At 37.5% G+C, this 1,153,433-nt stretch overlaps 1 protein-coding gene and 1 non-coding gene across 8 annotated transcripts; one reads left to right on the top strand and one right to left on the bottom strand.

The window, feature by feature from the left end:
- Window positions 1–44,358: 44,358 nt before the first annotated feature.
- GRM8 (glutamate metabotropic receptor 8) lies at window positions 44,359–823,230 on the top strand. 7 transcript variants are annotated; one of them, XM_058724417.1, is made up of 11 exons: window positions 44,359–44,684; window positions 55,034–55,858; window positions 202,555–202,771; window positions 404,783–404,918; window positions 405,379–405,533; window positions 406,638–406,775; window positions 532,976–533,176; window positions 685,769–685,905; window positions 741,898–742,833; window positions 815,907–816,153; window positions 822,648–823,230. In XM_058724417.1, exons 2-11 carry the CDS (start codon window positions 55,349–55,351, stop codon window positions 822,695–822,697), a joined length of 2,727 nt encoding a protein of 908 aa, XP_058580400.1. In that variant the 5' UTR covers window positions 44,359–44,684; window positions 55,034–55,348; the 3' UTR covers window positions 822,698–823,230. The 7 variants fall into 7 exon arrangements, with proteins under 7 accessions (XP_058580400.1, XP_058580398.1, XP_058580397.1 ...); XM_058724415.1 differs by lacking the exon at window positions 44,359–44,684 and adding an exon at window positions 45,084–45,533 and having other exon boundaries at window positions 815,907–816,208; XM_058724414.1 differs by lacking the exon at window positions 44,359–44,684 and adding an exon at window positions 45,084–45,533.
- Window positions 823,231–998,482: 175,252 nt separating this feature from the next.
- Window positions 998,483–998,590, bottom strand: LOC131511176 (U6 spliceosomal RNA). Its single transcript, XR_009261381.1, has one exon. It is a non-coding gene; the product is annotated as a U6 spliceosomal RNA (small nuclear RNA).
- Between the last annotated feature and the right edge of the window lie 154,843 nt (window positions 998,591–1,153,433).

Genomic DNA, 1,153,433 nt, shown 5'->3' on the forward strand with positions numbered 1-1,153,433 from the left:
GGTCCCAACCAGGGCTCTTTTTGGGACTTGCTATTCTGAGTGTCGGCAACATCCTCCTGGTCCCTCCTGGTTAATCTGTGGCCTCAGCTAGGAGTCAGCTTGCCTGGAACACAGTTACTCCTCAGTAGCTTTGCTGACTTTCAATCCTCAGCTGCCTTTAGTGCCTCTCTGGGTTTCTTGGAGGCCCCCGGAATTGAGGTAGGGGAGTGGTATTTATCTCAGTCTAGCTCTGGTTCAGATGGCCACCTGCTGCTTCCACTCCACTGCAGCTGCAGGCTAGTGAAGGGTATACCGAGCCCCCCCCCCCCCCCCCCCTTCCAAAGACGATGGCAAGCAGGGCCCACCTCTGACTCTGGTCTCAGATCCCCAGCCTACTGGGTAACTTCTACAGCTCGTCCCTATGGTGTTTACCGAGGGAGCAGGCAGAGACAGCGTATGTCCTCTAGGCCTCTGTGAAATGGTTATGTACTGCACAATGGTGTCACATCTAAGGGAGCTCTATTCACATCATAGACATCACTGATTTGTACATTTATTATGACAATCTTCTGGAAAATAAAAGCCATGTGTCTTGAGGAATGAGCACTTTTCTCATTCACGCAGGCATCACATGGACACATGTTGGTTGTAAGTACCCAGCCCAATATGGAAACCCTCCTTCTTTTTTCTCCAGAGTGCTTTCCCTGACCCGTATCTCCCCTGCATGTGGTAGCAAATTGGCTCTTAAATCAGTACACACCCTTTCCCATTCTCTGGCTTACTGTTACACCTAGAGTCTCTCAGCCTAGCTCTTGGTATTCAAACTAAGATCTTGAAATCCACCCCCATCAACCCCTTCCCTCTAAACATTCTTTCTCACCAATGCCTGGCTTTCAAAATGAAAAGTCAGAGCTTTCAAAGCTCTATTTGGAATTCAAAGCTGGAGATTTGAATTTGTTCATGCTGGATTTCATGACGGATAAAGAGAAAAATTTCTTGGTGGATGAAAGACAGGGAAGCACAGGTCTTGGCTAAGGAGAGATAACGAAACCATCACGGCTCTCTGTGCTTGTTGAGCTAACAGGACAGAAGGGGTGGGAGAGACACAGTCCAGTGACAATGGCAAGGTGCCGGTGGCCTTGGGATGGCAAGGGGGTGGGGGTCCTCTGTGCTGTTCTCACAAGACTTCATTCAGAGCGGGATAGATTTGGACCAAGGATGGAGAGCCACCACAATGATCCCATCTCAGTTCAAGTTCTGTTTATACCGCTCAGGTTTGAGACATGGCTTCTGGGAAACAGCCCCGTATGAGAGACATGGCCACAAGAAGCAGGCTCTTTCTGAGCACAGGTATGAGCGGTGTGAGACCATAGAGGAACAGCCATGAACAGAAACGGATGGAGCTTGTAATAGCCTCCGAGGCTCGCCAAGGGGCACATCAAATGAGCACCCAGGGTAGAACAGGCAGCAGGCTACTATGACTTGGATTCCTTCTAGCCCATCAGAAACCACATCGCCGGAAGTGTCTTTCGCCAGAGGAGGACGATGTGCTATAATCACCTCTCCGTGGTACCTCCGCACAAGCGCTCCGCTCCCGCACCCGCCGCTGGGCTGGCCTCCTTGGTTTCTGAAAAGCACAGTCCTGCTTCCTGCCTCTCTGTTTTCTCTGCTTTGTTCCTACCCAACCAGCTACCGAGGCTCACAGCTGAACTGCATTCCCTGGCCTCCCCGCCCTCACGCCAGCCTGGGAGGGAAGTGAAGTGTGAGAGCCTCATTATTACCTATAATTCCAGAGAACTACAAAACCCTGCTGTGTTGACACTAGGTTTGCTGTCTGGTTAGAACAGTCTTTTTAAGAACGTGAGATTTAGAAAAGAAAAAGGCGAAACAGCAGAAAACCTGTAATATTTTTACTATTGTTGCTGCAAATTTTACTCTATAATCTATGGAAACAAGCTCTTAATCACAGGACTTTTAAAGGTATGTTTTTTCAAGAGCAGCTAGCTAGAAGATCAAGGTTAATTTTCTACCTTATTTAGGAATGCTAAGTATATAATGAACCTTTGCAAGTACAACTTCCATATATGGCTGTCATCTGAGTTCATGTCAGTGAAGTCCCTTATTGGTAAGCGTCCTCATGTGGGCCTGATTTTATTATCCTGGTTAACTGTGTCGGCCAGCTTCCGTGGGGAGGAGAGAAGGGAGGAGAACGGATAGGTATGGCGTGCCTAATGTGTGTGAGCTGCTGTGCTAGGTGCTTAATGTTTGTGATCTCATTTATTATCCCTAACAGTTTTGTAAAGTATGGATTACTCTGCCCGTTTTATAGGGGAGGAAAAGGAGGCTCCTCCGAGAACTGATGTGACTGGATCAAGGTAACACAGCTAGGAAGTAGGATTTGAATCCAGGACTGTCTGGCTCCAAAGCCTGGGATCACTTGGTCAGTATGTGGCCCTGGGTAGTCCAAAGAGGCCAACCTATTCCAGATTCTAGCATGTCATGATGTTTTAGCACAACTTTGGAAAAACACTAGTCCCCCCCGGTTTTACTTGGTTCCTAACGTTTACGCCAGCCCTGTTCTATTAAGTGGTGTTACCCATACATCTTCCTAGACCCTCCCACCAACCCTTTTAAATACTAACCTAAGCCCCTATTTACAGCAGACACAATATCACATCAAATAGCTTTAAGGGATTATCTAGAAAACGTCATTAAAGAAACCTATTACTTCTTTTTCAGTTTGTTTTATAATGAGGTCACTTATCTTTCTATATTAATAGATGGACTTACTTCACTAATATTTCTTACACAGTAGAAACATCTTTAGGTTTCTTCAATACAACATTTATAGTGATTCTCCCACAACTCACCTCTCAATCCTGTTCATCTGTATCACCAGCAAATGGTCAGCTTTGAAACATTACATCACAAAGGACACACATGTATATTGCTCAGGGGACAAATGCTACCCACTTAAGTGAACTTTGATAACACCTTAAAAAAATTTTTTTTAATGTTTACTTTTGAGAGAGAATGTGAGGGGGGAGGGGCAGAGAGTGAGGGAGACACAGAATCTGAAACAGGCTCCAGGCTCTGAACGGTCAGGGTCAGCACAGAGCCTGACGTGGGGCTCGAACCCATGAACCGCGAAATCATGACCTGAGCCAAATTTGGGTGCTTAATTGACTGAGCTACCCAGGTGCCCCGATAATACCTTTTTAAATATATTAATAATGATTTGTTATTCGTTAAATAAATTATCAAAAAGCAAATGGACTTTGATAACTTTGATAGCATTTATATGTGATCCATGTAAATGAACTTTGATAGTATCTTTTATTTTAATATGGATAATGTCACTTGTAGGTGGCAGTGCCTCCAGAGAGATTTGCTAAGTCAAATGGTAAATTGTGAGTTATTTCTGTGTATGACTTGTACATTTTATTTGCTTGTTCTTTCTTTCATTCACCCAGTTAGTTATTTTATTTTCAAAGGCAAACATGGTCTGGAATACTGGCCAGTACAGTATAAACTTCGGTTAAATAAGCAAGCAAAAGATTAGAGCTTTTCTAATCAAGTGGTTACTATTTAATGGCTGGTTCATGTGATGGGATTAGAATACCACTATTAATATCCTGGACTAAAACTCAAAAGAGCCAGACTGAAAGGAAACACCTGTGTACATAGCCTTCCCACAGTACCTCTTTCTAGAACCCTTGCTTCAGGGAGCCATACTCACATGCTGGCTCTGATTGTCACTTATATGGGTTGGAATGACAAGGGTCCCACTGGACTAGCAAGAAGGGCCTGTGTGTGTGACTTATTGCCGCTCAGAAATCAGTGTGTTTTTCTTGTAGGAGCTGACACATGGTGTAAGTCAGTAAGTTTCCAGCTTTGATGCACACAAAAATCACCTGGGATGCTTGTTGAAAATATGGATTCCTAGGTCCTACCATAGAATTTGGATTTGACAATGTTGGGGTGGACCCAGGAACCAGCTTTATAACCAGCATTCATGATCCCAAAGCAAATACCAGCATTTTAAGCCAGAGATGACTCGAGGTTGGATTACTGAGATCTAGATCATGGTTCTTCCACTTACTCTATGACTTTGGGTGAGTTACACAACCATTCTATACCTCAGTTTTCCAAATAAAAAGGGTGGAGGTAATTCATGGGGTATAAATTAAGTGTGTTAATCTACTTAAAGCTCTTAGGGATATGCAGGTATACAATTGATGCTAAATAAGTTTTTTTTAAATTTAATTTTAAGTTTAAAAAAATTTATGTCCAAATTAGTATAGGTGCTAAATAAATATTAATTGTTAGGAACTGGAGGAAGATTTCATTGCTCTGGGACTTTTTTGAAATTTCTTTGAACTTATATTCTGAGATTTCTCAGCCCAGAATAGACCAGAGATCTGGTCATACGGTGCTCGTACCTGCCATAATTGGACCACCACTTGGGTGCTTTTGCTAAGGTATTTTTCCTTAGCTCAAGATTATCAGGGAGAGGGGCAACAGGGGGTCCATGGGGAAGCACATACCTCTGAGCTATCTGATGATGAGATACTTCCCAAATACATTATTTAGGCAAAGCAAAACCATGTGAACTATGTACAGAGCAAGATACTGCAGACTGAATCTTGAAACAGGGGTCAGGTTAACAATCTCTTTACCTTTCAGTGTCTTTTTGTTTTGATTTCATATATAATGTCTAGGTTCCTCATAGCACCCATTGGAGGACTGGAGAAATATTCCTACAAGCAGCAGTCTTCTAAAATTATTATTTTTTTAAATTATTGTATGTTTAATGTACTGAGTGACTAACATGCTCCTTAAAGCATCACTAAGGAGTGAAAAGTCCCAGTTTCTGGCAAGAAGGCCAGTAGCTACACAGCTTTCTACAGAGCAGAAGCATCTCCACCATAAACCGTTTCATTAAAAATGCTACATACTTAAATTGCCTGTTGCTTAGTTTAAATAAGAACATACGGCCATAGTCCATCTTGAACATACTGCTAGTAACTAATTTTAACATTATTATTCATGTATTTTTCTTGTGACAGAAAGAAAGAGTTTCTGCTCTTCAGGTTTCCTAAACGTGAAGACCTAGAACAGGACAGAGTCCCCACACATGCTTCTCTGCAACTTCCCCACTCATGCTCTGTACTCTGACTCTTGAATAGCAAGGCCCCATAACACATAGGGTTTCCTCTTCAGCTGACCACACAAGAAACAAGGATTAAAAAAAACAAAACCCAAACCCATGGTTCTTGGCCTTCCTGTCCATCTGCATGGCGGTGGTCCTGCATCAGTAGTGAATTTGCAGTGTTCTGGACAGAAACCTCACCACTCTTCATTTCTTACAAAAATAAAAGTTAGGGGATGTGGTGAAATTTTTCTGCAAGCCTCTCAGAATACAGGATAGAGTTCATAACTTATAAAGGATATGTTAACCTTTTTTTTTTAAATAATGGTTAATTTGAAATGTACTATTGATGTGTCTCCTGTTCTTTCTTTGATATTAGCAAGTAAATTATTTGCTATCTTGGTTTATCAGTGATTATACCTCAGATTGTATCTCTAGAATAGAGTTCATCCAGTAGTGTAGTCTTTTAAGATTGTAAACTAGGCAAATCTTATGGTATAGTTTAATCACTAGGCATTTATCCATGATCTACAATGTGTTACAGGGTGAGGGGATAAGAGAACAGGGTGTATTCTTTAAAAAAATTTTTTTAATGTTTATTTATTTTTGAGAGAGAGAGAACGCAAGCAGGGGAGGGGCAGAGTGAAAGGCAGACACAGAATCTGAAGTAGGCTCCAGGCTCTGAGCTGTCAGCACAGAGCCCAACGCAGGACTCGAACTCACAAACCTTGAAATCGCGACCTGAACTGAAGTTGGACACTTAACCAGCTGAGCCACCCAGGTGTCCCATAAGAACAGGGTGTATTCTTGCCTTCCAGGGCTCCTAGTGCGGTAGGCAAGATAATGTGAAACTACTCAAATAATTCTGAGACAAGGAAAGTTTTGATAAATGCCATAACAGAGGTAAAAAATTATAATAGAAACATGATTACAGTATATGCTTTACTGTAACAATGAGCGTTTCCAATTAATTTAAGGTTTTGTAGTCTCAAAATTATAAAGCTAGAAGGATGTTTAGAAATTATCTAGTTTAAATCCCTCTTGTACAGGGTGGGTCTAGAATATCTTGTCATACCAAACAGTAAGATGGTTCTCAAAGGCTACTTTGGTAGTGTCAAAAGGACGCAGGAGTCAACTTGAAGAGGAATCCATTGGCCAAAGATGGGACAATTTGAGGTTTATTAAAGACAAGAAACTCCATAGATTGAAACCATATGTTTCAATATGTTTAAATAATATGTTAAACTAATGAGTTCATAATGATATAAAATTATTGGTAATATTCAGAAGATGACAGGGAGGTAATTATCTTAGAACTTTTTTTTAAAAGGAAAGAATAAAGCATTTCTTATACAAACTATATCAGTGGGTACACTGGGTAACTAAATAGTAGATGCACTAAGCATCTGTTTATAAAAATATGCCAGCTGATAAATGAAGATGAAATGTAGAAGTTAGAATATCACCATTCTACTACTCCCAATGAATTAATGGATTTGGCAATGAGTGTCAATGGCTGCTAACATCACAAAAAGAGAGACAACATGACCACCTACAGACTGACCAAAGGGATTGAGCCCAAGTCTGATCAAGTATTTGGATCCAGCTGCCATATGCAGGACATAGAGAGGACAGAAGCACATGTTGAACTGCACCAGACTGTGGGAAACCAGACTAACTGGTATGACTTCTCCATCAGATAACATGTGAGGGGGGAGAAAAACCCAGAAGGGAAAATCTATAGACTGAAAGAGAATTTAAAAGACATTTAAAGTTTTTGAAAATGGGCAAGACTAAATTATTGAGTCTAAAAAAAAAAAAAGTATAAGGCAGTGCTAACTATCTAAGGGAAGATAGAGGTTACTTTTGGAGAGAAGGAGGAGGCTGTGATTGGGATAGGGAATATGGATAAGCTACTGGAGTGGTTGGCAAAGGGCAATTTCTTGACCTAGATGATAGTTACAAGAGTGTTTACTTTCTTTCTTTTTTTTTTTAATTTTTTTTTCTTTTTTCAATGTTTTTTTTATTTATTTTTGGGACAGAGAGAGACAGAGCATGAACGGGGGAGGGGCAGAGAGAGAGGGAGACACAGAATCAGAAACAGGCTCCAGGCTCCGAGCCATCAGCCCAGAGCCTGACGCGGGGCTCGAACTCACGGACCGCGAGATCGTGACCTGGCTGAAGTCGGATGCTTAACCGACTGCGCCACCCAGGCGCCCCAAGAGTGTTTACTTTCTAATATTCATTAAGCAATGCACTTGTGTGAGGTTTTATGTATCTGTGTTTCATTTTATAGTAACAAGGTAAAAGAAAAGTCTAAAAAGCCTAAAGACTAAGCCTGCCCATCAATCACAGAGTGTTACTTTTCTCCCTAAATTTCATTCTGTGCCTATTTATCAACATCTCAGCTCACTCGTAAGCTCTAATGAACAGGGTGATCACGTACCCAGTTTGCCAGGGACAAGTCCCGATTTGTTTATAGTCCTGGAGTAATTATTAAATAGTGTTTTCTTTCTCAGAAGTGTCTCAGTGTGAACAGTAAAGTATATGGTCACTCTACTAATAAATAGCACTCTCTCTTTTCTGTCTAGGTTCAGATCTATTGAGAATAATGCAGGAATAAGACTGATAGCAAAATGTCAGCTTAATAACTGATAAAGCTATTGGAGAATATAGCTCTACGTCTTGCCAATGGTTTTGTTCAGGATTAGGCAGATTTACCACCTAGCTACAGGCAGCACAGAACAACCTTGCTGCCACTGTTCTTGCCTCCCATCCACGGCGGGGCGGGGTGGGGTGGGGGCTGCCCACACCATGGACAAGCAGAGGAATTAAGAAAGGCCAGTAGTATTGCTCCCATGGTGCATCCTCTAGTTTCTTTGGTCTTTGTCTTTTTACCTTTCATTGACTTGAACACTTTTGAAGAATATTGACTTGTTATTTTGTAGGATGTAATTCAATTTACATTTTTCTGATTTTTCCTCATTATTAAATTTAGATTATGCATTTTTGGCAAGAATACCACAGAAATGATATTGTATCCTTTTCAGTGCATCATATTGCGAGGCACAGAGTTAATCTGCCCCATTACTGGTGATGTCAACTTTAATCACTTGTTGAAAGAGATGTCTGTCAGGTTTTTCCAAAGTTACTCTTATTGCCATTATAAGTAATACAAATCATATGGAAAGATAGATACTTTGAGACTCTGTAATTATCCTGTCTCTCATAAAATTTTCACTCACAAATTTTAGCATTTGTCAAAATGCTATATTACTGTGGTGTTTGCCAACTAGATTTCTTTCTTTCTTTCTTTCTTTCTTTCTTTCTTTCTTTCTTTCTTTCTTTCTTTCTTTCTTTCTTTCTTTCTTTCTTTCTTTCTTTCTTTCTTAAAGATTTTACTTTTAAGTAATTTCTACACCTATCTAATCCATGACCCCAAGATCAAGAGTTGCATGCTCCACTCATTGAGCCAGCCAGGCACCCCTCCAAATAGATTTTCTATTTTCACGATCCCTTCACCCAATATTTGCTAGTTGAAAATCCATTGTACAGAAGAGATTTCATTTTACGTATGTTCATATGTATGTATTTAATTTATTTATATTGCTCCGAACTCTGGACTTTTATTTTAGTCCATGGTTATAACCAATTACTCTCCTTTTTTGTTGTTGTTGCTCTAATTGTCTCAGATCTGACTATTGGGAGCCCCTTCAAGTTGGGTACCGTGACCTTTTAACATATTTGAAGTTATTGCTATTTGAGACTAAAATGCTAAAAATATTCATTCAAATCCAAAGGGGCTCATGCCTGCTTTTTGGGACGCTGACTCTGTGGTCCAAGACGGCTCCTTAACAGAGTAGGCTATGCCAGCAGCTGAACCCAGCAGAGTCCCCATTTCTGACAGGCCGTCTCACCTACCATAGCATTCCCATCGTTTCACAGGTATTTAGATCTTTCCTGGCCCCTTCCAATGACTCTATAGCTGTGCCAAGTGGCAGAAGCACAGGGTCCTTCCTTCGGTGCACTTCCCATGGCCGGTCTGGCTATGTATAACCTAAGATAGCCTTCTTGGCAGGATAGCAAGAGGATGAAGCTTCTATAACCTCTGCTACTTCTTTGCCTGTAAGTTGTTCCTAAAAACTTCATTTTGCACTTACATCATGCAGTGTCTATGCCCTGTCCATGCCAACTCATCCCCTAATGCAATCCTATCATTTAGATATATTCATGTAATAATTAAAAATTTTTTTTTTCCAACGTTTTTTATTTTATTTTTGGGAGAGAGAGAGACAGAGCATGAACAGGGGAGGGGCAGAGAGAGAGGGAGACACAGAATCGGAAACAGGCTCCAGACTCTGAGCCATCAGCCCAGAGCCTGACGCGGGGCTCGAACTCACGGACCGCGAGATCGTGACCTGGCTGAAGTCGGACACCTAACCGACTGCGCCACCCAGGCGCCCCTCATGTAATAATTTTAAAGAATATCAAAAGTTGCTCCCTGGTGAAATTAATTATTGTAAGTACCTCACTAGACTTAAGCTGTGGATGTTTTCACAATATTATATGTGACATTTTATACTGGTTTATAGTGTTTCTACATTTTAATGGCATAAAAATGAACACTGCCCAAACACAATATTATGAAAGAGTAAAAAAATGGATGAAAGCAATAGTAAGTCAACACTGAATCCAAGTACAATGTACAATAAAAAAATCACCCAGTCCAGGGGTGCCTGGCTGGCTCAGTCAGTTACAGCATGCAGCTCTTGATCTCTGGGTTGTGAGTTTGGGCCCCACATTGGGTGTAGAGATTACTTAAAATTAAAAAAAAAATACCTAGTCCAAATTAAGTTTTGGGAAACTCTAAAAATTAGATTATTTCAAGCATGGGCTATTAAGAAGCAAATATTAACTGTACAAAATTAACTGTTTTTATGACACAATGTTTTATTCAATTTGGTTTTAATTTTTTGTTGTTTATATAACGGGACTTCACTTTTTATAAAAGAATTTTTTAAGAATTGAGAAGTAAGGATTACTTACAATATTCTTTTATAATAATTTTCATATTTTGTAAAGACTTACTTTAATTTTTTAAATGCCTTACAGACCCTAATGGATATGTTATATTATGTTGGAGGTGTTCTGTGATGAAGGAGATTGAGACTCTTGACATCTTTTCAAGGAGGAAAGTATAACACCTATTCAGAGTCAAAATCATATTTGGTTTTGTAGGGACTAAAAGCATAAAATGCAGTGTCCACTTTTGATTCAATTATGTAGTCTATGTGGAGGTATAGCCGGGTGGGGTTGAGCGGAGGCTCTGAAATGAGACCTGAATTTAGTCCTAAATCCCACAATCATGAGCTGCGTGACCTTAGACCACGTTCCCAACTTTCATGAAGCTTGTGTAAAATATCAGTGTTTGTAGGACCGAATTGGATAATATTCATAAACAGCTCAGCACAGTGAGTAGACCATAATGAGCCCTCTGTAAGTGTGAGCTGTTACCATGATCTGAAACCAAACAATTGGGCAGGCATTTAATTATACATTTAATATGGAAGTGATGCCAATGAAAATGATCAATAGTTTAGTGGTTTTACAGAAACCTGGGGCCGGCTCCCTTTACATACATCAGTGAATCTGAGATTTTAAAAGCTCTGTGCCTGGGGCATTCTCAAAGATCTCGACTCTCATCTATCATAATTAACTCCGTTGTAACCACTGAACTGACACTGTGGATTCATCAGTGCCTGGAAAGCTGATATAAAAAACACGTTATGGAGGCGTTCAGAAGGTGGAAGAACGTTATCCTGAGGTAGAGCAGAACTGTTGAGAAAAAGGTGTTATCTCTTCTCACACACAGTTTGACCACTTCAAGTTCAAATGCATGCGGGTTGATTTAAAATGCCTGGTAGTGTCATTTAGGTGTTTCTTAAAAAGGCTTTTGAAGACTTTACTTTAAGCTGTAACTTTAGAGCCTGTAGAGCCAAACAGATGTTTTCGTGGACTCAGGGTGAGTAATGTCCTCCTGTGGCCTGAGTCATAACTCATCAAATATTGCTCTAGTGGCCTGGAAGAGGCCATATATCTCTGAGTATGCACTGGGGATGTACTTTAATGCCACAGGATCTGGTTCACTATCCAAAAACATATTTAGAGCTTAAAATGAAAACCCCAATGGGAAACCCATGCTTTAAATACATTTCTGGAGGATCTTCCTTAAATCAGCCAACCATTAACTCTCAAGGTGTCGATGCCATTTGTGCTCAGAACAAAGCTCTTGTGGGAACAGAATTGTTACTAATTTTAATTTTTCAGTAAATCCATTAGCACCTTTGTCCTAATGGTAGTGATAGCAGCTGAATCTTGGTGGTACGGGTTGTTTTTGTGTTGTTGCATGTGGCTCCAGAGCACTTGTTTTGGTGTGTTTTTGCATTTTTCCATGAATTGCCTCAAGTAATTAGTTTAGTGGGGTATTGCCTTGGCTAGTTTAACTGCTCTCGTAATTCTCGGAAATATTTGAAGCATGGAATAGGTATGGCCAGTCTAGCCTCCTTGTTGTTATTCTCCCCACAAAATGATCAGACTAGCAGGTCAATGAAGAGAAATGCTAACTTTTTAGCTTCCCATTTTCCCATCAGATATCCTTGATCACGGGGCTCAGGGTTATTATCTTAGGGGAGAGAAAAGTGCAGAAACAAATTCTTGACTTTGAACTCACAAACACACAATAGTTCCTTGATGTCTACAAAAGAGTGAAGGATTTAAATTGCAGAAGCCCGGGTTTTTGAAAGAGAAAAGGTATTTTGAGTTCCAGAAGGCTAAGCGATGGAAGGATTCAGAGCATCAAGTTTATATAATAGACAATAGATTTGGAAAGACAGCGTGAGAGTGAGAGCTAATTCTTCTCCTAAAGGGCTGGGTGGGGGATGCTGATATGGCTCTAGGAGCAGGGATGCCCCATCCCAGCCTCCATCATGGACTACCAGTGACACCATTACCTAACGCATCTAGTAGTTACTAGGTGGCAAGCATCATTCTGAGTACATTACATATTTAAGTTCATTTGCTCTTCTCATCAACCTTATGAGGTAGATCCCATTTTCAGGTGAAAAAACTGAGGTACAGAGTGTTCACAGTTTGTGTAGATAGACCCAAAGTCACAGTTTGTGTCAGAGCCAGTGTTTGTATTCAGGCAGTCTGGTTCTGGGGTCCTTGTTTAGCAATGACCAGTCCCTGGGGGAGGATGATAGCAGCTCAGTGTGTCGTGGAGGGTTCCAGGAGAAGGGAACACCTGTGCCTTGCTTCCTGGGCGAAGCCTGAGTGTGCAGCAAACCTCATGAACTCACTGTGAAGCAGCAGCAAAGCAGAGACAGCAGCTGGGCCAGTCTCGGTGAGAAAGGTTCTGATAGTTTGGAGTCTCCTGAAGCCCAGAGAACGGCCCACAATAATTTTCAGTGTCCCTGAGAGGGTTGTGGACGTGGCTGAGAGAGGTTAGTGATAAAGGGTTCAGTGTAAGCAGGAGCAGTGCGGAAAAGCTGGAGGCCATAATGCACACTTGCACAAGGGCAGGGGATGCTGTGGAAAGAGGCCAATTACCAAAGACCAGCAGGTGGCGGTCGTCCTCATCGGTGCGGTGGAGGAGCTGCCTCAGTCCTCAATGCCTGCCGCAGGCAAACTCAGAACTTCACTGCCATTTCAAGAGAATGAAAGGGAGACGGTGAAATGCTGAGTTTGTCTGATTTTATCCATGAAATGACTGAAGAATTAATAATGTCAATGAAATTAGGAAGATTAACTTTCCTGTTGCAGAGAGGGCTAGGAGCTTGAGGTAGAAGTTCAATTACAGGAAAAGTAAAGGCTATATTTTTGCACCCCTGATCATTGGCTTCTAAAAGCTGTATTCAGTATGATTCCACTGAAACCATATGCATTCAACACAAGAAGCTACCAGGTGAACTTTCTGTCATGTTTTCAAGTGGAAAGTGCTTGGTGTTGAGCCTCGTTTGATGAGATGGACGCTCAGTCCCTAGCTTCACATTTCTTGTGCAGACACAACTCCTTGAAAAGCAATTTCCACTCAATTGCATTTGCTTTTCTACGGGCCGGAAGCAGTTAAGGGAAATGAAGGACATTTCGATGCCAATGTTATATTGGTTACTGATACCAAATGATTTCTGTATTAGGAACACTGTGGTCCATATTGTGGCAGTAAAACTACGTCACACCCGGCTATGGATGGGGCTAATGTGTCAGTTTATAGACCTTGTATTCCCCAGAGTGCCTTGTAACTCTGTGAGCTGTTCCCAAGTGCTCTCGTTTAGATTTGGATCCCTGAGAGAGCTGGAAAATCAAATGAATAAGCACACAAGCATGTGAAGAGGTACCTGGTTAATTATGCGTCTCAGGAACTAGACGTGCTCCATTTCTTTTTTCTGTTTCTTTCATAAAGTTGTTTTTTTTTTTTTTTCTCTTGGTTGAATTTTTGTCAGAGAAACAAAAGGGGCTTCTATTTTCTGAATAGAGGAGAACAGATTACTTCAGTAGGAATTTATTGGCCTTGGAAAGAAGGTTAAATGGCCAAAGTGGGTCTGGGATGGACTCCTAAGTGAAGAACAGGCAGATTCTTATTGTTACCACAGCCATTTAATGTTTGCTGAGAGTCAGCAACGCAGAGAACTCTGTTCTGGATTTAACACACAATTATGTCTTCGTTTTGTTGCTAGTAAATCATCGCATTTGAAGTCTTTTCTGTCAAAAAGCTCTTCTCTGAACTTACATGCGTGGTCCTTTGCTAAATCAACATGCTGCCTTGGAGCCAGGAGAGGCTCCGAGTTGTTCCATCATTCTATACTTCAATTTCTTCCTCCTTGCTAAAATGGAGATAATATCTGCCACAGACACATATCACAAAGATGTTAGAGTAATTTGTGAGTTATTACCTGAAAAGTACTTTAAGTATCTTAGGAGAAAAGAATCATAAAATGTCGACCAGCCTGACTTTCACACTGCCAACTAGGAGAGATTTCACCACCTAACAGGTCTCCCCAGGAACAGGATCGGAAGTTGTGATTTACAGGTCTCTGAATACACCCCCCACCCCCAATACACCTCATCCTGACGCATGGAGCCGCAAGACCCAGGAGTGCAGGTCCTTCCACCTGTGACATAATCTGTTTCAGTTCTCTTGTCTGTCCATTTAGAAAATGTAATTCACAGGATTGCCATATGGACTAAGTAATCAGGGTGCTTGCAAAGCCTTTTGCAAACAAAAAGTGCTACATATAAGTGAAGAATAATACTCAAGCACATGCATTTTGAATGCAGAGATATGGGTATTTGTCTGTTCAACCCTTTATTTGCAGGAAATGAATATGTTGGTTGAACTAAAGCCGACTACAGCTTTTAAGACGACAGCTGTGAGATACTTAAAAACATATGCTGCTTCACATTTTGTCTGCTTGACACCACCAGATTGAAGATTTAAAATGAGTTGCAAAGAATTTCCAAGGTATTACATATTTTGAAGGCTTTTTCATAAAGGACACATCTTTGGGAAGTATAATTGACATATAACATTATATTAGTTTTAAGTGTACAACATAATGATTTGACATTTGTATACACTGAAATGATCACCAACAATAAATCTAGCTACCATCTGTCACTATACAAAGTTACACATATTTTTAAAGGGCACAATTATTAATAGTCTATTTTGCCAAGCTACCTCTGTGATGTGCCTGCCACGGAAGGTTCTACCAAAATAACAGTGTGTCTGGTGGGTGACCAGAACTTCCCGGGACATGTAAGGAAGTCTTCAGTCTACAGCAGGGACCGTTGTAATCTCAGATCAGCAACAGGCCCCCAAAAGTCGCACAGATCTGAATGCTGTTAGTTTGGTAGGACATGGTTCATTTTTAATCCCTTTATGGTGTTATAAACACAATATTTTTCTGTTATTTTTCTTAAGAGTTGGGGGCATACATTGTTTGCATTCTGGAGAGCTAATCAGTGCCTGAATGTTATGGTTGCCTAGTAAATCCTGAAGAGAAGACCATTGTTGATAAAGAGTAGATACAGACAGGTGTTTCTTTCCTTGTGTGCTTTCCAACTTCCCTTCAAAACCCAGTGTCACTGAGGAAGATATTTTTACTCCCTAACTCTGAATTAGGAATATGTCTGACATATCATTGGAGCTCCAGAAGAGTTATTTTTTGATTATGTGTAGGTGGAGGTTCCCTGGCAGCAGACTCTGAAGAGCCAAAGTTCCAGGCCATTCCCTGGAGGTTCCAGGCCATTCCTACCAGCGTTCTTCTTGTTGGAGGACCACAGCCCTGAGCTTAGGAGAGGAGGTACTAACCAGTCATCGTGGCAATATTAAATCAGCAGGGAATAAAGGGAATGAAATAGCAAGTGAGGAGGCAGAGGGGCAGGTAAACTGGGGTGTCAAAGCTGACATCAAGGTGTGATCAAATGTGGGGATGGGAGAAGACCCTGGAGACTTGGTGCTGAGATTGGGAGGAGGTGTGGGTACAGGGTAGGAGTGGTCCAGTGAAAGAAATAGACACCAAATGCATTAGAAACATGGCCAGTGGTGGGAGAGGGAGATGGAAACAGGAATAGGCAACAGGGACAAAGTTCAGAAGTAAAATAAAAGTGAGACCTTTCTTGGAGCCAAGGAAAATGATGTGCCATGAACTCTGGAGTATAATTAATTCAATCCTCTGCTCCTGCATGTCACCAAGGACAGACAAAACAACCGTGAGGCTCTGGGATTTTGGCCCCTGAATCTTAGTATATGAATCTAGGAGTGTTCCCCAAGAATGGGGATTTAGCATTCTGGATTCTGCTGTACCAGATGTCTCTTGAACTCTTCTATCAGTTTCTGGCCTTTTCTCCCTCAAAGCATGGAGAGAAGGAGTGAGAGGCAGAGGCAGAATAGATCCCTTACCCTTTGCTCCTTCCTCCCTTTAAACCTTCTCCTCTCCTACTACTCCTGCCAACAGTCTCTCCCAAGTAGAAAACATAAATTCTATGCATAATATATACAAGTCCATGGAAACAGGTATTGAATGGGGAGACAGTTTAAGAGAAGGGGGAGTAGAGAGGTGTCTATGTGGCTTTGTTGGTTAAACCTCTGACTTCGGCTCAGGTCATGATCTCACAGTTCACAAGTTCGAGCCCTGTATTGGGCTCTGTGCTGACAGCTCAGAGCCTGGGGTCTGCTTTGGATTTTGTGTCTCCCTCTCTCTCTGCCTCTGCCCTGCTCACACTCTGTCTCTCTCTGTCTCAAAAATAAATAAACATTTATAAAAAGAAAGAAAAGTAAAGAAAAGAAAAGAAAAGAAAGAAAGAAGGGGAAGTAGAGATTTGACTGCACTCAATATTGGAGGCTCCACTAGGCCAAGAGAGAATATTATTGAAATTAATTGGCACATAGATGGACAATTGCTGGATTCCATCATGCTTCTCTTTCTCTCTGTTTTTTCTTATTTTATAGACTGTGACCTCTGTGTTAAGATGGGTCTGCAGGTGCCCCTTGCTTTGGTCCCCTTAAAATTTTGAAGCTGCCAGTCTGGCAGATTGAATCATCCATCTCCTTACCAGACTCAAGAGAAGAAGGTCTGTATCGCTTCTGCTCAGGCCCAGGCCTTGAGTGACAGGGAGAATTTCTGAGATACTTACACAGTCCAGGGCAGCCCAGAAGGAAGCTCCTAAAATTGGGCTTTTGAGAAAATAGGGTGGACATTTGGCTTTTGGGTCTTTGGCAGCACTTTACCCAGAGGCTAGTGGCTACCATAGCATCCAAGATCCCTTGATGAGATCTGGCAGGCACAAATAATATTTCAGAGAGTATGTTGAAACTACTTAAATAAACTTCTCTAGCATTGAAGAAATGCTCATTCACAGAAAGTCAATAGGCTAATTATCCTTAGCTGTATATAGAAAGGCTCCCAAGGGCAGATTTGTACTTGACAGCACTTTGTCAGTTATTGTATTTATTTAACGGTAAGGAAACAAAATTTCTTTTAAAAATATCTTACAAGTTTAATTGTCCCTCCCTGAATGAGAGAAAAACTGTATAGCTGGGATTAACAGCCCATCTTCACTTCTATGGAAATTTATAGTTGGCAAAGAATTGTCCAATATACCATCTTGTTTAGTCTTTACAACCGCCCTGTTCAATGATAAGAAAAAGGGCTGTTAAGGGCTTTGTCCAGGGTCACGCAGCCAGCATGGAGCAGAGTAGGTAGGATCATCAGCTTTCAAATCTTATTTCCTGGTTCTTTGGTGCATCTTACACTTAGAATGAACTTGAACAAGGTGAATGTCAAGTCCTCAGCTCTCCCTAGGCTCCTCAAGCTGTTACGTGCACAAACTGTGACAGTTTGAGCTCCTTGAATTTCCTTTGGGAAACTCCCCAACATTTTTTTCTCTCATTATTCCTCTCTCCCTTTCTCTTTTTGTAAGAGTCTTAAGAGATTTTTATAATTTTGTTTTGAGTTATTTGGCTACGAATAACTTGTTTAATTTAAAGGCTGGCTGTGATGTCTTAGCAAGCACAGTGAATATACTCAGGAATCCCTGTAAGTGAGAATAATCTATCCTACGAGTTTTCACATATAATAAAGATTTTAAGTATATTGGATTCAATAATTAATAGAACCCATGTAATGCTATATATGGTAGCACTTATATGTTTGTTTATATAGCTACATACTAAGCATTTGTTTTCATTTTGCAGTTTCCTTTCCCTATATTTTTAGGGATCACATATTTTCATAGGTCTTCAGAAAGCATATTTTCAGTTTTCTCATCCATAAATTGGATATAATAATGGTACTTTACTCATAGAGTTGTGATGATGACATCAATTTCAGTTAATAAGCTTGAAGTTCTGAGAACAATACCTAGCACATGAGAATACTGATTAGCTGTATTATTATTATTATTATTATTATTATTATTATTACTCCTAGTAGACAAAGGAGCTTCCATTATATACCTCACCACAGAACATATTTGTAGGGAGCCATTAATTCACAATTTGAATCCTAAAATAATCCGTGACTACTAGTTTATGCTGAATATCCAAATAATTTTGGAATATAGCTCTGAAGAAGTGACATGATTAAAGAGAAGAGACTGTATAAGGTAATTATAGTCAAATATAGCAAGGATGTTAATGGGAATGTCTTAAGGAGAGGCAAAAATCCTCTCTTCCCGGTAGAGTAAGATGATTAAAAGTATGGATATCCCGTTTCAAATATTGGCTTTGCGTTCACCCTCTGTGTGATCTTGAGTAAGTTATTGGAGCCCATCCATGGCTTTTATCTATCAATGGAGATATGAGTAGTGTGTACATTGAGGGCCAGGAAGGAATAAATGAGATGGTGCCATAATGCTTCGCCCAGCACCTGGCACAGAGTGATGGTCAAAATATTGGTTGTTAGAATTATGATTGTAAGCTCAGGGTAGGAGCCCCAACAGCTGTGATTTTAATATCGTCTTTATATCTTGCTTATGCCAGTGTTTTGCAATCCTTAAAATCCTTGCCCATGCATGGCTGATTAAAAAAATCACATTCTTTGTCTTCCTTTTTTTTGAGATTCCCATACCGACTTAGGGGTGAACCTCCATTTGAGAATCAGTGTACAGTATATTCTTCATATTTCTTCCAGCCAAGCAAATGTTGTCAAGTATTGGTTTGCCCTTCATAGCTTCTATTATGCAAATATATATACATATATACATGATATATGTATAGTTTCTGTAATATAGAAATATAATATTGAATAAATTTAAAAAACTCTAAGTCACATTTTCTGATTTCTCTGTCCAGTTTGTCTGAAATATAACCTATGTGCAAATAGGAGACAAAGTACAGCAGTTACTGTTTGTACTTTGTGTAAGAAATATGTAGTTGGTCTTCATCCCCATTCTAGTGCAGAGCATCTAAAATGCTTGGAATTTTTTAAGTGATGACAGCCATAAAGATGTCTTTTTTTATGTTAATTAGGTGACCTTGGGAACCCCACTTAAGGATGAGGGCTGGTTGCCTGTGGAACCAACCTTGTTATTAGAGGATTGGAACTTTCAGGCCTACCCCCAGAGGGGGTTGGAGATTTAGTTTGATGGCCAATGGCCAATGATTTCATCACTCATGACCATGTAATGAAGCCTTCATAAGAACCCAAAATGATGGGGTGTGAGAGCTTTCGGGCTGGTGAAAGCATGGGAATTAGGAGAGAGTGGAACACTTGGAGAGGGCATGGAAGTTTTGTGCCCTTGCCCCATACCGTGCCCATACCTTCTTCCATCTGGCTGTTCCTGATTTATGTCTGTTTATAATAAACCACTGATTTTTTAAGTAAAATGTTTCTTTGAGTTTTGTGAGCTGTTCTAGCAAATTAATTGAACCCAAGGAGAGGGTTATGGGAACCTCTGATTTTATAGCCAGTCAGTCACAAGCACAGGTAACAACCTGGGTTTTCAACTGGCTTCTGAAGGGAGTGGGAAGTGGGCACTGTTGTAGGACTGAGACCTTAACCTGTGGAATCAGCTGCTATCTCTGGGTAGATAGTGTCAGAATTGAGTTCAACTGTAGGACATCCTGCTGGTGTTCAAGGTGCCTATGTGGAAAACTCCCTTGTCTACATTAAAATTGGGTCTCAGAACACCTTTTAGAGTTCAGTTCAGTTTGCCACAGCTTGGGAGAAAGCCCAAGTTTTCCAAGACAATTCACTATTTGTCTATGCCTGTGTGTGTGTGTGTGTGTGTGTGTGTGTGTGTGTGTGTGTGTGATATTTAATGCATAATACTGTTGTAAGTCTCTTGTTTGAAAACTTTTGTCAAAAGTTATCTATTTTCCTTTTAAGAGAAATATACCTGTCCTTGATAATTAAAGTAATTTCTATTATTTTTTTCATCATGTAATAGTTTTCTATTTTAGCCCTAACTTCTTTTGTTTAAGTGTGAAATTTGTGAGTCAAATATGGAAAATGGTATAAAAAGCAAAATTATCTTTAATTCATTACTCTTCAGTTGTATTCATTTCCATAATAGGCTTCATGGTGAGAAAGTATTGACTTTAAGTCAGTTAATTTAGAAAGTTTTGTAAGAACTGAAAATCTGAAAATGGGGATAAAAGAAACAGGTAGAGAGAGCTGTACTGGGTAGGGATTGGTCCACCACCATGGGAAGAGCATATAGGACAGGTAAAAGCAAGTGCTCTGGAAAGGAGGAAAAATTAAGTCATGGTTTCATGCAGTTGAGTGGGTAGAAATAAAGGAATGTTGGCATTAGAGGCCCCAAAAAGCATCACTAGATCTCAGTCACACAGACATGGAGATTTTTAATCCATGTCAGTAATTCTAGGAATCAATCCAAAGTGGCTACCTGGTTCCAAAAAGCCCTCTCTGCTTAAAAATCACTTTTGTACTGGGGCACCTGGGTGTCTCAGTTGATTAAGTGTCCAACTCAGCTCAGGTCATGATCTCATGGCTCTTCATGAGTTTGAGCCTCATGTCGGGCTCTGTGCTGACAGCTGAGAGCTTTGGAGCCTGCTAAGGATTCTGTGTGTGTCTCTCTCACTTTCTCTCTCTCTGCCCCTCCCCGCTCATGCTCTGTCTTTCTTTCCTTCAAAAATAAATAAATAAATAAATAAATAAATAAATAAATAAATACATACATACATACATACATACATACTAAAAAGATTAAAAAATCACTTTTGCACTGATGTTAAATATAAAAATACCCCACAGCTCTACATAGGTGTGTTTCTGAGCCTCTCCGTAATATCTCAGACCATAGAAAGATTATCTGCTCCTGAACGTATCTACAGATTTTTGCATTTATTTGTCTTACATAACAGTTTTCTGAAATGAGTTGCAAAGTAAGTTTTTATTATTTATTTATTTATTAAAAAAATTTTTTTTAACGTTTATTTATTTTTGAGACAGAGAGAGACAGAGCATGAATGGGGGAGGGGCAGAGAGAGAGGGAGACACAGAATCGGAAGCAGGCTCCAGGCTCTGAGCCATCAGCCCAGAGCCCGACGCGGGGCTCGAACTCATGGACCGCGAGATCGTGACCTGAGCTGAAGTCGGACGCTTAACCGACTGAGCCACCCAGGCGCCCCTATTTATTTATTTTTAATATGAAATTTATTGTCAAATTGGTTTCCATACAACACCCAGTGCTCATCCCAACAGGTACCCTCCTCAATGCCCATCACCCACCCCCCCTCCCTTCCACTCCCCCATCAGTCCTCAGTTTATTCTCAGTTTTTAAGAGCTTCTTATAGTTTGGCTCTCTCCCTTTTTTTTTTCCTTCCCCTCCCCCATGGTTTTCTGTTTTGTAGCAACGTGGATGGAACTGGAGAGTGTTACGCTAAGTGAAATACAGATACCATATGTTTTCACCCTTATGTGGATCCCGAGAAACTTAACAAAATAAGTTTTTATAAACAAAATTATATATTTTTTAAATACTAGAGGAGCTCTCAATTTAAAAGAGCTCCAGGGGCGCCTGGGTGGCGCAGTCGGTTAAGTGTCCGACTTCAGCCAGGTCACGATCTCGCGGTCCGTGAGTTCGAGCCCCGCGTCAGGCTCTGGGCTGATGGCTCGGAGCCTGGAGCCTGTTTCCGATTCTGTGTCTCCCTCTCTCTCTGCCCCTCCCCCATTCATGCTCTGTCTCTCTCTGTCCCAAAAATAAATAAAAAACGTTGAAAAAAAAATTAAAAAAAAAAAAAAAGAGCTCCAATAATTATTCTTTGATTTGATCACACCATAAGTTCAACTATACTAGGTTTTAAAAACAGGCAAAACACAAAGCAATTACAAGAGCTCTGGGAAGAGAGGATGAGAACAGAAGATTGTCTAAAATGGTTATAAATGGAGGGGGTGATGGCAGATTATATACATATTGTTTGGCAAATGCAAAATATCTCTGAAGGATTCACAAGAAACTGGTAACATTAGCTGCTTCTGGGAGAACGGGGGGGGGGATGGGGGATAAAGATAAAGAAGATTTTTTTCACTGTAAATGCTTTTGTATTACTTGAATTTTGAAACTTGTGGGTATGTTAATTATTTCCTCCTCTCAAGAAAAGATGATAAATACTGTAAATTGGCTTTGTGAAAAGATCAGTCATTCACTTATGTATAACTACTTTTTAGGCCTTTTTTTTTTTTTTTTTTTTTTTAAAGAGAGAGAGAATAAGAGCAGGGTAGGGGCAGAGAGACTGACAGAGAATCTTAAGCAGGCTCTACGCTCAGCATGGAACCCGATGTAGGGTCCTATCTCACAACCCCAAGATCATGACCTGAACGAAAATCAAGAGTGGGATGCTTAACCGACTGAGCCACCCAGGTGCCCCTTGGTGTCTGTCTTGTGCCAGCCATTTTTCCAGGCACTAGATTAATCACAGAAGACTTTTCTGAAGAGGTAGTGTGAAAGCTGGACCAGATTGTGCCAGGCAGAGGGAGTAAGTACAGAACTCCCAGGAGGGAATGGAATTCAACCATTTTTGAGTTTGTGGTCACTATGTGTGTATTTACAAGCATGTGTGTCTGTGTATACATACACACATGCACGCACACACACACACACACATACATACATGTATACATACACACACACTCATGGCTCTGACTCTGGTCCGGTCACTGGGATGGCAGGATCAGCATTTCACCATGGTGTTAGAGAACTGTGGAACTATAAAACCACTTCTGGATTCTATTTTTCACACCTCCAGAGTCTGGCCCTCCATTGCCTCCATAAATACCACAGATAACACTTGGAGGAGCATACTAAGTCTCCTCTCAAGAGGCAAGCCTGAGGTTCCTTTCCCGGTAATCAGAGAGAACATTCAAAAAGGAAGAAGAAATGAGAGTTTTGGCCTTGTGCTTGGAATCACCTCTATGGGTGCTCCCTTTGCATGGGCAAGGCATGGTCCCCATGAACAGGAGGATTTTGGAGAGATTTAATGAGACCAGGTAGGCTATGAAAGTAGCTTGTATAATAATGCTTGAAGTAGTGATTTCATTGTCTCCTCCAACCACCAATCTTTCTTCTTTAGGGTAGGTCATAAAGAGGACCATGTGATTTTTGATTTTTTTTTCTGTTTATTTAGCAACTTACCACAGGTCAGGTACTGCTCTAAGCACTTTATATATTAATTTGTTTTATCCTCTTAACATCTTTATTGGTAGTCCCATTTCACTGACAATGAAACTGAGTCCTAGAAAGGTTAAACAGTTTGCTCTCGATCCACACAGCTGGGGGCACAGAGTTGGGTTTCAAACCCAGGCAGGTTGGCCTCAAAGTTGATGCCATTATTGACTATTTTGGCAAAGGAATACATTCAAACTTCCATATTTTCCATCTCAAATGATTTCCACTCAATTTTAGTACTGATGTAAACACTCTTAGAAAAACAATTTCACCATAGTGAGAACAAGCATTTAGATTATATGGCAGTTAGAAGGGAGATGAAGAAGGAAGCGTATTAGCTTGTATGTTCAAGCAGAAGATTTGACCCAGCTTAGTTCAATTTTCCAGATGAATCAAAAAAAAAAAAAGGAATTAACACAGGGTAACATTTTATTGCACTCGTTTCTTATTAGATAAACACGTTAATATAGTGCAGTTTTGTCCTTTTTGGATATGAAGGTTTAATATTTAAAGGACCCATCAACCTCATACAAGTATAATAGCACAGCAGACAAAGGGTCCCCATTCAATAGCCTGGCATTTGTCTATTGCATGGGAGAAATTTTATCTTATTGCACCATTACACTTTATTCAGGCAATATTAGCAAGTACAATGGCCCGTAAAGAAAAATTAACTTTCAATAAAAATATCAGGAATGTAGTAAAATATGAGAAGTTAACACCCTTGCTGCTAGGATCTCTAAAATGTACCACAAAGTTCTAGTAGTAAAACTTCTTTGAAATACGTGGTACCCAATGAGAGAGTTTTTGTGGAAAAATAAAATGTGACAGATACCTTTGTGCCCTTTTTAGCTGTTCCTGAACCCACTGAAGATTATGTGGTTCCTCCTAAATGCCTACCCATTTCCTTCATGCTCATATCTAACATTGTATCATTTCTCATTTAACTATGCAGAATTGAGAAAATGCATAATTTATAAAATCTTTCACTAGAATGTCAAGTGGCCTGAGCTGTGTGTTTCTGGAGCTGAATTTTCATTTCATGCACGGGTATAATGGCCTGTGACTGGAGGTCTAGGGCTACTGCTTTTTCTTCAGACCCTGGTCCACATCCAGCAACACAGTTTTGCACCTAAATGTCAGTAGGGTGGGACTTTGCCTACGGTCCAGTTAGGGCTGCATTCAGGTGTTAGCTTGGGAGTGTGTGTGCACACACCCATTCTCACACACACACAGAGCACACACGGTGACCTCCAGAGAGATCATACTGAGAGATGGTTACACAAATGTAGTAGAGCCCTTTGGCAAATTTTGTCCTGTTTTAAAGCTCTGTTGTAAAGAATAATCACTATAAGCCCAAGAAGAATCTATTCCTCTTGAAAATGATTAATCTATTAACATGTTTTTGGACTTAAGGTAATATCTTAGAATGTGTAATTGAAGCATATCGTTTCTAGTGATAGGTAAGGAAACATGATGCTGTGTCACTCCTCTGTTCAAAATCCTGCAACTACTCTCCATTTCACCCAGAATAGAAGCCAGGTCCTCAAGACAGCTTACAAGGCATCCCATCTTCATTTCCCCATCTTACAACCTTTGTTCTGGTTGTTCCCTGCTTGGAATGTTCTTCCCCTTGCTCACTCCCTCCTTTCCATCAAATCCGTTGAAATCCTTCTTTCTCAAAGAAGCCTACCTTGACCCACTTCCCCACCCCTGCTATCCTGATCCCATTTATCCTGCCTTTTTAAATGTTATATTTGACACTTTTACCCTAATGTATAATTCACTTATTTATTTTATTTATTGTTTACCACTTAGCTCCTTTTTCTAAAATTGCAAGCCCCATGAGGACAGGGATCTTTTCTTTTTCTCACGGATGGATCTCAAGGGCCTAGAAGGACTGCCAGGTGCACAGCTGTTGCTCAGTAAATATTTGCTGAGTGCATGATTGAATTAATTGAACGTCGATATCACAACAACAATCCTAAACACTATGATACCCATTTTCTAGATGAGAAAGCTGGAGCTCAGATTAAGTAATGTATCCAAAATAAAAGGAGTTACCAAGAGCCAGTGACAGGATCATGACAGGTCTGCCTGCCACCAAAGCCAGTGTGCTTTCTTCAGCACCAGCTTTACATCCTTTGTCATAATAGAGCTATACTTGATAAAAAACAGACTGAGTTATGGTTTGTCATGACATGACAGAGGCAATTCCACACAAACTGAGAGAAATTAGTGGTTTTTGTGATTCTAGTTTTGAACATGACCTTTTATGTACTTTGGAAGTCTTGGGGGACCATGTGACTGAGGATCAGAAAGAGGGGATGATTCCAGAAAGCTGCATTATAATATTCTTGAATTTGCATATAAAATAAACTAACCTAGAGAAGAAGGGAGAGAGATTAAGTAGATGTAATCAAAAGGGATCTGAAGTTAGCAATATGGTGTTCAATTTGGATTTTATTTTTAGGGTCCTATTCACCCAACACGTGTTAGAAATTTCCTGGGGAGTATATTAAAAATACAGATTCCTAGGCTCCATTCTGGAAACACTGGTTTAGTAAATCTATAGACCTAGAAATCTGCATTCTCATCAAGCTCTTCTGTGGTTTGGAAGCAGGTAGCCCAGATCACAGCCAGAAATCTGTCTTTAAGGCTTGTAAGTGAAAAAAAAAAGTAACTTTAGAGATTTAGCAAGTCCCTAAAATATTCAGTATTTCAATTTTAATCTCTTTCTTTAAAAAAATGGAGGAGTCTGTCATATTAAGATACTCAAATTGGCTTAACTGCTCCCTTAAGGAGCCTTTGCCATTTGGTGGGTTAGTGATTGGAAGCTACTGACAGGGGTGGTGATTGAAATGCATAGTTCTCGTGTGCAACATGCCTTATGAAAATATTTGTTGACTTGAAATATAAGTGCTCTGCAACCTCTCTTGAAGAGCTCTCTAGAAGTAAAATATAACAATTATTTTCACTACTGTAGTTCAGTTGAAATGTTAATGTCTTAAGCATCTACATCCCTAGGCTGCTCTCCCAAGTTCTACAATTTATGAAGGCCCTAGAGGGATAGGAGTATTGAATCCATGCCTTTCACCATATAGAAAATTCTTCCTTTTTCTTGAACTCTTTGTTGTCACCATGGAGCTGAGAAATGTGCTTCAATGAAGACATGATTAAAATGAAGGCTAATCAATGAGTTTGCTAATAGTATCCTCCTATTTACAGTGACGTTCTGGTCAAAGCCCTCACACATGCACTCTCATTGCAGGTAAGGGTATGGTTGGCTCCCTGTTTTAAGTAGAACCTCATGGGTTTCAGTTTTGGAATTATATTACTGTAGCCCAGAGTTGGATCTTTATTTTAAAGCCATGAAACTTGATTTGTCACTTCATGAAGTTTAAGCGATCTTGGGGTTGATTAAATCAAACTAGATTCATAGGATGTTTTATTAACACATAGGAATCCCAGTTCACCAAATTGCAGTGGAGGGACCACCACCCCTAGCTTGTTGAATGAGTAGTATGTCATCTTGGTGAGCACAGAGTTGGAGGAAATAGGGTGCTGCTGAAATGACATTTGATTTAGGTTAATATTAATTGCTGTGTTAGCTTTCTCCAGGTTAGGAATTTTTGGTCTAAGTAAGTCCTGACTATATTTAGGGCACTCTCTGCTTTCTTCTGAGCTGGTACCTGTATTTATTTTGATGACTCCCTTTATCAGTTACTCCAAACTTTTTTACAACACCACTTCTTAACAACATTTAACAACTTATTTACTGCTATATTTTGGTGATTTACTTTCTTACCTTTAATTTTATTGGGAAACTCTGTCTAAATCATTCATAGTAATAATGACAGCACATGACCTCATAAGGGACCTCATCTTGACACGATCCCGAGGATCAGAGTGGACACTTGAAGATATCTAGCTGTTAGTGGTGGACTCTAGACTAAAACCCAGTCCTCTGATTCCTAGTTATGAACTCTTTAATTCATACTCTCCCATACTCCTATGTCTAACTGAAGATATGGAACCAGTTTTCAGCTGTGGAATTAAGTACAACTAAGTAGCTCACCTAGGAAGAGAAGTACCATCCCAATCTCGTTAACAGTATTTTAACCAATGTAACCAAGTCTGAATGGGTTATCTCAGATTACAAGTTCATTGTAATTATTAGAGGGATGAGGAAGCAATATGTTCTTTGTGTAGACGTCAATCTAATTACTATAGCTGCAGAGATTTGTCTAAGAATTTTCAAAAGTTTTTATTTCCCATTTTCTTGAAATTTTCAAATATTAGTAATTGGCTTGAGTTTGGGAATTATTTTCTTATTCAGTCTTAGAAAAGCACTGGCCCCTTTGAAGGCATATTTTTAGTATAGGTATAGAATTTCCAAGTTTAGTTTCCTTCAAACAGAAAGAGAACCATTACATTTCTTTTTTTAAAATTGGTCAAAAGGTGTACAAAGGCTTTTCATGTCCCTAGAATTTGAAAACAACTGAATTGTCCAAAACAGTATATTTCCTCATATTTCCTAGTACAGAGAATATGTAATATAGGCACTTAATAAATATTGTTGAATGAATGAAAAAATATTTACTTTGGCCAGTGGAAAGAAGTATATGAATTATATTACTTCCCACTTCTTTGGTAGCACAGGATGAAAATAATGAGTCTCACAGATGAGAAGCCAGATATCAAAGTGGCTGGTTGTATTCTAGAGCCTGAGAACCAGGCAGAACTGTAGGTATTCTAGTCCCTAAATCACGAATGTTTCCCTAATGATGTATCATGAAGATCTTTGATACTTTTTTTAAAGAGAAGATCAGGACTCTCATGCATATATAAAATCACCATTTACCAAAGATTTTATTTAATTCATTAATGAGGGAACCAGTAAGGTGTTAAAACTGGTTCAAAGAACATTTGAGTAGCTAGGCATTTATAGGCAATACTAAGATAAGATTAAGGGGTTATATACAAAACTGGTTAATATCCAACAGAACCATAAACCATAGCCTCTCTGGTTATCTATTTTACCAAACAAATATCTACAAGTTAACCTCTGCATCTGCAGAGTTGTAAACTGGCCTAGACAATAAACAGCCAAGCCCAGCACTTTACTAAATGGGTTCCTAGTAATCTCTTTTTGCCTATTTCCAAGTTTCAGATAAATTTCTGACACCCAGTACACCAAAAGTTTCTTACCATCACCGCTCTCTTACTGCCCATGCTGCTTCTTGCAATGATCCTTTCTTCCTCCTTTTCTCCTCTTTTCTGTTGCCAATATATGTATTTCCTTCTAACTGAAATTCTATGTAAGTTTTGTCTTGAGTGACAGTGAATTGTGGCATTTATCTATGCCTCCCCTTCTAGTCCATTGATACTCTTTTCTTTCATTCATCCCTCCATCTATCCATCCACTCATCCTTCCATCCTTCTATTCATCTGTTTCCTATCTCATTTTTATTCATCGGCTCTCATATTTATTCAGCAAGCATCTGCTGAACTCCAATTATAGGTAAGGCATGTGTCAGGAGCTGAGAATAAGTCCTTAAGATATCATACCTATGTCTTCTCTGAATTCAAGTTTATAAACTAGTTGGTGAGACAAGCCATCCACTAAAATTATTTCACAAGAGTTATTTTGTTTGCCAAGACTAAAACAATGATATTTTAATCAAAAATTTTTTCAAATGACTACATGGTCAACCCCAACTCTAGCGCTCTCCTATATGAACCTTTATCAATAGAAAGTTATCACTTTGAAAGCAATGCTATAATGAAGACAGAGCTTGATTTGAAAATGTATTTCCCACTGAGCTATATATATCAATTCAACAAAAAGAGAGTCTATTATGCCCTGGAAACAGGATGGGTATTGGGTATATATCTTCACATAACTTTGCTAAAATGCAAATGCTTCCCTGAGAAATGTACCTTTTTAAGCTGCGGGTAGTCATTTCAATTTTAGTGTAAGGGTTTTCAATCTTTTCTTAAGAGTAGATTGAGATAGAGAAGATAAGATTATTTGAGCACCAAATAGATAAAAAGAGACTCCCCTCGAAACAATGGACAAAATGGATGATAGAATTTCAATCATTAAAAGATTAATTAATTAAATAATAAATAAATAAATTTATTTTTAAATTCCAGTATAGTTAACATATAGTTTTCAGGTGGACAATATAATGATTCAGCAATTCTACACATTACTTAGTGCTCACCATGATAAATATACTTTTAATCCCCTTCACCTGCTTCACCCATCTCCCCACCCACATCCCCTATGATAACCAACACTTTGTTTTCTATAGTTTAGGGTCTGTTTCTTGGTTTGCCTTTTTTTCCTTTGCTTGTTTGCTTTGTTTCTTAAATTTCACATATGAGTGAAATCATATGATATTTGTCTTTCTCTGACTTATTTCATTTAGCATTGTACTCTCTAGATTCATCCATATTCTTGCAGATGGCAAGATTTCATTCTTTTTTATGGCTGAGTACTATCTCATTATATATAACATCTATCTATCTATCTATCTATCTATCTATCTATCCCACATCCATTATATATATACTGCATCTTTATCCATTCATCTATTGATGGATACTTGGGATGCTTCTATAATGTGGCTATTGTAAATAATGTTGCAATAAACAGAGGGGTGCATGTATCTTTTCAAATTAGTGTTTTCATATTCTTTGGGTAAATACCCAGTAGTGGAATTACTGGATCATATGGTAATTCTAGTTTCAACTTTTTGAGGAACCTCCATACTGTTTTCCACATTGGCTGCAGCAGCTTTAATTCCCATTAATAGTGCATCAGGGTTCCTTTATCTCCAAATCCTTGCTGACACAGTTTCTTAGTTTTGATTTTTTGCCATTCTGACAGGTATGAGGTGATATCTCATTGTGTTTTTGATTTGCATTTCCCTGATGATGAGTGATGTTGAGTATCTTTTCATATGTCTGTTGTCCATCTGTATGTCTTTGGAGAAATGGCTGTTCATACCTTCGCCCACTTTTTTTTTTTTTAACATTTATTTATTTTTGAGAGACAGAGAGAGGCAGAGTGTGAGCAGGAGAGGGGCAGAGAGAGAGCGAGACACAGAACCTGAAGCTGGCTCCAGGTTCTGAGCTGCCAGCTTACGGCCCAAGGTGGGTCTCGAACTCACGAACTGCAAGATGATGATCTGAGCCGAAGTTGGACGCTTAACTGACTGAGCCACCCAGGCGCCCCTTTAAATTTTTTTAAAATTTTAATCTTCTGCCCACTTTTTAATTGGATCATTTGCTTTTATTCTTTGGTGTTGAGTTCTATAAGTTCCTTACATATTTTGGATACTAACTCTTTATTGGATATGTCATTTACAAATATCTTCTCTCATTCAGTAGGTTGTCTTTTAGTTTTGTTGATTGTTTCCTTTGCTGTGCAGAAGTTTTTTATTTTTATGTAGTCCCAATAGTTTACTTTTGCTTTTGTTTCTCCTGCCTTGGGAGTCATGTCTAGAAAAACATTGGTAGAGCTGATGTCAGTTACACTACTGTCTGTGCTCTCTTCTAGGATTTTGATGACTTCAGGTCTCACATTTAGGTCTTTAGTCTACTTTGAGTTTATTTTTGTGTATGGTGTAAGAAAGTGGTCCACTTTCATTCTTTTGTATGTCGCTTTACAGTTTACCCAACACCATTTGTTATAGAGACTTTTTCCCATTGGATATTCTTTCCTGCTTTGTCAAAGTTTAATTGATTATATAATCATGGGTTTATTTTGGGGATCTCTATTCCATTCTGTTGATCTACGTGTGTATTTTTGTGCCAGTACCATACTATTTTGATGTTGCAAAAAGCTGATGTTACAGCTTTGTAGTATATCTTGAAATCTCAGATTGTCATACCTCCAGTTTTATTCTTTTTCAAGATTATTTTGGCTATTTGGGATCTTTTGTGGTTCTATGCAAATGTTAGGATTATTTGTTTTATTTCTGTGAAAAATGCTTTTGGTATTTTGATAGAGATTGTATTAAATCTGATCTGTAAATTGCTTTGTGTAGTATGGACATTTTAACAATACTTGTTCTTCCAATCCATGAGTGTGGAATATATTTCCATTTGTTTGTGTTGCCTTCACTTTCTTTCACCAATGTTTTATAGTTTCAAGAATACAGACAGGTCTTTCACCTCCTTGGTTAACTTTATTCCTAGGTATTTTATTATTTTTGGTGCAATTGTAAATGAACATTGTTTTCTTAATTTCTCTTTCTACTACTTAATTATTGGTGTATAGAAATGCAATGGATTTCTGTATATTAATTTACTGAATTCATTTATCAGTTCTAGTAGTTTTTTGGTGGAGTCTTTAGAGTTTTCTATGTATAGTATCATGCCATCTGCAAATAGTGAATTTTAATTCTTCCTTACCAACATGGATGCCTTTTAGTTCTTTTTGTTGTCTGATTGCTGTGGCCAGGACTTCCATTACTATGTTGAATAGAAGTGGTGAGAGTGGATATCCTTGACTTGTTTCTGATCTTAAGGGAAAAGCTATTAGTTTTTCACCATTGAGTATGATGTTAGCTGAGTGTTTTTCATAAATGGCCTTTATTATGTTGAGATATGTTCCCTCTAAAATGACTTTGTTGAGGGTTTAAAAATTTTTTTATGTTTATTTATTTTTGAGAGAGAGAGAGAGAGAGAGAGAGAGAGGCAGAGAGTGAGGGAGACACAGAATCCAAAGCAAGCTCCAGGCTCTGAGCTGTCAGCACAGAGCCTGACACAGGGCTCAAACCCATGAACCAGGAAATCACGACGTGAGCTGAAGTCGGATGCTTAACCGACTGGGCCACCCAGGAGCCCCTTGAGGGTTTTTATCATAAGTAAATGTTGTACTTTGTCAAATGCTTTTTCTGCATCTATTGAGATGATCATATGGTTTTTATCTTTTCTCTTGTTGATGTGATGTATCATGTTGATTGATTTGTGAATATTGAACCACTCTTGTATCCTAGGAATAAATCCCACCTGATTGTGGTGAATGATTTTTAAAATGTATTGTTAGATTCAGTTTGCTAACATTTTGTTGAGGCGAAATTTCAGTCATTCTTCAGAATGTGTGGGAGGGTTGAGGGAGTTAGTGTGGAGTTATTTTTTGGAGAGATAAGGATTGGTTAGTTATTTGTTGTCTGGTTGGTTGGTTAAAGAAAAAGAGAAAGGGACAGAATTGAGAGAAGGAAACTGCAGAAATTCTACCATACCATAGCTATCCCTGGTTGAGGAAGGGAGTAGGGCAGGTAGAGAAAACAAGTTCTAGAAATGCAGAGGGTCTCATTGTCTTAATACAAACAGGTACTAACCTAAATATGTCAAGGAGGTTGCAAAATAAGTCACTTAGGAGCCATCCTTGAGAAGCCAGGTAGCTTAATCCTAGTTGAGGACAGAATCTAGGAAATCATATTTTCTTGTCTCTCTAATTAACATATAGCTGCTTTCAGCCCTGACTTATTTGGTTTGATGCAGCTTAGTGATTTGAACAGTTCTACAGAAGTAGACTGCATCTATTAAGCATTAAGAGTTTTCATTATTGTCCCTCTGTTAAAATGTTCCTAATTTTGCTCCTGGAGGAGAGTATGTTGGAGGCCTGGGAGTAGGAAGACTGGGGATTAAGGTCAGGTTAGCTTGGGAAGATGAGCTTTAGAGCAATCTTTGTCAGTTTGTTGGCATTGCCAAGAATTAATCCTATTCTCAAGGAGGAGTCTGGGTTGTTACAGGCTCCAAACCTTTTATTCATGTGTCTTGAAAATAAGATTGAATATAGGAGGCTGTAGCTAGGATAACTCTGTGCTCAAGAATAATACTTGATAAATGCTTTTGGGAAATGTAAATAAATTGCAATATTTACTTTATCTTCTTCATTCAAATGTACTTATGGTTAAGGCTTTGGGTCAGGTAAATTTAAATACTCAGTAAATGATAGAGTGTGATTTAGTAGAAAACATATTACCTTATGTTTACCCAAAGGATACAAAAATACAGATTCCAAGGGGTACATGCACCCCAATTTTATAGCAGCATTATCAACAATAGCCAAACTATGGAGAGAGCCCAAATATCCACCAACTGATGAATGGATAAAGAAAACGTGGTACTTATATACAACGGAATATCACTCAGCAATCAAAAAGAATGAAATCTTGCCATTTGCAATGACATGGATGGAGCTAGAGTGTATTATGCTTAGTGAAGTAAGTCAGTCAGAGAAAGACACATACCATAAGATTTTACTCATATGTGGAATTTAAGAAACAAAACAGATGAACATATGGGAGGGGGAAAAAAGAGAGAGAGGGAAACAAACCATAAGAAATTCTTAAAGATAGAGAACAAACTGAGGGTTGATGGAGGGAGATGGGTGGGGGATGGGCTAGATGACTGATGGCTATTAAGGAGGGCACTTGTTATAATGAGCATTGGGTGTTGTATATAAGTAATGAATCACTGAATTCTACTCCTGAAACTGATATTGCATCGTATGCTAACTCACTGGAATGTACACATTTCTTTGAAAAGAAAAAAAAATATATTACCTTAATTTGAAAAGAACATTGCATAGAATAATTTACAAATGCAGAGAAAGAAATCTACAACACACACACACACACACACACACATATCTTATATACATCTTTAAAAATGTAAATGTAAACACTCCTTATATGAATTCTGGGGTGCTGCACAAAGAACTGGGCCATTGTCAGCAGGCCAGTCTTCTACCTCTTTCTCTAACTCACTAGGGGACTTTGGGCAAGTCCTTGCCCTGCCCTGGACATTAGTCTCCTCACTATGGTTTGAAGGGTTTGAACAAGACAACCTTAACAGCTTTTTCTATCTTGGTGATTCTAGGTTTGGCTGAAATTTAAGTACTTTAGAAACAATGCTACTGTGTTTTGGGTGACTTTAATTCTTTTCCTTCATATTGAAGTATCCGTATGGATTCCCTCCCTGCCTTCTTACCCACTTCTTTCCTCTTCCTTTTTTGTTTTCTTACCCCTTTGTCTCTTCTCAAAGTCCAAGGTGAGAGTGGTTGTCCTCACTGATAGAGGAAAGACTCAAATTTTTTCCCCCAACACTTATGCATCTTTATAAAAGAAAGTCTTAGACTTTATACACTTAATTTTAGCTTCAGAGGTGAATGTGTGAGTGTATTCTTCTGAAAACAGTTCCTCAGAAGGAGCCACACTGGCAAAATGGCTGGTCTTATCAGATGGTGAGATGGCCACCTACACACACTGCTGGTTGGGCAGAGCACCATCCCCAAGACATGCTAGTCTTGTCTATTTCCTAGGGAGCTTACAAAATCCTCACCTGATTAACTTGGACTTGAGCACAGTGAACTCTCTAAATGTCTTAATGGTAGGACACTGAGTGTGCCTGAAATGTTTTCTGACTAGAGGGGATGTTTTGGCCTTGGAGGGTGTGGGGAGGTGTGAGCCCTTCCTTCACTTGTGGCGGCCAGAGCACCGTTCAGTGACATTCAGGTATCTCTGGGAGTTTTCCTAGTCAAGGCACTGCCGTGACATAGTCCTCCTTAAGCTGTGAGTGATAGGATCACACTTCAGAGTTTAGCAGCTGGAGGCCCTACACATGCTGCCAAAACAGTATCAGAATTGAGGTGAAAAGCTTAATTTTAGGCTTTTGAGAACTAGGCCTTTTTCTTTTCTTCAAAGTCTGAGATCAAACTGTTGCTTATCATCTTTTTTTGTTTTTTTCACTGCTGCCAATAAAACTCTTTACTGCCGTTCATCAGGATGTAACAATATATTTGCAATATAGATTACCGGAAACAGTTTAACCTAAGTCTCTCTTTGTACTGACTTTATAGTGTAAGATATTTTGAATCCACAGGTCACATACAAAGATTTTAAATTTAGTTCAGATTTGATGGTCATGCTAATGTCCAGTTGGGAATCTTAGACTTAAAAAAAAAAAGACCCCTTTCCTCTCAAGTGTGCTATTTTATACTCAAGCATAACCACAGAGATTCAACCCAACTATTATGTATGGTTTGACGTAGGGACTTGAAAACTTTTTTTTTTTTTTTATCAAGGGTCAGAGAAAGTAGTAAAAAGTCTATAGAAGGTTACACAAATTAAAAATAGTGGAATCAGGGGTTTTTAAAAAATAACCATCTGTTAAGGTTTTTAACTTAGAGCAAGGAACAGGAAATTCTATTCTTGAAGTATAATATATAATAAATATCCTTTTCTTCTGTAATAAGGTCACTTAAAGAGTAAGGACAGAGAGAGAAAAAGAAAGACAAGAAGAAAGGAAGTGGACAGAGAAAGGGTAGAATTAAGAGGTAAAGGTAGAGAAGGCTGGAGAGGGAAAGGAGGGAAAAATGAGCAAGTCCTGGATACAGGGATGGAGATTCTGAATATGGGAATACGGATCCCTGTTCTGATCAACCGTTAACATGTCCTTGGGGAAAGATTACTCCTTCTCCACTCTTGTTTAAGTTCTTGTTTGCATATCCCCTTATTGGGACCCAGCCCTGCTCACCAGCTATTATTCTGCACACAGTTCCCTCTCCTGCCCTTCCCCAGGCCCAATACCCTGTCTCACTGCTCCCCTTGGCTGTTGGACAGCCTTCCCTGTTTGCAGCCTGCATACCTGCCTGTGCCACCACTTACTTCCCCACTCGAAAAACTGCACCCAGAACTTGCCCCTGGAAATGCTCCTGGATTCTGCTTTTGTATCTCCAGCTGGGAAATCCTCCCTCACTTGTAATTTAAGGCAATAAAACCCCAGATGGCTAGAGTCTTTCCCAGAGCTTCATTTTCCCTCCTCTCTCTCCTTCCCTCTTTGATTCCTTTTCTGCTTGCTTTCCTGCCTCCCTCTTAGTTTGAAATGGGAAAAAAGATGAAGAAGTGCAATAATTCTTCCAAACGATGAACATGTTTTTCACTCTTCTTCCCTCCAATGAAGCTACCAGTAGGTATCAGAAAATGGAAGAAGTGAGAAGGAAGGAAGAAAAGGAGAAAATAGAAAGTAGGACTGCTGTTGGGTACAGGGGCACAGGCAGGAGAAATCCGTTAGTTTTGTGACCATCCAGAAGAAAAATAATAAAATTAAAGCTGTTACAAAGCAGTGGAATCTCTGCCCACTGTTGTTTCTCTACTTCAAAAACATATTCCCTCCCTACCGGGCATTAAATGCAACAATGTAGTAACACTGTCAGTTGCAGAGTTTATACATTTATAAATGGTAGATGCTGTTCCTTGCTTAACAACTGCTCTGAATGCCTCATGGCGCCATGGAGCCACGGGCAGGCATATTCAAAGCTCTGCAAGCCTCACTGTAATAAGATCTTCAAAGCAACAATGCCTGTAGTAGGCAGACTTCTAAGATGGCTGGCTCCTGGAAGATTCCTGCTTCCCAGAGTTTGTGCCTTTGTGCAATCACCCCCTTTGAGTGGGGGTTGAGTCACCTAGTGACTCACTTCTAATGAACAGAAGAATAATGGCAAATGTGATGGGATGACACTTCTAAGATTAGGTTACAGAAGACTGTTTCTTCTATCTTGCTGGCATTCTCCCGATTTCTCTCTCACTTGCTCACTCTGATGAACTACTTGCCAAGTTGTCATCTGCTTTGTGGAGAAGTTCATGCGGCAAGGAATTTAGGGGTAGCCTCTGGCCAACAGCCAGCAAGGAACTGAAGCTCTCAGTCCAACATCCCACAAGGAACTAAATCCTGCCAACAACCACTGAGTAAGCTTGAAATGTAGATCCTGTCCCAGTCAAGTCTTGAGATGGCTAAGGTCTCAGCCAACACTGCAGCCTTGTGAAGGAGTCTGAGCTGGAGACTTATGTAAGCCAGGCTTGGATTCCTGAGCAGTAGGAATTGTGAGATAATACATATGTGCTGTTTAAAGCTGCTAACTTTTAGGGTAATTTGCCATACAGTTGTAGATACCTACGATGCTGCCTTGTAAAACTGGGTTCTTGTGGTATCTCTGTACACCTGAGTGAGGTTCATGATTTGCTTACCTAATAAGCCACATTTTTGTACTTGAAAATAATGTTTTAGTAAGATTCTTTTAGACAATGGGAAAAGGAAGGCCGTATTTCCTAGAAGCTCTGGAACATACTCTTTTCTTCTCTACCCATCCTTCCTAGACCAGCTTGGTCCTATCTTCTCAAACTCTTAGAGCACCCTGTTTTGATCTATATAGTTTAGCTGTTGGTTGTTTGTTTTCCTACATTTTCTCTCTATTACGTAGGCTAAACTGTCATTTTATGATGTAGTGGCTGTAACTTTGTAGTTTCCTGGGTCAAGTAGTTAATCATGAGTTACTTGATTATTAGCCTTGGAAAGAATCAAATAGCTTATCTGGACGCATTATTGTATAATTTTATTTGGTTATTACTTCCCGGTCAGTTGGTAAGTAGCAAAACAAGCCAAAACATCCTGTCACTGGGAGTCTCACGAAACTAATGCTCATTTCTGACATCAAACTGTCACAAGAAGTTTTTGTTACAAATTTAAAGCCATATGAAATGTAATACAAGTTGTTTCTTGGACAGCAGCAACCAGTAGCTAACGTTTATGTTCTTTCTGTTTGCCAATCATTGTTTTAAGTGTTTTTCTTATCGGAACATAGGTTTCTGAGATTCAGATCAAAAATTTAATGAATAATTAAAGGGTAAGGTTTCAATAGTTTTTAAACCTAACAAACTGAAATATAAGACTCAAAGTCACATGAGGGATTGAGTTACAGCCAGCAATTTTTACAGAGTGATTTGAAAATATGGTCTATATTAAGCTTTCCCTATATAGCCTTGGAGGGAGCTCAGGTGTGTGTGTGAGGAGTGATGGTAGAGGACTGGGAGACAGAGGTGGTGCAGGTGGTGGTGTAGTCAGTGCTGGTGGTAGTGATGCAGGTGGAGGAGGCCATGGCGGGGTAGGTGGCAGTGATGGAGGAGGAGGCAGGCGGTGGTGTGGCTGGTAGTGGTGGTGGGGCAGTGGTGGTGGTATGAATATTTGATTCTTTCCAAGGTTAACAGCCAAGTAACTCATGTTCACTTATTGTATGCCCAGGGACCCAAATGAAGATACTTCTACTATACCATGAGAGAAAACAGTCCAGCTTGATAGAGGTGCGATAAGAGAAAAATGCATTAGGAGCACTTGGGTGGCTCCGTTAGGTAAGTGTCTGACTCCTGATTTTGGCCCAGGCCTTGATCTCATGGTTTGTGAGTTTGAGCCCCATGTCAGGCTCTATGTTGGCAGTGTGGAGCCTGCTTGGGATTCTCTCTTTACCTCTCTTTCTCTCTCTGTCAAAATAAAGAAACAAATATTTTTTAAAATGAGGAAGAACGCATTAATATAAACAACAGCTAAATTGTGCGGGTCATATTAGGGTGTTCTAGAAATTTGGGAAAGGGTTTTGAGGAAAAGATAGGACCTTGCTGGTCCGAGAAGGATGAGTGGAGATGAAACACAGAGCATGTTTCCGTGCCAGGAAATATGGATCCCTTTCCCCAGCAAGTTCAAAAGAATATATTTTTTTTGATACTTGAAGGAGATCATATAAGAGGAAGTGAAAAGCAATTCTCTTATCAGTAATAGTCTCCCTGGCTTGAAGATGTCTCTGGACCCAGTAAGTGGCTCTTCAGGGAGGAGGCAAACACTGCAGTGTGCTACCTTTTCCTTCTCTCAGGTCAGGCTATGCCAGAGATAGGGAGGATTGGGCTTGGGAAGGACATGGATGTGGCCCTATGCCTCTGAGTGCACAAATGTTACTAAGGAGGGGCATGTAATCACGCTGAAGTGGTTCTTGGAGAAGCAGGGATATTTCTCTCTTGTGCCTCCTAGTTTAGTGGGGACACACTTTACCACGTCCACTTATTGGTTCATAAGCTTGGGAGTTCCCTGGGTGAAATCTGAAAGTGGTCCCCATTAGCAGGGGGCAAGGAAGCCTAAGAAAGAGGCAGAGCACTCCAGATTGTAGGTGGGAGGTGTAACAAGCGAGAGAACTTATGAGGCTTATCTTGGGTGGTTACAAGTAGATCTCTGTGCCCGCATGCCAGAATCTTAAAATTTATACAGTGGCCTTAATGGGGTTCCGTCACGTATCCAGTCCAGATGGTCTCAACAACACATTACTCTCTCAAGGCTGTGTCCTTGAAACAGCTGCCAGCATGGAAATAGTAGGCAGAATGAACATTCCAAGGACAGGGGAAAGGGTAAGGAACCACTGATTGCCTGGGTCCAGCTCATGGGTCAAAAGCAGTCATGTTCTTCCAATGACCTCCTCCAATACCACTTTATTAGTTAGAATAACAGCTAAGCGCTACAACAAACAAATCCTCAAATTTCAGTGACTCGACACAGTGAAAGTTTCTCACTCACCTGACAATTCAGTGTGGATGTTTCTGGTAGGCAGGCAGCATTCCTCAACTTGGCAATTTGAGGCCTCAGGATGCTTCCATCTTGAGCTGCCAATCTTAGAACCATGGAGGTCTCTGCCTCCACCTGGAAGAAGGGGAAAGAGAGGCTATGGAAGCATCCGCTTGTTAATTTCCTCAGCCTAGAACTGGCACACATCACTTCAGTTCAATGTACAATGAGATACCTAACAACAACTAGGTGCAAGGGAGGTGGGGAATGCTGTGCCTGTGAGTGGTGTGTGTGTGTGTGTGTGTGTGTGTGTGTGTGTGTGTGTGTGTATGTATGTGGTAGCTCCTTTCTGGTGACAACACTACACTATTGATAGAGGAGCATGAATCTTAGTTGAACAGGTGGCTGTCTTTCCATCCCCACATTACAGGTAAAAATTGATATATAGAAATGTTAAAAGTTCAAGATGTTATGACTTCTCTATCAGCAGAGTTAGGGCTGAAACTTAGCCTCTTTTCCTCAGAAAACACTGATGGAACCGCCTCAGTTTAAAAGGAGTTTTAAGAGACAGGCCAAGGAGCTTCTGTGACCGTGGACAGCACTAAGGTCTGCCTCCTTAGGCCTTGCAAGTAGCTTTTTATATATTTAAACACTGCCTGCTGATTGCCTGTGTGGAGAATGCTTTCCTAAAAGCGGTAGATTTCAAATTCTAGTAAAAACATCAGAATCACCTGGAATGTTTGCAAAACATACACATCCTCTGGCCTTATCTCAGTGAGCCTGATGCATACAGCTCTGGATTGGGCCCAGGAATCTGTACTTCTCCCTGGCTCCCTGGTGATTCTGAGGCAGGTGGTCCCTGGACCTCATGTGGAGAGACATTGCCTTGATCCATGTAAGCTTTGTGTGGTTTTCCTAATAGCAGATGTTGCAGATGCTGTCACCTGCTATATTTTCTCAGACTTCTGGATTACACGCTGCCTGCCTGCTAACTGCCAGCACCTGCATTTCTTTGCCGGAGGGCTTTACCTGGCCTCTGGAGGCTGGCTGCCACCCATGTAGTAGGCTGAAATTGCTGGAAATTAATACCATCTGTGAGCGGTTCTTAGCAACAAAGGACAGGAGTGGGTGCATAGCCTCTTTACTCCTTGGTTGGGCAACTCAGGTGTGTGTTCTACCCTGGCTTCCAGAGTTCTCCACTGGTGTTAAGTTCCATGAGCCCACAGTGGTCACTGGCTCAATAATGCACCCTTTATTGGCTCACTTCCCCACCTGATTACTGGGGCTTCCTTCACCTCTTCAATAAACTACTTGCCCTCGAATCCTTGTCCCAGGTTGTGCTTCTGGGGGAACCCAAATGAAGCCAGTTAGGGACTCATGTGCACTGGGCCATAGGTACCATTTCAGGAAATCCCTCCCATGACTCCTGCACACAGGTGTGAGCTGACTGTGAGGGTGAGGAGCACATCACTGTCATGAAGCTCATTGGCCTGATCAGTGTCACATGTCTGATCTTGCTTCCATAGCCAGTGCTTTAATAAACTGAGCAAAACCAACATGATACACTTACCACCACCTGCAGATGGTTTAGCAAGAAAAATATCGTCTTAGTTTCCGAAAGAAACAAATCCCATTCCCACTTTCTCCTGTCAGTTTTGCTCCATGTGGGAGCTTCATGCTGTCAATATTCCTCCTGGGTGAGTAGCCTGCAAAGGTTCCGAGTCTTAATGATTACCCCAAAGCAGGAATTGTGGCATAAATCTCCATGTGTGGAATACATATCACAGCTTGAGTTAAATGGACCCCAAACATATGGCATTGTTTTTTGCATTTTCTAACACATGGGCAGTTTCTCACATTTTAAATCAACTGAAAATGAGAAGATTATAGGCAAATCTTCTTGGAGGATTAACCACCAGGAAATATATTTGGCTTGCATAAATATTTGGGGTGGGATGGATGATGAGGTCAGACACCTTCCGAAGATACATTTCATATCCTATGTGATAGCCCAAGGAGAGACCAGGTGGATGACTCTGGAATTACCTGCCGTCTGGACTGCCTGGGCTTTAGACACTTTCCTCGTACACAGGCTGCAGCAGAGGGCAAGCAGAGCCATGGGGTTTGAGCTTGATGAATGGGGGTTGGACAGTCTAGTGCCTTTTTTGTGTGAATGTAACTGACAGGGACCAATGACTCGTGGAGATGCCCTCTCTTCCTCTGCCCTGATGCTGCTGTCAGTCTGGGTAGATTATAACCTGTGTATGAGCTTATGTCACTTGCTCTGGGGCCACCAGATAAACTCATTGAAAACACTCCGGAAGATGTACAATGGATCTGTTCTCTATTGATCAGATTCCATGTAGAATTGGGATGATGGTCCCATTCTGAGTTTCAAGAATTAAATGTGGTGCAAAACACATGTTCCCTAGGGGAGATCAATTCTGCTCATCTCTCAGAGGGCTGCACCATAAGAGGCAGCGAGGGGCACCTGGGTGACTCAGTTGGTTAAATGACTGACACTTGAAGAGGCTCAGGTCATGAGCTCATGGTTTGTGAGATCGAGCTCCGAGTGGGGTTCTGCTGACAGCATGGAGCCTGCTTAAGATTGTCTCTCTCCCTCCCTCTCTCTTTCTCTTTCTGCTTCCCGTCCCCTGCTCATGCTTTCTCTCTCTCTCTCTCTCTCAAGATAGATAAACATAAAAAAAGCAACTTAGTCGTGCTTATTAAAAAAAATAGAGGCAGTGATGTGCCTGTAGGACAGCAGTTCTCTGCAGGTGACAATCAATAGGCAAAGGAGCAAAGTAGGCTCATTAGGCATTTCTCCCCTGAGCAGCTCACTTAGCCTTGCCAGGCCTCCAAAGCCACAAGCAGCTGTGCTCACCTCATTTCTGAAATGGGCCCGCCAGAGTGCCAGGGTGCTGTCCTCCCTGCCTGCCCTGGCGCAACAATCTGCTGGGCCCACAGCCGGCCTTTAGCAGACCCTGGAGATCATGGTGTGGTCAGCCCCTCCGTGGGCTCAGAACATTTTTAGGCTTGCTCTCCCTGCCCACTCCTTGATGTCTCCATCCTCCAAGTGTATTAACGCACACATAGTAAAGGGTTTAGAGAGAGACTCCTACACCCGCGTTACCTGTGATAACTGCTAAGACGTACATCACTGGTCTGCGGTTTGGGGTGGGGTGGCCTGTCTACTACAGAAATCAGGCTGCTGAGAAGGCACACTTCTGGAAGAGAAGGAGGGAGTCCTGCCTGTTGCTAAGAAAGTCTCCCCAGATTCATGTGCCGACATGTGACTGATGAGCCTAGCCAGCCCCTAATCTGATCTTTGTATCAGGGCTTCTCCCAACACCTCCTCTGCTCCAGGCCGTACAGCCTGCTGGTCACTCCCTTCAAGGCTGTGCTATACATTCATAGTGAATTGAGGCTCCCTGTATAGCACCTTGAGGACGGGGACCCAGCCGCCTTTCACCAAAGCCTCCTTCTTCCCTTCAGGTGTTTGTAATCATAAAATAATGGTTCTACAATCACATCGTCCTCATGTGAAGATGGGAGAGGGATAGGAAGGGAAGGCAGTGAAAGGGGAAAGAGTTCTTTTTTTTTTTTAACGTTTTTTAAATTTTTTATTTTTTTATTTATTTTTGGGACAGAGAGAGACAGAGCATGAACGGGGGAGGGGCAGAGAGAGAAGGTTTTTTTATTTATTTTTGGGACAGAGAGAGACAGAGCATGAACGGGGGAGGGGCAGAGAGAGAGGGAGACACAGAATCGGAAACAGGCTCCAGGCTCCGAGCCATCAGCCCAGAGCCCGACGTTGGGGCTCGAACTCACGGACCGCGAGATCGTGACCTGGCTGAAGTCGGACGCTTAACCGACTGCGCCACCCAGGCGCCCCTAAAGGGGAAAGAGTTCTGAGCTGGAAACCTGTAGACTTTTCATAAAGCCACAAAGAGGGTGGCTTTATGAAACAGGGAGGGACAGCTGTCTCCTCAGTGGAAACTTCACACGCCAATGCAAGTTTTGGGAAAAGCAACAACCCCCTGGAGGAAGTGTGTGTGGGGTTTGGAAGCCAGGCGGCTTTGATTTCTGGCTCTAGTACTTTCCAGCTGTGTCTCTAAGCCTTGGCTCCCTTCCTCGTCTGTAGAGTGGACTTAATAGATTATCTCGATCACCTCACGGAGTCGGTGTGAGAATGAAAAGAAGCCGGGACAGGATACGCAACATAACAGGATACTGCAAGGTACTTGCGTTGCTCATGAAGTTCCTTACGCTCGGGAAGTTGAAATTGCAGGGGTGCCGAATGGGGGAAGCGGGGCTGCCTCGCACGGGTCTGTCCTCCCCTTCTGCTTCCTCCCTGTCGCCCGCCGGCGGGTCTCCCGTCCCGGAGCGTTGCCACGCCGCCCGCTGGGCGGCGGGGAGAGGCTCACCTGGCGGCCTGGGCGCGAGCCCCGGCCTGGGGTGTCGGCTGCAGTGGCGCGCGGCCGCCTCTAGATGGAACTTTCTCACCAACACAAGGCGGCGCCGACCGCCGCTCCCCCGGCGCCCGGCGGCCAGGGGCTCCCGCTCGCGCGCGCCCGGGCAGGTGCGCGGTGCCTGGGCGATAACTCAGGGGAGGGCCGCCGGACTGTGCACGTAGAGCCCGCGGGTTTCCCTCGGCTGGAGGCGCAGGGAATCCCGAGGTTCCCCCTCAGAAGCCGAGGAGCCGCGCGGCGCGGCGCCTCAGGAGTTTCCCGCCCCGTATCTGCGGCTGCTAGAATCGGCTCCATAGCACGACGGTCCCCGTGACCGCCCGCGCCCCCCTCCTGCGCAGTGCCCGCAGCGGGACCGTCTGATGCCCATGCTCGAGCTCCTGGGGCTCGGTAGAAGGCGGCCCCCGAAACCCTCGGGGGCGGGGGTGGGGGAGACGATCGCCGGAGCTGCGGGCAGGACAAATGGCCGAACGGCAGCGCCGCGTGAGGTAAACTTTGCAGGGGAACCGCGCGGCTGGCGGGCTTTACTTTGAGCATCCCCGAAAAGAAAGCGTGTGGCGGGACACTCGCCATCGACCATGTATTCTTCCCGGTGACCCTTTTCGGAGCCGTGCTCCCCGAGGCGGACCCCAGGCTCGCGGTCCTGACTCCAGGCTCCGCGTGGCCGTCGTGCGGCGCCTTCCCGCGCGGGTCCGGGCTCGCCAGGCAGTCGGAGCTGCTCAGCTCCCTCACAGCCATATTCCTCCTTCCATCCGCCCGCACTTCTCCCCTCCCCGCCACTCCCCACCCCGTCTTTGAGTCCTCCCTTTTTTTTTTTTTTGTTGGGGGCGGGGCGGGTGGGGGTGGTTTTTTATGAGAACTATTGACATTTCTGGTCCCGGCGTCTCTGCGGGCTGAGGTGATGTAGCGCGGAGGGGAATCCGTCGGCCGAGCGTCCCTCTCCCTGCCCGCGCCGGGGCCGCTCGGAGGCACCGAATTCCAGGGGCTCCCGCCCCTCGGGGTTCCTCCTCCTGCTTCTGGAGGGGACTGGTTGGCGCGAAGCGATTGGCGATCCCGGACGCGATCCCGGCCTTGGCTCCTCGCGCCGCGCCGGGTGAATGGCCGCGGGCGGAGGATCGGGAGGCGCCGGGCGCAGACCAATCGCGGCCGCCGGTGGGAGTATTTGTTATTCACATGGAAGACACTTGGCGCCGGCCGGGCCAGCTCAGCCCCCTCAGCCCAGAGACCAGCCACAAGTGCGGCCGCGGTGCTTGCCTCACGCGGCGGCCGTGGCGGCGCTGACATGGAGCTGCGGGCCCCCCGCGGGCTTCCTCACCGCGCCCTCTGCGGGGAGCAGGGTAAGACGCGCCGAGCGGCAGAAAGAGGAAAAAGCGGAGCAAGTGCCGAACCACGGGGAGAAACGCCCCCCACCCCCGAACTCCCCCCAAAGATGGTGCTGGCGGAAAGAGGAGATCCCCGCTGCTTTATTCCCCTTTCCGTTTTCTCCTTTAAAACCGTTCAGTGGACAGCCAGCCAGGTGCACCGTTTCTTCTCCGATCACTTTGGTGATTTGTGTTTCCTGGGCACAAGTACATGGCCTTGCACACCGGAGTCTGGGAGAGAAGTGGCGGGCGGAGGTGACGGGAACTGGGGGCGAGGGAGACTGGGCACCAGGGGGCGAGGGGCTGGCCGGGCATTGGAGCTTGATTGGGTATCTGTTGGTTTTACGTTGCAAAGAACCAGGCAGCTACTACCCCTCTAGTCCGCCCATGATGACATTCCAGTGAAGAGGTTCAGAAAAGAGGAAGGCTTAGCTGGGAACTCCCAAGGCTTGCAGATGTGGTCCCCCAAAAGTTTAGTCGGCGAATGAGAGACTGAAGGCTGTCGGTTAGGGGGCAGGAGCGTCTAGGGTGCTCTGCTGGGGCGCGCGGCGGCAGGATTTTAAAGCGCTCTTCCTCGGATTGCCTGCCCTGGGTGACCTCCTGGACCTGCCCTGGCGGAATCCGGACTTGCCCCGCCGAGATGACGAGGTACCTCCGTTCTGCAAATCTAGCGGGAGGGATTTCCGAAGTTAGAGGCTTCCGGGATGAGTTGGGGTAACCCCCGCCTTCTTGAGAGTGGGGCTGGAGGAATGTCTACCCATCATGCAGGGAAGACGCGAGTCGCGGGAGAAGCCGGGTGGTTTGGGGTTCTCCAGAGCCCCTCCATCCCCGCACTTCTGCCTTCACTTCGTGTTCTCCGAGTTAGCCCGACGAGGTTGGGATTTCCGCGGCCCCCCTTTTGTGGCTTTTGGGAAAACACTGGAGTTCCCTGTCCTGTTGGGGGGGGGGGAAGCGGTGAAGGAGGAATGGTCTCTAGGATCTTGAGTTTAAAAAGCGAAGGCAAATGCGCCCGACAGCTCCTCCGAAGCACCTGAAGCCAGCGTGGCCCCAGTTTCGCGCGGGCCCGCGCGGGCGTGGGCGCTCGGGGCAAGCCAGGTGGGGCGTGGGGTGGGGGGAGGCGCTCCCGGCCGAGCCGCGCGCGGAGGCTGGATCCCCCCCGGCGCGCCCGGGGGCTGGGGCGGCGCCGGAATACCCCGGCGGCGCGGGAAAGGCAAGAGAAACCCGGTACTTCTAAGGCCCTGGGCTCTACCGGGAGCCCGGGTTCAACAGCCTAAGGAACTGAGAAGAAAGAGGAAGATGCAGCTGGAAGTGGCGAGCGGGGGCGGGGTGAGTGGCTGCAGGCTGAGATCTAGGTAGAGACAGAGTCGGAGGTAGAGAACCCTCTGAGCCACGCCAGTAGCGAGCCCATCTGCTCTGCCAAGCAGCTCAGAGATCCCTTGAGGTTCGTACAGTTGGTGAAAATATAACAGAATCACACACACACACACACACACACACACAACCAAAAGCAAACAAAAAACCCGTCTGTATGACATGCTCCCTTGGTGCACATGAAATGCAGAGGGGTGTGAGAGTTGCCCAATTGCACAAGACGGCACCCCCACGCTTCCCTGAAGAATTGTTTCCCTAGTGGCCCAAACTGCAGGGCCTGGGGTCAGACAGTGTCTGTGCTCCCGGGATGGTGGGGGTGAAAATAGACCCACCAACCAGCTACAGTAGCCCAAACCCCTCAGTCCCCGAAGCTAGTCCTGCTTGGGAAGGGAATACCCTGTTTGCCATTTGAGGGTGATCCTTTCCCACAGACCTGATGGCATGGGAGTCTCTTGGACACCCAGGAGGACGCTACCATCTCGGCCACTACCGCGATTGAGTACAAAGCCAGAACTGGAAAGCAGGGTTGGTGGTGGAGATATTGACAAGAAGTATCATAAACAGTAGGAATGCATTCTGATAATAGCTTGTATTTTGCTGGAAAGAAAAAAAAAATAAAAACAGAAAAGAGCCACCAGCAGGTAGAGATCTTGGATAAACAGCTTATTGCACTTGACTGTAATTTCCATTTTCCGTTATGAAATTGTTTGTCAATAATTGCAAATGGCTACAGAAACCACTTTAGTTTACCTTGGTCACTTGCTTGTGAATAATGTCTTGAAAAATCTCTGTAGGAGACAGAATCAGCTGTGTGAAATTCATTGCTTGGTTCTTGAAAATATGTGGTTTGATAATTTTGAAGAGAAAAGCCTTATCCATCAGGGAAAATGAAGTAAGGGTTTTAAATGTCATTTTCCTATTTCAGAGTCAACTACAGGTTGCATCATACCTGAGATAAAGAGAGAGCTTTCTTGCTTTTAAATCGGGAATATGGGAAGCAATAGCTCAGGAGCAGCTTTCTTGGAGATTTACCCAGAATAAAAAAAAAAAAAAGATGCTGAGAACACAGGTCTTTGCTGTTATTTAGGCTCTATTTGTTCTGTTTGGTTTGTGCTGGCTAGTTCTGCCCTACCATGCTTCCTTTGCAAATTATGACTACTTGAATAATTCTAAAAACATCTAAATACAAAAGGAATAGATAAAAGGAAGAGTTGAACTCTAATGAGTGCAAGAGAAAGTTAGAGGTGTGGAGAGATTGTACTCTTTTCAAAGTTAGCTGAGCAGGTTGGAGCTGCTATGGGGCTCGTTTAATTGGTATTTATGCAGCAAACAACAGGCTGGCATTCATTTTGGCAACACTGTGTGCCAATCTTTGTGTAACAATGTTCCATTGTCTTCAGGCATGAGGCACAGTATACTCACTGTACACACAGGTTCTGGCTCACCACTAGTGGTAGCAATGATGTTTTTCCTTCTAAGTTTCTTTCTTACCATCTTCCTCGTGTAGTTAGAATGCCCAACATAAAGAGGACCTTGGCCTTTAATCTGGGAAGTGGAGTTGCTCTCAGTATCTTAAAAAGAAGATGCTGCTTGGATTTATCTTTTAACTGAACCCATAGCAAAAACCTGGCCACATCTCCATGCCTGCAGAATAGGCTAGCTTTCAAAGGTTCAGGAAACTTGCTGCTTTCTTGATAGAATCTGATTGTACAGCATCAGACTCACACATGTAGTTTTCTCAGGAGGGACAGTCATGCCACGTTGTTCCAGGAGAAGATGTGAACAGAGAGTCAGCTGGATCACATTGTTTCTATCACAAGAACAGGTTTTCTGTCTGCTAGGAATTGAATTTAGATTTGATTTCCTTTTCCTTTCCTTTCCATTCCCCCCTCCCTCCCTTCCTTTTTCCCTTCCTTTCCCTCTCCCTCCTTCCTTTTTTCTTCTTGGCTCAGAGAGATGTTTTGATTTTCATTTCTACTTGGTGCTTTGACAAGTTGTGATAAATTCACTGACTAAGAACCTTGAGCATGATGTATTCTTATCCCAGGACCTGCCTTCTGAGTGGTAGGTACTGCTAATGGAGTGATTTGAGGGACACTGCCGAGAGGCTCCTGATTCATGATAACTCCTGACTTTGGTTTGTTACATTACCTATTTTAACCTATTTTTTACATTACCTATTTACCTATTTCTTTACCTTCTTTGGTAAAGAAATTGTGGATCTCTTGGAAATTGTCTTATAAATGTAGATGTTCCAGTTGCGGGATGACACTAATGCATCTTTAGGTTTTGATACCTGTTAATGAATCAGCTCACTCCCTGGCGAGGGCCAAGGTAACGGGAGAACCAGGTCTTAAGAGTGTAACCTGTAGGACACATCAGTCCTGAGGGAGGGAGGAGATACAGGTCTGGGAGAGGAAGGAACAGGTGAGCACAAGTGGGAAGATATGGGAGAGCCCAAGAAGAGTATGTGGAGATTATTCATGTGTGTTGCCAATTTCACATTTTCCAGGCATGACTATGTCTAAAGATGGAAATCTGGCTGTTTTTTGGCTAACTTTTCCAGTGATAATGACCTTCATGTTAGAAGCTGGGCATTATATCCTATATACAACTTAGGAAGGTTTCCTATTGTCCTCTTTTCACTGCTGAAGAATATCTTGTCACCACTTCCTTCAGAATAGCCCTTTTGCTGCTTCAAGTGTCCATGACCTTCAGTTCTCTAGGTCAGATATTGCACTTCCATTGACTTTCCCTCTTGGGTCTTTCTTTCCAGTTTTCCTTTGGTCTCCTTTGATTCCTTAGACACATGACTTGTTAGGGTCTGGCCAGCTCTGAGTGTGATGGCAAAGTGGTTTTCCAGGTCTTCTAACATAAAACACAAGTAAAATATTTAAGTTCTAGGACTGATTGTTAAACTAATAGTATCCATGTACATTCTTAATGGCACTTGGCAGTTTATGAAATACTTTTATGTACATTATTATGTCATTTGACTTCACAGTCTTGGGAGGTGGCCGGGAATCATTCCTCAGCTTAGAAACAAACTAGTCCCAGGTTAAGTGACTTGCCCAATGCCATATAGCAAGTACAGGGGGAGAGGGATTAGAATCAGGGACCTCTTGGACCCCAGGATACCACTCTCATGTCCACAATATCCATCATGTTCTCCTGAACCCAAGGGGCATGAAGTAAGGGAAAGAACATAGCAGCAGTTCTGCACTTGAATTCTGGCCCAAGATTTTGGACACATTCATATATTCTTTCTGTTTTGAGGTTCCTCATATCCCAAATGGGGGCCGTGATACCAGTCTTACAGGTGTATTTTGTGAAGGAAATGAGATCATGTGTGTGAGGCTCCAGGTGTACTGTGGGCATTCCATAAGTGTTGGTTTCACTCCCTTTCCCTCTTCTTATAAGATACATACTATAAAAGTGGCTTCTCATTAGTTTAACTGTGGTCTTTTTATGCGATAGCTGTGTTATTGAAAAAAACTGCACAAATTGAATTCTGCTAAATCAGATTGCATTTTAAATGCATGGGGGATTTAGCTATTTAAGGGAAACCTGTGGTGAATTCTTTTGTAATGCAAATAATCACCTTCTAATTTATCTGTTTAGTAAGTTGAGCTGCTCATGTATCAGATTTTCTTAATATGGGGCTTGCTTGTACAGAAGAGCTTTCACAACCCTCTCTCACTGATGGGAAAAAGTCACTCAGCTTGCAAACAAAATCAGTTATTGTGTTCAGCTGGCAAAGCCTTGCTCTGGTGTTTGAGCGTAATCTCATTCCCTTATTATTAAATAATAGAATCTCAGAACGGGAAGCTGGAAGATACCTTAGAGATCACATGGTCCATCTCACTCATTTCACAGATGAGGAAATGGAAGCACACAGAGGCGAAGTGACATATTCAGTGTCGCCAGCCGGTGACCGTCAAACAAGGATCCAATTCCAGGCCTCTGTTGCCAGGGGAGGGCTCTGCCTGGCCCATCCGGGCTCTGGGGCACCCTCAGGATTCCAGGGCCACACACACATGCCGTAGCATGGGAGACGATAGACAAATGTGATGCATTTTCTAAAGCCACCTAAGAGAGCTTGCAAGTGTGGGCAGTTTCAATTGAAACTGCTAGATTTGCCATTTTGAGTTGATGACAATATTCAGCTTAACCTTTTTGTTAAAGAGCTGAATGGAATCCAGCATAGGGATGCTGTTTGGCCTTTTTAGGAGTAAAAAATCACAATTCTTGGCTAATGATATTCCTCAGTGAGGATTTTACCATACCGTGTCTTAAAAGCACTTGCCAAGTGCTGGAGGAGGACGTGCTGACAGACCTGATGGGTCCCATGTGGGAGGGTGGGTTTGTTCTCAACCTGGCGTCAGGTTCGCCAGGAACCCTGGTTGGAAGCAGAGGTTTGGACAAACTATACTTGATATTCTCAACCCTTTGAGAGATTTGGAAATCACCCTGCCCTGGAAATGCCCCCAGACTGTCTCCTCCTAATTAGCACATTATTTTTCCTCAAGGGCTACCTGTTGAAGATCTACACATTTCTGTAAGCTTTCAGTGGAGGGGAAGCACCTTCATCCTCACCGGTGCCTTCACAGCCAGTCTCTGCAGCACTGAGGGCTTTCTGAAGGACAGGACCCGTCCTGGGGGCCTGAGGATTTTGACTGTGGTGCCATTTACTAGCTCAGGGCTTTGGGTCATACTCAACCTTTCTTTTCTCATTTCTACCAGAGCTAATGATGGGTGTATGAAAATTCATGAGCCACTGTGTTACACACTTGGGACTTTGGTAGAAGAGAAGGTGTGTAGACAATAAAGGAAGCAGAATTCAGGGTCCTGGCCCTTGAGGAGCTGTCCTTACTGCTGGCCTTTCAGGAAACAGAGCACTCTTAGGAAGTCACAGACTCAAGTTCCAGCCAGAGGTCTTCTCCCCAGGCCAGCAGGGACTTTTGGTGAAGTGCTAATGATGTATGATGGTGTTCCTTATACTTAAGACTGGCTGGAAGGGAGTGAACAGAAAGGGCTTCGGGGGTTAATGGTTCAGCCTTCTCAAAGATCTTGAAGCCCTTCCTGTGGGCTCAGAAATAGTGCAAGGCATCTGCTCCCCTCAGAGGTTGATTTCAGGATTGCAGACCTCACACCTCCTTGAAGAAGTCCGTCAGCCCAGGTGAAGTTTGTACCCATTCCCGGAGGAAGGTCCGTTTGAGAGAAAAACTGTTTTATTCTAAATCTAGCACAAAGCATGAAGTAGAACTATTTAGTTTTAGTACAAAAAGGTCATTATTTCTTTAAAACTCATGGAGCCCAAGTAGGATGAGTTTAGATTGAAGCTCACAAGAATTGCATAAGAGTAAGATTAGGCAATGTAAGATTATACAATGAAACTGAATTTATGTGGTTCTCCACAAACTTTGAAATAGATTTTTTCCTCAGAATTTAAAAGGGAAACTAAACCTTTTCAGCTGTCGAGAGTCTGATTTTTATGACAACGTATCAGATTTTGATATAACTGCAATATTTCAGTATTTTGTAAGTAGTTCTGATTTTAATTTTAAAGTGACAAAATTCAGTAAAAACCTCACCAACTAGGCAAATATAGAAAAAGTTGCTCTGCATTGTGGAAAATGAGTTATAGACTAAATCAGCGATGACAACTCCTGTTTACTGAGCACGTACCCTGTGCCAGGTACTGTGTCTTCTGTGTGTGCTGCGTGACAGGTTCTGTCATCCCCTTACAGACAAGAAAGCCAAGCTTTAGAGAGGTCATGTACTAATAATTCTATGCTGCAGAGGAGGGAACTTAAGCAAAAATTCAAGTGAGCTGTCCAATAAATAATAACCAAGATGGAACCTCTTGTTTTCCATGTAAGTGCATTCATCCACTAAATAAAATGAATTCTTGCCTCACTGCTGCTCATCCTCAACCTCTCCTTAACTTAAATCTCTAAACAGACCGATGAGATGCTGAAAAGACTAGAAATTATTACAAACACAAATACTTTTATAAGAAACTCGATTTTATTAATTCCAGGACTGTACAGCCAGTGGAACTGGGTTAATGCCACAGGAGCAGGGAAGGATGATTTGTAATTAACAGATGGACTGTTTTTATGTTTGTGTAATTGAAAACCGTTTATTCTCTTAAGTACTTAGGAGTGGCTTGGTGTAATGAAGAAAGGCTGGTCTTTGGAGAACAACAGTTGCCCTTCCCCTTCTTTTTCCCTTTAAACATTTATCCTTCACGTATCCATTTACTCTTTGCTCTGTCAGAAGGGGTACGTTAAGGGTCAGCCTAGCCATGTGGACTTGGTCTCAAGCTCTGAATTAGTGATCAGAGTTAATGAGGTTTTATTGTCTTACAACGGGTCTTCCTTGTGAAACTGTAAAACATAATCCTACGTCTCTTAATGGGTGGCTGATGTAATTTATGGTCCCTCACTTAAATGGTTTTATCCAGGAAGTCAAGCTAACTTTCTAAGTGTTTCCTTTTGTGGAATGCCTGAGGTCAGGCTATTGTCAAATCACAGATTTTCTGAGGGAGAAGCAGCTGCTAGGAGAATGGAGCATGAGGGAATATCATTCAAGTGGTGAGAAAAATCAGAAAAGGACTAAGTATTTTGGGGCAGGATAGAGGGAATCTAGGGCTTAGCCTGTGCCAGGAGGCAGGGGATGCTTGTCATAGGCAGAATAGAACCCTATCAGCAGAATGGGCCATTGGCTGTATTTCTGAGTGTACTCCAGGTATATGCTCAGAAATCCAGGGCAGTGGGCTATGACGAACCCCCCTTTTCTAATCTGAAATTGAAGAAAAGTACAGCTTTCTCTGAAAGCTTTTGGACATATGTTCAGTTATCCTCTAGGGAGGCAGTATACTTTCCTTTGGGACAGGGAGTGTGGAATGAAAATTTTATGAACTGGAAATTAAACAAGTGAATGGAAAATACAACCAGATGTTGGTTGGCTAGGTTAGAGGAGAGCTGTCCAAATTTCAGGCTTCAAACATATATACATCAGAAACGAGCCTTCAATTAACCATCCTGCCAAAACAAGTTGGTGTTTATTCTCTTAATTATACGTGTGTTTCAAATATCAGATTCCCTTATGTTAAGTCAGTTTTTGCTTTCAGTTAAACCTCCTCAAAAGTCCTTTGAAAGAATCTCCTGGAATTCTTTAGGATTGAAGGTCCTGGAACAAACTTTTTCTATAGATTTGCTGGTAGATGTTTTCACTTTAGGTTATTTCTAATCTTGATGAAATAACTGCTTTCCCCACTGAGTCAGACAAAATTAAGAAGCTCTTCAATTGATCTCCAGCTCTGATTTGCTCCTAGTGATTCTAGGATCAAAGAGTGTTTACTTCAGAACTATAAGCATACCCATTGCTTCCACCCCAACAAATTCATAGCAATATCTTCACACATAACCCTCCCCATGTATTTCATTTTCAAGTCTTTGTTTTGTTATTAGAGAACAATGAGATAATTTATATGAAATAGCTGACGTTCTATGTTAAATCTTTTCACAAGCTATAAAACTTATACATTTTGGACTCCTCGGGTGGATTTCTTTCTTTCTTTTCTTTTGTGTTTGAGTAATCACTTTTTCCCACTGGGCAATCTGAGGCACCAAAAAAATGAAATTAACAGATGACTGGCTTGTTGAATACATCACAGAAAATAAACTTTCATTATGATTTTGTGGACAACATTTAAATGCTAAATTCAGACAGCTGTAAAAAGTAAAAGCAGATTTGAAAAGAAATAGTGCCATCAATCACAGGATTTTTACCCTCATGGAAATTGGATTTATTGAAATAAAATGGTAAATAAAAATACTCTCTGGCTTGGGAGAATCAACCTAGTTTCTGATACTTTTCTGTTTCCCTTGCTCCAAAAGTGTCATCAATCTCTCTGTTTAGATGCAGTGCAGCCAGGTGTTCAGAATCATAGGGGGACAAAAAAAAATTAGTTTCTCACTGAATAGGGGAAATGAAACAACAAACAAAAAAAGAGGTTTGTGTAAACAGAACTTAAAAATATGAAAAATGTAGACCCGTTGAACTGAACCCTGTTTTTCCCTCCCCCTGCCTCCCAGGAATAATTCTGCTACAGGGCTGACTTCAAGGACGTGAATTGTTGACCTCATCCCACCTTCAGAACCTCAGCTGTTATTCTAATTTTTGCACCATTCCAGGCAAGTTGACTTTATATGGAAATAAAATTGAACCTTAGGGGTCTGATGGAAATTCACTGTGACATTGAAATCAAGAAAACTTGCTGAAACCCACAGAGCCTTTTCCCCCATGGGCCCTGATGGTAGCCTCCAGAAGGTGCAACCTCTGGTGGTGCCCCTTCTTCTGTGGCAAGAATAAACTCTGGGTCTTGGGTTGCAACACCACCTGTGGAGAAAATGGTATGCGAGGGAAAGCGATCAGCCTCTTGCCCTTGTTTCTTCCTCCTGACGGCCAAGTTCTACTGGATCCTCACAATGATGCAAAGAACTCACAGCCAGGAGTATGCCCATTCCATACGAGTGGATGGGGACATCATTTTGGGGGGTCTCTTCCCTGTCCACGCAAAGGGAGAGAGAGGGGTACCTTGTGGGGAGCTGAAGAAGGAAAAGGGGATCCACAGACTGGAGGCCATGCTTTATGCAATCGACCAGATTAATAAGGACCCTGATCTCCTCTCCAATATTACTCTGGGTGTCCGGATCCTTGACACGTGCTCCAGGGACACGTATGCTTTGGAGCAGTCATTAACATTCGTGCAGGCATTGATAGAGAAAGACGCTTCTGACGTGAAGTGTGCTAATGGAGATCCACCCATTTTCACCAAGCCTGACAAGATTTCTGGTGTCATAGGTGCTGCAGCAAGCTCCGTGTCCATCATGGTTGCTAACATTTTAAGACTTTTTAAGGTAGGTGAAGGCGTTGTCTTTCTGATCATTGTGACAAGACATTAAAATGTTCTGGCTCCAACCACAGGTGTAAGAAGAACGTGAACATGGTGAAGATGCTCATAGACCCTCTCAGGGTCACCAGGTTACTCAACTAGAGGATTCTGTGTCTGGGTTTATACATGTGTTGATTTAGCTCCATTACTTAATTGGATTAATTATGACTCTTTTTTCCTCCCTGAACAAACAGGTGATAATTTCTATGACATGTTGAGTCCTTAACATCTTGGGATATCCTCCTTATTGATGCTCATTTTAAGTCAAAGCAAGTATTTTTAGAGAGTATAATAAAATCTTAGCACATTTTTCACGTAAAACATTTCTATGGTGTTTGAGATATAAGATAATTTACTTGGTGAAGCTTCTTTAAAGTGGAATGCTCTGTTATGACAAAAGTTCCTGTATGAAGAAACAGTATTACTAATGTGTGGATGGAAATGACACCCTGGGATATAAGATGGCCATAAAATTGTCAGGTTTATAATAGCTACAATAGAGCAGAACCTCATTAATTCAGACTGCTCTGATGCAGACTTGGAATAATTATATATAATTCATATTGAGTTAAAAGTTCAAGTTTAGCAGAATAATTCAAGCCTTTCTGATATAGGTTTGATGATCTATTACCTATAAATTGCATTTATATACTGAGTAAAATTGGCAAAATAAGATGGAATAATACTTTGAAAAGTATAAAGTGCCATAAAAATAAAGTTGTTGTAAGTCACCATCTTTCATTAACTTTATCATTTTGTTTATCAATATCTATTATGTAGTGTTCTATAGGAGACAATTGTTTGAATTGAAAATACTTTTTACTGGTTTCTTAGTGGGACATGACTTTTCCGACTTATTCTGAATTAATGAGGCTTTGTTTTATATTGTGAGAAACTGTTCCTGTGCATATTATATTTAAAGATATTAAAAGAATATGGAGAAATTGGACAGATGACTGATACAGTGACAAAAATGAACAAATTGATGGAAAACTTCACAAAAAAGATGACAGGAATTGAATCGAAAGCTCTTGGTTTGGGAAATATCTTGGGGGACCATCTAGTCTGGTTCACTTTGTAGGCTGGAATCTTCTTTGTAACCTCCCCCTAAGTGGCCGTCCAGCTTTTGTATGAATTGCTTTAGTTTAGAAGACAGAATGCTAAGAGGCAGCCTAATGACCATTTTCAGGCTGATGAAATTTTCTGAAATGAGGATGCTGAGCAGAAGCTCTCTGTGTCTAAGGAGTATTGAAGAGGCACAAACCAGGCTTCAAGGAATGCTGGAGACATTTCGAAGGACATTGGGAAGAGCCTTTTGGCAATGATAAGGACACAAGATTAAAATAGGCAGCCAAAGGTGCTCGAATTTGTCATTTCTAGAATAATTTCTCTTGGGCTAGCTGACCCCTTGCCTGTACAGGATTTTCCAGATTTCTCACCACATCCGGGGATCTAGAATTTCTCCTCAAAGTCTCAATTCTGAGCTGCATGCCATTTTGTGCTCTGTGATGGTACCCAGTTTTAGCTACTTTCCCAGCATCTTTTTCCTCTCTGATTTGATTTGTCTTCCCAGTTGCTCCCAAGCATCTTTTTTCTGTTCTTAACTCAGCAGTTGTGGCTCGACAACACCCACATGTTACATTATGTTATGTTATGTTATGTTATGTTATGTTATGTTATGTTATTACGTTTGTTATATTATTTTGTTTTGTTTTTATTTTGTATTGTTTTATTCTGTTTAGTTTTTAGAAGTTTTAAATTTTAATCCCAGTATAGTTAATATATAGTGTTATATTAGTTTCAGGGGTAAAATATAGTGATTCAACAATTCTGTATGTTACTCAGGGCTCATCATGATAAGTGTACTACTCTTAAATCCCCATCACCAATTTCGACCTCCCTCCACCCTCTGGTAGCCATCAGTTTGTTTGCTATAGTTAAGAGTCTTTTTCTTGGTTTCTCTCTCTCTCTCTCTCTCTCTCTCTCTTTCTCTCTCACTCTCTATTTCCTTAACAACACCCACTTTTTGAGAAGAGGGAAACCTTCATGAGCATCTTTCCCCTGCCTTCTGTTACCCTCCCCTTATATACTAAATTCTGGTTCCCAGCAATCCCATCATAATTCCTATGAATCCTGTCTCCTTCCTATAGTCTGGTGGCCAGCCAAAAGTAGACAAGGACTTGAGAAGTGGGGTATTGGCGCTAATTGCTTATTTGAACCTTCTAAAGATTGTGAACATTAATTTTACTATAGAATCAGCTTATCTATAAAATGGGGATAATAACATCATGTTAGGTTTTGGGATGGATTTAATGAGAAAATACAGGTGAAGGGTTCCACCGGTACCCATGTCCTTTGTCTCCTCGAGCTGCCAAAGGGACCTTCAGACCATCTGAAGGTTTTGTTTTTATGTGGTCTCAACCTAACTTCCCTCTGCTCCATTCTTCTTCATTGGCTGGCCAATTCTCTCCTTACTGTCTTGAATAATTCCGGAGGGACTTTATTTGACCAGGTGGGAGAATTACCATGGATTCCCTGGGCAGAGTCCAGTACTCCAGGTCAACTCTTAAGATAGTGGTCAGCACAATAGAGGACTGTTCTTGCCACCCTTGACCAAATCCTAGGGAGTGGGTGACTTTTAGCCACGAGGGGTGTTAGCTATGGTAAGTATCATAACTGAAATGAGTACACTGGCACAGAGTGAGCATTTATTATGTGGAAGCAAATGTATTTATCAATCAAATTACTGGGGCCTAAAAATTGTATCTTTCAAAAGTAAGTGACAGAATGTAGGTACTTAGCTTATCTTCCAGCTGAACCTAGAACCACATGAATGGGAACTTGATAATTGTAACTTATATTGTTTTGCTACTTTAATTTGCTTTGATGATTTATGTGAGACCTCCAGTCAGCACTCTACACTGATATTAATCATGAAATGATGAAGTCATTGGAATAGAAAATGTCTCACTTTATGTGTGAATGTATTCTGTTTAAACACGTATGTTGGGACTGCCATGAAATGTTAGAATAGTTAGCAAAGGAATGGTTAACAAATTAATGCATTGGAGATTGGCTTACAATTTCTTTTTGAAAAATAATAGTGTGATTAAGCCAAATGCTATGACTTGAATAAAAGTGAACATTTGGGACAGTTTTATGGCTCTTGGGCCGCTTCAGGACAGCGTAAGACCCACAGAATCTAAAAAGATGTACAGATATCAATATATTGCCACTTATTCCTAGATTAATGGAGTTAAAAAAAGGTAGAGCAGGGGCGCCTGGGTGGCGCAGTCGGTTAAGCGTCCGACTTCAGCCAGGTCACGATCTCGCGGTCCGTGAGTTCGAGCCCCGCGTCAGGCTCTGGGCTGATGGCTCGGAGCCTGGAGCCTGTTTCCGAGTCTGTGTCTCCCTCTCTCTCTGCCCCTCCCCTGTTCATGCTCTGTCTCTCTCTGTCCCAAAAATAAATAAATAAATTAAAAAAAAAAAAAAAAAAAAGGTAGAGCATCATGGTTTGAAACCACACAAACAAAAGTGATGATAAGGATGCAAAGGCCTTAATTAATGAATTCACTCACTGTCCTGCTTGACAATAAACATTAGTTGAAGGTTTTAGAGTGCAGCCAGAACCTGTTTTAAAATTGTATAGAAAATACTTGTGCTAAAAGTGGAAGTAATATCCAGATGTCTTAGTTGTCTTTTTTTTTTTGGACAACCCTGGAATAGCCTTGTCTTCACCTGCTGTATCTGCCCGGGCTAAGTCACGTGGGAGACAAAGGCCTCTAGGCATCTCCCTCTTACTTCAGCCTTGCTCCTCCTGTGGCAGCTTCTCCTGTACCTGTATCCTTCTACGTTCTAATCAAAGCCTGGTTGCAAGAAAGGAGCTATGTATCATCAGTCATCTGCATATAGTATGTCTGTGTTTAAGCCAGGAAGATTCTATTTTCTGCAGGATCGCTAACAGCGGGATGAGATAAATTGTCTTTGTGAAGGGGGTTCAGGCAACTGTTGGAGAGGTTCATTTAGCTCCTCCACCAGAGACTATACCTCGTGGGTGGCCACCTCCTTTGCCCAGGAGCACAGCTGGCCCTACTCCTTTCTAGAGGGAAGAGATGTTGTTCTATTTTTGCTTCTCTTCCTACCAAAACCCAGAGACTAATGAAAAAAAGTCAGCCTTCTTAACTTCAGAGGCGAGTTGGACAGGGGGCTGGAGCTAGAAGCTGTCCTGTGGTCTCTGCCCACAGGACAATGAATGCTCTGCCAAACCAGTGATTTTCATCCTTCTGAGGTGAGGTTTACATGGCTCTGTCTCCTTATTGCCCCCTCGGGGTGTGTTGACTTATCAAAACCAACTCCGAGGCTTCTCAAATGACAGGACCCAGTGTGTGAGTATATGCCTCCCCTTCACCCCCAGAATCATTTCTACCGATTGAAGCATTTCACATTTCTTAGGTGTGTTGGGAGTGAAAACAAGTTTGATAGCCACAGATGAAGACTTCAATGATCTGAACTTTTTAGAAGCACTGCTGTGCCTTAAAACACACACACATGTCATATATGGGTTAATATGGGGGCAGAGTGGTCACTTCAGTGGTTGTTTAATCCTTACAGCAAGTTAATGGTTTTAGATAATAGTAGTATCAATTAGGATAATGTGACATGTAACTGCAGAATAGCAAACCCAGAACTGCTTCACCCCATGTGTCTAAAAGTGAAAATGCCACCCTAGTGGCTCTTGTATTGCAGAGACACCGATGAAAAGAGGGGCCAGGCTCTCGGAGATTATGTAGTTTGGAAAGAATTAAAAAAGAATTAGGGGGCCTTTTGGAAATGTTGACTGAGAAGCCCATAATTTAAATTATTTTTTAAAAAGCAATTTTGAGGAATTTTCATATGTTTTATAAAGAGCTTAGATTCCCCCCTTTTCTAGAACATTTTCCAGCCTTTGCCTTTAAATTGGAGCAATTCTGTTCCTCAAAACACTAATCATATACTTACTTTGAGCAAAGATTGAACATTCTAAGTTAAAAATAACATCGATGCTTGGAGGTAACCATTCACATTAATGTCCATGTAGATGCATCTGGGTAATAAAAGGACAATGTTAGATACAATTTCTCTCCCTTTTGTTTTTCTAGTTAACTTTACCTAGAGAATGAACTTTCTACTCTTGAAGGATAGTTAAGTAGTCTTTAGTATCTACTTCCCAAAGCAATAAAATGAGACTTAAATAGAAATCCTCTTGTGGGTGGGATAATTTCTTTCCATGTGCAAGTGTTCTGGTTATAAATGGCTAAAACTGACTTTAATGTTAAGTAAATGAAGTACAGTGAAATATCCCATTACCCTGGGAGTCTTCACCTACCTTGCTCTGTTTACAAAGGTGTTTTCTTTCAAGAGACTCTATGAATGGTAGCAACCACTTCCATAAAGACAAGCATTTTGCAAGTTTTTTTGTTGCATACAATGGACTTTATTAACTGTAAACTCAGACAAAATAAATCTGCCATAGTTGGGCTCATCTTAGATGGACAGAGATATGTGCCCAATCAGTAAACTCAGCAGGAGGTAACATTTCATGTTAAATATTACTTGATGGCAAATAAATTGAAAGGTGAACTCTTTAAGCCAATCCTTTGCTACTGTAGGAAGCTCTAATTTAACTTTGTAAGGAGCCCACTCACCTCAAATGAGAGATGATGGGTACTCTCTCTTATAGTGGCTCTAAGTGAGAGTGTTGGGGGAAGTGAGCATTGCCCCTGGTCACTGGCACTTCAACTTGGAGTCAGATAATAAATATTTATAAATATAAATGTAATACAGACTTGGTAATATCAGTTCCCTTCTTAAAACCCCTTAATGGCTACCATTAACTCCAGGATGAAGGTCTACATCTACTTTGGGAAGTCTTTTCTCACTTCTTTTGACTAGATTAAGTTTCCTTGTTTACGTGTAACAAAGCTCCAGTAGGGCAGGATATATCTATGATATATATGAAGGCATGGATCTCTTGTTTGTTGCTATATTTCCAGCACCTAGCATGGACCTGTCTGGGAATCAATAAACGTTTGCTGAATGAATGAATGAATGAATGAATGAACTGTATCTCTCTACCTCCTCCCTCTATACTCTCTCCCTCACCCCAGGCCCAAACATTGGAAATAATCTGTGTTGGGTAGATAGGACAGAAATGGAATTTTATTTGTTTTACTTTTATACTCTTCGAGAGAAAGGAACAGAAGGAGGAAGCAGTGCGGAAAGTAGGAGACATAGTATATTTTGGGAGTTACTATTTTCATGTGCTTCCTCATATTCCTACAAATCCACATTTTCCCTAAACAGTTTTTTAAAATTAAAAATTTAATAAGCAAAAGACATTAGCACATTCTCATTTTGAAAAGTTTAAGCAATGGATAAGTAAATAGTGTAAAATGGAAGGAGATCACATCTAAACCCATATCTATTAGTAAAATTATATACACAGACACATAATTTTATTAAAAGATATATGTCTTATGACTTTTTTCATGGAATAATCTGGGAGACATTTCCATTTTGTTAATATAGTTCTGTGTCAGTAATTTTCAACCGTGGCTGCACATTAGCATTACCTGGATAGCTTAAAAAAAAAAAAAAGGATGCTCAAACTCTATCCGAGACCAGTGAAATTGGGGTGGGGCCCTGGCATTGGTATACTTTAAATAACTGCTAGGTGATTCTAATACTTGTGTAGGATTGAGAACTAGGAACCCCTTTGTTTTTTTTTTAACAGCTGCTTGGGTTTTGATTATATGAATAGACCATAATTTATTTAAAAAATCCCTTAGTGATAGGTTACTTCCCTTTGATTTCTTAAGATTATTTGTCATTTGAAAAAAAGTTAAAACAGTACTAGAGGCTCATCTCAACACAATAGCTCAAGTGAATTTTGGAACCATAGGGCCCCTTTATGGAACAACAAAGGGGCTGAATTAATGAATTACCGAAACACCTTGCTATAAGACAGACTCACAGGCACACATCACAGACTGTGGCTGTTGATGACATTAAGTAAGAGAGTCAGTGTAGGGGGTCATGTGCTTGAAATGCTGAAGGAGCATGATGACTCTTGTTGGGTGCAGCAGATTTTAAACTTGGTGAATTTAAGTTAATCTTACTTTCCTTTTTTCTAGCTGTGTAGGGTCTGAAATCCTACAGTGAATTCTGAAGATATCTTAAGAGCTTGCTTAGTGATTAATGCCTAAATTTTGAGTATTTTAAATAATGAGGTTGTTTTGAAAATAGTGAGGAATCTTTCTAAGAGAATGGCTTGTGACTGGATGCTGTCTGTCTGTCTATCTCTTCATTCTGCTCATGAATATTTGTTGAGCGGCTATGATAGGCCAGGTTAAGGTTAATCTTCACTTTGGGGCTAGAGAAGGAACAAGAAAAATCTATGTCCTCACGGGAGTTTACATTCTGGTGGGTGTAGAAAATGTGTACAAATAAATGTAGACAGAGAGTGACCATGTCATAAAGAAAATAAAGGAGGTGGGCAAAACAGGGCATGAGCTTGGGTGGCAGGGAGGGCCCCTCTGTGAGGTCACCATGGAATGATAGGACAAAGCCAGTCAGTTAACAACTAGGAGAAAAGCATCCAGATAAATCTTTCTTTTTCTCCAAGCTCTCCCTCAACCCAGGCCCCGGTCTGAGAGTATCTCAAAGGAAACCAAGTCTTGCAGAATGAAGCCCCTGTCCTACCCCCTCTCTCCCCACCTTTATTGTCTAGGTATTCAGAGCCAGTATAGACGGATACAGGAGACCGGGATGGGAAAGGATCTACAGGGCCTCTTCTTTCCTGACTGTGGCACCAGGGACACAGGTCTGATACCCTGCCTTTTTTTTTTTTTTTTTTTTTTTTTTAATATTTATTTATTTATCTTTGAGACTGAGATAGAGCACAAGCAGGGGAGGGACAAAGAAGGAGAGAGGGAATCTCAAGCAGGCTCCACACAGCGCAGAGCTGGATGCTGGGTGGGATCTCACAACCCTGGGATCATGACCTAAGCCGAAATCAAGAGTCAGATGCTTAACTGACTGAGCCACCCAGGTGTGATTCCTTGACTTTTGAGAAACCTGGCCCCTACCCCATCTCCCTCACTCAACTGTCCCTAAAGCCTCAGGCCAAGCCAGACCCCAGGGCTAAGTCAGCAGGTGCCACCATGTCGGGTCCTTAGGCCTCTTGGTGTCTCAGGAGCACTGCCTATATGGGTGAGGTCTCCTGAGCATCCTTATTGATTTGAAGTCCAGGTCCTTGGGAATCCCAAGGGTGGGACCAGTCCTCAGGATTTTGGAGAACATGACATCACCAAAGAGGCTGACCCTTCTCCTAGCAGGCTGGACAACACCGTAGGAAGAAGGGAGCCTGGGACCTCGCAGGAGGGAGAGGGGAGCTGTGTGGGCACAGTGAGACTTCCAGGGTAGGTGGGCAGTCAGGGGTTGGAGGTTTCCAGGTCACTTCTTCCTGTCACCATCCCCTGTGTCTAGGCCAGCCATGTTGTGTGCAGCTGTGACCAGATGGAGGACACTGATAAGAGACTTGAGCACAGCTATAGGGGCGGTGATCCAGAGGCCCACTTGGAAAAACCCACAGAGCCAACTCAAGGTCCCTCGGAGAAATTGAACAGGTGGAGGGAGCAGTAGAAGAGCTCATTTCCAGCACAAGGGATAAACAGAGCAGGCTTGAGGCTTGATTAAGGTTCGAGAAGCGTGTCTGTGGAAATCATCCAGAAGTCTGCTGAGTGAGTAGAAGGAGGAGGTCGTGAGGGGACAGCAGGGCATTAAGTAGAAAGAAACAATGGCTAAGGCAATCCTGCATAGCCTTGGATGGACAGGGCAGACAGGGTGGAATCAGGAAGCCTGCCCAAGGCACCTTGCCCTCCCGTTTGATCTGGAGCCACCAGCAGCACTCACGGATGAAGTTAGGCACAAACAGGAAGATATTTTCACCTGGTGTCGTGGCAGCCCCCTTGCCGCCCCTGAGCCCCATCTGGAGGTGGCATCCGAGTCCCGGCCCCGCTGCGCCCTCACCCTCCAGCCCGGTGCCTCAGGCCAAGCCAACAAACAGTGCACAGGCCTCCATTGCCCCTGCCCTGGCTGCTATTTATTTTTTAAGAAGTTGTCTGAAAACCTCTCTAGAGCAAGTCAGGATACACACACACACACACACACACACAAGGAAAGTCCTATGCTCTTCTTTCTACCTACCCATTCAACCTAATTATTGCAGTGGTTGGTTTAAAAACAATTATTGACATTATTTTTTTAGGGAAGTTCTAGGTTTACAGCAGAATTGAAGATGGCAGTGGTTTTATTTGGTTTCAGAACAGGTTCTTCCCAGACTCTCGTCAAGATAACTTTTTGCAACCAAAGGTGTACCTTCCTAGGAAGACTTACAATCCAAAGGCTGTCCCCTGGCTCCTGCCCAGTAGTTCTCAAACTTTAGCATGCATCAAAATCACCCAGACAGCTTGTTAAAATACAGATTGCTGAGCCCCACCTTTCGAATTTCTGAGTCAGTAGGTCTGGGTTGGGGTCTAAGATTTTGCATTTCTTTTTTTTTTTTTTTTTCAACGTTTATTTATTTTTGGGACAGAGAGAGACAGAGCATGAACGGGGGAGGGACAGAGAGAGAGGGAGACACAATCGGAAACAGGCTCCAGGCTCTGAGCCATCAGCCCAGAGCCCGATGCGGGGCTCGAACTCACGGACCGTGAGATCGTGACCTGGCTGAAGTCGGACGCTTAACTGACTGCGCCACCCAGGCGCCCCTAAGATTTTGCATTTCTAACAGTTCCCGGTGATGCTGATGCCGCTGTTTCGCAGACCACACTTTGAGAACCACTGCTCCATATAAATCACTTGCTGGCTGACTTAGCAAGTAAAAGTACACAAAACAAAAATGAGATTTAACAATGTTCTGTCTGGCAGCAGACTTTTTTCTTTTGACTCATGCCTGGTTGGATTTCTGTTCATATTGGTCATAATCACAGCAGCTGCTATATGGATCTACTTTTAATTGTGTGCCCTTTTGGAAGTTGTGTTCCTTATTAAATAATGCATAGCTCAGGAGTAATGATCAGCATAATGGTCACTTGAACATGATTCCTAAAGCAGGGTCACTCAGATTACCACTTTTACTCATTTTTACTACCTGTGACAGTAGAGCAGACTGATTTAAGAAACTTAGACTGTAAGATACACATTAACTGGGAATTGAGAACAGTAAAAGAAGAAAGAGACTATGATTTGTCTCAGCTACCAGCAATTTGTCTTCAGAAACCATGACAGCTACCTCCTGATTCCCATTATGCAATGAGATTGCAAATAACATTCCACAGCAGTCTTAATCAATAGAGGGTCACAAGAGGCCCTTCTTTCCCCATGGTGGGAAAAAATGGCCTTTTTACCAATTTAAGTGATAGAATACACTCTCTGGCAAAAGACAGAGACATCTCTTTTAGCTGTAATTGGGGATTTTCCTTAATCTCTAAGCACTCTTCCTAACATAAAACATACACATAATCTTTGTGCATTTGAAGTACATGGTGAGCACCAGGCTGGTGGGGTGGGAAGGAGTCCAGGTATAGCATCATCCAAAGCCACCTTTATCTGTTTCCAGAATGAGGCCAAACTCTGCTGCTTTACTCCATTAGGCCCAGCAAGCTAATAGGCATGTGTTCTCCACGTTGGTCATTAGTCTCCTTCCAAGACTCTCCTAGGCTTCCCTCTGTGCTTGGGAGGCGGGGTTCCTTGGTGTAACATAGCCCCAGATCTATTGGTTATGTCCAGCTTCTGAGAATTCATGGGTCTGTCTCTGTGTCCCCCGTAGTGCCACACTGGGTTTCCTTGGGATGTGAGGATGGTGATGTAGTTTTGCTCCGGCTTCTCCCCTTTGCTTCCTTTCAGGTAGACTGAGAGTAAACTCTAGCTTTGATTAGTGCTTGTACTATTTCTTACACTTTAAGTATTTACATTGTGACAATTCTGTAAAAGTTCTCGAAGTAGTTTATTATCTTCGCTCTGAGAACGTTTGAGTTTATATTGTCTATAAAGCAAATGGCATTTCATACTTATGCAGATTTGTTGTGCAGATATTTGTGGTTTATAGATATTTATTACAAGGGGCTGTCTATTCACATTATAGATTATTATAATATGCTTATCTAGTGGTGCTGATACTCTTGAGTAAAACAGATTAATATGAATTATATAAAATAGGTCAGGCTCTGAAGTCAGATTGCCTGGGTTCAAATTCTGATGTAATGCTTATTAGCTATATTACCTTAAGCAAGCTGGTTAATCTCTCTATCTATAAAGACTAGATAATAATACTAATTCCTTCATAAGTTTTTAAATGAAGATAAACAAGATAAAGTGCATGGAGTCCTAAGCAAGATGCTTGGAAAATAGCACCATAAATGTTTGCTATAATGATAATGAGGAGGAAGATACTGATGTCCACCATCAGTAGGATATTCATTTTGAGTTATACCTTTTTTTCCAATTTCTCAACCGTTCGTCCTGACTTGCCTTATTTTGTGAACAATGGGAGGTTAGCATTAGAGGTGTAGTCATTGACCAAGAAACAACACAATTAATAGGTCCAAATAGGCTCTGGCACGGAGCAAGGCTATCTAGTTTCTCTGAAGGCTAGACATGAGACTGGGACCTTGCCAACTCCATGCTCCAGCCAATTGAGCTAAAAAAGTAGTGGTACTGTTATTCTTTGCAAATCCACGTGTTAGGTGGTAGGAGTCCGTTTTATTTAATAATCAGAAAACCAAGGGAAAGATTGGATGACCCAAGGATAAGCTGTGCTAATTTTGCTGTTGTTCCAGCACTCAAACAAAAATGCTACTAGGTTTCAATTAAAAAAAATGAATTTTTCTCCTTTGGATTCTTTCCTGGTACCCCACTTTGAAAGTACAGGAGGTGGAGTTGTGGTTGAGGAGAAGCAGCTGGCTATGCTAGAGCTGGGTGGTAGCCTTTAAATCTGTCTTTCCGGTTAGAATTCCCTTTCTTTTCTGTGTTTGATACAATGTCCCAACATAGAAACACAGGCTCACTCTGGACCAAGAATGCTACCTTTTTATTGAGAGAGTAATTTTTCTTTCTCCTAGGGATGAATTGCATAACATTTGTACCTATCACCTTCTGATACAAATGTCAGAAATGTAAGCACTGAAAGAATTCAGAGGTACTTTCTTTCGAAGTCATATTCATTTTTGGATAACCAGAAAAATAGAGTGGAACTAAATATATTAAATTTGGACTCACACTATGACCTATCTTTTTCCACCTATTTAAAATGTGAATAATTCAGTCAAACACCTATCAATTATGCCCCGGTAAATTTTCACTTCAAACATGGATAATTTACTCACGTGTGAAAGGACTTTATAGGGAAAAAGAACTGAAATTTTCATAATGCAGAATTCTAGTGAGGTCTTGTTAGGAAGGACAGAATCCTATCAGAGTGTTGGGAGATAATGCCAAATAGTTCTTGGTTTAGTTCTTTAAACTTGGTAAGCGCTAAATCTCCTTTTTTCCACCAAGAGAAGCAGAATAAGATGAAGAAATGCCAGCATAGTATTGACTTATACACCTCCTTTAACAGGTGAAACAGGTAATAGTAAATCAATCCCCTAGCAGGTGTTTATTCCTGTATTTATCTTGTAGGTATATGCATCATGTTTGACACTCTAGGGAACAGCTATGAAAGTAGGTTTTAAGCTTTTACATTGCTTAGATCTAGTTGGGGAGAAATATATAAAATAACAACAAACGACATAAAACAATATTGTAAGGGCTGTAGTGTGGTGCCAGGGTTTCAAAGAAAGGCTGACCTCACCTGAAGAAGTTGCAGTTATCCGTCAAGGGTTCCTGTGGTAATGTGGGGTTTGGCTGGACCCAGAGGGATGAGTAGGAGCCTCTCAACCAAGAGACTAGGAGAGGAGGAAGGCTCTTCCAGGCGTGGGAAGTCCCATGAACCTTTGACCTGATGCACGGCCCTGTTCAACTAAGTGAAGACGGAAGTAAATGAAAACCATGTTCCTTCCTCATAGCATGTCTCTCCTATGATGATAAAACCTGAAAGGATCACTTTAAGAGTCTTCTGGGAGGATTCAAAATGAGGAAGGTTGAAGGGCTATTTTCCCTGCTCCCATTGAATACAAAATTTGGGACCTCTATTAAAATCCAAGCAAGTGTGTATAGAGCATCCAGAGGGCAGAATGCCCAGCCCCCAGTCAGGGGTAGGCATAGATAAAGGGGCGAGTTGCTGTGGGATTCAAGGAGGGGGCTAGTGGACCCAGGAAAACCTTACCCCATCCCCATTCTTTGTACTTTGGAAATCCATGAAACATAAGATCAAAAAAATTTTTTTTTCATTTGTCATATGCATATCTTTTTTTTTAATCTTTATTCACTTTTGAGAGACAGATACAGAGCATGAGTGGGGGAGGGGCAGAGAGGGGGACACAGGCTCCAGGCAGGCTCCGAAGCAGGCTCCAGGCTCCGAGCGCTCAGCACAGAGTGCACTCAGCAGAGAGCCCGACCCAGGACTGGAACCCACGAACTCTGAGATCATGACCTGAGCCGAAGTCGGATGCTCAACCGACTGAGCCACCTAGGCACCCTGTCACGTGCATATCTTGACTGTTCATATTCTTATTAAGCATAGATATATAATTTATTGTTGAGAGAGAAATTAAATACAGTATCAGTGAATCAATTTTATTTGCCTCATTCCAATAAGGAAAGCCACCATCCTTGAGAGGCTCACAGTTTCTTATTTCTATCTTCTTGACCCCTCACTAAACTGAGAGTAATCATATCTGTACTTCCTCTGTTTCCCAAAGTGGTCATAGATCTTGGAAATGTAAAAATTTGGGGAATTTACAGTATTCTAAGTGTTAAGTGTTTTGAATGATTTGGATGTAGGTTCTAAATTGAAAATGGCGTAAGTGATTATTTTTCTTCTTAATGCTGCAGTACTTTAACTCGTAATTTCTACTCTTGTAACCCCACTGATTTAAATGGGAGCTAGATGTGAGATGTTTTGTTGTCTTTGAAACCACTGGGATAGAATTTTAAATCCTTGGATTTTTTTCCCCCTCTGCCCGAGGAAATGAAGATACTGGAAATTCCATTTTTTAGTTTGGATTACTTTATTTCATTTATATTCATGCAGCTAAAGTACCTAGTGAAGTATTGCATGCGTATAAATTAGTATTTACAGGTAACACCTTGCTGAAAATAAAATAGATTAAGTGGAGAATATTTTTCCCACAGCTTCCTTCTCTAACGAAAATAAAATAACCCAGCACCACTTCTTAACTGAATGCCCCATCTGTCACCTCCATGCTGCTCTGAGCCAACACTGTCCTGGGAGTAGCGTGGGGCCAAGGGTCTACATGCGAATCAGGGTGGGTTTAAACACATGCTGGGAGAATTGGGATTTGAAGCTTCAGGCTTATATTTACTTTTATGTATTTCTCTGACTTATGGGGAACTAAAAGGAAAACCTGTAGTTTTGGACTGTAATTACAGTTAAATTTCAGCCTGTACCAATCAGTATTAGGCCTAGCATATGATAAAAAAATGGATATTAAATCAGTGATCTAACATACAGTAGTGGTCCAAGGTTGGTGAAGAAATATTATTTTAACCCCTTATTTTTAAAATTTCATGATGTTTAAACTAATAACCTTAATATTTCATTCTAGTAAAGTGGTACAAGTTTAGGATTTTGAAGGTAAATAAATGTAAAACCTATAAATATGCTGATCACATCTACATGATGAGAATTATCCTTAAAGAATCTATTTTCTGTTAGAAAGTGATTCTTATTGGGGCACCTGGGTAGCTTAGTCGGTTAAGCATCTGACTTTGGCTCAGGTCATCTCACAGTTCGTGGGTTCGAGCCCTGTGTTGGGCTCTGTGCTGACAGCTTAGAGCCTGGAGTCTGCTTTGGATTCTCTGTCTCCCTCTCTCTCTGGCCTTTCGCTGCTTGTACTCTCTCTCTCTCTCTCAAAAAATAAGTAAACATACAATAATTAAAAAAAAAGGAAAATGATTCTTATGAAGGAAAAAGGATAGTTTTGCATTGTGCTTTTTTTATGTAACTCAGTTAAATTCATTAGTGGGGTTCCACTGTTTTCAAATATACTCACTAACCAACATTTAAAACATGTTTTAGGAAACTTGGTGCAAAGTATTTTTTTCTGAAGTTGTTTTTCCTAGTTCTCCTTTAAAAAATTTTTTTTTAGTTTATTTTTTGAGAGAGAGAGAGAGAGAGAGAGAGAGCGAGCGAGCGCAAGCAGGGGAGAGGCAGAGAGAGAGGGAGAGAATCCCAAGCAGGCTCCACATTGTCAGCACAGAGCCGGATTGTAGGGCTCGAACTCATGAACTTGTGAGATCATGACCTGAACTGTAATCAAGAGTTGGGATGCTTAACTGACTGAGCCACCCAAGTGCCCCTTCCTATTCTCCTAATACTTGCCATTATGGAACCTTAGAGTTGGAAGGGATTTCTGAGATCTTCTATTACAGCTTTTCATTCAAAGCAGAATCTAATCTATTAAGATCCTTGGTACATAGTCATTCAGTGCTGCCTTTTGCTCCTCTTAACTGTGTCACATATGTCTCCACCCAACCCCCCTCTAGAATATAATGTTCTTGACAGTAAGAAAGATGCCGGACTCATCTTTATGTTCCTGAGGGTGCCTGGCATGGTCCTTGGCACATAGTAGGTACCAAATGAATGCATCCTTAACTGATTTAACAATGTCAGTGAGGGGATGCAATATTCTCACCAACTGTCCACTCCATTTTGTAATGGAATAATTTTTTTCTTTATTCTGACCTAAATTTCTTCTCCCCTGTGAATAGTTTTCAGAATGATTTAATTCCATAAAGCATGGGGAAGCCTATCTAGCCGGTTGGACCAGATGAAGCAATCCTGGTGCTTAAGAGGGGGGCAGATGTCATGGTCAATCACTTCTACCCATTGGTCCTGCTCCTGTCTTCTGATACATCTCTTTTTCATGAGACATACAGTCCTTCAAATGTTTGCAGATCCCTGTTGTTCCTGAGTCTTGAGTTCTTTAGGCTCAAAGTTCCTATTGTTTACCTGCTCCTACTAGTAACAGCATAAAAAGCTAACGTTTGAAAGCTTCTATATACCAGGTGCTGTGCTAAACACTTAGCATGCCTGATCATATTTGATCCTTATCACAATTCCATCAGATAGCTATGGTTTTCAGATGAGGAAATGAGGCTTATTAAGGTTCCTTAGATAACTGACTTAGAAAGTAAGTGGCCATGCCATACTCAAACCGTGGTCTGACAAATGCAAAAGCTCATGATTTTAACCACTGTTTTGTATAGCCTTTCATACAGTATGATTTTAAATCCTTTCTGTTATGGCTTCCTTCCCCCTGAACACAATCCTGCTGGTAGTTTAACTCTGTTCTAAGTTAAATCCGTTTTTCCTTGCTATTCTAAAAGATTGCTTTTGAGCAGAAGGGTTAACACACAGACCCTCAGCTCTGTAAGCCTTACACTTGTAAGCCTCAGTGTGGAGTGGCTGGAATGGCAGATGGGCTGGCCAGCACATCCTCAGTGGGCAGTGACCTCAATACAAGGATCAAGTCTGACTACCCATGGCCTCATATGGTCTCCCTGCTCCTGGAGTGGTCACACAGCTCCTTGGGAAATGTTGGGAAGTGTGTACTCCTTTAGCAGTGTTGATGGGAGCTTTCTATTGTTCCAGATGTTTTCCAAGGAGGATACTGGATGGGAAGAATTTGTATTATTACAGATGGCCATAGCACTTTATGTATCAGGAAATTTTCCATGGAAGGATGAATGTATACAAAATTATTCTTTGAAGTTAATGGCAGGATGTGGTAAAACTACTTGGACTTCAGGAAAACACTGAGAACATTAAAATAAATACATGGTTTGCACCTACTCCTTTCCCAAACTAAAATATGATGCACAATAGCATTTCCTCAACATGTGGGATCAAGTTCTAGATCAAATGCAGAGATGATAAAATGAACGTATTTGTATTAAGGTTCTTTGATTTACTCCTCATTTCCATTGAGTCTAGCTTTGAATGGTTGGGTAGAGATATTGGGACCAAAGTTTATGATACTATCAACATCAGAATAACAGACGATACATTTTCATATATGTGGGGAGAGAACAGAGTTCCCATCCTATTTCCTGTACCTTGGCAGAAGAAGAGAATTGTTTTTTTTTCAGCCACTTTTGGGGGTAGACTTGGTCAGCAGCCCCTCTTGTCCATCAGGTAACCAGCCCCAGAGCCTCCTGATACTGCTGCTGTGTATTCATGGCTGCCCCCACCCCCTTTCTTCCTCTGTTAACCTGCCTTATTATTCTACTCCAAGGCTTCTTTAACCATGCTAGGATGTATTTGGTTATACGTTTACTTTGAAAACACGTTTGATCTTTTTAGAGTTCCTCTAGATTTTCCTATTAGATAAAAACAGATTTTTATACCTTTTGTTTCCATGGTAATGGATTCCAGGACTACTTTAGAAAACAACTAGCTTCGTGTGCCAGTGGAAAGTTGGAGAATTATGGCCTAACACGATAAATACTAGCCCACCTGTAAGAGGAGAGCAAACTAGATAGAAACACTTAGAACCATGGTCGTGAGATAATGTGAGCATATTTTAAATGAAATCAGTGGAATTTGGAAAGCGAGTCTTGGCATTGCAGGCAAATGGTTTGGGAGCATTAGCATGAAGTTTAGTGTTCACTAATCAGCTCAAGGCAGAAAGAGCTTAATTAACTTGAGGCATTAGTTTTAAATTTAACAGTTTAGAAGAAGCCATAGAACCCCATTTCTAAATTTTCAGAAACTTTCCCAAGTTTTTGCAAGGGTCAGTTCTGCTCTTGGGAAATTGGAGGAGGATGTAGGCAGAGAAGAGCCTTCCTTGGGCTGTTTGCCTTTTGGTGAAAGGGAGATTATTTCCAAAACCTCAAGGGAGACTACCTGGTATTGTCGGCAAATGTACCTTTTAGGAATCTGGGGTACAGACTATATAACTCAATAGAAAATCTATTAGAGTTGGCTAAAGACAGGGCAAACATAAAAAGCAGATATTTTTCCTGGGAAAAATAGAGCTACTTTTATAAAGAGTCTCAGGTTTCTGAGCATGTGGAAGGGAAAGGAATAATAAGATTTTTGAGGTCAACCCTGACTGCCCCTAGAAGCCTGCTTTTTGTTATAAGGAGGAAGAATGAGAGGGAAGAGGAAAGGCAGAGGGAAGAAAAGAGGAAGGAAGAGTGGAGAGGAAGATCAGAGGTGTGCACCAAGCTGACTGTGCTTATTTGGAAGGAGAGAATGAAAGTCCCTTTTGTCCTAATGCAGACTTTAATTTTTAAAATTACCCTTGCCATTATTGAGGATATTAAGATGCTTTTATGTTGAACTGATTAAAATTACATTTGGAATAATAAATGGCATGTAATGTACAAATACCTTCCCCAGACACCTTTAAAAAGTTTTTTTTAAGCATAAAAATCATAAACAACTGTAATGGAAAGTTTCCAGAAGCATTCTTCTAGGAGACATAGAGTTGGGGGGCCAGGAACACAGGGATAGCAGGTCTTATGAAATGTTTTACTATAAGACTGGGGTCTCTCCACCTGCCTGGAAGGATTCAGGACATTGCTTCTAATGAAATTAAAGGGAGGTTGAACTACTCTGGAACTCTATTCATTTTCTTCTTAATATTTCTAAGATTGAAGATGCCTGTTAATACAGGTCTTTTATGTATCTGGTAGGGAGAGTTTACGAAGGCTGATTGATTTTGATCTAGCTCATTTCTTTCAGCATTTGCAGCAGTGATCCAAATGATCACACTTGTTTTTCCCCTTGTCCACACTGCATTAGACCTTTTTCAAACCCACTTTATTTCCATTTCTCTTCCCCAGCAGCATGGGTTGCACACAAATGGCTTTTGTAATTGGAATGTAAATGTACCATCCTCTCCAAGGAGGGAGGCTCCACTTTGCTGAAGGTTAGCTGAGACCCAAGGCTTGGCAAGGAATCCCTTAGGGTATGCTGGCAGGTCAGCCTGCTGGCTTTGAAAAGAGCCTTCCATAAGTACCACTGCAAGCATTTACCAACCCACTGTAATTCCCAAGGGAAAGCTCTGTGGCTTCCTGGAGGGTTCCTTTCTTTATCTCCACCCCAAATGGGTACCCAAATGGCAGACAGACTGCTCCCTCGTGAAAAGGTCTAGTTAACTCCAGATGACCCTGGTGTAAGAGAGGGAGTTGCCTCTACCCACTCCCACTTCTCCTCCGCAATCTCTCCTTTGCCCTTTTCCTGCTTTCCTGTGGGTTGCTTGAACATTTTATAGAATTCCATTTTAATTTAGAGTGGTGTTATTTTGATTTGATTTCTATTTTAGGGTATGTCTCTTTAAATAGCTTTTTTTTTGGTGGTTCTCCATATAACATTTATTTATACATAATTTTTCATAGTCTACTGGTGTTGATATTTTACCAGTTCCATTGAAGTGTAGGAACTTATGTCCCTTTACCCTCCCCCTTTTATCATTGTTTTAAATATGTCCTCTGCATACTTGAGAACCATAATAGATAGTATTATGATTTTTGCTTTATTCTTAAACTATATTTAGAAAACTGAAGAGAAATAAAATCTTGTATTTATCCATACTTCTGCTCTGTTGTTCTTTCTTCTTTCCTGATGTTCAAAGATTCCTTTTTTAATCTTTTCCTTTGTTTAGAGACCTGTCTTTAGCCATTCTTTTGGGTAGGCCTGTTACTTTTCCTTCTGAGAATGTCCTTCCTGAAGCATATTTTCTCTGGACATAGAATCCTGGATTGATTATCCTTTTCTTCCTTTCTTGAAAGCTATTGCACCATTTCCTTCAGGCCTCCTTGATTTCTTATGAGAAATCCTCTATAGTTAATGTATCGTTTCTCATTGGCTACTTTCCAGATTTTGTCTTTGTCTTTAGTTTTCAGAAGTGTAATGATAATGTGTCTTGGTATGGATTTCTGGGTTTATCCTGTTTGGTCTTTACTGAGATTCTTGGGTCTTCTTTTGCCAAGTTTGTGAAGTTTTCAGCCATTGTTTCTTTAAATACTTGTTCAGCTCTATCCTCTTTTTCCTGTTCTTCTGGGAGTCAGATCTATATTTTAGGACTGTTTTTGATAATCCTACAGTCTCTGAGACTCTGTTCTTTTTCTTTTTTTTAACTGGTCTACTTTCTCTCTATTCGATTGGGTAATTTCTATTTTTCTATCCTCAGTTCACTGATTCTTTCTCCTCTCCATTTTGCTGTTGAGCCTGTCAATTAACATTTTTTTAAAAATTTCAGTTATGGTATATTTTAGTATGAAACTATTATTTGGTTCTTCTTTATATCTTCTCTCTCTTTGCTGATAATTCTTATTTCTTTGCCAAATCTTTCTAGTTTTTCCATTTGTGTCAAGAATGTTTATAATTATTTGTTGATACCATTCTGGCTCGGGGTGGGGGGTGCCTTGATACTGCTCCATGTGACCTCCACTTACATTGCTGGGAATTGGCACTGCAGAATGGTGATGGTAAAGTCCTGACTCTCCACTAGGCTCAACTAATACCCAACAAAGATGAAAATCCAGTCTCCCCATTCAAACTTCTCTAAGATCATCCTGGTCAGGGTATTGGGATACTTTGCTATAGTCTTGGCCTTTGCTGGTGTGGGACTAAAGTCTTTTCTGCAGTGTTTAGATGTAGTAAAATGTTCATTACCTAAAAGTTTTCTATCTAAAGCATCTAGGCTGCTCCTTTCCTGGTTCTTTGGAGAGAGGGCCTTTTTATTTTTTTTCTATATGTGTTAGAATTTCCACGTTCCTGGATTCTCTAGTATTTAGTCTAAAATATATGAGGAAAAAAGAAAATCTAGGAACTCATCGCCATGTTATTCCTTGTGTCGTGAGGTCCTTAACCTTCTTTAAAACAATTTTTTAAAAAAAATATTTTTTTTTTTAACGTTTATTTAGTTTTGAGACAGAGCATGAACGGGGAGGGTCAGAGAGAGGGAGACACAGAATCTGAAACAGGCTCCAGGCTCTGAGCTGTCAGCACAGAGCCCGACGCGGGGCTCGAACTCAAGGACCGCGAGATCATGACCTGAGCCGAAGTCAGCCGCCCAACCGACTGAGCCACCCAGGCGCCCCTAAAAAAATTTTTTTTAATGTTTATTTATTTGAGAGAGAGAGAGAGAGAGAGAGAGAGAGAGAGAGAGAGGAGAGAGAGAATGAGCAGGGGAGGGGCAGAGAGAGAGGGAAACACAGAATCCGAAGCAGGCTCCAGGCTCTGAGCTGTCAGCCCAGAGCCCGACGCGGGGCTCAAGCTCACAAACCATGAGATCATGACCTGAGCTGAAGTCGGATGCTTAACCAACTGAGCCACCCAGGTGCCCCAAGTTAACCTTCTTGACTTCTCTTTACCTTTCAGAGTATTCTTATGTTCTAGATGTAATGTCCATGTTTTTAGCTATATCTAAGGGAGGAATAGGGAATGGTATGTTTACTACTTCTTCCTGTCAAAGGTCCTTTTGATCCTTTTGATCTGTATCCATGCCAGAAAGTCTTTGTATTGTTGCACTCTCTCAAGGTCAGGCAACATGGTATAGTTTTGAGAACACCCAATAATTCTGGTGTTCTCAAATTCAAGGAAACTTGGCTTGGAACAAGAATTGCTTCAGGATAGAACCAGCCTCAAGCACTACAGCAATGGAAAGGACATTTTGGTGAAGAGGACCAATCACATGTTTTGTGGTTAGATGAACCTGGGTTCAAATCCTGTTTCTACCATGTAATTATATTATATATAATTATATAATTATATAACATTGATATGTTTTTTACTCTCCCTGAGCTTCATTGTGTCTACCTGTTGTGAGTAGAAGTGGCATATTTCTGGTGCCTGGTACACATCAGCTGCTATAAAAGAATAGCTACTATTGCTACAAAGCAGGTTATAAATTTTCTGGGTATTTTGTCAATAATCTGACCTCTACCAGAAGAGAAAAAGCTGAAAACCCAGTGAGGATGCTGTTTTATGTAAACAAGTCATAGTCAAATGATCTCCAGAAATGATGTCTTCCTGTACCAAATATTGTGTCCAATAAGAACTTGGAGAAAGCACAGTGGTTCCTCTAAGGAAGTGGAGTAGAATCGTTTCAAAAGCAATGGGTGGCTTGTTGTTAAAGTTAATGCTGTGATGTATCCCCATTCTCTGTTTAAAAGATTTTACAATGCAAGAAGCAGATTAAGGGAACTTGGGGAAGGTTCCTCTGCTCCCTAAGGAGCAGAGCTGGAAGAATGAGTCATTGATAGTACTTTTAGACAATGTTCTGTTGCTGATAACTTCAGCTTGATTGTTTATTGACTTCAGAATGTGTCTTTTAGCTCCTAACTACAAGTCAGGTGAGAGCTGAGGGGCAGGAAGGAGGGTCTTATTGCTTTTCCCAGGGGAAGGGTAGATTTCTAAGCTGGAAGGGACAAGGAGGCTATTCTTGGCTTTCTGAATCAGTGGATTTAATGTTGATGGGCTCTAGATAAAGACAGTCCATGGAGACCTTTTGACCATTGTGGACGCTGAGCCAGTATGGCAGCTTGGAACACTCATGGAGGAGTGCAGCATCTGGTCAGTTTCCCAGACAGGAGATTCTTATATAAGTGATTTATTAAAAAGCATTCTCAGGAGAAAGGATGTGGTTTCAGGTGAAGCCTAGTGTCAACCTGATCCCATGAGATGCTCTGTAACATTAATCACATCAGAATCTAATCTGTCTTGAGGCACAGGAGTGAGGATTTAATATCCTTGCACCAATCAGTTCTTAGCTAGGGACAGCCTTGCCCTGAGTTAGGGATGATTCCCAAGCACCTTTGGGCAAAGTGGCTCTATTACCTAAGGTCAGTTCTCTGGAGAAGGTTACAGGTATGAGGATAGAAGTAGCACTAGCAGCTTCTGGAAGAGGGATCCCTGGGAATATGGGCGTGATTCAACAGGGCTTATCATGGCACCAGGTAAAAACCGTTGACTTGGGTAACAGAAGGTTTGGTTTCTCCCTAATTTGCAGTGTGACCTTGAGCGAATCATTCAATCTCTCTGCTTTATGTGTGAAAAAGAATTGGCAGAGGTGGACTCTTAAGGCCTTGTTTACTCAGGTGAGTTGATTGAGAACATTGGATTTAGTAAGACCTGGGCCTTCTGACCTGTGGTCCATGGAAATAAAACCTTCAAGAAGACAAAGCAGGCAACTGTGATATTATTGCCACATAGCCTGAAACCCAGGGAGGCATCTTTGGGGACCTGGAAGGGAAGAGGCTTCCTTGCTTTGGAGGCTGGGACCCACACAAGCTTAGGGTCAGGGGCAGAAGAGCTGTATGGCTGGTGACCAAGGGGACAGCAAGGACGTATACATTAGAGACTTAGTCTGGAAAGCAGATTCTGGGTGGAACCAAGGCTCCTTGCTCCCTAAGTGGTTGTAGTGGGAATCTGCTCTAGTTAGAAGTTTAAATAAACATATTTATCCTCGTATTTTGTAAACTTTTTTTTTTTGTGTGTGTGTGTGTGATTTTAATTCCAGCCCTCTAATAAGAACGCTTTTCATAATTTGAGTACATTATTAGCAACATTTTGCAATAATTCTTTGACTTATTACTGAAGTTTGTACATCAGTCAGGGGAAAAGGCAGATGTTTCTGGATTTTCATATGTGCCCATATGCAGAAACTGGACAGCTGTAGGGAGCAGCAGGAGCAGGTGAGGTTGGGGTTGGGGTGGAGTGAAATCTCAGTAGTGTAAGTTCTCAGGCTCTCTCGGGACAGTGGAGCTCCTACCTGTAATGCAGACAGTTTCCTTCTCTAGGATAGAGGTTTCTATTGAGGATATGTTATTGTAATATGACACAAGTGGTTGATACTTTGCCGTTACTCTTGCTGAAATATGGCATAGATGCTGTGTTGGTCTCTGAAACTGGTGGTTTCAGGAAATTATGTCAACATCCAACAAAATAAATTTCTGGGGAGGCTCGTGTTTTTCATGCAGGTCCTTTGATTACAAACCTTTTGCCACTCTCAAACTTTAGCTTACCCTGCATACCTTCTCAGGCTGGAAACGCCTTCACTGTGGAGTTGAATCTCAAACCAAATTGATTGGCTTCATAGTAGGTTATGGAAGAAGACTTCAGCTGGCATTTTTTGGGGGGCATAGTCACCTATGTTGGCTTTCACCCAAAGCCAAGCATTTATTGTCTGGAGTTGGATGTTTCTAAGCACTTTTCAAGCTTGGGTATTTATTAATAAAAAGACTGCATTGTTATGGGACCAGTATCTTTTCTCCATTTTTCAAAGGGTTCTGCATCTGAGAAAGCTTCAGTCCCTTTCAGAGGGAGGAAGGTCTCAGCTTGGTGCAGCAAAAGGAAATTCTGCCAAGGAGTGAGCTGCCTATTTGCATGGGTCCTGCCAAATTTGGGAGTTGCTTAGTAGATTGGCTTTTCCAAAGGAGAAGTCAGTTAATAGCCTGGTCAGCAGGTCTGTGGTCTGCTGGGGCTTGTGTACCTCAGATGTCTCATCTCCTGTGGGTGGAGGTTTTGGGATGGACTTGGAAGCTCACAGGCATATTATTGGAATTTGTGTGAGGATGGTGTGGCAATGCTGCCTTTTCTGCTGACTCTCCTTTCTCTGGGCTCTTGAAATATCTGTGTTCATAAATAGTGGCTTATTTAAAATTCAAGGCACAACTGTAAAAATCATTTCATTTAGAAAGAAAAATTAATTATTTTAAGTATCTCCTTAGGAGATTTGGTAAAAACATGACTTATGAAATAATTTTTGCCACAGAAGAAAAAGTCTTTACTGTATTTCTATATTTCAGTCTTGCTGTAGTTGACATTTTAAGGATGAAACTTCCTTGGCTGAGATGTCACCTGGACAGATATCACCATTTGCTACTAATGATGATTGATAGTAGTCAAAAAAGTTCTTCTGTGTCAAGAGGGCACTTGGAAGGCAGGTTACAAAGAGCAGTTCTCACCATCTAAAAGCATTTGTTATCACTCATGCTTTGATGCAGCAACACATTGCAGTTCTTGGCATAATGAGAGCCGGGTTTCAGGAGTTACTGCTGCCACCAAGTCTTACCTGCCAAACTATAAAGACAAACTATTTTGAGGATTAAAGGATGGAATCCCTTTGTGCTTTGTTGAAGCAGAACTGAAAGGTTTATAATGACAGACTGAATCATTAGGAGGCATGAAAGAAAAAGAAGCAGCAAGGCTGAAAGTATTCTGTGCTAGAAAAGAGTTGACGCCCTTTGAACATTTAAGTTCAAATAATGTGCCGTCCTTTATCTCCAGAGAGCACACTACTGACCCACTGTTGGTGGAGCATGTGCTATGGGTTGTTTTCCAGCAGAGAGGATGTATTTTCTTCAGATCTGCCTCCGCATACTTGCCAGAGATCTCCTCTGGGACCAGCGACAGGCACTGAGGAGCCTGAAGGCTGGAGAAAGCGGGGAGGGCGGGGGTGTGCTGGATCGTAATGGCTAATGCTTATTGAGTGCTTGTGATGTGCCAGTTTCCTCCTAAACAGTTTACATGGATCTCCTCAATTATTCTTTACAACTGACCATCTTATGGGGTAGGACTGCTTAATAGTCCCACCTTACAAATGGGGAAATTGAGGCTAAAGAACTTGTCCAAGGGCAGCTAGTAATCAGTGCAGCTGGGATTTGAACTCATTGTGGATCATGCCAGGGCAGCAGCTCCTAAGCAGCATAACTTGCTACAGTCTAGTGAGCATTTGAGAACATGGATTCTGGGGTCAGAGAAACATGGGCTCAAATCCTGACTCCCTCAACTGGTTGGTCTGTGAACTTGGGTAGGTTATGTAACACAGTGAGGGCAAGAAAGGAGGTCAGAGAAACCTGCTACAGATCATGGCATATAATAAACACTCAATAAATGCTAGCCACTATTAGTGTTAGAGTTTCGTTTTTGCTACAGAACAGAGTGAAGCTAAGGGGTGGTGTTTCTGTACTTGAGAGTGCCTAAGAGAGAATTACCAGGGCATTCTTATTAATAGACTTCTGGGCTCCACTCACAACAGATCCTAAGTCAGTCGGGTCTGAGGGAGTGGTGGGTGGTTTGACCCAGGGACCTGAATTTGTTTTTCTTCCCTTTCTTTGTTTCTTTTTGTTTGTTTATTTTTCTTTCCTTTCCTTTCCTCTTCTCTTTCTTTCTGTTTTTTCTTTCACTTTTTAATTTTAATTCCATTGTTGTTAACATATAGTGTTATATTAGTTACAGGTATATGATATAGTGATTCAACAGTTCTATACATTAGTCAGTGCTCATGATAAGTGTACTCTTTAATCTCCATCACTTGTTTCACTCATCTTCCCACCCACCTCATCTCTGGTAACCATCAGTTCTCTATCGTTAAGAGTCTGTTGGTTTCTCTCTCTCTCTCTTTTTCCCTTTGCTCATTTGTTTTGTTTCTTAAATTCCACATATGAGTGAAATCATATGGTATTTGTCTTACTCTGACTTATTTTGCTTCACATTTATACTCTCTAGCTCCATCCATGTTGTTGCAAATGGAAAGACTTCATTCTTTTTTATGGCCCAATAATATTCCGTTGTGTATATACACCACATCTTCTTTATCCATTCATCTATTGATAGACACTTGGGCTGCTTCCATAATTTGGCTATTGTGAATAATGCTGCGATAAACATAGGGGTGCATGTATCCCTTTGAATTAGTGTTTTTCTATTTTTTGACTAACCCAGTATCACGATTCCCAGTAGTGTGACTATTGGATTGTAGGGTAGTTCTGTTTTTAACTTTTTGAGGAATCTCCAAACTGTTTTTCACAGTGGCTGTACCAGTTTGCATTCCCACCGACAGTGCACGAGGGTTCCTTTTTCTCCACATCCTTGCCAACCCTTGTTTCTTGTATTTTTTATTTTAGCCATTCTGACAGGTGTGAGGTGATATCTCATTGTGGTTTTGATTTGCATGCAGGAACCTGAATTTTTCAAAAGACCACTTGATATGGAACAAGTGGTCTGCAAATCTCATGTTGTGAAGCCCTGTGGTGTGGGAGTCACAGACTTGAGTCAGCTTCCTGCTCTGTGCCCATCCTGGCAAGGCTGACTGGCCACAGGCAGTGTGCACAAGGCCTCAGAATTGACCAAAATCCAGAGCTGCATTTTATCATTGATTTATGCATTGAGCCATAATCCAGCAATGGACTGGAACACAGATATTCTGTGGACTCTCTTAATCGTTAAAAACCAAAAATAAACCACACACACAAAATTTAACCATCAAAAGGATTTTGTGTTTCATCAGTACTGGCCATTTTATAACGTGTCCTGGAGCAAACAGAGGAGTAACTGATGGATTTTGACAGCTGAGAGGGATCTTGGAGACTCGAGTCAAACTCTGATTACCCCAATGCTGAAACTGAGGACTGGAGGGAAAAGCAGCTAACTGACAGATCTCAAAGTTAGTTGGCAGCAAAGTCTACAATAGGACACTCTGGCCACCTCTGGATGAGGGGTCACGCTTGAACCCTTTGGGAAGTTCTACACTCTCTGAATTTAGGGTGACAGCATAAAGGAAGGAGGAGTATGTCATCCGCTTGCCACTGCGTGTGGTCTTTTCCTGTCTGGATGCTTTTTTCCACCATGTCTAGCCAGCACCTGCCTACTCATTCTTTAGGATCTTTTGCATGCTGTCTTTTCTGGGACAGTTTCTCTGATGTCTCCTACACTTGCTCCCAACAGAGTTCATTACTCTCCCTTTAGCTACTACTGAACCTTATGGCATTTACTGCACTAACTAGAATTTTTTTTGCTACTTGTCTTATTTCCTGGGATGTAATTAAGTGGCACAAATGGAAGGAACTCTCCAATTCTTCACACTTGCAGACATCCCTGATCATTTATTCACTCATTCTCATCTATGAATGGAGCCCCCACTATATGTACCAGGTTCATGTAGAGAATACAGAGAAAAGCAAAGAATGGGCTTCATAAATGAGAAGATGCATAAAAAGTTAGATAATGTAAAATACCAGTATGTACTATGAGAAAACTAGAACAAGGATGATGTAATAAATGATACTGGGTGGTCAGGGAAGGAACTTCTCAAAGGGTCTCTCATTTGAGCTGAGACTGATGATGGGACTTGGGGTCCATATAAAGATCTGAGAGAAGAGTCAGTATTCTAGAGGAAAGGAAGAGTGTGTGCAAATGAGTTAAAGTAAGAATGACCTAGGCATCTTTGAAGAAAAGAAGGAAGCCAGTGTAGAGAGAATGGAGTGTGCAAGAAGAGTAGTATAAGATGAAGAGTGGGACATAAGTAGGGGCACATCCCATAGGGCCTTGTAGGCCATAGTGGAGTGTGGTTTATAGTCCAGAGACAATGAGAAGCTGTTAGAGGTATTTGAGCAGTAATGTGGCATGGTGCAATTCACATTTTTAACAAGTCACTTTTATCTACCAAACTTTGACTTGTCCTTAGACTCTTAACACTATATGCAGGGCAGTCTGTACTTATTGATCAGGAATTTTTAAGGAAAATTAAAAAAAAAACTCTTTAAAACACTGTTGCTAAATTCTTTGAGGGCCTCCTTCATGTTTTAATCATTTTTGTGTGCTGAGTACTTTGTACTGTGCCTGGCAAAGAGTAGATTCTTGGTGAATATTGGTTGTATGAATGAATGGTTTCTGAATTATTTTATGCCTTGGAATAAAAAAGGAGCAAGTTTCTATTCGGTGATTAAAAAATTTTTTTTTTAATGTTTGTTTATTTTTGAGAGAGACAGAGACAGAATGCAAGTGGGTTGGGGCAGAGAGAGAGGGAGACCCAGAATCCGAAGCAGGCTCCAGGCTCTCAACTGTCAGCACAGAGCCCAACGCCGGGCTCGAATTCACGAGCTGCGAGATCATGACCTGAGCCGAAGTCGGATGCTCAACCGACTGAGCCACCCAGGCGCCCCTATTGGGTGAGTTTTTAAAGTAAGTCCACTAAGTGGTAGGTGGTAACATAATGTGAACATTAATTGGCATCCCAGCTTATCTCAGTTCACGTCAAGCATTTTTTAGTTCTATACAATTCAGGTATAGTTAAGCTGGAAGGTGACCAAGAGGAGGCTTCCAAAATCCTGGAAATCACAACCAGATTGTCCCAGTAGCTTTTAAGTGTCAGGTAGAGAAGGCCTGGTGTACTTCTGCCTCTGGTATTATGACAGACTGAATGTTTTGAGAAACTCTCCTGATTACACACACTGAGGAATGCCGGGTATCATATAAAAATGTGTAGCTAAGCTCATAGAAATTTCAGATAAATTCACAGGGGCTAGAAATGGAGAGTTGATATCAGGGTTGGCTGCCTTGGGGGTGGGTGAAGATAAAAGGAACCTGCAGACTTGGTTTTGAACTGTCACACAACAGGGGGGTGATTGAGGTAGATGGTGGAATAGGAGACAGAGTCTTGGGTGCTACAGGGTAGTGAGTCAGGGCTGATTAAGAGCCTACAAAACTTGGAAGGCTTGAAGATCTGTATCTTTAGTGAAAAGATGGACTGAAAGATCCATCTGGCAAAGAAATTTGCTGTGAGAAGTTGCTTGTTCCAGCCTTGGCTGGAAATGGGGTAATAAAAAGAGTTTCTCCTGACAATTCTGACCTCATGAGGATTTGGGGTTTAAATTTACATAATCTTCATATGCTGTCCAGGAAACCTCAAATGAAAGAATTGGGTTAAGATGATTTCTAGTGTGAGAGTGACTCAGAAGGCCTGGCAAAATCAGATGAGGCTTCTCTTTGGAGGAATATACCCATAGTTGAGGCTCTTTAGGAACCCCACAGATTGAGATCAGCCATGTATGAGTTCACAGTAAAAAGCTACTAATTATAGAGTGCACAAGCTATAAGTAGAAACAAAAAACAATAGAATTAGACTTCCTAAGGACTTCAATATAAGAATTATCAGAGTTAGAATATAAATTAAGTATCCTTAAAATATTTATAGAAATAAAATACATTTAAAACATGAGCAAGAAACAAGAGGCTGTTAAAAATGATTAATCAAGGGCTGCCTGGGTGACTCAGTCGGCTAAGGATCTGACTTCAGCTTAGGTCATGATCTCACGGTTCGTGAGTTCGAGCCCCGCATTGGGCTGTGTGCTGACAGCTCAGAGCCTGGAGCCTGCTTTGGATTCTGTGTCTCCCTCTCTCTCTTCCCCTCCCCTGCTCACACTCTGTCTCTCTCTCTCAAAAATAAATAAACATTAAAACAGTTTTTTAAAGTCTTACACATAGAAAAGTGTAAAAGCCATCATTATATAGCCTGATGAATTTTCACAAATTAAATGCACCATGTAACTAGTATTCAGTTTAAGAAAAAGAAACTCATCAGCATCTTAGAAGCCTTCTTCATGTGCTCTTCCAGATAATCTCCCTACTCCAAGGGCAACCACTGACCTGAATTCTAATACCATAGTTGGTCTGCCTGTATTTTTTAATGTTTGTTTGTTTGTTTATTTTGAGAGAGAGAGAAAGAGAGAGAGAATGTTCAGAGGAGGGGCAGAGAGAGAAGGAGAGAGAGAATCCATCAGGCAGATTCTGTGCTGTCAGCGCAGAGCCCAGTGCGGGGGCTTCATCCTACAACCGCAAGATCATGACCTGAGCCGATGTCAAGAGTTGGACGCTTAACTGACTGAGCCACCCAGAGTCCTCTTGCCTTTTTTTTTTTTTTTTTTAACATTTTATAAATTTATATAGGATACACTCTTTTGGATATGACCTTTATCTGTCAACATATGAAAATAATAAAAAATATAAAATTCATTCATATTTTTCTATATAAAATATTACACTGTGTAAATATACCACAATCTATTTACCCATTCAACTGCTCATGGGAATTTGGGTAATTTCCAGTTATTATTTATCCATTCCTGTTGGTTTATACCTAGGAAGGAAATTGCCAGCTCACAGAGTATGCATGTGTTCAACATTAGTAGAAACTGCCTAGCAATTTCCAACTTTTTTCTAACCCTGGTGAACTCTTGTGTGGAAATGCAACAAATAAAACTATGTTCAAAATGTCAAAATGAACATACAAAATCTGATGGAATGGATGGATTAACAACAGATTAGACCCAGTGAAGAAAGAATCAGTGATTTGGAAGATAAAAATGAGAAATACCCAGTATGCAACTCAGAAAGACAAAAGGATCAAAAAAGAGATTAAGAGACATAAAAGGTAAAATTAGAAGACTAACTTATATCTAATTGAGGAAGGCTCAGTGGAATTGAGTCAGAGAGAGGCTAAACATCTCTAATTCACCGTTATCAAACAAATGTACTACAGGAATGTAAATTTTAAAAATTTCTAGTATATATGTTTTATTTAACCTAATATATACAAAATAGTCATATCTCAATGGGAAATCAATATAAAAATTATTATTGAGACATTTTACATTCTTTTTTTTCTACTAAGTCTTCAAGATCTGGTGTGTGACTTTATACTTAGGAACATCTCAGTTTAGACCAGCCACATTTCAGGTGCTCAGTAGCCGCATGGGGCTAGTGACTACCAGGTTAGACAATGCAGGTCTAACTAATGAAGGTGTATAGGGAAGTGAAATTGACCACAGGTCACTAGGTATTTGGAGGAATGAGCCAGTTGAAGCAGAGTGATGTTTTGTGAAGGTGGGGGAATGTGGCTTAGTGTAACATCAGAGTGCTGGCATCAGGCTTTGAGTTTACACACATTCAGAGCCCTCTGTACACTTATTCTACCCTTCAACATCTAGTGAATTGCAAAATTACAGCTGTTGAGTAATTCAGAGCAATAGTAAACAATAGCTTAGTACAAGAAAAGAAATATATCATATCTGTTGAATTTACAGGGGGGATTTGGAAACTTGGAATTTAATTATCCTCATGCAGATTTGACCAGAAGCCTAAAGTGAGCATGTCTGACATTTACATCAAAGTTCACTGTGTGTATTAATAGAAGAAGGCAATTGGATGTGCTTTTCATTTCTTTAGCTGTAATGATACGAAAACTTGACAATGAATACAAGTTTTTGTTGTTACCTTGGTTTTTGTGTCTCAGTTAAAATATAGCTCCATGACCTGGTGTGCTCATACCACACAAAAGCTGTATTATCAGGCTCTGAATCAAATACCTTATGAACTTGACCCAAATAACCTCAGACTTCCTGGGAAATTCTATGTTTGGGAAGATACGTGGTTGTAGTTAGTCAGTTGGGTCACTGTTGAAACAGCTTCAAAAGCAGTGAAGCAAGGTGCTTAGAACATCTGTCTAGCCTCTGGTATTTGAAAAGTAGTAATAAAATTGAAAATGTATTTTTGTCTTTAAAAACACCTTTAATGTGGTGTATTTATTTGTGTAATAATAACACTTTTTATGCTGGCTCTGCCAGTCCAAAAATAGGGGTATGACTGTTATGCAAGGGACACCATTATATAAGGTTGTGATCTATGATGGAAAAAATCCTTGTTTTTCCCATAGTCTGAGACCGACTCAGCCAAATAAGTGATGCCATATGTTTGATTACGAGGCTCACAGTAGAATTATTAATTTAGTCCAATTATCTAGAATGTTCGGTACTGACTTTGAGATACACTTTACATTGTTTTCAGAAGTTTATGAAACAGTTTCAGTCTAATGTAGAACCTATACTAAGCTGATCATTTTACAAAATATGTGAAAGCATAGGCATCAGATGTTGAACCTTCTGTTTGTGCCCATTATCTATGCAAAGGGAACTTTTCATAGCCAGTGTCCTCTTGAGGTATGAGGTTGAGTTTACTGGTGGTGCCGAAGATCATCTAGTGGAAAGTATACTAGGAGTTAGAGTATCCGATTGTGTGACTGGAGGAAAGTCACTGATCATTTTACTTTTAGGTGCTTTTGCAATAAAAAAAGGTTCTTCATATACATTAGGATTGGTAGAAATCATAGGGGTCATTTATTCTTACCTCGTACCTAAATTATTAGAACTCTCTAAAGCATCTGTGACAGATGACCATCCAGCTTTGGCTTGAATGCTGGACTGGTGTTTACTCCCTTATAACACAGTTTGCTCCATCACTTGATATTTCACAGGTCTAGATCATTCTCCTTTGTATTGAGAGCTAAAACCATTTTAGCAAATGTCCAACTCATAACATGCTTGGGAGGTAAAGCGTTATACACTTTGAAGTTTTTTTTTTTTTTTAACTTAGATAGTATATCAGCAGATCTATGTGTCACTATGTTTACAGATGTGAGCCTACGTGAATTGAGCTAGTCTAATTCATGATGTCTAAATTCTTGCTGCTCCTTCAGCATCTCCCCAAACTGAAAGAATCAACATCTTTGTGGTGTGGCTTCATAATTTAGGCATTGAACTACTTGGGCTTGTCTTGAACATAGGGAAAAGAATTCTGACTCTCTAAAGTTGACCAGGAACCTTCATATTTTTTTAAAGCTGTTTACCTGCTTATCTTCAGGATCTAACATCTGAACTCTTAACAGGGTCAGGAATTCTCCCACTTCTATTGAAGGACTTGCCAGGATTCCAGAGCCTTGTAGTTTTTTTTTTTTTTTTTTCCCAGAGTAGAGATAGTGGGTGAATTACATGTGTGGGATCTCCTTGGTTCATTCTACACTTTCCACCCTGGCAACTCTGAGTCTAGCTCTGAAGGTTTGGAATTTAGACTCGGGCAGGATGGGACGTAGCAAATAACAGAGCTGCAGAACCAGACAGAGGATACTGAATTCTCAGGGTTTCTGGTGGGGGAGGGTACCCTTCTGTGTCTCCTCAGTGTTCCTCTTTCACTGAATGTTCAACAGCTGAGATTGCGGCTGGGCTTCATACTGGACAATGTATTCTTGACTTTGGAAAAGGTGGTGGGATTTTAACAAGCTTCCCTTCTGATTTGACACTTAGTGCTGGTTCTAGGATAATTTCTTCCTAACAGCTGCTATGTATCCCTGCTCCTTTTCAAATGAAGTTTCCAGGTAGATTTACTTCCTCGGCAGTCCCAGAGTGCAAACTGAAGACACAGTGTTTTGTTCTAGGTGCTAAATCTTGTGGGAGTGGAGAGAGGGGAGAAGCCTGAACTATATTTAAATACACATGGTAAGTCCCTTGGCTCATGGTTGGCTGGCCCTTGGTTTCTTGCAGCACCGAGCAAAACCTCCATTTTAAGTATTTATATCCCTGATGTTGAAACAGACACACTCTATTAGATATTCCAGGATTAAAACTTCTGTGGGAAATAGAATTGGGAACTATGTATCCCCAAGGAAAAGTTAGGCATTCAAGGCAAAAACTCAACAGGAAAAAGAAAAGAAATTCAGGCGGCTTACAAGCTGGAAAACTCCATGAAATGACTGAAAACCAGTGACTGCTACTATTATAGGCAGAGTGGGGCTCAGGAGAGGCTGGTGATTATAGATCATGTCAGGTGTACCGACTCCAGTGGCTATTAGAGGCCTGGAGAATGACAGAACTGTGCGGTTGGAAGTGAATAAGCAAGTTGATAATTATAAAAGCTTTATAATCACTTACTTCTGGGTCTGCCTCCTGAACGGGTCTTGAGTTCTGTGAGGGAGGTGGTATAGCAGGGTCTCAGTGTTGGGTACAAATCCTGGCTGTCTACTTGTTGCTCAAGTTAGTCTACATGTCACCATCTTAGTTTCATTATCTATAAAACAGCTATTCCATTAGCATCTTCCTTGCAGGGTCATAATGGGGGGCAGTTTGTTAATGGCAGGTCAAGTGATAGTATGGTGGCTGGTGCTTCTTACATGTCAGGCATTATTATTATCTATGTTTCTGTATCTCAGGACAGTATTTGGCTCATGGCTGGAATTGAATAAATGTTTTTTGAATAAATGAGTGAGCTTTTATGATTAGTGTTTTAATACAAGTTTCATCTAATTTAATTACTTCATTTAATTACTTCCATCTCCTGCTGGTTAATATTATTTGGTGTCCTATTAAGGCAAATAGAAAACTTTGGAATATGTTTTCTGAAAATAGGTCGAAATGCATAGACAGTAAATACAAACATTTTCTCTTAAATAAGAATAGAAGCATTTTATAGAAAATGTATGCTCTTCTATGTGCTTCATCATTTTGCAAATATAAATTAGTATGCAGTTAACCATATTTCTCTCCAGCTCTGCTTCTCATCCTATTGTTGAATAAAAAATGGCAGCATTCTCTCTGACATGTAAGCCAGAAATCTGGGTGTCATCACTGCCTTCTCTCCTTTCCTCATTGCCCATACCCATGCATGTTTGTGGACATATGAGCCATTTTATCTCCTGGTTAGCTTCTGAATTTGTCCTTTGTGTTAATCTCTGCTATCATTGCTATTATTAGTCCAGTTATTGTCATCTCTTGTCTAAATTAATGTCATAGTGCCCTGAAGGATAATTAAGAAAAAGTCTTCTAGGAATGTCCAAGGCAACCAATGTTTGAACTTCCTGCTGGCAAGCTCTCTGGTGTTCGTGCACACAGGATTTATGAAACTCGAGCAGCTTGGATTTCTGTGGGCTTGCAGAATGTTGGAGGTGCTTGCTTTATCTCCTATTGAATTATGTACAAGATGACTGCTGCTGAAGCTAGTTGGACATGGATTTGAGGTGCACATGCCTTGAAGTTTTTCTGAAGTTTGCTGCTGTTGTGCCATATTAATTCCAAGGAAATCAAAAGGCTTCTCAGGATTATAGAAGATCTGGCTGTGAAAAAATTCACAAAGATAGGAAAATAATTTTTATGTGTTTTAGAAAAACACAACTTATTTAATCCAAATTTATTTAGCAAAGCCCATAGGTATCTTGAGGCATAGGTATCTAGGGCATAGCCCATAGGTATCTAGGGCAGTTGATTGGCAGGGAAAGTCATAATAGGACTATAGGACCTATCTATCAGAATTCAGAGGCTTAAAGTTTCTATATTGACTAGGAAAACCCATGTTAAATGGATCAGTAGTCTCAAGTCAGTTGTTTTAGGGGATGACTTTACTACATTTGGGCAAGATTATTGATAGTCTTACCAGAATGGTTAGAGAGTCCAGCTTTGCAAGGAATCATCTTGGTGGATCGCCATGACTGCACCTCACTCATGAGATCCAATTATTCTAACTCTGTAGGTGGCAATAGGATGATGCTAGGATCTAGCAGTTGGGTGGAGAAATAAATTTGTCAGGAAATCAAATTGAGTGGTTTAAAGACTGGTTCTGGTGCTGATGTTCTCGATGCCAATGGCTCTCAGTTTTCTCATGTATCTGTAGCTGGCAGAATTTCCTAACAGAGTCCAGCACGGATTATGGCTTTTGGAGCATTGAGTTAGTCACTCCTATGGGGATGTGGTTGTCTAAAATGATGGTCACAAAATGACTGTTCTGATGGAAGAAGAGGCACCTGTTTTGTGCATGAGTGCCTGGAGAGAGGTAGGGAAAGATACGAGAATAAAGATGACCATATGGAGTCTAGCTAGCTGGAAATGGGTTAAGGTCAGAAGGGGAAGGAGTAGTGTTTGTGAAAGACCATGTCAAAGTGGGAAGGAATGAACTGTAGTGCCCAGGTGACCAACTGTAACATTAGCAGGTGGGTGAGCCTTCATCTTTTTCTCCTCACCTGCCATAGACCCCAGGCAAGATTTGACACCCTGGATGCTCCTGGTGCCCCCAGCAGAGCACACTGGATTGCTGTATAGCAGCAGTGGAGAGGATAGCTCCAGAAAGTCAGTGATCTCATGGCGACCCTGGAGACATGGCAGGGTGCCAGCTCTCTTACTTCCTCACAAGAAGAGGACTAGCAAAAAAGGCCAGGGTGGAAGAACATAAGTGGTTGGTTTTGTGCTTATTGAATGTAAAATGACATCTGATACTACCCCCAAAAATAACTGAGGGAGACTTCAAAGGGAGCCTGAGCCCTAATAATTTACACAGTAATGGAAATGTGACTACATTCGTGTTCATGGACATGGTGAAACTTGAAATGTTTGGAATATATACAGTGCATTAGTTATTTTACTATATTTTTTATTTTGTTTCTGTTTGAGAGAGAGAGAATGAGAGAGAGTGCAAGTGGAGGAAAGGGGCAGAGGGAGAGAGAGAATCTCACGTAGGCTCTGCACTGTCAGCACAGAGCCTGATGCAGGGCTCCATCCCACGACCCTGGGGCCATGACCTGAGCCCAAATCAAGAGATGGATGCTCAACCAACTGAGCCTCCCAGGAGCCCCTACAATGTATTAATTCTAAAATGCTATGATTATGCTATGTTTACTAACATTCAAACATATGGGACAAAAAATTACTTAGCATTAATTTACAAATGGATCACAGAATTTTTATCCTGAAGGAACTTTAGGAATCATCTGCTTCAACTTCCATATTATACAAATTAGAGCCAGAGAACAAAGGATGGGAAGTGGGTGAGCTCTGTGATGTTGGGCATGGGAGGGGCAGAGATAGCACCATATCCAGAGTTCCTGGGTCCTAGTACCCCTTGGTTTCAAATCAAGTTAGAATTCCAAAAAATTACTTAAAAAATTTTTTTTAAGTTTATTTATTTAATTTTGAGAGAGAGCACAAGTTGGGGAGGGACAGAGAAAGAAGGAAACACAGAATCTGAAGCAGGTTCCAGACTCTGGGCTGTCAGCGCAGAACTCCACATGGGGCTTGAACCCGCAAACCATGAGATCATGACCTGAGCCAAAGTCAGATGCTTAACCGATTGAGCCACCCAGGGCTCTCCCCCCAAAAAAATTACTTTTTAACTATAGTTTTATACCAGACACATTAGTCGTTCTCTGGATAATAGTGTATATTTAAGAAAAAGGTTCTGAAATTTCAGTTCTATGATTAGGTATCAACATAAATTGTGGGTTTGATCACTTTATGTTTGGCATCTCCTTCCTGGTTGGTTTTTGTTATGAGAGAAATTTAGTGGTGGTTTTGCTGCAGAAGGGGACGCAGGCCTCAAATGTGCCAGCTCACTCCCATCTAGAGCCTTGCTGTGGCTATTTCCTCTATCTCAAATACTCTTCCTCTAAGTCATCTTAAAACTGTCTCCTCATCTTTTGTGGTTCAGCTCAAGAGTCATCTCTCCTTAGAGACTGTCCTTCATCACCCTCCCCTCCCCAGGCTGGTCATATCAATCCCAGTGGTTCTTAACTGAGGGTGATTTTGTCCCCCAAGAAACATTGACCAGTGTCTGGAGACATTTTTGACTATCATGACTTCATTGTGGGGTGCTAGTAGGTGGAAGCCAATGATGATGCTAAACATCCTATATTGTACAAGATAACTCCTCACAACGAAGGATTACCTAGTCAAAAATGTCAGTAGTGCCAAGGTTGAGAAACCTTGCTCTAACCCATTCTCTTAGCTTTGTTTTTTTCAAGGTTGTACCACAATCTTACCTTCTTTGTTTACATGCTTTTCTATCTGTCTCCTCTCATCCCACCCCCTTGAATGAAAGCTCTACAAGTCCAGGAACTGGGTTTCATTCATTACTGTATATGCTTCCAGAACAGTACCTGGCACATAGTAGGTGCTCCATGAATATGAGTTATATTGATTGAATGAATGACTCCGTTGCTACTCCTGGAAAAAGAATACACAGGGCCAGCTGCACTAGTGATGCAGCCTTTTCATTGAAGAAAGAATCCAAGGCAAAGCACCAGGTAAAATGAAATGGCTTTTTCTTTTTGGCTTCATACAATCAGGATCAGCACAGTTTTGTCTTTCAGAAAGCCAACAAATGAAAAAATGGCAAAGGTTATTGAAAGCCAGTGGGTACTGCCTGTGTGACAGCTGTCAGTGCAATCCTGTAGCTCCTATAACTGGTTATCTAGGCTCAGGCTGCAAAGAGGAATGGAAATGAAGCCTTTAGTACATGAGCTACATTTGGCAAAGAGTAACAACTTATTGATTCAGGCTGTCCAGGAAGGCCATGTTTCTTTTCTGTGCCTTTTCATTCCTAGTCTGGGTTGAATTGAGAACACAAATTCTACTCAAATGTAGTAAAAGCCTTGTAATGTAAGCTTCTGGTCATGAAGAAATGAAAAGAATTATTTGAAGTACTCACAATAGGCCAAAGTTTCAAGATGATTTATTTTACCTGATATGTTACACACACACACACACACACACACACACACACACACACACACACACCCATAAGACAAAAGAGCAACCCTGAGCTAATGCCAAATTAGAGCTGCATCAGTACAATTTTCTCAACAGAACTGAGTAACATTGAGTGCATCTAACTAGCAAATGTGATCAGGAGCATCATGGAAATAAAGACTGAAAAGTGCCTTAACAGCTTTAAAATTCACAGATGGCAAATCAAGTAAAAGATCTGTTTATCACCCTCTGAGCATTCTGTAAAATGCACATTCGAGGGCTAGGAAGTTTCTAATGGCAACTGCTGCACTTTTAGAAACCTCAGTGGAACCCTTGGCTCTCCAATATTAAGCTCTTCTAGTGTCTTGCTGCAGAACAAGGAGGCTGCTTTCCTGACCACACAGCTTCTGTATGACAGAACCACAAAGCCTTTGTGCTTTTCTAGGAGTGTCTGAAGGCAAAAATGAGAGTCAGATATGTATCATAATGCATTGGTGGTATTTGTCCCATGTACTATGTTTCATGAAGTCTTGCACAAACAGCTTGATATAGAATATTACAGACCAGTGAGAGCTGCTTTCCAGTGTTTGCTTTTTCTGTCTGCAATTCAGTGGATGTTATGTACATTATCTGCACAGCTTGGCTATCACATTTTTTTTTATGCCATGAAAATACAAATTAATTAATGAACTCCATAATCAATTAGAACTCTAGTACATTTTGACAACGACTCATTTAGCTATTTTACGTTTAAAAATTATTTCAATTTAACTCATCTTTATTTGTTATTACATATATTTAAATAATTTTTTAAAGATAAAAATTTAAAAATTCTGCAATTAGGACATTCCTCTTCTAGTCATGAGAAGTTTCTTCTGTTCTTTATCATTCTCTCCCTCTTCTGCCTTCCGTACTCTCCTTTGCCTCCTTTCTTAAATCTTCATGCATGGTTCAACCCTTTAAAATCCCAAACTTAAGCACCTGCTTTCTTCAATATTTGTTATCTAATATAAAAGTGTCCAATGTACTTGATAATATTTACCAATTTATAAAAGAAATATAATTCAATTTATAACATGGATCTCCATTAGATGTCCAGTTACAATACAGATCAAACCACGTCTCCTGAAATAAAATTTATAGTGAAAATCCAATATGAAGCAGACCTCTAAGACAGGTCTGTCTTCTAACTGAATATATGAGGAAATTATCTAAAGAGTATAGGCCCAAAAAGCTTAGGCTTCTTTGAGCTAAAAAGACAAAGATATACTGAAGATAAGGATTCTTGATCCTACCTCTGTTCACCTCCATTAGGTCAGAGCGGATCTCAAAAGAAGGGAATGGGTGATTAATTTTTAATAAGCCTAGGATGAAAGGGCATACTTGAAGAGGTTCACGATCTTATATAAATGAATGAGTGAACACTTTATTTGTGTGGAGGCAGGCTTCAGAGTCATGTGAACTTGAGTCCAAATTCTGGCTCATCCATTCATTAGGACTTGAATGACTACCCACTTAAATTTCTCGGAGTCTGTATTGGTAAAATGGGGATTAGTAACTAATGATTGCATGATGATTGTAAGGGAAAGGAATATGTACAGAAAGTGCTTACTTTTCTGACACCCAATAGGCATTAACAGTAGCGATTAGCAATATTTATTTGTAAACAAGTAAAATAGAGTGCATTAAGAATCCAGAAAGTTCTGTTTTTGTGGTGATGTCTATAATATTTGTGAGATAGAATTGATGATTAAGTATAATATACACACACAACGCACATGCACAATCACATACATCACATTCCCAGTCAGAGTTTGTTCCTGAGACGTCAGATTCAAGAAGCCATCTTTCAGCAACTGATTTTGGCTTCCCAGTGAAGGTACAACTTTTTATTAAAAAAATTTTTTTTTCTAATGTTTATTCCTGAGACAGCGACAGAGCATGAGTGGGGGAGGGGCAGAGGGAGAGGGAGACACTGAATCAGAAGCAGGCTCCAGGCTCTGAGCTGTCAGCACAGAGCCCAATGCTGGGCTCAAACTCATGGACTGCGAGATCATGACCTGAGCCGAAGTCAGACGCTTAACTGACTGAGCCACCCAGGCGCACCCCCCCCACCCCACCTTTTTTTAAAATTTTTGTTTTTTAATGTTGAAGGTACAACTTTTTAAAGTCAGTGTCCAAATGGTACATTTTCTCTAATCCTTCATTAGATAAAAAGGATATACTTAACAAGTACTGGAAGATTAAAATATGTTCCCAGTGAGGTGCCTGGGTGGCTCAGTTGGTTGAGCATCCGACTTCAGCTCAGGTCATGATCTCACAGCTCGTGAGTTCAAACCCTGGGTCAGGCTCTGTGCCGACAGCTCAGAGCCTGGAGCCTGCTTTGCTTCTCTGTCTCCCTCTCTCTCTGCCCCTAACCCACTCACATTCTGTGTCTGTCTCTCTCAAAAATAAATAAACATTAAAAAAAAAGTTCCCAAATAATGTACATTTGGGACAATGTTCATTCCCCTTTTTATTTTTTAAGGTGATGACAACTCCCTTTTCATCCTTCTTATAAGTTGGGATACAAAGAGAGATGTGCCTAGGACAGTCTTTATAGCCTCTTTCACACATACACGGAGCAGAAGATGAAGGGGAAGATGAGTTCCTGGGTGGCCTTTTTTGCATTCCCAGTTTGCTTTTCTTCCAGGGGAGATGGACTTATTTCCTGATTCCACCCTCTTGGCACTCATGGAGAAGAAATAATGAAAGTTCCAGAGGGTTACTGTTTTGGAGGCTGTTTAAAAATGTGTAAATGTTTGACTGTTCTTACCACCATAATGCTTCCTCTAGTTTCACTGTTGGGAAAATATGTATATTTTATTTGAACATAAAGAATAACTACAAAAGGAAATAAAACCATGGTCCCTACATGTGTCATGATAAGTGGCTGTGGGTTCCTCTGTGTCAATCCTCTTATCAGATCATGGAGTTTATGCCTTGATCAATAGAATCATGTTAAGATCACTGAACATATTTTAGCAAATCCTGACTCTGAATAAAGTCAAAGACTTGCTAGAAAGGCTTAATTAAGAGGGAAGCATTGAAAAGTATAGATTTGGAACACAGACTCACTTGAGTTGCGGTTCCAGACTAGCCACTTAACTAGCTATATGGCCTTGGTTAAGTTATTTAGTGCTGTTTTCCTCATCCTTTTTTTTTTTAAATTTTTTAATGTTTATTTAGTTTTGAGAGACTGAGAGAGACAGATCATGAGCAGGGGAGGGGCAGAGAGAGAAGGAGACACAGAATCTGAAGCAGGCTCCAGGCTCTGAGCTGTCAGCACAGAGCCCGATGCGGGGCTCGAACTCACAAACCGTGAGATCATGTCTTGAGCCAAAGTCGGATGCTCAACTGACTGAGTCACCCAGGCACCCATTCCTCATCCTTATAATGGGAATAATACCACTTACACTTACCTTAGAGTTTTTATATAGATTAAATGAGATAACCCATGAAGCACCAAGAACAATATTTCACAGAGTAGTTGTTTGATGAAAGGTTAACTTACTCTACTCTCCCTCATTATATCTGTAAAAAGAGACTGTTTCAGTGTGAATATTTGTATTTGTCACTGTCAAATGAGACAATATTAAAGCAATTTGTAAATATAAAACATCAACATAATTAATAGAGATGACAGGTTTTATGATCTTAGATAAGACAAAACTGTGCATATGTTGAGAACTTGTTGAAGATTCCAAATTAACTTTGACTCCCTTTGGAATTCATTAGTGATGGAGAGGTGAGTAGTTTTTTTGCACCCCTATATCCTGGGTCTGTTGCAGTCTTTGAGCCTGGCATTCTCTCTTGTCCAGCAAGAGAGCAGATGCAGAATTAAATACAAGAGAGGCTAATGTTTGGGAGGAGACAAGAGCCCTGAATAAGGGTCCTTGCTCCATGTTTATTAGCATCAGAAGGCTTACACATGTGATGGACGTGCAGAAAGAGACAAACAGTGATCATTAACTCAAGTCTGTGAGAGAAAGGAAGTTTTGAAGGTATGCGGTGTCAGGGGTTTGGGTTAATACAAAACAAAATCCCAGCTCCGAGCAGATGGCTGTTTTCAGCAGGCAGCAGGCACTGCATTGGTTTATCTTAACTTGCCTAGGGGATAAGACAGAGCATGCTACCTCAGAGTCAATAAGGTACCTTTCTTTTGCTAATTAGCTCTGGGCAGTTTCACCTTGCTGTGGTGGTCTATCACCCTGTTTACCTGTGTACCTATTCTGGACACTTTCATCCTGTGGAAGCATCTCTGTGCTTTTGTTCTATGCTGGGGGCACTTTCACCCTGTTTACCTATTCCGGATGCTTTCATTCTATGGAAGCAGCTCTACACTTTTGTTCTATGCTGGGGTGCTTTCGCCTTGTTTACCTATTCTGGACACTTTCCCTCTAAGCCTTGTTAACCCATAAGTGCAAGCTCAGGGAATTCCTAAACTTATTCACCACATGGGTCAAATAGTGTTCCCTAAATTAAAGTCCACTTGGAACCTCAGAATGTGGCTTTGTTTGGAAATACGGCCTTTATGGATATAATTGGTGAGGTGAAGATGAAGTCATACTGGATTAGGATGGGCTCTAATCCAAAGACTTCTATTCTTAAGAGAAAACAGAGACACAGACACACACAGCGGGGAGAGCCATTTGAATATGGAGACAGAGATTGGAGTAATCCATCTGAAAGCTAAGGAGTGCCAAGAATTGCCAGCAACCAATAGAGGCTGCAAGAAGTAAGGAAGAATCTCCTCCCAGAGCCTTCAGAGAAAGTGTAGTCCTGTTGACACCTTGATTTCAGACTTCCAGTCTCCAGATCTGTGAGAGAATCAATTTCTGTTGTTTTAAGACACTGAGTTTATGGCACTTTTTTGCATCACCTCTAGGAAACGAATCCACTATACCTCCTCTCCTTTTATTGGTTTGAATTTTTCAAAATTTAAAATGATGTAGAGAGTATTGCTTTAACTTGCACATAAAGATTGGTAAAAGGTCTTAGAACTTTACTGAAATTCTTCTGTGGTGGAAATTAAATCCGATATTATCCTCCTGTGAAAGCTCCCAAAGTATTTATTATTTTCAGGATGAACTCTGAGTTGGGGCAGATCTTTGAACTTCCAGATGCTCAGTCCTATCCCAATTGCTAAACAGGTAAACTTACATAGATCAGAAATGGTGGTGGTGCTTGTGGGGTGTCTAATGAAACTTGACAGGGGGATATTCATAATGGGATTCTCCTTTTTAAAATTAAAATCATGTTCAGTGTATTGGCCATGGCCACAGAACTAATCTGAAAGTTCTATTTTACATCCCAAACAATTTTGAGCTATCATGTAAGTTGTAGAAGGTAGGGAACTTAGGCAAGTTTAGCCCATGACTGTGCTGGCACTTCCAGGGAGGGATTCTATTTTCTTCGTAGTATACCCCCCCAAACCAAGTGCAGGGCCTCCCCCGGGCCTCTGGTAAACAGTTGTTAAGTCAGTGTGTGGTTGGATATAGGGAATGGCAATTGAATTGCATTGATACTTCCTGTGGGAATTGAATCACACATCCAGAACATCTCAATTACTACTCAATTTTAAAGTGCTATAGAAGACCAAATAAATGCACAAATTTTGGTGAGATTTACATTTGTGTAGTCTTTCTAGGTTTCCCCAAGCTCTGGCTCACAGTATCTGTGATTAGTTGCTACCGAAGCTGTTTCTTTCTCTTAAGAAAAGTGTACATTTGCTAGAACCTCTACATGTAACTTAAAGCATTCCTGGTTATTTGACCTATGTCTATGAAAAAGCGAAGCTGAAGTTAAATATTCTAAAAATCTCAGTTGTATAGTAAACTGAGTAATATTTTGTCTGAAGCCTTTTTTGTTTTTTTGTTTAGAGGATCTTTCTGCTTAATGTAGGCATTGCCACCATCATCATATTCCTCTGGCTAATTAAGATCCTGTGCAGAGCTTGGACTCAGGGAAAACAGGGGAATGGTTTGTATTTTTCTAAATGGAGGCACAATTTATATCTTTTTTTTTTTAATTTTTATTTTTGAGAGAGAGAGAGAGAGAGAGAGAGAATGAATGAGTGAGAGCAGGGGAGGGGCAGAAAGAGGTAGACACAGAATCTGAAGCAAGCTCCAGGTTCTGAGCTGTCAGCACAGAGCCCAGTGCGGGGCTCAAACTCAAGAATGGCGAGATCATGACCTGAGCCAAAGTCGGAGGCTTAACTGACTGAACCACTCAGGCCCCCACCATTTATTTCCTTTTAAACAGTAGGTGGTTTCAGACAAGGCTGCTACAAGGTGGAAGGATGGTTTCAGGATGGAATAGGAAGAAATCCTATCCTCATGTGCCTTTATTCTCTCATAATGTGGCACAATATTTGGGAAACCAAGGCCTGGAACTGCCAGCAGTTGTGATACTGAAGGACAGATCAACATTTAAAGGAGCAGAGCCTGACCTTTTTTATGCACAAGTCTCTGTGGAGACTATGAAAAGGCCTTGTTTCTCATGTTGCATAGAGGTGCCCATCTGTAAAAAAGGGACTAACTATTAGAAGGGTTTCAAGGTACTTTGTCACTTTCGTAAACTTGAAACAGGCCAAACTTTCTTCAAAGATGACATATATTCTCATATTTTTAAAGCAAGTTTAATTTCTACTTCATAAGCATTGAACAGGTTATCCATCAGCTATCATCTTTTTTTAAAAAAAGTTTTTATTTCCAGTTAATATACACAGTTATGTTAGTTTCAGGTGTACAATACCATGGTTCAATACATCCATTCGGCACCTGGTCCTCATCACAACAAGTGTATTCTTAATCCCCATTACCTATTTCACCCTTTCTCCCACCCACCACCCCTCTGGTAACCATCAGTTTATGCTTAAGAGTCTGTTTCTTGGTTTGCCTCTCTCTCTCTTTTTATTCCCTTTGCTCATTTGTTTTGTTTCTTAAATTTCACATATGAGTGACATAAATCATATGGTATTTGTCTTTCTCTGACTGACTTATTTCATTCAGCATTATACCTTTTAGCTCTATCCATGTCCTTGCAAATAGTGAGATTGCATTCTTTTTATGGCCAAGTAATACTCCATTGTGTGTGTGTGTGTGTGTGTGTGTGTGTGTGTGTGTGTGTGTGTGTGTACACACACCACATCTTTATCCATTCATCAATTGATGGATGCTTGGGCTGCTTCCACATCTTGGCTATTATAAATAATGCTGCTGTAAACTTAAGGGTGCATGTATCCCTTTGGATTAGTGTTTTTGTATTCTTTGGGTGAATACCCAGTAATGCGATTGCTACATTGTAGTGTAGTTTTATTTTTAATCTCCATACTGTTTTCCACAGTGGCTGCACCAGTTTGCATTCCCACCAGCAGTGCAAGAGGGTTCCTCTTTCTCCACATCCTCGTCAACACTTGTTGTTTCTTGTGGTTTTGGTTTTAGCTATTCTGACAGGTATGAGGTTTTGTAGTTTTGATTTGCATTTGCCTGATAAGTGATGATGATCATCTTTTCATATATCGGTTGGCTATCTGTGTGTCTTTTTTGGAGAAATGTCTATTCATGTCTTCTGTCTATCTACTTTTAAATTGGATTGTTTTTTGGGTGTTAAGTTTTATAAGTTCTTTATATATATTGGATACTAACCCTTCACTGGATAGGTCATTTGTAAGTATCTTCTCTCATTCTGTAGGTTGCCTTTTAGTTTTATTGATTGTTTCCTTCTCTGTGCAGAAGGTTTTTATTTTGATATAGTCCAATAGTTTATTTTTGCTTTTGTTGCCCTTGCCTCAGGGGACCTATCTAGAAAAAAAGTTGCTATGGCCAACATCAGAGAAGTTACTGCCTGTGCTCTCTTTTAAGATCTTTATGTTTTCAGGTCTCACATTTAGGTCTTTAATCCATTTTTAATTTATTTATTTAGTTATTTGTTTTTTATTTGAGAGAAAGAGTGAGCAGTGGGGAGAGACAGAGAGACAGAGAGGGAGGGAGAATATTTTAAGCAGGCTCCATGCTCAGTGCAAAGCAGTGTTTTGACCTGAGCCAAAATAGAGTCTGATACTCAACCAACTGAGCCACCCATGTGCCCCCTATTTATTTATTTATTCTTCCAAGATTTTATTTAAATTCAAGTTAGTTAATATATGGTGTAGTATTTGTTTCAGGAGTAGAATTTAGTGATTCATTACTTACATGTAACACCCAGTGTTCATCACAAGTGTCCTCCTTGATGCTCATCACCCACTTAGCCCATCCCCCACCCACTTCCCTTCCAGGAACCCTTAGTTCTCTGTGGTTAAGAGTCTCTTATGATTTGCCTCCCTTTCTGTTTTTACCTTATTTTTCCTTCCCTTCCCTATGTTCATCTGTTTTTTTTTTAATTCCACATATAAGTGAAATCATATGGTATTTGCCTTTCTCTGACTTATTTCGCTTAGCATAATACACTCTAGTTCCATCCACATTGTTGCAAATGGCAAGGTTTCATTCTTTTTGATGGCTGAGTACTATTCTATTGTAAATATACCACATCTTCTTTACCCATTCATCAGCTGATGGACATTTGGTCTCTTCCTATTGTTTGGCTACCGTTGATAGTGCTGCTATAAACATTGAGGTGTATGTGCTTCTTCGAATCAGCATTTTTATACCCTTTGGACAAATACCTAGTAGTGCTATTGTTGGGTCATAGGGTAGTTCTGTCTTTAACTTTCTGAAGAACCTCCACACTTGCCAGACTTTCTTACACAATACACAAAAATAAATTAAAAAGGGGGCACCACTTTGAATTTATTTTTGTGTATGGTATAAGAAAGTGGTCCACTTTCATTCTTTTGCATGTTGCTGCCAAGTTTTTCCAACTCCATTTGTTTAAGAGACTGTCTTTTCCCCATTGTATCTTCTTTCCTGCTTTGTCAAAGATTAACTGACCATATAATTGTGGGTTTATTTCTGGATTTTCTATTTTGTTCCATTGATCTATGTGTCTGTTTTTGTGCCAGTACTACACTGTTTTGATTACTACAGCTTTGTAATATAACTTGAAGTGTGGAATTGTGATGCCTCCAGGTTTGCTTTTCTTTTTCAAGATTGCTTTAGGTATTTGGGGTTCTATTTTAGAATTGTTGGTTCTAGTTCTTTGAAAAATGCTGTTGGTACTTTGATAATAATTGCATTACATCTGTAGATTGCTTTGGGAAATAGAGACATTTTAATGGTATTTGTTCTTCCAGTCCGTAAGCATGGAATGTCTTTCCATTTCTTCATGTTGTCTTCAATTTCTTTCCTCAGTGCTTTACAGTTTTCAGAGTATAGGTCTTTCACCTCTTTGGTTATGTTTATTCTTAGGTATCTTACTATTTTTGGTGCATTTGTAAATGGGATTGTTTTCTTAATTTCTGCTGCCTCATTATAGGTGTATAGAAATGCAAAATATTTCTGTACATTGATTTTGTATACTGAGAATTTACTGAATTTATCAGCTCTAGTAGTTTTTGGTGGAATCCTTAGGGTTTTCTATATATAGTATCATGTCAGCTACAAATAGTGAGTGTCTTAATTCTTGGGTATCTTAAGAGAACACAAAATTGAAAAGAAAATATCTCTTTAGCACTGGACAATATAAGTCAGATGTCAAAACCTGGAATAGGATAATATACCAAAAAGCAACAGCAACAACTGAACAATGATGACAACAACAACAACAAACAACAAACAAAAAATTCAAAACCCAAAAGCTCCACATAGTATCTGATTGAAAAAAAAAACCTAATAACAATAGCTAGCATTTATTAAGGGCTTGCTCTGCACCTGTTCCCTGAGTACTTTACATGGATCAGCTCATTTAGCCTTCCCAGAAGCTATTGAGGACATATACTACAATTGCTATTGTTTTTATTTGATAGGAAGCTGTTACTCAAATTGGCTCAGAAATTTGACTAAGGCCACAGAGCATTTTTCAAATTTGGCACTGACGCACACAGTTGTGTTCATTGTGACATAACGATCGATTGACTTTTGTCCAGTTTGCGTGAATCATGTTGTGACCTATGCCTGAAACTGCATAAATATTGATGAAACAAACTAGCTTTTTAAAAAAAATCAAGAGTCAAGGAAAACCTCGTAAGGCCCAGATAAACAAAAATATCCCTTTAGGTGATTCCACATCTAGAAAGCAAAAGATATATAGTATGCGTATAGTTCAGAGTTTGGATTTCAAATGTTTTCTGCTAAAGAAATAGTGCTGAACCTACACGTGTTATTGCCTGGAGGAAATGAATTTGTCGGTGTTTCCTTTGCCCACTTTCAGTATCCCAAATCTTTTAATATTAGATGCAATGACAAGTCATCTTGTCATCTTTAGTTATGCCAACTTTTTATTCTATTCTCCCCAAGTGCTCAAAACTTTGTTTCCACAAATAAATGGGCAATATCAAAAAAGTACCTGGCATATTTTACTGTTTCCCTTCCTATTGTTTGCTTTTTTCTCTGAGAGATGCTTTACTTTTGCTATTTTTCTCCTTTTCTTTTTCTGACAGGCATGTTTCCTTTCTCACTGAGGGAGTTAAACTGTTTTGTTTAGTGACAGCAAAAAACAAAAAACAAAAAACAAAAAAAAAAACCAAACAAAAAAAAAACTAAAGAAAGCAAAACAAAATACATACATAAATCCATGACTTTTGAGTTGTCAAGCATGTTAGGAAAAAAATTATTATTTCTTTGTTCACACCCTCTCTCTCACTAGGATGTGCATAGAGATGGTTAATCACAACTTCTCTGAGATGCAAAGCTTGAAATAAACCAAAAGTTTGGGGCCTTTGCAGTTTCTTTGACAATTGTCTATCTGTACAGGTTGTTGAGGTTTTGTGAAATCTTAAAAAGTAGCTTATAAGTAAACATAAAGTTAAGTAATTTTATACTTGAGCATTTAAAAATTGAATTAAAAGTCTTTTTGGAAATGGGCTAGAAATCCTGGGAATTTGTTCTAAGGAAGTAATTCTATTGAGGCAAAACCAATGAACTAACCAAATGACCATCCTCAAATCCATATGTTTAAGGTGCTGCTGGGATAGAGATAAGCAATCTAGGAACAACCTAAATGACCATCATACATGAATTTATGATTACAATGATAATATTATAAAGCAGATACTTTTTTTATAGAATGCTTCCCATATATCAAGCACTCTTCTAGTCACTTTATATTAACTCATTTAACTTTCACAAAAACCTCGTACGATGGGTACTACTATTACCATCCCTATGTCGTAGATGAACAAATGGAGGCACAGAGAAGTGAAGTGACTTGTCCAAGGTCAAACAGCTGCAAATGCTAGGATTCAAATCCAGGCTGTCTTTCTTGAGGCTGTGCTCTGAAGCCCTTACTTTATTGCCTTCAAATGATGATAAATTAATACACAGGTTATTAGCAACACTAAAGATGGTAATTCTGAAAAAGTGTAATAATGTGGACCATATACAAAATCCTATGTTAATAGCCAAAGGATAATTGGCTGTTGTGTACATACATAGGCTCTTGATAAACAATATCTGTATGGACAGGGATTGAAAAGTATTATGCGATAATAAAGTGGTGGTTTCAGGAGATGAGAATTGCCCCTCAAGTTAAATGTCATATTTCTTCATAAATAATAAACTTATATTAAAGCATATTTTTTGTATTTTTTATTTTTTGTATTTGTATTTTTATTTATTTTGCTGCCAATCCTATTGGTGATAACATTGCATACGTTTCCCACTAAGTAAACATTTCTGATAATATATAGAGATTTAGAAAGTGAATATCTTTTTTAATTTAAGGGTTTTTGGGGGAACCTGGGTGGCTTGGTCGTTTATACCTCCGACTCTTGATTTCGGCTCAGCACATGATCTCAGGGTTTGTAGGTTTGAGACCCGCCTCAGGCTTCCTGCTGGCAGTGCAGAGCCTGGTTGGGATATATTCATTCTCTCTCTCTCTCTCTCTCTCTCTCTCTCTCTCTCTCTCTCTCTCTCTCTCTCCCTTCCCCTCCCTAGCTCACTGGCTTTCTCTCTCAAAATAAATGAATAAACTTTAAAAAAGAGTTTAAGGGTTTTTGTTTTTGTCCATTTGCCATTCACTCATTTATTCAACATTTATTGAATATTGGGTTTTTTGTACCAGGTCCCATTTAGGTGCTGGGAAGACAAAGATGCATTAAAAAACCACACATATGTGCTTTCAAGAACAGTCACTGTTTTGGAGGGAGGCAAGTACATGAGTAACCTCAAAAGAGTAGCATGAAATACTAGGAAGAGTGAGGTTTAGAGTTAGGCAGGAGCCTAGAGAAGTGTTTTTCACCTTTTCTGGTTGGGCTTATATAAGGGATCCCAGAGGAGACACTTTGAGTTAAGTGTGGAAGGAGTAGAGTAAGAAGTGGTCACAGGAAGATGGCAGGGAATGGCATTTTAGGTAGACAAGAGAGGGAGGTGAAAGTGCAAATATCCGTGGGAGAGAGAACTCACTACATTGAGGACTGTTTAAGTAATTCAGTAACTCCAAAGTGAATAATGAGGATTGCTGAATCCAAAATGGTTTGTCTCCACAGAGTAGAATTCTGTTTTAATTTTAAGGTTAACTAATTTTATCCAATCTGAGCTTGGGAATCTTGACTAACAATTAGTCATTAGATTTTCTTCAGTCCATATCTAGATTGTAGAATTTCTGAGGATGACAGAATTATTATTATTTGTTTTGCATCACTGATGTCATGCTCCATAAAGAAGGCTACATATAAAATGACATTTTTGAAGTTTATTTTGGATTCATAAGCAATAGACAATGGAACTGTTAATGAGTTCTGTTGAACATACTGTGCTAGGCAGAACAGTGGTCTCCCAAAGATGTCTATGCCCTAATCCTTGGAGATTGTGAATATGTTACCTTTCATGCCAAAGGGGACTTTGAAGATTTAATTTAGATTAAAGACTTTGAGATGGGGAGGTAATCTGGTGGGCCCAGTGTAATCACAGGAGTCTTTAAAAGCAGAGAAATTTTCCTGGCTGTAGTCAGAGAGAGATTGATGGAATAAGAGATGCAATGTTGCTGGCTTCGAAAATGGGCCATGAACCAAGGAATGTGGGCTTCTGGAACCTGGAAAAAACAAGGAAATATATTGTCTTCCCAGAGAGGAACGCAGCCTTGCTAATACTTTGATTTAATCCCAATGAGATCCATTTTGGACTTCTGGTACAGAACTGTAAGGTAATAAATTGTGTTGTTTTAAGCTACTAAATTTGTGGTAATCTGTTTCAGCAGCATAGAAAACTAATATGTATGCTTAAAAAGAATATCATAGAGATATGTTTAGAATCCTGTCTTCTCAAGAGAAATACTTCATTGATTATCTATAGTTGATCAGATTACATAATTTACAATTTTGTCAGTGAAACAAATCAATCTCCTGCCCTAGCACCTTACATATTAATTTAAAAGTTGCCACTTTCTTTTTTTAAAGCACTGATATATTATTTATCATTGAAGTATAATTGTAATACAATGTTCTATTAGTTTCAGGTGTACAACATAGTGATTCAACAATTCTATACATTAATCAATGCTCACCATAAGTATAGTCACCATCTGTCATCATTCATTGTTATAATATTATTGACTATATTCTCTATGCTGTACTTTTCATCTCCATGACTTATTTATTATAATTGGAAGTTTGTACCTCTTAACCCCCTTCACTTATTTTGCCAAGCCCTACCTCTCACCTCCCCTGTGGCAAACACCAGTTTGTCCTCTGTATTTAAGAGTCTGTTTTTTGGTTTGTTCATTTGTTTTTTAGATTCCACATGTAAGTGAAATTGTATGGTATTTTCTTTCTCTATCTGACTTATTTCACGTAGCATAATACTCTCTAGATTTATCCATGTTGTCACAAATGCTGAGATTTTATTTTTTAAATGGTTAAGTAGTATTCCACTGTGTGTGTATACCCCATCTTCTTTATTCATCTTTTGATGGATACTTGGGGGCACCTGGGTGGCTCAGTTGGTCAAGCATCCGACTTTGGCTCAGGTCATGATCTCGCAGTTTGTGAGTTTGGGTCCTGGGTTGGGCTCTGTGCTGATAGCTTGGAGCCTGTAGCCTGCTTCGGATTCTGCATCTCCCTCTCTCTTTGCCCCTCCCCTGCTCATGCTTTGTCTCTCTCTGTCTCTTAAAAATAAATAAAAGTTCAAAAATATTATTAATGGACACTTGGGTTGCTTCCATAACTTGGCTCTTGCAAATAATGCTGCAATAAACTATAGGAATGAGTATATTTTTTTGATTTAGTGTTTTGTTTTCTTCAGGTAAATACCCAGTATTGGAATTACTGGATCATATAGTATTTTTATTTTTAATTTTTTGGGAAGCCTCCATACTGTTTTCTACAGTGGTTGCACCAGTTTACATTCCCACCAACAGTGCACAAGGGCTCCCTTTTCTCCACATCTCCACCAACACTTGTTATATCTTGTCTTTTCCATACTAGCTATTCTGACTGCTATGAGGTGATATCTCATTCTGGTTTTGATTTGCATTTCCCTGATCATGAGTGGTATTGATCATCTCTTTATGTGTCTTTTGGTCATCTGTCTTCTCAGGAAAAATATCTATTCAATTCTTCTGCCCATTTTTAAATCAGATTTTTTTTTGGTTGGTGTTGAGTTGTATAAGTTTTTAAATTTATTTTGGGTATTAACCCCTATTGGATATATCATTTACAAATAGCTTCCCATTCACTAGGTTACCTTCTTGTTTTGTTGATAGTTTCCTTTGATATACCAAAACTTTTCATTTTGTTGTAGTCCCAATAATTTATTTTTGCTTTTGTGTCCCTTGATTGAGGAGACATGTTCATAAATATATTGGTGAGGCTGATGTCTAAGATATTAGTGCATATGTTTTCTTTTATGAGTTTTATGGTTTCAGGTCTCATTTAGGTCTTTAATCCATTTTGAGGTTTTTTGTTTTGTTTTGTTTTGCATAGTATAAGAAAATGGCCCAGTTTCATTCTTTTGCATGTAGCTGTCCAGTTTCCCTAACACCATGTATTGAAAAGACTGTCTTTCCCCCATTGTATATTCTTTCCTCTTGATCATACAAGTGTGGGTTTATTTCTGGGCTCTCTGTCCTGTTCTGTTGATCTATGTGTCTATTTTTCCCAGTACCATACTGTTTTGATTACTATAGCTTTGTTGTTTAAAATCTGTATTGTGATCTCTCCAGCTTTGTTCTTCTTTCTCAAGATTACTTTGGCTATTTGAGGTCTTTTGTGGTTTCATACAAATTTTAGGATTATCTGTTCTAGTTGTGTGAAAATGTTATTAGTTGTCTGATAGGGATTGCATTGAAAATGTAGATTGCTTTTGGTAGTATGGGCATTTTAACAATATTTGTTTGTCCAATCCATGAGCATGGTATAGCTTTCCATTCATTTGTGTCATCTTTAATTTCTTTCATCATTATCTTATAATTTTCTTTTTTTTAATGTTTGTTTATTTTTGAGAGAGAGAGAGAGAGAGAGAGAGAGAGAGAGAGAGAACACTCAAGTGGGGGAGAGGCAGAGAGGGAGGGAGACACAGAATCCAAAGCAGTCTCCAGGCTCTGAACTGTCAGCACAGAGCCTGATGTGGGGTTTGAACCCAAGAACCATGAGATCATGACCTGAGCTGAAGTCGGACGCTTAACTGACTGAGACACCCAGGTGCCCCTCTTATAATTTTCAAAATACAGATCTTTGCCTCCTTGATTAAATTTATTCCTAGGTATTTTATTCTTTTTTGGTGCAATTGTAAATGGGTTTTTTTTCTTAATTTCTCTTTCTGCTACTTTATTAGTGTATAGAAACATAACAGATTTCTATCTGTTAATTTTGTATACTGCAACTTTACTGAGTTCATTTATTAGTTCAGAGTTTCTTGGTGATCTTTGGGGTTTTCTATATATAGTATTATGTCATCAGCAAATGGTGAGTTTTACCTCTTCCTTGCCCATTTGGATAGTTTTTATTTCTTTTTCTTGTCTGAATGCTGCAGATAGGACTTCAAGTACTATGTTGAATAAAAGTGGTGAGAGTGGGAATCCTAGTCTTCTTCCTGATCTTAGAGGGAACACTTTCAGTTTTTCACCATTGAGTATGATATTAGCTGTGAATTCTTCACATATGGGCTTTATTACATTGAGGTATATTTCCTCTAAACCCACTTTGTTGAGAGTTTTTATTATGAATGGATGTTGTATTTTGTCAAATGCTTTAACTGTATCTAATCATTTACTGTTATACTTTTATTTGTTAATGTGGTGTTTCATATTGATTGATTTGTGAATATTGAATCATCCTTGCATCCCTGGAATAAATCCCACTTGATCATGGTGAGTGATCCTTTTAATATTATTATTGAATGTGGTTTGCTAATATTTGTTAAGAATTTCAGGGAAATTAGCATTTGTCTCTTAAATCATCTATACCAACAAAATCTAACAATACATCATTAAAAGACTATTTCTCAGCATCACTATTTCCCAATTTAAAATACTTTTACCTTTTGACCCCTTTCACCCTTTTCTTGAACCTCCATTTCCACCTCTGGCAACCACCAATCTGTTCTTTGTATGAGCTTGTTTTGTTGTTGTTGTTTTAAGATTCCACATATAGGAGAGAAAATAGAGTAATTGTCTCTCTCTGACATAGTTCACTTACCATAATGCCCTCAAGATTAATAGAGAAATTACACACTATGAGTTTGGATGAGATGAAATATAATCTTAAGCAATAGTTTGCCTTCACTCTTACCCATTTGCAAATATAAATACGACTTTTTTCTCTTTAAAATTTGATTAATTGGGGCACTTAGGCGGCTCACTTGGTTGAGCATCTGACTCTTGATTTCAGCTCAGGTCATGATCTCAAGGTTGTGGGATTGAGCCCCGCGTCTGGCTCTGCACAGAGTGTGGAGTCTGCTTGAGATTCTGTCTCCTTCTATCCCTCTCCCCTACTTGCATGTGGTCTGTTTGTCTAAAATAAAACTTCAAAAAAATTTTAAAAATTGATTAATTTACTTTTTCTCTTTAAGAGATTATTCTTTTTCTCCTTAAGAGGTAATGTTAGTTTGGAAACTATATTCTTCCATATTTATCTCAGCGCATTGACCATTTCAGTTTTTTGGGTGGGTTGCCATAAACTCAAAAACATCTACCTCTAAAGGGAACATGGCTTTTTTGGCTGGTTACCTCAATTCCACATGGTCTTTAGTGATGGCTTTAGGACACACCATATCCCAGAGCTCTAGATGCCCTCTCTAATGGTTTTGGCTTCTGGGCAGTCAAGATTAATTCAGGCACTGGGATATGGTATGTGGTTGATTAATCATAGTGTTGACCTCATTTCTGGTACTATTCATTAATACATAGAGTCTGATCTATCACAGCTCAGAATGTATTTTTTTCCCCAAAATAACCACACATGATAGGATTGCATTTTAACATAGTTCTACTACAAGGCAGGTGTTAATTCTGAATCCTGATGTTAGCATCACAAAAGGTTTTTGTTGATTTTTCTTTTCCAGAGACCATTATTTTGCCTGAAGCTTGTCTTAATTATTTCAGAATTTTTGATTTTTTGACACTACAATGTACCGAGAATAATTGTGTTTTCTGGGTTTGACATGCAAAATTAATATAATGTCAACTACAGAGTAAATCTCCTTTGAGAGGACTTTGTCATTATCATAATGATCATAATTGGCCATTATTGAGAAGAAAAATGTAGCTCTCTCATCTGTTAATTAATTAATTAATTTCTTTATTCAGGAAGAACTCAAAGGAACATTGAAAGCATTGTGGTGGTTTCAAAGAAGCAACAGTTTTTATCTTGTAGAAGGTATATTTCTGTTGGAGGAGAAAAATCACATTGAAATAGAATATAAATGAAATAATGTATGAGCAAAATCACTGATACGAAATTTCACTGTTGTGAAATTAGAAAACTGGAGACAGTATTGTAGGACAATAAAGCTAGGTGGGCAGAGGTAGCAAGACAAGGATTTTTATAGGGAAAAATCTTGAAGTAGGTCTTAAAGTGATGTATTATGAAATCAGGAAGTACATTGCGTTTTCTGATTTTAAAACATATTACAAAGCTACAGTAGTTAAAACAATATGGTACTGGCATAAAGACAAACAGAATATAAAGCCCAGAAATAAACCCTTGCATACATGAGCAACTGAACTTCAACAAGAATGCAAATGATACACAATGGGGACAAGATAGTCTTTTCAACAACTAGTGTTGGGAAAACTGGATATCCATGTGCCAAAGGATGAAATTGGACTTCTATCTTACTTCATACATAAAAATCAACTCAAAGTGGATGAAAGACTTAAACAAAGGACCTGAAACTGTAAAAATCCTACAAGCATATATAAGGTAAAAGCTTCATGACACTGGCCTTGGCAATCATATCATGGATATGACACCAAAAGCACAGGCAATACAGGAAAATATAGACAAGTGGGATTATATCAAACTAAAAATCTTCTTCACAGCAAAGGAAACAATCAACGGAGTGAAAGGCAACCTATAGATTGGGAGAAATATTTGTAAACCATAGACCTGATAAGAGGCTAATCTCCAAAATATATAAGAAACTTCTACAGCTCAATAGCAAATCCCCGCCCCCCAACCATGACAACAAACAAACAAAAAATACCTCAATTTAAAAATATGGGCAAAGGACTTGAATAGACATTTCTCCAAGGAAGACATTCACATGGCCAAGAGGTATATGAAAAGGTGCTTCAACATCACCAATCATCAGAGAAATTGAAATCAGAACCATGATGGGTTATCACCACACACCATTTAGGATGGCTATTATCAAAATAAGATATAACAAGTGTTGCAAGATATGGAGAAATTAGAACCCTTTACATTGTTGGTGGGTAAAATGGTACAGATACTATGAGAAACTGAGTGGAGGTTCTTCAAAAATTAAAAATAGAACTACCAGGGGTGCCTGGGTGGCTCAGTCAGTTAAATGTCTGACCCTTTCAGCTCAGGTCATAATTTCATAGTTCATGAGATTGAGCCCTGCATTGGGCTGTATGTTGACAGCACAGAGCCTGATTGGGATTCTCTCTCCCCACCTCTCTGTTCTTCCCCTGTGTGTTCTCTCTCTCTCTCTCAAAGTAAATAAATAAACATTAAAAAAATAGAACTACCATTTGGTAGTTGGGAAACAACCCGAATGTCCATCAGCAGACATAGGCATAAAGAATATGTGGTATATATGTGTGATGGAATATTATTCAGCCTTAAAAAGGAAAGAAATCTTGCCATTTGTTACAACCTGGATAAACCTGGAAAACATTGTACTAGGTGAAATAAGTCAGTTACAAAAGGTCAAATACCACAATTCCACTTACACAAGCTATCTAAATAGTCAGACTCCTAGAAGCAGAGAACAGATGTTTGATGCCAGGGTATGAGGGAAGAGTGAAATGGGGGTTGTTCAATCAGTATAAAATTATAGTAACACAAGGTGAATAAGATAAAAAGATCTGTACAACATAGTGCTATGATATAGTGCCCAAGTATTGCTACTTAAAAACGTGTCAAGTGCGTAGATCTCATGCTCAGTGTTCATAACACACACACACACACACACACACACACACACACACAAGGAGACACAAGAAATCTTTTGGAGGTGATGGATATGTTTATTACCTAGTTTGTGGTGATTGTAACACAGGTATATATACGCATTTGTCTACACTCATCAAAATGTATACATTAAAGATGTGCAACTTTTTGTATATTAAGTTTACATCAATAAAGTGGAAAAAAAAGTGATAAACATGAATGAATAGAATGGAGATTGTGGAGACGGACAGCAAAGAGATATAGGCAAGGAGAACCAAGGTCAATGTGGGGTTTATGTGCCAAAGACAAAACTGGGAACTATCTACAAGGAGATCACTATTTGATCCCAATGACTGGAATGCCTAAAAAGATTAGGGAAGTCAAAAGTGAAGCTTTATTTTGACATTTTTATATTCCATTTATCATTTCAATTGGGATATGGGAGGGAAGGAGATTTAGACACTTGTGTATAAATCACCATGTTACCTGGAAATCCCTGGAAAACATAGCTTGACTTGTGTTTATTAATTCTTTTGATATAAAGTCTCTAAAAATGATTTTTCTTATGTGTGATAAGTAGTAATTTATAGTGACTTCCCTGGACATCTTTCTAAAATCAGTCTCACTGCTTGGTATTTGCATTTTCTATATCCTATAATCAGTCTATCAGGAAAGCTAGTTAGATGAGGGAATTAAGATTACATCTTGTATATTAACCATCAAGAACTTTGTTGAAATGAGACTATTTTCGAAGTGTTATTTATGTTTTTAATTTTACAAATGTAATGTATTTGATGCTTGAGCTGGGATGCCCCAAAGTCAACTAGGGGTCTTGCATTTTCATTATGGTGCAAAGGAGCATTAAGGAACAAATTAATCTTACGGCAATGGAAGCTACAGACTGAATGGGGGCTTTCTCTGAAGTCTTCAACTATTATTACATAAACTGTTAGGGGTGGAAGATAACCTGATCTAACTCCTTTATAGTAACTGATAATGATGATGATAACAGCTGAAGTTTACTGCCACCCATACATTAACTTATTAATTTTCACCATAATCCCATGAACATTACTCTCATTTTACAGATGAAGAAACCAAAGCTTAGACTGATAAAACTGTCAAGGTAATATAGGAAAGCAATGTCAGAGAGGATGTTTGAACTTAGGTTTGTCGAACCACCACTCTGAAGCCCACATTCTTCACTGTTATCCTGTACTGCTACATTATACCCTGAGGAGACTGAGGCAGAGAAAAGCTAATTACATTACTAAAAGCATAGGACTAGTGGTTTGCAGAGCTGGGGTAGAAGCTGCAACTTTGGACTAAGAGTCCTTGGAGGAACTCTGAGCCTGGGAATCAGCTGGTGGTAAAAGCTGGTCTTGTTCCTCCCTGGGTACCCTCTCACACCAGTGGGGACTGCTCATCTTGAGATGGGGGTTCATGTGACTTGATCATACTTCAAGTATAATTCATATTATGACAGAGATAGGATGTTAATGCTTTTGGGATTTTAATTACATTGAATTCTTTCTCTGTTTTTGTTTTATGATGCTTGGATTGATGATTAAAATCCCGAATATCCTAATGTCCTGAAAACAGATATTGAAGAAGAGCTTTTTGGATGGGCTGGGCTCTGACTTTAGAGATGCAGAAGCTTATAGAGGCAGCTTCCTAAACTATGGCAGTATTTTTTTTCTCCTGTCTTCTCTACAAAGACTCTGTAATATTTGAGAAGTTGATTATGAGGATATATTCCATAACCACTGTTCTTGACCGTAAGTATTAACAATTGCTCAGGAAAAGCCACAACCTCACTCTTTAAGCCTCCGGAAAACTTGGAGCCTTTTGAAATGTCCTGGGAGTATGACTTCAAATTAAAGTTGACATGGGGTCATATAGTACTCCATCTCACACTCTGGAGTCTTAGTCTGTGGAGTTAACCCACTCAGGGATCCACCACTATAAAGGAAAGTAGGTTTTGACTGAGTTGCGTTCTCCAGAAAATGATATGAAAATTTTAAGTTTCACTATAGCCTGAGTAAATAGTCAAACTCTTCCTCTTCAATCAATTAACACTTTTAAATGGACATTGATGGGGGTTATGCCTTACACATTTTCATTTACATTTGAAGGTTGTATATATTATGACCTTGTATTATTTTTGTAAGACAAAAATATGAAAAATTAAAATATAAAAATATATTGAAAGCACACAAATTTATGTTACATATTTCCTTCAAGGAAGGCTCAATGTTAGCCATTTAGGGGCATAGTTACACATTCTGACATGGTTTTATTCTTACAAAATATATAACCTGTTAGGGAAACAGTATTTGCATAAGTCATATATAGGTATGTGGGTGGTAGGGAAAAATAAAACCTGTATTTTTTCTAAAGAGAGAGCACTGACTTTGGATGGGGGTACTCAGGGAAGTGGGAAATGAGTTGGACTCTAAAATATGGCTAAAATTTAGGTACGAAAGGCTTGAAGGTGGGAAGCACAAGATATATTCAGGGAATACGTAGGTCAGTCTGGCCAGAGCAGGGTCCGTGTTAAATGTTCACAGGGGAGGTAGAAGTGAAAGTGGGAGGTGTCTGCCGCCTGTGCTCACCTCACACCTCTCCTCCAACACAGGGCTTTGGGAAACTTCAAGAATGAGTAGACGTTTTGTTTTAATAACATGAAGAATGTGAGGATGGCAACCCAGTCCCCATACTTGTTCAGACCATGACCTTCATTTTCAGCACTTCCGGGGGTTCTTCCCATGCTGTAAATAATATAAAATGCTCCCTGGCTTGGTGTCAGTATTTTTTATGTCTCTCAGACTTCCTTTCCTTTGTAAGCCCTGATGGGCTCCCTGAGACTGGTGATAAAGCGCAAACCTAGCGGGTGAAAGCAGATATGTCATAAATTAGTGTACAGGAGCTCAGAGAGCTTTGTTTGGAACAGTCTGGAATCTGAGACCACAGTTTGCAGTATCTCCCAGGAACAGATTTTAGAGTTCAGCTCCCTTGAGAAGTCATTCCACCCCACCCCATCTGCCTTGGGAATTTGAAAAAACTGCAAATGGACTAAAATTTAAATGAAGCTTTAGTACCTATAACACACTTTGGTTAGCTATTCAAAATAACGATGCATAATTTGGTAGCATAAAACATATGTTCCTCTTTTATGCATTTGTTCTATTTACTTCCTCTGAGTTTTTATTTGAAAAGGTACTTCATATATATTCTGTGCCCCTGCTAGTATTTTCTGATCAGAATATTGTGCAGATCTTTTCATGTTGAGTTTACCTATGATGTGGCAATACATTAATGGTAGCAGCAGTTGTTAAACACTATTTTACAAAAAAGGGGAGAAATGCGTTTCATCATTCTGCTACCACAAATTGAAACATACATGCAAAACCGTGAGTTTTAATAAATGTGACATAAGTTAACAGAGCATGGAAGACAGAAGAATGGAAAATGGTGTCCTTAAATCAATTTAATGTGGTAACAACCCCAAACAAACAACAGATTGGGCTTCTTCAGCAAAACACACTAGAAGAACGAAGGTTGTCAGAAATTGTTCACAGTACATTCTTCATCAAATTGCAGATGAGATTATCTGACAGAATTAAGTACAGAGTCAGTTATGAGAAATTTGTCCTCTTGGTAGCTAATGTGGAAAATATTATTTATATTAACAGGCAAAATAGGCTGGCAGTACACAAGCAATTATCTAAATTTTATAGATGTGGTTCTGCCCATAAATCTGGGTAATGATGGCATAATTCTTATGGGACTACATTAACTTATGGGTTACCATAATTGTGTTGAATCAAGGGAATGTCCACTTGAAGATTAAGGCATTAGAGTGATAGCCAATAGCTGATGGACAGGCAAAAAGGCTCTGGTCATCAACAACAAAAGAAACTTTCCAATTAGCTATAAAGGAATGTAATTTGAACACTGACCCCTTTTATATTCATTATATTCTCTAGAACTATTTCATTGCTAGAAGGTTAAAGGATGTGAAATTAAAGTGGTCTCCTTTTTCATATGATAAAAACAATGTAGGTAGTTAAACTGTCAAGTGCACTGAACCCAGAAATAGAGATTCTGATTTTTGCAGAGATGTAATGTTATTTCAACCTTCTTTCAGTTTGAAGCTTCTGATATTGCAGAGTGATTTAGTCTGGGTCCTGATGTGAGTGAGTTGGTAGTTCCAAAATATAAATGTACATAACTGAATCAGATGAAAAATACAGATCTAAGAATCAGATAGATTTTTGCCTTTGTTTTGTCAAAACTGTGAAAATATTTATTAATTTTAAAATACTGAAATAAAATTTTAATTTACTCATAATCTTTGTTATATCATATGGTTATTTCGATTCTCCTTTTCTTGAAAAGTTAGGAAAATTCATCATTGCCATAGACTTACAAGAATGTTTAAAGTTTTTTATTAGTTCATAAAAATGTTTTACCAGGCCCCTTGAATAAAGAATACCCAGAGAGGAAAGAAATCAATTCATTCTCAGCATAAATGTTACTTACCTCAAGTGAATATTTAGCTAATTGTAATAACAAGATTGGAGTTAAAAAAATAATGACTGAACTAGATATTTATTAGAAAAAGTAAGCACCTTCTTTCAAATTGGTTTCCTAGTTCAATACTTGCAAATATGCCTGGTTTCCATCTTTGTAATTAGAAATGCTGTGGTTTTTATTTTTATATAAACATACCTGTCCTAAACTGCGTCAGTGGCCTCATGTCCTCATCTCTCCTTGCACTACTCCCTTTGTCATGCATGTAACCTTATAGTCCATTTCTACTGAAGGTGGGACATAATTCCCTGTCTTTGGTTTCAGCCATATGGCTTGCTTTGGCCAGTAGAATGAGATAGAAGTGAGGACCAAGATTTGAGCTTAGGCCTTAAGAGCCCTTGTATTTCTGGGGGCAAGCTCCTCTTCCACTGCCATGAGCCTGTGACTAGGATAGCCCACTGGAGGACAGTAGTCATGTGGAACAGGGCTGAGTAGTCCAAGTTGTCCAAGCCAAGGCCAGCTTATAACAGCCAACAGCCAGTGACTGTAGATACTGTAGACATATGAGCAAACCTGGCTAAGACTAGCAGAGCTATCTGGCCAACCTCAGCTGACTGGGACATAAACAATAAATGCCTATTGCTGAATGCTATGGAGGTGTTTGTGGCTGTTTATTATGCAGTAGTATTATGACAGTAGATAACTGCTGTATTACATTACTTAAGCCAACCTTCGGAGGTCAAAATGTGTTGACTTGTATTTTTCTAGCAGTGCGGATGAATTGCTCTAAACTGTTGCTTCCTTGCTTGCTTGCTTCCTTCCTTCCTTCCTTCCTTCTTTCCTTTCTTTCTCTCTTTCTCTTTCAAGTTTGTTTATTTATTTTGGGAGGGGGAGAGGGGCAGACAGAGAGGGTGAGAGAATCTCAAGTGGGCTCTGCACTGATAGCACAGAGCCCAGTGCAGGGCCTGACTTCATGAACTGTGAGATCATGACCTAAACTGAAATCAAGAGTTGGACGCTCAACCAACTGAGCCATCCAGGTGCCCCTGGTTGCTCTCTTTCTAAAGGTTCTCCTAGTAGTAAAATTCAAGAGGGGGTTGATTAACCCTTGGGGTCACAGAAAGGTGTTAAACCCTACAGGGCTCAGTTGCACATGAACCAGACAGGTGTAGTCTATGACATTGTCTTCTTTTCACCTACAATTATCACCTTCACCTCCCTCCCTTTTTTGCTTCTATTTTTTAACTTTGCTTTTATTGCTTATAAATATTAATTAAACATTTATTTAATATCTCCTATGTGTCAGGCAGCCGTTGTGGGGCCTCACAAACTAGACTGAGGGAGGGTATGCAAAGTGCACTTTTTTGGAACCAATTAAGAAGAAATAATTTGGGTAAAGCATCAATGTGGGGATATTTGCTTAATATTTAGACATGTGATTCTTATAGCAGGTTAAAAGAAAAGGGATAAACTGGACCTGGTACACAGGGCAAATGGGACAGAATTCTGCAGATCCTCTAGCAAATGGAATATAATGATGCCCCTCCTCCTCTGGCCAATTCTAAATAAAGCCACTTCTCTGTGCTGGAGATGAATCACTGCATTCATGATAAGGCCCTTGAGAATTACTGTTGTTTACTGAAAGCATCACTAGCAGAAAGGTTTAAGAATACTCCACAGTTAAAACACAAACACATTTACAATGATGAGTGATGGAAAATAGCTTAAATCTGCTTAGGTCTGCAGGTCTTCCCAGCACATCCAATGTACTTGTGTTAGGTAGTTGGGGAGGGAATTCTACCGCTAGTAAGAGAACACTGAAGGTAAATGTTTGACCACAGTCCAAATTCCTATAAAGGCACTTTGAAGCTTCTAACTTTTATGGCAGTTTTGGATTTACAATATCATATAAAAACCTGGGCAGTGGAACCATGAGAAAATAAAAGTTTCTTTCACTACTTTGGAGGCTCAGTGTTTATATTATCATTTAAGACAAGATACAATTCAAGGGGATAGGAGTGTGGAGTGTTGATTGGAACATTGTTGTCAATTTAGCCCTGGTGGATTGATGGGGGAGGCTCTGCCAGGTCAAGGTGAGTGAGTGTCCTCAGACTGATCTGGATGATTTTGATTTGACTCCCTTGATAAAGTGAATTATTTGATTTATTAACAAACTTTGCTTGCTATTTGATAAGCACTGTACCAGGCTTGGCTGGAGGTGCCCTTGATAGATTGGTTGGAGAGATTAAACATGGCAATGAGAACAAGTTAGAAAAAAATGATGTCAGATATAGTATATGTACAAACTAACAATCTCATCATGTACAAAATAATAAAGCACAAATAGGAGTCAATTCAATGACTCCGGATGGCTCTTTGGAGGTGAAAGTTGGGCCTTCTGACAATGCTGGCTGGAGATTGAGATTAGTTGGCTGAGAGTATGTAATGAAGACTGCAAATGGGGCCATGACACTGGCACAAGAGGAGGGGTTGAAAAGCATCTTGGAGCTTATGTCACCTCTCATGCTGGAAATCTTAACAGAGCTAAGATCTTCTTATTCAGTATTTTATTCATATTTTTAAATACAAAGTTTTCACTATTACTGTTTAAGAGGCAGTATCATATAGGATCAAATTATCTAGGTTTCATTCTTGGTTCTGTCACTTACTAGTTATGTGTCTTGGGCCATGATAACCAATGTGTCTCAGTTTTCTCATATATAAAATGGGGTTGTCAGTTGTGCCTTGTCATGTGGTTGTTGTGAGTATATAATGAGCCCTGCTTAAATACCCTATGTAGAAGTGCTCAGAAATGGTAACTGCTATTACATGTCAAGGGCCTGGACAATCACTGTGCTCTTCCTATTTTAGGCACTCAGTAAATGCTACTAGATATGAGAGGGCTGACACCAAGAAGCCTAGTGACAGGGGGTTATTAAATGAGATCAGATAAGTTCAGGGGAAGAATGATAAAATCGGAGCTAAGGGAGCCTGGCAGTTTTGCTTAGCCCCATTCTATTATCATTTTTACAGATGAGCCACAAGTCTAAGTATATTTGTGTTAATCTGAGCCATTTGGATATTAAAGATAGGAGAAGGATGTGAAGCTATTGCACTGGAGAAAAATTGGGCTTGAGTGTAAAGATGAAAGGTGTCAAGATAGTGAGAGCAGAAGCTGTGGGTTCCAAGGCCTGTGACAGGGAGGCCTGACACAGAAGGGGCTCTCAGGGAGTGGCATGTTGAAGAATCACACAGAGGAAGGTCCAGGTAAGAGAGAGAGAGAGAGGGAGAGCGAGAGAGGTGTTCATGACGCAGAGGAGAAAAAATAACACCAAATGAGGATTTTAACAAAGGAGTTGGTGCCAGTAATGGTTCCTTAGCTGATGGCTTTGGAGGTCACCTGGGTGTACTGCTATTTGCTATTTGTATGGAAAACCCTAAATTTAATGTTACGACTTTAGGGGCTGGAGACACACTTTGATTTTATGGATAGGCATGCTGTTCCTCTTTGAAATCAGATGTAAAAAAAAAAAACACTCCTGCTTGCTTTGGCATGAGCATTCTTCTTTAAAAAATAGATCCTCGCTCAGAATAGTTTGGTCTCAGCAATGCAAAATACAAGCTTGTATGTATAACATCTCAAGGTGCATGATGTTGGCGTTAGTATAACCTAGATGCTTTGATATTAAATGATGTTCTTTTATTTATTTATTTATTTATTTATTTATTTATTTATTAATATATGAAATTTATTGTCAAATTGGTTTCCATACAACACCCAGTGCTCATCCCAAAAGATGCCCTCTTCAATAACCATCACCTACCCTCCCCTCCCTCCCACCCCCCCATCAACCCTCAGTTTGTTCTCAGTTTTTAAGAGTCTCCTATGCTTTGGCTCTCTCCCACCCTAACCTCTTTTTTTTTCCTTCCCCTCCCCCATGGGTTTCTGTTAAGTTTCTCAGATCCACATAAGAGTGAAACCATATGGTATCTGTCTTTCTCTGTATGGCTTATTTTGCTTAGCATCACACTCTCCAGTTCCATCCACGTTGCTACAAAGGGCCATATTTCATTCTTTCTCATTGCCACGTAGTACTCCATTGTGTATATAAACCACAATTTCTTTATCCATTCATCAGTTGATGGACATTTAGGCTCTTTCCACAATTTGGCTATTATTGTGAGTGCTGCTATAAACATTGGGGTACAAGTGCCCCTATGCATCGGTACTCCTGTATCCCTTGGGTAAATTCCTAGCAGTGCTACTGCTGTGTCATTGGGTAGATCTATTTTCAATTTTTTGAGGAACCTCCGCACTGTTTTCCAGAGCGGCTGCACCAGTCTGCATTCCCACCAACAGTGCAAGAGGGTTCCCGTTTCTCCACATCCTCTCCAGCATCTATAGTCTCCTGATTTGTTCTAAATGATGTTCTTTTAAACAGGTTATATTTATCAGGAATTCAATGTGGAAGGAAGGTAGTTCTGAGTTCATTAATAAACACCGATTGTGTCCTCATTGTGTGTTCTTAGTGAGAGTAGGAGATCAACAAATGTTTATTAAGCAATGGGCTGGAAATGGGACTAAAAAGGCTATGAAAACTATGTTCTTGATCTCACTGAGTGAAAAGACAGATATATTAAGAGAGGCCTCACTGAATTGTGCAACACTTGACATTTCTTGGTTGTGCACAGACATGGAAGCCAACTAGAGGGGCTTGAGTTGACATAACTCCACGGGTCAGACCTCTTGGCATTCTTGTACTTCTCAGATTGCTCACTTCGTGAAGTTCTCCCCAAATGAAGCCCCCTTGTGTAAGCTTCTTTCATGCCCACCACAATCTCATGATAATTATAGGCTGTGCATGAAGCAGGGCCTAATCAACTCTTGAGTTGATAACTCCACAGAGGAGGTCAATCCTATTTACATTTCTTCTGTGTAAGATCTATTCTGTTAAAACTAAAGTCTTTGTCAGCAAATATATATGTACATATAAGAAAATATAAAATATATATACATATATTTATATATGTGTATATTGCATATTCTCATGTGTACATATTTTATACCTGTATCTATAAGGATCTAGGCAGGTAGCAGATGGGGAGAAATAAATAAAGGGACTCTTTCAAGGATGTGGGCAGGCTTTTTTGAGGGAAGCCAATAAGGGATGCTGTAAAAGTATAAAATGATATCACTCCTATTACAGAAGGTACTTGGAGAGGGCCTATAGGAGATGGCTGCTTGCTGGGAACTATGAACTTTGGTAGAGGAATATGGCCATTGTTCACCCACAGCATAGTAGAGAGTTAAAAAAATAAATACTCTTGTTTTGCTCTCTTCTTGCCTTCTTATCTCCTGTGACTTGGACTTCACAGAAAGCCACAGTGAAGGTACCCTTTAATGTAGACCATAAAGGTCATACCCCTGGAGCAGAGTGGAGAAGGTGGACAGTGTATCTGGAGAGGCAATGGAGAATATCTAGCACAATACTTGTTATATTTCTTGGTTTCAAATTTCATGTGTGGCCATGTCTAATTAAGACATAGGGTCATTTCCCCAGAAGACAATAATAATTTGACATATTTCTGATTTATAACTTATCTAATTGGGGTTTTTTTGCCAAGATATCTGCTCCAGTTATCTCTTTAGCCATGGTTTATCCAATTTCCATGTTTCTGTTCCTCACATCATCCCTTCTCGTCTGGCCCAGAGTTCTTTTCATTTTATGCTGTTACAGCATATTTATCATGATATTATATTCTCTGTAGTACCAATATATACATAAAGCATAGTCTTTAGTTTCCCCCCTCAAGGTTCAAATCAGTGCACATTATTAATTAAGCCTCAATATGCCCCAGTGAGATAGATAGTAATGCATACATAATAAGAAAGATGACAAGAGACAGAAATTTTATTAAGATGATTAAATGGGTAATAATTTCCATGTGTGCAGGCATAAAAGATTAAAACACCCACACCACACTGTATACATAGATTCTTGTTGTGGTCACCTATTGCTTAGACGCTACATTGCCAGGGATCTCGGATCTTCTCCTTCTTGGTCCTTCCATTATAGCAAGGTCTCTTGAATATTTTCAGTAACTGAGCTAATCAACTTGCCTAAGCTCAATGCATGGGTGGTTCTTTGGATAATGGAATGGGATGGGGAATTCCTCAGAGACCTGGCTTGCACAAGTATGTAGTTGTTTTATTTCATACTTTTTTTCTCTTTGCATATCAGTTTGGGAAGTTTTTATTTACGTATCTTCAAGCTCACTGATGCTTTCCTCAGTCATGTCTTGTCTACTGATGCAACTATCAAAGGGATTCTTTATTTCCATAATGGTGTTTTGATTTCTGACATTCCTTTTTGATTATTTCTCAGAGTTTCCATAGCTTTGCTTATATTACCCACCTGTTCTTGCATGTTGTCTAATGTTTTCATTATAACCCTTAGCATATTAATCATAATTATTTTTAGATTCCCTGTGTGGTAATTCCAAAATGTGTGCCATATCTGAATATGGTTCTGATGCTTGTTTTATGTCTTCAGACTGTTTTTTTTTCTTGCCTTGTAGGATGCCTTGCAATTTTTTGTAAGCCAGACATGATATATCGGGCAATAGGAACTAAAGTAAATAGGCTTTTAGTGTGAGGTTTTATGTCAATCTGGCTAGGAATTGGGCTATTTTTAATGTTTTCTGTAGACATAGGTGCTAGATATATAGAGGAAGGAAAAGTCCATCCAGACAGATGAATCATGAAAGGCATTAGGAAGTATTAGGGTAGTTTTGTAAGGTGAATAGGATTTTGACATGTGGATTTAGGGTTAGATACTCTGGAATAAAGAATTATAACAAAGGTCAAGAATTAAGAAAGGGGAAGATTTAAATACCCCCAAATGTTCCCATTTGGCTACGTAGGGGAGTAGTGGGAATAGTAGGGCAGAGTAGGATTGCAGGGGGGAGTTATGGCTACAGTCAAATTAGACTGAGGGCTCAATTTATAAAGGGTCTTGAAACACAGGCTGAGGAATCTCTATGCTGCACCCATGCCTCCTTGAACAGTTACTAGGAAGGTTATACTTGGGTAGTTGAAAGAGCTTGGGGTTGGGCTAATGTCAGAGAACACACCCCAACGTCAGCCAGCAAGGAAAACTAGAGGGACCACCAGGCCTGACATTTCTGTTATAGTGAAGGTTAATATGTATAAGGTGGCTACTGCCTTATCTTCTTTCTCAATGAATTTTTTTTTTTTTTTGCTATTGGCTACATTTCTGATTTTTAAGTAGAAATTATGAAAAACAAGATTTTTTTCTCTTTACTAATATTTAGAAGTTTGTAATATAGTTAACACCATAGGACTACCCCATCCTTTAGAAAGTTTGAATAGGAATGAGGATGAGATGGCAAGTATTTTAGCATTTAAGTGCTGATTGTGGTGACAAAGGGTATCCTTAGGAGATATCCTCAGAAGGGTTCTCTCCATTTTACCTTTCCCAGTGGGTCTTAGGCTACCAGGGGCTTGTGATCTTACTTGACAATGTTCTTCCCTTTCAGAATCTGCATCTCCTGGGCTCTTTCTCCTCTGCTCTCTCACAAACCTGTTTTAAGGAAAGGGTAGGACACTTGTCATTTACAGCAACATGTAAACTAATTTTCCTTCTGGCTACATTACTTTTACATTTTAAGGGTCAACTCTCATTGTACAATTTTTGCTCCATGTTAATGATGTCAAGGCATCAGTGTTCAGGTGGAGACATTTATTGGGTGATGGAGTCAAGGCAAGCTTTGTAGTGTCCTTAAATAATATCAAATAGGGATTTGCCATCTCTTATGAGACTTCCTTGGATGGAAGCCGTCAAGTGTGGTAAAGAGGCTAATCTATCACATGCAGTACAGAGCTCCCTGTGTACCCATAGCTGACTGTCCTAATGGAAAGAAGGCATCAGTAATACAAGTATTCAAATCTGGGTTTCTGGAATATGAGTTGATGACACCGGGAAGTTGTTAGCTCAGAACTGTGGGCACTGGCAAGATACCTGGTGCTAGCAAACATCAGAGAAAGCTTTTGAAAATTAACATACAATGTCATATCAGTTTCAGATGTATAACATACTGACTTGACAATTCTATACATTACTCATTGCTCCCCATGAATGTGTAGTCACCATCTGTCACCATACATTATGACAATATTACCGACTACATTCTCTATGCTGTACTTTTCATTTCCATTGCTTATTTATTTTATAAGTGGGAGTTTGTACACCTTGATCCCCTTTATATATTTTGCCCGTCCTTCCCCCTGCCCCCTCTGGCAACCACCAGTTTGTTCTGTCTATTTAAGAGTCTTTTGTTTGTTTATTAACTTGTTTCTTAGGTTCTACATATAAGTGAAATCATATGGTATTTGTCTTTCTCTGACTTATTTCACTTAGCATCCATGTTGTCACAAATGGCAAGTCTCTAAGTCCATCCAGTTGTCACAAATGGCAAGATTTCATTCTTTTTTATGGCTGAATAACAATCTATCATATGTATGTATATATATACGCACACCACATCTGCTTTATCCATTCATCTATCGATGGACATTTGATGTTAGAAAATAGCAGGGAAACCATTTTCTATACTGTTAAGAAATAATATTTCTTGTATTCGCTCAATCCTAGCCTCAAAGTCAACTTTCCATGGGAAATATGGGTAAAAATTGGTACCCATCTGATGCTTTTCGTCTTGTTTCTGACAGTCCTATTTTTGGAGGAGACATTAAAAAACAGTTGAGAAGTTAAAAGCCTTCCATTGTGACAAAGAAATGTTAAGAAATTTTACTGACAAAAGATGGAAGTGGAATGAATGTAATAATAGTCTCAAAAAAAAAAAAAACCAAACCATCAACCAAAAAACAAGCAGGGACCAAGAGGAGCAATTAGGCTACAAAGAGACATTATTTAGTCATCTCTCCTGAAGGTGAGGTTAGGGTTAAGGGCAGGGCCTGAGGGCAAAGTTTTTCCTTTTATATTCAGAGTGGGTTGACTAGAGGTAGGAGCTGGCTGTGGCTGAAATTTTAGGCAGACAGATCTTTCTCCAGGAATCACCTTGACTGCATTTCCCACTCCAGAGCATGGCTGCCATGCACATCTTCTGGCATTCCCTTTTCTCTCTCTCCCCTCATATCATCTTTATTCTGTACTAAAATACGAAATAAGACAAATGAATGGAAAAGATATTATAGCAGGACGGTCTACATACCTTCAGGAATACATTCAGGACCTATTATCATTATAGTCAATTGTGGATAGAATGTGAGTTAATAATGAATATCTAAGTATTGAGGAGTGTGTGTGTGTGTGTGCATGTTTTTGACATTCATTCCTGCCTTATTGTCAGCTGGTTAATTGTCAGTTAACAAGGGATAAGTTGATTTAAAATTTTTTTTTAAGTTTATTTATTTATTTTGACAGAGAGAGAAAGCACAAGTGGGGAGCGGCAGAGAGAGGGAGAGAAACAATCCCAAGGAGGCTCACAGAGCCCGACACGGAGCTTGAACTCACGAAACTGTGAGATTATGACCTGAGTTGAAACCAAGAATCATATGCTTAACTGACTGAGCCACCCAAGTGCTCCAGGGATAAGTTGATTTGTATCAAAAAGTTAATTTTCTTAGATTAAACGTCTAAGAGCAATTCATAGTTTTAGAAAGAAGACTCTTAAAGATAATCAAAGAATGCAAAATAATCTCAAATGGTAAAAATCTTAGCATCAGGGCGGCATCTCTAGATCCTTAACCTCAAGAATGCCCCCCCTTTTTTTAAATTTGTTTTTAACGTTTATTTAGCTTTGAGAGAGAGCGTGAGCCAGAGCATGAGCAGAGAGAGAGGGAGACACAGAATCTGAAGCAGGCTCCAGGCTCTGAGCTGTCAGCACAGAGCCTGACATGGGGCTCGAACCCACAAACTGTGAGATCATGACCTGAGCTGAAATCAGATGCTTAACAGACCGAGCCACCCAGGGGCCCCTCAAGAATGCCCTTTCTAAATCCAAGAAACTTGATGTGGTGTTCACCTTCAGGAGGGCTGCAAGATAAGAACTAAGGGAAGAAAGGAACTCTTAGCCAGTTAAATTGGGTGGATTCATCTTGGAGGTGAATGTGGGACAGATGTCTTAGCTGGATCACCCCCATATCCTTCCAGGCTGCCTGAGGTGGTTGTTTCACTTATTTTAAGACTATGCGTTTACAAATTGTAAATTGGATTGTGTCATTCCTCTGCTTAAAGCCCTGAAATCCCCTGTTTTACCCAGAGTAAAAGACAAAGTCCTTTTAAAGGCTTACAAAGCTCTCTACAGTCTGACCCTCCTGCCTCTTTGGTATCATCTCCTACTACCTTCCCTTTTACTCTGCTTCGGCCACACTTGGCCTCATTGCTCTTCCTGGAGCAAACCAGGCATGTTCCTTTCCCATGGCCTTTGCACTGGCTGTTTTCTTTGCCCAGGTTGCTCTTTTCCCAGATGACCACACAGCTAATTCTCATGTCCTTCATGTCATCTTCCCAATGACAAATAACTAAACCACCCTATTTATAATTGCAACTTCCTGGTGCTCCTGATCTATACCATGTGACATTTATTATTTTCTATAGAATGCTCAATCACCTTCTAACATACTACATAATTTCCCTGTTGGTTGTGTTTATTTGTTGTCTGTGTTTTCCCATTACAATATAAGCTAACAGGGAGCACGAAGCTCATCCCAGCTGTATTCCTAGTACCTAGACCAGTGCTTGGTGCAATTCTGGGTGTTTAGTAGCCACTGGTTGAATGTATTTGCTGAATATATGAATGCAGATCTAGGTTGTTATTTTCCCTGTTTTCTATACCTTTCTAGGGGTTGTTTTCTTCTAGCTTCCATAGAATCTACCCCCCTAGGCCAGCTCACAATTTTGATGTAAGTTGTGTTACAACTGAGACTCAGACAAAAAATTAAAGTCAGAAAGAATGTAAAAAATCTCCAGAAAGCCTGTGGTGTATACAGCGTGTTTGCACTCAGAGTACATAATTTTTAACCCTTTCTGCCTCTATGTGACAACATTATTATTCAAAATTATTTCATATGAAATGAAATGCATGATAATAATGGGTATCAAAGACATACAGGTGGTGGGTATATTTTTATTAGACTTCATGTATATAATTATGCTGGTAAAAAGTAAAAAATAGAACATAAAATAAGAATTATATATGAAAAGGGGAAAATAATGGATTTTAATTACATTAATATACATTTAAAAGAGGGAAATAACTTTACTTATTCATTGGTCTATGACAGTAATGAGTAATAGTAGAGTTGAATATCAAGTAAGTGACAAATCATAATAAAAAAGAAATTTTGACTTAAAAGATAGTATTGAAATTTAGTAAAATAATTTGTGTGTGAACTAAAATTTGCACTTAACCAAAGATATTACATCTCATAGTTTGCACTCTGTTTGAATTTATTGTGAATAAAACTTAAATTCCAGTGATCCCTTGAAGTGATGAATTAATGTAAACTTTTTTTTTTTAACAACTCGGATCCTATCATTTTTATTTCTAATCTGTTTGAATGTAAGAATATGGAGTATCTCAAGGGTTGGAGGGTTGGAGACACAAATTGTGCCCAAAGTGAGCCAGAGTGGTTCCTGAATCTTTATGAATTTACTTATGGAATGAATGTATGTATCTGGACTGCATGTGTTTGGAGTCACCTATGTAATTGGGAGTTATCTGAATATCTTGCTTGTACATTATAACGTATATTAAGAGATGAGTAATAAAAATATGTTAATGTAAAGTTTGCATACATATTATGAAAATCCAACAATAGCCATAGCAAACGTTAGAACGTATATAAGCAATTTTTGTTTGTTTGTTTGCTTTTTTTTTTTTGTGGGGAGGAATATTTTATCACTTACATTATTTAGAATTCCTGGCATGTGGTGATAATAACAAAGCAGACCAGTGTTCGGTCAGTTTTAATGTTTTTAAATTTTCACACCCATTTTTGCCTTCAACCCACGTTGTTCCCTTTTTTCCACCTTTGCTGTGCCACTGGAAAAAACATCTTTTTTTTAAACATTCAGTCCCCACATTTATAAAAGATATTTAGGGGCGCCTGGGTGGCTCAGTCAGTTAAGTGTCTGACTTCAGCTCAGGTCATGATCTCACCATTTGTGAGTTTGAGCCTGGGTCGGGCTCTGTGCTGACAGTTCAGAGCCTAGAGGCTGCTTCGGATTCTGTGTCTCCCTCTCTCTCTGTCCCTCTCCTGCTCATGTTCTGTCTCTCTTTCTCTCAAAAATAAATAAACATTAAAAAAATTTATAAAAAAGAGTCAGTGATTTCCTTCTTTTAGTAAACTTTCAATTTTGTTCAACTCATGGCTGCAGATCATAATTTTTAATTTAAACACCAAAGGAGAAAAAAATCCTTTCTTTTCATCAGAGTGTTGTCCGGAAGATTAAAATGTGTCACACCAGAGGGCACTTAAAGGTGAACCAATATTAATTTTAACATGTCATTTTAGAAGAAATATAAAGATCCTTTTTATGCAAAGAACTTAAACTAGGACAACACAGGATATTTTTATGAGGGAAATCTGTGTATGAGGTTGTGAGAGAGAAGAAGGCTGGAACTCTCAGGTATCTTTTCTCTGTGATGTTTCAACTTGTGAGATTATGAAACTGTATTTTTGTCATTACTGAAAAGAAAACAGTGTTTCTCTCATATTGCTTTTTTTTCACATTTAGAATATTCAGTATTGCATATGCTAGAGTGCCACCAGCACAGACGGTTACGTTGCCTCCTTTTCTGGCATCTGGGAATGTTCTGGGCATAAGCCAGTGTTTGGACGGCAGCTCAGTTCTAGAGCTCGTGTGGAACATGCAACAAAATGAAAAACAGTCCGATTTTGTGTGGACCTCATTTATCACAACTTTAGCAAGCAGTAACATTAATCTGAGTTGCTGAGTTTCTGGCGAAGAAAGGCTCTACATTTATGTGGTCTTAGGTGAATTCCTTAGAAGTCCATCTTAAGAATTTAATTTCTAAGCTTTTCATGTTTCCTAATCTTGAGTGACTTTGGACCCTGTGTATGATGAAGAAGAAGGAAAAAGAAATCATAGCAAAGGAACAGGAGGTAAAGAGGAATTTTGGATAGCCAAGATGGTTGCCTGTGTTTATTACTTCACAAGGGAAAAGCCCAGGGACTCAGAGTTAACTGTCCACTATTATTTTATATAGGTAGAAATATGTACATTTTAAAATTCATTCCATTAACCCACTTACAAAGGACTCACAAGGTGACAATTTTCATCACCAGAGATTTTTTTCCCCCTTGGTGGAAATAAGCATCACATTTATCTTCCTAAACCTTCTGGCATTTTCTAACACAAATCCTTATTGTATTGATTCTTAGAATCTGAAATTGTCAGGAAAATGATAGTAAGGCTCTTGTTACTTCTCACCCAATCTTGTTTCTCTGAGTCCTCCATTCCCACCAGTGAAGCCACTTACCTCCTTCCAGACACACACCTCCCCCCAGATTAGCAGTTTGTTTGGAATCTCCTCTCCCTTTGGCTATTTGTGGGAGAGAAGAGATCAAGGAAGAAAGAATGCAGAAGTGAAAGATGATAGAATTCAGTGACAGTGACTCTGATATAGAAGGAAAACAGGGGAACAGTAGCAGGAAAGCAGTTTAAAGGTGTGATTCAGACTGAAGGCAATTTCTTAGGAAACAATTAAAGGTGAAGAAATTAAAAGGCCAAGTCTGTGAAATAGCAGCAAGAGAAGAATCTGTCAACAGTGTGTAGAAGTTGTGATAACAAAACACTGTGTTTGGAAAATTAGGTCAGTATGAAAAAGACAGTGTAGGGGACATGATAATATTTAAAATGGTAGCGAAATACAGCTTTGGAATGGATAGTTAGGTTTATAACGCAAATTTCTCTATTGACAGGTTGATAATCCAAGTTGGGATTCTAGATTATCTAGTTGGAAAACATGTAGTTCCCAAGTATTCGCAGTGTTTTGATATTTAAGAGTTCTTCCTTAGGCAGTGAAACTGGTTTAAAAACTAATTTCAGTATGTTCCTTTTCATCAAAATGTCACCTTCTTGGAGAGGACATTCCAGACCCTCTTATCTAAAAATGATGCCTTCCTCATTTTTACTGTTTTATTTTCTTCAAGTACTTAGCACTATTTGAAACTTTAATATTTATCTTTATGTGTTTATTATCTATCTCTCCTGCTAAAAGGAAGCTCCATGAGGTCAAGAACTTACTTTTGTTTATTGTTGTACCCCCAGCACTTGGAAAAAGCCATAGTGGAAGCTCAGTACATATTTTTTGAATAAATAATAATGGTAGCTAACATGACTGCATGCTTACTATCAGCCAATCCCAAATAAACTCACTTAATGTTCTTATAAATCCCAATAAATACGTGCTCGCTTCGGCAGCACATATACTAAAATCCCAATAAATACATACTTTTACAAATGCCATTTTACAGATGCTAAAACTGAGGCACTGAGAGGTTAAATACTTGCCCAAAGTTACCCAGTGACTGGCGAAGCAGAGAGAGTGATCCCTGAGAAGGAGAGGTCAATATGGTCAAGACAGACTTTCCAGAAGAGATAGAACACACTGAGTTTTGAGATGGCTGAGTTGTTAAGTGGAAAGGGCCAGTTGTTGTTAGTATGAGGAAGAGCATGTGTAAGGCAGCTATAAAAGAAGTTTTCCATAAAGATTTGCCAAAAGGTACATTGTGAGATAAGATTGAGAGTCCATGAAGGCCAGTTTTAAGTTGAAATAAATTGTTTAATTTAAAAAAAAAAATACAAAATAATTTATTACATAGATCTTTTCTGAGTCGGGTTGACTGGTTCTCCTCGTTAATGAAGGTGAATTGGTGAGGTTTTACTATCTATTCCCAGTTTAGAAAGGACTGCAAACACATTATTTGAAAACTGCTTTTTAGGGATAGTTCCAGGCAAAATTACATAATAGGTGATGCTCATCTTGCTGATGTTCTCTGCTCCTCCTCTTCTCCTGTATCAGACCAGGTACATATGGGAAGCAGATAGCATACCCAAAAGGGGTGGTTAGAAAGAGGTTTTCCATTAAAAATCTTTTTACAATGTAAAAATTTAAACATGTACAATGGATAGAGAAAATTACAAAGAAGACGCATTGACCAATCTCTTAGCTTTGCCAGTTATCAACTCATGGCCAGATATGCTTTATTTCAGTATCATTTTATTCCTAAATATTTCAGGCTGTATCTCTAAAAGATAAAGACCACTTTTTTTTCTTGTCACGTTAAATATGGCTTGTACATTATTACTAAAATTGATTGCTATTAAACATGGCTTTTTAAAAAAATGTAATTTATTGTCAAGTTGGCTAACATACAGTGTATACAGTGTGCTCTTGGTTTTGGGGGGTAGCTTCCTGTGATTCATCGCATGCATACAACACCCAGTGCTCATCCCAACAAGTGCCCTCCTCAATGCCCATCACCCATTTCCCCATCTCCTCCCCGCCCATCAACCCTCAGTTTATTCTCTGTATTTAAGAGTCTCTTATGGTTTGCCTCCCTCCCTCTCTGTTTGTAACTATTTCTCCCCCTTCCCTTCCCCCATGGTCTTCTGTGAAGTTTCTCAAGTTCCACACATTAGTGAAAACATATGATATCTGTCTTTCTCTGACTTACTTCACTTAGCATACTACCCTCCAGTTCCATCCACGTAGCTGCAAATGGCAGGATTTCATTCTTTCTCATTGCCAAGTAGTATTCCATTGTATATATAAACCACATCTTCTTTATCCATTCATCAGTTGAGGGACATTTAGGCTGATAAAGACCACTTTAAAAAGCAGTCACAATATTACTATCACACATGAAGAAATGAATAATTCTGCAGGGCATTCTGACTGAAGGGCCCATTAACAAACGGTTAGATGTTGAGGGAATTCAACAAGGGATGGTGAAGCACCCAAGGGTTAGGGGGAGGAAGCTGGTACTACTTCCCTGTAGGTTGAAGAGATTACTGAAATCCACGGAGCCCTGTAGCTGTAGAAGAGGTCTTTCTGGCAGAAGCTTTGGCTTTCGGTAGAGAGATAACTACTGACTACCCAGCAGAGAGTGGGGGCTGTGAATGTCTCAGTTTTACTCTGTCTTGCCTTCTCACTCCTGGAAGTCCTTTCCATTGACTAAACACAACAGGAAGCCAGAGGGTAGGCTAGTATGGTTTCTAGAAGTCAGCCTCCCAGGCACACAGCACACAGCATGTTGGAGAAGGGTAGAGAGTGGATCCAGAGCTGCATTTCATTGCCACCTAGCATTATCCATCTCTTTCTCTGTCACACACCTTCTTCTAAAGATGCCTTTTGAGGCTTGCCTTTGACTCACTACACAACAGACCCAGAATCTGTCACTTTGGGCCCCACCCTCCACCCACATAACTAAGGAAAATAATCTACTCTCTCATTCTGGATAAGCTAGCAGGGTTAGGTATTTGGGTAAGGAAAGTTCTTTCCTGTCCTCTTTTAAAGGCATTCCTATTTTCAAGCTGATCTTGATGCTGTGAAACAAGAGATCTATTTCAATATACCACCCTCAGCCATTGATAAATCAAGGCATAAGGGAGCTAGCTACTCTCTCTTGAACTTGCTTTTCTTTGCTGTGTTTCAACTAGGTTTAAAATATTTAGATGAGAAAAAGTAGTTCTGGTTCATTTAAGACAAGCCTCTAGTAAGAGGCAGTTTGGGGTTTGTTGTTGGAAGCCAGCAGGGGTTGTAAAATGCAGAGTCTAGTTAAATAAATCCTTTTACTATTAACTCCCTAGTAAGACAGGAGGGAGGGACCAGAAGAATGGCTAGTCTAGCAAAAGGAGAGAATAGGAATTACTTTAGTTAATTCTTGGTTACCCAGGCAACCATTCCCTGACTGGCAGAAAGCCATCTGGAATCTTTTTCTGTTTGTTCGTTTGTTTGTTTATTGAGAGAGAGGGAGATACTGCATGTGCATGCAAGCGGGGGGAGGGGCAGTAGAGAGGGAGAGAGTTAATCCCAAGCAGGCTCCACACCGTCAGCTCAGAACCTGACACAGGGCTCCATCTCATGACCCTGAGATCATGACCTGAGCCGAAACCAAGAGTCTGCTGCTTAACTGACTGGGCCACCCAGGCACCTCTGGAGTCTTGATTAGATGAAAGAAAGAGATCTCAGGTCTTCCTTTCTGAGTCTTTATCTTCTGGCCTGGGAGAGGAGGGAGCAGGGGATAGATAATAGGAGAAAGCAAGTGGGGACCACCCCTGAATGGAGGTGCTGGTGAAAGAAGGGCAGTGGCTGAGGGAGGATGGCTACCTTCTCACCAGCACCATCTTGTTGGGGCTGAGGGGGGATGCCAAAAAGGCTCCGAGCTCCTTGAGGCTGTCCAAGCAGCAAATGCCACCCAGAGCTCCTGTTCTTCACAGCTCAGAAGGTCTCAGGGCCTGAGAATATTCTAGTTCTGGGAGAAAACCAGAGATGTGGAACCATAGAATTTTTACACCATAAGGGAATCCTACAAACAATAAAAGTCCAACACGTTTCTAGTTGAAGAAACAGACCAGGAGGCTTAAGGGACTCTTCAAGAATCATAGTTAGTGACGGTGTGTGAATGATGAGAGGTATTGCATTTCACTGACTCTAGGATACGCATTTGAACATCCCTGTGCCCAGAACTGTCTGCAGTTGATATAAGAAAGAATTGAGTTACAGTTTGCTTGGTAGCACTTTTTGTTTTCCTTTTATAATGGCACATAAAGTAATGGTGCATCATTTACTCAGTGATACCTTAGATCCCCTGAAATATGGTAAGTAATGACAGAAGAGTGCACCATTCTGCTGGATTCCCTTTAAATCTGGCTCATCATTATGATTGTCTTGTTTATTCACATCTTGGAGATTAGTCATTTAAGTTATTAACAGATTTTTTATTGGTAGAGAAAGTACATTCAAGTAAAGACTATGTTTTCTTTCAGATATCAGCTGTTCATGTTTGGAATACATCTGTTCTGCTGAAGTAGCACTACCCCCCCCCCCCCCCCCACACACACGCACATAATGAGCTCACACGTGCACACACACATGCATTTCATAGTACCTTAATTGTCACTTCAGCCCCCTTCAACTACTGCCCTGACCGTAGATGACTGAAACTGGATGTCAGGATTTGGCGATGATTGGGGTGATGGAGGGGTTGTGGACCATCTCCCTCAACTGCTCCAGGGTTGTCCTGGCTGTCTATATCTCTGTGTCTACATCTCTGCATCTCACAGATCAATTTTCTCCTTTGCTCTTCTCGTTTTTTTAAGTCTTGATCTTTTTCTCCTCTTTTCTTTCTTGTCTCTTCTGCTCTCAAAGGTCAAAGACCAAATGGGTTGGGCTTATTTTATGAAGATGGGAACATCGTATGGTTTGTTATACCCCTACCTCAGGCTCATGGTTCTTCAAATTCTGTGTGGGGAGCTAAGTGCCACAGTCATATTTCTTGCTTTCATTATTTTTTAAAGAAAAAAAACCATTTTTTTTTGTTTTATACAAACATGTTTTATACAAAGTATAAAAACTATTTAAGCAAATCAGCAAACAGAGAAGAAAATGAAAACAATTACCCTAATCCCATTATCCAGAGAGAACTACCATATTTGATTGGCTTTCCCCTATGTCTGACACCTGCTTGTTTCTTTTTACTAAGGAAACACAGATTGGGCTTTGCTTTTTGGGGGTTGGATCTGTTTGATTCCTGAGAACATGGTGGAGAGCAGGCAGGCTCAGTGAGGTGGGTGCGGTAGTAGGTTGTCTAGACCTCATTCTCACCTCATGTCTACCTGATTGGGAGGTGACCTCCATTCCCATGAGGGGGTCCCCACATGCTTCAAATCTCCCTCTAATTGATCCTGTAGCCAGAGGCTCCTCTTTCACCAGATCACTGGTATTTCTAGCCCAGCAGCCTTTCCATAGCTCCCCTGGGCGGGGGGGGAGAAGGCTAGCCCATTAACCTTGCCTCTCTCCAGATATATTATTGATGTGAAAGCTCAGAATTTTGCAGCTCCCCAGTGTAACTTGTGAGGGCTGTGTGGGAGTGTGTGTGTGTGTGTGTGTGTGTGTGTATGTATGTGGGGGTGGTGGTCGTGGCTGAACCTCCTTACACAGTGCCACTCAACTCCACTCCAGAATCTTCTCCTTCTTTCTTCATGTACTATTTTCTGAGGTCATGGCCTTGGGTTGTAGACTTTTGTTTGTTTGCCATGTTTTGGTCAATTTTTGTTTTTCATTTTTTGGGGCTAGTTTTTGTTTCATTAAGTTTGAGTAGAAGGAAATAGATGAGCCAGTTTATTCTGTTGTCCAGACCTGGGAGTCCTGTTGGCTGGTTTCCGTGCCCAGTTTAGTGTGAGTTTGGAGAACTCACCAACCACCCTTTTCCTGTAAGGATGAGCTCTAAGTATCTGAGAGCATTTAATGTTGGCTCGCAAGAAGTGTATATATGCTGCTTCTCCTTTGCTCTAGTATTACAGTAGTATTTTCTTGGAAGAAATATATGTTAATAAGCTTTAAAATGCCATTTTCTAGTTTTCTCATGCTTAGCCATTGCTTTTATAAGATCTCTTTATTAAATATGTTCTTTTACATTCCATTAGAGTATTTGTTCTTTAGCTTTGCTTTCCAACTGTGGAAGTAAAGTCAATTTTCAGAATCATCTTTTATTTGCAAAAATAACAAATTAGTATGCTTTAGCCTTTCAAGCATACTACAATATCTGTACATTATCAGTCCTTCCGGGGGGAATCTAGCATTTGGATTATTTTGTTTAAATTTTAGAATGTGCTAATTTAATAAAAAGACCGGTCTTCTTTATCTTTGATCTATTTGACATTTAAATAGTTTTAACTTTCTTGAAAAACACAATGTGAAGATCAATGAATGGCCCTATACACAGGTACAGTCGGGGAAGGGGGGGAAAGCATGTGGTAAAATCACTACAATCTGATTTACTAAATGAGGAGTATGTTAAGGAGATACACATAGATTAATAATTATTAAAAAAGTTTTAAGGTCACTTTCAATCCCATCCTCTGCCCCCACCCTAGCCCAGAGACTTAAATGGTTTTCTACCCTCATGTATTCATCCTGGCATGTTTGACAACTATATTAAAATCGTGCCATAAGCTTTTATAGAACTGTTTTAACAATGCCATACATTTTTCTTCAACGTTTTTTTTTTTTTTTTTTTTTTTATTTATTTTTGGGACAGAGAGAGACAAAGCATGAACAGGGGAGGGGCAGAGAGAGAGGGAGACACAGAATCGGAAACAGGCTCCAGGCTCCGAGCATCAGCCCAGAGCCTGACGCGGGGCTCGAACTCACGGACCGCGAGATCGTGACCTGGCTGAAGTCGGACGCTTAACCGACTGCGCCACCCAGGCGCCCTACAATGCCATACATTTAAAGGCAGTGGTGGGTTTGTCTAAAAGCTCTGCCAGTGTTTCTTTTTCTTCCCCCCATATTCTATGTAACAATTAATTTGCTCATGTTTAAAAATAGATGCTGGTGACTAAACTCCGCATACACTCAGACAGTGTTTCCTTTCCATTAATTTTTTGTGTTCACAAGTACTCTATCTTGCATCTAGATATTACCAAACAGTGACTAAATGGCTGAACTTAGATAAGTAATTTTAGACAAGAGTATGTGTATATAGATTAGATCTGTTATTATTAGTTTACAAAAAATGACTTGAAGAATACCCAGGAGAGCTGAAAGCAACGGCTGCAGTTTCCTTCTGCATGGTTTGCTCCAGCTAAGCAGCTATATGCTCACAGTCTACCGTCTGTTCTTACCAAACCTAAATGTAGGAAAAGCATGTGTTGGCAGTATTGCCATATGACCTTTCTATTATGAAGTTTGCTTTATGGCATGTTTGGACACCAAGAGGACTTGTTTACAGAGTTTGGTATGCTGTCACTCTAGTTTTGGTTAGAATCCTTCAGAGAGGTTGTGACAAAGTTACATAGAATATGGAGACAGAGGAGAGAGTGTCAACTAGCTTTTTATTGCTGCCACTAGGGGATGGTGACAAGACCAGAACAGTACATTCAGCCATGTCTTGGGTCTCCACCCAAGTGTCTGGACAGTCACTGGATTCCTGAGCCTGCCCTGGGTTCTACTGATAAGAGAGTGGACAGTGGGTTGCTATATATCTGAGCTGGAAAGGACATCTGTGACTAGTCTTTCAGAGACTGGTCTCAGATTCTGTCTTACGTCCTTTCCAGTCTGGCAGGCTGTTAGCCCTGACCTGGCTTCATCGGTATCCTGAGATGGGGTAAGGGCATTAAATTTTTTTTTTTTAATGTTTATTTATTTTTGAGAGACAGAGCATGAGTCGGGGTAGAGGGAGAGGGTGAGAGAGATACAGAATCCAAAGCAGGTCTAGGCTCTGAGCTGTTAGCACAGAGCCTGATGCGGGTCTCAAACCCACGAACCATGAGATCATGAGCTGAGCTGAAGTTGGACGTTAACCGGCCGAGCCACCTAGGCGAGGGCATTTCTGAAAACGGCAATTTTAGGGCTATTAGACCTTACGAAGTCTGTGTTTATTTGTACAAACTCTTTAATTGCTGTCTTAGAGTTTTTTCCTATCTATTCCAATAAATACCAATTACTTCTTACTTTCAGCCTCCAATCATCTGTAATGGTGGTGTTTGTTTGTCTTAACTAGATCTCAGGTACAGAAAATTAAGTTAACCATTCTCCTTAGTTCATAGCACATTGTCATCATTTATTGGTGCAAAGCCCTCTTTTTGTTGTATTTTCTTTCTCTTTCATCTTCCATGATCGCTGCTCCAATTGCCTTCTCTCTCTTAGCATTCACTCTGGTGCCCTTGCTCTATGTCTTAAATGTGTGGCGTCTTAACTGTGTGTGTATCCTTGTTAAGTCTCCGTGTTGTTTTGCATGTGAGTGTGTTTTTAGTTTTCATCACTGTTATTGTACTATAAATCTTGCTCTGTTTTCTACTTTATCACTCAGCTCTATCCATGTAGCTCTGTGTTTCATTAATGTTTGGTTAGGCTGCAGTTACAACCAGTCTCCTAAAGTTCAGCGTCAGTAACAGCACAGGTTTTCTTACTCATGTTACATGCTTATTGTGGATTGGCTGTGGATCTCTTCAAAATTACAGTAGATTTTAGACCTTCCACTAAATATTGTTATGTAACACATTAATAAAGGAGAATATGCATTACTGGCCAAAGCCAGATCCTACCCTGTGTCATTCCTGGTGGGCTTGAGGAGGGGAAGTTAATGATGTGCCCCAAGCTATAGAGGGGGTTCATAGCACCAAGGCCTGGACTTGAGCTTCACATTTGCTCTCTCACTAAAACGCTGCCCCTGAGTGAACCTGCCTATGCTTCTGCTCTGAGCCTTCTGTCTTCCTAGATCTTTTCTATTTTTAGCTACCTAGTTCTAAGCTAGGGCTGTGGAGGGGACAGGCAGGTGGAGGGACCACTCAGGTGCAGGACAATCAGCCAGATTCCAGTTTTGCCCTGAAGTTACCCCATGACTGATGCAGGGTGGGGTGGTGCTGCTGTTCATCCGCCTCAGTAGTAAAGGACAAGTAAAGTTCTATAGAGTAAAGAGAACACAACTCACAGGCACAGCGCCAGCCTATCTGTTCATACACTGCCCCTCCCTCCTCTGTAACAGCTGCCATTTTCTTCCACACCGGGTCACTATTAATCTTTTTCTTCCCAGAGTTTCCTCACAGTCTTTATTTGAGGTATGCAGATTCATATACTTTTCTTTTTCTTTGTAGCTTCTCTAAGGTTGGGCTAGGGGAGGAATTCAGTAGCTCTTGCATTCTGGAAGAAAAACCTTTAATGTTTACACATAGTAGTCATTGTGTAGTAACAGGTATTTCATGGAATTTCTGACTGTGTGTGCCAATACATGATTTTGTCAATGAGAGGTGAAAGATCTTTTTCTTTTAAATGTTTGTTTATGTATTTATTTTGAGAGAGAGAACGTGCATACATGTGTGTGCACATGCGTGCAAGTGTGGGGAGCAGAGAGACAGGGAGGGAGAATCCCAAGAAGGCTCCACGCTCAGCGTGGAACCCAACGTGGGCTCAGTCTCACGACTGGGAGATCATGATCTGAGCTGATGTGGAGAGTCAGAGGCTTAACTGAGATACCCAGGCGCCTTGAGAGGTGAAAGATCTTAAAAAATGGTTACTTTTTCTGAGAAATTCCTCTTATGACATGGCAACCCTATAAACATAAGTAACCCCTGCTAGCATTAGCCACATGGTATAACAATGGTCACTGGTGGTTATTAAACATTATTCAGCCATCAAGAAAGGCTCAGCCCCCCGTTTTCTACTACCTTCCTCTCCTGTGCTGAGCCCCAAGTCCCCCATGTTATCAAGCTAAGAGATCCCTTGATTTTCTTTCAATTGCACAGATCCCACATTAAATTAAAATGAGCATAAGAAGGACAGGACTAATTTCATTGTCTTTCTCTACTTTCAGACGTGTGATTCTGGTCCATTCGTATGCATGCTTTATAAACATGTTTATTGAGTGGAATTTTGAAGACTCTACATGACAAAATTTGTGAATAAAACTTTTGTGAACCAAACTTGCCATTTGGTTCTAGATAATTTCTTTCTGTTTTTTTTTTTTTCTCTTTTACTTCCTACATAGGTCAATAGGACTCAGCATACCAAATATCTACTTTAGTGCATTTTGTAACTCAGTATTACCTTGCTTAAGTACAGATGGTTTAGAAAGACGTTCAGCTCATGACTGGGGTACACCCTTCTTTGATTCCCCTTGTGTACTTATTCAATGGATTACCTATTTTGGGAGGTATTTTATTTTAAATGGTTCAGGAGAGTTAATTTATATATGGGACAAATCAAAGAAAGAACTATATCCCATTTCAAGAAAGCAAATTTTCCCAAACAACAGAGCTGAGATTTTAGAGTATAAAAACACCAGAAATTCCATGCTGGGTGAGATCAGACCAAACTAGATGTATCCTGTTCAATGCTACAGCTATGACAAGGATGCAAGTGGCACTTTGTGGGTAAGTGAGGGGTGGCTGTGCCCTGCTGACAAGGGAAGTAGCTCTAATTTCTGCTCAATGATATGTTGGAACCATCGTCCTAGGTTATAGCTAAGTCCTTCTTGGAACCTACTTATACTTTCAAGTCTGTACCAATTCTCAGAATAAAGTTTCATGTTTGCCACCTGCTGTGTAAAGTGGCACTCTCTTTTATTTATTTTAAAGCCACTTTCTTCAGGCTTCGAGGGGTGCCACTAATTCCAATATTTCTGAATTTGGAGAATGATCAGAGTCGTATTTCTTTTGTAATACTTTTAGGCATCTTTAAATGCTTATGTCTTTAAATCTTTCAATGCCTGTGTCTTTAAATCCTCATGTCTTTTGTAATGTTTTAGGCATTTAAAAATCAATACCAACCATCATGTTTCTAGATTGTTTGAGTTTTTAAAATGTGATAGAAAAAGTAAAGAAATCAGTGTTCATTTAAAATGTTTCTATCAGAAGTTTTATTCAAAGCCCAAATAGGGAATATATACAGTATGAGGTCCTGAAATCAGTGTACAAGAAAAAAGATTTAGTTCATGGATTGGAAAACGGAAATGTCAGAATGAATTGATACCTACGAAATAGCCATTTCTCTGCAACGTGAACGGTACACTCAATTCAACAAATATGCACTGAGCATTTTACTATGTGCCAGTCACTTTTCAAGTCACTGGGAGCAAAGGTTAAATCAAATGTGGTTTCTTTCAGGCCTTCGAGTGAGAGGAGACAGCCCATACAAAGCTGGGAACTTAAAACCTGTGGTGTTTCAAACCAGGAAATAAGGTGGAATAGCAGGAACATAACGTACCAGGATGCAAGCAGCAAGAAGGAGCTAGAAGGGTTGCAGGTGGGGGAAGAAGCTGGATCCCGAGAGAGAGAGCAAGGCATGCGGTAGTATTTTTGAGTTCCAGGGAAGAGTATTCTCTGCAAAACTAGAAGTCTGGACTAGCTGAGTATTGGTTTCCTACAAAGCTTTTCTTCAAATTCCAGCCTGCAAAGCATAGAACCAGGGTCATGTAGTGGCACTGTTGATTCCCTTGATCCTGTTTCTGGAATCCTGCTGCCCTCACGAAGGCATTGAACAGAGGTGACTGGGAAGCCATCTGATCTTCACACCCATGCCCCAGGTTCCCTGCACTTGGAGCTCTCCTCACCTGACCTCCCCTGTATCACTGACTGGCCTTGAATGCAAAGTTCAGGCCTTGGGTTTTCCTTTCATATATACATTGGACTTCACTAACAAATCAATTGTATTTTGCAAACTTTAAAAAAATTACAGTATTTAAAATTTATTTGTACTCAGGTAATTCAGATTTTTGTCATATCTAATTGAATTCAGGTAATATTTATACAAAACTTTGTGCCAGGGGCTATGCTAGGTGCTGTGACACAAAATCAGGTAAGGCCTTCAGGAGTCTAGTTGAGTAGGAGAAATGGACATAAGTGGCTTGAGAAGTTTGAAACTCCTCTTAGTTCATGCTCACCAGTTTCAGATTGCCTAATAGTCCTCTGTGTCCCAGTTAACTTGCTCTGCAACATCCACAGTGACTGTTTCAAGTCACTACTCTCCCCACTTCCTATCATTTAACAAATGACTTTCTATTACTTTGCAGAGAAAATAGAAGATATCTTTCCAGAACCATCTCAGCGTCTACCAAACCTTTAAATCAGCCTACAGCCAAACCCACCTTTGCTCTTTTCCTCCTGTTATGGTGGCAAAGGTGTCCCTCCTAGGAAAGTTCCAGCTGTCATCTGGATTTGACCTTCTCCCACATTCTCATAGTCTCTCTGCTATCAATTTTTAAAAAGTGAATTTCTCTCTCCTTTACTATGTTTCTGATTGGCAGGAACACCAGGATTGGACTTACACTAGCTTCGCATGGCACTTGGGTTAACTGGGACCTCTTGCCTACAGAAGTGCTTCTAATGGCTGTGAAATATGCCTTTCCCATGGACTATAAATAAAATGAACCTCACAGTTCATTAATGAATTCTTCCTTTTCAGTGTCCCAAGCGATCCAAATGCTAAAGATACAGTATTTCACAGCAGGTTGTGTGACCTTTTATGTAATATACCCTTTAAGTAAGTGGGTTATGGTCTTGTGATTAATGTGAATTGATGTTCACATTGAGAAAATGGGAGGTGTTAAACTCCTTAGGAAACCCAAGAGCTTTAAGGGGATTTTTGTGATTCATGCTAATAAGACTGACTAATTTGTTATTCTACAAATGGAATGCCTGTAATTTAATTTTGATTGACAAATGTTGTCCAAACTGTTAAGAACATAAGTATCATACAGCATTTGAACTCTAGTTCTATAAAGAATGTCTGAAAAATTATTTTATTCATGGTTTTCTTCTTTAGAAAATTTCTTCAGGGATCTTTTCATTGTTTTCTCTAAGTGTCATCAGCTATGCTCCCAATTGAAAGAAATAATTTCCGTCTCATAATACCTACACCCACAAAAAGAACTCAAAAATGTCTTGGAAAGGAAAAGGCCACCTAAAAACACTTCAGGCCAACCTTCCCCTGGGATCAGTTATTGAGTACCATGGAGTCTGAATGTGGAGTTAAACTGCAATCAGATTAGATTATATGTGGGTCTCAGTGGAATTTATAATCTGGCTCAAGCATCTTTCAAAACAGAATGAAGTTGTGGTTGATTAGGTTGGTCGAATATTTCTTTTTTTTATAGGTACTCAATCATGATCGTTTCTTGATTTTAGGGTAAATTGTATCCAGTGTTATTTTCTCACTTTACCCTCTCTGTCTTGTCACTTTTGCCCTTTATCATCATTATCAGCATCACTACCACCATCATCATCGTCATCACCACCACTGATGCCATCATCACCACCATTACCGCCACCACCACCATCATCACCACCACTGCCATCACCACTACCATTACCATCACCACCATCATCACCATCACTATCACCACTACCACAATCACCTTTGTCATGGTTTGAATTTCTGCACTCTTCCCAGTGTTTGTTGTCTGTTACCCTTAGACCAGCTCTGCAAGATGAGTTTTGTGCTTATTTAACAAGTGAAGAAAACAGGGTTCATAGGGGTTGATAAACTTGTTCAAGTTAGTTGATAACTGCTAACCTGCATGGGAACATGGGCCTGAATGACTTTAACTATCTAGTTTGTTTCCTTCCTATTGCTTCCATTGTATCCCACCAGTCTTTCCTCTTCCTTCCTGTAGTTTTTACACTATATTTGTTAACTTTTTTCCTAAGGTAATGGGAAGTGGAGAAGAGATAGCAGTTTCCTTATTTTCAAGATTAAAAATAAACATGAAAATTCAACAATTAGCAAGTGAGAAGTAGTAAGACTAATTTAAAAGTGGCCTAGAAACATGTGATACTAAAACTTTTTTTAAATCTGCTTTGGGATACAGATGAGAAATGATAAACCTTCAGAATATAAAATAAAATTTACATTTAATACTGCCAACCAAAGAAAAGGGTAGCATGTAAATTTTTATTTACACCCCCCAAGGTGCACACATACCCTTCCTTCAGGTTTATCATCCATAAACTAAGTGGAAGCAGTCTTTCCCCCTTATGTGCTTCCAGACCTCTTACCATGATGAAGAGTCTTTTCTTCTCTGTAAATACACAAGCTCAACTTTTGATGCATATCTATTTGTATTCCTTTTTTTTTTTTTAAAGTAGATTCAATGTGGATCTTGAACTCATGGCCCTGAGGTCAAGAGTCAGGTGCTCTACCAACTGAGCCACCCAGGCAGTGCTCTATTTGCATTTCTTAAAAGCACAATAGAGAGCTATAAACTCAGAGAGTCAAGGAATATGGGATGATGATGATGATGATGATGATGATGATGAATGGCAGAAGTTGCAATGAGATTGAGCACCTTTCAGAAGATCACCCGAGGTGTTTACTATGGAAGATGTTGATGGCCACTTAGTTTCATGTGCCTTTTCACAACCTCCCATAGTTGGGTTTTTAGGTGCTTTTCTTTTGTGATATGTGCAGATCTTTAGAAGGGAGAGCTTACTTCTTACCAGGGTGCTGTAGTGGGGAATTTCTGGAAGCATATGGTCTGTATACTCAGAGGTGACCAGAATCCTTGGGTAATTGAGTTTATTGTAGAGGCATATAAGACAAAATTTTTTCTTTTTTCTTTTTTTTTTTTAAATTTTTTTTTTCAACGTTTTTTATTTATTTTTGGGACAGAGAGAGACAGAGCATGAACGGGGGAGGGGCAGAGAGAGAGGGAGACACAGAATCGGAAACAGGCTCCAGGCTCCGAGCCATCAGCCCAGAGCCTGACGCGGGGCTCGAACTCACGGACATCGAGATCGTGACCTGGCTGAAGTCGGACGCTTAACCGACTGCGCCACCCAGGCGCCCCAAGATAAAATTTTTTCTAGGCAGGCTGTGGCTGGAGAAAGGTCTGGGACAGCACAGACTCTGAGGACTAAAATAGATCCCACAGGTCAGGCTGAGAGACCTTCAGAATATGGAGTCTGCAGTGCTGCCCTAATGAGACCTGACCTCCCACAAAGTCCTTCTGCACTAAGGGAGCAGGTGACCATACACTTAGTCATGCCAGCATATGTTATTCCCCAAGGAAGGAAAAGTGCTTCATTTTTGCTAAAACCTGATGTTCATTGTGATGCATAGCACATACCAACTGGGAAAGAAAAAAATCCCACCTTGTTAAGAGGGCATTTCATAATGCCAGGCTCCTTACTTACGCTCACTATGAAGGCTGTCTTGCTTTTAAGGTAGGATCTACCTATTTTAGACATGCGTGTGTAGTAATATCTGGAAGGCTACTTCAATTCTGGACTTTATGAAACCCATCAGTGTTAACTGGGAATGATTGAGTTCACACTATGTAATAAAAACCGTATCTACTTTATTCACCTTGAATAGAAGGAGGCAGTAAGGCACACGTAGTTGCAGAGCAGGCTGGGGAGCCAGACTGCTTTAGAATCCCATGTGGTCACTTTCAGTGGTGTGTGTTAGATGATCTACACAACCTTTCTGGTTTTTCAGTTACCTCATCTGTGAAATGGAATAATAACACTTAGTGTCCATGATACTTGAGCTTGAATGATGTAGTATAGGTGGAGTCCTTAGTTTAGTTTCTGGGATACCAGTGCTAGACACAAAAGAGCCAGTGGGGCTGTCAGTTAAATTTCCAGTTCTTCCACATTAAGACCAGGGATACTCTGTGCTTTTGTTTTCCTTATGCTCCCAGCCTCTGCTGGGCACTACTGTATATCCATGTTCTACTGTCTGAGGACACTCCCTGGTTTCATGGACCTGCCTACCTTTGAGGTTCCTGCTATTGCAATGCCTCCCCTGTCAAACACCAAGTCTTTATTGGTTGTTTTCCAGGAGGTGATGTGTTCTTTCTCATCTGAGCCCTTTGCTCTATGTCTGTCTTCTTTTCCATTTCACTGAGGCAATGCGAAGTAGATTTTAAACTCCTGTGACAGAAGAGTTTCTTTCTAACTGGTTGGTTTGATTGGGTAGAAATAGAGACACTTGAATTGACTCCTTGGTTATAGCCACTCAAGAGATATTCCTTGTAGATTACTTCGTGGCTGATATGGCAAAAGTCAGTGCTTCTCAAACTTTATTGTGCGTTCTAATTACTTGGGGAATCTTATTAAAATGCAGATTCTGGGTCAGTGGGTCTGGGTGAAGCTTAAGACTGCATTTTCAACAGGTTTCCAGGTGATGCTGGTTCAGGGACCATACTTTGAGTAGCTAGTGGATGGGGACCTTAATGTATTGAACAATTGAGTTCCAAGATGGGTAAGAGTAGACACATTCTGTCTTCTAGAAACAGAATTTTTGGTAAGTTTAATTTATTTAACCACTTTTTAAAGCTATGTTTTGGGAGCCAATACTATGTAAAGCTCTGACATTCTTTCTCAGAGTAAATAAAAAATATATGCTAGGAGCGCCTGGGTGGCTCAGTTGGCTGAGCATCCAATTTCGGCTCAGGTCATGATCTCACAGTTCCTGAATTCCAGCACCACATAGGGCTCTCTGCTGTCAGCGCAGAGCCAGCTTTGCTTTGGATCCTCTGTCCCCTTCTGTCTCTGCCCCTCCCCTGCTCATGCTGTTTCTTTCTCTCTCTCAAAAAATAAAACATTAAAAAAATATGCTAAAGTCTTGACATGTAAGTGTGTAGGGGTTCAGCATTACAGATAAAAAGAAAAAAAACCCTGTAGAGTTAACTGTGTGAGTTAGTTCAGAAGTACTTTTAAAAAGATGTGTTTTGAGCCCGCCTTGAAAGATACAGTAAATGTGGATTGAAGGACATAGGAAATGTGCTAAGTTAGGGCACTTGTAGGAGGCAGAGAGTGGACATAATCCCTAGGGACAGCTGAAGAAAGGCAGGGGTGGGCTGGAGGGGACTTGTCCAAATAATAGACCAAGAGAGAACTGCAGCTCATCTGTTCTTAACAGAGAAGTTGCCCACCAAGCTAGCAGAGAACATTATGAGAGAGTTTAACAATAAGAATTGGGAAACAAGATCTCTAAAGTAAATCTAACCTTTCCACCCTTGTTAGTGGGGCCTATCAGAGGATGCTCATCCACAACAGTAGGAAAGCAGCATCCTTATTCTCTGCACTTCTGCCAGGACACTTCAACTTTCAGTTTTGCCTGGTACCGGAGGGGGGCCTTCAGACCACTTGAGCAGCATTGACTAGCTCTTTCTGAGGGCTTCTGTGGGCTGTCCATCTTTAGTTCATTGGTCTGTTCATTTTATATTTAATATTGTTGAATTGTGTGACTATTATATTTGAACTTCATACTAAGGGTGTGCTGATTACATGTTTGTAATTAAATAGCAACAATAACAAAGAAAAAAAAATAGCATCTATCTAACTTAGGGACAGATGCTTTCTCCTTGCCTGCCAAAGACCTTCCTATATTGCAGGTAGAGAGTGGTGTTAGGTGATTAGTTTCTGTTCCCCTTTGGTCTTCCCAAGCAACCTCTCTTTTAATCTGGAGACCGTTTCTCTGAGCTGAAGACAGTCAGGGACCTTCTTTTAGGCCATGGAATATTCTTCCAAGAGATGTGGGGACTACAGAGATGGGGTGGGGTAGAAAACTACTATACATTGAGTAAACCCTCAAGTGATAATGGGATTTTTGAATAACTGGAGGTTAACAGAGGGATGCTTTCTGAAAGGGAGGGGTTTAGTAGCCCTAGCTGTGTCCTCCTAGAACTTGTCTTTGGTGAACTATCTGGATAATTGAATTCAATTTTAATCTTGCCAATTAAAAGATAGGGATTTCGAGGAAGCCACATGTCCTGATCATCATATCCCTTCTGAATTCTCAACTAGGAAGAAACACCAGCATTTCCAAAAACTTGTTCTTCTTCCTCTCCCTAGTCTTGGTCTCTCAGTCTGTGGATGTCTGTCTCCTTGTTCTGCCTCCCTGAGCCACGAGACCCCCCACTCTTTAATCTGATGCTCACTTTTCCAGTGACTTGTCAAGTCAAATCTCTGGGAACTACATTGTCTTCCAGGGATTTGATTTCCCTGCAAGAAATTGTAGAGTGCTCCAAGCGTCTCCAGCACTCTCTTCAGTGACAAACACCCCCAGGCTACTCACTGTCCTCAGAGACCTATTTATTACTCAGAATTAAGAAACAATTAAAGCAGAGCAGATTAAACAATAGATCAATAACTTTTAAACTCCAGATATGACTTACTAAATAAACAGAGTGTTTGTCTCCCGGACATGCTCTCTGATGCTGGCTAGGGGCCTATCCTAGGACCCTCCCAGGGCCCTGTGTACCAGGGTGTTGTCTGCCACCAGATTTCTCCTCTTTTTTTCATAGCTCACCCTGTATCAGACAGTGTAAAATTGTTTCTCAAAGTCAATTTATCTTACAGATACTCCTTATTTAAAAGTAAAGTTGCCAGATAAAATAGAGGACACCCAGTTAAATTTGAATTTCAGATAAATAATGTATAATCTTTGGGTATAAGGATGTTCCATGCAATATGGGATAAAAAACAAAACAAAACAAAAACAAATTTATTTATTTACTCATTTATTTATTTACTTATTTATTTGAAATCTGGCAACACTGAGAACAGGGCTTACTCTATTTTCTTGACGAGCCAATGTCTGTCGATACATTATGTGTATCCTTTTCCATGGTATCACTCTACTTTGCTTCAAAGTGTTGAATGGCTCATATTTATTTTAAAAAATAAGATGAATTAAATCTTATTTTGATTTGAGAAATTAATAATGCCACTTGGCACAATTAGCTACTCCTACTGTGTTGCAAAACCAGGACAAGTCTCATTAACCTGTGGCAATATGAAAGCTGGAAATCACAGAACTGGGTTGTTAAGCTTGGAAAAATGGCTTATCTGGATTTAACAACCAAGCATAAATCTTTAACTGTTGAATCCAGCCTATAATTACTTTATATTATGTTTCTACACAAGACATAAACTACCGTCTTGAAACATGTAATTGTTACATGACTATGCTGCTGCTTGCATACCACATGAAGAGAATATGGTTCATGACACTGAGAAACTTTACATGGAAGCTTATTTATGAATATGACATGACTATATATAAATACAGAAAAGGGAAATATTTCTGATTATGAGTAGCTTTTCAACTGTGTTTTCAAGGAGAAATATTTAAATCAGATTTAATAATTTCCATCAAGCTATTTACAGTTGAGAAAATTAAATAAAATGTCATCTGTTTAATTATTATTTGTTAACCTTAATTAAAATGTTAATTGAGTACACTTGTATGTGCAACATATTTAATGTGTTGACTTTTTGACAAAGGCAATGACAATGTTTTCTACCTTCTATATTCAAATGCTTAATTGTTCACTTAAGTATATTGGAGAAAAGACAAATATATTTCAGCAACAGAGCAGCATAGATTGAAAGGTCATTTTCCTGCTAGATCTGTAGATAGCAGTTCTGTAGGAAATCAGCACTTTAATCACCAGAAAGGAAATCTACCAGAAGTATGCATTTTGGTCTTTTATTTGCATATGAGAAAAAAAGGACAAAAATTAATCAGCCATAAAATGTCCATCCAGAATGACATTTTTAAGTAAAGAAATTGATTATGAGGAGATGCATTTTAAACATATTCTTGCCTCACCAACAGTCAGAGCAGGCTAAAGGATGATGAGGACCTATATATTCTTTTATATTGACGTACACTTGACCTTTTCATTTGACAACATTTGAGACATTTGTTGAAAACAACATATAGACCTATGCTGCAAAATGGGTTTGAATTTTCTTTTAGCAATGGTTATGATTTCTCTTTTCTATGCATATCTATGGTACTGACCTCTGTTCAGTAAATAAACATGCTGGTTGTGTTTTGCAAAGCAAAGGTTTCTTGTATATCAGCATAAAAACAAAATGGTTCCTTTTCAAATAATTTATGAAGTGCAATGCTTTCCAAAAAGAACATCAGTTAGGCAGTAACATCCACTGTGCGCCTATCAGCAACCCAAGCAATTTGGGGATTAAAGAAACAGATGATGGAATAGACATAACTCTCTGTTCTTATAGAATTTAGAGTTTCAAGATTTCTTCTCCCTTGCCCCCCCACCCCCAAAAAACTTACTCTTTTTTTTCTTGATAAACTGTAAGACTTTTATACCTAGTAGAATGAGATGAGTTAGTGCTTTTTAGGAAGGAATAACCATAAGAATAACAAATAGTGTTTATTTAGTACCTATACTTCCAAATGCATTACTTATAATATCTCATTTAATCTTCAAAACAATCCTCTTTGTAAGTACTATCATTATTCCCATTTTACAACAAATAACTGAGGCACAGCTTTCCCAAGGCTGTATAGCTAATAAGAGATGGGGTTGGGAGTTGGGACCAGATATTCTGGACCTAGAGTCTATTCTTTTATCTCCCCACTATCCTTATGGATATTAAAAGGGTTTAGTGCAGGGGTGCCTGGGTGGCTTGGTCGGTTAAGCGTCTGACTTCAGCTCAGGTCATGATCTCACGGTCCGTGAGTTCGAGCCCCGCATCGGGCTCTGTGCTGACAGCTCAGAGCCTGGAGCCTGTTTCAGATTCTGTGTCTCCCTCTCTCTCTGCCCCTCCCCTGTTCATGCTCTGTCTCTCTCGGTCTCAAAAATAAATAAACGTTAAAAAAAAAAATTAAAAAAAAAAAAGGGTTTAGTGCAAAGGGGTACCTGGGTGGCTCAGTCAGTTAAGCATCTGACTTCAGCTCAGGTCATTATCTTGCAGTTTGTGAGTTCAAGCCCTGCATCAGGCTCTGTGCTGACAGCTCAGAGCCTGGAGTCTGCTTCAGGTTCTGTCTCCCTCTCTCTGTTACCCTCTCTCTCTCTCAAAAATAAATAAACATTAAAAAAATATTTAAAAGGGTTTAGTGCAAGAAATACCAAAATGTTTTGTGCAATCAGATGTTTAAACTTATTGAAGCAGAAGTAGGAGAAGGTACTTGTGTTGACATTTGAGTGTTAAACTCAATGGTTTGTTTTATAATCTTCATCAATGATCATTAAAATATTAAAGTATGATAAAGAGCAAACAAGGGGAAGCGTAAGTTATAAGGTAAGTTTTCTAAGAGTTCATCATTTTTTCATACATAATGAACCTTCTGCTGTTAATGAGGATACAATTAGGAATTTTGTGGACCTCCCTAGCATTTGTTAAAATTTCACCTTTGCCATTTACTAGGCAAATGATCATGGACAAATTATTTAACCCTGTAAGTTTTAATATCTTCTTTTACAAAATGCAGACACGAATTCTTCCCTCACAGGGTCATTGTGAAAATTAAAGACAAGCACATAACCCAACATTGGGCTCATAGTGGAGACCCACTAAACGTGAGTTACAGCTGCTACAAATTAAATAAGTAAGTCATTATGTTGAGAAGTGCCAAATTGGACATGACTTAGTACCTACTAGGGTAGCTCTGAAGAGATTTAAGAAGAATATATATAGATATGTTGTTTAACTGACCTAAGAGAATAAGCTATCACAATTTCGACAGTTTGCCTGTTACTAGCAGTGAATATTTATAAAAAATTAAAGTGAAACTTCTTTGTCTGTTTAGGAAATATACCCAAAGAGCTGGTTCATTTTGCTGTTTTCCTTCCCTTGCAACCACTTTATCTATTAAAATTGTGGGAAAGAGACACAATTAAAGCAGGAGATGCAAAATGGAGCAAAGAGAGGATGGCTTCAGGAAGACATGCTTGACCTCGAAGGCAAGCTTGGAAGGCGCAAGGGGGAATGATTTGGACTATTCTTTCCACTTCAGCCTGTCTAGGACTTCCCAGTGTGGTGGGGTGATTATTGGGTGCATCTGCCCTTAGGGAGTGGTGGAGGGAATGCTTGGGCATCTCTGTACTATAAATGGTGGCTTTCAAACTTAAAAAAAATTCCGGGATGCACTAAGAAATACATTTTACATTTCTATCTAGTCTACTAGTATGTAAGCATCACAATTGCAGGGATCTTTATCTTTTGTAGTCAGTGACGTATTTAAGTGTCTAGAAAAGTACTTGGTGTATTGTAGGTGTTCAATGAATAGTTGTTGAGTACCTCTCTATCAATCATCTGTTCACCACTTACCTACCTAGGCAAAGAAGTTTTATGGAACATTCTTACACTTACTATTTGCTTATAACATATTCTGAAATTTTCTATTCCATAAAAAGAAAAAAGTGAATTCAAGACCTACTAAGTTAATTTCAGTACATTTCCTGGGGAGAGAACCCTAATAGGTCTTCTTTCCAGTTCTCTGGATTATGATCGGTAATTGGAAAAGCACTCTATCATTGGAGCAATTGGCTTTGTGTGTAAGTTGGCTTGTGTCATTTAGACTTACATTTCTATCTTTCTTGCTGTCACAATGCTTCATTTAGCTTGGGTATTTCCCTTGTCCATACACTAGTGTGGGTACTTAACCCTAATCACGCTACAGGGTAGTAGAATAAGTCAAGTAGCATTGAAGGTTGTTGCCCAACTTCTGGGAAGTTCTGAAAGTATTTGCTGCTCTCTAGTGGGTTTCGTTTTTGTGAAGTCTCCATGTAATTATTAATTGTGTAAGTGCTACAGCCCAGCCAGGGCCAGTGGCTGACTAGAATGGTTTGGATGCAGCTGTCCGTAGAAGCAGAGGATAGGAAAGAGTGACCTAGTAAGATTCTCTCCACAGTGAACATTCTTTCTGTCCATGCAGTTGCTGAAATTAAAATTAATTGTTGGGTGGATTTTGACACTTTTAAAGTCTTTATTTTTGATTCTCTTTCTGAATTGTCTATACTTAAATTTTATACTCACTGTAATTATGAAGAAGGGAGGAGAATGAGGTAGAAAATTGATTCATTTAAGTGTTTTGCTAGGAGTGAGACTCGCATGTCTTTCATTTCCTGAGAAAATATGTGGAAGTAAAAAAGATACTGTATTCAAATATTACATTCATTGTGAGAGGGGCACTGGAGATCTTATTTCTGTTAGTTTTCTTCACCCCTAGAAAAGCAATCTAACTAGATTGATCTAACTAGATAAGGAATATTCTTTTTTTAAGCATCTGTTTTATTTATTTATTTCTATTATTATTTTTTAATATAAATTTATTGTCAAATTGGTTTCCATACAACACCCAGTGCTCCTTCCAACAGGTGCCCTCCTCAATGCCCATCACCAACCCCCCCTTCCCTCCCACCCCCCATCAACCCTCAGTTTATTCTCAGTTTTTAAGAGTCTCTTATGGTTTGGCTCTCTCCCTCTCTAACTTTTTTTTTTCCTTCCCCCTCCCCCATGGTCTTCTGTTAAGTTTCTCAGGATTCAAATAAGAGTGAAAACATATGGTATCTGTCTTTCTCTGTATGACTTATTTCACTCAGCATAACACTCTCCAGTTCCATCCACATTGCTACAAAAGGCCATATTTCATTCTTTCTCATTGCCAAGTAGTATTCCTTTGTGTATATAAACCACAATTTCTTTATCCATTCATCAGTTGATGGACATTTAGGCTCTGCTAGGAATTTACCCAAGGGATACAGGAGTGCACTTGTACCCCAGTGTTTATAGCAGCACTTTCAACAATAGCCAAATTATGGCAAGAGCCTAAGTGTCCAGCAATATTCTGTCTTAAGGTTTAAATAAAATTTGAGTGAACTAATTAGAAGAGCTAACTGGATATTCTAGTGTCTACCCTAGGTTTGAGTGTCATGGCCTACTTAAGGTAACTATAATGTTGTGGGGAAAAAACCTAGATCTGGAAATCCTCCAATTGCATGTGTAGGATGGACACTGGGGAGGGGGCAGGGTTGCAGAATGACCGGCTGAGGATGACATTTAGAGGGGTTGGTGAAATCACAGGTGGTAGCAGCCTAGTGCCGCTACTGGGATCCTGTAGGTATAACAAGGTGTAATGGGCATTGTTGGCTGGTCGTGGAAGCTCAGTGATAGCCAACTGTAGAGTAGATGATATATGTGATTCTAGGAACAGACAAAATAATATTAGACTGACAATTCCATCTGCATGCAGGTAGTCACAAATTTTAAGTCAGAACTGGTAAAAATAAACTCAGGATCCTGATCCTTGAGGATCATGGCTTCTGAGACCAATTATAAAAGTATAGGAATAAGGCAGAACTTAAATTATCAACACTGCATGGTGAGTGGGGACTTTTTTTCCCCCAGTTCAAGGCATATGCCTCATTTTCAAAGCTGAGTTACAAGGATGTGGTTTAGTGAGACATAGTAGGAGTGAGAAGACACTGACTATGAGAACATTAGGTTAATGTCCATCCTTGAACAAGATCAGTCCTTGAGAGATGAGGTTGGCGGTGAGTCCATAGCTGGGTAGAGTTCAAGGGTCCCAGGTGTTCAGAAAAGGAAGATGGAAAGATAGGAACTAGACAGGGCCTGGTACTTCATTCAAGGACACTTAGTACACCACCACCAGAATAAGAAAGGGCGCTTGATGTCTGGATAAGTAAAAAACACAGAGACCTACAGTAACATGAAATATCTTTTAAATAGTTGCAATCGTATTACATTTGTACATGTAAGTATTACATTTGCCTCTTAAAGACCCTTGATATGGGACAGATTGATCAAATAGAGCAGTGATTCTCCACTAAGGGTGATTTGCTCATCAGGGACATTTGGTTGTGTCTGGAGATGTTTTTTGATGGTCACTACTTAGGGAAGGAGTTTGCTATTGGCATCTAGTGATGTTGCTAGACATCCCACGGTGCACAGAGTAGTCCGTTACAATAAAGAACTACTGAGTCCAAAATGTCAGTAGTGCTGAGACTAAGAAAACCTGAAATAGAGTAAGATTACTACTATGAAGTCTTAGTCGAGTATTGAATTTTTATGAGCAAAACAATATTATAGGTACAAATAAATTAGTTCTAACTTTGATGTTGGCAAACCATGACTCTACCAGAGAGTGAGTCTGACTAAGTATATTGCCTTGAGGTGCAGAACCACCCAAGCAGCAAGCAGAGTGGCACTAGCCTAGCATTTGAACATTTATTTATCTAGGGGTCTGTGAGGGAACCTGCACTTCTAGTACGAGTGGTGAACTGTCTCCAATTGTAGCCTTGTGTCTATGGGATTTTGTGTAGTGTTTACCAGAGGTCACTCAAATCACTTGACCTTTCCAGATGCTCTGACTTTTGCTTTCTTTGTAACTTTTGATGGAAAGAGACTGAGGTTAAGGACTTGTGCCTTTCTTTTTTTCCACAAACCTCTGCCCAGTGCCTCAATCTTCATCTATTCTGACATGGGCTTTCCATGAACTGCAGACAAGGGAAAATAATAGTGGATGGTGCTGATGAGGGGTTGATAGTGATGTCCAGTATGGTAAGTTTAAAACAAGCAACTGATTCCAAAGCTGAAACTTAAATTCATTGTCCGGAGTGAGTGACTATTGCTTGAAGAATATGTGCCAGGATTATTTCTTAACCAATAAGTCTATTTAGCCTTGATTTTTAGGCAGTTTGCTCATTACTGTTACCTTGCTGATATTGTTGCTTTCATGGCCCCATTGTTCAAGATGGTACCACACAGATGTGACAATTGCAAATTACAGTGATCAGTAAAGTTCACCTTGTACCTGATGTCCTCATGTCACATTTTGTAAGTTTTCTCCTGCGGAACTAAAAATGAGCCCCTCAATAGGTTTGTGAGACATTCAAGGCACTGACAAACTTAGCATTCAAACTGTAGCGTCCTACACTACATAGGAACATTTCATAGGAAATGTTTCTAGATAACTCACAATAATGAAAGTACAAGAACACATTACTTTCTCACTGCCCACCAAATCTGGGCTGATGGACTGGAAAACAGCATGGCAAAGTAGTTTGAGTTTGTGGTTTTGGAGGGAGACACATATAACCTCGAGTCCCAACCCTGCCATTAAAGATCTATAAGAACATGGGCATGTTGCATCACATCTCTGTGCCTCAGTTTCCTTATCTGTGAAATGGGGGAAGTTGTTAGGATTAAATAATATATGTGGCTCAGTTGACACAGTGCCTGTGTCATTAAGAACCAAATAAGTGTAGTTTTTGTCATCACTGCTGTTACTGTTAATTGTGTTGAGCTATTCGCAATGGCCATTCTGATTTTCTTACTGTTAAAGACACTGTGATCTGAATTGGGTTTTTAGGTGGGGCTGTTGGACACTCTTCTGTGCTTTCCTCACTAAAGATGTTTTGCCTTTTTCCTTTGGGTTTTCCCTTCAGACTGTCTTGATGTGTAAAGGTGTGTGTGATACAAATAAAATTTAAAAATGTATAGTGAGGTAGTTCAGATTCTAAGAAACAACTGCTTTATTCATGTAAATATTAGTTATCATGACATGGAAGTGTTATGACTCCATTCAGAATTGTGCTTAACCACAAAGTTGTTCAAATCCTGGCCTGGGGATCAGCAGATGATTGAGGATCTAAAGCATGTTTATAGAAATGAAAGGCCATGAAGATTTGCCTGTCTGGGCTCCACATTGTAGGGCTGGGGCAGAGGTTCTCAGCCTCAAGTGCACATACAGCCGGTTTGCCTGGAAGGCTTGTGAAAACTCAGGTGTCTGGGCCCCTGTAGGGAAAATAAAGGTTTTGCAGGTTGCTAACTGATGTGGCTCTTTCACAGATGTGAGTTGAAAGTATTCAATTCTCTGGATGGATGGGCCTCCTTATATAAAAAACAAAGCCAAGATGAGAGAGAGAGAGAGAGAGAGAGAGAGAGAGAGAGAGAGAGAGAGAGAAAGAAAGAAAGAAAGAAAGAAAGAAAGAAAGAAAGAAAGAAAGAAATATTTCAGAAGGAGAAAGAGTGGGAGTAGGGGATGGAGGTTAGATTACATGCCTTATTTGTTTGGAAAAAGTAAGTTGGAGGAGGGCTTTGCAGCTCTGGACTGAAGGTATCATAGAGGTTCAAACTAAGGGTCTTGAAACCTTGTCTATGCTACCTGTTTTGTGCACACTTTGTGGTGAGGAGACTGAAGGTGCTGATTATACTTTTGTATGAGATTGGGCCACCAGTTTGGAGAAGGGAGAGAGAGAGAAGGAAGGAGGAAATACAGAAATAATCTGATTTGTGCCAAATAGCTGCTCTAATTGTGGCAAGTGTTTAAAAATTAGGATCTCATTTTTCAAAAAGGAACGAACTTGAACAGTCAGTGAAAACTCTAATCTTTAGCTTCCTATAGGTTTACAATCTGGCAAAAATATTTTCATTTCTTTAATTTTTAATAAAGAATCATAAATGGGGAATCAGTTATCTAAATTTTTACTCAGAAAATTTTTTGCATTTTGAATAAAAAAAGAAGCTCATCTGGTATTCAGGACCACAATTCCATTACTATTATCTTTTTTTAATAGCAAAGAAAATTAAATTTTTGGAAAGGCACCCAGATGAACCAAGAGAGTAAAACAATAGGGGAATTTTAAATTTCAAATTTTAAGTAGAAAAACAACAACTGATTGTCACAGCTCAGTAAGTTTCCACCTACATAAATTCAACAAAAACAGAGGGAGAAAATTTAACAGGTTAAGAATGAGCAGTCATCATTTTGTTTGGTCTACTTAATAAAATATGTTAATATTTAGGAGAAGCCAGCTGCTGTCACCAAATATAAGTAGCAGTTGGCTGGGTTCTAGAAGATGCCAGGTATGTGTTAGGTCCTGAAGTTATAGAATTGAATATGACACAGCCTCTGCCTCTAATGGCCCGTAACATAGAGAGGAGGAGAGAACATGAGTAAATAATGCCTGTATAATGTGGGAGATGGGGCTGTGGAGATGTCCGCATGTTATTATGCATGATTAGCTGCAATTCAGAGTGCCTGATCTGTGCATTGTAACAGAACCCAAATTCTTCTGCCTGATGCACAGCAAAGCCAATCACTGAGACACTGAATATGCAGCAAGGAAAAGGTACAAATATGAAAGGCGGCCAAATGAGGAGATGGGAAGGCAAGCCTTAAATCCGCCTTCTTGAAGGAGGAGATGACAAGTTTTTCTTTTAATCATAGGGGTTGGGATTATATACATATTGATGAAAATGGTGGGGAAATTATAACTATTCATGAGGAAATATGGAGCATGTGCATTGAGCAAACAGGTATGTACATACATCCCATGTTCACTTTGGGGTGGAGGCAACACATTGAAATGAGGCAAAATGAGGCTCCTGACATTAGTCAGAAGATCATCTTAGGAGAAGGAGAGAGACTATGCACATGCTCGGAAGAGCTGGTACAAACTGGATGGGGTCTTGGGTTCATTATCTCTGGTAAGGAATGCAGGGCCTTTCTTGTTCATAGACTGAAATCATGTCAGTGACCTTCAGTCCAGGCTTCTGCAGAAAGAGCGAGCAGATTTGTTAGTGGGGCCTGAAAATAAACAATAGCTGATTAGGGAGAAATAGGTCTCTGAAAAACAAGCTTTAAGTTTCCTGTAGTTGCAACCTCATTAACCCCATGGGGCAGGGTTTCAGGATTGTGCTGAAGATGATATATGTGGTGTGTATATGTGTGTGTGTAAACTCCAACTCCCACAAAGGTCTTACTTTTATCCCCATTTTACACATGAGGGAGTCAAGGCTGAGAGACATTAAGCTGTCCAAAAACATAGTTAGTCTTGTCAGAATCAAGATTTGAACTTGGATTTCAGAATGACCTTGAAACCTCTTTGCAACATGCTGTATATTTTACCCTCTGATCTAATTCTATATACCTTCTGTCAAGCTAATATGCAATTATTCATTTTTCCAGGTAGCTCTGGAAACCTCCTTAGATTGCAGATATTTTAGAAATTGCTTACATGTGACGGGGAATTTACTCAGGAGCGAAATATTAAAAAGGAGAGCTAGAACACATAGCATTTGCAACCCAAACTTCATTGCCTAGTACACGTTTCCCTGGAAGAAGAGATGTGTATGTCCATTACATTCTCAAATGCAGATACATCCTCCACATTAAATGAATGATATATTTTCTCTTTTAGAAATGTTCGTTGCCTGTGCGCATACATGTTTATAGAAATAGTGAGTTGAGACTCAGAGAGACACAGCAGAGGTTGACATATTTTCACACAGTTCTGGGTAAGTTTTGTAGCTGATCTCAGGTACTAGGATTTGAAAGATTTGAATCAAAAATATATCCCTTTAGTGGAAAGAGAGAAGTCTCTGGTCTGCTGCAACCTACTAAATTTATGTTTTAAATATCTTCACATTTTATATTATAAAAGTTCTGCTGGGCTGTACTTTATAACACATAGTTGAATGCTACTATTATAGATGCTAGCTTCTTTCCTGGAGGTGGAATGAATACAATATAATCCATTCTGCCATAACATGAGCTAGTAGAAGTGATGCTTCTGGCTATTAGGGGTAAATCATATCTGTGGAATGAATTAAGAGTTGAGCTGTTTGCAGTAGATTGGATTTGCCCATTTCACAACTGCATTCATTAAATCCAAATTTGATGAAAGCTGTTCATATTAAATTTGATAACCCCAATTCTAGCAAGTTACACAAATTATAAAGCTCTTTGAAAATTCTGTGACATTTGTGTTATTTTTGTCCTTTGATAACTAAGTCATTTTAAAATTAGGTACCCATACTTAATGTATGGTACCAACCGTACGTGTTGGTGGAAACACTTCATAATTTATGACTCTTATTGAATTAGTTCAGAATTCAGTGCTCTTTTCTGATTCTATCTTTATGCTTTGACATTGAAGATCTAAGATTAGTGAATAATTTGTTTTTCAGTGGAACTCACTGAACTGTTGAGGAATTCCTACGATGTGCACAGCACTGTGCAAGGTGTAGTTTGAAGAGGAAAAAGAACTAATCCTCACTTTCTAGAAATTATTGTCCACTGAGATAATAATAAACAAGAGATTTATTCTGGATATTTCCTCTGTTATTTGTCAGAGAGAGACAACCTCTTTGGATCTTGCCACGTGCAGAAAATGGCCTATTTTTATCATATTTAAATTCTCCTGGAGAATAAGAATAACAATTCTAGATGAACAGAGTTCACTGTGCCCAACTACTTCTAACAACACCCTTGTCCCTGGTTCTTGTTTAAAAAAAATAAATTACCTATTAAACTCTTTATCTCTCAACTCTGACTCTTAAAGTGAATTCTTCTCATCTATTTCCCTGATCCAGTCCCATCCTGAACTGCAGAACAAAATTACTTCTAGAGGGAAGGTTAGGGAAAACTTAGTTGAAATTAGTAAAAAGTTTTTGTTATGAATATTTCAAAACTTAGTTTCATTATTTTCAGAGTTCTATAACAGCTTAAATAATATCTTGAAAGAATTGCTTGAAATATTTTCAGTTAGAGGTTTCTGTAGATCTGCTTTCATGAATAGTTAAAAAAATTGACTCGTAATTAGTTTACCTAATATTCACATTTATTTATATGAAAATCGGCATGTTAGATGCCTCAAAATAATTTTTCTTCCTTTGAATGGGTTAAATACTATTTTCTAAAAATGTTTCCATCCCATTAATTTACTGAGTAAACTTCTCCGTTAGAAATGGGTGATAAAAGCATAAACCCCAATTCTGCTAGCCTAACATCTTATCTGATTCAGTGATTTTCTTTAATACAACTGGTAGTACCATTGGTAAGTTAGATATAAAAATCCCTCTGCCTATTAAATTTTCATCATGTTAACTTTCTCCATTGGTCATCCGTTTAATGTTTTATTTTAAAGTTATTTCTGAAGTTTGCAGAAATATTAGCCTATTACAACATCTTTGTGAAAGTTCAGACCCATGTTTAATGGGCCCAGAGGAAAGCTAGCTGAAATTTGGATAGACCTTTTACTTAGCTGAACATTTTATGCACTTAGAAGATATATCTTTTGCCTACATTTTATAGTTAAGAGCTTAAAGTTTTTTTCATATGTAAGGAAATGCTCATCAGTTAACAGTCCAGGAAATGTCACGAGCATTTCTTTGACAGTTATAATGTTTCAAAATATTATGGTAGCAAGTAAACAATATTCATTTTATTTTTTATTTCTTCTCTTTAAAATTTTTTTGACTTTCTTTTTTTGAAAAAATGTTTATTTATTTTGAGAGAGAGAGAGAAAGTACACGAGTGGGGAGGGGCAGAGAGAGAGAGAGAGAGAGAGAGAATCCCAAGCAGGCTCCAGGACATCAGTGCAGTCAGATACAGGGCTCTATCCCACGAACCGGGCATGACCTGAGCCAAAATCAAGAGTCTGATGCTCAACAAACTGAGCCACCCAGGTGCTCCCTGACCTTATTATAATTCAGATTCTATTTTGGCTGCATTTGCTTTTGATAGCAACATGTTTTAGTTCATTCTTGAAATAATCCCACTTGATTCTCATATCTCCTTCACTGAATCATAGCAGATTTAATGGCCAAATTAGGTTAATTGGAATTTATGTAATGGGAGTTTATCAAGTTGAGGTGATATTTTATGGAGTGAGATCTGTAGCAAGGTATGACTATGTTTCATATTGATCTTTGAAGTGTTGAATAAGTTCATTGGAACATTGTAGATATTTTTTCACCCATTTTTCCTCAGTAATGTCTGTCAGTTTTTCTTTTTTTAAAACATTTGTTTATTTTGAGAGAGAGAGAGAGAGAACACACATGAGCAGAGGAGGGGCAGAGAGCGAGAATCCCAAGCAGGCTCTGGGCTATCAGCGCAGAGCCCAATGTAGGGCTTGATCCCATGAACTGTGAGATCATGACCTGAGCCAAAATCAAGAGTCAGATGCTTAACTGAATGAGCTACCCAGGCACCCCATGTCTGTCATTTTTTCTTACGGAATGAAACTTTCTGAGTAGAATGTCTTTAGTAGTGAGTTCCTAATTTGCCCACGAGTTAAATCATTAATAAAATGTAATTATAGTAACAGCTAATGTCCAGTTGGTACTTTTATGTACCTGGTTCTGTTTGAAATACTTCACATATATTATTTCATTTGCTTTTCATAGTTAAACCTGCTTTCTGGAAAAATGGGAAGCTAAAGGTTAATCCTGTGAAGATGAATGGAGAAAATATCCAAGTCACATAGATGATATGAAACAGAAGTAGGATACAAACCCAGAATTTGCCTGATGCCAAAGTTTATGTGCTTCATGATCATACCTCAGTGAAACTACTTTCCTTGGAAATCCTTCTTCTTAGCTGGAAATTTTAGGGGGTCCTACGTCCTAATAAATCTCTGCAAAATGATTTCAATATAGACTGCAAAATGGTTTCACTTCTTTGAAGCATTAGAAGGTAATGATTATTTTTTGACTAGGTTATTATTCATTAGCATATACATCAAAGACAAGAAAAGGCAAAAATTATTTTAAAAAGGTCAGTTTTTAAATTTTTTTTAAGTTGGCAGGGGTTTATGGAGTAAATTATATTTTTAAAATATGCCAGTATTGGGGCGCCTGGGTGGCGCAGTCGGTTAAGCGTCCGACTTCAGCCAGGTCACGATCTCGTGGTCCGTGGGTTCGAGCCCCGCGTCAGGCTCTGGGCTGATGGCTCAGAGCCTGGAGCCTGTTTCCGATTCTGTGTCTCCCTCTCTCTCTGCCCCTCCCCCGTTCATGCTCTGTCTCTCTCTGTCCCAAAAATAAATAAAAAACGTTGAAAAAAAAAATTAAAAAAAAAATATGCCAGTATTACTCTAACAAGGGTCTTTCTTTGGATACGTGGGTCTGGGGACAAATCATGCTGTGTGTCTTGCTTTCTTCAATAAACATTTAGGACTCATCTTGTCAATCCGTTTACTGCAGTCATAGAGGAGTTTCCCGTAGGATCTACACCCTGTCCTTCCTCAGGGCCTTTGTACTGGCTCTTTCCTGCACTTGGAAACCTCTTCTGCTGGTACTTGCAAAGCCAGGCTCCTTCTTGTCCTTGAAATCTCAGCTTAAACGCCATCCCCTCAGAAAGTCCCTTTCTGACCCTCAACTGAAGTGTGACTCCTCATTATTACCTATCCCACATTCTCTTTATTTGTTTGTTATGTTTTCTTTAGCTGTTGTCAGTTTGCTGATTCTAAGCTTCTTGAACCAGGTCTGGCTTATCATTGTATCTCCAGCATTGAGCAAGAGGCATGTAATAATAGGTGCTCAGTAAATATTTGAGGAATGAATGAATGAATGAAAGAACAAACGAATAGAGTTTGAGAAGGAAAAGAAATAGGTAAAAAGAATAAAAATGCAGTGAAATTAACTTTTTAATTTATAGACTGAGCAGAGTGAGTAGTACCAAAACGTGTGGTGGGGGACTCTTCCTTACCATGTGAAGTACAGACTTGCCTTTCTCCTTTGAACAAGGCAAGGAACTGAACAAGGAGTTACAACATTATCCTCTGAGAAATAGCTGTGTCCCTGGTCACTTTCTTTAACAAGGCAAGACCTTGATCCAAATTCCAGGCTTCAGATTTGCTGCATCCCAGAGAAGGCTGGTTGTATCTTGCCATAGATAATGAAGGCTGGTCCAAAGTGTGTAATAGATTCTACTTTGCCCCTATTTTTTTCCAAAGACTATAGATTTTGAAATCAATGACATGTCATAAAGTGCCATTCTTTATTTTGAAAAAAGCCATTATTATAGTTAAAAATTAAATTCACATTGCTCATTCTTTTGCATTTAAGAGTTCAGAGCTGCATAGTTTTAGGGAGGAAAACATAATTAAACATAAGTAACAGATGACAGGAACAAAGGATAAAAGGAGGAAATGTTAAGTTATAGCAGTAATATGGCAAGAAATAGGCAACACGTGTCTTTTTACCATAAAGTCGCTGTGGATGGGGCCAATCCATTCCATCTTTAAATTCTTGATTGGAGAAAACACAGAAATGAGAATTATGGCATACTGATTGGATAAAAATATGTAAGTCATACTATTACTTTAAGAAAACGGTGTAAGGAGAAAGTTGGGAATTTGAGGTGGTGAGATTCATTAAACTAGAGTCCTTGCAGGTGGGTAAGAATGGAGAAAGTGACAGGAAGGAGACCCTCACTAACTGAAGGTCTCTGGCCCTTACCTGTGAATCTATTTAAAATGGGAAGCAACTTTTTAAGGTAAACAGTAGAAAAAATTGATTGGGGCTTTATCTTAAAAATAAAAACAAAACTTATGAGAATAATTTCCCCTGAGACCTAGATATTGTGTACAGTTGTCTACACTTGGTCTAACTGTCCCAGAGGTCAAAAGCCAATATTAGTGGTATTTTCATGTTATGACAACCTTGCTTCTCCATGCAACACCTTTGTGGAGGGAACTTGGATAACACATGCTCAGTTAATTAAGAACTCTTGTAATTCTCCTAAGTCCAAACCTGTTGTCCTCCTTGTTACTAAGAAATGACTAGAAGACCAGCGATCTTCAAAATTATCCTGACTGGTGACAAGAGCATTGCAAATTCAGAAAATTGCAAAAAACAGAAAATTGTTTGAGCCATATATTAGTCTGCCAGGGCTGCTGTAACCAAGTACCACAAACTGGGTGGCTTAAATAACAGAAATGTGTTGTTTCACAGTTCTGGAGTTTAGAAGCCTGACATCAAGGTCCTGGACAGAGTTGGGTCCTTCTGAGAGCTGTGAGGGGTCTGCTCTGTGCTTCTCTCCTTAGCTTATAGATGGTCATCTTCTCCCTGGGTGTATGTCTCTCCTTTGGATGTCTGTCTCTGCGTCCACATTTCCCCTTTTTATAAGGACACCGGTCATATTGGATTAGGGCTCAGCTCGTTTTAATTTGATCACCTTTGTAAAGACCCTGTCTCTAAATATAGTCCCATTTTGAGGGACTAGGGCTCAGAACCTGGGAGTTTGGACTCCAATATATCTTCTTTGGGAGTACACAATTCAACTTATAATAATACACTGTTCTTTTTTTTCCTGCATAAAGGCTGTGTCTATAGAACTCAAAATCAATTTGAAAGGAGTTAAATACAGTGAATTGCTAATGTAATGATTTATGAGTGAAATGAAAGCTTGTTGTTTTAAGCCACTGAGCATTGAGGTGATTGGTTATATAGCAATGGATAACTGATACCACGATCACAGTAAAGGTTCCTCTAGAGATTTCTCAGAGTTTGAAGAAAAGGGATCAATGTTTCTGTGCTATTATATGTTACAAAGAAGGGTTTTGGAAAAAAAACAGCATTATTGAGGTATAATTGATATACAAAGAATTACACATATTTAATGTGTACAGTTTGATGAGCTTGGGCATGTGCAACCTCCTATGATACCATCACAATTAAAGTAATAGACCTATCTAATGCCTTCCCACAAAAACAAGGACAAAAGCAAACAAGGGGGTTTTCACAGGCTGAGTTGGAGCTCAGATGTTGCTAGTGTTACAGCCTTCTTTCCAAATCAATTTCCAGTCATTATTATTTTGAGAAATCTTGTTTTGAATATGGGAGAGGGTTCTGATTAGAGGTAGTGCTTTGTAGAAAAGAAGAGAGTAGAATTAATGAAGGTGTGGCATTATATCTTTTGCTTCCGGTCCCTTGCTTGAGTTTGAGCTGACAGAATGCAAGTCTTTATGTAAGACTTTGCAAGATTCCGAGCATCGGTATATCTTTTTGGGACCCTAGCTAACACAGGGGGACCCTCAGTTGGTCCTAGAAATTTGGAGGACAGTGGTTTGGCAGTATTGGGAGAACAAAGGCATTGGTTTTCTCGAGGTGGGCCCTGCTTCAGGGGCATGAATGGTGGTACTGTGTGTTCATAAGTGGGAGCCAGGACAGAAGGAAAGACATGGCAGTTGCCTTGGGCTACTTCAAAGACAGACTGGTTTGTGAGTGTATATGAGACATTTCTCTGGGGACTTCTCCAAGTCTGGTCCCAGGAACAGCAGGAACTTGTTAAGAATATAAATTCTTAGTACTTTCCACAAAGCCAGGGGAACATGGTCTAGTATAGAATCTGGGAGAATGGGAGAGTCAATGCCTTGTTGGAGACCTTCAACCAATGAAGTAGGGAGTTGGCAAATAAGTGTCCTAGGCTTCTATCATTTAGAAGGATAATTATGAGGTAGGTCCCTTGCAGAGTGGAGTCCCAGATCCTCACAGTTCTAATCAGGTAATAATATATCCTTTAACTTCTTCATCTCACCTTCCCAACTAATTTATTCTTGCTTTCTGGACTCACCTCTTGAAAAAGCCACCTGCACCCAAGTTCTTGTCTCAGGCTGTACTTGAGGGATAATAATCTGACAACAGTAAAGATACCCACAAACACTTGCATTGATCTGTGAGAATATTCTGATTTGTGCTAAGTATATGGATTCCAAAACAATGTTTAGGTTCCATGCCAAACTGAGCAGCTCTATGGGAGGAAAATGGGCTCTCTTTCACCTTAGTGGATGTCCAGAGTGTTCCTTAAGGAAGAGAAAAAACTCTCTACCAAGTTTCTGGCACAGGGGAAAATAACTACATCCATGGCTTCCAAGGCTAGTCTTCAGATTGATTCTTTCATTGGTTTAGCTTCTTGTGGCTTGGGAATTAATTTCCCCACTGTGTGCAATTTTCACTTATTGAGAAAGTTAGTCTCTTAGCAAACTGTTCCTTGGTGTGTCTGGATAAGGTTGAGAAATGAAATCTTTAGCAGTTTTGTGAAAGCGTTTAGGAGTTTGATCTTTGGTTCTTTTGAATATTTAATCTGCACGAGTGTTGTAGGAGGTCATTGAGAGGACATGACTGTCGGTTGATCTGGGAGCTAGACTGGGGCTCGTCACCCTGTCCCCTGACCTTGAAATGTACATTCTTCTCACCATTCCCACACTAGGAACTGTTTCAAGGACAAGTCTTGAGAGAATAGTGTGTTACTGACAGCATCTTGACTGAATATATGATAAACCCCATTTAGGCCTCTGTCTCAACTTTAAAGATTATGGAAACAGGAGTGGAGATCTACTCATCTGTGGCTGCCAAAGACGAGCCTCCTATATAAGTTCCCTTGCTTATTTAAACCTGCTGATATGGAGTGGATAACCTCTTTCTTTGGCCTCTCCTTGACCTCCATGTACTTGGGCCAGTTTCAAATTTTACCCGGGGAACTTCCAAGGTTGTGAACCAACAACAAGTGTATATATTTTTCAGTGTATAATAAATTGGCGGTTAAAATTATTCTAAAGAACATGGAGTTTGATTTTATGCCCAGTAATTTAGCTTCTCAAAGATATTAAATACTTCTGTTTTGATATGGGTGAAAACAGTTCAAGGGAAACGAATATCTTTTTTATAAAGTAAGGATATTAGCTAATAGCTGCAGCAGGGAATGGTAAATGAAATTCTTAAGCCTTGTTTATGCTTCAACTGAAAGAATAATATTTTTTGTTTGTACCTATGATTCTATAGATTTATTAAAGATGTCAGGATTTGAAAATGTTGACTTTACCTGTGCTCCTGTTATGAAATGCACCATGCATGAAGTTATGACATACTTATGGACATTTTTACACATCATTTCTTTCTAGGAAGAAATAATTCCAATTTATCAAGTTGGATTTGGTGAAGAAGGAGTCATTATATATAACTATATTATTATAGGACCTAAGTTCCTATGGGTATTTTTCCTTTTTTCCAGTTTACCCCCCTTCATTCAGATTTTAACAATTGTTCAGGTCTTTTCTGGGTGTTCTGCTATGGCAGCTGCCATTGATAATCTGATTGGGAAAGAAAAAATTCTGAATGTAAATATAAACGATGCAGTGCATATGGCAGGAAATATTTTTTCCTACTTGTTCCTAAGAAAGTTATATAGTATAATGGAAAGAATGTAGTCTTTGGAACCCAACAGATTCTAGCTTAAACATTAGCCCTTCATCATTAGCTGTATATGATCAAAGGACAATTATTTAAATTTCAGTTTTCTTACCTATAAATTTGAGATGATATCTACCTTATAGGATTGTTATAAGACATATAATATAAAGTGCCTAGAAGACCTACAACAAATGGCAAACACTATTATTGTTACTAACTGCATTGAAAGGAGCTTTCAGATAAAGACAGTTCACTTGGTAAGAGTGAGTGATAAACCCTGTGCTTGGCCAGCAGGTTTCCAGGCTGTATAGAAACACTGGTATAAACAAAACGACTCAGTTTGAAGGTCTTGACATCGGACTTTCCTCCAAAGAACTCTACTACTAACTTTATAGTATGCTAGTCAAGCCTGGATGTTTTTAGGATGCTTGGAGGAACTGTTTAGTGTCATCCTAGAACAGGGAATATGAAGTTTTAAAAGTTGCCTAGGTAATTCTGATAATCAGAAAACTTTGGGGGACCACTTCTTAAGATTCAGACCCAACTCTTCCAGACTAACTTTAGACATCACTGGGTGAGCGGCTACTAATCCTTCTTAAGACTTTTTATCTTTTGGGGCATCTGGTTGGCTCAGTCAACTAAGCCTTCGACTTCTGCTCAGGTCATGATCTTGTGGTTTGTGAGTTTGAGCCCTGCATCGGACTCTCTGCTGTCAGCACAGAGCCCTCTTTGGATCCTCTGTCAACCACCCCCCCCAACCCTGTCCCTCCCCTACTTGCGTGCACTCTCTCTAAAAAATAAATACACAGACTTTTTATCTTTTCTAACTATGTTAACATAATTCCTTAATATCATCTAAAGCCCAATTCATATTCAAGTTGTCTAAATTGTCTCAAAAATGTCTTTTGCAGTTGGTTTATTTGAATCAATACTCAAATGAGGTCCACATATTGCGTTTGGTTAATATGACCCTTAAGTCTTTCTTCTTTTTTTATACCATTGATTTGTTAGAGACTCTGTGTCATTTACACTATAGAGTATTTCACATTTTGAATTTCTGATTCCTTCTCATGTGTTCTAAAATGCGGAACTTTTGCTCTATCTCAATATTTAACATAAGCTGGTAGTTTGATATAGAGGCTTGATTAAAGTTCAATTTATTTTTGGATTATTATATTTTTAGTGTGTTCCAATTTATTGCAGTTATTATTCTTTTTGATGAAAATTATCGCATATTAGGTCAGTAAGAACTCCTTCATATTGGCTCCAGTGTCTTTTCATACAACTCAATTAATTCTTGATAATATCCTTACTTTGTGACACAATATGTTGTTCCAGGTTTATCTTGTATATTAGTGAATCAGTGGTTCCTAGAAGGACCCTTCTTCATTTCTGTGAGGAATGGTAGTTAGAGACCACAATCTGAGTGGCCAGGAGAGTTCATTGCTACTTCATTGTCATTTCATTTAGCATTTTCAGTAGACATAATTAGGAAATACATATTTAGAAAGAACTCATCAGTGTAGATCAACATTTCCAATTCAAATTTAAAATTATAGAATATTTACTTAATATCCTTGATTTTATACTTGTACCTCTAGTCTTAGGCTGGAAATTTGAAAGTTTTCACCCTAAGCTGTATAGTTGTGCTGGCTCTCAGTTTATCTGCTTTTATATCCATGCTTCACCCCTCCTTAGGTTTGCCTCGTGTTACAGGAGGTTGATCCCTGCAGTCTGTATTTCTGTGGTTCCCTGTCAGGTAGCTTCCAGTTGATTTTTGTTAGTGGGGGCACTGGTAGGAGATTGGCATGTGGGAAGGAGAAAGAGTTCTAATTATTTGTCTCTTTCCATATCTGCCTTGAAGTCAAATGATTAATGTTGATAATAAGGGTCTCCTCTGAAGGCTCAGCTTCTCCTGACTAGCTTGCTGAAGGTTCACCTTTTATTGGCTGACCCTGGCCACTGGCTCTTCTCCCTCTCTGACTTGCTTTGGCATGGTAGTAGCTTCCTCTTGGTGCCAATCTTTGGGTAGTCTCACTGTCCTCTTGGTTTTTACCTCTCCTGTCACCTATGTAATGAATTTCCTTCAGTGTAGTCTTTCTGTTTTAAATACTCAAGTGGTTTCTAGTACTTGGTTAGTTTCTGATGCAGTAGTGTTGCTGAATTATTTAGCACTTTATTTTACCAACACAGTGCTGTGAATTTTTGACTGCTTGGAGCTTGCAAACCAAATCCTGACAGTCATTATTATCATTATCAGAAGTCATTCATTAATCATAACACTGTGGGTATCATTTTATACATTTATGATTTTCCTTTTTAATCACAACTGTTAGCCTTTGTCTAATTATACTTCCCCTCTGGCTCCTGAATCTGCCATTCCCACTGCTATCACCCCACCACAGGCCATTATGACAGGCTCCTTAAATTTTGCAATAGCTTCACAACTCTCTCCCCACCTTCAGTCGGTGTGTTCTCCAGTCTATTTTAAAATATGCTGCCAGATTTATTTTTATAAAGCACATCTCTGATAATGTCACACCATCACTAAGAAAGAAAATCTCTTGTGGCTCCCCATCAACTACCAAATTAAGCACAAAGTCTTTGTGCTGGCCTTCAACACTCTCCATAAAATATTCCAAAACTTACTTTTATATTGAGTCTCTTATCATACAAACCATGCTTCAGCTTATCAATCCATTGTCATAGAAGATCCTTGGAAGTAAGAAAGATATCCCTGATTTTTCCATATGGAATGGGCTGTTTGAAATGTCTTACAGAGCAACCAAGTCAAAGTGGGATTAAGGGTAGTAAACAAATTTGGGAGTCACCATTTAGAAATGATTCCGTCTGCATTTATTAGTTGTAATTCTTCTATATAAAGAACTTTCCTTAGTTCACTATGTAATTGCTCTGAAAAGGAAGATTAAATATTTGATTTCTATACCATTTATTATCAAATTTCAGTGTAGTGATTTGGTGGCCAAGCAACTTCCAATGGTGACCAATGTTTCTGAGTATTATTAGGAATTCATGCATCACTAATATTTTATATATTTACATTAACTTTAGTTATTCTTCTTCTTGATGCACATTGTCACATCCTAGGTAACGAGTCCATCTCTTTTAAATTTTAAAACATAGAGACTACAGTGAATAAGTCCTTAAAGATAGAATGACATTCACCTTTTATAGGTTTGTTTATTCTATTCTGATTTCTGGGTCCCTCTGGACTCATTTAGAAACAAAATGTCGGTGATTAGAGAAGCTGCTTACTCTTAGAGAAGGTCATCATTGACACTTTATTTTATCATTACTATGGGCTCACTTGGTCTAATTTTTTTCTTTATTGTAGACTATATTCATTCACTTATTCATATTTGTTGAACTTTTTATTACTAGATACTAGGGATATGGTGGTAAACAAGATGGACGGGGCTACTGTTCTTGTGAACCTTGAATTCTACAAGGGATATACAAATTAAGCAGTAAATTATAGAAATAATAATACAATTCTAATAGAAGTAGCTACTATTGAGGAGAAATGTAGAATGTCATGAGGCTTTCCTGAAGAAGTGATGCTTGAACAGAGATTTGAAGGATGAGCAAGGATTTAGATGATGGGAGTATATGAGCATAGAACACAGAAAGTATGAAGGCCTTAAAGAGGGAAGTAATAGTCCCTTCAAGGACTGAAAGAAAGAAAGGCCACTGTGGCCAAAGTGTGGAGATGTACAGGATGACTGAAATAGCTTGGAGAGGAATGCAGGGACCAGGCCATGCAAGGTCTTCTAGATCATGGTAAGGACGGCATAACTTTTTAAAAACCTATCATTATCAGATCTGTATTTGGCTGGAGCATGGAAAATACACCAGAAGGACACAGGAGTGCCGAGATGCCATACAGATTTGGACAAGGGATAATGAAGTGTAGGACCAGAGAAGTGCCAGTGGAGATAAGATATATCAAGATGCTGAGATATTTTGAAAGTAAACATAACATGGTGATTATATGAATAGGAGTGTGGAGGGAGATGGAAGTGGGAAAGTATGATACCAAGGTTTCAAATAAGTTGGAAAGGACTCAATTTTGAAGGGTATGGACTAGGGTGGAAGGAGAAACTGGGCACTGATTTAAGAAAAATCAACTTTATTAAAGAGTAGTATGCATTTGCTTTAAGTGGATAGTTTGGTGTTTGCTTCGGCAGCACATGTTCTAAATGTATAGTTGGATGAGTTTTGACACAAATCTGTATACCTGTTTAATCACCACCACAATTAAGATAGAGAATTTTTCCATCAATTAGTAAGTTTCCTCTTGCCCTTCACAGTACCCCCGCTCTGCTAGGGTCCTGGCCAATCACTGATGTGCTTTCTTACTAGAGATTCGATACGTCTTTCTAGAATTTCAAAAATAGGAACCATAGCATATGCAGTCTTTTGGGGCTGGCTTCATTTTCTCAGTATAAAGGTTTTGAGATTTGTCTAGGTTATGATGTATATGAATAATTTGTTTCTTTGTATAACTGACTTGTATTCTATTCTGCTATACCACTATGCATTTATCCATTCATCTGTTGATAGACATTTAGGTTGTTTTCAATTTTTGGCTATTCAGAATAAAGCTACAATGAACATTTGAGTCCAAACCTTTATGTGAACATATATAATTTTTTTTTAAATTTTAATTCCACTATAATTACAATACAGTGTTATATTAGCTTCAGGTGTATAATGTAGTGATTCAATAATTCTATATGTTACTCAGTGCTCATCAAGGTAAGTGTACTCTTAATCCCATTCACCTATTTCACCCATTTTCCTGCCTGCCTCCTCTCTGGTAACCATCTGTTTGTTCTTCACAGTTAAGGGTCTATTTCTTTGTCTCTTTTTTTCTTTTTTTGTTTTGTTTCTTAAAGTCCACATATGAATGAAATCATATGGTATTTGTCTTCTCTGGCTGACTCATTTCAATTTAGAATTATACTCTCTAGATCCACCCATGTTGTTGCAAATGGCAAGATTTCATTCTTTTTTTATGGCTGAGTAATATTCCAATTGTGTGTGTGTGTGTGTGTGTGTGTGTGTGTGTGTGTGTGTGTGTGTAGTATTTTGTTTTTTCATGTTTATTAATTTTTCATGTTTATAATTTTAGCCATTCTGACAAGTTGGGGAGGGGCAGAGAGAGAGGGGGACACAGAATTTGAAGCAGGCTCTAGGCTCTGAGCTGTCAGCAGGGAGCCCATCATGGGCCTCAAACTCACAAAGCACAAGATCATGACCTGAGCCAAAGTCAGATGCTTAACCCACTGAGCCACCCAGGGACCCCTAGTATTTTCTTTATCCATTCATCTATTGATGGACACTTGGGTGTTTCCATAATGAACATATATTTTTATATCTCCTGGATAAATATATTTAGTAGCAGAATTCCTGAGTTGTATGGTATGTGCATGTATTTAATTTTTATAAATGTATATTATACAAGTATATATACACATAGTTTCATACATTTATTAAAGAAACTACCAAATTATTGTCAAGAATGCTTCTATCGTTTTGCACTCCCATCAGCAACATATGAGAATTCTAATTGCCTACATCATTGACTACACTTGGTATTGTTGATTTCTAACATTAGCCATTCTAGTGGCTATGTAGTGGTATCTCATTGCTTGTAATTTTAATTTTTAACTCCCTGAAGATTTTCCCATTTGTATATCTTCTTTTCTGAATTTCTGTTCAAATCTTTTTCATTTCAAAATTAAGGCTGTTTGTGTTCTTATTGAGTTATAAGAGTTTTTAAAATTTCTGTGTAAAGTTTTTTTCCCCTTTTTTTTAAAACTTAAGTTTTAGTTATTTAACATACAGTGCAATATTGGTTTCAGGAGTAGAAATTCAGTGATTCATCACTTACATACAACACCCAGTGCTCATCACAACAAGTGCCCTCCTTAGTACCCATCACCCTTCTACCCCATCTGCCACCCACCTCCCTCTATCAACCCTCAGTTTTTTCTCCATCATTAAGAGTCTCTTGTGGTTTGTTTCCCTCTCTTCTCTTTCCCCCTCTTCCCATATGTTCATCTGTTTTGTTTCTTAATTTTCACATATTAGTGAAATCATATGATGTTTGCCGTTCTCTGATTGACTTATTTCACTTAGTATAATACATTTTAGCTCCATTCATGTCATTGCAAATGGCAAGATTTCATTCTTTTTGATGGCTGAATAATATCACTCTGTGTGTGTGTGTGTGTGTGTGTGTGTGTGTGTGTGTGTGTGTGTATACACCACCTCTTCATCTGTTCATCAGTTTATGGACATTTGGGCTCTCTCCATAGTTTGGCTATTGTTGAAAATGCTGCTATAAATATTGAAGTGCATGTACCCCTTCAAATCTGTATTTTTGTATCCTTTGGGTAAATGCCTAATATTCCAATTGTTGGATTATAGGGTGGTTCTATTTTTAGTTCTTGAGGAACCTCCATACTGTTCTCCAGAGTGGCTGCACCAGTTTGCATTCCCACCACCAGTGCAAGAGTGTTCCCTATTCTCCACATGCTTGCTAACATCTGTTGTTTCTCATTTTGTTAATTTTAGCCATTCTGACAGGTGTGAGGTCATCATGGTTTTGATCTATTTCCCTGATGATGAGTAATGTTGAGCATCTTTCCATGTGTTTGTTAGCCATATGGATGTCTTCTTTGGAAAAGTGTCTTTTCATGTCTTCAGACCATATCTTAACTGAATTATGTGTTTTTTGGGCATTGAGTTTGGTAAATTCTTTGCAGATTTTGGATACTTATCCTTTATCAGATGTGTCATTTGCAAATATCTTCTCCCATTTGGTAGGCTGCTTTTAGTTTTCTTGATTGTTCCCTTCACTGTGCAAAAGGTTTTTATCTTGATGAAGTCCCAATAGCTTATGTTTTCTTTTGTTTCCCTTGCCTTTGGTGACATGTATGGTAAGAGATTTCTCCAGCCAAGGTCAAAGAGGTTGCTGCCTGTGTTCTTCTCTAGGATTTTGATGGTTTCCTGTCTCACACTTAGGTTTTTCATCCACTTTGAATTTATTTTTGTGTATGGTGTAAGAAAGTGGTCCAGGTTCATTTTTCTGCATGTCGCTGTCCAGTTTTCCCAACACCATTTGTTGAAGAGACTGTCTTTTTTCTTTTTCTTTTTCTTTTTCTTTTTTTTTTTTTTGAGACTGTCTTTTTTCTATTGGATATTCTTTACTGCTTTGTTGAAGATGAGTTGACCATAGTTGTGGGTTCATTTCTGGGTTTTCTATTTTGTTCCATTGATCTATGTGTCTGTTTTTGTGCCAGTACCATACTGTCTTAATGACTACAGCTCTGTAATATAGGTTGAAATCTGGCATCTTGATGTCTCCAGTTTTGTTTTCTTTTTCAGGATTGCTTTGACTAGTCAGGGTCTTTTGTGGTTCCATGTAAGTTTTAGGATTGTTTTTTCTAGCTCTGCAAAAATTGCTGGTGGAATTTTGATAGGGATTGCATTAAATATGTAGATTTATGTGGATTACTTTGGGTAGTATAGATGTTTATAAATGTTTGTTTTTCCAATCCATGAGCATGGAATGCTTTTCTATTTCTTTGCATCCACTTCAATTTCTTTCAGAAGTGTTCTGTAGTTTTCAGAGTATACATCTTTTAACTCTTTAGTTAGGTTTATTCCTAGGTATCTTACTATTTTTGATGCAATTGTAAATGGGATTGATTACTTGATTTCTTTTTCTGATATTTTATTATTGGTATATAGAAATGCAACAGATTTCTGCATGTTGATTTTATATCCTGCAGCTTTGCTGAATTCATGTATTAGTTCTAACAATTTTTTTTGGTGGAGTCTTTTGGGTTTTCTACATAGTATATCATGAAAGTTTTACTTCTTCCTTGTCAATTTGGATGCCCTTTATTTCTTTTTGTTGTCTGATTGCTGAGGCTAAGACTTCCAGTATTATGTTAAATAGTAATGGTAAGAATGGACATTCTTGTCTTGTTCCTGACCATAGGGGAAAGGCTCTCAGTTTTTCCCCATCAAGGATGATATTGGTTGTGGGTCTTTCATATATGGCTTTTATGATATTGAGGTATGTTCCATCTATCCCTACTTTGTTGAAGGTTTTTATAAAGAATGGGTGCTATATTTTGTCAAATCTGTGTAAAGTTTTATGTCAGGTATCTATTGCAAATGTTTTTCCCCAATCTGTGACTTACCTTTTAATTTAATTTAATTTTTTATTTTTTTAAGTTTATTTATTTATTTTGAGAGAGAGAGAGAGAGAGAGAGAGAGGGAGAGAGAGAGAAAGAGAGAAAGAGAGAAAGAGAGAGAGAGTGAGTGAATGAGCAGGGGAGAGGCAGAGAGAGAGAGAATCCTAAGTAGGCTCTGCACTGCAAGCATGGAGCCTGACATGGGGCTGAACCCACAAACCGCGAGATCATGACCTGAGCCAAAACCAGGAGTTGGATGCTTAACCACCTGAGCTATCCAGGTACCCTGCCTTTTAATTTTATTAATGATTCTTTGTGAAGAGCAGAAGTTTTTACTTTTGGTGAAGTCCGTCTAAGTCCATTTGGGTGCAATAACAAAAATACCATGAACTGAGTATGGGTGCTTTATAAATAACGAACATTTATTTCATATAGTCATGGAGGCTGGGAGGTCCAAGATCATTGTGCTGGCAGATTCAGTATCTGGTGAGGCTGCTTCCTAGACAGTAATATTACATGGCAGAAGGGATGAGTTAGCTTTCTGGGGTCTTTCTTATAATCCCAATCATGAGGGCTCTGCCCTATGACCTAATCACCTCCCAATGGCTTTAGCTCCTAAATAACATCATGTTGGGATTGACATTTCAACATATGAAATTTGGGAGGACAGAAACATTCAGACCATAATAAAGTCTAACATAATTTTTTTTAATGGAGTATGCTTTTTTGTGTCTTATCTAAACATCTTTGCTTAACCCAAATTTATGAAGATTTTCTCTTGTTTTATTCTAGTAGTTTTATAGTTTTATTTTGTATGTTTAGGTGTATTATAAACTTTGAGTTAATTTTTATGGATGGTGTGACAGTGAGGTTTATTTTCTTCTCATAGGGATATTCAGTTGTCTAGAACCATTTGTTGAGAAGATTATCCTTTCTCTTTTTGGTCTTGTCACCTTTTTAGAAACTCAACCTACTATTTCTGGACTCTGTATTTTATTCCATTCATGAAAAGACATGATGTATTCACTTTGTTGATCATTGCCGTCTTATAGTAAGTCTTGCAATTCTTCAAGTATGTTCCTGGTTTTCAAAATTATTTTAATAATTGTAGATCCTTTACATTTCCATGTAAATTTAATTTAAAAAAATTATTTATTTTCAGAGAGAGTGAGAGAGAGAGAGAGAGAGAGCAGGGGAGAGGCAGAGAAAGGGGGAGAGAGAGAGAGAGAGAGAGAGAGAGAGAGAGAGAGAGAGAGAGAGAGAGAGAGAAAATCCCAAGCAGGCTCTGTGCTGTCAGTGTAGAGTCTGATGTGTGGCTCAAACTCACAAACTGTGAGATCATGACCTGAGCTGAAACCAAGACTCAGATACTTAACTCACTGGGCCACTCAGGTGCCCAATCTCCTAGACTTTTGACTGAGATTGCATTGAGTCTCTGTATCAATTTGGGGATAATTGACATAATTATCAATTATTGACTAGTATTTAGTTTTCTAGTCAATGAATACATCATGTCTTTTCATTTACTTCTTTAAATTTCCTCAGCAATATTTGTAGTTTTAAATGTTCATGTTTTGTATATATTTTGTCAAATTTATCCCTAAGTATTTATTTTTCAATGCTATCACAAATGATATTTTTTAAAAATTTCATTTTTCAATGTTTTTTCATGGTATATAGGAATTCAATTTATTTTTCTATAATGACCTCATGTTCTGTGATATTGCTAAGTTTACCTACTCATTTTTAAGCTTTGTTGTAGATTCTTTATGATTTCTGTGTAGATGATTATGTTGTCTGCAAGTAAACACATGTGTTACTTCTTTCTTTTCTCTCTCTATATTATCTATCTATCTATCTATCTATCTATCTATCTATCTATCTATCCATTCTTTGCTTATTCTATTGTGTTGGTTAGACTCTCACATAATGTTGAATAGAAGTGGTGAGATAGACATTTTCCCCTCCTCTTAGGGGAAAAGCATTGAGCCTTTCAACACTAGGTATGATGGTAGATATATTTTTCCAATTGACATCTCTTAGCATGTTGAGAAGATTTATGTCTAGTCATAATTTGCTGAAAGTTTATGATATATTTATTTAATCACATATTTATTTTTCTTTGTATCCTGAATAGGTATTAAAATGCTTTTACTACATCAATTGAGATGATTATATGGTTTAAAGTTTATCCTGTTACTATGGTAAATTGATTACATTCTTGGGATAAACCCTGTTGGTCATTGTTTATTATTCTTTGTATATATTCCTGATTTGGTTTGCTAATATTTTATTAAGGAATTTTGCATAAATATTTATAAAGAGTATTATAAAGTAATTGTAGTTTTCTTGATGTGTTTAGTTTTGGTATAAAGATAATGCTGTCCTCATAAAATGAGTGCCATCTCTTTCCATTTTTTGAAAAAGTTTGTGTAGAATTGTTTTATTTCTTCCTTAAATATTTAAAAGAATTTACCAATGAAGCCATCTGGGTCTGAAATTTTCTTCATGGCAAAGGTTTTAATTATAAATCCAATTTCTTTAATATTATGGTGCTATTAAAGTTTTCTATTAAAATTAAAAAAATAATTTGTGTCTTCAAGTTATAAATTTGTCCATTTCATCTAAGTTGTTGAATTTATTTGTATGACATTGTTAATAGTATTTTTTATAACCCTCACTATGTAGAATCTATAGTGACATTCTCTTATTTATTCCTGACACTGGTAATTGATGTTTTTTTCTCAATTAGCATAGCTAGAGTTTATCAACTTTGAGGGGATTTAAAAAGAAATATGTTTTTTTCTTTTTAAAAGTATAATTTATTGTCAAATTGGCTAACATACAGTGTATACAGTGTGCTCTTGGTTTGGGGGTAGATTCCTGTGATTCATTGCTAAGAAATAGGTTTTGATTTTATTGATCTTTTTTGTTTGCTTTCTATTTTTATACCCAAAGACATGATTTATGCTCATATCATTGTTCTTTTTCTTTCTTTCTTTCTTTCTTTCTTTCTTTCTTTCTTTCTTTCTTTCTTTCTTTCTTTCTTTCTTTCTTTCACTTTGGTTTTAATTTTGTTTCTGTGGCAACTTAAGGCCAAAATTTATTTAATTGATTTAAGTCCTTTATTTTTTCTGATTTTTTAATCATTTAAAGCTATAAATTTCCTTTAAGGACTACTATATCTGTATCCCCCAAATTATGATCTGTGGTGTTATCATTTTTATTCAATTCAAAATGTTTTCTTTTTTTGTTTAGATTTCTTCTTTGACCTATGAGCTCTTTTTGTGTTTAAATATCCAATTATTTGAGGGATTTAACAGATATCTGCTCATTATTGATTTCTAATTTAATATCATCATGGCCACACAATAGATTTGATATAATGTCAGCCCTTTAATAGTTTTTGAAAGGTGTTTTGCGACCCAGAATGTGGTCTATTTTAGTGAATATTTCACGCACACTTCAAAAGAATGTGTATTGTGCTATTTGTTGGGCAGAGTATTTTATAAATGTATTTGAAGTAAACTTGGTTGATAGTATTATTAAAATCTTCTGTACCCTAACTGATTTTCTGTCTTCTTCTTCTATCAATTCCTGAAAGAGGAGTGATAAAATCTCCAATTGTAATTTTAGATTTATTTACTTTTCCTTTGAGGTCTGTCGGATTTTGCTTCATACATTTTATAACATGTACTTAGTTTCATGAAAATGTAGGATTGTTATTTTTTTATTATGTTTCTGTCATTATGAAATGTCCTTCTTTATCAGAACATATTCCTTGTTCTGGTCTTCTTTGTCTAGTTATAGCTATTTTAGCTTTCTTATGATTAGTGTTTCTATGGTATATATTTTTAATTTTTTTTTTTTTTTTTACTTTTAACCTCTCTGTGTTTTTGTATTAAAGTGAATTCCTGTGTTTTCTTCAGCTTTATTGAGGTATTATTGACAAATAAAATTGTAATGTATTTAAAATGTACAGTGTATTTAGTACTTAGCAAAAGAGTCCAGGGGAAAGCTATGCAGATTTCTGGAGCCATTTCTCTGCATAGCTTCCTCTTCTCTGGTTCTTTGACCTACAAATTTCTGTCACATTAGCTTATTTGAACTCTATTTACTCAATTCAGTGTGATCACCTTGTCCTGCCTGACATATCCCTTCTGACTCCACAGTGTAGAAGGTAACTCCTGACAGAAAGCCAGGGCAATCATATTGTGCAACTCATTTTTTTCCCTTTCTCAGAGATTATAGTTTTGAATTGCCTATTGTCTAAAAGTAGTTATTTCATATATTTTGTTCAGTTTTCTAGTTGTTTACAGTAGTCGTGGGGTACAGCTTGTCCCAGTTATTTCATCATGCCCAGAAGCATGAGTCTATGCATTCAATTTTGATCATGTTGAACTTAAGGTAAGTTTGAAATTTCTAAGTGGAGGTCCATTATCTGTTGGTGTTAAGCTTTGCAATTTAGAGAAGAAATCTGGGCTGAAGAGATAATCATTAGGATGATATCACCTTGTAAGAATGCAAGTATGTGAAGAAAATTGAGCTTTGGGTCAGGCTTCAAGGAACTTAACTTTTAAATTCCAGGCAGAGAAAGATGAATTAGTGGAGGTGAGAAAGAAGGAACATCTAAAGAGGTAGGAGAAAACTGGGAGAACATGTTACAGAGGCCAGGAGGGAATTGTCAAGATTTTCATGATGCTGGTTCAAGTGAAATGAGACTGAAAATTGGCCATTCAGTTTTGTGACGTAAAAAGTTTTAGTGACCTTATCCACAGCACTTTCAGGAGAGCACTGGGACATCCCGGAGCCAGATTTAATGTCGAGAGGAGAGTGGGAAGTAAGACAATGAAGAGGGTAAGTTTAGATAATTTTTAAAAGTTTAGTTGTCAAGGGAGACAAAAGTTAGCTTGAGAACTCTAGCTAGATGAGAATTTCAGAAAAGGTTACTTTTTTTTTCTTTTAAAAAATGTTTTCTTTTTAGATAGAGAGCTTTGAGTAAATAGACATATAGGCGGGAAGGACCCTGTTGAGAGTATGAAGTTAATGATTTGAGAGAGAGGTGATATTCTCTACTGTTAACAGCAGAAAGCCTGAGCACAAGTTGAAGCTTGATATTAGATAGAAAAAGTGACATGTCATTTTGTAACAGAAGGAGGGGAGAGGGAATAGGTGCCCATTAAGTCAGGTTTGTAGGTTTGGTGGTGGAAAATTTATCTTTAACTTCTGGCTTTTATTTGTTATGAGAAAGAAAAAAGATGTATTCTAAAAAAATATTTGAAAAATACTTGACCCATATTGACATAGAACAGAAGAACTTTTGAAGAAAATTTGATAATGTTTAGTCAGAAACCATGGGCAGAATAACGCAGGTAAGTTTGTATAAGTCTAGATTTGTTGATTACAACATATGCCTGATGATTAGTCAAGAAGGGACTCAGAAATCCAGGAGACTGGTTGGGTGGAATGAAACTACCCTGAACCAAGTCTGTACCAGTCTAGAAAGGTGATCACCACATAAGTAGGTCAATGGTAGCCTCTTAGCAAGAATGGAAGATTGGAGAGAAAACAATGGCTTCTTTGACTGTTCCTTCCCTTTCTAAAGGCTCCCACTTCTGTCTCTCCTCTTTTCAGGTTTCTTTTCCTGTTTCTGGTGTTTAATCCTCAAGCCCCACTGCTGTCTCCACCCACCCTCTTCTCCTCAGTCTCTAGCCTTATTACTTTAATTATGGTTTGTAATCCAGTATTTAACTTTCTTCTCACTCTTTTTTTTTTTAATTTTTTTTAACGTTTATTTATTTTTGAGACAGAGAGAGACAGAGCATGAACGGGGGAGGGTTAGAGAGAGGGAGACACAGAATTGGAAACAGGCTCCAGGCTCTGAGCTGTCAGCACAGAGCCCGACGCGGGGCTCAAACTCACGGACCGTGAGATCATGACCTGAGCCGAGGTCGGCCACTTAACTGACTGAGCCACCCAGGCGCCCCATCTTCTCACTCTTCTTGACCCCTCTCCTGAAAATAGTCTCTTCACTACTTAATTGAAAAATCTTTTCCCCCCCCATCTTTCAGCATTTCCAATTCTTTCTCTTGTGTGTTTTTCCTCCTTTTTTTTTTTTTTTTTTAAAAAAGTCACCTTGAATCTGACTTGTTGTTTCACTCTTTGTATGTTTAAGAAAAAAAAAGTCTACATTTTCAGTATTCCCAGTCCTAATTTAAGGTAGATTATATTCCTTTTTTTAATGTTTATTTATTATTTTTGAGAGAGAGAGGAAGAGAGAGAGCAGAGGGACACACAGAATCCGAAGCAGGCTCCAGGCTTTGAGCTGTCAACGCAGAGCCCGATGCGGAGCTTGAACCCACAAACAGTGAGATCATGACCTGAGCTGAAGTTGGATGCCACTCAGGTGCCCCAAAGTAGATCATATTCTTAAATGTCATTATGAACTGCTTTAAATGTTCCCAAATTTTATTCCTTAAAAATAAAAAAAAAATTAAAGGGCAACTAAAAAGCAATGTATAAATCTCATCTAGTTTGAGTTTGAAATAGTATTATTTTTAAAGAAAGAAATGCCTGAAAGGTTTTTTGTTTTCTTTCTTGCTTCTTTTAAAAAAATGAGAGCCCAATGATATTTACATAGAGTCTCTGGCAAACCATTATGAAAACATTTACATATTTAGATTATTTAGAAAATTAGAGAGAATTGGAAAGGCAATAAATGTCTTCATATATCTAAGTTATGGTCTATGAAAAAGGAGTTAGCTCTTCATAAAAAAAATGAAAGTATATTTTCATTTAAGCACGAAAAATGTGGGAAGCTTTTGAAAAGCAATGTTACCAGGTAGGCTGCAGATATTAAAAATCAGGCATCCTGAGTTGTTTTACTGTCACTACTAGGCAATTAAGCAACAACATATATAGATCATCTACTGTGTACAAAGTACTTTCCTAGAATCTGCTAAAGAATAACAGTGTATCCCAGAGTCTTAGCTCTCAAGTCCATCCTCTGATAGGGTAGTGGTTGTAAGGAATAAATTTGTTCTTTAAAACTCAAGTGCAAGAAACTTTTTTCTTCTATATTAAATATCCAGCACTGAGCCACATTGACTAGTATGTCTAGAAATTCAATCATTGTCATATTTGGGGCCTATAGTTCAGTTTCCAGTGCTATAAGGATGTTCACTGTGGAGATGCTCAGTGTAGCCCCCATGGGCTATTCAAAGGCAGTGACTCTGTTCCTTTCATGGCAAGCATAGGTAGAGGGCTTCTTTGATGAGGTTCCTGGGTTCCCAGACACTGGAAGGGAGCAAAATGAAGATCTCCATCATTCCCAGTCCCTGATAAAGCACTACTCTCTCCCTCCATTTCCAATTCCTTCTCTTCAAATCTTGGGTGATCCTCCTTCTCTAGATAATTCAGATATACAGTCTCTATAAGCTAAGGCTTCTGAAAACAAAGCCTGTTCATCTCTAGGGAACACAGGCTTGATTGCTTTTGTGGAAGGCACAAAAGGAGAAAAAAAAAGAAAAAAATTCTTTCATGGTTCTCCTAGAGGTACAAGAATCAGATAAAAATGAATGTCACTAAATTATCCTGCTGCATGTGAATGCTATGGGAAGTTCATTGATGACAAGGTACATTGCATCTTATATTTGACTTTCAATCATGCAGCCTTTGTCAAATTTTTATTTTTCAAAAACCTATCTGTTATTTTCAAATAAGTAAGAAATATATTTAAAAACTTCTTACTGACTCAACATTTGACATGATGTATTCACTGGTCTATAGATTTACCATGGCACTAAAAAAATAAACTTCATGCCAGCATTTGATGCAAGAATTGAAATATAATACTCTTAAAATATGATTATCACAAAATATGATATTATGATAGCATATCATATATTATGATATCACAAAATAATTTGTGAGTAGTGGGATTTTGTGAAAAGACATTTCTAGCTTGTTAGGAGATGTTGTTCACCTTAGGGTAAGTGAACATCATGTTCAATGCACCAACTTCTTCATGAAGTGAGCTTAGAGGGAGCTTTTATATCTCCTCATGATGATAGCATTAAGATATACCAAAATAATCCTTGCAATGAATGCATTTAAATCCCTTTGAGTATGATGTGGAAAATTTTCAAAAGAAAATACAGTGTTCCTGAGTACACATTCAATGCTTTAGATTAGAGCAGTGCTTCTCCAACTTTATTGTGCACACAAAACACCTGGAGATCTTGTTAAAGTGCAGATTCTCTTTCAGTAGGTCTGGGATGGGGCCTGCAGTTCTGCATTTCTAAGCAGATCCCAGGTGATAATGGTGCTGTGCTGACAGGACTGAGCAGCAAGATTGTAGAGGAAACTTCATTGACTACAGATACTTTAGTCAATGCTGGTAAATCAACCTTTTGCAATGTGGATATATCTTTCATACCAGAGCACATGGGTATTTGTTTTTCCTCTCAAGGAAATTAGGACCTTAATTAATAAACATTTTTTAGGACCTAAATTTATTTTTTAAAAATTTTCATTAATGGTGGCTAACCTGACCACTGAAAGACACAGGAAAGATGAGGGCCAGAGAAGGCATATCAAAGTCACACATTGTATGCTATAGGAGGAAAACATTCAGTACTGCATAGTTAGAAATTGTTACATACAATAAAGTATGTAGCACTTACATAAATTTGGAGCCAGGCTGATTGGCTCAATTGGCTGAAGTCATGATGTGATTTGAGATCTTTGGTGTACCAGTTGGTTTCCAGTTTATGCTGGTAAAGATGTGGTAAGCTTTGGACATGTTTTGACATACCAGTTGGACACTCAGAAATTTCAAGGACATGGGTCTGGAGCTCAGAAAAGAGATTTATACTGAATGTATAGATTTGGAGTGGGTGTGAAGTGAAAGGAAAACGGGATAGGTCATATTCTAAAGAAGACTAACATCTAGAGGAAGAAACAAAGGAATAATAGCCAACAAAGGAGATAGAGATTCGGGAGAGTGATTTTTCATAGAAGCCAAGTGATGATATTGGCAAATAGTAGGTACTTAACAAATGCTTGTTGGAATGAAAACAAAAACCAAGAAAAAACCAAACAAACAGAAAACCAGACTTAACTGGGCTCATGAGCACCTTGTACAAAGACCACTGAATTGTTTGCTTTTCCTAAGCATATTCTTTCATATGTTTGTTTTCGTCAAATACTGTTCTCTCTGCCTGGAATGCCCTTCAGTCTTCTACCTTTCCTGATTTCTGACTCTGCTAACCACCCCCTGTTGTTCTGTACATGTATTCTCTGGCCTTTGGGCCTCAACTATCCCCTTTGCTCCTGACTGCCCTTGTGGACCTGGATGATTGCTGCCCAAACTGCTCAAACTCTACATGTGCCCACATCATCTCTGGCCAATTTGCTGGTACCTAACTGGGCTATAAGCACCCCCCTCCGCCCCCCCCCCCTCACATAAGGGACTATAGCAACTGAAAGAAACCAAAGGAGGGATCATATTTACTGATAGTAAATGTTAGTATTTCCTTTTCACTATGATGCCCTATGTGGTGATGGTTGGTGGTGTCCAAACTCTACCTGAGGCCCTGAGAGACTTGTGTATGTGACCAGAAGAGGTGAGAACAAGAAGCTGTGGTTGCATTTTTAGGAACTTGAGCAGTCATGGAAAGCAGAGCTACTGAAGAACCAACATTTTAAAATAGATCTGAGGTAGTAGAGGGTAGAGGTGTTCGAAAGATGAGTCAAGATTCACACTGCCTAGGTTTGAATCCCATTCTACCATTTATAAATTATGCAGCCTCAGGCAAGTTACTTAACTTCTCCAGATCTCAGTTTTCTTATCTCTAAAATTGGGATAGAACACTTAGCAAGTTCTTGGCTGCACAATATGTTAAATAAATGTTGGCAAAACCAGCCAAACACATACACATGTATAGGTGTGCGTGCATACATGCACATACACAGAGTTTCATTCGTTAGGTGTGCAGGTGGGATATGACACGTAAAGGACGTTTATCAACAGCAGTAAGCTAGCCTCCTCAAAAGAGTATCGTGGATGGAGCAGAGATGTAAAGAAAAGGGCTAATCAGTATACTTTGAAGAAACTTAATGTGTTGCCCTTTGGATACTAAGATGATAATGATCTTGCTTGGCAGAGGAACATGTGCTTGGCACATTCTCCAATATGTAGTGGAATGATAGAATATGAGTCATTTACATTCTTTCACCTATTTGCTATTTTCCAATGATGGCCATTTATGAAATCAACTATTAGGACTTTGGAATGTGGTAGGTTTTTTCCCTATGTAAATGGAACTACACTTAAGACCTTTAACCTCTTTTGCACCCTCTTCTGACATACTGAATTGACCAGCTTAGACAGCATAAAGGAAATGAAAATTTCCAGTCGTATTTGGTGTTCAGAATCAGTACTTGAATGCCAACTGGGGGATAAATAATCAGTTGAAAACCTGATATCAGTGAACGTGGGTAATCACTGAAAACACAAGAAATTGTCTACTGGGAAGCTTATTTGCACAGACAAATGTCCTTTTCAACATTCTACATTATGTTCAGAATTCAAATCATATATTATTGAGTGATAAAATGCCAGTCTAAATGGAATATTTGCCAGCGTAAGGTTTATTGACTTCAATTTGTTGGTTATAATTACTAACTTTTAATTTTTTTTTTAATGTTTTACTGCTGATATGCTTGGGGGAAAATTTGAACCACAGTGGTGATTGCATAGCAAAGAAATCAGCAGAAGAGGAAAATTAAATCCTAGGTGATAAAGTCAACAGTGATGGGAACAAGTAGGTGGGAGAGTTAAATTTTTAAGTGAGTTAGAAAATGAAGCTAAGAACGTGCCATGGCATTATTTTGGTTTTTCTAATATAACAAATCGTAACATCAATTTTCATACTCATATAAAAAAACTTCTTTACAAAAATTTTTACTGTCCTAAGGAACTGATTGAGAAGTTTTCCCTATCTTTTGTTTAAAAGGATACTTAGAAATAGATTTCATTTCAAAATCCCAAACTGTTTGAAAACTTTTTCGAGAGGTATCTTTTACTCTGGAATACAGTGGAATCATGGCAGTAGTAGTAAGATATAATGAAATCAGAGAAGGATATTCTCTTTGTCTCCCTGGGATGCTGGGTCACTGAGCAGAGTTTTCAGAGGTGGACAGATCCATTTATTTCTTTTTCCTCCTCCTGAGAGGTGCTGAAAATGTATATTATCTTGTAAGAAAAAAAAAGCCCAAATTATTCTCCTCCTGGGTTATTTCTAACCTATTTCTCAGGTCTTTTGAAATCCTATCCCAAAGACTTCACTGCCTGAGTAAAAATGAAGTGTTTCTTTTACTTTTCAATCACTTATTTTCTTTCCTAAAGGAAACAAATATTAGAGCTTATAACTAATATAAAGTATGCATTTATTTTTTCCTGGGCCCTTGCCTTAAAGTTGTTTATTTTTCCTGTGTGCTTAGCTTGTGCTGGATTTATCCATTCTTTCATCTCCCATCTATCCATTACTTTGTTTATTCATTCCTGACCCTTATAAGCCTCAGAGTCTATGAGAACATAATGCAGTTTCCTGCTAATAATTACACAGTTATTTTCTTAAATAGTTCTGATATACGAACCCAAATAATGCGTATACTGGTTGAAAATAGTATGTGTAAAAAGCATGGGGAGTAGTGGTCTTTGTTATAATGTTATTCAGCTTGTGGCAAGTTTCTAAATTGAAGTACCTGTTAGTTGACTGCCACGCACTGCCCCCCGCCCCCCACCTCCTCACTATATGAATTGGGTGGTTTACACAGCTGAAAGAAGGCTGAAGTGAGAGGCAATCTGTGGCCAGTGTTCAGCGTTTCTTCCCTTTTCTCCCTCACTTTTCATGTGTCAACTTACTGGCATTTCCTCAGGGAAGCCTTCCCAGTCTCCCTCAGAGCAGATGAGCTACCCTGTTACTCTTCACAGCCTGTACTTCTCATTCGCAGTGCTCATTACAGTTGCCGTGAAATGCTTTCTTTATTTGGGTGATTGTTTCTTTAAAGCCTGTCTTTTTCATCTGACCATATGCTTCGTGGGGGTGGAAGGACTGTGTGTTGTTTACTGCCCTATACCCAGAGCCTGTCATGGTGTCAGGCATGTAGTGGGAGCTAGTTTACTGAATGGACTAATAAAAAAGTAACCATTAAAAAGACATTGTATTTAATTTAACCACTAATCAGAAAAAGTGGGTGTCTGAATTAACCTTTTTAATTTGCAATTTTGTGTATGGTTATCATTTTCTAGAAATTACAGTGTGCTGAAATGTATGGAAATAAGAAAAAAATAGTGTTCACTTATTTTTTGAGTAAGGAGAAACTGAAGGTCAGGGGAAGCCATAAATTAAGGGAACTATAGAAGTAGTTGGAATATTAAAGTCCCTTCCTTAAAAAGTGAAGGTTTTAAATCCAACTTGCTGTTAGAACTTTTGGATGAATATATGCAGGGTGGTTAGGCTTAAAAATTCCCACACTACTAGTGACTTGATAGATTATAAAAACTCTTTCCCTTAGGAGCTACTGTGCTTTCTCATTGTAAAATGTAATTAGCAGATGTAGAAAAAGTTTATTAATCTTATAGGGTATAATTATTGTTTATATGTAAATTCTTTCATGTTCACGGATTGCTTGTCTTTCATTTAAAAATTTTTTTTCAACATTTTTTATTTATTTTTGGGACAGAGAGAGAGACAGAGCATGAACGGGGGAGGGGCAGAGAGAGAGGGAGACACAGAATCTGAAACAGGCTCCAGGCTCCGAGCCATCAGCCCAGAGCCTGACGCGGGGCTCGAACTCACGGACCGCGAGATCGTGACCTGGCTGAAGTCGGACGCTTAACCGACTGCGCCACCCAGGCGCCCCTCATTTTAAATAAACAGGTTATAAGTCAAATGTCATTACCAATTTGATTAACATCATTACAGTTCTTTTTCAAACAAGGAATTTCTTCTTTTTCTTTTAGCATCTTTTTTGCTTTTTTAATTTTATTTATTTATTTTTGAGAGAGTGCGAGCAGGGGAGGGGCAGAGAGGGAGAGAGAGAAAGAGAATCCCAAGCACTGACAGTGCAGAGCCCAGTGTGGAGCTCGAACTCAGGAACTGTGAGATCATGACGTGGGTTGAAATCGAGAGTGGGATGCTCAACCAACTGAGTCACCCAGGTGCCCCTACTTATTTTTCAAAAGAAATTCTAACTTAACTGGCTAGTTTTAGGGTCGGAATTTCCAATAGCCAAACCAAAATGTCTTAGTAGAGATGTTCTGCCAAAACTATTTGAAATCATCAAGTTATAAAAAAACAACATAATATAGGAAACTGGAAATCTGCACAGTTGTATGTAAATGTACTTAAAGTGTATAATGATCAATGATGAATGATACCTGGCATGGATAGCATCTGCTTGCCCCTCATAGCCACCTTCTTTCTCTCTTTTGCCTTCTGTTCACTGTCTTGGGAGAAATTCTATCCAGACAGAATCAACAGGTTCTTTTTCCCCTTGATTTTCAGTGAGTTTGGTCAAGGAGAGTGCCAGCAGGAGGTCAGAATATAATTCTTTTGAATCTCTTTCTGTGGAATTATCAGGGACTGGCTGTGTCTCCCCCGGGAAGCCACTGTTTTTGTCGAGATGGCTTTCATTCCTGACTCCTTCTGGTTTCTGTAGCTCGTTGGGCCCAGAGGTAGCAACTGCTACCTGACTTCTGACTTTTACTGGATTATGGCATTAACTGCCATTGTCTATATACTGCCCCTGCCTTGAAAATTGTCCCTTTATGAACCCTCCTGGAGTTACCCCAATTTGAATGTGTCACTTCCCTGACTCATACAATACCTTTGAAGAAGTGGGGAGAAAAATGTACCCTATTACAATTAGTAGGATATCTAAATGGATTATCTGAAACCAAGAAATGACTTCGTAAGTGTAATATATATATATGTATATTTTCAAGTATACATATGTACAAAAATGCACTCTTTTTGTTTTGAAGAAAGTGTGCCTCCTATGACTAGCTCTTCATATATGCCTCTGAAATTTCAGATTCACATCAGTAGCAAGCCATCTTTGAATTATTTATCTAGGACTGAGAATGAATTGACTTTGTCTCTCCTCTCTCCGGTTGGCTTTGTTATCGATGCTGTACATTTGTGAGGAGGAAGGTTCTGGTAAGGGGTACAGTCTGCATCCTGGCCCATAATGGAATTAAACTTGTGACCTTAAACCTACCAGCAGCATGCTATACTCAGCTATGTTAATTAACCACAGGCTCTGTCAGTGTGGTGTGTAGGTAGAGTTTGCTTATTCTGGAAGAGCTGATATTGTGGAGAAGGATAAAGATAGAATACAGTGAAATCTCTCTCCTTGTCTCTTTCTTTCTCTCTCTCTCTCCATGGCCTCCACAATTTCATATTTCAATAGACTTCCTCTCCTTTTCTTTTGCTAAGCTCCACTGTGTATCAAAACACAAAAGTTTGTGTCCTTCTTTGAATTGACTGGGAATTCAACTGAGAAGAAAGCCAGGAACTGAATTTCACATTTGGCACTAACTTATACAAATAGGAAGATTACCGTCTGTCTACTGTGCAGGCAGGATTGCTTTGAGTGGGTCTTGGTTTGGGAGAGAAATAGTACTTCTTCATGTTTTGGGAAAAGCAAATAGAGGGTGGTCATCACTCTTCACTATTATTCCACTCTTTGGCTCTACTTTTCTTTTCTCCTTTTCCTTCTCCTTATTCATTTTTGTGAAGTTGAGAGGAGCAAGACAGCTCAGGACAGTGTGAGGAAAGGAGGGTCAATGCTAGACATTGACTTCTAGCTTCAACTTCTTATTTTTATGTAATTTCTGATTATAAATTCATGTTTTGTCACAAGGAGCTAGTGGTTTTAATACCAGCAAAGTAGTCACATTTGAAATGACAAAGTTAAATGGCCGTAATCATCATACTTTCCTGGACCTAGTTCAGTAAAACAATAAATCCATCCCAAGGCCAGGTGGCAGGAAGCTCTCATAGTGATGGCTGCTGTTGCCAAGGCCAGCATCACTGAAGAAGTGCTCAGACAAGCACTACCCCCTGGGGAAAGAGCATAGCTTCAAGCTGATCTTTCACTGGAGAAAACCAATGATGCTATTGAACAGCACGAGGAACCCACCCCACTAACCTTCTCCACTATTAAGTTCGATAATCAATGGGCAAGGTTGTTTGTAGAGATAAACAAGAACAAAAACCTTTTTGGCAGGAATTGATGATGAAGAGGTGTGTGACTCAGCTCTTAAATTGTCTTCTGTCTACAAACCTGTTTTTAGGTGTATATGAGTGTCTTATAGGAAGACTTAAATTTACCAGGATTCTGAGGGACTTCCTCTGAACTGTGCTTCAGGTGGTTCATTGCTAGTCTTGTTGGGGTTGTCTTGGCCCTTTAGGGATCTTTGACAAACCAGGAAATGAGAGATATAGATGCAAGATTCATAGTGTTTTGAACAGACAAGGCAAGTTTTATGCTAATCCACAGTATTTTGATATGTGAACAATGGGAAACACCCATAAGGCAGCTGGAGTGGAATTGTAAACTTCTTGGAGCATGAATGAGTATTTATGGTGTCTTAAAGTTCCTCAGCCCCTCGACAATACCCCATCATACCCTCTCAGTCATGTATAGTAAGACTCAGTGATGACAACAGGGAGAGACACAGGCCTTTAAGGGAGATAGAAGCATTTGCAGCCCTGTCTAGAATATCCATCTTACAGATGAAGATAAGCAAGAAGGGGCAAATGATTTTAAAATCTCTGACTTTGGTCCTTGATTAGAAGTGTGATTTTTATGCTTCTTTAATGACAGATTGAAATGTTAGCCAAGATAGTTATGAAATTTTCATGGCCATTTTCAGCATTTCAAAAAGCTTGGTAGCAGTAGCCTGCCTCCCTATGATGAGCCTGCACACCTACAGCTGAAATGGCACTTGGTTGATTTGACCTGGAACTTTATCACCTCAGCTTGGTAACAACAAATATTTCATGCTGATCAGAAGCTTTAGCAAATGAATAGATCTTTAAGTAATAAAGAAAATGGGAAATGGATGAATTTTTCCTTAAATAGTTTTATAGAAAAATCTTTCAAAATCATAATGCTTGGAGAAAAATAATAAAAGCGGTCCTTGATTGATAGATGGATGGGTTAGTTTTTTCAATATATATTTATTGAACTTCTACTATGGGATAGAAGCTCATGTTACAGTTGTAAATAACACAAAGAACACCCTATAGAATCTACATTTTAGTAGAGGAAACAGTATACACAAATTAACACAAGTTGTGATCAGTATAATACAGGAAATAAATAGGGTAGTGAGGTACTAATGGGGGTGGGGAGATCACCATGGAAGTGGGGGGTCAAGGGAGGTTTGTTTGGGTATGAGACATTGGAGCTAAGGCTGAATGAAGGATGAGGGAAAGCCTGGAAAGACTTGAGAAAAGCATATGGAGCAATAAGCATGAAGTTTGGAGAGCAAAAAGGGCTTGGCCGGGTCAGGGAACAGAGAGGAAGCTCCTGTGGCTGGATCAGGGGAGTGAGGGGAAAGATGTCAGATGCTAAATCTACAAGGATTCTGTAGCAAGAATTTTAGGCTTTATTATAAGAGTGATGGGAAGATATTGAAGGATTCTGAGCAAGATTTTGATATTATATGATTTTTTTTAAAGATCTGTTTCATTACTGGTGTAGAGTAGATTTAAGAGGGTTAAGGAAGGAAGCAGGAAAAATAGTGCTGTAGTTTTAGGAATCCAGATATTGTAATGCCTTGGACTAGGGTGTGGCTTTTTAAAAATATTTATTTTGAGAGTGGAGGGGAAGGAAGGCAGAGGTGGGGTGGAGGGGGAGGGAGGAGAGAGATTCCCAAGCAGGCTTTCACTCTACAGGGGCTTGATCTGTGAGATCATGACTCGAGCCTAAGTCAAGAGTTGGATGCTTGGATGCTTAACCGACTGAGCCACCCAGACGTTCCAAGAGGTGTGGTTTTTTGCTTTGCCATCACTGGGGCATGACTTGAAATGGCTAATGGAATTTTAGAGGTCCTGTCCAAATTCTGGCCAACAGGAAAGAGGGAGGTGCATGAGAAAGACATGCCTTTTTCCTTCAAGTTCATTTTTCAAAAGTTACCCTCAACCACTGCTAATGATCATAGCAAAGAAGGCTGGAAAAATGTAGTCTTCTGAGCAGCCAAGTCCTAGGCAAAAATCTGAGATTCTGTCTAGAAATAGAGAACAGTCATGAGAAGACCAAAATCTCTGCTTTCATTTAAAATATGTACTTTCTGTATATATTTGTTTATTTTTATCAAAATATCCAAGAGGCTGTAACTGAATTTCTTTTTTCTAGAGTAGAACTTTTGTTTCCTTGAGTTCTAAGTCAGACTTTTGGCCTTTCTTAGGGTTTATAAGGCCAAGATTCTTAGAATGACTAGCTAAACGTGGACTGAGTAACTAGTTTTATTAACAGGTGGGCAAACATCACATAACTTCCTCAGACATATGGCTGTCTGTTAAGAACTGGACTGGAAAACATTTAGTGTGGACTTGAGGCTAAAATGGTGCCTCCTAATTACACACTACATCTCAACCTTAGGACTCATTTCTACCTGCACAGAAAACTTATTAACCAGTGACATGGGCTTTGGGCCTCCTGCTCTGCCACACAGCTGGTTGTCTGTGGAATATGGAGAGAAGGGGTGGGATTCTTTCCCAGAAAGGGAGGCCTAGCCTGGTCTCCTTGCCATACAGAGAAAAGAAACCTGGGATGTGTGTGGGCAGGTCAAAGAACGAAGGCAGAGCCTGTTCATGACTCTTGCCCCACTAAGTGTAGAATCTGACCTCTTGTTCTGTCTTCTCTCTCCTTTGGGGAGAGTAAGTAAGAGGTAGAGATCTAGGTAGAATTATGCATTTTATAATTCCCCAAGGGTGAGTTTAGGGGTAGGAATCTCCTCTTCTTCTTCTTTTTTAAAATGTTTATTTATTTTTGAGAGAGAGAGAGAGAGCACACGTGTGAGTGGGGGAATGACAGAGAGAAAGGGAGACAGAGGATCTGAAGCAGGCTCTTTAGTGACAGCAGACAGTTTGATGCAGGGCTTGAACTCACAAACCATGAAATCATGACCTGAGCTGAAGTCAGACACTTAACTCACTCAGCCACCCAGGTGCCCCAGGAAATCTCTTCTTCTGTGGGCTCAAGTGAAAATGTAGTGGAAAAAGAAGAGGTTTTTTTTCTCAAGAAACCAATGTTCCTAACAAACAAATCTTGAGTTGTGCAATTAATTGCCCCAGATATCCTTTATTTGAGTAATGGAAATATGGCCTTAATTTAAGTGCTACATATTCTTATGAAAACTCATCGCAAGGAAAATAAATGATAAAAAGCAAAATGAAAGAAAAAAGCAAAATGATAGGTGTTTTCAAGCGATGCAATTTCATGTGATGAGGCACTGAAAGATAAAGGAAATAATTGTGTAAGGACAGTGATAGAGAAGGCTGGAACGGACAATGGATGGAGAAGGGCTGAGAGGTTAGGGCAGGGCTGAGGGTAGGGAAGCATGAGAGTGGATGTCTCTTCTACAGAGACCTGGAAGAGTGGGTGTATTAGTCAGGCTTCTGGCACACTGAAGGGGTCATGGAAGAAAGGTTAATAAAAATACTATTTATGAGGTGTGGGCACAGTTAAAGGATCCAACACTGGATAGGAAGTACTCAGAAACTAGCAACACTGGGAAGATCTAAAGGGGCAAGAGTACATAGTGGTCACTAAAACTTTGCAAGAGCTTTAGCTGTAGATGATGGCTTAGGTAGAGAAACACCGAGTTGGTGGGGAAGGAGTTGGGGGAATCAATACTCTCACTTCTGTCCCCTGCCCTCCCATCTCTGTTGGTGTCTCCTAATGACCATACTCAGATGGAAGCCTGAGGTGAAGGAACTCAAGTGAGATAGTCACAGAGCAGATTCCTAGGACACATAGCAGGAAGGAGAAGGAACAAGAAGGACAAATGGAGAATAGCCTATCCAATATTTTGATGGGATTTAGGGTAGAAGGCTGTGGGGGAAGAGTCTGCATCAAAATTCTGCCACAGTTCAATTAACTAATTGTCTCCAAGCATTCATTAATATTTTCTCCGTAAGATGCTAGGGATACCAAATTAAGCAATAGAGAATTTGTCCACGGGAGGCTTCTAAGCCAGCACACAGTCATGGTTGTATTGTCAGATGATGGAGGCTATGAGAGTGAGGAACAGCAAAAGACAGCTCTGACTGAGAGAATTAGCAAAAGTTTCCCAAGGAAGAGGTGACTTTTGAGCTGGATATTGCATCTGGGCAGAATGGGTTATAGAGGGAACAGCATGGGCAGAAGTGCAGACACTGTCAGGGCATGACAGGGAAGATAAGAAGTTGGGAAGAGGATAGGACAGAGTCTGATATCAGGGCTTGGTGATCCAGAAGAGTTTGGATAGTATCTTTTGAATGGGCAAGTGAGAGTTAACAGAGGCTCATGAAGGATGTTTTTCTTCCAAAGAATGAGCTGATGCAGAATGCTTTCCCTAACACCCTGTTTTCTTGGTACATTCTCCTTGTTTTGTTTCTCATTTATCTCTCTACTTCTGTCCCTCACCCACCACTTGTTTTTTACTGTTTTTTTTTTTTTCTAGTAGATGAAACTCCAGGGTGAAGGGATTCATTAGGATAGATTTAGTGTAGGGAAAAGAAAAAGTAACATTCCAGGTTTTAAAAAAAGTTTTCACTTCAGTTGTCAGTAGGGGGTTAATTTGAGAATAATGCACAGAAATTAAAATGTTTAATGAGGCAATGCTTAGTGGTCAACCACAATAAAATTAAAATGAGATGTGACTTCATGACAACATGAAAAGCTATCTTAAAATATGATCAGTATGTCCTGATGTCTATTATTGTAGACTGCAACATAGCCAAAATTGAACAAGTGGAAAATCAAACATGTACTCTCACATTACTTTTACACACATTGATCTGCAAAGAGAAAACTCCTCAAGACTTTGGGGAGAAAGTCCTTTACCTAATTATTCAAACAACCATTTTCTATCTGCACTTTTATTTTATATACCCTTTACACCTGTTTAATTAATCCTAAACATGATGCTGACTGCTAATTAAACAGCCCTGAAAGTGACTGACTGAAGGTAGTAATTTGAGATAATTAGTTTTGGTTTCAAACACTCAATTTTCACACTTTGTGCTCATTTTTAGAAAGGGGTGGCTCATTCTTATAGGCCAGGTGGGGGTTGTGTAAGTCATTTTACTGCTGGACTCTGAGTAGCTGAGGAAGTGGGAGGATTATTATATACCCAACTAGGGTATATATCCAAATAGGACAAGGAAATGGTATAGTGCTATAGAATTTGCTATAGAATGCTCCCCTATGTCCTCCTACACACACACACACACACACACACACACACACACACACACACACTCTCTCACACGTGCACAGAATTCCTTCTAAAGTGAAAGTCAGGCTGCCGAATCTCTTTCATTAGAACATAGAAATGCGCATGCTCCTGATCTTTGCGAAAGTTTTATTCAGTAAAAGAAAGATCTCACCGAGTCTTTCATTGTCTCTTTCCAAGGTTATTTATAAGCAGGCAATAAAAGGTGAAAAGGGCCCAGATTTGGTGTTCAGTTTGAGATTTGAAGGGGTGTCCTTGCTGAGTAGTCATGTACTAGAAAGGCACAAAGTCTAATCAAGGGAACAGTCTGCCAAGATAGGGCCAGTGTATCTAGCAGAGAAAGCAAAGGGGTAGGAGGAAGGCAGGTCAGACTGTTTTTTATGGTCTCACGATGTTAATAAGCAAGTTAACATAATCCCACCAGAACAGGATCGGACAGAATTGGGAGTTAAATAGGCTAAATCATTGTTACAGTCAGTATAGATAGATACAGGTTACACAGAAGCTGATTGGATCTTGCAGCACCCTGGAGAGCTCCAAGCACATTGTTCGAACTGCTCCCTGGGTAACTGAGGCTTTTATATCTTGGAAAGTTTAGTTTTACTTAACTGGCCATTGGTATGGAGTAGGACTCTCTAGACCTATGAAAGGTTTTTCAAATGTTGAGGGCTTTTCAAGGATGTCAAGAGGAGAGTCAAAACCTCCATGTGGACTGGGAATTATCTGGCCAGGGTGTGGTGGGTGACAGATTCCAGACTATGCAACCCTATGTGGGAAGATGGAACTGCAGCCTTTTTGACATCTTAGCACTCACGTTAATTACGGGATCTGATGGATAGCACAGTTAATTGCTTTATGTACTAGTCAAACCTGAGTCTTTAACCAAACAACCTGAATTGGGCACCTTGGAGTCATTTTGACCTCTGAATTTTCACACTACGGTATGGCAGCAGAGGGGTGGTGAGATGCACTGTTACATAGCTCATGCTCCCAAATAACCCTTCTTTCACCCTTCATACTTTCATTGGGTGATCCCATGCCCTGTCATGGCTTTCACTACCTCCTTCACTACGCCCCCACCATTCTTTACCTCCAGTCTTGAAGACTCTTGAACTTCATATCCTCAATATTATTGCCTACTTTTTGGTTGCTTTCATTCATATCATAGGAGGATCCAAAAAAGCAAACACAAAATTAAACTCATCATTTTTGTCTTCCAAATCTCCTCTTCTTCTGTGTAGCTTGGTAAATAGCAAATATCATCTTCCCAGTTACCAAAGCCATGGAACTAAGAGTCATTCCACATTTATCCTCATTACCTACACTTCTACTTGATTTTTAGATACTTACAGGTTCTACACCCTCCCCCTTCCCCACCCCTCTCCATCATTGCCTTAGTTCAGTTTTCATACTTTCTTTCATACTTACATACTTTCTAACTGGTTGTCCTGCATTTAGCATGGCTTTCCTTTAATTTATCTCTAAGCACAGTGTAGGCTCACCTGCATTAGATTGTTCTGGAGAGCATAGTAAAATGCAGATTTCTAAACCTCTAGACATACCAAGTCAGAATTTGCTGGAATGTGACTACCTAGGTGTACGCTGAAGTTTGAGGGCCGCCACTCTCTCCACTGCTGCCAGGTGAACTTTCTAAAACAAAAATCTGATTCCACCGCTAGCTTAGTTACAGTCATTCTGTGCTTCCCCATGCCTTTGTGATAAAATCCACACTTTTTGTCATACCTGACTAGCACTTTATCTGTCCAGCTTTGCTGTTTTATTTCCTGGTGTTCCTCCCTTGCTATCCTGCATTCCCACCGTGTGAAACGCTGCAATTCCTGGAATCTACCATGCCCTTTCTTGACTCTATGCCTCTGGACATGTGGTTCCTTGTGGCTAAAATGTCCTTCCCTTCATTGTCTGCCAGATTTCTTGTGTCATCTGTGCCCCATCTAGCCTGAATGTCCTTCCACTGTGCTGCTTTAGCATCCATGTGCTCTTCTATACTAGCACTTTTCATTGGTAGAGTAGAAGTCCTCACTTGGATATATGAGTAAATGTTATATTTTACAAGTTTTTTGGGGGGGAGATTTGTGGCATGTAGTTAATTTGTTACTCACTTTGAATTTATGTAGGATGAATGACACAGGATTCCTAATTTTGAAAATCTGGCAGTTCACCCTGTGTATGTCAGAAAACATTCTCTTTTCCTAAAGAAATTACAGTATAGATTTCTGTTTTGTGATTTTGTTTGAGTGGGAAACTGGAAAGATCTTTCTATTAGAAAATACACAGTTGGTATTCCCAAATCTTTTTGTGATGCTCAATGATTATATCAGTAAATAGTGAATAAACTTGCAAAACTATATATTTACAATAATTTACCAAAAGCAATAATCTTAAGACTGAAATGGTATCACGTGTAAAAAAAAAAGTCTATTAAATTCTCTGTTTGTAGTCATGTAACCTTTATGACCTAAAGCCAAAGACAATTTCAGAGGTGACCTTTCAGATATGTGTATGTATTATACCTTCATTTTGGCCGCATTTCTGTACCAGAACTTATCATTTATGATGTAAAAAAGAAGCAACAGAAAGCACACAAACGTTTTGCTTTGGCTTCAGAACCTGAAGCGAAACTAAATTCATTCTTGCTGTTTAGAAATGTGTTGTGAAAGAAAGTGATCCTACAGACATTTGTATAATACTTTCTAATTAAATTGGTGGTCACAAAACCGTATTTTGGCTTCCAGCTGGTATGTTTAGGTTACTGGCTATTTAGTCTGTTGTGTCTTATTTAGTCTCATTGTTTGACAGGGTTCCTCATGGGTTGAAATGATCTGTCATTTGTTTTGCAGATACCTCAAATCAGCTATGCATCCACAGCCCCAGAGCTAAGTGATAACACCAGGTATGACTTCTTCTCTCGGGTAGTCCCGCCTGACTCCTACCAAGCGCAAGCCATGGTGGACATTGTTACAGCACTGGGGTGGAATTATGTGTCAACACTGGCTTCTGAGGGCAACTATGGAGAGAGTGGTGTGGAGGCCTTCACTCAGATCTCAAGGGAGATTGGTAAGCATATATTTATCAGATGATTATACTTGGAGGTGACAGACTGTGGAAGTCTGAGCATCTTTAAGTGCTCTCTGATCTGTATGAAATGATTAGAGCTCCTATAGATGCATGGCCTAGGCTGTCCACTCTCAGGGGAAGTTGGGTTTATTATAAATGATTTTGTTGTTCATGGTCTATCAAGGTGACACTTTGGTGCTAATTTAGGAAGTAGAGCTCCTGACTCAGGCGAACATTTTTAAAAGTTGTCTGTTTTGACAAGGGAGTTTGCTGGCACATGAGAGCCACTGTAAATTTGAATAAATGACATACTATTTGATTGTTCTAGATGGAAGTTTACATTAGCAAGTCATTAAATTAAAAAAAAAAGACAGTGGAATTTAACATCCAACACTAGAGGGATTAAGACTGGTAATCATCTTAAAACAATACTGAAGTAGCCCCCAAGGCTATACTTCAGCAATATTCTTATTGTCATATTTGACTTTGTGCATTTTTATTCCTACCTTATACTCTGTAGCTTACATTGGAATGAAGAGCAGTATGTAAAACGTTGGTTAGAACAAGGTGCTGAAGAGCTCTGTCCTGGGCTTTTTTCAAGGTGCTTATCCAAATCTCTATAGGCATTTAACTACGTGTGTGTTTAGCCACGAGGTTGTAAATCCATTCCATTATGTGAAAAAACTGGAACCAAACAAAAAACAACTTAGAGCACAAACCTTACCGCTCACTGGTCAACAATATAACTTTGTGGGTGAAAGGAGACATATTGTTACTTAAAAATACTATCATTCTTAAGAGACTAAATGTCCATCAACTGATGAATGGATAGAGAAATTGTGGTTTATATACACAATGGAGAACTACATGGCAATGAGAAAGAATGAAATATGGCCCTTTGTAGCAACGTGGATGGAACTGGAGAGTGTTATGCTAAGTGAAATAAGCCATACAGAGAAAGACAGATACCATATGTTTTCACTCTTATGTGGATCCTGAGAAACTTAACAGAAACCCATGGGGGAGGGGAAGAAAAAAAAAGAGGCTAGAGTGGGAGAGAGCCAAAGCATAAGAGACTCTTAAAAACTGAGAACAAACTGAGGGTTGATGGGGGGTGGGAGGGCGGGGAGGGTGGGTGATGGGTATTGAGGAGGGCACCTTTTGGGATGAGCACTGGGTGTTGTATGGAAACCAATTTGACAATAAATTTCATATATTGAAAAAAAATACTATCATTCTTATTGAGAATTACTGAATAAAATGTAGGTGTTTTTCTATGAGAGTACTAACAAAATTTTGTGGAAAAATTAAAGTGCCCCCAGCTGTTTTTGAGTAACTGTTTTTGAGAGTTTGAAGGAAGAAATTATATTGATAATTCGTTGTCTTTCTTGGAGACTTCAGCTCAGGAAAAGACCATGGAAGTGATTTGGGCTTATCTAGAATTAGTAAGGGCAGAGTCTAAAGTTATATTATTGGAATAAGGTTTCTCTGGAAAGACGTGAAGATAGCTGGGATCTGTTCTTCTGCATATAATAAGGCATGAGAGTTTATTATACACAATGGTTAGTGTGTTTAACATTTGTCCCAGAGTTGTGCTATTGCAGAAAATGTAGAAAAGGCCTGGTGCTGTTGGACAGATTGGGTTAATTGATTTAATCAGAGAACTGTCGGGGCGCCTGGGTGGCGCAGTCGGTTAAGCGTCCGACTTCAGCCAGGTCACGATCTCGCGGTCTGTGAGTTCGAGCCCCGCGTCAGGCTCTGGGCTGATGGCTCGGAGCCTGGAGCCTGTTTCCGATTCTGTGTCTCCCTCTCTCTCTGCCCCTCCCCCGTTCATGCTCTGTTTCTCTCTGTCCCAAAAATAAATAAAAAACGTTGAAAAAAAAAAATTTAAAAAAAAAAAAAAAAAAATCAGAGAACTGTCCACACCTGTTGTTAGTGTCCATGATACCATAATCTTTTTCTGTGAAATTTTAAATTATGTCGTTATTGCTATAAAAATGATTCAAGCATTCAATTGAACTTCAAATGATGACAAATTATATTATCTTCTTGGACTAGAATCCCAAGTTTATCTTTAGAGGAAATGCCCACTCAAATGAAAACAACAGCTTCTGGAAGCAGGGTTAATGCATTATTTAAGCAGCTGATTTCAGTACGACCAGAGTGATAATTCTACAAGAGAAGGAAACTAATAGAGTATGTATTGGAATGATATATTTTTTGCAATGATCCTGTACATTCTTCAACTACAGGTCACATTTTCTGTGCATGAAACAGATTGCTATGAAAAATTCAATACAGGACATAATTTGCCAGTTGTTGCAGAATCTGATAAAATGCATTGTTCTAAAAGTTAAGTGAGATCGCAGTTTTATTCTTTTGACTAAAAAAAGAAATACTTAGTTTTCACTTTTGGGGAGCATTGCTATACTTTGGTAATACTGTCACATAAAAGGATTCAGATGGTACGTTCATTATTCCTGTTTCTATCTTAGTCATTAGTATGGGAGAAAATAATTTTAGTGCCTTGTGTGTGCTCCTGATTAGAGCAACACATTTCTTCTATATCGATCCTTTCAGTATTCTGTGACTTGATTGGTTGTCCATTCTATTTCAACACTCACTTATCTGGGGAATGGAGGAGGGCTGGATTGTCAATTAATATGCAGAATACTGAAAAGGCCAAATTAGTACCACACTAGAGTATGCCATGGAATATATTAAATATCAAAATCATCCCTCATTTTAATGACAAAGATTTTTATCTAGAACAAAAATAGCTGAAAATTAAACCTTTTACATGACAATGATATTAATGGGAATAGCAAATGGTAGCAACTTAACCCATTCTGAAATGATCTGATGACTCTGATGGAAATTCATTAGTTCTGTAACATTCGCTTCTCTTACTACAACATTGGTGACATTTCTGTCACCATGTTAGTAGTGTGTTTTTAAAAATCGTAGTATCTTGACTGAGAAGGAGATGTATAAATTCATTTGGTGGAGTGTCTGCCTATTAATAAAATTATATATTTTCCCAACTCATAAATTTTCCTTTACTCTGCTGTTCAGAATTTCTCTCTTTAGAAACATTGATTGCTAAGAAATTTCAGTGTAAATTGGGGCTTCCAGTGTTTCCTATCTTATTAATTCAGACAGCTCATAATGGAATGATAGTGAAATGAAAATCTGTTTAGTGATAAATTGCTTGTATGGTTTGATTAGAATATTTTTCATTTTAACAAATCGGAGCCTTGGGGGAGGTATCTGTGAATCTCCAAGAGTGAAGAAAATGAGTGAATGATGGTCATGAACACAGACATCTGTGATGGCTCTTATCTAGCCAAGATCCTTCTAAGGGGAGCGTGACAGGAGTTACTTAATAAAATAAAGACAAGTAGTCCGTTGATGTCCTAGCTGTTATAGTCTCAGCCCAAGGCATTCCTGACTGTAGAATTTTTTTATGGAGAGGGGAAGGCAAAAAACATTTGAGATCAGCAAATAGCACAATTTGATTGGAGTGTGGTTTTTATCATGAAGCATGGGATACAAAATTGGAAAGCTTGACATGGACACATAATTGAGTATTTCATCTCATAGAGAGGTAATTTTATTCTTTATTTTCTAGGCAATGAAGGAAACTGCTAAGGAGAGAGTGATGTATCAGAATGTGTATTTAAGATTGTATTAATGGGAAATGGAAGATGGGGAGACCAGTTGAGAGGACTGTGCAATATCAGTCTTGACTTGATATAGGGCAATGATAATGGAAATGGAAGAGATAACAGACTGGGAGACATTTGTGACATGGGGTCTATGGAACTTAGCCATTGATTGGAAGTAGAGCTTGAGGGTAAGAAAAAAATTAAAGTTGAACTTGAAATTCTGAACCTGGGCAATTGGGAGAATGCAAATACCATAAATAGAAAAGAATCAGTAAAATGGAGAAGTTGACTTGGGATAGGATGGGAATAAATACAATAAATTGTAGGCACAACACGTATCTTTTTGGAGAAAAACAACAAAGAACATTTGTCTAGAGCTTAGGAAGGAACTGAGATGTAGGCCCAGAGCTCATTCTCACAACATTTATTATTATTATTATTATTATTATTTTTTAATTTTTTTTCAACGTTTTTAATTTATTTTTGGGACAGAGAGAGACAGAGTATGAACGGGGGAGGGGCAGAGAGAGAGGGAGACACAGAATCGGAAACAGGCTCCAGGCTCCGAGCCATCAGCCCAGAGCCTGATGCGGGGCTCGAACTCACGGACCGCGAGATCGTGACCTGGCTGAAGTCGGACGCTTAACCGACTGCGCCACCCAGGCGCCCCCTCACAACATTTATTATTAAAAAAATTTTTTTAATCTTTATTTTTGAGAGAGAAAGAGAGAGGTATGTGATACTAAGAGTTGGTAAAGATACAGAGAAAAGGGAACCCTTGTACATTATTGGTAGGAATGTATATTAGTGCAGTTGTTGTGGAAAATAATCCAAAATTAAAAATAGGACTACTATATGATCTAAAACTCCTACTTCTGGATATATATCTGAAAAAAAAAAAGAAATCAGTATGTCAAAGAGGTACCTACTCTCATAGTCATTGTAGCACTAGTCATAATAACCAAGATATGGAGAAACCTGAGTTGTCTATTGATGGATGAAGGGATAAAGAAAAAAATATAAGGGTAATATTATTGAGCCTTAAAAAAGAAAGAAAGCTTGCCATTTGGCACAACATAGATGAACTTAGAGGACACTATGGTAAGTGAAATAGTCAGATACAGAAAGACAAACAGTGCTTGATCTCACTTATATGTGGAATCAGAAAAAGTCAAATTCATAAAAGCAGAGAGTAGAATAGTGGTTGCTAGGGGTTGGAGAGTAGGAAAAATGGGAAGATGTTGGCCAAAGGGTACAAACTTTCATTTGTGCCAGATGAGTAAGTTCTGGAGATGTAGTGTATAGAATGGTAACCATAGTTAACAATACTGGTTTGTATACTTGCTAAGAGAGTTGATCTTAAGTGTTTTCACCATACGCGCGCACACACACACACACACGTGCGCACACACACACATAAATAGTAACCATATGAGGTAATGGACATGTTAATTAGCTTGATTGTGGTAATCACTTCACAGTATATACATATTTCAAAATTTTCATTTGTCAATTACATTCAGTAAAGCTAGGGAATTGGTATAAATGGGGGAAAAAAGTATGGGAATAATGGCCTAGACTTAGCAAATCTAAGAGTATAATAGAATCTCTTCTCTTGTTAGGTTTGTAGCTATTGGGGGACTCTCAGTCTCCTTTGAAGAAGATTTCCATGATGGGAGATGGTAGGGATTCTTGAGGAAAAATTCAAGGATATTGGGCAGATTTTCATACGAGAATAAGAACTTTTGCCAGTGGGCATAGCTGAACACGTATGGTACAATGACAGAGAATCAAGGAGTGTCCTTGAGAGGGGGGTGCATTAGTTCCCCAGGGCTGCCATAACAAATTACCATGAACTAGATGGCTTAAAACAACAGGAATGTATTGTCTCACAGTTCTGGAGACTAGAAATCTGAAATCAAAATGTTAGCAGGGCCATGCTACTTCTGAAAACTGTAGGGGAGAATCCTGCCTTACCTCTTGTAGCTTCTAGTTTTTGCTAGTAATCCTTGGTGTTCACTGGCTCATAGAGGCATCACTCCAATCTCTGCCTCCATCATCATATCACAAGCTTCCCCTTTCTTGTTCCTGTCTCTATGTCTTATCTTCTTATAAGGATGCCCATCATATTGGATTAAAGGTCCACCCTACTCCAGTATGGCTTCATCTTAATTGCATTTGGGATCACTCTATTTCCATTTTGAGCTCACTTTCCATTCCAGTTAACATTCTGAGGTACTGGGTTTAGGATTTCATCATATGTTGTTGGGAGACACAATTTAAAACCCATAACAGGAGGGTAATAGTGTAGATGGGTATACTTAGGGAGATAACTTGCAGTGAAAGGAATGGGAGGTAGACCAAGAGGTCAGTAGGTTAGAAATGAGGATGTGAGGGGTGCTAAGTAGACAGAATTTGGTTAATGGAGTAGCCCATAATAAAACCAGTTCAGAAATTCCTTTTGGAATGTTATATACAATTTTACTCTCCCTATCCCAACTACTTGGATGGATGGAATGATCTAACAGATAATTCAGGGTTCCAGAATGGGGTAGGTGGTAGCATCTAAGAGTGTGGCTTTCCTAGGCTTCTAGGTAGTTAAGAACTTTCTAGTAGGATCACAGGGGGCACTCCCTGTACAGTGGTGTACTGGCTGTTCAACCTCCCTGCTGTGTAATTCCAAGGTACTGTCCTTTTGGTGGCACCTAGAAAATTGTGGACATCTAGAGGGTCCTTTTAGGCCTAATTGATTTTTATTTTCTCCTTTGGGCTCTTGTGACCTGAGGGAAGGGAATAGCTCCACTGCTGCTGGTTGTTAAGACTTATCCATCATCCGTGTTACACACCCTTAGTTGTTAAGACCACAGTTTTCAGCTTTTGTCTTATTTTAATTATTTGATATGATGTTTTCATTGATATTGTAATAAAGGCTTTCAGAATATATTCTTACATTTTTCCATCATAAACTTTGGGAGTTGCAGCTTGTGACTTCATAAATGACTTCCTTGAGTCTTTAGATAGGCTTTCACTTGTCTTATTATATTATTTTAAAAAAGAAGACAGGATAATAAATGTTAATGCTACCACTATCATTATAAGGGGCAAGAAAGGTAAAGCTTTATCTTTGAAGATAAAAGGAATTTGTGAAAGCATTATATCTTTTCACTGTGGATTTTTACAGTATGGCAAAACCCCTCCTTTAATCAGTCATGTTTATGAATGGCTTATTGAAGGTGACAGGCTAGTGAGTCGTCATCACACACATTACAAGGGGCAGAATAGACCTGATTCTGTCAAATCTTTTACCATACGTGACTTTTTTTTTTTTCTAATTTGCAAATGCTGGAAGCTTCTGACTATTGTCTGATATGTGTTTGGAATCTTAAAATCTCAGAATTGGAAGGGGTTGCAGAGGTTGTTGGACTGGCACAATCTGTTTGAAATGTTAATGCAATAAACCAATTTAATTAATTTTTTTTGTATATAAAATGACTGACACTTGCCAATAGTGATTTATTTTTTGGCAGGGGTCAAGCAATAAATTCAGGGAGACTTCGTTCCTAGTATACAATTGAAAAGTGCTGATCATATTTTTAAAGTAACTCAGTAGTGTTTTAAAAGAAAGCATCTTTTTCCTCTTGGATTATAAACAAGAACCAAGTTTCTATTAGCTGAAATGGATTCACTTCAAGATTAAAACAAAGTATTTTCAATGACAGAAAGAAAGGAATACATAAAGAGCAGCTTTTTTCCCTCAGATGTTCATTGCTTTGGAAAAATGACTTCCAGCAGGCAAAAATCAATTTGACAGAAGTATTAATGTTGTAAAATACTATGAATGAAAGGAAACATTTAAATTCAATTGAAAACTTTACTTTATATTCCTACAGCTGAGTTCCATTGATAACACCACATTTCAAGTTGCAAATCATATTTAATTAATATTAACACCAGGTAATTGGCAAGAATAACTTCAAAGGAGGGCTGAGGAAATTGTAAATTGGAACTGCAGGTGCAGTGATCCTGCAGAAGCTTTATAGGGATCCAGAGAAAGTGTATATGATTTTAACAATTCCTGCAAAACCTGATCAAATAGAGCATCATTTCAAAGCTGTTCTTCACCCTGGCCTTTCTTAATATTTAGGGCTTAGGAACTGCTAACTAGCAGCAGCTGCTGTTAATGTGAAATAGCAAATAACATTTGATAAGCTCTTTCAAACCTCTGGTTCTGATGCTGTAGTTGAGTGTTTAGTAAACACTGGCAGTTTTATGTAGTGGAACCCACCTTGGAGTTAAGAACTTGTTTAAATCTGTCTTTTTCAATTATGAGACTTTGTTTGAGGATTAATTTTCTTGTCTGAAAAATGGGTGCCCTCTTCTCAGTGGTCATCAAATGATATAATACTTGTGAATGCTATTCATAAACTCTAACACGCTATTTAATATCAGGTGTTACTGGTGAAAGGAATGGGGATAATATGGATTTTTTTTCCCCAATGTGTGGCAAACCTATATATTATGAGAGTGGTAGATGTATTGCCTGGTGTGTAGGATAAATAGCCAGAGAGGGCTTGGCTTGATTGGTTAATCACCCTCAAGCTTATTCATATGCTTCCTGAGAGACCGGGAAGATCAGAAAGGAGGATTTTGTTGGGGTGCCTGGCTGGCTCAGTCAGTAGAGCATGTTGATTCTTAATCTGAGGGTTGTAAGCTCAAGCCCTGCATAGGTGTGGAGCCTACTTAAAAAAAAAAAAAGAAATATAGGAGGCTTTTGTGTAGCTTTTCCTCTCTGTTCTCTTTATTAGTTCCTCACAACCACCATGTAAGTCTTCTACCCTGAGTCTTATTCTTGCTACTCCTGTCACAATATTAATTATTGTGTCACCTGGCAGTTGTCTTTGCTTGGGTCTGGTTGTTTAGTTGCCACTTAGAAGGGTTGAGATACCAGGATAAGTTTGGAATATCTTGCCTCGTCCTCAGCAATTTGCTCCTGTGGGTCCCTGTGGCACCACTTGGCACTCTGACCATAATGCCAGTTTCTCTGTTGATTTGCCCCTGTGGGTCCCTATGGCATCACTTGGTGCTCTGACCATAATGGCAATTTCTCTGTTTGTCTTCTGCTAAATTGTGCTTTTCTCAGGGGAAGGACCACCCTCCCCCACCCCTCCATATCCAGCAGAGGGCCTGGAACATAACTGATGCTTCAGGAATTCCTGTTGAGTGTCCATGTTACCATATTCATTGTCGTGTTGGTTTTGTGAACCTAGAGCTCAGACTTGCTCAGGCTCTGGGAACTGAAAGGCAGAGATGTTTCCAATAATGGCTTATACATTTTCTTTGCTGATGTGTAACCTATATGGGAAACTTAAGGGGCTTCCATACTGTTAAGCCACTCAGAATTTAATATTTTCTTATTGGCAAATACCAAAGCCTATAATTTGTAGGTACAGACCACACCCAGTCCCTTAGGACAGACAGTGCTAGGGAGTGATTAAATGCTTCTTTCGCTCTTGGTTTGAGTTCCAGATTTTTCACATCCTAGCTGTGAGACCTTGGGTAACTTCATCTTGTTGTGCCCCAATTTTTCATCTGTGGAATGGGTTTAACAACTGTACAAGATGTGAATGAGATCATAACAACGTGTGGCACATGGTAAATGCTCAATAACTGTCAGCTTGTATTGTGTTAGGAACTCATTCTCAACAGTAGGTGACCTGAGAGTGGTCTTATTGCCCTGAGCCTATGTCCATTTTGCTCAATGAACAAATAAGGCACAGTGAGGTCCAAGTAAGTGTTCAATTAAAGGCAACCAGTACTCCTTATTCTTGAATCTTGCTTTGTACCTCCTGGCAGTGACCAATCTTACTATTATTTTTTTGGCCTAATATGTTACCTACAATAGTGTTGGCACTAGTTGAATGCATGAATTAATTAAATATCAGCATTGGAACACTGCTCATTCCTCTTTCTTTTTCAACCTACACATTAGTCTCTTCAGCCTGCATTTATTGTGCACACACCCTGTGTCAGGTCACACTTGCGCTAAGCTTTCAGGATACAGAGATGAATCATGGCTTCTGCTTCCATGCTGGACACTGTGTATCAGAGGATTCAGACAAGCAAACAAACAATTACAAATGGATGTGATCATTGCCTTCACAGAGGCATCATTTACAGGCATTGCCCAAGAACACAGGGCCCAAAAGAGGGTGTCCTGCAGTTCATGTAACAAAAAGACCTTGTGTAACATAGCAGAGGGTGGCAGTCTGTGGACCCCAAGCTCCAAGAAAGTTAGGACACCATGTGATGTGAAGTGAAATGAAGTTAGATAACTTCAACAGAAGCATAGTTTCCCATGAAACAGGCAGCACAAAAAATTGAATGTAGACTATGATACCAACTTTGCAATGAATGTTGTGTGTATTTGTGAGATGTTTAATATGTATAAAATGCATATAGTTTTTGACAATTTTTATTTCTTGATCTACTGATGATTACTTAGATGTATCCATTGATGACTTGCCTTCTCCTGTTAGCTCTTCTTCTCCTTGATCTCTCCTACCCAGCATCACCTATGCCTTTGGTAGTGTTTTCATTTTTGTTCAGTTCCTGAGTCTGAACCGAAGGGCCAACAGTTTGTCCTCAGCCTCAGCCCACAAGCATACAGGCTTTATAATGTTTTGGCCATGATGGACCCTGGTGGTGGTCCTGGGGTGAGCCCTGAGCCTGTCTCTAGGTCACTGCAAACTTATAGTGTTGTCCTATCCTTGATTCACGCTCTGGATCCTTGGGACTGGGGCTCTGCCCCAGACTCTGGACTCTGAGGTTTGGGTCATGACACACTGCCAACTCCTTGTCAACTCTTTCATCTGACTGGTTGGAGGTGTTCAGTCCTGCCTGTATTCTCGCCCAGCTGCTGAGGTGTGACTCTGCACAAAGCCATTGAGGATAGCCCTGCCTATGGAGTGAGCCCCTGCTATGTGCTGGGGTCCTGACCCTCTCTAGCTTGTTACTTTTACATTTCTCACATTCTTTTAGTGTCACATCACTAGAATAAGGGAACTTAGCCTCAAATGATGGTTTAAGGTTCTTTTTCAGAGATTCCCAGGCAAATGATTGAAAAGGGCCAGAATCTGTCATATCAACAGTGTGGTCCCTCTTTTGAGTTATTTTTTCCTGTTACCTAACTCTCATCACTGATTATATTAGTTTTCTGGAGCTACTGCAGCAAAGTATAACAGACTGGGTGGCTTAAACAACATCAATCTATTGTCTTCTGGTCTGGAGGCTAGAAGTCCTAGATCAAGGTATCTGCAGGGGTGGTTCCTTTAGAGTATCGGAAAGGAGTATTTGGTCCATCCCTCTCCCCTAGCTTCTGATGGTTTGCTAGCAATCTTTACTGTTCCTTAGCATGTTGGCATATCATTCTGATCTTTGCTTGCATCTTCATATGGCATACACTCTGTGTGTGTGTGTGTGTGTGTGTGTGTGTGTGTGTGTGTGTCCAAATTTCCCCTTTCTATAAGGACACCAGTTGTATAGGATTAGGGGCCCACCCTAATCCAATATGACTTCATATTGGGTGACCTCATATGATTATGATCTCATCTTAACCACATTTGCAATGACCCTTACTTAATTACAACTGCAATGAAAATAAATGAAAGTTGGGAGACACAATTCAATTCATAACACCAACGATAGCTGCTGAATTTATGGAGTTCTTTCTGAATTGAGCCCACATTTGACCTGGTCCTTTGGATGGATACTGGGCTTTGGGCTACTCAAGTTTCTCCTGAGGCATCAGCTTCTGTAATCAGGTTAGCTAGCCTTGTTTCCCCTTGTCCTTGCCAGCTGGTCTCTACATGCCTCAAAACTGAATGCCCAAGTCATGGCAAGAGTGTGCTTCTCCTCCTTTGCCTAGCCCTAACAAAATCACATTCTTTTGTTTCCTTTTCCAAAGTCATTTTCTCATTAAAGCCATTCTGCTTGGAAACTCCGGCACTAGATGGGAGCTTTAAGATGCAATTTGCACTTTACTGTGTCGATAGAAGAACATAATATAAAAACACCCTTCTGCAGATATGAAACAACATCAGAATCTATTTATGTCATTTTTGAAGGCCTGAAAGAGTTAGCCTGAGAATTAGGAGTGTGTTTTCCCAGTTTACTTTATAACTTATCAACTAAGCAATAATTATGGTTTCCTTGAAAATAAATGGCTCAAGAATAGTACAATCAGAAGGCTATGAAATGAATAGTTTATTGAAATAGGTGCCAATTATTTCAGGGGTTGTGTCCCTTGGCAAAACTGTGCTGCACAGTCTTTGTTCTCTAACATCTGCATTGTTGACAGATACTGGGCTTCTTTCTTCGCTTCTTTCAATGTTACCTGACCAGAGTCATTTCATGACTCACTGGGGGCCCCACAGGGGGAAGGCAGGGGAAAAGAGAGAAAGTAAAACTCAAGTCAGCACATTTTGTTTCTTGTTAACAGCTCTGGGAAGAGGCTTGGTCGGGAAAGGAATTTTAAGTAATGATTTAAACATATCTTCTGGCATTGTGGCATTGAAAGAGGAAAAAAAAAGCCTCTTGTAGCAGTTCAGATACACTTCCAAGACTGTGGTACTTAGGGCCATGTGACTCTGGGGCCACATTTGCATCATGTATCATGGCTGGCATGAGCATAATGGACTATTAAGGGAAAATGGGATGTACAGAGTACATTGCCAGCCTTTTGTGTTTGATATCGTGAAGGGCAACCACTGTGTTCCGTTTCAAAATGATGCGTGATGCTATTGCCAGAAGGAATCCTACGTTAGATGGAACTATTTATGTAAGCTGATATGGCAATTTATTCAATAAATACTTGGGCATCTACTATGTGTGTGGGCCCTGTTCTAGGAGGTTAGGGATATGGCCCTGGACCAGTCAGACCTGGTTCCTGCCTTTGTAGGATTTCTAGTCAAGATTACTGTCTTTACATTTCTCATGTCCTTTTAGTCTCCTATCTCTAGGCTCTGGGAACTCAGCCTAAGCCAAAAACAGTGTGAGATGCTTGGGGCTGGGGGTCCATGAAAATGATGAGAGCGGGCCTGAGTCTGTTATATCAATAACTAGATCCCTTCAGTGTTCTTCAGGTTTCCATAGCATGCTGGGAGGGAAGGGACATGTGTTTGGAGGAAAAAACACACATGTGTATGTTTTGTGTAGGTAGGAAGAGGGATAGACTTGGACAAAGGAAGGAGACAGGCCCGTTCACTGGGGACAGATGTTCAGGAGTAACGCCAGATGTGGGTAGGGTGAATGCCATTCAGGCATGCAGAACATGGATCAAGAAATTATGGTTCCAGATGAATAATGTGAACTTCCTGCTGTGTGGCATGCCTGGGATTCCTGCCTTCCTTACATTGGTCTGGTTAATGTTTCCTTGTTCTGACAATGTTCTCAGGTTCTTTCCTGGAAGTCTTCTCTGATATCCCTCTCCTCCTCCCAGTGAAGTTTGGGTTCTTTTCTCTGTATTCTGTGGAATAAAAATGAATCCAGACATAGATAAGGAGAGACTTCAGAAGAAAGACTATTGCAATAGAGAATGCCCCTATTTTAAAAGTAGAAAAAGTCTTTGCTTTTACAGGGTAGAGAGGAATAAGCAAAAGCTTAATGGAAAATTTTAAAGGGAAGTTTGGGTAAGCAAAGGAGAAATGACCAGTGAGGGCTGATGGGAAAGGGTCCTGCTGTGGTCAGCTGATTCCCAGGAGAAGCTAATGAGGGGACATGTTCCGTTTTTCAGTGCTTGCTCAGATTTGGGGGCAGATAAAGCTCAGGGGTATGTAGGAAGGAGAGAAGCCTGGCCTATGTTTTGTCAAGACAAAGTAGAAGGTGAGAAGTGGGCAACTATGAACACTTGGTCAGTTTCTAGATACCTAACAGATAGATATCATACCACTTTGTATTTTAATTACTTCTTTGCCTTCCTTCAGAGGTAGAGAGTATACCTTATTTATCTTTGTATAGTACTATAGTTGCAGGGTCTAGAAGTTACTCTGAGAATGCTTGTCGAATGAATAGATAAATGAGCACATGGCAGGTGAGTGTATCCTGGTGACAGGATATCAGGAAGGAGGTAGTTTGGAGGCCATAGGTATATGGACAGGCTAGCCATCCACATGGGAGGGGATGGGCCTTCCCCAAGGTCAGGATTCAGCATCACATCCTATCTGCTGGCACTTGGGAGACTTGGAGTCTGGGGCTCAAGATTAGGTCTACAACAGGAAATTTCATGGGAAGGAAGGAGAACTAGGAAGCCAGAGTTAAAGCCAGTTTTAAGTTGGGAAACAGAAGCAGTAGCTTAGGTAGATGACAGCAGGTCTGATGCCAAGATTGATAAATTTGATTCTGAGAACCAGAACCGGACAGCGGTTCTGGTGGGGCAAAGTTGAGTTAAGGCCCAAAGCTCTGTGAGGTATGACAAATAGGGCAGATGCAACATCAGAATATGTTGAATATATTGCTCCTCTTTCAACTGCCTTTGAGTGTTCTAGGTATGTAAGTGTATGGCATAATTTATGACTGTAAGATGTCCTAAATATGAATTCTAGTATTTAGAGCCATGACTTTGGGCCCTGGGGAGCTTGTTTATTCATGATTCATTTTACAAATGGTTGGAGCCAATATGAGGTTTCAAGGACTATGCTAGGTGCTGGGAATTCACATATCTGGTCTCTGGCTTTAAGGGGCTTAGATTCTAGTAAAGAGATTGATCTTAAAAGGAAACCAGTAAACAAGCTAATAATTATAAATTCAAGATAATAATTATAAATTGTGTCTTATTAAGAAAGAAGCAAATGCACATTTATAGTTTATTTGTGAGATATCTGGGAAGCTGGTGTAGCTAGAACCCAGCAAGGAAACGAGTAGCAGCTCATGAGATAAATATCAGTCAAGGGTGTGGTTGACTGTTTTTGGAGACCATGGCAGGATATGTGGATTTTATTCTCAAGCATTGGAAAACCTTTGAAGGCATGATTTGGAGGATGGCATGGTATAATTGAAATTTTAAGGGGATCATGTGTAGAAACTGGATTGCAGGGCAAGACAGAAGCCAAAGATGAATTAGAAATTTATTGCAGGCAAGGCCTGAGGTTGGCTTGGACTAAAGTGGTGGGGGTAAAGGCAGGGATATGTGTGAAATGGCTTAGGTACCAGTAGAGTCGAAGTCCCAGGCCTGGGGGGAATGAGGTGGCTTGCTTCTATAGGGAATTAAGCCATTGAAACAAAAGTCCTTTGAGACATGTTGGCCAGCATCAGGGTGTGTTCTGGAGAACTGAAATTGGGATGGGTGTCCCAGATGACCTTGTGGCTCCCTTAAAAGGATATTTCTGTGGCGGGAAGTCAAGTGAATTATTTCCTGACAAAATTTCACTTCAACTAATACTTAAGTGAAAAAGAACAAGGAGGTAAGTGTCCCTCAGGTTGCTATTGTCTTTAAAAAAACAAAAACAAAATCCATTAAGAGATCTTTATTGCTATTTTTCCTGAGTGCTAGAAGAACCTGAAATTTAGAATGTTCTTGTTAATAGTTTCAAACATTTTCCTCTTAATTCATATTTCTTGTTGCTCTTTTACTCATATTACTGATTCATTTTAAGACTCATTAATCATTATGCAGTTTTCTGAACATTTTTATGCTCTTGTAATACAGTGGTGATTCTGGAAACACTCCTGGGTCCACATAGTCAAGGGTCATAGTAATGGGTGATTTGACAATTTGGTCTGGAAAATTAGGCTTAGTGCATCTTTTATTTAGAGTATACAAAATTATGATTTGACCTAATGACTTTTTATTTGCAAATTCCAACATGCATCATATATATTAAATGTGAATATTTGTGTACCAAAGTCTCAATAAAGCTTCAATGGAAAGTGGAGCCTCTCTTGCACACTGCCTCCACCCCATCTTATTGTCCCCAAATCCAAGACTCTCCTTAGATAATTCACTGAAAGGAGAAGGAACTAATATTTATGAGTGCTTACTTTACATGTCATTTAATTGAATTTTCACTATGCCACAAAGTGTATATTATACCTATTTCATAGATGGGAAAACCAAGGCTCAGAGAAGTATGTAATAGTCCAAGATAGCCTACTTAGTAAGTGGTAGCACAGGATATAAACCCAGGGTTCTCTGACTCCAAAGTTCATGTTCTTTTTCCTACCACTTGCTATTTCTTTTTTGAGGTTGCAGACTTTGATTTCTGTAGTTGTGTCTCCCATCTTTGCCTTGCCAAGCTGCAGGGAGAACAAAGAGCCAATGATCTTCAAATGGCCTAATTTCTTACCTTTCCTTCTCTCTCCCCTCACTCACTGTGTTTCATGCCACACCTTATGACCTGAACATTTTCTAATGTCCCTGTGTGGATTCTCTTCTATTTTCTGGAAATGCTGCATCCCCAGTGTCTTCCTGCAGCTATTTTCATTCTTTAGGACCCAGCATTAAGATACTTAGGGAAACCTTCCTGGATTCCCTTAAGCAGTGTTAGTTCAGCTCTTTTCTGAAATTGCAACCCTTTGTACACATCTTTAGTGAAGAGAGCATTTATTTCACTGTCTCAGTCTAGACTCAAACCAATGAGGGAATTTGGGGTTCAGAAACTTAAAAAGTCTAGGAGTAAATCTGACTTCAGGTAGGCTTAGCTCCACGTTTTAAAATGAAGTCAACAGGAACGAGTTCCAGCTCTGGGCTCTGCTTTCTTTTGTGTTGGCTTTATCTTCAGGTTTCTTCCATGTGGTGGGAAGATGGCCACCAGCAGCTGTGGGCTTACATACTGCCAGCTTAGCAATTGTATTAGTTTCCTAGAGCTGCCTTAACAAATTACCATACACAATATGGCTTAAAACAACAGAAATTTATTCTCCTACAGTTGTGGATCCAGAAGTTGGAAATCAAGGTGTTGGCAGAGTTGGCTCCTTCTGGAGGCTCTGAGGGATAATCCATTCCATGCTGCTCTCCAAGCTTTTGGTGGCTGCCAGCAATTCTTGGCTTTCCTTGGCTTGCGGCTGCATAACTGTAATCTCTGTCTCCCTTGTTACATTGCCTTTCTATGTGTTTGTGTCTTCTTTTCTATTTCTTATAACAACACTTGTCATTGGATATAGGGCTCACTTTAATCCATAATGATCTCATCTTGAGTTTCCTTTCTTAATTAGATATGCAAGGATACTTAATCCTAATAAGGCCACATCCTAAGTTCCAGTTGGACATATCTTCTGGGAGGATACCATTCAACCCATTCTGGCAATGCTAGTGGAAATGGTGTACTTTCCTCCCATTAGTTCCAGCAGAGGTCCAGGCTTGGCCCCACCATGTTGGGTTATAGTACATCACTCTAGCAACCACTGTAGTCTAGGGGAGGCACTATTCACCTTGGCCAGACATAAGTGGCATGCCCATCTGGAGCTGGGGAGAGAAAGGTGGGGTAAGCTCCACTTGAAACATATGGTCAAAGCCAGAGAGAGGGGTCATTCCTCAAAGCTAAATTGAGGTGCTCTCCTAGAACAAGGAGAAAAGGCTGCCAGGCAAGGGAATCACACAGATGTTTGCTGCACACACTGTGTGGTGCCAGTCTGTTGACATCTTTGCCTCTCACCTAGACTGTGACCTTCTCAGGGGAATCAGCAACCTGGTCTGATTCATCAGTGCCTGGGGCATGATAAAACTCTATCAACAAATGTTAAATTAAATTACAGTAGCTAAAATTTCCCTGAAATATAGGACTTAAATGTAACCATGAATCATAATATTTGTCAATAATAGGTTTGGCCTCCATCTAAATGAAAACAAACAAAACAGCTTCAAGGACAAGAAAAGGCTTCTGTTGAGGTGTTCTCCTCTACTTTGAAAAAATATCTGCATTTTGTCCTGCCTCTCTTGGCTCTATTATATTGGGTATTAAAGGTTTAACCTGGGGGTGCCATGCTCATTGATGGGAGTCATGTCTACCTACCCAGAAGTTGTCTGTGGCAAGATATAGACTGCCCACCGCTATCACTAATGTATTACAATCTTTGAAAATAGCACAAATCATATAACAGCCAGAGAGCTGCCCTAATAGTGCCTCTTAGCTATGGGCCAGTTGTGAACACCGACTAATTAGACAGAAATCAGAGGAGCTCAGGTCAGAAGGAAAGAACTAGAACATTTTGTCCGGCTATTATAAACATGGCTCAATCCCCTATTTTCAAAGAAGATATTTTAGTTCTTTTTATGGTTTATAAATCAATGACTTTTTAGTTTCTTCCTTAAAAAAATGGAATTTTCTGTGGAACTGTCTAGAAGTATGGAAGCCTTTTGTGTTCTAGAAGTCTTGAGGAGAGAAAGGCACTCTGGGAAAGCCCTATTATTGAGATCTGACTTAAAACATGTAAATATAATTGGCATATTAAATATAATCCATTATGCACTTGTTTGTTTTACAATCGCAACTTCTTTATTTTTATCAACTCCCTTATTTTTCTTCTTCCTACTAGTTCTTTAGATGTGATGGTCTAGTTCCCCCTGCACTACCCTTTGGAGGGTATCTTGGCCTCATACTCTTAGTTCTCTAGTCACTACTAAATATATGAAAAGTCTCATTTCAGTTATTGAAATGTCCAGTCCAATGGAATAAAACTCTGAAATTCAGCCAAACTGAAAGTTTCTCCCCTCCAAAAGCTTGGAACTGCTTTAGGGTAGACCCCTGCAGTAGAGAAGGTGGTGGGGCTGTGGTTGGCTTCTTCTCTGCTGCCCTTCTGTACCTTTTCTCCCTGTGCCCCAGCTTTGACATCCTGGAGTGGTTAATAAAGCACCAGCAGAGGTAGGTGTTCCTGGCTTGGGATGGCTATAGTACCTGCCCTTAATTCATGGTGTTTTTTCCTCTTTTCCCTATTTATATTTTCCTTGGAGAAACCTTGTTTCTCCCTGGCTTTTGGTATAGAGCCCTCTATGTGGGCCACCATATGCTTTGGACCTTGATCTCAGCAGCATGAACTTGTGAGTTCAGCTTTTCTCTCCCTTGCTTGTAAACAAAAATCTGGAGGTAGGACTTGATTAATGAAGGTGGAACAGGAAACCCCAGTATCTTTTATGTATGCTACAACAGGAGATGTCCCTTGGTCACATTGGATAAGATGTACTGGGCACTGGCTGTGGGTAAGGCACTGGGACAGGCACTGAGGAGGGACACAGAGATGGATGTGATATGAGGTGAGATTCCAAGAACTTAGAGCCAAGATGAGAGAAAAATGTTTTCTGGAGAGAGATACAGGCCATGAGCTGTGTAAGTGTAGAGGATGAGGTGGCTGCCTCCAATCAGGAATGTTATGGGAGGGTCTTATGGAGGGGATGCCTTGGGCTGGGTACTGAAGGAAGAAGGCATACATGTAGATGGAGACCAGGGGGCAGACATTAACATTTCAAGCAATATGTGTTTCATAGAGTTAAAGATTTCCATTGATAAACATACAAGATTGTGTTGGAATTCTCACTTATAAAAATAAAGTTTACTTTGCTTCCTCTGGCATACATATTGTTGTTTTTTCCTCACTTCATTTTTATGATCAAGAAGAACCTGGTCCATCAATGGCATTTATGTTTCTGATTTCCCAACATTCCTGGTATGCATTGTTTTATCTTATACCTTTTCCATGTTTGTTGTAATAAAGACTTGTTATTCTATTCTTACTTTGAAACATTCAGTAGTCTGAATGTCATTGTCACTGGAACTGTGGTGTTTCCTTCACTAGCCTTCAGTAACAGCGATTCCCAAACAGGGACCAAGATGGGTGGGTGTTAGTGATGGAACAAAAACACTTAATGTCTTCAGAATTGGCCATGGTGATAAGGGCCTGCAATCACTGTTTTCCTCAATAATTACCTTCTCATCCTTTCTGTAGCTGTGACACAACTATGTCATTGTTTTATTTTAATGACTTGCAGAATCTAAGGCTTATTACAACAACTTCATGTCCCCAGATTATCAGTGGCTTTGTGTTCACAGAGAACTATAAAGCTATCTCCTCTGTATTGAAGGTGACTGGTGGTTTCATGTGTTATTATAACTAACATGGTCTAGAGTATACCTAATCTCCCCAGTCTACTTCGACAGTTCAAGTGCTCCAGTGAGTAGTTGTTGGAGACAGCAAGAAGACCACAGTTCAGCCCATTTCTTTAAAAGAATCTACCCCCTAACCTGTTTTGTCTGACGATCCTTGTCTTTGCAAGTGCAGCCAGTACTAGCTCTGTACATTTTCATTGTTCTGGGAATCATTTCTTTCTTGGATAGTGACTCTCCTTGGAGGTTGGGAAACATTTTTTTTTAACTCCTGAAAGATTAAAAAATATAATCCTTTCCGAGGAAAAAAGGGCTACTTGCTGTATCTAGATACCTTCAATGATTTTTAAGCTCTGTATTACATTATGAGATTATAGGCTTTTTTTTTTTTTTTTTTGCTAAGAGGTGAGGGGACCACAAATGTGATCTGCAGAAGGTGATATTTCTACTAAGGACTCCCATTACTTTTATAATAGTCTCATATATCCAGGTACTGTGTTGTTAGGTGTGGAGGTCACCAACATGAACTGAACACAACACTGTCTTCTAGGGATTTATATTCTAGAGGAGGAGTTACTTTCAGTGGTTGGCAAAGTGTGTATTGAGGCTCTGGGAGGGCATGTATGAAAGTACTTTATTTTGCCCATAGATCTCAGGAAACTCTTTCATGGAATGATGATATTTGAACTGATTTGGGGATAAAAGGGGCTGGCATTTGAAGCAGAGGGAAACAGCATTTGCAAAAGTGTAGAACCAGGGAAGAATTTGGCAATTTTAATGAAGTGCAAATGCTTTTGCAAAGCAGGGTGTAAGGAATATGGGGGTTTATGGGTGGATGACGGGAGATGAGCCTGGAAAATAAATTAGAACAGATTCTAAGAGACTTGTTTACCAAACCAAGGAGATAGTGCCATTGAAGGATTTAAAACAGGGCAGCAACATGGCCAGATTTGTGTTTTAGGGAGGCCCCTCTGACAGCAGGTTGAAAGATGGACAGGGAGACACAATCCATCTGTAGGCAGCAAGATGAGTTAGTAGGTTATTGTAATAGTCCAGGCAACAAGTGACAAGGCTTTAAATAAGGTTGTGGTAGCAAGGAGGGAGGTGAGGTGACAAATAAGAGTCCTGTTAGGAAGTAGAATCAGTAGGTTTTTACAAACAATTGAATGTACAGAGTGAGAGAAGAAAGATTCAGAGATAACTTTCAAACTTCTAACAATTATGTGGATAATTGTTATTAACTAAAGTGAGAAAAACAAAAGGAAATGTTTTAGACTAAACTAGTATTTTTAAAAACATTATTGAATAACTCACTTTGGTAAATGCACAGATGTAATGGCCAATTTTATGTGTCACCTTGGCTAGGCCATGGTGCCCACATATATGGTCAAACATTACTCTGGATGTTTCTACAGGGGAGTTTTTGGATGGGATTAACATTTAAATCAGTGGATTTTGAGTAAAGCGGATAGCTTTCCCTAATGTGGGTAGACCTCATCCAATCAGCTGAAGGCCTGAATAGAACAAAAGATGGGCTTCCCCCAAGCTAGAGGGAGTTCTGCAGTAGTCTTCAGACTTGAATTGCACCATTGGCAGATTTCTGTGGCCAGCCTGCTGGCCCACCCTGTAGAATTTGGACTTGCTGGCTTCCATAACTGCATAAGTCAGTTCCTTAAAATAAATCTCTATCTAGCTACCTGCCTGCCTGCTTGCTTACTTACCTACCTGTCTATCTACAAATCCTGTTGATTCTGTTTGTCTGAAGAACCTTGACTAATACAACAGGCTTTGTGTCCGTTGGTCTGGCATTTGCTCAGTGATACCACTATGTGATGACATTAGGCAAGTGACTTCTTTAAGACTCACTTGCCTTATCTGTAAACTGAGGATAACAAAAACCTCTATGGTTTTTGTGATTATTAAAAAAGATAATCCATGTAAAATTTTTTAAACTTAGGGTCTAGCATGCAGTAAGTTCTTAATAAATGTTTGCCATTATTATTATAATCAAGGAAACATTTCCACATTAGTGTTAATGATAATAACAGCTACCTTTCCCAGGAGGGATTTATGTGATAATAGGGATCAGAATTTCCCATTAGAAGAATTAGCCTCTTAGCTTACTGCTTTGCACATTGAACTAATAGGTAAATATTCATAGAAGGGTTGAATTATTTCCTGGTACCAATGAGAGGGATCAGAGAACCACAGCAGATTCAAAAGGGAGAAACTGAGGGCCAGAGAGATGAATGACTTAGTAAAGGCCATAGTGTGAGTTAGTGGAAAATTTAGTACTGGGACTCAGGTGTTCTGTCTCCTGTCTAGTGCCCTTTCTCCTGGAGCAAGGGTCCCACCCTTGAAACCAGACCATGTAGCTAATCTCCAGGCTGCCAAGCCAGCCCAATTTAGAGAGAGGACTGCATTTTATTTTCTCCGTTGTGTACACAGGATAGGCAGGATAGGTACCAGATGGCTCATTTGATAAAATCCTTAAAGGGCATATTCCTGAATGGACCAAAATGTATAAAGGCATTAGTATTTTTTTTTTAATTAAATAAAAATGTTCTCAGGCCTGTCAGCCTGTATAAGTATTGAACAAAAAAGGGCAAAGAGTCATTTTTTGTTCTCTTCCTTTTCTGGTGAAACACTTGCACACACAGTGTGTGCTTACCATGGGCACACCAAGTCAATGTTTACTCTCACTTTAAAGTTTATTTATTTATTTTTGAGGAGCAGGGGAAGGGAAGGGGAAGGGCAGAGAGAGAGGGAGACAGAGAATCCCAAGCAGGCTCCATGCTATCAGTGCAGAGCCTGATATGGGTCTGGAACTCATGAACGAACCATGAGATCATGACCTGAGCTGAGATTAAGAGTCAGAGGCTTAATTGACTGAGCCATCCAGGTGCCCCCTACTCTCCCTATAATTTCCTGCCATTTGTCCTCTTCTCTACTCATTCTAGTGAAATTACTTTGCTGAAGATTATCTCTCAGAGGCCAAGTCCAAGGCCTTTACTCAGCTCCTTTCCTTCTTGAGCGCTCTGTATCACCTACCAATGCCAATCCCTTCTTCTTCTGGAAACTGGCTCCTTTAACAGCATGCAGAACTCCCTCCTGACACCTTTACCTGACACTCCCTACCCTAATGGTAAATGTTTCTGAGGGATCTGTTCTTGGCAATCTTGTCCAAGCTTTCACTTTCAGCTATCATCTGTGTGTGGATGACTCCCCAAATGGTATCTTCATTTCTTTTTCTTTTTTGTTTTTTAATTATATAGTTAAAAATTTGTTTTACTATGAAATTTATTGTTAAATTGGTTTCCATACAACACCCAGTGCTCATCCCAACAGGTGCCATCCTCAATGCCCATCACCCACTTTCCCCTCCCTCCCTCCTTCCCCTTATTCTCAGTTTTTAAGAGTCTCTATGGTTTTCCTCCTTCCCTCTCTGTAACTTTTCATTTCTCATGTCTCATCCAAGCTGTAGACTCATGCTTTCTCATTCATATTCATCTTCCCACCCTCTTTCCTTTTCCCTCCTCCCTCTCATTCTGTGCCAGGCACAGTACTAGGGGCAGGTGTTGCATACAAATGCTGTGGGTTTTTTTGTCTTCGGAGCCCAGGTTAGCAAGGGGACAGTCAGATGTTGGTTCATGCAATCACAGCAGTTCTAACAGTTTGAAAAGTGCAGATGAAGATGTGCCTGGGACTCTGTGGGAACATAGATAAAGTAAGATTGTGAATGATTAATTCTGTCTGGGCAGGAGTGATGGCAGGGTTGGTTCCATAAAGCCAATATAAGTTGAATTATGAAGAATGGGAAAGTATTAGCCAGGTAAGAAGGGCTCTAGGGACCATTCAGTTGCACAGGGATTGAGAGGCATGTATTTGCCTGGCAAGTTGTTCAGTGTGACTGGGCTTCAGGAATTCAGGATGGGGGCTGGGGAGATGGGTTAGCAAGAGAGAATAGGCTGGGAATATGTGTAAAGGCCAGCTCAAAAAGGACCTTCTGTGCTGTTCAAGGGATTTTTAAGTGTCTTTCAATGTCTGTAATTAGCATTTTATTCTTATCTCTCAGACTGAAGTGATACTTATTTCAAATATATCTGTTGACCATATTAAATTTCAGCTAATGAGAGGATACCTACTGGTGAGTATTTTGTTTTACATACTGAGTTCATTTCTGGTAAAAGGCAGAAAGGCTGCTTTTGATAGCAAGCCTTGGACCAAATCCAAAGTTGGCTTAAATAATAAGTGCATCAGTCTTCCTACCTAACAAGAAGGCAGGAGGTAGGTCAATTCCAGGGTTTGTTATGTCAATGCCCAATGAAAGTAGCGAGGATTTAGCTTCTTCCATTTTTGTGCTCCACTATCCTTAGCATATGGGCTTTCTCTTCTTCCTTCTGTCCTCATTGTCTCATTGTAACAGATCAAGGTATTTCATGTAAATGGCAACATCTATAGAGAAACAAAGGGAAATTATGGATATTTCCTTCTATTTCTTTTTCAAGAGCAAAAAAAATCTTTCCCAGAAACCTCCAGAAGAATTCCTATCATGCCTTTTGGACCAGAATTCTGTCACATGCTTCTTTATAATTCAGTACTTAAGTAGGAAAATAGAAATACAATGATAGAATTAGATCATGCATTTTTAGTGGTGGCAGAATTGCCACAATTGGGACAAAAATTGGTGTGGGTTGTGGAGCGGTTTTGTTTTCTGTGCTATTACAAATCACCACAAACTTAGTGACTTAAAAACAACACAGACCTATCTTATAGTTCGGGAGGTCAGGAGCTTAAGACCTATCTCACTGAGCTATAATTAAGGTGTGCACAGGGCTGTGTTCCTTCTGGAGGCTCTAGGAAAGAATCAATTTTCTTGCCTTTTCCTCCTTCTAGAGACTGCCTGCATTCCTTGGTTCATGGCTCCCTCTGTCCATCTTCAAAGCCAGCAATGAGCAGCCGAGTCTTTTTTATGATCCCCTCTTTCTCTTTTCTGATCTTCTGCTTCCCTTTTCCCCATTTAAGGACTCTGTGATTGCATTGGAGCCACCAAGATAATCCAAGATAATCTCCCCATCTAAATTTCAGCAAAATAGCAATCTCGATTCCATCTGCAGCCTTAATTCCCCTTTGGCATATAACCTAACATATCCACAAGTTCCAGAGATTAGGGCATGGAAATATTTGGGGAACCATTATTCTGCCTACCACAGGGACAAAAAAAAATCTTATATGTTACAATGGTTTGTTGTCTCCAAAGGCCACAGTACATAAATAGGTGTACAGTAGATCTGTGGTATTAACATTTCATGTGGAGGGAGTTGGGGAATATTTGAGGAAAAAAATGTCTACAGAAGGTTCTATGGGTGGGCAATGAGGGAACGAAGGCTGAGAAATATTGAGTTAGACTAACTAAACCAAGATTTCCAGCAGGGCTCAGGAAGGGCTAATGTGCTCTGTGTTCAGGTAGCACTGACTACCTGAACAATCTATCAGCAAAGAGGAAAGGGAAATAGCTTTTGGGTATACAAGTAAGCAAGATCTGCTTCAGGGGCATGGTCGAAAGCTGAGGCAAGAAAAAGGGTAATTAGTAACCAGGTAATCAGCAGAAAGCCATTAACTTTGGCAGGGATGAAGTCATGCAAAATCCAGATGGTTTCTGCCACTGTTTATTCTTTCTCCTCACTATTTTTGATTTACTTTTATTTTTATTTATTTTAAAGTGTATTTATTATTTATTTTTTGAGAGAGAGAAAGAGCATGTGTTTGTGAACAGGGGAGGGGCAGAGAGAGAGAGAATTCCAAGCAGGCTTCACATTGTCTGCACAAAGCCTGATGCAGAGCTTGATCCTACAAACATGAGATCATGACCTGTGCTGAAATCAAGAGTCAGATGCTTAAAAACTGGGCTAACCAGGCACTCCTGTTCTTATTTTATTTTTAATTAATATTTATTTATTTATTTATTTATTTATTAATTATTTAAATCCAAGTTAGTTAACGTATGGTGTAATAATGATTTCAGGAATAGAATTTGATGATTCATCCCTTAGTTATAACATCCAGTGCTCATCCCAACAAGTGTCCTTAATGCCCCTTGCTCATTTAGCCCATCCCCCCACACAACACCCCTCTGGCAACCCTCAGTTTGTTCTCTGTATTTAAGAGTCTGTTATGGTTTGTCTCCCTCACTGTTTTTATATTATTTTTGCTTCCCTTCCTTATGTTCATCTGTTGTGTTTCTTAAATTCCACATATGAGTGAAATCATGTGATATCTGTCTTTCTCTGACTTATTTCGCTTAGCATAATACCCTCTAGTTCCATCTGCATTGCTGCAAATGGCAAGATTTCATTCTTTTTGATTGCCAGGTAATATTCCATTGTGTGTGTGTGTGTGTATATATATATATATATATATATATATATATATATATATATATATATATATATACACACCACATCTTCTTTATCCATTCATCTGTCAATGGACATTTGGGATCTTTCCATAATTTGGCTATTGTTGGTAGTGCTGCTATAAACATTGGGGTGCACATGCCGCTTCGAAATAGCACTCCTGTATTCTTTGGATAAATACCTAGTAGTGCAATTGCTGGGTCATAGGTTAGTTTCTATTTCTAATTTTTTTGAGAAACCTCCATACTGTTTTCCAGAGTGGCTGTACCAGTTTGTATTCCCACTATCAGTGCAAAAGGTTCCTCTTTCTCTCCATCCTCACCAACATCTCTTGCCTGAGTTGTTAATTTCCCTGATGATGAGTGATGTTGAGCAGTTTTTCACATATCTGTTAGCCATCTCGATGTCTTCTTTGGAAAAGTGTCCTTTCATGTCTTTTGCCCATTTCTTCACTGGATTATTTGGTTTTTTGGTGTTGAGTTTGATAAGTTCTTTACAGATTTTGGATACTAACCCTTTATATGATATGTCATTTGCAAATATCTTCTTCCCAATGGAATGTCAGTTGCCTTTAAGTTTTGCTGATTGTTTCTTTTGCCATACAGAAGTTTTTTATCTTGACCAGGTCCCAGTAGTTCATTTTTGTTTTTGTTTCTCTTGATTCTGGGGACATGTCAAGTAAGAAGTTGCTGTGCCGAGGTCAAAAAGGTTGTTGCCTGTTTTCTATTGGATTTTGATGGCTTCCTGTATTACGTTTAAATCTTTCATCCATTTTGAGTTTATTTTTGTGTATGGTGTAAGAAAGTGGTCCAGGTTCATTCTTCTGCTTGTCACTGTCCAGTTTTCCCAACACCCTTTGCTGAGGACACTTTCTTCTATTGGATATTCCTTCCTGCTTTGTCAAAGATTAGTTGGCCATACGTTTGTGGTCCATTTCTGGGTTCTCTATTCTGTTCCACTGATCTATGTGTCTGTTTTTGTGCCAGTACCCTACTCTCTTGATGATTACAGCTTTGTAATACAGTTTGAAGTCCAGAATTGTGATGCCTCCAGCTTTGTTTTACTTTTTAAGGATTGCTTTGGCTATTTGGGGTCTTTTCTGGTTCCATACAAATTTTAGGATTGTTTGTTTTAGCTCTGTGAAGAATGCTGATGTTGTTTTGATAGAGATTGCATTGAATATGTAGATTGCTTTGGGTAGTATCGACATTTTAAAAAATATTTGTTCTTCCAATCCATGAGCATGGAATGGTTTTCTATTGTTTTCTATCTTCTTCAATTTCTTTCATCAGCTTTCTATAGTTTTCAGCGTGTAGATTTCCCATCTCTGGTTAGGTTTATTCCTAGGTATTTTATGGTTTTTGGCATAATTGGAAATGGGATCGATTCCTTGAGTTCTCTTTCTACTGCTTCATGATTGGTATATAGAAATGTATCTGATTTCTGTACATTGATTTTATATCCTGCGACTTTGCTGAATTCATAGATCAATTCTAGCAGTTTTTTGGTGGTGTCTTTTGGGTTTTCCACATAGAGTCTCAGGTCATTTGCAAAGAGTGAAAATTTGATTTCCTCCCTGCCTATTTGGATGCCTTTTATTTCTTTTTGTTGTCTGATAGCTGAGGCTAGGACTTCTAACACTAGTTGAATAACAGTGGTGAGAGTGGACATTCTTGTCATGTTCCTGACCTTAGGGGGAAAGATCTCAGTTTTTCCCCAGGGAGCATAATATTAGTGGTGGGTCTTTCATATATGGCCTTCATGATCTTGAGGTATGATCCTTCTATTCCTACTTTTTTGAGGTTTTCATAAAGAAAGGATGCTGTATTTTGTCAAGTGTTTTTCAGTGTCTATTGAGAGTACCATATGGTTCTTATCCTTTCTCTTATCAATTAATCATGTTGATTGATTTGTGGATATTGAACCAGCGCTGGATCCCAGGAATAAATCCCACTTGATTGTGGTGAATAATTCTTTTAATGTATTGTTGGATCTGGTTGGCTAGTGTCTTGTTGAGAATTTTTGCATCCATGTTCATCAGGGAAATTGGTCTTTAGTTCTCTTTTTTAGTGAGGTCTTTGTTTTTGGAATCAAGGTAATGCTGGCCTTGTAGAATGAATTTGGAAGTTTTCCTTCCATTTCTATTTTTTGGAACAGCTTCAAAAGTATAAGTGTTAACTCTTCTTAAATTTTGTAGAATTCCCCTGGAAAGCCATCTGGCTCTGGACTCTGGTTTGTTTGGAGATTTTTGATTACTGATTCAGTTTCTTTACTGGTTATGGATCTGTTCAAACTTTCTATTTCTTCTTTTTTCAGTTTTGGTAGTTCATATGTTTCTAGGAATTTTTCTGTTTCTTCCAGATTGCCCAATTTGTTGGCATATGATTGCTCATAACCTTCTCTTATTGTTTGTATTTCTGCAGTGTTAGTTGTGATCTCTCCCCTTTCATTTGTGATTTTATTTATTTGGGTGCTTTCCTTTTTCTTTTTGATCAATCTGGCTAGGGATTTATCAGTTTTGTTAATTCTTCCGAAGAATCAGCTCCTGCTTTCATTGATCTGTTCTACTGGTTTTTTGAGTTTGATATTATTGATTTCTGCTCTAATCTTTATTATTTCCCTTTTTCTTCTGGTTTTGGGCTTTATTTGCTGTTCTTTTTCCAGGTCTTTTAGGTGTAAGGTTAGGTTGTGTATCTGATACCTTTCTTCCTTCTTTAGGAAGGCCTGGATTGTTATATACTTCCCTCTTATGACCATCTTTGCTGCATCCCAGAGGTTTTGGGCTGTCGTGTTTTCATTTTCATTGGCTTCCATGTACTTTTTAATTTCTTCTTTAATTTCTTGGTTAACTCATTCATTCTTTAGTAGGGTGTTCTTTAAACTCCAAGTATTCATGGTCTTTCCAAATTTTTTCTTGTGGTTGATGTTGAGTTTCATAGTGTTGTGGTCTGAAAATATGCAAGTTATGATCTAGATCTTTTTGTACTTGTTGAGGCCTGATTTGTGTCTCAGTATGTGATCTGTTCTGGAGAATGTTCCATGTGCACTTGAGAAGAATGTGTATTTTGCTGCTTTAGAATGAAATGTTCTGAATATATCTGTTAAGTCCATCTGGTCCAGTGTGTCATTCAAAGCCATTATTTCCTTCTTATTGATTTTCTGTTTAGATGATCTGTCCATTGTTGTAAGTGGGGTGTTGAGGTCCCCTACTATTATGGTATTATTATCAATGAGTTTCTTCATGTTTGTGATTAATTGATTTTTATATTTGGGTGCTATCACATTGGGGGCATAAATATTAACAATTGTTAGATCTTGGTGGATAGACCCCTTAATTGTGATAAAACACTCTTCATTTCTTGTTACCATCTTTATTTTAAAATTCAGTTTGTATGATATAAGTATTGCTACTCCAGCTTTCTTTTGACAACCATTAGCATGATAGATGGTTCTCCATCCCCTTACTTTCAATCTGAAGGTGTCTTTAGGTCTAAAGTGAGTCTTTTGTAAGCAGCCTATATATGGGTCTTGTTTTCTTGTTTTCTTATCCTTTCTGATACCTTATGTCTTTTGATTGGAGTGTTTAGTGTACTGACATTTAAAGTGAATACTGAAAGATATGAATTTTGTGCCATTGTGTTGCCTGTATTGTTGGTGTTCTCTTGTCCTTTCTAGTCCTTTAGGCCTTTTGTTTTGTTTTGTTTTGTTTTGTTTAATCTTTTTGCCCATCAGAGAGTTCCCCCTTAAAATTTCTTGTAGGGTTAGTTTAGTGGTCATGAACTCCTTTAGATTTTGTTTTTCTGCGAAACTCTTTATCTCTCCTTCTATTTTTTTTCAATATATGAAATTTATTGTCAAATTGGTTTCCATACAACACCCAGTGCTCATCCCAAAAGGTGCCCTCCTCAATACCCATCACCCACCCTCCCCTCCCTCCCACCCCCCATCAACCCTCAGTTTGTTCTCAGTTTTTAAGAGTCTCTTACACTTTGGCTCTCCCACTCTAACCTCTTTTTTTTTTTTCTTTCCCCTCCCCCATGGGTTTCTGTTAAGTTTCTCAGGATCCACATAAGAGTGAAACATATGGTATCTGTCTTTCTCTGTATGGCTTATTTCACTTAGCATCACACTCTCCAGTTCCATCCACGTTGCTACAAAGGGCCATATTTCGTTCTTTCTCATGGCCACGTAGTACTCCATTGTGTATATAAACCACAATTTCTTTATCCATTCATCAGTTGATGGACATTTAGGCTCTTTCCATAATTTGGCTATTGTTGAGAGTGCTGCTATAAACCTTGGGGTACAAGTGCCCCTATGCATCAGTACTCCTGTATCCCTTGGGTAAATTCCTAGCAGTGCTATTGCTGGGTCATAGGGTAGGTCTAGTTTTAATTTTCTGAGGAACCTCCACACTGTTTTCCAGAGTGGCTGCATCAATTTGCATTCCCACCAACAGTGCAAGAGGGTTCCTCTTTCTCCACATCCTCGCCAGCATCTATAGTCTCCTGATTTGTTCATTTTGGCGACTCTGACTGGCGTGAGGTGATATCTGAGTGTGGTTTTGATTTGTATTTCCCTGATAAGGAGCGACGTTAAGCATCTTTTCATGTGCCTGTTGGCCATCCGGATGTCTTCTTTAGAGAAGTGTCTATTCATGTTTTCTGCCCATTTCTTCACTGGGTTATTTGTTTTTCGGGTGTGGAGTTTGGTGAGCTCTTTATAGATTTTGGATACTAGCCCTTTGTCCGATATGTCATTTGCAAATATCTTTTCCCATTCCGTTGGTTGCCTTTTAGTTTTGTTGGTTGTTTCCTTTGCTGTGCAGAAGCTTTTTATCTTCATAAGGTCCCAGTAATTCATTTTTGCTTTTAATTCCCTTGCCTTTGGGGATGTGTCGAGTAAGAGATTGCTACGGCTGAGGTCAGAGAGGTCTTTTCCTGCTTTCTCCTCTAGGGTTTTGATAGTTTCCTGTCTCACATTCAGGTCCTTTATCCACTTTGAGCTTATTTTTGTGATGGTGTGAGAAAGTGGTCTAATTTCAACCTTCTACATGTTGCTGTCCAGTTCTCCCAGCACCATTTGTTAAAGAGACTGTCTTTTTTCCATTGGATGTTCTTTCCTGCTTTGTCAAAGATGAGTTGGCCATACATTTGTGGGTCTCGTTCTGAGGTTTCTATTCTATTCCATTGGTCTATGTGTCTGTTTTTGTGCCAATACCATGCTGTCTTGATGATTACAGCTTTGTAGTAGAGGCTAAAGTCTGGGATTGTGATGCCTCCTGCTTTGGTCTTCTTCTTCAAAATTACTTTGGCTATTCGGGGCCTTTTGTGGTTCCATATGAATTTTAGGATTGCTTGTTCTAGTTTCGAGAAGAATGCTGGTGCAATTTTGATTGGGATTGCATTGAATGTGTAGATAGCTTTGGGTAGTATTGACATTTTGACAATATTTATTCTTCCAATCCATGAGCAGGGAATGTCTTTCCATTTCTTTATATCTTCTTCAATTACCTTCATAAGCTTTCTATAGTTTTCAGCATACAGATCTTGTACATCTTTGGTTAGATTTATTCCTAGGTATTTTATGCTTCTTGGTGCAATTGTGAATGGGATCAGTTTCTTTATTTGTCTTTCTGTTGCTTCATTGTTAGTGTATAAGAATGCAACTGATTTCTGTACATTGATTTTGTATCCTGCAACTTTGCTAAATTCTTGTATCAGTTCTAGTAGACTTTTGGTGGAGTCTATCGGATTTTCCATGTATAGTATCATGTCATCTGCAAAAAGCTAAAGCTTGACTTCATCTTTGCCAATTTTGATGCCTTTGATTTCCTTTTGTTATCTGATTGCTGATGCTGGAACTTCCAACAGTATGTTAAACAACAGCGGTGAGAGTGGGCATCCCTGTCAGGTTCCTGATCTCAGGGAAAAAGCTCTCAGTTTTTCCCCATTGAGGATGATGTTAGCTGTGGGCTTTTCATAAATGGCTTTTATGATGTTTAAGTATGTTCCTTCTATCCCGACTTTCTCAAGGGTTTTTATTAAGAAAGGGTGCTGAATTTTGTCAAAGGCCTTTTCTGCATCGATTGACAGGATCATATGGTTCTTATCTTTTATTAATGTGATGTGTCATGTTGATTGATTGACAAATGTTGAACCAGCCCTGCATCCCAGGAATGAATCCCACTTGATCATGGTGAATAATTCTTTTTATATGCTGTTGAATTCGATTTGCTAGTATCTTATTGAGGATTTTTGCATCCATATTCATCAGGGATATTGGCCTGTAGTTCTCTTTTTTTACTGGGTCTCTGTCTGGTTTAGGAATCAAAGTAATACTGGCTTCATAGAATGAGTCTGGAAGTTTTCCTTCCCTTTCTATTTCTTGGAATAGCTTGAGAAGGATAGGAATTATCTCTGCTTTAAACGTCTGGTAGAACTCCCCTGGGAAGCCATCTGGTCCTGGACTCTTATTTGTTGGGAGATTTTTGATAACCGATTCAATTTCTTTGCTGGTTATGGGTCTGTTCAAGCTTTCTATTTCCTCCTGATTGAGTTTTGGAAGCGTGTGGGTGTTTAGGAATTTGTCCATTTCTTCCAGGTTGTCCAGTTTGTTGGCATATAATTTTTCATAGTATTCCCTGATAATTGCTTGTATCTCTGAGGGATTGGTTGTAATAATTCCATTTTCATTCATGATTTTATCTATTTGGGTCATCTCCCTTTTCTTTTTGAGAAGCCTCGCTAGAGGTTTGTCAATTTTGTTTATTTTTTCAAAAAACCAACTCTTGGTTTCGTTGATCTGCTCTACAGTTTTTTTAGATTCTATATTGTTTATTTCTGCTCTGATCTTTATTATTTCTCTTCTTCTGCTGGGTTTAGGCTGCCTTTGCTGTTCTGCTTCTATTTCCTTTAGGTGTGCTGTTAGATTTTGTATTTGGGATTTTTCTTGTTTCTTGATATAGGCCTGGATTGCAATGTATTTTCCTCTCAGGACTGCCTGCGCTGCATCCCAAAGCGTTTGGATTGTTGTATTTTCATTTTCGTTTGTTTCCATATATTTTTTAATTTCTTCCCTAATTGCCTGGTTGACCCATTCATTCTTTAGTAGGGTGTTCTTTAACCTCCATGCTTTTGGAGGTTTTCCAGACTTTTTCCTGTGGTTGATTTCAAGCTTCATCGCACTGTGGTCTGAAAGTATGCATGGTATAATTTCAATTCTTGTAAACTTATGAAGGGCTGTTTTGTGACCCAGTATATGATCTATCTTGGAGAATGTTCCATGTGCACTCGAGAAGAAAGTATATTCTGTTGCTTTGGGATGCAGAGTTCTAAATATATCTGTCAAGTCCATCTGATCCAATGTATCATTTAGGGCCCTTGTTTCTTTATTGACCGTGTGTCTGGATGATCTATCCATTTCTGTAAGTGGAGTGTTAAAGTCCCCTGCAATTACCACATTCTTATCAATAAGGTTGCTTATGTTTATGAGTAATTGTTTTATATATTTGGGGGCTCCCGTATTCGTCGCATAGATATTTATAATGTTAGCTCTTCCTGATGGATAGGCCCTGTGATTATTATATAATGCCCTTCTTCATGTCTTGTTACAGCCTTTAATTTAAAGTCTAGTTTGTCTGATATAAGTATGGCTACTCCAGCTTTCTTTTGGCTTCCAGTAGCATGATAAATAGTTCTCCATCCCCTCACTCTCAATCTGAAGGTGTCCTCAGGTCTAAAATGAGTCTCTTGTAGGCAGCAAACAGATGGATCTTGTTTTTTTATCCATTCTGATACCCTATGTCTTTTGGTTGGTGCATTTAGTCCATTTACATTCAGTGTTATTATAGAAAGATATGGGTTTAGAGTCATTGTGATGTCTGTATGTTTTATGCTTGTAGTGATGTCTCTGGTACTTTGTCTCACAGGATCCCCCTTAGGATCTCTTGTAGGGCTGGTTTAGTGGTGACGAATTCCTCAGTTTTTGTTTGTTTGGGAAGACCTTTATCTCTCCTTCTATTCTAAATGACAGACTTGCTGGATAAAGGATTCTTGGCTGCATATTTTTTCTGTTCAGCACATTGAAATTTCCTGCCAATCCTTTCTGGCCTGCCAAGTTTCAAAAGAGAGATCAGTCACGAGTCTTATAGGTCTCCCTTTATATGTGAGGGCACGTTTATCCCTTGCTGCTTTCAGAATTTTCTCTTTATCCTTGTATTTTGCCAGTTTCACTATGATATGTCGTGCAGAAGATCGATTCAAGTTACGTCTGAAGGGAGTTCTCTGTGCCTCTTGGGTTTCAATGCCTTTTTCCTCCCCCAGTTCAGGGAAGTTCTCAGCTATTATTTCTTCAAGTACACCTTCAGCACCTTTCCCTCTGTTCCTCCTCTGGAATACCAATTATGCGTATATTATTTCTTTTTAGTGTATCACTTAGTTCTCTAATTTTCCCCTCATACTCCTGGATTTTTTTTTATCTCTCTTTTTCTCAGCTTCCTCTTTTTCCATAATTTTATCTTCTAGTTCACCTATTCTCTCCTCTGCCTCTTCAATCCAAGCCGTGGTCGTTTTCATTTTATTTTGCATCTCGCTTAAAGCGTTTTTCAGCTCCTCCTGACTGTTCCTCAGTCCCTGGATCTCTGTAGCAAGAGATTCTCTGCTGTCCTCTATACTGTTTTCAAGCCCAGCGATTAATTTTATGACTATTATTCTAAATTCACTTTCTGTTATATTATTAAATCCTTGTTGATCAGTTCATTAGCTGTTGTTATTTCCTGGAGATTCTTTTGAGGGGAATTCTTCTGTTTGGTCATTTTGGATAGTCCCTGGAGTGGTGCAGACCTGCAGGGCACTTCCCCTGTGCTGTGGTGTATAACTGGAGTTGGTGGGCGGTGAGGCAGTCAGACTTGATGTCTGCCCCCAGCCCACCGCTGGGGCCACAGTCAGACTGGTGTGTGCCTTCTCTTCCCCTCTCCTAGGGGTGGAATTCACTGTGGGGTGGTGTGGCCCTTCTGGCCTACTTGCACACTGCCAGGCTTGTGGTGCTAGGGTTCTGGCGTATTAGCTGGGGTCAGTAGGCAAGGTGCATGGGGGCAGGAGGGGCGGGCTTAGCTCGCTTCTCCTTAGGTGATCCACTTCAGGAGGGGCCTGTGGCAGCGGGAGGGAGTCAGACCCATTGCTGGAGGGGTGGCTCCGCAGAAGCACAGCGTTGGGTGTTTGCGCGGAGCAAGCAAGTTCCCTGGCAGGAACCGGTTCCCTTTGGGATTTTGGCTGGGGGATGGGCGAGGGAGATGGCGCTGGCTAGCGCCTTTGTTCCCTGCCAAACTGAGCTCTGTTGTCCTGGGGCTCAGCAACTCTCCCTCCCTTTGTCCTCCGCCTTGCCGCTTTCTGAGCAGAGCTGTTAACTTATGACCTCCCAGATGCTAAGTCCCGCTTGCTGTCAGAACACACTCCGTCCGGCCCCTTTGCTTTTGCAAGCCAGACTTGGGGGCTCTGCTTGGCCGGCGGGCCGCCCCTCTGCCCCGGCTCCCTCCCGCCAGTCCGTGGAGCACGCACCGCCTCGCTGCCCTTCCTACCCTCTTCTGTGGGCCTCTCGTCTGCACTTGGCTCCGCAGACTCCATTCTGCTAATCCTCTGGCAGTTTTCTGGGTTATTTAGGCAGGTGTAGGTGGAATCTAAGTGATCAGCAGGACGTGCGGTGAGCCCAGTGTCCTCCTATGCCGCCATCTTCCGAAAACTCTCTCCTTCTATTTTGAATGGCAGTCTTCCTGGATAAAGAATTCTTGGCTGCATATTTTTGTGGTTCAACATATTGAATATATCCTGCCACTCCTTTCTGGCCTGCCTAGTTACTGTGGATAAGTCAGCTACAAACCTGATCTGTCTTCTCTTCTAGGTTAGGGACTTTTTTTCTCCTTCTGTTTTCATAATTCTTTCCTTGTCTGTGTATTTTGTGAATGTGACTATGATATGCCTTGGTGATGGTCAGTTTTTGTTGAATCTAATGGGAGTTCTGTATGCTTCTTGGGCTTTGATGTTTGTGTTCTTCCCTAGATTAGGAAAATTTTCTGCTATAATTTGCTCACATAAACCTCTGCCCCTTTTTTTCTCTCTTCATCTTCTGGGACTCCTATAATTCGGATCCTTTTTAATAAGTCACTGAGTTCTCTTAGTCTTATGTCATACCCTTTTGCTTTTGTTTCCCTCTTTTTTTCTGCTTCATTATTCTCCATAATTTTGTCTTCTGTATCACTTATTTGCTGCTTTGCTTCATCTACCCTTTCTGTCATGTCATCTATTCATCCAACCATTTTTAATTTAGTCCTGACTAGATTTTACTTCTTTTGTCTCCTCAGAAAGGGATTCTATGTTTTTTTTCAACCCAAGCTGGTATTCTTATCATGGTTGTAAATTCCAGTTCAGATATCTTCCTTATATCTGTGTTAATTAAGCCCCTGGCTCTCATTTCTTCCTGTTCTTTCTTTTGTGGTGAATTCCTTCATTTTGTCATTTTGGAGGAAGAAAGAAATTAATAAAATAAAAAGTTAAAATTAAAAAATTAAAGACAAACCAAAAACTCAAATAAAGGAAGCTAAATCCTAGGTGTGTTTTTGTCTGTTTGTTGAAAGAAGCTTGATAGAATAGAGAAAAAAGTGAAAGAAAAAGAAAAAAAAGGTAAGAAAAAATTTAAAAATTAAAAAAATTGTACAGCAAAATAGAATAAAATGAAATAAAATGAAATATAATAAAATTAAAAAATAGAAAATAAAGTAAAAAATTAAAAAAGTTATTAAAAAATATTTCTCTTTCTGTATCCAAGAAAGGAAAAGGAAATAAAAACCCAATTTATTATTTATTTATTTATTTATTTTAATGTTTATTTATTTTTGAGACAGAGAGAGACAGAGCATGAATGGGGGAGGGTCAGAGAGAGAAGGAGACACAAAATCTGAAACAGGCTCCAGGCTCTCAGCTGTCAGCACAGAGCCTGACGTGGGGCTCGAACCCATGAACTGTGGGATCGTGACCTGAGCTGAAGTCGGACGCTCAGCCAACTGAGCCACCCAGGTGCCCCTAAAAACCCAATTTAAACAAAAACAGAAGGAAGAAAATGAACCAATAAATGAACCAACAAACAGAATGAAACCTGAATGAACTTACATCCAGTTTTCCCCAGGACTGAAACTATGAAGTACTTTATAGTCTGTACACTAAGCAGAGGAGGGATTTCTGTTGGTCTTCTATGTGATACACTTGGAGGGCACAGTTGTGAGGGACTTGGTGTAATGGATCCATTCTCCACTAGGTGGTGTTGCTTAGCTTACTGGCCAGGTGGATCAGTGTGTGCATGTGTATGCATGGAAGAGGTGGAAATGGCTTTACCCAGCTTCCTAGTCTCTGGCACAAGTACTCCGTGCTCTTACTGACTTGTGATCAAGCACCCTTACTTTGTCTCAGGCCTGTGTCCACTCTCCACCTCTACCCTGTTAATGTCCAAGCCATCTGCCTGCAGGTGGCACCTTGCTCCAGAGTATCTCAGATGGGGTTGTGTTTCAAAACCCCACACTTCAGAGACGCTGCAGCTTGGACCCACATCAACTCTCTGGGGGAGGGTCTTGCTGAGAAATGGCCCATGCTGGCTTGCCCCAGAAAACATTCCTGTGGTCGTGCAGTGGCAGAAGTTTAGAGATTATGGCAAATCACAACACACATAGCCAGTGCCAGGTTTCACAGCACTCAGGTGTCTTTGCCTCAAATTCCAGGAAATGTGGTGGCTCTGTGGAATCCACTGGGACCTTTGCCTGTGGGGAGGCCATGTGGCCTCTACCAAGTGCTCTCCAAGTAGGGTAACTGCTTCTCCCTGTGTGGCACATGGACCCCTTGTACGCTGCTGCCTGCTCCTGGGTTTTCTCCTTACTTCCTTACCAGAACACTGCCAGACACTCTGGAACTTCAGATTCTGTGCTCCACTATTTATAGAATCCTGATGGTATTGAAACCCTCTCCTGTCTTCCCGCCAGTGGTTTTGAAGAACAGATTTCTTGTTCAGTCTCCTGCAAGTGTTTTCTCTCCCTCTCTCTCCCTCTCTCTCCCTCTTTCCCTCCCTCCCTCTCTCCCTCTCTCTCTCTCTCTCTCCATCTACTTTTGGGGGAGTATTTTTCCTGCACTCTCCCGATGTGCCACACTCACCTCCTTTCTCCCCACAACAGCTCCATACTCACCATGGCTTTTCTCTCCCCCAGTTCACCTCTCCTTCCAAGTTCTGTGGCTCAAGTTATACAGATTGTTGTGTTTTTCCTCAAATCAGTTTCCTAGGTGTGCAAAATGGTTTGATGCTAATATAGCTGCATTTCAGGGAGGGGACAAGCTGAGGATCTCTATGTTGCTCCGCCATCTTGATTACAGTCTATTTTTATTTTTAAATAAACAGAATGATGAAGTATCTATCTTTAGAAAGCATCAAAGTTTGATTGTCAGTGATTTTCTTAAAATATAAATGATATTTCATAATACTTCAGTTGTGCTTACATATGTCATGGTTGGATGGCTTGATATAACAATACTTGGTAGATGGTATCAAAATGGTTGATTAGACATGTTTTAACAATTTTATTTTTAAATAAGTGCTCTTCTTTCTATATGGGCATAATTCCTTTTTTCTATTTTACTGATTATTTATCTAAAAGTTACCATTTGAAATTCTATTACTTCATGAACTGCTCACAAAGCTTTGGAAAATTACTGCTAATTCTAAAATAATTGTACCACTTATCATTACTCAGTCAAGAAAAATGGGCATTTATGTATGCTTTAGCAATATTTAGATGGGCTGTTACACCTCTTTCTTTAAAATAGTCCTGATTGCAATGCAAATTGCAAGCTGTGATACCGTCACTGAAAATTGGAATAGCAACAATCTCGTCTGGTAGATATTCTCTGTTGACAGTGGTACTTCTGATAGCTGTGCTTAGTCATCTTTGGATCTCTTTACTAAGAGCACCAGTGAGTGGTCTTTTCAACTAAGGCCATATCCTGCAGTGTCATATAGTCATTCCCATTGCATGTGTGCCTTCTCTGTTTAACAGGAATTATGGTTGCCCTCTGCTGCCAATGCAGTCTCCACCATTTAGTCAGTCTTGGTGCTGAGATTGGGGGAGCTTCTCTTTGAGCATTGAACCCAATTCCACAAACATTATTAAATGCATATTCTATTCCAGGGTATATACTGGTGGGACTAATAGGGAATGATCTATATTGCTAAGCAACTATGGTCTGACAAAATGGACAAATAGAATGGTGGTATGAAAGCCACCATTGGCTTTCATGGAGGAGTGAAAAGAGGGATTAAGGAAAGCTGCAAGAGGAAGTGATGTTTGATCTGGATCTCATTAGGGAAACTGAAATAAAAAATGCTATTTTAAACTATAGCCACTTTCTAAGGAGGGTGGAAGAAATTTGGGTAAGCCTAGAACTGCATTTGGGAATAGAACTGGCTACAGCCAAGTTCTCTAGCTAAGAATTTCTCAACCCTCAGGATTCTCAGTCCTATGGCATTTTGGGCTGGATAATTCCTTATTGTGGGAGTCTGTCCTGTGTACTGTGGGATATTTAGCAGCATCCCTGGTTTCCACCTACTAGATTCTAGTACAGGCCCCTCACTGCGACAACCAAAAATTTCTCTAGTCATTTTCAAATGTCCCTTGGGGGTCAAAATCACCCCCAGTTGAGAATCACTGTTTTAGATAGCAGAATGAGAAGAATACAGAATCCCAAGCAATCCTAAAAGGAGGAGGAAGGGAGAACAATGGAATGGGAGAGAGGAGTAAAAGAGTCAGGGAGATGGTGAAAAGTTAGGTTACCAAGGAGGGTTACCTGACAGTAAAAAATTTCTGGGGGAGGAAAATTAAAAAAAAAAACAAAAAACCAAAACAGGCATGTCTACTGGCCTGTTTGAAGTGGTTTGCATTGTTTGATGTAAATGGCCTCCCTGAAAGCTTCTTGTACACATGTCAGTGTTGGGAGGGTGGTTTTGTTTGGTGGGAATATTCAGAAGGGACTTGATTTCCATGTATGGTGTAGAACAGGGAATGTCACATTTCCCCCAATAGCTAACCCATAACTGGAAGTATTTGTTAGAAAAGAAGCTAGAACCATAGATAACCTCAAGGCTGGAAACTGCTCTAGAAATCACAGCAATCTAGGGGAAGTCCATGAATGTACATAGAGAATCAAATGGAAGTTTAGGCTAAAACAGTTTATATCTCAAGGAGGGAGGAGCACCTCTGTTTGAAGTCTGGGTTATATGGGAGAACACATCAGTTAGAGGAATATTACTTATGATAAACTCTGGCATTTGCCTGGTGCAACACCGGAGGGCCAGAGTGAGCACACAGACACTCCCCAGACCTCTGTATGTTCTTCTTCTAACAGAGGTGCCCTGCTGAACACAAACACACACATACACAGGCACATACACACACTCCATTAAAGGTTTGGCCTGGGAAAAATAGCATGGATAGAGAACAATTCAGAATAACAAAGGCTATTTAAAGGGAGAGCAGCACATGCGTATGATGTGTATGAATAGTGGTTGGAGCATTAGATGGGGAGCCAGGAGACAGGACTTCTGTCCTGGTTCACTCTAATTCTCTGTGTGACTTTAGGAATCACCTCTCTGGATTTTAGTTTCTTCCTCTTCAAAGACCTTGGCTGGACTAAATAGTTTAACTATAGATCTTTCCTGCTCTAGCATCCTATGAAACCATGAGAAACCTAAAGCATAACTGATGTGACCCCTGTTCTCCCCTTGGATGAGATACTTATTTATAGTGCCTGAGCCAGACCAGATCAATTAATGCCAAACTCAGATTTGGGATGGACACAATGGCCAAGAATGGAGTAAAGAGTCCTGTTATGGCCTGAAGCTTCAGTCAGCTACCAGATGCCTGGAGGATCCCTATCAGATACTGTTCTTTAGGGACTCCTTAAAGGACATTAAAATCTGAGTGTTGTCATGGGAGAAAATAGGAGAAACAGAAGAGAAGAATAGACGCTGCTTCGTCAGCAGGCACTAAACTTCCTGAGATGGGTGTCTCAGAAGCTTCCTAAAGCTGCTCCTGCCTACTCTCAATCTTGTGGATTCTCTCTCTTCCTTATGCTTTCCTGGGCTTGAAACCTCACTCCTTTCAGTGTTTATTCATTGTTGATAATGATGACTCAAAAACTGGCCTTGTCTTGATTCTCTGACCGTTTGCTGTGCTTTCAAGATGGGTCTGAATGTGGGACAGAAGTAGAGAGTTTCTGTTCCTGTTCCATATTAAAGTATTAAAAATCTATGCTCAGAACACAAAGTATTTTTAAGGCAGTGAAAGTACTCTGTATGATATTTTAATGGTGGATGCATATCAGTATAAATTTGTCCAAACCCATAGAATGTACAACACCAAGAGTGAACCCTAATGTAAACTATGGACTTTGGGTGATAATGATATGTCAGTGTAGGTGCATCAAGTATAACAAGTATACTGGTGGGAGATGTTGATAATGGGGGAGGCTGCACATGTCAGGGGGTGGGCAGGGGTTATATGGGAAATCTCTGTACCCTCTGCTCAATTTTGATGTGAGCCTAAAACTCTAAAACTCTCTGAAAAAATAAGATTTATTTTGTGAAAGTCCATTTGCCTCCTCCTTTGGTTTTTCTCAGCTTTTTCATCCCTCTTTGGGACTCAGAGCTGCCTTAATGAAGCTCTTACCATACTATGGGAAGTTGTTTACCAATTTATGCTTTTAATGCAGCTGTCAGACGCTCAAACTGTGTGTTAGCCCAACTGGCTTTCTACCAACCACCTTTTCCAAGCTTCTGTCTCTTAAATACAATGTTTTTGACTAGACTAAGCATATCAAACAGTCTTTTAACACTTTTAAAGCATGGTATTTGCCACCACATATTTCAGTTCAATAAATGTCTTAGCACTTCTTTGCATAAGGCCTTCTGCTGGATACTATTGGGTTGTATAAAGATGAGTAGGGTGCTATGCCCTTTTTAATTTGATCTCCAGTAGGAGCTTGGGAGGAATGTATGGGTGAGTGAGTTGTTTTGCTCTTGTTTCATGAGCACTGGCACAACCAGTTAGTCAGTACTGACTATTCACATGTCCTGGTCCCCTGCTCCCTCTCTGAATAATGGGGGGAGTTCCCTTGGCTACTGCCTCAAAAACAGGGCAGGATTATATTCATTAAGTAAATTCAACAATTCTTTAAAGGCTCTGTATGTCATTGGTACCCACTTTACCTTATTCCATCCCCAAACCAAGAAGGTGGATTTATCTCATAGATGATGAGACACACAACCTCATTTGTTTTTAATTTCTCTGTTGTTATCATATATACTCCCTACCCCATTGCTTTCCAACTAAAACAACACATGAATGCATTTATCAGGTAAATGCATTACTGTATTCGCACCAGTTTTCTTTTAATCACTTAATTTCATTTTACTAAACTAGTACAGCTACATTTTCTTCATTGTGATCCACTGGCTACATTATTGGGTTATCTAATTCTAATGCACTTAAGACTTAAGTTGAAGTAGTGCTACACTTTATTGTGGAAAACAATACTTGTTGCCTATGATTTTACTGTGTTAGGGATCATGCAACTATTGAATGAAGTTACAGTGTCACCTGGTAGAAATGTAAGATGCTGGCTCCCACCATTCCATCTCCCACCTCTACTACTTAGGGCTTTACGAAGAACTTGACTGTGGTCAAAATTTCCTAACCTAGAAATCTTTAGAAAGATAAAGTAAGCCCTTTCTACAAAATGGGCAGGGGACCATACTTTAGGTGTGGCTATCTGGGGGTAGGAAATACACCGATAATGCTGAGAGTGAAATGAATTTTAAGAATACACTAAGGGTGAGTTTGAGTTTTTGTTAAAACATCCCACCCAGAGAGTATTTATAAATGGACACTGACAAGCACCTGAAGAGTATCTGAAACTTCAAAGTTTCTAATCAAGAGGTCAGGGTGTGGCCCTAGACAGAGCTTGACTGTGTCAGTGATTCAAAACTATGGCAGGGTTGAAGATGCTAACATCCAAGAGAAGAAGGTGCTAAGAGAAGATGGAATTAATGTAACATTTAAAAGGAGGGGGAGAGCATATAGAAGGCAGTAGTGTATATCCAATGTTGTTAGGAGAGGACCAGTTAACTGGATGGAATCTTATAGCCCCATAAGCAAGGCAACTTGTATAATGAGAAAAGATGCTTTATGGTGTTTAAAAAATTTGCTGGATGTACAAAGCTGAGGATCATCACCCAGAGAAGGGCAAGTGGGGACATCCCAGAAGCTTTGTCCCCAGAGGAGGAGTAACACCCTGCCTCATTTCCTTCCAATATTCACATCTGTGACCCTCTGCTGTCCTTGTCCTCTGCCTATATTGTACAATTTCATGCTCAGATGTGATGCATGAATGAAAATTGGAAATGTAAAAAAAAATGGACTATGTGGAATTAAATTTTCATAAATGGCAAAAAGACCGAGTTTTACATTAAAGTCCCCAAAACCTCCCTCCTACTCCACCACTGGTGCCTGTACTCTAGATTATAATTAATCAGAATACTATTTTATCGCTACATTCTATTATTTTATAAGTCCAATATTGTTGAATATCAGATTAATTCAGCATACCATTGTATTGCCATCTGGGCTTATCAGTAGCAACTGCTTCCATTTCCAAGTCTTATTAAACCAAACACATTACAGCAATTTGTATGTGAAACTTTCCAGCATTACTAAAACTTTCATAGTACTGGAAACACAAGTTACATCAAAGCATACTCCTTTGGTTACCTAAGGTTTTACTAATGTTACAGTCCTATCTGCAGAAGACTTTTCAAGGACAAAAATTTGTTATGGAAACTTCAAATTATTTAAGAGCTAGTTACTTATACTCAATAGGATTTTCTGTCTAGTTGGAGGAACACAGTCTTAGCACATGCATGAAAAATGTGTGAGGGAAGACTTTGTACTCAAGAATCTGGGCTGGTGTTTCCTCTGGTCCCTGATCTGGTGGATTTTCCCCTCCTCATGACTACTGAGAGACTGGGTGGCTCATAAAACTTGAACTCTAAAATGCTTTCCTGCTGATTCTACTGAAACCAGTTTTTGCTGGGTCTGCTTTAGTTTCATAGACTTCAAGGAAACCAAGCCATGCAGCCTATACAATCAGACAAAATAAGATCCCCTGGCCTATATTTATACCTCTTACAGAAGAATAAGTAGAAACTTCTAAGCTAATAGCAACCTCTGAGCCCCTTTGAAAGTGTTCATCTTCTCAAAGTCCATATCCATCTTAAGTATCTTGAATAGCCATCTTTGGGGTTTTACTGATGGAATGAAGACTCTTTTTTCTGTACTTACTCATCTGCCCCCTTTGGAGTTATGGTCCATTACTCTGTTCTTCTTGTTTATGTAGTCAGACTGACCCAGAGGCATTTGGGTTTCCACCCTGAAAAGCTTTTGTGTGGCTGACCGTCATCAGCTGTCAAGTGATTTCTCCCCTAGTAGGTCCTTTCACCTCTAGAAGCTCTATTCCTTGCAAAGGTTTGCTCAGTGGCCTGGAATGAGTGATATTTGTTCCTGCCTTCTGGGCAGAGGAAGGCTGCTTTCCTCCAGCTGTGGCAGTGATGAATGACTGACTTCTCTCTCCTTATTTTTCTTTCACCTTGCCTCCTCTCCTCTAGAAGTTGTCTCTCTAGAATACTACTTTTTGAGAGAAAATGAAGGAGATAGCTTATTTGTAAGCAGTTGGTGGGCTTACTTAACCTCCTTTGGTTCCCTGCCAAAATAAAGGAAGGGAACTAGAATAGCATCTAACCTTATCTCACCCAGCTTTAAGAACTGGCTAAAAATAATATTTAAGATTTATCATGTGGGCTGGGAAAACACCGAGAATTTTCTATCCTAAATTGTGCTTTTTACCTCTCTATGAACATTCTTTGTGTTTTTTTTTAATGTTTTAAGATAGCATTATATTTTTATTCTTCCATTGATTTATTCAATCTTTCTGAATTAATAATCATCTCCTAGGTATCTATGAAATGTGTGGTGGTAAGGCAGATGCTACAAAAGAAATATAATATGAAGGTTCAGGATTTAGTTGCTGATAGTATGGGCCAAATACACATAAACCCCTTTTGAAATAGTACAGGGATTCAGCTCAAGGACAAATGATAAAGATATAAATGCTAAAAAGTTTCAGAAAAAAGGAGATCAATATAATCTGGAGTGATTGGAGAAAAAAATCCACTAACACAGTGAGACCTTTGAAAGCCTTAAATGTCAGGCTCAGGGGATTGCACTTTATTCTATAGATAATGGGAAACTTTTTGGAAATATGTTAGCACTCTCAAAGCATCTTGCTGGGAGGGGTGAGCACACAAGTACACTGTGGCTAGCAAGGAAGTGGCTCAGTAAAATGTGAAGACCCTATCCAGACAGGGACAGCCTTTTGAGATTCTCAAATACAAGTGTGATGAAAATGAAGGAAGGGAAAATGTTTGTCTAGCTGAGATTAGAGGGTTCATTGGGTAGACATAGATTATATACAGTGATGGTTGAGTGAATCAGGTATTGACTAGGTGAGCATGTCCAGGGAGGCATGGATACATCAAGCAGAATGGGGGAAGCCAGGTGAAAGCCCTGGAAACAGAGCAGAAGCCTCACTATGTTCCAAGGGGCAAAGTGGCAGCTTGAGTAAGAACTGGGTGATCAAAGGGAATGGACAGAAATTGATGAATTCAGGAGATAATTTATCAGCAGTATCAGTGGAATCCAACTCAAGGCAAAGCTGGGCATGTGGAAACAGAAAGGAAAAATCCTGAATGAAAAGACAAGTGTTTCTATTTTTACCATACTTTGTTTCACTTGGGGGTCTGATATTCAATTTGAAAAATCTTTAATAGAGAGGAGGCCAAGGTGATTTATTTCTGCCAAAAGAAAAAAAGAAGTCTAGAAAAAGTCATCTGTGAATCTCAGCTATGTCACCATATTTTAAATCTATTAATTTGATTTACATTCAGAGACAGCATTCTCTTTTGAATTACAGTGTTTTCCATTGTTTCTGAACTGAGTTCCACAAATAAGAAGAGGAATAGGAAAGACGTCTGAGTTGCCAGGCAGGGTTATTTCCACCTCACTTTTGATCGGTTCCAACTAATGAAGTCCCCGTCAGGGGCTAATAAAGGAGGCTTGTTGTGGGTGATGCAGAGTATGTAGCTCTAAATGGTCTTAAATTAATATCTGTTCACCTTCATGCTTGACTTTAAGCCTAATGACATCAACGTACAAAGAAGGCAGAATGAGATGGTCTTAAATCATTATCTGAAAACCAAGTCTGTAAGAAAAAAGTCCAGTTTTAAGCTAATTAAGGGAGACTGCTGAATACTCTAGGATATCAAATTAACCATTAAAAACCTTTGAAAGTTGAGTTGAAAATGAGAACTTTTTTCCCAAATCTTTTGAGATTCAGTTTTTGAAGTGAATAAAACTCAGAGCTTTTTAGTTTTTTCCCTAGTCATGATGAAGAGAACATTAAAAGACATTTGCTTAAACTACTTACATCAAATCTAAGAAGTTAGTTTGGCGAAAGAACTTCTTTGGCAGCATTGTTATTTTCTGTAGGAGAGTTAAGTGTGGTCCAGAGCCTGAAACTTGTAGAAAACACAACCTACAGATCTTGGTATATGGATAATCTGGAGGGTAAAGTCAAAGTACTTATTATGATGCATCATTTAATGCTTTTAGAGCCTTAAGACAAATTTAACTGGTTCAACATATTTCTTGGTTAGAATTATAAAGTTACTGAAAAGGACAAAAATTCCCTTTTTTCTCTTATACAGCTTAATGGCTAAGAGTATGGGATTTGAAGTCAGGTAGATACAGGTTCAAGTCTTATCTCTGCTGTTGCCACCAGCTCTGGGACCCCGGGCTATTTTCCAAGTGTTAGTTTTTTCATCTGTAACATGGGGATAATCCCAGGCCCCATAGCACAGAATTATTGTGAGTGTTGCACAAATTTATCTGATCTATCTATCTATTGATCTATTGACCTATCTATACAAGTATAATATATATCTAATAGATTAGATTAGATTAGATCTAACATATATTAGATAAATTTGTTATGTATTTGATATATATTAGAGAGATGTAGTATATATATATACATATACATATATATATATATATATATATATATATATATATATATACACACACACACACACACATATACATATATAAGATATGCTTGGGTCAGTCCCTGGTATATGGTAATAGCTCTTAATTTTCAGTGGTAATAAACATCAAAATTAAAAATAATCCATCTGCTAAATTGCGTTTTTTCAGCAAGTTCTGATGATGCATTCTGGTTAATGGCGACTTGGAAAGTTGTTACATGGACAAGATATGGGGAGAATTATTGACTGTATTGACTTTTATACATTATTACAGAAGGAACTCCTGATTTCTGTCATTTTTATTGTTGTTCAGAAATGGTGAATCTGTCATCTGCTTGATGCTTGTATTAATGATAAAAATAAAAATCAACTTCAGAGGTGTTTAAGTATAGTATTCACCCTTCTATCTGACAAATCATGATTTTGTTTAGAGGATAATCAAATCCAGTGAGGTGCTCAGAATGGGGCTTGTTGTATATAATGATTCTTGTGTAGAAACAAGCTTATTTATAGACACACACACACACACACACACACACACACACACGAGTAAATGGATTCATTGTCCAAGTGCCTTTTAAAACTTTTCAAGTACAAATATCAGGTTGTCTCTACCAGCTATCCACTTATTTTGATAAATGGAATTTAAAAAATTTAGATTTTGAAGGTTAAGGTAAATGTAAAAGACAGAGAAAATGAACAGAATTAGTTCCCTGATGCTGCTACTGAGATTAGTAATTGATGGTGATAACGAATATTTTTTTCCAAATTTGAGTGACCTATTTTTTCATTTGCAGACAGGATATTGGAAGGGGAAAATGAAAGGGAAATAACTAACATTTATTGAACATCTACTAGTAACAGATATAGCACCCTACATTTGTTATCTTATGTAATTCTCATAAACATCCTATGACTTCTGAGCTATCCTGCCCATTTTTCAGATGAGGAAAGTTGGTCTCAGGTTGCAAAACAAGTCAAGATCCTATATTTAGCACATGGAATAAATGGGTGCTTCTAACCATGATATCATACTGATGCTCATTTGTGAAGGAATATCATCTCCTTTAGTGAAATGAATCAGTGTATTAAGTATCACTAATGTTGAGTTCTGAGAGAAGAACCTTCTGATGGAAAGAGGTGAATATCAACAGCTCTACTTCTCTCCTGGGGTTTTCTTATCTGCTTATGCTGATTGTACAACTACTACCTGGGCAAGTCATATTCTCAGCTTCCTGTCCTTACAAAGCAAAAGGATTTCCTAAGTACAAGGGGATGTTTCTTAATATTTGTTATACTAGATGTAGCAGTGTGGACCGGCTGCCTGTGGATGATATTTGCCTTCCAATGAAAAGTGCTTCAGTGTTAACAGAAACTCAACTGAGTGCTACGTTTATATGTTTTTAGTAAAAGGCGAAAGATTTATGTGATCTGAAGAGAAACCAGAGTATTAAGTTTATATGTTTTTAATAACACATAGAGATGTGTCCCTCTCAAAAGCAGGAAAGCCCTGTAATTCTGCTGTGATCCTTCACTCCTTATGCCAGTGTTGCAGTGGGAGCTCTACTCTACCCACACATGTTCATGTATAAAGTGGTGCATTCCAGCTTAAATGAAAGCAAGGGAACAGCTGATCACTCAGGCTAGCAGCAGAGCACAAAGACAAGACAGGTGAGGAGGCAAGGTCTTCTGGGTGTCTTCTTCCCAGATTGCTCCAAACTCTTGTTGTGTGGCCATCTGTGCCCCAACTGCAGACTCACCCGGTCTCCTGCTCTGGGGCCAATCTTATCCTCAGTAGAGGGTCAGTAAAAGCTTTAATTTAGTACTCCTGGGTTGCACATCACAGCCTCTAGTCTAGTTTTGACCTTGTGTTCTGACTCCAGTGATGCAGCTTTTGCTCTGTTCCCGGGAGCAAGTCCTTCTCCATATGTGCCCCATTTCCAGTGAGAGGGAAACCTCAACCCAAACCTAGGGTAACCAACCTGATTTGTCCAAGACTGTCCTGGTTTTAGCACCAGAAGTCCCATGTCCTGGGAAATCTTGCAGTCCCAGGCATCTGAATGGCCAGTCACCTTGCAAGCCCCCATCTGGATAACAGGGCTAGAATCCCCTTGGCACTAGACCTGTCACTCTTATTGTTTCTTGTTAAGTTTGAAACCTCAGACTGAATTGCTAAAATTCTCTTTAGTTATTGGTGAGTACATTAATAAATTGGATTTGGGATTCTGGCTGCAAGTTCCTTTAAAGAATGTGATTTTGAATATCAAACCACCAATGTCTTTTGAACATGAATTCTAAGTGATTAAAATTTCAATTCATAAAAGAGTGGTGTTAGTACTAGTTTTTTTTGGAACTTATTCTTGATGAATATGAGGAGGTGGAAGGGATGGGGAAAACTCACATTTGACCATATTAGGGTAAATGTTTCATTTAGTTAAAAAGCATTCTGCTCTGTTTGCTTTCACTGGTCTAAAGGGATCATGCATGTACAGTTATCTAAATATGTACAATTATAAATCATATCTCTTCTTGTTCTCCCTAAATCACAAGGCACTTTTGCTGGAGCTTTGTCTAAGAGCATGTTTTATGTGGTCCCTAGAGTGTTGTTATTTGTAAGCAACAAAATTAAATAATAACGATTGAGATGAAAATAAAGATTATTTTAACAAGATGATTTATTATGTAACTGGTAAAGAAGGGACCTGACATACATTCTAAATTGAATGGAGTTTACTTTTGCTGTAAAAGAAGTGTCAGCTTTATCTAACGACATGTTTAATTGCTTGCATCTAATGCAGGATAATGTCCTTTAAAACAAAGGGGAAATATTTAAGCATAATGAAGAACTCTGAAGAGCAGATTATAGAACTCAAGCATTGCTTTATCCATCATAGGCAGTCTTGGTTAGAGGAAGAGAGGGAGTGGGGGATGGGGGTGGGGGAGAGACGGAGAGACAGAAAGAGAGAGAGGAAACTAATAAAGAATATTCCAGATAGTTTCTCAAATCAAGCTAAATATTGAGTGGGCAAAACTAACTCTCACAAAATTAGCTTACAGTGAGACAAGGCTCTTTTAAGAATTTGAAATAAAGAGCAATTCTTGATTGGGTAGAATTCTGTTTGCTGTTTACATGAACTGTCACATGGCAGGAATCATCTTAAACAGAATAAGTACAGCACCTGTTACTACCAGATGTGTGGCTTCGTTGGCTATAGAGATGATGGGTATACATTGCAGAAATGCTTGCATGTGCTTTGGTTCATAAGAAAATGAGCATTTTTGCTCTAGAAATGGTAGCCTATGATCCTCCTCTAGCAAGGGCTTACATGGGAAGCCTTGGCCACCAGTGAAGGGTGGCCAAGAAAGATGGAGAGGGGAGCAGAGCCATAGCAAAGGAGAAAGCCTGCTTGAAAAAGCCTAAGGTGGCATCAGTATTTATGATGCCACAAGAGAACTGTGGGTGTGGAAGACTACAGATTTGGGGGGGGGAATCTCAACTCCATTTAATACTTAGGCAGCTTTAGGCAAATCACTTCCCCTCTTTGTGCCTTGTTGTCACCTATCAAATAGGTGGGGTCAATAATACCTCTCTCACGGGGTTGTTTTGAGCATCAGATGAGATAATGTCTGAGAAAGTACTTTGTAAATTCTTAAATGCTACACAAAGGTTAACTATTTTACCATAATGTGGTTTATAATTGCATGTGTTTAGTTATTCCATGAGTCACTATGTTACCTCCAAAAGCTAAGGCCTGATATAAGTTATTCTGTGACACAGATATTAGTCCTCTCCCTGGGTAGAAGCATTATAAAAGGTTAGCACTATATTAAGTAATAGATCTATTGCTCCACTAAATTATTCATGATTATGTGTTCAGTGAATGATCAGTTTGATTGAAATAATTGTCAGGTGTTCTCAGGGCTCTGGAGAGGAAGCTGATAAATGACATAAGGTTTCTTCATCGTGATGACTTTGCTTCTATTAAACATTAAGAAAAACCAATTAATGAAATCTGTGAAAAAAAAGTTACAGTCTGGAATGTTAAAGGAACTATCCTTTCTTTAAAGTATTTTTTTTCAACAAATCAAAGCTTTTCAGTAAAAGTTTTAGAGTGGTGAATGATTTCAACCACTTTCTGAAGATTAGTTTTTGAGTGAGAAAGAGAAAAACCCATTCCTTTTTCACAAGAAAAGATGTGTTAATTTTGTTGTTGTTAAATGAATGAATGAATGAATGAATGGATTTGAGTCATTTTGGCTAGGAATTTCAATAGTTGTTGAAAAGGCTCTGTTGATCCTTTTCTCAGAAAATAGGTGCCCTCCATTTCTATCTCTGACTTCTCCTGTGGGCTCCAGAATCATGACAGTGACAACCAACATGGCAATTCTACTTGGATATTCTGTTGTCGTCTCAAACTGCTCACGTCTAAAATGAAAGTAATTTTCCCTCTACTATCTCCATCAGCACAAACACCTGACATCCCCATTTGTGTTGGTAGCCTAACATTCTGCCCATGTCTCATGCAAACATTCTTTGGAGTTGTTCTCGTCTTCCAATACCCTCTAATATTTCTTATATCCAATATGTTCACAAGTCCCAACTTTTATCCTGCTGAAAATATCTCTAGTTGGACCCACATTCCCCTGCCCACATCCCTTGCTATCAGCCTAACTCCAGCTTTCATGCTTATAATGTCAAGACAGCTTGGACTCCAATTGCTGGCTTCCTCAAATTCCTCCTGAATCTTTCCATAATACCACTTTCATCACACCATTACTTCTTGTATAAATAGCAATGACCCTCTATTGTGCACTGCGTCAAACTCAACTCCTCTCTTGGGGTAGCTTTCTTTGTCATGTGTTTCACCGGATTTGCTAGGACTCTGCTCACACCCGGGCTTAGCCAGTTTCATACCTTGCCTGTTTTCCCTTGCAGCTCTGATTATCTAAACTCCTTGGGATTGGCCTTTCCCCTACAGGGACCTTGGGAAAAGCCCCATACAGGGGGCAATATGGTGTTTCAAATATTGAGGTTCATCAAGCCCCCTAACTTCAATTTGTGCTTCTTTCCTCAGTTTGTCCTAGTCTGGGACACTTCCTCCCTATTGTGAAAAAGCAATTACATCCTGTATGGAAGTGCAGTATGCCATTTCCATTATGGTGGTGAAAACATTTTCTTCAGCAGTGACGTATGCAGCCCTGGATCTCTGCAGACCAGGTGGGAGCCAGGATAACATTGATAAAGTCCTAGTCATCAGTAAAGGTATCAGACAATTGGCAGTGAACACCCCAGATGGCAGAGTAGGGTCTGGGGGACACAGCAGAATTTGAGCGTCCACAATCATTAGCACAAGGAAGAAGGGTGTTGGGAAAGTAAGATGGAGTTGGGGCTAAGTATTCCCCTGGAGAGGGTCCCAAAGCCAGAGATTATTAATCATGTTGGTAACTTGATCCATACCCACTCACCTAGAAACTGCAGGAAAATGATAGTAAGTTGGGTTAATTCAAACAAACAAACAAACAAACAAACAACACAAAAAGACAGAAAACAACCAGTGCCCAGCACATAGAAACACCTAAAATTAGTAATATTTCTATTGTTTAAAAATGATGCTTTATTGGCTTAATTCAAACAGCTGGATTTTGTGATTTGTGTTGGTTAACAATCACGTTCCTCTTCAAGATCATTAAAGATGTTACTGAATTAAATAACATATGTAAAGCACCTAGCTTCTAGTAGCTAGCCGGTCTATAATAAATGAGAGTGCTCTTACCCTTCCCTCTCTCTGAATTAAATAATTTAAAGAAAATTATTCACATAGCTAGTTAAAATTAAAAAATCTCCCTGTTGACTATTTTGTTCCAATTTACATTAATCTGAAAGATCCTCAATAATTAGAAGAAAAGATATAGGTAGGAAGATATAAGGGTATAGAAAAGATATAGGGATAGGAAGAATGAGTACAAGTGTTTGTTATACCTGTCTCAGATATAGGTGCAGAATACATATCTCAATGTAGGTATAAAATATGGAGGTAGATAGGTTCCATGTTAACACTTCCAGCCCCCACTCCCAGGCTTGCTCCATTGCTATATAACTGAGGCATATTTGCACAAATGAGCCCCAACTTGAGAAAACTAGTATGTGGAACTCTGAACTTGTAAAACAGACAAGTACTACAAAAGATGCTTTGCACTGAAAGGTATAAACTGAGTGTAAGGTTTCTGCCACATATATCCGTTACATAAAACGAATTTTATCTGAATGAAAATGCATTAATATCCATCTGAATAAATCTGCAAAAACAAAGAATTTCTGCTCTTGCTCTTCTTGCTTTTCTTCTGGATTTGGAATTTTTAAAAAAGGTATACTTGGGATTCTTAAAGAAACAGATCTTAGGTTCATTAGCTCCATAGCCTAGTGTTGTATTCCATTGGGTTCTCATTCCATTGGGTTCTGCAGATCTTGTCCTCCATATTCTCTATATTTTATTTTCTAAACTATATCATTTATCTAAGTAAACTTCTCATTACATCTTGTTTCTTTACTATCCTAGTATGATAAAATTTTGTATGTTTTATACATGAGAATGAATTGGTATTTGGAAATTTTCTTCTCTCTCACCACTTACTCTTTATTGCATGTCTTTGGGAGTCTAGGTGCTAATCCTCTGCTTTTAATCATTGTATAAAATAGATATGTTAATAAATATATATTATATGTATATTTGACATGGTTTAAAAACTACATGTTAAAGCCTTTATCAAATTTTAATTAAACAATTGCTGATTTCCAAAAGGATATGTGTATATCTAGCTTAGAAATGACATTTTAGAAATGTGTTTGAAAACTTGCCTCTTAGCATCATGTAATTGTCAGAAAAACAAAAAGGCAAGTCTTTGGGGGCTGAAATCCCCTAGAGTTTTTATTGTCTTATCATATCTTTTTTTTTTTAAATCTTTTGAGGATTATGGTAGCAGGAGAAAATACTTACCAGTGGCTTTCATGTGGGACCAAACATCCACTTACCATTGACTGGGGTAAGGTATTTCTTCCATAGTGTATTAAAAAACAGATATTCTTCAATGCTTATTTTAAAAAGGTGACTCATCAGTAGGGATTTTTCCAATCCATCTTTATGTACATACCAGAAAAGAAGTTACCAAGATCTTTGTGGCTAGTCAAATGCTTTCAAGAAAACACAAGTGACTTTGATTTCCAATTTTTATTTGGTTATGAAAAGAGAATAACATATTTAGCCTCATGGATAGAAAACTCTCCTAAAAGATAACTCTACTGCATTGATGTAGTGTGTTTAACAGTCATCTAGAAGCTGTTTGTAATTATGATGAAAGATTATGGTAATGTTAGTGTGTGAGTCAGTACCCCTCAAAATATCATTTATATGAATGGATCATTTTGAGAAAATATATACAAAAGGATGAATCAGTCTAATACTTTAGGGTCTCTCATATGCCCAATTTTTTGCATGTGAATCAGAATTTTTTTCTCCTCTGCCTACTCATTTTTCAAAATTCAAAAATGTTACCTCCTTTGTAGGATCCTCTTGGCAACTCCGGATATTCCTTTTCCTTTCTGAGTCTCCAGAATACTCTGTCTTATCATCGTTACAGCCCTTAGCAGATTGTCTTGAAATCTTGTTGCTTACCTGTCTCCATTATTGCTCTATAGACTCTTCAAGGTGACACTTTATTCTCCTTGCCTTGAGCTCTTGTACCTAGAACACTATCTGGCACTTAAGGACTGAGTTAATGAAAGAGAGGCATTGAGATTATGCACACAAACTGCATGTGATATTTAATGAACTGGTAACTACATCTTTTTGGAAGAGTTTATAAGTAAATTCAGATAATGTTCAGATATAGTCTGGATATGTCTCATTCAACTGCCCCAGGTTTATAATGGATGCTAACACTGAGACTCCCCTTGTCATCAGGCTGTGTCCTCCAACCTTACAGAAATGTTCCTAGTCAAAACTACTGATTCCATTTGCCTCCTGTCCTCCAGTTACTTGCTATTTCAGAATGTTATAGAAGAAGAATGTGGGGAAGGAGGAAAGAGAATTGGAAGAAGGTAGATGATGAGTGCAAGAAATGAGGAGCCAAAGAATTAGTTTTCTTTTTTCATCAGCCCATATGCTATCCTATCTTATGACCTGAAAAAAAAAAAAAAGAGACTAACATATGCAAATATTTACCTCTAAAGTGTGATTCAGGTGTTTCTAGTTATGGGCCAAAACAAGTTAGCAACCCATGAAAACCAACCCCATAAACTCTCCCTCGTAACTTTGAAATACTACGGTAGGATCCAGTAGGTTTTAGGAGACCAGAAAATGATTTGTGAAGTCTGCTGTTTTCTGCTACAGACCAGGAGTGTTGACAAGAGCAAAGAAAATCTTTTGCTCTCTCTCACCCTTCCTGGGGCCAGGCTGAGGGAGTGCTGATGAATTTAATTTGATGATATTATGCCATGACATTGTGTCAATATGCGATGATGTGTGTGATGGCACAGCGTCATCACGTGGTGACGCAACATCATGACATAAGACATCACAACGCCAATTAAAGACATGACTCCAGGAGGGTTTTTAATTGAGCAACAGATCTACAGTTATTTGAGGACTTGAGGTAATATAAGGCAGTGAGGAAGCTGAACTGTGAATTATAGACTAGAAATGTTTCTTTGCATGAACCATGGCTCTTTTTTTTATTTGTATATGGCTCCTTCCAGAAGTTGTAACCCCTGTTCTTGCAAGGCAGTTTTAGAAATCAAAATATAATTTTGTTTAATGGACTGCTTCTATCATAGGTTGTCCCTATATTAGTTTTCTTTTGTCTGTAGAATATGAGCTGGTGCTAAATTTAAATATAATTTCAGAATGAGATTAAAAAAATAAAAATCTAGTCTTCATTTGCGTATTTGTTAAAAGTTTTTTTAGTACTTCATAGAGCTCCAGGTAAAATGATTTATAATTGAAATTACTTTGTAACTAATATCTTTTGTAGGCATACATTTCATAATAATCTTTCACTGAGATTCTCATGGTATGAAAATACTAAAGAGAAGAAATAACTGGCAAAATATGGTTTACTTTGCGTGTCTGTGTGTGTGCACGCACGCACACGCGTGCATATGTATGTGAGCATGCATGCATGCGTGTATGTGTGAGATCTTTGGCAAGCGTTTATCTATTTCGTACCTCAGTTCTACCATTTTTAAAATGAGGATAATGTATTTTTTTCCCTGATTTTAATAGGGTTATTGTATAGACAAGTTATATGCTCTATGTGAATGTTCTTTGTGCTCTTTGGAACAAATGTTGTTATATAAATCTTGGATATTATGAAATACTTTCTCTAGAGCTACATAGACTCTACTTATGAAGTTGAAATTCAATGGGGAAACATTTGTTAAGTTAAAACTGAGATGGGTTTTACATTTGATACTTCATCTTGACTTTTTTCCTGATTGTTTCATTTCTAGATTTATGTGTTCAGAAATGAATCGGATTCTGAAGTAGAGGTGATAGTGATATACACAGTTTTATTTGTGATATTTAAAGTGTTGGTCACTCCCTCTGTCTGTACATGTGGATATAAAGGTGTCTGTTTTTCACTGGTGAAAGGAACTTTACACCCACATCAGGGAGAATTCGTTCCAACAGAGGTTCACAATTCCCTCATTCACGTGTGTTTTGGCAGTTTACAATCCACAGAATACTGAAAAAGCTGAAGGTACTACAGTGGTTCTTTGCTACTTCTCATTTTACACAGTAAAGTGAAGAGATTGTTTGTTGTCTTAAAATTCACACTAGCTTCATCACTCCTCTGTAACTCCAGTAAAAATGTACTAAAATTTCATGCCTTCTGAAAAATGATACATGACTTTTAGATGGAGTTTGAAATGGTGGCTGATTACTTTTGAATACTCCAGCTCCACTGGTTGCCAGCTCACATCTGCAGCAGAGGAAAACAATTAGCAAATTTGTGAATTAGCTTTAGTTTACACATTAAACAAGCAAAGTAATTCTTTATAACTTTAACCAACAGTCTGTGTCTTGATTACAGGATATTGTTGCTCATTAATAAATGGAACTATAGTTAGATTTTGCCAGTGTGTATGCATTTCATTTGCTTGCATTTTGTACCAGTCTCCAGGACTACCTACATAATTTGTAGGGTCCAGTGTTCAAAAATTATTGACTTTCAAGACATTGACAGTAGAACATTAAACCAAGTGTGTAACCAGTCTGGATATAGAGCCTTGAGTGAACTACGCAGATCACATGCCCATGTGGCCCTGCCAGTCATGCATTTGACAACATTGAGTTCTATGGGCTGACCCAGTTTTTGTCATTTATGGCCAGTTTGTGTGATTCTCTAGCTTTGGTTGGATTTTTTTAAATGTTTATTTATTTGTTTTGAGAGAGCGAGTGGGGGAGGGGCAGAAAGTGAGGAAGAGAGAGGATCCCAAGCAGACCCCAGCGCTATCAGTGCAGAGCCCAAAGTGGGGCTCTACCTCATGAACCATGAGGTTATGACCTGAGCAAATTAGGAGTCAGACGGCTGAGCCACCCAGCCACCACTGGTTGGATTTTTTAAAGATTACTTTTGGACTATTCATAATACTCACTTTTGTTTCTCTCTAGATTGTAATTACTTTGTTATGGTTAGTAAATCTCTATTGTAATTTATTGCTTATCTGTAATCAAGAATTCAAAGCAACATGTTACCAAAGAAGTTCCTTAATAACCTGAATTAGTGTGGCCTAATTTAAACTTGGGAAATGCCCAGGTCACATGAAAGCTGGATTTGTCAACATTAAAACAAAAACTATTACGCTCAATAGTTTGTACAATACAACTATGCACTGAACAATGTGAGGTTACGGGTGCCAATGCCCTGCACAGTCAAAATCTGTGTAACTTTTGACTCCCCCAAAACTTAATTACTAATAGCCTATTGTTGATTGGAAGCCTTACCAATAACAGTCAATTAACACATATTTTGTATGTTATATAAGAATATATATGTATTCTTACAATAAAATAAGCTAGAGAAAAGAAAATGTTGTTAAGAAAATCATAAAGAAGAGATGAGGAGCCTGGGTGGCTTGTTTGGTTAGGCATCCGAGTGGACTGTTGATTTTGGCTCAGGTCATGATCTCATGGTTTGTGGGATTGAGCCCCATGTTGAGCTGTGCATTGACAGCACAGAGACTGCTTGGGATTCTCTCTCTCCCTCTCTCTCTGCCCCTCCCTTGTGTGCATGTGCTGTCTCTCTCTCTGTCTCTCTCTCTGTCTCTCAATAAATAAAGTTAAAAAAAAATAAAGTCATAAGAGAAAAATTATAGTACTGAACTGTATCAAAAAACCTCTATGTATAAGTGGACCTGCACAGTTCAAATCCATGTTGTTCAAGTATCAGCTGTATTCAGAATAAATGCTGCTAACAAGTACTTATAACTGTTAAATCCTACCTGACTTAAGGTAAAGAATGGATCATTCAGAAGTTGGAAAGATTTATTTGTACAGAAATCCCAGACTAATTGTTTTATTTTATTTAAAAAATTTTTAAAAATGTTTTTATTTATTTTTGAGACAGAGAAAGACAGAGCATGAGCAGGGGAGGGGCAGAGAGAGGGGGAGACACAGAACCCGAAGTGGGCTCCAGGCTCTGAGCTGTCAGCACAGAGCCCGATGTGGGACTCGAGCTCACAGAGTATGAGATCGTGACCTGAGCTAAAGTTGGATGTTTAACCAACTGAGCCACCCAGGTGCCTCCCAGACTAATTATTTTTAATGGTATTTTCCTGACTTTTGACATAAGGACAAGCTTTCCTCCCAGAATTTTTTTAATATTAATAATTTACTTCACAAACATTATTTTCCTTGGAGATCGCAAACTGATCCTATTCCCCTCTGAATTACTTCAAATTTCAAAGAGTAAAAACCTGAAGTAATGAGGCTTTGGTGTTTATTCCTCTTTGAAAAAAAAAATCATGTTTGTTTTTTATATGTGTGTACATGCATTAGGGAGGGGGTGGGTAGTAGATTTAACTCCAAACCATATCTTGCCAAGACTCATTAGTAATATGAGTCTTTAAATAGTCACCTTCTTTTTAGGCAACTTGTAGATGGTGAATTTATTTTTCCTTCAGGTTTATAAGGGGCTTCAAAATTCATTGAGACAAAACTCCCACTGATGTATTAATCCCCTATGCAATATCCCACAAATAGATGGTTCAGTCTATTCTCCCCTTATCTAACATGGAGGAAACTCACAATCTCATAATCCTATCCCATAAATGTCCTTGTTATGCCAAGTTGCAATCTGTTTTCTTTGGACCTATTGATTTTTGTTTGACGTCTCGGGGTCTTTCAGAGTAAGAGTATTTTCATTCCACATACCACTTTAAAAATATTAAAAAATAGCTATCATATCCTTCTTTAGTCTTCTTTCCTCCATATTAAACATACCTTTTCTAAAAAAAATTATTTTATATGTTGAAATGTCTCTTCATCTGCCATGGGGCCCTTCTGGTGTGAGAAACTGAATGTCCAGTTTGCCTGCATCCTTAAAAAAATTTTTTTTAAATACTTATTTATTTTTCAGAGAGAAAGAGACTGTGTGTGAGTGGGGGAGGGGCAGGGACAGAGGGAGACAGAATCCCAAGCAGGCTCCAGGCTCTGAGCTGTCAGCAGAGCCTGACGTCGGGGCTCGAACCCACGGACTGCAAGATCATGATCTGAGCCGAAGTTGGATGGTTAACAGACTGAGCCACCCGGGTGCACCCAGTTTGTCTGCATCCTTAAGGTTCAATGCCACTTTGTCTGTTATCTTTAAGGTTCAACACCAAAACCATATGCCATGTGGAAATACATCACCAGTGTCAAGAAGAACAGGCCCATGGCCTCACTTCTTTTAAATACTTTCTTTTCTGTTATTGCAGAAATTTCTTATTTCTAATATTGCCAAAGGTGGTACCAGCATTCAGGTAGTCATACTGTATTGCTGATTCATACTGAATTTGCTGTCAGCTAAAGTTCCTATGTCTCTTTTAAGGGAGTTGCTGAAGCATTTTTTAAAAATTCTGTACTTAGAAAGTTTCTTTTTGGATCTTAAACTTATCTAAACCATTTTTAAAAAATTCTGTACTTAGGACGTTTCTTTTTGGATCTTAAACTTATCTTTGTTAAATTTCAATTTGCTTGACTTGACTCATCTCTTCATCCTGTCAAGTCTATTTTGATTTATAGAATCCATTTATTATCCCAGTATATTTTTTGTCTCTTCACATTTTAGAACCTTTCTGTCTGTTTGTATAAACCAGTGGTAATACTTGGGAACAGAAGAAGGTCAAGAAGAGAACCCTGTGGCTCAATTCTTTGTCCAGGTTGAGAATCCTTTCTTAATCACTAGCCTTTTGAGTACAGTTGTTCCACTAGTTCCTAGGTGTCCTAGCATCCAGCCTACATTTCTCCATCTTTTCCATTTGAGTATGAGAGACCCTTTCGGGTCTCCCAACACACATTATTGACTGTGCTTTCTGACCAGATTAATAGACCCTCAAAGGATGTTATGAAGTTGGTGTACATAACTTAATATATTAAGAAGTCTGGTGAAGATAAAATGGGTACCACAGGTAATTCTAGGTACCACAAGGTGGTAAAATTAAAGTGTGTTTATCTAAGTGAGAATAAGGTCTGGATAGATCCCACTGACTAATTATCATTCCGGACCCCATTATTTTAGCTTTGTTTTTAATCACCTGAGAGGCACATCAAAACAATGAATAATACAAAATGTCAGGGGAGTACTGAAGTAAGAGGTATAAAGTTGTAGGTAAATGTTAAATGAAGGCTAGAAGTTGTTAGAGTGATACACAAGGGTGAAGCTCTTGAAAAGTTTATTTACAAAGCATGTGTCTATCTTTTGGGTATTAATATTGTCACCGAGATGCACCATGACAGACTTAAAATCCTAACTAGTATTTATAGTACTATGATCCATACCAGGTAGGAAGTATATGCCTCTCAGTAAGAATTAAATAAGAAATTGTTGTAAGTACCTAGCATAGGCTCTGACATAGTATGAACTTAACAATTAACCCTATTAATTAATTCAGCAAGCATTAATTATATGCTATTATGTATAATAATAGAATGCTGGGCACTTATTTTTTGCATGACAAATGTGCAGCGTGTATTGTTTCTTTCTGTTGAAATATATTATTATATACAAATAAGTAAATATGTATACATGCACTACATTGAATATAGCTGGAATCTACATGATTCATGAAAGAATTTTTCATCTTTCCACCAAAAATTTGAAGATTTGGACTGAGACTACTTATGTAAGTTTAGAGCAATTGGTTTATTTGGCCATTCCATAGAACCAAAGGATTTCAGAGGTTGGAGGGATCTTATAATCAACAAAGTCTCATTTCTACATACCATAGATTAGTAAACCAAGGCCAAGAGATGATTTCTTAAGACTATTTACTACATGTTAGGACTAAAACTAGATTTGCTTATTTTTGACTTATATTACTTATCAGTCAACATGAGGTATGTTTCCTACCATATCACACTAATCAAATGCTTCAAAAGAGTCCTGGAACTACACTTGTGATATGGGTCACAAACCACAGGGCAGAAAATGTCATCCTTACCTGATCTGCTGATTTGAATATGCAAATTAGCAAACTTAAAAAACATGACAAATCTTGGTGGTGAGTATAGTTGTGTATTTGAAATATATTGTAGTAAATAATAAATTAGTAAAATTGGTCACCCTTTGTAGGCATAGTTCATCAATATTATGATATTCATGTTACTGGAATGACTGATCACATTCAAAGGCTCAATAAACAGACCTAGTTGGACATGGAATTAATTGCCCTTGTAAGGCATAACTTGAGGGAAGCTCAGGTGAATCAATGGGCAATGAGAAGCTAAGCTCTCCTTCATGTAAAAAGTCAGCTAATTGGTTGTGTTGAATTGTATCTGATGTTGAGGTGGGGAGAAGAAGTGGGGATGATGCTCAAAGAATAGGGATAAAGTAGTGTCTGTTGTTGTGAAGTTGATTCAGAATTCTCCTCCACTTGGTAAAATCCACTACTTAGGAAATCTTAGGGAAGATTCTCCTTCAAGGAAAGGTTACTTACAAATTCAAGGTCATTTTCTAAATCCCACACAGCTTGTCTGTGTGCCAAACTTTTCTGGTTTTATTTTTATTCTTTTTGCCTTAAAATATATCTTAGAACACGGGTTTTCTGAGTCCTGCTTTGTGATATGTTATTAGCTCCCATCCCAGTTGCTGAGGCCATTGTAAATGAGGGGGCTATTAGTGGGGACAGATGGACAAGGAACAAGGGCTGAAGAGGTGAGGCTGCAGCCTGTGTGTGGAGAGGAAGAAGGCAAGGGGCTTGAGCTTTTTCTGAGCACCAAAATAGATTAGAGAGGGTAAAAGAGGCAAATAGATTTCAGAGGTCACAGAATTCAACTTCCTCTGTTTTGCAAATGAGGAAATGGAGGGTCTGAGAGAGAAAACAATCTGCCTGATGCCAAAGATCTGGTGTTAGAGTTGGTCTTAAAACTCTAAATAAAAACATTAAAAAAAAAAAACACCTCAGGTAGTTTAAATAGCATATTCCAACTGATTTTTAAATCAAAAAATTTAATGAAATATTTCATTTATGCAGACAAATATAAGAATATAAGAAATGTCTGTGTACCCATCTCTTCTCATGTCAAATCTTAACTCACTGCTATATTTTGTTTAAATAGTTTAAGAAATATTAAGCCCTGTTAATACCCTGATCCCCTTTCCTCTTGCCATGTTGCTCCAGAGCTAACTACTGCCCCAAATAGGCTGCTTATCATGTCTTTTACCTCATTATTATGATTTCACTGCATGCAGACATGCCACAAACAATACCAATATTTTACAGCATGTTGTAAACATTATATAAACATCAAACTATATGTATTCTTCTAGAACCTGCTTTTTTGCTCAGCATATTTTTTTTTTTTTGAGATTTCTTTGTGTTGAAACATGTAGCTTCAATGAATTCATTTTAACTCTGAGTTTGCAAACATACTACAATTTATCCATTCTTCTCCATTGCTGGGCATTCAGGTGAGTCCTGATTTTTTGTTATTAGAGACAAAACCACAGTGAATATTCATATATATTTCCTTTTGCACTGGTGTGAGTATCTCCAGGTCAGTGTCCCTGCTGGTGGACTGTGAAAGGGTTATAGTAGGTGCTCAGGCCAACACTACTGAACAGAACTAGGGCAGCTGGAGCTCTGGGCTGATGGCTTCAAGCCCCTAGCAGTTTCATCCTCTTAATATGGGGCATTGCACAAATACCATCACTTTTAAATGTGAAAAGATTAGGAAGAACTGTTCTAAGACAGTTGTTCTCAGACATTCGCATGTGTCAGAATCATGTGGAAAACTCATTAAAAATTACTGGGCTCCACCTCCAGAATTTCTGATTCAGTAGGTCTATAGTAGGGCCCATGCATTTGCATTCTTAACAAAATTCCAAGTGATGTTAATGCTCCTAGTCTGGGGACCACATTTGAGAGCTACTAGGGTGTATATATTTAGGAGTTGAATAGGAAATTCCAATTGATTATTCAAATGTCTTTGCATTATTGTAAAATATTTTACCATAATTAGCATATAATATGATCTAGAATATAATTTAAAAATAGAAATGATATGATTCTGTAATTGAATAGCTTGGTATTTGCAAGCTTTTGTGTGAAGAAAGATAAAAAGTGTTTACTCATGCTCAGAAGCAACTTCCCCCATAACTGTAAATTTTGCATTTCGAGTGTTTGGAACCAGGGAGAGGGCTCTAAAAAGACAATTGAATGAGAAAAGCAATCCTCCCTTCCTTCTCCTGTTACCTTTATGGTGTAATCAATAGGGTACATCACCATTCACCAAGGAAGGAAACACAAAGGGAAATGTTACCATTAAAACATTGTCAGTCCTCAGCAAATTTATAAAGTACCAGAATGTTCTTTGATGTGTTACCTCCTTTGGGTCAGTCATGTCTCTCTTGAGGTCCACTCCAGTTCCTGTCTCTTTTGATGTTCTGAGCACCCAATTTCAATATGAGGGTTGTGGGGGTTTCCCACACAGCACCAAGCAATTTTAGGGATACCAGCTGGGTGTCCTACAGTTCAGCTCAATTCAGACACTACTCTGAGATAGCGTCAGATCCCACAGGTTAAGGGCTTAGTTCCATAAGACTGCCTCCCCACTCCCACTTCAGAAACCAGTGGCAAGCCCAGATTATTATCTGTACTTCTGACTGACTAGCTATAGATTAGAGGTCCAAAGACCCCTCCTCTGGTTTGATTAATTTGCTGGAGTGGCTCACAGAACTCACAGATTTGTTTACTCCCTAGATCACAGGTTTATTATAAAATAACTCAGGAACAGCCAGATAAGAAGGAATGCACAGGGCAAAACATGATGCTTCCATGCCCTCTCCAAGAGCATCACTCTTTCCAAATCTCCATGTGTTCACCAACCCAGAAGCTCTCTGAACCCCATCCTTTTTGGGTTTTTATGGAGGCTTCATTATATAAGCACGATTGATTAAATCATTGGCCACTGGTGATTGAACTCAATCTCCAGCCCCTTTTCCTTCCTTTGGAGGTTGGGGAGTGGAACTGGAAGTTTCAACCCTCCACTCACATGGTTGAAGGCCCTGGCAACCAACCCCCATGTGTAAGCCCAGGTCCAAAAGTCACCTCATTAACATAACAAAAGACACCTTCATAGTTCTCATTGCTTGGGCAGTTCCCAGGGTTTCATTTCAGAAATGGGGATGACGATCGAATATAGATTTCATATCTTAAATTATAATATCACACTGTTCCTCCCAATTCACCCCATCCCAGTGTTCAGGCTTCTCTGGAAAGCTATCTGCAAAACTTTTCTCCCTCTTCCCCCTGTGTTCCTTAAAAGACATTTGTTTCCCTCTTATAACTTCAGTAAAAAGAGACCAATGAAATAAAATTTTTGCAACCAATAATTTAGATTGATAGGCAGAAGTGGTGTGGAAGGGATCTCCACCCTTATCTCCAACCCTCAAACATACTTGAAATGGAGTCGTATTGTGACTTTCCTGGCTCCCCATCTTAGTGAATGACTGTTATATCTAGCCAGTCAGAAAATGAGGGTTCATTGTCGGCTCTTGCTTCTCACTCATCCCCTACACTGTCCCTATTGATTTGAATCTGTTCACTGTTGCCCACCCCACAGCCCATACTTCTGCCTACATCGTCCCTGTCCTCTGCAAGATTACAACAGCCTCCTAAGTGTGCTTCATTCTTGTTCCCTTCTGATCCAGTCTTCACATAGCAGCCCTACTGACCTCTATAAAATGAAAACTAGATGTCACTCCACTACTAAAAATCCCCCCTAGTGGTTTCTCTTTGCTCTTAGAGTTAAATGGAAACTTTTAGCCAGACCTGACCCATCCCCTGCATCTCCGGCTTCATCTCACACTGGTACCCACTTTGTCCTGCTTTCCGTCAGGCACACCAAACTTTTTTCTTTCCCCAAAGCATTAGATTCACTCCTGTATCAAGCCCTTTGCTGTTTTTTCTCTTGAAAGGGTCTTTCCTTCTCCACCTATTTGCTGTTCTTGCTAACTAGCTTGTATACGTCCTTCAAGTTGAGCTGAAACATCCCTTCCCCAGGGCAGGCTTCTCTGACTATCTTCTCCCTCCCACACTGGGTTTAGTCCTTGTTAAGAGCAGCCCTACACCTTCCCTTTTCCTTCATGGCTCTCCTAATACTTCTAATTATGTATTTATTATTTGGTTTTCCTACTAGGCTGTAAGCTTAATGAAGGCAGGGGTCTTGACCTTTTTATTCTCAGCACGGAATCCCCAGGGCCCAAGATAATGCCTAAGGGCCACTCAATACATGCAATAAATGTCTGTGGCTGATTGATTTAAATTCTTTACTGGTATATTGATTACATACTGTTAAAGAGCAAAAGTCAAATGAGTAAATTTGAAGATCTAATTGACTTTATTAAACGATTCATAAATTGGGGAGTATCCCATCTAGCCAATAGAGGGTAGCTCCCAGGAGTTGTGCAAAATGGAAGGTTTTTATAGGAAGTAGGGTAGGGCAAGGAAGTTTTTAGCAAAAAAAGAGAAAGGATTGTTCCAGGCAAGGTCACTTTTCCTTAGGGGAAGAGCAGTGGGTCCTATCATGCAGATTACCTCATCATCTTTTGGGCAATGGAGAGGGCCCATATGACAGAGTAGTTCATTGGTACTTATCAGAAAATTCCTGAATGGCCAGTGGTTAAGACTTATATTTCTGGGGAGGTTAAAATAGCAGTTAGGGTGGGTATTAGGCCTTGGTTTCATGACTTGGTCTAAGACATCTTTTTGGGCCTGTGGTTTTCTTTTTAACAATAAACACATATATATTTAAATTTCTCAAGATTATGTACTTATAAACCTGGGTCAAAGTGGCTGGTTTAAAAGCTCAACATCTGGGGTGCCTGGGCGGCTCAGTTGGTTAGGCATCCGACTTCGGCTCAGGTAATGATCTCACAGCTTGTGAGTTGGAGCCCTGTGTTGGGCTCTGTGCTGACAGCTGGGAGCCTGGAGCCTGCTTCAGATTCTGTGTCTCCTTCTCTCTCTGCCCTTCCCCCACTTGTGCTCTGTCTCTCTCTCTCTCTCAAAAGAAATAAATGTAAAAAATTAAAAAAAAAAGCTCAACATCCATAGAATAGAGATCAAATTTGTAGGACCTATTTTTATGTTGTTTATGTTTTATGTTGAATGTCTGGAGCCACTCAATTTGTTACTGAAGAATAAATAGAAACATTTCTATAGCAAACCCTTCTCTGGCTGTCTTTCTTACCAGTAATACTACAGAAGACAACATTTCAGTATGTAAGACAGGATTTGAACTTGGGTATGTGCCTATCAGTCAGGAGATTTTAAAAAGAAAATAACACTCAAGTGGTAAAGTGACTTTTAGAGAATACAATCTGAGATTTTATAGGAGAGTGGGAACATGATGTTGGCTTCTAATTTCTAGGGCTAAAGTAAGTAAATCTCCAGGTCCTCAGGTTTATTTGAAGCAAACCTAATATTTGAAAATCTAGGTTTAACCTTTTTTAAAATAAGTAATTCAAGAACAAAATGTAGGAGTCTGGATCTATAGCATCTAAGTAGTTCTCATTAAAAAGAAATATGATTTATCTAAAAATCTATGAAATATATAATAAATATAGAGGCTGCTTTTATAGAATAGTCTTGAGCAATGGAAACTTGATCAAGGCAGAAGGGCCCAAGGTCACACCAAACCCCTGGCTGAATACAGACAGACCCATCAGGCAACCCACCTCAAAATATCGGGGGAAGGGAAGGGGAAAAAATAGTTTCAAACAGAGAGGGAGGCAATTTAAGGGACTCTTAAATACAGACAATACACTGAGGATTGATGAGGGGAGAGGGGGAAAATGGGTGATAGGCACTGAGGAGGGCACATATTGGAAAAAGCTCTGGGTGTTGTATGTAAGTGATGACTTATAGGAATCTACTCCCGAAGGCAAGAGCACACTGTATATACTGCATGTTAGCTAACTTGACAATAAATTATATATTAAAAAATATATATCCATAGGCCCTAACTGACCAATGGGCTATTTACAACCAGTCACAGTTACCAAAGAAGGGAAGATTCCATATGTCTGTCACCATACCTCCTCATCTTCCCCCTTTAAAAATAGCCCCCATGCACTGCCTCCTGGCAGATAGCCTCTCCTCTGCTGTCTGCAGCTGCTCCCTTGTGGTGCATTCAGTAAACTTCTTTGGCCTTTGTTCTGCCTCAGGTGAATTGTTTCACTGCACTGCCACTGGCTTCCACCCATCGTTGCCCCACATTTGAGGGCTCGTGGGAGAGACACCACATTTAGATACTACGTATGTGATTAATTTAAAATCATGCACCTCTTGAAATAATTATGATATAATATCATACATTAAATAATGATTATTTACAAAGCACATTCCCATAGTGAAATCCATGCTGATCTTGTAACCGAACTTTGAGGCATTTGTGGCTTAGGGTGCATTAAATTGAACACAACGCAAGGAAATGTTGAAAGCAACAGACTTTGTATTACTTCTTACAAGTAAGGGGACAGAGAGCTCCCAAAGTTCTGTCTTTGGTGGGGTTAGTACAGGAAGCTTTTATTCAGTGTATTAGGTAGCAAGGGCAGGGAACTTGGCTTGGGCACTAATGTTCATCTGTGCATGCCTTGTGTTTTTTAAAAAAAATGGTGGAGGGGCTCCTGGGTGGCTCAGTCAGCTGAGTGTCCGACTCTTGATTTCAGCTCAGGTCATGATCCCAGGGTCATGGGATTGGGCCCGCCTCAGGCTTTGTGATGAGCATGGAGCCTCCTTGGGATATTTGCTCTCTCTCTCTTCCTCTCTCTCTCTCTCTCTCTCTCTCTCCCTCTCTCCCTTCTGCCCCTCTCCCCCACTCATGTGTGCATTCTCTCTCTCTCTTTCTCTCTCTCTCTGTCTCTCTCAAATTAAAAAAAAAAATGGAGGAAAATTCTGCCCATAGGAGATTTTAATATTATAATAAGCTAAAGGTAACTTCAGGACAACTCAGGGGGGCTTCTGCACAGGTCCTTTGCTCCAGTCCTGCTCAAATTGGCTTACATAAGAGGCTATCAAGCCAGGCACACCTAGCAAGGGGTTATCAGGTAGAACACATAGTTAGACACCTCCTTCGCTGGAACTGTCAGTTCTGCAAAGCAAAACACATTCCTTGCCTGCTTTTGTACCTTCTCCCCCGTCTCTTTCTGCTGATAGCTTCCAGCTGTCTTATTTGAATAACTTCCCCTAGCAGCCTAGCTGACAATCTGACTCTGGATAACACCCATTGACCTTGGATAGACTCTAGGTTTGAACTAGCTTGCTTTATAGTAGCTGTGTGACCTGTCAAGTTATCCATTTGCGGCCTTAGTTTCCGCATGTACAAAAAGGATATAATACCATCCGTCTCATCCAGATGTTGGGGCATTGAATGATATGAACTCTCCCTCAATTTTGCAGTGGCTCCCTGAATGGCCTTGTAGCTTCTACAGCTGGTTGTCACCATAATAGTCAGAATGATCCTTTTTAAAATTTGCCAAATCACTTAACAACTCTGCTCAAAACTCTTCAGTGGCTCCTCATTTCCATTAGAATAAAGCCTACAAGGACCTCCTCCATCATCCAGCCCCTGTAGTGTTTTTGATGTTATCTATTCTTTCTGCTCCATCTGTCCCAGCCATGCTGGCTTCCTTGTCTGAACACCCAGGAACACTCCTGCCATGGGCATTTTGGGTTCCCTCCCTCACCTCCTTCAAATCTTTGCTCAGATGTCACCTTCTCAATAAAACCTGCTGACTGCCCTGTACCACATTGTACTCCTACCTCTCACCAACCTCCTTTCTTACACCTCCTCTATCTGCTCTTTCTCTATCATTTATTATTTGTTTATCTTTTATTATTTGTTTCCCTCCATTCAGTTGTAAGCTTCATGACAGCAGGAATCTTTGTTTAGTTCACCTTTGCATTTCAAGCTCCTAGAATAGTACCTGGCATATAATGTTGAATATGTACTAGTTGAGTGAATGAATTTTGAATGAAAGTAATTTAGTATAGCACTTGGCATATAATAGATCTTGAAGAAATACTGTCCCATTTTCTTTTGATTTAATCAGAGGAAGAGATTTTTGTATTGCTTTTTAAAAAAATATAGAAGAGTAAGGTGAAAAAGAATAAGGGAAGAAGAAAGGAAAAAAGAAAAGGGGGAAAGAGAAAAAAGAACTATTGACAGGAGAGGAGGTGGGAGGAATGGAGATTAGGGAACTAGAAAATATACTTTTTCTAAAAGCGTCTTTGTCCTGCTTCTCTGCTTGTTGCTCAGCCCCCCCAACATAGAACGTAACTTGTAGGAAGAGGGATTTAATATGGTGTATACAAGGGTGGGCAGACTTTTTCTCGAAAGGGCCAGATGGGAAATATTTCAGGCTTTGTGGGCCATTTGGTCTCTGTCAACTACTCATTCCTGTCTTTATTGTTTGAAAGCAACCCTGGGTAATATGTAAATAAACAGGTGTGGCTGTGTTCCAGTAAGCTTTTTAAAAATTGCATTTAACCTTTTTTTTTTTTTTTTTTTTTTTTTACAAAACAGGCTGTGTAGGCTGTAGTTTTCTAACTTCTACCCAAAGTATATTGTTGCTAAATGTTTAGTGTAAACTACAATGTAGGGATTAAATTAAGGAAAATCTAAATATCTACATCAAAACCCATTTACAATAAAAACTCCCATCAAATTGGGAATGCAATGGGCCTTCTTTAACCTGATAAAGAGCATCTAACAAAAAATTGTGGCAACATAAATCTTAAAGGTGAAAGTTTAGCATATATATTTTAAAGGGAGTTAGACAGAAATATTCTTAATTCCTGCTCTAATTATCATGATACTGTAAGTCTTGGATAATATAGTAAGACAAGAAAGAGAAATATTTATAGGAATAGGAAATAAGAATGAAGAAACTAAGTTTGTTCTTACTTGCAGATTGTATCATTATTAAAAAGAAAATCTAAAGTAATGTACAAACTATTTGAACTAACAAGAGAGTTTGCAAGGCTGCTGGACATAAAATCAATTTACACAAATTGATTTTTCTTATAATAATGAAAACTAACATTTACATTTGATTACTATGTGCCAGGCACTTTGCATATATGTTAAATTATTTTCCTCTCATAACTACCTCATGAGGTAGCATAGTTATTATTTCCATTTGGAATTTGAGAAAACTGAGTCACAGAGAGATTAAAGAATTTGCCCATGGTGACAGTATGTGATGAAATTGGGGTGAACTGACTCCAGATTTGGTAGCATTGCCTTTCTTCCTCTTATACACCAGAAATAGCGCATTAAAAATGTAATAGAGAAAATGCTTTTCATGCTATCAACGAAAGCTATATGGTCCTTAGGAATAAATGTAAGAAAGATCTATATAACCTTATGGAAAAAAAATATATTGAGAGACAGAAGCAGACCTGAAAATTAGCAAGATAATACTATTTATTTAAATGCATATATGGATGTTTCAGTATCACAAAGTTGTAGAGTGTGTGTGTGGCATTGTAAGAATGCCAATTTTGAAGTATACACGTAAAAAAGCAAAAAGCAAGGATTTGCCTATATATTGATTTATAAGCATTTTCAGTACATGGCACAATTTAGAATTTGGAGTTAGCACAATGATAGACAAATAGATCAAATAGAACTGAATAACCAATCTGTACAGAAAGGACTCTTCATTGAATTTTTTCTGTTAAAAAAATGAAATTAGGCCACTACCTTACAACATTTATAAAGCTACATTTAAGATGGATTAGAAGACAAATGTAAGAGTGTTATAACTGTATATAGAAAATATAAGATAGCTAAATAGATAGTAGGAAATACACTTATAGTAGGAAATACACTTATAAGATGCTAGATAGAATATCTTTATGACATCAGGGTAAAGAAAAACTAATGGATTGGACTACATAAAATTAGAAATCTTCTGAATGACTAAGACCTGAAAACAAAGGTAAAGCTGGACTATATATCCTGGTAGCAGCTATTAGTATATATGTCAGCCTAAAGACTCCTATAAGTTATTTTTCAAAAGGCAAATAATAAGTTAAATAGAAAAATGAGTAAAGAGTATGGATAGGTCCTCCATAGAAGAGGAAATCCAGAGAGCCAGGACATGTATGAAGATACACTCAATCACACTATAGTCAGGAAAATGTAAAATTAATAGAAAACTGAGATACGTGTAACTTTTATGTGATTGGAAAAAGGAAAAACAAATCTGATAATGCCAAGTGTTAATGAGCAAGTAGGAAAGCAGTAAGAGTGAAAAGTGGCAAACCTCTTTGGAGAGTAATTTGATAATATCTAGTAACGTTTAAAGTACACGTATCCCATGACCTGGTAATTCTGCTCTAGGTAAATGCCTTAGAGGGACTCCTGGATGTATATGTAGGGTTTCATGTGATATTGTTTACAATATCAAAAAATGAGGAATAGCTCAAATAAACCCTAGTGCATAAATAGATAAATAAATTCTGAAGCATGCATAAAAAAGAATATTCTAGAAGTTAAATAAATTAACTGAATTCTATTACTCATTCAACAAATATTTGTTATGCATCAGCTATATGGCCGACACTGTTTACGTGCTCAGGATACATTATTGAATAAAACAGAAAAAAATTCCTTTGTTTCTTTTGTAGTCTAATGGTAAGAAAGCAACATATTATAAACAAAACAACTGAGTGAACTTAATAGCATGTGCAAAGTTGATAAGTGCAGTGGAACAAACTGATCAACGCTTATAGATTTTGAAGCCATATATTTGAGTTGATAAAAGAAGATTTTGGGAAATAAAACAAAAATCTAAAGCAATCCTCTAATATTTACAGGTATGTATAAATGTGGTAAAATGAAAATGTACTGAATATGCATGAGATTCATGGTGTAGTGTCTGACTCCGAGGAGAGAGAAGAGGGAATGGGATTTAGGAAATATAAATGACTCCATCTGTAACTGTTTTACAATTTAAAAAATCTGAAGCAAATATGACAAAATGTCATTTGTTAACTTTGGATGCTGGGTACATAGGTGTTACTATATTTTCCTTTGTACTTTTTTGTACATTAAAATAAATGATCGAATATAAAATGCCCCCAACCCACAGAAGCAGTCAGTAAAAATCTAGCCATTGCTGCTGTCATTGCTATAGTGGTTCTCTTTCCCTCATGGCCCACAGCAGCCTTAGACCTCAGCCTGCCTGACTCCAGTCCTGGCTGGATTTGGCCACTGCATTAGCTCTGCTGTGCTACTTGACAGGGAGGGATTTGGAGTTTTGAGCCTAACTTTGTTACTTAAATTAAATTCCATGACAACTGCTTGGTTTTTAGCTAAATTCTAGTTCTCATGCATAATTTAGGTAAATTGCTAGTAAAGAATTTCTTTTAATTACTTTTAATATCTAAATTGTACTAGGACTTTTAAATAGACTCCATGTAAAGTCCCACATGGAGAGGTAAATATGTCTTTCTAAGCTTGCTTACTCTAGGGCAAGGCTTGTCAAACCATCCAGACTGATCTCTTGTAGGCAGGTGGAGTTGAAAGGAGGGTAGGCTGCCCTCTGGATACTGGGGAATGGGAAATCTTCAACTCTTGAGCTTGCTTCTGCTTCAGAGATGTAGTTGTGTGTGTGTGTGTGTGTGTGTGTCAATGTGAGCATGACTTCTGCTTCAGAGATGTAGTTGTGTGTGTGTGTGTGTGTGTGTGTGTGTGTGTGTGTGTGTCTGTGTGAGCATGGCAACCCAGGAGGTAATTTCAGAGGCGTGTCAATGACTCTGGGAACAGATGCCCTCCTCTGCAGGTGCTGTTGGTGAGTTCTGAATTTCCCCTCCCCACAGTGCCATCACGTCATCACAGAACCACTGTGTGCCTCCCCATGCCTGAACAAGGGGTTGGGCCTGGCTTGAGAAACTTAGGTTTTAAGAAGAGAGTTAAAAAAATACATTTAACATGACATATGAAAAAGGTAATGAAAGGAAATCAAGTTTGTCTTTCATATCTTCCAACTCCCCTTTCAGAATGCTGTGCCCCTTCTCTTGCAGCTTTTGGCCACTGTTCTTCCAGAATCCCAGTGCCTCACTGTGCCCCACATTACCTGGAGTCTTCTCGAAATGACTCCAGAGCCACCTATTTGTAATAGATTTTATCTTTAAAAAATTATTTTCTTCTTTCCCTTTCCACAACCCTATTGCCCCTTGTACCTTTGCATTTTATCTCAATCAAACCTGTTGCCCCTGTGTCTTTGCACTTGCTATTTCTTTGCTCTTCTGTCTGGATAGAATATGCTTCTTTGCTTTCTGGTGCTTCACTTGGCCAGGCTCCAACTTGTTGTGATCCCATTACTTACCCTGCAGCCACTTATTCTTCTCTGGCTCTGCTCTGGAAGCTCTTTATACATAACCTCTATTACTACATCTCACACATTGTGCTATGATTGCCTGTTGATGCATTTAACTTCCTCTTCAATAGTAGAGAATATGCTTTATGAATTTGTGTTTCTCCAGCAGGTGTCATAGTGCCCAACTTTGGGCACTGAATGAATGAATGAGTGAATGAATGAATAATGAGAGAACAGAAACTTCCATTTTATCAGTATCAGGTAAACAGTGATAAATTCTGAACTGAGGTGATGCTGGTTTGGGGGAGTCTGTATGTCATATATTTCAGCCCTCTCTTTCTAAATACTGCACTGTACTGGTATTATAAATGGAAGTGAAATGAAATGCCTCACGCTTCTCCTTCTTACAGAGCAACCTTGTCCTGAAACCTGCTGATCCCAGCCCTCTGTGCCCCATTTCCTTTCCCTGCTTTTGGGGTTCACTCTGGATTCTGGGGACTTCAGAAGAGCCTCATTGTGACTTTCTCCTCTGGGTAACTTACTCCCTCCTTACGTGACCATAGACATGCTAATTACAGTCATTTACAGGAACTACTTCCATTTATTATTAACCACCATGAAACTCTATAATTCAATACGTGTGCAATTATTTATTTCTGTAACATGAACTGAACATCTACTCTCAGTCACTATGCTTGGTAATGAAGATGCAAAGGTTGGATTTGCATGGCAGATTAATTTGGTTGCATTTTGGTTTTGATTTGAATCCGACAAATTCTGTATTCATGCACACTTGTTTTTTTGTGTTCTGTTTCTCACATAGACATCTCATAGCTTTAAACAAGCAAACAAACAAACAGGCATTTTGATCCTCTATCCAGAGGAAGGCAAGCTCAAAAGGTATGGGCTGAGTGAGTCTGTAATCTTGGGTCCAAAGCCCAAAGAAACACCTTTGATCTCCCCACTCCAGGGTCAGCCTAACTAGGTTGTACCACCTGTAGCTCCTCCTTCCTTTGGAAGCTTCTTAGCAGGATCATCATGATCTTTTTTTAACATTTTTAACTTGGGTAGTTAACATGTTTTTTTCTTTCCACAAAAACTTCAGTAGTAATTTGCACGACAGTTCTCTTCCATGTGACCAGAATTCTTCAGTCAATGGGGTCTGACTTCATTGATTTTTACTTTACAGAGCATAGAACAATATTTGTGTCTGAGGGGGAACAAGAATGTCCTAGAGCTTCACACAGTAACCAAACTGCAAAACTGGTTCATTCAGTGGAAATTCCTGTGGGCATTTATGTTGTCTGAAGTAAAGTCCTTCCAGAACTGTCTAGAGCTGTGGAGGTCTTCCAGTGTGGACAGCCATGAAATTCACTTCACAGATTTCCAGATGTAAGGAATGTAATAAACTGACAAATCCAACTGCTGTGCTGTGAAATCCAACACTAATGCTCTCATGAGCAGTTCTCAGCCAGTGACTGAAGATGGCAGGGGTACCAAAGCATCCCATTTTGGGGGGGATATAGTACTCTTCTATGACCTTGCCAAACTTGCCTTAGACTTGTACTACTGTTTCAGATTTTCCATCCTTCCTCTTTCCTTCCTTCCTTCCTTCCTTCCTTCCTTCCTTCCTTCCTTCCTTCCTTCCTTCCTTCCTTTTATCCTTTACTCAGGATCAGACCCGTTTTGTGGGTTCATGGTTCTCCCAGCTCCCTCTTCATTTCCTTTCATAGGAGTTTCCTAGAATGTATGAGTTTGCTAGGGCTGCCATAACCAATACTACAGACTGAGTGGCTTAAACAACAGCAATTTATTTTCTCATAATTTTGGTGGCTGGCAGTCCAAGACCAAGGTCTAGGAAAGGTTGCTTTTACTTGAGCCCTCTCTCCTTGGCTAGGAGATGGCCATCTTCTCCCTGGGTCTTCATATGGTCTTCTGTGTCTGTGTTCTGGTTTCCTCTTTAAAAAATTTTTTTGTTTAATGTTTATTATTTTTGAGAGAGAGAGAGAGAGAGAGAGAGAGAGAGCGCGCGTGCGTGCACAAGTGGGGGAGGGGCAGAGAGAGAGGGAGACACAGAATGTGAAGCAGGCTCCAGGCTCTGAGCTGTCAGCACAGAGCCCAGAGCAGGGCTCCAACTCACAAGCAGTGAGATTATGAACTGAGTTGAAGTCTGACATTTAACCGACTGAGCCACCCAGGTGCCCCTGGTTTCCCCTTTTTATAAGGACATTGCTCACATTGGATTAGGACCTACCCTGATGACCCCATTTTAACTGAGAGAACCTCTAACCTCTTTACAACTTTTTAACGTCTTTAAAGACCCTATCTCCAAATGCATTCACATTGTGAGGTAATAAACATTAGGACTTTAATATATGAACTTGGTGGTGGGGGGAACACAATTCAGCCCTCAACACCTAATAAATGTCTTTCACTTTTAATCCTACTTTGGTGTTTGGGGGCATGGACCAACACACCCAGACTCCCTATCTGGTCTCACAGAGTTCAGATTGTAATGCAGTGAGTTTGTTAATCCTGTGGAGCACTGAAGCAAGTGCAGTGAGGGCTTTCCTTGCCCAGTAGCTGTTTGGGTGAGTTCCCAAAGTCTTTACCTTTTACTCAGACTTTCAAACATTTCACTTGCTTTCACCATATACAATATGGCAAATTTCACCTATGGTTATTGTAATTATATGAATTTACTAACAACTGTCACTATTTTAGTTGTCATCTGATCAAGTATAGTCATTATTTTAGTAGGCTCAAACCAAGAAGGTGAAGAAATACCTCTCCTTAACTTAAGTACTCTATTTGAGCAAGGAATATAAAGTTTGGTTGTGTCATCCACTGTTGGTGATTTCATTGTTCTATTTTTACAATAAATCATTTTTATTACCTAAGCTGTATATGCAGCTTTATGGTTTCTGAATTTTTCCTTTGCTTTCTTAAAAACCAACAGTCAAGATATGAATATATATATTTCTGTAGGTAAATAAATAAAAATAATGTTTTAAAGTTCTTTTTTGTAAGAGTTCATTCAAAGCTTGTCTTATTTCATTATAATGTAATAGGTACATTAATATGAAATAAAGAGTTCTTTAAAAACTTGAATATCTTCTATATCACAGAAAACCATTTTTCTGCCTGGACTGGAATGCCCTTCCACCAAATTCATATTCTAAATTTTCTTTAAGGCCAAGTTCAAAATCCACTTTCTTAATTTAGCCTTCTTATTTTGGCTTATTATTGTTGCAAATCCCCTCATCTTTCTATAAATCATGTGTACTGTAATCTTCTTACATATTGTCTTGGATTTTTTTCAAGTGGTTTCAGATATGTGTGCAAACTCTGGTCCTCATAGTGAGATTATCAATTTCCAGGCATCTCTTGCTTTGTTATTTAGATGATAAGGAAAAAACAAAAGGAGTATAAGATATGGTTCCTGTCAATGTCTCCCTTAATGTTGGAAATTGTGAGCAGCAAATCTTGAGGCCCAACTGACAGGAACCAATTTTTAGCATGCAAATCAAATGCAATTTATAATAAAGTTATATATATATGTATAATACCATACTAGTTATTTTGCATATGGTAATTAGTCATAAATGGTAAATATATTTCATATATAACTGTAATAGCCATTTCTTTTACATAGTCAAACCATGTTTTCAGTTTTTCTTTTCCTCATTAATTCTTAGGTCTATATTAAAAGCATCAGAGTTGGCAGGGTTTTTTTTGCTGATATTATATATAGTGCAATTTTAAACACACACACACACATACACACACACACACACACACAGCTGGAATTCAGCATCTGTCTATCCATGGTTCCTTGGGATATTTGTGCCCTGATGGGCTGAAGTACTACTGCTTCAGACCTTGCTTCTGGAAGCTCCTCAGTCTGCCTTTCTGTCCCCTCATTTGCAAGGTCCTGAGCGTCCCTGCTCCTTGATCACTTCTGCCCACTATTGAAGTTGTGGGGCATAAAACCTTGAAGCTGAGGCTTGGGCTGGTGGATGCAGCAGAAAGTTATACTTTGAAAAAAAAGGAGATGGGGGTAGGAGTGGGGGGGTTGATTAGGATGCCAGTTAAGTTTGTGGCATGAAGTGGGGCACAGACATAGCAAGGGGGACTGAAAAGACCATTATTTCACAGTCTTTGGGCAGAGAGGGAAGAAGTGGGGGTGTGGGTGGGGGGACTCAGATGGGCACGAGGCCTGGGCCTCTGCCTTCGTGACAGGGGCTTGGAAAACTCAGTGACTTCTCATTCTGCTGGGCTTGCAGCAAGTCCTGGGATGCAGCTCCAGGGGCCTTGTGCATTTACTTGAGCAAGGGTTTGTTCCCTGTAATCCATGGACTGTAGTCCATCTTCAGGTATTTAAGAGCTCCTAGATATGTACTCAAACATGTTGGATGGGAGTGTATATTTTTCTGGAGAGAAGATCTATGCATTTACCAAAGGGGGTCTATGACCTAAGAAATGCTTAAGAATCATTTCACTATCATGTAAAATGAGTTTTCAAAATCCATTTTTGAGCAGATGATGCTGGGGGAGAGGTGGGGGAAGATATGAAAGTACAAATATTTGGAATGGAGAGGTTGAGAGAAGCTCCTCTCTGTTGGTTTATCCTTTCATTTAATTATTTTAAATTAAAAGCAGGGGGAGGGGCACCTGGGTGGCTCAGTCAGTTAAACGTCTGACTTCGGCTCAGGTCATGATCTCACAGTTCATGGGTTTGAGTCCCACACTGGCCTCTGTGCTGACAGCTCAGAGCCTGAAGCCTGCTTTGGGTTCTGTGTTTCCCTCTCTCTCTGCTCCTCCCTCATTCATACTTTGTCTCTCAAAAATAAATAAAAGTTAAAAAAATTTTTAAAAAGCAGGGGGAAAATAATATAGTAAATGTGGGTCATTAAGTAGGATCTGGAACAAGATAAAGATGACTATAAAATTTGTCACTCAGGATAGGTCACAAATTCAGCTCTAATCCAAAAAAAAAAAAAAAAAAAAAAGCTTGTTAGCTAAAAATGCCATAGGGTCCGTAGGAAAAGATAGAACAATTGCTTTGGAAAAATTCTGTCCTTGGTACTAAGACCAGACAGGATTCTCCCCCAAGAATCTTCAATGAAGGGAACTTGGCAACGTAACAGTGTCTTTACCTCTTCTTAACTGTGGACCCATAGTTGAATCCCACAGATCTGGCTATTTGTCAAGTTCCCATTTGGCTTGATCAATAAGAGAGCCAACTTTGTGGCTCTATAATTGGCCAGTACGATGGGGGGTCCAACTGCCCAGTTCTTTGCTGCTCTTGCTTGTACAGTGGGAGTATATTTTCTAGCATATAAAGCGTATATATGCTTCAAGCAGTCCTGTCAGATAAAGGATTCCTTCCACCTGGTTGATGGGTGGCTACCCTATTGGGTAGCTATAGATTCACATTAAGATTATAGATTCTATGTTAAGACTCACATACTTTAACAATAATGCTGGGGAAAAGGTAAACATCTTCTTAGGAAAACTGAGGAGGCTTTGTTAGAATATGTGCCTAGACAGAAATCTAAACCACTCTGAGGGATCCAAGAAAGACTTTCTGTTTGTATCATCATAAGTAAGTTCCTTAACTTCTCTAGGCCTGAGGTTTCTAATATGTTAGATGTAGGTATTAGAACTGTTGCTATACTGAGTGAAACAAAGCATAGAACACTGGACAACTGGTAGATATCATTTCTTATTTAATTGATCACAAAAAAACCCAGTTGGACACAGCTTAACAAATGTATTGGCCGAAATCTCAAAGAGTTTAATAATCTTTGTAGTAGGTGATACAAAATATATACTGATAAATACAGAGCAAGCCAGCAGTTTGTAATTTAATGCTCCAATATCTGGCATAAACCACAGAGGAAGTTAGAAGAGGGAAATAACTGTCAAGTTGTCAGGGAATGCTTCATGGAAGGTGTGGCATATGAATTGGAAGTGGAAAAGGCTCCAGTGGAGAGAGCAGAGTAGAGAAGCTGTCTGATAGGTAGGCATAGCAGTGTAGACATGGGAAACTGGCTCCTTTGGGGGAAGCACTTAACTAACCTTATTTATAGGGCCCTCCAGACAGGATGAAACAAGTAACATTTAGAAATTAAGAAATGTGACAAATTCCCATCACACCACAAAGGCAACTTGCCAGGAGCCATGCTGTTAACTGATTGCCCACACTATCCAGACCTTGAGACTGAACAAATTAGAAGATGGGTAGGAGGCCGCCCCTCCCTTTTGAGAAGCTTGGTGTTTAGTGAGAGAGAATAGATTTGTAAATAAGTAATTATCCTGCAGAGTATAGAAATGGGAAGTGAGTGCTGTGGATGACTGCTCCAGGTGGCCAAAGAGGATATGGGAATGCAGTGTCCAGCAAAGTGACCAGCCAATCAAACAAGTCAGTCAATCACTTGGTTAATGTAGGCAAACAACATGGGCTTGAGTAAATGTTTCACTAAATTGACTGACTACTTGAGCGCATCAACCTAATCAAATGTTTGCTGGCATCATATAGACATAGCCTTAACAATGCAAATGTTATTATAATCCCTTGCCTTTGAAATGATTTGGTAGGACTTTCCAAAGAATCTGAGCTCCTAGAGTTGTCTGGTCTTATTTTGACTTTCTGCCCCATGGTGAGAAGAGAATTATTTTTTATGGAGTATCATACACTGTCTAAAATACAGCTCTGCAAATATTTCCAACACTGACATTATTTCTATGATTTAAAAAGTTGGAGTTGAAATCTTTTTTTGAAGGCAAAAATTCTTTGCCTGGTTGTTCATTGGGAACTGATCTAAACCGAGCTGCTTTAGTTTATGACCGTAACCACCTTCCTAGGTTCTGCTTTTAAAGCTCAGCAGATATATTTTTTTTCCATGTCCACCCTAACCAAGGACTTTTAAAATGACTTGAGTGAAAGCTCTGAGTTTTATGGGCTTTCCTACAGTAGTGCTATTTTTAGGATGCAAAGCAGGATATTCAGTTCTTTTATCAAAAAGCAAACAAACAAAAAAACAAAAAAACAAATTTGTCTCCATGATCCACTCTACAGCAGTGTGCAAGGTTATTTGAGGGATAGAATGAGTGCAATTTTGTTTTATTCCCTGGAGCTTGTACCATACAGTGAAAACAGTGGATTTGTAGAAGGTCACAAGTGTACCCCTATGATGTAGATTGTGTAACCGATTTTGTAATCTGACTGTGCAGCCTCCTAGTCACTCCGGAGTGAACAACAAGCACAACTAGACAGCTTATCATTTAGGGTTGGTATGGAAAGGGAAAGAAGGCATAGGGAGAATGAGGGTTAGGATAGCAGAGTGACTGTTGGTTGATTGTACAGTAGGATAGTGGCTTTATCTCTTAAGTTTCTTTGGGGGGCAATGTGTGGTAGGCTCAGATTATAGGGTCTCTACTAGGGGCTTTTGCTTACTGTCTTTGTGATCACACTAGATCTATTAAGGGACCGTAAACTCAAATGCCTATAGAGGCAGGGCCAGATTACATAAATGTATCACATCAGGCCAGGTGTGACACAGTACAACAGGGAATAGTATTGCCTTTGGCAAACTGGGGAGCAGATACTCATTTGTGTGGAACAATGAAGACTTTTCTGCAGGCTGATTTTGGCCACTGAGCATTACCAGTTTGCAAGTCCTGAATTAAAGTGTGTGACAAGAAAATATATTTATATTTCATTGGTGAGGAGATGTGCAAATTAATTATGCAGCGGTGTTCCTGTGTAGTTTGCCTTCTGTGTCCATCTCTAATTTGATTAACGAAATGAGGAAACAGTGGATAGGGATATTCCATCTTGGAGATTCAGAATTTTCATTCTCTCAGAAAACTATTCCATTAGACTATGGCAATGAATCTTCCAAGCTGTAAGTTTTGTTGTATGTCTTCTAGACAGCATAATTTGTGATGCACAGTTAGTGCTTATGGGGAAATAATTGAATAGATTAAAAGCAATGTGTTTATACATGTGATCTTAGCTTTCATTATTAATGAGTCTGTTCTTTTTAATGTATGTGTACAGAATTTATATCAGAGAGGATTGTTCTGTGGGTCATCATTGCTATATATTTTAAAACCTAGAGGTTGTGATTTAATGTTTAGGAAGTCCCTTGTAGCTAGAGGTCTGTGGGAGAAATGTGCATAATTTTTTTTATAGTCAATAAAATGCCATGATTATGCATATGGGATTTAGAGCAGAAAACCCAACTTCCCAAGTTTGAATTCTGCTTCTAGCATTTCTGACTTAGAATACTGTGAACAAATTATTTAACCTCCTTAATCTTCAGCTTCCTTATCTATAATTTGGTGTTTTTGTAAGGCTTAAATGAGATGGTACAGATAAATAACTAGATCAGTCCATGGTCCATAAGAATTCAATAAATATTTAGATATTGCTATTATTACAATTATAATTAATATTATTAGTGATATAGCTGTTGAAATCTGATAAAAGCCCATGGAGACTATTTGGAGTAAGTCTCAAGGATATATAAGTCTTAAAATATAGAACCTTGGGAAAAACTGGAAAAAAAATTTAAGATTTTTAGACCAGAGAAGATAAGGCTGAAGAAAGAGAACATTGCTTTTCAATCTGACCAAAGCATATGGTATTCTATGGGCTAAAAGAATTAGAAGTTGACATAAATATTTTTACAATTTTTGGGTAGGGAAGACATCATAAAAAATCAAAAGACAAGCCAATAGACTAGGAGACAAAAAGCGTAACACAGAAACCAAACAGAGGATACTGTACATAAATAAACTATCTTTACATTCAATTAATAAACAATATCCAATGAATAAAAGCACAAAAATATATTGAGGCAGTTCATACGTAAAAAGATGTTTAACCTCACTGTGGTCAAGAAAATATAATTACAAGATACCATCTTGGCAAAAATCGGGGCACCTGTATGGCTCAGTTGGTTAAGCATCTGACTCTTGATTTTGGCTCAGGTCACGATCTCACGGCTTGTAGGTTCGAGCCCCACATTGGGCTCTGCTGACAGCTCAGAGCCTGGAGCCTGCTTCAGATTCTATGTCTCTCTCTCTCTCTCTGCCCCTGCCCTGCTTGTGCTCTCTCTCTCTCTCTGTCAAAAATGAAAAATTAATTTTTTTTAATTAAAAAAAAAGATACCATATTGGCAAAAATCAAGTGAAGGAAGGCTTAAGGTAATTTCTAGAAACCCACTGATACTTAGAATGGCCTTTGAGAGAAATTTTGAATAAAAGCTCTCCGGATTGCATAGCAAAGGATCTTTCCCAATTCAGCCTTCAGTAGAAATAAAACAACAATAAAAAAGAAAAAAATCAAAATTTAAAAATAGAAAACTCTTATCTTCCTTATCTTATATATAAAAAAAAAAAAAAAACACAAGCTCTTTCTCTCATCCTCTCTCATTCCCAAATCTGGATGCCATCCAGATTGGGAAAAGTGGAGTTCTAAGAAGGGAACAGATGATTTGAAGGCTAAACAGTCTTTTTATATTTTCTTAAATTTCCTATGTTCATGCATAGTTAAAGATTTGGGCTATTTATCTCCAGTGGGAATTAAGATTGCTATTGATTTTTTTAAGTACCCCAAATTGAGGCAGTAAATGAACCTTTACAAAGTACAGGGCTTCAATTTTCTTTAAGGAGCGTTGCTAGAAAGATGGTAGGGGCAGTCTTTTTTTGGTGGTAGCTTACAGAACTCAGGTGTCCCGGAAAGTATATCCTGGGTGGGTGAAGGGCAGAGGTGAAGCATTGCCCTTTCTGAAGTGCTGCTAGCAGCCAGACAGCCACCAGTGGAAATGAGCTGAATGCGACAGAGTTGCAGGGCAGAAATTCTGGGGTAAATAGTGATACATGATTAGGGAAAATGCCAAAGCAGAAAGTGTGAGACCTGTTGAAGAATAAATGATAACTCTTTTATTTTAAGTTTATTTATTTATTTTAAGAGAGAGAGAGAGAGAGTATGAAAGAGAGCGAGAATGAGCAGGGGAGGGGGCAGAGAGAGAGCAAGAGAAGAGGCTGATGCAGGGCTCCATCTCGAGAATGCTGAGATTATGACCTGAGCCTAGCTCAAGCGTGGGACACTTCACCAAGCTACCTTGGTGCCCCAAGGTGATCTTACTGATAGATCATGGAACTGTTGTAGATGTACCATTTTTTAATTTCTCTAGAGCATTTCTTAAAAGCTCCAGTTTTGCAACAACAGAGAAGGGGAGGGGAGAGAGAGAGAGAGAATGAATTAGAATGTGGGCTGCATGAGGGTACCATTAGGCAGATTTAGGTAGATTTGCAGTTGGATAAGCAGCCATATTCGCAAAGTGCCAGTTTGGAAAGGGAAGAACCCGCTAGGGCTCTCTGATTGGCTCCCTTCTCTGTAAGTCGCTGGGGGAAAATGTGGCTTAAATGAAGATAGAAAATATGTTTGTCAGATTTGCAAATAATGACAAATTGAATATCTCAATATACTTTCAAGGTTTTAAAAACCTCTAGGGGTGCCTGGGTGGCTCAGTTGGTTAAGCATCTGACTCCGGCTCAGGTCATGACCTCAGGGTTCATAGGTTTGAGCCCCGCATCATGGTCTGTGTGGACAGCTCAGGGCCTGGAGCCTGCTTCGGATTCTGTGTCTCCCTCTCTTTGTCTACCCCTCCCCCACTCATGCTCTGTCTCTCTCTGTCTCTCAAAAATACACAAACATTAAAAAAAATTTAAAAACCTCTAGAAACTAGAACAAAAGGACAAAAACAAAAGGAAGAAATGTAATAGAGCTAAATGTAAGTTTCAACGTTTATGTTTGAAAAAGCCACTTAAGCCAGTGTAGGAGGTGAAGGCCTGACTTGACAGAAGTACATATAAAGAAAATCTGAAGTTTGTTGGCTGCACATTTAATGCGAGCCAACTATGTGGTTCCTTCACTGAAAAAATTAACCCCATACAACAAGTGCCCAGATCTCAATGCAAGTGTAAGCTGTTTTAACAGAAAAAGAGTATCTAGCTCTCAGGAAGCGGTAGTCCCACTGCTCGCCACTGCTAGACCACATCCTAAAAGTAACATTAGTGCTTTGAAGAAGGGCAGCCAAGACGGTTAAGGGGTCTGGAAACCATGTATCATGAGAATCCTGGAGAACGAAAGGAAGGAATCAGGGTCATCATCTCTATCAGGGAACATTTAAAAAGGATGTCATGTAGAAAAAAAAATAGTTGTCTGTTGTATTGGGGAGCAATACAGTAAAATGGATATATATTTTAACTAACTTACAATGAGATTCTTTGATTTTGAACTACTAAGGCTATTCAGCCTGCTGTGGGCTTCATTATGATATAGTTAAGTTCTCATTTAGTGGGTTTCAAAACAGGATTCATTTAACAAATCTTTAATGAGCACCTATTATGTGTCAAACACTTCTATAGGTGCTGAAGGTAGACTGGGATGGTGGAGATTAAGAAAAGAATGAGTGGAGCTTGACAGAGAGTAAACCAATACATGGCAATGTTATTTTCCCCCTTAGCCTTGGAATTAGGGTTTCAGCTCAAAGCTGAGGACCTGAAGAACTAAGTGCACCTCCAAGTTCAAGGTGCTGCTGACCACTGCAACAGCCCTTCTGCAGTAAGTCCTGAGAGGCATCAAGTAAGAATGAGCTTGGCCACTAAACCAGTCAACATAAGAAGATGACTGAAAGGATGGGAGTCAGCATTTTGGGGAGTGCATATTCAGAGCCTGGCTATTCCCTTTTCCCTCGTGCGATGAGAAAAGTCCTTTGCCCTCCTTGGAGCCAAGTGAGTGGGACGTGAACCAATATTGGGGGTGCTGCCAGAATCATAGACTAGCATCTCATTTCCTGGAAGAATCTGTAAACCTTTCTTTGCTGCCACTGGAGTAGAGTGGCAGAGGAGAAGAATTTTGGAGAGTAGTCTTGGAGCCTAGTAGTAAAACTTGCTGTTCTTTTCCATCCCTGATCCCTCTCTAAAGAGAAGAAAAAGTGGGTATTTGTCACACACTTCTGAAGATTAAGGGGGGAGGGCTGTGTCTAAAGATAGACTCTGGAAGTCCACTGGCAGAACCCAGGACAGGGGTGAGTGATGTGCCTGGAAAGATGGAGCAGTGTTTCCTCCATCCTTGTTACCGGTAAACTTCTAGGTGGCAGGGTGGTGGTGGTGTGTGTGCAAGAGGACTGCAGGCGTTAGGGTGGCTCCACTTATAGTCATCTGGAGAGTAGCCAAATGCAGGAGCTGGACCATGTCTCGGGGCTCTTAACTTGGAGAAAGACAAGGTGTCAGGACTGCTATCTTGGAAAGGTAAAGTAGAGGGTGCTTCCCTCAAAAAATATCACACCCCTTTTCAGCAGGTTCATAGATTCACCTTAAATAAGAAAAAGACATAAAACTTTTTTACCACCAGTGTGTGTTCAGACACATAAAAAGATTTTGTGAAAATAGTGGGGAAGGTTGTGCATGTGTGTGGGCAGGGGCGTATGGGAACTCTCTGTTCTTTCCGCTCAATTTTGCTGTGAACCTGAAACTGCTCTAAGAAATAAAGTCTATTAAAAAATGATAGCTTATCTGACAAGGAGGCTTCCTCTCTCTCAAGGTTGTCTAGAATTGATATGATTTTAATTGTTAAACGAAAGCAGCTATAGCTGTTTCTACTGGAGCAAGGCTAGCTCCTGTATTTTTCAGAATGATAAAGATTTAGCTAAACAGAGATAACAAGAGTTCGCTTCTGGCCAACTATCTTGTGGACTGTCTTTGAACAGGATATTGACTGCCAGTGAGTCATACATGACTTGCAAGAGAAAAAATAAGTAAATTTGCAGATAAAAGAACTCCAAGAAATGCTTGCACAAACATGTGCCTCCATAGTGCCTGGCATGTACTGAGCTCCTAGTGCATGGCGGCTCATATGAATGAATGTGCAAATGAAGTAGTGAACTAAAAGGGGCAGCTCTTGATCCCTAAACCAGCTCATGATGGAACTAAAACACCACACTTTAGTGGGGAGGAGGATGGAAGAAAAACATGGTCATATCCCAATAGTCAACCGGAATAGAATAAAGGAGAGAGAGAGTCTCTTTATTTGTACAGAAGCTCTTGTCCTGGGTGTAGAGGGTGAGACTGAGGTTCCAGGAGAGTCCAGTGTCTGAGGGGAGAAGGAGGGAAGAAGTGGAGAAATGTGTAAAAAGAATGGATTTCACTCTATTTTCCACTGTAAGACACTATGTCTAGCCTGTGATGGGGAAGGGGAAGAGAGTGGCTTTGAATTAACTGTGTGGTGGATATTTGAAATGAAGAGATTTGAGTCTTAAATACTGAAATGAGACTGCTCTTAGGCACAAGTGGCTGGAAAGTGGAGTTTGAAAAGTAGCACAAGTGGAGTTTGGCTAAGATGCCATATGGTTCCAGTTTCCTCTCAAGAAAGGTAGACTGACACGGTATTGTTAGGGGCAGTGTTTCATGTTTGTGTCCCAATAAGTGGTGATTTCTCCACAAATAGGTTACATAAAAATGAAGTCATAGGGAGAAGTGGAGGAGGAAATGAAATAGAATGGGTAATAGAGTATAATCAGGGAACAATGGATGGAAAGATGGAGCTTTCTAGGGAAAGGTATGGGAGGGATGTCCCTGAGGAAATAGTCTCTGGGCTGAAATCTTTGTGGAAACAAGGACCCAGCCCTGTGAAGACGCAAGTGGTGAGCTCTACAGACAGAGGCGCCAAGGCCCATAGGTGGGAACAGGTTCGGCCAAGGGCAGAGAACATAAACAAGACTGGTGTGATGAGGAGGAGGGAAGACATCCCATAGAATGATGTGATGGATTGGTTCCTGGGAGGCCTCGAAGGCCATAAGATGAAGTTGGACTTCCTTTTCAGTGTGAAGTTGTCTTTGGAGGGTTCGCTCAGGAGAGGGACATGGTCTGATGTATGTGGTAGATGATTTGAGTGCTGTGTGGAGAACAGAGAGAATGAGGGCAAGAGTAGAAATAGGGAGACTAATTCGACAGCTACTAGCTCTATTTTCTCAATTAAAATAGAGAAAAAAGTATTAAGTCTCAATTGCTAGTGTCATCATTAATGATGAATAGAGAAGAGCCCCAGGAAAACAGTGGAAACTCCTACTGGCTACTGATGGATAGATAATTTTCTCTGTCCCTCTGTTTAACTGTAAAATAACTGCTATTAAAATAATAACATCTGCCACACTTTGAGTGCTTACTATGTGCCACACCTTGTGCTCGGCATGTTAATTCATCTTACCTTATTGAATCCTCACAAGAATATGCACCAGAAATGCTGTAGAAGAGGTGGCAGCTGTTAATAATCAAATATAAGACTTGACAAGCTATCAATTTAGTCAAGCAAATGATTAACCATGCAGTGATTTGAAACCAATTCCATATTTGACTAAATTCCATCTTTTCTAAAAATGACTTTATTTACAGGCTTAGCCTTGGAGAAAAGACTTTCATATCAAAAGGAACACTTGAAATATTCTTCTCTAGATGCAGAGATATTTTGAAGTCACAGGCGTTGTCAGGAATACATCTCAGAAAAATTACCAAATCATTTTCTAAAATGCCCTTCAGATGTTATGGTTTTTAATATTCTGAAATTTTGTATGTAGAAAACCCACATTGAAACTCACTATTTATAGAGGGTCTCACTTTAATGAACAAACAAGATCTCATGGAGCTGTGCAAACACTGAATGAAGGATGACCATGGATTTAAAATTGGAAATTTTTGTCAGTCAAGGAGATTTTTTTTTTTTTTTGGTCTGTCTCTATGAATTCAATTTTACAGTTTTTACTTGATGAAATGATCAAAGCCTTTTGCTTCTGAGCTAACATTCCTTTGAAATGTAAAATTAATAGTTTAAAACTTAAAGGAGAAATAATCATAGTTTTAGGTTTCAGAATATAGCCAGTTGTGAATATTTGGAAAAAGCAATTCCTCCTTAAAAACAAGTTTCCAGGTTTAGAAATTAACCTCTTTTCTCTACAGGTGAAAGTCTTCGTGTTTGTTCCTTTTGCATAGATCTGTGTGGTTCAACCGACAGTGTGAAGGTTGTTGGCACTGACTGATAATGAAAACTTAAGAAATACGTTATGCCATAATAAGAAACTATAAATAATGGATGAATAAATAAAATTCATAAACATTTTGATTTCATTCTAAATAAAGAAAAAACATCATGATAAAAGCATAGAAAGCCTGTTTTGAAGGAAATGGCTTGGAAAGCCAATGCACTACTGAAAACATAAAGAAGTATTCCTTCTGAGTATTAGAGAGAAAACGTACCCTTGAAGCAGAGGGGTGCAGTCACGTATAAATGGTGGCACATTCAAGAGCAAGGGACACAGATGCATTTCTAGAAAGTCAGTGAGTATTTTTATATCTAATATGTTATTACCATAAATTGAGTGCCTACCTTGTGGCGGGCTTTTTTCAAGGTACTGCAAAATATGTTATCATACTATAGATATTATTATCCCCAGTGTATAGATGAAACATTAAGTGGGAGACTTAGGTTTTGAACTCAGGTCACTATACTGCACTGCCTTTTAGGTGCTGTAAAAAGCTATGAAATTTGGGTGGTTGGTGAAATAAAATGTATAGAGAGGTATAATGTTCTGCCGTTAAAATCAATGGGATTTTATTAACTAATAAAAAAGATTCTTAGTCACTGATATCTTCTTTCTTTCCTGGTTTACATGCTTCCTTTTAGAAGAAATGATCTTGAAAACCAGGCTCGTTCTGTTCTTAGTTGCCTTTTTGTCAATGACTGAATCTTTTGCTCTCCCTCTATCTCTCTCACTCCGCAAAGCCTCTTCATCTCTCTTCTCCTGCCAAGGAAGGATGAAGGGAGCAGTCTGAGGAGATTTGGGTTGGATAGCCATGATGGTCATTAGATTTTAAAAAATTTTAGTATTTTATATTAGAAATTGACATTTGCAGTAGAAACTTTATTATATACTTGACTATCCATTTTTTAATGACTTAAAGTTTGGACTGATCCCCCAAACATCTAGAGAATCCTTATAATATACGGTGGAACCGTATAGTAGTTTGAAGAACTACTACTTCAAAGATTGCTTAAAATTTTGATATTTACCATGCAGTAATCCATACAGCCACAAAAAAATGTGTTGAAAAAAAAGAAACACCATCAAAACAGAGAAAGATAATAAGTGATACTGCTCCAAGAAGATCCAAACATAGTATTATCTGTGAATTACTATCATGTTTGGGCTGTGAGCCAGCTAGTTCTTGGACAAAAAAAGTTGGAACTGCTAAGTAAAATTTTAATATTGTTGTCACTTATTAAAGGCCTAAAGCATAGGACTTAGGTTCGGATGACATATTGTTTCACCAAAATTCAACTCAATTATAAAGCTGGTATAGAAGGAAACAAGGTATATAAAAACCAGAGAGTTTTATAAAAATTGCCCATATTTTTTCGTTCTATTTTGAAGTGTTCTTTTTAATCTGAATCTAATCTTGTAATGTATTTACAACCTCAAAATGGTCGAATTTGGTTCAACAAACTTAATAAGTAGGAATTAATGTGGCTAAATTCATCTATTTTCTAAAAATGTTTTTGTGTGACCGAGGTCCCTGTGTTATAATACCATGCAAAGTGGTAGGTTTTCTAGTGACATTATGGATTTTTTCTAAAGTTTATTTATTTATTTTGAGAGAGAGAGCAAGAGGGAGGGGGGAAGAAAGATAGGGAGAGAAAGAATCCTAAGCAGCCTCCATGCTTCAGTGTAGAGCCCCGTGCAGGCTCAAACTCATGAACCATGCGATCATGACCTGAGCAGAAACCAAGAGTTGCACTCTTTTTTTTCAACGTTTTTTTTTTTTTTTTAATTTATTTTTGGGACAGAGAGAGACATAGCATGAACGGGGGAGGGGCAGAGAGAGAGGGAGACACAGAATCGGAAACAGGCTCCAGGCTCGGAGCCATCAGCCCAGAGCCCGACGCGGGGCTCGAACTCATGGACCGCGAGATCGTGACCTGGCTGAAGTCGGACGCTCAACCGACTGCGCCACCCAGGCGCCCCAAGAGTTGCACTCTTAACCACCCAGGTGCCCCAATATTGCCTTTCTCTAAGTAAATTCTACTTAGGGATATTTAATTTTGGTATAATTTAACAGATTTAGAAGATCAACCACTTTGACTTGTTGATTGAACTGGATTGTTAACAATTAGATTGATTGGCTTTTTTCTTTTATACCACCACTATATAGCTATAGTGACTAAATTGACCAATAGTATTTAGTTGACACTCTGGAGGTTTGCCTCACTTTGTTTTCACCTTTATTAGTAGAAAAATTGCCAAGGAGAGGAAATAATTTAATAGTTTAGGCTTGAGCTTATTATATTTCTTAGAAGTTCATTTCTGTTAAAAAAAAACACCAAAAATACCTAAACCTGTCTTTGTAGTACTTCTCTGCTTTCAGGTCCTTGAAGGAAGTAGTTGGTGAGGTGTGGGGCTTTTAGACTGGTGATGAGGGCAGGGTTTTGTTGGAAAACATTCCTGGCCATGGTGCTCTACAGTGTGGAAGCCAAGACTTCAGTCTCTCTGTTTCTCTTAGTCTCTGGCTTTGGCTCTGTCTCTGTCTCTCTTCTTTAAATAATAACTGCTGCATTTGCAATACTTGTGAATGTAAGTGAGGGTAAGTGGCTTTTGCCTATAGCAGCCTTTTGAAAAATATGAAGATATTATTCCTTGTAAGCATTTAGAACTGAAGTTGAAAGACTAGAAAGTGTTGGCAATTGTACATCACACAATTGCTTATCTCTTTTTCGATAATGTACTGTTCAGCACAGCATACATTCCCTTAGGAAGCTCAGTGGAATTGCCCTTTCTTCCACTTAGAAAGGGAGCTTTAATTTCCTTCCTGTATCTCCTCTGAATGGTAATTGGACATTGAGATTCTTGTTTCCTGATTTATAATGATGATTAGGGCAACAGAGGAATAATATAAATTTGGTCACTCTAACATAAAATAAAATGAAACATCCTCTGAATAATTACAAGGCGATAATGATGGTTCTCCTCTCTCTCCCTGCCACCTTCTTAGGAGAGAACCAAAGAAGCAGCACGTTTAGACTAACAGATGGATTGATGTTTTGAGACTGACCAAGGAAATGCTACCATTCATAGTTATTTCAAGAAAAAAAAAATTCTCAGTATCCATAAATAGTATTACTGTTTCAGCACTAGGATCCTACTTACAATTGTTTTACTCTCACTGTCCCTTATCTGCCAGATTGCCCTGAAAGGAGTGAGATAATCAGAGAGACAGCTCATCAGACTCATCAGGGAGGTGATGCTTGGTAAGGGACTCCCCTCTGGTCTCCCAGGGGAGATTTTTGCAGTGCTGGTTCAAGCAGAGGGAGACAGACAGCTGAGGGGCAGACAGCTGTGAATGTAAGGGTCACAGGAAGATGAGAGCAGGGGGATTCATCAGGAAGTATTGACACCCTCATCCCTAGCATTCTTTTTCAGGGCTGTGCCCAGAAATATCCTCCACCCCATGTCTATAGGACAAAGAAAGTGAGTCCTCAAATTTCTTTTCTGTGAACTGTGCTTTACGCTTTATGATTATGTAATACTAGCTTAGCCTTTTGAAAATGGGAACAGTCCTTAAAATATTTTTTGTATAGTCTGCATGATGTTCCAATAATGGCTGCGATTGATTTTTTACCATCCTATGTTTATAAGCCTTGCTTTGGAATTTAAGTAGAAACCTTCTCTTCAAGTTGCACTTAATTAGGTCAGGATCTTTTCTGTAGGAACAGATTTTACTAGCTTTGCTTCTGTTCCCTTTAATGAAAATTCCTCAAATGCAGTTCACTATAGGATGTGGGCAAAAGAGAAAGGAGATAATGTTTGTAGAGAGCTTACAGCAGTGAAGGCCTTTGTGTACACTGTGTTTGTTTATAAAGGATCTCGCATAATACACAATGTAGGTATTCAGGAAACTAAAGCTTAGACAGATTGGGTAACTTGCTTTAGGTAATACAATTAGCATGTGATAGAGCAGGATTCAAATCCTAGACTGGACACACTTTACAGTGAATTCTGTGCTATAGTGGACAACACTGTAGAATGTGCCAGTGTAATGATTCTTGGTCAAGCTGGCCAGAGCTGACTTCACATATGCTTCAAAGTGGGAGTGTCATGACAAATCAATGTGTATAATTAGGAAAAGGAAAATGTTCAAAACCAATCCATGCTTTAATAACTAAAAAAGCACTGGTCTTCTGCCAAATCGACATACATTTTTGGAACCAGAGACTCTAAGATCCTCCTTTATATGCTACTTATGATAAATAATGCCATTTAAATGTCCACCACCTGCTACAGCACATGGCTGAGTTGTCAGAACAACACTTCCATTACTTCCTCAGATGGTCTTGATTAAAGTACAACGATGGAGAAAAAAATTTTTTCAAGAAAATGTTATGATGTGACAACTAGATGTCTTTAAATATACCAGTTTTCTGTGGTTTACAGAAACAACTTCCAGGGGATAATTTTTACAGTTCCAAAGCATTATCCTAAATCATGCAGCACTTATTTCTTTGTATAGCTTGATTACCCCACCTATTTGTGGCAATAACAATATCCATTCTGTAAAAAGGGACTAGAAATGGTCTTATATCCCTATTTCTGTCTATGTCATCTCTACTTTGATCATCCTTGACATTGATAACTTCCCTCTCCTCCACTCCATTCCTGTACCTATTAGGGATTACATTTGACTGCAAGTAACTGAAACTAGTCTACACTAGCTTAATCATATAGGATGTAGCTTTCTCTCATAATACAACGCCCACAGGTAGAGGGTCTGGAATGGGTGCAGTGGCTCCAGGATGTCATTGAAGTTCCAGGCCTCTCTAGCTTTTGGTTCTGTCACCCTTAGTATGTGGCTTTCATTCTTATGGTTGCCCTACATTACAAGATGACATGGCTGCTTCACTTCCGGCCTCACAGTGTCAGTCAAGGTAGGGAAGAGAAAACCAGGTGCCCACATGAAGAAGCTGTGCTGCTAATTGGAAACCAAAACTTTCCAGAAAGCCCCAGCAGCATTCTGCTTATGTCAGAATTGTCGTAAAGTTACCCCTAGCTGCAAGGCAGGCTGGCAAAGTTAGTATTTTAGCTGGACTCATTGCTATCCTAAAAAACTTAAGGTTCTATTTAGTAAGGCAGAAGTGGTGAATGGATATTGGGTAAACCATTCATTAGCAGAGTCTCCAACCCCAAATCCCACCCTGAACTGCCTACTTACACTTGGCTTTGGGATTCGAGTGGAAAGAGCAGGAGAGAAGGAAAGGAGGCTCCTCTCCAGATTGCCAGGGCGTCTGTATTGCCCCGCATTGTGTGTCTTATTCTTCTCTTCCTTAGTGTGTGACATCTTCACTCCCTCTGACTTAGGTGATCACTTTTCTTTCTTTTTTTATTACTCATTTGCCAGGTAATGTCATTTTCTCAGGGCAACCTTCCCTAACACTTCATACAACATTACACAGCTCCCCTTTTTTTTTTTGTATATTCCCAGCATCTGGACCTTGTTTTTTTCTTCTCTTTGGAGCTTTATCACAATTATTTGTATTTGTGGAGTTGGAGGGGGGATGTAGGGAAAGAGAGGGTCATGCTATCTGTCCAATGTCTTGTTCTTCTCTCTACTAGACTGTAAACTCCATGAGGGCACAGGCCAAGTTTATTTTGTACCTGGATACCCCCTTCCCCTCCTTCAATGTCTAGCACAGAGTAGATGCTCAATAAATATTCATTACATTAATACAATAAATTAATAACAAATGAATAGATTTCAATGCCCTTCTTTGACCTTTTGCTGTTCCTTTTTTTTAAATGCGTCTTTTTTTTGTCGTCATCCTCCAGTTCTAATTTTAAGTGTACTATAACTACTCTCATTCACATTTACCCATTCATCGATACTTCTTTTTGTCTGTCCCTGCCTCTGTCTCTGGATTCTTCTCCCTCTCTCTCTCAGGGATGTTCTCTTTACTCACAACTCTGCATGTGTTCCAGTCCTTTTACTCAGATCTCAGTATCCCACATCCAATTGCCTACTACTGTTTAACTGGAATGCCTCTCCGTCACCCCACACTCAACAAATTCCAAATGACACTCATCAGCTCCCCATCTCAATTTTCTACATTTGGAGAGTGATGACCCCTTCATCTAGTTACTGAAGCTTGAAATCTTGGTGTCACTTGTAGCATCATTTATTTATATCATTAAGTTGCTGTTTTCTTTACCTGGGCAAATAGCTCTAGCTGTTCTCTATTCTCACTGCTGCTGCCCTGGTGCACATTGTGTAGGCTTGTGGTTACTGGTACATGTGAGAGGGCATGTCAAAGGTGACAGGAGTCAATTGACCAAATGCTCCCCACCAAGCATGGGGCAGAGTGGAGGCTTTTGCCAGCTCACATTGCAGTGTATGCATTTAAGCACCATGTTCTGGTGCTCATGCCTCATGGCACAATTTGATAATCTGAGATTACTCTGAAATAAAATTTGAGTGGATTTAGCTACTTAAAATAGGTGGTACATTTTAGGATGATAGGTATAGACAACTTCAGCAGTATTGATGAAAGATCACAAAATGATATTAAAAAGCTGCAGAAGTGTAGTTGTGGTAAAAGGATTTTGTAAAGACAGATTAGATGTTCCCACTCAATCAATTTCATAATGCAGAAATTAGTGGAAATTTATTGAAATTAATAGGTATGAAATTTAGAAAAGTTAGCACAATTGCTTTACAGATTATCTCATTAATCAAGATGTGCATTTTTCTTTTACAGAAAAGTAGTGAATCATGTGGATGGATTGGATGAATAAATGGATATGGCAGTGTTTCTATGATGCCAAAATAATTGGTTCAAACGGAAGAATTTTGACACAATTTTTATTTAGCCTTTGCAGTCTAAAACTGTGACTGTTGTTGGGGAGCAAAAATAGTATATGAAACACCAATGAGAAAACAAAGCCACAGGTTAACATGAAACTTGGGAAAGCATTTTGCTAAACTTTCATGGCTTTAGATTGATTACTCATGCAGTATTTTAGAAATTTAGTGAACACTTTCCACATTACCCTACCAATTTCCTTGAGAATGTAAGTTTCTTTAGGATTTTTTTCCAGTTTGGATTGAGAAAGAGCAATGGTTTATGATATGGTTCATTTTTTAGTTCACTGCATTTGTCAGATTGAAATTCATCTCTGTCACCATGTTGTTCTTTAGGATATGTCCTTTTGATAGATAGAGGTGTAGATATATAGGGCATGGAGGCAAAAAGGCATAGCTGGTATCAGTAACAGGCTCACATCACTCTTAATTTCCCTGACTTTATACCTTTTCCCTTGCTTTGCCATTCAAGTATCCATCTGATTATAGGGATTTCATGTAGAGAGATGTATTATACATGGGATCCGTGAAACATTTGTTTTCTTTAAGATTTATTTCAGCTGATTCTGGTTCTTTTCAAGAAACTAGCATTGGAATGTACGAATTAAAACCATGCTCAGATTCCTGCCATAGTCTTACTCCCATCGGAGGAGTATTACTTGAAAAGGAGACCAGGGACCAAGATTCTAGTCCCCTTTATTGGTGAATGTATTTCATTTGTTACTTTTACAGATTTTTTGTCCTCTGGACATTTTCATGTTTTTTTCCAATAGGATAGAGTAAATATTATTTGGAGTTTCATCCGTCATAATAATAGAAAGCTACTGTCATAAGGAGAAGCTTGCTGTTTGAGAACTGGGTAGTGTCAAGTCAAAATCTAAGCTTGTTTGTATGACAAAAAACAGTGAATAAAAGCCTTGTAAGAGGTGCCTAATTTTTTTCTTTGGACCTCACCTTCATGAATGTCTCAAAACAACTGGTTATAATTCAGTCAGTCAATTCAACTACAGTCATGCAAATAGGTTGTCATTATTTGGCAATAAAATTGCTTGAGTAAATTCTTCCCTTTTTAGCTTGTTGGGCTGTTTTTTTTATATTCACAGGTAACCTTCTGTACCTTGATATATGTCACCATAGGAAATCTATAAATATTTCCTACGTGAAACAGGAGAATTGGCTCTATCAAAAAAAATACAGTAGCAACCAATACTGAAGCTAGTAAAACATTCTGTTTATAAAGAGTTTTCCCTACTGTTTTTATGGAGGTGGAATATCCAAGGGTAAGAGTAAATAGCAGCCAATATGATCTTTGAAATGTAATATGGTACTTACCAGTACCAGAATTATAAGCAATCAAAATTTAAATCCTGTCTATTGCTGAATAACCCATTTCTTATAGTTTGAGGTCAACAGATGAGAGGAAATTGTTTTTGAAACTATAGGGTCCATTTGTAGGTTACCCACCTAGTATCTACCTCCTTTCTTCTTACCCAGACCTCTAATTCCCCAAACATCCCAGCGCCATCCAATCAGCATATCCCAATCCTCTGGCCACAGTAATTGGTGTGAGGATGATCATGTGACTTGATAGGAGACATGATCTCTCCTCTGGTTTCTCTCTCCCTCTCTCTCCCTCTGTCCAGCTCTCCCTCTGTCCAGCTCTCCCTCTTTCCATCCATTTCCATCCTTCCCTTCCATGTTGGATGTATATGAGGTATTTAACAGCTTTCTTATACTGTTCAATGGACTTTGAATCATAAGAAGGCCAGTCATAAGGTGAAGTTGACACTTAAGTGGTCAAAAAAAAAAAAACATTTAGCTGATTTAAAAATCATCTTATTTAAAAACAGGTGGTAAAACTAATTTAATGGCCTATAATTTCTTTTCTTTGAATATAATTTATTCTCAGGTTAGCTAACATACAGTGTATACAGTGTGCTCTTGGCTTCAGGAATAGATTCCCATGCTTCATTGCTTACATACAATACCCAGTACTCATCCCAACAAATGCCCTCCTCAATACCCATCACCCATTTTCTCCTTTCCCCTGTCTCCCATCAATCCTCAATTTGTTCTCTGTATTTAAGAGTCTCTTACAGTTTGCCTCCCTCTCTGTTTGAAACTATTTTCCCCCCATCACTTCCCCCATGGTCCTCTGTTAAATTTCTCAAATTCCACATATGAGTGAAAACATATGGTATCTGTCTTTCTCTGACTGACTTATTTCACTTAGCATATTACCTTCCAGTTGCAAATGGAAGGATTTCATTCTTTCTCATTGCCAAGGAGTATTCCATTGTATATATAAACCACATCTTTAGTCATTCATCAGTTGATGGGCATTTGGGTTCTTTCCATAATTTGGCTATTGTTGATAGCACTGCTATAAACATTGGGGTACATGGGCCCCTATTAATCAACACTCCTCTATCCTTTGGATAAATTCTTATTAGTGCTGTTGCTAGGTTGTAGGATAATTCTATTTTTAATTTTTTGAGGAAACTTCACACTGTTTTCCAGAGTGACTACACCAGTTTGCATTCCCACCAATAGTGCAAGAGCATTCCCATTTCTCCACATCCTCACCAACATATGTTGTTTCCTGAGTTGTTGATTTTAGCCACTCTGACCATTGTGAGGTGGCACAGCAAAGGAAACAATCAACAAAACTAAAAGGCAACCAATGAAATAGAAGAAGATATTTGCAAATGACATATCGGATAAAGGGTTAGTATCCAAAATCTATGAAGAACTTACTAAACTCAACACCCCAAAACCAAATAATCCAGTTAAGAAATGAGCAGAAGACATGAATGGACACATTTCCAAAGAAGACATCCATATGGCCAACAGACACATGAAAAGATGCTTAACATCACTCATTATCAGGGAAATATATTTTTTTACTATATATTTAAGAAGACTTTTTAAAAACATTTTTTTTAATGTTTATTTCTGAGACAGAGACAGAGCATGAGTGGGGGAGGGGCAGAGAGAGAGGGAGACACAGAATCAGAAGAAGGCTCCAGGCTCTGAGCTGTCAGCACAGAGCCCGATGCTGGGCTCGAACTTTCTGACTGCGAGATCATGACCTGAGCTGAAGTTGGATGCTCAACCGACTGAGCCACCCAGGCGCCCTTAAGACTTTTAATCCAAATTTTGAATGGAAAACTTTTCAAATTAATAATAATAACATCATCAGCTATTGAGTTATAACTATGTGCCAGGCATTGTACATAGTACATAGTACATATAAACAAAACATAGTTTATATGTTTTAATTTATTTAATCTGAAAAATCATATTATAAGTTAATATGCAGATGAGGAAACTGAGGCATGACATTTAAAAATTTTTTAAGTTTATTTATTTATTTTGAAAGAAAGAGTACAAGTCAGGGAGGGCCAGAGAGAAGGAGAGACAGAATCCTAAGCAGGCTCCTCACCATCAGTGTAGAGCCCAATGCGGGGCTTGAACTTACGAACCGTGAGATCATGACCTGAGCCAAGATCAAGAGTTGGATGCTTAACCAGCTGTGTCACCCAGGCACTCCAAAGACATGAAGCATTTAAATTACTTGTACAAGGCATAGAGCTACCAAGTGGCCAAGTCAGAATTCTGTCCCAGAGGCCATACTTTTAACCTACTAAGTCATACTAGACCTTGAATTTGGGGGATCCTATTCTGAAGACCATTTAGGTCTTTGTCCTGAATATTCTAAAAACAATGCTTAGAGGATAGTTTTGCAGATGCAGCTTTTGAGACATTAGAGGAATTACAACTGTACTAATGGTTGTATAATAAATGGGATGAAAAAGGTAGTGGTGGTGTAGTAAAAAATAATTTGGCCATGTGAACAAAATTCACTCCACTGTCTTGAGGTCAGTGGTCTCTGTTTGCTGTTCTGTCTTCTAGTATCCTTAGGCATCGTGTCTTTCCATTTTTGACCTTGTCATTATCAATTACCATGTTCTGAGAATCCAGGTGTTGCCTTGTCTGATTAGCCTCACTCCACTCTATGAAGAATGATCCTTTACATTTCTGTAGAGGCCTATAACTCACCAAAAGTCTTCTTATCCATGATCTCATTTGGGCCTTTAAACCACCCTATGTGATGGCTACTGTACTCATTTTCCTTATGTCTTAGGTACTTAGATGTCAATTTGCTTTAGGTTAATTTGCATTTGTAAGTGTGTTGCCCTAGGAGTGATTTTTGGTTCTATGTTGCAAAGGCTCCTGAACTTACCACAGGACTACAAGCTCCATGAAGAGAAGAGTTGATTATGAATTTTATGTGCTTGACTTTCCTTTAGCAATGTGTCCTATTGGTACAAAAAAGATAACTTTATTAAGTTAATATCTGAAACAAGGAAACATACAGTTACTTTTAGTGATGTGGAACTGGCACTGGCTTTCCAGAGGTTTTTTTTTTTTAACTTTTAGGTTTATTTATTTATTTTGAGAGCGAGAGAGCAAGCGGGAGAGGGGCAGAGAAGGAGGGAGAGAGAGAATCCTAAGCAGACTCCATGCTGATTCTGCAGAGCCCAGTGCAGGGCTCGAACCCATGAACTGTGAGATCAGGACCTGAGCTGAAACCAAGAATTGGACACTTAACCAACTGAGCCACCCAGCCACCCCCTGAGTTGATTGTTAAATACTGAGGAATTTCGTTAGCCAGTTGTTAAATTGTTAGTAGTTGGAAATCTATGGTGAGATTATTTATACTATGAAAATTGGCAGACTGCGTATTAGGGCTTCCCTCCATCCACTCTCACCTGCAAGAGAGCCCATTTACCTTGAGACCTCTGTGTACAACCATTCCTTTGGTCCACAGGCAACTGTCCCAATTTCTGCTTTGTGGATTAAGCTAATGGCCATGGCCCCTGGGGAGAAGGTAGAGGTGAAGTCACATGGAGATTGGTCTCCACGTCTTTGCTTTCCTGAGACTCTGAGCAGAAGATGACAGTTTATGTTCACTGTAGAAAATCAAACTATAGGAAACTGTCAGAGAAAACTTGGTCAGGAAGCTCAGAATAGGCTTCACCAGAGGTCTGTCTCCTTCCCTGCTCCAGCCTGTGACTCTCTCCATTCATCTTTGATTGAACCAGTAAACTGATCTAGCTGTGGTAATAGGGGTCTCAGAGACTGTAGCAGAATGCTTTGCGTTGTAGGTAAAAGAATTCCTGATTAAAAGTGGTCTAAACCACAGGGATTGTTATTCTTTACTTAGTAGAAAGTCTGGAAATAAGAGGCCCAGCCTTATCAATGGCCTCGATGATCTTGTTTTGTTTTCCTTCTCTGCCACCCTCAGTGTGAGTAATGTTCCCCTTTTGTCTACAAGGAGGCTTTGATAGATCTGAACAATAGGAAACTAATTAACCACCCAAACCTTCAAGAACATCCTGGATTTGTGATAGAAAGCCCCCCTTTCTTCTGCTTTTGCCTTAAATAAAGGGTTTAAGGAATAAGAAGGAAATGGCACATCTTATGGGATATTAAAAAGAGCCTAACAGTAAAAATAATTTTGAGGTATTCATTTCCAATTAGCAAGAAATTCTAGTGATTCTATGTGATGAGAAGTTAATTAAGGAAGCCAGCAACCCAAGACCATCATAGGAGCTGTAGTAAGAACTCAAGGAAATACACTGCAAGAAGAATAAGCAAGAGCTTTCATTATAACATTTGAGACAGTAAAATGCTATTTAAGTGGAATTGATGACTCAAATGGCTGCAATTATGTAATATTGCAAGTTTTTTCACATTACAAAGGTTTTTACTTTTATGGGAAGCAAAATCAGATGAAGCTGCCACATGGGACAGGATATCTAAAATCATAGGAATTAGTGAGCACCCCTGCCCTAAGGGATTTGTTCTTTTTTGTTTTCCATTGCTAACACAGTGCCTGACATACCATTTGAGTGTTGACTGAGAAGAAAAGACAAGGAAGGATGTAGAGAGTAACTATGGTACTAAGTGGGGATTGGCCATGGCAGGAGACCAGGCACTGATTATCAGAGCTGAGATAGATAGGCTTCAGATGGAGTTGGGGGGTTGCAGTTTTTTGGACCTGTATTTGCCTCATTTGCTGCAGGAGGAGCAGGATTGGCCCCAAAATCTGGTGAAATAACCATGAAGGCAGAGGACGTCAGGGATGGATCACTATCCCCACTTCCTTTGTAGGGCTAGCTTTCTGGCTTTATCTCTTTGACACCAAATATTACTTTTCCTCCCCTACTACTGGTGGAAATGAAGTAATGAACGAATTAAAGTTGATTCCCAGGGTCTGGGAAGCCTGGGTGGCTCAGCTGGTTGAGCATCTGGCTCTTGATTTTGGCTCAGGTCATGATCCCAGGGTTGTGGGATCAAGCCCCACATCGGGCTCCATGTTGAGCCTGGAGCCTGCTTAAGACCTCCCCCACTTCTCTTTCTCTCTCTCTCTCTCTCTCTCTCTCTCTCTCTCTCTCTCTCTCTCTCTCTCTCTCTCCTCCTCCCTCTGTCCCTCTCCCCTGAATACGCACCCTCTCTCTAAAATAAAAATGAAAATAAAAATAAAAAAAAGAAGTTGATTCCTGGGTGACTGATATTTGTATTTCCTGGCCTGATCAGCTATTTCGTAATCCTTTTGAGAAGAGGGAGCAGTCCATACAAGTGGAAGGCTGGGTTAGAGGGCTGCCATAGCGTTTATGCCCGCTGTCCCATCAGCTTCAAATGCGTTGGGGAGGCCTTCGATGCCAAGGTGGTACAGAAAATGCCACTACATAGGATGTAGAGTACAAAGAAAGTCTTGTAATCTTTCTGTAAGATTTTTGGTTTTTTAAATGAAAAATGATATGGGATGTGTGAGTACATATGGTACAAAACTTTTTTTGGAAATCAGCCTTCAGTGTATCAGAAATGAAATGTCCTTTAAGTGTTGAACATCAAAATCCATTTTCATATCAAGAAATGACCCTTTCTTGGAACACAATAGATTTTGTCTTTTTCTGTAGAAGTCCTCCTAGACTTCAGTCATAGAGTAAAGAGGAAGAAGAATATAAATGCATGTCGTTTACTAAGTATATTACAGTTTCACTACTCTACTCATCCTAAGGGAGGTATACACATCTAGTAAAGATAAGAGGCACCATCTATGTGAAGGATTGCAGCTTCCTTCCAACAATTTTAATTTATATAATTAAACTTCAAGTTATGTTTTGTGTGTGGGCTTTTATATTAAATGCAAGCATTCAAGTTAGTACTGTGTTAGTACTGTGACTTTATTTTACAGATTTGGAATTCTTTCCTTTCTGGAGCAGCATCACCTCTATCACAAAGAATATGTGAGAGGCCAAGTCTGCAGAATTTTATAAACATTGCTATGGGTTTAAGGTTGTGCTGTTTTGTATTCCATGAATTTGTTATTGAGTTTCATAGAACCTGACACTCAAAGGAAATGTCTCTTAAATATTACCTCTTACTGAATAATACATTGCCTTTTCTTGAAAAGGCAATATATGAGAAAATGAAACAGTATCTAGGACTGTAAGTAAAACTCAAGGACAATATTAAGTAATAATAACCAGAGGATAATCTCCTTCAGTTCAGAATCTTTGTTTAATAATTATTTTCCTCCCTATCTTTCTCTTCCTCCTCCTATTCATCTTCCTTTTTCTCCTTCTTCTCTTCCTTTAATTAAATCCTACACAGCAAGTGGCTTTGCATATCATAGCTACTCAAGAAATAGCTTTTGAATAATGAGTGGATACTTAGGTCTTTTTATCCTTTTCCAAATCTGGCTCACCATGGCGGATGTACAGAATGATTGATAAGCATTTGTTGAATGAAGTTTTTGAATTATAGACTTATTTTTTCTCTAAGGGATTCAGTCTTATAACTTTCAGGCTTGTATTGTACTGAACAAGAAGCTGTCAAAATATTGTTGAGTTAGGGTTTCGATGGAATCACCTCAATAAATAAAGAGGAGTCATTTAGAATTGACACAATGATATGCAAATAAATACTAGGAAAGGGATTGAAACTAATTTGTTCACCCAAGTAGATGGTTTTCCTATTATAGTTTTGTATTTAATTTTTTATGTATTGGTTTTATATATATTACTTCCCAACACCTAGCCATTTTTACCACTGTCATGATTTTTAGACATACTTGCTTACCACCTGTACAGTTATTACTCAATATTTTCTTTAAATTGGTTCACTTTGTATTCTAAATTTACTTAAAGAGAAAACTTTATATTAGTGCTGTGAATAGAAAACCAGCATTCTCTGCTGAAAACAGAAGGCAACTATAAAAATAAATATAATGTGATGAAAATTACATTATTAAATTATGGTCAGCTCCTGTTGCCTGGAGAAAGCGCCTGTTGCTTGGGATAAATTTTCTTAAAAAGAGAGTTGTCAAAATGTTAGAGAAGTGTTAGAGACATATAGGCACTGAACTGAGACTTTGTCTGTGGCCATGTTATTTATAAGGATTGAAAAACAATCCAGAGAAGAATAACTTCTCTCTACATTGGGTCAAATATAAACTTCAAGAAAGAAAAAAAGTCAGATTTTTCATAATTCCAAATTAGTGGGGCTGTAATTTGTGAAATTTTAGTACAATACAACTTCTGTGATAAAGTTAAAATATTCTCTTCATTTTAAATTTCTTTTAAAACATTTGACTTAATACAAAAAAGATTAAGGATATAATTTTATAGTGAAGCTTCCATTTTCCTTCCATGATTTTTTTCCTGGTCATATTAGTAATGTTTAGGTTTTCTATGAAGGTACCGTGTGCTGAGTTAGGTTTATGCTTCCTGTATCATTGGAATTTCATAGGCAATGCCATTCTAGGTAGTGCCCATGAAATTATGATGTTTGGGAGAATAAAATTTTATCAATACTTTAGTATCATATGGAACTCGCCCAGCAGAGAATAGGTCTAAATGACCAAAATTCCAAATTAATGCAGTCATCGGTAATGAATTTTAATATATAGGTTTTGAAATACTTTATTCTTTAGTGATTGCTTTGGACTGGTTATCTCAACATTGATAAAGATCATTTTAGGTTGTATCTAAAAAATAATCAGATTGCCTTCTGGATTGAATGAATTGATTTCTTAACAGGTAAAGTAATAGTCTGTCAATTCAGTCAACCCCCTGGTGGTCAGTCACTTTAATCAAAGTCAAAATGATTTTGTGCAGAGATGGAAAAGAAAACTTGTAAGTTCTGTGTGTTGTTGATCTCTCCTGTCACTTCAAGAAAAGCTATGTGGCTCAAAACTCGGCCTGGAAAATTTAAATAAGGAAGAAGGCAAATGAAAGATGTGATTTAGAAATCTCAGATATGATGGTGACATGTGTTATGTAATGCTTTCTAATGAGAGTTGCATAAATGATTTATCTGATGCATGTAGAAATATGTTTGGAATTCTGAAAAAGTCAAAACAGTTGATTTTCAATTGCTTTTTTTTGGATGAGCGATAAAATACTCTACCTATGCTACATGAAAGATATCCTACAAATGTATGGGAAATACTCTCATGACCAATGATTGATGCTTTATAGTAACTGGTAACAGAGGCTGTTTTTAAAGTGGTCTTGGAATTTTTAAGTATTATTTTGCACTATTAACAGACTGAAAACTAACAAATGAAACTTATATCAAGCACAAATGCTATTATAAGACAAAAACAAGGGTTAGGTAAATGTTTTACTTTTAAGAGTTAATCAGAGCAAACACTGAGAAATTAAATTTCAACATAAAATGTAAATAGTTTTAAATAATTTAGAGAACAGGAGCACATAGTTTTCACAAACAGGGCACCTGGGTGGCTCAGTCAGCTAAACATCTGACTTTAGCTCAGGTCATGATCTCATGGTTTGTGGGTTCGAGCCCTGCATCAGGCTCTGTGCTAACAGCTCAGACCCTGGAGCCTGGGTCAGATTCTGTGTCTCCCTTTCTTTTTCTTTCTTCTTCTTCTTTTTTTTTTAACGTTTATTCATTTTTGAGACAGAGAGAGACAAAGCATGAACGGGGGAGGGTCAGAGAGAGAGGGAGACACAGAATCCTTAGCAGGCTCCAGGCTCTGAGCTGTCAGCACAGAGCCCGACACGGGGCTCGGCTCTGAGCTGTCAGCACAGAGCCCGACATGGGGCTCGAACTCACGGACCACGAGATCATGACCTGAGCCAAAGTCGGACACTTAACCGACTGAGCCACCCAGGCGCCCCCTGTGTCTCCCTTTCTATCTGCCCCTCCTCTGCTCATGCTCTGTCTCGCTCTTTCTCAAAAATAAATAAACATTAAAAAATTAAAAAAAATACATCACAATTTAGTACCCAGTTCCTGACAAATGAGGGAGAATTTTAATAATGCCAAAACTGTAAGCATGAATTTGTTTTAGTATGTAGATAGTTGAAATTTTGGCCCGTTTATCTTCTTCCTTCGTATCCTCATGTCCAGTGTTTCTAAGAGTTTCTAGAAGGAAGCTTGTTATTTGAATCAGTCAGATGTAATGTGGAGCAAGATGAGGTTTACAGTTAAAATTCTTCTTATCTGTCATTTTAATGTTAACAGGTTATGTTTAACCCTACCTAGATATTTGTGCCTATGTGAGTAGTTCCAGAAAGAAGCCATTTACTCTTTATACCATACAATCAAATGCATCTTTAAAGCCTCTGCCTCAAAGATAAAAATGGAAAACACAGTAGAAACTGTACCTCTTAGTTTGACTTTCTTTGCTTGCTTGTCTTTCTTTGCTTCTTTGTCTTTATATTTCAGATAAAATCCAAAGAAACAATTAATCTTGACAAGCAGTGTGGGTGATCTTCAAAAATTGGGTGCCTGCTATAAATTTAAAAGAATTTGGTGAAGTCACTCCTTTAGGTATAAAAACATGTTTTATGGCAATGTAGAAGCCTGGCAATGCTCTGAAAATTCTTTGTTAAATCTGCAGAAGCTACTGGAAGTTAGAAACTTTAACAATAGCTCTGTTATAAAGAATTCTCTATTGGGACATCTTTGACTTGAGTCCTGTATTCTTTTTGGAGTTGCTTGAGCAATAGCTATGTGTATGGATTTCTGTTAAGGAGATATTTGATAACATATTTTAAGATATAGTTTCATTTGGCATCTTTATAAAAACCATAAGAAAGCTTTTCTGAACTATGATTATAAGAAAGTTATCTTGGCCTGGAACTTTCTAAGAATGCAAAAAAGTTATTCTCCTTTATTAAGATGTTAATCCTTACCATATTACCCTGTGGTTGTCTGAAAGAATTCACTAGTGATAAAACATTGCTAGAAGTCAAAAGTTAATAGTAAAATTAATGAAAAAAGTTATTAATATAAGTAAAGCAGAGTGATGGGAGGAATCATGGATTCTTCCTTAAGGGATAAAGTGTTTTCTTGTGGGAGGATTAACATTTTTTTTAAAGAAATAAAGCATAAAATAGCACTAGAAACCTTCATATTTTTACCACCCATATTGAGATAAAATCTCTCTTATAGTCATGAGTGATCACTGTATTCTGTGTTTTTTAAAAAGTGTGAGTGATAATTAAAAATGGCAATCCATTCTCTTAAGTGAAAACAATTGCTATATCTACCACGTAAACCCATAATTTGTATTAATTTCATATACAAATAGTTTTGAGATCATTTGGGGAAAGTGATAGTCCTTAAAATAAGAGGATAAAGAAAAAAAGAAGGTAAAGAATTTACAGCTCTCCATATTTGCTAGAAAAAGGAGTTGGAATTGTTTCTGTCTGAGATAAAATCTTAGGGATCTACCTGATACCAAAGATCCTACTCTACTTGATTTAAGCTGGCCAAACACAATGAAATGGTAGATAGATAGACATATAGGTAGATAGATTTAATGTAAGGGATTGGCTCACAAAATGATTATGGAAGCTGAGAAGTCCCAAGATTTGCAGTCTGAAGGTCTGCATGAGAACAGCTGCAGTCTGAGAAGCATAAGAGTCTTATGGTGTAACTTCCAGCTCAAGTATGCCAGGCAGAGAGAAAATTCTCTCTTGCCCAGTCTTTTGATGCTTTCAGGCCTTCAGTGCACTGGATGAGGCTTACCCACGTTGGGAAGGGCAATCTGTGTTACTCAGTCTATCAATTAAAATGTCAGTTTAATTCAGAAATACCTTCACAGTTACACCCAGAATCATGTTTAACTAAATATTTAGACACCCTGTGACACAGTCAAGTTGACATGTGAATTTAACCATTGGAAATGATGATAAATATTGGATTTGCAATATTTTGAAGGTAAAGCCCATAGGACTTTCTCATAATTCAGATCAGGTTGAAGAAAAGGGATAATTAAAGCTATTTGATAATCAAAATTATAAGTAATCAAAAATTACACTTAAATTTTTGTTCTGAAAAACAGTAAATAGTACTACTTGTAACTGTGATGAGGGTGATTGGGAGACGTTCAAATTTATTGAAGATAGAAATATAGTTTTTCTTTGGCTATTAGTTTAAGAAATCTATTAGACAACTACTAGAAATATTAAATAGCCAGTAGTAGGATATCAAGAGTTATGAGCTTAGGGCACAGATGAGAGCCTGGAAATGGAATACAAAGATTAGAATATGGACTATAAAGACTATATAATATCTATATGGTTTGGGAATAATCAGCATATTGTTAATTATATAATACCATGGAACTAGGTAAGATTATCCAGGAAGAAATAAACATAAAGAAGATAGGGCAGCCAAGGACTGAACTCCAGAGAATGCTAACTTTGGGAGCAGGAGGAGTTAGCAATGGAAACTGAGAAAAAGTGCCAAAGAATTAAGAGGAAAGCCAGTAAAGTGCTCTTCACTCTGAAGTGAAGTAAGTAAAGTAATACTTACAAGTGAAGTATTTCAAGAACAAGGCTATTATCCAGTAAGTTAATACTTTTGAGAGGTTGAGTAATCTGGAGACAGATGGGGCAAGAAGAAGGTTGTAGATGATCATGATTTGAGCAGTTTCATGGGAGTGGTGGAGACAGAGCTTGATTGGAGTAAATTAAGAGTGAACAGGAACAAGTAGAGACACTCTTTTCCCAAAGTAGAAGCAGAGAAGTAGGGAGAAGTTGAAGGAACAAATCAAGGAAGTTTGTTTTGTTTGTTTGCTTTTCAAGTTAAGAGACTTTTTAAATAGCATGTTTACATGCTAATGAAAATGATCCAGTTGAGAGGGTAAAACTGAGGAGGGAGTGGAAAAAGAGGAGAATTCCAGGAGCAAAATTCTGAGTGGGTAAGGAGGACAGAATCTGGTGCACTGTGGAGGGTTGGTTTAAATGGGCCAAAGAAAGGTTGGCTGTTGAATCTGGGGGAAGGACAAAGTAGATGGGCCAGATGCAGGTTGGTTAGAAGATTCAGTGATGGGAAAATGAGCACTTTTTTTCCTGATTGTTCTTAGTTTTTAGTAAAATAGAAGTCAAGGTCATCAGCCAAGACTGAGAGTCAGAGGGAGGGGAGGGAGTTTTGAGGGTTTGAGGTGAGAGGAAAATATGTAAGGCAAATTTTGGCAGAGTGGAAAAATGAATTTACCATGGAAAGATATAAAACTGCTCGGTGGTGATGAGATCTTTCTTGAGATTTGTGATCATAAGTTTACTTTAAGAAAATGAAGAATTGTCTTAAAATTCTTCCTTAAAACGTTTATATGAGATTGGGTAACTCAGGTGAGTGTTCTTCTCCAGCCACTTCGGCTGTCAGGGTGAAGCAGGAAGTAGATAGAAACTTGGGTTTTAAACAGTTTGGGTTTTGCTAGGTGAATACAGTGGGGAAAAAGAACAAGGAGTATTTGAGTTGCTAAAAATAGTGCCTGGAGTAGTGGTTGAGAAGTTTACAGTGAGCCAGTTGCTAAAATCCTAATGAAATGCAAGGGAGTGATTGAGAAGAGAGTAGATAATTGTAAGAGACTCATTGCAAATACAATTGTACTTGGCAAAGTCACTTAGATCTGCAACTTAGTGGAAATTATGTCTGGTCAAGAGAGTTCACAGCCTGGCCTTAGGGGGTTTAAAGCAATATCATTATAACCATCAATTAGCTTACAGTTTCATTGTTTATTATTAGTACTTACACCGTGCAAAGCCACACATTATCTGGAGGAAAGAGAAAGTACAGTGTATGTCTTTGGGGAATTGACGTTCTACTAACAGTGTTCTGGCAGAAAAGATAATTATATGTAGAAAATGATCCACAATCGTTTTGTTGAGTAGAGTATATTCGTTGAGTAGAGTATATTTAAGTGGGAAAGCAACAGGCACACTAAGTTGTTTCCCTGCTCTTGTGGAGCAGGATGTAAATATTTATGGAATACAGACCTTTTTTTAATCAGTAGCACAGTTGGGCCTCTGCAAATATGAAGTTCTCTTTCAAATACTTCAAATTAGAGACAAATATCAGGCAAAATCACTGACAGTAAAATTCCCATATATCAGGTATTACAAATATACTCAAGAATTCATGTATCTGATTTGTGATCAATACAAATGGATGGTGATTTTTCTCTCTCTTCTTCCTGTTCCTTCTTCTTTTGTAATGATTAGGTCACTAGGAAAATGATAAAATAGTATCTTGGCATATCCATAGTCCCTTTCTCCTTCCCTCTGTCCCTTCCATTTTTTTTCTTCATATTAATGAAGACTGTATTGCTTTTGTGAAAATAAAATGTGAGAAAATGTGTTTACCTTTTTTTATTTCATGTGCCCTTTATTTTCTTAATACAAGAGAAGTTTGTACTATATCCTTGAATACTGTTTTGGTGCATTTATTGTGTTATCTACCTTTTCTAAGCCTTCTATTTATGTTACTTCTCTTATAATTGGTTTAGTTTCTGTATTTTTTTCCTCTGCATTCACTGTGATTTTCTCAAATGTTTCCTCTAGTGAGTAATTCAGTTTTCAACTTTGTCTATTCAGCTCTTTGATCTTACTAATTTATTTGTTATTTTGTTAGCCGTGTTCTTTTGACCCTCACTTTGTTTCCTTACTTCTGCAATCTTTTTGTTTCATTTTGTTGTTCCATCGTTCGGTTCTTGAGCTTGTTTAATTGAATTCATATTAAGATAATTTATTTTATAGCATAAAGTACTCACAGTGAATTTTCTGAAAAATCTTTCTTAAAAATTAAGAGCCACTAATAAAAAGAGGTGCTCATATTGTAATTGCAATTGTTGATTGGATTCACCTAGTTTGAATACCTTTTAAATCCCTAAAAATATTTACTGAGTATGAGGAGTGATACCCTCAAAACAAATTGTTTAAACTCAACTAAATAGTTAATTAACTTTGGGATATATAGAGAGAAAAAGCTATAAATAAACATTATACAGATAGAACCACAATGTATTCTGGGATTAACTGTCAATTCCACTCATTAAGGCATTGGTGAAACCCTTAATCAAGAGAAGCTAAGAGGGTATTTCTGGCTGGTTGTGGTTGACCCTCCTGTTAGTCTCCCAGTTCCCTAGCAAAGACTGATCCTTTCTTGCATCTCATGCTGACCTATACAAACTTATGTTAGATTGGTCATTTTCAAGACCAAAACCAGATATAGTAGTGAAAAATTGTCAGTCTGTCTACCATTGTTGAACGTTTAGACTCTGATATATTACTTCTCCATCAGCTCAATTTCTGTAGTTCAGTTATCTGTTCTATTTGACACTATGCCGTTCCACACATTAGGGATTGCTCCCAAGATTTGCAGTACTCTTTCAATGTACAAGTTGCAAGATTTCTTGCCACAAAATGTCTTCCCTTTCTTTACATTGTGGAAGAGGTTTAAAGACCTTCTTTGCGTGGGTGGGAAGGGACTAATTTTCCATCTGGATGCCACCTGTAAGAGTTTACACCTTTTCTCAGAAGAAATTTAATCTATAACAGCAAACTATTTCATGTTCTTTTAAGCAATCTGAGTCTCCATTCTCCAGGAGTTAAGTGTAAAGATTCTTTATGGGTTGCTTTTCTTGGATGTTAACTGTTTATAGAATCAATGCCACTTGTATTTAAAATGTATTTAACAGAAGCAAGGTCAACAACCAGTTATAAATTGTCCCATACTCATGAGGGACAGTTTGAAGAATGTATATAGTGACTAAGTTGAATATGATTATGTATTTTATTATTATCAGCCTGTCTGTCAACCCACTTCAAACTAATTGGAGAACTAAAAAAAAAGTGTCTCTGGCAGAGCAATGAAACAGTGAATCCATTAGAGCAGTATTTCTCAAACCATGTTTGAAAGTTATCTGTACTGGAATCATCAGGAAGGTGTTAAAAGGCATATCCTTAGACTCTAATTCCAAGCCCATCCAGGATTTGGGCTAAGATCATGAAGTGTTTGAGAACCATAGCAAGATCATCTGAGAAAATGGACTTTATTAAGAAATTTAGAAAAGTTTTGGGATGAATTTTTATCTGCACAAAGAACAAAACATAAACCACCACTTTAGTTATGCTTTTTCTATGTTTTCAAATCATTTCTGGTTAAAACCCAAGGTTTTGAACAAATTCCTAAGGGACTATCTTGGAGGGGGTTATTAAGAATTAGTACGCTGTCCTGGTTAGGGAAGCAATGCAAGTGACAAAAATACACAAACATCTTATCACCCACAGATGATAATTTATAGTAAATAATGTATCTTCTGGAGAGCTGTCCATGGTATCGGCTTTCTGAGTCCTGTTTCAAGGACCACCTGCAAAGAATACTTCTTTCAGGAGGAAGATACTGCATAGATACTCTCCTGGCTGTTGAGCTCTTTACCTGGAATACGTACACTGATGGTAGGAAAGAAATGCGAATATTTCCCAGCTGGGCATGAGGAAGAGATTGCCCCTGGTGCTGCCAGTGACTCAGAATTCTGTTTATCCTCACACTGAATTTACACCCACACTTCAGCTTACCTGTGGGTGTGCTTGGCTATGTTGCTTTGACAGTCCATTTTGTCACAGCCTTGGCAAGTACATGCTGTGGGTTTAGCAATGGTTGTAGGTATTTATTTCCACTTTTAAGACTTTTATTGAGGTGTGATTTACAATAAAATGCACCTATTCTAAGTATAGAATTAGATGGGTTTTGACAAGTGAATACATTTATGTAACTACCACCACAATCAAGACATGGAATATTTTCATTACCCAAAAAGGTTCCCTCATGCCACTTTGCAGTCACCCCCCTCTTTTATCAGCCACAGCCTTGGGCAACCACTGATCAGTTTTCTGTCATTACAGATTTTTTTCAGACTTCCATGTAAATGGAACAATACAGTATGCATATATTCTTTTGCTCCGTAAAATGTTTTTGATATTTATCCATTTAATTGCATGTATCAATGGTAAAATGGCCTATTTCTTCTTATTGCTGAGTAGTAGCCCATTGAATGGATATATCACAATTTGGTTATGTATTCCCTTATTGCTGGGTAGTTAGGTTGTTTTCCAGGGTTTGGGGCTATTATGAATAAATCAGCTATAATTATGGGATTTAATTCCTCTTGGGATTGTGGGGTAATATGACAGATATCTGTTTAACTTTATAAGAATCTACCAAACTGCCTTAAAAAGCCATTACAACATTTTGCTTTCACACCAGTATGGTGTGAGATTTTCACCTGCTCTAGTATTTTTATTTTTAGTCATTCTAGTGGGTTTGTAATGATATCTTACTGTGATTTAAATTTGCATTTTCCTGTTGACTAGTGTAGTTTTATATTCTTTGTTGTACTTAGTGGCCATTTGTGGATCTTCTTTTACAAAGTGTGTTCAAATCACTTGACAATTTTTATGTTTTTAATTTTAGAAAAATGTTTATTTATTTTGAGAGAGAGAAAGAGAGAGTGTGAGTGAGAGAGAGAGTGCATGAAGGAGGGGACAGACAGAGAGTAAGGAGAGAGAGAATCCCAAGCAGTGTCTACAGTTAACACAGAGTCTGATGCGGGGCTCAAACTCACCAACCAAGAAATCATGACCTGAGACAAAATCAAGAATCAGACGCTTAATCGACTTAGCTGCCCAGGTGCCCTTCATTTGACAATTTTTTAAAAAAGTTTATTTATTTACTTTGGGATAGAGTAAGAGAGTGTGCATGAGTGGTGGAGGGGCAGAGAGAGGGAGAGAGAAATCTCAAGCAGGCTCTGTGTGCTGTCAGTGTGGAGCCCTACGTGGGGCTCCAACACACAAACCATGAGATCATGACCTGAGCTAAAACCAACACTCAGACGCTTAACTGATTGGGTCACCTAGGTGCCCCAACAATTTTTAAAATGAATTTTTGTCTTCTTGTTAGGTTGTAGGTTATTAAGTTCTGGATACAAGTTCTTGTATCCCCACATACACATACTCCACACCACTTTATATATGTGTATGTATTCATATGTGTGTGCATATGTATATTATATATATAATATGAGCTATAATAAAATAAAAATATGTATTAAATATGGGTAAATTATATATGTATATATGTAAATATATAAAAATATAGATAAATGTTTAATCCCAGTTCCTCCTGGTTTGTGGCTTATCTTTTCATTTTCTTAATTGTGAAGATCGTATTTTAATTTCTGTGTAGTTCAACTACTCAATTTTGGAGTTTTGCAAATTATTCTATTTAGGAGACTTACAGTTTTGGTTTTTACAATTTTTACAACCATAGGTCTATGATCCATTTTGAGTTAATTTTGTGTGTGATGTGAGGAAAGATCAAAGTTCATATACAGATGTTTTACACCATTCATTGAAAGATTTCTCTCCCTATTGAATTACCTTGGCACTTTGTTGAAAATTAATTGATAAAATATGACTCTATTTCTGTACACTTTGTTCTCTTCCACTGTTCCTATATCCACTCTTACAGAAATACTACACTGTCTTAACTGTTGGAGCATTATAGTGAATCTTTAGGTCAGGTAATGTAAGCTCTCCAACTTCTTTTCAAAATGATTCTGGCTATTCTAGGTCTTTTTTTTTTACATTTTTATGTCTATTTTACAATCAACTTGTAGATTTCTATGGAAAAGCTTCCTAGAATTCTTTTTAGAAATAGTTTTCTTTATAGTAGTATATATATATAACATAAAGTTTGCCATTTTTCCCATTTAAAAAAAAATTAAGTGTTTATTTTTGAAAGAGATAGAGACACAGAGTGTGAGCAGGGGAGGGGCAGAGAGAGAGGGAGACACAGAATCTGAAGCAGGCTCCAGGCTCTGAGCTGTCAGCATAGCACCCAACAACGGGGCTCAAACTCACAAACCGCAAGATCATGACCTGAGCCGAAGCCAGACACTTAACTGACTGAACCACCCAGGTGCCCCCATCTTGCCCATTTTTAAGTATTTAATTCGGTGGCATTAGTTATATTTACAGTGTTGTACAACCATCACCAGTATTTCCAAAAATTTCCGTGACTTCAAACAAAAACTCTGTACCCACTAAGCAGTAATACCCAATACTTCCCAGCTCCTGGTAATCTCTAATCTACTTTCTGTCTCTATGAATTTGCTTACCCTAAATATTTCATATAAATGTAATCATACCATATTTGTCCTTTTGTGTCTGGTTTATTTCACTTAGTAATAATGTTTTCAAGATTCATTCATATTGTAGCATGTGTCAGAATTTCATTCATTTTATGGCCGAATAGTATTCCATTGTATGTATACAGCATATTTTGTTCATCCATTCATCTGTTGAAGGACACTTAACTTGTTTCTACCTTTTGACTGTTCTTAATAATGCTGCAGTAGACATTGACATACACATATCTGTCTGAATCCCTGTTTTCAATTATTTTAGGTCTATATCTAGGAGTGGAATTTCTGGGCCATGTGGGCCTGCTGGGATTTTAATTGAAATTATGGTGAATTTGTAGAACAATTTGGAATGAATTGATATCTTAATCTTAACAGCTTTGAGTCTTCTGATCCAGGAACATGGTATATCTCTGTCTTGGCTTGGACTGTCATAACAAAATATCATAGACTAGATGGCTTAAAAAAAGAAATGAATTTTCTTACAGTTCTGGAGGCTGGGGAGTTCAAGGCCAAGGTGCTAGCAGAGTATATTTCATGGTGAGGCTTCTTCTCTCTTGACTTGGAGGCAGCCACCATCTTACTGTGTGCTCACATGACCTCTTCTTTGTGTATGGAAAGAAACAAGCTCTCTTATGTCCCTCTTTTAAGGGCACCAATTTCATCAGGAGAGTCCCACATGCATGATTTCATATAACCTAATTGCCTCTCAAAGGTCACATCTTCAAATACCATTACTTTGGGAATTAGGGCTTCAACACATGAATTTTAGTGAGATACAGTTCAGTCTTCAGCAATCTCTGCATCTAAATCTTGTTTAATTTTCCTCAGTAATATTTTGTAGTTTTATGTGTACTACCTATGCACACATTTTGTTAAATTTGTTTCTTAGTATGTCATGGTTTTCAGGTACTGTTGTAAATGTATTTTTTTTTTGTCTTATTTTCGATTGCTTGTTGTTTGTATATAAAAATACAAATCAAGTTGTCAGTTGATCTGATATCCTGCAATCTTACTGAATTAACTTATTTGTTCTAGTGGCTTTTTTAAAAATTATTATTCTTAAGATTTTCTATATAGCCAATCAGGTTGTTTGTGAATAAAGATAGCTTTGCTTTTTCCTTTCTTATCTGTTTGCGTTATATTCCTTCCCCACCCCTGTGCTTTACTGCACTGGCTGAGACCTGATGTGAGTAGATAGATATCTTTGTCTTGTCCCCAGTCTTATGGAAAGACCATGCAGTCTTTTACTATTAAGTGTTATATTAGCTGTAGGACATTGATTTGCATTTTTATATATGTAGCTAATATGATCAGCTTATTGGCTACATAGGCCTTTTCCTTACCCAGATTCTGTAATCAGTGATTATGGTAGCTTCAGGCCCCTTAACTCAGTTTCAGTTAGAGAAATTCTTATTTATGTATTTTATATATTGAGCTGCTGTATAATATTTTATTTTCCAGGTTTCACGGCTAAAAATAATTTTGAAATTACTGGCATAATGTCATGCTATTGACTTTTATTGAAGTTCAAAGCAGCCACTGAACCTCATTGATGAAAATACTGTGTATTATGAAACTCAATTTTCCTTGAAGAAAGGCCCAAAAGATAAATTCCTACTGGAATTTAGTACCAAGACCACACTTAGAATTAGTATATAAAAATATTACAGATCTGCTTTATAAAGTAATGAAAATTGCTTAATCAATTATATTTTCATTTTTGCCTTAGTCTCATGGAAGCTCAGGGATAAATTTTGTGCATAATCACAGTGATTTTTATATTTGCATCATCTCTTCCAGGGCTTTGATATGTTTTGATTTTTTTAACAATATTAATCTATTTATGTCTTTTGTTGTAGGTCAACCCAAATCCTATTAAAAAGGATTTCGAAGTATAAATAATTATCTCTTTTTGAATTAACGAAAAAGCCATTTCATAAAAGAACCTACCTTTTAAATATTTAATTAGAATAAATACCTACCTTTAAGAGGCTTAATGGAAAGCTATAAATGGAAAGTCTCTAGGCTTGGGAACACAGCCTTTTACTGGCTTGGCGAGATAAGCTTCCAAAGAAACAGTTGGAATGATGATCATGTTGAAGTGAAGCTAAAAATGCTTATGACTAAAACAAAACAAAACAAACACCAGAGACCTGCTGTTTTCTTCAGTGATCCCAGACACATGGTTGAATGTCCTGAAAATAACCGAATAATGAGACACTAAAGATTCACAATGCCTCGGGTTTCTGGGTGATGTGGTAAGAGAAAGTTACGGGGGAACTGCAGGCCATTTCAATCTATCCTTGTTCTGAGGAAAATAGTTTACTTTTCTGTGACAAAAATTTAAATTATACTTATTAGTTGATATTTGTACCACTTACTTTAATCACACATGAGTATTATTTGTGCATTTTAATGCTAATTGTAGATGTCTTGACCTAAGAAATATAACAGAGTGAGGATTATAAAGACTTGAATTCTCTGACACCCTAAATATTTAATTTTTGTATGCAATTATTTGGGAGAAAACAAGCAACTTTTACTTAAAAAAAATTTTTTTTAAAGTAATCCTACACCCAGTGTGGGGCTCAAACTCACAACCCTGAGATTGAGAGTTCCACACTCTACCAACTGAGCCAGCCAGGTGCTCCACAACTTTTATTTTAAAAACATTCCTGGGGGCTGATGGGGGGTGGGAGGGAGGGGAAGGTGGGTGATGGGTATTGAAGAGGGCACCTGTTGGGATGAGCACTGGGTGTTGTATGGAAACCAATTTGACAATAAATTTCATATATTTAAAATAAATAAATAAAAAATTCCTGGGTATGTATATTATAATATTAAAGTGTGCTTTTAATGTTTGAGAGTAAGACTGTGTGCCAAGTGCAATCCAGTTACTTTACATGCATTGTTTCATATTTTTTAAAACCATAATTCACAACAGTTCTGTGGGAGCAATTATACTTATGCCCATTTTACAGCTGAGAAACTGAGCTTAGAGATACTTAGAAAATTGACAAGTTGTTATTAGAAAAGGGCAGAACCAGGATTTCAACCATTTCAACCACAATTGTAGTTGGAAGGCATTTAACAAAACCTTTTTATTTTTTCCCCCTCACATCAAGCTATATGAAGGTAGGTGATTGCTTGCATTGGTTTAGTTGCTCAATAATGCTATTATTTATCCTCTGTTGCACTGTGCAGTTCCAGGCATCATATGTTCAGGATAGGAAAAAGGGGGACGTGGCAATGCTAGCCACACTGTGTCACATGGACGCCCTCGGCTCCAAGAGAGGCAGGAAAAGTAACCTTTAGTATTCCTAACTGCAGAAGAAGGTGGCTGGGGCCTGAGAATGCCTCTTTGGTTGGCCAAACAACAGTGTCTGACACAATGAATATTACATGATGCCAGTGCTGTCAGATTAGCACTAGTGGAATTTGATTATGTATACATTTAAGAGATAAAGAAGAATATTTCACTTCTATTGGAAGTTTTAATTCAATTTTCCAGCAGAGGGCTTTGGGATACTTTTCTCTGCCTCCTGTCCCCCATTTTTACAGTACTATATTATCTCTCCTAAACATGCCCTTCCAGTAGATATAGAAGTGGGTATCCTGCCAGGGTATGAGAGCAGCAAGAAAGGGGTGGGCACCTGGCCCCTGCTCTGGCTTATAGTTTGTTTGTTTGTTTATTTATTTATTTAAAAATTATATCGCATTTTATTTTTACAGATTAGTTGAAGCCTATTTAAATATAGTAAGTTCTTTTTTTAAAAAAAAGTTTTTATTTTCATTCCAGTTAATTAACATATATGTGTTATATTAGTTTCAGGCATATAATACAGTGATTCAACAATTCCATATATCACCCAGTACTCATCATGACAAGTGTACTCCTTAATCCCCATCACCTATTTCACCCATTCCCCCCTACCAACTCTCCTCTGGTAACCATTAGTTTGTTCCCTGTAGTTAAGAGGCTGTTTCTTGGTTTCTCTCTCTCTTTTTCCCTTTGCTCATTGGTTTTGTTCTTAAGTTCCACACGTGAGTGAAATCAGATGGTATTTGTCTTTCTCTGTCTTATTTAGCTTAGCATTATACTTTCTAGCTGTATCCATCCATTGCAAATGGCAAGATTCCATTCTTTTTTATGGCTGAATAATATACCATTATATGTGTGTATATATATATGTGTGTATATATATGTGTGTGTATATATATGTGTGTGTATATATATATGTATATATGTTGTATATGTATATGTATACGTATACACATATATGTATATGTATATATATATATGTGTATACATATACATATATGTGTGTGTATATATATATATATATATATATATATATATATGTATAATCTCACATCTTCTGTATCCATTCATCAGTCAATGGACACTTGGGCTGCTTCCATATCTTGGCTATTGTAAATAATGCTGCCATAAACATAGGGGTGAGTGTATCCCTTTGAATTAGTATTTTTTAATTCTTCGGGTAAATACCCAGTAGTGTGATTACTAGATCCCAGGGTAGTTCTATTTTTAATTTTTTGAGGAACCTCCATACTGTTTTCCAATTTGCATTCCCACCAGCAGTGCAAGAGGGTTCCTTTTTCTCTACATCCTTGCCAACACTTGTTGGTTCTTGTGGTTTTGATTTTAGCCATTCTCATGTGTGTGAGGTGATATCTCATTGTAGTTTTGATTTGCATTTTCCTGACAATAAGTGATGATGGGCATCTTTTCATATGTCTGTTGGCTATCCGTATGTCTTCTTCGAAGAAATGTTTGTTCATGTCTTTATCCATTTTTAAATACAATTATTTGGTTTGGGGGGGTATTGAGTTGTATCAGCTCTTTATATATTTTGGATACTAACCCTTTATTTGATATTTTGTTTAAAAATATCTTCTTCCATTCCTTAGGTTGCCTTTTAGTTTTGTGGACTGTTTCTGTCACTCTGCAGAAGCTTTTAATCTTGATTTAGTCACAATAGTTTATTTTTGCTTTTGTTTCCCTTGCCTCAGGGGATCTATCTAGAAAAAAGTTGCTATAACCAATGACAGAGAAGTTATTGCCTGTACTTTCTTCTTGGATTTTTATGGTTTCAGGTCTCACATTTAGGTCTTTAATACTGGCTTACAATATGGTTGGGAGACGAGGCAGACATGTATTATAGTAGAAAGGATACCATGCAGCATGATTGGAGGTGGAGATCTCATATTTTAATATTATCAAAGGTATAAATAGGGAATAAGCTTGAATAAGCATACATTGTTAATAGAATTTAAGATGGTAACAGAGAAGCAGAGTTGTAATTTATCATTTTGTTAACCTCTAACTTAATCATAAGAATAGCCTACAGGCACCTGGGTGGCTCAGTTGATTAAGTGTCCAACTTTGGCTCAGGTCATGATTTCACAGTTCGTGAGTTTGAGCACTGTCTGGCTCTGTGCCTACAGCTAGCTCAGAGCCTGGAGACTGTCCTCAGATTCTGTGTCTCCCTCCCTCAGTGTCCCTCCCCTGCTCTTTCTCTCTCTCTCTCTCTCTCTCTCTCTCTCTCTCTCTCTCTCTGTCTCCCTCCCTCCCCCTCTCCCTCTCTCAAAAACAAATAAAAAAACATAAAAAATTTAAAAAAATCAGAATAGCCTAAAAGATAACAAAATGTAAAAACAAAAAAACAGAATCAGCCAGAAAAGACAAATACCATATGATTTCACTCCTATGTGGAATTTAAGAAACAAAACCAATGAGCAAAAGAAAAAAAAGAGGGGTGGAGCAGGGAAGAGAGAGAGAGGAGAGAGAGAGAGAGAGAGAGAGAAAGAGAGAAAGAGAGAGAAAAAGAAAGAAAGAAAGAAAGAAAGAAAGAAAGAAAGAAAGAAAGAAAGAAAGAAAGAAAGAAAGAAACTCTTAACTGTAGAGAACAAACCTCTGGTTACCAGAGGCGTGGTGGGTGGTAGGATGGGTGAAATAGGTGATGGGGATTAAAGAGTGTACTTATCATAATAAGCATTGAGTAATGTATAGAATTGTCAAATCACTATATTATATACTTGAAACTAATATAGCACTGTATGTTAACTATACTGGAATTAAAATAAAAACTTCGTAAATAAAAAATTGTTAGAAAAAGAATCAGTCAGGAAAAGTTAAGGTAGTTAAGGAAATCTCACTGAAATTAATAGCTATTAGTAAAGTTATAGCCTTTCTTGGTTAATTGATCTAGTTAGCTTTAAATTTTTTGCCTTAAGACCCTCAATATAATCCCTTCATTTAAGAAAGGTTAATATTATAAGGGTAGTAACCAAATGCCCATCTTCATGTCTATACCTCTGGAAATTTTTATAAATGAGATATAAGATACAGTTTTATGTGTTACAGAGAGTTACCTGGGGTCATTCATTCATTCAAACAATCGTATATTGATGCAAAGTCAATGCAAGGAAATATATCAGCCCCAGAGCTACAGGATTCATGGTTCTTTTCTTTAGGAGCTTGTAGTTTAGGAAGGAGTTGGTCTTCTAATGACTATGCAGCTTCTCATTTTATGGACCTATAGCCAGCCCTATGCCAAAGTCCATTTGACTATTTCAGTGAATTGATGCTCAAATTAGGCAAAAAATGAAAAATGAACAGTTAATCAAAACATTCAGACTGCATGTTTAAACTGACATATACCTATGTATGTTCTTGCTATCCAAGCTAAGATATAGAATTATTTATGTCAACTCTAATTCTGTTCTTCCTTCCCATGCATACATTACTGCCTAATGCTGTTAAACTTGGCAAAAATATCTGGAAATTACTAACTAAATTAAAAAAATTCAGTTTTATTGCCAGAAAAAGGACTCATATAAGTATAATCAGTAGAGTACCTAGCACATAATAGGTAAATAATTAACAATTTGTCAAGTAAATGTTGCTGAATGAAAATACGTCATTGTTTCTCTGTAGAACTGTATTTTCCAAGAGTAGTAGGACTTTTCTAAGAAATTCACCCACTTATAAAGAGGTAAACATTTTAGAAAAGTTATAGTTTGTGTTCATTAATAAGGCTAGTTAGGTTCAAATTATTGTACCTTGAGAACTTCTAAGGCAATTTTCCTGGAAACAAAGTAGTATATGAAAGGTTTCTCATAGTGTATCGAAATCCTGTTAAACTGACAAGGTGTTTTGAGGTCCTTTGCACAACATGACATAATGTCATTCCTCATGGAGAGCAATGTGCTAGCTGGCAATTCTTTTCTTGCTGCCAGGTTTTGATGGAAGTGTTTTGTTATAGTAGCTTGGTATATAGTCTTTGCCTTTGAGCTTGACATGCTCAGTGCAGTTGTTCTGGCAGTTGTTCAGATGAGGGACTTTAGGGTCTTTAAGTTTCAAACACCCCAAATTTTGAAAGCTCTATGCCAACATGGGGGTGAACCATCCATTAACTTATTTTTCTACAGTATCATTCCCTTTAAATCACAAGCCAATTTCAACACACTTGGTTATTTTGAAATTGGAATGTATGCCTACTCCCATGGGTAAAGAGAAGAAATTTATTATAGGTGCCATAACTTGATAAGAAATCAATTTAACTCTTTGTCTGCTGGAGGATTTATAACAATGCTTTATCAGCTCAAGGTACATGTTGGAGCTGCAACTGTGAACAAGACATATTCCTTGCCCTTAAAGAACTTAATATTTAACATGCAGAAATCATGGTAGGTACAGCCATAGAAGGCTCAAAGCTGGGTGGGTATACAGTAGGAAGGTACCTTCAAGCCAGGGCGTGGGGGATCAAGGAGACCTTTGGTGTTTGCATGGGAACAGCCACAATATTTCTAGGTTCAAATTCTGACTTTGCCATTTACTAGCTCTAGGGACTTGAGCAAGACACTTAACGTCTCTTATGTTGAATTTCCCCGTTTGTAAAATGGGGATAATGGTATTACTTAATTCACAAGGTGTTTATGAGGATTAAATGAATTAGCATTTATAAAAGACTTAGAACAGTGCCTGGCATAGCAAGTGTTATATGTGTTTGTTAAATAAATACTGTCATACAGATACAGAAGCGTTTAAGCACAATTAAGGCTTTGCCTGTGACCTGTGATAGAACATACGTCTTCTTTGTTCTCCTAAGTCAATGCAATTAATTCCAGTGACCTGAAGCTCCTGTAAAATGGTATTGGGAAATGGGTGAAACATTGCTTTGCTCTGATCTAGTATTGTTTAGGAAAATTGTTTATATTAATTTATATTATGTTGTATATACATGTGTGTATATTAATAATTTTGAACATTTTTCAAGGGATCTGAGTAGCAAATATGAAAGTCTATGTAGCTTCTCAGAGACTAGTGCATTTATGATAACAGGAACAGTAATTGTTATGCAGAAAAAAGTAAAAAGAAAGGGTTTTAGTAACTTTATTTTTAAAATATGTTTATTTATTTATTTTGAGAGAGACTGCACATGTGCTGGGGAGGGGCAGAGAGAGGGAGAGAGAATCCCAAGCAGGCTCTGTGCTGTCTCGTGGTATATTACATGAGCCTGACACGGCACTTGATCTTGTGAGATCATGACCTGGACTGAAATCAAGAGTCAGATGCTTAACCAACTAAGCCACCCAGGTGCCCAGAGTTTTAGTAACTCAGAGTTTTAGTAACATCAGTTAGCTAGCATGGTTAACTATAGTATAGTTGTAAGGACATACTATATATAACTATAAGAATTATTCAACTGCAATAACATATGACAGAAACATAAGATAGAAAGATTAAAAAAAACCACTTCCTTTTCCTTGATTGCTAGAGCAGGTTATGATAATAATAAATGAGACTTGACTTTTCTTTTACACATTTAACCCTCATAAAAAAGGAAATAGGTATTTCTGAAAGGTGACTAGAACATTCTAATAAGGAATCTTTCTTTCTACTCAAATCCCAGTTTTGCTGTTTGGAAGTTTAAAATATGTAGAAGATAAGTATTTCATTTGAGATTACAATAAAGTAGTGGGTTAAAGACTCGAATGTGAGACCTGAAACCATAAAATTCCTAGAATAAAACATAGGAGATAAACTCCATTATATTGGTCTTGGCAGTGATTTTTTGGACCTGGCTGCAAAAGCAAAAAGAGCAAAAATAAACAAATGAAACTAACAAGCTTCTGTAAAGCAAAGAAAATCATCAACAAAATAAAAAGTCAACCTATTGAATGGGAGAAAATATTTGCAAGTCAAATATCTGAAAAGGGGTTAACATCCAAAATATATAAAGAACTCATATAACTCAATAACAAAAAATCAAAGAATCCAGTTAAAAATGGCAAAGGACCTGAGTAGACCTTTTTCCAAAGTAGACCTATGGATGTCCAATAGGCACATGAAAAGATGCTGAATATCACTAATTATAGGAAAATGCAAGTCAAAATACAGTAAGATACCACCTCATGCTTGTTACAATGACTATCATCAAAAAGACAAATAACAGGTGTTGGCAAGGATGCAGAGAAAAGGGGACTCCTGTGCACTGCTGGTAGAAATGTAAATTGAAGCAGCTACTATGAAAATGGTATGGAGGTTTCTAAAAAAAAATGGAACTGCCAGATGATCCAGCAATTCTACTACTAGGTATTTATCTGAAGAAAATGAAAACACTGATTTGCAAAGATATATGTACCCCTATGCTCACTGTAACATTATTTAAAATAGCCAAGATATGAAAACAACCTAAATGTCCATTGATAGATGAATGGATAAGGAAGATGTCATACTTATATACAAGGGAATGCTACTCAGCCATGTAAAAGAAGGAAATCTTGCCATTTGCAACAACATGGATGGACCTTGAGGGAATTATGCTAAATGAAATAAGTCAGAGAAAGACAAATGCTGTATGATTTTACTTATATATGGAATATAAAAAAGAAAACAAATGGACAAACAAAACAAAACAGAACTTATCTCACAGGTACAGAGAACAGAACAGAGGTTGCTAGAGGGAAGAGAGGCTGGGGAATGGTCAGGATGGGTGCAGGGGGTCTAGAGGTAAAAACTTCAAACTATAAAATAAGCAGGTTGTGGGCGTGTAATGCTAAGCACAGTAACTACAGTTAATAATAGTGTACTGCATATTTGAAAGTTGCCAAAAGAATAAATTAAAAAAATTTTTTTTAACGTTTATTCATTTTTGAGAGAGAGAGAGAGAGAGAGAGAGAGAGTACAAGCAGGGCAGGGACAGAGAGAGGGAGACACAGAATCCAAAGCAGACTCCACGCTCTGAACTGTCAGCACAGAGGCTGACATGGGGCTCAAACCCATGAACTGTGAGATCATGATCTGAGCTGAAGTTGGATGCTTAACCAACTGAGGCACCCAGGTGCCCTGCAAAAGTTCTCACCATAAGAAAAAAAAATTGTAGCTTTGTATGGTGACAGATAGTAACTAGATTTATTGTGGTGATCATTTCCCAGTGTATATAATTATTGAATCATTATGTTGTACACCTGAAATGAATATAATGTTATATGTCAATTATACCTCTTTATTATAAAGAGTTTGATCTTTCTATATTATATCATCCTAGCTAGTGGAGACACAGTGTAGACTTTACTTCATGTGGGTGGCAAGGATATGAGAAAGGTATATGAAATTGGCCAAAATAATGCTGAAATAGTTTGCTTGCACTTCTTAAAACTACCATTTGTTCAGTGAACTCAGTAAATTATTTCTAAAAGCTTCCTCCGCTCCCCACGTTGTGTGTGTGTGTGTGTGTGTGTGTGTGTGTGTGTGTGTGTGTGTGTGGTGAAAGAAGAGTTTGTGGAGGAAACTGCGAGAGGAAAATGATTAGGAAAGTTTTAAGTATGTAAAACAAAGAGACATAGGCAGGAATGTAATATGTCATAGAAGCTGAGTGGTATGTCAGCCTATAAAACCTAATATCATTTTCAGAGATTAAACAGGTTACAATTCTTACTCCCAAATGATTCTTAAGTTTTAGCCTTATCTTTTCAAAGTAATAAGTTCATGAAAAAGAAACTTGATTCTACAGCCAATAGGGAACCAGTGTGAATTCTTGAGTGGAGTAATTACTGGTCATTATTTTTGTTATTCATATAGTATTTATTTGTCTTTCTTCTATTGAACGCTTAGCCAACCACTTTTCCTAGGCTGGTTGGGGAGGTATAGGAAAAAGAATTCACATGGCATGGGAGATGTGGAAGAAAGAACTATGGGAGGTAGAGATGGCTCCTCCAATGGCAAAGAGGATGAGAAATGCTACGAAAAGACCCTCAGGGCCTCCAGAATGGCATAGGAGAGAAACTGTTGCTTCAGAGAAGGGTTCTGGGCATAACCAATGGTGAAGCTCTCAGACACAGTCCCAATCCCAGCCCTATATCCAGCACCTCTGACCATGGCAGCTCCAACCCCAGTATATTTAGCTGCTGGGTCAGTGTCCCTTGAAATGGTGCCATTTTGGAAGTTGCTACTGGAGATAAGTGAGATTGGGGAAGATGGGGCTGCCAGGCTGCGGAGGCTCTCATTTGTCGTTGTTAGTTCTTTTAGCACCAGGAGTAGGTAGTCTCAGCAACTGGGAGATGATCCCAACCAGGGAGGAGAAGAAGATGAACTTGGCATAGGCATACATTTTCAGAGGTGGGGGCCATGGCAAGAGAGCTGTTATCCAGTGCAGAGAAAACAGAGAGGGGAAATCACAGGCTATTTTATGATTACTCATGATTTAGTGTGAATGATTAATTGCAAGGAAGGGAAATTGAGACATATTTCGGCGAGGCTGTTTTAGTAATTAAGGTATGAGTAATGACAGTTTAGATTGTATGTCCCACTGGAAATAGAAGAGATACATTAGTTCAAGAGACATTCTGAAGATCTAATGACAAGATTTAGGAAGTTGGGAGTGGAGTCTTCCAAGAGGGGATGTGTAGTAGTTTGTTGTGCTATTTGGGAATATAAATAGTTAAGAGCAGTCACACCAAAAATGTGATAACTGAAAGTATAAAGCCTGGAGAACCCTTGGTGAGGGAATCAAGGACATGGGCAAGAATTAAGCTGTGGGCAGAAATTCTACAGAAAAAAAGACCAAAACAAACAAACCCACTAGACTTAAGTATATCCTAAAACCATCAGTGTTTGCCATCTGAAGAATGTGAAGAGAAAGGCCAACTGCTGAAGGGATGGGCTCACATCAATGAAACAAAAGCACCTTGTTACTTTGAGGCTAAAAGAGAGATACACTAGCACTGAAATTCATAACAAATAATCTTTTCTATTTGCTGTTTACTTGTTTATTTTTGGTTTTCCCACTAGAACATAAGCTCCATGAGAGCAGTACCATGTCTGTTTGTTCAGGATTATATACCAAGCAGCTAGGAAAGGAATGATAAATATTCATTGAATGAATAAATGAGTAAACAATTACACACTCAGACCTTTAGCAGAAGATAAAGTCTGCTTAATTTCAAAACCAAGGTTTGCCTAAGAACAAAATGGGATCCTAGAGTAGCGCTGTCCAATACAGCATGATGAAAATGTTCTATACACTAACCACTGGCCACATGTGGCAGTACAAATAAGGAGCTGAATTTTAAATTTTATTTAACTTTAACTTAATGTGTTAAGTGAATAGTGGCTATTGTTTTAGATAGTACAGGTGTATAGAAAGCCATATATGAACAGTGACTATTGTTTTGGACAACACAGGTGTATAGAAGGACTTTACCAGCTAGGAAAACCTGCCACCTGCCAGAACAGAGGCTTTGTCAAGGGCTAGAATCAGACTGAGACTTGGAAAAAGAATCAAGAACTAGCTGTTGGGGCTATTTTTATTAATCTGTAGCCCAAGGGACAAGAGGAGTCTTCCAAGCTCATATGAGGTCTAGGCCAGTTCACCAGGGAAGGAGACCAGGTGGGTATTTGGGGTCAAAGCCCTAGTTAATAATAAAGTTGGGTTTACTGTAACGATCTTTATGAATGCATCTGTTAGGGAACATGCTGTGCATGGTAGAGACTTCTGTATATGGCTGAAAAGAATTCAGGATTTAGGGATCTTGGTCATCTTTCTTTGTACCACAGTAAACATTAATGTCATTTGATCATTAAAATATGGGCTAGGTGTATATAATAAACTCAAAGCAAACACTCAGACATTCAAGAACTCACAGTATGGAAAGCAACATTAAAAAAAATTATATTCAAGTTAGTTAACATACAGTGTAGTCTTGGCTTCAGGAGTAGAACCCAGTGATTCATCTCTTACATATGACACCCAGTACTCATTCTGGAAAGTGCCCTTCACTTGTTTAACCCAACCCTTGCCCCCTCCAGCAACCCTAATTGTGTTCTCTGTATTTAAGAGTCTCTTATGGTTTGCCTCCCCTCTCTGCTTTCATCATGTTTTTCCTTCCTTTACTCTATGTTCATATGTTGAGTTTCTCAAATACCACATATGAGTGAAAGCACAGGATGGCTAACAGACACATGAAAAGATGCTCAACATCACTCATCATCAGGGAAATACAAATCAAAACCACAATGAGATACCACCTCTCACCTGCAGAATGGCAAAAATTAACAACTTAGGGAAAGCAACATTTCTGAATATTAAGGTACAACAGATACTAAAAAAAAATTTATATATTTAAAAATATTTATTAAATCAGAGAAATATTTATTATACTATATCTAATTTATATTATATTTTTGAATGTTCTGTGGTTTTTGTTTTAGTGGATCTACCTGGTTAGTTACAGCTTGCTTAGGCAAGTATTAGAATTATTCTGATTTCCTTGAGCTTCCTGTGACTGGGCTGTGGGAGGAGGAAGGATTTGTTCAGGAATGTGTTAAATTTGCCTTGTATTCAGAATTCACCCAATAATAATACATATCAATATCATGTATTGAACTATGTGTAGGAGCAGATGTTTGGCATGTTTTCAGGCTACTTTTGGGAATAGTTTCTATTGAAGAAAGGAGAGTACACTTCAGATCCATTCACATAATTTATGAAAGTGAATAGGGATTTCTCATAAAGGAACAATGCTGGGCATACTATTATATTTAGTAAGATAAAGTGTGCTGTGCACAAATTCCCAAAGTCAGCCAGTATCGCAGAGGACAAACAGATATTAATACATTCCTGGGGAAGGAGATTAGTTCTCTAAAGAGCAAACATGCAACAGAATAGAAGATTCTCTTAGGGTTTCCTGAAAACTTGGATCACCTCCTGAGGCTAACCATTTGTTTTCATTGTTTTTGTAAGGGAAAATCTTTTGCAAGAACCTACTTTGCACCACAGAAAAATGTTTGAATATTGGAATCTTGAGGTCGAGAGGGACTTTCAAAGATTATCTAGTCCTATCACCTATTTATGCTTGAGTTAATTTTGTACAAGCTGCGCCAAGGTCTTCCAGTCAGGGCTTTAACATCTCCTGGAGAAGGTGGTCAGTAGCTCCATCCTTTGAGAATTGAGCCATTCCATCTCTGGGGAACTTTGACATTGAATTGCTTTTACAGAATCTATTCTGCTGCTGTGTTGCTATGTGCCTTCCCTTCATTTGTCCTACTTGTAACATTTTTCTTTTTTTTCTTTCCTTTCTTTCTTTCTTTTTCTTTTTTTTTTAAGAGAGAGAATCTTACGCATCTCCAAGTTCAGTGTGGAGCCCAATGTGGGGCTTGATCCCACAACCCTGGGATCATGACCTGAGCTGAAATGAAGAGTCGGACACTCAATTGACTGGGCCACACAAGTGTCCCCTATTTGTAACAAATTTTATGATGACCTCTCTATAGTCTCACCCAGGACGTTGAGTAAAATGTTAAAACAGAACCTAGGAAAGAATCTTTCTATGATGGTTAGAACTTAGAACCAGACTGATGTTGCTCCATTAATTAGCACCCTCTCTCTGGGGATAGCAGTTGAAACTGTTTATGACTAATCTTCCTTAATATTCATGCACTCAGCTTATTTACTTACCTTCTAATATTTTTTCCCGTTAAATTTCTCAGGATATTTGAACATGATTATCAGATCTCCAAGGCTAAATATACCTGATTTCTTGAAGAATTTCTTAGATGTTACTGATTTGTTGATTTGACTGTTTGTACATCTCAGGTCACCCCAGAATGTACCCAGTTTGTCCATACTTATACTGTAGTACTTCAGGAGTGGTCTGGACTGCACGGAGGCAAGTGGGGCTTTTGCTGCTTTTCATGCAGCATGTTCCCTCTTCTGTTCCCTCTTCATGTTCCCTCTTCCCCTTCTTTCTTTTTCCCTCTCCTACCCTTCCCTACTTTCTTCTCCTTTTCCACTGATTCCGTACTACCTTTATTCATTCATTCAATAAACATTCCATCTACTGTTGACTCATATTAACCTTTCTATAGACTAAAATCTATAAGCATGGATTGCTACTAAACCATTGCTACTGTTCATTCTGTACAAAACAAGTGTCCTTTTTGACTTAATCACCTCATTTAAAATTTATTTTGATTACTTTTCATCTTATTAGATTTAGTGCTTGCTTCTAACCTGTCAGCTTCTTTTTCTAGCCTATTTGAGTCATCTAATGTGGTCACTTTTGCTTCTACAAATTTTATGATCTCTTTATATTCTCACCCAGGACATGCAGTAAAATGTCAAAACAGATGGAAACTAGGAAAGAATCCTATGATGCTCAAAACCTAGAACCAAATTGATGTTCCTCCATTAATTAACACCCTTCTAGGTATAGCTATTGAAAATGTTTGTGACTAATCTGCCTTTTTATTCATGCACTCATTTTACCTACTCCATTCTGTCCACAAGGATAAGTTGAAAGATCTTCTAAAAGTCTCTCTAAAGGTGATGTGTTCTAAGTGCCTACATTTTCTGTAATCCTAGAAATTATACTAAAGAAAGAGAGGCCATTTGGCTGTTATTCTTTCCTTCTGGAATTGTTGTGTTGGCCTCTTTGTAGCATATTTTTCTTAGGCTAGCAACACCCTAACAGACACAAAAGACTGAGAGAAGGATATTGGGAAAAAATGAACATTCAGATAATTATTAGAGATGGTAATGGCATTTTATGGGAGTGTAAAACATAATATCAAAATGCTTTGACGTATCAAGTGAGATCCTCTACTTTCTAATCAGCAGAGGATTTGAAATAATTGCTGTTTTTGTTAAAACAAATCAGAATCTCCAAGCCGTTGCCAATGCTTAGTTCTTAAGACTTTTCTTATGTCTTCCAAAGAACTGAAAATATTTAAAGTCAGCAAATACACCAATGACATGAAACTTCAGGAAGTTTATACACGTTTTGAGAAAAATAGATGAGGTGCACAAAGATTCCCTCAGTAATGATAAATCCTGTGGAAAGGTCAAATGAGTCAGTTGGATATTACAGCTGGTAGATGGAATTGAAGAATTACAAGATCAATCTTTGTTTTCTTGTATGGAAAATAGGAGTTGCATTCATTGTGCAACTAAACCTTTAAGACAGAATCAGTTAAAAAATACTGTCTTCTAGATTTATCGTAAAACAGAAACTAATCTCCTATAAAGATATTACTGCTTCCTCCCCTCTTACATTGACAGATATTCTCAATAACCAGTGTGACTTGTGTCTAAGATGTCATTATTTAGGTGGCTGAGTTTCATATTAAATTATATTTTACATGTGCAATTATTTAAATTATGTAGGCATTTTTGTTGTTTCATGATACCCTATTCTGTAACTAGAAACATGAAACTTTAAGAACATCACAGTTTTAAAAACATTATTTTGGTAAATCTTTAATATATAACAATATGAGCCAGGGCCAAGAGAGGTTTTCAAGGTACAAAAAAGTATTTTTGGAAATATAGATTTCATTGAGAGAGAGTGTGTGTGTGTGTGTGTGTGTGTGTGGTTCCAATACAGTGAGAAAATGAGAAAAATCATCCAAACTCATGTATTTTTCAATTGCAGTTATGATTGCTGTAGTTTGTTACTATTTGGACCTTTAAAAAATGTCCTTTGTACTTCCTGACTTATACATCTTATGTATGTTTGTGTATCTGGATTGAGTCCTAATTAGAAAATTAATAGTTTTGGTGATCCCATTCATTTAAGGAGACACTGGGTAGTCATAAGACAGGAAAGAGTTAAAATGAAATTTTCATGGTTGAAAATTTACAAATACAGCTATGGTTTTATTTCAACATTTCATTAGAGATTTACATTCTTAGAATTTTCAGGAGCTAAATTAATACTATTTTATTTTATTGTTATAATTTACTCATTTACTAAAGTTATTAGAAATTGTAAGCTCTCAGAGCACTTGGGTGGCTCAGTGGGTTGAGCATCCAAGTCTTGATTTCAGCTCAGGTCATGGTCCCAGGGTTGTGAGATTGAGCCCTGCCCCGGGCTCTGTGCTGAGCATGGAGCCTGCCTAAGATTCTTTCTCTCTCTCCCTCTGCCCTTCTCCCCTGCTGTCTCTCTCTCTAAAATATATAAAGAAAGAAAGAAATTGTAAGCTCCCAAATAAAAATGCCAGAAGATTTTTCCCTGTTCTATGTTATGTTACAGTATGAATGCATTTCCTGTGGGTGAGAGCATTAGTATAAAGTTGAAGGAGGTCATATGCTACTAATTTTTCATTCTAGGTTTTTAGAGTGAAGGGAAACTACAATTACCATAAATATGATTAAACAATCAGATTATACAAAACCAGCCTCTTCTCCTCAATACTTTACAAAGTACAATTTAAAAATCAAGATGGAAAATAAAAACTTACTACAGCAAGTCCCAGTAATGTGTGGGACCTCGACCACCTTTCCTTCTCTCCCAAATGTGTGTCATGTTTTGTCTTTCTTGAAACTCTCCCCAATACTCCTTAAATCTCAGGAATGGAATTTATGTTTATGAAGAAAAGTCTCTCTTGGCCTGATACCTTCTTGCAGACTGTGCTACAGTCTCTTCTGATCTGATTGGCCCTACCAATGGATTGCTTTGTTTTCATCATGTGAGTAACTGCTATTCAGTGGGAGAAGGAGGGTAATATCAAGTGGCAATATTTTTGTTTCATCAAACCAAGTGGCAGTATTTTTGTTTCATTAATAGCCAATGGAATTATATGCTGGGTCATGATATAACTATGTTGTAGATCCAGGGCTTCCAACTGTGGGGTCTCTTAGCTTTGAGGCATCTGAATTTTGAGTTCCCTCTGCAGCTATCACATTGACTAGGTCCGTGTTTTTTTGTTTTTTAAATATTTGTTTATTTATTTTTGAAAGGGAGAGAGAGAGCACAAGCGGGAGGGAGGGGGCAGAGAGAGAGGGGGACAGAGGATCTGAAGTGGGCTCTGTACACACAGCAGAGAGGCCAATGTGGGGCTCAAACTCACGAACTGTGAGATCATGACCTGAGCCAACGGTGAACACTTAACAGACTCAGCTACCCAGGTGCCCCAACTAGGTCAGTGTGTTTTAACCATAATTGCACATCACAGTAGTCTGGGAAGCAGCCCAAATTCACATCTGTACCTAATGTATTTTATCACTTCCAGGATGTACATTTTTTCACATTTTCTCATTTCCAAAATATGGATGTACTTTCTATTATCTTAGTCATGGTATAATTGCAAAATTTCTTTCTTAGCAGTACATAAAATAATGGCCCATCTTACATTAGTGGTATCTTATATTCTGATATCAGAATCTCTGAGGGGGACAGTAGCTCATTGTGTGAATTTAAACAGAAATTTTACCTGTTTATCAGCTAAGTCTGATACACACTGTTAGCTATAAATACTTTGAACTAGCTCATAACATTTATCCAATAATAATAATAATAATAATAATAATAATAATAAACTTATCACTGTCATGTATTGATTTTTCCTCCTGCCAGGCACTGGGCTAAGCACTTTCCATATTTTTATCACATTTAATTCTCACAATAAACCTATTGGATAGGTATTATTATGTCCACTAAATGGATCAAGAAACTGAGGCTTAAAAAGATGAAGTAAGCTGCCGAAGGACATAGAGATATTAGTAGGAGAGCCATGATAGGAACCCAGGAGGGTTTGACTCCAAAGCTCTAACAAATACATTGTATGAGGTTCTTAAAGTGTGGTCTGCAGACCAGCATTATGAGCATGCCATAGGGCCATATTAGACATGCAAAGTTTGGAGCCCTATCCCAGACTTGAGGAATGAGAAACTCTGGGAGCTGGTTCAGCACTGTGTTTTAACAAGCCCTCTAGGTTATTCTGATGCATCCTAACGTTTGAGAACCACTGTTATATAGTACAGAAGTCTCATACAAAAGGAGTAGGCATTGCTAATAAAGATAGGACCTAATAAAGTTTACTGGATAGCTGACTGGCTCATATTGTATTCCTAAGATAATGCCATATTTGCAAGGTTGACTAAGCTCTTAGTTGCTTAATAACAAATAAAATTGCATTTGCTTAAATGTGCTTTAATTATAGTTCCCAGCAGGCAGAACTATGGTAACAAAATATACTAGGCTCTAATGTTTTTTGCATAATGAGCATACTCAAAGCATTTAGCACTAATGGATTACAATTCCCCATATATGATGGGAAGACTGTAGAAGGACCACATGCCTTTTCTTTGGTCTGACATCCTCATGTCCTCAATCTTAGTCTAATCCTATTATTTCTTTTCTTCAAAAGTACAGAACACGGTATCTTGTTCCAGAGAGGAAAGGAGGAACTGACAAGATTCCTCCTTGTATTATCTTGGGTTGATAGATTGGTTAAATCTAGCATTTGTAATGCAGATAGAAATAAACAGTTTCTGAACAAAAGCTGATTAAAGAATTTAGTTGAAAAACAAAGAACTTGCTTGCATAGTGAAAAAAAATTGATTGACATTAAGGAATTAAGTATCCCAAAAGGATAAATAAATTTGATTCCAAGAAGCAAAGGCAGTTTAAAAAATAATATGCCAAAGCGACAAAGTATGGAGATGCCTGGTGAATATGATTATGTATGCCCAACATCAATACAACTATTTGAAAAGCACAACATTCAAATAGTAATTTTTTTTTTTTTGCTCTGCATGATGCAAAATAAGCAATTTAATTTTTCTTTTTCCACTAAATTGACTGGCTCTTGAATGCATTGTTTGACCCATAATACTGTATTATCCATGGTATTTCCCAGATGACTGAACTAAGTAGATGTCTTACTGTTGTTGGTTTTGTTTTTTGTTGGTTTTTTTTTTTTTTTGCTTTTGTATTTTTTTCCTCTAATATGGGGATGAGGATAATGATAATTGGAAAAGAGGAAAGAGAAAAGCACAGCATTTGTACCTTTATAGTGGAGATTTTAGAAGCATGAGTGGTCCTCAGCCTAGAAGACCTGGGGTTTAGCTGCAGTGACCAGTTGCTGCCTCCACGGGCTGATATGCACTTAATTAGCATGGATTGGTGCCTTATAAGTAGGGCCAAAGGATCCAGAGCTTTGGTTCAGATTCTGAAATGTTTCCTTTTTTATATCTGTTTCTAACTTTTCTCTAATGTGAGACTTGAATCTCAACGTACACCTTGATTTAAACCCAAGAGCTGTTTCCTCCTGCTCATTGTGAGGTTCCTCCTTTTTCTGCCTTAAATCTCTAGATCCCTGCCCTGTATACCCTGATCCTGTGGCTGCCTGTGCTTCTGCTCAGTTTGGATCTCAGCACTGGCAGTCCAGAACACCTGTCCAAGCCTTGAATGTTGCCTACAACCTCCAGTTTGAGCAACCTCTTGGAAATTAGCCCTTTTCATAGACTTATGGGGGAGAGGGAGCAGTGTAGTATACTGGTTAGTGCATCTGCTATAGCTGGCCTGTAACTGAGGCTCCTATTGGCAATTTGCTAATTTTGAGATCTGGAGTAACTCCACTCTGGGCCTGTTTCCTCATTTACTTCATTGTCAGTAGTATGTGTGTGTGTGTGTATGTGTGTGTATATATATATATACATATGTATGTATATATATGTATATATATGGATATATATATATGGATATATATATATCCATATATATATCCATATATATATATCCATATATATATATGGATATATATATATATATATATATACGTATACGTATGGATATATACGTATACGTATATATATATACATATGTATATATATAGATAGATATTCATACATATGTGTATCTATGAATGCATTTGGATGAATGAATGCGGATGAAAATAGAATAATGTATTTAAGACACTTAGCAAAGTCTAATACATCAATTAAGAGTTCAATGCATATTTCCCATTAGTATTATGGATTTTTTCCCTACCCCTTGGTTATTTGTTTTTAGCATTGTTACCACCCAGTCCCCATGTATATAAACTGGTTGCTGGCCATGATCTCTATCCTGTTGACTAGTCTTGGCTATCCCTATCCCACAACCTTCCACAATCTGCCATTGAGAGGCCAATGCAGATTTAGCATAGATCAAATAATTTTTTGGAAAAATTTATTGGTGGCAACTGAGGCTTATCTGCATTGAGCCATGGAATCAAATGGTTTCCTCAGTCTGTACAATATGAAAAACATTTTAGGAGATTTTCTTCTAAAATTCTTTCAGAACCTTTGTGGGAGGAATTGCAACACAGTCCAAATGTTTAATTCCATTGTTCTGGCTTCCTGGGTTGAGTAAATAGTAGAACTCAGGAATACTAAAGCTTAACTATTTACTGTGGAGTCTTGCCTGCTTCTTAATTTGGGCAACTCAATTGATTTAATCATTGGTTTGGGTTTTCAAAGGTTGGCTTTGGCTTGATCTTGCAACAGCAGTCAGCCAATCTAAGCAATTTGTCATCATTATAAAAAGGATGCAGAGGACGACCCAAAAGTGGTAAATGGGTTTGGAAGTCATTGCAACTAAAACTTAATGGAGTTGGATGATTAGATTATGATGGATACAGAACTGTTTTATTGAACATGATTTAATGGCTTCACAATTTTCTTTTTATTTCTAGAGCATTTACAAACTTCTAAGTTATCTAATAGATAAATCTTAGACAATGGTTTTATACCATGATGATGACACAATGGTAAACTCATATATTACATCTAATGGATATCAAAGTGGTAGTTTCTCCAAGACCAATATATGTCTATAAGACATTTTCATAAGCTGAAGTCATAAAACACATTTACATCTGCATATGTATCCTGTGCATTTATAGGTGCACATTTAACAATACATGAATATTTATATATTCACACACATGAATTGGGATTTATTATGAGTGCTGAATATGGAATTGTAAAGTCATGGAGGCTTAAGGCAGTTTCTTCAAGACCTACTTTTGCTTGATTATGATTTATTAGTTTAACCTTAACCAGTTATATATTAACAGTACTGTTGTCTCTGAAGAGAAGACTATTATTTCAAAGCTTATTAGGACTATATGTGAATTTGAACCTATGTAAGACTATGCATTGGAGTAAAGAAATAGTATATGAAATACTGTAAGTTTCTGAACATGACGGTTGTTTTCTGTTTTGTGAATAAGCATGTTAAGATGCCTTTAGGCATTTTTAGGGATGCATTTGTATTTGGGAAAAGAGGAAGAAATGATTTTCTAAATAAAGAGAAAATGAAGAAGGCCCATGTAGTGTGTCTGAAATTGCTATTTTTTATTTTTCCCAAGGAAGATAGATTTAAAAGGTTTGCAGATAACCTTAGCTTATAGAGTTCTTACTCTGGCATAGGTTACTGTTATTTGTTGAATTTGTAGAATTCATGTTTTATTGAACATGAATGGTTATATATGGGTTATATATGTGTTATACGTGTGTGTGTGTGTGTGTGTGAGAGAGAGAGTGTGTGTGAAATCTCAAATATCTTGAGCATTGTGAATAAATGAGGCAATACCAATACCTCCCAGACATCTATCTCACCCATGGCCCCAGTGTAAGGTATGCTTATGGTCCAGACATTCTGTGTTTCAGGATGAATCAGTCCAACAGCAAATGTAGTGTGAAGGAGTATCATGGAGCAGGGCTCCACTCTGTAAGCCCCTATTTTTTTCTGTCCTGGGGGAGATCAGGGTGGTAGGGTTGGACCGTAGAAGTGACATTAAAACATTACAATAGACACTTAACAGCTCTGGTTTGTGAACAATGGGTCCTTCACCACTACTTCCAACTCTTGTCCTTGCCCCATCACTCTTGTTCTTCAGAGCAGACCAGAGCCACACTGGTCTGTCTCTCCCAAAGGCAATTTATTTCTCATCAATTTATTCTTTCTGAAGATCTAGGGAGGGCCTTGGGCAGCACATTATCATTTCTATTGGCCCAATTAGCTTGTTTTACTTAGGAAGATAAGTTTAGCAAATCAAAAGTTTCCTGGCTCGGTCAAATATATTAGTATCTGCAATTATTTTGCTATTTGAACAAAACACGTTCACTCCTAAATCCTCAGTGTAGCACTCATGATATATATGTTTCTCTCTTTCAAGGGGAGGTAATCATAATATTATTTTGTAGAAAGATTTCCAACGTACAAGCAGATAACCTGCTGTTTCCCTTTCCTTTTAAGGTGAAATAATCACAGTTTTAAGAAATCTCTGTGCACCCTTACTTAATGCATAAATCTTCTTTCTTTCTTTTTTTAGTGCATTCATCTTTTCTTTTATTCTTGTGGAAATATATTTTGCCTCTTTGTTTGGTCCTACAAAGTGCCATTTCCTGTTTTAATTTAACTTGAAGATTATTTGGAGTACTTACTATGTGCCACACATTGTGCTGGGTCTGGAGAGAGGAAACCAAAAGACATGAAGCTGCCTGAAAGCAGCTCACAGTACTGCAAGAAGAAGATTACATTTTTGTGCTTAATTGTCTATAAGAGTAAGTGTAATGAGAAACATGTCCTCAATTCACCAGGTAACACAGACAGAAGACCCTTGGGGGATTGTCAGGAAGGGCTTCAGGAAGGAGGGCCATTCTGAGCTCATTTTGAGCAAACAAGGGAACAAGGATATATTAGTTAGAAAAACAACTTAAGATGGGGGGGTCCTGGAGGCCTGTTCTTATTTTACAACTATAGTAGATAAGTAGGAAAAAACTTCCTCGAAAGTTTTCATACTAAGAAGTATATTCAACAGTAGAAAAACAGATTCAAGAGCATTTGTACTCATATCACAAAAAGACTCATAAACTTGGAATAAGTCTGAATTACTACGCTTTTCTCCACAAATATAATTGAATAACTAGGAAAACATTTTAATATATACAGTGCATTAAGCTAACAGATCGAGAGAACTTCACTTATGAATATGTCAGTTATTTTTATTTATTTAGACAATGTATTAAGAATTTAAAATTTTCTGTTAAAATCTTCTTTTCTTTAGTAGACTCCCCCCTATACATACAGCAAAAGCAAATTGTGGCTCAGCATCTATTAGAAATTCTAAATTCTGAATTAGGTTCTGATTAATGAGGTTTTCATGGTATGAACTAAAATACCTTTTGCTCAGGTCACTGAAAACTGCTTAATTGCCCCCATTCAAAAAAATACTCTCCAGTCTTGATCTGACGATATTTAACAACCTCTACCAGCTAGCACATGAATAGTACCTCTTTATCAGGCTACTGATTGTTGTTCTTACCATCTCTGTTATTCTGCTGCATTTTGTTCACATTGTTATTTGAGCACTTATCACAGCATTATGCATACTTGTTGTAATGTCTCTCCCCCTCTCATACAAGTTGTGAGCTTTGCGATGTTATTTATTGTTGCATCCAACATTCAAATGAACAAATGGCAACATTTCATGTTTGTTAATATTCTCGGTACTGTTTTTGATAAGTTGTTGTCAACTTTGGCTGCTCATTGAGATCATCAGGGGGCTTTAAAAAATATTGATGTTTGGGTCTTACTCCCAGAGATTCTGAGTCATTGGTCTGGAGGTGTCCTGAGCATCCACACTTTTAAAAGCTACCTAGGTGACTCCACTGTGCAGTGAGGTTAAGAACCACTGATCTAGTCCTGTGCTGTCCAATACAGTAGCCACTAGCCACATGTGGCATTGAAAACTGAAATGTGGCTTGTCTGAATTGAGTGTAAGTATAAATACATACACCAGATTTTGAAGATTGAATACAAAGGTATAAGATATATCAATTTTTATATGATGACATAATGGGATTGATAATATTTCAGATATGTTGGGTTAAATAAAATTCATTTAATTTATATTAATAATATAAATATATATATAAAATAAATATATAAAAATAAATATATATATATTTTTTTCTTGAGAGAGAGAGCATGAGCAGGGGAGAGGGGCAGAGAGAGAGAGAGAGAGAGAGATAATCTTTCAAAAAAATTTTTTTAATGTTTATTTATTATTGAGACACAGAGAGAGACAGAGTGTGAGCAGGGGTGGGGCTGAGAGAGAGGGAGACACAGAATCTGAAGCAAGTTCCAGGCTCTGAGCTGTCAGCACAGAGCCCATCACGGGGCTCAAACTCACGAACTGCAAGATCATGACCTGAGTCAAAGTCTGATGCTTAACCGACTGAGCCACCAGGCACCCCAGAGAGATAATCTTAAACAGGCCCCATGCTCAGCGTGGAGCCCCATGCAAAGCTCAATCTCACGACCATGAGATCATCAAGAGTTGGACGCTTAACCAATAAAGCCACCCAAGGACCCCTAATTTATATTAACACTTTAATTAGTAATAATGATAACATTAATTTAATTTCACCTGTTTTTTACCTTTACTAGAAAATGTAAAATTACATATGTGACTTGTATCATTTTTCTATTGAGCAGTGCTGAGCTGTATGAGAAGTTTCTTTTTTTTTTTTTTAATTTTTTTAATGTTTATTTATTTTTGAGAGAGAGACAGTGTGAGCAGGGGAGGGGCAGAGAGAGAGGGAGACACAGAATCTGAAGCAGGCTCTAGGCTCTGAGCTGTCAACACAAAGCCCTACACGGGGCTCAAACTCATGAATCTGAACTGAACTGAACTGAACTGAAGTGAACGGACCTGAACTGAAGTCGGACGCTTAACCGACTGAATCACCCAGGCACCCCTGTACGATAAGTTTTTTAAGTGGAAGGAACAGAGATGTTTAACAAAATACATGGTTAATAAATGGTTTCTGGCAAGTTAATTGATAGTGTTCATGGTTTGTATAATTTTTGGTACAAAGAGTTCCTCTTTCTAACTATATATATTTAAAGTAATTCAGTCAATTGATAGTATTGATTGTGTGAGTTGTAGAAATTACTGTGCTGAGAAGAGAAATAATCCTTGTGATTGAAATGGAAATAAACTAGGGATTCTATGGTATCACGGTGTAAAAATGAAATAGAGTTGTTGAAAATGAGATAGTCATTTGAAACTGAACAAAATTAGGAGGAATTGAGAATATAGAGTGCTATTTTTGTTATTACCATTGTGTCATTACACGTAAAACTATTCTTCCTAAACTGGAGTCTGTCTGATGTTTAAAATAAACAACAACAAAACCCTGAGTGAGTTATTTGGTTTACATACAGAAAAGATGAATAAATTATACATAAACACATGCAAACATTTATGTATGTTTACAAAGTTTGGAAAGCTGTATACGGGAAAAGAAGTCAAAGTCAGAGATGTCCAAAGTTTTCAGGAGTAGATAGATGGCTATAGAATTGAGACCTTAGACAACATAACTATCTTGAGTATTGGGCATGAAACTCAGTTTTGGGGGAGAGTACAAAGGGACAATTTGACCTATAGGGCAAACCACTGGACAGAGCAAACATGTGCGTGGTTGGAATAACACATTTACTGCAGGCTTAGATGATTGGGTTATCATGGTGGGCAACATTTGCTCTAGCCCCAGGTATTCAGAGTAAACTATGTTAAGTGTTTTGAGCAGGCTCTTATTGAAGGGGATTGGTTAAAATTGGAAATTGCTAACTGTGAGTTATTAAGAGACACAGTATTCATAAATCGATTGTGGTGCATTATATTCTAGTCCATTGCCAGCATTCATTTAAACATAAACTACTGTATTTTCTATTCACAGTAGTACAAATCAAAAGTTTAGACTACTTTAACTTGTTCTACAGTGTTTGTATTTTGTTGAAAGAAATTAAATACTTCTTTTGGTTTGGTTTTTGATAAGCTTGAAGGGTAACAAATCTGTATTCAACAAATTCCTAGGGCTATAATCTTATTTTTGCTTTGCTTCTCACATTCTGACCTTATGGAGCAGCGTGGGGTGTTTTAAAAAGCCAGCCTTTGGCATCTAAAGCGACCTAGTTTGAATATTGTCTCTATCACTTGCTGTTTGACTTTGGTTAAATCATGGGTTGACCTACACAACCCTTAATTTCCTTGACCTTAATACCTACTTTACAGGGCCATTTAGGAGAGGTAATGTAAAATGCATTGCCTACCATATGGCAAGTCTTTATAAATACTATAGTTGTTATTATTGCAAGGTTGAAAAGCATTTTGAGAAGGATAGTTTTTGTATAGTTAAAAAGTGTAATTAAGGGGTGCCTGGGTGGCTCAGTTGGTTAAGGACCTGCTCCGACTTCGGCTCAGGTCATGAACTTGCAGTTCGTGAGTTTGAACCCTATGTCTGGCTCTATGCTGGTAACTTGGAGCCTACTTCAGATTCTGTGTCTCCCTCTCTCTCTGCCCCTCTCCTGCTTGCACTCTGTCTCTCTCTCAAAAATAGACATTTAAAAATTATAATTAAAGTTAGTATTTTATATGTCAACAACCTTATTTCTACTTCAATCCCCCAGAGTTTGGAAGGAGGAGAGGAGGGGCGTAGAGAAGGGTTGAGAAGGAAGAAAGAAGGCACCTGGCATCAGCAAGAAAACTTCTCCATTTATAGTTGGACACTGGGGAGTTGAATATCCTCTATGGTGGATACAGAGGAATATTTAAGACCACAACAGTTGAGTGAGGAGGTAGAGCAGAGCTGGGTGATCCTCTGGTGACCAGGCAACTGAGTCTAGCAATGCTTGATTAGCAGATGCCCAAGCAAAAAGGGCTGGTAGCTGGGGGTACTTCTCCTTCCCCTCCCACCACCCTAGGGACAAGTGTTTTCCTTCAGGTTCCTGGGATTCTATTAATGTGCTCCCTGATGGATAGTTTATGAGCAAACATTACAAAGCCTTCATCCTTGTGATTTTCAGAGTTTGAGACATGTGAGGAAGCACCTGCTGTGTGGTGTTCAGAGGCAGGGGTAAAGCCAGCACCAGCCTGCTTACCCAGAGTCTGGCACGTAGTAGGGATGCCGTAAATGTTGATAGAATCTGAATGAATGCACACATCCTGAACTTTACAGCCCCCATGAGTTCTGAAGCATGAACAATTTAAGCTAAATTCTAGACAAATGAGAATCTTGTTGTATTCCCTTACACATGGTGATGGTGTAAGAGAGGAAAAGAGAATGGAAATCAATGATAAATTAAGCAAAGGGTATTAACTTCCAAAAGACAAGCCCTTTAAATGCCTCTCAAAATTCTGCATTTGCTTGTTTTACAAAATGCTTTGATCAATGAAATTCAGTAGGTGAGGAGTTTCACACTTAGCAATTCTTTCTCCAAAGCCTATTTAGGATGAACCAGAAAATCTTTCACTTTTTTTTTCTGAGCTTAACCTTTTTACATAGAGAAAGGATTTCTGTTACCTTCATTTAAAGCAAGACTTAGATAACTAAGATCAATTGAGTTTTGAGAGCTATATACTTTGTCCTTTAGCTATGATAATATGGTCAGAACTGTCTTTATGAAAATGAGGATAGAATTGTTTGATGTGTGAATATTTGCAGGAGAAGAACTGGCTCCAATTCTAGGCATCACATTTGTTTATGTGTCCGTCATCCATAATAATGAAGGAGAGGTATCTCCTGGAGGTGGGAATGTTCTTTGCTGAATTTTAAGTATTGCTAAACCATTTAAGAGGGGTATTTGGAGTATCACTCAATTCATATAAAAAGTGGGAGCAGCAGGAAAAGAACAAAGTTAAATGGTACTATTTCCAAAATAAGAATAGTTTTGATTTTAAAATTTATCTGCTCAGAAGTGACATAGTCCAATGCATTTATATATTTCAATTCAATTTCTTTTTTTATATGTATCTGGGAAATATCATACACAAATAATTTTTCTGTGTCTAGAACAAAGCCAAATTTAGGTCCCAGTGTAAAGCTCTAACATTTTCTTGGGTCTTCCCAGAATGTATTAAGATGATTGCTTCTAGTCATCTTCTCAGGATATGTAACTTCAGTAACTATAAAATAATTCTTTTTTAAATGTTTATTTGTTTATTTTGAGAGAGAGAGAGAGAGAGAGCGAGCGAGCAGGATCAGAGGAGGGACAGAGAGAGAGAAGGAGAGAGAGAATTCCAAGCAGGCTCCATGCTCAGTGCAAAGCCCAACGCAGGGCTGGTTACCACCATGACCCTGAGGTCATGACCAGAACCAAAATCAAGAGTCAGAGGCTTAACCGACTGAGCCACCCAGGTGCTCCCTAAACCAGCATTCTAAGAACAGTGTTGTCTTTGGACAAGAATACTGTTTTTAATTAATTAATTTTTTCCATTCCTATTCTAATAAAAATTATTTACTTTTGATAACTAAAGCTATGCTTTCTGGTTTATGTATGCATTTCTTCAAAAGCTAAGGGATCTCAATTTTTTTTAGGAGGAGTTTTTCATTTATTTATTTACTTTTTGCTTGAATCCTTTTAGAAGCTGAATGAAGTAGCATTGTATTAGTAGAGTTGTCTTTATTTGTAAAGACTTCTGTTAACTGTGACACCATCTCACTCTGTTCTGAAAGCAAAGATGATGCATCCCTGCAGCAGATTTTTTTTCCTCACCACCGGTTGCCAGGTTCTTGTCAGGGTAGAAAAATTGGAAGATTGATTGGGGTCCTTTTCTTATTCATTGATTTACTTGGGTTTCTGGCTGACTGATGTATGTGTAGCATCAGATACCACGGATTATCTGTGTGAGAAGAAAAAATAAAGAGCTCAGTAATAAAAATTATAAGGACTATCATTTGTTAAATGCTCCAATTTTCTAGGTACTGTGGCAAGTGCCTTAGACACTTTGTCGCTTTCAGTCTTCTTAACAATTGCATCTTACAGATGAGGAAGCTGAGTTTAGAAATAATTAATTTATTCAATGTCACTCAGCTAATGAGTGATGAAGTTGATTTCAATGTAGGTTTATCTGACTTTAGAACTCAGACCAGATGGCTTCTGATCAAATTATGATTTATGATCAAATTAAGCTCAAGATATTTGAGCCAAGTACTTTACTAGGCACCACGGAGTATGCAAAGACCACAAGTTTAGAGTCCCCTAGAGGAAAAAGATTTAATAATTGCAAGCAATTTTTAGGTTTTTCCCTTTTTCTGGAAATCTCTGGATCTTTCAGCCCCAGGAAGTATACCTTTTCCCTCCAGAATTTGGGTTCCATGCCCATTAGTTCATATGGAATATAATGGAAATATAAGTTTCTATGACTTTCTCACAAGCTCAGGACAGTGTTGTCATCTTTTAAACGAGGAATTGAAAATAGTCTTTAAATGATTTCCTTTGTTCTTCAAGTTCACTTTTGTCAAATTTTGCCTGTAAACACTCCATCATTCCTTCTCTTCCAGGCCTCTGACATGGCTTTGCTTGGGAACTTTCCGTCTCTGGTCTGGTCAGTTGTAGTTTTCCTTCTAGCAGCTGGCATCATTCTCTGTAGTCTGTCCTTATTGCTTCTTATCATTGTGGCATTTTTCTCTCAACTAAGATCAGATCAAGCCAGTCCTTACAGCTCTGTGGATTCACAAGACTTTGTGAATTAGAGCCCACAGTCTCCACTCTCCTTCAAAGTCTCTTCCCAGGGTTATTCCTACAAGCTCACTGCCCCCATCACCTTTCATCTTCCAGCTTTCTCCTTCCGTCTGCCCACATTAAATTTCACCGTGTTTTGGAAGCTTGTTGAGGAGTCGATAAAGTAAATTTTGAGTGTAAGTGTATTCTCCATGTAGGCCACTCCTTCACAGTTTTGATGACATTGGACAACTTTACTGAATGCACTTTGTGAAATAAACTGGGTCATATGCTAAATATTTGGTATTTTAGTGCATGGAGTTGAGGGTGCGGATAGGTAGAGAAAACCTTCAATGCTATAGACAATGGCTCTTCCCCATGTAGATTCTTCTTTAAGAGAAGAGATCCCATGGTTATCCAATTCTTTGCAGGAAGTGGAGGGGACTCTTCTATTCTAGGTTTTCTACTTTTTATTTTCAGCTCATATGTTTCAGTGCTTACTAATTTTGTTCAGCTCTCTAAGAACTTCCTTACCTTCTAGGCACAAGCTCCCTCTACATCAATGCGGTAGTCTAATCCTTCTTAGGCACCAGCATCATCTGTGGAATGTTTAAAAAGTGGCCACACAATAGTTCCTCCCCTGTGCCTCTGATTCTGTGATTTGTTACCCAGGATTGAGAGAGATGCATGTCTTCATTGGATGGTCTTCCACTGCATAGATTATTTTTCTTTTTTCCAGATCTATCATCATGATTCATTTTCACAGTGATAGTAAACTCTGCCTTGAGTGAAGAATTCCATTATAAGAGAGAGGAAAAGAAACTTTGCAAGTTTAGTTAAGCCTAAGAATATACTTTGCTCCTAGTATAGTCTATGAAGATTTCTAACATGATTCATCTCTCCTCATCCGTTATTGATCCTTCCTACCACGTGCTTGTCATCTTCCCTGTGCAGGTTCCTGTAGGGTTTAATAAAGGAATCACGATGTGGCCTCTTCAGTTATATTTTCTTTTCAAAAGGGAATGAATGCTGAAGAGCACAATGGAAATTAGCATTTATTGAGCATCTACTAACTGTCAGACACTATTTTTGGTAGTGTTATATACACTATTATGTTTAATCAAATAAGAAACTCTGGGGTAAGCATCATCATTTGCCTTTTGTAAATGAAACTGAGACTCAGAGAGATAAAAAAATAGTAGAAGAGTGGAGTCCTCTTAACTCTACAATACATTATTTTTTCTCTCATCATAGTTCCTTTTTAGAGACTTTGAAACCTCAAAGGTGGCTGTCCCTGTATCTTTCTCCTCTTACTTCTCTAAATAAAACTAATAAAACCCTAATTTTATAGTGATAAAGCTTAAATTTTATAAAGTATTTTCACATGCACATATTTGTTCCCATAGTTTTAAGGTGGCATTTTTGTTCTTAGATTATTGATAATATCACAAAATTGTCTGAACTTGCTTCTCTCTGCTGAGCAGATCACATATACATGTGCAAAGGCTGCTGTTTAATCTACTCAGCTCTCAACTTGACTGCCTCAGGTTCCTTTGAAAGATCATTATTAAAATGGGAGTGTGATGACTAGAAGAGAGTTCCTGTAATTACTGGGAATCTCCTACAACAGACATTAGTGTATACTTTTGAAGTTGATGAAGTTGCCAGGCTGGTCTCTTATTAAGGAAACTAGGAGGGAAAATTGAAGACCCTACAGAGAGTCACATATTTTTTAGAGGTGGCACAATAAGCAGCAATGTAATGCAGAAAAAAAAATTCCTTAAAATGTTGGAATCTGGAGTTTATATGTTTGACTAGGGAAAAGGACCCACTGAGGGTTGGTAACGGGAAGACAGACTTGCATTGACAGGAATAATTAATCTCTGGAGGCCAGATAAAGAAAAAGAACTCATTTGAGTCTGGGCACACCCTCAAATACCTATGAATACCAGCTATAAAGACAAAGAGTCATTTATGTTGATCCTGGCTCCAGGGAAAAAAGGGATGGTCTTTGGATAGTGCTGGTGTAACTGGAGACTTAAAGCCCCCTTTATTTATTAATTTTTTTACCCATCTAGTCAGCAGAATGAGTTGATAGTGATTCAAGCAATTTTTGTTGAGAACCTTTCTGCTGTTCTGGTTTTTGTATCCAGCCAAGAGGAAAATGTTATTTTACAGCCTTTGTATTGGTGTTGATGGGTTCTTAGGAGAGACTTCTGGAGAACATGAAGGTGGAAGGGGCAGATAGGACACTTTGAAGAGAAGAGCTTAAATATTGGCTGCTGTCCAGGCACAGGTAATCTTGGAAGTGATTGTAAACCAGCCTCTAGACAGAAATATTTCACTAGAGGTCCCTGTCAATTCTTTTTTTTTTTTTTTTTTTTTTAAGGACTAGTGATAAGTGTGTTCTTAATTTACATACTTTCCTTTTCCTCATTTTTGTTTGGGCTTATCTCACTTGTTTCACTCCAATTCTTTTGCCTTTTATTCTGAATTGAAATGAAAAATGAAATGTATAAAACATTGGAAGAAAATTCTGTAAGTGCTCCTCATTCTGCAACCTGACAGTAATTATTATTAAGGCATTACAGGAAAATCTTACAGTGTAATTTAGGGATTCTCAATTTATTCACAGACTCTTCTTCTCCCTCTGCCTTGCTTAGCAAAGACATTTTCTATCTTTCTGATAAAACCAAACTTTGCTTATTGACTTGTTTGCTCTTTCAACAAATACTTTACTCAATGTGAGCATAATAATAAACTATTACAATAATAAGAGTAAGCATTTATTGGATGCATAGTACTGTGCTAGGTACTGTATAGATATATTTACTCCCCACAACACCCCTATGAGAAAGTTATAATTATTATTATCCCATTTTATAGATGAGGAAACAGAATTAGAGAAATTAAATAAATTGCTTGAACACCACAGTGAGGAAGTGGTGTATCCATGGAAAAATCCAGGCCTGGAAGTTAAATTATAGAATCATTTATTCATTTCTCAGAAGGGGGAGGGGGAGTTTGCAGATAAAATATAGGATACACAGTTAAATTTGAATTTCAGCTAAGCAATGAATAATTTTTAGGGTAGGTGTATCTCAAATATTGCATGAGCATGGACATCCTGTATTTTTATTTGTTAAATCTGGCAACACTAGGAACACATGACTGCAAAGTCATTTTTGAGCTGGAAAGTTCATTCAAGGCCATCTAGCTCCAGTGTCTTAGTGTACAGGTCAAGATTTTCATATTCCCATGCCTGGCAACAAAGTGAGGTTTAGGACTTTGCCACGCTGCCTCTCTTAATTCCTTACAAGTTCTTAATTTGACTACCAAGGGAGATTTCCTCTGTTGTTTCGAAGAGTGTTTTATCTCCTGTCTTTTATTCTGAATTGTTGTCTGGAAAGCAAATCTTTGCAAACACTTTGCCAATAATAACATGAGCAAAAGTGAAGGCAAGGAAGGAGGAAGCAACAAGTAGAAGTTACTGGCTGCCCCTGTGTGCCAGTAACACACAAGATTCTTTCCATATGGTATCTGCTTCAGTAGAAACAAGAGGCATGAGTATAATGGCATATATTAAATATCTACTTGTCCTAGTCAAGTTTCTTTTAAGACCTTGGCCAGGGGGGTCCAATTTGAATGACTACTAGTGTTATCAGAGAATGAATAAATAGGAATGCATTTTATAAAGTAGTCTTCCTTTTAGCAGATAGTAAATTAAAATGTTGTATAATCCACTGGAGTTCAATATTGGGTCATTTTCTTCAAAGAAGAGAGAGGTATTAATTAGTCTGTTGCTTGGAGGCTTCATTATATATGCTTCATTCCCTTTGCTGTTGTAACAAACAGTTCCTGGGCACTTGGGCCCTGACTGATTAACTTGCATAGCTGCCTCTTGATAGCTCTCCTTCTGACAGACACTGTTAAATAGGGGAGATGGGATAGAGGAGTAGAAAAAAGAAAAAAAAAACAAAAATCAAACCTGGCTTTTTCATGATGTGAGAAAGCAAATAAGTGCAACATCTCAGCAGATGGAAGTGAAATGAGCTGCCCCTAGTTGTCCATCTTAGCCATAAGATTCCTTTGGGCCCCAAATCAAATGTTAATAGGGACTTTTTGTAGCTGGAGCTGTAAACAGCTAAGAGATGACAAAGAGCTTCTTGAGGTCCCATCTTTGGGAAGGGGAAAGATAACTCTGCTGAAACTGGAATATTAAGATTGATCATAGTTGAGGAATAAATCTCTTAAGCTTGTTGAATACAAGGGGCAGAATTGTTGATTAAGTTATAACTGCCAAAAAGTAGGAATTTTGGACCAAATATAATTTTCCTGCTATTATTTTCACATTAGAGTGTCCCCCCACTCCCTGCAAATTTGGTCTTTCTCCTCAAAATAGATTTACTTCTTCAAAAGCATTTTCAATTCTGTTGGAGTAAAGACAGTATCTTTTCTTGTAACTTTTGATATTGCACTGTCTTTAAACTTACAGAAAAGTTGCAAAACTAGTACAGAGTTTCCATGTATCCCTGCCCTAGCCTCCCACAAAGTTAAAACCTTCCTTAACCATAGTCAGAATCAAGGAAGTAACACTGGTGTAACACCAATAGCTAAAATAAAGACCATATTCAAGTTTACCAGGTTTTTCACTAATGTTGTTATTCTGGGATTCCATTCAGTATCCACATTCCATTTATTGCTTTTCTTCTCTATGGTCCCCTAAAATCTGTAACAGTACTTCACCTTTCCTTGACCTTTATTTTTTGATGAGTATAGATCAGTTATTTTGCCAAATGTCCCTTGATTTGGATTTATATAGTGTTTTCCCAAGATTGGTTTGAGATTATTTTTCTCAAGAATATCACAGAAATGATGTTGTGTCCTTCTCAGTGCATTGTATCATGGGGTTCATGATGTCAGTATGTCTTGTCATTGGTAGTGTTGACATTGATTCCTTGGTTAAGATGGTTTCTGCTGGGTTTCTTCACTTGACAGTAATGACCTTTTCCCTTGTTATTAACAAATATCATGGGGGAAATGCTTTGAGACTATGGAAATCCTTTTTTCTCTTCAAACTTTCACACACTGATTTTAGCATGCAATGGTGGATCTTGGTTCTGTATCGATTGTTACTATGCTATTTGCTTCATGGTTATTTTCTATTTCTCTCTTTACTTTGATATTTATTTATTGGAATTCTGTAGCAAGGAACAGCTTTCTCTCCCATCTATCTAGGTAACTGATTATTTACATACATGAATATTTCTATGGGCTATAATCCAATATTAACATGCATTTATACTGTTACCTCAGGGTTCACTTTGTCTTCCCCCTTTATTTGTAACTTCTTTCTCCAATAGTGAGAAATCTGGTTCTTGTTTTCTATAATACATTTACTTATTTAATTCTAGTGCACACATAAAATCATTTCAAAACTGTTGAACTATACCCATGTAAGAAACACACTTACTGACTACATTATGGTATTTATTTAGTTATTTTTGTCTTTTGCCTTACAGTATCCAGCCAAGATACTGTTTTCCAGTTATTTAGATTAGTTTTATTATTCCCTACCCCTTGAGTGTGGTTTTGTGATTCATTTGTGATGGAGTTACATTCATTTGTTAAGTTTTCTATTGCATTTTTGCATTGCATTTTGCTCCTCATCCAAGTTTTAATTTTTATTGCTTCGGGGTTTGTGAAAAATATGAACCATAACTATGATTCTTGGAGCCAGAACTTTAGAAAATGATGTAACCAGAGAAGTGTCACTCTATCCTTGTTCCTGTTTTCCTATACCCATTCTCCCTTCTTTCCAATCCTTTCATACTCCCTGTATATAACCAATCTCCTTACTTTCAGGTTAATCTTTTCCACATTTCCTTTGTACAAATGGGTACTTTCACATGTATTTTCTTATAATAACTTATTTCTTTCACAAAAGGTACTATAGTAGAGATACTCTCTTGTACTTTGATTTTTCACTTAACAGTATATCCTGGAAATTGCTCCATATCAATGCATAGAGATCTTCCTTAATATTTTTTACAGCTGTGTTGTGCTTCATTGTATAGCTATATGACAATATCTTCTTCATGTACCACTTTCTGTAGGAGAAAGGAATGCCAGTTAACAGGGTTAAGGAGGCTTAATATTATAACAACAAGGCATGAAAAGGAAAAGCTTAAAAAAAACTTTAAAATGGAGCAAACTGGGCAAAGTTGGTAAATATAACTGCTGTATTTATATCAACCCAAGTGGGACAAAACAGAAGTAATAATAGTTTACTAGTTTGACATTATTATTAGAGGTGTCTTTGCACATGTCTGTGACTTTTTGTTTGCACCTTAGCATGATGATTAAGAACAATCTCTGTCATTTTTGTTTGGACCATCAAAAGTTTTAGACTTTTACAATTAACTAGAGACATAAATTTGTTATGAAGTTTGGTATGAAGTTTACTATGAACTTCATTTTGTATGAAGTTATTTAATATCCTCATATCTTATCTGTAGATATGTTCCTCTTATCTGTAGAATAAGAATATAAGAATGACCACCTCCCAGAGTTAAAGTTAAACCATGGGAAACAGTACAGCATATGGAGCATGGTGAGCCAAAAACTGGGAATGATAACCATTAGTGTGTTGTTAATTGCTCTTATATGTTATACTGATTTATGCTCTAAGCCGAAGTTCTTAATGGTTTGGTTTATATACACAGCTGGTAACACTAGGTATCTTTTAGTAGTTAATAGCTATTTTTATGCCAAGAGAGGGCAAGAAAGAGGAGGGAGTGGAGAAGGAAAGGCAGAGAGGGAGAGAATACATTGGAAAAATGAAGTTATTCTTAATGCTACTGAACAGAGAAAATTACTGCTACAACCTTAGTATAAATACCTCCAGATAATTGTCTATGCTTATGTACACAGTGTCTTTTGATAAAGATGTGTATATTTTAACCAAACTGGTATTGTACTCCATAGGAATACTTGTGTCTTTCATCATTTAAAATTTTATTGTGAATATTTTTCCGTAGTATTATTCTTCTTATCAGAAGATTTGACCAGATCATTCTGTCACTTCTTTCTAACATCTCATCAATTGAATGTGAAACAAAATAGAACAAGTAGAGGGACAAACTAACCAGAAAATACATACATACATACATACGTACATACATACATAAAAGCTCAGTAAATTTGGATGTCTGAAATACCTGGCCCTCAATTCAACCAAGTCTGTATTTTCATAAATGTAACATTTGCCAAATACTTACCTATAAAAGATGTAGTTAAATTCAATGAATCAATCCCTTGCTTTTTAAATGTTTGTGATGTTAATTTTAGTGGTATTACATAGTGGAATTAACCTCAACTTTAAACCCACGCCTTTGATCTTAAAAGCTTGACCGAAGCCTCCAGGCTTCCTTTAAGGTTGCAGTTCTAAAAGAAGCACTTCCATCACAACTATAGTTTTTAAAAGTTGTAAGTCAAGTTTCAGAGTTTTTTTTTTTTTTTTTTTAATTTTTTTTTTCAACGTTTTTTATTTATTTTTGGACAGAGAGAGACACAGCATGAACGGGGGAGGGGCAGAGAGAGAGGGAGACACAGAATCGGAAACAGGCTCCAGGCTCCGAGCCATCAGCCCAGAGCCTGACGCGGGGCTCGAACTCACGGACCGCGAGATCGTGACCTGGCTGAAGTCGGACGCTTAACCGACTGCGCCACCCAGGCGCCCCAAGTTTCAGAGTTTTGAGGAAGAATTACTTAGGTAAAAGTCCCTCCTTCCCTTAACTCCCCTCTGCTCTGTTCCTCTTTCCCCACCCATCCTTATTCCTGTCTCCATTATATAAGAAGTATTGCAGGTCTATGAAGATTTCCAGCAACGTAGAAGATTTAGCTTTACTTTCATCTTTTTTTTTTTATTTATGAAGACAAGAAGTGAGTGGATAAAAATTCAGCAAAGTTCCCATCTAAAGGGACATTCGTAACCCCATCTCTTAGCTCTTTCAAAACCACCATGAGGTAGGAGGAATGGTGGCAGATATATTATTTTTTCCATATGAAATATAAGCCTGTAACATGTATTTTGATTCTAGTATTCCTTAACATTTTAAAAGAGGGTCTACTTGGTAGAAGGAAGAAAATAATTTTTTAAAATTTTATTAGCTACTCCAAGGGTAGATCTGACCCTTTATTGAGGTTAGACTAAATCTGCTTCATAAGAATGTAAGAAATGCTGCTATGGAGCAGAGGAGAGGGCCTTTAAGTTTAATATTTTATCATTTGAAGTCTCTAAGAGGGGAAGGAAGGGGGTGAGATACCAAGAAGAATGCTTCTAGGACCATCTGTCAGGTTCCAGACTTCTTTAGGAATAGACAAGGTGCTTGATTTTATGACACTAACTGATAATAATCATAGTTACGGATTATTGAGTGCCTACCATGTGCCAGATCTGTGCTGGGTGCCTCACATGCATCATTTCATTTAATATATATCCATGACAGGAGGCAGTTACCTGAGTCTTGGAGAAGTCAAATAATCTTGTTAAAGTCACATGGCTATTAAATTAGTATACCACTAGCTAAGATTTCACCCAGGCTTGTTGGACTCTTTACTATTTCAGTGCTACCTATGATTAGTCTTATGGGTCTCCGGGATTCCCTAGGCCATGCTTCTTTTAGGATCAGCACAGCTTCTCCTCACAGATCCAGCTGTGAGCGGCAGTGGGCTCTGGCCTTAGGCTTGGCCTTGCTGAGAACCCTGAGAATCTCCAACGCCTTCCCCATGGGGTCAGGTTTTGGATGGTAAATGGTACTTTGGGGCTGAGGAAACAAAATCCAGCAGAGACAAGTGGAAAGAGCAGTAGACGTGTGTTAGCCTCCCATTGCTCTCATTCCTTTCCTAATCAATTGTTTCTCTAACTCATTAGCTGGATCTGCTTGTCTCCTCTTCATTAGGATCATGCTCTTGGTCGAAAGCAAGGATAACTATGTCCTTTACCTGTTTTGGTCTTTTATTGGCTCACTCCTCACCTCCTTAGGCAAAAGCCATAGCCTCTTTCCTTGGCATTATCTATTCTTGCCTATTTCTTCTTTCATGTCTCCTGACATTCCTGACCGGTATCCTAGGTTCAAGCTTATCCAGCTGCTTACAGTCTCCCAAACGTGTGTGTGTGTGTGTGTGTGTGTGTGTGTGTGGTGTGTATGTGCATATGTGTGATGTATGTTGGTGTGTATATGTGTGTGGGTATGGGGTGTATGCGTGTGTGTGTGTTTAATTTTTTTTAAATGTTTTTATTTATTTTGAGAGACAGAGCAGGAGTGGGAGAGGAACAGAGAGAGAGGGAGACACAGAATCAGAATCAGGCTGCAGGCTCTGAGCTGTCAGAACAGAGCCTGATGCAGGACTCGAACCCACGAACTGTGAGATCATGACCCGAGCCAAAGTCAGATGCTTAGCTAACTGAGCCCTGTGCCCCTGTGTGTGTGCGTTTTAAATGCCTTTGCATATGCTATATTCTCCGCTCTATCCTTCTCTGCTCTGTATGCCTAAACTCTTTATTTTTAAAAATGCATCTTACTTGTCTCCTCCTCCATGAAGCTTTACATGTCTCTTCAAATAGATATTATTTTCTCTGGATTCTCAGAGCATCCCACAAACACCTTTGCCTTAGCACGTGTGACAGATTCTTTCATCCTTCACTTGCACCAGATGGTGGGCCCCATGAGGGCAATGAGTTTGTCTTAGGACTCCTTGGGTCCTTAGTGCCTAGCATAGTATCTAATGAGTGTTCAATAAGTCTTTTTTGAATGGATTCATGGATAGACCAGGAATTAGAAAACACAAAATTAGAACTTAGGCTGCCCGAGAAGACTTTGTATGACTTTTGGTAAATTATAGGAGCTTTCAGGGCCTTAGTTTCCTCATCTATGAGGTGAAGATGTTGACCATAATTACAACATCTCTTCCTTGGAGAACATACAATATTGCCAGTTTAACAATGAAGAATAAAGGAGTTTCTGATGGCAACTTCTTTTCAGTTTACTTTTGGCTAAAATCTTCATCTCAGTCCAAATTTTTCAAATGAGTGATTTGGATTGAGAGAAAGGACACCAAAATCTATGGGGACTAAGGAGGAACGAAAAGGTTACTTTTATGATTGGAAGGCCTCGGGGTTTGTTTCACTGTCAGAGGATCATGGGACATTTAAATTGGGAGAAACCTAAAAGATAAGTCATTCAACCTCTTTATGTAGGAAGGAAGGAAGGAAGGAAGGAAGGAAGGAAGGAAGGAAGGAAGGAAGAAAGGAAGGAAAGAAGGAAGGATAGAGGAAAGGAGGAAGGAAAGAAAAAATTAAGACCTAGAGAGTTCAAATAACTTGCCCAAAGTCATAGCAGGAGTTTGTAACAGAATGTATCCTCTGGATTCTCAGGTACCCTCTGTCACACCAATCACTTGATCTATGTAGGCAAATAAGATGCAGAATAATACTGTTTGCTAAGAAGGGCTCTGTGCTGTAGTTGACTCAGTTTGGAGCAGGCTTAATGACTTGATTTCTCTTTCTATTCATGTTGGCTCAGACTTTACTGCCAAAAACAGCACATGTTTATGAACAATCTGTTGTTTGCATCAGTCAGAGAAACTTCATGAAGGGCAAACGAAGGCATATAACACACTATGCTAGATGATATGCTGAAAAATTCCACTTGAGGCTACATTGGTGGGGCTCCAGCTTCATGGAAGATAATGTGAACATCTTCTAAATAAGAAGCTGGATAGTTTGTGGGAAAAATAGAACAGATTCTGATGTCACACCCTAATGATGACATTAATAATATCATTGGAGTTGTTACATGTTGTGTCTAGATATGAATCAGCAGGTTACTTTTGCTAGAATGGATGGACCTTTATTCCATTCCTAAAAATCTCATATATAGTGAATGCATGTATTTGCTATTAAGGCATGCCCAAACCACTGCAAATGTCAGTGGCTTAAGACAATAAACATTTATTATTGTTCATGAGTTTATGGGTCAGCTGGACATTTCTTCTGGTCTCAAGCTTCTGTATTCACTGTGAGTCCAGTAGGCAAATTTCTGATTTTGATTTGGTACTCTTATATGTTTGGGGAATTAACCATCTGTGGACAGGTGTAGAAAACTTTTGGCTGGGATAACTAGACTCTCCTCCACCTGGTTAATCATCCTCCAACAGTCTAATCAAGGCTTTTTACAAGAATGCAAGCCCAACCATGCGAGAGTAAGATCAAGAAGTATGACAGTCTTGGGGCGCCTGGGTGGCTCAGTCAGTTGAGTGTCTGACTTCGGCTCAGGTCATGATCTCGCAGTTCGTGAGTTCGAGCCCCAAGTTGGGCTCTGTGCTGACAGCTTGGAGCCTGGAGCCTGTTTCAGATACTGTGTCTCCCTCTCTCTCTGACCCTCCCCCATTCATGGTCTGTCTCAAAAATAAATAAACGTTAAAAAAAATTAAAAAAAAGAACTGTGACAGTCTCTTGAGACCTAATCTTGTACTTGGCACGTCATCATTTCCTTTGCATTCTATAAGCCAAAGTGAGTCGCAAGCCCAGCCAGAGTCAGGTGGAAGGAAACCTCAAAGTTATAGGAAAAGGCTATGGATGAAGAAATATCATTAACTGGGGAATCAATGCAATCAATATACTAGAACATGTGAGTACCTATTCATAAATATATGAACAGCACAAAATCCAGTAGAGTAATACAGAAAAAAATCCCTCTTGATCCTCTTTTTCCAGTCTATTTTCTCCCCAGGGTTAACACTATTAAAAATTCTCTGTATTCTTCCAGGTTTGTATGTGTGTATATCATATATAATATACTATATATACATATGCATACAGTGTGTGTACATATACATAGTGTAACACATAGTGTAAATACCCTATACAAAACTATTAATAGTATAACTATTTTTTATGTAATTTATTTGTTGGACATAAGCTTGATTATGTTTTAGGGATATATATACTCCATTAACAGTATGTGTAGCTCTGAACAGACTTTATAATACACTTTTATTTAAAAGTTAATTGTAAGAGGGGCGCCTGGGTGGCTCAGTCGGTTAAGCGTCTGACTTTGGCTCAGGTCATGATCTCGCGGTTTGTGAGTTCGAGCCCCGCGTTGGGCTCTGTGCTCTTTTCTCATAAAGGGAAAGAAATAAAATATTGCAGATAGAACATACCAACATTTATTTATTGCTTTCTCCAACATTTAGGTTTTCTGTTTTTCACTGTTCACTGTTGCAAACATTTCTGCAGGGAACATCCTAGTCACATGTCCGTGTACATATGTCAGAGTTTCTCTAGGGTCAACACCTTGGTGTGCAATTGCTGGCTTTTAGGTCATGTGCGTCTTCATCTGTATTATATATTCTTAATTTGTTCCCCAAAGGGTTGGTACCAAATTTGTCTTTCACCAGCAGTGTCTTAAAATTTTCCCTTTTTTTTTTTTTTTTAATTTTTTTTTCAACGTTTTTTATTTATTTTTGGGACAGAGAGAGACAGAGCATGAACGGGGGAGGGGCAGAGAGAGAGGGAGACACAGAATCGGAAACAGGCTCCAGGCTCTGAGCCGTCAGCCCAGAGCCTGATGCGGGGCTCGAACTCACGGACCGCGAGATCGTGACCTGGCTGAAGTCGGACGCTTAACCGACTGCGCCACCCAGGCGCCCCAAAATTTTCCCTATCTTAACCCACAATTGGTATCAGACTTTTTAATATTTATCATCATGATAGATGTGAAATGTCATGTTGTTAGTCATTTTACCTTTTTTTTATTATTATTGAAGTTGAGCCAATTCCAATATACTTAATGGAATTGGGGGTCTTACTTTTGGTGAAATACCAGCACATATCTCATTTGGCTTTTTCTTATTGATTTTGTAAGTCCTTTGTATATTCTTGATACTGTCTGTATTTTATATACATTCACTTATCCTCTTTCAGTCTGTGGTTTGTCTTTTAGCTTTGTTTGTGTTATCCTTTGGGTATCAAGATCATAAAAAGCTTGACTAATTTTTTTTTTCTGTTTGCTACAATAGTTGGAAATAAGATAGTAATGGCAAATGTCACTTCTGAATTTCCTTTTCTATTGTTTTAACATCTTTAATAATTTAAATCTATTTAGAGTGGAAACTAAGCTTTACTTCAGCATGCATGGGCAGGGGTGGAGTTTTTCCTGTCTTTTCTTCAAGACAGGGGAAGACCTGGTGGGCCAGGTGCTCAGTTCTGGTCCCCCACTGGGTCTACATCCAAGGCCAGGACTCTAGGCCTGACCTTTCGAACCCAGGATGCACTTTTCACCTTTCCAGCCACAGCTCTAGCTCAGCCCTGAATTTGACTTCCCTATTTGTTTATGAGTCCTGAGAATCTTCTATCTTTTCTTCAAGTTCAGATGATGCTATAATATTTATTTAGGTTATGTCTGATACAACTCTCCATGTGTTTGTAATCAGAAGGTCCATGTCAGCTTAGTCTGTCATCATATTGCTGGGTGTTCTCTGGAGAGGCTTCATGATTCTGATGGGGGCTTTTAGTGTTTCGTGGATACAATACTAACCTAAGGACCTCAGTTTTATTGGCATGCTAATAGTATTTAGCCCAGGAAGGGGATCCACTGAGCTAACCTGGAAAGATACAGAAAGCGGTAATGTACCTTTTCAGCTTAGACGTTTAATCTTTAAACTTTTGTTAAGCTCACCATTGAAATGAGTCCTTTAGAGAGAAAAGTGCCTTCCTTAGACAAGGGAAAAGCTCCTTTGGCAGATATTTGAGTAATGTCTAAATCAATGCATATGTGCGTGTGAATTTGTCTATTTACTCTGTTGAGCTCACAGCTGATGCACACTTGCTTGTGGCACTTCCTGTGAACATGACTCTGTAAGCCTAATTTCAGCTGCCCCACCACCTTTTATATAGAGACTTCAACTAGAGAGGGGAAAGGTGGATAAGATTTCACCTTGGATTTCCCCAAGAATGATTCCACCCTGTTAAAGTCAAATGGAGCCCAGGGCAATGGTTTAATGTATTTGAGATGGAGAAAACTGCAAAGCCATAAGTATCCAACAACTTTTGGGTAAAATGATCTGTAAGGTTTGTGCCTGACTTTGACCGATAGCTGTACAATTCTGGTCTTAGCCTTACAGCAGGGATCTGAGATTTGAGTACATTTTACCTCCTTGCCTCATCAATACCACCACACCTTTCTGCTTAAGATCAGCGGCAGTGACTTCTCTCTGCCAGTGCCCATGAGACCAGGCTCCTGCTCTGTATCCCACAGCTTTTGGCTGCCTGCTCTAGAAGCAGAGACAGAGGAGCACCTGACTCAGAGCCTTCGGCATTTGTTGAGACTTACTTTTGACATTCCTTCTGAGTGGTTGTCAGTTGCCTGATATCTGGATTCCTGACAATTTGATAACCCTGACTGCTAGTATTTGTCAGTTTCTTCAAAACTTTCCTGACCATTTAAGTGTTCAAGGTTCAGGATTCCTATGCACATACCAACCTGATAATCTCTCAAATCTTGCTACTTAAAGTGAGGACCAGGGACCCAGCATTGTTGACATAACTTGTGAGTTTATTGCCAATGCAGAATCTCAGGTCCCTCCCCAGACCTAGTGAATCAGAAACTGTATTTTAATGAGATCCAAACTGCACCATATACACGATTTTAGTTGACTTAATTTCAGTTCAGTACCTGGGTATCATTATCTAAGAGGGTCCTTTTGCTCAAAATATGTACCCCACAAAATGATGGGGATAGCCTCCTTCACCTGTCCAGTGAGTGTACTCTCGGTTTGATGATCAATGTCACGAGTCCATGTTCTTGATGGAAGCATGGCTCCCACCTGAATGTGTGAAAGAAACAGAAGTGAGAACTAAAGAGTCTGATCTTCACTGTATGTGCTTCTGACTTTTACCACAATCTGATTCTTCTGAGTTTAACAATATTTGATTGTACCTCCCCAGCCCTGATTGCAATAGGGACTTGCACTAGAATATTCACATTCTCTTCATGGTCCATACTCTTCACCCCTTCCTCCCAACATAATGGTTGAGCAACAGCACAGACCCAGGCATTTGGCTTATTGTCATAGAGCACAGCGAACATCCACCTGTGTCAGGTCCAAGACCTTGGCCTTCTTAGTACTGACCTATAAACTAAGCTTGCTATTGCAATGTTCCTCATCAAGTAATGAGTGCTTAAGCACCTACTGCTTCCAATTAAAGTGAACTATTGGCAATATGGTCTCAGCCTTTAGGCAACTTTTGCAGTCTGAAATGGGGAAAGGATATAAGGAAGGAAGGACAAAAGGCATGTAGAATGAAAAAAAAAAAAGCATATAGTTCTGCAAGGTGGTTATCTTGACCACATGGTGACTACTTCATTATCAAGAAATTTTGGATTTTTAAAAATAGACATATTCTAAATAGAATAATGATGGATCTCAAGGCTATTGTCCTCAGTTGGGAATGTGGATGTTTAAGGATTTGTTTGCTCATGCAATCAAACTATCCAGAAAGTAGTTTTCCAACATAAAAAATATTAAAGTCTAGAGGGATCTCAATGTCACTACCTAGAAAACAATTCATGAAATTAACAGGCTTTACTAATTGCCTCCATTTTTTACTCCAATCCAGATGAGAAGTATTGCAGAAAGATATGACAAAGTGCATTTTAATTGTAAATCAAATTTCAGTTTTTAAAGAAAGGGAAGTTTTTCACTTATCCTATGTATTTAGGAGAAAAATCTATGTCTTATCTGATATGAGGGAAGGAACTTAATAACTGTTTTTTTTAATAAATGTTTCTAGGTAGATGTAATTTTCATTTTTAATATTGATTATTTATAAATCCAACAAACTTTGGAGTTTATAACTTCTATCACCATAGTCACATTTGAATGTTATCTTGTTTGCTACTTTTCTGGACATAAAAATTAATGATTTAAAAAAATTATATGAATTTGTCCTGCTAATAATACAGATTCATATAAACATAAATGAGGGCCCTTTCTAGGAAGGGCTTTAATTTACTTGTTTTGGTTATAGAAAGACTGTTTTTTTAGAGACTGAAGAATTAGAATTGGTCCTGCTCAGGTTGAAGAGATCCACTGAATCCCTATTGTGTGTCCTTTGGTCCAGTGTCTCCTGAGCATATGGTGAAGGCAGTGCAGGGCCTGGGAAAGTTTCACCAGTGAATCAGGCAAAGAGGTTGTGAGTGAGTAAGGGAGACGTAACATGATGTGAACCATTTTAATACGTGGTTAGAAATAACTGGCATGGGAGATATAAGGAGAAGTGCTGTGGCTTTTCAAAGAAGGAAACAGGAGTGAGGGATTGAGGGAAGGCTCAGTGGAGCAGGGACAAGTAGACTTGGTTTGGATGGATAGGTAGAATTTGAACATGGATCACATTCCTATATAAAAATCTCCTGCGGAGATGGTGAACTAAAATGTGTGAAACTCTGCGCCTCATTATCATTGCCTTTGTTTCAAGGTAATTGCAAACAAATAGCCTGAAAACTGGCCAAGCAAGCAAATAACAATATACAAAGCCCCCTTTCAATCACATAATCTGCAATGATTACACAGTGGGCACTGGCTCTAGCCTGGGCTCCTAGCCGTGACAACCAGCCAAGCAGCAAACAATCCAACTGGACAAAGTCGAAGACATCCTCAAAGGAAGAGAGAGGGGAAAAAAAATAAGACCCCAAATGACAATCATAGAAGACAGACAAGACTTTATAAGGGGATATTCCAGCATAGACAGAAGTCCTAGAATAAGACTGTGCCTACATAAGGCCACCCAGTAGAACACTTTAATTGAAGTTCTTTAATTTCTATTTTGATATACTGTGGATCAAGGGCTCTTGTCTGCATGGTGACAACAAAGATGATGGATTCTGGTCTTAATTTTTCTCCCACTAAGGAGTGTGACCTGGGTCCATACGCTGCCCTGGGGTCTGAGTGAAGAAGGGCACCAGTATTGACCGTTTCATGAAGTGCCCACCACATGTAGCCAAGGTGGTTCTAGGGACAATGGCGTTAGGAAATGGAAGCAGATGAACTGTGAAGCCACTCAGCAAGCAGCTCCACAGAGGAGCAAAATCAGCTTAGAAAATTGGGTCAGACTGAGTGGTGGCTATAATCAGAAACCTGCAAGAAGAAACACTATAAACATGTTTCCCTGGGCAAGATTGGTTGTTTTAAAAATAAAGATGAAACAATGGATGAAAAGAAGCGATGCTAAATATCTTCTATGCTGATAGAAATGGATGAGGAATTGGAATTATAGGTGGGTGAGGAAAGGTTCTATTTTAATCCAGAAAAGAAAAATCTCATTTTTTTCTTCAAACATGCTTTGTAATTTTAGGTTTATCTCCATGTTACGGGTGGAAGATAAGGACCCCACTCCACCCTGGATGTTGGGTTGGCTGATGACACTAATTGTCCTATTCAGCTCTCTGAAGGCTAAGAAGCCATTTTCTCTGCAAACTTAATTTTAGTTTTGTGAAATCATTACGTCTTGGAGGCTGCTGGGTGACACAGACTGCTGTAATTACTACTTAGCCAAACTTGGAGTGGTCAGCTATAGACTGTGGCATTAATAAGAAACAACATTGCAGATACAGTTTCATGTGAAGCATTTAGATTTGCAGAGGGGAGAATCTGTGTTTCACAAATGCATCCCATCCCTGGACAAGAGGCTTGCAAAAAAAATGTTTTGGCATTGATGGAGATTGGGAGGGAATGTGCTTGGGTGATCAGTGTGACCCATTAACATGATAAAAACATAGCACGAAATGTGTGCCCCATAATCAGTGGGTCTCAAACTCATGTGAGGGTGCCATTGTTTTATGATATGGAAAGTATTTTTCTATTTTGTATATTGTAGCAATATGTAAACCAATAATAAAGTTTGCATTGTCTATGCTTCCTCTATGCTAGGCATTGTAGTGAACATCTTTTGATTATTATCTCATTTAATACTCATAGCAATCCATGAGGTAGAAATTACTGTCTCCAGGTTACAGGTGGGAAAACCTAGACTCAAAGATGTCTGGGGACTTAGCCAATATCACACAAATAGGAAACAACAGTTCAAAGACCTGATGTTTCTTATTTAGGTGGTTGCAAACATAGAGAAATGAGAGTTTGCTTCTCAAACCTAGAAGCTGTTTTTAAGAAAACCTGTGAACCTGATTTTTTATCAGTATATTTTAATACATTGATCATACATGCCATGCTAAGATATAAAAACACTTGGTAAATAAATATAAGTAAAATATAATACAAATAAATTACTGATTGAATTACTGCTTTTCCTTGAAACCTAAGGCACATTTGTGGCTTGCCAACCTGAAAAGGAAGTCAGTCTCACAGAAGACCGAGGGTTAAGATGCCTGGCTTGTAATTGTGACCTTTTCACAATCAGGTGGTAATTAATTTAGACCATGTCTATTGCAGTCTTACAATGAACTGGGTATAAACACAAGTGCTTTGTGCATTGTTTCTTTTTTTTTTCAACGTTTATTTTTTTTATTTTTGGGACAGAGACAGAGCATGAACGGGGGAGGGGCAGAGAGAGAGGGAGACACAGAATCGGAAACAGGCTCCAGGCTCCGAGCCATCAGCCCAGAGCCCGACGCGGGGCTCGAACTCACGGACTGCGAGATCGTGACCTGGCTGAAGTCGGACGCTTAACCGACTGCGCCACCCAGGCGCCCCTGCATTGTTTCTTTTTATTCACAGGAAACTGAGACAGGCAGCTGAGGCTTGGGGAGTCTAGGTTAGAGCTCAAGGTCAGAGAGCTAGCTGTTGGGGAGTTAGGATGCATAACTGATCTTTTTATCTTCAGGAGCAGACCTCTTAACTATAAAGGTTACTGCCTTCCTGGTATGTGATTTTCCTTTCTGATATTTTCTGCCAAATATTGGGACAAAATTCATTTTTTAAGTAAGTTACCTCCCCCCTTTTTTTTGAATGGAATTTCTTCTTGAATAGATCAAATGGCCTTCTATTATTACCTTTAACTTATTGAAATAAAAACGAATGACTTAATTTTATAATTCCTTTTATTTCTGTAGGTAGAGTATTGTCAAACCGTGGTTTCACTTATTCACATGGATTTTGTTAGTTGTACTCTGATGAAGGCTACTAGGTTTCAGTATACTCCCTACTTCATCTTAGGACCTCCTCTTTTTAAAATAACAGTTACTATTTCTTCGCTCTTAGCTCATGCACATGGATACACAGTTTATACTTTGTACTCAAATCACTCTGATTCCCAAATTTCCACTAGATTAATTAGGATACAGGCCTTGCTGCTATAAAAACAAGACTATTATTTTAACAGTGCCTCAACAGTATAGACATTGTTTAGGAAGGCAGTACAGAAAGAGTAGAAGGCTCCACATGGCTCCAAAAAGTCACCCAGAGACCCAGATTCTTTCTGTCTTGCTGCTCTGCATCTCCAGGGCACTGTACTCCATTGGTCACAAGTCACATCCCATTAGCTGAAATCTAGTCATGTGGCCATGCCTTGTCAGCTACAAGAAGGTCTGGGGCAGTGTAGGCTCAGGCTGAGAGAGTTCACAGCTCTCTGGGAGTTCCCAACCTAAAAGGACAAGAAAAGAAGGGACACTGGAGGTAATTAATGGTCTCTGCCATAGTTTGCCTGCTAGCATCCAGGTACCCCTTCTCACTCTTCTTCCCATTGGAAGACATACTTACTTCCCAAAGGAGACAAACCAAAGTCCATCCAATTACTGTACTCAGCTGAGAATCCAGGAACTCTGGGATAGGTTCAGCCTCCCTGTCAGTTCAGATGTGGATCTGGTGAGCCCTGCATTAAAAGATGAGTTATCTGCTACACAATCATCAGTTGGAAAGGACAAAACGAGAAGTACCTAGCTGAGTCTAGTTCATAGCAATTACCACATTTAGCTTGGCAGTCCTTGTTAGGCCTTCTTGGCCACCCCCACCTTGCTCTTTGGGAGCAGCCTCTCTGTCCTTTGTTTTTGGTGGCCCTGTCTTTTGTGGCCACATCTGTGGTGAGTGTTGGAGAGTATCCCCTCATTGGGAGATGTTCTCGTTTTACAGCCTGCTTTCTATGGGTGCAGATTTGGGGACCTGAGATTTGATACAGTAAACAATCACTGGCTTTGTCAGGTAAGCTTTTGTTTTCTTTGGCAGTGCAGTTTCCTCAAATATTCCAGTCATTTGCTTCCAGTGTGTTCCATGTGAAAGCAACCTTTGGCCGTAGCTCTTAAGCTTACAGATTCTACCTTTTTTTTTTTTTTTTTTTTTATTTATTTTTGGGACAGAGAGAGACAGAGCATGAACGGGGGAGGGGCAGAGAGAGAGGGAGACACAGAATCGGAAACAGGCTCCAGGCTCCGAGCCATCAGCCCAGAGCCTGACGCGGGGCTCGAAGTCACGGACCGCGAGATCGTGACCTGGCTGAAGTCGGACGCTTAACCGACTGCGCCACCCAGGCGCCCCACAGATTCTACCTTTTTATTTACTGTCTCCAGTGCACAGCCCATTTTAGCTCTCCCCCTCAGTTTGGGGCTGCTGCCGTGAGATCATCTGATGCAATGGGCTTGAGTTGGAAAGCTACACCTACACCATTTGAATCTTTGTGGCTGGGTCAGCTCCCATTGTGTGGAGTTTCTTGAAGTAGACTTTGAATGACAATCTTACCTTCTACTACTTGGAGAAGAGAAGCAGTTGACTTTACTATCAGGGGTCGATCACTAGCTTTTCAGCTTTCAGTATCTGTGTCCACACTACCTGCTACCTGGTAACCAAGCCGCTGCCAGTTATTTTCAGTTTTGTTATGATAGTACCCCGTGTCTAGGTAACAACTCTTTATTAGGGTACAAGCTAAGATACTATAATAAAGAGACCCAAAATATAGACAAGATACAAGTTTATTTCATTTTCACTTAATGGTCTCAAGGTTGGCAGGTAGTCCAGGATGGGTCAGTACTTCTGCTCTACAACATGGATTAGACACCTAGGTCATTCTGTTTGTTTCTCTGCCCTGTCCCAGGGGGTTGCTCTCAGCTACCACACTGAAGCTGGCACACACCATTCATCCCCATTTCAGACTTCAGGAGGTGGGAGAGTGGGACATAAAATGGAGGTAAATAATGTTCTTATGGAAACATGTACTGGAGTTACATGATCCTTCCCAGTTACAACTCATTGGCCAAAAAGTTAGTCCTGTGGCCACACCTAGATGCAAAAGAGGCTGGGGGAGAGCAGGGCAGGGTGATAGTTTCTAGCAAGGCAGCTACTATTTTTTTTATTTCTGGATTTTTTTAAAGATTCTGCCTTTTGAATATAAATACGTAATATGTATAAAATAAAATATACTTTTTAAAATTTCTTTATTGAGGTATAATTGACAAAGTTATAAGAGATTTAAAGTGTACATTGTGGTAAATATATATATATATATATATATATATATATATATATATATATATATATACATATATATATATCCGTATATGGATTGTTCCCATTAATTAGTATATCCCTCACCTCAAATATTTATCTTTATAAAAATCCTTATGTGAAAGCATTTAAGTTCTACTCTCTTAACAAATTTCAGTTATACAGTGCAGTGTTATCAACTGTGTAAAATGAAATACACTTTAAGCCCCTGTGTTGGTGCTGCTAGCCAGAATTAAAGTTCTACTCCTTTAAAATATGAGATGATTTGAAATTTATGTTTTAAATGCATGCCTCTAGGATATGTAAAAATGGGAGAGGATTTGGAAACCTGGGCTAAGGAGGATGGGAAAAAAGATTCCCCTAAATAAAATTCAGAGGATTCTATAATGAGCAGGATAAGGAAAGAATGGATCCTAGAGAGTCAAAGAATCTCTACTAGGATCCTGGTAAATATGAAACAAAAATAAAATGTGGCCAAACTTCTGGCATGCTCTTAGATACTTTCTCCTTCATGAGGAATCTATCCATTGTGGAAAATGATAGGAAAGAAAAATGTCCTCCTGGTCTTCTTATTCATTCATCTCTCTCTCTGTGTTTTTACAAATATTATGTGAATTGAGTGTTAAGGAAAAAATACCATAGGGTAGGTAATCAACTGTTTTCAGTTCAAATATCCATCATTTGTTGAATTCCTTCCAGCCAACCACATTATAATTCCATCACTGAAACTTATTCATGTGTCTGGAAAGGTGCGGTCATAATTATAGTAGCATGATTTAGGTGTGTGTGTGTGTGTGTGTGTGTGTGTGTGTGTGTGTGTGTGTTTCATCTTTTTTAAATGCTGACATTGTTGCCAACCCCCAAGGAGTGATTCAGACTTGGTAGTAGTCATATGTGCACGAAAGCAAACATGCTTATATTCTGTTGCATGAAGATGTAAAAATAATGAGCTAGGTGGCCAGCTTACTCAGTCTGAATCTCTGTTGACCCTGAAAACACTGAACCTATAGATAAAACTGCTTTCTAAGTTTATATTGGGGAACAAGATTTATTTAAGCTCAGAAGAAAAGGAAAGCACAGAAGACTCGTAGTACCTAGAAAGTTGTAAGTTATACACATGTATTGTTTTCTGATATGGTAAATCCATCTGGATGCCTGTAAGCAATTTCTCTTTACCCTAGTGGAATTCTGTTTTCCTCCCCTACACACACAATTGTCAAGATTTGTTTCTGGATCTTTATGAGTGTGCATATATGAGCCTTTGCTTTCCTCTCTTCATTCACTGAGTCAACAAGTAATTGCACTTCTGATGCTCTGGCCCTTGTCCCACCCCAACCTGGAAATTAATCTCTTCTCTATTCCCACACCACATCTCCTTGGCTCTGATGATATACTTTGCTAATTTTTTGTCAGTTTTAGTTGCTGCCTTCCTGCTTGGGTGTTGAGGATTCCTTGTTCCAGTATGTATGGGTTTCCGAGATTCCCTTGCTTCGGAGCAGGGATGGGTCTCAGCTAGATCGTGAACTGTGCCTTTATGACCTCTCTTCCCTTTCCTCTTCTTTCTGAGTCTTTCCCAGTCAAGTGTTCCTCTCCAGCACAAACTCCTGTGTGGTTTAAGATGATCTGCCATGAGCATAATACTTCTTTGTTGTTAAATGTTTTGTTTTTAACATGCATGCAAATCTTGCATTCTACATCTCAGTTTATCCATTTGTTTAAGTAAACAAATAATTTAAATTACTACCAGTTAAAACATTTGTCTCCCTCTGCCTCAAATGTTCAAGTAGAACTTAATTTGCAGGAAAATAAGCCATGTTTATCCTATGGCTTTGCACAGTCTTTTGGCACATGGCTCCAAACCTCCATGGAATCAAAAAGTATTATAGTTTGAGGAGCACATATTTTCTTCATCAAAGAAATTTGATATGAGTTCAGGGATATAAGTTCAGGGATATATTTTTTTATTATATCTTATTTTTTATTTTTTCAGCTTTACTGACATATGATTGATAAGTAAAAAATTAAGTATAAATTAAAAATGAAAACTGTATATATTCAAGGTATATGTTTTAATTATACACATACATTGTGAAATAGTTACCACAATCAAGCTAATTAACATATCATCTCACAGTTACTATTTTCTTTTTCTTTCTTTCTTTTTATTTATTTATTTTTTTGTTGTGAGAACATTTGAAATCTATCCTCTTAGCAAATTTCAAGTATATAGTATAGTATTATTACCTATACTCACATTGCTGTACATTAGATCTCCAGAACTTACATAACTGAAACTTTGTACCCTTTGACCAACTTCTCCCTGTTTCCCCCTCCTCTCAGCCCCTGGCAACCACTGTTCTACTCTCTGTTTCTATGAGTTTGACGATTTTAGGTTCCATACATAAGTGAGATCATTCAGTATTTGTCTTTCTGTAACTGGCTTATACCACTTAACATGATGTTCTTCCAGTTCATTCATGTATTCACAAATGGCAGGATTTATTCCTTTTATAAGGTTGAATAATATTCCATTGTGTGTGTGTGTGTGTGTGTGTGTGTGTGTGCATCTTTATTCATCCGTTGACAGATATTTAGGTTGCTTCCATATCTTGCCTATTGTGAAGGTCAAGGCTCTTTCAGAAGCCTAGGAATCATACCACAGAAAAGATGTCTCATAGATTCAGTTCAACCAATTCTAGTCTCTTCCCATGTCTTGTGTGGCCCATGTAAGTGTAATTGCCTCCTTCCTGATCCTAACTACAGACACAAGGGACCTGAGATCTCTTTATCTAAGTCCCAAGAATAACCTCATATTATTTAGTGGTCTGTTGACTTTAATATATCCTGTCAATAGAAGATATATTTTATGTATTTACTTTTCAAAATTTTTGGTATTGCTACTTTCTCTGGCCTAGAAATTACTTGCACGTTCATTTTTAACTCAGTGGTTTAACCTCTGTGTATACCATTATAAAAATCAATTTTAAAAAGTCACAAGCATGCTATGGAGACCCATCACTAAATATTTTTTATGAATGATTTAGAGAAGGGCTAAATAATTACATTTTGTGGCCCAAAGACCCTCAGTTGATTAGATAGAGGGATTGAACATTTCTATACCTTTCTTAAATTATGAATTTTTTATACATTTATAATGTAAAAGCATTTTGATAGCATAGTTGAGACCTCTGGGGGATTTTGCCTCCACCCACAGTTCTCTAAATTTGGCTTCTTAAGTATTGGGAAGGTACCTGGTTAAGTGTAAGTATGATCATCAAACAAAGGGAATATGTCTTTCTCCTAGTACTTGAGAACAAGGGGACAGAATGACCATGTGTTGACATATATATCAAGGGCTTAATGAGTAACAAGGGTTGGAGTGATTTTTTTTACTCATTCACTCCACATATATTCACCAAGCTCCTCCTATATCTCAAACATTGTGCAGTGACCAGAAAAACGATAATGGATAAAATAGACAAGGTCCCTGCTCTCATGAACCTGGTGGGGGTTACTCCATATTTATCGAAGAGTTATTCCATGGCAGACATTGCTCTGCCACCTTCACATATACTAAGTATTAATCTTTTTTTTTTAGGAATGTCTGTTATTTTTATTTATTAATATTTGTTTATTAATATAATTTATTGTCAAATTGGTTTCCATACAACACCCAGTGCTCATCCCAACAGGTGCCCTCCTCCATGCCCATCACCCACTTTCCCCTCTCCCCCACCCCCCATTACCCCTCAGTTTGTTCTCAGTATTTAAGAGTCTCTTATGGTTTGCCTCCCTCCCTCTCTGTAACTCTTTTTTCCCCTTCCCATCCCCCATGGTCTTCTGTTAAGTTTCTCAAGGTCCACCTATGAGTGAAAACATATGGTATCTATCTTTCTCTAACTGACTTATTTCACTTAGCATAATGCCCTGCGGTTCCATCCATGTTGCTGCAAATGGCCAGATTTCATTCTTTCTTATCTTTACGGTAACCTTTGTGAGGAATGGAATATATTTATTTATAACTATTTAGTGTTGGAACCAAGGTTTGAACCATAGCAACTATCTCCATAGAGCAATGTCTTGGCTTCACACTGTCCTCTTACATAATAAGCCAGTATGGACAATGTTATCAGCCTATAAACTATGATAAGTGTTAAGAAAGAAGAGTACCAAATGCTAACTGGGAGTAGTAAGGGATGTGGATTTAGAGAAGAATACATGAAGAATGGTTAAAAGTTGCCACTGAGGTATGAATGGAAGAGAGACTGACCAGGTAAGAGTATGGTGTGTTCAGCTGTGCTTTCACCACTAGGGTCGTTCTCCAGATAACCTTGATCCAATCATTAATCTCTATTCTTTTAATTATTTTCAGGGTGCACTACAGACAGTCCCTGACTTACAACAGTTTGACTTATAATTTTTGACTTTATGATGGTGCAAAAGCAATACACATTCAGTGGAAACCATGCTTTGAATCTTGAATTTTGATATTTTCCTGGACTGGCGATATGCCATACTATACTCTCTCAAGATGCTGGGCAGTGGAAGTGAGCCACAACTCCCAGTAAGCAATGCAGTCATGAGGATAAACAACCAGTACCCTTATAATCATTCTGCACCCAAACTGTTGTTTTTCATTTTCAGTACAGTATTCGATAAATTACATGAGATATTCAACACATTATTATAAAACAGGCATTGTATTAGATGAGTTTGCTCAACTGTAAATTAATGTAAGTGTTCTCAGCACGTTTAAGGTAGGCCTGGCTAAGCTACAGTGTTCAGCAGGTTAGGTCTATTAAATGCCTTTTTGACTTAGGATGTTTTCTTTTTTTTTTAATTTTTTTAATGTTTATTTATTTTCGAGAGAGGGAGAGAAAGAGAGCACAAGCAGGGGAGGGGCAGAGAGAGAGGAGGACAAAGAACCTAAGGCAGGATCCAGGCTCTGAGCTGTCAGCACAGAGCCCAACGTGGGACGTGAACTCACGAGCTGTGAGATCATGACCTGAGCCCAAGTCAGATGCTTAACCAACTGAGCCACCCAGGTACTCCAGGATATTTTCAATATTTGATGTGTTTATTGAGATATAACTTTATTGTAAGTGAAGATGATCTGTATTTTCTTACATTGCCCTTAACACATATGATTACAACTCAACTGAGCCCACTACTTTCTTTCATTTAAAAGCTTTGCTGGGGTGCCTGGGTGGCTCAGTTGGTTAAGTGGCCGACTTCGACTCAGGTCATGGTCTCACGGTTCGCGAGTTCGAGTCCCATGTTGGGTTATGTGCTGACAGCTCAGAGCCTGGTGCCTGCTTCATATTCTGTGTTTCTGTCTGTCTCTGCTCCTCCCCTGTTCACGCTATGTCTCTCTCTCTCTCTCTCTCAAAACAAACAAACAAAACAAAAACAAAAAAAAAAAACCCAGAAAAACACACACAAGAAAAACACCCCCCCAAAAACCCACATTAAAAGCTTTTGAAGCCTGACTCCTTTACAATGTTTTCTTGGGAAGAGGTAGAGAAGTATGTTTTCATTACTTGCATCCTGCTGGGAGTTAATCCGTGTTGCAGCTGTACTGGTGTCCAACTTGCCGTCCAGGTTTGATTCTGAGGTTCTCATCCCTGTAACTGTGAGAGAATGGGTCTTTCTAAAGAGGTTACAGGACCTAGTTCCTTAGGGAAAGAACCTTGGGTTTTTCATGATCAGAACTGTCCTCACCCTGGTGGCAAACCCTTTTCTGGGTAGAAAAAGGGGTTCCCACAATTGTGACAGACGTCTTCATTTATTGTTTTTTACTATTATACAACTCCAGTACCTGGACTCTTTCTTTAATTCATTTCATAGCAAATCTAGTTTTAGTCAAATATTCGTAGGATCCATCTCTTCCTCTTCTTGCCTCTCCAATCTCAATTGTAGGAATTCATTTTTGATCATTTTGAAAATTCAAAATTCCTTTTGAATTTTTCTCCATTATATGACCTTACAATATTCCTTCCTTTCTGGACACAGGGCATTGTCATTCTTTTAAAAAATATGTCCTAATATTTAAGGCTTATACCTCTTCAAGAAAATCTTCTTTGATTAACCCAATTCATTAAACTTCATTATGTCTCTAGGCACTCTTATATGCTATTTACATAATATCCTTTGAACTCAGTAATCTACCTTTATACACATGCCTGTTATGCTCCCTAGCTGGATTGTGTACTCTTCAAGGGTGAGAACTATGCCTTTTCTTTATAATTCTTCCACAGAGTACTGTGTGTTGACCAACTGTGAATACTGAAAAAGATTTCCTAAAAACAGATATTATATTAATTCTTTATCAGTTGTCTGTGATTTGCTCTGCATGGTGCCAACCTTGACTTTAGTTTGTCAGCTAAAAATCACCCTTGATTTGGTATTAACTAAGAATAAGCAGTTTGTTCATTGATTGACTTTCTTACCTCTAGTCTGTGGTGTTGACATTGAAGAGTGTTAACCTTTACATACTTTGGATTTCCACTGCCTTTAAAAGTCCAAATGCTGCCATGAACAGAACAGATCCTTAAGAAAAGACTCACAATAAAGCCCAACCAAATAGCTGACCTAGTGCATCAGAGATGCTGAGGAAAATAGAAAAATCATTTATAGCTCTCTGTTGGAGATGCTAAAGAGATTCCTACATTGGGAGGGTTGACCCTAAATAACCCTGAAGTTTATTTCCAACTAAGATGCTATTTTAAAATTTAGAAGAGAAATTAAAGAAGAGGGTTAAAAGGAATGTTAACTAAGTGAGTATAAAAATGAGGTCTTTGGAATTTGTTGTGAGGAGGTCAATAGTTATTTTCTGTTGTGTTAGATGCTAAGTGCTGTGTGATGCTTTCAAAGCAACCATGATAAATTATTAAGTATCTGTAATTTATTACCCACATCAGGGAATAATATATTGCATTGTGAGCTGATGTCACTAAACAGTGCTGGCTGAAGCATTTCGCTACATATTGCACAAGATTGTCTGAAAAGCAATGGAATCATTAGTATCTCAGATTGTTGCAGGAGTCTGTTTTCCTTTTTATGAGTTTTTCAATTACAAACCGGAAAATGAAGAATTGTAAAGACATATTATTCAAGTATCCTGGTGAGACTTCTGCCCTCTGAAATTATTGGGATAATCACCAGTGTTTTCCAAGTGTAAAAAAAGAAGGACAGAACATGGCTCCTATTTAAGACAAATGTTTTATGAACTCTTGATAAATATATATTTGGGCTTTTGACTTTTCGGTTATCTATGGCTGACATGAAATGCTATTAATCTATTGTTTGTTAACCTAGTTACAAGCTGCATTTTCTATTCTCCTCGATATAATTTTACAAAGAATAATTCACACGGAGCATGCAAAAGCATGCCTCAGGTAAGGATTAATTCATAAAGCCCCTGGAGATGACCATTTTTCATAGCATCTTCACAACCTGAGTGTTTTCTTCTGCTGATTCAAAGCACATCATTGAATTTGTTATTTGGAGGAGAATAAAAAATATTCTTGCATTTTCCTTCCTAGCAATTATATAGGAACCCTTGTCATCTTCTGTGGCTTGTTACCTCTGTAATAACTTGGAAAATCTTTAATTTATTTCATATCACTCCCCAAAATTGTATTTATTTATTTATTTATTTATTTATTTATTTATTTATTTTTCATTTATTTATATTATTCTCCAGTTTAATGCTTTTCTTCCTATGTATTCTAAATTTCACCAGCATTCTAATGTGTTCAAAATCAGCTCTACTTACAGACAAATTATTCTCTTGCTCTGGAGAGCTTTCCAGAAAACTTTAAAAGCTTCTAACAACCTCTCCAAGCAATGAGCTGGCAGGAGAGATGAGGAAGGAGAGGTGAGGGGTATATGAGTGACAGATAGAAGGGGACAGTGGAGGCTTAGAAGGGCAGAGAAGTTCAGAAATGGGCCAGAGTGTCACCAAGAGCAAGATTAGGAGTTTAAGACAAAGCCCAGTTGCCAGTTGAAAAGTAGGAGACCTTTAGGAATTCTGACTATGAATATCATTTATAATGCTCTGTTCACATGAAAACATTCAATAATTGTTAGTGATCAGCTTAGAATCTTTTTTTAAAAAAATGTTTATTCATTTTGGAGGGGGAGAGAGAAAGAGAGAGAGAGAGAGAGAGAGAGAGAGAGAGAGAGAGAGAGAGAGAATGAGCACATACACACGTTGAGGGGGGCAGGGGCAGAGAGAGGAGGAGAGAGAGAATCCCAAGCCGACTCTGTGCTGTCAACACAGAGCCCTACACAAGGCCTCAATCTCACGAACTGTAAGATCATGACCTGAGCAGAAATCAAGCTGGATGCTCAACTGACTGAGCCACTCAGGCGCCTCTCAGCTCATAATCTCAACTATAGTTTGTAACCTGTTAGAATTTTGAAGGGAAAGTAGCCATGCAAACAAGATAGAATAACAATTAGGATGATAGGGTGATGGAATTGGCTTATCAGGATGGAGTGAAAACTTGGTTGAAGACCATCTATTATCATTTAATATTGCACTTTCCTAGTCTGGGACCTCATCTGAGACCTTATCTGATACTCATGAGGCAAAGACGTATATCACAGTGATAAGAAGGACTGGTCAATACTAGAGCAGTGTGTCCTTTCAAAAGAGATTTCTCCATGTACTTGGAGACTGCTGATCCCTGGGTGAATTGCTAACCCATTATGAGCAAATTATTTTCTATATATGCCAGGCATTGTTCTAAATGTTTTGCCTATGTTAACTTGTATCAATTCTACGAGGTCCATACCATAAGTTCCCATTAAGTTGAGAAGGAAAAATGAGACACAGAGAAGTTAAGTAATTTGACTACGGTCAAACAGCCAGTAAATCATAACTGGGCAGTTGGGCTGCAGAATCTGTATTCCTAATCACTATTTTCTCCTGTCTGTCCAACATAGCCCAGTAGGGTCTTTGCTCCACACGAGTCACGTTCTAAGTAGGTGAGAACACAGGGCCCTGATTCCTTTCGTACTGCTTCTGTCAATAGAGAGTCCAATTCATCATTAGCTTTTATACTCTTGTTAAAATATATAAAAGTGTGTTATAAATTGTGAAGAACAATGACAGTATTATTTCATTATCTCCCAAACAGGTAAACTTGCTCCTTAAGTCCTCTTCCTCCTTAAATTTAAGTTTTATTTTTTTAAAGCTGTAGGGGTATAGAATCTGCCCAGCCCTGAAGGGCACTAGCCACATGTGGCTATTGAAATTGAAATTACACACGATGAAAAATGGGGTTTCTCAGTCACACTAGCCACATCTCACATACTCAGTTACACACGTTGCTAGTGGCAGTGCAGCAATAGAACGTGTCCATCAGTGAAGAAAGTTCTACTGGGTGGCACTAGACAGATTACAAAAGGTAGTATTTCCTTTTCTAATGAAGCACAAAGTACTTCTATCACTTTAATATTGGACCATCTTATTTTGTAATCGTTGTCTTCATGCTTATAGAATAAAGAGGATATGATATCTCTTCCCTTCACTTCTCTTGCTTACTTCTTCCCTTAAATAAATACACTTGGTCACTTTCCTCTTTTTCTCTGTGTCTCTTGTTTCAACTCATTCTTCCATTGTGAATATGTGTGAAAACAAGTGCCAGAGCCCATTAAGTGTGTCAACACCTTTGCCTCTGGGTAGCCTCCTTGCAGACTTGCTTCCTTCAGACAGCCTTTCCTGACCGCAGGAGGACCCTCTGAGATGGGCAGATTGGACCCGAGGCTCTGCACCACCCTCAAATTCAATTTTTCCTTGAAGGCATTCACACTTTTTTTTTCTTTCTTTTTCTTGTTTTTTTTTTCTTGTTTTTTTTTTCTGCTATCTATTTGTCTATTATTAGAATAGACCTCACATTTAATGTACACGACAGAGATAGTATCCAGTATTCTATTTAGTAAATCACTCAAAATCACCAGTTTCATGGATGTTTCAGGCCACCAAATACTTTAGCAGTATCTTAGATATTTAATAGGCCCTTTGCCCAGTCATATGCAGCAGAAATTTCATAATAGCTCTCCAGCTTTTAAAGGTCACAACAAACAGAATGGACTTTTTGATAGGTACTATCACTGGAAGACACTGAGCACAGACTGGACCATTCATTCATTTGTTTATTTGTCCAACAGACACAAATTCACCATCACTAACAACTCCCTGTTGCAGGGCCCTGAGGATCACTTAAAGGCACATCTTTTTTTTTTTTTTTTTAACGTTTATTTATTTTTGAGACAGAGAGAGACAGAGCATGAATGGGGGAGGGTCAAAGAGAGAGAGGGAGACACAGAATCTGAAACAGGCTCCAGGCTCCGCACTGTCAGCACAGAGCCCGACGCGGGGCTCACTCTCACGGACCGTGAGATCACGACCTGAGCCGAAGTCGGACGCTCAACCAACTGAGCCACCCAGGCACCCCTTAAAGGCACATCTTAACCTTAAGGAGTCAATAGGCTACTTGGGAAAATCAGTAGCTAAATAGGTAATCATAATACAGTGAAATAAATGCTCTGACTTGAGGTTTCCAATCTGTTAATGAGATTATGAATGACCAACCAATACTGACAGGATGTGGGGTTAGGGAAGTGGTCCCCTTACATGAGTCTTACAAGATGGTAGATATCTAGGTAAAGACCTTCAACCGAATGACATTTGGGTGTTGAATGGGTGTGGGGTTAATGGTGAGACAGGAGACTAAAGGTTGAGCTAGATTGTGAAGAGCCTTGTATGTATGCTATGTCACCAAGTTCAAATTTTGTCTTGGAAAAAAAAATGGCACACTATTGGAGTATGTAGGCAGAGGAGTAACATCCATCATCAGATTGATATTTTAGACATACACAATGCCAACCAATGAACTAGAGGCAGAGATACTGGAGAAGAAGTTATTGTTGTCATCCAGGTAAGGTCTACGGAGGGCTTGAACTAAGGCCATGCAGGGAGAGAAGAGTGGGCAGACTTAAGAAGACTTAAGAAGGATTTGGGGTTTGAAAGGATTTGGGGCAGACTTAAGAAGGATTTGGGATTTGAAAGACTTAGTAAAACATTGAATGAAGGCAATTAAGCACAATGAGGAGTTGAGGATAATCAAAGATTTTGCAAAAAGTTCTTCATGGATGAAAGAAGAGGTGAAATTATATCGATAGTCCTTTATAGGACTATTGGTCATAATTTAAAATTTTATTAACTTTCAGGACTCTGACAACTCTTACTAATTATCATAAAATATAAATATAACACTTCAGTAGTATGGTGGGATATTCTTTTTCAGGTATTTTGCTAGCAAAACATTAAATATAATATTTAATATTGGCAAGGCTGCTGTGCAATCATACATTGCTGGTAACAGTATACGTTGGTATAAATCTTTTGGAAAACAACTTAGCCATATATACCAAAAGGTATAAAGCATATATAAATATGTCCACTTTGCCATGAAGTCATATCAAGAATATTCTTCAAAAGATAAAAAGAGCTATATCAAAGTAGCGTGTATTGCAGTGGTGTTTAGACTGTGAAATATTGGCCATGACCTAAATGTCCAGGAACAAGAAGAGTGAATAAAATTGGTTTTGTCAATTCCGTGGGGAATTGGATAACTAAGAAAATAATGACTATCCTGACCACCCAAGAAACTAATGTGTGCTAACACTGAAACCACATCTTCTTGCTCAAAAACTGGTGTTCTTGCTGCCACTGTTCTTAAAATAGCCTGCAGGAATACACACAGTACAATGCTCCATGGGAAACCAAACACAAGGAGTATAGGCACATTTGTAAAAAATGATGATTATGGATTTATGTGGATTAAGACTGAAATAAATCGTAAGTTTTTATAATGCTAGGATGGTAAGGTGATGGGCAGTATTCCCTTGCATTTTTTTCCCTGTAAACTTTGCTCTTTTGGTTTGCATGCTATGATGCCACAATGATACTAGAACAGTAAAGAAAAATAACAAAACAGTTTTATTTTGGTTTCAGAATTGTACTGTTTAGGTCTTCAGCTTTTCCACAAGATTGCTTGTTATTATCCTTCCCAATTTAGAAGAGTTGGATATTTAATAATAGAACACATGTGCAGCAATTCTAGTACCGCATTCTGCTTTCTAAAAATTCATTCAGCACAAACTTCACAGAAGCCCACCTACACTTTTTGAGCTATTTAGTTTTTCACAGTTTTATGCCCATGTTGTGCTCTAGCACCCATGCAAAAATAAATGGAATGCTAACTGTTCTGCAGAAAAATAGACAAAATGTGTGCGATGAGCTCCAAAAATGACAAACAAAGTGTTATTTTTGGATATTTTTCATGCTTGTTAATAAATGTAAAACAGAAAGAAAAATATTCCTGTATTTGAGGTCTTGCTGTTGTCCTATGTCGCATACCACCTGCAGTTATTAAGATCAATCTCCTTTTCCTTCAGATGCTTCCATGCCTCTTTTCTTTCCTTCTCTCTTCTTTGCCCACTTTTTCCCATTTCTCACATAAATTGTGATCTTGCCTGAGTCCAAAGACATTTGCTGGAGACTTATTTTCCTGGAGCACTGTGAAGTAGTATTTATTTGGATATGGATTTGGTCCTCATGAAAGGCATTGACCTCTTTTTCCTCATTAAACTTCTCACATAAATTGTAAGCTTTGAGAGGCTCCCGTGTTCATTCATTTCCTTTGCACAATGCTGTGTCCAATTAGAGCCTGATAAGAACCTGGGTCTACTAACACTATCAGTGTCTAAGAAGATTAGTGATTTTTTTTCTTAAAAAAAAAAAAAAAGACACAGATTCAATTCAATGGGACAAAAAGGAAGGAAGGAAGGAGGGAGGGAGAGAGGGAGGGAAGGAAGGAAGAAAAGAGGGAAGGGAGGAAGAGAGGGAGGGAGGGAGGAAGTAGTATGTGAGGGTTATGGATATTCCTTGGTAGAGTGAGAAAAGCCTGTTACTAGAAAACAGTGTAACAACCTGATTACACTAAATTACTGTATCTGGGACACCCAGGAGACCTGTAAGGATTCCATAGAATAATCCCCATTGTACAGTGACATAATGCAGGGAAAGAATTTCACATTTTTGAGTTACATGAGTGTTCCCAATTTTATGCCCAAGTCAGTTGGTACAAGATCCATGAAATTTCAAATGAATATTTATTATTTGATATTAAAATGAAGGAATGACTGTTGAATCCAGTTCTTTTTATTTATTTCACCCCTTAGGTCTCAAATTCTCTGAAAATCAGGGTCTGGTTTCCCATGCCCCATTCCTGGTGCACAGTACTCAACACCAGACGTTTCTCCCCATTGCTGATGTTTGATCTGCCTTCTTCCAGTGTGAGTGCTAGAGCAAGGGGCCTCTTCATGCACCATGTAGTCTAAAGGTAGGCAACCCATTGCTGTTGGAAAAGAAATCACTGCAAATCTTTTCTGAAGAACTGAGATACGAATTAATTCCCAGTGCTTCAATGCCTAACATATATTTTAAAGACACACATACATGTATTTGAGTCACAGATTACTGAAATCTGTGACTTATTTCCCACATAGGATTCAAAAAATTTCAATTCTGGATAGATTAGCTAAAATTTTGCCAGGAAGCTCCTTCATACCTTCTCATCTCTTCCCGAAAGCAACTTTTTGAGGGCTTCAAACCCTATTAGAGGAGTTTGGAGGACAGCCACTGGTATGATTTTTATTCCTACCCTCCTCTCTTATGAAATACTATTGAACAGCCACCAAAGTTATTATAAACCCATGTGCCTGATAGCTGGAATACTAGTGGAACCCCCACCAATGCCCACAGCTACAAATAACAACCTCTGGGTCTTCCTGTGTTCCCCTCTACGATGTGGCCACTTTGCCCATAGAGTTTAATTCCTTTGTAGTCCTTGAAATAGTCAAATAAGATTACCTGAGTGATAATTATGTCCTTATTTGAGAGAATTCATTTTCTTTATCATAACAACAAACATATTAAATTGCTAATAGGATCCAAATAAAGTGTTGTGGTTTTGTTTATTTTTTTAAAAAAAATGTCTTATTTATTTTTTGGGGGGTGGAGAAAGAGAGAGATCATGAGTGGGGGAGGGGCAGAGAAAGAGGGAGACAGAATCCCAAGCACAGAACCTGACACGCGGCTCAAACTCAACAAACCATGAGATCATGACCTGAGCTGAAACCAAGAGTCAGACCCTTAACTGACTGAGCCACCCAGGCACCCCAGTTGTGGTTTTGTTTAAATGATAGGTCCTTTATGTCATTAAAAACAGCTAGTGCTGTATCTGAGAAGAATCTTTGGAATTTGGGTAGGAAACAGAACTTATGGACACGTTAGCTCTGACTGAGATGGAGGCTGATGCTTTAAACCCTGGCAGCGTGGCTTGTCATGTTCTCATTAGCTATTATTTTTGTCAGTGTGCATTATTGCGTAAGTTTTGGTCCTAAGAAGAGGAAACAAGCATCTGTTATGTCACCAAAAGCAAACAAAACAGACAAACCAAACTCCAAGTAAGTAAGATGATGCAGGCATACGTATAAAGATGCAGAAACATTTTGAAGAGAAACCCAGTTACAGAAGATGCTTCCTTTAACAGGTATGATTGAAATCATCTTGCCATCTTCAACCGTTTTTCTTCCTACTTGATGACCTTAAAAAGCAGAGCCCCAAGCATGTATTTTATCTAAGTGATATCATATGTAGTGCAGCTAGGCTTAACAAAAATCAACAGTTACTCCCCTCCCACTTTTTTTTTTTTTTTAATTTTTTCAACGTTTTTTATTTATTTTTGGGACAGAGAGAGACAGAGCATGAACGGGGGAGGGGCAGAGAGAGAGAGGGAGACACAGAATCGGAAACAGGCTCCAGGCTCCGAGCCATCGGCCCAGAGCCCGACGCGGGGCTCGAACTCACGGACCGCGAGATCGTGACCTGGCTGAAGTCGGACGCTTAACCGACTGCGCCACCCAGGCGCCCCTCCCCTCCCACTTTTGAACCTTGATCTTGTAGAAGATTTGTTTTCGACTCCTTTGGTTGTTTCTCTTGTATTTGTCTCCATATTTCCATATGCTACTATCTTGATTTTTTAGTTTTCATTTTATTGTCTCCCTACTATGGAAGATGCTGACTTAACACCCAGCCCCAACACATAGATTGCACGTGAATGTGCATGTAGACATACATACACTTCTCTAATTCTTCCAGTAGGATTGTATCATAATTTTTGTCCAATTAATATTCAGTGTTTATGCCATCATGACTGTACACATGATGTCACAATTGATCTAGATAGGGTACTAAAAGAACATGTCTCTTTTTCCACGTATGTTGTTTTTCCTGGAATTAATAATTCTTTGCTTTGCCATAAACTTGGTTTTCTATATATTTATTATGAATCCACCCTCAAACTCTAGCAGAGCTGTACATATTCTTTCTGTACAAACACATCTAACAGTCCATCAATTATTTCTTTTTTCTTGGAGATACTTCTGGAGTCTTCCATCTTTCTGCTCTAATCTGGACTGGATGATCTATAGACCAGTTGATCTGAACAACTTCTTCATAACTTTGAGAAATCCTTTTAAATTTCCTGTGTTCGAGTACCTGTTACCTGGATTTGGAATCATCCTCTTTCTTGTTTCTTCCTTGTTTGGCTAGTGTACATCCTCCAGAAGCTTCCTTGAAAGGGTACACAGGAAGTAAATTTTTTTTGAGATTTCTCCATGTCCAAAATAAGGTTTGTTTTACCAAAATAGGGTTTCATTTATAGCTTGGGTCGTTTTATGTTCATCTTGAATAAAACTCATCTTCCTCATGATTTTGACAGTGTTGCTTTGTTTTCTTCTGACAAGTAGTACTGCCACGGGGAATCCAGAAGCCATTCTGAGCCTTAATCCTTTTACTGAACTGTGTTTTTACTCATAAGTGCTTTAAAATTTGTGCTAATGTTCCTTTATGTAGGTTTTCTCCCTTTATCTTTCTTCTTTTTTCTTTTGGTTAGGTAGTTGGTGTTTTTAATTAAAAAACTCCTGTTCTTTAATTCTCAGAAACATTCTTTTATTTTTTTGGTAATGGCTTCCCTTTATTTCCTTTTTGAGACTTCAACATTTGAATGTTGAATCTTCTAAATGAATTCTCTTATGTCATGATTATTTTTTTCATTTGTTTTACTTTCTAAATATTTCCTCAACTTTCTCTTACATCTCGTTTATTAAAATATTTCTATCTCACTTATCCTTTTAATTGCTAGGAGCTCCTTCTGACAACATTAGTATTCTTTTTTTAAAATGTTTTTTAACGTTTTTATTTATTATTGAGAGACAGAGAGACACAGAGCGTGAGCAGGCGACAGGTAGAGAGAGGGGGAGACATAGAATCTGAAGTAGGCTCCAAGCTCTGAGCTGTCAGCACAGAGCCCGACGCAGGGCTTGAACTCACCAACTGTGAGATCATGACCTGAGCCGAAGTCGGTCGCTTAACCAACTGAGCCACCCAGGCACCCCTGACGACAGTAATATTCTTGAAGTCATCTTCTGCTTGTGTTTTGTTTCTGTGTTCTCCGAGTTCTTCTGTTCTGTTTGGCGAGACGTTAAGAATGTGGTGCTGCCTTGCTGTTTGGAAGCTTAGGAAGTGTGGCAAGGTTTGCTGACTGGTGGCCTTACTATAAAGCTGGTAGACATGGTTATTTGGTGGGAAGACATCCAAATGAGTGTCAGTGTGTTGTTACCTTTTGGCCAGTTTCACCAGAGAAGATTCCTCCAGTTTTCTGCCTGGAGATGAACATTAAGCTTCTGAAGTCTGAGTGCCCAGCAGGGATAGAGGCCCAGGGGCTCCCCATTCAGCCTGCAGGCTTTCACTTTATAGCTACTTGCTCAGTCCTCAGCTGTGTCTGGTGTCCCTGAGTTCATCCTCTATAGAAAGTGACACTCTTATCTTCTGTGCAGAGGGACTGGAATTTAAAAAAAGGGTCTTACAACTATTTCACCTGATTTGATTTTCAACCCCACCTCTGGAGTCTCTGGACCCTCCATTTTCAGGGCCTTTCTCATGTTGGGTAGAGTGACAGCTTTGTTTCTGTTGGCATCGGCCCCATCCCCACGCCTTGTGGGCTTTTGTTTCATTTTTTTCTGCTTTGGTAAGTCAATTATGACTTGGCCATCATCTACTTTTTACTTTCATAACACTGATGACATTTGTTTTCCTCATTTTATACTCAAAAACTTAGTTGGATATTTGGAGTTGGAGGAAGTGGAGCTCAAACGAACGTGTTCTGCGTTCATACTTAACCAGATGCCAGGCCACACAACAGTTCTGTGCTGCTACTGCTGTCCTTTAGTGAGTCGGGTTAGCAACAGTGGAAGGGCATGTATCCACTGACCTGGCACAATTTTCTGGTTTTTGAAAGGGGAGAGGGTGGAGTAAGAGAAGAGAAAAGGAGAGAAAGGAAAGGAAAGTGGAGTATGATAAAGAAATACGAGAGGAGAATGAAAACATGAGAAGAGTTAGCTATCACTAAATAGTGATAGGTGAATGGACAAATCGGCAGGAAGATGTCTCCATGTTCTTCATGCCTAGGCCTAACCCCCACTCTCATTTCATTCTTATTGAACTGACAAGGAATTGTAGTGCTTCCATGAATGGCCTACAGACCCCAAGCACCTGACTAAGGCTCTAATACTTTTGTAAAATACTCAGTGTTTTGTTTTGTTTTTTTGGCTTAGCATCTCTCTCTCTCTCTTTTTTTTTTTTAATGTGAAATTCATCGTCAAATTGGTTTCCATACAACACCCAGTGCTCATCCCAACAGGTGCCCTCCTCAATACCTATCACCCACCCTCTCCTCCCTCCCACCCCCATCAACCCTCAGTTTGTTCTCAGTTTTTAGGAGTTTCTTATGGTTTGGCTCCCTCCCTCTCCAACTTTTTTTTTTTTCTGCTTCCCCTCCCCCATGGTCTTCTGTTAAGTTTCTCCGGATCCACATAAGAGTGAAAACATATAGTATCTGTCTTTCTCTGTGTGACTTATTTCACTTAGCATAACACTCTCCAGTTCCATCCATGTTAAGTTACCCAGTCATGCCCTGACTCATGACGCCAGGCTTCATAGTTTTTATTTGAACAAGTTTAGTGTATCCTCTAGTCTTTCTCTTGTAGGCTTTTAACAAAGTGATTTATTGTATTTTACATGATATTCTATTCCTGTATTGGAACTTACATAATTCACAGTACTCAGGAGAGGCAGTGTATGTGGTATATTCATAGAAACACAAAATGTCAAAATTCAAAGGAATCTTGAGATCATCCTGTTGAGCACCTTTTTTTTTACGAATGAGGAAACTGATAGCCAGAGGGGCTAAGTGACTGCCCAGGGTCAACTACAGAGGGAATGTAGGCACGGTCCAATATAGGGATGGGAAAACTATATCACGTCATGAGTGAACTTGTTATTATGACAGAATCAGGTCTTCTGTCATACTGTTCATATATCAGGACTTTCTGTTCACAAGTCAAACTGCTTTTCATTTTATAGATTTCACACGCTATATATGGTTGAAAAATAATGCATTTGTAAGGAGCATGAGTTTTAGCTGGGAGTCATTGCCTGAACAGAAATTGTAGAAATTATACCACAGAAATTTATGAGAGAACAAATTGTTATCCTTTTGTCATTTATGGTTCTGATTGGTTTTCATTTTTGTGCTTGGAAGATGTTGGGACTATTGAAGACTTAATGTTCTTTTCTAAGCACCCCCATAGATAAATGATATAATTTAATGCAAAATGTTATAACACCCCTGCCAAATTTTCTTTATAAGACTGAGGATATAGAAGTTTTTTAGTTTCAGTGAAAGACTGTTAGTGAATCCTTAAATGATATAACTTTGCCCTGGCTTGTACATTTTCATAGTTTGCAATAATAAGAATAAAATGTTTAGAAAACTATTCTCACAAGTTCTGACATGTTTTGACATTGAAGTAAATAATGCCATGTATTTAGCAATTTGTTTAGTTTTGATTAAAATTTATTGAACCCAGCTGAAATCCTTTGTTCTTAGGATTGAGGCTTTGCTATTTCCCCTTCAAGGGGCCATTTTAATTGTTACTTATTTATTTTTTGCTGTATTCTTTCCACCCCAAGATGAGTTGTATGTTTCTTATTGTGGAAAAGTGAAATTAAATCCCCTTTTGTACATAAATATGGGGTGTTTATCACATCATATTTAAATTATTAATGACAATCACATTTTCTTTTTTTTTTTTTAATTTAATTTTTTTTTAACGTTTATTTATTTTTGAGACAGAGAGAGACACAGCATGAACGGGGGAGGGGCAGAGAGAGAGGGAGACAAAGAATCGGAAGCAGGCTCCAGGCTCTGAGCCATCAGCCCACAGCCTGACGCGGGGCTCGAACTCACAGACCGCGAGATCATGACCTGAGCCGAAGTCGGACGCTTAACCGACTGAGCCACCCAGGCGCCCCGACAATCACATTTTCATGGGAAATACCAAACTTTTCTGCTGATAGGTAGTGTTCATTAGAAATAGATTTTACTGGTTTCTGGGGAGCTAAATCAATCATAAGCTCACTTCTGAAATGTTTTCTGACTTGCTGATCCCGGTGTGTATTGATGTGCTATACAGCTACTCTTTACACTTCTCTGACCGTCTATTCCCATGGTCACTTGAAGGAGCCAGTGAATCTTATTCAGAGTTACTAGATTCCATTCTCTTGGTCCTGTGTCCCGAGGTTACCCTGTATTTATTTATATGTATATTATATATATTTTTATATAATTTATATATATAATTATATATAATATATAATATACATTTATATATAATATATTTATATATATTATAGATTATATACTTATATTTAAATATTTACATTTTATAAATATATATTATATATTTAATATTTATATATTATATATATTTATATAATTATACAAACATATATAAATATATATACACACACCCTGTATTTCTCAAATCAAATTGTAATTTTTGTTTTTATATTGTGTTATTTACTGTAAGTATGTTAAGACCAGGGACCATGTCTTATTCATTTTTGTAACTCCAGATTCCAACAGATCACTCAGTATGTAGTAAGGGCTCAGTTAATTCTCTGTGAATGACAGCAGGCATGGCTGGGTTTGTGGGGAATAGATGCATGAAGGACACTTTTTTGAGAGGGTGTTAATGAATGAAATTTCTGCCTGACCTAAACCAGATCAAATTCTAAATTACTCAGTCCTGATAGTATCAAACATTGGAATTTTCGTTTTGATTATACTACCTTACCTATTGATGCTGTGTTTAGTTATATATATTGAGATTTAATGACCAAGAAGACAATTATTGAGAGACAATCGCAAAGTACAGTAAGTATACTTAGCTATTAGAATTAGGTTTATGAGGTCTTCACTCAAGCTTCCTAGCTGTGTGATCTTAGGGACAGTTCCTTCAATATAAAAAGAAGTTTTTAATGTTTACCTTATTCAATAGCACTGGGATATTATGAGGGTGAAATGAAATATTAAAACATGGTGAACTAGTGTTCAGTGAGTCATTGTTATTATTTTCTATACTAAAATGGATTTTTTGGGGCACCTGGGTGACTCAGTCAGTTAAGCATCTGACTCTTGATTTTGGTTCAGGTTATGATCTCATGGTTCCTGAGTTTGAGCCCCACATAGAGCTCTGTGCTGACAGCATGGAGCCTGCTTGGTATTCTGTCTCTCCCTCTCTCTGCCCCTCTCCCACTTGTGTACACGTGCGTGTGCACTCTCTCTCTCAAAATAAATAAACTTAAAAAATAAATAAAATGTATTTTTCATTAAGGAAAAAGTAATAATTGATTTCATTTGTGTATGGGGGAATCTTGCATTGCAAGTTACTAATTGTCCTCTATTTTAGGAAAATCTAGTCCAAAATTTAACAAAAGTGCTTTAAACTTTTACAACTCAATAGGAAAAAAACCCAAATAACCCAATTTAAAGTCAAATAACTTGAATAGATATTCCTCCCAAGAAAACATACAAATGGCTACTGAGTATATGAAAAGATGCCCAACATCACTGATTATCAGAAAAATGCAAATCACTACTACAATGAAATATTAATTCACACCTGTTAGCATGGCAATTATCACAAAACAAAACAAAAAAACAAACAAACAACAAAGTATAGCAAATGTTGGCAAGGATTTGGAGAAATTGGGAACTTTTACATTGTTAGTGGGAATGTAAAGTGGTACAGCCATTATTAAAAACTGTGTGTAGCTTCCTCAAAAATATTAAAACTAGAACTACCATATAATTGAGGAGTGTCATTTCTGGGTATTTATCCAAGAGTTGAAATTAGGATCTCAGAAAGATGTCTGTCCCATGTTCATTGCAGCATTATTCACAATACCCAAGGTATGGAAACAACCTGAATGCTTATTGACAGATAAGTGAATCATCAAAATGTGTAATATACATGCAGTGGAATGTTATTCAGTCTTAAAACAGAAGGAAATTCTACTGTTTGTGACAACAGGGACTAACCTGGAGAATATCATGTTCAATGAAATAAGCCAGTCTCCGAAGGACAAATCCTATATGATTCTGCTTAAACGAAGTGTCTAAAATAGTCAAACTTGTAGAAGCAGAGAGTGGAATGGTGATTTCCAGGGGCTGGGTAGAAGAAGAAATAGGGAATTGTTCAATGGGCATAAAGTTTCAGTTATAAAAGATGAATACATTCTAGAGACCTGCTACACAATATCGTGCCTATAGTTAACAACACAGTATTGTGCACTTAAAACTTTGTTGAGACAGTAGATCTCATGTTACTTAAGTGTTCTAACTACAAAAAAAGGTGTGTGTGGGGGAACAAAAGGAAACATTTGAAGATAATGGATAAGTATTATTATCCTGATTTTGGTGATAGTATCACAGTTATATACTTATGTCTAGACTTATCAAATTGTGTGCATTAAACATATACAGTTCTTCTGTATACTGTGTATCAACTATACTCCAGTGATGTTGTTAAACTTTTTAAAAGAGAGTCCTTTAAAAAATTAAAATGTAAATGGCTTGCTATCAAGAACATGCATATTCCTTCTCCTCTCTTTGTAGTCCTATTTGAATCCAGGAGGTTAAATATATAACTATATTTTTAACCTTTTTATAACTCAAACACATAGATCAAATCCTGCTCTGGAAAATAATCTTCTATTACCTAGAGAAACAATACAAGTTCTTGCATTTGCTTAAAGAGTGAGTTCCTAAATGCTTTTGGTGCTTATTTTTGTTCTCAGAAGACCATTTCTTAGTTTAGTCACTACTGTACATTGGTTGTGGTAAAACTCTTGCTCTGAGGAGTTATTTAGCTAAAATAATGACAATAGAACTTTCAGTTCCTTCTTCCTTAAATAGAGAATGTTATCCCCCTTTGAATATTTGTTGAAAGTGATGCTTTGGGTAAAGACCACTGATTAAAAGCCAATACCAGGGATGCCTGGGTGGCTCAGTCAGTTAAGTGTCTGACTCTTGGTTTTGGCTCAGATCATGATTTCGTGGTTTCATGAGTTTGAAACTCGTGCACTGGCAGCATGGACCCTGCCTGGGATTCTCTCTCTGCCCCTCCTCTACTTGTGCTGTCTCTGTCTCTCAAAATAAATAAATAAACTTTAAAAAAAAAGCCAATACATAATACAATTCAAGTATGCTAATAAGTAGAATAGGATATTACTTGGGTACTTGATAGAAGAATGCTCATGGTTTGCAAGTTCTGATAGCTGCTCTTGAGATACTTTTGAGAGTGTACTATTGGCAGAAGCTATTTGGAAATGACTTTATGCTATATACACATATAGATGCAGAGATGTTTTGCACATGATGGTATTTTTAATAAATATGATTATCTCTTTATTAGATCACTCCACTACCTTATGAAATAGGAGCTTCTTGTTCACTCACTTATTCAATCACGCATCCAATGAATGCCCACACATTTCAGACCCTAGAGATATAATGAAATGTAAGCTCTGTGAAGTCAGGGACCTTCTCTGTCTTGTTTACTACTGTGTACTCTATGTGTAAAAAGCATCTGACAAGTAACAAGTGTTCAATAAATATTTGTTGGATAATTGAAGAAGAGTGGATACCACTGATGTTCCTCCTCCCCCCTCAGTAATTAAATTTAATAGCTGTAATTCTGTAATGAATTCCTAATCTATAACTGAATGACTAGTTTCTAATTTAACTGTAATGGGCTTAATTCACAGTCCAACACTATTTTTTTTCCTAGTCCAGAATGGGTGAGAAATTTAAACAGTGCTCACTTTGATTCCAGTAATTTTGGCCTAAATGTTTTTCCAGGAAATGGCCTGGAAAATATGAAATTCTCTTCTCTCATAGAGTCTGTTCATATTGTACCTTTGAGCATTTACAGGGAAGTAGTTTTATCTTTTGAAACCTTCTTGTCATATTGTTGGCCCCAATATCTGGTCATCTACTTTAAAAAGCAAAAACAAACAGATAAAACAAAATAAAAATGCCCAAACACTCCAAAAATAGTACTAAGAAAATAATCCAAAGAAATACAAATGTGTACAACTCATTAGTAAAACTTATTTAAAACTAGTCAAGTCCTCCTTCTTCAACTGTTTCTAACCCTACATTTGCTTTTTTGACCTGACAGAAAATCCTTTTTTTGCCTAGCTCCAGAGATCCTTCCAGCCTGGAGGGTGTGCTCTCTGGTCTCCCTGGGTTCTTCTCCTGTTCTCTCTCTTCTTCCCTTCCCCCTCACCCCCCATGTCATTTCTCTGCTAACTGCCTCTACTTCCTGGTTCCCTCTTCTTTCTTTCTTTCTTTCTTTTCTTTCTTTCTTTCTTTCTTTCTTTCTTTCTTTCTTTCTTTCTTTCTTTCTTTCTTTCTTTCTTTCTTTCTCTCTCTCTCTCTCTCTCTCTCTCTCTTTCTTTCTTTCTCTGAATGTTTCCCACATACTGTACCTATATTGCCTTAGATATTTACAGCTTTTAGGAGTAGGAAAAGAACACATAAGAAGTTTAGGTCTAGCTTGGGATGGGCATGAGTTTCCTTTCTGACTGTAAGACTTTCTACAGTTCACAGCCCATCAACTAGAATCTCAGGTAAGAGTTATTATTCTGTGTACATTTGGGGAGTGAAGTTTGAGGTGTTTTGGAATAATGTTATAGGTAAATATTGCTTGATGAAAATGAGTTACCATTTCTGTTTGGGGTTTGTAAATTTTGATTTAAAAAATATAAAACTGATGTGTTTTCTGTGACAAAAATTAATCTGTTGAGTGCTTATTCAATTCCTTATTTACTCATAGTAATGCATTTGGAAGATAGTAGCATCCCCACGATGTTCAGGTGAGGGACAGAGGCACAGAAATGTTACATAACTTACCCAGAATCACTAGTCAGTAAGAGATGTGCCAGGATTTAGAGCCAGGAAATCTAGCCCTAGAGAAGAGATTCATAACCACTGGACCACTGTGTTCCTTTGAGCAAATATTGGGATCTGTGATGAGTCGTGGCTGAGTTAGAAAGCCAAGTATGTATGGTTACTGACCGTGTGAGACTCTCTCAGCCCAGTCCTCCTGAGCATCGGTGTCTCTCTCAGATACCAGAGACAGGCAGGAGGTGGGCAGGAGATGGCTATCTGTGCCAGTCTTTTTCAGAGTGGCTTGTCCCTGTTGCTAACCTCAATGGGACATGTAGGAAGTAGTATTTGGCTCATGCCTTTTTTGTACCAGAAGTTTCATTCCCTTATTTCATTGCTTCTCAGAGTCCCTTTAAGAGTCTACATGGCATTTGATATAGGAAAAAGGATAAAATGTTTTACAGAGAGAAAGAGAAGGAGAAAAAGATAGAATGAGCACAGATTTAAGTACAGTTTTGCTGTTTTAATCCATGTTGTTAAAAATAACACTTTTTCTTTACTGTGATGTGTGAGATAAATCTTCTCTTTCCCAAAGTGCACTTTAAGCTGACAAACGTACACACTCGGATCATACTGTGCACTTTTCTGCGAAGTCCCAGTTGTGCACCACATATGGAGGTGAAAATATTGTTACAAAAAGTGTGATTACACTTATTTGAACCTCAGAAAAAATTTTGGTCAACTATCACTAAAGGACCAATTACATTAGACCAAGTTGCTATTTTACTTATATCTCCAGAAAGATGGAAAGAAATGATACCAAGGGTAATTAGGGTGGAGACTTGTGATAGTATGATTTATAATAAATATGTATTTGGTTTTTCTCCTATTTTGGGGACAGAACTCCTAAGAATCATGGAATCTTCTAAGTGATGTAAGTAATAGAGGTGTCTTTCATTATGTCAATGAGGTAACTCTGGGAAAGCCCTTAGGTCACCTGAGGACTGGGACTGGTTTCTGGGAGAACTAACAGTGTGATTAGTGGGTTGGAACTTTTAGTCACATTCCCCCACCTCCAGGAAAGAGAGAGGGGCTGGAGATAGAATTCAATCACCAATGGCCAATGACTTAACCAATCAGGCCTATGTAATGAAGCCTCCAGAAAAACCCAAAAGGACAGGATTTGGAGAGCTTCTGGGTTGGTGAACACCTGCAGATTGGGGGAGAGTGGCACAGTCAGAGAGGGCACGGAAGCTTCGTGCTCTTTTTCCAGATCTTGCCCTATGCATCTCCTTCATCTGGCTATAGTCTTATAAAACTGGTGATCTAGTAAGTGCAATGATTCTCTGAGTTCTGTAAATTGCTCAAGCAAATTAACTGAACCCAAGGAGGGGTCTTAGGGACCTCTGATTTATAGCCAGTTGGTCTGAAGTAGAAGTAACAATCCAGATTGTGACTGGTGCCTAGAGCGAGGTGGGAGAGCAGTCTTAGAGGACTGGATCTACACCTGTGGGATCTGATGCTGTCTCTGGGTAGATAGCATCAGAATTGGGTTGAACTGTCAGATAACCAGCTGGTTTCCAGAGAATGGATTCCAGAGATTGGAGACTCCTCCCCTCTCAGGAATTGAAACTGGGATCTGGACACTTTGGGGAGTTTATGTGTTTTTATTGTCTTTAAGGAAAAAACAAAAATTGGTTATTTGGTTTTGTTCATTGCCATTATCTGGAGGCACATTCATAAGAAATAATTATGTAATAGTTTACTATGTCACATTTTTATTTGACCCAAAATGGTCAATTACAGGCAATTTTTTATGCTCAATCAAAAATTTTGACCAGTCAATTTTTACCAAGAGTCTAGTCATTCTCTCTGACAGTTAATAAAATGGTAATTTTGTTGATTTGTTTACACGCCAAACTGAAGTCTGTCATGCAGATCTAACAGGTTAGACAACCAGAGACTTGACCTAATTTGCTTAGAACTTAACTTGACAGAAATTGTGAACCAACCAACACTGGTAATAATCATGTTGTTTAAAAGAAATCACATTTTATATTCTGTACACAGCTTTGTAAGTAATTTCATTCCTAATAATTTAATCCTCCTCGATTTTCATCACAGTTGGAACTTAGTGCTGTGACATTGTTTCTTGTTTTATTTTTCTCCTTCCACATTATTAATAGAGATTTTGTTCTTAAAAATAAGCAACAACTGAAAATGTGATACTTTATCCTTTCAGATTGCTTTCACAAAACTTCTCTATTGAAATACCAGGGAGTTTTATGATCCTGGTTCTGTTGTCTAAGTTGGCCTATAATTCCAGTTTTGGCTATTTATATAGATTGCCTTTGTGCAGTACATTTCTTTGTGCAATGCAGTCCCTTTGAAGAGGAGTTTTAAAATTAAACAATAACATTTATTAATTATTTGACATATACTATTATTTTAGAGATGCAATATCTTCATTTCTCTGTAAATTTTAATTTGTATAAATGGTGAATGCCCCTTCAAATCCCCACTTAGCAAAGGTCTGCTGACCTTGCCATTGGGAGAGCTATACTGGCCCTTGAAGATTGCCTGGCTGTAGAGAGCTGCCCTGCCCAATTTTCTAACCCTACCCCTACCTCCGCACTTCAGGACGGGGCCCACATTCAACGACTGATTCATGTGAAAGTATAATGCCTTGGCCTTCCTGCTCTAATTTAAAACAACCCTGGGAGCCATTCTAGCCTCGGAACTCCCTGTGATGTTGGGAGCAGGCCATCGCCAGCTGGACTTCTCTGCTCAGTGCTGCTTCCTTGTTGGGCCCTCCATAGAGTGGAGGCCAAGAGCAAACATGCATTTCAAGCTCCTTCTAAGGGTCTGCTTCCTGGGGAACCCAACCTGTGAAAACACTGTCTCAGACACTTTAGATTCCAGCCTCTCAACAATCTATAGGCAAATGTTAAGTGAAAATGTGGTTGTTTCCATAGCAACCTTTGCTTCTTAATAGTTGCTACCACTAATAGTTACATAGTTTTTACTACTCTGTTATTCTTTTAAAGAGTTAAACTCTAATTTTCAACCCAGGTCTTCAAAATACTTATAGACTCTCTTTGAAAAGAGACTTGGATCAATAGGGTGGGAACTGGGGGTTTGAAAAGGAAAATGTGAGTAACTTTTCCCATTCTCTCACGTTGAAATTGCCCCAGTCACATTGTGTTGACCAATAATAGGTGAAAGGTGAAATGTAGCCATCTTATCTATTGGCATAGACAAATGGACAAGTATCATTTCTCAGAATTTAGAATATCTGATAATATTATACAAAGAGTGGAAAGGATTCAAGAATGTGATTGGTTGACAATCCCATATTTTAAGTCTGAATATCAACTGTCTCCACTGTCAGGTTCAGTGATGGTGCTTATCTGGTTATGATGATGAGGATTATTAACAACACTAATAATGTACCACATCTGTATAGACCCTTGTTAGATTGCCTTTTTAAATTTGGTTCTCTTGATATCTCTGGGAGATGGTTTTTATGAACCTTATTACAGAAATGAGGGAACTGAGAGATGAGAGCTTTGTCTCAGGTCACACAGAATCCACTCTTAGGCCTTCTGATGCTAAGTCTGTTTTCTTCCTCACTCCAATATCTTCCTGCATTGGTGAATCAACTCATGAATGTACCTTTCATCTCTCAGACCTGAGACATCAAGCTACTCACCCGTGAAATAAAGAGATAAAACTTATGAAATGGAATTATTTACAAACTTGCCCTTGAATCAAGGAGAGCAAATTATTGTGCCACCCTACAGATGAATACACTAAAGTTAACATGGTATTCTAATTCTTGGAACCCTCATAAAAATGGTTTTGAGAAACAGACCCATTTCAGTGGCAACTTGCTCTGAATTATCATGGTCCACATTTTTAACTTCTTTTATGTCACTTATTTTTAAACATATATTTATGTGCATCCTTTTGTTTCCTGACTTGGCTGAGACATGTTTGCAGGCAGAAGATTAAGAAGAAGATTAAGTCAGTTCTAAGAAATCTGTATAGATTCTAAGTATCTTAAGTTCTTTTTTTTTTTTTTTTAATTTTTTTAACGTTTATTATTGAAAGACAGAGAGAGACAGAGCGTGACCAGGGGAGGGGCAGAGAGAGAGGGAGACACAGAATCTGAAGCAGGCTCCAGGCTCTGAGCTGTCAGCACAGAGCCCGATGCGGGGCTCGAGCTCACAAACCACGAGATCATGACCTGAGCCCAAGTCAGATGCTTAACCGACTGAGCCACTCAGGCACCCCAGTATCTTAAGTTCTTAATACTCAATAGAAGTACTGTATTTGTGTAGCTATAAATTGACTTATAAGGGGCAACCTGCTGGGTTTCTGGGTTTCTTAATGAGTCTTTAAATTTGCTTTATTTTATTCATCAATCATTTGTATCTACTAAACCATTAAGCAACATGTATAGTTAGTTCTGGATAAGCAAGATGATGGGAAAAGTCTAGACTTGGAGTCAGACAGACCAGGATCTGAACCTGCACTCCAGCCTCTTACTGGCTGTTTACACCCCTCTTTCTCATTGTCCTCGTCAAAAATATGGTGATAATACCAACCTTAGAGTGCTGCCATTAGGACTAGTGAGGTATCAGTGAATGAGACTGAGAAATAACGGTTGTGTATGTTACAAAGTGTATGTAAAGCGTTCAGTTCTACAAATGATCTTCCAATTATTATTAAATAATCAAAAGAAAATATTACACAGGCAAGGAAATCAAACAGCAAATTCCAGAAAACAACCAATTATAAATTCCTCCATGCAGCATTATTTTCCTATACTTCAGGAAAGTGCTAAGCTTTAGAAATTATTTCATGCAGAACTGGGCACACCTGCAGAACAGGAAAGTTGGTGTCCCTTGAATTGCATGCAGTCAGAATTCTCTCAGGGTAAGATATGGAAAAATAGATGCAATAGACATATTCTTTGATGGAGGGCAACTCCTCTTCCTCCTGCTCATGCCGGGAGTCTAAGTCAAGTCTGAGGGTCTCTTTAAATATTAAAATATTAGATAATGTAGGAAGGGTATTGTAGGTATTATAGGTACAGGTATTGATTGTAGGAAAACATATCTTTCACTAAGCCTGAATGTTTGACTAAATTTCACTGGTATTTGACCAAACTCTCAACAGTATATAATGACTTCTTACGAAATCATAGGCCTGTTTTGAGGGGTGACGGTAATTACTACTGCCTTTTGATATAACCTATGCAATTGTTTTTCATCATTAGATAATTTTATATTCTTATCTGGCTTTTCTTATGTGTACATCTTGTCGTTCAATTATATTACAAGATGCTGAAGACAGACAATCTTTGAATGTCTGTAGCTCATGAAACATAGTAGACCTTGAGTGCTTATGAATGGATTAACTGTCGGGCTTTTTGACTGATGTGAAGATAGAAAGTGTGAATGAGTTTCAGAGCTAAGAAAATAATCCCAATCTTCTAAATGCAATCACTTGGGAAGTAATACAGTCCACAATTTAATAAAATATCCATAAGGCATCAAACAGCAAAATGCCATGTGGAGCAGTTTCCTTATAAGTATTTGTTCAGCTGAAATAAATTAATTGTGTAGTCCCTCTTTCCAGGAAAACAAATTGACCAGGCTGACAAATACAAGGCAGAGACATAAAAAATATGAAATGAATTTAGACTATGTAAGAATCCAACCTAACTCAGCTTTTTACGAACAAAAAGTTTAATAGATCCTTAGTGAATGAATAAATCAATGAGTTCAGACTAAACTATGTCTGGATTGCCTGTTTGTCTCATCTGAAATAGTCGTAATAAAATCTTTTTCAGTCTTCATTTCTTCCGGCTATGGAGTCAGTAGTAATCTCAAATGATACTTAGGGTATGACATGTCTTTAATGGGATGCTTAAGTAATCACAGCAATTTAATTAAAAGGGCAGTCATGTTTTAAAACAGCTATTGTTCCCTAGAGTGTTACAGTTTTGTTTTCACATTCCTACAGCTACCAAATCCTTCCATTCATCACAGTTTTTTGTTTGTTTTTTTATTTTTAAAAACATTATGCAGTCTTCAACTTACCACTAGACTTGTCCTAAAAGTTTTCTCCTCCAAATATGTGGTCACTCCTTTCCATTCACATTTGCTAGTTCCCTCTCAAATGCTAGTGGTTTTTCAGGGCTCCATCATTCACCTTCTCACCTGTTGTTGATTTAAATATTCCCTCTGAATGACCTGTTCATTCCTGACACTTCAACTACCTACTGCATCAGCATCTGACAAAACTGTAATTACATTTTCCATCTCTCCTTAGTTCCAGACCAACGTCTTCAATTTGATGTTCCATGGGTACTTCAAAGACAACCTGTCCTGAATCAGAATCATTCTTTTCTCCTCTGTGTACCTTCTCACCCTCCTGTATTGCCTGCTTGTTTAACGGTGGCATCACACAAACTGGTCACAAAGGCCCAAACCTTAGTGTCATGCTTAGTGGTTTCCCACAACCTCACTGCTTAGATAAAATCAGTACAGTCTAAATATATACAATTTTTATTTGTAAATCCTCCCTCAATAAAGCTGGAAAAAATAGTTTGAAGCTTCATTGATTCTAACTCGGATTCTAACATCTCTGTCTACTCCTCCTTGGCACCAGTAGCATTGTCTCAGGCATCATTCTCTGTGGCCTCTTCCAGTAACTTCTTAATGGGGCTCAATACCTCCTGTTCTTTCCACTCCGGTTTGTCCTCTGCATAAGTGACCCTCATCCATTTTTCCTCCATGAAAGGCAGCGTTCACAGATGAGACCTATTTCTATGGGCTTCTTAAAAGGTGAAGAAAGAGAAACATTACGTGAGGTAGTTAATCACTTTAATTATTCATAATCTTCCACAGGACCTGCACAAACTATGCATGATGTGGCCCCTGTCTACCTCTCATCTTTGTCTCACATTTCTCTCTCTCTCTGTCATTCATTAGCTCTGATGGCTCTTTCCTGCCCTTTCACATGCTGTTCTCACCCATTGTGTCTTCTTTCTGACTTCAACAACACTTTAGGGAGACTTTTCCTGAACACTCCTCCATGTAAACTAAATGCCCTTGGTCTTTCTCATAGAACTCACCATAATTTATAATTATCTACTTACTTTTGTTGTTGTTGTTGTTTGCATTTAAGCCTGTTTTACCCACAATGTTTCTACACTCTGAAGGCATAAACTGTGTCTATTATATTCACCATTGCATCCACAGCCCCTGTGCAGTAGGAGCGTGCAATGAATATTTAATGAAACAATGAATCAATCGCCACAACTATGAATGGCATATTAGTAGGCTAGCTATCTACAGGCTCTGTCTGTGGATTATGGGCAATTCCTACTCCTGAAGAGTTTAGTAAGAGCATTGCTGTCATAAGGATAACTTAGACCATGCTCTAACTTATAAGAAATATAACCTTCAGTACTCTAACACTGCTAGCATACATTATTGCTACACATGGTAAGTCTGTCCACAATGGCCATTGTCTGGCTACCAGACATTTCTTCTTTGTTTGGCTACCTGACGTTTCTTCCCAAGGCATAAAACTCATCATGTAATTCTCCTGCTTCTGAATATTCAGTGGGTTCCCATTGTTTTCAAGATAAAGTCCAAATTATTTGGCATGTCTAACAAAGTCATTCTCAAGCTGGGCCTGGCCATTCTTTCCAACCTCAGCCCCAGCCAGTCTTGACCATAGGCCATGATCAAACAAGGTTCTTTCATACTTTTGCCTATACCAGAAATGTCCCACTTTTGTTCCTAGATGGATGTATATTTGCTCTTTAAAATCTCTTAAGCATTTAATTACCTCTTCCTCTGTGTTCCCATTATGTAGGTATATCCTCTTAATTGTAAAATTTACCTCATATTCTATGATAATTTATTGGAATGACTATCTCCCAGACTAGATGGTATAACTCCTGGATTAGATTGTGTATCCCCAGTGTCCAGCCCAATACATAACCATATAGTGGAACATAATAATGTTTGGGTGACTGAATGTATTGGCAATTGTTTGGAAGTAAAAATGTCATTACCTACTGAAGCAATGTTATAAATGGTGCTTTCTCATGTGACTCAAAAAAAGCCTATGTAAGCCATAATGCAACTGAACCATATTGCTAATATTCATTTTTCTTCTAATATTAGAATATGTTCACTTTCTACTCTACTGTAATTGAGGAACCCTGACAGGTGGCAGAGGTCATTTCTAAACTTTTCTCTTTGGTTTCTCATCGCCTTAGAAGGAGAGACCAAAGGAAGAACTTTTTTTTCTTCCTTCCTTCCTCCCTCCTTCCTTCCCTCCCTCCCTCCCTTCCTTCCTTCCTTCCTTCCTTCCTTCCTTCCTTCCTTCCTTCCTTCCTTCCTTCCTTCCTTCCTTCCTCCTCGCCTCACCTCTCCTCGCCTTCCCTGCCCTCCCCTTCCCTCCCCTCCCCTCTCCTCCCTCCCCTCCCTTCCTGTCCCCTTCCCTCCTTCCTTCCTTCCTTCCTTCCTTCCTTCCTTCCTTCCTTCCTTCCTTCCTTCCTTCCTTCCTTCTGTGATAGAGGGATGGGATTGCTGCCATTTTGATTTTCTTGGTGGAGACATAATGTCAACTGAGGGTCTGCATCTTTGGAACTTGCCTGTGTCTCAAATAGTCTTGAAGACTGCTTGTTTCATAACATATCATTTTGCTGATACATAAAACTTTCGCTGTAATACTATGAGCTGTAAAATGAAATTAACTTTAAAACAGGTCTACAAATAGATAAAATAGCAAAAGGATCCTTTTACTTAATAGGTGGTCTCACCTATAAGACATACTCACACTTTTTATTAATCCAGGCACTTGTTTTTCAACTTAACATCAAATGAATCAAAACAGCCATTCTTCTTTGCACTCCTTGACTGTCATTACACATTTTGTACACTTTAGCTTTATAATAGACATCCACAAAAATAATCTTTAAGCTTGGAAAATAAAGCAATAACCCTGATGTATGATTAAATAATTGATGTCATTTATTTGATATATATATTGTAATGCAACAAGCATGATTGCTTTTAGTAGGTGAGAATGAAAGGTTTGAAAAACATATACTGCATTGAATCATTCGTTTTTATAAAATAGCTAACCTCATTAAATTGGTTAATTAAATAAGTGCCATTTCTGAGTCACTCTCTCTTTTTAAAATAGGTGGTGTTTGCATTGCTCAATCACAGAAAATCCCACGTGAACCAAGACCTGGAGAATTTGAAAAAATTATCAAACGCCTGCTAGAAACACCTAATGCTCGGGCAGTGATTATGTTTGCCAATGAAGATGACATCAGGTGCGGATTAATTTTCTTCTTGATGTTGGATCAGATGTGCAATCCACATCCTTTTTTTTTTTTTTTAACATATTTCATGTTCAATGTAAAATCTTGTGAGATTTCACAGGAATTGCAGCGTTCTCATGCAATTACAGATTGCCTTCTGCTGCACAGAGACACAACAGCCTTCTAGTTCCTAACTCTGAAATGTCTATAAAGTAAAACTTGGGGGCTGAAAGAAATGAGACAAGTAAGGATGATAGACAGAATAATGTGAATGAGGTTAAGGATAAGGCTAACTAGCAGGTGTCAATATGTTTCCTTTAGAAATGATAAGACTCAGGCAGTTAGTGATTGACTAATTGTTTAACACTGACCTACTGAGTGTATATAATTCAATATATCTGGTCTTATAACATTCATAAGTGTAGTGTTTCTTGAGAAATATGGTATGTTTTATTTCTTTTTATTCCTGTAGGAGGATATTGGAAGCAGCAAAAAAATTAAACCAAAGTGGTCATTTTCTCTGGATTGGCTCAGATAGTTGGGGATCCAAAATAGCACCTGTTTATCAGCAGGAGGAGATTGCAGAAGGAGCGGTGACGATTTTGCCCAAAAGGGCATCAATTGATGGTAAGGACAAGCCATAGAAAATTTGTTTCATTCCAATTGAATCAAAACTCCAAGGCAAAACCAGAATATCAGCATATGATGAAATGTACCCATGGTTGATGATTCTGGATAGAATTTATAATTCTGATGGTAGAAATGCCAAGACAGTAACTATTTAACTCAACATATATTTTTCATTAGAAAAGGATACCCATTAGATTTTTTCTTTAAAAAAGGGAGTTATAGTTGGCCTTAGATATTTCTATGATGTTAGCCCTTTCCATGATGTTGCCCTCTAAGCTTGCGCATTTCCATGGCATAGATGATGGTTACAGCATTGTCATGGGGAGAGTATTTGCTTTCTATAAAATGGAGATGTGAGACTGGGCTGACCCTATAGATAAGTAAATGCAACAGCAAAGATATGGAGCTTCCCTGAGAGGAAGTTTGTCTCCAAGATATCATTTCCAATGGTCTTAGGAGTGACTGAAATTCCTACCTTCCCCATTATCTTTTGGAGTAAAACATTAGTTCCAGGTGATCTCTCTTTTATGAGGTGTCACCTGAGCAGGCTAACACATTAGCCCATTACCCATGACTGCATAAGACTACATCAGAGCTGGTTAGTTTATTGGATTAGCTGAAAAATGGAACATCTAGGACAGATACATTTTGAGTCAGGCAGAAGCATAGCAACCTGGAACATTGACTCCTGTTAGGAGAGAGAGAGAAGAATGAGAAAAGTCTGAGTTGGTTCTGAATATATAGGAGAATGTCACTGGTCACTGTGATATAGAGGAGAGGGGGAGGTTGTGATGATGGCATTAACAACAGGCCCTCCTGTTATGTTCATCTATACAGCCAGGTGACTCAATGGTGAAGAGTGAGGGTGATGATATTATCTGTTGATTACCCTTGGCTTTTACCATATGGGAAGACTAATTTCTGGGCTATTGGTTCTTCGGTTCTTCCCCATTTGTTACTCCGTTTTGGGTTTTTTTTTTCATGCAATAATCACAACATATTCATTCAAATGTCTGACATAATAGCCATTCAAAAGCTCTGACAGTATTTGGTTTTGATTTTGAAAGAATATTAAAATCATACCTTTTCTCTCTAACATAGGGTTTGATCGCTACTTTAGAAGCCGAACTCTTGCCAATAATCGAAGAAATGTGTGGTTCGCAGAATTTTGGGAGGAGAATTTTGGATGCAAGTTAGGATCACATGGAAAAAGGAACAGTCATATAAAGAAATGCACAGGTAACCAGTGAAATGTTTCCCTTCGTACATTCGTTTTATCATTAACTGAAAAATGAAGTTTTTCTATATGGACAATGATCAGAGTATCTCCTATTTCTTCAAGTTTCTTATCAGTTTCTCAGCAGGATTGAGCATACACCGATCATTCAACAAACTTATGTGTATTCATTGGTTCTTACAGTCAACAAGTATTTCTTGATCACATGCAATGTGTCCAACACTGGTGTGTTTGAATTCTATTTAGAAACATTTATTGAGTTTCTACTATGGGCAAAGCACTTTAATAGGCTTGGTGGGATATAGACAAAAAAATCAAGAAATGATAGTGGTCTCCAGGAACTTAACATGTAGTTAAGATGAAGGATCATAATACATTGCTCTAAGACAGCGGTTTTCTTGCACTATTTCAATCCATGTCCCCTGTAATACGATTGTCCCCCATATCCTGCATAGCTCTTGCAGCTATGATTTTTTTTATGCTTTACCTTCTGTATCTTGTGCTTAAAAATAATAGTGATATTAAATGCGCATATTTTGAATGTAAGAATGAAACATTTTTTAAAATTTTTAGATAACATGATTGTGTACATAGAACCACCTATGGAATTTTAAAAATTACTTAGAACTTAGTCAATTTAACCAAACCACAGATACAAGGTCAATATAAAAAACCTTTTTATATATCTATATCTATGTCTGTATCTATATCTATATCTGTGTCTATCTAGCTGTCTATAGTTTTTTTTTTATAGAAACTAATATGTGGAAAATGAAATTTAAATAATACTGTTAACAGCAGGATCAAAAACCATAAAAGATTAGGGATAATTTTAACAAAGATGCATAAATCTTCTGCACTGAATACTACAAAACTTGAATGAGCATTTTATAACTATATACCCCTCCCTCACCTATTCCTTGTTCTCATGGTTTGATATATCCTCCTTTCCCTCTGATTATTTCATTTGGCAATAGCTGCTCAGTAGAAGACATAATATGATAAGTGCTCGAGCAGACATAGAATGAGGCTGGGGATGTGAAAAGTAGGCGGCATGCTGTGGAGAGTCTGACTTTAGGTTTCCTGTGTGCCAGGCCCCCTTCCAGGATCTGCGACAGAGATGAGGTCTGTGCTCATGGGGCTTACATTCCAGTGTGAGGAGACAGACACTAAAGAAGTAAACATATAAATGAAGAGATACTTCCAGATGCTGAGATGTGCTTATGGGAAACACAAGGGGGGTAAATGTGAAGGGCTGACCAGGTGGTGTCGGCAGGGAGGGTGGCCATTAGGCTGTGCAGTCAGAGAATGCTTCTCTAAGGTGGTGACATTGAGATGAGACCTGAATGGCAAGATGTTGTCAGCCATGTGAAGATATGATGGCAAGCCATTCCAGGATCTAGGGCAAGGCTCTTGTTCAAGCCATAGTGGGGGATAAAAAATACAGGCGGCTGGAGTGAGTGAGTGAGGGAGGATAGTTAGTAAGAGGGAAAGTGGCTGGGGTTGTGTCATGCAAGTTCTTCGAGTTCTTTCCAGAAACCCCAGAGCTGGGGAGTTTGGGTTTTATTCTACCTATAGAATAGAATTATTTGAGGTTTTTTGTCTAGGGCGTTGCTCAGATACCTGTTTCAAACAGATTTTTCTGGCAGAAGTATGAGGAGGATTGCAGATCAGGAGAGAGGAAGGTGAAAGATTAGTCAGGGCCCTTCCAGTAGTCCTGGTGATAGGCAGTCACAGCCTAAACAAGGATGTGCAAATCAGGGCAGAACACAGAGGAAAAAAGTCCTGGAGAGTAGTATTTACAGCAAGTATATGGTGAGTGACTAACAGTGGGGTGGGGGTAAGCAATGGAGATTCTGAATGTAAAATCTCTACCAGCTAGGACTAGGAAAAAGGTAATGTAATTAGTTCGCAGAGAGGACAATGAATGGTAGGTTGGGAGGGGACAAACTTGAATTTGTTTTTGAGACAGCCCCATGGAACTGCCCAGCAGGTGGCAGCATAAGGTCTGAGACCCCACAGAGAATTCAGCACTAATAATACAGGTTCGTGTGTGGCAGATGGAGACTTGGAAGTTAAAGGCAAGGGCAGGGATGCAGTTGCCAGAACTTTTTGGAGCAGAGCTGAGGGATGATAACTGAAGATTCTAGGAGAGGAATCAGGAAGGGCAGCAGAACACGATGGGTTTGGGGAAGGACATGCCCTCCCAGCGTGCAGGAGAAAAGATGGGGTGCATGCAGTTTCAGTGCTGCTGAGAGGTATGGCTGAGGAATCAGGAGTGTGACAGACTCAGATCGTGAGGTTCTGAGATAGAGCTGGAATAGAGGAAGGGGAGGAAAGAAGGATTTTTTTAAAAAAGTTTGGCAAGGAAAGAAAGGTATGGTAAAACCCTTCAGAAAGAAACAAGTGGGGTTACAGATGTTTCGTTTAGGATAGGGCACATTTGAGCATCTTGTCAGATAAAAATAGCAATCAGAAGGAGTAAAAATTAGCTGTGGGATAGGATCTTGACAGAAACTTTAGGAGAGGCATCAAGAGGGAGGTGTTACCTTTAAATAATGTGATTTAGTTAGGGGGAAAAAAAGGTACATGTAAAATCGTATATGAGCAGAGGAGGAAAAATCCCATCATTAAAAGCTAAATTTGGACATAGATATTGTGGAACTTCAGAAGATGTATGACTGTAAGTTCAGGTTGGAAAATTCAAAACTTCACGGAAGAGGTGAGAGTTTGATAAGAAAGATTTAAGAGAGAACATCAAGATGAGGGAGAAGATGGGCCAGCAGCAGGGCAAAGACACAGAGTAGCACAGGCCATGGAGATGTGTACGAAGGACAGTGAAGAGGTCCAGCTTACTGGAAAGAAGGGTGCATGTTAAGGAATAATGGGAAACAAAGAAGGTCCAGTTTATAGGAGGATTTGAAAGGGGAGTTTATGGAGTACCTTCTGTGTGTTCATTCAGGTATATTTTACACTGTGCTTAATTCTGACTTCTGAATGTTACTGTCTGTGTGCAAGCAGTCACATCCTATCATTTAGATCATACTAATGAAAGTCTACCATTCAATGAAGTAATGAAGTGGATGAAGTTCGTTTTATGTATTTATAACTAATAACTAGGAAATTAGTTATAAAGTAATCATAACTTTTTAATAGACTTGTTTTCAGAATAACAAGTTTCTCTAAACTCTTATTAGGGGTTTGAGGGGTACCTGGGTGGCTCAGCCAGTTAAGCGTCCGACTTTGGCTCAGGTCATGATCTCAGTCTGTGGGTTCCAGCCCCATGTCCGTCTCTGTGCTCAGAGCCTGGAGCCTGCTTCGGATTCTGTGTCTCCCTCTCTCTGCCCCTCCCTGTTTTCTCTCTCTCTTAAATAAACATTAAAAAAATAAAAATAAATAAAAAACAAAGTTGATGTATGTTGACATCCTTTTAGCATCTGTAGATGGTGTATACCTGATACTTATTTCAGGCATAATACTGACTGAGGTTGTGGTATAGTCCACACTTGATGGCACGTCTGCTTCATATTCCTTTTATTTATTTGGCTAAAATTGTAAAAGTCTGTCAGTAAGACCTATGTCCAGTTCCTTTAAAATGGTGTTTTCTCCAAGTGCTAGGGCAAGTGCACCCTTAGGAAACAGGATCAGTAAACAGATTTTCCTGCAAATTCCATTGTGAGTGATACTGAAATAACTTGTCTCTGGGTGGGAAAGAAATAAATTATGCAATGTTCTAAGTTAATTTTCTTGAAGTGGTAACACGTGAATATTTCCAGATGTTGAGAGAAGATGTTTGTGCCCCAAATTACCATCAAAATGCAGTTTTCATCTCTGTTTTGGGGGAGGAAAGATGATCTAACACGTCAGTGGTCAAATTAAGAAGGAAAATCTATGGATATTCACGGAGTAGAGGTGTCCAGGGTTCGAAAATTATTTATATTTCCAATTTGTCCAATCCCACCAAATTCAGAAATGAATGTATACAGATGTCTGTGTTTCAAAATTTGGCCTTTCCAGAGTTCGTGTTTAACCATCCACAGTGAGTCAAAAAGTTAGAGAACTGTGTGAAAGAGGATATCTATGAGGGACTTTTTGCTGCATTTAGGGTATCATTTGTGGGTTATATTCTGAGTAAATTTTACATTAGGCAATGATAATCCGTGAACGTAATTATTCGCTTCCACTGGGGGTGATACTGGCAATGTATTTACATGGATAAAAGAGTGCTTCCCAGCAGGGTAGGGCTTCTGTCTGATCAATTTTCAGGAGATAGAATGTCTTCAAGCAGTGAGGAGCATCCTCTTCCTAAAATTAACTTGGTGCAAACAGTTTTCTAAGATGATTTTCCCCCCTAGAATCTCAGGAAAGCTTTCAGAAAGATGTGATATTACTGTTAACTTTGATATGCTGGCCAGATTCCAAAGTGAAGCGATTCCTACCATCCACTTAGCTATTTATGTGGTTATTATTGCTTCTGAGAGCTGCTGAGTTCGGAAAGCTACTACTACTTAATCCTACTTAAAATTCCCTTTGTCTTTCTCAAGAAGAAAAAAAAGGATTCTTTTGTACTTGTTATCAGTGGTGATGGGTGTTGTTTTATAGACGTTTATCTGACCTCTCTCTCCTTTTCCCCCTCCCTCTCTTCTTCTACTCTCAGCTTTTTTTTTTTAAATTTTTTTTTTTCCAACGTTTTTTATTTATTTTTGGGACAGAGAGAGACAGAGCATGAACGGGGGAGGGGCAGAGAGAGAGGGAGACACAGAATCGGAAACAGGCTCCAGGCTCCGAGCCATCAGCCCAGAGCCTGACGCGGGGCTCGAACTCACGGACCGCGAGATTGTGACCTGGCTGAAGTCGGACGCTTAACCGACTGCGCCACCCAGGCGCCCCTCTACTCTCAGCTTTAATGCCTCTTCACTCCTCACAACCCAGATGCCCACAGCCTCCCTGCAAAAATGTGGGTCTTCATCATCTCTGCCTGTCCTTGCACTGGGTTTCACATCCCCGTTACCCCACTCTGGCCTCTGCCTAAGCTCCTCTTCCACTTTCCCCTCCAACACCTCACTTTTTTCTTTTTCCTATCTTCTCTCTGCTTAGTCCCCAATCTGCCTTTTTTTGGTCCAGCAAGAATTTCATGGGCAGTGGGGAGTTTTTCTTTTGAGGTCTTGCTTGACTTTTTTTTATGGCTGTCATTCTGATTTCTCATCTTCATAGTGAGGCCTGACAGTGAATATTGCAGGGACCAGAGTACGTACGGTCGAGCTGCTCCCCAAAGGCAGGCTCCCTCTTGGCTCATACTGTGTTCTGGCCTTCATTTCTTCACTGTGAATTGTGGATAGCTCTCTCTGCCCTTATCAAAACAACATCCGTGACCAGGCCAATAAATCCAGTGGGCTCCATGTAGCATCTTCAAACCTTCTTTTGCCTCACTCACCCCTTCATTCACTTGTTTATTCATTTTGGATGACCTGTCTTGTGCCAGACGCTGTGCTACAGATACAGAGACAAAGAAAGGACCGCTTTTGCCCTCAAATTGCTCGCACAGACATTCACACTGTCTCCCGGCATTGGAAGTGCTTTCCTTGTCTGTTGGGTTTTAATCCTTAGCCAGGAGGTTGGGGCACTGCTGCCTAGCCTGCATATGGCTGACACTCCGATGCTAAATGGTGGTGAACATATGCTACTTGAAATGGCCTATTGATTCTTATTTATGATGATAGAAATAGTGGTAATGGAAAAAGCAATGCATAAATATGTTTCTTCCCACAAACAAGCAGTTCTGTCAGTGAACCAAATAGCAGGCTCAATAATTAGCTCCCTGAAAGGCCTGTCAATTTCTTTTCCTTTTTTTTTTTTCAATTTATTTTCTAGTGCCAGAATAACTAACTAGTAACTTTTCAGGTGTAACTACCTCTCCACAGTCCTGTATTTGCTTTGAGAGGCTATAGAAGGTAGAAGCTTTTACCCATTCACCCAGGACTCATGGAGACCATGTGAGTGAGTTGGGTAGTTAAGACGAAGGATGGATTTAGACAATTTGATTTGGTGACCCAGAGTGAAGGGAAACTAAGATAACTTTCTCTGTGTCAAAATATGTTCTGCCACCCTTGTATGCCCCTTGCTTAGAGGAAAACTCTTTGGGTGGCAATGTCTTTACATTAGCACATGGGGTGGCTGTTAGCCCATATGCTCTTGTTCTTACTGAGTAAAATAGCAGAAATCCCAGAATGACTTATTTATACCACTTCTGAGCTTCCATATTAGAAGTGTGTGTGTGTGTGTGTGTGTGTGTGTGTGTGTGTGTCCTCATTAGGAAATTTGAAAGTGGGAAGCTTAATTACTAAATTTAAAAAAATGTACACAGATGCACCTGTATCTCCAAAATCTGTAGTGTAGATTGCAAAGTTTGCCAAATCAGGAACCAAAAATACTCTGAAAACTTAAAGAAATTATACTGTCAGTTATAAATGCACATAGAGTAAAGGAGTTGGAAAGGTCCATACAGATCATTTTGCTCAATTATTTTTTTCAGAAAAGAGAAGGAAATTGAGGCCCATCTGGTCTAAGTGAGTTGTCCAAAGCCCTATAGCTACCTGTAGGTGATGGTAGGACTTAAATCCATTTGACACTTGTTTCTTTCCTCAATCCTCTCCTGCTCAGAATGCCTTTCCCAGTGAGGGTCTGGGTTGTACAGATCCAGTCCACTATTTTTCCTGGTATAGTAGCCTAAATGTTTCCCCAGTGATCACTGAAGCTTAAGTATTTCCTCTTTGTGAAGCTCCTTGACTACTAAGGAGCTCAGACTGATGCTCTTGGTCTGAAAATCACCAATACTACTGGAATTTTTATACTTCTATAAAAGTATAACAAGTACCCTCTGATTAGAATAAACTTCAAGGGCACATCAACTCTCACATTTTTCAGGTAATAACTTAAGACAGAGAAACACCCATTCTACAGAGCCAAAATGAATTTAGAAGTCTAGGAAACCCTTTCTGCAAAGCATACAATGGACTCTGACCTTAGCTTGATCAGTTGAGAGTCACACAAATCTGGATGAACGTGATCTCTGGAATACTGCCCTGAAGGACTCAGAAATGGAAAAGAAAATATAAACAATCAAGGGACCATTAAGCGCTTTTGAGAACCAATTATTTGAAACATTACAGTAAGACTTGGGTCAGTGAAGCTGAGGGAGGGGGAAAAAACACAGAAAACATTAGAAGAAACGATCTTTCCCTCAATGATTATTAAACTTCAGTTGAGGGTCACTTAGGTGGCTCAGTTGGTTAAGCCTCTGACTTCAGCTCAGGTCATGATCTCATGGTTTGTGGGTTCAAGCCCTGCATTGGGCTCTGTGCTGACAGCTCAGAGCCTGGAGCCTGCTTTGGATTTTGTCACCTTCTCTCCCTGCCCCTCTCCCACTCACCTCTGTCTCTCTCTGTCTCTCTCTCTCTCTCTCAAAAATAAACCTAAAATAAAAAAAAAAAAGAAACTTCAGTTGAGGGAAACAATTCATTACAACAAAACAAAAAAAGAAAGGATATACAGATGGCTCAACATTAGAATTTAATATCTTTCCCCCTGCTCCCTGAAAAGAGTACAAAACAGTTACATGAAAGGGGCTAATTATTTGTATTATAAAAGGAATATTTCCCAAGAAGCTTTACCTTGGGATTCCTTTAAACCCATGGGATTTGAGGGAATCACATGGCTGTTATGACTTGATGAGATAGAAGAGATTTACCATAAACTCCTAGGAACACATCCAATCAAGAAGAACTATCTAGCTGAATAATAAATTGGATACATTAAGACAAAAGAGACATAAAATGAGGTGTGATCAGAGTTTACTAAGGCTCATTGAGAAGACTTCCTGGAGAGTCTTATTTTTCGTTAGTTGTGGCATTTATTAAAACTGTATCATACTAAAAATCTCCTTCCCTCTCCTCAAAGAGTTTATATCTTATAAAAAGATAATGAAAATATTAAGTGATTAATCTATAAATTTTTAGTAGACAGGGCCTGTATCCTCAGGACGAAGAATATGCTTAGCATTAAACATTTGTTAAATTAGTTAAATGGTCAGAAATGATGGTCAAATTGTTCTCTTGCTCTACATTCATGTAGACATGTTGCTGAGGCCTAATTTGGCATACATTTGGCTGGCAAATATTTTAATTGTTGAAATTAATTTTTATGTATTTTTAATGAAACAAAAAATTCAATTCAAATGGCTATATTAAAAGGGTCTTTACCATAATTTAAGAATAAAATTAACTCGCCATTCATGAGTTTGGGACCTATGTCCCAAAGAGCCTGCTTGGGATTCCCTGTCTTCCTCTCTCTGCCCCTCTTTCTCTCTCTCTCAAAAATAAATAATAAATAAATATGTTTAAAAACTACATTTATATTATGTGGGGGGAAATATTGTGTATGTGTATTACTTCCGATAAGGTAACAGAAAAAAGATAATTTGGAAAACATGATAGAGAATGTCAGTTGAGAATACATTTGTTTATTCAATGTAATCATATTTATTAGTTTATTAGTGTGTTGTTGGTTTTCTTTCTCCACAAGAACACAGGCTTCATGAAAGCAAGGACTTTGTTTTTTCTCTGTTGCATCCCAGTGCATAGGATGGCATCTGGAAAAAATAGGGCTTCCTTAAGGTATTTGTTGAATGAAGAATGAATTCAAGTCAGCTTACGTATTATCTACTCTTTGTCAGACACTGTCTAGTAGATGTCCAGGGCCGTTGGTGAACAACACAGAAATGGTCTTTGCCCTCATGGGGCTTACAATTTAATTGAGAAAGTAAATAATTGAGTCATGTCCCTGCAATGACATGTGTTGTGGTCGGTGAATGGAGTGGATATATCAGGGAGACCGAATGTAGTGTAGAGAAGATGGTGTCATTTAAGTTGAGAGTAGAACATGAGCAGAATTTAGACAAGATGAAGAGGTGATCAATAAGATTGTTGTTTCAAATAGAGGGAAGTACAAAGGTCAGCACACAAGAGAAAGGATAGTAGTCTGAGGAAATGACAAGTTCAGTATGGCTGTGGTAGAAAGTAGGGTGGGAAAATAGTAAGAGAGAAGGATAGGGACCCAGCCAAAGGACTGGTCAGGTAAGATTTCATATGCCTCATGAGGGGGTTGAGGTTTGTTTTGAGAAGCAATGAGTAGGCACTAAAAGTTGTTTTTTTTTTTTAATTTTTTAAACTTTATTTGTTTATTTTGATAGAGAGCAAGAGTGGGACAGGGGCAGAGAGAAAGGGAGACAGAGAATCCCAGGCAGGCTCTGCACTATCAGTGTGGAGCCTGATGCAGGGCTTGAAGTCACAAACCATGAGATCATGACCTGAGCCAAACTTGGACACTTAACCAACTGAGCCATCCAGGTTCCCCATGGCACTAAAAGATTTAAATCATATCAGTGAAATAATCAGATTCCCACTTTATAAAGATTATTCTGGTTTTAGCCTAATGCTGGTGAGGCATAGCACTGAGCAAGGGAAACCAGTTAGATATTATAGTACTTCCTCTAGAGATGAGAATGGCCCAGGTTATGATGGCCACACTGCACTGGGGATGGAGAGAAGTGGATGGACATAAAAGATATCTAATTAGTTGGTTATGTGAGGCTGAAGCTGAGAAAAGAGGTCTTGTTGTAATGAGAAAGTTGGGACTATTAGCCTTTAAATAAGACTGGGTGAAACAGACCCAGCAAGTATCTGGAGAACAAATTGTAGAAGGCTGGAGATGGAAGTCAAAGGACTCGGCCTTTAGAGATGTGTTGAAGAAATGACCCTAAAATTCCAGGCTTTCTGGTAATTGTTCTCAGACTCTATAGGTAGACCCCCTTAGGACATATCTCTGATCTACAACACTAATTCCTTCCCCAGTGTCTCTGTAGCTACAATTGATTGGTTTAAGGTTGGATGCCTGACTCAATCTGGACCATCAGAGTCCTTCCAAGGGTTATTTAAAACTGGAACTGAAGGAAGAAGCTCAGTGCCTCTTGAGAGAATGGTAGGAGGCAGTGCTCTGAGATATGAAGCTGGGGAGATTGTCACCTTGAGGAGAAAGTTGTTCTCGGAGAATGATACTGGCATGTAGACAGAACAGAGATGACAAATGGAAAGAGTTCTGTGATCAAGACTTTAACTGTGCCCTTCCTGCAGGTCTGTGAGCTAGTTCAAGATGCTTCTGGGGCGCCTGGGTGGCTTGGTCGGTTAAGCGTCTGACTTCAGCTCAGGTCATGATCTCACACTCCGTGAGTTCGAGCCCCGCGTCAGGCTCTGTGCTGACAGCTCAGAGCCTGGAGCCTGTTTCGGATTCTGTGTTTCCCTCTCTCTCTGCCCCTCCCCTGTTCATGCTCTGTCTCTCTCCATCTCAAAAATAAATAAACGTTAAAAAAAAAATTAAAAAAAAAAAGATGCTTTTAATTGAGTTTCCCCATCCTTACTTAGCAAAACCAGCATGCAGACTAGCATATGATAATAATATGGGGGAAGATATGAGGAGATCGTATGCATAAAGTTCACTACCTACTACATAGCGAGTGCAGCAGGTACTGTTGCTTACTTATCCAAGAGCAGTTTCCCTTTCTCCTAGGATAGCACCATCCAGTAGACCTTTCTGTGATGAGAGCAGTTTTCTATATCTGTGTTGTCCAAAGGGATAGCCACTAGCCACATGTGACTACTGGTTACTTGAAATATGGCTAGTGCAACTAAAAAAATGAATTTTATACTTTATTTAATTTTATTTGATTTACATTTAAATGTCAATAGCCGCCTGTGGCTAGTCTCTGTCATATCAGACAGTAGAGGTTTAGATTGACAGACGTATAGAGCAACAATTTTGTTTTAGTGTAACTCCATGTAGCCCAGTTAATTCTGACTGGCCTGGTCTAATTATGATGGTCCTATCTTGCTTGCCAGTGCTTGCTTGAAAGAGTAACTTGTAATATGATTTTGGTCAAGGAAATAGAAGGGGAAGTCTTCCAGGACCCTTCAGGGAGTAGGAGCAGAGAAGTCCTTTTGTTCTGGTTATTGTTATAACCAATTGGTGCCTGGGCGTGCAGAAGGAAAATCATGTTGATGATAGCACAGTAGGAAAATAGAGCCTCATCACTGCTGACATCTTTGAACATCTGAATTGGCCAGCCCTGGAATGCCCTTCCATTCTTGTGATAGGAGATAATAATAAATCCTTTCAATTTTAAAGCTATTTTGCATTGCATTTTCTATTACTTGCATCTGAAAGCATCCTAACAAATATAATGTATTATCAATAAGTGAAAATGATTTATTTAACATGACATGAACATCCCTCATTTGAAGAAGATATGAAAAAAATTAAAATGCTAAAATCAGGAGGTTAATATTTGTAATACAGACAAATTGTTTATATTAAGTGGATTCACCACAGGTTTCTTAAATACTAACTTCCCAGTCAGTGACTTGTGATTTGATTTATTAAAATTAAAATGATATACAGCTTTTCAGCAATATTTCACCAACATATTTCTATGAGAATGCTCCTTAATTTATCAAAATAATTTGCCTCTGAGTTCCTTTAAGCAACATGCTCTCTAGTCTACAAAAATATTATTTTACAGATGGTGGTGGTGTGCTACTTGCCATCCAGACAGACAGTACTTTAGCGAAGATTTTTCTTTGCAGTGTAAGTGAAAACCTGTTCAAAGGGCTTGCAACTTTATCAATTAAATCATAAGACCTAAGAGGAAGTAGATGTTCTATTATGTTTTCTGTGTCCAGTAAAATTCTCAGCCCAATTGGTAGACACTCAAGCACTGCATCTTAGCTGTGTGATCTTGGGCAAGTAACTTAACCTCTAAAAATTCTTGCTGAATGCTAATTTTTCCTGTCTCTAGATAGGAATTTTACTGTTTCTAGTGGTGGTTGTTATCAGTGGACCTTTTATGAAGGCCATTCCTATGGCTCTGGTTCTCTCTTATGTTACCAAAATACTTTATAGCTAAAACATTGAGCTTACATGTAGAACTTGTATTGTTTTTAGAAAATTCTTTTCTTTATACACCTCTCCACTGTGTCCCAACAGTGAGCTGACTTGGCTGTTTGCTGGGAAGGGAGGTAGTATTCTAACCAACAGTGATGTCATTTCACCCCTGTATTACTTTCCATTAAACCATTGACCCATACAGAACCTTTCAGCTATGGGTTCATTTGCTTACATCACTGATCAATGGTTAGAATTGTAGATTTTCATTTGGGAAAATGATTAATATCTTTCATTAAGGGCATTAAAATGTTGGTTTGAATTTCCCTTTTGTTCATGGTTCATGAAACACCAAAGCTTTCCCTAGCTTTCTTTGCTATGGGAGGTTTTTTGATTTTTTTTTTCCTTAAAAAAGTAGCTCTACATCTGTTTCTTACCCAGATCTTTTTCAGAAAGAATATAGGCAATATTAGCTAAGCAGTGAGACAGGAGCAATATTCAGTTCTTTGCCAAGAGAGATCCAGGATTCCAAACATGCCGATTCAGCAGACCACAGTGAGATTATCTAAAACAGAAGAAAGGCTCAGGAATCCATCAGAGTATGTGATAATTTAAATAAAATTCAAATCCCACCAGCCAACAGAGAATCAGGGGACCTTAGAGAAGGAAGGAAACTTAGAGGTCATTGTATCCAACATTTTGCTGAGCTTCACCTCTCATAGTGATGTAAAATGAGGACAGGGAGTGCATAGAAACACTTGGGTTTTACTGATTCAGTAGAACTCATGAAGGCTTTTATTGGTGCAAAATGAGGCTTTCTCAATGACTCTAAATAGGCTTATTAGCAGCACATAGAAGGATTTCCATCGTGATCTTCTCTTTGTCCCTAGTCAGAGTGAGGGTGCAGGTCTGAAGCAGCCTGATAGCTGTGAAAGTGAAAAGTACCAGCAGATCGGAGTGCAGAGAATGGGCTGGTTGCCAGCTTTGGGTTCAGCACACTGAAGAGTGTCATTTGTCTGAGCTACTTTTATGGAAACAAAAGCCGTCTTTTGTGTATTTGTACCTATGAAAGGGAGCAGTGGTGTAGCTGGTTCGCAGTAGCAGAAAAACAAATAATTCATATTGGTTTAGGATGCCCACCTACCCCCTCTTTCTTCAGGAGCATTAGTGTACATTTCAATACATGGCCAGCATTCTGGGAATTTAGGCTGGTTGCTTCCCAGAGGATTTTTATTAATTGGTATGAAGGTTTTATTTAGTGCAGTCCAGAAAACTGTTTAGCTTTTTCTCCTGGGCCTACTGACAGAAAATGTCCCTGCTACCGATTTTTTTTTTTTTTTTTTTTTGGTGGGATCAGGCTACATCATCCCTAAGACTGACACAAAGCCCACTACAGCCCGCTATGCTGGCTGCATGACTCACATCCTTCCCTGAAGGGCCTCAGGTTTGATTAAATGTTTAAATGACCTTTTAGGACAGATGATTATGAGGAAGGGCAAACAATTTGTTCTTCCAACTCTTAATAACTTTACTATGTATTTTGGGGTAAGTATAGACAGAGTTAGGAAGTGTGTGAATACTCAGGTATCATTGTAGATGAGGGTCACGATGATGGTAATACTTTTTATTTGTTTATTTTTAATTTTTTTTACATTTATTCATTTTGAGAGATAGAGACAGAGTGCGAGCAGGGGAGCGGCAGAGAGAGAGGGAGACACAGAATCTGAAGCAGGCTCCAGGCTCTGAGCTGTCAGCACAGAGCCCGACGTGGGGCTTGAACCCACGAACAGCAAGATCACGATCTAAGCCAAAGTCAGATGCTTAACTGACTGAGCCATCCAGGCACCCCAATGATGATAATAGTTTTGATATATCAGCAGAGACTAAGATTTGTCAAAAGAGAGGCAAACTCAGCATAGTTTCTCATCGCCATCCCCTCCTCTCCCTCTCAAAGATGGACATACGGAGTGTGTTCTGTCACTGGTGACTTTCCACCCACACAAGAGCTCCAGTGTTCCTCAAGGACCACAACCCTGTGGCCAGGGAACTTTGCCCCTTGAGGATTCTCTGGGAAGCTCAGTACTTATTATCTTTCACAGGGCAAGTGTAAGTCTAGAGTCAGTTTACCTCAAGGAAATCTCCAGGCAAACACTGTATACGTTTGTAAAGTACACATAATCCCATTATTCAGTCTGTCCTTATAGAATAAGTTGTAAGGCTACAGGTTTTACTTCCTAAGTTTTAGGTATCTATCTCCAGTTGATTTTTTTTTTCCTTAAAAAAGTAGTCTCTCTTGGATTGATTTTCAGGTATATCCCATCCTCTCAGGGTCCAGATTGAAAGCTTCTTTTTGGAGACACCCAAATAGTCTTAATCCACTAGGCTCTTAGCATCCAGATCTCTTGAATGTCTTTGGCCCTTTTCTCTACTTCTCTGGGACACCCATTCATGCCACTCAGAATAAATGCTAGGCAAACATCAAAGTTTAACTTCACATTTTATGTATTTTATTACTTAGGAAACTGGCAGCATACAAACTGTAGTAACCTAGAGATGGGAGGGTGTTACTCAAGAAAGTCTCCATATGTAATATATATGTATTTTTGGATAACAAATTTTGACTCTATAAGACAAACTATGAAGTTTTTTCAGAAAAATAAATATTCAGTGACTTTGCACTTATGTTACCATGCTATCATTCTGTAGGCATTAATGAATTCATGTGGCCTACTCAGAAATTAACGAAATCTCTTTATACTACATATTTTTCTCTAAGAAGTATAAAATTATACTTCTCTGAGAAGTATAATCTGGCATTTTACTGCTCTGTTTTCTTCATTTGTTGGTGTGGGTACTTAACTGATCTTAGGAGGAACTAATGGGTATCACAAAGGGTATATGTAATTCTTGTCAATAATGTGGAGAAGCTCAGATTTAATTTTACAATTTATGTTAACATGCAGCATGACCCTATCATCAATGTCTCTGTGTTACAACATCTGCTGTGGCTTCATGATAGATAGAGACCCTGTTTTGGAATGATACAACTTACGTAAAGCAGAACATCATTGTACCTGAACAGGGTTACTTGTGGTTATAAAGAGTAGGATGAAGACTGTACCATTATAATCACCCCATGCTATTTATAAGGCACCTTGAGAGAAATGATATTGTGCCAAGTGCCACAAAGGATAAGAAAATGCAGCCCCCTGCCCTTCAAAAGCTTACATTTCCAAGGGAAAAAAAACAAGCTTGCCTTTGGATTCATATAAGAACCTTTATTATTATTACAAATTAGGTTTCCTCATTGTGTTTCAGAAAAGCTGTATTTGAAGACAGATGATAGCTAGAAATGCCCCCACACCCCCATGCCACTCCTAATCCCTGAGGGTTTAAAACCATTCTTGAATTAGTAAATGTATTCTATAATTAAAAATTAAATCCAATTTGCTTATGAAATCATCACCTAATTTCCCTATTAAGGCTAAGTTTGCTCTCTGTTTCTTATGCTTAAATGTCCCATGATTTCCTGCTATGGAAGACAACAACAGATTCCCCTGCTTATCTTGAAAGAGTTGGGCTCTTTTTCTAGCTCTTTATCTCCTAGATCTGTGAAAGATATTTAAGTGCTGATTAAGACAGTTAGAGCTAGGGTACTTGCTCCTCTGGATATTCTAAGGGTACAGAGGACAGGAAGGAGCAGGGTGGGATTGGGGGGTAATCTAGGACTTATTTTGTACTCCTTTCCATGTTGATGGCTACCTCTTGTTAGGAACTTTTATTTTTATTTTAAATATTTTTAAAGTTTATTTATTTATTTTGAGAGAGAGAGAGAGAGAGAGAGAAAGAAAGAAAGAATATCCCAAGAAGGCTCTGCACTGTCAGCACAGAGCCCAAAGCGGGGTTCAAACTCACAAACTGTGAGATCATGACCTGAGCCAAAGTCAGGAGTCAAAAGTGTAACTGACTGAGTCACCCAGGCACCCTAATTTTAATTTTTTTTAAGTTTGTTTATTTTTGAGAGAAAGCAAACATGAGTGGGTGAGGGGCAGAGAGACAGGGAGAGAGAGAATCCCAAGCAGGGTCTGTACTGTCAGCACAGAGTGTGATGTAGGGCTCAGTCTCAGGAACCGCGAGATCATGACCTGAGCCGAAATCAGGTTGGACAACTGGCCAACTGAGCCACCCAGGTGCCCCCATTTTCCTTTATTTAGAATGATGAAGAAAGACAAAAGAAAAAGTGAAACATTTATTTAGCTACTGATATCCAGTGGTTGGTTGAAAAAGTATTTAGGTTGCTTAGTTTTTATTTATTTATGAATTTCCTATATAAGTTTTTCTATCTTTGACCAATCAATCTCCCTATTCAGTTTTTTTTTCTTTAACTTTCTTTATTTAATCCACTGGTGAGTGGCATTCAGGGTTGGTTGTGCAAAGTGTTCCCACGTGTCCATCTTTTAAGGACATATTCCTATATGACTCAGTCAATTTAGATACAGTTTTTGTGTATGTGCATTTTGTTCTTAATATATTGCATTAGTAAATGACTGCTTTCATATTGTTAACCAGTGCTTATGAGGATGATGATTTTTAACCAAATTCTAGGGAGCGGAGTATAAAAATCATAGCTTATTTTCTTGCTGTGTAGGATCTTATGACAGACACACTTGATCTTTCTTGCTAAACTATCTATATTGTCTTTAATCTGATTTTTATTTTTTCATTAGATATACATATTTTCATACAACTGGATTTTTAGAATATATGGTTGAAAAATGTCTTACCTTTCCATATCTCTATTGATTCTCTCTCTTTCTCTCTCTCTCTCTCTCTCTCTCTCTCAACCAAGTTTTTGGATATATATCCAACAGATAGGTGTGGAATACATCAACAATATAATTTCAGACATGATTTATTTTTTGTCAAAGAATTTCTTTTGTCTCTCTGAGTTGGCTTCTTCGACTTGGCATGATTCTGGCTGAGTCCTTCTTTTATCTGGTGTTAGAATTTTTGTGTACTCATTTGGCTGCTGCAAATCCACCTGAAATGCAGCCTCATCAGAATATAGGTCTGCAATTATCCTTCTTGGTACATAAAACACTAACTTTTTTGTAGATTTGGAAGAAATATAACAGATTATTTATCCAGTATCCATTTTTTACAGGTTAGGAAACTGGAATCAGTTGGAATAAGTAATTTGTCTAAGGGCCAGAGAAAGGAACTAGGACCAGAAATCCCATATATCTCCTTATCTTACTGTATATTGCTGTTAATGTGGTCTACTAGTCTGAATGATGTAGGCATACCATTCTATTTGTCTTTCTGCCTTCAAAATAAAAGAAGGCCCAATTTGTTTACTTTCTTCTATCCATTCCACGGTTGAAGTGAGGCTCAATATTCTATTGTAAATTCAGAATATTTATCTCGGTTAGAATAATCACATCTAAGAAGATGAAGGGAACTTTGAATCATCTGTCTAATCCAAACACCTAAATTAGCTGTGTAATTATTTGTCTATGAAGCTTCTTGAGTTTTGTTGTGGTGTTTTGGATTCAGGCCAATCAGAAATGACCCTTGGGTTCTGATTCTATCTAGTCAGTCCCTTCTTGACCAAGGAGAACATTTGGGCATGAACTGTAGTTTTTATTGCCCTGTGACTGACTCTCATTAGAAATAGCTACCTGAGGCCAGCCTTCGGGTCTATTTTGATCTAATTATCTTACGGACATAGCCTTTAGTGTTCTCTTTGACCTTTGAAGACTGCCCCAGGGCATAGAGAAACTACAAATACCATTGAGATTGGACAGTGTCTCAGTAATGAGGATAATGTTTTATATTCTCAAGGGTAGATGCTTTTTCTCTGTGGGATGCCTGAGTAGGAAATTTTTATTCCCAAACGTAGCCACAACATTCAAACATCAGGAAAGTCTCCTATTACAGAAATTCTCCTGAAATTGAACTCAGAAGGATCAAATTTTTCCCAGTACAGATACTTGACCTTCTAAGAATAAAACCTTTTCCTTCCTTCCTTCCTTCCTTCCTTCCTTCCTTCCTTCCTTCCTTCCTTCCTTCCTTCCTCCCTTCCTTCCTCCCTCCCTCCCTCCCTCCCTCCCTCCCTTCCATCCTCCCTTCCTTCCTCCCTCCCTCCCTCCCTTCCTGCCTTCCTGCATTCTTCCTTCCCTCCTTCCCTCCTTCCCTCCCTCCTTCTCTCCTTGTTTCTTTCTCTTTCCTTCTTTCCTAATTTCCTTTCTCCTTCCCTCCCTCTCTCTCTCTTTTCCTATTTATTTATTTATTTATTTATTTATTAATTATTTGCTTGTTTGTTTGTTTATTAATACTTCTTATAGCAGAGATCAGTGTAGATTCTTGTTCCTTTCTACTAAATATAACATACAATCTTTATAAATGTTCTCCTCTCAGCTTTTAAGTTCCTTTTTCTAGTGGAGTCAAATTGCCCATAGATTTTTATAGGCTATTCCTAGTATTCTTATATCTTATTATTTAAAATATTCAAATGCTAACAATTTGTAATCAGAAGAAGTTCAAAAAGCAGAATGGCTTCTTCCTAACATGTTTAGTGATACAGAAATGACAGCCAGAATACTTTTGCACATTTTCTTGTGCCTTTTTTTTTTTTAAATCAGGGAGGTTGAATTAGAGACATAAAGCAAAATAAGCAAAAACCTAGAGCTGTAAATTTCTGGGTTAATCCAAATACATAAAGCATTAAAAATGTCAGATACAAAGCTAGATGCAAACTGACAGGGAGGAAAAAAAATCTGTTTGTGTACTTAAAGCCCCAAACCAAAAGCAAAATTAAAATTTGTGCTGACCCTTCTCCCTTGGGGCTGCAGATGTCACTGCTGTCTTCTGTCCAGGACACCGTCTGTTACTGAGTGGAGGAAAAGAAATGGCATCCAAGTCACTAGTGTAAAATAAAATAGTCTGCTTGCCAAGTTCTAAAGATGTCCTGCCATATTTTTTAAGGCAAGATAATGCAGGGTGGAGGTGAGCTACAAGGGTGACCACTAACATGCATTGATTCTTATCTTTGATGGTTCATTCTTGTATTATGAGAGGGTTTATGAGTCAGTTTTATTATACTGACTAGTTTTCATTTAGTCAGTAATAGTAGTTACCATTTATTTAGTGCTTATTGTACTCTGTATTTTTATACATTTTTATTTTAATATTCAGAATAATTCTATAAATGGAGTATTATTCTCATATTAGAGATAAGGAAGCTGAACCTCTAAGTAAATGAAATTGCTCAAAGCAACACATAGCTGCAATTTCAATGAGGTTTGTAGCTGTTTCCTCACTTTGGATGCTGGTGATCTCAGAAATTGCCACCCTTCAGCAGGCGACAGCTTAGCTGGAGAGCGTGCAAGTTCTCCACCTGAATTGTTCCCACCCATTTGCCACCTTTTTGTGTCCTTTCTGAGTCCTGGGAAGCTGACCTTTGAAGACTGCATGACCAAGATTCTCTTTCCTTTGTCTTTATCTTGGGTTTGGCCAATGGAAGGCACTAGAAGGATATTGGAGGGTGAAAGGAAATAGATGTGAGATGTTTCCTATCTATGTCCTGCTTTGACCCTGTGCCCTGGCTGTGGTGGTGCCCTTTCAGGCTATCATTCTCTCTAGGCCACCCTTTTCCATGCTTCCTGCTTCCCCAGCTCCTGGGAAAATGCTACCTCCTTTCCTTGTCTCTCACCCCTGTCAGTAGTATTGTCATCTCACTGTTGCTGGTCTCTGGATGCTTCACCATCTTGTTTGTTCCTTAACTCTGTCTACAATTTGGTAAATAGTTCCTTCATTAATATCTCTTCATTTGAACCATCTGGGATGAATTTTGGCTCCTTCTGGGACCCGGACTAATACACAGACTGATAGTATACCCAGATGAAGATATGTCAAAGATAATTTGCAAAGCAGGTTTAGCAGCTCTAAATTAGGATCACTACCGTGCCAAAAGGCACAGATAAGAAATTTGATTTTTTTCTTTTATTAACTAATGTAGAATCCACCCCAAGGAGACATGAGAGACTAGGGTGGTGAGAGAAGGAAGACTTTAAGAGTCTGTTTATATACCAGGCTTTAGGGAATTGTGATAGGTTTTGAACTTGTGATAAAAGCTGTCTTTGGGGAAGATTTTTCTAGCAGCCATTTGCAGGAAGAGTGGAAGTGGGAAGAAAAGTTGATGGCAGGGAGAAGAGTTACAAGGCTTTTAAAATAAGCCAGTGGTAAAGTGACTGGAGCTAGATTTGCATTGTGGCTGCAGGTATGGGAAACAAGGAACGAAAAATAGCAAAAGAAATATCACTAGTATTTGAGCTTGCATTCTTGTCCATATGATGCATTTGCTTTAAGTTAGTGTAAGCTCTTCACATGTGGAGGGCCCATATGCCTTGATATAAAATTAGATCAAATTGCAGAAGTTAAATTTGGATTAAGGTAATATTTTGTTGTAGTGAACATCATTCTTCTTTCTATCTCTTGGACTTCATGTGGAAGCACTTAAAGTCCTCAGAGGCTAATTTCAGTTCAATCTATTTATTTAACAATATTTTAGATACTTAATTTTCTGTTTCCAGATGATCAGACTCCTCAACTTGAAATCCAAGGGCACTATAGGCTTCAAGCAAATTGCTTCTGCATTAAGACTATTGAACTTGGGAGAGTAATCCTATAAAAGCCCCATCATTGCTGAAATGTTTTCCTAATCGTGTATTCCTTCTGAATGTTTATTCGAAACTGTTCTCTTTTGGGGGGGGGCGGTAAATGAGCTGATATGTGTTAAATTCTAGCCATTCATTCATTCATTCACTTAATAAAAATTTTAGTGAATAGATATCAGGAACATTTATGTTTTACACAAGAGGACTTTCATTTAATATTCATCCATTCAATCATTTGGTCATTTATACTGAAAAGGTTATAGACTTTGGAATTAGGCAGGCCTGGGTTTGAAACTGACCTTTGCCATTTTCTGGCAGGGTTGTCTTGGACAAATTATTTTTAAGACTCCTTTTTGGGTTATGTAAGATAATTTTTATAAAGAATCTGCATCATGACAAAGAAAAGGCATTCAAAATAGGTGAATGTAATCCTTCTATATCTTACCCCTTATTTAACTTTATATATACACAAAAATACATGAGGGTCCAAGAGGGATAAATTAATAAATAAATGGAAGTATGATACTCACTCTTAAGTGTAATTGCAAACACAAGACAAGATGGAAAACTGTTTAAGTATATTAGAAAATTAATATAATAAAGAAAATACAATGTAACTTTTTCTTCTGTTGTCTAACCGGTATAAAATTAATTCCTTGAATCTCACATTTTGTCAACAAATATGATACTGTATGTTGTGATATATTGCTTTGCCTTGAGAAGGAAAAAATAATTATAGCCATAAAACATTTAAGAAAATTCTGGAAAATAAGAATAATAGAATTAATTTTTCAAACATTTCCCAAATGCACTTTAAATGGCTTTCCTGAAGGAAAGAGAGGGGGGAAAAAAGAACATGCAGATATAATTACAGATAAGACCCCTGCATATTATTAGTGGACTTAAAAATAATCATGCATATTCATAGATAAATTGCTAATTAACATTCCCAGAATTTTTGTTTAATACAAGCAAGTTATTTTAATGGGGTTAAGGCAAAAACAATATGATAAATGCCTAAATATGTGGCTATTTAACCAACACTGAAAACTTAACTAAACTGCCTCTCCCCCTCTCATAGACATAAACAATTAAGGCTCATTATCATGTTTTTTTAAAGAATAAAAAGGGCAAGTAGAAAATAGTAGGTTGAGATCTGATGCTTTGAATCTTTGGTGATTATTGATGAGTTTTGAAACCTCAGGGGGTTCAAAAGAAAGGTTGATAGAACTTGGAGGCAGAAGGGTTCCAGATAGGGCTGAGGTCCTATCCCTGTCACTAAATAGCAATGTGAACTTTAGGAAGTCTCTGAACTCTCTCAGCCTCTGTGAAATGGAGCTAATGTTTCCTGCAGAGCAGCCTCAGAGCTGTTGGGGGAAATCAGATGGAAATGAATTATGCCTGTCAACAAGTTTTATGAACTATAAATTACCTTATACACTTAAGGCATTTATTCATGTATTCACTCACTCCCCAATGGAGCTATGCCTAATATTAAGCATATGGGGTGGGCATTGATATGGTGAATGAGATGGAGGAAGCAGTGTGTCCGAGTGATCAAGGGTATGGACTTTGAAGTTAGACGGCATGGACTTGGAGTGATTCAGAGCTCATCACCCTGTGACCTCCCGTCTCAGACTTTCATTTGGCCAATGACATCATCATCTTAAATCCAATTCCTTAACGTTAATATGGTAAACACTATCTATTTCACAGGGGAGTTGTAAGGATCTGAGAAACATCAAGCACTTAGCTTTAGTACATGGAAAGTACTCAGTGACAGTTGGCAAATATCAACTCTTCAGACATTTTAATCTTTAATCAGGGAGAGCAGACGTTCACACCAATAACAATAGAACAAAGCAACATGGGTAAGAGTGGCGCAAAGAACGTTTGTAATAGAGCTGTAGCACCTTCAGCTGGAGTGATTGGTAAAGATTTTGGAGACAGGCAAATATTTAGTGTGAATCTTAAAGAAGGGGTCTTATTTGACTAGGAAGTGAGAGAGTGGGTGGACAGCATTCCAGGTAGAGGGAGAGGAATGAACTAAAACTTAGAGGTGAGAGAGACAAGTAGTCCAGCTGCCTAAATTAGCATTGCCAGATAGAACTTTTTGTCATAATGCAAATGTTCTATAAATGTGTCGTACAATATGGTAGCCACTGGCTATATATGGCTATTGAACAGTTGACATGTGGATCATGTGGCTGAGGAATTGAATTTCTAATTTCTTTCAATTTTTATTAATTTAAAATCTGCACGGAACTAGTGCTCATCTAGACCATAGGACACATGGAGAGGAGTATTGTGTGGGAAGATCCAAACAGCTTGCAAATTTGGAAGAACTTCCAGACGAACAAGTTTAGATTCTAAAATGGAATCAAACACATTTAGAAGCAGGAGAAGCAATGAATGAATGAATGAATGAATGAATGAATGAATAAAAATTAGCAAAGCAGACCCTAAAGTAGCTGTGGGAAAACCAGGAATGAATGTTGAAGAAAGACTTGCCTTGCACTGTTAGTTCAGAGGCAAACTGGTACTGCTAAGTTTGTTAGATTTGACAATTCAGAGATTATTAGTGATCTTTAAAAGAAAAGTTTCTTTTCAGTGGTGGAGGTGAAAAGATTATTGCAAGGATTAAGGAGTTAAGTATGTTGAGTAGGTGGCAATATGGAGCATAGTCTTCTCTTTGAACAAGTTTATGTTCCTAGTGTTAAAGAGTAAAACATTGCACACTAAGTTAGTTTCAGCAAGTACTGTATAATCATCAAGTAAGTGGAGTTCATGCAGGCAAACTAGGTAGTTTCAATGCCAGGTGTGAAATTACAGTGGTTTAGATAAAATTTTAAAGCAATTCTACAAATAACTACTCTAAGTCATGACATTTTTAGGCCACATTGAAAACACTGGCTGAAAGAATACAAACAGTGTTGAAATCATAACCAAGCCCCTTGCTGAGCTTATAGTTTGAACTAAGGATAGATTATTCTCATGCCCTTAATTTTGTATGATGAAAAACTTATTTTTTCAACTTGCCCAACACAGATAGGTACCAGGTAAATGGGGAGGTATGTTCCCATGGATATTTCAAAAAGAGGCAAACCAAGGACAGATCTATTTTGTGAAAGACATAGATTTTCTTATTTCTCGTGATTAAATGACTACAATAATTCTCTCATTTCCTCATTTATCCTCATGAAAGTCACTTGGAATACTTGATAAACATTCAATATCTTTTGCCCCATTCCAAACTGATCAATATGAATCTCTAAGGGATTAGTTTAGGGATCTGCATTTTTAATTAGGACCCAAGTGATTCTTAAGTTCAAGCACTTTGGGGAAATACTAATGTATTTCATTTATTCACCATTTCAACAAACATTGATTGAGCATTTTCCATGTGCCAGGCATTGAGCCAGATACTGGGACATAAAGATGAATAAGACAGTCTCTGGCCTTATGAAATTGTCCTGTTGGGGAGATAGCAAATGCTATTATAGACTAAGTGGTTTGGTAGTATTGCAAAGGGAGCACAGAGGAGGAGCAACTCAGCCTGGGGAAGGAAGGTCATGGAAAGTTTTACTTGGGGGGGGAGGGTAGATAAAGTATGAGTAGAGTGTCAAAGGAGAAGTCCTCCAAATGGAGGAGGAAAGAGGAACATTCTGTTCAGGGGAAACATCACACAAAAAGGGAGGAGAGTGTGTTGGATCTGGGAGCATTCAATTCACATGGCTGGAAAGTAGGCCTCCCATGAGGGAGTGGCCAATGTAACTAGAGATGGAGACAATGGTCAAGCACAGAAAGGAGTTTCTAGTTATTCTCAAGGTGATGAAAAGTCATTAAAGTGTAATGTGGGGTTGATGAGATTGGAGATAGGGAGACCCATTAAAATACAATAATTGAGGTGAGAGGTGGCATTGTCTGACCTAGGGCAATATCCACAGAAGAAAAGATGGAGACATTTTTGAGAAATAGTTGATGATTTATTATGCATGATATAACCAGACAATAGTTGACCTAATTCTTTATTAATGCTGTCTTATTGAGATGAATTGGATTGCTAAACAATTGATTGTGTAGATGGCCCACATGATGCATTTTGGCCATGATGAGGAACATAATTGTTTGTTCATAGCTATAGTCACTGCTTAAATTGGAGTGCTCTTGGGCAAGGTTTCTAATATTAGGGCTACATCAACATGGAGGAACTATTGAGGTTTACACAGCTGCCTCTGTGGTTATCTCAAATTCTTTGATTTTACGTAGGTGAGGAAGTTCATATTGCTTACTACCTTTAAGTTCTTCCTAGTATTCTGGCCCTTTAATGCTTTTTCCTGTTGGTTTTACCCTCTGTGGTTACTTATAGTTGTAATACTATTCTATTTTAAAACTTACCTTACAGCTCTTTTTAACCCATCACAAATTTAAATTAATATACAGAACATGCAGATTTCCAAAATACAAATGAAATAAATGAATTATTTTTGAGATTTTTTGACACCTACTAAAATATTTGAAACAAATTTTGAAAGGTGCTGGTTTATAGTGATAATATCTGTGGTGATTCAGGAAAAGAGGCACCGGACAACTTAATAAACAGTTTGATAGAATCCAAATACATGGAATCCAATTACTGACACATAGAACACAAAGCATAACAAAGTGCATGGCTACCTTATGATTTGTAGATATAGTTTACAAGTTGGAACTATTTAAGGATTCAAAGCATTTCTGCAAAGTATGTGGTTGTTAAACATTTTAATACATTAATTCTATTGTGGAAAGCACTATAACATGAAGTATTTAATAGTTAAAATGGTCAAATGTATTTCTCTGTTTATACAGTTTGCATTCATAGGAGGAAAGTGAGTGACATAGCAAGAGCATTGCTCTAGAGAAGCTGACTAAAACCAGGGAATTCAGAGTGAAGAAGGCATGTGTTGGGATTCTCACGCTTTCAGTGCATAAACCTAGATGAATGGGTTTGCCACCCTGAGCTTCACTTTCCTCATTTGTGGGATAGTGCTTACCTTACAGGATTGTTTTGAGGATTAAATGAGATGGTACAAGTAAAACACTTGCTATGGTGGCTGGCTCATAGTATGCTCAGTATAAAAATAACAGCAATTACAAAAAAATCAGGATTCAAGATTCTAGTTGGACAAGTCATGTTTTTTCTCAGGGTCTGAGCCTCTTTAACAGTAAAATTAAGCAGGTGGGTTGGGTGACTTCTAAATTTGATGATTGGGGTTAGGATTTGATGAGTAAAAGGAGTCACATCTGGATTTTTGTCAGAAAATGTATCATTTATTTTTAAATTTTTTAATGTTTATTTATTTATTTTGAGAGAGGGAGAGAGAGCGAGCAGGGGAGAGGCAGAGAGAGGGAGAAAGAGAGAATCCCAGGCAGGCTTTGCACAGTCAGCACAGAGCCCTATTCAGGGCTCAATCTCAGGAACCATGAGATCATGACCTGAGCCGAAATCAATAGTCAGAAATTTAACTGACTGAGCCACCCAGGGACCCCAGAAAATGTATTATTTCAAAAGTTGTATTTTACCCTGAGTCACACAGTCCTGTATGGGCACTGAGATGTATTTAATCTGAACAGATTTAAAAGCTTCAAGAATGGTGACATGTTAATTTTGAAAGCATGCTAGCTATCCAGCTAAAGAATACCATGTGACTGTCAGAGCTTAAAAGAAGATAATTTAACAATACAAATGATATTTAAGGAATGAAAGTGACTGACACTTCATCAGAAGCAAACAAACAAAAAAAGTATGCAGGCAAATTTTACATTTATATTTATTTATTCATTTATTTTCTAATTATCCTAACAGGGCTAACCCATTATAAATCAGTGCCCAAATAAGACTGTTTGTTAATTGCAGAATTTTTACAAACTATTGACTTAGAAGAAATGTAAAGCTTTGAAAACTATTTGAATTTTCATATATTTGTGATGATAGTTGGCAAATGTTTGACATATTTGGAATAGGTGAAGCCAATTATTTTTTGAGAGAATGGAAGAATTTTTTTGTCTCAGAGAGGTTGCTACGTTGAGAACCTGGACATAGAGACAGCTGCTTAAGACAAAACACAGCTCTGGAAAAGGTGAGGTCAGGAACTGACATATTCACATTGTTGGCTTATTTACCCTTAGTTACATCCCGTTAGGTTGAATTAATGATAGTTCTCTGCTCATACTCATGTGTGTTTTAGGCTTAAGTGTGTATTACATTGGTTGGGCATTTGACTCTGGGTCTGGACTTCTGGCATTCAGATCCTAGCTTTGTAACTTTGAGAAAGTTACTTCACTCTCTGAATGTTAGTTTCCCCAGATGGGAAACAGAGATAACAATAGTACTACCTTATAAGGGTTTGTGGGAGTTAAGTAATATATACAAAACATTTGGAGGGGCGCCTGGGTGGCGCAGTCGGTTAAGCGTCCGACTTCAGCCAGGTCACGATCTTACGGTCCGTGAGTTCGAGCCCCGCGTCAGGCTCTGGGCTGATGGCTCGGAGCCTGGAGCCTGTTTCCGATTCTGTGTCTCCCTCTCTCTGACCCTCCCCCGTTCATGCTCTGTCTCTCTCTGTCCCAAAAAATAAATAAAAAACGTTGAAAAAAAAATTAAAAAACAAACAAAAAAAAAACATTTGGGCTAATACTTGATAATGCAGTTTATAACCATCAGCTGGTTTTCCCACTCAGTTATTAATGTCAGTTTTGCTTTTATTAAGCTAAAACATTTGGGCTAATACTTGATAATGCAGTTTATAACCATCAGCTGGTTTTCCCACTCAGTTATTAATGTCAGTTTTGCTTTTATTAAGCTAAGATATAATAGAGGTTTCTCTGTCTTAAAGGAAACTAATACACTCAGTAGATTTGCTCAGATAAAGGAAAAAAATGCAGGTTGTTTTTGAATTGACTTGTCATTTTCATCAAAAAGCCAAATTGAGTGCACTATGCAGACACAATTTAGGTTGAAAGTGCTCCTCAATGAAAGCTATCACAGGTGAAACAATAGTAATATATGTCAGAAGAGGAAAAATTATCTCTCAAACTCTGTGTGCATGCGTGTGTGTGTGTGTGTGTGTGTGTGTGTGTGTGTGTGTGTTTAAACCATAGTAGAGAGTCTAAATATAGATCATGATAGTAGGCACTTGGTAACTACTTGGTAGATTCTTTTTATTACTCTGAAAATTTTTTATAATCTGAGTACTTTGTAATTGTGTTTAAAAAAAGAATTTTGGAAAAGTTATCTTAGTTTTCTCCCTCTAAAATCTCTGACATATGCCTGATGGATATAGATTTTCATTTTAAAAATTAAAGAGGGGCTCAAATGAGTTTAGTTATTTTCTTCGATGATGAAATGCTCCCCGGAGGTGGACCAAGAAGAGTTATAAATCTTTGATGCACCTGTGTAATATATGCAGTGCACTGCTGAGAATATCTAGTTTTGAGGTTTCAGTGGCAGAAAACCAACTGCAGGGAATCTGGATATTCTAGCACAGTTCTGACCTTAAATGTTTTATCTGCTGAGAAGAATAATGCAGTTTCAAAATGTTAATGTGGTTTCAAAAGAAGATGAGGGTCTTCCTTTTTCTTTCCATATAAGTTTAATAACACTGTACTAAACAGGTTTAGGCACTGGTATCCTTAATTTTAAAACAGAGGGTCCGTTACAGTACTGCTGCTTCCGGTGACCTAAACAGAGTCTTAGCAGTAAAAAGAGTTAATGCTCCTAATATTTCCTTTGGTGCTGAGAAACGGCCTCTGTGGAAGATAAGGCAGGTCTAGACTAAAGAGGCAATGGAATGGGAATGACTTTTGTCCTCCATGATCCTAACCATGTGATCTCTTCTTTCCCAAACCACTTTGACATTTCAGAATGAAAAGGGAAAGAAAAGGAAAGTAGGAAGAAGAAATGGGACAGAACAACCCTTAGAAGAGTTTGTTTGTCTTCAAACCTAAGGACAGGGAGTTGAAGTTTCCCAAAATAGCAGCGCCACTTTTCTTCCCTCCATCCTATGCAAACAAACACCAAGACCATGAACAGAAGCAGGTTTTCATGCCAAGTCACAGACCAAGCACCCAGGTCACTTAAGACCTATACAAGTTTACCATATGAATGTCCTTTGGTCTGAGCTGACAATGATGGTAAATGATTCATGCAAAGAATAGAGCATAAAGGATAATGTGGATCCATGAACACATCTTATGAATCATATGTATGAGTGTTTTAGTTTATCATGATCAACTGCAAAATTGTCTCTTCTGTTTAACGCTTCCCCTTTTATTGAACACTTCTAGTGCTTACTGCATGGACAAGTGTTAAGTATCTATAATATTTAGAGATGAATTTAATTTCACTTTTACAAGTAGTTTTTAGAACCATCTTTCTTATAAACTGTAACACAAAACATGCAAAATAATTTAGTAACTCTTCTTTTATCATATACAGGCAACATCTTTAACATCTAGAAAAACTAGATGTTGTAATATTAGGACTTGGTGGTCCATTATATACACCGCAAAGTGAAGCAAAATGGATAGAACATATAGAACAGTGGTTACTGGTCTTACCATAAAACCATTGGCACGGAGCCCTTTGCACTCACTTCTCCTCCCTTGTCCGCTGAGTCAGTGCACACACACAGTGCATACTGCTCAAAGAGCTGGTTTGGTCATTCCATTTTCAAAAGACACATTTCATATGAATTTTAACAAAAGGGTATTTATAAAATGCATTATTTCATGATCTCTACTTTAAACATAAATCAGGCACTTCAGAACATCTAGAGTGGTTAGTTGTTTCAAAAAAGTGCTTAGTATTGTTAACTGGACAGTTGTGAGGAATAAAATGCACATGCAGAATGATGAGAAAAATATGAGAGTGCTTCCTAAGTATGACAAGAATGGCATAGCGAACCGTATTATTCCTCTCCATTGTCTTTGGCTTCATCACCTCTAACCTACTGAACAAATGTGGACCTGTGTGGCTCCTGGCATCTCTTGTAGAACTGGTCCAAAAATTCCATTTCCAAAAGTCAGTTTGAGAAGACATTGCTTTTCCATGATTTCTTCTTACTTTTTATACTTTCAAAAGGACATTTTTAAGATGTGGGATTTTTTTCTACCATCCATCAGAATGTCTCTTTTTTAAAATTTTTTAAAGTTTGTTTATTTATTTTGAGAGAGACAGAGACAGTGTGAGTAGGGGAGGGATAGAGAGAGAGAGAGAGAGAGAAAGAGAGAGAATCCCAAGCAGGTTCTGCATTGCCAGGACAGAGTTCCACTCCGGCTCTGACCCACGAAACTGTGAAACCATGACCTGAGCCAAAACAGAGGCAGAGGCTTAGCTCACTGAGTCACCCAGGTGCCCCGCCTTTTTTTTTTTTTTTTAAAACAAAACAAAACAAAACAAAAAACCCACCATTAAATTTTATTTGACAGTTACATATATCTTGGGCTGGGGAATATAATGCTTGTGTGTATAAATTTCTTTTTTGTTGTTGTTGTTTCAAGTTTTTATTTAAATTCTAGTTAGTTGACATATAGGGTAATACTTGTTTCAGGAGTAGAATTTAGTGATTCATCACTTACATATACATTTAAAGGCCCAGATGTTGCAAAATAAGGGTCTATCAAAAAAAAATGTCAGCGGGGCGCCTGGGTGGCGCAGTCGGTTAAGCGTCCGACTTCAGCCAGGTCACGATCTCGCGGTCCGTGAGTTCGAGCCCCGCGTCAGGCTCTGAGCTGATGGCTCGGAGCCTGGAGCCTGTTTCCGATTCTGTGTCTCCCTCTCTCTCTGCCCCTCCCCCATTCATGCTCTGTCTCTCTCTGTCCCAAAAATAAATAAAAAACGTTAAAAAAAAAAAAAAGTAGATAAACGTTAAAAAAATTAAAAAAAAAATGTCAGCTTTATAGAGGTATAATTGACAAATAAAATTGTAAGATATTTAAAGTATATATAGTGATGGTTTGATATATCCATACATTGTTAAAGGGTTCCTCCCATTGAGTTAATTAACACATCCATCACTGTACACACACACACACACCCACACACACACTTACACACATACACACACATATTGGTGAAAACACAAATTCTACTCTCTTAGCAAGTTTCAGTTATACATTACAGTGGGTTTTTTTAATACAGGGGAAACCTGAGAACAGCTGTTTCATATTATTCATTATATATATATATATATATATATATATATAATGAATATATACAGACCATATATATATTATGTGGAATATTTTATAGATATAGATATATACATAGACATAGACATAGATATAGATATAGATATAGATAGCCTGTAATTGTTCCCAAAGGGTGGTGGGCACCCCCTGTTGGCCAAATGTGGTTGGCTGTCTCACCACTTCTCTTTTCCCGTGTCAGGTCTAATGGAACAGTCTGGCTCTTGAGCTGTGCTTCTTCCCCTCCCCTTTTCTGGGGAGCTGGTCAGGGTGGCTTCTTCTTCACTAGGGACCCTGGGATCACCCCAGGTCCCGGATCTGCGTGCCTCTGCGTGGTCTGAGGCTGAGGAGGCTGAGGTGGCTGAGCTCTCAAGGCCCAGTGGCCATTCCTCTTGGCCAGGCATGCCCCGTGAGGGAGGTGCCATTTCCTCAAGGCCGGTGGGGGGCTTGGGTGACCTGCGGCTGCAGGCAAAGCTGGGGCCCAGAAGACAGAGGCCTAGGTTCATAAGGGCTAGGTCCCAGGCAGGTCCCGGGAGGAGGGTGGGGTGCTGCTGCCTCAGGGCCTGGGCCTGCCCTCTGGCTGCACTGTGCTAATTAACCACACTCTCTGCCAGAACACTTTTGTTTTCACATTTCCTTCTTTCTCTAATGAACATTTTCAGATGGTAAGTACCTGAGTCCTGATGGTAGGATTTTGTGCTGCAAACTGTTGCTAAGATTGAGACCCTTTATAAATACTTCCAGATGTATTGCTGATTGATTCCTACTCTTGAATTCCATTTAAGATTGTGTGCCTGGTTGGCAAACTGCATCCTTTTTAATACAGGGGCATAATAATATTTGTGTCTTGTGTGGTGCCCCCCTACCCCGACCCATTACTTATCTTTGCTTCTTCCTTCACCTCAGTTTCCCAGTCCCCATATCTCTATTCCCTGGTTTTCTTCACTTCCTTTCTCTCCTCTCATTTCTCCGTTAGTATTCTTACCATTTTTTGCCCCCATTGACCTTTTAGAAAGGGTCTTTTGTCTCACCCCTTAAATCTCTCATTTCCCACCCCCCCATATTGCAATATAGAGAGAAATGCAAAGAAGAATTATGAGGATTTACCATGTTATGAAAAAATTTCATCCTTTCTCCTTTGCCAGGGATTCATTACTTGAAAATATTGACATCAATTTCCAGAAATTCATAAATGTCTCCAGTCAATACATCTAAATTACAAATAAACCTCCAGTGGTTTTGGTAAGAAAGTGTCCAATTTGTTAGTTTCCTTCATTTCTTGCAAATAATGTCAGTGAGTTTGGAACATGGCTGCATCAGGACAGTGTAAGAAATCAGCCTATGTAAATGAGCTTTTTATTTCCTCAGGACCCATCTAGTGACTCAAGTTGGTTAAAGCTTATGGAACTTTGTAGTTCCTGGTGCTTCAGGACTGCCTCCTTATCTTGTCTCAAAATTGGAGTAATGATAGCTACTTTTAGTTCCGTTGAGCATAGAAAAACATACACACCTGGAAATATGTAAAAGAATCAGTATTTCTGAACTAAGATTTTATAATTCCATGCTTTTTAGAGAGATCAAAATATCAAGGAGCCTGGTAATCACATCATCTAATATTGCTATGATAGCAATTATGAATAGTAACCCCAGATCTGTCTTTTTGTGTTTTTGTTTTGTTTTGTTTTGTTTTGTTTTGTTTTTTGTTTTGTCAGATCAGTCATGCTCAGAGAAGAACTTTCCAGGTGGTAGCCGCCTTAATACTACTATGCCTATAACATATGAAAAAGTAATTCAAAATAATCAAGGACTTAAATGTAAGCTCTAAAACTGTAAAACTCTAAAGCAGGAGTTACAGAATTAGAGAATAGAAAAATATAGCTATATAGAACAAAATGGGCCCTTAGACTGAAGGAACAACCAGGTCCACTTAGACACATCACAGGAAAGCTATGAAATGCAAAGACAGAAGACAATCTTTAAAGATACCAAAGAGAAAAGACATTATCCATGATGATACAACAATAAAGTTACTGGCAGAGTTCTAATTAGTCAAATAGATGCAAGAAGACAGAAAAAAAACTTTTTAAATGTTGAGGGGAAAAATAACAATAGTTATAAGTCTATTCTCAAACTATCATTTAAGAATAAAAAAATGAAGATATTTTATATCATATAAAGAGTTAGAGTTTGCCTCTTACAGACTCTTCCTGAAGGAACTACTAACTTTAAAAGAAGGAAATTGATTCTAGAAATAAGCAATAAATTGTAAGAACCGATGCTTTTCAAAAAGTGGCTAGCATTGGTTTTAAATAAAGTGGAAATAAAGCTGTAGACAACAAGGATGTATTTGAGTGCTTGGAATTATGTGGAATTAAGGATGTATTTGAGTGGCTTCCTAAATTCTTTGCATTGCTCAAAATAAATATAATAATAATAATTTACTTAACTTGTCATTATATAACTGTGTATGTTAAAAAATTAAGGTTAACAGTTAAAAGAATACAAGTACAATCCATAGCTCATAAATCATGGAAGCAAAAAAGAGTGTGCTATACTAAAAAGTTGATCAAGCTGATGAAAAACAGAATAGGAGAAAAACTAGAAACAACCAAAAGGATGGAAATAAAGAATACAAAATAAGTTGGTAGAAATAAGTATAAAATATCAATAGTTACAGTATAACTCAGCCATTAAAACATAGAAAATCTCAGATTGTGTAAAATGTAAAACCCAACAAAAAAGCAGTGTATTACAGAAATACATGCACACACATATATGTATATGTATGTATACATACATATACATGTATGAAAATGAAAAGTTATTTGCTACCAGTTTGAACAAAAAGAAAATGAAAGATGGTATAGTAAAAGCAAAAAAAGAGAATTTATTGGGGTGCCTCAGTGGCTCATTTGGTTAAGTGTTTGACTCTTGATCTCAGCTCAGGTCTTGATCTCAGGGTTATGAGTTCAAGCCCTACTTTGGGCTCCACACTGGGTGTGAGGCCTACTTTAAAAAAAGTAGAATTTATTGTAAAGTATTAGTAGAGATAAAGAGAAATATAAATTAATAAAAAATAATTCATCAAAAGATAAGGCAATTTTGAACTGAAATGAACTTAGAAAGTAAAAAGCACAGTAAGATGAAATTTAAAAAAAACTATAATCTAAGTAAGAGATGTTAACACATCTCTCAGAAGTTAATATATTAATTAGACCAAAGTATGTAGAAGATTTGAATAACTCAGTTAACAAGATTGATCTCATAGGTGTATATTTAATTGCACATTCAACTAATGTGAACATCTGTTCTCTTTGAACATGCTGCATTCAAGGCAATCTGTTTTGGAGGTTATAAGTGCAGATTCTGGAATTTGACTAAGTTTGAGTCTCAACACCACAACATACTAGGTGTGCAAGGTGGTTAAGTTACTTTGTTTTGCTATGGCTCAGATTCCTGATTTGCAAATTATAGGTAATAATAATACTTAGGACTTTTGCGAGCTTTAACAAGTTAAAACATGGTGAACTGTTAAGAATAGTGCCTAACACATGGTGAATATTTGACTAATGTTGTTGGTATTATTATTATACAAGGTCTCAAAAAACCCACAAAATTCCATGAAATAAATTCAGTAAAATTAGTCACCAACTATAAAAAAATAGCTCAAACTCTCTCATATAGCTGGAAATTGAAAAATAGACTTCTAAATAATTCATGAGTTAATGAAGAAAGTAAAGTGGATATCATACAATATTTATAATTGAATGACAGTGAACGTAGTACATATAATAACTCCTGGGATGTGGTAATCACTTAAAGGAAGGTTTCCGGTTATAAATGTATATATTAGAAAATAAGTCATTTGAAAATAAACAAATGCAGATTTAACTTAAGCAGTTAGAAAAGAAACAGCAGAGAACCTACAAAGAAATGGAAAGAGGGAAATCATATGAAAAGGAGCACAAAGTAATAAAATAGCAAACAAAAACACTACAGAAATCATTAGCAAAATCCAAAAGATGGGTTTTTGAAAAGGGGGCTAAAATAGACAAGACCATGGCAAAATTGATCAATGAAAAAAAGAGCATACGTAAACACATATAGCACTATGAGCATTAAAAATGATAAATTTCCCATCTAGTGAAGATTTTTATATCTTCAGAGAACATTCTGAACATGCTATGCCAAATAACTTAAATAACATGCTATCTTAGATTGACTGAACACTTTTCTAAGAAAGTATAAATTTTCAGTATCAACAGAGGAAGAAAGAGAAAATCTGAATATACTAGTAACAGTTTAAAACATTGATGGTAAATATGCTGTCCTCTTCTTTAAGGATGCATGCTGTCAGTTATTTATTATAGCTAAGTCCTAGCCTATACAATGAGACAAAAGGAACAGATACAGATTAGAATATAAAAGAACATAGAGGGATTAGAAAATAAGTAATAAGATTATTGTTTACAGAATATAAGTGTATACGTAAGAAAATCCAAGAGCATTTACTGACTGATTTTAGAAGTGGTAATTTTGTTGGGTATAAGAATTATTTAAGAATCTTTTTATACTATAGAAACAAATATAATTACATTAAAAACTTCAAAATGTCAATGATAGATATGAGTTGCTTATAAGATACCTACTTATTAATTAATTTATTTTTTTTTATTTTTATTTTTATTTTATTTTTTTTTTAATTTTTTTTCAACGTTTTTTATTTATTTTTGGGACAGAGAGAGACAGAGCATGAACGGGGGAGGGGCAGAGAGAGAGGGAGACACAGAATCGGAAACAGGCTCCAGGCTCCGAGCCGTCAGCCCAGAGCCGGACACGGGGCTCGAACTCACGGACCGCGAGATCGTGACCTGGCTGAAGTCGGACGCTTAACCGACTGCGCCACCCAGGCGCCCCATTAATTTATTTTTTTATCTTTATTGTAGAACAGATTAGAGATCTCAGGAACTGACCATATGGGAAATTAAATGAATAGGATGGTATTAAAAATCAGTGAAGCAAGAATAGATTATTGATTATTTTGAAGTAATTTGATATATAAATGGACAAATAAAATTAATTAGGTTCATACCTCATATTTTAAAACTGAAATCCAGACAAATTTAGAGATATACATTTGGAAACAACATTTAAGCAAATTTTGTAGGAAAAAAAAAGTACACACACACACACACACACACACACACACATCTCTGCCTTGGAGTAGTAAGTGATTTATTTGAAAACATCTGCCACCCCCCCAAAAAAAGGACACAAACCAAAAGGGAGAAGATGGATGGATTTGAGAACAGCAAAACTACTTAAAAAGTACTGTGTATTAAAAGAAACAGGGATGCCTGGGTGGCTCAATCGGTTAAGTGTCAGAATCTTGATTTTGGCTCAGGTGGTGATCTCACAGACATCTCTCAGTCCTAAGATTGGGCATGTGGAGCCTGCTTGGGGTTCTCTCTTTCCCTGTCTCTCTGCCTCTTCCTTGTTAGCTCTCTCTCTGAAAATAAATAAATATTTATAAAAAAATGAACAGTTAAAAGGCCAGCTACAGGCCAAGAAATGATAGTTGCATTATATATATTTGAATCTTTTTATACAATAAATGAAACAAAAAAAAAAAAAGAAAGACTAGGTTCCAGTCTATATAAATAACTCCAAAAATCAGTAGGAAATGAAAAACAACTCACTCAGTAGAATAAAAAAACAAAAATAGGAGCCAGCAGTTAATAAACATGGATAAATAAGTGGCCAGTGAACATGTAAATGCTCAAGTTCACCAGTAATCAAGATAATACGGATTTTTAATAATCAAGGACATGTACTTCTGTACCCATCAGATAAGAATATTTTTTTAGTATTGGCAATAACAAAGACAGGAGAGGTTGTAGGGAATTGGAAACCCTCACACACCATTGGTGGGAAAATACATTGGCAAAACCACGTTAGAAGGCAATTTAGCAATATCCGGTAATGTTGAATATTTGCATTCTATACTAGCGCTAATAATTGTTCTAGGCATACAATATAGGGAAATTCTCATATAAGTGCCCGTGGATATTCTACATTGATTTTAGTAGTGAGAAATTAGAAACAAAATAAATGAGCATGTATGGGGGAAAGGAAAAATAACTTGTGGTATATTGCATAAGACTCAGGTAAATGAACTAGATCTTCATATATTGGCCAAATCTTGAAAGCATAATGGTGATAGGAAAAGTAAAAGTATTGCATGATACATACCATGTATCATGAGTATATATATTATGAGTAGATACATATGAAGGAAAATAAAAATACGGATGGGGAAGGATATATGGCAACTTCAATACTGTGTTTATATCTGGGGGAGGACAAAAGGGGATTGTAAATGCATGGTGGTGGGTATGTGAGTATTCATATAACCTTCTCTCTATATTTTTGCATGTTAAAAATGTTTTGCATTAGCAAAGTCCCAGCCAGTGTGGCGTCCTTATGAGCTGCTAAGATCAAACAGCAGGAAAATAGCTGGCTGGTGTGGAATGAGAAAGACATGTCTGAGCATGGCTGAAGGCCATGGAGGAAAATTCACCGATAAAAGATTTATAATAATTGCTGCAGTCACAAGCCATAGAGCAATCTTAACATGTCTACCATATCAAATGGATTCTTCATTATTTATAAGTCTTTTCAGTTATATACTAATATTCACAGGTCATGAAGACTATAAGTGATTTTATTTTCAGAAAAGCAAAACGATATCAATATATTAAAAAAATACAGTTAAAAAAGCAAAAGAGCACCAATATATTTTTAAAAGTATAGCATTGTCCCAATATCCCCAACTTAAGTTACATGTTTTGGCCAGTAAATGTGTTCTGTAGAATGGAGTAGAATATTTGAACTCAGTATGCTTCTAATTTCCATAAATAAATTCGTTGCAGTTTAAAAGAATTGGAGTTAATATCTACAAACTGGATAAAATATTAGTACATTTTTTAATGAGGTTATGTTTATGCTTCTGTTATAACAATATTTGTTCTGTAGTCATTTTAGTCTGTGATTATTTATCCATAATTGATTATACACTTTAATTTCAGAACTACGTCTATATTACAAGTATCTTAGTTGAAGTAATCCTTTTCTAAATAAAACTTTTACCAAAATACATGTCTTAAGAAGGAATAGATTCTTAATTATACATATAAATAATTATATTTCACAGTAGTACTACCAAGTCTATTAATTGCTTTCATAGCTGATTTTTTTTTTATTTAAAAAAAAATTTTTTTTTCAACGTTTTTTATTTATTTTTGGGACAGAGAGACAGAGCATGAACGGGGGAGGGGCAGAGAGAGGGAGACACAGAATCGGAAACAGGCTCCAGGCTCCGAGCCATCAGCCCAGAGCCCGACGCGGGGCTCGAACTCACGGACCGTGAGATCGTGACCTGGCTGAAGTCGGACACTTAACCGACTGCACCACCCAGGCGCCCCTCATAGCCGATTTTTATTTAAGGCACTTAGTTTAAAGAATAGCAAGAAAGCTCATGTGCCTTGCATGAAGCAAGCAAAGGAAGAGAACAGAAAATGAAGTTAGAGGGTTAAGGGAGTGTCCAGGTCAGTAGAGAGTTAAGGGAGTGTCCAGATCAGTAGTCAAATGAAATAGTGAACCGTTTTAAAAATAAGAATAGATGGCACAATACAGAGAGATGGGAATTTATAATTTGGGTATGAATCTAGGCTTCATCATGGACTTCTTACATGGAAGTAACTTAACCTCATTTTTCCTGTTTCCAGTCTGCAGAAATGGAGCTCATTGACCTCACAGGGTTGTTTTGAGAATTCAGTGCAGTAATCCACAGAAAATATTTCAGAGTGCTGGTGTTAGGTGCCAGTCTCAGCCTGTCACCACCCAGTGTTGTGGCTGGACCAGCCCTTGTGGTTCTTACAATGAGTATAAGTCACCTTGTAGTAATCGCTCTACTACCCGTTTCTCTGTCCTTCCCACCATTAAAGTGTAAGTATAACTTAGGCAGGTCAATTAGTCTTAAGCATGAGTTAATTCACTGGGAGTGTGATGTGACATGATAAAGGGCTTATGACATGGAACTGGTTTCATTTTGTCCAATTTGGTCAGGACAAGCCCAGCTTTTATTCATTTATTTAATAAATTTTATTTAAAAACCCACTCTGTGCCAGACATCTGTGCTAGGCAGTGGGGCTGCTGTGTATCAGAGAGAAAGGAAACCAACAAACCAAGAAGATTTTAAATCGTAGGTGTGGGGGAGTTGTTGGGTGGCAGAACTGTGTTTTTGGGAAAGGTGTGTGTGCCATGATGGAAACCAACTGAGCTGTTGTAGGAGAGGCTACTTATGATGTGGGGTCAGGGAGAGGGGGCCTTATATGCCATGTAAGAACAGGGAAGTACACCCAAGGCAGAGGACATGACAGAGGCCTTGACTAAGGGGGAAAGTATATGACACAAAGAACAGAAAGGAGCCAGTATGTCTTAAGCATCCTGAGTGACAGAGAGACAGGGAAGAGGTGAGTTTTGAGGGGCAAGCCAGAGTCAGAGAATGCAGATACTTATAGGCCAGGATTAGGAATTTGGGTTTTGCTATATGGCTAATAGGAAAGAATTAAAGAATTCTTTTTTTTTTTTTTTTTAATTTTTGTTTTCAACGTTTATTTTATTTTTTGGGACAGAGAGAGACAGAGCATGAACGGGGGAGGGACAGGGAGAGAGGGAGACACAGAATCGGAAACAGGCTCTAGGCTCCGAGCCATCAGCCCAGAGCCTGACGCGGGGCTCGAACTCACGGACCGTGAGATCGTGACCTGGCTGAAGTCGGACGCTTAACCGACTGCGCCACCCAGGCGCCCCAAGAATTAAAGAATTCTTGATAGAGGAGTGACCTGATTTAAGTGTTGAAACTGTGACTTGTAGTGCTCTGTAGGAAGTGGAGTAACTATTATAAATAGCCAATAGTATGATTTTAGGGAGACCAAGATATCATATAAGATCTATCACCACCAAATATGTAACAGATCCAGCTTCATCTTTGACAGTGAGGGCTGAGGGAAAGTGTTAATGATCAGGTTTTTGGCTTTAATAACTAGGCAATTGGGAGTACTATTTTCTTTAATGGAAAAGACTAGGAAGACTCAGATTTGAGTGTGTCGAGGGTGGGAAATTCTGTTTTGCATATATAAGTTGTAGATACCTACTAAACATCCATGTAGTGACAGAGTTTAATATAGGAAACTAAGGTGCAGAGCAAATGTATGACCTGCAGATGAAAATTGAGAATCAACAATATACAGTTTGATTGAAAACATGGGACTAATAAGGCATAGAAGCAAAGAGGGCCTGCATAGTGCCTCTCACCTGATGAGTTTTGCTCTGAAGGAAAGTAGAAATGATGTTGTGGGTAGAAGTATGTGTTAGGTCAAGCCTGGAAGGTGTTGTTGTTGTTGTTGTTGTTGTTGTTGTTGTTGTTGTTGTTGTTGTTTAGGTGAACTGTATAAGAACATTTTTGTAGGAGTATGGAAATGACCAGATTTTAGGGAGTAAATAATGGTGCTAAGGGAAAATGGCTCACTACTCTTATCAGAATTGAGGAATTTCTTTTATCAGTGGGTCATACATTACACCTCCTTTTTTTTTTTTTTTTTTTTCCTGCTGAGTATCTTACAAACTCAACATCTTGACTCTCTTTACCTGGGTAACTAAGTAGAAATGGTGACTTATAAATTCAGCTGCCACCTCTGCCTGCAGAATCACAGGCAATAGCACCATTTGGTTCAGAGGCTTTATAAAGCTTAGACACACTTCTCCAGGCACCAACAGAAGCAGATACCATCCCATGTGGTTGGGTTGTGGTAGCCAAAGAAGTTTTCCTATTATTTATATTCTCTCTTGTCTCTTCTTATAGAAAAGGCATAGTTTCTCTTTGGTGAATATTAGGTAAATTTTCAAGATCCTTTGAGTCAAGATCTCCCCGTTCAAGAAAGTTTACTTTGCTTTTGCCCCAGAGTAAATGTACCATGCAATTACAAAGGACTAGCTTATCATTAAGACCTGTGCATCAGGAATCTAGTCAGAGAGAACTTTTCCAAAGGAGAGGAAGAAAAGCATGCTTATTCCCCAAATACCATAAGACAAGAGCTAATTGACCCAACTAAGAAGAATACCTCCTATAGGACAGAATGAAAGAATGCATGGATCTTATAGAAGCTAATATGTCATGTTTGATGGGTGTTTCCCATAACAAGAATCACACAGCAGTATGAAACTTTACAACTTCTCCCTGATCTGAGGGTTTTGGAATTTCATCACTGCCTGGTTTAGGTGGTGACCGAGCATTTGTATTTGCTCCTATTTCCAAATTTTTGCATAAAGAAACCACCCTCCAATGAATTAGCTAAAATGTTTCTAGTTTCATCTACATCATGGGGCTAGGCATAACGAGTTTATTCACTGGTGTGATTGACTTTCTACACTTAGTTGTATAAAGGAAGATATCATCACATAACGGAACTCATCCCTGAAGCTACCCCAGACAAGATTAGGAGAATAACAAATAAATGCAAAAGAGAGGCAAGCAGAAATAGCACTATTTTCCTCTGAGTTCTGATCACTGAGCTCCAATTCCATATTTCAACTGCATCTACTCAGATCCATTAGAACGGATAGCTGAAAAAAATTGTGGCAATGTTATTTTCATTATTTGATTTTTTAATTTACAGGCATTCCCTACGGATATCACAATGACAGCAAATTTATAGAGTGCTAATAAAAAGGATGCACTGGCTGAAAATATTTTAAGATATGATATTTCTTGAAGTAATTACTCAAACCAGTAAGGCCCATAGCTGTTACATTCTGTATATTAGCCTGATCTCTCATTAATTATTTGAGTTCAGAAAAAAAAAACTGAGAGGAAATTTACTTTTGGTAGATTTTAGTCATATTTAGGAACAAATTTTAAAAAAACTGGAGAAAGTCCATGCTTCTTAATCTTTAAGACCATTTTTCTCATTTAAAGGAAGATTCTTCATTCTCTTGTTCTGAAATGTTTTAAATTTCTTGAGGCCATTGCATCTTTAATTCAATTAAAAATATGCACTATGGGAGATGCAAACATAAGGAATATTCTTAAGGAATATTCACTTAGAGATTAGCTCTAACGCAATGGTCTGAGAGAACTCTGGCTAGCTTCAGAAGCCTAGAGGAGAGAGAAATTGCTTTTAGATTAACAACTAGGGAAGACTTCACAAGACAGCACTTAAGAATGAAGTAAGTATGGCATTTGCATAAATATAGATGAATGAGTAGAAGAGCATTCCTGAAAGATTAAGCCAGAGATTCTCCAAGTGTGACCCAGGACCAGCAACCTCAGCAGCAGCACCGGGGAATCTGTTATCAGTGTAAAATTTTGGTCTCTATCCCAGACGTACTAAATTACAAATTCTGGGAGTGGTTCCAGTGATCTGTGTTTTAATAAGTTTTTCAGATGATGCTGGTGCATGCTAAAATTGAAAACCATTGGATTAAACTACTCCAGTGAAAATAAGGTAGGAAAGATAAAGTGTAGGAGTGTTGACAATAGTGACTCCATCTTTGGCCCTCCATCTTATTCATTTCCTCAAAATGGCCTCCCTCAGGGCTATGTGTTCCAGGCCCCTTGGAGGTTAATGTATGCCCTGCCCAGAATGTAGTAAAGCTTGTTCTGATCTTTCCTATAATGGTTAGATAACTAGTAGAGGTAACATAATTTCTTCCCCTCCCTCTCCTCTGGCACACAGATGGGGCAACGGGTGTGTTAAATGTTAAACCCTTTGATCTCACCACAGTGACCTCTGCATATTCCCTCACCTCCTTGCTTTATAAAATCTGTGGATTAAGTTCTGGACTTTGCAGAGGGTATGTGCTTAGCACCTGGATCGTCGTCCACATGATTCCCCTTGTCATTAAGTTACCCTGAATAAAACTCTGTGTATATGGTATGGAGTGGCTTGCTTTCTCCTCCTCCTCCTCCTCCTCCTCCTCCTCCTCCTCCTCCTCCTCCTCCTCCTCCTCCTTCTTCTTCTTCTTCTTCTTCTTCTTCTTCTTCTTCGTCTCAAAGTGCCTTCTCAGCTTGGAGGATACTTTACTGTTCCTCTTCCACTTTCTGACATAAAGCCATTTCAGAGATGGGAGATACCTTTATTTTTCTGGGCTTTATGGTATAAAAGGGGCAATAGTGAAAGAAAAAGGGAGATATAATGTAGATTAGAGTTATTTAGAGCATTAGTGTTAATGCTTTGGAGTTCTGGCTTTATTAGCAGGGGGGAGCCATTGAGTACTGATAAGGAGAGTGACATCAAACTTGAAATCAAGAGTTTTTCCTGAAAGCAGAGGATAGGATGAAGAAGAGATTACAAATGGAGAGACCGCTTGGGAGGTAACTGCATTTGTCCTGGTAGAGATGGATTATGGTGAGAACTAGTGTGAAAACAGAAATGGAAGGGACTCCAGGGAGAACCTGTTCTGACCCTTTTCGCAATGGTGAATAATGGAGAGAGGGAAGTAAAATAGAAATTAAATGAATACAGTAAAGGGAACAGATATGAGTGGATATCATTAATTGGGTTTTGGAAAATTTTTTAAATGTTTATTTTATTTTTGAGAGAGAGATAGAGAGAGCACAAGTGGGGGGAGGGGCAGAGAGAGGTGGACAGAAAATCTGAACAGAAGCCAGCTGATAGCAGAGAGCCCGATGTGAGGGTCAAATTCACGAACCGTGAGATCATGACCTGAGCCCAAGTCGGATGCTCAACTGACTGTGCCACCTAGGCGCCCCTGGTTTTGGAAATTTTAAGTTGTCCTTGCAGATATTGAGGTAGAGGTCTCCAGGGGTCAATTAAAAATGAGCCTAGAGCTGCTCTGTCCAATAAAACCACATATGGCTTGAGCACTTGAAGTGTGGCTGTAAGTACGTGCTGCAAGTATAACATACACACTGAATGATGTGCTGTCAGTATAAAACTTTGAAGACTTAGCACCAAAAATGTAAAATATCTCAATGACTTTTACATTATTTTTGAAATAACGTTTTAGATATATTGGGTTAAATAAAGTATATTAAAATTAATTTTATCTCATGTCTTTTTACTTTTACTAATGGACTTCTAGAAAGCCTTCAGTGACACCTGTTTTTCTCATTATGATGCTACTGGTCAGTTGGTGCCCTGTTTCCGTGAGAGAGTGTGTGTTTAGGGGTAGTTTACCCTAAGTCTGTAATGTACTCGAACGCATGTGATTGGATGACATCCCAAAGGAAGAGAATTTCAAGGGGTAAAGAAGGGCACCTGTGGAGAGAATCTTAGGGAATTCTCAATTACAGACGACAGGAGTAGGCAGTTAAGGGGCGGAGGCGTTCATAGCTTCCTCTCCTACATTTACTAATATGATATGTTATATTTATGTATTTGCTGAAGGAGTAAGTACATGGATAAATGAATGGATTAATGAATGTTTACTTACTTCAAGTGAACTCTTCATGCTGTTCAGCAATCATACTTTGTGTCCTTAGACCCTCATTAACTTTCATTCTTCTAGACAACTGTTCCTTCTATCTCTTCAAACCTCTGACCTCCAAGTTTTTATGTCCCAGCCTCACTGTGAGCTGTCTGCTGATGATCTTTCTTCCCCTTTCAGTGAGAACCAGAAGTAATCAGGAGAGAAAGAATCCCTTCCCCCAGGCTTCATCCCCACTCACCTCCTTTGGTCTGCATACCCCAATAGCTATCTCTTGTCCCTTTCCTGAGGAGGAATCGTTCATGCTCCTGCTAGCCAGCCTAGGCCACAGCCCCCTCACACAGGATATGGCTCCAGCAGTTCATTTGTCTCCTGCATCGTAATTTTCCCCTTTCTACTGAATCCTTCCCGGTAATGCAGAAAGAGTGGTATCTCTCCCATCTTAAAAGCTTTCCTCTTGGTCCCACCTTCTTCTCCAGTTATTGCCCCTTTTTACCTTCTTCCCTTCACATCAGAATATCTTGAAAGTGTTGACTGTGCATGCTGCTTCCAATTTCCTTTCCTTATTGTCTCCCGAATCTGCAACAATCATGATTTCCACCATTCAGCTGCCCTTACCAAGGTCCCTGATAACTCTCAACTTGCCAGATCTGTTGGTCAGTTCTCAGTTCTCAGCTTACTCAAAAGTGCTTGACACAGCTGATCATTCTCATCTCTCCCCTCAGCTTCCAGGAGTAAATGGCAAGATCCTTTCTGTGACAGGCGTAATGTGGACCTTCTGTCTGACCTCATTTTCTCCTGCCCCCACTCTTACACCCTTCAGCTACACTGGCTTCCTTGCTGTCCTTTGAACACACTAGAGAATCACCCATTTATTGTTCAGGCCTTCTCGATTGTCTCTTCTGCCTGGAATGTCCTTCTCCCAACTATCTCCATGTATTAGTTCCTCATTTTTGTTTGTTTTGATTACTGCTGTATAGACAGCGCTCAATATTTATTGCATGACTGCTGTATTGACATCCCAGGGATGGTGGACACTGGGGGCAGCTGGAGAAAGGAGTATGGCAGGCTGGAAGATTCGGCTGAGCCACCCCTCCACAGGCTGGAGGTATTGATGTTAAATACTCACAGGTGTGATGCTGTGGGTGGCAACACATCCCCTTTCCGGTTTCGTCCTTGTTTGTGGATGCAGTTCCCTACCTCTGGTGTATGCTCAGGCCAGTGGAAGCCTATCCTTCTGAGTCACTCCTCCCCACCTGCTCTGGAAAGTGGCCTGCTCTGGCCATTCTGTGTGCTTGCTTTTGATTGTCACAGACCCTAGGCAGCATGGCTTTGCATGACCCATAATGTTTTCCTTTGAACTAGACATCAGCACATGGCATTTTGTGTTTCCTTTCCTAGATGTCATTAGACTGAAGTTGAACTAGGGAAATGGCAGAATGTACCATTGAGTGAGGGTGGGGCGAGGTGCATCTAACTAAGGTGGTAGTAGTTCCTCTGTCAGTAGCTTACAGGGCCACAGGGGCAGGATGGCACGAAGTAAGCGCTACTCTCTGATCTCTTTTTTCCCCCGCTCACACTAAATTGTCCTAGTTTCTCATTAACAAAAGGAAAAAAGTGAAAAGAGCTTAAAGTAAATAGATTTATAGAACCAAACTAGAAAGATCAGACCTGGCTTTTGTTCTAAATTGTGACATTTAATAAAACTTTTTAGGGGTGCCTGAGTGGCTCCATTGGTTAAGTGTCCGACTTTGGCTCTGGTCATGATCTCACAGTTCGTGAGTTTGAGCCCTGCACTGGGCTCTTGCTGTCAGCACGGAGCCCCCTTCGGATCCTCTGTCTTCCTCTCTCTCCACCCCTCCCTGACTTGCATGCACTCTCTCAAAAATAAGTAAACATTTTTTTAAAAAATAAAACTTTTTAGAAATCTAAAAGCGTACTGAGAGTACTTTCTTTAAAAGAATTTTCAGCTGTTGTGTTTGCAAAATCCAGTGTCGTGTGATTTATCCCTCACACAGTCCAGCTACCTTACCTAATCTTTGAATCAGGCTATATGTGTGTTATGTGATCATACTTCTATATATTTCTATATTTATTTTATATATTTATATTTCTGCATTTGTATATTTAAACATTTACGTTTATAAAAAATTAGATAAAATTCCACCTCAATGACTATTTTTAAGCTTTGGATTGATCCCGATAATGATTGATCGGTTTTAAATTTAGTTCAGATGACCTAATGTTTCTCTAAACAGCTTAGAAGTAAACTGATTGACTTTGCTAACATCTGCATTTTTTTTCCAAGTCAAAATATCAAGAGGAAACTGCTCCAATAGTTGGAACATTTTGTGAGTGTAGGCCTCAAGTAGAGGTTTCTGAAAAAAAACGAATCACCTGGAGGAGTACAAGTACTGCCTGCCACCTCTGTTTCCTTCAGCTGTTTTAGGTTAACAGTAATGTCACTTGATTGGCCTGAGAGGCCGTAAGGATCTGATCACTGCAGACAGTGCATGCTGCATTTGCCATAAGTTTTTCTCTTCATCATCAGTTACCGGTGCATCGTTTGATCTATAATATGTAATAACAGATGGATTTTTTTTTCCTTTTAACTCTGTTCCCTTTCCTTACCGTGGTCAGTTTTTACCTGCCTGGTGTGTATCTTAAGAGACCTCAGATCACAGAAAGAAAAGGTGAGGTGTGCAGAGACCCACTTTCAAAGAAAGGAAGCCTGTTACTAACTGTTAGAACTCATTCTGGATTCAGAAAAAACTTAAAAGGTGACCAGTCCCTTTAATGCATGGTCCGTCAACACAAGTAATCTTTGACACGAGATCGTATATATTTAAATTGATATCATTGTGCCTTGGTAGGTCTCCAGTAGCTTCAACAAAAAAGGGAGTTTAGTGTAAGGATACAGTGGTGGTATATTGAGCTTAAGGAGGGCACTGGGCTCAGGAATGGGCAAGAACCAGAGGCAGTGCACCAGCAGGTGGTACTTCTGTTTTCTCTTATTCCCTTCTCTTTATCTGCTGTCATTTGCCTTTCCCCTTGCCCTTCTCTTCTTCACTTTGTCTCCATTATAAAATGCTTTACCATGTTGTAATAAAAAAAGAATGGACTTTTACTGGTTCTGGTTGAGCAGGCACCCATGCTTGTCCATAATCTGGGGCTGTGGCTGATTAGGCAAACAAACAGAACTGTCAGGGCCTTACAGCTGTGAAGATGGAGCTGATGTGTAGACATTGGTAAGAAGATTGGAGAAGGAGATGTAGATACTTCTCAAGAAAGGAACTGGGAGACATTATGTCTGCTGTAATACCTTTCTGGTTCAGTGAGCATTATGGTGGGCAGGAAATGAGCAGTTCCCAGGTTTGACCACATCTCATTGTGCCTTTGTCCCTGTTCCCTAAGAGTTGCTAGAAGGATATCTGTCCAGGTTATAGTTTCCAAAGATGAGCCCACCAATATATCCTATCACACATGCTTTTCCTACAATGTAAATTTGATACTTCTCCATTTAGAGGTGAAGTCCACGTTCTCTCCCTTGAAATTGGGAAAGCTTATAAACACAACAGAAGCAAAGCATAGTTTTTGACCTAAGTAATAAAAGCGATATGGCTTCATCCTACCTCTATCTTGGACACATGTCTTGAGAGTCCCGAGCCAAAATGTAAAAAGTCCAGCTATCCTGAAGCAACTATGCAGGAGAGATCATGTGGAGAGACTGCACAGAGGTAGAGATGCCAAGGATCCCAGCTGTTTCAGTCCTACTTTGAGGACTTCAGATAACACCAGCCCCACACCTCAGAGTGTCCTACCTCATGCCAAGTGAAACAGGGATGAGGCGTCCCCTTCAAGTTGTACACAGATTACAGACTCAAGCAGAATAAATTTTGCTGTTGCCTTTAACCTCTAAGTTTGGGGAGTTGTTACATAGCATTAGATATCTGGAACACTTTTCCTGTCACCTCTCACTTTTAACCTTTCTATATCACCAACCTGCCTTAACAGTTGTCTGTCCCCACCCCACCCCCCATTCTATTCCCTTACTTATACTGCATAGAAAATGAGAATTAGGGTATATTAGACAAAGCAAGGGAAGATTCTCCAGTGAATGCCAAGTGTGAAAGATACCATCAATTTTATATTATTGACTTCAACCAACCTTCTATCCTAAATAGAATCATGTTTTCTTTTTTTAATATGAAATTTATTGTCAAATTGGTTTCCATCCAACACCCAGTGCTCATCCCAAAAGGTACCCTCCTCAATACCCATCACCCCCCCTCCCCCCCTCCGACCCCCCATAAACCCTCAGTTTGTTCTCAGTTTTTAAGAGTCTCTTATGCTTTGGCTCTCTCCCTCTCTAACCTCTTTTTTTTTTTTTCTTCCCCTCCCCCATAGACTTCTGTTAAGTTTCTCAGGATCCACATAAGAGTGAAAACATATGGTATCTGTCTTTCTCTGTATGACTTATTTCACTTAACATAACACTCTCCAGTTCCATCCACGTTTCTACAAAAGGCCATATTTCATTCTTTGTCATTGCCACGTAGTATTCCATTGTGTATATGAACCACAATTTCTTTATCCATTCATCAGCTGATGGACATTTAGGCTCTTTCCATAATTTGGCTATTGTTGAGAGTGCTGCTATAAACATTGGGGTACAAGTGCCCCTATGCATCAGCACTCCTGTATCCCTTGGGTAAATTCCTAGCAGTGCTATTGCTGGATCATAGGGTAGGTCTATTTTTAACTTTTTGAGGAACCTCCACACTGTTTTCCAGAGCAGCTGCACCAGTTTGCATTCCCACCAGCAGTGCAAGAGGGTTCCCGTTTCTCCACATCCTCGCCAGCATCTATAGTCTCCTGATTTGTTCATTTTAGCCACTCTGACTGGCGTGAGGTGATATCTGAGTGTGGTTTTTTTGGTGAGCTCTTTATAGATTTTGGATACTAGCCCTTTGTCTGATATGTCGTTTGCAAATATCTTTTCCCATTCCGTTGGTTGCCTTTTAGTTTTGTTGATTGTTTCCTTTGCAGTGCAGAAGCTTTTTATCTTCATGAGGTCCCAATAGTTCATTTTTGCTTTTAATTCCCTTGCCTTTGGGGATGTGTCGAGTAAGAAATTGCTGCGGCTGAGGTCAGAGAGGTCTTTTCCTGCTTTCTCCTCTAGGGTTTTGATGGTTTCCTGTCTCACATTCAGGTCCTTTATCCATTTTGAGTTTGTTTTTGTGAATGATGTAAGAAAGTGGTCTAGTTTCAACCTTCTGCATGTTGCTGTCCAGTTCTCCCAGCACCATTTGTTGAAGAGACTGTCTTTTTTCCATTGGATATTCTTTCCTGCTTTGTCAAAGATTAGTTGGCCGTACTTCTGTAGGTCTAGTTCTGGGGTTTCTATTCTATTCCATTGGTCTGTGTGTCTGTTTTTGTGCCAATACCATGCTGTCTTGATGATGACAGCTTTGTAGTAGAGGCTAAAGTCTGGGATTACGATGCCTCCTGCTTTGGTCTTCTTCTTCCAAATTACTTTGGCTATTCGGGTCCTTTTGTGGTTCCATACAAATATTAGGATTGCTTGTTCTAGCTTTGAGAAGAATGCTGGTGCAATTTTGATTGGGATTGCATTGAATGTGTAGATAGCTTTGGGTAGTATTGACATTTTAACAGCATTTATTCTTCCAATCCATGAGCACGGAATGTTTTTCCATTTCTTTATATCTTCTTCAATTTCCTTCATAAGCTTTCTATAGTTTTCAGCATACAGATCTTGTACATCTTTGGTTAAATTTATTCCTAGGTATTTTATGCTTCTTGGTTCAATTGTGAATGGGATCAGTTTCTTTATTTGTCTTTCTGTTGCTTCATTATTAGTGTATAAGAATGCAACCGATTTCTGTACATTGATTTTGTATCCTGCGACTTTGCTGAATTCATGTATCAGTTCTAGCAGACTTTTGGTGGAGTCTATCAGATTTTCCATGTATAATATCATGTCATCTGCAAAAAGTGAAAGCTTAACTTCATCTTTGTCAATTTTGATGCCTTTGATTTCCTTTTGTCGTCTGATTGCTGATGCTAGAACTTCCAACACTATGTTAAACAACAGTGGTGAGAGTGGACATCCCTATCGTGTTCCTGATCTCAGGGAGAAAGCTCTCAGTTTTTCCCCGTTGAGGATCATATTAGCTGTGGGCTTTTCATAAATGGCTTTTATGATGTTTAAGTATGTTCCTTCTATCCCGACTTTCTCGAGGGTTTTTATTAAGAAAGGATGCTGAATTTTGTCAAATGCTTTTTCTGCATCGATTGACAGGATCATATGGTTCTTATCTTTGCTTTTATTAATGTGATGTGTCACGTTGATTGATTGACAAATGTTGAACCAGCCCTGCATCCCAGGAATGAATCCCACTTGATCATGGTGAATAATTCTTTTTATATGCTGTTGAAATCGATTTGCTAGTATCTTATTGAGAATTTTTGCATCCATATTCATCAGGGATATTGGTCTATAGTTCTCTTTTTTTACTGGGTCTCTGTCTGGTTTAGGAATCAAAGTAATGCTGGCTTTATAGAATGAGTCTGGAAGTTTTCCTTCCCTTTCTATTTTTTGGAATAGCTGGAGAAGGATAGGTATTATTTCTGCTTTAAATGTCTGGTAGAATTCCCCTGTGAAGCCATCTGGTCCTGGACTCTTATTTGTTGGGAGATTTTTGATAACTGATTCAATTTCTTCACTGGTTACGGGTCTGTTCAAGCTTTCTATTTCTTCCTGTTTGAGTTTTGGGGGTGTGTGGGTGTTTAGGAATTTGTCCATTTCTTCCAGGTTGTCCAGTTTGTTGGCATATAATTTTTCATAGTATTCCCTGATAATTGCTTGTATTTCTGAGGAATTGGTTGTAATAATTCTATTTTCATTCATGATTTTATCTATTTGGGTCATCTCCCTTTTCTTTTTGAGAAGCCTGGCTAGAGGTTTATCAATTTTGTTTATTTTTTCAAAAAACCAACTCTTGGTTTCATTGATCTGCTCTACAGTTTTTTTAGATTCTATATTGTTTATTTCTGCTCTGATCTTTATTATTTCTCTTCTTCTGCTGGGTTTGGGGTGTCTTTGCTGTTCTGCTTCTATTTCCTTTAGGTGTGCTGTTAGATTTTGTATTTGGGATTTTTCTTGTTTCTTGATATAGGCCTGGATTGCAATGTATTTTCCTCTCAGGACTGCCTTTGCTGCATTCCAAAGCATTTGGATTGTTGTGTTTAATAGAATCATTTTTAAAAATGAAAGCAGTATGCTAGTTATATAAATATCATTTTGGGAATAGTTACAAACAATGCATTTATTTTTTTAGGTTAATATTTAATAAATAGAGAATATGGGTTTCTTGCATTTTAATATGTGGTGCAGTAAGAAAAAACACCAGAATAAGGATTGTGTTTTTGATACGTATGTGGTCCTGGCTTTGCCATGCATGACCCTTGAGAGAATGGACTTAACAATGTATACAGCTCTCCCTCCCTTTATGAACTAAACAACTATGGCCCTTATCTTACTCTACTCTTTTTTATTTTTTCCTTCGTCCTTTCTATTTTTTTTTCTTTCCCCTTTTTATGTCTCTATATAGCACACCTATGCTTTTGATGTTTTTGATTAAGAAATAATTGGGAAGTCAAATTTCTGATGTTGATGTTGATAAAATATGATCTCTGATTGAATTTATGAATGTCAAACATGTAAAAATGAGCCTGTTCAACCCCAGGACTATAGAGGTCTATGCTCTGTACTAGAAATTTTATTATAGAAATTTTTTGTTATTTCCTTTGAAGAACATACTGTTCTCCCTGTAGGCTATATATTTCAGTAGCCAAACTTTTCCTTCTGTTACGTTGCTTAGACACACATTTTAAAGATAAGATGCCATTATGCTTAAGTTAACACTATGTGATTATTTGGGGGAGGAAATGATTTTGTCTGTCTGAGTGAGAATTTTCAGTGAACTACTAGGAGAACACCTTTCTACATTTGATTTATTGGTAAGTGTCCTTGTCTCTGAGTTCTCTCTTATGTAGTTAAGTTCTTGAGTGAAGGAACTTCATGTGAAGTTTGAGTTTTAATAGGTTTGCAAAGTTTCCTTGATAAATTCCTGAATGTTAAATATCATGCCTCACTTATCCATGGTTTTCTGTGATTCCTGGTTCCATATTTAATATCTATATGACTTGGGCAACTTAACTGATCTTCCTGAGCCCTAATTATCTATACAACAGTCAAGATTTTTATGGAGATATATAATACATATATAAAATATATATTTTATGTATCACATCTTTTATGTAGGGAATGTATATATATTTAAATATTATATTGAGTTGGCCATATATTAGGAGATAAATTAATAATTATTATTATTTTTTCCATAGGAAGAATAGTAGAGTCAGTGATAATAATCTACCCTGCCCTATACCCATCCACTCTACACTTTTTCTTCCCATCTCCCTCCCTATATGGGCCTCAACCCTCAGCATAAACCTCTATCCAATGCATGCCTACTCTTTCATGATATTTTGAAGTCTAAATGTTTTCCATGAGAACAGATACTTCGCTAATGATAAATTAGCAGGAATAAAGTAGTCACGGCCAAAAGATACAATGTGGTCTTCAAAGCTTAATGAAATAATGTAGATTGTGTTAAAATCAACTTTCAGGTAATTGATAACTGATTATTCATCCTTGTTAGCCCCTATACTCCTATCGCTGAGAGGTCCAGTCACGATTTCTTGCCAATGGCCCAGATGGAAGGCAAAAGTGGCAAAGTTGGGTAGAAATGGTGTGGCCTGTGAAGTCAGGCCACTTTGGGTGCAAACTTTGGATCCCAGTTAATAGTTATAATAAGCAAGTGCTGTGGACTGAATTTTATCTCCTCTTTTAACCCCCCTTCCCACTAAATTTGCAAATTCCTATGTTGAAGTCCTAACCCCCAACATGACTTATTTGGAGATAGGGCTTTTAGTGAGGTTATAAGGATAGGGTCTACATCTGATAGGATCAGTGGCCTTATTAGAAGAGGAAGAGAGAGGGGCACCTGGGTGGCTCAGTCGGTTAAGCGGCCGACTTCGGCTCAGGTCACGATCTTACGGTCCGTGAGTTCGAGCCCTGCGTCGGGCTCTGTGCTGACAGCTCAGAGCCTGGAGCCTGTTTCAGATTCTGTGTGTCCCTCTCTCTCTGCCCCTCCCCCATTCATGCTCTGTCTCCCTCTGTCTCAAAAATAAATAAACGTTAAAAAAAAAATTTAAAAAAAAAAAAAAAAGAAAAGGAAGAGAGAGAGATCTTTCTCTCTTCCTGAACACACTTGAGGGAAGGCCATTTGAGCACATAGTAAGAAAGCAGCTACCTGCAAGTCAGGAAGACAGCTCTAACCTGGTACTAAAAGCAGACTGTGCTGGCATCCTGATCTCTGGCTTCCAGCCTCCAGAACTGTGAGAAAATAGATTTCTGTTGTTAAGCCACCCAGTTCATGGTATTTTGAAATGGTAGCCTGAGTAGACTAATACAGCAAGTGACTTAACCATTTACCTCTTCATCAGAGTAGGGATAATAAAAATACCTAAATCACAAGATTATTATGAGAACTGTAAAAAGTAAGTACATAAGGGCTTGGAAGTTTAAAGGAAGGAAGAAAGGAGTTTGAGCAATAATATAATTGTACATATTTTTACACGATTGCAAAACAGATCTAGTTACATATACCCAATCTGGTGGATCAGAGTCACCCAGAATGCTTGTTAAAAAATATAGGTTCCTGAACCCCATACTGGACCTAGAGAATTAAAATCTCTGCGATGGGGCCCAGGAATCCAGAGTCCCGGGTGATCTTCTGTATACTAAACTTTAGGGCTATCAACTCAAAAGAGTGGTATGCTAATCAGAGTCTCAAGATGTTGTTCTACAAATGCTTAATGTCAGGAACTCAGATTAGAGGAATCTATGTCATAGATGCCAGTTGACAGAGAGAAGATTAACAGAAGTCATATTCTGGGAAAACTGCTATCAGAGTCTGCCTTTGCTATTGTTAATCTACTTGTGAATACTTTAGATAAGCCATGAAGGACAGTGGTTGAGTGCTGGTTATAAAATTAATTAAGATAATATAGCAAGATTACTATGTAATTTTACAAATTGTTACCCTATTTAATATCACATTTTTGATCAATATTATATGAGAACATAGTGTGTTCAAGAAAATGAACTGAAAGGAGTTATTGCTCATGATTCTTTATCTGTGCTGTATTGAATAAATCACTAGCAGGTAAAGTTGACTTTTGGTAGGCTGAACAGAAGAAAAACATCAGTACTGTTCCCTCCCTGGCTCACAGAAATATTGACTTCTTTTTTAGTGATGCTGAGTCTCATCTAAATGATTAAATCTTTAAAAAGAATACCCAGCAAATGGTAATTACAATGCCTAATCCACCTCCTCACATCTTCATGCAAGACAATATTTACTCTGGGTTATGTGTTTGCCAGAACAATCATAGCCCAGCTTTAGCTGGTGGGTGTTCAGCTGTCTCTTTGCCATGCATTTTTGCAAGACGTCGTGAAGACCCAACAGAAACCCAGAAGCTTTGTCAATGGTTAAAAATGTCTCACTAAGAATGCATTAGCATTTCCACTTGGATTTCAATTTTACTTCTATTTTTATTCCAATTAATTTTAGCTTCCTTCTCTCTTCCTTCCTTTACTAATGTACCCAATCTCACATGCCATATGTGATAGTGAGCTTTGTTATTTTATAGCCCCATTTAGTTTATATAATATAATGGGTTTATTTTTTATTGAGCTTCTACTCTGTATCAGGCGCTGTGCTAGTTACTGAAGTCCACATCTGCCAGAATCAACATTAACAAAATAGGAGGAGGGCTGATATTCCAAACAATACCTGGAGCATATTTGTTATGAACTTGATATGGTTATGTCAAGCATTATGTGTTATGGACAGTTACCTTCTTTTATAATATATCTGTAAGTTTCAATATCACTTTTGTCCTCCTTGAACAACTGTTTGCAAATTAAATGCTTTCATTTTTCTCTTTCAAGTTGCCCATCCATTTTTCATAATTGTATTAGTGTCCTATTGCTGCTGTAACACATTACCACTACTTGGTGACTTAAAATAGCACAAATGCATTATCTTACATTTCTGGGGTTCAGAAGTCTGAAATCAGTCTCATTGGGCTAAAATGTGCCATCAGGACTGCATTTCTTTTTGGAGGCTTCAAGGGAGAATCTAGTTTTTTACTTTCTTCTTTTTTTTTTTTTTTTTTTTTTTTTTTTTGCCTTTTCCTACTTCTTATAGGCTGCTTGTATTCCTTTGTTCATGGCCCCCTTGCATCTTGCAATGACCAATCAAGTCTTTCTTATGATACCATCTGTTATGACTGAATGTTTATGTCACCCCAAATTCACATGTTGAAGACCTAGCCTCCAATGTGACTGTATTTAGAGATGGAGCCTCTTAGGAAATAAGGTTAAATGAAGTTGTAAGGGAGGGCCTTGATCTTGTAGGTTTAGTGTCCCTATCAAAAAAGACACCAGAGAGCTTGCTTCTTCTCTCTCTCTTTCCTTCTCTCTCAATCTCTCTCTACTTGCATGCAAGGAGGAAAGGCCATGTAAATACATAGCAAGAAGCTGGCTATCTGCAACCCAAAGAGAGAGCTCTCACGAGACACCAGCCATGCTGGCACCTTGATCTTGGACTGCAACCTCCAGAACTGTGAGAAATAAATTCCATCGAAGACACCCAGACTGGGGTGTTCTATTATGATAGCCTGAGTAGACTAATACACCATCTCCCTGGTTCTGGTTCTTCTGCTTCCCTCTTCCCTGCTTAAGGACACTTGTGATTATATTAGGTCCACCCAGATAATCCAGGATAATTTCCTTCTTAAAATTCAGCTGGTTAGCAATTTTAGTTCCATCTATGACCAAGTTTTCCTATGTAGTGTAATATATTCACAATTTCCAGGGATTGGGGTGTGGACATCTTTGGGGGGACCATTATTCTTCACAATATGTGATTTACTTTCATATTCTCTCTCTCTCTCTCTCTCTCTCTCTGTTTGCTTTCAGAGGTTACATGTTATTTACTAAGTCTTTTTCCTTTCATCGTATTGTTTTGGGTGGGAGTGCCTCTTCTCAGCAGTTTGTGACTTGAAATCATCTGCTTCCAGGGTTAGATAGATAGTTGGGATAAAGGCCCATCCTGGTTTTCAGTAATCTATAACATCTTAAATACCTTTTTGATGACTCTTATCCTCATTTCTCCTTCTGCATGAGGCTGTCCTGGTTCCACACCCCCACCCCCACACTGGGTCTGTTGCTGTGCCTTTGTAGCCTCTCCTTGCCTTTTAGAACCTTCTGTTCTCTCTAGAGAGTATTCTTTTCTCTATCCCATTTCAATATAGGCATATAAAACTACATTTCCATTTTTTTCTTCAAATTATTGTGTTCTTTCTTTTTAGCAATAAATCACAAAAAGGTTTAATGGTTAAGCAATTTGCTGGTCATACCTAAATTTTTCTGTCAACGTAGGTGTGTAAGCTTCCTTCTTAGAGTAATTATCTATTCCCCCCAGCAACATTTCTTTTTAAACTAAAGGCCACATTTCATTCATAGTTCTTTGGTTTTACATAGTATCCATTTTCTTTCTTAACCTCTACATTAAATATAGTTGTCATGTCCTCTTCTAGATGGCAATAGTTTCTCAGACTTGACTTATTTTCGATGACCTTGACAATTTGATGAATACTGGTAAGGTATTTTGGAGAGTGTCCCTCAATTTGTGTTTTCCTGATGTTTCTTTATGATTAATCTGGGGTTATGGGTTTTCGAGAGGGAGACCATGGAAGTTAAGTGCCATTCCCAACATCACTAGAATCAGTAATTTCTCTGAAGAGCTCTGGTTATTTTCATTGGAGAATGAAATTTGAAACCAAGTTCTGGTATTAGGGGTACCCACTGCTACTGGGGGTGTTGTTCTAACCTCTTAGTCAGTGGACCGAGCTTGGAAATATATGGATATATGCAAATCTCTGTACACACATGTATCTATAGTTATTTCTATATTTAGCCATCTGCATCTATATTAAACTGAACATGAGTTCATATTGATGTCTCAAACTTCAATCTATCATCACGTGGATCATTCTAGCCTCCTCTTCTTGCTTATCTATAACTTTCTACTCCCAACAGTGAGCTCCCACCATCCGTCATCCATGTATAATGATTTCAGAATTATTAACCTGTACCCCATGAAAAACAACTTTATCACCTAGAATACAGTGTTTAGGTAGAGTTCCTTTTTTCTTTAGTAATTTCCAGAGTTACTTTTATCACCATCAGTTAACCTCACCCTCTTCAGGGAGCCTATATAGTTGTAACACAATTGGATTCTCTTGTTACAGTCTGCCTTCCATACTGGGATCCCCGACCTCCTTTTTTTTTTTCTTTTTTAATTCATACATTAAAGTTTACTCTTTAATGCTATAAAGTTCTGTGGGTTTTGACAAATGAATAGTGTCATGTGTCTGTCACCTCAATATCATACACAATAGTTTCACAGCACCAAAAATACCTCCTGTGTTTTGCTTATTGAACACTTCCTCCTCTCCAAACCTCTGGTAACCACTGATAGACTTTCCAAGTGTCATGTAAATTGAGTCATACAATACATAGCTTTTTCAGACTAGCATTTTTCATTTAGCAATGTGCATTTAACATTCATCAAGGTTGTTGTGTGGATTGATAATTCATTTCTTTTTATCTCTGGAGAGTAGTCCATTGTGTGGATGTACTAAAGTTTATTTACCCATTACCTTTTGAAAGACATCTTGGGTATTTCCAGTTTTGGGTGATTTTGAATAAAGCTATTATAAACATATATTTGTATGTATGTTTTTATGTACATAGTTTTAAAATCATCATATTAAATCCAGCAATTGCCAAATCATATCCTTAGATTATTTTTAGCATTATAATAAAGCACAAAACTGTCTTCCAAAGTGATTTTATAATTTTGCATTCTCACTAGTAATTAATGAGAGTTTCCGTTACTTCACATCCTTGCCAACAATTGATATTGTAAGGTTTTTTTTTTTTTTTTTTTTTTTAGCTATTCTAATAGATAGGGTATAGCATCTCATTGTTATCTTCCTTAGCAGCAACTGAAAGATGTGCTAAGCAGCTACAAATGGCCAAAAGAAGAGAAGTAAACTAAAAATGCATAGTGGTGGTGATATATATGCTTTTAACATGGATGATTAGTTTGGGGATAATCAATTTTCTATTCTGTATTACTTATTCAACTTATTTTCCTGGCCTGGACTCAATGAGGGACTTACATTTAGGAAAGTGGGGGCTACTTAATTTTTTTTAATTAAAAAAAGGGTTTTTTTTAAGTTTCTTTATTTTGAGAAGGAGAGAGAGAGGAAGAGAATGCGCTAGCAAGAGGGGGAGGGGCAGAGAGAGAGGGAGACAGAATCCCAAGCAGTCTCCATGCTGTCAGCACAGAGCCTGATGAGGGGCTTGATCCCACGACTGTGAGATCACAACCTGAGCCGATACCAAGAGTGGGGCACTTAACAGACTGAGTCCCCCAGGTGCCCTGGGCCTACTTTAAATCATAATAAGAGATTTACTCTGTTATATGTGTGTGTATATCTGTATTTATATTTGTACTCCCCTTGTCTTTCTTTCTATATGTACTATGTATATATGTATGCATATATATAATATCTTCAGTTTTCTTTATTTAGCTACACATCCAACTCCACTTATTAAGTTCGACAAAGAAGGGCATAAAGATCTAAGTGGTTACCTGTGGTAAATTAAAGACGTCTGCACAGGTGTTGCTACTCCTATTATTGAGGAGTGGAGTTTAAATTCATTCCCTTTGAATTTGACCTGACTTTAGTGACCTGTTTAACCAATAAATGTAGTGGAAATAGCATTCTGGGAATTCTGAGGCCATCAGAAGAAGCCTTACATTTTCTGTCCGCTCTTAGGACATTTTCTGTAGGCCACTCTTCTGTACACTCTTAGGACATTTTCTCTGGGAACCCTAGCCTGCTAAGTAAGACGCCTGATTACTCTGAGACCACCACATTAGAGAGGCCTCATGTAGATGCTGCAGTCAACTGTCCAGCTCAGCCTGCTCCTCTAGCCATTTCTACCAAGATTCCAGAAATGTACATGAAGCTGGTTTGACCTCTCTGGAGCAGGCCAGCCAACATCTGAATACCATCCAGTGACTTCTGTCTGTGTCTCATGGCACAGATGAATTGCTCAGATGGGCCCTTCCTAAATTCTTGACCGATAAAAGTATAAGAGATGATAAAAAGATTGTTATAAGCCATGAGACTTTGGGAGTGGTTTGTTATGTAGCAGGGGATGACCAGAATAGTACCCAATGGCCTTCTGGGTCTGAAAGTTAACCACACAGTACATGCTAAGGCTCATGCTATGAGATTTTAAAGCAGTCATAATGCCAATCAATGCATGCGTTGTTCTATTACAGAAAATAAAGGACTTCATTTGCAGGCACTGCCAATGCCTTTAATCTTCACATACACAGATACTCACCCCAAATGAAATATATCATATTTATTAAATTTTCAGATCTTCCTGATAGGAGTGAGACTGAATATTGATTATATAAACAGAAGCTCTAATCTCATCTGCTCTGATCTCATTTGTGACATAAAATTAGTCTGTACTTTCCACTGTTAGAATGAAAGTGTGGTGAAAAATTATAATTTTCCTTTCAAAAATGAGTTGCCCAGTATTCCGTTTCATTTATATTAAAAATATATGTGGTATTTGGAAAAATTTTCATAGTGAAAAGCTGTGTAACCAAAACTTCATTTTTAAATAATCTCAAAGGTATAGATATTGATACAATACAGGTGTCTCTTTGAAACACATGGTTACAATAACACAATGTAATGAACAAGAAAAATGCACTTAAAAAATAGTACTAAGTTCTCCTCCAAGAAAAAATAAAAATATTGTCTCATTAAAGTGTTAAAGAAATTAGGTACTATAAAAGTCACTAAATATTCTAGTTCAAGAGGAAGGAAAGATAATAGGGTCTAGTTTTTAATGAAAAGGCAATAGAAATAATGCTAATTATGATAACTTGAATTGTGGATGCCTACAATATACCTTTCTATTCTTGGAAATAAAAAGATTTGCTTAGGAAGTTTGATAATATAAATAAGACTATAGCAGAAATGCGTAACCAACTTAAGTTTAAGGGACATTTTTTTAAGAGCAGTTGCTAATTCACATAAAAATAACATATGTTGATTACTTCTTAGCCTTGAATTCCATCACAGCAGATCCCAGATGGATGCTTGATTGGTTCGTATAGTTTGATTTATTATACATAGTGGAAAAACTAAAATTGCATTTTAAAAAATTTCCTGCTCATACAGATATTTCCATTTATCAGATATCATGAAGTAGTTGGTATCTCTAGAAAGCTCAATGTTGGACTTATTGTCTGATGTAAGAATCTGAACAGTAAGTATGTACATTAAGCCAAGGGATGTCTCTGGATTCTTATGCACAGGCTATAGAGTGACTTGGTTCATGAGAAAGTGATCCTGTGCATAACTGAATTAAGGGCTGCTTGAGCTTCTTGTTAGAGTTATTCGATGTCAGAGATCACTTTAGGTGAGCTGGAAGTTTTACTAAAAGAGTCAGCCTTTAGTCCTTAGCCAAACTGTGAAATGGACAAAGTGTGCTTTTAGCCCAGTGAGCTTTCCCAGTGGTTCTCTTGTACTCCCCTACCAAGGGTATCTACTGTCTCTATGATTTCCAGGTTATCCTTTTCTCCTCCAGAATTTATAATTCTCAGTATCAAGTTTTGTCAGCTAATGAAAATATCATGCCTAAGTGTAAATGTACTCGATGCTTTTAATCTTTTAGCTGTAATTGTGTCATCAAGAAGAGACTACTTTAAATTTTTTGAGGGGGGGACAGGCAGAGCGAGATGGAGCGAGAGAATCTTAAGCAGGCTCCACACTCAGGGTGGAGCCCAATGGGGGTATTGATCTCATGACCCTGAGATCATGACCTGAGCCAAAATCAAGAGTCTGAGGCTTAACTGACAGAGCCACCCAGACGCCTCAAGAGGAGACTATTTTAATATCTGGATTTTTGGGGGGTGCCTAGGTAGCTCAGTTGGTTAAGCCGCTGACTCTTGATATTGGCTCAGGGCACAATACCACAGATCATGAGTTTGAGCTCCACATCAGGCTCTGCACTGACAACATGGAGTCTACTTGGGGTCTGTCTCCTTCTCTCTCTGTCCCTCCCCTACTTGCTTTCTGTATCTTTCAATCTCAGTGATTCTGTTTACCTAGAGAAATTCTTCTCAATATTCACATGCATATAAATTATCTGGAAAATTTTTTAAAATCCTATTCTCATTCAGTTTCTGGGTTGGACTGGAGATTCTGCTTTTCCAACAAGTTCAGAGGTGGTGGTATACCTGCTTTTCCATGGACCAGGGTTTAAGTTGCAAAAACCTAAGAGCACGTTCCCTGCCTCTGTTTTCCCATCTATCAATTGAAGATAATGCCAAACTCATATGGTTATTGCAGGTGTTATATGATTTGCTTTACATAATGTGCCTGGTACATTGTGCTTGGCCAAGACTTATGCAGTATATCAGGGTGGGGAGGAGTAGTGGTACTACTATGATGATTATAAGAGTTTTAATAATATGTTGGAGACATATTTCAGGCTGAAGACCTTGGAAATAATTTTCAGATGTAGACACTTTCTTGGATGCTGAACACTGTCTTCAGGGCAGCCTGCCAAAAACACCTGAACCTTGGGCTTTTCCTGAGGGACAGAGCATCACCTGGGTAGTACTGGCTCAGTACTCCAATGACTCAAGACCATAGGGCTTTCTGAGAATCCATGTTTTAGGCTCTGTGGTCTAGTCAATACAAAATGCCAGCTGAGTTAACATTTTCTTTCACAGCTTGACTTAGATGTTTTGAGTGGAGATTTCAGAAGAGGGAAGCTTGGGAGAGGGTTTTGTTTTATTTTATTAGTATCTATAGGGTAGGAGCACTATTTTTTGAATATTTAAGGAAAGAGAGATATTTAAGGAAAGTGCATTATTACAATGGCTCTGGTGTTAACACAATTGTACGTGGAAAATAGAAGTACAGTATGATGTTCATCTCACCTTTATCTCTAGCGATCTCTAAGAACTTGAAATGGAGCAGTTTCTTTCCCCTTGGTAAGAGATAGTGGCTGGGGAAGGTTATGAACCACTTCTTTAATGTCTTTGGTTGCTTCCATTACTCTGTAATTCCAGGAAACTCTTATAAGTGCAGAAAAAACTGGAGTTTCGGTGCCTCAGTGCTGAACAAGCAAAGCAGAGAAACAAAAGAAGAGAGGTGATATTACCAATACTTGGCCGTGTCACTGGAGTCTTACTGCCCACATTTTATTGGCTGATTTTTCAGGAAAACATTTTTTTCTCTTGGGCCTTTTTCCCCAGATGCTATTTCTAAAAGGTCAGTTATTTGGCATATCACTACTACTGCATTTTAGAATGCAGACTGCATCAAATTAGAATAAGCTAAAAATTACTCCAGCAATTCACTCAGTACATATTTTTAATGATATTATTTTTAAGATTGTCTGTTTAAGGGCACAGGTAGTATTTATGATTGAGCATCTATCAAAATTTTCACTTTTGCAGCAATGGTTATCTTTCATAATCCATTTGAAATAGCCTTCACGGTCCCTTTAACTTTAAGAGGATATGGTTTCCTTCTTGGATTTTTTTTTTTTTTAAGGAGGCAGTACAAGTCTTTGATTTTCTGCAGTCCTGCTTGAAAGATGAAGATGTCAAGACAGATGACAGCTAATGAACTGAATGCTCAATAGTTCATCACCTTGGTTTTTCCTGAAACCATTTCTTGTCCTTGCTTGGTAAATTGAAATCACTTGACTTTGTTGCAATACCTGACAGGAGTCAAATCCCCAAAATATCCAGGCAGGAGTAAATTCTTTTAGCATCACAAATCTTTTGCTGTCTGGGGCTATTAGGCCAGTGGGTTGAGGTATAGAAAAGATGAGACCATGGCCGTGTTCCGTCTGGCACTTGTTGGCTCCCTTCACTCTGATAGAAGTGCCCTAGGACCATAGATCCTCTTACCTTACCATTTGAAGAGGGGATGAGGTGAGAATTGTGCATAGATCAGCATAAATCAATCTCCACTCTTAGAAAAATAGCACAGACTTATGATCGGCCAGTCTATTTATGATTGGCCAGTCATATCATTTTGATACGTAAAGTATATGTATAATTTTCATGTTCATTCAAATAGTTGTTCATGTAAAGGTTTATTTGAATTATAGAGCGGCATGCACCCTATATTGTTTTCTAAGCTGGTGAAATAATCCACATAAATAGAAATTTAAGTAAAACCAATTGATTTCTTTTTAAAGAAAAGAATTGTATTAAGGGAAATAAAGTTAATCAAGGTTTTGAGATACCTAATGTGATATCAACTTTAGATATAAATTACAAAGAATCATTGGTTTTTATTCACAGTCTATAATATTCCTTAAATACCAAGCTTTATTAGTACTAAATATGAGGCCTTTCTGGATATGTCTATACAGTGTTTTAGCAGCTAAATGAAGACTATAATCGTCAATTAAACAGTTCTTTGGGTTATGATCTTAATGTCATAAAAGTAATAATGCCTTAAATTTGAATGGCACTTTCCAATTTTGCAAAATGTCTGTGTAAATATAGCCCAGATAAAAGATGGAGAGGTTATGGTGTCATTGCCCATATTTATAGATAAGAAAACTGAAGCTCAGAGAAGTTAGATGACTTGTCTAACAACACTATTAAGTGTCAGACCTGGGATTTCATTAATTTAACATCATTTATTAAGTGTTTATGCTACTCACCATACGTATGCCCTCAGGAAGAGAAAAATTAAATAATTACACAAATGTATAATCACACATGCTAATAAATGTTTCAAAGGAGAAGTGAGGCATGCTCTGAAAGAAAGTGGGTGCCTGATTATGTGGCTTAGGCAAGACTAAATTTAAGGAGTGACAGCTGTGTGGTCTGGGTCACATGATAGAGGGAGCCAATGGGTGCCCAGGCTGGGGAGGTGGCCTGCACAAGTTTGAGGTAGGAGAAGAAGGGAGCAAAAAGCTCATGTAGGGCAATGTGGTACATGTCCTGGACTTTTAATTTCATTGTAAGTTACACAGGAAGCAGGGGGAGTGCCATGATCAAACTTGAATTAGGAATTCTGCTTCAAAGTTTAGTGGATGTTTTCATCATACAACATCTTTCTTTTGTTGTGCCCCGATGGAATTCTTGTTTTCTTGTCTTTATTTGCCTAATGTTTATACTATTTTTTTTATATACAATCAGTATATGGGAGTTTGATATATTGGCTCTCATTATTGGTGGTTTCTGCAGTTAAAAAAAAAAAACTCTTGCAGGGATATAATTCTGGCTAGGAAATTAATATAAGGTTCTAGGGAGGCTATCTTTCATTCTCTGTGAACTTCAGTAATGTGGAATTCAGCTTAGATTTTGATATAATTCTTTCATTATATTAAACAAATGGTTGTATAATGCTTTGGATCAAAATGGAATAAGCTGACCAAAGAAGGAATGTTTTTAAAGCCATGGGATGATGCCCTTGAGTGGTTGTGAGCTTTATCTTTTGCCTCCACTCTCATTCATCAGTCTTAACAGCCTGTATCTAGATGTTGAACAAGTATTCTGGCCTGGAAGATGGCCCAGTCCTTTTAGAAATGAGTTTATGTGTGTGTTTTAAAGCAGAGAAGTGCATTGTGTTCACTTTGAAGTTGTCTGCTTTAAAGCAACCAAATTTTTGTCCTTTGAATTAATTTCCTAAAGTTTTAAAGAGACATTTAGGACTCATAGATGGGATCATCCACCTAATTTTTGTTTTCCTGAGGGAATCTGTCTCTGTGCCTTATGACATTTTGAGACCAGTACTTACAAATAACCTGGGACCAAAATCCAAAATAAATCTAAATGTTTGGAAACCTTCACATTTTCAAAGAAATTAAATAAAAATTTAAAGATATAAATATTCAGTTTAATTTCAACAATAATTTATGATTGCAAACATTTTTTATGTTTATCAAACTTTTCCCCCCTCCCCGCCCCCGCCAATATGCCAGTGATAGCAAGTTCCTAGGCACCTACAACTTGGGTAATAAATTTTTATTGTATTACCTGAGTCCTACCTTTATCTTCGAATATTTTGCTAGAATCATCAATAGGAGCAATTTAGGTTGGTATGTAGGAGCACTTTACTTTTTTTCTAGTTTTATTGAAAAGTCATTGACATATATCATTGTATAGCTTTAAGGCATACAGAACGATGGTTTGATTTAAACGTATTATGAAATGGTAAATACATACAATAGGTTTAGCTAACATCCATCTTCTTATATAGATACAATAAAAAGAAAAGAAGAAAAAAGGAAAACAAAATTTCTCCTTGTGATGAGAACTGTTAGGATTTACTCTTAACTTCCCTGTATATGCATAGTTTAGTAGTGTTAGCTATAGTCATCATGTTGTATATTACATCCCCAGTACTTATTTATCTTCTAACTGGAAGTTTGTATCCTTTGATAACCTTCTTCCATTTCCCCCTCCTCCCACCCTTTGCCTCTAATAACAAGTCTGATCTCTTTTTTTATAAGTTTGATTTTTTTTTTATGATTCCACATATAAGTTAGATCAGATCATACAGTATTTGTCTTTCTCTGTCGGACTTATTTTACTTAGCGTAATGCCTTCAAGTGCATCCATGTTCTTGCAAATGGTAGGATTTCCTTGCTTTTTAATGGCTGAATAATAGTCCATTGTATTTATATACCACAACTTCTTTATCCATTCATCCACTGATGGACACCTATGTGGTTTCCATGTTTTGAATGTTGTAAATAATGCTTCTGTGAGTATGGGGTGCAGATATCTTTTCAAATTAGTGTTTTTGTTTCCTTTGGCTATATTCTCAGAAGTGGAATTGCTGGATTATATGGTGGGTCTATTTTTAATTTTTTGAGGATCCTGCATACTGTTTTCCACGGTGGCTGTACCAATTTATAATCCTACCAATGGTGTACAAGGATTCTCTTTTCTCCACATCCATACCAGTATTTCTTATCTCTTGTCTTTGTGATGATTGCCATTATAACAGATGTGAGGTGATATGTCATTGTGGTTTTAATTTGCATTTCCCTAGTGACTCGTGATGTTGAATATCTTTTCATGTATCTGTTGGCCTTTCATATATATTATTTGCAGACATGTCTAATCAGGTTCTCTGTCCATTTTTTAAACTGGGTTGTTTTTTTGCTATTGAATTGTATGAGTTCTTTGTATATTTTGGATATTAATTCCTTATCAGATATATGGTTTGGAAATATTTGTTTTCACTCCATAGGTTGTCTTTTTACTTTTTTGATGATTTCTTTTGTTGTGCAGAAGTTTTTTAGTTTGATGTAGTTCTATTTGTTTATTTTTGATTTTGTTGTTTATGGTTTAGATGTCATATCCAAAACATCATTACCAAGACCAAGGTCAAGGAGCTTTATTCCTGTGTTTTCTTCTAGGAGCTTCATGGTTTCAGCTTATATTTAAATCTTCAACTGTAAGACTTAATTTTGATTTAATTTTTGTGAGTGCTATAAGATATTGATCCAGTTTTATTCTTTTACATGTGAATACAATTATCCCAGCACCATTTACTGAAGAGATGATCTTTTCTCCATTGAGTATTTTTGGCTCCCTTCTGAAATATTTGTTGACCACATATGCTTGTGTTTATTTCTAGGCTCTTGATTCTGTTCAATTGGACTATTTGTCTGTTTTTGTGCTAGTATTGTACTGTTTTGATGACTATAGTTTTATAGTATCACTTGATAGCAGGAAGTGTGATGTCTCCTGCTTTGTTTTTCTTTCTCGGGATTTATTTGGCTATTCAGGGGTTTTGTGATTCCATATATATTCTATGAGTGTTTTTTTTACTTCTGTAAAAAAATGCCATCTTGATATGGATTGCATTGAATTTATATTTGGATTTTGGTAGTATTGACATTTAAAAATTAATTCTTCCAGTCTATGAACATGAGATACCTTTCTATTTATATGTACCTTTTTCAATTTCTTTCATTAATTTCTTGTAGTTTTTAGTATAGATATCCTTCACCTCCTTAGTTGACTTCATTCCTATGTATTTAATTATTTTTGATGCTCTTGTAAATGGGATTGATTTCTTCATTTTTTTCAAAAATTATGTTGTTTGTGTATTGAAATGCTACTGAATTTTGTGTGTTAATTTTGTATCTTGCAACTTTGCTGAATTTATTGTAGATTTAACAGTTTTTTTGGTTGGCTCCATAGGATTTGCTACATATAAAATTATGTCATCTATAGATAGATACAATTTTACTTCATCCTTTCCAGTTCTGAGACCTTTTATTATTATTTCTTCTTGCTTGATTGCTCTAGCTAGGACTTCCAATACTGTATTTAATAGAAGTGGTAAGAATGGCACCCTTGTCTTGTTTCTGATCTTAGAGGAAAAACTTTTAACTTTTCACCATTAAGTATGATGTTACCTGTGGGCTTGTCAGAAATGCCCTTTATTATGTTGAGATATGTTTCTTTGTTTGGAGTTTTTATCACTAATGGATGTTAAAAGGAGGTCTCTACTTCTAAACAGGAGTTGTCTGTAGGAATTATACTTCATTATTTTACTGGCTTGTTCTTTTACTAAACATAACTTGAGTAGATCCAGTATATAAATGACTTAATAATAAGCAGCATTCCAAAGGCATTCATTTTCCTTTTACTTGAAACATCAATAAGGACAACTTGAACTTTGGTAGGGAAATATACAATAAACTAAAAGTAAATTTAATTTTCTCAGCATTATAATTCTGTTTTGTTTTTTTTTTTTTTGGGGGGGGTCCTTCCCTCTTATGCTTGTGAACAATAATCGTTTTAAAAATCATCATAATATGGGTGTTGCAAAATACTTTGAAGCTGTTAAGGTTATGATTTCAACGTTTTAAAAATTAAGCTCCAGCAGTTAAATCTTTTAAAGGCTTGTCCATTCAGGGTTTTTACCTGATCATACCACATTATCTTTAGGACAGTTGAATGAGCAGTTCTCCTTGTGACTTTTTTTCTGCATGTTATCTTTTGTTTGTTTGTTTGAACCACTTATGACTCTAGCTTTCCCTTCATGTTTAGCTGAGAAGACAAAGTAAATCAGTAAATAAAAAAAATCACATGTTCTTAAATATAATGCTCACAAGTTTTTTATTATTGTTTCACTTTTAAGAGAATTTTTCATGGTATCATACTATAAAGGATATGATTTCTTGCTCAGAGTGAGTTCTTTGACTAGACTGACCCCATTAGCCTACACACAGCTGTATTTACCCAACTGGCAGTCAGTTCCCATCTACTGCTCCTCTTGAAATCCATCTTAAAAACTCATCTTTAGATTGGATATGAGGATATGATCTAAGTTTATTCTTTTTTATTTCCCTTGGCTCAAAAATAGTTTTCCAAAGGTCATGGAAACATAGGTGGTTGTGGAGATTGGACAATGAATACATATACTTTAATCAAATCAAACAGCATTTTACATTTATGCAGATGGGTCTATGTTGGTGTTTCCTGGCTCTGGCACTTAGCATCCATAAGACAGTCTGTCTGATCTCAGAACGTTTCCGCTCACTCCTTGAGGCACGGCACAGGGACTTGTAAGCAATCCCTTCCATCTAAAGGTAACCACAGTGTGGTCAATGGCCCCTTGCATCAGAATTCCTTGGCCTGCTTTTAAAAGTTTTCCTTGGTCACCTCCCAGATAGAATGAATCAGAACCTCAAGTGTTGTAGGACGGGTGATCTGAGTATTTCCTTCATATCCCATAGTAATTCTTAGGCACATTAAAGTTTGATGACCAGAATTACAGACTGAATATTTATGTCACACCCAAATTCATATATTGTAGCCATAAACCCCAGTGTGATGGGTTAAGAGGTAAGATTTTTGGGGATGTAATTAGGTTTAGATGAGGTCATGAGGGTAGAGCCCCCATAGTGGCATTAGTACCCTTATAAGACGCCTAGACACCGGAGCTTTCTCTCGCTGTCATGTGAGGATTCAACAAAAAGACAGCCATCTGCCAGCCAGGAAGAGGACCTTCTCCAGACTCGGATCATACTGGCACCCTGTCTCTAACTTCCCAGTCTCCAGAACTGTGAGAAATAAATGTCCGTTGTTTAAGCCACCCAGTCTATGGTATTTAGTAATAGTAGCCCAAGCAAATGAAGACAACCCGTGTCCTAGGGGAAATTTCCTTTATCTGGACATTTGGGTAGCTTTATCCTTTAGGATGAGGATGAAGATTTGGAGTACAAAGAATGATTACCCAGAGATTAGTTTTTGCATATAGTAGTTGTGTCAAGTTTTCATGGTAGCTATTGTTATTATCAGGTGTCTTCATACCCCTCCTTTATTACCTCTTAAACTGCTCCTTTCACCAGCTGCACTTGGTGTAAAATGTTTTCAAAGCACATCTTAGGTGGGATTTGAGCTCCTAAATGTTTCCTGATTCCCAATCAGTCTTTGGGCAGCCAAGAGACTAATTGTGTAAGAATCCTTATGTTTCTGCAGAGTTAACTGAATTTACTTTACCATTAAATTTGAGAATATCACATGACCTCCCAGTATACATTAAAATTAACAACATTCCTTTAGTCTTCAACACAAAATTGTGGCATATTTTTTTGAGATTCTGCAAAATTCATGAACTGTCATTGAATTTTCTAAAATTAAAGCAGCATGTTAACAAATGGCAGTAAATATGATTTATGGGGTGCTATAGACATTCAACATATGCTGTAGCTTTTAATTTTTGGTTATTACCATTAGCTAGGGAATCACTGCAAAGTGTTTGAGAAGAAGCACTGCTAGAAGAAGGTTTTTTATAAAACGAAAGTACCAAAAGTGCGTATTTTTTCCTAAGTTTTTTGTGAAGGATAGTTGTGTGGTTTAGGAAATTGAAAGTCCACAGCCACTTTCATATCCCTTTTTATAATAAAGGTTTCATATTGAATAGCTTCTTAGTTAATATTATGGTTATATCTAATTACATGACATGTAAATCTAGGTGAAAAAATAAAAAGATGTAGGCAAAACAGTTATTTAAGTGTCAGTAAAGAAAAATAGCTTGCTATTTCAAAAGCTTTATAATGTTTAGTATATATACAGTTATGTTTCTTTTTGCTTTAACTGAATAGGGATTGAATTTAGATACTGAATATACAAATAGGTTTTAGAATGACCTAAATAGGGGCACCTGGGTGGCTCACTTGGTGGCTTCTTGATTTCAGCTTAGGTCACCATCTTAATGGTTTGTGACTTTGAGCCCTGCGTCGGGCTATGTGCTGACAGCACTGAGCATGTTTGGGATTCTCTCTCTCTGCCTCTCCCCTGTGCTCACTCCCTGTCTCTCAGAATGAATAAATAGACAATTTAAAAAAAAGAATGACCTAAATAAATTCAAGGAAAATGCATTTATTACAAATTGTTAAGGTAGGTGGAAGGTGTTTGGCTGCCTCTTCCTAGTTTTATAAGGTTGATAGGCTATGGCAATCATCCTTTCCAATGTGTACCATTATCATGACAGAACACAGGTCTGAGTGGGCCAGGGATATGATCCACTCACTATGGAAATTTTTGGGAAGACAGCATGGTGTGTGTACCAGCTTCTGGATAAAAGAGAAGCAATAATCTGGGTTCTAGTCGTGACTGTGCCCTAGGCTTCAGGTTCACCAGGCTTTTGGCACATAAGAGGTACATGACAAATGCTTGAACATGAATTTGTGCAGTGATACAAATCTGCACTTACTGAGATGGCTTTCTCATCTGTAAATGAATATAGAACATTTAATCTACCCAACTTCCAGAGATATAGACTCTCAAAATGAAATAGAAGCTAAGTTCAACCAACCAAATGTGTAATAGCCAAGGGCTTATTTTATCTATGAACATTTCATTTCAGTGTAACAATTTCAAAGTTTTGAATTTTTAAATTAATGTTTATAAGTTGTCACTTAATGGTACAAAGTCAGAGTTTGTTTTTTAACATAGTTCTCTTATTTTACCAGGTCTTGTGTATTTAAGTACACTTCTAATAGCATAGCGTTTTTGCAATCTTCTGAGGCCATTTGTGGCAAGAACTCTGGATTTGAATTGAGACATAGGATAATCTGCCAGTTATTAGCTGTTTGAGTCTGGACAGGTTGTTTAATATCTCTAAACCTTAGGTTTCCTATTTATTAGGCATAATAATAATAATAAAGAAAATAATAGCACCCTATTGAACTACTGTACATTTTAAAGAAAGTCATGTTTAGGTAATCACTTTGTAAACTCTGATGCAGTAACACAGTGATCATCCTAAATTCTGCTGTTTTTTAAATGCTGTCCTGAGGAGGAAGGGCTTCTTTGAAAGTGTTCTGTAGCAGAAAAGTTTCTATGAATCTTTATTCCTAATGCTCATTCAGCCAGCTTTGCTATCTTCTTTAATTTAACTGCATATGGTTTAGGGAGGAAGGATCCAATATAATGGGATTGCTAAGAGTTGATGAAGGCTGAAATATTTCAAAATATTTCTTACTATCCAAGAAAGTAAAGAAAATAGAACACCTTGTATTCCTGTTTTTTTCCTAAAAAAGATACTCCCACTCGTATCTCAAGTTATAAAGGATCCTATTGGGCTCCTGGGTGGCTCAGTCAGTTAAGTGTTCGACTCTTGATTATGGCTCAGGTCATGATCTCATGTTTTGTGAGTTTGAGCCCCGTGTAGGGCCCACAATGACAGTGCACAGCCTGCTTGGGATTCTCTCTCTCTCTCTCTCTCTCTCTCTCTCTCTCTCTCTCTCTTTCTCTTTCTCTCTCTCTCTCTCTCTTCCTCTCCCTCCTTCTCTTTCTGCCCCTCCCCTGCTTGCACATGCATATGTGTGCTCGAGTGCTCTTTCTCTCTCTCAAAATAAATTAAAAAAAAAAAAGAATTCTATACATTTGGGACAGGTGCCATAGCAGTCATTACTGTGACATGCCAAACAGAAAGAGTAAATGAATGACCCACCCCTTCAAGCCTGTCAGAGGCTAAGCCACAATCTGTGGCTAATGTAGCCCTTTAATGAGACATATTGGGATGCCAATGAGTCCTCTCCTCCCATTTACATGGCACCTTTCTCCTAATCAACAAGGGGGAGGTAAAAGAGAGAGCTGCCATCTTTAGACAGCAGTGACTGTCTGGAAAATAAGTCAGTGAATTTTTAGAGTAGAGTATGTTTTATTTATTGATTTCTTATCTGCCCATTGAGTTTGGCCACTGATTGATTCTTTCTTTCTTTCTTTCTTTCTTTCTTTCTTTCTTTCTTTCTTTCTTTCTTTCTTTCTTTCTTTCTTCCTCTCTCTCTCTCTCTCTCTCTCTCTCTCTATATATATATATATATATATATATATATATATATATATACAGATAGATAGATGGCAATGATTGAAACTAAGGCAATGATTGAAACAAACTCTGCAACATCTCTTGTTATTAACTCACATAGATTGTCTACCATTGGAAAATGTGAAGTGACTCACTGAGGGATGAGCACTGGCTATCCCAACCTAGAACATAATAATGGTAATAATGATAATATCATTTTAATACAAATGGAATTTCTTGTCTTATGTAAAAATGAATGGAAGTATTTTTAGAAATCTTATTTTTTTATTTGTCAGATAGAACCTAAACAAAGAACTGTATTCTTTTTATGCAAATAGAGAGTTAAGACAGGTTCCCTTGTGTATCCCTTACACCCTGCTGTTTTACACTCTCCTTTCCTCTCTCTCTCTCTCTCTCTCTCTCTCTCACACACACACACACACACACGCACACATGCACACACTCACACACACATACACGACATAAATACATTCTACAGAAATCCTGGAAATCCACCAATCACTAGTGATAAAAAAAAACTGGCATTCTTAATTTCTGCCATACTGTAAGTAGTCATGACAGTGACTCAATTGTTTAGGCACTATTAGATTTTCTTAGATGAGGGCGGAAGGTACAATGTAATATCAAAAACACTGTCAAGGGATTTTTGGGCATTGATTCCTTAATAGGTGGCAGAATAAGCCCAGAAATGTTGGAGATGTACTAGAGAGGCTGTGGGTCCAAACAAAAATCTCCTAATTCCTCAGCCATTATGACAGGACAGAATGAACTGTAGGTTGGATGCAAAGACAATTAAGAAGATGAGTAACTAGTTGAATGACTTTACTAGCAGGCTGCTGACTAACAGATTGTTATAACCTATGTATGTAAGCTTCCAGTTGTGTGTCACAGAGCTCTCTCCTGTTTTTTCCTACTTTTTCATTGTATTTGGGTCCCTCATGTAGATGAAGATTAAGAAAACATTCTCATTGAATTTGCATATGGGAGGGATGCCAAACTCAGGGCCAAGATGTGGTTGCTTGTTCAAATCTTGTGTTTTTTAGGTAAAGGCGTAAGCTGCTGAACCAGAGACTCTGATATACAAGTCATTTTCTTTTAAGCAAATGAGTAAATTGCAAGTGCGACTTGTATTCACACTCCACTTACAGGAACATGGTTACACCTCTTCTACCTCTTGACTACCCAGTACAGTAGCGATGGCCATTCGAGGCTACTGAACTCTTGAAATGTGGCTGGTCTGAACTGAGATATGCTCTGAGGGTAGCATTCACATTGACTTCAAGAACTGAGAATGAGAAAAGGACACCTGATATCTCATTAATACTCTTTATATTAATTACAGGTTAAAATTATGATACTTTAGATATATTGGGCTAAATAAAATATGTGATTAAAATGAATTTTACCTCTTTTTACTTCATTTAACATGGAAACTAAAAATCCAAAAATCACACACGTGGTCCTCATTGTATTTCCGTTGGGCAGTGTTGGATGTGTTGCATCCAGCTGATGGCCAGGAGCCCAGGTTAAACTGTAATACTGTGCAAGAATAGAAGAATGGATTGAGGTTACAACTAAAAGTCTGTCTCACTACTGCACTTCCAGTGTCTCACAAAATGTTGAGTATTTAATGCTTGCTCAGTGTATCTTGATTTAAGGAATAATTGAATTACTGTGTTTGGATCCCAGAATATATCAGACTTGAGCGATGGGCCGGATTCAACAGAGTGACGTAGTGTGTCCTAAATTTTATCTGTACTACTATAGAACTGGGGAACGAGCCACAGCAGTATGTTTATATAAAAAACATGGAGATTTTTATTTTGTAGTCAGCTCAATATATGTCAATTATGTGGTGTGGCCACCACAAAATCTAATGGCATCTTAGACTACATTAATAAAAATTTACTTCAAAGGACATATAACATTCTTGACCTACTCTCTACTTTTTTGAGTTTATATCTATAGTGGCTTAGTAGGTTTGAGGGGGTTTTCTGAAACGTAAAACAAATCATATTTCACGAGGCTAAGCTTTAGGATTGGTTGGGGGATATGTCCGGTTTATGGTTCCTGTAGGATATCCTATGGAGCTATCTGGAATACAGTTGTATTTATAGGAATGAAAATGAGGAGAGAGAAATGCATTGAAGGTATAAATGTGGGAATTGTCTGTATAAGGATGGCAAGTAATACCAGAGCCATAGATGCCTTCCTCCAGGGAAAGTGTCTAGTTATTACGAAGCACTCTGACATTGAGAGGAAGGGTAACAGCAGAGGAGCCAGGAAAGGGGACTGAGAAAAGCACTCAGGAAGGTCAGTGATAAATCAGGCAAACGTGGCATTGTGGCAGCTGAACACATGTGCTGAGAAGGAGAGAGCACTCGGCAATGTTGAGGCTACCGTGGGGCCTGAGAGTGAAGGACCGAGAAGTTTTTTTTTTTTTAAATCAAACCGCTGAAGAGTTGTTGGTGTCCTTGATAAGAGTAGTTTCAACAGACTGATGGAGACTGAAGTCAGTGAACAGTGGATTGAGAAGCAGGTTACAAGAGATGAAGTGGGAGCAGTGAGAGGAGATAATTCTTACAATTTTTTTCTCTGATGTACCGATACCATGAATCTCTTGATATGTCCTGAGAAGGACACTGTCATTTCTGTGGAATTTTACTAAAAATGCAAGAGTTTTTCAAATGGTAGCATTAGAAAACATCAGACATACCCAAACTGAAGGACACAAAATTCTACAAAGTAACTTAATTGTCTTCCAGAGTGTTAAGGTCATGACTCGCAAAGATAAAGGAAGATTCCAGGAGACCAAGGAAAAATACATCTAGTTGCATGGTGGGATCCTGGTGCAGAAAAACACCATTAGTGGAAAAACTGGCGAAACTTGTATAAAGGCTGTAGGTTAATAGTGTTGCACCAATAATAATTTCCCGGTTTTGATCATTGAGCTGTGGTTATGCAATGTGGCTGACATTAGGGGAAATTAGGCAGAGGTTACACAGGGGCTCTGTACTACCTCTGCAACTTCTCTGTAAGTCTAAAATTAGTTCAGAGAAAGAGTTTTAGAAGTTTTGTTCTAAATAGAAGGAGAGAGATGGGGGATGGCTGGAAAGAATATGATGCCAAGGAGAGTTAAAATAATTAGCAATGTGGTGAAAATAACTGATATTTTCTAAGAGCTTAGCATATGCTGAGCACCATGCTAAGTGCTTTGTGGAAATTTCTTTCATTCAGTGTTTATGACTATACTATCGATAGACTTTACAGGTAAGGAGAAAGAGACATGAATGAGTTTGATCATGATCATACAGCAGTGAGAGGCAGAGCTGAGATTTGGAGCTGATTTCATAAGCCAATGCATTATATGTTCTCCACAAAATCAGAGTGAATTTGGTGTGTTTGAATGCGTCGGGGAGAGATGCTATTATATGGGGAGAAATAGAAAAGGCAAGAGAAAGAATGGATATAAAATAGAGGGTGAAATCCAGAATGTGGGTGGAATATAGACTTAGATCTTGAGGAAACCGTGGTAATAATAGTGGAAGCATAACGAATAGGTAGAAAAGGAGTAAATGTGTAGGTTATACTGACTGGAGATTGGGACAGTTATTGTTGGGTGGTCTTTAATTTCTTTTGTGAAGTAGGAGCTGAAACCAGAGGCCGATAGGTCGGAGATGGCAAGGTTGGAATCTGGAAATAGTGGAAAGTTTTTAAGACACCCAGTGTAGAAAGAAATAAGGGGGGGGCACTGGTAAAGGGCACAAGCAGGATGGCCAGGGTGTGCTGAGAATGAGCCAGTGAGACCCCACACCCAGGGGTCCACCTTCTCTGCAAGGGTCCAGCTTTCTGTGACATGTTCTGTAGTCTGTGTGTGGACTATTGAATTTATCCAAGACTGAGTTTTTAGCCATTGGGTGCCACAAAACTAATTGATCAAGGAAGAGGAAGATACATTAAAGTCAAATTTATCTGTGAGAAAAAAAAAAGGTACATTCATCTCGGGTCACCTGGGTGGCTCAGTCAATTGTGTCCAACTCTTGATTTCAGCTCAGGTCATGATCTCTTGGTCATGAGATCAAGCCCCACATCCAGCTCCACACTTTGTGTGGAGCCTGATCAAGATTCTCTCTCCCCCTCTCCCCAGATCGTGCTGTCTTGCGCTCTCTCTCTCTCTCTCTCTCTCTCTAAAAATAAAAAAAAAGAGTACATTCATCTTGATGAGCACTGAGAAATGTATAGAATTGTTGAATCATTGTATTGTACACCTGAAACTAATATAACACTAATTTACACTGTATGTTAATTATACTCTAATAAAAACTTTTAAAAAGAAAAAAAAGAAAGAATGAATATACACAAATCTGTCAAATGGGAATGAGGTGAAAATAGGAGAGGGCTGAGAGGGAGAATAGAGTTGTTGTCAGTATGTTTCAAACGTTTGCATTTTTCCAGTAACTAGTCAGTGATGAATGGCTTTCATATATTTATTGGCTGTTTTTATTTCTTTTTGCATGTTATCTTTTTTTCCAATAGGGACTTTGTTTTTACTATTATGTAAGATCAATGTATGTTTTAAGAGTATAATGTAGTTATTCAATCAACAGATATATTTCTTTCAATTTTGTGGCTTATATTTTTATTTTATTTCTATAGGATTTTATTTAAACCTATAGATCCATGCTGCCCAAAATAGCAGCCAATAGCTACAAGTGACTACTAAATTTAAACGCAATTTGAATTTAAGTTAATTAAAATAAAAAAAAATTTAATCCTGTAGTCTCACTAGGTAAATTTTTAGTGTCCTTGTGTGCTGTAACTATGTGTGGCTAGTGGCTTCTGTATTGGACAGTGTAGCTTTGGAACATTTCCATCAATGCTGAAAGTTATATTGACCAGCACTGCTATAGATTTTTTTAATTGGAAAAGCCAGCAGTGCTTTCCTGATTGAGGCCTGCCTTTAGAGGTATACTTGGAAAAATCTTTTCTATCTTCCAATATAATATAAATGTCGATTTTTATTTTTGTCTCGTATTTCTATAGTTTAAAGGTACATTGACATTGCTAATATGTTCTGCAATATATATTACTGTATTGTATGAAGTAAGGTCTAACCCGTATTTTCTTCAAATTTTTGACTACAAATCCCAATAAAGTTAAATGAAGTTGAAATGACATCTGTATCATTTAATGAATACTTATATATTTGTGGTTTATTTATTGGATCTCTATTATATTACATTGATTTGTCTGTCAGAATCAATTTCACATCAGTGAATATTAATCAGGGTGATTAATATGATTAAGACTAGACATGATAAATAGTTTAACACAGAGGTAGTTGACAGAATAAATATTTATAATACTGTGTGAGTTTGTTCATAGGAATGGGAAATAAAACTCAGTGTAGTTACAAAGGTTGTTAAAGTGGGCCATAATACTATTTATTAATAATAAATATTAACAGTACTATGATAATACTATCCAAGTGTAGTTGCAAAGGTAGTTAAAGTGGGCTATGTGTTTGGGAAGTTGGGAGGAGATTAGGGTTAATGTGATGTGATGTGTGCGTGAGTAGGGAGGAGGAGGATGGGAAAGTGCAGGAAGACTAAGGGGAGAGAAGCTGGTAAAATGTGGGGAAACTAAATTGTGAAGTATTCTGTATGTGACACTAGCTTGTCAGCCATCCTGACATTTGTTCCCCAGGAGGATGGATCTCCTGGTTGTTCAATGAAGGATCCGTTATTCGGTAGGTGGGCACAGACGCAAGGGAACTCCCTCAGACCACTACTCCAGTTAAAATTCTGCTGAGAGTTGAGGAGGGCCCGAACTAAGGTGTTAGCAACAGGGCAGATTACAGAGACTTTTAGGAGGTTGAAGTGACAGGAGCTGGTAATAATTGGATGTGGAGGGAATCCCTGATTGAGTGATATTCCAAGATATACCTGTAGACTAGAGTAAAGCTTGCCTCAGATTCTGCCAAAAATGAGCCAGTTTCCTGACATGAGGAAGCTGAATATTAGGCAATATGCCATTCACCTTATCAGTGTCATTTCCTTGTCAGAATTCTCAATACCTGAATATGATTTCCTTCAATTTGAATATAGTTGGAATTTAGCTTGTAAGAGTGAGTATCTTAATGCTAGAGAAAAATTTACTTACTTTGGTTCATCATAGTGCCAATATGAATTCTGATAAGAGTTATGAAAATTTACAACTTTTAACATTTTGGATGACTGAGAGAATCTTTTATAGAATTTATTTGAGGCAGACCGAATAAACTAAGAAGAATGGTATTGTTATAGTTCAAAGATTTGACATTTGATATTTTCCATTGTCAGTAAGGGTCTAAAAGTTAGTTTAATGACAACAAGCCAGAAAAGATTATCTTTTCAGCCTTCAGTTACATCTTCTGGTTTTTCTTCCTGGAAAATATTTAACAGAACAGTTGATGTCATTCACTTAGAGAAGATAATCAAATTCTAAGTCAGTAACCCAGAAATTTAAATTTAGATTTAACTGGTTTTAGGGCATGCTTACACTAAGGGTCTTAAATTATGTCTCCTAAGATTTGTGGGAGGAAAATGTCTAGAAGCCAATTTTATTATTTTTCAGGTGAAAATAAGATATTTCTATTAATAATTGTATTTGACATTTGACTAATATATTTTCTATGAAGAAATTTAAAATGTCATAGTTTTGGGGAACAAAAAGATGGTTACCAGAGGTGAAATAGGTGATAGGGATTAAGGAGTGCACTTGTGATGAGCACTGGGTGATGGAATTAAAATAAACACTTTTTAAAAGTCACATTTTGAGAACATTCTTCTCTTTTACTATCTTTTTATTTCTGAGAGGAAAACAAAATTTTCTTAAGGATTTTTTGTTTCATTTCATCATTGCTGTTATTTCCCAGAAAGAATCAGAGACTATGATTCACTACTTGAATGACCTCTGGTTCTAAAGTGGGTTTTTTTTCCCCGTAAGGCTTGTGAAGATTTTGGGATGCTGTGGGATTTACTGTAGTTTGGGAGGAAAAAAAAAGGATGTCAAGAAGAACAGAGAGAAAAAAAATCTAATGAAATACGTATATAGAATGAATCTAAGATACTTTCTTTTTATCCTTTTAAAAGGACATTTTACTTACCTTGGTGAAATTAAATCTTTTTCATTGAGGTGAATTATTGACTCATAAAAACAGGAATGCTCAGACGAGTTCCCTTCATCCACTCCCCTCAAATGTTTGCTTCTGAAAATCAATTGCTCAAAACTGATGATGGCAAAAGTGGTCAGGATGTGTTTAGAGGATGATAAATGATAGGGAAGGACTTTTCGTAAATATGCAACCTACGGGATATTTTCTCAATTTACGGGTAACTGTACATCGATAATCTTCAGTAAATAAACTGAACCTTACAAATGAACCAGACAAGCAAAAATTCATCATCCCTTGGGTAAATTATTTCTGAGGGAACTGGTAAATATTTTGAAAATATTTAAACGTATATTTACGGCACTGATTAAGTGAACCCTCATACATATTCTCTGTGGTATCATTTTGCTATAATTCTTTTACTGTATTAAAATGAACTAAATAGCAAATATTATACAGTCTACTCTGGGTTGTTTGGATAGTAAGAAATTGTAAAGAAAACTCACCTAAGGCAGTGAAGATAGGTATTAATAGAGACAAAATTCTGTCCTATTTCAAATCTTCCCTCTTGACAAAAATATAGAATTCAATTACTGACCATCCATTTTTATGAACACCATTTTAAACAAAAGTAAAAATGAAAAAATGAGCCATAAACGTGTGGCAACAATTGAAGTGTGTATAAATCAATGTTGAACTTCTCACCATATTAGATTCGAAGTACAAGCAAGTAGTATTGTATAATATTAAGGAATTCTTTAGCAGTGATAATGGTATTATGGTTATATTTTATAGAAGAGTCTTTACTCTTTAATGATGCATAATGGAATATTAAAAATGAAATGACAGATGTTTGGGATTTGCTTCAAGTAAAATAATATGGGAGGGAGAATTGTAGGACTATGGATGAAGAAGATTGTGCATGAGTTGATAGTTGGTGAAACTTGGTGATCAATACACGGATTCATCATACTCTGTATACGCTTGAAATTGTGTGTGTGTGTGTGTGTGTGTGTGTGTATGTACACACTGATGTTAAGAAACGGCATTTGCAGTGGAGCGTGAATGTGTTATATATATTCCACTGTAGATGTAGTTTCTTAACATCAATGTGAGGTAACAAATAGCAAGATATGATTACAATCTGGATTGCAGAGTATAGCAAGTACAAAAGCCATCGTCTTCATTATCATCATATCAGTGCTCATTGGACACCCTTGTGCCAGACCATGGGACAGACATGTTCTGTTTTATCAGATTTAATCATCACACTATATCTATTTAGGTAATAATGTTATGCTCACTTTCCAGATGAGAAAACTGAGGCTTAAATATATTTAACTCCTCCAAGAATACAGATATCCTAAATGGCTGAACAAATAGTTCCTAAGCTATTATTGCATTTTCTACATTGCAAGTATACTTGCTAAAGTTTGGGGTGCTGGATTCCCTGTGGACAGTGTACGAGTGTGTGAAAATAAATGAAAACCATCCAAATGAGAACAAACAGGCTATTTATTCAGAGCTGGTTATGGCTTGAGCCACCACCAGTTGTCTTTGTCAGAGATTCAGAGATAGTCAGGAGAGTGGTTTAACTTTCTACTGAAAAAAAGAAAAGTGAGGGCTCTAGGTAATTTCTGATTGGACATTGTTGGCATGGAGAAACTGGGGGTAGGGTAACTAGAAGTGGGGTATCTGATGTGATTGGTTTCAGGAGCAGATCTGGCTTTTTTCTGGTTGGCCCTGAGTTGGAAGTGAGAACAAAAACAGGGAAGCTGGCTGAGGCTTGCTGCAGACATTGTAGGTCAGGGTTCTGTTGTCATTATGGTCTGATCATTGTCCATTTGTATATTCAGCCCTTCAGCCCCTGCTTTGGGTTATTCTCTCACATACAAGCAGTTGAAAAATTTGTGGAGAGCTGGAGATCCAGATTTTCATCATTCAGGGATTGTTTGGCCATTCCTACAGTCATTGTATCCCAAGATCTTTAACTTTTTGTTTCTGTATCATTATGAATATCATTTAATGATTTAATGCAGAGAAACATTTAAGACTCTAGGTAGAATGCAATAGACCAGCATCATGATCACTCTGACAAAAACAAAAACAATAATTCCTGTGAGATGTTTTGGGACTGGGAACTTTGATTGCCCAAGTCAGGCCATGAGAAAAGATTCTGTAAGACATTAGCATCACATTAGAGATCCGGGTACATATCCCTTAAGACGAAGTATAGGCTGTCTACCTTGCCTGCTTCAGTGACCTATGTACAGCAAGAAGGATTAGCAATGGCTTAGAGACCACCGTGACTAGAAATAAGAAATCTAAAGCAATGAAATTGTTCATTACTACTTCTTCCAATGAGTTGAGACTGATGTGTATTCTATCTAGGGCAAAGGTGATATTGTAATAATTTCTTCTAGAGTTAATGTTAAGTTTCTTACTTTCTTTGCTATTTGTAGAATTTCTACTTTGGGGAGCAATGCCCTGATTGTTCATCTAAACAGTGAGTCAGTGATTCTCCTAGGTAGAGTGCTTGAATAATCAAAGGTGGCCTCATTTTGGAGCTAGTGTTTGAGTTGAAATTTTAAGCCTTAGTGGTTTTTAGAATTAGATCCTCCATGTACAGAAAAGTCTAGGCATACTGTTCTGAAAGTATATGAGGTGTTGGTCTGAGGCAAACAGAACCATGGTCACAAATGAAGTAGTAACAGCAGGAGTATGTGAAGAACTATGAAAAAAAAGATTTTTTCATTGCATGAGGATGGAACCAAGGCCTTATGTTAGCTGGGTTACAGCCCTGAATCCCTATTGCTCTCTTCCAGGTAGCAAGTAGTTGGCTTATCATACAGTGAAGACTATGAGGTTCAAACTTAGACTTCTCTAGGGTTTGATCAGCAGATGATAATGATTGGTTCCTTTTCTGGATAGAGGGACAATAGCCAAGTCATAGGTTGATTTAAGGTCATTTGTCCATGTGGGTACAAATGCAAGTGCCATCGGCTATAATTCCTTATGGTCTCATTTAATTGCTCAGAGGTTTTTATCAGGGGATCTTATTATAGATGACTCATCTGGTAATCTGTAAGATTTAGGGTAGTGCCTACCGCTTGGGAGAATCTAAGAATGTCAATAAAATGATCATGTTTGACTTACCAAATTTCATTGTAATTTTAATAGCAAGTTTAGTAAAGAGACAAAAAGGATATAGAGGGCCATTGTGAGTGGATGACAAACAGGGGACTATGAAAAATGAGAAGAAGAATTGTTATAGGCAAGAAGGCGAAACAAAACAAAACAAGAATTAGACAGAGTTCTTGGTCAGAAGAACTGTCTACTATTTGAGGTCATGTCCTTTTTATTAAGGTTTTGGGTCAGCTGTTTCCAACTCAAGACTGGCTGCTTGCATGAGATCTTTGAGAATCTTCAGATTAAGAACCCCCATTGGAGTAGCCTTCCAATTGTGTTGCTTAGAAGCACTAAGAACTGTTTCTTTTGTTGTTAAGCATGAACCCAAAGATTGACTTCCTGGTGTTTCACTATTTTTTGTTAAGAGTATCTGACAAGATCCCTCCTGATGAGGATCAAGAGCATTTTCTTCTCATGTCTGTTCCAATAGTCAGAATCTCCTGGTGGAAGATCATGAAGAGGCTGTTTAGGAAAATGTTGTAGGAAGACAGCTTTAACTTGTTGGTGATAAGGCTGGGTTTGTTGTCATGAGTCACCTGAAATGTTTTGTCCTTTCTTTGTGCAACAGGTCTTAGTATCATAGGCCCCTAAGTGAATGGGTCTTTAAGTTGTCAATTCACAGGTGGAAAGTGATATGTCCCTGAAGGGGCTGGACCATAAAGCCATAAATGCTAGTGGAAGTAACTTTGGCTTCCCAAAGGAGGCTGGTGGGTTCCTGAAAATTTTGTTAATTATAATTTAAAGATGTCATTTTTTCAACCTTTTTAGAAGTTTGTGGTGGTAAGGGCAATGCAGTTTTTGAGTAAGGGGATAATGCCTTACAGATTTCTTTTAAAATGGTTCCCATAAAGCATATGCCTTGGTCACTTATGTAAAAGTTGGTATGCTCCAGGTTACAAACACATAATAAAGGAGCTTTTCAGTGACTTTAAAGATTGTAGCTTTTTAGCAAGGACATGTTTTGGCCTATGCTAAAAATAAACATACATTAACTACAATATATCCCGATCTCATGGAGGATGGACGGAGGATTAGTTGTATCCTACCTTTATAGTTTTTCCAGGATTGTGTTGTTAACAGGTGACACATGACCTGAAAATATCCTCAACTGCCTTTATAAATTTTCTCCAACAATGTTGATTTAAGATAGTAACCAATTTGTCTCTACCGTAATGAGTAGTTTCATACAGAAATTTAGCTAACATCCATTTGAAATTATTTTGTGCCTCCAAGCACCTATATGGGGAGTGCCAGAGATGATCTGAGTGAGAGGTACAACAAGATTTTTCCTTTCTTCTTTTTTAGGGACTTTTAACATTGATATTTCACAATGGCCTTTTTGAGTCCCTCGAGGGACTTATCCTTTGAGGGTTTAAGTTAGGATCATAGCCTTGGTGAAGGCTGCCTGTTTGGTAGAATGATCTATTACGGTATTTCCTTTAGCTTCTATATTATCTGTCTTTGCATTGGCCTCAACTTTTATAATAGCCACCTCTCTAGGAAGCATCTAAAAGTTCCCTAACTTGTTGTCCATTTTTGATGAAGTTCCAGCAGAAGTGAGAAACCCCTTTGGTCCAAAGCATTCAAAAGTCATATATTATTCCAAATTATTCTCTGTATATGTGTTTATTTTCTGGTCTTTGCCTGGATGACAGGCTCTAGTAAACATAACGAGTTCTACCACCACAGTTTATTTTATGTTGGTTGGAAGACTATATTCTAAAGGAGAATTTAAATTAGTCACAACATCTCCTTGATAACCTCCAGTTTTCGTTTTGAGATATAATCCATCAACAAATAATAATAGGTCAGGGTTCTCCATGGGAGTCTCTACTAAATTTGAGTAAGATATAGGAAGTTCCTTACCTTAGATAAGATAATCATAAAGTTTCTCTTCTGGTGGGTGCAAGAGAGTGGCAGGATTAGGATATTATAGTGGTGAATAGTAATGTGAGAAAGAGTAACAGTCTCATCAGCAGTTAATTGGCTAAAAAGTATGGTTTGCTCTCTGTCAGTAGCAAGGCCTGTGTTGTGTCAGGAACCACAAGGTCAAGATAGAAACCTGGAAGTAATTCAGCAGAAGCATTGGCAAGTTCTGCACTGGCAGATATTGTCCTGAGACAAGGAGGTTAAGCCTTTGCCACCAGATCAAGGGTAAGCAATAGACTTTTGATGGTTCTCATAAAGTTGAGTTGAAGTCTCAACTTGTCCAGATCTCTCATGAACAAATAGATAAAAGATATTTTAGTAGTAAAGAATACCTAGGGAAAGAGGATTTTAAAGAGCCTTGTTTTAAGGATTTTAAACAAGGCTTATTTGTGTTTGGCTTCTCAAAGGAGAGGATCTGTTTCAGAGGCCTTCGTCAATTCATAGTTACTGCAATCCCAGAAAAATTTGAAACTTATTATCTGCAGCATCAGTTAAACCTAGAAATCTTCTAAATTGTCATTTTTGTGTGGGGGCTAATGTAAGCTTGCATAGTCTTTAGTCCATCAGGAGAGTTTTCCCTTCATAGGTAACTTATACCCTAAATAATGGACTCTGTTTTGACCAAACTGTAATTTATCTTTTGAAATGTTATGTCCTTTTCTGCTAAGACGGAGAGCAAGTAAAATGTATCCCTTTTTATAGACTTCATTGTCCTCTGAAAAAAGTAGGAGATCATCTACATACTGTGTCAGAACTGAATTACAAGAGGAATTTAGATCTTTAAAGTCTTACTTGAGAATCTGGAAAAATAGGAGGGGGTTTGGTGAAGAACTGTCCAGGTGTTTTGTTATCCTCTGCATGTGAAGTCAGAAGAGTATTGACTTTACTGGTCTCGAGGCACACTAGAAAAGGTAGAGCAGAGAGCCACCCTCAGTGAAGCAAGTGTTTTCATTTGGAATTGATAATAGGATGGTATTTGGGTTATGTACTGATGGAAAGTAAAGGATAATAATTTTGTTGATGGCCCTGAGGTCTTGAACAGATCAATACCCTGTCTTGTTTTATTTCTTTACTGGCAGGACAAGAGTTACAAAGGCGAGTGCAGTATGTGAGAAGGCCTTTGTGTATAAGACTTTTGTCTGTAGACTTGAGGCCTGTCTTTGCTTCTGGCTCCAAGGGATATTGAGGAAATTCGGATAACTGTGTGGTTGAGTCCGTCTGAGCTTCAGTAGGTTCTCCCCCAGTAATTTTTCCTGTGTCAGTGGAAATTTTCACCCATACAGTGTCAGGCACCAGATTGTCATAGGTAGAATAATGGGTCCCCTAAGATGGCTGCATCCTCATCTCTGGCACCTGTGAATATGTTGCACTATATGGCAATGGGGCGTTAAGTTTGCAGGTGGAATTAAGGTTGCTAATTATCTAGTCTGGCGATGAGGGTAGCTGAGATTATCCAGGTGCTACCAGTGTAATCACAAAAGTCCTTATGAGTAGAAGAAAGAGATTTGAAGATGCTGCATTTCTTCTTTTAAAGGTGGAGGAAGGGGCCATGAGCCAAGGAATTCAGGTAACCTCTAAAAGCTGGAAAATACAAGGCAATGGATTCTCCCCTAGGACCCCTGGAAGGAATTGCCCTCTGCCAACACTTTGATTTGAAGGAAGACCCCTTTTGGAAAAAAAAAACAGAACTGTAAAATAATAAATGTATATTGTTTTAAGCTTGCGGTAATATGTTACAGCAGCAATTGGAAATTGAAATAATGCATGTGTCAAGACCTTTATCTGGAGCTGTGCATCAAATATAATGGAGGAGTCAAAGATACATCTAGAGTAGACACAGCTTGATTATAAATAGAGGAGTCCTCTGGAACCTCATGAAATAGCCACTCTGGTTTCCATTTAATATTATAATTTCATTTTCAAAGTAAGTCTCTTCTTTTAAATTTGGAGAGGTAGTTTTGCAGAGCAGGAAGAAATGTTATTCATTCAAAGGCCCAAGGGTTACAGCTAAAGACTGAAAGATAAGGAAAGCCTATGCATTTGTTGAAATATCTACCACCTGCGTGGTGTATTTACTCTGAGGAAGAGGTTGAGCAAAGGTGGTGGGGTTTTATAAAGAGTAGTTTGGGATACCTGGGTGGCTCCATCGGTTAAGCATCCAACTTCGGCTCAGGTCATGATCTCACGGCTCATGGGTTTGAGCCCCGTGTCGGGCTCTGTACTGACAGCTCAGAGCCTGGAGCCTGCTTCAGATTCTGTGTGTCCTTCTCTCTGCCTTTCCCCTGCTCACTCTCTGTCTCTCTCTTTCAAAAATAAATAAACATTAAAATAATAAAAAAATAGTAGCTCTTGTATCCACTGGGAGGTTGACCATACATATTTACAGTTAATTCATCTTGAGTGTTTAAAAGGTAAGGCAGAACGTTGGGTACTTTTTCCTTCCTCAGGGCATCCTCACTTATCTGAATTGAGGGATTATTCTTTGACTTGTTGTTCCTTTTAGAAGATGGGACAATCTTTTCCCCAGTGATCTTGTCAGTGGGTGATCAATCAGAAAGTGGGCTACCTAGCTCTTTGATCTTCAGGACTATAAGTTTATTTGGATCTTGTCTCGTTTTTGCTCTTAACCCTTTCGAAGTGTTCTGTGGGATATTGTAATTCAGGTGTCTCTATCTCCAATTTCAGATGAACTCCATTGACAAAATTACATGAAAAGATTGATGTTATATCTGCATCTTTTTTTAAACTCTCAAATGTTGTCAAAGATGTTTTCTAGTTTATCCTGAAAATGTCCTAAGTTTCATCTTTTCTTTGTTCACATGATTAAATTATGGTCCATCATATCTTATTGGAAATGTTCAGGTATGGCTATCATGAGTCTTTGCCCTATTTTTTCATCCTTTTTGACTTTCAGGTTTATTGTGGAAAGAGAGATCCTCTTGATTCCTTTTTGTGTCAGTCCAATCAGCTTTTGCCACTTAGGATTTAGCATCTGAGGGAGGTTCTGACCGACATGTTTTTAAAATGATATAGATCAAATATCCATGGGTCATACTCAAAAAATTCTAAATTATTCTATGAATAATTTCTGGTCTTGTCTGGATTTAGGGAACTCCTTAATGAAATTGCTTTTAATTCAGCTCCTATTTGACATAAAATTTCTAGGGTTGCCTGCATACCTAGCTCTGAAAGGGGTAGATCTTTAGAGGCAACCTGCATTTTAGGATCTTAGGTGAAGCATTGGGAAAGTGAGGGCCTCTGGATAAGGGGAACAGGAGGGAGGAGAGGACACAGGAATTGAAGGAGAGAGAAGAATAAGGAGGAAGAAGGAAACCTAGATATAGAGAGGCAATGAAGGACAAGATTTACCAGGAAATGAGTCTAGCGTATTGCTTAAGTCTGTCAAATTACTCATTCATTCTCTCCAGAGAATCTTTTAAAGAAGCAATTTTTGAATCAGAATTTTATTTGGAGGTCTCTGCACACCATCCAAGAAATCCTTCTCATTGGGCTTGAGAAATCTTAACTCCTTTTTTCCTAAGTCACTTCTCAGATGAACAGTTCTGTTCAAGTCAAAGTTTCCCTAGAAAGTCCTCTGAAGGCCCAAATAATCCGTGGTGAAGTTATGCCACTTAAAGAGATATGCCCAAGAATTAGGATCATAAAGACAGCACATGGATGAAGCGGAAGTTTTTCTTAGAGGAGAGGATTTAGATTTGCTCAAAAGCTAGGCTTGTGTACTTCATGTCTCAGGCCCCCGACCTGTTGGCTGCCTTTAAAAGCAGACCTGAAAGTCTTTGCCTCCTGGCAGTCAGAAAAGCAGACAGAACACCCTCTGTGGATGAAAGTCAAGCTCTCAGGACAAAAAACTGAAATGGAAGCAGGACCTCATCCAGTTTTATCAGTGACCCACAGCAAAGTTTGTCCTGATGGAAGCTGGTCTAATGAAAACCTAAAACTTTCTGGTCTATGATGCTTGCTCAAATAATAGACTTCTAAGGTGTATGCTTGTGTTCTGCCCTGTGATTCTCCTTCACAGGATGATGTAATGTTGTTGTAATGTTGTTAAGAGTTTATGATAAACAACACTTTTAGACAAACATTTTAAGATGGCACAACACAAGAAGCACAAAAGGAAGTAGAAAGGCATGAATAGTAATGACCTGCCAAAGATGTCAAACAAATGGGAACTAATAAAAAGACTTGGATACCAAACACAACAAATAGCTGAGGAACTCAATGCAAAGAGAGCAGAGTTCAGAGCTTGGGCTAACTTACCACATTTGTCTGTAGTCAATAAACCAGAAGCAGCAAGGCACAAGGGATATCCATGGGTACCGCCCCTGAAGAAAACCTAGGGTCAGCAGCAACAAGCAGTTCAGGTGGTATCTCAGTGGACCCTCCAGGAGTTCTGTGGAAATGACAAAAGACTGTCCAACTGTGAACAGAAGTATTTATTCAGGGTTTGCTCCAGCAAGGGTGTCAGCCATAATCACTTATATGTTTTTTTTGTCAGAGACTCAAAGATAGGGAGGGCAATGAGAAAGCTTTATACTTTAAAAAAAAAAAAAAGGTGTTTCTAGTTAGGCCGTGATTGGGCATTATTAGCATGGAGAAGCTGAAAATAGGCTAACTAGAAGCAGGGCATTTTGTGTGCTTGGTTTAGGGAACATATTTGGCTTTCACTTGATTGGTCCTGAGTTGAAAGCAGAGCAGGGACCAAAAAATAAAAAAAATAAAAAAATAAATAGGCACCCCAGTCATTAACTTGGTCAAGTTCTGACCTTTCTGGACCAATTCCTGCATAAGGTGTGGTTTAGCTTCCCAGGCTGATTCTATAGGGCTTGTGGATCAGAGTTCTGTTGTCATTTATGGTCTGGCCATTGTCTGTGTACTCAGGTTCTCAGATTGAAGAGTACCAGAATAGGTTTATTGTAGAATAGCAAGGGGATTCTTTGCAATATGGGCAAAAAATCCCATCTTGTCATCTATCTATCTATCTGTCTATCTATCTATCTATCTATCTATCTATCTATCTATCTATTTGGGGTGGGTCCTTATAGAATAATTTCTAGCAGAGCAGGATAGAGCTGGGTAAGTTTCCTAAAGACCTAAAAACTGTTAATAGACCTTAGCATATGTAGAGTAGATCTTGATGGAAACTTGACCAAGCCAATTCTGTCTTCTCTCCCTTGTATAAATACATGGAGGCAATTCAGCTACGACAGCCAGGTTGTTGCAGTTCTCCCCTAAAGAGAGAGGGTCACTGTTTCTAGTTCAGACTGTGATGTTGTTGCCTTCTAAAACAGAACAGCACACTTACAATGAAGATAAGATGCAGGCATTTTTGTTAAATGGATTGTGAAATGGAATTACATCTAAGTTTCCTGTAAGCTGGGACCATTACATAAAGGGGTGGATAGGGCACCAGGGTGGCTCTGTCAGTTAAACATCTAACTTTGGCTTAGGTCATGATCTCACAGTTCATGAGTTTAAACACATCAGACTCTGCGCTGACAGTGCAGAGCCTGCTTCGGATTCTCTCTCTCTCTCTCTCTCTCTCTCTCTCTCTCTCTCTCTCTCTCTCCACCCCTGTCCTGTTCATGATCTCTCTCTCTCACACACACAAGATAAATAAATAAACTTTTTTTTAAAGGGTGGTAGGGTTCTGAGATCAGTAGGTTAATGATATAACTTTTACTTCAACTGGCTAACTAACCCAGCCATCTATGGTAGGACAGTAAATGGAGGAAGGAGGCAATGAAATGGAATAGAGTTGGAGAGGATTTGTAGAAAACAAAATGCTCGTGTACAGTCATTTCAATATGTTTTGGTCATGTTTGGCATATGTTTGGAAAGATAACTAAAAGAGAAAATGACCCCACTAGGTAAGAATTTCCTTAAAGTATTAGATATGGAACGGGGGGAGAGGGGACACTAATCTTCCCAACAGTGCAGGAAAAGCCATGGGGTTGGTAAACCAGGCCAATGGAAAACAACACAGTCAAGAGCTGTAACTACAGAGTGCTGACTGAGAGGGCAGGGATGAAGTTGAAATCAGTTGTAAAAGGGAGAAGGCGTCCCCTTGCTAATGGGATAGCCTTGTCCTGCAAGGACACAGAGGTGTGATTAGGTTGGGAAGCTAAGGTGGGTCTGCTGCTGCCATTTTCCCATCTGAATGTTCACATGGAGGAAAAGATGCCCAATCAAGGGCTTATTTTGAGTAATGACAATACATAGCATTCCTGAGGGCTTACTATGTGCTGAGCACAGTGCTTTACATTTAGCACTTCAAACACATATTCTCTCATTTAATCCCGAGTCAGGTATATTGTAAATACAATTTTACAGATGGAGATACTGTAGTTTAACGACATTAAATAATCTGCCCAAGTAAATGGTAAACGATTTAAACCTGTGGCTTTTCAACTCCAAGAACATAGCTCTTGATCACAGTTGGTCGGCATCTTCACTGAGGGATAATTAAGGACATCGGCTTACATGGCTGTGGTGGCCATAGAATGATGCTTAAATATTAATAACTAGAACATGTGGGGTTGGAAGTAAGGTGATTAAAAAAGGCTGCGTTTTAGGATGTAGAAGAATATAAATTCTGGTTATAGAATTTATAAAAAATATTAGTTGAAAATAAGGTATTGGGTAACTGGGAAACTCAAAAATACCTATAGATTTTTTTTTCAACTTTGATTTTTATTTGAAAAATGCAACCTCACTTTTTTTATTGAAGAATAGTTTGACACACAATGTGATTTTAGTTTCAGGTGTACAACATAGTGATTTGACAAGTCTATGCATTATGTTGTACTCACCACAGGTGTAGCTATCGTCTGTCACCATACAATGTTATTAAAATACCATTGACTGTATTCCTTATGCTGTACCTTTTATCCTCATGACTTATTCATTCCACAACTGGAAGCCTGTATCTCTTACTCCCCTTCCCCCATTTTGCCCATCCTCTCTGCCTGCCCCCATCTGGAAACCACCAATTTGGAAGCTCACGTCTAATCAACTTCCTATGGTACTTATACGCACTTATTGTTAGAAGTGCCTTCTTTCCTCTAAGTGCCGGTATCTTCACAGATTGTTTTTGTGTTTAGAAAGAATTAAACTAGACGTCATAGGGAGAATATCTATGGGGGTACCTGCAGTCTGTCTAGGGACACTTACCTGCGAGATTACTCATTAAACCAATGTTGCCATCTGCTGGTAACTTCCCTGAACTGCAGACACAAGGTTCCAGGGTCCTTACTATTTAGTGGGCGCTCCAGGGATGGCATCTTAAAGAGATGCAAATCATGACACCCCAAAAAATTCACAATGAAAAGCCAAAATAATTTTGGGCCTCCTGGGCACCAAGAGAAACACCAACTTATTTGAAGAAGATTTTCATTTAGTAGCAGGGAATTGGCCATTTGGAAACCTGTCTCTTTGACCTGCCTCTATAAATATCTGTCTGGATCTCCTGTTCAAGGTCAGTAAATTCTGCCAAGAACTACCTGAAAATTTATTCCTGTTCACCAAGTTCATGGTCCACAGTCCATGAGTTTAATTCACATGATGCTTCGATTATATGAACGAGCACTATTCTTCCTTGAAGGGAGTAGTTATAGTCACCATTATATTCTCTGCACATTTTGACCTTTGTGATTTCAAATGACACAAGGTTTTTCTTTTATAATTAAAATTTTTAATCTTATGATTCTATCCTGGTTTGCAGCACGCCTTCCAGTGATGCTGTTGTTTCTGCTCCAGCTTTGGAGGAGAAAGGCCACATTTAGGAGTAGCTGTAGTTTGAAGGGGTTCAGGTGCTCTGGCAGGCCAAGTGAAGAGGTTGTCCAGAGAAACCACAGGGGTGAGGCTCACTCAAAAGTTCTTCTAACATAACAAGGGAAACTCAGAAATATCATAGTCCTTTGAAACCTTACATAAATAGTATATTGACATATATTGCTTATGTTAGCCAAATAAACCATTAGGAAACTTACTTGCTAGAAGTCAGTTACAACCCATGTTGATATTTAATTGTCTATATTTCCTTGAATAGTTGAGAAAGTGGACCAAGCAATGGAATCAGAGTCAGAGCAAAGGAAACGATACCACTGTTGCCTGTCTTTCCTCCCTCTGTAGAGTGGGTCCTGTCTACCTAACAAAAAGAGAGGGGGCCTCTTTTTAACATTTTGTATGCTGGCTCCCATTCCCCCCAACCATGTAAATATTTATTGCTTTAAAAATTTAACTAACGTGTGTTATAATTACTAACACATACATATTATATGAAATTATATAATACAGGCAAGAAAAATTTAATATCCCATTAAATGCCACCCAAATATTATGCTGAATATTCTAGTGTCCTATGCAAACATAAGCACATTGTTATGTTCATTTTACATAAAACTATAAGAAAAATATTATGCGTTAACCTATTTTATTCTAATATAGCAATATATCATGAACTACCTTTAAGTTAATAATTATAGATGTAGCTCATAAATTTTCATGGCCACGAAGTATTCCATTATACTGTGTCCTCTATTTTTGGTTGCTTTTATAAACAACAACTTTATATCTGATTAAGATATATTTTTACAGGTGGCATTGCTAGGTGAAGCATATGAAACACCATTAGCATTGTATGGGATATTAATAGGGGAATAATATAGTTTTAAGTGTGGCTTTGAATTGTATTTGACATATATGAGGTTGAGCACGCTTTGTAAACATATTGGGTGAATATTTCTTTTCGAACATCTTTTCATAACTTTTGCCATTAAATCTCTAAAAATTTATTTCAGACCTTTCTAATTTTTTTATTTCAGCTTTTTCCATAGATAATGTTATATCTTTTCCTCATCATATGTTGCAAATATTTACCCCAGATTATTATTTGCCTTTTAATGCTGCTGATAAATGTGGCTTTTTTGCATTTTACAAGTTTTATATTCAGGTAAATATATCAATTATTCCTTTTAAAGTTTCTGACTTTGGCATAATGCTTTAAAAGGTTCTCCCTGGGGCACCTGGGTGGCTCAGTTGGTTAAGCGTCTGACTTTGGCTCAGGTCATGATCTCATGGCTCGTGAGTTCAAGCCCCGCATTGAGCTCTGTGCTGACAGCTCAGAGCCTGGAGCCTGCTTCACATTCTGTGTCCCTCTCTCACTCTGCCTCTCCCCTGCTCATTCTCTCTCTCTCTCTCTCTCTCTCTCTCTCTCTCAAGAATAAATAAACATTAAAAAATTTTTTTTAAAAAGTTCTCCCTCAAGTCAAGGTTATATTAGCACTCTTTTTCTTAAATTTATTTTTTACATTAAAATCATTAATTCATCTAGAATTTATTTTGGTGTACATTTGAGAGTAGGATTTAACACTTTTTCTCCCTAAATCATTAGCTTGAACACCACTTAAATGATCCCAGAAAGCTGGATATTCTGTAAGGCTTCAGGCCCTCCAAGTATTAACTATACTCTGGTGGCAGATTAGGGATGATGTGAACAGCAAGCCCAGAGGCCAGCTAAAGCAACAAATCGGCATGTAGTGAGAGAGACAGAAACATTAACTCAGTATTTAATGTTCTACATTTCTCTGTCTTTAAATATAAGAGGAATTACTATTGATGAACCGGGGCATGGCTGCGTTACACTTATAAATATTTAAATAAGAAAAACAGGGGGGAAATCTACTAAAGGCAGTGATTTCATAGCAGAGGAGTGAGAAAGAAGCCTGCCTGGTGAGTAGATTGAGGGACTTCTAAGGGGAACCTCGAGTGCATTAGGAAGAACACTTTGATGAATGACAGTGGCTGGTCTCCTTCCTGGGTCTGTACAAAGCAATGCATTAGGATATGATGAGATCTGTAGAGCTTATGGTTTTTAAGGTACCACAAAGTAATTTGGTAAGGCAGAATATTTTCAGCAGCGTTAGTCATCGTTATCGTCATTGCCATCATGTACAAAAAAGAAAGAAAAATGGAAACAGTTTGAAAGTTAGAGCTTGTATTTGAGGATGACCATGTCATTGAACCTAAAAAAGGAATATGACTTTATTTTCTGATTTTGTACCATATGAAATGATTCTTCCAATTCTGGGTATATCTTTGGAAGAGACATCAGGGTTCAATCTGCTCCTTACCTTGGCTTCTATTTCCCTGGGTTGGGAAGGAGGAGAAGACTGGCTTCTGCAGCTTTGGGCTGGTTTGTCTCAAATTCTGATCTGCCTCACGCAGGTTCTTAAGTCTCATGGAGTTAAGGAAACCCAGCCTACAGGGAGCAGTTTGGATAGGTGAGGAGGCACGATGAAGGTATTAGTAATAATTATTCCTAATATAAAAACAACAACCACAATTATGGAACACCTACTAAATGACAATGTTCTATTCTACATAAGCAACAGTACAGTTCCTAGTAGCTGAGTCTCCTACCTGGGGAATATGCCTCCTGAAGTCCAGGAAGGAGGAAGAAGGGATGGAGGTACTACCTTTGGAATACATTTCCTAAGTACAAAGAAGTCTCCTTGTTACTTTACCATCCTTTTTTCTTGTGTGCCAAACTGGGAATCAAAGAGGTACTTTTAATTAGGTTTGGATGACCCTACTGCATGGGTATAATCATGACTACATCATTGGTATTGTTACTTCTGCTTGTTCCTTTACCCTTATATCCATCTTACTCGTTTTCATCAGATTAGTGTTCCCACACCACTGCCTCAGTATTTGCCATCCTCTTATTTGTCTTATCTGGGATGTTTGTTGAAAATGGAGATTCCTGAGCTCACCTTCGGCTTTAGCATCCCAGGTGATTCAATTAAATACTGGGGCAGTACTTCTCCAACATCAGTGTCTACAAGAATCATAGAGTTTGTCAAAATGCAGATTCTGACATAAGAGGTCCGAGGGGGTCCTGAAACTGCATATCTGTGGGCTCCCGTATGGTGTTGCTGCTTCTGGTACCCCGATCACACTTTGGGTAGCAAACGGCTAGATTGTCTAAACTAGTTATTCTGGCATTTTGGTCCTTCTGTGTACTTGACCTCTTTTCAGCTCTCTATATGACTTCTTCTTCCTCCCCACCTGGCATCTCTGAGGCAGTCAAATCAGTCTCTCAAATGTTCTCCAATAAGACTAGACAGATTGAACTTTTGCTTCAAGTTCTCATCACTGCTGTTCTTTCTGATCTCCATCAAACAAAACCAGATCCTTCTTGGAAGACCTTCCCACTCTCACCTCATGGGTAAGGTTCTTTTCAATAGCCCCAGGCCTCTGAAGTTCCCCAACCTTCTCTAGGAATGCCAATTGTCTGCTCTTGGGGCAACAATTATACAATTTCACACTCGGATAAATGAGGAATTCAGTTAGGCAAAGCTAGTCTTGTTGAAGTGAACTTCGTATTGTCCCTTGGTCTCCACACAGTTGCTACTAGGCAGGAGCCAAGGTTGACACAGAGCCAGTTCAGCCATATATCTAAAGCCAAAGCTCTCTTTATCATCCCTGCTGATGCATAGGATGCCCATCTCTGTAGTTACCTCTAACTTGAACTTGTCATTCAAATTAATCCTAGGAGTGGGGCATGGAGGACATACAGAAATGACCTGTCAATATGAGACAGGCATAACTAATGTGCCCCTCTCCCCAAAGTAAAGGAAAATATTCATACTTTTACCCAGTTTTCCTTTGTTTTATAGTTCCAGATCAACTAATCTGGATCTGTATTTTGTCCATCAGGACTTTCCTTCAGGTCTTTGTTCTGTCTTGGTGAGAGGCAAACACCAAAGTCCTTTTTCTTAATCCCTTGTTATACACTTTGAATTTGTCCTTGGCCATTCCTTTTGCATCTATGAAGGTGATGAACACCACACAATGGGAGAAAATGCTCTAAAATATTAATCTCAATATAACGCATAACAAGTTGAACTTGGCACTATGTAAATCTGGAGAAAAATTCTGAGACATTCTTTAATGCAGAGCTTAGAGTATCATGATGTCATTTGTTCTCATAGAGGCATTTTCTTCTTATATTATTTTTGGGGATGTAAACTTATCTCCAGATAAGGCAATCCTGAATCTGTTTCAAATGCTGTTAGTGTTTAGATATACTTTTATGCATGAAATAGACTTGTCCAGTATTTGTTATCTCCTTATTCCTCCTTTTAATGTGGACATAAAAATGTATCCTGAGATAGTATTGGGCTTAGGCAGACAAAAGTTCATGTTGGTGTTAAGGGAGAAGAGAAAGGGCAGTAAATTTTGAGTTGCTTTGTTGTTTTACACTATCTTAGTGCTAGTTATGGATTTTGGAATAATATTTCATGTTCTAGGAGTAGTTTTTATCCAATGATTAGACCTTCAATTTTTCAGCACTTTTCCCCAGAATCTCTTAAGGTCAAAAATCATGAATAAATCCATGCTTGATAGACTGAAAGGTTTTAGCTTCAGAGAGTTGTCAGTAGACTTCAAATTGGAGCAGTCTTTCAGTTCTGTTACTTGCGAGTTATTGATAAATTTTCACACCACTGGCTGCAGACCTCATGAATATATTCATGGACCATGGAGCATGGCTTGGTATTTAGAAGAATCTAAAATGTGATTCTTTAAAAAAAAATTAAATTGAGCTGGGAATGTTATTTATGATTGAATATTTAAAATAAATAATTGCAAATTAAGAACATGTGCCATTGTCCTTTTAATTCCAGATTAAATGTGAAAATGTAAATAATAAATTATAAATCACGAATGATGTTCTTAGGCCATTCAGCTTAAGCCATCTTTACTAATGCTAATCACAACACAGATGAAGTATTTATAAAAATTAAGAGGTTTAGCATGGTAACTCTGATTAAATTCTAACCTTTATACTGATAGAAAAGTTAGGGGAATTAAATTATAGACTGTGAATATCTAAAAATTAATGAACTATAATTCTGATAATAACTGATAGGATGGGGGATAGGAAACCTTCAGATTTAACGACCATTTCTGTAGTTTACAGTTCCATTTGAATTTTTTTTTTTTCAGCAGACAAATTGTAATTTTAAAATGTCCCGTTCATCTCTTCCACTAAGAGAGAACACAGCACTTCCTTTTATGAAGGTATGCCTTGAAGAGTGGCAAGATGGTGAACTCATGGCAGGACCGAGTAGAGATGAGCTATGCCCCAACTGATCTTCCAAAAATGTTTGTTGGAATGTGAATTGAATGTTTATTTGCTATTAATGAATATAATGCCCATGAGAGGGGAGTTACTATTTTTGAAGACCACTTTAAAAGGAGAATGTTAGCTAACTGGTTTTATGCTATGTATTCCCAGAGATCACCATGTTAATGCTCTCCTGGACCCAAAATGGAGAAAGGGGCACACTGTGAACCTGAAATGAGGTGGCATCTTACATATAGTTGTTGTTTGTTTGTTTTTCAACTTAGTTGTTTGGTGTATAAACTAAGTCAGCAAGTTTCTATTAGACAGTGTGTTGTAATTATTAGTGGGAAATAGTTTACCAGGAGCTTTGATATGTAATCATCTTAAATACTACCATTATAAATACCACCAAATCCTGGGAGACAAGTAGGTCAATGTGATGACTGGCTTGCCCAGTGTATTCTTATTGTCACAGACCCAACTTAGTGAAGGGCATTTCAATCATCTTCTGGTCATTTAGGTTTCCTCCTTTGGTAAACACTACATTTTGAAGACATGGGCAGATTATTACCAAATCTGGAGCTATTATAACAGATATAAAAATAACTTTAAAATTCCATTTTTGTTGTGGGACCTGAGATGACTGTTGATAAGTGTTTGCTGGACCTCTACTTTTTAATAACATTTCCATGAAATATGATATATGGGGCAGTCTTATAAATTATAAGGAAAAAAGCTTAAAATGATCATATGCCTTTCCACTCATCCATTTGGCAATTTCTTCCTTCATTTACAAAAGTATATAACAAAGATATGGTCTGATAAAATTTACTTAGCCCCTGAAATCAGTTATTTGATTAGAATTCAGCTTTGTGTAAATTTCAGTCTTTACAATATTAACTCACTCATGTTGAGAAAACTTGCAAGCTGAAATTATTTTTAAGATAATGTCATCAGATTAATGATGATATATTCAGTATTTTATTTTATTTTATTTTATTTTATTTTAAATTATTGTTATTTGTGGATTATGTTGGCGTTTTAAATTTAGATTGACTGCAATGAGGGAATTCTACCTTTCCAGAAATTTTGGGATTGTTCTTTATCAGCCTTTATTGTTCCAACTTCACCAGCTATAGCAACATATATCATCAGTAACCTTCATCTTCCTCCTTACTCTGTAACCCTGTTACAAATACAGATAATTTGGTATCTGTGTTTATTCCATCTGGATCCCCATTTATTTGGACAACTGGGAAATTCTGAAGGCTTCCAGCTCTTTTTTTTTTTTTTTTTTTTTGAGGAGCAAATGGCATTAATTTTTCTGCTACTTTATAAAGGCTCCAAGTTAGAGTGGTGTCGGTGAGAGATGTGGCTGTTATTTCTGACTTCCCTCCTGCTGGGAATCATGGGGATCCAGAGAGGAGTTTGTGACTTCAGAAAACAACTTACCAATTACGGAAGAGTTTAGCTGACCATGGAAACCAAGTTTTAGGGGCCCGCATTTTATTTAATATTTTCTAAGTGTTTTCTTACAGGAAATTCCATCTTAAAAATGTAGATTGTTCCATAAATAAAACCTAAGTTTTATGTTGATGCTTTTCATTTATTATGTACCTAATTTAAAATTAGTCAATTCCTGTGAATTTTTTTGGGAAAACAAATGAGTCAGTGTGAAACAGATATGTCACTTAATGTGCCTGCTTTTGAGCTAGAGAATCTCAACTCTGCCCCTGTTGTCTGAGTGTTTCTGTAGTTCCCTATTACAATGTCTTTTAAGCCTTGGTTTAGAATCCATTGTTTTTAACCTCAACTGCTCAATTGACTCAGAGGGGAGCTTTTTTTAAAAATAATTTTTAAATATTTATTTATTTTTGAGAGAGACAGAGTGTGAGCAGAGGAGGGGCAGAGAGAGAGGGAGACAGAATCAGAAGCAGGCTCCAGGCTCAGAGCTGTCAGCACAGAGTCCGATATGGGGCACAAACTCACGAACCTTGAGATCATGACCTGAGCCAGAGTCGGATGCTTAACCGACTGAGCCACCCAGGCGTCCCTCAAAGAAGGAAGCTTTTAAAAATTCTTATGCCTGGGCCTCATCCCTTGGACTGCCAGATTTAATAAACAAAAATACAAGATACCCAATTAAATTTAAATTTCAGATAAACAACAAATAGTTTAGTATAAGTTTGTTAAATAAGCATGTCCTGTATTTTATCTGGCAACCTTTCCCATAGCTCATACATGTTGGTTTAATGGGCTTGGGGTGAGGTCTGGCCATTGGTGTTTTTATACATTCTCCAACTGAACATAATTTACAGCCAACTTGGGAACTATTGGCCAAGATAAACAGTGTTTCACAGACTACAGTGGGAATAAGAGTCCATGGCAGTCTGTGAAAATGCAACTTCTCAATTCCCCTCCAGTCTGATTCACTAGGACTTGAGGTACTTTAACAAGTATCCTAGCTAGTTCTGTTGCAGGTGGTTTGTGGACCACACATTGAAAAACACTGTTTAAGGGCATATTAGCAAGCACTGATATTTCTTTTTCTTAATATAAGAGTGTAACATTTTTTTTAAAGAAAAATCTCATAATAACAAAGTTTCAGGGTACAGCATAATATACTGGTTACAAATGGACACTCTTTATATATTAGAATAAGTGATATGGATTAGAAAGATGTTTCTCAGAAGAAAAATAAAAATCAATGTGAATTGTGTTCTGTTTGTTATCATTTCTTATGTAGCAAATAAAAAACATTTATCTTCTAAATTGGAAAATAAGTCTTTGTGACGACAATATGTTAACCTTAAAGAGTCTGCTTTGCTAAAGGACTCTAATCTTTGCTAACTGGAAAAAATGACCTTAGGAGACTCTGAACCCAAGGAACTGAAACTAACAATTTGGGATTGGTTGTAAACTCATGCTGAGCAAAATGTCTGTGAAAATGCACTCTACAAGGTTAATAGGCTGATATTTTCAAGATTACATACAAGGAAAAATAATGTAGATAATTAACACTGCTGGTGCCAAGGGCTGTATTTTTCATTTCTTAGGTAGTTTCAGTAATAAAAGAGCAGAGACATTCTGCCTTATTTTACCTTCTTTGTTTTGGTGATTTCTGAGTTCCAAATTGATGTTTTTTTCCTAAGACTTAAAGAAAACCCAGGGAAATAAATATCATGTTTTCAAGGACTATATAAATTGATGTAAATCTATGCTGCTGTTAATGATCCAAATTATTTCCTATGGGTGTGATTTTCCCCTCATAATCTCTTAATGCATTATTGATTAACCTCAAAACCTATTTTATATTAGTGAGCATTTTCATATAGGATTGACCCCCCAGTCACTTTCTATGGTTCTTTTAAGTACTGTGGTCTTTGGTAGGTTGACTCCTTTTTTCCCCAGCTTTCCTCCAAATATGGAAATATCTTAGATTATATTTTCTAAGTTTCTCTACTTTGAACCATTTTAGCAAAACTGAACAATTATTAGTTGCTTTTTATTACAAACATTTACTAGCTACTCAGCTCAGCCTTTCTAAATTGTGGCATTCTGACTCCGTGGATTAAAAGGCTACTGTTATTCTTTTTGTTTGTTTGTTTATTTATTTTTGAGAGAGAGAGAGCAAGCTGGACGGGGCAGAGAGAGAGAGAGAGAGAGAGAGAGAATCCCAAGCAGGCTCCACACTGTCAGTGCAGAGCCTGATGTACGGCTTGAACTCATGGATTGTGAGATCATGACCTGAGCCAAAATCAAGAGTCAGATGCTTAACTGACTGAGCCACCTAGGCACCCCTAAGGTCACTATTATTCTAAGGAGACTTGTGATGGCTTTTGGGTCCCAGTTGTGTTTGTGTTCACTTTGAGTCTGGTAAGTTCTCTCACTGATGCTAATAATTCACATTTATACAGCTCTGTACAGTGTTCATGATGACTTTACATACATTTTTTTTTTAATTTAGTCTTTTCAAGAGTTGTATGGAGGGTTGCCTACGTGGTTCAGCTGGTTAAGTGACTGACTCTTGATTTCAGCTCAGGTCATGATCTCACCTTCGAGACTGAGCCTCATGTCAGGCTCTGCACTGACAGTGTGGAGCCTGTTTGGTATTCTCTCTCTCTCTCTCTCTCTCTCCCTCTCTCTCTGCCCCTTCCCCTGCTTGCTCCCTCTCTCTCTCCCTTTCTCAAAATAAATAAATAAACATTAAAAAAAAAGAGTAATAGGGAGTGCACAGGGAAGAGGTAATAATTAACCCTGTTTTCTAGATCAGGAGACTATGACTCAGAGTTTTACCTGGCAAGCGCTGATAAGCCTGTAAGTGCTAGCATTGTCCCTTGAACACAGTCCCTCTAACCTGCAGTGACCTTTCCACTCTACCATATTATTAGAACAGACCAAACTAGGCAAAAGAATATAAAAGGGCAGTGGGTAGCTGTTACTAAGGAAACTGTTACTTCAATTTTTAAAGTATGGATCAGAAAGGAAGTAGAAGAAGAGCACACTTTTTATCATAAGTAGAAAAAGGAAACAATCAAGTAAAGATTTAAAAGCTAGCTGATGGGAAAACTGCCTCAACAAGGCTTCACATGGCGTGATTATGTACAGTACACTCTTCCCAACTCCCTTCTGTTTCTGGGAGGCAAAAAAAGGGTACTGGTGGATTAGCTTGAACATGAAAGAGTGTTCTGTAGTTCAAATTATACTGCAGGGAGTAACATGATGTAAATTCTATAGAGTGGACCTCAGGAGGAAAGAAGATGGAAGAATGAGGGACGAGGAAAGAACTTGTATCTGCTGTGGCCAAAGGTCAGTACAGAATGGGCCAAAGAAACAGTGGGCCCAGTCTGTGACTGGACATTATATTGACAACTGGTGGATATTGTTCTGTTTCCCTCAGTCACTGGAATGGCTTAGACAGAATGAATATGCTGTTTGTAGCCTGAACGGAAGCATCACCTGATAACTTACATACAGGGCTTTGAAAAAAGAAATCAGAAAAATGGCTTTATTTTCTAGGACTGTGGATGTGTTTCAGGTTGAAAGGGCTTGAACTCTAAAGGTTGTGGTAGTAAAGTCAGGGCAGACAATCAGGTTCAGAGTAATTAATGATTAAGACTTGAGAGTAACATCGAATAACTTTTAGATGCTGTCAGTGTAAATGGGAAACTCTAACTTTTCAGTGAATCAGAATCACTTTGCTAAAACACAAATTGCCGGGCTGAGCCCAGAGTTTCTGATTCTGTACAACTGGGCTGAAACTTTCTATTACCTTCCCTGACAAGTGGTGCTGCCATGGTGGTCCAGGGATCATACTTTGTAAACCGTTTGAGCATTGCTTTGATTACTTTGGGCTTGCAGGGGCAGTGGATATTGGTTAAAAGAGAACAACCATTCACTGTAAAAAAAATTTTTTTTAAATTCCTATCAAGAAAACAGATACGGTTCAGATGTGGAGAGCCTGCCAGGACTGGAACAACCTGAGATCCCCATTCAGGCCTTCCCTTGTTCCTTGTTACAGAGGAGCACACTGTGGCCATGACCTTGGCCCTCCAGAACAGCATACTTCCAGACACTGGAAAAAAGAGCAGCATTTTCCACACAGATCTTCTAAGTCACCACTTTGGAAACATTTCACTTGTAATCTGCAAGCTCCTTGGAAAGTATATTTGCGAATACGAGGCATTCCTGATTTCTGCAGTGAACCCAGCATCAGCAAGCCTGTGCTTGCACTGAGAAAGAACGCACAATCCTCAGGTGTGCCTATGCAGTACCTCTGGATCCGTCTCTCCATCTTTCCAAAAAAAAAAAAAATGATTTCCTTGAAATTACGTGTTCAATTTCAGCATACTGATTAGTATCCTGATTAAAATTGAGGCTTACCTTTAGAGTCTTTTTTTTTTCTTTATGGAATTCAGTTAACCACCCCTATAGTTCGTCTGCCCATGAGCTATGCCCGAGGGAATATTTTTCACCTGATGGCAACAAATAATAATTATGAACAAAACAGTTTGATCAACTGACGAATGGATAAAGACATTGTGGTTTATATACACAATGGAATACTATGTGGCAATGAGAAAGAATGAAATATGGCCTTCTGTAGCAACGTGGATGGAACTGGAGGGTGTTATGCTAAGTGAAATAAGTCATACAGAGAAAGACAGATACCATATATTTTCACTCTTATGTGGATCCTGAGAAACTTAACAGAAGACCATGTGGGAGGGGGAGAGGAAAAAAAAAGAGAGGGAGAGAGCCAAACCATAAGAGACTCTTAAAAACTGGAACAAGCTGAGGGCTGATGGGGGATGGGAGGGAGGGGAGGGTGGGTGATGGGTATTGAGGAGGGCACCGGTTGGGATGAGGACTGGGTGTTGTATGGAAACCAATTTGACAATAAATTTCATACTATAAATAAATAAATAAATAAATAAATAAATAAATGAAAAAAACAGTTTGAAAGATCATTTCAGGCTATGATTTTAAACACAATGCTGTGAACTGACAGTAGACATTACAGGTTGGTTTCTCCCTTTGAGCTTCTAAGCAAGGAGAGAGAATGTCTCTTCCTCGACTCTGTGCTTAAATTGAGTGTATTCAGACCTCAACATTGAGTTACCACCTTGAGTTGGCAACCTCCCTTGTTACAGCAGTACTTTAAAAAAGGCTGGTCTGGGAGAGCTGCCTCATGTGAAGCAATACAGTCAATGCTTTGCATTAAAACCAGAAAGTAGAAAGGTGATAATAACCCTAAAAAAGAAGGTCTGTGTAGAGAAGGTAAGTCAAAGAAAATGTGGACAAAGAAAGCTGGTAGCAAGTGAAGATATTCCATTATCTAAAGGTGACATCTCAAACTAAGTATTTTTTTAAAATTAAGAATGTCATAGTATTCTTATGAACTGTTTGCTGTACTAAATAGGTCTCCTCTCTCTCTCTCTCTCTCTCCCTGTCTCCCTCTCTCCCTCTCTCCCTCTCTCTCTCCCTCCCTCCCTCCCTCCCTCTCTCCCTCTCTCTCTCTCTGTCTCTGCTTCTCTCTCTCTTTAACGTAATAACTGCTTGCATGAGATGTAGGAGTCATTGATATTCAGACACATTCTTTGGATAGGGATAACACTCAACATGAAGAAGCAGGGCACTTTAGGATGCACATTTATTCCAACAGATGCTTGAGCTCCTTTTAGAACACTGGCACTGTCATTTATCAAATGGCACCCTAGTGATCTCAAAGAGTTAATGAGAATCTCAAATTTCGTACTTACTTCCCCACAGGAAAGGCATCTGACTCACATTCTGCAGTCTAGCAAAGCAGTTGGAACCCCTGACATTCACATCAGATCGTTCTCCTCAGAGCCCCAGATCCTCACCTACCAAGTCACCAGTCATGCCTGTCTTCCTCTTTGCATCTACACCTGAAGGGCATTACTGCTGCTCTTCCCCATTCCCCTTCGCCCGTTTGGACTCTGGACCATTCATACCATATGTTCCCACCACCATTAGTGCAGGCCTGGCTCCAGAGGTGGTCTCTGACTTGGCAGTTTCTCTTTACCCTGTGATTGCCTTGGCACAACCATCTGAAAATATAGCTGATTCACCTCTAGGGCATATAATCATAATTTTCAATGTAAAACAGTCTTTTAAATAAAATAGTGATACAATGATTTAGTGCAATGACTAATACAACTACATGAATAAATACTAATGCCAACCCAAATATCTAACATTTAATTTAAAATGTTGCTATGACTGGATATATTATCTATTACATCTTTATGAAGCCATGGAAAGGTAGATTCCTCTTTAGGAAGGACAGTATTTCCATATTTATTAAATAAAAGTAAATTTCAGTATGCACTTTGATGTTGTCAGTCATCTACTTTTTTTTAAAAAAAGGTAGAACATCATTAACAATGTCTTTAAGGATATTCTCCTCCGCACAGTGCATTCTATACTCCAGACTTCAAGTTAGGAAAGAGGTTAGTTATTTAACTCTTTGGCCAAATTAAAAGAGAGCCTTCATCTTTTGCCTTTTCCTGATAAATTGATCTCTGAGGCTGTGTGACATAATCTATATAGCAGATCTTCTCTAGAAAGTTACTATATAGAAAATGTAAATGGCTGAAGTAGCAGAAAGCAACTCACACTTTCTATTCCACTAAATGAAATCATTCTAACAAGTCATGATATCAGATAATATCCACATAGCTTAGAGCCGTTTTCATATTTTTATGTTTCTTTAGGCTTGTTATTCATTGTAAATAAGAAGGTACTTTCTCCTAATGCTTAGCTTTAGTTGTTTTAAGCCTGTGTTATTTATCATGCTCTATGGGATTTTAACATTTAGAAAAATAAATTAGCTTCTATGGAACAATAACGTATACACCTGGTCTGGATGCCGGTGCTGATGAAGGGAGCAGCCACCTAAGAACCATGGGGTCTCCATCATCTGTCAGGGCTCTGCAGATAAAAAGCTTGTCAATCCCTTACATTTATAACACAGAAGCTGACTGGGAGTTTCTTGCTGTTTCTTTATGTGTTGCCGTGTTTGCAGGGCCACAATTATAAACTGATTACAGCTAGAGAAAAAATGCTTCCATTGTTCTCCCCACTGAATAGTAATTAGTCTGTTTATTGTGTTTCATTGCCATTTTTTTGGTTGTTGTTAGTCTTTTGAACATGATTAGGCTATCTTAGATTTCAGTATGGCTTCTGGAAAGCAGGAAATGCAAAATAAGCACAACGTATGTAAGATATTTATAGTGATATCTTATTGTATGTTCTAAATCATATTGTAGAGAAACTAAGTGTGTACTAGAAACAAGACGTTTTGTTTTCCTGTCTGTAGTTGTTTGAAACACATCTGATGCTCTTCTCTCTCTTCCTTGATCACATAGGTAGTTCAGAAAAGGCTGTTTCAAAGTTAGAATGCCATATGTTACAAGATTTTGAATATGATCTGGACAATATGATTTCTATTTTTATGTAAAGAACAGCTTATCTTGAAGGCTGCATTCACATCAGCTAAAAAGGAAAACTATTGGCAGGTTTTTTGGTCTATGAGTTGATTTATTTACTTATTTTTTTGTTTTGTTTTAAATTGACCGCATCGACCTGATTGCTGTCTAACAGACATAATCTGTGAACTCATCTCCTAGACTCTAGGTCTAATTAGTCTAAATGCTTTCTTGGTTTGCTACTAATTATATGCTTAACTGTTTAGTTATGATAGAGCCCATTTGAAGCGTAAAATAGAATTCATTCTTCATGTCCTTTAATGTAATTGTATTTTATTTTATCATTGCAATAGACAGGGATAAAACAATTTTTCCCCATTGTAGAGCATAGGAAATATTTGAATGACTCTGAAATAGGAGGAATATTCAGGACAATGTAGTATAAGTCCATTAGGAAATGTCAAAAAGCATATAAAGTTTTGGGAACCAGGAATGACATATATAAAGAATATCTGAAAGATTTAAAAATTTTTTTTTGTTTTTCTGAGGTTTTTTTCCAAATTTTCTTTAAATTTTCGTTAGTTAACAATAGTGTAGTATTGGTTTCAGGAGCAGAATTTAGTGATTCATCACTTAGGTATAACACCCAGGGCTCATCCCAATAAGTGTGCTCCTTAATGCCCATCACCCCTTTAACCCATCCCCCCACCCACCTCCCCTCCAGCAGCCCTCAGTCTGTTCTCCACAGTTAAGAGTCTCTTATAGTTTGCTTCCTTCTCTTTTTCCCCCTTCCCCTATGTTCATCTGTTTTATGTCTTAAATTACATATATGAGTGAAACCATGGTATTTGTCTTTGACTGACTTATTTCACTTCACATAATACACTGTAGCTCCATCCACGTCGTTGCAATGGCAAGATTTCATTCTTTTTGATGGCTGAGTGATATTCCATTACACACACACACACACACACACACACACACACACACACACCCCACATCTTCTTTATCAATTCATCGGTCAATGGACATTTGGGCTCTTTCCATAATTTTGCTATTGTTGATAATGCTGATATAACCACTGGGGGTTCATGTGCCCTTTCTAATCAGTATTTTTGTAACCTTTGGGTAAATACCTGGTAGTACAATTGTTGGGTCGTAGGGTAGCCACCCTGAATGCACCTTATCTTGAAAGAGATTTTTTAATGAAAAAATTATACACTTTGCAGATGGCTTTTGCTCTTTTTTATAGATTTGACCAAAGAGTCACTGAAGAAAGTAAATAGAGCAAGTGCATTTTCTAATCTGATACTTTCAAATAGAAAGAATTAGATCAATATTTCCCCCTCATACTTAGTCAATTTCATTTGATTTTCAGCTGACATCTTTTGTTTAAGAGAATGAAATTGATAGCAAGATAAAATTTTGGGGAATTTCTCTGAAAATCAGTGAAGCTACTAAAAATTATATTTTAGTAGAATTTACCTCAGTTGAATAAGTTACATATTTGGGGTATGATGATCTACCAAATAAGCAGAAGAGATCAAATATCCAAAAATAGAACTAAGATATCTACCAACTTAATAAAGCACGCAAGTATGTGCCACAGCATGTAAAAGCCAGGGATGATTATGAAGAAGTTAAAGAGCAAAACCAATAAATAGCAAATTAATTAGGAAAGAAGATGAAATACCACTTGGAAAATTGATCACAGAGAATGGAAATTTCTCTTTATTTATCATTTTGCAAATATAATAGGAATAAAAGATCTTGAAGGGCATTTCTTTGAATTAGATTAAGAAGAAAAGGCAGTAATTGACTTGATATTTTTTTCTATACTTATTTTGTAATAGTGAATTTTTACTTCTGAAGAAAGGTAGAATTTTTATTAATAAAATAATATGTAGGGGATTTTTTTTAAAGTTAAATGTGCTTACACATTAAATTTCAAATGTGTATCAAAAAGGAGTATTGTAAAATTCGGTCAGAGTTATTATTACTCCCTCCACTCTTTTTGTTGACTCCTGGAAATCTGAGAAGAGGGTCATCATTGGGATAATTGAAATAAATGGTCATCTAAATTAGGTGATTGTTTCCAACCTACAACCTACTGATGATTTACATTAAAGAAATGAAGGCATGTAAACAAAGTCCACTCAGTGTGGAACACCTTGAACATTATCAACTATTTAATATCTCTTTGCAAACCAATTTATCTTGCTGATGCTGGGCACTTGTTGGACAGGGATGAGGGGAAAGAATGGTTATTTAAAGGAAAAAAAATGATCTAGAAGCCTGCAGAGGCTTGAGGCACTGGATACTAACTTAGTCTCCTTCATAAGTTGGTTAGAGTCCTAACTATGCGAGCAGAAAGAGCCAATAGTGTGAGCAAAATAACATTTGCAAAATAAGAAAGATACAGCACTGAAAACTACTCTGTCTGTGAACTTAACTGAGAAAAGAAATGAAAAACAGACATGCAGATCAAAAACACTTTGTCAGGTTAATCTGATCTTCTAAATTAGACCAATATATCCAGTTGATTGACAAAATGTCTATACATGTTAATTATAATAACTTTAGTGAGCTCTTGAGTCCATTCATTTATTATATTTATTATTAGGCTATACAAGTGTGGAATGGAATAATTAGTCTTTATCAAGGAACATAATTGGCTGTAGGTTTGTATTTACAAAGCAAAGGACAAGAGGCTGCCACAAGAAGTGGCTTGTAGAGGTAGGGCCTAAATCTACTCACAACTTTTCATGGCCCCGGGAAAGACCCTTTGCTATGGGAATGACTAGCATGCAAAAGTGGATAGAGGACACTAACATATACTGAGATGTTATGGGGCACATGGAAATAAAATGACAAATGAAAATAAACTGGTCCCTGCTCTTGCAGACCATTAATGACATTGTCTTAAAATCAGATAGGATACAGAGATGATTTTAAAAACCACAAAGAGGAGAATGCCTTGAAAGGTTTTTTTTCCCCTTGTTTATTTTATAAACAACAATTGATTTATTTGAAGAACATCGGAATATTCATTAATTCCGTGAGTAGGTAAAACTAGAAAAGGTGTACTTGGGTTAAAAGGTATTTTAAAGTCAAAGGTGTAAAATCTGTAATCCTAAATTACCTGCATCTATAAAAGGGGACACAGATTGTAGTTTTCATTTGATTGACTGCTTGTAACAACACTCTGAGGTAGGAGGTCATTTCCTCTTATTCACCAATATAGACGCTGAGACCAACAGAGGTTAACTCATTTGCTGTAGTTAACAGAGCTAGTAAGTAGAGGGATTTCTATCATAAATTTCATATTTTACCTACTGTTTCATACTACCTCATAAAGACCAGTATAATCAAAATTTAAAATGTGGTGAGTGGGTTATTGTCCTTGAGTTTAGACACAAAGAGATCATGGTTGTATATCATTTAGGATTATGTCCAGCTATAAGTAACAGGGAAAATAGCACTTGTTTAAACAAGACAGAACTTTATTTTTCTGTCTGATAAAATCCAGAGGAGGCAGTCCAGGAATGGTGCAATGGCTCTTCTTTACTCTGGCCTAAGGTACCTATGCTTTTTAATACTACTCTGTTATCTCTAGGGTGTTTTTCCTGGTTCCAGAAGGCAGGTAGAAGTGCAGTTACCACATTTGCCTTTTAAGTGGCCAGATGGAGAAAAGGATGAAAATAATAGAGACAAAGGGTTCATATCCATGTCTTTTAAAAAATGTTCCTGTAAGTTACCACCCTGTACATTTGTTTACAATCCTATTGGCAGTTCTTTTTAGACACAAAGGAGTTTGGAAAATTAAGTCTATTCTGGTCAGCCACATGCCTACTAAAAATCATGAATTCTAATACTGTGGAAAAAGTGGTGAATTAGTACCGAGGTACCGCCAATGGTCTCTTCCCAGACAGCGTTGATGTGTGGTTGGGCTAGAAGACAAATAGAAGTCAAGATGTGAATGGCGATGAGAGAGTAGAAGCCGAAATGCTCTTCTAAGAAAAGGTTGGCTCTGAAAGAGAGGGTGGTTTACCAAATGACTCCCATACCTGCATTCAAGCATTTGATTGAAAGACTATCATAAAACTCACATATTAAAAATGACTACTTCATACAGAAGATGAGCACACAGGACTGTCATAGAAAGTCAAAGGCCAGATGTTTACCAAGTGCTTAGAGTCATGTTAAATGAGATAGGTCTATCCAAGGATCTGGCAACAGGTTTATATCTTAATATAAATTCATTATGTTGTACCTGGGCACATTCTTTTTTTGTTTAGACCTGAATTGTAATGCACGACAGTTTGAGTAAGACTATAAAGCAAGACACAGTTTGGAGTGTTGGCTTTCCAACTTACTATGTCTGTGACAATGGGCAGGCCTTTTAAACTTGAGACTCAGTTTTCTTTTCTGGAAAAAACAATGGGAATAATATAACTTGCCTCATGGAGTTATTGCAAGAATTATGTAAGAACATATCCAATTTGTCTAGCATGGTGGTTGGCTCATAATAGAAATGATAAATGTTAGGTCTCTTCCTCTCTGCTTCTAAAAAGAAGACTGTTTATGAACATTTATACACTTGAGCCATTATGTCTAAATGTTTCCTTTATCATAGCTCCCTGTTTCTATCCAAGTCCTTGATGGTAGTAACATAATTTGGGGAGTAAAAATAAACCACTGAGAACAGAATCCAAAAAGCAGATTTGTTAGAACTAAATTTAAAGAGCATCTCAGGCTATGATTTTCACATTGGTTCTAAATATATCAAATTTCTATTTATAATTTTTTGCACAAAATGTGTTTTGATATTCAAAGCATGCGATAAAAGTTTAAAGATGAAAATATTTTCAATTCTTTTTTGCATTTGCATGTATTGAAGGTTTAAAGATGAAAATATTTTCAAAAAAAATTTTTTTTGGCATTCGTATACAGGAGTAATAATGAGAGATTCCAAAAGGTCATGCTCTATCTCTCAAGGTGAGACCAGGGCTTGTGGCCAGAACAGACCCTTGGTGGTTAATTTGCTCCTTATGGGGCCAGAATTCCACTTCTGTTCTGGAAAGTTTCTAGGTCTAGATAGGACTCACACTAAATCATGAGTGATAATTTAGTTTATATGTAATGCTTAAGGACATCACACTTTATATTAGTTAGATTAAAAAAAAAATAAAGACTTGTCAAACAGATCTACTCCTTTTCCACCGTAAGGTAAGTTCCTAGTCAAAAGCTACAATTTTTTTTTATCTTAGGCAACAGTGTGTAGGAGTTCTGCTTAATAAATACTGATATTTTATTGTTTAGGGAGTGATGAAATACAGCCACAGTTTCCTGATTTATGAGGGTTTTGAAATGAGTACTTACCTCATCTTGGATCTGCTGTTTTAACACTGATGCAGTTAGTCTCAGATGGTCTGTTTTCTCTATTATGGAAATTATCCTACCAGCCCATGTGGAGAGAAGCAAGAAGCAAAACACCCTTACCGATATCTACCTTTTATGCACATTTATTTGAACATAAAAATAGAAGGCATAGCTTTTGTTTATTTGAAAAAAAGTTTTCCCAGTTGTACTTTATTATATCCCATATAGTTTCCTAGAGTGGCACTTCACAAAATATTAAAAAGGGAAGGCTTTATGCACAGCTAATTGGGATTATTTTATGGGTATGTCCTTCTTTGGAACAAAACTCAGTTCAGATTGGTTTAACAAACATTGATGTTAACCTAAGACAGATTTGGGCACCATGCTATGCCCAGTGGGTACTCAGAGGATGCAGAGCCAGCCCCTGTCCTTCATGAGGTTTCAGATGATTGAGAGAGAAAATAATATTTAGAAACAAGTTGTAAATCAAAAATGATGACTGAAAAATGAATCCTGCTGATTCACTAAATGCAGTCTGCAGCCTCTGTGTTTACTGATTCCTGATGAAGACTTGAAATGAGTGGACGGTCTGCATCCGTGAAGATGTCTGATAGAAGCAGAGGCTGATTGAATTAATTGGAAGGCAACAAGAGAGGTCATCTTGTCTGGTCCCTGTCCCTATGAAGGATGGCATAGAAACTCTCCCAGACAGATTGTGACCTGCTTTAATCAGCCACTGGCATTATACCCACGCCTGTGCTGTGACCCTTAAAATTGGGAAGAAAAGTGAAAGACCCAGTCAGTCACCCAGAGGATTGACCACGTTGCACAGAGGCAATGATTGTTTTCCTTTTTCATCTGGGTGCTCCAGTATTACACACAGATGCCCTAAAATTTTCATTTAAAGAATATGCATCTTATACTTACGGTACTTCTGGTTTCTTTTTTAAATTGAAATCCCTGTTATAAAGCCCTTTGCTTTTCTATTTTTGACACTTTCAGCCAAAAAACATGGTTCTTTGAATGTTGTTGGTTTTCACCGATAATCCTTTTTATGGTGGCATGGGAGAACGTTACGGTAACCCACACCTTCTTGTTATTCACTTCTCATAATTGATTTAATTAATCTCTTTCAAGGCTTTCAATTCCTCACGGACAAAGCCACTTTGAGATACCCTCAAGGTTTACTTATCCTCGATGGAACTTAGTTACAAAGGGAGAGAAAATGCAGCTGAAAAAGGCAACATGATATAAAGGGAAGAATCGTGGAATTCGGTGGTAGGGTTCTGTTTCTAGCTGTGTCTCTTCATGATATGTCAGACCTGAAAAATCCCTCAATGTTCCTCTGCCTCAGTTTCAACATTGGTAAAATAAGAAGACTGGACTAGGTCAGTGAGTTTCAAACTCTTTTTGATTAGTGATTTATTGTGTATGGTAACCCCGTACACAGGTGCCTTTGCAACTGTAATGACAGTTTCAAGAAACAACACTTCCCGTTACTATGTGCAATGCACTGATTTGTTTTCTAAAACTATGCTGTTTGTGATCCACTACAGTGATTTTAAAACCACTGATAGGTCATGTCATGAAGTATAAAAAGAGCAGACAGGATCATTTTTGAAGATTGTTTTAATGCGAGCATTCCTATTTTATTAATTGCAAGTTTTCGGGTCTCACTGTATGTGTTCTTATAGTGGCGTTATGTCATTGTTGACAAAATTTTAAGAGTGAGAGGGTAGGGGAGTGGGAAGGTGGAAGTAGAGAGAGTGGAAAGGGGGAAAGTTCTGTTTTCCTATGTGCATGCTTAGTGCAGACTGTCTTATTTACTGTTCATCTTTCTTTTCCCAAAGAGAATGTCTGAGAGAGTACGATGAATGACTTGCAAATAGAATGACTGAAGCCAGTTGCTGACCGGTAACATAGTCTTGGAAATAATTCCTGTGCCATCTCTTTTCCCAGTTCCTGGGTTGTAGTTCACATCCTAGGGAGTTTGTAAATAATAATACAAATAATGAACCCCAGGAGAAGCCTTGACCTGGACTTACAAATGCCACAAATCAGGCAGGGTACATTCCTGATGCACTAAGGGAGCAGACAGAATTTTCAGGTGCAGGCTAGTGGGGTTTCCCTGGCCTATCTTAACAGGAACAAATCCACCATCTTTATCACCCATTAGGCAAAAATGTGATTATCTGGTGGGAGGGACAATATATTTCTGGCCTAGACAGCATCGTTGGTCTCATTGAGCAGCAGGGTCTTGCCCAGATACATGAGCCAGAGACCTGGAAGTCACTCTTGGCAGCACCCTTTTCTTTAGCTCCGTCCGAATCCTTTTAATTATGTCTCCTAACGTCTCAAATGCATTTATACTTCTCCATCTTCATCATCACCTTAGCCCGTGCCACCATATGCCCTTGTTCAGATTATGAAACAACCTCCCAACCAGCCCACTCTAACTACTCTTTCTTCCTTCCTGTCTTCTGATCCAGTGCTCTTTTTGAACTGGAAACCCAATTATTTCACCTTCCAATGGCCTCCCACTGCGCATAGGAAGAAGACAGATTGATTCCAGGTAGCCTGCAAAGTCCCTTAATCTGCTCTACCGGCCTCAGGCCTCATCAGGAAGGCCACACTCCTTCCTGCCCAGCTCCAGCTACCTGGGCATTATTTCAGCCCCTCATACTCTTCTTACCCCTTTGATCACTAGGCCTTTGCCAGTGCTATCACCCTGCCTCTTGTGTTCCCCCTGCTTCCCTTTATCCTCTAATTCACAACCATTTTTCCATTAGATCTTAGCCCCAAGTGTCACTCCATGACATCAGCGATGAGGTGAGTTTTAGTTTACCATTGTGTCTAGCTCAGTGCTTAATATATCACACAAGCTTACTGAATGATGATAATAAGGTAATAATAACAACCCTCTTATACAGTATTTACTGTCTTCAGCACACTCTTCAGACTGCCTTATACAATTAACTCAATTATGACAACAATCCTATGGGAGAGATACTTATTATTCCCATTTAACAGATAAGGAAACTGAGGCATAAGAGATTAGAGACTTTAAGTCCCATAACTAGTACATGGTGTTATGGATTTGAACCCAGGTAGACTGACTGCAGAGTGGTTGTTGCTAATCATTGAACTAAGTTGCCTCTTTCATATTTATTGAATGAGTATATGAATATATATCCTGGGTTCATGTTGGGATTTCTTTTGTTTGTGTAATTGGAAGAGTATTGCACGCTGTAGAAGCTTAAGTATGTTGTAGCCCCACAGAACAAATAGTTGTGTTTATTCACTATATAATGAGCTAGATGCCCTGCATTTTCTCACTTAATTCTCACTACAGCCGTGCATCATAGGTATAAATTCCCATTCTGTGAGTAAAGAATAGGAGATTGAGGAAGGATCTCAAGTCTTGATCTGTTGGTATCAGAACTCATGCTTCTTTTTTTGCGTTTTTCTTGTATTTCTTTGTGAGAGATAGAATTTAATCTGGGCCTTCTATGTTGCATAGAGTTTATATAAGGGGAGAAGAAAATGTTGAGCATTGAGAATGAATTGAAATTTAATTATACCAAGATTAACCCGTTAAAATGAAGACATAAATTGTTTCATAAAGCTAGGAAACACAAAATATTGAGGGGTTTTAAAAAGAAATGCATGAGTGACATAGGATTCCAAAAGGAGATTTGAATAAATGGAGACACTGTGTCCCCAAATGGGACACTTAATATTGCAGCTGTTTCAAGTCTTCTGCAATTAATTTTAAAAACCAATACAATTCTAATAAAAGCTCCAGTTTTTTTGGAAGTAGCTTAAATAATTCTAAAGTTTATCTGTGAGAACTATCGAGAATTTCAGAAAATAAGAGTATTGATAGAACTTTCATGAACAGATGGTAGAGCTTATTATAAAATTACAGTAATTGTAACAAAAAGGTAGCACTGTATTGGCATGTCAAGAGACAAGTGGCCTAGAGCAGACACTCCAGCCATATATCCAAGAAGGTATAAGAGTTTGATATGTGTTAAAAGTGACATTATATAAATCAATGGGGAAAAGAATATCCATTCAATAAATAGTGTGGAAGAATTGGCTCATAATTTGGAAAACAATGTTAGATCCCTACTTTGCACCAAGTATCACATTGAGTATCAGAAAAGAGTTAAATGCAAAACTTGAATCCATTGAACAAACTACAATGCAAGTATCAAAACCGTGCTTTCCTACAATATCGGGAAATTCTCACTATAGGTGAAGTGAATATAGCATATTAAAAATATATACACAGAATCTTCTTAATTTTTAAAAATAAAGAGGGAAAATAGAGAAATCCTGTTAAGGACATAGATCACTATGCAAATCGTGGTTAACATGGTGGGCTAATAAATATTCTTTATTTTCTTCATGATACTTTTTTCTCACATTTCTACTAATACTGATTAGCTTTTGAAATCAGAAAAAAAAATTAAGGCAGATTCTAAGCCACATTTTAAGGTCTGCAATGACTCTATAACATATTTTGGGGTGGGAGGGGACATTATAAGTCCTGTCTGCTAAAGGAGATTTATGGAAGGAAAATTGGATTCTTCTATGGGAGAGTTTGAATATGCTTTCAAGAGAGAAACTCTGCTACTAACTATTGAGTTAACTCTGTCAATAATCTTGTACACTCTTGAATCAAAATTTGTTTCTGATATGCAGGATCTAAGATAATTATGTAGAGAAATGCAACTATCTGAATTTAATCAAATGCCTTTTCTTTGTTTGGGGACTTAGGGATATATCTATGAAATAATTTCCTCTTCTGAGCATCTTTTTTTAAAACTGGTTGTTTTGCCTGAAGATACACTCTTAATCTTAGTTGCCTCTTACCTTAGGTTTTTCAGGGTTTTAAAAACCCTAGGGCATTGCATGGAAAATTTAACACCTGAAGGGGACACCTGGCATGTGCCTGAAGCACTTTCCATTTCCTGCCAGGCACACAAAGGAGAGAAGTCATTGTGGGCTGCTGGAGCACTCTTCAGGGGTTGATTTACAAGTGTCTCGGATGTGTCCTCAGGCAGCTAAGAGCCTTCAGTTCTTGGGACTATATTTAAATTACAGAAGAAATAGAGAGCAAGTGACTTTCAGCAGAGGACCCTTATCTTCTCATTTTCTCTGCCATTTGTAAATAGATAAGGTATTGGCTCAAATTAGTTCATTAGTCCAATACATCTGTTTATACAGGTCCTTGACAAAGCCTGCTGCAGAATGTACAAAGCAGAATCTTAGGTGTAGAATTCTCTTTTGAGCTTGATGTTACTTTCTCGGAGAAATCTGGCAGACACGTCCATGCATATACACTCTCACCTTCAGAGCTAAAATATTCTATTAATTTTTATAATATTAATTTATAAGTTTTATTAGCTTTGGTTTTCACCGCAAATATCTAATCATCTTGCTTATGAATTTCAGTTGTATTATGCCGATTTTATCTCATGTGTATGGCTGAAATCTATAAGCAAGATCAATTGTTTATACTTCAGAAAAATGTTCTATAAATGTATTTCCCCTTTTCGCATATTTTAATATAAATATTGCCATTTGTTAATATTTATTAGTATTTCTGTAAAAGTGTATATTATTTTATAATATTCTTTAATTCCTGTTCACTACTCTTTAAAGGTACACACACACACACACACACACACACACACCCTCTACCTGCTGCTTCACATAGGATACAAATCAATCATGGGTTTAATGGCTAGAAGTTAAGCAGAGAAGGGAAAGTTAAGCCCTAGTTGGAAGAAACAAAATTTCACAAAGAAGGAGGAGGTGTAATAGTAAATGGCCAAGGTTTTGAGTCAGACTTGACTACCATTTACTGCGTAACTGTGTGATCTTGGGTGAATTATTCAGCTTTTTGAGGCTTAGTTCCTTTATTAAAAAAAAAAGGAGTAATAATTTAGGATGAATGAGATGCTATTTGTGAAGGATCCTGTCCATCTTAATTATTTGCATCCGTTTACTGTTCTGACCTTATTTACCATAATTGGTTTCTTTAACCATTGGATCAAAAGAACTGATACTTTTCTCCTTCATGAGGAAATAGATTTGATATATAGCTCAAGTCTAAGAGTAATGAAAATGTAGTGACTCAGTTAACCAGACTGACAATACAGGAAAAGAAATCCAGGCTGACGTTTGGTATTTTGTTAGTGTGGAATTTCCAGGTCTCAATGGGAGCCCAGTTACTTGATATCCCAAACTGTTTTGAATCGTTTTACTGGTATTTTTTCACTCATACCATTATGCAATCTTGCAGTGATCTTAGTGAGTATAAAAAGAAACAAATAAGAGAACATACCCTAGGATCCAGAACCTTAGAACTGAAGGGACCCTGATTGATTATCTCGTTCAGTCATCTAATTTCTACTGAGAAGTAAACAAATGCCAGACAGTTCATAACTTGACCAAGGACACAAAGTCAGCGGGTCATTCTCTCAGAACTGGATTGCAGGTCTTTGACTTCTCATACCATTGGTCTCAAGACAGTGCTGCAAATGGTACTTTACTCCAAAGCAGCTTAAATTCTTGCAATGTCATAAATAAATGATCAGCCATATTACTGTTGCATGATTACTCTAAACATTTGGATCTTTTGCTCTTTAAATAATTCAACAAATTTATATAAAGTCTATATACTCCGTTAGAGGATATAATAAATACTGCAGAGTATTAAAAATCAGTTATTTTAACTGAGGTCTTAATACAGTAGGAGAACTGTCAGAAACAAACCTTGTTAACCTGATTTTCCAAATTCTGTTAATGCTGCCAGTGTTCTACTACCTAGCCTAAAACCCCTGGGTTGTTGATTGCCTTCAACCCTTACTCCCATATTTAATCAGGTGCCCAAATACTGTCAGTTTGACATCTGAAATATATTTTCTCTCATTATTTTTTCCCCTCCTGTTTCAACTTATATCTGCCCTGCCTCCCAGCTTGTATGTCTGCCTTCAAATTACATTTGCTTCAATTTATTACACACATACTCCCAGAAACATTTTAAATATTGGTCATGGCTCTCTGTTTCCAACTGAACAATATTCAGTATTTAAGCATGGCATTAAAGATCCTCTAGGATTTGATCTGGAATGCTATATTTTTAAAAATTAAATATCAGTGCTCCAGCCTAATTTGGTTTGACAGCTTACCTGAAGTTTGGAGGCTGAGAAAGAGGCATCCAGGAAGGAGTGAAGAGAGTTACAGAGTGAACATCTAAGTGAGTCCAGCGGTGGGACAATTATGTTACATTCAAGGACCTACAGTGGAGCTGGGAGAGGCAGGGTGGTACAAACAGAGGAAGCTGGAAAGATGGGGTGTCCCATCACAGAGGTCCCTAGGGCAACTTTCCCAGCTGAAGGCCCAGGCTTCGCGAAGTTCAGGAATGTGCCCAAGGCCAATTGCCTTGAGCCATGTTAGCTGGAACCTGAATCTAGGTCTGCCCCACTGGCCGGTCTTCTTTCTCCGTAGCCAGCTACCTCTCTCAGTCAGTTTGTCTTTCTGCCTCACCACGGGGCCCATGTTCTCATCTCCTGCAGTCTGGGGTTGCACACACTACATCTGTGAATCCTACTGCTTTGGAGATATTCCCGTATAATTGAATATGCTTGTACTTCTATCCCATCCTTCCCCCATTGTATCCTTGAAACCAAGTCAGTTTAAATTCAGTAAAAGGTGTCTTATGTTGGCTGACTTGATAGCGACTCCTTGTGCCGTTCTTTCTGGTTCTCGCTGATTGTCCCTGGTGTGGTTCACTGATTTCAGTCACCCACTGTGCAGTTAGTACATACGTGTGAGGTATTAGGAAAGCTTGATGTAGGACATGACGGTCTTTTCTCTGGTGCATCAGGTAGCGAGGCATATGGGGTTGTTGTGGAATTCAGAATGACTTGTAAATCTGGTCCTAGGTGCATAAATGTGTTCTTAGCAGCTCACAGATTCTCTTTTTCCTCCCGGCATCCTCTCAACAGTGACTGCAAGAAAACAATTTAATTCTTTAAAATAGTTGCTGCATACTTAAGAAAAAGTCAAGGGAGAAACTAAATAAATACTTTTTAACCTGCAAGTTTAGAATGTGGGATTATTTCTGCTAGGACTATAGTAAAAGATGAACCAATTGGATATTTGGGTTCTCAGGAATAAAACAACTGAGAGGACTTCCTTTTTTTTTTTTTTTTTTTCTTTCTTCATTGAATGGACTGGTTTATTGGCTCATCATTACATTAACATACTTTCAGGAAGATGAAAATAACCCTAATTTCAATCTGTAAAACTAAACCATACCCTGAGAAATGAGGAATTTTTAGAAAACAAAGCTCAACGGCTATCTGTCAGTCAAAGAATTTAAAATTCACGTCAAGCTCATCTTAGGAACTCCCATTGTCATAGATACACACTTTGCAAACGTGAGCAGACTTGCCTTTTCAAAACCAAGAAAATACATGGTGATGTTCCAAAGACCTTAACTGAGGTGCATGTGGCACTGCTTAGACCAGTAAGGACTTACTCTGTCTGTCGTCCAGGATCATGAGCTACAGTCAGATGTTTTAGATTTCATTAATGAAAACATAAAACAATCTTGCTATAAAATTTATGAGGCTGACTTCATCTCTCACCATGCCAAAACTTTGCTATATGCTGTTAATTTTAAGCTACACACTAAAGCACATTGCAACTTTACAGTGTTTTAAATAGATGGCTGACATATAGCCTTTGACAATATTTAGCACTTTATAGCAATACATTAGTGCTAACTTTAGAAACTATAGCATAATGAAACTTTACAGCCGATTAAGTTGATGACTCACTGTCAGCCTCTTAAATTCCTCTTTAAGATGAATTAAAAAAGCAAATATAGGATGCAAGGAGCACACTGTAGCTCTTGTAAAATCTTTAAGTGTCGTCATGAAGTTGACATGTTAGGGAATAAAAAAATATATTGTCTAAATGGCCCGGAAATAAATAAAATTATTTCTTTTAAAATTTAGAAATGGTGATAATGTTCAGTCTTTTAGTTTGTCACCATGTACTTACATAGATTGATGGAGTCTTACAATGTTCATTGACTCCCTTGACAATGGTCGCTAGACAGCCTTCTGAACTTTTATTAAAAAAAAGAAGTGCAAAGTTGGGACATATTTAATCTCCACCCATACTACTCGTTTATAACTAGTTAAGGATAAATAGTTTGACAAGTGAAAACTTAAATACGTCCCTTTCATAATATGCATGGTATTTGAGAATTAATTATAAATCCATTATGTATGAAGTTGAAATTGTTTTAGGAAAAATCAAGCAAGAATATGCTAATAAATTAGGGTATCTCCATCAAAATTTATCAGGAAAGTATTGTATATAACTTTATCCCAATTATTGAATGTTGAGAAATATCTATAAATTGGTAGTGAGGTTGCAGTAGCATTAAAATAAAATCATAATTTGTTAAATCCAGAACTCTTTGGAATAGAGTAAATTTAAAAATATAAAACATTCGTATACAACTATCTCTTACATGTATTGCATGGATTGTGAAAATTTTCCAAATTCTTTAATGTTCTCACAGCCATTTCTTTCTTTGAATCAATTTGGCTTGGGCATTTTTGCCATTTCTGTGCCTGCTGTTCATACTCCACCCAGTGGTAATAGAGATAAAGAAATTCTCTCTTTTCTTTAAAGTACACAAAAGAAAACAAATCAGAAAAACAATATTCACAGAAGTGTGGTGTGTGGTGTGGTGTGTGTGTGTATGTGTGTAGCAGAGGGATTTACAGAGCAGAATTACAAAAAACATAACCTGGAAATTTAATGTTACAGACTTAATGTGTCCCTTCCAAATTTATATATTGAAATTCTACCCCCTAATATGATGGTATTAGAATGTGGGGCCTTTGGGAGGTAATTAAGATTAGATGAAGTTTTGAAGATAGAGCCCTCATAAATGGGATTAGTACCCTTAAAAGAAGTCACCAGAGGGATGCCTGGTGGCTCAGTTCGTTGAGCCATACTCTTGATTTCAGCTCAGGGTCGTGATCTCAGGGTCATGAGACTGAGCCCTGTGTCAGGCTGAGCATGGAGCCTGCTTAAGATTCTCTCTCCCCATCACTCTCTGCCCCTCCCCCACTTACTTGCTCACATGCACATGCACTTTCTCTCTCTCTCTGTCTCTCAAAAAAAAAAAAAAAAGTCAACAGAAGTCTGTTCTCTTCCATGTAAGGGTATAATAAGAAAATGGAAAATGGCTGCCTGCAACCTAGAAGACACCCTTCACCTGCTGTTACCCTGAGTCTGAACTTCCAGCCTCAAGAATTATGAGAAGTAAATTCTGTTGTTTATAAGCCACCTGGTCTTTGGTATTGTTATTGCAGCTTGTACTAAGGCAGTTAGATGTCTGTATTTGCAAACTACAGATTAGTCATGTCCCCACATTGGGAGATGCTGATTTGGTAAATCTGGAGTGACCCTAAGGAATCTGCATGTAAGAAGATAATCAAAAAGTGAACAACTGCTCTGGATGCATATCTTCATTTCCAGTTATTAAATCAGTGATGCAAAATAAATGAAACTGGGACCTTCTTATAGACCTAAGGACCTACCCTCAAAGTAGTTTTTTCCATCTTGTATCATTACGTTTCTGTGTCATTTTGCCTCTTTTTTTCAAAAGCAACCATGCTGGTCTACATAGGACTATCTAGGGTTTGGTCCTGTATCCTGAGACCAACCTCAATTCTGGACTAACCAGAGCGGCTGGTCACCAGATAAGATCATTAAAGAAACAACTGCATTTTTTTGGTTCCTGTGACCATTCTTCAATATTTATTTATGAATTGTCTACTTTGTGGTTAAAACTACAGGAGAGAAATTTTTAGCAGAAGCTGAAAGGGCAGTTTTCATAGGTCACTTAATGACATTCTGGACATAGCAATGCTGTCCTAGTACCCAGGAGACAAAGTGCCACACAGAGAAAGGGAGAAGATAGTGCTCCCATACCTGCATGGATCTTAGTTTAGATCATACAGCTAATGCAGGTTGAAGGAATCAATATACCTTTTGGCACCTTGTATGTACTCTTTGTGAGAACTGATCTTTCCTCACTGCTTCCAAACTTATATAACCCTCAATTGGAGGTTTTAGGGAAATGAAGTAATTCCCTATAATGATAGCCTGGTTTTGGATCTATTGAGATTGACATAGAAACAGACTACATAGAAATATGATAGGCAATTGGAAATGTGGGCTAGCAGTTAGCTGGCAGGAAAGTCCTAGAAAACTAATTTATCAGACCTCTAGAGTCTATTATGAATTAAATTGATTACTATAAGTTGATCTAATGTTTTGGACTCTAAAACCAACCTTTTTGAATTCAAATATATATGTCTAGACCATAGAAATAGTAATAGTTAAGGTGTTGAAAATGAATGGATTATGAGGTTGGACAGAAAAAGGGGACTCAATCTTGGGGAATGGAAAATTGAGTCATCAAAAAAATCTGAACAGACTTGTCTAAAAAGGAGGAACAGAATTCAGCATTATGACAGACTGCAGAGAATAGGGAACCAACCGACAGCATCTAAAGGATCAGCATGTAACAAGTGATTAAGACCAGAAGAAAAGATGTTCAGTGATTAGATGGATAGAATGAAGGAATTGACTGTCACATTTATCTACAAGAAAATCAGTGGTTTTATCAGACTATAAAAACCCAAATAGAGGGGCGCTTGGGTGGCTCAGTTGGTTAAGCATCTAGCTCTTGATTTCAGCTCAGGTCATGATCTCATGGTTCATGGTTTGTAAGTTCGAACCCTACGTGGAGCCCCACATCAGGCTCTATGCTGACAGCATGGAACCTGGTTGGGATTCTCTCTCTCTCTCTCTCTCTCTCTCTCTCTCTCTCTGCCCCTCCCCTGCTCATGCTCTTTCTCTCTCACTCTATTTCAAAATAAATAAATAACCATAATAAAGAAAAACCCAAATATAAAACAGCCATTTTAATTCAGCTGACTAATTAGTCTCAAGAAAAATATTTGTTGAACTTAAAGACTACTTATTTTTTAAAGGTTACCAAGTGATCTCCATGGGAAAGTTTCAAGTGTTTGCTTTAGGTCTCTCCAAGCGTTAGTGGATGTATAAAGTTTGGTAGGGTATGGAAGTGCTGGGAGATCCTTTTTGGTTCTGACCTCAATATCATTTCTGTAATTTTTTCTTGTGCACATTCTTGCCATTCACCATACTTTTCAGGGGAATGAATGAATATTGGGCTCCAAGTCTGAGACCTTGGAAGGCTTTCATACCTGCCCTCTGTGCCCAAAGTGAACTTCTCCTCCACGAGTCTCAGTTTCCTCATCTTCAAAATGAGAATGTTGTATTATAACTAATTATACATTATCTGATTTTAATATCAAATTTATATTCCATTTTAAATTGTAAGCTTTTATTAAATATTAAATGATAAACACCATGCTAAAGGCAATCCCCAAAGCCAATTCTCAGCCTTAAATATGCCCAAACACAAGTACAATTATTCTGAATGACAATTATTTTGAGAACTCTACATCCTTTTAACAGAAAATTAAAATAGGAAATTGATGAGGATTTAATGTACAGCATGGTGACTATGGTTAGCAATACTGTATTGTATACTTGAAAGTGCCTATGAAGGAAAGAAAAGGAAAGGAAAAAAACAAGGGAATAAAAGGTTAGTCTATTAGGTAGTAGATATGTTAACTAACCTTATTATAGTAATCATTTCTTCTTGAACTGAGTTCAAGAAAAAAAGTTAAGTCGAATGATTCTTCTAAAGATAGCTGGTTTACTTAAGGAAATACTGTCATTTAATATATACAAAAAGGGCGCCCAAGTAAATGAAGCACATTCAAAACAAGAATAGATATGGGAGGAGGGAAAAAAGACCTTACTTTGAGACACTAATTAAATGATGATCCTAGAATTGAAGTAGATGAAAAGGACAAAGTCTGCACATTTTGCTTAAAAGATCAAGTCACAACCAGAATGTTATGTAATTATTAGAATGTACAATGTAATAGGACTCAATAAGGTGGAAATAAAGATAATGAAACTATATGTTTTTATTTAGTTAATATCTTTTTGTTGCTAATGGAATAGTTTCTGTTCTTTCCAAATAAAAAATTCAATACCCAGTTTAAAAGCCTGACTCAATAAGTATAGGATTAAAATAATTGGGAGTAAAATCAAATAGTTTTGTCTCATTAAGTGTGCCTCATATGTGGAAATCTTAGCCCTAATGCCATGTTTTAGTGGATCTAACACCAATTGATGGTTTTTGTTTTTTTTTTAATTTTTGCAGGGCTGGAGAGAATTGCGAGGGATTCATCTTATGAACAGGAAGGAAAGGTCCAATTTGTAATTGATGCAGTGTATTCCATGGCTTATGCCCTGCACAACATGCACAAAGATCTCTGCCCTGGATACATTGGTCTCTGCCCACGAATGAGTACGGTGGACGGGAAAGAGCTACTTGGTTACATTCGGGCTGTCAATTTCAATGGTAAGTTACAACTTTTTTTTTTTGTCATTAAATACTTTAGAAGTGACAGAATCTGTCCCCTCCCCCCACTAAATATAGAAGATACACAAACAGTGGAAAGCACAGGATTAGAAGCAGTTCCCCTTTTAATCAGAAGTGTGAGTTTTTCCACCTGCTTTTAAATCTCAAACATATTTTCTGTGCTCCTGAAAGAAACATTAATCTGCTCCTGAAAGAAGCAGAAGTTAAAAATAAGCCTCTATCAATCAAAATATTCTACTTAAATATCACTATTTCAGAAATAACTTAGGAGGCTCATTTGGAACCATTGACAACAGATTAGATTTCTTTTAAAATGTTTTGTTTGTGTCATTATTAGAGAAGGAATTGTAGATATTTTGTTTTGAAACTGATTTTAAGCTTTTTAAACAGTAAGTTGACCTGAGGAAAGTAGATGATTTGGAGTGGCTATACGTTTACATTCTAAAAGTGCCATGTTAAGTTTCTGCATTTTCTCTTTCCTTGTATCACTTTCAATGATTTGGTCAATTTAAAGCAATGAGCTGCATTGTGTAAGATAGAACCACATACAAGGCAGGGTAGATGGGATTTGCCTCCTGCTGAAGCAGAAATGCTGCTTTCTGTAAGTGTCACAGAAACTGATACAGAATATGCTGGACCCATAGTATTCGGCTAAGAATAGCCAAATGCCTGTCTGAAGTGATGGAATTATTGAATGCTGCTTCTCTTTCATGAAAGTTGTAATGGTTGCTGCCCATGATTTTGACCATTATTTTCAAATGAAATGTTAGAATGCTCTGAGCTGTCTAATTCTTTCTGTTTGGCTGTAATCCACACAATGGACATGCCTCCGAGCCATGCATGGCGCTGCACTGTCCATCATAATACACTCCAGTGACCTCAGCTGCCAGCCTTTCTCAAAAAAGCACAAGGTCATCTTCAATTTAGAATTCAAGTGGAAACTTCTTCTTTTGCTTTGTGCAGGCAACATGAGGCAAAATTTGGTTTACATTCAACACAGAGTATCCTCGTTTTCAGCAGAATTTTTGTGAGACATTACATAACCATCCTTTTGTTATGAATATAAATATTAAGGGAATTTGAAAATAATTTTCTTGCAATTATAAAACTGAGCAAAGGAGGGGTATTATAATGCAAGGTTATTTATCCTTACATGAGGTTGGGAACACTCCATTTATCCATGTAGTTAGAAGGTGTGAAGAGGAACGCAAATGAATGTTTTCCTCAATAACTGAAGCTCACCTCCAGACGATGGGAAAATCTTTAAAGAAATACCAGATTAAAGTATTTCAAAGGTAAATTACCAGTTTCTCTCTTATCTTAATCATAGATAAAAGCCAAACCCTTCCTTGATGACTTCTATTATCATACCATACTGTAATATAATGATGCTATTAAAGACTATTAAAAACATCTTAAAGCCTAATGATTATTAAGACAATTTGCCTCTAGACTTCAGTGATTTCTGAGTTCTTCTGTCCACTTTTTAGTCTTTTTCCCCCTTTCACCTTACCAAAGTGCTGTTTTTGTGATTGTTTTGGGGGCTGATCTCTTCCATAATTTGCTTCTTTCAACCCACTACGGACAGAGAAGTACATATAAAATTTCATTAATTTAGTCGAGATGTATTCATTGAGCATGTAGACTGTGTTAAGCATTCTGATAGGTGCTAAAGACGGACTACTAGTAGTCAAAGCAGATATGAGATTTAGAATTTCTTGGGGGAATTTAGATGTGAATCAGAAAAGCACACAAAGGGATAGTAATATAATCTGTAATGAGGGCTAAAAGTAGAGGTGTGCTGAACTGAGAGTTTGTAATAGGGAAACATCCCTCCCTACTCTAGGGAGTTGGGGACAGGTGAATCTGAAGGAAATGAGTGTCAGAGAGAAGAGTAAGATCGAGCATGAGAGGTCTTATAGGCCATTCTTTTTTTTTTTTTTTTAATTTCCTTTAACGTTTATTTATTTTTGAGACAGAGAGAGACAGAGCATGAACAGGGGAGGGTCAGAGAGAGGGAGACACAGAATCTGAAACAGGCTCTGGGCTCCGAGCTATCAGCACAGAGCCCGATGTGGGGCTCGAACTCACGGACCGCGAGATCATGACCTGAGCCGAAGTCGGCCGCTTAACCGACTGAGCCACCCAGGCGCCCCTTATAGACCATTCGTGAGATTTGTTCTTCATCTTGAAGCAACAGGAGCCCACCGATGCATAATAGAATTGTGTCTGATACAAGAGTAAGTATACTCCAGATGTGAGGATCACATAAAATACATGAATTTTAGTGTATGAACTTAAAATAGAATCTCTTTGAGCTCCCTGGAGATTTATTTTGCTAATGGCTTGAAACTTGTCTGTATTCCAATAACTGATGATACAAGGTAAGAGACTTGAGCATAAACAGATTATCATGGATTATATAATCCTTCTGAGCTTTAGTACTTTTCAGGGAGTTCATCAAAAATTTTTTTTAACATTTATTTTTTTTTTTCTGAGAGACAGAGACAGACTGTGAGTGGGGCAGGGGCAGAGAGAGAGGGAGGCACAGAATCTGAAACAGGCTCCAGGCTCGAGCTGTCAGCACAGAGCCTGATGCAGGGCTCAAACTCACAGCCTGTGAGATCATGACCTGAGCCGAAGTCAGACGCTCAACCAACTGAGCCACCCAGGCGCCCCGGGAGTTCATCAATTTTTAAATTTCATTATTGGCTTATCTGTTAGTGTTCACTAATTATTAATTCCCAGCCTGTTTATGATAAAAAAGATATACAAAGTGGTTCAAATAGAAGTATACTATCTATCTATCTATCTATCTATCTATCTATCTATCTATCTATCTATCCATCCCCTTTAAGGAGGAAGAAAGAAGTATGGTAACCAGAATACAGGACTACATCAGGTTCTGAGCTTCCAAAGCAGCCAAAATGTAAAGAGACATTCAGTGGGATACGTAACTTTCATTATGTGATGGAAACAAGCCTACCTATTTTTTTAAGAGAGAATTAATTCTCTTGGAAACTATTTCTAAATGAAATGTATCATATGGGATTTTAACAGCCTCATAAACAATGTTATTTAACAAAATTTTACTGCAAAAGCAGAAGCTTTCTCTTTGGCTGTTTTGTACTTATACCCACAATCAAAGCCAAGAATGTAATGCTTCTAACACTGAAGGGTATTTTATTAAAAGAGTTTTCAGGAGGAGGGAGATAATCTTTGATCTAGATTTGCAACTCTTTCAAGCTCAGATGATATGGGGATTACCATATTCTATTAAGAATAAATGAAGAGCTTTCCCCTTACAATCTGCTTTTCAAACTCTGTCTTCAAAAGAATGCTACTCAGAAGTCTAACATTTCAGCCAGTCAAAATAAGAACCACTGGGTTGAAGGAGAAGCCACAATCTTCGACTCTCCACTTCCCCTAGTGCTACTTGCCTGTCCTAGAGGTACTTTGAAATGTACCAATAGCTACATGGAGTGCACATCAAATCCACAGACTGAAATATCCTTTTTCTTCACACGGCTTTCATAGAAACTGAAAGTAGACACCTAGAATGTGTGCTGGGAACTTAGCTAACAGCTATTATATAACGCTGATTGAGTGGTTTGTGTTAGTGATGGTCAGTGTTCTCACCTAGTGAGATAGCCAACTCACTTCCCAAAGCCTGGAAGTAGGAGGGGAACCTTGGCCAAACCCCAGGTTACTTGAGATCAGTTTTGAATATTCTGAAGAGTTGAGAATGTACTTGACTAGACCCAGAACTGCTTACTGTACATGACAACAAAAAATTACTACATAATAAAAGTTTTCTTAGAATAGCTATTACCAGTTGTCAAAGAATGAGCTTTGTAAGGCAACTGTCAATTTTGTATAGTGTAGCCTTCCAGATTTTCTGTCAGGATCACTGAGCTACAAAATGTACTCTCAAGTTATTTAAAAAACTGACCCATTGGATGGAATTATTTAGTAATGCCCCTTTCAATATTGGATAATGTCTACCCTAAAGTGTAATTTCTGAGCAGGAAAAAAAAATTGTTGTTAAACTGGTTCTTTCTGGCACTAATGAGATATTAAGGCAAGTTGCTTTTCATGGTTCCTTTTAATTTGAGACTGTAAAACACTGTCATTGGTATGAAGGGAGACTCTTCTTCCAGTTGTAATAGCAGGAGGTGAAGGACCCAGAACAGCTGGATGCTGCACAGACCATTGGTATAAAATTAAAGGGAACTGTTTAAAACTCAGTCTTGCTGAGATTGTAACCTTGTGTGTGGTATGCCTAATTAAGCAATGGTTTAAAGATACTTGGTTTAAAAGGTCATGCTTCTTCCAGTCTATTGTTAACTGAGAACATAACAATCATCTTGGAATTTCGAATGATGAATGATTAGTATTTCAGGCCAGAATGATTCTAAACACAACTAGTTAAGGGTGAAAACCCTTAGTAAAACTATTAAACTACAAAGTACTATTTCCATCAAAGACTTAAACAACAATGGTGGTTTAATTGAATTCAGTCACTCAAACTGATATTTTCTCATCAACAGAAAACCTGAACCATATTCTGCATGTGTATTTTAAGTACATTCTGAGTCATAGCATATCTGGAATTACTCATGTGGTCGTTACAACTTTTCTCAACCTATCCTCTGTACTCAGGGAGCCAGAGGGAAACAAAGATCTGCCTTTTGGATTACTTTTATTGCTACCATTTGAACAAAACACTGTTTCTATAAATTTTTAAATCCAAAGATTTATCAAAAGAAAAACACAAAATAAAGAGAGGAGTTCAGATTTTTCAGGAACTTAAGCAACGATGTCAATTCCTTCCGTCTGGTCTATAGGCAATAAAATATTGATGCTTACATCTTGTATAGAATCAGGGATTTTTCTGTTGCCATGAGAACCTTATTTATCATAAAGAAAAAGTGTTCGATAGAATTCCAGTGGTATCTCCTAACTCCTTTTCTCTGTATTTGAGCTCACATCAGGGGCAGGGCAGGCACAGCGGCATACTAATCAGGAATGTTTGATCGTAGGTAACAGAAGCCCCTTAAACTTGCTTAAGCTAAAAGAAAGAATTTATGGGGCACCTGGGTGGCTCAGCCGGTTAAGCGTCTGACTTCAGCTCAGGTCATGATCTCACAGTCCGTGAGTTCTAGCTCTGCATCAGGCTCTGTGCTGTCAGTTCAGAGCCTGGAGCCTGCTTCAGATTCTGTGTCTCCCTCTCTCTCTGCCCCTCCCCCACTCACGCTCTGTCTCTATCAAAAAAATGAATAAACATTAAAAAAAATTAAAAGAAAGAATTTATGAAGGTATGTCAAGAAACCCCATGGCAGAATACAACAGGGCCTAAGGAAAGGACTGGTTATAAGAACTAAAAACTGGCCAGAAATCCTAACATCTCTCTGTCTGCTTTGTTTCATTCTGTTTATGTTGGTCTTCCCCATTTTTAGGTCCATAGGGTAGGTAGCTGAAGGCCATCTACATTTCTAGAATTTAGCAGCTATTTCTTCAGGGCACCTGCTAAAATTAACATGTATATATTTCTAAGTCCCAATTCTAACTTCTTGGAACCTTGAATCTCATTAGCCATACTTAGGTTGGATGTCAGGTTGGTTCCAAATTATCAAGGAGCAAGTAGGACAGACTTGGTTGTCCTGGGGCACTCTCCATGGTTGAAATACATATTTCTAAATCCCAGTTATAACTTCTTGGAACCTTGAATCTCATTAGCCAAACTTAGGTTGGATGTCAGGTTGGTTCCAAATTACCAGTGGCAAGGAGCAAGTAGTGCAGACTTGGTTGTCATGGGACACTCCCCGTGGTTGAAAGGGACATTTGGGAACTTTCTATAAGTGACTTATGGGGAAAAGTTGAGCAAAGTGAGCAGAGAGGTGAAAACCTGATAGTGGTGATGCCACTGCGATTTCAGAATCTCATTGCTTCTTTAAGGTGTGTTTTTTTGTTAGGCTAGAGGAGACACAGTTAAGAGTCACATAGAATCTGTGAGAATCTGAGAGAGGAATCGACTCTGGAATTTTGTAATGCTAATCTTTGTACTGTGGTTGAATTTCCTGACATGAAGAAGAATGGTCAGCTTCTCTGAACTCACCACTGAGATGGTGGTCTAACCATTTCAGTGCTCAATATTCTAAGGAAAATATGTGAACACTTGCCTGATTACAGAGACTAGGATAGAGGTGGAATTTACCAGCGTCTTATTTCTTTTTTAGAAACCTTATTGATTTCAGGTACTTAATGCAAATTTCTATTACAATGTTGAGTGTCTCTGAACACTGTAGTCTGATTCTGAAGCAAATTTGTTTGCATAAAATACCTTTAAACTATCTAAAAGAAATAAGTATGACTTAATATTAGGAAGTGTACTATAAACACACTAATAGGTTAAATAAGACAATGATGAATATTTCCTAAGATTCTGTAAAGCTATTTGATTAAAATACATCCCTCATTTCTGTTAGAAACACAAAAACATTAACTAGTAATGGAATAAATGTTTAACATGATAAAGTTAGACTCTTGGACTTCAACCAATTATATACTTATACTTGTTATTACTATTAAAGAAATGGAGTATTCCTATTACCCCTATAATTAATATCCTATAAATTTTTACCAAAGTGATAAAACATGAAACAAAAATAACAGAGGTGACTACTAAAAATGAAAAAGTGGTAGTATGATTGTTTTCAAATGATTCGATCTCAAGGCAAGACACTGAAAAATATATTAGAGGTACTTACTTCAGGAAGATGATCAAATAAAAAATTAATATTAAAAACCTGAAGAGCATTCGTTTATACTAGTAAGAAATCATTGACTAATATGTGGGAAATGAAACTCTGCTTCCTTTGCAAAAATATTTAAAATACTTTGCAATAAATTGAACCAAAAAATATGAAAGACCTATATGAAGACAACTTTATTGAAAGACATTCCTTGTTTGTAGACAGAAAAACTAATTATAAGAATAATGTTAAACTTTTCTGAGTAATCTGTATTCAGGCTTAGTATAATTTCAACCAAAATGACAAAGGAGTATTTTCTGGAATTTGAAATAATATTTAAAATTTTAACTGTGAGAATAAATTAATAAAAATAACTGAAATGATTTTGAAGAGAAATTTATTTCTACCAAACATTTCATATTTAGCCCTAATGATAAGCTATAATAATCAATCCAGTATGGACCGAGTGCTGAATAGGCTTATGGTATATGGAACCAGACAGAAATAACCAGAAATATATAATGATAATAAATAAATCAGTTTACACATGTATATGTACATATTTACATATGAATTTATGATGTGATAAAGGTGAAAAAGGGAAAAGACATTTTATTTATTGAGTATCAATTTACAGTAAGATCAAGTGGGATGATTCCTCCACATAAGAGTATTATCCACTTGGAACTTATTTTATTTTTTATTTTTTAAAATGTTTATAATTTACTTTTGAGAGAGAGAGCTCACACATGTGCATGTTTGTGCGCAAGAAGGTGAGGAACAGAGGGAGAGGGAGGGAGAGAATTTTAGTAGGCTCCACGTCCAGTACAGAGCCTGACCTGGGGCTCAGTCTCATGGTTGTGAGATCATGACCTGAGCCGAAATCAAGAGTCGGATGCTTAACTGACTGAGCCACCCAGGCACCCCAGGATTTATTTTAGACTTCAGTGAAAAAGAAGCAAAAGAAAAAAAATAGAAGACAGTCCATTAGATTTGAATGGGGAAGCTTTTTGAGTTGGACAGTGAAGGAAATTATAACAGGAAAATAGACACGTTTGATTTAGTAATGTTTTAACACTGTCAGATGTTAAAAATGATCATAAACACAGTTTTAAAACAGAATATAAAGTAAGGCATATATTTGGGTTATTGTGTCAAAGGATAATATCACAAATACAAAAAGAGCCACCAATGATGACATCTTGAAGAAGTCAGTTGGCAAAACTCATAAACATTAGTAAACATTTGAAGAAATGTTAACCTTCACTAGCAATCAAATAAAGAACATTTAATCAACAGTAAAATATTGTTTTCTACCTATCAAGTTTACAAAGACCTGAAAATTATAATAGTAATTATCAAAAGGTAGTTATATTGGTTCTTCCAAATATGCTTGCTGAGGGTGGTATTAGTGTAATTGTTTTTCAGAGAGTATTTGCTCAGCACATATCATTACTTCTAGAAATAGATTCTAAGGAAAATATTTGAAATAATTGTATTTACAAGAATTTATTAAAAAAACAAGAAAGCCAAATCACACTTTTGTTCTGTTTCTAATTGAATCCACCAACAATATGTCACATAGAGTCATATTCCTGTGTGTTGGAATCCCAGGCTTTTATCTGAGCTCTGCCATTCACTTTTCTTCTGTGTTGTGAACTTATCTTGACCTCTTAGCTTCACCTTTTAAATAGAAGGATTATCCTAAAATATTCTAACCTTTGAAATCTCTTCCAGCTCTAAATTCTCTACACACTCTTTTAAAGGTAAAGGTATATTTTTAAAACACAGATGCCTATCAGTGTTCTTATTGTTGTCTTTTTTTGTTGTCACGTATACTCATTTTCATCTTTACGAATCATTTATTTATTCACCTACATTTTATTGGTAATCTTATAAGGTTTGTAATAAAAGAGTTCTGTGTTAGACATCAAGAATACAAACAAAGACTAAGAGGCGCCTCGGGGGCTCAGTCAATTAAGTGTCCGACTTCAACTCAGGTCATGATCTCACAGTTTGTGGGTTCAATCCCCACATTGGGCTCTGTGCTGACAGCTCAGAGCCTAGAGCCTGCTTCAGGTTCTGTGTGTGTCTCTCTCTGCCATTCCCCTGCTCTGCACTAGTCTCTGTCAAAGATAAATAGGTAAGTTAACAACAACAACAAAAAAGAATACAAAGACTAATGAAGCATGATTCTATATGTTCTCAGATGTCATAATGTAACAGAGGAGGGAAACAAACATGTTACCAACAAGAATTCAATTTGGTAAGTGATATGATAGAGGCATGAGCATATAAGAACCCGATGAAAAGCTGAGATTAGGAAAATATATAAGGAGAGCCTCAAAGAGTACAACACATTTGGTTTAAATTTAAACACAGATGGAAAGTGACATTTCTTAGGTGGACAAAATGGGGAGAAGGCATTCATGGCAGTCCATCAACTGATAAATGGGTAAAGATGTTAGATATATATATATATATATATATATATATATATATATATATATATATATATATATAAAATATTACTCATCCATAAAGAAGAATGAAATCTTGCCATTTGTAATGATATAGATAGAGCTAGAGAGCATTATGCTAAGCAAAAATAAGTCAGTTATAGAAAGACAAATACCATATGATTTCACTCATATGTGGAAGCAAAACAGACAAAATAGAAGGTAGGAAAAACATGCATTCTAAAAAAGCTGAGCATCTACAGTGTAAGAATTCAAGAGTGTGGCATGAGAGCAGCCTAGAAATGACCAAATGAGCTTGCTCTTGTTTAGAAATCTCTGTCATTCTAGTGTTTGAAGGTGACACAGCAGGCAATAGGAACCTGAAGCTTTTTGAAGAGGACAGTGAAGTGCTAAAATTTCTGTTTTAGAAAAATAACCTTGGCAACAATTTGCAGACTTGAGGAAGTGAGATTGAAGACAGGGATGGTTAGGTTAGGAGACAGTTCGAGTAGTCCCTATGAGAGAACAGTACCTGAAATGGGAAAATGAAAACACAAATGAAATGGAAAGAGGGGGAAAAGGGAGGAAAGGAACATAGAATTATTTGAAGGCTGTCTCTGTTCTAGGCACTGTGCTTTGACTAAAAACCAAGAGATTTTTAGAAATATATTAACCTCCCCAAATGATCTTTCTTTGTAACTGTAATAATTGCATTACTGGAGTTAATGTAGTATTTTAGTATATATGTTATTGATAATACTGGCTTTTTATCTATTTCTATAAGTAAAAAATGAGATATATAACATGTCACTATGTGGAAAAACTGACATGAAATGCCATCTCTAGAAGCTTTACCACACAATGTCCTTGTGATTAAATATTATTTATTTAGTAAATAGAGATAAAACAAAGTCAAACATGATGAAAGTCGAGTGTGTTTATCTTAAATATAAATATCCTTTTTGATGATTACCTCATTTGAAATAAAATTAAGAAAATAACTACTGTAAAAGCATGGATTGCGAGTAACTTGTGTACAAGTATTCCACAAGATGAGCAAACCTTTCTAATAAATTTTAAGTTGATAAACGAGAGATGTCTTGCAATACGAGTAGTACTCCAGAATGAATTATGCTTGCAAACCAAGGTTTTACTGTATTAATAATTTTGAAGTACTTTATATAATTTATTTTTGAAGGTGAAAGTTTGCAGGTAGTAAAGTATTCCTGGAAATACTGTGTATATTTTTTTCAATATATGAAGTTTATTGTCAAATTGGTTGCCATACAACACCCAGTGCTCATCCCAAAAGGTGCCCTCCTCAATACCCATCAGCCACCCTCCCCTCCCTCCCACCCCCCATCAACCCTCAGTTTGTTCTCAGTTTTTAAGAGTCTCTTATGCTTGGGGCGCCTGGGTGGCTCAGTTGGTTGAGTGTCCGACTTCGGCTCAGGTCACGATCTCGTCGTTCCTGAGTTCGAGCCCCGCGTCGGGCTCTGGGCTGATGGCTCAGAGCCTGGAGCCTGCTTCGGATTCTGTGTCTCCCTCTCTCTCTGCCCCTCCCCCGTTCATGCTCTGTCTCTCTCTGTCCCAAAAATAAATAAACGTTAAAAAAAAATTAAAAAAAAAAAAAAGAGTCTCATGCTTTGGCTCTCTCCCACTCTAACCTCTTTTTTTTTTTTCCTTCCCCTCCCCCATGGGCTTCTGTTAAGTTTCTCAGGATCCACATAAGAGTGAAAACATACGGTATCTGTCTTTCTCTGTGTGGCTTATTTCACTTAGCATCACACTCTCCAGTTCCATCCACGTTGCTACAAAAGGCCATATTTCATTCTTTCTCATTGCCACGTAGTACTCCACTGTGTATATAAACCACAATTTCTTTATCCATTCATCAGTTGGTGGACATTTAGGCTCTTCCCATAATTTGGCTATTGTTGAGAGTGCTGCTATAAACCTTGGGGTACAAGTGCCCCTATGCATCAGTACTCCTGTATCCCTTGGGTAAATTCCTAGCAGTGCTATTGCTGGGTCATAAGGTAGGTCTATTTTTAATTTTTTGAGGAACCTTCACACTGTTTTCCAGAGCGGCTGCACCAATTTGCATTCCCACCAACAGTGCAAGAGGGTTCCCGTTTCTCCACATCCTCGCCAGCATCTATAGTCTCCTGATTTGTTCATTTTAGCCACTCTGACTGGCGTGAGCTGATATAATGTATATTTTTTAAAGAATTGAACAAGTAAAAATAAACAGACTTATTTGAAATTAGGTAATTTTTCAATTTCTGATTAAGGAAATTTTAGACTGGTTATAAAATATTAATCCTACAAGTTAAGTCATCATGAAATTTAACAGTATAAATGTACCTGCCTGTGTTTTCTAACTGAATAAGGTTTGATAAACCTTTTATAGCCATAAAGATCAAGGTTTATTAATCTCACATTTCTTCCCTTAATGTATAAAGAGTTAAATGGGGGCCAAGATGGAGCCAGCATCTAATAAAAGCTTGAGACAAATCAATAGCATTGCCTTTGTTTCTCCTATGGTCCTCCATAGCTTCACTCACTGCACTGGGCTTCTTTTACTCATTCTTTGTTCTTATAGTTCCTGAACTTCTTCATCATGTGCAAAAAAATTACAAATAAATGATAAGTAAATCCAAGAAAGAGATGAGATGCTGTGGGCTTAGCAATTGAGGATTAAGGTCTGGTCTTGGGTCTAAACAGGGATATAGCAATAATTCTTGAATGAAGAATAAAAAAGTAGATGAAGGAGCAGGAAGGATTTGGACCAGCGGGAAGGTTACACTTGACAGTTTGTATTTTACATAGTGATTAGAAGCACAAGCTTTGTACTCAATTTGAATCCAGTGTCATACCTCTCATTACTTTGTGATCTTGGTCAAGGAGCAAAATCTCTTTAAATCTTTGTTTCCTCATCAATAAAATGGGGATGATAATATTTTTCAGGGTTCCTGTGAAATCTAAAGGTAGGGTAATAGTACATAGAACATGCCTAATAAAGAGATAGATATAATGTATTATATATGAAGGATATTTTATCAATAGAGATATAATGATTAGTACTTAGGTCATCTTATGAGGATGATGAGGTGGGTGGATTGGGACTGAGCACTTGGGAATCTTCAGAAAGAGACAGAATTAAAAAGCACTATATACAAGGATCATTTTGGGAATGAACAAGACAGATGGAAATGATGCTTCTCACCATGGCATCAATCAACAAGGTTTCCCCAGCAGTGTCAGCTTCTTTGATATAGGAACAGAAATGTGATTGTGCTCACAACATTCTCAAAGTAGATGGGAAAGTGCTTTACTACTGATATGGGCATCTGATGAGTATAGAGTGTATCAAATGGGGCTCATTCTCTCATTATTTCTTCTGTTTCCTTTAAAATTATGTATTTTTTTAATGAAGGAAAGAACTTAATGGGATAGCTCCCATGTTATTAAGGGTAATTATTTTCTAGTGGTATTTTGCTTCAGAAAGAAATCTACCCGAAAATTATAATGGAGACTTGATTATTTTTCTCTTTAAGGTTATTAACTCTTATAATTACATTAAAGTTTAATCAAGAAGTTAGTTTGAAAGTGAAGGCTATGAATGAGAAAATTCTTTTTAATTCGGGTGCCTAATTGTTAACACTTTTGGGATTTGGGTTTTCTCAGTCTTTGGAATGTGTTTGAAAACCACAACTATAAAATATCTTGTCTTTTGGACTATATAAACACCTTTGACTGTAGCTAAGGGAACAATTACCAAATTTTATTTAAAAAATATTTATGGAGTGTATATTAATTACATTTATTTGAAAATGTCATACACATGCATTTAACATTTATTGAGTGTCAATTATATACCTGAACTATGCTATTTGTATTTTGTCCCTCTTCCATTTTTCACTTCTTCTTTTCCTTTCTTCATTTTCCTTTGTATCTTAAACTTCTTTCCCACTCCTTTTATCCTCTTTTCATCACAATAATTCTCTATTTGCTCTTGTGATCATTCACTAATCAATATAGTGACAAGTGGCTAGGAGCATGAGCTTTTGAGTTGAGATAGAGATGAGCTAAAATTCTAGCTCTCCCACTGAGGTGGTAAGTCCTTGGGTAAGTCATTTATATTTTATAAACCCTTATATTCTCATCTTTGGATGGGAATAATAATCATACCTACCTTGAAGTGTTACTGTGACCATTTAATGAGAGAATTCACCCTTAAGGGCTTGGCACAATGCCTGGCACCTTGTGAATAATCAACAAGTCATAACTATTATTTTTTTCCTTCCACCACCTGACAAGAATAAAGCCTCTGAATACGTTCACTGATTTTCAACCATACACACTTTAACACCCCTCAGATCACACCCATTCATACACATTCTCCCACACTTTAGATTTCAAAGCATCTGGTAACTCTCTTATAGTCAGTAATACTGCGTTGTCTGAAATTAATTAACTTCTTATTTCTTCAGGGCTTAATTAACCTATTTTTAAGGATTGTTAGGTTTTTTAGTTTACCTTTTCTCTCTTCTCTTGGAGTTACCTTCTGAGTCCATCATTTCTTATTAGTGCCATAGGGTGAGGTACAGGAAAAAGAGGACATAAAGCCCATACTAGTCCATTTTGTGCAGAGCAAAACGACATAATAGGTAAAGAGGTGGAGGCTGTTGCATGAAATTGTGTTCAGAGAATGTGTTCGGGAATATACCTCCTATGTTAAGAAACTCTTCAGAAACTCGCTTTGACATAGGATGTAAAGGAGACACGTATGACCTGTGCAAAAAATTTAGCTGGAGGTCATTGGGCACACTCAGCTCCACTAGAAAGAACTGTTGTACAGTGAACAAATCATTCTGTTGTCTGTGCCCACAAAACACAGAAGGATGGACTTCACGTTATAGAATTAGTTAAAACTCAGAAGCCCTATTCACTTTTAATAGTAATTCAAACAGGAATGAAAATGCACATTTTGGCAGGTAGTAGGGGTCTGGTAAAAGTCTCCCAGAAAGATATTTACTAATTCCTACATTACTCTTCATCCTGTTTAAGAAAGCTCTAACACTCCCCAGATCTTCTGTTTTCCTTGCTGGATGTCTAGCTTACATAGGTGTCCCTGTGATTTATCCTAGCTCACGAGTAACACTACGGAATTCTAGCCTGTTGAGTGATACATCCAAAAGGCCATTCCTCCCGGGTCCTTGGAGCTCTCTTAATTTCCTTTTAGATCTCTATCCTTATACTAACTGCAGTCTTATGTAAACATTTCTGTACCCTCATTTCTATCCCCTCTTTGCTTCTATCAAAACTTAATGAAGAACTAAGTTTATTGCCTTCTTTTTTTTGACTTTTGAAAAGGCATAGCAAAAAGTCTATAGCTCCATGAATTTTCACAAACTGAGAACACCCAGACCAATATCCAGAACACCCAGCCAAACCCCAGAATCCTCCACTGGTCCCTCAAAACCCTCCTGTGCTCCCTTTAGTCACTTTCCTGACTTCTAACAGCATAGACAAAGGCTACCTGCCTTTATACTCCTATAAATGAAATTATGTAATCTGTACTCTTTCACATTTGGCTTCATTTCACTGCAATTTTTAATAAAGAGGAAGTAAAGCACATACCTATCATTATTTCTCTCTATTAACATTAGATTCAGTTATTTAAATTTACTTCATAATATATTCAGTATTTAATTTTTAAAGCCCAAAGAATTATTTTATAAAATAATAACATTTGATATCTATTAATGAGGTTTAAAATGTATGAAAAATTAAAATTTTAGTACAATACCTATAATCTCCTAGAAAGTGGTAAAGAAAATATTACATTCAAGAATCTTATGTTGGTCATGTTCTCATAATTTTTTGAAATAGTAGACTTCCAGAAGTTAGGTTCATGGCAAAACAGAGTGGAAAGTACAAAGAATTCCCATTTTGCCTTTTGTGCTCACCCATACACAGCTTCCCTCATTATCAATATCTGGAACAGAGTGCTATATTCGTTACAGTCGATGAACTTACATTGACACGTTATTATCGTCTGAAGTTTGCAGAGTTCATTTTTTTTCTAACAGAGAAATGTGTAGTAAAGGTTATATTTCAGAGCTTAGGGAAACCAACAAGGAAAGGTGCTATCCTCCTGGGCTCGTAACAGTGGGGAGATTTACCACCCTAGACCTAAAGGAACAGGGTAAGAAGTGGTTACTAGAATCTGAAGAAACCAGATATACCTATAGGTGAGGGTTGCCAGGTAAAATCTGTGGCATTTAGTTGAAGAATGTAGTCAACTGCTCAGACCACACAATGAAGGAAGCAGAAGAAATACTTCTCTCTCCTCTCTTCCTACCTATCTATCTTTTGCTCTTCTCTCTTGTTGTAGACAAACAGAACAGAAATCAAGAAATCTTTGTTGTAGACAAACAGAAATCAAGAGCCCAGTTGACACAGTCTATAAAACTTTTGCCTCCCAGGTCCAAAGCAGGATGAGGGGTATTTTGGAAGGATAACAGGAAATATCCAGCAGAGTGAATTGCTCTTTTAAGGAAATATCTTTTGCTCCTGGAATAGTTTTATACAAAACTGAAATTGAAACTAAAAATAGCATATGTAACAAGTTGTTAAAAAAGATTCCTTTTTTTCATTTTTTAAACTTTCATTCCTTTTGGAAAGGAGCTGAACTTTTGTAATTGCCCCCCTCAACCCCATATTGTTTGCTTAGTTAAATCTCTGTGACAAAAATGTTTGTATGTGTTTGGGTATGTAAATATAACTCTGTGGATAGAAGCCACATTTTGTTCCCAGTTATCAACTCAAGAATAGTGATTCACCTTTAGGCTATTATGTACAGTTATCAAAATACATGTAGAGTTCATTCTTGATGTGTATTCTATGGGTTTTGACAAATGTATAATAACACGTATCTGCCAATATAATGTCATACAGAATGGTTTCACTGCCTTAAAAATCCTCTATGCTTTGCCTGTTCATTCTTCTCTTCCCCCAACCAATGGCAACCACCAATCTTTTTACTATTTCCATAGTTTTGCCTTTTCCAGAATGTCATATAGTTGAAATTAGACAATATGTAGGCTTTTCAGATTGGCTTATTTCACTTAATAATATGCATTTAAGCTTGTCTTTTCATCATTTGATTGCTCATTTCTTTTTAGCACTGAATAATATTCCATTGTCTGGATCTCCTACAGTGTTTTATCTATTCATCTATTAAGGGACATCTTGGTTGCTTCCAAGTTTTGGCAATTATGATCCAAGCTGCTATAAACATTTATGCGCAGGTTTTTGTGTGGATCTAGGTTTTTTTAATTATTTGGTTCAATACCAAAGAACAGGATTGCCAGATCATATAGTAAGATTACATTTAGTTTTGTTTTTTTTTTTAAAAAATTTTTTTTTTCAACGTTTTTTATTTATTTTTGGGACAGAGAGAGACAAAGCATGAACGGGGCAGGGGCAGAGAGAGAGGGAGACACAGAATCGGAAACAGGCTCCAGGCTCCGAGCCATCAGCCCAGAGCCTGACGCGGGGCTCGAACTCACGGACCGTGAGATCGTGACCTGGCTGAAGTCGGACGCTTAACCGACTGCGCCACCCAGGCGCCCCTACATTTAGTTTTGTAAGCAGCTGCCAAACTATCTTCCAAAGTGGCTGTACTAGCTTTGATATCGACCAGCAATGAATGGGAGTTCCTGTTGCTTCACATGCCTTGCCAGCATTGATTGTTGTCGGTGTTCTGTATTCTAGATATTCTAATAGGTATGCGGTGGCCTTAATTTGTAATGGCTTGTAATGTTAAGCATCTTTTATAAGATTATTTTCCATCTGTAGATCTTCTTTGTTGAGATATCTTTTCAGGCCTCTTGTCCAGGTTTATTTGGGTTGTTCATTTTCCTATTGTTTACTTTTAAGAATTCTTCATGTATTTTGGATAATAGTCCTTTATCAGATGTATCTTTTGTAAATATTTTCTCCTAGTCTGACTTGTGTTCTCATTCTCTTGGTGTTGTCTTTTGCACACAGGAAGTTTTAATTGTAATGAAGTCCATCTTATCAATTATTTCTTTTATGGATTATGCCTTTGGTGTTATATCTAAAAGGTCATCACCATATACAGGATCATCTGGGTTTTCTCCTGTGTATGAGTTTTATAGTTTTAATTTTATTTTGAATTTGAGGGTTTTTTTTCCTGAAGGGTATAAGGTCTGTGTCTAGATTTATTTTTTTGCATGTAGATGTCTGGTTGTTCCAGTACTGTTTGTTGAACTTACTTTTTTTTTAAATTTGGTTAGAGGTCATATTTTTGTATTGGCATCAGCCAAAATCATGGTTCTAAAATATTATTTTTAAATTAATCTCAGAAAATTATTATAGAAAACAGTTTCAGCTGACTCCTTGAAGATTTTTGTTCATACTCAATTGTTTAAATGTCATTAGAAGTAAAGTCAAACATTCTTTGTGGCCCAAATGTAATTGTGTGTGTTATTATTGTTATGGTTGTTTCTGTGATTATTGGGGCTGAAGGGGCATAAATATAATATTTAAAAAATGGTGAAAGAAATAAAATCAGTAAAATTGAATTGAGAAACTACCCAGTGAAAATATTGATACATAGACTTATACACTGTTCAGATGTTGGGCATTTGAATAAAGAATATGGATATTAACTGTGACTCCTGAAGTATATTTCACCTTCCAGGAAACAGCATTCTCATGACTGTTTCAATTTTAATCAGGATCATGAAAAAAATACTCCTCAGTTGCCTAACTCCATCCATCTCTACCCTGGGAAGTGGAGAGAAGGAAAATATACTCTTCCAGCTACTTCTCTAGGATAATTCCAAAATATACAGAACATCAATGTAGGGCCTAGCAATTTTTTTTCTTTAGTGTGTAATGCTTTTGTTTTACTGGGGAAGAAAGCACATTTCTTTTCCTGATTTAGCTGTTAATGACAACATATCAGAATTGTCACAAATTCGAGAATCACTATATTCTAGAATGCTAAGAGGCATTTGAGAAAACTTTCAGTGCTTTGCACATTGTACACATTTCCGGAAATAAGTGCTCTCTGATTTTTCTATCCCCATGTTTATCTTTTAAAACGACACTGGTCCTCTGTAAAAAAGCGTCAGACTACGTTTCAGGACATTTGTTTCCCTGTAGTAGTTAAATTAGAATTAGTTTGGCATATCTTTTTGATCCTACGCAATATACTTCAACCAAAACCAAAAAGAGAACTGACACTTTTTGTACACAAAGTATTTGGGATAAGGCAGGGGAATGGCATTTTCCCACTATTAAAGTCTGCAATTAACTAGTAGATTTGGGAGAGAAAGATTTTCCTTTCTTTTTAAACACGCTGTATATGGGCACAAACTATCAGATATTGTTAAAAAATAATGAGATTTTTATTGCAATGTTTGCATAATATTTTCTTTTTATACCTTTACAGGTTGTGTGCTTCATCAGTTTGAACCATCTGAGCCTTTAAAGTGAGCAGCAGATGCGTAATTTAAATAATACTTCTTTGGACAATTATATGCTAATGTATGAGTAAACAAACACCATTTCCTGTTGGATTTTTTTTAAGCATTACTTTAAGTCATCTTTTGGCTTTTGAGCATGATAGCAATGTGCTTCACTGGTATTGGAGCAGAAAATAACCAGTCCATAAATTTTCTAGTAACCTCCATGCACAAATGTTTATGAAAATTAAATACCACCTTTAGCAAACTCAAGGATGGTTTCAGCCGAATAGCTTTAAGTTCTGCAACAGATATAACTAGAAAGTAAATTTCTAGTCCCAAAAGTTTCTAAGTTTACAGTGGACTACACACACACACACACACACACACACACACGCACACACGCACATACATACACACACTCCTCTTTACATAGAAATAAAGAAAATAATAAAAAAATAATAAAGTGACATGGTGGAAAAAGAAAGGATATGTTTCCTTGCCATTGTCAAAATAAACTTTCTAACTCCATAGAGGTTGAGGAAGAGTAGAATTTTTTAATTGCTTCATATCTTTGAACAAGGACTCAGATAAATCAAATGACATTTGAGCTTGTGTTAACTTTGTCTGGCATTTACAAAAAAATGCTTCCAGAGCCATTTCACTACCTATTTTATTATTTTTTGTTAATCTTAAGAATTGACAATGCTAAGAATCAGAAATGTTCAGAGTATTGTGATCAACATTCATCTTCTTTACTACATTTTTAAAGTGTCGTAACTTAGGCATGATGTGTTTGTAGATGAGTGTAATGCACTATTTGAAAATTTTAGCGATTTACTGCAGATTTTAGATACTTCATTCTTAATGGCCCATATGTTCAGCTTAGGTGATCTGTGGCCTCATTTGATAGTACGAGGCACCACGCTTAGAAATTCAACCTAACATAAAAAATTAACCCTGCACATGCAAGAGTTCTTCGAAATCATAATACCTGATTAGCTTCTCCATCTCTGTCATTTGATATGAATTAGGAATCAGATGTTGAATGCCATGGTGTTCTCCAGTGATATTTCCTAAGGTTTCACATACTTCCTTTTGTGAATCAAGGAATATGATTTCCTAATCACTGTGATTAAAAAGACTTTTCATGGTTTCCTGGCAAAGACAATGTCACAGAGACATAAAATTGATTAATTCCAGCATGGGTTCAGATCACTTGAAATGTAGAGTAGTAGGGGTCAAATAAAGTGAGCTATGTACTGGTTAGGGAAAAACAATTTAAATGCTTAAAACTTTTGCATATTTTCTGTCATCAGGGACTTTAAATCACCAAAATTCTATTAGTTTTTGGAGGTGAAAAATAATTTTTGTATTTGAGATTTATATTCAAACAAATGTATATGTGTAAAGATGATAAGCCCATAACAATAATTTCTCAGATGTTTTATTTTGTATCTCAGTGGAAGTTTTCTTTTGATGATAAATTTTAAGTTTATCCATATTGAGTTTTTTAGGGCTAATTACTTTGAGTTGAAATATAATAATAATCCTAGGCATCTTAATGCTTTTTATCTTAAAGTACTTTTGTATACATACGAACAGGATATATAAATATACACATACACACACACACACACACACACACACACACACACACAAAATCTCTCATTAGCCCTAACAGTCATATGTGGGAGGAAAAGTAAGTGGGTGTTCTTATGCCATTTGATAACATAAATGTATAAAAGTTAAGTTAAATATTCAAAACTTGCAGATAGGAAGTTAAGGAATTGGGACTAGACTGAGAATTTTCAATTCTATGTTAAATCCTCCAGATATCAAAGGAACTGAAATAGGTCATTGTTCTCAAGGCAGCCTATTAAAATTGTTCATTCTTCATTCATTTACCAGGTTATTTATTCAACAGATTGCTAATGAATGCCTACTCTGTACTATCTTTATTAGGATCATCACCAGCAGTGGCACGCAAAGGGCAGTCCCTGCCCTCAGGAGGATGCAGTTCAGTGGGGCAAGCAGTTGTTTACAAATAACTACAAAATGTGAAGTATTAGGGTGCTGACCTAGAGACTATCTTGGGAGGAGGAGGGCACGGCTGATCAGATAGAGAAGTCGGTGACTTGATGACATCATCACGAAAGTGGTGGTACTTAAACTGAGACCTGAATTCTGAAAAGGACAAGAACCTAGGAAAAGCTAATATAAAAGTCTTAAGACAGAAAAGAGACTTTTTGTCACTACCATGCTGAATTCTTCTGTCAATGGACTCAGATCCTTTTTGCTAGAAAGTATGTTACTTCCCCCAAATTCTCAAAGTGGCACATGTAGTGTAAACACTTAGTAGAAACTCAGGAAGGCCTCCCAGGGTGTAAGCATGCGCTCTACGTGAGCTTGCACTCCATTCCACTGAAGTTGGGAAGTACTGATTTTAAACGTGTTTTCTTTAAAGTTCACACTGTGAACACGCTACTACTGAAGAGTGAAGAAATATTGTGTCTTGCAAATATTTCCCAGATGATAATATCAGTGGTTGGCAAGTATGCTATAGCAAACTCTATCTGGTAATGATTAGTCACATGTTAATTTTCACAGCAATTTCAACAACTGCTGTGAGCTTATATGGAAAGTAAACTGTCTGCACTCTGTGTCATCATTGAGTCCCATGTGCCCAAGGAGAAAGAGGTTGGTTTGGATGGATCAGATTTGAACTTTGATGCTGTGTTCCTGGGTGGAGTCATCCTCTGGCCAAAAGCAGTAAACAGGGCTCTCAGTGGAGGGTTCCCTGAAAGAGCAGTGATAATGAGGTGCTGGGATGATCTCTCTAAACAGGCCAGAGCCATCTAGCTTTCATTCTGTAGATGTGTTTTCTTGCTATTGACAAAAGATCACCATCCTGGTCTGAGAAGGATAGGGGCAGGTTGGCCTCCTTCAAGGCAAACCAGACCTTGCTTGTGTAGCTGGTTCATTTTCTCAACTAACATATGGACAAGGATTCCTCCATATCATATTGTCTTCCCTAGTTTGTGAGGTTCCACCATGGAGTTTGTGGCCAAAGTCACAGCTAATAATGCAGTCTAATCTAATCCAATCCAATCTAATAATAATAAGTGACTTCTTTTGTATACTTTATTCATGTTTCCTTGGAGGCCTTTATAGGAGGAGGATAGGTTAAGCCAAGGCAGACCTTGTGTATTCCCAGTTTTCCTATCCAAATAATCTCTTCAGTGCAAGTCCTTTAAAGAATCTCAAACTAAATTTAGGTTAAGATAAATTAAAATACATACACCCATGCATAATGCAGACATAGATACATGATATAGAAGGTTGTAGTAGATATAAGAAATATCCTTCTAACATAATGTTTAATTTATCTCTCTCCATTGTAACATAAACCAGGAAATTAAGAACACAGCAATAACAAAAAATAAAGAAGCCTTACAAAACTGAGAAGTGGAGGATGACTCTGTTGACTTTTTAAAAAAATTTTTTAAATGTTTTTATTTATTTTTGAGACAGAGAGAGACAGAGCATGAGCAGGGGAGGGGCAGAGAGAAAGGGAGACACGGAATCTGAAGCAGGGTCCAGGCTCTGAGCTGTCAGCACAGAGCCTGACGCAGGGCTTGAACTCACAGACCGTAAGATCATGACCTGAGCCGAAGTCAGATGCTCAACCAACTGAGCCACCCAGGTGCTCCATACTCTGTTGACTTTTAAAGTTGTAGTAAAGTATAACTCCTGGATTTAAAATCTGAGTTTTGTATTTTATTCAATAGCATTTTTCTTATTTCTCCTGAAATTTCCAGTGGAAAAATAGGCTAATAGAAATACTAACATTTATTGAGTCCTTATGATGTGCCAGGCATATTTTTAAGCATCTTTTGTGTATTACCCCATTTAATCCTCAAAATAATCTGATGAAGTAGGAACAATTTTTATCCCTATTTCTGCAGATGAGGAAACTGAAGTATAGGCTCTAGTTTACTTACCAAGTAAAGTGGTACAGCCAGGACTTGAGCCCTGGGAGACTTACTTAGCCTAGAGGTGCATGGCTAATGACTGTGGTGGTTATGGTAATTACTATGGTAACCACCTGTAATGATAACTGCTATTGTAGAAACAGAGGGAAACTTATTAGTGAAAAAACTGTGTATTTAAAAGAAAAAAACAAAGAACATTTATAGTTTCAATAGAACAGTGGGGCTCATGGAGTCAGATTAGTTCTCTGTGGCTATGCAGGTGATGTGAGACAAAATGAAAACTGACTGAAGGAAAACCAAAACCAAAAAAGGTCATTTCTGGGACCCCTGGCTGGCTCAGTTGGTACAGCAGGTGACTCTTGATCTTGGGGTTGTGAGTTCAAGCCCCGCATTGGTGGAGATTACATTAAAAAATAAATTAAAAACCAACAAACGTTGTTTCCAAGAGTTGGAAGACAATGAATAAAATAAATGTGAAGTCAAGGTAAATCTTTTGGAAGTTCATTACAGTCATTTATGAGTCTTGGATATTAGCATCCATGACTTTACTGAGGCTGAGAAATGGGCATTAAGTTTCCTTCCAGCCCAGTAATTTTTACCTAATAAGCTTCATTGCTGTAAAATGTACATACAATAAAGCCAACTAGTTTTAAGTGTACAATTTGATGTGTTTTTTATGAATGAATACAATTAGATAACCACCCCCACAATCATGTTATTGAACATATTCATCACTCTTGATGGTCCTTCCTGCCTCTTTCATTTCGTCCCTCCCTGGAAACCACTGATCTGCTTTCTGTCAGTATATTTTTGCCTTTTCAAAAATCAATACGAATGGAATTATACATTTTGCAATTTTTGTATCTGGCTTCTTCTACTTAGCATAAAGCTTTTGCAATTTACCTGCGTTGTGTCTGTCAATAGTTCATTGCCTTTTTTTTCATGAATATATCACAATTTGTATTTCAATTAACTGGTGGATGGAATCTGGATTATTTTCAGCTTCCTCCATTATGAATAAAGCTTCTACAAACACACAAGTACAACTTTTGTGTGGACATATGCTTTTGTTTCTCCTGGGTACATAGTTTGGAGTGGCATTGCTGGAATGTATGGGAAGAATATATTTAACTTTTATCAGAAACTGTCAAACTGTTTTTCTAAAGTGACTGTTCCATTTTGCATTCCTAACAGCAATGTCTGACTGTTCCAGTTGCTGCACTCTTCTCCAACACTTGATTATGTCAGTCATTTTAATTTCAGGCATACTAGTGGGTGTATGGTGATTTCTCACTGTGAATCTACCTGCATGTGTTCATTTCTCTGATTACTAATTGTCTTATGTATTTTTCCATATGCTAATTTGCCATTTCTGTATCTTCTTTGTTTCTTCAAATCTCTTACTCATTTTAAAAGCTGATTTGATTTATTTTTTTAAAGTTTATTTATTTTGAGAGAGAGAGAAAGAGAGAGGGGCAGAGAGAGAGAGAGAGTGAGAGAGAACCCCAAGAAGGCAGCACAGAGACCGACGCAGGTCTCAAACCCATGAACCAGCCATGAGGTCATGACCTGAGCCAAAGTCAAGAGTCCAGGGCTTAACCAACTGAGCAACCCAGGCACCCCTGAATTAATTTCTTATTATTGAATTGTAAAAGTTCTTTATTCTAGAAATGAGTCTTTTATTTTATATAAATATACACAAATAAATATGTGTATATATTTCACACAAATATTTTTTTCTTTTCATTTTTATAATGGTGTCATTTGACAAACATTTTTAATTTTGGTGAAGGCCAGTTTATCAACCTTTTATTTTATGCATCTTACCTTTTTTGTCCTAGCTAAGAAATTTGTGTCTAACTCAAGATTACAAAAGTTTCTCCCGGAAGTTTTATAGTTTTACCTCTTACATTTAAGTCTGTGATCAATAGAAAGGTAATTTTGAATATGGTATGAAGTAAGGTTTGGGGTTCATTTCTTAAAATATACTCATCCTGTTGTTCTGCCACCATTTTTTTTTTTTTTTCAACGTTTTTTATTTATTTTTGGGACAGAGAGAGACAGAGCATGAACGGGGGAGGGGCAGAGAGAGGGAGACACAGAATCGGAAACAGGCTCCAGGCTCTGAGCCATCAGCCCAGAGCCTGACGCGGGGCTCGAACTCACGGACCGCGAGATCGTGACCTGGCTGAAGTCGGACGCTTAACCGACTGCGCCACCCAGGCGCCCCCTGCCACCATTTTTTGAACAGACTGCCCATTTCCCATTGAATATCCTTTTGCTGAAAATCATTTGAACACATATGTGTGAGTATATGTCTGGACTTGCTATCTTGTTCCATATGTTTATATGTTTATGCTTATGCTAATTTCACACTGTCTTGATTACAATAGCTTTAGATTAGGTTTTGAAGTCAGGTAGTAAATTGTTTTTATTTTTAAAAATTACTTTGCTAGTCTGTCTTTTGCATTCTACATATCAATTTTAGAATTTGTCAATTTGTAAAAAAGGACCTCTATGATTTTAATTGGGATAGAATTGAATCTGTAGCTCGATTTGGAGAAAACTGACATCTTAAAAACACTGAATCTTTTCATCTATGCACATGGTATATCTTTCCATTTATTTAGATATTTTTAAATTTCTCTCTATGGTGTAGTTTTCGGTGTAAAGATGTTGCACATATTTTGTTAAATTTACACCAATAATTTCATATGCTTGACAGTCTTTCTTGTAAATGCAATTAGTTTTTTAAATTTCCATGTCTAAATTCTTGTTGCTAGTAGAAATATTAATTTTTGTATTCTCACTTTCTATGAAGCAATCATTATTAACTCACATTTTAGCTATTTTTTTTTAGTTTCCATGGGCTTTTCTACATAAACAATCATATTGTCTATAAATAAAGACAGTATTACTTTTTCCTTTCGTATATGTATGCTGTTCAATTTTTCTTTCTGCTTTGTAATACTGACTAGGACCTCTAGTACAATGTTGAATAACGGTAGCAAAATCAAGCATCCTTGCTTTTCTTTATCTTTGTCTGAAATAATTCCATCTTTTACCATTTGGTATGACATACCAACCTGGATAAATCTAGAAAACATGAGCTATATAAACTAGCTGCAGTATAGTGTGACATATGATACAATAAAACTATAATTATGTAAACATTAATACATAGGATATATTTCTATACAGATAGACAGACACATATATAAAATGAATTAAAACATACATAGGAGTGACAAATACCTAGGATGGTGGTTATCTCTGGGAAGCAAAGAGGAGAGGAGAGGAGAGGGGTTGGAAAAAGTTCACTATTCTTCAATTGTATTTGTATTTCTTTCTTTTTTTCACTTGAAACAAAACTAAAGGGAAGAGAAGAGAACAAGTAGTGTTTCCATAATTGGAGAAAATAGGAAGAACTTTATAGGCATGTAATTAGTATCATAAGAAATGTAAGCATGAGGGGGCGCCTGAGTGGCTCAGTCGGTTAAGCGTCCGACTTCAGCTCAGGTCACGATCTCGCGGTCCGTGAGTTCGAGCCCCGCTTCGGGCTCTGGGCTGATGGCTCGGAGCCTGGAGCCTGCTTCCGATTCTGTGTCTCCCTCTCTCTCTGCCCCTCCCCCGTTCATGCTCTGTCTCTCTCTGTCTCAAAAATAAATAAACGTTAAAAAAAAAAAAAAGAAATGTAAGCATGAAAAAAACTGGACAGGATATTGTAAGTATTTTTTTTTTTTTTTTGGTGAGTAATGAGAAATAAGATTGGCTAATATGTTGGCATGAGAATATGGATATTAGTGAAAACCAAGTAGAATAATTTAGATCTGCTACTGTAAGCAAAAGAGAGTCGTTTTAGTTTCTTGCTGTGTTATGAGGATTCTATTTCTAGTAAGTTATCATCAAATAAATTATTTGGTCCTGATTGTAAATCTTTATCTGAACCAAGGGATCTGATCTTTTTAGAGGGACTAGCTGAACAGGTCACTTAAATGTATAAAATTGGAAGGAGATTAAGACCACAGAAGATGGGGCTAGTAGCTAGCAAATGTATTCCTTTCAACATTTTTAAATTCAAATGTAAATGTTTTGTTTGCCCAACAAAATATTCTTGCAGAGGGAGTTATAATGAAGACACTAAGAGCGTATCATACACAAGTCATCTGTCTCTGTAAAAGTAACATCAATACATACAACTATCTTTTGTTACCAAGCATTCTGAGGTAAACTGAAGTGTGATTTGACATTTAATCATGCTGAATGTGTACTGTGTGGAGAACAGTGAACACACACATTGGTGTTCAAAGATATGATTCGACTAGCACGGTGCTCTATAAAAGCTTATATTTCAATTAGGAGTTAAAAATATAGGCATTAAAACTTAACAAGCAAAACAAAGTAGTATGAAGAAACATGTGTTCTATGTTTCCTTTATATTCTTTGTTACAAAATATGTACAAAACTAGAAAATAGAAACACAATTTTGATTATGTATACCTTGTGTGAAAGATAACTGCTCATCAATATATTTCGTGTTTTATTGAGAATTTTAGATGTTAAAAATGTTAATTTAACTTTCTGTTACTAATTATAAATTTTTTAACTTTTAGGGCAGTAGTTATGATGTCTCAGTAAAGCAATAATATCTAAATCAGAAAATTTCATTGTTTATTCCATGCAACACTGAGTGAATTTCCTTGTTATTGATAAATCTATAGCCTTCCATTCTGAAAAATGTATAATCTTAGGTAACATTTAATAACTCTTATGATTTATTGGTATAATTTTTGTAATGTGAATGCTGTGTTAAAATAGGGAAGTATTTCTGTGGCTATGGACATACTTCAAAGGTTAGTTTTTGTTATTTTTGTCTAATTCACAGGGAGTGTAGTATTTAAAATATGACTCAATTCTTCTAGATTTTCCTTTTGAGGTTTTCCATGGTAAGTTTAAAAATATATGTACCTCATCTATTTTAAATAACCACATTAGAACTCTGATTATAGCATTTTATGATAAGGGACTCTTTGCCATTTTAAGAAGCAGTCCTCTCTTAGCTTTCTGTAGGGAGATGAATGTGTGCAAATCAATAAGAGAATTTTCAGAAGATACAAGTGTACAATCTATCTGTTTCTTAGTTTTGCTAATGAATTACAATGAAGTCTTAAGTAGAGTATATACTGAATATATGGAATATAGTCAGAATTGCTTTTTGTTGTGAGGATGACATTTAATTTAATATTTGGAAGGAGAGAAATAGAAGATAAGAGCAACAATTTATGAAAATTCAGTGTACAGGAAGAAATTCAATAATCATGTGTTAGGGAGAATAGGTTTACAAACAGAGGTTGTACCATGGAATAAAATCAAAAGGAATGAAATTTCACAGCTATGGTTTGCCATCACAAAAGTTAAAAAAAAAAAAAAAAGCTCTTCATGTTTTACATTTACCTAGTGTTAATATTAGGGGAAAAAGCAGAGCATAAGGGCAATAATCACCATTAATTGAGCATATGCAATTTAGTGAATGGTTTCAATTTTGGACATATTAGAGCTCTCTGAGGATCATCCAAGTGAAGATGTATAGGAAGCAGCTACCAAATACACTCAGGCACACAGACACAAAGTCAAACACACATCTTTCAATGTGGAAGAGAAATGGGAATATATAGAAAGATATATCATCATATGGATAGTGATGGAAACTGAGTGTTCTGATGACAGGACCCATGTCTTATGTTTTTGTTTTTCCCTATTGCACCTGGCCCATAGCAGGAACTGAGAAATAGTTGTTGAATAAATGGTATATAGATCCTTGAATCTGTATCCCAAGATTCCTACTCAACAGAAAGAGAAATAGCATTGCCAGAGAATTTGTCTCTTTTCTATCAAGTTATGTAGATTCCTAACATATATTTTCTAAATCAGAAGTTTGCAAACATTTTGGTCCTAGCAACTTTTACACATACAATTATTAAGAACCCCCAAAAGCCTTTGTTTTTATGTATTATATGTATTGATTATCCACACTAGAACTTGAAAATGATAAAATTTAAAATATTTGTTTATTAATTCACTGAAAATAATAATAAACCAATTACATTTTGATATAAATAATGTTTCAATGAAAATGATTATTTTACAAGAAGAAAAAGTTTTATGAGAAGAACAGTATTTTTGACACTTTTACAAATCTCTTTAATGTGTGGACTAATAGAATAGAGCTTGCATTCTCATTTCTATTGCATTCAATCTGTTGCAATTTGAAATTCTAAGTGAAGAATATTGAAAAAAATCTGGTCTCTCACAGATACGTAGTGAAAGGGAAGACTATGCTTTTTATTATTTTTTTAATGTTTATTTATTTTTTGAGAGAGCATGAGCCCTAGAAGGGCAGAAAGAGAGGAGGATAGAGGATCCGAAGCAGGTTCTGGACTGACAGCCCCAAGCCTGACACAGAGCTCAAACTCATGAACAGTGAGGTCATGACCTGAACCAAAGTCAGGTGCTCAACTGACTGTGCCACCCAAATGCCCCGAAAGAGAAAAGTATGTTAATAGCTTTTTTAGATTATCATTGATACCATACCACAATTTGACAAATATTATTTCATAAAGGTTAGTTCCAATCTAGAATCTGAGACTATATCATTCAACTTAAAATCTATTGGTCTATGTTGTGCTTTGAATGAATCCTTTAACTATGAAAGATTTTGAAATTTTTCAATAACATTGGCTCGCTGAGTTACACATCTGTTTCAACTGTTGGAACATTTTGTTACATAATACCAACATTATATTTGTTTTTTTAAATAAATTTTATTTATTTATGTTGACAGAGAGAGCATGAACAGGGGAGGGGCAGAGAGAGGGAGAGAGAGAACCCCACATAGTGCAGAACCCGATGCAGGGTTCAAACCCACGAACCATGAGATCATGACCTGAGCCAAAATCAAGAGTCTGACGCTTAACTGACTGATCCACTCAGTGCCCCAACATTATATTTGTTAATATCACCATCAATATAATCAGAAAGTCTGATCAGAAATAAGTCTGATAAGAGTTGTGGGGGATACTGATTTTTACTTGAAAGCTCAAGATTTATCATCGGCCAAAATTTCTAACAGGTTTACTTTGTTCATTTTTGAGAAAAAACTTCCAAATACCCAAGTCCTGTAATTGTGGTTAATCTGTCAGTAGTTTTCCAAGTAAAAATGCTGTGCCATTTACAAGGTACCTAGTTCCACTCCCAACTGGAATGATCACATTGGTGCCCCCGTCACCTCATCTTCCTGGAGTCAAACATCATCGTGTCTGTGACAGAAGTGCTCTGTGTGTACGTTACATTTCATCATGCAAGTTATTATGAAGATTTTTATTCCAGTCAAGACATTAAAAATCAATAAATTTTACTGCTTCATCAAAGCTATCCCTCAGCGAAACTGTTTTTTGGTTTTTTGGTTTTGTTTTTGTTTGTTTGTTTGTTTGTTTGTTTTTACTGCAAGTGTGTAGCAAAGAGGAATATACCGACAACTAGTATAGCTTGGCTCCACTGCCTTCTTCATGCTAAGATATCAGCAGTTTTACCCTCCATTGCCTTTTTTTTCCCTTTTATTTTAACCATCAGTGCAAATATCAATATAGTAGAAGAGGCAAATACAGCTTTAATAATGCTATGAAAATAGTTTCTACCTAGTGGATCACCTGAAAGGGGACCCTGAGAGGCATTCGTCTAAATAATATATCTGCATAAGTATTATTGTATGAGGAAGTATTGTATGAGGAAGTATCTCTGCATAAGTATTATTGTATGTAAGAGGAAGAAAAAAGTATTGTGCAAGTAAGTAAGTAAATGCTACTGTTAGAGAAGCAGCTCAAACATTATTTCATCATATAATTTCTTTAAGGAATATCAAGGTAGAAAGATGTTATGTTTAGCCATGGTTGGATTTCCTCTTCATTTTCTTTTTATTTATTTATTTATTTATTTATTTTTTATTTTTTAATATATGAAATTTACTGTCAAATTGGTTTCCATACAACACCCAGTGCTCATCCCAAAAGGTGCCCTCCTCAATACCCATCACCCACCCTGCCCTCCCTCCCACCCCCCATCAACCCTCAGTTTGTTCTCGGTTTTTAACAGTCTCTTATGCTTTGGCTCTCTCCCACTCTAACCTCTTTTTTTTTTTTTTTTTTTTCCCTTCCCCTCCCCCATGGGTTTCTGTTACGTTTCTCAGGATCCACATAAGAGTGAAACCATATGGTATCTGTCTTTCTCTGTATGGCTTATTTCACTTAGCATCACACTCTCCAGTTCCATCCACGTTGCTACAAAAGGCCATATTTCATTCTTTCTCATTGCCACGTAGTATTCCATTGTGTATATAAACCACAATTTCTTTATCCATTCATCAGTTGATGGACATTTAGGCTCTTTCCATAATTTGGCGATTGTTGAGAGTGCTGCTATAAACATTGGGGTACAAGTGCCCCTATGCATCAGTACTCCTGTATCCCTTGGATAAATTCCTAGCAGTGCTATTGCTGGGTCATAGGGTAGGTCTATTTTTAATTTTCTGAGGAACCTCCACACTGCTTTCCAGAGCGGCTGCACCAATTTGCATTCCCACCAACAGTGCAAGAGGGTTCCCGTCTCTCCACATCCTCTCCAGCATCTATAGTCTCCTGATTTCTTCATTTTGGCCACTCTGACTGGCGTGAGGTGGTATCTGAGTGTGGTTTTGATTTGTATTTCCCTGATGAGGAGCGACGTTGAACATCTTTTCATGTGCCTGTTGGCCATCCGAATGTCTTCTTTAGAGAAGTGTCTATTCATGTTTTCTGCCCATTTCTTCACTGGGTTATTTGTTTTTCGGGTGTGGAGTTTGATGAGCTCTTTATAGATTTTGGATACTAGCCCTTTGTCCGATGTGTCATTTGCAAATATCTTTTCCCATTCCGTTGGTTGCCTTTTAGTTTTGTTGGTTGTTTCCTTTGCTGTGCAGAAGCTTTTTATCTTCATAAGGTCCCAGTAATTCACTTTTGCTTTTAATTCCCTTGCCTTTGGGGATGTGCCGAGTAAGAGATTGCTACGGCTGAGGTCAGAGAGGTCTTTTCCTGCTTTCTCCTCTAAGGTTTTGATGGTTTCCTGTCTCACATTCAGGTCCTTTATCCATTTTGAGTTTATTTTTGTGAATGGTGTGAGAAAGTGGTCTAGTTTCAACCTTCTGCATGTTGCTGTCCAGTTCTCCCAGCACCATTTGTTAAAGAGACTGTCTTTTTTCCATTGGATGTTCTTTCCTGCTTTGTCAAAAATGAGTTGGCCATACGTTTGTGGGTCTAGTTCTGGGGTTTCTATTCGATTCCATTGGTCTATGTGTCTGTTTTTATGCCAATACCATGCTGTCTTGATGATGACAGCTTTGTAGTAGAGGCTAAAGTCTGGGATTGTGATGCCTCCTGCTTTGGTCTTCTTCTTCAAAATTACTTTGGCTATTCGGGGCCTTTTGTGGTTCCATATGAATTTTAGGATTGCTTGTTCTAGTTTCAAGAAGAATGCTGGTGCAATTTTGATTGGGATTGCATTGAATGTGTAGATAGCTTTGGGTAGTATTGACATTTTGACAATATTTATTCTTCCAATCCATGAGCAGGGAATGTCTTTCCATTTCTTTATATCTTCTTCAATTACCTGCATAAGCTTTCTATAGTTTTCAGCATACAGATCTTTTACATCTTTGGTTAGATTTATTCCTAGGTATTTTATGCTTCTTGGTGCAATTGTGAATGGGATCAGTTTCTTTATTTGTCTTTCTGTTGCTTCATTGTTAGTGTATAAGAATGCAACTGATTTCTGTACATTGATTTTGTATCCGGCAACTTTGCTGAATTCATGTATCAGTTCTAGCAGACTTTTGGTGGAGTCTATCGGATTTTCCATGTATAATATCATGTCATCTGCAAAAAGCGAAAGCTTGACTTCATCTTTGCCAATTTGGATGCCTTTGATTTCCTTTTGTTGTCTGATTGCTGATGCTAGAACTTCCAGCACTATATTAAACAACAGCGGTGAGAGTGGGCATCCCTGTCGTGTTCCTGATCTCAGGGAAAAAGCTCTCAGTTTTTCCCCATTGAGGATGATGTTAGCTGTGGGCTTTTCATAAATGGCTTTTATGATCTTTAAGTATGTTCCTTCTATCCCGACTTTCTCAAGGGTTTTTATTAAGAAAGGGTGCTGGATTTTGTCAAAGGCCTTTTCTGCATCGATTGACAGGATCATATGGTTCTTCTCTTTTTTTTTGTTAATGTGATGTATCACGTTGATCGATTTGTGAATGTTGAACCAGCCCTGCATCCCAGGAATGAATCCCACTTGATCATGGTGAATAATTCTTTTTATATGCTGTTGAATTCGATTTGCTAGTATCTTATTGAGAATTTTTGCATCCATATTCATCAGGGATATTGGCCTGTAGTTCTCTTTTTTTACTGGGTCTCTGTCTGGTTTAGGAATCAAAGTAATACTGGCTTCATAGAATGAGTCTGGAAGTTTTCCTTCCCTTTCTATTTCTTGGAATAGCTTGAGAAGGATAGGTATTATCTCTGCTTTAAACGTCTGGTAGAACTCCCCTGGGAAGCCATCTGGTCCTGGACTCTTATTTGTTGGGAGATTTTTGATAACCGATTCAATTTCTTCGCTGGTTATGGGTCTGTTCAAGCTTTCTATTTCCTCCTGATTGAGTTTTGGAAGAGTGTGGGTGTTTAGGAATTTGTCCATTTCTTCCAGGTTGTCCAATTTGTTGGCATATAATTTTTCATAGTATTCCCTGATAATTGTTTGTATCTCTGAGGGATTGGTTGTAATAATTCCATTTTCATTCATGATTTTATCTATTTGGGTCATCTCCCTTTTCTTTTTGAGAAGCCTGGCTAGAGGTTTGTCAATTTTGTTTATTTTTTCAAAAAACCAACTCTTGGTTTCGTTGATCTGCTCTACAGTTTTTTTAGATTCTATATTGTTTATTTCTGCTCTGATCTTTATTATTTCTCTTCTTCTGCTGGGTTTAGGCTGCCTTTGCTGTTCTGCTTCTATTTCCTTTAGGTGTGCTGTTAGATTTTGTATTTGGGATTTTTCTTGTTTCTTGAGATAGGCCTGGATTGCAATGTATTTTCCTCTCAGGACTGCCTTCGCTGCATCCCAAAGCGTTTGGATTGTTGTATTTTCATTTTCGTTTGTTTCCATATATTTTTTAATTTCTTCTCTAATTGCCTGGTTGACCCACTCATTCGTGAGTAGGGTGTTCTTTAACCTCCATGCTTTTGGAGGTTTTCCAGACTTTTTCCTGTGGTTGATTTCAAGCTTCATAGCATTGTGGTCTGAAAGTATGCATGGTATAATTTCAATTCTTGTAAACTTATGAAGGGCTGTTTTGTGACCCAGTATATGATCTATCTTGGAGAATGTTCCATGTGCACTCGAGAAGAAAGTATATTCTGTTGCTTTGGGATGCAGAGTTCTAAATATATCTGTCAAGTCCATCTGATCCAATGTATCATTCAGGGCCCTTGTTTCTTTATTGACTGTGTGTCTAGATGATCTATCCATTTCTGTAAGTGGGGTGTTAAAGTCCCCTGCAATGACCACATTCTTATCAATAAGGTTGCTTATGTTTATGAGTAACTGTTTTATATATCTGGGGGCTCCGGTATTTGGCGCATAGACATTTATAATTGTTAGCTCTTCCTGATGGATAGACCCTGTAATTATTATATAATGCCCTTCTTCATCTCTTGTTACAGCCTTTAATTTAAAGTCTAGTTTGTCTGATATAAGTATGGCTACTCCAGCTTTCTTTTGGCTTCCAGTAGCATGATAAATAGTTCTCCATCCCCTCACTCTCAATCTAAAGGTGTCCTCAGATCTCAAATGAGTCTCTTGTAGACAGCAAATAGATGGGTCTTGTTTTTTTATCCATTCTGATACCCTATGTCTTTTGGTTGGCGCATTTAATCCATTTACATTCAGTGTTATTATAGAAAGATACGGGTTTAGAGTCATTGTGATGTCTGTATGTTTTATGCTTGTAGTGATGTCTCTGGTACTTTGTCTCACAGGATCCCCCTTAGGATCTCTTGTAGGGCTGGTTTCGTGGTGACAAATTCCTTCAGTTTTTGTTTGTTTGGGAAGACCTTTATCTCTCCTTCTATTCTAAATGACAGACTTGCTGGATAAAGGATTCTCGGCTGCATATTTTTTCTGTTTAGCACACTGAAGATATCGTGCCAAGCCTTTCTGGCCTGCCAAGTTTCAAAGGAGAGATCAGTCACGAGTCTTATAGGTCTCCCTTTATATGTGAGGGCACGTTTATCCCTTGCTGCTTTCAGAATTTTCTCTTTATCCTTGTATTTTGCCAGTTTCACTATGATATGTCGTGCAGAAGATCGATTCAAGTTACATCTGAAGGGAGTTCTCTGTGCCTCTTGGATTTCAATGCCTTTTTCCTTCCCCAGTTCAGGGAAGTTCTCAGCTATAATTTCTTCAAGGACCCCTTCAGCACCTTTCCCTCTCTCTTCCTCCTCTGGGATACCAATTATGCGTATATTATTTCTTTTTAGTGTATCACTTAGATCTCTAATTTTCCCCTCATACTCCTGGATTTTTTTATCTCTCTTTCTTTCAGCTTCCTCTTTCTCCATAACTTTATCTTCTAGTTCACCTGTTCTCTCCTCTGCCTCTTCAATCCGAGCCGTCGTGGTTTCCATTTTGTTTTGCATTTCGTTTAAAGCGTTTTTCAGCTCCTCGTGACTGTTCCTTAGTCCCTTGATCTCTGTAGCAAGAGATTCTCTGCTGTCCTGTATACTGTTTTCAAGCCCAGCGATTAATTTTATGACTATTATCCTAAATTCACTTTCTGTTATATTATTTAAATCCTTTTTGATCAGTTCATTAGCTTTTGTTATTTCCTGGAGATTCTTCTGAGGGGAATTCTTCCTTTTGGTCATTTTGGATAGTCCCTGGAGTGGTGAGGACCCGCAGGGCACTTCCCCCATGCTGTGGTGTATAACTGGAGTTGGTGGGCGGGGCCGCAGTCCGACCTGATGTCTGCCCCCAGCCCACCGCTGGGGCCACAGTCAGACTGGTGTGTGCCTTCCCCTCTCCTAGGGGCGGGATTCACTGTGGGGTGGTGTGGCCCGTCTGGTCTACTTGCACACTACCAGGCTTGTGGTGCTGGGGAGCTGGCGTATTAGCTGGGGTGGGTAGGCAAGGTGCACGGGGGCAGGAGGGGCAGGCTTAGCTCGCTTCTCCTTAGGTGATCCACTTCAGGAGGGGCCCTGTGGCAGCGGGAGGGAGTCAGATCCACTGCCGGAGGTTTGGCTCCGCAGAAGCACAGAGTTGGGTGTTTGCACGGAGCGAGCAAGTTCCCTGGCAGGAACTGGTTCTCTTTGGGATTTTGGCTGGGGGATGGGCGGGGGAGATGGCGCTGGCGAGCGCCTTTGTTCCCCGCCAAGCTGAGCTCTGCCGTCCGGGGGCTCAGCAGCTCTCCCTCCCTTTGTCCTCCAGCCTTCCCGCTTTCTGAGCAGAGCTGTTAACTTCTGACCTCCCAGACGCTAAGTCGCGCTTGCTGTCGGAACACAGTCCGTCCGGCCCCTCCGCTTTTGCCAGCCCGACTCGGGGGCTCTGCTTGGCCGGCGAGCCGCCCCTCCGCCCCGGCTCCCTCCCGCCAATCCGTGGAGCGCGCACCGCCTCGCCGCCCTTCCTACCCTCTTCCGTGGGCCTCTCGTCTGCGCTTGGCTCCGGAGACTCCGTTCTGCTAATCCTCTGGCGGTTTTCTGGGTTCTTTAGGCAGGTGTAGGTGGAATCTAAGTGATCAGCAGGACGCGCGGTGAGACCAGCGTCCTCCTACGCCGCCATCTTCCGGAACTCCCTCCTCTTCATTTTCACACCAGGTTTCTTCCCTTCCCTTCCCTTCCCTTCCCTTCCCTTCCCTTCCCTTCCCTTCTCTTCCCTTCCCTTCCCTTCCCTTCCCTTCCCTTCCCTTCCCTTCCCTTCCCTTCCCTTCCCTTCCCTTCCCTTCCCTTCCCTTCCCCTTCCCCTTCCCCTTCCCCTTCCCCTTCCCCTTTTTGTTCATGATTGAAATCTAGTTATGTATAATTTTAAAAACTTGTCAAAAGGGTCAGTGTAAGGTATCATATGAAAAGTGGATAATTTTCACAGCACCTGCACTGAAAAATTAGTCTCTGTCCTGGGATATTACCCTGTATGTCTTCAAATATTAAAAAATGAAAATGGTAGGGGTGTCTGGGTGGCTCAGTCTGTTAAGTATCTGACTTTGGCTCAGGTCATGATCTCACAGTTCGTGGGTTCGAGCCCTGCGTTGGGCTCTGTGCTGACAGCTCAGAGCCTGGAGCCTGCTTTGGATTCTGTGTCTCCCTCTCTCTCTGCCTCTCCCCTGCTCATGCTCTATCTCTCAAAAAATAAAATAAAACGTTAAAAAATTTTTTTAATTAAAATGGTAGACATTTTATTGGATCTGCATTACAATACATTAAACTATAAAATCTTTATATGGGAGAATGGCTTTTTAAACTGCCAATCAGTTGCATCCGTCCACTAAAATCTTACTACATATGACCTACTCAGTTTTGCACTAGTCTATTTTTCAGATACTAAAGATTTTACACTTTATTTTTCAGAGCATATTTTCATTTAGTGTGTGCCACAAACTGAGTTAAGGGTGTCATGACACGCATCACATGTTTGAAGTGGGTTTTGTTTTGGGCTCTATCCATGGCCATGGTGATCTGCAGTGTATCCATATTGTTTCAACAAATTTGTGTTGAATATCCACTGCATGCAAGAGAGCAGTTCAGTCTCTGTGAGAAAAAAATGAAGATATGTAAGATAAATTCCCTCCCACCAGGCAGCTTGAAACCTAGTGGAAAGTCAACCTCTAAAAATTTCCAATTATCAAGATATATCAGAATGAATTAGTGACTAGGATTAGTAATAGAAGTATACATGGATAATTGTTCTGTGGGAGCCCAGTGGAGGGAATGATGCATTCTGACTGGGAAATTTAGGGAAAGGAGAAATAGCATTTGGCCAGGTTTTATAGGAGCAAGTTAGATTTCACTGGGTGAAGATGGGGTTTGTGGGTTACATTCTAGGCAGAAAAAGAGAGCAGGAGTGTAGGCACAGAGAAGCAAAATACTTGGCATGTTTGGTAATGGCAAGTTGTCAGTGGGACACAGTGGGACACAGTGGGAGAGGTAGTTGAGAGGGTGGTCTTTTAAGTAGTGGCATGTGTGGTTCTGGTAGGGGCGATGGTAATGAACAGAGGTTAATCCTTGAAATGTTCACCCTAGATCTTTTTTTCTTTCTCCAGATTTATTGAGATATAATTGTGTACATTTAAGGTGTATAGCATGAAGATTTGATATATGTATGTATTTCAAGGTGAAGACCATCGTAAGATTAGTTAACACCAGTTTTGTGTGTGGGTGTGTGTGTGTGTGGAGAACTTTGAAGATCTACTCTCTTAGCAACTTTCAAATATTCAATACACTATTGTTAACTTGGTCACGTGGCTATGCGTAAACAACATCTTGGGGCACAGGGCGGCCTAGTCTGTTAAGCTTCTGACTCTTGATTTCTGCTCAGGATGCTCAGGTCCTGATCTCAAAGTTTGTGAGCTTGAGCTCCATATCAGGCTCTGGGCTGACAGCTCAGAGCCTGCCTGGGATTCTCTGTCTCCCTTTTTCTCTGCCCTTCCCCATCCCCACCCCACTCCTGTCCCTTGCTCACATGCATGCCCGCCCTCTCTCTCTCTCTCTCTCTCTCTCTCTCTCAAAAATAAATAAATAAATAAATAAATAAATAAATAAATAAATAAATAAATAAAACTTATCTTATAACTGGATATTTGTACCCTTTAGATCACCTTCATCCATTCCCTCCTCTGCCTCCAGCAAGCACCAATCTACTCTGTTTCTGAATTTTGTTTTTTTCAGATGCCACATACAAGTAAGATGATACATTTGTCTTTCTTTCTCTGACTTATTTCACTTAACATCAAGTTTCATCCAGGGTTATAAATGGCAGGATCCCCTTCTTTTTTAAAGTTGAATAATGTTCCCTTATATATTATATATTATATACATACCATGTTTTCTCTATGCATTTATCCATCAGTGGATGCTTAGGGTTGTTTCCATGTCTTGACTAATATAAATAATGCTGTAATGAACATGAGAATGTATCCCTCTGATATAGTGATTTCATATCCTTCATATATATACCCAGAAATGGAATTGCTGGATCATATAATAGTTTTATTTTTAATTTTTTGAAATACCTTATATTGTTTTCTACCTAGGCACTTAAAAAATACCAACTGTAGGGACACTGGATATTTTAGGATTATTTTACAGTTATGAAACATGCCTTCAAAATTCTCTTCTGTCTTGGCTCTTCAATCTCTGATGGTATATGGTTTTCTGAGCACATCCAGTATGGATGCTTTCTAGCCAGATATAAGGTTAAAAAATGAGAAAGTAATATTAAAAAATTTTTTTCTTGGGTTAGTTTCATTTCAAAGGTTTGATCTAATCACCACAGCAATCCTAATACTACTGGTAATAATGCATGCACTATCTCATTTACTCCTTACCTCTATCTATTGTGGACAGTCTTGGAATCCTCTTTTCAAAGATGAGGGAGGAACTTCATCTCAGAGAAGTAGGTGGCAGAGCTGAGATTTAAATCCACTCCTAGCTCTCATGCCATACTGCTTCCTATAGTCTTGTGGAAGTGGTTCCTATTATTATATCCTCTGTTGATAAATAAGGAAACTAAGGTACAGGGAGATTTAAATAATTTGCCTGTTTCATATGCTTTCACAAGTGGCAAAGCTAGGATTTTAGCTTCTGTTTGCTGTGTCTGCAAAGCCTTTGTTCTTTTCATGACATTATGCTGTCAGCTTGTGTTGGACTCGTCTTACTTCCTGAGGACATTTCAGTTCTCCCACATATGAAACTACAATCATAAGAAAAATCCTGGCTTTTTCTCAGGGTTCACAGAAAGAAAAGCAATTGATGCTTTACAAATTGTACAAATACACAAATTGTATATTAAGTTCATCTCTGAATTACACAAAGCTATTGTATGATAGGTCTCTCATCAGAAGACCAAATGCTTGGACATTGATTTCTTCCATTTGCAATCAGAGTTTTTTCTTTTTTCTTTTCCTTTCTTTTCTTTCTTTCTTTCTTTCTTTCTTTCTTTCTTTCTTTCTTTCTTTCTTTCTTTCTTTCTTTCTTTCTCTTTCTTTTGTAGTCTAGTTTAGTGATTTCCATGCATTGAAAGCAGCCCCATTAGAGCAACTTGGGAACATTGAACACACACACTGACACACACACAGATATGTTCCTGGAATTGTGATTTCGCAGGTACCAGGTGGTGCCCAGTAATCTATTTTCTAAAAGCTTCTTGGTTGAGACGGTATAGTGTAGCGGTAAAAAGCTGGTCTTAGAGCCAGATCTAATTAGCTTTATTCCCAGCTATATAACTTTGGCAAGTTAGGTAGCCTGTCTGTGCTTCAATGCACCATCTATATTTGAGTTCCCTACATACTGTGGTTGTTATGTGCAGCAGGGTTTGAGAAACACAGGTCTAGAAGATATGATAATTTAGATGGATATCAAGAGGTGGGTGAGGAAATTGCGTGAACTTGAAGTATTCTTCCCTGGTTACGTGAAGAGAAAGAGAACTATAACTGAATATACTCAGTGCTGTTGCAGAGCCCGCTTATATTCAGTATTCATCGTTCAAATACTATAGTAAAGCAGCTTAAGTTTAGCCCTATCAAATTAAAATCAGGGTGATTTAGGTGTAGAATAAACTGAAGTTCATTCTTAAGATGCTTACAACACAAGTGCTTAGTAAGCACATTAATATTGCAATCCAACTGCATGAGGGGCATTTGACCGAATTAAATGAAAAACAACACAACAACAATTCTTAATTACCTTGCAGCATATACTTGTATGCAATTACACACACAGCTTTTCCTGGCAGCGAATCTATTTAGCAATGCTTTTATAGACTATAGGACCTTGGAGCTCATTAAAACCTGACAAGTGGTTCATTTCTATAGTGAAGAAATTGAATACCAGAAAGGCTAAGATGACTATATAAAACCTCACAACTGGTTAGTTGCCAAATCAAGGCTAGGAGTCAGACTTTAAAATTTTTTGTTCTAATCAAGATTATAGTAAAATTAGTTTTTATTAAAGTAGTTCCAACAATTCAGACCATTCACTCTGCCAGACTGGCTGGGAGATGCTGTGTTGTAGGAGAAAGAAAACAGGCTTGGAGTTTTTCAGACCTCGGTTGAAAGGCTCTCTCATTTACTAGACGTGTGGTAGGGTACATAACTTTCCTTTTCTGAGCTTCAGCTTTCTCCTCTGTAACTGTAGATTACAATAAAATTCACCCTTGTTATTCATGGGTGTAGCATTTGTATGTTCCTGTATTTGAGAGCAACTTCCAAGTTCCATGATGTGTAGCAAACCATGCACTTCAGAGAAGTGAATTCCTTAGCTAATGACTGAGGATAATCAACTCTGCAGATTTTCTTTTGAAACTATAAAAATCTCTATCTCTTTATTTAAAAATAAGCTTGAAAAGAAAGTCAACTGGTGGTGATGATGGAAAAGAAGAGAAATGAGAGGAGATCTAATAAAGTCATGTTCCGTAGCAGATAGAGAAGGTTGGCATATATTAAAGAGTAGAATATCAAATTCTATACTGGTTCAGATCCAAGATATGACTGATTCTGCCATAAGTTCCATATGCAGAAACTAAAGGAAGTGATTCCTGAAACTGTTTCAGTAAATGCTGTCATCTTTGCAAAATAACTCAAAGAAAATCAAGCTTGAGTGCAAATTGAAATTTAGGTTATACTGTGAAGATACACGCAGGAAACAATTGAATTAAACATGATGTGGTTTTAAAAACCAGAAGCCTGCCCACAAATTTCCATATTTGAAAATGTAGCAATTTGGAAAAGTATTGGAATATATTGCTAAAAAATGTAACTACTACAACTACCTAATAGTTATGAGGATCATGAGATAAAAATATACATCTAGCACATTGTCTAGTATATACCTTTCATCAATAATTATTATTATTTCTCTATTTAATCTGTACAAATAAATTTTACCATATAGGCAAGTATAAAGTTTATATTTGCTATCATTTTCTACATAAAGGATTAATCAACTGCCCTTATTAGTTTTCTCACTAAACTAACTCATAACTTCCCCCACTTTCAACTTCTCATTTTCATAGTAAAAGTTAAAGCACACTTCACTATAGGGAGATATTAGAGAGGTAAATGTATAGCCTTAGTATTGTCCTTAGAATTTTCTTGAAAAAAATTCAGTTTTATCTAACTGTTGCTTTATTGGTGGCCAATTACAAAGTTTGGTATTTTCACTACAACAGCATCGCTGCTTGAAATTTTAAGTGACCAAGTGTGATAGCTGGTCAGTGTACCTACCTGCCGTAACAGGAGGCATCAGGACAAATCTACTCTGCAAAACTCACCTGTGGCAACAGGAATCTTTCAGCACCCTTTCCTGATCTTTCAAATCAAGAATCGCTGAGTTTGAGTCAGAGATAATATAGTTTTCCTTCCAAACCTATCAGACTAAGATAGGCAGTATAAATGACTTGTTCAAGGTCATGGAAGGAGTGCTTATTTGAGTCTGGACTTGTGACCTGGGAGCCACCATTAGTGTTAGATATTAAGCACGGAGTTCCCTGTTTAGCATTAAAAGCTTAGTTTAAGAAAGAAAAAAAAAATTTTTTTTAAGTATGCATAAAGTACCTGCATTTTATTCAAACATTTGTAAACGGCCATTGATCTTTTTGGCAAAACTAATTCAATTTGACTTGATAGGAGTTATATCCTAGTGAATAAAAAATGGCCTATGTTAATAGTCAGAGATGATGATATCAGCCTGTGGCATGGTGTTCAGTGAAGCATCTCCTATGATTGATATCAGCTCAGGTCTTGGGAAGCATCTTTATTGTTCAGGAGTTAGGTAAACAGCATGTTAATTGTGTGACTGGTTGTTTTCATCATCCTTAACGTTGCCTGGCATTTATTTATGTGAGCAGCGTATAGTTTGGAAAGGTGCTTTGGGATCTCTCAGGGTGAACAATGCTGTATAAATGTAAGTCACCATAATTATTAAAAATGTATAGGTCGTATTAAACTAGAGTTAGAAACAAACATCAATAAAAACTACAAGTAATTATATAAAGTGATTATATAAAGCAGTTGTGGGATAATTAACAGTCTGAAAAGGCAATGGTGAGAGGTGATTTCACTACAAAAATTGAGAGAAATAGTTTAAAAAAATTTTTTAATGTTTATTTATTTTTGAGGGGCGGACAGAGAGAGAGGGAGACACAGAATCCGGAGCAGGCTCCAGGCCCTGAACTGTCAGCACAGAGCCCGACGTGGGGCTCAAACCCACGAGTAGTGAGATCATGACCTGATCTGAAGTCAGATGCTTGACTAACTGAGCTACACAGGTGCCCCAAGAGTGATAGTTTAAATCTCTTGGGAAGAATTACTCTAAAACACCAGTGTTAAATATTAGGTGACTAAGCAGGATCTTAAAAGAAATGTAAGATAAATGATGATCTTAAAAGAAATGTAAGATACAATGGGGTGAATATTACATGTTTACACTCTAGTAGGACACATTGTGTTTTCATGAATGGCATGTATGTACAACACGATTTTGAGTAACTTTGGAAGTAAACTTCAAGGGGATTCAGTACAATTCCCAACTGCTGCTCCTATTGCCAATATTTTATTACAACTTGTGGCATCAGAATAGAAAGGGGAGTGGGGGATAATATAGCTTCTGTTTCCATAAAACTGTTTCCAAAAGACATCATTTCTTTTTCTTTTTTCTTTTTTCTTTTTTTGTTTATTTTTGAGAGAGAGAGAGAGAGAGCACAAGCTCAAGGGTGCAAGTCGGGGGAGGGGGGTGGAGAGAAGGAGACAGAGGATCTGAAGCAGGCTCTGTGCTGACAGCAGAGAGCCTGATGTGGGGCTTGAACTCAGGAACCCGTAAGATCATGACCTGAGCTGCAATGGGACACATAACTGACTGAGCCACCCAGGCACCACTAAAAGACTTCATTTCTGTTTGAAAAGGAAGTTGCCAAAATATGCATTGTACAAGAATTAGATATGATAATAATGAGTCATTTTAAAATTAGTGGTTGATATGGAGCATGTCCTAATCCTTCTTACCTTCCCTTGACAGACTCTTTGGAAAATTGGTATACACTGTGTCCACACTCTCTATTTCCCTCCTTAGTGCCTAGAATCTGGTTACTTCTCCTTTCCTTTCATTTCCTACCACTGTTTCCTTCAGATCTGATTTCCACATTGCTAGAGGCTATGAACGTTTGTCTTGCTCATCCAGAATGACCTCTTTGAAGTATTTGAAATGCTTAACTTTCTTTGGTGTTTGTCTTCATCAATTTCTTTGGATCTCCTCTTCTCTCCCTCTTCCTCCTTTTCCTCATCTGTTCCTCTAGCAATTTTTTGTGGTCTGCCTACTGCTCTCCCCTCAATTTAGGGTTTCGCAGGATTCTATGCCAGTACCTCTGTTCTTTCTACATAACATCCCCGCCCTACCCCCACCGTAACCTTGACCGTTCCCGTGGCTTCAGTTACCTCTTCTATATAGTTAAGTCCTGTATCTCTGACCTAGACCGTTCTCTTATCTAGCTGCTGTATTCTGCATGGATCCACTTAGATCTTGAACCCGTCAAGTTCAAAATTAAGTTTATAACTTCTCACTCCAAACCTATTCCTTTGCTCAAATTTCCCATCTACAGCATCCGTCTAGTCCTCTAAATCAGAAGTCTTGAACCAGTTTAGATTCCATTCCCTACGTGCAGTGTTTCACCAGTACTGAAATATATCCTAAATCTGTTCTCTCCCATAGATCTCTCCCACCTTAACTGAAGCTATTAAAATTTCTTGCCTGGATTATTGCAATAACATCTCATTTCCCTATTTCATGTTGGCTCTCTTGTCAGTGTATCCTCCATAGAGTAGCCAGAGGGCTTGTTTTCAAAACATTTATCTCATCACAGTTTTCTCTTGCTTAAAGTCACTAAATGGCTCCCAACAGCTTTTAGCATCCTGTCCCAAATCCTTGGCTCGCACATCACATCCTCCCTGAAAAGGTTCTTTTATTCTTTTTCCACAAGTGCCCCTCACTCTGAGGATGCTGGACTGTGATTCTGTAGATTAATCACGTTATATCACATCTTTGTGATCACTCATATGTTGCTCCCCCCACCCCCCCGCCATTATTTAAAAGAGAATTCTCCTGTCTTTGACGTGTTACCTTTTCTTCCTCATTTCCAAATTCAGTTCAAGGGTCATCTCTAGAAAGCCTTTCCTGACTTGGGCTCATCCTCATTTGCATTAGTCTGATTTCAGTGTTCCTCTTCCATGTCCCTTAATCAGTAGGTTACACTCACTCTGCAGCAGTTGAATTGCAAATTTACTTGTTTGCCTCTTCCTAGACTCTAGTTTTCTTGAGGATAGGAATCATGAATTATTTGACTTTATATCCCATGGTTTGGTTTAGTGCTTCATAAGTACTATCCAATAAATGTTTGCTAAATGCGTGAAAAAATTAATGGGCATTGGGAATGACTGTTTTGTAAGTCTGGCAATTGGTCAAGAAGGGAATGGAGAAATTACATGCTAGTGAATATTTAGTGTTAAATTTAATATCATGTGAGTGGTTATCTTTAGAGGGAAATGAGAAAGACTATATTTTATTGAAGTGGTACTAAGTTGGAACATAATTATGAATCTCTAAGAAACTTGACAGCATTGCTGTAATGACAACATTTCCCAATCAGACGAATCTTTGGATATTTGTAAATATGAACATATTTGTTTTCCTATAGAAAAGCTATTTAGACTAGTGATGGATTGCACTTTTTCGTTTCTGTTAAGATATTTTGACATCATGTAGCCTCAGAGATAAAGAGTAGTGAAGGTTAGAATTATTTAGGACACTTTATCCCCTAAATATAATGGGAGGGACATAAAAACATCCAGATTGCAATTATAGACTCATAACATTGACACACATAATTAATGAATGACCTTGTCCAAATTACAGGATGGACTGAATATATCAAACACAGCAAATGGAAATGCTTTTGCTTGGTTCAGTGGGCTATGTTTACAAAGTCTAGGACATTTTTGAATCCTGTTTTGGGGGGTTATGTTTACACATCATTTAAGCAATTGAAGATAAGCTAGAATTCCAATAGGTGCATGGCTGTAAAGGTGTTACACATTTCCAATTAATGAGAAGGGCCCACACGTGCACACATGTTGTACATTAGGTTGTTTTTGATTTACCACGGCACATTTTGGTGGAGGCCTTCCTGGACCCTGGTTCCCAAAGAGATCACAGAATTGCTGTTCATATTGCCCAAAGTAAGCAGAGTGGTGCTCCATGTGTGAACACGCTCAATTTGTGCTGAGCCACAAGTCTTCTGTACCCAGAGCTTACATCAGCCTTCTGGAAGAACTGAACATTAACAATCTGTGCACTTCTGTTTAAGGTATTGTATACAAATATTGGGATCTTCTGGTTCTTGAATCAGATTTAGCATTAGCAAGGCTTCATTCCCATCCAGGGAAAGAAAGACAGTTAGTGCCCAGGTGTCCCTGTTTCTGCCTCAAGCTTTTTAGTGTTCCGGAGAATCCATTTCCCCGCAGGTGCACAAATGGGACTCACATTGTCTCCATCTGTGTCTTTTATTCTGTGTCTTTCTTTGTTCTTGTGACTAGAGCTTTTGAATTGTGGGTGCCATCTAAAAAAGAATCTTTGCTATTTCTAGGTTTGAGTATGTTGTGAGGGTGGGGCTTTACAATACTGAACAGGTTTCATTCTGAAAAATAAATAATTCATTAGAATCTTGGTAATAATATGGTGTCCTTTGTATATGAAGAAGATGACAACAGTCTGTTTGCTTCATCAATTATTTTCTTAGGAAAAATTCTTAGACATGTAATCACCGCTTTTAAGATTCTTGATAGATGTTATCAAATTGTCCTACGTTGTTATACACGCAATAGTGGTGGGTAAGTTGACCTATCTTTTTGTACATTATCAAAACTAAGTATTATTATTATTTTTTATCTGTATCAATACCAGACGTTGGGGCACCTGGGTGGCTCAGTCGTTTAAGCATCCGACTTCAGCTTAGGTCCTGATCTTGCAGTTGAGTTTGAGCCCCGCATCGGATTCTGTGCTGACAGCTTGGAGCCTAGAGGCTGCTTTTGATTCTGTGTCCTTTCTCTCTCTCTCTCTCTCTCTCTCTCTCTCTCTCTCTCTCTCTCTCTCTCTCTCTCTCTCTGTCAAAAATAAATAAACATTAAAAAATTTTTTAAATAGCAGATATAAAATTTATTTTATTGTTTTAGTTTGCATATCTTTCATTCCTAATGAGCCTGAAGGTTTTTATATACTAATTAGCCAATTTTATTTATTATTTTGCAAATTTCTTGTTCATTACTTTGCCTATTTTGGGGGGTATTCCCCTGTTTCCTATTGATTGGTAAGAATCTCTTTTGGACTGAGTACATTAACCCTTCATCTGGCATATATTTTACAACTTTATTTCTATAGTTCATTCTTTCATGTATGGTGTAACTTGCCCGACAGCACTTTAAACAAATTATAAGGTAACCTCCATCGAGATTTTTTTCTCTACTTTCTGTCTTTGTGTTATGCCTAGAAATGTGTTTTGACAGTCCTAAGGAAAATCTCCTGGGAGAGGCCTGGGTTCTCCAAAAATATTACCTTTCAATGAGGCTTTTCTTTTTGTACTCCAAACTCTCAACTAAATTATTTGTAATCTGAGTACCTCAAATTGTAAGTCAAATGATGCGAATTTATTGTAGTACTCTAGTTCGAATTAAGATCAGTGTTATTTTGGATTAGAATTAGATTTTAGTGGAACGGTTTCAGAGGATTGTCCATCACTTGTGCATGTAGGGGCCAGCCTGTGAATGATCGCTTATAGGAGGCATGGCTACTCTGAGTTAATTCCAGGAGGCAGGGAAATAGCTCTCTGTTCTTCTTTCTGGGACCAACAGAAACATACATGTACACATGCATGCATGCGTACACACATGCGTGTATTCTGATCTCTGCCATCACAATTCTGGAATGCTATTTCTCGTCTCATCTAGTGAGATGAACCCGGCCTTTCTCCTAGATGTACAACAACCTTGTACCTACTTGTATTCCATTCCTGTTTTTCCTACATTCTCCAGCTCGTATACAGCAATCACTGCTTGAAGACTATCAAAAATCTTTTCTTTGCTGAGGCTGGAGACTCCCACCGCTGCCTCTAGGGGTGCAGATCTCAATAAGTCCTTTTGTTTTACTCATATCTGATGGGTTTATAGTCTCCATCATGTCTTGTTCACACTGAGATCTTTCAACTAGGAAATTAGTTTTAAACTAGACTAAGTCTATCTATTTTCAGAATTATCAAAAAATATATTTTTTCTTGTAGCTTTTTCATGATTCATTCTTTTATAATAAAGTGTTGAATTCATCCTCGTTTTATATTGTAAGATATGAAGTAGACATCTAACTTTTTAATTTATGTATAGCCAACATCGTTTATAGAAAAAGCCATCAAGGGGCGCCTGGGTGGCGCAGTCGGTTAAGCGTCCGACTTCAGCCAGGTCACGATCTCGCGGTCCGTGAGTTCGAGCCCCGCGTCAGGCTCTGGGCTGATGGCTCGGAGCCTGGAGCCTGTTTCCGATTCTGTGTCTCCCTCTCTCTCTGCCCCTCCCCTGTTCATGCTCTGTCTCTCTCTGTCCCAAAAATAAATTAAAAACGTTGAAAAAAAAATTAAAAAAAAAAAAAGCCATCAAGGTTTTCAGTGATTTGAAAAGGCCATTTTAATCAAATTCTATATTATTACATTTTCTGGATCTGTTTATAAATTTTCTGTCCCACTGATCTGACTATCCATTTTTTTTGTGCTAGTACAACTGCTGTTTTAAATATTATAGTTGAATTTATGTATGTTAATATCTGGTAGAATGAGTTGTCATTAGGATGAGTTTCAAAATTTTCTTGGCTTTTTCTTATATAATTAGGTACATTGCATAAAGTTGCTACAAAAAACTGAATTAAGATTTTCTTTAGAAATAGGCTGAATCGGGGCGCCTGGGTGGTTCAGTTGATTAAGGATCTGACTTGGTTTTGGCTCAGGTCATGATCTCGCAGTTCGTGAGTTTGAGTTCTGGATCAGACTCTGCTGGAGGAGCAGAGCCTGCTTGGGATTCTTTTTCTCTTTCTCTCTCTGTCCCTCCCTCTCTCTGTCTCAAGATAAATAAATAAACATTTTTTTAAAAAAAGAAATAGGCTGAATTTACAAATCGGCTTGGGGAGAATACTGGATCTGTACTAGGTAGTAATGCAAATTCTTTTTATTCAACTTATGTGGGGCTCTCAATAATATATTACCAGTTTTTGATATAGTTCTGGAAAATTCTCAATAAGTTTATTTATGAGCATTTTATATTTGCTGATGTTATTATTAAAGGGATCTCTTCCCCATAGTATTTTAAGGTGATTATTATAAGTGTATTAGAAAGTTATTAATTTTTTTTACATAAGGATTTTGTAAGTGGCACTTTTATTTACTATCTAAGTGCTTCTAATGGAATTTCAGATGATTCAATTATCTTTTAAAGCCAAAATTCACGTTAGAAAATGGGGATAATTTAGTCTCTTCCTTATTTATATTATTTTAGTTCTTTTATTTGTCTTGTTGCATTGGTTAGGACATCCAGAATGGCATGCAACACTGATTGTAATACTGGGCATCTTTGTTTTGACCCTGACATAATGAGAATGACTCTAATATTACATTTTAGGGGGATATAAAGCTTGTTTTTGATCTCTGATAGTTACTGTTGACTAGGCCAAAAACAATTTCTAATTTAAAATATTTCTGAAAACATTATCCATATGAATTTTGTCAAATGACCTTTGTGTCACTGACTTACAAAACAGTGTATATTTTGACTTAAACTTTATTAATGAACTTATTAAGGTAATTTTTTCCTTTGTGTCTTTTTGTGTAACAAAACTCTTTAGATATGTATGGTATATTGTTCTTTTATTATAATGCTAGATCTAATGATTACTTAATATTTAGTATTTTTAATATTTAGTATTTTACTGAGAATTTTATACATTAATATTCATAAGTGAGATCTAGTTGTAGGACTTTTTAATGTTTATTTATTTTTGAGAGAGAGAGAGAGAGAGAGAGAGAGAGAGACAGAGTGCGAATGGGGGAGGAGCAGAGAGAGAGGGAGATACATACAGAATCTGAAGCAGGCTCCAGGCTCTGAACTGTCAGCACAGAGCCCGACATGGGGCTTGAACCCATGAACAGTGTGATCACAACCTGAACTGAAGTCGGACGCTTAACCCACTGCACAACCTGGGCTCCCCATGACTCTTTTTTTTTTTTTATCTTTTTCCTGGGGCACTTGATTCTTGATGTCGGGGTTGTAAATTTGAGCTCTGTGTTGAGTTTAGAGATTACTTAAAAATAAAATTAAAAAAAAAAAATAAAACCTTTCTCCTAACAAGTCATTTTTTTTTTTAGCTAGGAAGAAAAAAAAAACACAGCTCATCACAAAACGTATAGCCTGACATTAAAATACATTATTATATTATGATGTCAATTTCATGTGTATTATATATAATAAAGTGAAGGAAATAATTTAACAAAGTAAAAGCAAGAAAAATATGTGCTTTGTTAATCTTTCTTTTGTTACACTTCCACTCAGCCAAATCAGTGTAAAAATGTTTTTTAATAATTCTGATGTTTTCATTTCACTTTATTAGAAAGGACATTGCCCTTTATGGGTGAAGAAGAAGAAAAAAGACAATCACTAAGGTAATTTAAACATTACTGATTTATCTGGCATATGCCTTTAAAATAAACTGGCTTATTCTTCACTGTTTAATTACTCTTAAGAAAATTCCTATTTTTCATCTCTTGACACTTTGATATGGAAGACAACGATTCAATGGAAAGTAGAAAGCTGCTATGTAAAAAGACAATAATTCCTCATTTAAAACAATTAACAATGATAAAGCAATAAAGGTACTTTACTCTTATCACTACTTTGCATGTATAGCTAAGCTATGATACATTTGATCAAGCTTTCAACTAAGCAGAAATACTAACTCAAATGAACTGCACAAAGTAAGATGGATAAATTTTAAAATTGTGTTTTATAAAAAAGCTCTCTACATATTATAGTGATATTTTTGATAAAACAAAAGAAAAATGTTTTCTTCCTTCATGATTTAGGCCATTATAGATAGCTTAGAGAGGATGACTTCATTAATATATCTTCCTTTGAATTGGGATATGAGTAGACTTTATTACTATCTTTTAAACTGAAACTCATACAAGATGTACAATTCAAGATAATAAGTAGAATTTGTTCATTAAAGATTGAATTTTTCTTTGATAACTTAGAGATAGTTGCTGTTGCTCTGAATAGATACAGAAGATTTAATTATATAATTTCTTAGATTTCTTAATGGAGCTTTTAATTTTTACAACACATTTTTTTATAATTGGTCTTTTATCATCCTTAATAACCTACCTACAGTTATTCAGTTACACTTTAAATTAGTTTATTTTAAATTATATTAAACATCTAATATGGTGAAAAAACATGATGGTACTTATTCTGGCTACCTACTAAATTTGGTTAATGACTGTATAAAAGGAATAACTTCTGACACACTTAACTAATTAGGGTTTTGGTACTTTTAGTATGAGGGTTAGTCCTTATGGTAGCTTCCTAGACTTTATACCTTATGGCAATTTTTCCAATGTCAAATGAAATTAGGTCCCAAATATGAAATGTATATTACCTCTTATGCAGAGAAAGCTTTTACAGTATTGCACTAAGAATCCCTCGTTTAAAAAGAAAACACTCCATTTTTAACAATACAAATGATATACCTAATTGATTAGAGTTATTTTATTTTTACAAATATTTATTAGAAAAAAATGAGAAAGTAATGTATTCTCACTGTGTTTGGGAAAATACTTGTATTCATGTTTTATATGAGTATATACGCATTTATCATATCATGATTATATAATGATGGTGCCTATTCTTAGTGAAGTAAAATAATCTAAATTTGAGTGCTTCCAATGAACTATTACTGGTATGAAATTGTGGAATATGAGAATACTATGTATGAAATAAAGAAATCTTAAGTAGACTATTGGAATACCTAGAAATAGTCTATATTGATAATAAAATGTCAGAGAACGCCGAAGTTCAAATGAGAAATTTCTGGAATGGAATTTATTTCTCCTCTGTTTACTACCATTGGGAATATCCAGGCAATATTCCTTTCATTTCTTCTTATTAAAAGTTTAGAAATTAAGGATTAAAGAAATATTGCAAGGTAGCAGGTAGAAATAGAAATCAGGAAACCCATAAAGCGATTCTTCATATTTCTGAGATCATTCAAGCTCAGGGGTAAATATTTAGGTCAAATTTGGGTCTGCACTTAACTCAGTTCTACAATAAGTTCTCAGGATGTCTAATGGTTTTTTTCATATCCTACTCATAATGGCCAAGGCATCAGACCTAATCAAATGGGATCTCAATGTAATTAATCAGTAATAAGCCTTACCAGCAGAATGTTAGGAGAGCACAGGTTAAAGAATGATGAAAACATTTTTACTTTTACAAGTGTTTCCAGTTGGCAAATTTGGTTTAATATTAAAAAATAATCTAAAACCTCCGCTCTTTAGGGTCCCTTTAAACAAATAAATGTATTCTAAAAAGAATATTTTTAATATAAGTATAGATGTATAATTTAAATTATAACTTTTAATAGTGTTTATTAATAAAATATTATAGTGTTTATTAAGTGATTATATTCAAGACAAGAGACATTATATGTAATCATCAAAAGATGAATTTGGTAACTAACTTAACTACATAGCTATTACTGTCAAATGTACATAGTTAGTAGATAACATCAGTTTTTCTGTGCTCCGTGCCTAAAATATACTGTTTCCTTAATTTTATCATTTAATTAATAACCTCAACATTACCTTATTTTTTTTAATGTTTATTTATGTTTGAGAGAGAGAAAGTGCAAGCAGGGGAGGGGCAGAGAGAGAGGGGGACAGAGGATTTAAGAGGGCTCTGTGCTGCCAGTAGAGAGCCCAATGTGGGACTTGAGCTAAGGAACTGTGAGATCATGACCTGAGCCAAAGTCAGACACTTAACTGACTGAGCCACCCAGGCGCCCCAACATTACCCTACTTTTGATACTTCAGAATAGTATCTTTCTCCATATTGAGTCTCACATTTAAACAGTTACCAACTATTGCATTTTCCACCACACTATTTCTTGCCATTTTCCCTTCTCTCCTTTTAAAACTGTTGTGATAGCTTTCCATTTTGCCTCCCTTTTATATAGATAACACAGGTTAATGCCCCTTAGCTACTTCATTTTTTATGCTCAAAAGTTTTCATTCAGTTCTTCATTACTTACAAAAAGGTTTATCAATTTCCTGGACTGACATCCAGGGTTCTCCATGATGTACCCCCAATTCACTTTTCCAAATTTACTTTCTAACATCACTAGGGTGATTTTTATAATTCCAATCCAACTAGTATATTTATTGTTGCACAAATTTTCCTTCATCCCATATCTTGAATCATTGCTCATGCATTTTCCAACTTCAAAAGTGTTCTTATTTTGTATTTTCTATCCATTTAAGTCTTCATCTTTTATTTCCAAACCTCTGGTCAAGCTATCCAGCCTTCATTTTGATCACAACTTCTTCCTGCTTCTAAATCAGTGCATTGCCAATACCATTTCTTTGACATAAGTATGGTCTATGTGTAGATCTATTGCTTCTCAATAATTTCCATGAGTGTTAGATCATGATTTGAACTGAATAGAAAAGACTCAAACATTGCTCTTACGTTACTGCTTCTAATAAGTCTTTGCTTTTGACTCTTCTCTCATTTGGTCTGTATGTTCCATTTTGTTTCTCCTATTGAACTTTTTTAGTAGAAAGGTAGTCTTTCTAAACTCTTATGGATCTGAGACTGTATTTCTGTTCCCTTCGCTTAGCTGGGTATAAACCCATGGGTCTTGGACTTTTGCTTCTGAATTGGTTAGACTTGTTACATTGTCTCCTGACATTTAATGCAGTAGAGTCTGATTTTTCTTAACTAGAGAACTAAGGTCTTTTGTTTTGCCTCAAAGCTTGAGAGATTTACTTTCTTATCCCTGTAATTCTAAAAATAATTGCCAGTTTGTTTAGGTGTAAGATGTTAGAGGTTCTGTGGGATTTCAGGGCTTGAATTCATGTTTCTGAGATCTTGGGTGGGGAAAAATCACAGATAGAATAAGTCAATCACATGCAAAGTGATGCATCACTTTATTTAGGACTTCTCCAGTACTCAATATCCTCCAAATGTGGGATTTCTAAACTGGGAAACACAGCTTATACTGTGGGACTTAGTGAAGTTATCTGCTTACCAGAGTCCACATACCCAGCCAGACACACAGACAATAGCAGCTTCCACAGAGGGCCAAGCTCCAGGAATCTCCCACTACATGGGAATGGGAAATGAGCATTTGGTAGGCTTCCTCTCTTTTGAAGAGCAGGAACCAACCGCCTCTTCCCATTAGTAAAATGTGCCAAAGAATGTCCTGGGCTCCATCCAAACCAGGGAGTGCTTACTTTTTTGTGGAGAGCTATGAAGTAGATGAAAACAGTAGAAATGGGGGCAGCTGGGTGGCTCAGTCCGTTAAACATGTGACTCTTGATTTCGGCTCAGGTCATGATCTCATGGTTCATGAGATGGAGCCCCACTTGGAATTCTCTCTCTCACTCTCTTTCTGCCCCATGCATGCTCACTCTCTCTCAAAGTAAATAAATAAACATTTTTTTTAAAGTAGAAATGACCTCTTGCATATTTAGACTCCCTCCCCATCACACTTTTAAAAACAATATTTAGCCTATTCTTCCATTGGTAATTATCACGATACTTAAAGAGAACTTTTGATTTCTTCCTTAGGAACTCCAAACATTTTTAGCTTTGATTTTTGTTCTTTGCCCTCCCCATTCATCATATTCATTCTAGTCACTTCCAGCACTTTTGTCTCTTTTCTTTCTATTCAGAAATAGCCTCTCAAGTCTGCTTCTATATTCTTAACATGGTTTCTTTTCCTGCCCTTTCAGGCCCTCACTACGCTCTATTTGAATTATAATAGTGCGGACACATATTTTTTTTTTTCTTACAGTTTTTTATTTCTCTCATCTCTTTCTCTCATACTATTGTCCTTTTATCCTCTTTTTATTCACTCCACAAAGTGTTCATTAAGCATGTATCTTTTACCAGGCATTGTTGTAGAGCCTGAAATATAACAATGAATTCCTGAAATTAATACTTGCTGAATGCTTGGTCTATTCCAGGTACTGTTTTAAGTACTTGCTTATATCACCTCATTTAATGTACCCCATTACCCTATAATGTAGGTTTCATAGATTGTCAGAGGCAAACCCTGAGAGAAGCATTTGCGTGCAGACACTTTAAGTGGGAAGGGATCTCAGGGAGGACTGGTAAGGGAGTGGCGGACGGAGATGGAGAAGGAAAGGAAGGAAAGAGAGCCTTGACAGGGTGTGTAGACTATGGGCAAACCTATGGTATAGAGATGGCTTCAATGTTCTGCCCAAGGGGTGACTAAGTGGACATATTTATCTTCAGACTTTCACTCAATATAGTGTGGAGTTTTAACTCCTTGGCACCTCTGGCCTACCCTGCACAAAGGTTGAACACTTACTTTCTCCAGGCCAGAGGACACTTTCCGGCTGAAGAGTGTAGGTGCTGCAGCGTGAAGCCATCTGACGGTGCAAGAATGGTGCATGCTGAGACATCGGGATGCTAATCACATCAGCTACATTTAGTACTGAATGAGAAAAATAAAGCAAAGAGAGAGTAAGTAACTTGCTTAAACTCACACAGCCGGGAGAGGTGGTAGATCCAGGATGTGAAGTCAGGCCTTTAATCACCGTGATACACTGCCCTTGTGCTCAAGTGCTATTAAGATTATGCCTACTTTAAAGCATGGGCAATAAAGGGCAATAAAGAGTGAAGGAAGCTGCTGTTCAACAGGAAGAGCCTTTCTGAAGAGGGCATCTGTGTACAGAGCCGTGCTCAAAGTGGGACATGAGCCTCAGGACCTCAGGATACCTCAGGAGAGAACCTTACAGTGTGGAGAGTGGCATATTTAAGTAAGCGTATTTAAGATACAGCAAGGAGAGCGGGGTCGCTGGAGCAGGGTGAGTACAGGGAAGAATGACAGGTAGCCAGGGGCCTTATCTTGTAGAGCTCAGATGCCTGTGTAAAACTTCCTGTGTTTTAAGCTCCTACATCATTAATGCTGTTCTTTCTGTTTCCTGTTGAGTACATCAGTTTTCTAAGATGTTCATCTAGTACCGCTGTCGAAATGTTTTCAAAGATCTTCTCTTCCTATGACTTTTCAGAATCAAGTTCTTTTCTCCTTGTTTTGGAGTGTTTTCCAGAGGCACTGTGTGTTTTCATTTTCTTGTTTGTACATTTGTGTAACAGGGACAACCTCTCCAGAGCCAGGACGGGTGTGTTGCTTTTCTCTCTACTCCTTTGTTTGGCCTTTTACAGCCAGAGAGTACGACAGGGGAATACACAAAGCTCCGAGCCCGGTTCCTCATATCTAGAAGGCTTTCCTTTTCTGCAACTTTACTGCTCTGCAGTGGGATCTTTTCTTCTGCTCCCCACTATGAGCGAGCCAGCTGGGGTCCATATTTCTTCAGGAAGTAAAGGGAAATTAGTGGTTATGCACAGATGGCATCCTGGGCGGTGCTGTAGGCAAAGGCACAGAGAGGAGGAGTTCTGTGGCAGGGCCCTGGATCTGTGAAGAGGGGCACGGGCATGGGGGTGTGCAGGGCAGTAGTGGTGGACAGAGATTACTTCTGCTGCCTCAAAAGGCAGTGGCTGTGCAGCAGACAGCTTCTCAACAGTTATTTTCTTCCTGGCATTTTGTAGAATGCGATGGTATTCATGAGCACGACCCACTTCCCTGTGGGTCTGTAGGGGTTTGTGCATTTCCTAATGCGCTAGAGGTAACTCTACCCCTTTCCAAATTAGTAAATCATAACAGAATGCAAGCACTCGTGTAATCTTAGATGTAATTGTACTCAAATATATATAAAAGAATATTAATAAGAAACCACACGTTTCTTACCTCACAGCTGGCCTCAATGCCCAGACACTCAGTTTTTACGTTGTCAAAAATCTGTCATGTCTTCAAGGTAGTGGGGGGCATATATGGGGTCTAGGAAGGCAAACAGCAGAGGGAGGACCAACGGTCATTTTGGCAGCATTTCAGGTGAGTAGATGTATTTCACGGGCATTCCACTGGGTATACTTTTAAGGCCACGTTAAGCCATTTAAAAATTCTCTCCAGATCCTAGACTTAGACTTACCGTAAGTACTTTCGTTAGCTGATATTATTTGTTTTTCTTTTTTTTTTTTTACTTTTATGTTTTTTAGTGTTCATACTTATTTTAGTGGGAAATTGGAAAGGCCCATATCGGAGACATCTGCCTAGATGGCAGTTTATCTCACTGGCTTTTTTTTTTTTAATCTCACTGTGCCAATTCAATAAAACTAGATTTTTTATTTAAAGTGCTTTAGTTTCAAAAACCATATTTAAAAACCTATATTATTCTGAGGCAATAAAATGCTTAATCAGATATTGTTCCTGTATTTTATAGATCTCATATATTAATTTATGAATATCAGTGATTAGAAGTTTGTTTTTTTTTTTTAAAGTATGTTGTCAATCTACTTACATACCTCATACCCCAATCCCCAGAAGTTTATAGAATATTTTAAATACTGTCATCTTAGGGGCACCTGAGTGGCCCGTTTGGTTTAGCGTCTGACTCTTGGTTTTGGCTCAGGGCATGATCTCACGGTTTCACCAGTTCCAGACTGCGTCGGGCTGTGCGCTGGCAGTGCGGAGCCTGCTTGCGATTCTCACTCTTCCTTTCTCTCTGCCCCTCCCCCACTCGTGCTGTCTCTGTCTCTCTCAAAATAAATAAATAAACTTTAAGAAAAAAAATACTGTCTTATTGAACTTACATGTTGATATTCATTAATATGGGAATATACTTTGTATGTATCATAATGAATTTCATATTACAATATTTTACTTGAATACATTTAGATGCTAGCTAAAATTATTTCACTTTTGTGATTCAATAATTACATATAAGTATGTGTATATTTGTGTAGTTATATTATTAAATAAAATATTAAATATATTAAAATATGTGTGTATGTTTACTAATAGTACATATATTTAAATAATGTTTTATAGATTTTATATTATACAGTAAATGGAACATAGATATTTAAATACTGTGATATACTTGGAGGAACTATTATTTTGTTAAAAAGGAAAATGATACATGCAGAATATATAAATTTATATTTTCAAGTGCTTAACAATATATTTTATGAGTGATGACCCATTACTCATGCAAGCCAGAAACAAGTTATGTCTAACCCTCTTGGAGCAGATTCTTGGGTGGCCAGTCCTGATTTCATCAGTATTTTCTTCAGAATGGGAGGTTTGTCTGGCTTACACTTACAGTTTTGTTTTAAACTTATTTCATAGTTGTATAGCTCTGGTGTGGGATATATCGATTTTCGTAAAAACCTGAGAATTTTTTCTGGGAGGTGGGAGAGATACTTTCCAACGCCTCCACTGTATTCTGAAATAGAATGGACTCAGGCCCAGAGGCAGGAAAGGGCATGGGATTCCTGAACGGAGTTCCCTGGAAGGTTACGACAATAGAACAATTAGGACTGGAGCCCAAGCCTGGTTCTGGGACAGAAGGGAGAGTAAATGATGTAAAGAGCTGGTTCGGGGACCGCCCTGCCTGGGGAAAAGCCCTGCAACTCAGAATATTGGCAGAGTAGGAAGTGCTCGTGTACACAGACACGGAGATGTAACAGGCCCTCTGGAGTCTGGATCCCTACGCCTGTGAAAGCCTTTGGACTATCAAAGAACTGTTGGCTCCAAGTAACCGGTCCGGTCTAGCAGGTAAGCCACTGAAACCTACCCTCAAGGAACCACAGAGCAAAGGATCCATGATAGCCACCAAAATCAGGAGCGGGCTCATCTCCGACTTTTTTTTTTTTAAACTTGATCTGCCAATGATGACGATGATGATGATGATAGCGGCTGGCATAGGGTTTACTTTGTGTCAGGTGGTCTTTTGAAAGTGCTTAATATGCATTAATTTTATTACTTCTCATAAATATGCCGTGAGAAAGTATGTCCATTTAAAAGGTGAAGAAATTGAGGCACAGAGAGGCATGTTTAAATGCGCAGCATAGTAGTTGGATGAGTTGGCCTCCTCAGCTTATACTGACTTCCAGGTCATCCCCTGTGTCTATCCAGCAGGCAGTGGATCTTCTGCTGCAGTCAATGCGTTAAACTAGGAACGAACCACATTGAATTCTTCTGTATTCCCCCTACTCCTAGCCATATTATTAAGCAACATGGAGATTGTGGACCTTTAGCAGGGTTGGGGTAAGCCTCAGAAGGGACTAACAGGGCTTCTTGCTGTTATCTGTGGGGTCCTGAGCCTCACAATCAGGGGCCTGACTGTTGCCTGTGCTTTGTAAAGAAAGTTGCCTTAGACTGAAATATGCATGCATCATATGTATTTATGCCTGTGATAATTCACGATCTAAGTTAAAGGTGGCACAGAGAGCAGATAACTTTCTTTCATGATTGAGTATAATGAGATTACTCTTGAAGGGACCAACTTTGTTCAAGATGCAAATCTAGAGGTTTGTGACTAGCTACAATCCGCCTGGCTGTTGATAACTTGTAGACTGTGTGCTTTGATGCTTTCACAAAATCTCCAGTTGTCTTGAGCAAACATCTGCTCTTGTCATTTCCTTTGCAATTCTTTTTCACAGCATGTTACCTCATCTGAGGGAACCCACAGACTATAAAGGCTGACATGAGGTACTATCCGATTCTAGCTACATGGAAGAATGTGCATCAATTTAAGTAACTTTGGATATCTTTTTATTTCGTTTCTTCTCTTCCCCAAGCCCCATTATAAGCTGCCAATGATTTTTCATTTCATTTTAAAGTGCTGCTGAAAATCAGTTTTGAAAACTATTATCGGAGACTTGTATTAAAACAATCAGAATCCCAAATCATTTTTTTTTTTTCTAAAATAGAAGCTTATTCTGCATATGTGCATATTTCCAGCTTCTCCTTTTCAGGCACATTATTTTAAGATGTGCTTTGAGCAAATATGTCTCTAAGTTATACACATTCACACCCGTAAAGGAGGCAACATAAGAGGATCATCATGAGGCATCCCTAAGATACCCGTAGTTGTCAGGATGGCCAATTGTTGTAATAAGCATTGACAGCATTGCTCAGTGGGTTCACATGATAAAGGTTGATTTCTTCATAAACATCGCAGTCCAGTGCAGGTTAGTGAGGCTAAGGAAGGACCATTTGCCCCATGGAGTCAGCCATTCGGGGACTCGGATTCCTTTCTCACAGTGACTTCGCCATCTCCTAGGGCCTCTCAGTGCTCTGCTGGATCTTTGCACCTGGCTAGTCAATAAGGGAAGAGCACATGGGAGATCCAGCAGGATGTCTTTCAGAGGTGGGCCTGGAAGGGTCATGCAGCACTTCTCACATTTCACTGACTAGAACTCAGTCATGGCTGCACATAGCTGCAAGGGATACTGGGAAATGTAGCTGCCAGCCCAGGAAGAAAAGAGATACAGTTTAGTGAATAAGCTAGTGCGATATGTCTCATTAAAGAGAACTCATCCTAGTGGCTGACTTGGTTCCCATCCTCTAACCCCGGAAGGTAGGTCTCTTGTGAAGGAGGGATATAGAACATATTTCCTTAATCACCTCACATGGACGCCTGTGTAAACATGTATTCCCTTCATGTAAATGTGAATGCTTAGAGGCCAGAGGTAGCATCGTGTCTAGAGGCCCTTCTTTTGGTAAAATTAACAGTTCTTGTTTTTTTTTCCCTCTCATCACCATTTCTAATCACTTGTATTTTTCATCCTGACTCTGATTTCTTCAGCATTCTCACATTTTTCCCTACTGTCAACGGTGGCTGAATGTAGGTAGGTGTTAGGAGAAAGACAATTTGGTTAATTGTAAAATTCTCGTAAACTCCCAGATATAAAATCCTGCTGACATTCGTGTTCTTATTCCTCGTTCAGACGTGTTCCAAGTGCCCCTGCAGATCACTGTTTTCAGGGTAACTGCACTTTCACTTGCCTGTCCCTGTAAATCCAAGGCTGCACACAGTGTGGCTGTTGATACAAATGCTGATTCCTTTGATCTGTTGTTATCCACTTGTCTAAAGTGAAGCTCTTTCGGTTTGCCTCTAAGCATTAATAACTACAAATTCCTGGGCCTGTGTTCTGATTCCACGGCCTTCTGATTTCTAGTATCCATGGGGCTCTCTAATGCGTGTCTTACTCATTCTTAAAATGTTTATTTTTGAGAGAGAGAGTGGGGGAGGAACAGAGACAGAGGAAGACACAGAATCCAAAGTAGGCTCCAGGCTCTGAGCTGTCAGCACCTCCAGGCTCTGAGCCTCATGCAGGGCTGTGAGATCGTGACCTGAGCCGAAGTCAAATGCTTAACCGACTGAGCCAGCCAGGTGTCCCACTCATTCTTTAATCCAGTTAGTTTGAGGGGCTCCCATTTCCCACCCCTAGCCTATGCTGCTGGCCACCAGCCAGATCTAGAGTAACTTTTCAATTGAAGCCAACAGTTAACAGCAAAAGAAAATTGCTAATTGACAGAATTAAAAAAAAAAAAAGTAAGTGGAGAGGAGAAATGTAGGCAGCTTCATGAAGGAGGCATAATTGTGAAGATAATTCCTGTACCCCTTCACATTGTATTCTTGACTGCCACCAGCAGTGTTCTGTTAGACCTGCTTTCATGTAACACATCCCCAGCTCTAGAAATGGGAGCAGGGAAAGGAGAGCTCTTACAGTATTTCAATTTCTGTGTCTTTCTGTGGAAACAAGGGAATCAGTTTTCTGATAAGAGGGCAAGTGCTCTCCAAGGAGAGCACTGTAAGAGGGGCAGCCTGACCTAACTTTACGTATCCACGTGTCATCATCCCAGTTTCAGATTTTATATCCAGGGGAAGTATTCTTGTGAAATGGACACCTAAGGGGCCCCTGGGTGGCTCAGTTAAATGCCTGACTCTTGGTTTCAGCTTAGGTCATGATCTCACGGTTTGTGAGATCGAGCCCTGAGTCTGGCTCTGCACTGACAGCACAGAGCCCCCTTGAGATTCTCTCTCTCCCTCTCTTTGCCCCTCCCCCTCTCATGCTGGCTCTGTGTGTCTCTCAAAATAAATTTAAAAACAAAAAAGGAGACCTGACTCTTCACACATGTGGATTGGAGCCATTTGCTGGAAATTGGAGGAAGTCCAGCCCCTACATGCTCCAGGGATCTTCAGAGAGCTGCCAGTCATGATTAGTCACTAATTCATTAGTCAAGAATTAGTTACCTCATTCTTCCTGGAACTAATTTTAGAAAGTCCTCCATCATTTCAGTTTCTTTAGACCGTCATCTCCCCCATCAGTCCCTGTCCTTGATCTGTTCTTTCATGCTATATCAGGGACCACTAGCTGTCAGCTAATTTTTTCTTCTTCATGGGCACAGGCTACACTCTGTTTCCCAGCCTCCCTTGTATGTAAGTGTGCCCATGCCTCAGTTTACCTTCCGTGGAAGTGAGTACATGCCACCGAAGCCCAGCATACAAACTTCTCTCATGCTTTTCTTCATGCTTTTTCTCCTTCCGGCTGACTTGCCTACTGAACACCAGATGACCTCGGAGCCACATAATGAAGCAGGCAAAGAATCATCATTCTGGGTCCCTGGATGACTGTGAGAGCTTCCCCATTGCTCTAAACTCTGGCCCTAAACTATTACATGAGGAAAAATTGTTCTTGTTCTTTAAGACAAAGGAATTTTGAGGTTTATTTTATTTCAGTCTGGCCTATCTTAATTAATTCAGAAGGATTGGACTGGGCTTAATTTGGGGGTTTTGATACCAGGGAATAGCCTAGATTAACTGCAGCTGTTTCTTCTAGAACTATCCAGTAAAGGTAATTTTGGTTCAATCTGGTCTTGGGTAGGCTTCAAGTCTGTCATGGATTTACTTCTTAGGAATTGAAGTGATTAAGTAGACATATAACTTGTGATCCATTTTCATGCCACCATTTATTCTTTCTTTGTGTTTGTCTTATTTCTTGCCCATGTGGTATGGCTAACTACTTAAAACTTAAAAAAAAATCACTGAGAAATGTATTTTAAGCATTTCTACTCTTGAATCTTTTTTTAAAAAAATTTAATGTTTATTTACTTTTGAGAGAGAGAGAGAGAGAGAGATGGAGAGAGTGCAAGCAGAAGAGGGGCAGAGAGAGAGAGAGGGAGACACAGAATCTGAAAACAGGCTCCAGGCTCTGAACTGTCAGCACAGAGTCTGATGCGGGGCTTGAACTCACAAACCTCAAGATCATGACCTGAGCTGAAGTCGGACACTTAACTAACTGAGCCACCCAGGCACCCCTCTACTCTTGAATCTTATATCTATCTATCTTATCTCTGATGTCTATGCCTTATGAGAATCTGAAATTTACAAAATGAACAAACTTAAAGAAAATGTTATTCATACAAAAATGTGCAGTTGTTGCATATATTTTTATATATGCATTTTTACTTGCATTTATTAATTATTAATTAGCATTAGTAATACATATTATTATCTGAACCAATGGGGTAGATGAGTGACGTATGTGTTGTTTATGGATGCTGTAACAAGTAACCACAAATTTAGTGATTAAAACCACACAAATTTATTATTTACAGTTCCTGAGGTCTGAAATCCAAAATGAGTCTCAATGGATTAAAATCAAGGTGTCAATAGAGCCACGTTACTTTCTGGAGGCTCTAAGAAAAATTCTGTTATCTTGTCTTTTATCAGTCTTGGAAGCCATGTACATTCCTTGGCTCAAGGCCCTTTCCCTCCATATTCAAAGCCAGCAACGATGGAATCCCTTTCATACTGAATCACTCTGACCTCCATATCTGCCCTCCTTCGGTATTTTAAGTACCCTGTGATTACACTGAGCCCACCTGGATAATCCAAGATAGTCTCTCAGTTGATTAGCTTCCTTAATTCCATCTGCTACTTTAATTGCTCTTTGCCATGTGATATAATATATTCATAGTTTCTGGGAATTAGGACATGGACATCTTTGGGAGGATACAACTGTTCTGTCTACCACAAGTCCTGTACCAAAAGTACTTGGATGATAGCCATGTCCTTAATGATTGTAAAGTCTCCACAAAAGAACAACTGTGGAATGATAATACTGTGATAGAAATGCATCAGAATTTATTATAATACATAAGAAGACCATTGAAAACAGACTGAGGTCAAGAAGAGAGAAGATACTGTCATGGATTCATTCTTGGTTAAGCTTGGTTGATTTAATGAGAAAGGGTTGGATTAGCTAAAGATAAGCAATGGCAAGAAGAGTGTGAGAATTATCTTGAAGGCCATGAGAAGCAACAAACAAAGACTTTTTAGAGTATAGAGTGGCACCAATAGTTTGTCTTTTAGAAGGATCATTCTTATAGCCCCTGGAGGGCTGGTTAGACAGAGATAAGACTAGAAGTAGGGAGATCTAAAACACTTTGACAAACATCCAGTGACTGATGATGAGAGAGTGGTGCTGGGGACAGAGTGTGAGGCACATTCAAGAGCTATGTAGGAGAGATTCTCTGGCAGTTGGGAATGCTTAGCTAGACAAAAGAGAAACAAAATAGGTTCTAGAGTAACTTGTTTTTTGTTGTTTTGTTTTGTTTTGTTTTGTTAGGACATGAAGTGTTAAAAATAAAATAAATATAGAAGGAACAATAGCTTTCTAGAGATAAAGACTTGTTTTAGATACGTTGAGTTGAATTCCCAATGGGCCATGGGCCATTCAGGGAGAAGTCCAGTTGTAAATGAAATAAACAAACATGGCGCTCAGGAGCAAAGTTAAAGAAGTATAGTTTAAATGAAGATTTGATGATCTGGTGCCTTCTGATTCATGATACCCCGTCAGGGGTGGGATATTGTCAGACACATGTGTCAATTGGCCATCTCCTGATTTGGTTCTCCCTAGGTGTCCATCGGTACAATTCATTCTTTCACATCTAGGATTGTAGAGGTTGGGGCCTAGCCCATTTCTCAGAAAAGCAAACAGGAAAAAAAAAAAAATCAAAACCACAATAAGATACATAAAACTAGGTGAGGATGGGACCTAGAAAAGAGGCTCTGTTGCTAGTATTTTCTCCTCAGAAATTGGAGAGTAGGGTAGAGGTAGAAAGAGGAAGCACGTGACAGGGCAATTTAACACAGGTGGAGGGACACCCTGCTCACAGATGGAACTTATCTTTACACGAATGTTCGTTAAATGCAAGTGAATCAACAGGCAGAGGAGTGCACGAGAGGACAAGGCTAAGTAGAGGGAGACAGAAAAAGAGAATGAGAAAAAGAAAACACTTTAGGCCAATTAAATGTCCTGTGACAATAAACTGGTGATGTTGATTTTCTGATGGATCCAGGAAAACCGTGTTCAAAGTCACTTCCAAGGAGGAATTCCAAAATAGTGTTCTGGGCAATGAGAACAGCACCAAGAAAGTGTTTAAACTCTCAAAGGGTCACAAAAGGACATGTTTCATTAAATGCATGTATAACGCAGTACACTTGGTACAAGAAATCCGTCTCATTTCTTTATAGCCTCATTATGTTCATTTTTTAAAAGCCTAAAGGACAAAGCAGTGCTCTAGTGATGGCTGCACTTCACTATTGTAAGGCCGAGTGCAGGGTTTAAGTCTGAATTTAAAAGATTTTTGATTGTGTAGATTCAGGATCAGACCCCAAATTGTGTGCCTTTGAGTTTGATCATCATTCAAGCCAAGCTCTGAGGCTTTTGACGTTGTGAAGAAATAGTGACAGATCAAAGGATAAAGAGAAAAATCACTGCAGATAAAATTCGGTTCACACATTTTAAAGGCAGGTATATCCTATATACCATTGAGGTGCAAGGTCAAGCTGTTAGTGCTGATGAGATGGCAGCTCAAGAGAGCAGAAAACATTTTATGTTTTGATGACAGTGGAATGACCAACACACTGATCTTTAATCCCTGTGTTTGCTAGAGGGGAAAGTGAAGGAAGGCAGCAAAACAAACACAAAGCAGTTTACCAAAAAGCCATCTGTACGTAAGCTTTGAGTCTCCTCAGACTCTTCTTAGAGATGCCAATGAAAAGTCCATCCCCTTCCAGTGAAAGTGTTCTTTTCCCTCATTTGTAAAAATGAGGCAGAAATTAAAAGGACATATCTTTGGTTGAGGCAGCATTACTATATTATGTTAAATTCCGTTTTTATTGTATATCTATAATATGTTTTTCCTGATTTGTTTTATAACCATTAAAATGTTTATATTAATCCTTATAATTAGAATTATGAAATCTTGGAGTTTTAACAAGGGTGGTGAATCTTAGAAGCCATTTAGTTATTCTGTGCCATTTCCTAAATAATCACCCAACAAGAGTTATGATTAATACTTAAGCTTTCTGAGTGGCTCAGTCATTTAAGCATCAGACTCGATTTAGGCTCCAGTCTTGATATCATGGTTTGTGAGTTTGAGCCCCATGTTGGGCCCATGCTAACAGTGATGGGCCTTCTTGGAATTCTCTCTCTCCCTCCCTCTCTCTAGCCCTCCCCTGCTCTCTCTCTCTCTCTCAAAATAAATAAACATTAAAAAAAACCTTAAACTTTCTTTGTATTGACATAAAGTGCCCTGTCAGGGAGGGAAGCTATCAGGAGAACGATGTGGGCACTAATAACCACTTGCTTATTTCAGTGATAATATTTGAGGATCAGATGAGTTAAACAGATGGAAGGAAGGAAGGAAAAGAAGAAAGAAAGGAAAAAAGGGAGGGAGAGAGAAGGAGGGAGGACAGTGTAAGAAAGGGTATGTTCATGAGGAATAGACAAAAACACTGATTTTCTAGGGGCACTATAAATTAGGGAGAAGTAGAAATTATGAATGTTGCTTTAAAAATATAATATTGGAATTTAGAGAGAAGAAGTAAAGGAAGAGAAAAAAATAGAACTTGCTGTAGAAATCAGTAAACACCTTGTATTTCTTGATTTCTTTTTTAAAGATTCAAGATTGCCTTTTATCCTAACAGCTGCTGCTTTGAAGAAAAAAAAAATCCACCCACTCCTCAAGTCTCTATCTATTTGTAATTTCCCAGCTCCCTGGAGGCCTGGTGAATTGTGTGGCATTTTTCCAGAGAAAGATTGCCCAGCTAAAGTCTGTAGTGTATTGCAACCTGGGTAAACTTCAGCTATCATCGGGCTTTTCAATAATACACCTCTGTAAGGTATCTCAGTGGTTCCAAGGTATTGTCATCTTTCACACATGTTGACTGTCACGGACTACAATAGTGTACTTTCATGGGAATGGACTGAAGCCTTGAGGAAATCATTTACAACCTACTTTATGACTCCTTTTAGTACAATACCTGAACTACACCACTCAAGTCACCTGTATTTGCAGCAGAATTTCTACAGGTTTAAAACTATTCATACGCATGAATGTTTCATTGAGTAAAGATTTCAACTTTGACCAAGTCATAAAGTATAGAAAATGAAATCTATGTTTACTTTGCATTAAGACTGACTGTTAAAATATGCTTATATATTGAAAGGATCCAGTAAGTTAAAAATGAGCAATGCATACTGTGACAGTTTATTGAATTGTGTGCCAAATGCTTAAATTTGCAAAATTTATGCAAAATGCTTAAATATATTATTTATTGATTTATTCTTTACAATAACTTTGTAAAATACATATTACCCACCTTAGAGGCAAAAATTCCAAGTTTCACAGAGGTTAAATAACTTTCCTAAAACCTCCTACCTCTTAAGTGGCTAATCTAGGAATTGGACTCATGTCTGTTTGACTCCAAAAGCCAGGTATTTTCATTCTCTCACAATGGATAGTATCTGATATATATTAATTTTCTTTTGAGGCACAGAAAAGTAACTGTAGGAAAGATTATCCGGAGAGGCTAAACATTTTCTTTAAAAGAGGTAGGGAGTAAAATCATCTGTGTGGTTAAGTGAAGCAGGTTATGAAAAAGGCTTAAGGCCACCTCCGTGAGAAATGTCTTTGGGCATCTATAAAAAGTTAATAACTGTGGTGAGAGCCCAAATGAAAGTGGATGATGGCACAAAGATATAATGTTGTAGTCACTGGAACCCTGTAGCTGTCATGTAATGCTGGACAGGAAGCATGTACAAAGCATGGACAATGGAGCTGATCCCAGAGGCAAATGATTCTGGAGACTGGAAATGGAAGATCTAAAGTTTGCATCTTGTTGCATCTGCTTCTGACTCTCACTGGAACATGGTGCTCTTGCAAAGGAGCAGAGGAGACACTACCCAGATGAGTCCTGGCCTCCACCTCAAACCAGCAAAGGAATTCACAAGCAAAGGGGCACATCTCATCACTGCACATTCTTTTACCTGACCCACTCCAGGCTTTGGAATTTCTAAATCAAAAGCCAAAACCTCTGTGAATCAAATATTTCCCCCAGTTGATGTCCACTCTCACTGCTGTTATTTCACATGGTACTGGGGCCACAGCAATCAGACAACAGAAAGAAATAAAAGTCATCCCGATTGACAAGGAAGAAGTAAACTTTCACTATTTGCAGATGACGTGATACTCTATATGGAAAACTCAAAAGATTCCACCAAAACAAAATTGCTAGAACTGATACATGAATTCAGTAAGGTTTCAGGGTACAAAATCAATGCACAGAAATCTGTTGCATTTCTGTACACCAAAAATGAAGCAGCAGAAAGAAAAATTAAGGAATCAATCCCATTTCCAATTACACCAAAAATAACAAGAGGAATAAACCTAACCAAGGAGATGAAAGCTTTATACTCTGAAGACTATAATACACTGATGAAAGAAATTGAAGATGACACGAAGAAATGGAAAGACAGTCCATGCTCATGGAAAGACAGTCCATTGGAAGAATAAATATTGTCAAAATGTCTAGGCTACCCAAATACCAGAAGTATTTTTCACAGAGCTAGAACAAATAATACTAAAATGTGTATGGAACTGCAAAAGACCCCAAATAGCCAAAGCAACCCTGAAAAAGAAAAGCAAAGCTGGAGGCAGCACAATTCCAGGCTTCAAGTTATATTACAAAGCTGCGATGATCAAAACAGTATGGTACTAGCACAAGAATAGACACACAGATCAATAGAACAGAACAGAAAACACAGAAGTGAATGCACAGCTATATGATCAGTTAATCTTTGACAAAATAGGAAAGAATATCCAATGGGAAAAAGACAATCTCTTCAACAAGTGGTCTTGGTAAAACTGGATAGCAACATTCAAAAGAATGAAACTAGACCACTTTCTTACACCATACACAAAAATAAATTAAAAATGGATTAAAGACCTAAATTTGAGGCCAGAAACCACAAGTAAATCCTACAGGCAAACATAGGCAGCAACCTCTTTGACATCAGTCATAGAAACTACTTTCTAGATATGTTTCCTGAGGCAAAGGAGACAAAAGGAAAAATAAACTATTGGAACTTCATCAAAATAAAAAGCTTCTGAACAGCAAAGGAAATCATCACCACAACTAAAAGGCAACCTACAGAATATGAGAAGATATTTGCTAATGAAATATATGATAAAAGGTTAATATCCAAAATATATAGAGAACTTATAAAACTCAATGCCCCCCAAACATGAATAATCTGATTAAAAAATGAGTAGAAGACATGAATAGACATTTTTCCAAAGAAGACATACAGTGGCCAACAGACATATGAGAAGATGTTCAACATGGGGTGCCCGGGTTGCTCAGTCGGTTAAGTGTCTGACTTTGGCTCAGGTCATGCTCTTGTGGTTTGTGGGTTTGAGCCCCACATCGAGTTCTGTGCTGACACCTCAGAGCCTGCTTTGGACTCTGTGTATCCCTCTCTCTCTGCCCCTCCCCTACTCACACTCTGTCTGTCTTTCTCCAAAATAAATTAATATTAAAAAAATTTTTTTAAAAGAAAAGATGCTCAACGTTACTGATCACCAGGGAAATACAAATCAAAACTACAATGAGATATCACCTTGCACCTGTCAGAATGGCTAAAATTAACAACACAGGAAACAACAGGTGTTGGCAAGGATGTGGAGAAAAGGGGACCCTCTAGCACTGTTCTTGGGAATGCAAACTGATGCTGCTATTTTGGAAAACAGTATAGGGTTTCCTCAAAAACTTAAAAATAGAACTACCCTATAATCCAGCCATTGCACTAATAAGTATTTACCTGAAGAATACAAAAATACTAATTTAAAGGGATACATGCCCCCAATGCTTATAGCAGCATTATCTACAATAACAAAACTATGCAAACAGCCCAATTGTCCACTGAATGATGAATGGATAAAGAAGATGTGTTATATCTATACAATGGAATATTACCAAGCCATAAAAAAGAATTAAATCTTGCCATTTGCAATGATGTGGATGAAACTAGAGAGTATAATGTTAAACAAAATAAGTCAGTCAGAGAAAGACAAATACCATATGATTTCACTCATATGTGGAATTTAAGAAACAAACCAAATGAGCAAAGGGAAAAAAAGAGAAAACCACACCAAAAAATATTCTTAAGTATAGAGAAGAAACTGATAGTTACCAGAGGGAGGTGGGTGGGAGAACAGGTGAAATAGGTAATGAGGATTAAGAATACACTTGTTGTGATGAGCACCAGGTGTTGTGTGGATGTGTTGAATATTGTACATATGAAATTAATATTACACTGTATGTTAAGTAAGTGGAATTTAAATAAAAATTCAAAAAAAAAACCAAGGAAAAACAATTTTTTTTCCCTATTTCAGAAACTGATCCTGAAATATTCAAGTATAAACACAACTGGTCTGAGAAGAATGCATTTTTTTTATACTTCCTAATATGGAACAAGTTTAGCCTTCCTTGTGGAAAAATGAGAAAGTACAAATAACCCACTGCAATTCTGAAAGACATCACTATTCAAATTAAGGGATCTAGTGAATTATGTTCTTCTAAAAGCGTTACTTCTAGAAATAAGAAAATAGATAAATTTATTTTCTCAACATGATTTCTTTTTTTTTTAAATTTTTTAGTGGTTATTTATTTTTGGGAGAGTGTGAGTCAGGGAGAGGCAGTGAGGGAGACAGAATCCAAAGCAGGCTCCAAACTCTGAGCTGTCAGCACAGAGCCTGAAGCGGGGCTCGAAACCCCGAACCATGAGATCATGACCTGAGCTGAAGTTGGACATTTAACTGACTGAGCCACCCAGGTGCCCCTGATTTCTAAGTAAATAGAGATTTCCATGAAATTATCCAGATATTAACTAAAGGAACTGGTAACTTAAGATCTATTATTATTTTTATTAAATAATTTCTTTGTAAATTTTTTAATAAATATGTAAATTGGTAACATGTAGTGAGAGGTAATGTGTATTTTCAAACATTAGATATCACAATCCTTTCAAGTGGAAATAAAGGCTACACTGAAAAGGATAACTCCTCAAAATTGTATGTAGGGAATGCATGGCTTTTGACCTACTTCATTTTTATTAATTATCTCTTTTTAGGCAAACTTGTTCATTGCATAAAGGAGGACAATGGATGGCTGTGTCCACTGAGCTCTGTCATTCCTATCGCTCATGTCCCTGGATGGCTCACTCGCAGTTCTGTGCAGCCCAGGAGGCTGCTGCTTCTCCCCCATCCCACGAAGCCTGGACCTCTTAGTTAATCACATGAATGCTTTCCACTTCCAGTCTCTAAAATCATGTGCCCCCCGGGATCAGCTCCGTTGTCCAGGCTTTGTACCTGTTCCCCATTCAGAATTACATGACAGCCACAAGGTTCCAGGGACTACACCATTATCTCTTTGTGCCATCATGCATTTTCATTCAATCTCTCACCACAGTCGTTACGTTTTTATCAATACCCAAAGACATTTCTCACAGAGGTGGCCTTAAACCTTTTTCATAACCTGCTGCACTCCCAAGCCGATGATCTTACTCCCTACTTCTTTAAGGAAAATGTTTAGCCTCTCTAGGGTCATCTTTCCTGCAGTTACTTTTCTCCACCTCAAAAAAAAAAAAAAAAGAAACTCTTATCTTCTTCCTGCTCCCCTTGACATGTTTATTTCTCTTCACCAATGGAGGAAGAGCTCACTGGCCTTGTTTGGAGAATAACCCCTCCACTCATGTTTATGTCCCTGCCTCTTCTCTTCCATGCTTTCGTCTCTCAATTGCTCCCATCTCTTTGGTCTCTCCCTCTTCACTAATACTTTATCCTCTGCCTACAAATATTCTCAAATACTCTGTCTATGCATGAGAGGGAGAATGAAGATTCTTGGCTCTTGAAGTGTCTGGGGACAGGCACAAATGGAATGGAAGTTGTAGTAGAAGTTTTGAACAACAAAGGGTGTGTGACGGAGGGTAGAGGTGAGAACCAAGGAAACAGGGGCACCTAGGAAAGGATTATCGGAATGTTGGGCTTGATGCATCGTGAAATCATACTTTCTAGCAGCATGCACCTTTGGGACTCTGGGAGAATAGCATAAGCAGATGCCACAGGGAGCAAAGGGAATTATAGAAAAATAGTATGTATTATAATCCTAACTGATCTCTTTCTAAATTTCAGTGCATTTCTATAGAGAAGTAACTTAGCTGTCAGATACACTTCTCTGGCTAACTGCTTCATAACTCCAGATAGTTATGGAAAATGTTGCTGCCAACTTGATTTTTAAATTAGGCCAATTAGACTGAACAGTCAGGAGTCTAAGACTGACTATATATAAGAAAGAGGAAAAAAAATCTGTTTCGAAAAAGAAATCAGGCTAGCCTTTTAGGAAGGAAACAAAAATATGTTTATTAAATTTGCATGTCTAAATTTAAATGTTTCTTAATCCAATTCAATGGTGTCAGATTATTTTTAAAGACCTACTATGTGTCTAGCTATTTAGATAATGCAAATATAATTATAACAAAGTGATCTGTTTCAGGTGGTAGGATTTAGGCACATGAAAAAATTAGAGAACAGAGTGGAAGCATAATCAATTGTGAAAATATATGCTCAGTTAATAACCTGAAAGAGTGGTCGGAAGAGAGAAAATCAGTGTTGGCTGGAATTATCCATAAAGGAAATGGAAAAGAAAAGCCAATGGAGGGGGTAGGAAGAGTATTAGAAAAGAGAAGAGCTATTGCGTGTCGGCCTGGGAGATCCAGTTTTCAGCTGTGGGCATATGGATAGCGGCCTGTTGTCATTAGATTTGAATATTGGTATTGGGGAAATACGAATGGAGGCAAACAAATACTTTAAAAAGAGAGTTATCTTCAAAGTTACTTTCTAGGACGCTCTTTACTCGGGACCCCAAACACTTCTGGGCAAACCTTTCTATAGTACATTTCACAGTAGAATTTCATGGTCAAAAGCATAGGCTCTGGGGCCAGACTGTTTGGGTTCAAAGCCTGGTTACACCATTTAGTGAGTTACTTTGAGGAAATTATTCAGTTTTTCTGTCCCTTAGATTTTTTCGTGTATACAATGGACATCATGAGAGAACCTACCTGATAGGGCTACTGTGAAAATTGAATGACTTGATATATGTAAAGTGCTGAGCACATTGTCTGGCACAAAGTCAGCACTAAGTGGGTACTGCCATTGTTGAACTACCTTTGGTGCTTTGAATGCACACCCTATGTACCATTAGAACACTCCTATCGCTTCCAGTTTGCTTACAATTTTGACTCATACTTAAAATTCTGAGAGTGAGTATAAGGACTTTAACTCTTATTTTTTTTAAAAAATGTCTAATACAGCATGACTATAGTCTCTTTGTAGGGGTGAAAATTAATCTGCCTTTGCTGCCCTGGTGAGCCACCTACTCTAGGTTCCTGGTTGGGGAGGGTTATGAAGGTATGGTTGTGAAGATTTATCTACTAATTGCATAGAAATTGATTGTTATGAAGAGATTGATAATAGGTCTGTCAGGTAGGCATGAGATAACAAGGACCAAGGTCTTGAGCATTTTATTTACTTTTGCAGTAGACATGGAAGATATTGGGAATGGATTGAACATATTGAATAGTGGGGGCCATTGGAAATAAGGGTATGAGGAGAATGCATATGATACTTTTTGGAAAACCAGACTTAGAGTAGTTTATGCTCTCTAAGGCAGTTACTATTCATGTTCACTTTTTTCTTTAGCATCGAGTTTGAGTAAGGATAGATTCTGAAGAAAATATTGGCCTACTGTGATGATCAGTTTTATGTGTTAACTGGGCCACAATGTGCCCATAACTGGTCCACCATTATTCTGGGTGTTGCTGTGAAGGCGTTTTTGGATGAGATGAACATTTAAATCAGTAGACTGAGTAAAGTAGATTACACCCACTAATGTGGATGGGCCTCATCCAATCAGTTGAAGGGTTGAATTGAACAAAAATGCTGACCTTCCCCCAAGTAAGAGAGGATTTCTCCTGCCTGACTACCTTCAAATTGGGACATTGGCTTTTTTCTGCCTCCAGACTTGAACTGAAATATTGACTCTTCCTGTGTCAGCCTGCCAGCCTTTGAACTGGAGCTAGACCATCAGTTCTCCTGCTTCTCTGGTTTTTATACTTGGACTGGAACTACCCCATTGGCTTTCTTGGGTCTCTAGCTTGCTGACTCACTCTGCCAATCTTGGGACTTGTCAGCCTCCATAACTGCGTGAGCCAATTCCTTATAATAAATCACTTTCAATATGTATATTGAAATACATATATATGTGTATTTATACACACATCCTGTGTGTGTGCGCATGTGTACCAACATCCTATTGGTTCTGTTTCTATGGAGAACCTTGATACACCTACTTTATAGATTTTCCTAATGCAATAGGCGATTTCTGTCAGATCCACATGAATATCAAAACAAAAAGAAACACCATCCAAATGTTACTTGCATGAGTCTTCTTTGTACTAAATATTAGCAAACTTAAAATTAATATCAACCCTTGCAATTATGTGTTTTCTCCTATCTTAAAATAACAGAACTTTTATCTAAATTCATTTTCTAGTGATATATTTAATGATTACTTGGCTTTTCTTTATTTGCATTAGATTTTAACAAGCTGGACAACCTGTACAATAATAAATAGTTTGAAGTTAATCTAGTGAAAATTCCTAAAGGAAAAAGCCCCTCAGTTACTGCCATTCCTAAATAAATATGCCAAGACATTTATTTTCTTTCTTAAAATAAACAATTTCATCTTAAAGTCTGAATGTTTAAATATTTTGAGGCTCTCCAATATTTTCCATTAGTGAAATCTTAAGAGTTTCACATGTTTCAATGGCTATGAATTCAAATAATACATTCATGACAAAATTTTAGTATAACATTTATATGTATATGTATATATGTATTTGTTTAGGCATGTGCACAAATATCTATACATGTACATATAAATATAGCGATAGGTGTGGCAACACATATATCTATGTGTATTCTCCCTGTAAAGATTTCAGGCACACAAATATATTTAGGTGGAGATAAAGTATATGTTCAGAGAATGACTGATATAGCCAGTTTCCAATATGTAGTACTCATAAAAACAACCACTGCCACAACAATGTTGATGTTTATGGTGACAAAAGTTGCAAAGGGGATGGACCTGGCAAGTTTATACAGCGGCAAGGAGGTTGCCATAGGGGTACATGGTGTCTAGTGATATTGTAAATGTGTTTATAAAGAAGCGCAAGCTGGCTTCTCTAGGTGGTTATAATAGCAAGTTGAGAAGACTGGAGCTGATCACCTCAGGGTTACTGGTCTGGGTTGGAGTATGGAGTAAATACAGAGCAGAAGGTTTGTGGATGACCAGACTGTCTGATTTAGTTATTTGTCGGTGATAGCTAGGCAGGGGAGGTCTAGACTTTACTGGGTCCTAGGGAAGTGTTCATGAATCCTGGGGAAAGCACAGGGGCCATGGTTGTGGGGTTAATAGAGTAGAACTGCCAATGGTCTTTGATAATAGCCAACATAACAAATAAGTGCTTGGATGCACTGTGCTCAGAGGGTTTTTTCCTTGACTCTTGTGCTAAAACAATTTGACCTGGTTCAGACGAGGGTTTCAAGATGGAAAACTGTTCTTTTATAGACTCTTATTTACAACTTTTCCTTGACATAGCCCCTTGAATGTCCAGTTAGCATTTCAAATTCAGCTGTGAAAAAAAAATCTTGATACCTTGAACACAAACGTATTCTATCCCAGGAGTCCCCATTTCAATGAACTGTACCATAACTATTCTTTGATTCAGCTAAAAGCTGTGCACTCACCTTTAATTTCTCCTTTACTTCACTCCTCCTCCTCTTCCTCTTTGTCCTCTTTCTCCTCCAACAGCTCTGTAACTAGTCTTCCTGCTTTCTTTTTGACAAGGAATTCAGAATAATATTCTCATTATTCAATCATGCCTGATTGAAACTCTTCATTGACTTTTCCAGTATGCTTAGGAAAAAATCTGAACTTGATCTCACTGACATAGCCCTGATCTTATCTGTCTCCCACCCCACATCGTACTTTCTGTTCCACCAGTTCACTCTGCTCCCCCAGCAGCCACTGTTTTATTCTTTGACCATGTTAAGCCCTTTTCCAGCCTCACTACCCTCGTCACCTCCTGTTTTCTCCTGCCTAGAATTCTTTTTTCCAGATTTATCACATGGCTCCTTTTCATCCTTCAGGTGTTTATCACTTAGCAGTCTTTGACAGACAATAGAAAATACTCCATGTTTAGCAGAAAGGAATCTAACATGATAAATTAGTGCTTACAGTATTTTTGGAAGGGCTTGGGAAAGGAAGCTCCAGGTTAGGTCCTCAGAAGTTACTCCAAGAACACCATCCCAGAACCGGCCCACCAGATCTGCAACATCAGGAAGCCACTGTCACAATTAGTAGCTTTAGGATTGCATGACCATAACCACTAGCAGGGGAAGGAATGGGACTAGCCAAAAGAAACCAGGGCATACAGTCAGCCCTGTATTTGCTATGATCACTATTCTCTGACAGATTTATCTTCTTAGGTTGCCTCCGAGAGTTCTAGATGTCTCTACCCTGGTATACTCTTGTTTACTTCTGTCGCCTTCCAGTCTCCTGGGAAGGGGTTTTGGTTAGGGGGACTAGAATAGCAATTCTCTACTTCTGGTGGCATTTCTATGAGTAAACAATTTTTCATAAAACTCGACTATTTGGGCTTGATTTTAGATCTTGAAATAATACAAAAAGCAAGGTTATAGTCTTAAGATTTCCAATGCCATTTTAAACAGGCTACTCATCAATCACTGGGAGAGTTTACTAAAAAAAGAAGATTTTTAAAAAATGTTTATTTATTGTTGAGAGACAGAGAAACAGAGCACGAGCAGTGGAGGGCAGAGAGAGAGGGAGACATGGAATCTGAAGAAGGCTCCAGGCTCTGAGCTGTCAGCACAGAGCCTGACACGGGGCTTGAACTCACGAACTGTGAGATCATGATCTGAGCCGAAGTCAGACACTCAACTGACTGAGCCGTCCAGGCTCCCCAAAACAGATTTTTTTTAACTTCCTTCCTAAACATACTGATTTCCATGGTAGAGCTCAAGAAGCCATTCGTTATAAGAATGACCCATGCCTGTGGAGATTTGAGAACCATGAGACTAGAAGTCTCTGAGGTACTTTCCATATGTGGTACAAGGATTAATAAGTACCTTTTACATGTATAGTCACTGGCATTAACTAAGGTAAAAGCTATAAATGGGCCAGCAGTGGGAATTGACAGGTCACCGTGCTCCTAAGTGGTTTGCATATGGTTGCAATACAAGGTGGCCCAACCCAACATTCTGGGCCTGCAGCTGGGATCAGCTGTGACTAAGCTGATCCCCAAAATAGCTGACTCATTTCGTTGCTTCCTGTTTCTCTTATTGTACTTTAAAATGTTTGCAGTGGAGAGCCTTCCACACTGCCCAGTGCACTGCAAGTGCTTGATAATTACTAGTGATACATACATGGTTACTAAAAAAAAGGAAGGGAAGGAGGGAGAAAGAGAAGGAGAAGGACTGAAGGAAGGAAGGAAAGAAGGGATCCAGTAAAGAAATAGTGTGGAAAATGTAACGTAGAAACAAGTGTACTATTCTTAGGTTAAGATGCAGTTTTTACTTAGGAAGATAAACACTTAAAGTCTCTCGGGAAGAAGATGGTATTATGTCCTCCGTTGTTTTATGACTGGCCAAAAAATTAAATTTTATTGGAATGTTTTTCAGGCATCTGAGAGCTTAGGTAGTTTCTTTTTTGACTGAACATAACTTAAAAATAAATGCAATAGACATTTTTATTTTATCAAATACTGTTATAGCTTGATGTGAGAACGGCCTTGGGCAGGGTGAACTAAATCAGGACTGGGGTTCTAGAGGCCTCTTTACCACACTTATCAAATTATGTAATTTATTTCTCTCAACTTTTTAAACTCTAAAATATAGATCATAGTAACTTTTTTTATTATAAGGTTGTTAAGAGATTCAAGTGAGCAAATGAATGAGAAAGTGGTAAGAATTATTTACAAGTGAGATATAAAACGATTACTTGGCATTCTTGCAGAAAGAAGTTTTCTTAAAAATCAATCATTAATTGCTAGAATGTAGAGGCATGCTATATTCAATTTTATAGTCTTAAGCCTCATTTTCATTAAATTGAATTCTTGATTTCCTTTAGATCCAACATGGTTTATTTCAGATACTGATACATGAAACAGCTTTTTATGTTATTAGGGATCTAGAAATTATGAATTTCCACTTGTTCCATGCTCTATACACCAGCCTCCTACATACTGTAATCGCCATGTATGTAAAGTTAAATTGGATGATCAAAATTACCCTACTAACTATCTTAACAAATGTGTGTCTTGATTCTGATGTTCTTCTGTCTCACTAAAATGTGGACCCAACATCAGTTCAGTTAACATCCTCCACCCCCTTGTGAGTGATGCTTACTTACTTTGAACAGATGATACAGTGCCTGGGGAAAAAAATCAGTTTTTCAATGGACCTAGACCTAATGTCTTTTAAGTATACTTTCCATCACACTACTTTGAGCCAGTCTTTATCATTGCCCTGAAAAACGTGCATGTCAGTTAGGAGGGTACAGCTAACTCGGGCAGGCAAGCCCCCAGTGGGCTTACAGCATTTCTGGGGCACGCTGGCTCTTTATCTGGAGCACGCTGGCTCTTTATCTGGAGCCTACAAATGATTGTTTGACGTACACAGAAGGGAGAAGCTCAGCGGACACTGAAAATGGCACCCTGGGGCCTGCAAAAACCTTCCAATGGCTTTAGGGATGGAAAAATACAAAGGTGCAGAACCATAAAAGTCAAATTCAAAATGTAACAGAAAAATGAAAGAGGATATAGAAGAGGAAGAAAGTGATAACAAGAAATGGATGAATTGCTCTTTATTTTGCAGTTTTATCAAAATCATGGTGGGGGGAGGTTGTCTATCAGCGTCCAGATTCCTTGGGCATCTAATGAAATCATCGTGGATTTGCAAAGTGCTTCACAATTTATGTTTTTGAAAGCAAGGGGATTTACATTTGGCATCAACCCAGCAGATACAAAGTCGCAACTACAGAGCTCTCATAAGCTTATTTTTATTGAATTCAATCGTCATAAAAGCAGTACAGTTACATGAGGGAAAGTATGGAAAAATGGCTTCACCATGAATTTTGATAGCATTGTTGAATCTTTAAATCTCCTGTCATTCCGGTCATTCTATCATTAGTCTTTTCCTCTCAAGTCCTTTGATGGCAATCGTGTTTTACAGATGAACCCATTAATTCACTGGAAGTTAAGTGATTAGCTCTGCTTGGCGGTCAGGTGCAGGGTTAAGATTAGATAAAAGTCCCTCGGGTTCTAGTGATTGTTAAACCCTGAGGACAGTGACCTGCCTTATTATAAAATCAGACATCCAGAAATCATCCACAAGTTTCTTCCATCACGTTCAAAAGAAAGTTTATTACCTTTACAGAAAAAAAAATGCCTATGAAGATTTTAAAGAGTAGTTGCCCAAAATATGCTTTTCTCCTCAGAAGATGACATTATGATTCAGAGAGAATTTCTTGTTTTTTAAACTTATTTAATGTTTATTTATTTTTACGACAGAGAGAGAGAGAGAAAGAGAGCGAGCGAGCACATGAGCAGGAGAAGGGCAGAGAAAGAGGGAGACACAGAATCCGAAGCAGGCTCCAGGCTCTGAGCTGTCAGCACAGAGCCTGATGCGGGGCTCGAACTCACAAACCGTGAGATCATGACTTGAGCCGAAGTCAGACCCTTAAGCAACTGAGCCACTCAGGTGCCCCTATTTAGAGAGAATTTCTTGAAGTAAATGTAAATGTATTTCAATTTGTGCAGTACTCATATAATTAATATTTCAATATTTATTTGACCCGCTAATGTTCCAGGAGCTACAATAGGCTCCGTTTGTGTTCCAAAGATATGTGGCTCATAGACTCTGTCTACAGTTATCGATTAACTCATTGCTTCATTGTTTTAGTCATTGATTTATGGTAGTCAGTAATTATTACATTGAAAAAAAAAAGAGTTTTGTCAGGAAAGGTTTAATGTTGCAGAGTATTACTATGCAGAGAAGCCTGGGTCATTCAGGTATAAGGAAAAATATGACTCTCTCCCAGATAAATCTCACATATAGAAAAGCTTAGTATATGTTTAGTTATTAGTATATACACAGATAGGCCTGGAGTGTTTTGTGACACAAATGCAACTGAAAAACAATTATAATATAAGTCACATATTGATAAGTTAAATAGGTTAAATATTAATAAAACACTACATTATAAAGGATAAGCATTCCCTTGTTAATTTCCCTGCAAATTTATGCTTGTTTGTTTAGTGTTTCTTGTGTTTGCTTAGTTTTTAAAAACCTTTTCCAGAACAGTTTTATTACATTTCAATCATTCTAACATACTCTTCCAAAAACATGGTAACAAAGACCAAGCCACTACATATACTTGAAAAATTCCCCTTCCGTTAACTGTAGGAGAAAAACAACTCTTTAGATTAATTGTGAGGGTTTCACCAGAGTATTGCCTGATTAAAAATGACCAAAAAAGGACCAGCCTCGGAGACTCTAACTTGACAGGCTGGATACTTAGCATGTTGGCGAAGTAGTTCTCTGGGGGTAGTTCTCCATGCTGTTACATTAGTATAAACCTCTGGAATTTAGCTCAAACAATAGCTGTGCACAGAGGAATAACTTGCTTCCCTGAATAACAAACATTTACTGCATTTGCCTGCATTGTTTGTCACCTTTTTTAGTAGGTATTTTATTACTAAAATAAAAGAACTGTTTTATGGAAAAATTGCTCTGAGGTGTAGACCATGGTGATCTCGGGGATCCAGCCATTGCAGCCTTGAGTATAATTTCCACCCCAAGGTTGGGTAAGAGCACTTTTGAAGCGATGTGAGCGGCACTTAAGCACCGTTCCTATTATTTTCATCAAACAGTGTTTGTAATGCTTCTTGGTTCCTCCCTTGTTAAAGCTTCCCATTAGTAACTACTGATTGATGCTCAAAAGAGAGGGAGATTACAGGGAGATAAGTATTGCCTACTAATTCCTCTAAATTTGGGGATGGGGAGAAAGGTGTGAGTAAATGTTATAAATGTTTCAAAAGAAAAAAAAATGACCTGCAGGGGGGAGATGTGCCGATGCATTATCCAGACAACAAAAGCACTTTTCTTCATGTTTAGTTCTTAGGTGGAAATCCCCTTAGTTCTGCAGACCTTTCCTCACTAGCTCAGCTACAGTTAGTCCATCCCAGTCAGTCACCACCTGCTTCCGTGAGCCCCCAGCCTCCCACCCCTGGCTTCTCTTCTTGCTGTCAACGCCCTTCCTCCATTATCAGCTCTTTTTGACCTCAGAAAATAAATGTGCTCAAGTTTCTTCTCTCATAAAAGAAAAGTAGAAAATAAATAAAAACACCTCCTTTGGTTTAATTCACTAGACGGGAAGAATTTTTTCACAATGTACACGATGTACCCTTTAAGTATCTTACAATTTTAATTTCTCAATGATACCTCAAAAGCTAAACACACACACACCACACACACACACACACACACACACACACACACACACACACACACCTTCTTTAAGCCTCCTGCCTACCTGGGTACTGTCTGACCTTTCTCAGTCACAGTTATCTTTAAGGGATGGGGGCTTCAGCCACCTTCTGCTGTCTCTGCTGCACCAGATGCTGAAATAGGTGTTCCCAGTTTTCCTTTTTCTCCTCATGGTGGCATGATACTGTTACTGATCCTGCTTTTATTTAATATTTTGTTCATGGAATTTTGATTTTTTAAAAATTTTTCATTAAAGTAGTATTTATCCTGGTCACCGATTTTTTTTTTTGCCCTTTAGTATTTGCATCCAATTGAGAGTCCACCTCATTCACCTCACTCCAGTCCCAGCCCTGCATGTCTGCTTGAACATTTGGCAGGTCACTCAAACTAATTATATCTGTCTTCAATCAAATCTCCCTCACACTGTGAATGCCATCCCATTTTACCTGGCTGCCAAAGCCAGAAATCTGGGAAATCCTAGACGTGCCTTCACTCTTTCCCTTCTCCCTGTCTCCTTAACCGTATAATCTACAATCAGATTTTGCCTCCTTTAGTTCTTCAGTAGCTTTTTTCAGAGTAAGATCATTTCTTTTCTGAGTTGCTAGAATAGTTCTTTATTCTTTTTTTGCCTGTGTGTCCCCCATCCTTCTTCAATGACAAGGTTGCAGCCAGAGAAATCGTTCTAAAATGCAAATCTGAGCATACTCTTTGACTACTTAAAATCCTTCAGTACTTCCCATTGGCCCAGAATGAACCCAAACTCCTTAGCAAGACATATAAGAACCTTAATCATTTGACCCTGTTAAGCCCTTCATTTTCCCATCTTGCCACTGACCAATTAAGACCTTCGCTGGAATATTTGCAGGGCCCTTAATGGGCTATTTTCCTCACAGTTTTGAGCTTTCTAATGTGCTAGCTCATCTGTTTCCAATTCTCTTCCCTTAACATTCAGTTCATAGCTCACAATCGCCAGGAAGTCTTCCAGATGTTTACAGTCTGAGCGAGGCATTCATTCCATCTGCTCCTATCATTCAGTGTTTCCCTCTCATAGCTCTTACACTGCTTCCTGGTCAGTCTGCTCACCATGCTAGGAGCTGCTAGGGAACAGAGGCTATATCTTTTAACCTTGTGTCTCTAGTACATAATATAGCACAAATCTTGGCACAGAGTAGGTATTTCCCAAATTATAGAAGATATCAGTCTGGGTATTGTTTTTCTCTTATTTCATTTAAATGATAATATACTTTACATAATATAGCAATATTTTCATGCATTACTATTGTAATGCGTCATGCTGTGTCTCTCTACCTAGAACTTGTTATTCTTGGATACAGTCATCTCAACCCCTCTCCTCCCTACCCCACCCTTGCTGCTCCTGGAAAAGTCACCCCATTCAGGCAATAGAATCTAGTAGGAATGGAAAGAGATCCTTAAAAATCATAACTTTTTCGTAGGAGATCCATGAGGCAAGACTTACGATGCAGGCAAAGGCTAGAGTTCCGCATTAGATAGGGCCACACAGATTGTTTCTCAGTTTTAAGCTTAGACCTCTAGACACATGACATTGTCAAGGCAAGAGACCATTGTTGGTCAGTTGAAATGCTTCTGGCTGGACTTTGGAGCTAGACAGGAATTGTATGGACCTCTAGTTCAGGTAAGGAATCTAGAGGGACAGACATATCTCAAGGATCTGATTGACCCAGACTAATATAATTTGCTAGCAAATGCATGATAGCGTCATTAAATCTAACCAGGTTTGCATAAGCAGAACCTGGATGAGAAACAGAGATCTAAAATAAGACTTAATACATTTCAACACTCAAGAGCTTTCTTGATCACTTTAAGCATGCTAAGAATTTTCTGTAACTATGACAGTTATGAGACAATTAATGGAATACTTTGCAAATCAACTGCAAAAAAAGGAGGAAGAAAACTGCGTAAGAAACAGCTGAAGTAAAAAACGAAACTGCTATAAATACAGATAATAGCTCCCATTAAAAGTGTCTTCCAACATTGGAAAGTTTAATCATAGTTACACTCAAATCATTGGTTACACTCTATTTCACAGTTATCCAGCTTGGGAAAATCTATGCACCATTAAATACGATAGGTTCAATGTTTTTTTTTATAATATCTGGTCAGCAGTGGAAAATTTTGTTAGCTAATTTCATTAACAAGTTTTAGTTTCATTTAATTTTAACAATAACAATTAAAAAGCAAGTATTACAATTTTTTCACTCTGTAGACAACATTAAAAGTAAAATTAGACTGGCTTATACAGGAAAAGATCCTGGAATATACTAGAATCGAATTTCTGAAAAAAAAAGTAGTATCACAAACTTGTGTGGAAATAATGTATTTTCCTATTTGAAAAAGGCTCAAGCTTCACTCTCACCTCAAGCCATAAACCAATGTAATTCCAGCGGTATCAGATCAGGGTCTTATGTGCAATAACAAACCATAAATCAACTATTAAAAAAAATAGAGGTTGTGCATTTCTAATCTGTAGAAGGGAAGGAAGTTTTATAAACTTAAAGGAACTGAGAAAAATAACAGTTTTAATTAAATAAGAAGTTTAAACACTATGAACAAAGTTAAGAAAAAAATAGCTAGGAGAAATATTGCTTGAAATAAGAGAAAAATTAATATATTGAATTTTTACAATGGCCAACCTGTCTTAAAATCCCAAAATACCAATCAACAAAGAACATATTCAAGGGGTTCATGAAAGAAGCTACAGGACTATTTATGAAAGCTTTTAAGCTTTAGAAGTAACCAATCAAACATATTATAACTTGAGACACCATTTTTCACCTATGGAATTAGAAAATATACCCAGAAGAAATATTTTGGGTTGACGAACAGGTACAGAGATGAGAGCCCTCTTTTCGATGCCTGGCAAAAGATGAAATCGTTTCTAAAATAAAGAAAACTTTCTGGAAAATAACTCGTCAGCTATTCTCTTTTTACCTTTTGGTTCAGAAATACTGCTTCCAGGAATTTTACTTTAACAAGTAACCTGAAATTAAAAAGTATGTGTGCATAAAGATTCTTCTTAAAGCTTTTTATGTTAGAAAAAAGGGATATACCAGTGGCAATAAATTGGAATGTAATGCAGGCATTAAGGTTACAATAATTTAATGAGCAGGGAGCATCCTTGTAAGTATAGAATGCAAAGCATGAATGTGGGGTAGTGTGTACTCCTTCTATATACTCAAACACTGAAAGAGAAATGTTGATGCAATACAATGAGCACAATATGGCTGGTAGCTTTATTGTTAATTATTATTGTCTTCTTGTATTTTTCTCTATCTCCTTGGTTTTTCAAAAGGGATGTTTATCACTTTTTCAAATTCGGAAAATAAGCATTGCTAATGAAAAGATTTGGTCAAAAATGGATCACAAAGGAATAATGTTACTATAACCCTCACTATTATCCACCAGCCTCCAATAAATTAGCATAGTTTTTGTACTTGTGTTGACAACTTGTTTTTCTGTTTTGTCATTTGTTATTCCAGTAAATGGCTGTTGTGTTCTTTAAGGGAGGTGGCATGTCTAATTAATGTTAATGAGGTTTGAGGTGATTACTAAGTTATTTACTTTTCCCGTCAGCTCTTCCTTGTTGAGGGTTTGGATGCTGAGGTAGGGGGAGGGGAACACCATTCTCTGTGCTAAAATAAATTAATGAGAATAGTTGAATAAACAAAGCATTAGGCTGTAAAAGGAATTCATCCATAAAGTATGACCTACTAATTTTCTGATCTTGTATCTGTTTTACAAGATTGATATTTAGAAGGTGATTATTTTAGTTTTTCAGGATTTGACATTTGATGGGAATCAACTCCTGAAGGAATAACCCCGTTAAAGTAACCTTAACTAAATTCAAAGTTAGTAAGGAACTCTTCCATGGTAGGGAATGGAGAAAAATTGCAGTTTTGTTTTGTTTTGTTTCCAGTTAGAGCAGTGTAAAATTCTATACTCTGCAGTTCAGAGAAGCAATATTGAGTGTAGTCTTCGAGATTCTGAAATATTCTCAGTTTACTGCTCAGTGCTATAGTATTTTTCCATTATGTGCTGCTGGAAGAGTTCAATCTTCCCAGGATGGCATATTGAACACACCTTCCAAGTGGAGAAGTAATACTGTGCCCTGAAGACAGACACCTCCCTTCTCAACACCTTTGACACATGTCACCTCATGTTGACAGCAAGGCCATAGAGAGTGGCCTTTGCAGTCACTATCCTTGGTGGATGACATGTAGAGGCCTTTGGGATGCAACAATTGGACACTTCCTCACCGTTCTTTTTACCTCTTGATTCTATAGCAAGTCTGTATATTTGCCATTATTCCAGAGTTTGACCCAATTATAGAAGAACTTCAAAGGTTGTGGTGTGAAAATTAAATTCTGATACTTGGAGTGTTTTCCTGACTTCAGTGATACACAGTAGACATTCCCATCAAATGTCAGATCTGACCACTGTTCAGAGAGTGTTAGCTGTCCCACTCCTATGTCAAGGTCCCCCTCATAGGAGAAGCCTGACTCCTCCATGTTGTGATTAGGCAATGTTGTGTTCCAGTCCCATCTCCTCCCCATCCTCCACCGCCATCTCAGAATTCCAGAGCTCTGGTCTCTCTACACTACCTACTCCACAACTACTACTGAGAAAAGGCTTTATACGCTCCTTTACACGTAGAGCTAAATATCGGTTAATTTAGAAGATTTCGGTCATTCTTGGTTGTACTTGCATTTAAAAAGCCCCAAAGATCTGAGCAGTCTAAAGGATTAAATTCCCACTGAGTGGAATTCTTTGAGTTGCCTGTGGAGAGTATTTCAGGGGCTAGTGCCTCTTCCTCCTTAGCTAGCTCTGTTCTTGAACAAGGGCAGCATGATGTAGAAGCTGATAAGCCCCATTCACTCTCCTGCTCACATGCTTGCTTTCCTCCTTGCTGGGCCCTGGGCTCATCCCTACAGGTGCACAGACTGCATCACTGTGTGACCACGTGAAGTCTCATTTCTCTACTGTTGTCTTACCCATATCTGAAGTTTTGGTCCTTCTGACCAGCCCTAGTAGCAGTGGCAATAAATTCAGAAGCATATCTATCCAACACAAGAATTGGCCCCTGCCTTGACTACTTTATACAATTAGGGTGTATCCTTTATATTTTCCTCTGGACAGCTTCCTTATAATAACCAGTTACTTTCCCAGCTCACAGTTCTCTCTCCCTGTCACCATAAACCGAAGGAGACAGACCCCCAGCTCCCCAATATTTAATCAATCCACAACTGTTACAGACAGATACATTATTTCAGAGTTCAGATGTACAGCAATAGGTTTATCCATGATCACTCAGAGACATCTATCTACTCATACATTTGGTATATTCATAAATTGTGTATGTGTTTGTGCATGTTTGTGTGTGTGTGTGTGTGTATGCAAACATAAAGAAAGTAGCTGTTGGGTTATTTTTACCAGTAAAAATGCAATCTACAATTGTTAGTGGGATAAATTTGCAGAGGTAGATATACCTCTGGCCAGGCCCTCCCTTTTTGCTAACATCCATTCCAGCCACCCTACCTCTGATCAACCTTCCCCTCCCCCCATGGCACTTTCTATTCAGTTATATAAAGGGTGATTTTGGTTGAGGCCAAAACCATGGCATTATTGTTTAATTGGGAAATTGAGTCTACTTGGTTTTAATTATTTCAGCCATAACTAAATTTTCTTCTATTAGCTGTATAAAATAAGCCCTGTGGTAAGCATCTTAAACACATTATCTTCCTCAGTCTTCACAATAACTCATTATTGTAGTTGGCACAATTCCTATTTTACAGATTAGGGTATCAAAGCTAAAGATGGTTGTTACCTGTCTTGGATCACTGTTGTGCTACAGGTGGAGTCTGTAGAATCACACGGGCAAGGAACAGGGCTTATTGGGGAATCTTACTTGCTAATGTCAGTAAGAGAGGTATACATTCCCAGAGTCTTTCAACATCCCACTAAAGAAGTGGATAAAAGGCCAGCCCTCTGCTGGATACATAGTGGGTTTATGTTCTATTGGAGGAACATTGCCCCTAACTGCTCTCTCTTTTTAAGGGGACGGGGAATGAACAACCTGTCAAGACAGTGCAAATTGATTTTTTTTGGATGACATTCTGCATTTAGTTGTCAGCTATTTATTGTAGAGAGAGAATGGGGGAGGGTCAGAGAGAGAAGAGAGAATCCCAAGCAGGTTTTGCACCATCAGTGCAGAGCCTGACACAGGCCTCAACCCATGAACCATGAGATCATGACCCGAGACAAAATCAAGAGTCGGATGCTTAACCAACGGAGCCACCCAGGGCCCCCTATAGGATCTGTCAAGCTTCTATTTTCTTCCTTTCTGTACACAACTTCCAAAACCCACTTTTATTGACATCCTGCTCAGCTCTACTCCACCACAAGACAACCACATTTCTGTCCTTAAGCTTTTCCTTAAACCACAGGGAATATTTATTTTAAGTGAAAATATGATTCTAAATCTTTTACCTTTCCTTAATTATACCTATTCAGTGATCAATAGAACCCTAGGTATAAGATCACAACTGAAGCCAAAATCAAGAGTCGGATACTTAACTGACTAAGCCACCTTTCTTGAAAACTTTCTTCTGTCAAGAATACTGCTCTCTTAGCTTTATTAGTAAGAAAGAGGAGCCTCTGTATTTGTTTCCATTGAGACCCTTTCCCACTACCATCATTCAACAATTACTCTTCTTGGAAGGTCCATGCCCTCCTTCTATAGCACTCTCACCCAGGTCTTATTGGCAGTAACTTTATTCCCAGTAACTTCAATGATAAACCACATGATTTCTCTCATTATCCTCAATGATTCTGAAATTAATAGAAGCATCATAGTTACTCAATTTTGTTAATTCCAAATAAACTTTGTTTCCACCTCTGTTCAGCCATATGTTGCCAGGCTATATTTAGAAACTCTGGGTCATCTGGTGTATTGGTCTCCTATTTAAGGAAGGTGAAAAGTGTTCTTCAGAGAAACAAAACCAATAATGTGTAGAGAGATATATATACCTTAATGAATTGGCTCATACAATTATAGGGGCTGGCGAATCCAAAATCTGCAGAGCGGGCCAGTGAACAACAGACCCAGCAAGCTGGAAAGGGCTAATATTGTGGTCTGGCATCCAAAGCCAGTCTGGAGGCAGAATTTCTTCGTTTTCTGGGGGTCTCAGTGTTTCCTTTAAAGCCTTCAACTGATTGGATGAGACCTACTCACATCATGAGACATAATCTGCTTTATTCAAAGTCTACTGATTTAAATGTTAATCACAACTAAAAAATATGTCACAGCAACATCTATATCAGTGTTTGACCAAACAACTGGACCCCATAGGTTAGCCAAACTGACACATGAAATTAAATGTCACATCTGTTATGGTTCTCAATGGTTCTGCCATTGAGATCATTAATGATACTCTCTTGATCTGAATTTCCTGCTTCAGGAACCACTCTTCAACATTTTATCTCATTTTTCTATATATATTTTTTGGACAGCTGCTCTAAATATGGCTATCAAAGTTTGATCCTCTTCTATTACCCATTCTTCCTTCACAATCTCATTTATTTCCAATGTATGATCTGTCAAGTTTTGATTGATATTTAGCCTTGTTATTTCATTCTGTTCATTGGAAGACCCCTTAATTTCCTGGGAAAAAAAACGAATGTATATTCAAAATTTACCTTTACATGACCTTTTCTGAGTTCCCATTTCTCCTAGGTATAATTAACAATTCCTGCTCTGTGTTCAGTGGTACTCTGGATATATCTATCAGAGAACCTGCCACAAGGACTTTAACATAAGTCTCCTCCTACTGGACTTAGGAAAAGTGAAAAGGCAAGCCAGAGTGTGGGTTGCCTTGCAATATATATAACAAGAGAAGTGCCTGTATATAGTCTGGAATACCTATTAAGAACAGAATTTTTTTTTTTTTTTTTTTTTTTATTTTTTATTTTTTTCTATTTTTTTTTTTTTTAATATATGAAATTTACTGTCAAATTGGTTTCCATACAACACCCAGTGCTCATCCCAAAAGGTGCCCTCCTCAATACCCATCACCCACCCTGCCCTCCCTCCCACCCCCCATCAACCCTCAGTTTGTTCTCAGTTTTTAACAGTCTCTTATGCTTTGGCTCTCTCCCACTCTAACCTCTTTTTTTTTTTTTTTCCCTTCCCCTCCCCCATGGGTTTCTGTTACGTTTCTCAGGATCCACATAAGAGTGAAACCATATGGTATCTGTCTTTCTCTGTATGGCTTATTTCACTTAGCATCACACTCTCCAGTTCCATCCACGTTGCTACAAAAGGCCATATTTCATTCTTTCTCATTGCCACGTAGTATTCCATTGTGTATATAAACCACAATTTCTTTATCCATTCATCAGTTGATGGACATTTAGGCTCTTTCCATAATTTGGCGATTGTTGAGAGTGCTGCTATAAACATTGGGGTACAAGTGCCCCTATGCATCCTACAGTACTCCTGTATCCCTTGGATAAATTCCTAGCAGTGCTATTGCTGGGTCATAGGGTAGGTCTATTTTTAATTTTTTGAGGAACCTCCACACTGCTTTCCAGAGCGGCTGCACCAATTTGCATTCCCACCAACAGTGCAAGAGGGTTCCCGTCTCTCCACATCCTCTCCAGCATCTATAGTCTCCTGATTTCTTCATTTTGGCCACTCTGACTGGCGTGAGGTGGTATCTGAGTGTGGTTTTGATTTGTATTTCCCTGATAAGGAGCGACGTTGAACATCTTTTCATGTGCCTGTTGGCCATCCGGATGTCTTCTTTAGAGAAGTGTCTATTCATGTTTTCTGCCCATTTCTTCACTGGGTTATTTGTTTTTCGGGTGTGGAGTTTGATGAGCTCTTTATAGATTTTGGATACTAGCCCTTTGTCCGATGTGTCATTTGCAAATATCTTTTCCCATTCCGTTGGTTGCCTTTTAGTTTTGTTGGTTGTTTCCTTTGCTGTGCAGAAGCTTGTTATCTTCATAAGGTCCCAGTAATTCACTTTTGCTTTTAATTCCCTTGCCTTTGGGGATGTGCCGAGTAAGAGATTGCTACGGCTGAGGTCAGAGAGGTCTTTTCCTGCTTTCTCCTCTAAGGTTTTGATGGTTTCCTGTCTCACATTCAGGTCCTTTATCCATTTTGAGTTTATTTTTGTGAATGGTGTGAGAAAGTGGTCTAGTTTCAACCTTCTGCATGTTGCTGTCCAGTTCTCCCAGCACCATTTGTTAAAGAGACTGTCTTTTTTCCATTGGATGTTCTTTCCTGCTTTGTCAAAAATGAGTTGGCCATACGTTTGTGGGTCTAGTTCTGGGGTTTCTATTCGATTCCATTGGTCTATGTGTCTGTTTTTATGCCAATACCATGCTGTCTTGATGATGACAGCTTTGTAGTAGAGGCTAAAGTCTGGGATTGTGATGCCTCCTGCTTTGGTCTTCTTCTTCAAAATTACTTTGGCTATTCGGGGCCTTTTGTGGTTCCATATGAATTTTAGGATTGCTTGTTCTAGTTTCGAGAAGAATGCTGGTGCAATTTTGATTGGGATTGCATTGAATGTGTAGATAGCTTTGGGTAGTATTGACATTTTGACAATATTTATTCTTCCAATCCATGAGCAGGGAATGTCTTTCCATTTCTTTATATCTTCTTCAATTACCTTCATAAGCTTTCTATAGTTTTCAGCATACAGATCTTGTACATCTTTGGTTAGATTTATTCCTAGGTATTTTATGCTTCTTGGTGCAATTGTGAATGGGATCAGTTTCTTTATTTGTCTTTCTGTTGCTTCATTGTTAGTGTATAAGAATGCAACTGATTTCTGTACATTGATTTTGTATCCGGCAACTTTGCTGAATTCATGTATCAGTTCTAGCAGACTTTTGGTGGAGTCTATCGGATTTTCCATGTATAATATCATGTCATCTGCAAAAAGCGAAAGCTTGACTTCATCTTTGCCAATTTGGATGCCTTTGATTTCCTTTTGTTGTCTGATTGCTGATGCTAGAACTTCCAGCACTATATTAAACAGCAGCGGTGAGAGTGGGCATCCCTGTCGTGTTCCTGATCTCAGGGAAAAAGCTCTCAGTTTTTCCCCATTGAGGATGATGTTAGCTGTGGGCTTTTCATAAATGGCTTTTATGATCTTTAAGTATGTTCCTTCTATCCCGACTTTCTCAAGGGTTTTTATTAAGAAAGGGTGCTGGATTTTGTCAAAGGCCTTTTCTGCATCGATTGACAGGATCATATGGTTCTTTTCTTTTTTTTTGTTAATGTGATGTATCACGTTGATCGATTTGCGAATGTTGAACCAGCCCTGCATCCCAGGAATGAATCCCACTTGATCATGGTGAATAATTCTTTTTATATGCTGTTGAATTCGATTTGCTAGTATCTTATTGAGAATTTTTGCATCCATATTCATCAGGGATATTGGCCTGTAGTTCTCTTTTTTTACTGGGTCTCTGTCTGGTTTAGGAATCAAAGTAATACTGGCTTCATAGAATGAGTCTGGAAGTTTTCCTTCCCTTTCTATTTCTTGGAATAGCTTGAGAAGGATAGGTATTATCTCTGCTTTAAACGTCTGGTAGAACTCCCCTGGGAAGCCATCTGGTCCTGGACTCTTATTTGTTGGGAGATTTTTGATAACCGATTCAATTTCTTCGCTGGTTATGGGTCTGTTCAAGCTTTCTATTTCCTCCTGATTGAGTTTTGGAAGAGTGTGGGTGTTTAGGAATTTGTCCATTTCTTCCAGGTTGTCCAATTTGTTGGCATATAATTTTTCATAGTATTCCCTGATAATTGTTTGTATCTCTGAGGGATTGGTTGTAATAATTCCATTTTCATTCATGATTTTATCTATTTGGGTCATCTCCCTTTTCTTTTTGAGAAGCCTGGCTAGAGGTTTGTCAATTTTGTTTATTTTTTCAAAAAACCAACTCTTGGTTTCGTTGATCTGCTCTACAGTTTTTTTAGATTCTATATTGTTTATTTCTGCTCTGATCTTTATGATTTCTCTTCTTCTGCTGGGTTTAGGCTGCCTTTGCTGTTCTGCCTCTATTTCCTTTAGGTGTGCTGTTAGATTTTGTATTTGGGATTTTTCTTGTTTCTTGAGATAGGCCTGGATTGCAATGTATTTTCCTCTCAGGACTGCCTTCGCTGCGTCCCAAAGCGTTTGGATTGTTGTATTTTCATTTTCGTTTGTTTCCATATATTTTTTAATTTCTTCTCTAATTGCCTGGTTGACCCACTCATTCGTGAGTAGGGTGTTCTTTAACCTCCATGCTTTTGGAGGTTTTCCAGACTTTTTCCTGTGGTTGATTTCAAGCTTCATAGCATTGTGGTCTGAAAGTATGCATGGTATAATTTCAATTCTTGTAAACTTATGAAGGGCTGTTTTGTGACCCAGTATATGATCTATCTTGGAGAATGTTCCATGTGCACTCGAGAAGAAAGTATATTCTGTTGCTTTGGGATGCAGAGTTCTAAATATATCTGTCAAGTCCATCTGATCCAATGTATCATTCAGGGCCCTTGTTTCTTTATTGACTGTGTGTCTAGATGATCTATCCATTTCTGTAAGTGGTGTGTTAAAGTCCCCTGCAATGACCACATTCTTATCAATAAGGTTGCTTATGTTTATGAGTAACTGTTTTATATATCTGGGGGCTCCGGTATTTGGCGCATAGACATTTATAATTGTTAGCTCTTCCTGATGGATAGACCCTGTAATTATTATATAATGCCCTTCTTCATCTCTTGTTACAGCCTTTAATTTAAAGTCTAGTTTGTCTGATATAAGTATGGCTACTCCAGCTTTCTTTTGGCTTCCAGTAGCATGATAAATAGTTCTCCATCCCCTCACTCTCAATCTAAAGGTGTCCTCAGACCTAAAATGAGTCTCTTGTAGACAGCAAATAGATGGGTCTTGTTTTTTTATCCATTCTGATACCCTATGTCTTTTGGTTGGCGCATTTAATCCATTTACATTCAGTGTTATTATAGAAAGATACGGGTTTAGAGTCATTGTGATGTCTGTATGTTTTATGCTTGTAGTGATGTCTCTGGTACTTTGTCTCACAGGATCCCCCTTAGGATCTCTTGTAGGGCTGGTTTCGTGGTGACAAATTCCTTCAGTTTTTGTTTGTTTGGGAAGACCTTTATCTCTCCTTCTATTCTAAATGACAGACTTGCTGGATAAAGGATTCTCGGCTGCATATTTTTTCTGTTTAGCACACTGAAGATATCGTGCCAAGCCTTTCTGGCCTGCCAAGTTTCAAAGGAGAGATCAGTCACGAGTCTTATAGGTCTCCCTTTATATGTGAGGGCATGTTTATCCCTTGCTGCTTTCAGAATTTTCTCTTTATCCTTGTATTTTGCCAGTTTCACTATGATATGTCGTGCAGAAGATCGATTCAAGTTACGTCTGAAGGGAGTTCTCTGTGCCTCTTGGATTTCAATGCCTTTTTCCTTCCCCAGTTCAGGGAAGTTCTCAGCTATAATTTCTTCAAGTACCCCTTCAGCACCTTTCCCTCTCTCTTCCTCCTCTGGAATACCAATTATGCGTATATTATTTCTTTTTAGTGTATCACTTAGTTCTCTAATTTTCCCCTCATACTCCTGGATTTTTTTATCTCTCTTTCTTTCAGCTTCCTCTTTCTCCATAACTTTATCTTCTAGTTCACCTATTCTCTCCTCTGCCTCTTCAATCCGAGCCGTCGTGGTTTCCATTTTGTTTTGCATTTCATTTAAAGCGTTTTTCAGCTCCTCGTGACTGTTCCTTAGTCCCTTGATCTCTGTGGCAAGAGATTCTCTGCTGTCCTGTATACTGTTTTCAAGCCCAGCGAATAATTTTATGACTATTATTCTAAATTCACTTTCTGTTATATTATTTAAATCCTTTTTGATCAGTTCATTAGCTGTTGTTATTTCCTGGAGATTCTTCTGAGGGGAATTCTTCCGTTTGGTCATTTTGGACAGTCCCTGGAGTGGTGAGGACCCGCAGGGCACTTCCCCCGTGCTGTGGTGTATAACTGGAGTTGGTGGGCGGGGCCGCAGTCCGACCTGATGTCTGCCCCCAGCCCACCGCTGGGGCCACAGTCAGACTGGTGTGTGCCTTCTCTTCCCCTCTCCTAGGGGCGGGATTCACTGTGGGGTGGTGTGGCCCATCTGGTCTACTTGCACACTGCCAGGCTTGTGGTGCTGGGGATCTGGCGTATTAGCTGGGGTGGGTAGGCAAGGTGCACGGGGGCGGGAGGGGCAGGCTTAGCTCGCTTCTCCTTAGGTGATCCACTTCAGGAGGGGCCCTGTGGCAGCGGGAGGGAGTCAGATCCGCTGCCGGAGGTTTGGCTTCGCAGAAGCACAGAGTTGGGTGTTTGCGCGGAGCGAGCAAGTTCCCTGGCAGGAACTGGTTCTCTTTGGGATTTTGGCTGGGGGATGGGCGGGGGAGATGGCGCTGGCGAGCGCCTTTGTTCCCCGCCAAGCTGAGTTCTGCCGTCCGGGGGCTCAGCAGCTCTCCCTCCCTTTGTCCTCCAGCCTTCCCGCTTTCTGAGCAGAGCTGTTAACTTCTGACCTCCCAGACGCTAAGTCGCGCTTGCTGTCGGAACACAGTCCGTCCGGCCCCTCCGCTTTTGCCAGCCCGACTCGGGGGCTCTGCTTGGCCGGCGAGCCGCCCCTCCGCCCCGGCTCCCTCCCGCCAGTCCGTGGAGCGCGCACCGCCTCGCCGCCCTTCTACCCTCTTCCGTGGGCCTCTCGTCTGTGCTTGGCTCCGGAGACTCCGTTCTGCTAATCCTCTGGCGGTTTTCTGGGTTCTTTAGGCAGGTGTAGGTGGAATCTAAGTGATCAGCAGGACGCGCGGTGAGCCCAGCGTCCTCCTACGCCGCCATCTTCCGGAGGAGCAACTAAGAACAGAATTTGACAGATCGTTGAGAAAAAGGCAGACAAGCCAATAGAAAAAAATAAGCATGTAATTTGAATGTATATTTCACAATAATTTAAAATACCATTAATAATCTAGAAAATACAAATTAAAACCACAATAAGATAGCAATATCTATCTATAAGAATATATCTATATCTATCTATAAATAAAACTGAGAATATCAAGTATTGGCAAGGTTCTGAAGCTATAAGGATTCTTATATACTGCTGGTAGGAGTGTGATTGGCTCAGCCACCCTGTAAACCAGACAGGCATTACCTCTTATGTCTGAAGACAGGCATACCAACTGATGTACCAATTCTATTCTTAGTCACATACTTAATGGAATACACATCTCTTTGGAGCAGACATATTTAAAAGCATAATGTTTATAGTAGTGATGTGCATAAAACCAAACTAGAAATAACCCATATGTTCATCAATACTGGAATAGATACACAAATTACAGTGTGTCTATAAAATGGAATACTATTAAGCAATGAAAAGAAATGAAGTACGTATAATCGTAACAGTGAAAATCAAAGTAGCCAAATCAAAAGTAGCCAAACAGATAAACAGATTCCATTGGATAAAGTTCAAATACGAAAAAAAAAGTTTGATTTTATTTATATGAAGTTTAAAAACAGGAAAAATTAAACAAAAAGGCTTAGGGATACACACTTAGGTAGAAATGATAAAATGTAAGTAAAGGAATATATTATCTTAAAAGTAAGAGTGCTTCTCTTTAGACAAGAGGAGAGAGTTGCTACTGGGGAGAGCATAGGAGGGTTCATGAGGGTCCATGGGGTGCACAGTGGTCATCTGAAAATGCCAACAGTGTTCTGTTCTATCTCCCAACCCATGTAGTGGTTACACAGATGTCTATTTTGTAATTCATTAACATGTATGATTAGGTTTTGCTCAGTTTTCTCTATGTGTATTATATTTCATAGTAAATACATATTATTTATACTTAACTATATATATCTATTATATTTATCTATAATATATAGATAGTATTATATATAGATAATATATCTATTATATTTATCTATATATTACATATAGATAAAAACAGGTAGAGGTGAGCTACTAGAATTATAGGGGTGTAATTCTTGATGGGGACAAGACAAACCAATGATTTCTGGCTGGTTTGTCACATACCTTTGAGCTGAAGGAATTGACAATAGATTCGTTGGGATGTTGGTACATTGTTTTCCACTGAGATCCCATGTAGAAAGGCAATTGAGGGTGATGTGAAAGTGCCAAGCTTTTCGACTTCAACAACCTGTGACTAACACAATAAGGCTCACAAAATGCACAGAGCACAAGGTGCATGGGCTCCCAGTTCTCAAACTAGTAGAACACCCAGGCTTTTCCCAGACTCCCTAGCCAGATAATCCTGAGAATCCACAGTATTGGTCATGTTTTACTGTGAATCTGTTCCTCTTGTCACAGATCCGCTTCCATGTGCTAGAAAGCAGCAAAACCTCTCCAGGCCAGACTCTTCACGTGCTGCATCTGGGCAGGCCACTTACTAGTTTTGCTGCCTCTGATGGTGTCCCCGTGCAGTTAGCCTGATAGGCCTACAGATAGGGGGGACAACCAAGCCGTCCTCTGATAACTTCAGTGTTGCTAGAGGACACGTCCACCGCATGTGCAGAGTTCTGCCACTCTGCCTAAAACTTCATCTATGAAAATGTGAACTAGAGTATTCTCTTGCCTAGGGTCATGTCAGAAAGAAACAAGTCGTAGCAAAAGTTACTGGGAACCAAGAGCGATAATACACAAAATGGGCCGTTTCCTCCCTCCTGCTCGCCTTTCTTTCATCCACAAATATTTACATGCCAGGCACTGCACTAGGTAATATAGAATACAGTAGTGAAAAAATTCAATGCCTCCCTTATTTCATGGAGGTCACAGTTTCCTGCCTTTTGACCTTATTTTGGGTTATCTAAAAATCTCAGAAATGTTTTAATAATTATCTTACAGAAAAGAGAATGCAGTCCAAATGTATTTTCTCCCAGGGGGCCTTTAATCTACTACTAACTCATCATTCATAAATAAAAAGAGCAGTGGGGGAGAAGGAGCTACCCATCATCTGAAGACCATGTCTTTCCAACAAAAGCAAGTAACCTCTAGACCCTTGCCTGGGCAAATGTATCTATTTTGTCTGTGCAACTTATGTCCAATGTAATATATTTAAAGCTTGGTTTAATATGAAGAAAGGAGCATTGACTTTTATTTAGTTAATACAGCAAATACTTGACAGTCAATAAGATGTGTATATGAACAGGTAAGTGGAGATATGGGGGGAGGGAAGACAAGATATAAGGGAGAAAGAGACACCCAGGAGGAAAGAAGAGAAGAGAAAGGCTTACTAAGTTCTGAAATGTCTTCACACTTCACACTGAGAACTGAAGAATGTGATCACCTTATCGCTGCCCTTCGAAAGTCTAATTAATTGTTTAACAAGAGTTTCAGCTCTCTACTGCTGTCCTCTTGAAATATCGGAGGTTTCAGTTAGCCATCGCACCAAACATGGAGGGATATGAGATAAGGCGGTAGCAGAACAGACAGGACAAACGTTAACCTAAGCCTGGTTGAATTTAAATTAGGGCCTTGCTGGGAGTTGTGCAAGCCCCACAATAGGCCAGTTGTGGTTGAGTGGAGAGTGGGAGAAAATTGTGGATTTGGTGAATGTGGAAACTGTGTCTCTCACAGGGGCAGGGAGCACACACTTCTGTAAAGGACCAGGTATTAAATCATTTAGTCTTACAGGCTAGACAGTTTCCATTGGGACTACTCGACATTTGCCCCATAGCCCCAAAGCAGCCAGAGGTAAAAGGTAAAGGGATGGGTGAGGCTGTGTTGCCACAAAACTTCATGTGCTAAAACCAGCAGGAAAAGGAGTGCAGATTACACTTGGCTGAACCCCATCCTAGTGAATAAGAATACAGGCTTTCAGATAGCCTAGAGTTCAAGTTAAATCTGCCATTTATGAGATCTGTAACCTTTGCCGAGTTACTTATCCTCTCTAAGCAGAAGTTTTCAGAAGTTTTCTCAAATTGGGGACAATAACGCCTATTTTATAGTATTATGAGAATTAAATCCAATCATTGATAAAAATCATCTAACACAGTGACTGATGCATATTATGTTTTCAATAAAGAAAGACTATTGTTGTTAGTCATTCACTCATTCATTCATTCATTCAGTCATTCAGTTGGTCCTTCGACAGGTATTTAGTGAATGCCTATTATGAATCAGGCATATGGTAAGGTTGGGATACAGCAATAGATAATGTCTATCCAGGATCTGAGAAATCACATAGGATAGGAGGGGAAATGGACATATGCACAGGTACTTATAGGGTAAGGTGATCAGTGCTAAGAAAGACGGTATAATTCAAAAGTGTTTTGGGAATTAGTAAGGGTGTATCCAGCTTAGTCTTGAAGCTTTCTGGCTTTGAATGATGCTCTTTATAATTGGAGTATTTACTAATTTATTTCTAGATATTGGGTTTGGGATAGCTCATAAAATCAAAGAAAAACACATTAATAAAGCAGGGGTAAAATTATCCATGAGAATTTACTAAAAACAATGAACATGGTAAATAATGGAGAAAGGAAAAAATTATCTCCAGAGTAAAAAAAAAATAATTGTGTCTTTGTGGAATATCTATCTGGATACATAATCATTTACGAGTAGAAATATGGATTTGGGGAAGGGGTGATCATTCAAGCTAACTTACCATTTGAGAAGGATATTCCTACATCTGCCTCTAAAAATATGTATCTAGCAACTGAAAGAAAATACAAGTCAGTGTGACACCTGGGAATTTATATCCTCAGAATGAGGCAAGATCCCTACTCTGTCATAGGTGATTGGTCGGTTCCATTTGGAGGAAACTTCTCAGACCTGCACAGCTTTGAGTGTCAGCCTAGTTTTTCTTTTCCTTAAGAAGGAATAGGTGCTGGGATAAAATGTATGCACCATACGTTCTGTATACTTTGCAGTCTTATGCTCATGTGTCATTGTCAGGGAGTAGCACCTGCAGCTTCGGGGTCATTGGAAGAGCACCTTTGTAGATTCAGCTCTTGCGATGGGCAGATGACTGGAAGTGGTGGACAGATCTCAGGGGGTTGTGGACATAGAGGACAGACTACTCTCTGAAGGGGGCCAGAGCTGGTGATGATGCCAAGGCTGCTGCCACAGAGCGGTGGAGAGAAACTTCTGTTAAATAATGAGACACATAATGGGGAGTCCTAAAATAATAAGGGGAGGGCAACTTGTTGGGGTTTGCTGTTTTGCAGAAGAATCAGCTGAAGATAAGGCATAAAAAATATAGGGATTAAAGAGTCAGTGAATTGGTTGCCTAACTCATTTATTTTCTCTATGTGCTCACTGTTCCTTCAAATATTTCTAAAGTACTTATTCATTCTAAATTCTAAATTCTAAAAATAAATATATATTTTTTTCTTATCTTAAGCAACCATACAGGGAAAAAAAGGGAAAAGATGGTAGTGTAACTCATACAAATGTGTGTGTGTGTGTGTGTGTGTGTGTGTGTAGGAATTAATAAAAGCAAATTGATAGCATAAAAAGGAACACACATTTCAGGTGTCAGATGACTGGCCTCTTTTGACAAGCACTGAGGGCGTTGCTCATTATCACAAATGATACTGAATTCCACCCAAAAGTTGGAGGTAACAAATATATCTGGGCGAACAGCACAAAGTGGGCTATCTTCGCATCCTCCTAAGCAAAGCACACTACTAATAATGTTAGTCAGCAGTATGCCAGGGCACATAGACAATGATAAAATGGATGTATTAGTGATAAATAGGTTATTTATAGGAGTTATAAATCTGAAATGCTCCTTCCTTCCTTTGCAATGTTAAATGGATTGTGTTGCATGGCACAGAGGGGCACAACCTCACTATCAGAAAGAAATTATTGGAAAAATACACATACCAATATTTAATGTGTGTGTATATACTGCATTTCCTCAATTCTATTATCATATCCTGCAAATTAATTAAATTAATTCAATCAAATTAAATTTGATTTAATGATCATTTTTCTATATATAAAAAATGGCATTAAAGATACAAAATAACTAAAAAGCAAGTTCCACTTATCTGGAAACTTGAAAATGTGGCAATAAGTGCTTCTTGATCCAAGAAATGGGGTTTATATATATGTTGTCAACACTGTTGTTGAAAGATGAGCAGACGGTCAGGCAGGAGCAAGGGAAGCTTATAAACAAAACAGACAATCTTCAACCGACAATCTCATTGTCAATGTTCAATAGATAACCACTCAGTAGAAGACTTGCCAATTTATAGCAGAGGGATAGTCCACTCATGCTGTAAAAGACTTTAGTTTCAGTTCCAGGGTGCATCTCACTAGCTATGCAACCTGGGTGAGCCTCCTGCTCATTAAGTCCCACCTTTAATGAGACCTTCTTAAGGAAGTAGCCTTGGGAGGTACAGATTGGGTTTCATCACCCCATTTTGTGGTTTTTTTTCAGCATCTCCTGCTTCTCATTTATAGCAAGTGCAATGATAATTAAATTATGTGTGTAATTATTTATAAACTGCATAGTCAAGTAGTGTGGATCTCATTCATTACTGTATTTCTAGCTTCTACCTCAGTGCCTGGCATATGGTTGATGCCCCAATTATATTTATTGAGTAAATGAAACTATTTCACTCTCTAGGCACGGGTGTTTCATTAGGAAGATGAGAACATTACACTAAAAGATCTCTACAGAGCCCTTCCTGCTCTAAAACTCTGTGATTAATTTTATTTTAATGTATCCTCATTTAAAATTCTATATCGGAGGAAATTCTAGGTTTTAATTGTAAATTGTTTGTCCATGCATTCAAAAATAATAGTAGGTAGAATATCAGTTTGGGAGAGATTTTCTGTGAAACTTTCAGAGGTGTGAAAATTAAGTTTTGAACTAATTTAAAAAAATGGACTAGCAGAGTATTCTCCCTTGGACTATAAGCCTCTCGAGGGGAGGAGCCATCTTTTTAATTCTAGTACCTAGCATGGACCCTGGCACTCAATTTTTATTGAACTAACAAGGGAGACTAAATGAACAGAATCGTAGCAAAATAGGAAGAAACTGTAATGGAGAACTTTGTGGACAGAAGCCTCAGGAATTTGAGAGAAAAACAGGATTTTATTATTATTTGTTTAATGTTTATTTTCTAGAGAGACAGAGAGAGACAGAGAGAGACAGAGAGAGAGAGAGAGAGAGAGAGAGAGAGAGAGAGAGAGAGAGAGAGAGAGAGAAGCAGGGGAAGAGCAGAGAGAGGCGGGGACAGAGGACCTGTAGCGGGCTCAGAGCTGACACCAGCAATCCTGATGAGGGCTCAAACTCACGAACAGGGCTGAGCTGAAGTTGGATGCTTAACTGATTGAGCCACCCAGGCGCCTCAAATCTTTCCTTTTTAAAGTTCTATTTATTTTTGAGAGAGAGAGAGAGAGAGACAGAGCGCGAGGAGGGAGGGGTGCAGAGAGAGAGAGAGAGAGAGAGGGAGACACAGAATCTGAAGCAGGCTCCAGGCTCTGAGCTGTCAGCACAGAGCCCGATCGGGACTCAAACCCACGAACCGTGAGATTATGACCTGAGCAGAAGTCAGACACTCAACTCACTGAGCCACCCAGGCTCCCTAGAAAACAGGATTTTAGAGAAAGGTGCTCATCTGGGAAGCTTTAATAAGAATGGTTTACAGAGTTTCAAAGACATCTCTGAATTTAAAAAGTTTTCAAATTGTTACAATAATATTTGTATCATCTAAATTTACAACAGCAGAGGAAACCTAGTGTTGGATTGGAGGCCTCTCCAACCCTCACCATGAGTCAGTTTATAAAAACTCACTCTCTTCCTGAAATCGAGACACTTTGCAACCAGAGGGGTGACCCAGGGTATCAGTCAGAAAGAAGGCAGCAGCAAGCACAGGGAAGACCAATGACATTTTCCAGGTAGTGGAGTGCCTCTTACTGGAAGATCATTTACACGATAGAAGTTGTTGGGGTTTTTTGTATTTTGTTTTTGTTTTTTTGTTTGTTTATATAGAATACTTCTGAGTAGTGCTCTTAGTTTATCAGAAAGAGGGGAACTACTTCTTTAAAAGTGCTTCATGCAGCTCAGCTAAAGATATTTCCCTTTTGTTACATTGTTATTTTTCTTTGGCTTGCCTGGAGAATCTTTCAGAAGATTCCCAGCTTCACACAAATGTAACACTCCATGGCAATTTAGGGTGGAAAAGCTTCAATTCAGCTACTCAACAGTTGCAAAGAGAATTCAAAATCAGATTCCTCCACCATATTATTTGATTTTTCTTCCTTGAATTCAGGACACTAATCTAGAACAGATATATCTTGAATTAAAAAAAAAACAAATATAGGGGTGCCTGGATGGCTCAGTTGGCTAAGCGTCTGACCCTTGTTTTGGGCTTGGGTCATGATTTTGTGGTTGTGGGATCAAACCCTGAGTCGGCTTCACGCTGGAAGCCTGCTTGGGATTCTCTCTCTGCCCCTTCACTGCTCACTTGCGTGCTTTCTCTCTCTCTCTCTCTCTGAAAATAAATAAATAAACATTTCAAATATATGTAAAAAGTAGAATTCAACATCTTTTTTTTAAATATCTACATAAATCTTATCCCCAAAAGCAGTTTTCAAAAAGAAATGAACAAATCACAAAGTTATATACCAAATCTTAGTGTTGCTCATGTTTGGGTTTCATCAATGTTGCTGCTTCAAACCAATGACATCTACTGATCTCTTTATCAAGGAAAAAAAAAATCAGTCAACTAACCAGTTTAATTTTAATCATTCCTAAAAGTCTATGACTTATTCTTCCAGTGCCTTCTATTTCCCACATTTCTGTCATGGCACATGTAAAAAATGATGATGTAAAAAAAGAAAAGGAAGGAAGGAAGGAAAGGAAGGAAGGAAGGAAGGAAGGAAGGAAGGAAGGAAGGAAGGAAGATGGAAGGAAGGAAAGGAAGGAAGGAAGGAAGAAGGAAGGAAGGGAGGGAGGGAGGGAGGGAGGAAGAAAGGCTGCTTGAGCCTGAGGTGCTTGGCCTGGAAGTTTCTTTCCTGTCCTGGTACCACCACCCTGAAGATGAAAGGATTGACCCACATCAATCTTTTCACTTATGGTACATCAGTCTACTTTAGATCTCTGCCTGGAAGTGTGGCCAGAACTCCAATTATTTATTTATTTTTTCAATTATTTTTCATGACCCAGGTTTTGTGCTCAGGTATGTAGAAACCTAATGACAATTGCTTAGATGACTTTCACCTATGTAATTTGGCTAAATGGTCAGCAGCTGTTCTCGTTGCCATGGTAACTTGCTCAAATGATGTTTCCTCCTGTCTGGGGATCACATGACCCTCTTGGGCTGGCCAATCGTACCTTCCTTCTTTATTATACTTATTACATTAAATTATAGTTATTTTGTATTTTATATTGTGAGCTCTTGGGGGCCAGGAACTACATCTAATTATTTTCCCATTATCTAACACAGTGCATAGCACCTAGTAGATTTCCTAGAAATCTAAGTTTGACCCACTCCAGAGTCTGACTGAACATAGCTAATGTGAAGCTAGCAGCACTGAGATGCTTAGAGTAAGCATTTCTGTAGATACAGATTAGAGAGTGTGAACACCCACTGCCGGAAGACAATATACCGTCCTATTTAAGGGAGAAAGAATCCCAAATAGATCACAGAAGATGTTATCACCTGCATTTAAGGATTATGACTAGGGAAAAACACACTGCCTTTTATATCCCTCAGTTGTTATGACACAGACAACTATAAATCTACCTAGTTGCTATTTGGGGATTATCAAATCTCTGGTAAGCATTACAGTAGAGCTAGAATATGGATTTTGTTGAGTCTGAAGCACAAGTAGGGGAAGAAAATAGATGGGAAGAGGCTGGCAGGTTGAAAGATGGAATGAGAATCAGAAAAGATTGAATTATAGTGTTTGAGTTAGGTAGAAATGATGTTCAACCTGAGTGCAGTTTATATTACATTGAATCAGTTAATAGAATTGAGGACAAAGGTCTATATTGATACATTTAAGTCCTCTATTGGCTGTGCAGTATCAGTGAAGAACGCTAATAGAATGCCAACTAAGATTAGAGGAAATATTAATAATACAGAATACTTCTCCAGAGCATCTAGTAAAACCAAAGACGCTCTGAGTTGGAAAGTATCTTAGAGGTCATATAGTCTACTCTCCCCACTAATGTCTCTTTAAACTTTTATGTTCAAGACATACTTCTGAATGTTAGAATCCAGAACAGCACATTCAAAGGAATTAAAACACTCAAAATAATAACTGATAAGTCAGCAGTTATTAAAACTCAGCATCTACCCTGACAAATTTGACAAGCATATAAGCTTGCCCTTTAAAAGGCAAAGAAAAGCCCCCCACACTGTATCTAGCAGTTCACTCAAGCCCCACATACGTTTCTATGAAGAAATTAGGAGGAGGAGAGTCCTATGTCCTCTTCTGATCCTTTCTTTGTAAGTTTCCCCTTCCCCCACCCAGTGAAGCCTACTCAGAGGGATCCACCTTGCAAAACATCCCTGCTTGTCCTAGAAGTCCATTACCTCCCATTCGAGGTCTTTTCCCTACGTTGTCCAAGGATGTTGGGGGTGCACAGTCTACAGATGGCATGAATTCTGTTTCCAGCCGCAGGTGAAGAGAGAGGCAGAAGTCTAACTGTCTTTTTATTGCTTTTCATGGCCACATGTTGCGCTTGGGCCCTGACCTCTGCTATGGTGATATCTCTGCTGGTCTGGATGCTGTAGATGTAGCACTGTTCACATATTAGCTATTGCTATTGTTATTATTGTTATAATTATTACTTTAATGGTATATTATGTAATATATACTATTATATATTGCATTAATATAGCTATTATATCAATAATTATGATAATTGTTATTTATCATTATCATTATTATTAGTTCACAGTTCTTTAACCTAAGTCTTGGAATAGATTTTGAATGTTTTGAAAATATTTCTACGTTCCTATTATTGGAGTTTTATTTTAAAGGCAATATGGAGATACATGGAAAGATAATGTAATATTCCCAATGGGACATAGGGCAGAATACCATAACAAGTACATTAATATTTCTTCAAATAAATATATGAATATTCATGTGAAGTTGGAATAGATAGACTATAACTAGCCTTCCCTTCCTATTTCAGGTCAGGATTTGGCAACAAATTAAACATTTTTTGGTTTTCTAGCTTTTTGGGTTTCAGAATATAGATAAAGGATTGCAAATCTGTGTTATTAGTGCTATTGTATAATAGCAATAGGGGTGCCTGGGTGGCTCAGTCGGTTAAGCTGACTTCAGCTCAGGTCATGATCTCGTGGTTTGTGCGTTCGAGCCCTGCATCAGGCTCTGTGCTGACAGCTCAGAGCCTCGTGCCTGCTTTGGATTCTGTGTCTCCCTCTCTTTCTGTCCCTCCCCTGCTTGCACTCTGTCTCTGTCTCTCTCTTTCTCCTTCGCGAAGATAAATAAACATTAAACAAATTTATTAAAAATTTTTAATTAAAAAAAAGACTGTTACAATTCACTCTCCTGATTGTTCTCTGCATGGTTCCCAGTTTGTCACTATGTTGCTTAAGCTTGAGGTACCCAGATTGAAACATATTTTGGGCGTGATACGCTGGGCTCAATGTAGAATTGCTGTGTTACCCTCTTGATTTTGATACTAATGTTTTTGTGGCCAACTCACCACAATATGATTTTTAGCCACCAAAACCTTTATTTCTTTTTCACATGTGCTACTATATAATCCCATGTCCTTTCTTGTTTTTGTGCAACTTGCCTTTGGAAAATAAATTTCTCCCTGTGAAATTGTTTCTCCCCATGAAATTTAATATTAAGTGTTGGCTCATTTTCCCAGTCTGATGAGATAATTTTGGATTCTGACTCTGCCATCTCAGTCTCTGCTATTGCCATGCATCAGATGTAACTCTGATCAGCAGGTCTTAATCCAATTTGGTGAGAAAAATATTGAAAAGGACAGTGCCAAGGGCAGAGTTAATGTTGGTCATTAGTGACCATTAGTCAACACTATTTGGAATAGTCATTCGACCAGTTAAAATTCAACAAACTGTATGGCAATTCATATTTCTATCCTCGCCTCTAAGAATATCAAGAAGAACTTTGTCTGAGGTCCTGTTAAAATCCACATTTGATCTGTCTACAGAAATCCCATGACATGCCCTACAGTCGCTTGAATAAAGAAGGAATTAAGGCGGAGTTCACCTAATTTAGTCTTTATAAATTCATGTTCCCTCTCAGTGGCTGCTTTCTCTCTCTCAAAGTCATCACAGAAATCTGTACAATAATCTGTCCCTCAGATTATCAAGTCTGGCCTATTCTTTAGTCTAGATATAATAACATATCCCTTCTTCCCACTTTTGAAAATGAGAACACCTGCTCATCTCAACTTCACAGAACCACTTGTGTTCTCCACAGATTCTCAAAGTTATTGAAAACAATTAAATGTGAAATACCCTTGGCATTCTGATATATGTGCAAGATGACCATATAATTTATCATTCCAATAAAGATATTTTTTAAAAGAGAAGGGAGGTCTATTAATAAGTATGCCAGAAAGGCAGGCATAAATGGGACTGTATCAGGGAAACCAGGATGTACGGTCACCCAAAAATGAACATGGCTTTTTGAATGCAACAAAGACTTTTGATGCATTCAGAATTAGAAAGAGCCTTTTACTGTCTCCTCTGCCAGCTAGCTTCATGCCAATGGTGACCCTAACCATCTTTAATTGACAGTTATCTCCCACTCCAGAAGAGAATGGGAGGTAAAACAGCACTCCACCCACAAACACTCATTAATCATGCCCTCTATGAGGAGCACAGGACATTTGCTTTTCTGGCCCTTCTTGAACTGGAGGGTACTTTAAAAGTAAGAAGAAGGTGGAGGAGGAAGAGGAGGCAGATGGGAAGGAGAAGGTATTTCCTGCCACATATATTTTTCCAACTCTTAGCCTTTTATGCGCTTTAGCTTTCCTGAGTCTGTATTTTACAAACATTCTTCTTTTTACTATTTGTCCTTCTGTCGTGTGCACTAATTGGAGGTCATGAAATTGGAGGTCATTGCAGATTCCTGTTGATCTCTTTAGATATGTCTTCTTTCTTCTTCCTGCCTTTTTCTTTGTTTTGTGAGTTCTTCGCAGAAGGAAAACTGAAATTTCTTCCTGAATACCCTAATGAATCCTTTCAGCTTCCCTCCATTTCAGAATCTCAGCTGTGATTTCATTCTTCCCTTTATCAGGACTTTTTGAAGTCTCCCCTCTTGACTTCTGTGCTGCTGATTAAACTTACCATCCCTGTCGTCAGCTCTCCTGAGCCTTAAAATGTCATAGACACATTTTCATATGGTTTTTGTCACATTCACACTCCCAATCTACTTGATGGCCAGAATTAATTTGAAAAATAGCAGTTTTCCTCATTGCTTATTCTATCTTCAGCATAATTTACACATTTGTATTAAGAGATCCCTTTTTAGTTTTATTTTCCTTCAAGCCTCCCAATCCCTGGAGAAAGTAAAAGCACCCAAGGAACCTGTTACAAAATGTAAATTTAGAGTAATTTCCTTAAGGTATTTACTGTGAAATAAAAACCCAGGAAGGTAGGAACATGAACGCGGTATTTTAATAGTTAATGACAAGGCTTTCCAACGATCTGTCAAAACATATACTTTGCACACAGAATCATTAAATAGGGGATGGGCCAGAAATCAGGCCACTGTGAAGGTATGGCAACTTTCTGTCATTAAAGTGGTATCTGTTGATTTGAAACAAGTTGTTAAGGAACTCCTTTTTTCCTTCTATTTCGATGAGGGGTTTTCTACTCTGTTGGAAAGAGTGGTATAACAGTAGCATTTTTGGTATCTCGGTCTTCCCACTCACTTAGCTTCCTACTGGACAGGAATCATGACTGACTGGGTGAGACAGGTAGGAACCCCCTGGCCACCAAGCCATCCACTGCAGGGCAGAGGCGCTATGGGGAATAGTTGTTGGCATTTGGCTACCATTCTCAGCTTCTAGAGGGGTATAGTTTCTTCCTTGTGGGGTGATTAATGGATGAAGCAGGGTTTGCATGGGTGGACTGACCATCATCCTGTGATGAATCAGGGTCTCATGGGTCTGGGGGGCTAGGTCTAGGGAATGATTTAGGGAGGCTCAAAGTATTCGTCAATGTGGTCTTCACAAAGAAGGTTTAAACACCTGCTTTTCTTTTCTTTTCTTGCTTCCTTCCTTCCTTCCTTCCTTCCTTCCTTCCTTCCTCCCTCCCTTCCTCCTTTCCTTTTCTTTCTTTCTTTCTTTCTTTCTTTCTTTCTTTCTTTCTTTCTTTCTTTCTTTCTTTCTTTCTTTCTGACATTTGGTGCTGAACACTTAGACTCTACTGGACAGTGATTAGGGTTAAGATAGGATTTAGACAGAAAAGTTCATCTTGGACTTTTTCTACAAGTATTTGCAGGGAACACTTGGAGTGCTCTTTAAAAGAATGACATTTTCATATACTTTTGCTAATTCCCTCTTGCAACTTTAGCCAGGAGTTTTGGCAACCTGATTAGTCAAGGGCATTTTCTGAACAAAAAAGAATTATTCTGGTGGGATGGTTGCACTGATAGTAATTAAAACAGTATTGAGCCATACTGATTTTAATATTGCAGCAGTGTTGTATTACTAGCCAGGCAGATCAGTGGATGTCAATGAAAAGTCTAGAAATGTATCCAAACACGTATAGTCACTTAGTGCGTAGTGGCGGCATTTCAAATTAGTGGGACACAATAGGTATTTTTCAAAATATAGTGTTCAGGCAAATTTGGAAAAATTTAAATTTAGGTTTGTTTTATTGTATTCTACAAGATTATATTATTTGTAGTAGGGAGTTAAATGATCTCTAGGGTTTATTTAGTATTTATTATATGCTAGGCACTATGCCATGTACTTTACATGGATTACCCCATTTATTTTAGCTGTCCCACCAGGTAGATACTAATATTAATCATATTTTATGATGAAATTAAAGCATAGATCAAATTAACCCTCAGATCAGTGGGGGCAGAATATAGCACTGGGTTAACATGCGGATTAGGAATGGCTTCCAGCCTCTAAGCCCCAAGCTCATTACACCTTGAGAGAACTAGAAAAAACTACTGGTGAATATGTATGTGTGGTTGTAGCATGCAGGAGATCTTTCAAAACTTGACACCGAAACCAGAAACCATGAGGGAAAACATTTAACTCCATAAAAATTTAAAGCCTCCTGTATGTAAGAAAGTACCATAAATGAAATAAGACAAATTAATGGTATTTTAAATAGTTATGGCAGAGGATGGCTTAATATAGTTAATACATAGAGAGCTGTTTCAAAAAGCTTACTACCTCAGGAGAAAAATGGACAGGAGACTTGAAGGCAATACACAAAAGAAATGCAAACAGCCCAAAACATGCAACATGATGAATCTTACCAGTAACCAAACAAATGCAAGTAAAACCAAAGACATTAATCCACAACTTTATTTGGAATAGTGGTAATTTCAAGACCCAATTTTTTAACTTCAGGGGATTTATTAAAAGTAATAGAATTTCCAATGGACTATAAAATAATGTTTTAGGATTACAGTCTGAAATCTTGTAAATCTTGTATACAAATGTGCAAGTAATGACAAGTAAAAAAAGAAAGCATTTGGGTCCCAATTTTATTTATAAGCAAGGCGCAGATGTACATATCCATAAAGTCTGGTATGTAACACACCAAACTGTTAACAGTGGTTGTGTCTAAGTGGAAACTTTAAGATTGAATATTTCACTTTTGTTTTTATCTTTCCATTTTCCAAATACTCGGTAATGTACAGCTGCCACATTTATATTCAGGAAAAAAAAATATATATATATATACACACACACACACATACACACACATATTCACACACACACATATACACACACACACACACACACACACACACACACACACAGTTTGTGTACAGTTTATGAAATAAGGGCTTAAATCCAGGGCCACCTCAGTATTATTTCCCTTTTCTAGCTCCTTTTAGTTTACAGAGATCGATCACATATATTTTCTGGTTTAACAGAAATGCTACCCCAAGGAGGTTCCTGCTGCCATTTGTATGTAAAAGCTTAATTTTCTGTTCCATAGACTTGGGGAATAAGAGAGTTCTTTTTCAAAGAATCCATTATTAGAGTTTCTGGTCTCCTTTGTTTAAAATGGATCCCTCCCTTCCAATATTAGTACACATCCTCCACAGATTCCCTTTTGTGAAGAACCAAAGGATTTTAGTACAGTTGATCTAAAAAGCAGCCTTCACACAGAATAGCTTGGTAACTCAGTGCCACACTGTTGACTTTAGCCCAGGTTTGAAGCATTGAGGAGACTGTGGACAGAGCTGATAGGCAACTGGTGTGCCTCAAACGTGGCATCCCCAAACTTCTCAGATTACAGGATGCTCTCAGGTCCCTTTCAAGTCTGACAGTTTGAAACCCTGTTCTCTACTCATCCAGTCCTGCTCATTGGTTCCACTCACTAGTTCCTGTCCTTTTTTTGAATTCATTTTACTTCCTCTCTCTTGTCCAAGGCCAGGCAATTCTCTTCAGATTTCCTTTCGTCCCTGGAGAGGCATGACCTTATCTTTTCTGGGATCTGGTTCACCACATTTAACTTCTGTTGAGAAGTGCTCCTGTGACTCGGTGACCCATGTCTCAGCCTTGGAAATTGTATGGTCTCAGCACACATGCCATCAAATCCAATGGGCTGAATCTCACCTGATCTTTCTGCCTGCTTTTCTCTAGGTTTTCCTCTAGTTCCATTAAATCCTTTCACAGCAGAGGAGACAGTTCCAGGCTCCAGGTCATCAGCTTCAGGCTGTTGCTTCTTCTTAAAAAATTAACATAACTGTTAACATCTCTTTACTTAATTGTAGTTGGTTGTTTCCTGCTGGAAAGAGGACAGATCTATAAAGAGGATGAGGAAGGAGCTTTTCCATAAGCCACAGGTCTTCTTTCCTGCCCCTTTCAATCACACTTCATAACTGTCTCTGCTGGTGGTTCTCCTCAGCTCACTCCACCTCGGACTGCACAGTTGGCTAAGTGATTGAACTGAAATGTTCCAACGCATTCCCACCTCACACATTATCGCATGTTGATGCGTGTGTAACAGTTCTATTGAATTTATAATTTTTCACGGCTAGGTTAAGTAAACATTTCCCCCCTCTACCCAGTGGTCCTAGGTCTGTGGAGTTCAGGGGTTCTGAAATTCCCAGTTGCTGAGGGTAATAGAGCCTGGAACTATTTTTTCATGCCTTCTGATTTTATATATTATATTCATAAAAACATTTAATTACCCTAATAATAAATGTTAGAAATTTATACTGAAATTTTTTTTGCAAATACAACATAGTTATTATCTTGTTTATAAATTGGAATTGTAACATTTGGGAGAAAAAAGTGGAGTTTTACTACTAAGAAAATATTTCAATATCACTAGTCTGTTTAATGTCAAGCAAGCATTTTAGACTCATTTTTATTTTCCAAAAGGTTGTTTCTGTGTGTACATACATAGCTTAACTAAATCTCCATGATTTCATAGTAACTACTCAATGGCTTATCTTCCTCACCTAAAAAAAAAAAAAAAAAAAAAAAATGGAGATAACACCTCAGGGATCTGTCCTGAAGAAAAAATAATGGAAAGCACTGTAGCACTCGGTAAAATATAAATTGCTGTGTGAACATTACTAAATCATAGCCATCGCACTGTGTGCATAAGCACTTTTCACTTGGGTTCCTGGCTAATGCATTAATCTGTTAATGCCAAAGGTTAGACACTGCAACCGATGTCAGATGTGGATGAATTTGTTTCCCTAAGTACATGTAGCCTCCAAAGGCAATGCTTACTGATGAGAACCAGCACATTTTAATTTTTTAAATAGAAAAACACAGCTTGTCCATGAAAGCAAAGCACCTCCAACAACCAAAGATGTCCCTCCTCAGTTCCACCTATTAACTGTCAGCCCCTTCTCGTGGCTGCTATTCTGCCTGGTGGGTCTTGCTTCCTAGATGGTGACATGAGGAAAGGATCACAGTTCTTAGATCTCTCACTAATTGGCATGTCAGTCAATGCCCCCAGGAGATTATGCTGGCCTTTGACTATGCCCCTCTTTCATATTCCTCACTGTTTTGAGTGCCAGCAGAGATTAAGGTATGGGGGCACAGTTCCTAGGCAACCCAGTCTGACTCTCACGGTTGTCGTTAACTTTATGTCACTCTCCAAATCCCCCAAATGTGGGCATTTAGTACCCATTCATATTATTTTATGATTATTATTTCTAGTTTGAATTTGGGACCCCCACCTCCCTCCTAAAAAGGAAGCCAATAATAAAAGTTTAGTGGGCAGTCCCCTGATTTTGATAACTGGTAGACTATTCAAGATAGCTTTTATTATTTATGTCATACTGCCAACCATAAAGAAATGGTTGAACACAATATTTATGGCCTGTAATAGGAGAGAGTACCAAGGTTAGCCCATTTTCTGTGCATTTCTGTAAATACAGTTACTCTGTTAGGTGCTTTTAATGCTGTATTTCTCCCATGTGCCATGCTTTGGAAATGTATCAATTTGGGATTCAGTTAAATCACATGTAATAATTCTTGATATTATTCTTTTTTTTAATTTTAATTTTTTTAATGTTTATTTTTGAGAAAGATAGAGGGACAGAGCATGAGCACGGGAGGGGCAGAGAAAGAAGAAGGCACAAAATATGAAGCAGGCTCCAGGCTCTGAGCTGTCAGCACAGAGCCCAACGTGGGGCTCAAACCCACGCACCGCGAGATCATGACCTCAGCTGAAGTTGGATGCTTAACCAAATGAGCCACCCAGGTGTCCCCTCGATGTGATCATTCTTATTGTGACTGAGCAAAAGAAAGTGGCTTTTTTAGATTTGGACCAGCTACTTGATTTCTAGTCCCTGTTCATCTCAGATATCATTTGATAAATTAAAACAACACCACTGATTCAAACGCCTGGTATATATTCACAATAATATATTCCAGAAAATGTTATATTACGTGTTCATGTATTGATAGAATCGGTCAGGGGTAATCCTGGTTCAGGATGAGTAGCCAGTAAGTGGGACCCAGAAGGATAAGGTTTTAAATTTTACATTTTATTTCATGCAAATATGAGATGCAGTTGCAATCTAGTCTCATAGGGTAGGTGGGTAGTGAATTTAGTGGTACAGAACTATACCAGGTGTTCTGACAAACTGAGATCCAAATATAATGTTGAATGAATGACTGAGTGAGTGAATTTGAAAAGCTATGGATATTCCAGTTGTCTTTATGATGATATGAAAGTTAGGAGAAGTACATTTAAGCAGAATCAATATTCCGCTTGAAAAATAAAATCTTCATTGCATCCTGCATTTTTTTAATGTTTCTTTCTTTCTTTATTTTTGAGAGAGAGTGCGAGCATGAGCAGGGACAGGGCATAGAGAGAGACAGAGACAGAACCCGAAGCAGGCTCTGCACTGTCAGCACAGAGCCCGACGCGGGGCTTGGACTCATGAATTGTGAGATCGTGACCTGAGCTGAAGTCATGCCCTTAACTGACTGAGCCGCCCAGGTGCCCCATTGCTTCCTCCATATGACACAGCTCCCCCACTTTTCCTTTCCTGCCCACGTTTCCAGAGCTCGGTTTCTCTGAGTCACTCCCTGCACTTGCCAGAGTCAGTTCCTTCAATCGATGATGATTTAGCATCAGTCCCTGTGGCTCTTCCTGGATTTTTTTTTTCAACTGAACAGTAATTTTTTCCTTTAACATTTCCTACTGCTTTAATTTTCACTCCTATTTTAAATTCTTCATTAACTTTAATTAAGCTTTCTCAAGGCTTAAATACCTGTAAAACTTTTAAAAACTTAATCATTTGATTTGCCTGCTCAGCTTTCCTGGTCTTGCCTAGTTTTAAGACTGTTAAACCTAAAATTGTACCTGGGAGATGGTGTGATCACAGAGGGGAAAGGAGATGATGGCATTGTTAGTGAAAGTTTAATGATGAGTTTGGCTGGAAAAATTTCACACTTCAGTGTTCTTTGTGTTTCATGCTGATAAGCAGCTAATAATTTTAAATGCCTTCATTTTGGAATTAATTTATTTAAAACACTTATAATTTTCAAGTCCACATAAATACTGGGTACAAGTTTACCCAGTCTAGAAGGAAATGAACCTTACACTGTCCTTTGAAAATTTTGTTGCTTACCTCAGCAAGTCTCTTTGATTTTAATTCTGTAGACCATTAATTATTTTCTTAAACCTGCCATAATTTTTCTGATTAAGAATTTAGAACTGGAGGTTGATCTTATGGACAAAGCATTCCATTTTTCTTCAATTTATAGAAACTAAAGCCAAGAGAGGTTAAATTTGCAGAAGCAGGTAGTAGCAAAGCCAGACCAGAACCTAGGGATTTGGCTGTTTTAGGGTCTATTTACACACCGGTCACCAGGGATGTTCACTTTACCATAAACCATGTAGTCATGCCAATTGATCTGAAAATTACCCTTGTCACCTCACATTAACTCAAGTCCAGATATAGAAGAAGCATTAGAATGCACGTGCACCTGCATAGGGCTCTGGTTATTTCTAGAAATGGTTATGAAGAGAGTTCACTTTAATTCTAATGGATGGCATTTTATCTTGATTCTAGGGGAAGTTGTAACCTTCTTACAATCCTGCAATATGAACTCTAGGACTATGCCATTGTGACTTTTAAATCTAGCAGTTGTTTATAGTCTGTGTTATAAGATTTACTGAGAATTATCAAAGGATATATTTTGTATCATTATGAGATAGCCCTGGGTCCAATTATTTCCCCCTTCATACCCACGATGGTTACTACCAAGATAAGTTCTGTTGCTCTTTCTGAGGAAGATAAATAAAAAATACAGATTGCTGTTTGATTAGAAAGCAAACAACCCTATTGAACTGAACTATATTAAAATAAATACCAAGAATAGTCATGGGTATCCTTGTTACAGATTATTTGCCCTAGACTATTATTTTTGTTTGTCTTGTGGCTTATGAGGTTTCCATATATCAGATAAGCCACTTCTTGTTGTGAGCCATAGAGGCAGCTGAAAGTGAGCCACTTTGATATGAGTAAGTAGATTCTATGGTAAGATTTCATGCTTGTAGAAACTGACGTTCTTATCTATATAATCGTTACAGTTGTCTTCTTATTTCTGTTGGAGTTACCTTATTTAATGTAATTTGAGGTGAAATCAGTTATTTTGATGCCATTGGAAAAGAGTTCTATCTTCTTGACAAGGCCACTTAATTGGCCATTTTGGTCAAATTAGTGATTTGAATGGCTTTTACCCCAATTGAATGCCCTATTTTGGTCAGATTCACCCCTCCACTTCCCATACACACGCCCACAATGCGTGATTGCAAGGGGTTGCAGTGGAGAGAGATGTAATAAAACCACATTGGCATCCCTTGCCTCTCTTGACCACTTTTAAACCCTTTTGATCCTTACACATATTAAGAATTATCCCTGGAGAGCCCAACTTTCTATTCCTCAGAGAGTTCTTATTGTCCTTGAGAACCCCCACTGCACTGGGGCTGAGGTCAGTGTTCCTGTGACTAATCACTAACTGAGATGCATGTGTCACCGAGGAAAGCTGTTCTTCAAAGTGAAGTGATTCCTGACATTGGGAAGAAGGAGTTACAAAGCACTGACCTTAAACCTGTAAGAGTAAGAATGTAAGCCCTCTTAAGTAGTTCTCCTCCCTTTGTCTCTGTCATCACATCCAGATATTCACATTTAGGACTCACATTTATAATGTAAATGAAAATAGTAATGATTTACTTACATAAGAAATGCACCAAGGGGCGCCTGAGTGACTCAGTTATTTAAGCATCCAACTCTTGATTTTGGCTCAGGTCAAGATCTCAGGAAAGAGCCAGGAACCTGTTTGGGATTCTCTCTCTCCCTCTCTTTCTCTGCCCCTCCCCTGCCTGTATGCAAGTGCACATGTGCCCAGGTGCATACTGTCTCCCTCCCTCCCTCTCTCTCTCTCAAAATAAATAGATGAACTTAGAGAGAGATTGAGAGAAAGAGGAAGGAAGGAAGGAAGGAAGGAAGGAAGGAAGGAAGGAAGGAAGGAAGGAATAAAGAAAGGCACCAAATTAACATGTTAACATGGCTTCTAAAAGCCTATCACCCTGAGGGTGTCTTCCCACAACCATTTTGTAAGTAATTTGCAGATGAAGTCCCAGATTTATATTGTCACTGTAGGTATAAGACACGAATAAAATATTCCAGTAACTATGGTGGGAATACAGAGTTTCCCTGTGTTTTTCTTCGAAGGATTACATCATCCTAATAATCAGGTTTTGAACATCACAGTCATTATGCAACATTTGTTAATATAAAGATAGTGTTTAAGTGACAGTAATTCTTTTCCATCTAAGACATTATCTGTATGTTTTAGATAACGGGGTTTGAAATACCCAACTTGTTGGTATCCACCAAACAAATTCCTCCCTGATCCAGAGGCATTGAGTAATCTGAGAAAATAACTAGATTTTAAAGAGGTGAAGTGAGGTCAGAGAGTTCAGGCCCTGGTGAAATAAATGGCAGAGTAGGCATATGATACAGTTAGAGAGGTAACCAGAATCCAAATTGTTCAGGGCTTTGGAAGTGATAGTAAGGGTTTTGAATTTTTTCCCATGTGTAAGCAATGAGACACCGTTAACACCTTTTCAGCAAGGGAGCGACATTACTTTTGTTCTGAGAAATTTACTTTGCTATGAGGAGAATGCTTTGAAAGAAATCAAAGTGGGAAAGGGTGAGAAATTTTAAAATCAGATGTTTTGGTTCATTTGTGAGATAGTAGCAATTGATTTAGGGTGGTGACAGATAGGAATAGAAATGAGTAGACAAATTCAAGATGTATTTTGTAGGCAAAACTGACCACTTAGAAACTGTGGAGGGTAACAAAGAGAATATGTAGTTACAGCTTCCAGGTTCTGGATTTGTTGCCATATGCTGTGATGCAAGCCGTTTGGGATGGGGGAGAGGGAGATCAGTAGTTCAGTTCTGCACATGTTAAATTTGAGGTGGCTCTGAAATATCCAAGCGAGAATGACAAGGGCATAGCTGAATATATGAATCTGAAATTTGAGAGAAGAATAAGTTGAGTTAGAAATTTGACTGTTTTATCAAAACTTTTAGTTGCAGCAACAAAAGTCAAACATGGCTAGGCTAATTCACCCAAAAAGAGATTAATTTAAAGGATAGGGGGAAGTTCACAGACTTTCTAGGTGTACCCTTTGGCAACAGCCCCCAAAACCACCCTGCAAAAGTTGTCTAGGAAAGACAGCAATACTTTCACCTGGGACAAAGTCATGGTGGCTTGTGACATGGGTAGTACCAGCCTGTATATGCATGCAGGGGACTAAGCAACAGTCTTTTTTCCTCTGACAAGTGTTTTTTTCCTGAAGTACAAAGTAAGAGAATGATTAAGGAAGAATTAACACCAATAATAAAGCCAATTATAAAAACTGACAATTTTTTGCTATATGCCAGGTATGAGATCAAGCACTTCACATGGTATATCATGTAATCAACACACACACACACACACACGCACACACACACACACACCATTAGAGGGAAATAATTGCTATCCTTATTTATAGATGAGGAAGTTTAAAAGGGTGACCCATCCAGTATGTGGTAGAACTGTGATTCCAATTTACATAAAACTCTGAACTCATTTTCTGAAGCACGGTGGGTGTTATCAAACAGCTGAGAGGCCATAGAAGGTAAGAACTGGTAAGGATCTTGGTTAGGCAATGTGGATGCAATTTCTTGACTTTTGAAAGGGAAGCTTCAATACCGGGGGACAGAAATAGCTACAGAGGGCTGAAGAGTAAAGGAAGATAGGATAGTGAATGGAGAGAGACTTTTTAGGCAACTTGAGAATTTTGGCTAAGAAGAGAAGTGGAAAGATAAGGTCATAGCTGAAGAAGGATCAGGGTATCAAAGGAAGACACTTTTTCTTCTTTCCTCCTCCCTCTTCCTCTCTTACCATCTCTGCCTTTCCCCAATCATCTAATGAACTAATGTACAGTTGAATGCTGATAGGTAAGCCTCTGTAATAAAGAAGAGGTTTAAGGAGGTAGTAAGTGATGTGAGGACCTATGAAGAGGCTCTGCAGCATATGGAGGAGGTAATGATCAGAGTACGTAGAGTGGAGTTGACCTCTAACAGAACACACACTTTCTCTCTTTTAGCTAGAGAGAAATAAAGGGAAAATTTATCTGTGGAATAAAAGTGACAGCTAATCTTTATGAGTTTTGTTTTTGTTGTTGTTGTTTTCCAGTGAAGTATAGGGTAAGATCATCAGCTGAGGCAAGAGGAAGGTGGGGATAGTTGGGGACTTAGTAGAGGGGAGAACACAGGCAACAATTGTTGAACACAATGAGAGAGAGCCAGCTGACAGAAATGTAGGGAGGTTTCCAGGCAGTGGTGAAGTCTTTTGAATGTTCTGATCATGAAATTAAAGTGAAACTAATCAGAAAAGTTGTTTTATCCCTCTACCCCCAGAAAGACATTTAAAAGCTGTAATTCTGGGTAGAGTGTGGTGAATGGACTGGGGACTGAGTAAGGCTCACAGCAGAGAGATATCACCATCTCCATAGAGAGTAACTCTGTGCTTTGGGAAAATGGCGATTTATTACGATGTTGTCTGGGTGTGATCCAGTGGACCCTGGTTATGGCTATCACTGTACAGAACATATGGTTCAGACACTGAGATAGATGCTCCCAATTAAGTGGCAAAAACAGGAACATACACAGGCAATTATAGTGCATTAAATGAAATGTACTCACTGGAGAGAGCTTGGGGAGTTTTCTTTGTGAAGTTCTTCCCCCACTTACTTCAGCATCTATCTACTGACATACGCCCATTGGCCAATCATCCAGGCTAGTTCTCTCATCACTTTGAGGAATTCATTTACTTTGCACGTATAGAGGTATATTTTAAAAGTACATTAAGTACTTGGTATTCAGTGTAATGTAAACATTTGGTTAAATAAATAGTGTCAGCTAATATCCTTAGTGGAGAAGTAAGAAAAATAAGCAAATATTTCCATTGTGTTATTTTCCCTTTCCCGAGGATAATTAAACAAGACATTTTGCTTTGATTTAAGTGTTTAGAATCAGAAAAAAACACTATAAAGTACCTCTGAACCTGAAATATTTGTGAAATCTGTTCACATTTTCGTTCACGAAGGATCATCATCAGTGCATAATGCTTGCCTTTAACGACCAGCAGTTTGTCTTGAGAACTGAACGTTAAACAGAAATAATTCACTGTGTTACCAATTTGTCTTTCACCACTGTGGGAGTTAGAAGGCATTTGGATATTGGCTGCAACATATAATATTTGTATATACAGCTTTGCAGAATAAGGACGATTCAGGCAGCAGTTGACTCCAAGTGGAGTGAGCTGTACACAGAAAACCAATAATTGTTTCCATGAGATTTTGATTGAATAGACTAATTTTCAAGAGGAGAAAAATCATGCTCTTTTGCAGCATGATTTAGGTGCTTGGGGATGTATCGTTTCTGTCCATGGGAAGCATTGCCATATGGCCATGGCATCAGACATTTTTAATCTTTGAAAATTAGATCTTGAAGTAGAAAAGCCAAGGGATGAAGTGAATTCTCACACTTTGTCTGCATTTCTTCCAAAAACTCAATCAGATTATGGTGAAAAATAAAGAACATTAATTAGTGAGGAATGAAGCTGCTGTTGATATATACTAATCAGAGTAATTTATGATTAAAAATTTTGAATTCAAGGGGTGCCTGGGTGGCCCAGTTGGTTAAGCATCCGACTTTGGCTCAGTTCATGATCTCACAGTTTATGGGTTTGAGCCCCACATTGGGCTCTGTGCTGCCAGCTCAGAGCCTGGAGCCTGCTTTGAATTCTGTGTCTCCCTCTCTCTCTACCCCTCCCCCACTCACACTCTGTCTCTCTCAAAAAATAAACATTAAAAGAAGTTTTAATTCACAACATAAATGTGTATTAATATTGGAATTTTTTCTAAAAATAAAGTTATTCGCAGTGAACCCTTAAGGACAAATTTTGGAATTATAACATTGATCTAAGATACCACCTAATGTAAGATCTACAATTGACTTAATAATACTATTTCTGGGAAAGAAGAACCACTATGCTAAATGTACATTATGTTTTTTAACTTATCTCACTTTTCTTTTTTTTTTTTTTTTTTTTTTTTTTTTAAATTTTTTTTTAATGTTTTTTATTTATTTTTGGGACAGAGAGAGACAGAGCATGAACGGGGGAGGGGCAGAGAGAGAGGGAGACACAGAATCGGAAACAGGCTCCAGGCTCCGAGCCATCAGCCCAGAGCCTGACGCGGGGCTCGAACTCACGGACCGCGAGATCGTGACCTGGCTGAAGTCGGACGCTTAACCGACTGCGCCACCCAGGCGCCCCTAACTTATCTCACTTTTCTGTTCATTCATGCACATGATTTTATTTGACTTGATTCTTCTGTATCACAATTAACATTTGAGTCTAAGCCTTCATCATATTCACAGCCTAAATATTCTGCATGATCTTTGGCCTTGGACAGCACAGTGATGAGCTGCTCTCCAAAACTGATGCTTATGATCTTGGTCTCTTTACTTGCCTTAGGACTGACAGAATAATTTTGACGCATACTGAAGAACACCAGGTTTTGTTTGCATTTCCTATTTGGTTGTACTCACGGTTTCGATTTTTTTCTAATAGAAGTATGTATTGCTGGATATTAAACAGTTTCTCTTGAATATCTGCCAGAAGCTTTAGATGGTTACTGAGTTTTCATCTCTGATGAAATTCTATGGGTATCTAGAGCTTCTCTTCGTTTTTGAAGTCTTATGGTATATTCCAAGATATTAGACAATTTCTGTTGTCTTTAATTATCCTTCCTCATGTGTATTACTGATTTTCTTTGAATAACTATTCATATACATATGTATGTATATGCATGTACATAGATACACAGTTTTATTTACCTGTGTATATCTTTTTTTTCTTAGAAATTAGAAAGCACTTGATTTTGGACTTAAAAGATAACGTGAGAGTACATTTACTCCCCAACAGTGAGGCATTGCTTCAAACAATGTTAATAGTAATGACAGCTACCATTTATTGAGTACTTGTTATGTGCTGGATACCTTAGCTCTCTATCCACATTAACTCATTTAATCCTCACACAGACATTATTGTCACCCCCAGTTTACAGATGAGCCACAAGGAATAAAATAAGTTCCCCAACATCACATGGCTCCTGAGTGGGGGAATCAAAACATGCTTCGGAATCTAGCACCTGTATTCTTGACCACTAACAATACTGCTTCTTAAAGAAAATGTACTTCCTTCAACTCTCTCTCTCTCTCTGTCTTGTTTGGTATAACAGTGATTTGCTTGAGTGGTTATCATTACATCATCTCTTTGTTGACATTTTAAGTCACAACTAGAAATAAAAATTTAAATTTAAGTTCAAGTGTGCATGGTGCTACCAATGAAAACAACTTGACTGTGGTGACAAATGGATGAGTATCAAGTACTTTTAACACAAAGCCAAGGTGTATAAGTTTCTCTTAACACCAATTGTAGGACATCTACTGATTTAAGGAATGTTAATATGTGGGAAATGTGTGTCTTAGATGCAACAAAACACAGTAATAATAATTAAGAGCTACCATTTATTCAGCGGTTTCTATGCATGGCACATAATGCCACTGCCTACCCAGAATCCACTCATCTGGTCCATTTTCATATAACCCAGTTTACCTTTGAGATAACAATGTGCTCACAACTTCCAGCTAGAAGGGTCATGTGACGGTTCAGACCAATGAAATATAGCTAGGAGTCAGGAGGTTTAAGCCTGGGGAAGATTTTTTTTCTCCATATAAAAAGGAACAATTTTGCCACAGTAGACATACATTCTACATCCTAGAACAAGTCTCAGATTCTCTTACCTTTGTGCCTCAGTTCATGCTGATATTTATTTCACCTCCCCAAAACTCACCTACCTTCCAGTCTCTGCTACAGGATCTCAGGTCATAGTGGAAAGTGCCCCGGTGAGCAAGTGACCGGGGTATGTTTTTCCAAATCAATTAATCTTGCTAAGCTTTGTTTTTCTTCTCACCAGAAAAATGGGGATTAAAACTATTTATTTGTCAAGGATGTGAGAATTAAATGGAATAATGTCCGAAAACTGCCTCATATGGTACCTGGCACAAAAAGCAGCTTCTCCAAGAAGCTTTCCCATGTATTGAGCTCTTTCTCCCCCAGGGCTTCTCGGCACCATGCTTATTCCTTGTCTCTTATTATTTTTTTCTTTATTTTGATTAATAGCATCTGTGTTTTCTTTACCAAATAGAGGATGCTTCTTGAAGGCACAGGCCCTCCTCGCTCATAGTATTTATGTTTTTATTGGACTAAAAATATTGTTGTGAGACTTCTGGTTTCCAGTTCCACATATAAGGAGATTGGAAGCCAGAACTCTGTCCTAACACTAAGTAAAAACATGAACAGACAGAAAATCAACAGTGTTTCTATAATCCATAAGAAAGAGGGGACATTGCACAACATGGGGCCCTCAATTGAAAAAAACAGGCAAAGTGAAAGCAAAATAACTTTTATTTTTCTTATTGTTAATTGATCTAAGTGATAAAGTTTGTTCAAAATAATAATAGTGACAATACGTATATATGTATACATATACACATAATATATATACACACATAAGCACACATATAGAGCCATATATACATAGAGAGAGAGAGAGAGAGACAGAGAGGGCGATTGTGCATACAACCCAACTTGAATTTATTTCACAGATTTGCAGACCTATCATTCGTTTGGGGTTCAGAATAGTAGATGGTCAGTTTAAAATGTTTAAAAAAATTTTTATTGTTTTAAACATTAAAATGTTTAAAGTTTTTCAAAATGTTTATTATTTCTGAGAGAGAGAGAGAGAAAGAGAAACAGAGCACAAGCAGGGTAGGGGCAGAAAGAGGGAGACACAGAAGCAGGCTCCAGGGTCTGAGCTGTCAGCACAGAGCCAGATGCAGGGCTCAAACTCACGAACCGTGAGATCATGACCTGAGTAGAAGTCAGAAGCTTAACTGACTGAGCCACCCAGGTGCCCCTTAAAAGGTTTTATTGAGTAGTCACAGATCATTGCTCTAGGGACAAAGAGAGCAAGTGAACAGATCTAAGCTAGAGAAACTCTGATAGAGTATTTCCAATGCTAACAGAGCGCTGTAAAAGTATTGAGAATTAACTACAAATTGATGTTGACTATACAGTCCTTCTGCAGTGACAAGGGTAATCAGGAATAAAGCAGCTGATATGACATTTTATGTGCATTTACATCAATTTTCTTTTAAAATTAATAATAATAATAATAATAATAATAATAATACTACAATGTATTGGTCCACACTAGACAATGAAAAACCCTCTTGGTTAGAAGTGATTAAACTTTATGATGACACATTCGGCGGCAGTATGTTGTAGTTATTACAAAGTTGACATGAGAAGAAGGAAACTAAAATATAACTTGGGGCCTTTCTTTTCCTCATGAGCTTTCCCCACCTGTATATACCTGAGGTAAGGATGGTGAGCGCAGGAGAGAGGGAGAAGGAAAAAAGGGAAGGGGGAAAGCTGTGTGGGAACGTTGTTCCAGAACAACTTCCCAGTTTCAAAAGATGACCGGGATGGCAAAGAGAGTGAATAGTGGGGGGTAAGAGGGGTGCCTGGGTGGCTCAGTTGGTTAAGCTTCCGACTCTTGATTTCAGCTCGGGTCACGATCTCACGAACCATAAGATCATCAAGCCCCGTGGTGGTGTCTGCGCTGACAGCATGGAGCCTGTTTGGATTTCTCTGTCTCCCTCTCTTTCTCTGCCCCTGCCCCATCCATTCTCTCTCACTCTCAAAATAAATAGATAAATAAACTTGAAAAATTAAGTAAAAAGAAAAAAGAAATGAGGGGAGTAGACACACTGGAGAGAATTCAATTCAGAGAGTTTTACTATTGATTTCCTTTAGGCTCAAAAACTACAGAAAATATATGTGTGCATGTCATAATACCTATCCTCTTTTGTCCACACTGAGAGGAAGACATAGAGAAACAGACAGACACATAATACAAATACACAACTTTATACATAATATGCATAGATATCAGAATAGTTTATTTCTGCTCAGATATCAGTTTACCCCATTGATGTGATTCTAGAAAATAGACTAACTTGCTTTAATCCCAGTTTGAAATAATATTTTCTTCTTGGTTTTCCTGGTTCTCACAAGATTCTCAATAAACACTTTTCCCCCCATGGCAGATGGACTCCAATGCCATAGTAAATATTTTTCACCTCTCTTCCTCACCGTCCTGTACACTGGAATCTCAGCCATTAATTGCACAAAAGGCTATCTTAGGTCCTGATCAATTTTATTGATACATTACGAAATTCTTTAAAAAATTTTTTTCTGTCTCAGTTGTACTTTTCTGATGAGTACTTAGGCTCTAAGTGAGGCAATTGGAAAGATTTCATATCCCACATTTCTTCAACTGCTCTATTACAGCCTGTGTGCTCTGGTTATGTGTTAATAGTTTTCTGACATCTGAAATCACAGCCCCATTTGAGCCACATGGAGTGCTTTTATCTCAAAGGGATTCAGCCTTAAATACAGATGGGCTTGTCGGCATGGTCTAGATGACATTTTTATAACCTATAATGTTCTTCAGCAAGATGTGGTTAATGATCCTTCACATCATCCAACCAGAGAGCCCTGGGTTCCTGGCGGAAGGTCGCATTCATATCACAGCTTCTGAGACTGCTCAATGCAAAGTTATTACAGGAGGAACTGGCTAATGAAAATGCAGGTATTGCTACATTATTAATTTTGCCATGATTGGTGTTAATATTATTGTCTCCTGTTTGTGCCCTTGTCATGCTACCTTATTTTAGCCTAGTTTTATCTTTTGCTTTTGAAACACCCACCTTGCTAGGCTCGGAGGGAAAGGAATGCCCCCTGCCAGTGCTTCCTCTTGCTTGGCTATAACTCCAAAATGAGCTAGTCCTTCTGGAGAATGACCTGCAGAAGGTTTATGGACCCCCTACTAAGGTAATGAGGCTATTCAGAAAACTATCGTGGGAGGTACATTGAAGCCAAGAGATAAGCCTGTGGAATACCTGTGATACATTGTCTCTAAGTCCTTTCTATTTCTCCTATACTCTTCTCAGGTTACTCTTCACTGGGCCTTTGGACCACACACTGCTAGCAATAAATTCAATAAATGGCTATTAAGCATCTGCTTGTGTCAGGCACTATGCCATGTGACAAGGGGAATATATCCTTACTTTGTACAGTTCATAATGTGTGAGACACAGATTTACTACATGGTCAGTAGATGTACTTCCATGCAAAATAAAAATTGATGTGATAGAGATGCAAGCAAAGTGCTCAAATGGCATGTGTGACAAGAACTTGAAAGATGATTAGGAGTTTGGTAATAGAAGAAAAGACAGACGTAGGTTTCAGGCTGTTTGAAGAGCTTGAGCAAGTTTGGGAGACTGGATGCTCTGCCTGGGGACTCTAGTGTGTAGTCCGAACGGACATTGTGCGTGAGACTCAATGACAAGTGAGGCGGAAGGGACAGTGAGGTCAGCCTAGAGTACAAAGGTGTGCATGGGGGTGCTTGCGATGTCGGGTAAACAAAACTGCCTTCATCCTATTGGCGGTAGGGAGGCTTTGGAAGTTTTGAGTAGCATGATCTGAGTAGTGTTTCAGAGGCATCACTCTGGTTGGTGGAGGATGGCGGGCCACAGTGGCCAATTAGAAAGTTCATGTGCTAGATCAAGTTTCAAAGGCTGTAGTCAAGGTATTGGAAAGAAGGAAAGATATATGAGAGAATTTTCAGAAGTTGAAGATCATGCTTCATGAGGAAAGTGAGATGAATATTCAGAGAAAGAAGGAGAATAATTCCAGAGTATCTAGACTGGAATGTTGTGGACATTCTGTAGTGCCACCTATAAATACAGCAGAGAAGCAGAGTTATGAGGCAGGTAAATGTCATCTTAGGCAGATGCTAATGGTCAGTACTTCACAATTGCTCTTTGGTCCTGCTGGCACTATTTATGGTTTCCCATGTCATTTTGTAGTGCCTTCTTGCCCACCCAGGCTGCCCTTTTAATACTCTGAACTACCTTTCCGGGAAAATTGACTATTGGGGCACCTGGGTGGCTCAGTCGGTTAAGCGTCTGACATTGATTGGCTCAGGTCATGATCTCGCAGTTCGTGAATTTGAGCCCCACATGGGACTCTGCTCTAACAGCTCAGAGCCTGGAGCCTGCTTTGGATTCTGTGTGTGTGTCTCTCTCTCTGCCCTCCTCCTCTCTCTCTCTCTCTCTCTCTCTCTCTCTCTCTGTCTCTCTCAAAAATAAACATTAAAAAAATTTAAAGAAACTGACCGTCCATATGCACCACACCGCCAGAATCCTGCACTGAGCTAATTAAAGATAATTATCCAGGGGCGCCTGGGTAGCTCAGTTTGTCAAGTGTCCACTCTTGATTTTGGCTCAGGTCATGATCTCACGGTTGTGGAACTGAGCCCTGCACTGGGCTCTGCAGTAAACGTGGAGCCTGCTTGGGATTCTCTCTCTCCCTCTTTCTCTCGGCCTCTCTCAAAATAAATAAACATTTTTTTTAAAGGTAAAATTACATGTGCTGATTAACAAGTTCATAGGTTAGCCTCTCAGAGAAGTCCTACTGCATTTTACGTGTAACCTTCTGCTTAATCCAAATAATGATGCCAGTCGTGGGAATTTTCTACCTTGTGCTGGAGCAGTAGGAAGATAACTGGAAGAGTCTGGGTCATATAAGGTGCATCATCTCTTTTGTTTATGAATGGAGTTGGCTCTTTATAGAGACATAACTGAGGGAAAGGAAAGTATGAGTAAAATCGAACAGTGGTATTTAGGCAATCCAGGATCACAAAACAAACAAATATATTTTAGCACCCGTTAACAGCTTATTTTCAAAATGGTAAACGTATCATTTCTTTTAAAATAACATATTCGTTTCTTTAAAAATAACATATTCATGTTACAAAAAGGAGCATGATGTAAAATGCTTCACTTTTTTCAATGTGTACTTCCGTCGGGCAAAAGTGTTGATTAAACCAAACATGAGGAGATAGGAGGAAGAAGGAGCTAATATTATAACTGTTAACCATGACCTACTTTTATAAAGATTTTCCATTTCTTTCACAGGTGCTTCCAGGTAAATTTGCATCATCAAACTTCAGGGGAATAATTGTTCATGTTGGATACTTTTGTAATAGAGGAATCATGTCCTCTCCTGCTGAAATGCAGCCACCTTAGGGGCAGACAGTAATGACCACTTGAAAGAGCATAGACTGCTGTAAACAGATTAAGCATAGAAGTGACATGGATTATGAGAGACTTTAGGGGACTTTGAGGCAGCTAGAACATAATTACCCAAATTAAATTTGGCCTAAACAACAGGCTAATGCTTCTTTTCTTGCCACACATCTCAGGGAGACATTAATGTTCTATGTCGTAATTTTCTATACAAGGAAAAACAGGCATTTTTGAAGAAAGCAACAATTTCTAAGCCATTATTGTATTGCTTTTTGGCTATTTGGTTTCTGGAAATGTCCAAAGTCTTTGTTTATTTATTTGTTTTTGTTTTTTTTGTTTAAAATTGTGATAAAATATATATAACAAAATTTATCATTTTCATCACTTATAAGTGAACAGTGACATTAAGCACATGTGCATAGTTGTGTGACCATCATGACCATCCATTTCCAGAAAGAGTCCTTTCTTTTGTTCCATAGTCATTTATGTTTGCATGATCATGTATATTTAAGGAACTGTGGTTTTCTTTCTTTTTTTTTCTTTCTTATTTTGCTCTTTTGGTAATCACAGCCTTTTCCCCACCCTGGATTTTGTGACTGCTTCAAAAATAGGTTCTCCGGGCACCTGGGTGGCTCAGGCTGTTAAGCATCTGACTCTTGATCTCAGTTCAGGTCTTGATCTCAGGGTCGTGAGTTCAAGCCCCGTGTTGGGCTCTGCCCTGGGAGTGAAGCCTGCTTAAAAATAAATAGATTTTCAATTCAAAATGTGTTTCTCTCAGGAGAAACATCTTCCTGAGAGAAACATAAATCATACATCCCACCATTCTCGATAGAACTGACCCCGATTTGAAAAACACAGGAATGCATGGCTTCTTTAGGATTGTGCTGCTAATGCTTTAATTATGAGCCAGTTATAATTCTGGCAATTTCTACTCAACAGTGTTGAGCTGACATCCTTCTGCTTCACAGCAGCTTCAGAGGAGGCTACTTTTCGAGCAATTTTAATTCTCCCAAATGTTTTTAAAATCAGTTTATTTCCTAAGCCAGTAAACATCTATCTTTAGATAATCTGTGTTGTGCCCCATAAAGTGAGCATAGACTAGGGCAGTGAGTCAACTCCCATGGTATTCCTTTGGAAAAGACTTTGGAGGAAGGATCTAGCATGTAGATGGGAAAACAGAGCACAACTTGATCAGTCTGTCTATTCATTCCATAAAGCACAATAAAATACCATCAACAAGAATTTTAGTGTCATGATTCCTATGAGTTTTGAATTAAAGTATTTATTTCCTCCAGAATAATGCATTTCCACATGCACACTGTTTACTATTATAGGTGGTGTAAAAATTCCATAAAGCTCATTTATAGACCCCTCAAGAGACTACGGAATTTAGGTGACTATCCGTGATGTGTAGATGTGAAGGTGCAAACTTTCCTTGTTGATATTATAACAATACATTGTTACACTTGTAGGCTCTTGCTGCACAGAGCATGGTCTTCAGATCAGCAAAATTTTCATCACCTGGGATCTTGTTAGAAATGCAGACACTTAAAGTACAGTCCAGACCCTCTGAGTTAGAATCTGCCTCTTAAAAATATCCCAGGGTCATTTGTGTGCACATTAAGCAGTGTATGCAAGGAGGGGAGAGAACAAAGTGTGTGTGTGTGTGTGTGTGTGTGTTTGCATCCTAGAATAAATCTTGGGGCTTTTGCATATTATAAAAATATTAGTGGTTATTCATAGACAGTTGGTTTAAATGTAAACTTCCTAAAAGGAAGTTATTTCCATCAGAATTTGAGATATGTGTGCCCTTTCACACAGTAAATCCAGATGAAGAAAATTTTAAAACAGACTAGTATGCAAAGAAATAAGCATGAGATTTTATGACCAAATAATTGGCAATGATGTAAGTATCCATCAGTATGCAATTGGTTAAGTAAATTTGTAATATATGGACATAATAAATGTATAGCCAATGAAGTTATATTAGTGGTCTTTATGTATTGACATGTAGAATTTTCCATAATAATTGTTAATTGAGGAAAGGAAAGATTTAAAACTGCATAGATAGATAGTATGACCTGATTGGTTTTTTTCTTTTTCTTTAAAAAAAATTGTTAATGTTTATTTTTGAGGGAGAGACAGAGTGAGAGTAGGGCAGGAACAGAAAGAGAGGGAGACACAGAATCTGAAGCACACTCCAGGTTCTGAGCTGTCAGCACAGAGCCCAATGCAGGGCTCAAACTCATGAACTGCAAGATCATGACCTGAGCTAAAGTTGGACACTCAACTGACTGAGCCACCCAGGTGCCCCAGTGATTGTTTTTTTCAATATCTGTAGACATATTGAGAAAGAATGTAGATCAAACAATAAGCCATGGTTGTCACTAACTGGTGATAGGTCACTAAATGGGCAAATATTTCCTTTTTTATTCTCCTCTTTTTCTTTCTTTTGCTTATCCCTACTTTAAAATTTTCTTTAGAGTATGAATATCTCTATAATGAATATTTCAAGTTAAAAAGTAAAAACATCAGCAGTGTTTTCTAAGACAAATATTCAATTCTTTTCATCTGATATATGATGATGTACTGCTTCCTCCTATTTGTGATGACAAAGATGGACAGTTACAGGAGTTTGGTTTTTATTTTATTTTATTTTTAACGTTTATTTATTTTTGAGACAGAGAGAGACAGAGAGTGAACAGGGGAGGGGCAGAGAGAGAGGGAGACACAGAATCTGAAACAGGCTCCAGGCTCTGAGCTGTCGGCACAGAGCCCGACGCGGGGCTCGAACTCACGGCCCGCGAGATCATGATCTGAGCCAAAGTCAGACGCTTAACTGACTGAGCCACCCAGGCGCCCCAAGAGTTTGGTTTTTAAAGGGCAATAAATAGGTGAAGCATGTCTTACTGGATATTGGCCCTTGGGTATAGTTTCCTTCTGTTGATACAACAGAATATGTTATGGACTAAGAAAATGTAAGCATTAATTTTTTCCCCTTTCCCAATGAAATAATCTGATTATTGGTTGTTGCAAAATAGCATTGCAACCTACCCTTTAGATTTGGTGTAACTGTTTCAGTAATGTCATTATCGCTGAGATAGTGAGGAACTTTAGAAACTAGTGTGACAGAAGTTAAATGTAATGGAAAATGAAAGCACAGAAATGTAGTTACAAAAGTTACATATTGTTGAAGATAAAAAATAATCAGGCACCCAGTTTTTGAAAGCTACTTTCAGTTATTAGGCTTTTGTTATTTTTTTCTAACCTCCCATTTTGTATTTGAATTTAATTAGGGTATAAAGAACAAATTAATTCATTATAAGGTAGCTAACAGGTACAGATAGAGTTTCTAGATGCCTTCAGATGATAGGAAAAGGAGTATACCTTCTGATTTTTTCTTTAGATAAAAGGGACTTGCAGGATCTTGCTGTCTAGTATATATTATATACACTATTCTCCTAGGCTATCCTCAAGGTTTAAAATGCAAAATATATATTGTATATATCTAAGTTTCTGAGGGTATTTTAGTCATAAAGTTAAGTGCTTCTATCAACTTCTTAGAGCTCAATTTCAGAAGACATTTAAATCCGAAAGCATAAAAGCATTTAGCAATTTCAAGGGAAGCAAAACAGAGCTTCATAAAATTTCCAAAGACCATTTTTGTTATTGTTCTTTTTAGACATTTGTTTTGGAACATATAGAACTTTTCCTTATGAATTAAACAAAATTGGGGGATGCCATCACCATTAATCTGGAATCAGCTTTCTAAAAGAGGAAATGTTTATGGTTTCAGTGGTGAGTTTTTTAAACCACTTCATCAAGGTATGATTAAGATACAAAAAGCTGTACATGTATACAACCTGATGAGTTTGGAGATAAGTATATGCCACTGAAACCATCACCATAATCAAGGTCATAAACCTACCCATCACCTCTGAAAGTTTCCTCTTGCTGCTTTTCATGCTTCTTTTTTCTTTTTTTTTTTTAAGTTTTTTTTTCTTTTATGGTAAAAGCACTCATAAGAGCTACCCTCTTAGCAGATTTTTAAGTATGCAATGCCACATTGTTACCGTAGGCTACATGTTGTACAGTAGATCTCTAGAACCTATTTATCTTGCATAACTGAAACTTTGCACTGTTTGACCAGTACCTCCCCATTTCTGCCTCCCTCCAGCCCCTAAAAACCACTGTTCAGCTCTCTGGTTTCTGAGTTTATGATATGTAAATGCTTGTATGTATTTAGGAAATCTAACGTTATTTCGATAAAGCAGAAACTTTCCTCATCTTATTACTAGAGTGAGTGGACAACTCACTCTATGAGTGAGCTGAATTGTTGAGCTGAATGGCATTAGTCTGATGCTCTGTCAGGTGTGTCTGTGATCCCAGTGTCAGCCAGTACAATGGAAGGGATCGGGTCTCTTCCCTATATGTGAAGGGACGAACAGATATGTCACAGGTGTTAAATATTTGGATATGCGACTTTACCTACTGTGCTAATTCTGGTAATGTGCCAGAGTTCTTAGGTAGAGGTATTTTTAAAATGTGAGATTCATAACAGGAAATTAAAAAAATATATATTTTCCTCATAGTTTATCTGATGTAAATTTTTTTCTGGTTTTGAAGGAATATATTTTGTCATGTACAGAAATTTTAGTTTTATTCATAGGAACAAAGTTGGACCTCAACATAAGGCAATAAAGCCCAAAGTAAAGGGTCAAGTGGGTTTAATGCTTTTGATTACTACATTTTCTTCAATTTGGTGGGATTCAACAGATCAGTTTCTCAATTATCTAAATACAGAGTGAAATGCAGAAATTTGATGTTAATTGTCAATATGAACATAAATAGCTATAAGTCATTAACTCTTTTCAAATGGGAATTCATATTGGAGAAAATGAAATACCAATGCGATTAAATTTTTCACACCCTTGATTAAATCAATGGAGGGGAAAGATAATTTTTTTAGTTAATTAGTAATTTGGCTGAACAACATTATTGATCTATTTTACATTCATAGACATGGCACTGAGGAATGAAACTATAACGATTATTGACAACATACTATGTTTTTCAAATGTTATATTTTCTAATCTTTCAGCCACCTTATGATGTAGATGATACTTCATTCAGAAGAGGGAACATGCACAGTGATAGTTTCTCAGAGATCTCATGGCTGTGGCATGTTTGATCCAAAGTCTTTGTTCTTTCTAACACCATACCCTTCTTCCTTCAGATAGCTCTTTGGTCATGACCGTCATATTTATCATTTAACATTCTGTCATGAAAAGTCAACATTAACATCACTGCCTTAAAGATAAAATCACTAATGTCTCAGGGATCATCTTAAGTAAAGGATAGCCTTATGTTTGTGCATATCTACAATGTCAAGCAATTACTAAGTGATGACGTCAATGGAGCTGATGATAATGTGCAGTCTCTCTGGATGGGCAGGAAGGCCAAAGGAAGAAGGTTGACATGAACCTGGTTCTAGCTATCTAGAGGAACCAGGTTAGGTTATAAAACACTGTCCTATACTCATTTTGAGCTTATACTCAGTAGTAAATATGAAAGGCAGATCTCTATGGAGCTTTAAGTCAACACTGAGATTAATAGTCTGGAGCTGAGTTTTGAAACACAAAGGGAACAAGGGAAATGAGATGTCAAGATTCTCAGTCTGTAGGATTAGGAAACCCATTCCAGTTGATGAATGAGAAAGAGGAAATAGGCAGTCTAGAGAAATTTCCAAGGCAGGGGTCAGATATTCCTCGTGACTTATTTTTTGTGGTGCTCTGGACTTGGATATGGAAATGCTAGGTGCAGTTAAAAAGAGAGACAGGTGATAATGGCCTGGGCATAGAACTGACTTTTTATTCCCCCAGACATATTCAGAACCACTTTAAAACACTTTACTTGTTCTTGATTCCTTAATTAGTTTTCAATCCAGTGTCTTTCCATAAAACAGAATTTTAGAATGGCAACAGGTTGTTTTTCTAACGGTCATGAATAATATACCCTCTTCTCTTTTTGAATGGAACCAAAGAATTTATTCCTAATTAAAGCAATTCCTAATTATAGCATTCCAGTGTAAGACTATAATAAATAATATACTGGCAGGAAAAAACCTCTATAAACATAGCTTTAAAGCCTACATTTCTGTTTTAAGGTAAAAGAGTTACCCATTTCTATACTTGTAATAAACACACTAGAAAATATGAGAAATTTATTCTTTTGTAATTGACATAAATGCTAAACTGGGCTATTTATAAAATGGAGACACAAATCCCTGAATAATATGGATATACTACATGTACCATATAGTTATTGGTTCAAAAGTTGTTTTTATTTTAATCAGAAAGATTTTGTCATTCAGGTGTTCAAGTAGCTTATATTTGCAGACCCAGAGAATATAATAGAAGACCCAGGAACATCAGTGCTAGTTATCATTAATTATTTTTTTTTCAGGTGCTAACATCTTTTAGACAAAAATAAGGCAATAATATTGGGGGTCTTCTCAGAAATAAGCTATCTGAATGACCTGATGGTGAATTGCTTTTTTTTAATTTTTATTTTTTAGAGAACCAGAGTAACTGAACTAGACTTTCCATTATTTCTTTTCAACTGTGTAGGAGAGAACATTAGTGTCAGCAGGCTCTGAGAGCTGCTACTTTTTTTTTTTTTTTACATTTATTTATTTTTGAGAGACAGAGAGAGACAGAGCACTAGTTGGGGAGGGATAGAGAGAGAGGGAGACACAGAATCCGAAGCAGGCTCCAGGCTCTGAGCCATCAGCACAGAGCCTGACACGGGGCTCGAACTCACGAACCATGAGATCATGACCTGAGCCGAAGTCGGACACTTAACTGACTGAGCCACCCAGGTGCTCCTGAGAGCTGCTACTTTTATCTGCTAATATCTGTGTATGTTAGCCATTGATATGAAGCGTAGTATTTACCAAAATATGCCTTTATTTCTTTTCTCCAGGTCTTCTGTCTTTCCCATATTTTAAGGAAAACAGGTTTTTTTTTTTGTTTGTTTTTTTGTTTTTGTTTTTAATAAAAATAAGGCAGTTGGGCAGGAAATGAAGAAAATAATAAAGAAGAACAGGTAGATTGGTATTCTTTTCACTAACCAAAGATAACCTTTTTTTAGTGCTTTTGTTTCAAAAAAATATATATGTATATATAGTCTATTCTATCTGTATATTCATCATCAGTCTCTCATCCATCCATCTATTCATCTACCTATATTACACATATATAGGATAAAGCAAGATGATGTTATAAGTTAACCTGTAACTAAAAAAAAAAATTAATTCCAGTATAGCTAACATACAGTGTTATATTAGTTTCCCCTGTCCAATATAATGATTCAACAATTCTATGCATTTCTCAGTGCTCATCGTGATAAGTGTACTCTTTAATCCCCATCACCTGTTTCACCCCTTCCCCCACACCTCCTCTGTGGTAGCCATCAGTTTGTTCTCTATAGTTAAGAGTCTGTTTTCTTGATTTGTCACTCTCTTTTTTCCCTTTGCTTATTTGTTTTGTTTCCGAAATTCCACATATGAATGAAATCATGTGGTATTCATCTTTCTCTGACATATTTCACTTAGCATTATACTGTCTAGATTCATCCATGTTGTTGCAAATGGCAAGATTTCATTATTTTTTTTTATGTCTGAGTACTATTCCGTATATGTATGTGTGTGTGTATGTGTGTGTGTGTGTGTGTGTGTATAATCTCTTCTTTATCCACTCATCTGTCCATAGACACTTGGGCTGCTTCCATAATCTGGCTATTGTAAATAATGCTTCAATAAACAGAGGAATGGATGTATCTTTTCAAATGAGTGTTTTCATATTCTCTTAACCTGTAACTTTTTAAAAATTAAGACATAATTCACACTCCATATAATTCACCAGTTTAAACTATACGATTTAGAAGTTTTTAGCTTATCCACAGGATTGTGTGACCATCATCAATACCTAATTCCAGAATATTTCATCACCCCAAAAAGAAACCTTATGCCTTGTAACAGTTCCTCCCCATTCTCTGCCCCCTCCAGCCCCTGATAAACATTTAGACTCTATATATTTACCTCTTGTGGATATTGTACATAAACGGATCATACAATATGTGGCCTTTTGTGACTGCTTTCTTCACTTCCAGTGATTTCAGGGTTCATGCAGATTGTAGCATCTACCGTCCTTTTCATGGTTGAGTATTGTATGAATAGATCACATTTCATTTATCCATTCATCATAATGTCCATTAGGGTTGTTTCCACTCTTTGGCTATTGTGAATAATGCTGCTATAAACATGTATGTTCAAGTTTTTGTGTGAACAAATGCTTTCAGTTCTCTTAGGTATATACCCAGGAGTAGAATTGCTGAATCATATGGTAACTCTATTTTAACTTTTTGAGGAATCGGCAAATTCTCTTTCACAGCAGCTACACCATTTTACATTCCCACTGGCAACATATGAAGTCTCCAGTTTCTCCAAAAGCTGACCAACATTTGTTATTTTCCATTTTTAAAAATATACTCATCCTAGTGGCTCTGTATAATCCTTTTTAAAGCTTAAAAATATGCTGTTGAATCTAAATTAATAATATGCCTTTCTATTATAATTTTAATGGCTACATGGTATTCCATTGTATCCATGGGTCATTATTTATCCTTGCCCTGATTGAAATCATCTCATATTGTTTTCATTTTTCCTATAATAGAGAACACTGGACTAAAGATTCATATATTTGTGTCCATTTAGGTTATCAACTTTTTTCCATTACTTGAATACAGAAACAATAGTACAGTTGACATGTTTATAATATGCCTGCCCATATAATATATCACCTGCCCATATTTATGGCATAAATTTCTATTATTGGATCAAATAATAAATGTACTTTAAATCTTGAAAATTTGCTTCCAGCATGGTTGTATCGACTTAAATTTTTATCAGCAGAACATGAAAGTGTCAATTTTATCCTACCTTCATCTATAATATTTATTCTTGGACCAAATGGGAGCATTATTATCCCATTAATGTCTTTTTTTACTACTTAGTTGGAACATTGCATATATTCTCACTGTAACGATTTATATCACAACTGTTTGTATTCTCCCAGTTGTGCCACAGTGTTAAAATTTTCTTATATGCAAGAGCTCCTTGCATATTAAGAATATTAATCCCTTGTTACATTTCTATAAGTTGATTCTTTTAAAAATTGTTTGAAATTCAGCAATTTTTAGGTTATTAAAATTATCAATTATTTCCTTAATATTTTAAATATGATGTCATGCTTAAAAGACCATTTATCATTTCAAGATTATAATTTTTTATGTAATGGAATTTTTTATGTAATACAATTTTTTGTGTAATGATAAAAACTTTTCGTTCTCTAAATTTCCCTCTGACGGCAGCCTTGGCTATATACTTCAGGTTTTGAAATATATTGCTACCTGTATGTACTACTCTATAATTTTAGTTTTAGTTTTCTCTTTATCTGAAGAGTTAGTTAACATGAGTGCTTAATTGTTTTTTCTAAATCTCTAGGAATTTTTTTAATTTTTATCTTCCTTGGTGTTGTTTTAACTTTTCAATCTTTTTAAAGCTGTTGCTAAGGATTTTAAGTTTTATTGAATAGTAGTTAGAGAATATGAATTAAGATTTATGATAATTATCCATATTTTATTTTGGGCAGAAATAATACTGTTGTAAATGTTTCATATGTATTTGAATGTACAATATCTTATTTAATAGTTATTGTTTTTATCTGTTTGATAGGTCAGCTTCGGAAAGGGATATATGAAAGTCAGACCATACTTTTTAAATTTAGAGTTTTTTATTTACTTATATGTTTTACTGTTTCTTTTAATTATGCTCCAAATTGTTATGCATGCAGCATCAAATGGAAACACCTCTAATCACCATGGTAACATAGACAATTCACATCTATCACAGTGGCCTAATATACATTGACAGTTTGTGTAATTAGAGAAAATCAGGTCCATTATACATAAATGATGTGGTATCCTTTCTTTAATTCAATACACAAATTATTGTCAAAAGTGAGTAGCCCTCTCCTAATTTGATATTTTATCCATTTTTTAAGCACTGGTTCCTATAGAGTTGTCTGTATTTGATTGGCTCATAGTAATTCTGCAAATATTAACAAAATATTAATTCTGAAATACATGGAAAGGTGGTACATTAATGACATTTCAAACTAAAACCTGAGATAAAAGAACAATTTGACACTGAGCAAGAAATGAAGTAGTGACTCATCTGGTAAGAGGTGAATTTTAGCCTTATTTTACTCCTCCAAAAAATCTTCATGATGAAAAACTGAATAAGCTTCTTGGCTTAAAAATATGTGATCCTAATCCCAGACAGTTATAGCTTATAAACTGGGAATTCTGACAGAAGTTTGACTAATATAAAATCTAAAAATATACAGAAAAGCTGCTTTGGAGAACTGGGTTGAGGCAATTCTGTATATGACCCATTTTGTTTGGGTACATAAACCTATAGGCAGGATTCATATTCCCCAAGGGCATAATAACAAGGCTAAGTATAGCATTCAGTTAATTCACAGAATTACACAACAGTTGAAGCCCTTTCAATAGACCCTTCCTTTAAACATATTTTTAAATGTGAATCTCTCCTTTTTCTTTTCTTTCATTCTTTTATCTATTACTTCTACCTGTCCTTCCTTCTGTTCCCTTACTCCCTGTTTTCCTCCCTCTCTCTCTTCTCTCTTTTTCTTTCTTCCTTTTGGCTCCCTGATTCATGATACATGCTCATTATTAATCTATGCAAGGTCAATTTTCATTTATTTAGTTAGTTGCTGGCTATTTCAAGGGATGTAATTAGCATTTATGAAAATACTGCCCTGCCCCGCGCCCCCCCCCCCCTGCAAAGCTAGGATTTTGGCAAAAAGCTACACTCAAACATATATTCCCATCACCAACTTATCCCACACCCCCATCCCTCCTGAACAATCAGTATTTCTACCTTTTAAAATGGGTTTGTCTTGCTTATATATTCCCAAATAGCACAAAATGTTAAGTTTTAATCATTTATACCTTTGTAAAATATATTTTTGGTACTTACTTTTTTCCACTTAATATTATTTTGCCAAAGTCCATCTATATTTATGATCGTCTCTGTAGTTCATTCATTTTGACTGTAGTATTATTTTCCATTGTGTGAATATTCCATATACCACAATTCATTCACTTTCTTGAGGGTATCTGGGGTGATTCCAGGTGAGTTCTACAAAACATTCAAGGAAGACATTATTACAATTTTATATAAACTCTTGCAGAGAATAGAGAAAAAGGGAATATTTTCTAGTTTATTCTCTGTGGCCAATATAAACCTGAAATCAAACCAAAAAGGACATTCTAAGAAAAAAAATTACAGCTCCACCTCACTCATGAGTATGCATGTAAGGATTCTAAACAAAATATTAGCTGATTGAATTCAATGGTTTGGAAAAAAAAATTGAAATCAAGTTGTATCTGTACCAAGTTTCCATGACATAATATTGAATATATATACATGTAACTCATTACAATAACAAATTAAAAGAAAAAAAAGATTATCACAAAATATGCACAAAAGACATGCCTAACATTAAAAGTGCATTCATGATAAAATTATTAATACATTTATTATAATGAAAGGAAATGTCCTAAACTAATAAGACGCACCTATAAAATGCCTATATCAAACATAATCTTAAATGAGTAATGTGAGAAATATTCTTTAAAAAATGGGAGAAGTACGGGGCACCTGAGTGGCTCAGTTGGTTAAGCGTCTGACTCTGGCTCAGGTCATGACCTCAGGGTTCATAGGTTTGAGCCCCGCTTCATGCTCTGTGCAGACAGCTCAGAGCCGGGAGCCTGCTTCAAATTCTGTGTCTCCCTCTCACTCTGCCCCTCCCTCTCTCTCAATCTCCCTCTCTCTCTCTCTCAAAAATAAACATAAAAAAAAACCTCTTACCAAAAAAAAAAAAAAATTAGAAGTACAAGAATGTTCACTATTGTCACTTCATGTCAAAATTGTATTGAAGATCCCAGGTAGTGCAATAAGAAAAGGGTGGGGCAGAGTTGGAAGTATAAGAATTGTTAAGGGAACAAGGAAATTATAACTCTTTGCAAATAACATAATACTTCACATAGAATTTTTTTAATTTAGCTATAAATCCTTAGGTATAAGAACAGAGTTTTTCAGAGGTTTTTCAACCTTAAAACTATTTTAACATTTTGAACTGGATCGTTCTTGATTCTAGGTGGCTGTCCTGTGCATTGTAGGATGTTTAGTAGCACCCCTCGTCTCTTCCAGCTGTCACCCGTAGCACCTCTCCTCCAACTGCAACAACCAAAAATGTCTCCAGACATTGCCAAATGCCTTCAGTTGAGAACCTCTGGGCTAGATATGAGACTAATGCAGAAAAAAAAAATCAGCTGCCTTATATATACTAACAGCAAAGCAGTAGATAATATAAATTTAGTAGTATCATAGAATATTAATTACATAGGAGATCTGCAAAAGATGGTTAAGTGCTATGAAAGGGAAATGATAAGGCTATGTTAAAATTTACAAAAGAAGACCAAAACAACTAAGAGACAACTCATGTTCATGGATAGGAAAATATTCTAGAGATATTAAATTTCCCCCCGTTGATTTCTAGATTCCACATATTTTCCAAAAATCTAACCAGAATTGTTCATGGAACTTAAGATGGTTCTAAATTGTATGCAGAGGAGTGTCAGAACACTTCTGAGAAGAGAGAATAAGGAGTGCCGACCCGCCGCACCAGCATCAGTCTTATTATGAAACTTTAGTCATTTATATAGTATGATATTAGGTCAAGACAGACAGATGAATTAATGGAGGAGGAGAGACGGACCAGAAAAAGACCCACTTCTCCATGTAACTTAGGTATATCCAGTCAATTGGAAAAGGAGAGTATTGCTAAAAACTGATAATCAATATACGAGAAAAGTGACATTTCCAGCTTCACCCCACCAATCATCTATGGGTGGATTAACAATGCAAATGTGAGAAACAAAATTTTAAAAGTCTTAGTAGACATTCTTAAAAATTGACAAATTTGCAAATTTTGAATCTAGATGGCAAAAGTATCTTTCTTTTCCAGCAACATTGGACTAGACAGTCAGAGACCTCCTCCTAGCACAGCAAATTTGAACAGGCAGGACTGTATGTACTCAAAAACTTCTCTTTCATAAATGTATTCATCACTGTTAAAGATACAATGATTAATTAATAACATAATGGAATTTATGCGTACAAATAAGTATATATAAGGTATTAAATACTCCTGAAAAGAAACAATAAAGATCTTCAGTTGCTCAAGGTAAAGAAAGGTTTTCTGCATCAGAATGAAAATATACTGAATTCAGAATATTGCAATACACTGGTTTGTTCCCAAATTCCCCTTAAGATGCATTTATCTTGCCTAATTATTAATTATCCTTTTCATCTTTTCCCTTTAATCAAACGTTTGATATTTTAATAGTTTCTGGCCACTTTTTTTTTTAAGAGATTTTATTTAAACTTCCTAATTTGTCTGCTTCCCTGAGGTATCTCTAAATAATGGATCTTTTCTTATTTTGAAAGTTCAATAAGCTTATTTGAAGACTACCAAAGCAATTATAGATTGTATTTCTATTTCTCAAATAGTGTTCATTAATGATAATGACACTTTGCATTCTTAAAGCACCTTTAATGCAAGGATCTTAAAGACATTTCCACAAGAGAAAGTGCCGTTGTCAGTTTAATTTCTTAATGAAAAATCAAGAAGGAAGGTTTGGCTGAGAGACTTAGAAATGCTATTCAGCCATGTTTCTTGTCCTATTTATTTCATACACCAAAATAATTAGTTAAAGAAAATAATTTTCAACACAAAAAATTGAAAGTAGGCATGTATTTTTCATACTTTTCTATTTAGTTTTTATGAAAACATCCAATTGAGTGAGTACTTTAGCCGAGGTAAATGAACATGGAGGCTATACAGTGAAAATCTGGAGTATGGCTACACATCCTGGATTCCACCTTAATATTACACATGTGCACTCTGCATTGATCAATATTAACTCTAAAGGAGAATCTGAAACAAGTTACTCATCCATGCCAATATCTTTGATATTCAGTTGTAAAAATCTGTATTGTCCTTAAAGCTTTTGTAGTGATATGAAGGGAAGCATTTGTTTCCACATTTAACATAGCATTAGTTATTCATTTACTATTGACTGATAACCCACTTTTCTAGAAATGGTATATTTATAATTGCTATAAGAAATAGACTCACACACTGTAATGGCTCAAGGAGAGAGGTGTGTTTTTTAGCTGGATGAATGGGTTACTAGTGCAGACCTTCTCCAAGAACCCGCGCAGGAATCCAGGCTGTTGCAAGCTCTGCCATCTTTAAGCTGTAGCTTTCCCAGTTGCCCGGCATGGTATTTCCATTCTAGCCAGTCAGAGGGTGAAAAGATCATAGAAGACCACTCCAGAGGCTTTTAATGAGAGGCCAGAAGTATCGCTTGTGTTCACGTTCCATTGGCTGGAGCTAATCATTTGGCCATACCTAACTACAGGGAAGAGTGGAAATGTAGCCGAGCTATGTTCCCAAGAAAAAGAGAAAATGGATGTGGGCGCTCAGCCAACAGTCTGTGCTACACATATAGTAGTGAATATAATGTAAAAATGCTCCACAATCATGAAGCTTACAATCTGACAATATGTAAGTTAAACAAACCACATGTTTATGACATTTGTAAGAGCTTTGAAGGAAATAATGTGTGTAAGAGTGAGTGATAGGGAGAGGAAACAGGCTAATTGGGGTGTGGTGATCTGACAGAACATCTTGATGTGATATTTGATCTGAGATATAAATGATGAGAAGGAACCAGTCGTGTAAAGATTCAAGTGGGAATAATATTGGAGAGAGAGAAAAAGAGAGAGGGAGAGAGACTGAGAGAGAAAGAAAGAAGGAAACACAAAAGTCCCGAACTAAAGCAAACTTCATGTGTTTGGACAGAAAACCCAGTGTGGATGAAGTATAGAAGTGAGTAAGATTGGAGAAATAATAAGGCCTTCAAAGCCATGGCAAACATTTTGTGTTATACTCTAAGTGAAATGGGAAGCCACTACATGATTTTAAGAGAAGCTATATGATATGATTTGTGTTTCAGAATATCATCACTCTGGCTGCCAGGCAGAGACTGGGTTGTTTGAAATCCTGGATATGTTTTGGAGATAGAACCTGTTAAGCTTTTGTTTGTTTTTACTACCAAAACATTTTGGATCTTATTTTAGGATTTTATCTCCAGATCTGGCATCCACTGAGCCAGACTTTGGTGGACCCAAGCCTCTTTAGGGGAGAAACTAGTCAAGGGGGTTCAGTTTAGTTCAAGTGGAGGCGAGCAGGGTTCAGTGCATTTGAAGTTGAAATGGAGATCAGAAGAGTTCAGCAGTGTACTTCTCCAAAGCTTCGAGGGTTAGGGCAATGCCTGCTGAAATGACTTGCCTTTTAAAACTCTCCTGTTTGATATGGATGGTTATGGAACACTTGAAATATGACTAGTCTGAATTACAATGATCTGTAGGTATAAGGTATACACAGAGTTTTGATGATTTGCTATGTAAAAAAATGTGAAATACCTCATTAATATTCTTTATATTGGTTACATTTTGACATCATATTATTTTGCATATATTGGGTTACACGAAATGTATGACTGAAAATAATCTCATCATTTTTCTTCTACTTTTTTAAAACTTCTTTAAAGAACAGCTTTAGATTTCCAGAAACACTGGGCAGATAGTATAGATGGTTCTCCTATTTCAGCCCCCTATACACAGTTGCTCCAATTATTATTATTTTATTATTATTATTATTATTATTATTTGTTTTTGAGACAGAGACAGAGAGAGACAGAGCATGAGTGGGGAAGGGGTGAAGAGAGAGGGAGACACAGAATCCGAAGCAGGCTCCAGGCTCTGAGCTGTCAGCAAAGAGCCCGATGTGGGGCTCGTGAACTGCGAGATCATGACCTGAGCCCAAGTCGAATGCTCAACCGACTGAGCCACCCAGAGGCCCCCAGTTTCTCCAATTATTAACATTCTGTATTAGTATTGTACATTTGTTACAATTAATAAACCACTAATGATACACTGTTATTAATGAGAGCCCATACATTCATTCTTTCTGTTTTGCAGTTAGGTAAGGGTTTTAACTTAGGTTTTGGCTTGATTGAATAGATGGGCAGTTGTTAGCTACTTACTAGGAGAGGAAAGACTGTGAAGGATATGTTTGGATGAAAAAGAATTAAATGTGTCTAGATGCATGAAGTTTAGGATTATTATCAAACAATCAATGGAGTTGGATAAGTCTGCAGTCAGGGATAGATGTATAAATTTGAGACTCATCAGTGGAGGTATGAGGTTAAATTTCAAATTAAAATGATGTGAAGGGGTGCCTCGGTAGCTCAGTCAGTTAAGCATCAGACTCTTGATTTCGGCTGAGGCCATGATCTCATCTTTCCTGAGATTGAGCCCAACGTCCGGCCCTGTGCTGACAGTGTGGAGTTCTTGGGAGTTCTCTCATTCTCTCTCTCTCTCTCTCTCTCTCTCTCTCTCTCTCTCAAAATAAACAAATAAACTTAAAAAATGGTGTGAAGAGTTAGCAGGAAATAAGACAATGGAGAGAGTGAGGACAACTCAGCTAAAAATTTCTGTTTTACAGTTAAGGAGAGTGGATAAATGAGGCAATAACGTCAATAATGGAGTTTTTGCTTGCCTTTTTTTTTTTTTTTAAGATGAGAGCTATTAGAACTCATTTGTAAACTGAATGGAATACTATGGACAGTCTAAATCTGTTGATGTCAAAGGAAGAGAAGATATCTGTGTACGTGAAGGTGCATGGAGAGTGAGCCATGAGGTCCTTGCACCAGGAGCAGGGCATGCCTGTGACTGGAGGGATGTGTCCTCAGTAGGAGGGAGGTTAATATGAGTGTAGATGCAGGTACCTCATAGGTTTTGTGGCGGAGTTATGAGGGAGTTTTTGTCTGACTGCTGCTTTTCCTCAGTGAGAAAGTATGAGACCAGCTGAAGTGACAGGGGGAGGGAGGTGTTGGGTATGGGAGGCATGAAACAGTCTGTCATCCAGAGCAGGGAGGTGGACTCACTGGCAAAGTGTGGAAGGACTGCAGAACAATGTTGACTGCACACTTCGGCTCTGAGGTCATGAATTTTTTTTTAATTTTTTTTAATGTTTATTTTATTATTTTTGAGACAGAGAGAGACAGAGCATGAACGGGGGAGGGGCAGAGAGAGAGGGAGACACAGAATTGGAAGCAGGCTCCAGGCTCTGAGCCATCAGCCCAGAGCCGGATGCGGGGCTCGAACTCACGGACCGCGAGATTGTGACCTGAGCCGAAGTCGGACGCTTAATCGACTGAGCCACCCAGGCGCCCCGAGAGGTCATGAATTTAAAGTAAGACCAGACGGCAGGCTGGGACTAGATGAAACAAGTGAGGTGCCTAATGTGCAGCATTTAGGGAGGCACTCACTCTCATAGTTGTGCTTGAGGCACCTGACCTGCCTCAGTCTAGTCGTGGCCTTGCCAGACATTAAAGCTTTATGATTTTCTCAAACAATATTCAGCTGCTTGAATATAGGTGAAGAAGTTATACAATTGAGTTCAATCATCATGGGGGGGGAGTGTAATGACAAATTGGGTTGATAAATGAATCAATAAATTTAGGGGATCATAGAATTGTCGCAGTGGGGGTGGAAGGTGGTATCCAGGGAGTGAAAGTTGGGAGATGAGGCAGTTCCTGGCAAGGACAACTTGTAGACTGTGATCATGATAGCAGGTGGTGAGATACATGACAGGGATGACCACTGGAAGTGAGGAATGCCTCCGCTAATGCAGAGGCCAGGATGTTGAGTCATCCAGGTGGATGACGAGACCACCAAGAATGATAACAAGAATAGGGATGGAAAAGGATACGGAGTCAGATGCTAAAGTCTTCAATGAATAAAGGCTAATTGATATATGTAAGAGTAATATGACTTATTCCTAAACAATTAACATATAATATGATTCTAATTCAAAGGCATAGGTCTGTTTATTGATTGTAATAAATACTTGATAAAATAAATCGGATAAAGAAAAGGTGAGCATGAATAATTGAGATTCTGTTGAAAATTGCTATTTCCTATGGCATTTTGGTCAATGACTTAAGTCTCACATATGCATTCTTCTAAGGGAGCCAACGCTCACTAAATCAACTGATTTCATTTTTCACTTTCTCATTTTTTTCGTGCTTACCTGGTAGTGTAGGTTGTTATGAGAAGGAAAATGGATAAAGTTTTGTAGCAAGAGGGAGGAAGGAAAGTAATAAACATGACAATAAGCTGAGTGGCTTACACTTATAAATATATTTATAATATTTGCCCATAAAGACGAATGAATTATTCTTGCATTGCATTTGGCATTGTGGAAATAAGCTAATGTAGATCAAGGAAGCATAAGTGTAGGCAAAGGAACGGATAATGATGATGATAGCTTCCATTTATTGCACACCTATCGTGTGCCAGCCACGCATTAAGTGCTTTACATACATCATCTCATGTAACCCTCGTAATAACACAGGGAGGTGGAGGTTATTATGCTCCCTTGATGGTTGAGAAAACAGATTTAGTGAGGGTAACTTGCCCAGATCACGCAGGTAATTGGCAGAGCCAGAAATCAAACTCAGTCCCCGAATCCCAAGCTTATAGTCTTCCCCAGAACAATGTTCAACAGAGCCAACATTTGCAAATAAAATCTTCATTGGATGTATCATTTTTTTTCCTACAAAAACATATCGAAGTGCTTGATATGCCTAGTAATAAAAATAGATAGTTTTTTCCAATGCATTTCTTATTGAGCAGAAAATATTCCAGGAGATATATAGACTTCTGAGAGTGGTACCTGACAAGTAAAAGTTACCTCACAGCTCCACATTGTTTGTTTCCATTTCTCTGCTAGTGCACATCACTGAAAAAGTTTTTTAAAAAATTAATACACTTAATATTTTCTGAAATAACTAAGTCTGGGGGATGAAGTCTGGGAGATGTATATCTAAATACATGTATATCTAAATGTATTTCTTACCTGTGTTGTTGGCAAATCATAATAAAGTGATCGATGTATTGAGATCAATGTATTTGTCATTTAAAATTTTCTTCTGGACAAAATGCCAGCTGTTTCAGGGGTGGTCGGATTCATACAAAGGATATTTTAAATTTCTTCTTATAGAAATTAGTAAACAGCATGGCCCCTTGTAGCTATCAAAGGTGTTGTTGGTTACATAAACCACAGAACCAGGGTAATCATTTGAGACGAGCCAATGTGTAATGGAATCATTCTTTCTGTGAAAGGGTTGAAGTAATTCAACTGCAAGCCTAGCCCCAGATCAGAAATCAGATTAGTAGAACAAGTTGCAAGAGTGGTTTCTAACATCAGACTGATAACAATGTGAAAGGGACTCATTTGGCCCCTTCCTTAGTGACTATAAAAGATGAGAAGTGACATGCATGCGTTTCATAATGTTATGGAGAGAGTAAGTATGGATTTACTTGGGATCATTAGTGAGGGTCTGATTTATGCTTTACTCTAATTTATTGATTGCTCACTCGGTATGAAGCACTGTATTTGGTTCAGAGCCTACAAAGATTAGAGATACACTCTGCCTTTGTTAAGGAGACCTCCTTTGTAAGGAAGGCAGAGGGTCTACCCAGTGTTGTGCACATAATAGGCTCTCAGTAAATGTATGTCGAATAAATGTTTTGAGTGGGTATAAGGGTGAATAGTAAAAGTGTGTGGAGTGTAGCGAGTAATATGTTAGAGCAGGATAGCATGCAAAGAGGCACTTGGGCTTTTGCTCCAGGTTTAGAAGATCAAGCTTCTTTAGGTGTGACCTTTGAGCCACATCTTGGAAGGAATTATATAGAGAAGGTATAGGAGGAAGGAGGAAGTGAATTTATGAATAATAACGTATACAAAGACAGGATGGTAAGAAGGAGCATGGTGAATTTAGAGAACTGGGTTTTAGGTATAGGTGGCATTCTGCTGAAAGAGGAGAACTAGTGGGGCACCCAGGTAGCGCAGTCAGTTAAGCATCCAACTCTTGACCTCGGCTCAGGTCATGATCTCGTGGTTTGTGAGTTCAGCCCCACGTCAGGCTCTGCGCTAATGGTGCAGAGACTGCTTGGGATTCTATCGCTCCTTCTCTCTGACTCTCTCTCTCTCTCTCAAAATAAATAAATGAACTTAAAAATCTTTTAAAAAAGAAAAAGGAGAATGAAGATTAGTGAGGGTGACTTGAGGAAAGCCATATATGATCACTGAGAAGTTCCTATGTTTTCATATGGGCACTGGGTCTCATACACAGCATTGCCATAAAACCATAAAGGAGATAATAATAAATACTTATATAATACTGTGTACTAAATATTTTACATATTTTAACTCACTTAATCGGCATATAGTCCTCTGAGATAGGAAGTACTATTAGCCATTTTAAAAATGAGACACATGAAATACAGGGAAATTAAGTAACTTACCTGAGATCATACATCTAATTAATAAGTGACGGAGCTGAGGTTTGAAGTCAGTGATCTGGCTCCAAACCCAGCACTCCTAGCCATTTTAGTATATTACCTCTTAATACAATGTCAAGTTCAGTGTGGGTTGTTGTTAATGGTATTTGAAGTATTTCAGTTAGTCAATTATTATTTTTGTGATAATGCAGCTCTCATTTATTTGCTTTCTGATAGACTTTCTCAGGTTGGAGAAAAGAGATGTAGAAACAGCTGACGTACCAGGAATTATATGCAACTCAGAGTACATTCATGAGAACGTGTTACATGAGTGGCTTCCTTCTACCTTTGGTATCATCATGGTTAAAAAGATTGAGACTGCTGTTGTAGAAGATTAGAGGTCATTCAGTAAGGGGTGTAACATTGGGGATTTTAGTTAGAGAAGTCAAATAGTCCTTTATTCATGAAGAATACGGCATGATAACTTTTTGACGTGGTATGTAGATGTCAGGAATTGTTGATGACGTTAGTGTGAAATCCATACAGATATGTATTTTTCCATCCAGGAATCTCTTTCCCATTTGAATTTCCATTATCCTCTGTCTAGATATCACTTAAAGAATTTTCAGCATCCTATCTATTCCTCTGCATTGGTGCATACTGGAAATACTGACGGGGTGAATAGTAATCGTAATAATAGTACCTCATTACCCCATGCATTGTTCTGTGCACTTGACAGGTATTTGTTCATTTAATTCTTACAACACCTCTATGAGAAAAGTGTCACTATCACCTCCATTTTTCAGGTGAGGACACTAGGATTTAAGGGTTAACCTGCTCAAGGTCACTAGGAGTTCTGTTTTGGTGATCTGAGGTCACTGGGAGTTCTGTTTTGGTGAGGCATGGCAAATGGGTTTCTGCTTGAGTGTCTAAGGAGTAGCTAAGATAGTACCAGTTGATTGGACAGCTCCTATTTTATTCCAATTCGTCATTTCTTTCTTGATTTATATATAAAGCCATTTCCCATATGAATTAATAATAATAATTTAAATGCATACAGCTCTTCTAGGACTTCAACACATGCTCATGTTCATTGTTAAGTCCCCACGTGACACTGAATAGAAAGAGAGATACAAAGTCTTGGAAATAAATGGGGAGGTGGAGTTCGCATGGTCATGTAGCTCTTGACTCTCAGACTAGTGCTCTCTCCTCCATGCTATACCATCTCTTGTGGCCTTAGCAGTTTTGCAGATGCTAGGTATCTGTGATCCTATCAGAGATTTCATGCTGTGTCCAATTTTATAAACATTCCAGATAACAGGAAATTGGGCATCTCTCCATTAAACACTTGGAAAGTACCCTAATGGCTGCTGTGTGACTGTGGTTGTATTTATTTGCAACTTATTGTCTTAAGTCATCGATGTTGTTTGATAAGTTAAATGTTTTAGAATTTTGTGATTACTGGCATTTGTTAAAAATTCTGCAGGTAAAGAACTCATTATAAAATGGAGCATAGAGAGTTGATATATGTAATTATTCGTAGTGTATATTTTGGGAGAGAATAGGAAAAGAGATAGCGAGAAGGAGACACTTTGTAGCACAGCATAGAAATTAAATCCAATATGCTATGACAAGCAAATCAGGGAGAGAAGACAGTCACAAAGAAAAAGGATTGGTGTTAGGTGAATTTGTTGAGATAGCAACGAGTAATCCAACAAGATAAAGCAGGGAAATGGGCGAAACTAAAAGCTGTTACAGAACAGGAAGTTCTATTCAGATTGTGAGGCTACGCAGAATAAGACATGGCAGTAGCAATCCCTTTCTACTGTTTTTTTTAAATATTTATTTATTTTGAGAGAGAGAGAGAGAGAGAGAGAGAGCTAGAGAGAGCATGAGCGGGGGAGGAGGAGAAAGAGGAGGAGAGAGAGAATTCCAAGCAGGCTCTGTGCTGCCAGGGCAGAGACCCAGGTGTGGCTCAATCTCACGAACCATGAGATCATGACTGGAGCTGAAACCAAGAGTCGGTTGCTTAACTGACCCACCTGCCCAGGCGCCCCACCTTTCTCCTCTTAAAACCTGTGATTATGGGGCACCTGGGTGGCTCAGTCGGTTAAGCATCCGACTTCGGCTCAGGTCACGATCTCGCGGTCCGCGGGTTCGAACCCCACGTCGGGCTCTGGGCTGATGGCTCGGAGCCTGGAGCCTGCTTCCGATTCTGTGTTTCCCTCTCTCTCTGCCCCTCCCCCGTTCATGCTGTGTCTCTCTCTGTCTTAAAAATAAATAAACGTTAAAAAAAAACTGTGATTATGTAACACTTAATAAGTGGAAAAGGAAAAGTGAGCAGAAGCTATTAAGAGAAAAGTTGAAAGCTACTTAGAGAAACGAGAGTTTAGAATATACTTGATCTCTTAAGTCCTGCTACCCTGCCCCAGTGAATTGGGGGAACTTTTACGATCCAGGACTTGCCAGCCATCACTGTCTTGCCCATTGAGAGGTTCCCAACGATGGCCCACACTGATATACTCGGGTAGAGATAGCAGAAGCAGAAGCTTAGAAGAGAAATTGAATGGGGAACTGCTTCCGAGAAGAGTTCAGGCCAGACTGAAGCAAAACTCCAGGGAATTTGGCTAGGACGTTTTCCTGCCAGAGTTTGAGTTGCTGTTTGTAGTTCATGTTATATAGTAGGTGTTATGCTTCAGGACATTTACACTCTTCTCTATTGACTGTCATTCTCTGCAGCGAGGATGGAATATTCAGCCTATCAACTTCTATTTATTTAACTGTTATGTACATTGCCTAACTTGGATACTCACCATTTACTTTCTAATGTGCATAATAAAGCATGTCTTCTCCCTGTATGTACGTCTGGGCTTCTTTTTGTGTAGAAGATATTATGCTATCAGGAATGACCTTGTATGGATTACAATCTTCGTATCTCTTACTACACACAATATATTTTTATCTACCATTCTTTCTTAGAGAAAAATAAGCTCAGTGGGCTATCTTACTAAAACTTTATTAACATTGTTTTCTAAACATTTATAGGTAGTGCTGGGACACCTGTCACTTTTAATGAAAATGGAGATGCTCCTGGACGTTATGATATCTTCCAGTATCAAATAACCAACAAAAGTGCAGAATACAAAATCATTGGGCACTGGACCAATCAGCTTCATCTAAAAGTAAGTATCAATATAAATTTGCATTAATGGATATAATTCTCAGATAGGCAGGCTTTATTTTTAAGTTTATAATACAAATTTTGTTAGAATTGATTCTTATAATTAAGTTTTCAGAAAATGTGTGATTTTATCCTTCTTTCAACTTGGAAATGTTATGGAAAATCTTAAACGTCTGTAGAGAAATCTAGTATCTATAGGAATTTAATGAAAGATCTCATTTCCTTTTAAGTGACTGTATTAGGGAAATTTTGTCCTTTTTTGAAAGACTCACTTGTTTACGTGTTGGTACACTCTGTGTGTGTGTGTGTGTGTGTGTGTGTGTGTGTGTGTGTTGTGGTGGGGAGGAATGACAGTGTGCCATGAATAAGTTTAGGCTTAAAAATAAGTATATTTTACCTTTGCCACATCAGATATTGAGACCTTATGATCATGTCTGATTGATGGAAGTGAATCATGACCTATATTTACATTACCTCTTTGAATAACAACATCAGAGAAAGTTAATGTACCTACAGGTGATGGTCAGATCCTTTAACAGCCTTTTGGGCTGCCTGCTGTCCCTACCTACCTGGCGTGCTATCAAGGCCCAATGCCCACAGATTTGGCATTTCCTAGAAGTGGCCATGTGAGGAAAACTTGAAGAACTCAGCTTAAGCAGGGTCCCAGGGCCTGGGGGTGGTGCCCAAGGTGGCTGGGCATTTGCCTGCCCGGGTGTCACCAACACTGGGGGCTCTGTCTCCTCCTGCTGGGTCTGGTGGGGATCTGGTGGGGGCGGCGTGCAGGATGGCTGTGGGGTGCAGGAGCTTCATCAGTTTTGCCTGGCTGGTGGCAGCCCTTCAGAGGGGCTTTCCTAGGGGAAGGGTCTGCGGGGACATTGAAGAAAGCTATGTGGTGCCAGCACCCGCCAATTATAAGGGGCTCTGGAGCAGGAAGCCAATCCTGAACCTGAGAGATAAGGGGGGCCCAGAAAGGGAGCAGGACTGTTAGTGGCTGCATGGGGAGGGTGTTGGGGTGATTGGAATAGCATCTGTTTACCACCAGGTAAAGAATTATTTCACATTTTAACAGCCATGATGTGATAGCAGTGCATTGGCTTCTTCCAGTATAGAGAAATGAGAAACGTGCCCTATAGTCTCAGCTAAGGATTGGCATTCATTCATTTAGCATGTCTTTGACAACTGTAATATAGGACTATTTACAGGGACTTAGTGTTTCCTCTGTAGACAGGGGCTTTGTAAATGCCTCAAATAAACTAGAAACATATTCATGTACTGTCTTATTGTTCTAATATGTATTTCATTCTTTCCCATAATGAAAGTATCTCTTCTTGATCCTCAAAGCCATCATAACACTGTGAGAATTGAGTTTATTTCCTAAATGAACAATTAAGTGCATTTCCTAGCTATCCCTTATCCTAGCTAGAAGGTAAAAGCTTATGATGTACACGAGGGTGGAGATCATTCTTGTCTATATGTGTGTAACATGTTCACATGTGTTTTCTTGTGTTTGAACCCACTCAAAAGACATCGAGTTGGTAATTTTTAATACAGCTTTTTACTTCTGTATCTCCAAAGAGAGCTCCTTAAGTGGCATGCTTATGCAGCATCAGTCACCAAAGTTTTCAAAAAGGAAGCAGATGATGAGAAATAATAAAACTAGGATATTTATGATCTACTGTCTCTGAAATGACTTCCTGATAATTATCATGGTTCAGCTATCAATAATGCACAAAGACAGCTTATATTTCTAACTATTGTTGTGCTTTGTAAGACCACGTATCTGCAGTTAACTACATGCAGCAGCCTGAAGAAACCTTATCTACTGTTCCGTAACCCAAATTAACATATATTGAAGCATAGTTTTTATAAGTCTACAAGTCATTAATGCCAATCTGAAAATCAATAGATTTTTGTCAAAAGGTCTTTTGAAAGTAAACCTATGTGAAACAAAATAATTAAACATGACAAAGAAAATTTGATATGGGTTAAAATAGGTTAGCTACTTTTTATCTGATATTTATTAATGTTAAACTGCCTATTACATTCTTATGACTAAGGTTGTACATAGCAAAGTTCAATGGTTGAAAAATATGTCCACTATACTAAGATACCTAAAACATTTACACAAAAAGTATATATACACACACATCTCTCTATATATGTGCATGATATATTTGTTATAAAACTTCATATTGAATCTCAAGCTGTTCTTTAATGTACATTTAACAGTGCATGAGAGTTTTGTGTTTATTATTGTGTAACTATTCATAAAATATATCAAAACAATTTGTAAGAGTTATTTCTTATGCATGATTATGACCATTTATAACTAGATAGGAGTACCAGCTTTACTGAAACAGAGAGAATGTATCTCTGAGAAGAAAAGTAAGTAAATTAGACTGTGGGGAGGGGTTGTAAGTCAGGGTTGACTTCTGGAGTATAGCAGGACAAATTGTTTCCCCTTGGATCAGTGACCTGTTTGAAGGCCGAGTAGGGGGTGCTTGGAAAGTGACCAGTTTATTAAAGTCCTGCTTGGACATTAGTCAAGGCATCAAACAAATGCTTTGCTTCAGTTTTATCATCTGTAAAATGAACACATTAGTAGCCCCTGTTTTGTATGGCTGTAATAAGAATTTAATGAAATAATATAATGAAGCATTTAGTCCAGGACTTGGCACACATGCAATCCATAAACATTACCTATGCTTAATCCAGTGTCTCATGATTCTACATGGCCAGTGGGAGATAAGGTAATCGATGTGAGTAAAACACTGCTCATTACAGAGGCACTTGAATTTGCTTTAGAAAGTTATGAGAGAATCTCTTCATCAAAATGCTGACCATTTGTCTCCATAGCCCAGTGTTTCTTCTTATCTTTATTATTGGCCTTAATACTTTAGAAAATCTATCTACACTTAAAAAGTAACCTTTAAGTGAGATAAATACAAACTTTCTATATGGTAGCATATGGCCAGGTAATGTCAGCTAAGCAATTGTTTTTTGAATGGACTTGATAAATTCATTCTGTGCACATACACTGGGCTAAGTTTTGGGACTAGAGTGAATATGTAGTTCTCAGGGTGCTCATAGCCTGGAAGGATAGACCAGCACTCAAACCAACAATGCCAGCGTAGTGAGGCAGGTGCATGGATGAAGGTGTGTGCAGTGTCTCCAAGCAGCAGCCCAGAGAGACTTTCCTAATCCGGCCTGGCTGCTGATGACGGTTGTGTTGAGGGCCAGGGGAGGATACTCTCCCCTGTGTCCTCCCATCTCTCCTTAATCTGTTAAACCAGATTTACAGTAGATTTTACACTCTGAGCGGTAAGCATTTATCAGTCAGTTATTGGATGGAATTCTGCTCCAAAGAGCCAGTTTTTCTGGCTGAATCCAACCACGGGATGATTTTGTACACAGCCTGTGTACGATGAAGCATGTATGAATGTGACAGATTTGCCCTGAATGTACCTTAGTGGAGTGAAAGAATTTTTAAACAAGTAGGTTATTTTTTTTTCTTTTTCCTGGAAAATTATGAGGTGTTTTATTTCCTCAAAAGCATTGTCTTTATTGCTCCAAATATTATTGCTTCTTTTTCTTTATGATGGAACTAACATATGTTCTTAATGTAGCAACTACAATCAGCTAGTACAATTGTTTAGCTTGATTTAGGCTTTCTATTCAGTTGCCTCAGTCCGTGCGTGAAGGGCGTGTTGTCTGAGAACGAATTTGAACAATTAGGTCTCTCCATTTTGTTAGACTGAATGTCTCAAGAGGCAGGTGGTCCTTATTAGTGATTACAAAACATATTGTAACCTCGAGGTTCCGAGTAAACAGCAGAGCCTGAACTGCGGGGAGAACAGCCATATGCTGCTGTAAGTCCATGGGGAGAAGGTATATGGAGGTTAATGGATGTACCTAAAATAACTCTAACTCAGGGCTCACTTTTTTATACTTCCAACCAGAGCTTACTGGTTTTTATTTATTTTTTTATTGTTTATTTTTTGATTATGGTGGGAATGAGGCAGATGGTTTTGCTTGTTTTATTGTTCTGTTTTCTTCTGTTTTTATTCAGTTAAATAATTTGGAGATAAATAATAGTAGTAAAGGATAGCAACTCTATAAGAGTGTCTCAACCACAATTATTAGTGACACAGTGTCAATTGGGAAGGGTGATTTGAAGAATGGCTTCATTGACACTGATTTAATTTTGAGTGGGTCACTCCATAAAAGAAAGTAACTCTTCACAAGGCACTGAATCCTGAACCTCGGTTATCTCATCTGTTAAGTGGGGATAATAAATAGGCATTATGAAGATTGAATGCATTGGAATATAGTGGTGAAGAACGAGACTTCAAAGTCAGAAAAAGGTTTGAATTCCAACCTTCCATTCATGAGTCTTAGAGCCCTGCACATGTTATTTTAGCTCTTTTAGTCTCAGATTCTTCATCTGCATGGAAACAATCATAACTACTTCACAGAGTTCTTGAGATAATCAAAGGATTAATCACATACACAAAGATCGTAGAACACTGCTTGCCACAAAGTCAATGTTAAGTGAATATGGTAATCATAATTTGTTTTGTTTTGCCACAATAACTAGTCTACTACTGAGGACCTATAGTTTCAATCTAAAATTCCATACATGCAAAGTCTCTTTTGACTTTATTTTGATGTTTTGAGTAGGGATTAACTTAAAAAGAAGTACATACACCATGATAACTTTTCTGTGCCTGTACAATAAATCCAAAATGTTGACTTTAGTATTTAAAAAAATGGGCTGTATGCTTTGGGGACAACCAGAAACTTGAGCAAAATTTTTGGTGTTTAGCCCAATTAAATCTGTCTTTCCTATGGACATGTACTATATATCATTTATAATATAATATTTTAATTTAAATATATTTTAATATAATATTTAATTATATGTATATCTATTTGCCCGTAGATGGTTAGTCAGTTACATGCTGTACTGGAGTTTCCTCCACTTTCTTGGAATACAGATAGAAAGAATTCCTCAGTGTCCTCATTTGCCTTGTAGGTATGCTGTTTTGGATAAACATTACAAGTTTTTAACCAAAACCATTAGATTCATTAAATAGAGGAACAGCTTTTCTATAGTGAAGGATATTGAAATAGTCTTGAAGTAAAGATGGATTGAATGGAGTTGGAACAGTGTTTGAGGGGAGACTTGACCCTTTATTTGCTTGGGCTCTGAGAAGCCATGCATTTTCTCTTTGCCTCGATTTCTCCATTTGCAAAGTTGCCTACATTTAGAAATGCTCTTTCATATCACTGTCAGTGCTTATGAAAGAAAGCTCACCCTGTGAGGCCAGCTCTCCCTTTCCCACAAACCATGAATGTAGAGTCAATTCTCTGAGACCTTTCACTACATTCTGACAGAACTTTAAATGCCACTGTAGTTCCTGTATTTATACTCCATTCGGAAAAACTATTCTGCTCCCATTCTGTACAACAAGATGACTAGTGGTCAAAACTATATTTTTGTTTATTAGATTCAAATATATTCTTTTTTAAAAAAGTCATTTTGGGGTCAGTAGTTATATCTCTGTTTATGAGAAAACAAGCATTTGGTAAATTCATGTTTTTGACATGTTGAGCAAATGCCAAGGTAATTAAATTTTAACTATGTTCTTGCTAGCCCAGGGTAGGTGCTCAGTAAGTATTTGTTAAATGTCATGAATAATATGCTGATATTTTCTAAATACTGACTGAATATGGGACAATGATCCGAGATTATTGATTAGGAAGTAGACTTGTACACAGTTTATTTATTCAGTGGCTGCTCCCTGCCAGGCAGGATGCTAAGCTGTTGAGGAGTACAAGGTTCAATAAAATAAACTTCCAGATATTAAAAGATTCGCAATTCATTAAAGGCAACTATATGCTTGAGTAACTACAATAAAAGCATAACTAGGAACAGATTAAAGAACAAACTATGAATTCAGAAGGTATAATGATTACTTCCAACTATGAGGAGGATAAAGTTTCTTGATACATGAGATTCAAACTGATCTTCAGTTACTTTGGTGGCCAGAAATGGTTGCGAGAGTGTACAGTCCATGGAAAAAGCATCCGTCCATCTCCATCCATTCATTCATCCATCCATACCAGAATAAAGTGCCTCCAACGTGCCACTGCTGTGCTAGGTGCTGTAATGATATAGAGGTATGTAAGATTCAGTTCATAGGGTCACCCCTAAACTGGTAGCACTAAGTAGGAGCAGAATCCAAGGAAATGTCTCATTCATGAGTCCACAATGCATCCATCCATTTTCCTTTATTCTTGTCTATCTTGAGCACACAGTCTTACTGGTAAAGTAGGGTTAGTGTTCACTGAGAAACATTCTGTCTTGGTCTGGAGACTGGGAAATTGGGAACTGCTTTGATCCAACTGGTTTGCGATATCCCCATGGAGACAAGTTGGGAAGACCCTAGTACTTGGATGGCCTGATGAGAGAAACCTGACTTCAGAAGGCCCCTACCACTTGTCCTCAGAGAAGCACTGATAATTTAGGGCAAAGAGCATGTTGTACTTGTCTTTGAATGTTTAAAAATTACCACAATGTGGGTCTCACCCAATATTCATGAAATAAATTAAGGAACTCAAAAATAAAAGTAGTGTTATTTTTACAAGACCATAAAGGTGAGCTAACCATAAAGTACTAATCTGGAGATAACGTATAACCTAGAGCACATGGGGTAAGGGTAGAGTTCAGAGCCGTAATAGTAATCAGGAGTGAAATCAGATACAAAAGCCAGAATGGAGAATCTAGTTCAGGGTACATCTAATCGAGCCCCATAAAGAAGGGAAAATCCAAAGTCACGCACAAGAGCAAGAGGAGTGTGAATAGGGGGCCCACATAAAATTCTGAAGGACTTACTGTTACTATTACCACTGGCTTTTATTCCTGCCGTGCCATTTGCAGAACTTCCTATAGCCTGTAGGACCTCAGTGTTGCTTAGTGGCTTCAATACTTACCTTGAAGGGACAATATCCATTGCTGCCTGTCTGACAGATTATCTCTGCCTTATCTGTCCACGTACATGGTTTGAGCCTTGTTCCATAAGACATTTAAAAGGATGTAATAAGATACATTACATAGTAGAATAGACAAACAAACCAGGAAATTATGAAGGAAGAATAAAGAGAGTTAATAAATTTTAGTTAGTATTCAAGTTTGATTTCCTCGTCAGTAATTACAACCAATAGATTCACCTAGGCTGCTCAGTAGAGTAATAAATAGTCATGCTGATATTTTAAGAACAAAATTATGCCATATAAAAATATGGTTTCCCAAATAAAGTGTCTCCAATGTGCCATTGCTGTGATTTTTTAAGAATACACAAATATATGCCATATAAAATATGGTTTAATCAGATTAAGATTTGAGATGCTGGAATCAGTTATCTCAACCTTGTTGGAGGCAGATCCCTGGAGTAACCTAATAGTATCCAGGGAATCTAGTAGTTTATCAGGGAAATATAAGTAGAGCATTAAAAGGTCTATCATTATTGATGAAAAATAGAAGAAGTCATAAGCGCTTAAATAGCTATTTTTATAAATAATTGTGACAATGACACAGAAAAGGAAATGAAAACTACACAAAATGATAGAGATCAAATTAGAAAAGGAAAATCGAAAAAATATGATGCAAGTCAAAGAAGGACATAACATAAAGTACAAAATGCTTCTTTATACCAACACTAAAGATGGGCAAAGGAGGATGGTGATTCTAGACTTTTATGGGGATAATAAAGTAATAAAAATTATAATAAATGGCATTTTAATCCCTATTCTAGCCTTGAGAGGAATAAAGTAAGTACAATTTTAACATGATGAGTAGAATAGGAAAGGTTAAAATAAGGTTATAAACATAAAATGATAATATAGAATAGAGGAATAACTGGTAAAAAAAAAAGTCATTCTCTTATGGTAAATTTGCTAAAATATATGTGAACCCTGTATGCTAGGGTACTTTTAAAAAGCTCGATGGACACATCAGTGTTATTTAAAATCTACAACGTGCAAGAGAATTACAAGTAAGAACTGAAAAATATTATATATGAATAAAATATGTTGCCCCCAGGTATAGATAGAGGTCAGTAGCTGGTAAGGGCATGAAACTAAAAAGAATAAAGTTAGTGTGTCTGTTGACTGAATCAAAAGTTTAGCATGGCAGCTTTCCTCAAAATTTCCACTATTTAAGGAAGGAAAATAGAGACAGAACCTGGATCTTCCCCAAAGTCCCTATACCATTTTACTGAGGTTATTGATCATTATCACCAAATGAAGTTCTAGAAATGTACAGTTCTATATCAACTCGGAGATTGAGACATCAATCCATAAATAAATGACAGAGGGATACAACAAAGACACATAAAAGTACCAAATTTTACTATTCTTTGATTGCTTTTGTTTGTTCTAAAATCATTTTTTAAATTAAAAAAAAAATTTTTAATGTTTTATTTATATTTGAGACAGAGACAGAGCATGGGGGGGGGGGGGCAGAGAGAGAGGGAGACACTGAATCCAAAGCAGGCTCCAGGCTCTGAGCTGTCAGAACAGAGCCCTATGTGGGGCTTGAACCCACGAACCGTGAGATCATGACGTGAGCTGAAGTCAGGCATTTAACCAACGGAGCCACCCAGGTGCCCCTAAAATCATTCTTAATTAAACTTATTTTAAGATGATTGCAGATTCACATGCAGTTGTAACAAATAATAAGGAAAGATCTCATGTCCCCTTTGCCTATTTCTCCCCAACAATAACATCTTGAAGACTATAGTGTAATATTACAACCAGGACATGGACATTTATATGGTCCAGCAATTTTGTTCAAATCTCCTCAGTTTTATTTTTACTCATCTAGTGTGTGAGGGGGTAGTTGTGTGCAATTTTGTTACCTGTCTTGGTCCTTGCTTCTGCCACTATAGTCAAGATACAGGACATTTTCATCACCACAAGGATCCCCATGTTGCCCTTTTATTGCCAGATCCATTTCCCTCCCATACACCTCCCCCCAGTACCTGGCAACAACTCAAATGTTCTCTATTTCTACAAATTTGTCATTGCAAATAAATGGAATTATCCTGTATGTAATTCTTTGAGTTTCAGCTTTTTTCATTCAACATAATTCCCTCAAAATTTATCCAAGTTGTGTGTCCCTTTTTGTTGTTCAGTATTATTCCATGGTATGGATATACCAAGTTTGTTTAACCATTCACCCTTTGAAGGATACCTGCAAAATAATTATGAATAAATCTGCTGTGAATATTTGTTATTTTATGTAGAGAGAAACAAGGAAGAGTGATATCTTATCTCGGAACTGAATGAAATTCATTTTTATATGACAGTTTTAGACTTATAGTTAACCCTTTAATATAGAATATTTCTTGAAAATAAGAAAGGGAACATTACACCTTATCCTTATACCTGGGATAGTGATGTCTTAGACGTGGTAAACCTACCACAATTGCAGTAAACGTACCTAAGAAGAAGAAGTTCTCATTTAAAAACAATGCCACATAGGTCTAGCTCCTGTTAACATAGTAGTGTGTAAAAACAGACCTGTATGCTTTCTTCTGCTTCTACTTTCCATCCCTGTCTGTTGTGTTGTGTTGCTGTCTGTGGCACTAAAATGAAACTCTTAGAGTTTCCAAGAATTTCAAAGTTGCCCCTGCTCTCTATTTCTCAAGTTGTTTTAACACTCTGGTAGGCTTTGCTGTATTAGTTCTCATTTGACTGCTTTGTAGCTATCAGGTCAATTGGTATATGCATTTCTCTGCATTCATGCCATGTTTTTAGATTCCAAATATCATACATGACTTCTAGATTAAGCTATTTTATGATCTTCAAGACTACTGATGTAAACTCTTGTGAGAATGTTTAGAGGAAACCCAAAGGGACAGATTACAATGGAAATCTCCTGCTACAAATATACTTTGAGCTTTGGTATCTGTGAATTAAGTTTTTTAAATTTGTGCAACGAATTACCCTATCCTTAATATTAGTTAATCAAAGATCCAGTTGATTTTTATAAATGGTAGCTATAAAATATTCCATACGGGTGTGATTTCATGTTGTCCGAGGCACAAATGCACTTGAAGAACAGACCCTGCTATGCCCTGTGATGATGAAGGATGTATCACCAGAGTTTAGGAGACTGGTTTTTAACCTGGACTCTTACTAATCCTGAGACAGATTTGTGCTTTATGACTTAATGTTTGGGGCCTTAGTTTCCATGTTTATAAAATTATGAATTAAATATAGCTTTTCACTAAAATTTCTTCCAGATCTATTACTTTCTAATTGAATACTTCAGAGTGTGAATGTAATGTTATATGTATTTTCCTGTTTATTTACTTATTGTTTTTTAGATGAAAAAAAGTACTGTAGGAGCACCTGGGTGGCTTACTTGCTCAAGCAACTGACTCTTGATCTCAGCTCAGGTCTTGACCTCAGGGTCCTGATTTCAAGCCCCATGTTGGGCTCTACGCTGGGCATAAAGCTGAAAGAAAGAAAGAAAGAAAGAAAGAAAGAAAAAAGAAAGAAAGAAAGAAAGAGAAAGAAAAAGATAAATGTACTGTAAAAAGGTGTAAGGCCTCAATCATTCATCTATATAGAAGTGATTCTACAGTGTAAACCTCACTAATCAGAGGTCTTATGTGATTATTTTCAATTTGGGGTACTCATTTAAAGAAACATGGCTGCTTACAGCCTACAAAAACTACAACAGAAATGGGAAAGGTTACCTTTGTTTTAATAAAAATGTAAATATTACTAATTAATTAATTATATTAATGATACTCACTGTCTTTTGATTTTGCAGATACACGTTTTTATAATATGCTTGAAAAATAGAACTGTGCTATAGGGAAGCTAAGTTTATTCCATTGAATGGACCGAAAATCAAACAGGGCTAAGTAGAAGTTACTAATGTGATTTGAGAAATGCTTGTTTATTTGGAAAGCACTTTTCAGCAAAGATAAAAGAGAGCTAAGTTCTCTGTGAAGAGTTAGGGGACGTCACAGTAGAGAGGAACAGGCCACATCTGAGTGATAGACGGGAGCTAGGCTTATTTTTGCTCCCATAAAAAGGGAGAAATAAAATGATTTCAGAATTCCCACTGCGCTGTCTCAAATTCTGTTGCATTCAGCTTGTGACATTGAGACAATGAGCCCACGAGCATTTATTGCCCTTCTACCTTGTACACAGTAAGCAGCTTTATGTTTAGAGGTAGATGTATCGGGACTCAGGCACAGTGATCATGTCTCCATTCTGCCTTTGTGCCTGTTTATCCATTTTCTGGGTCTCCCTGGACTTCTTCCCACTCTTTATCAGGTTTTCACTATTTGTATGTTCAACTTTTCTCCTGAGATGAAGTTTCGTATCTGTTACTAGCTGGATAAGCAATTACTAGGCGTTGCATGAAAAATTTTTTCATATCCTTTAAGAGATGCTTAAGAAATAATTGGCCTTAGAAAGTTAATTCCATTCTACTATCCTTGTGACACAGCCTCCCACTGGACAATTGGCTCATTTTTCTGGAGTTTGTGGTGACTCTGAAAATTAAAAGATAGTCTCTTACAAAAAATAAAAAAAATAATAATTTTTTTTTCCTAAAAGTGTTGGAAACTTGAGGCTGAAACAACTTCCAAAATGATAACTGTGGGTCTTGTCCAAGTCAGCATTTTCTCAGATGCCTTCCTGGAACACTGGTTCCACAGGATTTTAAATAGCTGCTATATATGCACACAAAGGCTCTCTGGTCAAATAAGTTTAGGGAACATTAGGACAACTGTTTTTGTTTTGTTTTGTTTTCCTGCAATATTTGTGGAGCCTTTAATATGCTAATGCACATTATGGCTGACTGAGAAGGAGGCATCAAAGGTACTGTTGAATAAATTGATTTGACCGTGAATCCCTTTTTTATTTGAAGAACATTTTGTGGAACTAATATTCCTTGAAGCTCACTTTGAGAAATGATGGCTTAAGATGAATTTTTCACCTAAGTCGACATTTACATTTATTAACTCATTTAATCCTTATCATAACCCTATGAGTTAAGTTACTGGTAGAATGACCATTTTTAGAAGAGAAAACTTAAGATTAACAATAAGGGGCTATATTGAAGTTCGCTCAGCTAGCAGAAATGTAAGTGAAGTTCATGGGCACACACAGCCTACTCCAGTGTGAGGGCTTTTAGGAATACCGAAGGAGAATCAAGATGACATGGTGAATGATTGGACATATGGGAAACCAGGGAAAGGTGGACTCATGATGCCTCTGAAGCAAATGAGAATGCAGGAGAAAGATTTTAGGGATAAGGCTGCATAGGAGAAAGCTTCAAGGAGGAAGTCACCCTGAATCTAGTTGGAGCTTGAATGTTCTGGGCATGGGACATGAAGGAAGGCACAACATGGATAGGGGGTAGACTGCACACAGGCAGAGAGGGGGAGTCTAGGAATTTTCATAAAGAACAGAGACAACGGGGGCCTCTGGGTGGCTAGGTCTTTTAAGCATCTGACTCTTGATTTCAGTTCAGGTCATGATCTCACTGTTAGTGAGTTTGAGCACATTCGGCTCCTGATCACAGTTCAGAGGCTGCTTGGGATTCTCTCTCTCTCTCTCTCTCTCTCTCTCTCTCTCTCTCTCTCTCTGCCCCCCTCCCCCCCATGAGTAAACTTAAAAAAAATAGAACAGAGGAAATAGGAAGGGGAATCATAGAAGATCTATTTTAAAAGCGAATTTTCAATTTGGATCTCAGCTTTTGAGTGTGGGTGTCATCAGTCACTGGAAGGAAATGACCTGATCACACCTGGGCATTAAGAAGATTAAATGCCATCAGTCTACAAAAAAAGGTGGCTTGCAGTGACAATTGTAATTTAACAATGCCACTTGACCATTTACATTTTTAGTACATAGGCACACTTTAGATGTAGGGCTTATTGGCCACAAAAAGAAAATTATCCTTTATTCTAACCACAGCTTTCTTTGTAGTTTCTCAAGTGGGCTAAGCAGGTTAATAAGTATTTCTATAATGTTGGTTGATAACAGAGTACTAAGCAGATATCTTATAGTTTAATTTTTATGAATTCCTGCCTTTTTAGCATATGTAAGTGAATAGTACAGTGAACAAACTCAGGAGACAGTGTGGCTGAGATTTTAGTGCAGTTGACAAATTATAGACCCTCCTGTGGCATCCCAGAAAATAGACAAGTAAAATTTCTTTTGCTAGAATACCAACTGATTTTGCCTTTTCCACACAAAATTCCAAAAAATCTAGTTGGCCAATGATGAAACATTCCACCAGCATCAGAGCAAAGCCTTGTTGTAATGTCCATTGCCTGCCGTATGCTTAATAAAATGTCACTGCTCCAGGATAGGCACTGACCCAGTCAGCACAATAACAGCTCTGAAACCTTTCCTCATCTGGGAAGCAGAGGCCTCTATTATGTACCAGATCCTATTTTACTGAATCTTTTTACAGGTCAAAAAGGTTTTGTATGTGAAAATGCCTTGTAAACTTCAAAGTGCTGTAGAATCATTAGCTCTTATTTGTGAGGACCATAATCGTTTTGTGTAGAGGATAACAGTCACACAAAGTCAATTTGGGGGGCGTCTGGGTGGCTCAGTCAGTTAGGCTTCCAACTTCGGCTCAGGTCATGATTTCACCATCTGTGGGTTCGAGCCCCGTGTGGAGCTCTGTGCCGGCAGCTCAGAGTCTGGAGCCTGCTTCAGATTCTGTGTCTCCTCTCTCTTCCCCTCCCCTGCTCATGCTCTCTCTCTCTCTCTCTCTCTCTCTCTCTTTCTCTCTCAAAAATGAAACATTAAAATCAACATTAAAATTTTTTTTTTAATTTCAACTTTGTCACTTTCTCATTTGGAAGAATTTTTGACATATATTGAGGTACGCATAAATTTAGTCAGAATTGGATTTGCATAGACTTCAACAGAACTGAACTTCTAATATTTAGTTTCTTCCAGTTTTTGTGCCTCTGTGTGTGTGTGTGTGTGTGTGTGTGTGTGTGTGTGTGTGTGTGTGTGTGAAGTTCAGTCTTTTACCCCAGGGCCCATGGAAAATTCTGGTACGGCAACTGGCACACAGAGTAAGTTCTCAGTAAATGTGGGTTGAATCTGAAAAATTTCATTGTAGGTTTGTCACTTTGCCATTTCTCCCTTACTTCATGTGGGTAAGGCCAGATGGAAAGAAAACAGATACATTTTTTTTAAATTTTCTTTTTGTTTTAAGCTTACTAATTGTTCTATAGCTGATATATAAAATAAAATACTCATAACATCAGAGAGCTAAATTAAAGGCCAAAGTTAAAAACAGTAATTGTTCACGAATGTGCCTTTTTGCAGCCTTTCAGCAAATCATATTTATTGGCATGTAAGAAATAGCTGCCCTTTGTAAGGGAGCCCTCACCGTTCAGGAGTGCACCTCTGGAGCATGGCGGCCATCTGCCGCTGCTCCCTAGCGGCTGCCCTAAACTGCCCGGTTGTCTAAATGTTGAGTGGAAGAAGAGAAAGGAGCAGCTGTTCTGGAGCTTTGTGGCTGCCTCTGCCCTCCTCCTCACCGAGCAGATCTGCAGCTCGGCTCTTGGAGCAGGAGATGCACTAAGGCGGGCTGTAGTCCTCTCCAAGCTCATCCCTCACGCAAACCACAAACCTCTTCTCTGCCATCCTTTATCCTTCTCCTGTCTCTTGTTTCCGTTCCTCCTGCAGGATGCTAAGTGGGAATGGGGTCAGGAGACTGAGGGGCTGTGCCCAGAGTGGTGTGGGATTCGGGCCAAACTGTATTCTGCTTTTCGTGTTGCTCCTTTTATTTTCTTCGAATCAAAAATTCTTCCTGTGTCAGAGATATATGTAAATACCTCATGTCATGTAGCTTCAAACCAATCCACTGTGATGACATTGCTTCTTTTTATGTAACAGAAACAGTAGGAATAGAAGACGATTAAGAGTTTTTCACTCTAGTCTTCTCTTTAAGGAGAATCATTTTGCTGTCCATAATCAGGTCTGTGAATGAGGGGGGAAGCAGGGAATCATTGAAATAAGCTTGATTGACTTATATCGAGACACCAGAGAAAGAAATGAATGTATCTAGCACATGAGAGGTAGAGGAATAAAGAACGGAACACGGGCTGGTTTGGTGGGAGATTTGAAAGTTAAAAAAGAATAAGAGAATTTTTTGAGTAGCTGCTAAATGTGAAAAGTACATACACAGAGAGAGAAGGGTGGGAGGAAGAGAGAGGGACAAGGCAGAGAGAGAAAGTGAATGAGTGTTTGAGATCAAGAAACCTGTAGAAGAAAGCATGCTTAAGGGGGTACAAAAGGATTTTAAGAAATTGTGCTTGGTTAGATGTGTTACATAGAGATTCATCTTTTGGAATTGCTGAGAAACTTCCATAAATCTTTAAGTTGCTTCCAAATTATTTTTTGGATATTTAGTCACCATGCTGTAGTGCCATGAGGCAGCTGAGTTTTCTGTGGTGATAGTCTGAATGTAAAGTGTCTTGCCTAGTGTTTTTTAGAGTAAATCATTACCTAGAAGGTAGATTGGAATAGGATTTCAGTGTTTTACAGCTTGGAAATTTCAGAGAAATTTCCAAATGATTAGATGTCATCTGTTGTTGTCCTGAAACACTATATCAGAGCTAGAAGGAAACTTGAACTCCTTCTCTGATATTAGAATAATGGTTTGGGATGGTAATCTGCTGTTTGGCTTTGGACTACTGTGTGGATTCTTTTTGTTTTGCTTTGTTTTTGTTTTGTTGTTGTTGTTTTCTTTTCTTTTCTTTTTTTTTTTGACTCAGTATTAAGTAAATTCACTAAATTGAGACAGCATAAGAAGTTCCTTTAGGTAGTTTCAGATTGGAAATTAGCTCTTTAACCTCACCTCATAAGATACCAAATACCTTAAGAAATGAGAGACCATTTAGAATGGATGCAGGAGGTCTGGCAGCCAAGTGAGGATTGGCTTATGGCTTAAAGACCTGCACCACTGAGTCTGTACTCGGAGGAGTTAGACTTGGATACCAATAGAGGTAGTAGGGATCCTTTCTGTCCTTGACGGCCAAGGGCAGAAAAATAGGCCTCTGAGTTATGGGGAGGTTTCCTACTGAAATAGTACAGTCATGGTAAGCCATGGATGCCATAGAGCCGGCAACTACAGGATTTGGCTCTAGGATATTTTCCTGGATTCAAAGACTGCACAACCTATGCTTCTGAAGAAGACTGTCCTGCTGATCTAGAAAGGGAGCTGCAGAGTCAGTGGGGGCTGGGGGTGGGATTAACTTGTAATTAGGCTTTGATAATAAGTATTGATGTCTCTACCATCCATTCAGACTGGAGGGAATTTATACCCTGGGCCTGTACAGTCAGAATCTTCACTGAGTTTTTAAGGAATAAAAAAATGTTAAAAAATATCAAAAAAAGGTGGGAGCAGAGAAATAGAGACAAGAAATAGTGTGGGCTGATGTTTGAGGAATTTCTAAAAAGTTTTTAAAAGAAGGAAGAGACTTAGAGATAGTTGCAAGCACGAGAGACATTAAAAACTGGGAAAAGATGACCTCATACATTGTGCTCCATGTTATGAATTCAGCCCTCTTTTAGTACTTGTGAGTGACATCAATACGTATCTCAATCACTTTTCATTATTTTGGTGGAAATTAGGTTTTAAAAATTACATAATATTGGACCCAATTCACATGGCGCATTGACTTTGCAACTGTTAAGGATATTTAGAGCAGAGGAAACTGAAGTTCAGGAAGTAAAAATGACTTACTCATGAGTCTTTAGCTATAGCTCTTGACCAAGATTCCAGCAGCTTATGTTGTACAGTGACTACCCCCATTGGCCTCCCTCATGTGTCTTATTATTAACCACTCTAGGAAAAAAGTAGGTGGAGGCCTGGAGATGAAGTGCTAATGGTTGGTTGATGAGAGAAATATATTTGGTGCAAGACCTAAAATTCCACACGGCAATTAAGGTGCCAGAGTAAGAGAGACATAAATACAAGAAAAGAAAAGAAAACTTACCTTACTGCCTTAAGACATAGAATGATCTTTTAAGGGGTTGGTGCCTCATAAGTGTAAGAGTATCATAGTCAGAAATGTAAGGGTATCATGGGGCCCCTGGATGGCTCAGTCAGGTGAGTGTCCAACTCTTGGTTTTGGCTCAGGTCATGATCTCATGACAGTGCAGAGCCTGCTTGGGATTCTCTCTCCCTCTCTCTCTGCCCCTCCCATGCTCATTTTCTCTCTTTCTCAAATTAAAAAAATAAACTTTAAAAAATGTAGAAGTATCATAATAAAAAATATAGTGTATGTATTTAAGCAAATATAATGTTCCTGAGTCTCACATTGATATTTGATTAGTCAGTCAGGGTGGTTCGGTTAATATTTTTCTTTCTTTCCTCAGCTTTGAAAACAAGACTCATGGGTCAGGTAGCAGATTTTGTTTCAATCCCTAAAGTGTCTGCTTTCTATCCTTATAGTGTGTGGTAGCTCACAACCAACTGGGGGGGAAAAGAACCACCAGAGAATTTAAGAGGATAGCAAGTAAGCTGGTTCTGAGACAGCTTGGAATTCAATAGGGCTGACAGAAGACAGTGAGTCATGTTATGCTATCCTGGCCTAATCGAGTCAGTATTCATCAGGGAACCTCTGCACAGGAAGTGCCGATTCCACGCCTTAACAGCCAGGGCAATCGATAACATCAGACAATAGATGTAGTCTCTGGGCCAGCCAGCAGAACAGTTCAAAAAAAAGGAGGCTGCTTGAAACAAACAAACAAAAAAAAGTGCACTGCACTTTGTGAGTGTCTAATTAAAAAGAAAGAAAGAAGGAAAGAAAATGAAAATGAAAGAAATGGAGTTCTAGTTGTCCTGAGGAATTTCAGGTCACCACACACTTAAAGACTTCACTGTGTAGAAAAAAAAAAAAAGGCAAGGTTAAAAAAAAAAAAAGCAAGGGGAAAAAACAGAGTTAGAAAACACATCTGAAGATTCAGGTAGTTAAGATTTCAAACAGAGGCCAGGCCTGAAGGAAGGTACAGCTTTATCACTGAACATGCGATAGGTGGGAAAATCCTAAGAAAGTGCCCCTAAGAAAAGGCACTTTTACATCCGGCATCAGAATGTATTCATGGTGAATACGTGGCTTTCCAAATTTATCACATCCTTTTCTTAAATCGCCTCGGTCTGTGCTCAGAGTTCCTTGACTTCTTGCCATGCCTTCACTTGATCATGGTAAACTCTGTGGTTATCTGCTAAAGAGCTCTATACTCCATCTGAAATCCATGAGTTTGCTTATGTCCAGCAATGACGAGATGTTTAATATTCTGCCAGTAACAATAGTCATATTTTTGATGTAATGGGTTATTTATTAAACCAATTGTTACTATTTGGTGTTAGCACACTGAACAGCATCATTGTCTGAACCCAGAATTATGAATTTAGTTTCCAGGTATTTGGTGATGATGGGGATGCCATTTGAAATGGTGTTTTAAGTTTGGCTTTTAAATTTATTTTGAAGTTTCTATTTTAGAAAACTGCTTGAAGTGGGAAGTAAGAATATCTGATTGTACCTCTCCAGACCTTGGACCCAGTGTAAAGAGACAATCTCTTCTAGGTGTTTACCAGTTCTTTGTGTTTGCTCTTGTTTTTTGTTTTTTGGGGGTTTTTGTGTGTGTGTGTGACAACTCCAAATATTATTTTTATATCTTAAATCCTTCATTTATAAAGTTATCTATACATTATGATAAGAAAGGTAAGGACTCGGTTCACTTTTGCTACCCTTCACACTCTCTCCTTCTCCCTGTGTTGTTATGGTATTCTGTTGAGATTCTGGTTTTTCTTCTGGTAAATTTTATAACCATGGAAAAATATACTTAAGCCTCTATTTCTGGCTCCAGTCTTTTGAGGTATATCTTATGACACAAATCTCAACTTTCTGCTTTATAAGAAAAATATATTAAAACGTACACCCTTCGTTATGCTTTTTCTTCTCTTGTATACAACCCATTTTTTTGGAGCCCCACTTTCACTTTCACATCATTAACTTGTTAATATTGACATTCTGTTCTGTGAGGACAACCACTGCTTCTCTTTCTTTGTCCCTAGATTGACTCCAAAAGTAGAAAAGGAATAAACATTTACATTATTATGACCCTGTACATATTAAGACTCCATTTCCTCCTCCAAAAGATCTGATGCCATAAAGCTGGGCCACCTGGAGCAGAATGTTCTGGCATCAAGGTCAGATGGGTCCTCTTTTCTTATGCTCAGTCTATTGCTTAACACTCAAATGTATTGTTATTTGCTTTATAGTGAGACTTCAAAAAATATTTGTCCTGCTTTTCCAATCACCATTCTGCTTGTTTTCTCTCGCACATTGTTCTCTCTTCCCCTCTCTTTCTCCCTCTCTCTCTTTCCCACTTTCCCCCCCTTCCTCCCTCCCTCTCTCTACATTATAATCATGAGTCTTTCTTCAACCACCTTAGAGATTTCCCTTCTGGACCTCTCTGTCTCCCTGTTCCCAGCTTTACTGGTTACTTTCTAAGTTTGCTGTATAACTGCCCTCCCCTGAATTCCCTTCTTGGATAGAATATCATCTCATGAATTTCATGTTTTCCTCTCACATAATTTACTTCCTACATTTTTAGGATATGTCTTCAAATAAATTCCCATGCTAGGGTCCAAGGGAAGAAAACTCTCAGTAAATGTCTAAAAAATAGTTTTATTCTGCCTTGTACTTAATTGATGGCTTGGTTAGATCTGGAAGCATTGATAGAAAATTCTTTTCCATCAGAATTTTGAAGGAATTACTTGGTTGTTTCTAATAGTCATTATTGCCAATAAGAAATACCTGGGGTGATTTGGTGTCATCTGTCATTCCTTGTATAGGGACTTGGTGCACCTGTGCAGTATGAAGATTCATATCCTCAGCACTGGAACATTTCTTTGTATTACTTATTAGATATTATACCACCCCTCAATCTTCTCTGATTTTTCTTTTTGCAATTCTGTTAACCAAACATCATACCCAGTGGGATGACCCTTTAGTGCTCTTACATTTTCTCTCATATTTATCTTTTTGCTTTATGCATTCTACATGTTCTCAATTTTATCTTCCAGTCTTTCCAACTTTTAATTTCAGCAATGATACTTTTATCTGTAATAAAAGCATTTTTGATCCCTGGTATTCTCTTTTAATAGCATCCTATTTTGTATTCGTGGGTGAATTTTCCTCTTGAATCTCTATAAATACACTATTTACAGTTTCTTAAACTTCCTTTTCATTCTGTGGAATTCCTCCCTTTCCTCCAAGATCACACAGAGACTTTTCAGTTTGTTTATGTTCTGTTCTCTCTTCCCTTTTCTGCTATTTGGTGATAGCTAGTTTAGGAAATTCCTTGATAATTGGAATGAGTTTCCTCTGCTGCTGTGAAAGATTGACTTTCTTCCTCCTGAATCTCTGATCTGAAGAAGTCAGATCAGAAGTTCTGTGCAGGTGAGAAGGGCCGGGGGGTGGGGGGGGGGCAGCATATCTCTTGGTAGTTGAAGAGGGTTTTTTCTCCTGAGAAGGGCCAGTGCACACACTAGAAGTCTTAGTATTCCCGGATGTTTGTTTGGTTTCTTTAAGGAGAGCCCTCTGGTTTCTTGCCTATAAGTAGTTGCCAGTGGAATGGAATGGGCATCTTATCCTGGTTCTGTAACATAGACCGTCAGTGATCCTGCACATCTATTTTCAGCACAGTGTTTTAATATCATTTAACTCTTATAAAATTCAAATGACTTACTGTATCTGGGTGTGATATCTTCATGGAGTTTCCGTTGAGCAAGTTGGTTTTCTTCGAGGCACCCTAGCAGTATATCTTAAGTTGTGAATTCTCCGCTTATTTTTATCTATCAACCAATCAACTTCCATTTTCTATATTTCTGGTATTTATTTAAAATGTCCTCTGTTGGTGAAAACTCTCTTTACGTTTTGTGAGATTACATAGTCTCCAATGACTTTATTTTTTCTTGCATATCCAGAGGGATCCTGCAGAGGGCTCCTGGAGTGATGGATTGCAAATTCATGGCCCACTCCTTATCCTAGTCCAGCAGTATGAATGTGATTTGAAAGCAACCTCATGAAATGTTGTCTTAGTTGTGAAGAGATGATTGTCTATTAGTTGTGTAGGTTATTAGATTTGGAAAAGAAATGACAGACATCACAGGAGTGATATTTAAATCTGGTCATAACTTAAGCGGCCAACAGTCTAAATATGTGTTGTTAAGACAAGATTTTGTTGGGATATTCATGAATGAATATATGAATTAACTGGACACCTGCTTTCCAAAAAGAGTTCTGGATTGTGTTTTTGCTCTTCCAAATGCCTGGTTTTCCTAGGATGAGGTAGCCAGAGGAAGTGGTAACTTATGGAAGGGGATATGTAGCTTTATAATTTAGCATCAGTGGCATTCAGGGAAAAGAAGATGTTTTTCAAGAGCTCTTTAACCATCCAATACACGGATAATAGGAATAGTTCTAGATTAAATTATTCATTACCACTTATAAAACTTCTTTAGAGACTTCTAGTCTTTGACAGTGGGCAGATTGCTTCCTAGGAGTGTAGAAGATATTTTGAATTTCTAATTTCTAGTTTGTTTTCTATTCATACAATGAAGTTGGCTATTGCAGCTGGAGTAGCTTAATGCTTTGAGCCCTAAAGTTATAATTCAAGAAATATCCTACCTGACAGATGTTTAGGACCCATATCTCACTTCATGCTCACTGATGCAAAGACTTTTCATCCAACATTATTCTATACTGTCTCCCAGAGGGGGAATGCAGGTGAACACTAATCAAATATAAGATAACTAAAGGCCAGAAAATATAAATATGTGATGTAGAGAGTAAGCATGAGGCAAAGTGCTGATTGAAAAGAAATGAGATGGGGAAGAAGCTGTGGGTGGCAGGGTGGGGGGAGCAAATAGAAACCAAAAGAAATATCAAGTTAACTTTAGGAATCAAGGAGATTGGAAAAATGTGATGCAGTCTGGAGCCAGGAAAGGGTTAAGGGGAAAATCAGAATTTTCTGGTCTTGAAATCCAAGTAAATAAGCAATAAACTCACATTTCAGGTGACTAGAGAGAGAACATTTTATCATGTGTGTGTGGGTGTGGGAGTGGAGGTGTGGGGAGTTGTTCTTAGAGCCCTGATTGAAAACTGGAAGCATTTTTAAGGACTGGAATTTAAAAAAGGATAATTTCTAGGATTGATGTTGTTTAGATCTGGAAACCTGGACAACCTGGGACTGACTTGGGTGCCTATAATTTCCCTTTCTGTATTCAGCTTGGAGTCCTAAAACTTTGCAGTCAATAATAGAGTAGATATTCCTTTCTAAATGGATAGGCTGTGTTTTGGGATAACTTACATTGTCAGAGGACTATAGAAGACACACTTTACCAGGGATTAGTGGGAGAAACCACTTGGCCCGTGCCATCGTCACGCAGCAAGACGGACTGTCACTAACTAAAGAAAGCTTCCTCCACCTGGTTTCATTCAACCTGTGACAGCATGTTGACACTACCTGAGAAGTAGTGGCCTTTCAGTATTTGACTGGCATCTCTGAGCTGACTGCAAAGTGCTCCTTTCTTCTTGCAGTACAATAAAATTAAAAATAAAATTCACTTTCAGCAGTTTTGTCTCTTTTTGAACCAATTCAGTATATCTTGGGAGAACAAAAGTTTCATTCCATGGAACCTGTCAGGAGTATTAAATACCTAAACTTGAAAGCGCCCCGTTGCAAACAATAGTTACTTGGTACTTTTGCCTGCTTCATTGTGGGGAGCAAATTAAGGACAGGTTGGCTTGTGGCTACATTTATGTAAAACAAAAAATAGAACTAGATTAAGAAACGACTCAATCTTTAGATGACCCACTGTTTTGAGAGAAGAAACAGCATTTTCCTTATTAGGTTCTTGTGACTCTTTTATGTGTTCATTTGGAGCAGCTAACATTTGAGGCATAAATGAAAAAAGAATAATTTTGAAAAGTATGATAGAGTGGCATTTTGAAGAATCATGAGTAAGGTGCTGAATCACGGCTGTTTCCCAGCTAATTTGCAAAAGCATTGTTCTCTGGTTTATTTTCAGGGATTACACGTCTTGATTTGCTCTTCTCCCTGATTTCCCTTTCAATACTGTCAACCTTGACAGGGATTTTACATTTGCTTAGCACGTTTCATCGAGCTAGATCCAAACCCCTTTGTCATGATTTCCAACTGATTAAAGAGCTACAAACAATCGTCATAATACTGAAGCCACCAGATAGGCTCTAGTGTTACCCTTTTTAAGATTTAATTTTAATGTTATAAAAACCCTATGGAAGAATGGTTCCATTTACTTCTTAACCTGATCAACATTTTTAACTTCAGGGTAGACATTATTAACTGAAATGAGGGAAATTTTTATAATAGTTTTTTAGTAGGCAACAGATCCATGATCTTCATATGAATTTAAGGGAGTTATCATTTACCCCAAAGTCAACTTTTCATTTAAAAATCTTCAAAAATTTGTAATTATATGAAGTTAAAATGATAGTCCACCGAGGGACAAGAGAGAGAGCCAGGCAGTTTTCATGGGGAAATGTAAACCAGAGAACTGTATGTTTTGTATGCTGATCAGATAACCCTAAACTGTTTTGTTTTTAAAATTGACATCAGCATTGAATCACCTAAATTAACAGAATTTTTTTCAATTAAAAAAATGAAATCATTTAGAAACATTTTATTTATTGGAATGTATCTTTTTTTATCAGTGTAAGTATGAATAATGTATTGATGTTATGACAATTCACAAAATCTTAAACAGAGTCATGAACTCATGTTGGAAAGATCTGAGTCAGGAGAAGATAATACTGTTTTGAAGCTTCATTCTTTTTTTGCCTTTTAGGTCATCTCTGTTCTGTTTCTTTGTTCTAATTTTGAGACCCTCAAACTGATATACAACAGCAGCCAAATTTCTTCCTTTCTTGTTATTATAAATGGTTTACTAAATAATTTTGATTTATGGTGTTATAAATAAAACACTGTTTACTTCTTTTTTTGTCCTTTAGAAAAGTTGAGTACCAATTCATAGCTTTCTGATCATTTTTGTCTACCAAAATGAACTCAGCATCATTTGGAATGCAGTTCACATCCTATTCAAAGCTCTACCCCTCACATTTCCAGTGTAGGCTAGAGCTGTTACTTTGGTCAACTTAAGTGTGAGTGAGGGCTTGTGGGCAGGGATTGGAGCAGGTTTGTGTGTACAGGTTGCTGTTCTCCTTTTGGACATCTTATTTCCCTCTCTCTACAGCTGATTGGGGGCAGGAAGGAGCAATAGGTGAGAGTGAGTTCATCTTATCTAACTGGAGGTCCATCAGTAGTGGGGAAATACCCTTGTTCTCATTCTGGTTCAGTTTGGTTCCATTCGCTAGTGATGTTGGCTGACAGTTTCCAAATCAGTGGTATGTATGATTTCCTTGAGTTGAGTTCAGCCTTGACCTCTCACATCTTCTTTGATGAGGAGCCTTTTGGAAAACAGCAGCCATAATATCCCTTCTTCCTTGGAGATCAAAATCTCCAATCAAAACTCTTTGACCAGGAAAGATGCGACTTGGACTCATTGTGTGACTCAGAGGCTGCTGGAAAAGCCTATGGTTCCTGCCTATTATCTAACATCTGTATATATTTTTTTTCACATAAAAGTGAAGCCATTTGAACTATTAAGTCCTTTTCTCCATCTCCAAGGTCTTGGAAGCCACCCACTATCTCTAAATATAACCATAATCATTGCCCTAACTTTTTACTCTGAACTGGACGAGATACTCTGTTACTATAATTTTTTATCCCATTTGTTCAGGCTCCTCCAGCAAGCCTCCAGCCTTAGAAATTTCTAGCAGTAAGCATTCTGTCTGTTGACATACGCCTCACATTTGTTGGGACATACATCAAAAGATTCCAAAATCCTACCACACCATCCTTCTTTCTAGTGGTAAACCCAGGTGTACCTGTCAGATCTGTTGCTCAGTGAACATCCACTCAGAACATATATTCATGCAGACACCAGTATTCTCTACAAGTGGTTTGGTTGGCAAACCCTCATTCTGAGGAGGGGAGCCAGTACCCTCTACTGTGAATATTGCCTTTCTCTCGAAGCTGGTGAGTCTCATATGGATGCCCTCCCCACCAATTTTTTTCCCCTTATGAAGATAAAAGATTTATGGTTAGGGATGAGGTAGGGGCATTCTTCCTTAAAGTGGGGTGCTTCTGGAGCATCTTGGTTGATCTTCAAGATAGCTCACTGACTCTTTTGAATGTAAATCAAAGGCAATTTGGGGGCAACTCTTCTTGGACCTTTCAGCTTTGGGTCTTGGATTTCTGGGGTAAAGAAAAAGTTGCATCCAACATTCTGTTACAATATGATTTCTTAGTCTTTTCACTGGTGGCATGAGAGGCAATGAATGTTGCTGGCTAAATATGCTCCTTTTAACTTCACAGGGAAAGCAGAAATTCTGATATTATAAAAAATTTTAATGTTTATTTTTGAGAGACAGGGAGAGACAGAGCATGAGTTGGGAGGCACAGAATCCAAAGCAGACTTCAGGCTCTGAGCTGTCAGCACAGAGCCTGACACGGGGCTCGAACTCACAGACCACAAGATCATGACCTGAGCCTAAGTTGGACGCTCAACCGACTGAGCCACCCAGGTGCCCCTGAAATTGTGCTATTATAAATAAGAGACTTAAGAGAATGGCTCAAAATATCAAGAATTTTAAAATACCACTCATTGGTGTCATAATTAACTGAGGGTGGAGTGCAATGCCTGTGTACTCTACAGGGCCAGATGCCTTATTAACTGCATTATAACAAAAGGAAGTACACATAAGTGACCAGAGGGCTATAGGACTGCCACATTAATTATAAAGGGCTTTTAAGCCTAAAAGCAATATGCCCATGCATTGCACCCTGGGAAGTGCTGTAACATTTTGAATATTTGTTAGCCACTTACTTAACCATACATTTCTTTAGTAATTCTTTGTTTTGATCATCTTTTTGATATTTAGAGCTCATTCATTTTAAGATTTTGCTTATTTTTTTTAATTTTTTTAAACATTTATTTATTTTTGAGGCAGAGAGACACAGAGCATGAGCAGGGGAGGGTCAGAGAGAGAGGGAGACACAGAATCCGAAACAGGCTCCAGGCTCTGAGCTGTCAGCCCAGAGCCCGATGCTGGGCTCGAACTCATGGACTGCGAGATCATGACCTGAGCCGAAGTCGGATGACCAACCGACTGAGCCACCCAGGTGCCCCAGATTTTGCTTATTTTAAAGATAAGTTATACCTAAATTTTATTTCCTAATTTAGATTCTTAAGTTTTGTGCCATGTGGAAACTTTAGTTTACTTTTACTGAGCATTTCTTCAGCAATAAACACTTGGTATTGCATTTCTTTGAATGAAACTCAATGCAGTAAACGTTCCGCATGCCAGGACTCTCTGGCCAATCAAGACTTAAACAATTGATTAGAAAGCTAACCAGCCATAACCAGTCACCCAAAGTAGTTTGAGATAAACTGGAAGTGAGCACGTTCCTTTTATCACAAGAAAATGACAAAGTCTTAGTGATGCCTTTGACACAAATAGAATCTTTTCTCATTTTTAATTATCAAGAATTATAAATACTTCTGTATCTTTGGACAGCAAGACACTTTACCTCTCAACTTTAGTTTTTTTTTTTTTTCATGACCCATCCAGTTTGACAGTTTATGGCTTTATTATCAACTTTTTTATATGCACTTTGTGGATCATATTGCCCAGTTTCAGGGCTTTGAGAAATATTTTTTGTAATGCTAAGTCAATTGGCTATATTATTTAAAAGTGTAAAAGAAAATGCCTTATACATTATACACCCATTTTAAAGAAGAATGAAAGAAAATCCATGGATAGGAGAATTTATCAACCATTGCTCTTGACCAGAATATTTATATTATCATTTTGCTAGTGATATGGTAGAACATCCTGATTTGGGTTTTGTTTTACTACTTTTGTAGTTTTTTTTTTTCCCCTAAGGAGGTACAAGATGGAAGATGCCAATAATAGAAATTATGGTGGACCAGGTGAAATCATGGAATATATACTCCAATGTGTGGACAAATGGTGGGATCAGTAGATCATGCAATGAGTCTGTCAAAAGGAGGAAAGTTGACTAATAAAGTTTTAGATCCAGCTGAATTCTAGTATTGAAACTCACATTAAGGAGAGGAGTTGGGGAAGCTCTCATAACTTCATTGACCACTATAATAATTAAGTTAAACACAAGATTACCATTTGTTGATGTATTTTGTTAATATGTTTATTTAACAAACTTGGCAAATACACAGTTTATCCATCCTCATTGAATATCACACTGTCTTCATCCTGTTCCTAAATACTATCAATCTCAACATTGTTTAATACTGTTTTCAAAACTAGAATGTTGATACTTCAAAATGGTACCTATAGAATTATTGCAGTGCTTATTTGTGGTTTCCTTGAAGAAACCTCCGAGAAAGAAATCTATTCACTATATAAGACCTAACTACGCATCATGTTGTTTTTATCCAACGAGGACATATTTTGACCAATAAATCCGCCCTGTGCTATTTGTTTTTTGACACTGTACTCTTTGATATTTTGCTGGTTCATTTCATCTCTATGCAGAGAATTATTTCCATTTATTTATTGACTCATTTATAAGTAACAATAGAAGCTGGCTGAAAGTACTTCTGCCGTTCGAGATCTTGAGATGTAAACAAACATCTTTCTAAAATGTGTGAATCAAGAATGTGATAGTTTTATATAATTTTTTCTCTATTACTTTCTACCTTTCCATTAAATAGATCAATATTATTTGGAGACTTTTTAAATGAGATGGAATCCTAGCAACTCATTATAATTAGAAGCTTTGCTACTAACTCGACATCTAGTTACAAATCGATGACTTGCATAATCACTAATATAGGCTAAAAATTATATGGGTTTGAAAACTTCACTGCCCAACATTTTTATGTTCCTTCTTCTGAAATAGAAGTTCAGTCATGCCTTTAAAAAGGAAACAAAGGCAGAGCAGGATGTAAGTTGCTGCTGATAACGTAAGTGCAGATTAGCTTTAACCTCTGACAATGCAACTTTCTATCTTTGGGTTAGATTCCAAGTGGCAATACATTTGTTGCTTTAGCTCTCTCAGATCATAAAATGATCATGGCTGTTGACATGATTACAGATGATGCTATTCACGACTATCCAGAATTTCAAAGAAAAGCATATTTCCAATTGCAAGTGGAGGCACATGTCAGTTTCAGAGGCATTAAACTCACTACTCTTTCATGGAGGCTATGCAACAGAAAAAATAAGACCAAAATTTTCAGTTCCACTTTAAAATAATTGTTTACACTCCTACCATGTGGAACCCTGATGTGTATCCTCAAACATTCCTGTACAATTGGGAGAATCACCAAATCATTTGAGCATTTTTTAGTTCTGATGCTAACCACATTCCCTCGCCCCACTCTTGTCTCATTATAAGTTTTTAAGCCACTGAAATGGCATTTTAGAAGGAACTGAGGCACAACCAGATAATTTGATCCATTCAAGAATTATCCAGCATGACAGTAATTGAGATGGGGTTTGAATCTTCAACTGGTGTTGAAATTACTAGTAACTGACACTTGCTTCAAGATCAGTAAGGGACTGACTTTGCCTTTCCAGCTATCTGCAGCCCGTTCCTTTGTGAGCACTACTCATATCACTTACCCACCATGATTTGCTCTGGCAAAATGCCTGTAAGGGGGCCTTGCATCAGTACCATTCCCTCTTTACAAAGGTGGCAACAGGGCATCTGAGACTGGCTTTGTCACACATGTTAGATTTTTTTTTTTTTTTTTTTTTTTTTTTTTACATATTTGCTGTCCTTGTGACACTGGACTCTGGGCATTACCTAGTCTCCCCCAAATACAGCTGTTGTGGCTGTCTTCAGATTTCAAACTTTTCTTCTTCAAAACATCCTAACACGGAGGAGATCACCAGTGAGGCATTGCTGTAGTCTACTGTGCTTGCCACTCTGTCTAGAGATAGCGAATGTCACAGGAAGAGATCTGTGATCGCTTCTCTAGGACGTAGCCTCCCTGCAGGCAGCTCATTTATCAGGACAAGCACAGGGCTCTGTTTTGTCTTTCCCTTTGTACTTCTTCTTTATGCTGTCCTCTAACCCGGTCTCTTCAAAACGATACCTATTTTTGTATCCTTTTTTTTTCAGGTATATATATATATGGATTCTAAATAAAGCTAAAGACCCCAATGAAGCAGCCTTGGCATTTATACCTGATTAGAGAAAGAAACTAAGGGGAATGCAATGGAACTGACACTCTCTTTAGAGACAAATGCTTTTTTGGAACAACAACAACAGCAACAAAACACATTACATTAGAGTCTATCTTTCTTTCTTTCTTTCTTTCTTTCTTTCTTTCTTTCTTTCTTTCTTTCTTTCTTTCTTTCTTTCTTTCTTTCTTTCTTTCTTTCTATACTCTCAAGCATGAGTGATGTTTGCAAAACTGGAAGTTCCCTCCGAAATTGAGGAAAAGTTTCTCACTAAAACTTATAAAAAGCATGTACACTTTTTTTTTCTTTTTGAGAGAATTGCTTCTCCCCTGTAACTCCAGCTGCATTGTCCTCCCTGAGACCTGTTTTGAAGCTTTACAATCCAGGTGCCAATCTGAAAACCACAAAACAGTAACTTTGTTTTTAACTGCTTGCCTCACTTTGAGAACTGAAATTATTCAAACATGCATCTGCTCTCATGAATAATTTTGTTTCATGGATACAAAGTGTTTTGTTTCTCATTCAAGTGACTTTAGACAAAGGGTGTTATTTCTCCAGCTGTATGTATCTAACACAAAAATAATTTATTACTTGTAAAAGAAAGGGTAAGAAAGCACTCAAGCTGGGTTTTGTGTGTGTGTGTGTGTGTGTGTGTGGCATTTCCAAGATGAGAGTTATGCTCACTTTTCAAATGGATGTGTTTGGTTCCTTATAGACAGAGCCATTGTATTTTATTTTCATACTCTGAGATATGACTTTTCCTTGGCATGTCCTTTTACAGCAAATCAAATTGCTTTTCATGGGCATTACCAAATTTTAAGCAGAGAGGATTCAAATGTAGTGTTCCAAGTGGAATGCATTTCTTGAGAGCATTTGTATTCCACCCTTATTTTACTCTAAGAGGAAGAAAGTATCTGGGCATTTACAGCTGTGCAAATAAACAAACATCAAACATAAAAACAAAGCAAAACTACAAAAGCTGAACAATCATTAACAAACTGCTAGTAGGGACTCATTTAATGACCCAAAGTGCCGAATATTAAAACCCTCAGAATAAATTATTTGCCTTCAAATTATTGTAAGAATTATAATAATTAGAAAAATTATAAACAATTAATACACTGATCATTTGAAGCATTGACAAGATATGGAACATAGCAAGTGTGGTAAATGCTGGTGTTGTGATCATTATTCATTTCTTTTTAGTATATGTGCTGCCGAAGCGAGCACTATTCATTTCTTTTTAAAAACTTTTTTAATGTTTTGTTATTTATTTTTGAGAGTGAGAGAGACAGAGCACCAGTGGGGAAGGGGCAGAGAGAGAGAGAGGGAGACACAGAATCTGAGGCAGGCTCCAGGCTCCAAGCCATCAGCACAGAGCCCGACTCGGAGCTTGAACTCACGAACTGGGAGATCATGACCTGAGCTGAAGTCGGACACTCAACCGACTGAGCCACCCAGGCGCCCCAATCGTTATTCATTTCTAATAATTAATGGTCGTAGTCCTTTAGAGTGGTTTATGTGTGACAAGGCAGGGATTCTGGTCTTTTGATGTTCCCAGCATTGTATAAGCTGATAGTAATTAAGTAGGGTAAATCTAGCCAGATCCTGTGGGATTCTGCCTAGCTCTTAACCCAGGCTATGAAGATCATCTCTTGGCCTGAACTTTCTTTCGTCATTTACATACTTGGCTCCTTAGCAGCTAGCTATGAATACCCTGTTTGCAACTTGGCACAGCGTTGGGGGATGAGGCTGTAAATTGTTCCTTACTCTGTTTTATTCACATGGACCAGATTAAGCTTCCTTTAAATCTACCAAGAAGATAAATTGCATCTGTTTTATTCTATTGGTGTTTCTGTTCTAAAGAATTTTATTTATATTCATTGTATTTGTTTGGATTTTGGGTGTTTCCTTGAGCTTGGAGATCATAATTTATTCTAACTGCTCCTACCCCTTCATTTTGAGTTATAGATAATGCATTCTTCATTTCCATGATGCTCTTCTAAGAATAAGAGTGATCTATGTCCACAAATTGGAATCTCAAATTCCAATTTAATCTTTTCTTCTTGCATCTATTTTATTATTCTTGAAACAGGAAATAGAGAATTGGTTAAGAAAGTCAGATATTAAGCATGGAATGTTCTTCTAGTATTCTAAACAAAATTATATAATTCAGTGCCTTGGAAAATAATTCATATGACAGTAAAGAGGAAGACTGAAAAAAAGTCAGAAAAGAGACAAATGAAAAACTACTTCTGAAGACTCATAAAAATAATTTTAATTAACTCTATTTTCTATTCTGATTTCCTCTTTAAAGTAGAGACCTATTTCCAAGTTGTTTTATACAAGTTGTGCTTTGTCTTTTTGTTGTTACTGTTGTTCTTTTCTCCTATGTCACTCCTTCGATTTATTCTTTAGTGGTTTCCGCAAAACTTAACTTTACATGTTTTTATTTTTATCTACAAAATTTTTTATATCCTTATGCCTGTACTCATACATTACTGATTACAGGGACGCAACTCTGTTCCTTCAAACTGAAACCAAAAAGCTAGGCATTTTTAAATGCAATTCATTTTAAATCTTATTTGAGAGAAGATATATGTATGCTTATGTAAATATAAAACATTGCCAAATTATTGTACATGGGCATGCCAAAGATAAGCTTTGAAATTGAAAAAAAAAATCAACAACCAAGATGTACCATGAGATCTGGGAGCAGGAAAGGAACTCCTTTTTCACATCATCTGTGGTTCGGTGAGTAATGGAGCTAACTGCCCTGCCATTGGCAATCCAGGATGCATTCAGCTTCTATCTTGAGTTTATGTGTATTCTTATATTTTTATTGATAACCTGTCATTGATTTGCTTTCCAGCCATAGCCATAGTTACATGTGTGCAATTTTCAGGAACATTACCACCTGGCAAACCTCTGGAGATAGTAAAACAAGCTTGTATGTTGGAATGTGATGGAGTCATATTTATATTGTAATCAATACAGTTGGGTTAACCTCTAAGAGCTTAATATTTGAGTCTGGGTTCAGATTGCTAGGCTGGGCTGATGTATGAGAGAGTCCGTGTCAGGCTTTGGGAGATAGACACACATTGTAATCCACGGAAAGCAAAGTACCACAGTGAGATTCATTCCTTTATATGGGAAATTCACCTTTCAGAATTACTTTTGATCAAACAAAATATTGTTTCGGGGAACACAGGTAACAAAGCTGACATTTTAATATTCTATATCCACTTTTGAAATGACAAAAAGGATATATTTGTAGAAACGCATCGCTGGTTTAACAAGTGTACAGAGATCTCTGAATCACTGAAGCTGTTTGACATCAAGTACCAGTATCATTGTGCTTATTTAATTAATATCACCAAAAAGAAAACAGCCATAGGATTTGTCAGTCACACAGTAGTGAGTCTAGAGCAGCGATATGCCAGAGCTATACATATTCTGGAAGAGAAAATTTATGCAGAGGATGGAACATTTGAGTTTTTTCCCAATAATTTGTCTGTTGTTTTTTATAGTTATTTTAGAGTAGGACATATAAAATAGAACATCTCATTCAAGCGGGAAGTAGGGGAGATGTGAAATAAATTCGGGAAAGAGGAGTGGCAGCAGCCACAGCGACGGGCAGAGCAAATAGATACTTGAAGAGGGTGACTGATAACGGTAGCTGGTGATGGTGCTCACCGTGCCCATGAGACTTACCCTATTTTAGGACTTCTGTGGGTATTCATAGTCAGTCCTCACAACATCACTTCAAGTAAGGTTATTTTTTTCCGATGGAAAATCATTTTTATTGACATCCCACCAGCTGCACAATCTGCTCCTGACATTAAGCTTCTTCTTCCTTTGCAATTTGGTCCATGAATGCTTTCTTCTCCACAGTCCAGAATCAGCCATGGCCAAACTTGGAGGTGGTGTCGATGAACTTAAGGTCAATTGAAGTAAGGTATTATTGACCTGTTTTCGCAAATGGGGAAACCGAGGCTCAGAGAACTATGTTTAGTAAGTTATAACACAGAGGTTTAAATCCTGATCTGATTCCAAATCCTGGTGTGGGATCTGATAATTTCAACATCTCTGCCGTGTCTGGTTTTTGTACTTGTTCTGTCTCTTCAAGTTGTGTTGCCTTTTGGTGTGCCTGGTAATATTTTCTTGATAGCTGGACAAGATGTTCTGGGTCAAAGTTGCTGCTATAAATAGGCTTTTAGTAATGTGGTAGTAGGGTGTGGGGAGGGGAAGCGTTGTATGGTTTCAGGATTAGGGCCCAGTCTTTTAAAGAGCCTGTGCCTCTGGATTGTGAATTTTACAAATGTTTCTCAGTGCCCCCAAGAGCCTTTTAGTGTGACCAAATGGCTAGAGTGGGCTGCAGGTGGGTACTCCCCTTCCTCCAGGCCAGTTAGGCTCTGATAATACCCCAGCAGGTTAGGCTCTGGTTAGCTAACCTGGTTGACAGTTTCTGTCAGGGCAAGCCTTGTTAAAACAAAAGCAAAAACAAAAAAAACAGTATTCTGGCATATTTCAAAATGGTTCCTTTTCCCCTTCTCCCTTCAGAGAGGATTTTTTCTCTGCTATTTACTGTGAGAACCTCGTTGAGATCTTGGAAATAAATCTCACAAAATTGTGGGGCCCCCTAAGACTGGGTGCCGTTGAATTTTAACTCTTAGAGTTGTCCGCCCTCAATCTGTAACAATTATAGTTCAGGTTTCTCTACTTCAGTACTAGTCCCCAGTGTAGTTTCTGTGAGGGTGTCTCTGGTACCATAAGCTGTGAATTTTCTCTGTTTGCCTTTTTGTCACTCCAGTCTCGAGGACAGTAATATGCCCTGTGTCCTCACCCGTCTTAGAAGCATTGTTGATTGCTCAGTCTGTTAAGCTTTTTATTTATTGTTAGGATGGAGTGGTAACTTCCAAGCTCCTTACATGTAGAACTGAATAGTAGTATTTTGAGAGCCCGAAATGGAAAGATAGTATTCTAGGCAGAGACAAAACAGGACTAAATAGAGAAAGAAAGCCAAAATATATTTTCAAGAAAAATGAATACAAAAATTGAGTGAGGCATCTAATTCCTGAATGGGCCTTTTATGTAACACTCAAAAGGTAGATTGGGACAGACGGTTTGGGGGCTTAAAGTTGGGTTACCAATTTTTATTTTTGCTTTGTGTCAGTGAACAGTCATTGTAGTTTTCTATCAAGGAAAGAAAAAAGTAAAAAAGGGTGTTTAGGGTATTATTACTTGGCCCTGATTCATATGTGGAAGATGGATCATGAGACAAAGGATGGCTAGTTGCAAGCCTATTATGGTGGTCAGGAAATGACATTATGATAAGTGACTGTGTAGGGCTGGACAAAACAATGGGTGCATAAAAGAAAAAAAAATACATAGTGGCTGATGCTGGAGATGAAACTCAACTGAACAAATTTAAAGAAATCAAGAAGGAAATTCCTTAGGCCAGCTGAAGATTACAGTTTCAGACATGATAAGCTTTATGTCCCATGCTTCTATTCTCTCACAGCGATTGGTCAGCAGGCTATTGGAAATGCAGTAGCTGGCAAGGAAGAAGCTCAGGATTGAAGTAGAACAATAAGATATTTGAAGCCAGGGGAAGAATGGGGTTGGGGGGGGGCATCTGATAGAGAAAGATAAGTTGGAAAACTTTAAGGATAGAAGTTTGGACAGAGTTAAGGGAAGCAACAAAGACAGAGAACCAACATTTATGACAATGAGAGAAACAATAGAAATAGTGTTCAAGATGTCAAGAAAGGAGGGTTTCCAAAAAGAGATGGGTTGAGGAGAGGTCAGTGGACTTGAATGCTGATGTTTTCTCATGTAGTGTTTAAGGTGAGTACATCGCAAAGGCTGGTTTGCCTGGGGATGATGGTGCACAGGGCATAAAACATTGTACAAGATAAATCAGGAGAGAAAGAACACAGCAGCTGGAGAATACAACTATGTCACAGACTATTTTCAAGGTCTGGGAGATCAGAGTATGTTTATAAAGCAGTATAGTGTTATATTATGTTATATTATACTATATGTTACTATATTATATATTAACTATAGTATTTTCTTATCACCCCCCCCTTTGGTTTCTTTGATTACATCTGTAATCTCAGGATTAAGACCGTGTATTTAAGATTTTTCCTTTTGTTTTTCCCCAAAATTTAGGCTTGCCGGCTATCTGTAAATTTTATTGGCTATCCCATAAAAAATCTGTTTTTAGATGTTGGTTTTAATTAATTCACCATTATTCTGTCTTCTAAGTCTTTAATGTGTGCTTTTATTGTTATTAATTCTCCACTCTACTTTTCTTAGTTTTATGTTACTATTTTTGCTTAGCTTTTAGAGTTGAATACTAACTTCATTTATTTTTATTATTTCTTATTTTATAATAAAAACATTGAAGAATACAAATTTTTGTTTTAAGTACAAAACACTGTATGCAGCATTCTCACTCTCTTTTATTTCTAAATGGCCCTAATTGCAGTTTTGACTTGACTTTTTGAAGAGAGTTATTGTTTCATTTCTAAGTGGTTGCATTTATGTTTATGACTTTATCTCTAATTTTGCTAGAAACTGTCATCAAAAAATGTGATCTAAACAAGGTCTTTTAACCTATTAAGAGTTTATGACTAATTTTTTAAAGTTTTTATTTAAATTCCAGTTAGTTAACATACAGTGTAATATTAGTTTCAAGTGTATAATATAGTGATTCACACTTCACTGCAACACCCAGTGCTCATCACAAGTGCTCTCCTTAATCCCCATCACCTAACCCATCCCCCCACCCTTCTTCCCTCTGGTAACCATCAGTTTGTATGGAAGCAGCCCAAATGTCCATTGACTGGTGACATGAGTGGATAAAGAAGAATGGTATATATACATACAATGGAATATTATTCAGCCATAAAAAAGAATGAAATTTTGCCATTTTCAATGACACAGATGGAGCTACAGGGTACAATGCTACATGAAATATGTCAGAGAAAGACAAATACCATATCATTTCACTCATATGTAGAAAGCAAACCACATATTTTTTTAAGAAACAAAACAGATGAGAGGCACCTGGGTGGCTCAGTCGGTTCAGCGTCTAACTCTTGATCTTGGGTCAGGTCATGATCTCATGGTTCATGAGTTCAAGCCCCGCGTTGGGCTCTGCTCTAACAGAGAGGAGCCTGCCTGGGATTGTGTCTCCCCCTTTCTCTGCCCCCCTGCCCCCCTCCCAGTCACACACATTCTCCCTTTCTTTCAAAATAAATAAATAGGGGTACCTGGGTGGCTCAGTTGGTTGAGCGTCCAAGTTCGGCTCAGGTCATGATCTCACTATTTGTGAGTTTGAGCCCCACCTCAGGCTCTGTGCTGACAGCTCGCAGCCTGGAGCCTGCTTTGGATTCTGTGTCTCCCTCTCTCTCTGTTCCTCCCCCACTCACACTTTGTCTCTCTTTCTCTCTCTCAAAAATAAAGATTTAAAAAATAACAATAATAAATAAATTAATTAATTAATAATAAATAAATACTTTTTAAAAATTAAAAAAAAAAAGAAAAGAAATAAACCAAGGGAGGGAAAAAGAGAGGCAAACTAAGAAACAGACTATTAACTGTGGAGAACAAACTGATAAGTCATTTTTAAATACATGTCTTCTGAGCTCTAGAATTTATCAATCTGCCATTTTCCTAACATTTCTTTTTCTTGTCGTTGTTTGCTTTGTTGCCCATAAAAGTATGTCTGTGTTATATTTTCATTGAAATATGGGGGTTTGGGGTCCATATTATTGTAATTGTATTTTTTGGTTTACACTCTTATGTTTTTTAAAGCTGAACAGTTGTATCCAGTTTTATAACTAGATTTACTCACATTTTTGTAGATTTCTCAAATGCTTCAATAGTCAGGGCAACGTCTTTTATATTATGATTCCCTTTCTGAACTTATCAAGTTTGTTCTAATTTTCCGCAGACTGGATTACATATCAAGCATAAGTTTTCCAATGAAGTACTTATTAAAATGCCATGCTTTCTCAGTGATAATATATCTAACAAAATTTTCCTCTAGTTCTAAAATGTGGAAGAAAACTTTGCAGGTTATTAATTATATGATCATAAGTTTCTCCTAAAAATATTATGCTTTTTTTATTCTGCATTTGTGTTGTGGTGGAAATGTTTGAGACCATTCTCATTTTTATTTTTTACTAGATAAGCTTTTTTAGTCTTGTTTGATTTGTTTTGGGCTTTTCTTTAATCTTGTACGTCCTTCCAAAATGGCTTATGTTTAATCAGTGTCCTTTGCATTAATTTTCCTTTCAATTTATTCACATAGAGGTCTCTTGAGCAGAGAAATCTTTTCCTTCCTCATACCTTTGATTATGTTTTAGCATAACAATTGTTTTGGTTTCTTCAGTAGATATGTTAGTTACCTATAATTTTCTCATACATTCTGTCTTCTCTTTTCTTCCATATTTTCTAGCATTGTTTCTATCTCTCTATTTTTTTTCTTCCGTGGTTTCAGGAGTTTTACAAGTTGTTCTCTATGTCATAATTTGATTTTGTGCAAACTATACCCTTTACGTCAGTGTTTCCTATATGGATTTTCTGTTGGCATTTCATTGTTTGTTTGTTTGTTTGTTTTTGAGAGAGAAGAGAGAAAGAGAGAGAGAGAGCGTGTGTGCACATGTGAGCAGAGAGAAGGAGAGAGAGAATCCCAAGCAGGCCACACACTGTCAGCCAAAGACTGACACAGGGCTCCATCTCACAAATTGTGAGATCGTGACCTGAAGTTGGCATTTCATTTTTAGCTCTCCTCTGCTTCTCTGTTTCTCATCCACTTTTTTTTTTTTTACAGTTAGGTTTGTTAACTTTTCATTCAACTTGTTCTTAGTTAAAATGTTGATTAAACTTTTCTTATACACAGGATTTTTTTAAAAGTCCATTGGTCTTACAAGGCTTATTTGTATTACAGCATCCCCCCAATATACTGCTCCTATGTTTAGATGACCAAAGGAGCTACATTCAACACTTTCACTGTTCCTTGATATGTTTTACTTTGTATTTCTAAATAACATGCTTACATTTAATTTCTACTTCTTATTTTTCTGCCAAGGCACTTTACTGACTTCTCATTATGGGATAGGAGGAATTATCTCCTTAAAATAAAATGTTAAAAAAGGAGTTATCTCCTTTCTACGTCTTCTGCCATAGAACACTTCCTGTTCTATCATCTTCCCAATATATTTATACCATAATGTGTCTGCTGTTTATATGCCTTGAGTGCTTCTGCTTTCCTGGAAAAAGTTTTTGTTGTCCTTGTAGCTAATAATCATCATTTTAAAATTGTTTAGTTCCTTAGCATTTGGGGTTTTTATTGTGTGTGCTGCTTTTTATATACTTAAGACCAGTTCGTTCCCAAACTTTTCTCCAGAGGACACGTGGTTAGCTACATACATGCTCTTAGAGACAGCTCTCCTGCTTCTGGAATTCAGACGGGTACCTAAGAGTACAGCATAGTTTGCATCTCTGAATATCCCTTTATCATAATTCTGGTGATTTTCCTCACATTTCTTTTGTGTTGTGTGTCCTGTTTTCTGTAACCCAACTGCCCCCTGCCTTCTTTACTTGTCTTGTTTAGGTTTAGCACAACAACCGATAGCTTCTTGAGGCTGACAATGGAAGTCGTATATTTTGGGGAACTTGCATATATAAAAATATCTTTATTTTAACATTGTGCTTAAACAACATGTTGCCAAAATCTAGGTTGGAAGTCATTTTACTTTAGAATTTGAAGGCACTACTTCATTTTTCCTTCCTCTCGGGCCACTCTGATCTTTTGATTCTTTGTAACTTTTTCTCTTTTCCTTTTTTTTTTCATGTACAGAATCCTTTAAGGTTTCCTATTTGTCCTCGTTATTCTGAAGCTCAACAGGATATACCCTAATATGTGTATATTTTATTTATTGTGCTGGGAACTTGGTAGGACCTTTTAATCTAGGATTTCACATACTATTTCCTTCTAAGAAAATGTTTTGTTTCATAATCCCAACTCCCCATTTTCTTTTCCTGGATTTCTTATTATTTAGATCTTAGATCTTAGGGCTCCTGGATTAATCTTTTAATTCTCTCCTGATTTCTTTCTCTATGTCTTTTTGATCACTCTCTAGGAGATTACCTTCACCTTCTAATTCTTCTGTTGCCTTCCATTTCTGAAATTATAATTCAGAATTATAATTGTATTTTATATAATCATAATTATAAACAACTATGAATTATAATTAATGTAAGTATATTTCTATAATAACTATTATAGTTGATGTATGAGAGTTTTTATACCCTCTGAATGTTACTTTTTTCCTTACAGAAACAACTTTTTGTTTTACTCATAACATTAAAAAAAAAATCTCTGAAGCTTTTAAGTTTTAGATGGTCTTCTTTCCAGGCATAGCCTCTATTTTCTCAAATTGGGTTTTTTTCCTCCTATTTATTTGATTAAATGTCTATTTTACATGGTAGAAAATTTTTCGTGCCCAGTGATCCTTGAATTCCACTCATAATTAAGGGTGCATTAAAAGGCTGATTAAAAACTCTGCACAAGGGGCGCCTGGGTGGCGCAGTCGGTTAAGCGTCCGACTTCAGCCAGGTCACGATCTCGCGGTCCGTGAGTTCGAGCCCCGCGTCAGGCTCTGGGCTGATGGCTCGGAGCCTGGAGCCTGTTTCCGATTCTGCGTCTCCCTCTCTCTCTCCCCCTCCCCCGTTCATGCTCTGTCTCTCTCTGTCCCAAAAATAAATAAAAAACGTTTAAAAAAAAAAAAAAAAAACTCTGCACAAGAGTATGTTTGCCAACAGTGGACATCACTGGGAAATCACCTAGTGTCAGAATGTTTAGATCTTTTAGACTGATGGATCTAAAAGTCTCCCAAAGATGGATCTTTTAAAGCCTCTGATTGGAGCACGTAAGCTAGGCTGACAGTACTCATTGAGCCAGGTAGGGGAACAGGATTGGAAAACTCATGATTCAATATTCCTGTTTTCACCGGCCACTCAGGCGCCCCAAATGTGGTACCGGATTCGTTGTGCCAGGTGTCCTGTATCCAAGAGACCCTATGTTTTACCTTCTGCAGAGAGTAAATCTCGAGTCTTCTGCCAAGTTAGGGGGAAAGAAAGTAACCCAGCTTCACAAACATCAAATATTTGATCACATGGTTTTAGTGTTGAATTCTAATCCCTTTTAAATTGGCTCTTTGTGTGCATAAATGTTGCTTCATTCATTTTTACATTCCTAGTGCCTACTCTGTTGATTATATTGTTACTGAAATTCACATTTTTGAATAAGTGAATAAATTATTACTTTGTAAATTGAGGAAACCCTTAGCTAGATAGGGCTGGTTGGAAATGTTTCTCTTCTGATGTCATAGAGCCCCTTTCCTTATTATGTTGCCTTAATTCACATATATTGTTTGTCACTCGGTGTTGGAATAAGCATGTCTTAATATCATGTCGGCTTTCCCTACAACTTTCAGACAATTCAGTTTTAATGTCTGCTGTTATTCAGAGTTCACATTCTAAACAAGTCTTTACATTGTATTTCAAAAGCTGTAGTTACCACTTCATCCTATTAACTGCAGCACAGATACAAACAATTCTGGAAAACATTAAAGTGTGCCGTTGTGAGTCATGTTCCCCAAATATGGCATCCATAGTCTCCTATTCTACCATTCAATTTCTCTTTCATTTCTGTTCTTTTCTGCTTGGTCACTCTGCTCCTGCTGAGTCCAAGTGAACTCTGTCTTAATCTCTCTCAGTCTTTGTATTCTCCGCACTCCTCAGGAAGAACCTTTTGCCTCTAGGTTTGGGGCTGAAAGGCAACATCAGGTTCTCTCCATTTTTCAGAAGTCATTTATTTTTACACTGTGTCTCAGTTGTGATAGCTCTATTTCTCTCTGGCTGCAGGAGCCTTTTTTTGTTGATGTTTAGCAGTTTCATGTCTATCTCTATGAGGGTAGAATATAGAAAGAGCCATGCAATCCCTAAGAATTCGATGTGGAATAGTAATGTTTTTAAGTGTTGTCTTCCGTTTTTAATTCAAATAAATGACCAAATTGTGCATATATTTATGGACTATATTATACGTACCTTTCAGGCAGGAAGAGTACTGTATAAGTAGTTTGAATAAAGTATGCTAAACTGATAAAATAAATTTTATGATGCTCTTCTTTGGAATGAAAGAGCTGGAGATAGTGTTTCACTGTAATGATTCTGAGGGGATACGATTCAGTAGGATTAAGTATAGTTAAACCATGAGACAAATGTTTATCTTTTCTTAATGTTTATTTTTGAGAGAGAGAGAGAGCGAGAGAGAGAGCGCACACACTTGAGTTGGGGAGGGGCAAAGAGAGAGGGAGACAGAGCATCCCAAGCAGCCTCCATGCTGACAGCATGGACCTCGGCCTGGGCCTCAAACTCAGGAACTTGTGAGATCATGACCTGAGCCAAAACCAAGAGTTGGATGTTCGGCCAACTGAGCCGCCCAGGTGCCCCAAAACAAAGGTTTATCTTATCCCAAGGTCTTTGCATTGGTATGGTGTGAACAAATGCTTTAAATTATCACCAAATATTTTGCCTCTTTTTTCTAAGTCTGATTTAGACTCACCTTTTCTTTTCTATTTCCAGTAAACTGACTGCCCTGGTTTTGCTCATTCATCTCCTCTTCTTGTCTAGGGCCTCTTCTGTCTATGTGCCATATTCCTTCCACGTGGACTATTATTTCAAACACTGCCCTTGGAGGTAATAAATGTGGAGGTAATAAAATGCTGTGATTGAATGTGTGGTTTCAGGCCCCCTCCATCATTTAATAACTATAATGTGGGTGAGGCCAGTTACCTATCACTCCGTGACAACTTAAACAAAATGGGATACCTAACATTAAACATTTAATTGCTTAGGATGGTTCTGGCACATAGTATTCTCTCAATAAATGTTAGTTATCGGGGCGCCTGGGTGGCGCAGTCGGTTGAGCGTCCGACTTCAGCCAGGTCACGATCTCGCGGTCCGTGAGTTCGAGCCCCGCGTCGGGCTCCGGGCCGATGGCTCGGAGCCTGGAGCCTGTTTCCGATTCTGTGTCTCCCTCTCTCTCTGCCCCTCCCCCGTTCATGCTCTGTCTCTCTCTGTCCCAAAAATAAATAAAAAACGTTGAAAAAAAAATTAAAAAAATAAAAAAATAAAAATAAATGTTAGTTATCATTGTCACCACCATCATCATCATCACCACCACTTTTTTTTTATAGAGTACAAGTGGGGGAGAGGGTCAGAGGGAAAGAGAGAGAGAGAGAGAGAGAGAGAGAGAATCTTAAGCAGGCTCCACGCTCAATGCAGAGTCTAACACGGGGCTCAGTCCCACTACCCTGGGATCATGACCTGAGCTGAAATCAAGAGGTGGATACTCAACGTACTGAGCCACCGAGGTGCCCCTCATAATTATCACTTTCGTGTTTCTTTTGCTTAGCAACATGAAATGGCGTATCACTGAAAATAATTCACTTCAAACCCTTCACATTCTGAAGACATTTACTTCCTGGAACTTTCCATTGGTTGAGTTAAATATACATTGAGTGATATGGGCTAAGATGGAAATAGAGAAGTATTTTGTACTGAACATCTATTATATTGTTCAAACTATTGCAAAATGCTTTGTAATAAATTATCTTAGTTGCTGCATGCATTAATAATCAGCTTAGTGTAGGAAAAATAAGAAATGTAAATAATTAAAAGAATATTCTTCAAGTTTACAAAATTGCCCATAGAGAGTTTTATTCCTGAGCTGATTTTCATCGTATTTACTTCTACTTAGTATTGGCAATGAAGGATCTGCTTAATTGAATTTAGTCATCACAAAGTATTGGCATAATGTATTTAATGTGGCTATCTACATATGACATCTAAGTCACATTTTAAGATCTTGCTAACTTTTAAATTAATAGCATGAACAGTTTTAAATAATACTAAGAAAAGAACTAACATACCAAATCATCTGAGGAGTTCAAATAGTCATTTATGTAAACATTCAGGTGAATTAATCCTATATGAAGAGAAACCTAAGAAAATTATTTGAAACTAATTCTGGTCATCTAAAATATAATTATAAACATAGTAACACATAGTTGTAGGTCCATAGTTTATGATTAAAAATAACCATAGAATTCAAAGTAAAATTTTTATCACAAATTTAAAACTAAGAAAAAAAATCGTTCAATACTATTGCTACAAATACCACATTCTACCTGTATATTTGCATATGCACTATGGAGGGGTGAAACTCTGTCATAGGGTTAGTGTATCTTATTCATCCAAAGTATTGAGGGTCTGACTTCCTATACTCTTCCCTGAAACCATTCATTCCACAACACACACCCCAACATGCACACTTAAAGATGCCATCCTCTCCAAGCTCAGAGCTCAGGACAGAAAGCACTCACCTGGCTGGTTTTTTCTGCATAGAGATGGGTGAAAGATGGGCATCTCATGTGGCAGTTACCAGGAACTGCCATTAAGAGTTGAGATTGTGGGTGGGGGGTGCCTAGGTGGCTCAATCCGTTAAGTGTCTGACTCTTGATTTGGGCTCAGGTCATGATTTCATGGTTCGTGAGTTCCAGACCCCCCATCAGGCTCTGCATTCACAGTACAGAACCTGCTTGGGATTCTGTCTCTCTCTCTCTCTCTCTCTCTCTCTCTCTCTCTCTCTCTGCACTTTCCCTAGTTGTGCTCTTTCTCTCAAAATAAATAAATAAACTTTAAAAAAGAGTTGGGAAAATAAAAGCAAGAAATAGCAGATCTGGATGAAATCCAGATATGGTGGCTTTTTGTTTGTTGCTGCTAACATAATTTTTGGACAGAGCAGCTATATTTAATTATAGGTAGAGAATGAGGACCTTTTTCCAGTGCTGCCTCTCACTCTTAAATTGAAATGTATGTGGGGTCTCTACCTGTCTTTTACATTTTCTGTTCAAAAAACACTTTCACAGATACTAACTCATTAGATCTTTCCAATATGCCTGTGAGGTATGTGTCAGAGTGCATAATTCCCCCAAATTAGCTTCTCTAGGGGTATGGATGAAATAGACACCACACAGATTGAGGAAAGAATAAATTTACTACCCACATCTGCCTACTGCCTAAAGCCATGCCTATTCAAAACACTGAATGGAGAGTAATTATAATCATAGCTGTATTTATTGTACATTCTATTTATTAATCAATGTATGTATTATGAAACATTGACTTTCTATTGACTACTAGGTCTTAAAACTAAAAGGAGATAAAAAAAATATCTGACCTTAGATTATTGTGCTCTCAGTCTAGTGGGGAAATGGACACATGAACAGATAATCACAATATAATCTCAAAGAGTTATGATAAAATACATAATGAATTATAATGAAATACAAGGGAGAAACATACCTACCTGCCTGGTATGGATTAGATAAGAGAAGACTTCACACAAAAGCTTAATTTTCTCTCATGAAGGTAACTAGGGACGTTCCCTTTTCAAATCCTATCCTCAGGAAATTTGTGTCTTTGGACATCACTAGCCATGTCTTCATTCGTTAAATTATCTATTTGGTTTCATGGACCTTGGACTATATTCTTACCTAGTTTCCATCTGGCCATGTTGTTTCATCCTCCTTTACTGATCTTGCTGAGTCTGCTCCTTAAAAGTTGCTCTTTCCAGGGCTCCTTTTGTGCCGTCTTCCCTTCACGTTATCCCTGTTTCTGTGGATGAGAATTCACTAATAAATATTCATGGTCTCAACTGCCTTGCACATGACTGTGCCTTTGAAATCTTTACCTCCTGCAAACCTGACTCATGAATACAGCTCAAGTGTTCATCTGATTTGTGTGTTTCTTGGCTTGGAAGCCTCACTGGGATTTTGAGCTCCTAGAGAACCAAGTCATGATCTACCTTTTAAAACCAGTCATTCCCTTGGATGCCCCTATTCAATGAAAGGTACCATCACCTGCTCATTCTTTCGTTCCTTCTTCCTTCACTCAACATCTATTTTTTCATACCTATTGGGAGTTAGTCACCACAATTGGCTCTGAGATGCAACAGTAGAAAAACAGACCTGGCTCTTACTCTTCTGAGGAAAATAAATTTTAAATTACTGCTTAGCAAAGTATGGTTTACTAATTACATCTGTCAGAATCGCAGGAAGAAGGGCTTTTAAAAATCCCAACCTGAGGTTCCTTCCCAGACTTACTGAATTGTAATCTTTAAGAACTGGGGCCCAGGGATCCATATTTTAAGTAAACCCCTTAAGCGAGTCTGAGGAACATAACCTAACATTTATAAAACCACTTATTTAAATAAAAAGAAAACCAAACAAATAAATACATAATTACATACTATAAGCTTCCACTGAAGGAGACTACAAGATGCTGTGTGAATGTGTAATAGGGGAGTCGGGAGGATTGATATGTAATGGTCAGTCATTACCTGGGAGTTAGGGGCAAGATCATGCAAGGCCCTGTGGCTGGTGATTGATTAGACATGAGGGGTGGGAGTCAGCAAATGCTAAGAATGACTCTTAAATTAGATGCCTGGATGCCATATAATATATGTATGTATATAATGCCATATAAATATAAATATATAAATATATATATATCAATGAATACTAAGATATGACTTTCAAATTGGATGTCTGGATGCCATATATGTATGTATATAATGCCATATAAATATTATATATATATATATATATATATATATATATATATACACACACACACCAGAGAATGCTAAGAATGACTGTCAAATTGGGTGTCTGGATGCCATATATGTATGTATATAATGCCATACAAATATAATATATATAAATATATATATGTATATATGCATATAATGTATATAACATATATACATTATATACATATATATGTACATATACATATATAATATACATTATGTATATATACATTATATACATATACATTATGTATATATATTATATACATATACATTATATATGTATATACATATACATATATATGTATATAATGTATATAATGCCATACAAATATATATAAACATATATAAATACATATATATATACATATATATATATATATGTATATATATATAATCATGCCATATATTTGCTTAAAATCCTTTAATCGCTGTCTATGGCCTAGAGAGTAAAGTCTGAAAACCTGCTTACAGAGCCCTTCCTGGCCACTCTGCACCCTCAGATTCCTGTTGCCCCCACCTGTCACCTGGAATTCTGCAGCAGCCTCCGTGTGACTGGTCTGTCTCGAGTCCTGGACTCCATCAGTCTTCCCTCCACTCTGCAGCCCACGATTCTTCTAAACAATGAAACTCACTACCCCTGACTTTGTTAGAATCCTCCAAAGGATCCCTTGACCACCTGTAAGATAGCATCCAAACTCTTCTTGGTGGCTCATGTCCTTCATGATCTCACATCTTCTTTGCCACTCCACCCCATGCTTTAATCTACACGCCTGACATTTTTTGTACCTTTAGTTTCTCCGATTGATGTGACTTCTTGCCCCTGGGTCTTAATGACCTTTTTCTTTCCTTCTGACCCTGCAGGATGCTCTTGTAGCAGCACCATTTCCTCACCCCTTTTTAGGGAGTCTCATATGGAGCTGTCACTTGCTCTTTGTGTATCTCTTTCCCTACCTACACTGTCTCTGGAGGTCGGGGACCATGTCCTTGTCACTGTTGGATCCCCACATTGAACCTGTGTCTTAAACAGAGTGAATCTGCAACATGTTTTTTTATGCAACAAATAATACCCAGTGTTAATAGTACCTGAATGTACCAAGTTAAATAATTTGCATATTTTTAAAAATAACAGCTTTACCGAGATCACTCACAGGCTATGAAATATGTCCTTTTAAAGTGCATAATTCAGTATTTTTCAGTATATTCACAGAGTTGTGCATCTATCACCACTACCTAATTTTAGGCCACTTCCATCACCACCCAAGAAATTCTGTACCCTTGAGCACTCACTCTGTTCCCTCCTCCCTTTAACCCCTGGCAGTCCTCAGTCTATTGTCTGTCTATGGATTTGCCTCTTCTGGACATTTCCTATAAAGTAAAATCACACAATAGGTGGTCTTTGTCGTTAATTTTTCTCACTTAACATATTTTCAGTGTTCATCCATTTTATAGCCTATATTAGTACTTTATTCTTTTTATTTATCTTTAATACTGTATTCCTTTTTTATTTTTAATATTTGGTTGTATAGATATAGCACAATTTGTTTATCCATTCATCAGTTTATGGACATTTGGGTTGTTTCTGCTTTTTGGCTATTATAATAATGCTACCCTGAACATTCTTATATAGATTTTTATGAGAACATATGCCTTCAGTTTTCTTGGATTGGAATTGTTTTTAGAAGTAGAATTGCTGGGTCATATGGCAACTCTATGTTTAACTTGTCAAGGAACTGCCAAACTGTTTTCCAAAATAACTGAGCCATTCTAAATTCCCATAAGCAATGTAAAGGGTTTTAATTTTTTCACATCTTCAATAACACTTGATACTGTCTGCACTTTTTATTATAACCATCCTAGTGGATCCTTTGGTTGAATTTGCATTTCCCTGATGACTAATGATGTTGGGTACTTTTCATCTGCATATTGGCCATTCATACATCTTCTTTGGAGAAATGTCTCTTCAATTCTTTAACTCATTTTTGTTTGGATTATTTGTCTTTAACTGTTTAATTCTAAGAGTTTTTAATATATATATATATATATATATATATATATATATATATGTGGTCTATAAAAATATATGGGTGATAAGTATTAAAGAGGACACTTGTGATGAGTACTGGGTGTTACATGTAAGTGATGAATCACTAAATTCTTTTTTTTTTAATTTTTTTAATGTTTCTTTATTTTTGAGAGCTGAGAGACAGAGAGGTGGGTGGGGCAGAGAGAGAGGGAGACACAGAATCCAAAGCAGGCTCCAGGCTCCAAACTGTCAGCACAGAGCCCAAGGCAGGGCTCGAACCCATGAACCATGAGATCACGACCTGAGCTGAAGTCAGACGCTTAACCGACTGAGCCATCCTGGTGTCCCATGAATCACTAAATTCTACTCCTAAAACAAATATTACACTATATGTTAACTAGCTGGAATTTAAGAATTTGAAAAAATTCAATATATACTCAGATGCCTTAAAAAAAAGTAAAATTTAAATTTCATCTCATGATATATATATGTTCTTATCAGATACCCAATTTGGAAATAATAGTGCCCACTCTGTGGGTTGTCTTTTCACTCTCATAAAGGCATCTTTTGAATCACAAAAGGACTTACTATTGATAAAGTCCAATTCACCTATTTCTATTTTGTTTCTTAAGGTTTTGGTGTCATGTCTTGTCCCAGCACCTTTTGTTGAAAAGACTATTTTTTCCTCATTGAATTTTCTTGGCATCCTTGTTAACAATCAATTGCCCATACATGTGAGACATTATTTCTGGGTCCTTAATTTTATTTCATTGATTGGTCCATCTTTATGCCAGTATCACGCTGTCTTGATTACTATAGCTTGGTAGTAAGTTTTAAAATCAGGAAGTGTGAATTTGCCAACTTTATTTTTCACTGTCAAGATTGCTTTGTCTATTCTGGGTCCCTGACATTTCCGAATGGATTTTAGGATCAGCTTGTCAATTTCTGCAGAGGCCAGATGGGATTTTGATAGAGATCATGTTGGATCTGTCAATTAATGTTTAGGGAATGTTTCTGTCTTAGCATCTTATCCATGAACATGGGGTTTCTTTTCACTTATTTAGGTCTTCTTTCATCTTTTTTTTTTTTTTTTTTAAATTTTTTTTTTTCAACATTTTTTATTTATTTTTGGGACAGAGAGAGACAGAGCATGAACAGGGGAGGGGCAGAGAGAGAGGGAGACACAGAATCGGAAACAGGCTCCAGGCTCCGAGCCATCAGCCCAAGAGCCTGACGCGGGGCTTGAACTCACGGACCGTGAGATCGTGACCTGGCTGAAGTCGGACGCTTAACCGACTGCGCCACCCAGGCGCCCTTCTTTCATCTTTTAAAATGATATTTTATAGGTTTTGGTGAAAAAAAATTTGCACTTTACTTGCTTATTCTGAAGTATTTTACTTTTTTGATGATAAAATTTTATTAACTTTATTTTAAATTGTCCTTCTAAATAGGATAAATCTGCATTTTTAAATCTTTATTTATTTTTGAGAGAGAGAGAGAGAGAGAGAGAGATCATGAGCGGAGGAGGGGCAGAGAGAGAGGGAGACACAGAATCCAAGGTAGGCTCCGGGATCTGAGCCGTCAGCACAGAGCCTGATGCAGGGCTCAAATCCACAAACCACAAGACCATGACCTGAGCCTAAGTCCGTTGCTTAACCAACTGAGCCACCCAGGTGCCCTGAGAAGTCTGCATTTTTAAAGGTTATATGGATATGTAATATTATATAAAATCAGCACTTTAATATATGGATCGTCTCACATGTAAGTATTAGATTTTCAAAGGACCCTAATAGTACTTCCCACTTTGAAAATGAGTAGAAAGCTATGTGTGACCCAAAGGAAATGGATGAATATTAAGGAAGCAATATATATTCATGTATTAATTTATATACCAATATACTGAGAAACTTTATTTTGAGTTGTATTATCAGGTTAACTATGGAACATGTATTCACTCATATGTGAATCATGATTCACAAAATACACGAAAGTTTGACATTTTAAATACTTAGGCTAATTAGTGCACTTGTTAAACCTACAGATTATGTGGAAATTAGTAATTAAAGCTTTTTTAAAATGCCCAGTCTCACTGGAAATATTTGCAGATATGACATAAAGTCATATGAAGAGTTGGATGTTTGAATACTGGGGTGGCAAACTAGTCACCAAAATGATTATCGATACTGTGCTTATGTATAGAGCAAAAGGAAAATAGGTAATTCAGAATGGTATGACTGGTTATATCAGTTATCTGTTAGTATTTAAAATGTTCCCACATGTATAGTAATCACATCAGTGAAGATACCACTTAAAATATGGGGAAAATACTATAATAGAGGTATATTGAGTAAGGATTTTATAATGAATACTGGAAATTATTAATTATAATGGAGCCTTTAATTGGGAAACATAGTCTTTTTGGTTTTCAAGAGATACTAAAACTACACAGAAGAAAATTGTTCTGAAAAAATAATGTCTATTTAAAGAATTTATGAATAATTACTCTAGGTTGATTGGTCTGAAAAGATTAAAGGTTAAAAAATAGAAGCACAAGGGGTGCCTGGGTAGCTCAGTCAGTTGAGCATCTGACTCTTGATTTCAGCTCAGGTCATGATCTCACAGTCGTGAGATAGAGCCCCTTGGCGGGCTCTGCGCTGAGCATGGAGCCTGCTTGAGATTATTCTCTCTCTCCCTCTTCCTCTGCCCCTACCCTACCTGCACTCTTTATCTCTCTCTAAAAAAAGAAGAAACACACTCAGAAAGTTTTGGGTTTTTGGCTTTTGGTGTATTTGTCTGCAGTAGTAATTGGATTTGACAGCAGAAACCAGTTGATGGCTCATATTCTATGAGATGTACTGGCTTGGAACGTACAGAATGAATCACTGTTGGTAAACATTGTCAAGACACGAATGGGTTATGGTTTTGTCCCCGGAGGTCTGTCTATATAACTATCATCCATTTGTTAGACTATATATTTTAGAAAGAAACCCTAATCTAATATCAGAATAATGTCAAAGACAAGGAAGACAAATTTTAAAAATGCATGGATACTCATAAGAAAGATGGTATAATCTGTTAATAAAGTTGCGCAAAAGAGCTAAATGATCTTTATTTATGCTTTATAGTACAGCTGTGAAAATTAGAGGTTGTTTAATTTACTCTCAAGTAGTATTGTTTTTAATCACTGTTTAACACATGCAAAATAAATTATTTATCTCAAATATTAAAGTATTTATAAGATCATGATTCAACTATTTGCTATTTATCCTTCCCTGAGGTATTGGTTGGTTCCCAGACTTCAACTATGGCATCAAAACACAGTACAGTTATATATAAATAGATTCCTTGATGAAAATGGAGTCATGTGTAGGTATCACGTTTACAAAAATATAATTAATATATAATACAATTATATATTAATTATATTATAATTATGATATATAATATAATCAATATATAATTATATAAAATAAATATAATATATAATTACAAGAATATAATTAATATATTAAGAAAAGTCATATGTAGTGTTTGACTGTGGGTGTTTTTCTTAAAATTCTTAACTATTTAAAGTATTGCAGTATTTCCCATTATCTTATAACTTTATTTTTTATTTATGAAAAATAATTTTCTATTCATTCAGTACACAGAAATTGATCATGGAAAATTTAATATTTGGCTCATAATGATAAATATTTATCCTACGTATTGAGGCTTATCTGATATAAGTGTATCTCTTTGTTAACAAGTCTTATTTCCTTCTGGAAAATGAAATGTATTAAGAATTAAAGAATTATACATGTGGTTAGAAAGCTGACCTTTAAAGTCTCTACCAGTCTTGAAGTTTAATGTTTTTGAGATATTTGGCTGCCTTTTTTTTTTCAATAACCTCATATGTCTATAGAAACCCCAAACAAAATGCAATTTTGGTTTTACAATAATTAGCTTTGAAATATAACCTTCACAAAAGTATTTTATTATCTTTTAGGAGTCCATTAGGGTATAAAATCAATACTTTTGCCATTCTGTGGAGCATTTCATTTTTCTCAATATTTTCAAGAGAAACCACTGTATGTTTCCAATTTAACTTTTTTTTCTTCCCTAATGGAATTCTATACATAAATAAAATAGCTTTTCTAAATCTTTAAAACCTAATAGAAAATTAGCTGGGTTGTGATAGATTGCTTTACCTTTGTGGTGAAAAGACAGGGTAAGAGCTAATGGTTTTGAGTGCCCTTATGACACATCAAGTACCACTATTTTCTCAAAGGAGAACATTTGAAATTAAACAGGCATGAATTTTCTATTCCACCTCGAGTAAGGCAGAAGCCAAGATACTGTTTATGACCTCATCTCAGAAATTACATGTAATCGTTTCTGGTATGTACTATTGTTTACATAAATCAACCTCTGCAAGTATTGAGCTTGGAGATTATAGCTCTCTATCCTCAATCATTCACCCCACATTCAAGAAAAGAAAACATCCTTAAGTGATAGATCTATTCATGAGAATAGTCTCAGTTGCATGTTCCCAAAGAGAGGGAACCATAAGGTGATGAAATTATATTGCCAAAATGAGCCAGTTTGGGGCATATTTTTGGTAAATGACAGGCGTCACTGCCTTCTGAGTAGATTCTCAATAGAACATTACACTGGTGGTGGTCACAGAATAGGGGGATAAGCTTATTTTGAGTAGTATTAGTTTTCTATTGCTGTGTAACAAATAACTATAAAATTTAACACCCTAAGACAGTAAAACATTTGTTATCTTACACAGTATCTATTCAGAAGCAGCTTATTAGCTGAGTGTTTCTGGCTCAGTATTTCTCATGTGGTTGCAGTCAAGGTATCATCTGGGGCTGCAGTCATCTGAAGGCTTGAGTGCAGCCAGACAAGTTGTTTTGTAGGTGGTTCCCTCACATGCATGACAAGTTGGTGCCGGTTGTCGGTTGTCGGCAGGTGGCCTGAGTTCTTTACATTGGGCTTCTTAGAGTTCTCATGACACTGTGGTTCTTCCCTTGGGGTGAGTGATCCAAGAGACAGCAGGGCAGAAACCAGAATATTTTTCAGAAATATTCTCAGAAATCTCAGAATAGTCTCAGAAATCACATGTAATAATTTCTGGTATGTACTTTTGTTTACATAAATCAACCCTATTCACAGTGGGAGGGGAAATACATGAGTTCACGAGTTCTAGGAGGTGAGATTATCGGGAGCCATTTTGGAGCCAGACCACCATAGGATACGGTAATTCTTCTTTTGGGTTGTTAATAGAGCTGGTCTTGGGGAAAATAAGTTGTGTATTGTTTTGTTTTGTTTTTCAAATGTTCTTTGGGCTCCCATTTCTGTGCTTCTTTGAGCAACCTTCTGTTACTGGGTCCCAGTACTATCAAGTTGACCCCTTCTTCCTCCGGGGTCTGCTGTGGTATGCTTCCTATTGTTAACAAACAAAATTCAGATGAGTAAATTAGAAGATTTCATTGGCTTTATTCAATGATTCATGAATCAGGCAGCATCTCATCTAGCAAGTAGAGGTGTGTTCCAAGGAGTTGTGCAAAATGGAAGATTTATATCAGAAGGAGGGTCAGGCAAAAAATTGTAAGCAAAAGAAAAGAAAGGATTGTTCCAGACAAAGTCACCTTCCCTTAGGGGGAAGAGAAGGTCTTATCTGTCAGATTACCTCATCTTCCTTTGGGGAATGGAGAAGGCCCGTTGGCAGACTCCTTGGCATCATCCATCAGAAAATTCCTGACTGACCTGGTTAAGACTACATTACTGGGGAAGGTTGAAACTGCAGTTAGATCTAGGTAGTAAATGCCAGTTTAAGACTTGGGGCTTTAACCTACACGATGCCATTTGGGACCTTTGGTTTTCTTTTGTACACTGTCCTTCCTTTCTCACAAATTCAGCAAATATTTGAGGGTAAATTGTGTGTCAATCACTGTTCATAGAACTTACCATTTATAGTAGCTACTTTTCGTAAGAAGTTCTCTCCTATGATCTATAATTCCAGTTTGTAATATTAGTGTCCTACTAAAATGATTGTGTTTCTAATAAGGTAAATGTGGTATTATGATTTATAATAAGAAACATATAGTCTTTGACCTTATTCCTGACACAAACTCCTAAAACCTTTGGAATTTTCTGTGATAAGAGCAATAAAGGTGTCTTAATTATGTTAATGAGGTGACTTTTGGAAACCCTCTAGATAACCTACGGTTGGGGGCTGGTTGTCAGAGGAATCAACCATGTGAGTAGGAGATTAGAAATTTCAGTCCCACCCCAGACTTTTGGGAAGGGAGAGGGGCTAAAGGTTGAATCGATGCCAATGGCCACTAATTCAATTAATCATGCTTATGTGATGAAGTCTCCATAAAGTCGCAAAAAGTGGGAGTCAGAGAGTTTAAAAGTTGGTGAACAGGTGGAGATTTGAGGGGAGTGACATAATCAGAAAGCATTGGAGTTCTGTGCCCTTTCCACACACCTTCCGCTATGCATCTCTTCCATGTGGCTGTTCCTGAGGTATATCCTTTTTATAATAAGCTGGTAATCTAGTAAGTAACATGTGTCCTAGTTCTGTGAGCTGGTCTAGCACACTAATTGAACCCAAGGCCGGTGTTGTTGGAACCTTCAATCTATAGGTCTTTCAGAATCTGCACATGTAACAACCTGGACTTATAGCTGATATCTGAAGTGGAGGGGACAGTCCTGCAGCCCGAGCCCTTAACCTGTGGGATCTGATGCTATTGCCCGATAGCCAGTGTCAGAATTGAGTTAACTTATAGGATGCCCGGCAGGGGTCTAAGATTGCTTCGTGGTATGGGAAACCTCCTCTTCCCTACCCCATACATGTTGAAACTGGGTCCAGAACCTTTAGTAAACAATCAAAGAAGAGGTCAATGATTGGCAGAATACCCTTAAAATAATATTTTATTTTAGTAGAGGTATTCTGTGATTTAATCCAAAAGAGGAAGGTAGAACCTGAAGACTGAGTAGATACTAAGCACATTAGGGTGACTTTCTCATTTATACCAGTTTCACTGCTTTAAGCCACTTATAAGACTAGTTTTTTTCGATTAGAAACATTGCCATCAAGCTATCTCATTCAGCATGGTCTTTTTCACAGCATGGAAGTGCAAAACTGGGGGGATTAAAAGTCTATTTCATGCTTAAATGGAGGCAAAAACATTAATATAGTTATCACCACGAGAACATGAGGATTATCAGAGATTAAAGTAGTGAATTTTCCCATTTCCTTTCAAAACTGACACAATGTGATTTGAATTTCCCTAAATATGGTGAAGAGCCTTGGATCACTCTTTTATATGTATGTTTATATCCTAAGCCAGTGTTTCAGGGACTCTGGCATTTATATTTGTGATTAACTCTAAAACCTATTTCCATGGGGCTTTTTTTTTCCTTTCCCTTTTTCTTTTTCTTTCTTTCTTTCTTTCTTTCTTTCTTTCTTTCTTTCTTTCTTTCTTTCTTTCTTTCTTTCTTTCTTTCTTTCTTTCTTTCTTTCTGAGTTTCAAAACTGTTTGGGCCAATAAATCTTTCTACGAATGTCAGATTGGTCAACATTGAGGAGGTAAATGGAAACTAATGACACTCATCAAGTTGATGATATGAATGATTTATTGGACCCAATCATTTAACACTTTCAAAAAGTCAATATTGGGGAAAGAAATGGGGCTCTTATTATGGTAAACTGTATTTGCGCTGTCAGCATTCAATGATTTATTACAATCCTGTGGCTAGGATTAGGATATTATAAATGGGGGGGGAAATGGAAAGCTCATTAATTTTTTATCCCCACAGGTGGAAGACATGCAGTGGGCTAATAGAGAACACACTCACCCGGCGTCTGTCTGCAGTCTGCCCTGTAAGCCTGGGGAGAGGAAGAAAACAGTGAAAGGAGTCCCTTGCTGTTGGCACTGTGAGCGCTGTGAAGGTTACAACTACCAGGTGGATGAGCTCTCCTGTGAACTTTGCCCTTTGGATCAGAGACCAAACATCAACCACACAGGCTGCCAGCTTATTCCCATCATCAAACTAGAATGGCATTCTCCCTGGGCTGTGGTGCCTGTGTTCGTTGCAATATTGGGAATCATCGCCACCACCTTTGTGATCGTGACCTTTGTCCGCTATAATGACACACCTATTGTAAGGGCTTCGGGACGAGAACTTAGCTATGTGCTCCTGACAGGGATTTTTCTCTGTTATTCAATCACCTTTTTAATGATTGCAGCGCCAGATACAATCATATGTTCCTTCCGCCGGATCTTTCTAGGACTTGGCATGTGTTTCAGCTATGCAGCCCTTCTTACCAAAACCAACAGAATCCACCGAATATTTGAGCAGGGCAAGAAATCGGTCACAGCGCCCAAGTTTATTAGTCCAGCATCCCAGCTGGTGATCACTTTCAGCCTCATCTCCATCCAGCTCCTGGGAGTGTGTGTCTGGTTTGTTGTGGACCCCCCCCACATCATCATTGACTATGGAGAACAGCGGACTCTAGACCCAGAGAATGCCAGGGGAGTGCTCAAGTGTGACATTTCTGATCTCTCGCTCATTTGTTCACTGGGGTACAGTATCCTCTTGATGGTCACTTGTACTGTGTATGCCATTAAAACGAGAGGTGTCCCAGAGACTTTCAATGAAGCCAAACCTATTGGATTTACCATGTACACCACCTGCATCATTTGGTTAGCTTTCATTCCCATCTTTTTTGGTACAGCCCAGTCTGCAGAAAAGGTAAGTACAAGAATGCATATGCCAACCCTTCTCTGGATTTAACTTCTTTCTTTAGGATGCTTTCCCACTTTTCTTTTGGCTTACTTATATTCTCTCAAGATGATTCAGTCTATTTTATTCTTATTCTTATATTCATATATATATATATATATATATATATATATATATATATATATAATTATGAAATCCCTCAAGGTCACTTACCTTTGAATACGTGTCGACTAAGGTTGATTTTCCATGAAGAATGCTTTCATGTGTCCACCTTGGCAGAACTGAAAACTGAAAGATCTCACATTACTTTCTGGGTTTCTCTTCCCAGGTCTGTTATCTACTAAGATGACTGGTTTTGTTTTTTTTTTTTCCTAATGTTAATTAAAAATGAATGGGAGAAAAGAAAGTCAGACATAATTCATAGGGATGAGCTATCCCAGAGATATCCCATTGCATGACAAATGCCGCCTTTTCTGGTTGTAATGTGACTCTGGGAATAAGCTATTCCTTAATAATTATGATGGTTTTAGTTATGGAGGCAGAGCTTATAGTAGAGCAACAACCACTACAAAAAAAAGCTGAAATGGCTTAGTTCGATCTGTGCCATCTTGCTACTTCCTTTCAGCCTCCCTTCTTATCACTTTTCCATATGTGAAAGGTGATGTTGAAGGATTTAAAAAAAGATAGCAATGGGCAGTTTTACAAAAAGCAGTTTCGAATTTTTCAGAAGGTGAAGATCAATTAAATCTCGTAAAATAATTTTCTTTTGCCACGAATCTCCAATTAACCTTTCTCACATAAATCACTGCAAGTAAAGAACATCTATATGTGAAAGGGAATACGTGCTGAACTGGATGCATGTAGTTTATGTCCAGAAAAGCAGAGAACTAAAGTTAAACATGAATTCCAAGCTTTGGGTAGTTTAACGGAGACAAGCTGTTTTATAAAACAAAGACAAATGCTATCTTTCTGAATGAATAGTCCTTCAGCCCTAATGTGCGTATGAAAAAGTTATTCTCTCAGAATGAGGGTTTAAAGATTCTTCCACCCTCTGTCATCAGAAGTTAGGAGGAAATCAAGCATCCTGGGGGCAATTACATTCCCTAGTCTCTAACATTCCAAGTGAGGTCATGCATGACTCTTAAAATCCCAACTAATTCAGAAGAAAAAGTACTCAACAAGGGCACAGAGAGCTCATTAGTATGAGCATTCATCCCTTACTAGATCAATGTGGCTTTCAACCATGTTTGGACCAAAAAAAAAAAAAAATGTACTTCAGCAAACTTGCTGCTGAATAGAAAAAATTTACCATGGGTTCCAGACCTGTGACCTTTCATGAGTGAGGTGGTCTGATAGAAGTCCATGAATATTTTATGTAGGACCAAGCACATGGCAGGAAAATAAAGTAAGGCAGTTTGACGCTCTAAACCCAATAAACATTATATTTTGACATATGTAGATAGGAATTTATTAGGATCAAACTTGTAAATTTGACTTAGGAGAGAATGCATGAGCTGGAAAATAAATCTCTCAATGTCTGTTGGGTCTGTTTTGATATAGTTAGTTGAACTAGTCAGGGCAAAACAATATTCTTCAGAGTCTGGAAATGTCTGCATTAGGTGAATTATTAATAACATTAAGTGGTACTTGTATTTGTATTTGAACCTAGGACTGCCTTTTTTAATATACTGTTTTATCTGAAAAGGGGCCATAAGTAGTTTATTTTGCTTTCTGGGTAATGAATACTTACCCAGACAAAATCTCCTGAGTTCTGACATCTAACTTCCTTTTCTTTTTCTCTCTCTTGCTTTACATTTATAAATGATCCTCTACTCTTACTTTTCACATTGTGACTTTCAAGGGCAGTGGGGGTAGAGCAAATACAAATAAGATGATATGTCTATTTGCATAAGTCTTTCAGTGCCTCAACTTTTAGAATAAATAAAATCATGGTACGACATTAAGCAATTAGATAGTATCATCACAGCAATGCAAGCATGCATTATACGAATAAGCATTCTTAAGGTAGTTGAAAAAAGGTGACCATTGTCTCTCCGAACTAGAATCCTGCTAAACTGGGGCTGTCCCTCAGCAGCAGTGCCTGAGGAAGGAAGAATTTCAGGGTAAAATGGGCGGGAGAATACCCTGAGGGCGGGGAGAGACAGCTGGTGCCACCGCGCCCTAATTGCCGCTGAACACGTGTCTGAGACCTGGAGTTTGTGTGTATAGTTTCAGGGACAGACATTTCCATGCCTACAGAGGTCTGACTGAATGCTAGACACAATTCATTTTTTTCTTTCTTAGCTTTGTGAATCAAAGGAAGTCAGAGAAGCACATTGTGAGACAAATTAGAAAATATGTTAAGTGGATTTATTTTGTTTTCATGATATAATGGAATGTGGAAAAGACTGAAGAACTCAGTAAGAAACACAAATTGTGGGAATCTTCAGAGCATTGTAATGTCCTTAGATTATTTAGTCAGTCTTAGGAGCTACTGAATTTAGACCGGCTCTGCATAAAGAGCTGTTAAGAAGCTAAGATTTGGCTACTGAGGTATTTTATAGAATACAATTATGTGTCATCCTAAGGCTTCACATAAAATTTGCTACCTGCTTGCTATTCTCTGTCAAAATATCTTTACTATTCAAAACAGTACACAAAATGCACGAGAAGATTTCTTTTTCACGTTGCTAAAATAGTTGACACCGATATTAAAAGTGAATAAAACTCACTATCTCTAAAAAAAAAAAAGGCTTTATATAAGTTTTATTGACTTGGAGGACCAAAGAGCTGGTCAGTCCTCCATTCTCATTTCTAATGCTCAGCCAATTAGCCCACGTTATCAACTTGAAGTGTTTGTAGCAGGCAGTACACACATCCATTAATTCAGTAGATCCTTATTGAGCATTGTGTCCAGTATTGTGCTTATTATTGAGCCCGTGTCAGTCCGCTTCCCCGAGCCTTCCTTGTAAGGCTCAGTCTGGCTCCCGGCCGATGCCTGCCTGACGCCTGCCAGCGCGAGCAAGGTGCCAGGCTCAAAGGCAGGAGAAGATGAGGCTCAAGGGCAGGGGAAGATGGTGAGGATTCAGATCTGAGATGAGAAAGCAAACAAGAGAGCTATGCATCCTGTAACTGTATGTCAGTGACATAGAATTCATAACACAGGAGACAGCAGAAGAGCAGAATTTCTTTCGGTATGCATTTAATTATGCTTCTTAGAGTAATCTACAAAAGAAAACTCATCTAACCATACAGGTCTCTCTGAAATTATAACAGAAGTAGGAATAAAAGCTAAAATCAGTTGAATAATTTAGACAGATGTTTTGGAAAACCCCTGGGTAAAATCAAATTATAAAGGTACATTTTAGCATTCATAAAGACAGACAGCTCTGTGAAGTAAGTCTTTATTCAATGATAAAACACCATTTAATTTTCCCACTATTTTTTTCAGATTTTGAAATCAAGTTGAATCATGTTTTTCCAATAGAAATTAATGACATCATTTATTAGATTTGTACCTACAGCTGCATTCCACTAATTCCTAGTGGAATTTTCTTTTCCTATAGAAAAGTGGTGTGAAGGAAGGGTTGACACACTGAGGCATGATCATGGACTCACGCAAACTCTCATAATTGTACTGAAAAGACAAAAATAATAAAACAGAATTAGTGCAATAGACAGGAGAAGAATCCTCAGGGATGGTGAGGGGCTGTTAGGATGGCAGAAATCTCTTGAATACATATTTTACCACCTCTAATTGCACTCATAACGCCAAGGTAATCAGACAAGGGTTATGACATTGCCAAGCTCCAAAGAGCACAGTGCTTCAACCAGATCATTGGGTGGAAACCAAACAAAACACCCTCAAAGCAGAAAAGAAAGCAAAACTCAAAAATTTCAAAAACGCCTATATGCGAAAGCAACCTTTCTTCCCTTGGTGCTTCATGGTCCAGTAGCTCAAGTCAGAAACCTGGGAATTATCTTAGACTCCTCCCTCAGCACTCTCCCACTCTTTTATTTCTTCCTCTCACCTGCAGGTGTCATCCTTGAAAAATTCCTGAGGGGAAAGAGTATCCATTTAATGTATATCTGAGTGAATATGTGTCTTAACATAGAGGCTTTCATGTAGTACCTTCTCAGTGAATGCCTACTCAATGTGTCCACAGAGTGCCTTGCACAATAGCGATCTTATATAATACTGTAATGCTTATTTATGATTTCAATTAGACTGTGATACAATGGGAATCTTATATCTTCATCTTATTGTGATCCCCATTACAACAACTTTTTTTTCAGGAAAACAAGTTTCCTCATTCTAATGATGGGCCATATGCATTTCTTTTAAAAAATGTTGTCATCACTTCTTCTGAAATAGGGCTGCTAAATACGTAGGGAGAAAGGCAAAAAGGAATTATTATAGTTGTCTTAGTTCTGTCTAGAATGCAGAGAACAAATGGGATTTGGTGCAATTAATCAAATACTTTTGTCTTATCATCCTTCCCTCATTCTTTTACTGCATTTGTCTGTTGAAGGGCAGAAGAGTATGGGGGTACAGAGATGGATAATGGGAGTAAGGAAGAGCTTAAGCTCTGGAGAAGGTGGATTTGGGTTCAAATCCTGACTCTGCTAAATTGGCTGGGGAAAATGTCGGCAAGGGCTATACTTCTGAAGGTTGTAATAAATTCTCCTGGAGAATGCAAATTCACATGGAAAGCAATATAAAGCGGTCACTTGCCATCTGTACCCAGCCCTACTTTCGAACTCAAGCAGACTTGAGCTCATATCCTCTAGAAAAGGCAGGAAGATGGGTGACTTCAATAAAAACAAATGCTTCTTTTGTCTCATTATGGTGTGTTTTTTGGTACTAATAGATACCTCAGGGTAGTTTTGCTGAGAATGACATGATATGAGTCATGACAGGTGTTTAGCATGTAATAAGTTCATTCCTTGTTGGCTGTTACTATTATTAGGCTATAATTTATGAGGACAGGGATCTTATTTGGTTTTGCTCACCATTATATCCTCATCACCTAGTTGAGGACTGGGCCAGCATAGAGTCTCAAAAAAAATGTGTTTAACGACTGAATACATTTATATTTATCCAGATAGTTGTCTCAATTTCTCCAGCCTTTTAGACCATGTCTGTGCAGCACCCCCACTCAATGTGTTTTCTAAAATATTAGAGATTTACACCAGGGTGTATATCATCCATATTAAGTAAATTAAAGAAGGCAACAAGATCTGTAGGACCCAGAGGATGGGAAGGGAGGATTGTTCCTGCGGCAATGCGTAACTGACTTCCTATATTTAGCCAGAAATACTGGAAAGTGTCATCAGAAATCAATTGCTGAAAAATGTTAAATTTGAAAAGTGAGTAACTCTAACAAGAGCTGTGAAAGGTAGTTCTGAAAAGAATGATAAAATTACTGCTGTAGGGAAAAGTTGGGATGAGAAAAGAAGAGCCTGAGAACCCTGTCAATATCACCTAAACGACGATGGAAGTGATTTTTGGAATAGATCAGACCAGAGTAGTTCTCCAGCCACACCTGTCTCTCAGCATTGCTTCATTTCCTTCGACAGGAAGGAAGTGGAAACAGGGTAGATTTTTTCTTTCCTAGTCAATGTACAGTCATTTGAAGCAGATGCCTTTGAAGGCTTCAAATAGATGCCGCGGTTTCATGGCATCTATTATCGTGATACCTATTTCAGGTACGGTGGAAGATTGTGTCCAGATGAGATGAGTCATACCGCACTAGCATACCAAACCAGAGTTGCAGTCAACTCCAGAAGGGGAAAACCGAATAGAAAAGGGAAAAGGAAAAGCAACCAGAAAAGAAAACATTTATGTAATCTCATTTACGCACTCAGTTAAAATGATATGCTTGTGAAGACACAGAAGGAAAAAATGAAATAAGAGATTCTAGGGCACAGCGTAGGCAAACCTGTTAAGTGGCTCTCCTAGAGAAGGCTGCCTTAGCCAGGCTTATTACTTTTTTTCCGGTTGTGCTCCATATTACCACTGCAGAAAATTGCCAACTTACACATTTAGGGCAATTCTTTTGGGGATGCCTATCTTATCTGACAGCGTAAAGAAATATTTGCTCAATGAACCTTGCTTAGATTCCATGATCCTACTTTTTTGGGCTCTGAGGATGCTGTGAGGCCTCGGGCTACTTAATTTAAACATTTGGCTGTTAGTGAGACTGTAGTATTTACACATTCATCTTTTTTTTTTTAATTGAAATTGAATTTGCAAAGGGTTTGAATTTTCTATGCCCAAATTATAATTTAATCAACTATACAATTAGATAGTCAACCTGGGAACTTAGTCCTACAGCTAACTCATCTCATTAAAATGGTTTAGCTTTCTTAATATGTTTAAAAATCTAGACTACTAGATTTGATTAAGACTAAAGTATGAATTTTTTCAGTCATAGTGACCATGACCTTATTTCAGAAATGTTCTGGGGAAATGCCATACAAATAGACTAAATTTTTCTTCTATATAGACAGAACTTTAATGATACCCCAGACTGTTGATAGTACAGAATGCAGTGACTAATTTACTCGTATAACTTCAGATTGCATTTTCTGTGATTCAGTAGATGCTTATATCTTATGGAGCACACAGGGTGCCAGGGAGAGCAGATTGCAAGCAAATAGTTCCTTTTGGCTGTAACCATATCACATTTGTATGTTATGAAATTATTTTTTAAATCTCTAAATGCAGTATCATATGGGTTAGTACCACCCACCCCAAAAGTGTAGAAAATATTTAACCAAACATTAGTATAAATTCCAGGTTATCAAAAATAAATGCAAAGCAGAGTTATTGGCATCATTAAAAGAAATATGAAAGAAGAAACTTAGTCTGGCTTCTGGTTCACAATATGGGCTGGCATGAACATATATATCCCTTCCCTCTAAGGCAACAGTGAAATTTAAAAAGAAAGAAAAAAAGAACGAAAGAAAAGAAAAAAAAAAAGGGAAGAAAAAGAGGACAGGAAAGAGAGAAAATGGGAAGAAGCCATTATATTTTTAGAGCCAAGATAAGGTAGAACAATTTGGGAAAAGTCTGAAAAATAAAAGTCAAATGGGTATGATTTATAGAGAAATTGAAAGAAGGAAAGCACAACCCAAGAGACACAAATGGTTCTTACCATGACAGTTTCAAATAATTTCTAACCCTGGAGTCAGCATAAAGACCTGACATGGGCATGGGAGTGACCATCAGCAAAATTATTTAAAAAGCTACATTTCGAAATAGCGAGTCCAAGTGAGCTTCTCACTTTCCCTTTCTGTTCCAACTTTTTAAAAATGTTTATTTATTGGGGTGCCTGGGTGGCTCAGTTGGTTGGGCGACCGACTTCAGTCAGGTTATGATCTCACGGCTTGTGAGTTCGAGCTCTGTGTTGGGCTCTGCGCGGACAGCTCAGAGCCTGGAGCCTGCTTCAGATTCTGTGTCTCCTTCTCCCTCTGCCCCTCCCCCACTCATGCTCTGTCTCTGTGTCAGAAATAAACATTTAAAAAGTTTTTTTTTTAAACAAACATTTTAAATAAACATTAAAAAAAATTTGTTTTTTAATGTTTATTTATTTTGATAGATGGAAAGTGAGCAAGGGAGGGGCAGAGAGAGAGGGAGACAGAGAATCCCAATGAGGACTCAAATTCATGAACCCTGAGCTGAAACCGAGGGTCAGATGCTTAACTGACTGAGCCACCCAGGAGTCCCCTCCTTTCTGCTCCAATTTAACAAGGAGAAAGATTACAGATATTAGAGAATTCTACTCTCAAGAATGGGAATTATCTGATGGTAGGATTATGTTAGTCTACTTGTGTGGGTATAAGGTACTGAGAAAGAAACCACGCAGAATTTGAAGTAACTTTATTTCAGACCGACGTGAACAGGTGGGCAATAAGAAATACATCTTCTATACAAGATAGAGATATGATAAAGGTCTCAGCTCTTAGATAAAGTTCCTCCTGTAGTGGGTCGTTTTGTGTGCCTTTATCCATGCATCTTCAAGAGAAGCCAGCTGGGTACAACTGTCACCAACGTACACAGGTGTGTGGTCAGCCCTCCCATCCAAGGAAAATGGACCCCACCAATAATCCTTATCAACCAACCGGACCCTACATCATAATCATACAACAGCCAAGGATGTCATGGTAACTGAAGACCTAATGTCGTTGTTTAAAAAGACACATACACACATACAAACACACACATACACACAACAAAACCAGAGGTAATTCAGAAAACGCAAGAGAATTTTTAACAACAGAATTTTAATGAGTGTTCCAGAGAGAATCCAGAGAATATTGAACATACACACATGCATAGGTTGCTGTGGAAAAGATCAATCAGAAAATAAGAAAATGACCCTAGAAATTAAAATATGAATGTGAAAATAAAAAGCTGAACAGTTGAATGTAAATACGCGATAGCTGGGGTTAAGAGTGGAGATCTGAAGGGTGAAATCAGAGGAAGAACCAAGAAGAAAAGGAGGAAAGTGAAAAAAGGAAATCTGAGCAAAAGTTAGCACACCGTGGGGTGCCTTGGCGGCTCAGTCGTTGAGCAGCCGACTTCGGCTCAGGTCATGATCTCACAGTTCATGAGTTCAAGCCCCGCGTTGGGCTCCGTGCTGACAGCTGGAGCCTGGAACCTGCTTCTGATTCTGTGTCTTCCTCTCTCTGCCCCTCCCCCACTCATGCTCTGTCTCTCTCTGTCTCAGAAATAAACATTAAAAAAAAATTTTTTTAAAAAGCACACTGTGAGAATGGATGCAGGATTCTAAAATATATCTAATAAGCATTGAGAAGAAGAAACAAAGAAGGAAAAGAAATGGCCAGATAAAATAAAATAAAATAAAATAAAATAAAATAAAATAAAATAAAAAACTAGAAGTTTCACAAATTGAAGAAAATTTTTAAAATTGAAAGGCCCGCACATCTCAGTAAAATTGCATTAATTGAGGGAAAATTCTAAGAACTTTTTGAAGGGAGAAAAGATACATACAAGATATGAAAACCAGACCTCATATGCCTCCCTGGATTCTAGAAGGCAATGAGCAAAGACTTTCTAAGGGAAAGTATTTTAAACTTACAATTGTATAGCCAGCCAAACTATCAATCAATGTGAGGCTAAAAATGTATGTGGCTCAGAAAATCTGATGCCTACATATCTCATATATGAATTATTCTAGATGTTATCCAACAAAATAAGAAAAGCATATCTGATATGAGATGAGTAACAGTGGCATTTCATATAACCTCGAAGAAATGAAGGTATTTAAAAAGGGATTATAAAAGGATCTATTGGACCCTAGTGTCTAATTACCCTTTAAAAGGTAGAGTTTTAGTAATTATGGTTATTCTTTCTCTGCAAGCCCAGTCTTGCTACCTGGATGAATCTGAAGGGAATAACATTCAGTAGCCATATACAAAAATCACTTACTTTGTTAGAAGAAATCTGGAAACAAAATACAGAAATATGGAAATGAATGTTAATATTCATTAATATTAATATTGTAAGCCCTGTTAAGTTAAAAACATTAACACAACTTTAAAAACTTGGGTGATGACTAAAGAGGGGCAATAGAGAAGTTGTGTAGGCATATTAAGTCACTCACCTTTTACTGAGAGCAGTCAACAGATACAATCCAAAATTGATAACCCAAGAGATAAGTGCATGATTTAAACCACAAGAAAAAACAAAATAAAACAAAACAAAAAACATCCTAAAATGTGTTAATTCTCTAGAATAGCATCAGGATATGGGAAGTTGGGTGATGGAGGGTTTTTATTTGAGAAATACTTAGATTTTATTTCATTTAATAAATTTACTTGATAAACATAGAATTGACTGCAAGAGAAAGGTTTAAGTGAAAGTCTCAGGAAAAACCTTTCTAAGACAACATGAATGCATATTCTCATATTGGGGCTTTTGGTATGTAATGTGTATTTTGTGAAAATCTTTCAGATGCAGAAACGAGTGAGGGATTTTGAGTTTGTAAAATGACATGAGATTTTTTGATCGTCACAGTTTATAAATTCCCTCTTTTTTAGGATTTAGTAATGCCATTACTAAATAAATATTTTTAAGGGCCACAATTTAAATATTTGTTTACAGTCAGTGATTACATTTGGTTAGAAATATTTGTTAAATGGAGTGCCTGGGTGGCTAAGTCGGCTAAGCATCCGACTTCGGCTCAGATCATGATCTCATGGTTTGTGGGTTTGAGCCCCCGCATCAGGCTCTGTGCTGAGAGCTCAGAGCCTGAATCCTGCTTCAGATTCTGTGTCTCCTTCTTTCTCTGCTCCTTCCCCACTTGCTCTGTCTCTCTCTGTCTCTCAAAGGTGAATAAATGTTAAAAAAAAATTAACTTACAAATATGTGTTAACTGCTATATGAAGGGACCTTTGCTTGGTGTTTAAGAAAAGTAAAGATGAGTAAGAAGTTTGCTATCAAGTTGTTTAGGGTCAAGAAGGGGGCCAAACCAAGCACATGGGTGACCAATACAAGGCAGAATAACATAAATCGAGGCAAAGTGCCTACTCTGAGGTCTTGGGGCCACAGACAGAGAAGGAGGAAGGAGCATATCCTTTTGAGGGATCAAAAAAGTCTGCATGAAGGAGGTGGAAATGAAACAGGTTGTGTGTAAAACCTGTGACTGAAGGGAGTGTTCACCATAGTCACAGGGAGAGGTGGGTGACCTATCCATCCCAACGTGCCCTGTTGTTAATATCACTCCTGTTACTCTGAAAAAGTATTTTGGGCACTAAATTATATTGTTACTCATAAAATATGATCAGATAACTGGCAGCCATTTTGTGGTGGGACTTAGGCCAAGTTTGTACTGCATTTGCTAGGAACTGAAGTATATTTGAATGTTTCTGAGCATGGATGTATTCTCAGCACAATTCCATTTTGTGAGATTTGTCTGCCCAGTGGTGAGTCAGATGAACTGTAGTGTGCAAGGATAAGAGAAAAGACAATAGCAAGATTATTGAAGAAATCTAGGCAAGATATATTGGGGGCTTGACATGTGGCAGGGGAAAATAGAAGAGACTCATTTCCAATTGAATTGGGAACGGAGGAAGACAGAGTAGGAGGTGAAGCGTTGGCACTGTTTGGTCTTGTGATTCCTAACATTCTCTGTGGCTGCCAGTAGGACTCTGTCTAAAAAAACTTAAACCAAGAGTCTGTGGTTTTTCCTCTGGTCTGAGCTAAAGGAGGGAAAGCAATTCTTTTCAATTGCTAATGACTGCATCTAACCAAGTATGGAGAAGGATATTTGGGCCAAAATAGTGAAGTTGGGTAAAAAATCAGTTTGTGGGGATAAAGGCAAAGGTAAGGATACAAGGAAAAAAATCTCTGGTGGACTATGATTTTCAGTAACCAAATCTGCTACAACATTCAAATGAATTTTGATAGTTGAAATGAAAAAGCAAATTTGTTAGAAATAAAAGTTAAATCATTTCTAAATGACTATTAATCAATTTAAATATATCATCACTTTTGTCATTATGTAAATGTGGGTGTTAAATGGATTTTTATATTCCAGTAATCTTGGGCAAATTTTAGGGTAATTTTGGTTTTCTGTTTGTCATGGTTGTGACCAGATTCAGTCAGTAGTTTTTCCTTTACTATATATCCCCTTTTTCTATAACTTTGGGCACCTTGCATACAAAAATCTGAAGAAGCCAAATTTCAATTATATGTTTTTCTCTCTAAAATCATTCTAAAATGTGATGTGGTGAATCCATGTGGTAATCTGCAAGGTTCTACATTGCAGTAGTGTTCTACATCTGGTTCACAGGGAGTGATTTTGAACCAATCAAAACCTATACCACTAACTGTAAGTTTATTTGTTTGTTTGTTTGTTAAGGATGACTGGAGGTTGTTCTCATTTTGAAAAAAAAAATCTTCTTAGTTCAAAAATTGCAATCAGTTGAATGTTCTCATTGGAATTTTAGACTCGCTGAGTTATTTGCGCAGTCAAGTTATCTCCAGAAAAATACCAAGGACTGTAATGTTTTCATCTGCCCGTTGGCCCAAATCCTGTAGAATACAGCTCCTAGTATAACCTTTGCGAGTGTATACCAACACACAGATTTCACACACCATATACATACAGCTTTGTAGAAGATTTCATGTTCTCAGGCAAGATTAAATGTCATATGTTTCTCCTACCAGCTGTTTTTCTCTAAAATTCTCATCCACACAAATTGAATTGAATTGAAAATAGTACTGGTAGATTGTGAGCCTGTCATAAACCCAGAAAGTGTTTACATCAGCAGCTTATCACTGTAGCACTGTCCTTTCTTCAACACAACACTTTCCCCGTGTTAAAATGTCCAATCAAACTGCAATGTATTGAACATTTGGTTAGGAACTGAAAGCATGAAATAAAGAATTATATTTGGAATGAAAAAGAAAAATATGTGTAGAAGGTGGCAAGAAAAACAGCAATGACTAGAGACAGTCCATACCATAGCATCATAAAGAATATGTCTCCACAGAAAGCTCTCAAACTACTTCTATCACACTTATTATTTTACAGTGCATTTATAGAGAGAGCACGCAAACATTTGTGATTGCAATGATACCACCATCTTATGTTCTATCCCCTCCCCTGCACTCTGGGAAGCCATATCGCTTTGCATCTCTTGGTGTTTCTTTGCCTCCTTGATCTCATCTTCCTTCTGCTCAACTTGCCCCTGATTTTGGCCTTTCTCCCAGGCACCATTCCCGTGGAGCCCTCGTCATTCACATGGCTTCTGCTATAAAAGCTACACTCATGGTTTTGAACGGCTTTCTTAGTGCCTGCTCTTTTACATGCACACAAATGTTAAATTAAACAATCCCAAACCAGAATCTGAAAGCAATCCAAAACCCAAATTGTGAAATTAAGATACCTAAAACCCAAATTTATCATGTTTGAAACAATCGCTATTTAGTGAATGCCTCCTATGTGCCAAAAACCAGGCTAAGCGCTTTATGTGTAAATGATCTCCTTTCATCTCTAAGAGAAGCAGAGAAGTTAAGAATTTTTGCGACCATGAGGTGTGCCTGAGGCTGAACCTATTGTGTTTGACTACAAGTCTCATGATTTTAGCTGCTGCTTTATATTCTCCATTATGCGTAATCTTCATGTTTATTCCCCTCGTGTATCAACATTATCTGTTTTTCAGAGCTCCAAACTTGAGAGCTAGCACAAGATTTCCTCTTCCCTTTTCTCATTTATACTCTGTCAACAAATTATATTACTCCTTTGAAACTGCTCCTAGATCCATTCTTTCCTTTCCACTTCTAAGGTCAAATCCTTACTCTAAGGCTTCTTCAGTGACATAAGCTGACCTTCTGGATTTGTACCTTGAGAGTGACTTCTAGATTTCTGCCATCTGATGTTATTCCATATGCTTCTTCTGCTTTGTCACTCTTTAAAAAATATTTACTCAGTCAGTCAATTTTACTTAACACCTTTATTCTGCTCAATGCTGAGAACATTGAGGGATGTGGCCTACCTTCATGCATCTAATAGGGGAGACCCCTTTTAAACTGGTAATTATAGAATAGTTACTAAATAAAAATTGTTATAGTTGTTACCAAAGATGCTAGGAAGGGTTCTTTTTTTTTTTTTTTTAAAGTTAACATGTGCATAAAAGGAAACTGAAAAACACGAAAAGCAAAAAGCAAAGTCATCCATAATCACAAGCAGTTTACAGTTTGACTTCTAGGTCCCAGAACTTGGCTATGAAGGGTTCTTAAACTAAAATTATTTCCTATTGACTATTAACTTTTCAAATCTTGTCTTTCTACTACGGCCTTTCATTTCAATGAAACCAGTGTTCTTACCAAATCAACCAATCCATAAAAATCTTCTTTAACTTACAAAACATTACAGATTCTGAGCATATATGGACTCTCTCTGGGTATCCATTATTTTAAGTTTCCAAATTTGTGTTCTGTGTTCTTGGAGCATTTATGCGTCTATGGTTGTATGTATGATTGTATTCCACAAACCCTCTGGGCAGAGAGAATAAGCATAATTCTTTTGTGTTCTTCCTGATTCTCACTTCTTGCTAGCCCCACAATGGCTGTCAAAGTAAGTTGCAAATAGTTGTCAGCTAAAAGGTTGTTGTTGAATTAGATGAACAGGAAAATGATACACATTTTCAAGCCAATTCTGAGTCAGTATGTGCCAGAAAGTGAGTTAGACAAAAGTGGGGATATATTTGGGCTGAATGGTTCTTATCTCCTTCACATCTCCGTAGCCTTGATAAAGCAAGTTATCTCCCTGAAACTCAGTCTCCTCATCTATAAAACGAGGGCTTGACTAGGCAACCTCTCTTCCAACCTCATTTGGAATGTTAGAGCCTAGGGAATAATTGCCTCCAGGATTTTCTCACATTTCTCTGAGGTCCCTAATTCTAAGATGCTCTCATTATAAAAGAAAATTGCCAGTTACATAAGAAATGGCCAAGCACTTGGAGGAGTGACCTAACTTTTAAGCAAATGCATGTGAAAATTATTATGTATATGTAGCGAAGGATGCAGATTAATGCATGAAGCATTTCAGAAAACAAATGTGCTTGAGGCAGCCATCGGTCTCACAAACCTTAATCAAGTGCATTCACATCAACATAGCACGATACAGAAGTATGATCCAGAATCTGAATTACTTTTCCAAAAAGCCCTATGGGGCATGTACTCACACCATATGTTTCTTTCAGTTTTACTGAGATATCTTAGGCAGGAAAATGAAAAAGGCAACTCAATACTCGATATTCCACATTAATTTATAAATTTCTTTGCTCTCTAGTTGAAAAAACAAACAAGAAGGGAGAGCTATAAGATACAGCTGACAGTAGACATCTTCTAGTTCATCTGATTTTGCTAGTTTAGCTTTTATGTACCTTTTCTTTGGCACATTCTATTCATCATTACTCCTTGTTTATCATTCAGATCATTTCCCCAGCTAGAAATACATGAGCCACTGGCTGGAAGACTTTGATGTGACCCCAGAGAAGTTAATGTGTGAAGTAATCTCTTGTTAGAGATTGATTTTGATTTCACCTCACATTAGTGAGTTCCTTATCCCCTTCTACCACATTTTCTTTGTACTTCTAGTCAATGCAGTATCATAAATCCCTCTGCCACAATGCCTTAGGAAGAGAGAAGGAAATTATGTCTACTAAGTAGCCCTCTTGTGACAAATCATAGCGTTGGTAGCAAGAGTCAGTTAAGTTTCCTTGTATACCTGTGAATTTTTTTCCCCATTTTATTTTTTTCCCCTAATTTCACTCATCCTGTGGACAGTGGAAGAAAGCTGATGCTTTCAAGTTCTTTTGTAACTGAAAAATATAAAAGCTCTTATTCTCTTGAAAAGTAATTTATGATAGTTTAAAGACTTAATTCAAGTATGGAAACCATGTAGGTGACAAGAGTTTTCTTCCTATTGGTGGTGAACCTTATAGGACCAACAGAGAAATATATATATATTTGTCTTGAAACATAAAGGACATATTTCTAGTGCAGAAAATATTTTAAGGTCAATTCTAACCACAATGTGTAATAGTTAGAAATTGGGCGCTAATTTAAGTAACATCCTGAGAAATTAAATTGCATTCAGTCTGGTTGCATGGGGGCAGCATGGTATGGTGGCTACATACAAGTCTTGCTTTGACATTCTGCATCTTCTTCCTTCTCTACATTTTGTGCTAATGCATTTGGGTGCTTGAGACATTTTAAGTTTATATTCTTATTATGTAAATCTGCCCTAACTATAGCACCCTATCCTTTTAGTGTAGACCTAGTCCCAAGCAGATAATAGATGTTTCATATTTTCATCTGGTTTAATAGATTGGGCCTAATTATTCAATACCAATTATTTCATGATTTTGTATTTAAAGTCAAATTATTTTTATGACTGCAATATGACTCTAAATAGTACTAGAGGAGATGTTACAAGTTTGTTTATAAGTTGTTTTTATTTTTATTTTTGTTTGTTTGTTTGTTTTGGTCCTATTCCCCACTCTTTAATAATATATTCTATCAGGAGGTACTCATTAACTGTGTGATTTAAAAAGAAAATTGTGGGGTGCCTGGGTGGCTCAGTCGGTTAAGCATCCGACTTTGGCTCAGGTCATGATCTCATGGTCTGTGAGTTTGAGCCCCGCATCAGGCTCTGTGCTGACAGCTCAGAGCCTGGAGCCTGCTTCAGATTCTGTGTCTCCCTCTCTCTCTGCCCCTCCCTTGCTTATGCTCTGCCTCTCTCTGTCTCAAAAATAAATAAAAACATTGAAAAAAAAATTTTTTTAAATTAAAAAGATAATTGCTATATTTGTAATATATGATTAAAAGCATGAATGATATATTTTATGGAGGAAAACAGCCTCAATTTAATGTCAGTCAATGGAAAATACCTTGATAGTGAAATTCACTTTGATATAATTCCTAGATAAAGTATATAAAGGTCAAACCATTTTTGAATTTACAACCCTCATGTTATAAATTCCTTAAGCATTACTTCTTTTTCAAATTGCTTCACATTCTCTTTTTCAGAATATTACGGTAATTTAAAACTCTTCTATATGATCTGGTATTATACCAAAGGGTCCTTTTTCTTACCACTTCACTACTGGTTTCCTACTGTGTGTTAGGAAGGCATGGATGCTTGCTTAGGGTAGTCTCGTATGCCAAAGAAGCATGCTTCCTTCTGATTCCTGTTAACCAAATATTGATTTTCAGTCATTTAAAATCTGAACAAACTCCAGCTTTTATTTGAAACCATTCCAATATCATCAATTGCATTCATATTTGGGTTTTAGTTTCCTGTAAGAGGTCTTACCAGATGATTCCACAAATTCTCTCTCAGTTCTCCAGGGGAACAATGTCCAGAGTTTCTTTTATCAGTGCTTTTTTAGCAAACCATAGCTTACAAAGGGATTCTATTTTTCTGAATAGCTTAAATTCCCTTTTTCATATTTTATTCCACAGTTTCAATATTTTACCTTCATTTTGGAATAGTTTGTCCATTTCAACTAATCTCTCCCACTGCTGAAATGAAATCACACATATAATAACAACAAAAGAAGAGCTATATACCTGTATTTTAAAATATAATTTTACCATAACATCCTGAAATCTCAATGCCTTCGAATAGTAAAGCAAATTTGGAAAATTTTATATGTATAGAAGGAAAATTATAAATATTTATCATATTAAAATATTCTGTTTCTGTATGGAGTGCTGATAAGCAAAAAATATATCTATTCCATTTTATATCTCAGCTCAGTATATATTAAGTCATTTCCCAAACTTACTTTTTTAATTAAATAAAAATTCAGATAGTCAGTTAAATTTTAATTTCAAATAAACAATGAATAATTATTTTGTATAAATATGTCCTGTGCAATATTTTGACATACCAAAATATTATTTATTTTTAGCTGAGATTAAAATTCAACTAGGTGTCCTGTATTTTGTCAGGCAACTCTATACTAGGTTGATTAGACTAGATTTATGAAACAAAGATAAATAAACACGAAGTTAAAATCTTCAAATTATTTGCTGTAAGAATTTAGTAAAGCTTTATGTGTGTATTTAAGGCACAAGAACATTAATTAACAGTGCAAATATGAGTTTAAGTTACAAGAAAAAGTACATCAAAATAGACCAGTGTTCCTTGGATAGGTGACTTTAAAGCTTGATGACTAATAGTTGTGGTGATTGGAACAAAGGTCTCCCACAGACGTGGACATTCTAATCATTGGAACCCATGAGTGTGTTATGTTACATGGCAAAGGGGAATTAAGCTTGCTAATCGACTGACTTTAGAATAGGTAAATTATCCTGCGTTATCTAAGTGGGTCCAATGTAACCAAAAGGGACCTTAAATACGGAGAGGGAGATAGTGTCAGTAATGCCACCTGACAAAGGTTCCACTGGCCATTGCTGGCTTTCAGGATGGAAGGGGACCCTGAGCCAAAGAATGCAGGCAGCCTCTAGAGGCTGGAGAAGACAGTGAGAGACCTCCAGAAAGAAAGCAACCCTGCTGACATCTTGATTTTAGCCCAGGGAGACCCATTTCTGTCTTTTGACTGCCAGAACTGCAACATCAATTTATGTTATTTTAAATTACTGGGTTTGTGATCATTTGTCACGCAGCAATAGGAAACTAATACAGTAGGTAAATATTATGTATAGTCGGTGACTCCTTGGGTGATTTTCTGCTGTTTTCAGACATGGCATACCATTCCTTAAAACCAATTTTCTTATAATATTAATAATAATGAATATGTAAGTATGTTTAATGTTAAAATATTTTTAAAGTATAGGGATGCACACTTTGAAACATAGTATATTAAGCTGATATGCTGTACATTAAACATTTTAATTTACATAAACGCATGTGCATAGTGAGTGAAGCTGCTTTATCTTTGCATTCTTTTTCATATTTAAATATCTTATTTATTTGGCACAGACAAGATTGGCTTATATTCTTTACTGGCACTTTTTCTTGAGTAGTAAAGAAATACTAAATTTAAAAAATGTGTTTATTCCACAAATGTATATAACAATAAAAAGAAAAGGGCAACGAAATATGAATTGCCTTCCATATCTTCTAAGTTCATTAGTGTGATAATCTCCCTTTTTTAAAACAAAGTATATACTTTATTTTTTTAATTTTGTTAACGTTTATTCATTTTTGAGAGACAGAGTGCGAGTGGAGGAGGAGCAGAGAGAGAGGGAGACACAGAATCTGAAGCAGGCTCCAGGCTCTGAGCTGTCAGCACAGAGCCTGATGTGGGGCTCAAACTCACTGACCACAAGATGATGACCTGAGCTGAAGTCCAAGGCTTAACTGACTGAGTCACCCATGTGCCCCACAAAGTATATATTTTAGTTATAAATATAAAACACCCACCTTATAGGAAATGGAAAAATGGAAAAAAGAAAAACAAAGACACTTAAATCCTACCATCTAAAGTAATTGCTGTAATCTGAGAGAACGTTTTCTTCCAAAAGTAGGTTTTAAACACTTTTGAAAGAAGATTATGTAATATAGCATCTATGGATCCAGTAATATACCAGGTATATTTAAATTTTTTCCTGATAGTAGACATTACTTCCTTTGAATTTTCACTATTATAAATACATTGGAAACAAATTCCTTATCTAAATATGATTTTCTACAATTTTCATTGTTACTTCAGGATAAGTTCCTTAAATAATTATAGAATAAAACAATAGGGCAATTTTGTGGATCATAATGTTCTTTCTCAAGCTAATTCATAAATTAGTGATACTAATTCAAACTGGTATCAACACTAAAGAAAGTTACAGATTTGGTGCATTCTTAAAAGCCTTTGTATATATATAGTACTGACTTTGGGTATGCAGATCTGGCTTTGAAGCCTAAAGTTTCCAAAGTCCGAATTGTTTAAACTCTATTGTACACCTTCCTTTTAAGCATCCTCTACACCTTCATCGAACTGGGCTACTATAAAACCACACAGAAATGGAAATACACCTTACCCCACAGGGGGTGAAGTCCTATGGCTTGTTGGTATTGCAATTCCAAGTCAACCAGAGAAACACAATCAGATGGACCACAAACTCCTCTGCAGCACTGCTGTTTAAATGACTAACTACTGAGCTCCTTGAGGCCTGGCATCCTCTTCTCTTTATCTCTGTGTTCCCTGTACCCAGCACAGTGCTTGACACATAGTAGATAGGCAGGTCATTTTTGTGGAAGTAATGAACCAGTGCATAAGTGCATGAACAAGGCCAACTCTATTCTCCCCATGTTGTTTCTTTTTAGAACCTGATCACGGAAATAGTGTTCTCAACACACCCTGAGAGAATGTTGAAAAACACTGTACATGGGCACTTTTCATTTATGAAGAGAGTTGTACATTTCATAATATACACCTCTGACTGTGATGGATTTGGCATGGTATGTTATCTATTTAGGTTGACTGAGAATTCATTGTGGACCTACCGGCCTCTAAACCTCCTTCCTCTCACTACCTGGTTCCTCAGTGTTTTCATTCTTTTTCTTTATTTTATCACCCAGAAAACAGGTTCCACCTGAGTTCAGACCCATTTGTCTAAGGATAAAAGCGAAGAGAAGAGAAGAGAGGGGCTGATCAAGGAAAGCACAGACTGTGACCTGATAGTGCCGGTCAGTTGAGGGACTGGAGGTGAACATTATACTGACAGTGTTAGTGCAGACTGGGAAGCGGTTCTGGGAACCTGCAGTTTCCAGCTGCATGGTTCAGTTCTGTCATTCCCAGCCCTGAACTTCCCTGAGAAGTCCTGGTTTAAGAAATACTAAACCTGGAGCGCCTGGATGACTTGGTCAATTGAACATCCAACTCTTGATTTTGGCTGATCCCAGGTGACGGGATTTAGCCCCACAGAGGGCTCTGCCCTGCACATGGAGCCCTTTTGAGATTCTCTCTCTCACTCTGCCCCTCCCCTGCTCGCACACGTGTTCTCTCTCTGTGTCTCTCTCTCTCTCTGTAAAAAAAATTTTAAAAAATAAAATAAAATAATAAAATAAAATAAAATAAAAATAAAATAAAATAAATAAAATAAAATAAAATAAAATAAAATAAAATAAAATAAAATAAAATAAAATAAAAAATACTAAACCTGAAATGAGGCTGGTAAAGCCAGTGATGGGAAGTCAAAGCTTTTGAGTTTGGGTATTCTGAGTTTCCTCAGGCTTTGACAAAACAACCCATGTGGAGCTTCCTGTTTTGATGCCTCCACAGACAGGTGCCAGGGTTCCTCATGGAGAAAATGACCCAAAGCTTCAGGATGGGGAGTGCACCCATTCATTCAATAGCAAGTTGTTCTTTTTTTCCCTAAAACAAATTCTGTCTCCACCATTTGCTAGCTATGAGAGTTTTAGTTAAGTGATGTAAATCAATTAAGCCTCATTTAAAACGACCTGTGTATTGGAGGCAATAATTATCTACCTCAAAGGGATGTTGGAACATTGAATTAGATATCTTTCAAGTGGCTGGGAAATATTAAGCACTCAATTAATGGCAATAATACTTACTTTTAGTATTACTTGGTTATATTGTGGTTTCCACACTGCATTTAACTTCGTAATGTCCTCAATTTGTAATTGATTTCACAACTTAATGTGGGGTTTTATTTAAGTCCCCCTTGTATGTCCAGTTTAAATTATTTATGATCATATCAGCCATTCTGTGGACAAATACACACTTTGTGAATCTCACAAAATGATATACTCTGTCTCCTCAAGAGTCTATCTTTCTGGTAGCATAAGCAACATCTCAGAAATAAAAATCCTGTAATATCACATTAGCTATGCAGCTAACCATTCTCTAACCAGTCATGTATCTATTCTAATATTGTAACCATAAATTATAAGAAAAAAATCATTAAAAATAACATTTTTTCTCAAATATTTATTTTCTTGCCCCTGTTTTCTGTGTCCCAATATGCTTCCCAAGTTTTTTCTGAAGTCATCATTTTCTCCCCACCCCACCCTCCCCAGGATAATTAGGAGTCAGTAGCAATTAGTTAATTTGTTAAGTCCCCACATGTAGGTTTGTGTCATGAAGAGACAACCATATATAGATCACCTTGGTCAGGTCTGTGTAGAGCCACTTCCATTGGTTCCCTCCACTCATATGGTTTTGGTGTGTGCAAACACAATTATTGTCTGATATTTATTTACTAATAGTACTGATTCACTTAATAGAACAGAATTCCATATAGTTCATGTCATTCTAGGATCACAAAATTTCTTTTAACTTTTCAATGTTAATTATATTAGAGAGAGAGAGAGAAAGAGTGTGAGCAGGGAGGGCCAGAGAAAGAAGGAGACACAGAATATGAAGCAGGCTCCAGGCTCTGAGCTGTCAGCATAGAGCCCAACATGGGACTCAAACCTCAAACGAGCCATGAGATCATGACCTGAGCCGAAGTTGGATGCTTATCTGACTGAGCCACCCAGGTGCCCCTATTTTTTTTTAATATTTATTTATTAGAGAGAGTGAGAGACATAGCATGAGTGGAGGAGGGACAGAGAGAGGGAGACACAGAATCCGAAGCAGGCTCCAGGCTCTGAGCTGTCAGCACAGAGCCTGACGCAGGGCTGGAACTCACAAACCACGAGATCATGACCTGAGCTGAAGTCGGCCAACTGAGCTACCCATGCACCCCACAAAATTTCTTTAAATTTTCCCTATAGATGTCATCCATTCTTCAAAACACATGCTAGATCATTTATCTGAGAGGCAACTCATTTGATTTAACCAACATAACCTCTCTAGTTGATGACAGTAAACAAATCTCATTCATTTATAATACCAAAAAAATGCATGTATACAAAGATATAATGAAACATGAAATTTAGGCCAAGAGCTGAAGTTAGAAATGTGTTCTTCCTCAATTACAACTAATGGATACTCTAAGGTGAGGGTTTATTAAACATGCTTACGTGTTGCAGTCCTATACTTGCCCTTCCTGTACAGATACTTTTCAAAAATGTTTAAAACAATAACAATGAAGGAGATTTCCTACTGAAGAGTGACGACAGAGAGAGGGAGGACCCAGAGCCCAGAAAAGATATCTGGATTGATAAAACTGGGGTTATTGTTGAACATTATAAACTTGGAAAATTTGGGGGTGAATCACACACCAAGTAGAGTCATAAAGGGGGAGCGGTTAGGTACAGCAATGTTTCTTGCAAAGAGAGGCATGCCCCCACAGAAGGAACTGTTACCAGGAGCAGATGCTTCATTCAGGCCGTGGCTATCATTCGGAACCTGGGCAAAGGAAAGTTGATACTTAAATACTGCCAGGAATGGAGGGAAAATGTAAATAAATCGGATTTCAAAACAGAAGAATGCAGGAGGGTAGGCAGAGAATGTACTGATCGAGAAGCAGTTATTGACCCCCTGCTATTTGCATTTGGGCAACTCAGAGAAGTTCCCCAAAGGAAATTACAATGTATTCAAGGTTACAGTCACTAACAACAATCTCTAATTATGTAAGAAAAAAGGATATATCTATAGCCAATATTTATTGAGTATGCCAGGTACTGATCTAACGAAATGTTCTAAATGTATTAACCCAATGCATCCTCACACTGCTGCCATAAGACGTGTGCTGTTATTATTCCATATTATAAGATGAGATGGGTAAAGAAATTGACGTGTAGAGAGGAAGGGGTGAAGCTAGGTAAGTGGCAGAGCTGGGATCTGAAGCCATGCTGGCTGGCTTCAGAATCAGTTTCTTTTTTTTTCAACATTTTTTTTTTTTAATTTTTATTTTTGGGACAGAGAGAGACAGAGCATGAACGGGGGAGGGGCAGAGAGAGAGGGAGACACAGAATCGGAAACAGGCTCCAGGCTCCGAGCCATCAGCCCAGAGCCTGACGCGGGGCTCGAACTCACGGGCCGCGAGATCGTGACCTGGCTGAAGTCGGACGCTTAACCGACTGCGCCACCCAGGCGCCCCCAGAATCAGTTTCTTAATCACAGTGCAGTCTGCCATGAGGAAAATCGTGTGGGGAAAGTAGAGGTGGGAGAAGGATTTATTTGATCTTGGGTGATTTGGAAGACTCCATTGAGAACCTGTTAGGGTTGGACTAGCTCCCTCTCCTGTGCTTCTGTGATGTCTTTTGTATGTCTTGCCCACGTAATATACTGCATTATATTTTACATACTGGTTTGCGCCTGTCTTCACCACTCGATTGTTATTTCCTTGAAGGGAGGAATTGCTTTCCTTTATTCATCCTTGTCAACATCCTTGTTAGTAGAGGCCACACAGAAAAACATTCAGGAACTGGTTCTTCCAATAAACAAATTAGTGAGGCTTTAAAAGACGAGTATGGTTTTCAGAGGTAGAAAAGGGCTTATTGGGAAAGAAGAGTCCCTTCTGGGAGTTTTCAGTCAGAACCGTCAGAAGATCTAAAATCTATATTGCTGGGGAACCAGGTTGCTCAGTCGTTTAAGCATCTGACTCTTGATTTTGGCTCAGGTCATGATCTCATGGTTTGTGAGTTTGAGCCCCAAATTTGAGTTTGGGATTTTCTCTTTCCCTCTCTCTCTGACCCTCCCCCTGCTCTCTCTCTCTCTCTCTCTCTCTCTCTCTCTGTGTCAAAAATAAATAATTAAAAAAATTAAAATAACATTGCCAAAGCAAAGATTTTGCAAGGGACACATTTGAAAGAAGCATCATAAAGTGGGACAAGGGGCACAGAAAAGAAACAGATTGAGACGGTAAAGCTCTGTTTACTTAAGTTTTCCCGGCTTGACTCTACTTACCTTCACCTACAGATTAAATACAATTTGCAAAGGTTTAGAAAATGCCCCTTTCTTGCTCCATTTATCTTGGGGAACACTGGTCTTGTCCAAGGTTCTGAAGGGTTCCCAAGCCACTACAATCCTGGACTGCCTTTGAGCCAGCTTTAGATTGGGGATGTGTGGGGAAAACCTAACAGCATATAAATTCTATTAAGGAATTTCATGGAAATATCTGCAGCCTGTCTATTCAAGAAGATACTGAATGTGTTGAATTGGGGCCCCTCTAGTCAATGTGCATGTTAATTAGTGGTTAGATTAATTAGTAACCCTACACAATTAAGACGCTAGGAGAAATTTAGGTGATGAGAGAAGGAAAACAGAATGGCTGTGTTTTTTCTATATCTGCGAGTCTGGTTGTACAACAAATCCATTTCAGTCCTAGTCAGAGTCTGCTTACATCCGTCAACCTGAAAACCTAACGGGTTACAAGGGTTGCTTCTCCTATTCCTTATTCCACTTTGGACATTTGAAACTGAAAAATTACTCCAGCTACACAGCTGAAGACCTTTATTTTTCCTTCTTCACGTGAAAGACCTCTATAATTTGGCTCTACTGCCAGTTATCATTACTTGCCAGCTTGTGAATTTGATATTTTTGCACTATATTTAGTAACAAAAACTTAGTTATTTGGAAATCAGTGAGCAAGAAGCTCTTCCCAGCACACTTTTGCAAAATTTCAGGCACAAAATCCCGTCTCCTTTGTAAATGCTGGTAAATGTTTTATTGGGACAAATTAACCAGGAACAATCAACTGATGCCATAGTTAATTCATTTTTATTACATACACGTATAATTTTAGCCGAATAATTGGAAAATAATTGGTGAAATGATTGATGAGCAGCATAAAGCTTTATATGTCTACTGAGACATAAAAAATTAAAATAGTTATTGGCTGCAAAGTCATCAGTATACCGATGCTGTTGTGTAGACCTATCATCATTCTGAATGTCGTGAACAGGAAAAAATAAATCAGTAGGAAAAAAGTTCATGTTCCAAGAAAGGAAAAATTTGACTCATACTACCAAAAGCAAACCTGGATTAAGATGAAAACGGAAAATTTATAGCGAATGTCAAAATGTTTCATTTTAAATGTAATAAGGTGTGCCTGGTTAAGATGTAGTATGAAGAGACTGACCAGTAATTAATTATGAAGCACTGACAACCATAAACATCTATATGATTCCTTGAAAATAGAATTTCCATAAATCACATCTACATTTCCAAAATGGTACTTAGGTCAAAAGTTTTTGGGCCTTTTCTTTTTGGAGATGCCTTACTCAGATATTGTCGAACGCAACCCCATGAGCAAAACGAAATGGGAAATGACAAAGGGCAATACTAGTGAAGAGAGGCTAAGGTACCTTGTGGTAGCAAAACAATTCCCAGATTTCAGTGGCTTCTCAGAACAGAGTTTTAGGTTTCAGCCCTGCAAAGCCTGCGGTGACCCTTGAGAGCCACTCTCCTGCATTGGTCACTCAGCAATGAAAAATGCCTCCACCAGGTGATCTGCCATGTCAGTGTGTTACCTCCACAGTCACTGTGGCAGTGGAAGAGAGAGCTGGAAGGTCAAGCGCTGGTTCCCAAATGCTTCAGCACGGAAGTGATACATGCCACTTCTGTTCCCATCAGCAGCCTCACTAGGCATATTGTCCCCTCTCTGCAGGGAGCCTGGGGAAGGTGGGCAACCACAGCAGTGTTTGGTGAGTAGTGACTATCTTGCCATGGTGGTTAATTTTACAATTCCTTAATGTATAGTGGTTTTTTTCCCCCACCTTAATATATAGTTCCTATCAGAAGTATATATCAAGCTAAAAGATTTTAAACTCTAGTCTGTAAATATGCCAGGTGTGGAATACTTATGGATAAAGGGCCATCATATTTGGTTGCTAAAAAGAAGGCTTCTATGAAAGTAAAAAAGTATGATTTGGTCATTATTTTCTCTCCAGGTATTTCTAGCTTTCTAACAGCATGCCTGTGTCAGTATTTGATGTTGTAATAAGTAATGTGATCGACATCTTTTGCTTTCTCAACTTCCACTAAGGCGACATTAGGCTAATTAGTTATATGAACAGTCTCATATCTGGTCAGTTGGTCAGAGCCCTAGCTCATGTTTATCTTAAATTCCTGTACTCTGGCTCCCCTTCCTCCATCTTGTCCCTCTCTTTGTTGTTTTCTTGCTTTCTTTTGCGTGTGGGCTTCATTCTCGGCTGCAGATATGCTTTCTCTTTATGAAGGAGAAGAGGAAGGCTAGTAGTCCCAGATCACACCCTCTTAGTTTACCGAGTCCAGCAGAAGGAGAAATTCTTTCTCTGAGAATACTATACCACTTCCTGGGTATCACCCTGACTGTTTCTGCTTGAGTCTCGCTCCCTAACTCTTAACCAGTTTCACTTGCCAGAAGAATGCAGCCCTAAGGAAGGATTTGGGGCCCATGATGATGCCTGTGGTAGATGGCCCCAAAGGGCCTTTGCCGTGATGTGCAAACCGAGAATGCAGGTCAGGGAACTGTTCCCAGAGGAATGAGTAGGACTCTTCAACCTATGTCTTCTGCATCATGTGTGGTCACTACATCTACTCTTCTAACTCTGTGTTTATGTCAGACACTCCAAACTACCCGTTATAAAGTATACATTCAAATAGCATTTCTGTGTCTTTAATTTTTAAAATATATTAAATAAGCATCAAATTGGGGATAAGAGCATTCTCAAATTATTTATGAAGAATAACTCATAGGGAGTAGGAATCTGAAGGTCTATTTTTGGCTGTTACATATATTATAATTATAATTTATATACTTTATATAAATTATAAAATATAGAAAATATAAGTACATATAATATATAATTATATGTAATAATTTTAGAACACTAAGAATCTGCAAAGGGTTTTACTAAAAAAGGTCTCAGTACATGAACCAATGTTTTCTTCTTCTGTCAACATTTTACCAAACTTTCTTTTTTAAATCAAGTACAAATATTCATTTTTTCCCTTTAAAATGGGAGTTTTTTGGTATAGGCTGTAGTGTTTCATGTACTAGAAAGAGAATGCTTGCAATGAGTTCTATCTCTGACACCTTTAAGTGGATAATTTTGGAAACTCCCTTCTCTCTCCCGTACACAAATCCTGTAGGAAGGCTTCTAAGCAGCATTTGCTTTGCTAGCACTGCCCTTGCCTACCTGATGAACAGGCCTCCATACTATGTTATCACTTAGCTTATAGAGGTAGACTGTGCCTTTCACTGCCAAGGCACTAAAGAAAGGGCAGTTAGCTCTTTTCCATTTTCTCCCATTCCCCACTGATCATCAAATTATGAATCTGTTCTTTTTTCTTTCTTTCATTCTTGGAAGGAACATTCGCAGCCCCGGCTGCCCAAATGTTTAAAGGCAGTCACTTACTCTTATAATGGCAGCTTCTTCATCATTAAGACAAAAAATTGATAATTAATCCCAACAGGTTATATGGTAACATCAGTCCAACCTTGCTGCTGGACTTGCTCTAAAAGTAAATCAGTTCTAGTCATCAAATCCTGAAAACACTTTAGGAGCCTCTGTTATTTTCCACAAATTGATCACCCCAGTCACAGGCACCCTGCCACTGCGCCCTGGTCTTCCCAGCTGATCCAAGTCCAGACTGCCGACTATTTCTTGCCCAGACCTAAGATCAACCCATCCCAGACCTCACTGATGCAGCACGCTCCCTTCTTCATTAATTGTCACACTGTGATACGCACTCCCAGCCTGCCTTACCTGCTTCCTCGCTTGGTATTTGGATCTTCTGATGAGGTCACTGGGTCTCTAGAACTTTCCCAACCTGATCTAACCTGGTCTGGGTCATCCAGACCCCAGAATGACAAGTGCTTGTTTTTTCATTGAATCTGCCTTTTACTTACTGTTTTCTAACACATATTATCTCTGCCACAGCTGCTGACCTGTCAGCCTTCCCTTCCTCCTTTTTTTGCTTTTCCTATTTGTGTTTTTCCCATTGACTTCCCAACATTTTCCCAATGATTTCCCATCATTCCTTTCTCTGTGCTTCTTGGGCTTCACACGTTAACTAATTTCAGTGTACCAAGTGTTACTTTTAGGGTCTCGGTTCTCAGCTGTAATCGTATGCATGGTCTGATATGTGATGAATCCTTTTGTTTCCCTTAAAAACAATTTCTTTGTCTGAAAATGCTAAGGCTTTGGAAGGTTGATTTTTGGATAGCCAACTTTTCAGTGCACCTCCATATAATGAAGCCATGTTCCTCCAACTGCTCCTTGAGTTTTAAAACACCCTTTTCCAGCTCTGTACTCGTTTTTTTAGAATCTGTAGAATGGAAATACTAAGTATTTACTTTTCTAACTATCCCACAGTCAAAATAAATAATTCATGGAAAACTTTTGGAAATCCTTTCATAAAGAATGTGATGTGAGTACAAAGTCTTACCATTATTCAAATAAGTATACTACTACCAGTTGGATGTAAACAGAATAGAAAGCATTCAGAAAGGAATCATAAGAATACAGTACTAAAAATGATTTATTTTTTAAAGGTTAGAAAAATTAAATATGGTTTGATAAACAACAACTAACGAGGCATAACAGATGACAAATAATGGTCTACAAAATAAGCAAATATTCACACAATGGTACTTTGATATAATGCAATTAAATTAAGTCTAATCCCCTTTGGGTTGATATAGTGCCTCATAATTTATATTATAATGCATTAAAAGCTATATAAGGAAGACCTTCTGAGATGAATAGCAAAAACTGAGCTTCTAGTATATAACAATTGCTAATGCTTACTTGCATTATTACTATGTGCCAAATGCTGTTCTGAGTATTTTTCATGCATTAACGTACTGATTCCTCACAATTCCCCTAGAAAGTAGTTACCATTATGCCATTTTACCCTGAGGAATCTGAGTGCAACTGGTCCAGGGTCACACAATCTTAGGTGGTAACTAATGGAATCAAACCCAAGTTGTCTGTCTCCAGGATCCACGCTCTTAATCATCCAGCCATACTGCCTCTGTATAACATAAAACATCATGCTTTAGAGGTTCTTCTCCAGCCTCTATGAACGTTCCTTCTCTGTGACTTTTGCTGGCTCTTCTCTCTTTTCCTTAGTCTTAAATTTTGTTGTGCTTCCTTCTAAGTTCTCTACTTTTCTAACTCAATATTCTTTGCTTGGGTTTTTTTTTTCCTCCTTCCTGATGTTGTTTCCTAAATGTATTATTTTGATCTCTGACCTTCCCTTTAAGCACCAGAAGTGCATCTTCAGTTGCCACTGAACATATCAACTCATATGTTTAGAGGGTATTTCAGGAAGAACGAATCAAAAATGGAAATCATTGCTGTCCTTCAGTTTCTAATCTCTGCTAATGGCCCACCCGCTGACCCCAGGGACCCTTAACTCCTCTGTCTCCTCCATTCCCCACATTGATTATGTTACCAGAATCTCTGGGTTCCAAAGTTCTCCAGAAACCTCTTAAATCTGGGCTTATTTCTTCATTTTTGCTGCGTCCAGTAGGTTCAAGGCTTCTTTATCTCTCACGTAAACTAACAAAAATCTATCCGTCTCCTGACCACTAACTCCCTTTGCCTCTAAAGTCTGTCATCCACTCCACATCCAGTGTTCCTTTCTTAAAAATAAAACAAAAGAAGAAAGAAAGAGAAAAAGAAAGCCTTCTGTATTAAAAATCTTTATGGATTTCCTGGAGTCCAAACTTCCTAGTGCTGTCTCTCCCAAGTCCACATCTCTCTTGAGGCACCAGCCATACTAAATTTTTTATTGCTCCTGAACATGCTTTTTCTAAAAGACATGTTCCCTATTCTTCTTGCCTGGAAAACACCAAATTTATGGCCCTCTAGCCTCTTTCTTTTCTTTTCTTTTTTTCTTTTTCCCTTTTTCTTACCCCTATCAAAACTAAACTATACCAAACTTAGGTGCATATATTTGCCACTTGACTGAAGCTACACTCAGTGCAAAGACCATGTTGGATTCATCTTGATAACCTTAATATTTAACCAGATGCTAAGCACAAAAAAGAAGTTTTAAAAGTTTTTCCTGAGTAAAAGAGTGGATGGTGTTTCATGATTTCCCTTTCTAACACAATTTGTTGTACCTAAACACTGTGGCCATAAGATACCAACAAAGTTGGGGGCACCTGGGTGGCTCAGTTGGTTTTGGCTCGGGTCATGATCTTACAGTTTTCTTAGTTCAAGCCCCACATGGGGCTCTGTACTGGCAGCATGGAACCTACTTGTAATTCTCTCTCTCCCTTTCTCTCTGCCCCTCTCCCACTCGTGCTGTCTCTCTCTCAAAATAAATAAATTAATTAATTTTTAAAAAGATACCAATAAAGTTGTTTAACTTATATGGGGAGGGAAAAGCAGTCATATCAGTTATAATTTTTATTTAAAATGGTCAAATTATGGGGCGCATGGGTGGCTCAGTCAGTTTAGCATCTGACTTCGGCTCAGGTCATGATCTCACAGCGTGAGTTCAAGCCCCACGTCGGGCTCTGTGCTGACAGCTCAGAGCCTGGAGCCTGCTTCAGATTCTGTCTACCTCTCTCTCTGCCCCTCCTCCACTCACACTCTGTCTCTCTCTGTCTCAAAAAGTGAATAAATGTTAAAAAAAATTTAAAACAACAATAAAAGCAACAACACCAAAGCTGTTAAATATTGGGTAAATCAAAGTTGTTAATATGGGGCATTGTTTACCTAATTATCTTAGAGGGAGTTTTTTGTTAGATGCATACTATGCTCAGTCTGGGTCCAAAGAAAGAAAATGGAAACAACACTAAGTGGCAAAGAAAATTTTAAAAAGAGAGCTGGTTACAAAGATGTTCGGGCAATAAAAAGTGAGAGGGAACACTAAAGAAATAGAATAATACATTCAAGAAGGGGCTTCTACTCCCTGGGGCTGGAGAAATAAAGGGGAAAAAACTAGGGTTTTCAGAGACTAGAAGCTGGGGGAGGGGCCCTGTGGATTTATGATTCACGGTTTGGGTTTGCTACTTGGTGGTTCAGACTCCTCAGGACTCAGAGGAGTTTGGTCCTTCAGAGCTGGAACTCAGATCTCTAAGAAAGGAGCCATGCCCCATTGCTGCGGGTACCTCAGGAATTTGGAGAAGAGCTTCCTGGACTTAGAACTCATTCCTTTGAGGAAGAGTGGTGCCCAGCTGGCTAATTCTCATAGGGAATACACAAGATGACTCTAGAAGCGAAGATGAGAAATGGAGACCAAGCCAAATGTTGCTGTTGGTAAAGGTCACTGCTGGTCACTCTCAGGAAGGAGGAAGTCTCCTCTTCTCTCACCTTGTTTTCCAGTCCCCCTCCCATACCCGCTGTTGGCACAGCAAATCAGAAATCCAGAACAAGGAGAAACAGAGTTTACAAAGTTGCTCAAGCATCACAGACCAGAGTTATAGATGGGTGGGTTTGTGGCTGGGAGACAACTTCATAACCTGAAAAGGTATAAATCTGAATTCTGAATAAATCTCCCCTAAATTCTCTCAAAATGGAGAGGTCTACATTTGTTTTCCCAGAAACTGAAAAAAAAGAAGATATATATCTAGTAACAAAATAAATACATATGCATTTGTATTCATGTCATGATATCCTATTTTATGCCAACAGTAAATGTAGAAGAGATTCACTATAGGTCAATAACTTTGATTTCTTCTAATTAGCAAGTTACCTTCATCACTTAATGCAAGATAAATACATAATTTATGACCCATAATCAAATTTCATGTAATAAAAGGCCTAATTTGACACCATAGCTACATTATGTCCATTAGAGCTCATCTTTTATAGGGATTGCCAAAGTGAAGCATGTGTGTATTAGTGTAAAACAGGGCAGAAGGTGGAAAAAGAGAAGTAAATTATTCTATAAATTATTTAATATTAATTGCCAACTCATTAATCAGCCAAAAACAGTAGAGCCAGCCAACAGTGCCATTTACCCCCACTTTCCTGGAGACACAGCGTCTCCTGTGTGGATGAGTGTTTTCTGCAGAACGGTTTTTAGTTTCTCTGGCAGTGAGCCAGAAAGGGGCTTCTTAAGATGAGGTCTAATTCAGTGGGGCCCTGGAAACCAGGCACTCCTGCTGGAAGCTGATCACCTGAGACCCCCACCAATGCTCAGAGGTCAAGATGCTAATAACTCTGCCATTGTGGTCTTGACCCCAAGACTGGGCTTCTCTTTGGCCCGGGATTCCATCTTTCTTTTATTTCATCCAACACAGTTTAGCACACATGCACAGTTAAGGCTTTGTTTTGTTTTTAGAAAACATCCCCGGCAAGAATATAGCATCAGAAAAAAATGAGTTTCTTTTTTCTTTTTTAAAGATTATGTATTTACTTGAAAGAAACAGAGACAGCATTGGTAGGGGAGAGGCAGAGAGAGAGGGAGAGAGAGAGAATCCCAAGCAAGCTCTGTGGGGCTCAATCTCATGAAACCATGAGATCATGACCTGAGCTGAAATCAAGAGTCAGGTGCTTAACTGACTGAGCCACCCAGGTGCCCCCCCCAAATTGAGTTTCTCAAAGTAGCTGCAGCTTCGGTATGCAAAGCTGTCCCTCCCTGTACTCAGCTCTCCCCTGTCCTGTCGTAAAGCCTGAGAATGTTTATGGCCTCAGAACCCACCTCTCATTATGAAATCCTCTAACCCTTGGGGGGTCTGTGTCTAACTTCTTTAAATTTACAGAATCTGTCTCTTATCTTCTCTAGGACACATTACAAGGTCAAAGGACTTCTTTGATTTGGCCTTGATTTCCTGGCCCTCATCTAGAAATCTATTGCATTGTGCTCTGATCATTTCCTTGAACTTCGTGTTCCTCTCAATGAGAGGAGGTTCCTACCTAAACTCTACCAACAAATGCCCACTTGGGGGTTCTCTCTCATGACTAATCTGATTGCAGGTCTGCTCTTCCTCTTTGATAGTCACTCTCAGCACCAAAGGTTACAACTGCCTATCATTGAAGACTCTTATTTCTACTTCCGTACATACAGATTTAACCCCACATTCTGGTAGAAACTCTCACATATACCAATTATAGGTATATTGTGATTTCTTCAGAAGGGATAGAAAATATCCCACCCGGAAGAATTTTAAGATTTTAAACCAATTTCTGAGTTGTTGAAATGATTGAAATGGAGCGGGGACATCAAAGCTAAGGAGACACCCCAGGAGAGGCAGTTCTAACTGGGCCTGTCTGATGAGAAGAGCTGCTTACCCTCTCTTTGTAAATGAGTAAATTCAGGCTGATGCAGCTTGGAAATGCCAAGTTAGGAGGCAGTGTGCTAAGGAAAAGGGCCTGGATTTGGGAGATCGACATACCTAGGTTTAAAGGATGGTCGCTTCATCTACTGTTTTACATTAAGAATCCCATTTATATTGACTGCACCAGGTTTCCTCATCTTTAAAGAGTTTTATAAGATTCTTACAAAAATGAATGAGGTAGCAAATGTAAAATTCAAAGCACTGCTAACTTAGTACACAGTTATGTAATTAGGAACATTTCCTACCTTCGTGCCTCTGTCTTCTTCCCATGTGCTGCTACATTTTTTTTTTTTTTAATTTGGGGGTATTTTTGACACTATGCTGTTCTTTATTCTATCCTTACACTGAAATTGGCCATAATCACTATTCTCACTACTCATTAACTTCCTTCTATGTACCTGGTATTTAGTATTGTCTTATTTAATGCATTCTCAATGGAGCAGAAAGACAGAAGTACATTTGTTGATATTCATTAACAGGATATTTGCCAATAATTGTCACATGAATGGGCTGGACTAATCTTCACCCATTAGTTCTCAGTATCATGATTTAGCCGATGGTTGCTGTCTTTGCTAACACAACTTTTGGTACTTTAAGAATCCCTAACTGGGGTGCCTGGGTGGCTCAGTCAGTTAAGTGTCTGATTTCAGCTCAGGTCATGATCTCACAGTTCATGAGTTCAAGCCCTGCGTTGAGCAGCTGAAAGCCTGGAGCCTGCTTTGGATTCTGTGTCTTTCTCTCTGTTCATGCTCTCAAGCCCTGCTCATGCTCTCTCTCTCTCTCTCTCTCTCTCTCTCGAAAATAAATATTTAAAAAATAAGAAAAAAAGAATCCCTAATAAAGAAAACTGAATGAGAAACTAATTTAAAATTTTGATTACTCAGCAAGCCCTGTCTATTCATACAATCCCTTCTTCAACTTGGAGATCCCAACTCTTATCCTACTTTTGAGTTCCTGGATACTTGGTTTCTATTCCAAATACAGTCGATTACCAAACTTAGAATAAAAATTATCAAGAACTGTAATCCTTTTTGATGTGTCAAATCTATTCTGATCACTATCATTACTGCAGCTTTAATGGTGTCTCCTGATTAATAGATTTCAATCTATCAACCTCACTTAGTTCTAAAATATTTGGACCTTCTTCATTCCTACTTAAATTTCCAGTCTCTAATTTTGCCATTTAGTTACAAGCAGACTTTAGCTTGCTAACCTAGCTCTAACCCAGCTTTCTGTTCTACAGCCCTCTACCGACTGACCTCTGCTTTGGAGACCACATGTTTTCAGATGGCTCACTGAGTCCTGCTGTGAGACTGTCATATTCTCACTTCTTTCCTGACCTTTTGGCAAGAGCCACAGTCTCTGCCTCAGTGCTGTGGCACAGTTTGCAAATGTTTTTATTGTTAATGGTCCACATCCACTTGAAAGAATAAACACTTATATCATATATAAAGGCTGCATTTTTCTGTTTGTTTAATGGATTTGTAACTTAGTGTTTTTGTTATTCTAAAAGGTCCATTATAAATGCTCACTGGAAATTATTTATGCTGTGAACTTAATTGAACAGTCACCTATTTTAACCAAGTGGATAGTATTTCCCAGTTTTCGGTTTGCTGAAAATTCAGGAACTGGATTTTGTACATTCTTAAACATTTCATTTTGTGATTTTAGTAACCTAGGCCAGCAGAGTAGCAACATGTTTTCAAGAGATGTGTAGTTTTAAATTCTGTACTTTCAATCATTGGCAGTGGCATTCAAATGTATAGCAATTCTGTTTTGGAAGACTTCAGTCCCTTCTTTCCTTCCTTCCTTCCTTCCTTCTTTCCTTCCTTCCTTCCTTCCTTCCTTCCTTCCTTCCTTCCTTCCTTCCTCCTTCTCTCCCTCCCTCCTCTCTCTCTCTCTTTCTTAATTTTTTTTTTTTGGTGATGCATTACAAAATGTACTAAGGGCTCTTTGACATGAAAGGAAAACAAAGTATAGTACACATTTACCTGTCTTCCCCAGGCACTTTCTTAAGGAGGGCTTATCTAAGTGCCTGCAAACAATTCCTATGCTACTGTACTATCAGTTTATATCTTGCTGATTTTGTTTGTTTGAAGAGATACCAGTATAAATTATGAACACAAAGGCTTGAGTATTTATGATGTGGTAGATGGATGGGGCTATTAAAGGTACCCTGAAAATCATTAGACTCAAGTGTATGACATTGACATGCTACATGTGATTAATTAGCAGACAGTCTCTGAGAGTGTTTGAAATGATATTTAGATTACACAATACTAAGTACCGTGCCTATCTATCTTAGCTAATGTTTAGATTGCTTCTTTAAAAAATTATGACAACTTACGATACTTTACATCAAAAGACTTGTAAATGTATGACAATCACAATTATGTTCCTCTCTTCCTATAGATACTAAACCAGTTGCAAGATTAGTACAGAGTTATAAATACATAAGAAAATTATCATCTTCATTACTAGTAAATATGGGTTACAGAATGCAGCTTGGATCTGAGAGCTGAATGCTGGCTTCCTAATATCCTTCCCTTCCCCAGTGGCCAAGTCCGGTTCTGGAGACTCATTATAAGAGAGCAGGCAGGTCTGCAGAGCTGAGATTTCCCCTGCCAGTCATGCTGTAGGAAGTCATTCCTCATGACAGCAGTCACAGAGAGAAGAATGTGCCTCCTACAGCCAACTGATTCCAAAAAGAGAGCCTGAAAGTAGCTGAGCTGTGCATTCTTAGTGCTTTTGCCTAATCTTATCGATCAGATAAATCACTCCATCTTTCAGAGGGAGACGTAGGGGAGGTAACTGGGTTAAAGAGAGATAGATTAGGGAGACCTCCATGTAGAGTTAGTAGTTAAAAATTCGAAGGTGTCCTTTATTATTCTAACTTAGAAAACGAAAAAGCAGCCTGATAGCTGCCTTAGTCAAAAGCAGCACACGAACATTACTAATCATCAGGGAAATGCAAATCAAAACCACAATGAGATATCCTTTTATACCTGTCAGAATGGCTGGTATCAAAAAGACAAGGAATAACAAGTGGTGGTGAGGATGTGGAGAAAAAGAAATTCTCGTGCACTGTTGGTGGGAATCCAAACTGATACAGCCACTGTGGAAAACAGTATGGAGGTTCCTCAAAAAATTAAAAATAGAATTACCATATGACCCAGTAATTTTACTACAAAGAAAATGAAAACACTAATTTGAAAAGATTTATGTACCTCCAAACATCCATCATCTAATGAATGGATAAAGAAGATATAATATGATATATAATATAATATAATATAACATAATATAATATAATATAATAATATAACATAACATAATATATATTTATATATAATGACATATATAAATATATATTATATTATATATATATGAATATGCACAATGGAATACTACTCAGTGATAAAAAAGAATAAAATCTTAGCATTTGCAACAATGGGATGATACTAGAGCATATTATGCTAAGTGAAATAAGTCAGAGAAAGACAAATATCATATGATCTCTCATATGTGGAATTTGAGAAACCCAACAGGTGAACATAGGGGAAGGGAAGGAAAAATGAGATAAAAACAGAGAAGGAGGCAAACCATAAGAGACTCAAATACAGAGAACAAACTGAGGGTTGCTGGAGGGGCGGTGGGTGGGGGGAGGGGCTAAATGGGTGATGGGCATTAATGAGGGCACTTGTTGGGATGAGCACTAGGTGTTATATGTAAGTGCTGAATCACTGGGTTCTACTCCTGAAGCTAGGACTACACTATATGTTAACTAACTTGAATTTAAATTAAAAAAAAAGAAAAACCCCCCACCATATATGCATTTTATTGTGTTTATTGAGGCATTATTTACAATAGCCAAGATATGGAAGCAACTTAAGTGTCTTTATATGCATATAGCTTAATAATATTCCATTGTATATAATATAATGTATATAATACAATGGAATGTTATTAAGCTATATATATATGTATGTATATATATATAGAGAGAGAGAGAGAGAGAGAGACACACTTAAGTTGCTAACTTAAGTAATAACACATTGTATTATATACAATGGAATATTATTAAGCCATAAAAAAGAATAAGCTCTTGCCATTTGCATCTACATGGATGAATGGACTTAGAGGGTATAATGCTAAGTGAAATAAGTCAGTCAGACAAAGGCAATTACCATATGATTTCACTCATATGTGGAATTTAAGAACAAAACAAAGAAAAAAAGAGACCAAAAAGGACTTAAATACAGAGAACAAACTGGTGGTTACCAGTGGGAGGTGTGGGGGTGAGGGGTGAAATAGGTAAAGGGGATTAAGAGTACACTTATCTTGATGAGCACTGAGCAATGTATAGAATTATTGAATCATATTGTATATCTGAAACTAATATAACACTGTATGTTAATTATACTTTAATTACAAAAGAAAAATAATAAAAAACAAAACAAATTAAATTTTAAAAGGCAGCACAGCTATAAACCTGTGCTAACGCACACATCTGTTCATTTTCTTCTCACACAGAGGCTGCCGTAGTATTTTTTTCAATGGCTCAGACCCACCTTCTGCTAAAATCTGTTCTTCAGAGAAAGATGATCATTGCTCTCTTAGCACATCCCTATTAATTTTGTTGGTACATGCTACTCTTTTCCTTGCCTGGGAGAAACTTCACTCAATGTCTCTGACCCAGTGTCTCTGTAGTCTTATGGTCACTGTTCTCCTCTGCCCCTCTGCTCCTCTGGCCTTGCACCACGTGGCAGACATTCTGTGCTCTATACCTGGACTGCGGCCCCCAGTCTCTCCTGGTGTTAGTCTTACCGGTGGATTTTGTAACATAGCCCCTGGTTTCTTAAAGTCCTATGCTTTTTAACCCCCTTTTTCTTGGGGAGGAGAGTGGATTTTATCATAGAACAATTTTATCAGATGAAAATATTTTATCCACTTTCTAATACAAAGAAACCAAACAAAGAAAAAACCCTCAACGACCTTCTCCAGCAAATCAGTAAACAAACAGAACTTCCCAATACTTCCTTCTTCTCATACAGACCGGTCCTTTTCAGACACACTTTACATTTATGCTAGCAAAAATATCTTTATGGATGTTAAGAAGCATTTCAGGCAGTGTTCAAATGGATTTATCATTAAAATCACTCATTTGTAATTTCTGATTGCTAATATTTTGGCTCAACAGATACTCAGAATTCTAGTTTGTATGTCAGCTTTGCCAAGGAAAAGAGGTCCACCTGACAGAATTCTCAATTTTGAGATTTATGTATAAGGAATACCTATCTGTAAGTCTGTCTGTATCTTGATCTATAAAATCAATGATTGGCCTATCATAAAACTTCCTAGGTTCAATATTGGTTAAGTCTAATGTTTAAGAAAATAATTTTATTTAGTTAAATATTGCCATGTAGTTGCTAAGACCCAATCATGTTAATAAAGAACTGGCATGGGATGAAGTAGCAAGAACAAAGCTTCAGGAGCAGGAAACCTGGGGTGGAGGCTGGCTGGTAAGGTTCGTTGTGTGACGCTTGCTTTGTGTAAGTCAGCTCTCCCCTTTATAGCTCAAATTTCACCAGGTATAACATGTGAATAATAAGACCTGACTTGTTGGTTGTGTTAGGATTAAACTGAAAGAAGATAATGAATGTAAAGTTTATAGTATTGTTCCTGGCACAAACAAAGTGCTTTATAAATGTTAATTTGCAATTATTGTATTTTTAAGGCTTGTGGAGATCTGGCATAATTAATACGATACAATGAAAGAAATGCCAGTTTGTTTTGTTATTCTTCTCTAAAGCCAACTTATTTGTTTATTTTTTTTAAAAAATCTTTTTTTTTTTTTTTTTTTTTTTGGTGAGAGCTCAAGTGGGAGAGGGGCAGAGGGAGGGGGATAGAGGATTCAAAGCTTGCTCTGCATTGGCAGCAGCCGGCCCAATGTGGGGCTTGACCTCCTGAACCTTGAGATCACGACCTGAGCTAAAGTCATTCAACCAACCGAGCCACTCAGGTGCCCCCAACTTCTCTATTTACACATCAATTCAAAGAGACAAACAAACGAGGAAGTGGGTCTTGTGGAAACATATATAATCTGGACACATGATTAAAATGTTCTGAAATTTACTGAAGGCTAGACTAGAAACAGAATCTTTTCATATCAACTGATGTATTATCTTCTTATATTTCTGAAGTTATTACCAATCATTATTTTATTCTATCAATGGTCCTTCTGATTGTTAACCTTATTCTACAAATAAGACATTTGTAGCTAAGGATACATAAAATAAGTTGACCAAATGTTTATGGACTCCGTAGGAAAGGAATAATAATAAGAATTCACATGCTTTTCATTTCCAGTTGACCGTTGTTTGTATGATGCCCCATTACTTCTAACAGTATGAAACTTCGTAAAAGTTACTAAGTTCTGTACATTTACATTTACATACTTATGAAATGCAGGCTCTCTAAATTTGTGAGTCATCCCTTTCCTAAACTGAAGCTTCTTGAAAAACCATATAAAGTATTTATGATAATTTAAATGACAAACAACAATATGCATTCCATTGTACTTGCCTGTAAAATGAAGATAATAGAAACACACTATTTTAAGACTTGTTTCTTTTTGAACATTTATAATAGTGCTGAATTAGGTTTTGGTAAAATAAAACAAGAAGATGGGCTACATTGAGAAAATTGTCTATGGTCTATGGAGAGGGAAATTATGTTTCTGTGAAATGGTATGTAATTTTATGAAACCCATAAAATGATGCTAGTACTTATAGAGCAATGCTTACTTTTGGACCCTCAAAGTGAACTAATCTGGTTAGAAACTTCCAACCTCAGACCTCACAATGGATAGGATGCACATAGATTTAAAAAACTTCCTTAATCATTTGAACTATTATTCGCAAGGGTATTGTATATAGGAGTTCTTCAATTTATGTTTGTGACTATTGACAAAATTGGTGTCGTATAGAAGAAATAGTATAACTTTGGAGTTGAATGGTCCAAAGATACCCACATCCAAGTCTGTTATACATTAGCTATGTGGCTTTGGGCATATTAATCTGTCTAAAACATCATTTCCTCATCTTTAAGATGAGGACTCTACCAGCATTATTTCAAGATTTGATGTCATCTGTGTGAAGATTCTGGAATGTAGTGCATGTTTCATAAAAGCTGGTGATTGTTTGAGTGTGGGTTTCCCTGAAAGCAAAACCTGAGACAAAGACTTGAGTGCAGGCAGTTTATTTGAGAAGAAATACCAGGGAGTGTAGGAATGAGGGAACATGGTGATTGAGACAGGCAAGGGAGCAGAGTAGAGTGTGTGTAGAGTCCATGATGACCCATTCCCACCAAGACCTCTGAAAATGCAAACTACCTCTCCTGCTTATCCATTTGCATAAAAGGAAGGTCAGAGCACTTGTCTACTGGCATAGTTCATATTCTCTAAAGATATTTTTTTCCCAACTTCATTTTAAGAACTCACATGCTTATACTTTTTTTGGTCCAAGTGTTTGTTTATGACCACAAAAACTCTAAGTCTTGACTTTCCACTGTTTAGTCTTCAGGATTTTGTGTACAAGATGGAACACTTTATTCAACAGGCTACTGCTGTCATCTTCAAGAGGACAGTAGTCAGAATGGGGGAAAGTGCTCTTAGTAGGGACCTGGATGAAGTGAAGGTCACATTAGAGAACCTGAGTATGGTAAGAAAGAAGACACAAAATGCTTTTAGGGAGAGCTGGGGGTTGCAGAGGATGAGGGTAAAACTTTAAAGGAGAAAAGATAAATCTGATGATTTTTATGATATCTTTGTGTGTGGTGCTCTGTATAAATCTGTATCATCTCTTCAGAGCCTTGTCATTCCTGAAGGCTTTCAAAGTAAAGGCTCTCTGCTTTATATGGTTTATGTGTGAGCTGTGTACATATGTAGTTCTTAACCAATATTCAAGTCGTCTTCTAAGTGGAGTGTTGTGTACCTCAGCTGTTTTTGGACTGAACACTCAAAGATATCTCACTGATGTGTCAAGTCCTCCTATAGGAGGATGTGTGTCTAGTCATCTTATACCTGATACTAATTTGCAATTAATGTGCAAGTCTCGGGGTAATAGTTAACACCAAAAGATTGCATCTGAATGCTACTCTGCTTATAAGAAAAACAATTTCACAAAATTTCTCATTTAAATATCACAGTAAAGGGGGGCATTTTGCTGTTAAAGATACTGGGACCCAAGTTTTGTGGCTGCTCTAAGTCCATATGGTTTCCTTAGTCCATTATGTGTGGACTCTTAAAGGTAGATTTTCTATCTCCTAACGCAGTTTTCTTTCCACTATACATTGCTACGTTATCATAATATTTGTATGCCATGTCCTCTACATTGCTTTATAGATTGATATTCCATATCAGCTAAGTACATCTCTGATATTCCTTGATTACCCAAAGAACATATTTCAAAAATAACTCATATTAAATTTTTTTGCATAAAGACACTTACATACATAGTGTACATACTATGTACAATACATATATGTATTTGCGATCTACCCTAAAAATATTGACTTATAAAATTCAAAATATTATTAATATCTTTATTTATTATATGCTCAACTCTGGGCCGAGTACTATAGTGAAGTAGGAGGAGTAATAAAGTGTCTAGACCTAGATCTAGACCTATAGGTCTACAAAGGGATTTATTATAGGAATTGCCTAACCCAATTATGGAGACTGAGAAGTCCCATGATCTTCCATCTACAAGGTGGAGAACCAGGAAGGTCAGTTCCAGTCCAAAGAACCAGGGGGGCCAGTGGTATAAGACTGAATCCAAAAGCCCAAGAATTGGGGGGGGGCTGGGGGCACAGGGTGGTATAAATCCTGGTCTGAATTCTTAGGCCTAAGAACCAGGAGCATTGATGTCCAAGGGCAAGAGAAGATAGATATCCCGGCTTGAGCAAAGACATAAAATTTGTAGTTCTTCTGCCCTTTTATTCTATTCAGGCCCTAAATATATTGGCTGATGCCCACCCATATTGGTTAGGGGCATCTTCTTTACATGGTCTACTGATTCAAATGACAATCTCTCCCAGATGCACACTCACAGACATACCCCAAAATAACGTTTATCTGGTCATCCCTTAGCCTGTCAAGTGAACGCATAAAATTGACCCCAGCATACAATTATTTGTCTAATCCAATAATACAGAAATACATTCAGAAATGTGGAATGGAAATGAATTAGACTCGATGTTGAAAGATGGAAAGGTTTACATATAATGAAGACAGGGAAAGGACATGGAATTAAGAAGTGAGAAAAAAGTTGGTTTTTCAAAGCGATAAAATTAGTTTAATTCAGTGGTAGGATGGAACCAGATTCATACATGAAGCTTTGGCAGAACATTTTTCCAAGTGTGACCTGAGGATACCTGGGGGTCCCCCCAAATATTTTACATATCTGTGAAGTAAAAACTATTTTTATAATAATACAAAAATATCTTCTTTTTCACCGGGTTGACCTTTGCACTATTGATGCAAAAGCACTTGTGGGTAAAAGTGCTCATTCCTTAACATGAATCAAGACGCTGACACCAAAACTGTGCTATTAGTCATTATATTCTTCACTTATATTTGGGGTGGGGGGAAGCAATCTCAGTTGATTGCTATTGATGAAGTAGTCAGAGTTCCTAATTTCATTAAATCTCGACTTACCAGGTTTCTACATGACGAAAAACGAAGCACTCCTAAACTTCCAATGTTAGATGGTTGTCTCAAGGAAAAACTCTTATGAGATTGAGTTGCAAGCTGAACTAGCTGCTTTTTTTCATGGAATGCCATTTTTACTTGGAAAAATGGCTGACAGATAAATTATGGTTATTCAAACTTGGGTATATGGCAGATATTTCCTCAAAAACGAATGGAGTAAGCTTGTTACTTGAAACGACTGATGTTATTTGTTGCCAATAATAACATTTGAGGTTTCAAGCAAAAAGTAGAATTTTGGAAAACATGTACTATCACCGTGAGCTTGATAGCTTTTCAATTCATAAGGAATTTTCTGACGAGATAAATGGTGTTGTTAACAAATGTAATTTTTTAATAATGTATAATGAAATGTGTCAAAATGAAAGACTAGTATAGCTTGGTGAGCAAAGTTTTACCCAGTAATAAATACACGATGTTACAAAATCATACAGGGATGAAAGATCCATTCAAAATGCAAAAGGGATGAATGAATGGATTTTAATGTAATAGTATATGGAAAGTTTATTGACATTGTTTCAGAGTCTGTGTTACAACTAACCTTTAAGAAACTACTATGGTTGAGTAATAGGGTAATATCAAAGAAGAATATCGATAATTATCTGTAAAGGTTATTAAAATACTCCTCCATTTTCCAACTGTATTATCTATGTGACACTGAGTTTTCTTTATATACTTTAACCAAAACAACATAGAACCATAGACAGCATATAGTAGAAAATAGAATCCAGTTGTCTTCTATTAATCTGGGAATTAATGCTATTTGCAAAAATGGAAAACAAAAGAAAACAAAAGCCACTGCTCAATGTTCTTAAGTAATATACAAACAAATTTACTTGTGTATTTATTTATGATATTTTGAATAAATACTTTTCAAAAAATATGTTTATTTTGAAACATATAATGGGCTAAACATTTTTTTTAATTTCATAAATGCATATTCTTTTACATTTCTCTTTTAATTTCAAATACTGTAAATATTGACAGCTAGAACCCACATAAACAAAAGCACTTAGGTACCCTCAATAATTTGTAAGATTTTAAAATCTTGAATCCAAAAAGGTTGAGAATTGCTACTTGGGCAGAAAGGTAACCATGAAAGATTTTTGAAACTTCAGTTTTGTCTTACTTACACCCAGCCTTTATACTACAGTAGGGAGCTGTGGTTTTAATTCCTTTTTAAATCTCCTTAAAGACCAAGCTCTTTAACATTCGTTTCATATAAAAGCCCCAATGAAAATCCCTTAGCTTTCTTCCCCAGACACCACTAACCATTTTGTGTATTACAATTACTTACGGAGATGAAGGGCAAACTCTGCTATGCTATTTCACACCCTCGTGCCTTTGCTCCCGTTCTTCCCCTTGACTGGAAAACTCTTCATACCCCCCCACCCCCACCCCCGCCCTTCCTATCTTTAACTTGTCTATCAAGATCTATTTTGGGCACATCTCCTTCAGGAAACTGTAACTGAACTCACAATCAGGGTTCCGTGCTATTTCTTTGTGCTTCTATATCTCAATTTTAGCATTTAACATATTACTGTGGCATTTTTGCTTCTGTATCTGTTTTCTCTTGTGATTAATAAACTTCTTGAGGACACAGGCCTGGTGACTAATACATTGCTGTCACTTAAAAATGCTTGCTTGCTTTAAATTTTCTTGCTTAATAATGCTTAATAAATGATAATAAATTATTGCTTTAAAATGATATAATAAAATGCTAATTAGGAGAGTTAATCGTGTAACAGCCTTCAAAATGATTTTAAGTCAAGAGGATCAACAATATGACTTAAGAACAATTCTGATGAACAAAGTGCATAACTCAAACTTTCTTTTTCTCCTCGTTGACACGCAGATTAAGTAACTTAGTTTTGTAAAAAAAAAATCTTTAACAATAAATTCATGCAAACACAACTTAGCTTTCCAAAGAAGGAGGCAAATATTTAATATCTTTAATAACATATTTATTTTACAAAGGCTAACTCTGGCATTTTAAGGTCATTGTTGCAAATTTGATTTCATGAAAATCTGTGCAAGAGTTTTTAAGGGAATAACAATCATATTGACTTGTTATAGGGATCATGACTGTTTCAACCACTATGCTAATATTAAATTAACGAATAAGCTAAATTTAATTTCTTATTTGAATTAAATGTGGTCTTTAAATAGTAGTTACATTTTACAATGAGCACTTTCTAAGTGCTCACCAACCTACAAAGAGGCAACTTTACTTTTATCTGGACACAGAAAGGGCATTTGACTGCAGGACTGATAGATAAGTGCTTATCATTCATATTTCTACACATTAATGCCATTGGACTGCATGCAAGGAGCGACAGGTACTTGTTTCATCGCTTTTCCAGGTGTCTTTCTATTTAAGCTATTACCTTCGTCATCATGAGTGCCTATTAGCATACTGCCTGGGTTGAGTTTCCTCAGCTTTTTTGCCCAGGGCTGCCCTGCTGTGGCTCCATCATTGGGGTAACCAGCTGTTACTTATTTAAAGCTTCCATCACTTTGTATGACAGAAGAACTTAATTATGCCCTGCTTTGGAGATGTTAAATGAAATTATCTTCAAAACAAGTGCACTTCATTTAATATTTTTCTCCATCAAGTACTTGAACTGTGACATTTACGTCATAAGCACTAGGTAAGCAGACACTTTATAAATTGAGGCCTTCGGATAGAGTAATTATCGTTGAGGCAGAGCACGGCTCTAAAGTACCCGAGATAAAAATTGTGGTGGCTGATGCTCAGGTCTGTATAAAAGGGTTTGGGGAAAATGAAAATGTGATAAACAGATAATGAGCTGCAGTTATCTCCACTGTGGACCAAATGTTTTTCAGATATGGGGTGGGGTCGCCCTTGCGGTTGTTGTAGTCCCTTTGGTGGATCAGAAAATCTGTTGAGGATGATGGAGGGTCAGCTAACGGTTAATAATATATGCAATGTTCGAATGGCTCCTTTGAAAAGTCTGTTTAGTTGGAGGACTACATTTCACTTGGGAAGGTGGAAAATGGAATATTCCAAATTGTCTTAGGAGAGCAACTGACACTGATTAAATGTGTTTGACGTTGCTGAGAGGGAAGGACTGAGCAGCGGTCATTTGGATTTGCCAACACGGAGGTGAAGTTAAGTGCAGTTTTCATAGAGCCTGACTGGAATGGGTTCAACAGACACTGGGAGAAAGGCAAGTGGATTCAGCAAACAGAGATAACAATTTCACTGAATTTTACAGCAAAATGATGAAAATGAAGATTTTTCATGGTTGGGAATTAGAAAGGGAAATCATCAGAAGTGCTGTCCCTTAACAGGTAAAAGAGATGGACTCTTGCTCACAAATGGCGAGTTGGCCTTAGATCGTGATAACAGAAAAGACAGAAATAATTGTTACGGAAGCCAGTAGATTCAAATGTGGTTCAGAAGTATGTGGAAGTTCTCTGTCTTTTCTGTTTTCTCAGTGAAATAACAACCAGTTATCAGATAAAGGTGAGAAGAGTGGGTGTTGCATTTTGAGGAAGGAGATGTAAATTAGCCATGTTCTTGAGAAGTGGGGCAGTGATTTCACGAGAACCTGATAGCATTGAAGGAGGCCTAGTTGAGGCCTACCATCAATAATTTAAAATGAGGCCAATTTACAACAAGCTCACTTTTAGCTTTCCAGTGGGTGCAGGCATAAAAGCCGCAGTGAGTTATATTTAAACAGGCTTGGGATTCAGTTTTCTGGAATGAGCAATGACAGGAGAGAGGAATAAGGGAGTGGAGGATGTTTGCCAAGCAATGTTTTTAATGGCAGCCAATGAAATCCAAGACATAAGGAAGGACTAGAGGAATGGGAGAGGGCTTAAATACTGGTGTATTGTTGGAAAAAGTCAGGTTGAAGAATGATTAGCACTGGTACATACAGAAGGAAGACGCTTGAAAGAGTAGGACGGTGGTCAGAGCTTAGAATGCTGTAAGCTGGGACTTTGGCAAACGTGCAGTTATTATGAAGGCAAATGGGATGAAGAGCACAATTATTGCAAGCAAGGGATGCAAGAAACTGAAGAGGCCATGGAATTGGACCAATGTAGATTTAGATACTGGTATCAACAATAGTGGGAGAGAGAGAAATAATTAGACTGATAAATCTTCAATATTACATAAATGGTACTTTGTCTCCTTTCTTGTTATTCAGCATTTTTATTTTGTTTGTAGCAGTTGTGTCTGATTTTAGGCATGTGACATGGGCAGATATTGAAATTTTATGGTCAATACCACATATCCAAAATGTCCTACAGCACTTTATGGTCTTTATGGTTTATGAGACGATTTCACATGCATTATGTCATTTTATTTTCATAGTTATCTAGTGAGACAATTAGAGATGGTATTGTTGTAACAGTTTTATAGATGAGCAAATTGAAGTTTGATGATATTAAATCATTTGCCAAAGTTGGTATGGCTAGGAAATGACAGACTTTCCGTGGGAATACATTCCACATTGATATGTTTTGAGAGTGTTAAAAGGGAAGAAATTTATTAAGTATCAAAACCAAATAGATTTATCTCATCCTTTGATGGTTTTATAAAAGCCTGGCCTTTGCATGAACATTTTTATGCAATGAGAATTTATGCTAAGAAAATGTATTATTTTAAATTCTAAGACACATTTTAGTTTGGTGATAAAATATACTTTGTTTTTTTTTTCTGTCCTTTCCTTAAACACTGACTGTTTTTATTTTTTAAGAACTTATAGTATTCTTAAGATGCCTTGGTTATTATAAGGCAATATGTTATTAAGAATGTACATATTACTTAACAGGTGCTACACTAGCCATTCTTATGAATAAAGATATAAAAGTAAGTAAAATACTGGAAGCAGCAATTCAACAGAACATTAAAACACTTACAAATGGAGACGATAATAAATATACCAGGGTATCTAGTTAACTGGTCAAATCATAAAAGCCTTAAGATCCTATCAGTGGACCATGTAAAACAAAAACAAAACAAAACAAACAAAAAGACAACCCATGAAACTTTCAATACCTGTTATTTTTTAAAAGACAAAAATATCTTTGAGAAAAAATAATAATAGAGAGATGTTCCCATTTTATAATGAAGTGTATGCATCTTAAAAATTTAGCATCATTCATAATGATGAGATTCCAGAGGGATTCTTGACAAAATCAGCAACAAAAGAAGGATGTTTATTTGCATCAGTTTTATTTAGAATTTGTCCAGAAATTTAGGCTAGTGCAATTAGACATTAAACAGAATTAAGAGTCCCAGTTCTTGACAAGGAAGAGGGAAAAGTATCTTTCTTTCCACCTACCATATCCCTAGAATATCAAAAGACATCAAATAAATGCTTCTTACATTAATAAGAAATTTTAGGGCACAATACAATGACCACATACATTATAAATAGCAAACAAAAAATCAACATCTTTCTTCTATCCTACCAGTTAGAAAATGTAATGGGTAAAAAAAATACCCCATTAATAATGGAATCATTAAATTCCAAGAATAATTCTAATAAGAAAATATAATAAAATCTAACTTCTTTTTAAAAAATTTTTTTTAACGTTTATTTATTTTTGAGACAGAGAGAGACAGAGCATGAACAGGGGAGGGGCAGAGAGAGAGGGAGACACAGAATCTGAAACGGGCTCCAGGATCTGAGCTGTCAGCACAGAGCCCGACGCGGGGCTCGAACTCACGCACCGTGAGATCATGACCTGAGCCGAAGTCGGATGCTTAACCAACTGAGCCACCCAGGCGCCCCAATAAAATCTAACTTCTAATAAAAATATAACATAGGATAATAATTCTAACAAGAAAATTACAGGATTCCATTCAAAGAATGAAAACAAGATTTGAATAAAGTATGCATTCTGTAGACAGGAAGACTGAAACAATGTAAAAAGCCAATTCTTAAAGTAACCAAAATTCATTAAAATTAATATCCTACAACTTAAAAATCACTGTTATCAAATTAGGAATAGAAAAAAAACTTTCTTAGGGACACCTGGGTGGCTTAGTCAATTAAGCGCCCAACTTTGGCTCGGATCATGATCTTACGGTTCAAGAGTTCAAGCCCCACCATCAGGCTTTGTGCTGACAGCTCAGAGCCTGGAGCCTGCTTCAGATTCTGTGTCTCCCTCTCTCTCTGCTCCTCCCCTACTCACGCTGTCTCTTTCTCTCTCAAAAATAAATAAAAATTAAAAAAAAAAAGAAATAAAAGAAAAAAACTCTCTTAATTTGATAGCGAATAGTTAAATAAAATGCAGCAAAAATCCTACTTAATGGTACATTATTGAAAATTTTCTCCCTGAATTCAGGGGGAAAAACAAAGATACCCATTATCACTGTTACTCAGTGTCATGATCGTTTTCTTACCCAGTGTAACATACCAAGACAGACAAATAAAAGGCATAAAGTTTAAAAAGGAAAAAACTCTCATTATTTACAAATGACATGAATTGTGAATATAGATATTCTAAAGGACCCTACGGCTAAGCTGTTAGAATTAATAAGTAAACGTAACAAGGTCACTGGATATAAGCCAATATATATAATTAATTGTATTTCTATATAGAAAATGAACACATAAAAATGAAATTTTATAAAGAATTTCTAATAACATAAATACCAAATACCTAGAAATAAATCTGACAAAATAAGCACATGATCTCTATACTGAAACTACTAAATAATATGGAAATATATTAACAAGAGGACCTAAATGAATGGAAGTATATAAAACATTCCCAGATGGGAAGACTTAATTTGCAAAGATATCAAATATGCAAATTGATCTATATACTAATGCAATCCCAATCAAAATTCTAGTAGGTGTGTGTGCATGTATGTGTGTGTGTATGAAAATTGAATTGGAATTGTAAAGGACAAAGGGTATCCAAGGAGATTTATCATCTATTAATCTGTCACCATCTATCTATCCATTTACCTGTCTATCCATCATCTATTATCTATCTATCTATCTATCTATCTAGTCTTAGAAGTTGGTTCTGCTTCTCTGGTTGAATCCTGACCGATATGATCTATAAATGTTTTTGTTTAAATAAATCCATTTCTAGTAGTAATTCTAAAGAAATATTATAATCAAAGTAAGAATACCTGAGCAAAAGATATCCATAAAGATGTGGTGGAAGTAGAAAATATGTAGTAAATGGGAGATAAATGAGGGACTAAAAGTTCAGGCTTTGAAATACAGATAAGGAGTGATGAGGAAAGTAATTTTAGATAATATATCCCCAAATGGAAACAAAAATCTAAATATATAACACCAGGATATTAATTTAATTTGTTGTCAACAGAATTGAAATTATGCAGCTATTAAAATTTGATTAAGAAACATGGAAATTATCTAAGAAGTGCTTTTGAATGTTGCCAAATACTGAATATTTGCAGTATTCTAATTATGTCAAATGTATGTTCATTTAAATATAATATAAAAACATAATTTACCATATAAAATGTAACAACTGAAAGTTTTTGTTACAAATGAGTTAACTTTCTAAAAGGGAAATTAGCCTCATGCAAAGATCACAGTTTCCTAAAGTAAAAAGAAAATATACGGTAACGAATTGTATGTCTTTTGACACACCAAAATTCACCAAAAACTGCATATTGTAGAACTCTGAGTTATCAATGGACTGAATGCATATAATGTATAGTTCTTTTGAAGTAAGATAAAGTTTATAAAGAATTTCTTATTGGCCTTGTGTAAATACATTGATAAATACAAACTAGTGTTCAAAAGGGTTGCAAAATCGACAGTAAATAAATAGTCTGTAAGCATATATTTGCAAAGAGCTACTCAATTATTATGTTCCTAAATAAAAACTGATAGTTTTAAATTTTTATTTTCTAATTCATTAAGATAATCCCTACTTCAAAGACAGGAGTAATTCTCTATGAGGGCAATTAACTTTACTCATTGTCATGTTCGAAGAGTCATGCAAACCCCACTGCAATCATATTTCTATAAATTTGTCTGGTCAACAAGGGATATGGCTTACTCGTTCACTTCATCCACTTCCTCAGTGGCAAGAGGGAGCTACTGAAAGCTGGTCTCATTTATATCCTTTCATTAGTTATTCTCTTTGTTGTTTTTAATAAAACACACACATATACATTCACGTACCTGCAAAATGAAGGGCATATCTCCTTTGTTTAGTTTCTCCTTTGTTTAGTTTGTAAAAGCAATTTATACACAGTGTAGAAAATTTTAAAAATTTAGAACAAAAAACCAGAAAGAAAAAAATACTACCCATGACTCTATTGCTCATGAATAGTGAGGGCTAATGTTTTGGTTTCTTTGTAACTTTGGTCTTAGAGGTAAATGTCTTGAGATGGTAGCATAGATTCAGATCTGTCTCGACATATGTTATTCTTTAGATTATTGTTTCCCATGGCTGTGCCATTATTTATGTATTCTTCTATTTTTGGTCATTGGGTTATGCCACTTAAAAAAATTTTAATAATAATCACTAATTATCATCTTTGTAAATAAGTCTTTGTTCACATATATGATTTTGTTTATTTTATTTTGTTTTTTCTTATTGATACAGTATTTATTTGTCTTCCCTCTGTCAAACCCTGAGCCAGCCACGTTCCCCAGACTGCCTGGGGAGATATAGGAAAAGGAGCAAACAGGGCAGAGGAGACACTGGAAAAAGACCTATGGGAAGTAGAGAAGCTCTGTCACACGGAGAAGAGGATGAGAAAGGCCACCACCATGCAAAAGAGTCCCATGGCCTCCGGGAGGGCAAAGCCCAGAATGGTGTAGGAGAAGAGCTGTTCAGGGAGGGGCTCCTGGCATAACCAATGATGAGGCTCCCAAACGCAGTCCCAGTTCCAGCCCTGGAGCCAGCCACCCCCACCGTGGCAGTCCCAGCCCCAATGCACTTGGCTGCTGTTTCCTGTCCCTTGAAATGGCGCTGGTTCGGAAGCTGCGGCTGGGAATACGTGAGGTCGGGGGGTGTGGGACTGCCAAGCTGCCAGGGCTCCATCTGTCAGTGTCTCCAGTGGTTTTAGCGACACTGCAGACAGTGACTGGCTCAGCAGCTGAGAGGTGCTCCTGACCAAAAAGGGGCAGACTAACTTTGCACTAAGGGACTTTGGCAGGAGAGTTGCTCCCAGTGCAGAGAAGACAGAGGGGCAGGGGGCAGGAAGAGCAAAGGTGATTTTATTTTAAGCAGAATGTATTCCTAATGAGAAATTACTGTCTTGGAAACAACAGAGAATCAAGTTAATATTTTTCATTTTTTTCCTGCTATTTTAAGTATTGATAGTAATAACTTTTCTTAGCAAGGAATGGATAGGTTTACCCTAGTTGCTTATCAATTTTCTTTTATGTTTTCCCCTTGAATACAGTGGGTTTTGTTTTTGTTTTTTAGAATTTATGAAACTTTGCTCCTTTTCCTTTCTTAGAGCTATAGAATCACTGATCTGGTCAAAGGGATCCCAGCCGTGGCACTCACTAGCCCTGTGACCTTGGGCAAGTGTCCTAATACTCTGCACCTCATTTCTTCATCTGCGAAGTGTGGATAAGCATTGTACCTCCTTCAGAGAGCTGTGAGAATTCCTATAAAGCGAAAATGCATGAGAAGTGCTTATAAAGAGCCTGGCACATAATAAACACTATTGTAAATATTTATTATTATCCTAGGTTTGGGGGAGCTCTCCTCCCTACTAGTACTCTCTTTGGTTTTGTTCCAGTTAGTAAGGCTCGCTTTCTCCACCCTGACTAGGGTTTTCTGAGTTCCCCACTGAATCATGATTTCCGCAGGATGACCTGATCTTTACCTCTAATTACCTCTTTGGCTTGGTTGTATTGTTTCAGTCTTACTGCCCCTGATCAACCCTTTGTGAAAGCCAGATGTTCCTAAATTCCTTATATTTAACAGAAAAGCTGAAGGCAGGAATACTTGAGGCAATATATTGGTACTGAATAACATTAACAGCCAACCATTGTATTTGATTTCAGTACTTTCAGAATGCTTTTTTATATGGTATACATAATCAACCCTGTTAGCTTATCAGGTCAGGAATAATTTTTCCTGTTTTACATACGAAAAAAAGACTCAAAGAAGTTAATTTATTGGCTCGGAGTTATCATAACCGGGGGTGGCAAAGTCACGCATTTTAACTTTGGCTTTCTGACTCTCTTCATAGGATGGCCTTTCAACTGCACCAAATTGAGTCTCCAGAATATATTAGTTAGGCTTTGCTAGTGAATGCTGCTGTAATAAACAACTCAAAAAAAAAAAAAAGCAACAGTGGTTTATTTGTCAGCTGCATTGCTTGTCAGGGATTTATAGTTGCACTGCTGAAGGACAGCCTCCATCTGGAATATAGATTCTCTTGGCAGAGAGAACAGCAGGAACCAACCACTCGATGCTTAAAGCTTCCTCTGCTCAGGCATGATGTACATTGTATCTGTTCACAACTTATTGTTGAAAACATATCACATGATGAGCCTTGATAAAGATGAGATGGAGAAAGAAATCCTTCCCTGAGGAGTGGTTCAAAAATATGACAATAAGCAAAGATGTGTAATCATTACGGGGAAGAGTGGAGTAAATAGTTAAGGGCAATAATATCTAAAAGAAAATCATGAATTAAAAAGGACACAGAGGGAAGTCTATGCAATGGAAACAAAGTATACATGTTAAAAAAAGAAGTAAGTTATAAAACTTGGACAAAGTTTACTGTGTGAGAGAAGATTTCTCCATAATTCTGTAGCTTTTTTTTTTTTAATTTTCAGAGATTGGCAATAGTTGTTTCCAGTGACAAGGAAGTTGGTTAGAGGCAGTGTCAGATGTGGACTAGCTGAGGGAAAGAGGTCAAAAGAGAGAGCTGTACATCAGGCACAGGTGCTAAGTTGCTGACTTTGGAATTTTAGACGATTAATTTGACGGTCCAACTTCCTTTTGGAAGTGCTGAGTTATATAGGTTTACTTTCCTATAAACTCCCTCAGGTACTGAAACCTATATAAAGTGCCTGAAATGATTCTTCCTTGAAAATTTAATAGAAAACCTAGCTTGGTTCATTCTTTCCCTAACCAAAGAGCAAGGTCACTGAACCTAGGAATAAATTTCATGGCTTGGGATTATATTGATAGACTAGACACTTTGTTAGAACATGGTAATGATGTTCTCAAGGTCGATCATTACAATCCATCTGAGGATATTGTTAATTCATTTTTCTGACATAGCCATAGACAGTATCCTTCACTCAGCTCAGCCATCACACATTAGCCAGAGGGGCTGACTGACCATTTGGTCAGTACAAATCCACCACCTGCAGAGAAATAACGCAGAGTGATGCTCTGAGTACCCACTGTATTTCCCACTCACATAACAACATGAAGCTGTTTCTGGCTTTCTGGCTGCTCTCCTCCATGTGGTCATTCAGGAATCCCCATTTATTCAGTTTTACAGTCTTACCGTCCTCCAGTACCTCCTTAGCATACACAGCGAAAAGGCGAAAGGGGAAAGGGCTGCGGAGAAAGTACCCATACCTCTTGGTTTCTCATAGTACATTCTATAAAAACACTTTTATGACATTTGTCCTTTATTTTCACATGATATTGGTTGAAAACTAGTTAAAAGGTCACACTGTTTGTAGCCAGAGTTGCCCCTGCCTGATCAGGAACTTCCCAGAAACAATTCCATAAACTAGAAGGAGGAGCACACATTTTGATACCTATGTTACCCCCATTATCCCAATTTAAACTGTGTTTTTTCCCTCAAAATGTTTTCCTTGTTAAGCTACCATATTTATAACTTTGCACCTAAAGCTTCTTGGTAAGAGTAATAAAAAAAAAAAAAAAAGGTACAGGACTGTTTTTTCCATAACATTAAAAGAGAGAGTACTGAGAGCCGTTTCCTCCATGGCAATTAAAGGTTTCACTCGGGTGTAGTTATTCCGAAGTCTGAAGCATCAATAGTTTGAACATATTTGGAAATCAGTCTATCAGATTTACCAATGGGATAATTTGTCCACATAATTCTCCATGCCTGCTCTTAGGAACACAGTTTTAATAATAGCTTCCAGATGGTCCTCCAACTTAAAAATAGTTTGTTTCAAAATTCTGTTTATAGTTGACTTGTGGTCTTTGAGATATTATTTTATACACACAATGGTACATATGACAGTTGTCTTTATGCCATCCATAAAAGTTTATTTAATCTATCATCTAATAGGACCTTGGCAATGAAAACTATAGCAAATATTGTTGTTGGTAATTAACATAAAAACCTACACATGTAAAGTCATTTTCTGAATATAAAATATTTAATTAAAAATGTTGACACTACAATGTAGAAAACAGCTATTATAACTGCATACTTTATTTGATATTAGCTCGGTTTACTTTTTTTATTATTTAGAAAAATACAAGTTGCAGTACTTTATTATTTAGGATAATCCAGGTATTTTCACACTTGGAAAAGTCCACATTCTATCATGGTGACGTATGATCAAAGTTAACAGCCTTGATTTTAAAACACTTGGAGCCAGTCATAATCAGTTTTATCGCAAAAGATCCCTGAACACATTTACATTAATCCTGGTACCTTAACAGGCTGTCTGGCAAGCCATTTCCTTACAGAAACATGCATTATGAGAAATGAGAAATGCTCATCCCTTCTGGATATTAGCTACTTGTCATACCTGGGCAACAGTGCTCACATCACTGAAGCCTGTGAACACAATTCTATATTTATTCTAAGTGAAAAATAGAGTGACTTAAAGAAAAATACAGGATAATGTAAATAATCTCTTACCCAAAACCAATATATTAAGCCACAAGTGTTTTTTACAACTTTTATTCCAAGAAACTAAAAAGACTATTTAAGATTCTGGCTGTGATCATGAGTATGAGTGGCTAAGATGGATGGAGTAAAGGACAACATCATTGCAAAGGAGGAGGATGAGGAAAATAATCTAAGTAATATATCGGGGGATGGAACAGACATGTACATGGATGTGGAATTTATCCAAAATAACCGCATTGCTTGTAAGAGTAAGAGGATGAATGAATCAATGAAAGAGGGCAAATGATGGCAAGTATAGAAACAAGAAGAGAGAGGGTATACGGTTGAATGTTATGACAGTTAATAAGGCAAGATATTTGAGGGAAAGGATGAGTCTGTAATGATCCAGAAACAGCAAAGGGGAGTATGGAATGCCCTAACCTATTGTCTTCCCTGAGGGATATGGATCAAGGGAATAAAAACCACCATCACTTGAGAGACTGGAAGAGAAACAATATTTTTAGGAGGAGAGAAGTTTCAGTGAAGGCTGCAGGGTAGAGGCAGGGAGAAGAGACTGGGGCTATAGAGGAGTTTGTTGGAGAATGGCATTACAGAGCACTGTAAAGTTGGTTACAGGTGAGGGTAGGGTAAAGAGCTGAGTGAGTTTCAAGAAAGTTCCAGTATTCTGCTCGATGGTTCAGCAGAATATTTAATGTCAGAGCTCATCCTTTTGGATGCTGACTGACAACTAGAAGAGTAATTTGGTGATCTTACTCTCGACAAAGCAACATAGGCCCCCAGGAGAAGACTCAGTTAGATGCCAGTGAGTCAGGCCATTCAGGACCTAAGCAGTGGTTCAGTTGATCCGTGTGGAGTCAAAATGAATCATCTGCATGCAGCGTATCAATGAAGCCAATTCTGGAACCATGCTTTCTGGAAGGGGAGAAATCTGAGATAAATTCTGGGTTCAGTATCCCAGAAGAGTTACATGCTTGAGATTTCTGATGGATTGATGGCTCTAGAATATGCTCCACAAATTTCATGGTTCTAGCTCATACTTCACAATCTCTTCTTCTAACTTACCTCATTTGCAGGACTATGCATAGGATAATATGAATGTCAAGAAATAGTCCTGGTGGCTGGTTGAAACTACTGTGGAAGGGACCTTGCGTTAGTTTCTAGAAACTTCATTCTAAGTATATGCCTCTGCTAAAGCTGGACAAGGTTTTTCAGCTTTAATGGGATTGTGGAACAACCAAGCTCTCTTTCACACCGTAGAGTTTATGGAATAATCTGTAGGAAGAGGAACTTGTAACTGTGATAGAAAAGTGTAAGCCTTCTGAAAACATTCTCCACCTTTCACTGGTGGTTATTTGATAGCCACAACTTCTTTAGGCTGTGATTGCTGGGTGGGTCGATGTCTGAGACCCATTTGAAATAATTCTCTTTTCCTGAAAGCTGTCATTACTACAAATAACTGAGCTTCCAACATGAGGTACTTAGTGCCAATTTGTGTGCTCAGTACACAGTGAAGCAGACCACTGGTCTGATATTAGTAGCATGACTTCACCATGGCTAGGCATGAAGACTTGGGGAGGTCACCATATGTATTGGTAAAGTTCTGGTTTTCCTGAATGCTTCTGCCATTGCTGGCATTCAGGCAGATCCACGTGTCTGTGTCAGGCATGATAGGCAGTAATACAAAGTATAAAACAATATTAGATCTGAAGTATTTCCTCCATAGAAATCTGTCTAGGACACCTGGGTGGCTCCTTGTTAAGCATCTGACTTCTGCTCAGGTCATGATCTCATAGTTGGTGAGTTCAAGTCCTGCTTTGGGTAAGCTTGAGCCCTGCTTCGGGTGAGCTCATGCCCCACTCCGGATGAGTACAAGCCTTGCATCAGGTGAGCATGAGCCCTGGGTGAGCCCCACTTGTCTCTCTCTCTCTCTCTCTCTCTCTCTCTCTCTCTCTCTCTCTGCCATTCGTTCACTTGTGCCCTCTCTCTCACTCTCAAAAAAGAAAAGAAAAGATAAGAAAAGAAAAGAAAGGAAAGGAAAGGAAAGGAAAGGAAAGGAAAGGAAAGGAAAGGAAAGGAAAGGAAAGGAAAGGAAAGGAAAGGAAAGGAAAGGAAAGGAAGGAAAGGAAAGGAAAGGAAAGGAAAGGAAAGGAAAGGAAAGGAAAGGAAAGGAAAGGAAAGGAAAGGAAAGGAAAGGAAAGGAAAGGAAAGGAAAGGAAATCTGGCTACTTTGACATTCATCTGTATCTTCTGGAGGTGTCAGTTCTAGGAACAAGATTTCCTTACACTGAAAGACACTCCTTTCTGGATCGTCCCAGAAATGGTGATATGATGAGGTCAGAACAAACAGAACATAGGCATTGGGCATATACATGACAAAAGTAGGCAAAAATATTGCTGGAGCAGAGAAGCCATCATCCCAGAGTTATGGAAGATGCCATTCATCAGAGCTTGGGACACAGGGAAGGTTTTGAGTCTTTGAGGCTAAGTCCCATATGGAGTCATAACCCTTTCAGAGAGGGCTATATTTATCCTTTCCCCAACTCACCTGTCTTAAGGCTCATCTTAGTAAAGCAGCCAATCTTAATATTCAGGCTCTTCATGGGGCGCCTGGGTGGCTCAGTCGGTTAAGCGTCCGACTTCAGCTCAGGTCAAGATCTCGCGGTCCGTGAGTTCGAGCCCCGCGTCGGGCTCTGGGCTGATGGCTCGGAGCCTGGAGCCTGTTTCCGATTCTGTGTCTCCCTCTCTCTCTGCCCCTCCCCCATTTGTGCTCTGTCTCTCTCTGTCTCAAAAATAAATAAACGTTAAAAAAAATAAAAAAAAATATTCAGGCTCTTCAGAGACAGTCCATGGATAAGGGATGAGTGAAGACCCTGCTCTGCAACTGTAATTAGTCTCTTCAGCTCTCTGGAGAAGGGTGCTCATCACCATTGTCCTCTTTTCTTTTTTTTTTTTAATTTTTTTTTTCAACATTTTTTATTTATTTATTTTTTGGGACAGAGAGAGACAGAGCATGAACAGGGGAGGGGCAGAGAGAGAGGGAGACACAGAATCGGAAACAGGCTCCAGGCTCCGAGCCATCAGCCCAGAGCCTGACGCGGGGCTCGAACTCACGGACCGCGAGATCGTGACCTGGCTGAAGTCGGACGCTCAACTGACTGCGCCACCCAGGCGCCCCTTGTCCTCTTTTCCAAACAGCAGGGAGACACGATAGATTAGAAGAGGATATGGGATATCAGGAAAACTGTTTCTGCCACTACATTTCCTGAGAACTTGGATCTCTAATCTGAAAGGAAATGCACTTCCTAAATTCTTAGGTACTACCTATCACAAGATATGATTTGCCTCTCTCTCTGTTTTTATCCTATTTTTTCTTCCTTCCCCTATGTTCATCTGTTGTGGTTCTTAAATTCCACATATGAATGAATATGATATTTGCCTTTCTCTGACTGACTTATTTCACTTAGCATGATACACTCTAGTTCTATCCATGCCATTGCAAAAGGCAAGATTCATTCTTTTTGATTGCTGAGTGGTATTCCACTTGGTGTGTGTGTGTGTGTGTGTGTGTGTGTGTGTGTGTATCTTCTTTATCCATTCATCAGTTGATGGACATTTGGGCTCTTTCCATAATTTGGCTATTGTCAATAGTGCTGCTATAAATATTAGGATGCATGTGCCCCTTCGAATCAACACTCCTCTATCCAGATACCTAGTAGTGCAATGGCTGGGTTGGAGGGTAGTCTTATTTTTAATCTTTTGACGAACCTCCATACTGTTTTCCAGAGTGGCTGCACCAGTTTGCATTCCCACCAATAGTGCTGAAGTGTTCCTCTTTCCCTGTATCCTCACCAACATCTGTTGTTGCCTGAGTTGTTAATTTTAGCCATTCTGACAGGTGTGAGGTGGTGTCTCACTGTAGTTTTGATTTGTATTTCTCTGATGAGTGATGTTGAACATATTTTCATGTGCCTGTTAGCCATCTAGATGCCTCCTTTGGGAAAGTGTCTATTCATGTCTGTTTCTAATATATATTAAGTCTGCTTTAGCTGTATCTCACAACTTTTGATATGTTGCATCGTCATTATTATTCAGTGCAAAATATTTTCTAATTTTCAGTGTACGTTCTTCTTTGACCTACAAGTGATTTTGAAATGTGTTGTTTAATTTGCAATCATCCGGTGCTTTTCTTGTATCTTTTGTTATTTATCTCTACCCTAATTCTTCTTTTACCCTAATTCCATGTTAGCCAGATTAACATACTCTGTATCAAAACTTTGAAATTTGTTAAAAGACTACCCAGAATATGGTCCTGTGGTAAATTTCCTCTGTGCAATTTAATTTTTTTTTAACGTTTATTTATCTTTGAGACAGAGAGAGACAGAGCATGAACAGGGGAGGGGCAGAGAGAGAGGGAAACACAGAATCTGAAACAGGCTCCAGGCTCTGAGCTGTCAGCACAGAGCCCGACGCGGGGCTCGAACTCACGAACCGTGAGATAATGACCTGAGCCAAAGTTGGACACTTAACCGACCAAGCCACCCAGGCGCCCCTCCTCTGTGCAATTTAATAGACTATCTTTTGTTAGTCTTTGAAAAATTCTTGACCATTATCTCTTTAAGTTTTTTTCTTTTTACCTACTATATCTCTCTTTTCTGGGACCCCAAATTCATCTACATTCAAATTTTGTATCTTCTTTTATATATCTCTAATAATGTTTTCTGTATTTTAAAATTTTTATTATAATCTCTTTGCTTCAATATGGACATTTTCTACTGAGCTATCTTTCAGTTCACTAGTCATGTTCTCTACTGTATGTGACCCATTGTAAAACTCATCTATAAAATTCAATTATTACATTTTAAAGTCCCATCATTCTTTGACTCTTAAAATACATATGTATATATTTCAGTTTTTAAATATACATATTCCAGTTATGTGTTGTTTTCAATATATTTATGTTCAAGTTTTTGTAAACTTTTGTCTGAGAAGTTTAGTATCTAGATCACCTGTGGCATCATTACTACCTTCTGAGATTTTTTTCCCCCTTGGTTTTGGTCATTTCTTCCTGTATCCTGGCATGCCTGGTTGGTAATCTTTAAATGAATACCTGACTCTCTGCATTAAAAACAATGTAGATGTTATAGATTTCTTTTTCTTCCAGAGAAGCTTCAACTCTTTATTAGTCAGCAATTAAAATAGAGGCATTTCACCTTGTTATAATCTGGGACCAGGATAATTTGAGGCTACGTTTTGGTCTTTCTATGGGTTTGTCTATTTTTTATTTTTCTTTTATCCTGGAAGATATCTCCTCAGATATATTAGCTAAAAGTCCAGGATGCTCATGATTACCCATCCTAATTAATGGACTTGAATTCCAACTTTTATTTCCCTTGCACCATGATAAGGTTGCATAGTCTGTATAGCTTTTTAGCCTCTGAATCTGAATTATGTTTGATTTTTTTAGCCTGTTGGGGTTCAGCAAAGTCTCAAGAAAAAAAATCGGTGTAAAATATCAGGTTCATCTCTCTGTAGTACCCTGGAGTCTTGGGTGCTCAAGTCTGGCTGCATTGGTAACCCTGAATTCCAGTTTTTGTCTCCCCAGCCCCATGAGACTGCTGAAAGGTCTTTCTAAAGATTTCTGCCCTCGAACACTCATACATTGAATCAGCACATTTCTTATGGATAAAAGCAGTGGAGAATTCCTGGCTCACATCAAGGTTTGTGGTGTTTTGTTTTTTTTTTACTTCCTAGGATCTTGGCCCCTTGAGTCCTGGCTGCCCTGGTTCTTCTCTGATGCCTCCAAACATATTCTTTCTTATTTTTTTAACTTTATGATTCTTTTATAGTTATTCTTAGTGAGTGGCTTGGTTTGATTATAGCTGCTCCTTCATAATCCGAATCAGAAGTCCTTCACCTATATAAATTTTAATTTTAATGATAAAAATGTTAACTTTTATGATATTGATTTGATACTTTTTCTGGATACATTATTCTTTCAAAACTTTTCAAGGATAATTATTTTTACTTCTAAACTGTTCTTGTATTAACTCTATCGAATCTATTTCCTTGGGTGTTTATTATTCTGTTTGTGGAGCTTGATGCTTCTTTTCCATAGTGTTGGTTCTCCGTAAATATTTGCTAATTCTTGGCTGTCTGTTCTTCCGTACAACTGATTCCCGTTGTCTGCCTACTGTGTTGTCCGTAGCCCGTGTCTGGTGGCTGTGAGATGGAGTGGTGTCTGTGCCGGAACAGTGGGTTGCAATTTGTCTCCTGAAGGAAGGGAATCCTTGTCCCTTTTGGTAGTCGTGGTTCCAACAGCTACTTCTCTGCTCTGGCCACTGCAAACTCTTTAAAAAGATTCATTAATCCAGCTCTTTTGGTTCATATTTCCAGCTTGATGGTTCTGTTAAGTTCAACAAGATCATTTTAATCTTAGGAAAGAGCTCTTCTAGGATCAGCAGTGAAGTTTCTTATGAGGAAAGTAGCTGGCTGATAATAGCAGTCTTAAAAAAAAACAACCACACCTCTAAATGTTCAGTTAGGTATTAAGTGCTTTAATGGAGTTTCTTAATTTTTAAGAAATTTGGCCCAACTCTATTAGAAAAAGGATGATTTTCTGATTTGATGTGGTGAAGATTCAAACCATATTATTCCTGCTCTTTCACATCTCTGTGTATTGATCGGAGCCATTGTGTGTGGTGAGGATATGGGCTTTCAAGTGAGACAAACCTCAGTTTAAGCCTCAGCTTTATCTTCATGAGTTGTGTGACTTTGATAATAGTATTTAAGTTCTCCAAAATAGACCCACTCTTGAATTAATAAAATTATTTTGAGGGAGTAATAGGCATAAAATATTTGGCATAATGCTGATATCTTATCCTCAACAACTGATAGCTATTGTGGTTGTAATTGTTGTGTAGTTCCTAAATTAACCTGTTTAATCACCAGAAATCTTTGAGATGTTATTAGTATGGTTAAGCACAAACTAATTATAATGACAGAACTTTTAGAACTCTTTGAGTGATATTAATTCTCCACTTGTGTTAACATGCTAGGGCTGCCATAACAAAGTACCGTAGACTGGGGGGCTTAATATAAATTTATTTTCTCATAGATCTGGAGACTAGAAGTCACAGATCAAAGTGTCAACAGTCCTGGTTTCTTCTGAGGCCTGTCAGGGGCTTTCAGATGGCCACCTTCTTTCCGTGTCCTCAGTTGCTCTTTTCCTCTGTGCACACACATCCCTGGTGTGATTTGTGTGTCCTTATCTCCTCTTCTTATAAGGACACCAGTCAGATTGAATTAGGGACCACCCTGAAGACCTCATTTTAACTTAATTACCTCTTTAAAGATTCTATCTCCAAATACAATCACTTAAGGTTAGGAATTTGACAAATGAATTTTGGGGAGGACACAATTCAGCCATAACACCATTCCTCTTGGTTCTTAGTTACTATATTAATATCACTAGGAAAAAACAATAGTATTTCTATATTATCTTATGTCTTCACAAAAGTTCCTGCACTGAGGTCTGATTTAATTCTTTTGGCTTTATAAAAGCTTATATGGGAAGTATCTAGTTGAACCAAGATTTAGCACCTTTTACAAAATTATAGTTGAACTATTTCCATACTGTTACCAAATTTCCTTCAGTAATGCAACCTAAATAATAAATTTCTCCTATAATTTAAATTCCAGCAAAGGATTAACATATGTGTGTGTGTGTGTGTGTGTGTGTGATTACATAGTTCATAGATAAAGTTTGTTCTTGCAGTAATTGTTTCCTGTCCCTTCTTTCTAAAGAGTTTTAAACTGTTGTTTATTTGTTAATATTATATTTATTATATTTGTATTTGTTCAAATAGATACTGTTCAAATCATTATAATTAAAGGTATCTCCCTTACTGTTATTCTCAGTTCTGATCATGCTGTTGCAAAATGATAAAAAGCTAAACGATAAAAGCCAGCATGAAAACAGGAGTCCATGGAGGGAAATAAAGAGAAAAATCCCTGTAAAAGAGAAGCCAATAAACACACAACAAGTAGATGCCTCATATTCATTTGCATATATCACAGTAGAAAATGCAACATCATTGTTTGAGAAATTATTTTTATTATGTTTCTATGAATAATACTATGTAGAATAATTGAAAATTAAAGACTACATTTTATTTAATAACACTCTACTTGAAAACATCTACGTTATAACATGTCTATCAGACTTTAATAAAGAATAAATTACTGTATTTACTAACCCAATATTAAATATCATGTATATTTAATTATAAACACTCATTATAAATCCAATATCTGTTCTTCCTCTTTAGAGGATCATGAGTTTCCTTCCACTTGTCCTTTTCTACCCTTGGCAGAGCTAATCTCTTACTTATTGGTTGACACTTTATTATTACGTGCATCTCGTTCCCACCATTCCCAATAAGTCCAAGGTTAAGGATTCAGACCTCACGTGTGAACCAACTCAGTTCTGCATCCATAGGCTTTGCCCTTTGATTTGACTCATCATTTTAACATGTGTCAGGACCAAAAGGGGATGTGATGAGAGACTACAAATGGGTCAGAGCAAACCCATGTTCCTTTCCTCTAATGAAAACACAGGGTAATGTCTCTGACTTGTGGGTGGGTCAGCAACACTGATTTCTACCTGACAGGAGAAGCACAACAACTCAGGATGGTGCTTTTTCTCAGAATGAAACTAGACTATGAGTCTTTGAATGTGCTGACCCTAGAGTTTCTCACAAGCATAGGCATATTTCCATATGAATAGGTATTTTATGCCTGTATCTTGTGTGTGTACATGTGTGTGTTCTTTATTTAAAAAGGTTAAAAATTGTAAGGCTAATTTTGAGAGAGCAGTACTGTTAAATCTTACTGTGTGAGGAATGGAGGAGGATGAATGGAGGACAGGGTCAAGGTTAAGTTATGACAATAATAGGTATAGCTTACTGATACTATATGCTGGGTGTTGTGCCAGTATTTTACATCCATTGTCTTCTATAAGTTAGGTCTATGGAAGCTTATAAATCCCGGGAGTGAATTACCCTCAGTTATAATGTTTTACATGGGAGAGGGATCCAGAGCTGAATCCAGAGTTCTCATATCCCCAGATGTAGACCACTGACTTTTAATTTATATTGTCTGTTGTTGAGAACAATATTGTCATACTTACAGTTTAAAAGAACCATCCAAGAGTTGCCGTCCCAGCCTAGATGTTGATTTGAGAGGGGATGGAACCCTCAAATTTTCCATTTTCCAGATTTCAAATCTGATTTACTGATCCCTTCTTGAAACTACATTAGTTGTTTCCTTTAACTGCCAAAATCAAGAGTAAGAATATGCAAATGTATGCCAACCAAGTGTTCTTGGTATTGAGTTTATACAGTGAACAAAATGGGTAAAAATCCTTGTACTCATGTAATTTTTGTTCTAATTAAGGGAAACAGACAATACATAAATTAAATTAGTAAAATATAGAGACTTTTGTGCTAGAAAATGTTAGATTCTGAGAAGTAAAATAAAGCTGGGGATTTCTGGTGGAGGGTGGGAGTTATAGTATTTACCAGTGTTTAGGAAACTTGTCACTGGAAAGAACAGTTCAGGAAAGACCTAAAGTAAATGAAAGAGCAAGTCTTCAAATATAAAAACCCCAAAGCAGAAGCATGGTTGGTATGTTCCAGGATCAGCCAGGAGGCCAGAATGGTGGGAAGAGAATGCATGAGAGAAAAAGTAAAGCCAGGTCTGTTCAGAGGAACTTGTAGGCCATTGTAGGCACACCATCAATGGGAAGTCATCATGAAGTTTTGAGAGTAGGGTGACTTAACCTGACTTGTGAATAATGGGATTATTCTGTCTGCTGTGTTAAGATCAATCCAATGATCAGATGGAAGAGAGCAAGAGAATAAGAGAAGTCAATAGGACAGCTCTAGTGATAATCCAAATAAGACATGGGGTTGGCTAGGACCAATGGAGTTGCAGTGGGAGTAACAGAAAATGACCTTTCTGAACAAATTTTGAAAATGGAATCAACAGAATTCTTCATAGGTAGAATAAGAGTGTAGAAGAGGAGTCAGGAACAATTTCAAGGGCTTTGTCCCTTGGAAAATTCATGATGGAATCCCCTGGATTAGTTCATGACCCAAAAAGCAGGTTGAGGATGGGTTCGGATGCTTGTTAGTTTTATGTATACATCAGATATCCAAGGGGAGGACCCAGAAGGCAATTAGATTTCCTGAGAGAATCCTGGAATTCATCAGTACGTAAGTGGTTTGTTAAGGCAGAGCTACCTATGTTACTTGTAGGACCTGGTGAAATTTGAAAATGCAGGTCTACTTGCTCAAAGATTATTAAGAATTTCAAAACAGTGACAGCAGAGCATGCAATCAAGTATGAAGGGACTTCTGAGTGAAGGGGCTTGCATGCAGGTGGTACAGTCAGGAAGCCAGTCCTGGTTTAAGGCCATAATGCCAAATATGATGATCAATAGAGCAATGTGGAGAGAGACAGAAAGAGATACCTAAGGACTGAGGTCTGGGGTGTCAATATAAAAATGACACAGACGAGAAAGATCCCTCAGAATTGGCTGAATAGAAGAAACCAGCAAGGTATTTGAACAAAACAGAACAGAAACAATGGTAAAATGTTTGATAGAGGCTGGTGGTCATTTACCAGCATCCAAGCTCGGCCAGAAGAGTGGGATTCTTGTCTCTGGCACTTGCTGTGCCCGGTTGCCAGGGCAGTGTTATTAGTGTTTGGATGTTGCATGGATTGGTTGATTTAGGGCTTTTACCACCACAAGGCAAACCTTTACAAAATTCTTGGTAAATTTGCCTGTTTAATTTTTTTTTTAATATTTTTAAGTTTATTTATTATTTGAGAGAGAGAGAGAGAGAGAATGAGAATGAGCCAGGGAGGGTTTAGGAGAGGAAGACAGAATCACGAGCAGGCTCCATCCTATTAGTGCAGAGCCCCACATGGGGCTCAATCTCACAAACTGTGAGATCATGACCTGAGCCGAGATCAAGAGGACACTTAACCGACTGAACTATGCAGGTGCCCCTAAAAATTCTTTTTAAATAACTTTCAGTAATGAGACTTTGAGCTCCATTGACTGAAGTCTTGCTTTTCAGCAGACGAAAATCCATTTTTAAAAAATGTTTATTTATTTATTTTGAGAGAGAGAGAGTGTGGGGGAGGGACAGAAAGACAGGGAGAAAGAGAATCCCAAGCAGGCTCTGTACTGTCAGCACAGAGCCAGACGCAGGGCTCGGAACATGACCTAATAAGCTGAAATCAAGAGTTGGACACTTAAATGACTGAACCACCCAGGTGCCACAAGAAAATCCATTTCTGGATTCAGGTGCACTCTGGAGGGGGTGCGTGGATGAGGGAGAAGATAACAAAAGCAGAGAAAGGCAGGCTTTTAGTGTTAACATATCTTCCTAACTGGCCAGACTCTGTACAAAGCAGCCAAGTAGAATCTGGCCGACTGTAGCAAAAAGTGAAATTAAACCATCCCAAGGCAGAAATATTCAGGAATAAATAATGAATCTGTTTCTTATCACATGGCACAAACTTGCCTTGGGTTTTAGGTCACCTTAGTTGCTAAGGGGTTCAAAACATACCAGGTGGGATATCTGAGTCTATGGAGTTGTGTGTGCAGGCAGAAGACTGACCTTCTTCTTGAAGTAATATAATCCCCTCCCTCCTCAATTTTTCCTGGGGTTGCTAATAATTCCAGGCCATGACCTACATTCAGTAGACACTGCATGTGCACAAATGACCCCTTTAGAGAATGAAGAGTTACTATACTAGGTCCCAGAAAAAGGTGTCATGTTACCGTGCCCCATTGTACCAGTTCTCCCTGGCTTATCCTGAGATCATTTAAATCTGCTTCAGTGCATCTGACTCTTTCAGGTTCAAAATGTCCATGGGGTGTGGAGGCAGAGGAAATGACAGGCTATCAGTGGATGTAACAGAAAGACACTCCCTTTCCTCCAGGTATTAATATTTTGGAGTGACAGGGGGCAGAAGGTGGGGCATAGAAAAAAGTTGGAAAAAAGAAGGCTACATTAACATATCCCATACCATTGTCAGCATCTCTCAATGGATTTATGTTGGTTATAGAAAGTTAACATTGTTCCCTTCTGCTTTCTGGCGAGCTGTAACTTTGATACAGGGAGCCAGTGTGTTATTCTAAGACTGTAGCACAGACAGTGAATATGGCCTTGGCATCAGCAAATAGAGTTGACTTTTGGGCAAAATTTTATTCTGCCTGCTTTGAAGTAAGATTACAAAAGCCTTTTCCTTGACATTATATAGTTAAAGCATAGCTGTCAGCTATTCACTAAACAAAACTGCTTTGGATAACTGACTCACAGGCCCCTCTCTTATCCTGTATACCTGGAAGGATGCTTTGTCAATGTCCTTTTAGATTCAGAGTTGTAGGGTAAATGATCTTTGTTCAGCTGCTGCTATTTTGCACCTCTGAGACATTTTGTAAAGATTATGTCGTTCCACACTGTAACCCTTCTATGAGAAAAGTATCATTCCCCCCACCCCCCACCAACTTCATAGGTAAGAAATTAAAGGTCAGAGAGGAAAATAAGATCACACAGCTGTCCAATTGTCAGGGAAGTTATATTAGAGTTTGGATGGTCACCTGGTGGACTGACTTGCAGCTTTTCCCACCCACAAGGCAACTCCAGAGTTTTCTGTAAATGTCTTTATCTTAAAAACAAGGACAAAAACTGTAAGTGGTGGTCTTCCTTTCTTACATGGCTCAGATAATTAGAGTTTTCTATAGCTATACAAAAATCTAGGAGTTTTTTGGAATCAAATGCTCATTTCCAATATTATAATCTAATTTCTCCATTGCTTCTTAAATATGGTAGCTTTTGGAATCCAATAACACATGATGTTGAAGATCGAGTTTCTCTAGAATGAGAGCAGGTGGCATTTTTATTTCTTTGTGTGTTTTGCTGTTGTTGCTTTGGGTTATGTATATTTGATGTTTTCATTTCATTAAATACTCAAAGATGAAGTTCAAAAACAGTTTGCTCACAGTGCAATGAGCTGTAACAAATGGTAGGCCACTGTAAGGTTGTGGATTTTAGCGTACAGTTTTGTATAGATGCTTTTTCTGTAGTAAACTCACATTAAAATTTTTCAGAAGCTGTTTTAAGAGAGAACATAAGTAAGATCAGCATTTTGGTGTAATTTCAAAGCACAGTGTCTGATAGAGAGCTTGGACACTAAGAATTTTGGTTTGCTAAAAGGGTAGACCGCAGTAATATATTCAGTATGGAAACTAACATCCAGAATCTTCTTCCTGCCTAATATTTAGCAATATTAAATTTATTCTGTATTATAGAAATCATTCTGAATAAAGGAAGAAAATTACCATTTATATGTACGGTAGCAGAAAAAATTTACAACGCTTTCAAAATAGAAAGGTATTTATGTATTATTTAGGCTAGTAGTATACATTTTAGTAAGACCAACATAGTAAGACATGTTAAAAGAATCCAGCTTATCAGTGTGAGTATTCTCATCATTTCATGTCTGTTTGACCTCTAGGGGTTTTTTGTTGGCTTCTTGTTTATTTTTTAAGCTAAATTGACTTGGCAGGGTCCAACTGACACAAAACTGATGGTTACCTATTTAAGTGGCTTTGGGATATTTATGTCTGTGGTTTGCATTTGGCGATATAGTTTCCCTATTTTTATGTCCTCTCTCTATAGCCTATTTTCTGTATAGGCTTTTTGAAGCAATGCTAACTGGAGAATGAGTAGAAATTTAGAGAGGATTAACCAACATTTTGAAGTTTAAGAGTATTGAAAATGATAAGTTGCTTAAAAGTAGGTGGAAAAGCACTGCTTTGGATTCTATGTCTCCCTCTCTCTCTGCCCCTTCCCTGCTTGTGCTCTGTCTCTCTCTGTTGCTCAAAAATAAATTAAAAAAAAAAAGTAGGTGGCAAAGCATAGGGAGATTTATGAGGCTTGAAGGCAAATATCCACATTTTATTAGGACCTTCTTGATTGTAGTAGATCTTTGGGATTTCAAATTTAACATGGGATTTCACTTATTGGCAAGAGAGGTCATGTAGTATAGTAATTTATCACTTTGCTGAAGAATGTATTTGAATCACGTCTCTATTGAGGCTGATGTGCGTGAGCCCAACCTAGAATCTGGATTCATCCCATCACTCTGAGTTTTTTGCTTAAAAGGTCTTCAAACATGGGTTGTAGCCATGGCTGATGTCCATTTGATGGAGTGGGAAAATTTGGAAGGCATATTCTGTATGATTTGTGTAAATCAGATCTTGTGTAAACCTGATCTTCTTAATCAGGTTATATACCTAAGAACAATGAGAAGTTTCTCAGGAACTTTTGTGTGTAGAATCTTGTATATTTCTTAGAGGTTTATAAGGGGGAAAATGTAGGCTACAGTCTCTAAGGAAGTTTATATCCTAGTTGTGCATTTCATATAATTTCCCACAAAGTTCACATAAATCACATAGTTATAATTACATAGTTGCGCATTAGTAAGTGTTCCATTTTATTCATTTTTCAACACACTAATGCTTTGAAGTAAAATAAGCAAATATTATAGGGGCGCCCGGGTGGCTCAGTTGGTTAAGCGTCCAACTTCGGCTCGGGTCATGATCTCACAGTCCGTGGGTTTGGACCTGGAAGCCTGGAGCCTGTTTCAGATTCTCTCTTTCTCTCTGCCCCTCCCCCACTCACACTCTGTCTCTCTCCCTCTCCCCCTCTCTCTCTCAAAAATAAACATTAAAAAAAATTTTTTAAAGAAAAGGAAGAAAAAATTATAACATTACAATTAAGATTTGTCATGGAGGACTTCTTGGAAGAAGTCAACTTTGAAACAAACCCATCTATATCCCCTTGTGAGTATTCCATACTCACAATGAGATCTTAGGCAAAGGACAACCTTAGTGGTAGATGGATTGAACAGTAAACTCAGTAAGCTGCATGGTGTGATTTCACACAGAGGGATAGTCTCTTAGTACTGGTGCCTAAGTTCTCCTCATAGTTTGGACAGTTCTCTACCTCACAGCTTTGTCATCTGTTGAGAGAAGTACTGATTCAGCCACTTGCCTTTGAAGGCAAATGTTTTTTGATCTTTTATTTAAAAGGACACAATTAGTTTGGCTCCTGGGGATTGCCTGATATACAATGACAACTTTACATTTTCAGAGGTATTTTTAGAGTGAACAGATATTAATGAGGATCATATATATGAAAAAGGGGCCCTCTAAGAGCCTCTTTGTGGCTTCAGTATTCCAAGTTATTTGGGGGAAATTCTATTTTGAGCTCAGGACATGAAAACTGGAAGTAGATGAAAGGTTTTTATTTTTTAAAATGTGATATATACCTACAGTGGAATGTTATTCATTCTTAACAAAGAAGGAAATCCAGCCATTTGCATCAATGTGGATGAATCTAGAGGACATAACGCTACATGAAATTAGCCAGACACAGAAAGACAAATACTAATGGTCCACTTATATAGAATCTTAAATAGTCAGATGCATCAAAGCAGAGGATGGAACAGTGGTTGCCAGGCAGAGGGGAAGGGGAGAGATGTTGGTCAAAACACACAGTTTCAGTTATGCAAGATGAGTAAGTTCTGGGCATCTTGGTCAAAACACACACAGTTTCAGTTATGCAAGATGAGTAAGATGAGTAATTATAGGCAACATGGCAACTATAGTTTACAGTACTGCAGTATGCACTTGAAATTCACTAAGAGGGTAGATCCTACCCTCACCACAAAAACTTAGAAAGAAAGAATGAAAGAAAAAAAAATCGTAACTTGGTGAGGTGATGGATATGTTAATTACTTGATTGTGAAGATCATTTCACAGTATATATGTTTATCAAAACATCAAGTTGTACACCCTAAATACACAGTTTCTGTTTTTCAGTTATAACTCAGTAATCCTGAGATATAAAAAAGCAAAGAGTAAAATACTATCATGTCTGTTTTCATACCATAATGAAAAAACCAAAAGCAATGATGTTAGTTTTGGATTTTTCAGCTTGTCGACCTCTAGATCATAGGAAGAAGAATCTACCAGAGTACCAGAGCAGTTAATTTCACTGGAATAAGTATAAAGAATGAACATAGGAGAATTTTCAAAATGCAGGATGCTATCCCCAAAGGACATATTTAAATCTTGGAGGAAGGTGTCTTATGTATTTTGTAAGAGCACCCACGTTTATTTTGATATGATGCCATCATTGAGAAATGCTCCAGAATTGTACTTTAAAGGGGCTATTAAAAATCAGCCCTTAAGGCATGCTCATGATTTATCAGGTTTGATGGCTGGAATTAAGTCACGATGTGAAGATGCAAATGCTAGCATTATTCAAGCACTGGTGGACAACAGTGATGTTCTGGAATATTCTACTCCCACTCACTTCCACCATAACTTTCTAGGTTAAGTTTGTTGTTAAAAGAATTACACTTGACCCCTTGGCCCTATAATAACCTCTCTGAAGAAGGGATGTGTAGCATAAAATGTTAATCTTTGGCCAGAATGGCTTTGTTCCCTTTCTTATATAGGTTTAATTATAATCTAATAAGGCAGCTAAACTTCATCAGCTTGTTTGTTTTAAAGAATTAGGCTTCATAAACAATACAACTTTACCCATACTTGCAGGGAGGGGGATAATGAATTGTTTGAATATTATTAAGAGCAATTTCTATAAGTACCTTCTAGAGTACCCTGACCAGAGAAGCTGGAATAATTACAGAAGATGCTTGTGCTATTTGCTTTATCTTATATCAGGCTTACCGACGTTGATTCTTTCTGTTTTTCCTCCCCTCAGATGTACATCCAGACAACAACACTTACTGTCTCCATGAGTTTAAGTGCTTCAGTGTCTCTGGGCATGCTGTATATGCCCAAGGTTTATATTATAATTTTTCATCCAGAGCAGAATGTTCAAAAACGCAAGAGGAGCTTCAAGGCTGTGGTGACAGCTGCCACCATGCAAAGCAAACTGATCCAAAAAGGAAATGACAGACCAAATGGAGAAGTGAAAAGCGAACTCTGTGAGAGTCTTGAAACCAACAGTAAGTCATCCGTAGACTTTCCGATGGTCAAGAGCGGGAGCACTTCCTAATAGATGTACGTTGAACATCTTCTTCTTCTAGTCTTGGGGACTGTGCTGCAAGGTTCCAGGAGCATGATGGTACTTGCACACCATAAGACCGCAATGGCAGTTAGAACCATTTGGTTAGAACCAAGTGATTTTAAGGCGAGTGGCCCTTCTTCAGAGCATAACCATGCACACAAAATCTCTTTTTCAAAGCATGACACTCATGTCTCCCTTGTGAGGCATTACCAAGCATCTGAAGCCTAGAACTATCTTCCACTTATTGAATTACCCTTTAGCACTTAGGAACTACCTTCCAATCTTTGTTAGTTCAATATTGGTTGCTCTTTATGGGTTTATTGGTTGCTTAAAGATCTTACGCAAGTAAGTTATATGCTATGTAGGTATTTAGGGAAGTGAAACAACTAGTGAGCCAGCATGTTAGGTTCAATTATAGTTAATACTTATTTTCCCCAAATGGCCCCTTCTTGGACATATTAAGATAATTAGAGCTCTTCTCCGAAAGCCTCATGACCCTGAAAATCCTTTCTGCAGCCACCATTCCACTTGTCCTTCCCTCACCTACCTTCCTCTTCTGTGTAATCACCCCTGAAGAAGCACATGGTTATGATACACCAGTACCAAGCTAACCCAGTAGAGTTTAACTGGTCCATCTTGGTATCTATGGAAGAGTAGCAAACAGGTTGAAGATCTGTATTATAAAATACCAGATAGCTGAGTATAGCTAAAAATATATATATAATCTTTATATTACATTTCTATAGATGGATCAAAAAAGATAAAAGCTAAGGTTCTTGCATTAGACCTTAGATTTCCTGTCTTTTGGAAATACAACATACGTATCTAACAATGAAGGATAAAACCCTATGCAAAAATACTCTCTTCCTCTCAGATTCTTCCAGGGGGCTGTATTCCCTATTCTCTGTACTTCTGACATGAAATACAGAGAAGATTAAGTGTGGATCTTATTTGATTTAGTAATTCTAATAACATAGAGTGTGCACTAGATTTATAAGCCTTTCCTTACATCAAGATTTGCAACTAAACATTGTCCACTCTATTGCCCCACATGCAAAAATGGGCTTAAAAGATAAATATGGATCAATTAGGCTTATTGGCTACAATAATTCCAAGTCTTTTTGGAATTATTGGTCAGATTTTCTGGGAAGATTGCCTTCAGCTCACTAATAACTAAATTTAGTCTTCTTGTAAATAAAGAAGCCTTGTAAGAATTCCACAAACATTCCCCACGTATTCACCTTTCTGCAAACATGAAACCTTAAGAAACTGCAAGAGAAGTCATGATAAGGATCGGTTTTTGTAACAAATGGTTATAATCATCTTTGATTATAGGTAAGCAATTTAGTAATAATGGGCCTATTTGGTCTTTTAGCAAAAGATGCACTATAACTACTATCAAAAACGTCAGAGTTCAATGCTTGCGATTTGAGGGCAGAATTTTACCTGTGTTTTTCTACCTTGAAAGCATCAGTGCAGCAAGTTAAAACTCATTGTAGGATGCCAGTAGACTTCTATTGGCCAGCTGTTGGCATTTCCTACTATAACTCATCACCGTCTGTAGTCAGACTTATTTTTTAGCAATAATCCAGAAAACTTTATATAATATGGTTGCAAATGGGAACAACCAAACATACACTGAGATAAAATTGGTTACCCCAGACGGACTTCTGGAAAGTGGTGGGAGAAAAAAGTCAATAAACTTTTTCCACACTTTCAAAAAATAAATAGGTTCCCTGAAGAGGAATATTCCCAGCTCTGATAAAGACTAATCCCATATATAATTGAAGTAAGTCTCATATGTTTCGTTGTCCTTCTGTTATTTTCTGTTGATGTTGAAATGGAAATTATGTAGCAAGCATGCATTTCCCTATTTTCTCTGAAATAAGAATGAAAGGTTTTAAATGTAGGGGCTGTATGGAAGGTAAGCCTGTACAATTCTGGAGGAGTCAGGTGCTCACTTTTGGAAGGTAAAAGAAAGTACAAAAGGTGAATCAAGGTAAAGCCAATTGTTACCTGAAAGATGGTTAAACTGCACTTTGTGACTTTAGTATATTCATCTTGTATAGTAGTTTGGATTTTGATAAATTGGGTCCAGATGATGTGATTATAGTGTATACATTCAGGAGAGACAGTGTATGAAAACTTCACAATCCCTCTCCAGGTAACCATTGTTGACCTTTGTTCACTTGCATAAGAAACTTTCATGGACTCCATGTGTTCCCATTACCTTTACTACATGTACTAGTGGTTTTGATTGAGGCAAAAGTCTTCTAAAATCACATTCTCTACAAGTATCAATAACGCTAATCACTTAAACGCAGCGCTTTTCTTCTAAATGTGTGTCTCATGTCTTTAGAAGTAGAATTGAATATTGGAAAAGCCTTTGTCCTTCAACTCCCTGTAACTAGGACCATACCTCCTCAGATTTAAAATAGCTCCTCTTGAGATGGGTGGAGTCCATTCTGAGGTCTCAAATCAAGGGCTAATTAATCCACTGGAACAGTATCCATGTTGCTGCATTCTCATACTTTCTGCTATGAGACTTGTGATAAGTCACCATTACTACAGTGAGGTGATAGTGACACATGAGAAAGTATCTTGTCAACTACAAATCACCATATAAGCAAGGTAGACATGTCATTGCTGGGTTGAAAATGTAGATTGCTCTGCCATTAATAGAAAAGACTTAAAATTCGAAAACTACTGTTTTAGCATTCCTCTTTCTTCTTTTTAACATGTGGAGGATTTTGACAATTATGGCTACTATTCCACTGTTGAGATTTTTTTTTCTAATTACCAGTGTATTTATGATGTACATGCAATAATGCTTTTCCTTCTGGGGCGCCTGGGTGGCTCAGTTGGTTAAGCATTCAACTTCAGCTCAGGTCATGATCTCATGGTCTGTGAGTTCGAGCCCTGCATCGGGCTCTGCGCCGATAGCTCGGAGCCTGGAGCCTGTTTCAGATTCTGTGTCTCCCTAGTTCTCTGCCCCTCCCCTGTTCATGCTCTGTCTCTGTCTCAAAAATAAATAAACATTAAAAAAAATTTTTTTTGATAACGTTTTTCCTTCGTGTCCATGCAGTCTATAAATCCATTACACTTAGAAACTTCATCGTAAAGATTATTTGTTAATGCCAGAAATTCTGGCCACATAATTAAGGTCTTAAAGCTTCAAAAGCTATGCAGAGTAAGTATAAGTAATGTGAAGCATGAAGGGAGACCAATGAGTCCATGTTAATTACTGAATTTGCAGAGTACTACATTTCATAAAGAAGGTCAAGTGTTGTTCCATAAAAGCGTGTGGGAAGGGAGTTAGAAACAAAGTTGACTTGTATGAATTTATCAACTGTACCCAATTAACAAATGCTGTTAACATGGTATTCCTTAAGCTATGTTCATGAATAATTCATGAGCACAGCTGCTGCTGGAGGTGGAACTGCTCTCTGTAACTTATGAACACAGCGTGGTGTCCAGAAGGCAATTCACTATTGCTGTATCCCCAAACCGATTGTCATATAAGCTTAGTCACTGCCACTGTAAAAACTCCCTAGTAACTCACATGTACATCTCTGATCCATTTCACTCTGTAATACGTCCAGGATAAAGATTCTCACAAGACTTCTGCCTTCTACACTCTGTCCCTCATCATTGTTTTCAAGTTGACTAAATCATCCATGTCCACAGCCTTTTATCTAACCACTAGAAAAATTAAGATGACTTTCCTTTTGTAAATTACAGTCACATTTCTCAGTAGAATTCTACCATCTTTTTCCCTGGAGATAACTTCAAAGAGTTCAAAAAATGAAGTATGAGTCTCAAAGTTGGAATGGTCCTTGAATGGTCTGATCCAGATCACTTTCTGTTAAATTAACATCTTCTGAATACCATCTTCTTCAAGGTCTTTTTGGCTCTTGTTCCTCTATTTTGGCCATAATTTTTCTTTGCAGCTATCTACACACTTGATAAATATTTTAGCTACTGTTGAGGATATTGAAGAGGACAGGAAGTTGAACAAGCATTTTGAGGGTTATTTTTCTAAGTCTTATGACAATTTTTCTTCATCTTTCTTCAAAGACTATATGAAAGTCCTTCACAAACACAGTTGGAGTACAGATTTCTGTGTTTGTGTTTCTTACAGGAAATTTAGAGATATATGAGAGCATTATGTATTTAGAAATAGGGGCACCTGGGTGGCTGAGTCAGTTAAGCATCTGACTTCGGCTCAGATCATGATCTCGCAGTTTGTGAGTTTGAGCCCCTCGTCTGCACCATCAGTGCAGAGACTGAGATTCTCTCTCTCCCTCTCTCTCTCTCCCTTCTCCACTTGTGCACACACTCTCTCTCTAAAAATAAGTAAACTTCAAAAAAAAAAGAAATAAAAAAAATTTAAGCGCACAAGCATGAAAATCATTGTATTTCCCTTCATGCCAAACCCAATGTAACAGACATGTAGTCTTTTGGAAGGGGTGAGTAGGAAAGTAGGATTCCATAGTCATTCTCCCGCGTGGCAGCCAGCCGCTTCTCCACAAACCCACTTCACCTCCATCCTCACAAAAACCCAAAGTTGTGGGTTTTGGAACAGTGATGAAACTGAGGCCTAGTGACTTGGTTCACTGATCTTTTTAAGCTCATTTTATAGGGAACAGAATGTATTTTATTTTATTTTTTAAAATTTTTTAGCGTTTTTATTTTTGAGACAGGGAGAGACAGAGCATGAACAGGGGAGGGTCAGAGAGAGGGAGACACAGAATCTGAAACAGGCCCCAGGCTCTGAACTGTCAGCACAGAGCCCGATGCGGGGCTCGAACTCACAGACCGCGAGATCATGACCTGAGCCGAAGTCGGCCGCTTAACCGACTGAGCCACCCAGGCGCCCCCAGAATGTATTTTAAAACCAGGTCTAAAACCTCCTTCCTTTCCATGTGCCACGATAACCTAGAAGTGTGAGCAATGGAGATGAGAGAAGCAGATATGACAGCTAAGTTGGGCACGAATGTCATAATATTCAATGAAATAAAAAATAGTAAAAACACATATGCTTTGGGGCTCTTGAGTGGCTCAGTTGGTTGAGTGACCGACTTTGGTTCAGGTCATGATCTCACAGTTCGTGAGTCAGAGCCCCACGTTGGGCTCTGTGCTGACAGCTCAGAACCTGGAGCCTGCTTCGGATTCTGTGTATCCCTCCCTCTCTGCCTCTCCCACTCATGCTCTGTCTCTCTCTCGCAAAGAAAAAATAAATATTAAAAAAATTATTAAAAAAAACATGTATGCTTAGCACTTCCTTAGACTCTCTGCATTTATTTTTTTCTGACGGTGAACTTTGATCTCAGTCTCTGGTAAGAACTTGTCTGGTCAATTATGATATTGATGTAAATGAAAGTGGAATGAGTCTGATTGCCAGTTGTTTCAAAGGAGGAGCTTTATAATGTGCTTATTTAATATTCAAGAACTAAATAATTCTCTAAAAATCTGTTTCATCCTGAATTGGATTATGTAGTGAAACATACACATGTTTAGCATCATTTCATATCTTTCCTCTTATGATTCTGCATTCCAGAATCCCACGGAAAAATAGGACATCACATTTGAAATTTAGAACAGAGATTTATTCCATCACATCTTTCAAAAAACCAAAGGAATTATTTGGATTTAAGTTGATATTCTCTGAAAATGTAGGCATGAGTATAAATTTGAATTAGAATACTTTGTTATTCATATTTTTCTAATAATCCTACAGTAATAGGTTTTACTTCATAGTGAGTTGGTACCAGAACAATTAAATATTTATTTCCTTCTTTGAGCCTTTTTTATTTTTAAGCATCTCCATTTGTATCCTTTGTTGAAACCAGAACATAAATATGTATTGGCAATGCACATATTTACTTTAATATTTACAAATATTCCATGTACTTTATATTTTACTATGTTCTCTTCTAGAGTCTAAAAGCATTATTTCTTTTTAAGTTGAAAACACTCATTCTCAAAGCACAACTAGTTACACTTACCTGTTTTTGGTCATCAAATCAGACGCAAAGACTTGATGTCTTTTACTTAGGTTGTAAACGTTTTTTTGTCTTTTTCAGGACAGATAATTTATGTGTTATTTCATTTTTCATATTGTATATCTTTGTTACTCAAAACACACACTTAAATTGAATTTCACCTAAATTTATTAGAGATTAGGACTTTTCCATTTTTAGTTTTCTGCTAAACACTTACTCTATAAATAAGACCAGTGGTTTTACAGATTAAAATTGCTGCTGCATTATTATTCCTGTGATCACCGATTTCCTACTACATGATTTAAAAAGTAACGTGTAAAAACCAAATATCATAAAAGTGATGATTATAGGATGTGAATTTTAAAATCATTGTAGCAAAATAATTTATTACTATCTACTATTAATTTGTCTTACTTTGTCTTAACAGCTTCCTCTACTAAGACAACATATATCAGCTACAGCAATCATTCAATCTGAAACAGGAAAATGGTAGAATATGAAGAAATCTGGTATGTGATCTTAATAAACATGACACCACCAAAACCCACTCCTGGAGATCTCTGTAGACTACAATCAATCAAATCAATAGTCAATCTTGTAAGGAACAAAAAGTAGCCATGAGCCAAAAGTATCAATAAACAGAGTGGAAAAAAAAAAACAAAACATTTTATACAGTACAACCAATGAGTGTCAAGCTAAAATATTGCTTCCTCATAAGCAGTTTAAAAAAAAAATCACAAAAGGAAAACTAATGTTAGCTTGTGAAAAAAAAATGCTGTTGAAATAAACCATGTCTGATGTTATTCTTGTAAGTATTTTTCTGTGATTGTGAGAACTCCCGTTCCTGTCCCACCTTGTTCAACTTGTATAAGACAATGAATCTGTTTCTTGTAATGGCTGACCGGATTGAAGCCCTGGGTTGTGCTAAAAATAAATGCAATGGTTGACGCATGCACTTTTTTTATACAAATAATTTATTTCTAATAATAAAGGAATGTTTTGCAAATGTTGAGAGTTGTTTCGTTCCAGTTTTAAAGACAAGGAACACTCTTTCCAGTCGGCATTTCTGCTGGTAGCTCCTGAGGTAGAAGCCTTAGTACTCCATGGTAATACAACTTCCTCAAGGACTGTGATTTTGTACATTCATGTGTACACGAAGAAGACTGTCTTTTATTCCTCTATTAAAAAGCATTATTTGTGTAAGATTTTGCGAATGTTTCAAAATCGATGTGGTAACTTTACATAGTAATTGCTTTTTTATGAATAATCAATCGATAGCTTGAGGTAAATTGCCTCAAGTATTATAATTAATGAATGAGGAGTTAAACTTCACTACGGAGAATGTAATTTGAAAATCACCATCTAAAATCATATGGTAGAGTCACTGAAATTCTCCATTTTCTAAGTCAAACCTTTCGCATAATGAAATAGTTCAAGGTATGTGCTCTTAACCTTTTCTTACCTGAGCCTGGTATGCATTGAAATCTGTGAAGTAATGGGCCTTACCCAGTACATTCCTCAAAGCACAGAATTAGCATATTTATTCCCTTGGCATCACTAAAGAAACCACAGTTCAGATAACATGTCAATGCTTTCTTATTTTCCAAATGAAAACATTCATTGGTTCATAGAACAGTATCATTAAAGAGAGAAAACAGGAAGCCTATGTCCTGCTAATAAACCATGCTAGGATGGGTAAAAGAAGCCTGTTAAAGTCTTTCAAATCTGTTACCACTTTCGTCAGGGGCTTCTCAGTTCTATACAATCCCAGACATCCATCAAGTCAATGGGTCTCTACAATCATTTTGTTAGTAAATGTTCTCTCTGCTGACTTAGCTTGGATGGCTCATTGCACTCCTAATAGATACAAAGAACGATCTATGCTCTGTACCTTCAACCCAGATATTGACAGTCACTTTATTTAATAGAGACTTGAAGTAGCACAGCTCAGGCTCTTTCACCAGGTAGTAACATTTCCTAGATACCTACACAGACGGAAAGCTGCATACAGAGGGAAAAGTATACTTACTGACCTTTGGTTAAGTTTCTCCTAATAGTATTTATTCGTAGACGATATTTAAATCAAGGAGTGAGAGCATTATTTTCAAAATTGCAGATAATCTGAGTTACTGATAAACACAATCCTGTAATCAGGATCCTAAACCCACCTCTAGGTGTGCCTTTCTAGATAAACATAACTGAAAAAAAAATCATATACTCACATTTAGTATATATTATTGTGCCATGCAGCTGAGAACCAATAGCCTTACCAAGAAAAGTAACTGTAGCTGTATTTTAATTCTTAAATTGACACTTTCCTTTGTACTGAAGATTATTAGTGGTTTTTAAAGATTTTTGACTTAATTTTAATTAGTAAGGATCCATATGTTTGGTTGAGAAAAATGCTTGACTGTTACAAGCCTAGCATTTCTTTCAGAGAGCAAAATTCAAGTATGTTTTCACTTACTAATTGACTCTAATCTCGGTAAGTGGATGCAACAGGGTAATTATGAGAGCGGAGCTGGCTCTCAGGCCAAAGGTCGGTTATTATTTTTTTAAGGGCTTGAGGAAAAAAAATAAAATATTAAGCATAATTCATGACATTTCAAAATTGTTCTTCCTATTACAAACTTACCAATGGCTTATTTTTTCTAGGTACTTTTATAAATAATTGATACGTGTTTGGTGTTCTACAAAATCTTAACTCACAACAGAGTTGAATAGTTCTTAGAGATGTATATATCCCAATCATCCTTTACAGATTACCTTGGGGGAAATTTTTCTTCCTGATGAAAATGATCACCCTCCCCAGGCACTGGGATGATAAACACCCACGTTATAGCAGGAGCTGGAGAATTCTGACCTCCACTGTGTTTTTTTTTTTCTCTCTCAGGGATTTCGCTGAGGGCTCAGGAGGCAGTCCTATAGGCTGGAACAATGTAGGAAGGCATCCTGTAAGGGGAAGGATTTAGCATGTGCTAGTAGTGGTTCATAAGTCCTATGCTTTAAAATGAACTGCCTGTGTACTATAGATAAGCAAATGCAAAGTTGCATGGAAAAACCGGTATTATATTCTTCGGAATCGACCTTGTGTTTTATTCTGGCCAAGAACCGTCGCATCTAATCTCAGCATGCCAGAGGGAATGCTAAAAATGTAGCCCAAGGTAATATTCAGCAAATGTCACTAGCAGACAGTGAGCAATATATTAGTGTGACCTTGGGCCAGATCTGACCTCCATTTAAAACAAAAAAATTTAGCTCATACTAATGTTTCAATGTGTCTAAATCACTGACGGTTGATCTGTCCCAAACTACTTTTCTTTGTAAGAACAACTACTCATAAATTTAAACTTGAAGGATGATCATTATGAACATGAATAGAAACTGAATGGCTAACTTAATTTTTAGAATTAAAAAAAAAAATGTTACCAAAAGCATTGTCATTTCAGATGAACAGGATTTTACTTTTTTTAATTTAAATTACCATAATATAGGAAATCTCACTGGGAACAGAAGTTTGTGTCTTCTATATTTTCTTCTCCTCTTGACTCTATATTCTCTATTATTTACTGATGACAGTGTCAAAAAACTATTGGGGCGCCTGGGTGGCTCAGTCGGTTAAGCGGCCGACTTCGGCTCAGGTCATGATCTCGCGGTCCGTGAGTTCAAGCCCCGCGTCGGGCTCTGTGCTGACAGCTCAGAGCCTGGAGCCTGTTTCAGATTCTGTGTCTCCCTCTCTCTGACCCTCCCCCGTTCATGCTCTGTCTCAAAAATAAACGTTAAAAAAAAAAAATTAAAAAAAAAAAAACTATTAAAAATCTTCAAGATTACATTAGCTGACCCTGATATTTATTCAGTCAGAAAGGGGAAGGAATAGCATTCTTAATGTCTATTATGAAACTTACCAATCTCTCATTGCATTTATTTAATTTCCTTTAATGTCCATCTTTTGGAATAAAATTGCTAAAAATAACAATGTCATCCAATCGTGGGAATAAAATTGCTAAAAACAACAATGAAGTTGTATGAAAGGATAAGCGAGAAATAATACCAAATAGTAGAATATGCTGATCATACGTAATCATCTTTCGAAATGTTTCTTTTGCTCTGATTATGGTTCCCCTTTGATCAAGATATGAATAATGAAGAACAACTTGACCATAGCTAGAAGAAAAGATTGCCTTAAGAAATTATGTCTGTGAACGTTTAGAAACTTGCTGATGGTCACTGTTGGGAAGTGCTACATTAAAGGCACAGCAGCACAAAGCATAACAGTAATTGTTTTTAAAATGTATTTCCTGTGACTATTCTATTTCAGTTTTCTCCTCTTTAAAATTTTTGCAGTATACCTTTGATGATGTTGCTACCTGTGGCTGCCATTGCTTCTCATTTAATTTAATACTTCAGTAGGACATTCAGAATATTGTTCTCTCTGTTGAGCTCGGTGTAAAGTCTTGTATCAGATTTTGACTTACATATCTGCTTTTGGAGTGATAAGGGCAGAGAAAAAAAATCTGCAACATATTTTTTTTTTCTAATTGCCTGCTGTTTAAGTAGCTTAGGCAGAGCTAACTTTGACAAATACTTGTTACACAGTCATGAAAGTCAAGCAGAGACTAGGAACTATGAAGAAACACGAATGGACTGTGTTATGACTTGGGTGGGAGGTAGGGGTGATGTGGTTATAAAAAACAGGAAAGATAAATGACAAATGTAATATTTCCATTTTCGAAGTAAGCGTAAAATTATTTACCAATGAATTCTAAGTCCCATTAAGTAAGCTTAACTAGAACACAGAATGGCGTTTGAGAGCTAATGAAGAAACTTGGGATATTAAAGCATAATTTTGAAAGTTAAAAATATAACTCTACTACGGAGGTAAAATTAAAAAAAGTCAAGGATTTTACTCAACTCATTAACAAACGAGGGAACCAGTAAGATGTTAAAAATAGTTGAAAGAGCATTTGAGAAGCTAGTAACACAGACACCTATCTGAATATACAGGTGGGTAAGTCCAAGAGCTGGATACAAAACTAGTTTCATGTCTCATATAGTACAATAAACTATAAACATTGAGGTTTTCTATTTCATTGGACAGATATTATTTGAACCTACTCAGTAAAAATCAACAAATTAACCCCTGTACCTCAGAGCTGGGAAGTAACCACACTGACAAATCTAGTGCTGCACTGGAAGAATAACCATTAATGGCCTTTGCCTATTTCCAAGTTTTGGATTTTCTGATGAGTCATATTTCAGTGTTTTACTTCCCCTAGTTCCAAGCATTATGTTACCAGTAGTTGTATGATAAAGATCCTACACACACCCAAAATCATATTAAGAATGATCTAAGTGAGTAACGAAAGAGCTCTGGAATGAGGCTGTGTTTTAATTATTCTTTCCTGTCTTTGCTCTTTGGAGACAGAGTAATTCAGAGGCTGGATAGAATTAGATGATATGGAGGATAAATGTGAATAAGTGTGTGGCTGCCTTCAGCTAACAGTTCCCTGACAGTTCTACAAATAATCTGTGAACGTGTGACTTCTTCCTTTTGCCCCCTGGGTGCTGTCACCTCTAGTGCGCATTTTCCCTCCCTTTCTGTAGTATATTACCCTAAAAGGGGAAATGTGCTTTTCAACAGTATTTCTGAAGATGACAAATCACGGATAATCTACTGTGTCTCCATGCCTACCTCCTATTTGTTTTTGGCTATTAAATCTGGCCTATCCTGACAGACTCTTTGAGGATCCACTAGCATCTTCCAGGCAGCAAGAATGAAATCTCCTCAGTTAAAGGGTGGGAGTGGAGAGAGGACAGGTGTATGAAGAGAGCTCTGCTTTTCCAAAATATCCTAGAATTTAAGCACCCCATCTACCCCCTCGCTTCCCTCTGGTGCTCTGGGCTCTGCAGAGCAGGTTAACGGTGGGTGTAGGGACTCTCTCCGTATATGGAACCCAGTTTCTGAATGCAGGACTAAAAGCATTGGCACTCAGTGGTCCCTTTTATGGATCTTTACTAATATCCTGGGAGAAGGAAGAGAGGGGGCCGTATGAGCCAAATTATAAAATAGATGAAATGTGGTTTATTGATTTTTTTTCTGTTTTTCTGTTGTTTCTTCTTATAACGTTCTTGAACTTCTTTATACCTCTTGACAACGTCACCCAGGTGACCAATATCCTCAGTGTATCTCCTAGGTACTCAGAGATCCCCTTTTCTCACTTTCCATCTTTAGACTCACTAATATTTTCCTGTGCTCCAGTGCCTCAATCCCAAATTACTTTTCTAGTCAAAGAGGCACATCAAAGAGGCATATCGAAGGCCCCCAGGGAAGCTACTGTAGCTGGATTTTAAGCAATGACTTAAAATATAATTAAAACCATTTATTCATTTTCTTTAGAAACTCCTTACTGAGGGTGTGCTATGTAGCCAGTGTTATAGGTGCTGAGAACAGTGAATTAAAAAACAAAACAGAACAACAAAAACAACCCTGACTCTCAAGGCATTTTATTTCTGTGGGAGAGATAAGGAGTAAACAATATAAATATAAGATAAATATATAAATATAGGATGTGTTAGTGATAATGCTGAGAAGAAAATCCAAGAAAGTGGATAGGAAATAGGTTAGGTAGTAGCATTTGTAGAGCACAGGGTTGAAACTTTAGGTTGAGTGGCTGAGGAAGGTGACATTGATTAAAGGCCTGAAGAAAATGAGGGACTGATGTGAGCAGTGTCTTGGGGGAAGAGAATTCTAGGCAGAGGGGGGCAGCAAGGTGACAGGTCCTGAAGCAGGAGCAGGTCTAAACCAGGGCAAGGTGAAGGGTGGGGGGTGGGGTGCATTACAAGATCTTGTGGGGCCTTGTAGGTTACCAAAAAACTATTACACTGAGTGACAGGAGTGTTTACAGAGTTTTGAGCAAAGGAGTGACATAACGGGTCCTAATTTTAATTGAGTATTTAAAAAAAAATTTTTATGTTTGATTATTTTTGAGAGAGTGTGTGCGAGCGGACACATGTGGGTGCGAGCAAGTCGGGGAGGGGCAGAGAGAGAGGGAGACAGAGGATCCAAAGCAGACTCTGTGCTGACAGCAGAGAGCCTGATGCAGGGCTTGAACTCACGAACCAGGAGATAATGACCTGAGAAGTCAGACTCTTAACCTTAACCAACCGAGCCACCCAAGCGTCCCTGATTGAGTCTTTCTGACTATTGAGAGGAGATTAGCCTCAAAGAGGCAATAGCAGAAGTACAGACACCAATTAGAAGCCTGTTGGATGATCCCAGGTAGAGATGCTCTAGGGTGGGGCAGAGCAGAGTACTGGAGGTAAGGAACAATGCTTCAATTCCATGTATATTTTGACAAGATCTTACGAATGGGTTGATGGATTAGAGAGAGAAAGGCCATTCCAGGGCTTCTGACCTGAGTTGCTGAAAGAGTGCTGTTGCTTTTCACTGAAATGGGGGAGATTTGAGAAAAACGAGTTGAGGGAAATACAGCTCCTTAATTTGCATTTTTAAAGAGGCCTGGATCATTAATTAGAATAGCTCTAAAAATCCTGGGATAAATTTGAGGACAAGAAATACTATGAGAATGAGCGTTTGTTCCCTCTGAGATATTTTCAGCAGGGTTTCAGATCTTCTGATGTCACCAAACCCTATTCTCTTCTCTCAGCTCCCCATCTCAGACTAAATCCTGAACTGATTTTTTTCTTCTTCCTAGCTTCCCTCTACAGGCCTTTTGTATCCCAGTTCTATTGTGGTTATTTTCACATTTGATTATTGTTGTAGTTGTTTTTGATATTGTGTTGTTTTCTCCAAGGAGCGGAGTGTAAGCTATTGTGTCAGCTTTCAATCCCTGACTTTCTATTTCCTTGGCTTCTGGTTATTTAAAAATGAATGGTGCTCCTCAGGATCTAGTACAGGAAAAGTATCCTTTACCCCCAATCTTTTATCCTAATCAAGACTCTTTCTTTGTCCAGGAAGGTCAACTGCCTTCTCGAGAAGCATAACTTTCTGCCTGGAGCACAGGATAAGTAAATAAGGGGAGAGTGGCTGAAATTATAAACATGAAGGGCTGCAGGAGTATACTCCTTTGGTTATGTTGTCTTCTAGGATACAAGCTTCCTAATTTCAAGGGCTTGCCTTTTTTTTTATTCATTAGTTCATTCATTCAATCATTCACTTATTCACTCTTCCAATAAGAACAATGAGAAAAGTCCTATATTCCTATGTAGAGATGCAAAACCTTACTAGCTGGGAGGGATGGTAAGATACCTCATAATGATAATTACAATAATTACAATAATTGTTATAATAGGTAAGATTAGGATGCTCCTAGTTTATGTCAGCTTGCTAAATGCTATACTAGAATAAATCCTGCAACAGCCTTGTGGTATGGGTATTATTACTCCTGTTTATGGATGATGTGATGGAGACAAAGGTTGATTATCTAATTTGCTGGAGATTAAATAGCATATAGGTGCAGAGCTTGCACAGAGCTGTATAGTATCAGACAGCATGTGTCGGCTGAGAGGACATAATAGGGGTCAGCTGGGAAAATTAGGCATAAGTCTATGACAGAAGTTCCTGGAATCCTCTGATTTGATTTCAGATATCAATATGCTGTATGCTACAACCTATTCTAGGAGAGCTATCCAACCTTCTTAGCTTTGGGAAATATATTTAGAGGGAGGGATATCCTTTGGATAAATTCAAGTTAACGGCAACATTTTTTATTTGATTAGGAGTTTTTGTTTTTATTGAGTTGTTTCTAACGTGCAGTTCTTAAAGTTATGCATGCACATCACAAGACCAGATATGGATTGTAGCCCTATTTCCTCATGGTTCACGATTCCTCTTGTTAAAAAAATTTCAAATACTATGAAAGAAATCAGGAAAAAAAATTGACAAGACTACTTGGGGGATTTATTTACAACTTAAGGTTAAGTTCACCTGTCAACTTAGTTTTATAGTTTGCTATATTTAAAGTAACTTTATTCAGAAAGTTCATTCAAATAATTTGCAAATGTGTTATTATACCATTAGGATGGCAAGCCATGATTGTTTCTTTCATGCACAAGTAGCTTCTTGAGTAACTAGTGGATGATCTCCTTCATAAGATATACATCATCATAACGTCTTTCAGATAGAAAGATCAGAGCTGAAGATTGCTAAAGTTCAGTGTCAAATCATCCATCAGTAATTGAGCCAAGAAAAGAGCACAATCCACAATGCTGGGCTAATACCCGCCTTAGACCACATGGACCCAGATTTCATCATTCTGCCTTCAACGCTGTTATTACCTAAGAGTTTTTCCTGGGCCCACAACCTTAGTATCATTAGCAGAAGATGTTTACATTCTTCTTTATTATTTTTTTTTTAATTTTAGAAAGCATGTGTGAGCTGGGGAGAGGGGCAGAGGGAGAGTGAGAGAGAATCTTAAGCAGGCTCCACACTCAGTGCAGAGCGCAACATGGGGCTTGATCCCACAACCCTGGGATCATGACCTGAGCAGCAATCAAGAGTCAGATGCTCAACCAGCTGAGCCAACCAGGCACTCCAGGTGTCTACGTTCTTGAAGTCTATTAGAGTGGAAACTCGTGGCAAAGCAAAAAGAGACCTTGCTGTTTTCTTATTGGATGATTGCTTTCTTATTCTTCCGGGTAAGAAGGAAGAGGGAAGTGTCTGCATACTCAGCTGCCAATTACCTTTGCTCGTACTATACTGGATTCAGTAATCAATTTGGGAAAAAGGTTTTCCAGGTGTTTTCAAGTTGTAACAGTCTGAATCCATCCGGTCCTCTCCCACATATCCTCTGCACTACTCTCTCTCTCCTACATACATGATGTTTTTTAAGAAGCAAAAACTAGACCCAGTTTGAGTTATGTAAAAGGGAAATTTCAAATTCAAAAATCGTTATACCGATTTATGGATTGTAGCTGGATTTTAGAACATATGTCTTCTATCAGCAGGAATCTGAGATGTGAAATAGATCTTTAATGGATCCCTGGGGCTGCTGGATGGGCACAATAGTCCATAATGACTTTATGGAGTAGGTCAGTGAACCAGAACACAGAAGGGTTTATGTGATAGGCCTTAACCATTAGGAAGAAGCTATAAAGTCTATTGTAGCAAAAACCTCACTCTTCGGAATGTACCTAAATACCAATTTACACAGTAGGGATTTTTAACTAACAGTAACAGCTGTCCCCCACTAAGGAGATATTTTTTTTTTTACTCATAACCAATAAGAGAATTTGGCTGCTTAGACATATTTAATTTCTAAGTATATTGACTGCATAGTATTCAAATATAATTACCATATTTATGGGTCTCATTCTGCCTACAGAATATAAAAGTGACATGTTTAATATGAATAATAAAGAGAAAATGTCTTCTTGGTATATTCCTTATTGCTGTCAGCTTTAGGAAGTGTGTTCAAATATGTTGTAATTTAATTTTCACCATTAATACATAATAATGATTCCTTCTTTCAATCATTATATGTTCTGAGGTTAGCATTAAAATCCAGGAGGAAGTGACTCATGCTGAATTAAACTAAATAAGTATTTTTAAATCACTTTGAACATGCCAGAATGACAAAATTCAACCATGGAACTGAAATATTTAGTGGAGGGATTTTGTTTAGAGGTTCTACACAGGTCACTAGCATTCCTACATGCTGAAAAAAATTTTTTTTGAACTTTTAATAGCTGGATAAAATCCAATTATTATCACATAGACTATACATACTTATTTTCAGTGAAAAATTTAGCAGTAAATATTTGAAGTATTTTCTAAAATTGTATGACTTTTTTTTTAAACGTTTATTTTTGAGAGACAGAGAGAGATAGAGCATGAGTGGAGGAGGGTCAGAGAGAGAGGGAAACACAGAATCTGAAGCAGGCTCCAGGCTCTGAGCTGTCAGCACAGAGCCCGATGTGGGGCTCGAACTCAATAGACCACGAGATCATGACCTGAGCTGAAGTCGGACCCTTAACCGACTGAACCACCCATGTGCCCCATAAAATTGTATGATTTTTAAGGCATAATTTAAATACTATGAGTATGACATAGTCCCTTGACCTACCAAGCTGGCTGGCATCATTTTTTAAGCATAAAAATATAAGGAAAAGAAGAGTGTACACTTCATATGATGAAGATTTTGTAAATGAAAATATATAAAGCCAGGGTGTCTGGGTGGCTCAGTTGGTTAAGCACCTGATTCTTGATTTCGGCTCAGGTCATGATCTCACGGTTTGTGGGTTTGATCCCTGTGTCCAGTGAGCTCCACGCTGAGAGCACAGAGTCTGCTTGGAATTCTCTTTCTCTGTCTGGCCTTCCCTCACGCATGCACATGCTCCCTCTCTCAAAATAAATAAACTTTAAAAAATAAAATAAAAGCATTTATTCTTTAAATATATATGTATGTATGTATACACAGAGAGAGAGAGAGAGAGAGAGAGAGACTATATAAATATACATGGGTATGTCATTTTACAGGATAGGCAAGAAGCTAACAGAGAGCTCAGTTCTCATGTTTCTACCACACACGTACATTAACATCTCACCATGCTGGGCACCATCAAAGGACCAGTTAAGAACTAGGCCTTTTAAAATAATCTATAAATCTGTAAGTCTAAAATTACTTCAAAATAAAAGTTTTTAAAAATCCATAAATCTGCCTCACCTCTCTTCTTTGATGAGTACTCATGAGCTCCAGAAGTTTCCTTTGAGGGTAAACTGGGGCACAGATATTTCATAAACCAATTAAAATGAAAACACTTTATGGATGGTTTTTATCCAGTGGTTTCTCCAAGACTGAGCAGAACACCACTGCATCAGGGGCAACAGGGATGTGGTTTAAAATGTCGATTATGGGGCGCCTGAGTGGCTCAGTCGGTTAAGTGTCCGACTTCGGCTCAGGTCATGATCTCATAGCCTGTGAGGTCAAGCCCCGCGTCAGGCTCTGTGCTGACAGCTCGGAGCCTGGAGCCTGCTTCAATTCTGTGTCTCCCTCTTTCTCTGTCCCTATCCTGCTTGTGCTCTCTGTCGCTCATAAATGAATAAATGTTAAAAAATAAAAAATAAAATAAAAGGTCGATTATGAAGTCCTGTTTAAGACCTGCTGAATTAGAATTTCAGGGTATGGGGTTTGAGAATCTGCATTTTAAATGTGTACCTCTGAGTATCTAGTGTTCAGTAAGTTTGATGACCACTGGGTTGGATGAGTCGGAGGAAGCTTTAGCCTATAAATGGCCCATGAACACAATGCATTTTAAGTACAGTTTTTGCTGTCAAATTTTACTATTTTTTACCCCAACTTCTATAGGTTCTTTGTACTACACTCTAATTACTTATAAGTGTATGAAGGTTTTAACTATGAAACTATAGTAGAGTTTTCAATGGCCATGACCATTTATGGTTCCTATATGACATGAAAGCTCTATCTTGGCTTTTTCCTTGGTCTAAATGAAAAGTCTTTACCATACAGTAGTGATTTACTTTTCTCTAATAAATTCTAGGGCCAATAACATCTACTTTTCAGTCTGGCAAACTAGAGAAGGCTTTCATCTAATCTTACTCTACACCCCCTTCCCACCCCAGACAGTAGAATTACACTTAAACACTCAATGAATAATAGGGGTCATCGTCCCACCAATAGTTTGGTCTTGTATCTCAAGCAAGGAGTAAAAATTAAATACAGTTTATCATGTTGTGGCTTCCTAAGGAGTAAATATGGAATGGCCAAATATGTTCAATTCTAACTATTGGCTATACTGTGAGACCACTTTATGGGAATTACAAATTATTCTTTAAGAATTCCAAAAATGTTGAGCTGTGTGCAAACCTAGGTTTAATATATCCTCTCTCTTCTTTGTCCACATTATTGCCTCATGTTACCACACTTTTTTCAATGGTCTGTGGAATGCATTTTTGCACAAATAAAAAGAAATGTATATACTCATACTGTGTTTTTTCCAGCACTCTGCCTCTCTTTGACACAGGATAAGAGTTGTTTAGACAACAGAAGCTCCCTCTATGGAGAAGTCAAACTTCAGTAAACCCTTTTGAAGAGGGACCTCTTTTCTAGTTGAATAGTTGGATAATGGTGTGTGGTTTGGCATACCACTTTCTTTTCTCAAAAACACCAACAGTTACTTTTTCATTTTGGTGATTATAATGCATAACTCACTCTTTGGAGGCAATGGAATCTCATTCAGCATTAAAATAAGCACTGTGTTCATTCAGACCATGAGAGGAAGAGTTTCATATCCTGTAGTAATCAGACCAAATCTATCGTTTAGTATTTGGGGACACAGAGATAGTGACAAACGAGTATAATCAGATGAACATGAACTGAAACCATTATACCATAGGAAATTCTGAAAAAGAAAAAAAAAGTGGGTTAAGTTAAAAGAACAGACTTCTGAGTAAAAAGCAAGAAGACTGACTTCAGATACAGATTGTCCTTAGAAGTGAATCTGGTAGAATTATCAAGGCAGATGTAAACTGCCTTGCTGTGTGTAGCAAAGTTTCAGATGGAAGCTATATGGCCATCCCTAAGAAATTATGTGCAGAAATTTCTTGTCTTATATCCTAAAGTGTGACTAGATGGCCCCTTAGATTATTCTAGCAATTATGAGCTAAACATCTATATAGTACCAATCACCCTGCCAAGGGCTGCAAAGAGCACAGAGGAAGAAAGACATCTATATTCCCAATAGTGATGGAGTTTAGAGGAATGCTAAAAAATCCTATGAGGTTTCAAAATGGAGAAATATTTCATCTCTAAGAATCTCTGATTTGGGTGTCACTTTTGAGATGCACCAGGTGGTTACCATTGTGACACTGATTAAGATAAAACAACGATTAAAGTTTGCCGACTCTAAATAACCTGGAATCAAATCATCCTAGGTATCAGAGAAGTCCCCTACTCTTGAACAAGTAACCCTGATAACAGAGACTGCGTACAGAAGAGTGTAAGGTGTTTTTGAAGGACAATTTAAAAATTATCTGCTCAATGACTGATCATATCAGCCTGAAGTGGGTCTCTTTCAGGTATATGTGTGCATAATTCACCAATAAATAAAAATAAACATTGTAAAAATGCAAATATGAGCACATTAGAACCTATTAGAAGGTCTCACTAGTTTAAATTTTAACAGCAAACCATACCGATTACCTTAAATACTTTTCTGACACTCAGCCTAGTTAGTGTAAGTTTCAGGTCTCTGGAGAGGGTCACCTCCAAATGGTTTGCTATTCCTTTCTTTTCTTTTCTTTTCATTGTTTTTAAGTCCATCTGTCATTTCTGAACAAAGCATCATGAAATGTTTTTGAATACCGTCATGTGACTTTTAGTAGATGGATAGTGCTAAGCTAACCCATGACAACCCAGGCACGAGGGAGATAGAGGAAGCCCTACCCTAATCCCACTCTCCTTCTGCCCTAAATTTCCTGTGGATGTCTCCTTATTGGCTGAAGTCAAGGGAGCTCCTCAATGGCTTCCATGGGGGTTAGTCTACAATACAAGCCACTGAACAGAGTGCATACAGATATAAACTGCTTCTAGAGAGGCAAATGGAATAGATCAGGCACACATGCCCAGTAGTTACAAGGCTGTCTTCTATGTAGTTGGGGTACAGTGGTAAAGGGAAGAGTTTCTGCCCTTCGGCAATCAGACAAGTGAATAGTTAACTCCATAGTGCTGGGATGGGCATTATGTTAGAAGCGAGTACGGGGAGATCTGGAAACGAGGAGGTACCTAACCTAGAGTTGCCTCTTCCTCCTACAGACTGTTAGTATTTGAATACAACCACACTTGTCATAAAGATAGCACAGCTTAAAGATGAAATGCGTGGCAAAGCAGAGTTTCTAAGTACCATGTCTGTCTTCACGAAGTTCCAAATCCAGGGAGACTTTTCTGAATATAGCTGATTATTTATACAAAAGAAAAATATACATTAAATTTTTTCTAAGTTGATATTTAATATCTCATGCCTACATCTACTTTAAACTGCAAAAAAAAAATGAGAGGAGAAAGAAAAAATGTTTTGTTATTCCATGAGTCAAGTATAAGTTATGATGAATTTGCCAGAAAGTAAGTTGCAGTCTCTTTTAGGTTGGGAGATGACAAGACAGATATTTCATGCGGCAGAATTTTGCTTTTATTTCTAGATCTCAGACCCTTGACCCCAGAAACACAAGGGCTCTGGATTTTGTGAGACTACAAAACAATCATTTAGCCTTTGGGCCTTGACTGCTTTATCTGTAAAATGGAAGTAATAAGACTTTCTATCTCCTTCAGAAGGCCTCAATTTTGATAACCAATAAAACGTTTTGAGCTCCTTGGAGATCTGCCACTAGCTGGGATAAAGTGGGTTATTATAACAGCACTTCTTGAACTATTGGTACTTACAGCAACCAAAAACAAAATATATCACATCCTGTTGAAACTGCCCTTGGATAGGAAGAGTGCAATTATCCAAGGTTAAAATTGATTGCAGAGTGTCTGTGAACATCTGGACCTTTATAAAGTGTGTGTTTGGAGCCTTAAGATATGTGGACTATTTACAAAAGTGCTCTCGTAGAAGAAGTAAGCATAAGGCACTCTTCCTGTCCCTACAGCTTTTGAATGTGTGGTAGGGTCAGAAAGCTAAAATTCCTTTTCCCTTGCAGTGTCAGCCACCAGCAATGCTGTCATGTTTACGTGAGAGGATGGAGGTGGCTTTTTCTCTTTGGGGGGAGTATCATCAGTGTCACCTAATTTAGACAGAAGTGGCCAATGTAGAAACAGCACATGTTGTTTCAGGCAACTGCATTTCAAACTCAACTATAGCAGTATGTGTGATATGAGATCAATGGCAGGTTCCTCATTTATGAAATGAGACCTATGAATCAAACTCTGGGAGCGAGGCCCAGGCTGCTGTATTTTGAGAAGGCCCACAGACTGATGAGCGGCTTATTTTCACATGAGTTCTACTGCAGCAGGTGATTATCAGGTTCTCAAAGTTAACTCCCCCTCTGTTCAGAAAATAATCTTAGGCAACCTCATATCTTTCTCCACAACCTCTTAAGACTTCCAATTCAACCTCAACTCGTCCATGCCAAGGAAGGAAGTTTGCTTGGATAGACCAGTCATTGGCCCAGAAACAACCCTTTCAGGCTCTGCCTCTCCCACAGGCATGGGGAAAATGGCAATGTCATGGGGGACAGTTCTGTTTTGTTATCTCTTATGGGCACAGTAAAACAAAAGCGTTTGGTTGACTTGTTTCTGTCTTAGCCAAAATCCCTGAGTCTGAAATACGGCTCAGAAAATGAAGTCATAAGATCGCCAAGGGAGAATAGAATTTATAAAAAAATGGCAACATAGAAAGACGAGAGAATAAAAAAAAAAAAAAATAGAAGCAGTATTTGGGTCCTGTTCTTGGGAACCATTTAGGGATTATTTTAAAGGCTGCATTTGGTTAGGAGACTAGAAAATGCTGGATCTTGCCCTTGGCCACAGCTGCTCCTCTAAGAGTTCCCTGGGAATACACACACACAGACACACAGACACACACACACACACACACACACACACTACTGAGCTGGCAAAGAAGCCAAGACAACTTATTTTTACCAACTGGAGTTTGGACCCCTAAATTCCAAAGCAAGACCTAAAGCAATTGTTCTCAAAGTATGGTCCTCAGACAAGCATTATAAGAATCATCTGGAAGCCTATCAGAAAAGCAAATTGGAGCACCTGGGTGGCTCAGTCGTTTTAGCGTCTGACTCTTGATTTCGGTTCAGGTCACAGTCTTGCGATCTGTGCTGTCAGTGCAGAGCCTGCCTGGGATTCTCTCTCTCCCCCTCTTCCCCTGAGAGTGCTCTCTTTCTCTCTCAAAATAAATAAATAAACTTAAAAAAAAAAGAAAGAAAATAAATGCAAATTCTCAGACCCCACCCAAACCTACCAAGTCTCACATTCTGGAATGGGGCCATTCAGTCTGTAGTTTAACAAGTCCTCCAGATTATTCCGCTGTTCTGCTCAAGTTTAAGAACCACTGATTTTATTGAGGAGGGCACCTTTTGGGATGAGCACTGGGTGTTGTATAGAAACCAATTTGACAATAAATTTCATATATTAATAGTGACATCAAAAAAAAAAAAAGAACCACTGATTTAAGGAACAATAAAAACGGCCACTGGGATCTTCCATCCCTGCTTTCTCCAAAGTCTATCTCAGATCTTTTGTTTTTAATTCCAAATGGTGGAAGAGGCAGCTGCAGAGTCATAGGAACAGGAACAGGAGAGTAAGAGAAAGCATTTACTTCACTGCCTTTAGAGGCTATTGGTGTGGGCCACCTGCCCCAAAGACCAGGAAGTCTTTTCCAAAACAGGGCAATAGCTGTTGAATTGACACAACCATGCTTGGGGCGGAGACAGGGAATTCCCTGATAACCTAAAAGGCAGACTCACCATTGTGCTGAGTGGTACGGCATTTTTGGAAAAAAACTTTGTTGGTTTTCTTTACATTTATTTTACTCTGTATGTTGTTTGCATTTATAATGATAGGTGAATGAAACACCATAATCTTTAATTAAGAATGTAGGGCTTCTAAATATCTTAATCTTGTCCTAGAATGGAGGTGGGAAGGAAGAAGGGAGAGACGGCACTCCGGGAGATTATGAGAGCTGGCCAGCAAGTCTTCTCCCTTTTGGGCATCAGGCATTTATTGCCTTCTCACCATTCAAGTTTGTGGATATTTACAAGCATTATTTTTGTGCTCCATATTCACTGACAGTACTTTAATATGTACTCTCCACCCTGAGTAACACTTGATCTCACTGGGTAGGAAGGGCCTAACTAGGAATTGGTTTCCTCTGCAGCATGAAGTGAGAAGTACTCAGAGAAGGTCTTGGGCTCCCCCTAGAGGTGTGCACCTCTTATGTACTCAGATGCCAATTCTCATAGGGCGACACCTCTTGCCAGTCATGCCCTGGAGAGGAAAGGGAGGTTCAACCCACCGTAGTAAATTGCTCAAAGTCATGTAACTTGTGACATTGCCAAGCCAATGATATTGCCAAGTCACAGCCACAGGTGGCTGTTCAATTTTAAATTAATTAGAAATTCAGTTCCTCAGTTGTACCAGACATATTCCAAGTGCTCAGCAGCCACGTGTGGCCAGTGGCCAGTGTAATCCAAGACCCTGCTCACAGGTAAACTCAGTTAAACAAACATAAGTAGGTAACAGCCTGATATTCCTATTTACCTCAAGTTTATTGTACTTCTCATCCTGTCTCTCTCTTTCCCTGGTCACTGTATGGATTCACTTTGGAGAAAGAAGGAGCCATTTATCCAATAGGAATGGAAGGTCAACAGATCTTCCAAGTTTCTTCCCAACCCTTCCCCTAGATGAGCACAGCAGTAGGAGAGTAGACTGAGTGAGGGAGTCAATTTTATAAGTAGACTAGTAAGTGAAAATCATTTAGCAAATACCAGTAGCTTCCCTGGAAGCTTTTTTTTTTCCTTTGCTTATTTGGCTTGAAGGCCTTTATGAGCTCTACCAGTCCAGTCCAATTTAAGTGATCCGCTCCTGGAATAAGATGATTGCAAAGCATTATGCCATGCTATATTTCTGAATTTGCTTATCAGCAACTCTGTTTCTGAAAAGATTGAAGGGCAGCACTCCCTGTAAATATTAACTATTTTAGGAAAAATGAAATCCATAATCATATAAGGAGTGGTTATAAAATTATAAAACTGAACTCCCAAATCACACACCCAATCAATCTCATTAACTTATAGCTGTATCTTGTAAATACACATGTATTCTCCATGTCATATTTACATTCCTTGCCATTCATACAGAGTACAATACAATTTAACAGGAATATGTCGGATAAGAATTAGAAGGCCTTGATCATTAACAAAATAATAATTGGCTACAGTTTTTAAATGTAATAAACAAAATACAATAACAACTTCTACAAGTTAGGGTCTAAATCTGTGTGTAAAAATTGAGTAAAGGCAGGCACAAACATGGTAAGACTCCTCCATATTGTACTAATGGGGACACAAGTTAATCAAATCTGGGGAAAAAATCTGAATTATACTTTAGGAATGTGGTCTTGTTACACTCAGAGCAACAGTAATATCAATGACAACAAAATTACTCAAGAGAGCTCCAGGTACCGGCTGGCCTCTCTTCATCAGCAGATTTTACTGCAAAATGAATACAGGAGTGTTTGGTTACGACCAGAGGGCTAACCCAGACGGCTGTTCAGGATCTTTCCAGGATCCCAGCCCATGATTGCAAGCAGTAGTGTTTAGTTACATAAACTAATGTGATAAAATAGTGAAATACTGTCCTTTCAACTAGGTTAAACATATTTTCTATAATGTTCTTTACGTTTTGCTTTTTGAAAGAGAGTAAATAGAGAAATACAAAAACACCAGGTCAAATGATCACATTTCACATTAACGGAATTGGAATTAATCCCATTCTTCTCTGACTAAATGTCTCCAATGTGTATACCTGAGGGATAAGACATGGTTGAGGTCTGGCTCTGTGTCAGGTAACTATTTTACAACCCCTTTAACTCCAGTGAGTGGTTCCAAACCTCTCCAATCTGAGGGTCTTTCCTTCTTCAACCTCTGCTGTTACACACACAGTTGTAGTTTCCTTGCAATCTGTGCACAACATTGGCATTAATCCAAAGAAATTTAGGGATTAGAGTCCATTTCTTACTGAACTGAGTTGCTATTTCTTCAAACCAAAAGCAAAGCAAAATTCTTTTTATTTTGCTTTCTATCACTAAAGAGACTGAAAAATCTTCTGGTCATGATTACTTGTATATCAACCTGAAATCTTTCATATTGGTCTTTTAATTTTATACCTCAAGGACACAACACGCAAAAATTCTGTAATACTCTCAATTCCACTTGTTTTGCCATTGACACATTGAGATAAGTTGTGGCAAGAACAAGATGGGAAGCCAAAGACCACTCCTAAATATGCATTTCCCACAAAAATCTTAATGACAGGTGATCCATGGAACTTGTCATACTCTTATAATATTGAATTCTTTCAGTACTGGTGGGAGGTGGAGTTCTGTTGTCCAGCATGGTGGGAGTACTTATAAACAAAAGCCAGAGAGCAGAAAAGCAGCATCTTGACTAATTTCTCGATTAAAATGACTTCTCTGGAGCTTACATTTTTTTCTTTTGCTCCATGTAATAAAACAGGGAAGGAGTAGAAATGATACTGTAAACATTAAGATTGGAAAAGTTACATACTCAATGAATATCCTGAAAGTCAGGTGACAGTTTTCATTTTGAGGAAAATGAAACAGTAGGTAGAGAAAATAAATCCATTATAGATAACAATTGAAAGGGTACCCACTGTCTATTAAATATTTGGCTTTCATGTGTCACTCAAGTGCCAGATTTTGGAGAAGACTGGATCCAATTCACAAAGGCTGTCTTCTCCATTTCAATTGTTGGTCTGAGGATAAACTGGTCAGTCCAGTCATCAGTCAAACAATTCAGTTAGTATCTATATTTAGATTCAGAATACAATCCTCAAAATACAGAGCAGCATTTCTAGTGATTTTATGACTTTTAATCTGACATTCATCAACGCAGGACACTTCAGTGCATCTTGTTAAAATGGCTGCAAAATTTTGGAACTCTGCCTTAATGACAATGTCAGCTGACCAACAATAAAACTTCTTTTAATTAGGAAGGTTCAAAAAATGCTCTAACCTCATTGTGGGTGGTCTCTCCATGACACTGTTTCACCAGTTTCTCTTCTCCCATATGCTTGTCAACTTTACAGCAGCCCCCACCCACACTTGGTCAAGGTTTATGTTCAGCTGCGTCATTCAAGGAAGTATGCCAGACTGAAACATGGGGAAGAAAAAAAGAATACGAACATGACTTTGGGGATGAACAAATATCCTATTGATATTCAGCTACAGCTTCTGAAAATGTTCACAGGATGTTTGGAAATTGCATTTCTAAATGTTATGGGCTTCAGGTCTTTCAACCATGTAATGAATATATATTTTTCTCCATTTATTTATTATTGGTAGAAACTGAGTGATGGACTTTTCCACTACTGCCCCGTCCGTGTTTATTTTTCCATTGCCCCAGTCAGCATTGTTATCTGACAATGCAAAACAAGTTACGTTTGAGCTGAATCACAGAGGCAATCCTTCTTTCAAAGAATTTTCATCTGTCACCATCATCTCCACTAAAATGCACAACAGGGAATGACAGAATGATTGGTTTTATCTACATTTTGGTATATTTTTCTTTGAATGGCAGCCCCTGAGAACACAATTTTCAAGATAAAATAACAAAGCTGTGATTATTTCAAATGGCAAGGTCTAATGGAGGATTATAAATTATTGCCTAAAGTGCCAAATACTTTGGACCAGTAGCTTGAAATTGTGTTCTGGAGATTGTTTGGAATGACTGCTTCTCAGAATCTCTTCGCTTAAGAAAATGAACTGTTTCCTGAAAATGGCAAATGACCAAAAACAGAAACAAATGAACAAACAAGCAAACAAACAAAAACACTGCACAAAATAGCAAGATCAAACTAAATTCACCTAAAATGGACTATATATTTCTCTTCATATTAGTATCACTTAATAGTATTTGTCAAAGGTATGTGCCTTTGTTTTCTAAAAGGAAAAAGATTTGTTAAAGTCTATTTTTGCTTTACTTTTTCAAATGATAAAATTCAAACACATTTGCATGCATTTGATAAATTTAAAATATACTTATCATGAGATCTTAACTGGAGGCTTATTATAACAGGAAGTACTTAAAAGTTCATGAAGAAGAACTGTACGATAGATGCTAACAAATTTGAGATTTAGCTACTTAACTATGATGAATTCACTAAATAAGACACCTGTGTCTTGGGCTTGGGTTGAACTGAGCAGCAGCAGTAGGAGACCAGGCCAAAAAGATGATCAAAATTACTCAAATATTTTGGTTAAAACCCTTCTTTGGCTACCACTCACATCAGAACAATAACGATATTTTCAAACCTAAAGGAGAATATTGCTATGCAAAATCATCTTGCTGTTAAAATGTAGCAGTGGGTTGCCTGACCATCTTTCCTTCTAAGTTGCTTTCTAAATTAAAGAAGCAGCTCAAAATGCTGAAGGCAGCTCATAACCTACAAAATCTGATCTGATGACGTCAACCACATACGTCAGCTTACTCCCTGTTGATCTATGACAGAGGACAATATGGAGGGAGATTGGTATGATTGTCTTAAGACTAAATGATCTGACTTCAGTGAAAATATTTTGGCAATCTGAATGAGCAATAAATTACAGACTCCACTGATCCCCCAACTTTTCTGTCCCCTGCCAAGATAAAACATCTTGGAACTCAGCGATGCCAACACTGTCAATATTGACTCTGTCAAAACAGAGGGCTGCCCAATTTCCTAGCGATCTCTCAGCTATGGATTCAGCCAATCTAGATGGGGAAGGCAAAAAAATAAAAGTTTTGGATCAAAAATACCTGAATTCATGAATTGGATTATTGTGAATTCAGTAGATTCTGCTTTCCTTAGCTAGTGAAAGGCAAAACATTACATTGCTTTTGGGAACAGACACGATTCTTCTATCTGTGGAGAAATGGCTGTGCAAATTCTGAATGAATGATTGTAGGAGGTAGTTTATGTGTTGGCTAGCATATCGCTAAGATCAAAAAGCTAAGTAGTTGGGTACTTTATGAAACAATATTAAAATTGATTGATGGTCACATATAGGTCTGCTTTCTGGGCCTGAGATAAAAGGAAAATGAGGCTTTCTCCTGATTCTGCCTACATTAAGTGTGGCAGCTCTTCATTTCTTACTATATCTATAGTGTGGGCAGCAGGGAGGCAAGGGAAAAAGAGAAAGAAGGAAAAAATGTAGTGAGAATAGATGTGTCAGGAGAACAAACAAAAGTGAGGAGCATCTTTGAATGATTTTATTCTATCTGGAGAAACTGAGACATTATAATAAGACCTTAAAAGTAATTTCTGCATTTTTCACCCCATTTCAAAATATACATGCAGTTCAAGAACAATAGAGAGAGGAATTTCCTGGCAATGATTTTGAGCATTTGAATGGGCCATTGAAAAATCTTTATGGAAAGAAACAGTGATTTAAGGTGTGCTGAATCTTACAGTAATACATGAAAACTATGGTGATAAAAATTATATATATATAATATATATTATATATATTATAATATAAAATATGTAATATATTTTTAAAATATATATTTTAAATACATATATTTAAAACGTATTTTTAAATATCTATATTTTAAAATATAAAAAATATATAAAAATATATAATATATAATATATATTTTTATATAAAATAAGTATATATTTTATTTTTTAATACAAAAATATATATAATATAAATGTATATAATATAACATAAATATTATGTATTTATGTATTTATGTGTATATATGTGTGTGTGTGTGTATATATATATATATATATATATATATATAAAAAGGGAAACTAAGATGGTACTATAGAAATCAAAGTCCTGGGGTGCCTGGGTAGCTCAGTAGATTAAGCATTTGACTTCGGCTCAGGTCATGATCTCACATTTTGTGAGTTCAAGTCTCATGTTGGGCTCTGTGCTGACAGCTTCGGATTCTGTGTCTCCCTCTCTCTCTGACCCTCCCCCACTCACGCTCTGTCTGTCTCTCTCTCTCTTAAAAAAAATAAACATTTAAAAAATGTAAAAAAAAAATCAAAGTCCTATACAGTTGCCAAATTTTGCCAGTACAATTAAATAGTTCTAAAAAAAGGATTGTTTCTACCAAAAATAAAACATGGTTTTCTTTAAAACTAGGTTTCGAAGAAAAGCTGTTCTATGTAGTTAACACTGTACATTTGAGGGCTTTTAATCTTATTCTTCCTTAAGTAATTATTGCTCTTATTTTCTTTAAGAAAAAACGCAAGTTGATTTACTCTCCGCCGGCATAAGTGACAGCACAGAATGTGGCTAGTGACACTCTGTCCCCTTCTCTTTAAAAACATGCTGAATGGAGAAAACAGTTAACTGTAGAGCCATAGCCTATGGACTAAAAGTCGGTGTTACATCTGTGTCTGTCCAAAGACAAGCACACTTCCGCAGGCCCTCTTTTGTAAGAGGGGTGTTTGATGAAATCAAATCAGTACTGGAACTGAGACCAACTTCTTTGGATAATCTCTGATGAGACAACACCATGATTAGAATTAATGATGATGTGGAAGTTGAAGTTCAAAATTTTCAGATGCAATAAAAATGAGCCATTTTAAAATAAATCAATGAAATCGATTAAGCAAAATTTTGGATACTCAGTGGAACTCCAAGCATAAAATAAACAAACAAAAAAACCAAAAAAACCCACAAAACTTCCCAAGGGCAAAGATTTTCTTCTGTTTTATTCACTAATAAATTCTAAACTAGAACAATAAGTACATGGCAGTTACTTAGGTAACCTAAGGATTTGTTGAATGAGTAAATAAATGAATAAATACTTACAAAATATTGAAGTATGTGATAAGAATAAAATATTTTATTTGTTCAAATAATTTATATGGACTGTCTCCTTTAATATAGCTATCATATTTGGTATTTAATAATATTACCCTCATTTACATGTGAAAAAAACCCAAGGCACAGATGATTATGTGGTAGGGTCCCCTCCCCAAGTAAAGAAAAAAAACCTCAAGGCAACCTGGCTATACGTGTACCTGTACATGACAACATCCCTCATGACCTTGTAACATGAGACCACTTAATCAGGCTAGATGTTTGTGTGTTACCATCTTTGGGAGACAGAGAAGTAAAAATCATATAAAAAACTAAGCCATGTGGCATTTGGGGCTCAGTTCTTTGGGTAGGAACCCAACTGAGCGGTGCCGGCAGGAATAAAGTTCCTTCCTAGGAAGAAAGCCTCGGTGTCACCACTTTTTGTGTGAGAATCCTGCTGCAATTAAGTAATTCACTTAAAGTTATCACCTTTTATTTGTTTTTTCAATTTTTTTTAATGCTTAGGTATTTTTGAGAGAGAGATAGAGTCGAGTAGGGGAGGGGCAGAGAGACGGAGACACGGAATCCAAAGCAGGGTCCAGGCTCTGAGCTGTCAGCACAGAGCCCGATGTGGGGCTCCAACCCACGAACGGTGAGATCATGACCTGAGCCGAAGTCGGACGCTCAACCGACTGAGCCACCCAGGCACCCCAAGTTATCACCTTTTAAAAAATAGTAGTGCCAAGATGTCTGACTTCAAAGCGCTCACTCTTAACCATTTATCACCCAAAAGTGTGATGCTTCCCTTTACCTAATACTCATCTTTCCAGTACAGGGAAATGTAAGTCAAAGTTGATTGTTAAACACCTTCTCTGGAAATATGTCAAAGCTCAATGATAAATGTGTCTAATACATCTGCCATTAATGATAAGATTTAATACCTGATGCTGGTAGTTCTGTGAATTTTTTTGACATATTCATATAAACTAGCATAAAAGCTAACAGAGTTATTGTTGGTTGATCTAACTTCTCAGTCTTCTGCAATTTCAAGAGGATTTGGGACCATAAATATTCATATTGCAATACTAAAAATAGAGCTACAGTCATCTTTCCAGGGCACCTTGAGAATGCTAAGTTATCAGTCTACCCGTCTATCACTCGTGTGAAAGCCTAGTGCACATTTACAAAATTTAACACCTTTCAAAGGGAAAAAAATAATAAAGTAACAGGACTGTCAATTTTTCATACCGTGGGTCCTAGGCAATCAGGTTCATCTTTTGACAACGTTCATTCCTTGTTCCAGCCAAGCTCCCATTCCAGCTGCACCTTGGTGCCAAATCAACTGGATGCTGACCAGCCTAATTCTCTCTTGGAACCAGAAAGAACTCAACATGTGATTAAACAGGGAAGAATTTCTAATAACGTTCAGTTGTTCCTCATCCGGGTGAACAATGTCAGGGATCACTTAGGCACCATTTAAATATCAAGCAGTACACCAGCACTACCAGTGAAGATGAGAAAGGGCATGTCCTTGCTCAGCCTTCACAGCTTGGGCCTGAGATTTCATAGTAGAAAAGTGTACTTTCCCTGAGACTAAATCGAGCTTCACTCGCCAACTGTGTCACTCGTTTCTCCCTTGTAACTTTCAGTGTTTGAAGACAGGAGATATGGCTCTTCCATTTGCATAGTTTTACTGTGTTTTATCTGAATCAAGAAAATCTCAAGATCTGAAAATATTGAACTTTGGGGACAAGTTATTGGCCATCTAAACTTGACTAGAATTGAGTCAGAAGTAGAAAGATCACGAACCACAAATAAAACAATCATCTAAAAGAAATCAAGAGTGGACTACTACAGTCTGCATATAATTAAGAAGAGAGGAAGGCAAAGAAAGGATTGTATTAAATACCAAAGCTTTCTTAGTGAGGCACGGCAGAAAGCGCCTGGGGACCTTCAGACCCAAAGAGGTCAACTATGTCATTCCCTGCCAGACTCTGATGGGAGGGAAAATCTGCCCAACTGCTGATTCATGTTTTGTTTTTGTTTTCAAATGACAACTGTTTTGGTAGACTTCTAAATGTCCCTGAATATTATCCTCCTCTTATATAGTAATAGACACCCCAGTTTTTAGCTGGACACATGCTCACCTGAAATAAAGACCATATTTCCTATCTCCATGTAGCTGGTATGAGCATGAACCTTCTCTTCTCTTTTTTACTTTTCCTCTGGTTAAAAAACAGATATGAAAATAAATTTGCCCAGCTGATTTCTGATGAAGGAGAAAAACCAACTGGATGAAAAAAGAGTCTTCTTAACCATCAGCATCAATTTTAAAAAGATATGAACATTGACCTAAAGCCCCCACTTTACACAAAAATTTCACTCAAAATGGACCATACATACAAATGTAAAATATTAAAACTATAAAATTTTTTTTAAAAAATATAAGAGAAAATCTTCATGGCCTAAAGTTAAGCGACAAGTTCTTAAAGGCATGAATGATCCTTAAAAGAAAAACTCAATTATTGGACTCCATACAAATTAAATAGTTTTGTTTTGTGGAAAATCATGTTAAGAAAATGAAAAGACGAGTCACTGATTTACAGAAGATATTTGCAAATCACATTTCAGATATATTAATCATATGCAGAATATATAAAGAATTCTCTAAACTCAACAGTAAGAAACCAAACAATCCAATTAGAAAAGAAGCAAAAGATTTCAACAGACATATCATCAAAGAATATATACAGATGGCAAATAAAAACAGGAAAGGATGTTCAACAATATTAGTCATTAGGAAATGCAAAATAAACCACCATGAAACAGCACTACATATTTGTTAAAATGGATAAAATTTTAAAAAAACATATTGATAATATCAAATGCTGGTGAGGTTGTGGGAAAAAAAAAACTGGATCTCTCATACATTGGTGGTAGAAATGTAAATGATACAGCCACTCAGAAAATTTGTCTGGCAAATTTGTCTGGCAATACGCTAAACATATACTTGCCATATAACCCAGCACTTGCACTTCTGGGCATTTATCTTAGAAAAGGGAAACTTATGTTCCTACAAAAATCTGTGCATGAATATTCATAACAGCTTTATTTAAAATAGCCAAAAACTGGAAATGACCCAAATGTCCTTCACTGTCGATGATTAAACAAATTGTGTGCATCCAGGTAATGGCATAATACTGTTTGGAAATAAAAAGAAATGAACTATTGATGCATGAGACAAATTGGTTCACTCTTAAGGGCATTATGCTGCCAGAAAAAAGCCAGCCTCAAAAGTAAACATACTGTATGATTCCATTTAGATAGCATTCATGAAATGGCAAATTAAAGAGATGGAAAACAGATGAGTGCTGCCAGGGGTTAGGGAAGAGGAGGATGGATAGCAGGCAAGTACTCTTTAGTGCTGGAACAGTTCTGTATCTTCATTATAGTAAGGATGGTTATATGAATCTATACATGTGATAGATTGTCATAGAATGAATTACACAGATGTACAAAAAATGAGTACAAAAAATGGTGACACCTGAGTAAGGTCTGTAGTTTAGTTAGTTACACTGTTCTAATTAATTTCCTGGAGTTGATAATGTTCTATAGCTACGTGAGGTGTCACTGTTGGAGCAGCTGGGTGATGGGTACGTAAGACCTCTCAGCACTATTTTTGCATCTTCTTGTACGTCTGAGTCTATGTTTCAACATTTTAAAAGTTTAAATAAAACATCCCTGGTTGTGGAGTTCCTAAAGCAAATCATAAAAAAATTAAACACACAATTAAATTCCACGATCACACAAATCTTTGTACTACTCATACATACGCTATGATTTTCCTCTCCTTTAACATGAGAGTGTTAACAATGTGGGATGAGAAGTTTCGATTTCAAGAGCTCATGGATTCTTACCCATTCTACAGAAACCTAACCACCCCTGAGTCTGAGTAACTAGCTGGCTCTGGACTATGACAGTGTTCTTGATATTGAAGTGACTTATATCCAATATTCCATCCAGATCTCAGAGAAACCTTTTTCATACACTTAACCTTACACATTTAATATTTTATCATTTTATAATTAGTTCCCCATTTCTTTTTTCTTCACTATTGTGCAATTTAGGAAACTGAGCTCATTCAAAAGACTACCCTATCAAAATGGCGCTATTTAGGGTCAAATCTTTGGTGTCTTCCTTTCAATACAAAGTGGCTGATCTCAGTGGGTGATGCTGGTTTGTGATTCTGAACATTTTGTACTAAGTAGATTTCATCCTTTGAACGATTTTACATTTCATTCTTTTAACTGGAATTAAATATGACTCTCAAATGAAGGTTTTTGCATTATTATTTTAAATAGCTTTTAAGCGTGTGCCATGCAATCCAGAATACAGGATATAATACTTCATCCCTATATCCAGTGAATTCTGGATGTATTTTTGACCCAATAAAAAATTTTCATTAGAAAACTTAAAGATCACAGAAGATGTAAACCTTCCAATTAATAGGTTAATACAGTGTTTTCACAGCATAGGACAGTTTGATTATCTCAGCTAGATACTGAGTTTTTCATCTGCCATAATGGAATACAGCTACCTAGTAGTCATGTCTGTCTACCTATTTGTTGTAATCTATTTTAGTTATAATAAAATATCAGAAAATCATAATTTCTAGAAACAAAGGGAAATGATTTAATGTGTCCCATTAACTAGTTATATTATTAGCATCTTTAATAATAGAATGTTAATATTTTCAGTACAATTAACACACAAAAATTTCAAAATTTAGACCAGTAAGAATCCCTTGGTAAATGATGCCTCTTATCAAGCAGATATGGTCTTGTTCTTTTCATGTTTATTTTCTGAGTGCAGAAAATAAATCCAACAGTACTATCATTCTCATTCATTAAACTTTTGTTGAGTGAATAAATAAATGTATGCATGAAGAAAATAAACGGTTGTGGCAGAAGCTTGCCCCCTGTCACCATGCTAGCTATAACCCCAGCATGTCTTCTATAGAATAATAAACTGTTAAAGATGTATGAGGTTTGGGCAAGGTTGGATAATTATTTTCCAGGGAAATTTGGGTATGAGTTGATGAAAGGACTAGCCGTGGAGAGAAAAATTATAAATCCATCATAAATCTACAACAGATTGCTGGAGAAGAAAAGCTTGAGCCGGACTCTGTGCAGACACAAACTAGTTTGAGGAAATTGGTTAAAACAAGTAAGTGGATATTTGGGAGGTATATATGAGTATTTAGAAAACAAACATTTTTAGCTCTTCATCATTAAAATAAGTTGTTCTTTGTGCAGTTGTCCTTTCTGTTATTAATATCTTTAGTCTTTGTTTTCCCAATCTGGTTCTTTTTTTTTTTTTAATGTTTATTTATTTTTGAGAGAGAGAGAGCACAAGTAGGGAAAGGGCAGAGAGAGAGGGGGGCAGAGGACCCAAAGCAGGCTCTGAGCTGACAGCAGTGAACCCGATGTGGGGCTTGAACTCACGTACTGTGAGATCATGACCTGAACCAAAGCTGGGCACTCAACCAACTAAGCCACCCAAGCACCTCCCGATCTGGTTCTTAATAAATTTCTAACAGTCATGTTACAGAAAGCAAGTGTTCTGTAAATACTGTCCTATGGCTTTGTACTTGATCTATTCAGGGCTTTCACAAATCATAGATATTTTATTCAGTTTTGATGGCTTGGCCATCATATTCTATGCTAATTGTAGAATTTCGAACCAAAAATTATTTTCAAATTTTGGATTAGAACCCAATTAGATTCTGCACTTTCCCACTGAATAATCCATACTTCATTTTCAAGTAAGTTAGAAAATGTAATATTGTGTGGGATGGGTGTATTTCTAGAAAACGAGATAAAATATTTGGCTCTTTTCCAAAAGTATCTAAGGGTTTTAAGAATTCTCTGTCCTATATGGGAAGTTGTGAATGATTTCTTTTTCTCTTTTAGGAGAAAGGATATTAAATGAACAATTCAATGTTTTAAGTGTTTAGAGTTTTTTTTTTTCTATTTTTTAAGATAATTAAGGTGTTCTGAACAATTCCCACATGGAGCTTTAAAGGTGAAATTCAGTTAGATAATAAATGGGCTGACTAATAGCTCCATACCAGCCATATTCAACTGAAGTCAGTTTATGAATCCTGTGTTTTTTGTTTCTAACATATGGGGCTAAGAAAGGACACTGTCAACTCATCCATAACTCAGACATATTACTGAACTCCATATGCAAATCGGTTTAGATATTCTCTGCTGATTTCCTTCACACAACTATTAATTTTAGGAATAACTGGATACTAACTAGCTAGTAAATAATTTCTAATGTAGTAAGAGTATTCTAGCTGGGATGAGATCCAAGTATTTATTGAAGCCTAAATGGTTAGTTGTAAAGGAAAAACAGCAGCTTCTAAGCTGTCAATTTTTTCCCCATATTCTCTAGACTATCACATTTTGGTTCAATTTTGAAAGCAGATTGCACTTTAACTTTGGGAGAGAAAGGAATAGCTTTTATAGGGCTCTCCCCACCCCACTAAAGTAAAAGTCAATATTTCAGTCTGTAAGGGAATATTTAGAGGTAAGGAAAAAGCCAAATATTAATGAAAATATGCATAATAATGAAAAGTTTGCTTTCTTTTAGATTAAGTTGCAGCTTTGCTATGGTTTACATTCAGGGAAATAAAAACAATGAAATAACATAAAACAATGGAAGAAAGCTCTTGTTTCCTCACCAAGAACTTCATAAAGGGTAAGAGTCTAGACTTCAGGCAAGGTGGCCAGAGAGAGGGAGTCCACTCCTCTGTGGTTGGTGAACTAGCTTCTTGAAATTATAGTAGGCTTGGTGTTGAGAACCATAGCCACCCAGTAGAACCTGTAGAGGTACACAACTAGGAATATCCTTTGTTTGTTGGTTGGTTTTCTTAATCTACTTTTGTATTTCTTTATCTTTCCATCATCTCCAAGATTTTGCTAAAAGTGAGAGTGAAGTGTGATAATGTCTTTGGAAAACTAAGACAGGCTTTGATGTTGTCCTTTAGGATGACACAGTCTGGGAGACAGGCGGTGTCTGAAATTGGCTTGGCAGCCTATGAAGGCAGAGGAGGAATAAGTGACCATCAAGATGTGTAAAACACAAATGCATTCATCGGGATTTCTCAAAAACAGAAAGAGGCAAAGACTTCGCTTCCTCTGACCAAGCCAGAGGCAATGTGGGTATCAAAGAAGGATGATCTAGAAAGGCTAGAGAACTTGAAGGTGGGTTTGCAGGAATATCTGGTTAAAAAGGTCATTACTGAAATGAATAAAGAGCTAGTGTATAGTTAGTTGACATTTAATAGATATTGTTTACTGAGCTAAACTGTTTTTAAAAAATAAATAATCTTGTTGAGCTTCGACATACAGCTTTATGTGAAAAATACATTTTAACTACTAATGATATTATTTTTGAGACACATCTACTTGAAGCACAATAAGTAAACATTCTGTGATTAATTGGTTCAAAGATTCAGTTTGAAGAGAAGGAGACTAACTATATACCCCATGAGCTTAAGGCTTTAGGACACCAAGGCTGTGCTGATAAGAACAAAACTAAGTGATTAATCAATCCAATGAATTAGATTAATGTAATCAGTCAACCTGGATAATACTCAGAAAATCGTTTTCTTTTTCTCAACAGCAAGTATTTTTGTCTGTAATTGTTCTTAATCATTCAAATAATTGAATTAGCTATTTTGCTCTGCTTGTATGAATGACTTCTCTTGACTTAATTTTTTTCTCTTTAAGTTTCTAATTTCTGAAGGTTTTCTACCATATGTCCTGCCTTTGTTGGTGGTCATCCAAAAATTGTTCTTGTGAGGTGATTTTCCCCATAAAATCTGTATCACTTCAATTACCTGATGTTTTTCCCCTTTCTTCATCATGTTGGTATAAGTAAGTTCAGTGATAACTGACCATAGATTGTGACCTTGATTTTCCTTTCTTAAATCTCCCTTTATCTTCTCCATATATTTTTCATTTACTTTGTCTACACATTTATCTTAATTAGCTTGCAATTCCTTCCATTAAGTATATCTCTATCAATGTTTGCTGTGACCAGGACAAGTGGTGGATAACAGTGCTATTTTAAGTAAGTATGAGTCAGATAACTGTAGCCCCAGGAATGTTATATCTTTTTTTTTCCTCCTTGACAGTCCAAGGACCAAGAGAAGGACAAATGAAGTAATTAGAATGAGAGTTATTCCTTCATAGTAGAGGCAAGGTCAAAGTTGTTCTTCAAATTCATTTGAGTGGCCATCAGGAAAGTCATTTGTGGCTGTGATGATAATAAGATAAGTCAAGTGTTTAAATAACATTAAATGAAAATGAGATATTTATGTAGAAACCCTTTAGATTTTGTTGAAATATATCTTTATTTTGAGTATATTATGAGGTAGACTCATGACAGTCCAATCATGCAGAAATTTAAGAAAAAAAGGCAATTGCTTCTTTCACTAAGATATTGTATTAGACTGGGGGGAAGTAACCCGATATCTTATAGCATTTTATTTTCCTATGTCTCTTGTTTGCATGAACATGTAGAGAGTAATATTAAGAAAAGGAACCCAATTTTTCCCTCCTATGGTCATAAAGCTCCTGTAAGAGAAATTACCCCCCAAATGGATAGATTATGTGGTTCATAGAGGACAACCATTTCTGACAGTAATTCATAAATATGTTTAGACATTCACATTTATAACTTTGTTAATCTAGATAGTTTTTGCTCAGATCTTACTTTATTTTCCTTGCAATCTGTGTGATTTGTTGACTCATCTCTACTGTTGTACTTTATAAGATTCTTAAAGAAATGTTGTTTGCTTTATTCCTATAAATTGTGATTCTATAACTTTCATAAATCCTTTTTCTTACAAAATGAAACTATAGTTCAATATATCCAACTAACTCCCACTGTTTGTTAAAAGATTAAGTACAAGTAATAGGGGAATACAAGAGAAAAGAAATATATAGGCTAAGCAGAAACATCTTTTTGAATAGCAAACTGTGGCCACAGAATTTTTTTAAAAAAGTAAACCTATCATAAGATTTCAAATCTTCTGGAGATATTAGAAAGGGTTTTTCACCAATCTAGAAGTTGAAACTCAGAGATCTTATAATACTTGCCTCGAGCTATCGGATCAGAGTATAATCAGTTGTCAGGGTTTGCGCCTGACCCGAGGCTTAGCCAGTAAATGGGTGGAAAAGACAGAGATAGAATTTACTGTATGTTAAACTTCAACCTGAACCTCTGGTTGATGAGGACAGCCTCCTATCAAGGTTCTAAAAGGGGAGCAGGGTCAAAACTCCTCCTTTCCTCTGTTATTTGTTACTTCTCCCCATCCAAACCAAAGCCAGGTGTGTGTGATAAGTGCGTATCTCTCTCACACCTGCCTCTTTAACCTCTCACTATGCTGTGCCTTAGGGCCAGGGATAAACAGTCCGTTTTATCTTCTTCTCCTTTCACCTATGCCTTAGCCTCCTCCTGCTTTTGATCAGCAGGTCTGGGGACCTCATACTCCCAACCCACCACTTCATTACGGGGAGACTCTGTGAACGGAGTCCTCCAGCTTTAACCTTTCATGTATTGAATATAATAGAAGAGGCTGGACACTCTTCTCTCAAGAAAATGTCTTTGTTTGCAGGGCCATTGTCTCACTAGAAAATCCTAATTTGAATGCCAAAAGTGAAATATTGTTTCATTTCTTACTCTAGGTATTCCTAGAAAAACCTAATGAAGCCCCAGAAAGATGCTTAAGTTAAGCTCGAAGAGAAATGCAGTAAAGAAAGCACATTAATGATTTTCGAAATAGAATTCTGATAATATTTATTTTGTAAATAAACACAGAATCCAGGAAGAAATCATTAGAGAGTGACACCTAATGCAATATTGCTAGTAGTTACTAAACTAGCATCTCTAAATGCCTTCAATCAGAAGTTACAGTCTAGTCATGGAGGATACATTTGAAAACAGATCATATTGCTACTGGAATTATGCCTAAGAGGCATCAGAAAAAATTGGGACTCTAATAGATTTGGAACAGTTGGGTACCTGGGGAGATGAGAGGGTCTTTCTACCTCAGAAGTTGCATAACCTTGCACAAAGAGCTGAAACCTACTAACTGGATCCAGCCAGGAGGTACTTAAATGGTTCTTTCTAGTTCTGTCATTCTGGGGGCCTCTCATTTTTATGACACTTCCAGGGGAGACGAATTGCAAGAGAATGTTCTCTTAGGATGAAAAATCAAAGGCTAGCAACTACTCAAAGAAGTCACAGTCTTGGCCTCACCCTTTCCTACCCTTTTAGCAACTACAAGTAATCAAAGCCATTTTAAGGCTTTTATGTAAGCTTTAATTATTTTCCTTTGCCATGTACTTTTCACTGGAGAAAGCAAAATTTACCTAATCAGTGGGCTGACACATAGTAACCAATATCTAAATACAAATGAACCTTTGGGAGAACAAGGAAAGGCTTAATATGTGAGGATCAGCCCACCTATAGAGGCTTATTTTTTAGTGCTTAGATCCCCCAAGCCCCTCCAGATGCCAACTAGTATAATTGTGTTTTAAATAGCTCTTGTGATTTTTTTTTTTTTAACATTTTTTATTTATTTTGGGACAGAGAGAGACAGAGCATGAACGGGGGAGGGGCAGAGAGAGAGGGAGACACAGAATCGGAAACAGGCTCCAGGCTCCGAGCCATCAGCCCAGAGCCTGACGCGGGGCTCGAACTCACGGACCGCGAGATCGTGACCTGGCTGAAGTCGGACGCTTAACCGACTGCGCCACCCAGGCGCCCCAACTCTTGTGATTTTAACAACCTTGCTTGTACAGTTTTCTTTCTTTCTTTCCTTTGTGTGTGTGTGTATGTGTGTGTGTGTGTGTGTGTGTGTGTGTGTTTCTAATCTTTTATGGAAAGATGTTTCTGACATTTGCTTCGATTTTTTTCTTTTCATTTACTTTCCATTTATGCTCTTGTTCTATTATTTCTAGGAGGTGGGGAATCAAAATTTTGAATATGATCAAGGCTATTAAAAGTGTATGTACTTCCACTGAAAATTCTTTACCATTTTGTTCTAGATATAGGCTTCAGTGTGGAAATATAAAGGGAAAAACTTAATGTTTACCAATGGTACATTGCCCTTTGTTTTTATTAGCCTGGGAATAGCCTGGGAATTGTGGCTATAATCCTAATGCCACCTGAATAAGGAAGCTCATATCTATGTAAAAGTTTTTTATATGATATGATATTGGAAATTGGTAACAAAAAATGATTTCACAGTGAATAAAATTGAAAATAAATAAGGCATTTATAAATTTTTAATTAGATAATTATACACCATAGATCATTGGCTTAATGTTGTTTTATGACCCTGTCATTTGCCAGGATTTCAACTGTAATTTCTTTAGCTTTGAATCAGGGACATCTTGTACCATGATTCCTTTGGTATACCTAACTTTTACAAAAGCGATGATTTAGCCTTTTTTTTTCACTTGTACATTCATGAACACATCTTAATGGCTATCTTATTATGATAAAGAGCTCAGATTACAAGGCCAGCTTCTCTTAAATCTTGCAAAGAACAGTTTATTTATTTATTTTTTTAGCTAGCATTAAAAGAGCATTCTTTTTTTAGATTTAAAAATGTTATGAGATGTCAAAAACTTCGAACCTAGTTACTAATTCATTCAATAGATATTTATTGAGCACCTACCCTGTGCTAGTCTCTGTTCTGATCTCTAGAGTTACAACAGGAAAACTAAAGCAGGTAATCAATCTGGAAATGAGAGCTCAGTTCTGGGCACCTGCATGCAAGGTGACCATGTCAGCTGGGATAGAAAAGGTCAAGGAAATAAAAATGACAGTTTCCTTATTTATTTCTTGATCTGACCATAGATTTACTTTTCCAAACTTTCTTTCTTTTTGTTTTTTTAACTTCTGAAGTGTAAGCACAGGTATAAAAACATATATAAACAAATATACAGTTCAATGAGTCTAATAAGATCAACACCCTACTACCCCCATTCAAGTTGAGAAGCAGAATTATGCCCAGAACCTCAGAGGCCCTCTATATGCCTCACCCATCACTATCACTTCCCTCTCCACAAAAGTAGCCACTTTCTTTAAAATAATCACATATTTGCATTTCTTTATAGTTTTATCACCTAAATATTCAAGCGACTAGAACAAAGCCTTGCAAGTTGCATGAATTCAATAAGTTCTTAAACAATTTAAGTCCCTGATGGTGCATTCTCAAGTATGCATCCTCCAAAACTATATTTCATCTCACCCATTTTTAGGTTTTTGAGGTTTTTTTTCTTTCTTTTCTCTTTCTTTTCTTTTTTTCTTTTTTCTTTTTCTTTTTTTTTTTTTGGTGATTGGTGGATGTGTCTCTTATGTCACTATTACTCTACAGTTTTTCCTTCCATCCCTTATTTTCCTGACAATTTATTTTTTGAAGAACTAGGTCCGTTTGACCTATAGTTTTGAATATTCCTCTGTCCTCTGTATTTCCTGCAACTTGGCAGATGATGTAGATGTCTGATTAGACTCAGGCTAGGTCTCTTTGGCAACACTACAAGTTGTATTGTGTTCTTTTATTAGGAGGCATATGTAGTTTGGTTGCCCTTCTTTTTTTTTTTAATATTAGTAGCTGTGAATGTCATGACCTAGATCCATTAATTTGATGGGTGTTGTAAAACAGTGATATCCTACTGTTATCATTTATTTTTCATTTGTTGACTGGCATAATTCTATACATAGAGGCTCTCCCTCAACTATTAATTTGGAATCCAGTAACATTGGTAATGCAGGATAAATATTTTCTTCTTTTCTTTTATTTCCCATATATCACAATGAGAATATTGGACCTATCTATGCTCCTCCTCAGTAACCTGCCTGATGTGCTTTCTAGTGCAACCATGTTGGCTATTAGTTCTCCTGTTCTGAGACCCCTCACGTACCCCTGCTTCTTCTCACATGGATGCTAACACAATGCCCATTTTGAGTCTGCTGGTGATGTTTTTCCCTTCCACTTGTACTTTGGAATGCATGGAAGATGCTGTTTCACCTAGTTAACTGTAAATGTGCATTAATTTGGGGGATTTTCTCATGTGATTCTGTTATTACAAAGAGTTTTAGGGAGATACACAAACTACGGGGCCCCGTCACCATGTTCTTTGCAGATTTCCTCACTTTTTTCAGCTTTGTGTTCTCCCAACTTCTGTAGTCCCTTCTCTACGTTAAGCCAAAAGCCACCCAAAGCTGCCATTTTGCCCCTTGTTAATTAATCCTTCAACTGAGCATCACAAACTATCTTTCTGAGGTCATAGTCTGTTGTCTAAAAAAATAAACATTTTTATTGATTAAACATTTGTATTGATTACAAATACATTCCTTACAGATGCTTTCTTCTCACTAGCCTAAATCACTGTCTACTAGATGCCCAATAAGAATGACTTTGGATGATTACTGACACTGTGCATGTCCCTTTGGCATTTGTTAGTGTTATAAAAGAGGGCAAAAATTGGTCTGGATACCAGCATCTCAGGAAATTGCTGATACTATATTTCCCAGATGGACAAAATGGGAACTGGGGCATGACTTTCTTTAACCTAGCTCCAAAGTATTTGTTCTGATTAAAGTACACATAAGGAAGAAAAAACCCTCCTTTCCCAGAGCAACATTTCACAGTGGCCTGTTGGTTAAATTCCCATTACAAAACAGCATGAAAACCAAACACATAAAACATGATAGGGCAATAGGAGAGCTTTATCTGGGTTAAGGACATAAATTGTTTTCCATAGTAGACTTGGCATTCTCTTCTTTTTCAAAGGGTTGAGTTTGCATGAAAGGATATAAAGTTTTAGCCCATTCCTCCTTGGGATTAGTCATAATTATTTGCAATGACAAGCCAAGCTTAGGCATAGTGTCTGAAACCATGAAGCAAAGGGAAACTAACTGGATGCCTGACCCTCATGAACACCAAGATCTAAACAAGCAAACTTACTAAATACAAGTAATTTTTAAAAGAATTATCAGCATGTTATCTTTAATGCAAGAACCAAGTTACTAAAGTCATATTTATTCATTTAAAAGTAAATGACACATTTCTATACGCACCAGGAAAAAGTGGTCCATGCTGAATTCAAATTAAGTATTGCAAGCCTCATGTTTATAGATATTTCTTAATTACAAATATTGCCAGGAACCACTCTTTGATCTAAAACCTGTCAGCCTTCATTGAATTACAATGTAATTTACTTCCTCCATCCCAAAACGACCAGTTTGTGTTGTAACATGATCTTCTAATAATGTGATCTAAAGTACCTGATCTAACAAAATTTGATTTTTATGATGAGCAGATATAAAAATAGTGAGGCAATATTTTTGCATTGAAAAAGACTTAAAATGCCTTTCAGCTGATGAACTTGCTTTAGGTATACCTACATTTCCAATGTCCCTGAATCCAAGCAGTTGATGGTAATGACAATCAAAGTCGCAAAGTACTTACAATGATTTCATTATAAGGATCAAAACCATGGCAAAGTCTGTAATATCATGTGGTTTTGGACTCCATCTGAAACATGCATTTGATAAAGCTGTTTTAAAAGTCAGTATACCCAGAGTCACCTGGGTGGCACAGTTGGTTAAGCATCCTGACTGCTGATATCAGGTCAGGTCATGATCTCACAGTTCATGAGTTCAAGCCCTGTATTGGGCTCTGCACTGGCAGAGAGGAGCCTACTTGCGATTCTCTGGCCTTCTCCTGCTCTCTCTGCCCCTCTCCTGCTCTCTCTGTCTCAAAAAAAAAAATTAACATTAAAAAATTTTTTTAAAAAGTCAATATGCCCAGATCCACATGTAGAATCATATCACTTCCTTCCTCTTCAACCTTCTTAAATGTTGTTATGTAAGGAATTTAACTTCTTAGGGTAACTTTCAAGGTATTCAGTTATTTGGCTTCATCCTGATTTTGAAGGTAAATAATTTTCTGGAAAGTTGGACAGCTGGGGAGTGGAGAAAGGAAACAAAGGATGCCAGGCATTGAAATTGCTTTTTCCCTAAAATAGAATATGATCTTGTCAATGTTAAGTAGAGCATAGGGTAAGAAAGCCCAGCTGTCTGTAATTTTTTCTATTGAAAGCATAAAATGATTGAATACATTTTTCCTGAAAACTGATGAGAATCCAAATTATAAATGTACTTGGATACAGCAAAAATTTAATATTTCCAGATCTGAAAAATTCCTACTCTTCTTGTACAGAGTCATTGGCGGCTGATTGTCATCCCCACCGCACCCTGGGGACAAGGGTGGCATTCGGCGAGGGTAGTAAAGCCACTGTACAAGTATTTTGTATTCTTTGCCTAAAATAACAACAATAGCAATAGTCATAAGGAACTTAATCTAAATTTATGGGTTGAGTCTTTTTATGTTCCTACAAATTCCCAATCCCTTCTGAGAAGCTGCACCTACCCTGCTTCATCTCAGGATACGGCGTGTTCTTTGTAACCTATCCTCAGTCACACCATTTCCTTCTTCTGTGTTGGTTCATGCTGCTGCCTTCTCTTTTAACGTCCTTCTTTCTTTACTTCATAATTACATTTCACTTAAACTTCAAGGTTCCCTTAAAATGCTGCTTCTACAAAAAAGCCTTCTCGTGGTGGTATTTTGACTTTGCCTCTGTTCCTGCATTTACGCGATGCTTTCCTCGTACAGAGGTTAAAAGATTATGTGTCTGGGAGCTGACCGCGCTGTCATTTCTCTATCCTCACAGCTGCTGTCATACAGGTGCCTTTCTCTGGGCAGTTGATTAATTATATTTACAATGCTGGGACTTAATGGGCCAGCATATGCGGGGGCATCTTTCATTGCAATGGGATCCTTCTGGACAGGGATATTTCCCAACCATAAGACTGTGAAAATGCATGTCAGGGGATGCAGGATGGTAATCATGAGAAGAGGTTGTTTGTTTGTTTACCATCTTAAGGTATACAACTCAGTGATTTCTAGAATATTCACAATGTTGTGAAACCACCACGACTAGCTCATTTTAGACACCATCCAACATCCCCAAAAGAAACACTAAACCTCCCAATTCATTTTCACCTCATCCCCTGGCAACCACTAATCTACTGTCTATGTCTGTGGATTTGTCTATTCTGGATATTTCATGTAAACTGAATCATGCAATGTATGATTTTTTTGTGTCTGGCTTCTTTCATTTAGATAATGTTATCAAGGCTCATCCATGCTGTAGTATGCATCAGTACTTTCTTTCCTTTTTATGGCTGAAAAATATTCCGTGGTACAGATGTACCACATTTTGGTGCAACAGCTGATGGACATCTAAATTGTTTTCACTTTTGGGCTACCGTGAATAGTGCTGCTATTAACAAGTTTCTGTGTGGCATATGTTTTCAGTTATCTTTGGTATATATCTAGGAGTAATACTGCTGGGTCATATGGTAATTCTGCATTTAACTTAGTGAGGAACCCCCACGTTGTTTTCCACATTGCTGCCCATTTTGCATTTCCATCAGCGATGACTGAGAATTTTACTTTCTCCACATTCTCACCAACATTACCAACACTTGTTAATTTTCTCCTTTTCTTCTTCTTCTTCTTCTTCTTCTTCTTCTTCTTCTTCTTCTTCATAGCATCAATTGATGTGCTTATCAGCCATTACATATCTTTTTTGGAGAAATGTCTGTTTAAATCCTTTTTCCAATTTAAATCAGGTTATTTGTCTTTTTATTGTTATGCTATAAGAATACTCTATATACTTGGGATTCTTGGCCCTTCCCAGATATATGATTTGAAAACATTTTCTCCTATCCATGGGTTGTTTTTTAATATCCTTGTGGTTGGGTTGCCTGGGTGGTTCAGTCGGTTAAGTGCTGGACTTCAGTTCAGGTGATGATCTCATGGTTCGTGGGTTTGAGCTCCATGTCGGGATCTGGGCTGACAGCTCAGAGCCTGGAGCCTGCTTCAGATTCTGTGTCTCCCTCTCTTTCTGCCCCTCTCCCACTCGTACTCTGTCTCTCTCTCTCTCAAAAGTAAACATTAAAAATATATATATATTCTTGTGGTTTTGGTATCATGTTTAAGAAACCATTGCCTAATCCAAAGTCCCCCAAATTTATGTGTATGTTTCCTTCTAAGAGTTTTATAGATTTAGAGCTTGTATTTAGCCTTTCATCCACTTTGAGTTCACTTTTGCATATGATGTGAGGTAAGGGTACAGATTCATTATTTTGAGCATGGATATCTAATTGTCCCAGTGCCATTTGTTATAAAACCTCTTTCCCCATTAAATGGGGATAATTTGTATAAATTTTCTAATATCTAAATGGTCTGAAATCAATTAGGCCATGAATGTGCTTAGTGCCCTTATAAACAAGACCTAAGAGAGCTCTCTCCCTCTTTTCACCCTATGAGGACATAGTGAGAAGATGGCTATCTATGAACCAGGAAGCAGTCTCTCACCAGACACCAAATCTGTCATCACCTTGATCTTGGACTTTCCAGCCTTCAGAACTGTGAGAAAGAAACTTCTGTTGTTTGTAAGCCAACCAGGCTATGGTATTCTCTTATAGCAGCCTGAACTGACTAAGACAACTACCTTCAGGCTACTATGATTTTAATGAGAAATCAGCTGTTAATTTTTTTGGGGATCCCTGTATATGATGAGTTCCTTCTCTCTTCATATTTTCAAGACTTTATTCTTTGTCATTGGTTTATAGCAATTTGATTATGATGCGTGTGGATCTCTTTGAGTTCATTTTACTTGGAATTTGTTGAGCTTCTTAGATGTGTACGTTAATGTTTTTCATTAATTTGGGGAAGCTTTTGACCATAATTTCTTCGAATATGTCTACCTCTTTTTCTTTATTAATATTTGATACAGATTGACCTCAATTGCCCCTACTCTATATTCTTGACAGTGATTTTCATTGGATAAAGCCAAACACTCATACTCCAATCACAGAGAGTGGTTCGTATATAAACAGCCCAGTTTGGTAAAATAGACTAAGGAAGATGTTTTCTGGAAATTTGGCTTAGGTGAGCTTCATATCTTTCTATACGAACTACTGGAAGAGATGTTTCTCTTCTGGATAGTATGCTTCCATGTTGCAGTGTTACCATGAGTAGCTTGATTAGAGTGCCCCTGGGGAGGGAATTGCTAAAAGGAAGATAGAAATATGCAATCGGAGCCCTGAACCTATTTGTTTTTTTAAGCCTCATTAAATTGAAATTCAGAAGGTTTGTATGTGGGTATGTGTCTGTCTGTGTGGTAGTTTGGAAGAAAATAGGCTAAAAAGTAAGGTTTTAGCCGAAAAGATGAATACTTGTGAAAATTTACTAAAAGTTTGTTTCTAAGCATTATGGAGACATCTATGATTTTCTGTGTGAGGAACAAATTCCTTTTTTATGACAAATGTCAAATTATATACTTCTGCAGTTAGAGATAAAGGAGACCTAAATTTCGTAGAGCTAACATCCTGAAAGTTTTAATATGCAATATAGTCTCTGTATAATCACAATAGAAGGTGTAATCGATTGAAGACTGTCAAAGTTAATTGCAGTATGAATGGTCCAGGATGCCACACTTCATGTCAAACTGAATCTGACTCTTTTTAAAAGGTAAGTTTGGCTTTTAGTTGGCTTGAAGTCTTCCCTAAAGCAGGACTTTCCAGTTGAAATCTTTTCATTGTGAACAGGAAGAGAGTGATGTGCTTGACACAGCCAGATGAAACACATCACATTGCACCTGACAGCCAAGAAATCTAAACTGACAAGAGCCTTTTAAAAGAGTCATATAAAAAGTGGACTTGGAACTAGGAGTGCAACCAATGGACACTGGTGTGGCCTTGGGCACAACAGGGGAAATTTTCCTTTTTAAAACATCTTCTTTCTCATGTGTCTACTTAAGGAACTAGGTTGTTGCTTTTTTCCCCCCTCTTATTTATAGCTTCTTAGAGAGCTTCAGGTATCCAAACTCGAAAGGCAGAGGCAATGAACTAAAAACATGCATAGAGTTATACAACCTATTATTTTGGCTTTACTTTCTATAATTAAAGATGAACCTAATTTTCCTTTGCCTCAATGACAGTAAAGAAAGATACAATGTTATATACCACATATTTTTTAACTATACTTTAAAGATAAAGTTGATGATTTGCCTCCCCCTCTGTTTTTATCTTATTTTTCCTTCCCTTCCCCTGTCTATGTTCATCTATTTTATTTCTTAAATTCCACATATGAATGAAATCACATGATATTTATCTTTCTCTTACTGACTTATTTCGCTTAGCATAATTCATTCTAGTTCCACAGAGAAAAAACTGGAGGGGTGTCGGGTGGGTGGATGGACTAAATGAGTGATGAACATTAAGGAGGGCACTTGTTGGGATGAGCACTGGGTGTTACATGTAAGTGATAAATCACTAAATTCTACTCTGGAAATCATTATTATACTACATGTTAACCAACTTGGATTTAAATAAAATTAAAAACAAATGTTTTAAAAAAGATAAAGTTGATTCTCTCCTCTGCCTCAACGAGAGCAAAACCAATCTCCCTATCCTTCCACATAATATTGACACTGTTACCTATTCAGCTGGGATGCTAGAAGACTCACTTATTCCATTACCTAATCACTGAGCAAATTCTGTTGCTTGTGTATGTAAATATATTAAAATAAAGTTATTTATGTCCATCTCTGCCACTTCCTCAGTCCATATAAACATCACTTCTTAACTAATATGCTAATTAATAGCTATATTCACTAAGTATTTTGAACTGTCTGCTTCCCAGGGTATATCAAGAATGTATTTTCCACCCTATTTAAAGTTAGGCAGAGCCATGGGACTTTCTTTGGCCAATAAAATGTGAAATAATATGTGCTATTTCCAGATGAAAACTTTAAAAGTCAGTATTTAATTTTCCCTCTTCCCTTTCTATACCTTCACAATTAAAGAAGCTCAGAGATGGAGCTTTCCCTGTGCTTGTTCCAGAAAAAATGACATGGGCAGTCCCCTTATTGACCCTTAATGGCCATGTGACTCATTCTGGCCAATGAAAAATGAGCAGGAATGGCACATCCCTTCTAGGTTGAGAACAGTGAGTCTTCTCTTACTCTCTCTGTTACTTCTTCAAGAATAATAATGAGCCATATATTAAGAAGTTGTTGCTACGATACTGTAGTGATCTCTATCTCCAAGCAGGAGACCTAATCTGCAATGGACTTTGTATGAGTAAGAGATAAACTGTATAATGATAAAACCTTCAACTTATCAGAATGATATAAAAATTCTAAATGTGAGAAGCACCTGGGTCGGTCAGTCGGTTAAGTGTCCAACTCTTGGTTTCAGTTCAGGTCATGATCTCATGATTTATGAATTGGATTCTCTGTCTCCCTCTCTCTCTGCCCCTCTCCCACTTGCGTGTGCACTCTCTCTCTCTCTCAAAATAAATAAATAAATAAACTTAAAAAAAAATTCTAGAGTTGAATACATCTAGTAAAATCAAAATATATAAAGCTAATATTGATAAAACTTTAAAGAGAAGTTGCCAAATTCATGATCATGGTCGTGCCAAGAATCACCTTAAAAGCAACAGCACATATTAGTGAAGAAATTGGATATTTGAACAGAACAATCAGTAAGTTTAATTTAATAGACCTATACAGACCCCTGCACAGAACAATTAGAGAACCCACAGTCTTCTCAAGCATGCAGGAAGCACACATAAAAATTGAGCATGCACTTATTTATAAAGCAAGCCTTATGAAATCCCAGAGATTGGTATCATAGATGCTTGCAGAATATCGAAAATAGAGAAAACATTATTCAGTTGTGAGCTGGCTTAACCTAGAACCTTAAAACCAGGCAAGGACGATGTATGAAAGGTAAGCAGTATAGATCTCCACTTATTTGTAACCTCTTTAGCAAAATATGAAAACAACAAACTTAGGAACTTACACAACACAAAATCAAGTATCATCACTGAGTGATATATTACAGGAATACAAAGGTGGTTATTTTAAAAAATACTATAAGGGCACCTGGGTGGCGCAGTGGGTTAAGCGTCCGACTTCAGCCAGGTCACGATCTCGCGGTCCGTGAGTTCGAGCCCCGCGTCAGGCTCTGGGCTGATGGCTCGGAGCCTGGAGCCTGTTTCCGATTCTGTGTCTCCCTCTCTCTCTGCCCCTACCCCGTTCATGCTCTGTCTCTCTCTGTCCCAAAAATAAATAAAAAACGTTGAAAAAAAATTTAAAAAAATACTATAAATGACATTCATCTTGGTAACAGATAAAAGGCAAATAATCTGTTACCTCAAAAGGTATAGAAAAAGTATTTGATATATTTCAGCACTTATTCTTTTAAAAAATTTTTTTAACATTTATTTACTTTTGAGAGATAGAGACAGAACACAATGGGGGGAGAGGCAGAGAGAGAGACACACACACAGAATCCAAAGCAGGCTCCAGGCTCTGGGCTGTCAGCACAGAGCCTGATGCGGGGCTCCAACCCATGAACCGTGAGATCATGAGCTGAAGTTGGACGCCTAACCAAGGCGCCCCACAGCACCTATTCTTGATAAAAAAAATAATTAGTAATTTAGGAAGAAAAGGAATTTCTTTCCCCTGTTAAATTCTCTACATTAAATTATTCTACAGTAGAAATACGTTTACTATTGAAAGTTTTCTCATTCAATCAGGAACAAGCAAAGATACCAACTATCACTGCATCTCCTCACTATTTTACTGGGCACATCAACAAACATAGCAATATAAGTTAAACACACAAACAAAAAAGGTATATGGTCAGTCAAGGAAAAAACAAGACTGTCAAAACTGTCCATTATCACATATGATAAAATTCTTTTCGTTAAAACAAAATGTTCAGTTACAGAACATAATTAATGTGAACGAGTTTGGCAAGTTGGTTGCATATACAATCAAAATAGAAAAATTAATTATATTGATACCTATTAGCAGCAATGACCAACCTTGTACTCTCAACCAAATCTTGGACTTGCTGCTCAGTATTTTGTTGATGAAACCAATCTGTTTTGCAGTCTTATATTAGATGATCTGTTGTTTCCCCAGTTCTGTCATCATGGCATATATAGAAATAATAATACTTGCTTAGCAACCTGGAGCAGGTGCACAAGGCTATTCCTGGCAGGAGGGAACAAGCCCAAAGTCATCTGTGGCATACACTTTTTCATATTGACAAACCAACATAAAGCTTACAGAGTGCTTTCATAGGCATTTAATAGGCATTTTATCTAGCAGGTAGAAATAGACAGTCATCTCCAGTGAAGTTTCTATTTAATAGACCTGCGTAAATGCACATGTATACCTGTCATCCGATACACTCTCCTTGCAACACAGCTGACTTAGAGCTGATTGAAAAAAACTATAGTTAATTCCTATGATAATGCCTAACTGACTCAGAAAACCATTATTTGCTCCCCCAAAATCTTTATTTTTGCCATTTTATGAAGACAATGTTTGGACCAGGTACAGGAGTGCTCTCCAAATGACACAGGCTTCAAATGCTCTTTTCATCTTAAGCCCTATGAGAGTGCTAACTTCAATATTTGTCAACATTAGGCAGTTTCAGATAAAGTGGATAGTACTAAGATCTGCCAATTATTTTGGAAGCTTTGCAACAAAACTTATTTTTTAAAAACACAACCGAACAATTTCCTTTTCACACTGGTTTTTGTCTATGGGTTTATAAATTTGAACGTGCCTTAATGTAAAGAAGCATATGATCCATATTTTAATACCACTTTAGCCGTGACTCGAGGCCGACTGGATGGATAAAATATTCATGTGGAAACAATATACACACTCAGGATTGAAACTCCTGAGGTTTGTAAATCAGTTTCCTCCATTCTCCACATTTCTTACCATTCAAAGGATTTCAACCTATGTCAGAACTTTTTGTCATCTATTAGGAACTCAGTGGCTCTGGTTTGCTTGCTTCATTTATCTGCTTATTTTTGGTCTCCATTTATCATTATTTTTTAACAGTTGTCAGCATTAAATGTGATTTGCTACATCAGCCAACTTACACAGCAAATGCAAATCCTTTTGAATTTCACTTGCAATTTCTGGACTTCCCCAGTCATTTCAGCTTTGCTTTATCAGCATCATTTGATTTTCTGCCATTAGGGACAGTTCTCAGAGATTTTTATTGTTTTAAAGGAAATAGAAACTAAAACAGGCATGTTCAATTAGACATGGTTCTTCAGTGTCACACAACTAGGGCACTTCTGTTTCAACAGCACCATTCCAGATCACTACTAAGACTTTCCTACTGGGGATGGATAATACGAAATAATTGCATTTTTCATCCGATTATTTTTTGATCTAAATTTTGATCCAGTTTTGGAGCACAACATGAGAAGAGTCTACGTAGGCACACCTTTTAAATTACCTGCATATTGTTCCATTACAGCATTTAACTTCATGTTTACCTTTTAGTTCACTATTGTTTGATTTTTATTCCTGACATTGACAATTCAGAAGACATTTCTCTATGAATGTCCTGACAGTATATCATTATTTAGAAATATAGCTTTTTGTTTGGTCAGTATTTCCAATTTTAGCCATATCTTTAGATTCTTAATAAGATGTAATATTTAAAAAACTCTCTGAGCTTCAAAATCAAATTGTTTTATGCCCTTTGTCATAGATCATGGTTATATGTGTTGAGGCATAATTCCAAAGCTGGCTGAGGTATAAAACCACATACATGTGTGTGTGTGCGCGCGCGCGTGTGTGTGTGTGTGTGTGTGTGTGTGTACTTCCTTTAATATAAGCAGTAGCAAACACATTTAAAACTTTATTTAAAACCAAGGCAGAATATCCTAGCTAAATGTGAAGGAGTAAAGCTAAGATCATAAAATCTCTTAATTCAAAGGCCTAATAAAACTCACCTAATTAGAAACACAAGCAAAAGAAATTAATTGGCAATGTCTTGATCATACACCCCTAAACCATACACTTCAAAAGTGTTAACCCGTGAAAAGCCACAATTGGGTCAAAAGGGTTAGACTACAGACACTCTCCCTTTGCCTACCTCGTCTCCCCTGATATGTACATGTTACGCTTGAAGTTGTTATTAGAGAAGCACAGTCCTTTCTTGGAGAGACTGTCACAGACTTCCTTTACATCACTGGCCGGAAGTGGCAGCATGAAGTGTGGGGAAGGGGGGTGGACAGCAGCCCCGTGCTTGGCTTCGACATATCCTGGGCCTCTGTCTGGGACCAGGTGCATCACCTGAAGAATCAAACTGGGATTCTTTTAGCAAAGTGGGGGAGGTGCATTATCAGGTATGCAACTCTGCATCTATCATACCTCTTTTGTCCTAATTAAAGAAGACAACTACGGTGGTTTATCCCTTCCCTCTTTCTACTAGAGGAAGTCAGAATGGCTGCTGCAGGGAGACGGGAACACCGGGGAAATAAACAACTAAGATTCAATTACAGAAACATAGAGCTTATGGTTCCGCGTGGAACTGGGGGAATACCCCAAACAACATATATCTCTGTGGTGCGCTGAAAATTGAACCACCACTTCCCAAAGATATGTACTTCCTAATCCTTGGACCCTGATATGTCAAAAAAGAAAAGGACCTTAGTAGGTATGATTAAGTTAAGAATGTTGAGATAGGAGATGATAATGTATTATTCAGGTGGGCTCTAAATGCCCTAAGTCCTAAATCTCTGTAAGACTGGAGCAGAGGGAGAATACACACACACACACACACACACACACACACACACACACAGATGAAGAAGGCATTGTGACAACAGAGGCAGAGATGCGGGCATAAGCCAAGGAATACTGAAAGCCCCGAGAAGCTGAAGGAGGCACTGTGAACTTTCCCTCCACGTTCATGAAAGCACTCTGAAATGACTTAACAGGATTTACCTAGACACATGTAAGGTATAATGTGTTATATTAATAACGAGGAATAAAATCATTATATAAATCATTTCCCATTTTCTATCATAGGAAATTTGCTTTCATTGTACTGAGAACATGCTTCTATATTATGAGATTTATGCTGATAGCAAGAAAAAAAGTTTAAAAAACAATTTTTTTTAATGCTTATTTATTTTTGAGAGAGAGAAAGAGCCAGAGCATGAGCAGGGGAAGGGCAGAGAGACAGGCAGAGACTCCAGGCTCCAGGCTCTGAGCTGTCAGCACAGAGCCGATGTGGGGCTTGAACTCTTGAGCTGTGAGCTGAAGTCAGACGCTTAACTGACTGAGCCACCCAGGTTCCCCAAGAAAAAAAGTTTAAAAAAACAAGGAAGAAAACTCTTAAAAAGACACTCTTTTAGTTAAGCAGATGAACTTTAGGCTAATATGATGGTTAACACAACTGAATAATGCCTTGTTGCCATGTGGGCAACATGGAGTTCCATGTTAGAGAAGGCTGAATTGTAACTACGAGTGGGTCTGCCCTGAGTTGATAAACATCTCCAAGTATCATATAAAGATACTAACTCTAACTGAATCCCATTCAACAGCTACACTGTGTGATACAACTCTCAAAACTATGTAACAAACAAAACAAAAATTATTTTATAGTTTCTATTCTTTTCCATAAGAAAAAAATCTGTATTTTATGGACTTTTCTCTGCTTCCTCAATACGTATTCTTGTAACACATACATCTGTAAGAAGCTTAGTCTCAATAATTTGTATGTACTTGGAAGTTAGGAAATGGGTGAGAATACCAGAGGACACTTGACAATAAGTTTTTTAAAAACGTTCAGTACCTATTCGGGGAGCCCTGAATAGCCCATCATATTTATTCAAGTATATGTATGTGACATATGTATTAAAATACAGTTGTTTTCCCCCTTGTCCGTCCCCCACCGGATGCCTGAAACCACAAATAGAACTAAACCCTACATAGGGGCACCTGGGGGGCTTAGCTGGTTAAGCGTCCAACTTCGGCTCAGGTCATGATCTCACGGTCTGTGAGTTTGAGCCCCGCGTCGGGCTCTGTGCTGACAGCTCAGAGCCTGTAGCCTGCTTCTGATTCTGTGTCTCCCTCTCTGTCTGCCCCTCCCCTGCTCTCATTGTGTCTCTCTCTCTCAAAAATAAACACTTAAAAAAAAAAAAGAAACCCTATATATACTATGTTTTTCCTATACTCATATACCTATGAAAAAGTTTAAAAGTTAGGCACAGTAAGAGATTAACAACAATAACTAATAATAAGATAGAACAATTATAATAAAACTACACTGCAATAAAAGTAATGTGAATGTAGTCTTTCTCTCTCAAAATATCTAATTGTACCGTACACACCCTTCTTCTTGCGATGATGTGAGATGGTAACATGCCTACGGGCAGAGAGGAAGTGAAGTGAATGACGTAGGCACCGTGACTGACGTAGCATTAGGCTGCTAGGTTCGAAGAAGGACCATCTGCTTCTGGATCATGGTTGACCTTGTGTAGCTGAAACGACAGATAAAGGGGGACTAGTATGTTGTCAAACTAGTGTATTTTGAAACAAGCAAACATCCTGTGTGCCTTGAATAATATTGTTGCTTTAGTGGACTACTTGCCTTTAAATATATCTGACATTTTTAGTCCTATGCACGCCCAAAAAATAAGGGATTTTATATTTATGGATAAATTTATAGAATCTTAGTTAGATATAAAGATAGAATAAAGTATTCGTATTCGGGTATCTTCAAAGTGAGCACCTATTTTCCCTAAAATCTGGAGGTTATATCACATTGCCAATTATATGTGAGCCAGTGAAGCAGTTTGGGTGTTTTTAATTATTATTCCTTGGGAATCTGTACTTAAAACTGTTCAAGTGGGATTCATTCCTGGGAGGCAGGGCTGGTTCAACATTCGCAAATCGATCAACGTGATACATCACATTAACAAAAAAAAAGAAAAGAACCATATGATCCTGTCAATCGATGCAGAAAAGGCCTTTGACAAAATCCAGCACCCTTTCTTAATAAAAACCCTTGAGAAAGTCGGGATAGAAGGAACATACTTAAAGATCATAAAAGCCATTTATGAAAAGCCCACAGCTAACATCATCCTCAATGGGGAAAAACTGAGAGCTTTTTCCCTGAGATCAGGAACACGACAGGGATGCCCACTCTCACCGCTGCTGTTTAATATAGTGCTGGAAGTTCTAGCATCAGCAATCAGACAACAAAAGGAAATCAAAGGCATCCAAATTGGCAAAGATGAAGTCAAGCTTTCGCTTTTTGCAGATGACATGATATTATACATGGAAAATCCGATAGACTCCACCAAAAGTCTGCTAGAACTGATACATGAATTCAGCAAAGTTGCCGGATACAAAATCAATGTACAGAAATCAGTTGCATTCTTATACACTAACAATGAAGCAACAGAAAGACAAATAAAGAAACTGATCCCATTCACAATTGCACCAAGAAGCATAAAATACCTAGGAATAAATCTAACCAAAAATGTAAAAGATCTGTATGCTGAAAACTATAGAAAGCTTATGCAGGTAATTGAAGAAGATATAAAGAAATGGAAAGACATTCCCTGCTCATGGATTGGAAGAATAAATATTGTCAAAATGTCAATACTACCCAAAGCTATCTACACATTCAATGCAATCCCAATCAAAATTGCACCAGCATTCTTCTCGAAACTAGAACAAGCAATCCTAAAATTCATATGGAACCACAAAAGGCCCCGAATAGCCAAAGTAATTTTGAAGAAGAAGACCAAAGCAGGAGGCATCACAATCCCAGACTTTAGCCTCTACTACAAAGCTGTCATCATCAAGACAGCATGGTATTGGCATAAAAACAGACACATAGACCAATGGAATCGAATAGAAACCCCAGAACTAGACCCACAAACATATGGCCAACTCATTTTTGACAAAGCAGGAAAGAACATCCAATGGAAAAAAGACAGTCTCTTTAACAAATGGTGCTGGGAGAACTGGACAGCAACATGCAGAAGGTTGAAACTAGACCACTTTCTCACACCATTCACAAAAATAAACTCAAAATGGATAAAGGACCTGAATGTGAGACAGGAAACCATCAAAACCTTAGAGGAGAAAGCAGGAAAAGACCTCTCTGACCTCAGCCGTAGCAATCTCTTACTCGGCACATCCCCAAAGGCAAGGGAATTAAAAGCAAAAGTGAATTACTGGGACCTTATGAAGATAAAAAGCTTCTGCACAGCAAAGGAAACAACCAACAAAACTAAAAGGCAACCAACGGAATGGGAAAAGATATTTGCAAATGACACATCGGACAAAGGGCTAGTATCCAAAATCTATAAAGAGCTCATCAAACTCCACACCCGAAAAACAAATAACCCAGTGAAGAAATGGGCAGAAAACATGAATAGACACTTCTCTAAAGAAGACATCCAGATGGCCAACAGGCACATGAAAAGATGTTCAACGTCGCTCCTCATCAGGGAAATACAAATCAAAACCACACTCAGATACCACCTCACGCCAGTCAGAGTGGCCAAAATGAAGAAATCAGGAGACTATAGATGCTGGAGAGGATGTGGAGAGACGGGAACCCTCTTGCACTGTTGGTGGGAATGCAAATTGGTGCAGCCGCTCTGGAAAGCAGTGTGGAGGTTCCTCAAAAAATTAAAAATAGACCTACCCTATGACCCAGCAATAGCACTGCTAGGAATTTATCCAAGGGATACAGGAGTACTGATGCATAGGGGCACTTGTACCCCAATGTTTATAGCAGCACTCTCAACAATCGCCAAATTATGGAAAGAGCCTAAATGTCCATCAACTGATGAATGGATAAAGAAATTGTGGTTTATATACACAATGGAATACTACGTGGCAATGAGAAAGAATGAAATATGGCCTTTTGTAGCAACGTGGATGGAACTGGAGAGTGTGATGCTAAGTGAAATAAGCCATACAGAGAAAGACAGATACCATATGGTTTCACTCTTATGTGGATCCTGAGAAACGTAACAGAAAGCCATGGGGGAGGGGAAGGGAAAAAAAAAAAAAAAAAGAGGTTAGAGTGGGAGAGAGCCAAAGCATAAGAGACTGTTAAAAACTGAGAACAAACTGAGGGTTGATGGGGGGTGGGAGGAAGAGCAGGGTGGGTGATGGGTATTGAGGAGGGCACCTTTTGGGATGAGCACTGGGTGTTGTATGGAAACCAATTTGACAGTAAATTTCATATATTAAAAAATAAAAAAAAAATAAAATAAAAATTAAAAACAAAAAACAAAAAAAAAAAAAAAAAAAAAAAAAACTGTTCAGACAAACGATTGCCTGACTGAAAGTCAGAAGACTTCAAGCGTAAAACTGCTGAAATGATCAAGAATTAATGGAATATTCTAAATGGGTTTGTGTGCTGGTCCAACCACAAGGGGACGCTGGAGGGCACTCAGCTCTCAGCAGAGGTGGAAGCAGACAGGGAGCAAGTGCAGGACAGAATTCACTGGGGGAACCGAGAGCAGGAAGGAAGTTATTTATACTCAGGATCAAAATGTTTACAAAGTACGTGAAGAACCTTACTAAATCTAGTGGGAAGGAATCAAAGGAGGAAAAATTAGAGGTGAGAGTGAGGAATTTAGTTTAAAGAGATACTGGTGATTCTGGCAGACTTAAAGCACTTGAGTTGGAGGGAAGAACCAGATATGGTAGATATGCAAGTGTGATTTTTTTCTTCCAACCTTACTGAGATAATTGACATGCATTAGTGTGTAAGTTTAAGGTGTACAACATATTGATTTGATACACTTACATATTGCAACATGATTACCACTGTAGTGTTACTTATATCTCACAATATGATTATCTCTATCACATAATTATCTTTTTTGTGGGGGGGGGGTAGTGAGAATACTTAAAATCTACTGTCACCAATTTCCAGGTATACAATACAGTACTGTGACCTATGATCACAATGTTGTGCATGAGATCCCCAAAACTTATTTATCTTCTTACTAGAAGTTTGTACACTTTGACTAACAACTCCCTCATTCTTCCCTTGCCCCCCTACTCCTGGCATTCACCCTTCTACTCTGTTTCTATGAGTTTGGCTTTTTTTTAGATTCCACATATAAGTGATTCGTATACAGGAGGCATAGTCCTCTAATAGACTATATCAGAACTTCTCAGGGTGGGAGGAAAAGGAATAAAAGAATCCATATGCATTGATAAATAATACTGAATAAAATTTCATGTGAGAACAAGCTGAGTAAAGTTGATATGGAGAATATATTTGACATGCTCAGAAATAAAGGCACTAAATGAGATGAGTAATAGAGAGAATGTATACATGAAATAATTATGTTGAGCAATGCATTGTTGATATTGGCCTCTTAGCTATCTCTGAGCAAACTTTGCTGATATGTTTTTCAATGTATGTAAAGTGCACTGGGGTCCTCCACGAGATCTATATAAAGTCTGTCACGTTGCAGTGGACTTATTGTTATTAATTGTCCAAACAGGAATAGAGTTCATTTGAACTCCCATTTGCTAAGAATGAGACAGCCTATCTATTTTAAACTATAGCTGAGAGAATGGATTAGGAACTACCTCAACGTGGAAAATAAAAAACTCATTATCTTAATTTTCTGTTAACAGGTCTTTTGAGTCCTTTTAATCACCTCTAAGTTGATACGGTGGCACCAAAAGTTAATGGTGAACTAGGTGAGAATTCGGACTTTGTCAAGTGGCTAATAAAGTTATTCTTTCACAGAACTGGGTCCACAGCTTTTTGGAGCTTGCGAGGACAGAGATGGTTTTTAATACTAGAGACTTAAAATGGAAGCATCTCCTTAGCTTTCCTGAAGACTGCCTTTTCTTTAGGTGAGCTCTGGTGCTTGAGTCTTTTGACTGGGTAATTTATTGTGTTTTCTGTTATGAGGATCATGCTGTGGCTCATCCAGTCTTTGAGCAAAGTCATTTATTTTGATGCCTCATCATGTCATAACAAAAACTACTGCAAATACTTTTACTTTTTAAACTCCAAGCTTATTCTTCATTTTACATGCAAATGACGTAAATATATTCCAGACTGAAAAGCCCAATTCTGACTTTTTCTTTCTTCTCTTCTGCCTCATAGGAAATGGAGAAATATTTCATGGAACGAGACTAAAGTTTAAAATATGTGCTCTTTTTGATTAAACATTCTTCCTAGTTTGACTGGAATCTATGCTATTAATCTTAATAATTCAGTAAACTGAGAGATGAAGATGTGTTCTTAGTGTCATCCATACATTCTGTATCTGGTCCTACACGCTAAATGTGGTTTATATAACTCCCTGGGAGTGGCTCACAGAGAGTGATTATTCTTAAAAGATCACTCAGGTAAAGGAGATCAAGAGGGCTTAAGTAAAATCTTGAAGGATTTTCTTTAGAAAATGGACATTAGTGTTTACCTAAGGAAAATCAGAAAGATATATCCTAATATAAGCAATCTCACCGTCTTGTTTGGGCTAAGCTGAAGGTCAACTGTATAAACTTTGTGTATACAAAATATGTATTTCTTTTATGGAAGTCCTATATTGCATTTATGATCCTTGACCTATATCATCAGCACAACAGAAAGGCTTTACTGCAAATTAAAGAAAAAAAAAAGCATTTTGTTTAACCCCTGCCTTATCAATTGTAAAGTTGCTGGGTTGGTGAAGCTGGAGAAAGCAGGAGCATGTGCCCATACGTTGATACATAAAAATGTAGACTCCAAGGTCTAAAAGAGGTCTTTAGGTCATATTAATTTCAATGACCCTAGGTAGGAGTGGGAGTTTCAATCTCTGAAGACTATCAGAAAGATGGTGAATACTCTTTCCCTGATCTGGATGGAGCCTACACAGGCTTGTAGAGTGGTCTTCTCAGACTTATCCCATCAGTGCTGGTTCTCAAGGATCTCCATTAACTGTTCCCACTTTTTACCTGCGTACCCTTTGTCTCTTTAGACTGTCAGGCAGGCCACATCAGTGTCATTCCCTGGTACTCTGCTCATTTCTGCCCCTCTAATCTTTAATAATATTCTTCATACTTTGAATGAATTTTCCCTTTTCTATCCCACTAAAGAAATCATAATGGTATTGCATTCACCTAAAAATTGGAGTTAGCGCAGCTAGAAAAATTAACAAAATGGGCCACAAATAAAGCAGAGTTCTGGCAGCACTTACATTCACTTAAGGTCGAGCTCATGACACCATGGTATCTTCCGAACTAAAAACTGTTTTCTTCTGTTATTTTGTTTTTTTAAAAAATATAACCTATATTACCATGTTAGGAATGTTTTCTTGGTACTTCATTGGCACATATGCAAAGGTTATTTAACAAAATGTGTTTTAAAACTCATTCAGCTATAAAAAATGGGATCATTACCAGTGATAGCATCTATTAAAATTTCATCTCCGTGACTGAAAGGAGATCATTAAACGTCAACAATGATCTATGATTTTGAAACATACCTGCATTATTTTTCAAATTGTACTCTTAAAGTCCCTCAGTGAAGAAAATAAGAGCAATGCTTAGTTTTTCACATTATTATCATTGCAGTCCTAACATCCTTATGTCATAGAATGTATGCAATTTTAGAATATAGGAAACTATAGAAAATAAAAGTCATCTATATTATTATAAAATGTAAGAAAAAGTGTTACAATTTGGGTGTGTACCTCTCAGAAAAAATGTATAGAAATTAAGTTAAATGTGTGTTTCTAGGAATTATTTATATTTTATCAAATTTTATAATATGGTGTTAATATATACAAGCTGCTTCTTCAGCTTAATAATTGATGACTCCGCTTACATAATGATACACATACATTTATAACTTAAATGACTTCCTAGTATTTTGTTGAATGAATATATCATAATTAATTAAATGTGTCCCCCAGGTAGGACTATTTAGTTTGGTTTTATTTTAAATAAGTTGCAAGGGGCATGTTTATAGCTTCATTTTTGTGATATTTACTTCTGTATGATATATTTCCACATGTAGAATTGCCTGATAAATAAGTTTTAGTTTTTTGCTGTATTTTCTCAAAAATATTTCCCACAAAGTGCTTTAATGTATACTCCTAATAGAAGTCTATCAGCATTCATTTCTCACACATTAATACTCCTCTGCCTATTAGGATGTTTTATGATCAGCTTATACATATTGTCATTTCAGCATATAATCAATACAAAATTTGAGATACTTTGAAGTCCTTTTTCTTACTCAATCTTTGAGTCAGTGTGTATTTTTTACATCTACCATGTTTCAATTCAGGCACTGAATTTTAATTGGATACTTGATTCATGTTTAGATTCAATTAAATTTACAATTAAAATATATTCACATACTCAAGTTGTTCGAAACATATTGAGAAGTTTCCCAATAACTGAACTGAGTATCAATTAAAAAAATTTAATTTAAATTAAATCAAATTAGAATTCAGTCACACCAGCCACATTTCAAGTGCTCAAGAGCGACATTTGGTCCATGACTACAGGACTACCCAGCACAGGTCTAAGGTCATTAGTACAATCAACGTGACCCACACGGTCTAACCTCTCCCGTAAATCCTGTGACCTTGTTTCTACCGTTCCCACCCTCCAGCTTTCCCACTCTTCATGGAACACAGCAGGCATCTCGGGAACTTCATGGTAGCTATTCTTTCTGCCAAAATGCTCTTTCCTCAAATATCCTACTGAGTTGCTATTACTACTTTACATCTTTGCTGACACATCCCCTCATCAGTGAGAGTTTCCATGACCACGGCTGCTCCCTTCTCACTTCTCTATGATCCTTATCTGGGTTGTTTTTCCCCTAATACTAATTTCCTCTGGTTATTGCCTGTCTCCCCACAGTGGAATTATAAGCACTGTGAATGCCGGGCATATGCTCACTGCATCCTCAGTGCCTGGCACATAGCAGATGTTCAAATATTTGTTTAATATGACGAAAGATCATTTATAACTCCTAATTATTAATAGGTCTTGCGTGCATGTCTGTGTGTGCGTGTGTGTGTGTGTGCACATGTGTGTGCTCCTGCACACTACTGCTACTTTTCTCCCTCTCTTCCTTTTCTTTTTCCTTTACTTTTCATTATGATCATGCATCTTAAGAAGCACTTTCCCTTACCATATTTCTTACCATGTCCCCTATTAGCTCTCCTACAAAACCTTAAGGTTTATTGATGGGCAAGTGGGTGAGAAATACTTCCACTTCAAGTATGGGCTATGTCAGCCTCAGACATTCACATAAATATGCTTAGGAATTAAGAGCTCTTGGCAAGAGCTGTTCAGAGCAAGGATTACAAAACAGTATGGCCCACAGGTACGTTCCACCATATAAATGAGGATACGTAATTTATGACAATTAATTATCCCTCATGTCTTCTGTTACACAAAAATCAGTTATTCCCAAAATAGAGTTTATCTCTGATTCTGGAACAGATAGTAATTACAACCTCATGCATATATGTATTTTAGCACTGTTTGCATAATGAATACTTGGCTCTGAAGAGATCATATAAACTTAGAAAATTATATCAATAGTATTAAAATAAGGACAAATCACCAATAGCTCTATCAGTCATTTGTCAATCAAAAAAATTTAGATCATGTTTATAAATATTTAGTATAAACACTAGTAATTTAATATAATGCAAATTTTTAATTATAATAAAATCATAATTACAAAAAATCTATCACCATTTTCATAAAGCTCTTTTCTGTTTTGCTGTATCTTTTACAATCTTCTTTCTGATGTGTTTCCATGGATAATGCAGAAATTAATAAACTAGTTTTAATGAATGAAACACATTTTAAAAATGTTTATCATCCTAAGACAAGTTTATGTATGTCAATACCTTTTGTGATATTGCATAATTACTGTCCTAGGGGACAGTCTTCTCATTTGTCCATTTGCTTAATAGAATCTTCAGTGAGTGCCCCAACTTCTCACTAGGGTAATGTCTTCCTATGGCTACCACTGCCTTTGTTATTTCAGGTTGAGTTTCTTTATTGCTTTCTAATTAAATCTCTATTTGAAGACTCTCAAGGGAGTCAGGTCGTAAAGCTGCTCATTTGTAGTGAAATGGAGCATATGGAATGTGTGATGTTGGTCTCAGTAACCCTGGAAGCTCACTATTTGCCATGGTTTGAATTCAAGATCCAGCTAAACTCCATTTTAGCAGAGCTCACCAATAACCAGATTAAACAAAAAATTAGAATTGCATAGGGATTGGTTCCTTGCATTACGTTTCTTGGCATCACCCAGTTGGTTTCTAATGTGTCCTTCCCACACTTCCCTGCCTGGTAAGCTTCTTTTATAGTAAGATGCAGGGCAATTTACATTTCTCCTGGAAAACTTTTCTCCAATTTTCACCAGCAGTTAAGTTTCTCACTCTGAGACATTACTGCCCTTTGCTCATAGCTCTACGTGTCACACTTCAGACACTTGTTATAACCTACTTACTATCTGTTTCCACCACCTATAGACCTATGAATCCTCCCCACCACTCTTACTCCCTTCTTCCTTGTCAGTCACCGAGTACTAGCACTCCATCTTTGGTACATGTGGTAGATAGAATAATGTTCCCCTGAAGATGCCTGCACCATAACCTTACGATTTGCATACACACTGTGTAACTCTTCGTGCTTCTCATTCTTCATGTGTAAAGTGGGGGTTATCCAAGCACTTAAGAGAATTTTGGGGAGAACACAGTGAATGACATATATACATCAGCTCCTGCATCAAAAATGCAATGATTCTGAATAGTTCTTCACCCGCATTGTCTCATTTGAGAAGTGCAAAACTCCATGAGGTAAGTCTTAACATTATTCCCAATTGCAAATAAGGTCACTGAGGTTTAGAGAAGCTAAGTAATTGTGTGAAGTGAGGATCAGAGCTTAGAATCTCAGCAATCTAGCTCCAGGATGTGTTGGTTTACATTACTTATTTGGATGACATATTATTCTTAATTCAGAAATGATTTTATTTTTAAAATTTGAGATTGATTTTCCAAATCAAAGTGCTAAACCTTTATATATCTAACAAACTGAGATCTCTTAAAGAACGGATGGGGGGGTGGAGCACTTGGATGGCTCAGTCAGTGAAGCTTCTGACTTCAGCTCAGGTCATGATCTCTCTGCCGTCAGCACAGAGCCTGCTTTGGATCCTCTGTCTTCCCTCTCTCTCTGTCCCTCCCCTGCTCAGGCTCACTATCTAAAAAATAACTAAACATTAAAAGAAGAAGAAGAAGAAGAAGAAGAAGAAGAAGAAGAAGAAGAAGAAGAAGAAGAAGAAGAAGAAGAGATGGGATTTGGAGGAAAGGCAAGGACAATGTAAAGTTCCCAGTGTAACAATGATTGAGCTGTTCACACTTAAGAGTTAGATTCGGAGCAAAAACATTCTCTGAAGTATGGACTCAAAGTGACATATTATAAGGGTGAGTCTGATGTTCACCCTTGGGCCTTGGATTTGTAGCATGAAAGAATCATGCATACTGAGAAGTCATAGCTTATGTAGTAAGTAAATTTTCCAAGAACCAGGTAATGTATTTCTTTTAAAGACAAGAGTTGACTTTTAAGTAAGAAGTTGGACTCAAATAAAATTATTCCAAGGGTTGGGGGGGGGGGAGAGGAGTTGGCCTAAGTACCTTGGGTGTATTATTTCTCAGAATTTGCATTTGTTCTTAATGAACACATTTTACTGTGTTTATAAACTTTCATTTGGACACAAATAAAAATGTTCTAAACTTACAATTTATGCAAAATATTCTAAACTTATAACTCATGAAGGTGAAAGTGAGACTCAGCAGGTATCTCTCTTTCACTGATCTCTTTCTTCTCTCTCATCTCCCAGGGGAAAAACTATTCTGACTTATGATGTTCACACTTTTACTACAAAGGTTGATAATACATTTTTTTCAGATTTTAAAATTTAATATATAAGGTACTACCATAGTCTGAATTGTGCCTCCCTGCACCCCCATTCATATGTTGAAACTCTAATCCCTAGTGTTATGGTATTTACAGGTGGGATCTTTAGGAGGTAATTAAGTTTAGATGAGTTCAAGAGGGTGGGGCTTGATGAGGGAAGGAAAGGCAAGCTGACAGGCCAAAACCTGCCCCCCCCCCAACCCCCGCACCCCAGGTGGGAGATGTGTGATATTATTCTGGCACTCCTGACTGCCCGAGAACAAAGGAAAGGGGGAAAACAAATGGTTAACTGATAGAGATCGCAATCCTAAAGGACCTAAAAGTCTCCATCACCCCTCCATAGTGATGTGGGAAACACAGGCAGAAGGAAATGGCATATAGAATAAATTTCCTTATAACCTGCAGCCCATTGACAGATACTTGAGGCTGGCAGAGTAAAGTGTTTCTCCGGGAACTCCCTGCTGTCTTAATGCTAATGCTTTCCTAGAGGGAAAAACAACCTTAGCTTGACATAGAGCTAGGCCTCCAGTATCTTGGGAGTCCTTTTTAGCATATGCAAATCTCACTGGAAACTTCCCCTGGACTTCTCCCCGCCCCCAACTCCATAGTATATAACCAGTCTCTCCTCAAGGTCCTGGGGCAGCTCTTCCTGCCCCTCTGTCCCTGTGCTTCAATAAATAAAATCACCTTTTTGCACCGAAGACATCTTCAAGAATTCTTTCTTTGCCATCAGCTCTGGACCCCACAAACACCACTGTCACCCCCCCAAAAAACCTCTTCGTGGCTCACCATGGGATTAGTGCTCTTAAAAAGAGACCCCTGAGAGTTTGCTTCCACTCTCTTTCTCCACCCAGTGAGGATACAATGAGAAGGTGCTGTTGGAAAGTCGGGAGGAAGGTACTCGCCAAGAACCGAATTTGCCAGCAGCTCCATCCTGGACTTCCCAGCCTCCAGAATTGCGTGTTGTTTAAGCCACTGTCTGTTGTTTAAGCCACTCAGTCTATGGAGTGTTGTTAGGACAGCCCAGGCCGACTAAGACAGGCACCAGAATGTAGTCTTGTGCAAGTTGCCTGAAAGACTGCTTCTTGGAGAGACTAATCCATGATGGTATTCTTTACTCTTGTTCATTCACTTTTCCTTGTGATGCAGTACTGCATTAGACACTATATTGTAATTCATTTATCTATTTTTACTTTGATGGTCATTTACATGGCTTCTACTATTTTCACATAAAAACCCATGCTGTTTTGAACAATCTTATGCATCTTTTTGTGGACAAATGACAATGTCATCGGTGCACAGTTGGTGGTAGAATTTCTATATTGTAGTGTATGTATGTGTCCATCTTTACTAATTTTTGCCAAATCGTACTATAGAGTTAAAAGTTCTTCGCATCTATGGCAACAGTTGGCGGTGCCACGTTTTAAAAATTGCCCATCTATTAAATGTGAGATGGTGGTTTTTTTTTTTTTTTTTACCGTGATTTGCATTTAATTTTCACTAACATAGCTGCTAAATATTTCATATGTTTTTAGCCATTTAGACTTCTGCATCTTTGAATTTCCTGCCGGTATCTTTGCCTGATTTTCAATTCAATTACTTGTCATTGTCTTAATGATTGAACGAAGGGACTGAATTCTTTACTTTAAAAATATCCCCAGGGGCATCTGGGCGGCTCAGTCAGTTAAGCTTCGACTCTTGATCTCAGCTCACATCATTATCTCACAGTCGTGAGGCAGAGCCCCAGTATGTTGGGCTCTGGGCTGGGTGTGGACCCTACTTGAGATTCTCCCTCTCCCTCTCCCTTCCTGCTTGCACAGGCGCATGCACGCAGGTGCTCTCTCTCTCCAAAAAAAAAAAAAAAATCTCTAGTCAATATTAACTGATTAAATCTCCACAGGAAGAACTTTTGCTAATCAATCAGTGGTATTTAGCCTCCTACTTAAAAACCTGAGTCTCCAGGCTAGTTTTTTTTTTTTTTTTTTTTTTAAGCTTAATATGTTTCTCACATATTAGGGGAAAATATATTTACCAGTAAGAGAAAAATTGTTATTTTACAACACACGTGAAAAACATCAAAGAGAATTTGGCACCATAACTTTGATAAACTCTAGAGTTTCAGTCCACCAAGATTTCAGGAAAAATACTGAATCCAGTCACTGTCAAAGTGATACATGAACAGTACTGAGACCACTTTAATGTGTTTGCATATAGACACTACTAAAGCTCATCACCCCTGAAACTTCCCTTTGTATGAACAGAGATTAATATAAGTGGAAAACTGTTTTTTTAAACAAGATTACTAGCACCAAAGCAAAATAGAACACAAATGTTTCTAATTAAAGAACGAACAATTCTTATTTTACTAACACATAGCCTGTTTTTCTTTTGTGAGAGCAGTGTATGAACGGTAGCCTGTTCAAGTGTTTAAAACATGAGTGAGGGGCCAACGTTTCCAATTTTGCTTCTGTCATCTGTCTTTTAAAACCAGAGCATCCATCAGTGCAGAGTCTGAAAGGAATAATGCCAATAAAAGGAGGGGATCCTCCCTCCCCACCCTTTATTTTTCCCCTGTGGCTGGTTGTAACACAAGTTTCTCTTTGGGCTCTGTGGAATTGCTGACATAAAAATACAGGGAGTTCCTAGCAGCAGGGGCAGGTCAACGAGGCACCTACCTCCCGCTCTTCCCATCTTGTATTGGTGGCCACATTCTATTACTGTTCCCCTTGGCTCATTCACCACTGGGTTCTCCTCCACAAGGGCCCTGGGGTGTTTCTAAGCTACATTTATTATTCATCAAATACTAGGGTTCACAGTCCCTGACTGGAATGAAATCAATCTACATGTATCTTCCTTTTACATTTTGCAAAGAGGTTTGATTTTATCCCTTAAAAACATGTAGGTTTTGTAATAATAATTTACATGATTCAAAATTCACAAGGTACAAGGAAAATGCTGCCTCTCACTTCTATGTCATCCCTCTTCCTCAGGCAACCAGTATTAATGGTTTTACATGTAACTGTAGCCCTATTTTTATTTCTTATCGTATATGTAATCTTTTCATTTTTTTAAATTTATTTTGAGGGAGAAAGTGATAAAGAGAGAGCACACAAGTGTGGGAGGGCCAAAGAGAGAGGGAGAGAGAGAATCTTCAACCAAGCACCATGCTGTCAGCGCACAGCCCCACATGGGGCTCGATCACATGAACTGTGAGATCATGACCTGAGCCAAAATCAAGAGTTGGACACTCATCTGACTGAGGCACCCAGAGACCCTGAATCTCTTCATTTTTAGAGACATTAGCGTGATATTCACATGGATATGTATTGCGGTGGGCAGAATAATGGCCCCCAAAGATGTTCATCCCTAATCCTTGGAACCTGTGACTATGTTCTTAACACGGAAAAAGGGACGTTACAGATGTGATTACAGGTATGTACCTGGAGATGGAGATATTATTTGGATTATCCGGACGGGTACAATATGATCACTGAACACTTTAAAGCAGAGAACCTTTCCCAGTTGTGGTCAGAGAGAGGCATGCCCACAGAGGAAGATTCAGAGTGGTGTGAGGTTGCTGCTTTTCAAGAGCAAGGAAGGGAACCATGAGCCAAGGAACACAGGTGACCTCTGGAAGTCGGCAAATGCAAGGCAACAGATTCTCTCTTGGGCCTCCAGCAAAGAATACAAGGAAAACAGCCTGAGTTACCCAGGGAGGACCCAGCCCTCTGTATGACCTATAGAAATGTGAGATCATGTATTTGTTTTGTTTTAAGCCTCTAGGTTTATATTCATTTGTTATGGCAGCGGGAACAGAAAGCTACCATAACACATTTACCTTGTGGGTTTTTTTTCCATTTCGAAAAACTAAATTCATTCCATATCAGTACATAAAGAACTCACTCAGCTTAAATTTTTCCCCCCACAGGTGCACAATATCCCATCATATCATTAAACCACCATCACAGGTACTGAAGGCCAGTCAAGTCTCTTCTGCTACTCCAAATAGGACAGCAGTGGCATATCCTTGTGTAAGTCCCTATTCTTACACATATCAGTTATTAGAGAGAGCAAAACTTAAGAAATGGAATTAACCATTCAATGGAAATGCACATTTTTCTACTTTGATTAATATTTCCAAGTTAGACTTCTTAAAGTTTGTTTCAATTTACATTCTATGTCCTGTTTCTACATACCTTTACTATTACAGTATGTTACTGAATATTTATATTGATCTACTTGATAGCAGATAAACAGAAACCTAGTTTAAATGCACTTATCTCTTGGGGTGAGGTGGGATGAGAATCTTTTCATACGTTTAAAAGTTATTTTTATCTCCTGTTCTATGAAGCTCCCCCTTCTTCTTCCTTCCTCCCTTCTTCCCTCCCTCCCTCCCTTCTTCCCTCCCTCCCTTCCTTTTTCCCTCCCTCCCTTCCCCCCTTCCTTCCTTCTAACCTTTCTTCTTTCTGTTTGCCTGGGTTTTTTTTCCTGCAAGGTTGATGGATGTTTTCTTATTGACATATCAATGCTTTATATCTCCTAAAGAAACAAATTCTTTTTCTTTTGGCTTTGCTTTTGGAAGTTTTATCAATGCAGGCTTTTGTTTGTTTGTTTTTTTAATGTATGTCCTCAGGGGTGCCTGGGTGGCTCTGTTGGTTAAGTGTCTGATTCTTGATCTCAACTCAGGTCATGATCTCACTGTTTGGGAGTCTGAGCCCCGTACTGGGCTACACACTGTCAGTACAGACCTGCTTGGGATTCTCTCTCTCTCTCTTTCTGTCTCTCTCTGGCCTTCCACCCATGTTCTCTCTCTCAATAAATAAACTTAATTTTTTTAAAATGTATGTTATCAAATTTATGAATAGGTTATTTAATTTTCTTAGATTTGTGGTTTTATTTCATATTTGTTCATAAATCTTCAGCAATATAACTGCTTTACACCTCCATGGATTATTTAGTATTTTTATGATTTCAAAATTGACATCTTTCACTTATTTTTTTATGATGCAAGTGATGAAAACACTTTACTTTTACTTTCTTCCAGAAGGCTATCGAGTTGTTCTAACACCACTTATTGAATACTACACGTTGGCTTTTAATATGATTTTTAAAAGTCAATTTCCTTTAAATCAAAGTTTTCAGGTTTAAAAATAGACATATTGCCTACACCTAAAAGATTTTAGCCTCAACTTACATTAATTGCATTAATATTTATTAAGCTCTTATAAAGGACTAATATATGTTCTGTATTTTTATGACTGGATAGATAATTTCACGTATCTTGGAAAGAGACACAGTAGACCCCAACTGGGTTGGCCGTTCAGCTAACACCAATTTACAAAGTGCCCATATCTGTCCTATAGCTCTTTCTTCGAGAAATGGTTCCTATTCTCTCTGTTCTAGTTCTGGTCTGATTGTACTGACAATCATGGTATCTTACCACTCTAGACACACATTTAAAAATATAATTTGTCTTGGCCTAGTCACTGAAAGTAATTCATCATCCAGGTAAGCTATTCCTGAGCTCACTCCCAGATGGCCTGAGCTATCATGGCAATGAAAGCCAGGTATGTAAATTCCAGAACCCAAGTTTCTCTTCCCTGTCACTTCTTTCCAGTATATTATTAGAACAAAGTGGGGGGAGAAACTTTCTTCCATAATTCCGTTCCTTGCCTTCCCTTTCATTAATTGAGCTTGATGATTCATCCATAAAAGCTTGATCAACCATCATAAGGAGACTTTAGCTTTTAGAGCACAAAACCTTAATCATGCAGTTCTAGGAGGTAGAAAGATTTCCTCCCATCCTGGATAAGAGTAGGCATTATTTTGTTACTTCCTGATAATGACACTTCCAGGAATGGGCATAAAAGCTTCTTTCTAAAGTAAAAAAACACAAAATATAAGATGAATTATTAGCATTTCAAAAGCTGGCCACACCCATTTGTTTGAAGGGTTTTTCCTCTCCCTGAAAACTAGGCCAATTTATCAACTTTGCATCTTAGGGACCTAGTACAAGTACAGAGAAGATACTTGGTAAATGTTTGTTTAATAAATAAATAGATGCATAAACAGCCCCTAGTTGGAACTATTTCCTCTGGGAGAAGCTAGCAGAGACGACTCACTGCCTTTTGCTTAAGTAATTTTTCGTACCATTCTTTGCTATTAGCAGTACACCCTGGGAGATTTCAACCCCATGGCTCTTCCTATTGATGATTCACTGCCTTCTTTTTGTTGTGTCCTCCCTCCATTGCTCAGGACAATTGGACCATGCTGTCCAAGCCATCCTGGGCTACTTTAATTAGAAGCCACAATTGCCAGGAAGAAACATGAGCTTAGCATCTTCTGGTTTCCCAGAACATTATTCAAGAAAATGACTTTTCTCATCTCTCTTAGAACTCTCCGTTTGCCCAGAAATGTTGATTTTCTTCCTGGATAGAGTAAATATAACTGGGTCCCAACCCTTTGGCCCCACCTACTGCTCAGTGGTAAAGGCAATAGTTCCTGAACTTATTTATACCCATGAGGCACTGAACAGCGATAAGAACTCTAGCCAGAAGTCCTGCATGTGTCCTATGTAAGTGTACATGGCCTGGAGTACTGCTTTCAGCATTATTTGAGAATGAGGACACTGGAGGGATGAGAGTTGTATTCCTTCTCTAAAGCAGAAGATTTTAGTTATCCACACAGCTTATTCAAAAGTCCTGTTACAAACTCTGGCTGGAACCTGAGCTATGCATTTTGGAAAACCTCTCATACGATTCTGATCCACATGCTAATTCTTACTGTTGAGTGCTTATCACAATGAGTCAAAAAGTTGACTTTAAGGGTTAGCTTTGCCACCCATAAGTTTTCTATCCACAGACAAATTCCTTAACCATCATGATCCTCACTAATAAGCCAGAGAAAATACTGCCTCTTTCCCAAATGTTTGTGAAGATTAAGTGATAGAATGCATCTATAGTGCATAGCACATGGGAATTCAAGAAATAAAAATATTATTATGTAACTAAGTGATCTGACTCTATTCCCAAGGAGAAGATGAAAGATGTATCTGTTCATTATGGTAGTGAACAGGAATAAACATCTTTTAGAGAAAGGTAGATCTGATGCTACTTTAAAAATGTTTTATTCTGGAAAACCTCATTTGGTCAAAGGATGGTCTTAGAGTGAAATCCAATAAAATACAGGCTAAGTCCATGGAAAGAGCTATCACAGAACCCAATGAAATTCAATTTAACTCTTTACCTAAGCTTATAAATAAGTGCTGAAGTTGCCTTTCTCCATTTAAAGTGCTTTCAGCTAAGACAAGCCACTCAAATCCTTTTATTTTCCTTTAGTCGCCCTTAAATGAACACCTTAGTTATTTCTGACATCTCTAATCCTACCTAGAGTCCTCCATACATTCTATAGCTGGTATTTATTTTCTCCAGAGTCTAATAGTTCCTGTCTTTCTATAAGATAAATTCCGAAGCCTCTTCCAGATTTCTTTCTCTTGTTTTAAGTCAGAGAATTTACTTCAAAACTCATCATGTTTCCAAGCAGTAGACCCAAGCCCCTTCATTCATAAAAGGGACATAAAGCTGGAAGAAAACTTGCCTCACTATTTTCTAACTAAAAGATGATAAAGCAACAATTATGGAATCCATACCTGGTGATTAATTGGAAAATCCTGGGCTCCAACATGGAGGGCTGCGACAGAGGAAACATTGTAGGAGTGATAACTTCAGGGGGATTCCGACTTAAAAATATTAATGTCATAAGCCAAGGAACTGAATGTTCTCCATGCCATTCCTGCCGCTCAGAGCAGAATCAAGTTGGTCAGGGATGGCATTCACACACCAGAGCTACAGCTTAGAAAGATAAATTTTTCTTCCACTAACAGATGCCTGCACCAAATCTTTCTTTTCTTTTTGAAGAATCATGACTTAAAAGAAGGGTAATAGTATATCAATTAATTGGTGATGATAAATTAGAAACATCAATAAAGTGGCACATATATAGCTGTTGAAGATTATAATTTAAATATGCTCTTTGAACACTGGTAGATAGGAGACTGATACTTCTATGAATAGAAAGTTCTAACTTAATGTGGCCACCTTGTTATAGATTAAATGATACATATAACAATATGGTGCACAGTTGACAGAGAGAAACAATGGGAATATACATTTCCCTTAGTCACTTTTGGTTAAAGATTTCAATAATTCTGTAATAATGAGAAATTCAATCTATGCTATAATAGTTCTAATTTTATTATGTGCATGTGGGTGTATAGTAATTCTTTATCACATTCCATAGTACAGATAGTCCCAATTAAATTTCCTTGGTGCTTTAAAAAGTTTCACCCCAAAATAACTTCCTCAAGTATTAGTTTGTATTTTAAAAATTGCGCTAATATACATTTTAATTTAAAAATAAGTCAAATTGTTACCTTGAATGCACAAATTATATGTTGTCTTCAACAGCACCATTTTTTAAACTTTTAATTTTTGTGTTCCTCCTTTTTTTTAACCAAAAATTAAATCAAAGTAATACATCACATGAATATTGCTTAAAATTTTAAATTTATTCAGTCTTTTAATAATTATTTGAGTTCCTACTATGAGTCAGTGATTTTTCTAAGCATTGATGAATTCAATAATAAACAAAACAAAAACATAAAAAAACCTTATCCTGATGAAGCCTATGTTCTAGTTGTGGCTCAGATGATGCAGTTATAAGATCTATGAGAAAAATAAAATGAAAGGGTTAGAGAAGGGTTGTAGAACATGGGAGGTTTGGGGGGGAATACAGTAACAGATACCAAATTTAATTATGTCTTTCTTAAAAGATCAAGCCCACAAGTACACTTGTTTCAGATTTCCCTCTTGATAAACCAATTCTGTGTATTTTGTTGTAATTTGATTTCATATACCATTTCTCAAAAGTGTCTGTAATATATGATGATGACTTAGTATTGGCTTCTAATGAATTTAACTTCTGATTGTTTCTGAATCCTATCTATCTTCCCATCTTTTCATTAAGATACCTAAACCAAAGGAGAAAATGCATCTTACAGTTAATGGGTTTCTTTAATCTCTTTAATTCACAATATAACTGTCTAGAATGCACCAGACATTAGGCTAAGACATTAGGTCATAAAAAACCTCCTGCATGGCTGGGAATACATACTGGGTTGCAATGCAGTATGATGAGAACCATAATAGAGAGAAGCATGAAGTCCCATCAAAGTAGAAAGTAGAAAGGAAGGAGTGACTCATTAACAGAAGTAACCAGAGAAACAGATAATGTTTTAGAGAAAGGGGGAAATCTAAACTCTCTGGAATGATGAATAGTCAGGACACTCTAATGCATGCTGTGTACAAAGGCATAGAGCCGTTAATTTGGTGGAGGCATCAGGAAAATTCCAATAGTTCTACTTGAATTTGAAATGAAGAGTTTCTGAATGTCATAAGTTTGTTGGGAGGGGAGTTGAGTGATAAAGAGCAAATATCTTGAAAACTTCAAGATTTCTAGGCCTTGACTCCAGTAGCATCTGCCTTGCTTATAGCCACTGCCCTGACCATTGAAAGGGTGCTAGTTTTCAGCACAATTTCTATGTTGCAGGGCCCTTTTGTCCCTGAAGCCTGCTTTGCCAGGGTACAGCAGGTCAGAAAGGCTGGGGAGTTACTGCTTCCTGAGTTCACTGCTTATCCAATGCTCTCAGTAGTTGGTGTTAAAATACTTTTACTCCCTTGCCTGTAGTGGGACAACCCCGAGAAGAGTGTTCTACACTGGCTCTTAGAGTTCCTGCAGCTAGGTTAGGGTCCAGTTCCTTGTAGCCAAATCCTCAGGATGGGATGCCAGCACTAATGATAGTAAGTGGCCATCCTGTAGCATCACAGTTATTAAGATACTCACCCATGCTGAGCTGTGCTGGGTACAGGTTGAAGTGATGCATTGCTTATACAGTATTTCTAGTATTTGAGAAATACTGGGGTAATGGCAATTTTAAGAAGTGTGAAATACGTGGTTGTTAAGTGTCATTGAAACAAACAAACAAACAAACAAAAAATAGCAGACTAAGGTCAGTCAACTCCCAATCCAAGGCATAGTGGGAAAGTGGGTCTTTGGGCACCCTTTAAAGAGATTCTTATCTTTACAACTGGAGAGAAGAATGGGTTGAAACCTAAATTTCAGATAGTTTTATGACATTAGTAGATTTTCAAACAAGTCTGAATTCAGAGTCCTTGTTAGTCTTCTCTGCTCAATTTAGGGCCCTGAGACTTGGGATGGGAACACTAGATGGGTGTGGTTCAGAATGCTGTCTCATGTTTATATACCAAGAAACATTTTATGCTCTGTGGTAGAAGCATTTCCATCCCTGGAACTCTAGTCTGGTGAAAACTAAAGTCGTGGAAGAGGAAAGCACAAACTTCCCAAAGGAGTCAGTAGGAAGAATGATGAGATTTCCTCTTATGCCTACCCTTTGACTCCAAACCCATGTCTTCTAATCACAGTTGGTTCAAAGTATATTCTCATCTTGACTGATCATGTATAATCCCAAAGCTAGCATCTCAACTCTACTTTTAAGGGGACACTCCAGTGTTCTGCTGGATGGGAGTTTCCTGGATATAGGGTAGCACTGGTGGATTCTCTGGTCATGTGCCCACTGTTGTATCCTGCCTCCAAAATGAAATGGGTTCATTAATCTACGACTACATTATGTAAGATCAAATGTCACTAATTAGCCCTGGGGTAGCAGTGACAGTTGAAGCACTGATGGCAGAGAAGATAAACTCATTGGACCACTTCAGATCCAATTCTGACCCATGTTAAATTCAATCTGTCCCATCAGTGATGTTTGAAATTGGTGGTCACTCATTATTCCTGGAAGAAAAAGGGCGGGGGGAGAAAAAGACTTACAAAGGAACTGTAGTCAGATAAGATACACCTGCACCTACAGTTTCTCCTGAGGAATTGATGTTTATCATCTTCCTTCTCTACCAACCATCATTTTCCTCCAGTCCTCAGATCTTTATCTCTGAGGAGTCTGAGGCTTTGATTAGCATTCTGTTGGTAAGGTGTTGCTGCAGTTGGCCAGCCATGGTTATCACCACTTATAAAAGCACCAAGATCCTCTGAAGGAATCAATCCCTGAGTTCTATTCTCCACACCGCCTCCATTACATAGCAGGAAGTCTACCTCCTCATGGAAATCAGGGTCAACCACTGGTGGCAGTAATTCTGTTCCTTCTCTTCTGGTCTGCTGGCATGATAAGCTCACAATAATAGAAATCATATGCTCTCTTTAAGGTGAATTTGCATGTCTCTGCCCTTTTTCATTGTGGTATGATTTTATAGTTTAACTATGAGAGGATAATTTTACTTCCTTTATTTCCAACCATTTGAGACATGCCCTGCAGATCACAGTTCAGTTTCACTGGAGATAATATGTGAGCTGGCAAGAAATAATTCTGGAGAAGGAATTAGAGACCAATTTGTGAAGGAGTTTAGAGTTCACACAGTAGGCAACTGGATGCCATGGAAATATTTTCAGACGATTCAGAGACAGGTCCAGGTATGTGATTCTGAAAGCTAATTGCAGTGGTTTGGTGGGCAGACACTAGAGGAAGGAGTCAAAGAGGATCTCAGTGGTCCAGTTGAAGGGCAATGTGATTGGATAAAAGGGGATGGGGCAGATTTGAGAAATATATTCCAGGAAAAATGTTTAACTTTGGTAGCTAATTGTGTGTGAGGGCTAAGAAAGTAAGGAGAGCCCCAATGGAATCAGGCTTCCTCTTGGGGGTTAGGTGTTGTCTTATCTCTCAGCTTCTACTGCTTGTCACACAGTAAGCACCACAAGACTCAGAGAAGTCCCAGGACTCCTCTGAGAAATGAGCCATTTGGCTTTATAAAACAGGATATGGAAGAATGTTAAAGCAAATATTGGTTGAGGTACCAAGATACAATAGAGAGACATCCAAAAAAGGCATTGGAGTCATACATTTCTAAGGCTTTAGCTAAAATTAAAAAAAAAAAAAAGTTTCATGGTTTTTGCATACATTGCCCATATCTTAGGTATAAAAACTCCAGAGACTGTTGGGAAAGAACATTTCTGAGAATGATTTCTAAAATGTGTTTTAGCCCCTACCCCTAACCCCTTGTCACTACCCCTAAAGAGGGAAATATGTTGTATGTGGTAAGTTCCAGCTCCTCATCTCAAGACCGTGGACAGGCAAATTTGATAGATGTCTCCTGAAGGTGGAGGTGGTGGTACACTTGATAGACTGTTGTCTTATTCCCATTACATGTGGAGATGACAGATACACTCACTAATTATAAACAGCAGGACAAAGGAGAAATTGCTGAGTTAGGAATGAGTCATCAGTCTACTCCCAGGATTTGTCAGAGCAAAGGGTTTGAGTGTTTCCTGTGAGCATGAAAGAGAGCAGTCTGAGGCTGCCTTGAAACAGGCTCTTCCATTTAAGGGGCTTGTGAGACTTTGGTGTTTGGATGAAAGAAGGCAGTTGGTTGGAATTAAGTGTATGAATTAAGTATATGAATTCATCGAAGCAATGGAAATGAGTGAAATCATTCATTAAAAGTCTGCAAATTGGGGCAGCTGGGTGGCTCAGTCAGTTGGGTGTCTGACTTTGGCTCAGGTCATGATCTCGCGGTCCGTGGGTTCAAGCCCTGTGTCGGCCTCTGTGCTGACAGCTCAGAGCCTGGAGCCTGCTTCAGATTCTGTGTCTCCTTCTCTCTCTGCCCCTCCCTCTCTTGCATTCTGTCTGTCTCTCTCTCAAAAATAAATAAACATTAAAAACAAAATTTAAAAAAAGAGTCTGCAAATAAAATATTGGGTGCACTGACAATGAAGTGATGAGACAAGACTTAGACGAGGTTAGGAGGACAACAAAAAACTCTCCCTAAGGGGGTAGATTAACACTCCCACAACTGCTTGTGGTTACTGCCCTACTTTATTTTTCTCTGCACAAACATACCTGGAAAGAGTTGCTCATAGTTGTTACTCCTATTTATTTATCTATTAATCTCTCCTCAACCCACTCTGATCAGACTTTCTTCGACACCACTCCACTGAGAATCTACTGATGAAGGCCATTACTGTCTATGCGAATGAAGACCACCAGTATTATGGGTGTTGACAAATGCAATGGTTATTTCTCTGTCCTTCCTTATTTGAATTTTGACTGTCCTTCAACACAGCTGACTACTTTTTTCTTCTCTTGGCTTTGGTGACCCCACACTCTTCTGATTTCTCCTACCTCACTGCCTGTTCTTTCTCAGTCTTCTTTATGGGACCTCCTTCCTTTACTCGAAATAGGAATGTAGGAATGTACCCAGGATTTGATCTTGTCCACTTTCCAGTTATGGTTACTCTTTATCCTTAGATAATATTGCCTAGTACCTTGGGTTTGGAGTGTCACTTATGTGTTGATGATTCTAAGTTGTATCTACAATATAGTTACCGAATTACTAATTTGATAGAGCTAGATGGATGGCTAATAGGCATCTCAAACTTGTCATATCCCAAACAGAATTTGTTTCTATTCTGTGTGCCACCCACTCTTCCCTGCCTTAGTTAACATCCAGCCAATAGCCACTCAATTCCTCAAGCCATGTCCAGGAGTAATTTTTATTTCATTCTTTCCTGTTTTATGTCATCCGATAGATCATTAAGGGGATCTTAACAGGCTTTTATTTCTGAAATATATCCTAAATTCCTTTACTACCCACCATCCCAAGTTCTATCCTCCTTGTGCAAAAAACCCACAATATCTTGCACAGATGACTTCCATAGCCTTATACATATTTTTACAGCTTCCACAAATGATTCTCCATAAGGCACTTCCCCATCACTCACTGCACACATGGCTTATGGATCATCACATCACATAGACCTTTTCTGACCACTCAGTCAGGAGTGGTCATGCAGTTTTATTTCTCTGTGTAGCCATTGCATTTTCTTGTTTATTGTTGGTATTTTTTCTTTTGCTTTTTTATTCTCTCCACTCAGTGTAACCTATTAAAAAAACAAAACAAAACAGTGATATTGTGTCCCCGTGTCTAAAACAATGTCTAAAGTACAGTAAATACCCAATAAATATATGTTGAGTAAATGAAAGAATGGATGAATAGCAGAAATAAAAGGCAATTTGTATAGGATTGATGGCTATGTCAGAAATATTTGAAATGTTAATATTTCAAGACTTTATACTTGAAATGGAGAAAAATAATAATAAAGTGGAAATTTAAGAAAGAGACAAGCTAGGTAAAGCTTTGCTTGTTGGTTTTTAAGAATAGGGAGAAAAAAAGCCTGAATCCATGTGAATTTTATAGGGAAGGAACCAATGAAGCAAGAGTTTAAGATAATAGAAGGATATAGGATGAGGAATGATCCTAAACAATCAGGAAATACCGGATCAGAGCTGCTGATTTTTACTGAAGGATTAGCCTCAGAAAAGGGAAAACATGGAAGATCCTGCCTTCTTCCCTATTTCCTTCCTTCCATTTCCCTCTCTCAACCTTTCTTTCCTTCCTCCCTTTTTTAGTTCTTTCATTTCTCCTGCTACAATTCCTGTTTTAGTACTACTATAGTATCAGGCACTGTGAAATAGATAGAAGATTTAATTCGAATAAAAACAGAAAGCAAGATCTGACAATAGACTAGAAGGAAGAGAAATTGCCTTTGTGCCAGGGAAATTAGTAGCAGCATCCCTAATGGGTTTATTATAGCTACTCTATTAGTCACAAATAAAGGAAATGGACTCTGGTTGATTTAAACAGAAAATGAGAGGGTTAGAATTGCAGGGGGGTTCTCACAGAGCTTACAAGAAGGCCAGATACCGGTTATGGCAAGAGCCAAGCAAGACAGAGCCAAGACAACCCGGGTATCACCTGTCATCAACTTCTGCTTCTGCAACTGGCACCACTCTGCTTATCCTTTTGTTGCTGGGCTGCAGTACTTGTGACTCCTGTCACCACAGCACTGGGCTCTGCACCCTACTGCAGGGACCATCAGAAATCCTTCACTCCCTCAGGAATCAAACGGGGTCACGCTCAGGTCACATAGGACTCAAAGGGGAAAAGAATCTTAAGCCTTTCTTGCTTCTGTATGGGGGAGTGGATCTGCCTCTTTTCTTTGGATTTCCACACAGATGATTATGGACCCTGGTCATCCCAAAAGTCAAATACTCCTTAGAAGCAGTTCCAGAAGAGGGACCTTGTATGGTGTGAGGGCAGAAGTGACTCTGGCTTCCTGGGCTCTTGTTCATAGCTTTTCCTGAATCACTGTGTGACTTTGTATAAATTATCCTTACTCTCCAGGCCATTGTTCAGCTCTCTATAAAATGTGGGTGCTGTTTCCACATGTTTGCTAGCCCTTTCCAGTGCTAAGATTTTGAGATAGCTTCTTAAAGCTGAAGAAATACATCAGTAAAACAAGTCATACTCAAGTTTGCAGCATTTTATCACTTAAGACCCTTCTTGGCAGGCCCTTGGGGGTTAAGTAGCATAGAACAGAATATCTTTATTGGGTATTATAAAGGCAGAAGAATACAAATGAGAAATGGTAAAGGTCAGGCAGATATACACCTATCAGATGAACTGAAGTGGGACTCAGAGACACAAGGTGCCAACACTGTGGTTACATTTATTCTCCCAAAGAAGGAGGCGAAAAAGTGCCGGGGGAACCAGATTTCCTTCTTACATAGTTCAATACAAACAGGAAAAATAACACAATATAACAGGCAGGATATGTCAAGCCAACACAAAACTCAGCTGGAGGTAACAGGCTAAATACAATTCAGGTTTCTGTTCCACAGAGATGTCTCAGAGCCTGAAGTTCAGCTAAGACACGCACAGACTACAAATGATTCAAGACTCATCCTTGTGACATGATCATCAAAGGCCACAGAGGAAAGCATCAAGAACACTGAAAGTTCAAATTGCCCCGTATGTTTTTCATAAAGGGAAGTAGAAGACAGTGCACTAGAATTATCTTTAGGTCTTTGGTGGTTTAATACACTGGAGAAGTAAATTAAGTCAAACCTGAAAGGCAAAAGAAGACACCTCAACATTGTATTTGTTCATAGTACCCAAGAATGTGATCACTCATTCTGGCTGACAGACAAGGTAGGTAAATTCAAACTGCAACTTTGAATTTATCTGAGATCTTATTGATATTTTCCAACATAACAGATGCTGATACCTAAGGGGAGAATCTCTTTCTCCTTACAGCAATTATTTGGAGTAAGGTACTCAGTTTAAGAATTGATGAAATGTAAAAGAGACAACCAGTTAGTGATGTACCAGGAGATGATCTTTTAGAAAAGCAGCTACAACCTCAGTTTTCTTAAAAAATACTTATTTGATTTATAGCTTGACAAGAATGCTTTCCTTTAGATGAAGAGTAAGAAAAATCTGAATAAATTCAGAAAGATAGGTATTTCCGGTAGGCATTTTCTTGGCCTCTATCTTTTCTTTCTTTTCATAATTGGGGAGTTTTTACTCATGAATACTTTCTGCAAAACCAAATTCTAACAGCAAGCAAGAAAGTGTTTGTTTTGTTTTATAAAACAGTATTCTATGATTGCACTAAGGCAACCAAGGCTTTGGGAAATATTCTGTTATTCAAGAGAACAGAGAGAGTAAAAATAAAGTGATAAATGCTTTAATGGCCCATGGACCTTCCTGTTAGGGATTCAAACTTGAACACAACCACATGCATCCTTCAATCATCACGGTCTAGTGGAAGAGAGCGATGAGTTTCCAAAAATCATGCAGGAGCACTGTGAAGGAGTTTCCCTAGGGAAGGTGCCAGGATACTACCGTGGGAGGGGGACCCACCAAAGAGGAAGCAGTCGACATGATCTTCCTAGAGGAGGTTACTCCTCTAGGGGAGTTTGACTTTCACACTGCAATGCAAAAAGAGACTAAAGTTTCCCATTTCATTATCCGTATTCAGGCATCAGCAGCTCGTACAGTTCTGGTCCCTGCCTATCTTCCCAGTCACGTGGCTTGCGACTGCTCGCTCACAGCCTACACCCCAGTCTCTCCTAACCCAGCACACACCCTCACATCTCTTTACCTTTGCATATACCAGGCTCCTAACCTTGAATTCATCCCACCCTCCATTGACCTGTGTCCCTCCTAGGGCTATAAGCACCCCAGGACCAAAATCGGCTACATCACTAGCTCACCTTGCAATGATGTACACCACAGGTGTACTTGTGGAAGACCAGGAAAGATGAAAAGGGCAGTGTGGACAGTGGGTAAAACCAGGAGCTCTGGAGGCATACTGGTGAGTTTTGATTCTTATATCTTCCACTAACCCTCTGGATAATATTGAGCAAGTTATATAACCTCTTCGTGACCCAATTTCTGAATTTAAGATAGGATTTGCATGAGGATTAAATGAGATAATACATGTAAGTCTCTTAGAACAGTGTCTGAAAGATGCCAACCATAACTGTTAGGTATTTATAACTAAAAAGTTCTTGGATGGATATTTGCGGCAGAGACAGTATTTATTCTCAAATATTGCATTTGCTTTTTAAATTTCCCACTACCTTTACAGTTAGACAGGGACATACAATGAATTCTAAGAAACAGGCTATCATGAAAGAGCTAGTAGTGGATTCTCCAAGCTCTCTGTTCTCTTGCCACAGAGACCACAAGGCATGCGTTAAAACAGAAGAGCCTTGGGACTCAAGCAGCCTGAATGAATGCTGTGCTTTCTAACAGTTGAGACTTTAGGGTTATTGTGACTTCAGCATACAGCCACCTATCCTGACTAATTCAGGATCACCCTAAAGTCATGCTGAAGAGATGATGGCCCACTTTATAGACTTACACTTCCTTTGATAAAAAAAAAAAAAAAAAGTGAATAGGGGCGCCTGGGTGGCTCAGTCGGTTGAGCGTCCGACTTCGGCTCAGGTCGCGATCTCACGGTCCCTGAGTTCGAGCGCGGAGTCAGGCTCTGGGCTGATGGCTCAGAGCCTGGAGCCTGCTTCCGATTCTGTGTCTCCCTCTCTCTCTGCCCCTCCCCCGTTCACGCTCTGTCTCTCTCTGTCTCAAAAATAAATAAATGTTAAAAAAAAATTTAAAAAAAAGTGAATAGGTGCAAATAGCATAAGCAGCATTGCTACAAAGGCTGAAGATATAAAATAGGAGATTGTAAAAAAGAGGCTGTCATAGGGATGGAGAAAGAGGAAAGAGAGAAAAGAATGTTGACTATTCAATCTTGGTCCAGGTGTGGTTGGGATCAGTAATACATTTCTTAAGATAAAAAAAAAAACAGCTTAAATAATAATCGCAGTGATATCACATGCTTTTATTTGGGATGTGTTTTGTTTTGTTTTTTCCTATCAGTAAGACTAAAACAATCTTTTTCTAAAAGAATTTAGAAAAATGAAATCTGACTTTCACTATTAGATTAAATTAGTAAAAAGATATAAAACAAATAATTGCATTTATTTTTAAAAATATTTTCTTAATGTTTATTTTATTTTTGAGAGAGAGAGAGCAGGGGAAGGGCAGAGAAAGAGGGAGACAAAGAATCCCAAGCAGGCTCTGCACTGGCAGCAGAGAGCCTGATGCAGGGCTTGAACTCATGATCATAACCTGAGCCGAAGTCAGACACCTAATCTACTAGGCCACCCAGGCAGGCACCCCAATAACTGCATTTCTTAAACCTTATTCTGGAAATGGGTAGATTTTTGTGAACATAGGTGGGAGTGGGCCACATATTCTTTTGAAAATATCATTAAAAAAATATGGACTTTTCCCATAGGGAAAAATGAAGGTGCCCAAATAAACACACAGTTTCCAGGGCTTTTGGACCTAGGGTGACAAAACCTTTGGTTGTGGGTTTCTCTTTCAGATCCTGATTTGAACTATCCAGAAATATCTTGAGAGAAATTCCTTAACAATTTTAATGTATCAGCTGGGCTACCGTTAATAACAGTATGAGCTTCATGGGGAGCGTAGACACCATGAACACTTAAATTTGTATGGGGCACCTGGGTGGCTCAGTGGGTTGGGCGTCTGACTTCGGCTCAGATCACGATCTTAAGGGAGTTTGAGCCCCGTGTCAGGCTCTGTGCTGACAGCTCAGAGCCTGGAGCCTGCTTCAGATTCTGTGTCTCCCTCTCTCTTTGCCCCTTCCCCGATCACACTCTGTCTCTGTCTCTCTCAAAAATAAATAAACACTAAAAAATTTTTTTTTTATTTGTACAAATGTTGTGGAGGGCAAATAGTCGATATTCCTCAGATTGAAAAATGGTACCGTCTTTGAGGCAGCAGGTCTATGGATAGGAAATATCTCTACAGATACACTTGCAAAATTATGCCACGATATATGTTCAAGGATCTTCATTATAGTTTTGTTTTTTATAGCAAAAATACTGGGAAATAATGACCATTGACCAGACACTGGCTAAATTCGTTATAGCACATTCATAGAATATTACTCTGCAGCCACTAAATAAAATGAGATTATTGATATGTCTGTAGTGACATGAGAAGATGATCCATTTAGTTCAATAAAGAAACATAACTGTATATATTAAATGGTCTTGTTAGACAATTTTTTATAAGAATGTGTGTGTGTTATATGTGTGTGTGTGTGTGACTGTTCTGAAAGAATATGTAGGAAACCATTAAAAGTAGTTACCTTTGATGAGATATATGTCCATACATGACACAGAGGAACATTTAATAAATATGTTTGCATTTATTTATTTATTTATTTATTTATTTATTTAGAGTGAACAAGTAGGGGAGAGGGGCAGACAGAGAAAGAGAGAGAGAAAATCTTAAGCAGGCTTTCCACTCAGTGCCTCAGTGTGTAACCTAACTCGGGGCTCAATCCCATGACCCTGGGATCCTGACCTGAGCCAAAATCAAGAGTTGGACACTCTACCTACAAACCAACCCAGGTGCCCCAATATATTTGCATTTATGTACTATTTACTGAGCTCACAATTCCTCCTTGCTCAACACATTTTTCAATGCTTTGGAAATATAAAAGAATGTGGAAGACAGTTATTACCACTGACTTTTAATTATGTTGTCAGTAAGAAAAACAGATATTTGAAATAGTTAGAGAAAATGTAAAAGACAATACATGAGCAAGTACAACTTAAAATGCTAAAAATACTGAATACTAAGTGCTAAACAATGTGTTATTAGACTTGGGAGAAACTGTTTTATCAAACAAAATACTCTCACCTTAGGCAAATGTGTGTGTGTGTGTGTGTGTGTGTGTGTGTGTGTGTACTTTGAAAAGAACAAACAAACATGTGAATTATACAATTCACATAGGAAGAACTCAGGAAAGCACAACTAGTAATTCCAAAGGGCTGAACACACACATACACAGATACACACACACACACACTCACCCCTTACGAGGATATTACAAACTTCTTTCCCATAATTTTGGTTATTGAGTGTAGAACACACACTGAAGATACAACTTGTTTACCAAGCATCAAATAAGAAAAGAGCACATTCAATTCATATACTGTGTGGTATTTCTCTAGTTGTTTCTAGATGTGTACCATAAGTTCTTACATGACTTCGACGTCTCAGATACCAGCAGCTATATTTGGCAATGTTGGCAGCTTTATTAAGATAGCTGTTAGTGATGCTAAGAAAGTACACTCATTTTCAACTGAGCCTGACAACATTTGATACACAGCCCATGTTGACAACTGCACCAGCTGGATCATTCTGAATTCTTACAGCAGACAAGTCTGTCAAAAAAAAAGTCAGCTGGTCTGTGTGTGTACCTACACAATCACAGGCATGACTGATATTTTTTTCAGTGATGCTAGGTTCATATCTCTCTGGGACTTAATCCTGATATTTATAGTGGACTTAAAAAGAAATGCTGGTCAAAACATCCTAAAATTCAGTAATATTTCTATGAAGAAATGTGCAGGCAGTTAAATTATTAGAAAATCTACAATAAAGAGCTATTTTAAGTAAGAGCATTTTGGTTCAAAAACTACTCACTTTTATAAGTTGACTAACTGTGATAAATGTGGTACTTGTTTTGTGTTGTTCTAAAATGATTCCAAAATTTCCTTAGTAAATAAAGTAGCATTGATGAGGTCTGTGGGTTGGAAGTTACAGGCACAGAATTGAGAAAATACAGTGGCAGCAGTTTGGGACCAGGATTAGCCTCAAATTTTCCCTGCTATTGACAGAAGATGGGGATACTGGAAAGATCCAGACACAGGTTCACGTTTGCATATTGAGAGTAGTATTGGCTATGACCGAACAGTACCGCCTCCATAAAATTCTTCTCCATGGGTTCATTTGCTGGACTAATTTGAGTATCAATTTGTCTGGGAGGTGAGGACAGAATAAAGGGTACTTTTTCTTACATGTGAGTGATTTTTTGGACTGCTTACCTGTGATTGAGTTGACACCTTTCTGTATTTCATCACTTGCCCAGAAAGTCAGAGAGAACCTGTGACAGTTGAGCCATATGCATTAGGAGTGCCTTAATTACACATGAATCAAGCCAATCTTACCTCTCCCTTCTAAATTCTAAAAATCTCTTATTTAATAGTATTCATTTCTTCCATTTGCCTTAGAAAGTAAAGAAATACAATGTAGGTTATTAATTTAGATGATGTAGAATATCTCAGAGTTTCCAAAAATTTATTGCTTATTTAGGAAAATGACTACTATACTTACCTGAAACAGCTGTGACAAAAAAAAAGGATTTAAAACAAAACAAAACAAAATATTATGCTACGCTATTTAAAATGCTCTGATTCCAAATGATAGTCCTTTCGTAGGATAAAGGGGGAAGATCTTCAGAAGGTACACAGATAAGCAAATCAGTGAACCTCAGATTGCCTGTGGTTCAAGCAGAAGCATGCATTGTCACTTCACAGAAAAGACAACTCTTTGTTCCTGCACCTGGAGACATCTATTAATAGGAGTCACCTAGACGTTGGTTATACATAATTTAAAAACAGGAATACAAATTACTGGGCTAGGGAGGTCTCCCACAGAAATCAGCAGGTGATACAAGAGAAGAAGAGTTTTCTTAAATACAAATTCTTAGTGCCTATCCAGTGGAGAGTAAAATTGACATGATTCAAGGATTAATTAAGCCATTCCCAAAGTTCTTTTGTAGTTGCTAAACACAGAGAAAAATCAGCAGAATCAGACGAACGCTCTGAGAAATAGAATTGTCTCATGCTAACTCATCTCTCTCACTTAACATCCAGCAGCCTCCTTGCAGCTGCCAAACATGTACTCTGAATAACAGATTCTATTCTAAGTAAAGGATTGTGTTTTCCCTAAGTAGCTCAAAATATATTAGCGATACTTAAAAAAAAAATATTGGATTTCTCAAATTTAATACATATGGGTACCCTCAGCTTTTGAGTGGGGTGAGAATATCAATAAGATTCTGGAGCTTGTTCTAAGTTTCATTGAGGTCTGCATTCAGATATTACCCACAGGTACTGACAGATACTACAGTGTAAGCCTTTTGTATAGCCTCATGAGGGAATGAAATCTCACCGTAAGCTAAGCTAAGAGCAAGATGCCTCAGAATTCAAAAAAGTATCAAGAGGCAGGTATGGTATTGATTCCATGAGATAGTATGAAATCAGACAATAATAACGATATCAATAGTAACAACAATCAAATGTATTTATTATACATTTTTATAATTTTATATGTATCATCTCACTTATCCTGATAACACCCTTAGGAATTATATGATATTGTATTTATTATTATCATCATTATTATTTCATCTACTTCACAAGTAAGGAAACTGTGACTTTACACATATTAAGAAAATTGCCTAGAGCCACTTTGCATTTAAATGGCAGTGCCCAGGCTCTCAACAACTGTGCTGCCCTGAGCTATCCACCTGCTCAAGGGAACTTTTCAAAGAGGCAAGAGACACCAAGAACCTGACTGACATCCCATAGTAGGGTCTATTGCAGAAAGACTAGCCAAGAGCTATCGATAGTAAAAATTCTCTGATGATGGGAGCAATTGCTATTATGAAACCTGCAAAAAGCATCACTGAGAGATGAGGCTAGTTACAAAGCCCCTAGACATTTGCTACTCAAAGTGTAGTCTCTAGACCAGCAATACTAATGCTTGTTATAAGTGTGGAATCTCAGGGCTCAGCCCATTCCTGCTGAATCTGCATTATAACAGATCTTCTGAATCTGCGTAAGATCTCCAGATAATTCATATACAAAGTAAAGCTTGAGAAGCACTGCCAACCTATCACCCATAAAGTACTGTGGGGTGCCACCTGAAATAGAATGTTACAGCTTTACTTCCAATTTAACAACATGAACTGGGGGAACGAATTGGCTATACAGGGATTTATTATTTATAGAAAGGTAATTACATTAGTATTAAGACTCGACATTCAATTTAGGGACACATCAGACAGCACTACTCTCTATGATAGGAATTTATAAGACTGCTTGTGTATTGCCTGTGTGGAATTAGCTGCCAATCCCTGAGGTTCAATTCTGTCTACTGAAAATCTTGTCTGAGGGAGCTGATACCCTCGTGCTGCTTTAAGATGTTAGAGGTAAGATAAAGATGCCTCTCTATGTGTCATCATGAAGCAGCATCCTAAAATGTCATCGATGAAAAATAATCTACTAACTTGGAAATTGTAGGTTGACATGTGGGACGGATAATGCTATAATAACAAATGCAAACGGAAAGTTGATAGTCCCCATGGAGTCTAGAAAAGTGATAGCTAGTAAGAATCAGTCATTGTTTCTATAGCACCATCCAGAAGAGAAGGTGTCATCGCCAATCGCCAGAAATATTCCCTCCATTGGACAACTATATCTATTTAGAACAGACAATGTCTTACCAAGCCTCTAGGGCTTAATGAATGGCTGCTTAAAGCAACTTTACTACCTATGTTCCGATCCCAAATTCAGCTAGCCAACTTTTCTTATTTTAATTCACCTTCTCAGGTCAGTTTCCCAACATAAGATGTATTTACCAGATGGTATGTAAATCCAGTCTTTGTTAATAAATTATTGAAACGGCTTTCTGTTGCAAATCTCTTTGGGCAAATTTAGGTGGTGTTAATCTCTTTCACGCTGACCTAAAGATTTGGGAATTGCTAAAATAAGACACTAGACCTTGGATTAGGAGTGGCTGTGATCAAGTTTCAACATTATAAAAGAGCTGACCTAAAATAATCAACATTAACTGTTTAACCAATTCAACTATTTTTTGGCTAGTAATAGCGTAGAACTGAATTGCTAATTACTGCACTTGATTTGTGCCATCTTTAGGAAAGAAAATATGATGTGCATACTCCAGGTAAAACTGCACTTCCTCTGCTTCCGCCCTGCCCTTGGCAACAGTGGGGAGGGAGGTGGGTGCTCCAGATGTCGTGGGGGAGGTCATTTTCCCTACTGTTTCTATGGTGCAATATGGAAATCTTTGTGCTCTGGGATTGAAAAGAGTCAACACAATTACTGGTTCTCCAGATGAGACAATCCCCACCACTGACCTCCATACTACCATTAGAAGGTTGGAAAGGGATGGCCTGCTTTCCACCTCACAACAGTCCCACTGAGCTGTGGAGGTGGAGTAGACGTCCTCTCTGCTGTTGTCCTGGTTTGCCTGGGACCTAGGAGTTTCCTCGGACTTGGGATTTTCAGTGTTAAAACCAGGAAAGTCCCATGCAAACTTGGAAGAGTTGACCAACTCTTGACCATCTCACTGCCACTTTTCGACCATTCTCTATTCTTCATATAGGCTACCGGCTTTCTCATGTCATCCTGGAATATTACTGGTAACCCCTTCTTGATACAGTTAACTATACCAGTGATTATCAAACTATCGAACTATCAAACTGGCCCTGGGGAAGGGCCAGTCTTTTTTTTTTTTTTTTTCCTTCCCGATCTATTTCAGGTCAATAAATACAATAAAAATTAAATTACAGACAATGAAATAAAATGGGCATAAAACATAAGTTCAATTTTTTATTATTATTAGATTTAATGGATATTTAAAACAAGGCTATCACTTTGCTAAGAAAGTGTGTAAATGGCTACCCTCAATTTCTGCTCTTACCTCACTATGGATGAGTAACAAGTTATGGACCACGTTAGGAGGAACACTTTGTCACATAACCTCAGATTGTTCTTCCTCATCCTTTAAAGACTTTACCCACTGGTTCACTGTTATTTTCTCCAAAATTGCTTCTGTCGTGATTCTTGGTGATTTTAATATCCATTTGGGTGATTTTTCCCAATAACCTGGACTCTCAGATATTTGACCTTTAATAATCCTGTTCTTGATCTTCGTGAGACTTCCAAGTCTGTGGACGTATTCTAAAACTTGTCATTACCAATCTAATTATCCCATTCTCTGACTACTGGGAAAGTCTAGGCAAACCAGGATGAGTTGATTATCTTACCTCACTGCCACATTTGCCTCATCTACAGTGAGGTAAGAGCAGAAACTGGAAGTAACCATTTACTTACATGCTTTTTTTTGTTGTTGTTAGCAATCGATATGTTTGTTTTTCATATTCATTAAATCTAATAATAATAATAATAAATTGAATTTATGTTTTATGCTCTTTTTCAGGTCACTCACTCCCTCTACTACCTTTACAAAAACAAATTTTTCGACCCCACTGAGATCTTCAATCCATTAATTCCACCACATTTGAAATTTTCGTTACATTTTATTTTTACTATGAAATATAGAGAATCAAGTTCTCAATTCTGAAAATAAAACTTGAATTTTTTTTTTAATTTTTTTTTTTTAACGTTTATTTATTTTTGGGACAGAGAGAGACAGAGCATGAACGGGGGAGGGGCAGAGAGAGAGGGAGACACAGAATCGGAAGCAGGCTCCAGGCTCCGAGCCATCAGCCCAGAGCCCTATGCGGGGCTCGAACTCACGGAAGGTGAGATCGTGACCTGAGCCGAAGTCGGATGCTTAACGGACTGAGCCACCCAGGCGCCCCAAAACTTGAATTTTTAAAACAAAATCTACTATCAGTTTTGAGATGATTCTATCGTTACAAAAGTGAAACTTTCTGCCTGTGACACACTCTATTCTCCACTTATTTCAGTTTTACAAATTCTTGATATACTACATATTTATTTAGTTATTTTGATTGACTGACTTTATCCACTAGAGTGTGATATCAGTGAAGGCAAGTATTTTTGTGTTTTGTTCACTGTTGTATATACAGCACCTAAAATTATGTGTCTGACACAAAATAATCCTTTAATAATATTTAATCTCTACATTCATTCACCCATTTGCCTAAACAAATTTATATGCAAAGAATTCCAACAGAAGTCTGTTTTTCAAAACTGAATCTGCTTTTAAAGACTTCATATATTTGGCCGACAACTGTTTAAGCAAACAATTATAATGCAAAGTGTAATATGAAATAGGTTTATACACAGTGATTTATGGGGACACTGAGCAAATGTATACAATTCAGTCTGGGGCTAGAGTAGCTTTGAGGAAGTCATGCTGCTTACTCCAGAGGGGGTGATCAGAGCTACTCAAGGGAAGGGAGAGATAACTGAGGGTGTGTTCTAGGAAAGTTCAAAGTACAGAGGCAGAAACATTAGGGAGCCTGACTGGGTGTTTATGGGCTATGAAATGTGAATTAGGGAGAGGCAGAAATGAGGATTGGAGGACATTGGTGCAAGTTTAAGAAACCTAGACTTTTTTCCTTCTCTTTTATGTTTGTTACAGGAAATCACTGAGGAGTTTTACATATGGAAGTGAAATATACAGATTCATACCTTAGTAAAGGATGAAACTGAGCATGTTGTAGCCTAGGGAATACACGATAACAAGTTTGAAATTGCGCATGATTTATAGCAATAGAGAAGATAGAATAGATTTGAATGTTCTTGGTATTTAGGAAGCATTAACGAGAGCACTGACAGATGCCCGGATTTGGGAAAAAAGGGTAAAGAGTGAAGTTAATGATGACCATTAGCTAAAAGCAATCAGTCCTGTGACCAGGTCAAATTAAAAATTAACCAAAAAGCAGCTTTCCTGTATAGAAACAAAAGCCTTTCCAAATGAGAAGAAAGTACAAAACACCTAGGAAGAACCTAGCAGGAAATTTGCAGGATATATGTAAACACAATTTCAATTTGTATTAAGACATGAAAGAGGGGCCCCTGGGTGGTTCAGTCAGTTAAGTGTCCAACTCTTGATTTCAGCTCAGATCATGATCTCATGGTTTGTGGGATCGAGCCCCCAAACAGGCTCCGGGCTGACAGCATGGAGCCTGCTTGGGATTCTCTCTCTCCCTCTCTCTGCCCCTCCCCAACCCAAGCGTACATGTGCACGTGCTTGCACGCACGCTCTCCCTCTCTCTCTTAAAGTAAATAAATAAACATTAAAAAAAGACACAAAAAAACTTTAATAACCAGTGATGCCTTGTGCTTGCATAGAAATAGTGACATTAATTCATTGTAAATTCAAATATAAATTAAATATATCTAAATCAATTACTATTATGATTCTCATCTCTTCCACCCCCTTCCTCATTCTACTTCTTGATTTCAATCTTAAAGGAAAAACTTGATAAAATTTATGTGTATAAATTAATGTGTAAGCATAAGAAGAAAAAGTCAAAGAAGATTTTTTAATGGTAGAGAACTATTCTTGTTAAGTATATACTAAGCTATGCTAATTAAACCATGAAATAATAGCTTAGGGGTTGACAAATCAATGGAATAGAAAAGAGGACAAAAATAGAACCATGTGTATGGGATATTTAGTACATGATAAATATAGGTTTTCAAAACCCAGTGATGGAAAAACACATTACTCAATAAATTGGATTAAGGTAACCAGTTATATTTTGAGGAAAAAGAACTGGGCTCTTACTTTCCTGAACAAAACAAATTCCAAATGATTCACTGTCAACAAAATTTAAAAACTAAACAATAGGTGTGCCCGGATGGCTCAGTCGGTTGAGTGTCTGACTTCAGCTCAGGTCACGATCTCGCGGTCCGTGAGTTCGAGCCCTGCATCAGGCTCTGGGCTGATGCCTCAGAGCCTGGAGCCTGTTTCGGATTCTGTGTCTCCCTCTCTCTCTGCCCCTCCCCCGTTCATGCTCTGTCTCTCTCTGTCTCAAAAATAAATAAATGTTAAAAAAAATTAAAAAAATTAAAAAATTAAAAAAAATAAAAACTAAACAATAAACTCTGAAAAATGTAGTACATATGGCAAAATTTCCTTAATCTATAAATAAGTATTAATGATTTATTTTTTTAAAAAAAAGCAACTGCATAAAATGGTCAAAAGATTTGAACAGTCAGTTCTCTCTCTTTGCTTTACACACACTTATATAAATGACTAATAATATACATAATAGCTTATCTCAATTATAATATGCCAATTAAAACAAAATTTAGCTTTTTTTTTTTTTTGCCAACTAGACTAGCAAATATCGTAAACATTTATAAAATTCCATGTTATTGAAAGCACGAGGAAATTTGTACTATCATCCCCCTTTGCCAGAAGTTTACGAATGCTTTATACTGATTTTTGTAGGTAAAGTGCAAAATTTCAAACTATAAAATATATATGTCATTTGGAATTTAGTCTGTGATAAGATTTACTCACACAAATGTTCCTTAAATGTTCACCGCAATAAAAAAGGGTACTGAATTGCATGCATAGATGGGCTACATACTTCCAGTGCAACACTATGGAGCTATTAATGAAGAGTGAGTTATAGCTATGAGTTTTGTTATAGGAAGATTATGCATAATCATATATATACATATATATATACATACATATATATATACACATACATATATATATATACACATACATATATATATATACACACACACTTATTTTATTTATTTTTGAGAGAAAGAGTACAAGCAGGGAAGGGACAGAGAGAGAGGGGGACAGAGGATTCAAAGCAGGCTCTGCGCTCATAGCAGTGAGCCAGAAGTGGGACTCAAACTCATGAACCATGAGATCATGACCTGAGACAAAGTGAGATGCTTAACTGACTGAGCAACCCAGATGTCCCATGCATAATTATATTTTTAAGAGAAAGAAACAAGTTAAGATCAGTATATGTCATCTGATTACATTAAAACATATGCACATGCCTTTTTTATTTGCATATGCATGCGAATATGTGCTGGAAAAATACACCCCAACTTGCTAACAATAGTTACAGCTAAGGAAAGAAACGAAGACAGCCATGAGTAGAGGAAGGAGATTTTCATTTTTTGTTTTGAACACTTCAAGATCTGCAATGTTCTATAATGGCCATATATTACTTTTAAATAAAGACTACCTTGTGGTGAATTAAATGCTGCAATGTTTCACAGTTACTGGATTTACTAGCAATATCAAATTTGGAATAAAATTAGACACATTCCCTCCCCAGTAAAGAATATGTTTCAGTAGACAACTGAGCAGACATGTTGCGCAGGCATAGATAAACAGGACCGAGTAAGACAAATATTAACATGGCCTATCCATATGATTGCACAAATATTACCCCCACCCCTGCCTCCGTCTCCCCCCCCACCCCGGCCATATGACTGACCTGCAGACAAAAAAACTTGTGTCAGGAATTTTTCTGAAGGCGGTGTTAAGTGATTAACATAACCTGATGTTGAATATTTACAGAAAAATCCTTTTACATTCTTGCTCTGGTTTCTTGTTCACCAGGCAAACTTCTTACAAGTCTGCCTCCCAAGTACTTCTGCTTGTGTTGTAAATTAGTAAATTGATATTCTCATTTATACTTCAGGCTCTGTGAACTTGATTAATGTGAGTCTCAACCTCAGCAATTGACCCACTCTTGGAATGCTGACAAAATCAAATTTCTGAGCATGTGGAACCAATCTTAGGCCCTAGACTCTGGTATCATCTCTCCAAGTCAAGTGCTAACTTTGGAAACCTTACATTGAAATAAAACAGACTTCTGCTGAAAATAGTTCTTCTAACTAAAATGTTCCATTTCTATCAAATTTTACCCATTATTAAAAGTTTGATCCAAATCTTACCTCCTACATAAAAACTTTCATCATTATAACAGGTAACTTGCTTCTTCTAAATGTTTGTAGAACTTGTTTCTCTCATACTCATTGGGCATTTATCACACATTAATTGCACTTTTGTTCATTGACACTGATTATATCCTGCACAAAACTGAGCTACTGGTATATTTTCTATTATCAATGTTACCTGGCATAATCCCTTACACTCAATGTTTCAAATTTGGAATATATTTGTTGATTCCAACTTTCTCAACTGCCCTCTTCTGCTTCAGTGTCTCCTTCTCTGAATTTATTTTCTAGATCACCATTTAAACAAATGCCTTATTATGTTTCTTAAATTTTATTTTATATTATTAATTTGCATTAAGTGACTATCTCTTCTTTAGCTCACACGTTTGTTGGTGTTGGCAAACATTTATTAGTACACGTGAAAGAAATGCTTACTGAATGAATCTACATGTGTACGCTCCTTAACCTAACCCTAATGCATTGTGCTGTTAATAAAGTAGATTCCCTCTATATGCGTATTAAATAAATACATACCCATACGGAATTATAGGAGCTCCTAACAGGAGTTCTATGAATTAAAATGATTCAGGAATTGTTTTAGACAATTATTTTTACATTTACCTTGAAGACAAACAGAAAAATGCAAGCCTTATTTAGAGTTAGGTTCACTTTAAAGAGTGGCACCAAGTAGATGATAAGTTAGCAAAGAGGCCTTCACCCACCAGCTATGCAATAATTATTTTGCTTTTGTGCTCTCTTTCTGCTTCCAGAGCGAAGCAAAATGTTCTGAGTTGATATATTATTTTCATATGTTTGAAAGGCTGCATTAGCTTTTGTTAATTAACTTAATTGCTGTGACTCAAGCAACCCTGGTTTGCCTGAAACATTAGTCAGGTCTGGAATAAAGCAGGGGATGCCTTATGGAAATAATACCTCCTGTAGACTCTGTCTGGTGTTCTCACTTTATTAGTATTTGGTCACCTTGCTTTATGGAGTTTGGCTATCAATGACTACATATTATACAGGTTACAAAAGTAGAAAAGTGATGCACTGAACCTGAATAAATAAATAAAACATTTTTATGGCAAGTGTAGATTAGTTATTTCCAAAATTCCATTTAGGAAATTAGTTCTCATATTCATTGCAACTTACCTGGAGGGTATTAATTATCAGAGCTAGAATGAATCTATAAAAGTTACATTTCCTGTTTATATTTGCATATATGATCTCGGCATCTATCTATCCCTCATTTGGGCTATAAAGTCAATTTGTCTCTCCAGAAAGATTCTTCTATTTCTCAAGTTCAAAAATTGGGTACTGTCTTATCTTATTCTTCGACATTTCTGTCATCATTTTTTTTTCTTTTTAAGGACTTTCCAAACCATTCAGAAATAGTGGCCAAACTTTGAACAATCTATCCTGATACTGCTGTAGCAACTTGTCCTCCCACAAGTCAACATGACAAAGAATTGAGAGGCAGATGGCCATCTGATCTTCCTCAGAGAGGAAGGTTAAGGTGAATGAATTTCACAATATGTGGGATACCAATGTAGTGGTGTCCCCCTTGCCTCCCTAATGGCAGCCTGTTACATAAGGCTTTGGGGAAGACAGAAGTGGCTGAAAGAAAAAGGGGGGTAGTGAAGTAAGAGGAGAAAACTATGATAAATAGACAATGGATTCTGAAGCAGTGTATACCATTCAAAGTGGAATTACTGACCCCAAACAAGAGTGCAAACACATTTTCACTCCTCCTCTCTTCTGTATCTACACAGATGTCAGAATGGTGAACTTTACCTAAGGTAGTCTCAGGGAGAGGAAGAAATGAATAGGAAGTGAATAGTAAGGGAAAGGAAATCTGCAAAATAAGAAAGGAAATCTGCAAAAATACCTCTGATTTTTTTGGCTTTGGAGAAAGCAGCTAATTTGAAAGCCACAGTTATTAAAAGGATAGAAGATTTGTCCAAAATTTGATTTTGTCAAAGATTTTGGGTTTGGCTGAGTAGGAAAGATTTTCTCATGAAAAAAATTTACAGTCCAAGTTATAAAGGGAAGTAGAAAGTCATAAGTTGTTTCTGGTTTTAGGGCTACCACCTAAGAATGGGTGTGACACCACATCGAAGAGTTTGCTATTCACATCTTACATATTTACTAACATATATAAGCATCTGGGATGATTTGAAGATTCCTGGCTTCTAGGATTTAAAAAGAAATCTCTTCCACATAAACCCACACCGGTAGGCAAGGCTGTGTACACAGACCATGCCCTGGGCCTCCACTGTTACATCCTTTCTTCACCTACCAGATGTTCTTAAATGTTCTGTAATTCCCACCCTCTCCACTCCCTCCCTCCGACCAACAGATTTGATCCAGACCTAACAATCTGTTTATCTCACCTCGGGCCAGGGCGGTAGTGGTCTCAGGCTTGCAGGCTGTGTGCTGGGTCCATTATAGCTTAGCTGAGTGTGAGCCATTGAGCGTTGGTACAAGAAACTCAAACACATCCATTTTCTTTCTACATGTCCCTGTGTAAGCATTGGCAGATAGCATAAGTTAATGATTCTAATCCTGCCAAATGAATGAAAGACTACCTGTAAATAAATATTTGAAACTCAGAATGGGTGCCTCAAGTTGTACCAAATAATTTGACTTAGCCTCCCCAGTGAAAGGAATACAGTAGGCCAGTGGCTTGGTTTCATCACAAAGTCAGTATTGATACCTTACAGTTCTTTTTAACTTTTCTCTCTTCTGTTTCTTACTTCCAATCTGTCTCCATGTCCCATAAATTCTACCTTCTAAATACTTATATTTATTCATACCTTTAGAATTCTACCACTAGAGATTCATTTCAAATCCTCATCGTTTCTTACATGATTTACTATATTCATCTACCAGAGTATTTTGTTTACTATCCAATCTTTGTTTCCCATCAGTCTCTGACACTTCTCAATAAGCTTTGTGAGAGAGAGGAAAGGGGGGACTGGGAGCCATGGGCAGAAAGAGAATGAATGTTTGTTTTGTTCTTTACTTACCTCCATCATGTGCTACATTGTTCGACATGCAGTAAGTAAGCAAAACATATATTTGAAGAAGAAGCATATGACTGACTGAATGAATGAAGGGTTGCATGCATCACGGAAAAAATGTATTCAGCTTACCATCCTGTAAGCTATAGACATAACCACCCCTCAGAATGTAAATCTAAACATTTCACTTCCATCTTTGATTTTTATTTTTTACTCTTTGCCTTAAATATGAAGCCTACCTGATGTGGGATTTAAGAACGTCTTTTATGCCAATTTTTACCATTCTTTCACATACCTGGTGTACAGCTCACCCTCAACCATTTAACTGTTTGCCCTTCTCTGAAAACACTATTTTGTTTCTCATTTCTGTATCTTCAAGCACAATATTCTTTTTGTTCAGATTCATCCACAGCAATCTTTAGACACTTACTTCAAGAAGGAAGTTGAACACACTGTTTATCTCAGGCCCACTAAGTCTACTGTGATTTTTGGTTCAATATTGCCCAGCCATTTTGGAAGGTGAGCCCCTCCAAGGTAAGGATAGAGTCTTTGTGTGCCCAGGGTTTTATACGCTTCCCTGCTTTTAATTGTCATCTAATATATATTTAGTGAATGGGGGGGAAATGAATGAACTATGACACACACAACAAAAGGTGCACTGGTGCATTCAGGCACTTGGACAAGGTTCAGTTTGGGGTGGACATCCATCATTGGATGGAAGGTATTCTCTTTTCTTTCTGGTACCCAGTTATTTAAGTAAGGAAGCTGATAGCTAAGACTTAAGGAAGTTGAAACTTAATATTTGAACCTTGATTTAGATTGGTAAATAAAAATTATAGGTTTCTCCAAAGTTTGGGATAATGTGGTCACATTTTTTCCCTCAGAAAATAGTATTTACTGCACTCCCTTGTATGTATTTGATTTTTGCATATATTATTCAAAAGTTCTGACAGTTTTAGATGCATATTCAAATTACAAACTAATAATCTGGCTCTACAAGGGTATAGAACATTTTGACAATTGTAGTGTTTTCTCCTTACAATTATATGAAATTTGATCAGTTAATTAACTTCTCAGACCCTCAGTTTCCTTGAATGTGAACCAGTAATAATAACATCTAATTCACAAAGTCAGTGATCATGATGGTGGTGGTGGTGGTGGAGATGATGATGTTAATGTCAATTATTTAACAATTACCATGTGCAAGTTTCTATGATAAGCACTTTTGTGACATATTTAATTCCCAAAACACCTGAATGAAATATTGTCTTCCTTATGTGAGTATAAAAAGATGATTGCCTCAGATTTTATAGTAAGCAAGTGATGGGATTAGTATACAGGTGAGTCAGGTTCCAAAGTTATGTCCTTAACTACTACATTATAGCAAAACTTCTATGACAAAACCTTCCATGCACAATATACCTAATTTCTAGGTAATTGTACATATTGGGAAGAAAGTATTGATTTTTAAATAGAAGTCCCTCCTGAGAAGCTAATAAATATGATTCATGAATGGATTGTATAACTGCTTTTATCTCTTCTCCTTGAAGAGGGTTATTATACTGATTTCTTTCTTAATTTACTATGGGGAACTAATATTCTATTATTTATTCAGTTCAGATACCACAATAATGTAATACCATAAAAATAAATTGAAGTATTCTGAGTAGAAAGCAAGTAATTAACATTACTTCAGCTGTGTTCCACAGAGTGAAGGAGTGTTTCATGACTTAAAAGCTCGTTTGGTTTTTAAACATATTCATCTTCTGAAATGTAGTCGTATTATTAACAACTTTCTCTGCTTTTGTTATTTCTTGAAGCACTTTTAAACTGGTTATTTTTCTACCCATGATAAGGGAAATAGTTATGTAATGTTATTCAAGAATAGGCCTAATATCTCCTTAAGATCTCCCTGAGGTACACTACAAACTTTATCATTTGCAATTTCTTTCAGTTGGATTACTGTTTGTGAATCATCAGCATTAGCATCATCATCATCGTCATCATCATCATCCATCTACCTTGTAATGGGTTTTCATTTTTTTGAAATTGTGTGGATTCCAATTTAGTAGTTGACCCCATATTCCTGAACAAGGAGCTGTGGACAAAACATGCTGCTTCATAATGCAGAATAATGCCTACTCTGTATTTTCTTGAGTCTAAGAGATGGTGTGGGGAAGGAAGTGAAGGGACTAAATGAGAAAGGAAAAGGAGAAGAAGGAAAAGGTAGGAGGAAGTTCTAAACTATGTCAGAAATGCTAATTCCAAACACACGGACATTCTCTACTTTACTATACAACCTAAATCTTGTCCACTTTTTTTTAAAGGTAAAGTCTACTGAGTATTTCATTTTGCTGTTTTGCGATTAGTGTGTCAATCAAACCAAATGAAACTGAGAAATAATGAAAACTGTATTCATAATTCCACTTAAGAACAAAAACATTAAAATTATAGTGAATCTTACTATCTCTGCACAATCACATCGGAGCTAGTTACACCTGTATATCAGTCAGGATAGGCTAGATAACAAACTATCTCCCAAACCATAGTCATGCAAAATAGCAACAGTTTATTTCTCAACTCATGGTAAAAGTCCATATAGGCAGACACTCAGGGGCTGAGCCACCATTTTGAACTTCAATACCTCCATGCTAGTAAGAAAAGTGAGATAAGAGAAAGACAAAAATCATATGACTTCACTCATATGAAGACTTTAATACACAGATGAACATAAGGGAAGGGAAGCAAAAATTATATAAAACCAGGGAGGGGGACAAAACAGAAGAGACTCATAAATATGGAGAACAAACTGAGGGTTACTGGAGGGGTGTGCGAGGGGGAATGGGCTAAATGGGTAAAGGGCATCAAGGAATCCACTCCTGAAATTATTATTGCACTACATGCTAACTAATTTGGATGTAAATTAAAAAAAAAATGAAAAATAAAATTTAGAAAAATTTTAATAAATAAATAAATAAATAAAACCTATGTAGCAAACCGTACATTTACACCTTGCTAAGAAATCACAGAGGCCTAGAAACTTAAAGATGAAAGGGAAGACTTTCATTCCAGAAGCCTCATTGTTTCTCATTTTTTCCTATCCTTTTTTCCTGGCTTTATTGATGTATAACTGACAAATGAAAATTGTATATGTTTAAGGTATACAATGTGATATTTTGATATACATATGCATTGTGAAGTGATTACTACAGTCAAGTTAATTAACATATCCATCACCTCACATAATTAGCATTTGTGTGTGTGGTGGGAAAACTTAAGATCTACTCTCTTAGCAAATTTGAACTATACAATATAGTATTATCAACTATAGTCACCATACTATCCATTAGATTTCTAGAACATATTTATCCTGCACAACTATAACTGGTCTCCTTTGACCAACATCCCTTCCATTCCTTCCACTTCCATAAGCAGATTTTTAAAACTGTTTATTTCTAGTTTACCCTTTTATTGAGATAGTAACCATTTGAGAATACAGGCTTTCTGTGTACAACTCATCCCACTTTCTAAATTGAATTAGCCCCAAACTTGTCTCCTGTCTCTTAATTCACGTTAAAACCAAAGCTCCTTTTTACTGAGATTGGCAAGTAATCAACTGAAATATCATTCCCACTTTGTCATGCTTACTTTCTGCTTGCCTTCCATTTTTTCATTTATCTTTATATAGCTATTGCTTTCTTCTGAGCTCTGACATACCTTTAAAAGGTGAATGATATGTTACATTCATAATTTTTCCATGTTTCACAATGGAGTTTAAAAAATGATAGTAAGGTAGTCAATTATTTTTATAAAATAGTCTTTACATAACTTGGATGAGATCAATCATAGTACCAAGATAATTTGATTTGGGGATTGATAAGAGAAATGTAGAAGGAAGGGGAGAGAAAGAAAGATATGAGTCAGTTCCTATGCTTTCCATTTCTTGGTATTCATCTATTCACCCATTCCTTCATTCATCATTCAGCAAAACTGAAGCTTGGCCATCAAGTGAGAATTTTTAATAAGAATTCTTAGATGAACTGATACCTGATTTTAAAAAAAACTGTAGGAGTTAATTAGAAAACTCAATGGAAGAAAACAAGGGCAACAAAGAAAATTATAAATAAAAAAAAGCATCTTAGAAGTCTGGAGATTTCAAGGCTAACATCTATATAATTATTTTATTTACCTCACAAAACATATCTTCAGTATTTTTAATTTATTGTTTCACTTTATTTCAATTTCAGTAATCATTTATGTTGCTTACCTTATAATACCACTTTAAAAGCTACTGAATATGTCTCCTTCTCATTTCAGATTTACCACCTCAGAGATTTAGTAGGACTGTTTTTTTTTAAGTATCCTTATTTTTTTGTTCCCAACTACAATTAACAGATTTTTGTCAGTTCACTTCTTCAAACAGTATTTTTTTCATTAAAATTTTTTAGCGTTTATTTATCTTTGAGAGACAGAGTATGAGCAGGGGAGGGGCAGAGAGAGAGGGAGACACAGAATCTGGAGCAGGCCCCAGGCTCCAAGCTGTCAGCACAGAGCCCTATGTGGGGATCGAACCGGACCACGAGATCATGACCTGAGCCAAAGTCAGACACACAACTGACTGAGTCACCCAGGCGCCCCATACTTCTTAAAAGTATTAAAGGATCAATATAGGTTTTAGAACAAGCACTTGCCTTTCAATTCTCTGATTGAATTTACAATTTGGTTATCTCTATTTGTATGGTTTCTGATATACCTAGATGGATATGTTTTCCTCAATGTAAACCTATAGTCAGCCATCCTCCCATCAGTCGTACACATGCATGCAGGCTTATATTATGCTAATTTTATCAGGAACTACGTTTGTTCTTCATTTGGTAATAATGTGTCCACCCAAACCAGGGATTTGTTGCAACTCTCAAATGCGAAGCAAATTGGCAGGCTCAGTAAAGGCTTCAAGATTTTGTACTGAATTCATGTCTCAGGGGTTGTACTCTACTTTTGGGCTCCATCTATATAGTAAGGCCCTAAATAATTATTCAAAGAATGTTCCAAGTTTGTTTGGCTTAATCATTATACCAACAGTGTGCAGGAGTTTGGAAAGCAATTTAAAGGTGACAGAAAATGTATTTTCATATTAAAATATTAAAGCCTAAATATTAGTATATAGCAAACCACAGGAATTACGTTAACAGAGAATGAAGGAAACTTATAAAATTATAATGAAGGGCATAGGAGATGATCTGAATAAATGCAGGGACACATCATGCTCTTGGATGGTATAAACTGATTTTATAAAGATGTCTGTTTTCATAAAATTAATTTGTAAATTTTTCACTGAGATTGTTTTGTGAAATTTGATAAACCTAATATAAAATATACATGGAAGAATAAAGGTACATGAACAACTAACTAAAAATTTAGCAGGAGTGCTTACTAGATGTTGATGCGGAATGGATTCACGGACTCTCCCGGAATTCCCACCTAACACTGACACAAGAAGACACTAGATTCAACACACTTTAAGATGAACTGTATGGACACCTAAGATAAAACTATGAAGTTAAGAAGAGAAAATGTAAAAGAACTTATTTGGGACTCTCACATCTTCTTTCTATTCTCACCCCCTTCTCATTTTGATTCCAATCCTCTTTCTCTTTCTTCTCCTTTAGCCACTGATTTAAAAAGAGAGGTAAAACATTTGCTAAATCCAGTTGCAAAATGTCAAACTTGCTGCATTTTTGATGGGTCAAACACAGGTATTAAGGTGATCCTGGAGTCAGAAGGAATATATAAATGCCTATGTATTTTGTTTCGTCTTAAAATCTAGAATTTGATTTTTTCTTCTAATTATTACATGCAGTTTACATTATACAACTAGGCTAATTGTCTAAAATGAAGTGAAACTAAACCAACCTATTCCCATGAGTTTGAGTACAAATGAAGTGACTCAATCAGGAGAAGAATGAACCAAGTGCCAGTATATAAATGATCTTGTGTTTTTTCTGACAGAAGAACACAGTCTCCAGTTGTTTTTCCAGTAGGAGAAAGCTCCTCTTGTTCCCTAAGAGGTGTAGCAGGCTGCAGTCAGAGGGCGTGAACAGAGTGAAGTTAAACTTGTCCTCAAATGAATAAACTTGTGGCCTTGGCCTCATTAGTTGTGTGGAGTGCTCTGAGTTAACAAGTTGTAGCCTAAACAATTCATAATTGTATTCACATACTACAAATACCCTGAGCATCTTTGTGCATAAGGAAATAAATAGTCCTCATCTTTCATGGCTCAATGTCATGTCTAGGAAGGTGCTTACAACTATTCTTTGTGTGGAAGAAAGTCATGGGCTACTGGTCCAAATACCAACCTGCTTTCAGTGTCTTTCTCCCCCTTCAGGACCTTAGCTTTAGTCTACTCGTCTCCTATACTTTTTGGTTACAGAGAGAGCTCAGGCTATTGACTGTCAAAAATTCAGACTCCAACTGAAGTGTTTTCCTCATGGTGCAGCTTAAAGCAGTGGTGAGTGATGATGGCAGCTTTCCGCTGCAACAGCAACGCAACCCAAGCCAGTACTGAAGCTGCAGTCCACCGGGAACTGCTCGGCGGCACTTGTGGAGGGATCACAGCCTTCAGTCCTCCGCTGGCGATTGTGCAGGCAGTGCTTCAAGCTCTGCTGTTTAAACCACGTTTTGCATCCTTTGTACACTTCATAAGGCATGGAAGAGAGACTAAGTGCGGAAGAAGCAGTTCTGCCAAGAAATCCTAGGGCTCTGCCTAAGTCATCTAACCTATCTGGGTCTCAGATCCTGTAACTATAAAATTAAAGTGTTGGGCTAAGGGGCGCTCTGGTGGCTCAGTCGGTTAAGCCTATGTCTTCGGCTCAGGCCATGATCTCGCGGTTCGTGGGTTTGAGCCCAGCGTGGGGCTCTGTGCTGACAGCTCGGAGCCTGGAGCCTGTTTCAGATTCTGTCTACCTCTCTCTCTCTCTGCCCCTCCCTCGCTTGTGCTCTCTCTCCCTCTCTCAAAAATCAATAAATAAACTTAAAGAAAAAAATAAAGAAAGCATTGGGCTAAGTGACCTTGAAGTTGCCTTTAAACTCTGAGATTTATGATTTCAAATTCAGGGGAAAAGCCCACCAATATCCTTATAAAAGCCAATTTTGCTCAAGAACTCTGTCGAGATCCCTGTCAGAGTTTAGACTGGGGGTGGGGGGTGGGGGAGGGTAAGAAAAGAAAAAAAAAAACTTTAAGGAAGAACCTACTGCAGTGGTTGCTAAGGAAACCGACTGCATAGTGATTCAGGTTATTAATCAGTAATATCTTCCTGAGTAGTTAGCCATGGTGGCAGAAATACCACCATTAGAGCAAAATTCCTTCTGATGGGATTGCATATATAGTGGTTTGTGATTAAAATGTAAATCTCCATAGAAGTACTAATCTATTGTTAGCTATTAACAATTGATTACATCAATTTTCAAGTGTTGGGACAAACCAGCTACATCTTGAAGTGAACAAATGAAGGAGGGAAGATCTAGAACATGGTAAATCTGACTGGTGAAGAAAAGATCAGATGCAGCTTTGCAGGGAGAACTGTCAGACAGGGGGCAGTTTACATGGATCTAGGGAATCCAAAGGAAAGAAGCACCATGATGAGGAAAGATGGATGGTAAACTCGAAGTCGGAGGGTGCTGAGGTGTATTTGACACTGGGGCCCAGAATCAATATGCCCCATAAATGGGGTAAGCAGATAGAAAGCATAACAAAGTTCATTGTCTAAAACCCAGAATATTTTTTTATTCTAATTCAAGGTCTTACAGAGCATGCTCTAGATATATTCCAATCCTTAATATTAAGTTATTAAGATAAAATCAAGGCAAGTTTCTTGGTGTAAGAATAAGGCTATATTTCAATGTTTATTTCATAAAGAAACCATCAGAGCTTAATATCAACATGCCTAAAGGAGATTTACTTCTAATATTTGAATCAGAGAATATAAATGGAAAGTTTTAAGTAGCCGTGCCCACCAGACATTAAGGCCAAGTGGTTTTTTAAATCTGGTTTTACTTTTTTCCATTAAAGCATTCTTGTGGAAACTACAGCGCATACACAGGTAGCTGAAGCTCAAGTTTGGGTTCATGTTTCCTGGAACTAATATGCTATGGAGATTGGAAGGTTTTATTCTCAAAAAGTTTTTGGAGTATTTCAGTAAGTTCTTTAATTTTCTTTGCATAAATAAACTAAATGGAATTTCTTCAAATGAAGCGTTATACCAAAAAATAAAGGACCCAATACAAGTTAACGCTTATTTCATATCTGCATCACCTTAACCAATCATAGAGTGTTCTATGGTCTAATCAATTTAGAACGTACAAATCCAGGCTTACCATTAACAGCTTGGCTGGAAATCACTAAGTGCTCTATAGAATATGTAAGCTGGGAAGTGACAGTTTCCAAGTTATATAAAGACCCCCTGGTATCCAATGATGGGAATAAAACATCAAGTTTATGCATTTGGAATGCAGTGTAAACATGACAGAAAATTATAAGGTTGCTCCAGAACTTTTGTCTGCTTCCTGTTTTCAATGACTCCAAATCTTGGTTCCCTCCCAAGATTATTTCCCTGGGTTTCAGGCTTGCTTATCTCAATGTCTCCATGAGACTCTAAAAGACATTTTAAATAAGGCAGTTCTTGCTCTGCTTGGTCCCATTATCCGCAAATTCTAGTCACCAGTGTAGTTATATCACATCAGTCTTCCAAAAACACAGTTCAAATTCCAGTTACCACAGCACATTAACTCTAAGTAACTGCATAAAAATACAGCCTTTACCGCTACGTTGTTAGTTCCCAAATTGCTACATAAATAACAGATACGTTTTATCATCAGTGATCAATCATGTCCCTTCTCTCAAAGTCTGCTGGTGACTGGGTGCTGCGTTTTTGTTATTCAGTTAATTCAGTGTATCTGCACAGACGGCAAAGCATGTAGTTGTGTTACCTCCTTGTCTCCCAGTAATAAATCCACCTTATATTTTACAAAACGGGACAATCGAGAGAGGATATTGCTAACAAAGAAGAAAGTGCAGCAATGAAACAAAAAGTGATAGCTGATAACATCAGAAGTGAAATTAGAACAGAACGAACATGAAGTTATAGAAGAAAGAGCTGATCTTGTGAATGTTAACATTATCCCCTTTTGAGACACTCTAGATATGCAGCCAGAGGAGCTTACTGAAGGAAATGTACTGACATAAATGAGGAAAGTAGTTGTAATGGGAAAGGTGAACATGTCCCAGAGGGAATGATGCCAGTGAAGAAAGTCACATTAAAAAGCTTCCAGAAATTTCACAACATTGGAAGCTCAAAGGATCCAAACTTGGAAAGATTTATGACGATTTTCCAAGTCACAGAAAGATGCTTGCTCCATATTGTAAGCTATATGAGAAGGAAAAAGCAAGCACTGTTCAAAGTTTCTTTTCCATAGGAAATAAACATCTTAATTTTCAGTGTTTCTAATGTTTTAAATTATAGTATCTTGAATATTAGTTTTGCTTTTTCATTTCCCTGTATGTTTATAGAGTAAGAGAGTTTTTAAATGCTTACATGGTCAGTTTGCAGTCCCACATTACCACAGGAAGAGAGGACACTGTATATAACAGTTCCAAAACGGAACTCCTGGGTTTCTCTGGAAAACTTGCTCTACCTGCAGTGATTCCCATCTTAGCTCATGACAACCGCGTCCTTCCCTGCTTCTTAGATCCAGAGCCACGGAGCCAACCTTGACTCCTCTCTCCTTTTCATACTTCAAATCCAACATGTCAGCAATTCCTGTCGGCTTTACCAGCAAAATGCATGCAGAATCAGATCTCTCTGCATTTCCTCCACTGCTACCACCTTGATCCTGTCGCCATCATCCCCATCCCTCACATTAGTTTTTCTAAGAATCTCAACTGAGCTCACAAGTTGCACTCTTGCTACTTGCCTCCAGAGTCTCTTCTCAAACCAGCAGCCAAAGTGACTTAGATGAAACAGAAATCAGATCCTGTGAGTTTTCCTAAGAACCAACCAGTGGCTTTCCAGTTCACTCAGGGTAAAAATCAAAGTCTGTCTAAAGACCTATAAGGTCTGAAATAATGTGCACCCCTCCCCCACCCCAGACTTTACCCCTGCCACGTTTCTTCTCTGATCACCTTCCTTACCTTCTTCTTGCTGCCCTGCACCAGTCACACTAGCCTCTAAGTTGTCTCTGAAACAGGGTCTTGCCTTAGGACTTCACACCCGTTGTTATTTCTATCTATAATATGATCCCCCCCAGAGATTTCCCTCATCACCTTCAAATTGTCGCTAAAATGACATTTTCTCAGTAAAGCTGCCCTAACTACCCTAATTAAAACTGTAAATCTCCACCCTTGCCTAATTCTAATTTACATTTCCCCCCCCAAAGCATCTATCACCTTCTAACATACTGTAAATATCCCTTTTATTACTGGCCTTCCCTTCCATTTTCCCCAATAGAATGGAAGCTCCACAAAGGCAGAGATTTTTGTTATTTTCACTCATGTATTCCCAAATCCTTAAACGTGGCAGGCACATACTTGGCACTCAATAAACATTTGCTTAGTAAATAAATGTAATGAATGATGCACAAAAATATAAGGTGTCTCTATACTGTTAAGAGGAAAGAAAGAAAGAAAGAAAGAAAGAAAGAAAGAAAGAAAGGGAGGGAGGGAGGGGACAGCAGGATAGATATGCATTCCAAGAACTTTTTCTTCATAACCCAGCTCAAGAGGTGTCAAGAGAAATGTTGCTTAGGGCTTTGAAAGTAGAGACTCCAAGGCAGGCAGGTGGGGACAAGTGGTTCAACAGCAGAAGATTGATAATCAAGAGATACAGTTCTCTCAGATTATCCCGAGAGAAGAAGAGTCTTCCCAAGGAGCTAAGGATACGGACTATGTGCTTACTGAAGGTGCAGAGAACGAGGGAGAACACATCAGAACAGTCCATATTTGAGACAACAGTGCTGAAAGAAGGGAGATATCATGAGTAATTTTAAGCAGCTACAATTAGCAGAAAACTTCAGAGGAGAAATGTTAAAATAGGAGTTTTCAGTTTTCTTGTCAAGTATATGTTGCACCTTTGAGAAAGTCTACATGAAAAATCTGCATTATTCTTCACAAATTGTGTAGGATTCTGGAGGAGTCAGTAACTCTTGTTTTATTAATGCAAAACTGTAAAGTTCTAGGCCAGGAAGGGAGTTGGATAGTGCCTTAATTTTGTTTATCACCACAGAATCACAAACTATACCTGTATGCAGAGATTCCCTCACTCCTTCCTGATCAGTATTTTCTCAATAGTATCCTCTATGAAATAGGCAAACCAGACATTCATCCTAAGAGAAATGAAGAGGGAGTTAATTATTGACTTAAGAAAAATGTCAGACAAAAAATGATATTTTACATTGGATGGAAGATAAATACCACGATCTGTTTTATTTAAAATTTAATTTTATCATCCACTTACTTGGAATCCCTGGTTTTCCTTGAGAACATTATTAACCATCATTAAATAAGCAAGTCTCTCAACCTGTGGAACACAATGTATATATAATTGTCCATGTGAGAAGCAGCTCAATTACAAATCAGCAGCCAAGTGTAGAGGATCAGCTGCGAGACTTCCAGTTTGGAGTTTGGAGTTGAAACCACTGCTAGTTTTCTGTTCATGATGTCATGATTTATATGGATGTCACTCTAGGTTAGAAGGTATACCATAGTAGCATATTTTTCTTCTTCTTTTCTTTTTTCTAAAAACGTAGATGATACATAATGTTACATTAGTTTCAGATGAGTAACACAGTGACTCGACAACTCTATACATTATGCTGTGCTCACCAGAAGCCAAGGGTTGTCATCATACAACCCTATTACAATACCACTGACTGTATTTCCTATGCAGTAGCTTTCATCCCCATGATTTATTTATTCCAGAACTGAAAGCCTGTGCTTCATACTTCCCTTCACCCATTTTGCCCATGCCCCCACCTGCTTCCCCTGTGACAAGCACCAGTTTGTTCTTTATATTTATGGGTCTGCTTTACTGCTTATTTCTCTGAGGTGCCCAGTAGGATAACCTGAAACAGAATCATGAGCACCCTACATGTCTGAATCTATAGACACATCATGCAAATTTGGTAATTATCTATCCAGATGTTTCAAGTTGATCCAACAACTGAAAACAAACAAACAAACAAAAAAAAAAAACCAACAACAACACCAGACATTTAATTTTTAATTTTGTTTTCACTTTGGGGATATATTTCATACCTGAAACCCCAAAAAAGTACAAAGAATTTTTCAGAACACCATTCCAGTCGGAATGTTTGGAAAGAGTTCCAAATAACACACTGATATAATCTTTACAAATGTATTCATATATTTATGCCTTATTTGATGTTCTCAGTGAAGGTCTGTATATGTGTGGGCCTGTGTACATTCACAAAATACATCAATTATCTCACTCATTATTTGTTTATTCAACTAATTTGTATAAAGTGCCAATCCTAGTAGATGGATGTGAGGACAACAAGAACCATCCATCCACGCAGGAATCCAGATTATGGAGAAGATGGTTGGGGGATTCCCAAGGACACGGGAGATCAGATAAACTGAGGATTTTCACTAAGCAGAGAAGGACTAAATCCAAGTGACTCCAATGCCTTACAAAGCCTCCAGAGGAGGAAGAAGTTTTAGAAACCGTTTTTATTATGAAGTTCCCTAAGGAGGATTCTAGCATCCCACCCTCTTCCCACGAGTCTGGCATTGTCCTGTGTCCATCCACCCCTGGTGAAGGCTGTCTTTCTCCACCACCAGCAGAGAGTAAGCTGCAGATTCTTTATCCTTCTACCTCCTCCCTGGTCCATATTTCTGCTCTTATGTTTTCTTCTGGGGTAAAAAGGGTAAGAAGGGGAAGAAATAATAATGATACATTAAAGAAGCCACAAAATTTCTACCTTGGATCTGGATTCTATCTTAATTGATCCTTGGGGTAAAACTCTCTGCCATGGAAAGGACATAAAGAACCATATTCATGACTTTTAAATTCATGTCCAAGAAAATACAGCACTTAAATATTCTCAGTCTATGGTAATTTTCATCTCCATACATAATTTAAAAGGCATCATCCTTCAAACATAATTTAAAAAGCAACGGGAGATGGTGAAAAGGTAGGACTTTTGCAGTATGAAAGACCTGGGTTTAAATCCCCACTGTTCTATCTCCTGTCTGTGATACTCTGGCAGATTCCTGAGCTGCTATAGTTATGTTTCTTTGTCTGTGTGAAAGAACTAATGAATCTTGAATATAGAAGAAAGAGGGGTGGAGTTTAAATACACAATGACGTTTCAATGCTTATTTGTTCCTTCCTATTGAACAGATACAAACATGCTCTTTAATTTTCACATTCTTTAAACTGAGGAATGAGAGATAACATTTATTGGAAACTTACTATGTTTCAGGCACTGGGTTAAGTGCTTTCATAATCCATTAATTACATTAATTACATCACATTAACCCATTTAATTCTTATAATAACTTTATGAAATAGGAACTATTGTTATCTTTTTTTAATATATAGTCAAAGTAACTGAGTAATGTAGAGTTGTATTAATGTACCTGAAGTTGAAACTCAGACAACTGGAGTCTGACTGTCCCATCTCATCTATGCCATCATCTGCTAGACTACAGATCTTTTCACCAAAGCGCCAAACATTTCTTTCAAATCAGTGTTACATGAAGTTTTAGGGAAAGATTTCTATCTAAAATAGTGAAGCACTTCATTAAAATAGTCCTATCTTGCACACTGTTTAAATGAACTATTATCGATGAATTATAGCAAAAGGTTAATTCAAGTAATAAATGAAAACCTCAAGTTCAGATGACAACACTAAAACTGAGCCGGCTGATTGCCAGACTAGCAAATGTCACTAAACTCTTTACCAATGATCTACTCTTTTCTTATTCCCTGCATCTCTGGATTAGATATGCTTAATTACTGAAGTTAGTCTCAGTATTTCCAAATTGTTTAGATATAGACAAAGCCTCACTATTGTCTAGTGAGGGATTTTGTCTAGAAAGGTGCTATACATATATCTATATCATTAAGACTTAAAAATACTCATATCTTCTTTTAGGTAGAAAGACACATTTCTCAAAATAAGAAATTTAAGGACATTAAAGAAAATCAAGAAAGATGAAGATTCTAATACATCAGGTGTTTAGCAATGGAGGACTGATAATTATTTACTCCAAGTAGTAACCATCCACCTTCCTATAGTTGGAGAGATGTGATGTGTGTGCATGTGTGCATGTATGATTGTTGGAGGTGAAGTGCATTGGCCATGTAACTCTTTAAGCCAAGTCAGATCTGGTTATTCTCACAAGGCTTCTCCAGCCATTGGCCTGAACAAATTTCTGACAATTCTGATGGTTGATTATATTTCTGTCCAGTAAGCTGTTAGAGGTGAGGGATATTACTCTCTCTGAATTCCTTATCATCTTCACTCTGAGGCTTTCCTTTATATGTCTGGCACCATCATTGTACTTTGGCCCTTCAATCATCACCTCCATGTTCACATTCAAAGCTCTTACTGAAGGGTTCCAAAATGTCATGAAGATAAGATACATGAATGTATGGAGGAAATGGAGAACCCTCAGTTCTATTTGTGTTTCACCTTAATCTTGCAGTAAGAAGAGAATAACATATATTACTTTCTGGCTGGCAAACTACAAGAAAAGGGCAATTTGCCACAGGAACACTGTACAATTTTTCTCCAAAAGAATAACTGACTTAACCTCTTAGAAGCACCCTTGCAGTGCACACGTGTGTGTGTGTGTGTGTGTGTGTGTGTGTATCAGCAGTAAATCTTGATTTAAATATATCAGTGTTGGTTAATTATCTGATTTATCAAAGGATTCCTAACATATATTCTAATAACAATTTTTTTTCAAACAGAAGTTGGTTTAGTTTTACTGTAACACATGAATTTCAGGATAAATACTACTTTGTAATTTTATTGTCCTGTAGATTCTCAGTAACAATTGTTTGTGATGTATATACAATACCTTCACTTGAGAGGAAGTTAGACTAAATTAACTCTGAATTCTCTTTACAGGATTCATGGCATCTTCGAGTACTTGAGCAACCAGAAGAAGAAAAGGCAGAGATTGGTCAGGTTTTTCCATTGTCTGCCATGGCAGTTCTGGCATCTGTTCTTTGCTTGGGGTGGCCAATCACTCTCTTCAAGCTTCCAGGAGCCATTCTCGCAGCATGTTTGCAATGTCTTCTAGGGTCTACGTCAGGATATTAAACCCACATCTTAGGGGAGTGTTTGCATCTTGATAAACTCTCCCTATCTAATAACTTTGCCTTCTTCTTGGGCCTCTTCTTGTTCCAGTCCCTTCAGACTCCAGGCCCATATATACCCTTCTGATTCCTGTCCTTACAAGGTGGCTGGGTCCCACAGCTCCTTCAGCATCTAGTCCCCTTCCTCCCTTGGCAGATTCAGCTCATCTCTGACCCTCTTATATTGTTTTTCAACCACCTGATCCATTTTACCCACCAGTGCATCTCCTTCCATCAGGATACCATCCAAGTTTACCATTCATGATAATTTTAAGAATTACACCACTACCTTGTTCCAGGGTATATCGATACTTCATCTACTGCCAGTGATGGAGTTCTCATTGCTAGATGGGTGTTGTGTAATCCAGCTCCAAAATTTTATCTTAGATCTGCTTTCCTTATCTACTTCAAGTACCAACTACAGCAGGTAGGGTTTTCAGGAAAATAGACCCTAAGACACACATTAACATGCAAGAAGTCCACTGATGAGTGCTCTTGGAAACGATCTGTGTAGAAACAGAAGACAGCAGAAATGAACAGAGTAGGAATTGGGCCACAGTGCAGTGCAGTCACTCCTCAGCTGACTTGCAGGAAACTTGAAGTTGGACTGACTTATTAGGGTTGTCTCATGGCACAGCAAGGACTTTTATACACCCACATCAACAAGTCATGCCTCCAAGGAGAGTGTGTTTCTTTGGGGAGAGTCAAAGATCCTTGAAGAGGATCTAGGTGGCAGTACACAGCATCCACTAGGACACCTGGTCCATACTGCTTATGTGGGGGATCCACAATCAACTTCTCTCACTTGGATTATTACTTCTATAGAGACTTCCCTCTTTTTAACCCCATATCACAAACTATGTGATAATTTTTAATTACATATGTAATTATTTTCATACACTGCCATGTATTCTACACATTGAAGACAACCAAAAAATTGTTTCCCTGTTTTAGTCATCCCATGAATCCATGCATAATTTCAGTGAAGCCTCACATCTGTATGAGCATACGTACTGAGAACTGATGATATATTTGGGGCATGGAGCAGTATGTCGGCCATGCAATTTTCTCCATGGAATTTATAGACATGTTTTGGCTACTTGAGACTGACCTCAGAATTTTAAGAGTCCTTTGTCTTCCCCAATTAACGGGAAGAAATCTGAAGTCTGACCTTCTCTCCATGCATTTCTTCTATATTCTCCTATATTATGTCATGTTATTTATCAAATAATATGCTGATCAAAATTTGTGATCTTTTTCTTACATAATTTAAATTTCCCTCTTTTTGTGATTTTAACTTATATACATTAAATATTGATAGTCATCTGTTTTGTGGATGCCAGAAATGGGAAAAGATCCCAGTGATATCCCCATGATGCTAAGAGATATTGTTGAAAGCTCAAAGAACAAAAGCTTGTAAAGAGAAGATAGAGATAAATCCTAGGGTTTAATCACAAAGTCTCTGTTTCTATTATATTCAACACACACACACACACGCACACACACACACATACACATGCGCACACACACACACACACACACACACAAAATCACCCACATCTGTATATGCTTACTGACCTAAGACTAGTCTCTTAGTAATAATCTAGATTTATTTGAACATAATTACCAATAGCAACTTTTTTATTTGTGGATTTACTTATTTAATTTTTTAAATTATAATTACTATTTTTAGAGTTCATAATTTTTAAGTTAATAATTATTTTTTTAGTTATTATTTTTTAGTTATTGACTCATTTATTAAGGTCTAGAATACAATAGTAACACTGTTATAATGTGTATTTTTGGCTCAAGTAATGAATGAAGGTGATTGGTCCCCGTGCCTCAAATAAAATACTAAGAAAATATGTTTTTGGCTGTTATTTGGGATTAATTGTTTTCTAGACTTTTTATTTTGAGAGAGACCTATAGAAAGCTGTGAGATTACTAAGAATTCCCACGGACACTTGGATTCCCCAAATGTTAACATTTAAAAATTTTTACTGTATCTGTCTCTCTCTTGCTTTCTCTTTCTCTTGTCTATTATGTATATCTATTTTTTTCTGAGCTTTTTGAGAGTAAGTTGCAGACATGATGTCCTCAAACTCCTAAATACTTCTGCGTCTTCTTGTAAATTAAAATATTATCTCACATAACTGCAGTGTAATTATCAAAATTGGGAAATTAGCATTGATACAATACTATTATCTAATTCATATACTTGTTCAGACTTCACCAATTATCTCAATAATGTTCTGTCAATTTATACTTATAGTTAAGTATAATTATGACTGCCATTTCTTTCCTTAGAAGATTCACATTCAGTATGGGTTCTTAATAATACATAAGACTTCTGAAAAAGTACACTATATTTTGTATTTGTGTCCATGTATTCTTTTCTCTGGGGAAGAGCCTATATATTTCATTAGCTTCTCAAAGAGACCACTGACACCCAAACAGTTGATGGACCACTGAACTGGTAAGGAGCAGAAATACATGGCTTGTATTTGCTCAAACACGATGGGGTTCTAGGTAAAGGGATGCATATGAGTTGCAAAGTTTGTACCTGGTTTGTTCCACTCAATAAAGCCTGAAAACAGATGGTACTTGGGATATAAATCCTCAAGGTAGCAGTAAACAATGCGTTTTCAAGGCTTTAGAGAACACAGGCCAAGATGGAATTGCACATTTAAGACATTCTTAGGAGAAGTACCAGTAAAAGAAAAATGAGAGGGAGCAGGAGAACGTGGAGAGAGCTCATGGGAAGTGATGAGGTCTGACACCTGTGAAGGAAGAGGAAGAATGAAGGATTGTGTACAAAGAATGTCAGACTGCAGCAGAGTTCTAAGAAACTATAGCCAGTGAGAGTCCATGAGCCAAAGTCGTCTACGAGGAAAGTTCCAGGTTGGGCAACAATGGACCTCTTTGGTACCCCTGCTATGTTTTTACATTGACTGGAAGAATCCAATGAGAAGTATGGCCTTGGAACAAATGTAGTGATGAATCCAGAGGATAGCAGCTGGGTCTGTTAGTTAACTCTGCTCCCAGGAGCAGATAAGTGGTACATTTAACACAGGTAAGTTTGTCTGGTTCCCCTGTGTCACTATCTCAGGTACCTCAAGCATGCTAGTTATCAACATGATGGGGGTAAAGTCAAGCAAATAAGGGGTATGGGCTCTCACTCAGAAGACTTGGCAAACCACAAGGGTGCCTCATAAATTATAGTTGAATAAACATCACGATTGGCATCAATGTTCCATATGGGTTTCTAAGTGGCACAGAAAATATCTAAATCTCAATACTAACACTCCTATTTATGCTAAAACATTTGAAGCGACAGGCAATTACAATGACATAAATAGGAATATAAAATATCAAAGAGACATTATAGAGTTGACCAGAATAGGGTATTTATGTCTATACATTTATTAAACTCTTAAAAATATTGATGGATTTTTCTAGTTGTTGTTAGTTTCCTTATATCAACAAAACTTTATTTTTGCTTTTGTCACAACTAACATTAAAGTGAAAATACACATTTGAGACCATGATCTGCATGCAAATGCAGACTTCTTTCAGAATTTGTGAATATTTCCCAGCTGCTTTGTGATAGGAAGCCAATTATGTACCATATATCATAGAGAGGAAGCAATTACATTCATTTTCTTGGGCACTGAGAAATTTGATAAGGTCGACACTTGGCACATTGAGCTGTGATAACAGTTAATTTTTTAAAAGGCATAAAATATAGGCCAGTTGAATTGAAGCCATTTGTTTTTAAATTGTTGGAAATTGTGTTACCTTAGATGCTTTCAGATGACAAGAGGGAGTGAAAAAATTAATTTAGAAATCTATTCTAAATGCAAAATGAGTACTAGGCTCATTCAATTAAAACAAAATACTTCATTTTAAGAACAAACCAACTCCTGAAACCTAGCGATCAGCTTCAGATGGGGCTGGACCTTTGTAAAACTGTGAAGAAGGCAGTTTTACTGGATGCTTTTCCATGTTAAAATGATGCTCCCTTCCCCTTTTCCTGCATGCACCCAGTACCCACATGTCTTCATTAAAATGCCTTCTCTTCATTAAAATAATCTCTCAGGAAGATCAGACAAATTTATCAATACTCTGAGATAGATGACTCACAATTCTAAATGCTTGGAGTATTTACCATCCATTTGTTTATTGGGCATCTCTATACAAACTCTATTTATTGGACAAATGCTGTACAATCTTGTCTCCATACCATGTGTGTGTTGAGTGATCATGTGCTGGGCACAGTGGTACACACACACACACACACACACACACACACAAAGGGCTTCACTTGAACCAGGACTTGAAGCACATTTGCCATATTGGTGTACTGAATTGGGGGAAGAGGTTTGTGATTCAGTCAGAAGAAGGAGCCTGATCAGCGATGAGGTGAGGACACTGGGACGCATTTGGGAAATTATAAGAGATCCATGAAGTTTGGAATAAGTGACATGATGACAGTATATTCTGAATTTTCTGGAGTCATCCTAGTTTGCATCTGTTATCCTGGCATAATTAGTAACAGTACTAACTTGTGGTCCCAAATGTCTGGGTTTGGACACTCTATTTTATGATTATAGAGCATAAAACAAACGTGAGAGAGATACATGATGAGGTTAAAGACATGGGTGGGGACTGTATTATGGGTACATTATATGCCAACGCAAAGTGTTTGAACTTTACTTGAAGACAGCAGGAAGCTTCTTCATCTAAACTTAAAAAACAACAAGAACAAAAAGCAAAACCAAAACTCCACAGAGGTCTAATAGTGAAGTGTCAAGCATGAGTAGAACAGGGAAAGCATTATTGCAAGATCATTTCCTGATAGCATCAATTCACACCACATAAGTCATCTCTCATTTGAAATACTGGCTTTCCTACAGTTAAGTCTATCTCCACATACAAACATTAAAGCCTGACAGCTTGGCAATTGGCTTTATTATTTTAAACATCAATGTAAACAAAATTTTTTCTTGGAATATCTACTAAATAAAAAAAAAAGGTTTCTTGTGTATTGCTTTCAGATACATTATGGGAAGGATTCTGTCTCAATGAATTGTTTAAAGAGCATTAGCAATTGATTTAAACAACCATGGAGTATTTTATATAATTTTTCTGTAAGAAAACTCAAATATTTAAAATAAAGAGAAAATTAACACTCATTCACAAGATTTTCTTTCCTTCCTCTAAGATAAAATTCTACAGGTACCTGTCCTGTAAGTTTACAGGTCCCCTGAGATCAGGTGTCTTTGGTGCCTGGGCAAGAACCATCCTTCCCTGCTGTGAAAAATGTTGCCTCTCCAGTGAATCCACAGAGTTCAGTGCAAGCTGTGGAAAATGAATAGGATAAATACCAAGTAGCACTGGCCATTTTTATGACAATTCTAGTGATGTCTCACCCACTACACACAGGAGTTAAATAAACACAGTCTGCCAGTCCATGCCAGGAGCTACAAGAACAACAAATTACACCTATGTGGACAGACAACCAAACAGTGGGAAAAATGGAAAGCCCCAAACATATTTATACGTGGGGAAATTTAGAGCTTGTCGTTAGGTGGAATAGTGACTGATCTGTGTTTTATTTCTTTCGGTAATGTTACAGTAGTTCACTTGTTCTCTCAGGCACAAGCTTTAATTTTCTTCCATAATATACAGATTATCATGTTTTTTTTTTCTATGTAAATTCTTTGCAATGAGATAAAGACACATGCTATTTTGAGATAACTTCTGACCGTTCCTTTAGTAGAAGAACTATGTGATGAGAAGTCAGGATAATGGAGTAGAGTGTAAGTTAACAGTCTTAGTTTGTCCAAGGAATATTTCTCAGAAGGAGGTTAAATTACCCTCATATTAGTTAGTCCTTTGTCAAGTTTCATTAGTCCACATTCACCCAAGAGCATCATTTTTTATTCTATATACTTTCGTTTGTGAATATTTTCTTTGCTTTTATTGACTCTGTGTACTGTGAAAGTAACTTGTCTAATATGGATCCCACAGAATATAAACAGGGAACCAAAAGCATAAAAGAACTGAATGAAAAAAATGTAACAACAATGTCAACAAACGCCATAAATTAACACTGAACTAACTCAGAACCATACTCTATGAAGAGTTAACTACTCTCACAAGTTGTTAGGCATTACTCATTCTACAATGTTCAGATGAAATGGAGATGACTTTCTTCCCTGGGGACAGACATCCTTAAAACATAATAAAAAAAATTACATGTAAAAATTATTAGGTATTTACACAAAGGATACAAAAATTCAGATTCGAAGGGGTTCACATACTCAATGTTTATGGCAGCATTATCAACAATAGTTAAACTATGGACACAGCCCAAATGTCCATCGACTGATGAATAGATAAAGCTGTGGTAATACCTATATAAACACACACATATACATATGATAGAATATTACTCAGCCATAAAAAAAGAATGAAATCTTGCTATTTGCAACAACATGGATAGAGCTACAATGTATCATGCTAAGTGAAATAAGTTAATCAAACCATATGATTTAACTCATATGTGGAATTTAAGAAATAAAACAGAGGAACATATGGGAAGAGACAGAAAAGAGAAGAGAGGGAAACAAACCACAAGAGACAATAAACTTAGGGTTGATAGAGGGAGGAGGGTGGGAGATGGGCTAGGTGGGTGATGGGTATTAAAAAGGGTGCTTGTTGTGATGAGCACTGGGTATTGTAAGTAATGAAACTGAATTCTACTCCTGAAACCAATATTGCACTGTATGTTAACTAAAATGTAAATAATAAAAAAAATTAGACATGTTAAACTAAAAGTAATATTTAAATATGCATAAATGTAGGGGCGCCTAGGTGGCTCAGTCGGTTAAGCCTCTGACTTCAGCTCAGGTCATGATCTTGCGGCTTGTGAGTTTGAGCCCCATGTCGGGCTCTGTGCTGACAGCTCGGAGCCTGGAGCCTGTTTCTGATTCTGTCTCCCTATCTCTCTGCTCCTCCCCTGTTCACTCTCTGTCTCTCTCAAAAATTAATAAACATTAAAAACAATTATAAATATGCATAAATGTATGTTATCTCCAGAATGTAAAAAATTAATAAAAATAAGCAGAACACTAACACCTCAATAGGAGAAAAGAGTCTAGGCTGAAATAAGAAGAGAAAAATATTTATTGCTAATAAATATTTAAAACACTGTAAGTGATAAAAGAAAATCAAGTGAAAACAACAGAATACCAGTTTTCACCTATGAAGTTGGAAAAGAGAAAAATAAAAACAATAATGCTGTGATGGTTAATTTTATGTAACAACTTGACTGGAACATGGGGTAATTATTTCTGGGTGTATCTGTGAGGGTGGTCCCAGATGAGGGTAGCATTTTAATTGATAGATTGAGTAAAGCAAATGGCCTTCTCTCCTGCAGATGGGCATCATCCAATCTGTTGAAGGCCTAAATAGAACTCTGTCTCTGCCTGAGTGAGTTAGATCATTGGTCTTCTCTTGTCCTCAGACTGAGACTGGGACTTAGACAAGAGCTACACCACTGGCTTTCCTGGGCCTCCAATTTGCAAATGGCAGATCCTGGGACTTCTCAGCTTCCATAATCACATAAACCAATTCCTTGTAATAAATCTCTCTCTCATTCTCTGCCTCTCTTGTCTCTGTCTCTCTCTGTCTATGTCTCCCTTTAGATAGGTAGATAGATTTTCAATGGTAGTGACAGTGTAACAAATTGGGCATCTTTATACAATGCAGGAAGGGTAAAATAAAACAACTTTCATATAATACTAAAAAACAGGATGTGCATAGCCTTTATCCCTATAGTTATATCTCTAATAATCTATTTTAAAATAATAATCTGAGATATGTACAAATATAGATATAAAAAGAAATCACTGTATTATTACATATATAAAAATTTTACTCAACCAAAAATTTCCAACAATATGAAAATGCTCAAAGAAAGAGCTTTCCATTCAATGAGAACCTTATGCTGCTATTATACAGATTGTGCAGATTTGTAGTGTAGAAAATTACTCAGAAAATAATGTTAAAATGAAAAATAGCAAGCTATTTAATGATATATAACCTATAAACCAAGCATTAACTTAATATAAAAGGGAAGAAATATATCAAAAGTAAATTTGTTTTATGTTGGTTAAAGAAATACGAGTGCTTTACATTTTTCACTTTAAAATTTTCCAAACCAATCTTGTTTTAGACCATGGATATATATTTTTTTTTTTTATAACATGAAAAAATGTTGATTTAAATACTGCAATCTTGATAATGATAGTAAAATATGTGAAAGTTAATGACTAGAAGCCACAGTTGAGAGGACTTGTAGGGAATAGACAGAATTATTCACAGATGTTCATGGAAGCCCACATTCTTCTGAAAAATGTTATCTAAATTTGGAAGAAAAAAATTCATGATAACCTCATTGATACTTAACTTTGCCCTTCTCTGGTTGTTTTTCCTTTTCCTCTTAAGAGACCACATGCTCTCTATGTCATAAGTGACTCAGAATTTGGCATGGGATTTTAAACTATAATAAAGTCTTTATGTAATCTGATTTATTCCACTAAACAGAATTGTCTGAATTTCTGACTCTTCTAGTAATTTTGCATTCCCATAATTTTTGAAGTTATTCCCATAACTTTTGAAGTAAGTTCAGAGTCTAAGTCATTAACAAATGTTTAATTTTGTATTTCAGGAAAATTTTCATTCTATTCTTCAGATTTAGTATTTTCTGATTTCAGCCACAATCTACAGAATTACATTGACTTTCTAAGGCATAAAGGAGTATAACTTGAGTGTTTTGTACTATCAAGATTAGATTCAAGGATAATGATACTTAAAACTATTGTTAATAAAAATGAATTCATATTCTGTTAACAGAAGTGGAAAGTTTTCAATGACAAAAGAAAAGAAAACTTTCATCATTTATTTTATAGAAGTCAGAAGTGACAAATGCATCACTTGTCCGGGGGGAAAATATTATGATGTATAGAAAAAGAGTATTACCTGGAAATAATTATAGATTAATAACACTTTTCTTTTAAAAATACCCCAAAGGTTGAATGACATTCACAATATTATGGAAACTTGATAGAAATATAATATTTAGCCTCTCTTATCTGACTCTTAAGTGTATTCACAAAAAAGTTAAGATCTGAGCTAATTTGGGAGCCATGTGCAGACGAAATTATCTGTTTGCTGGCAAGTTACCAAATAATGAATTAGCACCTGGATTATGAGTCATTCTCTTATGAGTTTGCCTTAGCAAGTTAGCTTCTCGTGGCCATTTCACACACAAATACACGGATACAATTAAATAGATGGTGGGTACGAGGGCTGGCTCTTAAGTCTGACTGTGTATTAATATCCCATCTACTCAATAGCTACATGACCTTGGGCAAATTCAGAGACAGTTCTTCATCTGGAAAGAAGGGTAAAAATATATACTTCAAGGGCTTGTTGTGAGAATAACGTAACGGAAGAACTAAGTTAGAATATGTAAAATTCTTAGAAAAGCGGCAACATGGTGAGTGCTCAATAAAAATGAACTGTTGCTACACTATCATCTGAACTTGCTGATCTGCTTATTATAGCCAGAAAGAAAAATAGCTTTGATGATTTTCAGTGCAAATAGCCTGTTAGTTTTACTAATACATGAGTAAGTGGAATCTGAGGTAGAGTAAGATCCACACTTTGATAAAACCAGTACCTGTGAGGTTTTGCTGTTTGGACAGTTATTAAATGTCTCTGTTTGATCAAGTTGAAACAATTATATACAGAAAATACATTCCTACCTCATCTTAGTGCTTAATTATTTAGTAGCATATGCTTTGGGTTCTATAACCTAAGCATGAACTAATACATGTTCTTTGGCATTATCTGTATACACTACATTTGTTTCTTACAATTAGAATGGCAATTAAAGTGAAACAAGCAAAAGTAAGCTCATTGTATTACAATCTGAGGTCACTTCCTTGAGATTGGCACTTGCTGAGTATTTTATCACAATAAAAATGCAGACAATTTGCTTTAATTTATGGCAATTAAGAAAGTATTCTATATTTCAAGCTTTAATTAAGGGCATTTATCTCAATAAATGCCAAATAATGCATTCCAGTGTTTTGCAAAATTAACTCATTTCTACTCCTAAGTGGGAGGTTTAAGTCAAAATGTTTCTGTTTCAGTATTTTGGTGTCCTAATTATTCACATATTTCTGCCCTCAAAACACTGGAGAAAGCTGTGCGATTAAGTCTTTTGCAATGTGACCAGAGCAGCATCCCACAGGGTTGTCACAGTCACTATCCCAAGAGACCCCTTCCATCTCACACTGCTGCCCAATCAGACGGTTATCTTTTCCACACATTTCCTGATAATTGCATTGAAATATCACTCACTTATATATAGTGTAAGGCTGTGAAGAAGAAAGGTAATTGCATTGTGCTATCATGGACTAGAACTAGGGTTTGCAATGTTAACCTTAAAAGACAAGAAATTTTAAGTTGGTTCATGCATAATGAAATAGTTAATAAGCAAATTTCAAAAGATAGACATTGTAAAAACCTAGAAAACAACCAATTTCACTTTTTAAACAGAGAATTGAATTCTTAGTGGTCAATTCATTCATTCACTCATTCAACAAATACTTGTTTTAATTCCAGCCAGAGAGATCACCAGTTGCAAGGACGGAAGATGAGCTTGGGAAGCAGACGGAAGCCAGAGAGATGAGCAGAAGCCTCCTCACAGGATCACCTTTGGGGCCAAGTCAGGGGGTAAGGGCATTAGGGAAGTATTAAGCCATCTAAAGGAGAGGGATAATTCAAACAAACAGGTTGGTTTTATAGTAGATAAAGGGAGATTGAAAATTATTTTATTATGGGCCTAATGTAAAATTTCACATAATAAAATAAATATAATAAAATTTATTATATTTCTCAAACTGGGTTAATTAGAAAGCTAGCTTTTATGTAAAGGAGTCAATGACATAGAAACCATTTTGAGACCTGAGAACTGGAATGTGTACATCACTATCAGCATTTATTCCTTTTTTAAATTTGTTTATATTAATATTTGCCAAGCTCTTGTTAGGTCCCTAGCACTGTTCTAGTTGAAAAGGCCAGGACAACACCTGAAGCCATTTGGCCTTTTGAATCTTCCTGGCTCACTACATACCGTATGGTGGGGGCTGAGCACCGGGAGTCTGGACTTATACCTATGGTGATTACTGCCCCACTTTTCCCCACATGGGATTTCTTGCAGAGTCGGAACCAACAGAACAAACATAAGTCAGTATCTTCTTTATGGACAGCAAATGATTTTCTCAAGACTTATTCTTGTTATTAAAATCTGTTACTTGTTATTTATTGTACATGTAACATTTCTTTCTTACTGACTGGATGCTGGGTTAGCTTTCAGAGAGGAAAAGATTAAAAATAAACTGTCTTTGCTCTCATGGAGCTCATTTAAAGCACAAACTCATACCTAAAATGATATGCATGCATAACTGAAACATATTTTGATTAGGCAATTAGAATACAATGAAGGAGGAAAATTTAATTTACTGCCAATTACTTTCTTTCAGCCCATACGTTGTTGATCAACTCTGGGCTGACTCTGTTCCTGGGTGATTTTGAGATTCTAGAAAAATCATCAAAATACTTCTGATACCTAAGAATGATGAAAAATTGCAAAAAGAGCTGCCAATCCAAAATTCATAAGAGACTGTCAACCCTCTCATAGTGATAATCATCAATATCATCATCAATGCATAATAAAACAAGCAGTTATAGAGAAATTACTGAATTCCAGGCATTTTTTAAAGTTTTATTTAAATTCTAGTTAGTTAACATACAGTGTGATATTAGTTTCAAGTGTATACTTTAGTGACTCATCACTTACATCCAACACCCAGTGCTCATCATAACAAGTGCAGTCCTTAATACCCATCATCCATTAACCCACCCCCCAGCCCACCTCCCCTCCAACAACCCTCAGTTTGTTCTCTATAGTTAAGAGTCTGTTTTCTGTTCTGGTTTGCCTTTCTTTTCTTTCCCCCTTATGTTCATCTGTTTTGTTTCTTAAATTCTGCATGGGAAAAATGGACAGAAACATGCAAAAGAATGAAACTGGACCACTCTCTTACACCATACACAAAAATAAATTCAAAATGGTTGAAAGATCTAAATGTGAGACAGGAAACCATCAAAATCCTAGAGAAGAACACAAGCAGTTACCTCTTTGAAATCAGCTGTAACAATTTTTTACTAGACATTTCAATGGAGGCAAGGGAAATTAAGCAAAAATGAACCATTAGAGCTTCATCAATATAAAAAGCTTCTGCATAGCAAAGGAAACAATCAACAAATTAAAAGGCAACCTTTGGAATGGGAGAAGGTATTTGAAAATGACATATCTGATAAAGGGTTAGTACCCAAAACATATAAAGAACTTATAAAACTAAACACCCCCCCCAAATAATCCAGTTAAAAAATGGGCAGAAGACATGAATAGACATTTTTCCAAAGAAGACATACAATACAAATGGCTAACAGGCACATGAAAAGACGCTCAACATCACCCATCATCAGGGAAATACAAATCAAAGCTATAATGAGATATCACCTCACACCTGTCAGAATAGCTGAAATTAACACAGGAAACAACACATTTTGGTGAGGATATGAAGATATGGGGAAGGGAAACCCTCCTGCACTATCAGTGGGAATGCAAGCTCGTGTAGCTACTCTGGAAAACAGTATGGAGGTTTCTCAAAAAGTTAAAAATAGAACTACCCTACGAACAAGCAATTGCACTGCTAGATATTTACCCAAAGGATACAAAAATACTGATCTGAAGGGATGCATGCCCGCTGATGGTTATAGCACCATTACCAACAATAGCCAAATTATGGAAGGAACCCAAATGCCCATCAACTGATGAATGGGTAAAGAAGTTGCGGTATATCTGGAGGCCTTGGGTGGCTCAGTCGGTGAAGCATCCAACTCGTGATCTCAGCTCAGGTCTTGATCTCAGGGTTGTTGGTTCAAGCTCCCTGTTGGGCTCCACAATGGGCATGAAGCCTTCTTAAACAACAGAAAAAAGTTGTGGTATATATACACAATGGAATATCACTCAGCTATAAAAAAGAATGAAATCTTGCCATTTGCAGTGATACGGATGGAGCTAGAGAGTGTTACGCCTAGCAAAATAAGTCAGTCAGAGAAAGACAAATACCCTATGGTTTCATTAAATTCCAGGCATTTTTTGAGTATTTGACCTGTATTTCCTTACATAAAATTCATACACCCAACTGAGGCAAAGTTTCTAAATTGTAATTTTCAAGGTTTATCATCATTGTTATTTCCAGATGGTAGGGTTTTTACATGTTTGTTTATTTCTTTTGATCTACAATTGTGTTATTAATTTCCAGTGTCCTTAAACAATGAGCACATAATGGCATCTATACTATTTCTACTTTGGTAAACTAATCAACTAATGACTTACTTATACCTTAATATGAGGTTGCTTTTTGTGAATTTTTTAGGAAACCTGAACATAAGTGTTAGGAATATTGTGAATTGTACTTTTATTATTATATATTTTATAAATTATTTTCTAATGTATTTTGTCTTGAGGTCAAACCTTGGTATTACACCAAGGTTTGAGGTATTTGCCCTAGCCCTCAGTATCTGTTCAGTAGGCCCATGCTTTTATGTTTAACTGTCTTGTTTAATTTTGCTTTAGATACATTTGAGGGGAGACAGACCCAGATACTCTGAAAGCTCATCCCTTTCCACACTGAGGTAGCTAAATTAGAAGCTGACTCAGCAGATCTGAGCTTTTTAATCTGAATTAAAATACATATTTATATTTTCCAATAATTTATCTGACTGAGCCAACAAGTTGATGTCAGGGTAGAGATCTCAATAAGGCCCCTCAATAAGAAAGCCACCTCCTTGAACATAAGCTCCCTTATTTCTTCCTACTTTCTCTATAAATATGAAAGCATTATGGGGCAAGCTTCCTCTCCTGAAACCCTCTCCTTGGTGAGTCCAATACAGATGTATTCCTTGCCACGGTATGCCAAGAGGATGAGGCCCGATGCACATTGTTTCTTCCCAGCAATTCCTATTTTATTTTACATGAACAGAATGTAGGGCTAGGATGGGGTGTCCACTCCATGTCATGACACTCCCTCCTGCATAAACACATAGCCTGGCTATGCAATGTGAGCTAAACTTAATCTGGACATTTATACATTATGATAATAAAATTGCCTTATTAGGGTGTCTGGGTGGCTCAGTTGGCTAAGTGTCTGCCTCTTGATGTTGGCTGAAGTCATGATTTCAATGGTTCATGAGGTCAAGCCCTGAGTCGCACTCTGTGCTGACAGTGTGGAGACTGCTTGGGATTCTCTCTCTCTCCCCCTTTTTCTCTGTCCCTCCCCTGCTTGTTTTTTTTATTTTTTTTTTATTTTTTTATTTTTTATTTTTTTATTTTTTAATATATGAAATTTACTGTCAAATTGGTTTCCATACAACACCCAGTGCTCATCCCAAAAGGTGCCCTCCTCAATACCCATCACCCACCCTGCCCTCCCTCCCACCCCCCATCAACCCTCAGTTTGTTCTCAGTTTTTAACAGTCTCTTATGCTTTGGCTCTCTCCCACTCTAACCTCTTTTTTTTTTTTTTTTTCCCTTCCCCTCCCCCATGGGTTTCTGTTACGTTTCTCAGGATCCACATAAGAGTGAAACCATATGGTATCTGTCTTTCTCTGTATGGCTTATTTCACTTAGCATCACACTCTCCAGTTCCATCCACGTTGCTACAAAAGGCCATATTTCATTCTTTCTCATTGCCACGTAGTACTCCACTGTGTATATAAACCACAATTTCTTTATCCATTCGTCAGTTGATGGACATTTAGGCTCTTTCCATAATTTGGCTATTGTTGAGAGTGCTGCTATAAACATTGGGGTACAAGTGCCCCTATGCATCAGTACTCCTGTATCCCTTGGATAAATTCCTAGCAGTGCTATTGCTGGGTCATAGGGTAGGTCTATTTTTAATTTTCTGAGGAATCTCCACACTGCTTTCCAGAGCGGCTGCACCAATTTGCATTCCCACCAACAGTGCAAGAGGGTTCCCGTCTCTCCACATCCTCTCCAGCATCTATAGTCTCCTGATTTCTTCATTTTGGCCACTCTGACTGGCGTGAGGTGGTATCTGAGTGTGGTTTTGATTTGTATTTCCCTGATGAGGAGCGACGTTGAACATCTTTTCATGTGCCTGTTGGCCATCCGGATGTCTTCTTTAGAGAAGTGTCTATTCATGTTTTCTGCCCATTTCTTCACTGGGTTATTTGTTTTTCGGGTGTGGAGTTTGATGAGCTCTTTATAGATTTTGGATACTAGCCCTTTGTCCGATGTGTCATTTGCAAATATCTTTTCCCATTCCGTTGGTTGCCTTTTAGTTTTGTTGGTTGTTTCCTTTGCTGTGCAGAAGCTTTTTATCTTCATAAGGTCCCAGTAATTCACTTTTGCTTTTAATTCCCTTGCCTTTGGGGATGTGCCGAGTAAGAGATTGCTACGGCTGAGGTCAGAGAGGTCTTTTCCTGCTTTCTCCTCTAAGGTTTTGATGGTTTCCTGTCTCACATTCAGGTCCTTTATCCATTTTGAGTTTATTTTTGTGAATGGTGTGAGAAAGTGGTCTAGTTTCAACCTTCTGCATGTTGCTGTCCAGTTCTCCCAGCACCATTTGTTAAAGAGACTGTCTTTTTTCCATTGGATGTTCTTTCCTGCTTTGTCAAAAATGAGTTGGCCATATGTTTGTGGGTCTAGTTCTGGGGTTTCTATTCGATTCCATTGGTCTATGTGTCTGTTTTTATGCCAATACCATGCTGTCTTGATGATGACAGCTTTGTAGTAGAGGCTAAAGTCTGGGATTGTGATGCCTCCTGCTTTGGTCTTCTTCTTCAAAATTACTTTGGCTATTCGGGGCCTTTTGTGGTTCCATATGAATTTTAGGATTGCTTGTTCTAGTTTCAAGAAGAATGCTGGTGCAATTTTGATTGGGATTGCATTGAATGTGTAGATAGCTTTGGGTAGTATTGACATTTTGACAATATTTATTCTTCCAATCCATGAGCAGGGAATGTCTTTCCATTTCTTTATATCTTCTTCAATTACCTGCATAAGCTTTCTATAGTTTTCAGCATACAGATCTTTTACATCTTTGGTTAGATTTATTCCTAGGTATTTTATGCTTCTTCGTGCAATTGTGAATGGGATCAGTTTCTTTATTTGTCTTTCTGTTGCTTCATTGTTAGTGTATAAGAATGCAACTGATTTCTGTACGTTGATTTTGTATCCTGCAACTTTGCTGAATTCATGTATCAGTTCTAGCAGACTTTTGGTGGAGTCTATCGGATTTTCCATGTATAATATCATGTCATCTGCAAAAAGCGAAAGCTTGACTTCATCTTTGCCAATTTGGATGCCTTTGATTTCCTTTTGTTGTCTGATTGCTGATGCTAGAACTTCCAGCACTATATTAAACAACAGCGGTGAGAGTGGGCATCCCTGTCGTGTTCCTGATCTCAGGGAAAAAGCTCTCAGTTTTTCCCCATTGAGGATGATGTTAGCTGTGGGCTTTTCATAAATGGCTTTTATGATCTTTAAGTATGTTCCTTCTATCCCGACTTTCTCAAGGGTTTTTACTAAGAAAGGGTGCTGGATTTTGTCAAAGGCCTTTTCTGCATCGATTGACAGGATCATATGGTTCTTCTCTTTTTTTTTGTTAATGTGATGTATCACGTTGATCGATTTGCGAATGTTGAACCAGCCCTGCATCCCAGGAATGAATCCCACTTGATCATGATGAATAATTCTTTTTATATGCTGTTGAATTCGATTTGCTAGTATCTTATTGAGAATTTTTGCATCCATATTCATCAGGGATATTGGCCTGTAGTTCTCTTTTTTTACTGGGTCTCTGTCTGGTTTAGGAATCAAAGTAATACTGGCTTCATAGAATGAGTCTGGAAGTTTTCCTTCCCTTTCTATTTCTTGGAATAGCTTGAGAAGGATAGGTATTATCTCTGCTTTAAACGTCTGGTAGAACTCCCCTGGGAAGCCATCTGGTCCTGGACTCTTATTTGTTGGGAGATTTTTGATAACCGATTCAATTTCTTCACTGGTTATGGGTCTGTTCAAGCTTTCTATTTCCTCCTGATTGAGTTTTGGAAGAGTGTGGGTGTTTAGGAATGTGTCCATTTCTTCAAGGTTGTCCAATTTGTTGGCATATAATTTTTCATAGTATTCCCTGATAATTGTTTGTATCTCTGAGGGATTGGTTGTAATAATTCCATTTTCATTCATGATTTTATCTATTTGGGTCATCTCCCTTTTCTTTTTGAGAAGCCTGGCTAGAGGTTTGTCAATTTTGTTTATTTTTTCAAAAAACCAACTCTTGGTTTCGTTGATCTGCTCTACAGTTTTTTTAGATTCTATATTGTTTATTTCTGCTCTGATCTTTATGATTTCTCTTCTTCTGCTGGGTTTAGGCTGCCTTTGCTGTTCTGCTTCTATTTCCTTTAGGTGTGCTGTTAGATTTTGTATTTGGGATTTTTCTTGTTTCTTGAGATAGGCCTGGATTGCAATGTATTTTCCTCTCAGGACTGCCTTCGCTGCGTCCCAAAGAGTTTGGATTGTTGTATTTTCATTTTCGTTTGTTTCCATATATTTTTTAATTTCTTCTCTAATTGCCTGGTTGACCCACTCATTCGTTAGTAGGGTGTTCTTTAACCTCCATGCTTTTGGAGGTTTTCCAGACTTTTTCCTGTGGTTGATTTCAAGCTTCATAGCATTGTGGTCTGAAAGTATGCATGGTATAATTTCAATTCTTGTAAACTTATGAAGGGCTGTTTTGTGACCCAGTATATGATCTATCTTGGAGAATGTTCCATGTGCACTCGAGAAGAAAGTATATTCTGTTGCTTTGGGATGCAGAGTTCTAAATATATCTGTCAAGTCCATCTGATCCAATGTATCATTCAGGGCCCTTGTTTCTTTATTGACTGTGTGTCTAGATGATCTATCCATTTCTGTAAGTGGGGTGTTAAAGTCCCCTGCAATGACCACATTCTTATCAATAAGGTTGCTTATGTTTATGAGTAACTGTTTTATATATCTGGGGGCTCCGGTATTTGGCGCATAGACATTTATAATTGTTAGCTCTTCCTGATGGATAGACCCTGTAATTATTATATAATGCCCTTCTTCATCTCTTGTTACAGCCTTTAATTTAAAGTCTAGTTTGTCTGATATAAGTATGGCTACTCCAGCTTTCTTTTGGCTTCCAGTAGCATGATAAATAGTTCTCCATCCCCTCACTCTCAATCTAAAGGTGTCCTCAGATCTAAAATGAGTCTCTTGTAGACAGCAAATAGATGGGTCTTGTTTTTTTATCCATTCTGATACCCTATGTCTTTTGGTTGGCGCATTTAATCCATTTACATTCAGTGTTATTATAGAAAGATACGGGTTTAGAGTCATTGTGATGTCTGTATGTTTTATGCTTGTAGTGATGTCTCTGGTACTTTGTCTCACAGGATCCCCCTTAGGATCTCTTGTAGGGCTGGTTTCGTGGTGACAAATTCCTTCAGTTTTTGTTTGTTTGGGAAGACCTTTATCTCTCCTTCTATTCTAAATGACAGACTTGCTGGATAAAGGATTCTCGGCTGCATATTTTTTCTGTTTAGCACACTGAAGATATCGTGCCAAGCCTTTCTGGCCTGCCAAGTTTCAAAGGAGAGATCAGTCACGAGTCTTATAGGTCTCCCTTTATATGTGAGGGCACGTTTATTCCTTGCTGCTTTCAGAATTTTCTCTTTATCCTTGTATTTTGCCAGTTTCACTATGATATGTCGTGCAGAAGATCGATTCAAGTTACGTCTGAAGGGAGTTCTCTGTGCCTCTTGGATTTCAATGCCTTTTTCCTTCTCCAGTTCAGGGAAGTTCTCAGCTATAATTTCTTCAAGTACCCCTTCAGCACCTTTCCCTCTCTCTTCCTCCTCTGGGATACCAATTATGCGTATATTATTTCTTTTTAGTGTATCACTTAGTTCTCTAATTTTCCCCTCATACTCCTGGATTTTTTTATCTCTCTTTCTTTCAGCTTCCTCTTTCTCCATAACTTTATCTTCTAGTTCACCTATTCTCTCCTCTGCCTCTTCAATCCGAGCCGTCGTGGTTTCCATTTTGTTTTGCATTTCGTTTAAAGCGTTTTTCAGCTCCTCGTGACTGTTCCTTAGTCCCTTGATCTCTGTAGCAAGAGATTCTCTGCTGTCCTGTATACTGTTTTCAAGCCCAGCGATTAATTTTATGACTATTATTCTAAATTCACTTTCTGTTATATTATTTAAATCCTTTTTGATCAGTTCATTAGCTGTTGTTATTTCCTGGAGATTCTTCTGAGGGGAATTCTTCCGTTTGGTCATTTTGGATAGTCCCTGGAGCGGTGAGGACCTGCAAGGCACTTCCCCTGTGCTGTGGTGTATAACTGGAGTTGGTGGGCGGGGCCGCAGTCCGACCTGATGTCTGCCCCCAGCCCACCGCTGGGGCCACAGTCAGACTGGTGAGTGCCTTCTCTTCCCCTCTCCTAGGGGCGGGATTCACTGTGGGGTGGTGTGGCCCGTCTGGGCTACTTGCACACTGCCAGGCTTGTGGTGCTGGGGATCTGGCGTATTAGCTGGGGTGGGTAGGCAAGGTGCACGGGGGCGGGAGGGGCAGGCTTAGCTCGCTTCTCCTTAGGTGATCCACTTCAGGAGGGGCCCTGTGGCAGCGGGAGGGAGTCAGATCCGCTGCCGGAGGTTTGGCTCCGCAGAAGCACAGAGTTGGGTGTTTGCGCGGAGCGAGCAAGTTCCCTGGCAGGAACTGGTTCTCTTTGGGATTTTGGCTGGGGGATGGGCGGGGGAGATGGCGCTGGCGAGCGCCTTTGTTCCCCGCCAAGCTGAGCTCTGCCATCCGTCCGGGGGCTCAGCAGCTCTCCCTCCCTTTGTCCTCCAGCCTTCCCGCTTTCTGAGCAGAGCTGTTAACTTATGACCTCCCAGACGCTAAGTCGTGCTTGCTGTCTGAACACAGTCCGTCCGGCCCCTCCGCTTTTGCCAGCCCGACTCGGGGGCTCCGCTTGGCCGGCGAGCCGCCCCTCCGCCCCGGCTCCCTCCCGCCAGTCCGTGGAGCGCGCACCACCTCGCCGCCCTTCCTACCCTCTTCCGTGGGCCTCTCGTCTGCGCTTGGCTCCGGAGACTCCGTTCTGCTAATCCTCTGGCGGTTTTCTGGGTTCTTTAGGCAGGTGTAGGTGGAATCTAAGTGATTAGCAGGACGCGCGGTGAGCCCAGCGTCCTCCTACGCCGCCATCTTTCGTGTGTATTCTCCCCTGCTTGTTTTGTCTCTCTCTGTCTGTCTCAAAATAAATAAGTAAACTTATATTTTTTAAAAATTTTTTTTAAACGTTTTTATTTATTTTTGAGACAGAGAGAGACAGAGCATGAACGGGGGAGGGCCACAGAGAGAGGGAGACACAGAATCTCGTAAACTTTAAAGAATGCCTTATTTAATGGTACCTGGGTGGCTCAATCAGATAAGCGACTGACTTGAGCTCAGGTTATGATATCACAGTTCATGGGTTCAACCCCCACGTCAGGCTCTGTGCTGACAACTCAGAGCCTGGAGCCTGCTTCGGATTCTGTGTCTCCCTCTCTCTCTTTCACTCCCCCACTTGCTCTGTCTCTCTCTCTGTCTCAAAAATAAATAAACATTTTTTTTAAATGCCTTATTTGTTTATTTATTTATTTATATTATAGATGCATTTGATCTAAGTATTATGATCTTTCTGCTTTCCTTTTTTGTGCTCCTGTTGTTTTTCCTTCCCTTTCTCTTCGTTCTTTGCTTTTCCTACCTGCTTTCACCATAAGATTGTGTTTGCTTTGGGGGCACCTGGGAGGCTCAGTCGGTTAAGCATTTGACTTCAGCTCAGGTCATGACCTCGCAGTCCATGAGTTCTAGCCCCGTGTCGGGCTCTGTGCTGACAGCTCAGAGTCTGGAACCTGCTTTGGATGTGTCTCCCCCTCTCTCTCTGCCCCCCCCCCACTCTGTTTCAAAAAATGAATAACATGCTTAAATTTTTTAAAAAAAAGATTGTGTTTGCTTTGTGTTGTTTTGTGTGTACATGCTCTTTCAGAAAATTTTGGTTTGTCCTTTTTTTGTGGCTAACTTTACAACACTAATATTATAGTGCCTAATTCATTTTTAGAGTCTGTGTTGCTTCTCCACTCTATATAATTATTGTACTGCCACCACCTTCCACCTCCGTCTCCTCCCTCTTGCTGTAACTTCCTGTTACATTTTTAGTTGTCTAGCAGTTTCCTTTTTTATTGAAAATACATAATTACATTTATAATGCTCAGTTTGTCAACTTTAAATGTCACATTTGCTACTCTGTTCTTACAGTTCATCCCCCTCACCCTTTCTATATTTTCAGAGCATAAACTGTAAATGTCATAAAATTCATAAAGTATAAAATTTTCTGTTATGTAAGAAAAATTCCCACTGATGTTCAGGTTGAACCCTATATTTGAATGAACTCAATGCTCCCGTTGAGTCCTTTGGCACAGCTTTCCTATTCATTTCCTACTCGGCTGGGTCTTTTCAAGGAGAATTCATGGCATCTTGAATGAATAAAGATATTGTCCCTTGTTCTTTCCCTGATCCTAGAATCAGATGAGGTCAGGTGCATTCAGGGTGGTATGGCCATTGACTGGATATAACAGTCTAAAGGGTTCATACTTTCTTTCCTTGAGGACTTAGAAATAATTAAAATACCATTTTCCATTTCCTTACAAAAATCTGATTATTTTCCCATTAGGTGATTTAATATTTTTGTCTAGATGTCCAAAGATTTTTTTAAATCTCTGAAACTCTGTATCTTTATTAATTTGTACCTTGGTTTGATTTGACTGTGTTATTTTTTCTTTGGACAGGGAGCATACTTTCAATTTTCTAAATCTGATCAATTTTATATAATTGTGCCTTTGAATAGTTTTTTTCTTCCACTTGTTTAGTTTTCTTCTGTAGAGACACCTGTTATGTATAAGTTGGCTATCTGTCATCTGGGTCTCCATTATTATCAATCTAATCTTTTCAACCTCTGTGTTCTTTTCCATTTCATTTTCAATTTCATTTCCTCTGAATCTTGCTCTCCATGGCTTAACTGTTATCAGTTAGCCCAGTCAAATATAAGAAAAATTAAAGTTTTAATTTTGTCTTTTTACTTTAACTTATTCCTTGTTTGATGTTCTTCCTTTCTTTATGAAGAGCTGAGTTTCCAACCAATATCATTTTCCTTGTCTCTAAAGATCTTCTTTTAACATTTCTTGCAAGCTAGGTCCACTGGCAACAAATGCCCTCAATTCTTGTTTGTCTGGAAAGTTTTCACTTTTGGAAGGTAATTTCACAGGGTAGAGGATTCTAGCCCGGTGTTGTTTTTCTCTCTAAACTTTAAATATTTCACTCCACTCCCTTATTTGCATGGTTTCTGAGAAGTTGGATGTAATTCTTATCATCTTTTCTCCTCTATAGGTGAAGTGTTTTTCTCTCTGGTTTCTTTCAGGATTTTTTTCTTTACCTTTGATTTTCTGTAGTTTGAAAATGATATACCTACATTTAGTGTTTTGTTTGTTTGATTGGTTTTTGTTTGGTTTATTTGTTTTTGTTATTCACCCTGATCGAGTTCCTCTGGGCATCCTGGATCTGTGGTTGGATGTTTGACATTCATTTGGGGAAATAGTCATTATTTTGTCAAGTATTTCTTCTGTTCCTTTCTTTCCTCTACCTGGTATTCTTACCACATGTATGTTACACATTTTTCTGCTGTCCCACAGTTCTTAAATATTCTTGGGTTTTTTTTTTTTTGTCTTTTTTTTTTTTCTGTTTGCTTTCAGTTTTGGAGATGTCTATTGAGATATCCTCAAATTCAGACATTCTGCTCCCAGCCATTCCCAGTCTAATAAGCCCATTGAGGCCAATTCATTTCTTTCCCAGCAGTTTTGGTCTCTAACACTTCTTTTTGTTTTTTTTTCTCAGAATTTCCATCATCTGTCTGTTCTTGCATGCTGCCAACTTTATCTATCAGAGCCTTTCACATATCCACCATAATTGTTTTAATTCCTGCTCCAATAATTCCAACATTCTGGCCATACCCAAATTCAGTTCTGATGCTTTCTCTGTCTCTTCAAATTTATTTTTTGCCTCTAAATATGTCTTGTAATTTTTCTTAATAGCTGGGCATGATGTAGGTAAAAGGAATTGTTATAAATAGGCTTTAGTTATGTGGTAGTAAGGTGTGGGAGGGGAATTATTCCACAGACCTACGAGTAGGTCTCTTGTCTTTTAGTGAGGCTGTGCTTCTGGACTGGGCACCTCACATGTGCTTATCAGTCCCCCTGCCCCTTAGGTGGAGCAGGAAAGCTAGATCTGGGCTGGATTTGAGTGTTTACCTTCTTCCATGTTAGCGAGACTCTGGTCAAATAGTTTCTCTGAAGGCATAGCTTATTTAAAAGAATAGAATATTTTGGCATATTCAAAGATGTTCCTTTTCCCCTTCCCCTAGCAGAAGTACAAGGGATTGTTTTCCTCTATTCCCCATAAAGACCTAGAAGAGATCCTGGAGGTAACACTAACAAAAGTATGGGATATCCTATGATTGAGTGCCCCTGTGGTTTTTAAATCCACGATATTTACAATGAGCTTCCAGGAATTCATATTTAGGTTTATATTCCTATTCATGTTCAACGGTATTCATCAATACAGTTCAGGTTTCTCTATCCCAGCACTGGTTCCAGATCTTGGTTTCTGTGCTGGTCAGTTTTGACTCCCCACATTCACCTATGGGTTGCCCTATGGTTTCACTTCTTACACATTTAAGAAGAAATGCTGATTTTTTTTCTTAGTTTGTTAAGCTTTTTACTTATTGTTAGGATGAAGTGGTAACATTCAAGCTTCTTACGTGCTGGCATGGAAACCTATTCATTCATTTTTTTCTTTTTTTTTGCATTCAAAGTAATTTTTTGAGAATCTATTCTATTTAGGTCCTTACTGGGAAAAATGTTGTGATGTTTTCATCCCTAAGAAACACAATATTTATTCCTTTTCAGGCAGAGTCTCTGTTAGACATATCTTTTGAGTATGTTATCAAGTAAATAAATAACAGTCATATTCAGTAAGGATCTTAGAATGTACTACACTCATATTTCAGTTTTTCACACATCTTTGATCCATCACGGGCCAGTACCAGAGAGGCAGCAAAACTCAGTAGTTTAGATCAAATAATCCTTGGTTCTATACCGAGATTCAAACTTATAAACTGTGTGACCTGGAGGAAATTAGTTATTCAGTCATTGTTCATCCCCCTCCCCTATAAAGTGAGCTCATCAACCATATTTATCTAATAAGATTGTTATGACAATTAATATAGTAATAAATGTAAACTCTAGAGCAAAACATTACACGATGAGTACAAAATAAAAATAGTAACAATAAAATTTGGCAGCTCTGTTAAGTAGACAGAAGACTGCTATATAGAAAGGAAGACCAATGAACAGACAGGAGACATTTATCTACTGGCAGCCTCTTGCAATTGGACTGATAACTTCATGTCAAGATGCAGTAGAGAGTCTATGGGGATCAGGTTTTGAGCACAATGGCAGTGTCTGTGAGTTTACAGCATCTTGAGAGTTACAACACTCAATAAGGGTTTCCAGAGGGTATTGTCTAAATAAATATTCATTGGCAGATAGCCTGGCAGCTTTATTGGCATCAAGTTTTTCTTGTATAGCTGACAGCTTTTTGTTGTCCTTGTTCGATGAATAACATTTGCTTTGTTGATTTAGGGCCCCATCCTGAAAGAAAACTCCCAGATTCAGGCTGAGCAGAGTACGGTTTCGGCTTTTTTGTTTGAAGTTTGTAAACAACAGTAGCTTGTATGGTTACTTTAGAAAGCATCTACGGATTAACAAATTTCCTTCAGTTATCCATGTCTCTTCCAGTGATTTAGGGCTTCGTAGTCTCCACCACTCACTCTGCAGATAAAAGTCTGCCTTCAGCAACAGAAGGTGGAAAGCATCCTTCTTTGACTTTCTGACTGTGTGATACAGTTCAAGTAGTAAATGGCTTCATAATCCATATGAAACTATAAGAATAATCGATATCATCATTGAATCATCCGAAGAACGATTCCTTCCCCCAGTCCTGAATTCATGGCTTAATGGATTTTTTGCAATGCTGCGAGGAGACAAACTGGTCATCACTACAACACGTACTTTGTGTGCACCATAGTGACTGTAATTGCTTTGATTTTACCATGCCTAGAAAAGACGTGGCTAGGAATGAATGTTGAGCAGTCAGCTTATGCGTGTTAATGCTCTTAATGAAATTATTTTGCCCTGGGCCGTGCTGGCGGCAGTCGATATGGTTTGAGTCTCTTCTCAGCCACACTGAGAATGGAGATGAGACAGACATGGAAGCTTCTCCTTGCCTCTCCTTTGGCTCAGAGGCTGCGTTTCTAACTTTCTGTAGTGCGTGCAAAGGAAGAAATTATTTGGTTGGAAAAAAACACAAATGCTGCTAAAGACAAACTTTGGACTCATGTGTCTTATTCTTCTTCACCACATGCATGTCACAAAAAAGGATAAGTTCCATACGGTCTCCTATGTCTGTGTTCATTGATATCAAGCACGTAGGAATATCTGTGTAATAGACAGAGTGTCAAGAGGCTCCTCTCTCCAGCAGTTTGGGCAGCCAGCCTGTTGTGTGAAAAGAGCAAACTGGGATCTCTCCTGTGATCTGGCAATCGCATAGCTTTAAGTGTGGGATAAATGCTACATCAACTATGATGGAAGCATGCCTATGCCACATCAAACTGCTCAACTCTTAACCTGCATAAATATAGCCTGAAGAGATGAACCCATAAACATCTCTAAAAAGATTCTGCAACATCTGTGTAGTGGCAAAATACGTTCCAGCTTTGAAGCATGAGGAATCTACTTTCAAGCCCCCATTTCTATCCTCCGTATCCTACTTTCTGCGGTCTGCCTGATAGGTCTTCACAATTACCTGTGACTGCTCAGCCTTCGTGGCTACAATGTTACACTATACTCTGGACCTATTCTACCCCTACCAAAATACCACTCCTAAGACCAAGCTTCTGAGGTTTTGCCAAGAGTTTAGCTAATAAATGTAATAATAACTAGATGGCTGAAAATTGACTTAAAATGATACCCTCTCAGGCAGCGTTTGTATCTTACACAAAGAGCTTCCACTTTTTAACTGAATATGTGAGTAGTGTCTGGACTGCAAACGTGCTGGTAGTCACTGGGGGAGGGGTTTGTATGTGCTGATTTCTCTGAGCATTTCAAACCACACAAGATGGGGAGCTATTGATTTTGCTCATGTGTGCTCAGGGTCTTGTCCCTTGGTGACCAGTTAGAATTGATCAAGCCTAACCAAAAAGCATTTCTGTTATCAAATCTTAATCAATCTTGCAAAAGAAACGTATGCAAGTAAGAACTGAATTTAATTACTTCTACAAAAGAGACCTTTACATCTTCTTAATGAAGTTGAACAGTTGTAGAGTATGCCCATCCTTATAAACTGATGCTCTGCAAATATTTACAAGACATTGTACTGAGACTTGTATTTTAACAAGTCTGAGAACAACTACATTATTTTGTTAAGTTGTTATTGTGCTTTTGTGTATATTAAGGGATGTTTAAAATCTAGCGCCTGCTGTATCTTACTGAAAATCCAATAGTTTTCAGAGCCATCATATTGTATAATGTCCCTACTGGTAAGTTTCTAAGTCACTCACAATTCTCGTGTAATGAAGAACTATGAGATTGACCCAATTATGAAAATTTACTGGCTTAAAAATATATAGAAAGTTCTATTTAATTATGAAAATTCAGGAAATTGAATGAGAAATAGTACTTACAGAACTATTTTGTTTTAGAGAGAATTAATGAAACATTTGTTATAATTGTTTCTCAACAGATATTGAGAATATTTATGTAGTCTAAGATACAATTTACTCAGAATGATTCTAATAATTACTAGGGAAGGCAATGACCTTGGTATCTCTGTCCTAATTCCTGGTTAATGTTAATGAAGTTAAATATATTGTTTGCTCTCACACACTGATTTTCCGATTTTACCAAATATCTCTCAGGGAATATAACACCGAGTGGGTTAGTTGATCATAGAGGTTCATTGTACATAATCAGCTTGTCCATGTCCAGAAAATACATTTAGGGCTTTGACTGGGATTGTATTTAATCTATAAATTCATTTTAGAAAAAAAAATGATGTTTTCCAATATTGATTTTTTAAATCCATGAGCAAGGTATTTCTTTAGATTTATGTCTTTAATTTATCCTAAAGTTTGTAGATTTTATTTTTATTATTTTTATTTATTTTTATTTTTTTAATGTTTTTATTTATTTTTAAGGGACACAGACAGACACAGTGTGAGCAGGGGAGGCGCAGAGAGAGAGGGAGACAGAATCGGAAGGAGGTTCCAGGTTCTAAGCTGTCAGCACAGAGCCTGACATGGGGCTTGAACCCACGAACCATGAAATCATGACCTGAGCTGAAGTCAGATGCTTAACAAACTGAGCCACCCAGGCACCCTCAAATTTGTAGATTTTAAAATAAAGTCTTACCTTGTATTCTATGAAAATCAGTCATTAGATTAAATAGTTCTTAGGTATTTGCTATTTTCGTTCTATTGTAAATGAGATTAAAAATTATATATATACGTATATATATATATATATATATATATTTTTTTTTTTTTCCTGGCCACTAGAAATAGTAGCTTCTCTTTACAACTGAAAACCCCTTGAAACACAACTGATAGGTGTAGAAAGTCTCTTAAAGGTAGAAGGAAGAAAGTGTGTTTACTAGGAACCTTGGGACTTGTGAAATGCAAGCCAGTGAGTTCCTTGGTTTTCCCACAAATCCCAAATAGTACATTCCTGGAGCCTAGCACTGTCAACAGGCACAGATAAATTTCCAAGAAAAGCCTGTTTCCTCCAGCCAAATGATAGAAAAAGTGTGGCCCATATTTTGGCAATATCCACTCTAATTCAGCTAAGCACTTACAAAATATTTGTACCCCTACCCCTCACCCAACGTGGATCCAACAGAAAGTTGGTTTTCCACTCCATTCCTGCCTTGTACCTAAGGTAGAAGTAGGTAGCATACTCATACTCACAGATTCCCCTATGGGGTGGTATCTCCTGGGCTAAACAAGGAACTGACATCCATTTGCATTCTGGCAGAAGCAGACAATGCTCCAATATCTCCCCAAGATGATGTTAGGTACTAGCAGTAAGCTGAGTCTCTGCCCCTATCCAGCATCCTCAAGGAGCAAGGTGGGTACCAGGCTGATTACTCAGTCTGCTGATCTGCTCTTTGAAAGACACTTTCCAGAAAATGAAAAAAAACAAAAAAACAAAAAACAAAAAACAGGCCACAGACTGGGAGAAAATGTTTACACTATGAATGTATCTTATTTGTATCCAGAATATATAAAGAATATTTATGACTAAATAATAAGACAAAAGACTTGATAAGAAATTTCAAACATACTTCATATAAGGTAAACAAACAATAAGTACTTGAAAGTATGCTTCTATTGTCATTAGGGAAATAAGGACTAAAACTAGAAGAAATGCCACTACACAGAAGTCTCCTATATTGCTATTGAAAACGAAAATGGGATAAGAGATTTTTAAAATAGCTTGGACTAGTCTTTAAAATTAAAGTTATCATAGAATCCTGATATTTCACTCTCAAGTATTCACCCACAAGTTATGAAAACATCTGTCCACTTATGTGCTAGTGTTCATAACAGTTTTATTCATAATAGTCAAAAAGTAGAGACAACCTTTTGTCAATCAATCATCTTGTCAATTATTAAACAAATTATGGTATATAAGGGTATAGAATGTAATAATATTCAGTATCAAATGCATTGTTTATAAATATACAAAACAACATGATTTACTCTTTAAAATATTATACTGAATGAAAGAAAATAGACACAAAAGGTACATACTGTATAATTCCATTTATCTGAAATTTCAGAAAAGACTTATTTAATCTATAGTGATGCAAAGTAGATCAGTTGTCTCCAGGTTCTGGTGGCTGCAAAGGGGCTCAACAGAACTTTGGGGATGATAGGAACCTTTTACAACCTAACTCTGGTATGGTTACCTAGCCATCCATTTGCCAAAATTCACCAATCTATGCATTTAAAATGGATGAGTACATAAAGCATAAAGTTTGATTAAACACACACACACACACACACACACACACGTACATCTATATCACAATATAATAAGCATGATATATTTGTTTTAAAGTCTTAAAATCAAGATTAAAATTACTACGTATACAATGATTTACTTTAATTGTCTCTTTCTCAATATTAGATGAGTGGCTTAGTATCATTTTTTACATAGTGAGAGTGGTTTAAATACTAGAGACTTGACCTTTTCTTATTTGTAAAGGTGTAAATTGCTCAATTTTGGAAGCTTATTAATCAGCAGGCCACTGGAGTACAGTTACAAATCTCATCTTTCCATATATCAAATGATATTCACATGATTTTAAAGATGCTAATATACATTAAAACATCCATTAAAATAAATTGTTTATGTCTATTTGGGACGAGTCATATTATATATATATATATATATATATATATATATATATATGTATATTAACCATATAGTATTTATATTACAAAGAACCCATGTGTCTGTTAAACAAAAAATTGAAATTGGCTTTCTACTTGTTTCGTGCAAGCAATCACAACATCTTGCAATGATGGGCACGTTTCATATCTGCACTGTCCAATGTGATACCCATGAGGCACCTGCAGCTATTAAGCACCTGAAATGACTTAGTATGGCTCAAAACCTGAAAATTTAGTTTTATTTATTTTAACTAATTTAAATAACAATTTGATTATAGGTTCCCATATTGGGCAGCCATATGTAATGCCTGGAATGGGAAGAGGCTGGTGATTCTTTGCACTTGTATCAGTATACTGTTTTGAATTAAGAGGGGGCGATTCTCCCTACATGTTCTCAATCCTAGTTAATAGGATGAAATACCTGATTTAGTCATATTCTGGACACTTGTTGTATCAACTTTATGTTGGCAGGGTTATTCCATATTAAATGATGCCATAGATGAGTACGGTGACCTCAGAGTCTTTCTCTACACTCTCATGGCAGGTGGAAAATGCTGAGCCCAAGTCTATCTAACTGGGCATTGTTTAAGCCAGCTTATTTTCTTTCTTCTCTCACACAAGTTGTTAGGTGCTTGGAAGTTATTGGTACTGGTTAGCATTAAGATTTAAGTTTGAGAAATGGTAGAAGTCCATTAGCTAGTGTCTAAATTATTTTTTCTAGTTCAGATTACTGAAGAGACAATACTAGAAATAAGAGGCACTGGCTATTAGTGAAAAGTTCTTTATTTCCTACTTTCTATTACTTCTTTGGGGATACAAAAACATTTCTACTTAATAGTGGTTTAGTTCTGAAAGATTATTCACAGGTTCTAAATTACTAAAGAAGAGTTTAAACATTTTGTCCCTAGTTATTTTTAAATGAAGTACAAGTCATTTCTTGAATGATCTGTACTTTGCCTTTCATGATGGTTCCTATCATGGAGTGTTTTATCCTGTTTATCTCATGTAACATTCATCATTCTCTGAAAACACCTGGATTTCTTCTGTCGTCTCTCATATCCTCACCATCTTTGCACATATTGAGAGGGATGAGGTTCATGGCGTCTGTACAGCAATACATTCTCAATATTTCCATAAGAAATAGGGCAGAGATAGATAGACTAGTCTACTAGTCTTCAAACTGGGGTATTCATCTCGTTCTGTGCAAAATTTAGAGATGTCTCTCAAGAAATAAAAAAGAATCTTGGGGCATTAAAGTAAGCATTGGTTTTGAAAAAAAAATTAATGAATCTAATGGTGGCTGATAACCATGTTCCAAATCAGGTATTTTTACTTCATCTTTTCCTACAAAATCAAAAGGGGAACTTATCGAACTATCCACTAACAGAATACAAATAAAGTTTGATGAAAGATATCTCAGTGATACTTGACATATAGATCAGTAGTTCAGAGAGTTTAGCTGCAAAACTCTTTCCAGATCTGTCCACTTATTTATACAAACAAGATTTTTCAGATCTTACATTTGAAGGTAAAAACTAGGGAGGAATAGAGTAGCCACTGAATGACTCTCACATTCTAGCAATTACTGGTATTAATTGATGGCACATTATTTAACTATAAAAGAAGGACCAGCTACCTTAAATGAATTTTCAGTAACATTTTATTGTTCTTATTTTACAATTATCATTAATAGGTAATATAATTGCTTTTACCATGTACTAGTCATTGCTGTAATTGTAACTTGACCTCCAAAGAAATTTTTATAAATCTTAGGGCCTTATGATCATGGGAAATTGGAAAATTTAAAGAAAATAAATTTAAATTAATATACTTTATATTCAGAGAATTAACAAATAATATGTATTATGTAAATAATGCCTCCTGGGATTAGACAACACAGTGTCTTGATAGGGTGATCAGTGAAAAACGTCGAAGAGTAAAAATATACCGCATTAATATTACATTAAATCTGTGAAGGAATTGGAATGGAAATACGAGTTAAAGGAGAAGAAGAAATAATGTCAAATTTCTGACCACTGAGAGAAACCTTGCATGTATGTTTAAAAATGTTTGATGGTGGGTGTCAATTCTCTGATGGTGGTATTGTGGTTGGTTGTGGTTTATAGGGGCGATTGGACACATTCTTTGCAGTTCTAAAGAAATTACATTTTTGCAACTTTTTTTTTTTTTTTTAACCTGTGACGGAGGAGCTGGCTCCTTCAGCCCCTGCATCAGGAAATACTCACTTCTTTTTTTAAAAAAATTTTTTCTAACGTTTATTTATTTTTGAGACAGAGAGACAGAGCATGAACAGGGGAGGGGCAGAGAGAGAGGGAGACACAGAGTCTGAAACAGGCTCCAGGCTCTGAGCTGTCAGCACAGAGCCCGACGCGGGGCTCGAACTCACGGGCCGCGAGATCGTGACCTGAGCCGAAGTCGGCCGCTTAGCCGACTGAGCCGACTGAGCCACCCAGGCGCCCCATTAATCACTTCTTTTTAACACTATGGCAGGTGCTGTGGGTCAAGTGGAAGCCTGGTCTGGGTGAGTGTAGTGTGGGGTTTCCCAAGAAGCTGGAAGGTGCAGTATGAGCCCACAGGACGAGTTATACAGTTTCTGGTGGGGGAGGGGGGAGGAGTAAGTGTGGTAGAAATTGGTTTTGAAAAATATTTTTGCCTTGAGGTTTTCCTAGCAGCTTATATTCTAATCATAGGGAAATTTTGTTTTTTTTGAATAAAATTATTGTTTTAATAAAACTTGTCTGCTTTGGAAATCACATTGCCTTTTTAAATTCAGCTTGAAAAGCTATTTAAAGACTGAAAATTACTGAATTGTGTTATTTTGTTTACATCTGGAATGAATACTTAATTTTATTTGCTTATTACTTAATTTTGTTATACTATTCCTTAATTCTTCGTAAGTGAAGTTTTCATTAGATATTGTTTTAAAATACTACAAGAATTAATTGATTTGCATTATATCAAACATTTGTGTCAGACAGAGCCCTCACTTGTAACAATTTATTTTTCTGTATTCTAAGCATTCCCACGTGGTTAACGCCATCTGTCGTAACTACCAAGATGCTACCGGCTGCTTTTTTCTCAGTCTTTATTTACAATCCAAAATGAACGTTTGTAAATGTGTAAAATTTATCAACAGAAACAGGAAACTCTAAGCAGGTTGTACATAAAGAGAAATTTCTTTCTCTGTCTTACTCTGTTATGCGCAATTTGCCTATTGTGTGGTATTTTGTAGCTTAGGGAGCTCAGTGGATAGGCCCTTTTGCAATTCAGCAATAAAATGATAATGAAACTCATCATAATAACCCTGAACTATTAGGTTGTTGATTCAACAAAGAAAAAATATATTTTGCTAGGTATAGACTTAATGTCAAAGATATTTACTTGAATCCTAATGTTTGGGAATTTAATTATCTATAAAATATGTACAGCTACTATTAATCAGAATACCTGATTAAACAGAACACTGATTAGCCACCCTTTGATCCTATCTGTGGAAGAAAATGAGGCACAAATGGGTAAGTTAAAAGACGAAAAGATGGATTCTTTTCATGTATCTGTGAGTCTGCAGATCTGGACCTTATGATGAGAGCACTCAATGATCAGTGACATAGACGTATACATGTGCTTGTTTATGATAGCACCTATCATTCCATCTACATAGCAAATGTACGTTCTATTTGCAGTCATTTCCATATTCCTCAGGTCATCAGCTGGGATTCATGTTCTGCCTCTGCATACCATTCATTACTTTCCTCCTTTGGCTGAAACTCCTCCTCTGCCTGCTTCAAAGCAGGGGAAGAAGACAGCTAGTGGGGGAGTCTGAGAAAATAGATCCTTCAGCTGGCTTTGCCAACAACTTGTTCTAGTGCCTTCAGCAAGTGACTTTACTTACACTTTTGTTCAATATCCTTTTATGAAAAGAGTGTTGAACTAGACCATCATGTGCTTTAAAATACTGCTTTAAAACAACTGGACTAGGTTTTTTCCAAGGTTTCTTCATTCTCAACTATCATGATTTAGGACAACATGCAGATCAGTTATTAAAGACTTGGAAAGTGGTTGAAGTTAATGATGAAAATTGAATTTTACATCACCTGTAGATGTCTTTTACTTGTCTTTTACTTGACAATACTTCTCAGAACACATAATTGAGTTACTTGGTCTCTGTTATCACTAGTTCTGGACTCAACTGTGTTATGACAAATGCTCTTTTTTATGGGTTAAAATGACATCATTTTCTATGTATTATTGAATGATACATTCTATTTTCTCATATGTTAAGGAGGGGACTGGATTAGGTGGACTTGAAAGCTTTGTCAAAGACTAATTAATATTCAATGTTTCTCTGCATCCACATAAAGTTGGCCAAGTTTATATTAGATTGATTGACCCAATTAAAATGAATTTCAATTAACTCCATATTTAAATACAATTCAGCTACAATTAATTCTAGTAAGAACTTTACTCTTCCTCTGACCAGTAATTTACCCAATCATGTACATGCTTTCTTCTTTTACCACTACTCTCTCTTTACTACATCTATTTTATTGCACTAGACTAAGTAAACTTCAGCTATTTCATTCATCTTCACACTCTAGACTGCCTTTTCATTGATACAACCTACTTGCTCCTGCAAGACTATTCTTTTTAAAGCAGTCCAACTCTAAAATCTCAGAGGCCTTCTATATTACCATTGTGGCTGATTGCAAAAGTGACCACAATTCTTCCTTTCTGTGTGTTCATGTGTCTTGTAATATGACTTTGCAACAATTTTCAGAAAGAGGTTAGAGTCTACATCTTGACCCCTTGATTCTGTGCTGGTCTTGCAACATACTTGTTTATAGAATGTAGCAGGTGTAATGTGCCAGTTCCAAGTGTAGGCTTCCAAATGTCTTGTTTGCTTCAGCTCCCTCTTGGAACTCTGTCATCTCCATATTATCACACTTAGATTAGCTTGATGGGTAAGGAGATATATGTGGCTCAGTTGCCCTCGTTTCTTCAATCGACAGGCACGCAATACATGTGAATGAGGCCATCCTAGCCTACGGAGACCCCAGCCTGCCTGCTAGCTAGCACATCACAGATGCATGAGTGAGTCAATCCGTGGTCAGATGATACTGTTCACTTTATCGCATTCACAAGCAACTACAAATGGCTGTTATTTTAAGCCAATAAATGTGCAGTAACTTGTTATGCAGCAGCAGCTAAAACTCACTTCCACTGCCCTATTTTGTGCACTAAACAACTTGTGCCTGAACTAAAAATAAAAATATTCTGTTGTTAACTCTATCTTCAGTCTTCATATTCTCCATTGCGTTGTCTCTCCGCACTCATCAAAATACCACATCTATATGCACGGCTATAGAAGTGGTAAAGGTTTGCCGTGAAATACATAGGACCTGATCATTGTAAGGGAATCCTGTTTCACATCCTCCATTTCCATGGGTGCTTTGTCCTAAAACTGACCTGCATGAGAATGCTCCTGCATGAGAATGACCTGCATGAGAATCAAGGCGTCATGCTGGTTCTTCTTTGCCATGTCCTCTTCCCAAGATGCCAGGTTAGCGATAGTTTTGGGAAAACATTATAAAGAGTAGCTATATATTTTTTCAAAATATTTTAAAGTAATATAGGAGCAAATATGTTTGAGAACTACTGCATCATTGCCAAATGCACCTCTTAGCTTGCAAATCTGGTCACTTGCTGCTCTAGTTTAAAACACACCAATAGCTTCTCATCATTCATAGAATAAAATCCCAAATCCTTGGACTGGTTCTCAAGACACTTCAAGATCTAGGTCAACCTAATTTTCTGGTTTTATTTCCCCTAAGGAACATTGTCTTGGTTACTCTACACCACTGATAAGTCTCTGGGGAGACTTATAGCTCTGTCTGTCCTCTTGCCTTTGCCTTGAAAGCCTCCTCCTTAAAGTATCCTTCTTGGAGGATCCAAAGCCCACTATTCCTTGCCATTGTTAGAGGCCCTGCTCAAACACTTGCTCTTCCATGAATCCTTCTCTGAATAACTTATCTCCGTCACCAACCAGGTACAAATCATTTCACCTCTCTTAATACTTCAGACTACTTTATTTCTATCTATCTTTAATTTTTCCCCTGGTATTATCCTTGTTTATATATTTATATACCCTGATAACCTGTGATCTCGTTCAGAAAACACTTATACTCATCTTTGTATCCCTTTAGTGCCTTCAAGGAAGGCTTACGTTAAATATTTGTTGAATGAATAAATCAGTGAACAAGTGAGGAAAAGAAAAACTTTACCTTTTTAACTTTTTGAGAAAAAGAAACAAAGAGCTGGAGAATTGTTAAGAAGTAGAATGGAGGAAATCTTAAGCCATCTGTGTTTGCAAATTAGCCTTATCCAAAGGTGCCTCCTATAGTGTCTACCACTGGAGTGAGGCTCCTAGCCTTCCAGAGACAGGGGGATAGGGACACTATTTTCCTTGATGATCATATTTCAAAGGGATACCTCTAGGTCCTTGAGAAAGATAGTCCTGGATTGTAAAACTGACATGAGCTTTAAAACCTTTTATATCTCAAAGGGGCAGAATTGACAAGTACTAGTTTTCCAACATAAATGCTCTAAAGAAAGAGAGGTCAGGGACCTAGAAGGAGGAAGAACCCTCTCTGAAGTTTGGTCAAGCTGAGGGAAAACTTAAGATCACCTTGGCTGGTATGAAACTATTTTGAAGTGTGATGTCATATGAAGTTATTTAACAGGATTTTGAGCTAGTTTTTATATTAATCCTCTTTGGGAAAGTCTAACAATTTTAAATGTCATCTAATCTTCCTGTTCTTCCAATGTAGAAATTCCTTCCTGGTTGACTCTGAGTCAGTCATTCACAAAATTCTTTATTAGTTCTACTGACAATTAAAATCAACATTTCACAAAGCAGTTATATTCTATCTTTCTATCTATATTCTATCTATCTATTCTATCTATCACACAGTTCTAATTTTAAAAATTCAGTATTTTTAATTATAATACAAATGCTTCTGAATATAACCTTGTAGGTTGACTATTCCATGGGAAATTACACAAAAAGAATGCAATCCAGGACTTCTATTTTCAGAATAAAATTTAATATATTACCAGTTACTAGTTTTCTTAATTTGGGAGTGTATGTAAAGCTTATTTTTGTCAGAAAATAATCTGATGATATGCCTTTTAGTGGCATATGAAGAAACTGTGGATACAAACTTTTATAATGCTTTAAATATTTGACTAATTCTTTTCTTCCCCCTGGGCTTTGGATAATACACGAAACCCTGACAATTAGCAGAGAAGTATCAAAATACTCGGTGGAGATATTGAATCATCATAGTCGTCTACAAAGCACTTTGCTGGGGTTTCTTACACTTTCCCATAAATTTACTCAAATATATTTTAGGCAAAAAGCAAAGGCATCCAGAGAGATGGGTGAGGCTATCAAATATATTGTTGTTTTAATGTGCCTGAAGCCTCTGTTTTAAATGCAGTTAAATCTGCCTGCCTGTAAGTCATGTTTCTCCTTACCTCTTCTGCCTTCTTGCAAAGATTTGGTAATGGCTATAAATATTAAGGTGTCCCCTGCTCCTTCATCTGTCATTAGTTGGAGTCCCTAAGGCCAGATACCCACAGACTCATGCCTGCTTCCTTCCTTGACTTCTTTGACTACAGCAGGCAGCACACAGAAGCCCAATGCCATACACTTTAATGCAGAATGAGGTTCTATGGCCAACATGTACCGTGAAAACCTCTAAGAGGAAATTGATCTTGGAAAATTCCCTAAACCTCCCAGATTTGAAGGATCTTTCCATTTCTTTATTCAAGCACCAGATACATCAATTTACTTATGTTTATACCTCATAATTTGTGAGAAAATATTTTAGATACATGAATCATATTCTCAGCATACAGGACTGAGATAACTGAAGGAATATTAGAATTACGTTTTCCATCTCAGTACCTCTCAGGAACAATTAGGAGGATGGTAAGTATCCACATTCATTAAATTATAATTTTCTCTAAGTCTCTCTTTCAGCCACTCCCCAAGGCTTGGAGACCTCTCTCTCTCTCTCTCTCTCTCTCTCTCTCTCTCTCTCTCTCTTTCCCTCTCTTTCTCTCTCTCAAACACACACACACACACACACACACACACACACACACACAGTCACACACAGTGTCACTGTAATTCAATTCTTCTAGGCTATGGAACTGAACCCAAGATAAATCCCTGTCCTTGTACTAAACTATGCTGGAACTAAGCAAAATTAATTTAGTTGCTTGCTCCAGGAAATACCTGCTTCTAGAAGATAAGAGTATGAACCAACTAAATGGATTACTTATCAAGGCTAACTGTTTCTTGATCAAGACTTGCTTTAAGACCCTTGATTCTATGGCCCCACCAATAAAGTTATGATGTCTTAAATGCTACCAAATTCTGACTAATTTCTAGTTGAGAAATATCCCCTTAAAATCATGCAGTTCAGTCCCCTAAAACTCTACAAACACCTTGCCTTAATTTCCCATTTTGAGACTATTAAGACTTGGCCAAGGTTGTGTTCTTCCTCATTGTGGTAAATCTAATAAATTTAACTTTGATCAACAAGTTTTCCTGGCCTTTTTGAAGAGTCAACAATTGAGAACCAAATATCCATGTGATGTGTCTCTACCACATCAGTATATATGAAATTCCATCCTTTCTCATTTCCCAACTATATGGACCTAAGCATGTGGAGTACCTTCTGTTCACTGTCAGCTCTCATATGAATTGGCTACTGATTTTTTTCAATACCAATTTTGGCTGAAACCTGGCCTGAGCACCAAAACATGTGATGAAGCCCTAGTTACCGATCTTCTCCACTCCTTCACACTTTCTTCTGAAGAGTCTAGTCCTGCTCCATGATGCTGTTATCCAGTATACTTCAATGATGCACAATTTCTTAGAAATTCCAGTTACAGGGCTCTGTCAGACCAGATCCAGGAATATATGTCCACTTGTCATGCTTGTCCAGCATGACTGTACAGACAGTTCTTTTAACCCCCAAACCACTGTTATTTTCCCTCTGCCAATATCTTAACTATTAAAGACCCAGTTTTTACCACTATCACTAAATGGGTGGTATAAACAGAATTCATTTATATTAGAGTTAGTGTAAGTATACATTAAAAGGATGTTTGAATCAATTACCTAACACTTACTAGTTTTGTAAAGTTTAGGACTACAGAACTTCCCCAAGCCTCAGGTTCCTCAATTATATATTGTAAAATATATTAAATTAGCATTCTGTATGTGGATGTGTTTTACGAATATAAAGTATCAAAGATGTGCTATTTAGTTAGTAGTCTCTGAGTGGGCTAGAATGTTTTACAGAAGCAAAACAAGATTAATGGCCTTATGAATTTGGATTAATAAACTACCTTGTTAACTTGAGCTACATTCTTTGTTGCAGACAGAATATAGCTCATGCAACAATCTACAGCAACAATTTGAGTGGTCAAGAACCATTTATTCAAATTTTTCCATCATCTAGGACCCCAGTGCCTTACTCTCCTGGTCCTTGCTACTGACATTTTGGCCACTGCAGTTCTCATTAGCATCAGAGTGTGAGTATAAGGGAGGGATGTGAGTGGAGATAAAACCTCATTCTGTATGTGACTTCTTGTTAGCAACCCTGTAAAATATTTGCTGGGGAGCACACTTTACTTTTGCAGTTATCCTTTCCTCATGTAAGGAAGGGCTAAGAAAGGCATAGGCTATAAATATTTAACTTTATGGCTGTGTACTATGACATCAAATGGCTTCAGAGGGATAGCTATGCCAAAATGTATTATAACTAACGTCAGTAATTTCTGCCAGTTGGGCTACAATTTTAACTGTTAAATCTATGCCATTTATATGTATATAAGATGACATATATTTATATATTCTATATAAGCACAAGTATGTATATACTTCATACACATAGACTTCAAAGAGATGGCTATTTAGGGTTAATTTTCTAAGAGCATATGTTTGTTTTGTCTTCAGAGTAACATAAATACTAAGCAGTCACTGTGCTTTAGCGAGAGAGGGAGACAGAGAGGGAAAGATATGGAGGCTTACATTTTCCATTTCAGGCTGACCTGAACCTGACTTTCAAATTGAAATGGATAAAAGATGGAAAATGGAAAAGCCCTAGATATGGTAGGGGCTTTTTAAAAAAAGTTTTTAAATTCTCCATCTTTAAGTGACTGAAAGAGGATTTCCAGTAAATAAGAGTTTGATTCAGCCATTAATATCAAATGAAGCACCTTGGGAGGTTTACATAGCTGGAGGCATTATTCAGAGGCAGAACTCCTCACTGTTCCCTCAGGGCACACATTGTTAGCAATCAGAGGCAGTTAACAAGCTCTATGCTGTGTTCTCCCCAGGTTGCAACTCGGGGGAAACGTTTGAGAAGCTCTTCAAGAAATGCTTGATTAGAATTCCTCACAGTAGTCCAGCTTGGAGGACACAAAGGGCAAATTCAGCTGTGACCAGGACTATATATAAGAAAAAGTTTAGTGATTAAAAAAAAAAAAAATCACTCCTATGGCTAAAGCTAATCTCACAAAAACCCAACCACTTGCTAGTACACATCTAACATTCCTTTATTCATTTTGATTATTTATAAGAAAGGAATATGCTCACTGAAAAACAAACTTCCACATCATTTTATTTATTTTGAATATATAGTGTGTGGTTGTAACAATCAATTAATGCTTAATATTGCAATTTCATAAACAGTGCTTTAAAACTAGTAAGTTTTAGTATTTCAAGAGTGAAATAAAGGTATGCACATTTCTGGGTAATGCTGAGGGTCTCTGGCAGTCCTAGGAGGTCAGCACCTACTTCAAGGCCATGGCAGCTTGAATGGAAGGGATTCTATACCTCCAGGATCGATCAGGAGTGAACCCATGCTCAGGCTGCCCTCATCTGCCCTTCCTGTTTCTGAGAAACTGTCAAGATCTTTGCACTATGTAATACTCCACGGGAAAAATCTGAACCAAGCTTTCAGAAATAAAGTAAGCAATTTAATTAAAGTACACCATTAAGAAAATAGACAAACCACAGACTGGAAAGACTCACACTACATTTATCTGACAAAGGATTTGTATGTAGTCTGTATAATGAACTCTTACAGATCAACATTAAAAAGGAAAACTAATCACCACCCCCAACTCTGGCATAGGCACCACTAGAATTGTGTGGATGGGTTTCTTTGTGTGTGTGCCTTTTTTCATTTTTCATTTGTGTAGATGTTTCTTAAAAGAGGGTATAGAAAAAACCAGCGGTCACATGAAAAAGGGTGTTAATTAATTAGGGAAAGCAAATTAAAATACACGAAAGTGGCTAAAATAAAAGACTGCCCATAGCAAGTGATGATGAAAATGGAGTAGCTACAGCCCTGTACACAGCATAAAATGGCACACCATTTTTTGAAAAGTGGAAATTTCTTGAAAATGGAACACATTTCTATAATAATTACACATCCACCTCTAGGTATTTACCCAAGAGAAATGAGAATGGTCTTCAAAGTCTTGTACAAGAAAGGATATGCAAGTCTTATTTATAGTAGCCAAAAAATTAAACACAACATGAATATCCATCAATCAGAAGATAACAAATTATGTCATGTTCATACAATGAAATGATACTTAGCAATGAAAAGGAATGTATTAGTGATGCACATAGCAACATGGATGAATTTCTGTAACATTATGTTGAATAAAAAGAAATGGAACATGCATACATACACACTAACACATCTGTATCTCAAAAACATGTGAAGTCTGAAAGCAGGTGCCTCTGGAGGAGGTTAAATTTCCCAGAAAGGGGCATGAGTGAAATCTCTTGCCTACCGACCGGTATTGGGGGTATATTTTTTCCCACATCACCATGCAAATTTCTGGGTGTCTTATAATTCAACTCATTTCTGACACTACTCAGAGATAACACCAGATCCCGTGGGTTAAGGGCTCAAGCCCACAAGATCACCCTCCGCTTCATATGTCAGTTTCAAGTCCAAGTTGTTACTGTACTTCTGACCAACTGGCTATAAATCAGATGTCTGCATGCCTTGGGCTCCACTGATTGGCTAGCGCGGCTTACAGGTCTGAGGAAACCAGTTTACTCACCAGATTACCAGTTTATTATAAAGGATATTAAAGAATATGAAGCAATAGCTGGACAGAAGAGCAGCATAAGGAAAGGTATGTGGGAAGGAGAGGGAAGTTTCCCTGTCCTCTATGAGTGCATCACTCTCCACGTGTCCACCAATTCAGAAGCTCTCTGAACCTTTTCCTTTTGGGTTTTTATGAAAACTTATTTAATAATCATTGGCCACTGGCCATTGGTTCAACCAGCTCCTATCCCCTCCTTGGAGGTGGAAATGAGTTTCAAATCTCTAATTACAGGTTTAGCTACCCTGGTAACAAGCCTCCACCCTTCTGGACTTCCAAAAGTCACCGTTAACATTACAAAAGACACCTTCACAGCTCTCATCACTTAGGGAATTTTAAGGCTTATAGAAGCTCTGTGCCTGAAACGTGGGCAAAAACCAAATATATATTTTTTGTTATAAATCACAACATCACAGTGGCATTTCCTGTATCTTTGTGTGATTTATGCCTCTCACCATAATGTTATTTAATGATCTTTACCATTCCTGAGCAGTTAATATTCAATGATAATGTTCTTTACCATTCCTGAGTAGTTTCTGAGACACTGAATTTTCAAATAAGGGAGGATTTAAAAAAGACTTACCTTCCCCATTCAAACTCTGTCACACCAAAAAAAAAAAACAAAAAAACAAAAACAAAAAAACAAAAAAAACCCCACAAAACTGAAAAAAACCCATAATTTTTAGATTAAAAAAAATCATGCTACTTTCAACATAACTATCATATCTGTTTCCTTCATTTATATTTGTATCCCCATTTTTTCATTTCAAAATTTAAGTATTAAATATATTTACAATAAAATCCATTTAAGTGTGGTAACCTTAGTTTGTAGTAACCACCACAAGCAAGATATAGATCGACGAGGGAGCATAAATAAGGCAAGCTGACTGGCCGCAAACATCCCACCCCCACCCCCAGGTGGGAGATAGGAGATATTCCTTGGGCGCTCCTGGCTGCCCAAGAACAAAGGGGAAAAACAAAGCGTTAACTGATAGAGATCATAGTCACACAGGACCTGAATTTCCATCTATTTACAAATATCTTAGTAAATCACAAGAAAAAGGCAAGCTTATCAATAGCCTAATTTCCTTATAACCTGCAGCCCACTTGACAAATACTTGAGGCTGGGGGAGTAAAACGCTTCTCCAGGAACTCCTTACCGTCTTAAGGCTAATACTTTGCTAGAAGGAAAAACAGCTCTAGCTTGACAATAGCTAGGCCTCCAGTATCCTGGGAGTCTTCTTTAGCATATGAAAGTCTCATGGGAAACTTCCCTTGGACTTGACCTCACTCCCAACGCCATAGTATATAACCCATCTCTCTTCATGGTCTTGGGCAACTCTTTCTGCCCACGGGTCCTGTCCCCATGCTTTAATAAAACCACCTTTTTGCACCAAAGATGTCTTTAAGAATTCTTTCTTGGTCGTCGGCTCCGGACCCCACAAACCCCACTGTCACCCCAAAACCTCATCATAGATCACATCCCTCATTCTCAAAAGCATTAAATAGAATGAGAATAGATATTGTTGCCTTGTTCCTTTTCTTAGGCAGAAAGCATTTAGTCTTTCACAGGTGAATATGATACTAGTTTAAGGCTTAAATAACCAGTCCTGAATAAGGATGAGGTAGATTCTTCCTGCACCTGGTTGGTTGATGTTAAATTGTAGAGATTCTGATTCTGTTATTTTTTCCTGAATAGTGTCCTAATGTTTTTGAGGCAATCAGTTTAATATTTCTTTTAGCCATTTATAAAGGAATTTTCTTTATTTAGAGCTTATAGATCCTAGCTGGTACGATGCATTTAATATATACAAATACACATAAATAATGTGGACTCTAGTAGAAAGCAACATAAGAATCATTAAAGAAAATAAACCTACAGTTTAACCAAGTGGTTATTCCTCAGAGAAAACATACTTTGGCTTGCCCTTTCTGTACTTGGTGTGTGTGTGTGTTTGCGTGCGTGTGTGCGTGCACGCTAAAAATATGGGTTTGGGAGAAAGGAGAAGACAATATTCTTTTGAGTGTTATGCAAATTCAATATTGGCAACAGATTTTTTAAAAAATATAATTTATTGTCAAGTTAGCTAACCTACAGTGTATAAAGTGTGCTCTTGGTTTTGGGGGTAGATTCCCGTGATTCATCGCTTACACACAGCACCCAGTGCTCATCCCAACAAGTACCCCCCTCAATGCCCACTACCCATTTTTCCCTCTCCCACACCTCCCCATTGGCAACAGAATTTTTAAAAACATCTTAACGGGGCACCTGGGTGGCTCAGTCAGTTAAGCATCCGACTTTGGCTCAGGTCAAGATCTCAAAGCTTGTGAGTTCAAACCCTAGGTTGGGCTCTGTGCTGACAGCTCAGAGCCTGGAACCTGCTTCAGACTGATTCTGTCTCCATTTCTCTCTGGCCCTCCCCCTCTCACGCTCTGTCTCTCTCTCAAAAAAAATTAAATAAACACTTTAAAAAATTCAAAAAGCATCTTAATGTATACATATAAATATATACTGATATCTACTAATTATATATAATTTGTTACATGTTCTATGTATGCAATATGTAAATTATGTGTTTGTGATATACATTTTAACGTATATAATTAGTGTTTATAATGTACCTAATTCATATATCAATACATACGAACTTTTAGAGTGTGTATATCCTAGTTAGATTACTACGATAAAAACACAAAAAGATGTAATGGAGTACATTCTTGATTTCAGCCATGTGTCCCCTCATTCTATAAATATTGGAGGGACTGACACAAAGTGAAGGCTCAGAACTGTGATGATGATTGAAGAGGTCCCAATAATAGAATAGGTGAGTGATATTTTGGGAAGCACAAGATTAAGCCTTTCTGTTTGTGTTGCCTGGCTCTTGTTTTATAATCCCATTCACATGCTCTCTCATATGTAAATAACTAGATAAGCTCTTAAATAGATTTGAAGCAATTGTCACTCCAGGAATAAATGTGAGAGATGTAGAACAGGATAAAAAGGGATAAAGTGCCCAGCTTTATTAAAAAAGGAGACTGCAGAGATGTAAGAGCATGATCTTTGCAGTCGGGCCTGGTAATTTAGGACAAAAAATTTTGTCTCTAATTTTATAACTTCTTCATGTTATATAATAACATTTTAAATACTTATCTCTTGAAGGTATGAAAATAAAATAAGATTACAGTGTTACCAAGTTTATATTTAATAAATGATGGCTCTATGATTCTAATAATAGGTAAACTAACATCACAAGAAAACAATGAAATATATTCAGAGAAGTAAAAAATGACAGAAAGCAGACTATTTTGAAAGGGACAAAATGGAGTTTGTATCTAAATTAGGCTAGTTAGATGGAGGCCTTTGCTGAAAGCTCAAACTTACTATAAAGGATTTAAAGATTTCATTTATAAGAAGAATATCCATAACAATTTTACTATGTAGTTATACAAACAAAAACAGTAAGCATCCATGTTATTAGTTGGGAATTTGGCTATTCATTGCTTTATTAACATGTGTTTTACAATAATTATTTTTAAAAAATGAAGTATATGATAAATATATGTGAATAATGCTTAGCAAAATACCCCTGTTTATGTGCATAAAACACATGTTAAAACCATTCATTTAGAGTCCAGTTCCAATGCGTTATTCCAAAGGCTCATGTCACCAGTCAGGTGTAAGCATAAGGTATGGAGGGAACTTATATCGATGCAACTGCATCAGGGAGAAGGGATGATCAGAAACCAGGGTGGAAACCTGCCTCTAGGAACAGATCTGGAATAAATTATCCAGATTCAGAAGCATAGCAAAAGAAGAGCAGAGCCAGGCAATTTAACACATAGGGATCTGTGCTATGCAAAGTATGTAAGCAAGGTTTAGTTGGCAATCTGGGTGACAGTTGTTTGAGAGTTTTGTGACTGATAATTGTCTTACACGGATTTTCCCACCAGTATTTGCCAATGGAGAGTTGGAGATCAAGAGTGAATAGAAAGCAAATTTAAATCAGAATTCAAATCACAGAGAAGGAAAAAGACAAAAGTTAGTGGCCATTCTGAGTTCCATCCAAAGAGGCTATGGTAGATGATAAAAAGGAAAGCCACAGGTACTTGAGGATGGTATTTTGGTATTTCTAGGAGGATCAGATGTCCTAAGAAATGTGGTTAAAGACAGACACATGATAACCTAAGTGGTTGGTTGAATATAGGAAGTGCTAAAACTCAGGAGTAGACACACTTAATCTTCTCTAGGCCAAAGTGTGGACCATTCTTATGGGAATGGATCCTGTATTCATGGTTAAGTGTATGAACACTTAAAAAAATTTTTTAATGTTTATTTTTGAGACAGAGAGAGACAGCTACATATATACATATATAAACACACACACACACACACATATATATGTGTCTTTTACATGTATTTTAGTTTGTTACTTTTACAGAACACATCAAACAGATGGATATCAGCTGAGTAATTCACGGCTAGGCTTCAAGGGTAGAAACTGTTTTACACTGATGAGGTGTGTAGGATTTTTTTTTAGACTTTATAAAGGGCAACAGATGAGCTTTCATTCATCTGATGACAAAACAGGACAAGGAGTTGTATTTGGGTACTCTAACTTTGCATAAAGTATGTGATCAACTCCTTTCAGTGGGACCCATCATTTAAAAGTGATTACAATCACAGCTGCTACAATGATGAAGGGGGCTCCCTAAGAGTTCTTTTTCAGGTATATAGCATGTTGTGACATTTTGTGGAATAGGTTTTTACTTGCTTTTTCATCTTAAAAACTTAGACTACTCATCTATGTCCATTACACCATTGAAGATGGAGATTTATGTCTTAGGGCAATGTATATATTTTGTGGCAACAGGCTGGAGAGTGACAACAGGCTAGTACATACTTTTATGGAAATGGTAACACAGGAATGGATTGCAAAGCAATTCTCAATCATATGTAAAACATAATCTTGGTAAGCTTGCAAACAAGACAAAACTACAAATTCTACCATTACATATAAAAAATAGCAGATGATAGAAATTGTAGCTATATTTGATGGTTGCAATTTTGTTTTAAATCTAGACAAACATGAAAAACACCTTAACTTTGATTTTATCCATTTTTCCCATAAATTATAAGTGAAGGAATAGAGATGGCCAAGAATAATATGTCTCAGGGGAGATTAAAGGAAAAAAAAAACAACTCTTGCATAAATAATAATATTCAGATAATTTTACTGAAAGTGACTATTTAAATCCCATTCTGAACTGTGCAGTTTTGAAAAATAACACACAGTATGTATTATGAGTTATCTGTCTATTTAGTTTAGATGGGTTTCTGTAGCCTATATATAAAAGAAATGAAATGGTTATACGCAAAAATTCAAGTGTGGGAGAGCTAGAAGTTCCTGATAGTGGGAAGGAGGCCATGAGTTCTATCTACTATGCGTTTATATCCTGGATGGAGTGAACCCTGAAGCACTCTTCTGTTATAAAAGCAAATTTGTATGAAATTCATCCATTGCCTCAACAGCCATCTGCCAGCCACAGCACTAACAAAGTAGTAATAATAGCTGACAATTATTAAATACTTGTAATGTTTCAGGCATTGTTCTTTGACATAGCACTTTACATATGTTATTTAACATTCACAGTAGCCTCGAGCTGAATACTATTTTTTAAACTTATCTTTTCATTGTGGTAAAAACCATATAACGTAAAATTTACCATCGAACCATTTTAGTTGTGTTAATTATATTCATAATGTTGGCCAGCCAATCTCCAAAAGTTTCTCAACTAGCCAAACTGAAATTTTATACCTATTAAACAGTAAATTTCTCCCTCCCTCAGGCCCTGGCAAACACCATTCTTCTTCCTGTTTCTATGCATTTGGCTTCTCTAGATACCTCATATGGGAGGAATCATACAATATTTGTTTTTTTTGTGGCTGACTTCTTTCATTTAGCATAATATCTTCAAGATTCATCCATGTTGTAACATGTTTCTGAATTTCTCTTTTAAGGCTGAGTAATATTGCACTGTGTGTGTAAACACACACACACACACACACACACACACACTACATTTTGTTCATTCATTAGTTGATAAAACACCCCAGTTGCTTCCACCTCTGAACAGTGCTGTAATAAATATAGGTGAGCAAATATCTCTTCAAGATTCTGCTTTCAATTCTTTTGGATATATACCCAGAAATGGATTTGCTAGATCATATGGTAATTCTATTTAAAATTTTTTTTTACGAGCTGCCATACTATTTTCCATAGTGGCTGCACCATTTTACATTTCCACTAGCGATGCACAGGGTTTCCATTTCACCACATCCTCATCAACACTTTTTATTTTCATTTATTTAATTTTTAGTAATAGCCATCCTAATTGATGGGAGGCAGTAAGTCATGTGGTTTTGATTTGCATTTCCTGGTACCATTTTTAATCCCGTTTTTCAGAGGTCAGAAACTAAGCTACAGAGAGCTTATGTGACTTCTAAAAAGCCACATGGGGTAAAGTGGATCTTAAAATCCACATTCTTTACCTCCTGCACTTGAGTTTTGACTTCTACTCTGCAGCCAACAATTACAGGAATAATGAAAAAAGGAAAACTTCTGTGCAAGAATAAATCAGAACAGATTTGTTGATGTGTGCACTGTTCTGGGAATATGAAGGAAGAGAACATTGGAGAGACAGAGTTCACCTTAACTGATAGTAGAACTCTCCCAGGACAGGAATGTCCATTTTGTCAGATTGCAGTAGTCACCCTGTGTGAATAAAAAGTTTTAACGAGTGATTCCACATTTAGCACATTACCAATTTCATATTATAAACTAGAGGAAATTTACACAGGTGTGAGTAGGGAAAATGTTTCTCTTCTGATCTAGTTTTTATCTATGCAAGATCACCATTGCAAAATATTGTCTTCATAGAGAACCACAAACCTAGAAGACAGCATTTTGCAATGGTGATCGTTATAAAACAAAAATCTGATCATGCCACTGCTGTTTTTAAGTCCTTCAGTGTCCTCCTTATTGTTGACATGGTACAATCCAAGCTCTTTCATAAGGTACACAAATTTATTATAACTGAAGCAAGTCTAAATAAATAAATAAATAAATAAATAAATATTAAAACATAAATATACTATTCATATAACATATTTTTACATGCATTATATATTTAATAAACAATAAATGCATAATTAATAAATTATATGTGTATATACACATATATACATATATTTCAGATCTTATTTTACGTTTGTAGTTTTTCACTTTGGCCCTTTTTCTTGATTAAGACATACGTGTGTGAAATGGCAGATTGACGACAGGCTATAATGTGTAAGGAATCATGAATGAAGGCCAGAGGCAACTGCTGCTGGTAATACCACCTAAAAAGTATACAGACTATACAAAGCCTTGCTGTGCATCTCAATTTAGGCTGGCCATATTTCAATAGCTCAGTAGTCATGAATGGCTAGTGTCTACCAACTAAGCAACATACTACATTTCTAGTCATATAGGTTCTGTCTAGAGAATTGGGGATAGTTTTTGTTTCTCTATTCCTTACCTAAACAATGTATTTTTAAGCCTGAAAATATCAATAATGTTTTAAAGCTAAAACAATGGAAGTCATCAATATGTGTCAGGCATTCTGGTTTTTGGAATCTTACCTAACTATATAAAACGTCTAAATGTAAATCTCCAAGGCCATGTCTTGTTTGGCTAACTTGGAGTATACGGAACTGCCAGTGTTTAGTCAGATTTTACCTGGCTATGAGATGCAGGATGTCCATTTATCAGTCTAAGTCAGTCTATAGGTTTACCCTTATAAGAGCCATGCTGCTCCAATGACCAGCACTACTATCTTTGGAGGAAATTAAGAAAAAGGAATTTTGAAGATGATGGTATCAGTATTATATTGTGAAGATCAACTGAAATGATTTATAACTCTTGAATACGGTGCTAGTCCATTTTAAAATTTAAAAATGGTAGCTATTATGATGAGGAGGAGGAGAAAGAAGGAGAGAGTGATATTGATGAGGATCTTTATTGCATAGCACATGATATTTCTGTACCTGGAAAGAGGTACACCTCTGATTATGAGCTCATTTACAGGGCCATTTTGACAGATGTATCTAGACCAGTGAATAATTATCACTTTCTATGATAGAATGTCATCTCCACCCAGCACTCAGTTTCTTTTAAATATATTTTATCCCCGAGCAATGCATAATGTAACTTAGACCATATTTACCCATTAATTTTTAAAAAGGTTGTCCCTTCAAAACTTCTCCCAATTCTTTATTATACAAGCAATAGAAGTTCTCTCTTACCCTTAATTCCCTCCACAATATTAAAGTTATTTCAAAAACTGTCAATTGCTCTTCTGTAAGTATATAGTTGTTAAACAATGTCATCACCTATACGCACAAATCCTTCTGTTTAAATTCAGTGAAATACTCATAAAAAAATCTTTAAGGGAGAGAAGGAAAAGGGAGATTTTACATGTGATTTATTTTTCCTAAAGACAACTTCTATTGATCTTCATTGGCTTTTTACTACACTAGACCGTTTTGTCTTTATATCTTTGCTACTTGAAAGCATTCAAATATTTTGTCAGGTGTAATTTCCAATTGTCTTAAATAAATACTGATCTCCTTCCTTCCTCAGGGAGGAGTGACTGGTAACAAAACAACACAATAATTGACCAGTAGTTTTTATTTTGGGTACTTAAAAAAACTTCTTCTGGTTCTCTGAAGGCGTTCTGAGACTGCCATTTCTATAAGGAAAATACATTTGAAATTCCTTTCATGACAAAAAATAAACAGACATGGGTAGAGGATTTTAATGAATCTTCAATGGCAGAAGTTTGGAAGCTTTTTTGTCGTGCCTCCTCTATCCCACATCACAAACATGATATGTATAACAATTTGATCATGTATTCAGAACAAAAGCGATTTTTCCTCTTTGTAAGAAATGTTATATGTCTTTATTTCTCTCTTTTTAAGCTTCCATTTATTTCTTAGTACACCCTTTCTCTGACTGTAAGGGAATGAGTGAAAATGGCATATATTTTATATGTTTCATACTTTTCCTCAAGCAATGCTGTTTCGGTATAACTGCAAAGTCAATACCTTAGAGCTACAAAAGCTGAATGGTTCTCCTGTGAATGGATTCTTCTGGCAACCTGCTATCTCCGGCGCTCTTGAGAGGAGTTGTTAAAAGGTGCATTCAGGCTGTAGGTGATGTAAACATAGAGAAGAATACATTTGAACTGGTATTACTATCTAAACTGTTCTAAGGATCTGCTCTCACAGTGAAGCTATCAAAGAGATGTTCAAATGTCAGAAGGCTCCAAGATGTGGCCTTGGATTCCTTGCAAATACTTCTGTGCCTACCCCTCAGTGTGACTGGAAAAACTTGCTAGTGCTGCATTGTGTATGGCTTCAGTTTTGTGGATGACAAACTGGTTTTGTAGTTTTTTTTAATTTTTATTATTTGAGAGAGAGAGGGAGAGTGCAAGCAGAAGAGAGAGAGGTGCAAGAGTGCAAGAGAGAGAGAGAGAGAGAGAGAGAGAGAGAGAGAGAGAGAGAGAATCTTAAGCAGACTCCAGGCACACTCAGCATGGAGTTTGACATGGATCTTAATCCCTTATGACCCTGGGATCATGACCTGAGCCAAAATCAAGAGCCGGATGCTCAACAGACTGAGCCACCCAGGTGCCCCAAGTGTATTTTTTTTAAAGAATTTTATTTGTAAGTAATCTGTACACCCAATGTGGAGCTTGAACTCACAACCCCGAGATCAAGAGTCACATGGTCTACTGACTGAGCTAGTCAGGCACCCTGGTTTTGGATTTTTGATGAGGAATGTACTACATCATAATTTGTCTTAATCCCCCCTTCTATTCATATATGATAATTTGAATTCCCTAAGTATATTAACTTTTTTATTAGTTGCAGAACTATCTTTTGAGTAAAATAAAAACCTTTCAGGTTGTCCTAATTTCTATAATGTTTTTCATGACTATGAAGTCTGTTTTAAGAAAATATCAAGAAAAAGCTGTACTGTGAACATATGATACCCATTGCAGCTAAAGTCTTAATTTGAAGAGAGATAAGAGAGAAAAGTCCTTTTAACTGCAAAATCTAGGTCCACCAATTGAAGGAATTATGACAGTTATTTATTGTACTTCCTAAAACAAAAGGAGTAAAAATTAATTTTCAAGGTACTTTATTGATTCTTTGGCTGATACTTCCATACATATTTATTTCTGGAAAGCATTCTCTTGGCAGCTCCCTGGAGTTAGTGAAGTGAGACCACTTGTACTCCCTTTGGTATTCAAATATGATTTTAGGCAACTGCATTTTTTAGTCACCTAATTAAGTCCCTGGGTAAATTGATGAAAGAAATAAAGTTTTACCTGAATCTTTCTAAAGTAACTTGAATTTCCCCAGCTACCACTAGCCTGCGGTTACAAATGAAGTTACGTTTACCTTTAGACAATTATCTTCTTAGCTCATTCTCCTAACCAGCTCAACTCTAGGATTTTGGTCACTAGAAAAATTTTCCTATCCATCCCACTCACAAGAATGATTGAGTATTCTCACACATTCCTTCGAACAAGGTCACTTAAATTTTTTTTTAAATTTATTTTGAGGGGGGCACACGAGCCCATGGGGGTGGGGCAGAAAGAGAAGGAGAGAGAGAATCCCAAGCAGACTCCATGCTCAGTGCAGAGTCCCATGCAGGGTTCCATTTCACGACCAGGAGATCCTGACCTGAATTGAAATCAAGAGTCAGACGCCTAACCAACTGAGCCACCCAGGCGCTCCTAAACAAGGTCACTTTTAATAGAAACTACTGATATTTAACAAAAAAGCACTGCTGCCCTTCAGTGGGCATTCCTTCTTCCCAGGCTCACCACTGCTGTGTTTTCATTGACATTAAATCCTAGAGGGTTCTTTATTCTATACAGAAGTGGAAAAATCATCCATCATATAGCACATTCTAATTCCCTGTCTCCCAGCTGGATAGAGAACTTCCTCCTTGCGGGTATCCTTTGGCCAAAGAATCTCATGCAAGTAGACATTTGTGGGGATGGATTTTACATCTGTAGACATGACTGACTCAAAATATATTCTCCATTTGAACCCTGTACTATCAGTTTCCAAGTTCTTTATAAAGTTTTCTTAAAAAATTTATAGACAGGATGGAAATCCCAAAGCTGAGAGACAAGGCCTCAAAAAGAGTATAGGTTAGTTTTAACATATTCTCATTTCATATCAACAATTAGGAGTATGTGGTCCTACTTGCCATTATAACACAGCATTCTGTATCTCTTGGTGGAAAGTCTTACCGATTCTATAAGCTGACCGGCCCTGCACTACCTCATCTAATCCTTATCGTTTTTATGTTGTGATCTATTTGTTCTCTTCCACCTGAGACTCTTTGAGCTTAAGGGATCCATTATATCCATTTTTGTTAACAACTTGTTGTGTGAGTTCTTATTTAAGCAAGATATAATTTTAATACTAAAAATATAATTAAAAATCAAGAAGCCCAGAGACATTAGGTAGGGAATATGAGTGCTAATATTTTCCATTGTTTATATCAAGAGTCATTCAATACCATCCAAAATGTATGTAAAAAGATAATTCTTACTTATGCTAAAAATTAGTTCAGCAAATGTGACAAGAAAAGAAAAGAAAAAAGAAAAGAAGAGAAAAGAAAACCCGAGAATAATTCAACACATATTTACTAAGGGCTTCTCTCTATAAGGGTCTGTATTACATGACAAATGGCTTCAGAAATGGGTAATACAAGAGGCCTGTGGGGGCAGAATGGGTGTGGTTTCAACACCAGAGATGCTAGTGTTTTCTGTTCAGTTTTAGTCATATATTCTGATTATCATAAAAGAAAAGTGGAAAAATCTTGCTGTAACTTGATTTTTGGTTCTATTGAAAATGACCTTGTGAGGACACCACATTATTCATATTGGAAAGAAAGTGCTTCTTTTCTGTTTCAAAGCAGCTTAGAAAGCATGGAATTTTGTCTATCCTTTAAAGGTCTGCCTTTGTTTGGTTCATGCAAGAGCTGCACAGCTGTTTCAACTGAACCTTGATATAGAGTTTGCTGGAAAAAATTCCATTTGCTAAATCCAAGCAGGGTGATATTATTCCTCTACAATTATACAACAATTAGATATAGAGATTTCTGTCAGCTTCAGGAGAACTGGCTCTGATGCACTAAAACCCCATGAGACAGTTCTGTAGGATTTTGGCATGATATTAACCTACAAAGACATTTGTCCTACATCTTGCCTTTCTATATCCTCCCATTCTGGATCTCATCCCAGTCTTTGGATTTGAGCTACAAAAGTGTTCATTATCTTAAGGGAAATATAGGAAGTACAATGGAAAATGTGTTCTACTGATGTATTAAACTTTATTTTAGGTGTGTCTTGGGATTAAGAAAATCTTTCTGGGCCAAATTTTATATATATTCCTCCAGAAAAACTTAATGTGGTGTGGTCAATTATCAGGTGAATTTGATTAATTCATATGTAAAAGACAAGGAGATCCAAGTTTGTTTTGTTTATTTCTTAAATTTTTAGTAACTGTCATGAATGACTTTTACAACAAGGCTTTTTAGACACATGGTTTTTTATCCTGTGATTTTACTCTTTTATTCATAATTACATATTATAAAATTGGAATGTACCTTATTTACTTTTTCATGAGATGCTCTTAACTCTTCCAAGTCTATGCTCTTCTAGAAGTGGCACAAAAATGGGTAGATGAAGCAGCATCACGTAAGTCTTCAAATTTAGGAAATTTCTAACAAAAGAGGTACTTTTTGACATTATTTAAAATTCTGATTTCTTTTTTTAAGTAGAATTTTTAAGTTTATTTTTATTTGTTTTGAGAGAGAGACAGGGAAGGCAAGAGCCAGGGGAAGGGCAGAGAGAGAGTCCCAAGCAGGCTCCCTGCTGTGCTGTCAGCATGAAGCCTTCCCCATGAGGTGCTCCATCTAATTGTGACACCATGACCTGAGCAGAAACCAAAGTTAGATGCTTAACTGACTGAGCCACCCAGGCACCCCTTAAATAGAATTTTTGAAGTGTATTTAGTTTGTAAAGTAAAAATTAAAAAATTAGAGAAGAGTTGGACATGTTTTTTTTTTTTTTTCTCCCTATGCCATGCTCCTTATTTATTTTCATATTATCTAAAAGTTTACTTAGGAGTATGTTTCAGCTACTTTGAAAATAATTTTCTGTATGCACTAGGACTGCATGCCTGATGTTAAGCTTGCTGTGCTGGCCAGTAAGAATTATTTGAAGACACAGATGATGGTTACTTCTTAAGCCTTACCTCACTTTTGTGCCCCATTTTACTTGTAGAAAAGTCTTAAAAGTTTATGGTTGTTTGTTCTATCACCTGACAAGTGTGGAGAATCAGGACAGAGAGAGGAAGGTGATGAATAAAGGTTATAATTAAGAAGCCAAAAATCCAGGAAAATATCTTTTTATTGTCTTTATTCTAAAACCTTTTTATTTTTCAATTGAGCTCAGATAAAACTTTTGTACTTGGCATTATATACACTAGTCTCTTACTTTATTCAAATTAGAAATACCAATTAGTAAAATGCACAATGAAATATTCATTTTTTAATTGTGTGCATATTTTTAGTAAATGAAAATGTATTATTTAGATAACACTTTTGAGGCACAAGTCAGGTATTTCACTTAAACTTAGAATAATTGTAACAGGCATAAGTTTAAAACTTCTGGTGATAGGTCATTTTCTTCTCCAACCTTGATGTTTCCAATCCTCTCCAATTTCGTTTTAGTTTATGTAACTTTGGGAAAGAACTTCTACAGTCTAACTTCCAGATTGTCATCTATATGACCAGTGCACACCAGTGCTTGAGTTAAGTCCAGCATTTCAACAAGCTCAGGGATTACAAATCAGTTTTCATGAAGAACTCTACAGACATCATGGAAGAACTAAGGAACATATTTCAAGTATCCCTAATTTGAAAGTACTGAGATTATTGGTTGTACTGGTAAAAAAGATCCATCATTCTCTACCATTTTTAGCCTCTCAGTGTGGTTGTGTTTTTGAACTTTCCTTAATTGAGATAATTGTAATATATGTGGATAGGTTATTTTTATAACATTTCTTCTCGAACCAGGATTATGTAATATAGTCAGGCATCCATGACTTTAAGAGATTCCCTAGTTTTCTAGTTTATGGCCTATGAGTATTAAGTCCAAAGGGGCCACAATTTAATAATGCTTAAAAATTAGTATTAGGGACATTTTATATATATGGTGACTATTTTGAGTATGGAAAACACAAAAGTAATCCATCACTTGTTATTACTATCTATATCCATGAGGATAAGATAAAACTGTGGATATCCTGGGGCGCCTGGGTGGCGCAGTCGGTTAAGCGTCCGACTTCAGCCAGGTCACGATCTCGCGGTCCGTGAGTTCGAGCCCCGCGTCAGGCTCTGGGCTGATGGCTCGGAGCCTGGAGCCTGTTTCCGATTCTGTGTCTCCCTCTCTCTCTGCCCCTCCCCCGTTCATGCTCTGTCTCTCTCTGTCCCAAAAATAAATAAAAAAAAAAAAAAAAAAAAAGAAAAAAGAAAAAAACTGTGGATATCCTATAATTAAGACTGGTATTCTTCTTTACTATATAATCCAGTAATTCCATCACTGGGTATTTACCCAAAGAAAATGAAAGCACTAACTTGAAAAGATGTATGCATCCCTATGTTTATTATAGAATTGTTTACAATAGCCAACTTATGGAAGTAACTCAAGTGTCCGTTGATGAAGGATAAAGTTGTGGTATATATATATACATACACATACCCACATACATACAATGGAATGTTACTCAGCCATAAAAAAGAACAAATAATGCTGAATGAAATAAGTTGGTCACAGAAAGACAAATATCACTGGATTTCACTCCTATGTGTAACATGAGAAACAAATGAGCGAAGAAAGAAAAAAAAGAGACAAAAAAATTCTTAAATACAGAGAATAAACGGGTGGTTGCCAGATGGGAGGTAATTAGAGAGGTGGGTGAAATAGATAAAAAAAGGGATTAAAAGTACACTTAGCTTGATGAACACTGGGAAATGTATAGAATTGTGGAATCACTATATTATACATTCGAAACTAATATAACACTGTATGTTAATTATGCTTGAAAAGAATAGTATTCTTCTTAATGATATAGTGTTTCAATTATGGTGTTTTGATATAAAATTGATATTTTACATATACCTCCTTTGTTTTACTTATGTATACATAAAAAGCAGGGGCGCCTGGGTGGCGCAGTCGGTTAAGCGGCCGACTTCAGCCAGGTCACGATCTCGCGGTCCGTGAGTTCGAGCCCCGCGTCAGGCTCTGGGCTGATGGCTCGGAGCCTGGAGCCTGTTTCCGATTCTGTGTCTCCCTCTCTCTCTGCCCCTCCCCCGTTCATGCTCTGTCTCTCTCTGTCCCAAAAATAAATAAAAAACGTTGAAAAAAAAAAAAATTAAAAAAAAAAAAAAAAAAGCAATCACAGATTTATCATAGGTAGTGGGTTTATTCTACTGATGGCATGTAAAAAAAGGAAATCTTTTAAAATGACAAAAAACCCCAATACATTATAATCTATAATCCTTTTGGTTTTATTTTATTGTTTAGACTCAAGAAATAAAAGTTGTATTATCAATTAAAGATCACATATTCGTTTCCTTTTAGAGCATTTGTAATTATATAAAACCAGTGGCTCTTTATCGGCTTCTAAATGTGTTAATTTGTCAATGATAATTATCTTAACATAACACAGCCTACTTATTACAATCAAAATCTATGACTCCTAAAGGCACCTTTATAATGAGGACAGAGTGCATTAATTCTTCTACAAAGCTGTCTTTAGCCCGAAAGACATCAAAGCCAATAAAAACTAAAAGTAAGGGAAGATAATCACAAAAGGAAAAAAAGAAAAGAACGTCACTAATGTTGCTCATCTAGTAATTGTGACCATTCCACTGAGGCTGTGTATCAAATAATAGTCTTCCTGACATCATTCTATACCCAACAATGGATATCATTAAATAAATACATCTGTGACAGTTCCTTATAAAATCCTACAGAGAATTTTTTTCCCACATAACATCGAATATTCTATTACAGAACCATAAATACACTGTTTTCATGAACTGTATATCTGACCTTGAAAAATAAGGTCAGAATTCAAAGTTATTACACTTCAATTTCCTGAAAAAATGCCATGAAAATATATAGTCTCTTGTTACTGCCTGATTGTTAAATTTGATGGGAAAGTCATGAAAATAAATGCTGTATTGCATCACTAGAGCTTAAATAAATCTGCGTAGCTCTAAAAAAAACCACCCAGAAGCCAAAATGAGAGAAGTATGAGTAGAATAAGAAATTTTATTTGGTTTGCTTCTGATTTTCATTCGTTTCACAAGAATGGATGTTTGTGATGCAATTTCTGGACATATTTCATGTAAGGCATTGCTTGTGTTTGCTTAGAATAGAAATTAATGGAAGAATGGAAAGAAAAACTAGGTTCAATGATTCGGTCTCAATTTAACTGTGTTAAGAGTCATAAGACACTGTGTAGTGTATATTTACATTTGTGCATATTATGTTGATTTTTGAACAAAATTATCTGCAGGGTTATAATATGAATTTTTCTCTGATCATACTATCAGGAAAATTTTATCATATATCATGCTGTTTTATGTTATTCCCCCCCTTTATACAAGTGGGACCATATGTAATCTCAACAGACTCTGAAGAAGATGGAAAGTCTTCTACTCAAAAGTCTTTGGAAATCCTGTTAAAAGACTCCTATACCATGTACATAGATAACATATAAAATATGCAGAATGTATATGTTATGAATCCTAATAATAATTAATAATAAAACAAACATCAATTGTAGAAAGAAAACATTACCTTTTGTTCATGCCGTCCCTCAGGAGTACTCCTGCTTTTTCATTGTTTCCTTATCATTTACTTGCTGTAGTTATCAGTTGTCAAATATGCATATATCCTTAAACAATATTTTATCCAGTTTTACCTGTTTTTAAACCTGGTTTATACAATATATGTTCTTAAGCAATTTATTTTTATTCAGGCAACAGTACTTTTCTAAAATTCGTACATGTTATCTAATGTAGCTTTTTCTCGATCTTGGTCAGTGCTATATAATTATATTCTACTGTGTGATTATGCTATAATTTATTTATACATTATTTTCTGATGGACATTTAGAAGGTTTTCAATTTCTTGGTATTCCAAACAATACTCCTATGAATATTTTCATACCTGTTTGGGCATAAGTGTGGACATTTTAAAAAGATCTATATCTGTTCAGTTTTGAAAGATAATGTCAAATTGTTTCCCTTGTGTGTGAATCACTTTTTTTTTCTCCCAGCAGCTTCAAATCTTATTGCTTCAAATCTTAGCCAATGTTTGGTACTGAATGCATGGGTTACAGATCCTTTTAAAATGCAATCAACAGTAGAAGAAGGATTTATAGGGTTCCATATTCCACACTGCAACCCACTTTAAAGACACTACCACTTGAAAAGGCTATGAAATATACCCCCATTCAAAACATATATGTATGTGAAGCTAGATTTTAATAACAAATTAAATACAGAAGTGGATACGAGAATCCAGCTGTCTTCTATTAAGCCAGACATTGAACAGATTAAAAAAAAAATAAAACACAATACTAGTCTTCTCAGGGAGTTTATTTTGCTTTAAAAATGCACTTTTTGTCATGAAATATGCAATGGATTTACATGTTTTTGAAAGGTAGTAAAATATGTTTTAGCCTATTTTCATAATAATAGTATATAACATATTTTTAATTAATAGGATATATTTAAGTTTACAGAATTTTGTTTTTAAATAAATTAATACATATTTTAAATATTTTTGGAGTATTAACTTACAATGCTCTAAATATCAATAGATATAGCCCATGGAGACAAAAGCAGTTTTGGGTCTTTGATATTTTTTTGTTTTCTTTTTCTGAGTTTTTTTTTTTTTTGAAATAATTTACAAAACTAAAACCTATCAATTTTAGCCATATAATTTTGCCAAAATAGTACTGTTGTGTAATCATTATCACAATCAGGACACAGAACATTTCCATCACTCCCAAAAATTCTCTCAGCACTTTGCTATCATGCCTCCTCCAGCCATCCACCTTAGGAAACACTAATATGCTCTATATCCTATAGTTTGCCTTTTTTTAGAAGTTCATACAAATGGAATCATATAGTTTACAGTCTTTGCATCTGGTCCCTTTCACTTAGAATACTTTTGAAATTCTTCCATATTGTCGCATCTATTAATAGTTTTTATTGCTGAATAATGTTCTAGTGTTCAGATATATCATAACTTGATTATACATATGTCAGATCATGGGCAATTGAGTTTTTCCTAGTCTTTGGCTATTTAGAGTAATGTTCCCACATTCATGCACACATCTTTGTGTGAAAATATATTATCCTCTCAGTTGAAAACCTAACAGTGGAATTTCTGGAACATATGGTAAGTAAATGTTTTAACATTATAAGAAATTTTGAAAACATTTTCCAAAGTGACTACAAAATTTGTATTCTTTTAAAAACATTGTTTAATTTATTACTACTTTTTAAATTTAAATTTTAGTTAACCTACAGTGCAATATTGGTTTCAGGAGTAGAATTCAGTGATTCATCACTTACAACACTTGCTTCTCATCACAAGTGCCCTTCGTAGTACCCGTCACCAATCTAGTCCATCTCCCACCCATTTCCCACTCCATCAACCCATGGTTTGTTCTCTATCGTTAAGTCTCTTGTGGTTTGCTTCCTCTCTTCTCTTTTTTACCTCCCTTCCCATTATGTTTATCTGCTTTTTTCTTAAATTCCACATATGAGTGAAATCATATGGTATTGTCTTTCTCTGATTGACTTATTTCACTTAGCATTACATAGTCTAGCTCTATCCACATCATTGCAAGTGGCAAGATTTCATTCTTTTTGATGGCTGAGTTATATTCCATCATATATATATATATATATATATATATATATATATACACCACATCTTCTTCATCCATTCATCAGTCTATGGATATTTGGGCTTTCTCCATAGTTTGGCTATTGTTGATAATGCTGATATAAACATTGGGGTGTATCTACCCCTTCAAATCTGTATTTTTTTACCCTTTGGGTAAATACCTAATAGTGCAAGCGCTGGATTCTGGGTTGTTCTTTTTTTAGTTTCTTGAGGAAACTGTTCCTCATACTGTTCTCCATAGTAGCTGTACCAATTTGCATTCCCACCAACAGTGCAAGAGGGTTCCCCTTTCTTTGGATCCTTGTCAACACTTGTTGGTTCTTATGTTAATTTTAGCCATCTGACAGGTATGAGGGTATCTCATCATGGTTTTGATTTGTATTTCCCTGATGATGAGTGATGTTGAGTATTTTTTCATGTGTCTGTTGGCCATCTGGATGTCTTCTTTGGAAAAGTCTCTATTCATATCTTCTTCCCATTTCTTAACTGGCTTATTTGTTTTTTGGTGTGTTGAGTTTGATAAGTTCTTTATAGATTTTGAATGCCAACCCTTTATCAGATATGTCATTTGCGAATATCTTCTCCCATTATGTAGACTGCCTTTTTTGTTGATTGTTTCCTTTGCTGTGCAGATGCTTTTTATCTTGATGAAGTCCCAATAGTTTATGTTTGCTTTTGTTTCCCTTGCTGTTGGCGATGTGTCTAGTAAGAAGCTGCTGTGGCTGACATCAGAGAGGTGTCTGCCTATGTTCTCTAGGATTTTGATGGTTTCCTGTCTCACATTGAGGTCTTTAATCCACTTTGAATTTATTTTTGTGTATGGTGAAAGAAAGCGGTCCAGTTTCCTTCTTCTGCACCATTTGTTGAAGAGTCTTTTTTCTATTGGATATTTTTTCTGCTTTGTCGAAGATTAATTGACCATATTATACATTTGTATTCTAACTAGCAATGTTTGAGAGCTTTGATTGCACCATATCCTTTTTCAACACTTGATTTTGTTAGTTTCTAAATTTAAAATTAGTTTCTAAATTTTAGCCTTTCTAGTGTGTATATTTGTTTCAAATTTGTGTTTCCCTGATAACTAAGGACACTGAATATCTTTTTGTGTTTATTTGCCATTTCTATATATTCTTTGATGACTCTTTACCAAAGAGTCTCTTTAAAGCAACATTTTGTATTGGAGTCCTTGAATTATTATTATTGAGTTGTAAGGTAAGGGTTATTTATATATTTTGGACATAAGTCCTTTACTGGATATATAATTTGCAAATACTTTCTCCTACTATGTAGTTTGCTATTTCTTTTTCTTAAGATGTCTTTGGAGAACACCAGTTTTAAATTTTAATGAAGTCTAATTTACTTTTTTTGTATTCTACTTAAGAAATATTTGCTCACCCAAAGCCAATTATATTTGTTCTAATATCCTCTTCAAGAAGTTGTGCTGTTTTCCTTGTTTTCTTTTTTTTTTTTTCAGGTCTTTAATCTATTTGGAGTTAAATTTTTAACACCATGTGATAAGGATTAGTATTTATATTTTTGCATATGGTTATCCAGTTAATTCAACACTGTTTTTTGTAAAGGCAATTCTTTCCCTATTTATTTGCCTTAGCACCTTTGTTGAAAATTAGTTGGTTTTGTATGTGTGTGTGTGTGTTACATCTATATTTATGTCTGTATCTATATCTAATCTCTCTCTCTCTATATATGTATGGTCTATTTATGGATTCTTTCTTCTGTTCCATTGATCTATATGTTTTCTTTACATCAAACACATTGTCTCAGTTACAGTAGCTTTGTAGTAACTCTTAAAATCATATACTGTAAATTTTTTAACTTTGTTGTTTTTCACAATTATCTGGCCTATTTTAGATCCTTTGTATTTAAAGTCTTAATTAGTTTGTGTATGTCTACAAAAAAAAGTGATTTTAATTAGGATTTGTTGAATCCATAGTTAACTCTGGGAAGAACTATTACCTTAACAATACTGAGTCTTTGATCTATGGTTTTTTTTTTTTAATATATTTCCATTTAATTATACCTTTAAAATTTTCTCTCAGAAGTATTTTGTGTATTTTATTGAACAAGTCTGGTACAAATTTTGTTAAAGTTATTCTTTTTAAAATTTTCATTTTAATGTTATTTATATGGTACTGTTTTTTAAAAAATTTCAGTTTCTAAACTGTTGTTAGAATACAGAAATACAATAGATTTTATACATTGAACCTGTGTCCCATGAAACTGCCAAATACATTTATTAGATGTATGGCAACACTTTGGTTTAGAACAACAATGAAAAGACTTAGAGTGGTAAAATTATAACACTGTGAGATTTAAGATAACTTTAAAATATCTAGAGAAATCAAGATGTTACCTTGGCTACATTATCTCACTTGATATTACAGCTGTAATACATTTTACTTGCTCAATATTAAATTCAGTGTAAGAATCACAGGTATTTCATCCAGTGGAAGATCACATGGTGTGTGGTGAAATGCACACTCCTGCTTCAGGATAGTAACAAAAATGTTTTGTTGTAGCAAGTTCAGAACAATAGACTCAAAGGCAGCTTTAAGTTTCTCTCTAAGCATGGTGGGGTAGAATGGATGGCTTCACAAATGCAGACACTGACATAAATACGAAGATTTAAAGGCCAACATGCAATGCACTTAAAAATTTAAATTAATGTCCAATTCATTTATTTAATGACAAATCACTTAGTAAATTGTGCAAATTTCCATGTAGCAGGTAAGAACAGAAGATACTTCTTTCTGAACACGATGTGAAATATTCTGAAACATTATGTGCCAGATTTTGTGGGAACACAAAGGAAGACTGTTTTCTGCAATAAAAAAAATCAAATCCTTTTAAGTTAGTTTTAGTCTAAGCCTAAGATACACTGCCACTCCTAACTTTCTTTGCTAGTTCTATTTAGGGTTGGTTCATGTAGTTAGTACTACGGAAAAAAGTGTAGGCGATTCGACCCAAACACTAATTATTGGTTGCCATCATTTTTGTTGAAACATTGGAGTTCTTTGTATTTAATGGATCCAGACAATGGTAGAGCTTTCATTACCCTAATATTATTTTAGGAACTCCAATTCATTGAGTACTTTCATTTTAGGCACCTTCACATCTGTGAGGTGATTTTCATTCTCATAATAAACTTATGTTGTGAGAATTATTAAAATTATTAAAACCTAGCCTTTGAGGCTGATTTCTTTCACCTAATTAATATTTGATATCCATCCACATTAATGGTATGATATTAGTGCATCCTTTGTTATTGCTGAGTAGTACTCCCATCACTGGGTGTTTATACAAATGTTTATCCATTCCTAAATTGAGGTTATATGCTGTAACCATTCACACAATGTTTTTGTGTAGAGGAAATTTTCTTTTTGCTTCAGTAAACACGTACAAATGGAATTTCTGGGTCATTGGGTAAGTGTAAGTTTCACTTCACAAGATACTGAAAAACCGTTCTGAAAGATATGTGGTAGTATCCTATGGTTTTAATTAGCTACAATAAAACTTTAATTGGCCTCCTGAAAGAGGCTGATGATGGCCATACATGAAAATGTTATTTTGAAATCCTTCATTTTCATTGTGAAAAGTTTATTAAATGCTATGTTGATCAGTAATCAAATAGTAAGATGGAAGTTTTTATCCCATTTCTCTTTTTTTCCACTGCTATGCATGGGCCCTACATAAAATGGTTATAAAAGTATACTGAGGGAGGGGGATAAAGAGTAGGACTTTCACAATAAAAATTTATATAGTTGGATTTTGAGTAAATAGGCAATTGTCAAATAGGTTGTAGATTTTCTTTATATAAATATAACTTATTCAAACAAGAGTATTTTCCCCTGACAATAAGGCAACAGACAAGGAACAGATCTTGGAGAAGACCTCATAGATGGACACATAAAAGAACACCCACTAACAGTTTCTAGTTTAATGGACTTTTAAAAAGAGAACATTTTATTTATATTAAAATCCACTAATTTCTACTATATGGGAATGAATTATCAAAATTTACGGTTACGTAAAAGGCTTGAATATCCTGAGAGAATCTTAACGAAAGCATAGCTCATTATAAATCTTCCAGAAGAGAATACAAAGTGCAAAATACTTTTGAATTGTCTCATAAAGAATTTCTCTAGGATCCATGGGGAAAAGCTTTATAGAAAATGCAGGACAAATGCTATCAGCCAGCTATTGAATTTTTAGTCTTGCATTCGTTTCAAGAGAATACCTATCGATAATGTAAGCACAACCAAAATCACTCTGCTTAAGTGATACATTTAAAGAATAAGTGTATGTAAATTATATTCAAGTCGACCATTATTTGAAATATTTATGTATGGAATGGCATACAAAGGTATCAAAACAAAAGTGAAAAGATGGTAAGTCAGATTTTAAATAAATGTTTATTTAACACTTTAATTTAGTAAGAAAATTAATACAAGAACAATTTTATCAAAATTGAGTAAAAAATCAATAATGAATATCCTCTCTCGTAATAAAAACTACCTAGGTGATTTAAGACAATGTATCATTCCCTTTGTTTCTAGAAAGTGTTAACGGTATGCATCTTTGTACCGATGGGCAGTTTTATTTTGAGTTGATTGCTTCAAGGGTTATCTGAAATTTTCTTAAAATAATTATATGAGTGCACTTACAATTTGTACACTCAATTCTATTCCAATTAATGCAACTGTCAAGGGGGTGGTAGGCGGAGGTGGTTTATCCTAGCATAGCAGGTATGAGGAGGCAAGTATTCAGACTTGCTCTTGTACTTAAGAGTATTGTCAAATTGTGTGAATCATTTCATCTCTCTGGACCTTAGTTTCTTTTATAATAATGCAGAGGGAATGGACTACATGCATGCTTCTCCAATATCAGTTGTTCACATATTACTTGCAAGATTTTTATCATATCTGTGCCAGTTTTGCCACCATTTAATGAATATCACTGTAAGTCAACTCAGTTTCCAAAACTTACGAGTCATGTGTATAAAATTTGTCTCTTTTTCTTTTTTTTAAATATGTGGAACACTTCATGAATTTGTGTGTCATCCTTGCCCAGGGCCATGCTAATCTTCTCTGTATTGTTCCAATTATTTAGTATATGTGCTGCCAAAGCGAGCACTTGACTCTTTTTTTTTCTAATTTTCATTAAAATAAAAACATTTTGCTTATATAAAACATGTTTCCCTATGAACAACTAAAATAATCTTCCATATCACTAGTGATACAGAACCAGATTTTTTTTCAATACTAGTATATATCGGAATTATGTTAAAACCTAATCAATATTGTTAGATATTTAGGATATAATTATGTAATCTATTATTTCAGAGAATGTTATTTTTATGACTCAAAGTAAAAGTCAAAATAGAAAATTTAAATTTAGGGGCGCCTGGGTGGCTCAGTCGGTTGAGCGACCGACTTTGGCTCAGGTCATGATCTCATGGTTTGTGAGTTCCAGCCCCGTGTCAGGCTCTGTGCTGCCAGCTCAGAGCCTGGAGCATGCTTCTGATTCTGTGTCTCCCTCTCTCTCTGACCCTTCCCCAGTCATGCTCTGTCTCTCTCTGCCTCAGAAATAAATAAACATTAAAAAAAATTTAAAAAAAAAGAAAATTTAAATTTATATAACTTTTTCATTTTTTATGTTCTTATAGAATGACATGTGTGTAATAGAACTTTCTATGCTTTTGCAACCTAAAAACATGCATAGGTGAATAAAGAATATTTTCTTAACTAAAGGATGGTTTTATAGTGTAGTATCGTACTGGTATTTCATTTTAAGACAAAACTAATCTTTAATACATTCTTGGAGAAGTAGGGAATCCCAGTTTTGTTGCATTGTATTAATCGAAGATGCCCCATACGCTATGCATAACTCAAAATTATTACTGCCTTTATTCAAATTATTAATGTAACACAGCTATTTCTAAATATAATGATGAGTATTTTTACTCATCAGTTTTAATTACTTTTATTTAGAGTGCCATATTCTTTTACAAAGCTCGTATTTTCATAAGAACTTCAAACTTTGTGAAATCTTACTCATCCCCCTACCTCCCCCCCCCCCACACACACAAATTGCCACATAAAAGCTAGAGCTGTCAAGGGGAGGAAAAGATCATGAAAAACATTCAAACATCCCTGAGAAGACCTGATTTTAATGCCTTAATAAATAGTTGAGTGTAACATAGTAGCCTTCAAATTTTACTTAGCACCACACTTCTAGTACCATAGCTCCATTTGACCCTATAAAAATGCTGTTAATGGCTCTGTTTACTAGAATTTATTGCTACCAAGATGGAAAGTCACAATGCTATGAAACGAGTAATGTAGCAATATGCAACCTCAAGCCCTATAATGTGGCTATATTTTGAAATCATTAAAATGCAGATGAGGATTAAGCTAAAGACTGATTTTGTGATTGCTTTTAAGATATTGAGTAGTTCTTAAAATATATGTACGGGTGAGTGTGTATAAATAACTTGCATATTAGTGTATTTCAAAATTGTTCTGATGGAAAAGGGTGTTTTCTTTGGCCGATGATTTCCCAGTTATTTTTAAAATGTTCTGTGATTCATCAAGTAATCAGATAAATTTCTGTTTTTTACTATTGTGATTGTAAATATATAGCTTTCTATATTTTTTTAAGTAATTTTCAGGTATTCCTTGTATGAGATATTTAAAGTGTTTTGAACAGAAATGTTCTCTTATTGCATATATCTGCTTCAGATTATTGTGGGGCATTTCAAATCAGTACCTATTATTCTTCTAGGCAAACTTCTTTAATGGTGTATATTTGTATGCACATATATTAACACATGTTTATATGCATAATCTCTTTGATAGATAAATTCTTGGTTTGTATCAACTGATTCTATCAAGATATGAATTAAAACACCTCTACAGAACATGTTCATTATCTACAGGACAAAGTACAGATATTATTTACTTTATATAAAGAAATACAAACCTGTTGAATAATATTAAAATCTGAAATTTCAGAGGGGAATTTATCTTTTAGAATAGATATTTCACACCCTCTTCACATTTGATAGCTACCCTATATCTGTTTAAAAGGCAGAGATTTATCCAGTTTCTTCGGGTTTCTTGCTTTTACTTGGCTCACTGCATGTTAGTGGCACTAAATGGACAAAAGAGGACCCTTCACAGACCACTTAGCTCACCTCCATTGCTCTGTGCCCATTGATCCGTATAAGCTGTATTTCTACAAAATGTTACAAAGAGGTTTATTACTTGATTTTTCTTACACTAGTTAGAATTGATGATATAATTCTGGGGACATCTTGACATTATATTTCTCTTTTCCCTCTAAAGTGTCTCAACCACACCCATGGCTTCAAATACTAGCTATATTAACCAATGGCTTTCAAGAATAAATGTTCCCTCTGACGACACTTAAGCTACAGACTCCCTACTCCACAGGTCTCCTTTGGAACACCTTAAATTTAGAATTTTCCAAATCAATGACCTTCTCTCCTCAGCCTAATCTGCTCCTGCTCCCTTGTTCCCTTTCTGGATTAATGGTGTCCCACAGCATGCAAATCCTCTGTCTTTTCAGAACTAACGCGAAAGTCTTCTAGCTGGCTTCTCTGGTTTCAGTCTTGCTATCTCCAATTCCTTTACCCATGCTGCAAATGGAACGCGATATACATAAAACATAAATCTTAATCTATTTTTCACATTTTAGGAAAATTAGTACATTTTCAGACACCTATGGATAAAGGTCAAGCTGCATGAAGAAACACACAAGTTTCTCTCTTGGGAGGGTGGAGGATCCTGTATACTCCTTTTCTCTGCTTGTCTTACTGGCTTGTGTCTGCTCTGGCTTGGTTCAGCCCTTGGAAGACATTGGTGGGACGAGGACTGTAGGAAAGTTAGAAGACAGGGAGAAACCAGGGGAGAAACACCGCTTCCTTAGTCTTTAAAATGGCTGTGACTGCTCTGCAGCTCCAGCTTCCAAAGGGCAAGAGTTCCTCCTCTCTTATAGTACCTCAGTTCTAGGAGTGGTAATAGTTTCTTGCAATTCTGGCTAACCTCTGGACTGCTCCCGTTCATTTTCTGTCCTCTATGCTTCTCAATCACCTTTTAAACCAATTAGTTATCTGTGCATTCAACTAAATGGAATGTCCGATTTCCTTTCACTGACTGAAAACCTGATTCGTAAAATCATTGCATTAGCATCTCTCAAACTTTCCTCAATGATTAAAAAAATAGATAGGATCTTTGGAGCCAGATTTGCCTTATGTCTACATCATTGGTGATCTCGGACAAATCCCTTACAACTACGAGCCTCTTTTTCCTCATCTCAGTGTCTGAGGGTTATACTATGTGCCTCACTGGGTGGCATGAGAACTAAAATAGAATTTGATAACGTGTGAATGTGCCCTCGGCACAGTGCCTGGCACCTGACAAGCACTCATTACCTGGCAGAAATTGAATCAGTAACATTCAGTGATATACTGAAGTCCTAGTGCCTAGCCCAGTACACATGGTACATGCTCAATAGCTACTGAAGAAATCACCAACTACTCTTTTAACAAGATGTCTCCTTTCCTTTATCCTCAAAGCTATGACTTTAATTCCTACCTGAATGCCTGACTGCAACACATTCTTTACTCTTCTACTTCCCATCTTTATGCCCCTTCTTTAATTCTTTTAAATATTTTCTTATGGCTTTTAAGATGAAATGTGAACTTCTCAGCTTGGTTTAGGTTTCATGTTTTCTTCTCAATCGTTATTACAATATTAGGCTCATATCTTCACCATGTTCTCCGTTGCTTCCAACTTTCCTTGTAATTTTCTGAGTGACCTGTAAATCCTCTCGTCCTATTTCATCTGTACTTGATGACTGCTCTCCCTTTAGCACTCTTCTTAGTTTCCAAGTAATCTTAACTCTACTTTTACTTAATGACTCAGTTCAGGAGCTTATTTTCTGTAGACTGGTTTTTGAATACTCCCCACTTTCCTCTGTAGACACCTCCAACACTGTAATTTCCTGATTATGGCCAAGTCTCTCACACTTGATGGTAAACACCTTTTTCTTAAAGTGTTTAGCATATTGGTTGGCATACAGCAGTCATGTGATAAATGTCTGCTTGATAATGAATCAAGAAAGAGCTGAGACTGAGCCCATACATAATGCCCAAAGATGCCTCTTTTCTAAGTAAATCAGTCTGTTAATCTACTTCTCTGAAAGGGTTATTCACTAAATCTTCTCCCTTATGTAAAAAATCATATGAAATTTGATCATATGACATTTAAACTGTTCTTACTATAGTTCTTTGATGTATTAATCTACAAACCCTGGCAAAAAGATGTAATAAGCCTCTTCTGAAGTTACTTGTTCCTTGTGAATATGTTCCTTGTTCTTCATGAATTGTACTGCTTTCAAAGTGCTCACAACTTATCATTTTACTAATTCATTTAATTAATTAATTATTTTGAGAGAGAGAGAGTACAGGAGAGGGGCAGAGAGAAAGAGAGAGAGAGAGAGAGAGAGAGAGAGATCCATCTCAGCACAGAGCCCAATGCAAGGGTCTATCCCACGACCCTGGGATCATGACCTGAGCCAAAATCAAGAGTAGGATGCTCAACTGACTGAACCACCCAGGTGCCCCACTAGTTCATTTTAAAATCTTAGTTTCAGTTATACAAGATGAATATGTCTTAAAGATCTGTGCTATAACACTGTGTGTATAGTTATCAATACGTTACTGTGCACTTTAAATTTTGTTAAGATGGTAAATTTCATGTTAACTGTTCTTACCACAGTGAAAAAATAATTAAATCTTACCCCTAATTAGCAGCAAATCTCATCAGCTTGTTTCTTTTCAGAGCCCATCTTTTTATTCTTCCTATAAATTAAAATTTTTCTCTGGCTCTAATCTTGTGAAAGTTTGTGATTTCTTAAGAGTAACTGACATCTCTTCATCTGTATATTACTACAAATGCCCTGGAGTAAATTTCTTTTGGCAGTGGAACTTAAACTCATTTAGAGCAGGGAAGTGGTCTTGCAAAATTACTTCACTTCTTGGATTTCAATTATTTTTGTTCAATGTTGACTTACACTTTAGTCCAAAGTTCAAGTCCCTCACAAAGAAGACAGATTCTGATTCTTGTGTTGCAGGAATGATGCATCCTGACTTCCTCCCCAGATGGTGACCCATGTACACACACACACACACACACACACACACACACAGTGACTCACTTAACCTTATATATTGGAGAAAAGAAGAGTAGTGGAAGACAACTTTCTCAAATATCTTTTTCTATTAATGGCGATTCTAAGAATTATCAGAGGAGCAGAGTGCCATTTTTTCCTTTGATTTTCCTTCAGTTTCAAGGCAGTGATGAAAAGAGCTAACAGACTACTGAGGTAAAAAGCACCCACTGATTAAGAATATCAGTGCAAAATTCTTGAGTATCTTAATTCTTAAGACATATTTTTATGCCTGTGTTAAAGAACTGAATTTTGCTTCTAGGTATTTTGTGTGTGTGTGTGTGTGTGTGTGTGTGTGTGTGTGTATGTATGATCAGAACAGCTGTCAAAAATCTCATATCCTTCCTAGAATGATTATATGCCTTAAAGAAAGAAAATGTGAAAGAATTACAAGAAAATAAATATAAACATTGCTATTGTCCTATTCACTTCTGGAAAATGCAAAATTCTGGGCACTCCATAAATATTGTTGATTATGAATAGAGAGTGAATTTCTATCAATTGCTGGCAACACGGTCCATCTCATTTGATTTACTGAGCTATATAAAAAGATAGATTACATTTAAATCTTTTTTATTACAGTTAATGTTTTATTATTTTTATGTTTAAGTACCACAAAGTTGATGTAAATTTTCTTTTCCAGGGAAAAATAACCAGTGCTATTTAATCTCTACTAAAGATAAATAATACCACAAGGCTAATTAAAATAAAATTGAATCAAATGGGTTTTTAATGAGTTAAATCTTAGTTAATATAAACATGAATGATTTCCTGTTTGTTTTTTCTGGCACACAAGGAACTCAAATGTGCTTAAATTTTAGTAATCATATAGTCAATGTGTTCATTTTATTGTCATATGTGTATCTCATGGTTGTGTCATATTTAAGTTTTCAACTTTATTGCATGTTATTAAGCCAGTGTTACAGTTAATTAGTAACTACCTGATACCCATGGATCAATACTTTAAGTTGGCTTCAAACTGTATAATGTCCAGAATGTGGGAAATCACTAGAAAATTACTGATGTCTTTACATGAGTTATAGACCTTGGAAGTCATCAATTTTTAATTATGCAAATACTAAATATTTAGGTGATTGTTACTCATAAAATTCATATTGTGTTATCTAAGAACACTTATACTAACACATGTATAATTACTAAGATTAGACTTTAATTGGTAATCAGATAAATTATAGTAAGTTCATATTTGATTTTCCTGATTATTTAAGAAATGTTTACTCAATATTGAAAATCAGAATTCCTGAAAAAAGCATTTTAAAATAAAATCACCAGTCATCCCACTTTCCAAAAATAACTGATTTACAAGTTTGATGTATGTATATACATACACATACACACACATGCCCACTGATATGACTTTGTAAAACTTCTTTAGTGACCTAATGTTTTAAAATTTGTATAGTTCTTACACAGATTTGTCTAATTTATTTTACTAATGATTTACTGGGTAACGATTAAGTCTCTTTACATAACATTGGCTCCAAAGGATGTCAAAAGTGGTAACATAAAGATTTCCAAGGTCAAATAGTTCTTATAATCCTGTTAAATCATTTTTCACCGAAAATTTTCTCAGAGATGTTATATACTACTAAGCATTATGAATTTCCAAAGGAGATATAATGCAGTGTTTCCCAATTTATTTTATCATGGTATCCTGCTGTTTCCCCAGGTACATCTTTTGTGACTATAGGTCCTTTAAACACAATTTGGAAAATGGTGATCCAGGCTTCTAGCCTGATCTTCAGAGAAGTTCGATCCTGACAGTAAATTCTTTAAATAATTGATTTTAGGCTTAAGGTGTTAATCAGGCATTCCAAAATGTAGTTTATCTTTCCTAGACAGACCGATATTTTGACTTGTGATTGTGGATTTGGCTTTTAGGTATAATTTCATTCGCATCTTAACCACTAATATTATTAACCCAGTACCATTCTTGATATGTGTTAGAAGAAAATAAATGTATGTTGATTATATAAATGGATAGTAATGTTTATGATTATGATGAGGGTAATGATAAGTATGGTGATGAGCAGGAGGAGGAGGTTATCATTCATTTGGTTCACAAATACTGCAGCAGGAATCTTATATATATTATTTAATCTTCTAAATTATTACCCCCTTGGCATAGGTGTATTTTCCCAACTTAGATATACAAAATCAAGCATCAGTATGTCTAAGTAACTGGCTCAAAGTTACAGGGATGGTAATAAGATTTCCTGTGAATTATGGTTGATTCTATAAATTATGAGTGTTTTTAGCTGCTATTTAATCATTATTCATTATATGAATAAATGGAACTATATAACTATCTATATGGAACTATATATATATATATATATATATATATATATATATATATATGGCTTTCAGCTACTCAAAATGTTAGACTCATCCAAATTGCTAGATTGGATTATTACAGAGTTCACCAAGCTCATAATGAAAGTGGAGATTAGTCCTAGTCCTAGAAAATTCTCATGACTGAATTGCTCAAATTCTGATTGATATCTTCAAAATAGTTCATTCACATATTTTCTTGCAACCCTTCTTTTGGAAGGAAAGGTACTTTATTGAGTTGGCTCAATCATTTGCACATGTGAAACTCATATGTTTCAAATGTTTTGTAAAAGACACCAAAACACCCCCTAAAAGAGGGTGTTTTTGAACCTGTAGGCTGCATAAACATATGGTGAAGAATGGCTGAGTGTGAGAGGTGGGAGGCTAAGGAAAATCACTTCCCCAGTCTGGGGAGGAAATGACATAAAATATTATTTGATTAGCTTTCTAAGAAATTAGGCAGTAGGAAATCAGGTATGTTAGTTACATGATATATCTCAGGTGAACAAACCTTAAGCACAGGGGATTCTTGCTTTGGTCAATATTCTTTCACCCAACAAAAGTAAAGGAAGCCTACTGCTGTAAGGTGTCAAGGGATCACTGTGGGTTAAGATGTTGGCAAGATCACTGCGGGGAATCTGACTCTGGGCATTGATTTTCAAATTGTGGGTCATGAACATTTAACAGGTCCTATGCATTGCATATGTGGGTTGTAAGCAGAATTTTTCATTAAACTAGAAAAGGTTAAAATAAATTAACAGACTTTAACAATTCTAGTCAAATAAATATTTTTTCATAAATATTTTATTTTACATTTGTCCAAAAAGCTTGAAAAATACTGTATTACTTGCCTTCATTATTTTCTCAGACCACATGATCCCCATAATCATAGAGAACACTAAACAGCAGAAAATGGGATTTCCTTCCACTTGGATGGGAGAGGAGCTAAGAGTCAAGATATTTTGTAAATCTATATTTATGGACTAAGATTTGCCACCACCTACTGTAGCAATTTTTATGTGATTTGAAATAACAAGTGGTGCATTATTTCTAGCATCATTGACTTATTTATTTCAAAATTAATTTAAAAATCCAATTTATGTCCAATTTTTGTCATGAAATCCTCTATTAGTAAGACAAGATTGTAATTGTGAATTGGCATTGCTTATTCGTATTTATTTATTTATTTATTAAAAATTTTTTTTTTTCAACATTTATTTATTTTTGGGACAGAGAGAGACAGAGCATGAACGGGGGAGGGGCAGAGAGAGAGGGAGACACAGAATCGGAAACAGGCTCCAGGCTCTGAGCCATCAGCCCAGAGCCTGACGCGGGGCTCGAACTCACTGACCGCGAGATCGTGACCTGGCTGAAGTCGGACGCCCAACCGACTGCGCCACCCAGGCGCCCCTGCTTATTCGTATTTAAACTGCTCACTTTCTTTGGATAGTTCTTTATATTATTTTCTATTAAAATTCTTTCAATTTTATAGTACTTCATTTTTTAAATTAAATGATTTCTCCAGTATAAACATCTTTTAGTTAAAAATTTTACTCCCTTGAGCTTTATTGGGTAACATAACAATAAATTTTGAATTATATAAATTTTATCAGTTTATAAAATATTAATATATTAAGGTAACTTAAACTATGGAGATCACAAACTTAAATATGTGCTTACAAATGTATTTGAGATGCATATTTTCCCTCTTCCCACAATGCTATCAACTTTTGAGAGTAATTATTTCATCATGTGTTATATTTTTCTAACCATTTTACAATTCCCAGAGCATGCAGTAATATGTCTTTACAATCCTATCTTTGCTATTAGTGAAAAAACTGTAAAAAAAATAACTTTGTATCTTTAGATGATGGCATAAAATGTCTATGGTTAAGTAAAATTCACATACAGGAAAAAGGGTTTTGCTAGTCATTCCTCAGTTGTCCAATGTATCTACAAAATAGTACAAGGACAAGTCGCTGCTGTGCCTCTCTCTCTTTTTTAAATTTTACTAAGGATAGAGCATTGTATATGTGTATGTTATGATAATTTACACTTCAAAGTGTCACCAGAAGTTGCAAATATCAATAACATCGTATGTTATTGATAGGAAGTCTTTAGGCATTGGTTTATTAGTTAACTATTATTGATACTCCAACTTATTCTTTTATTATTTAATACTTATTTATCTTTTACAGTCTTAGAGGACTTGCTGTGTACTAGGGACAATGTCCTTTAAATTTAAACACATGTACAATTATTAAATGCAAATTCCATAAATGCTCCCACTTTTACTGCTAGTATTTATACTAAAGGCACAGAGCAATCTGGAAAAGTATATTTCTAGAGAGACCCTATTCATTGGAAATAAATGGGAAGAACATTAATATCATATATTTGAAATGAGAAAAGCCTTTATGTTCAGTCCAAAAATATCCTCTAAAGAAGGATGAAACTAATAAATAGCTGCAGAACACTTGTTCAACATCAACAAGCATCCAGGAGAAAATTAGGTTCTGGGATCTAGAGTCAGACAACAAAAATTCAAATTCCAACTCCACTGTTAACTTGTTCTGTAATTTTAGCAAGTTTTTAAATCTTCCTGGATCTGAGATTCCTCATCTATAAAATGAGAAACTTCCTTGTAAGGCTGTGATGAAAATCAAGTGAGCTCATACCAGTAAAATTCTTAGGAGAGTTCTGGTAAATAGTAAAACTCTGTTTTAACTATTAGTGCCCAAAGGTTATAACTTTCCTTCTAGAATCTATTTTAATCTCCTTCCTCCCTTCCTCCCTCCCTCTCTCCCTCCCTCCTTCCTTCCTTCCTTCCTTCCTTCCTTCCTTCCCTTTCTTGACTTTTTTTATTTATAATGACATTTTGTGGTTTGCATTTTTAGACTGTTTATAAAGTTTATGCTCTTTAAAATACTCTCTTGCCAATAAATAATTTTACATGATTTTTAGTAAATGAATGGTATTTTAATTATAGATTAACTTAATTTATTCAACACATCCTTCTCCTCTCTCCATTGATTGGCATTAGCTTTTCCTCCTTATTTTTTGATTATTTTAAATAATGCTGCAATAAGTATCCCTATAGGTGCATCATCAATAATTTCTTTAGCATAATTTTGACCTGAGATTACCATGCCAAAATATATGCAAGCCTTTAAGGTTCACCATGGAAATACCAAATTGTCTTCCTGAAATGTTATTGATTTGCACACCTGCTGATTGTGTCTCTTATTTCTAGTAAAACATTGTGACACTGGTGAGAGACTAAACATACAATCAGACAACAACATCTAGACAATATAGAAAAAATAGAATCCTGACCCACAAGATGCAGCCATCACCCCAGGAAGCCAGCCATCAACAAGTCAGACATGTAGGAAGTCAGACCACTTTGTCTAAGAATGAGTCTAGGAAGTGAAACAACAACCCCTGTTAACAATTGGCCCCAAGTGACCAGGACTTGATAAATAACTTTCAGCTTCTCTGATTTTTGCCCCTGCTTTCAATTTAGGATGAACCAGAGAGAACCAAATATGTATCCCTAATGAGTGACAGGAGAAGCCCTGCTTCTAGTAAGCCAGCCTGCAACTCCCCCACGCCAACAGCCTCCAGGCAGGCCACACCTGAAGCTTTCCCTTTTTTCCAACACAAACCTTTCGCAATTCCTCTGCCTGCCTTTGAGTCTCTGCCAAGTCCAAGTGATGGTGGCTGACGCTCTTGCCTTACAACTCTGAATAAACAGACTTTGCTTATTCTCACTTGGTGGTCTTTGTTTATTTCTGCACTGGGAAATGCAAAATATTTATTTTTAAAACTAATTAATTTTAATACTAATTAAAAATAATTACTTTTATTTATACCTTCTAGGCAAAACAATGGCATTTCTTTGCTTACACTGTTGTTCTGTTACTTGAGTAAGTGGGTATCTTCATGCCATCACAGCTACTGGAGCCTTTCCTGTTTCTTTACTGATTTTTATTTCAATTGCATTAAATTATTATCATATTATAATTTTAACCTATATTTTGCAACTATTTTTTTCACTAATACAAAAGAGAGCTGTTACATTTTGCTTATCTATTTTTAATATATAGTATATTTTTAGTAATATTCTTGAGATTCCCAGGCAGAAAATTCTATCACCTGCAAATAATTATGTTTAATATCCCCTTTAGGATACATTTCTTATTTTTATCCTTTTTATATTATTGTCTAGGTCTTCCAAAAAATGTTTTTAAGAGTTGTGCTGCCTTTTGGGATGAGCACTGGGTGTTGTATGGAAACCAATTTGACAATAAATTTCATATATTGAAAAAGAAAAAAAGAGTTGTGCTGGCAGCATTCTTATCTTGTCCCTCACCTAACAGAAACAGCTGCAGAAAAATCTCCAATGATTTTATTATCTACAGTTGCTTTGAGGTAAATGCTGATGAAGTACACTTCTATTCCTAGTTTATTAAGAGCTATTATCAGAAATTATATGTTTGTCAAATATTTTCATATCTCTGGATAAAACTAATTTGTCCTTTGACCTGTTGAAGTAGTAAAATATAAACAGTGATTTCCTAATTTAAATATCCTTTGGTTCTTAAACCTTAGCTGGTCATTATTTGACTAATATGGTGCTAAATTAACAAGTTCAGAGCCTTGGAAATTTCATTGTCTTTCTTTTGCTCTAAAATTTAAAGATATAAGATGTAAGTCCAAGCTATACTGCTAGTATCTCCTACTTTTAATAATTCTCTTCCAATTCTAGCATCTACTATTTCCATTGCAAAAGGACTTCTGGAATTTCAAGGGAGAGTGGCAAAACTTGGGCGAAGCTTCACAGAAATTATAAGATTTGTATTGGCTGATCAATGAAATGATGGATATTCACAGACAGAAGGGGAGGAGGAGATGGCATGAAATCCTAAAGGATAATTTAGGGATAGGAAATAGGAAAGGAAATAAGGAGAGACAGAACTGTATTTTATATGTTCCATGAGCAATGATTAGACCTTTTGAAGAGGTCTAATCTAAGAGAAAAACGATGAGGGATTTTATTGGAGGAATAGATTGGTATCATACTGAGTAGGGTATTAAATACTAAGGAATCTGTATTTTATTCAGTAAGTGGTTTTTGAGCCAGGCATTGATATACAAAATGATACTTGAGAAATAGAATTCCTGTGGTGTGTATGGGCTCAATTATAGGAATGCCATCTAGAAGCAAGGAGATTAGTAAAAGAGTCACTGCAATCCTCTAAGGTGGTTTTTGCATCCTTGCTGTGTATGAAAAATCTGATTAAAAAATTATCTATTTCCCCAATAATATAGTTGTTTATAATTACAGTTTGTGCATTTTGGCTGGTGGTTTCCTAATTTTACCCTTGAGTTCTTTCAAAACTCTTGGGTAGATGTCAACTGGCCTGTCAATTTATCTACATAAACAGATGTTCCTAACAGAAACCTTTAATTTTTATTGGAACGTATGATGCCACAAAAATAATTCAACATCTTATTCGCTACAGAGGAAATATTTGTTGCCGGCGTATTATATTTAAGACATATTTCACATGATGATACAACAGAATTTACACTTTCTGGCCAAATTTTTCAACTGAGATTCTTTGATAATGCCTTTTCATGCTAAATATCTAAATACAAAAGAATCAAACATGATTTTAATTAACATCCTGTGAATGCTTCTATTGTATGGTTTTTGTTAGCTTAGTGTGAAGCTATTCTTTAGAGAAGAATAGGCTTGAGGGGCAATAGTCTTATTAGAGGCATAGTTTTTCTTTGTGACTTTTCTCCTATTAGAGATAGTTCCTTATTTTGAGCATAAAATTTATTAAATTAAAATCTTCTACACACAGCCTGTGATAACAGCTGTAGGCAACATAGATCAGAGTCTCTCTCTACACTTAACAACAAACAATCAAAATAGAGGAGAACACTTAGGATATACTCAAGGAAAGCATGTGTGAGCCAAGCATTTCATATCAAGTCAAGTAGTGCTTACAACATGAAAGCTACAACCAAAGAGTTTCGAACATGTAAGACCTCATGGGATATACAATTAGCACGAACTCTTCTTAGGAAACAACTAGATGATAAACTTGAAACAAGAAGTCACCGAGGGAAATCTTAGCACAAGGTCCAAATGCATTTTACTGCAAATTTAAGACAAAACAAAGGTGCCCATAAGGGCAACTGAATATAATGTAGATGTTATATATCCAGCAAGTATAGAGATAGCATAAATAGTATCAGTGGGGGTTGGGCACGGAGTCGGGGCAAGAAGGTAGTGAGGAAAATAATCTCACGGATTGCCTCAGATGTGATAGCTCACAAATCTAGTTGTAGAGATATAAGCACATTAACAGTACAAAGATAAACATGAAGAAAAATCATACCATTGATTAAACTGGATGTGAAGGAGGGGAAAGGGAGGAAAAAAACAGGTTAAATTCATAATAATGTGCATAATAGGCAAGAGATAGACATGTCTAAAAGGAAAGGGCTCAAATAACACAATAAAGTAACAACTAAAAATATATATAAAACTTCTTGCCTGTATGAAGATTTATGCAAAACAAAAACAGAAAACACGTCAAATAACATTAATGATCAGAAAATTGCCAGCTATGTTAATAAATGTATGTATTAAGCTTGCCTATTAAAAGGAAAATAATTTTCAAGGTTGCTTACAAAGCAAAACCACTTCTATGTGGCATATATACCTAAACCAAAGTATTCCCTAAGACTGAAAATACAGAGATGGGCAAAAAGCAACAATGAAGAAAACAAAAACAATACATAGATTTGGAATTTTACCCAAAATACTTAAATGAGAAAAACAGTATAGATACCATCACTTAAGATGTTTCAGTTCTTGGAACAGGTCATAAATGTGACAGATTCAGAGTGTGATGCACTTTGCAAGTGTCACAGGACTGTAATATATTTCCAGATCAATGCTGTGACAGCTGATTCTTCAGCTTATTAAAGACTGGATACACCTTATAAAATGCCCTCCAAAATATATGCAAAAAAATATAGAAAATAAAGACTTTTAGAAAGAATACAGAATCACTCATAAGCACTTTAGTGATACACACTATTAATTTTAAAGTATTATTATTTCTGATGTTTTCTTTTTTTAGGTTATATATAAAAATATATAATAAATATATATAACATGTATACATCACATGTATGTTTAACAATTTACAGTTTTACACTTTGCTTTTCTAATATGATAAAATGGACATTTTCCATTATTTTTTAAAATCTATAATATATAGATGTACCATACTGCCTTATTGTAAAATATATATTTATGTTGTAATTTTACTTGTATAAATATTGTTGGCATAAAGAGGAGCCTATATAAATCTGTATCTCTGATTCCATCTTTAGAATTAATTACTAGAAATAGAATTTGTATATAAAGGTGCATAAAGATTTAAGGCCATCTTTTTTTAATGGAATTATTTTACTAATTTCTACCACCCTACACAGTGTATGTTTGCATATCTTATCTATCTTTTTTCATTAAGTTTGTTTTAAGAAAGGATAAGCTCATCTATTTAGAAATTGAAAAGAAATCTTTTACTTGTATTAATTGCATTTTTTTCTTTACTAGCGAGAGTGAATATTTTCCACAGTGTTAATTATAGTTGATTCTCATTATTCATGGTAGTTAATTGTATAAAGTTATTGTAAACACTGAAATAGTGGATACTGAACCTTTCCTCCTAGGGGAAATACAGAATTAGGTTCTGATGGCCTGTGGTTAACACATTTCATCAACTGATCATGACATAATCTTTTTAATGCATGTTTCTATTTAAAGGCATTATATATAACTGTTGATTCATTAACACTGAACTCAAAGTGGCTAATAGCACTACAACCCATGCCTTAATGAAGCTTATTTAACACATGTATTTTTTTTTTTTTTCTGTAAAAGGCACATACAGTCTTCTTTCAGTTAGAAACATTGGATGGCATTTCAGTACTTGGGGCCATTTTATGCTTGGGGGCCATTTTAAATAGCAGAGTCACCAACAAAAAGCACAAAAGTACAAAAAATGTGGCAATGAATAGACCACAAAAGGGCACTTGTTTATAGGATGATAACTGCAATAAGAAGGCAGAGCTTCATCGTGTTTGACCTCAGCCGAGAATGTGTGCGTCTGGTGTGTGTCTGTGAATGACTTTGAATGTTCCCCAAATATCAATTTAGGGTTATAAATTTTAGCAAGTAGGTGAAATCACAAATATGGAATTGCCAAGCAATAAGGATTAACTGTTTTTCATAATGCATTTCTTTTTCTTTTTCAAATTCATTGTTCACAGCTCTGACCATATTAAACTAGGAATATAGATGTTATTCATTCATAGAATCTCTTTGCCTATTAAAGGGGCTAACTCATTGTTATATTTAAAGTTATTTTCCTCTAGTGATTTCTTTGCCTTTTAGTATTCCTCAGAGTGTTTCTTCATGTCCAACCATTATACCTTTTGTGGACTACTGTTCCATCCTTTTATCACTTTTTCAATTTCTGTTGTGCTTTAAAAAAACCTATCCTGGGGCGCCTGGATGGCGCAGTCAGTTAAGCGTCCGACTTCAGCCAGGTCACGATCTCGCGGTCCGTGAGTTCGAGCCCCGCGTCGGGCTCTGGGCTGATGGCTCGGAGCCTGGAGCCTGTTTCCGATTCTGTGTCTCCCTCTCTCTCTGCCCCTCCCCCGTTCATGCTCTGTCTCTCTCTGTCCCAAAAAAAATAAAAAAATAAAAAAATAAAAAAACCTATCCAACCTATAAAGAAATGAATGGGCTCTCGCATTTTCTTCTAATTGGTGTGGCTTCTTTTTTCTTATTCAATTTCATTATTAATATAGATTTTGTCATTGTAAGTTATGAGATGAAAACCTATGATTTTTCTTCTTTTAAAATAATTAAGCTCATTGTCTTGGTGTCACTTATTGGATAATACTTTTGCTATGTGGATTTATAAAACTGTAATATCTTCTGTGCTTCACTTCTCTTTTGCTGCTATAAGAATTTACCACATAGGGGCGCCTGGGTGGCTCAGTCGGTTGGGCATCCAACTTTGCTCAGGTCATGATCTCACAGTCTGTGAGTTCAAGCCCCGTTGTCGGGCTCTGTGCTGACAGCTCAGAGCCTGGAGCCTGCTTCAGATTCTGTCTCCCTCTCTCTGCCCTCCCCAGCTCACACTCTGTCTCTCTCTCTCAAAAATAAAATAAAAACATTAAAAAAAAATTTTTTAAAGTGACTACACATTTAATGGATTAAATTGACATCCACTTGTTATCTTACACTTTTGTAAATCAGAAATCCAACATAGGTCTCACTGGGCTAACATCAAGGTATCTGCAAGGCTGCATTCATTTCTGGGTTCTCTAGGGAGTAAGCTGTTTCCTCGGCTTTTCCAGCTTCTAGAGGGTGCCCACATTTCTTGTTTCCTTGCTTCGTTCTTCCACCTTCAGAGCCAGCAACTGTGAGTCAAGGTCTTCTCATGTCTCTTTGATCTGATCCTCCTATCACTGATTCTCTTTATCTCCACAGCCAGGAAAGGTTCTCTGCTTCTGAGGACTCATGTGATTAGATTGAATCCTCATGGATAATTTGGGGTAATTTTCCCTTGTCAAATTCCACAATTCGATTCATATCTGCAAAGTCTCTTTTGCAATCTAAGGTTAACATGTTTATCATAGACATTACAGACATCTCTGGGAATGGGGACACTACTCTGTAGTTGACTTCTCTGTCAACTACATTCTGTTAAACATTTTTGCATACTATGATCTATCACTGGGGCTTTCATTCTATTCTGCTGGTCTCTTATATCTACTCTTGCTATAATATCATGCTGAATTTTGTTGATTTATTTTATTCTTTACTCTCTGGCAGTCCTAGGGTGTCCTCATAAGTTTTGTCTTTCAAAATGTTCTTGGTATTTATTTATTTTAGAAACTGCTTTAGAACTAATTAAGTTTAAGAAAAATTCTTTAGATATTTAATTTGAATTGTGTAGATCCTATAAATTAATTGAAGAGGAACTAACAACCCTTCCACACACATATTTCCATTCAATTTTTATAAATATGTGTGTATAAAATTTTTTAATTTCCATAAAATATGTTCCAGATATTTTTTGCTGAGTTTTTCCTACTTATTTGTTATTGTTATTGCTGCATATGGGATACTGTTCTACTATCTAGTATCTTGTGTACATAGGAGAATGTTGATTTTTTTTAATGTTTGCTCTGTCTCTAATACTTTGAATTATTTAATTAATTCTAATAGATTCCAGTGATTCTATTGAGATTTCTAAATTACCGAACATTTGTTCGTAATGCTAATTATTTAGGTTGACGTGCCACATACAAACAATAATCATTTAGTTTTTTCTAACTCCTGTTATAGCATGTGGTTTTATACATTTACACCCTAAACCTGTTTGCATTCAGCTCAACAGATCTATGTGAATAATTATGATGCAACCGCTTTTCAACCAAAAATAGTAGGCTATATTACGGATACTTTTATATTTTTAGCACCCTAAAATATGTAGTGAAAAATAAATAGCAAGAGCATTAATAAATAATAAAGTTGACATCAGGTATAATCACTGATAAATGAAAATATCTATCTGATGATTTTCCTTAATGCCCCCTAGCCAAAGATCACCAGTTGAACAAGTGCTTATTCATCACTGCATTGATGGAGAACACATTCCGTGGGGAATCATTAAATGTTTCAGTAAATGGAGTGTTAAAGAAGGATTATTATGGGATTTGAGCCTGTGTTGGTAATCTAGAGGAGGGGCTAAGGAAGTGGGGCTTTGCTCTGAATTGCATGATATTAGGAAGCAGGAATTATTCTATGACTGATTATCTTAATAAATTTTTTTGAGAAGGAGAAAAGAATAGAGTGAGACTAACGTTGTATTGGTAAAGAAACAGCAGTCACTCATATTTGCCAAGATAGAATACATGTTCTTTTTGGTATGAACATTGCTCGTGGTTTTTTTTTTTTTCTTTTTCTGTGATTAAATGTGATTTCTGAAGTGTTTTGTTTTTATCTTCATCCATAATGCTCAATGAGTAGCCTTGTGTGATGCTGATGTTTTGTAAAGTTGTTTATCTTTCTCAGAAGACCATCAAAGTCTATCTGTGAGTGCCACGTCAGCTTCCAGATGTTAGAGGCTCCTTTTCTCACTCATGACTACATATAGACCATGCTATGTATCCCAAAGGTTGATGTTAATTATGACTAAGAGTATTTCACTATCATTTTTTTTGTCTATGAGTTTAACCATTTTAATTTCTAGTGTTCTGTACTGTAGTTAATTATGGTAAATATATCCCTGAGGTTCTTTTTGATTTTTTTGAATAATCACAGATTTAGAATATCACACATTTGGAATTTTTTTTTTCTTATACTCTACTAGGCATAATCATCTGTGAATTTACCTTTGAGGTTCTAAAATTCTGGTTCAGAAAGGTAGTCTGGATTTCATAGCTGTGTGTATGTATATGCATATGTACATTACATAAGAAACAAGGTATTTTAGATTGCTGGTAGCTAAGCCTCTTGTCATATTTGAGTAGTTATTTTGCAAATCAGTTACATAAAAATTTATATAAAGTGGAATATGTATGTACACATACATACATATGGCAGATTTAACATGGTAATTGTGATATATTTTTTGAATTAAGTAAAATGAACCCCGAGATACAAAAGAATAAGAAAGTTTCCTTTCCTTTCAACTTTTATAAAAGAGTTTTGACCATAATGAGTTATTTAATGTTTTAATAATCCCCTCTTAACTGCACAGAAAAGAGCCACAAGAATTTTCCCACATCATTAAGATACCCACTTAGTTTTTCAGTTTTTAAACAAGTTTAAATTTTTTTAACGTTTATTTTTGAGAGACAGAGAGAGACACACACACACAGAGTGTGAGTGGGGGAGCGTCTGAGAGAGGGAGGAGACAGACACAGAATCCAAAGCAGGCTCCAGGCTCTGAGCTATCAGCACACAGCCCAACACAGGGCTCAACCTCACAAACTGCAAGATCATGACCTGAGGCAAATTTGGACGCTTAACTGACTGAGCCACCCAGGTGCCCCAGTTTTTAAATAAATTTAAAATGGAAAACTGATCCAGCGAAAATACAGTATTTACAAAATTATTAGATTAAGTAAATCTAGTAATCTTTCTGTCAACTGGGATTAAGACATCATTTAGAAATTTCCTAGGGCCAGAAAAAAATAGTGACATGCTTTTACATTTTGACATTCAGAAATATTAAAGACAGGATGACGATATGTGTTCTAAGTGAGTTCGTGTTTGCATCGAATGAAATATAGAAAATAGGGCGCCTGGGTGGCGCAGTCGGTTAAGCGTCCGACTTCAGCCAGGTCACGATCTCGCGGTCTGTGAGTTCGAGCCCCGCGTCAGGCTCTGGGCTGATGGCTCAGAGCCTGGAGCCTGTTTCCGATTCTGTGTCTCCCTCTCTCTCTGCCCCTCCCCCGTTCATGCTCTGTCTTTCTCTGTCCCAAAAATAAATAAAAAACGTTGAAAAGAAAATAATTTTTTCTGCTATTATTCTGATGAAGAAATAAGGTCATATAAAATTAGACATTAAATATATATATTTATGTATATAAGGTCATATATAATTTATAATATAATATATAATATATATAATATATAATATAATATATACTAATTTATATATATATATAAGGTCATATATCATAGACATTAAATCTAGAAATATTTTTAATTGTAATGATCAACTCAGATGGGGATTTATTTCAAATAATACATCAAAAATTCCAGAGCCAAAAATTACTTCTAAAGATTAGTTAATTCATTGTAATTGTATTTAAACACAACATCTTTTAGTGGTGTAGAAGGTGGCAAACTCAAGTGGAAAAAAAAATAAAAGGATGAGTAAAAATTCATTTTCGGGATGATTTTTACAATGAGACAATTTAACCTTAAAACAATTCTGTGTCTCTGCTTTTGTTTGGTAGGAGCTATTTTTCTTGATGGACAAAGTGAATAGAAGATGTTACCATAGAATTGGCAGTATTTCACACTAATAAAGTGTACTTCAAAAATATCAGTATCGAATATATGATACTTACCAAAAAAACAAAACCCTGAACCCTATTGTTGTTGCGTTCTATGTGTGAAGTTTTTCATGCATTTTGAATGAAGTCATTAAAAATTTGAAAGGACATGATTGTGTTTTACTTTTCAGAGTGCAAGTTGAGCACTATTCTTGTGACACTTCTTTCTCTTCTCTAGTCTCTTCTCCATATGTTTATGTACCACTGGTCGTTTGCTATAGACTCGGCAAATTAGGCTAGATTTAGTTTCTTTGGTATTCTTTTCTGTTAGTTTTCTCTTTCCAAATGATTTCTTTTCTCATCACATGGTGTTGCACATTTGTTTTGGGCATGATACATACACTTACCTCTCATACTGCATTTATAAAGAAAAAGTAAATCTGTATAGTTTATGGTTATTTGTGATTATTATTTGGATATGATTAAAGTGGTCCTAAGCAATATTATTTTATGATTTAATAAATATATATCTGTAATTCGGACTCATGTCTGTAAGTTATTTATTCCCTTAATTGGCCAAAATCAGACAGCAGTGCATTCTCCTTAATGTTACATAGGAAATGCATCATATAAAGAATTAGAAGCAATCCATGAAATAAAACCTTAACAGAAGTTTATGTTGCTAATTAGAATTGGACTGGCTCCATCCCAATCATTTCAAGTTTGTAAACTCGCTCAAGGGAAATGTTATCTTTAGAACAAGGGTGCAAAATGTGGAATATTTTGATATTCTTTGACTTTTCAATGTGTTCTCGCTCAGAACATATGGACCTCTTATGCATAATGGAAAAACAGAAAAACTAAGGTCTCTGGGAGAGTATATGACAACAAGTTCTATTAGCAAATAGATCTCTTGTTCTCCCCTTCAAACAAAGGACAACTCAGTGTTCTGATCTGTGATGCAGAAGGGGAGCTGCGATATCAGTCCCGACAAGACAAGAGTTAAGAGATCTTTTGAAAATAACCATTGAAATTAGGCTCTGTGCAGGTTTACTTGAAACCACTGCTGTCTCTCCAGTTTTGAGATCAACAATCCACGTGCAGTCATTAACACTAACAAGAATGCACTTCATTACTCTGCCTTCTCAGAATCTCTGCTCTCTGTCCTGCCAGAAATCTCCCATCTTTCAGCCGTGGGGGGTTTGGCAAATACGAATTCATGCAATTTAAATTCTCTTATAATCAGTTCTATTTTAGAAGAGAAAGTGCAAGGGCAAGAGTGAGAGTGAGTGAGAGAGAGCTTCCTCATAAAATCCAGAAATAACAATTTTAGAATTAAACCTATATTCCATTAAATTTATTTTAAGGGAATGACTAAGTTGGTCACATGACATTCCTAAAAATGAAGAGAAAATGTAAGTTCTGTTACCTTTGGTTATAGACAGGAGTGGGCATTTTATGGCAACAGCTGGATTTTGTAGAGGAAATTAAATATGATATTATGATTAGCACACACACTTCAGAGAGAATAAATAAAGATTTAATGTTTCAATATTAGAATGTTCTTAAATATCTTCAAATTTATTCTTTGGCTACTTTTTGAAGCATCTTAAAGCATGCTTAATATACAATATTAGACTAAATGATTATTCAGCTACGATTATCTCATAACTCATCTGTATATTTATGTACTTCATCTGCAAGCAATCTTCAGAGAATATTTTTTCCTTTACATTGTGTGAGGTATTTGACTGGAAGTTTTCAATCTTAGGTTTTTTATGTCATAATTGTTTAGCAACTATTCTAGCACCAAGTTATTATTATTAATACTAATATTAGTAGTAGTATTAACATTGTTATTAATAATAGCAATATTAAAACCTAATATTGTTAGGGTACTTTGTGCTTTACAAAGAAGTTCATAACTGCCCTATGAATTATGTAAAACCCAGTATTTGTTAACATTTATTTTTAAAGTTTCATTTCGCTTCACTTAATTGAAAATCTTTTATGAATGGCATGTAGTTAGCTTAAGGAAGTTTCATATACAGCAATTTAAGGGCAAAAAACAGGACCCAATTCTGTTGGCTTCTAATATTTTTTTTCTATGACATTTTTTTTACATAGTTGCAATTATTTGATACATGCATTCTTTCTTTTGTCTTTAATTTTATCATTGAATTAAAATACTGTTCTAAAATCTGGAAAAGACCTTTCATAAGAAAAGAATACCATGATTATTAAGCATACTGAACAAATTCAACTAATCAACACTTAAGGAATCATCAACCAATATTTGATTTGGGAACAGTTCTTGCCTATCAATTTTGGAAAACAAATGTTAACAATAATTCCTAACTGTGGGCAAAATGCAGAGTAACAGCTTTCTCACAAGTCAATGAAGAGAAGGAGAATAAATGGTCACCACAGCTTTGGAAAGTACTGTGGAAGCAGTGACAAGACTCTAAACACAACTCATGTTGTTTGGTCCAATAATTCTCCTGTGAAACAATCTCAAAGAAACAATAAAAAAAAAAAGCAGAGGCAAAATACATGTTTCAGAATCTTTTTTAAACCCCAAAATTAAGAAAAAGTGTAAACGCTGAATAACATAAACATGATTAAATATCTTGAAGTCTATTGGAAAGTACTGTGGAAGCAGTGACAAGACTCTAAACACAACTCATGTTGTTTGGTCCAATAATTCTCCTGTGAAACAATCTCAAAGAAACAATAAAAAAAAAAAGCAGAGGCAAAATACATGTTTCAGAATCTTTTTTAAACCCCAAAATTAAGAAAAAGTGTAAACGCTGAATAACATAAACATGATTAAATATCTTGAAGTCTATTGTCTCAATTCAATGTTATGCACTAATTTAAAATGTTTACCAACAATATACTAAAAATTATATCTGTTCTTGTCTTGCATAGGTTTTCCTCTATGTTTTTGCTTTCCCCTCTATTCATGTTAATAACATTAATTCATGTTAATAATTCTCTTCCTCTAATTGTTTTTTTTTTTAAATTTTTTTTTTCAACGTTTTTTATTTATTTTTGGGACAGAGAGAGACAGAGCATGAACGGGGGAGGGGCAGAGAGAGAGAGACACAGAATCGGAAACAGGCTCCAGGCTCCAAGCCATCAGCTCAGAGCCTGACGCGGGGCTCGAACTCACGGACCGCGAGATCGTGACCTGGCTGAAGTCGGACGCTTAACCAACTGCGCCACCCAGGCGCCCTCTTCCTCTAATTGTTAAAGTCTAGGGCTTTAATTAGAACAACTCAACTTGTTTCTCCCTGAACTAGTCCACTGTGTCAAGGAGGGGTGAGGTCGGAATCCCAGGAGCTCATGACCGATCAATACCTCTACACGGGCTGCTGTGTAATAGGGACAGAGTATAATGGATGCTGGGGATGCAAGCCACTATAGTTGTAGAAGAAAACTGATATAATATAGGGGTATAATTGTCACATAGCTGATCTTAAAGAAAAATGTTACAAAAATACAATGACATTTATTAAACATTTATTTCTGTGTTTTGTTTGTTTGTTTTTTTCTTTTCTTTTTTTTTTATGAGGAAGAAGCGAGAGACTAGAATTTTACCCAGTATAATTCCTCATGGGATTAGAGAGGAATTTTCCTTGTGGACATAGGGGAACAAGATTTTCCAAAGTAAAAGTTCCAATATCTAGAACCACTTTATTTTTTAAATTCATTTATTTAAACTAAAAAAAATAAAATTGAAAACAGTTCACGCATTAAACATTTTAAATTAATCTATTCACAAAATCTTAGCAACCTAGCAAAACTGCTACCATTGTCAACATCGTACAAATGGGAACACAGTCTTACTGAGTAGCATTAATTAATTTGCTCAAGGTAATAGTCATTGGAATTTCAAACCAGTTTTAAATGTAAACTCTATGGTTTATATTATTTCTTCACTGGCTTTAGCAGCGAGTATTCATAAAACATGATATCTTTTTAACAAACTTCTTGAATAAATAATCTGTGCTTATTTTTAAATTAAGGCATTTTTCTAGATTTTAACAATGTAGGAAAAAATGTAAAATATACAATTTAAAACAAAATTGTAAAATTTATGTGAAAATAATGGGTATGGCGGGTAGTGTATGGTTTCTAGAGAGACTGAGGACTATGGGAACTCATACCATAAAATCACCTGCATAATAATCACTGGCCCTTCGTGTGTATCACTGTTTCATAGTTAAGTGTGTAGTAAGTGCAAGGCTGGAAATTGCTTCCTTTCATCTGGAAGAAAAGCAATCAACAGGAGAGCACATCTAAAGCTGTGAAAATGCTGACACGGAAGCACAACTAAAGAGCATTCCAGAAAATCTCTAATATGTTCTCACCAACAGATTATCTTCTGTCTACAAAATATTTTCAAAATTGATGTAAATTTAATGGAGTGAAACCAAATCTGAGACATATGATTATGCATATGTATATTTCAGTATATTGCCCATATCTGAAGTACCTAGATTTATATACTTTCCATTAGAAGCCATTAAGTTTTGAGCTACAAATATAAGCTTGTTAAAAAATAGCTTATTTTCTTATAGAGTATATTATAAACTCCAGCTCTATAGCTGTGTCAGGGTTATGATCTAGGGTCTCAGGGGCTTTGTTATAGCTCTGCTGTGGGAATGTTTGTGACTTTGGCAAACTGATTTATTTCATGATGACTCTTTCTTGTAGGTAAACTGATACAGCTGTTCTGGATTATATCTAAAAATTTTTTCTGGTTCTGAATGACTACAGTTCAATAATTCTACCCAAACAAATAGTTCTTCCAGTAAAGTGTGCACATTTTATTCTGAAGAGCATACACATAAATACATGATAATTGATTTAACACGTATTGGGTTTCTACTCAGCTAGAGCACTAAGGATGCAGTGGTCAATGAGAAATATGGATTCTATTTCTTTATTAATGTGCTCTTTGAAATATAAGAAAATAATAGATTTATTTTTTCTCCAATCTCTATCTTCAATCCTAGAGGAAACACTCCTGCTTCCTACCCTGGCATGTATGAGTGTATATGCATATGTATCTTCAAGGGATTTTTTCTTGTCACTTTTGTGTTTACATGTAAAAAAAAAAATAAAAGCTTAGTATGACCCAGACTTTTCATTTTTAATGTTTAAAAAGTCTAGTGGTTCCTAAACCAAAATTACAATTTCTCTTCCAATAAGAGGCTTCTCTTACGTAAACACATAGCTTCTCCATATCCTTCTCCATAACCCTGTGTCTGATTCTTTATTCTTCCTGTCACACCTCCCTACCCACTGCCTGCTGCGCAAAATGGGGTGATGATCAGTAAATACTTCTTAGAGGAGTTATTTCAACTTACTACCCCAGAGAAAGGGAGCCAGCATGAGAAATAATTTTAAGTTCATAAATTGAAAGCTCAAAGGCCCCCCCAGAATAGAGATACATTTTCTCTGATCCCACTACACTTTAAAACATTTTTATTAATTGCCAATATTTATAAAGTTGGAAGACTGTAAGTACTAAAATAGATGTCTAGCTTCTTTCATAGATTAGAAGCTAGTGCCCTTGAGTCAGTGTATTAGTATGACCCAACAGCTAGAGCTGGGTACAGCTGTGGCCTCTAAGCTCCCATCATCAAGTTCCTTGCCATTCATTAGTGGATTATACCGGTTGGCTTTACTTAGAAGACCAGTCTCATTGGCATTTGAGATTTGAATGCTAGCCTACAGGCGTAAGGAACTGCAAGTTCCTTCATACGTATTTCAGTTAGGGTTCTTATTCATAAACGTCTGAACCAGCTGTAACAAATTTAGCAAAAGCAATTTGATAAAGGATAGTGGATAGTTTACATAAACTGTTAGAGGAGCGAAGAAAATCTGGCTGGGAAGCTCTACAGCCAAAAAAACAGCCTTGTGCTGCCCAAGAGGCTTTTTTCTGCTGCTCTAACAGACCCCACAGCAGGTGGAGTCACAAAGTTTCCAAGGCGTCACTGGGCCTCTGGCACTGCTGTGGAAAGCTTTTCATTTTTCTACAGCATAGCACCATCCTTTCCAGCAATAAGGAGTCTGCTCAACATCAAAATCCTCCTGTTACTTTTCTTCTGAATGACAATTTGAAGGGAACTAAGTCACATGCCTACACTGTATCTCCAAGCAAGGCCAGGGAGGCAAATCTGGGCTTCTACTTTGGTAAGGTGGGAAAGTGTTCATAAAGTACTTAGCATTGATACAGGTGATTGTTTAAGTGGCTTGTTTTAAGGCATATAGTGAGCTTCCCTGGTAAAGATGAAATTTAAAGTCCTGTCTCCCATGCCCCAATCCATTATTTAATCCATACCTCTAACTCTATATTTATAGGAAGCTGTAATCCCAAGGATAGGATCTAAAATAGCAGAACTTTCAGAAATCTTAAGGAACTTTTCACTTTTAATTAGAAAAAATTTTCCATTTGAAAACCATTATTTCTCAAAACATGCATTCAATGCTTCCTGCCTGTAAACTTGGATACAACCAGAAGACATCTAACACCGATGAAAGAATACATCCCTGATGTGCTACTATTAGGTCAGGGAAAGCATATAAAGTTAAGGAATGCAGTCAACTGCAGCTCTATAGCATAGATATCTTATTCTAGGATTTACACTTCATGAAACCCCAGAATCTGTCCCATGAGCACTGCCTAGCCTCATTTAATCTCACACCGAGTTCTGAGTTTTTCCATCAGAAATTGAATTATTCTGATAACTAATAATAACATCGTGCTTTAATTTTCTGTGCTTATGACAACTGGGTAAATAGTACAGGATATAAAATTCTTGGAAGTATGAATACGTGTGTGCATTTTGAATGAGAGAATGCTTTTAATAACAGACTTCCAGGTCATCAGAATAGTTACAGAAAGCTGAGATGAGATAGTTTCCACATTCTCAATCATATTACATTCTTTTTTCACATTATAATGAGATAAATAAAATGTCCTCCTTCTTTCGCCAAATAAGTAGAGAGATCAATTATCTGAGATGTAATTTAATTTCTTTTGTGTGTCAGGCCAATAGAAAAGAAGGGATACAATATAGATAGGAAAAGAACAGCCGTAATCAAGAAATGATAAATAATTATATTTAGAGCCTCGTGTAAGTAGCTTGTTCAGACTTTTGTTTGTCTTCATCCAATTATATGACTTAAAAAAATGGTGATTAAATGAATGAATAAATGATCTTTTCACAAGCCAGAAGAAATGTAGCTTTTTATCTGGTCACTGATCACTACTCAGTGAAAACCAGGAAACAGGGGAGGAGGCAGAGCAGTGACTCAGAGTAGTAGTCTGGAATCAAATTGAGACAGGAAAAAAGCACCCAGGAGGGCAACCCAAGTGTCAGAGACCAGCCACTTCCTTTGCCTAATTTTATTGCAAAATATGTTGAAGGAAAGAGACAGCAAATGAATAGCTTCCCTTCTGTGGATATTGGGACAGCAAACCCTGTTAGAAATGTTTTCTTTTCCTTTCAATACAAAGATAAATTGTAAGGATGAGGATACTTTAAGATACTACAGTTCTTCTAATTATTAGAATTACAACACTTTGAAATAAGCACATCAGAGTAAAAACAAAGCACCTCACTCCTCCTTCTCTCTTTTTTCACTCTCTTATTCTCTTTGGTCTCTATATACTTCCTGCTCTCTCAGTCTTGCTCTTGTATGTTCTCTCTCTCTCTCTCTCTCTCTCTCTCTCTCTCTCACGCACACACACACACACTCTCTTTCTCAAGCATGCACTTAGATACAATCTCTCCTGCATACCAATAGAAGTTAACCCTGGGACTTACAGGAAAAAAAAGAAGAACGTATTTAAATACTTAGAAATGCCAGAGTACTTTATAATGTGTACTGCCATTGCTCATTATGAATTTGACTATAATTAAATATCTTGCAAGATTACCTCCTGCAAAGACAGACAAACAAAAAGATCCCTAAATTTACCATCTATTGAGAAATCTAGATCTTTTTTTTTCCTTATCCTGAAAAGTCCTCTTTTAATTACCAGAGTGGCCTTTTATTGTGTATTCCATTATTTGGTAGACAACTCTGTGTTGATCTTACAATATCAAAGCAACCATAGGTTAAGAAAGCGCATATAGCCCACTTGGATATGAGAAAGGAAATAATTCCTTTTATGTATTTGGAATAATGTGATAATATTTCCACACGGAGAGGGAAAAAAACGTATGCCTGTTCTTGCCTGGCTTAAAACCTGGTCTTATGATCTCTAAACTGTTTGTATCTGGTAACGGAGGCTGGATTTGGGAGTAGGCATGAGGGAAATGCTGACACCAGAAGACAGTGCATAGTCTCAGCGTGGAGGGAATAAAGTAGTTCTGGAATTGAGGCAGAGTGCACACAGACCGCTAAGGTTGTCGAACTGTGCCCCTTGCTCTAGCTGTACCTTTCTTTATGTCCACAGTATGTTATTATTATTCACTGGGTCACCCTGAAGAGCACTCTTCCAACTTGATACATGCTTACTTAGGTCTTCTTTATACGTCTTTGATTTCTCTATCTCCTTCTTCCCTCCCAAGCTACTGTTCTTACCTCGACTGAGGTCATTTTCCCACTCTCTGTGGGCTGTTTTATTGCTGTTGTTATAAGTGGGTTGACTCTAGTCACCAACTCTCTTTAAATTCCTAAATCAGTACTTTCATTCCCAACCTCCCTCCCAAGTTCAAGCCACATACTGAAAACTGCCTATTGAATATTGAATACTGCTTAGATTTCAGTTGTAAAGCAATTCCTCCTGTGGCTTCTACATTATATAATTATCATTGTTCTTGAAAACTTATATGATTCACTGATACTTCTTCCCTCTTTGCACTAACCCCTAAATCCAGTGAATTGCAAGTCATGTTTTACTTATTAATTTTTAATATGTATGCCAAATTTACCCATGCTCTGCATTAATCCTTGACTTGTGATTCCTGTTGTGACACCAGGATTGTTGTGACATGGTCCCTTGTTCTTCTGTCCATTCACTGATTAGCCACACTTTCAGGAAATTTAAGAAATTACCATTCTGATAATATATATCCAACCACCTTTCATAAATCTTCAGCAATTCTCTGTTTTATAACGAACGCTGTCTAGACTCATTCAAAGCTCTTGAAAAACGTGATGCTAAACTGTCTCATTTTATGAGGCTACATTTCATGTATTCTGTCCCCAAATCACATTCCTTGGTTTTTTCTCTGAACATGCTTAATGCTTTGATTTGTGTTGTGTCCTCTAGTTGACATGCCCTTCATCTTTGTATGTTAAAATAATACATATTGTTCAAGGATATGTGAAAATGCCATGAAGCATCCAGGAGGATTTCCTTCACTATGCTTATCTCCTTTACTTCCTTTGTATCCCTGTTTCTCTCTCTTTATCAGTGTGTCTGTGCCATTTCACTTACTAGCCTATAATGCTTTTTTTTAAAAAAGAGAACGATGATGTTATTATGTCCAAACCTTTTCTTAGGAACTTTCAGTAAGTATAGAATGAGTAGGTTAATGAAATATATATAGCATTAAAATTTTATTCTTCTATTACTGCATTCCTTTTTTCCTTACTCTGTTTTTTTTTTCTTTAAGTAGGCTCCATACCCAGCATGGAGCCCAATGCAGGGTTTGAACTCAAGACCCTGAGATCAAGACCTGAGCTGAGATCAAGAGTCAGGCACTTAACCGACTGAGCTACCCAGGCGCCCCTTCATCACTCTATTTCTTGATCCTTGGTGATATTAAAATCTCCTTAGTGTTTTCAACTGAAATCACAAAATGAACCAATCTGAATTTTATCTTGAGATTTCCAGTGTTATTAATTTGTATACACTATATTCATTTACCTCACCATAGGTCTAGTTTGTGTTGACAGCTTACACCTCTGATCCTCACTGAAAATGTTTCATTGTTCAGGAAATGCTCTAAGATCATGATTCTAGTCATTATCTAGTATTCATTAAGGACAGTAAGTGTAGAGATTAGGTGAGGGTGAGGAAATACACTACAATATGACAATTAAGGAAAGAGTATATGATAACATATGATAACATTACTACTTATTAGCAGTGTAACCTTGGATGCATTGCCGAAACCCTGAGGCTCAGTTGTTTTTGTTTTGTTTTGTTTTGTTTTTAATGTGAGAAATGAGGATAATAAAGGCAAACTTTCAATATGTTATATAATGAATAATAGAGATAATCTAAGTCAAGTACCCAAAAGCTAGTAAAGGTCCAATCATCATGGCTAAACTTCTTTAATGTATGCAAGCACATGAACTGATGTTTTCTTTTTTTTTAAGTGTATTTATTTTGAGAAAGAGTGCGAGTGGGGGGCGGGGGCAGAGACAGAATGAGAAAGAGAATCCCAAGCAGGCTCCACACTGTCAGCATAGAGCCCAATGGAGAGCTTGAACTCACGAACCACGAAATCATGACCTGAGCTGAAATCAAGAGTTGGATGCTTAACTGACTGAGCCACCCAGGCACCCCAGATTGATGTTTTCAGTATTCATTTTAAAACATAACACTTCACCAGATATTTATCCATTTTTTGAACAAATATATTTCTAGTAACTTAACTGTCCACTCTCAGGTATCAATAATCCTTTTACATAGTTGAAGCTGCTTGACTAGAAGGACTCCATTCATTAATTTACTTCCTGTGCTTTGCAGTGCCCCTAGAACTTGGATAGTGCTTAGGACACTTTCATTGGCTGAGAGTGAATGGGACTACAGAGAGATATAAGCTCAAAATTTTTTCCAGTGATTTTATTAAAACAGAACATAAGTAAAGTGGAGACTGCACTCTCTAAAATTTCACATGGGGAAAAAGGTTTAGGAGTCTGTGAGAAGTAGCTTTATTTAATAATTAAATTTGACTATAAATAAAAGTAAGAGGTAAATCAGAAAAAGAGATCTAGGTAAGGCTTGATAATAATTTGGGAAATGATAAAAAATCTAAATCTCTTGTTGCCTTTGCATCTCTTAGATTAAAAAAAACCTATACTAAAATATATATCCATAATTTCCTAAATCAAAACTGGTTTCTCTAATTTGAAACTATAGTGTCTATGATTAGAATGTTTCTTGGCAATTTCTAGAGAATTTGGTTAAAAAACTAATATTGGAAAGTATTTTTTACCGTATGGTCATCATACTGGGGTCTTTAATTTCTGCCTCCATCCTAGACTAGACTTGGAGTTTTCTCTTCTTCTTCTTATGCAAATGAATGGGGCAATTTCATATCTTGATTCTGGCCTGTAATTTCCAATTAAATGATAATGATCTATGCATGTTTTGATACTGTTAAGTGTGATATAAATTGCACCTCTTCAATTACAAATGTTAGCTGCTTTGAGATCCTGAAGGGAAGAGAACTATTATTTCTTGGCATCTATTCTGTGCCAAACATTTCACATATCATTTGATTTTAAATTTCCACTGCTTGTTATTATTCTAAGAGGATACCATAAAAAGATGCAAGTCTTTCAAAGTAAATACTCAATTTGTTTCTAAAATCTTTAAATGTTGTGATTTCCCAAGACTGCTCACTGTAAATATTGTTTCTCAAGATGTTCGTTTTTGAACAACTAAGAAAGATACAGTTAACTAGGCTATTCCCAAATAAGGTTGGTTGTGTTAAATTACTTTAAATCAATAGTAAGTTGATGTGTTCTAGTAAACCTGACCACATGTGTTCCGTTCAGATGATATAAGGAAACAAAAAACAATTATGAGGCTACACTTGTTTTCTCAAAAATTTTAGTTATCCTGATAACTAGTTTAGTTTTCCTTGAACATCCTTGGGGAAGTACTTCAGGAATAGCTATGAGTGGATGACTCTAAGGTGCACAATTCATAAATGAGGTGCCTGCTTTAGAGACATGTCGTGTAGCCTCTGAGTCCCAAAGAGAAAGCTACCAATAGCAAGGTCTTTATGAACAGACTGAATCGGTAAGACAGATTTTTACTCAGCGTAGAAAGAACTGTAGTTCACCAATTCTTATTTTTGATATTCATTATTATATTCAGAAGTCAGTAATACCATCGGTAGCACCATCTTTAAGTGGAAAAATATGATTCCTCCACCTCATTCATCACCAGCCTCATCGTCATCTCTGTCTCATTCCACCAGATTGTTTCTCTGTCCCAACATTCTAGGAATGTTACAGTGATAATTTCATGTCCAACTAGAGGGATTCTCGATCTTGTAAATTGGTACTCATTACCAGTTCTCTTAAGAATTCAGTGTTTTTCTGTCTAATTCAATTCCATTATTAGAAAGTCTGATTATCAAGTTTTATACTTGTTTATCTCTCTAGCTCTGACTTCAGACTTTATTTTATTTATAGAGTAATATTTCAATTCAACAAATAAGTTATACAAATAAGAAAGTCCCACAGTATTTGTGAATCGCATTTTTATCTTCATGCTATATGAATTACCCAACACATATTTTCTCTGCCTCATTTTTATGACTCGCTTAGTTTGATATTTTACATGTCAAAATATGCCATCATACACATAAATTTAAAAAACAACATTCTTGAACTTTGGGGAAAATGTGAAGAGAAAAATGCAATCACTTTGGCTGGAATTGAAGTTTAGTCTCCATATAATCACCGACAATCTAGGTAAATATCAGGTTGACCACATTATGGCAGTGCTACCATTGACATGAGCGTCCATGAAGCTTATACTTCCTAGATATGTTTCTGAATCTGGTATGGATATTTTTTAGATGTTCAAAATTAAATATGCACAACTGGGAGGGCAGCATGATCACATCCTAACCTGGAGAAGAAGTTATAAACCTGGAATCATGAATGAAGAAAGAGTCGGTATGGATATCAGGATTTTTAAATTATCAGACACTGTGAAATCTAAAGCTGTTTCTGCACTTTCCTGGTCCCAGAACACTCACCTTTTAAAGATCACAAAAAGCAGGTATGTGCATTAAAGTGTTAACATGCTGTGGAAAACAGATAATAAGATAACCATGTCCAGGAGAAGGAAATAAGTAATGTGGCAGAATAGAAAATGTGGGGATATACATGATAAGAAAGGAAGAATTATATCTCCGTGATCAGTTACACTAGGTTTTTTTTTTTTAAAATTAATTTATTTATTTTTGAGACAGAGAGAAACAGAGCATGAACGGGGGAGGGTCAGAGAGAGGGAGACACAGAATCCGAAACAGGCTCCAGGCTCTGAGCTGTCAGAACACAGCCCGACGCGGGGCTCGAACCCACAAACCATGAGATCATGACCTGAGCTGAAGTCGGACGCTCAACCGACTGAGCCACCCGGGCGCCCCAGTTACACTAGGTTTTTTCCTGTGGTTGTTTGGTGTGCATTGCTAACTGTTATATAATATAATAGAAAGAAATTCCTGATTCTTAAGCAATTGAAATAAAGAAAAAAATAGTTGTTGTGAACTAGATGCTTGAGAACTTTTTTTAAGAGGGCAAGATGATCTATCTCTGGTGTTCTGTTCTTTCTAATTGAATACAGACTATTCCTCTCCAAGGCCATTAAGAATGTAAAAAATTCCAGTTCAACTCATAGATAGGTAATGCTACTGTCATTTTTTATTATAGATTTTTTGTTACAGGTGTTGATCATCTCCGATAACTGGAAGCAGGCTAGGTGTAACCTATACAGATAGATGGGCAGGAAAGATAATGTGATTGAGACATGAGGAGAACCTGTAAGAAAACAATTGGGTAGAAGAATTGCAAAAAGCATTCTAAATGGTAGAAATTCAGTCTACCTGATGTGGCCTGTGGACTCTTTATTTTCCTAAATTGTGTAGAAAGCATGATTAGATGGGGGTAGGGCATGAGTTGAGTACGCATTTAGTGCAAAGAAGAGTAGATATGTTGTGCCAACTCTGTATAAATAGTAATATGATGAATCGTAACTAAATTGGGATTTCAATGGATGCAGAAGAGACCATCTTCTCATTCACACAATTGTTAAAAACATTTATTAAGCATCTTTATGCCAAGCTCTGTTAGATATTAGAGGGCTAACACAAAAGAGACATACTGCTTTTATGTTTTTTAATTAATTTAATTTTTTAATGTTCAGTACACAGCCCAGCATAGGGCCTGATCCAGCAAACTACAAGACATTCTCAGAGAACACATGTTGTGAAGGTAAAAAGGAATAATTATATTTACCAATGTAGTATCTAACTTCTTATGATAGAGGTCTTATGTTCTAGAATATGGAGGAGCATAGAAAGAAAAACTCAGTTTTCCTGGAAGGGTTACAAAAGACCTTAAAGAGAAGAGGATATTCTGGTTTAAACATATGAGGGCAACAGAAATATATTTAGGTAGTTTGGAAGACAACTCATTTTCTGAAAGGGTGTTGCAAGTTGAGTTCTCTGTAAAGCCAGCTCTAAAATAGGGATTAGCTCACAGAACGTTTTTTAAGGGGTGTTCTTGGGGCCAGACCTGAAGGAAGCAAAAGAGGAGAGCAGAATAGAATAGGGGGTGAAATTCAAGTGTGATGGAGGTCCAATTATAGTCTTGGCCTACCCCATAGGGAACTCTGGAAATAGAGCAGACTTTCAGGTTTGCTCTGAGTTAGACAGAGATAAGCACACCTTTATACCCTTCATATCAATCAGTCATCTGCATAAGGGCCACCCCAAGAGGGAGCAATCCTACTAGGACAGGCAGTGGTATTAGGGCTCTGACAACTAAATGTTGTTTGCTGACCACACTCCCTCCCAGCACCTGGGCTACAAGTCCTACCTTGCAAAGGAATTGGGGCATATTGCAATGACCATGACAGACGTGACATGAAATAGAGGCTTGAGCTTGATGGAGAAGGTTTGGAGTAACCACTATGATAATGGGGAAATGTATTGGATAAAATACATATTATAGAAGTTTCCAAGAGACTAACTGAAGGTATAGTGGAGATTTGTTACCATGCTGGACATGTCAAGTCCTGTTACACCTCTGGGGCAGCACCAGTGATCTAAGGAATTCTGAGCAGCAAACTTCAGGCCAGTTCAGGCTGGTGGGAAAGGATCCATGTTGTAATTCCCAGAACCTGTGAATATGTTACCTTAGATGCCATTATTAGATGGCAAAAGGGACTTTGCAGACATAATTAAAGGTACGGACCTTGAGATAAGGAGTTGATCATTCATTATGTGGGTGGGCCCAATGTAATTGCAATGCTCCTTAAAAGTAGAAGAGGGCTACGGCAAAGAAGGCCAGAGGGATGCAATGTGAGAAAGACTTGAGCTGTCATTGCTCACTTTGAAGATATAAAGAGGCTGTGAGCCAAAGAAGGTAGGTAATCTCTAGAAGCAGGAAAAGGCAAGGAAATGGACCCCACCCACAACATACTGATAGGAATACAGCCCTGAAAACACTTTTATCTTAGCCTGATGAGGCCCTTGCCATGCTTTTGACCTACAGAATGATACGACAGAAAATTCATGTTGTTTTTAAGCCATTTAACTTTGTGGTAATTAATTATAACAACAATAGAAACTTAATAACAGTAGATGTATGTTAGAAGTTAGGTTCTAAATTCAGCACGCAAGGTGAATTCAATTAGTCAACATTGAGTTTGGTGATAATTTATATGGCCCATAAAATATAATGAACATGATCTGGCTTATATAACCCTGTATATTAATCTTTATCTATAAATACATAATATGTAGAATAATATACAGCACACCCATCATATGTAGTATATACATGAAAAGTACATAAAAAAATTAGGCTCTCTTTTTTAAAGTTAAAAAAAATTTTTTTAATGTTTATTTTTGAGAGAGATGCTGACAGAATGCGAGTGGGTTAGGGGCAGAGAGAGAGGGAGACACAGAATCCAAAGCAGGCTCCAGGCTCCGAGCTATCAGCACAGAGCCCGTTGTGGGGCTCAAACTCACGGGCTATGAGATCATGACCTGAAGTCGGAGGCTTAATCGACTGAGCCACCCAGGAGCCCCTCAAGTTTATTTTAAGAGAGAGAGAGAGAGAGAGTATCTGGACATGAGTCAGGGAGGGACAGAGAGAGAGAGGGAGAGGGAGAATCCCAAGCAAGCTCCATGCTTTCAGTACACAGCCCAACATAGGGCCTGATCCAGCAAACTACAAGATTGTGACTTGGACCAAAATCAAGAGTGGGCTGCTTAACCAACTGAGCCACCCAGGTGCCCCTAGGTTCCATTGTAAAATCACACATAATCAAAATTACACGAACTAATAGTATATATGATGTTCTAATCTACTAGATAAAAGGAGATAAGGAAGACAAGAGTATTATTGGAAATGAGGTTTAAATAACTGTGACACAGGTGAATGAGGCAGGAGATCATTTACAAGAAAGACGTTAAAACATCAGAGTATGAGAAGCAATTCTGATCTGGATTACCGATGAAACGGTCTTACTATTCTTCCTGTCTAGGAACAGGATTGCTTCCAGCATTTGGGGCAGGACCAAAATTCTGGGAGACATTAAATATTCCACAGGATTCAGAGGCATGGAATTAAGTAGATCAATACAGAACCTGTTGATTTATTAGTAATTTCCTTTATTCAAAATCCCAGGAAAGACTTAAACAGCTTTTGGTTCTTAAGAAAATAATATAATGACAAAACTTCAGTGTAGTAGTACTTTCTAGCTAAAAACAATAAAATTAAAAAAAAATTAATTAGTGCTATTAAAAACCTATATTCTTATAAATTGTATTATGTATGTTTGAAAAAAATTAATTTCAATCTATAAGAACAATTATTATAGTGGCTAAAAAAATGAATCACTCATGTAGTTTAGTTTAACAGATAGCACATTTCTTTCCCTGTTCTGTATCCCAAGAAGCTATAATAAGCCCAGAATCTCTTTTCAAATGGTAGACACACAGTCAATAAGAGCTTCACCCTTGAGCAAGTTCCCAAGTGCAAGAAAACAAAGTGTTCTGATTTTCCCCTTTTGGGAAACAGATCCATTTCATCCCATGGACTTTTCAGTGATGCAGAAAATGCAAGATAAAAAAAAGTCTTCATCTGCTTATCCTTAAAAATCCAATGCCAGACTAAGGAGGCTGGGGAAGGGAAGGTGGAAAAGAATGCAAAAATAGTATATTTGATTTGTTTTGGGGTTTGATGTCACTATAGAAGCAAAGCAAATATCCCTAAAGCTTCGCTTATAATCCTACCTGTGCTAAATAAGAACAAATATCTGGATTTTTGCATCATGATTGAGTAGTGGCTTGGTTTTGCATTATAAAGGACCAGAGCTGGGCATCATAAAGATGCTATTTAATAGCTAAGATGATACAAACACAGCAAAATAAAAGTCCTTGGAATAAAGGAAGAGATTGTTGGTCATTACTCAAGATGGGTTGTGAATCCATGACTCCAAGTTGCATTTTAGATCCTAACAGAACACATGGCTGTAGGAAATAACTCATTCCATTTCTTGGTTTCTCTGATTCTTCCCTCATGCCTTCCCTGAACATTAAAATAGAAGACAAATTTTTAATGTGCATCATTAGACACTCAATAAATATTTACATAGTGAATAAAGGAGTAAATGAATGAATGATGTAGCAAAGAATTTGTGCTTAAGGATGCTGAACTGCCCAATGGTCATCCTATTGTAAAAATATTCCACTTTTGACATTTCTCTCTGGTGATAAGTGTGTGTCTGGGGTTTGTGTCCAGTACTAATTAAGTATACTCTCTTTTTAAACGCTATTTTCTCAAAAAGTGATTCCTTCTCGGCTTATGGAAAAGCTCACTTAAATCTTCTAAATTGGTTTGCTGGGGAGATGGCCCTGACCTTCTTCCCCTTTAGATACAGGCTCATGTTCTACATCTCTTAAACTAAGGCTATGTTCACACCAGAGTAATTAACTGAATAATTGCCCTGATGGGATTTAACCTTACTCTCAGTCTTAATTGAGATGATTGCTCCAGTGTGAACATACTCTAATAAGCTCCCTGAGAAGTTAGCATTTACCTTCTAAAACCAAAGTTGGCTGTGCTTTCCCTTCACTGAAGTTACCTCATCAGAGATGTAATGAATGTTAAAAATAAAACACTCCAAATAGAAATATGTGTGCTGGAAATAAAAGTTCTATTGATGACACCTCACAGAGATATTTACCATTAAAAATTTACAAATCTTTCCAGAATTTCTTTTCTCTCTTGCTCACCTCCCTCTCCCCCCACTCTATACTATATATGTGTATTTCACATACATATGTGTACACATAAGCACACACCATATGCAAAGATATACATACATATACACATTTATAAATAAATATATACATTTTTGTACATGCATACATACACAGACATACACACTTAATAGAGGTCCCTCTAAGAACCATTTGATCTGATGTAAGATGGTCAAATATTAGCATAAATATTTAGCCAAAACCAAGAGCAAAGTAAAATATCATCACTATTTAGTGAATGAACTTCTAAAATATGAGGATAAATCTGATATTTTACTTAAAATAATTATTCTAACTGTATTACTAAAATTTTTAGTTATACACATTTCAAATTTAAAATTGTAATGCTGGAACAATAAAGTCTTGGCACTATTCTGTGCAAGAGTAATCCTGTAGTCCTTATATATCACATGTATATAGCTAAACAGAGGCTCAGTTTTACCAGATGTTAGAAGTGAAATATTTTCATAGGCGTGGGAATAATCTCATTTTTTTCTAATACTTGCTGTGACATTCTAATATGAATGTCACAGAAGCATCTTTACTAGATAACTTTAGAAAGAACATAATATCCCTTTCAAGTCAATAAATCTGTTTAAATTATTTAATAGTAATATAATTCCCCAAAATAGGCATTTGATATCATAATTCTATTTTGTTGAAATGTTACATGTTTCCATAAATGTTGTATTACTAAACATATAACTCTTAAAAGCTGTATTTAACATCTAGTTGTTTAATTCAATAGAAGATTTTGATTATAAAGAAGTAAATCTCCAAAATCATGAATAAGCATCATAATAAATAATCATTCATACTAGCTCTCTATTTCTCTATTTAGCTATTTTAGTACTAATCATTTTCATACCAATTAATAGCTTTTATAATTAAATTACCACAATATTTTAGTTTTTCAACATTAAATGTACAACTAACATTAATTATCCAATGTATATCTTAACACAAGAATTACTAGGAGATTTTTCACCTTAAGGTATGTCCATTATTCTTACTTATATTTTAAAAATATCATTTATTGAATCCCTAAATATCAATGTATTTCTCTTTGCATATGTGTATATGTAGATATCATACACATGCATAGACATGCTTTACATAAAAACATACAAACAATATACATATACATATAAAAACAAACAATGTTTTTTATTTAGCATCTAATAGTCATGTTACTATAGACATTATATCTATATCTACATATAAGATATAAGATACTTTTCGAAACCTCCTTTCATGAGCATATAAGTTGTTTGCAATTTTTAAAAAAATTTTTTAATGTTTATTTATTATTGAGAGACAGAGAGACACAGAGCGTGATCAGGGGAGGGGTAGAGAGAGGGGGAGACATAGAATTTGAAGTAGGCTCCAGGCTCTGAGCTGTCAGCACAGAGCCTGATGCGGGGCCCCAACTCACAAACTGCGAGATCATGACCTGAGCTGAAGTCGGTTGCTCAACCAACTGAGCCACCCAGGCGCCCCTGCAATTTTTAATTAATACAAATCCTGGTGCCATGATCATTCCTTGTAGTGGACACTGTTTTTCCTACCCAACATCCATTCTCCCATTTGCTTTTTTAAAAGACTCATAATTATGTCCAGGAATCCACTCCTTTTCTGCGAGACCTTTCTTTTCAGATAAATATGACAATATTCATGGCTTGGTTTAACAGTAATCCTCTGCAGGGGCACCTGGGTAGCTCAGTCCATTGAGCATTGTTGCACTCTTGAATTCAGCTCAGTTCATGATCTCATGGTTCCTGGGATCGAGCCCCATGTTGGGCTCCTGCATTGCCAGTACAGAGCCTGCTTGAGATTCTGTCTCTCTCTCTCAAAATAAATAAATAAACATTAAAAAAAATAAAAATAATTGTGCCTACTTTGTTATTAATTGGCTAACAAAGCCATATGGGCACACTGAGATCTGCAAAGAAAGTTTCTTATCAGTATTTTCCTTTAAACCCTCACAGAGAAAAAAGTAAACTTCATCATGGTTATTTTGGCTTTATATTCACTATTCCTGTACCATTTTCCCAAAGCTAGGGAAAATCTGATTAGATTATTTCCCGGGGCTGTTAACCTCCAAAGCCAACGTTACAATTATTATCAGTTGTAGACCTCACTATTATCTCTCATATTAGGGGTGCATCATACAGTTTATGAAGAGTGATAATTTAATTGGCAGTGTTTTCAGTCTTATACAGGCATAAATGAATTTTTAAAGCTCCCCACTGATTCCAAAATGCAGCCATGTTTGACAGCTCATGTTTAGAGTACATTTACCCATTGTCAAATCTTTCCTTACCCATATTTAAACATTCAAATTGTCTTTAATCTCAAAACCCATCTCAGGGCGCCTGGGTGGCTCAGTCAGTTAAGTGTCTGACTTGGGCTCAAGTCATGATCTCATGGTCCCTGAGTTCAAGCCCCGAGTTGGGCTCTGTGCTGACAGCTTGAAGTCTGAAGCCTGTTTCAGATTCTGTGTCTCCCTCTCTCTCTGCCCCTCCCCCACTCACATTCTGTCTCTGTCTCTCTCTCTCTCAAAACAAATAAAATAAAATACATTAAAAAACCCCATCTCATAAAAGAAACTAGCCTCCAAATTAGCTAAAAAGTCTTATATAAATCAAAATGTAGTTAAATCCATGAAAGAGATCTTCATCTTTTCCTTGCTAATTTAAATACATTCTCTTCACAATTTAATTCATTGCACACATTAGGCATAATCTTTGCTTTGTTGCCTGAAGTGATAAAAAAAAGACATGTTTAAAATTATAACAAAAACTCACTGAACTGTGGATATTAATGGAATTTTTACTTGTAATATTCTCTCAAATTAAAAAGAAAAAATAATCAAAAACACCTGCTTCTCTGGTGTCTTGCATTCCCTTCCAGCCGTCATCCTAATTGGTCCTTCCTGTCTGAATGTTAGTTTTGATCAGTCCTGACCTGTCCTATCCTCCTTATTTCAGCTCTTTTTCTGAGTTTGGAAGGGCAATTGGCCCTATCCTATGGGCCTTGGGAAGACTTCAAATAATTGGTTGTTATGTATTTAAGTTTCTGACTCTGGGTGATAAAATGGGGGGCAAGAGGCTTTTTTTCAGAGTTGATCTGTCTTTGCCAGAGCCCTACATAACTGAGAATGACAGCAGCTGTGTTACGGCTCTAATGGTGTGGATTCAAGCATGGCACTAACAAGATGCACAGACAATAGGGAAAAATCATCGCAGGAGAAGGTAGCGGTTTACAAAGGCTGCTCCATTTGTGTTCAGAGCTTGTCATTTCAAAGTGAGGACCCCACAGTGCAAATGTGTCCCCAGAAGGGTACAGAGTTTAGAATGTCTGGGAAACTCAGGGAACTCTAGTGGTTGGTGATGGTGGCTAAGCTGGCAATTCTTCACAATTTATTGCCTGAGTGATAGGACTCAGAAATGAATGACAAGGCCATGTTGGCAGGTTATAATTAAGTAGATGTGTGTGTGTGTGTGTGTGTGTGTGTGTGTGTGTGTGTGTGATAATAATTCTACAACTATAGAGTGAAAAGAGTTTTGTTGCAGCAGTGTGACTTCAAGAGACATTCCTATGCTAATGCCAAGAGACACTTACATGGGCCACGTCTGACCCTGCAATGCAGTTAGTTAATAATTATAAATTGCCATTTGTAGTTTCTGTTAGTTTTTGCCCTTCCCATCCTCTTCATCATTTCTATTTAATTATGGACAGCGTTCTAAAACTGTTCAAGAAAATCAACTTAAGTTTAATTTAAAATTCTATCCTGCTACCTCTCCCCACTGCTTGTGATCACACCAAGTCTTTGATGGAATTACCCGTTCACTGTCACAGACTTATCCTCTTTTTCTCTTTTTCGGGAAACAACATACTCAGCAACCTGCCCTTCCTTCTTGTCCCAGCAGGAGGTTTAAAGAAAGCTGTGTGGTTTTTTTCCTAAGTTAGGTTTTAATTTGGTCATTATAATAGCACCAGTGTGAGACAGAAATGTGTGCTTCTCACTGCTCCTCACAGACATTACTAGTACTGCTCTTTTATTTATGAATGAACAAACGGGTGAGTGAATAGGTGAATGAGTGAGTGAGTGCTGGCAGGGGGATTTCCTACTGAGGCTTCTCATATTCCGTAGAATTCTCACTTAAATCAGTCATGAGTATGAGAGGGTTGTTTTTATGTTCATCATCACTTCTCTTTCTACTACACTAAAAAAAATGGAAGGTTTTTGGCGACTATCAGCATTTAGCATGACGTTTCTTTCCTCACTCCTCATGAAGTGGTAACATAAAGTAATAAATAATAATGGTGACAGCAGCCAAGAGCCTGGTGGAGCTTTAGACACCCATTAAGCTCCATCAGTTTTCTCCCTCATTCTGACATGTTTAAGGACATTTTCTCGATCTCATGTAAATTGCTCTATAAACACAACCTCAAAATGATTTCACCTACCTGCCAACAAATCGCCACCCTGGAGTCTTCCTGTTTTGAAAACCTAGCTCGACTACTGAATACAGCAGCAGTAGCTTTTACTAAGTGTTTAATTTGTTCCAGATATAGATGATCCCATTTCATTGTCACAATGACCCTGTGACTATCATTATTATTTCCCCACTTTACAGATTAGGAAATTACAGTTTTAAAATATTAAGACATTGATCAAAACCACAGGTAGCAAAGGAGTCAGAATCTAACCTCAGAAGTTCACCCTTAAGCAGCACATTCTGCTGACATTGGCAATGGACTGCTCAGAAGGGGTTCTAATATTTTCTCAATTGTACTTTTCTGAGGTAGGCAGAAATAAATTGGGCTTCGACTGAAATTAGGCATATGAAACATTCACTTGCCATCAGCTATTAGTCATTGTGAAATATTGTGAATATCTTAGGACACACAGTTTCTTTTCTGAAATGTGTTAAAGAACTTTATTCAACTCTGTATCCCTAGAACCCAGGGCGGTGCCTGGTATTCAGTAGGTATTTTATACCTGTTTAGTGTTCAACTGCTGAGTTTGGGTTAAGATTATGTAAGATCTGGATAGCAATATATTCATTTTTGTAATTATTGACTAATTCATAAAATATTTATTGAGCGTTACTAGTCACTGGGTGGATGGTGGGCAAGGTGTATGGTATATTTTGGGGCAGAAAAAAATTCACAGTGTAACTTACCAAGGAGAGAGAAAAAGTACCTTATTTTTCTAGATATTTTATAACTGATTAAATATAATTGGCATCTATGAGAGAAGAGATATTCCCACTGAGATTTACCCTAAACTGATATGAATCCAAATTTATCGTATTTCTCAGGAGTCACCTGACTACTCACAGTTTGTTGTAGTTTTTTAGAGCATCTGGAGTTAGAAGGGCAAGTGTCCCCCTGAGAAGCATTTACTTTGAAAGTTTAAAGATCATTGTGCATTTACAGATAATTAGTGGTTCTCTTCTTGGCCAAACACACTCTCTTAGGTCGCATTTAAAGAATCAGTGAATCTTTCACAGTGCTAGAAGATTCACTAGTTTGACAAAATGTTAGCGATGTCCAGCCCAATTTAGTGAGTTCTGAACATTATTAAGCTAACACATTTCAAAATTAATATGCTAATCCACAATCAGAATTCTTTCAGTTTGGATACTGAAAAACTACCACTTGTGGACTTCGAATCAAACCTCTGCTTAAAGGCAGATGTGGGTTGTGATAACCTATTTGTCTTAAAAAGCAGAGGGCCCCTGGGTGGCTCAGTCAGTTAAGCGTCGGACTTCAGCTCAGGTCATGATTTCATGGTATGTGAGTTTGAGCCCCATGTCGGGCTCTGTGCTGACAGCTCAGAGCCTGGAGCCCGCTTTGGATTCTATGTCTCCCTCTTCTCTCTGCCCCTCCCCCATTCATGCTCTGTCTCTCTCTGTCTCTCATAAATGAATAAACATTAAAAAAAATTTAAAAAGCAGTTTGTATACTAACATATACATATATCTACAAGCTTTGTTCTCATCTGGAAGCAGTCTTCAAGAATACAGGTTCATGTAATGCCTTTACTCATTGTTTATTCAAGGATACTCATTTCTCTAAGATCACAGAAACAACAGAAACAAGTCCTCTCTGGATTAAAACAGTGAAATAAAATGTGTAGAATCAAACGGTCACACTGGCAAAGGTTTATAAAAATATTTAAAAATTTTTATTTTTAACTGCTTAAAGTTGAACATCATCATAAATCACCTCTTTTCCTGCTTGAATGCTAATTGTCCTGGAGAGTTTGTTTCATTACTACTTAGATCGAATAACCTCAGTACTGCTTAGTGGTTCCTGGCACCTGTACTTGAGGCTTTTTTTTTTTTTTTATGTTCCTAATTGATGTGTAATTTTTACATTTAGAAAGAAAGTGATGTCAAGGATGTGGGACTTCCCGGGAGATACATAGAATGCCTGAGGGGTATGCTCTGGTCTGTCTGATCTAAAGAAGCAGGCATGCTGTCCCTTTTACTTCCTCACATTCTCTTCTGGCTCCGTAGCTCTAGTCATGATTGATTTTTTACTCTTTAGAAGTCAGAAATATGCCTCTGCCTAATTATATCAAGAAACGCAAACAAAAGAAAGAGACAGAGAATTTTAAATATAAGCATTTTTAAAGTCATTCTTCCCTAGATGTGAGAATGTCCCCAGAGCATTTTCTCTAGTTTTCATTTGTATTTGTGGTTTTTACTTCTTTTCCATTTTTTTTTTCTTTTTAAATTGAAAGTTGCAAAAGCTTAAAATTAGGACCAGGGGAAATTCTATACGCATCTCCCATACAAGCAGCTTCACTTCTGGAAGGTTAAGGTTCATAGGGGTTTAAAGCTTGATCTACCCCAATTGCTCTCAATCCTGCATGCACATTAGAATCCCTGGAGGATTTCCAGAACTCCTGACTCTTGTACCACCAACACCTTACCCCTACAGATTCTGATTAGCCTTGGGCGGGGCCCAGTCACTGGCACTTTTAGAAGCTCCAGAGAGGATTCCAATATGCAGGCAGGGTTAAAAGGCTCTGTTTATTCTCAATAAATAATTTTGGTTTCATGGAGATTTGGATGAAAAGTAGAGATTCAGAGAAACTTTACCTACTAATGTAAGGACTGAGCAGGTATGTGAATTCACACCACTCATTTTCATATAAAGAATTCGGTTGGCAACAAATGTGAGTTGCATCCTGAGTAGGCATGAAGTTCTCGCGGCTACCTCTCCTCCTGGTTCTCCTGCTACCACAAACCATGACACCCGTTTTCTCAGCAAGCATAGCAGGCAGAGCCTCCCCAGAGGGAACCTGGCCACAGGGAAGAATTTCCCCAAGTGCAAGGTCTCTTTCAATATGAAATAGGTTAATATGGTCTGATTCCTTGTGCACTCTTGAGCTGCACAACTCCTTCAGTACCTAAAATGAATTTACTCCTTACATATACATACATACATACATACATACATACACTCCTTACATATACATACATACATACACTTTTTTACTCCACAAACACTAGACATGCAGTGATCATTAATAAAATGCCAGGGAACATTTAATGTGCTTATGCATGAGCTGAATTCTTTTAGTTTGGACACTGAAAACCTATACTACTCATGGACTTTGAATTAAACCTCTGCTTAAAGGCTGTTTCAGCAATTGAGAAAAGCACATAAGTTGCATATTAGACACAAAACCTGATCCTGAGCAATTACCACTGAACCACAGCTGGCCCAAACCAATCAATAAGCAAGCAAACAAACCAACCCACTGCGAAACCAAAGGAGGGACGTTGAAAAATGACAAGCGTTTGACATAGCTCTCACTGAAGCAGCTCTCCCTGTATTTTTTTCTGAAATAAGCTTATGTTAAGGCAGTTTTAGATTTGTAGAAAAACTACAAAGATAGTACAGATATACTCACTATACTCCACACCCATTTTCCTCCCTTATTGTCTTACATTAGTAAGTCGCATTTATTTCAATGAATGAATGAATGTTGGCACACTATTATTGAAGTCCATACTTTATTTAGATTTCCTTTTTGACCTAATATTCTTTGTAAGTTCCAGGATCCCATTCAGGATATATTATATTAGTTGTCGTGTGTTCTTAGGCTCATCTTGTCTTTGACAGTTTCTCAGACTTTCCTTTTTTTGATGACCTAGGCAGTTTTGAGTACTGGGCAGGTATACTGTAAGAACACATCTTATTTGGGATTTATCCACTTAGCATCAAATTAGACTGAGGTTATGTTTTCTTGGGAGGAAGACCACAGTGGTGAAGTCTCATTTTCATCACATCATAACAAGGGTACATACTATCAACATGATTCAGCACTATTGATGTTAACCTTGATCATCTGGCTGAAGAGTGTTTGTCATCTTTCTTCTCTGTAAAGTTACTCTTTTCGCCCCTTTCCCTACTGTTCTCTTTGTAGGGAAGTCTCTATGTGCAGTCCACACTTGAAGATTAGGGAGTTAGGCTTCTTCTTCTTGAGGGCAGAGTATCTATACAAATTATTTGGATTTGCCTCTCCCCTCCCCCTATTTATTTATTCAATCATTTATTTATATATTTAATCATCTATTCATATAAGCATGAACTCATGGATATTTCTTTTACACTTTGGGTTATAATCCAATATTGCTTTATTCATTTTGTCCAAATTTTTCTAGCTTTGGCCACTGAGAGCTATTTCAGTTGATTCCTGTGTCCCTTTGACATGCCCCTCATTATACTCTTTAGAGGATAATGGTGATGATGATAGGAATTAATTATTTTCTGGCACAAGAAGAGGCTAAAGGTTCATATATTTCCTGCTCCATTCCTAGAGTCCATCTTTCTACAAGGAATCCTGATCCTTTTTATTGGAGAATAATGTTAGCAGCCAAGATCTGGATGGTAGGTATGTTCATTGCTACTATATACTGTCACTTCTAGACCCTCTCAGTTAACAGAGCAACTTTATATATAGACATATGTATATATGTTTCTATATGTAATCATCTAAATCTATATTAAGATAAACATGAATTCACACTGTTTCCAAATCTAATCCTATTATTACATGGGTCATTCTACACTATTCTCTTTGCCTATCTGTAATTTGCCACTCCAACGTTGAAAACCTGGCTCCCACACTCTGCCATCTGTATACTTAATTGTTCAATTCCTTTATATGAATGTATAATGGTATTACGATGGTGAAACCCTTACTCACATGGGAAACAACTTTGCCAGATAGCTTATTTGTAAATATAAAGTTCCTTTTATTTTAGTCCTTTTATCTTCAGTTTCTAGTCAAAGCACTGTTTTACAAAGTTTGTTAGTTCAGCACAGTCCCCACGCCCCCCTCTGCTCCAGTGAGATTATGGCATACAAGTGCAAGTTAGCTAGATTCTTTCATCAACAGTGTACATTTAAAATCATCACTATGTACCTGAGATTATCCGTATTGTTGGGAGGAAGAAATTGAATCAGTAGCGTGTGTCTCGGGAACTTATTAATGCTTCATATATGAAATGAGAACTAAGAGAAATCAGTTTTAGAAATCAGCTTTAAAAGAGTAGAGGAAGTGAGGCGCCTGGGTGGCTCAGTCGGCTAAGCGTCCAACTCTTTTTTTTTTGTTTGCTTAATTTTTAAGAGCTTATTTTTTATAAGAAGGAAGTATGAGCAGGGGAGGGGCAGAGAGAGGGGAGGACAGAAGATCCTAAGCAGGTTCTGCATTGAGAGTGGAGATCCTGATGTGGTGCTTGAATTCATGAACCATGAGGTCATGATTTGAGCTGAAGATTGGATGCTCAACTGACTGAGCCATCCAGGTGCCCTGTGTCCAGCTCTTGATTTCGGATCAGGTCATGATCTCACAGTTCAATGGTTCGAGCCCCACATAGGGCTCTGTGCTGATGGTGTAGAGCCTGCTTGGGATTCTCTCTCTCTCCCTCTCTCTCTGCTCCTCCCCCACACAATCTCTCTCTCAAAAATAAATAAATAAACCTAAATAAAAGAGTAAGGAAAAAAAGGCAAATAATAGGAAAATTAAGAGATTGGATAGGGAGGTAATAATAAACAGACCTCAGGCATCAGAAATAATTTTTGTCCCTCACTAAGTCTTAGCTCCAGTGACTTATATTCCAGTTATAAAAACAGAGATGGAATATATGGGGCATCTGGGTGGCTCAGTCTGTTAACTATCTGAGTCCTGTTCCAGCCCAGCATCCAGTTCTGAGCTGCTGGAGCAGAGCCTTCTTGGGATATTCTCTCCCTCTCAAAATAAATAAACTTAAAAAGGAAATGGAATCTAGATACAAAAATATTGTAAAGTAATGAAATATGGGCACTCTAAAAGATTTATACACTTTCAGAAGTTGGTAAACAGAATTAAAATAATCCCAAGCAAAATACAGAGTACTATTTCTGTCCTCACCTAAGCCATGTTGTAACAATGATCTTAATGATTCAATGCATGATTTTATGTACCTCTATTAACATTTATTGTGGAAGAACAAATGAATATTTGTTTATATAACAAAAATCAACAATATTTCAATGTAATTATTACTAACTATAAATTAGTTGAAGGCTGAAAAGTTTTATGTGTCTTCTTACCACAAATGTTCATTTCACGTATAACGGTAGCTTTTCTAAAGTCTTCACTGAAGAGCTTTACTGCTCTTCATAGTCAGTTAAAAAGTTATTTCAATTCAGCAAAAATTTATTGAGGGTTACTTTTCAGCTCCATGTTAGAAATGAACCATCTCGCCTCTGATTACTGCACATCAGGGTGCCCTGCCTGCTGGTGCTGTTTCCTGGCTGTCCTGAGCCACGTGGCAACTCTGAAGCAGTTTCTATAGTGTTCCTTTGTTACAACATCATTACCAGTAGTGTGGTCGCTCCAGCTCCCCTTATGGCTGATATTTCACATATAAATTCCATGCTATTGTTAGTCTCCAGCAATTGCCTAATCCAAAGGAACTGAATCTTAAGCACTGCCTTCTTTTTAAAAGAAGAAGTGTATAAATGACAATGAAATTATATAGACATTAAAAGTATGGCTTTATGAATTCTGATAAATAGATGCATTCATCTAACTACATCCCAATTAAGAGCTGGAATATTACTTTACCTCCAAAGCTGCCTGTGTTCTTTTCCAAACCCACAGTTTTGCTTCTAAGAGAACCAGTTTTCTGATTTCTATCATCACAGATTAGTTTGATCTGTTACTGAAATTCATAAATGCAATTATATATGATATGGTTTTTGTGTAGTTTCTTTTACCCAGCATGTTGTCTGTGAGAGACATCCTGTGGCTGCACTTCCTTTATATGTTTCTTTATATGTTTCTTCCTTTATATACTGATGAGTTGTATTACATTTCAAGACTACATTATTCTCCTGTTGATGAATACTGAATTGTTTTCAGTTTGGCTATGATTAAGGCTGCTAAGGACATTCTTGGGCAAGATATTTTTCGGGCACAGGTTTTCATTTATCTTGGGCAGATACCTAGGAGTGGAATTGCTACATTGCAAGGTTAATGTATGTTTAACTTGATAAGAACTGGACAGAGTTTTCCAAGATGGTTAAAGCATTTTACACTCCTGGAACTCATCAGAACTTTGGGTTATTCCACATCCACGCTGACATTTGGTGTTACCTGTTTTTTTCAAGTTTTAGACACTCTAGTAGCTGTATAAAGGTATCTCATTGAGATTTTAATTTGCATTTTACCTGATAACAAATGTTGAATACTTTTCATGTGCAGGTTCATCATTCATGTGATATATGTGTTCATGTATTTTGCCCATTTTTAAATTGGATCATTTCTTTTATATCGCTGAGTTGAAAAAGTCCCTTATCTTAGGAGTACAAGTTCAAGGTCAGATATATTTATAGCAAAATCTTCTCTCATTATGGCTTTCCTATTCATTTTCTAAATAGTGACTTTTGATGAGCAGAGATTTTTAATTCTGATAAAGTCTAATTAATCAATTATTTCTTTTATGCTTAGTTCTTCATCTTATGTAAAGAAACAAAAAAGAGGTTTGCCTTATACAAAATCTCTAAGATATTCTCCTGTGTTTTCTGGTAGAAGCTTTATAGATTTAGTTTTAGCTTTTAGCTTTACATCTATGATTTTACAAATTAAAATTTATATATGATGTGAGCAAGAAAAATCAAGATTCATTTTACCCCCATATGAATATCTGGTTGTTTCAACATCATTTTTTGAACTGAATGCAGGACTATTCTTTTCCCTATTAATTAGTTCACTGTAAAAAAAAAAATCAGAGAACTGTATTACACATGGGTCTATTTGTGAATTCAAGTTATTTTCATTGTTCTATTTCATTTTGGCCATTATCACACTTTCTCAATGATTATAGCTGTATAGTACATCTTGAAAACAGGTAGTACAAGTTATCCAACATTGTTCTTTGTTAATGATTGCATGGAGTGGTTATTCTAAGGTTTCTGCATACCCATTTGAATTTTAACACCAGCTTGTCAATTTCTACCAAAAATCATGTTAGTTCTTGTTTTGGATTATATTGAATCTGTAGATCAGTTTGAAAAAAAATGTATAAACCTTAACAATACTGAGCATTCTAAAACATCAACATGGTGTTTTTCCCATTTTGCTCTTCATTAAGTTTCTTTCAACAATGTTTTTAAGTGTTCAGTGTAGAAGTCTTGTACATCTTGTGTTAAATTTCTCCCTAAGTATTTTATGGTTTTGATGCTATTATAAAAGGTGTTTTATATCAACTTTGTCTATATTTTACATAGCATAAAATACATTTTAGATGCATTTCAATGAGTTTTGACAAAGTTATACTGCACATAACTACAACCACAAGAAAGACAGAAAACATTTTCATCACCCACAATGTTCACTTGTGTCATCTTTCAGTCAACACTCCAACTCCTAGGCCTGAGCAACTAGTAATCTGATTACTGATACTTTAAATCTTTCTTCTCTAGTTTCACGTAAATGAAAGAACACAGTAGCTACTCTTTTGTGTCTGGCTTACTTTGCTCAGGGGTAATGTTTTTGACATTGTTCCTTTTTGTTATGTGTATTGGCAGTTTGTTCTTTTTATCACTGAATAGTATCCCATTATATGAATCTCATAGTGTAATCATCCATTCACTTGTTGCTGTTTATCAGGGTTGTTTCCAGTTTTGGGCCATGATAGACACATGTGTTATGGACAGTCTTACACAAGATTGTTAATAGGTTTTAATTTCTCTTGGTTACAAATCTACTAGTAGAATGACTGGGTCATATGGTATGAATATGTTTAACTATATGAAGAACTATCCAACTTCCAAAACAGTTATATCATTTTACATTTTTTTTTTTCAACGTTTATTTATTTTTGGGACAGAGAGAGACAGAGCATGAACGGGGGAGGGACAGAGAGAGAGGGAGACACAGAATCCGAAACAGGCTCCAGGCTCTGAGCCATCAGCCCAGAGCCTGACGCGGGGCTCGAACTCACGGACCGTGAGATCGTGACCTGGCTGAAGTCGGACGCTTAACCGACTGCGCCACCCAGGCGCCCCTCATTTTACATTTTTAACAAAAATGCATGAAATTTCTACTTGCTCCTCATCAACATTTGATGTATTGTTAGTTTTTTTAATTAAATTGACATTTGGTATTGTTTTTTTAACTAAATCTTTCTGATGAGTTTGGTTTTAGTCATTCATTGAAGTTTTAATGTGAAATTCCCTCATTACTAATGATATTGAACATAAACTGATATGCTTATATCCTATTCTATGTGTTCTTTTGTTAAATGTGTTTTCAAACACTAGGTTCATTTTTGGATAATTTGTTGCTTTTTATTGAAATGGAACAGCTCTTTATATATTCTGGATATAAATCTTTTCTCAGATATATGAATTATAAATTATTGTGAATACTATATTGTAAAAACTACATCAAAATTATTCTGTTGTGAACATATATATTATAAACATTTGTGAGATACAGGTATTTGCAAACCTTGTTTGATTCCAGCAACTGCCCAGTCCAAATGAATGAAATCTTAGCTAATGTCTTTTAAATAATGGTAGTCAAATTACCAGAAGAAGGCAAACAACACTATTGGTGAAACCTTGTTAGTGGTGCCTTCCTGTCTTCCATTTAAAATCTTTCTCGGGATGCCTGGGTGGCTTGGTTGGTTAAGCATTCGACTTTGGCTCAGGTCGTGATTTCACCATCTGTGGGTTCGAGCCCCGTGTGGAGCTCTGTGCTGACAGCTCAGAGCCTGGAGCCTGCTTTGAATTCTGTGTCTCCCTCTCTCTCTGCCCCTCCCCCACTCATACTCTGTCTCTCTGTCTGTCTCTCTCTCACTCGCTCTCTCAAAAATAAACACTAAAAAAATTTTTAAAAATAAATACAACCTTTCTTCTAAGAGGATAATTATGTAATGTGAGAGATGCCAATTATTGCTACAAAGGCAATCATATTACGATATATAAATGTAACAAATTAACACGTACACTTTAAATTTATACAATGTTATATGTCAAATAGATTTCAATAAAAAAATAAAAAATTCAATTATAAAATAAAATAAAATAAAATAAAATAAAATAAAATAAAATAAATCTCTATAATTTCATGCCCTTTCTTATTTACAGCTATGCTATGCTGCCTGTTATGGTACATACAGGAATTCTATGACAAATATATCTCTATAAATTATTAAATTAGATAACCATACATCTCAGGAAGATTGGAGAATCCCCTACATCAAAACTTATGTTTAGAGCTGACTATATGGGCAGTACTGGTTAAGTTTCCCATTATTCCAAATGTTGACATCAACACAAGAATATGACTTCATGTCATATTTAATTTCAAAATATTTGTTGGATCAGAAATTAAATTTGATCAAAGATTATTTTTGATGAAGATTATGAGATTGTATTTCTGATATATATTGATAAAAAGACTTCTACATATTTATTTGAGTGGAATATTAAAATTTTGAACAAAAGGACTGGAAAGAATAGACTTCTTCACTCTACCCAAAGAGACTTTAGTATAACATCAAATAATCAAATAATTTTTTTCAGGTATGGTCATCAAAATATATGAATCCATACACTTAAGTAATGCTCTGTTTAACAGTCCTCCACTGTGTTCATTAATATACAACAATAAGCCTTTCTTTTTTTTATTTAGTTTTTATTAAAAACAAATTTTTTTAGTGTTTATTTACTTTTGAGAGAGAGAGAGAGAGAGAGAGAGAGAGACAGAACATGAGCTGGGGAGAGGCAGAGAGGGACAGAGACACAGAATCTGAAGCAGACTCCAGGCTCTGAGCTGTCAGCACAGAGCTTGATGTGGGGCTCAAAGTCACAGACTGCGAGATCATGATCTGAGCCGAAGTTAGACGCTTAACCAACTGAGCCACCCAGACGCTCCTCAACAATGTCTTTCTAATGTCTTAACTGAATATTTGGATTCCCTATGACAGTTTCTTGATTTATTAGGTTGTAAACTTATTAAAACAAAAGTTAACTGGACACAACTCAATTTACGCTTTATGAAATCAACTGTTTTCTCATAATTAACAAAATAATATTTTACAACATGGTCACAAAATATATTTTGATCTTCTATAAATATCACCTTTTCTTAAAACTTTTTTTTTTTCAACGTTTTTTATTTATTTTTGGGACAGAGAGAGACAGAGCATGAACGGGGGAGGGGCAGAGAGAGAGGGAGACACAGAATCGGAAACAGGCTCCAGGCTCCGAGCCATCAGCCCAGAGCCCGACGCGGGGCTCGAACTCACGGACCGCGAGATCGTGACCTGGCTGAAGTCGGACGCTTAACCGACTGCGCCACCCAGGCGCCCCTAAATATCACCTTTTCTATATTCCTATTTATGTGGTTTTTTTTTCCTTAGCTCATTTCCTTAGATTTACCTACAATATTGTAGTAATTCCTCATTATCGAGGTGGAGGGTTATTTATTTTCTCAAACAAACCAGAAATTCAACATTAGAAAGGGTAGACATGCAGAAAACGTCTCCTCTCACGATACCATCCTTAGTCAAAAGCAACGTTTAACATTTATTAGCTACTGTAAATGCTTTCAGTATATGTTAATATTTTATGTACACTTTTCAGATATCTCTCACACAATTGTTATTAGGCTTATTCTTAGTCATTTTATACTGCTATAACAGGAATAGCTTATCTCTGCTATATTCTCTTCTTTTTTTTAAAATTTAAATTCATGTTAGTTACCATACAGTATCGTTGTGGTTTTAGGAATAGAACTCAGTGATTCATCTGTTACATATGACACCCAGTGCTCATCCCTAAAAGTGCCCTCCTTAATGCCCATCACCCATTTAACCCATCCCCCCACTCACCTGCCCTCCAGCAACCCTCAGTTTGTTCTCTGTATGTCTCTTATGGTTTGCCTCCCTCTCTGTTTTCATCTTATTTTTCCTTCCCTTCCCCTATGTTAATCTGTTGTGTTTCTTAAATTCCACATGAGTGAAATCATATGATATTTGTCTTTCTCTGATTGACTTATTTCACTTAGCATAATACCCTCCAGTTCCATCTGCATTGTTGCAAATGGCAAGATTTCGTTGTTTTTCTAATTAATGCTGATATATAACTGGATTGCTGGTTATTGTATACTTAATGTGTAGTGGCCTATTTTTTAGCTTCATTTTTGTGTCATTTTATTTATATTTCTGTAATTTTTGTCTTGTAAATAGCAGTTGGGTTTAATTTTTTGACAGAACACGTGAAGCTTCATCTTTTAATAACAGTGTTTTTCCTGCTAGTAGGAACTGTTTGTTGTTTTAGTTCCTCCCGTCCTCTCCATCCTCTCTCTCTCCCTCCCTCCCTTTACCCTTTCCTTCTTTATTACATTTGCAAAGGTATTTTATTTTAACTTGCTAAATTTGGGCCATTCTATTAAATATGATAAAACATGAATGACTCTTGTATCTCTTTTAATTATATTTAGAACAATTTGTTTCCTCTTCTTAGATGGAGGGCTGAAAAATCTGAGTCCTTTACGTCTTTCTGTAGCTTGATGGGATGGTAGTGTAGAAGACAGTGCAGAGGTGGAAAGAGCTTAATGTGTTGGAGTGTAATTGCTTATAAAAAGCCCAGGCCCTGCTCTCTTCTGGTATTTGTCAATTGTGTCATGTACCAGGATTTACTACATCTGGTTCAGAGAGGTATAGCAACACCTCTGAAGCCTTTAGACTGTAGAACATCTCCTTAATCCAATATATAGTCACTGAACTGCACGTCTCTTCGACATGTTTATTTTCCAAATTTCATCAGTGTCTCCCTAGTAATCATTTCTTATTCTTCTAAAAAATATTTGAATTTTCTTCTTTTCAATTTCATAGTCATGGTATGTGGCTGAATAGTGGGCCCTTGAAGATATGAGGTCTTAACCCCTGGAACATGTAAATGCTACCTTATTTGGAAAAAAAGGTCTTTGCAAATGTGATTAAGTTAAGGCTTTTTGTGATAGGGAGACTATCCTGAGTATCAATTTGTGCCCTAAATGCCATCACAAGTGTCCTTGTAAGAGAAAAGCAAAAGAGTTCACACAGGCAGAAGAGGAAAAGATGTAAGACGTGTGGAGACAGCGGAGATTGGAGTGATGCTACCATTAGCCAAGGAATGTCGTCAGACACTAGAAGCTGGAAAAAGCTGGAATGGATTATCCCTGGAGCCTCCAGAGGGAGGACTGGCTCTGCTGACACCTTGACTTCAGGCTAGTGCTACCTAATTCAGACTTCTGCCCTCCAGAACCGTGAAATAATGAATTTCTGTTGTTTTAAGTAACATGCGGTATTTTGTGGTATTTTGTTACAGCAGCCAGATGAAAGGAATGTATTAGTATTGGAATTCTAAGAATTTGTTCACCTTATCAGTATAACTTGGGGAAATTGAGGCAATTTAAGGAATTGAGGTAAGCTGCCAATTTCTGCTACATTCCAGAACTCGACTTCCTTTTTCCTTATTTCATTGATTTTTAAGATCTATTGCTTAAATCATGTTCCTTTTCTTGATTGCTTTATATTATTATCCATAGATAAGCTTATTTATTTTTTCTCACCTGTCATAATATTCTAAGAGTTTATAATGCTATTTCAATATGAAATCCTAACATATCTGCATTTATTATTATAATTTTCATATTATGTCAACTCTGAACTTTTGGGTATATCTTTCTTAGAAATTTTGCCTACTGATCAAATAATTATCGATAGATATTTCAACAAGTGAAACAGGTACTTTCAAAGAGCAAGTGCAATTCCAGAAAAAAAAAAGAGTTGGGGGGATCTGAAATGCACAGATTATTGTACTGGCAGATTCTGTGGTAAATGAAAACTATTCCAATCCTGGTCTTAGAGAACAAGTCTGCTGTTCTCTCTTTTTATTATCTTGGCTAGAATTAACTGCTGGCCAGATTCCAAATCCAGGTATTTTAAGTTTGAAAAAGTAATTTTAGAAAGTCATAGCTGCCATATAATAATAACAGTAATATTTTAGAAACAATTTGTCTTTAAGACATCATCCCATAGGGTCATACAATCACTTAACTCTTATCAAGGGTGGAGAATGTGGTAAGCAAAGTAACCTCAGCTAGATCATATCTATAGTAAGTTTTTTGCAGAAAATTAGAAAGCTAAAAGTTTTAAATTTTTTGTGTTTCATATGGGACTATTGGCATAGCAAGGGAACAATTAATAAATGTATAAAAATCTCCCATTTCTCCTTGGTAAAAATTCATGAAATTACTGCCACAGCTCACTTATGTGAGATAGAAGGAGGGTTCCTATTGGCGTTTTCTCATGGGTCAAGCTAAGTTTAAAGCCCAAAAGGTATACAATAAATACTTTCATTATATACGATTAACAAGGTCTGAGTATGTTTCTTAGTTTAATAAAATGTATAAATGGTGTCCTCATAGCTGAGAGGTGATATGCTACCAAATGACAATTCACTACACTATCTGACTCTTAGGGCTGGTTGATGGATTATCACTAGAGAGTACATTTCCTCCTTTATCTTCAAAAATCTCTTCAATTACTGGTAGATACTTTACCTTACAATGTGATGATACCTCATTATCCTCATACTTTTTTCCTTAAAATATATTTTTAAATTATCCTTTAAAATAGATATTTTAACTCCTTTTAGGGAATGTAATTAAGATAGCTCTGATGAAATTGGTATGATCAATATAACCAGAGGAGGACTAGATTCAACATAGGTTTTCTCTAATATCATTTGAAATTCATTCTATTCAGATAATATGATAATAATAGCATCAAACATTAGTATACTAGTATTTCATGTTATCTAGTACTTTTTAAAATCAAGCCTATTATAGAAGAAATGTACACTTGGTCTTTGTGTGTAATCAAAATGAAGAAAGGAGAACCACAGCTCCTAATGGATTTGATCAGGGTTTTGGATAGAAGAAAATATTTGGGCTTTTATTAAATTGTATCTAAATTGTTAAAAATAGGTATAGCCTTGGGGTGCCTGGGTGGCTGAGTCAGCTGAGCGTCCGACTTTGGCTCAGGTCACGACAGCTCAGGTCATGATCTCATGGCTCGTGAGTTCAAGCCCCACATCGGGCTCTGTGCTGATAGCTCGGAGTCTGGAGCCTGCTTCAGATTCTTTGTCTCCCTCTCTCTCTGCCCCTTCCCTGCTCATGCTCTGTCTCTCTCACTCTCAAAAATAAATAAACATTCAAAAAAATAGGTACAGCCTTATATTAACTAGGTCTATAGGTTTACTTCTAATTTAATTATATTGAGTAAAAATCAGATTTCAAAAGTGCTTTGTTGACAGAAACTGTTCTCTGTGTTCTCCACTTTCTTTATGAAAAAATGGAAAGCTCTCAACTGACTTTATATTTTGCTTTTTTGAATGTGTTTCCTATTGATAGTGCTATATACTGATATGGTGATATTGTGTTAAGTACTATTCCTAACCTTTCTCTTCAAATACTTGGTTGTTGAAAAACAAAAATTTTCCTTTAGAAAAGTTGCCTTCTTTCCATCTCTCATTTTAGTTAAAAAATGTTTTTGATAAAAGTGGATTTACAACAGTGTTTAATGTAGATAAAATGATGCAAGATGCCAAACACTGAAAACAGATGAGAAGGATGAGGTGGGGAACAGACACAGGCTGAGATCCTGTGGAATACCATGGAGTTAGAATTGATGCATACGAAGACAACTTTATATTTGCTAAGGTTAGAACCCTGATAAACCTCAAGCTTACTCTTGGCAATGCTGAGAGAGAAAGGTGATCAGCTATATAAATCAGTGTCCACAACAGAAAGCAAATTAATTAATTGTAAAAGGCACACATATTCATGACACTGAGTCATAAAGAAGTTTCTCCCAAGAATCTTCGTAACTATAATACACACTTCAACTTCAGTGCCTTTGCACAGTTCTAGCACCATGATGCATTGTAGTCCTTAATGTCCTCATGTCCTCATACCAAAGTACAATCAGTAAAGCAACTGAGTGCATGTAGCATGTGGATGTTGGTGTGTGTGTGCACTTGAATGTGTGTACATGGCTAGGGTATCCTTGGAATGGGACATGGCAAGTTGGGGCCAATTAAACAATGTTGAAGTACAGCGCCTGCCCTTGTGTTTTACCAATCCACGGGGGATAGCAGAAGCAGACAGAAGAAGCAGAACGGATGTATTAAGTATCCTTGAGAAAATTCCCCCCAACATAACTATCTTCAGCTAAATTTTAACTGATATTTGATGGTATTAACTTCAAAATGATGTTCTCTTGTAAGGTTTAAATTCTCACAGCAGAATTTAAGTTCTATTCCCATGGTATTCTAAATAATATTGAGAATTAAGTCTGCCACTTTTCCTTTTGTGTCACTGCCGCATGATTTGTTCGGCTTCAGTATTCTCCTTTAATTAATCTACATTGTAGAAGCACATCTCCAGCCTAGTGAGAAATACCTTTCCAAAGCACTGCTAATTCACATGTTATGTTGAGTTAGGGTTTCTCTGAATGATCATTTAATTTGGAGTGGCGATATGCGAATTTTATGTGAAGATAATTCATAAAAAAATCAACCTCATGAATAGTGAATGAGATCTTCATTATTTAGATGGACACAGAACTTGATCAAATGTTTCTCATTTTACCATGATATTTCTAATTTATGAAACTTGAGGCTTTCACAAGGGAGGAGCCTTCTTTTGTTTGATTAAATCATTTTGTTAAATTAATCATTAAGCAATTAATATTAATAATCACAGGTTTTTCTTCATTCTAATAACTAAGCTGCAAGACTAATCTCTGATAGGTACATAGCATCTAACAGGAGGTTAAACTTGTTGGCCTCTAAGTTCCCAATGCGCACTGAGAAGCTATTATCTATGACTCTCCTATGCACTTATCACACGACTTCTTACTCAGGAAATCTTAATGAATAGCTTTATTAACAGCACAGAGACCGAAGCCTTTGCTCTGCTCCCCAATTTGAGTTGCCATTCTTCATTAAGGAAATCATTATGCTCTCCCCCACATATACACTGTTTGCACAACATCGGTGCTTGGCTTATACTTGTAACTTTCTTTCCTCTGACAGCCAATTCTCACCTCCTCCTCCTCCTTCATTCCCTTGTCCCCCTTCCTCCTTTTATTTCCACCTCTTCCTCTTTCTCTCCTTCTCCTTCTCCTTGAAATGCATGAACATAGTCTTTGTTACCTTGTCGGGCACTATTTTATATGTAATGGATTCCTACTACTTGTCCATTGTCCTATGCTTCTTGCACTATAGTGAGCCTCCAGGCTGTGAACCCATGTTCTTTTTGCCTTAATTCCTTAACACCTTCCTGGTCAAGGCAGGGATGAGATGTGGACATATGACTTTACTCAATGACATATAGCTCAATGCTAGGGAAAGAATTCATAATAAATAAGGCCCCTCAGGTGACCAGCTTCGGAAGATAAGAGTAGAAGTTGTCAACTTGTCCTACCTTTCGTAAACCTGAGCCCAGTCTTTTTCAATGGCTTGCTGCCTAGACCACAAAATTATCTGGGAGGCCCATTCAGGCTGACAGAGCCTTTAAGACCAAAACCCATTTGTATGCTCATTCTCTGTTTTCTCTATATTTTGTATCGTTTTGGCCTCCTGCCCCTGATATCGAGGATGTGGAGGCCATTTGCACAATGAGATCCCTCTAATGGGTTTGGAACTTGTCATTCATGTGATCATAAAGACTTTCTTCGTTGTCATCATGTTTCAATTACTCTCGCTTCCTTTTTGTTAAAGTTCCTGATACATTTCTCTTTAACTTCTATAGTCTTTCATAGCACTCAAAACATTTCTTCAAGATCCTTCTGCAGGCCACAGAAGATCTCACACAGTTTCTTAAAAAGCTCAGAAGAGGCAGGATATGTGGCCTTTGCCTTGGGTCAAACTCTCCGGCACAGCAAATGGAGATCAGAGCTATTCCTGTTTCAGGTACTCAGAAGCCAAGGAGAGCATCATTTTGATTTTCTGAGATGAAGGCACAAGTGGATGCTCTTTATATTCCAAGTACTCACGAGGTTTTTCCTATTGCATTGCAAATATAGGATTTATTTATTCTCTAAATTCTCATTACATTTAACAACTACATCACCTCACTTTCTACCTTGCTAGAGATTATTTCCTAATAGAATCTGTCCTAACAACAGATGTAATTGGAGTGTGATTTGAAGAGATCAGAGGCAGGACTCCCTGTTCCTGAATTTGTATCATATCTTTTCATTCCTTCAGTGTTGTTGTTTTATTCTGGTGGTTCCAGAAGAGTTTTAATCTTTTTAAGGCGTTTTTATTTAATGCAAACACACTCAGGAGTCTTACCTTCTGTTCTCACAATATCACAGTCAACTGAAAACAGTTTTAGAATAAAACATGAAAAACCCAATTTCTATTGATTTAAAAAAAGCGAAGGATAGAAAGCATATAAAGAAAAATAAAATGGGTTCCAGAGAGCCAAGAGTAATTGTCAACAACTATGCATTTTTCTGGGAAACCATTTCTGCTTCTATATGGTTTTTCTACTGTCCATGCTTTTCTTTATTTTCTTTATCTGTGCAAATTACAAATTTCTTGAAGAACTGCCCCAATTTTCTCAATTTGGTTTGGACAGAGCTTAGCAAATTTTATCGTAGTCTTTTTCCTAATTTGTATTATAAGAAAGAAAGAAGTATGTAAAACAATGTGTTCAGTCACTAGAAGTTCTATACCATCGAATCAACTTACATATTTACTTTCCTAGAATTATAAAAGTTGGTAGAGAAGTCACCCTTTAGCAATACAGAAATCTCTGCTAAAGAAAACTTTAAGTATTTGGGGGGAGTTACTTTTATTAATATCCACATTCCAGTTAACTAAGGTTTTACTATTTGTGTGTTTGCTTCTCTGTTGGGCGCACAGTGCCTGTATAACAAGAACTTAATGACTAAAGACGTAAGTCTTATAAATTTGGAACAAATGGTTACGGTTCTGTCAGTTGGAAGGTAAAATGCAAAATGAAATATACAGTAGTCACCCCTTAACCACAGAGGATATATTCCGGGACCTCCAGGTTGCCTGAAACAGCAGATAATATCAAACCCTACATATACTATGGTTTTTCCTATACATAATAAATACTGTGATGAAGTTTAATTTATAAATTAGGCACAGTAAGAACAATAACGACAATAAATAATAATAGAATAATTATAACTACAGTGTAATAAAAGTTATGTAAATGTGGTCTTTCTCCCAAAATATCTTGTACCGTACTCACCCTTCTTCTCGTGATGATGCGAGATGATAAAATGCCTACCCGATGAAGTGAGGTAAAAGACACATGCATTGTGATACAGCATTAGGCTACTATTGGCCTTCTGATGATACATCACAAGGAGGATCACCTGCTTCTGGACCACAGCTGGTTACCAGTAACTCAAACTGTGGAGAGAGAGAAACCATGGATAAGGGGGAGACTGCCGTATTTTCCAGCAACTGCACACTGTGGCAAATAAAAGAAAAAAATTCAATCACTGTTTTTTTAAGTAGTGACCATGTTGATGTTTGCTCCTGATATATTCCTTTCCCCACATGATAAAAGAAATAGTGTATTGAAAAATATGTTTGAAAACTGCCCCATGTTTTCTTCATAAGAATTTTTTGTCTGTGCATTTGCTACTTTTTCATTGTTTTATATTCTGAACATGCTCACTAAACTTAGTCAATCCATTCTGATAAATGGTCATTCACAGAAGGTGCTACTTTCTATAAATGTTATCATCTGATTCAATTTTGTCACCTTATCCAACTTTTCAAAACTGTTTTATTTCCTGTCAGATCTTTAGTCATTTTGGATCTTGAGTAAAGTAGGATGTCAAAATATCAAATCATCCCTTCTATCCTTTTTTAGTTTTATTCTCTGGTGGTTTCTGGTAAATGAAGGGATTGGTTTTAGCTATGTGAGGTTTGCTTGCTTTGAAAATGAGAATTCTTGTGCAGATAATATACTCATTTTTCATTGAAATAGCAGGGGTTGAAACACTGGACACCATGCTGCAAAATAAGATGACAGAAGTATTGTATTATATGGAAATCGATGCATTTTGAAAGACAGAACCCATTTGCCAAAGCCATGGTCTCACCAAAATAATATTGCAAGGTTTGCTTACTTATTAGTGACATGGTTTATAGTTCTGAGCTATTTCTGAACTATGGGTATGTAGGGTCCACGTTAGATACAGCACAACAGCTGAAAGACAAGGGCAGGAATCATAGAACTTTCCATACCCCTGGCCTGTTTTCTTTTTCCTATTTGCATCAGAGGAACTCAGACTTCAGGCAATACCAAAATTGTACAGTGGAAGCCGTATACATCAAGCACTTCACAGATTCTGAATAAACACTTGGACATAGTTTAGCTCTTACAGAAATGTCCTCTAACTTCTGAATCTAATCGAAGGTGTTATAAATATATATATATATATATATATATATATATATATATATATATGTATATACATATACATGTATCAAATATTTTTATATGTAAGAAACTTAAACAAAAAATTAACTAATTGTGATATTGTGATCTGTAAGAAATATATACCTGGCTACTTAAGTGACTAAAATATATATTCCTCCCACATATTTGCTTTTCATCCACAGTTCCTGGCTCATAGTTCCCCAAACCCTTGGAATTTTCTGAGTGACAAGAGCAATGGGAGCATAGTTTCTTACAAGATTTTGTCTCTTGCCCTCATTTCCTGGAAATGCTTCAGTGTCATAAGAGTGAAATGAGTATCCTCTTATTCATAATAAGCCCCTTTCCACAATGGGGTTTACATTAATGAGGTGACTTTTGGAAGGCACTTAAGGATGGGGGATTGTTGCCAGGGAAACCAATCCTGAATAGAGGGGTGGATATTCAGTCTCAGCTCCTGATTTCCAGGGAAGGGAGAGGGGCTAGAAGTTGAATCAATCACCAACGACCAATGAGTTAATCAATCAAATGTATGTAATGAAATGTATGTATGTCCTCCACGAGGACAGAGACACCTTTGTTCAAGACCTAACCCTATGTGTCTCTTTATCTGGCTGTTGATTCATATCTTTTAACATCCTTTTTTAATTGATCAATAATCCGCCGAGTAAACAGGTTTCTTGAATTCTGTGAGCCACTTTAGCGAATTAATTGAACACAAAGAGGGGGTCTCGGGAACCTCTGATTTATAGCCAGTCAGTCAGAAGCACAGCTAATAACCTGGACTTGTGACTGGAGTTGGAAGTGAAGAGCGGTCTTGTGGGACTGAGCCTTGTACCTGTGGAACATGATACTATCTCCAGGTAGATAGTATCAGAATTGAATTGATTTATAGGACACATGGCTGGTGTCCTATACATTGCTTGGTGGTGTGGGGAGAAAACACCTATTCTACACATTGGAATTGGGTGCAGAGCCCAAAATACTAATCTTTATTGACGACTAAATGGGAATAAAAATATTTCAAAATAAAAGTTTACATTCTATTATTGTTTAACAAACATGACTGTTATTTCCCATCTCCTTTTTCCTGTACATCACTTACAAATAAAATAAATTTCAATTGGCTTAGTTTCCATTTTTATATAAGCAAAGTACTGAGGTAGTTAAATAAATATTTTGTTTTATTTGTCATTTACTCTAAGAAACTATCTGACCTCCGTGCTCTAATAGAATTTAGTGCACCAAGTTTCAGAATACAATAATTTATTTAATGACTTTCTAGTGTGCTCAAATAATATATTCCCAATTATTCATGAGATTGCCATTACTTCTATGACATTTTATGTAAATGGATCAAAAAAAGTATTCTGAATTAATTTCTGTTCCATAGTTATGCTTCATCGTTCTGGACCTGGGCTAGTTATAGGACCCTACCTCAAATAAATAATTATGTGGCTCATTTAGTGAGAATACACCAAAAGGTAAATAAAAGCATGCATTTACTCTCCATGAAAACTAATTTGTTTGGTTCCATTCCCTGGCCTTTGACTTTTCACAAACTATTTAAACCATTTATTTTTCATAATGAACAGCTGAAGTGAGAGGGGGGTTAGCATCACATAATTCCACCTGTGCAGGAAAGGGACTGTGGGCTGTACTCTGTTGTCAATACCAATACTTCAGGCAACAAAAAGCACCATATATTTCAAGAGAAGTTAGCTGAATGCTTCAATATCATTTTAGTATCCATTTAGCTTTATTCTGACATCAAGGAATTTTAGCACATGGAATACAGCATGAAGAAAGAGCCCGGGGGGAGAATAGTAACAGTATGCACTATGAGATTTAATCTTTAAAGTATGTTTTATGACAAAAAGAAATTCCTTGTCAGCAAAGTACTTGCTTTGAAATTTGAGAATAGATTTTTATTAAAAGCTTAAAATACTAGATTATTTATTACATGGACATTTATTCACAATCATTTCCCATTAGATAACCATTTGGTGAAACTGAATAAAACTAGGTTTTTAACCAATGAAGGCACTTAAAGTTTTCTGCTACATTTTTCATCCTTTTACCTAAGTTACTTTCTTAAAACATTTTGTATTTGTTATAAACCATACCATGGTATATATTAATATTTTTGTAATAACTATACTTACACTCCCCTGTTCTCTCTTCGTGTACTTTCTGTATCTAACCACACACATACATATGTCAAGGTCTATCCCTTAACATTTATACTCAACTTCAGTTGATTGAAAATTTGATTTACTTTTTAACTTCTATCTATACTTTTTACCTTTATCTCTCATTATAGTTAGCCTTTATTTCATTCCTACTCTGTTACCTTTATATTTAAATCTTTCCTGGGATGCTGAAGACATCTTCCTCCTACCCACCTGGGACACACTTAATACCTCAAATCAATACCTTTTTGCTTATTTCTTCAGTGCTTTTTACAAGATGGCCTCAATTTTCTATTTGCAATTACAGCCCAATCCTCTGCAATCCTCTGCCCTAGTCCAGGTGGAATTCAGTGAGCTACCAGATGTGTTAAGACTCATCCTAGGAAGGTCAAAGATGCAGTATAGGATGAGCAGAGAAAGGCAGGGAATGGAGTACTGTGGGAGAGAGCAGTTTTGAGCAGTAGCAGGACCAGAATATTAAGACATTTCCATATATAAGAAGTACTCTGACTCAGCAGTTACCTTACTCTAACCTTGTTTTTTCTGTAAACTCATTTGTTCCCCCATCCCACAATTGATCTTTAATGTTGGCATCTTTAATGCCACTAATCAGGTTGTGGTTTTTGTTTGTTTGTGTTTTAAACTTATTTTGACATCTGATGTTAGTCTCACCCTCAACCTTACCACTGTATATTCCAGCACTGGCTAATATTAAGCTAGCTGTTGCTGGCCTACTTCATCTGGTTTGTCTGCACTGAGAGCTGGCTCTAATCCTACTCCTCACACGGCCAATGCAGGCCTGTGCCTCATTACTGAAACTCCTCGCCAGCTGAGATGGCATTGATAATCAGTTCTATTCATTATTTGATTGAGCTCACTTCTGACACTTTGATTTGTTATGTTTTTGTCGAAATTTTCTACTCCTTTGGTTTCTATGATAGTGTATTATTTTATTTTCCTTAATTCTTTCCTATCTTCTATTTTCATGTTGTTTGTCTCTTTGTCTTCCTCTTCTTTCCTCTTAAATATTGGCATTTCATAGCTTTCTAAACTCTGCTCCATTTGCCCTCACTCTTTAAACATTTTTAATGGATGAATTAATCTAATCTCATGGATTCAAATATTGCCTGGATTTGTTTCACTAACATCTAGTGTATCCATCCACATTAACTACATCAAACTCTTCCCTCCAAATGACTGATATTGCTTCTGTCGTGGCTGTTAACGACTGTGCTGCCAAATGCAGCAGTTTCTTTTCTGTTCTCACCTTTGTGGGGTCATAGCCTCATTTTCACTTAGTGGCCTTAGCCTTTATTTTTGACATTCTTTCCTCTTGGTTTTCTTTTGCCTTCCATACTTTTAAAAAATTGAGATATGATTGATCTATAACATTATATTAGTTTCAGGTATAAAGCATGATAATTTGATATTTGTATGTATTGTTGAATGATCACTACAATAAGTCTAGTTAACATCTGTCACCATATACAGTTACAACTTTGTTTTCTTCTGATGAGAGCCTTTAAGGTTTACTCTCTTAGAAACTTTCGGATATGCAATAAGGTATTAACTATAGTCACGAAGCTGGACGTTGACTTTCATCCTTTCATCTGATGGCTGCAATTTAGCTTTCTTTTCTTCCCATACCTTACCAGTACATTATGCATGCTTTGGGATTTTTTTTCTGAGCCCTCTTCACTTATCAATATGAATTGTCTTCTTTAGTGAGCTCATCCAGCCTCATGGCCTAAATGTTATATTCCAATGAGATAGATAGATAGGTAATATGACATATATCATTTCATGATAATATGCTATCAGTGTGTGCATGTATGTGTGAATCATGATAATATGCTATCAATGTTTGTGTGTATGTGTGTGTATACACACGTGCACATATATATGTGTGTGTGTGTATGTATATATGTAGTATACATATATGTATAGTAGTATGTAGTACTAGTATATAGTAGTATGTAGTATACATATATGTATATATATATGTGTATATATATATATGTGTGTATATATATATATATATATATATAGTAAGATTAAATGTGGAACTAGGGAAGAGATCAGATTATCTATCTATCTATCTATCTGATGGTCTTTCCAGTTATATGTCTTATGGACATGCTGGAATCTAACTCGTGTTTTCTGCCTTCCCCAAATCTTGCCCCCCTCATGTTTCCTCATCTTAGTTAAGGTACCTACTGCCATCCACATGGGAGTTCAAGCCAAAAAACTCATCCTTGAGTCAGCACATTCCTTGTACTCTCATATTCATCATCAAGTCCTGTCACCTCTAGCCCCAAATATGTATCTTACATATTTCCACTTATTTCTACTGTCATTACATTAATGAAAGCCACCATCATCTCCTGTTTGGTGTAGTAGACAGCACTGCTATTCATCAATATCCATTTCCCTAACCTGACAGAATTTTATATCCCGTCCCACTGAATCAGGTCTGGCCATACGGTTGCTTTAGCAAATGAAATGTGAGCAGAGGTGAGACTTGCCACTTACTAGTAGAAAAATTCAAAGATCACTATACTTCACCCAGTCTTTTTCTCTCTGAAACACTAAGTGACAGTGTTCCAGAGAATACACACATCATCAGCTTGGATCGCAACCTGAGCATGGTGATGGCATAGAGCAGAGAGCTTAGCAACCCACGACAGAAATGATGTGTGGTAAAAAGTGGATCTTTGTTGCTGTGAATCACTGCGATGTCAGTGGTGTTTGTTACAACAGGGTCAGCTGGTCCTGACCCTACAACAGACTAAAGGCAGTACGCCTTCAGCGTACCCCCCTGCTTTCACACCTTCTCACACCATCCATTCCCCTCACTACGGTTAGTATCATCTTTTCCAAGAATGCTAAACTTTAGCCCCTTCTCCCCCAGCAACTGTCCGTTGCCTCTAGAATACTATCCAAACTCTTTTCATGGCCTCCACAGTCTTGCAAAGCCTGGCCTCTGTCTCCCTCTCAGACTTCCTCTCACACCACTCTTGGCTGACTGTCCACTTCCTATGCTGCTCTTCTTTCCCCCCTTCCCCCCGAATATGTTAAAATTGTTACTGAATGAGGGCCTCTGTCCTTCCTGTTCTCAATACTTCTCTTAGTCCTTTATATGGCTGTCAGTTTCTCATTCTTCAGGTATTACTCAGCTCCCTAATGCCCGTTCTCTCCTTTATGTGACTGCCTCATCTATTTGCAGTTTCCCTCTGCTCCACTCTTTCTATCATGTGGAAGTTAAAATTTATGTGGGATCCCGAAGGTAACGTGAAATACAGATGAAAAATTGACAACTTGTATAGTTCCTCATATATTTCTCTATCAAGTTCCTACAGGGCATGGACCTTGACTTTTCATCTTTGTATCCCTAATGTCCTGTACAATACAACACACAACATAGAGTAGGTAATAAATATATCATTTGTTGAACTGAGTTAAGTTTCTCTCTCTATCCTTCCACCTTTGCCTATTTCTTTAAAAAAAATTTTTTTTAACATTTACTTATACTTGGGAGAGAGAGAGAGAGAAAGAGCGCGCATGAACAGGGAAGGGGCAGGGAGAGACACACACAGAATTGGAAGCAGGCTCCAGGCTCTGAGCTGTCAGCACAGAGCCTGACGTGGGGCTCGAACTCACGAACCATGAAACCATGACCTAAGCCTAAGTCAGACACTTAACTGACTGAGCCACCCAGGTGCCCAGTGCCTATTTCTGAATAGATTAAGGATAAGAAAAGTTAAGACCAAAACAGCAAAAGCTCCACAACAGTTTTTGCCCTTTTGTAAATAAATGCCCAAAACAAATTTGCTTTCCTTCCTCCCAAAACACACCAAGTGTCTTGGAAGACTGACCTTTTCATAACATAATATTTTAAGTCCTGGGTCCAATTTATCTGATCATTGGTGTCATGTTCTCTAATAGGAAAACCTTTTTTTTAGTTTATTGCTATTTTTAATTTTTTTTGGCCAAAGTAACATATGCAGATGGAAAAATGTTTAAGAAAACAGAAAAACATAATTTAAAAGCAATGCATTCACATGTCATTTCTTCCCATCCTCAGGTCCATTCCCAGGGCCTTTCAAAACCATTCATATTTTTATCTCATTTGCTGAGTACAACCATAATTAATATGGAAGTGGTATGAGGATGCCAAATCATCTTTCATAGAGGAAGTGGTAAGTCACCTCTTGCTATCAGTGCAAAAATTAATCATTATAGATGTATTACTTGTATTGAACTTTTCACTAGCTAAGCTTGTAAATCTTGAGAGGAAAACAATGTAATGAATAAATAAGTCACACAAAAATAAGAGAAAAAGATAAACACAACAAAATACTATACTCAGACTCTGACGGCTAGAGATAAGAGCTTTGAAAATCAAAGATGAATTTTAATAATATGAGAAATACAAAAAGATGATGCTCACTTACCTACACCGATGAGTTAAAGAAGCTTCTTTCTGTTTGAATACCTAACATTTTTACTTTACATACATTATCTCATTTAATAGCTGCAATGAAATTATTAAGAAGGTATCAAGTGATGAGATGTGTAATTACGCTAATGAGAAAAACTCAGAGCCATTCAGTGACAAAGGAAAACCAGTTCATGGTAAAACCAGTCTCTAAACCTAAGTCCAATACTCTTACTTTGTATCAGCTTTGGCTCCTTGCTCTGGGAAATTAAAATTGGATTGCATATTATTTCCTTTTTACATTTATCATTTTACTAGCTAATTCAGAAGTATGGAATTTTGGTTGGCATTCCAATGTGACTTGGTTAATTTTATAAGGAAACTATGATTTTATTCATTTGTTTTCTCTCCTTGCTGATATGCACTATGCAGGTATTTCTCTTAATCTCCATCCATTCTAAATTTCTAAAAGGGAAACAGAGTCAGAAAAAAATAGTTCTCTATTACATATAGGATGGTTCTGATGTCCAAGGGACTGCAAAAATGAACAAAAACATATACATACTGTTTCTTCCCCTAATCTGACAGAACTTTTATGTCTTGTGTGCCTATGAATCAGTCTGGGTATATCCATCATAGAGTCTTTTTTTTTTTTTAAGTTTATTTACTTGTTTTGAGAGAGAGAGAGAGAGGAAGAGAGAGAGAGAGAGAGAGAGAGAGAGAGAGAGAGAGAGAGAGAATGCACATGCATGGAAGAGGAGCAGAGAAAGAGGGAGAGAGAGAATCCCAAGCAGGCTCCAGGCTATCAGTGCAGAGCCCAAAGAGGGGCTCAATCCCATAAACTGCAAGATCATGACTTGAGCAGAAATCAAGAGTCAGATGCTTAACTGACTGAGCCACCCAGGCGCTCCCTTAATAAAGTCTTTTTGTTCTGCTCAAACAGTATGTACACTTTATAGATAAAGGAATTTTCCTACTTTGAGACACTATTTCAAACTTTGGGTTTTATGCAGTTCTAGAATATTAAGTGGAAGTTTAAGAAAACAGTTAATAATAAGAGCTGGAAATCTTATAAATGTATTCAAGGGATAAGAATGGTGGGTGAAATTTTATGGACTATCATAAATATTAAAGACCGAAGGTAATTGCCAAACTCTGTACCTTGTATATAAATATCACATTTCTTTTAAAACAAGAAAACTGGTGTAGTTTAAATTGTGCATTCTCCTAATTGTTTTTTTACAAAACAAAATAATCCTTCAGATATGATGAGATATAGCAGAAAGTTATTTATTTAAAATAAAATGATATCCATAGTAAATTTACATAGCTCAATTTAATTTTCAAATACATTTAAGAGCTTACAAATTTTTAGATATGTTTACTATAACCAAGAACCTTAAGAAAACCAAAATATAATACGGTAAACTTATATCCTCCCCAGGGTCCCTCGCACCGGATAATCCCTTTCTCTTTGTCCTCCTGTCTACCCTTGAAATGTACTTTGACTCCTCACACTGTGAAGTACCTGCTGGCTGGTCCAGAACCCAAAGCACTCTTTGCTCAGACATTTGCACTCGGTTGTCTCTTATATTCTTACTTGTAACATACCTTGAGTAGTTATGGAATGTTTTATAAATTCATCCTGTGAAGTTCTGTCCTCCCAACCTAAACATCAGCTTCTTGAGATCACTGTTTGTAACCCCTCAGAACTCATCAAAATTCCCCTCAAGGAAGTGATGAGTTTGTTCAAAAGAAGCTAGAGTACTTTCATGATACTTTCCTGTATCACAAAATATTTCTTTATCTGAATTTGTTCCATTAAAAAAAAAAGATACTAGAGTTGAAATCAAGCTCTTAGTTGTTTAAAATAATTTATGTTAAAGTCATACATTTTATTTATTTATTTTTCAAAATACTTGAGAATTTGTTTTACCTTAGGTTCTTAGTGCAATTGTTTTTTAAAGAAGTATCCTTTTCTTTCATATGGTGATAATTTCCCCTAGCAATCCACATTTTTATATAAAAAGAAAAAAATGAATTCCTTAAAAGAGTGCTGGACTTCTCAACATCTATCTTCAAACCTACTTATTATTGATGTTCTCTCCCTATTGTCATAACGTTTTTTACCAAGACCCTAGCACTTTGAAAAGTGATTAAAAGATATTACACATTTTACATAAATGAAATAATGCAAATAAAACCCTTCAAACGGTGTCTGGTACATAGTAAAAACTAATAAATGATAATAACTGTTAAATTTGACCCATAACTTGACTGCTTAATTTCTTTTCCAAAACACTGAACTCTAGAATAGTCCAGAGTAATCAAATATTACTTCTTTAAAAATGTTAAAAAAGTAAAAAAAAAATAATAATAACTTATTAATAAATCACTTATTTTTCCCTATTCTCCACCCCCAGGGTATTTAACCTAGATAACTTAAGTTTCTAAAAGAGCAAGAATTTTTCTTTCTTTCGGGTATATAAGAAACAAAGAGCTTTCTAAATTTCTAAATTTTGACTTCTAAAACACCCTATATTTTACTCTGGTAGTCAAATCTACTTCTCTTTATGTAATGTCAGTAGCATTCGGCACAGAACATATTTCCATTTTATCTCAGTGAATTCGGTAAGTGGATGAGAGCCATTGTCTAAATAGTACTGAGGATACGAATGCTATACAAATCAGTGGACATTTATTTTGCCCCTCAAAGTGAAAGATCAGTTAATTGCAGCAGTAATATCATATTCTAAATTGTGTTCCAAATGAGCAATCCTGAAAGAATTAATTTCCATTCACCCGTCTTAAATTGTCAAGTAGACTATGAAGAGCTATAGGTCTGAGATATACCTACATGTTCTTTCTGAAAGGTTCTTTATGAAAGGACAGATTCTTTCTTTCAGGACAAAATAAAGATATCTGTTTTCTAGAGCCTGCTTTTCTACAATTCCCCTTATTAGCAATGTCTAAAGAGAGAATTTAAAACCAATCTGTTTTGGTTTACAACAGTATTCATTGTGAACTGAGGTGACAACCAGCTAAGCATGTCAAAGAGTTCTGAGGTAATTGAGGGAAGCTTAGAGTCCTCACTTAGTATGTTAGGTTCTCTACACACAGGTAAGAAATCAAATTCTGAAAAAGGTAGCATTCAGATATTTTTGCTCAGCTCTCATTGATCAAAATGCTGTTTTGGTTGTGAATGTGTCTGGGGTTCATGAAGCTATTTATTGTAAAATCATCAGTGGCTCTGACGAAAAAAGTACTGGCCAAGAAATCTGATGAAAAAAGCACTTTCCAAGGAATCAGAAAAAGTTAATTCAGTATCTCGCTAGCAACCATCTAGCATAATTGAGTCAGCTGTTTGTGCCTTTTAAAGGAATTTGGACTTTAACTTCCAGTTAGAATGTAGAAAAGTAAAAAAAAAATTTTGATCATATAATAACAATAAAAAATGGAAAAGTAAAACTCATATTTTTATATTATTTGGAGCTAGCAAAGAACACCCTCCCCCATTTGTGCAAGAGTGAGTATCTAACAACTTGTTTGCTAAAAATTGGACTATTAAATAACACTTAGTAGTCCTACTTTATGTTTATGTAGACTTTTCCACATTTTAAAATACAAATCAGTGTATAATTTCTGAGAGCCAAGGATGGAGGGCAAACAACTGGCCCAAAATATAAGGGACAATCACCTGCAAGGTGAGGCAGATACGACCGCTTAACTGGGGAGACATAGCTGGGCACTGAGAAGAATTCAGCTACAGTAGTTAACTTTTCATTCCACTCCTTCAATTAATACTATTAGAATAAAGTGTTTACTTCATTATATAAAATTTTCTTGCCCCTAGCTACATTAAAGACTATTAATTAATATTAAAAGCTATTATTTATGAAAGAATTTTAGATAAAAAACTAGCTTTTAAGATACATACAAGTGTTTTGGGGGGGGAAAGAGGCGGGGTAATTTTCTGATCAAACAAAAAAGTTGTTTTGGATAAAACAAAATGCAGCTGATTGCTCAAATAGTTTCTGATGTGTTTACTCTGAATATTCCAAATGGTTACATTATACACACCTTTCACAATGTTATTTAATAAAGAAACCATGGGGTGCCTGGGTGGCTCAGTCTGTTGAGCTTCCGACTCTAGATTTCTCTAGATTTCGGAGCAGGTCATGGTATCACAGACAGAGCCCCGTGTGGGCTCCAGGCTCAGCGTAGAGCCTGCTTGGGATTCTGTCTCTCCCTCTCTCTCTGCCCCTCCCCCACTCACACACATGCTCTCTCTCTCTCTCTCTCTCTCTCTCTCTCTCTCTCTCTCTCTGCCTCCCTCAAAATAAACTTAAAAAAAAATAAAGAAAGCAATTGTATCTATGCTATTTTTGTTGTTGTTGTTATTTGGAAGTAACCCGACTCAGATTAGATTAAAGAGGTAAAGATGTATTAATCATTTAACTGGGAAGTTCTGGGGGCTTTCAGGCAGTCATGATTGAGGAGTGCAAATGATAGGGTAAGAAATCATTCTGTTTTCCCATCTTTTTCTCTGCTTTTCAATCCGGTATCTTCAAATTGGTGGCAAAGGTAGCTATTAAGATGCTGTATTATAACTGGCCAAGTCTAAGTCATGTACATTCCCTTGTGGATGAAAGCATCAATTCCAATCAAACAATATTGAACGTGCTGTGTATTAAAAAAGAGGATTCTGATATCAAGTGAAACAGGAAGGCGTTTCTGTTATAAAATAAACTCGGGGAAGATTTTATAATTTTTGTGAAAGAATGATATATTTTGAGGGATAAATACTTTTTCTATTGATAGGCTGTGGAAAGTTTTAATTTAATAAAGAATTCCTCCTCACAGGCAATGCAAAATTACCTATTTGAAGTTAAAGCATTGCATGTTGGATTATGTTTCTTTAATACAGCAAACTGGTTTATTTCTTTTACTGATTCCTTACTGAGTCACACTGGCAGAGCCTTACAATGTTGAGTTCTGTGATAGATGAGTGACCATGCGTAATCTAAGGGATCAGTTATCATTCTTGTGCAGACCTCAAAGAGAAAATTCTTTATTAAATCTGAAAGAGGAGAGAGATCTTTTTTACGCAACACTCTGGTCTTTTGGAGAAGTTAGATAAAGGTGATTATTTTATCAGACTTATTTCCAAACCAATTTATTCATATTGGTGAACTGATTATCATAAAAGCCTAATAATAATCACCTTACTAAGCCTATTGTTACCTGATTATTTTAATAAAATTTATTGAAATGTAACTTATATACTACAAAGTGCACCTACTTCAAGTATATAATTTTATAAGTTTTGACAAGTTTCTATATGTGTATCTGCCAACATAATTACATTTTAAAGAATAACAACTGGGCTTCCAGTTCAAAATGGCAAATGAGCATAAATGCTTACTTGCCATCTCTTCAGAATCCCCAATAAATTAAAATAGTAGTAAAAGGTAAATCATAAAAAGGGAAAATAATAGGAAGGGGTGGCCACACACAGACGAGAGGAGACTGCTGAGAGATGCACACAGAGAAGTCTACAGTTATACCATGTAATGGTTTCGTTGTTAGTAAAAGGTATGTACCCCTTGGTATAGAGCAACTTTCTCCTTTCACAATCTCCTACCAGAACCCTGAAGGGGTGTTTTTATTATCTTTAGTTTGGGAACCAAGTAAGACTCCTGGAAGAAAAACCCACGAAATTGTGGAGATTCCCCTTAGGCAACAGGCCTCCAGGATTTTCTCCCTCACATGGTAGTCTACACTGTCTCCAGCAATTCATCAAAATTATCCTTCAAACATTCCCAGCAACTATCCTTCAAACATCCCCTACACTCTAGGGGAGTTTGCTCCACTTAAACAGATCTGGGCTGCATACCCCTAGTTGCACCTGTCTCTTCAGATATTGGAATGGTAGTTTGCCTTGTGACCTCAGTGCACTGATAAATCCAAGGAAAGTCATTGATTTTCAGTCTGTTCAGATTTTTATTATTGTAAGGATGAAGTTGATGACTTCCAATTTCTTTACATGTCAGAGCTGAAACCTGAAGCAACTTACTTAATGTTAAACATTTAAAACTTTGTCTAGTTACATTTATTAATTCCCCTCATCTCTGCATTCCCTTTTGATCTGATTTATTTTCACTTCACCATCTATTTATTCTTAAGAATAATTTTGTTGAATACAGCACAACCAATGTGAACAATGTAATTCTTGCCACTCATTTTATTCTTATATTTCCTATATGCTCTGTTCTCAGTCTTTTATATATAGAATAGCTTATTAAGCCTATATTGCACTTTTCTGCTCATTCTTTTTTTTAAAATTAATGTTTATTTATTTTTAAGAGAGAGAGAGACAGAGAGAGAACGCGAATGGGGGTGGGGCAGAGAGAGGAAGACTGAAAAGGAACCTGAAGCAGAGCCTGATGTGGTTTGAACTCACAAACCGCCAGATCATGGCCTGACCTGAAGTCGAACGCTTAACCAACTGAGCCATCCAGGAACCCCTGCTCATTCTCTCTTAAACAGAACTTCTGTTTCATGATACACAATTATCTTTATTAATGAAAAATTGAAGTATTTTTTACTCTAACTTTTGTTTTTTACCATTAAATAGTACAGTGATAACATTTTTCTTTTAGTTCCCTAATTACATGTTTTCATTTTCAAATAACATGCAGTTAATGCTTATGAAATAAGAAATATGTTGACAATAAATATAATGCATTATAAAAACACTTTACCTGACTTCATAGAATAAAATCTTGAACAACAGGAAATTTGTATTCATGTATTCTGATCTTCCTGTCCATATTTAACTCCCAAATCCAAATTTTATTTATTCATGTATACCAAATTATAGGCTGCTTGTAGAAAAATATTTGAATTTTGTGGTTTTCTTTTACAGTTCTTGGTTTGGTTATCTTTCACATAGTAGATAGTTGACAAATATTTTTTCTCAACTAAATCCTGATTCAAAAAAATGCAGAATTCCCAGAACCATCTGGTTCTTGAATCGATTTACACTAAAACAAATTTTCCTATGTTGTGACTGATACGTGTGGTTCCAGTATTTCATACAGATATTAATTCAAGTTATAGGTCTGTATTGCCTTTAGTATGTATAATTGCAGTCCATTCTGTTTACTTTTGTGGGTAGAGACTACCTATTTATTATAGCAGGTAAGGCCAACCATTGTTTATATACTTTCCTTTTTATCACCCAGAGAACACTTCTGCTGGCAATCTGAGAAAGCTATTAGGAAATACCATTTGATTGCACTTATCCTTTTTAGTTTACCGTTATTGTTACTATTTTAAAATGTCTAGAATATTATCAACTCATATACTTTAGAGAAACTCTCTTTTTCATCTACAGGGCAAGAATTAGATACGTAAACATCTTTCTTGTTCGGACTACCATCAGTGTAATCAGACAGATGTATCCTAGAAGTAATATTTCATGTTATCAATGTTTAATATATTCAGAAGTATACATTTAAAAGTGTACTTTTAAATACTCAGAAACCTGAATCCTGGTTGTCTTCATTTGAGTTTTTCTAAATTTACTTCTGTTTTAGAATAGAGAACATTGAGGGGCACCTGGGTGGCTCGGTCGGTTAAGCATCCGACTTCGGCTCAGGTCATGATCTCGCGGTCAGTGAGTTCGAGCCCCGCGTCGGGCTCTGTGCTGACTGCTCAGAGCCTGGAGCCTGTTTCAGATTCTGTGTCTCCCTGTCTCTCTGCCCCTCCCCTGTTCATGCTCCATCTCTCTCTGTCTCAAAAATAAAATAAACGTTAAAATTAAAAAAAAAAAAAGAATAGAGAACATTGAGAATTGACTGTGGAACGCTAAAATAAAAAAAGTCTTATAGTTATCCTTCTGAAAGTTGATGAAACGTAACATTCTGATACTGAAGTCATCTGACCAATTATCATTAGAATCTGCAAGAGAACAACATGGTTCTTTGATTTCATTTAATACAAAAAAGGAAATAGTACATGTATAAATCATTCTGTGGTAATTGAAAGAGATGGCTTAATAGTTGAATGCTTATAGGATCTTCTCTAACATGGAGCAAGAAAAGAAAATACCGGAAAAATGGGACAAAAAAGATAATTCCTAGAACGTTGATTATAGCCTGAGGAGTCTGTAAACTGTTTTCAGTTTATGAAAATATTGTAGTCCAGCTTTTAGCTGATATTGAAAAATTGCATCTAGGGGCGCCTGGGTGGCTCAGTCGGTTAAGCGTCTGACTTCCGCTCAGGTCATGATCTCACAGCTCCAGCTTCTGCGTCTCCCCCTCTCTCTGCCCTTAACCCACTCACATTCTGTCTCTCTCAAAGATAAATAAACATTAAAAAAAATTTTTTTAAAAGAAGTGCAAGACTAAATAAAAATTTGGTGTTGAGTGACATAATAATTAACAACAACAACCAACAACAAAGTTGGTTGTTGTTGTTTTTTAATTTCCTTTTATTTCTGACCAGGACTTAACAGCTGCCTTCTTTTTCTTTTTCTTTTGAATGTATTAGATAATAAATATTCTTGTAATTTGGGTTTTAAATCCCAAGAAATAATTGAGACTAGACAGATATTTTGAGGTATTTTTTGTTTGAGTTTAGATGGCTAAGAAAACTCCTGATTAGAATCAAAGGCTAACTTTACTTTTCTATACCTTACGTTACCAGTGGAAGAAGATAGTATGTTTTTTTTGCTCTCAATGTCCATCTTCAGTGATACACATTACATTCCTGCATCACAACCTCAAATCAGATTTTATTCAGAACCCAATCACAGTTTATATACATAAAATCATTTACATAATTGCTTGATTAATTTCTTTCTCTAATACTAGGTCGCAAGATTTTATGACAAACTCTTTAACTTTTTGGCTCAGGCTCATATTTGATTGCTCAGTACCTACCGTAGGACCTAGCACTCAAAAGATATTAAGACACAGTGGGCGCCTGGATGGCTCAGTCAGTGGTTAAGCATCCAACTTCAGCTCAGGTCATGACCTCATGATTTGTGAGTTGGAGCCCGGTGTCAGGCTCTGTGCTGACAGCTAGGAGCCTGGAGCCTGCTTTGGATTCTGTGTCTCCCTCTCTCTCTGTCCCTCCCCTGCTCATGCTGTCTTTCTCTATCTCAAGAATAAACATTAAATATATATATATATATATTTAATATATAAATATTAAAATGCCTAATAATTCAAATTAAATTCAATGCTGTAATAAAATCAGTTATCTTAATAAATAAAATAAAAAAATAAAAACTTTCATGTTAAGATAGCTGACAGTCTCAGAATTTAACTTATTTTAGCCAATTCATTTTATCACAGAAAATGTAGAATCGCCATCTGATTCATTCATACTAGGGCCGAGATATTTCTCACTACCTCTTACTTTCCTTTACCCCTCAATGTGGGTTACAGTTCACCTCTAAATAAACTTACTATTTTCTTATATATAACTTGAAAAGAACTAAAGTATAACTCAAAAGAATTAAAAACTGTAAAACTCAAGATGTCCTTAGACTAAAGACTTGGGATACCATCCCATGCCACCAAATATACTTTGGCAAATGTTTGTGTGGACTAATGAGAAAATTTTCTCCAAACACTAGCATTGATTTAGATCAGTGCTAAAGTTGTCAGAAAAACTTTTCCATAAAAAATACAAATTTGTTAAATAGCAAGATAAACACTAATATAACATAACGTCATACCCAAACATAGTAGGGTTCATGAATATAAAATTCAATCATAGAGAAAGCTAATACTATATCATAGGGATATATACAAGTATTGGATAGTAAATTCAAATTAGAGATATTCATCTCTGGGAGGTTGAGAGTATACTAGAATGGATCCTGAAATCTTCAAAATACTAGAGAGATGTTCTATCCTAAGCTTGCTGTTGGGTTAACTGGGTGTTTGTGTCTTTGTTAATATTTATAATTACCATACATGATGTCTTCTTTTACATTCATGAAGTTTTTCATAATTAAAACAAAAAATTAAAATAGACATTACAATTTCTGTGTGGTCTTGACAAAACTTCTATGGCTACTACACAATTTCTTAGGAGTAAAAGTATTTGATTTTGCAAATTATCTCAGTTCTTTTGAAATACTGGATTTGGTATGATAATATAAAGTGAAAATAAAATCACTAGTAAGCATGCTGCCCTAGGGGGGAAATGTTCAGTTTCATCAATAGAAAACGAAGTGAGAGTAGGAGACAACAAAATAAATTCATAGAGGATGATAGTCTCCAGAACCAAGAGAACATGAAAGATTAATTATAGCTTCTTGAAGGAATAGCCAAAGAAATTTCGTTTAAAAAACATGTATATAGGGGCACCTGGGTGGCTCAGTCGGTTGAACATCCGACTTCGGCTCAGGTCACAATCTCACGATCCGTGAGTTTGAGCCCCACGTCGGGCTCTGGGCTGACGGCTCAGAGCCTGGAGCCTGCTTCCGATTCTGTGTCTCCGTCTCTCTCTGCCCCTCCCCCGCTCATTCTCTCTCTCTCTCTCTCTCTCTCTCTGTCAAAAATAAATAAACATTTAAAAGAAAAACCATGTATATAAAACTGAGAAAGATAAAAAGGAGGTATGGCAATCTATTATTTCTAAAACATAATGCAAATTGAAATTCAGTATGTTCTTGTGATTCTAGTGATTTTTAACGTGGCATTTTATATTAGAATATTAGATATATTAAAGCGATACGAATAGCTATATGTGTATTTTTTATGAAATCACATAGACATTATTTGACCTATTTGTTGCAATGTGCTAGCAATTTCTCTTGCTCTAGTGTGTTGGAGAGGATCTTCTCGCCAGTATGGAATATTGTCATAAATGATTCCCTGAAGACTTTTAGTTGTTTTGGTCTTATGTGTTACTCATAGTGTATTATTTAAAAAATCTTCAGGTTCAAAATTCTCCATAAGTTAATTCATAATATTTATAATTGTGAATATATACAATTTACAAAAAAAATCAAATAAGTTATTTATGAATGACATAGACATTCCATAGGATTCTAATAACAAGAAGCTCTGGTAAATATATGCTGAGACAAGCAAACCAACTCACAATGGTTTTTTTGGTGGGGAGGAGAGAGGAAGGAAGTCACTTTCGTCTAATTAATTTGCAAACAATAACATCACAAAAGCTAGTTTAAAGAGGACACACAAATATTCTTTAGCCCCAAACTACTATTTCAATGAATTCCTATGTAAGTAAGAACACTCCCTTGGATTGCAGTTCTGCAGCAGGGAAGCTATTAATGATGGAGGAGAGGTTTAACTGGTGGCTTTAACTGCATACTTTCACTATCAATTATATTTTTATGCTAAATTAACTTGGACATGAGAGACGATTTTTCATTTCTTTCCATTTGAACTTCTTGATCATGCTAATCCATTTGTAAATGTGCACTCTTTTAGCACATTGCTGAAACCCTCACAAAGCGTTGAGGTCACCCTGGTTCCGAACACACTCCAAACACTGTTTCATCTCACGGTGGCGACAGCCAAACCGCTGTTGCTGCGGCCTGAGTGTCAGCTGGGTTCCTGACGCTCCTGGTAAGTGATATCAGGCCTTGAGGGCTCAGCATTACTTCCTCCACTGAAGCCCCCAGTGATGCCACAAAGTCCTAACTTTAACTCAATCCTTAATTATCCATTTCTCATTTCACTGCCATGAGTTGAAAAGCTCTACTCTCTTCTCTCTGCCAACGACAGTCTCATTTTCTTTGAGACCTGCAATTTGCCACCTCCATGAAATACACCCTGGAAGATTGCATCCACTCTGAACTATCTTTTTATTTTAAAGACATTTATTAAGTTTGCACTAACAGACTAGCTGTCTGGGAAAGGAATATGATATTAATTAAATGTCTAGATTGTCCACAGGTTAACAAAAAAATTCCCTTGGCAGTCCATAAATTTTGGACTGTTTCTTTAGGTTTTACTAAAGAGCATATGCTTACTCAGGATTACTTAGAGGTATTGACCATGACAGTAAGAAGTATTATTTCTAGGTAAATAGGTGGGCTCTAACTATTGAAATGGTTTTAGTCAATGGCCACTTACTTTACACCTGGAACTATTAGAAAGAATTAATGCAGTAGAATCTATTTTAGGATAAAGAATCTGACAAACTAAAAAAATCATGCTTTAAGATGTTTATAACAGTGTTTTTCATTCATTTAATATATATTTCCTAAATACCAAACATGTGCCTGATGTTTTTTCAGGAATGAGGAGGAACATCGATAAACATGACATAAAAAAAAAAAATTCCTGCCCTTCTAGTGTTTGAATTATCTCCTGGTATAATTATGGCTCAGAACTATTGACAATTATAACCTATGTAGAAATTGTCTGGTGTAATGTCTTCATCCTCCCCAAAGAGTTCACCATTTCATCAGGCAGTATTGAACAAACCCAGCTTTCCTCCACGTATTTGAAATGCCTCCTATCACATATACTATTTCTGTATACATAATCTTAAGTTTATTTTTAGACATTCTCTTTTCTTTTATTGGTTACCCTATTCTTCTCATCCCAGGACTAAATGATTCTCATAAAAATCCGAGTATGGCTCTTTTTCAGGAGCAGCTGTTATTATGACCATTATTATACCTGGCATCAAATCTGGGAAAGAATTCAACAAGTATCTTTATTCCTTATAAATAAAATATATTCCAGAGGACAAAGTGGAAAGTGTGAATTTTACTGAAAATGTGTTTTAGAGGGAGGGGCAATATTGGGTAATAATGTTTAACAATTCATAGTAAATATTTCTCTTTACTAAAATTGCTTGCTTCTAATTCCTTTTCTTTCAGATTCTCAACCTTCCCAGCCTCCAGCCTTTTGGCTCCAGCCTTCAGCCTCCTCAAACACTTTATTCTTGGTCTTTTGTTTTGCATGTAAATTTATTTAGTTCTGGCTCTTTCAAAACCAGCAGTTAATTTCCTCTAAAAATGTGAAAGTTCTTTATACCAAGAATAAGTTTGTGCTCAGGAAACAAAATGTTCCAATTATTTAAAATCCACACCACTTAGAAAAGACAGAGTGTGTGTATGTGTGTGGGGGGGTGATGGTTGAGTAATAGAAAGATTATGAATTATAAATAACAAAAACATCTTTTTGTTGATCTTAAATACAACTGAAAAACCAAAATATCTTCCCATATAGAACTCATTTTCTAGGGAGTGCTAATGATGTGCTCGACATACTATGTGCCAGACATATTATGTGTCATACGTATTCTTAACTCTATCTTCCAGCTGAAGCTTATTAGAGAGAGAGATTACACAAATTGTCAAAGCTACATTACTAAGTGGCAGAACTGACTTTTGAACTCCTGATTCAAAACTTTTGATATTATGCTTTATATGCAATTCTGATATCTGAAAAAGCAGGTATCCACTCATTAACTACAAGTGTTTTCTTCTGTGTACTTAGCAGCTTTTATTGCAGAGAATACGTAGCACCTAATGGGTGTAATTTAGCGAGATTGAAAAAAATATATATACCTAAGCGATTAGACCTTGATTAGCTACATTCACAGATATGTACCTGTGGTAGTTAGCTTTATGTGTCAACTTGGTCATACTGTAATAATATCCAGTAATGTAATCAGGCACTAATACAGGCATTACAGTGAAGGTTGTTTGTTGATGTGGTTAACATGGGTTGTGTGCTAATGAAATCAGTTGATTTTGAGTAAAGAATATTACCCTCAGTAATACAGGTGGTCCTCATCCAACCAGTTAAAAGTCTCAAGAGCAAAATCTGAAATTTTCAGGAGGAAAGAAATTTTGCCACAAGACTGCAACATCAATTCCTACCTGAATTTCTAGGCTACTAAACCTGACCTATAAATTTGAGACTCATCAGCTACCACTATGCATGTAATTCCTTAAAATCAATCTATATTTATAACCATTTTTGGATCTGTAGAGGATGAATAGATATGTATAGGATGACTTATACTAAAACACACATTTTAAAAAGTCTATAATAGGGGCGCCTGGGTGGCTCAGTCGGTTGAGCATCCGGCTTCAGCTCAGGTCATGATCTCACGGTTTGTGAGTTTGAGCCCCGCATTGGGCTCTGTCCTGACAACTCAGGGCCTAGAGTCTGTTTAGGATTCTGTGTCTCCCTCTCTCTCTGCTCCTCCCCAACTCGTGCTCTGTCTCTCTGTCTCTCTCTCTCTCTCAAAAATAAATAAACATTAAAAAAAAGTCTATAATATAGGGGCGCCTGGGTGGCTCAGTCGGTTAAGCGTCCGACTGTGGCTCAGATCATGATCTCGGGGTCGGTGAGTTTGAGACCCGCATCGGGCTCTGTGCTGACAGCTGGCAGCCTGGAGCCTGCTTCCGATTCTGTGTCTCCCTCTCTCTCTGCCCCTCCCCCACTCATGCTCTCTCTCTGTCAAAAATAAACATTAAAAATTTTTTTTAAAAAAGTATGTAATATATATTCTATCAGTCAAAACATACCTATATATCAATGTTTTGAATAGATAGATATGCATAGCATATATATGTTATGAATACACACACACACTAATATCCTATTGATTCTGTTTCTCTAGAGAACATTGTATGATATAATACCTAATCAAGTATCTTAACGGTGCAAATAAAATTTGCTATACAACATAATGTTAGAAATGTCTATTATATTCATTGTTACTTAAACAAATAGAGAAACTTTAAAGTTGTATATCATGCTACAAAAGTGACTTAGGTAGCATATCCACTGGCAGAAAAAGAAAAATATTTGTAAATGTTTATTTTTGTTTTTAGATCATAAACCCATACGCAAAATTTATTGTCATAAGTTTAAATAATTTTTCAGGAATTTGATAATCTCTAAAATTTATGTGTGGATAATTTAGAGGAATATATATTGAGATTATGTATGTACATATATAAAATCAAATTTAATTATGGTTGTTTGGAACTAACAATTTCTTATTAAACTACTCAATTATAAGGTAATTTTAACTAAATAATTGTAGACTTTCTTAAACATGTGTCTAATTTATTTACTAATTAAAGTAAAGAAATAAACATAACTCTAAAAATCATCATAGAATGTCTGGGAAATTACTTAAGTAATGCCAAATTTAACAATACATATATGCACACAAAAATGTAAATGTACCCTTATACACTACACAAGCAAGGTAATGAATAAAGCACACTTCGTTATTTAGTAACTTCAGCTATTTAGTAACTGTAAAAAAATTATAAGATATATCATTAAATGGATCTTAGAAGAAGGAGTCAGCTTTACAGGTTTTTGTTAAAATTAGTTATTTTCTAAGTTAATTTCAGTAATGCATTTAATAATGTTAGTTATTCTTCAAAGCTATTATGCAAGGTCAATATTTTTAAGTTCAACATGGTCACATCACAAGTTCAAATAAAAGATCTGAAGAAACCATGGGCAACAACCTCGTAACTGGTAAATGATAATATAGGTAGAGCTAGCTAAAACTCCCAAATGTTGTTACCAGCAGGTGTCTTATGCTACTTATTTCAAAACCATTTTACTTTTAATTAGATAAAACAACTATTTTGAAATAAAGAGCTTTGGATTTCCACTTTGAGGATTTTATCACCACCACTGCTGGCATACATGGCATTCCTAAAATGTGTCTGATTTAATTTAGACATGAAAGAAATATTAGGATTCTCAAAGCAGAGCCACTGAAAATCAATCTCTATAAATCTAAATTATTTGGTTACATTTTCACATATGTATTTCTATCTTAAGGTAATATAATGATAAATGTAAATTCATCAAAACTACTTGGGGCAAGTAGAGAGAACATAATATAATTATACATAGCTGTAGCATTTATCTTCATTTAGCACATAGCATCAAATGTAGGCAAAGCACACATTATTTTTAAAAACATCAAAGTCACCATAATTAACTATGCCTCTCCTTTGAGAAAAAGAAAAATAAATTCCTCTTTGAGACTTCTCAAATTAAACATTCATAAATTATAGCGATCTCAGGTGTTTTGTTTCCCCCTAACCCCTTCCACCTCACCTTATAAATTTGGTAGTTTAGTCAAGATTGGATTAGAGCAGGAACCACCAGATGAATTAAATACCACTTGTGATCAAATGAAAGTCACAGCTATTGTGTAGGAAATGAAAGGGGACTTCTTTCCCTGAAGAGCCTCAAAATTGCTGGCATTAAGACAGTTTTTGCCTATTGTTCTTTTTTTTCTCTCTCACTTCCAACAGAATCCTGGGCTGTTTAAATCACAATCTGAGTTGCAAGGTCACTAAAATATCCAGGGGTAGAAAAGGAGATGTCCAGAATTCACCAACAAGCAGCATCTACACTAATAATACCGCAACCAAATAAATGAATGGTGTTCATAATTAAACTTTTCAGATATCATCCTGCACATTATCTGATTTCATTTCTCTGGGGTTGCAATTGACTGTCACTGACTAATTGAAATTCTACTGCCTTGCTAGCTGTTGGTAAACTACAGGACAACCTGTGTTGTGTGTTTCCATTAGACTAGCAGATATTATATGAGTCAATATAAATATGACCAAAATGGTTTCTTATAAAACATATCGCATTAACCTCTGAAAGGTTCAGGATAATGAAATCATAGAAGATATTAATTTTACTTTCCTTCAGAACCTGTTTCACACAGTCAGGTCCAAAGCCTGGTGAATCAAATACACACACACACACACACACACACACACACACACACATTCATTTACTCATTCATTTTGAAATTGGTGATAAACATTAAAATGAGCCATCAGATTCTGACTGTTCTCTTGTTTTTCCTGTTTTAATTTTTCCCACTCTGCATCATAGTATTTGACGTAAATCTCATGTTTCATATTTGAATCAAATTGTTTTATATGCAAAATTATTCAATTAAAAATAGTTTGCTCTGGAGGAAAGCACTCTCAGAATGATGGAGATAGGCCCTCTGAAAGTGCATCCCTCCATAAATACAATAACACTGGCAACAGTTGTCAAAATCAACATTTTTCAGAACTTTGGAAATAAACCAAAAGCTTATAACACTCCAAGGAGAGTTTATTCCAGAAAAATGGTTGATCTTGGTAAGAAAAATGAGCTTTGTGATGTTTTCACTTATCCTATTCTCATACTTTTCTTCTTATCTCTGTGGTAGCCTTGAAAACCAATAGCCTTACAAGGAAGGCAGCTATGAAAAATCAGAAACCTAGCAGTCACCACAAATAACAAAGTGGTTTGGACAGAATGGTCACTATGATGTGTCTGGAAGTTTCTTAACAAGTTTCATTATCAGAATTTGTTTTTACTTCATCTGATTCAGAAAAGACCCTGTAAATAGCCCATCTTTAGGACATTTATTGATAACAATTAGCAGCAGTGATTTAACATCACTGCTGATGGACATGGTGCTTTAAGTTGAGGATAACAAAAGTCTGACCAAAGTCTTAAAACGTCTAACTGAGGAAGAGATTTACATGGATATCTTGGCAAAGATCTGATGCATTCTTAGGGATAGAAGGGTCACTGATGGGTGCAATACGGTGTACAGCAAAGACTTGAGAAGGTCTAAATTCTCACCCATGGCTGACTTCAGGGGCTGTGCAAGAGTTAAGTGAAGTCTAAGTTAGAATTACAAACTTCTGAATGGAGCATTAAAATCACTCCCCACAGCATCAGAGTCCCCAGGCAAAGACTGGTTCAAAGTATTTAAGGATATCTCTGTCTAATCATCTGACCATGGAGCTAATGAAGCAGAGACTTTAGTGGCTACACTTGACAAAGAATACAAGCTATAAAGAATTAGTCCAGGAAAAGTGCTAAACAAAGAATAATCATCAACAACCACTATAATGACAACAACTAGCAACAACTACAAACCCAAACAAATTAAGTAAAATCTGATTTCCAGGGATACCATATTTTATTATTTAAAATGTCCAGTTTTCAACAAAAAATCATGAGGCACATAAGGAAACAGGAAATTATGACCTACACACAAACAAAAAAAAAAAGAAAAAGAAAGGAAAAAAGAAAACAGTTTCTGTGGAAGTCTAGATGTAGAACTTATTAAAGAAAGAGTTTATTTTTATTTGCTTTTTTAATGTTTATTTAATTATTTTGAGAGAGAGAGAAAGAGAAAGAGAGAGAAAATATGAATGGGGGAGAGGGAGAAAGACACAGAGAGAGACAAGACCATCCAGGCTCTGCACTGTCAGCACAGAGCCCAATGCAGGGCTCAATCCCACCAACTGTGAGATCATGACCTGAGCTGAAATCAAGAGTCAGATGCTTAATCAAATGAGCCACCTAGGCACCATTAAAGATAGATTTTAAATGAACTACTAATAATATGTACAAATAACAAGAAAACATATCTAGAAAGTTAAAAGAGTAGGAGAAGAGTGTCTCAACAAGTAACAAATAGCAATAAAGATATAAAACTAAAAGAAAGATATAGAATTTTTGGAGTTGAAAGTATAATAACTGAAATGAAGGATTCATTAGAGGAACTCTTCAGCAGATTTGAATTGGCAGTAGAAAGAATCAGCTAACATGAAGATAAATTGAAATTATCCAGTTGAACACAAAAGTAAAAAAAAGATAAAGGCAAATAAACAGAATGTCAGAAATGTAAGGGACACCGTCATGCATGCCAACATGTACAATGAGAGTCTCAAAAGAGAGAAGAGAAAGAAGCAGAAAATTTATTTGAAAAAATTATAGCCAAGAAAGTTTCAAATTTAGCGAATATAATTAATCTGCAAATTCACAAATCTTAACAGACTCCAACTGGGATAAACTCAAAGAATTATATACCTAATCACATCAGAGTTGAACTGCCAAAAACTACAGACAGAGAATCTCTAAAGAAGTAGGAGAAAGTGACTTGTTATGTATAAGGGATCTTTAATAAGATTAACAGTTGAACTTTTTTCAGAACTTATGGAGACCTAAAGTAGTTGGATGGTATAGTGAAAGTGTTGAAGACTGTAAACCAGACTGTAAACCAAGAATTCTATATCTGGCAATACTATTTTTCAAATGTGAAGGAGAAATTAAACTATTTACAGTTCAACAATAAATGAGAGAAACTGTCACTACCAGAAATTTTCTATAATAGGTAATAAAGAGAGTCCCTTAGTATGAATTTAAAAAAAGGGGGGGCACCTGTGTGGCTTAGTCAGTTAAGCATCCAACTCTTGATTTCAGTTCAAGTCATGATCTCATAGTTGTGAGATCGAGCCCCACAATGTGCTCCATGCTGAACGTGGAGCCTGCTTCAGATTTTCTCACTCCTTTTATCTGCCTCTCTCTGCCCCTCCTCCATTCATGTTCTCTCTCTCAAATAAATAAATTTTTTTAAAAAAAATTTTAAAAAGAACAGTAAACCATAATTCAAATCTATACCAAAAGAGCATTGGTGAAGGTAACTACACAAGTAGTTATTAAAAAGAGTATGAACATTTTGTTTGTAATTCTCTTTTCCTCTGATATAAAGACAATTATATAAAGCTATAAATATGAAACTGAGTTAATGGCTTTATAATGTATAAAGATGTAAGTTGCATGACAATAATAGCAAAAAAGGGTGGAGCAGAGCTATATTACAGCAAAACAGTTTATACTATTGAAAGTAAGTTGACATTAATTCAAACTAGATTGCTTTAAGTTAAGAGGAAAACAACAAAAATTTTAAATGGTATTGTAAAGTCAGAAAGCAGTCCACAAGACCAGCCTCACTCTGACATCAATTGCAAATTCAGGGATTCACAAGACTACTCTCAGAGTCCATCATTAAACTAGAAGGACTCACAGAACTCACTGATGCTATTACACTCACGGTTACAGTTTGTTATAATGAACAGATATCGATTAAAATTAACCAAGGACGGACTTCAAGCTGTATTACAAATCTGTAATCATCAAGACAGTATGGTACTGGCACAAAAACAGTCATTCAGATCAATGGAACAGAACAGAGAACCCAGAAATGGACCCACAAGCATATGATCAACTATCTTTGACAAAGCAGGAAAGAATATCCAATGGAATTAAAGCAGTTTCTTCAGCAAGTGATGCTGGGAAAACTAGACAGCAACATGCAGAAAAATGAACCTGGACCACTTTCTTACATCATACACAAATATAAACTCAAAATGGATGAAAGACCTAAACGTAAGACAGAAAGCCATCCAAATCCTCAAGGAGAAAGCAGGCAAAAACCTCTTTGACCTTGGCTGCAGCAACTTCTTACTCAACATGTCTCCAGAGGAAAGGGAAACAAAAACAAAAATGAACTATTGGGACCTTATCAAAATAAAAAGCTTCTGCACAGCGAAGGCAACAACCAGCAGAACTAAAAGGCAACTGACGGAATGGGAGAAGATATTTACAAACAACATATCAGATAAAGGGTTAATATCCAAAATCTATGAAGAACTTATCAAACTCAACACCCAAAAAACAAATAATCTAGTAAAGAAATGGGCAAAAGACACAAATAGACACTTCTCCAAAGAAAACATCCATATGGCTAACTGACACATGAAAAAATGCTCAACATCACTCACCATCAGAGAAATACAAATCAAAACCACAATTAATGGCTAACATACCTGTCAGAATGGCTAACATTAACAACTGAGGCAACAACAGATGTTGGTGTGGATGCAGAGAAAGAGGATCTCTTTTGCACGGCTGGTGGGAATGCAAGCTGGTGCAGCCACTCTGGAAAACAGTATGGAGGTTTCTCAAAAAATTAAAAATAGAACTACCCTATGACTCAGCAATTGCACTACTAGGTATTTATCCAAGATATACAGGTGTGCTGTTTCGAAGCAGCACATGCACCACAATGTTTATAGCAGCACTATCGACAATAGCCAAAGTATGGAAAGAGCCCAGATATCCACTGATGGATGAATGGATAAAGAAGATGGATATATATATATATATATATATATATATATATATATATACACAATGGAGTATTACTTGGCAATCAAAAAGAATGAAATCTTGCCATTTGCAACTATGTGGATGGAACTAGAGGGTATTATGCTAAATGAAATTAGTCAGAGAAAGACAAATATGATATGACTTCACTCATATGAGGACTTTAAGATACAAAACAGATGAACATAAGAGAAGGGAAGCAAAAATAATATAAAGACAGGGAGGGGGACAAAACATAAGAGACTCTTAAATATGGTGAACAGAGGGTTACTGGATGGGGTTGTGGGAGGGGGGATGGGCTAAATGGGTAAGGGGCATTAAGAAATCTACTCCTGAAATCATTGTTGCACTATAAGCTAACTAACTTGGACATAAATTTAAAAAAAAAGCCAATGAAAGAGAACATCGGGCAGAGTCCAGGAAAAAAAAAAGCCAATGAAAGAGAACATTGGGCAGAGTCCAGGGCAGTTACAAATGTGGAACTTCTAGTTGTCCTCTCCCAGTAGAGTAATGGAGAGTGTTGAGTCCTCCTGGTAACAGTGTGTGTTAATATGCATTGAGCATTGTTACCCAGGGAAGATCACTGGAGTCTAGGTGCCCAGAGTTTTTATTGGTGCATTCTAATGTAGCTATGGCTGACCCTATGTGTTGCTGATCTTACCATCTAGTCCCTCTTACCCTTCAGCCCCTCCAGAGATCACACATATACTTTATGACCCAAAATACAATAAATCACATTGTTACTATCTGCTGTGGCTCAAAGACCTCATACAACCAAAGAAGCTCATCAGGCAAAATATACCAAGGGCTTATATATTATGTCCCAGGAATAGGGCAAAGGCCAGATCGCTCTTTGAATAAAGGTAATTCTTTATCACACAGATATACTATTAAACATCTACCTAACACAAAAGAAGTTACTTTTGGAAAAATAGAGGAACAAAACTGATGATAGCATGTAGAAAACACATAGCAAATATATGACATGAAACTGCTTTTTTAGTAATTAAGTGTAAATAGAGTAAACACTCCAAGTATAGGCTGGAGATTGGCAGAATGATTAAAGAAAACCCCATTATACAACTATGATGTCTTTCAGAGACAAACTTTATATACAAAGACACACAGATTGAGAGTAATAAGAAGGACAAAGATATACCATGCAAATAGTAATCAAAAAGAGGGCTGGCATGACTATATTAATATCAGACTTTACTGATAACATAAAATTTATGAAAGAATTGTTACTAGGAAAGATGAAGGAGATTTTACCATGATAAAAGAGTCAAATCTTCAGGAAAGCATAACAATTATAAACATACATACTTCTAAACATGGCCATGTGTTTATTCCAGTCAATGAGTTGTTAATGGAAGTAACAAGAATTCTTCCCAGGGAACACTTTTACTTGTTGGTTTAAGAGTCTCCAGACATCTCACTTTTCTTTGTGTTATAGAGACCATCAAAATTCAAGATAGTGGATGTCCCATTATTCTGGGTCTAAAAGAATATAGAAGAATTTGGCCACTCTGATATTTTCTCCTTTCATCTATATGAAATTGAACAATTAACATCTCAGAGCCTCAACTTCCGTGACTATAAAATAGGGATACTAAGTTTGAATATGTATCTCAAGTTTCCAGTATTGCTTTTTGAGTAAGATATGCATATTAAAAAATATGAGTACCAATTTCTTAGAAAACTTTGTAGCCATGTTTTCCCCAAACTTTGTTGGAAATTCCTATAATTTTTATTTGTCAATATATATCAAGGCAGAAATATCAATTCCCAACTTCCCCAGGTCTCATTCATTAGCTCTCTTACTCTAAGTCTAAAATTCAATTGCCTAGATGCCTGAAGAAGAAGGGAAGGGAAGAGAAGGGGAGAGAAGGGGAGGGAAGAGAAGGGCCTTTAATTTAATGATATCTAGGCCAAACTAACCCTTGTGCAAATGCCACAATACACCAGCAGAATTTTTTGTGTGTGTCCTAGCTCATTAATTTTTTTTTAATTCAGTAGTATATATTACTTGTCTATTTAGTGCAGGAGAGTCTAAAAGACCCTGTGGATACAAAGCTTCTATTGTTACCTGGAAAGGGTCACCTAAAGGGAAGCCGAGTCAGAAAATACTGAACCAAAAATCATAATTGAACTCAGGAGCTTCACTTTGTGATAGAGGTAATCAATGTGTTCAACTTCCTTTAGGAAGTGAATGTCTAAAGTGCTCTAGGAGTATTCTACATAAAGGCAGAGAGATCAATAAAATGGTGTTTTCAGAGAAGGACAAAAATGTAAGGATTGAGTGTAAGCTAAATACTGGTTATGTGGAAGCCTGGTAAAACTGATGCAGCACATGTTCTTAAAACCCATATCATGTGAACTTCATACTTAAGGCCATGGAGTAAATGATTTTAAGCCTGAGAGTGACATGGCTAGATTTACACTTAGAAAAGTCACTTATGCATACAGAATATAATCAATGGTATTGAAAAAAATCACTATGGGAACAGACTACAGGACAGCAAGCCTAATTATAACCCTCCAGTCATGCATGCAACCATTCATTCACTCATTCACTCATATACGTATTCAAAACATGTTTTTATCACCTCTAATGAGTAGGTCAATGTAACTCCTGATGAAGGTAAATTAAAAAACAAAACAAGCATTCATGTTCTCTCTGTTTCTTCTCTTTCTCTCCTTCCCCTACTCTCTCTCACTGAGCTTACTGAGAAGTGTTTCAGACTGACTATAAACAAAGATAATATAAATATAGTAGATGGATATAGCAAATTATATAACAAATTGTGATGGCTTGAAATAGATTTCCAATAGTAGTATTTAGAGACACATGAATATACTGGAGGAGTACTTTGGAGGTAGTTCTGTGATACTGGGATGGATTGGAAGTAAGAATCCAGACAAAATAGACCATACTGTATGATTCCATTTGTATGAAATGACCAAAATAGGAAAATCCATAGAAAGATGAATCATTTCCAGTGGCAATGGGGGAGGAGGACATGAAGGGTGACTGCTAATGGGTATGGGATTTCTCTTTGGGGTGATTATTCTAAATTTAGATGGTGGTGATGATGCACAACTTTGTGATTATACTAAAGAACACAGAACAGTATACTTTAAAAAGGCAAGCTATGTTATGTGAATTGTATCTCAATGAAACTGTTATAAAAAGTAGAATACTTAAATATTACTATTGTTCAAATATCACATTTTAGGGATAAATGTAATTATTATATATGTCTGCTAATTTTCCAGTTATCACTGGAAATTTTCCAATATCACCAAATATCTCTTAAGAATAAAGCTCTCGGGGCGCCTGGGTGGCGCAGTCGGTTAAGCGTCCGACTTCAGCCAGGTCACGATCTCGCGGTCCGTGAGTTCGAGCCCCGCGTCAGGCTCTGGGCTGATGGCTCGGAGCCTGGAGCCTGTTTCCGATTCTGTGTCTCCCTCTCTCTCTGCCCCTCCCCTGTTCATGCTCTGTCTCTCTCTGTCCCAAAAATAAATAAAAAACGTTGAAAAAAAATTAAAAAAAAAAAAAAAAGAAATTAAAAAAAAAAAAAAAGAATAAAGCTCTCTGGTTCTTAAATATAATTCTACTGTAAGTTATCCTTTCTTTTCAAAGGAATATCTTCAAAAGGACTTAAGGCCTTTTGTGATTTGTGCTCCCTTACAGACAATATTTTGTTTTAAGAAGAACATAAGTATATAAATCACCAAAGTTAGATTTAAATTCAGTAATTGTTTTATTGTTGTGCAAATATCCTAAGCTATTCTATTGTGCTCCAGATAACAATATTTTATCCACAATGTAAGTCCTTCAAACTATGAACAAGTCTTTTGTTAGATTTTTGCTAATAATATTGAGTTACTTTAAGTTTTCTTCCAAAAAATGAGTGAGACATTTGGAATTTCTACTAGCCTCAAAAAGCTATTTTTCGAAGAAAGTGTATTTTTGTTTATATGCTTCAGTAACTTTAAATAAAGGCAGTGGGGAATTTAAAGTGTTAGAAAGAACTCAGCAAGAAATAACAATAAAATACTAGCTATATGAAAGCATTATAAGAGAAGCCAGTGGGATATAATTATTACCAACATTATTATGGTAGGTGGGTTATGTTAGTGAGTAGTTAACATCAGATGGTAGGAAAATCAATGAAGCCACAGGATCACAAATCATTAGAAAAAAAACATATTATCTGCATCAGTTATTCTTTATGTGTATTTTACATCTGAAGTGCTAAAATGAAATTTGAATCGGCCTATTGCACAGGTACCAATTTTGCCTTTTTATAATATTCATACCTTTAATTTTCCATAAGGAAGTTAAAAATTCACTAAAATTACATATAAAATCCTTATTTCTATGAATGTTACATCATGTATTTGTTTTAAACGCAGATGTTCTTTTCCAAATTTCTAGGAACCGCTAGAACCTAACATATAGTTTTTTATTCATAGTTGAAATAATGTAGTTACCTTGTTTTGGAATGCATAAACAGGGATATAAATATAGAATATTCACATAATAAAAAAATGGGCCTAAGTATTACTAACTGCTATAAAAACTATCCTCTCACTATCCACATATAGAAAATGAAATGACATATGTGAAATGATGAAATGATAGTCTTCTGTCATTGGGAAAAGGGTAGTGAATTCTGGAAGGAAAAAGAACAAAAGAAGTGAACCTCACATGTGCCTCAGCTTACTGTCAAAGCAGTTTCCAAGCTTTAGAGAAAAAAGAATGGGAAAAGATCCACAGAGACTCAGAGACCTGTGGAACAGCTTCAAGTGAACCAACCTACATGAAATGGAGAACTAAAGAGGAGAGGAGAGAGGAAGAGGCGTGACAATTCTTTTTTACACCTTAAATACATACAATGTTCATCTGTCAATCACCCCTCTAAAGTTGGAACAAATTAGAATTTTGCAAAGGATAGGCCAGGGTAGAAATAATACAGGAAATCAGGATTCCACCTCCTAATACCATCACATTGGCGGTTAAGATTTCAACATATGAATTTTGGGGGGAAATAAACATTCAACCTATAGCACTTCTTATGTAGTCTGTGCAAGTTTCTGGTTAAGAATATCATTGTGATGAATGACAAAAAATAATAGAAAATTCTTTTAGAAACTTGGCATTTTAGACTTCCCTCAAGAGTACAATGGGGAAAGCTAATATCAGACACATGTAAATACACAGTTCATCACTAATTCCCAGGATAGGACAGCAAAGTAAATACAAATTACAAAATCTTAATTCCCAAATATAAGTAAAATAAAAATAAATACAATTTAGCAAAAATATATTTACATAAATCATTCCAAGAAGGAACATGCACAGCTAATTTTTTAATTTTTGAAAAATCACAGAGAAAGAAAATAAGTCAGAATGCCAAATCCATACATTTCAGTTCAGTAAATAATTTTACTGAAAAAATATTTTGAGTGATAAAATTCATGTAATGTAAAAATATCACTAATATTTTTCTTCAAAAAATTTTTTTAAAGTAAACTTTACATCCATAGTGGGGCTTGAACTCACAACCCCGAGATCAAGAGTTGCATGCTCCACCAACTCAGTCTGCTGGGCACCCTAGAATATCACTATATTTTTTTACTTTGTGATAGGGCAATGATATATTTTAATGATGGTGATTTATTTGCAAACAACTCAGTATGAGTACTTAAAAGCTGTGTATTCGAGTAAACAATTTGACTCAAATTTGTATTAACAGCATAGTCTTGCATAAATTTATCATGAAAAATGATAAAAGTAGCTTCTGGTTGGTGAAATTAGTGTGATTTAAATTAGTCATAATGTAACTGAAACCAAACATTCTATTATTTCAGCTCTTGTGTCCAGACCGGATTGGTCCCTAATGTCTCCACTTCATAGAAGACTATGTCATCCAGTTCAACTACAATGCTGTCCCTAGTATACAAACATTATCATATCATTTGAGGTGCTACTCTGTGATTCTGAGGTCAAAGAAAGGAAGAGAGAGATCATCTTGAATTGCAGACAAGGTGCAAAACTGTATTTCCCTGCTCTCTTGGCAGAATTGCAAAATATGCTCTTCCTTTCATTGTGATGCACAACCAACTAGCAGCATTCAGAAATAAGTACGTTCAGACCCCACCTGCATCCAATCATCAAAAGCTTTATTTACCAAAAGAACCTGTCATTTACCTAATGAAAAACTGGCTTATGTCAGTTTGTGACAGTCAATTACAAATATGTAGACAGTCATAGGAAGTGCTTTCTATTTCAGGATTTCACACTGGACAAAAAAGAAAATTATGAGGAGTCTTTATCTGTTTACCCTATCTGCTGTAAATATGAATAGGTTAGGCAGCACAATTATCATCACAAGGAGTTAATTACCTGTAATAATAAATGGTGGTACATAAGAGGAAAAGAAAAGAGGAAACGCATAACAGATTCAGTGGTAAGACTTTTGCTTCCAACTGTGATGGAGTAACAGGGATTGGACTGTCTGACGTTTCACTAGAAAAGTGAACAGAATGTATGAAATAATGATTTTCACATGTGTGACAACAGATAAGAGAAGTCTGTGATCTCTGAGTCAAGAGAAACAGCGGGGGTGAGCCTTGTGCATGCAGGCAAATGTAGACGGAATCCAGAAATCTCATTCTGTCAATGAATAAGTACCAGAATTCATGTAGGCTAGTACAGCTATAATTTGGGAGGGGAAGAATACTAGAAAAAAGGGAGCTACACAGAAAGGCCTGCTCAAGTTTTATCTGAGTACTGATGTGAGCATACACAAAAGGAAATTACATAAACACATGGAGAGAATCATTTGAAGTAGTACGCTTATCAATTCCAGGAGCTCACACAGGGTTGAGAAGAACTCATCTTCTCATCAGCTACAACAGAAAGACCTCCTAACCCAGAGAATGTGCATGGATATCGAATTAATAATGGGTCTTAATTATGTCCAAAGTCATAGCTGCGCTGTATTCATTCTAACAAATATTAAAACAAGCCTTGAAAGGATTCAACTGATCTAAATAACTTAATCCATTCCAGGTAAAAATTCAACACTATTTAAAGGAATACAACAAAATCCATCATCCAAGTATAAGATGCAAAATGTTTAGCACTGAATCATCAATTATCAGGTGTCTCAGTCACAGTCAGTGTTCCATCAGCGGAGTAGAGACATTAGGAAGTCAAGCTGCATGATATGTATTATTATATAACCTAGAATATACATATATATCATTATATAATATATAAACATTTATTAATATATTAATATATGTAATAAACATATATTTTACAGGGGATTAGATTATACAATTTTGGGATCTGGCTACACAGTTTCTGCAAGTTTGTCTCTATATATAATGCTGGAGCCCAAAATTCCATAAGCAGGCAGTCAGAAAGAGAAGCTCACAAGTTGTCCAGGAACTTGAGAGCACCAGCTGGGATCCCATGAGATAAGAATGACACGTGCCCATTCTTGTTGCTTCTGACCTTGGTGACAAGCACAAGCACATTTTGCATAAACCAGGACCATTCATCCCCAGAGCTGAAAGCACACATACTGGGCCAGGAACCAGAGAAACTAAAGGAATATCCAGAGGGAGGGGAAAGTAATTGAAAACTCAGCTGCTGCTTTACATCAACAGAGTGAGGCAATAGATCACTAACAACATGTATGGTTGTTGCCTCCCACCAAATCAACTCCAAAATCTATATTAATTATCTACTGCTGCATAACATTTTACCACAAACTTAGTGGTAATATACTTATTTAAAACACATTTATTTTCTCACTGTTTCTCTGAGTCAGAAGTCCAGATTTGACTAATCTGGGTCCCCCACAGGGTTGCAGTCAAGGTGTCAGTGAGGGCTAGTTTCTCATCTGGGCTCAAATGGAGAAGTCATGTCCACACTTAAGTGGTGGCTGGCAACATTCAGTTCCTCGCAGCTGTGTACTGATGGCTTGGCTGTAGTTTCTTACTATGCTGGGTTTCCTAGCACGGCTGCATGCTTCCTTACAAATACAAAGAGGCAGATGCATGTGCCTGTACACACACACACACACACACACACACACACACACAAAGAATAAGAGATAGAAAGGGAAAGGGAGGGAAGGAGGGAAGGAGAGAGATAATGAGTGAGAGAGAGAGAGAACTCAACAAAAGATTTACAATCTTCAAAAAAATTTTTTTAATTTATTTATTTTTGAGAGAGAGAGAGAGTGAAAGTGAGGGAGAGGCAGAGAGAGAGGGAGACACAGAATCCAAAGCAGGCTCCAGGCTCTGAGCTATCAGTACAGAGCCTGACGTGGAGCTTGAACTCATGAACTGTGAGCTCATGACCTCAGCTGAAGTCAGATGCTTAACCAACTGAGCCACCCAAGCACCCTCTTTTTAGAAAATTTTTTATGTTGACAAAAGAGTTACAATCTTATGTAACATAATTACATACAAATAATAATGCACATCCTGTTACTTTTGTATTCTACTGGTTAGAAGCAAGAAACTACATTACCCATCCACACTCATAGGGACAAGATCACACAAAAGAATGAACATTTGTAGGTGGTGATCATGAGGGTCACCTTGAGAGTTTCTCTTGACAATAAATTATATTTAATATAAAAATAAATAAATAAAAGCAGTTTGTACTAAAAAAAGAGTTTCTCTCTCTCACATTGTGCATGGAAAAGCACAGGAAAATATAATTCATGATTTGGAGGGAAAAACAAATAAAAATTATAGATTTAATAGAGTTAGAATAGGACATTTAAAATAATTATCATAAACACACTACATATATTTAAATAGCTAGAGAAAAACATGAGCATGGTGATGACAAAGTAATAAGAAACACTTTCTAAGAGTTTTATTGTTTCAGAGTTTATGTTCAAGTCTGTAATCCATTTTGAGATAATTTTTGTGTATGCTGTTAAAGCAAATGGTCCAATTTCCTTCCTTCTTTCTTTCTTTCTTTCTTTCTTTCTTTCTTTCTTTCTTTCTTTCTTTCTTTCTTTCTTTCTTTCTTTCTTTCTTTCCTTTTTTTTTGGATATAGTTGTCCAGTTTTCCTAACACTATTTTTTTTAACTTGAGGGAGAGAGAGAGAGAGAGAGAGAATCCCAAGAGGCTCTACATTTAGCACAAAGCCTGACCTGGGGCTGGATCCCACAGCCCTGGGATCATGAACTGAGCCAACACCAAGAATCAGAAGCTCAACTGATTGAGCTACCCAGGTGCCCCCCAAAACTATTTATTGAAGAAACTGTCCTATCTCCATTGTATATTCTTGGTTCCTTTGTAGTAAATTAATATATATGTGGGCTTATTTCTGGGTTGTATTCTGTTCCACTGATATATGTATGTATTTATGCTAGTACCATACAGTTTTGTTTACTATACATTTATAATAATATAGTATGAAATCGGGAAGCATTAGGTTTCAGCTTTATTCTTCTTTCTTAAAACTGCTTTGGCTATTCAGGGTTTTCTTTTTTTTTTTTTTTTTTAATTTTTTTTTCAACGTTTTATTATTTATTTTTGGGACAGAGAGACAGAGCATGAACGGGGGAGGGGCAGAGAGAGAGGGAGACACAGAATCGGAAACAGGCTCCAGGCTCTGAGCCATCAGCCCAGAGCCTGACGCGGGGCTCGAACTCACGGACCGTGAGATCGTGACCTGGCTGAAGTCGGACGCTTAACCGACTGCGCCACCCAGGCGCCCCTATTCAGGGTTTTCTGTGGTTCCAAAAAGGTCATTTTTAAAATAAGAAAAAGATCTAATACTAGTTTTGGACTTTTTAGTTTAAACATTTATTTGAAATACATTTGCCATTCATATTAAATACCATTTCCAATAAAACACAATATTAGATTATTAGCAATACCAAAACCTCCATAGGAGAACATCGTGTCTACTGATATACTCCAAATTAATATATCCATTGCCCCTCTCTCTTATCAAAATTTTTTCTTCAAGATATAAAAAAGTGGTGACTACTTTCAATTAGTAGTTTTGATAATACTATATCTCCTTTTTTTCTAAATATAATGCTATTATTTCTTCTTTTAGTATATAAGTGAGAACTAAAGATATTAATCATTTGCTCATGTCACAGGTTTTGGAAAAGAAGCAGATTCAAATAAATCTCTATGATATCAACTCTTGTGCTTTTTCCATCACACTATTTTGCATCACTGCTATGTCTACAAAAGCAAAAACAGTTGTATAATTATGCACTCCAAAGATAGTTACTTGCATGCTATACCAATACAAATATTTAGTATTTCCAATTAATGGTGGTCCAACAAATATTTACTGAATGGCCACAATGTTTGGACCTTGTGATGATTACTATAGTTCTGCTTCATGCCTTTAGCTAACTTAGAATTTTCTAGTAACCAATTTTAACTGTAGAAAGACCAGAATCATTAGACGTTTTGAAAAATTAACTCCCCATCCCCCGGTGTAATTTAGTAACTCATTGCTTAATGATTATTTTGCTCAACAATAAAAATATGATCAAATGAATAATGAAACAAGACATCATATGTATTGCATTTTCCTTTATGATAATTTATAATATTTTAAGTTTTCAAAAAGTTTTTTATTTCTTATTCTGATTATCTATCCTTTCAGTAACACGAGATAACAAAAGGGGAAATTGAGGGTCGGTACTAAATGTGATTTGCTATCAGTCACAATATACTTAGTGGTTGGCTGAGTAGAAATAAAAACTCAGACTCCATGAGTCTTGATCTAGTGTAATTTTTACATTTATAAAGCTGATTTCTTAGGGAAATGATGTATTTGTACACTCATGATTATAGCAGAATTATTCACAATAGTCAAGAGGTGAAAGCAACCCAAGTGTCCACTGATGGATGAATGAACAACAAATGTATTTTATATATACATATATACATACACATACATATATACATACATACATATATATACATACATGTATATACGTATATACATACATATATGTATATTTTATATTTATATGTATACATACATATGCATATATATATACGTATATATATATATATATATACACACACACACAATAGAACATTATTCAGTAAAAAAGGAAGGAAATTCTGTATATGCTACAACATCGATGAGGCTTAAAGACATTACACTAAGTGAAATGTCAAATACCATGTTTATCATTTTTTTTAAAAAAGTAGAATTTAGTAATATTATTTGAATGAAAGAGGAAAATTCAATTTTCATTGAGTGATTCCTATGTGCCTGAGATTGTTTAATAAACTGAAAAAACTGAAATTTTAGTGTGATAAGGTCTGAGATGTTACATTTCAATATTCCTCATTTTACATATTAGGGACTTCAGGGTCAGAAATTTCATATTTTGCCCAAGATTATATATTTAGCAACAACTTACTGAGAACTTACAGTGGGAGAGCACGTTTGCTAGATGCCTTACATGTTATATTATTTAATGCTTACCACCACATAATGATTTAGTTTTATTCACTTCACTTTATACATGAGAAACTAAGACTTCAAAAGGTTAAGTAAAGGTTAGTACCTCTCAAACAGGAGAGGGTGGAAAGAACATTTGTTTTACTCAAAGTCTACACTCTGAAACTTGTACTTTATACTGCCTTATTCAGCTTGTATCTATATCAATGTCTTCTTTTTTGTACCCTACCAGTAGTTGAAAACACGTAAGTTTTATTTAACTATTTAAGTGATTAAATTTGAACATCTTACCCTCCTGAATACCTCTGACACTATGCCCTATTATAGATTATTAAAAAAATTTTTTTTAACATTTATTTATTTTTGAGAGACAGAGACAGAGCATGAGTTGGGGAGGGGCAGAGAGAGAGGGAAACACAGAATCCAAAGCAGGCTCCAGGCTCTGAGCTGTTAGCACAGAGCGAAGCAGGACTCAAACTCACAAACCGTGAGATCATGACCTGGGCTGAGGTCGGACGCTGAACAGACTGAGTCACCCAGGTGCACCAGGTTATTTTAGAAAAAGAATTGTGTACCTGACAATAATTGTATGTTGGCACTATTTCTTTTATATGTAACAAGGTATCAAAAGAGTAGAACAAAGGTTAAAACACAGCATTACCCTTAATCTATTTGAGAAGACAAAATTAGTACAAAATTTATAATAATAATTGCAAAAACTTCTAAATTACTTTATTTGCCAAAAATACATATTCAGGTGTGTGTGCATGTCTGTGTACAATCAATTTTATGAACAACCCAAAAAGTATTAACATGATCTCTATTTTATAAATAAGAATCTGAGGCACAAACAGCTTATATATACTGGCAGAAAGTAGAAGATCCAGTTAGAGCCAGAATATATACCCATAAACTTTGAATCCAGAGGCTTTGCTCTTTTTTTTTTTTTTTTTTTAATTTTTTTCAACGTTTTTTATTTATTTTTGGGACAGAGAGAGACAGAGCATGAACGGGGGAGGGGCAGAGAGAGAGGGAGACACAGAATCGGAAACAGGCTCCAGGCTCTGAGCCATCAGCCCAGAGCCTGACGCGGGGCTCGAACTCACGGACCGCGAGATCGTGACCTGGCAGAAGTCGGACGCTTAACCGACTGCGCCACCCAGGCGCCCCAGAGGCTTTGCTCTTAATCACTAAGCTAATCATTTAATGGTAGAGTAAATTACTGTCTTTTTCATATGAAGGACTGTTATGGGTTAAATGTGTCTACCCAAAATTCATATGTTAAAGTCTTAACAACCAGTACCTCAAAATGCGACCTTATTTGGAGATAGGATCTTTATGGAAGTAGACAAGTTAAAGTCAAGTTATGGTGGACCTTAATCCTGTATGACTGATGTCCTTATAAAAAGAAGTAAGTTAGACAAAGAGGCACCTATAGACAGAAGACAATGTGAACAGACGTAGGGAAAAGACCACTTATAAACCAAAAAAAGAGGCCTAGAACAGATTCTCCCTCACAGCCCTCCAAAGGAAACAACCCTGTCAATATCTTGATTTCAGACTCCAGCCTCCAGAACCATAGGACGAGAAATTTTGTTGTTTAAGCCACACAGTCTATGGTACTTTGTTATGACAGTCCTAGCAAACTAATACAAAAAATGATTATAAGAATTTTCATTATGTGGAATAGTGTAAAACTGGCTTTGTTGACTGTGCTTTCAGTACCCCCGTTCTTTAATACTTGTTTGTTATTGCAAAATTAAGATTTTGGTGTAGATATTATGGGGGAAAATAGAACTGTGGGGGAAAATAGCAATGGGTTTCACAGTATCATCAGACATCCTAATGGAATGTTTACAAAGAGGAGTGAGTTGTGCGTATTATTATGCAGTTCTGGTCTCTGAAATTCTTGAATAGCAGTATCTTATGTGTAGGAAGAATTGATATTATTAAGGTAACCGCTGAAAACTTGCCCATGAAGTATAATTTTAGACAGGCCACACTTTTTTCTTAATGGTTCTCTTTATATTGGTTACTGCACATTCTAGTTGTTTAATTTATTTATTTAAAAAAACTTTTTTTAATGTTTGTTTATTTTTGAGACAGAGAGAGACAGAGCGTGAACAGGGGAGGGGCAGAGAGAGAGGGAGACACAGAATCTAAAACAGGCTCCAGGCTCTGAGCTGTCAGCACAGAGCCCGACGCGGGGCTCGAACTCACAGATCGTGAGATCATGACCTGAGCCGAAGTCGGACGCTTAACCGACTGAGCCACCCAGACGCCCCATCTAGTTGTTTAAACCAGATCTGAGGTAAGAGTTTAAGAATCACTTACATTAAACAAGATTTAGTATAAACCATACCATGAAGGAACAGAATCTCAGCCAACCATGGACTTTGAAATCCCTACTTTATTTACATACATTTTCTAAGACATTACCGCCTGTACTCCAGAATATGAACGCTGATGTTCTATTGCAGTGACTGTCTTGTAATTTAAAAAGGCTCTTTCTACTTTATTGGCAAGTAAACAGGACTTTTTTGTTTTTTTGATTTTCTTTGTGAGATACTGAAAATAAACAGAATTTACATTACATAAAGGTATACCAATTGTAGATAATATGAAACACAAAAATTGTTTCTTAGGGTTGAAATAATTTATGCACACATTATATTTATTTGTTTATTTATTTATTTATTTTCAATATATGAAGTTTATTGTCAAATTGGTTTCCATACAACACCCAGTGCTCATCCCAAAAGGTGCCCTCCTCAATACCCATCACCCACCCTCCCCTCCCTCCCACCCCCCATCAACCCTCAGTTTGTTCTCAGTTTTTAAGAGTCTCTTATGCTTTGGCTCTCTTCCACCCTAACCTCTTTTTTTTTTTTTTTTCTTCCCCTCCCCCATGGGTTTCTGTTAGGTTTCTCAGGATCCACATATAAGAGTGAAACCATATGGTATCTGTCTTTCTCTCTATGGCTTATTTCACTTAGCATAACACTCTCCAGTTGCATCCACGTTGCTACAAAGGGCCATGTTTCATTCTTTCTCATTGCCACGTAGTACTCCATTGTGTATATAAACCACACTTTCTTTATCCATTCATCAATTGATGGACATTTAGGCTCTTTCCATAATTTGGCTATTGTTGAGAGTGCTGCTATAAACATTGGGGTACAAGTGCCCCTATGCATCAGTACTCCTGTATCCCTTGGGTAAATTCCTAGCAGTGCTACTGCTGGGTCATAGGGTAGGTCTATTTTTAATTTTCTGAGGAACCTCCACACTGTTTTCCAGAGTGGCTGCACCAGTTTGCATTCCCACCAGCAGTGCAAGAGGGTTCCCGTTTCTCCACATCCTCGCCAGCATCTATAGTCTCCTGATCTGTTCATTTTGGCGACTCTGACTGGCTGGAGGTGATATGTGAGTGTGGTTTTGATTTGTATTTCCCTGATGAGGAGCGACGTTGAGCATCTTTTCATTATGCACACATTTTAAAATATAAAATTGGAGGTGCCTGGGTGGCTCAGTCGATTAAGTATCCAACTTAAGTTCAGGTCATGATCTCAGCAGTCTGAAACACGCTTCCAATTCTCTGTCTCTCTCTCTTTCTGTCCCTCCCCAAGTTGCACTCTGTATCTCTCTCTCTCAAAAATAAATAAACATTAAAAAAATTTTAATAAATGAAATATAAAATCGTGTTTTGATTTATATCCAAAATTTAGAAATGAGCTGAGGGTTTGAATGAAGGAGCAATTGAGGAAAAACAAAACCAAAACCATTTTTTCTCTTCTAGTAAAGCCAAGAAGACTACCTACATATTTTCGCTGGTATTGCTAAATTCATAACTGGTCTTTGTCATCACACTATTAATGCAAACATTACTATAAATCCATCATTACAAAACTTTCTACTTAAACATACAGAGGAATAATTTTTTACACACAAAAATAATTTGTTTGTTTGCTTTTTTTTTTAGATCTCATTGGACGGCCAATTTGTGATGGATTTAAATACTTGTTTATAGATCATCTAGTATTTGGTAATGAGGATATATGCAGCAAATTCCTGGGTTGGTTGATCTGAGGAGTCCAGTGGAAGAGAGGGGGTAGAGTGTAGTGTCTCCAGTGATACTTACTGGTCAATACATTCATTTGTTACAGTCTAGTAACGAATGCCATACCACTACTCCTACAGTTTACACTGAGCAATATTTCACTGAAGTTAATGCAGGTTTCACATTTTATTTTTGAAGACTGGCTAAAATTGGAAAGCTGAAGAACAAATTCTTTGAAGTACTTCAGAAATAGACGCAATATTTTTGGAACATGTACAGATTCTGAAAAGATAAATACACAGAAGAGCTAAAGAAATCATCTAAAGCTTCCACTAAAATATGAAACAAAATTTTTTATAAATCTGGCAAAAGGAAGATTTGTTCTCATTTTGTAATATCAACATAATAATTGCATGAGCAATATATACTCTTAAAAATCTGTAAATGTAGATATTTCCATCAATTCATTCATTCATTCTTACATTCACCAAATATGTGCTGAAAAGCTGCTTTGTGCTAAAGACCAGGAACTAGGGATATAAAGTTGCAAACTGCATGCACCTTACAGTTTAGCAATCTATCATTAATATTAAGAATATTAAAAGAGAAATAAAAATGGCCCGATTCTTCCCATATAATGTACTACATATGCCCCTGGATGTTACCCACAGTTCTAGCTATACAATAAATAAAATGGTGGCTATTTACAGTTTTGGATAAACTTAAGAACTTTATTAATCTTTATCATTTTCTCCTTCCTGGGGACCTTTTAGTTTTCTGAAGATTTAACTTAAGCTGCTTAATTCTCTCTTTGCAACCATCTGGTTTCTTTGGTCCAGATTTTAAGTTACCTCATCTAGAATGTTCAGTAATATGATAAATTGTGTGTTAACCTGCTCCCTCTTTGATTAGACAATGATTTATCAGTAAAATGTACCTTCATTTCATGTTGGTGTTTTGCCATATTATTATTGGACTTTAGGATTTTAGAAAAGACCTTTTATTCTAGGAGTTCTAAACAGTTGTGATTTTCTAAAGTACATGATAGAACCAAAAATTGCAGGGCAAGAGCACAAAAAATTAATTGCAGGCCAATGGGAGTAAGCAGAGTACAATTCCTCATAGTGCTTCTGATTTTGTTACTTAATTACTTAGTGAAACTAAACTAGACATGGGCCTAAAATCATTGGAGATATGCTATGTAAGAAGAGTTTTTTGCTCAGAGTAAAACTAATTATTGATTGGAATTGTTGTTTTTTTGTTTTCCTGTTTTGTTTTGTTTTGTTTTTTTCCTGAAGTCAACACTGGCTAACATTGTTTTTTGTTGTTATTGTCTTTTGGAACTTTGTATTTGTTTGCTTTCTAAAAGAGTTTCTTCTTATAATAAGATGACATTTCCTTGCAAAACCAGAAAGTAGCAAAACATAAATTATAATTAATATTCACATTATCCCTTTCTTCAATGAAACATTCCACCATGAAACTCTTCTCATGTTCAGAATGTTTTTAATTTTCATTCATATTTTGTAAAAAAAAAATGTCTAAAGTGAGGAACTAATGTATCATTATCATGGCATATAAAAAGTTAGAGAAACACCTGGAAGGAAAATATAATATCAATAGAATTCACACTTAAAGCTATACATTAAGTCACATGGTAACTTTAGAATGTAGAGCTTCCACAACAACAGCAAATTCTCTACAAGCTGTTTCACAAACCAGAAACCACATGTCCCTCAAATCCTTGGTCACTGTGTGGAGGACAGACTTTTAGATTAGTTCTTCTCACTTCCTGGTGAATTTTGCCGCAGGAAACTTGTTGATCATTACCTAGAGCATTCTCTGTTCTAGGCTTGCTTTAACTCAATAACCAAGTTACTCTAATAACTTTGAAACTTAAAGAAAAGGGGTTGGGGGTGTCAATTTCTTTAATCTGGGACTGTGATTTAAGGAAAGATAAAGGATACCAAGTATAGTCCAGCATTCCTGCTAATTCCAGTATTCAGAGATTAGAGATTGATGATGATTAGAGATTAGAGACATAATTTGCAGGGTAGAGTATCCAAGAGAAGGTACGTGTGCAGAGTAAAAGTCCTAGAAATTAGCAGTGATCCCCTTGAGTTATTCCTTGGTTTGATATCAACATCTGAATGAGTAAGATAAAAGACTACAAAGCTGAAAAAAAAATTGCCAGGAACAGAAAAATTACATGGGCACAGTAAGAATTCCCATAGCTCATAAAATGGTAGGAAATGTTCAACTTCTAACTAGATATAATTGAGTGAGCACATTGAATATAAAGGTATTTAATAGGTCAGAACAACTGGATGTTAGAAATCTTTAGAGCTAGAGTCACCCTAGAAAGATTTAAAAACAATATTCAAAAAGAAAACAAAATTCCATCCAAAGGTATCTTATTTGGCTCAGAATAAAGACTAACATTTTTTGAAGGAATACAAAAAAAAAAAATCCGGCAAATAAATTTCAAATTTGAATTTGTAAAATTCAAAATATCTGTCACCCCACCAAAACTTGATTGACCCTTAAAAGGAAAAACTTTACATAAAATTAAAAAGTAAGTCAATCAATAGCAACAGACCCCATAAGTTATAGGGATGATAGAATTATAAGACCAAGATTTTAAAACAGCTATTATAAATCTGTCCATAAAATCAAGGATGTAAAAGAAAGAATATATACAATAAAGAGTAAAACTATAATAAATAAATATATATGTATAATAAAGAATAAAATTAAAGTTACAACAAAGAACCAAAATTTAACATCTAGGCATAAAAAACACAGCATCTGTAATTAAAATATCAATAGATATTTTAACAACATATTGGACACTTAAAGGAAGAGATCAATGAATTTGAAGACACTGTAATCAAGCACATTAAAAAAGGTGAATAAAGTAAATAGAGCCTCAGTGAACTATAAGATCATATTAAACATATTATACTAGAGTTTGTTGGAAGTGGAAATAAAGGCTAAAATTATCAGAGATTCAACTAAAATTATAAACCCATATATTTAAGAAGCTCAATGACAAACATTAAAATGTCATATCAAGCTATATTGCTGGAAAGCAGTGAGAGAAAATACTAAAAAGCATCGATAGGGAAAAAGGACATATTACATATAGAAGAACAAAGATACAACTCTATATTTTCATTTTAATAACTCTCATCAAATTAAATTACTTTACCAACCTAAGAAAGGATGTCTATGAAAAACTTATAATTAGCATCATACTCAAAGAAAGAAAACTAAATGCTATCACCTTAAACTGGGAACAAGTTCTATCATACTACTTCATTTCAAAAATATAGTAGAGGTCCCAGCCAATGCAATAAGGCAAGAAATAAGAGTTTAAAATATACAGATAAGAAAGAAGTAATATTCTCCTTATATGAAGATGGTCTATTCATCTATATAGAAAAGCATATGGAATCTATAAAAAATTTCTAAAACTAATAAGTGAATATAGGAAGGCTGGAGGATACAAAGTTAATATAAAAATTATTCTGATTTCTATATGTTATCAATGTACAATTGGAACTTCAAACAAAAACAATGCTGTTTATAATAACAAAACAGGAAATGTTTAAAAGAGAGGAATATGGCAGCAGAGTAGGAGCACCCTAGGCTCATCTAGTCCCACAAACACAACTAGATAATTATTAAATCATCATAAATTCCCCAGAAATCAACCTGAAGACTGACAGCACAAACTATACAACTAAAAGGTGATAAGAAGTGACAGTGAAGAAGGTAGGAAGTGTGGAGATGTGGTTTAGGGTAGAAACAGATCACAAGTGCTGCAGAGGGGAATGAGTCATGGTCACGGAGAAGGGGCAGGGAGAGAGAGAGAAGAGAGAGAGAGAGAGAGAGAGAGAGAGAGAGAGAGAGAGAGGAGCACACAGGGGAACACACAAGGAGAATGCTTCCTCAAGACCATTGGCTTAGAAAACTAGAGAGTCTGGAATTTTTGAGTTCTTGCAACCAGTGGCACTTAAAGCCTAGAATTTTAAAGGTCAGTGGGCTTGGCTGGAATAGAGTCCTGAGGGTATTGCTCTGCTCCTAAAAAAAGGCAGGCAAATAGTCTGGGGATAGATAGTGTATAAACAGAGATCTCAAGAGTGCTGGGAGCACACAATGGGAAGACTATCAGCTCTTCTCGGAGCATGTGCCTGATGGGTATATTTCAGAGGTGCCTCTCCAGCAACAAAGGAGCTGGGTGACACCATTTCCCTCCCCTGCCCATCAGCATAAACATAGAGCCACTTGCAGGAAGCAGTGCAGTGTCAACACTGGATGCCTAACTTGTTTACATCAAGCCCCACCTCTCTGTACTCTGGCAGAACTGCCCTTCCCAGCCAAGCTTGCCTCAGTCCCAGAGCAACAGGTCTCTCTCCCAGAAGACTAGCACAAATCCTTGCCCACACCACATCTCCAGACCAGAGTTCTTCAGGGCCTCAATTCTGGTGGAGTTGGTGTCAGGTCTCATTTCACAAGCAGGCCAGAGCACACCTAGTCAAAACTTGCCACATTGAGGCCAGGTACCAAACACTGCCTACAGCAATCCTCTGAAGAGGACTAGCCTGGAAGATAGAGCAGCCAAAACACAACAGCAGAATGCACACAGCACACACCACAGACACTCCCTGAAATGCACTAGATGACCTCTGGGCACTAGATGACCTCTTCTTCATAAGGCCATTACTCTCAGGAGCAGGAGACATAACTGGCTTTTCTAACACAGAGAAGGCAGAGACTTAGACAAAATGCCAAGGTGAAGGATTTTATCCCAAATGAAAGAACAAGATAAGGAAATGACTAGAGATCTAAGTGAAACCCAATATAAGTAACACATCTGATGGAGAATTTAAAGTAACAATCATAAGGACACTTACTGGGCTTGAGAAAAGAATAGAAAACATTAGTGAGATCATTACCACAGAGATAAAAGAGTTAAAAAGAATCAATCAGAGATGAAGAATGCAATAAGCAAGATTGAAAACAGGCTTGGTACAATGATCACAAGGCAGAAAGAAGCAGAGGAATGAATTAGTAACCTAGAAGATAAAATAATATAAAATAATGAAACTGAACAAAAGAGAGAAAGAAGAGTAAAACATAAGGAAAAGACTTAGGAAATTCAGTGACTCCATCAAACATAGAAACATTCATATTATAGAAGTCCCAGAAGAAAAAGAGACAGAAAAGGGGGCAGGAAATTTATTTCAAAAAATAATAGCAGAAAACTTCCTTAATCTGGAAAAGGAAACACATCCAGATCCAGGAGGCACAGAGAACTCCCATCGAAACACAAAGGCAGGTCAACAACAAGACATATTGTAATTAAATTTTCCAAATATAGTGATAAAGAAAAAAAATCTTAAAAGCAGCAAGACAAAAGGTCTTAACAGGCAAAGGAAAACCCATAAGGCTAGTTCTATATTTCCCCACAGGAACTTGCAATCCAGAAGAGAGTGGCATGATATATTCAAAGTGTTGAATGGGAAAAACCTGCCGCCTATAATACCCAGCAACCTGCCGCCTATAATACAGCAAGGATATTATTTAGAATGGAAGTAGAGATAAAGAGTTTCCCAGACAAACAAAAACTAAAGAATTTCAGGACTACTAAACTGACTCTGGAAGAAATATTAAAAGGGACCCTCTGAGTGTGAGGGAGTAACCAAAAGTGACAAAAGACAAGACAGGAACAGAGAAAATCTCCAAAAACAATGAAAAAACAAGTAATAAAATGGCAATGACAACATATATATCAATAATTACTTTGAATGCAAATGGACTAAATGCTCCAATCAAAAGACATAGCGTGTCAGAATAGATTTTAAAAAAACAAGACTCTTCTGTATGCTACCTAGAAGAGACTAATTTTATACCTAAAGACACCTGCAGATTGAAAGTGAGGAAGTGGAGAAACATTTATCATGGATGTGAAAAGAAAGCAGTATTTATAATGGACAAACTAGACTTTAAAACAATGGCTGTAAAAAGACACAAAAAAGGGCATTATATAATCATAAAGAGGATAATGTAACAAGATATAACAACTGTAAACATTTATGCACCCAATATGAAAGCACATAAATATATGAAACAATAACAAAGTAAAGGAACTAATTTACAGTAACACAATAATAGTAGGTATCCCACTTACATCAATGGAAAGATCATTTAGGGAGAGGGAGCCAAGGTGGTGGAACAGCATGGATGTTTTTTGTGTGTCTTGGGTCCATGAAATACAGACAGACCAACACTAAACCATCCTGCAAACCTAGAAAACCGATGAGGATTAACACAACAATCTGCACAACCTGAACCACAGAATTCAGCAGGTACATGGCACGGGGAGGTGAACTTAGGGAGAGAGAAGCCGTGAAGGGCAGGGAAGTGCTTTTGTGTGGGGAGAGAGGATGGAGACTGGGGGCGGGGGGGAGAATACAGGAAAAGCACCCCTCCCCAAAAGCAGCTGTAGAGAAAGTGGAAAATTAGAAATAGCTGCAGGGACTGACCTAAAAAGGGAGAAAGGAGAAAGGAGAAGATTTAAATTCCATTAAGACTGTAAACAGGGGGAGCACAGAGTCTGCAACTCCACAGCTTGATACCTGGTGGTGCTGGGCGAATCTCCAGGAGCAGAGTGGGGTCCGGGAGGTACTTGGGCCACAAGGGAAGAAGCTGTTCCACTGCTGGAAGGATATTTGATAGAGGCTGTGAGGCAAGCTGGGCCCAGGAGACCCCAGAGAATGGCCACATTGGCTGGTGCTGGAACAAGGTCGTTAAGAGTGAACCCTGGTGCCACATGTGTGTTGTGATTTTCCATAATCCCTGAAATGATGCTGCTACACTGTCTCACGAACTTTTTCTGGGGTGGGCTGGCACCTGGTTGCAGTCTCTGGGCTTCAGCAACAGCACACTGATGCGAACTTTCCTGGATGCGACCAGCATTCGGACATTGCTAGGTGAAACCCTCTGCAGAGGGGTGGAACAGGTCAAAGCCACAGTCCCTCAGAAGTAAGGGGCTGGAGAAAACAGCCACATCTGAGACAAAACTCCGGGGAGAGGTACTACCTGGGGCTTGGTCACGGACAGTGTAAAAGTGGGGAGTGGGTGAAAGCTTAAGACAAGGGACAGGTGCGCGATTGCTGATTGGGGAGAAAAGAGTTCTGATACTAGAGACTGGGTAGCTGGGTGACGCCATTTTCACTGCTCCCACGCATGTGCATACGCACCTACAAGTGCCACAACAATCCACCCCAGTAGGATAGCAGCGCCATCTATTGGAGAATGGAGCTGTTACACTAAGCCCCTCCCAACTGGGCCAATCTTGCTCTTCAAGAACAGAAGCCTCACTGACTGCTTAGTTTATGGACTATAAAGTGCTTCATAGTCTGACTTCTAGGGGAATAATGAAGTAATTACAGTTGTATTTCAGAATGTTAGCAGGTCCATCTATTCAATTTTCTTTCTTTTTTTCTCTTTTTCATTTCTTTTCTTTTTCTTGAATACAGAAAGATAAAAAATTCATTTTTATTTTTAATTTTTATTAAAATATTTTTCTTTAACTTTTTTCTACTATATTTTTTACTTTTGTGTAAATGTTTTCAAATTCTAGTTTACTTCCATCATTTCAATTTAGTCTACTTCAGTGTATTCATTTTTTCAAATTTTCAAACGATTTCCTTTTTTTTTTCTTTCCCCTTTTTTCTTGAATCTATCAAGCCACTTTCAACACTCAGACCAAAACACACCTAGGATCTAGTATCATTTATTCGATTTTTTTTTGTTTGTGTGTTTTTAATTTTTTAATTTTAATATTTTTTTATTTTAAGTTTTTTTAATTTTAATTTTTTCTAACTCATTAATTCTTTTTCTCCCTTCAAAATGATGAAATGAAGTAATTCACCCCAAAAGAAAGAGCAGAAAGAAATGACAGCCAGGGACTTAACCAACACAGACACAAGCAAGATGTCAGAACCAGAATTTAGAATCATAATAATAAGAATACTAGCTGGAGTAGAAAATAGATTAGAATCCCTTTCTGCGGAGATAAAAGAAGTAAAAACTAGTCAGAATGAAATAAAAAATGCTACAACTGACCTGCAATCACGAATGGATACCGTGGCAGCAAGGATGGATGAAGCAGAATACAGAATCAGCAATATAGAGGACACACTTATGGAGAATAAGGAAGCAGAAAAAAAAGAGGGAAATTAAGGCAAAAGAGCACAATTTAAGAATTAGAGAAATCAGTGACTCATTAAAAAGGAACATCAGAATCATAGGGGTCCCAGAAGAGGAAGAGAGAGAAATAGGGGTCGAAGGGTCATGTGAGAAAATCATACCAGGAAACTTTCCTAACCTGGGGAAAGACACAGACATCAAAATCTAGGAAACACAGAGGACTCCCCTTAGATTCAACAAAAACCGACCATCAAAAAGGCATATCATAGTCAAATTGACAAAATACTCAGACAAAGAGAGAATCATGAAAGCAGCAAGGGAAAAAAGTCCTTAACCTACAAGGGAAGACATATCAGGTTTGCAGCAGACCTATCCACAGAAACTTGGCAGGCCAGAAAGGAGTGGCAGGATATATTCAGTATGCTGAATCAGAAAACTATGCAGCCAAGAATTCTCTACCCAGCAAGGCTGTCATTCAAAATAGAAGGAGAGATAAAAAGTCTCCAGACAAACAAAAATTAAAGGAGTTTGTGACCACTACATCAGCCCTGCAAGAAATTTTAAGAGGGACTTTTTGAGGGGAGAAAAGATGAATAAATAAATAAATAAATAAATACCAAAAGCAATAAAGATTAGAAAGGAACAGAGAACACCACCAGAAACTCCAACTCTACAAGCAACATAATGGCATAAATTCATATCTTTCAGTACTCACCCTCAATGGACTCAATGTTCCAATCAAGAGACATAGGGTAACAGAATGGATAAGAAAACAATATCCATATATATGCAGTTTACAAGAGACCCACTTTAGACCCAAGAACACCTTCAGATTGAAAGTAAGGGGATGGAGAATCATCTATCATGCTAATAGTCAACAAAAGAAAGCCAAAGTAGCCATACTTACATCAGACAATCTTGACTTTAAAATAAAGACTGTATCAACAGATGCAGAAGGGCATTATATAATAATTAAGGGGTCTATCCACCAAGAAGACCTAATAATTGTAAACATTTATGCACCAAATGTGAAAGCACCTAAATATATAAATCAATTAATCACAAACATAAAGAAACTCGTTGATCGTTAATACTGTAATAGTAGGAGACTTCAACACCCCACTCACAGCAATGGACAGATCATCTAATAAAAAAATCAACAAGAAAACAATGGCTTTGAATGACACTGGAACAGACGGACTTAACACATATATTCAGAAGATTTCATCCTAAAGCAGCAGAAGAATACATTCTTCTCCAGTGCACATGGAATGTTCTCCAGAATAGTCCACATACTGGGACACAAATCATCCCTCAGCAAGTACAAAAAGATCAAGATCATACCATGCATATTTTCAGACCACAATGCTATGAAACTCAAAATCAACCACAAGAAGAAATTTGGAAAGGTAACAAATACTTGGAGACTGAAGAACATCCTACTAAAGAATGACTGGGCTAACCAAGAAGTTAAAGAGGAAATTAAAAAGTATATGGAAGCCAATTAAAATGATAACACCACAACCCAAAAACCTCTGGGATGCAGCAAAGGCAGTCATAAGAGGATAGTATATAGCAATCCAGGCCTTCTTAAAGAAGGAAGAAAGATCTCAGATACACAACCTAACCTGACACCTTAAAGAACTGGAAAAAGAACAGCAAATAAAACCCAAAACCAGCACAAGACAGGAAATAATAAAGATTACAGCAGAAATTAATGCTATCAAAACCAATAAAAACAAAACAACAATAACAACAACAAAAAACAGTACAACAGATCAATGAAACCAGAAGCTGGTTCTTTGAAAGAATTAACAAAATTGATAAACCACTAGCCAGTTTTATCAAAAAGAATAAGGAAAGGACCCAAATAAATAAAATCAAGAATGAAAGAGGAGAGATCACAACCAACACAGCAGAAATACAAACAATAATAAGAGAATATTATGAGCAATTGTATGCCAATAAAATGGGCAACCTGGAAGAAATGGACAAATTCCTAGAAACATATACACTACCAAAACTGAAACAGGAAGAAATAGAAAATTTGAACAGACCCATAACCAGTAAGGAAATTGAATTAGTAATCAAAAATCTCCCAAAAAACAAGAGCCCAGGGCAAGATGGCTTTCCAGGGGAATTCTACCAAACATTTAAAGAAGAGTTAACACCTATTCTCTTGAAGCTGTTGCAAAAAATAGAAATGGAAGGAAACCTTCCAAACTCATTCTATGAAGCCAGCATTACCTTGATTACAAAACCAGACAGAGACCCTACTAAAAAGGAGAACTATAGAACAATTTCCCTGATGAACATGGATGCAAAAATCCTCAACAAGATATTAGCCAACCGGCTCCAGTAATACATTAAAAGAATTATTCACCACGACCAAGTGGGATTTATACCTGGGATGCAGGGCTGGTTCAATATCCGCAAAACATTTAATGTGATTCATCACATCAATAAAAGAAAGGACAAGAACCATATGATCCTCTCAATACATGCAGAGAAAGCTTTATGACAAAATAGCATCATTTCTTGATAAAAACCCTCAGGAAAGTAGAGATAGAAGGATCATACCTCAACTTAATAAAAAACATACATGAACAACCCAATGCTAATATCATCCTCAATGGGGAAAAACTGAGAACTTTCCCCTTAAGGTCAGGAACAAGACAGGGATGTCCACTCTCGCCACTGTTATTCAACATAGTATTGGAAGTCTTAGCCTCTGCAATCAGACAACACAAAAATAAAAGGCATCCAAATCGGCCAGGAGGAGGTCAAACTTTCACTCTCACAGATGACATGATACTCTATATGGAAAATCCTAATGATTCCACCAAAAACTGCTAAAACTGATTCATGAATTCAGCAAAGTTGCAGGATATAAAATCAATGCACAGAAATCGGTTGCATTCCTATACACCAATAATGAAGCTACAGAAAGAGAAATTAAGGAATTGATCCCATTTACAGTTGCGCCAAAACCCACAAAATACCTAGGAATAAATGTAACCAAAGAGGTGAAAAATCTATACACTGAAAATTATAGAAATCTTATAAAGAAATTGAAGACACAAAAAAAATTGAAAAAGATTCCATGCTCCTGGATAGGAAGAACAAATATTATTAAAATGTTGATACTACCCAAGGCAATGTACACATTCAATGCAATACCCATCAAAATAACACCAACATTCTTCACAGAGCTAGAACAAATAATCCCAAAATTTGTATGGAACCAAAAAAGACCCCTAATAGCCAAAGCAATCTTAAAAAAGAAAACCAAAGCAGGAGGCATCACAATCCCAGACTTCAAGCTATACCTCAAAGATGTAGTATCGATATCGATTAAAATTAACCAAGGACGACTTCAAGCTGTATTACAAAGCTGTAATCATCAAGACAATATGGTACTAGCACAAGAACAGACACTCAGATCAATGAAACAGAATAGAGAACCCAGAAATGGGCCCACAAACGTATGGCCAACTAATCTTTGACAAAGCAGGAAAGAATATCCAGTGGAATAAAGACAGTCTCTTCAGCAAGTGGTGCTGGGAAAACTGGACAGTGACATGCAGAAGAATGAACCTGGACCACTTTCTTACACCATACACAAAAATAAACTCAAAATGGATGAAAGACCTCAATGTAAGGCAGGAAGCCATTAAAATCCTCGAGGAGAAAGCTGGCAAAAACCTCTTTGATCTTGGCCGCAGCAACTTCTCACTCAACACGTCTCCGGAGGCAAGGGAAACAAAAGCAAAAATGAACTACTGGGACCTCATCAAAATAAAAAGCTTCTGCACAGCAAAGAAAACAATCAGCAAAACTAAAAGGCAAATGACAGAATGGGAGAAGATATTTGCCAACGACATATCAGATAAAGGGTTAGTATCCAAAATCTATAAAGAACTTATCAAATTCAACACCCAAAAAACAAATAATCCTGTGAAGAAATGGGCAAAAGACATGAAACAGACACTTCTCTAAAGAAGACATCCAGATGGCCAACCAACACATGAAAAAATGCTCAACATCACTCATCATCAGGGAAATACAAATCAAAATCACAATGAGATACCACCTTACACCAGTCAGAATGGCTAACATTAACAACTCAGGCAACAACAGATGTCGGCGAGGATGAGGAGAAAGAGGATCTCTTTTGCATTGTTGGTGGGAATGCAAGCTGGTGCAGCCACTCTGGAAAACAGTATGGAGTTTCCTCAAAAAACTAAAAATAGAACTACCCTACCACCCACCAATTGTACTACTAGGTATTTATCCAAGGGATACAGGTGTGCTGTTTTTAAGGGACACATGCACCCCCATGTTTATAGCAGCAATATCAATAATAGCTAAAGTATGGAAAGAGCCCAAATGTCCATTGATGGATGAATGGATAAAGAAGATGTGGTATAGATATACAATGAAGTATTGCTCGGCAATCAAAAAGGATGAAATCTTGCCATTTGCAACTATGTGGATGGAACTAGAGGATATTATGCTAAGCGAAATTAGTCAGAGAAAGACAAATATCATATGACTTCACTCATATGAGGACTTTAAGACAGAACAGATGAACATAAGGGAAGGGAAGCAAAAATAATATAAAAACAGGGAGGGGGACAAAACATAAGAGACTCTTAAATATGGAGAACAAACAGAGGGTTACTGGAGGGGTTGTGGGAGGGGGGCTGGGCTAAATGGGTAAGGGGCATTAAGGAATCTACTCCTGAAATCATTGTGGCACTATACGCTAACTAATTTGGATATAAATTAAAAAAATAAAATAAATAAATTTAAAGAAAAAGAAAGATTATTTAAACAAAATAAACAAGGAAACGATGGCTTTGAATGGCACATTAGACCAGGTGGACATATCATATTCAGAACATTGCATCCTAAAACAGCAGAATACATATTATTTTCAAATGTATATGGAATATTTTCCAGAATAAATCACATATTAGGTCACAAAACATGCCTCAACAAATAGATTGAAATTATACCATGCACATTTTCTGACCAAAATGCTATGAAACTAGAAGTTAACCATAAGCAAAAGTTTGGAAAGACACAAACATATGAAGGTTAAACAGAATGCTAATAAACAATGAATGGGTCAGCTAGGAAATCAAGGAAGAAATAAAATACATGGAAACAAATGAGAATTATAACACTAAGGTACAAAATTTTGAAATGCAGAAAAAGTGGTCCTAAGAGGGAAGTATATAATATAAGCCTACCTCAAGAAACAAGAAAAACTCAAATAAACAACCTAACCTTACACTTAAAGAAGCTAGAAAAAGAACAACGAATGAAGCCTAAAACCAGCAGAAGGAAGGAAATACAAAGATTAGAATAAAAACAAATGATACAGAAACTAAAAATAAAACAATAGAACAGACTAATGAAACTAGGAGCTGGTTCTCTGAAAAGATTTAAAAAAAGTTGATAAACCTGTAGCCAGACTTATCAAAAAGAAAAGAGACAGAATCCAAATAAATAAAATCACAATTGAGAGAAAAGAGTAACAACCACAGGGGTGCCTGTTGGCTCAGTTGGTTAAGCATATGACTCTTGATTTTGGCTCGAGTCATGATCTCACGGTTCATGGGATAAAAGCCCACATCAGTCTCTGTGCTTTCAGCAGGGCTTGCTTGAGATTCTCTCTCTCTCTCTGCCTCTTCACATGAGCTCATGCTCTCTCTCTCTCTTTCAAAATAAATAAATAAACATTTAAAAAACAACACCACAGAAATGCAAACAATTATAAGAGAATATTATGAAAAGCTATATGCCAACAAGTTGGACAACCTGGAGGAAATAAATAAATTCCTAGAAACATACAAATACCAAAACTGAAACAGAAGAAATAGAAGACTTGAACAGACTGATTACAGTTATAATTACAGATTGCAATTATACTGAATCAGTAATCAAAAAACAAACAAACAAATAAACAAAGAAAAAACCTCACAACAAACAAAAGTCCAGGACCAGATGGCTTCACAGGGAAATTATACCAAACATTTAAAGAAGAGTTAATACCTATCTTTTTTCCAAACTATTCTGAAAAAATACATAAGGAAAGAAAACTTCCAACGTAATTCTGTGAGGCCAGCCAGGATTACCCTGGTACCAACAGACAAAGACTCCACTAAAAAAAGAGAACTACAGGCCAATGTCCCAGATGAAGATGTATACAAAAATTCTCAATACTAGCAGACAAAATCCAATAACACATTTAAAAAAATCATTCACCATGATCAAGTGGAATTTATTCCTGAGTGGCCAGGGTGGATCCATATTCACAAATCAATCAATATTATACACCGCATTAATAAAAGAAAAAATAAGAACCATATGATCATTTTAACAGATGTAGAAAAAGTACTTGAAAAGTACAACATCCATTCATGATAAAAGTCCTCAACAAAGTACGTTTAGAAGGAACATGCCTCAACATAATTAAGACCATCTATGAAAAATCCACAACTCATATCATCCTCAATGGGGAAAAACTGACAGCGTTTCCTCTACAGTCAGGAACCAGACAGGGATGTTCACTCTTACCACTGTCATTTAACATAGTACTGGAAGTCCTAGCTTCAGACAACAAAAAGAAATAAAAGGCATACACGATGGAAAGGAAGAAGTAAAGCTTTCACTATTTGCATGTGATATGATACTCTATATAGAAAATCTGAAAGACTCCCCCCCAAAACTGACAGAAATCTGTTGCATTTCTACCCACCAATAATGAAGCAGCAGAAAAATATTAAAAATCAATCCCATTTATAACGGCACCAAAAATAATAAGATACCTAGGAATAAATGTAACCAAAGAGGTTAAGGGCCTGTACTCTGAAAACTATAAAACACAATCTTAAAGCCATTGAAGATTACACAAAGAAATAGAAAGATATTTCATGCTCATAGACTGGAAGAACAAATATTGTTAAAATGTCTATACTACCCAAAGCAATCTACAAATTTAATGCAATCCCTATCAAAATACCAATAGCAGTTTTCACAGAGCTAGAACAAATCTAAAATTTATGTGGAGCCACAGAAGACTCTAAATAGCCAAAGCAATCTTATAAAAGACAAGCAACGCTGGAGGTATCACAATTCTGGACTTCAAGTTTTATATTACAAAGCTGTGGTAATCAAAACAGTATGGTAGTAACACAAAAATAGGCACATAGATCAACAGAACACAATAGAAAACCCATAAATGAACCCACAACTATATGGCCAATTAATCTTGACAAAGCATGAAAAAAAAAACAGTCTTTTCAAAAAATGGTGCTGGGGGGTGCCTGGGTGGCTCAGTCAGTTAAGCATCCGACTTTGGCTCAGGTCATGATCTCACGGTTTCTGAGTTTGAGCTCCGCACCGGGCTCTGTGCTGACAGCTTGGAGCCTAAAGCCTGCTTCGGATTCTGTGTCTCCTTCTCTCTGTTCCTCCCCCACTCACACTCTCTCTCTCTCTTTCTCAAAAATAAATAAAGTTTAAAAAAATTTTTAAAAATGGTGCTGGGAAAACTGGACAGCTATAAGCAAAAGAATGAAAATGACCACTTTCTTACACCAAACACAAAAATAAGTTCAAAGTGGATTAAAGACCTAAATGTGAGACCTGAAACCATAAAAATTCCTACAGGAGGAACCTCTTTGACATTGGTCATAGCGACTTCTTTCTAGAATATGTCTTCTCAGGCAAGAGAAACAAAAGCAAAAATAAACTGCTGGGACTTCCTCAAAATAAGAAGCTTCTGCACAGTGAAGGAAGCAACTAACACAACTAAAAGAAAGCTTACAGAATGGGAGAAGATATTTGCAAATGACATATCTGTTAAGGATTGGTATCCAAAACCTATAAAGCACTTATAAAACTCAACACCCCAAAAATGAATAATCCAATTAAAAAATGGGCAGAAGATATGAATAGATATTTTCCAAAGAATACCTACAAATGGCCAACAGATACATAAAGAGATCCTCAACATAACTGATCATCAGGGAAATACAAATCAAAACTCCAATGAGATTATCACCTCACACCTGTCAGAATGGCTAAACTTAACAACTCAAGAAACAACAGATATTGGTGAGAATGTAGAGAAAGGGGAACCCTCTTACACTGTTGGTGGGAATTCAAACAGGTGTAGCCACTCGGAAAACAGGATGGAGGTTCCTCAAAAAGTTAAAAATAGAGTTACTCTAGGATTCAGCAATTGTACTACTATTTACCCAAAGGATACAAAAATACTGATTTGAAGGGGCATATGCACCCTGATGTTTATAGCAGCATTATCAACAATAGCCAAGTTATGGAAACAGCCCAAGTGTCCACTGAATGATGAATGGATAAATGGATAAAGAAGATCTGATATATATCTCCACACAATACACATATATAATAGAGTATCAACTCAGCCATAAAATAGAAAATAATCTTGCCATCTGCAGTGACATGGGTAAAGTTAGGGAGTATTATGCTATGTGAAATAAGTCAGAGAAAGACAAATACCATATAATTTCATTCATATGTGGAATTTAAGAAACAAAACAAATGCGCATAGCGAGAAAGAGAGAGAGAGAGAGGGAGGGATACATATCAAGAAACAGATTCTTAACACTAGAGAATAAACTAATGGTTACCAAAGGGGAGGTGGGTGAGGGGATAAGGTTAAATTGGCGATGGAGATCAAGGACAGCACTTGTGATGAGCACTGGGTGATGTATGGAAGTGCTGAATCACTACGTTGTACACTTACAATTAATATTGCACTGCATGTTAACTAACTGATATTTAGGTAAAAACCTAAAAAAATAGGAAGTGATTATAAATAAATTTAAGGAACATATTTCAGTTTTATCTAATGAAAGCAGCAAAACATTATTGAGAGAAATTAAAGACCTGCATTAATAAGAAATATATTCTTGAACTAGAAGACTCAATATTGTTACGATGTCAATAATCGCTAAATTTATGTGTAGATCCAGACAGACCACTCCCAGTGGAAAATACATCAGATTTTTCTTTAGAATTAATAAGCTGATTCTAAAAGCTATATGGAAATGCAAAGGATTACCAAAACAAATCTGAAAAAGGACATGATTATAAAATTTTCGTTACTTATTTTTTAATATAAAACCATAACAATTCTCGTAATGTAGAATTAGCCTAATGAAAGGCCTAAAGATCAATGGAACCAAACAGAAAGTCCTAAAATTGACCTACACTAATTTAATTAACCTGTTGGTAATAAGGCTTACAAGCTAACTCAAAATGGAAAGACAGTATTTTCAATAAAGGTGCTGGAGCAATTGAATATTTGATTAGAAAAATGACACTTTGATCTTTACATCATGCAATACAGAGATAGTCATTCAAATATATTAACAATAAAAAAGCATATTCTCAAGGTATAAAATTTCTACAGCAAAACAACATGTTTGCAACTTTGAATGGACAAAGATTGAGTATAGTTTGCATGAAATGTTACATTAGTTTTAGGTATACAACATATTTAAATACTTAAACTTTTCAACAAGAAAAGCAGAATCAGACCTATAAATACAGGGAACAAACTGATGGTTGCCAGAGGAGAGGGAAGGGGGGATGGGCAAAATGGGGGAAGGGGAGTGGGACATACAGGTTTCCAGTTATGGAATAAGTCACAGGAATAAAAGATACAGCATAGTGATATAGTCAATGGCATTGTAATAGCGTTGTATTGTGACAGATGGTAGCTACACTTGTGTTAAGCATAGAGTTGTTGAGTAACTATGTTGTATACCTAAAACTAATGTAACATTTCATGCCAACTATACTCAAATAAACATTAAAAAATAAAATAAATAAATACTCAGGATTTTCAAAGATACGTTCCTTCTCCAACTTTGGGATAGTACTCCTTTTTTTTTCTTGTGATAAATAAAATCGATTGTTCTACGTAAAATATAAATTGTATCCTTTGTTTTAATTAAGAAGTTTATATATATATAAAGTATATAAGTTTTTCTTTACAGAAAGCATTTTCTTTTAAAAATCATACATCTTAAAGCATAAAATTAATGTTAAGTACATGGTGAAATAAATGAAACACAGGTATAAAATGCAAAATAAAATTATTTCTCCATGTATGTCAGTCTTCCTTCCCAGAATTAACCACTTTCATCTATTTCTGTTCTAGTATAACTATAGTATCAACTATAAGTCTAAATAATAAATGCATACATTTATCTTTGGCTTGAAAACATTAACATCTATTATTGCCTGTGTGAAAGCTGGAAAATTTACAGTACTTTCACTACCATATACGTTCTCTCCCCCTCCTTCTCATGATTTTTACTTAAATTATTATTTTATCTACAAAGATATTAAAATATATTTAGAAGTTATTTTTATAAGTTCAATTCATATTTTAAAATATCTATTTCCAAATTATAAGGCTCAGATAAAAATTTTCAGTTTCCCCTACATAAGATGAACAATTACTTCCTCCCTCCTGCCAACTTTATCATATTATGTTTAAATCACTAAATCATGATACAATTCATGACTCAGTCTAAGAAACCTTCTAATGGATGTGTACTGAATTCTTTTCAGAAGACAGCAATGGAAGAAATATTAGTTCTTTCTTGTCTAGAAGTCATTAAAATATATCAACATTAATAGAATTCTGAAATTGGTAGGAGAATATGAAAGTAGAACCATCTTCTGAAACCTAAAAGGAATAGCTCAGATTCTTATTGGTTAATAAGGATATCAATACAAAATACCACATTAACTTCCATCAATCTTTGGCCCAATTCTTAACGTGTATGATTATCTAAGTATATTTTTATCAGTCTCCTTTGGGTAAGATAGTAATTATTGTCAATAATTGTGTTGTGGGAATTTTGCCATTATGATACATTACCAGTGAGCATGGTAATAGGCATGGAAAAAACTTGTGGTTGATATAAATGTTTTGTGAACTATAAAATTGCAATCTATTCATAAAATATTTCACAAATAGTTCTTTTTTAAATTTTTTTTAATATTAATTCAATTTTGAAAGAGAGAGACAGAATGTGAGTGGGGAGGGTAGAGAGGGAGACACAGAATCCAAAATAGGGTCCAGGCTCTGAACTGTCTGCTCAGAGCCCGAGGCAGGGCTCGAACTCACAAACCATTAGATCAGGACTTGAGCCAAAGTCGGATGCTTAACCAACTGAGCTGCCCAGGTGCCCCTCAAAAGTATTTCTTACACCATAGCTTTAATCTACTGTAGATATCCCTTTACTACTCTAAGTCTTAACTCTGAACTTTCAGCCTTCCATATCACTGCATACAAGAGATGGAAGACTTTTCCTAGGAGTGGAATGTGTTGCCCCCAGAACCTACAGAGGCTACCACATGCTGCACTTCCTTCTTTGTGGTGGTGGAGGTTACATGAATCAATTTGACTTTCACTTTGGAAGGCATATCCCTGACCACTAGATCCCTACCCATTTCAGTGAAGCGACAGTCTCTTTCTCTCCTGTGGAGTGCATGGATTGTAGCAAGGCCTCCAGCATACTATCCACACATCTTATTTATCCTGTCTACATAGCGTGATGTTGTCGATGTAGATCAGTGTAATGTTCATGGGTTGTTCAGACAGTCCAGATCTCTTTAGGCTATATCTTGAGCAGAGGGCAGCAGAGTTAACATTGCCCTGAGGCAAAGTATAGATGAATATTGCGGTCCTTCCAACATGAATATAAACTGCTTGTGATCCTTTTTCTAACCAGAACAGAAAAAGTGAATTTACCAAATAAATTACTATCTCCATGTAGCCATTCCCTTATTAATCTGTTCTAGCAAAAAATGACCATATCTGGCTGAGTACCTATGCTGCAAGCCACAACTTAATTGAGCTTACAGGGGTGGACAGTCATTCTTCAGGAAGTGTTCATTTGGTTTCTTCAGGGTTGTACTGATAGATTAAAGGGACAAATGATAGGGAACACTAACTCTGCATCTTTTAGGTTTTTAATGACTACTAATCCTTACCAGCCCCCATGACATGCAATTTGGCATTTACTTCCTTAAAATATTTGGCATTTACTTCCTTAAAATGGCAGGGACTGTTTCAGAGGCTTCTTCTTGGCTCTTCCCACTATGGTAGATTTTACTCTACAGCCTAAGGGTCTAATTCTAATTATACAAGCAAAGACTGAAGATACAACTGCTGGGTATCACTACTTTGAACCAATGGTCACACTGTAAGGTGGACTTTGGCTGGGATTCTTTATTCAGCTGACCTCAATAAACCTTAACTTTAAAATGGTTTGTATGATAATTCTTTGGTTATCTGAATACCAGTATCACCTCAGATCCTGTCTTCAAAAGTCTTCAATGTGTCTTGATATTATCTTTTACCACTTTTATAGTCCAGTATGCAGACATAATTTTGTAATAAGGTAAAATGGGTTTTATCATTATAGTATATACCCAATGTGGTATTGCAGTGTTCTTTTTCTTTTTTTCTTTTTTTTTTTTATTTATTTTTGGGACAGAGAGAGACAGAGCATGAACGGGGGAGGGGCAGAGAGAGAGGGAGACACAGAATCGGAAACAGGCTCCAGGCTCCGAGCCATCAGCCCAGAGCCTAACGCGGGGCTTGAACCCACGGACCGCGAGATCGTGACCTGGTTGAAGTCGGACGCTTAACCGACTGCGCCACCCAGGCGCCCCAATGTGTCCTTTTTCCTAGGATGTAGCCACTTCTTTGGTGATTTTAAAAATTGGCTTCTTTTTCTTTTTCAAAAGTTTATTTATTTATTTTGAAAGCGAGAGAGAGATTGCGCAGGGGAGGGGCAAAGAGAGAGAGAGAATCCCAAGCAGGCTCCATGCTGTCAGCACAGAGCCTGGCGTGGGGCTTGATCCCACGGACCTTGAGATCATGACTTGAGGCGAGATCAAGAACCAGATGCTTAACCAACTCAGCCACCAAGGTGCCCCCCAAAATTGGCTTCTGTCTTAAGAACTGTGCAAAGGGTTGTGACTTTTTACTTGGGTGACAATTTTCATCATCCCATTATCCATTCTTGTTTTTCTAGTTGTATACATTAAGTAGCTCCTTTTTGCTTCCTGCCCATCTATTTTGTGTTAGGAGTGTCATGCCCTACAAGCCATTCCCACCACTCCCACTGGACCATGTGCCCTTGGATATCCCTCCAACTTGCTGGTCATTATGATAATTGTGGCCTCTTAGAAGTTCATTATTTTTTTTTAATTTTTTTTAATGTTTATTTATTTTTGAGACAGAGAGAGACAGAACATGAACAGGGGAGGGGCAGAGAGAGAGGGAAACACAGAATCTGAAACAGGCTCCAGGCTCTGAGCTGTCAGCACAGAGCCCAATGTGGGGCTCGAACTCACGTACCGTGAGATCGTGACCTGAGCCGAAGTCGGATGCTTAACCGACCGAGCCACCCAGGCTCCCCGGGTTCATTATTATTTTTGAAGTCCCATCATCTCTGTGGTTAAGGAGTACAATTCTATTATAGCCTCTCCTACTATCTACCTTAGCCTACAGAGGAGAGCTTCTTGTGAACTTCTTATGCTGCTTCCCTTCTGAATAGCACAACTCTTATGGCCTTAGTGGATTGTTTCCTGCATCCTCCTGTAAGAAATAATCCCTTGGTTGTTTTTTCTGGACTCATATTCCATCACATTCAATAAGGCCACTTCTCACAGCCACTTTATACTTTCCATTACTACATTCCAGGAAACTCAGGCATTTAACTTATTTCACCAGTGGCTACAATTATCACCAGGTTTCTAAGAGCCACCTTCCCAGCAAATTTGCTCTATTTTCTGTAAATGGATATTAACCTCTGTGTCTTAAGAAAATACCCAAATCCAGTGAATCTTTTCTTATCCAGTACTATATTTCAACCTCCTTGATCAAGTGGCCTCCTCCAATTCCAGGGATAATGTCCCTCTTCCTGACAGTATATGGTAGTTCATTCTTATGGCTCTTTTAGTGTGTATCTTTTCTTCCCTTATCAAATGCAGCCAGTATATGCTTAGATTTAATCTTAATTATCACTGTGACATCCAAACGAGGAGACAGGAGAAACTTCTGAAGGGCATCTATTGCCTTATGAGGGTGAGGCTTTTTCAGCATTTTCTACTGTGGTGAAAATATTACATCTTACTAGGGAAGAGTGGGACACTTTGGCAAACTGTTGATTAAGAGGGGTCTTAACCACATAAGAGACACATATAATTTGGGGCATCCATCTAGATGTCTCCAAGCCATGTTTGAGGGTTCCAGGTTTTCTCAATCAGGGCTCTGAACTTAATAAAACACACTTGCTTTAATAAACACACTATCCTTCGATAAAGCAGTTCAGCATATCTATAGCTCTTTGACTCTACCATATCCTCAGTCTAATGCTCAGCTGCTCTTCCACTGAATGATACAGTAATATGAGGGATTCTACTTAAACTCCCAAAAACATTCTTTGGTTCTCACAGTTAGCCTTTCAGTCAAATGCTGTGCATGAAATGTACCTGAGCAACTGGCTAACTCATGACTCACAAATGTATAAGGAGACTCAAAGAACCACAGTTAAATTCAATTTGTGTAATTTGTGTTTGTGTAAGTGTAATGTTATTTGGGTTATGAATCTAGAAATACAGATTGGCGTTTGAGTCTCATCTAATTGATTGCTACATCAAAAATGTCAATACTCCTAAGAGTAGCATAACAAATCCACATTTTCCAAAAAATGTCACCCCAATGCCCAGGATGAATCCAAATGAAATTCCAGGCAAACATGACCCACTTAGAAAAGACAATTAAGTCAAGATTATCTTCAAGGTTTACCCAGATGTGAAAATTAGTAGGCAAAAATTTAAAGTAGCCATTACAACTATAGCTGATAAAGTAAATTAAAGTATGCTGTCAATGAATAAAAAGACAGAAAATTTCAGCAGAAAATATAAATTTTAAAAAGTGTAAAATCTAGAGCTAAATAATAAAATATCTTAAGCAAAAAGTATCTTCATGAGATTAGCAAGAAAAAAGATGACAAAAACAAATCAGTAAATTTGAGATCAGATTAACAGATCTGAAGAATAGAAAGGAAAATATTAAAGGAAATATGGACAAAGCCTCTGGGACATGTGGAACATAAAAAGGTCTAATGTATGTATGACTGCAGTCAAATAAAGAGGATAGAGAGAATAGGGAAGAATACATTTGAGGATATGAGGTCCAAAATTTGCCAAATTTGGTAAAAAATATAAGCTCACAAATTCAAAATTTTAGGGAAATATAAAGAAAATCATAAATAGGAGCATTATAATCAAACTAATGAAAACAAAAATTAGAAAATCTTGAAAACAGACCAATAGGACACAGTGCATGTTAGGCACAAACTATTTCATTGCTTACTCAGTTAACCATGAAAAGAAAATCTGTGAACATACACATATGCAGGTTTTTCAAGAATAAAGAAAATATAAAGACATTTTCAAATACAATAAAACTCAAAAACTCCACCTGTAACAAAAATGCATCAATGCATGAAATCAGATTCCAACAGAACACAGTGCTTTACAGCTGGAAAGAACAGCTTTTGTTGCAGGTCTTACCAAATAAAAATAAATACAAGACAATTAAAAACAAACTACTAAATCAAAATCTTTCTGTACAGTAGCAGCTTTCACAAAGCAAAAGGAACCCAGTCCCACAAACTTGGACTTTCTGTAAGCATATGGCCAATTTTATTACCAGAGTCTCAGAGTCCTGCACTATCAAAATAAAAGTATCTTTGTCTTGGAGCAAGTCTGATGAAGGCACCAAAATCCTATCCTCTGTGTTCATGCAAATGATAGTCACAATGCTCTGATCATCCTTTCAAGATGACCTAAACCTGTTAAGAGTTAACACCCTAAAATATCTAAAGATCTAGAAGGAACTTGCAGCCTCATCTACAACATCAACTCTTAGTGTAAAATGTTAAAAATATATAGTGTAATCACTAGAATAATCACTAAAAATATAAGGCAAACAGGAATATTTACAAATTTAATATATAAATTACAATGGAATTGTAAACAATATTCAATAATTAAAGAGAAGGCAAGATAGAAACAACAGAGGAAAAATTCAGGGGACCAACAGGAAACAAATAAGATGATAGATCCATTTTACATAACTATATATATATAATTATATTAAATGTTAATGGCATAAATACTGTGGTTAAAGGACCACCAGAATGGTTAAAAAAGAATACTCAACTATGTGCTGTCTACAAGGATATACAATGAATATAGATATGTAGATTGGCTGAAAATAAATGCATGGAAAAAGATAAACCATGTAAACTATAAACATAAGAAGGGTAGAGTGATATATCTGTTATAAAATTACCAGTGAGTAAAGGGATATTTTGAAATGTTGATATCATCAGTCTACTAGGAATATACATTTACATCTAGACTGTGTATACTTCATTAATCTTGACGATAGATGTATCAAAAACAATATTAAACAACAACAGTATTTCCAGTTATTTAAAATATATCTTGGGGCGCCTGGGTGGCTCAGTCGGTTAAGCGTCCGACTTCGGCTCAGGTCACAATCTCACGGTCTGTGAGTCCGTGAGTTCGAGCCCTGCGTTGGGCTCTGGGCTGATGGCTCAGAGCCTGGAGCCTGCTTCCGATTCTGTGTCTCCCTCTCTCTCTGCCCCTCCCCCGTTCATGCTCTGTCTCCCTCTGTCTCAAAAGTGGATAAATGTTAAAAAATAAAATAAAATAAAATAAAATAAAATAAAATAAAATAAAATAAAATAAAATATATCTTACCATCTGGCTTATAAACAATTTTATACACATAGTATTAGGTTATTATCCCTGACTTATTTGACAGCATATACTGTTATCCAGAGTTTATTATTTTGTTTCACTTCCCATATTATATGGAAAATAATAGGGAATAAGCTCAAATAAATAAACGAATTGAAAGGCAACTGATTAGTTTATTTTAGTGAACTAATTGTTCAGTACAACTATTGGTACCAAAGCAGAAAAAACATGAAAGGATTTTGAGATTTGTATATTTATTTTTTTTCTACTTAAAAAAAATTAGGTTCAGGTGTACAATTTAGTGATTCAGCACTTCCATACAACACTTGGTGTACATCACAAGTTCACTCCTTAATCCACATCACCTATTTAACACATCCCCGCACCCACCTCTCCTCTGGTAACCATTTGTTTGTTCTCTAGTGTTAAGAATCTGCTTCTTGGTGTGCCTCTCTTTTTCTTTTTTCCCCTATGCTTGTTTTTAAATTCCACATGTGAGTGAAATTGTATGGTATTTGTCTTTCTCTGACACTTATTTACTTAGCATAATTCTCTCTAGCTCCATTCATATCATAGCAAATGGCAAGATTACATCCTTTTTTATGGCGGAGTAATATTCCATTGTATATTTATTCTAAAGTGGCTTGCCAATTATAATTCACAATTTTAGCTGGTTTTCTGGGACTTTTACATATTAAAAGTGATGCTTTTATGTATTTCTAGTAAAATGATAATTACATATATTATTGCTCTTCTATATCAGTTTCTTTTCACATCTTATTTTAATACAGCTAATACAGCTAATAATTTACATGGAAGAAATAATAGATAACATAGGCTGAAATTATTGTTACATCTGTTGAGTCCCCCTGGTGTAGATCTACTTTTCTAACTTCAAATTTACAACGTTTGGCCAAAAAAAAAAAAAAAAAAAAAAAGAAAAGAAAAGTGACTGAACACTGTGAAGATTTGACAATAGCCTCATCAGTAATTCTCCCCCACCCCTTTTTTTTATACATACTTTCATTTTTCTGATACTTAATTGCAGCCTATCTAACTAACTCAGATGTCAAACACGGCCAGAAAATAGCCATTTTCACATTTTATTTTATTGATAACTTCTCTTGAGGATTAAGATTAAATAAAACCAATCTTACATTTAAGGTTTCTGAATTAAAAAATTTTTTAATGTTTATTTATTTTTGAGAGAGACAGAGTGAGAGTGGGGGAGGGGTAGAGAGAAAGGGACACAGAATCTGAAGCAGGCACTAGGCTCTGAGCTGTCAGCACGGAGCCTGATGCTGGATTCGAACTCAGGAACTGTGAGATCATGACCTCAGTCAAAGTCAGATGCTTAACTGACTGAGCTACCCAGGTGCCTCTAAGCTCGTGGATTTTATCAACGTTTTTTATTTATTTTTGGGACAGAGAGAGACAGAGCATGAACGGGGGAGGGGCAGAGAGAGAGGGAGACACAGAATCGGAAACAGGCTCCAGGCTCCGAGCCATCAGCCCAGAGCCCGACGCGGGGCTCGAACTCACGGACCGCGAGATCGTGACCTGGCTGAAGTCGGACGCTTAACCGACTGCGCCACCCAGGCGCCCCTAAGCTCGTGGATTTTAGATGTCTGGACACCTTTACCTAAAAATCTGATTAATATATAAATAGACAACATTATAGCTTCATGGTCAGTCTGGACAGAAAAACAAATATTTTTTTAAGGTTTATTTTTGAGAGAGAGAGACAGAGCATGAGTGGGGGCAGAGAGAGAGGGAGACACAAAATCCCAAACAGGCTCCAAGCTCTGAGCTGTCAGCAAGAGCCTGACAGGGGGCTTGAACCCACGAACACATGAGATCATGACCTGAGTCAAAGTCAGGCGCTCAACTGACTGAGCCACCCAGGCATCCCCAAAATAATTCCTATTTATGGAAAGTCACTATCTGGCACATCATGATTGATCCACTACTATAATTTATATTTATAATGACACGCATATCATCAAGAAGAGAGACTTGATGATTGATAATACTTGAGGTAGTAATTTGTTCATTGCTTAATTGAGATTTTCCTTAAATTTTTTTTGAATAGTTGACACAAGCTCAGATACAGATTCTCTGGGAATGACATGAGCTTCAAAAACATATTTGCATTATTTTGGTGATGTATTTTGTTTGTTTATTTTCATGTAGATCTTCCATTGTCAGGGAACAGTACTTTTCTTCTATTTGACATATATCTCTTTCAGTTCCCCTCTCCATTAATATATATTAGGCTTTTAAAAAATTGTCATAAAGAGCTAAATATTTCCAGATAATAAGCAATAAAATATACATCTGCCTTTATAACTTTTAGAAATTTTTTTACCGTTTATTCATTTTTGAGAGAGACAGAGTATGAGTGGGGGAGGAGCAGAGAGAGAGGGGGACACAGAATCCGAAGCAGGCTCCAGGCTCTGTGTGTCAGCACAGCACAGACTCAGCACAGAGTCTGATGTGGGGCTCGAACTCACAAACTGTGAGATCATGACCTGAGCTGAAGCTGGATGCTTAACCAACTGAGCCACCCAGGCGTCCCTATAATTTTTCTTGATATATGACCTTAAACAACTTATCTAAAAGCATTTTTCCAAAATTGCTCAACATGTTTGATTCAATCTATTTCTTTTTTTAAAAAAATTTTTAACATTTATTCATTTTTGAGAGACAGAGTGAGACAGAGAAATCTATTTCAAATCCCAATTACATATATTTGATATTGGCTTCTTAAAATTTTCTGGAATGTCTTCTTTTCTTGACACAGTCTAAATTTCATTAGAAACATAAATGTTTCAGTGTTTTCTACTACTATATCTTATTTGTCTCTTCTTAATATTTATAATACTGTAAGTCTAGACCAAGCAGAAAAAGATTGATCTGTACTTGTTCTTGTATCCTTTGTTATTTTTGATGTATGTTTTTTTAAAATTTTTTTCCAATTAGATAAAACATCTTGAGGGCAAATCTTATGTATTCTATCTCCTATATCATCAAAATATAAAGCTTAATATTTGTAATCTAGTATAAACACAATGAACACCTACCTACATATTGATGTTACATTTAAAAATTGTAGTAGCAGTATCCTCAAAATTGAGATTTTGATGGCTCTTCTCTGTAGACATCCATACGATTACTTTTTCCCAGTAATCCAGTTGTTAAATGGCTGACTAAATAATTCCCTGCACTCTGTCCTCAATATTTTAGTGAGTGTAAAGGTGACAAGGTAATAAAATATCTGCAGTAGATTACTGTGTTAGATATTTTCTAATTCTCACTAAAGGACCACTTTCTACCATTCTTTATAATTTAATATGTTTCAGGAGGCTGACTTATTTGGGTTGCATCAGTTAGGCTGCTTGTCCTCTAGTTTCTGTGTGGTTTTAGCTAGTGGGACAACAGTATGATAAGAGAGGAGAAAGGAAAAGGTTGGAGTATATTTTCCCCTAGTTTCTTTCATGATAGGCTTAAACTGGAAGTGGGTACTTTTCTCTCCCTAAGGTCACACAGTTCCTTTTCAGGGTCAAATGGTCCTTTTAACTCAGCTTTAGCTCTCACCGCATTCTAGAAGCCTACCTGTCCCTTAGTTTCTTCAAGACTACCTTTGGGTTGTTTACTTTTATATTTCCTTATAATTCTACTTTTATCTTTGTAAATAAAGTTGTCCCTTCATTAAATTGCCCTCAATTATGATGGTTGTGCTAGCTATTTTCTTTGGGAACCCTAAAGTATACAAATGTTTCAAGTAAAGGATAAAAAGATGATTGTGGTCTACCTCTTCTATACTTAGTCTTGCCTAAGACTTTTTAGAGAAAAGTCTTTTTAGAGAAAACATTTGTACTTGATACCAATAAAATATTATTTATGGTAAGCTTTATAGTTGATGATGCTTTAATAAATATAGTCTAGGCAATGTCACCTCCAAGAGGGTGGGGAGATTCAGCTCAGGCTGACCTTCTGCAGAATTAAATGAATTAAAAAAACATATTGGCAAGGAAGTAATGACATTTACCAGCTTCTAAAATAGGCATTGTGTTCTCTGCTTTCTTAAGCCCATAGGACAGCTAACTGAAAAGATCTCAAAGTGACTTGACAAAATATTGGAAGCACCATATAAAAGAGTCTGGTTGACATCTTGTCGTGTTAACTTTATCTCTGCAAAGTCAGATGTTCTTATTCGCCTTTACTTGATGTAAGAAGATTAAGGTGCTGCATGACAGATGGTTTTAAAAAGTGAATACAATTCCATCTGGTCCCAAGTGGAAAAAGGAAAGTCACCCACAACTTTTCATCTAAAAATTGCAGTGAGAAGATTCTCAAAACTGAACTTTAACACTGCACAAAGGAATTCTGTAAGATTCTAGCAATGCTGGATTCCAGTTATTACCCCATTATGAACACTTGTGCCACCTGCCACCCTGGATAAGACCTAATTTTGACACAAAAACAGTTATACTTAGCAAGCTCCAAAACCATTTTATGGCAGTGAACTTGGCTCAAGTTCCAGTGACCTTTCTGGTCCTTTCCAATTTTGATAATTTCTTTCAGGTGAAGATTTTATCCATTAGTGTATTCTGTTATATAAATGATAGAAAATATTTAATGCATTCTTTCACTGAATATTTTCATTTATAGAAAGAGCCTATATCCAAAGAAACAAAGTTCTAATCATGGCATTTTAATTCCTAGCAATTAAGTTGAGGGTGGCGTTACAGATCCAGAGGGCATTCTCAGTATTTTGACTTTTCTGAAACATAGAAAATTTCCTACTATACTGTTCTGGTGTTCAAAGCTTTAAAAACATTAGGTTGATTCAATTCTGTAACAGATGAAAATAAATTTAGTTAGATGTCACTGGTGTTTATATGATTTTGTATAAAGGAGAGACTGTTCTTTAATAATGGACAGCAGTTTTTTTTTCTTTTATGATAAAGGATAATCAGGTGAGATTGGAGATCATATGAATAATTGGATGCAGTGTAGATATGATCATTACATAAGACGGGGAAAGTTTTTTCCATGTCAGAACATTTCCACACTTCAGTTCAAAGTTTTATATAATCATGAAAGAGAAGGTAGGAGTATGAATCTAAGATTAATACTATAGATTTATAGTAATGTAGCACCATGTTTACAGTAATTAACAACTAATGATTAATAACCAACATTCATAACATAGTTTGAACTTCACAGTTACACTCATACTATGTATGTAATATATGTGTGAATAAATCTATGTGACATAATCTTTTACGACAATGGCAAATAACACTTCACTGAGGAATTAATAATGTACTGTATTTTATTAACTACTCAGTTTATTCCTCTGTATCTTTTTTTAATTAGGAAAGAAGAGAAAGAGTATGAATTCATATTATTTACCTATTTCACATTCTTATTTTGTTGAGTACATGATATTCTCCTGGAAAATGTGTATGAGATTTTTTTTCCCAAGACATTGTTTATATGTTTTAGAATATGATTATTTGTGATATTCAGCTATTGTTGTATTGTAAGATATCACAAGTTTTTTCAATGTTTATTTATTTTTGAAAGAGAGAGCAAGTAAGCAGGGAGGGGCAGAGAGAATCTGAAGCAGGCTTCAGGCTCCAACCTGTCAGTGCAGAGCCCAATGTGAACCTGAATCCATGAACTGCGAGGTCACGACCTGAGCCAAAGTCAGACGCTCAACCAACTGAGCCATCCAGGCGCTCCTAAGCTATCACAATTTTAAACAATTATTTAAATTGATTGAACTTTAACTTAACTTCTGGCTGGTGGTATTTGCATGCAATTTAGGGAACAAAATGTTTGTCACATGATTGGAAATATACTGTCATGGAAACACAAATTACTTTGCTATTTCTTCTTTTATTCCTTTTTCCTTTCCTTTGGAAATGTGTGGACTGCCAAGTCTGTGCCAAGTACTGGGCTAACTATAGTATGTAAAATATTTTGGAAAAAGTCCTCTAGGGTTCTTGCATTCAAAGGCTTATGTCCTTCTAATGCTAGGACAGAGAAATACATATTAGTAGACAAATTTAAGTTTGTGATGTATACTAGTTAAAACAAACAACCAAACAAACAAAAAGTAGAAAACACATCATGACCAACTGGAGTTTAGCCCAAGAATGAAGAGATGGTTTATCACTTGAAAAGAAATCGACATAATTCACCATTGTAAGGAAGTAAAGCAGAAAAAACACAGACATATCAATTGTGTAAAATGCAGTTGAAAAAATTCAACGTAATTTATGTTAAAAACTCTGCCATATTGAAGTGGCTGTAAATGGCATCTACCTAACCCTAACATTATTCTTAATTGTGAATGTCATAATCATTTCCCCTAAAAACTGGGAACATTGCTCCTATTCAACATTGAACCAGAGTCCTGGCCAAGGACCATTGTTGAAAAATAAAGTCAGGAATATGAGAAATAAAGTAAAACAAAAAAGAAAAAACAAAAAACTGTCCCTATTTGCAGACAAATGATTGTTCAAGTAAAAAATCCCAAAAGATCTACAGGAAGTGTCTTCAAACCGGATGAGTTCAGAATGTTTCCAGTACAAAGTTATCATGCAAAAATCAATTATATCTCTGTATATAATTTTGCAGCCACTGCTGGCCCAAATAACATATGCAGCCCTGCACCCCACTCCCCATCCCTACAAGCCCTCTTTCTTTTTACATTGAAGAGATCTAACAAATCAAGTAATAAGCAAAACAAAAACAAAAACAAAAAACAAAAAAAGCAAAGAAAATCAATTGGGAGCCAATTTATCTATCATACCATTTACTGTATCTCCAAAATATCAAAATACTAATGTATAAATCTAATAATACATGTTTTATTAGATGTTAAAATTAAAAAATGCAGATAAAAAGAATGGAAGATTTACTATTGAAGATATAGAAAGCTCATGAATTTAAAGACCCAGCATAGTTCTGATGGCAATCCTCCAAGTTTATGTATAGATTTAATGCAATTCAAAGAATGTGGAAATGCAACCAAAATATCACCTCCAGGGCAAAACTTCAAAGCAAATAATTACACTGCAAGAATATTGCAATTGCAAGAATACTGTATTCTTGCACATACCTGTGCATGATTTTTTATAAGCAGCTTTATTAATAATTGCCCTAACTCAAACAACTTAAATGCCCTTCAGTGGGTCAATGGATAAACAAAGCAACTCAATTTACCTTATTAAAATATATTACCATACTACCAAATAAGTAGATAATACCCCAAAACTATTCCAGCAATATTTTTTTAAAGTATTTTTTTAATGTTTATTTATTTTTTTGGAGAGAGAGCAGGGGTGGGCAGAGAGAGAGGGGGACAGAGGATCCGAAGTGGGCTCTGTGCTGACAACAGCAAGCTCAATATGGGGCCCGAACTCATGAACCACGAGATCATGACTTAAGCCAGTCAGCTGCTCAACCGACTGAGCCACCCAGGTGCTCCATAGCAGTAATTTTTTTTTTTTTTTTGTATGTATGGAGAAGCTGTTCTAAAATTTATAAGAAAATGCAAACAACAACGAATTTGTAAGAAAATGCAAATTAGAGTCAAAACGATTTTGATAATAAAAAATAAACCTAGAACTTACACTATATGATTTTAAGGATTACAATATAGCTACAGTAATGAAGACTTTTGTGGTATTAGAACAAAGATAGACCCAGAGATTAATGAGAAAGAATTAATACTGCCACACAAATACCACCAATTGATTTTTGACAAATGTGCAAAGGAAATTCAATGGAGAAAGAACAGGGTCTTCAGCAAATAATGTTTGAAAAACTGGATATAAACATGAAAATAAATCTCAACCTATTCTTTACACTTTTACAAAAAGTAATTCAAAATGGATCCTGTGTCTAAAGGTGTGGTATAAAATTATCAACTATTTAAAGAAATCACAGCAGCAAATCTCAGTGACTTTGCATTATGCAAAAAAGTTCTTAAAAATGAAAACAAAAGCAAAATTCACAAAAAGGTTGAACTTTAACAAAACAATAAAAAAAATCCAACTTTAAAAATGGACAAAATATTTGAATAGCCATTTCACCCAAGATATGCAGATGACATATCTGCATATGCAAGATATGCAGATGTTCTGGAAAGATGTTCACCATAATATTCCCAAGAATGTTTAAGTTGAAATCAAAAGGAGATAACAGCCATCACACATCTGTTAAAATGACTATAATGGGGGCACCTAGGTGACTCAGTCGGGTAAGCATCAAACCCTTGATTTTGGCTCAGTTCATGATCTCATGGTTCATGAGTTTGAGCCCCACAATGGGCACTGTGCTGACAGTGCAGAGCCTGCTTGGGAATCTCTCTCTTTTTCTCTCTCTGCCCCTTCCCTACTCTCTCTCTCCCTCTCTCAAAAACAAATGAATTTAAAAAAAAATAAAAAGAATGGCTATAATGACAATACCAAGTGCTAGCAACAATGTAAGATAACTGGAACTCTCACGGTCTACCGGTGGGAATGCAAAAATGACACAGCTTCTTTGAAGAGTAGTTTGGTAATTTCTTGGAAAGCTAAACATAACATAATACTTAACAATCTCATTCCTAGGTATCTTCCCTGGAGAAAAGGCAGCTTGTATTCTTGCACATTCTTGTGCATGATTTTTTACAAGCGGCTTTATTAATAATTGCCCTAACTCAAACAACTTCAATGCCCTTCAATGGGTCAATGGCTAAACAAACTATATAGCACACCCAGGAATAGGCTATTTATAGCCAAACAATATGGGTAAATCTCAAAGACATTATATTGAGTGAGAGGTAAGTCACAAAAGTATACACATTGTATAATACCATTTATATGCAATTTTTTAAAAGGAAAAACTTGAGGGACAGAGAACATATCTGGCTGTTGGGTGTTGAGGTAAGAGGAGAGTTTGGCCATGTGGAGGGTCCATGAAAGAACTTGGGGGAATGATGGCATTATTGTGTATCCTTATTGAGATGAGGGTTACGCAAATCTATAAATCTGTTACAACTCATGAACTGTATACAAAAACATGTTACCTTACTTGTGTAAGCAAAATAAAGATCACAAAGAGCTACCCTATTATACTCTCACATGGGAAACAAATATTTAGACTTTTTAAGTGTGGAATAATGTGAATTCTTATACATTGCCAATAAGAATGTCATTTGATATAAAAGTTTTTGAGAGCAATTTGGCAGTATCTCAGATTCATCAATTCCATTCCTGTGTATATACCGAGATAAATGCTCATATAGGTGTGCATGGTAACATGCACAGAAGTGTCCACACTAGTGTAATGTGCAGTAGTAACAACTGGAAATCACTTCTGTGTTAACTAGAAGTAAAATCAGTAAATAATTTTAGTAAAATCACGTAATGAAATGTTAGAACTGATAAAAATTTGCTAGTACCAATTTATCATTGAGTATGATGCTGACAAATATAATACTGAAAAATGAAAGAAGTATAAGATCAATGAGATATCATTTATTACATTGAAAAAGCATAAACATGTAAAAGATTACTGTACATATTGTGTGGGAATACATATCTACCTCATAAAAGTGTAAAAACACTCATGATATGACTACTATGAAATCAAACAAAGATGTTTCCCAAAGGGTGTATGTGTGGTGGGGGAAGACATGAAAGAGTGTATGATTAGGTAGGGATGCATAGAAAGATTTAGCTATTTTTAATATTTAATTGTTTACTGCTTAATCTGTGTGGTGGATACTTGATTTCTGTCATATAATTATGTATATAAAATATTCTATACATTTTTTTAAAAGAAAAATAAGGGAAAAGTAATATGTAGTAACGCTAATAACTCAAGGATTTATCTTTTCAGAAATTTGTTAAATTTTGAATACATACACAAATTGTGTAAGCTTTATCTCAGTGGAGAATTTCAGGATACAACAATGAGCTCAGATGGAGGCAGATAGTTGAAGATGGGAGATCTTTTCAGAGGCCTGTCATCTGTAAATGAATTTGTAAACAAAATGCTGGGCTTGACTAGAATTTGTGGGTTATGCTGCAACAGCATGATTTTCTGTCATCACTTAGATAGACTCGGAATCATATTTTTAATCTGGCCTTTAAAAACATCTGGCATTTTCAATTCTTTGCCATCTAACATTTTACTCTTGTATGGGAGGAATTAAAAAAGAAGTTGTAATGAAATCTATTTACTATAGCTGGGAATAACTATCTTTTTACATATTTCTCCCAAGAAATCTCTCCTGAATTATGGATGCTCCAGGAACTTCAAACATGACACAAGAGAAGTTAAATTCATTTTCTTTATATACATGCCCACCATCCACACAAAGTCGGCCCTTCCAAACTGTAGCTTACAATTTTTTTTCTCTGTAATTTCTGTTTCCTCACTACTACACCCCATTGTGAGTATAGTTTTGGTGATTCTATCCCTGTTTCTTCTATCTCAATGAGAAATAGGGCAACTTCACTTTCCTTGTTTCTAAGAAACTAACATCCAGATATCTTGACCTCAGTTTGAAGGCACTGCATGATTTGGTTTCTAAAATATTTGGAAATATTCTATTTCCAAAGAATAGTTGCATGAAATTCCATAAATTTTCTTTTCCCAACCCACTGGACTGCTTTCAGTTTTCTCTCCATACTTAGCAGTTTCCTCTTTCCTGCTCAGGAAGTTTGTTTTCATGATATAGTAATTCTACTTCCCCAAGCTGATGTGGTTCTCAAGATAAAATGGAAATGCTTTCTAAGCTAGGAAGTTTCCTTTCATCAACCGTACCCACCCCCCCCCCCCCACAATAAACACAGTATTGCCTTGTCTATGCGTTCTCAAAGCACTCCACATCACTAATCTAGCTCTCGCTACATTCTGACCCAAAATTTACACACTGGCACCTTACCTGTGTGTTACAATTGGCAGGCCTGCATAAAGTTAACCTTTTGCATAAAATCTGGATTGCTAACTTATCATATCTCCCTTGCACATGAGATCAGTTACATAAATGGTCACTGAATTGAATGTAACAGTTAGTTTTTCTTGTTCTGTTTTCTTGACACAAGGTAGGACAGGAAAAGGGAAGTGGTTAAAGAGGTGAAGAACAACACTGTGCACAATTTGTGAAGAGGTGTATGAAACCAGTAAATACTGAAGCATTCTTGCCCTGTGGACACTGATAAAGGCTATCATAAAATATGTACTGTGTAATTCTAACACTGTATATTATTTGCTTGAATAATAGCTACAAGGACATTCAAATTGGTATTTTTTACTGCCCTCCTATAAAAAAAAAGGGAAAAGATTGACTTTCTGGTGTAAGGACCATGAGTTCACTCTGCCAGAAACATCTGTTTGGAAATTAGGAATTAGCATTCTTAGACCCTAGTATTGGAAAGTGACAACCAAGTCAAATTTAAAAATATAAAAGGTCACCACTATCATAACTTAGGGTTAAACTATTCTTGAGTTTTAATGTATGAGCAATACAATAAAACCATGGCAATCTGACTAAATCATGGCATAAAAGGATAAGGCCATGATGTTAGAAATTATTTTATTATCTAAACATTTACATCTTTCAATCTCCATCACCGTCACATAAGTTTAAGGCAAGGTCCTGCATGCCTTCTTACCTTGGGAACTTCCAAACTGGTCCCCTGGTATTCATTTTTCTTCTTCTTCTCCCCACTATCTCCCTGCTGCCAGAAAATCTTCATAAAACACAAATCAGACTGTCTCACATTTTCATGAAACCATTCCATAATGTTTCAAAAATCCTTGGTATGATCTATATGGTCCTCTACATATGGTTCATGTAGTTAGCTTTGTACTCTGCATTTTTCCCCTTCCTATTTGTTTTTAATTTCTATCTCCAACAGCTTAGAAGTACCATCTCCTTCATCTTCTCAGTCTCTGCCAACTTCAGACTTCCCCTGTGTTTCTCCCTTTGTGTATTCATTTCAGTAGAAAATGCTGCATCTCTTAGATCATGACTTATTCCTTAATGTTTACTCATTCTACCTTTTGGATCGCTGTTGTCCTTTACTATAATCCAGCTCTCATCATCCCAATCCCATCTTTAATCTATCAGTCATATTTCTTAGGACTGAACCATAATGGTAGTTGAGAGTGTTTAAATTCTTTATAAGAAATCCCCAAACGCTATGAAAATCAAGATAAATTGCTAGTTTCTGTGGCAGTAAGTACTCTAAATACCAGCATGTCTCTCCTTCTGTTCTGATTCCAGTTGAGCATGGTGCTATGTTTTTTCCTTTAGGCATTTTTTCTTCTTACGAATAAAAACATGGAATTCAGGAAAAACAAGATAAGAACCCAATCAAATACACAGAAGTGCTACACAAAAATTATTAATCTATTTCACCCAATGTAACCATTCATGCCATATTACTGCTCCTCGTTTCTCTTCTTTCTCCACCTCTATCTTCTCTTCCTCTTACTTCTTTTTTTCCTTCTGTCTCCTTTTCCTTCTCTCTCTGTACTTATCCTTTTCCCTCTCCTTCCCTCCCTCGCTCATCTTCCCAGTTTCCCTTCTCTTTCAATATGGGGATCAAAGAAAAAGATTCTAGAATGGCGCCACTGTCTGGTAATGGTTCAAGCAGACATATTCTTGGCTATAGGAGGTATTTTAAAATGGAAACCTTCCCAGAAGATTATCATAAAAGCCAGGAGTTTTCTTAGTAAGAAATCGAATATAAACTACGTTAACAGGAGGATTATATATTCCTACTATGAGATCATACATCTTGTTCTATGGAAAAAAATTAGTATTAATATATTGTGAAATATTTCCCTTTAGGTAGAAGAACTATTCTCAAATTTACTTTTTTTTGGGAATACATGTATTCATTTAGGCAAATCCACATTTTTTCCTTCTACTAGATGAAACAACATGCTTCTTAAAGATTTTATAGGTGTCTTTGATTGCTGCATAACAATTTAATACAAGAAAACAATACAAAAATTGTATTATAATACAAATACAAAATAATACAAAAATTGCATTTTGTATATGACAGTGACTCAGACCTTTCACTTCTTATATTATTATATATATATAAGTGTTTATTTAAAATATATTTGCATTTATATATTCATTTAACATACCTAAAATTTAACATATATTTATCTACTAAATATTGGGCATTATACTAGTTGTTTGAGATGCATCATTGAATAAAATGGACAAGATCATCAGCCCTCTTAGAGCTTACAATCAAGTAAAGGGAGAAAAGCAAATAATTAAGTGAAACATACCATCTTGAGCTGATAAATGCTATTTACAGAAATAAAGGAGAGAATTGTGATAAGGTATGGTGTAAGCATTACTTAATGCCAACACGAACTTAATATAGATTAGAATCAGAGAATGAGGGAAGGGTAGGTGAGAGTTCTTGTCTTCTTGGGGTGCACATACATAAACAGAAATAGAAGTCTTATAACAATCGTCCTTAGCATCACAGAAATTGTTGGTTGTTGTGGAGTTGACCTTATTGGTGTAGGGTTTTTGCTAGGGACAAAGGCCATGAAGGTATGAAGACTGCAGTAATAGAGAGGACTAACCTGGATGTCTAGAGGCCTGGGGGGAGGGTAACTTATCTAGAACTCCCTGAGTTGTGGGGTATCTTCTTGAATGGAAGATAATTGGACCTTTTCTTAACACAGGTAAGGAGAAATAGAATTTAGTAAGGATCATTTTAGAACACACATAGCATTTTGACTCTTGACCCTTGCCTAATTATTGTTAGGAACTTTTTTCAGCCATCAAACTTGAAAATAAAACATCTACATTCACATATAGTCACTTTATTTATCATTTAAGGAGTTAAATTCAATACAAGGAGTTTGAAAGTGGACTCTGGTGAAAATGAAAATGAAGCCAATGGTAAGAGACTACTTGAATGCTGATGACTATAAAACATATGTTTTATAATGGTAAATAATAGAGGGAGTATTGAGTATGAGAATTCTTTTTAGTAAAACTGCATTTTTCTTACTTGGGTAATAGATTTTTTGAAGGTTCTAGAGAAAACCAATAGGTTTCAGAAAATAATGAAAATATTGTGGCTAATCCAGAAAAGATAATGGTGATAATGATGATTCACAAATACTAAAGAAAAATGACCAAAGAAATGGAATTCACATTTATAAAAAAAAAAAAAAAGATCACATCATGTAAATCTATTTAGCTTAAAGGAAGGAAAATTTTTAAAAAGACTATGGACTAACAATTGACGGCTACAAATAAATAGAAGATCTTATGAATACATAACTACACCCATGAAATTTAATACTACAGTCAGTCATTTCAGTTAAACACGAGAAAAAGCCATCTTAGATGATAAGAGAAATAAAAAACTGGAAGTTCTACTGAGAAAGCTTGAGGGGATCTATTCCTAGAGTTCATTAAATAGAGAGTGACAATTCTCTGACTTGGTAATTTAGTCACTGATCTGCTTTACGGACAATGTTAGGATTTGATGAAATTTCCTTTTTTTTTTTTTTTAATAGCCTTATTGGGATATAATTAACATGTAAATTTGTATATATTTAAGGTGTACAACTTGATGTCTCAATGCACATATATACTGTGTAATGAGCACCACAATCAAGCTAATTAACATATTCCACTATCTGTCATTATAAGAACAGAACAGAGATTCTAAGCATACTCCCTACATCATATGAAAGCCAGAGTTCTTAGGGGATTGGTCTTGGATTGATTATTTAAGGTATGGACGTGAAGACATTATGTTTATGAATGGTAGAAGAAAAGCTTGGAGATAACATTCTGCCATGTAATTACTTAATATTTCTGCCACACGTCCATAACGTGGCACATGTCATGGGGAAATATGTATTTAAATTCGAGAACAATACAACCAGTCTAATTCAACTTACAAATAGCATTTATTGCAGCAGCTGTGGATCAAACACATATCTCTAGTCGTCTAGCAGATGGCTGAATACATTTTTTTATGATAATATGCCTACTTCACTATAGGGAAAGGATTACCATAATTGTACAAACACCGTTTTTCCTATTTCTCAAATCAAGAGAGTTATACACTTTTCCCCTTGTTTCTTGATTTTCTTCTGTCTTCTTTGTTTTGTTTTCTTTTCTTTTTGGCATTTCCATCATGTATACACCAAAAAGTAAATGCTGTTGAGTTAACTTACTTTTCTTGAAATGTCATTCTTACTGTGTTAATGTTTATTTAGGTAACTACTGATCATTTTTACCTAAGTATAGCTATAATTGGAAATTTACTTAGAGTTTCAACATCACTTTATGTCCAGTCAAAAAACTGAATTGAAGAGAAATATCTCTCACAAGTAACAGATATATATATATCTTATATATATGTGCATAGATAACACATTATAAAAGTAAATAAATTTAAAAAAATAGAGTATGCAGAGATATACATGGTAAAGAAAATCGTTTGTCTCCATAGTTTGCTCCTACTCCTAAATAACAATTAATGATGTTATGTAGGAAGAATTTAAATTGTCTAACAAAAATATGTTTACTTATCTACTTTTTTTGCCATATGGAACCAAAACATTTTCTCTTGACTACAAGTTGTTTCTTTTTTAAGGGGGTCACTGTCTAAATAGAATTCACTGATATATTATGCATACAGGAAAACATATCCTTTACCTAAAACAAAATGTTTATTTGAAGGTTACAAAAATCAGAGAAACATAAGTACACTATATTAAAATTAAAAGCATTTATTCATTAGATGGTATTTCTGAGTAAAAACCCAAGACTCCAAGTGGAAAAGATACTTGCTATCACTTAATTGACAAAGTGTTTGATCCAGAATATATAAAGCGTTCCTTCAAATCAAAAAGGAAAGGAAAACAGATGACCCAATAAGAAAATAAACTAATTGCAGGCACTTCAAAAAAGAGAACATACAAATTATTCGTTAGCATATGGATATGGATTCAATCTCATTAATTATCAGGGGAATAAAAATTCTAACAGTGAGATACTATTAAACAAACAGAACGGCAATAATTAAAGATAGGTAGAGCAGCTAGAATTCTTACGCAGTGTCACCAGGAGTATAAATTTGACAAGCACTCTGTTCGGCATTATTTACCAAAATGGAATATGTGTTTACTTTGTGACCCAGCAGTTCCACTGCTAGTTATAAACCCAATGCAAATGCTAGAGATATTCACTAAGATTCATAACCCAGAATATTCATAGCAGAACTTTCATATAGCTCCAAATGGAAAACAACCCACATGTTAGTCAACAGTGGAAAAGATCACATATTGAAATATTTGTTCATAGAATGGAATTCAATATAGCGATGCACATGAATAAACCACTGCTATATTCAATACCAGGGATGAATCTTCCTGAAATACTATTAGGCAAAGAAATCAGATATAAAAGAATAGTACTATCTGATTCAAAAGCAGACAAAACTTCTCTCCAGATGTTCTAACTAGTAAGGATAGTAATTACTTTGGGTAGAAAGTAGGTGTTAGAGGTGTTAGTGTTACTCTCTTTTTAACGTGAATTCTGATTACACAGAGATATCCACATTATGAAAATTAACTGAGTTTAAAAAGTGCACTTTGTGTATGCTTAAGCAATAATTCTTTTTTTTATATTTCTTAGTTTACAAAAGTAAGCCAGTTACTTTGACTCTATGACTTCTAGTTATTACTTTTTTAGCACTTTATATATGAAGACATATATGCCACTTAATCTGTATGTATGTTATGATTTGTTAGATGGTAGAGGTCCTCATTTGTTTCACACACGAGATTCAATAAGTAAGATTATTCCAGCTGTGTAAAAGTTTATTTTAATAATTAAATCCAATAAACACTTATAAATGTTCTTAGAAAACTAAGAACACAGAAAGGAATATTTAAAAAAATCTGCTTCACATGATCGGTACAATTCCCTGGCATCTGGATCCTGACCTTCTTAGGGTCATCTGATCTTGTTCTCCTGTTTATTGGTGTCTCCTCGTTATTATCTCACGTGGTCAATTGTACAGTAGTATCTCCAGTTCTTCAAGCCATTCTCACTAAACTGATCCCTGTTGATGCAGTTTTCCAATAGTAGGGTAGAGACTTTGTTAATGGATTTTGCTTCCTTCCTCTACGCTGTACATAATTCTGTCATGGACCACGTATCAGAATTCCCGTGCTTTAATTTTCTTCAACCTGTTCACACTACATCTCTGAGGAATCAGGGAATGGGAGTTCTTGTGGCAGACTTCTGTCCAAGTGGGGGCTGGGTTGGGTGGTTGAGGACAAAATATAAATCCCTACTGGTGAGAAAAATGAAACAAAATGAAACAAAACAAAACAAAACACTTCCTGTTTGGAAGTGAGGATGAACACGTATCTCTATTTTGTCCATGTATGGCTAAGCTATGTCCGTGTATGCCTAAGCAATAATCCTTTTTTTTTTTTTAATTTTAATTAGTTTACAAAATTAAGCCAGTTACTCTGACACTCTGATTTCTAGTTATTACTTTTTTATCACTATCAGGGACTTACCCTCTAGGCAAGGGGTATCCAGGATTTGTCGGGCCCAAAGTTTATATCATCTGGAGGCACTCTCTAAAAATGTATATCACGAAATTACAAATGCAAAATTAGGTATGCAGGTGAAGTTTTCTTCAGAATGACCACATTTTCATTCTTCTGCATGTTGCCATCCAGTTCTCACAGCACCATTTGCTAAAGACACTGTCTTTTTTCCATTGGATACTCTTTCCTGCTTTGTCGAAGATTAGTTGGCTATATATTTTGCGTCAATTTCTGGGTTTAGGAGTTCTAGCTCTGTGAGGAATGTTGGTGCTATTTTGATTGGGATTGAATTGAATGTGTAGATTGCTTTGGGTAGTATTGACATTTTAACAATATTTATTCTTCCAATCCATGAGCATGGAATGTTTTTCCATTTCTTTGTCTTCTTCAATTTCTGCCATAAGGTGTCTATAGTTTTCAGTGTACAGATTTTTTTATTTGGTTAGGTTTATTCCTAGGAATTTTATGGTTTTTGATGCAACTGTAACTGGGATCAATTCCCTGATAGCTCCTTCTGTTGCTACATTATTGGTGCACAGAAATGAAACCAATTTCTATACATTGATTTTATATCCTGCAACTTTACTGAATTCCTGTATCAGCTCTCGTAGCTTTTTATGGAGTCTTTTGGGTTTTCTATGTAGAGTATCATGTCATCTGTGAAGAGTGAAAGTTTGACTTCTTCTTTGCCAGTTTGGATGCCTTTTATTTCGTTTTGTTGTCTGATTGCTGAGGCTAAGACTTCCCACACTGTTAAACAACAGTGGTGAGAGTGGACGTCCCTGTCATGTTCCTGATCTCAGGGGGAAAGCTCTCAGTTTTTCCCCATTGAGGATGATATTTGCTGTGGGTCGTTCATATATGGCTTTTATAATGTTAAGGTATGTTCCAACATTTTCCTTTGTTGATTCAAGTAAAGGCCCAGTAAATGAAGAGTACTAGACCTTATGCTTCCATAGTTTATTGTTAAGTTACCTCTCCCACAGGTTTTTATTCTGGCTCTGTTTTAGAAAATTCCATACTTGAATGCTGTGATGCACATCTCTGTGGTCTGTACCCAAATCTGTTTTTATCTTCTAAAATTCTAACTGTAGTTGTTCTTATTTTAAAAAAACATCCCAAATCACCTCTCCTATGTTTAATCAGTGCTTACTTTCCTTACTTTCCCCTTTCTGAGGTCTACTTGTCTGATATTTCTTTCAAAGCAATGTCCTTCTGTTACCTGCAGCCCATTTTTCTCATATCTATAGGACTTTGCATGTGCTGGTAGCTTTATCTAATCTCTCCTCCTTGTCAGATAAAGAAATTCTTACCAATTCTTCAAGGTATAGTTTACAATCCACTTGTCTCTTGGAGTGCCAGTTACACTTTCCTGCATGCCTCTACTGCAGCATTCACCTCATTGTATTTTGACTGTGTTTACTTATCTTTCTCACAAACTGGATTCCTCAAGATCCTCAAGAACAGGGATTTTTGCCTTTTTATTTGTATCCTTTCCTAATTCCTCACACAGAGGCACAATAATATAGCCATATTACACAGTCAAGCATGTGTGCTGACTGCCTATATCATACATTATAAATATTATTATTATTATTATTATTATTGGTGAAAAGCTAGCATGACCAAATATGACCCGCAATCATGTGAGTTTTTGTTCTATTGTCCTCTGTGAGAAACATATGTACATATGTATGTGTGTGTGCGCACATGTTTTATAATATTATTGTGACCTTGTGGGAAACATTAAGTGAAAGGTGGAATACTGAATATCTGTTTTCTAAAAATATGTTGAAATAACATATGACATTCTTGAGTGGAAGAACATTTGGCAATCACCTGCTCCTATCTATCTTCTCATCCCAAATAATGTCTTTCAGTATTTATTCAAGAAAAAAAAATTGGTTGCCTAAGCAGCTGCAGATCACCTTGAACAGAAACACATTCCAACTGTTTCAGAAAAAAAAATACAGCACCATTTATGCTTAAGAAACAAAAGGGAAACCATCCTCAATTAATATATAATGAGGAAATGGTAATTATTTGATCCAAAGGTTTCCTGAAACTCACAATTCTAATGTCTTTTGGAACTGCTTCATGCTGAGAACAGTACATACAGAAAAGAATGTGAAATGAAGCCATGTTGAGGGCTCTGGAGTTTTACAAAAAGTTACTGTTCCTTTTCAGCATGATCGAACCAAATGCTTTGTTCTCCAGCTTCAGTGGCCAGTTCATGCTCTGTTGTTTTTGAGTCGGCTATATTATTAGAAACATTATGGAGAACCAAATGCATCAGTCATAACTGTATGCAGCTCCCAAAATAGAGAGGGGAAGCATCACTGAATATTTCTAAGCTGAATACTGTCATAAGAGGTAAACGAGGTTTCAATCCTCTAAGCAAATATAATCCTTCTTTAAAGACATATTAGCTTTTCTCACAGAAGCCAAACAGCCTGGTTAATCATTTCACTCAGTCTTTATTTTCAAATATCCTGCAATAGAAGTCAATTAGGTGGATTTCCTTACTTGACAGCAATAGATGACCGAGTAGATGTCCTTGGGCATATTCCACAGGCTCTTAAAATCGTATTCTAGCTTAGTGACATAAAATCATTTTGATTTTAATGTAAGAGCCAAAAATGATACCTAGTAAGTAGTTCATTAAATAGAACTGGTCCAGAAGCTAATCCTTCATATTACTGGCCTGAGGACTTAGGAAGTGCTTTGGGTCAAAATCCTGCAAGCTATGTTTAACTTTAGAAGAAAATATACTTAACTACTTCTTGCTTAAATAAGTGTTGCTTAATTTGTTTTCCACTGATAATGCCTAAGTAATCCTAAAGCTAAAAAAAAAAAAAAGACAGATATAAATTGGATGCTTGTTCTAGGCTAACTGAAAGGATTATAGTAAAATATTTTTCTAGCAAGTACATCCTAAACCAAACCAAATTCAAATTATAACTATTCCTCAAATAACAGCTTCCATTCTATCTTTTCTTGAAACACTTCCTGATGACCCAGTCCTCATTAAACAATCATTTCTGTGTATTACCATATCTATTATTGCTTTTACATCTCAATCCTATGCAGTTTAAATAATTCAACAATTTCCTCATCAGGACTGAGAAGCTTTTTCTGAAATTAGTTTTATACTGAATTTTCTCTAGGAGATCCTCTGCTCCCCAGCATTTAGCAAAATGCAGGAAGTATATCTATATTTTACAACTTGATTGAATCTCTATTCTCTTTATGTGAAAAAAAAAAGCTTAATTCAAGCCATCAACCAAATTTCCTACTGCACAAGAATCAGTAGGTGAATAGGTGACTTTCAGTTCACCAATTTCCAAAGAGCGTTTTAGAAAAGTTGAAGCTTCATTCTAGCAATTTCAAAATTATCAGCATTATGAATTACTGCATCACCTCGACTAAGAATTTCCAGCTTATACTTTGAAATATTCATTTTATTACTACTATGAATGAAATCCTTCTCATAAACATAATTAAATTTTCATGGCCATCTAAAAAATATATTCACTACTGTTAGAAACACAGTTCTAACTATGTTAGAAAATCACAGTTCAAAGTATTCAGAAATCATGCCCTGGCAAATTAAGTTATTTTCTACCTGTGATGGAATCCTCATTTTATTGGGTAGAGTTATCTTTGAGATTCAATAGCTGTGCCTCAGTGATAGAGATCATGGTAAAAATGGACCTAACCATTACAGCCATGACTTATGAGCTTGGGGAAAGCTAACATTGGTGCAAAGTGTAACTTCTTATTCAATACTTAGGAGGTATAAAACACTATCTTAGGTCCTAGAGGAACCCTAGATGTGCATCATGCATGGCATATTCTTAAAACCAGCATAGTGAGACTAAGACTAATACAAATGATAAAATTTACAAGGGAAAACTACAAAAACCTAATGATTCTCAGCTTATTGTTAACGACAGTGATCAAGCAGTTTGCACTGTTAACAGCTGTAAATAATTTTTTGTGAGGTCTCCACCAAGAATCCAAAGACACACTCCTAATTCATAACTGGATTATTCTGGGTTATTCTGAAGTACCTATGTGCTCTTAAACAAGTTCCTTAAACTATCTGGACTTCAGTTGAGTAAATATTAAAATTAGGCAGTCTCCTAGTTTTTACTTAATTCTGATACTATCTAATTCTAATCTTCATATAGAACTCAGAACTAACCGTACACCAGGAATACACGTGGCCACAATAAGAATCCACTTTGACATTAACACACTAGTGCCCATAAATAGCAATACTCCAATATGCTGAACCAAGTTTCGGGATAGTCATCACTTTGTTATTATTAGATAGCACTATTGATTTTCATTTGGGAAAACTGAGTGAATAAAGCAAATGAAGCCAAACAAGTATTCTAATAATGGCAAAAGTTGCTCTTCTAAGGTGATTAAAATGTGAATCTAGTATATTCTGCATATTTAGAAAACACACGTAATATAATTGTTTTTTCCTGTTTTCTAAGCATATATCTTTAAAAATTACTTAAGGCTAGTTGAGACTATTTCCATCCCAAGCTAGTTATCAAGTTACAAATATAACTTATGACAAAATAAATCATTTTATTTACAGAATGGCTTTCATGATTTAATTGTGTATTTTCCCTAAATGATTCATCCTTTGTGTACCTAAAATAACTGAATATTATTTAACTGAGAGCATTCTTTTCTCATGTAAGCTACAGCAGAGATTTCTAGTAGACTTCAGGAAAATTTGGCAATTCTTTCATTGTCTAATAAACCTGTCTGAAGTTATGTTATTATGTCTCCACAAAAACTTTCTAAATATTTACTTATTCTTTCTGGGCAGCTACTGTGAAGAGAAATATTACTTATGTTGGAAAGATACTAATTTGGCTAAGGAGTGCCATACATCTTGGCTATTG

This window comes from Neofelis nebulosa, chromosome 4, assembly GCF_028018385.1.
Source record: "Neofelis nebulosa isolate mNeoNeb1 chromosome 4, mNeoNeb1.pri, whole genome shotgun sequence".
In the NCBI taxonomy this organism is placed as follows: Eukaryota; Metazoa; Chordata; class Mammalia; order Carnivora; family Felidae; genus Neofelis; species Neofelis nebulosa.

Excerpts from the sequence above, each read along its gene's own strand:
- GRM8 (XM_058724417.1), top strand. The coding sequence starts at position 55,349 with ATGGTATGCGAGGGAAAGCGATCAGCCTCTTGCCCTTGTTTCTTCCTC. Across the intron at positions 405,534-406,637 it reads CAAAAGGGCATCAATTGATG|GGTTTGATCGCTACTTTAGA; the intron begins GTAAGGACAAGC and ends TCTCTAACATAG. Across the intron at positions 816,154-822,647 it reads TGAGAGTCTTGAAACCAACA|CTTCCTCTACTAAGACAACA; the intron begins GTAAGTCATCCG and ends TTGTCTTAACAG.